At 44.6% G+C, this 866,008-nt stretch overlaps 4 protein-coding genes across 8 annotated transcripts; 2 read left to right on the forward strand and 2 right to left on the reverse strand.

The window, feature by feature from the left end:
* Window positions 1–33,417: 33,417 nt before the first annotated feature.
* On the forward strand, window positions 33,418–737,058 carry PTPRG (protein tyrosine phosphatase receptor type G). The gene is made up of 27 exons (XM_048487318.1): window positions 33,418–34,248; window positions 200,862–200,966; window positions 390,596–390,775; window positions 409,881–410,029; window positions 495,233–495,328; window positions 537,940–538,006; window positions 569,427–569,584; window positions 571,661–571,853; window positions 605,846–606,225; window positions 633,570–633,775; window positions 650,424–650,510; window positions 677,881–677,972; window positions 693,378–693,469; window positions 707,697–707,793; window positions 710,932–711,014; window positions 711,242–711,376; window positions 713,129–713,263; window positions 718,212–718,375; window positions 719,503–719,638; window positions 721,242–721,388; window positions 722,945–723,038; window positions 725,184–725,260; window positions 726,528–726,656; window positions 730,170–730,316; window positions 731,525–731,667; window positions 733,898–734,033; window positions 735,822–737,058. Exons 1-27 carry the CDS (start codon window positions 34,164–34,166, stop codon window positions 735,966–735,968), a joined length of 3,660 nt encoding a protein of 1,219 aa, XP_048343275.1. The 5' UTR covers window positions 33,418–34,163; the 3' UTR covers window positions 735,969–737,058.
* On the reverse strand, window positions 604,216–612,804 carry LOC125429989 (receptor-type tyrosine-protein phosphatase gamma-like). 2 transcript variants are annotated; one of them, XM_048491627.1, is made up of 4 exons: window positions 612,648–612,804; window positions 610,380–610,429; window positions 605,573–606,503; window positions 604,216–604,886 (listed from the first exon to the last, which is right to left on the reverse strand). In XM_048491627.1, the coding sequence occupies exons 1-4, from the start codon at window positions 612,775–612,777 to the stop codon at window positions 604,768–604,770; spliced, it is 1,230 nt and encodes a 409-aa protein (XP_048347584.1). In that variant the 5' UTR covers window positions 612,778–612,804; the 3' UTR covers window positions 604,216–604,767. The 2 variants fall into 2 exon arrangements, with proteins under 2 accessions (XP_048347584.1, XP_048347585.1); XM_048491628.1 differs by having other exon boundaries at window positions 604,222–604,886; window positions 605,573–606,365.
* A 43,470-nt stretch (window positions 737,059–780,528) lies between the features above and the next one.
* Window positions 780,529–801,493, forward strand: LG03H3orf14 (linkage group 03 C3orf14 homolog). Of its 3 annotated transcripts, none has more exons than XM_048490558.1 (5): window positions 780,529–780,553; window positions 783,327–783,413; window positions 788,476–788,599; window positions 798,935–799,009; window positions 800,736–801,493. In XM_048490558.1, exons 2-5 carry the CDS (start codon window positions 783,361–783,363, stop codon window positions 800,874–800,876), a joined length of 393 nt encoding a protein of 130 aa, XP_048346515.1. In that variant the 5' UTR covers window positions 780,529–780,553; window positions 783,327–783,360; the 3' UTR covers window positions 800,877–801,493. The 3 variants fall into 3 exon arrangements, with proteins under 3 accessions (XP_048346515.1, XP_048346516.1, XP_048346517.1); XM_048490559.1 differs by having other exon boundaries at window positions 780,539–780,595; XM_048490560.1 differs by lacking the exon at window positions 780,529–780,553 and adding an exon at window positions 780,688–780,932.
* A 30,681-nt stretch (window positions 801,494–832,174) lies between these two features.
* Window positions 832,175–837,754, reverse strand: FEZF2 (FEZ family zinc finger 2). 2 transcript variants are annotated; one of them, XM_048492172.1, is made up of 5 exons: window positions 837,462–837,754; window positions 836,094–836,994; window positions 835,262–835,396; window positions 834,924–835,056; window positions 832,175–833,662 (listed from the first exon to the last, which is right to left on the reverse strand). In XM_048492172.1, the coding sequence occupies exons 2-5, from the start codon at window positions 836,934–836,936 to the stop codon at window positions 833,400–833,402; spliced, it is 1,374 nt and encodes a 457-aa protein (XP_048348129.1). In that variant the 5' UTR covers window positions 836,937–836,994; window positions 837,462–837,754; the 3' UTR covers window positions 832,175–833,399. The 2 variants fall into 2 exon arrangements, with proteins under 2 accessions (XP_048348129.1, XP_048348128.1); XM_048492171.1 differs by lacking the exon at window positions 837,462–837,754 and having other exon boundaries at window positions 836,094–837,163.
* Between the last annotated feature and the right edge of the window lie 28,254 nt (window positions 837,755–866,008).

The raw sequence follows: 866,008 nt of genomic DNA on the forward strand, positions 1-866,008 counted from the left end.
AACTTAACATTATTTATACCTCACCATTATCCCCAACAGAGTTACAAAGTAGCTCAAACCATTCTCCTCTCCTCCATTTTATTCTCCTAACAATCCTGTGAGGTAGGTAAGGCTGAGGTAGTATGACTGGCCCAAAGATCACTCAGCAAGCTTCCACGGCAGACTGAGGGTTCAAATGCAGGTCTCCTAGACCCTAGTTTGACACTCTAACCACCACATGAGCTACATGCCTTGTGAGGTAGGTCAGGCTTCAAGATTACACAAGGCTGGCCAGTAAATTTTGTGAGAGAATATTTAATCCCACATCTCTCCATTGCTGGTACTTACATGCACTTAATATATTATTATTATTATTATTATTATTATTATTATTATTATTATTATTATTATTATTATTATTATTATTATTATTATTATTATTATTATTATTATTTTATATACCGCCCTCCCCCTGAGGGCTCAGGGCGGTTCACAACAAGGTTAAAACATACATTAAAACATAATTTAAATATCAGTTACCTAAAAACAGAACCCCTTTAAAAAATGTGGATGGCGTCTGGCTACCCCCCTCCCCCCCCTTGTGCCCACGGGAGGCCAGATGACATGGTAGATGTATTTTTAACCAGGCTGGCCAAACGCCTGGCGGAACAGGTCCGTCTTGCAGGCCCTGCAGAAACTCTGATCTCCCTAGGGAGCCTGTTCCACCAGGTAGGGGCCAGGGCTGAAAAGGCCCTGCCCCTTGTCGAGGCCAGCCTGATCATTTTTGGGCCAGGGATCATGAGTAGGTCCTCCTCCGAGGAGCGTAGGGGCCTACCGGGGCAATATGGGGAGAGGCCAGCCTGATCTCTAGTTCCAAGTCAGCAGGGAAGGCAGCATGGTATAGCCCGATCTCGTAAGATCTCAGAAGCCAAACAGGGCTATTACTTGGAAGGGAGACCACTGAGGAAGACTCAGCAGAGGAAGGCAATGGCAAACCACCTCTGCTTGGTCACCTGCCCAGAAAGCCCCTTGCGGGGGTTGCTATAAGTCAACTGGGACTGGACAGCACTTTACACAAACACCATTCCAAATCGTTATAATTAGTGATGGTTGAAAGTTCTTCAACTCAAATTATGATTGGCCCGCCAATGTCAAGAGTCATCCATGAACATTCCATTTAATGGGTTACTGTTGTTTGTTTGTTTTGTTTTTGAGCATGCACATTTTCACACTGTTCCTTGGGAATTGTAGTGCCAAGCCTAGGTAAGGTAAGCACAATACATAGCCTGGGCAATTGTGCTGCTTAAGCAAAATTAATTAATCAAGGTTGGGGGGGAGTTGTCTAGAAATGGTCAGAATCTGAAAGACATCCCCCCCCCCCTTACCGTTGGACTCATTATTTGTTCTCTCTCTTTTTTGTGGAAAGGTCACATTTACATTATGCATTCCCTGCCCCTGGGATGTTAGTAACTTTTTTCTAACTTAGAATTTCCCAGATAAATGGATCGCTGGTGTCAGGGGCAAAGTATTGTTTTGCAAGTTGCATTCGGTCTTTTAAAAAAGTTCTAGTCAATTTCTAGCAATCAAAGAAAGTTTCATCAAGACTAAGGAAGGGGTTAAACTAATTAACTTCTGACCATGTGCCATCATTGGCTACAGTTTTTGGACAGGTAAGTCTGATAAATCCTGACCTTGAAGACATAAAATAGATACATGTGCTCATAATATATCTGGATTTTAATTACTAATGGAATAAGAGAAGACAATTATTTGGAATTAGAGATTTATTTCAGGGCAAGGTAGCTCAATTTGAGCAGAGGTAACTTTGAGCCCATTATTTTGAGCTCTCCCTTGTCAGCAAGCTGCCCCTAACGTGACAGAACTGGGCCCAGTTTACACCAAGATGATATATCACTGTCTGAGTTGAACCCCTTGAGACCTTTAGTAGAACCTCACTTTAATGATTGCTGTTCCATTAAAATCATAATTCTCAGCATATATAAAAATGGCTGCTGAGGTAAAGTCAGGCCTCGAACCCTCCTCCCTGACACCTAATTGCTATATGGAGGATTTTCCCCCCAAGGAGCTTCGTTCAATCATAAGAACATAAGAACAAGCCAGCTGGATCAGACCGGAGTCCATCTAGTCCAGCTCTCTGCTACTTGCAGTGGCCCACCAGGTGCCTTTGGGAGCTCACATGCAGGATGTGAAAGCAATGGCCTTCTGCTGCTGCTGCTGCTCCCGATCACCTGGTCTGTTAAGGCATTTGCAATCTCAGATCAAGGAGGATCAAGATTGGTAGCCATAGATCGATTTCTCCTCCATAAATCTGTCCAAGCCCCTTTTAAAGCTATCCAGGTTAGTGGCCATCACCACCTCCTGTGGCAGCATATTCCAAACACCAATCACACGTTGCGTGAAGAAGTGTTTCCTTTTATTAGTCCTAATTCTTCCCCCCCCCAGCATTTTCAATGTATGCCCCCTGGTTCTAGTATTGTGAGAAAGAGAGAAAAATTTCTCTCTGTCAACATTTTCTACCCCATGCATAATCCCCATGCATAATTTTATAGACTTCAATCATATCCCCCCTCAGACATCTCTTCTCCAAACTAAAGAGTCCCAAACGCTGCAGCCTCTCCTCATAAGGAAGGTGCTCCAGTCCCTCAATCATCCTCGTTGCCCTTCTCTGCACTTTTTCGATCTCTTCAATATCCGTTTTGAGATGTGGCGACCAGAACTGAACACAGTACACACCACTGCTTTATATAAGGGCATGACAATCATATGAGCATTCACCTGCCACCTGAAGTGGTATCTACCAGATGTACCACTGCTGTGAGAACTAGGTCCCAGATTTCAGGTGGGGCAATCCATGGCCTTCAGGGGCCATTTCAGATCAGGGAAATGTGAGTAAGCCTTTAAAAACATTACCTTTGTACCACGGTCCCTATTTTGAATAATCCTCACATGCACACAGAAGGTTTTTAAAGCGAACTTTGTTGGAAGCAGCATTTGAAGGAAGGAAGGAAGGAAGGAAGGAAGGAAGGAAGGAAGGAAGGAAGGAAGGAAGGAAGGAAGGAAGGAAGGAAGGAAGGAAGGAAGGAAGGAAGGAAGGAAGGAAGGAAGCTTGCTAACCAGTTTCCCCTCAAGCACAAGTTCTTGAAGGTCAGGGCATCATAAAGATTCAAAGTGTGTTGTTGGATTAACAGCATAGATGGAATGAGCAGAAGATAGATCGTGAACTATGGTCTGATCCCAAGGTCAATCATGATAGATACCCTGACCCAAAAGACACAGAGAACATTCTTTTCCCAGCTTAAATATAGCTCTCAGGAGAAGCCTAATGGTCTCCCCGATTGATTTCCAGAAAGTTCCAACCCCTGTGAGGGCTGCATTCACCATGAATTTACCTCTTGGCCTCCAAAATCGTTAACAGCAACAACTCAATTGAGTACAGCTCTCCTTAGCTGGTGACTTTCAACTCTTTGCTATAGAATCATTTTACTTCGTATAAATGATGTATGCTAATGATTCATTTAGAGTTTATTAGATTGTTCCCCAGCAGCTGTTGACACAGAGAACAGTACAAATGATCACATCTTGTTCCCACCATTCCGGTGACTTAAAGTTATGTCTGAAGAAACTGAGTGTCAAGGATCTTATGCTCCCAGCTAAATCTACATCACACCCAGAAGTTGGGGGTATCAAAAATCATCATCACTGAATTACAGGCCCCTCTTCTTGTGTTTCGATCTCTTGCCTGGGGACTACCTGCAGCATCAGTAAAGTTAACCAGTGTTTGCCATAGCTTACAGTTATTAATACCCTGTCAGAAATCTCAGCCTGTCTCACACAAATTCAAATCCTATTTGTTTTGGGAACAGGCTGTGTTTCTCTTGACACTGGCTTGATGGGACAAACTTAACACAGCTGAGAACCCCAGTTGCAAAGAGAGAGGATTGTTGAAAAAGACAAAGAAACTTCACTCAAGCTGCGACTCCCCCTTGTGGTAGAAGCAAGGACCTTGTGGGCCTCCCAACAACCAGGCCTGAGCGGCACCAGCATTCTGCTTGTAGGCTGCTGCCGAACCTTGCTGAGCAACTAGAAACTACGCTCGATGCAGTGGCAATAGGCTCTTTGGAGCACTCCCCGTCCAACTTTGTGCCGACTTAAATACACACGCCACGTTTTGTTTGTACGAGAAGTAACCTTTCGCTGCGATGTGCCTGTAGGAGCAGTTATGGCACCTCAATATTTCATGGGTGTGAATTAATCTTCCACCATCTCCTTCAAGTTCTCTCTTTCCAAATTCTCTTTAATTTGGGAGCCGACACCTTTAACAGATGACGGCACAATTATATTTTCACATTTATCACTCTGGGGGGGGTTTTTGTAAAAAAAAATCATTGCTAGATAATAATATCAGGTTAATTTTTTAAAAAAACAATGGGGAAAAAATCTCCCCAATTAAGACCTGTCTGGGCTATAATGAATGGAGTCTTTCTTGGGGATGTTTGGGCTCAGATCTTGCTGCTATGAGCGAGCAACTGAATGTTCAGCCCTGAAGAGATGTTCTCCTGCCTAGGAAGGAAAGGGACTGAGAACAAGACTTAGTAGGTTCTATACCGTGGTGGCGAACCTGCGGCACTCCAGATGTTCATGGACTACAATTCCCATCAGCCTCTGCCAGCATGGCCAATGAGTACTAGATTAACCATGATGAAAGTATAATTTATATATATACAGGTATTTGGACTTAAAGGATATAAAGACATTTTAAAAGTCCAACTGGATCAAATCAAAGATCCATCTAGTCCAGTCCCATGTAGTAGCCAGCAAGAATACTCCCAAAAGGTCAACTAACAGGACATTGGGACCAAAGCCTCCTGTTGTTACCCTCCAGCAGCTGGCGTTCAGTGGTATGCTGCCTTTGAACATGGATGCTCCATTTAGCTATCATGGCTGATGGCTAAACTTGTGTTAATTCCTTTTAAAGCCATCAAAGCTGGTGGCCATCATTATTTCTTGTGGCAGTGAGTTCCATTAGTGAACTGTTCATGTTCTTACTTCCTTTTGTCTGCTTGTGCATTAAATCTCATTGGGGGTTCCCTGATGTTTTGATATTAAGGGAGATATTCTCTCTACTCTCTCCATTCAATGCATAATTTTATGAAACTCTATCAATCAGTCATTTTTTTTTCTGAACCAAAAAGTCCCAAACTTCTTTACCTTTTAGGAAAGGTGACTCACATTGATTGCCCCTTTAGACACATTTTCCAGATCTATGATATTCTTTTTGAAACGTGGCGTTATACTTAGTAACCCAAATGTGGCAGCATCATGGAGATAGTCTCTATGTCAGCCAATATCAACTGTAAATTGTTTTTGCTCAATCTTAGGGAACAAATGTAAATCATTAAAATCAAATGATGAGATTCAGTGTCTCTCATTATGCATGCTCACGAATTTGATGTCATCCAAAAATATTTTTACTACACTCAGGACAGAATTCAGACCAAATTATTATCATCCTCTGTGTCTCAGGCTGTTCTCTGACACTGCCCAATCAAAAACAGCCAGATGTGGTTAATTACCAGACTCCTACTATATCCCAAGAGGTATTTTTGTCATGATATCCCATCTTGAGACATGTCCTGCATGACAGGACATACTGTTTTCCAGTGATTACCCACCCCCCACCCCCCACCCCCACCCCCGGTCACTAGGATCAGGGAAATGGTGCTGAGATATGGTAGGCCTCTATTACAGAAGGAGGGTAGTAATTATAGAGCCAGCACAGAGATGAGTGGAAATCACTGCAGACGTTGCTTTGAAGGCATGCCAGCAACCCTTGGGATCAGTGCCCGCTTGCCATTTGGAAGAGTCTATTATATCGTCCTCGAGAGAAGCTCTTCAGGCACTGAACAAGCATTGAGCAGAGTAGCAAGGAAAGATTTCTGTGTTGCATAGAACATAGCCTGTGCAAACAGCCTACATGCCAATGTCCCCAGTAGTAATCCCAGTTCTGTATTGGGAAGCAACTGCGGCAATGTTTTGCCGCCATTAGTTTTTGTCTGTTAATGAACTCTGTATATGTAAAGCAGTGGGGAGCGATCAGTGGGATCTTAAGGAGAGTTACTCCAGTCTAAGCCCATTTATTTCATTGAGCTTAGACTGGAGTAACTCTGCATAGGATTGCACTGGATGGTTCTTAGAGCTGTCTTGTTTTAGGGAATGTTCTTTATTGTAAAAGCTGGTTTTTATTCTAAGGACTTTCTTGGTGGTCTCTTGTCCAAGTACTATGTAGTTCAATGTAGCAAAAAACAAAGTGATGCACATAGGGGCAAAAAATCCAAACTTCACATACAAGCTACAAGGGTCAGTGCTATCAGTCACAGACCAGGAAAGGGATTTGGGCGTCTTAGTTGATAGTTCCATGGGAATGTCAACTCTATGCATGGCAGCTGTGAAAAAGGCATACTCTATGCTGGGGATAATTAGGAAAGGAATTGATAATAAAACTGCAAAGATTGCCATGCCCTTATATAAAGCAGTGGTGTGACCGCACTTGGAGTACTGTGTCCAGTTCTGGTCGCCGCATCTCAAAAAGGATATCGAAGAGATAGAAAAAGTGCAGAGAAGGGCAACGAGGATGATTGAGGGACTGGAGCACCTTTCCTATGAGGAGAGGCTGCAGCGTTTGGGACTCTTTAGTTTGGAGAGGAGACGGCTGAGAGGGGATATGATTGAAGTCTATAAAATTATACATGGGGTAGAAAATGTCAACAGAGAGAAATTTTTCTCTCTTTCCCACAATACTAGAACCAGGGGGCATTCATTGAAAATGCTGGGGGGAAGAATTAGGATTAATAAAAGGAAACACTTCTTCACGCAACGTGTGATTGGTGTTTGGAATATGCTGCCACAGGAGGTGGTGATGGCCACTAACCTGGATAGCTTTAAAAGGGGCTTGGACAGATTTATGGAGGAGAAGTCAATTTATGGCTACCAATCTTGATCATCTTTGATCTGAGATTGCAAATGCCTTAACAGTCCAGGTGCTCGGGAGCAGCAGCAGCAGCAGAAGGCCATTGCTTTCACATCCTGCATGTGAGCTCCCAAAGGCACCTGGTGGGCCACTGCGAGTAGCAGAGAGCTGGACTAGATGGACTCCGGTCTGATCCAGCTGGCTTGTTCTTATGTTCTTACTAACCCTGCTTAGCTTCTGAGATGCGATGAGATCAGACCATACTATTCCACATCCCCAAGGGACACTTGGAAGAGATGAATTAGGACATGGCCTATCCACTGCAAAGGGAACAGCAGACAAAACATATTTTCCCAGTGTGGTTAGGCCGTGTGGTGTCGTATGCTTAGGATAAACTCTACCCACTTCCACAATACCTCCTTATCATTGACATTTTGGTGTGGCAAAATGTCATGCTGGGCTGTTTCTGCCTTTTGCCTTTGGAAGGTTTTACTCTAGCTCATGAAACATGTGCTCTGGGAATGGGATTATTCTGTTTGCTAAAACTCTTGCCATGCTAAAAGGATTTTGGCAAGCGAGCACAGTGCGTGTCAACAAAACAGGACTTCACAACCTGAGATCTGTGGGATCATCTCTCCCTGTATGAGCCCGGGTGAAAACGACATTCATCTCAGCTGAGTCAATTATTTATCCCTATCAGTAAGACATAAAGAACTGTGTCCTGGGCTTTTAATTTGGCCACCCCCATTTTCTGGAACAGCACGCCAGAAGCTGTTAGACAAAGACACCAACTCTCCTGCTGCTCCGAAGGATGTTCAGTATGACATTAAAAAAACCATTTGAGGGTCGTGATTGTCGGAGTAGCTTTATTTAATTGATGATTGGAGGACTATCCATATGATTAGTGGTTGTATTACACATTTATATTTTTGGATTTTTTTTATTATTACCCACGCTGCCTTCTTGTGAGGAGAAAAGCGGCCTAAGAACACTTAAAATAAATTAAACAAAATAGACGTGAAAAAGTACGCTACATAAGATTTTAATTGAAAACTCTCCTGGTAAAAAAGTAAAGGAAACTGGAAGGGCGTTTGGTGGCTGCCTGTCTCGATGTGTTGTTTATCTGTGTAGGACTTATCTCTCCTTAGCAACTAAATGTCCCTGCTCAACCCTCTCCAACCCCGAGGGAAAATTAGCTGCTACAGAGAAAGAAGGTAGGGATAGATAAACAAGCGAGCAGGGAAAGGGGCCGGGGATGTAAGACTGTCTTCATCTGGATCTCCAGAAGGAACTGTTAAAATTCCTTATCTGGCTTGCACGGTACCTAAATTTCCACATGATAACTATAACATGTCAATGAAATCTAAGCCTCGTATAAAGCAGAAGTAGGCAGCAGAGCCCGCTTTAAGGCCAGGTGCAGGGATCCATGGGACATAAGAATTCCAAACGGGGAGTCATCTTAGTTTGGAGCAGCAAAATCAAACAGCGTTTTAGAGATAAACTATTCCAGCACGAGCTTCCAAGAGGCAGAGCTCTCTTCATCAAATGCATGAAGTACGCAAACAGCGAGGAATGCATGTGACTCAGGCAGAATCCCACAGCAAGCATCTTGTTAAATGTCATTCCCATTTCCCTCCTAAGGAAGTGCTTCTTCCAACACAAGGGGTTTCAAGTCTGAGGTAGCCACTGATTTCATCCCACTTGGAGTGGCGCAGACATGGGCTGAACTAATTGTATGGAAGCCACCTGCTGGTGCCTAATGCAAGCCAAGCTGGGCCTGGATAGGCTTTTCATGTGCAGCTTTTCAAGCTCAGTGTGTGTCGGGCAGCAGCATATGGCATTCATACAGCCAGCTCCGTTTGTGGCAGGTGAAAATCATTACAGGCTGATTAGAAATGGCGGTCGCCACAGGCTCTGGCAGTTTAGGGAACGGGATCCCATTTGGGCTTAAAATGACACTACTGTGCCATCCGAGCTTGGAATTTGGGCGTGTGATGCTAGCAAAATTGGGTAGTACCTTTACTGCAAATAATGAATGAAAGAGTGAGGTGCGCCCTTTAAGAGCTTGCAAGAAATGGACCGCAAAAAACAACGTGACGCACGTATGCTGCTCAGTGGCTTCCGTGTATTGTACAATCTAACCAATCTTACAACTATACATAAAATGCAATGCTAAATAACACTTTTACATTTACATTATAGGTAACCCCGTCGGGAGATATCAGCGATATCAGTACATTCCGTATAGTGCATACCAATGGGGTTACCTATAATGTAAATGTAAAAGTGTTATTTAGCATTGTATTTTATATATAGTTGTAAGATTGGTTAGATTGTACAACACACGGAAGCCACTGAGCAGCATACGTGCGTCACGTTGTTTTTTGCGGTCCATTTCTTGCTAGTACCTTTATTGCCCCAGGAACACACGATGAGCTATGCTATTTTTGTTAAATTTTAAATATTATAAAGAAGAGAAGGAGGAGGAGGAGGAGTTTGGACATATGCCCCCCCCCTTTCTCTCCTATAAGGAGACTCAAAGGGGCTTACAATCTCTTTTTCGCTCCCACCCCCACCCCACACAACAAACACAGGGTGGGGCTAAGAGGGCTCCGAAGAGCTGTGACTCACCCAAGATCACCCAGTTGGTGTGTGTTGTAGTGCACAGGCTAATCTAGTTCCCCAGATAAGCCTCCACAGCTCAAGTGGCGGAGCAGGGAATCAAGGGACTGTGGTTATATGTTACTGTGTAGAGCTTGCTGTAAGTAGAATCCTATTATGTAATTTTTGCATGGTTTAACGTGTCATGTTAAGGCTTATGTTTTGCTTCAAATCTGTTTTTGTTTTAGATTTTTGGTTTGTTCTAGTCTTCTATAATTCTCCCCCTATTTCATTGATAATTGAATGTCCCATCCTGTTTGTTGTACTGGCTCACGCTATGTAATCCACCTTGAATACCAGTGAGAAAGATGGACTATAAATAATGTAAATAATAAACAAATAAATTAAATACAGTAATACCACTAAAAATGGCATGGGATATGGAAAATTAACTGCCTGTGGTTAAGCATCAGCCTTGGCCATAAGCCTGTATGGATTACATCAGTTGATGGACTTCCTTCCTTCCTTCCTTCCTTCCTTCCTTCCTTCCTTCCTTCCTTCCTTCCTTCCTTCCTTCCTTCCTTCCTTCCTTCCTTCCTTCCTTCCTTCCTTCCTTCCTTCCTTCCTTCCTTCCTTCCTTCCTTCCTTCTGATCACTTTATGTAAATTAATTATATGCTATACTCTAAGAGCTTTTCAGCCCATACTCTATGCAGTGGAGATGGCTCTATGGATTACATCAGTTGATGGACTTCCTTCCTTCCTTCCTTCCTTCCTTCCTTCCTTCCTTCCTTCCTTCCTTCCTTCCTTCCTTCCTTCCTTCCTTCCTTCCTACCTACCTACCTACCTACCTATCAGTTCTTGGAGAAAGTGTGAAATCAGTGTTCCCTATAAGATGCATGCGTGTGTGATAGTCAAGAAAAAATGACAAGGTGTGAAAGAATTAGAGAAAAAGTACAGGAATATTAAAAGGCCTCAAAGAGCTATCTGGCTACCACATTGTTTATTACACCCATTCCCCTTAAACCTCTATGCACACAACCACAATACTGGTGCTGGACAGGTAAGGGGCTGCCCAGCAGGGGGAGCTCTCCCAGTCAGCTCAGTTCTGTGCACTGTTTTGGGGGGGATGCTTAAAGGGAATGGGTATAATAAACAATGTGGTAGCCAGATAGCTCTTTGAGGCCTTTTAATATCCCTGTACTTTTTCTCTAACTCTTTCACACCTTGTCATTTTTTCTTGACTATCAGTGTCCAAAAGTAACACAAGTTCCCACCACTGTAAAAATCTGAGGTGTTCATGGCTGCCATTTCTCTCAGGGCCTTCATGCTCTGCCAGCAATGTCACAAGCTTCACTCTTTGCAGACAGGACAATCTCTCATGTAGACTGCTGGTGTAAAAGACTGTCAAAGGAAAACAGCAACATTTTAGTACCATCTGTATAGGCTGAAATATGCAAGCGACAGTCAACGATTGCCGTTTCTGCCTTGGAAGTACAAGACAAATAGCAGGATCTGTTAAACATGTTCTCATTCCTAAATAAATTTAGTACGTTGATGCTGCTGGCATTTCTTGGCTGAATATCTGCATTGCCCCCTGATAGCATGGACAAAATGAAGATAAAGTAAGGACCTAAAAGTGAATATTGTTGCAGGGAGGTGGGGTGAAAGGGACTTTTGTGTATGCGCGTAAACTCTTGATTTCTTTTAACATTTGCACACAATAAACAGAGTGCTTAAGCTCCCTGAACTTTATGGCTTGGTTCCAAAGAAGAAGAAAATTCATTGCATTTGGGCAGCGGAGATATCTTTCCTCTTCCTTTTTCTGCTACTCTTTGTCTTCCACTACTAAGCCCTTCTTTAAGTTGAAGAATTGTATAGCATTGGAGCCTGGCGGGGGGAGGGGGGAATTGTTAGGTCTCGGATCTTTAGCCAATAAACAGACTCTGGATTCTTGATCAGTAGTGATAATTGAAAGGCATCGAAAGGTATTAGCTTGAGGAAACCAGTTCTGCCAGACCTGGCTTTTGCTAGTCCCTTTATCCCCAGAGAGTCCCCCTTCCCGTTTTCCCAAAGAGTGTATGAAAAGAGTTATTTTGGAGCTTAAGCACCCCAAGGTCAGAGATGAGGAAAGTTACAGCCACCTGGCTTGTTCACCTCCACAGGGTAACAGACATCCTGTTTTCCCCTGAGAACAACCTGCCAGGGTCAACCTACTTACCTTCAAATGTATGAAGCCATAAAGATCAGGAGAAGAGGAAAGTTCCATTACATACAACAGACTGGTTACATATATAATTTGTTTTCCCATCATTAAGCTAAAAATGCCCCCCAATTGCCAGACGCAGTTCCTAACAGAAATGAGCAGAAAATGATACTCCTATAAATGTAATGAAGTGCCTTCTGCTCATTCAAGAAGTCTCATGAGAACCTAAGAAGAGCCCTGATGATCAGATCAGCTAGTCCAGTATCCAGTTTCCCACAGTGATGTAGCCGATGTCTCAAAGAAGCCTAGGTGTGGACTAGGACGATGTTTGTTTTTCCTTGTCATTTATTTCTAGCATCTAATTCCTAGAGATATCCTTCCCCTGAGTATTGGGGTTCCATTTAGACATTATGACTCATTCCGCACATGCAGAATAATGCACTTTCAAACTGCTTTCAGTGCTCTTTGAAGCTGTGCGGAATGGCAAAATCCACTTGCAAACAGTTGTGAAAGCGGTTTGAAAATGCATTATTTGCGGAAGGGGTCTATGACTGATACCCATTGACAGACCTGTTGTCCCTGAATTTGCCTCATCTTTTTTTTAAAAAAAGCCATATAAGCTAGTGGGCATCACTTCTAGTGGCTATCACTATCCTACACAATTTGCTGACATTGGTTACTGGAGCATATGAGAAAATTTCAAAAGAAAATCACCTCGTGCTTCGTAGATGACAGCACAGCATTTGACTGTGTGGATCATGAAAAGCTATGGCTAGTTTTAAAGAAAATGGGTGTGCTGCAGCATCTGATTGTTTTGATGTGCGGCCTGTACTCTGGAGAAGAGGCTACTGTTAGGACAGAATATGAAGAAACAAAATGGGTTTCAGTTGGCAAAGGTGTATATCGGCCCCTTCCGCACATGCAGAATAATGCACTTTCAATCCACTTTCATTGCACTTTGCAGCTGTGCAGAATAGCAAAACAATTGTGAAAGTGGATTGAAAAGTGCGTTATTCTGCATGTGCGGAAGGGGCCTTTATCTCATCTCCTCAAACAGTATGTAGAACATATAATAAAGAAAGATGGATTAGATTAAGATGAAGGTGGAATGAAAATTGGTGGAAGAACATGAAGAGTACAGCTGGATGTCAAGAAGCCAAAAGAAATGACTACTGGAGAATTACTCAGCTTTAGGGTGGACAATGAGGAAATTAAAAATTTTTTAAAGACTTTCTATTCCTTGATTCCATTATCAACCAACAGGGAGACTGAAACCAATTAATCAGAAACAGACTGAGACTAGGAAGGGCAACCATGAAAGACCTAGAAAAAAATTCTGTAGTGTAAGGATGTGTCACTGGCAACCAAGACCAAGTTAATTCATGCCATAGAATTCTCTGTTACTAAGTATGGTTGTGAAAGCTGGTCAGTGAAGAAAGCTGACTGGAAGAAAGTAGATTCCTTTGAAATGTGGTGTTGGAAGAGAGTGCTATGGGTACCATAAAAACTGTCCTGAGAAGCTAAAATGAGCCCTTCGGGGGAGGGCGGTTAATAATAATAATAATAATAATAATAATAATAATAATAATAATAATAATAATAATAATAATAATAATAATAATGATAATAATAATAATAATAAAATGACAAAACTGAAGCTATCATTCTTTGGTTGCATTATGAGAAGACAGGACTCACCAGAAAAGACAATAAGCTAGAAAAAGTTAAAGTCAATGGAAAAAGAGGAAGACTCAACATGAGATGGATTGACTCTATTAAAGAAGCCCCCCCCCCCCCCCCGTTTGCAAGACCGGAGCAAAAGTTAGGGCTTGGACTCTTAAGCCAATAAATGGACTCTGAAGTATTGATCAGCAGCATTTATTGAATAGGCATCAAAGCACCACACTGGTAAAGCCAGTTCTGATGAAGCTGGCATTCATAGTCCCCTTTTTCCCCTGAGCGAGCCCCACTACCGGTTTCCCCAAAATTTGTGAAAAACAGCTTTTGAAGCTAAGGCGCCCCAAGGTCGTCAGCAGATAACAAGAGAAAGCTACCTGGCTTCCTGCCCCATGAGATAAGGAAGGCCATTTCGTTCCCATGGGACAAGAGGGCCAGGGGAAGCCTAGCTGTCTACAAGCATGTGAAGCCATAAAGCAAGGGTCAAGGAAAGAATGCGCGGATGGCAATGGATATATACAGCAGGCTGGTTACATATATTTTAATAGTAGCAGCAATTTGTTATTTTAAGCAGGCACACGGTTATGGGAATGCATCTCAATCAACTAGATAACACCCCCCTGACAAAAATAGCACTCTCCTGACAGCAAGGCTGTTAACAGTAGGATGTTTGGGAGGACATTGATTCATAGGGTCGCCATGAGTCTGAAGCAACTTGATGGCACTTAAAACACACAGATCACTACACATTTTGGCACTATCATTTCTTTTCGGAATTTCAATTGTCCTAACTTGACGTTTGCAGCTCATCAACTTCAGTGGGTGTCCCCAAGTTTTAGTGTTATGGGAGAAGCAGGAGAAGTTCTCTTTGCCCACTTTCTCCGCAATCCCAGACATATTCGCCTTTCTTCCTTGTGTGTGTGTGTGGGGGGGGGGGGACTCTCTAAAAGGCTCTTTGGATCTTGCTCAGTGGACATTTAACGCAGTCTTGGACTGTGGCCGCTGTCCAGTTAACTCATCATTGGTACGGTCGGTGGATTTACAGTGCAATCGGGAGGAGAATTGCAGCCTTTCAAGCTCATTTATTTCTGTGCGTTTAGAAGGGCGCAACTCTGCTCAGAATTGCATAGTGAGACTATGGGAACCTTTATGCTTGCACAATATCATTTTGCATCACAGAGTAAATGCTACCATGCTACTCTTTGACAGGTGGGAATTGCTCTGCTTCACATTTTGGAGTTTAAATTGTCCTAACTTTATGTATCAACTTTGCATTTAATGGAGGTTTTTTTGTCACTGAATTCTTGTCTAAAGTGCACTCTCCCTCTTATTTCTCAAGTCTTTCATCAACTACCTCTTCCACAAAGCCTTCCTAGAATTTTTCCATTTGCCTGTCATGCTGCTAAACTAGTTCATTTGCTCAAAATCCCCATGCGCATCCCTTTTGTCTTCTTCCCTTCCGCTCCTTTCCTGGTGGTTGTCAATTCTTTATGTCTAGATTTACAACCTAAATTTTTGTTTTGGGGGTTTTTTTAATGGGGAATCTTTCATTTAAGTTCTCAAGTGTATGTGGCTTCTGATCCAAAGAAGGGGAGCAACTGATTTGTCCTCTACAAAGGCAGGATATCACTGGCTTAAAAATGTTTCCCATGCATTCATATTACAGCCTTCAACACAGAGGTGGGATCCAGCAGGTTCTCACAGGTTCCCAAGAGTAGGTTACTAATTATTTGTGTGTGCCGAGAGGGGGCTACTAATTGGTGATTTTGCCATGTGATTTTTGCCTTAGTTACGCCCCTCCTCTCAGCAGTAGCGCACAGAACTTGAAGCAGTCTAGCAGGAGGTGCGCCGACGTGCGTGGCAGCCTGCGCCTGGGTGCATTCGTTTCCCGCCCAAGGACCGGCGCAGCGGCTGCGTCCTTGCCACAGCCCCGCCCAGGAATGCCCCGCCCCCGGAATGCCCGGCCACGCCCCCGGAATGCCCAGCCCAGCCCCATTGGCGCTACACCACAGTTTGAATCCCACCACCATGGGAACCTGTTACTAAAATTTTTGGATCCCACCACTGCTTCCACACACTATGCAGCACTAAATATGCATGCAACTGGGAGTTTCAAATAACCCCTGACTTCTGTAGCGTATCTTATGCAAACATGTATTGCTTGCGTCCACACTTGTTTTCAGCAGTACGCTTAGAACACCTTTGCTGTAAAACAAGTTGTGTGTCATTTGACTTTCCATTGCAGTCAGTGGCACACTTCTTGTATGCTGCAAAACAAGAACAAGACAAGTTTTGAAAGCTCTGTCCCAAAGCTCACATCCACTGACGTCAATCTTGAATCAGTCCTGCCCTGGAGCCGTCTGTTCTGTGTTCCCAGCTGCAAAAGTGAGATAGATGGTGACCAGATATAGGGTTGTAGGGTGACCAGTGGTGGCAAATACTTTCTCGCTTGAGGGTCACTCGGGCCCCATCTTACTTACCTTTCTGTGCTAGGCCAAAACATTTCATTATATACCAGGGATGTATTGCCCATGGGGACATGCGGGAGCAAATGTCCCCAGGCAGCACCCATTTAGTCATATGGGGGCAGAAAATCGCCCCATGCCCCTCCTCCTCCCCCCTGGGACCTCATAGTCCATGTCCGCCTCCATCAGCCACCCTGGCCCGAAGCCTGGCATCCCTATGCTATGCTGCTATGAGAGTGATCAGCTTGAACTGTCTGCAGTTTCCTTCTCCAGCTAGCTGGCCTGTCTGTGTGTCCAGTCCCTTTGGCCAGGCTCATATGCAGTGTGGACTTTAGTTCTTAGAATCTCCAGCCCAGATGCTCAGGAACCACCCCATCAAGCCTGGCCACACTGGGCTGCTGGTAGGGGCTGAAGGGCACATTTTAGGTTCCTGAACATCTTCAGAGCCGCAGGAGTCTAATTCCCATCAATTCTGTCAGCGTAGCCCAATTGGCCATGCTGGTAAGCGATGAAATTATTCTAGGTATCTGGAAAATTCTCTCTGTAAAGCAAGCAAGTTGCCCCTTTAAGAGATACACATGTGTCTCCAGTTAATTGCTTCTCTAACTTCAGATTAGCTTTCTGGTTGTTTTTTTGCACCAGTTTAGCGCATTCTCCCTACTGAAAGCTAATGTGGAGTAGTGGTTATAGCATCAGAAAGGCATCTGGGAGATCATGGGTTATGGGCCAGTCACTTTATTTCAGCTTAATTTAACTCACAGGGTTGTTGTGTTTGTGAGGACAAATGTTGTGTGCAAATTGCAACCCAGTAAGGTTTTCAAAGCAAAAATTGTTCAGAGGTAGTTTGCCGTTGCCTGCCTCTGCAACCCTTGACTTTCTTGGGGGGGTCTCCCATCGCAGTACCAACCAAGGCTAACCTCGTGTAGCTTCCAAGATCTGATGAGATCTGATGAGATCAGGCCAACCTGGGCCATTCAGGACAGGGTAGAAGGGGGAACTGTGATGTTTTAAGCTGCTTTGGGAATGGTGGGGAGCAGGGGTGTACTTCCCATGGGGACTTATGGGTTCATATGTCCCCGGGTGGCTGCCATTTGGTCATGTGGGGGGTATTGTTTGGTCATGGTGGGGGAGGGTGGCCCCCATGGGGGGCGGAAAACTCAGGTTTTGTCCCGGACCCATGGGGAGGGGAGTGGAAAATTCAGGTTTTGCCCCAGGCTCCATTTTTCCTAGATACGCCTCTGTTATATACAGACTTTTAACTGTGTGTCCATCCTCTGTTTCATAGCCTGCTTTTAGCCCAATGAATATTATTTTAGTCTGCTCAGTGCTTGTTTCATGGCTCGGCTTGTTTTCAATGGCATATTTTATTGGACTGTTTTCGTTGGGAGCCACCTGGAGCAGGTCTCTGGAGAGGCAGCATACATGTTTCCTATACAGACAGACCAATAGTTCTCAACCAAAATTTCTAATTAGCTTTTTTTCCCTTTCATTGGTCCTCATCATGGAACACAAGGCCCACCCTTATTGGGCGTACATGAGTTGGCCCACACTGACAAGCAGTAGCTGTTCATGTTCTCATGGATGTACACTCCAACACACACCAGCTGGGTGACCTTGGGCTAATCACAGCTCTCAGCCCCACCTACCTCACAGGGTGTTTGTTGTGAGGGAGGAAGGGAAAGGAGTTTGTAAGCCCCTTTGAGTCTCCTTACAGGTGAGAAAGGGGATATAAATCCAAGTCGTCATCGTCGTCGTCGTCTTCTTCGTCTTCTTCGTCTTCTTCGTCTTCTTCTTCTTCGTCTTCTTCTTCGTCGTCGTCTTCTTCTTCTTCTTCTTCTTCTTCTTCTTCTTCTTCTTCTTCTTCTTCTTCTTCTTCTTCTTCTTCTTCTTCTTCTTCTTCTTCTTCTTCTTCTTCTTGTTCATGTCTTCCCCAACCTTTGTTGCCTAACCATTTTTAGTTGAATATTCTGAGGACTAAACCAGGGATGTTCTGCATGCAAAGTATGGGCCATAGCCCTTCCCTTAGGGAAAGTTTCCTACTCAGGCTCAAATAGGACAACCAGAGTAGAAGAGACTTTAGGACAAAATTCTGGTGATTCTGGGGCCAGTAGCGCTGAACAAGTAATTCGGACCTTTTTTGCACAAGTCACTTAATATTTCCAGAATGTTTTTGATCTGCCCACCCTTATCGCTATGTTTATCTGCATTCACCTCCTCCAAATGTTGCATGATCACTGTGAGGGTTGTTGTTGTTTTAATTAGCTTCTTCTTTGAAACAGTGCTTTGTTGATTCATTGCTTCGATGCTTTATAGATTCATTTCATTGATGCTTTGTTGATTATGGAGGACCAGGCGCCAAGGAGAAAGTTGGGTGATGGCACAGAGGTGTGGAAAACAGCCAGGCTTTTCAGCAGAAAAGATAAAATGTTTCTGTAACCTCTATCTGTGGGTTCTGTGGGGCAGAACTTGGAATGAGTTTGCAACAACAAATTTTTTAAAAAAACAAAATGGTTTACTTTCTTAACGTATAACATCAAACATCAACATTTAACATCACACTTCAAGGTCCTGTTCAGGTTTCATTTCAAGTCCTTCTAGTTGCAGTCTTCTGATATTGCCAAATCCAATTCTTCCTGCAAGTGGGTTGGCTCCTGAAGACTCCAAGGGCATGGTGAACAGGATTCAACATGATGAAGGTTTCCAGGAGAACTCTCACCCATTACAAACACACAAAAAAACCCTTTAACAAGGTGTTAAGGGCTTATACAAATCAAGGTCCGAGTCTGGCAGTCTTGTCTCCTCCAAACTACATGAGCTCTGCAGCCTCCTGCTGCTTTGAGTCTCCGCCCCTGTCTGGGTCAGCCCATTCTGAGCATGGGGGTTACATTTCCAATATAACTGCACTGTGAGGGACACTGGCTTGGAAACATTTTAGTGAAAAACAACATGGTAAAAGTGTTTTCAACCAAATGGCAAGGGGGGGGGGGTGCGGGGGACTGTGTGGAACTCCACAGAGGAAACAGGTAGAAAAAGCCTTAATTTGTTTTGATATTTGAAATTGTGTTTGTATGGTGTGAGAAGGGAAGATTTTGTTATTGTGGGCAGTGGAACTTCTAGGCAACCCTGGAACCAAATGTGCTCAGTTTCAGCTAGGCTGCTGCGGCCTGGGCCCCTGAGCTTAGGAACTGACTGTTGTTTTCAGACAAAGTACAGGCCGTGTCAACTTGCATCTCTGATATTTCCAGAAGCTGTGCTAGAAAAGACATATGTCTGAGAAACCCGAAGAACTAGTTAAGAGTCCTGCAGTTGGTGGCTCAGAGCTAGACAGAATGTTTCTATATATAAACTCGGGATGAGTGGCATTTCCCCATTCCAGTCTTTTCTTGTCCTGTGGTGGATTTCACTCCTCTCTCATTCCTTTTCACCAAGAGAACCTCTATCAGTTTCAGAACTGGAGCATGTATATTTTGCCCCAGCTTTCAGCTCATTTCCTGACCTCACCCTCTCCCATAATGCAAATATGTGAATTGAGAAGATCATGCAAATAAGTAATATCAGTGTCATTTTATGTGGGATTGCATTGAGACTGTTGTGTGGTAGTTTACTGGTGTACGTATGTTCTTTCGCGTGTTGCTAAAACATGATGCAAAAAGGATATTAATAAAGCTGTTGTACAACTATATCAAGGATGCTCTTTTTGCAATGCACATCAATAATCAGGAAAGGGGATACAAATAAACTGAATGGGTTGTGACATGTAGCTGGTAGTGCATGAACAGCACTCTGGAAAATTAGGTGGATGTATTTACTCAATAAGTTGAGCCAATTCATAACATCTAAATACCACAATGAACTTCCTGGGCTTTAGGGAGACATATCCTCGGTGGGAAGACATCACACCCCCAATGAAAGAAACTGATTATATTGTTCATCCACCCACATCCACACGCACTGGTGGGATCCAAAAATTTTAGTAAAAGGTTCCCATGGTGGTGGGATTCAAACTGTGGCGTAGCGCCAATGGAGTTGGGCGGCTGGCACAGCGGGGCATAGGCGGGCATTCGAGTGAGGGCATTCCTGGGAAGCGGGGCCTGCAATGGCAGGGCGCTGGCCGCTGTGCAGGGGAAACTTGAGATGCACGCATGGCGCGGAGGCTGCCATGCCGCGCCCGGTGCACCTCCTGCTAGACTGCTTCAAGTTCTGCGCGCTACTGCTGAGAGGAGGGGCGTAACTAAGGCAAAAATCACGTGGCAAAATCACCAATTAGTAAGCCCCTCTCAGCACACACAAATAATTAGTAACCTACTCTCGGGAACCTGTGAGAACCTGCTGGATCCCACCTCTGTCCACACGTATATATAAAATAAGTCACTCAACAATTTAAATGGAGCTGCACTCATGCAAATTAGCTGAAGATCTGGCACAGGTTTCAAAGTTACCAAATATTTATTTATTTTTATTGATTTCCTGTACACGTATTTCCCACCCGTCACCAAAGCCCCTGGGCAGGGTGTACAATTGTATAATTGCACAAATGTAATTGTAACAACCAGTTCTTTCCTCTTCATTCCCTCTACCCTCACCCAATTCTTCTTATGTATTAACGGGCCTGCTTGAAGAATGATTAATGTCATTAATAACTGTCTCCTTCAATAAACCGTCTCATCTTTGAACCACTTGCAATATTTTGCCGCTCTCTTTCCAGTTGCCTACAAATTCAGACGCATGACAAATGTGAATATCAGTTTCAGTTTTCTATTATTTCCCTTGTCTGATCAAATAAATTAACAGACTTTCATTCCGTTCCCAGGAGTGATGCCCATATGCTGATGGAGGCAGCAGTAAAAAAAAATATTACCTGTTCAAAGAGAGAAAATAAAAGAGAAAAAGTGATCACCTGGTTCTTCTCCCTTGCTTGCAAACTGCACAGAAAGAGATGCTGAGTTTACTCTTTTCACAGGGATGTCACCCATTGCATTTCATGGCCAACAATATATCACAACATTAGCAACCTTCTCATCGAGCTAGGCTTTATGATCTTGTATTTTAATTTCCAGCTCTGCTTTTGAATCCGTCCTGTATACTCTTTTAATCGCAAGGGAGAGAATCGCTTCGCCTTGGTAACAGACGCTCCTCCAGCCATGCAGCATCCCGGCATTAATGGAACATGGTCTTTATACAGCTTTCTCTATTTGAACAGTTAAGGGAATGGTTTATACCTACCTCTTGTTGATAGACTATGTGCCATAGGCAAAAAGATACAAGGAAGGAAGCAGCTAACTGCTTAATCTTGTTTACTTGCATTTGCCAAGCCTCTGTCATATATTTTTATGGGTTCTCAACTCAACCAAATTGGTAATGCAGAAAGAAAAATGACTCCATCACCCCCAATCTCAATTTGATATATACTGATGATGTAATAACGATTGACCTCTGGCCGCAGGAAAATTGGCTTATCTATGTTCTGCTGTGAAGCTCTGGACCAAGGATTTCTCTCTGCAAACTATTATGCCCTTTTCATAGATGTTGAGGCCAGGAGGAGATTATTGCTTGCGCCAACGGAGAACTGAGGCTGCTTCGACATTAAGGTTTTTCCCAACACGGTAAGCAAAAAGTCCCCAGATTAAAGTCTACATGATGTTACGCTCCCTCCAAATACAGTTCAAGGCGTTCCTGGGGCTTTCCTCTTTAAAGCGGATTTAAAGCAACCCTATTTTAATCCAGCTCAAAGGGTAATCAGCAAGGGAGAGTTTGTGTAGCTATTCCCTCCATTGCTACTATAAGAAGGTGGTGGATCTTGCTCCACTGTCAAAATGGCATGGGGCTGTTATCTGCCATTCAACCATTTCTAGGGTTTCCCTCCAGTGGTGGGATCCAAAAATTTTAGTAACAGGTTCCCATGGTTCCCATGGTGGTGGGATTCAAACTGTGATGTAGCGCCAATGGGGCTGGGCGGGGCATGACAGGGCGTGGGGAGAGGGAGCAGACAAAATCCCCATCACATCTGTACTCTTCTTCAGGTGCAAAAAGGGGAAAAGGGAGAATTAGAATGTAGGAAAGAGACAGCAGTGAGATGAAGTGGAATGGGTATGTCTGAAGAAGACCAAGTCCACATCTCTTGTGGCTGATGGCACGATGGGGGCACTAAGAAAACAGCCTTAGGTATTTCGTTTACACACTACCTTGGACTCTGCCCTGATGGCGCAAGAGCTAGCATACTTTTCTTTCTCATGTTGCTGGTAGGCATCCAAGGCAGACGACAAAGTTGTCTCCTCTCCATTCTACCTTGTGGCACCTTTCTTCTTCTCCCACACTGCTAGAACTGAGGCCTCATTATAAAACTGACGGGCAGTGGATACCCTGGGATGTAGTTCATCAGACCCTGCAGATTTGAATTCATTTAAAGTATTAGGTATTCCTATACTAGCTCTTTATTCTGTGCTGAATTTCCCCCACTGTATCTTCTGATCCATTTCCCCCCAGTTGGACACTGTTTTTCTTTTGGGGGAAAACGAAGCAAAGAAGATGTTGAGTAGTTCTGCCTTTTCTCTGTCCCGTTAGAATTTCACCATCTTCTCCATGCAGTGACCCTACCGTATCGTTTATCTTCCTTTTGCTACGGTCTTAATCAAAAAAGCCCTTATATTGTTTTTAACATCTCTCACAAGTCTGAGCTCATTGTGAGCTTTAGCTTTTCTGACTTTCTCCCTACATGTCTGGACTATTTGTTTGAATTCCTCTTTGGTGATTTCCCCCCTTTTCCATTTCTTGTAGATGTCCTTTTTATATCTTGGCTCACTTGAGAGTTCTTTAGACATCCATCCTGGTTTCTTTAAACACCTCCCTTTTTCCCCCCTCATTGGAACTGTTTGAAATTGCGCCTTCAAGATTTCACTTTTAAGAAACTCCCATCCCCCTTGTACTTCCTTCTCTTTTAGTATTCTTAACCAGTAGTTTCTTGAGTTTACTGAAATCAGCTTTCTTAAAGTCTACAACGTGTGTTCGACTAGACTTGGCATCCCCTTTCCATTGTATAACAAACTCCAGGAGAACATGATCACTCCCACCTAAGGACTCCACCACTTCCACTCCACTAATCAGGTCATCATTGTTGGTTAGGAGCAGATCTAAAACAGCCGATAACATGCAATCAGATATACCTCCAGTTAACTCTTTAGAAAGTGCTTGACTAATCAGCCTAAGGAAGGGGGATTGTTTCTGTTACACGCTTATTCAACCACTCACAAGTCACAGAGTTCACGGGCCGTTTCTTGACATATTTCTTGAAAAGCAGTGTTGGGGAAAATTGCAAAGCAGTTGTGTTTTTTATAGAAAATAAATGCTTAAATAAATAAACGAATAAACAGAAACAAACAAATGATGTAACTCAGAAACAATTTCCCACAGAATGGATATAATTAAACTTTACTTTCACTGTGAATTGTACCATTACTCCTTCCTGCTTAGTTGTAGACACCAATTTAAAACCTTCCTATCTATAAGTGCATTTGCAGACCAGGACTGGCTTGATTTCCTGTTGTTCTCTTTTTGCTCCTTTGTTAATTTTAGGCTGCTTCAGTGCTGCTCTTGCTTTTTATCATGTTGTCGTCTCCATTACATGTTGTACATTATTTTGAGAGCCCGAATTAAACAGAAGATGTAACTCATCAGTTTTACAAAGATATGAACATTGGGAAAATCAACTGTGTCAAATCCTCTGCTGGATATGAGATTGTGGAAAGAGAAATGGAAACAAAAGCTGTCTGTGTAACCCTTCAAGCTGAAAGAGAGGCAACATTATTATGGGTCCTATAACAATCCTCTCAGAGAAATGGCAATGAAACCAATGAAAGCAATGAGGACTCTAGTTATCAAACTGAGCGGCAAATTCCATCATTGTGGATTTTCAGTTGGCCTGAATGTGGGAGATATAGATAACAGTATGGAGCAAGAATTGATTTATTAGTTTGATAGTCAATTTAAGTTCCTCACACAACAACATGTTTGATTTACATGTTAACTGCACCACAAAGGATGTGATCTCAAGACTCTGGCCAGCCCTCCTTGCGGGGCTGGGCTGATAGAATTCCAGGATCCAATGTTCTAGAATCTAGATAGAGTAGCTTGTCCCTATAACTACTATGTCAGCCCCCGCCGGCCCCAGCCTGGAGATGGGGCTCTGCACCCGTCCGCCCACGCACGCACCCCCACCGGGCTGCCAGCCAGCAGTCTCTTCTGCCCTCCCCTCCAGGCAGGGTCCAGCAAGGGCAGGGGCTTGGGAGGCGTGGCCATTGCCCCAAGAGCGTGTGGGAGCGTGGCCCCACCCCCTAAGCCTGCCCCCCGAACCCACCCCATAAAAAATCTATACCTACATCACTGGTTCCAGCTTTGAATTCTAGTGCAATCCCAAACAGTTACACCCTTTTATGTCTCTTGACTTCAATGCCTTTAAGACGGTGTAACTTGGTTTAGGATTGCACTGTGAATAGTGTTTCTCTAAGCTTAGGTAAGGTAGTTTCAGACTCTCTAAAATGCAATCCTGTACAGAGTTGCTCCAATCTAAACATCTGGATTTCAGTAGCCTTGGAGACTGGAGTAACTCAGTGGAGGGGTTGCTCCGCAAATGTGGTTGGAACTTTAAAATGAAAGCAGAAAGCTATAATGGTTTTATTTTGAAGAGTATGTGGCCTTTTTGCCCCCTGTTTTATACTGTAATTTTTGATATGTTGTGAGCCACCCTGAGTCCATAAGGGGAAGGGCTGCACAAAAGTTCAATAAAATAGTTAAAGAATGCATTTATGAGCCTGCTGGTATTTTCAGGTGCCCAAGAAGATAATCAAGCTCAGTGGGGTGATGGGAAGTGACTTGGGGCTAAATGAGTAAACAGGGACAGACTGGGTTTTTACAATGGACTAGGAGTCAGCCAAAAGATCTGTGTGGGGCAGTATCAGGGGCTTCTCAGCCTGGATCCCCCTGACAGTGCAGTGAAAGGTAGTAACAATAGATGATACCTATTGTTATCATCCCTGGCTGAATCTAAATTGAGCAGTCTCTCCAGCAGCTGCTGGATTGTTCCTAGTTGCTCCTGGAAACTATCCTGGCAAGGAAACAATAAGGAAGCCTAATAAGGCCAATCTTCCTCAGTCGGTGAGCTTCTCAGATATGTTGTGGTTTCTATTGGAGGCTGGTCCATTAGAGCAAATGGAACGATGACCCACCAACTCAATCAATCCCATCATGTTTGCCTCCTTACTTTCCTCCTCAGACAGTCCAGGGGCTACTCAGTCACCTAGCCAGCATGGCATAGTGGTTAACAGCAGTAGACTCTAACCTGGTGGACTGGGCTTGATTCCCTGCTCTTCCACATGAAGCCTGCTGGATGACCTTGGTCCAGTCACACACCCTGTTTCCCCCGAAAATAAGACATCCCCTGAAAATAAGACGCTGTAGAGGTTTTGCTGAAGTGCTAAATATAAAGCATCTCCCAAAAGTAAGACGTAGCAAAGTTTTTGTTTGGAAGCATGCCCGTCGACCAGAGCATGCAGCTGTGGAGCAGAAAAATAAGACATCCCCTGAAAATAAGACATAGCGCATCTTTGGGAGCAAAAATTAATATAAGACACTGTCTTATTTTCGGGGGAAAACAGTATCTCCCAGAACTCTCTCAACCCCACCTATCTCACAAGATATCTGTTGTGACGAGAGGAAGCAAAGGAGTTTGTAAGCTGCTTTGAGACTCCTTAAAGGTAGAGAAAAGCAGGTTATGAGACCCAACTCTACTTCTATCTCTTGTCTTTGTTTTCCCCATCCATCCCACTGCATCTTGCCCTACAGAATCCCTTTAAACCGAGCCCACTAATATCAGTTCATTGGCAGGGTGAAGAGTTTCCAACGTACTGGAGAAAAATGGCCTGTTTCTTTAACGTTCACTTAATGAGCTGCTACTTACCAGGTGAGGTCATTTACCTCCATGCCATAAAAAGCTCCAGCTGTCCATTTCCATGCATTAAAGCTCCATTAAAGGGTCAGCACATTTTTTCTGCAGCCCTGTTGACAAACCTAGCAGGGAGGTGACCATCTGGCTTCCTCTGAGTCATTAACTAGACCTGTTAATCTTACTTTTTACCTAGGGAGATAGGAGAGGAAAGCAAGCCTGATCCATCAGGGATCCTCTCAGAGTAATTGTTTGGCTACCAAAACTAGTGTACTGTCCCTTTAAAGTTTCAATGTACCCCCTCCTCCATTTACAGAAATAGATTGAATCCAGATGTTGCTGCTTTTTTTAACACATGCTTATTTCACAGTTCAGGAGGCAGCACTGTAACGGGGAAAAATCTGGAATGGGAGAGGTTTTTTTAAGGTGGGCGTCCCAACTAAGAGAAAAACTTACCTTAGTGGAGGGGGGTAGAATATTGATGTTCACCATTTTCCCTGGATTATTTATTTATTTATTTGTTAGTTACATTTTTACCCCGCCAAATCTCCTAAAGAACTCAGGGCGGCATACAATAAAGGTGTTGGAGAACAAGGGTTATGGATGGTAGGGTGTTGTGGGTTTTCCGGATTGTATAGCCGTGTTCCAGTTTTCTCCTGACTTTTTGCCTGCATTTGTGGCTGGCATCTTCAGAGGATCATGGATGGTAGTTTTGTCAGTAACTTTGCTGTTGAACATAATATGTTCTGAAGGGGGGAAATGCTGGAGGGCCCCCCCCCCCGACTTTATTGCTCAAGGAAAATTAAATTTCTTTTAAGCTTCGGTCCAACTGGCTTGAGAGTAAATTCTGTTGAATATTCCAGTTCAACAATTACAATGAACACACAAACAATCTGTGCACAGCACAGCGTGCACTTGATTTTTCATTGTATGAATGTTGAGTAATTCTCATATGATGCTCAATCCATGTTCAGCTGAACATGTGACCTAAACCATGTGTTTATCCAGGTACTGGTCCCTGGTTTTATTTCTAAAGTAAATATATGCCTGAATGTGCCGGGTTTGTGTTGTGTTCATGTAACATGAACAGGTTACTTGATCCTCCTTGATCTGAGATTGCAAATGCCTTAGCAGACCAGGTGCTCGGAAGCAGCAGCAGCAGCAGAAGGCCATTGCTTTCACATCCTGCATGTGAGGTCCCAAAGGCACCTGGTGGGCCACTGCAAGTAGCAGAGTGCTGGACTAGATGGACTCTGCAAGTAGATGGACTCTGCAAGTAGCAGAGTGCTGGACTAGATGGCTCTTTCTTATGTTCTTATGTTCTTAGGTTTCGTAGGAGGACTTATTTCCGAGCACATCCATAGGATTGTACAGATACTCTGAATATTCTCTCAACCATTGTGTTGCCACAGCTTCTGAAAAATTGTGACCAAAGGTGTCCTTGCTTTGTGCTACTGTATAACAAGAAAAATGAGTTCTGAAGAGCTGATTAAATTGACACCTGCTGTACCCATATCCTTGTTTGTCTTATAAACTGAATTATTTTGTTTAGGATACTCAGTATGGGTTTTAGGAAGGGGGAGTGAAGCACAGCCCTCTTGTTCCCCACCCCTTTACTGAGAACTCCTATTGTTACTGCAAACACAACCAAGCGAGAACCTTCATTAGACTGGCACCTGCATATTAATCAGTTAAGTGATAAGAAACTGTACTACTATGCTTAATTTTATCAGTCACTGTCATGCCCCCACAGAGACTTTTGTTATTTCCTCATTAAGATTCAGTTTCCCCATAGTTAGCATGGTTTTAGTTCATTGTTAAGTCTTCTAAGGAAGGGTATTTTAGTTGGCCCCTGTCCCTTTAAGACATTTCCCATTAGGCAGTTTCCTTCTTTATCCAGCAATCCCCTGTTTTAGTTCTAGCCAGTCAGTCAGAGTGAGGTGACAAGGGTAGTTGGAGACTGGAATATTTGTGACGTACATATTGATATATGGTGGTCCATAGAGCACAAGTTAAGTTTAATGGTAATTAGAACTAGACAAAGACTGAAAGAACTGAAAGGAAGCAAGACACAGTGGACTTTCTTGAAAGCAACCAAGAGAAGGCACAGTCTAGAGTTTCAAACCTGCTCAAGACAAGCAAGTACTCTGATTTAGATAGACCCAAGGGAGGAATTAGGGTCTTGATTCTCTCCAGTAATAAACCTATTGTAAGACTGGGCGTTACCCCACTTGCCACGACCCCGCTTTGCGGTGTGCGTAATGTACAAACTGTCAATTATGCAAACCAAGCATAAGGACTTCATTATCTATTAATGCCTCATAACAAAACATTGGACTGAAGGAATCCCCAGATGAAAGGGGGGTGTCCCGATGGTGTCAAGATCACTCCCAGCTCAACTCAGGGGATCCATGGGGCCTTCCCTTTTAATCTAGAGTTTTCCTTATCTCTGACTTGAAGAGAGAATTTTAGGGTTCTGAAGGAAATGCCTGGATGGATCCTACAGCCACCGTGGGGAAGGGTTAGGGCTAAGTTTGCTTTAAAAATACTGTAATGCAGATTGCTATTTCCTCCCTGCAGCCCTTGAAAAGGATTCCCCCCATTTCTTTCTGAGATGTGCTGCAGGACGTTTTCCTTAAAATTACTTACTTCTAGACACCACAGTCTAAGAAACAAAAAAGTACAGATGGTATTACCATGTGCTATAGGCCCTACTGACACCAGGAAAGCAAAGCAGTCCCTTGGGCTGCCTATACCTGAAAGTTACAACCAGGACTGTGTCTTTATTGGATAGAAAAAAGGAAGGCAGAACAGGGCTTGTTTCCAGGGTATAAACCAAGTAAAAAACTTTGTATTTTGCCTTTTATCTCTGGCACCAGAAGGCCTGGGAATTTGTTGTTTTCAAATGAAAGGTGGGAATCTTGGTCAGCAAATGGGCCAAATGGCTGTGAAGTGGCATGCCCAGAATCTGGGTAAAACCCAGTCAATATGGCAATCCTAACTTGGGAGGAGTCTGCTCAAACACTAAAATCTTGCTCTTTTCCCTGCCTCTCGCAAACTTATGACTGACTAACCATGGTGATCAAGCCTGACAATGTTTTCCCTTGATTCCTTCCACCTACTTGGCTTTGATCTTTTAGGGATGATTTACTTGAGATTGAACTGTGGTTTTGTGCTTTGTTTACCCTACACTTCCTTGATCTCATTTCCTCCAGGATCACATATGGCCACCCACATCATTAGACAGACAGATGTGCGTCTAAAGCATCAAGTTCATTAGGACTACCTGCTTCTCATCGAGTCTCTGCTAAAATGCTAGCAGTTCAGGGTGGTGCGAATAAACATTGTATGGTTGCTCAGGAACCACAGGATAATTTCCCCCATTGCCTCCCTCTGGTCTTTAGGAACAGAGTCACCTTAAAATCAGATACGCAGAGCACAAAAAAAGCACACTCATAGTACCAAGACAATGAGTGACAGATATGGAACTAGAAAAGGGAGTGGCCCGTTCAACTATGTCTTGCCAACTTTAACAAAGTCTGGCCTGAAGTGACGGATGTGCCCTTAATTGAATTGCTCATTAAGGTGTCTCTACCTGTTTTGATAGATTTGCCATTCTACTTACATGGCTTTGTGCTATTTTTTGCCTCTTCTGAATTTCTTTGTTTACTGTCATAAGCTACCAGTGTGGGTGGATGGGGGGAGATTCAACAGACTTGCAAGCAAAGCGAAGGTAGCGAGAACAAACAATCCTTTCGCTGGCAAATATGCTAGGCTGTAATCTTGGAATGACTCAGGCTTTCAAATTCTGTAATGAGAGTAGTAAGTAACGTGTGGTATTATTTAATGACTTTGCAGCGAGGCATTTGTCAAGCTTCCCACAGTACGTGCTGGGTCCAGAGGCACGCTGGTGTGCATGAAGAGTTTCTGTGGGATGCAGAGGTAGAATGGACACCTTCTTGCCAGCGGGTTCTTTGGAGCCCTTATATGTTGGCAAAGAATGTTTGTTGCCCTCCAGATGAGTAGCCCGCTTTTGGTCTAAACCAGGGGTAGGGAACCTGCGGCTCTCCAGATGTTCAGGAACTACAATTCCCATCAGCCTCTGTCAGCATGGCCAATTGGCCATGCTGGTAGGGGCTGATGGGAATTGTAGTTCCTGAACATCTGGAGAGCCGCAGGTTCCCTACCCCTGGTCTAAACAGTGCATGGTTCAGAGAGGCAGACACTTTCCCAGCAGCCATCTTAGAATTCTTCCATCTTTCCACTAACTGCTGCCATTCTGTTAGTTGCAAGCCTTGATATGAACAGCCAGGCAACGAGTCAATCAGAAGTTATGGAGAAGATGTTTGGATGCTTCAGCGGTGTATCTGTTGAAAACGCCACCCAGGGCAAGCACTGTGGCTTGCCCTGCCCTGCCCCCAAATTCCTCATGGAGTTCAGGGGCAGGGGGCACCTGTTCAATGCTGGGCTCGGCTGGGTTGAGTTTCCAACTGCAGGCTTCCAGCTTCAACCACACCCAGCTCACCATCAAACTGAGCACTTGGTCTGACTAGCTCCAGCTTTATACTCCTGGCTCTGCCACTACAAAGTTGGAGCCAGCAGACCGAGTGCTCGGTTCAGTGCTTGGCTCAGCCTTACCAGGTCCAGTTTTAAACTGCAGGATTTGTAGTTTAAAGCTCAAGTCAACCCAGCCAGCCAGGCTGAGCCCAACATCAAACTGAACACTCGGTCTGACCAGCTCCTGCTTTATACTGTTGACTCCGCCCCCAAACTCCGCTTGGCCAGAGGTGGAGCTGGGGTGGGGAAAGAGGCAGCAGAATATAGCTGGAGTTGGTTGGACTAAGCATTCATTTTGATGCTGGGGTCAAAGCCTGCAGTCTAAAGTTGGATCCAGCCAGGTCAAACAGGTGTGCTCCACCCACCAAATTCCACATGAACTTTGGGGAGCCAAGTTGAACGCCGCATGGGTTCACTGTTTAACTGTGCCCTGTCTTTGAACTCCACATGGATTTGCAGGTGTGCAGTTGAACGCTGAACCTCCTTGAACCACATGGAGCTTGGGGGTGGGGGCAGTCATTCCCAGAGGCTTCAGGGCTGGCTGGCACCCCTTGAGGCATGGTGGCCAGGGCACTTGTCTTGTCTTATCCCATGCTAGATACGCCTCTGGGAGGCTTCTCAGATCAGTAAGCTACTTCAGGCTGATAAGCTCTCAGAGCCTGAACTATTGTCAAGAGGACAGCTAGGCACAAAATTTGAGGTGATTGTATTGAAATAGTGAGAAACAGATCTATAGCCTTTCTGGTTCTTGTTGGCGCCTAAAAGGTTACTAGTAAATCTTTTAGCAATGTAATTTCAGGTTGGTAGCTTTAAAAAATTGTAGTAAATGTTAGATCCTAAGTATGTACGCACAAAAGCAAGTCCTGTGAAGTTGAGCTGTATCACTTCCCAAGTGTTTTAGGACTGCATCAGTCCAACATAATCTTGAACATATTTACTCAAAAGTCATCTGAGTACAATAGGCTTCCTTTCAAGGAAGTGTGCATAAGACTGCACCCTAGTGACATGTGTGAAAATACACCAGCTTATGATGTGGGCATAGTGGGATTTTTCGCTTGGAGGGGTAATGAAAGGGATGGAAGACAACCTCATGCATAGTGGAGGTCATTAACTTATGGTCATAGTGGAGGTCATTAACTTACTCAGTGTTCAGAACAAACTTGAAAATCAGGCAAGTGTTGACTATGTTCCATTCCAAAGTATCTTTTTTAAAAAATACTTTCTCTGCTCATATTTTGTGGGATTTCTGGATTCAGCCTGAATCATTTGTGTTTTTCTTTTCAAAAAAAGAATAATTTGTGCCAAGCTGCAAAAAGAACTAAATGAAACGAGAAACACACGCCCCGGTATGCATTGAGGGCAGTGTAGTAAGTACAAGGCGCTTCAAACAGATACAATTTAGATAAGAGTGGCTGTTTTAAAAAAATTACAAATGCCAAATTATCTTGACTCAATTACACATTTCGCCAGAAAAAAAGAAGAAGAAAAAAAAACCCCAACCAGGCTCCTAGTCGCTAGTTAGAGCAGCATAAAGGCAAAATACTGTTCCTGGTATAACTAAAACCGAGATAAAATCTCCCAGTCGAAAGGAAGGGACAAAACTCATTACAGATAAGGCATTTCCCCAGAACGCCTCTCCCGGTTTGCTTTTTATTTAAACGCCCAGGCGAAAAAAGGAAATCTCTCCCTCCTATCTTGCCAGAGATCAGCCCCAGCCTCTGGGCTTTGCTTCAGCCTGATCACAGCCATGGGTTCTTTTTGACCTCTCAGCCACTACTCAGATCCTGGGATCTTCTAAGAGACCCTGCCTGGGTTTGGTTTTGTTTTTGGGGGGTTTGTTTTAAATTCAGTCAACCGCACGCATACGTCTGAGTAAGCCCATGTCTGCGTTATTTTATGATGCCTGATGGTATTAGGGCCGCTTAATAAAAACATGTCGCGCGATGCCGGCGATTGCATTTCACTCGTTAGAGAGGCCCCGGCGCTAAATGGATCGATATTGCTTGAAGCCCCCCTGCTGTCGGGAAATTGGAAAAATATGCAGCCAGCCCAATTGCAGTAGGGCTGGGAATGAATCCGCAGGTTTCTCCGTGCAGAAATCGGAGTCTCTCTGTGTGTGTGTGTGTGTGTGTGTTGAGGATGACGGCGCAGGGTTCATTTGCAGATTAGGGATCCGATCCGTCAGCCTGTGAGTGAGCATGCATGTTTGCGATGGCACGCATCCCGCAGGGAGAGGGGCGCGTGTGAGTGCGAGAGAGTCGCTGCGCGTGTATGTGCATGCAGGATCTGAAGTATTTGCCCCCCCCCCCCCCCCCCCCCGTCTTTCCATGTGTGAATGAAAGGGACGATGCTCGCGGCGTGTGAGAAGGTCCGTGCGGAGCTCCGAGAAGAGGCGTGGGGGGAAAACCGACCTATGCAGATGTGTGGGAGGGAATACCGGAGCCCGCGCGCGCAAGGCAACAAAGTTTGCGAGTGCGCAAAAGGACAAGTCATATATTTGGGCACGAGAGGTTGCATTAAGTAGGGGGGACCACGGCAAAGAAGAGCCCTCGCGGTGGGCGTTGCAAAGGCAGCAGACACTGCAAATCCATGCAACCCGAATGAATTAAAGGGGAACATGAATGAAAGAGCGTTGGGTGCACGGTGCTACCTGGGCTGGACTTACTATACGTAGTGGGGCAAGAAGGGAGACCTGCTCAAAAGAAGACATATACGAGCTTGTGTGCAAATTAACCCCTCAAAAGATAAACATTTGACTAGGAGGGAAATTGCTGGACGTGACTCGGGTGCAAGGGAAGAGCCGTCTAAGAATTGCGTGTGTGTGTGCATGCATATGCCGGTATAGAGTGCATGGAGCAGCCTTTAAAGCGCGCGCCCCTCTCTCGCACACCTCCTGCTAGAGGGGAGGCGCGCCTGCGCTGCCGCTTTAAGAGCGTCGAGGGCGCGCCCGGCCAGCCTTCTTCCCCCCTCCCCATCCCTCGCTTTCCCCCTCGCGCGCCCCCGCCGCCTCTCCCGCTCGCTCTCCCTCTTCCGCTCCCTCTCCCTCGCCGCTTTAAAGTCTCCGCCAGGCTCCGGGCTCGCATGTTACTTCCTGCATGGCAGAATGGAGCGCGCCCAGCGGCTCCTGCTTGACGGCGCCTCGCCAGCTTCCTCCCCAGCCCCAACTTCCAGCCGCGGGATGGACTGAGCGGCCGCGCCGGGGCAGGAGAGGGGACGGAGAGGACCGTGTGTGCAAAAATGCCCTTCCCCTTCGGCCTGGCGAGAAGCCGCCCGCGTGAAGAAGAAGAGGCGGCGGCGGCGGCGGCGAAGGGGGTCCGGGCTTAGCCCAGGCGCTCCTGCTCCGGTGGCTTTTGCGGGCTAGCGCGAAGTTGGGATCGCGAGCCCGCCCTGCTCCTCCCGCTTTTTGCTCCGAGGCCTGGAGCGGGGCTGCTGCTGAACTCCGTGCACCCCCGGGCGCATCCGGGGGACCAACTCCGGGGCCAGGAGGAAGGGGGGACCGGGAAGGCTCTGCGCGCGCCGCTGGATGGTGGACTCGGGGCGGGGGGGTGGGGTAGCCTTTTGGCTCTCTTTTTGGAAACCCCGCTTTGTTTCTGACTGAAGTGGCGTGCAACTTTTGCAATTGCAAGTTATTATTAATTTTTTGCGCTCCCTCCCCCCTTTTTTTCCTTTTGGATGCCTTTTGATTTTTTTAAAAAAAGAACACGCTTAAAGAGAACTCCCCCCACCCTTTGCTTTTTTTCGATGTGCGGCTTCGGACATGCGGAGGCTACTGCAACCGTGTTGCTGGATCTTGTTCTTGAAAATCGCCGCCTCCGTGCTCCAGTACGTGGTGTGTTTCCCCGGTGAGTGGCAGCGGGATCTGGACGCGGGATAGATGGATCCCGCCCGGGGAGGGGAGGCGAGGAGCCCCGAGGAAGCCCCCAGGGCTCTTCCCGCCCCCTCGGAGGGGCTGGACGCAGCCGGACGGGCGCCCTCGTTTGTGGCCTGTGGCCCCCACGTTGCTCTGGAGGGGCAGGAAGATGTCCACCGTGTGTGATCCTCGTTCCTGAGGAAGGCGTGTGGGGCTTGTGAAGATAGCTGTTTGCCTTGCCACAAGGGAAGCTTGGTTTCTGGGGAAGGCAGGAGCGGTACCCAGTTTGGACTGGGAAATTGTGGGTCCGGTGTGTTGCTTGTGGCAGGGTTGAAACCCTGGAGATCCCCCCCCCCCTCAACCTCATTAGCACTCTGTGCAACTTCTGGCTGATCTCCCCCCCCCCCCACCCACCACCACCACCAGCCCCTCATCCCTGCTAGCCTTTGTGATCATCGAGGGGAGCTGAGCATCCCTCCTGCTGTGCTAACAGTGCCCTGCTGGGTTCCCATCCATCCATCCCTCCTTGCCGAGTGAGTGAATGGGATTGTGGCTGCCGGCTCCGCTTCTTCCTTTCTCAGTGTGTGTGTGTAAGAGAGAGACTAATGGGACTGCCACTGGGTACCTTGGTCTGACTCTTCAGATTTGCCCTTTCGGCAGCCACATGCTTTCCCCCTCCCTTAAAAAAAAAAAACCTCCCCTGGTTAGCATCTTGTGAATTGCAGAGAAGCCGCTGGGCTCCCATACTTGGTTTGCATTTCTTTCCCAATCCCTTTCCTTTTTTTTTTTAAAGCAGGGGGAAGTGGCTAGGAATCCCCCTTCCATTTTCCAGCCTTTCTCTCCTCCTGCCAAGAGAGCTCTCAGATTTGGCGCAGTGCTTCCCTAGGCAGAGCCTGGGCATCGCAGGGTACGAATGCCAGCGGAGTGTGTGTGGGGAAGGGTTCGGAGCGCCTCCCTACCACAAGCCAGAGGCTGTGTGTGCATAACGCGTGGCACTCCATCCATGCCACCTGGCTGTGGAATAAAACCGGCGATCCCTTGGCAACTACTCATCTCTCTGGTGGTGCTGACTGTTTCCGCCTTTCCACCTGCAGCAGGTCTGCTCACCTTTGCTACAGCCAGCTGGGGAGCATCGTGTTCTTGACCTTGATGGACAAGAATATTATGGGGTGGAGGAAGAGGGATTTTTGGACAGGGGGATGGGGATTCTGAAACCAGCCCAGTGCTGGATCAGTGAGAATTACGGAGCCTGCTTGTCCCTCCCTCCCAGTTCCTTGGCAGTTCGGGAAAACCGGACAAAGACAAGGAATGTTCTTATGCTGCTGTTCTTTTATTTGATTCTTCTGTTCCTCAGCATGCTATGTTAATAGCGCGGGTCGAGAAACGTTGATTAAAGGCAGTATTTGCTAGGAGTTGCAGAAGATGGCAAACTTGCTCTCTCCCTCTTCCCGCCCTAGCAGTCACTGCCGCCTTCGTAGGCTGAGCCTGAAGGAAAGTTAAAAATGCCAGGGAACCTTGGAGGGAATATCTCTCTGGGTGTATGTGTTCTCCCCCCCCCCCCCCTTGTTCAATAACATATCTAGACCAATAGAGGCACTGCTGAGCTTCTGACTTTTCTTCCTTCCATTCAGTGTATGTCCCAAAAGCCCCCCAGCACAGGCACACAGATGTCTTGATATGGTCTGTACTTACAATTAACTCACCCCTGTATTGCAGGTATGGCATTATCATCTGCTCTTAAAAAAGAAAAGAAAGTCAGCTCAATATTAGCCCTGAAGCTGTAACAAAGGAGTGTTTGAGAAACTTGTGGGGAAATACATAGAAACAACCAAAGATGTAAATCTTATGGAAAATATCTTGTTTCCAGCCTCAGTCTTCTTGGGGCTGGCAGTGCGTAGCTAACACCTTTGCCTGAAGAAAACCCATACAGTCTGGTACCTGATTGTTAGTTATTGTGTGTGTGTGTGTCTCTTTGTTTTTTCTTTAAAGCTCACTTATATTTTCCAGACAAGTAGGGATATTCAGACGAGGACAGAGAAACTGATATGTATTACAGCCCTATGTATGCAAGGAGATTTGCACCCTACTAAGTCTGTAGAGACTTTTGTGCTTTAGTTCCCCCCCCCCCCATAAAGTACCAATTCGGCTAAACACTTGGGTACATTTTCTGCTCTTCTGTCCCCCACCCCTGTGCATCTTCCATTACTGACTTCTTAATGTGCAACTTGTTCTTCCTGCTGTGGTTTGTTTTATTAGGCTTTCAATAATTTTTATTAGTCGCTCTTTATGGCGATAATTAAAAGTGGAAAGTTTTGTGATATTGACCTTTTGGGTGCCATTTTTATCCCGGATCACTTTATAGGTTGAAATAAAAAGTTGAGGGGTGTGGGAGAGATTTTAAAAACTTTAAAGATCCGAAACGAGACATCCACACAAATAGTTCAGTCAGATATGGTCTTTTTTTTCCTAGCAGATCCTTCAGCTGTATTTCAATTTAAAAAAAAAATCTAGAGAAGGGGAGAGGGTTAAGTTACTGTCTGTTTAAAATTCTGCAGTTCTTGGGAAGAAACATTTATCTTCCTTGTATTGATTTCTCCTCCATTTCATCCCTCCAAGTGAAGCCTTTCGTTCTGATTCGGATATATATTGTACAGTAATTACATCTTGAAGGCAGGCTGTGGGGAGGCCTTCAAGCAAACAAGCACTGATGTAAGTTTAATACGACACTATTGTAAAAGTTGTGGATTTATTTTTGGTAGAGTTCAGACTTGATAAGACTTGGGCATTACCTGTCTTATCTGTTCTCCTTGTGTTGGTGCTTGCAAGGACTGGCTTGGATGGTGGCTGATCAGATGGATAACTAATAACATGCAAAGAAATCTGATCTAGTTGAGGCACCTTACACTGGTGAATCATACAAGCACAATCCAAAATGCTGGTTCTTACCTTTGAAGCTCAAAATGGGTTGGGGGAAAAAGTAGTAGTAGAAGAAGAGTTGGATTTATATCCCCCCTTTCTCTCCTATAGGAGACTCAAAGGGGCTTACAAACTCCTTTCCCTTCCCCCCTCACAACAAATACCCTGTGAGGTAGGTGGGGCTGAGAGAGCTCAGAAGAAATGTGACTAGCCCAAGGTCTCCCAGCTGTGTAGGAGTGTACAGGCTAATCTGAATTCCCCAGATAAGCCTCCACAGCTCAAGAATGGGGAATCAAACCCTGTTCTCCAGATTAGAGTACACCTGCCCTTAACCACTATGCCACTGCTGCTCCTTGAAGAGTACTTGAAGTACTTGAATTGTCCAGTCAGTCAGTTAGTCTTTATTGTAGTCATAGACCAGCGTAAGCCTGCCTGTTAAGATCTATCTCATGACCCAGTTCTCCATCCCCTCAGAAGTGAGGCAGGTGGCAACCAAAGACAGGCCTTTTTCTATAATGACCCTTTGCTTATGGAATGCCCTTTCCGTTGAGGCTGATCTGGCCCCTACTCTGCTGTCCGTTAGATGTCAGGCCAGTCATTTCTGTTGAACAAGGCTTTGAATCAAGTTTAAAATTTCCTGTAGCGCTTTTAACTTGGAAACTTGAAATCCAGAAAGCCCAGCCGAAGCATAAAACACTTGAGTTAAAAGGAATTTAATGAATAACACTTAATGTTCTGTTTTATGTTTAATTTTGTATGCTGGCTCAGGCAGGTTTCCTGGAGAGACAGTGTAAAAGATCAAGTGAATGACTAAATCCACATCTAGAACATTCCAGGTTTAAGGAATGGCGCCTACCATTAGTCGGTTATGTCTGAGATCTTGGAAAGCTGTTACCAGTCAGTGTTACCAGAAGTGGTCAAGTTGGTCCTGTCGTGCTCTGCTTTAGAAAGTAGCTCCATACGTAGGTGCTCCACCCTTTTTCTTCAAAAATGAAGTTGACACATTTTGGGACAAGTGAACTCGAATACTGTGACAAGTTGGAACTTTCTTCATAGTTGTGTGTGTGTCCCTGTAAACTTGCTCTCCATGGCAATTGATTCTTCTCCCTCTGGTGAATAAGCTGATTCCAAGCTTCAAACTGGGGAAGAAATCAAAGGATTGCCTGCGAAGTTAGGGTGTGCTTTCATAACGCTCACACCCCTGACTTCACCATTGAATGTTATCATCATCCTTTGTCTTTCTTCACAACTTACATAAAATGCTCCCTGGTGTGCTCCTCAGAGGTCAGCTGCACATTGGAAAAGGCAGATAGTTAAACACGATATACGATGATCAGTCATAGCTAAATTGCAAATGTAACTGTTTTTTATTTTGGTCATGCTTGTATGAAAGTTATGAGTACATACATGACTGTACTCCTGAAACGGTCACTCTGAAAGCCAGTCTTGGATACTTTCGTAGCTTCTCTCTTTGGGAGGAGGTGATATTTGGGTGAGTTCCGTAAACAAACCAAAGTTGCAAATGGACTACAAAACTCGCTCAGCAAAATGTGGCCTATTTAAGTAAATAGGCATTATGTGTGCATGGCAAGATGTTCAGGAGTGCAGCCATTGGCAACCGTACAGAGTGAATAAGTCAGAATGATTGGAAAAGACTGACGACTCATAAATAAATCTGTTGCCTATTGGCACCAGTCAGCTGACGTAGGGAAGGTTTACAAAATTTCATTCCCCATGCTGGACGCATGAAGCTACCTTATCCTGAATCAGTTCGTCAAGGTCAGTATTGTCTACTCAGATTAGCTCTTCAGGTCCTTAAGCAGAGTTCTTACACAACATCTACCACCTGGTCCTTTTCACTGTAAATTGAACATGGGACCTTCTGAATGCAAGCATGCTCTATCTACCACTGTGCCACAGCCGTTCTGTGTTCTTCTCCCCTGCCTTAAGATCAAAGGCAAATATGGACTTGCAAGCTCAGAAGAAATAAAGATTGGCTGTCTTACAGTCAAGGCTGAAATATGACAAAGTTATGTCCACCATTTTGGATACCTAAATGTATTGCACTGACAGAATATTCATAATCTATTTTCAGTTGTGGACCTGTGATCACCTTTTTTTCCTCTGAGACGTCTTTCTCCCCAATCCATTTGAAATGTGGAGCATGGTTGTTTTTCAATTTTTTAAAGTTTTTCATTTATGGGGAAATACAGTGTGTGTGTATGTATATGTCTGTCTGTGTATTTATATATATGTTTGGAGAAAGATAGGTTATATAGTTTTGTATTGGCAATTATTTGGGTGTGGGGAAATATGTGCAGTGTAATTGAGACTGAGAGCTTAATTTAGCATATTTAAGGCATTTTTTTTGAAGGAACACAGACAACTTGGCACATGCTGTCAGAGTATGTTGAACTTGGCTGGTAGAGCTCCTCCTTGACTTGTAATAAAAATTCCTAATCAACAAACCATATGTTATGCAACCTATTTGTTTTGGTATAATACTTCCTGTCAAAGGGATGGCACCCATATTGTGCATCCCTTTTGTTTGGGTGGATGTATTTTTATATTTAAAAATTTTTTAAAGCTGCTTGTCTAGAAATCCACCTGAGTTAGCTTACAGAATAATAAAACCAAGGTATTAAAAAGATTTTTATTCCCGGCATTAGGGGAAAAAACTACTGCTGTAACCTTTACCTCAAGCCAAATGAATTCTCAAGTTTTGTATGAATTCAGTTTCGTGCTGGATTGAGGCTCACATTTGTGGGTTTAAAATACTGCTCATGGGACTGTGTGAACCACTTCGTAACTTTTATCTTGGGGTTTCCAACTGGATGCTTGAGAACACAATATACCTTCCAGAGGCAGGTGTGTTTTAATTAGAAGTTCTGGCTGGTCAAGGTTTAAATTTCTCATTAGTCTACATTTCTCATTAGGCAGCATACACTTTTTGAGGCAGACTTTTTGTATCTGTGTTTCTATTCAGAAAGAACCTTCAGCTTGCAAATAGTCTAATTTATTTCTCCTTGTTAATATTCATGAAAGATTTAAGTCTGTCTGTAAACTTGCTTGTAAATTAGGTTCCCCCCCCCTCTTTTTCTGTGTTGCTTTAACTGTCTTTCAGAAAATATGGAGTGTACAGGAGAGGGCCCTCCAAGCCTTGCGTTAGTCCTATGGCTTTATGGAGATAACGCTACTCTCATTTTAATGGCGGCTTTACTTCTGAATGGCTCCCTCCTACCCCATGTACTTGATACATTGGAAAGTGTCTAATGAAGTCCTTGCAGATTAAGAATGTCAAATGTCTCGTCTCTTAGGCAGTGGCAGTTGAGCCGGCTGGCAGGCGTCAGAGAAAAAACTGAGGGGAGAGTTTCTCAGTATCTGCTAGCAAGTTTATAGAAGCTGGTTTTACCTTTAATGATTCCAGTGTGCAGCTTCTGAAACCTTCAAGCATATTTGTAAATGAAGCAGGTATATTTGAGGAGGGGAAGGTGATGGTTAGGGATTCCAGCATATCTGAAAGCAGAATGAGAATATTTGAGGTTTACAGGCTAAATGGAGGACAGACTGTGGAACTGGTGGCAGAGTTCTGGGCTGCATTCTGATATTGCCACGAACAGGTTTGAGCAACAAATTTTACATTGGTTGATTATGCACAATATGCTTGCTGCACGATGAATGTCCATTGCAGCAAGATTTTTTGTATGGGCCTGTTTTCTGGAGCCCTGTTTTCACTTTCCATTCTCTCCGTGGCAAACGATACCACTTTTAGCACAACTTTTAATTTGCTTCGCTGCTGGAGTGGGTAGATTTGCCAGTGAGCGCAACTTTGCCCTCTGCCCACAGGCAGCCGACCCACTCCGCTTTGCACTCCTTCCCCTCCTCCCCCACCTCCATTCTGCCGGCTCCTTCCTGCTTCTCTAAGTTCACATATCAAAAGATCAATATCTGGATATAATAACAGACAGGGCTTTTGCAAGGAACAGTACAAGCAGGACATCTTTTTGGCTGTACTTCACTTCCCCCACTTTGCTTCTGCCTTCCCCGAAAATCAGGAGGACTTTTAAAACTTTATTCCAGACAATCCTCCCTCTTCGTTTCTCTTGCGGCAATATGTTTCTTTTCCATTGCCTGTTAAACTTCAGAAATGCTTAACAAACTGTCAGATGTTTGGTTCCATCAGTAGGATCTTTTAGGTTTACATACACATTTTTAATCTGAACTCCCTCATTTTGTTCAAAAATTGCACATTTTGTAGTCTCGTTCTGGGTTCAGTAATAAGGGGAAGAAAAAGTCGCTCTAAGACTCTACATGTTACGTTCAAAGTCCCACTTAGCTTGCAGATGGCTTTTGGAAATCATGTTAGTTCTGATTTAAGTATGCTATGGCTATGTTGAAAGGGCTACAAAGTACTTGTCTGAACTATATTTCAGTAAAATACACACATATACAGATCAAAACATTCCAGGCATTTGATCACTTAATGTGTCTAGTAATGCCATATGTATCCTGCTGACTTTTTAAGGCCATTGACTTCAGCATTTGGCAGGATTTATGTGGCTAGGCACACTGTAAGGGCTTAGTTAAAGAATATTCCCTGCAAGAGGTTAATGGGGAAGGGAAGGCTTTCTCCATTGGGGTACTAGGGCTATTGGAAATTCCTTTGCAAGGGAATCTGTATTCTTAAGTCTTGTGCAGTGTTCTCCTGTCTCTGTTTTCTCTGAAGTCTTGTTGTGTTCCGTGAGACTTATCTCCCAGTAAGAATGCACAAGATTTCTGCTTTAGAAAACTGTCTTTTATAAGAAACCTTCTGAGTGAATTCGTGTGTTATGTGCTAAATGTGGTATTTGTCTCAAGAAAGTTAACATTTATTTTAGCTGTTGGAATGGATAGTTCTATATCTTGTAACTGCTGAAACTTGTGCGTGTGTAATGTGTTTCTTCAAAGAGCTGAATATTTGTGGGTTTTTTTAATGATTAGGGAATTATAGGCAGCTAAACTAAAACTGCTCTGACCTGGATGGGCCAAGCTAATCAGATCTTGTTAGATCTTGGAAGCTAAGCAAGGTTGGCCTGGATTAGTATTTGGATGCAAGACAACCAAGGAAATCCAGGATCACTATGCAGAGGCAGGCAATGGCAAACCACCTCCGAATGTCTCAAGCCTTTAAAATCTTACAGGCACCATAAACCAACTGTGACATGATGTAGGTTTTCAACTCTAGAAATCTGATACCAGCTAGGACTATCATGTAGCATTCTGGCCTTGGTACAAACAATCTAGATAAAAGTCGCAGGTGGTCCTGTTGGTCAACTACATAAAAACATGAAAAAATAACAGGCCAATATCCTTTGATGACTAACTAAAATATCACAGTATGCCAAGCAAGTCTTCCAGTTTATTGGAGCTCTTCTTCAGACTGGGTGTTGCAGAGTTTAAGTGTGTGTAGGCATCCATTTGTGTATGACGGTGGGGAAAAGTGTTGCAGAGTGTGATGGGGGAAAGTTCCAGTTGTGTTTAGTGTGGCAGTGTTATACAGACTTAATTAGATTAAAATATGGTGGATGCCAAAAACAGATATATTTAATTGTGCCAAACAAGTGCTACTGGTATGAAAATGGTCTTCCTGAGAAAATATAGACTTTAGTAGTTAGCTCTGTCACAAGCTGCAGTTGAAACACAATTGTTTGTTGTAAAGCAGACAAAAAAAAACCCCTATTGTGATCTTCATTTTTGCAAAGCTGAGGAATATCAAGTGTAACCCCCCCAGGAGAAAAATCCTGGTAATGGAGGAAGGTGAGTATTGTTGAGGGTGGGATGGGCATATTCCCTCCAACTGCTAATTAACATTACCTTGTTGGCTTGTGTTTATTATTTGACTACATTAAGACATCACAACAAACCTCTTTGTCCACACTGGACACAAATGCGCTGTGCTCGCAAGATCTCTCCCCTCATGAAGTGGAATTGAAAGCTTGCCAGTTTTAGAAACTTTGAATTCCTATGTCTATTTGCCTGAGTCCAGGCATGGTGAAGTTTACTTCTACCGCCAGACAGAGGTTCTGACCACAGTTTAATGAAGGGACGGTAGGAGCATGGCAGCTGCAGTTCCTATGAGGTCTGAATATTGTCTTTCCCTTGGGCACCCCCTAAAGTTAATCCCCACTGCTTCTACTCTGTGGGCTGTTGTTCTTCTTTGCTATGCTTTCTGCCTTTCTTCTGAAGGCCTTGCATGTTCCAATTAGTAGCAGAGACAGAGGAAAAAGCTTTATATGCGTTGGTGAGGCACATAAAAATGTCAAGTGTGAATTTGACAAATAAGTGTCTGGAAACGTAATTTTTTCCCTTCTGAAATGCATTAGACGTTGCATAAAAAGTTTAACACACTGCCTAGAAGCTAGACCTTGTTTTTTTCCTCTTTCAGTGTGCTTTTAACTATAAAATGCAAGTGAAACAAATGTGGCAAATGATCTTGTAAAGATATACGGAAAGGAGCAATAAAATGGGTTGACCACCTGAACAAGGCAAAACCTGAATAAAGGGGAACCTCATGCCTTGTTTTTAGATGTTCAGGCAGGGTATAAACTGGGATGTTGTGCTATTGTACTGTCAGGGTGGTGTGATGGCTTATTTCCCACAAAACAGTGATCTTATTTTTTTTTAAGACTTGGGACTCACTAAAGTGTGAGGGAATGAGAGGAACTGACATGATCTCAGTCACATGATGGAAAGAGGAGGAGCTCTCCCAATGCTAAAAAAGAAATCTGCTCTGTCATGAAGTGACCGTACTTCACTATTGCCCTGTTCCTTCAAGCGTGTGTATGAAGAGAGGAATGTGTGACATTATTGTCTTCTCCACAGTTCCACTAGTGGTGGATCCTCCTAAAAAGCTACTAAGGATCGTGGCTTGGTGTGATCCACCTAATCCTGATCCAGGAATATGCATTTTCTGTGTAAAGGATTTAAACATCTCTACTAGAATGTCAACTATATGACCTGGAATGTAGGCATTCTTCCGCTATACGTCTCCGGCATTTCCTCTTGAGTCTTATATATGTATGTTCATTTATTTTTGGGGAAATTGTATGGCAGTTTTAAAGCTTTCATTTTTTAAAAAAAGATAAAACAGATTGAGATGATCAAGATTCAGTTTAATCTGTTAGATTCCATGTCGGCTGCTGTAAACCGTGTCAGGTACGCAATATCTATTTTTGTGAGGGCTGTATAGATTTTCTAAATGGAAGGGTGTAGTAATAAAATTGGCCTTTCATATGCTGAAGCCCATAATGGGAGTAATTATAGGCCACTCTAATTTTTGTTTGCTTTTAAGTTACTACACTATTTGGTTTATTATGGAGAAATATATTATTAATTGCTGCTATGTACACACTAAGCTGTGATTCAGCTGTATTTCTGTATGGTTATATATTCTTGCTTAAAAACTGTTGAGAGGGGAGTTTTAATTATGCAGCATTTCATAAAGACTAGCTTTAATTTTTTTTTTAACTTGCTGGTGCTGCTGCAGATCTTGAAGAATGAATGGCATTGTGTTTTTTCATATTAAAACTTCTCACCGAAGAATGCAAGAGATGGCTAGAACTCACAGCGCAATATATAAAAGGCTTAACTAGAGATATGTGATTTGGATAAGAATGTATGTGTTCGAATCCTAAACAAATGGAAATAAGGCCTGTTTATTTTTGACTGATTTAATTTGAGTGATATATTCAGGATCAGAATGTAAGTTGTCCTTTATTTTTAGGTATAGAAGTAATAGTAGTAGACCCTGGCTTGGATACCTTAGGCTAGTCCAGTGGTGGCGAGCCTATGGCACGGGTGCCAGAGATGGCACTCAGAGCCCTCTCTGTGGGCACGCGCAGAATGCCCCCCCCCCCCCATCTAGGCCGGCCTGGGCTGCTGGGCTCAATTATTAGCATTAAACCTAAGACCTAGTTTTGGAAAAGCAATGTAGGTAACCCTGTTAAGCACTGTTAAACCCCACTGATTTTCATGTGAAGAACTAAAGCACGATCCTTTACCTGGGAGTAAGCTCAGTTGCTGGCAAGGGGGCTTGCTTCTGAGTAAACCCTCCCAGGGTCGTGATTCACCCGTTGGAAGAGTTGCACGGTTGCTTCAAAGCAAAGCCACCGACTACCACCAAGCTTACTCCTGAGTAATGCACGCCTTGGAACCAGCCATTTTTTCTAAACTAAAACCTAAGTAATCAGGTTAAATTGCCATGTTGGCACTTTGCGATTAATAAGTGGGTTTTGGGTTGCAATTTGGGCACTCAGTCTTGAAAAGGTTTGCCATCACTGGGCTAGTCCACTCTTGTGAAGCTAAGCAGGGTTGGGCCTGGTTAGTATTTAGATGGGAAATCAGCAAGCAAGTCCAGGGTCAATGGCAAATCACCTCTGATTGTCTTTTGCCTTAAAACCCCATAAAATTGCCATGTCAGCTGTGACTTGAAAACAAAACAAGAGGAGTTAAAATAGCAGTATGCCTCACAGATGAGGTAGTGTTTATATATTCATTTCTAGGGGTGTCGGTATGCAACCGAGTTGTCCAGTCAAGAGCTGGAATTAATCCAAGAGGATTTTCATGTTGTCCTCTCTAAAGTCTCCTTAATGGAGCTTAATTAGTTACTTGCGCTTAAAAATTAGGACTGCAAATTTTAGTCTATTTATTGGATGGGTTCATTGATTTAAAGAGCACTTGACTCTAAACTGCTCCTGATTAATTGGGCAGGGATGTTTTAAAAAGTATTTTTAGGACAAGTGATTAGAGATCCTGTACGGATATAAGCATCATCTTAAAAAGCATTGTCCCTCCACCTGTTCAAAACAGAGATGTCTTTTCTAAGATGAAGTAGGTTATTACACTGTAATCAGCAAAGCCAGGCCAACTGTAGAAGTGGCAAGGGGTTAAATATATGGGAGATTACCTGGTAGGCAGAGAAAATATGTTTTTGAAAATTATCCAGAAGAGTAAACAAAAAAATTTCCAAATAATAGAGTGTACTCCAGGAGGTACTGAAATTTACAAGATGTTCTGGGGCGGAGGGAGAGGGGGAGTCCGCACAGGCCTCAACTTCTATGTCACTTAAAAAACACTATGTGCTTTATTTTGAAGCAATTATGCAAACTGAATTGAAGTTCATACCAAGTGGCCAAGATTTTTTTGAAGGGCATGGTAGCTCTATTTAAAATCAAGGTGGCTGTGTGAGAAAAACCCTTCAAAATGGCAATTGGCAAAGGGCATACAAGTAATATAATATGAATGCCCCGCATTTCCCTGGCAAAGTCAGGCTCCTGGTAGCGTACAACAATCGACAATGCATACATAATATGACATTTAATTGTAAACTCAAATTTTAACATTATACTACTGTTACTACTACTAACATTCATAGAGGGATACACCACCAGAAATAGAGGAGGGTAGGGTGGAGAGAGGGAGGGAGGCCAGTCTTTGATTTCTACTATCGTTATCTAGCAGAACAGCGCTGTTTTACAGATCCTGAGGAATTGTGCTAAATCTTAGAGGGCTCAGGTTTTGCTCGACAAATTTTCAACACATTGGAGCCAGGGTTGGAAAGGACCTGGCTCTGATGAAGAACTATTAGATAGTTTTAGAACCAGGGACCACTAAAATGTTGGGAACAATTGAATGTAGTATCATCTACAGAGAAGTCTCAACGGTAGCCCTGCATAGCGTGAGTTAACAGATTCCAGTCTACAGGTGACCCTTGTATGGATTACTGTGGCTAGATCAACTTGGGTCAGGTAGGGGGTCAGCTGCCAAGTTCATTAGAGGCGAAAAAATGCCGACCTGGCTGCTGACCTCTAAAGAAAGGGAGGCATCCAGGATCAATTGCAGACTCTTGATGGAGAGGACTGGCTTGAGCCGAACGCTGACCAGAGTGGGAAGCTGAACTCCTTGATCTAAACCACCCCAACTTAGCCACAGGACCTCCCTCATTGATGGATTCAATTTTTAACCATCTCACCATAGCCTTCAAGGACATGGCCAGATTCCCCAGAATGGAATCCAGATAAGAGTCTACTAACAAATAGCTCGGTTTCATCAGCAAACTGATGGCAATTCAGCCAAAAACTCCTCACTAGCTGGGCGAAGGGGAACATATTGATGTTAAACAGCATTGGGGAGGGGATCACTTCTTGTGGGACTCGGCCTACTGGTGTGTAATGTGTTGATTTTCTCCCCAAGTGCCACTTGGCCTTGGTGAAATGAGATCAACCATTGGACGACTGTCCCATGAAATCCAGTGCCAGCAAGGCGATGGGCCAACAACTCATAATTGACCATGTCAAACACGGCTAAAAGGTAAGCAACAGCAGCAGTGTTAACCTGTCTTGATCCAACTGTCTGTGGAGGTCATCTGTCAGGGCAACCAGCACAGCCTCCATCCCAAGGCCTGTTTGGAAGCCAGACTGAAATGGATCCAGAGTTGATGTGTCCTCCAGGAAGATCTGTAGATGCTCCATTGCCACTCATTCAATTACCGTACCCAAAAACAATAAATGTGATATTGGGCAGTATTTGTTTGGATCAAGCCTCTCCAGAGATGGCTTTTTGAAGGGTTTCACCAGTACTTTCGTCAACATTCCCAGGAAGACCCCTGAAGTCAGACATAGATTGAGGATGCCTTTCAGGGAATCTACACTAGCAAGGATCAAAATGGCCTTGCCTGCACTGGCAAGGATCAAAACGGCAAGTGGTTGGATCTACAGCTGACAGGATCCTGTCTACATCAGTTTGGGAGGTCATTGTGGTACCTGCTTCTGGATGCAGGGAGAGGGGCCGGTGTCAGGGCTGGTGTCAGCATACTCTTGGATAGGGCAGCTGCCAGGAATCAGGCCTTGGTCAGGCCCATTGCTGCTGACTCCCCCCACATGCCATTTCCCTCCCTCCTCACTTGTAAATTCTCCACCATAGCTGCACACACTGCCCAGTAGCATCAGGGAAAGTGCTGTGAGGAGGGCAGAGAAGGATGCATGGGCAGGTAATGAGATTTGTGTTTGAAGGGCCCCCTGGAAACGTTCTGCCCAAGGCCTCCCAAAATCTGGAACTAGCCCTGATCAGCAACTGTGTTCTGTATAAACCTGGAGGATTGGGGACAGTCTCTGCTGTGGCGGGCTTTGTACATTGGTCTACAGCAGTGCTTCTCAACCTTCCTAATGCCGCAACCCTTTAATACAGTTCCTCATGTTGTGGTGACCCCCAACCCTAACATTTATCCATTTTACAGATGGAGAACACTGATGCAGAGAGTCTTAGGCGACCCCTGTGAAAGGGTCGTTCGATCCCCAAAGGGGTCCTGACCCACAGGTTGAGAACTACTGGTCTACAGAGTATAATTTGCATGATGCTTTATGAGTGGGTGGAGGAACACATAAGATGAAACAGGAAAAGAGAATATGGCAGTAGATTGGGACCTCCGGTTGCTTTGGGATAAATAGAATTATCCTGTGTGTAATGAATGGAATATCCTTGGAGCCATTTGAATAAACTGGGCACCAAATAGAAGTCTTGAGGCCAAATATGGATATTGTGTAGTATTTTGCACATACATACTGCAGTTGAAGAAAACACTGCTTAACATGCTTAGTAACTGGAGTATCTGAGTTCTTCGTCATCAGAGAATTGGGATGATGGGCCGTTTCACAGAATTAGGAAGTTGGCTGCAACATACACCTGCAATCCAACTCTGACATCTCAATTGTGACTGGCTCTGTCTTTCTTTCTTGCATGCGTGTGGCAGCCAGTGCCGGAGAGAAGGGGATGGTGTTTGTGTGCTCTCTGCCAATTGCTGCTTTAAAGGGCTTTTCATTCATTCATCGTGTGGAAGCCTATGCAAAGGAATTCAATGGTGTTCAGAGGTTTTCATATTTTGGCTGGCAAAGCTGCTTTGAGAAAATCCTCTTCTGTGCTTGCAGATCTGTAATGAAGGAGACCTTGAGCCAAGATGAGATTTTCTGGTATTTAAGAAGCAAAATGCTGGATATTATTTAGTCATGTGGCAGCTGGGGGTGCCTCTTTTGTTTCCTCCACGCACCTCCTTTCTCTTACAGAGCATGCCTGTCTTTTTCGTAGAGTGCTTGAAAAGCCCTTCTTCTGACAAGTCCGTCGATTCTGGCAACTAAGTCGAAAGCTATCTTGTCTTCTGGGAGCGGAATGGACATTTATATAAATCCTTTCCTTCACTTTTTGGAAAGGAAGAGATGCTGATACAATTTCTCTTGCCTCTTATTGAAATAGAGGATTATAGTGTGGCCATACAAAATAACATATTGTTAACTGCTGGATTATCTGTTGAGGGTGGTTGTGGTGGTGGATCCTAGTCTTGCTGTAGGGTGACTTATTTTTACCTGAAGATAATCCCCCCCCCCCCATAAAGAAGTATTGACCTTTTTTGTTTGAAGGCTGTACTGGGACGTGTATGAGCTGGAATGATTCAGGTAAAACACAGTGAGAGGACTCCATAATGATTGCAAGAGTGGAGGTATTTGGCTTGTAGTTGGTGGAAGAGAAATCTCTTAATTTACCTTCATAAACTGCAGACCCTCATACTACCCATAAAGGTGCTTTGTAAGATCAGTGGACTCATTAAAATAGGGTGCCACAGGTGCCACTACTTGAGCGAGAGAAAGGATTAAAGTTGCAGCGACTGTTTTTGGCATCCTTTGTTCAGTGTGTTTTGTTGGAGGTGGACATATCTTTTTTTCCTTTTTTGCTAAGTGTGATGTTACACAAATCTTTTTCACTTTCTATATGGTCCTAATTACGTTTAAAATATCACCATGGTGGTGTGGAAAGAAGTGTCTGGTAAGTGGTATAGATAGAAGTGTCTGGTAATTGGTTTCAGCACCATTGCTGTAACTGACGAGCCTTGCCTTTTAGTTCCTCTAAAAATTTGAGACACCACGTTCTATAGACTGGACACCACCATGACGGATGTCCTCTGCTGGGGAGTTTTCCCCATGGTGCAAAATCCATGTTTGAACAGTTTTAAAATACCTTGCTAATGATTAATGAAGAAAGACATTCTGATCCTTATACATAATTGCCCAAGGGATGGAATGTCCGACAACAAACCCCCAGCAAATGGGTGTGCAGGACTCATGACATTCCATCCGGTCCCCGCCCACCTTCCCCCAGCCCAAGAGCCTCCCGCACCCCAAACTATATGGGCTGCTCTCCTGGAGGTAAGGGGGAGGAAAAGGGGGTCTCTGCCTTCCCTTCCTTCTTGAGCCCATTTTATTTTAACTTAAAATGGGCTTCATATTCCATAAATATGATTTTTGAAAGTGTAACTTGAACATGCCTGTTGATAGCTGTTGCATCATATTCTAATTGGTGAGAATAGCTAATGGAGTGCTCCAGTTCTAAAATTAGTTGTTTATTTTTCCTTTCTTCTGTACCCAAGGGTTTTGCATCAGATTGTACAGCGTAGGTAGCTCTGTTTGTATTCCACTGCAGCACCTTTTCAGATTCTTTAGCTATTCAAATAAGTGTTAAGTATATGAGCTCAACGATAGCATTTTTAGAAACTGTGATTTGCCTTTAAATTGTTCCTTACTACACTGTTTATGCATAGTAGAAGTAGTCCTCTTTTTTTTTACTGTGAATACATTCACTGTTAACTTGGTAAAATCCTGCTTGTGAAATGTGTGTTTCTATGTCATTTTTGTTCTTTGGTGTATTTGTCTTTTAGGATCTCTGTGTGGGAAGATTATAATTTTGTAGTTTTGTGTTAAATGTAGGAGCAAAAAAATTCTACAACTTTCTAAACACGAGTTCATTAGGTAAGCTAAGTGAAACCTGTGTATTCTGAATACTTTTGGCAGTTCCAAGCAAGTCCATTACTGGGGTCCCCAGCGTAGTGCTCGGGGTGCCATGACACCTTTTCTGATGCCCACCATGTTTTTAGGAAATAGGTGTGGGCAGGTAGGACTTTTGCCCAGCAAGGATTCTGATTGACTTCTGGAGATTTGATAGGCAGTGTACAAAGATCTGCACTGTGCTACTGAACTTAAGCTGTAGCAATGATTTTGTGGATGGCTCCGCTCTCTACAGCAGTCATTTTGTGACCACTATTATGTTGCTGCACCCACCATTCCGTTGAGAATTCCAAATATGCCTGCATACTAAAAAAGGTTGGGAATAAGAACAAATAATTGATTGCATTTTCATTTCTTGAGCCTTAAAAGCCATGATTGTAATTCAAGATGTTGTACAGTCAGATGATACAGTTACACGCAAGCTTCATAAATATTATTATGTTTGGCTTTGATTCTGTGTAACTTTAAAAAAAAATAAAAAAAATTGGGGACCCCCCAATGTAGGGCTTTTCAAATGAATTCCATTACTCTTGTATTTCCAAGGTTTCTTCTTTATGTTTATTCCCTATGGAAATCTGATCTCTTTGCAGCACTGGCAAAACTCCTGCCCCAGTGCTGTATTATTTCCAAATAATATAATGCTGTCTTGTGTGTTAATAGTAGGGATCTATGAGCATTTTCCAGGAGACAAGAGTGCCAGGGCTGAGCCAAGATAAGCTCTTCCATACAAGATCCATTGCTTTGAATGGGAGCTTCACTGGGTAGCATCATTAACATCTATGGGAATTTTGCAAGAGAACTTCTGAAGAATTGCTGCTGCCTGACTTGATTTTCTTGTAGAGGCTCTTCTGGGAAAGTAATGCACGCATAGTTGGCCATGCTTCGGGAAAAAAATGTTGGCCATAGCTCACTGGATGTGAAAGATGGAAGGGTCTGAGGACCATAGCAGAGGAGGTAGAGGCTGCCTGTGGTGGAACACAGTAGGAAATAAACTCTCGTGGGACCGGATGCTGCTGTGTGGGGCCAACATGAGAGTTGTATGATGAAGCTGAGGTTGGAAATCATCACAGTGCACATCAAGTAGAACTTCCAGGACTTCCATCCAAGCTTCCAAATGGGGTTCTGCCCTTAGAGTTGCAAGGATTCTGTATGGCATCCTAGCAAATTCATACTTTGCTCCTCATCACAGGTACTTGCTGCACCATGCAATGTGATTGGGGTATATTCCTGCTTCCCCAGTAGGAGTGCTTTGCTGGAACCTTTCCTCTATATCGGGGCTAATATCTCCCTGGCCAGTAGTTTCAACATTTTGTCTTTCTTTTCCTTCTCCTTGCCCTGCTCTATGTGTACTCTTCCCATATACATGTGTTCTCTGGGGAAGCCCCAGCCTTGAGATATGGCTTGCTTGAGTCAGCCAAGAAGTCTTCCATACTTCTAGGAAGGGAAAGAAGACTGATATTCTGTCCCTGTCTCTCTCTGTAGGTGTAACTAGAACCGATGTTGAGCAAGAAGACTGGATTGGGGGTAAAACATAACCCTTGTTTGTGAGAACTGAGGCCTTGATTCAAATGTTCCCTCCCAGTACCTGCATTTTAGCATGCCCCTTTTAAAAAAACCCCACGCATTAGAGATCTAATCATGAATGTCCAATGTAGTGTGTACTTTGGCAGACATTTGGTCTATTTATAATCTGCTGTTCTTTCAAAGTTCAACCTGTCTGCTCTTGCAAGACACAATTCAGAAGCTTGTAGCTTATTACCATTACCTTTATTTAAAACGTTCATAGACACTGGGATTCAGGTTTTTTTCTCTGCCACTTGTCCTCACCTGCCTCTGTTATGCTCCTTTTCTGTGACATCTAAGAAGCTTAGGTGATTTTCTTTGCTTCCTGACACAGCTTATTCTTGTATAACATTAAAATAATAAAAGCAATTCATTAAAATAAGTAATTGGCAGTAAAACTAACCCAACCTTTGGCATGCAAAACAACACAGAAAACAAGCACAAAGCCAGAATCAGCATTAACCAGGAGAAATGATACAAAACAGCGGCGAATCCTTAATAGGAGGGTGGTATGAAAGTGAATGGTTCTTTTAGTATTTTGGCTCTGGGATGTTTGAAAGTAAATAACAGCAGTTGTGCCCCAAAACAGAATGGAGATCTGTAAGTATGTGATTATTATGATGTCTGTTGTTAGTCCCAAACATCAGCTAGGCTGCATCCAGTGGTCCCCCTAACGCTGCACGGAAGCTCACTCTCACTGATCAGAACTGAGCCACCAGTTAGAGCTTCCTCTGTGGGGCAGCTGCCCGATCTGCGCAGCACCAATATGTGGTTCTAATGGAACCACCCAATGGAACCACACAGTGGTTCTAATGGAACCACCCAATAATCTTCAGAAACATCCCAGCAAAGAGGATGTTGCTGAAATCTAATGTGGATGCGATCAGAGCATGTATTACTGCAGCCAAGTCATTCTTCTTAAAGTATTGTGGCAGTTTATGTACCAGTCAAAGCTGGTAAAAGGTGCCATTTGCCACAGAGCAATCCTGAGCTTGCAATCCTAGGTCAGGAGTATCACCCCCTAAGATTCAAACGTACTCTTTCAAGGGACTGCAGCCTCCGTGTCGAGTTGATACCTCATGTTTTCCTGTTGACAGTTGTTTATGTTCTGGGCTTTTTAAAAATAACATTTTGAAAGGATTCTATTTTACCCAGCGGAAGGTGAAGCTATAGTTATTGAGTTCTCTTCTCCCACCCACCCCTCTTTTTTCTTTTAAGAAATCTGATCTTGCGGGATAAATTGACTTTGGATGTGTCTTTACATTGAATAGATTGCCTTTAATAAAGTGAATATTGTAATTTCATATCTCACATGTTAGTAGCTTTAGTTCTTGCTCAGCTTTATAACGCAGTGATGTTCATATGGAGCAATGCCTTCCATCAGTTTCAGTGTAGATTATGACCCTCTTGGGGTAATAATCTGTATCCCCCTTTTTTGCTATGGTGCACTGTAAATTACCATATTAATTGGTCATGGTATGTAGCACCATCATTTCAGCAAAGCCCTGTACTGACCTCATGGAAAACCTATATAGGTCATATCTGATCCTCCCCCCTCCCTCTTTTCCATGTTATGTTAGTTAGAAGGAGTCCTATAACACCTTCTTTTATTACTTTCTACAAGTAGTAACCTGTAAGGAAAGGTAACAAAATAGCTTTTCAGTTTGTAACCCAATAATCTCTGTCAAGATTGGACACCTTCAGTTCCATCGTGTATACATTCATGAATACTTAAAAGGGTTGCTGTGCCACTTGGTGAGAATTCTCTGATAGTACAACATTTAATTGCGTCTCTGGATTCTGTTTATAAATCAAATGGATGAATAACTGCTGGAGCATTTTACTGTCTGAACTGAAACATAAAAGCAGAGCCCCAGAAGCTTGAAGAAGAGATGAATGCAAGCTGCCTTATTGATTTTGAGATGTTATATTTTTGTTAGCTGTTCTAGCATTGCTGGACAGATGTCATTTTTTTTCTTACCCAAATTAAAATCAATAAGAAACCGTTTCATGTTTTTAAAACTACTGGGGCAGTCTTCTTTCCCTTTTTGTGATTCCGTACCCTACGAAGCCTCATGTGTTCTTTGTCTAATTCTAGAAAAATATCTGCTGAGACTTGTTTGTTTTGAACTTACTTCAATAACTCAAGAACACAACTAATTGGAATGAGACAGGAGAGGCCTCATTATAGTTGTTCTTGAAGTACCACATTGATGACCAACTAACTTCTTGATCCAGTTAAGATTTCTGGAGTTGGTCTTCAGTGCCCGAAAACATTGGGGTTGAACAAGTGAAAGAATACCACCTCTGTCTGTTCTCCCCCCTCCTTTTCCCCCTGTGCTTTAAGTATTTGAGGAGGCTACTTGAAATATAGCAAAACACTAAGGGTGTTTGTGGCAGGGTAACCACCGTGTTTGTTTCCATTAAAATGCCTTTCCCATGGAGCTCTCTGTCAAGGATAATGCATGTGCCTGTTTCCTTCTCTGTCTTTAGAAATTGAAAAATCTCTCTCTTAAAAAAATGAAGCATGGCCTTTGGCTGTTGCATTTGGGACAGATTTTATTAACTGATAGTTTACAGTGGGATTTGGGGGCTATTTAAGGCTTCTGATTAATTTTTTATTTGTATCCTCTCTGTAAGCTGCCGTGAGACCCCTTGGGGATAGACAATGGAATATTGAATATTAGTAATAAATCTTGATTCTCTCTCTATGCGGTGATGTTTGTTTTTTTCTGGAACACACCATACACTGTTAAATGAGGCATTCTGATTTCAACAATGGATTAAAAAAATTGAACTCCAGAAAGAGAACAATTTTGAATTCCCACATCTGAAGAGGTTTTAACATGAAAGCATCTATTTCCCAGGTTGCTCTTATGGCTCTGAAGGGATTATTTTCTTTTCTGGCAGAGAAACATCATCCTTTCAAGGAACTTGCCTTACCTTCCCCCCGCCTCATCAAAACTTCTGCTCATTTTCCCCATAACAAGCAATGAAGCATTCTTACAAAATGACTGAGTTTTTTTTTTCACCTCTGGCTTTTGGTGTCTCATAAAATACATGTTATCTAGGATGGAATTTGAGTGTTCAGCTGTGTAACTCAGGTTGGGAGAAAATCTCTGCCTAGGTCTTGAGACACATAAGCCGAACCCCCTGACAGGTCCTGAGGTGCAGTTTCTTTTCAGATGAGTTTCTTTTCGTGAATTTATGTGGTGTAAAAGTCTGAAATGCCTACATCTAAAAACCCACTGGTCTTTTTGTGATGCACATCTCCACAAAAAAACAAGTTGACTTGACGCTGATTCAACTTTTTCATGTTACGGGAATTTCTGAGGGAAAAGATTCTTGGCCAACTGGCAGCATTCTGGACGATATGGAAACTTGTACGCCTGCTAATGCAGCATCACCTCTGTGGATTGGCAAAGCAACATCCCTTGGGCTGTGAAGCTAATGCTTTTAATGAGCCACTTGTCTCACACTGAAAAACACAGCTACTCGTTGTTTTGGTTCTTCTTTGACTGCCACAGTTTACCGCATGCGCCACACTTCTTGGAGAAAGAAATGAAGGCCAGAATGCTTTGAGTCCAAATTGCTATTGTGCTGTTTAGAAATGGAAAATGACTGGCGAGTTTTCAGATGTGTTGCTTTGGTTTAGTAATCTCTTGTGTTTAGCTTCCCTGCTGCTCTTGATTGGTTCCCAATTGCTGTAGTGGTTCATGAGATTTAATGAACAGGAGGTAGGCAAGAAGAGGTCAAAGTGGAAGAAATGACTCTCTCTGTGTTGTGTATAAATCAAATTCAGTGCCTGGATCCCCTATATAAACTGAAGAACTGTTTGCAGAGTTTTTTAAAAAAAGTTATGAATAGGCTGATCAAGAGTGTTTTATCTCTCGCTCTCTCTCGCTCCTTCTTTGGTGTAATATCTGAAATCAGTTATAAACAGTTTTTTGAATTGGTGGAAGATTCTTATTTTGAAAGAGGGTGTCTTTGTGCCCAATCCAGACATCTTACAAAGAAAAAACCCACCTCTTTCAGAGAGGCATTAGCAGTGGAATGGAAGTACAAAACTCCTCCACTTGCCTTGGAGGTTGACTCTTGAAATGTGATGATTTCCCCTTGAAAATATGTAAATATGTACCAGCAGGTCAGAGAGAGGAATCCTAACTAGTTTCTCAGTGGGGCTTAGTCCCAGGGAAATGTCTCTAGGACTGAGGCCAAAGAAACCTAACACACCAGGATGTGGGACCAGTACAGTTCATGCTGGAGGTCTTGTTATCTTGTGTCTTGTTATCTTGACCTTATGGTGCTTCCTAGACAATGCTTCCATTGCTGGTGTCAGTCTGTGCCAGCCACACTTTTAGCAATGATGTCATGTTTATGGTTTCACCAACTGGAGACTTTTCCAGTTTCTGCAATTTATCCCTTTTCTATCTCTGATTTGTTAAAATGCAGCACTTTTTAAACAAAAACCCCAGCGGTGGGTTCTGTTCATGTTTAACAGGTTAATACTACTTCTTCTTATCTCTTTTGAGCTCCATTAATGTTAACTTCATTTTGTTAAAACAACCCTGTAGTTCTAATCTTTTTTTTTAGTTGTCCGTCAGTTCTGTCTCCTGCAGGTTTGATGACCACCTGGAAATGCTTGACCACATAGAAAGGACAGACTCCTTTAAAAAAAAAATCAGTTTGTAAAGTACTATGTGCTTTGCTGGAGAGCGGCCAAAAGTGGAAAACCTGCCAAATATCAAGGCCTGCTGAAATTTCCCATTCTTCACCAAGGAAGTATGTTTTGGGCTCTTGTTTGTAGAGAATCATCTTGACTTTTGGAGAAGCTAAAAATGAGTTATGTTATTTGACCAGCAGCCTGAATTCTCTTTATAGTACGGACCACTTGATCCAGTGTACCATATAATGTATAGCAAAGCAAAGAATCAATAAAGCCATTAGCCATCTCTCTGTCTAGCTAGAAACATTGATGAATCGGTCCATATTTCCCCCTTGGGTCTATTTAGTGACTTGTGTCAGAGGAGAAATAAGTAGTATAAACAAAGTCTGAACCTTTTCAGGAAGCTCTCCCACCTGTGTCTCTTACTTTTTTTACTTGCATTTATCTTTAACTCTCTCTGCAATGTGCTAGGTTGCTGCATGTTTCTGTGGCTGTTCTTTCTGACTGGTAGGTTAACTTTACTGTGGAGTCTGGATACTGAAATCTAGAAGTGAGTGCTTAGAAGAGTTTTAGGGAAACACTGAAAGATTCATTTTACAGCCCAGTTCTGTAACTGTGAATGTTCTCTCTCACTGTTTACCTAGCTTGGTGCCCAGGGACTCATTGGGTTTCTTGCTCATCCCCTCTCAATAGCATCAAGTCCCTGAGGGCTTCCTTTATCTTCTCCCTTCCTTAAGCAGCAGCATTTGGCTAAGAAACAATATGAAGTAGTGGTTACTATCAAGCTACGATAGAGAAGACTCGGGTTCAAATTCCACTCCTGCCTCAGCGTTCTCGGGGTGTCTCTGGGACAGTCACTCTTACCCTAAACTAGCTCTTGTGGTCTCTTTGTGAAAATTGGGGAGAAGAAAATTATGTTTCTCTTCTTAGAGTAGTGATGGCAAAATGATGACAGGCATGCCAAAGGTGATAAGTCACAATATTTTGGTTGACATGCCAGTGTTCACAAATAGCTGGCAGCAACTATTCTTGCTGTTCGAGTCTTTTTTCTAATTATTATTCATTTATTTATATAATGAATACTATATTAGTAATAGATATTTAAAGAATGGTTTCTCTTTTGTTCTGTGTGTGTGTGTGTGAGAGAGAGAGAGGGACAGACAGACAGACAGACAGACAGAAGAAGAAGAGTTTGGATTTATATCCGCCCTTTCTCTCCTGCAGGAGATTCAAAGGGGCTTACAATCTCCTTGCCCTTCCCCGCTCACAACAAACACCCTGTGAGGTAGGTGGGGCTGAGAGAGCTCCAAGAAGCTGTGACTAGCCCAAGGTCACCCAGCTGGCGTGTGTGGGAGTGTACAGGCTAATCTGAATTCCCCAGATAAGCCTCCACAGCTCAGGTGGCAGAGCTGGGAATCAAACCCGGTTCCTCCAGATTGGATACACCAGCTCTTAACCTCTTACGCCACAGACAGACAGACAGACATGCCAGCAGAATCTAGTTAGGCATTTTTTGAATTTTTTACATACCCAATCCAAAAGGTTTGCCATCACTGTCTTAGGGAAAGGGTGGGTTAAAGATGTGATAGGCAGTGTTTGTACCTGCCTTCATCACTAGCCAGGCGTGGGAACCTGACACGGCTGGTGTTGCGAGGTACTCTTTATATATTGTTGCATCTTCTTATTGGTTGGCTCACTTTTTCTGCCCATGTGTCTGTTGCAGGGAAAGGAAGAGAAGGAGTTTGTAAGCCGCTTTGAGGCTCCTTATGGTTCAGATAAGTGGGGTATAGTTCCACTATTTCTTCTATTTTTTACAGTAACATGCTGATGCTCAAAATGGCCCATATCTGACCCTCGGAGTATCGCACGTATGTGACTTTGTTCAGATGTGGCGACATGCAAGCAACAGTCAGAGGACACTTCTTTCTCTGGCCTCTTGTAGTTTTCCGATTGCATGAGCAAAACATGACGATGCCTGTTGGGAGGGCCTAACTATATAATGGATTTCTTATAACACTGTCTTTCTGCAATAATGGATTGCTGTAGAACAGCTGTTCTCTCAGAGTTGGCATGGGATAGTGGGAAGATGGTTAACCTTAGGCTCTGGAAAAATCTATATTCAGGCCCTGATTTCACTTGCTGGCCCTGGGCTTATTGATGTCTCTCAGATTCTCTTCCCAGTGTGTTTCACTGTAGCAGTAGAAAAGCTAGATTTGAGTTCAGTAGCATCTTGGATTTTTGGAGTATAAGCTTCCAAGAATCAAAGACATCTGACAATCTGGTGGAAGGAGTTTTGACTCTGGGAAGCTCATCCCCTAGAATTGCGTTGGTCTCTGAGGTGCTTATATACTTACATCTAACTCAGGGGTCGGCAACCTTTAACACCCAAAGAGCCATTCCATGGAGAAGAAAACACTTGGAGCCCAAATACTTTTTGACATTTAAAGTGTCTAGGAATGGGGACTGTTTCCCATTAACCCTTAGGGCGACTCTCCGAAGGAGGCTGGGAGGACCCAACCCACACAGAGCAGCAGTACAAGGACAAAAGAGCCACATGCGGCTCCAGAGCCGTGGGTTGCAGACTAGCTCTTTCTAATATCGTATATACTTGCGTATAAGCAGACTTTTTCAGCACACTTTTTGTGCCGAAGAAGCCCTCCTCGGCTTATACGCGAGCCACCCACCCACCACCGCCACCCGCTGCCCACTGCTGCCGCCACCCATCATTCCCCTCACTCACCCACTTGTCTTTTCCTTTCCCCGGCCGGCTCTGAAGGCTTGGCTCCAGGGAAACTGCCACTCGGGCAGGGTGTCTCTATCATTCTCTTAAAAGGGCAATGCTCCAATGATGGCTTAACCAATCTTTGGAGCATTGCCCTTTTAAGAGAATGATAGAGACACCCTGCCCGAGCGGCAGCTTCCCTGGAGCCAAGCCTTCAGAGCCGGCCAGGGAAGGACGGGCGGTGGTGGGCAGGAGCCTGCTGGTCCCCCCACAGGCTTGCGCCCGGCATCCTGGGTGGCCCTGGCTCTTCCCTGCCCCCGCCTGCTCTGCAAAAAGCAGTCGTCTGCTTTTTGGGTTTCCTTGCTTGCAAGCAAGGAAACCCCAAAAGCAGGTGAATGCTCTGTCTGGCGTTTCCTTGCTTGCAAGCAAGGAAACGCCAGAGCAGCCAAGGGGTGCCAAGGCTGCTGTGGGGATCCAGGAGGGGGCGGGGGGTGGGAGCGATCCGGTGGGGAGTGGGCGCTCCGACTCTTCCCTGCCCCACCTGCTTTGGAGTTACCACCCTAGGCTTATGCACGAGTCAATAAGTTTTCCCAGTTTTTGGTGGTAAAATTAGGTGCCTCGGCTTATACACGGGTCGACTTATACACGAGTATATACGGTATGTAATTTGGAAAGAGACTGGCTACAAAATATATGTCAGTAGTTTTGCAAAGCTTTTTAAGGGTTCAGGCTTTTTCTTCAGACATCAGCTCTCTACTGATTTAGATGCAGGTTAACAAGTTTAGTCACAATGTGGTCTAGAAATACCTGGGCACTTGGTTTCAAAGGGCTTCTTGGAAATTGGAGATCTTAGGAAACCTGGTCCCTCTGCAGAGCTGGTCCCTTAAAATCCCAGCCGTTGGCTTCCAAAACCCTTGAGGTGAAATGTTTGTGCATCAAAATACAAATACGTACGGTATGTGGGTCTGAACTGAAGTATCTCTAGCAAAATTGGAGTCTGCAGTATGTGATGGCTTTGCAAAAAAAAGCGGGGGGAGTGGGTTTTATTTGCTATGTTTAGTTTCATGCTAATTAGAAACCACGGCGTGAAAATAAAAGATAATCGGAGTATTTCAAGCTTAATGGTAAGGAATGAAATGCAAATATTGGTAAGCCCACATAGTAACAAATCCCTCTAATTCATTATTTAGTATTATAAAAAGAACCCCACTGTCCTTCCAGAGGCATTTTGTTTTGTGCAAAGCAAAAGATTCCCAGGCTCTGGGAAGCATTAATACCATGCCAAGCAGAGAGAGGCAGTCCCTTATACAACGTTTTCATTTTTTAAATAGGCATCATGATGTGCTAAATATTTAGGTATTAATATTCCCCCACAGCTCATTCAACCTTTGGAAATGAATGATCTGGCTCCTCTGCTGTTTCAATTAGAACAAGACATACAGAGGTGAAAGGAATTGTGAGTTTCATGGAATCAAAAGATGTTCTCGGTTAAAGAACTGAAATCTTTATGAACCGCTTCGAATGTAGGTAAAGCCGTATAAAAATGTTTTAACTGAATTATTCGTTTACTTGTTGAAACCCATTTCAGCTCCTTTACCATGTAGACTTACTTTTGGCTAATCTGATTTAGCATCAAGCTGAACCCAGTGGTGGTTTTGCTGCGTGCTTGTAGCCGCACTGTTTAAGAGAAGGAGGCATGTTAATTGTCTGTCTTGTTGCTTACCTGAAGCTTTTAGATATTAAGCTTAGCTGTTAAGCTGTAGATTTCAAGGAGGATGTGATTTTGTTTCCATTGTAAATGCTTATTGCACCTTTATGACTGTTGTTCTGTGCATCCCGTAGCTCTGCATTTGCCTGTATGTTTTTTCGTGTGTGTCTTCACAGAACTCCTTGCCAGAGAATATCAAATTGTTTCACAAGCTCCATTCCGGGAGGGGAGAGATGGATGATGCATATTATTGAGTTCCGTATTTTTATTTTGAACAGAGAATATTGCTTGATTGTAGAGTTGCCAACTCCAGCCTAGGACATTCCTAGAGATTTAGCGGCAGTGCCTGTGGAAGGGGAAATTTGGAGAGGTATGTAGTTCAGAATCTATGGTATACCATGGAGTTTGTTTTCTGAAGCTGCTGTTTTCTCAATGGGAACTGACCTCTGTAATTCAGGCCCCACCTGGAGGTTGACAAACTTGCCTGGAGTAGAGTTTGGGTATTCCTAGTAGTGGTTTTCAGGCTACTGGTATTTGAAGGAGAAGAAGAGAAGGAGAAGAAGAAGAAGAGTTGGATTTATATCCCCCCTTTCTCTCCTGCAGGAGAAGAAGAAGAAGAGTTGGATTTATATCCCCCCTTTCTCTCCTGCAGGAGACTCAAAGGGGCTTACAATTTCCTTGCCCTTCCCCCCTCACAACAAACACCCTGTGAGGTGGGTGGGGCTGAGAGAGCTCGGAAGCTGTGACTAACCCAAGGTCACCCAGCTGGCGTGTGTGGGAGTGCACAGGCTAATCTGAATTCCCCAGATAAGCCTCCATAGCTCAGGCGGCAGAGCTGGGAATCAAACTGGGTTCCTAGAGATTAGATACATGAGCTCTTAACCTCCTACGCCACTGCTGCTCTTTGGTGTCATCCTTTCCAACCTCGGGTGCAAGACTGCAGTCTATCTCCCTACAATAGAAAGAGGAAGCAGGGTTATATTTTTGGAATGCACGTTGTACTGGGTTTTGGTATGGTTCTGGTGCAGTCTGCTTAAGAGAAGAGTTACTCCAGAACTTTCCATCTATTGCTGGTAGAGTTGAACATTCAGACGTATTATTGCTCCAGAACAAAAGGAACTACTTTCTCATGTGAACTATCATTCATCAAAGTTGCTTGTGCATCTCAAGAGAATACACTCTTCTTAAATCAGATAAGCAGAATGACAGCATAAAATGACTTGCTGAATATAAAGGGTTATTAAACTACCCAGTAAAGTCAATACATATCTTTACAAATTGAGTGCTGCTAGGATTTTTAATATCACTACAGTAATCCTTTCTCTATCCCTTCTTTTTACCATTATGAAGAAATCTTTCTTTGCTTTTGAAGATAATAGTGTCTGTGTAATTTGACTTCAAGGTATGCACTTGGTAAAGCTGCCGATCTCATCCTGATATATTGTCTGCTTTTCCAGTGTCTGATATTGACGCAAGTTAATCTGCTTTTATGAGTATCATGTGCTTGTACTGTAGCCTCGTGCTGGTCTTATGAACCTGAGGAATTCACTTTTTGTACCATAATGATTATCTCTGCTTAGATCTTGTCCGGGAGGAAAGATGACTTCCTCTACCTGCTTCTTGTCAAGATGTACACAGTTAATTGCCTATTGCGGCTCATATTTGCAAGCTTGCTTTGGAGAAATGCTTTTCGTCACTGTCGTTCCTTCCCCTTCCCTTGAACTGCGGATCCTGTGCTTCAATAGAGTCTCTGAAATATGATAGGGTTTTGCTTCCTTAGAAAGGAGCTTTCTGGGTTTGGTGGAAACCTTTTCTACTATAAATAGCCTTCTAATGCTGTAGCAACAGCTCCCAAATGCTAAGGATGCTAAATGTTAAAGTGCTTCAACGTTTGGGTGTTGCTGCTGAGCAGAGGTTGCAGTCTTTGCTTCTATGCAGCTGCTGTTAATCTTGCTGGGAGTTTGCGCCTTCAGTTGTGTTGCTGCTTGTTTATGGTGGTTGAGCAATTAGCTTTCTCTTCCGTACCACCGCAGTAAACGGCAGGGTGAATTATATGGTGCAAAGAGACTGCGCTCCATGTTCTGTCTGTGAAGAGCATAGAAGAAGAAAATGGCCACAAAACCGGCATCAATTAAAATGGCATTGCTTGAAAATGGATGTGAAACTTAGAACCAGCGTCTCTGGAGATGAGGCACCTAAAAGGTGTGCTGAGCACAAGTGCAGAGAACGTCACAATCAAGGCTGTGCAACTTGGCCTAGAATGTGTCTTTGTCTGTGTAAAAGTAATGCACCTGATTCACTGAGAAAACTAGATTGAGGTACCTGATTTGTGCAAATTATGCAACATTTTGGTCTTCCGTATTTTTCATCATTAATCCTGATTCTGCTTTTCACGGGTAGGAGGTGCAGGTGGTTCTGGGCTGTGTAGTCTTGTTTGTGATCTCTTAGGAGCCATGTTGTCACTACTTGGATATTCTCGGCAAAGAAAAATATGTCAATTATCAGATGTTCTGAGGATGCAGCCTCTGCAGAATATGTCCCCAAGAAATCCACCTGGTCCCTTCATTGTTGGTGCTTAGACATCAGGCAAAAGCTCTTGAAAGTGGCTTGTTCTTCTTCTGGTTGCTTGTTTTAATTCTTATTAGACCTGCCAAGTTGCGTCATCTCTCCAGCTATTTCTCCAGTTCCGTTTAGATTTTTAAAAAACCTAATTCCTTATATTGTTGCATTTTTAAATCCATTTCAATCTGACTTTTTTCAACTTTGCTTCCTTTTTATGTGTTTAAGTTTTTGCAGCTTCTCTGGTTGAACTGTTTTAGTTTAATTAATGTTGAATTCACTGGATTGCGTTTATACCTTCTGGTTTGAAGGGACTGGGATAGTGAGGTACAAATGAATAAATTACGAAACAGCCATTCCAAACAGAATATTGCAGAACATGACCGTTAAGTGACTTGAGTTAGGAGAGTGCATAGTTTCCCTCAGTACTGAATGATTTTCATTCGCTACAACTTGGCTTCCAGGTCTGCATGTTGACCTGTGACGCTTACCTGCTCCCATGTGAGCCTGACCATTTAAGCTACATTTGGAACCTTTCTCTGGCTGTTCCTACTTTCAGAGGGGGAAGCAACTTGAGATAGCTTGTAGACCTGATGTGTGGAGTTTATCTGCATTAATAGCATTTAGACATCAGCTAAAACAGTTCCATATAACTATTATTTGGTGGGTTTTATCCCACCCTCCTCCAAGGAGCGTAGAGCTGCATACATCATTCTCTGCTCCTTTTTGTCTTTTAAGCACCAATCTTTTGAAGTAGGCTGGGCTGAAAGAGGTTCTGGCTTAAGGTTACTTGGTGATCTTCCATGGGAGAGTGTGGATTTGAACCTAGGTTTTCTGGATCTTTGTCTGGCCCTTTCTGCACGGGCCATTTACGGCACCCTGGGGACGACAAAAACGCCGTCCCCAGGGAGCCGTTCACACAGGCGGCGCTGCTAAAATGCAGCAGCGCCGACCTGACTCCCCTCCTCCACCCCCAGGGCGGCGTCAGGCCGCCTCCAAAAACCTGCCTCCTGGAGGGAGGTTTTTGGGAAAACAGCGTGTTCCCGCCGGCACGGTGCAAATGGCACCGTTGGGAACACTCTGTTTTCCCTCTCCCTCTCCCACTCACCTCATCTCCTTCATCGCTCTACTGGACTGCTGAGACCCTCCCTCGCTGTCCTCCGACCCCTGGAGGTCGGAGGGCAGCGTGGGCGGGTCTTAGGAGTCCAACAGAAGCGGCTGAAAGCGGCAGTGAGTGGGAGATGAGACAGGAAAAAAGCGGCTCCGTCTTGAACCCCGCCTCTCCCGCGCCGGCCTCACCAGGGGCTGCTCGCACGCTCCTGTGCGATGGGCTCCCACCGCTCCACCGGCAGAATTCCTGCCGGTGGAGGAGCGCCCTTTCCGCAGTACGGAAAGGGCCTCTGACGCCACAATTGCTCTTGATTTGCCCAGACTTTTTAATGGCACGTGTCCGTGTGTGTATGTGATAGAGTCCGTTTTGATGCTGGCATGCTTGCATTTTGCTACTTTATCATTTTGTTTATCGGTGTTTAATATTTTATTACGGGGAGTATTTCAGACCAGTACAGATTGGGAAATGAGACCCATATATTGTTCTATGTGAGTGGAAGAAATAAGCTAGAAGGGAAGGTTGATGGGGAAAATGGTCTAAGCGGGAAAAGATTAAATCACCCTTCACTTCCGGGCTCCTACATCAGCAGAATTTCTGGGCTTTTTCAGCTACATTTGAGAAACAAAACTGTCGGGAGACTATTGACGGGTCTCTCAAATCCCACATCCCATTAATTTGGTCCTCTGCGAAGCTTTAGCTCTTCAGTGATGGCAGTAAACTTGCATATTCAATAGGTTTTTCCCTCAAAATTACACATATCCTTAAGCATCCAGTTAAATTGTTATTGTGTTGTCGAAGTGTTATGGTAGCTATCTCTATTTTCAACTTAGCTTCCGTTAATAGCCGTATGCAAAATATTTCTTGCCATTTGCCGAGAAGAGTGCTGTGTTTTTGCCCCATATGGATTTAGGTCTTTCAGGCAGTGAATGAGATGCACGCCACACACTTAAAAGCACGTCCTCCATGTAAATAGGCTTTTCACTTGAGGGAAGCTGTTTAATTATTATTCATTGGATTATAAGGTAGGGAAAACATAATTTTTAAAAGCTTTGTTAGCTCAGCCTTTTGGGGAGGCAGTAAACTTGGGAAGTCTGCGCTTCTGCTAAATATTTTTTTTTTTTGAAGAATGAGGTGGCAACAGAGGTTGTGCTAAGAGATGGTTGTATTATCCCTCAGACACTCTGTGGCCTTAATGAAGGATTCTAATTAGTGCTGCTGAAAATTAGCTGTGCATCTTTCTGAGCTGTTGAGCGGAGAAGAGACGCGTGGAAAGACTAGCGTGCTTTGGGCGGCTGTTTATCTCGTACAGAGTTATAATCCAGAAATCACCCCTAGCTTATCTCTGAAACATTTATCCTCCTTGTTTTTCTGCGAAATTCTCCATTACATGTTGTCATTGGATGCGGCATTTGATAGTAGTGGCTAACTTAATAAGGCTGCATGTGGTAGGAAATTCACGCAGTGTGGGGATTGAGAGAAGTCTGCTCCCGTACAGTTTGCTCAGGGGTAAAAGGTGACCCAGGGATGTTAGAATGTAGCAGGGGTGTCATGGCTACACAGCTGTACTTGTTGTCTACCTCCATTAATGCCACGGGTATAATTTACTGTGGAAAACTGAAGGGCACACTCACATGGCTGCAACTTTGGGGACAACGTGGTGTTTTAATACTTTTCATCTGCCATCCAGATATACCAAGTAAACATCCATGTGCTTGTGTGAATGAAGAATTGACATGGGATGTATAGTTCGCCCACCACTTGAGCCCACCAAGGGCTATTTTTTGGGGGGGGTGGGGAGTTGTCAGAGAAAGGCGTTCTTTCTAGGAGTATTCTTTGACAATGCTTAGTGCATGTTCCCCATTGCAGGTTCCAGATCAGATATGGGAGTTCCTCTGGTTACTTGGTAATTTGTAGATTCTACTTGATGTGGGAGGCATCTTGAATGGGTGTTTCCCAACCGGATCTCAGGGAGGCAGGACTTAACCAAAGTTGTCACTTCCTGTGGTCCGAGTGGGCGTCACCTTTCTTCCTCAGTAATTTTCCCTGCCTAACAGGGAGCGCAGCACTCTTTCGAGCTCCTGCTCACCTAAACCTTTTTTCTTCTCTACCTTTTGTCAGTCTTTATTCTTATCTTCGTTTGTCTTTGTCTGGGAGGGCTGGGCTACCTCGGGAACTTTCCTCCTTCCAAGGCACGGAAACTTCTTCCCCCCCCCCTTCCCTCCCCTCTGTCTTCTCAATGGCGCATTGGAACGCCAGCCGTTTCTCCCCCGAGAGGGAGACCTTTTCAGAGTCCTCGGCGGAGAGGACTAGAGCAGCCCTAAGGCTTCCTCCCATAGCGCCCTAGGAAGCGGCGGCCTTGGCGGCGAAGATCAAAAGAGCCAGCAGCGAAGCAGCGCAAGGGCCAGCGCCCGCTAAAACGGCCCGGGGAAGAAAGCGCGAAACTGGCGCGGCATGGCGACCTCTGCTGGCGGCAGAGCAGCGCAGAACCTCACAGCTGCGCCAGGAGACCAGGGAAATGGCTCACTCCCAGCGCAGCCAGCATGAGACTGAGGAAGACCTCCAGAGCCCTGCTGCTGGACGCCCGGCATCAGCGACCCGGAGAGACGCCTCGATCGCCGAGCAGGAGGAACAGCCAGGATGGCAACAACGGGCTTCCCAGCCCACAGGCAAGAAAACCGTGTGGGAAGGGGGGGCAATCTCAGGCACCCATCTTACCGGGGTTGGCTTGGCAGGCATCTGCCCAGAGCTGAGTAGATCTCTTTCAAAGAGTCTATGAGGGAAGAGATCAAGTCCCACCACCATGAGCACTTCCATAGGAAGGACAGGTCCTACTCATCTTCGCCCTCCCCACCATCCAGGTCCTCGAGCCCAGCACCCACAGCCGGGACCCACTCTCTCCTTCCCAGGAGAGGAAGGGGTTAGTGAAGGGAATGCATAGAATCAGACCACTTCTCCAGAACCTGAGAGAGGCCACTTACGAGGTGGGAGAGTAGCTCAAAATTTTCAAAACAGGGGATATCTCCTTACTCATTTCAAAAGCAATCTCAGCGTTAGATTTGAAGGATTCTGAGGGCCGCCAGTCGAGCCCCTCCCTCATCCTCCACCCCTCCAAAGCCCATTAAAGGAGGCGTCCCTAAAGGGATAAGAAAATTTTCCTTGCAGGGGAACCATGGGATTTTCTTCCCATTCCCGGAATACTTTGAAAAGCGATGCCAGGAAGGAGTGGGCCAACCCTTCCGCTAGCAAAAGTTTTCCATCTAGCTTCAAAAAGCTATACGCCTCTCCAGAATATATCCAAAGCCTGATAGCAAACCCTCTAGTAGATGCCCCCATAGCTTAACTTTACTCAATCGGGGAGAGTCTACGATCTCCCCAGGATGGCGATGTAGCACCATAAAGAGAGAGCATGCTTAGACAAAGCGCGTGGCGGTGGTCTCCTAAGAGACTTCATGAGGTCTTAGCCATGTGGCCTTCAAGATCCTGGCATCTTACGGCCATTACCATGAGCCAAGGCGGGCATAGTCTGGCCATAGGCTCCTTGACATGATCCCAACCTCACAACAAGGAGTTAGAGATTAGGTGTAGAAGCATTATTTTGCCTGGCCGGTATCCTTCCTAGCTGATTCTAAGCAGTGCCTTCATTTTCAGTCTGCTTCGAGGCCATGGCCATGGCCTCAGTTCCCAGGAGGCTTGCCTGGCTCCGCTCCTGGCGAAGCCGGACCAACATTCCAAACAACTGGTATCCAGGTTGCATTCCAGAGGCACTCTTTCGGTCAGGCCTTAGAGAGGATCCTCGTGGAGACCAAGGACAAGAAGAAGGCCATGCCAAAATATTACAGATCAGAGTCCAACACCTTCAGGGTGGCCATCTCACCTTCGGTTCCCCACAGAACTCTCGCCAAGAACTCCCGAGAGATGGCAGGCAGCTGGCAACCTCAGCAGGGGATTTAGCATGAGACCCCCACCAGAGAGCAACTTCAATCCAGTCCTTTAGGTCCACACAAGCCAGATCAGGCAAGAACTTGAGTAGCTGACAGAAATCCTTCCAACACCAACAAACCCACAGCTTCGCCACCCTGTGAAGAGCGGCCGCCTTCAGAGACCTTCAGGACCAGTGGATGAGGTGAACCTGCATGAGCAACTTGGACCAAGGAGGTCATCCAATCGAGGAGTTACTCCATAGAATTCCAATAAAATTTCCTCCGCAGCGTTTCCCGCCTTCCCCATCAACTCCAATTTGACCAAAGCCAAAAGACTCAAAGCGCATTCAGCACCTCCCTAACCATAAGAGCTATCCGAGGCGGTGCACCTCATGCAGAGAGGCTCTGGAGTGTTTTCTCTCACTTCTTTTACCGTTCGAGAAAAGCCTTGAGGGGCTGGAGGGCCATTCTAAATCTTCGGATTCATCCAATGCGTCACATCAAGCTGCAACACTTCAGGATGGAAACCCTCGGCTCAATGCGTGCGGAACACCTCAGACCAGGGGACTGCCTAACCTCCCTGGATCTAACCGGGAAGCTTACACTTCCACATCCCCATAAAGAAGCCCTCACATAGCCAGTTTCTAAAGCAGCATGAGGTGGGAGAACAGCCAATTCCAGTTCAAGAATGCTCTTCCCGCCGGGCTCTCCCACCGCCATAAGAGTTTTCTCCAAAGGTACTCCTGAAGCTCCCATATCGTCCTCCTTGAGCAACAGACCATCCCGCGTCCACCCATTGCCTTGGGCCGAGCATCCCTGCGTGGAGTCCCACCTCCCAGCAACTTAAGCGATGAGGGGCTGATGGCCCAGACTCAAGACCGTTCTCCTTGACGCAGTTCCCTAATCAACGTTCCCAAAAAAGCCACACCACCCCATCCCAAAGGATTAGGAACGCCTAAGAGCCATCATGCCTGACCGCGACCGTAAAACACTCTCTTAAATCCCATAGAAAGATCCAACAAAATAAAGGGTTAGGTCGATCTAATCGCCCAACAGCCGAAGATCATCCCTTCTACACACTAGCCAAGCGTCCACTCGGCACGCCATGGTCTCAGTGTGTGTTGACAGCTAGCTTCAGTGGGGCCAGACTCCATGCCGCGCCCACTACAGGTCTTCCTCCAGCTGCTGTGCAATACCAAATAATAGAAGAAGGAGGGCCCGATGCAACTTGACAACTTCCTCACCATCTCAAAGCCAACCAGCCTCAGAGTGAGGTGAGACGGTGAAGCATAATCTCTCCAGAGGGAAGGTCTACCTTCACCAGAGGCGCCTTAGAGATTTTCACAGGCGAGAGCCTGCACCGGTTGGGGAGCCACAGCAAGCTGACCAATTCATCCAAGGTCACTGGTCCCATCAACAATCCAAACTACCAATCAACCTGCAAGTGGAAACCAGGCGTGCCACCTGGCGGCTTCTGAACTTCCTCTCCCTGATCCGCAAGAACACTCCGCGCGTGCTGATCCCGATGCGGACAATGTATCCAGCCGAAAGCATATCCTACGAACTTAATCCGGAGTGACGTCCAGGTCCTCAACTTCTCCACCAGGAAGCAACAAAAGAGATCCTAAGCTGGGTCCGGAACTACATCTACTTTCAATCCCACAGCAGAACTTACTGCCTACAAGGCAGCCTCAAGCGTCTCGAAGCCCGGACTGGCTGAGCAACGCCGTAAATCATCCAGGAGGCAGAATGGCTTCTCAAGCTCAACCCAACTGTCATTTTTCAGATGATCCGCACCCAACCGCACTTGGCCAGCCTCAACTGGACCTGTTAAGCTTCAAAAAAAACAACAGACAAATTCCAGCCTTCATTCTCAGATTCTACCATCCAGAAGCTGTGGGGATAGATGCTTTGGCGGAACCCTGGCCCAAAATCACTTCTGTATGCCTTTCGCCAATGGCACCAATCCCTTCCCAAGGTACTCCAGGAAAATCATCTTTCGAGGAAAAAAAGCTTCCATTGATCCCTGAGCCAGGCGCTCCATACTGAGCCCTTGGCGTCCGTGGCTGTCCTCCATTCTGGACCTCTCTGGTAACTCCAGGAGCTATCTCTCCCGACCCGCCCGGACATGCTGATGCAAGGCCCCATCCTACCACCCCAAACCTCAGTGGTTCAAACTGACCAGCATGGTTGTTCGAGCGAGGAGACTGCTAACAGAGAAGGAGCTACTCCGTCCAGGTAGGCCAACACACTCTTGGCATCAGCATTACGTCGCAGCTCCACAAATAGGATCTACAACTCCCTCATGGAATGATCTTCACCAGATGAATTTGGTGCAGAAGGGAAGAGCATCAATCCTAGAAAAAAACCCAGCATTCCACAAATCCTCTGGTTTTTTTTACAGGAGGAGTTCGAGAAACAAAGGCACCCTCTACAGACGCCACCCCTCTGCGGAGACAGGATTTGTCAGCGGCCCTAACCACCGTTTGCCACACACAGTCCGGGGGGTGCCCTTAGCCCGACACCCGGCGTCCATCCCGTTTTTTCTAAAGGGGAGTGAGCCCAACTTCCAACCACCTACGAGTACACCCGATTTCCAACACTGGCCCCACACCTGGTTCTTTCAGCCCCTTACCAAATCTCCCATTCGAGGCGGGTTTCAGTCGATCCACCTCAAGAATTAGCCTGCAGCATGAAAACCTTGTTTTCTCATAGCCATCACACCTCCAGTAGAGCGTGTTTGAAGACTCCATGCTCTATCTGGCCGGACAAAGAGACCATAGCCCTTGCTTCCACCCAGGGACAGAGTGGTCCTCAAGCCAGACCCACATTTTGTGCCCCAAGTAAACTCCACAATTCCATGTCTCACAGGACATGCGTAGTCCCAAACTTCTGTCCCAACCCGTCACGCATCCCTAAAGAGGGCTATGGCACAACCTCGGCGTCGCGCCATGAGACCTTAAAGGCCTTCTTGATCTGAACTGAGGCCCATACGCCATGGAGTCCAACTCTATAATTCATCCAGCGTGTCCACTCCAAAACCTGGGGCCTCCCACGATGTCACCAGGCGAAGCCATCATACGCCGCACCATCAAGGCCCTGCCTAGTAATGAAGGCATACAAAGCCTCCCACGGACCAGCCAGTCCCCTCGCGGGATGGTGGCCCACTCCCACCGCGCCAGTGCAGCGACTCAACGCAGCCCTTAGAACTCAGTCATCAGTTTCAGACATTTGCAGAGCTGACCACCTGGTCCCTCTGTCTCTTCTTTTGTAAAGACACTATAAAATACACTCCACTGACAGCTTCAGAAGCTGTTTTGGCAGCGGAAGTGTTGGAGCACATCATTGGGGGGCAGTCCTGACCCACCCGTTTAGGGACGCACTGCTCTGGGAGGTCCCATTCAAGATTGCCTCCCACATCCAGTAGAGGCGACCCATTGGACACTCACCTCGAGAAGGGTCTTCTGCTGGATAGAAGAGGCATCTTAGCCCACTCGAAGATGCGTCATTAGTCTCCAATTCTCCGCACTCTCCCTGTCCATGTCCGCCAGATTTATGCCCACGTTGCGGCTACACTACACCAAACATTCCATACAGTTCCTGTTGAAAGTTCAGTTTTTTGGGAGTTCTTCCCTAAGTTACCCCTGTTTCCCAGTTATCTGTTTGTTGTTACTTCCTTGATGACTACCAGATTCTACCTATTTCTCCGAGGAAAGCTCCACTGCTTGGACAGGTGTCTACTGAGGGGAAAGAAGCGTATACTTTCAGGACCACAGGAAGTGAAAACCAACTTTTGGTTAGAATCACTGCCTCCCTGAGGATCCCGGTTTGGGAAACACCCATTCAAGGTACCTCACCATATCCTCAACCAGAAGACCCCTTCGGTGCAGGTAACCAATGGAATTGGATTTCTGCACCATAGCTATTTTTTGAAATAATATTGAACAGTTTGTTTGCTATGTGTGTACTAGCCAAAAAAATAAACAAATACAACCCTTGACTTATGGGAGAAAATGTGATTTTATATGGATAAAATTGCTTGTATCCAAGCTGGTCTTTATGTTAGAGGACAACGTTACATTCATGTAAAAGGGTATTCTTTGGTTTCCATTGATCTCCCCTTTCAGTTGCAGCTTGCTGAGTCATCATATTATGTGTCTTTCTCAAGACATCCTGAACCATCAGGAGTTTTTCCTTGCTGAGTGGAAGGGCCACAGTGGGAAAGGAGAGGTGGGAAAAATGTGTTCTGAAAATGGAGCTCTGCTCTTGTTTCTTAGAATCCAATCCGTAGTGATGATGAAAACACCACAACATAGGTATTAAAATACAGTCCGATATAACCTAGGTGATGGTTATCACAGCCATTTCTGGTTTTGTAACGTATTTGTTTATTAGCTTTGCCATGTGGATTTGGCATGTTGATTTGTTTTTCTTGATGTTCTATGCTGATTTCCCTTGATCTTTTTGGCCGATGAAGAAGAAGAAGAAGAAGAGTTTGGATTTATATCCCCCCTTTCTCTCCTGCAGGAGACTCAAAGGGGCTTACAATCTCCTTGCCCTTCCCCCCTCACAACAAACACCCTGTGAGGTAGGTGGGGCTGAGAGAGCTCCAAGAAGCTGTGACTAGCCCAAGGTCACCCAGCTGGCATGTGTGGGAGTGTACAGGCTAATCTGAATTTCCCAGATAAGCCTCCCACGAAGCTCGAAGCTGACAGGGAGCTGGGAGATCAAACCAGTTCACTCAGATTAGATACATGAGCTGCTCGCCAACCTCCCTCACCTTCGCTGCTGCTCCACTGATGATATTTCAAGTGTTTCCATTGGCAATGGACAGATATTTCAAGTAAAAACCACCTTCCTCAGGAGCATAATACAACCAGTTGACTGATTCTAAGCAGTCTGACTGAATGGGTGCTATTTGGACTTAGTGTTCTACTTTCAGAGTGATGACTTCTGCAACTTACAAAATCCTTTATGCCATGCCATGCAGATTAATATTTGTGACAATCAACATTCATGACAAGTTTTCATGCCAGACATCACATCATCAGTTAAGAACCTGGCAAGCTTATCATTAAACCCCACTTCTGTCTTTATCAAAGATTAGGTATTTAAACTCTACTCAAAATCTCTACTGAAATTTCAATGTATGAAATGATTCCCCTCATACTTTTAGCACCGGAAGTCGCTCCCTTGATAAATCTTCAAAGAACTGATCAGGCCCTGCCTAACAATGAAGTGGCGCGGAAGTACAGTTGTTTTAGGCAGTATATTCAGAGGGGGGTGGTTGAAGCATCCTTTCCATGCCTCCTTGTGATAATCTTAAACAAACAAGGCGGCTGTGGAGGAGTCCTTGTGGCTTCCCACTTCCAATGAATAAATGCTTCAGTCTGGATGCTGTTTAACGTGAAGAAATCTCTGCAGCGGATGATCAAGGAAAGGAGAAACTTTGCTAACTTCTTTAAGAACCAGCAACAAGAGTGTTTGCTTACAATGTCGAAAGATGCAATAATGCCCACTGGGTTAGATAGCTTTTACAAAAATGTCTTCCACCATGAGTACATGGATGATTGAAGGATTGGAGCACCTTCCTTATGAGGAGAGGCTGCAGCGTTTGGGACTCTTTAGTTTGGAGAGGAGACGTCTGAGGGTGGATATGATTGAAGTCTATAAAATTATGCATGGGGTAGAAAATGTTGACAGAGAGAAATTTTTCTCTCTTTCTCACAATACTAGAACCAGGGGGCATTCATTGAAAATGCTGGGGGGAAGAATTAGGACTAATAAAAGGAAACACTTCCTTTACTTCACACAAGCGATGTGATGCGGTTATTTTGGAATATGCTGCCACAGGAGGTGGTGATGGCCACTAACCTGGATAGCTTTAAAAAGGGCTTGGACAGATTTATGGAGGAGAAGTCAATCTATGGCTACCAATCTTGATCCTCCTTGATCTCAGTTTGCAAATGCCTTAGCAGACCAGGTGCTCAGGAGCAGCAGCAGCAGCAGGCCATTGCTTTCACATCCTGCATGTGAGCTCCCAAAGGCACCTGGTGGGCCACTGCGAGTAGCAGAATGCTGGACTAGATGGACTCCGGTCTGATCCAGCAGGCTATTTCTTTTGTTCTTATGTACATCTGTTTCACCTCTCTGTGACTTGTTAGCCATATATGCTAAATGAAAACTTCAAGCCTTTTATGCAGTTCATTTCTGATTTCCTGATACTGGGAGGCAAGGGGAGAATCAGGAGAGAATGGGTATCTCAGTACCCTGACTTCTATAAGCTTCTGGCTTGCCACTGTTGAAAACAGAATGGTTGGATGAGATTCACCTTGCATCAAAATACTAGGGATGGAGTGTGTGGTTTGTTGCATTTTTCTCTTAAAACACACACACTCTATTTTTCTTCCTGGATGTGGAAATTAGTTACTTTTCACCTGCTCAGTCTTTGTCCAGTATCCTGGTAACTTTTCACTGCTAGATCCCTGAAAAATCCCCGAAGTTGATTTTAGAATCGAGTTGCAAAATTCAAGGAAGTTTGGGTTTGTCTTTTCATAGAGGAGATTTCTGTGCTGCCTCAAACTTGTACAATTAAAATAAGTTAATATAAAAACAGCAAGCTATTAAAACAAGCTATGGGACCTAAACAACATAAAACGATGCATAAAGTAGACTAGCAAAACAACCGGCTTGATAAAACTTCTAATTAATTAAGAAGATATGTTTTGGCCTGGTGCCTAAAATATAGTAAAGTAGGTACCAGGTGATTCTCAAGGGGGGGTTGTTGAAAAAGCGGGGTGCCACCACTGAAAATTCCCTCATAGTCGCCACTCGCCTTGCTTCAGAAGGCAGGGCTTGAGAGGCAAATCTTTACTGGTGGGCTAGATAGTATAGCCGTTTCTGTTATTCCTAGGCAGACTGCGTTTTGTTAGTTTTTCTTCCAATGAGGGGGTCCGCATTTGGTTTTTAAAAGGAAAAGCTGAGGTGTGAAGGTTCTGTCCAGTGCCCATGAGCTCCAATTCATCAAGATTTTCTGGAGAAAAACTGGATTTTTCCAAGAACTGTCATTACTTTGGGCTTGGCTTCTATGTACCTCTTTCCAAAGGATATGGTGTTTGTATTACCACCCTTGCTTTAGGAGCAGTTCCTTTTAAAGAAAGACAAAACGGTTGTTGCTTGCTTGACTTCGGTGTTCTTCAGTGTGTCCATTGACAATGAAAATATTTTCAGGCACCCACCATGTTAGTTCATAGTCACAGGACAAAATCTGACTTCCACAGAGCCTTAAAGACCGACAGTATTTTCCAGAGTACAGGCTTTCATGAATCAGAACTCACTTTTGCTAATGAAGGTGAGCAAAGTGAAGGACCACCACTTAATTTTTAATATGCAGTGTGTAAATACCTTGGAAGAAAAAAAATGAACTAAAGTTTAGTGCGGTGATAAAAGAATGTACTTGAATGACAGCTCACTTGATTTTTTTTCTCCCTTCTTTTTCCAAGTACGTGACTTGTGATAGAAAATGCCGCAGTGTCGCTGGGGTAATATATAGCTGATAATAGCACTTTCATTTGCGTTTTTTCCCCCTTTACCTTGTGCCTTCCCTGGCCTTTCTCTCCCCCCCCTTTCCCTCCCAACTGCGAAGCACATGTGTTGGGAATTGAAAATGTAGTTTGCCTATTATACAGTGGCAGTAATGTTTCAATTTTTTTCCTCGTAAAAAATGAGGCAGCAAACGTGAACAGCCAGTGATGTATGGGGCAATAGATGGGAATTGAATTTGCAAAGGGAAAATGGGATTTGGTTGCAGTCTGAACTGATAATGATGGGGCCCAAATGGATTTGTGATGGTCATTCATTCAGTCGTTTTCTCCCACTGTGTGGCTTGGCAAATAATAATAATAATATATGTATTCAGGTAACTGGGTAGTTGAATAGGCTAGCTCCCTGCGTGTGAGTTAATGGCTAATAGCAAGTAATAGGTATGCAAACAACAGGCCCCAGCCTATTCTGGCTGGCTTGTATTAGACTCAAGGGTAGGATTAAATTACTAGCTCACAGAGGAGGCATGACAGAGGACGGGGAAGAATGGCTGGGGTTAGAGCAGACTGCTGTTTACTGCATCACATGCAGACTTCCAGACGGAATGAAAACATATATTGGCAGGCATGTTGAGAATCCGAAGATCTGCTCTATGTGTCTCGGGAATTCTTTATTGCTCTTCATTATGTGTACAATATTGTAATGATAATAGGACGCTTCATAGACTGCCTAAGAAAGCAAGGTCAGTACCTAAACAGCTGACAGTGTAGCTAAGGTCAAGCGAGTACACGAGGGAGCATGGTTACAGCATGGATGACCCTGTGGCAGCAGGTGGATATAAAAAAACCCGAAGTCCCAATCCTCCCCTGCACAGGTGATGGAGGAAGCTGCCATCGAGTCACAGTTGACTTGTAAAAGGCCCTCATGGAGTTTTCAAGGCAAGAGATGGGCAGAGGTGGTTTGCCACGGCCTTCCTCTGTAGTGCAACCCAGGTCTTCCTTGGAGGTTTTCTATCTCCTGCACAGTTAACTTGTTTCAAAATTAACTTGGAACAGAGCATTGGGGAACAGAGGCAGTCGGGGAGTAAGTGAGCTGGGAGAAGAGAGAATGGAAACAAAAGCTTGTGCATTTCTCTCTCTCTCTCTCTGTGTGTGTGTATGAATCTTTGTGCTAAAAAGGATTCCTCTCCACTTCTAAATGACTTTGTCTTATTGCTGCTACTATTCAGGTACGTGAAAGGAGCATCATTGTGAGAGCTCTGTGATACATTTGGTGCAGTGGTGGGATCCAAAAATTTTAGTAACAGGTTCCCATGGTGGTGAGATTCAAACTGTGGCGTGGGCTGGGCGGGGCACGACGGGGGCGTGGTGGGGCATTCCAGGGGTGGGGCATTCCTGCACAGAGCTGTGGCAAGGACGCAGCCGCTGTGCCGGTCCTTGGGCAGGAAACAATTGCACGCAGGTGCAGGCTGGTGCACCTCCTGCTAGACTGCTTCAAGTTCTGCGCCCTACTGCTGAGAAGAGGGGCTTAACTAAGGCCAAAATCATGTGGCAAAATCACCAATTAGTAACCCCCTCTTGGTACACACAAATAATTAGTAACCTACTCTCGGGAACCTGTGAGAACCTGCTGGATCCCACCTCTGGTTTTGTGGTTCTGTACCATAGATTGATTTAAATGGCTAACCCTAGACCACAATACAGTCTTTGCGTTTCCAGCACAACCTGATGCTCACTGAGCTTTTGAACGGTGAGTTGTGTCGATCCTGTCTCTGGTACAGTAGCAGTGAAAGCCTTGATGGCAACATTGGAAGGTCCTGTAATAATAAAGGTGTCTGATTTGGACTGTTCTTCATTGAAGGAAGGCAGGGTTTACAGTACAGTAGATAAGTCTGATCATAGTCTGAGGAGGTGAGATGGGGCTGGAAGCCAAGTTATCTGACTCCTAATAGAAACTGTTCTGAATAAATGCACATTCTCCAGAATTTACTTGTATAACCTGTTAATTTTCATAGAGTATAGTTGCTCAACCATTCTATTCATTCCTTGACAGGTTCATGTTTAATTTGCTGGAAAATGGCACATTCTTTCACTCCACTCTCTAATACTTTCTCACAAAGAAGTCAGAGCTTTGTAGAGGTGTAGTCAAGTGATAACAACATTGAAAACGACACTCTTCAGAAGTGTTCTGATTTGGCCTTGATATTTCTCTGAGCTGTCAATCTATGCAGTGATGTAACTGAGGGCAAACAAAACTCTCTTATTGTCCTCAGTGTGAATATGGGAAAGCAAATGCATCTCTATTGCCTAGGCAACCAGATCAACACTCCCCGTGTTGCCAGTCTACACTAGTAGTTTTTGTTGTCCACCAGCACTACCTAGCACAGCTTTTACCATGATCTAGCTTCAGGGATGGCAAAACATTGATGTGGTCAACATCAAGGGAAGTCTGCGGGGTGACTTTAGTCACTGTTCTTTCTGAACTCTCCAAGCCCATGTGGAGGCAGATAATGGTAAACCATCTCCAAACATCTCATGCCTTGAAAATCCTATGTGGCCACCATAAATCAGCTGTGACTTGATGCCCCCCCCTCCACAAATGAAAATGCTATCTTAAAAAGGAAGGATTGCGACCATGATGGAACTTTAGAATGAGAGCTGGTCTTCCTTGTCTCCTATGGGCAGATGGTTCCACAAGGTTTATGCAGTAGCTCAGGGGTGGGCAACTATGGCTCTCCAGATGTTTGTGGACTACAATTGGCTACAGTGGCAGGGGCTGATGGGAATTGTAGTCCACGAACATCTGGAGGGCCATAGTTGCCCACCCCTGCAGTAGCTAGTGAAATGGGCCCAGCGTCTTAATATCACAGATGTTAATGACAGGAAGAAGAAGCCATCAGAGATGCCTTTAGATAAGATGTCAATAGGCAGATGGATCCTTAGATGTCAATAGGTGGATGGATCCATAGGGAAACCTGTGGGTTCCCTTTGTCCTGTATTTGCAAAAAATCTGTACCCTTTTGCAAGTAGAAGAAAGAGCTGTCAAGTTGCAGCCGACTCATGGCAAGCCCTTTCATGGGGCATTCCAGTCATGGGGTAAATGGAAAATGAAGTTTTGCAAAGCCGTTGTAGTCGGGAAGCTATATATAGTATGTGCATCTGGCTTTATTGCTAGTACTGATTACTGTCTTGCCTTTAAAAAGTTCTTACAGTTCGTTGTCCAGTGAATAGCGATTCTTGTTTCTTACTCAGAGTTACACAAATATGAAATGGGAAAAGGTGTCAATAGAGGTTTACCTACAGCTAACATCATGTCTCCTCTTCCCACTTTTTGTTAAACAGTTTCCAACTCTACCTTGTATTTTTTATGTGCTGTCCAGTCACAGCTAACTCATGGCGATCCTATATGGTTTTCAAAGCAATAGACAATCAGACATGGCTTGCCACTGCCTGCCTCTGCAGCCTGCCCCTGGTATTTCTTGGCGGCCTCCCATCTAAACCCCCACTAGGGTTGACCCTGCTGATGAGATCAGGCTAGCTTGAGCTAGCCAGGGCAGGATTTCAAGACTGGTAAATGAGTTGTATTGCAACCTGTCTTATTTACTTCTCATAAGCCACATTTGGACGTGTTGGAGCTCTGGTAGCTGTCTGAGGACCGTATGGTCTTCTGTAACAATGAGGCATGGCCTTGGGCACTTTTAGAATGAAAATGCTGCACTTAAGGCTTCATGATCTGGCAAAGATAATCTGTGCAGGAACATGCACTTTGATCAACTGTCCCGCTGAGTGTTCTACCATGTGCATCCAAGAGATGTACATTGTGCAGGGACTACAGTCTCCTGCTTACCGCCCAACTTATCTAGAAAGCTGAGCCACGTGTGGACACCTGTCCCACTCAACTTGAACATGTAACAAAAATGTTCACACCACCTGTTGGAAGTGCATGTAAATAAGGAAGCACATTCTAACACCCCCCTTTCCCTGTTCCCTCCCTGTGCTTCCAACCCCAACAGGAGATCGGTGCTGTCAAAGCTGAATAGCGTTAACCATCTGTTCAACAACAGAAATCCATATGCCAGTTTGTGAGCATTCAGCCTCCTGCTGCGAATGGGGAATCTCTTTGATGGGGACTAAGGAATCATAAACGTTATCTTACTGGAATACGAAAAAAGCATCCAAAAATCAAAATCATAACTCTGAATAAAGCAAAATAATTCCTCCCTTTCTGGCTTTGGTTGTTTTCTGCTCTTCCTTCCCTCCTCCTTCCGTTGTGGAAAGGTATTGGGTCAGTTAATTGTTTTCATTAAGACACCTGCAAACAATTCCAGTAATAACAGAAAGAGCCCTGCTACTTGGCTGGAGCCATTTTAGCAAAATGTGCATCTGTTACTTCACTAATTTCCAGCACAAAACACTCCATATGCTCATGAACATACTGTGAAGGGAAATTGTTAGCTCTTGTCTAAGCCGAATTTGCTGGCATGGATCATTTTCCCCCTCTCCCATGATAGTTTTCCTATAGCTGTGGTGAGGAGTCCTTTCAGATGGGAGCCAATGCATATCAAACTGATTTTTTTGTATTACCGTATATACGCGTGTAAAAGCCGAGTTTTTCAGCCCTGTTTAAAGGCTGAGAAAAGCCCCCTCGGCTTATACTCGAGTCACCATTTTCTATTAATCACAAGGAGGCTTGGGGCGGGGCCGGGACAGCCTTCTTGACCTGGGAAGCCAATTGTTGCTGCCCTCCTCCTGGGAGGGTGAAGGGGGAACCCCGAGGTACCCTGGCTGGGTGCCTGGCTGGGCTTCCTCAAACCCCAGCAGGCAGGGGGAGCTCCTTATTTGGGCAGTGACTTCCCCTTGATGTCACTGCCCAAATAAGGAGCTCCCTCTGCCTGCTGGCTTCCCACCCTTGGCTTATACCCGAGTCAATAAGTTTTTCCAGGTTTGGACAGTAAAATTGGGTGCCTCGGCTTATACACGGGTTGGCTTATACATGAGTATATACGGTATTTTGTGCTGATGCTGGTTATATGTCTCCTTTTGTATTGGGTGCAGCCTCTTTCCATGTGCATGTTTTACACTTCTCTTTAACACCTGCATAAAACATGGGGCAAATTAAAAATTTACAAGGGCAATCCATTATATGGGTTACAAGAGCTTTGGAACAAAAGAAAAAAGACCCACCAAAGTGTTTTGTTCAAGTTAACCCCATTCTCCAGCTGTTCAGCGTGCTCTTCTGCTATTGTGGCCAAAGAGTTGAAAAGGTCCCTGTGATGTTACCCTTGATACTTCTGTGGGCAGAGCTGCTTGGCAGCAATCTTAAGTCAACAGGAAAGCAATCTTCTCTTAAAGCTTGTGACGTCTATTACTTATGTAGGGTATATGAAGGAGATAAGAAGGGCAAGGGGGTTTAGTGTAGATTCTCTTGAAAGGCATGTGGAATTCTTGAAGCAGTAATGCTGGTAACTGGTAAATTAAAACTGATCTTGGTGAGACTTTTGATGTTTACACTAATGATGGAAAAGTCAAAGTTTTTAGCTTTTAGTCTGGATTGTCATACAGGTCAGGTTGCATTTATGGTGTGAGTATATATATACACACACATATATGTGTGTGTGTGTGTGTGTTATATGTGTGTGCATGTGTGTGTGTGTATTCTGTTCCCCAAGCAAACTAAATTCAGGTGCATTACACTTGGCCAGAACAGAGTGTACGACCCACAGACAAGTAAGTAACAGTTCAAAAAAGGTTTAATAGTACTGAAAGTTTAGGCCTCTGACTCCTCCCATGAAGTCCAACTAAATAAAGAATACTTGCAATGCTGGAAATGATTGGAGATGGTTTGCAGAACTTGCAGACACCAATTTTTCCTTAACTACTTCTAAGGAAGTCTGTGCTGCTTGCTTCTTCTTCTGAGTACTCCTGGTGTCCTCTAACTGGACTCTTGTTTCCTTGCAGTTCTGTTGGAGCTTGCTAACTCTTGAGTTCTATGGCTCTCTAACACCTTAAATGTCTGAGATATTGCTGTCTCCAGCCTTCCCCAGGCATCTGAACTAAAACAAACAGGAACTGCTAACTAATAAGAATGCTATAGTGTTTTGCCTCTAGGGGGCTTTTTAAAGGGACAGGGTCTAACTAAGGTTCCCTCTCACAGAATCTGTATGAAAGGCAGCTAAACCCACACACAACACACACACACACACACACACACACACACACACACACACACACACACACACACACACACAGACACACACACACACACACACACATATACATACCTATACATATGTATATACACATACACACACACATATACACTTCAGCATATATACAAACCCATATACTTCAGCATCTCTCTCAAATTAACACTTACAGACTTTCCTCTCTCTATATATATGTTTTATATATTATATATTATTATATATTTAAACCTGGGTGTCCCAGGCTAGCCTGATTTGAGAAGCTAAGCAGAGTTCGCTGTGGTTAATACTTGTGTGGGAGTCCAGGACTGCTATGCAGATGTAGGCAATGGGAAACCATCTCTGTTAATCTGTTCAGAATTAGATATAGGCGGGTAAAAATGTGTTACTTGGCATTGTGGCAATGACCCTATATTCCAGAGGAGTAGCCACATTATTTTGTTGTGGCAATATACCGTGAAAGATTGATAGATACATTAAAGGCTAAGATTTGTGGACTGGAACTCTTTTCTGGACTGTAGCGTTTGATGGGGTGGGTTCTAGTCCTCAAAAGTTATGGTTTCATGAACACATTTAATTCTCAGAGGCTCCTCTTTTTGCTTTGCTTTTAAATGGATGCTTCAGCCATAGCTTGAAAAAAGGTGTGCTTGTGAACCACAGCTGTTTAGTATTCTACGAGCTTGCATGGATTTATTGGTCTTGCAAATCATATTTGCCAGCGTTGGAAGCAACAGCAGACATTACTGCATCACCAAAAAGGGTTAGCGGGAAGTCATCTCATTCTCTCTGTTTACTTCAACAGCATCAAGCTATTTCAGCCCGAGGGCCTGATCACACATTTAACTGTTATCAATCCTTTACAGAGGCAGGCACACACGTTCATTATTTTGGCCTGAAAAGTTCTGTTTTTTTTTAATAAGAGGGACATAACTTCAGCTTTAAGTGATACGTCTTCAATTCAGATTTTTTTTTTTAAAAAAAACCAGGTTATTGCTAAAAAGAAAACTTACTATGTCTGGAAAGAAGGTAACCCAAGTTCAATAAAAATCATTCTGATTTAAATAAACCCCCTTTTGTTTTTAAAATTGAATTTTCTTCAGCCTGCATTTCCCTTAATAATCTGAGCCAGGAAGTGGTTAGAAGTCACATGTGACTTATCCTCCCAATACCCAAAATTCTGAATAGTAGCCTGAGTCAGACTTTGATTCATGATTCCAGCTTAGACCCTAGTTCAGTGTTTTCCAACCTTTTCAACGTCACGGTACCCTTGACCTCATTCTTCCTATCTCACAGTACCCCTGCCATCCTCCCCCCACCTCTCCCTCCAGTTCCCCTGCTTGCCACCCCCCCTTCCCCTCCCAAGGTGAAGCAAGGGGGGTGGGGGGGGGAGTGGCTGCTGACCTTGCGGCAGGCCCTGCCCCCTGGGCCAGCTCCATATTCTTGCTGGTGCTGACGGGAGACACCACAAAAGTGAGGGGGGCTGGTAGCATTGCCGCGGTACCCCTGGGACATGCTCACGGCACCCCAGGGTACCACGGAACCTTGGTTGGGAATCACTGCCCTAGTTTCTTTCACAGCTGTGGAACCTGTTGTCTGATTTTGTCCAGAGAGTTCAATATTCAAATACCAGCCAAAGCTTTCTAAGAAACGTACGATTCATTTATTATCTTTAACAGACATCTTTGTATTGTGTGCTAGGAAACCATTGTTGCTTAGTACATGGCCTCCCCTTTTAGCCACTGAGTTAATGTTAATTCATCAGATTCTCTCAACCTCAGATTATCGTTCTGACACTTAAATGGCAGAGCTTGACTAGATAGGAGCTACAGAGAATAAATGTGCCTTTGTGATGCTTCTGCCTCCCCCGGTTTCTTTTCGATACTAGCATGAGCAAAGAGGGTATCGGTTCCTCCCTGAAGAAATGGAGAATTCCCTCATTGCATGCTTGGCTGACAATGTCCTTTGAACGTTTGGCCCATGGCCTCCATTTGCAGACCTGCCCATTCCAGGTCTGAAAAGCGCTCAGTCCTTTCTAGCACTCAGGGCCTCAAGGTTAAACTTGGAAAACAGGATGGCTAAATGACAAGGTAGTGGTGTTGGTGAGCTCGTCTCTTGTGCTTATTTGGGTCTCTTAGAGGGAGTCCAGCTCTGCAACACCCCAAAGTCTTTGGTTTAAAATGAGCGAATGCTTCACTTCTGAATACAGCTCACCTAGAGGCAGTATCCATTTAGAACAAATAAATGTTGCAAAGCAAAGCCAAACAGCTAATTCCACTTGCAGGCAATTACTGTTTATTCTGCCACTTTTGTCAACTCGGTAAATCCACCAAGACCATATCCATAAAATGTTATCTAGTATGCACAAGGAAAAAGAGGTTATTAGGAGGAAATGGAATTAGAAACCTGAATACCAAACAGGTACTGTTCAAATGGCAGGATTTGAAGATGCACAAGGTCTATTGTCTTGTTTCTGTGCTTACCGTTGGTCTTAGACCATTTTTATATATCCTGAAGCCAATTTGACACTATGCAGCCTAGCCGCTTTCATTAGGGCCATTCTGATCTTCAGGAACTGTAGAGCTCTTTCTGGTGATTTCTCGTTTCTGTACCGTTCTGCACCTTTACAATGTTTACATCAAGTATTGTTTGTCCACTACAGTGTAGTAAGTTGGTAGGAGTACCTGCCCTAGAAAGGGATGCAGAATGGATAGAAATTCATTGCTAGCGATTAATGGCATCATGTAGCATTTTTATTGTGGAAAATTTTCCAGAAAGCGAAAACAATCATTTCGGCTTGTTGAGAGGCTTGGATTGCGCCCAGCTGTGCATGGCAGCATTGCAACTTCTCACTGCCTCTGTGCCTGCAGCATCACATGATAATTACTTAATCCTTTAACCACCACAAAGAATTGAGGCCCGGGGGGGGGGGGGGGGGGCACACAGTGCTAGTTGTGGGTTTGATATTTGCAAGAGTGGGGGAAGAAAGTATATATTTTTTATTTCGGAAAAGACAGACTTCTGTTTGGTTTAGTTTTGCATGATAAGGCAGTAGTTGGTTGGGAACCAGAGAAACGTTGCTAAGTAAACCACTTTTCAGCGTTGCTGTTGAGCGAAGAGAAAATAGGAGACATAGAACAATGGAGAGCCCAAATCAGCAGTTCTAGTTCAAAGGAGTCTGTTGGTGCAGCGAATCTGTCTCTCCTGTTATCCTTCTTATCCAACCAATAGGTGCACATGTTTTGTACCTGTCTCTGTGGTTCCACATGACCATGAACATCTAAGTCAGCACACCTGTCTCAGTACTCAACATTCTGTTTAATGTTTTTTCAGGGTCTTCCGTGGACATATTTACTATTCCGCAGTTTTGAGTTCTTTTCCAGGGATTGACCCTGGTGCTTTTTTATGTACATCAAATATGCTCTCAGCAACTGAGCTAAGAGTTCTTTTGTGCCGGTGAGCAGCTGTTCCAGAAAATGAAGTCTGTAAACAGACTGTTGAAATAGTGGGTGTTATATTCTAAAATATAAGATGAACGTGGCATTTGAGAGGGCATTGTGGGCTAGCATAAAGCACTAGCGTGTTGGACTTGCACCTGAGAGACGCTGATTTTGTGTTCATTACAAGGGCAAGTCACTTAACTCTTAATGTCAGGCCCTGATCTGCAAAGTGGGAACAATAACAGCCCCCTGTCAAAGGCTGTTGCAGGAGGTAAAGAGCATATTGGTTCGTTAAATGTTTCCTATAAATGGTTAATGGTATCAGCAGCCATGGAGCATGTTGAGAGCTCCCTCTGGCTTTCCCTGTTTTGTCTTTTTTTGGCGGTTTTGTTCCTTCTATAAATGTTTTGATGGTCGTTTTGAATTTCCATTTACTACACAATAATGGTACTGGATAAAACTGCAGTCACTCTGGAGTCGGCACAGTACAGTTTTAAATCCAGACTCATCTTGGTGGTGGCGAGTTCCATCCACAGGGCAGCAGATTACAGTTCCTCATTCATTCTTGTCCAAATGGCCTCTTTCAGCTTGAGTGTTAATTATTCTACTCCTGTGCTGCAGAAAACAAGAATTTTTTTGTTTTGTATTGGTTGTAGTGCTGATTTCATTTAATGCCTGCAATTATGGCCTGGGCTTACAGTGTAGCTTTCTTTTGCAGAGCATAATAGAATGTAACCCTGAATGTGTCAATTTTGCAATTAATTACTAAAGTAAAAGGGAGGGGAGCATTTTCGAGCATTTTTCAAAATAGGCATTGCTTGCAGAGCCAGATAGATAAGCTCCGTCCGTCCGTCCGTCCGTCCGTCCGTCCGTCCGTCCGTCCGTCCGTCCGTCCGTCCTTCCTTCCTTCCTTCCTTCCTTCCTTCCTTCCTTCCTTCCTTCCTTCCTTCCTTCCTTCCTTCCTTCCTTCCTTCCTTCCTTCCTTCCTTCCTTCCTTCCTTCCTTCCTTCCTTCCTTCCTTCCTTCTGATCACTTTATGTAAATTAATTATACGCTATACTCTAAGAGCTTTTCTACTGTAGGTGGGGGACATCTTAGATGGGTGTCTTCTCCACCAATAGCAAGGAGGCAGGAAGTGATGAAATAATTTTGCCGTGTCACTTCCGGTTAGTCATCTCGAGGCCATTTTCCTTCAGTAGTTTTTCCTGCCTTGCAGGGAGTGGTAGTGTAGTGAGAGGCTCCTGAGTCCCAACGTGTGTGTGTGTGTGAGTAGTGCTAGGTGTGTGTGTGGGCGAACCACGCAAAACCAGCAGCGCTGGGCAACTAGAAACAAGCCATTTGAGTAAGGGAAAGCCCAGTTTTAAAATTCCCGCCAAGTCTAAGAGACGTCGACTCAACATGGCCTCGGGTTCCTTTACCCCACCGCGGGAGGACTTCGCCAGAGCAACGGCGGAGGGAACGCGAGCGAAAAAAGGGGGACGTAAAAACGCCCCCACCGCGTCCCGCAACGAACTCGCGGCAGCGACGGGAGCCCCGGACAACGCAGCGGGGCGCGCGGAGGGACCTCCGCCGCCCAAAAAGTCCAAAAAGAAAACGCTGCAGGGGAGCTTGACGCCTTCCAAGGGCGCGGGCCAAACGGGCGGCTCCCAGACCAGTTCCTCCAACCCCGTCAGGGCTGAGGAGTGCTGGATCAACCCACCGGCGAACTCGTCAGCGGCTGCTGACGACACCAACGGACGCCAGGTGCAGGTACCGGGGCCCCGGGATTCCGACGGGGAGGGGAGCGAATCAGCAATCATGGAGGTTCCCGCGCATTCTCAGGCCGCTAGCAGCGACGACCTGACTATGTGGCAAAGAGCGCCCCCTGCCGTCTTCGCCCAGTTTTTAAGCGACCAAATAGAAAAGGCGCTAGATGCGAGAGAGCAACGCGCAGCAGCCGCCAGACCCCACCTAACTCTACCCAGAGCCATCTCGAGCTCTGCGGGGGAGGCTGCCACGTCTCAATATAGGGACCCTCTTGCATTACAAGAGGAGGAGGAAGAGGAAATAGAAGGAGAAGAGGAGGAGGAAATAGCTAGGTTTTCTGATAATGAGGAACCTACTATTGAGAAAACTGAACAATCTCCTCAGTTCTTTAAACAAGAGGACATACAACTCTTGATTAATAAAACTATCTCCGCATTGGACCTCCACGACCAGGCGGACGCTGAGGAACCACCTGCCCCAGATAAAACCAGTAACCCAACCAAGCCCATCAAAGGGTACCCCAAAGGCAAAACTTTTTATTTTCCACCAGATCAGGAAACACAAAAATTCTTTCCGGTGCCGGAATACTTCGTCAAACGTATTCAAAGAGAATGGCTCAACCCCACTAGCCGGAAAGGGCTGCCACCAGCATACAAGAAGGTCTACCTTTTGCCACAGCAATTCCACTCTTTACTAAAAGTTCCCACGGTGGAGGCCCCAGTGGCAGTGCTGCACTCTGGCGCCTTGGTAGCAAAAGAAGGCGAAAGTAATATAAAGGACCCTCTAGATAGACGCTCAGAGGCCGCCTTACGTAGGTCTCACGATTGGTTGGCGGCAGCCATTAAGGCACTCACCCCGGCCTCCACAGTGGCCAGGGCATCCATGGTTTGGACAAAAAGGATTTTAGAACTGATCCCGGCAGAAAACACCGCCATCAGAGAAGGCATAGAACGGGTGCTGATAGCCAACGCATTCATAGCAGACGCCACCTTAGATGCCATTGCCATGGTGGCTAGAACCATAGCTTCAAACATGGTGGCCAGACGTAACACCTGGCTACGACCATGGCAGGCAGATTTACAATCCAAGAACGCAGTAGCAGCATATTCCTATTACGGGGAACAGGTGTTTGGAAAGGAATTAGAACAGGTGCTGATTCAAACCAAAGATCAAAAGAAAGCCATGCCGAAATCGGTCAGACAGGATAAACCCACAGGGTTCCAGGGGGGTTCACGCCCCACATTTAGAACACAAAAAACTCTGCCCAGATTTAACAGGGACAACAATCGCAATAATTGGCAAAGCCAAAATTCCTTTCGTAACAAAAACTCCTTTCGTCCCTTCCAGAGACAAGGCAAGACCTTCAAACCAGATAAAACCAAACAATGACTATCAGGAACTCCCGGTGGGGGGGCGCCTTGCCAACTTCCAGGCAAATTGGCAGGGGACACACATAGATCGATGGACCACGGAGGTGATCAACACAGGATACGTAATAGAATTTCTTGCATTCCCCAGACCTCTGTTCGTACCCTCCCCACTCTCCTCAAACCCAATCAAAGCGCAAAGGGCCATTCAAGCAGTAACACATCTATTGAACAACTTAGCCGTAGAACCAGTCCCTCCCCAGGAGAAATTCTCAGGGACGTATTCTCATTTCTTTACAGTCCCCAAACGAAACGGGGACTGCAGAGCGGTGCTGAATCTCAGATTTGTGAACAAATTCATTCGGCTGCCCAAATTCAAAATGGAATCCCTCAGATCAATCACAGTAGCTCTGAGACACAGGGAATTCCTCACCTCCCTAGACCTCCAGGAGGCATATCTTCACATTCCTATACACACGGCACACAAAAAATTCCTCAGGTTCACAGTAGGGGAACACCACTTTCAATTCCGCGCTCTCCCCTTTGGGCTGGCCACAGCTCCCAGAACATTCTCCAAGGTGTTACTGGGTCCCGTTATACAACTCAGGGAGCAGGGGATTCATATACACCCCTATTTAGACGATCTCTTAGTAAGATCAAAGAGCAAATCCAGCGGCCTACAAGACATCGCCCTGGTTCAAAAGACATTACACGAATACGGGTTCCTCATAAACCTGCAAAAGAGCTCCCTAATGCCAAAACAAAACAAAAATTAGAACACTTAGGGGCAATTATAGATACCAACAAGAACACCTTATTCATCCCACCGGAAAAGATGTGCAAAATCCAAAAGGCGACGTCCAAAATCTTAGCAACGCTTCGCCCAAACCTACTCCAACTGGCAAGTCTACTAGGCCTTTTCATATCAGTCATAGACCTAAACCAATGGGCACGACTCCACGCCAGACCCCTGCAGTTATTCCTAAGACATTTCCAGCTGGACATAATTTTAAAACGAGACAGAAAACTGTACCTAACACCACAGGTCCGAGAAAGTCTAAAATGGTGGACCTGCAAACACAATCTAAAACAGGGAAGGTGCTACCTGCACAACGACAGATTGCAACTCTTCACCGACTCCAGTCTGACCGGGTGGGGAGCCACCCTCAACCAGGACTATGTACAGGGCGCGTGGAACAAACAAGAAGCATCGCTGCCCATCAACCTGCTAGAAACACGAGCCGTATTTCTGGCCCTACAACATTTCCAACAGAAAGTCAGCCAACAACACATTATAGTGAGAACAGACAACATATCCACAAAAATATACATAAACAACCAGGGAGGATCGAGATCACCAAGGCTGCACAGGGAAGTACTGAAGGTGCTCAATTGGTCAGAACAACACCTATTATCCATCGAAGCTCAGTATATTCGCGGAATAAACAACAGCCAGGCAGACTGGTTGAGCAGACAACAGGTGCAGGAGGGCGAGTGGAGACTCAACCCACAAATATTTTCGGAAATCTGCCAACAGTTCGGCCAACCCGAAGTGGACCTATTCGCCACAGCAGAAAACACTCAGCTGCAGTACTTCATGACCAGATACTTCCATCAGCAAGCGCTACAAGTCGACGCCATCACAGCACCATGGCCCCGGACACTACTGTATGCGTTCCCGCCATTCCCTCTGATCGCCCGCCTCATACGAAAGATCAGGTCAGAAAGAGCCCAGGTCATCCTAGTGGCACCAAAATGGCCCAGAAGACCGTGGTATTCAGCGATCATCGAAATGTCGACTTGCCAACCACTAACCTTGCCGGCAACGCCAGACCTGCTGACGCAAGGCCCCATCTATCATCCGAACACAGGCTGGCTCAAGCTGACCGCGTGGCGTGTGAGCGGAGAAAGCTGAGACAAAGGGGTTACTCAGATAAGGTCACAAAAACCATTTTGGCAGCGCGGAAACGCTCAACAGTGAACATCTACAACGCGTCCTGGAGAACCTTCGCAAAATGGTGTCAGGTGCGAAGGATAGATCCGGAACAGCCATCTATAAGTCACATCCTAGACTTTCTTCAACAGGGTTTTGACAGGGGCCTTCGCTGCGCTACATTAAAAAGACAGATTTCTGCTTTATCAACGGTTTGCCAATCTATCAAGGGCAAGGCAATCGCTAAACATCCCGATGTAGCAAATTTCCTGAGGGGAGTTAGGCTGTCGCAGCCACCTGTCGCTCACCGCTTTCCATCCTGGAGGCTGCACGCAGTGCTCACGGCACTGACTAAGCCTCCTTTTGAACCCATTCAAACCATCCCGCTGCGATGGGTGCGGATGAAGGCCCTGTTCCTTATCGCAATCACTTCGGCACGCAGGGTATCTGAACTACGAGCTCTCTCCGTTAACGCAAAATTGTGCATCTTCCACAAAGACAGGGTAACACTCCGCCTGGACCGAACATTCATACCTAAAGTATGCTCGGCATTCCACTTGCAACAGGAGATTGTGGTCCCAAATTTCATGCCTAACCCGTCTCATCCAAAGGAAAAAGAATGGCATACACTAGATGTACGCAGGGCCCTCAAGGCCTTTATTATTAGAACGGAAACAGTGCGCAAAACAGAAACCCTCTTCATCAACGTCGGCCCACCTAACGTAGGTGCTCCCATGTCAACAGCAGCTATCAGTACAACCCTAAAAGCTACAATCATTGAAGCATACAAAGCTGCTGCCCTCCCGGTGCCTCCGGGAATCACAGCGCACTCAATACGCAGTGCAGCGACCAACGCAGCACTCCGTAACCGAGCATCAGTGGAGGAAATTTGCAAGGCGGCCACGTGGGCCTCCATATCATCTTTTGTACGCCACTACAAAATGAACTCTCTGCACTCAGCGGAAAAGGCCTTCGGACGCAGAGTGCTTGAACATATTATCGGGGACTTATAGAACCCTCCCTAATTGGGGACACTGCTTGGGGAGGTCCCATCTAAGATGTCCCCCACCTACAGTAGAAGGGTCCATTGAATACTTACTGTGAAGGGTCTTTCTACTGTAGGTAAGGGGGACATCTTGACCCCCCCTGGTTCTCATTAGTCCCCGATGCTAAAGTTATAGGTTGAATGTTTGGTTGGGTTTACTCAGAGCCTCATAGAGTTATAAATAAGTTATGTTAATCGTGTTTATACAGTTGTTAGCCGGTCACTTCTTTAACGGTTATATAGACTGCTAGGTCACGGAGGTACTGAAGGAAAATGGCCTCGAGATGACTAACCGGAAGTGACACGGCAAAATTATTTCATCACTTCCTGCCTCCTTGCTATTGGTGGAGAAGACACCCATCTAAGATGTCCCCCTTACCTACAGTAGAAAGACCCTTCACAGTAAGTATTCAATGGACCCTTCAGCCCATACTGTATGCAGTGGAGATGGCAAACTGTGGGTTTTCTGCTTGGGTTAGTTATTGTGACTACAGAATCAGGAAGTGTTTCAGATGTGCATGCTTCCTCTGAGTTGGTGCGGTTTAAGTAGTAGCCCTAAGCTGTCCCAGTGCAAAGTTTCAGTACTGCAGTCAAAGCTTTGCAGACAAGCTGAGTTTGATCCCAGTGGAAGTCAGGTCCAGATAGCTGGCTCAAGGTTGGCCCATTCTTCCAAGGTTGGTAAAATTACCCAGTTTGCTGGGGGTAAAATATCCTGGGGAAGGCAGTGGCAAACCACCCTGTAAGCATAGTCTGCCTAGTAAATGTCATGATATGATAGAACCCCATGGGGCAGAAATTCCCTGGTGCCTGTAGTCCTCCATGTGAGCAGTGCACTATTACCTGCTGAATTGGATTTGTTTCCCTGCTTCAACACATAAAGCCTGCTGGGTGATCTTGGGCTAATCATGATTCTCTCACAACTCTCTTAGCCCCACCTTCCTCACAAGGTGTCTGTTGTGGGGAGAGGAAGGGAAGGAGTTTGTAAGCTGCTTTGAGACTCCTTGCAGTTGAGAAAAGCAGGATATAAATCCAAACTCTTCTTCTTTTACCTTCCTAAGGGGTGAAAGTGCACATGATGGCTGGGCAGAGAAGAAATTGTCAGTCAATCACAGTGTTTAGTTGCAGATGAGAAGGAGGACCAGTAAATATGACAGTGAGAAAAAGGGTGGCAGGAATTGTGTGAGCATCCTTCTATGTACAATGCCCATAGGATTCTGAAACAGGGAACAAAATCTATGTAACAAGCAGCCATGGAATGAGGCAATACAGTTTTTTTTTTTTGTCTGAGGGATCCACAAGTTCTCCCTCTGAACTGAAGGATATCTTGGGTGTTTTCCAGTATTGCATCAGGCAGGATCAAATTTTTCACTTCCTGTTTTAGGTAGTGCTCACCCCTTCCAGTTCTTTTCCTGCCTCCAGGGAGAGAGGTTCAGGGCAGTTGCCTTTGCCTTCTACCTTTGTTCTTTAGCTGTAATTTCTGTCTTTCCTCCTTATTTCTGATTCACTGATATTTCCCTCCTTTTTTCTGCCCTTGTTTTGTCCCTTTAACTGGGAAATAGACAGCCATTTGTAGTTTTTTTGGCTGTGCTAGTTAGGGAAGATCTTCAGGCAAGTCAGTAATGGTGGTGGCAGCTGGAGCCAGAGATGATGGCTTCCTTTATGAAGAAGACCTGAAAGCCCCAATCGTGGCTGGAGCCGTGGATCAGCATATTTGGGTGGGCATAACTCCTTATTGTCCTGATCCCTTCAGCCCTTGAGAAGATCTCCAAACTACGGCAGGATTTGGTGCCAAAAAATCATGCCAAAAACCCTGAGAGGACAAAATGGCCGCAGCAAATTCCAGCGTTTCAGTGCTGAACCCAGAGGCTCCTTCCAGCATCAGAGAAGCAGCAGAGGGAGATGGAGACCTTAATCCAGCCCTGAATATCCCTGCTGACTTTCCAGGAGAGCCTGCCTTGGTTGCGGGGAATGTTGCCCCCTTATGAGAACCTCCTTATCAGCTGATCTTTTCAACGGCTTATGGGGGGACATGCACGAGCACATGAATAATTTGTTCCAACAGCATTTGAGTGTTAGCTCCAACATTACAGCCTCTCTTCCCCATTGGCCAGCCCAATCCAGAGATTTGGGCTGCAAAGATGCTGCTAGGAAAGATTCTTCCTGACCCACTAAAGCAGCGAGAAGAGTAGGAGGTTTAGTCCAGATAGAGACCTCTCTGCCTCTTCTGACAGTGATTGGGATTCCAGGGAGGAGGGAGAATTCCTCTGTAAGGGTGAGGAAGAATAAATACTCCAGGTCCCAGAGCAGACTGTAAAATGATTTAAGGCTGAAGATTACCAATCTCTTCTATCTAAGTGCCTGGCAGTCCTGGATCAGAGGCATTAACTGGGAGTAGGGGAGCAGCCCAGGCCTGGCACCAAGTCAAAGCATAAGGGGAATAAGGAGTTTTTTTCCTCATTTTAATAACTGTGAAAATACATTTTCCTTTCCTCAGTTTTTAAAAACATAGTTAAAAAGGAGTAGGGAAAACTGGCGGTCAACAGGCAGCTGCTGGGGTTTATCAGGAAGCTGCACACTGTGCCAGCCTACACTAATGAACTACTTCAAGTTCTCCTCATTGATGCTCCCATCACTGTCCGACAGTCTTCTTGGCTATTGTTTGAAGATGGAGAAGGAATCTTAAGTGCTTCAATCAGTGCCTGGCTTCAAATTTTGCTTTCGTCCCCACCGCACCCTTCAGAGTTGCAGAAATGACTACAAAAATAACTTCTGGCAACAGAATAAACAAGCCTCTAAGAAACCTTTTTTTCAGTAGAAGATATCAACAGAAGGGGGACCAATTCAACCAGGAATTCAAGGGAGCAAAGGCATGACTCGCCACCTTCTCCAGTGGAGACTTACTCAGTTTTAGGATTCCTGGATCCGTTCTCAGGCAGATTCCTGGACTGAAGGGATTGTCTCATCAGGATGATCAAATTTCTCTTGCTCCCCCCAGACTGCATGATTCTGTCCCCATTATTCAGAAACCCACAAAAGAAGACAAGGACCTTACAAGCTATGGACCATTCTAGCCATCAAGCCCATTCCTTTTGGGTAATGGAACCTGGGGGTGTACTCACTTCTGTTCACTGTGCTGAAGAGAAATGGTCAGTGGTGAGCCATTTTACACCTGAAGTTTGTAAATTGCTTTGTGATGCTGAGGCACTTCTGCATAGAAACCTTAAGGACTACTGTGGAATCCCTCCAAATGGGGAGTGTTTGACATCCATCGATCTCATGGATGCATACCTTCACATCTCAGTTTTCCCAAAACACCATTGTTTCCTCTGGTTTTGCATAGGAGAACATTTTCAATTCAGAGCCCTCCCCTTTGGCTTGACTACAGCTCCTCATGTCTTCTCCAAGATAGTGGTCTTTATAGTAGTCAACGTACGTAGTGGTCCCTGGGAATCAAGAAATCCATCTGCACCTGTACTTAAACAATCTGCTAATCCATTCCATTTCCTTCCAACAATTGGAAGTAGATATCCAGCATACACTAGATTGTCTGGAATGACATGGTTTCTTGGTCAACAGAAGAAGGGTTCCCTGACATTATCTCAACAACTGAGAATATCTGGGGTTATCTTAAATACCATTTCCGGGAAGCTCTTTGTGACACCTCTGAAGGCCCAAAAGATCAAGGAGCTGGTGTCCTTGGTTCTGAGCAGCAGGTCATCCTCTCTTCTGAACCTGTCCATCATCATGGGACAACTCATATCTTCCCTGGATGCTCTGCAGTGGGGAAAGCTTCATTTCAGAGAACTGCAACAGCTCATCTGGCCATTCCAATTCACCAACCAAGTGGACAGATTGTTTCTCATCCCAATGAAGATCAAATCCAGTGTGCTGTGATGGACCAAGACCAGCAACATCTGCAAGGTAAGCTTTTCTGGATTGCATCGTCCAAGTAGATTTTCACTGATGCGAGCTTGATAGGATGGGGAGCAACTCTGATGACGTCCCTTTTCAGAGATTTTGGACCCAGTCAGAATCTCAGTTTCCCATAAACCACCTGGAACCTCAGGTGATTTTCCTCATGCTGCAGCACTGCCAGGAACTGATTCATGACTTCCATGTATTTATCTGGACAGACAGTATAGCTTCCAAGACTTAAGTGAACAGACAGAGAGGGTCCAGATCTTCAGCTCTGCCCAGGGAAGCACTGAGGATTTTCAGATGGGCAGAGGCTCACCTACTCTCTCTTTGGGCTGAACACATAGAAGGAGTGGTCAACACCCAGGCCAGTCAACTGAGCCAAAAGGCACTGTTACTAGGTGAATGGAGTCTCAACAAGGAAATTTTCAACCACATAGTCAAGCAAGTGGGTGAACCAATTCTAGACCTCTTGACTTCTGACCTCAACTTCCAACTGGAAAGATTCCAGTCCTGTTCTTTCCATCTGAGAGTGAAGGCTATGGCTGCCTTTGTTCACCTCTTGACCCAGGGAAGCAGATATTTTTAGTGCACATTTAAGGGAAGAAAAATAGCGGTCCATGTCTGTCTTTATAGGGACTCCACATGGCCACAAACCTCATCTCTTATAAGTACTGGCAGTAATATTCTTACTTTGAAATAACTTGCACAGTTGACTGTTTGCAGGGCAAACAAATGCAATCAGACACTAAAGCTTCAAGGAGATTACAGAGCTGCCAAGGTCTGAACTATATCAACAGCTTGGAATTGGCTCCTTCAACAAAGTTTTGACAGTATTATGCTGGCAAAACAAACACAACACTGGTGCAGTCATCACACGGGACATCATATTCTAAGAGCTCATTCTGCAAGTTGGTTAATGGAGTATATGGGAAATATTATAGGGTTTTCTTCATCAGTCATTCACCAGTTGGGGGAGAAAATGCTTTCAGAGGTTATTTAATGGAGCCAGTAAAACATGGGCTCCCCAAGGCACCTGGTGGGCCACTGCGAGTAGCAGAGTGCTGGACTAGATGGACTCTGGTCTGATCCAGCAGGCTCTTTCTTATGTTCTTTTGGGAGATTGTAGTTTGCCAATAAAGTCAGAAAACTGCCTTGACCTCCTCTCCATGGCTTACATGGCTGACAGAAAAATCCCATACAGAATTCCCCCAGGCTAAGTCTAATGAGTCTAGACTGGAGTAAAGTCTGCATAGGATTGCCCTGTTAGTTATTTGACTATTATTCCTTGCTCAGGTTTCCTAGTGGATTTGTTACCTGTGAAACTAATCCATAAAACGCAGTTACGTTTCAGAAAAAGCTGTTCATGTTTCATGCAGGCTGCAGTTTAACATCTAAATCTGATTTCTTTTCTCCCACCAATTCAGATGTAAGAATTGATGTTCAAGTAAATATTTTGGGGTTCTTATTCAAAGATCCTCCCAAACTGTTCCTAAATGGCCTGTGAGGAGCGGCTTGGGAAGCTAGGTATGTTTAAGGGATGTCATGTTGAAGATGGAGCAAGCTTGTTTTCTGCTGCTCCAGATATTCGGACAAAGAGTAATGGATTCAAAGCACAGGAAAAGAAATTCTACTTAAACATTAGCAAGAACTTCCTGACGGTAAGGACTGTTGGACAGTGGAATACATTTCCTCAGAGTGTGGTGGAGTCTCCTCCTTTGTAGGTTTTTAAAGCGAGGCTGGACGACTATCTGTCAGGAGTACTTTACTTGAGTATTCCTGCATGGCAGGGGTTGGACTCAGTGGCCCTTGTGGTCTCTTCCAAGTCTATAATTCAATGAAATGTGGTCTCCCATTTATTTTAGAATCCTTTCAGATGATATGTGTTTTCTTCTGGTTCCAAAACCTAAGTTAGGATGAGAAATTCCTCCTATGTGAGCAGAATACTCACAAAGGGTCCTCTGCATGTTTGAGTACTTTTCCCCAAACAAAATTGCATAAAGTGGTAAACTAGTGGAACCAATAAAATGGCTTGTAATAACAAAATCATTAGAACTAAGCTTTAAAACTGGCAGCAAAAGTTCAGTTTATCACCATAAAGCAGATGCAGTAAAATTGCATAGGACTGAAAGAACTGAAAGATTAAAGTCTAAAATGAGCAGCTAAGGTTCCATATAGACCCTAAAGGCTTTTATTAAAATTACAATTTTCAGAAGCCAATTTCAGAGCCAGTCCTTTAAAATAAATACATAATAATTTGCTAATCTCTGAGAGATCGTGAAAGTTTTTGCCTGACACCAGAAATTTGGGGATTTGGTGCTGGGTAGAGAAGCAGAAGAGGGTATTCTACAAATAATGTTCCCTTCCCTAAACTGAAAAAGGGGGTTGGATAACATGGGAGTGCAGACTGAGGAGAAATCAGTTCTATCCCCCCCCCCCCCCCAAGTGGGGGTTTGTTGTTTCAGGTTTGGAAACCTGAAGGAAAGAGCATCTATAATAGACATGTTTAAACACAGATTGTAAAAGTAATGCCAGATAAGAAAAGTGTCTGAGCAGCAAACTTCCACATCCCACCCACCTTGAATGTTATAGACTGCGAATCAGAGCAAACAAGTTGCAATTGCACTGTCCTCCCTCACAAAGTACCCTTTAATTTTTTGTGCATTTTTATGCATTTTGTGCACTTTGTGCTTGCTACTTTCCTGTTGGGGACTGTGACAAGCCTTCCCCCCCCCCCCTCCTGAGGGGACACATACAGCCTTGTAAGATTTTTGGGGATCTAGATTCATTATGAACTTTTGGGATCTAGGTACATTATGAACTATAAACCAGATTCCAGGTGTTCTACAGGTAGCAAATGTACAGACGTCTGTGAGGTAAGTTTTGTGGTGCACAAGGGGACTGAGATCACTGAGGATGGATTACTATATAAACTACTAAGAAGATGTATTTGTTTACAGGTTGGTTTTAAAAGAACAAACAAGCAGCACAGGTAGAGACACCAGGGTAAGGCACAAAAATTTAAACTGGTTATGACTTCAGAGAGCAGTTAGACTTTTCTACAATGGCACAAACAGACTTTTATCAACTAGCCACTAGGTTGGATCTTTTCTCATACACAGAATTCCACCCACTCCAGCCTGCCCTTTCCCAGAGCCAGACTATATTGCGCAAGATCTGCTCCTCACCCAAGACAGGCCTAGCAATTGAGGACTCTCTTCTTCTCCCAGAGATAAATGACTGTGCCACATCACCAGGCAAAGCTGCTGTTCACTCTGCTCTTTTTCCTGATCCTTGCCTGAGCTGTCCCTGCTCTCTCCTTCAGGCAGAACTCAACTCTCTCTTCTGTGTTCCCTCCAACCTCTCATCTCATCTTTCTCAAAGGTGCTGGAGCAGCACTCCTATGGGCTCATCAGAGTGGCTGATTTTCCCTTCAAGGGTACATTAGCCTCCTGTCCATCACAGGGGTCTGACTAGAACAGTAAATTATGCTGAAATGCAGGGGGATTCATAGAGTTTGGGTCATTCTTAATGTCATTGGCTCTAAAATAAGCCAGCCGTGTGACCTGTAATTCAGAAAACAGTACCCCTTTGAAGCTGGGAAAGCACTGTCTTATCATGAATTGTCAGTTCCAAGTTTCAAGACAGTGGTTGCATGAGAATTGCATTATGGTGTATATTTTAACAGGCTGACTGTCAGTCATGGAGACCCAGTTGAGTCTTGTAGTTGGCTGTCTGTTGGAGTGTCTCTGTCCAGGGGTTTCTCAGTGCCTTTGGTCATATGTCAAGAATACTTAAGATTAAAGAACCAGTTCCCTAGTGACACACTTTCAGCACCAAAAGGCATCTCACATGAATGATGAGGTTAAACTGCACCCTGCTGTGAACCAGGTCAGAGAGGAAGGATGAATAGATGTCAGGCAGTGGGGTTTGACTGGCAAACCAAACACATGATTGCGCCTAGGCGTTTACAGCCAATTGGAGCATATAGTTTCTGTCTCTGGGAGTATATGTAGCGAATGCAGAATGCATTAACTTAAAAGGTTTGCAGATCATCAATTTAGATGTTCAGGTTTGTCCTGGTTCCCACAAAGCACTAAGCATGTACAAACTACAAATGTGTCCTATGGCAACAAAGGTGCAAGGTGCAGATCTCTTCAAACATCATCTTAGCAGCGTTTGGAATTCTGCAGTTTGCTGAAATAGGTCCTATTGATCTCTTAACCAAATTTCTTAGCTGTGTATTCTGATTCTGTTATAAACCTTTGAAGTTTCCAATGCCCCGTGAGGCAACTGTAAGGAAGTCACTTGGATTCAGTAAGATAATTTGGAATTTCCATGTCATTAGTGATGTAATAAACATTAAACAAACCCACTTACATTTTGAGGCAGCTAGGAAGAAAATCTTTCCTTTCTTAAGCCATTTTAAGTCTAAAGCTAGTTACATCTATAGAGTTGCTTATATAACTGGAAGGGATAGATAAATTTAATAATATCTTTTAAATTTAAATAAATAATTTTGGTGATTTATAGACATTCCTTCTATTAAAAGTAGGCAAACTTTGGATCCAAGCTTATATTCTAAGAACAAATGTCTAACATGAGGGTTAAACAGACCAAAATATCATGTAGGATTCAAGACTGTTTTTATACTGGCAGAATTTATTCCAGTAAGAGTTACAGCACTGTATATTTTGTCTTCCAGGAAGATATGACATCAAGGATGTTTGTGCATATGTCATCAACCAAAATATTTCTTTGGAGGAAAAAAATATGGCCCGTTTGCACTTGGTATTTTGATCTAGCCATTTGCTGGAACTTTCCCATTGCCTTCTTGAATAAAAATGTATGTGGGGTTGTTGTTTTTTTTTGGGGGGGGGGAGGTTAAATTAGCAGCAGTGTATCTTTTTGTTCTTGTGGCAGAACAGGCCTCCTGTGACCTGCAGACTCTATTCCACTTAGTCCTGTCCCAAAGTCCTCTTTAGGTTAACTACTGTCACCACCTGACCTTTATAGGAATTTTCTACTGGGGAGAGTTAGGACACACACACACACACACACCCAACTTTTTCAACTCTGAGGCCTTGCCTCTCTCTCTCCCACTTCCCCACTCCTAAATAACACAGGGATAATTTACTACCTGATTCACCCCTGGAAGAATATCTCCTTACCAACTGCTAGCCTTCCACCTTCCAGGCACCCCCTTTTAAAAATAGCATGTTCAAGACGGTGGAGGTTTACAGAGAACTGCTACCAGCACCTGATGTTAAAAAGTGTTTATTACAAAGAAAAATTTTACAAGCATATATTTTGCATAGCACCAGACTGAGCAAGGGATTAAAAGAAAATGACAAATAAACACAATTCCTCTGTCCCTTCCTCTATACATCAGTTGTTAGGATAGGGTAGGCTCTTACGCTTCTATCCTTTTAAGACCTCCAAATCTGTGATACCTACTTGCAGAAGGTGGGGGGACTTAACTCATCCCATTGTCTCTCACTACCTATATTAGCATTTCATTCTATATGGCCCTTTCTGCACAAGAAACTTCTGCCATTTTTAGACTGGAAATAAAATGTTTCCTCCAAGGAATTCCACATTGGTTCCCCCCCCCCCCCGCCTTGGTTCCAAAAACATTTCTAAACAATGTTTTCTCCATCTTTTCTGAAGACGCTTTAACAACAATTCTTTTGTCTGAAATGTTTCTGAGCCAGCTTCCTTCTCAGTGTGGTCGTATTTACAATGTCTTCTCTTTCCCACTGCTGTTTTCCACGCCTCTGTGCCATCACTCAGTTTCCCCGTGCCATTTTTTCACATGCCTCATCTCTCTCCTTTTCATCTTTTCATGAGGGCAGGGTTTGTGCTGTTTTGGGTGAATCCACGAAGCATTGATTAAATGAAGCTACTCAACACTGAATCAGTGAAACATTGTTTCAGTGAGTAAGCGTAAAGTAACACACACACACCCTATGGTAGCCATGAAACATTTGGAGGAGGTGAGTGTGGACAAATACCGTATATACTCACGTATAAGTCAAATTTTTCAGCACATTTTTAATGCTGAAAAAGCTCCCCTCGACTTATATGCGGGTCATTAAAATTTTTTGTGTGTTTTTACTTTGCCGGCCAGCAGGGGGCGCAGTTTTTATGCTAGCGACACCAAAATTTCAGGGTACCCTCAAAAGACAATCCTGATGATACTAGCCAAGTTTGGTAATGTTTGGTTCAGGGGGTCCAACATTATGGACCCCCAAAGGAGATGCCCCCATTCCCCATTGTTTTCGATGAGAGCTATTAGTAGATGAGGCTACCCTTTTGAGGGTTCATAACTTTGGACCATATGAACCAAACTTCACCAAACCTGGCTGGTCTCATCAGGAGAGTCTCTTTATGATACCAGCCAGGTTTGGTGAAGTTTGGGTCAGGGGATCCAAAGTTATTGATCCCCAAAAGGGTGCCCCATCCCCCATTGTTTACAATGGAAGCTAATAGTAGATTTTCCATTTCTGATAATATCCCTCTTAAAATCTAAGTTGGGTTACATTTGGACATACAGATGATGATGAGGAATCCAGTTTTGAAGGATTTTAACTCCTGTGTTTTAGCTTGGTTGCTGATTGAGCTAAGGTTTTTGTACTTTTAAAGTTACTGTTGAGACCATATTGTTCTTGTTGACCCTCTTTTCCACTTACAGAGCCAGTTTACTGTTTTTCTTTGAAATAAATATTCAAAAACATTTAACCTACTGATGCCTCAATTGATGTAATTTTATTGGTATCTATTTTTATTTTTGAAATTTACCAGCAGCTGCTGCATTTCCCACCCTCGACTTATACATGCCTCGACTTATATGCGGGTCGACTTATACACGAGTATATACGGTATTATGGCAAAAGGGAAGATTGAAAACGGGCAGAAATTTCTAGAACATTCTAGAAATATTCTAGATGACTTGTGCGGAAAGGTCCTGTTTTAGATTGTTGGAAAGAACATGATTCTTCAGGACAGGACTGAATTGATTACATGTTGCTGCACAGCTGGTCTGGATGCCTTTGAGACCAGAATGTACTATTAGTAATAATGAACATTTGGCTTTTGATAATGCAGGGATCCTTTCTCTTCACAAAAGGTAAACCAGAAAAGTGTAATGGCAGGAGCTTAGCAGACAGGTGTAATATAATGAATAATGTATTTACTGGCCTTATTTATTTTATAATCCTTTGCATCTCCCCTTGTGGTCTGCTTGTTATTTTTGGATGGTGCCTGTTCTTCTCTTGACTGATTTAAAATGTTGCATTTGCCACAGATGTTTCAGTAGTTGCTCTGATGACCTCACAGCATTGACATCTGTGTAATATCATAGCTTATGACATTGCTAGTTGGCCTTATAGTCTGTAAATGCTTGGCCTTCTGTTGCTTGATGGGTGACCTTGACTTCGTCACTCCCAGCCTTATCTTTCTGACAGTGTATTGAATAACTGAGGAGTGATAGCTAAACATCAGGAGAGCCCCGCTGAATCAAATTGGTTTATTTGGTCCAGCTACTGTATCCCATAGTTGAGTATATTACTATATTGAGTATATTAATTCTCATATTCGTTTGGGACTATATTCTAATGCGAAAGAATACAATTTTCTTTACTACTGCCCCTCAACTGGCCAAACTATCATCTTTTTGTAGAACAGAGTATAGCAATGTCTCTGAGCTGCAGAACAGTTCCATTATTTGAGTTCAACCTCTGTTCTATCTGAAATTGTCCAATGACCCACATTTTTGAATATTTATAATGACAGATACAGAACACTTTCTGTTATCATTTCAAGATTGGTTCCAATAAAGAATTCAGCTTCTACTCCATGCAAGAAGAACCTTGAAAAAATGTTCTTCTGGTGCATTGGGCTTAACTTAAGGACCAGTCCTCAGTGGCTAAGAAACCAGGTCCAACCTTGATCATTGAGGTTATTCTAGTAAGCAGTGAAGTGTGTGAGTTGATTGATTTATCTAAAGAGGCAGTTTTGGCTTATTTGCACTTGTTAAACCAACCATTACTAGCAAAAAGCAGTCAAAAATCATAGAGTTGGAGTCAGAATAAAGGATTTTGTTTAACAGTTGATTTTATAAGAATGTTCTCATTTCCCCTTCTGGTAAACGTTTTAATTCTTGTGATGTTTGCTCCAAAATCTATGACACTAAAATAGCTTTGTGTGTTGCTCTTAGTTTTAGAGATAACCTTCTCAAGTTCTCTTGATTTCTTTGCAAATGAACACACTTAACACCCAAGTCCTTGCTTGCCCATCGTTGTACAATAAATCTCAAATAGCAAATTTTGAGGGTATCATTTCACATCAAGGTTTCACTTTTGCAGTTCAGTGCAATTACCACTTTCAAGCCCCTGCTTTGTGCCATTGCTGATATTCTGCGCAAGTCCCTATGATGCGTTCAGATTCTTTTATCCAAAGCAAATTCTGCTTAAGAATTTAAAGAAATTTACGGTGTACTTCTAAAAACACTTTTCTTGGAACAAGGTTGTTGAATACATCTGAGTAGACCTGCTTAATATAGCTGATAGCCAGTTTGCATCAACCCTTCGGGGGTAGGGCAGTATACAAAGGTGGTGGTGGTGGTGATAATAATAATAATAATAATAATAATAATAATAATAATAATAATAATAATAATAATAATAATAATAATAATAATAATAATAATAAAACCTCTCCTAGGTCAAACCTGGGTTCAGATCTGCACACTACTATCAAGCTGGTATCTGCCAGCCTATCAAACATTACAGGGTTGTTGAAAGGATAAAATGCGAGGAGGACTCTTTACCTCCTCTTGAGCTCCATGTTCCTTCCCCCCCCCCCCCCATCAAATCGATTTGTGATTACTCTGTAGGATTTTCAAGGCAAGAAGAGTTGAGAGGTGGACTGCCTGTCTCTGCATAGTAACCCTGGTATTCCTTGGTGGTCTCTCATCCAAATACTGACCAAGGTCAACCCTTCTGAGATTTGATGAGATCTGGCTAACTCAGACTATCCAGATTAGGTCACATAGGTGAGATAGTAAAGAGGTAATTTCAGTACAGGTTTACTTATCCTAATATAAAGTTGAATTGATCTTGTACATTGCTAGGAGTTGTCATACCTTGCAAGGCCTTCTATTCATGGTGATGTGGAGATGTATTCTGAGAGGTTTGGTGGAAGATTCAGTAGAGGTAGCTAAATGGGAAAGCACCTATTTGCGTGCATATGGGTCCCAGTTACAATTCCTGATGACTTGATCTAATGAATCTCTGGTATTTGGTCCTGGGAAAGATCATATGCTACCAGAGACTCTGGAGAGTGACTGCAATTCAAAGTTGATAGTTCTGGATTAATAGTTTAGTTTGCTATAAAATAACTTCAGCTATTTCACATAACTCAATAAATGCACCATTAGTCAATCCAGAATTGTGCTACTCTTGAGTAGCAGCATCTCTTCAAAACATCTTTTAAGTGGGGATACCAGGGTTTGAGCTTGGGACTGTCTATGAAGTAGGTGCTCTGCTACTAAGCTATGGACCTTTCCCTTTATTTGAGATAGGGCAAGGCCATGTAAAATTTAGCTAACATGTAGGGTTGCCGCCCCCCCTTCCCCCGGGAGTGGAGGATCCCCTGTGTAAGGCTCCTTAGTGGAGACTAGCTGACCAGTAGGGTTTTTTGTCAGATTTAAAGTGAGGCCTAGACCTCAACGTCACCAACATGATGACATCACTTCTGGAAGCGATGTCATCAAGCCAACAACGTTGAGAGAGATGCTCTGTTATTTGAAGAAAACTCTATGATAAAAACAGCTCCTAACGTAGAATTTTTGACCAAATATCAGTGTGTCTACCTAGGTGTGATACACCACAGTCCTTGGTTTTACAACTACAGTGAAGCTTTAGCTGAAACGCATGGTAGTTGCCTATCTCCTCTTTGGCAGGGAAGAGGGAAAATATATTTTTCAAGGACTGATATAATTCTTTAATTTGGCCTGCAACATTTTGACAGCTTGCCACTTCATTTTATGTTCTCCTTCTATATATCCTTACTTGACTGCAAGATGCACATATCTTGAGCAATGAGTCTTTCCCTTCAGTGCCTTAAAATATGTTATTTTAAATAGCTAGCTAGTTTATTCTTTCTTGACTAGGCCAAACAGCTACATTGAAATAAATGGGCACCTTGCCATCTGCGATGGGGAAAACGTCTTGTTTATATTCCCGCATGTACTGCCAGAAATAATACCAATTGTCACTTTCAGCATGATAAAGATGCTCCATTCTAGTCAGACCATGTAACTTAAAATGCATATTCATGATTATGGATTTTTTGGGACTATTGCATTGTATTTTGAACTGCTGTCAGATCTCAGTAGACCTAGCTTGCCTGTGTTTTGGTTACGTGTAAAAGCTCAGAGGAAAAAGGCATCATAGGAACAGGCAGAGCTTTCCTTGAATTAGGATCCTCAGCTACAAAGATGTTTTTCTTACTGGCTTCATACTGGAACTACATTCAGACAACATGATAAACCTGGATTTGTGCAGAAAACTGTGGGCGGTCCACCCGATGGAAGTAAAAATTATCAGGTTTGTGCATAAACCCTCAGTTTGTTGGGGCGGGGGGGCGGGGCGGTAGGGGCTGTTGTCAAGTTAAATTTGATTTATACCAACCTCTGCTGGAGTTATCAAGACGAGACATTCAGAGGTGGTTTTCCATTGTCCGCCTCTGTGATAATGCCTCTGGTATTCCTTGGAGTTCTCCCATCCAAATACTTGCCAGGGTCAACTCTTCTTAGCTTCTGATATCTAATGAAATCAGTCTATCCTGGCTTATCCAGGTCAGGGTGAACCCCCAATTTATCTGGATGCATATTTCTTTCCTGCTTCCCAGCACAGATGATAGGCTCCTTGATACTGTCATCTTGGTGGGGAGGCAGTGACATTGGTATGGTTCCATACAGCACTAAATGGGTTGAAGTAATGTATTTTAGGTAGCATTAGCTTCTCTCTGCTGCAAATTCCACTGTGGGAGAAAAACCTACAGCAGTAAATAAAATGCCTTAAAATGATGGAATGAGTGCACTTTAGAGCTGTGATTCTGTTCCTGCTGATTTGGGAGTAGACTTCACTGAACGCAGTAGGATTTGCTTCCAAGTAAGGACATACCAAGTTGGGCTGCATGTCTCATTGACTTTTTCAGCTGGAATCAGCGGGTACTTGTAGGTTCTTAACCTTGGCTGCATCCTTAAATTTTCGATTCTCAGTGCAAAAATCACATTTAGCCCAAGTACAGTGATTCAGCAAATTTAACTACTTTTACTTATAAGGAGTACAATGGGAAATGATTCCAGGAAGTGCTGTCTCTGACAGTAGAGATTAATTATACTCAGTGGCATAACCTTAATCTGGCATAGCCTTCCTCCCGCTTAAGTGACCCTTCATTGGAGCCATTCAGCTTCGCTTGGTGGAGTGATAGGGCACTTGCCATTTACTATGTATATATGCAACTATATTTCACCCTATATGTGCATAATTGTAACATCTTAATGGCAGTTGAAGAACAATACTTTCACAGGTGTCAAACTTGCAGTTCCCATCATCCCCTGCCAGCATCATGCTGGCAGGGGATGATGGGAACTGTAGTCCATAACATCTGGAGGGCCGTGAGTTTGACACCTATTTCACCCCCCCGCCCCAATCTTTTGGTTGACTTCTGCAACTTGCTGATGGGTGCATGATCTGATGTGATGAAAGAGGAGAATTTTTGCTTGCATGCACACCCACGTGTGTGCACACACCCACCGAGGCACACCCACGTGTGTGCGCACACCCACCCACCCACAAGTGCAGTCTAATTGGAATCAATGCTGGGTTTGAAAATCCAGTTTTCAAGCATGTTACCAAATCCTTTTTCTGACCTCTTTCAACAAAATCAGTGTAATATTTTTATAAAGGGGAAAGAAGTCGCTGTGGGATGCAGCCTCCCCTGCAATTCAGCTTCTAGACAATACCGTCTCAAGATCTGTTGACCGCAGGCCGAACTGCAGATTTGCTAAAGGGAGACTTTGCTATCACAGGTGGCTTGCCTTATGTGGAAGATAACCAGAGTAAGGGGAATGGTTTGACACGCAGTGAAATACTAGTACATATCAGCAGAGATCCATAGTCCTTGTGGGGTTTGCTCAGTAGTCTGTACTACGGTGTGGATTAATCCTTATTGATTTGATCTAGTGTGTCTTAAACCAGTTTCACATTTGCCCATTTTCCATATTTAATGAGGTGGGGTACCCTCTGTTTGCTGACCTGCTCCACCCAACACAGACATACAAGAGCCCAGTGGACTCTTCTGTTTCAGTGTGAACAAGGCTTCCGGTTGTATCTTTTTTCCTGGCAAAAGTTACTCAAACATGAGATTGGGGACTGTAGAAAATGTTGTTAATGGATCACACATCTTGTGGCGCTGGCCTTTTGTTGCATATGCTGTACTACATCCTCTAGTTGTGTTGATCGGTCGGCTCTTAGTAACACTTAAAATAAACACTGGTTCTGTTTGTCAGTACAACTGCGGCTTGTATATGTGAATTGCTGCTGTCACGGATAGTCAAGAAACTGCAACACACACACATACACTCACCCTCTCCCCTCCCCCCGGGTGTATGACAGCAATTTGGCTCTCATACCTTACATTAGTCTGTGTGTATGTGGGCATATATGCCCTGCTGGATTTGCAAATGGCTCTGTTGTCTTTTGTGTAGTTGGAGTGAATGCGATTACGCCTATCATGTGGATCTCATGGCTGCAGGAAGCTACAGAACCTGAGGTGTTGGTGGCAATTCCAGGACATCCATAATACATGAGATGGATAAAGTGCTATTTGCTCAGAAACATTATCCACTTGCCTGTGTTATTTTGTCTGCTAATTATCAAATCGAGCATTCAGCAAGATGTTTTCCCTGGAAATGTGGGTTATAAATTTTAAGGTGCTTATAAACATGGAATTCAAACCTATAATCAATAATAAATGTAGCTGCATATCATCAGTGCATGGAATGATGAACAACTAATAAACTAAAAGCCCTCTAAACTGTTCTTGCTTTTGTCTTGCAAGGGATGTTTGCAGTTTACTTGGGTGTGAGACCCAGAGTGAGGGCAATGTGCTTCGCATTAGCCAGGCAATGTAGAATCCCTGAGGGGTGTCTAAAACTGCTCATGAAGATTAAAATGTCTGTATTGCAGGAGGCCAAGGCTGGTATGCAGAAATTTAGCAGTCGCCATGCAGAAAGTAAGCAGGCAACACTGACTGTTTTGATCCCTTCCCCACCCTGCAGGATGCGGTGTTTAAAGGATGTTTTCGTTTCTCATGGTAATACTTTCTAGTGATCGTTCAGGCTTTCTCAAGTGCTTCAGTTGAATTACACTGTGATCCTAAGGCAACATTTTCTCTCAGGCATCCTTGCCTTACTGTATTACTTTGGACCCTTCCGCACACGCAGAATAATGTGTTTTCAAACCACTTTCACAACTGTTTGCAAGTGGATTTTGCTATTCCGCACAGCTTCAAAGAGCACTGAAAGCAGTTTGAAAGTGCATTATTCTGCATGTGCGGAAGAAGCCTTTGAGTTGCTCTCTCTTGCCTTTCTGTGGAAATCAGTTCACCCTGTTACCTGCTGCCTAATGATGAACCACTGTTAAGTTTGACATCTGTTCCTGGTAAATTAGTAGAATCTATCATTAAAGATAAAATTATAAAACATGTAGAAAAGCAAGACCTGCTGAGAAAGAGTCAGCATGGCTTTTGCAGAGGCAAATCCTGTCTTACAAACTTACTAGAGTTCTTTGAGGGTGTAAACAGGCATGTGGACAGGGGTGAACCGGTGGACATTGTCTACTTGGATTTCCAAAAGGCTTTTGACAAAGTTCCTCACCAGAGACTGTTGAGAAAACTCAGCAATGAAGGAATAAGAGGGGAAGTCCTCCTATGGATTAAAAATTGGTTGAGAAACAGGAAACAAAGAGTGGGTGTAAATGGGAAGTTCTCACAATGGAGAGATGTCGGGAGTGGTGTCCCCCAAGGATCCGTTTTGGGACCAGTGCTCTTTAACCTATTCATAAATGACCTGGAAGTAGGGGTGGGTAGCGTGGTGGCCAAGTTTGCAGATGATACCAAATTATGTAGGGTGGTGAGAACCACAAAGGATTGCGAAGAGCTCCAAGCGGACTTTGATAAATTAGGTGAGTGGGCTCAGAAATGGCAAATGCAGTTCAATGTAGCAAAATGTAAAGTGATGCACATAGGGGCAAAAAATCCAAACTTCACATACACGCTACAGGGGTCAGTGCTATCAGTCACAGACCAGGAAAGGGATTTAGGCGATAGTTCCATGGGAATGTCAACTCAATGCATGGCAGCTGTGAAAAAGGCAAACTCTATGCTGGGGATCATTAGAAAAGGAATTGATAATAAAACTGCAAAGATTGTCATGCCCTTATATAAAGCAGTGGTGCGACCGCACTTGGAGTACTGTGTCCAGTTCTGGTCGCCGCATCTCAAAAAGGATATTGAGGAGATAGAAAAAGTGCAGAGAAGGGCAACAAGGATGATTGAGGGACTGGAGCACCTTCCCTATGAGGAGAGGCTGCAGCGTTTGGGACTCTTTAGTTTGGAGAGGAGGCGGCTGAGGGGGGATATGATTGAAGTCTACAAAATTATGCATGGGGTAGAAAATGTTGACAGAGGGAAATTTTTCTCTCTTTCTCACAATACTAGAACCAGGGGGCATTCATTGAAAATGCTGGGGGGAAGAATTAGGACTAATAAAAGGAAACACTTCTTCACGCAACGTGTGATTGGTGTTTGGAATATGCTGCCACAGGAGGGCTTGGACAGATTTATGGAGGAGAAGTCGATTTATGGCTACCAATCTTGATCCTCTTTGATCTGAGATTGCAAATGCCTTAACAGACCAGGTGATCGGGAGCAACAGCCGCAGAAGGCCATTGCGTTCACATCCTACATGTGAGCTCCCAAAGGCACCTGGTGGGCCACTGCGAGTAGCAGAGAGCTGGACTAGATGGACTTTGGTCTGATCCAGCTGGCTTGTTCTTATGTTCTTATGTTCAGTGCTGATTTAGATGATGTTACCCACCTGTGTCCTTAACTCCCATGAATAAAGTGTCCTTAATAAACTCTGTGCTGTCGCTCTGTTTCTGATTCTTTTCTGCTGTCAAGTCTCAGCCAACTCATGGAGACATTATAGGGCATTCGCATAGGACTTTCAAGACATTCAGAGGTGGCCATTGCCTACCTCTGTGTAGCAACCTTGATATGTCTTTGTGGTCTCCCATCCAAATACTGACCAGAGCTGCCCCTGCTTAGCTTCCAAGATCTGATGAAAGTAGGCTAGCCTGACCCTTACAGCCACCACATTGTTTCCCTCATGGGGTATTTAGCTGTACAGTTGTGTAATGGAGCAATGGAATTTGGCCATGATACTCTGTGCCATTCTTTGTATTGAGTGTGTTTTGTACAGTGAAAAAAAAAGCCCTGAGGTTGAGTCTGATTCTTACCATGTTGCTGCTTATCTTTTTGACACTTTTGATACCTAAATGTCTTCTTGAACTGAGGAAATAATTTTCCAGAATTTTCCCCCTCCACTACTGTTTTCTCATTCCTGTCTTGATAGTCCAATACCACCAGTAGCTTTCTTGTTTGTTTATGCCATTACCGATGCTTGAATTTTTTCTCATCTCTTCTTTCCCTTCCAGGTCAATCCTGGACCTCACCATCCTTCTAAGCCATTCGCCAACATCATGTCGTCAAAGATCTCATAATCCCCCACTGCCTGAATCACCACATACATTATCTACATTTTTGTTCACACAATACAGCTTATATTATGTTTCCCTTCAAAGTGTATTCCGAGCAGTGCACTTAATCTGTCCATGTGTTTGCGATTAATTAGTTAAACCACACTTGGCTAATTGATCTGGAGGTGTAATGCTTTGGATTAACATAGGATTGTGAGCAAGTTCCTACAAAGACTTTAGGGAGGAAAGAGGGGTGTTCTTTTAATTCATACGTTTGCCTTTGCTTTCATTAAAACGGAAAGGTGAACTATATCAAAGGAGACTACTACTCTTTATCAGAATACTGTGTGATGATGGTAAATTGAAGTAAGAATTCATGGACTGAAACACAGAACCGAACTGGCAAAGGCACTTGGCAGTTACTGGTATCAGTTTGTTCTGGTGGGAGCACACTATATAAAATCTACATTTGATTTCAAGCAGATTTGTCCACCAGTTGCTTATTCATGGGAGACTTTCTCAAGTCAGGAGCTAGAAGAATTAAAATATGACTCAAAACAAGACGCTCCAGAGGTCACATCTGCTTGGATATGTTCCCTAGTTTGCATGTACAGGAATTAACTGTGTCTATGAAAGAATGAGGTTGCAATTCTTGTTTCTGGGAATTAGGCTCATTGAATAAAAATGAACTTAACATATAATTGAACTTCTTAGAGATAACATTGGAAGGCCTAACACAGGAATGGCTCCTTATGCCTCCTGTGTTATGTCCCTTGATGGAATGGGACTCATTGGGGCCAAGGCAGAGCCTTTCAGTGGCCAGCATACAGCTTGATACCACAGAACTTGTCCAGGCCAGTGGTGGACTCAGCCCTACTTTTGCGATTTGGTGAGACTTTTCCTTGAGAGAGTTTGCTGGGGGTGGGAAGGAGAAAAACCTGAAGGCAGGGGTGGCAAGTCAAGGTGGGTGAGAAGAATAGAAGGAAGCAGGGAAAGAAAAGGCCATGGGGCTGCCTGGGGAGGGAAAGAGGAAATAGTGCGGAAGGGATACAGGAGAGAATGAGACACCCTTTGAATATCCCTGCTGATCTTGTGCTTGGTTATTCTACTTACAAGGACAGTAATTCTGTTCTTGGAATGAGGACTGTCATCGCTGTCCTCATGCCAGTTCCGGGGATCATCTTTCTACTCTGGGAGCTGTGAATCCGGACCTGGGATATTTAGAATGCAGTCGTAGATAGGTCTACTCATCTCCTTTTATTCAGTGAGCTTCTAGGAACAAGGATCACAGTCTCATTCTACTGCCTGAGGCCATATTTGACCCGTTCTATTGTTTTTTTCTTGATGCATTCCTTGCCGTTTTCACCCTTGCAGAATATGTGTGATTTTGCTGCCAAGTCATGGTTGACTTATGAGGACTCCGTAGGGTTTTCAAGGTAAGAGGCTTTCAGAGCTGATTTGCCATTGTCTGCCTTTACAAGGGCTGAGAGTGCTCTGAGAGAACATAAGAAAGAGCCCGCTGGATCAGACCAGAGCCCATCTAGTCCAGCACTCTGCTACTCGCAGTGGGAGAGAACTGTGACTGGCCAGGGACACCTAGCAAGCTTCATGTGGAGGAGTGGGGAATCGAACCCTATTCTCCAGATCAGAGTCTTCCGCTCTTAACCACTATACCGCACTGACTATTACCCTTTTGTTACTTTGCAGGGCTGGATTAAGCTAGTGTGGAGCCTGTAATAAGGGAGCCCTTGCTGCAGGGTTACCATGGTGGCCCAGGGGCATCCTCCAACGCCGTAACAGTGCATGTTACAGCAGCTTGGGAATATGGGAGATAGCACAAAGGACACCATACCTGTGCACATGACATAGCAAGGTGCCAACGCACACCTGCAAACCCACAGAACCCCCAGCACAGACCATGCAGCTCCCCCGACATGTAAACAACAGCGTTGTCAGATTGTGAGAATCCAGTGAAATGCTGATTTCACCAGACAGCTGGCAAACATTTAGTATCGGGCCCTAGAAAATGTGGACTTGTGCTGTCTTTGCTGCTAGGTTAATACAGAATTGGTACTATGGTGTATTTCAGTGGAATCCATTCAAGTCAGATGGCTCCCATTATATCCAGTGGGCCTTCAAGGAGCTCCCATTGTTTCCAATGCTCTATTATTGGTCTTAATCATGTGTTCAAGAATTCATCATTAAGCCTCTGGCTTAATTCCAGGCCCTGCGTTTAGGGAGTAACTTTTTATAGGCTCCCTGCTCAAGGCATATCACTGATGCCAATCTCTTTATTTAATGATTCTGCTCATTTAGCCTACTGGCCTTGAACAATGCGATGGTTCAACCATGATCGTCCGCTCTGGCAGTGCTAGGTAGCATGTCTTTTCCTTTTAAGGGACTCTTGAGTCATTCCCTAGCTAAACTTTGGTCTGCTTATATTTTGGAAAACAGCAACTTTAAAACAACAACAGAAATGAACATTGTATTGTGCTGTGTAGTTTCCGGGGTGTATGGCTGTGTTCTAGCAGCACTCTCCCCTGACGTTTTGCCTGCATCTGCGGCTGGCATCTTCAGAGGATCCTCTGAAGATGCCAGCCACAGATGCAGGCGAAACGTCAGGAGAGAATGCTGCTAGAACACGGCCATACAGCCCGGAAACCACACAGCACCCTAGAGATGAACATGTTTTTTAATTAATTAAGCAGTATAGGTCCAGGTTTTCTCAGTTCATATATTAACGGGTAAATAACTTTTAGATTTTTTTTGGCTGCTCTATGGTCAGATTGGGTTACTTACCATATCAGGTTTTTGTTACCCTTGGAATGCTAGATAGAACGTAATTTGAAGGAAACAGCAGAATGGTCTTTTAATTTAAAACTTTATCACTATTCAACAGGCAGACTTTAATTTTATCAGTGATAGTACCCTGTGATAGTACAGAATGTTGCTTTACTTAAGTTAATTAAAAATAAGGGGGAAGGGAAGACATTTATCTTCCGTAATCTAGCTATGAAATTTAAAAAGAGGGGAACCTTATTTGCTTTTGTCACTGTTCCCCAAATAGTGATGAATTTTGCTGTGTACTGCATGCTATAGTCCCCTGGTTGAAACTTAATGAGATTTCACAAGGAAATCGCCCTCAAAAAGTCCGTGAAGTATTTTTTCAAGATGTTTGCTATCTTGCGCTAAAAATATGTTGTACCACTCCAATAAATTATTAGCTGGATCCACTCCGCCACACAAGCTTTTAATCTGAAATTGCTATAAGCTATAACACAAAGCTTTTGAAAAAAACTTCACATCTCTAATTGACAGACTATTTATTTGGTGAGTGTTAAACTCCAGACTAGTCTTCTTTTTGGAGCAATATTTATTGCATCGGATGGTTGTACTATACAAAGGGTTTGTGTGTGGGGTTGTTGAAAACAACGCTTGTTCACGTGCTGTGGTTAATAAAATGCACCTTTTGGTTGTTTTATTAATAAAGCTCCTTCCAAGTGTTGCTAATCAAAGAATTTTGGCAGCCTGTTGGTATAAATCAGGAATACTCACAAAGACAAGCCTCTGCTGTAAATTATTGTTGGGTACAGAAAATGAAAATTGAAATTTCATTAGACAAGCGTGACGCTCGGTGGGTTCACGCAGGAGTGCAAATGGCGTGTCACAACACAGCTAGGTAAACCTCCTTGCTCCAAGAATTGTCAGCCTAACTGAGCAAACCTTTTGAAAGAAGAAATTAGGTGTCACTGTTCTGCTGTACGCAGAGATGCGAAAGTATACATGCTTTGATTTTCAGAGCCTGAAACCTCCTGTAAATGTTTGTCTGCTTCCAGTTGCTGAGGTAATTTAGCTATACTTCATCTTTGTGGCAACCGCTGCCAAGCTTGATTTGTGGAGTAATTACAGAAATGTTTGTGGTGGCTCCTCCCTTCTTGTGCAAATCTGTTCAGCCCTAGGCTCCCTTCTCTTAGTAACTTCTAAAGGCTAGCTGTTAGGAACACCTGTTTTTGTTCCTGTGGTGCTATTTTCAGGAACACACCAGGAGAGTGGGTCCTGAAGGTGGATATATCCTACATTGTTTAGGGCAGTGATGGCGAACCTATGGCACAGGTGCCAGAGGTGGCACTCGGAGCCTTCTCTGTGAGCACGCACACAGAGTTCATCATGTGGGGGTGGGGGGGCGGAAAAACACCCACATCTAGGCTGGCCTAAGCCACTGAGCATGACGTCCACGCACCGCGGTGAGCAGGGAGGACTTGGCTGGCGGGCCTGGTGCCTGAGCTCCGGCTGGCTGCTGCCTGGGGGGGCGGGGGCAGAGGAGGCAGAGATGCTGGAGAGGCACGGAGCGGTGCGAGCGGAACTTGCTGGAAGCTAGAGCAGGCTGGCCCCTGCTCGAGCGGGTGGGGCGGAGGAAGCGAGAACCAACCTTTTTTTCTAAACTAAAACTTCAGCATTCAGGTTAAATTGTCAGGTTGGCACTTTGCAATAAATAAGTGGAGTTTGGGTTGCAATTTGGGCACTCGGTCTCAAAAAGGTTCGCCATCACTGGTTTAGGGGTTTGTTGGTTAGTACAAGAACTTTGAATCTGACCCGGTACTCTACTCGGAGCCCATGCAGCTGACGGAGCAGTGTGTATGTGTGCCCCACCACAGGAACCCTGTCAGGACTCTTTGCTACCTCTTTGTTTGGGGGTATATGAACAATTACTGATATGGGGGTTTGCTAATATGGGGGTTTAATTTTAGGGAAATGGGTTGCCAAGGGGTACGTGAGTGAAAAAAGATTAGGAACCTCTATTCTAGTCTATCATAATCAAGCTACCATATTGGCTGTCCTTTGTAAATGCAAGGCTGTGTGTATTGAGCAGTCCCATTCTGTAAAAGTGTCAAACTTTACCTTTGAAGATCCAGCATTAGATTTCATTATGCATTAAAAAAGGGAAATTTTGTTGCTGTACAGATAGTTTTGATGGAGGGTATTGCTTGGTGAATTGTAGAAAGCTACTGTGAGCTGAGTGGCACGTTCACCTGACAGGTCTTCACTCTGCCAGTTTGTTTTCTCTACAATGAACAGAAGTAGAAATGGATTGTGCAAAATAAGACAGCACATGCCGATTTGCATTGTACAAATGATTCGTATGGGTTTGGAATTTGTATACAAAATGCATGTAGTCCGACTTTTTGGGATATCACTATTTTTGATAAGAATTTACATGTGGTGCGTGCACTGCCCTTCCAGCCTAACGCTGATCTTAGTTACTGCAATGTTGTGTGTAATCATTCTCCTGCTTATTAATTTTGAGATCATATAAATTAGCATTTTGATTGGTCACTGAGTAGCACACAGAGTTCCATATGCATGCGTACCCTGACCTCACATACCCTGACCTCGGAAACCCAGGCTGGTTGGTTCTTGTCAGATCTTGGAAGCTAAGAGGGTCAGTGCTGGTCAGTATTTGGATGGGAGACCATCCCACAGAGGTAAGCAATGGCAGATCTCCTCTGAATGTCTCTTGCCTTAAAAATGCTACAGGGTCTTCATAAGTCTCCTCGACAGGAAAAAAAAAACACATGCAGGGGTGTTGTGTACTGTATGCATTTTGGAATTTGTATCCCATATCTGGGATGGCTGTTGACATTAGATAGCTGAGAAGCTTTAAGCTAATAGCAATTCCTCTGCTGGGTTTATCTCTCAAAAGAACTGTGACCTATCTTGGGTGTAGGGTGGTTTCTTTGGGGATAAAGGGTGGTGGTGGTTGCAGAGAGCATCACCTTGCATTCTCTAAAGGTGTTAAAATACTTTTTCCTTTTGGGTTTCTGCAAAAAGAAAGGGAAGAGAAAGAAGTCTAGCAGCAGAGGTTCTACTTCAAAACCTTCTCCCCGGGGAACATCCATTTAGAGAGGATCTTCGCTGCATTAGTGCGTGTCATGAGAAGGGCTGAGATGCAAGTAGGAAACTTAACAGAAGCGAAACATTTTGTTCCGATAAATATATGAAGCAAGGATTGCTTTCTTTCCCTTGATGGCTTCTGCATTCCCTATTAAATCTTGGTTTTGACACAAGCTGCCAAAACAGGAGGCAAGTCTTCCCTATTTTTAGTCTACGTTGGGCGGCCACCACACAGGAAGGAAACGCAGGAACAGAAAAACGGCTTTAAAAAGCATTGAAATAACATCTGGTCATCCAAGTCGGATACTTTGAGGTGCTGACCTTCCTGAGTGATCTAAAAATCTCAGCTGTATTATTAAGATAGCGGATTGTGGGGGATGAGTCTTTTCTATATACAGCCATGTTGCATAATTGGGGCTGGCTATCCTGGAGGAAAAAATGCTGAGGTTTTTCTACATTAAAATCAACTTTAGAAAATAAATTCTCTTCTTGAGCAGGGATTGGGTATGTTTGAAGAAAAAAAATAACATTGAGGACAGGGCTTTTTGTAATGATCTGAGCAGTGGATCTTTTTTGTGGGGTCTCCAATCGTGACTAACGCGTCTCATTCAGCCAGAGTGGGTTCTCTGGAGAAGCCTAGTGATGGGGGAGCTGGTGGAAATCTGCGCAACCTTTCATATAAGTACTGGTACTTTTTAAACAAGCTCTCCCTCCCCAAACACTTATCTATAGATAGTGTGGGGAAGAGACTGTGGATCAGTGGTAGAGCAACTACTCAACAAGGATAAGAGCAGAGTTCTCCATCTGGGTAACACAAATGAAAAGCACCCATACTGCATAAGAGATATTTTTCATTCATTCATTCATTCATTCATTCATTCATTCATTCATTCATTCATTCATTCATTTTTATTAGACCGCCCTACCCCAAAGGGCTCAGGGCGGTATACAGGAAACCAAATGCAACTAAAACAATCGAATAATCTCAATTAAAACCATACAATAAAACAGCAGCAGTAAAAACCGTTCCATAATAAATAAATAAATTAAATTAGGTAGATGACGTCCAATAAAACCCTGGGAGGGCACTGGCAGATTTTCAAATAAGCCGATAATATGTAGGGCAACAGAGAGGGGCAGATTCAGCGGCCAGCCTCCCCAAAAGCCCGGTGGAACAGCTCGGTTTTATAGGCCCTGCGGAACTCCCCAAGGTCCCGCAGGGCCCTAACAGCTGGAGGAAGAGCGTTCCACCAGGCAGGGGCCAGAGCTGTAAAAGCCCTGGCCCGGATGGAGGCTAGCCGCATCATAGAGGGACACTTCTGGGTAACATTGTGTATGAACAAGATCTTGGGGTACTGGTAGAGTGTAAGCTAATTATGAGCAGTCGGTGTAATGCAGCTTCAAAAAAGGCTAATGTGGTTTTGGGATGTATTAACAGAGGCATAACATCCAAATCACAAGAGGTCCCACTATACTACATTGGCCAGGCAGAGCATGGATATTGTGTTCTGTTCTGGAGGCCTCACTTAAAAAAGGATGTGGACAAAATGCAGCGGGTGCAGAAGAGAACGAACGATTAGGATGTTCAGGGGCCTGGAGACCAAACCCCATGAGAAAAGGCTGAGGGAGCTGGGAATGTTGAGTCTGAAGAAGAGGGAGTTGAGGAGGAGCATGATGGTTCTCTTTAAACATTTGAAATGCTGTCACTTAGAGGAGGGCAAGGAGCCATTCCTGTTGGCAGCAGAGGATAGGACTTACAGTCGATAGGACTTGCTTAAGAAAAGTCATTCTGGATCAGACCAAGCCCATCGAGTCCAGATGTCTGTTCACATAGTGGCCAACCAGGTGCTTCTAGGAAGCCCATAAGCAGGTTAACTGCAAGATGGGTTGAAAGGTAGGGTTGTTGATGGGTTGAAAGGTAGGTTTTTTTTTTTTTTTACATAAGAGTAGTTCAGATTCAAGGAAATCAGATCCAAGTATGTGAATCTTACTCCTTTACATTTACCCCATCTCCCTGATTTAATTAGATTACACTACTTGTTGGACAATCCTGATCCTTCTCTCTGTATGATAGTGGCAGACTTTCTCCTGGAAATTACCAAACGCCAGTAGATTTCCTTCGACCTAACATTTATTTCCTGTATTGTATATGCTTTTTAATCCATTTTTTATTATTGTTGTACTGTTGTCTATGCCAATAAAGGCTTGCTTCTATTTTGTCAGCATAAGAGTAGTTCAGCAATGGAACTGACTGTCTGGGGAGGTGGTGACGTCCCCCTCACTGGCAGTCTTCAAGCGGCTGTACAAACACTTGTCAGGGATACTTTAGGCCCATCCTGTGTTGACCAGAGGGTTGGAGTAGATTCCAACTCTATGATTCTGTGATTAACATTCCCTAAGGGGAGATAGGGAAATTACTGTAACAGTGAATGTGACTCCTGGACAAAAGAGGAAAGTGTGTCAGTTGGTGCTTTCCTGTGAACTAATTTTACATTCCAGGTTCTGTTAGTTTGGGTCTTCAGGATGTAGCCTTTGTTGACCCACGGAAGCCTGAGCAAGGAGAGCCATTTCATGTGTGTTTATCAACCTTTTTTCTTTCTCTGGGCACTACCAGTATGCATTAAGGATGTGCACTGCTTAGTCACTCATTGTCTCCCCTGGTTATACATTCCTCGCACACTTGCAATCATTTCATTTGCAGTGACATAATCTTATTTATTTATATTTATTTACTTTATGAGCTTTTATAGCATCTGCTCCGCTCACTAGCCAAGCGCGACTGTAAACAGGATGTTGCAAATGCAAGCCAGACACCGACTGAAGACCAAATTCATAGAGAGCTGCTATTTGGGGTTGGTTTTTTTGGCCAAAAAGCTCGTAAATGCCAGGAGTTAAATGTCTAGGATTGCAAAGGAGTAGGACTGCCAGGAAGGAATAAGGAATGGGAACTTTGACAGAAAGATCCTGTTTTTATATGCTGATACGTTTGCTGTTTATGTGCATATGGTACACATTAATGGATTTATCTCTGCATCAGACACACACACACACACACACACTCTGTTTTCCTTAGGGCATCAGTGACATTTCAAAGTACTGCCGTTTAAACTTCTATCTCAATACTAGTGTCTTAATTTTAAAGGGTGTATGTGTTCTCTTGTTGGGAACTGGGAAACATGTGCAGCATTAAGCTCAATGCCTGGAACGTCACAAGTGCATAGAAACCAATGGGCTTAGTCCCATAGTTACCATTCCAGTAGATATAGTTAACATACCTCATGTCTGTTAGGCTGGTATGGATGTACTGTAGCTTGTAATACAGCTTGGGTACTTTCTGCGCAATTTCCTTTGCTCCCACAAGTGGACATTTTAGAGGCCACCTTAGGTGAGATTTAGTTCAGGATCTCAACTTCATTATTCCGGGTGGAAGGGGTATTCTCATGAGTTCAGATTGAATAGTAAACCGCAGAATGCTGTTGGATTAGCTTCCTGAGTCATCTTGTGCTGGAATTTGGGGGTGGCATTCTGTGGTACATATCCTCTGTTTGGGCTACTCTGTGATCTAAGCTGGTGGCATCCAATGGGTCTTGTCCAGAGGTGGGATCCAGCAGGTTCTCACAGGTTCCCGAGAGTAGGTTACTAATTATTTGTGTGTGCCAAGAGAAGGTTACTAATTGGTGATTTTGCCACATGATTTTTGTCTTAGTTACGCCCCTCCTCTCAGCAGTAGCGCGCAGAACTTGAAGCAGTCTAGCAGGAGGTGCACTGGCGTGCATGGCAGCCTGCACCTGCATGCATTCGTTTCCCGCCCAAGGACCGGCGCAGCGGCTGCGTCCTTGCCACAGCCCTGCCCAGGAATGCCCCACCCCCAGGATGCCCGGCCACGCCCCCGTCATGCCCCTCCCATCCGCATTGGCGCTACGCCACAGTTTGAATCCCACCACCATGGGAACCTGTTACTAAAATTTTTGGATCCCACCACTGGTCTTGTCTATCATGAGGAAGTAGAATTAACAGGCCTTCAGTTCCTTCCAGTTTTGGTTCTAACTTACTCATGGGTATCATTGAGAGCTGTTGTGATATACTAGTTAAGGTATTGGGGTTGAATGCAGGAAATCTTAAGTCCAAATCCTCACTCAGTTTCCAGAACATTCTGTGGGCCTTGCTCAAGTCACTGCCTCTCTGCCTGATTTACTCAGAAAAGATCAGCCACCCTTCAGAGAGAGGGTGCCTGGGAAAAAAGATGTAACCAGTAATCATCTCCCTTCCATTCATTGTTTAGACTGAAACTACCTGCTTCATGTCATACTGCTTAATAGTCCCTGTCTGCCGCTGGTGTGGAGGCAGGAAGTTTCTTTTGGTCAGGAACCAGATGGGGAGGGTTTCAGTTGTAGAGCTGTGGTTGTTGTGTCTGTGAATAGCTCCATTGTGGTGAAGCGGTCAAGGCTGTTTCCCCATGAATGCATTCTTGGCCAGGTTCAGACCTTATGATTTCTAACCTGCTATTTTTTGTAGGAAGAACTGTAGTAAAAAAGCTACAGTCCTGGGGCCATCTGTGGCGGAACAGCTCTAAGCTATGTTAGTTGGAAGCAGAGAGTGGGCGCTTCGGGAATTTGCATCTGTTGTGCTTAAATAAGGACCAACAAATCTACATTTTAGTGTAAGAAGAGAGATGAATTTTAGATGTCTCTTTGTAGTCCAGGCAGCATCCTTTGAGCTTCCCATTATGGCTACAGATTTAGCTTTGAAGCTTTTCCTGTGTTTAACCCTTCCTTCCTCTGTCCCTGGAGGAAGATGAAAACTCTGTACTTGAAATTCCTGTCCTGCATATTCAAGGCAGGACTGTAAAATTTCTCAAGCCAATAGCCCTTAGCAGAAGGAAATCCTCCTCCTTATCTGAGCTTTATTAAGCCAAACAACAAAGTCTCGTCTTATTTTACAGAGGATTAGATTTATGGTGGCACAAGCTTTTGTGGACGGGGCTCTCTTCATTAGGTGCTCTAGTCCACCATAAATTTGTTCCTTTTTATGGTGCCACAAGTCTCTTATTGTTGTCACAGGCTCACGTGGCCATTTCTCTGCAATTCACTGTGGTGAGCAAATTAAAGATGACCCACTCACATAACTGGCTGTGAAGCCGTATTATAAAGAATGGTTCAGAATTCCCACCTGCTGCCAGACCAAGCTATCAAGTTTTATTAGGCAGTCTCTAAATGCAACCTCTAAATGCCATCTCTGCATTTCTAAATGCAGTTTCTTGTATCCGTGATAATTTTAGGAAGATCAGATTGGAGACAGCAATGCTTATAAGCAGTTTTGACAATAACAGAGATGGTAGTTATGGCAAGTATGCAAATAACAGCTGTAATCAGTTCTGCATAATCTGTTAGGTTGGGGCAAATGGTCCATGCTGAGAACCACATTTGAAAATATGTAATAATTTGTTTTAGTTTTTTCGTTTACGAAAACTTGGAGGCTGCTTTTTAGCTCGTTCAAAGCTGTTCATAGATTAAAACCATAGTAATTAAATACATTAACTATAATGACATACAAGTAGGGGCCTGAAAAACTTGTGAAGGAATCCCATCTGTGTGTGTGTGGGGGGGGGGGGAATTCCTGGTTTGGCTCGGCTCTCTGTGGTGGCAGTCACCATTGCAGAGGCTTGAGGCGTCCGCCACAGCAACGCAGACCAGGAGCCATTCCCAGCATCTGCTGTGGTGCAGCTAGTTCTGGCTCTTGGTAGCGATGCTGATCCTTGGCGCAGCCCAAGGTAGCCAATTGTGGTGGGAGCACAGCCAGGGAGTCACTCTCAGTCTTTGTCATTGCTGCTGGCTGGCCAATGGAGTCTGCAACGAGGGACACACTAGTTAATCTCAGAACAAGGGTGGACTTGGAGGGATCACATGAGTGTGGATGTTCTCTGATATACCCTGGGCACAAACAGCTTATTGTTTAGTGAAGTGCTGTTCATTTCCTCATATATTTTTTTAAGATACTGTTATGCTAAAGGATTGTGGTCAATAAAAGGACATTCTGAATATAATCTCCTTTATTATTATTTTATAGGCATTATATTAGCGAAGCTGTAAATTCTAAGGCAGTAGGACCTGTGGTACAAGGTAAAGGTATGGTGGCAGGCTCCTTTTCTGAGAAGCTGTTGTATCTTGAAGAGTTATGTGACATACACAAATTCAAACATGTAAAAATAGTGCCCGCTGTCAAAGGCACAAGAACCTCTGTAGGCGGTTGGTTTTGTTCTGTTAGGGCAATAGCACAAGGCATAGTTCTAATAGCCTACCAGTGCAAGCCGCCAACCAGGCAACAAGTGACTTATAATTAATCTCTGATTCTATTTTTGATATATACAAATCTGCTCAGGAACTTTGACAGAAGGTGTGTTGGTTCGTTAGCTCACTGGAATTCCAGCAAACAGCTTTTCTTCCTTAATATGTTTATAAGACTACTTCCATGAGACTAAAGCTGGATGTACTTAGTTCTCCATTACATGACAAATGAAAGCATTAGGAAAACATTTTCAAGGTATTTTATATTATTATGCAGCCATATGTACTGCATTTCTGGCGAATCAATTTGTAAAATGTCTCTGCAAATGAGACAGCTTAACTCCCTCATCTCCGGTAAAAAAAACCTTGAAACTGTCAGCTTAGGTGCCGATCGTGAGGGGGATTGAAAAAAGGAAACAGCAGCAACTAGTCAATTTTTCAGGAACTTGACTAGGTTCTGCTCAGTTGACTTGCAGAAGAAGAGTTGTTTTTGTACCCCGCCTTTATCTCATGTAAGGAGTCTCAAAGTGGCTTACAAACGCCTTCCCTTCTCCTTTCACAACAGACACCCTGTGAGGTAAGGGTGGCTGAGAGAGTTCAGAGAGAACGATGACTACTCCAAGGTCAACCAGCAGGCTTCAGGTGGAGAGACAGGGAAAATCAACCCAGTTCACCAGATAAATGTCCGCTGCTCATGTGAAAGGAATCAAACCTGGTTCTCCCGATTATAGAGTCCACTGGTCTTAACTACTCCGCCATGCTGACACCTTCATGGCAGGTGAATCAGTGGAATGCATCTTAGTTCCTTCTGTCTTAACTTGAGGCCTTGAATAATCTTTGGAAAGACGTGGGAGATGTAACTATATTGGTGTAAGTATGTTTGGTTGCTGACACAGAGAAGAAAGAAAGGTTCCGGATATGAAGAATGACATAGAAAAGGCATGACCTTGGAAGATGAGACCTAGATACATGTCAGCCTCGTTCCCCTTTCAGTACAGTGTAATGTTTGAGCCAGGCAGTACCATACTCAGGGGATATATAGGACAATACCTGCCGGATCTCAACTGATCTCGGAAGCTAACCAGGGTAGGACCTGGTTAGTGCTTGGCTAAGAAGATCACCTGGGAATGCTGGGTGATCCAGGCTTTTCTTGTAAGAGGCAGGCAATGGCAAACGACCTCTGCTCATCGCTTGCCTGGAAAACCTCATGAATGGTCACTGACTCTGATTGAGTGGTCAGTTATGACTTGGTGGCATTTATTAACATTATTATGTAGGAGTCTTCCAGCCTCTAAAATCATCTTGCCAGATGGAAATCAGCTGTGGATCATTGACTCTGGACCATGTTTATGTCTATAGTATGGTTCTAGCCAGTACCAGCTATTGGCAGAAGTGGTTGCTTGGTACATCATGACCTCTTCCATCCCAGTAGGCTACTAAGAAGAAGAAGAGTTGGATTTATCTTCCCCCTCTCTCTCCTGCAAGGAGACTCAAAGGGGCTTACAAACTCCTTTCCCTTCCCCCCTCACAACAAACACCCTGTGAGGTAGGTGGAGCTGAGAGAGCTCAGAAGAACTGTGACTAGCCCAAGGTCACCCAGCTGGCATGTGTGGGAGTGCACAGGCTAATCAGAATTCCCCAGATAAGCCTCCACAGATCAGGCCACAGAGCGGGGAATCAAACCCGGTTCCTCCAGATTAGAGTACACCTGCTCTTAACCACTACGCCACTGCTGCTCCCAACTTGTCCCTTTCCTGTTGTCATCCTCCCTTAAATGCTCTTCTGTAATTGGAAGGGGTCTCTTTGTCTCTGTCCTGCACATTAGGGGTAACATGCCACATCAATGAAATGTCCTCTAATTACACCCACTCCCAGTATGTGTGGGGGGGAAGGGTGAACCATAGAGCACAGCAGACTAGAAATGAAGACTCACAGCTAGACAGCAAGAGAACTTAAACCCCTTACAGTTTCAGGGAGACGAGGGAAAGGCAGGGCCTCAGGAGTTAGGTAGACAGTGGGCAGAAGCCCAGGTAATTAGAATGGTTGAGTTGACATTCAACCAGAAGGAACATGCTTTTATGGCTGTAATTATACGCAGGCTTACTTTAGAGCAAGGCCCATGGATTCAGTGGGAGTTCTGTCATAGTAACCATGCGCAGGATTGGGCGCTGAGAGAGAAATTCTATGGTTGTAGCATAATCCTATGCCAGTTTATCCGGCTTCCCGGATAAGTGTAAATAGGATTGCAGTTTTAGCCTGTTACTGAAAATTCAGCAAGGAGTCCTGGGGCTCTTTAAAAGATTTACTGTCAATAATTTTTTTTTTGGTAGTGTGGATCCTAGTCATATGAAGTGTAACCTTTTTGGTAGATGTACAACATGCATAAAAGTAAAATCAGAAACATTGAGCAAACAAGTAGTTGGAATTGGGTCGTGGGATCCTCATAGGCTGGCCAATAAGAATTTTGGATTGCCAAATTAAATTAATTGGCTGTAAGCTGAGAGCAGTTAAAACAAAGTACTGCACAATCAATGCGTGGAATTAATTAACTACTATTACTTATTGTGATGGTCACTGGTTTAGATGGCTTTAAAGGGGGATTAGACCAATTCACAAAGGTGGAAAGGACCTTCGGTGGCTGTTAGTTATGATGGCTAAATCGAACCTCCAAGCACAGAGGAATACCACTTGCTGTCATCTTTGTGGGTTTTATCCCTTTCTAGAAGCATTTGACTGACTATTGTAGGGAGTGGGATGTTGCATTTGACAGTCCTTTCCTCTCATTCAGTGGGTCTATGGTGAAAGATACAGAGCATGTAGTCACCCTGTCCACATTTTTTTCCAGAGGATTAAAATGTTATTCAGTGATACCTCTGTCTTCTCTGGACCTTTCAGTATGTATATGTGGTCTTCTGCTGATGACATAAATTAGAGGCATGCCAAGGAACTAGCTAACCCAAATTTCATTTCTAGCAAACCCAAAAAGGACTCTTGTGTCACCTTAAACACTAGCAAATTCAGAGTGTAATTGTAAACAGTTGTGCCCCTCTAACTTCGTTGAATTGCATGTAGGATTGCCAACTCCAGGTTGGGAAATTTGTGGAGATGGTCCCTGGGGATGGCGAGATTTGATGGTGGTGGTAGGGGACCTCAGTGGAGTATAATACCATAGAGTCTACTCTCCAAAGCAGCCATTTTCTGTAGGGGGAACTGATCTCTGTAGTCTGGTGATCAGTTGTAATTCTGGGAGATCTCCAGGCCCCACATGGAGGTTGGCAACCCTAAGTCATTTGTTTACTAGGATAGAACTCTTTTTAGAATGTCTCTGTTCTCGAAGCAGATGCTTAATAGCCAGAGTGCATTCCATCAGATGCATGAAATGAATGCCCTATTAACAGGGACACATAGCCAAAAATTGTGATTGTTGGGGTTCAAAGGGCATGAAATGTAAGAGGCACAGCCTGCAGTGTTCAAAACTCAAAAGTAAAGACAAGTTCAGTGGCCATTCGCAACAGCCACAATGGTGTCTGTTTATATCCTAGTTAAAATATGTAAATCTTTTGTTAAATTCGAATTTGGCAGTTTTCTATGGTACAAATTAATCTGTTAGTTTTTGTGGTGTTGCAAAAATCTTTTAATGTGTGTATAAAAAAGGAGAGCAATTGTCACACCCATGAAAACGCAGTCTTCCACAGAGCTAGGAATTAATCATTTTGTTAAACGAATGAAAAATAAAATAATATCCCAGGAACCTGAAAAATCCAGATACATAATCTCTTCTGCTACTTATATCTCCCAATTGGAATTTATTGCTGAAGGAGAGCCTTAATTCTCACCAGATGCCAGGTCTACCATTGGTAGTACTAAAAGAAAGATAAACAAGGTCCCCGTTATAGAAAAGCTGTGCCTCTGTAGGTCAGCAGACATTGAAACTTCAGAACATGTCTTGACCTGCTGTCCCATTTATCAGGAGACCTGTACGAGGACTATTTTTCCTCTGCTCAATAACCGCCCTGGCCAACCTGACTCATTATTGGCTAAGGTGCTTCTAATAAATGAAAAGCCAAAGGTTTTACTACTGACTGATGAATTTTGTGCTGAGGCACTTAAAAATCATCACACCTTGCTGGGTCAAGATTTCAGTGAACTATTTTAGGGTTATGTTAAGTTTTGTAAAACGTTCATGTAATTTTTAATCACGGATTTGGAGTTTTATGTTTTTGGTCATTGACCAGAATAATAAAATTGGTTTTATTTTCTCTTGGGTCAGTCACACTCTGGCAGATTCTGCATCAGGGGTCTTCAAACTATGGCCCTCCAGATGTTCATGGACTACAATTCCCATCAGCCCCTGCCAGCATGGCCAAGTGGTAGGACTCATGGGAATTGTAGTCTGTGAACATCTGGAGGGCCATAGTTTGAAGACCCCTGTTCTGCATGGACGGGGGCAGCGATGTTCGGTGGAATGACACTGCCCCGCCCGTGCAGAATGCGCCAGAGTGTGACTGACCTAAGAGAAAGCCTGGGTCCGTTTGCACGCTGAGGTGTGAGCGGCCCCAGAGCGGCCACTGCCCATGGCGGAGGCGCCTCCATTTTCTTCCCCCAAATTTACCTTCTCTCCCTGCTGAGCTCCGTAGGAACAGGGAGGCATGCCCACGCTACCCTCTGACCTCTGCAGGGAGAGAAGATAAGTTTGGGGAAAGATAGAGGCTCCAAAAAGCGGTGCCGGGAGGGAAACACTGCTTATCGAGCGAGGACAGCGCTGCCTCATTTTGGAGGTGGCAGCTCTGCGAACAGCATCCCAGGAGTGACATTTTTACCATCCCTGGGGCACTGTTTATGGCCCGTGCAGACTCTGCCTCTGTCAGCCTATCCTACCTCACAGGGTTGTTAAGGGAAAAACAACTGCGACTATCTGATGTTGTATAGATTTTAGCTTCTGACTGCAAGCCATCCTGAGCCCGACCTTGGCTGGGAATTCTGAGCTTCTTAGAGGAATATAAAAATGTGGTAGATACTTAATGAAAAGATTTATTTCCTGTTATAAATCGGTGTGTTTTTGTTCACATGTATTGCTCTAGACAATTTTTCCTGAAAGCAGATATTAATAGAGAGGTGAGGGAAACATTGCTTCATCCCGATTAATTTAGATTGTGAGGATTGCGGATTCTCTCTTTCCAGCAGTTCAGAGCAGTTGGGTTGAAAGGGGTTTTTTGTGTGTGTGTGGAAGCAGATTTCCCTTTTCCGAGGCGATTGTTGCAGCAGTTTAAATTGTCTGCCAAGAATCATAATAGAGTTTTACTAGTGTAGAAAAATAAAAGCTCAAAGATAAGCCCAACTCATTAGAATTTAAACAACAACAAAAAGGCGAGAGGAAGAGAACAAAGCGGGGAAAGCTTTGGTACAAGCCAAGAGCTTACTTGATGACAAGCATGCGCATGGAGCAGACCTTCTATAAATATTAAACAGCTTGAAAAGGGTTGTTAACATAAGGATAAAGACTGAAATAATTACATGAAGAGGGTTTTTTGTGGAGGGGGGAGGTGTATCTTGTGTTTTGTCATCTTCACAGTGTGTTTTCGATGGGAGAGTTGACCAAAGCAACAGTCTGATCTAAGATGACTTACTTTGTGTGGTGATTTAGCGTGCGATGGTGTTAACGTCTCTTATCATGTTATGACTTGTCATGTGTTCATTTGTCACCTTAATGGTTACTCAACAATGGGGAGCTAAGCTAAAAAAAGACGATAAGCTTGCCATATCATGGTTCTTATCTGTTATATGTGGGGACTGAAAAAAATACCTTTCAGTTGGGAGGCCAACCAGTGCTCACAAGATGATGTGTGAGGTTTGGAGTTGCGCTGAATCTGGGGGGAAAAGTTGACTGAGGGAAGAGAGGCATGTTTTGTTTACAGTTTGTTTCAGTCTTAAGGTGCTGGCAGAGGACATTTTTGTAGACTAAGGAGGTTAGAATTATGTCTTGTCCCCTGAGGCTGTTTTTATCTCCAAATTGAGATTGCTCACATGTCTCAGCATGTGTCCGTGACTGTAGGCCACATGGTGTTTTAGCTGACTGAAGCAGTGCCGCGTAAGTATTTAGATGTGCCCTCGCAGATTAGCAGAATACTGCCGTTGTGGTTGTCTTTATTATTTATTTTATTCAATTTCTATCCCGCCCTTTCCCAAATGGTGTCGGGCTCAGTGCAATTGCAATATTGCAATAAAATTACCATAAATTAATAAGAGTAGAATTAAGATTAAAATCTATCAATGGCAAATAATAACAGTATCATATCGTAGCCTACACTATACCTATACATCTCCCCTTCTTGGTAGGTCTTCATAGCATTTCTTCTGAATAATCTTATCCAAGATAGGGGAGGAAAAAAGGGAGAGAATGCCCAATTTGCCCTTCATAGGGCTAGCTGACAGATGACAGTTGATGATTAGGAGGCCAGCAAGATGGAATGACGGGTAATAAATATGGGGTAGGGGTTGCGGCTCAGTGGTAGAAGATCTGCTTTGCGTACGGAAGGTTCCAGGTGCAGTCCCAGTGGAAAAGAATGGCTAAGTTGGTGACTTGAAAAGACCTTTACAGACCAGAGGTAGAATTCAGTATAAGGCAATTTCATATGTTCATAAAGAGGTCCGGGGACATGGAGGAAAATCTGTACCTCAAAATGAGGAGAGAACAAGCGTCGTGACATTAAAGCTGTCTGGCAACCCCACCCCAACTTGGCGGTGGTGGGCCAATGCAGCACCACCTTGCTGCTCCCATAGAGGCTTGGGGAGGCATGAACAGTAAAAAAACCCCAAAAAACCTCCCTTCTGCTGAGAAGCCACCATTGAGCTGAATGGACTTGCGCTGCCTTTTTGGTGGTGTATATCAGGGCCTGTCCTCCAGTATAACACTGGCAAAGGCCGGGGGGGGGGGGGCAACTAATGTTGCTTTCTACCCTGGTCATGCCCTTGGCCTGCCCCCACTACGCGTGTAGTGATCCTCGAACACGGGCACAGTGTTCAACAATATACCCTAGCACTGGGGAGGGCCGCAGTGGCCACGTGCTGCCCTGAGGCAAATCCCTGAGGAGGACATATCTGCTGGCACCACTCCTACAAGCTGATTTGCCGCCGTGGCGCCCCGCCCCCCCCCCCCACTAGATGGGGGCATTAATCACTCCTCTCCCATCTACCTCTTAGTTTTGGAAATGAGTTCTGTAAGAATGAATGGCTGGTGTCTGTCTGTGTAGTCCCCCCCCCCCCTCACACACACACACATATACATACACTCCTTAATTTTGTTGTAAAGGCTTTCATGAGAAATAGAAAAGGGAAAGAGAATCAAATCTGTTTTTTCCCCTGTAACTGCTATTGCACACAAAACAGAGTCTCTTTCTTTGTGTATGTCATTGCCATGGAAGGCAATGAGACTTTTTTCCTTCTACCCATTACTGACAGATCAGATGATTAGGTCTCCTGTTTGTAATATTTTTTTGGTGATTATCCATCTAAAATATGTGGATGTCTTTTTTCACTAGTTGAGATCACAACAGTGTACTTCATTGTTATGCCTGCAGATCAGAATTTGTGTGTCTTCTGGTGATGTTAAAGGCAACTCTGCGAGTGAAGTATAACAACCCTTCCCGTTCCACAGAAGCTCTTACCATCTTCAGCCTGTTTTAATTTGCCTACAAGGTGGCTTGAGCAGCAGGTCTATCAAGCTGGTGGACTGGAAGCAGTTGTTACTTATTCTGGCTTGAGTGTCTGATTACAGGGATGGATTTACATAATCTCTGTAGGGAAAGTAATTGTAAAAGACAAATTCTGCAAGTTTAGCATATGCACAGTGTTAAGTAAATTACAGCTGTTACCTGGATGTTGTTTGATTGTGAACACAAACTCGGTTTAGTATCAGGAGGAATCGCTGTCACTTCACAGCGACAGTACCATCTGTGGCACTTCAGGTACTTTGTTGCACGAACAATAGTTGAGAAGGACCCAATGGAATACTGACAGGTGGCTGTAGGTAAATTCAATAGGGACTGTGATTCTGGACAGGGGAGAAAATGTTTTGCAGAGAAGAGAAATCGGGTTTCATGCAGAGGTGGCATAGAAATGCACTAAATAAACAAAACAGATCAGGAAGCACTTTCATAAAGGTTTTGCTTTGCATCTATGGGATCTGGAAACATTAACTTTTGATTATTAGCGCAGAGATTTTTTCAGCATTCCAGTTTGTTTTAGGTTGATTCTGGAAATCAAGTTTCATTTTACATGGTGTAGTGGTTAAGGTGTCTCACTGGGACCTAGGAAAGGCAGGTTCATGTCCCCACTCATGCTGTGGGAGCTGACAGATTGACCTTGGGCCAGTCAGACACTCTCAGCTGCTTACTTTGGCTAGTAGTTGGATGGGAGACCTCCAAGGACTACCAGGGTTGTGACATGGAAGCAGAAGCGTAGCTGGGCCAGAGTGCACCCAGTGTGCACTCTGGATTCCCCCCCCCCCCCCGCGGCTCCCACTCCCACTTACTCTAGGAAACTGAGCAGGCTGCCAAACAGGCCTTCCTGTTCTGGTGGGAACTACATTTCCCAGGGTCTCCTGGGAAATGTAGTTCCCACCAGAACAGGAAGGCCTGTTCTGCAGCCTGCTCGGTTTCCTAAAGTAAGAGTGGGGGGGCGCCGCAGGGGGGCTGCTGTGGGAGGGAATCACGTCGGCGCCCCCCGCGGCACCCCCCCACTTCTCCCCCCCACGGCGCCCCCCCACTCTTCTGTTCCCACCAGAAGAGGAAGGCCTGTTCTGAAGCCTGCTCGGTTTTCTACAGTAAGTGTGGGGGGGCGCCGCGGGGGGAAAGGGGGAGGGGCTGGGGGATTTTGTGCCCCCCACGTGACCCAAATCCGTGTGCCTGGTGTGTCACGCACCTCCCTTCCCCTGGGAGCTTCGCCACTGCATGGAGGCAGGCAATGGCAAATCACCTCCAAGCATCTCCTGCCTTGAAAGCCCCACCAGGGGTCATCATAAGTCGGCTGTGACTTGATGGCAACAATAAAATAAAATTGCAAGCTACTTAATTTCTTCTTCATTGCTAAGGAGGCAGGTTACCATTATTTTGAATATATGAGATGTTTAGCTTATCTTGCATAAAGTGTGCCATAGAGGAAAAGCCAAGGTTAGGGGTTTTTCCCCCCTTTGCCCATTCTCCACACAAAATCTTACCTCATCCTCCCCAAAGATACTTACAGTTGCTGAGGTTTTCTTTTGGGACCATATTCCCAGCATCTTTTGAGTTATTTCAAAATAGGGTCCCTATCAGGTATTGTGTATATAATTTGTTTTCTCTGGCCCGTGCAGGCATGAAATTGCATGCTGGTTATATTCCTGAAGAAAGATATCTGAAGCCAACTGAGATTTCAATTATTCTTGTAATGATAAGGATGAAAGTTTTCTTTCCAGTTTAGTGAGGGAGAGCCCTGTCCTCTAATGAACTTCAATAATTAGAAATGTGCCACCTTATGCTCAGGCTTCTAATTAATAATCTATAAACGTGTGTTGTATAGTGTACAGGCTGCTGTTTTCTTCCCTGTACTATTTGTTCCATTTGCTACCAGCTACACTCTTTCCTACTAGGAACTCCCAGGGAGCTCCATCCTTATACCATATGGCCGCCTCTAGCAAGTAATAAGATTTCAATCAAAGCCCTTGGATATATTCAGGGATGCTATTTATTTGTTTGGAGACCTTGTGAGAACATGCAGAACTACAGCATCAGATTTCTCAGTTTTTACAACCAATGCAAAATAGCATTGGAAATACAGCAGACAGTTCCTTTCCATATTTCTTGAATGCTAACTTGAATGCTTTTATCCGAGCTGTTGAGTTGGCTGGTTGTCCTGAGTGATGGACAGGCTAGGCTCCGCCTCTCATAAGAGTGACTGATGGGATGATAGGGAGAGACAGCTGGAAAATAGCAGTGGGGAGTTGGATAAGGGGGAGTATATCTGAGCGAAGATAAAGCAAAGAACAACTAGAAGCTAAATGGAAGGAAAAGTCCATGCTAGAATAGGGAAACCATTCCGAACTTCGTTAATCTTTAGCTTACTTTCTTCAGTGTTATGTTTAAACAATAAATTAAAGTTTACTTTTTGATTGTTTAACCTGGTGAACTGTGTGTTTCAGGGAAAGAAACACACGCAGGCACAAACACACACACACCCCGGGAAGATCTGTGTGTGGGGTGTGGGGGTGTATGTATATGAATTGATGGTGGCAGCGTGAGAATGAGCCCTAACCCCAATAACTCAGTGTAGTGTTTGAGTGAGGGCCAATGAGTGAAGGAGGCTAGGCTATCCTGTCTGCTGATATCTCAGTGAGTAAGAGAGAAAACCTGAGAAGGCAAATGGTCACATCAGTCTACAGACCTAACAACAGACGAGAATGGTAGCAATATGCGATGGCATGACCTACTTGTTACCCTGAACCTGAGAGTTACAGGGGGTTGTAGGAACTCTGTGTGATTGAGAAAAGGGGAACCCCACCTGTCTTTTTAAGTATTTATGAGGGGATTGTGAACCCACTTTAGTCCACTTAAAGTAGTTTACATTGTGAAAAACAACAGAAAACTGTCAGTGCCACACATATTTAAACCCAGGTTACTTGACCAATCTACCTGTTGTCAACAGAATAACCCACCAGTGTGGGGAGGGGGCAGAGCAGGTGGTAACTGCTCTCTTGATGGCAACATTTCTCCCCACAGGCACTTCATGTAATATACAATATAAGTGTACTGCTTGATTTCATGGCTGGGTGCAACTTCCATGGATGCGTATAATGAGCTTCTTGGCAAGCATTTGCACGCCAGTTGTTTTCCACTACATCTTCTCTTTATCGTGAGCTCATATGGCACAAGGGATATTTAGATTAGTTGATGCAGGGCCCTGATAAAATTTAAAGTATCAGGAATTAAAAGTTTGACGGCGGGATGGAACTGCATTTTAAAAGTATGGCCGTAAGCAGTATGACAAGTATTTGAGAGCTGCACGGGCTGTGATGGATTTCCTACCAGGCAGGAAAACCCAGAGAAGCTTCATGCACGTTGTCTTCAATTGCAATAATCAATGGCTCTGTTCCTTAAGGTGCGCATACCTGCTTCAAGCACCTTTTCAAGAACTATGGGAAACGTAAAACATTTGAAATATCTTGCAACAGCGCAGAGTTTGCTTGAATAAGGATTTCAAGGACGCGGGCTTGCTGTTGACCCTAGGTTCGCAGTATTCTTATAAAGCATATAACAAGGAACACGGCTGTTGTTTCTGAGAACAAACCTCCGGAAGATCCTCCATTAGTTCCGTAGTGAAGTCAAGTGTAATGACGTTCTGAGTGTTGCTATGGATGTCTTGCAAGCACAATGTTTCTTGCACAATTTAAAAGGTTTTGGGGGCCATATTACTCGGCAATAGTCTCCTTAGTAAAAGTCACAGCAGAAGAGGGATGGTGGAGTCCTAGAACGCAGCCTCGCTAGAGATGCTCTACCAGCCATTCTCTCTTTAATGCCGCTGGGATAATAGGATAAAAAGGAAAGAAGCATCATACATTGTTCCTGAGTTGAAGCTTTCCCAGATACCTCTTGAAAAATGTTCCCATGTATGTCAGCCTTGGAATAAGTAAGAGGAGATGGACGTCAGTTAAGAACACACGTCGCTGGTTGTTTGGTCACTGCTGGTCAGTTCATGGGATTTACAGTTACTGAGGAGAGTGCCTCTTGTGGAGGGACGCAGAACTGCAGATAGAGCTACACAAATCCATTCAGCAGTACACCTAAAAACCTTAAATACAAAAAAGGGCTTCTAGAACAAACATGTCACAAACTGTGCAATATCTATAAACCTATTTCAGTTCTTTAAAGTACCACACATTAATCCAGGGAAATAATACACATGGACCAAATGTGTTTTGGCCAAGAAGGTCAAAGACTACTAGTACATGCACAATAGATGAAGGATAAAATGGTGTTATAAGCCTTGTGGATCCTGGCTGTTAAGAACATGAGCAAGCTATATTATTAGTATTAATTTATTTTCAATCCCACCCCTCCCCCTGTGGGATCAGGGTGGCTGCCACCAATTAAAATCCATTTTGATGCAATATCAAACCAGTCAGTTTAAAACAATAAAACAACTTATGATAATACAAACCCCTTGCTAAGGGGAAAGAGGGTGGATCAGATGGTAGATCGAATAATAGTTTGAATCTCACACTTTGAAAGTAATTTTTACTTTAGTATACATTTGGGAATGTAAGTTTAAAAATATGTTATTAATTGGCTCTCTTTTTTATCTAATAATTTTTCAGGCAACCGTATGACCGTGCATGGCTTTCAACATACCACTTTATTCTTCACCTAGTGTTTATGTACTAGTAGACTGTGATTACTGAGGAACGCCTTCTTGGCTGAAACGTTCATGTGTATTATTTCACTGGAATAATCTGCGATACTTTAAAGAACTTCAGTAGATTTATCATGTATTAAGCAGTTTGTGATTGTATGGCCTAGAAGGCTGTTTGATGTGTTTGTAAGCGCAGTGCTGGATTAAAGATATATTTAGTTTAATTCCTTTTTATAGCACTACCTCCACAGGAGGTGCAACTAGTCGCAAAATGATTGCTACAGCTTATCTTCAGTAACACAGTATAAATCCTTGTGATGTGGTGGCAGCTGCTGCCAAAGCAACATTTTAAAACAGACATCACAGCCAATCAAACCACTGGTAGTCAATCAGAAGCCTTTCTAAGTGTGGCGGAGTAGGCCAGCTTTGACTTGCAGTGCCACCCAGCCCTCTTATCAGGGGTTCCCAACTTCTCTTTCCCTAGGTTAACTGCTGCTACCACCTGACCTTTGTAGAAATTTCCCACTAAGGAGGGTCAGCCCCCCCCCCCCGCTTTCTTTCCATTTCTGAGACCTTGCCTCTGTGTCTCCTGTTTCCCCTCTCCTGGGTACCACAGGGATGGTTTGTGGCCTGGTGCGCCCCTGGAGGAAAACTGCTTGCCAACTGCCACCCTCCCCCCCCCCCCGGCTTCCTTTGTTTAAGGTAACATGTCCAAGACAGTGGAGGTCTCTGTGGTATAGAGAAACTCACCCTTTTCAATGTTAAGAAGTATTTATTAAAAAGGAAATGTTTACAAGCACAGCACCAGATTGAGCAAGGGACTCCAAAAGAAAGGAGTGATAAATACAATTCCTCTGTCTCTTTCTCTGTACAGACCCTATCAGTTGTTAAAGTAGGGCAGGCTCTCAAGCTTAGTATATAACTGATCTCACAGAGTTCTCATTACCTGGAAGATTGTGCCAGCATCCTGGGCAAGCACATGGTCAAAATGGCGGCCACCTCCAGAACTCCAGGCTCAAACTCTGTCTCTTTCCTTGGTCTCAGTTAGAAGATAAGAGTCCTCCTCTGTTTCCAAGAGTTTTATCAGTTCCCAGCCCCCCCCCCGCCCCCCTGCCCCCCCCCCCCGCCCTTGGACCTAGTCTGTCTGGATCAAGGAATCTTTTCCCACTGGATCCAGGTATTCTCTTCCTTTTATCATTTTAAATCCTCATCCTCTAAATCTGTGGTACCTGCTTGGAGAAGGAGGGTGGCTTAACCCAGCTCATTGTCTCTCACTACCTGTATTAGCATCTCTAAAGGGTAGCTGGGTGGAGCTGGCAGTCTGCTCAGAGAAAAGGAAAAATGTTTAAAATGTTCCCTGTGAAACTCAAAGGGGAGGGAGGGAACCATTTTTTTCACACTGGGCAAAAGTTTTACCTGGTGTTACCCGAAATGGTGGGAGTCTCTCCCTTTTAGAGTGGGGAATGGAGGAATTCCTAGGAGTAATACTGTATCAGATCCTGAAGTGGCTTTGGGTCCGTGAAGCAGAATCCAGTGACCTTGTACTAGGCTCCAAGGTAGTGGGGTAGAAATTAGGTGGCACACAGCAGCAACTGAACCATTTGCTGGCTCAGAAGTATTGGGTGGAGCAGTGTGACTGGACAAGCAATCCAGACACACTAAACACCAAGTGTTGGTTGAGGGCCTATTTTATAGGTGAGATTGGGCCCTGCCATGCTAAGAGAGCTTAGGACAACGAGGAATCCTGCCTTTCTGGGAAAAGACTAGAGGCAAACATCAACCTTAACTGTTGGGTCATCAGTATGATGGGTTGAGATATTAGCTTGATGGGCAAGATTGGGAGTGCCTGAATGGGGGAAGGTAACTGGTTAAATTACAGCTGTACGACAATGACAATGCAAATTAGAGAGATTAGTCAGAGGACGAAGTTCTTGGGTTAGTACAATACTTGGCAGGAACACTTGGGGCAAACACATGAATAAGTTCTTCGCTTCTGCAGGGGTGGATAGTTCAGGGCTGGAGAAGAGAACGCTGTCCAGGGCAGAGGTGTCGTGTTCTCTTAATCCCTTCAGGAAGGTACAGCGGCTATTTGCAAGGCAGGTGTGGGCAAGGGCAAGTTTTTCTGTGTCCTTGTGGGTACACTAGCCAATGCAAAGAATGGGCTCCCCATTTTGACAGCGTGCTGCTGGGCACCCCAAGGTTTGGCAGAATGAGTAGAGACAACGCTGTTTCAAAAGCAGGGTTCCCCACATGGGTCAGTCTGGTAACACTGGCCCCATATAGTTATTAAAAGCACTTGATGAGGTGCCAGAAAAGGTGTTGGTGGGCTCCATGCCGCCCACAGGCCCAATGAAGACCCCTGCTCTAATCTTACATTAGCAGCACCCCCCAAACACCCTGTGAGCTCAGAGCTGAGAAAGGGTGAGTTTCTCTTTATGCCTGATCTGCGGAAGTAGTAGAGATTTGTACAGGTTTTGGAAAATGTTGAAAGAGATGCAAGATCCAGATCCTCCTCTAATGTATACTGGTGGTGGCAGCAACGATGTCAGGCCAAAAGTCTCAACACAGCAAGGGTACGCTGTCAAATGGGCAAGCCAAGAAAAGGGGAGAGGGAAGAGAAGGGAACATGGAACACGTGCCAAAGGAGAACCAGGGCCAGCCCTAGGCTCATTCCGCACATGCAGAATAATGCACTTTCAAACTGCTTTCAGTGCTCTTTGAAGCTGTGCGGAACAGCAAAATCCACTTGCAAACAGTTGTGAAAGTGGTTTGAAAACGCATTATTTTGCGTGTGCGGAAGGGGCCTTAGATGGGCAACCTCCAAGGAAATCTAGTGTTGCTTCTCAGAGCCAGGCAATGGCAAACTATCTCTGTCCATCTCTTATCTTGAAAAACCTGTAGTGTCGCCATAAGTCATATGTGACTTGATAGCACTTTCCACCATCGGTTAAAGGATATCTTGTCAACTGTAGTGCTTTTATTTATACAGCTGTGGTTTTACTTCAAAAAATTTAGGAGCATTTATTTCTCTTTGATTTTAAATGAACCCAAGAACAATGTGCTAAAGCAGTATCACGAGAGGCTTAGCCCTATACAAAGTGGTGAAATCATACTGGCCGGCCATTTAAAACCTTGCTGTTCTGACTCTCTAGCTTCTGAGAGCCAGTGTACTAAATCCCTCCACTCATAAGGGAGTTTTCTTTTCTTTTTTTAAAGGTAGCTGAAATTCTGCACCCAGTGCTGGATGTAACTTGATTTCTTACCAACCTGACTCTGAATACAGAGTTCTGCTAATGATGTAAGTGGGCAGGTGGAATTTGATCCTCCCATCCGCTGAGCTTAATTACTTCTGACATTTTTATATTGGTGATGTCTGGCTGCTGGTTCCCTTCCTCAGTACCTCTCAGGTTCTCTTATGGAACTGCAAGCATTACACTGTGTCTTCTATTTTAAAACGGAAACTGTCTCTCCCTTTCCCCCCCCCCCCCCTGCTTGCATTATCCCAAGGCATGGAACTCTGCAATTTGCTTATTCACAGCCTCACTTCATGCAAGTCGAATAATGTATTTTAAGATCCATTGGAACGGGTGTAATCTTGTCACAGAGACTGTTAATCCTTTCCAGGTCACTCTTCAGCTATTGTCTAGATATGCACCATTCTTGAAAGTGACCTGTTCTATACTAGTTAGGTTTGCTGTCTCCAGGTTGGGAAATTCCTAGAGATTTGGGTGTGTTGCCCCGGGAGGGCTCAGTTTGAGGAGGGGAAGTTTCTCCGTAGGGTAGAATGCCATAGAGTCTACCAACCAAAGCGGCCATTTTCAACAGTGGAACCTATCTCTGTTGTCTGGAGATAAGTTGTATTTCTGGGAGATCTCCAGGTCCCATCTGGAGGTTGGCAGCCCTACTTGTTGTCTGACAGCTGATTCTCCTTTACTGGAGAATAGAAGCTCCTGCTTTGCAATTTGGCTGATAAAAGCGCCCTTTTTAACTGGTCAGGATTTGTGAAGAGGAGCAGCCAGGCTCCTTTCTGTCTTATTTTCTTTCTAGGGTACAGCAAGTACTTCAATACAAAAGAGAAATTCTTCAAAACGTACCTTAAGACCCGAGTATCTTAGAAGTAGATTTTCCTGTAAGTAGCTTTAAACCCCATGAGGCTTTGTCCACGGCCATATGGTCATTTTCTGAGTTTGTGATATGTAACAACATTAAACAGGTTTGGAATTCGGTGTAGTTAATACCAGTGTCAAAACATTAACATCTGTTTTCCACCTGGTTTTAAATAAATTTGCAGCTGTGAACCAACATTACTTTAATTGAAAGTAGGCAGTAATATGAGTGTTTGTATTCATGTATTCATTCAGAGTAGAGGATATTCTCCCTCTCTTCTTTTTTTCTGCCACCTTTTCCAGAATATCAAAAGCCTCTCTTTTTCCCTGCTGCTTGCTTTGCAAGTATCAGAGAAACATTTTAGAAGTGTTGCAGTACTTTCCTCCACTCACAACCTGGCCTATCTTGAGTGAGGGCAAATGGATACCCATACAGGAAGGAGCCTGTTACAGGTTTATATATTAAAGACAGTTATATTTTGGCCAGCCGGGATAGCCATCAGACCCTCATGTCATCCAGGCCCCCCATAGATTGGGGTTGGGGGGAGGGAACTGTCGCCATATTGATTGTTTTAAACTTACAGACTGAATTACTGTTTTATGTTTTCTTTTATATATTGTTATAATGTACACCGCCCTGAGCCTACTGGGGAGGGCAGACTAATAATAATAATAATAATAATAATAATAATAATAATAATAATAATAATAATAATAATAATAATAATGATGATGATGATATGTCTGCTTCATATGTTTTAAATAAAATAAATTTATGCCATCCAAGGTAACAACAAGGTATAAACAATTTAATAAAACTAACATTTAAGACATATTAAAAACATAAGCTAAAGCAATGTATGGTGAGTTTTTGTTTTCTCTCTGCCCCCCCCCCCCCAATTTAAAATGTGAGCCTGGAGTGATAAACATATACTTTTCTGCACCTTGATAGAAATCCTTTATGCAATTTTGATGCAGGATGAGTGAGTTACCGAATTACAAACTGTTGTCTACAACTAGGGTTGTGAACTTCCAAGTGGTGGTTAGAGATCTCTCAATATTATGACTGATATCCAGGTGGCAGTGATCAGTTCATCTGGAGAAAATGGCCGCTTTGGAGGATGGATTCTATGGCATTACACCCCATTGAAGTCTGTCCCCTCCCCAAACCTCGCCTTTCTCAGACTCCCCCTGTCGTAATTGTCTACGTATTTCCTAGGTCAGAGCCTGCAACACAACAAATAGAATTCTTTATTTTAAAGGCTAATACTCCACCCAGTGGTTTTCAGGGTTTGTCGTCTGTAAAAGGCACTAATTCATCACGAACCAAAAGCATGAAAAAGTCATAAATTTGGTACCTAAAACTAACAAGGTCTGCTGTCAGGTAAACTTGTTACAGTGAGGGAGTTCCCTACACTGGGTGCCACTACAGATAAGACTGCCTGTAGCTATCTGACAGTCTCATGTCAGAAGTGTCCTCCTGCCCAGAAGAGGGCCATTGTAGAAGATCTCAATTCTCATATTGCTCTTGACTTAAATTGTAAACTTTCTTTTTTTGTATGGGATGTAATTCCACATACCTGGCTGATTGCTTAATTCCTGATTAGCAATATTGTTGTGAGGAAACACCTTGGTAAAGTTTATCAGAACTGAACCTCAGTTTATCAACCCTGAGACCCAGCTATTGGCCCTTTACTGGTATGTCGTTATGTCAGTTTTACAGTAGAAGAGGAAAAAACCCTGCTGAAAAGAAGGAATTCTCCTCATAGAGGGAGTCACAAACACTACCCCCACCACCACTTTCTGATACTGTTGTTGTTATTATTATTATTATATTTATTTATTAGTTTTGTATACCGCCCTCCCCCCAAGGGCTCAGGGCGGTGAACAACAATTTTAAAACATACTTTAAAACACAATAAAACCATATTCACAAAAGAACCAGAAACATAAAAAAAAATTCAATGGCGTCAGACTACTCTCCCCTCCCCTACCCTCGTGCCCACGGGAGGCCAGATGGAATGGTAGATGGACTCAACCAGGCTGGCCAAACGCCTGGCGGAACAGGTCCGTCTTGCAGGCCCTGCAAAAACTCTGCCAGTCCTGCAGGGCCCTGATCTGAGCCTGTTCCACCAGGTAAGGGCTAGGGCAGAGAAAGCCCTGGCCCTTGTAGCTGCCAGCCTGATCACTTTTGGACCAGGGATCACCAATAGGTCCTCCTCGAGGAGCGGAGGAGCCGAACGGGGCAATATAGGGAGAGGCAGTCCCTCAGGTATGCAGGTCCGAGACCATGAACGGCTTTAATGGTTAGCTAGGTGAGATGGGAATCACCAGCAGGTGAATGCACACCTCAGCTGACTCTCAAAAAGCTGCCACTGATGATACTGAAGATGTTGAGAAGTCCAAGGGTATCAATACTATTGCACACTTTCTAATTAAAGTGATCTAGCATAGTGATGGAAGTAAATTATGGTTCCAGAATCAGGTAGGGAACTGTAGTGGGTCTAAGTTATAATTTTTTTCCAGAAAAGCACAGAACTGCGCACGAGCACCTTCACCAAGGAGGTATGTACCATCATTTTTTTAGTTGTTGAAGCTCCAGGATTCTGGAGAATTCTCAGAACCACTTGTTGCAAGATATTGGAAGCATTAATTATTCTCTGGACATGGCCAGGAACCCCTTTGTATAGGTGTGTATGTGTATGAAATTTATTTTTAAAGTTTTTAAAATGAGCCAGTATTTTGAATTGAAGTCTTCTATGTTAGTAAGAATTCAGAATTACTTGATTTCTGTCATCAGTACTTCTGGGCAGGTGTGGCTTACTATGATGGTAATGATTCTCATACCCTGCAGTGTACTTCAGCTGTTCATCTGAAATGATGTTGCATTCATTACACCATGGAGAGAATTAAAAAGGATGATGAGGAAAAGCTTTGATGTTGGGCGATGAGATCATTTTTTAGAAAAATTACTGGAGACCTAGACCAGAGCAGTAGCTTTCAATCTTTTAAAAGCCGGGTTCCAAGATTGCAGCTTAGGATCCTCTTTTAATTTTTTATTGTGCGTGGCCCTCTCTCTCCTGTGACTTTCTGCCATTCTCTTGCTCCTCTTGAAATAATTTAAAGCAACCTGAAGGAAAATTCCATTATCGTGAAGTTGACCTTGTGACTCATTTTGTGTCATAGAAACTGAGGAACAGTATAAGTGCGCACTCTGTAAAGGAGGTGAACAGCAAGAGAAAGGATAGGTTTCATCCCATCATGTGAAATGGCAGCGCCTGGTAGAGGAAAACTATTGAAACGCTGCATGGTGTCCTGTGAACGCAGTTACGGTACTTGACCAATTTGTATTCCCACAGGAAAATATGGGGATAGTTCTATTTGCTAGTTCTGCAGTTGTGTTTTTCTCCAAACGAGTGGTTTTACACAGTATAATGCAACTTAATGGATTTGTCCACAATGCTTACCTGTGGGGGAGCATGGGATAGGAAAGGGTCCTCTATCTTTTGTTATAAGTTTCCTATCCTTACAGAAGAGTATCAGCTGGTCAAAACGATTGCCTTTTCTTTGATATTGCCCTCCCCCCAGTAAATGGGAACTAAGGGCTGTATATGCACTGGGGCAGGTTCGGGCCTTTGACCTGCCAAAGCTAAGTAGGTAGGTTTAAGAGGAGCCAGATTGCTTCCCCTCTTGCGGGGGCCTGAAATGATCAGGAACCAGCCTGTCAGAATACATTTCCTCAATGCCCGATTTTCTCCCCTATTAAATTTCCTCAACGCCCAATTTTCTTACCTGTTCACTTATCCCTAATTATTCATTCATTTGTTCATTCATTCACTCATTCTTTCTCATATATATTATCCACCTGGATGAAGAATAATTGAATATATAAAACCACCAGCAGCTCATATCTCTAGCGCAAGGGAGCTGGGGGAGAATTTGAAAGATACTTCTACCTAGGTCCCATTTTTCAGTAGTGTAATAATTGCTGTAACATCTTAATTTTGGGAGCGCAGTGTCTGTCAGGAGACCTATTTACATCGCCCCAGATGGATTATCAGTATTTATTCCCCCGCTGACCCAGCAGAAGGCCCTCACGTGGGTTGTCGAGAATTAGCCAGAGGGATCATTGTTCGTCTCAGTGTTTGCTTTCTGTGCTGTGGCTCTGGTTTGTTTTTGTTTTTCAGCATCCCGTAAATGTCCAAGCAATCTGGATGCTGTAGTTTTATAGCCAGAGGCAAAGTGCATCGTTCCTGAATATGCAGATGGCTGAAAATGTACAGCTTCATGGTGTTCATCAGAGTGAATATTGGCTGCTCCAGTCCCAAAAGGAAAGTCTGATGGTGACCAAACATGGTTGAAGTGGTATCTGTATTTAAATGGAAAACTGCGGCTGAACAAACTCGCCACATATAAAGCTGTTTCCAGTGTTAGCACTTGTAAAGATGGCATCTTGGTGATTCCATCACAGTTCTCTGTTGCTACCTAGTTGAAATTGTCCCTTTCCTCTGAGAAAGGGAAGAAACCATTTTCGTTCAGGGGTGGGAAGAGAGATCGCAAAATGAAGATTTCTGGACGCAACTCATTGTTTTCACAAGTGGTACTGGACAGGAAGAGACAAATGCAGCACTTTTTTTGAACTTGAGAGTCTTGCTAATGCAGGATTCAGTGTACAAAACAAACAGTGTAATGGCAGAGGTTACTTTCCTAGTCCTGTGAAGCGATACAATTTTAGGTGCATATTTCTGAGCAGCTGCCTGTCATGGAGAAAGTTGACTCTGATCTGCAGGTGTAGCCTCTCCCATGCAATGGCAGGAACTATGTCATGTTGCCATCTTGCATGTGCTTAATACAGGTTGATTTGGTAATGTCATGCAGAAATGCTGAACCCAAGCTTCTGTTGTGTCCTGTGGCATTAACCATTGCCATCTGGGCTTAATGATGTTCCCCACTGGTTCTATGGGCACCACAAAGTGCTAATTCGCAGCATGGCCATCTACTTAAAGCCCATCAAACAATACGGAGTGGCCTGCTGAGCTCGTTTTGTATGAATGGTTCCCCACAAATCTTAAGGTTTCACTCCTGTACAGGCCAGTTTGATGTGTTTCTCAATAGGGAAGTATGGGAGGCTCTTTAAAAATGTCACTAAGGATTTTGGAAGGCTACTTCTTGAGGTAGTAATTTAACTCCTCAGTGTAAAAACTGAAGGCAGAGCCAGAGCTTAGAAATGCTGTTTGAGTGGAAGAAAATTGAGCCTCTTGAAAATACTGCATGCAAAAACCTTATTCTCTAACAATAACTCTGTGACTTTGATTTTGTCAAGGGTAACTATTTTAGGAAGTGTAACTTTTGAAGCATCCTGGGGTCACCGGTTCACCTCTTGGGAGTGGCATGACTGAATGCTGCTTGTGAAGCCTACCTTTATTTATTTGTGCATATTCACATAACTTTGCCTTTCTCGTGTGGCTCAAGGCCACTCGCAATTATAAATCAAAACCTCATTAATTCCCTCATACACAGGTGATTTCCCTCCCCACAGATGATGCATGCTGTTCAAATCCTATTTAAAGCCCCCCCAACAGTGCTTCCTAAAAATAAGCAGGTTCGGTTTGATGCCAGGTAGGCAGTCTTAACCAGGGGACTAGCCATAAGGTGGCCACTAGAGCAGTGATGGCGAACCTATGGTACGGGTGCTAGAGGTGGCACTCGGAGCCCACTCTGTGGGCGCGCGCGCGCACACACACAGAGAGAGTTCGTCATGTGGGGGGCAGAAAATCACACCCCCCACACATCTAGGCTGGCCTGGGCCACTGAGCATGACATGTGCGCACCATGGTGAGCAGAGAGGACTCTGCTGGCAGGCCTAGTGCCTGTGCTCCGGGTGGCTTCTGCCCGAGGGGTGTGTGTGCAGAGGAGGCAGAGATGCTAGAGAGGCACAGAGCGGTGCACACAGGATTTGCTGGAAGCTAGAGCAGGCTGGCCCCTGCTCGAGCAGATGGGGTGGAGGAAGAGGGAGCCAACTGGTTTTTTCTAAACTAAAACCTCAGCATTCAGGTTAAAATGCTGGGTTGGCACTTTGCGATAAATAACTGGGGTTTGGGTTGCAATTTGGGCACTCGTTCTCAAAAAGGTTCACCATCACTGCACTAGAGGATAATAACTCTAACATGGGGGCTCTTGCTATCTTGCTGTGCAGCATGTATTTCCTCAGAGGCCAGGGGCATGCTCTTTATGCACGACGACAGACACACTTTATTGTTATCTTGTGTGTTCAAGGACCAAGCTGAGCTCTTGACAACCCCATCTAAACAAAAGGAGGGTAATAAATGCAGAACACTGGATTTCCTTTGTGATAAGGTATGGCCGTAGCAATTAAGTTTTGAGTGGAAACATTCCTCAGTAGAACGGGCCCTGGCTTTGGGGGTTCCCCAAAACAATTCAGTAGGCAACAATATTGGCTACTTCTCTTCTGGGTCGTTTGAAATGGGTAGCATTGAGATCCAACCCGAAGGAACCTTTTAGAATCTCAGTGAAACCGTCTGCCTTGAGGGCGTGACCCTCTTCTTTCCAATCCTGCTCTGAGGCAGCTGTCACTGCACCACTCCTCAACAATTAATTTTGGGAAAGGCATGCGTTCGGATCAGCCCAAAAGCTGAGCAAGCAGAGTGCTTCCCATGCACGGCAGTTTTGTGTAGAGCTGGAAGCTATTCTTAGTCCATGTCTGGTGTGGTTTCATGGTTTCCCCTTCTGTTGTAGATAATGATAATTGGGAGTAACAACCAGTGTGCTACCTTGCAAAAAAAATATGCTGTTGGTGTCTCAAGATGACAGTTTTCCTAATGCATATTGTTTTCCCCGTTCACATATATATATATATGCACGCTCGCATAAGCACAAAAAACTGAATTCAAGCTTGTTGAGGACTTTTAAGATTTACTGCAGCTTTACGAACAAATATGTGTTTCAGATATGTAATTAGTAACATGGCTTACACTCTTCCTCCTCAACAGGTATGAGTATATATTAGATTTCTGATAAAAGAACTGCCTTGCCAAATCTGATATCTGGGTTCATTTAGAAGGAGAAGAAGAAGAGTTTGGATTTATATCCCCCCTTTCTCTCCTGCAGGAGACTCAAAGGGGCTTATAATCTCCTTGCCCTTCCCCCCTCACAACAAATACCCTGTGAGGTAGGTGGGACTGAGAGAGCTCTGAGAAGCTGTGACTAGCCCAAGGTCACCCAGCTGGCGTATGCTGGAGTGCACAGGCTAATCTGAATTCCCCAGATAACCCTCCACAGCTTATCAAACCCGGTTCCTCCAGATTAGATACACAAGCTCTTAACCTCCTATGCCACTGCTGCTCCTTGAGACACCCAACTGTCATCTTGAGACACCAACAGCATATTTAGTTCATTAGCCTACCAGTGGCAGCTTACCTGGTAGTTCCAACAGCAAGTCTACCATCCAGACTTGAGAGACGGGGTTGTCTCTTGTCTTAACTTATCTTTCTCTACACCATGCATATAACCTTCTATTATGCCCTCCCAAAAAACCCTACAAAGGTGCTGCTTTAGCCCTTTCACATAACGGGCATGTGGATTCATCATTTTAGTTGCCCTCTTCTACATCTTGATCAGTTCCACTATATCCTTTTTGAATTGGGAGCCCAATCCCAAGTGCGTTTGAACCGTACTTCATATACGATATTTAGAACAATGTCCACTTTATTTTCAGTGCCTTTACTAATCTTTGCTCACACTGAATTTGCCCCACCAGAGTCACACACCAAGCCAGCATTCTACTTGAGCAATAACTTTTTCTTGTTATCATAAACAATAATTTTCAGAGCTTTCCATAAAAAACAAAAGAAAAACAAAAAATGTTCTGTATTAGCCAAGGCTAAAATGTGTGGTGCAAATGAGCTGTTATTTTTACAGCCAAATCCAATGGGGAGGCAGTAGAGGATTGTCTGGGGACGGCTTCCTCCAAACAGGCAATCGGCAGCACAAGCCCTGGGGAGAAGGAGGAACTCCTTTTTCAAAGTCTATAGTGAAAAATACTTATGCCACCAATGTATTGTCGAAGGCTTTCACAGCCAGAATCACTGGGGTGCTGTGTGGTTTCCGGGCTGTATGGCCATGTTCTAGCAGCATTTTCGCCTGCATCTGTGGCTGGCATCTTCAGAGGAGTCAGATGCAGGCGAAACGTCAGGAGAGAATGCTGCTAGAACATGGCCATACAGCCCGGAAACCACACAGCACCCCACTTATGCCACCTTTTTGGATGGTGTTAAGTCTGTGCCAGCCTGAAAGTGTATTGAGAATGCCCCGAGGATGCTCCCCTCTATGCTGGCACGTGCATTTACAACAGCAGCCAGCCACCACAGGGCCCAGCTTCCTGGTTTACATTTTGTGGTACTGGCCGGCAAGGTAAGTCCCTCAGAGCCGGTTTCAGTGCCACTTTGCACAGTGCCAGTGGCACGGTCATTGATGTAAGCCTTCTGTCTCTTCCAGTGCGGCTTCAGTCGTCCCCCCTCCTCCCCTTTGTATTTGCAAAATTATTGTGAAATATGTTTGTGGAAAAAGCTGTGTGCAGCTGTGACCCCCAACTCTACCACTGAACTGCAAATTTTCTGTGTCTCAGAAGTGTAAGTAGCGTAGGCGGTTACAGCTTCACCACCCATGCTGTCACTGTTGCTTTTTATATGAGCCCTAACATTTTTACACATCGGGTTCACTCTTTCCGAAGACACCTCCATACAGGACAGCCCGGTTCCCTTTTCAACTGCCCCTCAGCCACATATTTTCCTGAGCGATTGTATTAGGGAATTATTAAACAGTGCTTCGCTTTCATACTGGCACCATTTAGATAAATGTATATCTAAGCTTAGGCATAACTTGGATCATGTGTGTAGTTTCTTTCCCTGACCCAATTCACTCTTAGTCAGCAGAGATGAACCACCACCAGCCCCACCCTTTTCTTAAAAAGTTTAAAAACATTATTGAAGAGCAATGTACTGTCATAGAGCATTTCCCAACCCTTGGTGCTTCTGATCCTTAACTCTCTTCATTCCTCAAATCCATTCATATATAAACTATCTTTCTTACAGCTAGCTTCTGACTCATGCTGTTTCACTCACAGACTCAAACCCATCTCTCTCACACACACAGTTCCATTTGTTCCAACTGTCCATTGTTACCCCAACATCCTGTCAGCTCTCATTGACTACTCCCTGAGAGAGGCAGAACTGCAGCTGTCTGTCACAAAAGGGCTGGAAACTCATTTGAGTTTTAATAATGAACCAACTTGGTGTAGAGGTGCATGTATTACAGTCTGTATTACAGTTTTGCAGAAATCTCTCTTGAGAGCTGTGCAACAACCACCATTGGTGATTTTCAGACTGGGTTCCTAGAAACGATGGGTATTCCTTTTGAAGTTTATCAGGAATTTGTACATCGTTTAACTGTGCATAAGTAGACCAGCGTGAATGGCAGCATATCTTCTCCTTTTGACTTTGCAATGCATACCCACGGGGAGACTCGCTGGCATTTTAACAAGGCCCAGCAGATATGGCTGCTGCCTCTTGTACATGGTAATTGCATCCTAGCGTGCAACGTGGAATCGTCTGTGATACACAGGGGCTTCTTGGTCGTTACAAAGATTCCCGCCAGACAACGTATTTTGGAAAGAGTTTGCAGAAAATAGGAGATCTGGAAACCACTATTGTACACGATTTGCGATTTGGCCCTATAAATGAAATCTTAGTGCTCGTTGGACACTATGAGAAAAGTGGAAAAATTGTATTTGGGGTTTATTTATTAGTACAAGCCCAGTAATATACCAAATATCAGGCAAATCTGTTTCAGGTAGCAGGACTAAGTATTTCACGCTATTCTGATTTGAACCCAAGACGTTAAAAAAACATGTTAAATGGAAAAGGAAAAGGGAAAACATCCCTCCATGATGCATCAGAAGAAGAGAATAATTATACTCCTTCTTTCTCTCCTGTAAGGAGACTCAAAGGGGCTTACGATCTCCTTTCCCTTCCACCCCACAACAAACATCCTGTGAGGTAGGTTGAACTGGGAAAGCTTGGAAGAGCTGTGACTAGCCCAAGGTCACCAAGCTGGCATGTGTCGGAGTGCACAGGCTAATCTAGTTCCACAGATAAGCCCCCACAGCTCAAGTGGCAGAGCAGGGAATCAAACCCGGATCCTCCAGATTAGAGTGCACCTGCTCTTAACTACTACACCGTTGCTGCTCTCACGTGTAGTTGGTATTGGAGACTTATTTATCTACCCTATTATACCTCCGTCTCTGGTGAAGTAAATGCCCTCCAGTGAAAGTCTATTGTTTGCACCAACCCTGTACTATGAAACTTCACTTCAGTATTTCCCTATATTAAATTGGCTGGAGGTTAAAGAAAGACACCTTTGTGGAAAAATCCACTGTTATCTTGGGTTTCTTCATCCTTCAGGTGCTTCGTCTATATGCAGAAGGCAACTGGGATGTTGCCGTATTTCAAGGACATTGCTTACTAATGAACAGGTAACAATAGCTTAAAAGGAGATACCTTTCTGTGCATTTTGCCAGAAGAACATGCAGCTCAGGTGGAATTTTCCCCTAGATTATCTCCAAAGGATTTTGTGACCCACCTGCTCTTGTGGATGAGATTCAATGGAGGTTCTCCCCGTCCCTCCCTCCCTCCTGGCCTTATGGCTTGGCAAGTACCTGTGGTCCTCATCTGAAACCTGTCTCTTCAGCCAAGTCCCACAGCCAAGCCTTCAACTCTCACTTCTGGGACTCATGACAAGCTTGTTTTTCTTGATTAATGAGGTCATGTAACCGAGTGAGCACCTGCTTCCCGCCGGCATCTTACACTGGTCCCATTTATAATATACTTTTATAGTCCATTCTGCTGCACATTATCTGGCCCTTTCTTGCATCTATAGTATTGCCTGAAGTAATGTTTTTGCTCCTTTTTTGGCATCCTACCTTTTGGAAAAACTCCAGGTGGTTTGGAATCTTGAAATTTGATCCTGTCAAAAGACTTGGGGGGTGAGGAGTGGCTGTGCCTGTCTTAAGAATCGTGGGTTCTTTTTCCAGATACTCAAAAACCACTTGAGTCTTTCAAAGATTTTATTGAAAGAAAAAATATGAAAACACATAGATTTCTCAGCTACAGCTCAGTTCCAAACATATCTTTTATTTATTTGTTTGTTTGTTTGTTTGACTTTTATACCGCCCACACCCGGAGTGGGTGCAACCTGGCACCAGGAGCTGTTTTCTCCTGCTCAGCCTGGATCAGAATCTCCTTTGTTCTCTACCCCTTGTTCTCAGCTAAACTCTGCTTCCTGCCCATTTGGCTTTCTTCCTTGCCCCCCTGTAGATCAGTCTCTGCCGATCTACAGCGTGGGCTAGTCCTGATTGGTGACGCTGTCCCGTGATATGGTGGGCTGCGTCATCAACAGGCGCCAGCAGGCACCCATATATAAAGGCGTCTACATGCGTGAGCTCATTCTCACCCCGGACGCCGAAGCTGAGGTGGCTGCTAGCGGGCGGGGATGGTGCTGTCGCTGCTTCCTCCCCTTCGCCGCCGTTGCTGCTGAGGGAACTGGTCGTGGCCAAGAGCCGCGGCAGTGAAGCAGCAGGAGGGGCAACCTTGGTTTCCGCGGACAGGATGGCGGCACCACCTGGCGCTGCTTGCTTCCTCTGTGGCAATCTGCTCAGGCTTTACAACACTGAAAGCAGCTAGGCCTTCTATATCAATGGATCGAAGCTCCTTTGAGAATCTGCCTGATACGGTAACTGGAACACTTCTTCACAGATCCTGATCGTTGGAAGGTTCTTTGAAAGGCAGATGCCTCCAGAATTGTTGCTTCCTCTTATTGAATGTATGCTGACGCCTAGAATTTTTGAGGGAGGGGGAATTCCATCTCTGCACAGAAACACCCAGCAAAAATATCTCCCATCTGCTGCTGCAACATACATTTGGGCCCCTTACAAACTGCTGCCCCGGAAGGCTTCCTAAAATCACCCCATGTTGAAGCTGGTTCCGCTGGTTGTAATTTATAAGCATTTCTGCTGTAATTATTTTTATAAGACTGTGCTCAGTGCTACACATTGGAGTGAGTTAAATTACGGCCCATATAAATCTTGTCCAATATATAAAACTTTTAAAAGATTCATACCTCGACATTTATGCAGGCGCTCCGAGAGAAAAATAGAAGCTGCAGAGAGAAGGAGATTCACTGGGGAGGGAATATAGGAGTCGCGATGGTTCCCGTACAATAGAGACAATTAAATGTATATTGATTTAGAAGTCTTTGTCTGGAGCAGAATGGGTTTGGCGATGGAATGGTTTATCTTCACTAGTTTAAAGCCAGGCTGCTATGAAATAAAACTAACTAGAAGTTATGAGCAGGCAAATACCAACCAGCCAAATTCTTTTAATTAAAAAGTCTGAGGGTGTGTGGGGTTTTTTTTAGATTACACTTGGAAAGGAAGAAGGGGGATGGGTGGTGACTCAATGGTGTGATGCATCTTGCATGCAGAATGCTCTGGATTATGTCCCTGGCATCTCATCACAAAACTGCTTCAGCTAGCAGTCCCGGGGGTGATGGAAAGCCCCTGCCATCAGAGCAGATATTACTGGGTCTGGTGGATTGCAGCTGTCGATTGTAGAGTGTAACTTGAATAAAACGAGAGAATTTTGTGCAACCCCTTGTCCTTTTCGGTAATGTTTTAGAATTACTAATGTTGTTATAATACAGGTTTGTTCACTGGATTCTCTTCTGTACAATAAATATTTGAAAATGTTCAGTTTTAGAGGTTAGGAATAAGAATAGGAATTCAAGGTATGGGGTACATCAGAATGTATATTGGAGTGTGTGGCTACCCTGTGTCCCTGAAAATAAGACACAGTAGAGGTTTTGCTGAAGGGCTAAAATATAAAGCATCCCCCGAAAGTAAGACGTAGCAAAGTTTTTGTTTGGAAGCATGCCCGTCGAACAGAACACCAGAGCATGCAGCTGTGGAGCGGAAAAATAAGAAATCCCCTGAAAATAAGACATAGCGCACCTTTGGGAGCAAAAATTAATATAAGACACTGTCTTATTTTCGGGGAAACACGGTATTAGTTTGCAACCCATGAAGGGTGGGGTGGGGTGGAAAGCATGAGGGATGACTGCTATATAATAAAATCTTGGAGTTTCTGATGATTCCTTTGGAGGATTGATATCATCATGAATAGCTGATGGTGGCCTTTTAAAGGTTGTAGCTGCTGGGAATTGGTCAGAGATCACCTCACCTTGGGAACGGTTGGTAATTCTTTCTGAGCGTTGCTGGTCCAATGTCACTGAGCAGGTTTCCAGGGCAGAAGGAGAATTTGAACATGGGTCTCCCAGATGTTAACCAACACTAACCACTATCCCACTGACCTCAAGTCCACTTAGCACACACATCTCTTTTATGCAGAAACTCCATTGAGGTTCACAGTCTCCATTTCCCTGGAATCTGCCAAAAATCCTGTTGACTTTAATGTGAGTGAAAATAAAGGGAAGTTGCAGAGAAAGGCCGAATTTTAGATTTCCGGAAAGGCATGTATCTGTCATTAGGCTGCAGCTTCTACTGCTTATATACCTTTCTAAAGGGCAGAGTACTCTTGGTTGGCTCAAGAAAGGACATCACAAGGTTTAAAAGTAGATTTTGAAATATGGCGAGTCTAGTCATTAAATAAAACTGTGGGTTCTTTTCAATAACCACAAGATGAGGAGGCCTTCAAACATCCAGCACCTGTTGTAACCAAATGTTGTAACCTCTGGACCAGGTGATGACTTAGCTGTTGTGGCATTCCTGGGACATTTTAAGTATCCTGGAAAAATGGGGACATAATAGTGGTCTCCTGAATGTGTTGCTGGAGGTCGGTAGAAAGCTAGAACCGTCATAAGATGAGCTTTTTAAACAGCTATTATAAAATACACTTGAAACCATATTCTAGGGAAGTGAGTTGGAAATGGCATGATAACAAGATCCTCATTGAATTGCTGCTGATGGTCCATAACCATCTCTCCAGATATTCTGGATGCCATTAAGTATATTTTTCAGTGATTGGGAGTGAACCAACCCTTGTTAAACTCGCAAAATTGCAGTGTCATCAATGTAAACCACTGCAAACTTTGACATACCACTCTTCAAGCCACTCAGTCTCTGAAAAGGACACCGGTGCATTTCTAAGTCTGAAAAGGGAGCACCATGAACTCATGCAGCTTATCTGGAGTAATAAAAGGCAGACTTAACCCTTGCTGCTGGCTCTCATTCCATCTGCCAGTAACTCTTACAAAGATCCACAGTGGATATCACCCTGGCAGATCCAAAGTATGTCCAGACAGAGTGTCTGTCTGGGTAGTCATCTGGTTTGCCATACTGTTCAGGGGTGGGGGTGGGGTTGTAGTCCACACAAAATCTAATCAAGCCATCTGGTTTGGCCACTAGGGCAACAGAAACTGCCCATGGGCTTAGGGAAGGCTGGATCACTCCCAACCTCAATATCTCTTCTACCTCCCTCACCTTACCATTTACTTTGTAAGGGGGCACTGGATAGGCCTGTGGGATTCTGTGTCTATTCCATGCCTAGCCAAATCTGTCCTCCCTGGTTCCTTCCTTAAAACATTGTCAATCCAGTGTAAAACTGAATGGATTCTCTCTTTGTCCAGCAGTTACATATTTGCTGGCCACACCAGCTTTTCTGTTTGAGTGGTGACACCACCCCATGAGTCAGTAATTATCAGCAGAGTTTAAAGCGGAGTCACTCTGGTAAGATGAGAAGGTCTATTAGTCTTCCGCTCACTGCAACCTTCTACCACACTTGGAAAATAATACTCTCCACACAAGATGTTCTTTCCATAGGAAGGTTTTACTTTGGCAGTTGCAAGGTTACACAAATCTATTCTATACAAGACTATAATACTATACTAGAACAAAGTTCAAAACACACACTCTCAACTCAGTCTCTATCTGAACTTAGCATAGCATATACAATGCATACATCTAAGAGGATACTTTTCCCCACCCAGGCAACAGCCTCTCATTGGTCTAGAGTTACAGTTGAACCCACCAATCATGTTAAAGGTTAACTGTCATTACTTCTTGCCCCTAGACTGACTGTCTCCAGCCTTTGGTTGGGCAAACTTCTGCTAACTTAGAAGATGACCTTTTTGTGAACCTTTACTCTTTTTTATATATCATGACAGTAATGACTCAGTGTTTGCATAGAGGACTGCCCTTACTAGTGTCCATTTTGAAATTCTTCTTTCATTGAAGTGTCTTTACAATGGGGTGCTGTGTGGTTTCCGGGCTGTATGGCCGTGTTCTAGCAGCATTCTCTCCTGACGTTTCGCTTGCATCTGTGGCTGGCATCTTCAGAGGACCTGATAGTTGGAAAGGGAAGCAAATGGAGTATATATACCTGTGAGTGAAGGTCAACAGGTGAGGGCATCTGAATAGGAGTGGCCTGGCAAGTGAGTAACAATGAAGTGTAGCATGTGAGTAACAAAAGAGATAGCAAGGTCAATAGGTGAGGCATCTGAATAGAAGTAGTCTGGCCTTTGTTCCCTTTGTCTTTACAATGAGCACCTAAATGAATAGCCAACGATAAAAATAAATAGCTCTCCCCATGGTTCCCACCTGAGTGTTGGCTATATCCATGTCTCTGAATAAAAACATGCTTTTTACTTACAATAATCAGATGCATTTTGGAAGCTTTAATGATGTTTGCTTTTTTGTATTGTGTGGAGACGTAAAATTTCCATATATTTTGAAGCCACCAAAAGGTTTTCTTGGGGGAGGGGGTCAGGGGTGTGTGTCAGAAAATCATAGTTGGGGAAAATGTAATATATGCAATATTTACTATCCAGACCTAAATTTCTTTTCTCATGGAACAGCATAAAAAGCATCATTTATCATTTGGTTATGCTATAAAAATTATACTATTTGGCATACTTGTAGAATCTAACAGTATAAACATATTCATTTTATATAAGAAAAATTGAGCTGAGCCCCGGGATGCCAACAAGACATAAGCGGCTTGTCTGAGAAGGTTTAAAAAAAACCATTAGCAGCCAGGAACCAAAACAGTTGTGTCTGAAATGATTTTTAAAAAATCCATTAGCAACTGGCTGTTTAAACAAATATCAGGGCAATTTGAAAGGGGCTAGAGTCTCTAGGTGGGACAGCCGGCATGCTTGGATACTAAGTGATGAAAACACTAAACTCTTCAGTAATTTATTATCATGAAACATATTATACCTTACTCAGTGTTGCCAAAATAATTATATTTAAACCAAAAAAAAAATGAAAATATTGCTTGTATCTACAATGTAAGGGTGTTTTATCCATTGCTCTCCAAAATCTTCCAGTTGTTTTCCATTAGGAAAAAATGAGAGACTTCAAACTTTTATGTGGTACATTTGGAATGAATAAAATGCTTTGTAGAGTTTTTCTCACTCAAAGAAAATATTTCAGATTTCCCCCACAGTGCTGCTCAGAATTTCCCCATTGGAAAAACTGAAAAGGTTCATGTTTTTCCCCCCATTCTTTACATTTTGTGAAAATTCTGTCGTTTGAAGCATTTACTCATTCCAAAAGAGAAAATACCTTATAGGAATTTCTTTTCTGTGTGCTGCCACAATTCACAATTTTTCCCATCAGGAGAAGTTGAAGAAAATGCCTCATATGTATAATGGATTATATTTTTTTGTTGCGATAAGCTAGAGTGCTGAAGGAAGTTGGATAAGAATATTGCTTTAAAGTGTGACATGGTATGTATAGTCTCCTGTTCCCTTCAGTTGAATAGCATTCTAAAAATTGGCACCAGTAATTGCAATTTACTAAAGAAAATGTTGTACTGTCCCAGATTTTAGGAGCATAAACTTTACTGCGGTTTTAAAAATGTTGTAAATGTTTGGAAACATATCTACTGAACTGAAGGTCATTAGCCAATGGCTGCTCACTGACCTGTATAAAACTGTGTTAGCAATGTAAAGTCAATGCAAGGTTACTTGCCGGTCTCCACAAACAAATGAAGTGATTTGGAATATAATCCTTTACAGCCAGTGGTGGGATTCAAATAATTTAACAACTGGTGGGATTCAAATAATATATCAACTACTTGTTTACAAGCACAATTTTAACAACCGGTTCTGCCGAAGTGGTGCGAACCTGCTGAATCCCACCACTGTATACAGCCCACTCCTTTCTTCCACCAAAATGAGTCTGAGTTGTATCATTTGTTTTAGTTCTGTAGATTGAGCATTCGATACTCTTGGACGTCATACTTTAGTCACCACTCTCGGACGTCATACTTTAGTCACCACCCATAAATGAAAGCCTAAGGGAATATCCAGTCAATGGCTGCTTCTCTTAATAGCAAAAAAATTAGGTTTATTATTTTTTTGTGTGTGGGAAGGGAATGAGCCATATTCGGAAAAAATAATTTCTTCCATTTGAATGTGAAACAATCATTGACAAAGTTTCTTCGGATGGTTTACACAGCACCCTATTTTCTCTTTAGGATATTGTTGTTACTAAATAACAGGCTAATTGTTCTGGCCTTGTAGTAAAATGATCATGCTGCAAACGCACTGTGCTAATTAAATTGAGAATATTATTGAAATAATGGCATATTATTATTTTACTATAGGCATTTTATTGCTTTTTGAATATTAAATTGTACTCCATTTGCTGCTATGTCTTTGCAGCAATAGTGGGCTAACCTCTACTGTTAAATTATCGACGTTCTATCTCTTAATTGGCTGGACATGGGGAATAATTTTCCACTACGAGATCATTGCTTTATGATTTATTAGAAATAGCCTTTAGGTGTAGAATTTTTATTTAGTAAGTTCCTCTCTCTCTACCTCTGTCTTCTCAACTGTATTCTAAGAAGATCACCAGAAGCTTAGTTTGGCTTAATTAGGAGAGATTTTTTTTGTTACAACATTTACATTACTGCCTTCCAGCATCCTCTCTTAAACTTGCTTCATCTTAGATTCCAAAAGGCCAGTATTCATTTTCTCTTTCCCCAAACGAGTTCAAAATACCCTAACTGTGGCTGTTCGATGTCATTAGCATGAGCTATTTTTATATTGATTTCCATTGCTCTAGTTTAGTTGCAGTCTGCATCCAGCGCGACTTAAAACTCATTCAGTTGAACGAGCCCCAAAATAGAACCCCCATTAACTCCCAACAGCTGTAAAGTCCACAATGGGGTGCTTTATAGGGTTGGGTGCTTCATATCACCTTGTACCCATATCATATCACCTTGTACCCAGCCAGGGACGTAGGTAACGGGGGAGGGGGTTTCTTGGGTTCAGACCCCTCCCATTACATGTCTAGCTTGCTTGAAACATTGCATGAAATGAAACAGCCGGAAAGCCCACAGTCACTGAACCACCCCATAAAAAAATCTATACTTATGTCACTGTACCCAGCGATATCACTAAGCCAAATCAGAGTGAGAGTAATAGTGTGCCCTTGCTCTGAAAGGTGTCCGTGAGCACTTCTGCTCTGCAGATACAATCAGTCTTTGGAGACTTGCAGGAAACAAAATACTGAAAAGTGATGCTTTCTGGACTTCATACTTTAGTCACCACCCATAAATGAAAGCCTAAGGCAGTGGTGGCGAACCTATGGCACGGGTGCCAGAGGTGGCACTCAGAGCCCTCTCTGTGGGCATGCACAGAGTGCCCCCCCCCCATCTAGGTTGGCCTGGGCCCCCATCTAGGTTGGCCTGGGCTGCTGGGCTCGAATATTAGCATTAAACCTAAGACCTAGTTTTGGGGAAGCAGTGTAGGTAACCCTGTTAAGCACTGTTAAACCCCACTGATTTTCATGCAAAGAACTAAAGTGCAATCCTTTACCTGGGAGTAAGCTCGGTTGCTGGCAATGGGGCTTGCTTCTGAGTAAACCCTCCTAGGGTCATGATTCACCCATTGGAAGAATTGCACAGTTGCTTCAAAGCAAAGCCACCGACTACCACCAAGCTTACTCCCGAGTAACGCATGCCTCGGAGCCAACCGTTTTTTCTAAACTGAAACCTCAGTATTCGGGTTACATTGGCGTGTTGGCACTTTGCGATAGATAAGTGGGTTTTGAGTTGCAATTTGGGCACTCGGTCTCGAAAAGGTTCGCCATCACTGGCCTAAGGGAATATTATTTGCAAACAATGTCACAAATTATTTGCAAACAATGTTTTGTCACAGCCCTAGTATGCCATATTTTGTTTGTATCAGCCGTTGTTGAATTGAGCACTGGAGGATCTATTTATCTCTTTCCTGCAATTGCTGTTGTCATTTGGACTTGAAAATCTGGTCTTGGGCATTAACATCTTCAAACCAGCTCACTCTTGTAACCATTTGAAAATACAGAAATATGACAGATGTGGTAACACTTGGCTCACCATGTTGGCAGTCTGTATGGGCAGTAGATTCTCCTCACAGTTAGAGATGAAAATCAACCAACGGTTGACTAATTTGCCCTCTAGGAAGTAGTTTATTTGAACATGCAGATTAATCGTGGGCAGGTTGGCCCTGTTAGCATGGATATAAGCTTGAATGTTGACCCCGTGTGTCTGTTTCAGAGGTCAGGAGGATTCCAACACTCAAGTATATCCAGTGCTCCGCTTATCCAGAGGAATACAAGTCTGAGGCTACAATAATAGAATCCATCTTAATCCTCCTGCCCCTTGCCTCATGAAGCTGGTCTGTTGGTACTTTCTGGCCTCATCAGCTGTTGCTCAGCTGTTGGGTTCCCTGAGCAACTGCGAAAAGAAGCAAGGCTTTGTGCCTTTCTCTCTTCCCCTTCCCAAGGGAGTCCCCTTCACCTTTAATGCTTACTTTTTGGAGAAAGGCATCACAATAGGAAGGACAGAACACCAAATAGGCTTCCAATCCAGGCCTTTTGGGAACAGAATGAGACACACATTAAATAATTGAATGGAAGGGGAAAGAACCACAGCTGTTAGTCCGCATCTGCTTCGGGGTGATTCGGTGAGTGGAGCCAAGGACACAGCTGAAAGCACGGTGTTGGGAATTGTCAGGATTGTAATGTTTTCTCCATGTGATCTCCTCTCTAGTCCCTGCCTGCACCCCCCACCCCCACTCCCCCTGTACCTCCTGCCTCAGCCAACAGCAAGCTGTTTTCTGTCTCTGGAGAGAGATGAGTCCTCCAGTTCCCGCAAACACAGAGTAATTTCACACCTGGTCACTTAAGTCTTATCTCCTTCGCTTCTGGCTCATATGATAGATATTCCCTCAAGGGGACAAAGTACTCTTTTTGCATACCTGAAACACCAGTTGCATAACACTCTGGTGTATGTTATTTAAGATTGGTGCAGAGTGTAGGCTATAATTTTACTTGACGGTAGTGCTCCGAGGTAACCTAGCCCAGGAAGAAGGCCATTTTCGGCCCTTCTTTTTAAAAACAGTGTTTAAAATCAGACTGCCCATTTGTCCAAGTCAAAGGAGGCTGTCATGGTAAACAGTTACAGCTAAAAATGCTAACTTGGTACAAATGTTAACTTGGTACAAACCTCTTTGGGGAAAATCTGATTGTCAAGAGTTTTTATTACACTTCCCTGAATGAAAAGATGGGCTTTTGGGGTGTGTGTGTGTGTGTGTTTGTGTGTTTGTGTGTTTGTGTGTGAATGTGGAATTGTTTAATTTATGCTTGAGAAGTCCAAGTAGAATTCAGTTTCTCTTGCATGAATTAGGTATTGGGATTAAAAATGGGTTTGTTTTAGAATAGGCAGTTGCAACCACAACCACATATTTTGCATTTATAAAATATTATAATACAGTGTACAGGATGTTATGATGATTGGAGGAAAATGTTTTTAATGCTGGATTCCAGAAGGGATAGAGGAAGAATGCATTTGATATTGTACATAGCTGCTGCTAAGAATCCCATGTGCTGCATTGTGATTGTGTATGCAAACTGAATAAATATGTGGGGCAGTTGTTAAAGCACTGGGCTTGCTTAAGAGATTACACTTTTCCAGAATGTACATTTAAAAACAAAAAACGTTGGGTATAATGCAAATCATTTCTTAATCTTAACACTACTTCCTGTTGGGCCGTTTAGACGAACAATGTAGTGTTTCCTAAATATTTTTTAACAGAGCAGCATAAAAGGATGAACCTATTTTTAGTTCTCACAACCAGATGTAGGAGGGAATAGGAATATGAGCGGGCACGTAATGTAGAAGTTAGCAGCTACACACGGAAAACAAGAGGATTCTGAGATTGTTCTTGGCCCTTTACCCATTCTTTAAATATCCATACATGCTGTGCGTGATAAGAAAAAGTACCAACATCCCAAAGTTGCCCATTCTGAGCAGCCAGATCTATTTTGCTAGCTGTGTATAGGCCATGCCAGACTTTTCAAGCAAGTTATTTTCTGGACTAATGGGAAATTTTCCAAGGTTAATACACTCCAATTTGGGGTGCCTTTCTCATTTGGAAGAAGAATGCAGCACAATGTCCTGTTATAATTAAAACTCCCACCTAAACTCCTTTTGAGAGGAGAAACTCACTATTGTAGACAGACTGGCTTTTAGAGGCTTGGCTGCGTTCCTGGCCGAGGACTATTGTGAGTGCAAAGCCGAACTGTGTACAGCTATTTAACTCAACAGCGGCTCTGTGTTGGGAAGAGCGAAGGAAGCGCAAGAAGAGCACCGCGGTTTCTTTAAGAAAGATGTGACTTGCACATCAAGCATTGGGGTTCTTATGTGGGGGGTACACAGTTCATTAGCACTATTTTGTAAAGTGAATTAAACGTTTGTAGTAACAACCAGATTAATAGCATTGGGGATGGAAGTTCTTTTCTTTCTCCCCTGCTTTACTAAAAGCTACAAAAGACTGCAGAAAATAACAGCATTCTACAGTTTGCCAATGTCTGTAAAACTTTTTCCCCCTTGCCCTTTGGAAGGAAAAAGGAGGAGGGGAATCATCTTGGCGCATTTGTCTCTGAGTATGAGTGTGTGTGTGGTGGGGAAAGGATAGAGGAGATCCATCAAACTGATGGTTGTAATAGGAACGGGTCAAGAAATTATATGATTGGCAGATCCAGATATGGGTGAAAATGCAGACCTTACCATAGGTCAGGAGAACATGTAAAACAGTGTTTATCAAAAATACAGAAATCATGAAGTTCTGTTGAAGACATTTCTCTTAAGACTGCAACTGTCAGAGCTTGTCCCTTTCAGAAATATTTCATAGAGCTGTATTGTATTATTATTATTATAGTAGATTTCACAGCTGCCAGATCTTTAGCTGGTTGTTGGCCTTCATTACAATTCGAGCCTCACCCAGAGGCCTAGGAAGTTGTAATGTATTCGTGCAGAACCCAGCAGGGCGGCCTTCTGAATTTGACAGATGTTAATTTTGTCAATTCGAAGATGTCACCCTGCTGTCATTTGGGACTGCTATGTCGATGATGCTCAGTTTCTTGTCCTCGATCATGGTGATGTCTGGTGTATTGTGTTTCAACACTTTGTCCGTTTGGATTTGAAAGTCCCACAGGATCTTGACCTTCTCATTTTCCATTACTTTCTCTGGACAGTGTTCCCACCAGTTCTTAGCTGATCTTATGTTGTAATTCTTGCATAAATTCCAGTGGATCATCTTGGCCACTGAGTTGTGTCTCAGTACTCTGTAGAGCATGTCCTCAGCTGCTGCAAAAAGATTGCCCAGACTGAGTACAAACAGAGGAACAACTCAGTGACCAAGATGAACCACTAGAATTTATGCAAGAATTACAACATAAGATCAGCTAAGAACTGGTGGGAACACTGTCCAGAGAAAGTAATGGAAAATGAGAAGGTCTGTGGGACAAAATGTTGAAACAAAATACACCAGACATCACTGTGATCGAGGACAAGAAAGTGACCATCATCGACATGGCAGTACCTGGTGACAGCAGGATCATTGAAAAAGAACACAAGAAAGTCACTAGATACCACGATTTGAAAATGGAGCTTCAGCAGCTATGGCACAAACCAGCTGAGGTCGTCCCAGTGGTAATCGGCACGCTGGGCGCCATCCCGAAAACACTAGGGCAGCACTTGAAACATCTTCGAATTGACAAAATTAACATCTGTCAAATTCAGAAGGCAGCCCTGCTGGGATCCGCACGAATACTATACCGATACATTACAACTTCCTAGGCCTTTGGGTGAATTGTAATGAAGGGCTAACAATCAGCTAAAGATCTGGCTGCTGTGAAATCTACCATAATAATAACCTGTTACCCTGTGTTCAAATTCCAAAGGGCGCAATTTAAAAGGTTAGGTACCCCTGCAGTTTTTTTTCTGGAATGGTCTTCCTTTGTGAATAGCTCCTGTAGATGCTTCAGTACTTTTTGAAAATAAAACTGAGATTATGTGCAAGATGCCACGTTTTTAATACGTGGGAACAAACAATCTGGCATTGCGTGTGGTGGCGTATTGCTTCTACCAAAGTTTGTCTTCAGCAGCTTCATTGCTTCTTTACCAGCTGTTTAATAGCGGCAAATATGACATTTGCCTCCACCTGCCCTCCCTTAGTGGCTCTGAAGTTGTCATTCCTTTCAGATTCACTCTGCACTCCAACCTCGCACCCTCCATAATTTCCTCCCCCCCCCCACCCTCCTGGCATTAAAAGCTTTCTGAATAGCAATTTTCCATTTTATAGCTATCCTGATGATTATTCCTCCCCTGATACACAACCTTGCATTTATCCGTCTTATACATCCTCGCTCACATTTGCCTGTCTCTCAGCATGCCAGATCGTTATACATTTCAGATGCCTCCCATGTCTCCCAGAAGCCCCACTTTCCCCTCTGATTTTGGCATCTTGTCTAGATTTTAGCAAACATGAAACAGGCGCTGGCCTCCATACCATTGTTTGGATGTATATCACAAAGCAGCCCATGTCTTCCAACAGATGGCAGTGAGTCTCCACTTAATGGTTCCCTTCTATTGCCACAGATTGTGTTTGTTGATAGTCACACGGTGTACGACATACCTAATGTCGGAGCCATTACTGTAACTAATATTGTCTTTGCTCAGTGAGATCTTTTGAGGCTGTTTCTGCCCTTTATGATCCAGCTGCCAGAGGCAACGCATCAGGCACAATGATGGTCTGGCCAGTTTAGGTTGTTTGAGGATGGGGGGTTCCCAACCTTTTTTGAGGCTGCAGGTATGTTTTGAATTCTGGCATGGGATGGAGTGCCATGCAGTGCCACACAGTGGTTTTCACAAAAGAGCCAACACAGAAGGTGGAGCCAGCCATAAATGGCTGTCACAACCTTCAGCCACACAGTATAGATCAGTGATGGCGAATCTTTTTGAGACCGAGTGCCCAAATTGCAACCCAAACCCCACTTATTTATCGCAAAGTGCCAACCCGGCAATTTAACCTGAATGCTGAGGTTTTAGTTTCGAAAAAAACTGGTTGGCTCCCTTTTCCTCCGCCCCACCCGCTCGAGCAGGGGCCAGCCTTCTCTAGCCTCAAGCAAGTCCCGCGCGCACCGCTCTGTGCCTCTCTAGCATCTCTGCCTCCTCTGTGACCCCCCCAGGCAACAGCAACCCGGAGCACAGGCACAAGGCTCGGCAGCCGAGTCCTCCCTGCAGTGCACGCACATCGTGCTCAGGGGCCCAGGCCAGCCTAGATGTGTGTGTGTGTGTGTGGGGGGGTGATTTTCCGTCCTCCACATGACAAACTCTGTGTGCGCGTGCCCACAGAGAGGGCTCGGAGTGCCACCTCTAGTACCCGTGCCAAAGGTTCGCCATCACTGGTATAGATCCTTGTGCTATGGTGGCAGCTGCTGCCAAAGCAACGTTCTTAAAAATATGTTCTGCCAATCAAATCCCCGGTAGTCAATCAGAAGTCTTGCTGGTCAACCCCCCCTCCACTTTCTAAAAATACTTGGTGGGCTGTACGAAAGGTATTAAGTGCCATTGTACTGTGGGGACCCTTGTTCTAGGGTAAGGACAACCCAACATACTATCGTTTCTGAATGGAATGTTCTCTGGGGCCAGTCGAGTTCATTTCAAGGGAGTTGATAATAGATTGCCTCCTAGATCCTCACAGAAATGTTTCCATTTTTTAATTTCTCTCTCTCTGTCCTTTAAGGACTTCAGGGTGGTATATGGGACCACCTGATCCAAGTGAATTTACCTGAGAAACTGAAATAATCGATACAGGTCCTGCTTTGGGTCCCCTTTATCATCGTCTTAGGTGAGGTGGGTGGCCCTCTCAGAGAGGGCCTTTTCCGTAGTGGTACTCCGTCTGTCAAATATCCTCCTCAGAGCTGTTGGTGCTTTATCTTCTTTTGCATTTCACATGCCAGACAAAGACTTTACTGCTTACCCACACCTTGGCTAATTTCCTTTTGTTTCTGTTTGTTGGCTTTCACTTGGCTTTCAGTTCTTAGCAGTAGCTTGCTGGTCACATAACTGCTGCTGTGTTTGTGATTGAGCCATCCCTTATCCTGTTCCTGTCTTGCAGTCTTATATGCCCCTGTATCCACACCTGCTAAAAAAAGAGTAATTTTGGGGATTGTTGCCCTCATTCTACTGTATATTGTTTTGATTCTATTTACATTACCAGTACAGTGCCACAGGCCTAGCACAGCTCTTTTGATCTCATTCACCTTGCTACCAGCTGTTTTTGAGTTTGTGTCCTATTACAAGTGTTAACCACATGGAAATTGGGTTCATTTTCCTGTTTAGGGGTACTAGTGATTACCGTTTGAAAGCCTTTCATAGTTTGGGCCCAGAATACTTAAGGGACCTATACCACATACTCCTTCCCACTTCCTGAGATCTCCGGGGGATAATTTGTCGATAGTTCCTCCCTGTGGCAGACTTATGGGTGTTCTCTATTGTGGTTCCCTACAAAGAAGTAGTTACTGATTTGAATTTGTGGGATTCATGGCTCTAATGAATTGGGCATTGAAATCCCACAGTATAATCAGAAAGTTGATGCCACCTGTGGATTATGTCTGCTGTTCTGCTTATGATTGAGGGCTAGGTGTCAGGGTGCTGGATCTAGTAAGTGTGTTGTTCCAGCAAAGGCTGTGGGGGTGGGCGGCGGGCGGGAGGGAGGGGGCCTCAGTAAATAAGGCGATGACATTTTATTCTGATTGGAAACCTCAGTTCAAGGTCAGAGAGAATCCTTTGCTGAGCTGGGCTTGGAGTCAAATGTAGCATTTTTTAAAATTATCACTGAGCCCTTCTACTGGAGGCGGGGGACATCTTGATGGGTGTTTTCCAACTGGATCTCAGGGAAGCAGGAACTAGAATTCTGTCACTTCCTGTAGACCGGTTGGCGCCCACCCAGATCTCCAGTAACGTTCCTGCTTCATCCAGGGATAGCAGCATTTAGACAGAGCTCCTCTAAATTCTTCTAAAATCTTCTAAAATCTTCCAAATCCTATTCTATCTACTTCTTCATATTCTTTCTCCTCAGCATTTCACAGGAGGTCTTCCTTGGCGCAAGCCGGGATTTTTTCCTCCTTCCCCCCCTCCCCTTTCACTCTCTCTCCGCTCCCCCCCCCTCCTGGGCATGGAGTGCCGCCATTTCTCCCCACCAAAGGAGACTTTTTCCCGCTCCACGGCTGAGCGGACGAGATCTTCTGCGCAAAAGTCAATACTCCGAGGAGAAAATCCGGAGGCGACGTTGAGGGAGAACGCGCAGACGACCAAGCCGCTAGGCAAGGTGTCTGCCAAAGCCGCGGCAACGGAGAGGAAGGAAAAGGCGCGAAACGAAGGAGAGGCGGCTCCTGCCGCCAAAAAGAAGAAAACGGCTCCCAGTACCTCCGCCCCTTACAGGGACGGATCGTGTACCGATCGTCCCCGGACTGCGGGGGACGATCCCAGCCGGATGGAGCCAGGCTTGGGAGTCGCAGAGAGACCATTCAGCCCTCCACCACCGGAGAACGAGGAGGAGGAGGAGGAGGAACTTGCCAGTGTCCTGGAGAGGGACACAGAGGGCGAACCTCCATTGCAAACAGCGCCCCCTAGCGTCGGATCAAGATGGCTGAACAGGCAAGATCGCGACCAAAGGGGGGTAGACCAGGCCTCCAACTCTAGCCTAGTGCCTTCCCAGCAGGGGAGTTGGCAACAAGCCTCTCCTGAACAGCTAGTGGAGATGTTTAGGAAAAGTATGAGGGAGGAGATCAGGGCTTACCACAGATCCCACCATAGCAGGGCTAGATCCCTTTCATCCTCCTCTTCCCCCTCACCCACCAGATCCAGGGGACCCAGGGCGGTTCACTCCTCCAACCCCACCATTTTTCCTGGGGAGGAGGGAGCCAGTGAGGGAGAATGTGAGGCTTCAGATCATTTCTCCGAACCGGAGGAAAAACCCACTGAGACCACAGACCAGACACATAGGTTCTTTAAAGTCGAGGATGCCTCCCTCCTTATCACGAAGGCCATCGCGGCATTAGAATTAAAGGACCCAGAGGACGCGGTGGACTCCGCCGCCCAGTCCTCTTCCTCACAGAAGCCAATCAAGGGTGTCCCCAGGGGAAAAACCGACATATTCCCTGAGGACGATCAGGCCAAGGATTTTCTTCCCCTGCCACTTCGAAAAAAGAATGAAAAAGGAGTGGCTCAACCCCTCCTCCAGCAAAGGCTTCCCTGCCAGCTTCAAGAAGCTTTACACCACCCCTCCACATCTTCTGCGCCTACTCCAGGTGCCACCAGTGGATGCCCCTGTAGCTACCCTCCAGTCTGGAGGACTAGTTTCCCAGGATGGGGATGGAACCATCAAGGACCCCTTGGATAAGCGGGCCGATACAATACTCAAGAGACTGCATGAGAATCTAGCTATGGCCACCAAAATCTCAGCGTCTTCAGCAACCATGGCCAGGGCTGGCATCGTTTGGGGACGTAGGCTCCTGGAACTCATCCCTCCTGCCCAACAAGGGATTCGAGAGGGAGTGGAGAGACTACTTCTCACCATCTCCTTCCTTGCCGACTCCAACTTCGATGCATTCCTGACAATCTCCCGGTCCCTAGCCATGGCCTCAGTTCCCAGACGCCTTGCCTGGCTACGCTCCTGGCAGGCAGACTACCACTCCAAACAACTCATCTCTGGCTTCTCCTTCCAAGGCACCGCTCTCTTCGGTCAAGACCTAGAACGCATACTGGTAGAGACACGGGATCATAAGAAAGCCATGCCCAAGTTCTACAGGGCAGATCATAACTCATCCAAGGCCAACAACACCTTTCGATCTCACCGAACCCTACAGAGATTTCCCAAAGAGGGCCGGCGCTGGCAACCCACTCAGGGATTCCGCAAACAAAATAGCAACAACCCCAGTAACAATTTCAATCATTCCTTTCGGCCCCACTCCAAACAGGGCAAATCCTTCGGTGCCAACCGCACCAACAAATCCTGACTATGTCCCACCAGTAGGCGGCCGCCTCCAACTGTTCCAACAACAGTGGACGGGCGACCACGTGGATCGCTGGACGCGAGAAATTATTCAGACAGGTTACGTCATAGAATTTGCAAAGATACCTCCCCCCCGCTTTCGAACCTTTCCTGTCAACTCCAACATCATCAAAGCCAAGAGGACGCAACTAGCCATTCAACACCTGTTGAACATCAAGGCGATAGAACCAGTCCCTCAGCAGGAGAGATCCTTGGGCATATTTTCTCACTTCTTCACCGTGCCCAAAAAGAACGGAGATTGGCGCGCCATATTAAATCTAAGATTCGTAAATCAACACATCAAACTACATCGCTTCCGCATGGAAACGCTAAGATCCATAACAGAAAACTTACGCCCGGGGGAATTCCTCACCTCCCTGGATCTGACAGAGGCGTACCTACACGTGCCCATCAATCCAACCCATCGAAGATTTCTTCGCTTCGCAGTAGGTCAACACCAGTACCAGTTCAGGGCCTTGCCTTTTGGACTCGCCACCGCCCCCAGAGTGTTCTCCAAGGTACTCCTGGCACCCATTACCCTCCTCAGACAGCAATCCATTCACACACACCCATATTTGGACGATATCCTAATCAGGTCCAAGTCCCACCAGCAAGCCATCCGAGACGTAGAAAGAACTCAGGAAACCCTACAACAACACGGATTCCTGGTAAATCTGACCAAAAGCCATACAACCCCATCACAAAAATTAGAACACCTGGGAGCCATCATAGACACATCACAGAATGCGCTATTTGTACCTCCAGCCAAGATCTACAAAATTCAAACCTCGATAAACATCAGCATAACATCCAAACAAACCTCGCTACTACAGCTGGCGAGCCTACTGGGTCTGATGGTGTCGGTCTTCGACATGGTCCAATGGGGAAGGCTCCATGCACGTCCACTTCAATTGTTTCTAAGACCCTTTCAGCACCAAATCGTAGCCAAAAAGGACCGAGTCCTCATCCTGCCAACCCAATTAAAAAATCAACTCAGATGGTGGACACTCCGAAGAAACCTGGAAAGAGGAAAAGTGTATCTGCACCTCAATCGCCTGGAAATCTTCACCGATGCCAGCCTACGCGGCTGGGGAGCCACCATGAAGGACCACTTCATACAGGGCCAGTGGACTGCGGAGCAAACAAGTCTCCCCATCAACATACTGGAGACCAGGGCCATATTCCTAGCACTTCAACACTTCCGCCCCATGATTCAGGGACAACACATTTTGATCAGGACGGACAACACGTCTGCGAAAGCCTACATCAACAACCAGGGCGGCTCCCGTTCATCCCGCCTGCATCAGGAAGCGAAGCGGATCCTAGTCTGGGCAGAGTTGCACCTGCACTCAATATCAGCAGAACACATACAGAGTCAACTCAATGTCACAGCGGACTGGTTGAGCCGTCAAACAGTCATGGAAGCCGAATGGCAGCTCAAACCAGCCATCTTCCAATACATAATCCAAACACTAGGAACCCCAGAAGTGGACCTGTTTGCTTCGAGCCACAACCGTCAACTTCTAATGTTCATGTCACGCTTTCACCATCCGGAAGCACTCGAGGTGGACGCCCTCACGGCACCATGGCCCAACTCCCTCCTATATGCCTTCCCACCCACTCCGATCATCCCCAAGGTGCTTCGCAAGATAATACAGGAGAAGGCTCGAGTGATACTGGTCGCCCCCTTCTGGCCTCGGAGACCCTGGCTGTCCACGATAATAGAGCTAGCAACCTCCCCAGCCTTAACCCTCCCAACGCCGCACGACATGCTATCACAGGGCCCGGTCCTCCACCCGGATCCCGGCTGGTTCCGTCTGACCGCATGGCTGTTGAACGGAGACTCCTGAGAGAAAAGGGCTATTCGGTACAAGTGACCTCAACCATTCTAGCGTCACGGAGAACCTCAACCAACAACATCTACAACTGTTCATGGAAAACCTTTTTAAGATGGTGTAACAAACACTCCGTCAACCCGGAAGCTCCAGACCTCCCCCAGGTTCTCCTATTCCTACAAGAAGGTTTGGAGATGGGCCTCCGCAGTGCCACACTGAGACGCCAGGTAGCAGCACTCACCACCGTCTGGCCCCATATACACGGGTTCCCTGTCTCCAAACATCCAGACGTCATCAGATTCCTTAAAGGGGCCCTCCAGCTCCAACCACCATCCACACACAGATTTCCGTCCTGGCGCCTTCATCTAGTCCTATCGGCCCTGACGTCATCGCCCTTCGAACCAATCCAAACCATACACATGAAATGGCTACGCATGAAGGTTCTCTTCCTACTGGCTATAACCTCAGCAAGAAGAGTCTCGGAACTCAATGCCCTATCAATTAACAAGGACCTTTGCATCTTCCACAAAGATCGGGTAATTCTGAGGACGGATCCAACCTTTATTCCGAAAGTCAGGTCAACATTTCATCTGAATCAGGACATCATAGTCCCCAACTTCTGCCCCAATCCGTCCCACCCCAAGGAACGCCAATGGCACAATTTGGACGTTCGTCGCTCTCTTAAAGCCTACCTCATAAGGTCTGAGCCCATCCGTAAAACCACTAGCCTGTTTATCAACGTTGCCCCTCCCAACCTGGGGGGACCCATGTCCAAGGCCGCCATTAGTCGTACGATCAAAGCCTGCATAATCGAAGCTTATAAGGCCACCAACCAACCCATCCCACCGGGAATCACGGCACATTCCACGCGTAGTGCCGCCACCAATGCGGCCCTCAGAAGCCAAGCATCAGTAATAGATATCTGCAGGGCGGCCACATGGTCCTCAGTTTCCTCGTTTGTTCGGCACTATAAACTACACTCCATGGCAGCCCGCTTGGGAATGCCGGTGGGAAGGTGCTAGAGCACATCATTGGGGACTGATCGGTACCCACACCATACTTAGGGACACTGCTATAGGAGGTCCCACATCAAGATGTCCCCCGACTCCAGTAGAACGGTCCATTGGTTACTTACCGAGAAGGGTCCTTCTACTGGACAGCAGGGGGACATCTTGGCCCTCCCGTGGTCGTCATCTGTCCCCAATTGTGCTCAGCACCAGGCCTATATATAAATCATGAACATTTACTGAGCTCTGGTTGGCACTCTTCTTGCCTCAGTTCTTCTGTCCTGTTGACAGTTTATCTGTTTCTTCCTGTTATTCAAGTTCTCCTAGTTGTGTTAATAGAGGGAGAGCTTCACTGCTTCATCAGGCGTCTACTGGAGATCTGGGTGGGCGCCAACCGGTCTACAGGAAGTGACAGAATTCTAGTTCCTGCTTCCCTGAGATCCAGTTGGAAAACACCCATCAAGATGTCCCCCTGCCGTCCAGTAGAAGGACCCTTCTCGGTAAGTAACCAATGGACCGTTCGGGGGAGGGCGGTTTATAAATATAACAATAAATAAATAAATAAATAAATAAATAAATTATCATGTCAACTTATTTTTGGAATTAACTTACAAGAGTATATAGAGTGGAAGTATGAACTATTAGATTTAATCAGTTCCATATCTATCACAAAGTGAGGTTTATTCTGAGTGTCTGGATGGACATGGCTTAACAAACTTGAGTTTGCTTGTGATGAGCTTGAGCCTAGTTTATTTTAAGGTCTCCCAATCTCTTTCCTTACATGCAGAGGTAAAAGTTGAGACATCCTGATTAGAAAGCCATGGTTTGGAGTGTTTCAACAAAGTGTTTCTTGCTCACCTTTTGGGATTCAAGCCACAGTCTTAGTTTATTGTGCATGGTAAGAAATATCCTTTCATTTTGCAAGAGCACCTAAATTCAGACATCACAGACATCACAGTAGGTGTGGTATGATCCAAGTCTTGGAAGGCTTTGGTCTTGTAGCTCTTCTTACCTCTGGAGAGTAGGGAGGAAAGTGCAGGTCAAAAAAAACTAAACAGGAGCAGCAGTGGCGTAGGAGGTTAAGAGCTTCGTGTATCTAATCTGGAGGAACCGGGACGATTCCCAGCTCTGCTGCCCTGAGCTGTGGAGGCTTATCTGGGGAATTCAGATTAGCCTGTACACTCCCGCTTACATGCCAGCTGGGTGACCTTGGGCTAGTCACAGCTTCTCGGAGCTCTCTCAGCCCCACCTACTTCACAGAGGGTGTTTGTTGTGGGGAAGGGAGCAGGGCAAGGAGATTGTAAGCCCCTTTGAGGTCTCCTGCAGGGAGAGAGAAGGGGATATAAAATCAAACTCTTCTTCTTCTCTTCTTCTAAACCAGGCTTGAGTTCACCTTGACACAAATGAAGTGAGTTTGTGATGCTTGAATTCAGCCTCAGATTACAACCAGACATCTTGAACAAATTGCAGTTGGCTTGTGATAGAAGTTAACCTAGTTAAAATCTCTCCTTCCTTCTCCCTCTTATTGATTCATTCATTTCATTCATTCATTCATTCATTCATTTCATTTCATTCATTCATTCATTCATTCATTCATTCCCACTTTTATACCGCCCCCTTCAAAGGGCTCAGGGCGGTTTACAACTATAATTACAGACGAGTGGATAAACAGGATAAAAATGCTAAAAATTAATACCGGATTAAAATGCAGAGCTCCCAAATCCATAAATATTTAAAACGAATGAAGTTCAGCCATTATCCTCTCTAACTCTGAGAGGGGAACAGCGGATCTCAGTTGTTAATGGGCACCTATCAACCAACCCAAAAGCCAGTAGGAATAACTTCGGTCTTAGAGGCCCTGCAGAATTCATTTGGAGTCCCGCAGGGAATCGGACAACTGGAGGAAGAGCATTTATTCCACCAGGCAGGGGAGCCAGGGCCGTAAAAGCCCTAGCCCTAGTGGAGGCCAAGCCGCATCATATAAGTGGTAGGGGATCTCCAGTAGATTAGCCTCTACCGAGCGCCAAGAGACCGGCGTGGGACATATGGGGCCAGGCGGTCTCACAGAGGTGCGAAGGTCCCAGACCCGCGTGAGGCCTTAAGGTTTAACACCAATACCTTGAAGACAATTCGAGAATTAGGCCTGGAAGCCAGTGCAAACGGATTTTAAAACATCGGCAGTGATGTGATCTCTGGAGGCACCTCCGTGAGCAAACGCAGCCGCCGCATGCTGGACCAGTTTCAATTTCTGAATCAACCTCAAGGGTAGAGCCACGCATAGAAATAGCGAGTTACCCAATAGCTCTAATCTGGAGGTGACCGTTGCATGGATCACTGTGGCCAGATCCACGCCCTGGGAGAGGAAGAGGGCCAGCCGCCGGGCCTGGCGAAGATGGAAGAACGCAACCTGGGTTACATGGGCCACCTGGATCTCCACATAGAAAGGAGACGAATCCAGGTGGACCCCCAGGCTGCCCCTCTTGAACCGAGGGGTTGCCGGTGCCAATGAGACCCCCTCCCACACCCGGCGGCCTGAAAGCCTCCCCCCAGCGGCCTAGCTAAAGGATCTCCATCTTTGCTGGATTCAGTTTTTAACCTGCTCTAAGCGTCAATCCGAACCAGCAACCGCCTTCCAAACAATGCTGTAGAGGCTGCAGAGGGCAAGCGTCTGCTCGCCCTCCATCGACAGAATGAGCTGGGTATCATCCAGCATACTGATGGGCACTCCAGCCCAAAAAACTCCCGTACCAGCTGAGCAAGGGGTCGCATATAGGGATGTTAAAATAACAGCCGGGGGACAAATAGCCAGCTCCCTGAGGCACACATGCAATAAAGCAGGCACCTCCCGGGAAGCTTTCGGTCCCCGCACTGACACTTGCTGACTCCGGTCCCGGAGAAACTTGCAGGCAATCCATTGAAGGAACAATACACCCCGCACCCCCCGAAACGGCCAGGCGGGTGGGTCAAAGATCGTGGTCGACTCACATCAAACGCCTGCGGTGAGATCCAACAACACCAGCAGCAGCCGCATCCGGGCCTCGTCAAGCTGCATCTGAGCGTATCTGTGACATCGGACGAGAACAGTCTCCGGCCCCAATATGCCCAGCACGGGAAGCCGTGGACTGGAAGGGATCGAAGCGTCGATGCGTCCTCCAGAAAACCCTGAAGCTGCTCCCGTTAACACCACTCTCTCAATTACCTTCCCAGAAGTGAAAGATTCGAGACGGGCGGTAATTGGCGGATCACTAGGATCTAATGACGGTCTTTAAGAGTGGAAGGACCATTGCCTCCTTCAACCCACCCGGACAAACTCCTTACTCAAGGGAGCAATTGATGATAGCCAACAGGTGGGGTTGTAGCTCCTCCCGGCTTGCTTTAATAAGCCAGGATGGGCACGGATCCAGAGGACAAGTAGTATTGCTAACAGCAGCCATGACTCTGTCAACATCATCTTCGTATAGCATGGAAAACTGAGCCAAACAAGGTCCAAAACACGGGAAGGGAGCCTCCCAGTTCACTAATTGTCTCCAAGGTGGCAGGGAGGTCCTGGCGGAGCGACGTGATTTTATCTCCAAAATAGCTCATAAATGCCTCACAGCTAATAGCCAATTGATCATTTTTTGAACCCTCTGATAAAGAGGTAAGGGATCGAATAATGCGAAACAGGTGTGCTGGGCGAGAGCTAGCAGATGCGAGAGAGGAGGAGAAGAACGCTCTCTTCGCCTCCGTCGCCATCTCATAGGCCTTCATAAGCGTCCTATAAGATGTTCGCCGCAGCCTCGTCACGGCAGACTTCCTCCACACTCGCTCTAGCCGTCTAAGCTCCCGCTTTCAAACAGCGTAGCTCCCTCAGTGTACCACGGAGCCAGCCGAGAACGGGGTCAAAGAGGGCGTCGAGGGGCAATAGCCTCGATGGCATTTGAGAGACGGACATTCCAGTCAGCTACTAGTCCATCGAGGGTGCTGGTGGGTTCAGGATCCCATAGAGCATTCAGGAATCCATCAGGAACCATAAGTCACCGCGGGCAAGCATAAATTCGCCGTCGCCTTACGCAGTGTACTAGGGATGAAGATGGTAGTCTTCATATGTGGGTGCCTTTACAAGTTAAAGATTAATTTCCTTCTCAGAAAATATAATTCTTAATCATGGGAGAGTAAGCCAGAGATTTAACCATGCCCATCATGGACAAACAGTTGGGCTTGTGACCTCTGAATGCCACACTGAGTGCTAAGAATTTCTACTGTCTTAAAAAAGAAATAGTACAGTTATGGTTTAGAAGGTAGCACTTGCTAGAAGAATACGTAACAAGGCATAAAAATGAGAGTCTATGGATTATTACTCTGAGGTTGCATGCTGTCATAATGTTTCTGACTGTACACGTATGTTTGTTTTGAGTCTCAACGAACTACAATGCAAAATCAGAGTAGTTTACATGTTGTATATCCATGTAAAATTTCAGTGGTGGATTTATTTTTCCACCATTGATTGTATTCCCTGATTGTCCCATATGCATATCATGCATGTGCATAAATAATCTTGAAAAACTGAATAATGTTATGCATGCCTTGTTAACCCTAATAATGCACATAAAAGGGCAATCAGAGTCTGGTAAGGGTTAACTAGCTTTGCCACAACTAATTTTGAGAGTACAATCTAAAATGTGGAATGGATCTTCTGTCTGTGGTGGTGTTGAAAGTGCAAAATGAAGTGACATAAAATATTCATTATCCGCTTACCCATCTGGAGTAAAGAGGAACATTTTGTGCATCCCTTAATATTGAAAGAATAGGTTTGCTCTGGATGTTACAATACTTCACCATGTTTATTGCTCCATTGGTATTGCGAGAGTTGTGCCCAATTTGCATTGTATAAGCAGCATTATGTGTGACATTTACGGTTACAAAGCACGTAAGCTCTGTTTTGTTTCGTTGTTGAATACATTAGCTTCCATCTTAGAAACCTAAGAGGAAAGGGGTTTTTTGCTAAGATTGATAGCACGATGTCAGGTTAATTTTTCATACCTCTTGTAACGAATGACGTGTCCTTCCAGGAAGGCATACTTCCTGAATCTATGGAGCAATTTATTTTTTCATAATGTCCTTTTTCTAATGATTCAGATCATAACTTTTAAGTATTAATGTAACTTTTAGTGCTTGTCTTAAATTCTGCAATTTGAAAACTGGATAGCTATGTTGGAGCTTACAGAGAAGAAAGTGGAAGGAAATGAGCATAAGGAGAGCTGTTTCCCAAAGAACCAGCCACCTGCTTAAGTCCTTTAGCTAGTTACTGGAAGGTGAAGCTGGCTGGAAAGACGACAGTAGCACTTGGAAAAGTTGAAGGCGGTAGGAAAAGTGGAAGAGCCAGCATGAGATGGGTTGACTTAATAAAGGAAGCCGTGGCCTTCAGTTTGTGTGTCATGAGGAAGGCTGTTGATAGGATGTTTTGGAGGTCATCTATTAAGTTCGTTCGTTGGATTGGCTCGCTCGTTAGATTCGTTCGTTAAGTTCGTTCGTTTTCTAAACCGCCCTCCCCTAGTGGCTCAGGGCGGTGAACAACAATGATAAAAACAGCTTAAAAACGTAACATAAATCTGATCAGCAGCAACAAAACCCGGAACCGTACAGTGTCAGATGGCGTTCCCCCCTCCCCACCTCCCTACCATAATGCCCACGGGAGGCCAGATGAAATGGCAGCGATGTATTTAACCAGAATGGCCAAACACCTGGCGGAACAGGTGGAAACTCTGCAGGTCCCGCAGGGCCCTGATCTCCCTTGGAAGCCTGTTCCACCAGGTAGGGGCCAGGGCTGTAAAAGCCCTGGCCCTTGTAGAGGCCAGTCTGATAGCTTTAGGGCCAGGGATCACCAGAAGGTCCTCCTCCGATGAACGGAGGGGCCTAGCAGGGCAATATGAGGAGAGTCGGTCTCGTAGGTATGCAGGTCCAAGGCCATGAATGGCTTTGAAAGTCAAGGCTTTAAACATGACCCAGAGCTCGATCGGCAGCCAGTGCAGATGGCATAGGACCGGCGTAATCCAGTCCCTGCTCAATGTTCCCATAAGAAGCCTGGCTGCCGCATTCTGTACGAGTTTCAGTTTCCGGATCATGGCTAAAGGCAAGCCCGCATAGAGTGAGTTACAGTAGTCTAACCTGGAGGTGAATCATCAATTCAAAGGGCTGCTGTCGTTGAAAGTGACTTGATGGAACACATCACAAACCCACTGCAAGGATCCACCACCATCACTTACCTCCTGATGAAAAGAGTCTGGTACTTTCCCAACTTTACAGAAGTGAGAGGTTGCCAGAGGATGGTTTGGGATCATGAGAACTGATTTCAAAGGTCAGGATAGCAAAGGTGGAGATGGGCTAGATATGGATCTCCCACTTAATCATTAAAATTTGTTCACCAAGATATATGGTGCACTCTGTACCCACTTCTCTGATGAATACATAGTGGAGTCGTTTGTTTGAAAATGCTCTTAGGTGAAAAGCTTCTTGAATGCCAGCAGGAAGGCTGGGATAGACGCATTCTCCAGAGGTTGCAGTTTTACATCTGCAGGGAGATCTTGGCATGAGAATGCTTGAACAAACAACTTCCCATGTGCATTCTAACAATTTAAAGAATGTTTTGAGTTTCCAAAGTACTGCTGGTGCCATACAAATACAATGATAATTCTTCAGTGACCTCAGTGTTTCAACAGTGGCAGTATATGCAGATACCTTTGTGAGTGGAAGATTCATAAGACCCCTGGAAATTGTTGAGTAATCAGCTTTTGAAGTGTGACAACTGAATGGATGCACATTTACATAGATTTTTAAAAAATCTACTATCGATTGGCTATATGCAAGCCATAAAAGATATGATTTTTTTTTTTGTATGTCAACCTAAGGGCTCCAAGCCTGTTCTTATGGACTATTATGTGCATGATTCTCTCTGTGTTTCACATGCTTAAAGATGCACAACCCTAGGGTGAGACTTCCCTATGGGGGTGTTTACAATTTGAGGCAGCTGTCAAGGAGCACTGCAGGTCCTCTGGGCCCCAAGCACACTATTCAGACCCAACATGAGTATCACCCCTAAACCAAGTCAAATTATTTGTTTTTTTTTGTATAAACGAGGAAATATCCAGTTATGAACAGGATACATTTCCCTTCCATTCCACTCCTCCTGTTTATATATCATATTTGGGAGGGGCTTAGCTCCGTGGAAGAGCCTCTTTTTTGCATTCAGAAGGTTCTGAGTTCGGCCCCACCAGTCTCCAGTTAAAAGTACCAGGAAGTTTGCCTGAGATCCTGGATGGCTCTGCCAGTCCGAGTAGATAATACTGACTTTGGTCCGATGGTCTTATTCTGTATAACGCAGCTTTCTTGTGTGTTCATCATGTGGTATAGTGCCAACATGGTGTAATGGTTGAAACAGTGGACTCTGGTACACTGGCCTTGTTTTCACCACTCCACCACATGAAGCCTGCTGGGTGACCTTAGGCTAGTCACAGCTCTCTCAGAACTCTCCCAGCCTCACCTACCTCCTAGGTATCTGTTCTGGGGAGAGGAAGGGTTGAAGAGAAGGCGATTGACGCTCCTTACAATGGGGTATAAAAACTAACTCCACTGGCCCCCACTGAAACTGAAATCAAAGCTGCCTGTCTGGACCATCTTGGTTGGGCCCTAATTCCATCTCGGGCCCTGCCTATCTCCTCCCCTTCTTCCTTCTTTCTTCTTCTTTTCTTTTTTTTTTGGCCTTTAGGTCAGGCGCCTGTGTATATGTGTATATGCATTACACAATCTTGCTGTTTTAATTATTTATTGTTATTGCTGCTGAGTTTTAATGGGTTAATTTTATGTTGTATCAATTTGCTGTTGAAACAGCCGTGTTGTGAGCCTCCTCGAGCCCTTCGAGGATGATCCATCCATCCATCCATCCATCCATCCATCCATCCATCCATCCATCCATCCATCCATCCATCCATCCATCCATCCATCCATCCATCCATCCATCCATCCATCCATCCATCCATCCATCCATCCATCCATCCATCAATCTTCTTTTTATTTCTCATGTGTGGTCAACAAGCATAGGATAATGTTTTTATTCCTCATGTGTGGTCAACAAGCATAGGATAATGTAGGTGGCTTCTCCCTGCTCCCCAGGCCACAAAAATGTGATCCTCACAAAAACCCCCCCCCACCCTTCTTGAATAGGATAAACTGTATTATTTGGCCCATGCATTTCTCCCTCCCCTCCAGATTTATTGTTCCCCTAGTAGGATCTTTTAATCAAGTCTGCATCTATCCACCTGTGGAGATTACACCATAAAATTCTTAAATAACACTGTTGAATTCTTGTTTTTGAACCCTCTTTGGAACGTCTTTTTCTGTTTGATTTGATATTTTTAGAACTCTAATTTAATTCCTTGCAATTAGCTCAACCGAGATGTGTTATACTCCCTGAAAACATTCCCACCCGTGTTCTCTCTCTGCCTTGTGCTTCTTCATTAAAAATCGTCTAATGTTGAATTTGAACTACAATTTTATATCATGGCGTCTGTGCATGTGCACAGGCATTATTAGCTTTGTAGATTAAGTGAAGTGAGAGTAAACATGATTTTGCAGCATATGGAAAGCAAAAAAGCGAAGCCTCGGAAAATCCCATTGAGGTCACATTATTTTCTGTTCAGAGTACCAAATGCTGTGCACCTAATTACAGCAGGGTGAACCGAGGACAGAGGCCGTGCTACCAGTTGGAGCTTGAGAATTTCTTTGCTTAGGTGGTTTTACGAAATATTTAAGATTATAAGTGTGGGAAGGTGGAGGTCAGGGGGCTGACCTTTCAATAAAGCCGATAATTTACTTTGCATGGGTTTTTTTTTCTTTATTAACCCTGCTGTGTTTGACTGTTTGCCCTGGAGGAGAAACAGAACGTTAGCTGCTTGGAGTTCACCCGCTGAGAAGTTATTCTGGAGTGAGGTTAGGCCGTGGCCCGGAAAAAAAACAACCACCAGAAGTTTGTCTTAGAAGTACAAACGAGCAGAGGAAGAATGCCAAGATGCTTTTTGAAAATAGTCACATAAAAGAAAATGGCAAAATCTTGTGCTTTTAAGAAACATCTTAGATTTTTGTTTATTCTATTAAATTTATATCCCCCCCCCCCCAACCCGAGGTCCGACTCAGGGTGGCATACAGACATATTTAAAAACATTTTACTAATGCATAAAACTCATTTCAGATATCATTGAAATTCAAGGTGGTCAGAACATTTGAGCCTATGAAAAACTGTCCAGTTTGGCTCAAACATAAACTGAGCATGGGAGAAGTCAAGGGAGGGGTAAGTCAGAGTGACAAAAAGTGTTGATGGGTCATCGTTTTGCCATCAAATGCAGCTGCGTTACTTTGGAAAAAGCGGGCCCAAACAAAGGAGCGATGACACATTCTTGAACGATGTTTTCAGGCCGTACGGAAATCCGCTAGTATTTTAAAGGTAAATCTTGTTGAGCTATGTAAGAAGAGTCCTACAGGATCAGAGCAAATATATCTCTGAAATTTGGCTGCTTACCTGTCTCCCGCTGCACTGCTTATCTCTGGCCCATCTGTTCATTAGGTGATGCTTCTGGAAACGGACCTGTTGCTTACATTAGATTATCCTGCTTGTCTCTGGTTGACCTTCGTTCAAGTGTACATCTGATAGGGGCTAGCATTTTCTCTGAGCATTTTCTCCGCGGAGCTTCTGTGGCTAATGGAACCCCTGGAGCAGGAAACTTGGCAGGAGTAAGGGGGAACTTTTGATTTGTATATTTCTAGCAGTGGATGATGCTTGACGGTCTGGAATTTTTCTCCCAATCACATTCACAGGGCCTACCCTTCCTCTTAACGTATCCTCGAGTTTGTGGGCACAGCTGTTCCTTGTCCTGCAGCTATTTCTAGCATGGTGCACCTTGGTCCTTGCTGCTTTCAGCATGTGGCAAACAAGAATGCAGATGGTTGTGGTGGGTCTTCCGGGCTGCGTGGCCATGGTCTGGTAGATCTTGTGGCACAGATGCAGGCGAAACATTAGGAACAAGATCTACCAGACCACGGCCACACAGCCCGGAAGACCCACCACAACCAGCTGAATCCTGCTGTGAAAGCCTTCCAGAATGCAGATGATTGCAGGTCCCATCTAGCCTCCAATAAGCACAATGGGTCCCATTTTTTGGCTGAATTAGCAGACCAGTGGTACCTTCAAGACCTGCAAAATTTATTCTAGCGTGAACTTCCAGGCATCGCAACTCACGGATTTAACAAACTGAGCCGTGACTCACTAAAACTCATTCTGGAATTAAATTTGTAAGTCTTTGAGGTGCTCAGGACTATTTTTTTAATTTTGTTGCAACAGGCTAGCAAATATAGATGAAGTAAAAAGCGCAGTTCATAACACTGAATGTTTTCTGGACTTCAGTCATTTTTGGTCCCATACCCTGTGTCTTGATCAGTACCCTCCAATACTTGCCATTGTGCTTCCAGATGCACAAACGATGTTCATTTCCCTTCCATCTTCTTCGGAATGCCTTTGATTGTTTTCCCTATCAATTGGGAGAGGAAAAAGCACTTCAGGGCTGCTTTCACATACTTCTAGGCACAAACAGTGCAGTGTCCAGCTGGGCTTCCACCACTGTTCGCAACACTGTGAAAATTGCCCTTGCTGAGTCGTCTTAGCAGTAATTAGTCCTTGGAGGAAGGGAGGTCTGTCCATTAAAACTCTGTTAGCCAGTAATGAAATATTTGTTCCATGTGGTGAATGGCAGCAGTGGAATTCCTGTCTGGCACTACATGTCGCCTGGCTTGCGTTGCCTCTTTCCGGTGCCAGTTCATCTGGTGATGCCAATTAGCATCATGAGTCCCCACACTCCTGCCCATGCAATGTTTCGAACAGCCAAGTTGTAAGTTGCACAACTGCTAATCACCTAGCAGCATCCCCCAAATGATGCTAGCAACCTCTTCCCTTCCAAGCTCCCTTCAGTAAGTGAATTTAAAGTTCAGCTTAAATAAGGCCACTGCGATAACGATACAGCTCGGATGCTTCTCTAATGAGATCTTTATACCTTGCCTCAGATCTAGAGTTGCTACCTGTCCAGTTTTAAGCGACATGCCCTGAATTTCAGGTATCTAGTCTTGTTTTTCCTTTTTTTTTCTTTTTTGCATGATGACCGAGTTCTAAAATAATTCAGATGTGTAGGTGAGCAACTTTATTTTTACTGCTCTTTTGGCAAAGAGCAACCCAGTTTGATCCAGTTAAACTCGATCGTAATTCAGACTTTCCTTGGAGGGCATTCAATACTACTTCTTTTTTTTTGCCTTCAGGTCACATCTGACCGATGGCACCCCCCACAATGACTTCAAGGCAAGAGACATTCAGAGGAAGTTTGCCATTGCCTGTCTCTGTGTTTTGGCCCAGTGATCGCTAACCGGGGTTGCCTATGGCAAGTCTTTGGATGGGAGACATCCAAGGACTATCAGGGTCTTGACACAGAGGCAGGCAATAGCAAATAACCTCTGAACATCTTTTGACTTCAAAGCCCCACCAGGGGACGCCATAAGTCAGATGTGACTTTGTGGCAAAACATTTCTCTTGATGGGACTTTAAAATACTTGTTGGAATCAAGGCCACTGGTGCAATCAAATTGCCTTGGTGATGGGTTGAGTTGTAATAGGAAAGCATGTAAGGCCCTTGTCTCTCTGGAATAAGTTCTGTCTCTTTTCTTCAAAAGAAACCTGGCCTGCCCTTTTGATTTTGACCTTGACAAATTGTACTTACTCATGCCTCACAACCCCCTCATTTTCTCTGCTGTCAAAAGTCTGCCAAAGGCATTATTTTCCTTACAATGAAGGGCATCGGAGAGGATTCTTCTGTATATGAAGGAGCTATTAAGTAACTTCTCTAGATTCCTTTTTAGCCTCGCCGTTCTGCCTGATGTTAACTTGGAAGAACCGGAATGGCATGAATGCCTGAGCGTATAAGGTTTTGTTGGGAGGCTTCTGCACATTGTGCACACGCTTGTGTAGGCGGGAAGCTCTGGTTGTCCTCTGCCTTTCAATGCGTATAACAAAGCAAAAGGCACATTCTCCTGGGGATGGAGGACATCTGTAGTGGGTGATTCTCCACCCCTTGACTGGGAGGCAGGAACTTCTTTTTTCCTTTTTAACCACTTCCTGTGGAGGCTCTGGGTGCCTTTTTCGCCAGTATTTCTTCCTGCCTCTTAGGGAAAGCAGTGAAGGCACAAGATCAATCCTCAAATGCAATTGGGCGTTCTTTCTCGTGTGGGGTTTCTCCATGTTAGAAGTTTTAAGGGGTAGCTAGCTTGGGCTCATCAAGTACATTATTTTGTTGTTGTCTTGAGAGCTCTACAGCTTCTTACACGGAATATAAAGAACTTGACGATGAGCAAAAATGTCCCCAGAAAATGGCAAATATTAATACTTATTAGAGTTATTGCCAATGCTACCAGTGTTTGAGGAGGGATGATAAAAATCACACCTTCACATATCCTGTAAGCAGTCAATGGGCTTTCAACATGTGATGCTTCAGCATATCTTCTGACGCAGGGGTCCCAAACTTTCTTGAGCCCATGGGCGCATTTGGAATTTTGACTTCTGACAACAAAATGGCTGCCGTAAAAGGTGAAGCATCCCACATAGTGATCGCTGCAACTGAACCTCAGTTAACGCAGTGTAGGTTCTTGTGCTGTGCTGCCACAAAATCAACATTAAAACAAAATGCACTGCTGATAGGGTTGTGAGCTCCAGGTTGGGAAATACTTGGACATTTTAGGGATGGAGTCTGAGGAGGGCAGGGTTTCAGGAGGGGAGGGACACCAATGGGGTATAAGGCCACAGAGTCCACTTTCCAAAGCGGCCATTTTCTCCAGGTGAACTGATCTCTGTTGCCTGGAGATCAGTTGTGATAGCGGGAGACCTCCAGCCACCACCTGGAGGTTGGCAACACTAATAGATGAATAAAATCACCAGTCGTCAAGCAGAAGTCTTTCTGGGCAAAAGCCCTGCATGGCCCCACCCATTTCCCTAGAAACACTTGGTGGATGTGAGAAAAGGTTTCGGCAGATACTACGGCTCCTGCGGTTACAATACTAGGGACCCTTCCTTTGAGGCATCCGAAAACTACTGCGGAAGGTTGAGATACTTGAAGTGCCAGCTTGAGCTACCTTAGATCTAAAGAGCCTCGGGTTTTTGTTTGTTTGTGCACAGGTTGATTCCTGGTCATAAAAGCTCACAATCTGATTTTACTTATGGGAATTCTGTTTCCTTATTCACCTGAAATGGAGCTGTTTGCAGCACTGCCTGTTCCAAAGGCTTTGCTGTGCCTCATATGCATGTTTCCACTTGATCCCGAGAGACTTAATTTTGTTGGTTGATTCATTCTAACCTAGCGTGAAGACCACCTTTCCCTGTGAAACACAGTTTGTAAAGTGCAGGCTGCCTTCTAGCTTCTGCAAAGCTTTCTGCACTCTGCATTTAAGAGCCATTTCGTTTGTGATCGGAGAGGGTTTTTAGAGAAGCGTTTGAAGCTGCATCAAAGGAATTTAGGTATGAAGGGCTTAATGGACTGTAATTGCACTCTCAAATCACTCCTGTCCCATGGTAAAACTGGCTCCCTGAAGGAGTTTTGGGGAGGTAAGGATCCAGCCACTGAAAATTAGCAAGTAGAAGATGGAGTTGAGGAAATATAGAAGGGGTTATGCCACCAGAGGAAGAGAGGATGGATTTTGCTCGATCCTTCTGCCTTACTGTAGCTTGTTGCACTAATGTGTGTTGTGTTCACAAGCTCAACAGACTGATGGGGGAAACTCTGCTGACTTCTTCTGCAAGTTTTTCAATGGGATACAAACCTGTTATGGCTAACAGAGCTGGGCTAATATGTTGGCCGCTACAAGTGAACATGCTTGCCTTTGTTGTTGTCCGTATTCCAGGTGATTGTGAAAAACTGCAGTGCTGTAAATTAGTGCAAAAATTGCTGAGTTCATTTGGCGTGTGAACTCCTGACACGTCACCGTGTTCATCTGCTTTATGTTCCTAATAGGAAAGAGGAAGCTTTTACTGGATGCTTTAGATGCATAAGGTGGACACGTCTAGAAATGTTATACTGCAGGGACAGTTTATCGCATGCAAAATTGCTTCTTAAAACTAAGCCGGATAAGATCCCACTGTGTCACGGTCTGCAGGTATGCCAATTTAAGCTGTTACTGTGTATTTTCAGACAGGTTAATAGAGATTTTATGAGATTTGAATAGCTGGCAGGGCTGGATAACATTTGGATCTAAAGATTTAATTTCTGAGATCTGTAAATACCTGCTGCTGAAGACGTTGGAGACCTACAAGAGTAATTGGGAGAAAGAGTTAGATGAAAGGTTGGAGGTGGAAAGTGGGGCACCTGGGCCCCCTAACAGTTTTCTCCTTCAGGTCTCCTTGAAAGAAATCTACACGGTTCTGAGTAGGTGGCATGTCGTTCCAATGCACATTCGTTATATATGTAACCAATGGAACAGGTTGTGTTGAAAAGTATACATTGGAAGAAGTCTATAAGTGCAAGTTTGATCATGACCTCTGTCCATCTATCTTTCTCAGTATGGGTATAAAGTAAAAAATGCACCGAGATAATCCTGCTTTAAACTGAACATGAGATCTCACTGATCCTATCAGACAGAGAGTGTTAAAAACCTCTGTTGATCCAAGAGGCATTACAGTGAACATACGAAACTTTTTGTGTCCGTATAGTCTGCCTCTTCTTTTTAAGGATCTGAGGATGGTATGCATGTTCTGAGATTGCAAATGCCTCAGCAGACCAGGTGCTCTGGAGATTGCAAATGCCTTAGCAGACCAGGTGCTTGGGAGCAGCAGCAGCAGAAGGCCATTGCTTTCACATCCTGCATGTGAGCTCCCAAAGGCACCTGGTGGGCCACTGCGAGCAGCAGAGTGCTGGACTAGATGGACTCTGGTCTGATCCAGCACTTTTTTATGTTCTTATGTTTCTCACTCCCCATTTTAACTTTATAACCACCTTATGGCTGGGGGCGGGGAGGCTGAGTGACTGGCCCAGGATCACCCAGTGAACTTTATGGCAGAGTGGGGATTTGAACCTCCAGGTTTTTGCAGTCTGTGTTGAAGACACTAATCACTAGACCACTCTGGCAACTTGCACTAATGAGTCAGCACAAGTCAACATCTGGTTCAGTGTTGTCTCTTGTAACTCTCAATGCCTCTCTAATCTCCAAGACAGAGGAAAGTCTTTTCTCCACTTCTAGAATCAAACCCAGCAACTGGGTTCAAACCTGGGATCTTCTGTGCCAACCAGGTATACTACCACATCGCCTGTCCCAAACCCTGGTATTAAAATTGCATTTGAAGAGGTAACTTACATGTATAGGAAAAGCCAGTCAATGCAAATTCACCATCTATTTTGTTATTTCGGGGTGTAGTTAAAAAAAAACATTTAATATTTGTAGCTAGTAAATATGTCTGTGTGGTTGGGAAGCTTCTGTCTGCCCTAGATTTGTTTGTCTTCAGAAAACTCGCTGTCTTTTCGTTTCCTTCTGCTTTTGTGTTATGAGAGTAGTTTTGGCAGCATGGAGTTTGTGAAAGCTCCGAAATTAGAGCAAAGATGAGTAAATGGTTCTGGAATTGAGGGAATGAGTCCTCACTGTCCTTCCAGCTTCTTACAGGGCCTCTGTTCTCTGACCTCATTGGCTGTCCAGCTCAAACCACCATCTTGTTTCCTTCTCTGTGCCAAGGTGTGTTTGCCAAAAGTTTGAAAATGTATGGAAACATGCTGAAAGATGAATTGATGAGGTATAATTAAACATGGAAAGATGTTTTATCTACATTCCATATGCATACCCAATTAAACTGTGTCATTTAGCTAGGGTACAAAGTATGGATTTAGTTTTTACCCTTGTGCCACATATTCAAAATCACGATTGTATAGTTCAGGTCTCTAAGGAGTTCCCTGAAGCATAGTATCCACTGTTTGTTTTACATGGACTGTTCTCTTATTATTTTTTATTAATATTTCTGAAGGCAGAATCTCTCTCTTTTTTACCTTGTTGCTTTATTGTATTTGGGTGCAGAATCCCAGCAATGATGCTCCTCCTACCTTGTAGTTTCTGTTGCTTTCCATCTATTTCTGAGGATCCATTACTTTCCTGGATAATTTTCTGCAGCGGTCCTCTTCAGCTTTTTGCTGTGTTGCCTGAGCTAGTTGCTTCTGAATCCAGATGGGAGCAGGTGAGAGCTAGTGTGATGTGGTGGTTGAGAGCGATGGACTCTGTTCTGGAGAACGGCTCTGATTCCCCACTCTTCCACTTGAAGTCTTCTGTGTGACCTTGGGTTCATTCAGAACTCTCTCAGCCCCATCTCCCTCACAACGTCTTTTGTGGGGCGGGGAAGGGAAGGTGTTTGCAAGCTGCTTTGAGACGCCTTGCAGTTGGGAGCAGTGGGTTGTAAATCCACTCTTCTCAGACTGAATGGCATTTTTCTGCCACTCCACTGCTCAAAGATTGAAGTCTTCTTCTGTCCTAGGGAGGCTTCCTCTTAGTGGCTCTTCTTCCAGCATTGACTAGGTCAGGGGTCTGCAACCTGCAGCTCTCTAGATGTTCATGGACTACAAATCCCATCAGCCCCTGCCAGCATGGCCAATTGGCCATGGGGATTGTAGTCCATGAACATCTGGAGAGCCACAGGTTGCAGACCCCTGGACTAGGTGAAGGCTACTTGGGCTGGAGGAACGTTTTCCAGCCTGACATAGTATACATGCCACTGTTCTGCTGGAGATCTGGTGAGTGGATCTGAAAGGCCCTTCCTCTTTCATTAGTAGCCTTGCGTCAACAGCTACAAGCAATGCTACGTAATGACAAAGTTGTTGTTCTGTTTGCCTAGAAAAAGAAGCCCCCACATAATAGTTGCTTGGGTATCCAAGGCTAATCTACTTTCCACCTGCTTGACAATGTGTGGCTCATGACAATATATGATAGTCAGCTACAAGTCTCTTGTGGCTCAATCCGGGGAGGCAGTCGAATTGACTTGTGGAGGCTGTGTGGTACTGTGCCCACAGATTTGCCCTGCCCCGGGCACTTACTCTGGTGAAGGGGCAAACACGCTGATGGACGGATGCTGCGGCACTTTGGGACGTCCAGATGTGGGACTGATTGTGCAGCCATCTCCAACAGCATGGGGTGTGTGTGTGTGTGTGTGTGTGTGTGCGCGCGCGCTGGAGGTGCCCCTGGGGTTGGAGTTGATGTTAGCAAAACCCTGGGTTTTGCTGCTGGAATCATGGCACCTGGGAACATGGACTTATGCCACCTGAAAGGGTGGTGTAAGTTCATCTAACCCTTTGGAGGGCTTTTCTGCCACAGTTTCCCCCCCTCATTTCTGCTGCTTCCCTGTGCCAACTGAAAGCCCTCTGGAGGTGGCGTGGACCACCCCCCCTCCTCAGGCTGTGGATTGGGCTGCCTGCCTATCTTCAGGGTCCCATCCCCCCGAACTATCACACTGCTCTCCATTTTTTCTGCCTTCCTCTCCACCTTTTCATTACTTTCATAAATATTTTAAACGTAACCTGCACACTCATGACTATTAAAAATCTTGGATGTCTTGTTTGTTTCATGAAGATTTACTGAATTTTGTGCTCCAGGGCTGCTCAAAGCTTACTGGGGACAGAAGAATTTTTTTTTTAGATTTGACATGGATTCATATTAAGAATTGTTTATCCTAACAGCAGACAGGAGGAAGGTGAGGAACTTGCCCATTGGCCTCCTTCTTCTTCGAAGCTTATTTGTTGAACAGTAGCAGATCCACTAGGAACAAAGTTGTCCAGTCCCACTAATTGTCCTGGCTTTCAGCAGCTTTCCTGTGTGTCTGATATTTTGCAGTGTTGCTACCCGAGGATCTTTTGACATTGCAGGGAATAACTTGGGACCTTTGTCATGCAAAACATGTGCTCCTAGCCACAGCTTTTTCTCTAATATGACAAATATAATCAAGCTATGCAGTTCAGTTTATTTCAACTCCAGTCTAGTAGCCATAATCAAACATAACAGATCTTAGAACACAAGTAAAATACCCACTTATCCTTTTAGATCATACTTTAACTGCAATGGATAAGAATTTTGCCACTAATATCTTTTCATTTGAAAAAGCCATTATGAAACCACATACCCTGTTTCCCTGAAAATAAGACCTACCCCGAAAATGAGCCATAGCATGATTTTTCGGGAATTTTGGAGGATGCTTGAAATATAAGCACTACTCCAAAAATAAGCCCTAGTTACAGATTCCCTGGTGCAGCTGATCTGGTCACGTGGGGGGTGCAAAATCATGGAAAAAAATAAGACATCCCCTGAAAATAAGCCCTAACACATCTTTTGGAGCAAAAATTAATATAAGACCCTGTCTTATTTTCGGGGAAACACAGTATGTAGTTAATCTACTCAGGAACCAAGAATGCCACCTAATTAAATCAAAGTCCAAAATAAAAATGACAAATATCACCTATATCACCTACTTTGAATATTTGCTAGGGATTTGCAACAAAAAAAGGTAAAATTTGGATTCGGATCTAACAGACCTGCATTTTTGAGGGAATCCTGGATATTTCGGAACCCTTGTGTTGGAAAATCCAGGATACTCCCCCAAAATTGGGTTAATTGGACTCAAATCTGAATTTAACCCCCATTTCCTCCTCCCCTCACTTATGTGAACTCCAGTGGTAGAGATAACTGCCTCTGAGTCCCACTTGGAACCCAGAAGTAGTGGTGGTGGAGCTCTGTGCATAGCTGTAGGCTGCGCTGTGATGAGCTGGGCTTGCATCGTTGTGTCTGCTTTGGTTCTGAGTCCCATGTGGAACATGGAGGCTGTGGCAGTGGAGTTCTGTGCATGCTTGCAGCTCTGTGCCTACTGAAGAGGGAATTCTTTTATTAAAAAAATGACTGCAGGGCCGAAGGAGGCCAGCATGATGCAAAAATGCAACATGATTCAAGATCCTTTTTTTGGCTCCCTTTAAATTGCCATCTCGTTTGATTCGGCTTTGCCAAACGCCGCCCCTCCCCCAAAATGTTTGTATCCCGCTTCCCTGCTATATAGCGCTCAAGGTGATTAACACAATTATAAAACCAATATGATAACATCATAAAACCTAACAATAAAATGATCATAGTAAAACCAGCACTAGGCAGGGGGGAAAAAAATCTCAGAAGAGAAGCATCAATAGTAAAATACTTTAATAGAACCCAGGAGCCTTTTGAAATAAAACAAAGTCTTTAGGAAGTGCCAGAAGGCAAAGAGTGGGAAAGCAGGGCAGGCTTCCTTAGGGAGGGAAGTCCACAACATAGTAAAAGCGCAGTAACGCAAAGCACAATATATAACCTCCCCTATGCATAGCCAAAGAAAAACAAATCAAACAATACAAAACTCCCCCACAGTGGAATCAACCAAATGAATTCATCTGGGGACAAAGTGTAAAACAGTGTAAAACAGCCAGTGTAAAACAAAGTGTAAAACAGCCAAGCTTGGCAACAAAAATGAACAGTGATTGAGATCTAGAATTCATATCACCGGCTTTCCCGAGGACCAGCTTACACTCCGTTCATTTGTGGGATATGGCTTGGTTGTCAACCACCTGCCCTGTTAGTAGAAAGTCCCAAATTCAGTCCCTGACACCTGCAGTTTAAAGTACCTCAGGTGTAGTGCTGTGAAAAAACGTTGCTTGTGCCCGTGATAATTTCTTGACTTGGTATAAGGCAGGTTCAAAGCTGTCAGCTGTCCATTTGTTGGAACATCTGTGGCTAACAATTGCTGAAAATAAAAAAAGGAACGTGCAGAAATGATCATTGAATAAATTAGCATCTGGGCACGTGGAGCTATTGTGATGCAGAAGGATGCAGAAATAGAGAGAGTTTAAAGATGCTAAGGTAGCTTTATCAAGAAGCTTTGCCCCCCCGCCCCCCCCGCACAGTGGAGGTTGTGTTGGTGCCTGACCTTTTTGCCTGTGAAGTAGCAATAACAAACCATCTATCCCTTAGCCTCAAATATAGTGAAGCAATTGAAACTGTAGCTTGCACAGAAAGGGATACCGCAGCTGCTGCACAAAAGGCGCACACTGAGTAGATAACCTTGGCTGATGTCAAGCAAGGAAATCAAGCCATAAGCTTCAGTGAAATTTGTGAAGAAATCTCCTCTCTTCTGCTTTCTTCATGCTGGTGTGTGCCCAGTGACCCAGATTTGTGGTAATCTCATAAGTACCAGTTTGTTGTGGCGCTCTCTAGGTGAATCTGGTGTTTGAAAATGACCACTGATCCCCATCAAGATTTCCTGTTCAGTTGCTTTCTAGGGGAGTCTATGGGACAGCAGAATGAAACCGCGCATTTTCCAAAGAGCGTCAAATTTTTAATTGCATAAATAAGATGCTGACTTAAGCAAGGGCTCAATTTCACACCGCTAAAGTAAAAGATTCATAAAGGCCGGGATTTGCATAATTTAATTTTCTGCATAGAAGTTACTGAAAATCAATAGCATGATTCATAGCCATACCATAGAATTGCCAAACTGCCATTCTTTGACTACTCAGGCTGTGAGTACAAAGGGTTTTACAATTGATTAAATTTTGAGTGCTGACTGAGTGTTTTCTCTGTGAAATCTATAAACTGTTTAAACCTGTTCGCTTTACCCTTGTGCCAGAGAAAAGGCCGGTTGAAGGCCTGTGACTGAGAAGCCATTAGCCATTGCATTTCCTCTTTTTTTTCATTGATAAGTGGCAACCATATTTCTTTAGGCCGTGTTGTATCATTTTGTGGTAGCTATGAGCGTACTTGGTATGTCTTTGCTTGCTTTTTTCTGTTATTATTTGTCTTTGATTGTGAGGGTAGGGAGGAAGAGGAGAATTAGAAGAAGAAAACTGTTGAACATGAGAGCTGAGATGGTGATGGAGAGGGGAGCGAATGGTATTGTGTGCCACCACCATATCATTTATCAAAAATTCAGTAGTGTGGTGCTCTAGGAATTTACCAGATCTCTATGGTAAAAATAATAGAAATCTGGGAAATCCTAAGGTGTTACCATAGTGTTACTTTTGACTGGAAATGGCGTTCTCCTTTTTGCTTCTGCTTCTCAATTATTAGGGAAAGCCCTTACCTCTGAGCTAATTTATTAATCTTGCCCTTTCTCCAAGGAGTGCAGGATCTTTTACCCCCTTTTATCTTCCCCCAAACCTTGTGAATTGGAATAAACTAAGAGAAAACAGACCTTAAATCACCCACCAGTCAGTCTTGTGTGTGATGGGATGCCCTGGGATGAAGAAGTTATGAAAAACCAGGTTTCGTTCAGTTTTTCCAGTAGCAAAATGTTATATTTAGGGGAATGCTGAAAAAGACTCTCATGAAACATATCTTCTTTTTGAATTAGTGAAATGCTTTCTAAGACATGTTTTTAAATTTACTCGGAATGTGCCATATGGAGATGTTTATTTAAAACAATCTAGATTATCAAATAATACTTATGCATACGATAGACTGAATTTTAAATATATGTTCATTGCTTACATATGACTAATAATAATAATGTATGTTATAGGGCTGTATCAAACTGTGTTCCTGTGACTGGAAGGAGTTCTGCTCATCGGCATGACTCTGTACTTCTGGAGCCCAGAATGCCCCCCCCCCCAATGATTTTCTGGGGGCACCCATCCCCCAGAGCAGTGTTTTATAAGCATTTTGGGTTCTTTGGGAGTGGGAGCATGAGAAAATTGCCACGAGCAGAAATCCATCTGTGGAAACACTACTTGAATCCAAGTAATTTTGTATGTAAGTGATATGCTACTGAGCATTTCAGTGCTTTCAGTGTTATAAAGACTAACTGAATGTCCAAAAATGCTGTTAGTATTATTGTATGTACGAGACTGTTTCAGCCTGTGGCAAAATTCCTTGCATCCTAGAACTGGTTTCAAGGTTTTCCATAATTGAGGTTGTACTCTGAACATTCTCAGTGCTTTTTTGCTGGCTAGCAGGACAGGAGGAGAAAAAAAAGGGTGGGTGTGACTCACAACCCAAGATGAAGCTATCCTGTTCCATAGAAATGCAAATGGATCTATCCAGGAGAGAGACAGTAGGCAACATCACACTTCACTTATTGTCACACCTCAAGCTACGGAATGTGGGGAACTAAAAGGAAAGAACAGACTTCCCCTTTGTGACAGGAAGCGTCTGCAGAGGGTGGACGCAAAAGGAAGGTTAAAATCCATGGATACTAGGATGAAGCTGTCAACTTTTGGGTAGACCTTGGCCATGAGGTGCTCTTAAGCAGGCATTTGCCATCAGGGCTTAAGCCATTCCGTTTGAAGACTTGAGCCATTCTGTTTGATCCATGTGAACCAAAAGTGAGGGGAGGGAGCGGCAGTTAGCCCTACCCCCTTAGAGTAGTCAGCCAAGGGTATTAATCTCCTGAGAAAGATGTAGGGAAATGCAGTTGTGGGATGAAGCCTCTCAGCAGCAACACTGAAGAGTTCCTGAGCTCTAGTCCTGAGGGGGAAAGTGCCCTAAAAACCAACTGACTGGTGGCAGTGAGAGTTACAAAGAGAGACCAAAATACATAGTGAGGGCCCAGGTTGGGCAGATGACATGGGAAGGCTGAGCAACTTCCTCCCTCCCAAACAGGCAGAAGTGAAGTCTAGTATATCCTGGTTTTTCACAGTACCTAAATAATATACTTAGTTTTGTTTACTCCGAGATTTGTTTTCTATTTTCAGCCCCCCCCCCCTCAAGTAGCAGATGTAAGTTACGTATTCAAAGGTAGTACAGGTTTCAGAAGTATGCTGAAGTATTGGCAATATTTGCATTTTTACTGGTAAAATACCAGAGAGTACATTTTCATATACCAAGTTATAAATAATGCCTATTAAGTTGTTAACAGCAGAATAATAATTTGAGATTTATCAAGAAAATAAATATTTATTTTCCTCAAAAAATTCAGTTTTTATTTTTTAATCGGAGAGGTGAGAAAACGATATGTTTTCTCTCATGGCTTTGTAATTTTCTTGTTTTCTACTTCAGTGAATGCATTACCTGTTATCACTGCCAGCACTCTGGAGGCAAGGAGACACTAAATAGGCAGGTAGTAAGCAAGTTGTTTACTGAACAGGTAAGCCATGATTTGCTCCATGAGAAGAAGAAGAAGAAGAAGAAGAAGAAGTAGAAGAAGTAGAAGAAGAAGAGGAGGAGGAGGAGGAGGAGGAGGAGGAGTTTGGATTTATATCCCCCCTCTGTCTCCCAATCTCCTTGCCCTTCCCCCCTCACAACAAACACCTGTGAGGTAGGTGGGGCTGAGAGAGCTCCGAAAAGCTGTGACTAGCCCAAGGTCACCCAGCTGGCATGTGTGGGAGTGCCCAGGCTAATCTGAATTCCCCAGATAAGCCTCCGCAACTCAAGTGGCAGAGCGGGGAATCAAACCCGGTTCCTCCAGATTAGATACACGAGCTCTTACCTGAGAGTGCCTCATTTTCTGCCTGAATTGCAAGTGAGCTAGTGGAAGCCTGTGAGATGTTTTACAGGACCAGATAGAACCCTGTTGTAACTCCGGATTCCTTTTAAGTTGATATCTGCCATAATTTCCTCTGGTCATTCTCAATGGTAGTTGTTAAGTGCAGCAGAGAGCATGCTATCAAGTTCTGTCCTCTGACTTGCAATTATAGGGACCCAGAATCCGCCCTCTGACTAGCTATTATAGGGACCCCCAGTTGCTTGTGTTTGGTTTTTTAAAAGATTCCTGGTGCCCTATATGTGTCTCAAGACACACTTCCCTTATCCTTTGATCTTGTCTGCCATTTAGAGCTGTTGTTTTTTGCAGATGTAGTTTCTGGAAAAGTTGATAATCATGTTGGTTGGGAGGATTGTGCAGCTTTTCAGCTGGTACATTATTGTTGTGCCCTCTGTTCTGAATCTCTGACTTCTCTAGGTTTGGTCTTTTGGGCTGCAGGGACTAGAGTGGCAGATGAGTGTAGTCCTCTACCAGATCCTGTACTTTTTGTTGTATCTTTAGCAACTGAGGGGACACTCTCATGCTTTTTCCAGGGGAATGGATATGGCAGGACACCTCAGTGACTTTTCAATCTTTCGCACTGATCTGATTTTTCTGTCACTTCAACAAAGGGATCCTAAAGGTTTGGGCATAAATTAAGCCGGCTGAAATTCTTGAAAGAAATTAAAACCTATCCGTATTGTTCTCTGTTCGGGTAAGAATTGAACGTTAACTAGATTAAGATGGCTTATTTGCAGAGATTTACTGTGACATGCAAACCAGAGGCCCTTTTCAGCAGTGAATTCAACTGGACGGTTGATTGACAGTGCTTGATAATACAAAATGCCAAGATGTCTCTGCTTATATGGTTAAGACACTGGGGCATGCGCTAATTTGGCTTATTTCTAATCAATGAAACATTTTCTTACTCTTGGAAATAGATGTTACTCAGATTGTATGTTTCTACACAGGCTTGTAGACTTTAGCTGCCTGATCCACCTGGATGACAGAAAGGCAAAAATGATGCAGGGAACAGCTCTGTAGTCTTGCTTTAGTACAAAAAGTAAGCAGAACATAGATTTGAGCAGTAGTTAGTAGTGGTGTACTAAGCCACAATCACTTAAGAGTGTCTATGGTGTGGGTATTGTTACTCGTGTGAAATAAGTGTTTTGATGAACAGACTACTAAAAGATGTTTGGGGTTACAGAGGAGGAGAATAAATGAATGGAAAATGGAGGTCCACAAAAAATTCAGAGTGCGGAGAGTGGAGGGGCAGGAAAAAGAAAAGGGCCACCCATGAAAAGGGCATGGAACAAAATAATTGTGGTTGCTCTCTGGTTGAGCCAGGAAGTTCCCAATTCTGTCATATGTGCCTTTGTAGGTCATTTTGGGCTGTGCTTCATGAGAAGTGCCCCATTTTTCTGGAGGAGGAGGACATTTTGTGTGGGTGATACCACGCCCCTTGCTCAAGGAGGCAGGGACTAGTTTTTTCCACTTTCTGTCCTTCTTATTAAACTCCATTTTGCTTCAGTATTTTTTCTGCCTCTGAAGGGAGAGCATGGACTTTATACTGACTCCTCTGCCCTCGGTCTTTGCATCCTAGGGAAAAACTTTGGCACAACCTGGACGTACGGCAGGCCCTCAAGGCATTCATTGCAAGAACACAGGACATTTCGGCAAACAGAAAGTCTTTTTATTAATGTGGCAACACCAGATCTGGGTTGCCAAATGTCTAAAGCTACTGTCAGCTCTACACTGAAACCTTGTATCGTTGAGGCGCATAAGGCAAACAATGTACCAGTGCCCTCAGGAATTATGGCACATTCCATAAGCAGTGCTACTATATATGCAGCACTCAGGAATCATGCATCGGTAGAGGAGATATGCAAAGCGGCGATCTGGTCGTATACTTCCTCATTTGTCAAGCATTAAAAGTTGCAGTCCTGGGTGGCTGCAGAGATGGCCTTTGGTAGGAAGGTCTTAGAGCACATCTGAGAAGAACAATGATGAACCCCACCATATTAAGAGGACACTGCTCTGGGAGGTCTCACACAGGATGTCCTCCGCCTCCATGTGAACAGTCCATTCGATACTCACTGTGAAGGGCCCTTATTCTGGTAGGCTAGGAGGACATCTTGGCCCTCCCTTGTTCATCGTGGGTTTGTTCCAGCTGTGATCTGTTGAGTTAAGCATGTTAATAGTTCCTTATAATGTTGTTACGTTACTTCCTGTTCTCAGTGTTGTATTGTATGTTGTTAGTGGCTTCTGTGTCAGGTGAATACTGAAGCAAAATTGAGTCTCATAAGAAGGACAGGAAGTGGAAAAAACTAGTTCCTGCCTCCCTGAGAAAGGGGTGTGAAATTACCCCTTCTCCTAGTCGTCTATGTCCTCCTAGCCTACCACGAGATGTCCCCTTAGCCTACCACAAAAAGGGCCCTTCATGGTGAGTATCCAATGGACCGCTTCAGCCCTGAGAAGCCCAGACGGAACAGTGATATTGCATTGGCTGTCCCCAGAACCACTTCCTTAGGTTCTAGACTGGAACAGCCTGCACAACCCCTCTGCAAAAGGACCACAGGTTATCTAGTGCTGCAGTTGCACCAAAGGGTGGGTGTGACACTATGCTCTTCCCCTTTCTTTTACCACAATTGTCATTGGGGATGGAAGGGTAGGGAAATTTTGTTCATGTTTTGCTACTGTCCCTAGAGCCCTTGTGCAGCCTCATGCTAGGGCCAATTCTCATCATCTCTGGCTGTAGGCTCAATAATTAAGGAAGAAGCAGGCAATTTCCTTCTCTAACTTTCAGCTTTGGCTGGCTGGCTTTCACCTACATGCTGTTTTCTGTTGCCAGCATTTCCTGATAGCAGTAATAGGTACGTGGAAAAGAAGAGGTTGTGCAGGGTCTCACTCCCACCTTGTCCGTTCTTCGGTTTTGCTACCCTGCAAGTCAACACTGTAGCCTCCCACTTAACTACTGGAGAGTGTAATTGCTTCTGGGCCAGGCTTTGCCCCTCTAGTCCTCCCATGATAGATTTACATTTATTTCTCATTTTAGAGCAACTTACTTTGCATTTAATGTCCGTAGATCCTGCAGCCGTGTGTGGTGTATCGTGAACGAGAGCCGCGTTACATTTTCAGGCTAGCTTTCTGGCATTTGTTAAGTCGCACGCCTCCAATTTTGTTCAGCCAAGTGTTCAGAAGCAATAAACAAAGATTTGCATGCATAAAGTAATTCTCGCAAATACTGAGCTCTTACTCAGGGAAAAAAAAGAACCCCATAAGGATGTTAATAATAAACAAATCTCTACTAAATTGTATGAAAGCTCTGGAGGCATGATACTGGGATCTTTTCCTCTTTGTTCTGGTTGATAAATCCAGAGTAGTTAATGTTTTTTTTAATTTTTGAAAGTAAGCGAGCTTTGTGTGCAGTTTGACATCTGGGTTTTGATGTCGGGAGGACTCGGGAAGCTAATACATAATGAAACATTTTAGCCATAGAATGCTTGAATTTGAACTAGAAAAGTGGAAAGGGTATCTCCTTGCTGCTAAGGATGATATTGCAGGTTGCAATTCTGGATGTATTCCAGATGTATATGCTAGATGTATTCCAGATATATTTCCAGATGCATTTCCAGATGCTGGGCCCCTCCCTCCCCTTTCCTTGCATGTCACCCCTCCCACCCTCTCTCCCTTCCCTCCCCTTCTTTTGCATGCCACCCTTCCCTTCCCTTGCATGCCATCCTTCCCCCTCCCTTCCCTCTCTGCTAGGGCGGGTGGGCCATTTCCAGATGCCAGGCCCCCTTCCTCCCCTCCCTTGCATTCCATCCCTCCCAATTCTGTGGATTTGTGTGTGTGTGTTTGTGTGTGTGTATGGACTTTAGACACCAATCCTGTCTGAGTATATGAATTATCACATGCAAATTTGCTATAATTATTATTAGTTAATGGGATCTGTAGAACTATTACGGTGGACTAACAGACTCCTAGGGAGAACATGGCGTGTCTGTTTGTTGACTTGCCGTTTATCAGCCTTCTTATTAGAAGCTGCCCAAAACGTTTTGATTTCCTCAAATCAAACAAGGGACAGGCCTCGTCATTCCTCAACACAGTGGGTGATATGCAAAAACAAGGGATCTTTGACAACCCCATTAACCCGGCCGAAGTCCATCTTGATGAGAAGAGGGGTTGGGAAGAAATCATAGGATGTTTTTACACCACAAACGGAATAACTGTCCTGAAGGCTGTTCAGAAGCTACCCTGTAACACTGTTCTCAGCAGTGCAGTTCAAACTGACATATGACTATAAAGGGCTGTGTGGAGAACCTATGGCACTCCAGATGTTCATGGACTACAATTCCCATCAGCCACTGCCAGCATGGCAAAGAAGAATTGTAGTCCATGAACATCTGGAGTTCCATAGGTTCGTCACCACGGCCCTATATAGGGTCATGGGCACAAGGGGGGGCACAAGGGGGGGAGGGGAGTAGTCAGACACCATTCACATTTTAAAATGGGTTCTGTTTTTATATAATTGACATTTAAATTATGTTTTAATGTTTGTTTTAACCTGTTGTGAACCGCCCTGAGCCCTCAGGGGGAGGGCGGTATATAAAACTAATAATAATTTTTAAAAAATGCAGACGGCAGAGTGTTATTCATCTTAGGATGTTCATAGAGCTCCATTTCAGCAATTCTAGTGCCTAAGTTATGACCCCAAACAAACCTGGGATTGATAGTACATATTCAAGATCACAGCTTCCTTTCTCTGAAAATCACAGTTTTTCCTGTCAACAGTTGTTTCACGATCAGAGTGGTCTGGGAAGGGGTGTGGGTGTCTGCCAGTAAAGAGCAGGGCACTCTGCCTCACAGATGATTTAATTCATCAGTGTAATAACAGTGCCATGAGCCTTGTATTTTCAGCTCATGATCCCCGTTGATCTAATAATTCTAATAATGCCTAGATGATTTAACTTTCGCTCAGTGATTGTCAACTGGCTAATTGCTTCTGCTTCTTTTCCTCTCCTCAGCTTTGACTGAAGGTTATGACGGCTCGCTGCACGAAAGCAGACACGGTAGTTCCGTGCAGATACGGCGGCGGAAAGCGTCCGGGGATCTGTATTGGGCATATTCAGGTGAGTTGGGGCTGGACGGGACATAGCGATGTGTGAAATGAATGCCGTCAACTTCAAAGCTGCATGCTGAAAGGTAATTTGCCAGAATCCAAAGAAGAAACACGTACTCATGCTGAAGAGTTTTGCTTTTGATGTTGCTGCCGTTTCCAGTTCAGAGGAGACAAGCCATTTTTCTTCAGAAACAGCTTGTCTTTTCGGCTGCAGGAAACACAGGGGCACAAACTGTAAATGAAGCTCTGCCCACATTATGTCTCTCGCTTGGCTTCTGTCTATTACTTCTAAGTATTACTGTTCGCGAAACACTTACCAGTGATCCATTTTTTCCCTCTGAAACAGGGAAGCCTGAGGGTTTATTTGCTTTCACAGTTTTTCATGGCCACGGAACAATTGTAGTGAACTTTTGTGAACTGTCTTTCCATTTACTGCATTGTAAGTTCTTTCTCATGACCCAGTGTTCTCTTCAGAATTTTGCCCTTTTGGATTTACTATCCCTTACATTATCCTTCTCTTGTCAGCTGCATTTCTAATGGATTTCTAGTGTTGAATACCCCCTTAAAAACATTGAAATTACCTGCTTTGCAACCCCACTTCTCGGCTGTTCAAATAGTTTTCGTAACCTTTTCTCCTCTGCTCCATTCCCAATCTAAACAACTTGTTGTTCTTGCTTTGCCAATCACAGTTTCTGTTCAGAAATTTTCTTAGTTTTTTAAATGAGTACAGTAGATGTTTTTTTAAAAAATCCTTTTGCAACAATTGCTGAATATAGATACCACTAGTATACAATATTTGTTTAATATCCAGGCTAGTTGCCATGTACCCTGTTTCCCCAAAAATAAGACATCCCCTGAAAATAAGACGTAGTAGAGGTTTTGCTGATGTGCTAAATATAAGGCATCCCCCAAAAGTAAGACGTAGCAAAGTTTTTGTTTGGAAGCATTCCCGTCGACCAGAGCAGCTGTGGAGCAGAAAAATAAGACATCCCCTGAAAATAAGGCATAGTGCATCTTTGGGAGCAAAAATTAATATAAGACACTGTCTTATTTTCGGGGAAACAGGGTAGAAGTGTCAAGTTCCATATCAAGTGGAGTATAGTGTCACTTTAACTAAGCAAAGGTGTGGTAAGAGACAACACATATGGCAAGAGGGGGGGAGCCCAGCAGAGGGTTAGGCCAGAGTCTGAGAAGGCAGTAAACCAAGTGACGGGACTAGGAAAGAATGTTTTCAGGAGAAATAGGAGAAAAACCGGAAGACTAGAAATGAAAGCATGGGAAAAATGAGTAGAAAGCCCCATGTGCCCAATAGCCTAGAACACAGGTGTCAAACTCGCGGCCCTCCAGATGTTATGGACTACAGTTCCCATCATCCCCTGCCAGCACGATGCTGGCAAGGGATGATGGGAACTGTAGTCCATAACATCTGGAGGGCCGCGAGTTTGACACCTATGACCTAGCAGAAATGATGGCTGAAGTTCATATATTGATTTGAAATAGCCAGCCAGATGCCTGAAGCATTCTAGCTGTACATAAAAAGGGCAAAACAGAGCTGCCCAGAAAATGACTAAACTGAGGCTATCATACTTTGATCACATTGTGAGAAGACAAGAGTCACTGGAGAAGGCAACCCTGCTAGGAAAAATTGAAGGCAGCATGAACAGTGGAAGACCCAACATGAAATGGATAGACTCAATGAAGGAAGCCACGGCTCTCAGTTTGCAAGGCCTGAGCAAGGCTGTTAGTGATAGGATGTTTTGGAGGTCATTAACTCATAAGGTGGCCATAAGTCAGAAGCAAGATGGTGGCACTTAACACACAAATACTGATGCTTGAATTCTTTCACGGATTAACAATTCAATCAATATGCCATTCATTGCTAGCACCCTGCTCTCCAAAGGTTTCATTTTCTCTGTTCCCTGATTTTTTTTTCTGTTTGCCTTGCAAGTCTGGTCGTAGAAACAAAATACACATCAGTATCATTCGTCAAGTGGATGGCTTCTGCTTTAAACTTTGCCAGTAGGGTTACAGAATTAAAATATATTTGGCATAATCCAGCTCACCCCTGAGCATGCAAAACCCTGTTCAGACCAACAAGGCTTAAATTAACTTTACTGGTCTCTGGAACTGTGCCCATTGTCATGATAAATCTGTATTACATCTTAAATATTTTTCTTTCCTGAAATAATACAGTGCAGCGGGAGCCAAGATTTAAGTTAATAAACAGTTGAAATGGATAGCCCGCTTCTACCTGTTTGTCTTACAAGGATGAAAATGGAATCTTAAGTGATGAATGGCACATTTATTTTGTTTTTATTACTGAAAAAAAATGTGCTGGGAAGATTCATTTCATTCTTTTTATTAGAGAAAAAGACTTGACAAAAGCATTTAGTCTCATATTTCAAAACTCTTTGCGTTTACATTTCTGGTGTCTCGTTGCTAACTGACAGTGTATAGTGTTAGGTTTCTCTTTGTGAAAGAATTTTTCTCCTCTTGCGGAATTTAAACTGGGGTTTTTATTTTGCTGATGAACCCCCCAGGCCCTTTCCACACAGGCCACAGACCAGCGTGGGGCAGTAAAAACGCCATTGTGGGCGAGAAGATCACACAGCAGCAGCGGCGTGTCCCCCCCCCCCCCACAACGGCATTTCTCAATGAGCGAGTCTTTTTGAAAACAGCGGCTTCCATCTAGTGCCAAGCGAACGGCATCGTGTGGAAGCCGGTGTTTTTCCTGCACCACTCCCGGTCCCCTTTTACCTCCTGCTGGCTCTGGTCGTTCTGTGGAGGCCACAGACACACCTCCTGGCCTCTGACCCCGGAGGCGTCTCAATGGCCACGGGGACACGTCCCCTGGCCTCCACAGAGTGATGGGAGCCGGCAAGGGGTAAAAAGACACCGGGAGAGGCACAGCCCATGCGGAGGGCACACCACCGTCTGCTGGGCCAGCAGGACTATTCATGCGAACAGCCCCAGGGGGTGCACCAGCATAGACTATGCCGGTGCACCCCTGTTTGCATGGCCCGTGTGGAATGGGCCCCAGTCTCTCCCTCCCCGTGCAAATACCTGCATTCTAACCAAAATATCATCTCTTGCCCTCATTACTACTCTGAACATATAAAGCATCCTTACGCTGAGCCATGGCTCAAGAGGGGGAACTGTGGCTCAGTGTGACCTGTAGCTGGTCCCTTGTTCATTCACAACTCTCTCCAGCTAAAAATCAGACAATGGGTGGTGTGAAAGATCTGCGACTGAAACCCTAGAAAGGCATGACCAGTCAGAGTGGGTAAATGGCCTGACTTGGTGTAAAGTAGCCACGTGTCCAAGATCATGGCTATTGGTCCATCTCGCTTAGCTTACTCTGACAACTGATTTCCAGGGTCTGAGGCAAATAATAGTCTTTCCCAACATGTGCCATCTGAAATACTCTGACTGGAGGCTATTTGCATATTTATTTATTATTTTATCCGGAGCTGTCCCAGTATAGTACAGATCAAGGAGAAGAGTTTGGATTTATACCAGCCTTTCTCAATTGTAAGGAGTCTCAAAGCAGCTTGCAAACTCCTTTCCCTTCTTCTCCCCACAACAGACACCTTGTGAGGTCGGTGGGACTAAGAGAGTTCTGAACAGACTGTGACTAGCCCAGGGTCATCCAGCAGACTTCATGGGTAGAAGTGGGGAAGCAAACCTGGTTCTCCGGATTAGAGTCCATCGCTCTTAACTACTACACCACTCTGCTACACTACATCTAATCCCTTTATTTTTTAAAAAAGCCTTCCTGAGCACTTCTGGTTGCAAAGTGATAGGAGTGTCTGCGTCTTCCTGATCCCCTCAGGCAGGCTGCTCCCCAAGTCTGGGAGCCCAGTATACATATTACTGTTCATTACTGTTCATCTTGCCCATTTCCAGGATCATACCTTCAGATGAGTGAAGGTCATTTGGTAGAGCCCAGTAAGAGAGGCTCTACTGGAATGTGAGGCCAGGACCACGAAGGGGTTTGTAGATGATGACCAGTATGCTGGATTGAACACAGATGGGAATATGAAGACTTCACTCTACCACTCGGCTACCCTCTACCTTTAAGGCACATCTGCATTTTTCAATGCTTTAACTCAGGCCCTTTCCGCACGGTGGAAAGGGCGCCTCTCCACCAGCAGAAATTATGCCGGTGGAGGGGAGGGGGCCGTTCCAATTATGCCGGTGGAGGGGAGGGGGCTGTTCGCACAGGAGCGTGCGAGCGGCCCCCACAGAGGCCGGCGCAGAAGATGCTCTTCTGCGTCGTCCCCCCACTCACCTTGTCCTCCAGCGTCAGTCTGGAGGGCTGCAGGGATCCGCCCATGCTGCCCTCCGACCTCCAAGGGTCGGAGGGCAGCGTGGGGGGTCTCAGCAACCCTCCAGACTGATGCTGGAGGACGGGGTGAGTGGGGGGGGGGGACAGGAAAGCGGCGTCTTCGGCTTGGTGCAGTTCGCACCGCGCCGATGCAATGGCGGCGCTTTCCAAAAACCTCCCCCGGGAAGGGAGATGGAAGGTGGTGCCTTTGCGCCGCTCAGGGCCGCACAGGACGGTGCTGCTGCATTGCAGCAGCGGCGCCTGTGCAAACAGCACCCCAGAGACCGGTGTTTTTCCGTCCCTGGGCCGCTGTTTTTGGCCCTGTGCGGAAAGGGCCTCAGATTCAAGGGAGAGTGTTGGATGGTTCTCTCCCTCTGGAGATTTTCAAGGTGAGGCTGGATATCTCTCCATTCAAGATGACGAACATAGCATGGGGTTAATGGCCTACAAGATCCCTTCCATCACTGATTCTGAAAAATGGCTGTAGTTCAGTTAGTCCGGGTTGTTGAATCTCTTCTTTGAAGCACCACACTTACTTAGGAAGGGGCTGTGGCTCAGTAGTAGAATTTCTGCTTGCATGCAGAAGGTCCCAAGTTCGGTCCTAGGCACTGCTGGATTTGGTAGCATCATGCAAGACTTGAAATCACACACTACCCATTTTGTTGCGATCTTGTTACATTGGGATTTTTAAAGACCTCAACCTGTGAAAGACCTGAGATCCAGTAGAGCTGCTCCCTGTCAGAGCCTGTGTTGAGTTTGATACATCAGTGGACTGACTCCGTATAAGGCAGCTTATTCTGTTCCCTTGTAAACGTGGAATCTGATAACTGTTATGGCAAGCTACAGTCAGTAAGGACTCCCTGAAACGTGTCCTTGGAGCTTTGCATCTTGCTTGTTTATAGCAGCAAACCCCATTGTAACAGGACTGCAACAAAACGTGGAGTGTGTGATTTCAAGTCTTGCATGAAGAAAAGGATTTTTTTTGAAGTGTTTCACCATGCTCTGACATCAATCATGCACTTTAATGTTTGGGAGTTTTCCCCTCTAAAGAACTCCCACATCCAGTTCTGGACTTCTAAGCAGTATTGAGGATTCAAATGTCTGTTCCGTTTTCAGGCAAAATTCTGATCTCTGAGTTTCAAGCTTGAGTTATGGGGCACTAATCAATGCTACATTCTAGGGTTTAGTCAGGGAGCCCGTGGCTATGAATGTAAAAGAAGGAATCCCCTTGAGAGAAAAATGAAGACCAAGGTCAGGGGAAAATAGGCCAAGTATATTTAAATTAATTAAAATATTCCTGTTTACCAAACATGAGGGGATCTTTTCTCTCAGTTTACAAATTAGACTTCAGATATCTTCTTCTTGTCTTCCCCCTGCAGCAGATGCAGCTGCATTAGGAGCTATATTTCTGATTCAGTGTTTCGCGTACTGTGAGAAACAAGAGCAGAAATATTAAAATTGCACCTATTATGATTTGGAATGTGGCACAATAAGTTAAGGGAAAAAGCTGTCGTTCACTTTTACCTTCTCAGCATATTTTGGCTACCTCAGGCAGGGATTTCCTCTTAACTTGTGTACTACTTCTTCTTCTTCTTCTTCTTCTTCTTCTTCTTCTTCTTCTTCTTCTTCTTCTTCTTCTTATTATTATTATTATTATTATTATTATTATTATTATTATTATTATTATTATTATTATTATTATTATTATTAATTATATTTATATACCGCCCTACCCCCGAAGGCCATTTTCAAAAATGTAGGAAATTTTAGAGGTCCAGCTGGCCAGTAGCGATCCTGGAAGATTATATTAAATAGGGGTGTGCTTTTCAGATATCATTTATGTCAAGGATTTGCAAACATTTTCTAGGAAGTTGAGTGTCATGAGGCATATTCGCTCCCTTTTTAATCTTCAATTCTGGCTGCAGAATTTGCCTGAGGCCACGGCTGCAGCTGCTGACAGGAAGGAATAGATGTTAATGCATAGCTTTTACAAAATATTTTTATAAACCTGCTCTTAATGCAGTTTAGCAGCTGGGGGCAAAAGCGAGCTGTCAAATATTTCTAATCACTTCTACATCAGCCGTGAAGCATCTGCGTATCCTTGGGGGCCAGCTGGCCAAGAAGCAACCTGGGCATGAAGGAGTTGCTTGTCAATAAAGCTAGCGACTTCCACGGCGGAATATCTCTACCCTTGCTAGATCCCGGGCAAAACAAGGCAAGAACAGAAGGTGAATTCTTGGAAGGGTTCTCCAGCTATGTAGACTTATATATATGTTTTCTTTTCAAAAGGGTCCTGTGTCCACCGGTCACGTTGATCAAGATACTGTTCACCTTGATACATTTCTGAAGATTGAATTTAAAAATAAAATATTTGGAGATCAAGATTCCCCTCAAAATGAGGATTCTCCAAAAATGTCTGAAGTGATCTGGAAAACAAGGGCCACCATTTTCTTTTAGGTGTCAGTTAACTGGGTTAGTAGCAAACGTAAACGGGTGATGTACCTTAACGATGGAGATTTTTGTCCAGCATAAATGTTTAAGGATTAGAGCCCACTTCCTTGTATTTGGCCAGTGGTGTACTGCTACAAAATGTACCCAGGGCTTGCCATTTTGTAGCACTTCCCCACCCCGAACACTCCCCCACCACCCCCACGGGCTCAAAGGCAAGAAGTCGAGACAGTGGCTGACCATCCGAAATCAACCATCCCTTCCCCATGCCCCTCCACTCCCCCAGTTATGCCACTCAAAAGAAAACCAGCTGCAAAGAGACCTCTTTTGGAAGCATAGTACAGGCACTAACTGTTTCCTCCGAAGTGACTGGCTCCCTTCTGCCCTTTGCCCTTCCCCGAGTGTCCACTCATTTATCTTTCCATGCAAGCTGATCTGCAAGACTGGGTAGGATGTATTGCCTCTACCAGCCTCTGTCGGGAAGGATGAGGAAGTGGTGGCCAGGAAGGCACACAGGGCAGCGCAGCATGGTGGTTGCCACCTGGATTGTCAGCAGACTCAGTTGCCCCTGCTATGGGCTCTGCCAAGCAGCAGGCAGCGGGAGAGAGGAAGGGGGGGGGGGCGTGTGAGCTGGGGCTGTGCATTTGGCAAAATGGGAATCTGCAGTCCCAGATGTGTCTCTTTAGATAGAAAAAGTGGGATACACATTATGTAAATAAGTGTTCAGGAATAAGTAACAAAGCCTTATATTAAGGAACATCTGGGGCACTGCAACAAATAAGAACAAATAAGAACCAATTAACAATCCTAAAATAGTTGACCTGGGACTTTGAATGCGTCAATTTGTTGACAGGCTTATGGAATAAAATATCCTACCAATCTGTTTTCTGTTTTGCAGGCAATTTTAAGATTATAAGCAATGGCCTCATGTGTAATAATAGATTTTAGGACTTTGCTTTTGGTGGAGTTAGTATTCAGGCTACAATGGCCTCCTCTGGTGACGTACAGTGTTTTATTGCATGTCCTCTTGTATTTGTTGATATGGACGAAAAAGGACTAACTCTGGGAGGTGGGATAAATATATAGATCTTTTTTGTACTGAGAGAACAACCAGGAAGTAGGTGATAAAAAACTGTGCCTGTGGCAAAAGCAGTATGTTCAAAGATTTAAAAGAACACTAGATGACTCGAGAACCTCCTCTAGGGAGAAGTGTCTTGTCTTGGTTGTTTTGTGGATTGCTGTGAAAAGCATCAAAACAGATATTGTTTTGTGTCTTTTTTGCTTGCTATATGGGAGGGGCAGCTTTTCTCTCAAAAGAAGGAAAATGGGTTACAAGAAGACCGCAGTTTTTGAGACTAGCTGCTTAGTGTAACTTGGATATTTGCTTTATATTGTAAATTGAGCAACTTGAAGAATAACAGAAGCAGATATTGGGCACACTACAAAATTCTTGTTGAAAGTGGGCTGCGGGGAAACCCTTCCCCTGAGTCAAGGGAAAGCCCTCCCCTAGAGCAGTGATGGCGAACCTTTTCGAGACCGAGTGCCCAAATTGCAACCCAAAACCCACTTATTTATCGCAAAGTGCCAACATGGCAATTTAACCTGAATACTGAGGTTTTAGTTTAGAAAAAACGATTGGCTCCGAAGTGCACGTTACTCGAGAGCAAGCTTGGAGAAGCAACCATGCAATGCTTTGAACCGGTCGTGCCCAGTGGCCCTGGCCAGCCTATATGTGTGTGTGTGTGGGGGGGGTGATTTTCCGCTCCCCTCCACATGAACTCTGTGCGTGAGTGCCCACAGAGAGGGCTCTGAGTGCCACCTCTGGCACACCTGCCATAGGTTCGCCACCACTGCCCTAGAGAGTCCAGGGAGTCTCAGCTTTTGCTTCCCATTTGAAACAGTTTAGGGCACGGAATGGTGGAGAGGCAATAGAGTTAAAATAGCAGTGAGTGCCTCTGAACTGCATTTTACCCTTATCTCTATGGTTGGTTTGGAGGGGAAGGAAAGGCTAAGCCTCTTGCCTTTCTGGGTGGGGACCTTTAAAAAAACATATATTTATGAGGTACAGTGGTAGAGCAAATACATGGCATGTGGAAGATCACAGTTTCAGTCACTGGAAATTCTTGCTAAAGGTTCTCAGGTAGCAGAAGATAGGCAAAGCTTTTCTTCTGACCAAGATCATAGAGAGTTGCAGCCAGCTGGACGTGCTAAATTAGAAGCCAAATAGTTTGATTCAGTGTAAGGGAGCCAATAAGAGTTTTTAGAGAAGTACCTGGTATAGTCATTGAGTCTCTAGTTCATGTCAGTAAGGTTAAAAACTGAATGGAGAGTGAAGTCTTTGTAGCATTTAAATCATTTTCAGTTAAAAATATATTTATAAAATTATGCAAGTAATGGTCAATAGCATTCAATACTGTCTGAGAGGACAAGATGACTTGCCTGAAAGTTTGATTACACATTTGACTCTAATGATTTGGTACTTAGAGAACACTGAGAGATTCTTGGCCAAATTCCTGTAGCTAGGAGGAGTTAGGCATGTGGATCTCCTTAGTTCAATGCTGGAAATGGCTTTTCAAGGTCTGGCGAATGGAATGTTTGTTTCCAAACATCTGCTGCTGAGATTCTTTTAGGTGGAAATGCCAGGGACAGAACCTGAGATCTTTGGCATACAGTGCAGGCCCAGTAAATAAAATGGGGGTGGCCAGGATCCTCTGCAGTTAACAAGTTTACTTAAACCTAGTGGGACTTCCAGAAATTGGATCAGTGCCCACAGTAAATTAAGGAAGAAAACCCACAGGAGTGCTTCAATGGACCATTGAGACTTAAAATGTCTGAATAAAACAAACCATTAAAGTGACTAGTAGAGCACTCCTACACAACTATGTGCAGTGGGGCTTACTGCCAGGAAAGTGTTCTTAGAATTGCAGTTTAGGTGCAGATCAGATGTTCTCCCTTGCCTTTGGGAACTGGCAGCAGAATGGCACAAATTGATGGAGGAATAAGGATGGAGAACAGGGAAAATTCTTGTGGAGATTTGGTAATTTATATCTCAACCGCTCTTGAATTTCTTCCATTAGCTGTAATTCAGCGCACTCAGAATACATACATGGTTTTTCTGTTTGGTATGGTATAATAAAGGACATTTAAGTAATCTTACTTTGGTCAGTAAATGAAAATTAGGACGTGTAGAATGAGTGGTGTTTTAGACTTTCAATATTACCGTAACCCTTGTCCCCAGATCAGTCAGATAAGGGCCAGTGTTTATGTGAAAAACATTGGAAACAAATGAGACAAAATGGCATTCCTGTGTAAATGCTGACACAATACTGGACAATTTTAAACAACATCTTCAGAAATGCCTGGCTAAATAGACCCCCATAGATATAAAATAACCAGCTGATGGAGCATTGAGAATACTGATCTCTGCATAATGGAGCCATTATCCTTCAGAACCAGAAATTGAGCAAGAAAATGAGATCCCAGGAGATCAAAGAAGTTAGGCTGACTTCGGCACATAGGACATTAAGAAGGTCATGACATCAAATATTGTTTTATTAATAGAGGAAAATGGAGGGATTACCCATAATCAATTATGGATTTGTTAAAGATCACACCTGAATGAATGAACTGATTGTCTACTGAATTTGTACTCCGTCTCTTTTCTGTCATCAGGGCCACCAAAGTAGTTCGCAGATTAAAAGCATACATAATAAAAACACATCTTAAAAACAATTGAAGCAAAACAAAAACACATCAGTAAAAACAAGTTAAAATTTGCTTCGTAAACTATAAAAGACGAACACATAGCAAACAACAATAAAAGAGGGGCGGAAAAGAGGAATCACTGTGGGAATTAAGCATTTTATTAAGTTCATAATATGAGTAGTACAGGTGAAAACAACACTTATCCATCAGTTGAACGCCAGTGAGTGTGTTTGACTCAATATGCAGTCTCGCTCATATTTATTTATTTTCTACCCCTCCCTTTTGCAGCCAAGTCAGGGCAGGGTGGCTTCCAAAAATAATACATGACAATATAAAATACATAATGTGAGTTAAAACACACAATTTAAAACTATAAATCCAAATTTCACCTAAAACATGGTGTTCTGAATTATGTATATACTATTTATAATGTACTAAATATTGAGTTGGTTCATAATGAGTGTTGAGTTGGTTCATAATGAAAGTGACCAGCAATGACCCAAAGGGACCAACAATGACCCTAAAATTCTCAAGTCCTCTAAGGAGTTGAGACAAAGAGGAAAAAAACTAAGGGGAAAAGCAAAAAATAAACAAAATGAAGGAAAAATAGAGGAAAAGGGAAGTAGAGAAAAGGAAGAAGTGTGGGAGAAGGAAAGGAGAAGGGGGAGGGGAGGAAGCCAGCTGATCTATTTAACCATTCCTGCTTTAACCATATGCTTGGCAGAACATTTATGTTTTCAGACTCTGCAGAACTGAGCTACCTCCTACAGGGCACAGGACTCATTAAACAGAGAGTTCTACCAGGCTGGGGCCAGAGCCGAAAAGTCCCTGGCACAGGCTGAGGATAGCCAAATAGTTCTGAGGCCAGGAGCCACTGACTAGTACGTTGTTTCCCAAGGAGCTTAAAAGCTCTTTGGGCATTATAGCCGGAGAGCTGGTTGTTTAGATGATGGTTTAATTAACCAACATATTTTAAAAGATAGGAAGCTTTGAGGATGTGAAATGTCCTTTTATACTGGCTTGGCAACTGAGAAAAATCAATGATTATTTGGACAATTTTCTTCAAAAGTTTGGAGAACCATAAAGGAACATCCCTGTTGGAAGCAATAGCATGTTGGAAGAGGGGAAAACAAAGAAAGGGAAGTGCACACAGTCACACCTTAGCACAAATGTGGCAATGCTTGCTAGATTGTGCTCACTGTCTGAATCAAAAGGGTTTCTTTCTTGTAGGACCACATGGTTTACACCCCTATATTCTATTCACAGTACTGATTAATTGCTGCAATTAATAGATATATCAGCCTTTATGATGATAACCTTTCTTCCTTTTTTTAGTGAAGTAACAACTTCATTCTGTCATCCTATCTAAGTAATCTGCCTAATATGTCTGTGCCAGTTGTATGACAGGCACAATTATCTTGGGACTCTAAGTGCCTTCAAACTTTAATGCATTTCTCATCAAAGCTTCTTTTTGAGATAGGACAGTACTTTCTCCTCGTTTCTAAGGACCTAAGTGTTAAGGATTAATTGACTTTTCCAGCATCATTTGGGAAGTATGTGGCCAACATTTCTGAAGATCAATTGTATGCATCTTTTAGAGTCTACCCAGTTTACCTTGGGATAGCTTGGGTCATCCTGCCCAGTGCAAGAAAAACTGTAACATCATGTGCTAGGAGCCAAATGCATTGTAAAATATCTGTGTCCTCTAACCACTTTTGATCAATCTCTAACCATTTTTATTGTCTCTACTCTTGTTCCTTTAATAGCAGCATGAGGCACAGACAATTTTAAAGAGCGAAAAACAGGACCAGTACAACTTGGATAATCCCGATTTCCTCTTAGCATTTTTAAACTGTGAAATATTGACAGTCTAACTCTGATGCCACCAAGAACTACCCTGACAATCTTTATTATAGATCACTGTATAAATTATTTTAGATGTAACTAAGAAATCCCGGTTGTTAATGTCCCTCTAATGTTGTGTTTAGTAGCAGGGGAGTACATTTCAGTTTTATACTCTTTTTCCTGTGCTCATTTTCTTTGATGTACATCCTGTTGATTTCAATGGAATTTTATTGAAATACATTTAGGATTGTAGCTGTGTACTCTGATCATAAATATTTGCACTGCTGTACTTGTTATTGATGATTCTGTCACATCCGTGCAGTTTCAGCATAATGCTTCGTCTTGGGTTGTGCTAAAGTTGCTGCGAGGGCACCTGAATGTATTGTTGATCTGTTAAAAGAAATGGCGGCCATTCCATAATCCTGCTAAACTTAGCATAGGGTCACCAAGTTCCTCCTCGGGGACTGGAGGGTGATGGAGTTGGAGTTGCCAGATACAGGTTGAGAAACTTCTGGAGATTTGGGATGGACACTGCGGAGAACAGGGACCTCAGTGAGCTACTCTGTGGAATCCACTCTACCAAGCATCCATTTTCTCTTGGGAAACTGATCGCAGTAAGTCTGGAGATGTAATTCCAGGGGAGCCCCCAGTTCCACTTAGGGGCTTTCCCCACTGACAGAGTTGAACTGGTTTCTACCTAGGTTCGCCTCAGTGAATCCCCACTGCCACCAAGTTCAACATTGTTTTGTCTCAGTTCCCCACCCCCTCAGAACTGCGACATCCTTATCTAGACTTCACTTTTCTGCCGGAACAAGGTCGATACCGCTTCCAAGTGGGGAAGCATCGAAACGACACCTCATCTGTTCAACCAATCACGAGCCGCTTTTGTGGCATGCACAGAACGGGAGAGTTGTGGTGGGCAGAAAGCGCATGTAACTGTAAACTGTAAAAACTGTAAAAAAAAAAGAACGCTCCCGTTTCCCGCCGTAACACAAGCGCCAATCACGATTGAGGAGCAAAACAGGCACCAAGATGATCCCGCCCACTTAGCTCGGTTCCAGGGGGCCAACTCAGTTGCTGTGGGGACAGCCTGGAATCGCCCTCCACTGAAGGGAACCGAGTCGACCTTAGCTCCCTTCTGTAGTGGGGAAAGCCCCTTAGAGGCTGACATCCCTAACTCCACTTCATTCCAGATTAGTTCCTTTGGACAGTAGAATCAAGCCGTCTTAACTCTTCCGACTTGTCTGCTTTTCCAATCAAAATCCAAACACAAAACGATACAAGTATCTTGTAAGTTTTGAGAACTTAAAGCAAAGCCATTGGCAGTAAAAAGAAACCCCCTATTCACAGAATATCCATGATAGCAGAATCCCTGCGAGCTACTGATTTAACCCCTTTTAAAGCACATTTCTTTTAATTAACCGTTTTCTGTGGAAGAGTTCTGCTTTCCTCAGCCTACCGACAAAAACGTTGAACCAGACTGAAGTTTGCAAATTTGAATTAATCAGGAACATAAGCATAGAGTAGACTTTAAGGAACAGCGAGAAGCTAAGAAGGTTCATTTTTGTCTTGTTGAGGCCCGTAGGTAGGCATTGTGTGAAGTTGCAGTTTAAGATGTAGCTGAATAAATATAGGTAAAAAAATAACTGAGCAGTGCATTTCAAGTGCCAGGAGCGCCACAAAAGAAAACAAAGCAAACAGCGGGAGTTGAATAGCCTGTAGAGTAACCGTAGAAGTGGTAAGTGGGTTGGTAGCAAAGCTATTACAATAGTCCAAACATGAAATAATCAAGGCATGAATAGGCTCTTCTATGCAGTGGAATTCTTGAGCCTTGTAAAAGCCCTGAATGATGCCTGTTCTGAAATAATGGAAGAGGTAATAGGCTGTTCTCATTTTTGTGACTTTGGACTACTCCCGTTTTTGCAGCTCCAGTACAAATTAAAAGCACTAGAAGCGACTCTGATTTTACCATGATGTGCTTATAACTAATATTCCAAAGGAATGCATTTTTTTAAGGACAGGTATATGCTGGGCTAGAAAATCCCAGATAGCAGGCTGCCCATTAATAATTTGTGATTAATTTATAGAGATTTTTTTTTTAAAGTTGCTTGAAAACTTTTAAAGGTGCTATAAATTTGCTTCTCTTGATTAAGAATTTAACATCTGTGACCAGTACCATAAATATAATATTCACAGATTTAGTGAGGACGAGCCAGAAGAAATTTAACCTTCAACTTGCAGGTCTTCTCTACAAAATTCACTTATTTTTACGATGAAGGTTTCCATTCGGACCAGGGGCGTAACGAGGCAGCCCTGAGCAAACTGTAGCCCTGGGCAAAACCTGAGTTAAATGCCCCCCCCACCATGGGCGGCCACTCCACCACGACCAAATTTTTTTTGCACCAGGACATTGGTGCCTGCAGGGGGTGCATTTTTAGACATATCAGCACCAATATTTCAGCATATCATCAGTTTTGAGGGTCCATAACTCTGGCCCCCCTGAACCAAACTGCATCAAACTTGGGGGGTGCCATCACCTCCAGATGATACCCTGAAATTTTGGTGCCGATACATCCAAAAATGCACCCCCTCCAGGAACATCCTAGAAATTTGCCCAAGAATCTTTGTTCTGCATTGAGTTTTCTGCATTGCTGTCAATGGGGGTTGCAGGCTGTGGGGGGGGGGCACATTTCTGAAGGCACAGTCTCAAAACTTTCAGGGTCTCATCAGGAGACTGCCCTAATGATACTCCCCAAGTTTGGTGCAGTTTGGTTCAGGGGGCCCAAAGTTATGGACCCTCAAAACTGTAGCCCCCATCTCCTATTAGCTCCCATTGGAAACAATGGGGGATAGGGGCACCCCCTTTGGGAGTCCATAACTTTGGACTCCCTGAACCAAACCTCACCAAACTTGGGGGGTAGCATAAGGACAGTCTTCTGATGATACGCTGAAATTTTGGTGCCACTAGCCAAAAATGGAAAACCCCTAAAATACCCAAAAACGAACCCAGCATTTTGATGCCCCCCACAAGGTGATGCCCTGGGCAGCTGCCCACCTTGCCCAATGGGCATTACGCCAGTGATTCGGACTTGTATTTCTACATAAGTGATAATCTGTTGTGGGGAAACACAAATCTATATCATTGATCCAAGAGTCACCCCATGCTACATAAACATCCTCGCTGTTGCTGGTAGTTGTGAGTCTTTGTTTGCGGGTCGCAAACTCGGCAACCACACGGGGTGGGAATTATTAAGAGCAGAACCTTTGCTACAGAACAGCAAATGAAACTTCAGAAGTAGTGCACAAGTACTTTGACAAAGCTATCTTCTTGTCAAGCGGCAGACAGTATTTTTAGATGTTTGATGTAGTTCTTAACAGGTGGGCAGAATTGTCAGGTTGCTTTTAAAGTGAATAGTGCGTGCCTTTCATAGACAGAGAGGCAGAATTAACAAATGTTGCATGATAACTTTGCATGAATTAGGCCTGGTTACCTTGGTGATTGCTGCCGAGGATGACGAGAGAGTCAAGGAAAACGGTCCCCTTGTGAAATCAGGATGAGGATGGGAAGCAGGGAGAATTTCCCTAATAAAACTGGCTGCCACATCAGGAAAGGATTTTCTTAAGTTAGCTTGATAAATTGTAGGTAGCATCCTTCTAGATTATCCTTCTGTGCCTTTAGCAAGCAGATAAGAATCTGAAAGCATGGCAAGGAATATCTAGGAAGAAATGGCAGCCATTCTCTCTCATTGTTTGGATTTTTTTTTGTTTTTTGAATGTTTATGATATAATACAAGCTACCTGCTAAATGTGGGAGGGGTTAAGAATGTGTGGGAGGTAATTTCATTCAATAAATTCTGCAAAAGCTGCAGTTGCAAATCCAAGTTTTTATCAATCAGCCACAATTGCAAGGATCGGACATAAAAACTACTGTCCTGTATGGATATACCTGATTGTTATGTCAAAAAAGGGGGTCATACGCACGCAACCACACACACACACATACACACACTTAAGAAATGCTGGGGGCAATGCCATTACAATGCAAGAATTGTTATATAGAAAATTCCCTACTCCTTTTGTATTGGCAGTGTTCCTTGAAGTCTTACTTAAAGGATATGCACTGTTTGTTCCATTAAATTAAAGTTCCTTTGAAGTTCTTCAAAATGTGTTAGGAATGTTCTGTTAAACTTTGGTAGCATTTTCTTGCTTTTGCCCTTGTTTCTTACCCTGTATGTCAAGCCATTTTCCAGGAAGCATTTGGTAGAATAAAGTTCCATGTCACCTTTAGGTAATTTTTTAAAAAAATCCTTCACATGTTTAATTTGTTCCTGTTTTAAAAACCTCAAGAAAAGTAGACTCCACCACACTCCAAGGCAGTGTATTCCACTGTCAAACAGCCCTTACTGTAAGAAAGTCCCTCCTAATGTTTAGATGGAATCTATTTTCCTGTGCCTTGAATCCATTATTCCTTGTCCTAGTCTCTGAAGCAGTGGAAAACAAGCTTGCTCCCTCTTCAACATTACATTCCTTCAAATATTTAAACATGGCTATCATGTCTCCCATTAATCATCTCTTCTTCAGACTAAACATACCCAGCTCCCTAAGTCTCTCCTTGTAGGGCATGGATTCTCGACCTTTTACCATTTTGGTCACTCTTCTCTGGACCCATTCCAGCTTGTCAATATCCTTCTTGAGTTGCAGTGCCCAGAACTGCACACATTATTCCAGGTGAGGTCTGACCAACGCAGAATAGAGTGACACTATTAGGTCCCTTGATCTAGACACTGTACTCCTATTGATACAGCCCAGAATCACATTGGCTTTCTTGGCTGCTGCATCAAAATGCTGACTCATGTTCAGTTTGTGGTCTGCTAAGATTCCCAGATCCCTTTCACGTGTAGTGTTGTCAGGCCAGGTGTCACCCACCCTTTATCTCTGCATTTCATTTTTTCTGCCTTATCTCTGTTGAAATTTATTTTGTTAGTTTGGCCAAGCTCTCTCATCTGCGTAGGTCATTTTGAATTTTGACCCTGTCCTCTGGGGCATTAGCTACCTCTTCTAATTTGATGTCATCTGCAAATCTGATTAGCATGCCCTCTGTTCCATCACCCAAGTCATTGATAAAAAAAATGAATAGCTCTGGGCACCCTTTGGTAGGCAACCAATTACAAACAGTAGCATTGTCTAGCCCACAGTTTACTAGCTTAAGTTTACAGTTGGGTTCCTGAATGCACATAGAGCGTCCTCCCAATAATTGAAATAATGGGGTATATTCTAGTTTGAAGGGCATTGCCCCACATTATCAGTGAAAAGTTAACATCACAACTAATGATTAAGCATAGATAAACTTTGATTTGTTGAGCCACGTTGTGAATAGGCCTGATGTGAAATTACCATCTTTTGAATGTCAGAAGGAGTGTTTTCTTTAGTTTGGTGGAGTATGAATGTGCCATGATCCCATTGGTCCGGTTTCCTCTCCCTCACATGCATACTCACGGTTTCCTTTCTCTTTGCCTTTGCTTTTCCCAGCCATTGTTGACATCCTTACCAGACAAACTATGGTTAGAACTTAAGCAGATTACCTCCAAATTGTGGATTGCAAAACTGTTTTCCATCATGTTGGAAGGCAATTTTTGGTTAATATCAAACATAGGTTTCTTGACCTTGGTTGTTTGAAGTTATTGCAAACCAGGAAAGTTCGAAAGAAATATGCGTTAAACAGGAAAGGGGAATGTGCAAATTTGTAGAATGTTTCTAATCCTCAACAACTTTTTTGAAGATATGAGAGCGTGATGACTAGATTTTGACATAATTAGTAAACCTGATTCTGCTCATAAATGGAATTAACGTCAATATTCTTGGGTTCATGCTATCCTTCCATTATAGTTTTCCATGTAAGAGATGTATTTGAACCTTCTTGACATTTGGATAATTAGGGTTTTTTTTTAAAAAAACACCCCAACGGTTTAAGTACTTTAAACTTTGAAAGGAATTACATGCAAAACTTTTTTTTTTGCTTTAACCTGCACTTCACAAGAGTATTCAGTGTTTTAAAAATGTAAAGATTCATTAAAGTTTAAAATAATATGCTGTATTTTTAAGCTTTTCAGGGGAAAGTTTTTAATAAGGCATGGATCTATGAATTGTGGCATGAAATGCTATGATTAGAACTGTGTGAAGTGATGGATGGTAGCTTGTGACTGCCATTGGGTGAAATATTGGCGCGTAAATACTTCATGTTGCTCATCCGAGTGGGTAATCAAGGAGTGAAAAGTTACTTAATATGTTGTCATCCTAGGCAGAATCCAAGACTTGTACATTTTTATTTTTGCAGAAGTATAATTCATGCTTTTATGTGTGTCATATAGGGTATTTTAAGCAATTTGTTCATATAGAAAATATTGTTTTGTTCCTATATAATTTAATGTCCAAGAATGACTACTGCGCAGTTCCACTGCCAGAATTCTTTGCATTGGTTGGTTCCTGCTAATTGGATTTGTCAACTTAAATATATTTTGAAGTGCAGAGTTTATTTGAATATATAACCTTCCCTATTGCCAAGGATGTGGATTTAGTTACCTGTATTTGCTAACCTGAGTGATAAAAAGATATGCTAGATATGGGAACACATGCACTTGAGCCAATAAGTTGTTTCAAGCTCACGTAGGAATTAATGGCAGATGAAACTGGCTGGAAAGTGGGCGGAGCTTTGAATACCCTGTAGGGCCGTGGTGGCGAACCTTTGGCACTCCAGATGTTATGGACTACAATTCCCATCAGCCCCTACCAGCATGGCCAATTGGCCATGCTGGCAGGGGCTGATGGGAATTGTAGTCCATAACATCTGGAGTGCCAAAGGTTCGCCACCACTGCTGTAGGGTCTCCCTAAGGCAGTTATGACTTGATGGCAAAAAATGCCTTTTGGGAATAGGAAAAGAAGAGTGGCTAAGAGCCTTTCGGGATCAGGCCAGCAATCCACCAAATCCACCAACTTCTCACACAATGGCCAACCACTCACTCAAGAAGGCCAACAAGGCATAGAGACTGATGCCTTCACCCTTATGTTGCCTCCTGATGTACTGGGATTCAGAGGCTGACTGCCTCCAAATGTGAAAGTTCCATTTAGTCGCCAAGGCTAGTAGCCACTGATAGTTCTGTCCTCCGTCTGTGCCTGTGGACCTCACCTACATCGTCCAGCAGCAAATTACATATTTGAAGCAGGGGCTAAATCCAATCATCACGATCAACAGAAGGATTTACTTGATCTAGATATGGAAATTGATCCGTCAAACAATACTGCAGATGTTGAACAAATTGCTATCCCATTTTGATTCCTGAACTAGTCCCTCTTGAGCTATCTAGCCTTGGAAAGGGCAATTTAGTATTGCATGAAGAACAAGCAGAAGTCTCTCGGGATCAAACACCTTCCTCTATCTCACCCGAACCAATGGCTGAATCTAACGCCCACATTCTATCATGCTTAATGGGAGCATCTACTTGATACTGCTGGCAACCTCAACAAATTATATCACAACCTTAGGTTTCTCTGTGGAATTTTTTCCACTCGGATGAGATCAGTACTTTTTGCATCTTAAAACAAAGAGTACTTGATTTAGAAAGACAAAAACTGCTATCTGAAACAAACAGGCCTTGTTCATCGTTGAGCTATGGACTTCTTCCATCTTATGGATCCCTTCTGGCCTACTTCAAAAATCTCTCATCCCCACTACTGAGACATTTCTTTATGCAAGCTCGTCTAAATATTCTCCCCTTTGCAGTTCTCCGTGGCAGATTCCTTTGGGTCCTGTTACAAGCAAGAACTTGTCGATGTTTACCCAACCAAGTGGAAACAACTGCTCATATACTCTTGCATTGTTCTCGCCACACAGAACTCAGGAGTCTCTACACTGAACCTCATATTAATTCATGTCTTGCCACTTCTGACCAGAAGCTTCCAAAAGTGGGGTGTTGTGTGGTTTCCGGGCTGTATGGCTGTGTTCTAGTAACATTCTCTCCTGATGGCCCTTTCCGCACGGGCCATGCGGACGCCCCTGCACCGGCAGGAATTCTGCTGGTGCAGGGGTGGAGGCCGTTCGCACAGAAGCATGCGAGCGGCCCCCGCAGAGGCCAGCACAGGAGAGGCAGCTCCGCATGGAGCCGCCTCTTCCCCATCCCTCTCCCACTCACCTCGTCGCCTCCGTCGCCCTGCTGGCCTCCGTAGACCCGCCCTCCGACCTCCAGGGGTCGGAGGACAGCGAGGGAGGGTCTTAGGAGGCCAGCAGGGCGTAGGCGACGAGGTGAGTGGGAGAGGGACGGGGAAAACAGCGCATTCCCGGCGGTGCCGTTCACACCTCCAGGAGGGAGGTTTTTGGAGGCGGCCTGACGCCGCCCTGGAGGAGGGGGAGGGGAGCCAGGTCGGCGCTGCTGCGTTTTGGCAGCGCTGCCTGTGCGAACGGCTCCCTGAGGACAGCGTTTTTGCTGTCCCCAGGGCGTCGTTTATGGCCCGTGCAGAAAGGGCTGATGTTTCTCCTGCATCTGTGGCTGGCATCTTAAAGGATCACCTGAAGATGATCCTCCGAAGATGCCAGCCACAGATGCAGGCAAAACATCAGGAGAGAATGCTACTAGAACATGGCCCTACAGCCCGGAAACCACACAACACCCCAGTGATTCAGGCTGTGAAAGCCTTCGACAATACATTGAGCTTCCAGAAGATTCAGAGTATTTAAAGCACTGCCCCCAACCTGTTAAAGTGGCATCTGTGAGAAGGATGGAATCATGGGGGAAGATACTAGGCCAACACCTTTAAGCAAATTTGAGACCCCTTTAAGTTGCTTATAGTGTGTTCTCACCTTACCCTTTGAGAACACAAAGGTAGACCCTGTCAACTGGAACTGCCGAGAGATACGTTTTTTCTTTTATTTATATCCCGCCCTCCCCCGTAGGCCTCATATGTGTAAAGGTGGATCTAAAGTTTTGCTGTGGGTCATTGTACAACCTTAACTAGTTAGCTTTGGTATACTTGTCTTACTTCTGAAGTCCATGGGCCCCATTGTCTATATAGGTCTACCGTTCTATATAGGTCTATGGCTACCAATCTTGATCCTCTTTGATCTGAGATTGCAAATGCCTTAACAGATCAGGTGCTCAGGAGCAGCAGCAGCAGCAGAAGGCCATTGCTTTCACATCCAGCATGTGAGCTCCCAAAGGCACCTGGTGGGCCACTGCGAGTAGCAGAGAGCTGGACTAGATGGACTCTGGTCTGATCTAGCTGGCTTGTTCTTATGTTCTTATGTTCTGGTACCAACAAACAAATAGTGCTGGTGAATAATCAGGGTGGTGGTCTTTGGAATGCTGATAAACATGCATTTTCCACATGGGACTAGATTTGATTTAAAAAAGGATTTCAGTTCAAGTCTATGACTGTGGAGCTAAAATTTGATTGTCCTTCCAGATCAAGTTTTTCTAACCCCTTTCTCTCCCTATTTGGATAGATAGAGAAAATCCTTACTAGATGAAAACAGTGACCTGCTATATTGATTAACCAATAAAGAAGATAACAGATGCCTTAATTTAGGATCTTGTCAATAACACTCAGGCCTCTAGTTAGAATCTTTCTTGAGTAAAATACTCTTAAAAGTTAATGAAAAATGGTTACCATCTTGCTGAATCTAGCATCTGTGTATTGTTATTCCTTGCATTATTGTGTAAAGTTGTGTGTCAGATGCCACCGTGATCAAGGATGAGGATTCTCGGCATGAAGCACTACTGTGTACGTTGTGCATAGATGTGAAGGAAGTTGTGCATGTGATCACCATGCAAAGCTATGCACAATGGACTGGTAGGGGATGGGGATACAGCAGAATGTGTAGAGTTGCAGGTCTAGATGTAGAACATGCAGTAGAGTACAGCAGGATTCCCAGCCATTTATTGTACTTACCACGCAGTTTCAGTGAAGAAATAATCAGTTCAGTGGATTGTAGAAGGCTTTTATGGCTGGAATTAACTGACTATTGGGGGTTTTCTAGGGGCCCTTCCTCACATGCAGAATAATGCACTTTCAATCCACTTTCACAATTGTTTGAAAGTGGATTTTACTGTTCCGTACAGTAAAATCCAGCTGCAAAGTGCACTGAAAGTGGATTGAAAGTGCATTATTCTGCATATGTGGAAGGGGTCTAGGTTTTATGGCCATGGTCTGGTCATTTTAGCTCCTAATATTTTACCTGCAACTACGGCTGTTATCTTCAGAGGCATGTCACAGTAAGAAACAGTGGTAAATGTAATTGCAAATATGACTGCAACTTCAAATGAGCCTCCACCTCACTTGTGAGATGGAAAAAACATATACCACGCCACACAATCACTCCACACTGCGCCATAGAGAGAAACATATCTTACCCGACATGCCTCTGAAGATGTCAACCATAGATGTGGGTGAATGTTATGAGCTAAAACTACCGGACCACCGCCATACAGCCTGGAAAACCCACAACCACCAAATAATCAGTTATCTTGTTTACATACCTAGTGACTGGGAGAAAATGATGCTATTTTGTACCACCACCACAACAAAGAAGGCATTGGTTCCTCCAACTGCAAGATCAGGAGAATATTTGGAAGCCATTGAAAGAGGACTTGACTAAAGAATATTTAATTTGAAGCTTAATATTTTTTGTTAGCTGGTCAGGTAGCCAGTGAGCAATGTAACACTCCTGAGCAACATGTTAATGTTTGCCCTCCTGAGCAATGTTCTGCTAATGTCTGCAGCTAAAATCCAATATAGGTTTTAAGGTTCTTATTCTACAGTATCAGTAAATACAACTTAATTGAAAATTCTAATGTGATTCTCACTCTCTCTCTTCCTTGGGTTTTTCCTCTTCCTACTGAATATGAATATTATAGCAAAACCAACTGCGTGAACCCTTTCCTCTTTAAAGAAAAGATTAAGTGGGTTTCATGCCTTAGATAACTTAAGATGGGTCTTTTAAGATCTTGCACTTTAAATGAATTGGGCAGACTTGGAGATTCTTTTTATTGCTTGCTTAATCCAAAGCGATGCCAATATCTCTTATGGAAAAATGATGTGGAGAGGATATATGGGACTTCACTAGCAGCCCCATGAATTTGAATGAGTAAATGTAAGGGAAAGGGAAATATAGAGAAATCTTAATAGAAATCTTCAATTAGATAAATGGTTTGGGTACTTGTGAGGAGATGCAATGTCACTTGCTGGCTGCTGAATGTTGTATGAGTAGTTAAAAATACCGAAAATAAAATGTAGCAAGTAGCAGAACAGCCAGTTGTGAAAACAGATAAATTCTGAGACTCAAGAAACCTTCTGTGTTAATCAAATGTGATTGCTGTGGTGAGGAACCAGTTTCAAATATATTTAGTGCCCTAGTTTATCACATTTAAATCTCTTATAGGATAAATGCCGCACTGAAAACTGGAATGCATAGATACATTATTGGAAATCATATGCTGGTGAACGTCAAAAGTATAAATTACTGAATGCGTTCAAGATAATTTGTGACTGCCAAAATTAATAAATTTCCACAGTGTCCTTAAACGTCTCTCTTAAATCCTAACGAACTCTAGGGGGATGATCTTTTTATGTGTGGGTAAAGTTCTGTCAAGTTGCATCTTATGGAAACCCCTTATGAGATTTTCAAGACACAACCCTAACAGAAGTGGTTTGCTGTAACCTTCTCCTGCATTGGGGTGTTGTGTTGTTTCTGGGCTGTATGGCCGTGTTCTAGCAACATTCTCTATATATACCTGTGACTAACAATGAAGATAGCAAGGTCAGTAGGTGAGCATCTGAATAGAAGTAGCCTGGCATGTGAGTAACAGTGAAGTATATAGCATGTGAGTAACAATGAAGATAGAAAGGTCAATAGGTGGGGGCATCTGAATAGAAGTAGCCTGGCCTTTGTTCCCCTTGATTACTGTCTATAGTCATCCTGTGTTTGGGTGGAACTGATTAGTCACTGTCTTGACACCAGTATTTTTCAACACTGGCAGCCAAGTTCTGTTCATTTTCATAGTTTCTTCCTTTTTGTTGAAATTGTCCATGTGTTTGTGGATTTCAATGGCTTCTCTGTGTAGTCTGCATAGTGGTTGTCAGAGTGGTCCAGAATTTCTGTGTTTTCAAATAATATTCTGTGTCCAGATTGATTTATCATGTGTTCTGCTATTGCTGATTTTTCTGGCTGAATTAGTCTGCAGTGCCTTTTGTGTTCTTTGATTCGTGTCTGAGCGCTGCGTTTGTAGACTTGTCCACAGCTACATGGTATGCGGTAGACTTCTGCAGTAGCTAGAGGATCCCTCTTATCCTTTGCTGAACGTAGCATTTGTTGAATTTTCCCCTGCATATTTATTGATGGTCTCCCACCCAAGTCCTAATCAGGGCTGACCCTTCTTAGTTTCCGGGATCGTGCTAGTATGGGCCATCACAAGTCAGGGTGGTCTTTTTATAGTCCACCTTTATTTCTTATATTTTCCCAACAAGGAGTTTTCTTCACAGTAAATCCTCCTTTACTAGCAGCCTTTTAAAATTGTGGTTATGTATTTTACTTCTGTTAGATGATCTGATGGTCATTTTTGTACCCTGAAGCTGAAAACAAGAAAAATAATAGTCCAGGTTGGAGTACCCTGAAGGGCCTTGTTTTCATCCTACCAAGATCACTTCACTTTGGAAAAAAAATGAAAAAGAATTCTTATCTCTCAAACAGACTTTGACCTAAAATCCTATTTTCTTAGAGCTAAACAGGCAGCTTGGATTGCGAAGAGCTCCAAGCGGACCTTGATAAATTAGGTGATTGGGCTAAGAAATGGCAAATGCAGTTCAATGTAGCAAAATGTAAAGTGATGCACATAGGGGCAAAAAATCCAAACTTCACATACACGCTACAAGGGTCAGTGCTATCAGTCACAGACCAGGAAAAGGATTTGGGCGTCTTAGTTGATAGTTCCATGGGAATGTCAACTCAATGCATGGCAGCTGTGAAAAAGGCAAACTCTATGCTAGGGATAATTAGAAAAGGAGTTGATAATAAAACTGCAAGGATTGTCATGCCCTTATATAAAGCCGTGGAGCGACCGCACTTGGAGTACTGTGTTCAGTTCTGGTCGCCACATCTCAAAAAGGATATCGAAGAGATAGAAAAAGTGCAGAGAAGGGCAACGAGGATGATTGAAGGAATGGAACACCTTCCTTATGAGGAGAGGCTGCAGCGTTTGGGACTCTTTAGTTTGGAGAGGTCTCGTCTGAGGGGGGATATGATTGAAATCTATAAAATTATGCATGGGGTAGAAAATGTTGACAGAGATAAATTTTTCTCTCTTTCTCACAATACTAGAACCAGGGGGCATTCATTGAAAATGCTGGGGGGAAGAATTAGGACTAAAAAAAGGAAACACTTCTTCACGCAATGTGTGATTGGTGTTTGGAATATGCTGCCACAGGAGGTGGTGATGGCCACTAACCTGGATAGCTTTAAAAAGGGCTTGGACAGATTTATGGAGGAGAAGTCGATCTATGGCTACCAATCTTGATCCTCCTTGATCTCAGATTGCAAATGCCTTAGCAGACCAGGTGATCGGGAGCAGCAGCAGCAGAAGGCCATTGCTTTCACATCCTGCACGTGAGCTCCCAAAGACACCTGGTGGGCCACTGCGAGTAGCAGAGTGCTGGACTAGATGGACTCTGGTCTGATCCAGCAGGCTAGTTCTTATGTTCTTACGTTCTTGATGTTTGGGTTCTCTCTGGCTGGTATAGGATTTCAGCGTGCTTACATGGATGCTTATATTGTTTTGTAGAAGACAGAGTAGCAATAGAAATTCAGCCCTTAGGACTGATGCTGGTCAAGTATCTTAAACTTTCCATTTCAAGAAGAAAAGTATAACTGCCAATGGAATTGAATTCTATGGGTTTTCCAGACTGCGTGACTGTGGTCTGATCGGTTTTTGCCCCTATTTTGGGGACCAGTGGGCCCCGTTGTTGGGCTGAGTCAAAAGGCATTAAACATTTTCGGGGGGTAGGGGCAACAACTCAAAAAGAGGAAATTGATGTCGGAGCAGTTTGGAGGCTTCTGAACAGGTGTTGTTGTTTTTTTGTCCCTGGGGTGAAATGAGTGAATGTTTGGCACAGCCTTACTCAAAATGAAGATATCTACAATGTACTCAGATAATTAGTGGGAGCAACATACAGAAAAAGCAAGGTAGATGATGCAAAATGCTGCTGATGAGCCTCAAAGGTGTCTTGAAACTAACAAGGCCTGCTAATTAAGTTGCTGTTGTCTGCCTGGTTACATATTGATCTGGTAGTTGTGTAATTTGTTTCTTGGATAATATATGGTTATACCTTAATAGGGCCAGAATAGTTTTCAATAGTTTTTTTTAAGTTCCTAGATGTTCTCCTTTAGTCCAAATCCTGCCCCACTCCCTTGGCTATCCAAGGAAATCTTGGCTACCCTAGGAAAAAATCCCCATTGGTGCTTTATTTTGTTTGTTTTGATTGAAGCCCGGTGTGGGAAACCTGGTGTTGTTATTTTCTGTGGTGTTTATTGAGAATGTTTTAGTAGAATGAAAAGGAATGAAGTTGAAATAGGATAGCTGAAGGTCGGATCCCATAGCAAAAACTAATACGATATTCATATATCTGCCTTCAAAATGGCGTTGTACATCAGTACTTTGTCACTGTTTGCCTTCATTATAGAAGGGACAAGAAAAGTATGTTTTATTGACAAATATAGAAGGAAGAAAACTGTGGGTAATTGCATAGAAAACAGGATGGAGAAGATCCATTTCCACAGCCATCTCCTTTATCTTCTTTGGGTAATACATGTAAAAAATTTATGTGCCAAACTTAGTTTTGATGATGAAAATGCACAGCTATCGCTATAGTCAACTGTTGGTTTCATATATCCTGAATCTGGTCCATTACAGAAATTCATTTTCACACAGACTGTTAGAAGCACCCCTTTGATAAATTTGGATCAAGTCTTTGGCTGGCACTCTCATATGACCCAGTAGCTTCTCGAAAATAAGCACTTTCAGGCACTGTGAAATTGGCCACAGTTGTTATGACACCCCCTCCCACCAGTCTAATCAACTCAGCAAGTAAACATAATCCACATTTAAACTAATTTACTCTAAAGATCACACTGAAAGTAATTAATTTTGCAAAACGCACACACACATAATTTCAGTCTTCCTTCAAGGCATTTTATGGTGATATACGTGGTCTTCTGCTTAGGAATTCTGACGTAGCATGGTGGTACAGCCACAAATGACTGTTCCAGGAGGCAGAGCCATTACTATTTCTTGGTTTCATGATACTTTTCCTTTATGTTCTGGCTATGTTTTAGGAATAAAGGACAATCTCAGGAAGTTGATGTCTTTTGTAAGGTGTAGAGAGGGGCTTTGGCACAGATGTGGAACATTTGCTTGACAATTGTTCAATTATCAGCATTGCCATGTAAACATGTATTATTTTGAGATCTCGAATGCATTTAGACAAAAATAAATGGTATGCCAGAATTTTGAAAACAGCAGTGTTATTTGTGCTGCCTTCCTAGCAGACCAGGTTCTCAGGAGCAGCAGCGGCAGCAGGCCATTTCTTTCACACCCTGCATGTGAGCTCCCAAAGGGACCTGGTGGGCCACTGCGAGTGCTGGACTAGATGGACTTTGGTCTGATCCAGCAGGCTAGCTCTTATGTTCTTATGTTCTCAACAGCAATATTGAGCAACATATGGCCATCCAGAACCTTCTTGAAAATTCACCTGTTGTATTCATAAAACATAATTTGGGAACATGGGGAGTTTTGAAAAGGCCAGATTAGAGGGTAAGAACTGGATTGGTACATCCTGAACTGTGATGAATTGAATTGATGGACCGTCCTAGTATAGACACTGGGAATCCCTGCCAAATGCATTCTCTGTTGTAAAAATTGCCCTGCTGCCTCAACCTGCTTTTAGACAGATTTGGGGCAAAATTTATCATGTGACACAAAGATCCCATTTATTGGCAAAATAGAAAAGGAATGGTATCCCTTCTTGGCATTATGAAACTGTAGAGCAATAGAAATCCAGTGGCATCTAAGAGACTCCAGCATAATCTTTCATGAGTTGGAGCTCATTTCATCAGATGCATGCGACTCTCAAAAGCTCATGCTGCAGTTAATGGTGTTAGTCTTCAAGGAGGCACTGAACTCCTGTTTTGTTCTTCTGCTGCAGGCTACAGTGACTATCCATCTGAAATTATCAAATGGTGGTAGACCTGCTCGTAGGCAGGAGCTTCAGGAAGGAAGGAAACTCTGCTCCTTCTCCAAATAAAACTCGTTTCCTTTGGAGTAGAATACCGAGCTTTAATTACTTCCTTTTCTGGGCGTGTGTTTGTGCGATGTGCTTATTTTAAGCACTCACAAGTACTCTTGCATAATTTCCTCGTCTCTCCAGGCTGCCAGAACAGTAGGGGGAAAATAGTGAATTGAGTGCTGGTTGGAATGGAAATCATTTCCATTGCAGCATAAACAAAGAACTGAACAGTTGTAGCCCCCACAAACTGGTTGTTATCACAGCATCCTGTATGTAGTTATACTAACTGCAGCTTGGCTTTTCAGTGGGATAAGGGGCTTCTAGGTTGAAGGGCAATTCACACAAAACATGAAATATGAAGCTATAGACATACTGGATCAAGTCACATTCATGTCCCCCTGCATGCAGCTATTAATTCATTGCTGTGCTGCTCAAAGCCCCACATGTTAATTGCTACCTGTAATGAATACCCACCACATTGACCAGATAGGCAGAACAGGGCAAGCCTATTCACACATTGCCCTGTAATACAGCAACTCATACAACCAAGCTCCTCATCTTAGTTGTATAATTGCTAGTATAATTTCCTTTTCTTTTCAGCAGATGGGGTGCTTTCTCCTCTTCACCTTTTGGCAAGGAGAAGACTTGGCATTGCCAATCACCTCCCGTAGGCAGTGACTGCTCTTCTCTGTGTAGTTGGTGGTGGTGATATGTCTGCTCAGACAGGAAAAAGCAGATCACCTGCAGCCTAGGTAGTGCTGCTAGGGGGATAAATGCTGCTGGTATCTTGTTTTCTCCTTATTTGGGATGTCGAGATAAACCAAAAGACTGGAATGCTGTAGGGGTTCTAAGAGCTAGTTACCGGAGGGGGGCGGGGCAGGGGGATCAAGCTTGCTTCATTTTTGCAGAGGTGGATGCTTAATTATACATTGTAGACTACAACACAGAATTCTATATTCATGACCGTAATATATCTACTATCATACTGCTAAGAGTGTTCCAGATCTCTTGAAATGCTTCACTTTTACCTCCTTTTTTCAAGCTGTCATTGTTTTCTGTCATTTTTGCAATTACCCAGCATTTGAACAACAGTTTTTAATGTGGGTACATGAGTTATTATATGTTTTATTTAAATGGTGATGGAGTAATATAATGCCAACACTGATAAAACCAATTAACAACAACAACAACAATAATGATGATGATGGTGATGGTGATGGTGATGGTGATGGTGATTTCTTAACCAGGTATTAAAAATGTTTTCCCAGTTACAAAACTGTTCCTCGAGTCATCCTCTTTAGTCAAAATTATTTTATAACTACAGTTTTTAAAAAATGTGTAGGGAGGTTTCATGGAATTTCACATATAGGGCTGGCTGGAATATTTGAATTTTTTTGGCATTCTTTGAACACCCCCACTCCACTCTACTTTTTCACTGTCTTGATCAGTTGCAGCTTTGGTACCTGTTGGAAGTGAAACAAATCAACTCATTTCCTATTTATACTGACATTCATATTAGATGGCCAATCAGGTTTAGCTATATCTCAGTATCTTAAGGGGCAAGCCTAAATCTCCTCCTTTCATGCCTTGTTCCCAAGAAATGCAGGCAGTATATCACCATATTTGTGTGTGTGGTGGTGGTGGTGGGGAGATAACTTGTTTTCTGCCTAAAATTTCTGTGAAAAGAGAGTTCCATCCACCAAAGGGCAAATTTTCTGCCTTACCTCTCCCACTGCAGCCTGAAATATCCCTCATGTGAGAGATGGTATTTCTAAGGAAAAACTTGTGGGGTATGTGTGTGTGTAATCAACGGGTACTTTTGCACATGCAAAATAATTCACTTTCAATGCACTTTGCAGCTGGATTTTACGGTGCGAAATAGCAAACAATTGTGAAAGTGGATTGAACGTACATTATTCAGCATGTGCGGAAGGGGCCGTAGCTGTGTAGCAGGACGGTGGAATTGGCATATATCCTAACCCCCATGGACATTATAATTTTATACAAACCCATCCAGTGTTGGGGTGAGAGAAGGTGTTTTTAGTTGAGCCCTGTAGCATATATTGAAAGGCATCTTTTATTTGTTAATGTTAGTTGTATTAAAAATGTCACCTATTCAGCTCGGAATTGTGTGAAAATGATCTTAACTGCAGGCAGTGCCTGCCAATTTAGTAATCAAAATTCTGCGAAACAGACATCACGATGAAATAGTCTTCCTGATCTCACCGGCCTGCTTTCTTTTTAAAAAAAACCTCAGAAATATGTGCTGAAATTAAACTTGCTACTCAGAATCTAGATTGGAGGACGCCAAAAGCCATAACAGATCATTTTCTTTCATTTTTTCCCCCTCCACAGTAAGTAACACCTTGTTGAACTGTGTTGAGTTATGTCGACTTATTCTTGCTGAGGTGGTTGCGAAGTTGTTAATTACTGTGAACAACCTTAGATATTAATGGAATTTTTATGTGCTTGTCATTAGCTGGTGATGAGGGGTTTTGAAATTTAAAATATAATTTCATACGGTACTATCTGTTCTCTTTTATTAAATTTGTTGTTACTCGGGAGCTCTGCTGCTCTTCCCTTTGCTGCTTATTATGAAGGAGGGGGTATGCAAAAGCAGTTTCCTTCATGTCTTGGTGGCCTTTTGGTGGCATTTTGTGCGGTAAGAATAAATTATGAAGTTACAAGGACAGTCTGTGTGGGATAGAGAAGAGAGAGTCTTGATCTTGCATTAGATTTCAGATCAGCGATCAAGCTAGTGTTTGACATGAAGAGACTCTTGGATTCAGTCAATGGGAAAAGTGACTCCTGCCTGAGGCCCTACTGCCAATCTGAATAGATGATATTGGGTTAGATGGGCAAATAAGTGGGTAGAAAGCAGCTTGAGATCTTTTAAGTGACCCTTCCCCCTTTCTGAAATGATGCAGACAGCAGCTCCTCTCGGTGGAATCCCTGCGGTTAGAGAATTCTCTCCCTTTTGAGGCTCCACCTTCCTCAGATAGTTTTTTTTGGTCATGAGACCTGTGGCTCTTATTTACTTTTTGGCATGCTACCTGTAGTTCAATGTCAGGCCTGTGCCATGCTTGGCCTGGCAGCTCGCACGTACACAGCCTTGGAGAAGATGTCCCAATCATCGCCCTAGGCCATGGGGCCTCTTTCTTTCTCTGGCAAGTAACTAGCAATAGTGCTCAACTGCTACTTCTTATTGGCCTTCCTGAGGGAGTAGCCTGCCTGTCCCAAAAACAATGTCTCTTTCTCACTGTCCTTTCACATGCTGATATTTTGGGAATGCGAGGGAGGGGGGATTCTGGGTTGAGTCAAACTGTAACTTACAGGTATATACTGTAAGGCACAGGTGTCAAACTCGCGACCCTCCAGATGTTATGGACTACAGTTCCCATCATCCCCTGCCCGCGCGATGCTGGCATGATGCTGGCAGGGGATGATGGGAACTGTAGTCCATAACATCTGGAGGGCCGCGAGTTTGACACCTATGCTGTAAGGGGTCAGAGAGGTCAGAGAGCTTCGGCTATCTGGCCGTTGGGCTGACACAGTTCTAATAAAACTCTTGAACCATTCTTGAGACTTGTTATTGACTGGGGTAACAAACCCTTACACTCTACCTGTGGCTTTGCCCAGTGTGACACCTGCCCCATGTTTCAGGAGAGTAGGCAAGATGTTTGTGGAATGGAGACTGTGGTTGACAGTTGACGGTTCTCAGCTTGAAACAGATGCTGCTGGAAGATAAGAAAAGCTTCAAGCTTCCCAGAGGGGTAGGTGACCTCATGCTAGGGATGGAAATCAGTATGGCTGTTTTGATGGATAATTGCAAATATGGCTTCCCACAACCTTTTGTTGGAGTGCCCCTGTTTTGATCAGCTGGGTTGCTGCTTTGAGCTTTTAGGAAAAACAGAATATAAATGCTCTAAATCAACAATGAAAGCAACTCTGTGTTGTCTTGAAAATTTAAGATTACTGGAGGATTTAAGAATGTACATGCATGATTTAGGTATTTCATCTGAACTTAGGACAAAAGGTTAAATTAGCAGGGGGCCCATTAACTTCATGTGCTGTATGCTCTTAACAGTGTATGCAACTCTAGCTATGTGTTCCTTTACAGAGTTATTTCAGTCTAAGCCCATTGAAATCAATTTACTTAGTCTAGAGTGAGTCTGCATAATAAATTGCGCGCATCATTCTTTGAGGAGAATACTCCCCATATTGCTATAATGTACATTAGTGCAGAAGTGTACTGTATTGACCTTTTATTGTAGCTTGCTTTAAGTATACTGCTTGAATAATATTCATGGCGATGTGATTCATGACATCTTCACATTTTCTCTCGTATTTAAAGGCTAGAGTCAAAGTATCGTAAATCCAAGTGTATTTCCTAAGTGAATTTTTTGATAACTCAGTAATGTTAACATTAGTTTACATGGTATCCACCATATTTTAAATTGCTCTCTGTGGTAGCTGGGTCTATTTGGCAAGACTCTCCCTTTCTCTGTGCAGATGGCACAAAGAGCACAGTGGTGGTATCTGTAGAGTTTGAGCCTTAATAACAAATTTGGATTCTAGCAGAGAATTATAGAATTGACATTAAGGTGGTATTAAGGGTTCTATCTTTCGTTAGCATCCCGGTATCAGTGTGTAGATTATTTTATTTGATAATTAATAGCCAACTACTTTCTGATCATATCTGCTGTCTAAGATAATCAGAACAGCTGCATCTATCATTCAGTATCATATCAGAAAAATAGAGTTCATTGACTTAGAAGCCATGTGAATAGGAGCCACTATCTACCATATAAATGACTGTGCACTGGAACAGTTTCTCACAGAGCTAACCAGTGGGATAGTGATTTAGGACTCAAAATCGGGTGAGAGATGTAGAGGTTGTTACATTTATTCGGAACAGTGGCCACAATCCTATACTCTGTCCCACCGAAAGATTTCAGGAGATTTGATCTAGCATTCCTGAGACTGTTCTAGAATGCTCTGCTTGGGTCCCAGTGCCTTGGTGACAGAACTAGGTAAGGTCGATAAAGCCAAATACGTTATTATATTAGTTGTAAAGACAGCCATTTTTTCTGCAGAAGCCATTTTGATGGATGGTGGGGGAGGGTTACATTAACAAAATATAATTTTCTGTACTTTTAGGAAAGTACACCTTAACAGTTCTGCTACATTTCCCCCCAATATTACAAACATTTTTTTTGTGGGGGCTCTATTTTGATTGATGGCTATAAAGTAAATCCATCTGATTCTGCTAAATAAACATGGAACAGTTAAGAGTAGACCAGTGGTTAAGATGTGATCCCCCACTGGGAATGTTTTCTGATCTGTATGAGACAGAAATTTTGCATACCAGTTTGCACATAAACGTAATTTACACGTAAAAGATAAACACTTATTTCACAGTGCCTGAGACAACCATGAGGCCCGTGGGTACTGACAAGTTGTGTTTCACAAAGCTAGAGTGAAAAAATAATGCTGGTGTTATATATTCAGAAGACTTCGAAGCAGAACAGAGACTCAGAAGTAATATCTGAAAAGAACCGAGACTCAGAAGTAATATCTGAACAGTAAGCAATGAGTTCCTGTTATTTACTTTTCATTTATTGAGCATTTCCACCATAAGGGATATAAATCAAGCAGAAGAAATGGCACAGATTTTTCCATTCCCCCCTCCCCCGATAAACCCTTCCAGTCTCAGAAATATTATTCCTGCTGTCACAACATCCAGCATAGGGGGTAGCCACAAAAGTCGGGGGGGGGGGGCTCCACTAAGGGTGGGAGGTGTGAAATTAGCACAGCTCCACTGATCCTATTGCTTACTTATATTATTGTATGACAGAATCTCCCAAGACTGATTTGGGGACAGTATAGTGGTGAAACAATGGCCGTTGATTGTCAAATGTATCTCAAGAAGAAAGCTGACTCTTGAAAGCTTATATCGTGATTTTTTAAAAAAACTTGAATCTGGCTTTTCTACTGTAGACCAACATGGCTACCCACTTGACTCTATATTTGATTGCCCTCTTCCCTATGGTATTGAATTAACCCATCATGAAACTGCAACTAGTGATCTAGTGTCTTGGCCAACCCGTAGTCCTTTTTGTAACATTCAGATGCATAGTTTATGGAATCAGTGCAGCACGCTTCTTGTTGAGATCAAAGCTTCTTCTATCGCCTCTTCATAAAAATTCTCAAACAGTTCCCTGCTGTTATTCAACACAGATTATTTTCATTTTCACAAGGTCGCATCATGTGATTCCCTAATTGTACCTTGGAAGGAAAACAATTACAGGCACCGTGATTAAGAGCTGTCCATCACTCACATGCTTATTATGCAGAATTAAAAGATCTCCCCAGTTCACAGAGGTAACTGAATTCTAAGCTGCAAGAACAAGCCTCCTTTTTTGTAGCATTCGGTATCAGTTTGACTCAGTGGGTGATTGTGCTGACAGAAGTCTGATATGAAGTGCTACCCAAAATACAGCAGAACATTTAGCGTGCAGAAGCTGCCTTTGCCATAAGCCGCTACCCTACCTCCATTCTAATATCATTCAATCAAGTTCTGCACAATAAAACTAGGCTCTCTCATTACTCTCTAGAGACACCGAGCTGAAAACAATGAAAGATTTCTCAGCAGCCTGAGCTTATTTGCTCTCTTTGATACAAATTCAAGAAGTCAGAATTATTACACTGTGTTGAGTGCAGCACTATGCATACAGGTGTCTCCAGTAGCTCAACAGGGCCGACCACAGTTAGAACTTTGATGGGAGACCAAGAAAGTTGCTATGCAAAGGAAGACAATGGCAAACCATCTCTGCTCATCCCTTGCCTTGGTAGTTCCAGGTTTGGTGGTTGTTGCTTGTTTTGTTTCATCAGAGATAAAGAGTTTCCACCAGAAGACCAAAATCAGCTAGGTTGGTTTTCATCAAAAGTTACTAGTCATGATGACTAAAGGGAACCTCCACGTTCAGAGGTAGTCAAACTCTGAATACCAATACCAGGAACTAGTTGGCCACTCTATGGTCAGTTCCCCACTGAGGATTAGAAACGTGCTCGTCACACAAAATAACCAGGTTTCCAACAGAACTCCCCACTGCACCAGCGCCGAACACGCTTTCATCCCGTTTCTGGTGCTTCCCCCCCCCCCCCATCACGTGTTATTTTAGAACCTGGGAGAAAGTAGACCTTTTCAAAAAACGCATGGGCAATCTGGAGCGGTGGGGAGGTTGGTGGGGGGGGGGGTGAATCCGGATTCGTTTTTCTCCTGGAGGTGTAGACCATCTTGGATGGGTGCTTTCTTGCCCTTTAACCGGGAGGCAGGAAATGACTTTTTTAAACTTCCTGTCTGGTCTTCATCCTCCATTTCATCAGTATTCTTTCCTGCCTGATCGGGAGTGCAAGGATCTCTGGTCGCTCCTTGGAAACTTTTATTCCTTTTGCCTTAATCCTGTCTTTGTGTAGTCTGTGAGTTGTCTTTTGTCTACCCATACCCTTCCCCTTCCTTATTTGTGTGAGGAATAGTTTAAGGGTAAAAAACAGGGCTAGTTTCACTTTCAGTTCCACAGCACCTTGGTGCCCTTTTTACTCAGCCATTCAAGATGGCGAACAGATCCTTCTCCCCGGAAAGGGAGACATTCGCCAGGACGACTGCAGAGGGCACCCGAGCCTCAGTAGCCCGCAGTCTTTCTTCCCCCTCCAGCAGCCGCGGGGCTAGCTTGGAGGAGGGCAATGGAGCCCGTTCAGGCGGCCGCTGGGTTGACCGAGAACGGGACGAAGAGACTCACCCCCCCCTCCTGACAAAGGCGTGGGGGAAGAAAAAGCAGCAGGCGAACTCAGACGCTTCTGAGTGCCCGCCCATGGAACGCTGCGACGAGCGCCGGAGCGGAACGCAGGCAGCGTTGCTCCAGAACTCCTCCCCTCCGGAACGAGATGTGCCTAGCAGAGTGCAGCAACTCTACCGCAATCGCTTCTCTCCTCCTCCCCCTGATATGGAGTCAACCACGGCGGCTCACAGGCAAGAGCGTTCCGGGTCCCCGGGGAGTGTTCAATCCTCCAGTGCAGCGCAGACCCACTCTGGAGGGCAGGGAGCAGAGGGATTTTTAACTGGGTGGCAGGGATTTAACCCCCAGGAATTTGTTCAGCTCCTCTCAAACACCGTTTCTGCAGCTTTTGAAAAATCTTCTGCCAGGGCTAGTAGTAGTAGACGCCAGAAGCCAGTAGTAGTAGACGCAGAAATAGATTCAGATCTCCTCATCAGCCCTCACACAGGCGCCACCATTCAGAGTCTAGGAACCCTCTCACCTTCCCAGGAGAGAGCAGTGCCAGTGAAGGGGAGGAAGAGGAGATCCAAAATAGATTTTCTGACTCAGAAGAGATTAATGTTGAAACCCCAGAGCAATTCAACATAGATTTTTCTTCAAAGTGGATTGACCTGGCTCTCCTCTACTTTCCGCAAAGCCATTTGCTGCCTTGGAATTGCAAGATTCAGAAACGCCTTAGATCCTCCAGGCTTTACCAATACTTCCATTACAAGACAAAATGATAAGGGGCAGACCTAAAGGTAGCCAAACATATTTTCCATCTGGATACAATGATGGCTCCAGTTTGTTTTCTCCAGTCCCACTGAGCTTTTTTGAAAAATTGCACTGCAGAAAAGAATGGGGACGATCCATCATCCAGAGCAAGTATGGCTTACAATTTCAGCCGCATTGCTAAGAAATTGTATGTCATGCCTGAATTCTTTAATAGAATGCTGCGAATACCCCTGGTAGATGCACCCATGGTGGGTCTACAAACAGCAGGATTAGTGAATAAAGAAGGAGATGGTTCCCCTCAAGACCCCATAGATAAGAGATCTGATGCAGCCCTTAGGCGATGCAGCCCTTAGGTGGATGACAGCTAACACTAGTGGCCTCTTCGATTTTGGCTAGGGCCTCCCTAGCATGGCTAAAAAGACTCATGGACATGATTCCACCTGAACAAGCAGGCACCAGGGAAGGCCTGCAACGCATCCTCCTCACAAATTCCTTTATAGCGGATGCAACCCTGGATGCGATGTCCTATGCAGCAAGAGCAATCGCAACTTCAACTGTTGCCAGAAGAAATTCATGGCTTCGTGCTTAGCAAGCAGATCAACATTCTAAAATAGTGGTAGCAGGTTACTCTTTTCAGGGAGAATGCCTCTTCGGTCAAGAACTCGACCAAATTCTAGTTGAAGGAAAAGACAAAAGAAAGACTCTGCCAGAATTTGTTAGAGCCACCTCCCCGGCACGTTCATCCAGATCATTCTTCCGTACTCAGAGGACTCTGCCTAGATTCAACAATGACACTAAACGATCTACCTGGGATAGCAGGAAGACCACTTGGCAAAATCAGTCCCTTCGGGGCAGATCCTCCTTTCGACCCACAGGTAGAGGAGGAAAGTTTACAAATTCCGAAAAAATGAACAGAGCATGACTATCACACCATTCCGATAGGGGGACGTCTTCAGTTATTTCAGACAGCCTGGCAGGGAAGTCATGTGGATCGTTGGACTCAAGACGTGATATCTCAAGGCTACATGATAGAATTCAACCAAATCCCAAAATCCAGATTCATTCCATCATGCCTCAAACCAGATTCGATCAAAGCACATCACACCAAGATGGCCATTCAACATCTATTGGACATTCAGGCTATAGAGGAAGTCCCAATCCACGACAGAAAGACAGGAGTTTACTCACACTTTTTTGTCGTTCCCAAAAAGAACGGCGACTGGCGTGCCATACTGAACCTGAGATATCTCAACAAACATATAAAACTCTGACGATTCCGAATGGAAACCATCAGAACGATAGCAGAGGCATTGAGACATCGAGACCTACTGACTTCCCTGGACCTCAGCGAAGCATACCTACACATCCCTATCCACCTATCGCACCGCAAGTTCCTGAGATTCGCCTTCCAACACCAACACTTCCAGTTCAAAGCGTTACCCTTTGGGCTAGCCACAGCACCGAGAGTTTTCTCAAAAGTGCTACTGGCTCCTATTGTGTTCCTTCGTCTGAGAGGCATACACCTACACCCCTACCTCGACGACATTCTTATTTGGTCGAGATCCCAAGAGGAAGCCATCAGGGACCTTCCTCTGGTGATGGAAGTGCTGGAACAACATGGGTTTGTGATCAACAAGGAAAAGAGCTCCTTGATCCCCAAGATGGAGATGGAACACTTAGGAGCACTGATTTCAAATTACATCAAAGAACTCCTTCTTCATTCCTCAACAAAAGATCACCAAGATACAGCTTAACAGTGGCATCAGTGATCTCGCAGAGCTCCAAGTTCTCCTTCTTCTTCAATTCTGACCAGTCTTCTCGCCTAATGATCTCTACCATCGCATTTCTTCTACAATGGGCCCGACTGCATGCAAGGCCTCTTTGCACAAGCCTTTCTCCGGTCCGTATCAGACAGAACGCCATCATAGTAAACAAACACGACTAAAACCTCTAGTCATAAGGGCCAATCAAACATTGAAGACAGAACTCTTTCTTGGTGGATGGTCAGAGAACACCTGACCCAGGGAAAAGTGTGTATTCTCTTTTTCCAGAAAGACCACAACTGTACTCAGATGCGAGTCTACTGGGGTGGGGAGCCACCCTCGATGGCAAAATCATTCAAGGCAAATGGTCTCACCAAGAATCATCACTGCCAATCAACATATTGGAGATAAGAGCAATCAGACTGGCGCTGCTGAGCTTCAAGAGTATACTGAAACAACGCCATGTGGTCATCTGGACAAACAACATCTCAGCAAAGACCTACCTCAATCACCAGGGAGGATCGAGATCTCCAAAGCTTCATCAAGAAGTCAGCAAGATTCTCAAATGGGCGGAAACCAACATTCTCTCCATTCAAGCGGAATACGTACAGGGCAAGTTGAACGTCCAAGCGGACTGGCTCAGTCGCACAACAGTTCAAGACGCAGAATGGAAACTAGATCCCAGGATCTTCCAACAGATCTGCCAGAAATTCGGGACCCCGTCCTTAGACCTCTTTGCCAACAAAGACAATCATCAGATACCCAAATATGTCTTGAGGTTCTTTGACCCGAAGGCCTTCGCAACGGATGCATTAACTACCCATTAGCCCAACGCCTTGATGTATGCGTTCCCCCCAGTTCCGGTGATGCCAAAACTGCTACAACGGATCATGGCATCTCGAGCATCGATCATCCTGGTAGCTCCAGCGTGGCCAAGAAGACCATGGTTTTCTGTCATTCAACAACTAGCCATAAAACCAGCCTTCTGTCTACCAAACATTCCACACTTGCTCACTCAAGGACCCATAAGACATCCGGACCCAGAATGGTTTCGATTGACCGCATGGTTGTTGAACGGGAAAAACTAAGAAACAAGGGATATTCAGTTAAAGTGACTGAAACCTTAATGGCCTCTCGGCGACTGGCAACCATGCGGATCTATAATGCTTCCTGGAAGGTTTTTGTACAGTGGGCATCAAAACATCGTGTTGACCCGACTTCACCCAAAATAACTTTGATTCTCGAATTTCTACAAGAGGGCCTTGAATTAGGTCTGAGGAGTGCTACCTTGCGAAGTCAAATAGCGGCACTATCCACGATCTGGCCCAAGGTCCAAGATGTTCCAGCATCACGTCACCCAGATGTAGTAAGATTCCTAAAAGGCGTATCCCAAATACAACCACCAGTGAATCATAGATTTCCCTCCTGGAAACTACATACGGTGCTAGCGGCTCTCACCAAGCCCCCCTTTGTGCCGATACAAACCATCCACCTTAAGTGGTTGAGAATGAAAACGTTATTCCTTGTATCCATCACATCGGCCAGAAGAGTATCAGAATTGAGAGCCTTATCAGTGAATCCCAATTGCTGTGTGTTCCATCCAGATAGGGTGGTACTACGCACAGACCCGACCTTCAGACCAAAGGCCAGCTCCAGCTTCCATCTTAAACAGGAAATTGTTATCCCTAATTTCTGCCCGAGACACACTCACCCTACAGAGAAATTGTGGCACAACCTGGATGCACGCAGGGCGGTAAAAGCTTTCATTATTCGCACCGAAAACATCAGACAATCGGACAGTCTGTTCATCAACATTTCACCCCCAAATATAGGACACCAGATGTCAGCAGCATCTATAAGCTCTACGCTCAAAGCATGTATAATAGAGGCACACAAGGCAACAAATTTATTAGTACCTCACGGCATCACAGCTCATTCCATTAGATGTTCATCTGCTAACGCAGCCTTTCGAAATCGAGCTTCCGTAGAAGACATTTGTAAAGCAGCAATATGGTCTTCTCCTTCCACCTTCATAAAACATTACAAACTCCAATCCTGGACCGCAGCAGAATCCGCCTTTGGAAGGAGGGTTCTGGAGCACATCCTGGATGATCATATCTAACCCTCCCGTTTTTGGAGGACACTGCTATAGGAGGTCCCATCCAAGATGGTCTACATCTCCAGGAGAACGGACCATTGGATACTTACTGGGAAGGGTCCTTCTCCTGGGGGTTGTAGACCATCTTGGCCCTCCCTTAGACATATCATCCAGTGGTGCTTACCTCCTCTTTAACGTGGAATAGGTCAGGTTAGAGGGATGACTGTATATAGTTAAGTGTTACAGATTACATTAATGCCACTAGTTTGGTGGTACTGTTCTGTGTTGTTTATGTTTTTGTTATCATGTTCTACGATCAGTAGCTATGCCAAATGGATACTGACGAAATGGAGAATGAAGACCAGACAGGAAGTTTAAAAAAGTCATTTCCTGCCTCCCGGTTAAAGGGCAAGAAAGCACCCATCCAAGATGGTCTACAACCCCCAGGAGAAGGACCCTTCCCAGTAAGTATCCAATGGTCTGTTCCCGCCGCTGGTAGTGACGTGGCGCCTCCCATCCAATGAGAACGCAGTGGGCTGTGCACAATGCGCGCACAACCTGTTTTGTTTATTTCACAGACTGGAGATCCACGTAGATATGAAGCAACATGGGGCCCTTTTTGACTGATTAACTGAGTAGAAGGCAGTACAAAGCAGTGCTATACGTCGTATCCACGTGGATCCGACTACATGGAGGTGCGCGGAAACAGGGCTTCGCTTTAATCACCTGCCTCTTTGTTTCCACATTGGGTCGTTCTGCGCATGCTCGCAGAGACATAGATCCAGAAGTCTGAAAATAAAAATAAAAAATTCACCGCCCCAACACAACGCAACAACCAATCATGATAGCCCCTGAGCGGATCGCGTGTTCAATCCGCCTCAGTGGGGAATCCTTCATTTCTGCTGCGTTTCTGGGAAGAAGGATCGTTTGTGGGGCAGAAGCTGCAATGGGGACTCTGAAACCGTGCTGAAAAAGTCCCAGTTTTTCCCAAACCGGTTTGTATCTACATTCATTTTTTCGGTGGGGAATTGACATATGAGACTAGATGGACCACTGGTCTGGTCCAGCAGGACTCTCCTTTTGTTTGTAAGTGTTTTTGTTCCTGTGAAACATCACAGGGTATGCTCGTCAATATCTACATAAGGCTGCTGAAAGAGATTGTTTGGAGCTTCAGAGCTGTGAGTCATCAACACACTAATGACACCCAGTTCTATATTTCACTATTCAAGACTTCAGATGTATCCAGCTGGATTCTGAATTCATGCTTTGAGGATGTGGTCAGATTGCTAAGGCACTACAGGACAAAAATGAATCAGGGTTATCGTTCGGGTGGGTCACTGGGCTTCCCAATAGAGTTGTTTTAAGGTCTAATGCATTTGCACTGCAGAAACACAAAATGTTGCAGCCATGAATTCTACAGTGAATTTGAAAACTTAACTAGCTTTTACAGCTGTGAGAACTGCTCAGAGCAATCTCTGGGCAAGTCTTTTGATACAACACAATGCTCCATGTAAAGAAATAGCTTGCAGGTAAACTACAAAACTCTACAGATTTTAAGAAACTACTGACAGATGGAGTTGCAGTTTGAAAAAAGAAAACACTGTAAGACAAATTTAAATTGTATCGAAGTATTTTGAAGGCTATAGTTACAGAGAAAATATTGCCATCCCCAGTTGAATACTCCGAGCAGCCCAAGTCTTTAAGTTGGAAAACATCGGAAAACTGTGAGAAGAAATCAACTATCCAGTTTTGTTCCATGCATACTTTCTTGAGTAATGGAAAATAATGGAAAACATTTCATTTAATCAGAAAATAAATTCAACAAAACGATATACTAAACCCATGCTATTTACATCAGAAGAAGAAGAAGAGAAGGGTTTGGATTTATATCCCCCCTTTCTCTCCTATAGGAGACTCAAAGGGGCTTACAATCTCCTTGCCCTTCTCCCCTCACAACAAACACCCTGTGAGGTGGGTGGGGCTGAGAGAGCTCCGAGAAGCTGTGACTAGCCCAAAGTCACCCAGCTGGCATGTGTTGGAGTGCACAGGCTAATCTGAATTCCCCAGATAAGCCTCCACAACTCAAGCGGCAGAGCGGAGAATCAAACCCAGTTCCTCCAGATCAGAATGCACCTGCTCTTAGCCACTACGCCACTGCTGCTCTCATCAGATGCTGAATGTTTTATGCAGTAGACTTGCTTACTCAAATCCCCGCTCACGCCATGAAAGCTTACCAGGTGACCTTCAGCCAGTCACACTCACTCAGCCCTGACCCTGGCTAACACTTGGATGGGAGAGCTCCAAGGAATACCAGGGTCACGATGCAGAGGCATCTGAACATCTCTTGCCTTGAAAACCTCATGGTGGCACCATTTGTCAGATGTGATTTGATGGCCAAAACAAAAATGAAAAAGAAGAATCCAGACTATAATTATAAAAAGAATGTTGAGGTATTTTTTTTAAAAAGCCGATGGATTTCATTCAAACAAATGTTGAGTTACGTAAATCTATAACTGAAGTCATAAACTTGAATATATGGTCATGTTCACAAGATTTTTAAAAATGGTTAGTTTCATTGCAGCTGTTTGTGATTTGATGTGATACTCTAAATGGTGTGCAAAAAAGTGTTCTCTTTAAGGATTCCTTAATTGTCGTTAACCAAGTTGACATAGTTTTCCACACTAGGATTGCCTGACAATTAGTGGGAGGTGGGGGGGATAAAGGATGGGCTGGGACAACGTCATCGTCATCATCATCATGATGGTAGATTTCACAACTGCCAGATCTTTAGCTGGTTGTTGGCCTTCATTACAATTCGAGCCTCATTATTTTTAATTGGATTTGGTATACCTCCCAATCCCCGAAGGGCGACTATCTGAGATGGTCGGCCATCATTCTGGGGAAACCCTAGAGGTGATGTCATGACGCTCTAGAAATCACTATGTATTTTTTGTTGGCAAATGGGTATTCTGTTCAACACACGTGTGGTTGCATCCACATACCAGGTCTTCCCCTTTAAAACCTTAAGGTGCTGATCTGTCGTTCTGCTGTCGATCAGGGCCATCACAAGGCCCCTGGTCCTCTTCCGAGTTCCGAGTATGTGACTTCTCAACCTTTCCCAGCCAACTTGCCTTCCTCTCCATTTCTCCCTTGATATCCCTTTATCTCCTTAGGGATGTGCCCATGCTGGCCAAGCCCAGCCCAGCACGACCCCTACCTCTTCTTAGCCCTGTTCTTCTCTTAATTGCTTCCTTACCTTGTTCCATCAGGGATTTGCATTGGGATAGCCTTGCTGGCCTTGGTCTGTCAAAATTCAGCAGCTGATTTGGGGGGGGGGGCAGGCTTTCCTGCAGGTGGTATACCTCCACTCCTGTTTGGGCTGTTGTATTGCTGTTGCTGTCCTAGGTAGTGCCCTGTCCTGGAGCAACTGTTGCCTTTGGCCCAGTAGTTTGGGCCTCCTCTGATCAGTGCTGCCTCCTCTGTGCCACAGTGGGAAGTTTTATTCTGAAGTTGCAAAGTGGTACGTCTTTATCCTTGACATCAAAGGTTATTTGTAGAGCATAGAGGAGCATACCAGAGTTGGCCAACACAAATATGCAGGAAATGTAATAGTTTGTTAGAGAGTAATAAAAAAATATTACACCATTGAGAACTTAGTGAAGACTCTGCAAAGTTAATCAAGATAATAAATCTAGAACACCTCCTCAAAATGGGCCAATTACACTGAATTGCTATCAGTATATATTAAAAAAGCCTGCACTTCTAATAAAATCTTGCTTTCTAGGTTCGACATCTGAGACCTGACTTTCCCAGATGCATTCTTTAATCCTATTTAAACTGTCCTATAATTTTCCTGGCCCTGTTTCTGTGCTCAACTGTGGTTCTTCAAACAGTTTTTCACTGTAGATGTATAAAACAAATGGCAGAAATTCATACATATTTGCCATCCCAGATGTGAGTCTTTCAGAAAGCAGAGAAACCAGAATTTTGTGGCCTGCAGAATTTATAATGTTCTTTAAATTGGTCTTTTGGAATAGGGAGATCAGCAGGATATTCTTCGTCTGACAAATAAATATAGAAGTTAGATGTTGAAGAAGCAAGAAACTGAGTTGCGTAAAGATGGGAATAAAAATTACACTGTCTCAGCCCATTGTCTTTAGTGGACTTATAAGGTTATAATTCTCCTTAGAACTGCATTTTCCATTTGTCTTGTTTCTATAGCTAACTGAGCAATAGGTTTTTTTTAATAAGTGGGTTTTTTTTAAAGATGATGGATACACTATTCTGAAGGCATCCCACTTCAACTATGATTAGGTATATGGCATGTTCCAAGTACTTTTAAAAGCGTGTAGCCCATCAATTCACATAACACCAGACAGGAAGCCGGAGTAGCTAAATACATCTACCAATGGCAAATATGAAGACAGGCTTTCCTGGGTGAGAGACGGGCTTTGTCCACGTAGGCAAGAAACCACGAATTCACCTAAAAAACCTGCAAGTTAGGGATGCCACTCAGATCTCCTAATGTAATTTCTTTAAACTTGTGTACCTTTTTCTATTTCAAGAAAAAAAAATCCACCCGAGCAGGCCTTTCTTTAATCATACAGAGATGGGAAACAGTCATCAGTCCTGTGAAAAGTGCTTTCATGATCCATTTTAACTGCTAAGATACTTGTATTATGCGCACCGTGTCAGAAGATAACTATTGAGAACCGTATGGCAAAGAGGGACAAACATCAGTAAGGTTTGTTAAACACACGGGCGGAACACAGCGCCCTAGGGACGGCAAAAATCCCGTCCCTGGGGAGGCGTTCGCACAGTTCGTCCAAGCCACGCAGAAACGCCACTTTTGAACCTCGCTCCATGAGCGAGGTTTTTCAAAAGTGGCGTCTTCCACCGGCAGAGGATGGAAGGCGGCATTTCCCTCCCGCTGTCCACAACCAGCTTACCTGCTCTCTTTGTGGAGGCCAGTGAACATGCCCCCCTGGCCTCCATCTCCAAAACGATCACTCTGGCCAGGGGGGCATGTCCCCTGGCCTCCACAACGTGACAGAAACCAGCAGGAGCAGCTAAGCCAGTTGGGGAAGGCGCAACCTGTGCGAAGGCTGCGCCTTCCCCTGCACCCCTACTGGGACCGTCTGTGCGAACTGACCATCTGTGCGAACAGTCCCATCTGTACGAACATTTATGCCGATGCACCCCCGCTCAGCACCCGTGCGGAAAGGGCCACACTGTTGCTTAGAAAAGCAGTACTAACTGATTTCAAAAGCTTATAATCTATATCACTTGTCCCACTTTGTTTTCAACATCTCAACATCTTTGTGGCTGGAGCATACAGATTTCCAGTAGCTCTATTGAGAGACCTTCTGCATTGATGCTTCCATCGATGTATTTATTCTATCTTGTTCTTTAAAAAGAAAACCACTTAGAAAATAGTGCTGCTGAGATTCTTTATGCCCCCAGGCAGCCTACTTTTAAAAGGCAAGATACCTTTTTTTCTTACTTGCTGTTTCAAATGCTGACTTCTGTTTGAGAGGATATTTGCTTCTATCAGAAGTTTCCTAAGTACACTCTGGGCAAAGTTACCTATCCCCTGGTATCACAAGTATATGCTACACTTGCTCATCCTCTGCACTTTCTGCTAGGGCAATTTCCTACTGTGTGATTTTCATCACAGTGGTACAGTTAATTTTCCCTTGTAGCCTTTCGTCTAATCCTCTGGTAAAGAATTAGGAGGTTCATGTGGTCACAGGAAAAAAATGTGAGGGAAAGGATGTTAGCCACATTTATTCTTACCATAACTACAAATGAGAATGTTCCTTTTTGCGCAGAGCATTTTTATTTAGTTTTTGCTTGTTTTGTCACAGTATCCCAGGATGTGATCTGCAGGCCTTTTTTGAAACCAGGCCTCAAAGAGCTCAGTCTCCGATTATCATCGTGGAAAGCTGTTAATGTGTATACCAACATACCTTTTATCCTGCCCAGTGGAATGCCGCTTTTCAAAAATCCTGGAAACAAAAGAAATATGTACAAATTCATTAGTAATTCATAGTCCCATGGTAGAAAAATTGTGCCAGCAGATTCGTTTTATTCTGAAAAATACCGTCAATGCAATGCCAGCTAACATGGTCCTTCACTCTTTTACAATACAGTAAATGTCTTAAAGTAGTGCTGTGTATGTGTAACAATATAAATGATAAATTTAAGGATATATCAGTCTAAGACAATTCAGTTTCCAATGGAAACATAAAATCGAGTCTACTGTTCCTACAGTAATTCTAAAATCCTAATTTGAATGAATTTTGTTACCAAATACATGATGGCCTTTTTTGCATATAAGTGCCAAAATATTGTTATACTACAAATCACACCAGCATGCTCCTGTTCCTGCTAGTTTTCTGCTTCGTGGAATATCTCTCTCTCTCTCTCTCTCTCTTCCCCCCCCCCCCATTAGCATATGAGTTCTCACTTGAAGTATAAAATAGTACAGTCTAGGCAAAGGTTTTATTGAGTTATCTGATGTCTGAGAGAGCCGGCCTCTGTCAGATTCAGGAAGAGGAGATAATAGTTATGGGGAGAAGCTGCTGAGAAATAATTGGAGATATTGCAAGGTTTTGTGATTTTGAAGAAAAATTTAATTGGAAATTAGCTCCATTTTGAATGCCGATTGACATTCCAACATGTTTTTAATTAATGGCTAATGCAAAACAGAATAATTTCTATATTCATTTCTATAACAAGGATTCCAAAATGTACACTGTGAATCCTGCTTAATAAGGCAGACTTTTAGCATAATAATATAATAAAAGTGAAAAGGATATGAAGATAATTTCTAAAGTTTAACATTCAAATTAAACTGTTGCCTGAGGAAAAAACCCCTTTACTTTGGATAACCCAAATTAACTTGGTCTTGTTAAATCTTGGAAGGTGTGCAGGGTCCACCCTGGTTAATTGTTGGATAGGAGACTGCCTGAGAAGTTCAGGGTTATTATGCAGAGGTAGGCAATGGCAAACCATTGTGGTGTAGTGGAATATGTTGAACTGGGTTTGTTTCCCCACTCCTCCACATGAAGCCTGTTGGGTGCATCGTGCACCCCACCCCCTTGGCGGTGCACCACTGTCTCACTATACTGGTTACTTGGGTCTCCATGGAAAGGGAGGACTTCAGGATCACACTGAGGCTTTTAACCAACTGGATGTAAAGTTGTGTTGCCAAATTTTGGCAGCTGGAAACCCTCCACCAGTTCACCCTGACCCAGCCACAGAACCTCCGTTTTCAGTGGATTCAACCAACCAACCATGGCCTCCAGACACTGCCAAGAATATCTGGGGTAGTGGCTGGCCAGCTGTCCATCCACAGAACAAGCTGATTATCATCAACTTACTGGTGACAGCTCAGCCCAGAGCTCCGAACAAGCTGTGCCAGGGGCCGCATATAGATGTTAAGAATCACTGGGGAAAGGATAGCCCCTTGTGGCACACCACAAAAAAGTGGATGCCTCCAGGATATCTCCTTTCCCCATGTCACCCTTTGTCCTCAGTCTTGGAGAAGCAAGGTTAGCCATTTCTAGGCCATACCTCAAATCCCAGCATCAGTGAGATGGTGAACCAAAAGATTGTAATTGACCATGTCGAATGCTGCGGTGAGATCTAATAACACCAGCAGTGCTTACTCACCTTGGTCTAGCTGCTTGAGACTATTGTTGCAACTAATGGTTATAGGCATTTTATCACATATCCATATATGGAGTGCTCACTTTAAATTTGATTCTTGGTGAAGACTTTGTGGAAATTGGTTTTCTGATCTGTCAAATTTGGTGGACTTCTTGATCCATTTGCTGTTGTTCAAGAATCAAATTATTGGAGTATTCTTCTGGACATTTTGTGGTATCATATAATGTTTATCCATAATAATCTTGTATGTTGGATACACCTATCCCCGTGGTGGCGAACCTTTGGCACTCCAGATGTTATGGAGTACAATTCCCATCAGCCCCTGCCAGCATGGCCAATTGTAGTCCATAACATCTGGAGTGCCAAAGGTTTAACACCACTGACCTATTCTAATATTTTTCTTAAATAATTAGTTGTTTTGCTGCCCTTTTTTTCACATATCAGGGTTCATCTTGAAAGGCAATTGTTTTTTACTGTAGATAGCTAGCTTAGCATTACACTGAATTTGTTAAGTTTTTTTAGGTATGGTTTTTATGAATTAATGTTGTGCAAAGGCCATCTAGTCATTTGCAGCACTGATTTCTGTTGTTTTTCTAGGAGTAATGCGTTAACACTATTCTTGCTGTCATTCAGCATCATTGTTGACATCATTTGATTCTTGTCATTCTTCATTTGCAAACTGTCTGCCATGCAGAAAGTCATAGTTCCTGCAAATACTGTGTCACACGAGAAGTGATATCTGTGTAAATAAGTCTGACAGAGGCCAGATGCAACTCTGTAGGGGAGAAATCTTCTCATGTTGTCCACACTTATCATGTTAACCTGGGAAGTTTCCCTCCCTGTCAGATCAAAGCTGACATGTGGCAGCCCCATAGGTTTTCAATGCAAGAGTTCAGTGGTTGTTTGCCATTGCATGGCTCTGCATTGTGGCCCTGGACTTCCTTGGTGGTTTTTCATCCAAACATTAACCAAGGCTATTGCTGCTTATCATCCAAGATCTGATGAGATTTGTCATAGTGTGACCTATCCAGGGTCAGGGCATTTGGGAAGCTACTGAATTCAATATGAATATGGTTCCTAGTTAACTAGCAAACTGAGTTTGGCAGAGGGTTAATGGATTTCATCTCAAGGATCCTTTTGACTGAATCTTCTTTCATGGGAGTATTCAACAAATGGAAAGTTCTTCATTTAGCAGAACAGTGCCGTTAGAATCTACCCTCCTCCCCATTCCTTTAAACATGCTAAAGTTGCATTTGTGCCCATTCGAGTATGTAACAAATTAGGCTATAACCTTTCGATGAAGCTGTCATGGCTGAATAAGAGTTTAAGGGCCAATACTGAATGGTGCTAATGCATAGTAACATTTAAAGTATGTGTCCTTGATGACATACACAAACTTTTTCTCAAGGAATACCGGTATTTTAAACTGAGTTTGTTTGAAAATGAAATTAGAAAGCCAAATCATGCTTTTGCCGTCAGAGAAGGTAACACCCCACCAAAAAACGTAGAAAGTCAAAGTTAATGAGGGCACATCACTATGAAGGGTCTAAGTATATTGCGTTGGTAGCATGATAATGGTGTAGGGTGCTTTTGTTATGAGATTATCTCTAAACTTAGAGCTTCTTGCATAGCAGTTGAGCCTTCTATATATTTAATAGTGAAGTGTGTTTTCCATCTGTGGATATCTTAATCCTCAGACCGGGACCACACTGACACTAAACAGCATTTTCTGCAAACTTGGGGTACCTGCTGGTTTGCAGAAAAATCTGAAATCTTAAAAAGTACATTGGGGTGGTTAATTTCTCCTCTGAATGAAATATTGTTCTCTGTACAAGAGTGAGAATGCACCTACCTCCTATGTGGTCATTAGTGGCTGTGGCACAGCAATGGTGGGGAGAGGTGAGATCCCCCCCCCCACTGGTGAATCTTACAGGTCCACTTATAATATCTGCCGACACTTTTCTAAGTGGGTGGATTGATAGAGGAACTTGTGTTTATGAGATCTGAAGCTGTTCAAAACTGATTTTGTGTACAATGACAAACCTGTTGAATGCAATGATTCACTCTTGTATGTGGGTTTACAGAATTTTCTTTAGAACTAAAGAAAGGAGTATTTGAGAAGGAAGGATTCGGTGGGCTCTATATTTTGTGGAATTTTAGAAGAGGGGAAAAGTAGAAACTTTTAATGCAAAATAGTTGTGGGGAACTTGAAGGATCTTTTGTATCTTCCAAGCTTACTGTCCTATCCTTTTAAAAACTAAACTGACACAAAATAGAATGCAGGCATTTAAAGGAAAGGAGATCATTTGGGAGGAGTGTCCTTCAGAGTATTCTGAATTTTACTGAGGCTGTGGGGCCTGATGGAGCACAACCTTTGATCTTATGCCAAAGAGTGTTTTCAGGCATTAGAATTTCCTTCCCCTTCCCCCTTTTTGTTGTTCGTGTGTCAAAATATTTTATAGCCTTTTGTGTACTGCCCTTTATGAATTAGTAAGAAAAGTACTTTTGGGATGCAATTCACTCATGTAAGATACACAACAGGCGGTGTCTGTGTCATTTTTGTCATTTTCTGAATTTTAAAATGCTCAAGGAAATGGTTTTGTACTCTGCCTTTCCTGTGCAATAGGTTATAAGCAGCATTTCTCAGATCCATTTTCTTTTGGACGAGTGGGCAATGGGATTTTCCAGAAAACTATTGCTCAGAAATCTCCAAAGCTACCACCCTGTCAGCTACAGAATGGGGCTTAAAAAATAAAATAAAATTGATGTATACACTGAGCTTGAAATCCAAAAATGGTAATTCAAGCATTACTTAGACAGGTTGGTATAATACCTTCCAGGGACTTGCCATAACTAACTGGCACAAAAGTGTCAATTATACCCCTGCTTATGCTGAATATTATTTTTCCTGCTTCTCTGGCAATCTGGACAAAGTGGCTTAAAATAATACACTATCAAAGATATTAATTACAATTCAGCAGGAAACCCCCCAAAAGCATAAAAACGTGGATCGGAAAGATAGACAAAGAGCTAGACAGATAACTTAAAACAGTTTCCAGACAAAAACAGTTTCCAGAATAAAGTAGGACCCTTAATTAAAAGCCTGGGTGAACAAAATGCGTTTTAGCCAGGTGCCCAAAAGAAAGAAAGCAATGTAGGTGCCTATGAAGTACCAAGAGTCAGCATGGTGTCGTGGTTAAGAGCAGCCGGCTCTAATCTGGAGAACTGGGTTCAATTCCCCACTTCTCCCCATGAAGTCTGCTGCGTGACCTAGCAAGAGAGTTCTATCCGTTTACATTGCTCAACAGGATAGCATGACTGCAATACTGTGCAAAGAATGTATACTTCTGAGGCAGTAGGGAAAGGTGCTTTCTGCAGATAAACCTTCCAGAAGCATTTCCATGGATGCAGGTTGCCCTAGACATTTGTCCTCTTATCCACCACCATTTCCTGCATAATGGAAAAGTAAGTGTATCCATTTTAACTCTGGGAGATGTTGAAGGAATGATTCAGAGTATTGGAATATCTTAAAATAGCAGTGAAGATGTTCACAATCTGTCATATGAGTTCATTTTTGACAAAAAAAGTACAGATGAGGAAAATTAGCTGGCTTGAGCAGATTTTGGAGAGACAAGGGTAGGAATCTTACATATAAATAATACAAATTTAAATTGATTAGATAATCTGTTTATGCCCCTCCCCCCTTATCGCTGGCTGGATACAGCTAATTTATTTGGGCACATGGTTGTATTGGATTATTTTGGATTTCTGTATTTGTTCTCCAGGAAGAAATATATTGCAGCATACCATATATACTTGAGTATAAGCCGACCCGAATATAAGCCGAGGCACTTAATTTTACCACAAAAACCTGGGAAACTTATTGACTGGAGTATAAGCCTTCGAATTTGCAGCTAAAAACAGAAGATTTGGGAGCAAGATGAGATAGAGTTGCTTAACAGAGTTGCATTAGGGATGAGCAGCTTTCCAGCACTCTAGGAACACAAATGAACCACTGTTTTCCTCCAAACGTAGAATAATTCTGGGATTCATAGCCATGCCAGCCTAAACTTTGCTCCAAAGAAAGTCTTTGTCTTCGGCAACATCAGGATTTGGCAGTAAACTACTGTATGAAGAATTGTATTCATCAAGAATGCAACGCACCAATAACCCTTAGGAGAGAAATGCCTCGGTTTCAAAGTTTTAGATGATCTCATGCACACACACACACACACCCTAGTTGTAATGCTATGCAGGCTGTCCTTACAGCTTGTTTTTATGGCTCTCTGGTGAGTTAGAAAAAAAGCAGCAACATGCTTACCGGATCCCCACAGCAGCCCCAGCTCTGGCCACCACCTTGGAATTACCATAAATACTCGAGTATAAGCTGAAGAGGACTTTTCAGCATAAAAATGTGCTGAAAAAGTCAGCTTATACTCGAGTATATACAGTAAGTAACTAAGGAAAAAATGCATTGGGAAGTAGGGTCAGAGACCCTGGAGCTTTGATGTGTTGGGTGACACTGGAATTTTGCCATTTGTTAGCCAGCAGACATCCATTTTTTCTAATCTATGGGTTGCTGACACTCTGCCATAAAATTGAGAAGCCAGCAAAATTCTCTAGCCTGTTAGTTGCAACATGATGGATGGATCAGTCAATCTCAGCTATCATACTGTTCTCCTTTTTTGCAAGTGTTGCACCTATGCAGATCTCATTCGGAATCTGGGTCATGCTGGTGTGAAATAATCCAGCCCCCATGTAAATAATGACATTTGAAAAGTTTTTAAACATTTGTGTGTATTCTCATTGACAAGACTCAAGTTTCAAATCCATTGTAAAAGGAATCCAAATAGTCTCTAATTAGAGAGGTCCCCTAAAATAGATTTCTAGAGACTGTTTAGGTTCAGAACTTGATCGATATGGTGGTAAATCTGACACTATTCAAATGAATTGGTTATTACTTAATATTGGGCCTCTGAAGATGATTGGCTGTCAGTATCTTTCTGAAGAATATGCTCAGTGAACTTTGCCTCAAGAAAAAAGCAATTAAAAATACTGTGGGCTGCTCCCCCCCTCCCCCCCGGGTTATGGATTCTCCCCTGTCAGGAACCACTCTTGTTTTCTCCAGTTGCCTTATTGATCACTTCCATGTTAACATTGTTACTTCCAGTTATCATAGCCCCCCTCCTCGTTTGTTTCCTATGTAGAGTTGAACGTTTCTAGCTTTTGGGGAGCCTTGTTGCCAGCTCTTTCTTGTTCCACAAGCCAGATAGCTGTTTGCTTTCACTTTTAGTTCTGGGTTTACTTAGAGTTGCCGGTTCCGGGTTGAAAAATTCCTGGAGATTTGGGGGTTGGAACCTGGAGGCAGGGGGAGTTGGGGAATGGATGAACCTCAGCAGAGTATACTGCTACAGAATCTACCCTTCAATGCAGCCATTTTCTCCCAGAGAATTGATCTGTCATCTGAAGAGCATTTGTAATTCTAAGTTATCTCCAGACATCAGCTAGAGCCGAGGTGGCGAACCTATGGAAATCCAGATGTTCCTGGACTACAATTCCCATCCCCGCCAGCATGGCCAATTGACCATGTTAGCAGAGGCTGATGGGATTTGTAGTCCATGAACATCTGGAGTGTCATAGGTTCACCACCACAGAGCTAGAGGTTTGCAACCATAAGCTTACCATGGGACAGAATTTAGGATTCAAGGATCACTGGTCTTCTGCCAACAATGACAGTCCAACATCAAGGTTTCCCCTCCCTCTCATTCAAGTTACCGAGTAACTTGATATGACTTTTCATGTACCTTGACCTGCCTTCACTAGCAACAGCTACCGTGTTTCCCCGAATATAAGACAGTGTCTTATATTAATTTTTGCTCCCAAAGATACGCTATGTCTTATTTTCAGGGGATGTCTTATTTTTCCTGTGTTCTGTTCATCGGGCATGCTTCCAAACAAAAACTTTGCTACGTCTTACTTTCGGGAGATGCCTTATATTTTGTACTTCAGCAAAACCGCTACCATGTCTTATTTTTCGGGGATGTCTTATATTACGGGAAACAGGGTATTGATGTACAATGGGTTATTTCCTCACAAATCATTCTAGTGATAATTATTCTGCCACATACACAAAGAGCTGTTGAAGAAGATAGTGGGATAAGAAAGGGCAGTCTAAAAAATTAAACAAAATCCTAACATTAGTGCGTACCTACTGAATAAATACTGACCTTAAAAGCTAGTCAACATAAACAGAAAATATAACCTTTTTGTATGATGATTTCTTCCACCTTCTGTTTAAGGAGAAATATGGCAACTGTCATGTCTGATACATTCATGGAACAGGAATGCCCAGTGTGTATTGTAATTCTGTAATGACTGTTATTTATCACAGATCTACCACATGTTTGTTCACCCTGACTAATGAATGACTTTTCTGTTCCTACAAGCCAACCTGCGCTGCTCTGGGTTGCTGGAGGTGTAGAGTGATGGCTATTTGTCATGCTTCACTTACACTGATCAGAGTCTCAAAGCCATCTCGCCAGGGAAAAACATCATGACCTTGTGTTATGATTCATGCACACTCATGCACCAGTACATGCATACAGCCTAGTTAACATCTGATAAAAATCTGCATTCGTTCCTGAGTTGCAGTCGTTCGAAGTTGACTTTTCTAGTGTTTGAATCACATCACTGCCAATATTGTCATAGCAAATTTATCAGACGAGGATTTGTTTACCATGTTTTAGAAATGCCTGGCTTGATTTGTTATCTGTTTCAGTGATTCCTTTTGTAATGCTTCAGTTTCTTACATTGACAAATGGGATGGAATACAGTTAGGCAGCTCAGCTTCGTCTTCCAGCAGGGAAAACGGAGATGAAAGCTCATGGTTCTCGGAAACAGTTAATTTAAGAAGAAAATCAAGTCTACAGCTGTAATCCTATGCAAATTGTATTAGAGAATGAGCCTTATTGATCTCAACAGGATTTGCGAATAAACATTGGCTTTAAATGGAATATCATGTATGGAGTCGATGGTTTATTTAGAATAATATCTAGTCAATGTAAAATAGTCTATAGAAAAGGACCATGAGGCCAAGCAAATAAAAAAATTACAAGGTATTTTTCAGAGTATATCCATATATTCAAAAAACCACACCCAAGTCAATTTGCTTCTCATCCAAGAAAATCACTGAGGTAGGACATTTGCTATGAAACAAAACCCCATTGAAACAGAACCCTGTCTAGGCATTATTGAGGTGTGGATCCTCATGACTAGGACAACAGTCTACAAGGAATGTATGAACTAAATATAGGTGAAAGAAGATGCTGCGACCAACAATTGGAAACTACTCCTCCATTAACAAGGCTGAGTCCAAGAGTATCTCTTTTCAAGATCTGATAGAGACAGTCACATTCCTGCCAGAGTGAGTAAATCAGTTCCCTCCAAAACATTATTTTACTCAACTAGCATAATTTCTATTTTTTCAAGATGCTGGTTCAGAACCATGGTGCCTGCTTCTGAAGGCTTATATAGTCATCTGTTTGCAGCATATTGACGGTACCCAACTCCAAAGTTTTAGATGATCTCATATATTTCGAGACCATCAACTTACACAGAGGGAGTTCCAAACCACCATTGGTAACACTAGGTTTCAAGGGCTCTTGTCAGTATGAAGGATAGCGATTATTGTGCTAGACCAGGGGTCTGCAACCTGCGGCTCTCCAGATGTTCATGGGCTACAATTCCCATCAGCCCCTGCCAGCATGGCCAATTGGCCATGCTGGCAGGGGCTGATGGGATTAGTACTCCATGAACATCTGGAGAGCCGTAGGTTGCAGACCCCTGTGCTAGATTGAGATTGGAGAGATCTGATGTGATCTCCTTGAAGGAAGAGCAGGGTAAAATGCAATAATAATGTGATAATAAAAATACACCAGAAGTGTATGGGAACTGTAGTGTACACTTCTGGTATTGGCCATGCTGGCAGGGGCTGATGGGATTAGTACTCCATGAACATCTGGAGAGCCGCAGGTTGCAGACCCCTGTGCTAGATTGAGATTGGAGAGATCTGATGTGATCTCCTTGAAGGAAGAGCAGGGTAAAATGCAATAATAATGTGATAATAAAAATACACCAGAAGTGGACGCCTTCCTTTTTCATGGTGATCTGAAGGTACCTGACAGAATTAAAAATAAAGAAACTAGCTCTGTGGGATTCTATATGTGTCGATCACCTCAGTTCATCTCTCTTGCTCCTCTCCTGTCCTGCACTGCAGCAAACAAGAATGCAAAATATGTTCTTAATGCTCACCAGGGGATTTCAGCTGTTGTTGAAGAATGGTAAATGCCATTAATTTATATAATAATGTTATCATCATGCTGTTTTACAAGCCAATTACTTACTCCTTACTCATCCTAGTAGTTTATCTCTACAAGGGAAGTGGATTATTGCCTTATAAAACAGCACAGTGATGTTAGTGCTGTTATGCCACTGTTGTGGTAAGTATTATGATCAGAGTCTGTTTATAACCTACCGAGTATTGAATTGGAAAGATGGAAGAAAAGGAGTTTGGATTTATGCCATGCCTTTCTCTCCTGTGAGGCAGCTTACAAACCCCTTCCCCTTCCTCTCTTCACAACAGACCCCTTGTGAGGCAGGTGGGACTGAAAGAGTTCTGAAGAACTGTGGCTAGCCCAAGGTCATCCAGCAGGCTACATGTGTCAGAGAAGGGAAACAAATCCAGTCCACCAGATAAGAGTCTACCACTCATGGGGAGAAGAGGGGAATCAAACCTGATTCTCCAGATCAGAGTCCGCCTGCTCTTAACCACTACACTGCACTGGCTCCCATAGAAGTTGATGGGAGTCTGAACCCTTACAGCACAGGTGTCAAACTCGTGGCCCTCCAGATGTTATGGACTACAGTTCCCATCATGATGTTATGGACTATGATGGGACCATGATGGGAACTGTAGTCCAAAACATTTGGAGGGCCACGAGTTTGACACCTATGCCTTACAGGGACCTCTGGGTTGGAGTTCCTTGCTCTAAACCTGGCTGTGAGGATGATTGTGGTGGTTCATTTATATGTGAAAGTTGTTCATGATTTCAAATTTTCCTGAACATTGAATTCTGGGGCCACGTTTTCAGGAGTTCAGTCTGAAATTAACTACTGGTGCTTGTGCTGTGCTGAAGCAGCTGGTCATAGGAGAGGTACAGTTTGTCACCTGCTGCCAACTCTGGAGCCCGCAGGGCACTCCTGTGCTGGTGTGGGAGTCCAAATGTGACATAGCGTTCAGTGTTAAAGGCTTCTGCTCCTTTGGGGCAAGAGGCAACATCAGTGGATTATTTTAAAGTGCTGAGCATGCCGCCTGAGCTGCAGAAACATGATCCGAAATGTCAAGCTGAGAGAGAGAAAATGAAAAGTTAAACCGGTAAAGAAACCATTGGAGAGAAGTGATAAGGACTCGGTCTACTGTAGGTTTAAGTATCAAGCCTCTCTGAGCTGATACAGGAACGTAAGTGGTGAGTTATATTTTATTATTATGCCATTTATGGAGAGTTGATTCTCTATTATTTTTTGGAAGTCTCACTGGTATCAGCTGCTCGTAGAGGAGGAATATAACGTTAGAGGGATGGAGTGTGAGAGGGTTGTAAAACGTGCAGTCTTCAGAGGTTTTATGAGGTTTTCTTCTGAATACATGTTGCTCTCATGGCACTGCATTTTCTCCGTACATCCTGGACACTGATGGCTCACAGATGATTGGCAAATTACCATGGAGTATAGGAAAGGTGCTGAATACAATAGAGCATTCTTTGAGGCCTTTCCCCCCAGTATTTTCCTATCTTCGGTCTTCCCTTTTTAATGATGCTTTATTAGTGCCTTTAATCATGCTGAGTTCAAGTGGCCACTGAAGAACCTTCCGTATTTTCTCTCCAAGGAAAACATTTTGTCCAACCGGATTGGCAAAGCCTTTGTCTTATATGCCAGGTGCATGTTGATTAGTGAAGACCAATTATATCTAACTGAGCAGCGGCTGCTGTGGTTGCTCAATACTGGAATCAAGCCCATCAAATTCAGATGTAAGTGCCATTTAATCCAAAGATTAGTTTTCAGGTGAAAAGTGGCATATACTTCCTGGATTTTGTCTTGTGAATATCAGTATTTCTATTTATTGCTTCCATCACAGTGAGTCAGTCTATGGGTATAGGCCAGAGGTCTGCAACCTGCAGCTCTCCAGATGTTCATGGACTACAATTCCCATCAGGGGCTGATGGAAAGTGTAGTCCATGAACATCTGGAGAGCTGCAGGTTGCAGACCCCTGGTATAGGCAGTGGTTTTGCTTTCAAGTCCCCTCGTAGATGGCTTCTAGCGCTTGGAATGGCTAGCCTCTGCTTTCTTTTGATCTTGAAGACTTATTGGCAAAAGCTTCTCAATGCCCATACTGTGTTTGGAAAGTGGAGAGGGGATTTCTGAAAACTTCAATTATTCACACGTCCCTGTTATCTGGAGCAGGGTCATATTCCTTGACATTGGCTAATTGCATTGAAAATAACCTGGATTGTCCACTGTTCCTATTATCTTAGCTAATTTGGTGTTGTGTGACAGCGGGATACCCAAGGTCATTTTCTGTAATTCCTGGAGGCTGATCAACCTTTAGAAGTTAGAGGGAGAGTTTAAGCAATTTCTTGAGTTCTGTTAATCAGTCTTACTCATTATTTTTAAATCCTTAGTCTGAAAAACTCCTGATCATACCAGGTTGCCACTTTGGTAAACCAACTTCAGCTTGGAGCTACCATGCTCCTATTATTCCTGTCTCATTCTGGTTACTAGGTCTGCTGGCTGCAACCTTTTTGTTTGCTGGTCTGTACCTTCCAATCTTTGTTGACACCCCCCCCCCCATCCCTGCAGTGCTTTGGGGATGAGGCTCAGTTTTGTGGCTGTGAGACCCCAGATGTTACAGTGTGTTTGTCTGCTTGACATGACTGTGATCCTTAGATAGGAAGCATAATTATCACCATCTGTACTTCTCTGTGTGAGAGTAGAACATCCGGAAGATTTAATAGAGCTCTGTAATAAATAGAGCCAGCGTGATTCATAGGTTTGATTCATCACTCCTCCAAATGAGCAGCAGACTGTAATCTGGTGAACTGGGTGTGTATCCCTGCTCCTACATATGAAGTGGGTGACCTTGGGTTAGTCACAGTTCTCTCAGAACTCACTCAGCCCCAACTGCCTCACAAGGTTATCTGTTGTGGGGAAGGGAAGGCGGTTATAAGCTGTTTTGAGATTCCTTTCGGTCAAAAGAGGTGGGATATAAATCTGACTTCTCTTCCTCCTCCTTCCCTACCTCAGTGCACATAACATGCAGTACACTGGGACAAGCAGAAAAAATCAGAAATGTATGTACACACCTCCATATGTACCCCCTTATCGTTCAACATTCCAAACCAGTAGTATGCTGAATCTCCAATAATTTCCATATGCATGAAGATTGAGGACTTGCATGGGAATATGGGAGGTATGCTTGAATGTCCTGTTACTCAAACGGCCATAGTACACTGCTTACATGTGCCCTGGAGGTAGAAGGGGACAGTGAGAGCTCCCCCCCTCACGCATGAAATGATTATGTATATTTAGATCTCTATTGCTTCTTCAACATTTTCTTTGTGAATACAGATAGCAGATATAGAAATCTATAAAAGGGATTCCTGAACGTTATCTTCATTCCTGGAAAAAACAGCTGATTTGAAAATTAACTCTGAAACATTTGGTATTGACAGTACATTTTTAATGCTTTGCTTATTTTTTCCTATTTGACAAACTGTCATCCATAATTAATTCTCACCTCCTGTTTCCATAAATAACACGGTATTGCTTGCTCTTCCCAGAATTTGCATATAAAACTCAAAATATAATATATAAGCCATGATGTGCTGAACTGGAGGTAGCTTTGGTATATTGATTGTATTTATAACTTTTTTTTCAGGAAAGGTTGGTTTTCAATGGCTAAGAGTCCGTACAAAGGTACATTGGAAGATGCAAAGGGTCCCCCCCCCCCCGTGTGTCTATGTGTCTGTGTGTCTGTGTGTGTGGGACTTTGGTGGTAAAGATGATCATCCTTATAAGCAGCCCTGTGGGTGTTCATCTCTTTCAGAATGTGTGCCTTTCCACAGGAATTGTATCCAGTTACTATTGTAGTGAAGTTACTATTGCAAATTATACATTTGTTTTGAAATTTAAAAGAAGGAATTTTACTTCTAGATGGAGGGAAAAAATTCTTAAAGTTCTTCTGATTTATTTATTTATTTATTAGACTAATAGGCCGCCGCATCCCCGAAGGGATAACATTCAGTTATCACTGGAATGCCTGTAATGGTAGAGGCCAGCCATAATTCCTGGGGGAGGGAGTTCAGAGGTCTAGGAGCAGGGTTGAGAATTTGTTTTTGTGGGTTTTCACCAACCAAGCTTAGCAAAAGAGTGTTCTTGCAACAGTGCCTTGTCAGCTATTCTCCAGGTACCAGAGGTACATGCGGATGGGGGCAGTTTGGCAAGTACTTTGGTCCAGTGATGGGATCCAAAAAATTTAGTAACAGGTTCCCATGGTGGTGGGATTCAAACTGTGGCGTAGCACCAATGGGGCTGGGCAGGGACACGGCCAGTGATGAACAGGCATTCTGGGGAGTGGGGAGCATTCCTGAAGCGCGGGGCTGTGAGCAGGGGCGCAGCAGCTGTGATCCTTAGGGCGAGAAGCCTTGAATGCGCGCATGGCGCAGGCTGCCCATGCGCCCGCCCGGTGCACCTCCTGCTAGACTGCTTCAAGTTCTGTGCGATACTGCTGAGAGGAGGGGCGTAACTAAGGCAAAAATCACGTGGCAAAATCACCCATTAGTAACCCCCTCTCGGCACACACAAATAATTAGTAACCTACTCGGGAACCTGTGAGAACCTGCGGGATCCCACCTCTGCTTTGGTCCCAAATAATTCTAGGCCTTAATAATTGAAATTCGTATTACATTTTGTATTGGACTCAGAAAAAAATTGGGAGACAGTGTAATTAATGCAAAACAAGTTTTATCTACTCACTGTAGTGGCACTTCCCCCAGATCAGTGTTCTTGCTTCCTTATTTTGCAGACAGAAATCTGCAGTGCCTTGAAAACCAGTCCCAAATGGAGTGATTTACAGGGATCCAGTGTGGATGTTATCAAATGGGCAATTGTGAGTGTTAATCAGCTTCTTCATTAACAGCTGCAGATAGTACGCCAACCAAAGCTGCTGTAAATAACTTTTAGTTGCCTCTGTCAAACTAACTAGCATCCAAGAGGAAACCAGTGCAACTTCAAAACTGTGATCCTACTCTCTGCAGAGAAATACAGCCCTATCCAGAGCTGGCTGAATGTTTTCCTTGGTCCTTTTACCCCTTAATGCATGGGGTAATATACTATTTCTCCTGTAATTTCATCTTCCTCCAGCAGGATCCTAATCTCATTCCAGATGTGTTGAATAGGAAGGATCATAACATGGAGTTGGCTCAAAAGGGAAACCCCATTTAAGACCTTTATTTCATGCTCAGTTAAAGTCCTATCAGGTATGTTGGAAACACCCCAGAACCATCCAACACCAAGCTGAGATCAGCTTAGCCAGTTTATGTCTTATGGGATTGTTAGGCAGCAGAGTTGGCAGTTCACAGCCCACACCTCTATTCTGTCTCAAGGGCCCAGTCAGGAGTCTAAGAATAAACATTCAGTTCAGTAAACAAAGGGAAAGGCCGCCTGTGATTCAATCTGGAATTGTTTTATATATTTCCTTTCCACATGTGAATCCAAATTAATAATAAATTACTGTGAGGAGTGAAAAACTGAAGCACGTTCTGTTCCTAATTGCTTGCAGCTATTGTGGCCCTATGATACTGAAGCAACGTCATTGCATTTGATAATACATTGGCTGTTGGTTGCTGTTTTCAATTCTAAATACTCTTCATGCACAAAATCAGCTCAGGCTGAGTGCTCTTGACTTCTGAGCATGAGCAGCTGTCCTCAGCAAGGTCTATGGGCACTGGGGCAGCAGTTATATTTCACTGGATCATGCTAGATATGACTAAAGTTATATATTTTGTGTTTATTTAATGCTTTAATTCATTAGGAAAATTTTAATCCCAGTCTTTGTACCTAAATCTTCTAAAGTGGTAAATACCGTGGAAGTTAATTTTCCTGCATTTTATTTATTTATTTATTTGATTTAATATACCGCCCTATCCCCAGGGGGCTCAGGGCGGTGCACAACATAAAAACATCATCTATAAAATCATCGTAGCATTGGTAACATGAATACAGTTAAAAACAACAATTATTTCCTAAGATAGCGTCCCACGAACCCTTGTTTAAACCCTCCCAAGAAAAAAACTAGTGGGTCCTGATGGCATGAGGGATCCATATGGAGCAGAGGGGAGGGGGCAGGGGCACCCTCAGTGGCTGGTCTCTCCAAAGGCCCGGTGGAACAACTCAGTCTTACAGGCCCTGTGGAATTCTTCAAGGTCCCGCAGGGCCCGGACAGCTGGAGGGAGAGTGTTCCACCAGGCCGGCGCCAGAGCCGTAAAGGCCCTGGCCCGAGTGGAGGCCAACTGCATCATTGAGGGGCCAGGGACCTCCAGTAACTTGGCCTCTGCCGAAAGGAAAGTGGTGGAGAAATGTGCACAGATAAACGTATTCAAGTAGTAGCAGCATAGCATATCACACTCTTCTACATTTTTATTTATTTATTTATGTACCCATGTTTTCTCCCAAGCACCCAAGAACCCAAAATAGTCATTTCATTCCACAGTTTACCAGTAAGGCATGCATTTATGCAGATTTTCTGAGGTTGGTAGGTTTAGCATGGTGGAACTGGACATGTGGAAACAGATGTCTTTTACAAGTGCTCAGGATGGGGGTAAATTTTCAAAGTTCCAACAAAACTACTTTAATTCATAGTTAAGGAAATAATTCTATCACTATTATTGAATCCTGTTTTTCTTTAGGAATCAACTCCAGGAATTCTCATGAATGCATACACTTACAGACCACCCCTGTATGGCCAGGCAACATCAGGTCTCTTATTATTCAGAGTTATATATCTTTTCCAGTTACTGCTGTTGAAGTTGAAGCAGAAATAAATCACGTTCGGTAATAAATCAGCTTTCATAATAGAAGTCTATTTCATACTTGATGTGAGCCTGTCTTTGGATATTTGCATATTTTAATTTGGAATGTTTGTTCTAATCTACTCGCCAGTGTTTGTAGTCAATAGCCTTGGCTCCCTTGGAAGCAATGGATTTTTTCCAAAAAGAACCCTTGTAGTGTGATCCATAAATAATTGTGCATGGAACAGGTGGAACGCTGGCACTTGTGTTCTCACTAGGTATAAATATGGAGTCCTGTTTCTTGGTTGGGACACTATATGTTTACTGCAAAGCCAGATGCCTTTAGTGTTTTAGAAGATAATCTGATGGCAAATGTAACCATAACTTTATGATGTCTCTTATTATAATTTTTAAGAGGAGCTGGTCAAGTGTGGGCTCCAATGAGAAGATTCACCGACCCATGGAGAGGCTGTTCTAGTAAACTTGGGATTGGTAATTGAATTGCTTGAGGGAAATTCGTATTTGGAGACCTTTATTAACCTCAGACGAGATAGTAAAGACCCAGGGACGTCATAAGTAGCTTTTCTCCATTGCTTGCTCCCCCTTCAAATGCAAATGCTTGTGGTGCCCTTCACACAGAGGAAAAAAAACTGATTGAAGGTAAAATATTCTTTTTCTCTCCCACCTCTGTCTTTTAACAGGAGGAAACATGCTCAGCAGTGGGTCCTACAGACAATTTTCAAATCAAGGAATGTATGTAGGACTGGGACCCAAGAGGCCTTGTGCTGACTTGTCCTATAATGAAGGTTGCCAGATGTGGCAACCCAGTTGAGTCTGGGGAAGATGGGGAGTTATAATTAGGAAGCAGTTGGTATCTCAGCACATGATGACCCTGAAGCGACATCATCATCTGGGGGTTCTCAACCTGTGGGTCGTGACCCCTTTGGGGGTTGTACGACCCTTTCACAGGGGTCTCCTCATTGGAAAATTACAGTTATGAAATAGCAACGGAAATAATTTTATGGTTGGGGGTCACCACAACATGAGGAACTGTATTAAAGGGTCGCAGCGTTAGGAAGGTTGAGAACCACTGGTCTAGCACTTGCAGCGTTAGGAAGGTTCAGAACCACTGGTCTAGCACTTGCACTTGCTGGTGTTGTTTAGCTGCTGATTTTTTTTGTGAATGCTGAAGTTTCACCCCTTCTTTGGCATGATGATGTCACTTCTAGGTCATGATGGAAACCACGTCATCAAACAGGAATGCTCATCATTCCCCCCCATTTCGCCAGGGAATTCACTCTTGCAGCCCAGCTTGAACAGTGAGGTCTCCTGCTGCCAATGGTCAACTGATACCCTTACTTATTATCATTCACTGAGATTGCAAAGTGAACAGGTTTTACTGCACTGTAGTCACCTGGGATTTTTGAGTAGGGAAAATGTGATACATTCATTTAAATAAAGCATTCGTACCATTTCATTAAGACAGACCTTGCAGAGTGTTACGTCTTTTGAAACAACTTATAATTGCCATATTTACTGGGCTGTTTTGAGCAACTAATAAAATATTGGTTTAGTCGTGGCAGTGGTGATTATAATTAGCGTAATATAGGCAGTGTGCTTTGTACAGGCCATTTGAAAGGTATACAGATTAATGGGTTAAATCTGGAGCCGTGCTAATAACACTTCAGCTGCCATCCATTTCCCTTACCCCTTTGCACTCAAAGATAAGCTTGCAGACAAGAAGCTATTAAATGACCTAATGGGGCATTGAACTAACCCAAGGCATTTTATGTAGGAAACTGCTTCCTCTTTAACTTCTTATTAGAACTCTCTCAGGTATAACACCACAATGGAGAGAAATTTATATTGAAAATGCAGACTAAACAGACTGCATTTGTTTTTAGACTGAACGAAAGGGGCAGTTTTTAAAAAACTACAAAGGCAAACAGAGTTGCTGTGGAGACAAAAGTTGAAAATGGAAGGAAAAGAATAATAATCGTACCATTCGTAGGACTTTTAGAAGGTTTAAAGCAGCGGTTCTTGGAGAGAAGGGTTTCGGAATTATGAATCATGTTTTAGGTTGTTGTCAGCAGGCCTACTAACAGGGGTGGGGACTGAGGGAACAAAATGGGGTGGGGGGCAATGGGCTATAGGGCCCGTGAAGCCAGTACCATGCTGTGTTCACAGATGATTCAGTTCTGACTACAGCCACTAGGGGTGCAGGGAATTCAGAGCATCATAAAGAACTCAGCCTTTCTGCAACATTTACTGGGATTCTGAGGATAATCCTTGCATCTCAGATACTGCTAAACCCATCCATCAAGCCTGTATTAGAACAAGGCAAGGACAAGCTATAGTCATTACCAGGACGCAGCCTCCTAGCAAGTCTATAGTTTCCTTTTTCCTTTGGGAAAACCCCTTGAGCAGCCAGATTGTGCAAAGGGGCAGCCCTTTTAGCGTGTGATAGCAATTATTTTTAAAAGCCCTGTCATAGTTCTTTCCTATATTTCTGTAACACTTTTCCACACTTTTTTCCTCGTTCATTTCACTCTCTTCCTTTCATTGTCTGCTGTTCGTCTGTCCCTACTTTGAATCCCCTCCTTATTTTTCAGTTTCAATTCCTTCGTGTCCATCCTAGTTAGCAAAATAGATCGTTTTTAAAAGTAGTATAGCAGCAGTCTCTGTTAATATTAGGAGCAAAAGGGGGGAGTTAATAGTTGTCCCTAAATGGTTAAAGTAGTAAAAGTATGCTTCCCCCCTCCATCCTTTACAGGCAAGATAATAAATGTTAATCTGCCTCAGTGGTAATAAATGAGGAACAGAAATTAGAATTTATTCCTTTGTTTGTTTCCCACCTTTTATTTATTTATTTATTTATTTATTTATTTATTTATTTATTTATTTATTTATTTATTTATTTATTCATTCATTCTTTGGATTTTTATACCGCCCTATCCCCAAGGGGCTCCGGGCGGTGCACAACAAATAGACAAATACAGTCATAAATAACTAAAACCTTTTTAAAAGCAGCGGTAAAAACAATAAAAGACTGAATATAGTAGCTACAATAAATATAGGTATAAGTGGCGTCCGACAACCCCAGTTTCAAAATCCTCTCCCAAGAGGGAGGGACGACAGGTCCCGTTAGATGACAGAGGCCCAGGTGTAAGGGGCCAAGAAAAGAGGCACCATCAGCGGCCGGATCCTCCAAAGGCCCGGCGGAACAGCTCTGTCTTACAGGCCCTGCGGAACTCACCGAGATCCCGCAGGGCCCGGACAGCTGGAGGAAGAGCGTTCCACCAGGCTGGGGCCAGAGTTGTAAAGGCCCTGGCCCGTGTGGAGGCCAGCCGCATCATTGAGGGGCCAGGGACCACCAATAGATTGGCCTCGACTGAACGAAGAGGCCTTACAGGGACATATGGGGTGATGCAGTCTCGAAGATAGTTTATGCCTTTGTACATATTTTAACTGTTTCAATGATGTACTGGGGTTGATTTTAACAGTTTTAAAATGTGCTTTTGTCATATATGTTTTAAATGGTTAGCTGTCTTTTGTATGAAAAAACCACGAAAGCACGGCTTTCCCTCAAGGGAGACCCAAAGTGGCTTATATCATCCTCCTTTGCTCCATTTTATCCTCAGGCTGCAAGTGTGTGATAGGCCCAAAGTCACCCAAAGAGTGAAGATTCAAACATGGATTTCCTAGATCCTAGTCCGACACTTTAATCACTGCACAGGTTTAGCTTCCATTGTAAATAGAATTGGGGAGGGAAAAGTCTGGAGATAACCAGGGCCAGGATATTCTAATTTCTTTAATTTTTCAATCATCCTGAAGGTAGAGGTCAATTTTGAGATTCCTGGTTTTATTTTCTAGTGAATTATGTCTGCCCCAAATGGACACACACATAGATCCTTTCATTGTCATAGATGTGTGATAACAGGCAGCCAAGTGATTTGTTTTGTTATATTTGGTTTGGATCAGAGTCTTATGGGGGAGGGGATGGAATTGGCCAGGAGCCCATGGTGACTCTCAGCAGCCCTGCTTATCAATAACATGTTTTCCCTATAGCTTCTTAGAGATCCATAGATGGCAAAACACTGGCTTGCTGCAATTCAATAAATAACCCCTATGGACTTACAGCAAAGATTATCGCCAGAATACTAAAGCATGCTTGTTACTTTGACCAACCAATTGACAACAATATTTAACTGCAGTCAAATATTGTGTAATGTTCCATGAAGCCAAAGTGGGATTTATTTATCCCTTTTTAATTTTAGTATGGTGTGATTTATTAGCAAGGGTATGAGTAAAGTTGGCTCGCGCTATAGTTTTGAAATAGCCAAGATCGAGGGTTGCAAAGCAAGGTTTTTATACAACTGGCCTTCATTTGCAACTGAAGTCATCTTCAAAGAGGAACACAAACAGTCATCAACTGCCAAGACACTGTTTAAATTCATGTGATTGGATCCAAAATAGCATTAGCGGAATAGAACTTTCCTGCCCCCTCTTCCTCACTGAAGCCCACAGAGAGCCACCAAAACCTTCACTGGAAGGCGGGTGACTCCCTAGGATCAGTGTGGGGGTATACAGTAGGAAGGGGGAATCAGCCAATATTGCCTCTTTTGCTTCTAGAAGTGTGTTATGCTGTCAGGAAATAACTTTACAACTATTTTGAAAAGATAACTTTGTTCTAAAATAACCATTAATTTGTTTTGACCTTTAGCATTACTGTCAAATTACCTGTAAGAGGTAGGGTTGCTAAGCCTGTGGTTGCAAATTCCTGGGGATTTGGGGGCGGGGGTAGAGACTGGATAAGGTAGAGTTTGTGGAAGGGAGAGCCCCTAGCAGGTTATAATACTATAAGGTCTACCCTTCAAAGCAACCATTTTCTGCACGGCTATTGATATCTGTGGTGTGGAAATCAGTTGCTGTTCCTGGAGATCTGTCAATCCCAACCTTGATGCAACTCCACGTAGTGGATTCGTGTATTTTTTAATTGGTGTAATAATGTTAATGATTTACCATAATTGGGAATATATGACTAATTAGTTGATCAAGATGCTGTTGACTGTTAGATATCAAACCATTTCACAAGTAGAACCAGGAGATTTGGATACAAATAAAAATTGAAGTCTGGAATACCAGTTAACAACAATTCGATTTTAAAAAATCTGTGAAGTTATGGTTGAACTTGTATGCTGCTACTGCTGAATTCCAATTGTTTTCTTAACGTGTTCTAGCCATTTCTCCAGTCTTTCAGTTTTCAGTTCAACTATGCATCAACAATTGTAAAACATCTGGTGTCTAGTGATGCGTCTGAAGTCTTTCCATCATTCTGTCACTTTGTAACAAGTGGTAAATTTTTATGAACAAATCATTCCTATGCCTATTGAGTGAACAGGCTAACAGAAAACCCCCTTGATTCCAAAGTGTAGCTTCCAATGCAGGAAGTGGAACTATATTTGAGTGTCTTCGGTGGTTTATTGATCTGGTTTGGAATTAAAGGCTATGATTCATGCCCCTCCACTTTGATCTGACTCAGTATTTGGAAGGGGAGGGCAGAGATGAATGGTACCAAAAGATAAAGAGCAACTAGTACAAGGAAGAAAGCAAAATTTTTGTACCCCCCCCCCAAATCTCCACACTGTGTTTTTCTCTATATATCATTCTCTAACTGACCTAGGATACGAAGTCTTACTCCCCCTCCCGCATCTTATACTGACTTTATATTTTGTATTGGTAGTTATAGAAAGAGAAACTCTAATACAATTCAGATTTTTTTTAAAAAAAGAACATCAGCAGAAGGTAGGAAAGAATTAAAATTTGAAAATCCTTGAGTTGCAGTCCTGCCTTTCTTTCTCTCTTTTTGTTATTCTGTTCCTAAGCCGTTGGTTTTGTGGTGATTACAAGAAATATCTCTTCCAGAAATTACTGGTGTTCAGATGTAAAAAAGAACCTTGCTGCGTCTTTTTAGTAGGTTTCCTGTATCCTTGTAGAGTTAACTAATTTTCCTGAGAACTAAAAGTACTTGAATATATACCCCTGGGAACAATCTTGTCCAAGCAGGGAAATGCAGGAGATGAATGAATGAGCTCTTGCTGTCTCTTAATTTTCACAGTCCCTTTTTATGGTTTCTCTCCTCATGAAATTGCCTAAAATTTGAGACATTGCTCAGTTGGTATCATTTAGCGATCATTTTCTTTCGCTGTTGCAAAAAGAGTATATCTGATTTGATTTAGAAATTTACTAACTAAACTAAATAATTATGTGGGGAGAATGGGAATGAGGGGGGTATAAATATACACAGGATTTAAGTATAGTCACTATTCATGGTTCCCGTACATAGTGGTCGCTGAGGTAAAATCAGAACTCAGAGGTTAAACTATGATTTGTAGAAATGTCTGAATCTGTATGTGTGAAAAAGGACTTTTGAAGGTTCTTAACTCAATGTCCTACTGTTGCTCTCAGTGTGTATGCAAAGAGGAGGAAATATGGTGATCTCTAAACCTGCGAGACCGCATCACCCCATATGTCCCTACACGGCCTCTCCGCTCGGCTGAGGCCAATCTTTTGGTGGTCCCTGGCCCCTCAATGATGCGGCTGGCCTCCACACGGGCCAGGGCCTTTACGGCTCTGGCCCCGGCCTGGTGGAACACTCTTCCACCAGCCATCCAGGCCCTGCGGGACCTTGGGGAGTTCCGCAGGGCCTGTAAAACGGAACTGTTCCGCCGGGCCTTTGGAGAGACCAGCCGCTGAAGGTGCCCCCCCCTTTAGCTCTTAACACCTGAGTCCTTCTATCTAATAGGACTCGCCACTCCCTCCCTCTTAGGGGAGGATTTAAAATTAGGGTATTTGGACGCCTCTTATTATTCTACTGCTGTTTTTAAAGGTTTTAACCATATTTATTTGTACTGAGATTCATGTTGTACACCGCCCAGAGCCCCTTGGGATGGGGCGGTATAAAAGTTTAAATAATAAATAAATAAATAAATAAACTTATGGAAGAAAACATATGGAAGGATCTTCTAGTTCATGAAGCAGTGAAAAAAATAGCTCTGTAGGGACTCTTGGCCCAGGAGCTTTGGGCTCCATGCCTGGCTGGGTATCCCGGCCCATGGGTTAAGTGCCAAGAAAGCTATGGTAGCCTATGCCACAACGTTTGTATAAGCTTCCTTGATTTTTCTGTAGCAAATCTATAGTGGAGGGAGGACTTGAACCGTCTGGGAACCACAGCGTCTTTGCTTTACTCAGTGAATCTTCTGAAGCCAAGTATTTTTATGAGCTAGGGTTGCCGACTCCAGGTTGGGAAATTTCTAGAGATTAGGGAGTAGAGTCTGGGAAGGGACCTTTGTGGGATTTAATGCCATAGAGTCTCCCCTCCGAAGCACCCATTTTATCCAAGGGAACAGATCTGTGTAATCTGGAAAGTTGCTGTAATTTTGGCAGATTTTCAGATCCTACTTGGAGGTTGGCAATCCTATTGCAAGCTTTTTGCACCACCTCTTCTCCTTAGTAAGGGGATCCTACTCCCTTATTTTATTTCCTCAGAATCCCTGACTGTGTAATAAATCACTGGCAGGTGAGCAATTTACAGATGCTCCTTGCCATGCTAGTTTTCACCTCCTTCACTTGATCCCGCAGGCTGCCCCCTCATGCAGGCTTTTCTTCCCTTCGTGCCATCTGACCAGCCTGTTTGCCCACCTTTGGTGAATTTTGACCGTGGCCTGCCCTCAGCTTCTGAATCTTCTTTTTGCCCAGTTAATTCAGATGGCTCCATTTATCTTCCAATGTTTCAAGGGATTATCTCCTCCCCACACATAAATCCCAGTTGGGTTTGTTAGAATGGCTGGCTATTAAGGGAAGTCCCTCTGAAAGATAGGTGCTAGGGCAGTGGTGGCGAACCTTTGGCACTCCAGATGTCATGGACTACAATTCCCATCAGCCCCTGCCAGCAAGGCCAATTGGCCATGCTGGCAGGGGCTGATGAGAATTGTAGTCCATAACATCTGGAGTGCCAAAGGTTCGCCACCATGGTGCTAGGGTTATTGTTGGTGGCTGGAGATCTCCCACAGTTGTGTCTGATCTCCAGGTGTCAAAGATCAGTTCACCTGGAGAAAATGGCCCCTTTGGAAGGTGGACTCTGTAGAATTGAACCTCACTGAAGTTTCTCCCTTCCCCTAGCTCAGAGGTCTGCAACCTGCGGCTCTCCAGATGTTCATGGACTTCAAATCCCACCAGCCCCTGCCAGCATGGCCAATTGGCCATGCTGGAAGGGGCTGGTGGGAATTGTAGTCCATGAACATCTGGAGAGCCGCAGGTTGCAGACCCTTGCCCTAGCCCCACCCTCCTTAGGCTCCATTCCCCAAACCTCCAGATATTTCCCAAACCAGGGCTGGGAGGCCTAATGGCTGCTCAGTCCATATAGTCAAAGACTGTTGCAACTTTCAGGGTATATTTGCATATGATACTTTTTGAAGCCAGCATTCCCAATAGCAAGAGTTTAGGAATCAGCTTATAGCTCATTTGGTTTTCATACTGTGCTTCTGCATTATGCTTTGGTATGTTTGTCGAGCTAGAGAAAAAAGGAGATTAAGCTACTGCAAACATTTAACAATTCTTCCTGTCTAGCAGCCGTGGTTTAGTGTGCACATACTTCCTTTTAAATTCCAGGCAAAGTATTTAGCATTCTGTTTACATAAAGCAAAAGTGATTTTATCACTAAAGATTAGTTGTTATTCCAGAAAGTTTTAATTCATTGTTTTATTTAAAACAATACTTTCGTGCAGACTATATATTAAACTAATTACTTCATTTGAGCTCTGATTTAAACACCTTTTATTCAATGCAGACTGTATACTTAGGACTAATTTATAGCACTGAGATAAAAACAATCCTGTCATTTAGTTTTATGGCACTTCCTAAAAGAAAGCAAGGGTAGGGGTTTTTTTTTAGATGTTTATATCCTTTGAGGAATAAAAGAGGGTTATGGTTCAGACAGCCCACTTCCTTCTATAATGGGAAATACTCCAAACACTTCTCTTCAAACAAAACCCAGAAGATTATTTTTTCAGACTTCTTGTCCAGTGAATTTTGGACTACACCCTAGAACAGGAAACCACAGTTCCTCCCTCACTGAGGCAGGATGGAAATAGATAATATATTCCTGTTTGAAAACATCTCCTACAATGGATGCTTTCAAACTTTATAATGTAAAATTTATAATGAAGGCATAATTTCACTCAACAATCCAATTTAATGTTAGTTAAAAATAACCTTGCTCAAAGCAGTCAGCACTTAAAGGCCATTTAACTGGATTATACCCGTATAATGTCTGCAGGATGTAAACATGCAAGGTGTCAAATGAGATGTTCATAATGGGGACTGGAAATTATAGTATGAAAATAAAGATTATCCTCCAAAGCTGAGCAGGATGAGTAGTTGAAATCTGCTGATAATTTTTCCACATATTTCAAGGCAATGCCAAATGCTGAATCTTAAAATGAAATGTGTTTGGATTGTGCACACAAGATTAGGCTTGACCAAAAACAAACAAAAAAAGAAACATCCAGGTTTGGGTTATTCTGGCTTAAATTTTTTTAGCCCCATACCCCCAAATACCTATTTCTGAAAAAAAAGTTAAAAGATTCAGCTCCATTTAAGCCTATGGGTAATTTTTGGGTTTTTTTCCCATCTGTAGGGGGGCATTTTTCAAGGTAGCAGCATCAAATTTCAGGATGGCTTTGGGAGACTCTTCTGATAACAGCACCCAAATTTGGTGACTTTTGTGTTAGGACCTCCAATTCTGTTGGTTGTCCCATCTCCCACTGCTTTAATGGAAGATTGGGGCAAGATCTAAAGGTATTCATGACCCTTAACTTGTGGTTCCCATATTGCAGCATTATGCCAGTGTGCTGATGTCATTTCTTGTGAGAGAGGTTTTGTGAATCTTAGAATGTTCCATGATGTCACTTCTGGTTTTCAACGGAAGTTACATCAGCTGGCCAGTTTTATGCTTAGTGCATCAATCCCTGCCCCTTAAACCTCTGGAGGTTGCTAGCTGTGGCTTGAGAATCCTGTTGGCATCTCTAAATCCAGCATTGGTTATTTGACTCACATTAAGCTGTTACATGAGTACTTTCATAAATTCACCTCCATATATTTTAGTCCAATCTATATGGCTATGGTGTGAGACACCTGGGAGAGTTCTTCCTTTCACATCTCTCCCTTTTGAGTGACTACTATGAGATGTTCTTGTGGGTATTGCCTGTGTCAAGGATTAGATTACCCTCAACGTATAGAAGGGGGGGGGGGTTAGTTGCTTATGGTATATTTTATAATTTGAGTTCTGTCAGGTTTTTGACCAATTTGGATACTTTGCTAAGACTTTTTAAAAATGTAGGTAGGTACAGTATAGTCTTTTAGCACACAGGATTTATACTTGCTGTAGTAAAGGTTCATTATCTCAGTTGCTCTGATTGTTTTTTCTGTTTTCTAACTAGTTTCAAATTGTAATGTTTATACATTGAGAATGCTTTGTTTGTTTCTTTGTTCGTTATTGAAGTTATTCATTGTCCTTCCATAAACGGCTCAGGACGATTTCCATCATTTGCTACAGTAATTCATAAATACTTTAAAATTACATTCTAAAATATTATTTAAATTTAAAATATCTCAACCTAAATTCCCACAGGCCATCAGTTCAATTTGCATATGGGTCCCACCTTCTGTTATAACTTTACTAACGGAACCCCTGCAGAGGAATCAAGGAAACTAAAAAATAAAATGGAGGGAAAGAAAAGCAAAAGGGAAGAAAAGTTAGGAAAAGGGGAAAAGAAAACTGGAAATAGGAAGGTAAAAGAAAGGAAAGAAGGGAAAAGAGAGGAATGGGCGGGTGCTTATTTTATCACTGTAGCTGCCTCAACCATATGCCTAGTGGAACAGCTCTGTCTTCCAGGCCCTGTGGAATTGTAGTTAATCCCCCAGGGCTCTAGTCTTTCCAGACAGAGGGTTCCACCAGATGGACGCTAGGGTTGAGAAGGCCCTGGCTGTGGTCGAGGCTAGGGATCACCTTGGGCCAGGGATCACCAAAAGATTTACATTAGCTGAATACAGTGACCTCTGAGAGACTTAGTGGAAGAGGCAGGGCCATTGCAAAGCATACAATATTGTCATAAGGAATATGTGTACTTGTGTGCTTTACAATGGCTTCCTATTACCATACAATTCTGAGTCGTTTGATTTGTATACAAGCGTGCACACGCCCTTAACTATTATGTTCACTTGGAAGTAAATCCTGTTCTGTTCAATAGAGGCTGCCCCCAATTAACCATACGTAGGATTATAGCCCTACTATTGACTCGTCTTTTTATGCCAATTCATTTAAATTCACCAAAACATAAAACATTTCCCATCAAGAAGTATTGATGCGGATTTGGCCAGATAGCAAAATAAGCACTTTGGGTCCAACTAATTCTGTAAGCATGAGTCGATGTGGCAGATTGGCCGGATTGATGTTAAGTTCTTTGGTAGGCTTTTGCACAGTCCAGTGGGTAAGAAGGACATAGTTCAATGCAATAAGCTTGTTTTCTCTGTTTGTTCTTTCATCTGTGCATGCCTGTGGAAAGAGTCAGACTTTACACAAAAATCAAAGGGTTTTGAAGCATAGGTGGGGGTAGAGCCCTCCTCCATCCTCTATTAATGGGAATTAACCTTTTTATCACCTAGTGGTTTCCCTCTCTGTACCTTTTTCAGTGGCTTTGTTGGAAGGTAAATGATCTTGTTTAATATCTCAGGGCTTCAGTGAAAGTGAACCATGTAGAACAAAAATGTCCTTATTGTTAGAATAAATATCTGGTTTATGCTGATAAGAAGTGAGAGGGTTCATGAAGGGCTGGGCAAGGAAGCCCAAAGAATAGGTTTAATTGAATCTTCTTGCTTAGAATGTCAGCCGTTCTACAGAATAGAGGCCTAGGGAATAGTGGCAAAATGCTGTCTTGGCACCTTCTCATTGGCTGAATGGCTCTGTTGTATTATTGCTTCGGATCCCATTGAAACCAATTGTACGCAAGTCATTTTTTTTAATAGCAAACAAAATGTGTGTTTTGCACTAAGCTTGGCAGTATAGATGTATGGTTCAGGTTACACGTGGCTGAATTTATTAGGTCAAATGAATGAGAAAAAATAAAGTTAGCTGTAAGTGAAGACACTTCTTAATGCTTTGTTTTTTACATTTCAGAACCTGTATATAGTGTATGGATGCTGACTTATTTTTAATCTGATGTGATCTTTTTGATCCTAGTCTAGAAGGGGAAAAATGCTAACTAAAAATGATAATGCTGTTTCTTTTGCAAAACACCTCTTAAAATTAGTGCTTATGAACCTGAAATGCAGCATCTAAAACAGGAAATTAGCCCTATTACTTTCATTAAAAAAAACAAACTGTGAATTTACCAAACGTTTATCATGATATGATTGTCATGCAGATCTTGGGACTAATGTTGTGTAAAGTGACGTCAAGCTGACATGGCAACCAGTAGCGATTTCAAGGCACAAAACTAACAGAGGTGGTTTGGTGTTGCCTTCGTCTGTATCTCTTGGTGGTCTCTCATCTAAATACTAATCAGGCCCAAGAAATATGATCTGCGAAATCTAGAATGATTACTTTATTGGAAACTGAAAAGTGGAAAATAGGAATGATAATTTGCTTTGTGAAAAGAACAGTGGTGTAGTTCTCTGCCCCAGGGTACACTAGCAAATAAATAATATTTTTTGGTTCCATTTGACATCTCTATACATGAAGACAGTGTGAGAAAACATTCCTTGACTTATAAACGCTGTTATTATTTTATAGCCCTTCAAAATGTTTGTCATGTGGTAGGGGAGCATCCTTTACTCTGAATCTTTAAAAAAGGGAAAAGTCCACACTGCACAGTTGCACATGTTAAACATAGGTGTCAAACTCGCGGCCTTCCAGATGTTGTGGACTACAGTTCCCATAATCCCCTGCCAGAATCATGCTGGCAGGGGATGATGGGAACTGTAGTCCATAACATCTGGAGGGCTGCGAGTTTGACTCCTGTGTGTTAGAAGGAGGTGGACTGTATTCAGCTATCAGAACTAAAGTGTTACTCTCAAGAGGTTTGCAGGAGTGGACTTTAAAAAAAGAAAGTTCCCCTGGTGTGGCCAAAATTGGAAAAAGTGATCCTCGATGTGGTGTTTGCCAGGGATTCGAGTGGGATGGGGACAGACATTATAAAAAAAATTAGTCAGAGTGTACAGGCAATCTATTTTAGATTTATAATTTTGCATCCCTCTATTACTGAAAGGCCTGTGTTTTTGTCTTCCAGAATATTGGTAAATGGTGCCACATGAAATGAAATTATGACGGGGCCACCAAGGAGCCTTGTCTTTTTTTGTTGTTGTTTATAGGAAAGTACCATGTTTCACTATTGGCAAAGTAATTTTCAGCCCAGAGTGAGACAAGATCAGTCACAGTGGTTTCCGCAAGATTGATGCGGAGACCTAGAGTGGTGCCGCTTAATCAGAGATGGGGAGAAACATGTCCCTGCATACTCAATTAGTGTAACATTTCACAAATTGGAGAACAGTGCTGCCACCGAGCCTTTCTATTAAAACAAAAATATTTAGTTTAATCCGAAGAATAGATTTACTGAGCACTAAAAACCATTATTTGCTTGTCATAGACCCTGACGTGTTTGTGTATTTAAGAAATTTATATCCCATCATTTCTGTTTTTAAGTGCATCAAGACTGTTTACAAGGGAAAAGAATACACACACAAAATAAACCGATAGCATAAAAACCACATTAAAAGGCAATAAACAAGCAGAGGCTCTTAAGGCTGTGGGAGAGCTAAGAATAATCTTAGGTCAAATTTATGGGAAAGGGAAAAATTTCTGATGCCTACAGGAAAACATAGTCCACAAAAGTGAAAATCTAAGGAAAGAAGGTATTTTACTGCTGGGCACCTATGTGGAAAATGTTTTGTCCCTAACAGAGTTTGAGTTATTCCTGCTAAAACTTGGAAGTTGGTTAAGATCTTCCGCTCGTTCCACTCATTCCATTCAGCAGGTTCCAATCAACAATGGGTTTTATGATAATGCTGCTATTGTGTTTTAAGGGATTTTAATGTTTATAATTTGCATTTTATTGTGCATTGTCTATTATTGTACACCTCCCAGAGCCCTTCGGGGGTTGGGCGGTCTATAAAATCCAATAATAAAATAATTAATGAACAAACAACTGGGTTGCCATATTTAGAAATAGGTTCTGAAGTTTCAGGTCAGTCTTGAAAGGTAGCCTCACATACCATTCATTGCAAAATAAAGTTGGCTCTTGGAGCTTGGACTTCTTGGAGCTTGGACTTCTTGGAGCCTGGACTTCTAATTTTTCTGTTCACATAAGACTTGATTTAGGCAGATTTGTGTAGAGATTCTTTCAAGTAAAAGGGAGCCCTACTGGATCACACCAGCAGTCTATCCGGTTCAGCATAACATTCTACATAGAGGCCAGTCAGTTGCCTTGGAGGGCCCACAATCAGGGAACTGTGGCCAAGACCCTTTCCTTATGCTTCTTCCCACACTGGTATTCAGAAATTTGCTGCCTTTGTGAGCAGAGATTCTCTTTAGTCACTAAGGGCCCCTCCGCACTGTAGGATTCGACCTTAGTTTGATGTAGGTCCGACCCGGGTACTCCGCACAGCCGTAGCGTTCGACTTGTGTCTGTCTCTGCTCCCCCCCCCCCCACCATCAAATTTTCAAACTCGACTGGGAGGTACAACTTCCTGGCGAACTCGGGTTGCACTCAAGCCGACGGAGTGCGGAATCTCCCTCGCCTCGATTCTGCCAGCCAGCCAATCACAGTGCAGTATTTCGGCCATGCACAGAACGGGAGACTTGTGGCAGCAGCGAGAAACGCGCTTTAAAAAAAATCCTCCTACGTAGTTTCTACGTCGGTAAACGAAAAGAAAAAGGGACGTGCACTCACGTTTCCTGCCATAGAACGGTAGCCAATTGGGAATGAGGAGCGGAAGATGCAAGGAGGTAATCCCGCCCTCTGAACTTGGCTCCGGAGACACGAGCCAGCTGCTGTGTGGAGTAACAGAGGAGTCGAGCTCAGGTAACAATTTCCGAAGACACGAGTCGAACCCTAGTTGCCTCTGCTGTGCGGAGGGGCTCTAAGAGTAGTAGTAATTGATGGATCTATCAGCCTTGAATTTGTCCAACACTGTTTTAAAGCCATTTATGTTTGTGGTCATCACTATGTCCACTGGCATTGAATTTAATTACTTATTGTGTAAAAAAGTATTTCCTTCTGCCCAGAGGTGGGTGTCCTGAGTTCTACTATTTTTGAAGGGGGAGGAAAAAGTTCTCTTTCTCTACTCTATTTATCCTGTACATAATTTTATAAGCCACTGACAGGCCCTCCTGGTTGTCTCTTTTCTAAACCAAAAAGTCCAAGGAGTCTTCAGCCTTTCCTCATTTTGATTTATTTATTAAAAATATTTATACCCTCTCTTTCTATAACCATATTTAAGGCAGCTTACAAAATACAATAACAATAAAACCAGTCAAGTCAATAAACCCCCAACACAATAAAATTAAATACAAAAACATCACACCATATTATTAAAAAACCCAATATAATATACCTGCAAAACCTAAATTGCTGCTTGCTGAAATCTAGATGTTGAAAACAGCTTGAAATAAAGAACATCTTCATCTGATAACAGAAGGAGAGCAAGGAAAGAGGGCACTGGGCTTCCGTTGGAAGAGCATTCCAGAATCTGGGTCCCTACCAGATGTACTGATAGGATGGAGAGATAGCTTTCCCTGGATGATCTTAGTAAATGGCAGGTTTATATGGGAATAGGTGGTCCTTCAGGTAACCTGCCCCAAATGTCATGGAAAGGTGCTGCAACACCTTAGCCACCTTGGTTGATCTTTTCTGTACTTTATCCAGGCCTTCAGTGTTCTTTTTGAGATACCGTAACTTCAACTGCACACATTATTCCAAATGAGGCTATGCCATAGATCCTTACAAGGGTGTACAATATTGGCTGTTCTATATTTCCTGTGTGGAGTTTGCCTCTTTCAACACTGTTGCCCAATGAGTTGACATTTTCAATAAGTTTTCCATTGTGATCCCAAGATCTCTTTCAGTCTCTATCTCAACCCATTTAGCCTCCATTAGCATATAGCTAAAGTTAGTAGATTTTGTTCTACTGTGCATCACTTATCAACATAAAGCTTAATTTGCTGTGATGCTGCCCAGTTGCCAAGTTACCAAGATTATCCTATAGCTCCCATCCACCTTTGTTTTCGCCATCCTGAATAATTTGGTATCTGCAAACCTGTCTGTTACACTTCACACTCTTAATTCCAGAACATTTATGAATAAATGAAATAGTGCTGGTGTCATTTGTTCTTTCCAGCATTGTTTTTCAATGTACCAGTTTTCTATCTGTTTGTTCATTTTAGATATTGTATCCTGCCCTTGCTCCAGGATTTCTGAGTGGCGCATTATCCTTGTAACATCCCTTTGAGGCTGGCCTGGTTACACTGAGAATGGTTAAGGCCAACATTCTGTCACTCACATTTCCTCCTATTGCATTCTGCAATATTAATTTAGCTAAATGTTAGTTCTTTTTGGACAGTGATGTCGCTTGAAACATTTTGAATGTCTTCCCCTTGACAGTCTTCTTGGCTGATTCAATATTCATTTGGACCAATCCGCATAAAGTTTGACCCTCAGATGGGATTCAGTATAGCTGTTACTTATGCATATAAACCATATGTTAAATTTTCTGGTAAAGCCCTTGTTCTGCCGAATACATGAGTGCAGTTTTGAAAAATGAGGCTTATATGGGCTTATTCCTGCATGAAATCTTCTTTATTTTTAAAATAAATCTTTTTTTCCAGCATTCCAATCATTTACTTCAAATAAAACAATTGCCCTTAAGCTGTCAGCGTTGAAAACAAAACTTGCCCTGCATTTTTTAGTCTTTGAAAATAAACTGATTTTAGTAGCTTTCATTTTATCCATAATTGCAGTTTGCTTTGGCACAGCTGTTTGAGTAAACCTGCAAAATGAATTAGGAATGGATTAATGAAGCTGTAAGACAAAATACAGAAGGATATGGTTAAGCGCTTTTCAAGGGAGGAAAAACCCTTCACACGCTTCATTCAATTATCACTATGTAATGGCTTTATTTTGAAAGCAAAATGAAATAAAACACTGGGCCCAATCTTTGTATTAACAACAAAGGCATAATTTTCTCACGCGCTGCTGAAGTATGCTAAAGCCGTATAGTTATCTTTCGGTCTGTACACATGTTATTCCTGACATTTATAGCTTAAGCAAGTCCCGTGCCCTCCTTACCCAGCTTCCATCAAATCCATAGAACATGGTAGCAAACTCTGCATGCTCCAATAAATTTATATGTCATAATGGATTCAGTTATTGTTTATATTGGTGGAAATTGCACAGAAGGTCCGTTGTTCCGGCAATAGCTGCCAAAAATTTAACAACTTTCCATTTATAATTGCTTATCGGGCTGGCTGTGCCCTTAATATGAAGTGACTATATGTTATGAAATTCTCCAGTAGCTACTACAGGCAACTACAGATTGAAGATTCCTCTGTCCCCTTCTGATATGCCATGCTTCCAGAAGGAGAGATCAAACTTTCGTATACTCCAAAGCTTTTGTTCTTTGTCCCTAGTGCTAGCCTCTGGCCTTGGAAATATTCCTGGGCATGAAAATACAAATGAATAGAATGGTCAGTTCTCAAAATCAGAGAAAACACCCAAAAGAATAACAATACAATTAATGGCCTTGATGTTTATGAAAATGGGTGAGGCATGACACACTTTTGAGTTTTGTAAATAGAGGATTATCCTTGGATTATACTCAAAAATGCTAATTTTATCACCTTGCAGACTTTTAATTTTGTTTTACAAATCTGTCCATTTTATAGTAATCTCTTTTTGAAAGAGATTTCCAAAAGTTTAGCATCTGTCCAGCATTTTTTTATCCATGGGATCATGCTTTCTCTTGTTCAGCTGTGTAACCAAATGTCAGTGCTGTGACTTTGTGCGTCTCTGAAGTAATTTTGCCACCTTCTTCAAGGTCTGTTGTTATTTGTGAATAAAAGAAGAACCAGAAATTTGATTTTTATATATGAAGACTGCGCAAGTCAGTTGAGCTTGTCTCTTATTGAAGTGGTGTGTAAATGTTGGCTAGGTTGGGGCTAAAATGTCTTTAATTGGGATTTGGTCACTCATGACCTACGCACACATGCACACACTAAATTGAAAAGGCCATTACCTTATCCTCGACCACATCTTTCTGTTTGTTTTGTTCCTTTTCTGTTTGAGAACTGTAATCTATACCAATTATCTCTGTACCTGATTTCAAGGAAGGACACCCCTGAAACCATTGGGGTTACCAGTTAAGTAACACCCTTCCTACTCAGTTAACACTTAATCAACTTTTGCTTGGACTTAAAAAAATGGCTGGGGCAATTTGAATCATTAGCTTAGTGAGCAGGGAAAAGAATCAAATTGTTAAAGGCAGATGACAGAAAATTCATTTAACTCTTTTAATTGCATAGCCCAGAGCTAGTTTGACATTATGGGGGGGGAGGAGAAGGAGGAGTTGTTGTCCTTGTTGACACTGCTCTCTGATTAAGAACGATTTGTTCCACAGGAGTCCCTTCATTTGTGTGAAATAGCTTGACCTCAATCCAAGCTGTTGAATAATGATGTTCAATTGTGAGAGTTGCCAAGTGCCTTAAACTTCTAGAAGACAAGATACAACTCTGGCAGAGTGATTGTTTGAGGTGTGTGGGGGGGTGGGGATTTATGACAGTTTGTGTAAAGGTCTCCAGTCATCAGAATTCTAACAGTTGCCTCTGTTAATGATATTGTTTGTTGTGTCATGGTGTGTTTTTCTTAGGTCACTTGATACAGATAGATACAGATAACCTTTAATACATAATACAAAGATTTAAAATAAAAGACAAATATTAAAAGACAAAGCGCAAAGCAAAATTAAGATAGTTTGTTTATGACCGTGCATAAAAACCTGGCTGTTGGTTGTAGAGCATCACTGGATTAATTGTTTAACAGATAAACAGTCTTCTGGTGGTCTGTCCACCACTCTAAGCCAATCAATAAGGTTGAAAGGAAGTTTGTTTTGGCCCTGTTGTGAAGGGGGTAGTAATATAAAACATGATGTAGTTTCTGCAGTTTTCAACATGCAGTTGCAAAAACGCTCACTGTGGAGTGTTTTCGAGCCTCTTCCATCCTTCAAAGCAGAAGGAAGCACATTGCATCTGACCCAAGCATCTGACGTCAGTGCTCCAAATCGGAAAGAGAGCCAAATATCTGGCTATGCCTAGGCAGCCGTATGGGATGCCAAGGGAGAGGGGAGAGCAGAATTTTTTTTTTTGCATGAGCCATCAATTCCTGATGTTCCAATTCAAAAAGTCTCAAGTCTATAGTTGAGAACATCTCATTGGGAGGGAGCACGACTGTAACATCAGGAGATAGGCATGGAGCTTCACTTCTATGTGGGACCACCATTCAGTAGCATGCAGAAAAGTTAAAGCCTGGGCAATGAGGCTCATGTCCTCATGCCTGAAGCAAAGCTGAATCCAGTGCTTGAACATTATACACCAAGCTCTGGTCTCCAGAAGATGTTGTCCAGCTTCTAGGCACAAGGTAGCATGGAGAACAGAGTGTGTTACTCCAAATATTTTATACAAAAAGGTGGATTGGATCTGCTTGATATTTCTATTCCAGGATTGCTTAGGTCAGTTGATTTCAGCTTTTACTAATGCTTCCCTTTGTATGCAATGCAGAAGGAACTCTTCTTGTGTATAACAAGGCAGTGACAAAATCATATGAAAGGACGGACATCATGTTCCAAAACTGGACTACTTTTTCAAAGTGATGGACCATGGAATCCTTCCTCTCAAATCATATTTCTGTCCTTTCAGAGCCTGCTGTGAGAATAACCTAACATCCCAAGGAGTAGAGTGAGAAAAAAGAGCGTTTTTCAACAACTATGCTAACCTGCTTCTCTAACAATAATGTGATACCTTTGAAATAACAATAAATAACTTAGAATATCTAAATACACATGAAGCAGCTTTATATTGAATCTGAGCATTGGTCCATCGGTATTGTCTACTCAGCCTGGCAGTGGCTCTCCAGCATCTCAGGAGGTCTTTCATATCCCCCATAACCTGATCCTTTTTTAGCTGGAGATTTGTCTGGGATTGAACCTGGAGCCTTCTGCATGTGCTTCATCACTGATCCCCAGCCCTCCCCACAAACTTCTTCGTGCTTACCTTTGTAGTTTATGACTAGGACAAAAACTTTTAATTGCTCCATTTTTATCCCACCTTTTTCCTCCAATGAAGACTGAAAGCATCTTATATCTTCCTCTTCTACTTCATATATAAGACCGAGTTGTTCCACCGGGCTTTTGGAGAAACCTGTAAGACCGAGTAGTTCCACCGGGCTTTTGGAGAAACCAGCCGCTGAGTGTGCCCCCCCCCCCCCCAGGTTAGGGGTTCTTAACATCAGTGGGACCCATTATTGGAATTTATGGGTCCCTAATACCATCAGGACCCACTACCCCCTCCCTCCTCCAGAGCCCTCCGAGGATGGGGCGGTATATTAAATTAAATATATATATATATATATATCACACCTCCTGGAGAGAGGTTTGGCTGAAAATGTGGGGCTGGCCCAAGGTCACCTAGGGAGCGGACTGGGGATTTGAACCTGAATCTCCCAGATCCTAGTCCAACCTACTAACCACAACCCCATACTGACTCTCAACACAAGCAAAGCATGAGCAAGATCAGATCATTTGACTGCACCCTAACTCTGGTTGCATTTTTTTAAAAAAATATTTTAGATTTGTATATTTTAGGAATGCTATTTAATTTGGGGGGAAGAGGGGAAAAATCCTTCAAACCTTTTTAATTTGGTTGGGGTGCCTTTTTTACATTGCTTAAACTCTGAGCCAGCCTGCACGTTATACTATGTGTATGAAAAATCATCAAGCCCTGGCTGGTAGTTGTTGTGTTTTCTTTCTAGAAACAGGATAACAAAGTTGGCAGGGATGGATGGCAGACAGGGGATTAGGAGCTGCTTAGTGGCTCCCTCAGAAAATGGCTGCCTTTATGGTTATACCTTAAAACTATTTGCTCTTCTGTACTAGGCAGTGACACAGTTTTGTTTTTAACAGTGGGATCCTGGTTATTTTTAATCTTCTATTTGATGTCAAGACAATAATTTTCAAAAGACAAAAGTATTTCATTTTTACATGCAATCCTGGTAGAATGTGGCATACTTCGGAAACATTCTTCATCAAGAGTGACAGCTTGCCCTTTTGCCTTTATTTTTTTTAAAATAGCTGGTACAGTCTTTGCTATTTCTTTTCAAATCTTACATACGCACCTTTCAAACAGAATGATTTGCTACGCATAAGTATCATACCTTTTTACTCTTGCCTAATTGAGGCAGAATAGCGAGCATCTGGTTTTGTATCAGTACTTAAATGCAGGTTCTGTAGCATGTAAGTACACATTGACAACAGCTTTAAATATAAAGGACTATAAATATTGTAAATAAATTGAAAGAGGTCAGTAAAAATATTTCTTTTATCATTCTTCATCAGCCCCTTCTCATCCTTGATATTAAGTCCTAGTGCTGGTTTAGGTTGTTAGTTACTGTGTATTAAATGGCTTTTCCGTAATTCACCTTACAGGAAGGGCCACCTGAGAAACATAAAGTTCTTCTGTGAAAGAACTAAAACATTCCTCTCACAATAATTTCTATCAGTCACATCACACATCTTAAGGAAGAAGGAAAAAAGATTCCCAATCTGGATCGAGGTTCATGCTTTTGTTTTGTGTTTTAAAACATAGTCCTTTTTATTTTGTCACTGCAGTAGAGTTGTGCTTTTCTCCTGAGGATAACTGTGAATTGTCTATTTCATATGGAGCCTTTGTGGCCTCTATGCTATTTTCATGTTTGGATCAAATTTCAATGACCACAGTATAACCCATATGGAGAGTTTGACATTAATTCCATTCAGCAGGTCATCTGATGGTGTTACTTTTTTTTTGGCCTTGTTTCATGTAAGATAGAAATAAAACGCTGAAGAATGAATTCATAAAACCATGAACAGGCCTAGACATGTAACTAAATGATATGATACTAAACTTTGGTCTGCATTTTTCAGGCAAGAAAGGTATACTACTCTCTTTTGTGCTTTCATTGTAGCATATAGCATATCCTCTGAGATTGCTTCCCCCCTTCTTCTTTTTCTTCTTGTATTCACAGACAAAAAACTTAGAAATTCAGATCTAGTTTATATACAACTTTAAAGTTATAGCCCTGCAGAACTCACCAAGGGCCTGCAGGGCTGTAGCAGCTGGAGGAAGAGCGTTCCACCAGGCTGGGGCCAGGGCCGTAAAAGCCCTGGCCCGGGTAGCCGGTGTGGACGCATCATAGAGGGGCGGGGGACCACCAGTAAGTTTGCCTCAGCTGAACGGAGAGGACGGGTCGGGACATATGGGGTAAGGCGGTTTTGGAGGTATGAGGGCCCCAGGCCGTGAAGGGCCTTAAAGGTCAATAGCAACACCTTGGAGATGATCCGGAACTTCACTGGGAGCCAGTGCAGACGGCGCAGCATGGGGGTGAACTGAACCACCCGTAAGAAGATGGGCCGCCGCATTCTGGACCAGCTTCAATTTCTGGATCATTAATTTTTAACCACCTTGTTCACTAGAGATCTGATTGGTTGTGCAGATTGAAATACTATTATTTCAGTGGGAGCTGCCAACACAATGGTGGTTTTATTATCTCTATACATTTCCTGGTATATCTTCAAAATTACCCCTCTTTTCCCCTGTTTTCGGGCTTCCTCTCTAGGGCCCCTTCCGCACACGCAAAATAATGCGTTTTCAAACCACTTTCACAACTGTTTGCAAGTGGATTTTGCTATTCCGCATAGCTTCAAAGAGCGCTGAAAGCAGTTTGAAAGTGCATTATTCTGCATGTGCAGAATGAGCCTAGGACTGTGCCTCGCCTCCTGCAGCGGCCATTTTGTGGTTGTGTCCTGCATCAGAGGTGTCCACAGGTTTAAAAAGGTTGAGGACCCCTGTAAAGTGGATGGTAACATTAATCCTCTTGTTAAAAAAATAGTTCAAAGTATGAGTGCAAACTGTATGACATTTTTGTCAAAGAAACTTTTTTTAAAAGCCTTTCAAATTAACACACCTCAACAAGACATATGCTAATACAGCAGACTGGGGAGCTGTAGAATTAGCCTCCAAGAGTCACAGAATGAAATAATCTTATGTAAAATACAGGAATAGCAAACTAAACCATTAGGGTATATATTATGCAACCAGTGAGCAAAAAACGAAATCCCCATTATAAAAGAGATTTTACTGCCGTAACTGTTATAAAGCAGCAAAGAGGTCAAAAATTATTTTTGAATTGTCAGGAATGAGGAATCAGAATTTTCTAAAGTCTGGGTATAATGAATAGAGGTGCAGATAAAACATGAAAGGTTGTTTTGCCAGATTAAGGAAGGAAAGGGCTTAAAATACAAAGTGAGCTTTTGACTGGATTGGAAAGAATAATAACACATTCATCAACATTTAACAAAAGATTTGGAATACATAATCATATATATGTATCTTAAACCTTAGCATGCAAACTGAGTTTAGATAATTTACCAGTATCTATACTGACAGGACAACAAAACCGTAACATTTATCAAATTCCCTTCAAAGTCTCATCTGCTGTATTTCACACAATCGTTGGTAAAGTTTTGTAACTGTTGTTTGTTTTAATGATTTTAAATCACCATTCATTTACATGCAGTTCAGCTACATCGTTGGAAAAGCATGCTTGTCCTTCCCAACTTCTTAAATGTAGTTTATGGAATTTTGCAACCTATTTTTACCTCCTGTGCTCAAATGCTACAAGAGTGTTCTTCGACAGGAGTGTTTAGTTGGTAAAATTTAAGCTGCACTCAGATTTCACAAATACTCCTGAATCTTTTCATGTCAAAAATGTCATTTATTCCCAGTTACTGGAGAAGAGAAATAATTTACCCAAGTGAAATAAATAACCCATTTAATACAGGTGCGTTTTTATTTTTATTCAATCAATCATTCAGTCAAAAGCCACTACTAATGACAGTGCTGAAGGCCTTGGTCTTCAGTCTCCAGTGCTGCAGAAAGCAAGGAAGGGAGGGAATTTGTTCATGTGTGAATTGATTCCCACCATTTTATTTTCTGGGTGACTATTTATTGCATTTGTAACCATCATTTGGAAGAGTTCAGAGTGGCAATTGAGCCTCATAACAGCCCTGTGAAGTAAGTCAAATTGTTAAAGCGGTTAATACCACCAGTGTCATATAGACCACACACATGTACGTTTATAAGATCCCTCTCATCCTCTCCCCCTTCATGTGTGATTTGCCCATTTTTTCCCAGTGAGTTAGGAGTTCGGCATCCTTCCCGTAAAATAATTTTGTGCACCTTTCCCCCCCATATGCAGACCTAGTCCCCAGACATAGGGAGATTATTCTCTCTGGATTCTTAATGTAGGCCTGTACCCGCTCTTTTCTATTTTAGTGACTGGCCCTGACCCATGAGTAAGGCTATACCAGTGGTGGCGAACCTTTGGCACTCCAGATGTTATGGACTACAATTCCCATCAGCCCCTGCCAGCATGGCCAATTGGCTATGCTGGCAGGGGCTGATGGGAATTGTAGTCCATAACATCTGGAGTGCCAACGGTTCACCACCATGGGGCTATACTTTATATGTGTGAGAGAGAGTGGCCCAAGACCACCTGATGATCTTCATGGTGGAGTGGAGATTTCATTTCTACTCTTCTCAGTTGCAGTCCAGTACTTCCTGAGGTGCAGGCAATCATGCTAGGGATGGAAGTAACTGCGGCTGTTCTGGTTGATAGTAATTATGAACATAAGCTGCAAAGTGAGTACCGCTGTATTAGGCACTAGATTGATTGTGGTGGTAGGAATTTTAGATGATGAATGTTTGAGTCCAAGTTCATATCAACTCTCCTCTCTTATAACATCTGTGGACCCTGCCGTTCCCCCCCTCCCTTCTCCTCCCCTTTCTCTTTTTAGGGGATTGCTAGTAGGTCGCCATCGTTAATTTTGATATTAGGATGCTGCATTTTAATGGGGTTAATTTTAGCATATAGAGCTATATTTAACTTTGATTTTATTTGTGTTCTATTTGTTTGTTCTGTTCGCCGCCCTGAGCCCTTCGGGGGAGGGCGGTTTATAAATACAATCAATCAATCAATCAATCAATCAATCAATCAATCAATCAATAAAACTGCCTGTCTGTCCTCACTTTTTTAGTGGATTTATGTCATGTTCCTTTCTATTTTGGATTATGGAACATATTAAAGGTACAGTAGATTTTTTTAATATCTCATACAGTACTTTTCGGCAATGTTCAGCCATGATTTGCACAATATGAGGGAAATGAGAATGTTGAAACAAAATTGTTATGGACTTGCAAGTGCATTTTAAGATTCTGAATGTGGATAAGACAAGAGATTCTGGAATGAAAAGAATCGGAGCTAAAAAAGCCAAAAAATAGTTTGTTAGAAAATAAACTGTATAGGTTCGACTGCCCTACCTTCTAAAGTGCCGGCTTTCTATTTAACTGCAAGTTGAGGGGAAAACATGAAGACCGTGAATCTTCTACAAGCTGAGTTCTAGCCATCGACATTTTGATGCAGTGGGAATTTTGCAAAAAATGGCCACAGATAACAGCGTTAATGAGATATTGCGGATGAAAATGTGACAGATTAATTTGCACAATATTCCAAAAAGGAGACCAACGTTATGCATGTACTGTTGGTAGGCACTTGTTCTACTGGATTATCTATGGTGTCTTCCGATATTATGGAATACAAGTTGCATTTTTTTTGGTACCAAGAGCTGTTCTAATTGCTCGAAATACAGTGAATGTCCCCATCACTCTCTGGGTTTAATCTCAGTATAATTAGCTCCTTGCACAATAGAGTGCTTAATTTGAATGGCTGACAGGGATCATTAACTCAGAGAAGTAATTCTGGAGGTTTCTGTTGCTCAGCTTGGGATTTCAATGCACGGGAATTGGGGGAGAGGGGTAGGTAGTATCAGTAGGTTCTTTCCTATATGTCAGCGTTAATTTTGAACGTAAAGCTAGGTATTTACATTTTAAAGATATGTCAGTGTAACTCTGTCCTCAGTGGCAGAGGATGAATTCTACAGCTTAATCAGAAATGGATGCATGGCGCCTACAAAGCCATACGGAATTCAAACAATAAGTGATTATCTCCTTTTGCTGCCAAATGAAAGTCTGCCACTCTGGGATGTTGCATGAACATATTTTGTATATTGTTTATCTTTTTTCTTTCAGAATACACAAGGCTACCCACAAATTGCTTATATTTGCATGATTAATTGTATACAGTGAGATTTTCCCTGTATTTCATCCTTAACTTTTAATAAAGTTCATTTATTTGAATCCTGATTACTTCTGCTGTGTAATTTAGGGTGCGTGGGGTGGTGGTGGTGGTGTTCTTTAAACTTTCTTTCAGTTTGTAAAGGTTGCCATTTTGTTCCATTTCTCCACCTAAGCAAAAAAACACCTCAGCTGGAAAATAGGACACACGTCTTGTACTCAGTGCTTCTAAGCTCTTCTAAAGATTCTTTTTATACCAATGCAACTAATTGTTTGAACATGAATTTTCAGTTAGAATATAAATCCAGAAGACTAAACAAATACAATCTGTTTTGCACACTTATCATTGACTGTGATAACACTGCAGCTCTGGCCGTCTGCTATGTAACCTACTACACAGGATCTAGACCACTACATGACATTTCTCATAGCCCCAGGTAGAGGTCTGGAATGATTTCTTCACATTTCCTTAAGTGTAACAGCAAAGCCAATTTGATTAGTTCCCTTACAGCAAGTATCGCATATGTTTACCTCACACATCTACCTCACACTGGCCCACCATTTTATTGCCACTGGAAACTACACTTGGCTAAGAGAAGGAGAGGGACCCAAGGGCACCCATTATGATGACAGTATAGCTGCTGCCCTGAAACACTTAATGTGACTACAGCTATAGATAATTATTTTTTGAAGAGATGAAAAAACCAGGAACTCCTCCTCCAGCGATTTTCCTAGCAAAAACTTAGAATATTTCTCCTGTTGAATGAGTGAAATATATTTGCTCAAAATGAGCTTTACCAGAGATCATGATGGGGGTCACAAACTTTATTGATCAAGAAATTGAGAAGGAAAAAAAGCAGGGGCTCAAGTAAAAAACCATAATGCTTTTTTAAAATAATAATAATAATAATAATAATAATAATAATAATAATAATAATAATAATAATAATAATAATAATAATAATAATAATAATAATTGAACTACAAAGACTCTGGCACAAACCAGTAAAGGTGGTCCCAGTGGTGATCGGCACACTGGGTGCAGTGCCTAAAGATCTTGAACGGCACTTAAAAACAATTGGCGCTGACAAAATCACCATATGTCAGCTGCAAAAGGCCACCCTACTCGGCTCTGCACGCATTATTCGTCGATACATCACACAGTCCTAGATGCTTGGGAAGTGTCCGACGTGTGATGTAATACAAAATCCAGCATATTGATCTTGCTTGCTGTGTGTAACTGTTTTGTATCAATAATAATAATAATAATAATAATAATAATAATAATAATAATAATAATAATAATAATAATAATAATAATAATAGTCTTGATAGTTATAATAGTAATAACTTAGAATTTTCCTTAATATTGTGCCTATATGAAGACTAGTTCTGCGTCCAAATAATAAATCTTTGGTTTTCTACACAGTTTGTGGTTTCTATTTCCAACTTTTAATTTTTCTTCCTGCTTCTCTCATGGCAGGAACTAAGACAAATGGGCTTACGCAGCATAGGTGCAGACGTTTATAGCTCTCAGTAACATCAGGCATATTTGCAGTTTTGTTGGCACAAAACCAAAGTATTTATACTTTTAAATTTCATAAATATGTCAAATAGTACTATTTTATATCCTAACAAGTTATGAATGATGCATTTTATGTTCTAAGAGCAGTAAAATAAATTTCAGTTTGATTTTTTTTTGCACCTATTTTATTTTTTCTATCACTTCTGTTTTTTTCCACTACACCCTCTACCTGGGGTGGGCGATGGGACTTCCTTTCCCGGGTTTAATCCTTTCCAGAAAATGGGTATCTGTGATTGGGCTTCATGACCAGCCCCAGCCTATCCCCAGGGAGTCATGCGGAGCTTCAATTTTGTGGGCATTTTTCAGTACCCTTATAGAAGATTTTCCTTGAAGGCTGACAGGAGTAAATTGATGCATATTCCCATACTTTTTTTTTTCTTTTGTATGCGGCAGAACTGGAGTGCATGTGTAAATGTGTGAGAGAGAATGAAAATCAACCTTACCTTGTATATTTTTGTTTTTGGCTAGAGGCTTTCTATTCGTGCTGCATGGCGATGCGTAAAAGGTTTAGAGAAACCATGTGCCCATTTGTTCATTGCTAGATGTTGACATTTCCAAGTACCATACAAAATGGCTGTGCACATCTACCTTGTCATTTATTTGTACTGAATTCCCCATCTTCTGAGATTTCACACTGCCAGTCTGAGACGAATGGTAACAGTTTCCATTTAAATAGCTTGACACATCTTGGAGCAACTTGGCTGTATTTTTCAATTTTTATACTATGGATGGATGAATGGATTTTTAAAATAGTATTAGACTTCTGCGAAGAGACTGACTGATCTGCATGGGTATTTTTCATAAACTCATGTTGAGATTAAGTTTTTGACCATACAGTGCAGATGTTGGCAAATGGGCTGATTGGGATCTAGGCTTACTTGCATTACTGGCCTTGCTTTCTAGTTGAATAATGCCTTTAATATCAAATTGATTCAATTCAATCAACCACCCATCATTTAGTCATTTATAACAATAGTCCAGGACAGGCATCTATAAGTCTCACTTAACTTTTGATCCAGTGGAAAGTCTTCTTGAGGGTCTGACTGTCTCACCTTTTTTGCTTCAGCCTCCTGTGCTCCCCAAAACTGTTACCGTGTTTCCCCGAAAATAAGACAGTGTCTTATATTGATTTTTGCTCCTAAAGTCTTATTTTCAGGGGATGTCTTATTTTTCTAGTGTTCTGTTTGACGGGCATGCTTCCAAACAAAAACTTTGCTACGTCTTACTTTCGGGGGATGCCTTATATTTCGCACTTCAGCAAAACCTCTACTACGTCTTATTTTCAGGGGATGTCTTATATTCGGGGAAACAGGGTATGATCAGGTGACCCTTGTGAATGATGACAATGTGTGAAGTGTTGAATGAAGGTTTTAGCCGACTTTTTTTGGCTTTGTTGAATTTTTGCTTCTGTCTGGCTACGTGGCCAGCTGCTTTCCCCCATTTTTTTTTATAGGTGAGGTTGTCAGTCTTGTTCCAATCTTGGCTTTTCATTTTCTGGCCGATATGGTTGTATAGGAATAGCAGCTCCTTGTCTGTGACTGAAATTTCTTTGCGGGTGGTACGGTACGAGCAGTCTTGTAACACTGCTGTTCTAAGGGGTCACAGATAAGTTTAGCCTGTGGGGGTTTAAAGGTCCTTTTGGCTGTGAGGAAAGCTGGAATGGTTCTGGTATCCCTGCAGTCCAGGTTGCCCCTACCAGAGTTCCCTTGGAAGACATCATTGCCAATGTAAGATCTGCCACTTGGCATCTCCTTGAAGAGGAAGTGGAGGAAATAAGAGGGGAAACAAGTTGCTAATGTGATTGCAAGTACATCAGCAAATGGAACTTTAAATGAACTCCACACGAACGCATGCAGATGTGCCCTAGCCCTCCCTGTGAACTGGACAAAATATATACCCCACCACACAATCACTCCACACTGTGCCATGGAGAGAAACACACCTTACCATAACATGCCTCTGAAGATGCCAGCCATATTTTCAGGGAAAATGCTAGGAGCTAAAACTACCAGACTGTGGCCACACAGCCCGAAAAACTCACAACAGCTAATGGAGAGCCTTCCGCAATACAACAGTGCTTTTCATTGACATGAGGGTTACCGGCATTTGGCCCATGGACTTTTTCTTGTATATCATTGTTTAAAGTACAGCGCCAATGGCTGTAGTTCCAAGCCAGTGAGAAGTGTGTGTGTGTGTTTCAATTGTTCCTGCTCAGTGTTGCCTTTGCTATGGTACAGTGGGTAATGTAGGCAGAATGGTAGGTGCTTGTGCAATTTTTCAGTTTGGACACTTGGCTCAGCTGTGTTTTAAGTTTCACAAAGCATGACTAGGTAGGTGTATTGAATTGCTCCAATGTCTCCCATCCATAAATGTAGAACTAATTGCAAATCTTCTTCTAATCTGCGCATACCATTCTAAGATGTTGGCATAATTACAGTTGACACACTGTAATGTCTTTTCACATCATTTCACGGACTGCTTGTGCAGCCAGTGGTGTTAACTGGTGGACTGAATTAAGGTTTTTATTTTGTGTACTCAGAAAGAGCCCTTGTTAACATTTTCTGCTTGCTACAGATGCGTCTTCTGTTTCTTCGTTTTTAATGGCAGAATTTTCTCCAAATATTATCGCTCTAAAAGAATCCGTTTTTCAATACGGATACAGTAGCTCGGACTGGCTTCATGCTTTTTGGTGCTCATTTGTGGTTTTATAGCTACTGGCTTGTTTTTTGGTTTTTTTAGGGTTTTAAACAAGTGACTTTATGCTGAGGCTTCCTTGTTTTGCTCAATTTGTTATTGGTTAAATGAGCTGGAATGTATTATTGGGGAAACAAGTGGGAATATATGATAACCTATCTTTGCAAATTGCTTTTAGCCAGGAATTCAAAAGAGCAAAGAAGAGGATTTTGGCTTTCTTAATTTGATCCTTTTATTTATATTGCACTGAGGTTTTCAGAGACTATTCTACTCTATTCAGATGGCTTCACCTTTTGACCTCACAGTATATATACTCCACTTGCTTTCCATTCCTACCATCAGATCCTCTGAAGATGCCAGCCACAGATGCAGGCGAAACGTCAGGAGAGAATGCTGCTAGAACACGGCCATACAGCCTGGAAACCACACAGCACCCCAGTATTCTGTTCTAATTTCCCTCCTTTGTGGAGGTCCTAATTTACACTGTTTATTGGTGATTACGGCGTAGAGGGAGAGGGACAGAACTGGTACAGCATGTTGTTAACTGCAGAAGGTCTGAAATTCATTTAGTAGTACAAGACAGTGGTTCAGTTCACTTTAAGGAAATGCATTAGGTAACCCAATCCACAGCCAGAGGTGGCCAGGAACAGGCACTGCTGCCATGCTCCCCCACTTATTCCAAAGGGTTTCAGACAGAGCAGGGAAGCAGCTAAAATGGGAAAAAAACCCAACTGCCTGAAAGCCCTCCATAGGAGAAAATGGACTTACACCACTCTTTTGGATGGTGTAAGTCCAAGGCCCTGGGCATTGCATTCCTGGCAGCAAAGCCCAGGTGGAAGCTGACCACAGCAACCTGCCATAGAAATTCCTCCGGATTTCAGTGCTGTCCACATTCCAGCCATTTCAGTAGGGGAAGATAAGCCAAGATACAAATGAAATATGATTATTCACAATCAGCGTGAAGGGTGAGGCTTCTGTAAACTATTACTACTTTTTCTCTCCCTCCTGCAACACCAGAAGACTGAGTGTTCCTGCATTGCTGTGATTCACACCTACTCTGTGGTGGTTGTTTTTGTGGCTGTGCATTCTTTTCAGCTTGATGTAAAAGAGGAGGATAATAATACCTTTGCTCCCTCCTGGTGAGCTCTAGTGTGAAGAAGACCAGTTTAAACTGCACTTGAAGATCCAGCTGGATTTGGTAGTCATTGAGAAGCAGCGAGTGATTTGTTCCTTAGATCCCACTCCTTGCAAACCCATCTCCCGTACAGTTGCCGTGACACCGCTGAGGTGGACAGTGACTGAGCTTTCATTATAAGCTTTGTTCCAACAGCATGCCTCTCTTCTGTGAAGGGATTCTAATGGAAGACATTTTGTCATGGATTGCTTTGCATGAGCAGGACTAAAATGCTGGCTGTAGTGGGAAGCAGAGAGCATTATGGAAAATGCAACCCAGAATGGTGTCCTTGCTATTGTCCCCCCCTCCCCGCCCCCACTTTCCCCACACCAATTCCTGAAGGAATCGAAAGAGTCAGGCGTTTCCTAGCTGGCCTATTTTCCTGTCAGCTTGCTTTCCCCTTGGTGATGGCAAGACATTTAGCTTTGCAATCTAATTACTCTGCTGATTCAGGCTTGATGTAGGAAAGGGAACTCACAATTCCATAGTTCTGCTAGAATGCTTCCGAACTGATTGGATAAGATTCTGTTGGTCTGAGTGCTAAATTTTGATTTCAAAGTGTTTGGGTCTAATGAAGTTAGCACATTTGGGTTTGATATTAGGAAGCAGCTGGGTGGACTGCTTTTTCAGATGTGTGGACTGCTTCCTAATATCAATAAAACAACATAGCAATTTCTTAGTGTTATTACATTTGTATCCAGCATTTCTTGCATCATGTAATTTAAGGTGCTGACGTAGGATTTCCAAGAGTCTTCAGATCTGGACACCAGACACAGGCCTACTAAGCTTCAGAAAGGTTTCTGTGCCATCTATTTTCTAACCTATATATTGCAAAGGATACCTTAGTACTGCAGATCAGATTGCCACTCCCCAGGTGGTGGCTGGCGATATCCCGGAACTGCAACTGGTCTCCAGGTTACAGAGATCAGTTCCCCTGGAGAAAATGGCCACTCTGGAAGCTGGACTCTATGGCATTATACTCCAAACCCAATCCCCCAAGGCTCCACACTCCAAATCTGCAAGTATTTCTAAATCCAGAGCTAGCAACCCTAAAGCAGAGCTAGCAACCCTAAAGCAGCTTCTGTATTCTACTAAGACCAATGTGACTCCATTGATGTGTATAGAGAATAGGGCAGGGCCTGAAATCATGGAAACTAATCATTGGAGGGAAGTCCATACTTTTTGCCTCTCAGAACCTATCCTGTCATCAGTGCCTTAGCAGACCAGGTGCTCAGGAGCAGCAGCAGCAGAAGGCCATTGCTTTCACATCCTGCATGTGAGCTCCCAAAGGCACCTGCTGGGCCACTGCGAGTAGCAGAGTGCTGGACTAGATGGACTCTGGTCTGATCCAGCAGGCTCTTTCTTATGTTCTTATGTTCAGTATTCTGCTTCTTCTCCTCCCTTATGGGCCTTACTTGTGTTGAAGCCCAATGTCTTTTCACTTCCTACCTTCAAGTGTTCCATTTTGTTGTGCCTTTTCCCTCTTGTCTGCCTCCTGCCTTTGTGGTCACATCAAGAGTTCCTGGAACCCATATTTAAAAATCTATGCAATTTTTTTTGTGTTATGAAGAATATTTATTTCCTCCTAGATTGCATGCATAGGTATGCCTTTGAACTGCAAAGGAAATGTACAGTTTTTCCAGTTGTACTGAATTGTCCTGTTTGGTTCATGATACCTGGGAGTAAGGTGAGCCATTACTTTGAAATAATCTTCTTATTTGATAATCAACGGTGTTTTCAGAATTAAGCGTGAGGTGGAATTCAGAATTAAGCATGAGGTGGAAAACTGTCTCTATTTGTATGCTTTTGGGTAGCTTTTGTTTTCCATTGAGTTGTCAGATGCTTCTGCCAGGGTGATGAGAAGTCTGAGAAACTGGGTAAATCCAAGATTTACTGTGGCCTAATTACTGGGATGGGGGATGTGTGTCAGTTTGGATGCATTGTGAGATTTTTCTCTCCAGATATTATGGCATTGCTTTGGCTACTTTCCAAGGAACTCCGAAAGGGATTACAGAGGTTGCCATCTATTGAGGAGGTGCAGCAGGATTTATGTAAGGACTGGAGCTTACAGGGTGGGGATTTGGGAAAGGGGGGGGGGTGCCCAGGAGGCTAAAGAAGCAACTATTGATCTTGTCGGTGATACAGAGCTTTAAATCATTTAGGCTTCAGTGGCAAAAGAACTTTTTGTATTTATGACCCTGCTCACTGAATACTAAAGTGCCATCCAGTCAGCATTGACAATGGGATGAATTTCAGTTTTTCGCCTTAATCCTGCAAGTGTTTAAACACCTCGAGAGGGTGTTTGAGTAGCCATGAAAGATTATAGCCTGCAGCTCTGCCCTTGACAGAAAAAATAAATATCTTTGAGGAGTACACTCTGCTGGCCACTGTGGTTGAGGAGGTAAAGGGAAGAATTAAGGAAAGATCCAGCATGGTGTAGTGGTTAGGAGGGGTGGACTCTAATTTTAAGAACCAGGTTTTATTTCCCACTTCTCCACATGAGGTGCGGACTCTTTATCTGGTGAACTACTCCCCCATTCCTCTACATGAAGCCTTCTAGGTGACCTTGGGCTAATCACAGTTCTGTCAGAACTCTCTCGGCCCCACCAGCTTCACAAGGTGTCTGTTGTGAGGAGAGGAAGGGAGGGAGTTTGTCAGCCATTTTGAGAACAGGAGCAAAAGTCAGGGTATGAATCCAAACTCTTCTCCTTCATCCTGATGACCGTCTGCTCTCCTGGATTCCCGAACAGTTGTAGGATGGCTTAGTGAAAGAAGTACTAATGATATTTTAGGTTCAGTAAAAAGAGGCTTTGTACAAAATCCCAGTTTTATGTGGAGTTAAGCTCTACAAACATGAATTTCCTGCCTGCTTATGGCAGAAATGGGGGGAAAGGAGGAAGCATCAGAGCAATGTAACTCAAGCCACTACCCCCTTCCCTCAGCCAGTGGATGACTTGCTGATTTTCTCTGCCTCTGAAAAATTCTTCATGAGACTCAACTTTGCTCCATAATTTGCTAGAAATTTTAAAAAACAAGGGACTAGATCAGGGGTAGGGAACCTTTAACACTCAAAGAGCCATTTAGACCCGTTTTCCATGGGAAAAGAAAACACTTGGAGCCACAAATAATTTTTGACATTTAAAATAAAGATAACACTGTATATATTGGGGTTTTTTACCTTTTACTCCGCTCATTCTGAGAAGCGCATGGATGCGTCCGCCCTGCTGCCTGCAGGGCGGGCAAGGATGGGGCCAGCAGCTCGGCGTTGCCGCTCCAATGGGGCGGGCGGCTCGGCTCGTGGAGCCACAGTGCAAGGGCAGAAGAGCCGCATGCGGCTCTCGAGCCGCAGGTTCCCTACCCCTGGACTAGATCTTGTGGAAACTTTCTGCTGACACAAGGGGGTGATTTGCACCAATTCCGCCTCTCACTACAAACCTCTGGCTCCCCTGTCATGCTGTTCCCAGGGGCAACATTTCAGAGAAAGTTATTTTGGACTGCTATGGGAAGCGAGGAAGTCCTGCTTCATTGATCTCTTTCATCAGAGGAGATTTTATGAGGAATGATTCGGAGAGAGAAAGCGAGATAAATTTTCAGTTGAAAATGAGCTCCATCTTTAAAAAAAAGATATCTAGACAGTTGATACTGACCTGGTTGTTCTTTCACTGGTGGATTTCTTTGTTGAACAGCAGTTGTTGAACAGCAGAGAGATGTTGGTCACTGTTCTCTGAGGAGAACCCTGTGACTCAATACTCCAAAGCTGTTTTGCTCCACTGCCTCCTCTTGAGACAGCTGCTTGTGCCTTCTAAACCTTAACAACCCCGGAGAGCTATATGCAAAGTTAATAAATCTGTGACTGTTGAAATTGTATCACTTGGGAGAGTTTAAAACCAGGCTGAATGCAGAACATAGCAACATACCGAAGGGAATGATCCCCCTGATAGAGGTGCACAAAAGCAAGTGACCTGTCAGAGCTGTTCAGCCTCTGGCTAATACAAAAAAAGTTAAGGTGTCTCGGGCCATTCATCTCTCCCTTCCATTTCTTGGCTCATCTCCATTTAAATAAGGCATTTTTTTTTCAGGAGATAGCAGAGTCCTGGGGAAATGAGGAAAAAAACATTTTGCCAGGAAGCCAGTAGAACAGGCCCATCAGACTTGTAGGCAGAAATTGGGGACTCAGGTAAAGCAGGGCCTGACTTTGGACTTAAGTCTTTGGACTTAACAGCCAACCCCTACATATAAGAGCCTGGACTCATTTTTTTTTTTTTTAGCCTTCAGGGTTTCATAATTTAATGGTAACATTTTCTAATTATTGCTACTACAAAACCTAATTATTAACCTTTTTCACACATTGTTGTAATGTGATTAATGCTGTGACAGAAATTGGTGCAGCATACAAACAAATACAGGAGTAACCCCGGTTGTTTCACCACAAATGTTGAAGCTTGACCTAACGTCTGCTCTCGCAATTTCTCATGCTCGTACTTTTATTATTTCTTAAGAAAATCCCCATTTGATTGAATATTGTAATCAGTATAGAAAGTGCTTGATTAAGAAATGTAATGCATTTGCCTCCATCTCCATTGAATGATGCAATTCTCTTAAACTTCACAGCAACTCCATTCACATTGATTCTGATGTCATACAATAGAACCAGGGTCTGCAACCTGCGGCTCGCCAGATGTTCATGGACTACAATTCCCAACCTGGAGAGCCGCAGGTTGCAGACCCCTGCAATAGAACATATTTTGATGCAGAATGTTAGGGTTGCCAGACTCCAGGTTGTGGTCGGAGATGTCCTGGTATTTCACCTGATTTTCAGGTAACGGAATAAGTTCCTCTGGAGAAAATGGCTGATTTGGAAAGAAGACTTCATTGCATTGTACCCTATTTCACAGGCGTCAAACTGGCGGCCCTCCAGATGTTCATGAACTACAATTCCCATCAGCCCTTGCCAGTGTAGCCAATGCTCATGTTGGGAAGGACTGATGGGAATTGTAGTTCATGAACATCTGGGGGGCCGCGAATTTGACACCCCTGCTTGATGTCCCTCCCCTCCCTAAACCCAACCATCAGGCTCCACCTCCAAAATCTCCTGGCATCCTTGATCTGGAGCTGACAACATTAGGATTGTGGAGAGATAGTACAATAATGTCATTGCTGAAAATACTAGGCCCCATTAGACCCCACTTTCCAAGAGTCTACTGTTAGGATGGAATATGGAGAAACAGAATGGTTTCCATTGCCGAAGGTGTTATAAACAGATGTATTTTATCTCCCTATGTCTTCCATTTGTATGCAGAACATATCGTAAGGAAAGCTGGACTAGATGTAGATGAAGTTAGAATGAAAATTAGGAGGGGGTAGAACATTAACAATCTGAGGTATGCCAATGATAGCATACGAGTGGCAGAAAATAACGAAGACTTGAAACGTCTACTGCTGAAAGTTAAAGAAGGAAGTGCCGAAGTAGGACTACAGCTGAACATCAAGTTGAAAATAATAATGACTACTGGAGGATTGATCAGTTTTTTAAGGTGGAAACTGAAATTGTTCAAAGACTTTCTATTCTTTGGCTTCACCACCAACTGAAAGGGAGACTGCAACCACAAAATTGGGAGAAGATTGAGACCAGGAAGGGCTGCCATGATGGAATTGCAAAAAAAATTCTTAATTGCAAGGATGTGTCTCTGTCAACCCAGATCAAGTTAATTCACGCCATAGTATTCTCTATTACTGTGTATATGTTTGAAAACTGAACAATGAAGAAAGCAAACACAAAATAGATTCCTTTGAAATGTGGTATTGGAAGAGGGTGTTATGAATACCATGGACCTCCAATAAACAAACAAACAAGTAGGTTCTAGATCACATCAAAACTGAACTGTCCCTCAAAGCTAAAATGATTAAACTGAGTGTGGTGTCACATAATGAGAGGACAAGATTCACTGGAGAAGACAACAGGAAAAGAGGAAAATCCAACATGAGATTGATTGCCTCTATACCTGAAGCCACAGCCCTCAGTTTACAAGACCTGAGCAAGGGGGTTAACAATTGGACATTTTGAAAGACATTGATACATTGGGTCACCATTAGTCAGAAGGGACTTGACAGCTCTTAGCAGTCCTGGATCTTGGGATTTCTGCAGCCTTGAGGCAAAGCATATGGAGGCATGGTACAGTGTGTACTATTATATAGTGGTTGTTTCTGGAACTGGCAACCCAATAGAGATGGGGAGAATGGCCTTTAGGAGCAGTAGAGGGCTGCGCCAACACGTTTGCCCCCTCCACCAGTGTAAGAGGCACCCACACCGGTAAAGGGAACAAACACATTTGTGTCTTGCTGCCCCACAGTTCCTTTGTGACCAAACCCAGAAGGGGACACTGCCGCAGAGCTATGCTGGTGTCCAAGTGGACACTAGCACGGGGATGGGTGAGCTGGAGCATTCCTAGGGGTGGAGTCAACTGTTGTTGGCTTCCTCTGGGGTTCTAGCCAGGGAATGCCACCCTCAGAGCCTGCGGGGGAATGCCACCCTCAGAGCCAGTTTGGGCTGAGCAATTTGGGCAGCAGGAGGGTTTTTAAATTACCCTCTTTTCCACGCTGTCCAAAACCCCTTTGGAGGTTGCGCTGTCCCACCTTCGCTGTGGCATCCCCAGCTGCCTCAGCTCTCCCCCCAATCTCTATTGCACTATAAGTTGTAGAATTTAGTGATGACCTTTGAAAATACATGCTAAATAATAGCTTTGCTGAATTACAGAATGTTCTGTCAAAATGTAACTTCCCAAATTAAAATATCAGCCTTTGCTGCTCTATTTACATTATAACAATGAATCTGGTACCTGTTCTTAGTGCAGTTATTTGAAGCACTTTGACCCAAAACTGTCCATTTGGTTCTGTAAACCTTCAGTGGAAGAATGCATTAGAGCCGCACTCTTGAATTACACCAGAGACTACTTTGTTAAACTGTGACATAGGCCTTTACTTGAAGATGTTTCTCTTACATTTGTACATATTAATTTTATAGGAACATTTTAAAAATATCATTTGTAATCCTTCACAATGACCTTTTGGGTTAACGCTGGCTAATAGCAGAACAGAAGGTGTAACAAGGTAATTAAAAGTAAAAAATTCGATGTGTTCAAAAACTATGTTCCCAGTTTCCTAACACAGGGATGTAACAGATGCTATTACACCATCCAGACTGTTATTCTGATAGGTGACACGTCATTATCAACAACTGTTGATGAAGTTGCTTACTAATGCCCTGGAGACATGATGTGATAGAGGTGAAAAAGCTCTAATTGGAATACACTTACATCTGTGTGTATTAACTTTTTTTTTAAGCTGTTATCTGGGTTATTGGAACTAGTATATTTGGGGGAAGTGAATACTTCTCCACTCACAGAAATCTTCAGTGTTAGAAAATATTATGTAGCGATAGTTGATCTAGGCAAGTTTGGCAAATAACTGAATGCATGTACCACCACCCCTCTTCTTTTCCTTGCAGTGTGATATTTTGTTTGCTCACAGGTTGAATTAAAGTTGGGAAATGTTCACGTAGTTTACTTCCTACTATGTTGGTTCTTTACTCAGCAACTAAATTTACACCCCAGTCCTAAATATTTGTGGTATATCACTTGTGCAAAAATCCTGAGTCTGAAGTGGTGCAAAAATAATTGAAATGTATAAATTGCTCTCATTACAAATTGCTCTGGCACTCCAGAGTAACATCTCTACTAGGCTGGTGTGGAACATCTTGGTTCATGACGCTGCACTGATGTGGAGGATAGTATGTCCCATTTCAAGCAAGCGTTATTGGACTGTGGGTGCATTTAAATGTCAATATTGGCTTCCCATTGATTACTGAACTTAGTAGGTTTTCACTGTCATGTGACCTTGGCCCCTGTTATTTGTGAGCTTTCCTTATGATAGATTACCCTCTCCCAAACAGGCACTTTACATTCACAAAGATGGGTAGTTCTGTATGGACACTCAGCAATCTATTCATGTCAGAGAAACATTAAATTGGCACCAGAAGCATGTAGAGTTCAAACAAAGATTTAGATGTTTATTTGTTTATCAGGAAATTGAAGTAAATCAGGAAGGGTTTTAAGCCAAGAATCAGATTAATAAATATATACAAGAAGCTGGTTCAGAGAAGATACTTGTTTACAAGATGTTTCAATATCTTTAAATTGTTGTTACAAGAGAACCATCAAACACTAACTCTAGTGCTTTCAAGTTTGTTACAGTCACTTAGAAAAAACTATTCTAATCTTCAGTACTTGTTTCTTTTACTGTTTGAAAAGCTGTAATTCCAGTGCTGACAAGACTTGATTTCTCACTTCAGTTAAGGTCCTAAACCACTGATTTGTAGATTATCTTCCTTGACATTTGTTTCTCATGGTGCTTACCATAGCAGGACTTCTGGTTTTGCTCCAGAAAACCTAATCCTTTCTCTATTTATACTATCACCACACTCAGGAGCTTCACTGCCCCCATATCTGGGTGAGTTCTCCTCAGAGAAATTAAACCAAGTCACCAGTGTGATTTATTAGGGTTTCTGTGTAATGGCTCTGTACAGGACCATGACTCATTCCTTCACAGAAATTTTCCCTTATTAGCCCTTACTCCAAGTTGCTCAGCTCTCTCAGAACTGGCCCTCAGCTCCCAGAGCACAGATCTCTTTCAGAATAATCCGCTCAAACTGGCTTTCCCAACAGTTGTGTTAAGAACACCCAGCAGTTCTTTCTAGCCAATCATTCTGTGGTCTCTGTTAACCCTTTAGGCTCACAACATTTTAAGGTCAGAATGAACTTAGGCGGCTGTATACATTACACACCTCTTCCCCCTTTCTGCACCACAGCTTATCTCAGCAGGGACTTCTGCGAGTGTCACCCTACAAATAGCCAAAAGAGAGCCAGTGTGGTATAGTGGTTAAGAGCAGGTGGATTCTAATCTGGAGAACTGGGTTTGATTCCCCACTCCTCCACCTGAGTGGTGGAGGCTTATCTGGTGAACCAGATGTGTTTCCACATTCCTACATTCCTGCTTGGGTTACCTTGGGTTAGTCATAGTTCTTCGGAACTTTCTCATCCCCACCTACCTCACAAGGTGCCTGTTGTGAGGAGGGGAAAGGAAAGGAGCTTGTAAGCCACCTTGAGTCTCCTTACAAGGAGAGAAAGGTGGGATATAAATCCAAACTACTACTACTATTACTACTACTACTACTACTACTACTACTACTACTGCTACTACTCTTCTTCTTCACATTGATATCATTGAGACGAATTAGAAGTATGTGAATCAAAACAGAAGTATGTAGTTTCAGTAGCAGACCAATTATAAAAGTACACACTACTACCCTTTGGATCAAGCTCAGAGAAACGATTTTCTTTCAGTTTTCTGGAAAAGTCAGATTGCCTGATTGGCTGGTCCTTTGTGTCCTTTATGAAGTGCACTCCATCCTTCTCTATGCTGTTTCATGCAAATGCTGATTGACCTACCCATGTGTCAATTCCAAAAAAACCCCACATTTCCTGCCCTCCTCAAAGTGTAGGTAGCTACCATTCTTCACAAAGCTGGTATTTGAACAGATAAGGGGCCAAACAACTTGAAAACAAAAGCATCATTAGGTAGGGAGAGGGACAAACAGTGTTTGAGGCACAGGTTAAATGCATGCACCCATGGCCAGGTTTATGCGCTAGACTACATAGCTCAAATAGCAACTGAATCCCACTGCATTAGTGTCAGTGAGGATTAGTAAACTAACTTTTTTTTCTGGATGGTGGCCACAGTGGGCCAATCTTTTTTACAGATGCAGCCTAGGATACAGCATGCCCGTCTGTGAACGAACAAGACAATGGACACATTCTTTTTGGCTTTGTTTTGGGAACAGCACGTCCTTTTGAAACTGCTGCAGCGGTTTATGTGCTTCTCTGGATCAGCACTGTCTTACATTGTACAAAACTTCTGCATGAGGCTGATACGTGAGGATAGCAACATTGTACAACTGTAGCTGATTTTGTAATAAAAGATCAACATATATTTCACCCCCAGTAACTTAATCCGAGGCCAAACTACTTTAGTCTACAGAGTGTCAAATATATTTTATTTAAACAGCTGAATTTGCTTAGATGAAATCTGAACGTGTTCTGCTGCTGGCAGGAAATAATGGCTAGTAATTTCTCTTTCCATTTTATAAGTTACACTTCTTGTCAAGTTCCATTTATGCCAAATTGCAAGTCCGCAGTAGAGTAGCTGAGATAGCAGGATACGCCGACCATACACAAAGGCCATCCTGAAAACCGTTAGTAGAAAAATTATGCATGCATGTGATTAATGGCACAGATTCTTTACATTCTGCTTTTAATTGCATGAAATGCAGTGTGTGTCTTAGGTGGTTCCCATTGGGTAGAAAGTGAGAAGCATTATCGTTGTTGAACTTTTCCTTCCTACATTGATTACGGCATTTTGCTTGGTTAGAACATTTAGGGAAGTAATATACAGCATAACTGTTCAGTATAAATTCAAATAAACCCTCAATCCAGCAGTTTAGGGCATAGAGAATAGGAATTTTGAGAAGTGGAGCTATTGCACACTTCAGAACTGCACCCGGATGCTTTCCAACTAATGTTCTCTTTAAAGTGACAAAGTGCCAGTATATCCTACAGTTTAAAGCCACAGCTAAAGGGAAGGAGCCATAAATCTGAATCCTCCTGGATGTAGAATACTGCTGCCCCAGGTCCTAGGATGGACTTAAATGCCTTTACTCTGTTCCTGAATGCAAAACTGCTAGCAGGGGTTGATTTTTCTGATTGCTGTTCATGATTCATTCCAACCAAATTAAAGGCCATCCAGACCTTCTAAGAGACCTTCTTTTGATGTTGGGCCAGATCTCCGTTTTCTGGAAGGTGGGCAAAAGTACAAAATGCCCCCTATTCAGTGATGTCATTCAAATAATTTAGCAACTGGTTCTGGTGGTGGGATTCAAATAATTTAACAACTGATTGTTTACAAGCACCATTTTAACAACGGGTTTTGCCGAGCGGAATGCTGTAACCGGCTGGAATCCCCACCACTGCCCCTATTTCCGGTAGGAAAGTAATTTTATATCGATAAGCAGGGATTAGAGCCTATCAGCTCTTTCTTCCAGCATGGCCAATTGGCCATGCTGGATGGGGCTGATGGGAATTGTAGTCCATAACATCTGGAGTGCCAAAGGTTCGCCACCACTGCCCCTATTCCCAAGCTCATTTTGGTGTCACATATACTATAATTGAAGATACAGAGAAGATTAGCATAGCCATAGCACAAAGTGACTCCTCCCATGTATTGTATACAGATTTTTCCTCTAAATATACATATATAATCAACATCTCTTTTAAATAATAGAATAAACTATGTTGACCTTTTTGAACTGTCAATGAATAATTACACTATTACTTTCTTTTACCTGTCTATAATATTGTAACATTCCCTCAACCCCCTGCACACATAAGAACCCAACCCAAGGAGAACTTTGTCAGCCTAGACGTTTCCCAGACATTTTTTTAAAAAATACAACACACATAATTTTGACATGGGAAACACCAACACACCTCAAGCTCCTTTGCAGCCTGATTAAATGCAGCCCAAGAAAAGCTTTACCTGGCAATTAAGCTGCTAGACCAGGGGTAGGGAACCTGCGGCTCTCCAGATGTTCAGGAACTACAATTCCCATCAGCCTCTGTCAGCATGGCCAAATGGCCAATTGGCCATGCTGGTAGGGGCTGATGGGAATTGTAGTTCCTGAAGAGGAAGGCTCACCATGAGACGGAGCGACTCAATAAAGCAAGCCATTGCCCTCAGTTTGTATGACCTTAGCAATGCTGTTAATAAGAGGACGTTTTGGAGGTCATTGATTAATATGTCAGAACAACTTCATAGCACATAATTTTATCTTATATTGTATTTAATTTATTGAGAGGGCTCATTTTGCTTATTTATGTTATATTGAAATGTTGTACACCGCCCAGAGCCCTCTGGGGGTGGGTGGTATGAAAGTCAAATAAATAAATTAATAAAATGAAGAAGAAGGAGGAGGAGGAGGAAGAGGAGGAAGAAGAAGGAGGAGGAGGAGGAGGAGGAGGCTCTTCATTTTTGCCCCCCTCCCCCACCAACATGGGAAGGCCAAGCCTATTAGATGAGGGGGCAGGTCCAGTGGTGGGATTCAAATAATTTAACAACCAGTTCCAGTGGTGGGATCTAAATAATTTAACAATGTTGTTTACAAGAGGCATTTTAACAACTGGTTCTGCCGAAGTGGTGTGAACCTGCTGAATCCCACCAATGGGCAGGTCTACTTGTGGTCTTTGGCAAAGACAAGCATAACACAATTATCAGTTTTAAAGTGCAGGGGGAGAGGAGAGAGGACCTTATTCCCTTCCCCTCCACTTGACTCCAGACTGCTCCAAGTTTTGCTGTGCCTCAGCAGAGCACAAGACGGGGTGGGGGTGGGAAAGAGGTGCGCATCAGGCATTCTAAACCACTAGCAGTCACCAGTAGAGTGAGCCATCTTTTTCATGCAATTGATCTGTGCTTTACCGACACTAATGCTCAGGAATATTGTTCTGTTGCCTAGCAACCTTCAAAATGGTCGCTGTACATCCTTTACTAAAGGCTGCATGGATTGTTTCTATTTGTGGGAGTTTTGAACCCCCAGTGTATTTTTCCCCCTTCCGACTTGTGACTTTCTTCAGGTTGTAAGAAGTGCCCCCATCTCCTGTCTCTAGCTCCATTTTGCTAATCTATTAATCATCTCCTTTTCTGATACATCAGGCATATTATATGCCTAATACATTATATATGCCTAATGTATCAGAAAAGGAGTTTAGTAGTGTGTGCAAAGAATCCCTATGCCTTCGGAGGGAAGTTCAACAAGATTTTATGGCATTCACTCCATTCATGTGTGCGTCGTTAGAAAATCAAACCAGTGATTTTTTATTAAACCCGTGTTGCAAGAGAGAGGAAAGTGTTTCTCTTTTTCTGGTTTTTCCCTGTTTAGAATGGAAGTGAAAGCTTACTAAAAGGATATTGTCACGTTCCAACTTTTCCCCATATTTATTATTTTCCACATCTTTCAATCATATCTACATTCATTCCCAAACCAACTTGTCGGGTTAGCGTGATTAATCTCAGCCTTGTCTTTTGGCACTAAAGGTTGGCTTCTGTAAATAGCCATTGTGACATCTGGTGGAGGTTCTTTTTCCCTGTGTTTCAGGAAGATCTGGCTAACATCAGAGCTGTCCCAACTGCAAAGTGTGCCATCTGTTTTCTTGCTATTTCTGGGCCACAAGTTCAAATTCTTGTCCGTCAATGAGCAGAAACCTCTAGCGTTGTGGTTCCTTTCCAACTGGTTCTGCTTGCACTAAGCTCTTGGTTGTGTACATATCTTTTCCCTTCAGCCCAAGTGAGCATCAATTTCTAATAATTAAAAAACTCTCTTTTTCCTGTGAGAAAGGATGGTGGAAATGGGAAAAGGATATGTGATTAGTTCTCACCCTTGGAGTCAGAGTTAACTTTCTGGCACCATCATCTTGTGTTTATCTTTTTTATTCGTTGCTATTCATTTTCATGATCTTGTGAGGGAAAGCCGGTTTGCTTCGTAGCAGACACTTTGGGAGGTGTAGCATGGAAGCTCAGCCTCCCCAATATACTTCAATGTTATTTTGCCAAGCATCTGACCAGCGTCAGCCTTTGGTTTTATGACTCAAAACTAAGATGAAGGGTAGAGAGGTGGTAAAGCAACACAGTATCTCATAGAACCTTGTTTTCGTTCCAGTTGGTATCCCCACAAGGATGAAAAAGATAAATCGATTAACTAAAATACAGCTGTCGATTTACTGTGGCTTAGTAGTGAGGAGCAGGAAGGGACATTAAATTGGTTCGCAGCCATTCAAAATATCTTCAGCACAGCTAACGGGGGATTCGAAATTGTTGACATCACTGCTGTTGTGCTGGTTTAAACAAACCAGTGCTTTGACTACAGTGGATTTGTCAGTTAAGATTTGGGTTCAAAGTGTAAAATTTGTATTCAAATTAAATGAGATTACTGAACGAGGTAAATAGGGAAGCATTCATTTCCCCGTCCAACTGAGTAATACTAGCCTGTTTTTCCATTCTGTTTTTGCCTAACTTTTCCCCTTGTACCAATTTGGCAAATGTGCTAGGAGAAGGATATTCCTTACAAGACAGGAACTGTTGAAGAGATTTATGTACTTACTTGTCAACTGTCTTCACATGTTACCCTGAAGTCGTTACGGACGACGCAATGAAGAGACGAGATGCAGCGATATCAGGATCCGGTGGAGAGAAGCCAGTGGTGATCTAGCATGATCCGTGGATCTGGCTAATCTGCCGAGCTGGGGTCCCTGGCACCTTTTATTAAGGGTTTAGGAAGGCGGGAGAGCGGGAGAAGGTTGCACAATTCATGACTCATTGGGGCTGCGTACGTGCGGGTGGAAACGTTCCTGTCTGGGTCGAATCCACACCTGGGGTCTTGTGACCCTTTGTCTGGGGCATCTTGTGACCCGTTGAGTCAGAGGGGTCTCATGATGGGTGTTCATGTGCGCCCAGAAGGGGACAGATGGCGCAGGCATTCCTGTGCACTTTCTGAGCCTCTGCTGGGTTCGCTGGCGCACCCCTACATCACCCCATTTGTAAAGTTGGGCTAGGCCTCGCTAAACAAAGTTGAATCAATATTTCTCAGCCAACCAGTTTTTCCTATGGTCTATTGCTGGTTTATTTGTTTATAGAATTTCTGACTTCTTAAAAAATAAAGTCATTAACACTACTTAAACAGAAGGTAAAACTAGTCAACAGTCAGCAGAGCGTAATCAGTAGTCTGAGGCCACCCAAAGGGCTACTGACCTGATGTGAGCTGGAAATCATCTGCAAATTATCCCAGAGGATTTGGATGAGGAGGAAAGAATATATGGGAGAGCACATGGTCCTCAGATGTCTCAGACCAAATCCAGCAATGGCTGTTATGCAAAGATGATTATAACGTTCTGCAGATGATATCTGCAATGACCACTCTCTTATTTTTTTGTCAATAAATACGATAGATGCAAAGTAATGTTTATATATTTCTTCCTTTCCATATCTATATATTGCTGTCACTAGGAAATTTTTCCAAACCCCTAAAGCAATGTGTCCAAGCTCAAAGGCAATTCCAAAGGCCTGTTTGGTTCTGAGGAAGTTACCAGTTTAGGATTCCGGGTTAAATGGATTTTTAAAATTTGTATAATTTTTTCAGCTTCTTTAGCTTTAGCTTAAAAACTACAAAAAATACTTTACAATGAATAAAACGATCTGAATCAATAACTTCTGCTAAGTTTTTGACTTTCGCTTCACATCAATCCGCTCTCTCACTCTTTTACAACTCTGAGATCATATTAGGATTTTATTCCATTTCTCGTCTCCCACTGTTTTCTTTCTATTTCTTTGGGCAGTTCTGCACTTCATATACTGCTAGGCTGTTAACATCATACTGTTCTCAGTTTACCTCAGCCTCCTTCTCGCTATCAGAATAGCACAGACTTGACCCTCTCTGTCAGTTTTAGTACCGTTTTGACTCTCTATTTTAGCACAAACTGACTCTCTGTCTCACCCCCTTCCTTTTATAACTTACCTCTCATTTTAAGGAAACACGCACAGCATTTTAAATCGTGACAATATCTTTTTGAATCAATAGCAGATTTGGAAGCACTGCCGTTGACTTTAGAAAAAAAGGGCTGTCGAGGTAATGTCATATGCCGTGTGAATGCACCATTTAGTTTGGTGCTTAGTTTTGACTAAATCTGCCCTCGTAAATTGCCTGACAGAAGCAGGGGACTTAATTCTGAATCTCCTCCACTACTCGGAGACATACTTGGCTTCCTTGGTTAGTCTTTCTTTTCATGACACAGTCCACAAATTAGCCCTAAGCACAAATCAGATATAGAGCAAATCGGAATCAGTTATGTTTTATGAGGTTAAATGGACCATAATGGAAAGTCTGTTGATAATGGCACATATTTATTATCATTAATCTACATAAAAATGAATGATGCCAATGTAAAAATAATATTAGCTGTATTGATGTGACTTGAATTTTTCAATCCCAGTTGGGGACTTCGCTATGCAATTGCATCTGCCTGCTCTGGTCGGTGGAACTGAAATTGGAAAGAATCAAGTAAATGTGAAACATGCTTCATTGGCTAGATGAGGCTTTTAGATTTCAGTGAAACCGTTCCTTTTGAGAGAACTATACCAGAATTCTATTGTAAGTGAAAGATATTTTAGGGTAGTCTAATTTTCTGAAATGCTATAAAACGTTTTATGGTATGATTAAAGACGCACCCCAGATTAATAATAGAATGAGAAGGCTAGAAGGAATCTCAAGAAATCCCATATAATGTTACCAGGTTCTATTACATTGAGGCATTTGTCTAGTGGGGCCGGATTTACATGTGTCTATCATTCCAACATAGTAAATCATACCAATAATACCATTTTGTTCCATTCAGTGTTTTGTATACGAGCAAAGATTAGGAAAAATGAAAGGAGACAGAGGGAGCAAATGGAAGATAGCAGATAGTTCTGTAATAAAAGTTTTTCGGAGGAATGAAACATAAGAACATAAGAACAAGCCAGATGGATCAGAACAAAGTCCATCTAGTCCAGCTCTCTGCTACTCGCAGTGGCCCACCAGGTGTCTTTGGGAGCTCATCATAGGCAGAGCTTAAGCGTCTGTAGTTGTCTAGTGCTGAAAACTGTGTCCGCTCCAATTCCCTTTCCTATACAAGCTATGAAAGATACAAGTACCTTTGGACGCCTTCTATCAGACCATCCTGGAGAGAAGATGAAAAATACAGATGTATATGGTGACCAGTTAGAAGATGGCCCCAAGCTACAAGATGAGGTTGATATTGTACCTTGTTCTTTTTACTGTATCGAGGTTCTTAGCCTAGGTTGCAGTATCATACACCCCAAGAATGAGTCCTACCAAGTAGACAAAATGACAAGGTTCTGTGGGAACACTTTCGTTCTGCCAAGCCATAACATGAATTCCCAAGTTTATCCAGAATTACCTTCATTAGGAATATATAGGAAGTGAAGTGTTATTCTGCTGTATAGGAAAGGAGGTCCCACTCACTAAGTGTCATTCCCTCATGTGACCTGAATAGCTTCATCATGCTATTTTTGGTACTTTTGCTTGTGGAGGGCTGCCATGTCTTTTCTCTGCCCTCTTTTTCTAAACTGGCCTGCTTTTTGAATTTCTACTTGTAAGTACTAATAGGTTTTATACCCGAGTAATGCGCATGCAATGTAAGTAGGTTACTGCGCTTGACTTTGCAAAGGGTAAGAAATCAAATAAAGCACAAACACTGGTGAGATTATCTTGCTTAATAGTGATCTTGCGCTGTGAAGGCTGATGTGAGATGTCTGACATTCATTGTACAATTATGGCAGTGCAGGTTCGGTAGACTTCCCTTCTGGGTTAGGCAATGACATTTCCAAGAGTGGTTATTTTTGTCATAATGAGAATCAGGGGGAAAAATGCAGAATTTTCATCCTATCGACTTTCTTGTAATGATTTTATTTTGCAGTCATTGTGGCTTATAGTAGAAACAATTATAAATATTTAATTTTCTTTGTTTAAAACATCTGAAAGACAAACCGACATGTTTGTATACAGCTTTTGCCAGCTTTTGGTTTTTAAATTAAAATTTAATTATGAATTCATGTGGCACACTGGATGTCACCTTTTAAAATTTAAGTTGGCTTGCTGACATTACTTAAACTCACAGATTGCTTACCTGCTTACTATTAAATTCGTTAAGAGCCTACCTATGTATGAGAATAAACAATCTCCTTCGATTTCCCCAAAGTGCCCCTTTAATGGCTTCAAAGTGTCACCTGCAGTTATGTCACAGCCTCAGCTATTATGACATCATAACCTAAGCCAGGGGTCTCCACCAGGTAGTTTATGAATTACCAGTATTGTGCCAGCTGCTGAAGAGTAGTTCATGGAGCCCTAGCAAAAGATCTCTTTCATGAGTCATAAAGAACCAGGAAGGCTCAGTCAGCTGACCTGACAAGTCTCTCTGTGTCAAGGGAATTTGAAACCAGTGCTGCTGTTAGCTCTTTCCCTTTTTTCAGAGTTGAGAGTGGCCAAAGGTGAAAGTGAAAGGAAAGTGGGCATGTGGACCATTTTCTCCAATGGGCTTGAGGAAAGAACATAGTCATCTGCAGCCAGAGGCATATCTAGGGGAAATGGAGCTGGGGCAAAATCTGAGTTTTATGCACCACCCCTCCCCCGCTACATTTTCCCTTGATACACCTCTGCCACAGGGGAGCGGGGGGAAAGCTGAGCCAGAGGGCAGCTGAGCTCCAGACACCCCCCGACCAGGCCACCGGGGAGCCTCAGAGCCCTCTGGGCGTGGGTGGGGGAGCTCGGCTGTCTCCCTTTGCTGGGAAACCATAAATGGGGGGGGTCTTCTTCCTTCCTGCTCTCCTCCCAGGGCGGTGGCGGAGGGTTGGTGCGGGGGGGCACACATGAAGGGAGCCCTGTGGCTGCTTCCTCCTTTCTCCCTCGGCCCAGCAGCTTCCCTGGCCAAGGGGCAGGCTGGGGAGGCTCCCAGGGGAGGGGAGGCAGAAAGGCATGTCAGTAAGCTCATGCATTCCTACACAGCAATGCTCCAACAAGTTTTTAACACAAACTACCAGCAGGAAGAGTTCAGGATGCCGCAAACTCCCACTCCCTCTCTCCCCCAACGTCCTGACAAGTCTGTGGATGGCCACCCGGCCAGGCAGAGCCATGGGGCATAGATGGCAGCCTCCCTGGACCCTCCTGGGCAGCTCAAACTCCACCCTTGGGCTCTTTCCGGGCTCATTCCCCACTGCCATCTGGCATCTCCCCCCTGTCCAGATGCCCTGCAAGCTGGAGCTGGCACCAGACGCTGCTTCTGGGGCTGCCTGCCTTCCTGTCCCCTTTGCAGGCGACAGTGTTGGTGATGTGGTGGGCTTGGAGCAGGACTGCTGTCGGGCAGGGGTGGTGTGGTGGGGAGGGCTAGCTATCATCTGGGCAGGAGTGCGCAGCAGCAGTGCTGGAGGGGAGCAGCTCTTGGGCGGCTTTTGCTCCTTCCCGGAACTTAACGCCCCCCTGCACCTCATGTGGGCAAGCCAGCTATAGGGGCCAGTGGGGGGGGGGGAGAGGAGGCCAGAACAGGGGCTGATAACAGACCCAGCCGGGAGGCCAGCAGAACGCTGCGGGTGTGGGGGGCGATTTTGCGCCCCCATGTGATTAAATTGGTGGCACCCGGGGACATGTGATCCCACATGTCACCCTGGTGGGTACGCCACTGTCTCCAGCAAGGACTGTATGGCTTCGTTTTGACTATGTGAAATTGTGGGGAGGGAGATGTCAGTGAATGGGAAGTTAACAATTCATTCTCTTGGGAATCAGTGGTCTGCCATTTTTTCATAGTAATCACTAATTTTACCTTTTTCAGAAAATTGTTGCTGTCCAAAAATGGGTGAATATTTTAAAAGCAACAATATTTATTTGAGTTTTCGTTCTCAGTTTACCATGATGTTGGGGTTATCTAGTTTTCCCTGTCTCCAGGGCTCATTCCGCACATGCAGAATAATGCACTTTCAAACTGCTTTCAGTGCTCTTTGAAGCTGTGTGGAATAGCAAAATCCACTTGCAAACAGTTGTGAAAGTGGTTTGAAAACGCATTATTTTGCATGTGCGGAAGGGGCCCAGGACAGGACGAAGCTTAGTAATATTTCAGTGGATGGGGAAGGAAAGCAGATTTCACATATTAAAACTGAATTTTAAAATCTTCATAGGTTCCTGGGCTTGAGTGTATAAAGTGCCCTCAAGTCAAAACTGAGCTACGGTGACCTCATAGGATTTTTAAGGCAAGAAATGCTTAGAAATGGTTTGCCACTGCTGGCTTCTGTGCGGGCTGAGAGAGTTCTGAGAAAATTCATTTGGAGGAGTGAGGAATCAAACCTAGATCTCCAGATTAAAGTCCTACCACTCTTAACCACTACACCACATTGGCTCTCTGTATATTCCTGTAGCGCAATATATTGTTCCTTAGAAGTGATCCTTATTAAAGCATTGAAGGCCTCTGGTCCTAAGCCAGTGATAGCGAACCTTTTCGAGACCGAGTGCCCAAATGGCAACCCAGAACCCACTTATTTATCGCAAAGTGCCAGCACGGCAATTTAACCTGAATACTGAGGTTTTAGTGTAGAAAAAACATTTCGAGACGTCGTTACTCGGGAGTAAGCTTGGTGGTAGTCGGTGGCTTTGCTTTGAAGCAATGGTGGAACTCTTCCAATGGGTGAATCACTACCCTAGGAGGGTTTACTCAGACGCAAGCTCCATTGCCAGCAACCGAGCTTACTCCCAGGTAAAGGATCACGCTTTAGTTCTTCGCATGAAAATCAGTTTAACAGCATTTAACAGGGTTATCTACACTGCTTCCCTAAAACTAGGTTTAATGCTAATAATCTTATGTTTAATGCTAATAATCAAGCCCAGCAGCCCAGGCCAGCCTAGATGTGTGGGGGGGGGGGGCGACTCTGTTTGCGAGTGCCCACAGAGAGGGCTCTGAGTGCCACCTCTGGCACCCGTGCCATAGGTTCGCCATCACTGTCCTAAGCAGACTTGCCAAGACCACTGAATGTTTAGAATGAATGGGAGGATTTTTTTAGAATCTGAATTCTAAAATGTCTGAATGTCTTATGTGAAATGAAGTCCATTGATATTTGGCAAAAAAAACAACAACCACAACTCATGCATTTTGAAATGTATTCTATTGTTTGGGTGGTCTCAGAGCCTTTCTTTAGAAAGTGAAAGAAAGCTAACTGATTGTAGAACGCCATGTTTTTGTCACTGTTATCATTCTTAGCAAACTAAAAATTAGTGAGATGTTAAGAGGTCTTGATGCCATTTTATTGTTTGGATTTCTTTTATTGTTCTGCATAAAACGTGCATCAGTTGTTACTCTGTTTATGTCTTTCACTGTGGGAAATAAAACTTCAGAGAGAGAAACAATGTGTTTTTTAACCATAATGAATCCTCTGTGGCGTGTGCATTAAAAATGAACTTGATGCTTTACAACAGGGCAGTGTGAGGTTTCCAAGTTCGTAGCCTTTGTACAGTATATTTCCATCATGTATTAAGTCATATTTTCAAAAATTCCTTGGAGGTCTTCTATCCAAATGCTAACCTGGGCCAACCTGCTAAGCTTCTGAGATCTGACAGGATCAGGCCAGCCTGGCACTTTCCAGGTCAGTGCAGCTGGCATGATACCAGAGCTTAAAAGTTCATTCTCTCTTTGGAGACAGAGCTCCTGATCATTCTTTAATATCACACCTCTATGAGATGTTGCAAGAAGAAGAAATTTGCATGGTATGTTTAACAGAAACATGGCTGGAAGAAAATGTTGTGGTATGTGTCTCAGATAACTGGTGCGTCCCGCCTAATTGGTTATATGGTCCTTCACCAACCCTTCGCAACTGTGAAGTTGCTGCTTAACCTTGGAAGATCTTCTTCTGACAAGGTTGGCGGGACGCCCAGAATGGGGAGTGTTTCTATTATCTGTATCTCCTGTTTCTTTTACCTGTCTGTGGGAAACTGTTTCCAGGAGGTTTTCGGATGAGAACTAAAGGTGTTTATCTAACTTTGGAAATAGTAGAAAATAGTAGAAAATGTAGAAGCCATTTGAGAGCATTCCACCGGAGACAAATTCCTTGTGTGTCCAATCACACTTGGCCAATAAAGATTCTATTCTATTCTATTCTATTCTATTCTATTCTATTCTATTCTATTCTATTCTATTCTATTCTATTCTATTCTATTCTTTGGCGGGAACTGGTGGGGAGCCCGTAAAAGAGGCTGTTCGAACGTTGAGGGGTCAGTTCCTGCATTGCTTGTGATCGACTTAGAACGCCAGCTCAATAAAGAACTTGAAAAGTTACTTTTGGCCTGGACTTTACTGGTTCCTTACAGCAACTGACCAGGGAGGAGGTGTGACTGTATTCCCCTGTGACTCCTTTAACTTCTACATACTTCCAGTGCAAACTATCACTAGCATTGATTATAAGCTCCTCATTTGGGGGGGTAAGGCTAGGTTAGGCATTCTGCTTGTCTACCAGTCACCTAATTCCTTGGTGAACACCCTCTATGAGTTAGCAGAGATGTCGTCAGATGTGGTGCTGGAGACTCCCAAGATTGATTGTTCGGGGGAACTTCATCCGTCATGTTGATGATACCTTGTCAGGTCTGACCCAGGATTTTATAACATTTTGACTGCCTTAGGTCTCTAACAAATTGTGACTGGCACAACACACAAAAGAGGTCACGTTAACTTTTTTGTACTGAGCTTTTGGGGGGAAGGTTTAGTTTGGGACTGGAGATTCACTCTGAACCATGGTCTGACCACTGCCTGTTCAAAACCAAGGTGAATGTGACCCAACACCCTACATGAGTGAGGACCCAGTTAAAATGGTCCAGCCCTGGAGTCTCATGAATTGTACTCGATTCCAGAACGTCTTGGGAAATGTTTGGATTCCAAACATGTATTCTGTTGAGGTTGCAGTGGAAACATGGACCATGAAGTATCTTCAACTATTGACAAGTTGTCCTTTGTCAACCTCTTCTGACCACAGGATGGAACCCATAGAACCGGGTGAACTGAAAATGTTTGGGAGATACCTTGAATAGTACTGGCAAAGAATTTGTTCTGAATCTGACAGATTTTGCTGTAGAGGTGATTGTAAGAATGGAACAATGGTGACGTAGCAAATAAAGATTACTTTTCTACTATGGCACTATCATCTAGTTAATGTTCATCCTAGTCATCAGTGGTGTAACTACAACAGGGACATCCGGGGACAATTGCCCCAAGTGGCCCCCGTTGAGTCACGTGGGGGGGGGGAGTGGAAATCGCCTCCACATGCCTTCTCCCCTTGGCCTGCCCGCATCCCTCCAGACTGTTTCTGGTATGAGCTGTGATGTGCAGGTGATTTGGGGGTGACTGAGTGGAAAAATCATGAGGATCCATGAAGATCCATGTCTTTCAAGCAGGTTTTTGTGCCACTGCAGCACCACGATGTGTGGGATGTGTGATTATTGTGTTCAGACATGTGACTAATGGCTGGAGTTGTGACGCACTGATGATTTTGGGATGACTTAGTGCAAAAATCCCGAGGATCCGTGTTTTTCAAGCAGGTTTTTGCACCACTGCGGTGCCGCGGAGCATGGGATGTGTGATTGTTTTGGTGCTGTCTATAGACTAAGACATGTTCTATAATTTCATGGAGGGTTCATTTCATTCCAATGCAAAAATCATATGAATTCATGAGGATCTGTTTGAAATCACCAGGATTTGGCTTTTACCCACATTTGTGAGTTGGGGCATGTTCTATAATATGATGGTGACTTTGAGATGACCTGGTGCAAAAAAAAACTTTATTTGGTTGTGGTGAGGGGGGGGCACCTATGGGGTGGGGGGAGTTTGTGGAAAACTCCGATTTTGCCCTGGGCAAGATAGCTCAGCATTTACTGCTGGCTAAATCTGAGACTGTAATGTTTCAGGAACAAACAATTATTTGTGATATTTTTGCTACATTTTTTGCTGATAAAATATCCTGAATAACTGATGATCTGGATGTCAGTTATAACACAGGTATACCAGAAGAAAGGCCTAATACACCATGTGGACTATGTATGGATCATTTTCACCCAGTTTCCATGATGAATGTGGACAAGGTCCTAGGACAGTGGTGGCGAACCTATGGTACTCCAGATGTTCATGGACTACAATTCCCATCAGCCCCTGTCAGCATGGCCAATTGTAGTCCATGAACATCTGGAGTGCCATAGGTTCGCCATCACTGTCCTAGGATCTGTGAAGGCCACTATTTGTACTCTGGATTCCTTCCCTTTCCTGGGTATTAAAATCATGTTAGGACCACATCAACAAGCCCTTCACACCTATGTTCTTTTAGTGGATGATTTTATTGAATGAGTTTATTATTTTTATATGACAGAAGCCACCCTATGAGGGAAAGGGCAGCATACAAGCCCAATGGAATAAATAATAAATAATCCCATTTGCTCCCCGCTTAATTTCTCTTTGCATTGAATAAAGAACTATGGATGGCTACCATGTTATGTGGACATTGCAGCAAGATATATGTTCAGGCCATTCCATCACAGAAAGTTGTTTGAGAAGAAAATGGATGATTTCCCTCCTGGCTGCCTGATGCCCTAAGTAGAATTCATTGGTAGTAGCTCCTGTGCTCTCGCTTTGCCTTTGACTCTTCTTTCTCATGGGAAGATAAGCTTTTGTCTGACAAACAGCTTTAATATTGATCTTGCAAATAACCCATTAAAAAGAGAGGCGCATCTGCATTGCTTGCATAAGAGTAGTCATCACTCTCCTAAGGCAGAGTTCACCTTGGATTCCCTGCTTTCCGAGCTCTTGAGTATTTCTGAATTACAAAGAGATTTTTTAACCAATAGCTGATTTGAAACAAGGGGAGACCACTCTCAACCTGACTCCGTCAAGTGATGAGGCCGCTCCTGTCTTTCTCAGCATGGAAGCAGTGGGGCCCTGGGAAAAGGAGAAATGCTGCTCGGTAAATAGGAGGAGGCATTTTTAATTATAGTTTTTCTCCAATTCTTACACCAGAGGTGAATATATTAAAACGTGCCAATCTCGTTATGGAAATTGTATCTCAAGCTTCATCTGAAAGGGGTACATCGGAGACATCCTTTTGTCTCTTGCAATTTTGAATATTTTTTTTTTTTTGAAAAAATATATTCTTTGATTCGCTTAGGTACTGAGTGTCAAAATGAACTAATATTCCGCTGGAGGAATGCAATGCCCACTTTTTCACATGCAGTTTACTGCTGCTGCTTAGCAACTTGCTACAGTTCTGCCATGTCATATGTGATGATCTGGACATCTGGGACACAGGACATCTGGGGCTAGTGCCGGGGTGTGTGTGTGCACTTTGGATACCCCTCACTGTCCTTCAGGAAGCTGTCCTGGATGCAGAGATGTATCTGGGGGGGAGGGGAATGGCGCCCTGGAGCCACACCTGGTCAAGCGCCTGTGGCTGGCAGATCTTACAATACAACAACCTTTATTAGGCATATTAAAATAGGCTCCAGAGCATTACAGACATTTCTGAAGCTGGCAGATCTTCAGATCCTCTGAAGATGCCAGCTACAGATGCAGGTGAAATGTCAGGAGAAAATACTACTGCAGCGCAGGCATACAGCTTGGAAAACCCACAACATCCTAGATAAAATGAACTTCACAACTCTTCATTTGAGGAGGGGTGGGAAAGGACACCATTAAAACTAGTGCTGGTCTTTTGAGTCAGAAGGACGTTTGTTGTTCTTGATCCTAGCCAATGGATTAAAATGGTTAGTAAGAAATTAAGTGGATTGTAATTTTTTTATTACAAGTAGAAATTGGATGGATTGTGATATTTTATTACAAGTGGAAATTCTGTAACTAAGAAGATTGTACGTAACCATGTCGGTCCCCTGAATAATCCAAAAACTTTTTTGCACACTGTTGCCTTGAGAGTTTGCGGGAAAACCAAACTATAATTTAACCCCCCCCCCCCAATAAATAATAGGGTCACAATATCAGAAAGTGCTGGGAGCAGTCATGATGAAGAACATTAATTCCCATCATGCCTTATAACTGTGGTAACATTGCTGGCTGAGCGGAAGAGAAGTTGTCATATTCCCCAAATTAGTGCTGTAGTTCCCAAAATCACTTCAGCAGGCATTTTTGCCCATGTGCTGTTCTTTATTTTTCCACCTTTGCCTTCCTTCCCCCACTGGTACTTAGTGGCAGCAGTTTCTCCCCTGAGGTCCCATTGCAGTGATGTTAGAGGCCAAGAATGGAAGTGTGGATGAGTTGTTGCATTGGGGTATGTGTCTTAATGCTCTAAATATTTATTTATTTCATTTATATCCATTTTCTTCCCAGAATGTCTTGCTACATTCTCCCCTAATCCATTTTATTCTCATGAGAACTCTACAATGTAGGTTAAAATAATGGGATGAAATAAAGGTGCTGTTTTTGCTTAGGGCCCCAGAATTACTAAGACTATCCCTGTAGGTCATTCAAGTCCAGTCAAGACCTTTGTCTTAAGGGATCCTTTGTCTTAAGCATCTGCATGAAGCTCTGCGTATCCTGTAATGGGCATGTTTACTTGGGCTTGGATAGGAAATTATGTCCTGTTTCTTTAACAACGAAGGGTATATTGTTGACCACAGAGGACCTACAATGCACTGGTATAACTGAGTGAGTTGAATCCTGTGAACTATGAACTGTATTATTGCACAGGATGAATTTCTCCACCTTTTCTCTATAGCCTTTTGTTCTTCTGAAGTCAAGGGACCTTGAGAAACAACGTGGGATTGGTATGAATGCTGTGGCAGTACCAACAAACCACAATTGAAAAGGGAGAGTTGGGTGGGAGAAAGCCACAAGGCAGAGAGAAGCCCCATGCAGGCCGACCGTGGCTTAACTGATGCCTGGGGCGGGCCTGCAAGCAAGCCCATCCCATGGGTGCTCTGGCCTGCTGCCCCCTGCCCGGCCTCAGACTGCCCCAGATAGACTGGCTGGGTAGAAAATGGTCACCTGGCCTGAAGAAGGAAGGCATGACCAGCAATGAAGCTGTCCACACCCGTGCTGTGACGTAGAGACAGGCAATTGCAGACTGCCTCTGAATGTCTTTTGCGTTTTGCCTTGGAAACCCCACAAGGTTGCTATAAGTCAACTGTGACTTTACAGCACACACACAAAAGGCTAATAATAAAGCAACTTGAATCATGCGGGCATTAGATGTTTGGATGTTAGTTTATTCACTGGCTCGTTAGATCTGTGACAAATTGATCCGTGACTCTATTGGTTGCAAGCCCCAGGTTTCCTATCATGTTGACAGCAGCTGCGTTAAAACCAACAGGTTTAGCAAAAAAAGTCAAGTTGGATGGGTCACCTGCAGAGGGAATAAATATGAAAATGATCTCCATATATCTGCACTAGTGTCTATATCCTGTGCAGCTCATATCTATAGAACCTAAACATTAAGAACATTTTTGTCCATTTTCAGGGCGGCATCACATTTAGCATGTGGATCTTTCACCCAGCGTGTTTGTGTTGTGCTGTGGTGGTAGTGGTTTCATTCTGAAATATCTCCTAATGCTTTGTGGGCTTGTAGCAGCTGTTCCTTCAAAAACGAATTTGGGCAAGTGGACCTGTGCCAAAGAAAGATGCGTGGTGCCTTATTACGCCTCAAGCTTTCAATGAGCCTTCTGCCTTGCCGTGGTTCAGATCGCTGCATTGCTATGTCAGGCTGAATAATTCGCAGCATTTAGCACTTAAATTGGCTCATTGCAGACAATCCAATTAGAATAAAGTCTATTATCATTTTGGTACCTTGAAAAAGAGCGGAGTGTTTTAGCGATCGGAATGCCATGCGGGCACTAATTTTTTTTTGCGGGGGTGAGAGTAATAGAAGGGTTACTAGAATATCTTGGGTACTTGAGGGTTTCCTACATTGGGCAGAAATTCTATGAAAAAGTCTTATCAGCCTACAGAATGAAAGGAAAGCAATTTCTGTAGAGATATACCAGTGGTTTCCAATTAGTGGTTTCCAACCTTTTCATCTTCAAAATATGTGAAAAAGCTTGACTGCGATAAGAATTTGGTTTCATCTCTCTGTCTCTCTCCCCCCTCCCACCATTTATATTGACACATACAGTTTTGCATTAATCAAGGTCAGAAGAATGCCGGAGCTGGAATCAAGGTGATTTATGTGACTGAAATACAGGACTTGGCAGGCTTTAAACATGGCTTCTTTCTTGGGTATATGGCTGATAGTTGAACTCTAAAGAAGAAGAAGAGTTGGTTTTATATCCCCCCTTTCTGTCCTGCAAGGAGACTCAAAGGGGCTAACAAACTCCTTGCCCTTCCCCCCTCACAACAAAAACCCTGTGAGGTAGGTGGGGCTGAGAGAGCTCAGAAGAACTGTGACTAGCCCAAGGTCACCGCACTGGCGTGTGTTGGAGTGTATAGGCTAATCTGAATTTCCCAGATAAGCCTCCACAGCTCAAGCGGCAGAGCGGGGAATCAAACCCAGTTCCTCCGGATTAGAGTACACCTGCTCTTAACCACTACGCCACTGCTTCTCTCAAAGAAGTCAAAGGAGTTTGACTTCTTTGGCGAGGGCCATTCTTTTGGAAAGGGTGCTTGGGTTACTAACATACCAAAAGGAATGTGGGATGGAGCCAATCTTTCACTTAGGGTGCCTACATATAGAGCAAATCTCTCAGTGAAGTCACTGTTGCTTATGGTGCCTCAAATCCAGTATGTCCTGTAAATTATTTGCAACTAATTCTGTCTCTGTGAGAGTTCAGCCTATGATACTGTTCACATGATCACCTGTCCTGATTTTTCCTGGGTCTTTTTCCCAATTCAGTGTGAGTTCTTTTGTTGTTGCTGATGTGACACACATGAAGAATAATGCACTTTCAAACTGCTTTCAGTGCTCTTTAAAGCTGTGCGGAATAGCAAAATCCACTTGCAAACAGTTGTGAAAGTGGTTTGAAAATGCATTATTTTGCGTGTGCGGAAGGGGCCATTGTTCCTAATTGCCAAGTCCCCTATCAATGCTTTCCTCCTCTGCAGTTGCTTAATCAGGTGAAATCCAAATGGAGACAGAGGCTCCTTCCGCACATGCAGAATAATGCACTTTCAATCCACTTTCAATGCACTTTGCAGCTGGATTTTACTGTGCGAAATAGCAAAATCCACTTGCAAACAATTGTGAAAGTGGATTGAAAGTGCATTATTCTGCATGTGTGGAAGGGGCCCAAGAGAAATATCTAAGTGGAAGTAAGCATCCGGCTGTGTTTTTTGGTAGCGCCAAATAAATTGTTGACTCACAGTCAGTCTTCTTGAGTCACTTTTTCTTTGAGCAGCCAGCTGGCTATAGTCATGCTTGGACACATACAGCCTTAATCCAGCTATTTTCAGGAAGAGAGTCTGAAGAACTGAGTCAAATTGAGGTGACAAGATATGATGTTCTAGATGTACTGGGGTAATTAAAGACCAATAAGTCTCCTGATCTTGACCTAGAGTTTTTAGAGAACTCAGAAGTGATATGCTTGATGAAGTAACCCCCTATGTGTGAACTGTCATTAAATTCAGTCGCTGTACTAGTAGCAAGTGTTACACTAATTTTAAAAAAAGGGGGTCCAGAGGGGAACCAGGAAATTACAGGCCAGACAGCCTAACCTCTGTCCCAGGCAAATTAGTAGAAACTGTAATTAAAGAAAGAATTATTAGGCACATCGAGGAACAAATTCTTCTGAGGGAAAATCAGCATGGTTTGTGCAAATGGAAGTTTTGCCTCATCAACCTTTTGGAGTTCTTTAAGAAAGTGAACAAGCATAGACAATGGTAAGCCGGTAAACTGCATACTTGACCTTTCAGAAGACTTTTGACAATGTATCTCACCAAAGACTTCTAAGTAAGCTATTTAATTTGTTTACAATTGGTCTGGAACTAGGGGTGCGTAGTGTAGTAGCAATTTGACAATGTACAGTTGACAATTTTTTTAGGATGGTGAAAACCAAGAATGATTGTGACAATTTCCAGGAGAGTCTTTCCAGATGGGATGAGTGGGTGACTGTGAGATAGATGTGATAGATGGTTCAGTGTTGGGAAGTGTAAGGGGATGCACAGAGAAACAACAAAATCCCAACTTCAGATATAGGCGAATGGATTCTGAACTTGTAGAGTCTGAGAGGGAACGCGATATTGGGGTCATAGTAAGTACTATGTAAGTACATAGTAAGTACATAGTAAGTACAGTGAAAGTGTCAACTGAAGATTATTAGGAAAAGGATTGAAAATAAAAGATTTGATATTACAATAACCCTGTATAGAGCATTGGTGTGCCTCATTTGGTATATTCCGTACAGTTGTAGTCCCTGTGTCTCAAAATGGATATTGCAGAGCTGGAAAAAGTATAGCAGAAGACAGCGAGGGTTGAAGCATCTTCCCTATGAGGAAAAACTGAAGAGTCTGGGATTTTTCAGTTTAGAAATGATGAGAGGTTTGTAAAATGATGAAGGGAGTAGAGAAAGTTGTCAAAGAGGACTTTTTCTCCTTCTCCCAAAATACTAGAACTCAAAGGCATCCAGTGTAGCTGATGGGCAGTAGATTCAGGATGGAAATACGTCTTTACACCGTGAATGATTAAAATATGGAATTTGCTGTCAGAAGACGTAGTGATGGCCACAGGCATTTAAAAGGGGATTAGATAGGTCCGTGGAGGATAGGTTTATCAGTAGCTACTAGGCATGGTGCCGAAAAGGAACCTCCACATTCAGAGGGAGTAAACCTCTGAATCCCAGGGCCAGGGGGCACTTTCAAGGGAAAGCCTCAACCCCTGTGCTCTCTGTCTGAACCTGCAGAGGAACTGGTTGGCCATTGTGTGAGGCAGGATGCTAGTGGCCAATTGGCCATGCTGGTAGGGGCTGATGGGAATTGTAGTTCCTGAACATCTGGAGAGCCGCAGGTTCCCTACCCCTGGTCTAGATGGACTGCTAGCCTGATTCAAAAGGGTCTTCTTATGTTCTTACTGTATTAATTTCTTCAAAAAAAATTAAATTAAACAATTAGGAATGCTAGAAATTTCAAAGTCATTTTGTGTTACAGTAATCTGTTGGATGGAATACTTAATATAAGACCACCTGGAAGCTCTTGTGAGGGCAGAGCAGCTGGTTATAAACGTTGTTAAATAAATACAGTAATCTAGCCTCAGAAACATTAACTTGTTGCTGTATGAATGGCTTTATTTCTTTTTTTTTAAAGCGAGGCATTGGATGTTTTTTGCGCCTCTTGACAATGCTTGTTGTGTCTACTAACGTCGGTATCATTTGTAACATTTATAGTATGATATTGTTGGTAAGTATAATTCAATAGAGAATGAAATGGATAATAGCATAATCCCGGATACCTGCTGTGGACATACGCTGAGTGAATAATCTGTGTGGATATGCTACTTAACTATCTAGCCTCTCTTCATTCTAACAAGTTCTGACCAGTTCTGTTCACAAGCAGCTACATTCAGAGCGCATTTGGAGGCTTACAACTTGGCTTTTCTTGGGTGCGTGTTTTAGAATTGCTCCCCCCCCCCATCCCAATGCCAATTAATTCAATATGAGTGAGAGCTGTGTATTACAGCATACATGCAAGCAAAGAACAGTTGGAATGGAATGGAAATAGCTGTTGTTTTCTTACATTTGCCGGCCCTTTGATACAGAATAACCAATTAAAGACACACACACATAAAGAAGCTTTGATTGAACCCATCCAAAAATAGGGGCTGTGACACTGAAGTGCTATCTCGACTCTTCGTACTCTGCGCCTCAACTGCAATGCTGTAATGATGTCGGTAGCCGGGGCTGATGCAGTAGGTAATGAATCTTCCGTCGGGTATGAACTTTATTATTGAACGTGGGTTTTTCACTTTGAGCCTGTTTCTGGTTGTCAGAAGAGCAGTATTTGCATAATTAAATAAATGATCTTAAAACTGTCTCCTCCAGTGGGGCTGTGAAATACAACACTTCTTCCTGTCAGTACTCAAGCTCGCAGCCATGGATTATTGGAAAATGCATCACAGAAAATTAACGTCAAACCTCTGCTTTCGGTAGCGCACGCAGGAAGCAGATGACTTACTGAGCCAAGCGGGTTCTAAGTTCTGCTTCTCTTGTCTCGTGGAAATGAATCCTTTGTCTCATCCTTCCACTGAAAAGACAAGAGGCTCCAAGGAAATTTTGTGTATTCTCCTTCTGGCTGGAGCAAATGCTTAGCTGTAAACAAGGCTGTTGATAATATGTACTAGTTTGTGGCATCTACCATGTTTCCCCGAAAATAAGACGGTGTCTTATATTTATTTTTGCACCCAAAGATGCGCTATGTCTTATTTTCAGGAGATGTCTTATTTTTCTGTGTTCTGTTCGTCAGGCATGCTTCCAAACAAAAACTTTGCCATGTCTTACTTTTGGGGGATGCCTTATATTTCTCACTTCAGCAAAATCTCTAGTACATCTTATTTTCAGGGGATGTCTTATATTCGGGGAACCAGGGTATGTGGTCTTGGATGAGCATCCCTTAAGTAACAGATTACTTAACACTCCCCCCCATCCTGAAAAAAATACTTTGCAATGATATATTGTTCCCATTCCGTTTCATTGCAATTCTGCATTGCAAAATGTAACATTCTTTGATGGACGAGCTTAGCAAAAGAAGACTGCTACTTCAGTACAGAAGTACAATAAAATATCTTTTGAGTCTTCTATTGTATGCATTAAGAATGATTCCCTCCACCATTCTCTTCCTTTTCTGTTGGTCCCTCTGCTTCTTCCATCATGTCTTGCCAAATGTTGATTTGCATCATGATTTGCATGCACGTGCTTGTCATGGGGTGACTGCAGCAGAAACTGAATGCAGGAAAATCATGCCGATCATGCAAGTAACTACTGAGTGAAAGCAACCTTAAAGTTGCACCACTGAAGTGCCTTAAGAACTTGGTGCTTGGAGAGCACTGGGTCAATATGACAGGGTAACTGACTTCACTCACTTGACATGGTACTTGGGACCTAAAGATGTGCGCGTGCACACACAAACATGAAAGAGAAAGAGGTTACAATGATAGAGGAGTCCAGTCCCACAAGAAAAAAATGCAGACATCTTGGACTGGAATGCTGTATACATGAAGAAAATGCAGAATGGCCTACATTTCTCCCATACAACTGAAGGTCTCTAATAAAGCGAGGATGCAACCTTATTAAATATCTCTGACTGAACTGTTTCAAGCATTAAGATGTGACCTGCCATCTGCCTTCCAATAGAGAGCCAGCATAGTGTAGTGGTTAAGAGCCGGTGGATTCTAATCTGGAGAACCGGGTTTTATTCCCCACACCTCCACCTGAGTGTCAGAGGCTTATCTAGTGAACCAGATGTGTTCCCACACTTCTACATTTTTGCTGGGTGACCTTGCGCTAGTCATAGTTCTTCAGAAATCTCTCAGCCTCACCTACCACAAGGTGTCTGTTGTGGAGAGAGGAAGAGAAAGGAGCTTGTAAGCCACTTTTGAGTATCCTTACAGGAGAGAAAAGTGGGATATCCATCCATCCATCCATCCATCCATCCATCCATCCATCCATCCATCCATCCATCCATCCATCCCCCCCCCTCTTCCTCCTCCTCCTCCTCCAAGAAGTCATTGGATCCAGTAAGGATGATAAAAACAATATATAGGCGCTCACATCTACAGCTGGCATCTTTAGAGGTATGACAGTGAGATGTGTTTCTCTCTGTGGCACAGTGTGGAGTGATTGTATGGAGAGGTATATATTTTGTCCACCTTACAGGGGGGTGAGGCACATTTGCATGTGTCTGCGTGGAGTCTATTTACAGTTGAATTTGTTGTTGCATTTGCAATCACATTCACAAGTGCATTTGCATTTGAATTTGCGTTTTCAGACCCACCATAAAAATACAAATGCTACGGTCAGCAAAGGATAAGAGAAAGGCTCTTACCTCCACAGGAGTGTCACATACTATGCAGCTGTGGATAAATAAAAATAGGGCCCACTAAACATAGCGTCCTGGCAAGAATTAAAGAACATGAAAGGCACTGCTAATCCAAGCTGAACATAGGATCTTATGGGAAGATACAGACATTCTTGATATCTTCAACAGCAAAAACCAGAGACAACTGCAAATGAACTTGACCCAGGAACATTTGAATACAGCTGCAAATGCAATTTCTACTGCAGTTGTGAATGTTAATGCAGATGCGATTGCAAATGCAAAACACTATGCCAAAATGCCTTCCCCTCCAAAGTTCCAGTGGTCTCCCTTTATCACTGAAACCTAGTGTATCCACTGACAGTGCTGTCCTTTAATTATGTTTGTATTATAATCTGCAAGGGGGCATACATTGAAAATACTGGGGGGAAGAATTAGGACTAATAAAAGGAAACACTTCTTCACGCAACGCATGATTGTTGTTTGGAATATTTTTTTTTATCATTTAGCCTTTATTTGGCATAAAAGTTTGGAATATGCTGCCACAGGAAGTGGTGATGGCCACTAACCTGGATAGCTTTAACAGATCCATGGAGGAGAAATCAATCTATGGCTACCAATCTTGATCCTCCTTGATCTGAGATTGCAAATGCCTTAGCAGACCATGTGTTCGGGAGCAGCAGCAGAAGTCCATTGCTTTCACAGCCTGCATGTGAGCTCCCAAAGGCAGCTGGTGGGCCACTGCGTGTAACAGAGTGCTGGACTAGATGGACTCTGGTCTGATCCAGCAGGCTCTTTCTTCTGTTCTTATGTCCTCATGCAGGAAGAGTGTCTTAAGTTCCTGTTGGTAAATTTTGTATTTAAGCAGCTGTGAGTCTCTAGAAAAGTAGGGTATAAATGTTTTAAATAAATTCATATGTTTACATAGGAATGTGCACCATCTGTGGTATTTATAGTAATCCTTGGAAGCATTTTCCGGAATAAATCTTTGAACGAGTGCTTATCATTTGTGGAATTTGCCAGCATTATTTCAGTCCATCATAATCATTCCCATTTAATGATAGCCCTTAAAAGAAGAGGAAATCTTCTATTTAAAAATAAAGGGCTATCATGCGAATAACATGTAAAGAGTTGTATGTTACACCACTGAGACCATTTGAATACATATAGGATTTTAAAGATATAGAAGATTTTAATATATTAGATATTGGTATTTTTGGTGTATTGTCTATTATTTTATGGGGGAGCTTCCTTGTTTTAAATTAAAATGCAATTTGATCTCTCTTGGACCACTATTAAAATAATAGAATCATAGAGTTGGAAGAGACCCCAAGAGCCATCAAGTCAATGCAGGAACACACAATCAAAGCACTCCTGACAGATGGTCATCCAGCCTCTGTTTAAAAACCTCCTAAGAAGGAGACTCCACCACACTCCAAGGTAGTTCATTCCACTGTCGAACAGCCCTTAATGTCAGGAAGTTTTTCCTGATGTTTAGATGGAATCTCTTTTCCTTTACCTTGAAACCATTACTCCTGGTCCTAGTCTCTGGAGCAGCAGAAAACAAGGTTGCTCTCTCATTGCTTGTTTTGTTTTTTCAGGAAATATTAGTTGTTCCTTAAGTTGAAGTCCCAGAGGTGGACAGAGTTTTGCTGCCAGATTTCTTCCCCCCAAAATAGCAACTATACTTTTGACTTCCATCATGTCCACCCCAAGAGAGATCTCTTCTGTAGTTCTGTAGTTTGCCATTTGATCATCACAGCAAACAGGATGTTGTCCACAATGGCTAAAAACACAGTTCCTTGCTGTTCTTCTGTCCTTCCCTCACACACAGCATTCAATTGAAAACTGGGTTTAGGACACCTTGGATCAGACTCCAGCTTGCATGACTTCTAAATGAAATTTCTGAGCCCAGTAAAATCTATCCCCATACCCCATGAACACTCAAAGCGGGATTCTAAACCTTGGTTTAAGTCGTTTTCCCAGATGCTTGCTTTCAGACGCCATAGTGGATAGAAACAATTTGGGATAGATACCCTCAGCACAGCTTTTTGGAACTGATACATAAGCTTTATAAATAGTTGATTGATCCATTCTGAAATCTTTGAAAACATGTAAACTTCCTGCATCTATCACAGTGGAGAAGATCTGCTGTTAAGATTTTTTCCCTTCCACTCAAGGAACTTCAAATGGCATATGTGGTCCTCCAGTTATCCTCACAATAGATTCGGCTGAAAAAGTGTGATTGGTCCAAGGCCGACCAGTGATCTCCATGGTTGAGTGGGTATTTGAAGGATCTTTGTGTCAAGGAAAAAGTCCCAGTAGTTGTGTCTCCCAGTTAGATATTCTCAATTGAAAATACCATGTTGGTTTTAACATAAACATTATGCAAGCAGAATATTGTGACCTTCCACTGAGCTGCAAGTCCCTCCTCACGAGTCATAGCCATCAGTCCTTCACTCTTTAAATCAATTTTATCAATTTTATCAATTTTAGCTATTGGTACCATTGCTGGTTTATATCCCAAAGAAGAGCATGCCATCAAACGTGTACTTGGCCAAGTTCAGCATCAGCTTCATTGTGTGATGTCTGACACAATAGGCTATAAAGCATTTTTCAAGCAAGGTAATATAATAACTCTGCAATTCTGAAAAAATAGTTCTCTTTTGAAATTAGATCTGTGACCCATCCTAAACTAAGCTCTTTTAAATCGCATTATTTTCAGAGGGAGAATTTTCCCACTGCAGTGGATGGGGCAGACTTTTAACGGCTTAACTAGTAGATTAAGCCCTAGTTGCTTTCTTCCTTTCAAGAGGAAATCTCAATTTTAAAGCTAAGATCCCCACATTTCTGTGGTAGTAGATGTAAGTCACTAGCTACCATGGTTATCTGTGGTCTATTCAATGTGGTTGCTCTTAATTGTTGTATATGGCACTGCTTTCTCATTTACTGTCATATGATGGCTACCAATCTTGATCCTCCTTGATCTCAGATTGCAAATGCCTTAGCAGACCAGGTGCTCAGGAGCAGCAGCAGCAGAAGGCCATTGCTTTCACATCCTGCACGTGAGCTCCCAAAGGCACCTGGTGGGCCATTGCGAGTAGCAGAATGCTGGACTAGATGGACTCTGGTCTGATCCAGCAGGCTAGTTCTTATGTTCTTATGATGTGTAATGTAAAACAACATGAAATGGGTCCAGAGTCTAGGTTTGAGTCTTGACTGTGTCTGTTTGATGGTGTACAGTTGGGTGCAATTCTTTTGTTCTTCAGGCCTCTGATGTGTCTGCCAAGATGAAGAATGACATTTAATGAGAGTATCAGAAATGGCAATGCTATATTGCGCCTCAGGTGTTCAGGAGCAGCTCCCTCCCTCTGTGAGCCTGGCGCATTGTTCTTGAGAAAGTTTGGCATGTCTTGCAGATCTCTGCACATGCTTGACATCATGGCTTTGCCCTCCCTACAGCGTTCAACAGCATCCATATTATAAAGTTTCAGAAAACGACATTATATGTGCCGTGCAGCAAAGGTTGATCAGTATGAGGGTGAGTTAATGTTGTTTAATCATCACTGCTGGACCTTAACCCTTTGTTACCTGTGGGGATCAGTGTTGGTGTAGGAATCATGGTACTTCTGGCTGTCAGTGGCTTTACTGCTCTAGTAGCATACAGCACAGGTGTCAAACTCGTGGCCCTCCAGATGTTATAGACCTGTGGTGGCGAACCTTTGGCACTCCAGATGTTATGGACTACAATTCCTATCAGCCTCTGCCAGCATGGCCAATTGGCCATGCTGGCAGGGGCTGGTGGGAATTGTAGTCCATGGCCCCTTCCGCACACGCAAAATAATGCGTTTTCAAACCACTTTCACAACTGTTTGCAAGTGATTTTGCCATTCCGCACAGCTTCAAAGAACACTGAAAGCAGTTTGAAAGTGCATTATTCTGCATGTGCGGAATGAGCCCATAACATCTGGAGTGCCAAAGGTTTGCCACCACTGTTATAGACTACAGTTCCCATCATCCCCTGCCAGCATGATGCTGAAAGGGATGATGGGAACTGTAGTCCGTAACATCTGGAGGGCCTCGCATTTGACACCTATGGTATAGAGGATAGAAGAAGATAAGAGTTTGGATTTTTACCCCACCTTTCTCTCCTGTAAGGAGTCTCAAAGCAGGTCTCAAAGTCCTTCTATTCCTCTCCCCGCAACAGACATCTTGTGAGTAGGTGGGGCTGAGAGGGTTCTTAGAGGAGCGGGGAAACAAATCCAGTTCAATGGGTAAGAGTCCACCGCTGTTAACCACAACACCTTCCTGGCTCTCTGACTGGACTTTGGCCAATGCTTGCTTGCTTGCTTGCTTGCTTGCTCGCTCTATCTGTCTGTCTGCCTGCCTGCCTGCCTGCCTGCCTGCCTACCTACCTACCTACTTACACTTTAGATAGACTTTTATACCGCCCTATCCCTGGGAGGTGATTTTTCCACATTGGGAGAATGTTGAGATCCTTGGGTATCCCATGTGAAATTAAGTTTCTTCATGTTTAGCTGTGAATTATGAGCTACTGAATGCCACCTTGTGTGTTCAAATCAGTTGAATAGTTTAGTGCTATTCATAAGAAAAGGGGTAGATGGGGCGGGGGGGGGGAGTGTTAGATGGCCAGATTAGAGAATGTAATTGTTGTTGATGAAGACCAGTTGCCTCCAGAGTAGCTTACACAAGGCCAGATGTGTTGTGACAAAGGACATAGGCGAGTACAATTCCTTTCCCAAGCCTTATGTTTGCTCCATTTGCAATACAACACTAAGCAGAGCTACATCGTGCTAAGCCCATTGACTTCAGTAGGCTTAGAAAAATGTAATTTTGCTTTGGATTGCATTGTTGGTCCCTGAAAAGCTCTTTGGTGACATCAAATGAGACACCTCTGTTGCTGCATCGTTGGCTCTTCTCACGCGGGCGTTGTCACTTCTCATAATGAAAAAGAAGGAATGTTGAAATGCCATATATGTTTTCAAGCTTTATAAGTTTCTGTAAAGATATCAACTGTACCATGACATTTTCCAGATATAATAAAATGTCACACTTCTGCCCCAAACCCTATGATTGATTGCCAGCATAATCAAAGTCAATGTACACTCCTGTACACCTTCGTTCACAGTCTACTTTTTGCCTTCACACTTTCTCTTGTTTAACCTGACATTTGCTGTTACCATATTGAGACACCTAAATATGTCAAATGTTTATAGTGTGTAAAGAGTGCTTTTCTGTGGAAATAACACGAATCAAAAGTGAACCTTGCATAAATGAAATGTCTAGCCGGTTATCCACCACAGTTGGGCATAATCTCCTGTTTGAAAAATCATTTCATGGAAAATGTGTTACCCTAGAAAGGGGAGAGAAACTTGATTTATAATCGCAATTCAATCCTCTTTTTAATCCCCTTTTTTATATTCTGCCCCAGTTTGATTCTAAAGTTATTTCCCAAGATGGAGAAACAATCATTGATTTGCAAAGTGAGCAGCTTATTCCATTTCCGTATGTTTTTAAATTTGTTTATATTCCTTTGGGAGAAAACTTTAATTGAGAGAAATTGCCCTTTGGATGTTTGAGATTGTTTTTTTTTTGTTGTTGTGTTTGTGCGAATCAGCTGCCTGAAAGGTGAAGGTTTCAGTGTTAAGCTATGATTTGTCTGACTGGCAGATGAACTATTTTTTGAAAACAGAAGATATGTCAATCAGTACCCGAAGTACAGTGAAGTCACTCAATACCTGTCTTATTTGAAATGATTTACAATAAGCAGCTGCATGGAATGTTGACCCCTTAGCATACCTTTATTTTTGTACCATTAAATGTGGACAGCATTAATGTTACAGTCATTAAGGTATTTGTACACCTGCTGTCTTGTCATGTAGGGGTGGTTTTTTTTTTAGATACCTATTAACAGTTCAGAGTAAACGGTGACAACAAACAGGGACATCTCCTCAGCATTTTGGCTGTCAGCAAGGGCTCTGGCTTTGAGTTGCAATAAAGCAATAATGAAATACAAGGGAATAATTAAATTTAAACCCTTACTGAGCCTTGCCTCTTTGTTCTCATTTTATGCATCGACAGAGCTTTATTGAAGAGACGGAGTGCCATGTTTGCATTCGGTTGGTTTTAAAACTGTCAGTGGATGCAGTGAGAATTGGAGCGTGTTGTGGGGGAGTGTTAAATGGGTTCTGCTTACAAATGTGTAAACTGGATTGGCCAGACCAGAAATGTTACAAATTTGCCTGTACTAACGGGGTTTCTAGCAACACAGAGTTCTTGTGTAAAAATTCCATTTTTTTTTAAAAAAAGTTCTGTTCTGATATTTGAAAGTGGCTTTGGATTTGAACATTCTGGTAGCATGGCTCAATAGGATTTTATTTTATTTATTTTATTTATTTATTCGATTTGATAGACCGCCCTACCCCCGAAGGGCTCAGGGCGGTGTACAACAAAACAACAACAAACATAATAAAACAAATCGAATAACCCTTCCGTCTTCGTTGGATTAAGTTTTAGCCTGCTCTGCTTCAACCAACCAGCAACTGCCTCCAAACAATGCCGCGGCGGGGGGGGGGGGGGGCGGCCCTTGATAGTTCAGGAACAGGCAGAGTTCAGGGAAAGTAGATCGTCAGTGGATCATTGCCTAACTCTGCAACAACTAATTGAAAATATTGTTCAAAGGCCTTTCTTCATTATCCGCTGCATTTGTCGATCTTAAGGCAGTGTTTGAATCCATCTCTAGATTTTTATTATAGGATAAATTAGAAATACCCACTGTTGACAGAAGGCTTTTCTTTCTCATTCGCATCCTCCATGTTCAGTCTGCGTTGAGCTGAAACTCACAGTGAATATGAGGACCAACCAAACTGACACAAAACAGCATTACAAACTTTCTAGTTCTCCAGAGCTCTTTATCAGGCTGGCTGTTTTTTTAAAAAAAGGAGGAGGCAAGGTGTGCCAGGCCATGATCTTGATAAGTAAACATCCACTATGAAAGGCTGGGAGGGTATGCCAATTTGAAATAGTGCTCGTGTCTGGCTGCACCCTTGGAATTCTGGGAAGAGGAAGAAGAAAAAGCACATCTCATTGTAAATACAAAAGCAGTAGTTTAGGGTATTCTGAAGAATATTCAATGGCCGATTACCCACCAGTGCTGGGGTGTGTGGTGGGACTGGAAGCACTTCGGGGCAAGAAATCTTGTCCTGATGCACTTCCTCCTTGCAACACACTGAGGAGGTGTGTTGGGCCAAACTGAGCCCGGTGCGCAGAGTGTTTTTTTCCGCCCCCCCTGCGGTGCCCCCCTGTGGCACACACAAACGCACCACCCCCTTCCCACACTTACCTACGTTCTTTTTGTAGTACTTTTTGAGGCCGAAAAATGCGGCCTATTTACAGTTAAAGGAGAAAGCTGCCTGACGAACTATACTTCCCAAGAGACCTTGTGAGCCCCAAGGTCTCCTGGGAACTGTAGTTCCTCAGGCAGTTTTCCCCCTGAACTGTAACTAGGCCGCTTTTTTCAGCCTCAAAAAGTAGTACAAAAATAAAAGGAACGTAGGTAAGTGTGGGAAGGGGGTTGGTGTGTGTGTGTGTGTGCCGGGGGGAGCACCGTGGGGGGGTCATGGGGAAAGGGGGAGGGGCCAGGGGGCGCTTTTGCGCCCCCCAGGCGTGTGCCCGGTGCACGACGCACCCCTCTTCCCCTTGGCCCTCCGCCACTGCGTTGGACCAAGATTTCTTGTCCCAACGCACTTCCTCTTGCCCCGTGCGTGCTTCTCGCTTTCCGCTTCTGGTGTGACTTTTTGCACCAGAGTGGGGCGAGGGCAGGGAACAGCCTGTAGTGGGTAATCAACCAATGTGTTCTATTCATTTGTCACTTCCAAGCTGGAGTGGTTTGCTACACAGTTAACATTCTTCCCCCTTTCACTTCCTCAGAACACACTTTCAGCATTTGGGCTACTTCTTTCTGTCAATGTGAGTCTGGAACAGAGTAGGTAGAGAGCAGAGTGGTGGGTAATTGTAATGATCATTAAATTAGGAAAGGTGTAAGGGGCAGTTGATATGCTTGAGCTTGCTGCTATTGGAAGGAAGATGGGGGTAATCGCTGAGGAACATGAAAGCCCAGCTTCTCTCAGGCATGTTCCTGAAGTAAAGTGGTGCATGGTATTGCTCTGTTGGAGTGATGGGTGATCCCCCCCCCCCCCACACACACTTTTTTTTTGAACAGCAAGAATGTTGAGGTTCTGGGACAAGAATTTGAGACTAATAATCTGGCACCACTGAACCAACCTGAAGAAAAGGAGGATCGTGGTCAGACAGGAAGCTGAACATTGCAGCCGTCTCTGTAGGCGGGCTAATACGGACCTAGAGGTGGGGGCCACACATGGTATTTTTGTAGACAAGATGAGAAATAATCAGGGCCTGTGTGAGAGTTTTTAAGGGCAAGAATGAAGATGAACAGATGGATACAGGCGATAACCCAGCAGGATTTAGTGACCCTGTCAGTGCTCCAGATTCAGGGAGGATATAGTTTTCAGGCGCACGGTGATGGCTTTTATGTAGGGCAGCCTTCAGACCACTGATAATGTTCATGCCATTTGATATTGAGCTAGTGTAAATAGATTAGAAGGTCTCTGCCAGGCTATAAGAATGTGGGTAATCAGAAAGCGAGAAGCCCTTCAAGCTATAAAGCGCTAATCTTCTTTCTAGAATTGGGGTGGGGTTGGGGAGGAGAGGGGTCACGATTGCAGACAAAATCAGGCCCTCTTCCTATATTTTATTTCATCTCCTGCAACTTACCTTCCTTGTTTTTCTTTTGGAGTGACTCCAGCCCCATCTTCTATCAGCCATTCAACCTGAATAGCATTTCAGCAAGACATCAGTAGGTGTTGGCAGAAGCGAATTTTTCTGGGGGAACGCCACAGAGGCTTTGTATACTGAAGGGAAATGTGTGCATGCACGGGAAGGACAAAGCGAAGCAAATTTTGTAGCAGGATGAAGTGTGTGTTGTGGGATTTGCAAATAATTTTTATCACCCTGATGGTTATTAGGCTTGTGTTTGGGCACAGCATAAAACCAAAACAATGTAAAGAAAAAGTTGAGTTGTCCTTTAATTAATCTAAATATTAATCAAGCGAATTATAGATTAATCTAATTATGCATTAATCTAAATATAGATAAAATATTAATTAATCTACATATAGATCGCAGCGGTGAAATTGTAGGTACATGCCTGCTTCCTTCATTGTTTTAAACAGTATCAGCAAGAAAAGGAAGGCTGCACCCAATACAGAGCAAAAAATAAGCAATAATTGGAGCAGTTGTATTTTAATTCAACTTTGAGACCCTTATGCAATTTGCGTATGCTTCATAAGGGGGATATGTAAAATATAGTCTGAACTGTTCCCACAGCAACAGGTTTTGAGCAAAAAGTAAAAAATATACATCAAAACAAATGAAAACAAACAGAAACTTGGAGATCAAAAATAAGCCAAACAGTTCTCAAAATCCAGCATTAACCCAATAATATATCCAAGCTACAGAACCAATCTACTGTCTCTCTCCTCACCTTTTATTAGCGTAAAATCAACAGTAAAGAAACATCCAGCAACAGTTAGTCGGATAAAATGCAGTCATTTTAAAATAGTTCCCAGAAATATAAGTATTATGGACCTCTAATAAGAATTGCTCCTCTAATAAGAGACATAGAGCACGTTTTGGTGCGTCTAATAAGAAACATAGAGCACATTTTGGTGCCGCATATCGCCAGAATTTTGGATATTCCTTAGTGATAATTAATCAAGATTGTGCATCAACACATAAAAGAATATGAGACAGGGAATCAAGAGAGCCGCAATGACAATATCTTTGTTTTAACATAATTTGCATTTTACCACTTTTTATATGCCATTAAAGGTATTGTATTTGTATTTGACAATATCTTTGTTGTTTGGGAACTTGTTTGCATCTTCCTATTGTCCGAGCTGAAGGGAAGCTATTAAAAAGGTCCCGCATAAAGGCTTGGTGCTGTTCAGCAGTTAGTATAGAAACAAGATAACTGGCTGTGGTTCCATACTTAGGAGTGGTTCCCAAGGCTCAAGGGCAACAAACTGCAATATTAGTTGAGCAAAAGATGTGTCACTCATGATCTCTCAACTTGTATTTAATTTGAGTCAGAGGCCCCTTCTGCACAGGCAAATAATGCACATTCAATCCACTTTCACAACTGTTTGAAAGTAGATTTTGCTATTACACACAGTAAAATCTAGCTTCAAAATGTATTGAAAGTGGATTGAAAGTGCATTATTCTGCAAGTGCAGAAGGGGCCAGAATATTCTGTTCGCTACTATTTTGCAGCATGGTCAAATCAATTCCAATACTTCTGATTTTTGTAGTACCGGTAATTGCTTTGGACCACTGTGTACATGATTATTTTTCAGAAGGTGGAAAATGATATCATTTTTATCAGTTCTAAAATGAATCTTAAGCCAATACTTTACTGTGGACATCCAGGCCTTAAGTTTCCAGGAGGGATATGCTTCCAAGTATGTACCAATCTACAGTAACCTTCAAGACAGCATTATTTAACTTAATTTCATCTTCCACTTAGATAAGTCTTTACCCTGGGCAATTTATTTTCAGATCAAGGACAGATTATTCTTTCCTACCATCTCTGAATACAGAGCTATCCCAGGATACAAGATCTACATGCACACTATTTACCTATCCTATCTTGACAACTCCTGAGGAAAAATAGGTCCTTACGGTATACATGAAAAGGGCAGAGAATCCAATTTTGACTATTTTGGAATGTAAATAATCACATGGTTAAACATAGTCCACTTTAGCTCTGCTTGTAGAATAACCATTTATTATTCATCAAGAGCCCCAAGTCTTTTACACAAGATATTGTTTTAGTTTCTACAGCCGAATGTTGTAGAGGTAGTCAAATGCAGTCAACCCATTAACAAAGAATGAAAACAAGGCGTTTGAGCTGCATTGTGAGAGCCTCTTAAATCACCATTAAGAAATCTTATTATTTCTAGAACCACCAGTTTTTATGAGGAGGCTCAATAGCTGCTTTTATGGCAAAGTTGTGTCAACCTTTGTTGAAAAAAAAATGAAGAGTGTTTGGTTGAGTGTCTTCTGCAAAATCGTCCAAAAGCAGTGGCACCTTAAAGGCTGACTACAGTTGTTTCAACAGGAGGTCATGATCAATTATACTGAAACAGATGTTGCTGGCCTTTGTGGTGCCAGTGGACTTTTGTGTCTTTTGGTGCAACAGACTAACATGGCTACCCCTTTGTACTGTTGTCCTCCACACTAATGCCTGAACCCTACTCTACCACCACCTTGCAAATTAGAAACAGGGATTCTGATGTTCATTTTCTTCCTATTCCTTAATTGCCTCTACTTCCTTCTCAGTAACAGGAAACCCGACCCTCTCCAAAATCCAATCCCTCCCATTACGAGTGCACCTTTACAGGTAATCTCTCTGTGAACTCTCAGGCGAGGGTGTGGAGTGTTTATTGTAATTTAATTTCTCACTGGCTCACCAACTTTTTTTTTAACTGAATATTTCTGATCATTAAAAATAATCTCTTAGGTATCCAAAATCATCTGTCTTTTCATCAATGCAATAAACAGATCCTGCCCCCCTTTTTTAAAAAAAAATCGCTTGTTTGTTCCTAGATTTCTGATTTGTAGAACTGGCAGACCTCTCTCTCAGTGCTATCAATGTGAAATGCAGAGGCCTAAAGAGGCCTATCGGTTTCTGTTGGGTAGAAATGGCTAGAGAGTTTTTTAAAAACCAAATACTCCTCCTATCAGTAGTGCTCACTTTAGTTTCAGAATCATTTTCAAAGGTGTCTAAAGAAATCAAAGGACATTTTCTGTTTCTGGATGTTAATTCAGAGTTAGTTCACTTGAGATGAATGCACATCCTAAAATCCACCTCTGAACTTGGACTGTTGATGTTTGTATGGCTTTAATCACTTCGGCTTCATTGTTTGATTCCACTGGTGACCTGCATCAAGTATTCTGTTGTATTCTTTGAATACATTGCCAGCTTCCGTTTTTGTGAAAAGCTCTTTCAGGGAACTGATACAACTCCCAAATGCTGTGAATTAAACTTTCTCATAGGAGTGGGGCTGGGTTTGGTGCCAAACGTATTTATCAGCTTTATTCTCGCAGTGAAATTTGTTAAATTATGTATTAAGCTCTCCGACATGGAAAAGGTTAAATTGCTGTTTATATCTGATTCAAAACTTCAGATCTCATCCAATCGGCTAGACCATCCTGCCTTGTAAATTTCAGTTGTAAAGCCAGCAGTGTGAAAAATTTTTTCCACTTGCAGGAATTTGCTGTACAGTAATTGTTGCAAAAGAAGTCAATTGGATTCAAATAACAGGAGACAGTTGAACACACTATTGCTTGTCTGCGGAAATGCTGTTTTTGAATGAATTTTCCCTGCCCTAGCTTGCCAGGAAACATATTAGTTGCCTCTAATGCCATCATAATTACCTATTAAAGACATATTTTAATCTTTGCAAATGCTAAGAAGCTTTCAGGCAATATAAGAAAATCACAAAAGAAAATGCTCTTGATCTTAATTTTTGTCAAGGATTGAAGATTCTTATAACAAATATTTTAAGATATGGTTAATCTGTAGGATTCCAGCTTGCTTTTCCTTATTGTTTTCCTACTTATATATAGATGTGTTTTTAAAATATATATATATTGAAAATGCAAAGCTAAGGACAGGTTTTGGAACAATAATTTATTAGACGGTATGGTATAAAAATGTGTAGTTTGTTTTGTTGTGTGTATGTTTCACTGGAGACTTCATTATGTGTGTTTTGTTGGGATGCTTTTAAAGGAAGATGTGCATTTTAGAACCCAATCCTGGAATATTGGGGGTGGGTGGGGGGAAGATAGTTTTACGTGACATGTGGTCAGGGTGGTCCATGCAGATCTATAATGAGTAGTTGGCACGTTGGAGGTTAGTGGATGTGATGACGGCACCTCACCATCTTCTTAAGCATGTTTCAAACTAGGAAGTTTCCCAACAAAAAAGTGTTGGCTAGTGCCTATATATTTATTTATATTCTATGTTTTTGCCTGATCAGTACCCATAGTAGCTTAACAAATTCCTCCCTTCTTCATCTTATCCTCACAACCACCACCTTGTTAGGTAGAGTAGACTGAAAGATTGTGATGGACCCAGTATCATGGAGGGGCCCGAGACCACCAGCAGATTGACCTCTTCAGAGATATAAATCCTTAGACAAATTATGCCAGAGATAGCCAGCATCTGCATTTTGGGTATCCACTGTATTAGCTAAGCAGCAGTTAGAAATGAATTTTACGATAGAAGCTGAATGGTCAGTGACAAAGTTGTTGCTGTCTGGCAGTGTAAAACTCAGTGTTGCAAAGTGCACCAGCTTAGACTTATGTGTTATAAATGCATATTTGAGGCCCAGGCAAGGATCATTTAAATCACGGCTTAAAAACCCGCGGAAGTCACTCCACACAGCATTGTCCTGTCACAGTCTTCTGTCGGTACATGAAGAGCTTTTTGCTTCATCTGGTGTCCCCTCAATGATCCTTCCTGACCTATTCTGTAATACTGTTTTGTGTGGCTCTAATAGTTATTCTTATTTTGGTTTTAATTATTTTATGGATTATTTCACTGGTAGGTTTGTGTAATGGTTTATTTTAACGGTTAGCCATCTTGATGGCCCTCATTGATGGGCATAAAGACAGCATACTAATTTGTATAAATAAAAATAATATAAAATAAAATATACATGGTACACATGAAAGCCAAAATAGAGCTATAATTTAAATTATTTTGTCTTAAAACTTGAAAGTGCGTTCCTTTTCCTTTTTGTCGAAACCATGGGGAAACTCTTTAGCATAACTTTGTTGAAGATTTACAGAACTGCCAGGAGCTGCATTACATTTTTTTTAGGGTCACGTCCAATCCACAGGATGCCAGTTGGCCCTCACTGAATAATACTGGTTTATTGCATCCAAATAAATTTGCTGTAGCTGTTTTGAAAGCTGGAGCCTGTTCTTATTGATGCCAACCGGAGTGGCCTGTTGTACATTTGGGGAGCTGAGACTGTTTCATCCTTCAGTATTGTTATGCATTTCATATCTGACCAGCATCCAGCACGTCGGTTGTGTTAGACATGGTAATTTAATCCAATCTTGTGCATCTTTGAGTACTGTTGACTGATATGCTATCTAATAAATAGCTATTTACTTTGACAAGTACATGTTTCACAAACATCTAATTTTGGTGGCTGTGGCATCTCCTGGCTGACCTCTAGTACTGTAGCCCATACCCAGCTGGGTAAGGGTCTGCAGAACCTCCTCTGCCTAATCACTTGCCTTGAAAACGCCATCAGGGGTTGCTGTAAATTGGCTGTAATTTGATGCCATTTTCCATACACTCAAGGGTCTACAGTTCATTGGCTCATTTTCTCCAGGCATGTGCAGGACTCTGCAGTCAGTTCAGCCAATCGTTCATTCAGTTCTTTAGTGCAACACTCTTCCTGCCTAATGGCCCTGAAGTTTCCTTTGCTACTCCATTTGCCATTCTCTTGAGCAAGACTCTCCCTGACTGCCTTTAAGCCTTGCCTTAACAAGCCCCCTGGCTTGGCTGACCTGCTGCCCCACCTACTCCCAGCCACTGCTAATGTCTGCTGGCTCAGCCTGTCTCCAGCTCTACCTGGAGCTTGTCTGACCTTTTCTGAACAGGCTTCTCAGAGCTGCTGGTAGACCCGGTTGCTTACATCTGCATCTCAGGGCTTTCCTCCCAAGAAACACCTCCTGGCCTCTGTTAAGTGGGCTCCCCCTCAAGCCTGTCCCAGTTACAGTGGGGAAAACGACTAATATAGGAAAGAGTTGACTGTTTGCTCTCCTGATCAATGCAGACTCAATTGCCTGCACCATTCAAAGTTCTAATATTGATCTGCATTGTGTCCTTTGCGGCTTGAATCATGGGATAAGTGAGGGTCAGTTCATTGTCATAGCTGAATTGATGAATGGTGATAAAGCTGTGTGGAGCCCCCCTCCTCCCCTGCTTTATGTCAAAGGGAGTGTCCATTCACTAAAGGGCTTTTTGGCACATAATTACCTTCCCTTGTTGGTTTGTCAGCAGCTGCATGTTGACATTCAGAACAGAGTGTGAGGATCGTACATCACTTTGGCTTGTGCTCTCAGAGCTGATGGAAGAGATTGTTATTAAATGTAATCTGTTGGAAGTCTGTCTAGCTTGTCATTTGTCAATAAGCCATATATTTTTATAATGCATGGCCCTAAAGATTACATACTTGAGCTCCTCTCATACATTTCCAAGTAAGTAGTTATTATTTTTACATTTAACATTATTGCTACTGGTATAATAATATCGTCTTTGATCTGCACTTTGGAATAAGAGCTCAACTATAAGCATCAACCCTCACACATTAGCTAAAATGGTCACTTTTAGATGAACTAAGAGTTCCAACATTTCAACGTTGTTTTGGATAATCCCTTTAAGTTTTTTTTTTTTGTCTTGGCATGCTATTTCTGTAAGATACAGAAGGTGCCAGATGAGTGGTTTCTGAGCTGTTGGCTAAGGGTTATCGCAGCCAAATGCTGGTAGATTTCTGGGTTCAAACACCAATCTGCCCCAAATATGTAGGAAAAAAGGCTAATTATGCACGGCAAGGTTCCGACAACTTCAAAGACAACCGGCTGGGGAGTCTTTGTTTCACGGCATGTTCAGCATTATTACCCACTGCCCTGTTTGCAGTGGGGCAGGCATTACCCATCAGCTGACTTTTTGCTTGCGTCCGGGGGGGGGGGGCGAGCGATGTTTTGCGGGTTCTCTATTGCACATGCATGGTTTAATTTGTGCATAATTGGCCAAAGAGGTTCAGAGTGGGTCCTGTTTCAAAAATAAATGATGGGAGGCCTTAAAACTTCCTCACAACTAGTGCAGCCCCTCTTTCCAATCACTTGTCTCCCAGTGGAGGTCCCTTATATCCCCCTCTTATGCAATTGATGGCAATTCTGTATTAAACGCATGGATTTGCTATCATTGTGCCTATTTAATCCCTTTGTTATTCAGGTTATCTCTTACTTCACCATTATATGCTTGTTACTAGCTCTCTGGTTTACCAGTGAACTCAACCTTGATTTTCACTCATCTTTTCCTTAGCACGAATTGTTTTGTTTCCAGCTAGGTACCTTGCTTTTATATTTTGACCGTGACTCATTCTGGGCACGGCAATCTCATTTGATGCCTTTGGCTTCCTGTAGCCCAGTTAATGTCAGTCATTACATTAATTAAGATAAGCTAGGATGAAAAAAGAGGCTTCAAATCATATCGGACACAAAAATTGAGGGATTGACAGAAAGTATCAGTCTTATGGTCTCTCGTGTTCCACTTTACACATGGGTATGCCATTATGGAATGTTTTGGAGCTCTGTAGGTGTCGTTTCTCAATACGTTTGGTAGCCATAAAGATTCCGGCAGAATGCATTCCCTGGACATGACTGTAACTAAAAATGATATTTGAGAGGGTTCAATTTTTTTAAGACTGTGGAATCCTAGGACTAAATTAGCATTTGGCTCCTTAGCCCCTGAAGGGTAGATTCTGAGGGTTCCCCCCCCCTCTTTCTGATTTGTCCAAAGGTTTACAGCTGGTCTTTGATGAAGGGTCTGTTTGCTACAGGAGTAACTGGGACAATCTTTCAGTCGAAGAAATTCCATTGTTTTATTTATTATTTATTTATTTATTAGATTTTTATACCGCCCTATCCTCGAGGGGCTCCGGGCGGTGCACAACAATAAACATAATATTACATAAAATGGCTAAATCTTTAAAAGCAGTGATAAAACAGTAAAAGCTAAATCTTATAACCCCACATAGTAGTTTTTGAAACAGTGGACCAGGTCCAACTTTTTTTCTGTCAAGTTTCAGCCAACCTATGGCAACCCCATAGGGGCTTCAAGCCAAGACACATTCTGAGGTAGTTTGCCATTGCCGACTCTGCATAGTGACACAGGTAGTCTTTGGTGATCTCCCATCCAAACACTAACCAGGGTTGACCCTGCTTAATGCCTGAGATCTGATAAGATTAGGCTAGCCTGGGTGATCTAGCTCAGGGCAAAAGTAACCTAGTGGAGATTTTTGATCTGAAAAATGTGGCAGTGGAAGAAACCAAAAGTAGAGAAAAACCATGTTTGTAGTCAGGATATATCCAGATGTGAAGTACTTCAGCATTTATTGCACATGGATATATTCAGGCTGCAAATTCATGTGAATTTAGAAATTATTTTGATCTATTGTTTCAAATGTATATCACTAAACTGCCTTAACCCTGACCTGGACGGCCCATGCTAGCTCAGTCTCATTAGATCTTGGAAGCTATGCCTGGTTCGTCCTGGTTAGTATGTAGTTGGGAAACCACCAAGGAAATTCTGGGTCACTATGCAGATGCAGGCAATGGCAAACCACCTCAGATTGTGTCTTGACTTGAAAATCCCAAGGGGTTGCCATAAGACAGCCAATTAGTAATAAATCAAGCTCTTTATTCGATTTGTCCAGACTGAAGTGGTCAGAAGAGAAAATTAGATAAATTTCAGTAATGTTGTCTGGGTTATTTTTGAAGTATTAAGAACAAGGATACATGGTACGTTTGGAAAAGAATAATGAATATATAGGAAAAAATACACTTAACTGTTATTAAGATTCTTAGGACAGATTGCATCAAGATCAGTTAGCATGGATTGTACCCTAGAGAGAGATCTTCAAATATAAAAGGCAGATATAATTAAATTTATGAAAGGTTTTAAAACATTTTTGGTCTTCAGCAGACACTATAAACATTTTATAGAGTTCATAAACATGATCGACACACAGTTCCCTTCATACCTAGAAGGAATACTTTGAGACATTCAGTAACCACACCATGGCACCATCTTGACAGGTGTTAAGGAGAACAGGTGTTAAGGAGAACAAAGAATTCAACAGATGGGATGAGAGATAAAGAACTGGTTGTCATACCATCCAGCACAGTAATGTCATTCCTGTGTTGATGAGAAACCCAGTCCTCCAGGGTTTCGGGTCCAACATCTAACATGTCATAATGAAAAATTCTGAGGATCAAACAAGGAACCTTGTACATGAAAAAATATATAATTTATCACTACATTGCAGACATTATTCATTGCAGTAGAAATTAGTATTTGTGTCAGCTTAAGGAAAATGCATTATTAGGGTGTTTGACTTTAAAACGTTTAGTTGGATCAGGGCTTTTAGGAGAACGTATTCTCGAAACTGTAAACAGCTAGAAGACTAAATCTTTTTGTCATGTCACCAAAAATTCCACTTTTTGACTTAACTAAAGTATGGTAGTCTAAGGAATAGCTGTGATAGAACCAGGATGCTGAAGAGACGTGGGAAAATTTGTTTATGGCTGGAGGATTTTTAAAAAAATCTTTCTTCTTAGAAAGAATGGCTCCAAAGAATGGCTCCAAAGAATGGCTTCTTCTAGACTGCCATAAATGTTTTGGCTTTTCATAAAAAAACAAGCAAACAAACCTTGTGGTATTTATTGAGGGAAAATGCTCAGTTTGGTTAATGTCTCATGTTTATGTTCATCCTTCTACTTCTCACTCAGTATAGAAAGAAGATAATATATGATCTTAGATGTACCACTATTACTTGGATAGGTTTAGCTTTACCTGTTGCTCAGAAATAAATAATACTAACAAGGACGTACAGGGTCACTTCTTTTTCTCCTGTATCCCTTTGCTCACACCATTTCCTTTGTCTTCCTGGCAGCCCTCACATCCTCAACCCTTTCCCTGCTTCCTTTCTTCTCTCCTTCCTGCCCACCAATCAGCCATTCTGTTACCTGCCCCTCCCCTTCTTCAGCTTTTGTTATGATTTATTTCATTTATACTCAGCCTTTCTCCCCAGTGGCAACGCAAAGAAGATGGCATCACTGTTCTCTCCTCCAATTTATTCATACCACAAGCCTGTGAGGTAGATTAGGTACAGTGTGTTTGACTAGCTCTAGCTCACCCAGCAAGCTTCCATAGCAGAGTGGAGATATAAAATGGGTTCTCCTAAAACCTCGTCAGACATTCTAACTACCACACCACACTGACTCTTAGATTTCTGTACTTCCCTCTTTCTCTCTGAGAAAAGCGTGGCCAAGTTGCAGAAGTCATTAAGTAACAAGTAATTCAAGTGAGTTGTGCGCTGGCTGCTACATGGCCTAAGTCATGCAAATGTGGAGGTTTCCACTGAGCCCAGGCCATTTGTGTAGTAACAACGGATAGCTACTCCCTAAGATCCCTAACAAGGGATAGCTACTCCCATCTCTTGTCAGTATAAAGATGACAGGAGATTTGTGAATTCATCCACCATTTCCTGGACTATTTTTGTTCTAGAATGCTCTGCTTAGGTCCTAGTCCCTTAGTTACAGAAATAGGTAGGCACAAGGACCCCAGTGGAGCATTCTAGAACAAAGACTTTCCAGGAAATGGTGGATGAATTCACAAATCCTGAATAGGGTGTAGCTTGGGAAATTCCTGAAAATGTATGGATGGAACTTGAAGAAGATGAAGTATGGGGAGGGGAGGGAGCTCGATAGTGATGTGATTTCATGCAGTCCACCCTCCAAACCTGTTTTCTCCGTGAGAACAGATAGAGTATGGAGATCAACTGTAATTCCAGCAGAACCCCAAGCCACTCTTGGAGATTAGCAACCATTCTTTCATCCCGCTGGGGTGATTTGTTCAAATTGCATAGAAAAAGTTGCCTAGTGGTTGCTTCTGGACGTAGTCCTAATTAATCCTCCCTCTGGGACATGTGGGAAGGGAGCAGGGGTTAACTTGAAAACCTAAACAGCCCTGGAAAGAACTCTGTACCCTCCTCTCTGCCTTTTTTCTGATAGAAACCAAGTTTGAAGGCTGGCAGTATTGTTTTGGTTGCCTACCCCCCCCCCCCCCCGGCCCCCCAAACACACAATGTCCATTAAGATCTCAGGGGGCATTAATTTTTTAAAGATACAGGTGATGCAAGTATTATTGGGGGGATTAACTTTAACAAGGAAGATCCTTGTTAGAGATCCTGGAGAAGCTCTGCCCATCAGCACGGACAACATATGGTTATGGAAACCTATGGCCTGACTCAATACATTGGAGCTTTATATGTACATGTGCTTCGTATAAACATATCTCCTTGAAAAAGATTGAGCATTGTCAGTTGCACTGTCCTGAGACATAAACACATCCAAATAAATTAAGTACAGTTCCTTGTATGATAACGCAACACTTAAAATGACAGTAATTAAGAAAACCAGTAGCATAGTCAAAATTGTATGACGATTCTACTGATAAAAGTATTATGTTGTGGGATGCTTACGAAAGCTATTAATTTATTTCCTGTTAAGGCTTTATTGCGATACGTTTATGTTCTTTACAAAATATGTTGAAGAGGCAGGATAATGTTCCAGCATTCCAATTATACACAGTCTTTTTTCTTCATCAGTAACTCTGAAAAGTGGCAGAATACAAACAATATTGTTTAGAAACTTCTTCTGGGAATAGTAGGTAGTTTCAGCAGTATTAAAAGATTATTACTGTGTTGGAAAATAGTACATCTAATATGAAATTTGAGACAGATCTCCCTGTCCCATTGGCGGTGCCTCATGTTTTCGATTGTTACATAGACTGTCATCTCACTTTTATGTTAACTTATTTCTCAGACTAATTGTTTCACTAACAGTTGAAATGTTGGCTGGGGATATCTTCTGCACTTCATGATGGATCTTTTATATTCCTGCTTTTATGGATTAATACTTTTGGGTATCTCAAGGAGAGCCAGAGGAATTGGATCTGGTTTTCTGAGATGAGTTATGGATCACAAAGTTATTAGCAAACTTTCTTACCATTGCAGGAATTGTTTCACTTAAAAGTCTTCTACTAGAGCACAAGGCCAGGGAGTACATTTACAGCCATTTCAGAGTATCTGGAGGTTGTTTGAAAGTGTCATAAACTTTGTCATAGATATGAGTAGAAGAAATATTTATTTATTTACTTTACTTATATCCTGACTTTTGCTCCCAATGGGGACGTCAAATGGATTACATCACTCTCCTCTCCTCCATTGAATCCTTGCAGGATTGTTAGGTTAGGTTGGCTGGCCCAAGGCCACCCAACAAACTTCTATAGCACGAGTGGGGATTAATTAGAACCTAGATTTCCAAGATCTTCGTCTGATACTTTAACCACACTAGCTATGGTTCCTTCAGTATGCCTGGAGCAACCGTAATGGTTGTTTTATGTGCATCTGGATAAATGCCATATATCCATATTAAAAACTAATTGAAAAGGGTGGCATTACTGATGAGGCTTGACTGAACTGGAAGGAGCCTTAAATGGTTCAGCAAAACTGGCTGTTAGCAGAAAAGTGAGTTATTTTTCAGATACTACATTTTTTGGTTACCATTAAGTTAAAAGAACAGGAAAGAAACCAGTATTTCTCTGCTGACGAACGAGAACCTCAATTGGGGAAAAGGTCATTATTCATATGTGTATGGATCTGTCAGCTGAAAATGTAATTTCAATAAAATATAATCCTTCTGTAGACCATACATCTGTTACAGCCGGTTCCTTGCTTCTCTGTTGGGTCTCTCCTTTGTCACTTCCTCTGCATCTCTACTTCTGTTAATGGAAAAATCAGAGGAGGTTTTGTCAGAATCCTCCAAAGCCCTGGACTTGACAGAGATTAGCACCTGAGTTTAAAGCCCAGTCATATTCAACAATAGCTTTTTCTGACTCCCATCACTCTTGCTGGAAAAAATTGGGGAACTAGTTGCCCCATCTCAGAATCGAAAACTAGAAGGGAAGCTATGTATGGAGTAAGGGCGGGAACCTAGACAGAAGCCTAAGACACGAATAGGCGGGAACCTAGACAGAAGCCTAAGACACACAACATATCTGAATATGTTGTCAACTAGTAGTATATTGGTTAAGAGTGGTGGACTTTAATTTGTAGAATTAGATTTGTTTCCCCACTCTTCCACATGAATCCGACTGGGTGACTTTGGGTTAGTCACAGTGCTCTCAGAACTCTCTCAGTCCCACCCACCTCACAAAAATGTCTGTTGTGGGGAAAGGAAGGGAAAAAGAGTTTCTAAGCCACTTTGAGACTCCTTACAGTTCAGAAAAGCTAGGTATAAATCAAAACTCCTCCTCTTCTTCTTTCTACTGTATGAGTAACTCTCTGTGTTAAGGAAGAAGGCCTCAGTGCGTATGGGGGTTAGTGCTTGTTCTCACTGAAAAACCAGTAAGGTCCATCACAACAATATATGTTCTCAACATGTCCTTGGCTGCCTATTGCACTTATGTTTATGCTTTGATCTTGCCTTAGGTGGCAAAATACTTTCCCAAAGCTTCAAGTTTGGCAAAAGATTGCTTCAGACTTCAAACGAGGTTTTGAGGTTTCTTTGTAGCGTTATTTTGTTGTGGGTGGCAGCGGCAGTATTTCTCAGATTACATCCATTAGAACAAATGTTTCAAGGTGGTTCATGCAACCGTGTCTAATCTTATTCTCTGTTGGAAGCAATGCAATTCTGGGTAAGAATAGCAGTGCTTGATCAGACCCAAAGATCTAACTAGCACAGCATCCTTTGTTCCCATGATGGCTGGCCAGAAGCTTCTGAGATACCAACAAACTGGGCATGGAGGCAAAAGTCCTCTTGATACTGCCTTCCAGCAGCTGATATTGAGAAATACACTGCCCCTGGAGATGGTGATCCCATTTAGCGAACACGGACAATCGTCAAGAATTTTTTTCTAATACTTTTAAAGTCACCTGTGTTGGTGGCTGTTACCATATCCTGCAACAATGAATTCCATAAATTATTATTTTTTGTATAAAGCATTTTATTTTGTCTGTTCTGAAGCTAATCCTCGTCAGTTTAGTTGGTTACGCTGACATTGGATATTAGCACAGAAGAGAGGGAAAGTTATTCTTATCCTTCTATTGTGTTAAAATGAGAGTGTACTGATGGTGCATCTTTTTGGACGCAAAGTAGAAGAACCCAATCAGTGCCTGATCCAAACATGTCTCCCCCTCCCCAATTTACCCGGTACAATAAGGTTCCAGAGGGCTGTGCTGGACTCCAAATGAAGTATGAACTTTAGAGTTCTGTGGCACTCAGAAGTTTGCACAATTATTTGTCCTTTTGGTTGGTCTTCTTAAAAGGTATTAATTGACCGTTTTTTCTAGCTGCTCAACAAAACTAGCCTAAATGGGAGACAGCCCTGGCATGCAGATTTCAGTGCAAACCATTTTTTCCACATATGTAGTTTAAAGAGAATTTGCAGTGCTTCCTCTATTCAAATGCCATTTGGAAACTCTGACAGTTAGTTGCAACTGTCAGAAGGCAACTGGGGTATGGATTTTTCAGCGCTTTCCAGAGTGTTATAAGTCTGACTGCATAGAACTGAATAGCACTGTAAAAACAGCCTCCAGTGCAATAAGTAAAAGCAATTCATTCAATACTCTTAAGTACTAAAATAAACTCAAACAATTGTCCCATGAATAACCTGCAGTGAAATCTGTTAGCCCTGAGGGGAAAAGTGCAGAGGGACCGAAAGCACAAGAGAGCTCCCATCAGAAAGATGCGGACTCAGACAGGTACTTAACAAATCAGGAAAAGGGGAGCATTGAAAAGAAATCGATTTCAGTGAAAAGAATGCATTTATCAGTGGTTTGATCAAACAATACGAACATGTCACGGGGAGGATTGGAAATGTTTCTAATAGCTTTGTGTGTCGGCCTGTAATAAACTGGGTCACCACACCCTGCTCTGTATTTGGTAGAGCATGGGAGAAAAGGTTGGTGCCTCCTTCCCAACCTTCAGAGTTGTTCAACTCAGGGTGGTGGCTGGGGATCTCCAAGGATTACAACTCATCTCCGAGCAACAGAAAACATTTCGCCTCAGACTCCATCTCCCAAAATCTCAAGGTATTTCCCAACCCTGAGCTGGCAAACCTACCAACCTTTCTTGTGCCAAAGGTGACACAGCATTTAAAACAGTTTGCATTAGAGTACATATACCTGTTGAGTTTGTTTGCTTGCTTGAGTGAGATATAGCCCGCCCTTCCTGGCCAAGGTCAGTCTCAGGGCAGCTAAAAGCAAAATTCAACAGTTTAAAACATTACATCGCTGCTTTTATAGGTTTTAGCTATTTTATGATTGTCTTATGACTATATTATGATCCCCTCCAGGGATATGGCGGTATAAAAATTTTAAGAATAAATAAAAAAATTAAAAAAGAATACATGTAAATTATACTTAATTATTCTTAAAACCCTTAGTTCTATTAAAAATTCCAGATAGTGCTGTTAAAAGCCTTATAGTCGGCTGGTCAAAGGGGGAGGGGGGAGAAACAAGAGAAGAGAAACCTACAAGGGATTATCTAGAACAGAGGGAATGGGGAATAAAAAGTAGGTAGCAGTGGGATAGGTGGTTAGGGTAGAAGGCCAGCTAAGATGAAATCGTTGCTCCCCTCAACCATGGACCTGGCAGAACATCTCCATTTTAACATGCCCTGTTGAACTGAACCAAGTCCACTGGACCTGCGTCTCATTAGTCAGAGAGTTCCACCAGGCTGGTGCCTGGTTAAGGATAGCTGGATGTTTTGGGGGCCAGGAACCAGAGGCAAGTTATTCCCAGCTGAGCATAACACACTTGGGGGAAAGAAGGGTGTATCAGGAGAGGCAGTCCTGCAAGTACGATGGTTCCAAACTGTTTAGGGCAGTGATGGCGAACCTTTTCGAGACCGAGTGCCCAAATTGCAACCCAAAACCCACTTATTTATCGCAAAGTGCCAACACGGCAATTAAACCTGAATACTGAGGTTTTAGTGTAGAAAAAACGTTTTGAGACGTGCGTTACTCGGGGGTAAGCTTGGTGGTAGTCGGTGGCTTTGCTTTGAAGCAACGGTGGAACTCTTCCAATGGGTGAATCACTGCCCTAGGAGGGTTTACTCAGAAGCAAGCCCCATTGCCAGCAACTGAGCTTACTCCCCGGTAAAGGATCGCGCTTTAGTTCTTCGCATGAAAATCAGTTTAACAGGGTTATCTGCACTGCGTCCCCAAAACTAGGTTTAATGCTAATAATCTTAGGTTTAATGCTAATAATCGAGCCCAGCAGCCCAGGCCGGCCTAGATGTGTGGGGGGGGGGGGACTCTGCGAGTGCCCACAGAGAGGGCTCTGAGTGCCACCTCTGGCACTCGTGCCATAGGTTCGCCATCACTGGTTTAGGGCTTTCAAGGTTAATACCAAAACACTGAGCCTGATCTGGTACTCAACCTTAAGCCAACCTTAAGGCAGTTGGTGGAGCACTGCTGTATATGGGCTCTCCATGGAGTCCCTCCATCTCAACCACATTTGATCAGCCTCAAATGTAGCCCTGCATAGAGCAAGTTACGGTCTCCTGATCTAGCGGTGACTGTTCCATAAATGACTGTGGCCGGGTCAGGACAAGGCAGGGAAGGCATAATCTAGCTTGGCATAGGTGGAGAAATGCCACTCTGGCTACTTTTGTGACCGGAGCCTCTGTTGAGGATGCAGGATCCTGATGGCTGGTACTGGTGTTAACTGCACTCCGTCAGGAATTGGAAGCTGATGCCCCAAATTCAAAACCCCCTGGCCTAGCCCCAGATCCTCCATCTTTGGTGGACTCGATTATATGAATGCTTGGAATTGGGTAACTAACTCTCTGAAAGGAGGACTAGGAAAAGAGTGGTATGTTTTATTTTGGTCTGCAGTAAGAATTCCAGGGTGTCAAAAAGGGAAGTGAGAATAGCAGTAAATGTACTCCAGTTCCCCCAAGTGCTGTTCTCGGAAAAGAGTATTCATTTCAGTGTGCATCTTTTAAAATATATATCATTAGTCTTGGAGAGAATATACTAGATTGGATTTTCATTTGTTTTTTGACCTCGGATGTGCATTATTGTTGCCTTTTCTCATATTTATGTGAAGCAAATGTTAAATAAATTGAATTTTAATGTTGATCATCGCCTCTTAGGAAGATCGGGCCATTAGCTAATGACTACTGTGATGAACGTATTTGGAATAGTAAGCACCTTTTAAAATAAATAGGAAAAATATGCAGCGTGGCTTATGAGTGCATGATAAGGCTGTAGGGAATCGTAAGATGGGGGAATCTGCTCATTTAAGCACGATTGGATTTTGAGCGTAACGCAGGCCTGCTGAAAAGCTGGTGGATAATTTCTTTATATATTTTATTTTATGAAGTCCTTCCTCCAGGAAGCTCAAGGTAGCCGGTATCATTCTTCCCTCCTTCATGTTATCACAAGAACCCAGTGAGGTAGGTTAGGTAAGACAGAGAATGTATGTGACTGAGGTAAGTTTACACAGTAAATTTCATAGCTATGGTTAGGGTTTGTACCTAAATTTTCCCTAAAGGAGCAGCAGTGTACCTAAAGGAGCAGCAGTGGCGTAGGAGGTTAAGAGCTCGAGTATCTAATCTGGAGGAACCGGGTTTGATTCCCAGCTCTGCCGCCTGAGCTGTGGAGCCTTATCTGGAGAATTCAGATTAGCCTGTACACTCCCACACACGCCAGCTGGGTGACCTTGGGCTAGTCACAGCTTCTCGGAGCTCTCTCAGCCCCACCTACCTCACAGGGTGTTTGTTGTGAGGGGGGAAGGGCAAGGAGATTATAAGCCCCTTTGAGTCTCCTACAGGAGAGAAAGGGGGGATATAAATCCAAACTCTTGTTCTTCTTCTACACTGCATTTTATGAGGCTATATTCGTTTGAAGAAATGTGGGGTGTTATTGTTACTTTAATTGTGTGTTATAAGGTGTCTTGGCCTATGGAGAACAGCGGGATATAAATATTTTAATAAACAAATCCTCCATATTGGCTTTTGTCTGTGAGTTTTTAGTGCACAGGTAGACACAGGAAATCTGCAGAACTATTTTTATTGCCTGTTCCTGAAGAAAATTCTGCTTAGTAATGGAATGGAACTCATAATTCAGAAGTGTACTTTGGGCAGTAACTTTCTGTGATCTTTTGTTCCATATGAAGAGAAGCAAGCTGTGGATACAGATACTTATTATCATGTATTCAGTGAACAACATCTCTGCATTTTTAATAAGCTGTTAGAACAATGGGGCTTTGTGGTTTGGTTTTTAAAAATTAATTCGGCATATGCTTGCTTAGATGTATACCACTATGAATTAGGTTTTTTAAAAACACCAGTAGCATCTGCTGTGAAGTCAACATTTTAAAGTAATCGCCTTCAGTAAGAAAATCCCTTTTCCGATTTACAAAAATCTGTAGTCAGTTTATAGTCCCCCCCCCACCTCCCCCCGGCCCTTTCCCAACCATTACATGAAGGTAACCAAACTGAGCAAGTGGAGATTACAGGCCAGACAACTTGAGCTTGGGATGCAGGGAAGGGCGGGAGGAGAGCTGTCCAGAGCTCTGGCCATTCCAAAGCTTGCTCCTTGGAGTGTGAAATGAGGAGCAGTTTAGTTAGTTAGCTGCTAAACTCATCTGCTTGCATGGTGTGAAAGCTGCCCCCTTGCCGAGAAGTCACCACAGGCCCTCTTCCGCTCGGCTCAAATCACATTTAAATCCTTAATAGGCAACATAATTGGAACATAAGGCCTGTATCAGGTCAGTGCCCTACAGTCGGCTTGACCCAGCGTGCAAAGGAGAAACAGTGCCAGGACACGCTTATATAGGTCATAGTCACCACCATTTCGAGCTTGTAGGAAGGGAAGGACACACCCTGCGGGAACATTTTGATAAAACATGGATTTGGAGTTTTATTTCTCTGCATCTGGAATCATAGAGTTGGAAGAGACCCAAAGGGCCGTCAAGTCCAACCCCCTGCCATGCAGGAACACACAATCAAAGCACTCCCGACATATGCTGATCCAGCCTTTGTTTAAACACCTCCAAAGAAGGAGACTCCACCACTGTCCGAGGGAGTGAATTCCACTGTCGAACAGCCCTGACAGTCAGGAAGTCCTTCCTAATGTTTAGGTGGAATCTCTTTTCCTTCACCTTGAATCCATTACTCTGTGTCCTAGTCTCTGAGGCAGCAGAAAACAAGCTTGCTCCCTCTTCGACATGACATCCCTTCAAATATTTAAACATGGTTATCATGTCATCTATGACTGGTCAGATCCTTTCTCATGGAGAAAGATTTCAAGCATTGCAATTTATAAGCTTGTGCCTCATGGAAAGGCTCAATGACGCATCAGACTAAGTGTGGTAGTTAAATAGGTCTGTGCACACATGTGTTAGCTTGGTTTTCAGTAGACCTAGGCCAGTGGAGTTTGAACTTTCACAAGCATCTGGTTCTCAGCCAGACATTTGCACTAGGGACTTGTAAAGTTAAAGCGTTCCAAGGAGGTCAGCTTTCCCCTGCGTTTTACAGTTCCTGAGAAAGTCAAAGGGATGACAAAGTTTTTCTCTTCTTCCTTTTGTCAGGCTCCTTAGCTGCTCTCCCAGCCCACTCAAACTACCAACAGAGGCTTTTAGTGGAAAGATGACTGGGAATAGGTCAAGATCCAAATGAGAGAAATCAGCCAGGGCAAAGTTCAAGCAGTTTCCCAGAAATGCAGTTAATTGAAAACCGTGCAGGAACCAAGATTCTTGCAGACATATAAGCAAAGAGAAGCCGTTTAAATGTTCAGAAAATTTGCCTTCAGGACTGGGCTGAAACCTGCTTGTAGTGCACAATGGAAGAGTTGTGTCTCATCATGCTGTGACATTGCAAAGACCCTGAAGTCCACCTCTCATTTTAGCACAAGATCACTTTTGTGTTGTTGAACCAAAATACAAATGAATAGTCAATCAACAGAAATACAATGTCCCCTTCTCAACATTTAATACAACATTTTCATACCTGAAATATGCAAATATAGTTCATAACAACTGAACTCTGTGAAGTAGGTTGGGTCCAGTTACAGGCCTCTAACAGATCTGAGGGAATGGAGCTTTTTCTTCCTTATATGGAAATGTATGTGTGTGTTCTACAGCAAGAGTGGTGACCCTTGGGAACTCTGTCGAAGCTGGTTAAGATCTTTCTGTTCTTGGATGGAGGGGACTCAGCCTAGTGGTAGAGGCTGTACTTTGCATGCAGAAAGTCCTGGGTTCAATTTAAAACATCTCCACTAAAATGAACCCAGATAGCAGAATTTGGGAGAGATACCCTGTAGAACCACCGACAGTTGGTGGTGACAGAACTGAGCAGTAGAGATCAGTGGTCTGTTGGTAGATGATAACTTGATAGATTCCTGGGTGTATGTTCTATGGAGAGCCTGCATAGTGTAGTGGTTAAGAGTGGCAGACTCTAATATGTAGAACTGAGTTTGATTCTCAGCTCCTCCACATGAAGCCTGCTGGATGACCTTGGGCTTGTCACAGTTCTCGCAGAACTCTCTCAGCCCCACCTAGCTCACAAGGTGTATGTTGTGGGGCGAGAAAGGGAAGGAGTTTGCAAACTGCTGTTGCACTTGAGAGAAGTGAGGTACAAATCGAAACTCTTATTTTCTTCTTCTGCCCACCGGATGACAGCGCCAGCCCTGCTTGCTTTCGGAGTTGTCAGGTTGTTCCGTAGAAAAGCTTTAGCCTTTGAGTGGATTAATGCTACCTCGTGACAGAATCAGGTTCCATTACTGGAGGACCCGAGGAATGAAGACAAAAGTTAGTGCCAGTGGAGATGTGTCTTAAGAGATCACTTTTGTGAGGCTGGAGGCAGTGGGACAGAATCTGTTTGTAGAGGATTTGCCTCTCCTTCCCTCTGTGTTCTCTTCCTGTGACCGAGCTATGGACTTTCAGAGTGCAGTGAAGTGCAAGGCCTCCTTAGACTGCAAGCCACCATTGGATAGAAGTTATTAACTTATTTCTTCACTTAATTTGCCTATACTTTGTTTTTGCACACTCTCAAGTTACCGTACCATACTCTTCCTATGTTGAGATTTAGTTCTGAGATAAATTGGGGTATAAGGATGAAACCAGTGTCTTCCTTGGCCAGTGTCTGACAACAGATATGATGAATTATTTATGTTTGGTAATGAACTCAGAAAAGTCTACACTTAAACACACACACACACACACACACACACACACACACACACACACACACACACACACACACACACACACACACACACACACGAGCGATTGAAAGAATTTGAGGCCAAGCATTGCTGGATCTCATATAAAACAAATTCTGCGAATGACTTCCTCAATACCCGGATCAAAATATCCCCCGAAGCGGTGAGTTTTTAAAGAAGATGATGGCAGTCTATTTCCGAGGCTGTTTAAAGAGTGATGGTGGAGCCCAAATTGCAAAGGCAGTCTCTTTGTATCCTAGCACATCTGTGCAGGATTTATTCATAAGGTGAATCATACTGGTCCCTTCTGGTTTAAAAATCTGTGAATTATTGATTTTTACATTGTCGAGGTTTGTGTTCAAACGTGTCTGCAACCATTAACATGTGCTTCAATATCACTAAAATATGCAGAAACATTAGCTGTCATCCAGGAATTGATGAACTGCCGTTTAAGGTAGACCACATCGTCTTCTAAGCTGTGAGGAAGCAGCTTGAACCGGAATATTGCTGTTCTAGGAACCCTGGCTTGAGAACTCTGGCAAGTTTAGCTCTGGATGTGCAGTTCTAAGAAGCGTAAAGTTAATTCTAAATTAAAATATTTGCTGCACAGATTGGAATGGGAAAGTGCAGCATGGCCACCTCCTAATATCCTTCCTGCGAATGTTGAATAATTATTTTATGGGGCAGTGCGTGGCAAGTACTTTACAAGCAAGAGAGATTAAAACCTGGGCAGCCACTCCAATGGAGTGTTAGTATTTATTACAAAAAGAGATTTCTACATATCTGCATTGAATGTTGTAACCAGTATTTTTCTTACCTTCCTAATTCTGGTGTCTTAAGTTTTAAATGATCACGGGGAAAAGAATTTGGCACGATGGGCTAAGATTTGCCCTTGGAGCTGCATTTTTACAGAGCAAACAATATTTACTATATATTTTAATGGAGAAAACAAAACGCACCAGGCAATCTTTCAGTATAGATTTTTCTTGCCAAAATAATTACTGCCTCTTTGCCGACTGCAAGAGCAATTAGGCATCAACTAATGAACAGTTTTTAACATCAGATTGTATTCTGTCCTATTTTAATAGTTCCTACCTCATTAAATAGCTTTCTTCAATCATAAATGTCTGACTTTGTTCCATGCTTTATGACTACTGGAAGGAAATTTCTAATCGTTTTGTCTGTAAAGGGTTTTTTTCCTTCTTCTTCTTTTTCCAAGGTGCATCTGTTTGTAAAAAGAGAAATTCCATTTCCATTTTGTAGTAATTTTAATTAAGCTTCAGACGTCAGCCTCTGCATACAGATGTGCTATAGTGGAAATCTCCAGAACAGGATTTTTTTAAGCAGAATCTGTGTTACTGATACTGCTTACCCAAGACCTTCTACTTTTATTAAGTTTAAATGTAGTTTCTTGCATCTTTGCCATACAAATGTAGAGAGCCAGCTTTCATTGTTTCTGGCTCATTCCGCACATGCAGAATAATGCACTTTCAAACTGCTTTCAGTGCTCTTTGAAGCTGTGCGGAATGGCAAAATCCACTTGCAAACAGTTGTGAAAGTGGTTTGAAAACGCATTAATTTACGTGTGCGGAAGGGGCCTCTGAATGCTCCTTTTGGCGCTTCCTTTGAATGAACCCTGGCTGACAAGGTTGCTAACAGTGGTTGATAACCTAGGACATATTTGGTGACATTTAAATCCATTCTTGCAGATGTGTCCTTCTGAAGCTCTCCACAGTTACGTGGAGCAATGCTACAATTGGTCTTTTAGCGTTGGTTTTTCATTCTTCCTCTGATCTTTGTCCCTCCTCTTAAGGGTTTCTTGCTGTCCAGAATGACACTGCCCATTCTTTCTTGCTGCCTCCTGTGCCTAGAGCTCGTTTCCTGAGCATGAAACCAACGCCCTGACCTCTGCTTTGCCTCAAATCCCTCCTCAAAACTCAGTGTTATCATTACTCCTTAATCTTTGGTATCATCTGAAACTAAGGATGTTCTAAGAATAAGGCTAGATGTACATGTCACTGATTACTAGGGAACCCAGTCTCCAGGTGGGAGCTGGGGCTCCCCTTGAACTTATCTCCTCTCTAGACTCCAGAGAAAATGGTTGCTTTGGTGGTATAGCATACCATCCAGATGTCCCAAGCTCCACCCCCAAATCTATAGAAGTTTCCCAATCTGTAGCTGGTAACTATTAATTATTGAGTTATTAAAATAATTCATTGTATTGACTGCGCCGTCCCCCGAACGCCGTCCCCCGAACGCCTTACCTTCCCTCTGGCCTTCCGGCGCGTCGCACAGGCCAGGGGACACGCCCCCCTGCCCTGCGCAGGAGGAGCGTGTCCCCTAGATTGTGCAATGCGTCGGAAGGCTGGAGGGGACGGTAAGGCGTTCGGGAAAAGGGGGGGGATGGTGCCTTCCAGTCGCTGCTGTTCACACGGCAGCGGTTGGAAGACACTGGTTCCGAAAAACAGTGTCTTTGCGTCACTCGGGAGTTACGAGGCCAAAACTGCTGCGATGCAGCAGCAGCGGCCGTGCAAACCCCTCCCCAGGGATGCTGTTTTTAGCGTCCCTGGGGCGCTCTTTACCACCCGTGCAGAAAGGGCCTCAGACAAAGTATATAGATCATAGTCTTTTACCAAAGCATCTGTCTGAAACATTTCACTGTACTATAGACCTATTTAAGTAAAACAGACCAGAAGTAACCAGCTGTACAACTTGGGTTGGTCTTGGATTCAATGGTCCAGCTCACAGGTTATCTGTTGCTTTGCCTCTCCACAAGTTTTTCATCTCGCTAGCAAGATTTTTCATTTATCTTTTTATATGTTTCTTCTCTTCTGAGAATCTGGCTATTTCACCAGCAATCACTTTTAAGAGGAAAAGTTCTTATTTTATATTGGCCCGAAGCTGTAGCTCTAGTTCCTTTTTTTTTTTGCTTCCGGCATGCACCTCACACCTGTTATTAAAGTATTAAAATGTCTTGATTTCTGATATTAGCCTGGAGGAAGTGCTGCTAGCGATGACCTGCCTTGCAGGTGTTACTCTCTCTTGGTCTGGAAGCAGAGCAGTTCCCACTCTTTCCCGAGCTGGTGGACTGTAGATGTGGAAAAGAGATTGTATATGCCCGCAGTCTGGCTTCCAACCATGTCAACGTCAAAGAATATAAGTGCTTGACCATTTACTAGTCCCCCAGACGTGGTGAGATATTTATATGTTCTCATTTACTGTGCTGTTACTCTACTCACACAGGTGTCAAACTCGCGGCCCTCCAGATGTTATGGACTATGGACAGTCCATGATGCTGGCAGGGGATGATGGGAACTGCAGTCCATAACATCTGGAGGGCCACGAGTTTGACACCTGTGCGTCTACTGGGTAAAAAGTAATCCCTCGCGCAAACAGGAGCAAGAAGGACAGTGCAGTTTTAAGAACACTTTCCTGGGATTAAGCCCCATTGAATAGACCTGCTTAGGCTTTCTGTCTGAAGCAGTGGAAATGTATTCCCACTTTTCCTTTCCCCATGCTAGCTTCTGTGCAGGAGCAGATTCCTCTTCCAATCCCTGAAAATAATTCCCTGCATCTTTTAAACTCTTTGAGTATGTGATAGAATGTAGGGAAGTGACTATTATAATTATAGATTTTAATTTTGTTTCTTTATTTGCACGTCCCTGCAGCTAGCTGTCTGGAATGTTAAGGAACGGTCTGGTCCGAAGCCATACAAGCAAGATAACAGTCACGCTGTTCGGACTCTTCACACGAAGTTGCATTCAGATAATTACACTATCGAAAGGCTTCAGTTTGACTGGGGCCTGACTCTAAAGCGCTCTTTACCTAGTGGTTAATTATAAGCCCCTGCCGAGGGCCGTGATTAGAGGCTGCATCTTGTCTGCTTGCGGATCCCTCCCTGCGGCGAACAGTACTAACCTTCCTGCTCTCGCAACTGCTTACTTTCACGTGTACATTAATATTGTATGTGCATTATACTTCCTGGTGTGCCTAATACAGAACATTTTTCATGCGATGCTTAATCTCGTAACCCTTACATCTGAAAGGGAAGTCTGGAAACTGGATTCAAGCGAATGGGACTGATACGATCTGTCTCAGTAAAAAAAAGTGTTTTAATAAACTGTCGCTCTGACTTGCCTTTAGCATCTGAATGGAAGCCACTCGTGTAAGGTAGTTTCAAAATGAATCCTGTTTTGTTATTCCTTTTTTTCTTGTCCTTTTTTTTCTTTTAATGGATTTGAAAACCAAATAAGTCTGGATAAACGAACCTGAGGATAATTTTGCGCAGTCTATCATGTTCCTTGTGCTACAATAAGTAGGTTTGATTTTAAAAGGAATTGGGTTAAATCACAGTGTGAGTGAGGGGTGGTGCAAATGATATTTTGCTGTGGGACGTCAGGATATATTATCAGGTGACATCCAGTGAATGGAAGATGACTTTTGCTCTGTCCTTAGCAGTGGATGATGTCTGAAACTATCCAGTGGATTCTTGCAGAAGGGCTGTGCTGTCTCTAGGGCTCATTCCGCACGTGCAGAATAATGCACTTTCAAACTGCTTTCAGTGCTCTTTGAAGCTGTGCGGAATAGCAAAATCCACTAGCAAACAGTTGTGAAAGTGGTTTGAAAACGCATTATTTTGCGTGAGCGGAAGGTGCCTGAGAAGGGTGGGAGGAGCCAGCTCTAGCTTGCCTCTCACCTGTTTAACCTCCTGTGTCTGTGGCAGTGGGAGTTCAAAGCAAGCAGGTGGACATGGCAGGGTTGAATCAGGAAGCCCCCGCAGGCAGGTGAACTACGTGTGTGGAAAAGGAAACCCAGAAGAGGACAGTTGGGAGGGGGTGGCAGGTAAGTGGGAGAAGAAAGCTTTACTTGATGTGGCACACTGATGGGGAGGAGATAGCAAGGTAGAAGTAGCAGTGGAACATCAGCGATGGGGTAGGAAGGATATTTGGATTTCTCCTCCCACCCTATCCCTTTTACTACCACCCTCATCTTTCTCTTGCCACCCCCTACTGATTAGCTCCAAGATGGAGTCGTGGTGTTGAAATAGGTTCTGGTCCTTGGTGAGCCTTGACTCAAATGATGATCCTTCTCTTTTGTCCACATGTATAGAAGCAATTGCGCTGGGAGAAGATTTATGAACAGCTGAAGTAGAGATTCTGGTGGCCTGAAAATAAATTGCATACAGTGAGAAGCCTGTGGACTTCAACCCGAAATATTTGTAGTTTAGATTTCATCAATAGTGTGTGTTTCCTCTTACAAAATACTGTGGTGTAGTGGTCAGAGGGTAAGACTATGATTTGGAAGACCCAGGTTCAAATCAGTTGGGCATTTGTTTCTGATCTGTCCCCCTTCCCCAGCTGAACATAAGAGAGCTGGTTGTGAGAGCCAACAGAATGGAGAGGCCTTTGTTCAATCCCATCCTTCTGCTGTGAAACCTCGGGGGGAAAGGGGCGGCCTTGGGTCGATCCCCCTCTTTCCACCTAACCTAATGCTAAGAATTGTTGTGAGGACAAATTGGAGATGGGGAGAGCCATGCACGCTACCAAGTACTCCTTTGAAACATAAGAACATAAGAACAAGCCAGCTGGATCAGACCAGAGTCCATCTAGTCCAGCTCTCTGCTACTCGCAGTGGCCCACCAGGTGCCTTTGGGAGCTCGCATGCAGGATGTGAACGCAATGGCCTTCTGCAGCTGTTGCTCCCGAGCACCTGGACTGTTAAGGCATTTGCAATCTCAGATCAAAGAGGATCAAGATTGGTAGCCATAAATCGACTTCTCCTCCATAAATCTGTCCAAGCCCCTTTTAAAGCTATCCAGGTTAGTGGCCATCACCACCTCCTGTGGCAGCACATTCCAAACACCAATCACACGTTGCGTGAAGAAGTGTTTCCTTTTATTAGTCCTAATTCTTCTCCCCAGCATTTTCAATGTATGCCCCCTGGTTCTAGTATTGTGAGAAAGAGAGAAAAATTTCTCTCTGTCAACATTTTCTACCCCATGCATAATTTTATAGACTTCAATCATATCCCCCTCAGACGTCTCCTAACCAAACTAAAGAAAGAAGGTAAGTAAAATGGAAGTGACGGGCAGACAGCATTCTACCACTCTGCAACGCTCCCAGATTCTGGGTCGTTCACACCTCAGTTATTTAAACTTTTATTATCCCCATTTACCAACGATCAAAAGGGGAGTACAAACATTTCTAGAGTTAGCTTCTATGTGAAGAAAAGGGAAGAAAATCTGCCCACCTGTTTCTGCTAAAAGAAAACTGTCTAAAACTCCCTTTGAAAATCCCTCTGCTATTTGCTCAAGCTGCAAACTCCATTTTTTACAAAAATGCCCCTTTGCTATTTTCTATGGTATAATATATTTGAGGTGCCTCCTGAGATGGAGGGACGGGGCGAGCTGTAATTGAATGAGCTGGAGTGCCTCGGTTGCTAAGACCTGTGAAACAGAGGGGATGATCCAGGGGAGAAGACCTAAAGTAGTTTGAACAGCAGATATCAGTTGACATTCAGGGCATGGCGTAAATCTTTTGTTTGTTCAGGCTTTTAGTCTGTTGTCCCTGTACCAAGCCTTAAAAAAAAAAAAAAAACGGAGCGATCTTCCACTCAGCATTTGTCAATAAAGTTACATGCATCCATGTTTGATCTCCCCCGCCCTACCTCCGGCTATGCGTGGTGTTTGCTTGAGATATCCTTAAAAACTAGAATGAAAGAAGGAACGTTGACGCACATCTGTCTGGAGGGGGGAAAACAGTGAGCTATCGGAAGCCTTGTTTAAGCCAGCTGTAAAATAGGTAGTGGGTAGAATGGGTTGACGCTCGGCCAAGGGGGGGAAGAGTTAAGTCTTTGCTGCTCCAGTTCTCTCCTCTGAATCGGAAGAACGCAACACGTTCCGAAATGAAACGGGTGAGCTGATGAGAGCGAAAGCGTTTGATTTGAAGGACATTAAACGGCATTAAAGTAGGTGACTGCCACATAAAATTCTCCGCGAATAAACTGTGGAGGAGCTGTAACTGCTTCCCACAAAAGAGACTTTGGGGAGATGTTCTAACACAAGCCGGAAGAAAACCACAGCCTTTTCCATCTCCTAAAGCTGAATGTCGTGGACTAGAACGCATCCTGTGCTCTGGGATGAGGAAGCTGCAGAATGTGTTTAGTTTCTGGACTTGTTTAGTTTCCACAGGACATGCGAGGCCGAATTGTTTAGGTTGGCCTTTGGCGTATAATGCACCAGTTTGAGGTGTTTTGTCAGCGGGATGGTGCCAGCGATATATTTTAACAGTTTAATATTTCAGTGTCAGGATTTTTTTATGTATCGGTTTTTATGTTGTTTTTAACTCGTTTATGCTGTTTGAATGTTGTAAGTTGTCAACGAGGCCCTCTGGGTGAGTGATCGCTAATCATCCCCACTAAATTAATAAGTAAACAAATCACCTGGTAGATTTGCTTCATTTCTCCCACACTATTTTCCCCACTCTATTGTTCTCTCCCCCCTTGATCCTTACAACAACCCTGCGAGGTGTGCTAGGCTGAGAGAAAGAATGGCTGCCCCGAGGTCACTCAGCAACTTTCCATGACAGATTCGAACCTGAGTCTCATGGAAGTTCTGTGCCAGAAAGTTCATTCAGATGAAGAGACAAAGAATAAGCAATGAAATGTTGAGTTTCCAAGAACTTGAGGAAAAGGATTGGTTTGAAAGAGTAAGCTGCCCTTGTTGTTTTTGGTCAGCAATTAAATAGCTTTTGAAACCTTGTTTTGAGTGAGGCTCTAGAGCAGTGATGGCGAACCTTTTCGAGACCGAGTGCCCAAACTGCAACCCAAAACCCACTTATTTATTGCAAAGTGCCAACACGGCAATTAAACCTGAATACTGAGGTTTTAGTGTAGAAAAAACGTTTCGAGATGTTCGTTACTCGGGAGTAAGCTTGGTGGTAGTCGGTGGCTTTGCTTTGAAGCAACGGTGGAACTCTTCCAATGGGTGAATCACAACCCTAGGAGGGTTTACTCAGAAGCAAGCCCCATTGCCAGCAACTGAGCTTACTCCCCGGTAAAGGATCACGCTTTAGTTCTTCGCATGAAAATCAGTTTAACAGTGTTTAACAGGGTTATCTACACTGCTTCCCCAAAACTAGGTTTAATGCTAATAATCTTAAGTTTAATGCTAATAATTGAGCCCAGCAACCCAGGCCAGCCTAGATGTGTGTGTGGGGGGGGGACTCTGTTTGCGAGTGTCCACAGAGAGGGCTCTGAGTGCCACCTCTGGCACCCATGCCATAAGTTCGCCATCACTGCTGTAGAGATTTAAAAGGACTGGTAAGTGGAAACAAGATACTTTTGAATTAGACCCTATGTTAGACTGATCTTGTCCTACGGTGAGGACACGTGGTCATGTGGAAAAACGAGACATGGAAAGAAAGAATGGGATATAGGGACCAGTTTGGCAGTTTACTTTATCAAGCTCTTTTAGTAAAATGGATCTTCCATAAAAATCTTGGGTCTTATGCTTGAAGAACAGATTTGTTGAAAGAATAGGGAACATCAATACAAAAGGTCCAACCAGTTTTTCTGCTGGTGAAAAAGAAAGGAGTGGTCCTGTTTGCCCACCAGAGAAGGTATATTGGGGGTCGTGCGACCAGCATCTACAAATAGTCTGTGGATAAAAGCTGTAGTATATGGGAGGTTGGATTGGGTGAGGTAAATTGGTGTCTGGAGTAGTTAAAAATAATATTGAGAAGAATGCCATATATCAGTATACATTTGAAGTTATGAATATGTTAGAAGCCTCCTAATGCTTTAGTTTTTGGAGGGCAGGTAACAAGGAGGGGGGGTGTCCTAGTGACAATTAAAGGTCATACTGTCTTACATTATCAGTCTGAGATCTCAAATGACACTTTCCTTCAAATAAAAATTGATATGCCCTGTTCTCTAGAAGCCAATAAAATCAATAACTAAGTCTGTGTCTTTTCTGCCTAGTTCTTAATCTTTTCCCCTTGGCCTCAAAGGCATGGCTGTTAGTTCTCTCTATGTTATATTACAGCTTTATGCGTGTAGCTGTTTTTTTTTGTTGCTATTTACCCTTTCCCTGCTATTTACCCTTTCCCTGTCACCTCTCAGTATTTTCCCACATTTCGTTTAAAACAAGACAACTCTGAACAGGTTTCGTGTGTCTTGACTAAATTGGTGAGGTGTTGATTAAAATGAAATGCTTGATAGTTCCCCCTGGAGCAATGTGGTGCTAACTTGTGTTATTGTATAGTTTCTCTTGTGATTTCTTAACGTGGCAACTCCTACCATCCTGAGAACATAACGTGTGTTAATATTGTTTCTATCCACCATGATGGCAGAGCAGTCTGCGAACTGTGGCTCTACAGTGATGTCAAGGACCCTCGACCCACACTAAATGTTTCCTTTATCAGAATGAATATCCATAAAAGAGTAGTGCTGCATGGAATCCTGGTTACAGGATCAGAAACGTGTAAAGTTGAGTTAATCCTGTCTTTCTTTACGGAACAGTGGTGTTAAAGATGAAAACACCAAACATTTGTGGGTGCATGCACATTATAGATCTTTGGGTTGGGGGGGGGTCACATGGGTATTCAAATATTGACGGGTCCTTTCCCATGAAGCATAGTGTCTAGTATTAAATGTCTTACCCCTGAACTGATGCATTTTTGTTAAGTCTCTAGATGGGTTTCCCTAAATTACATTATTCTGGGCTCTTTGCCCAGAAGTTGTCATTCTCAGCAACTTGTTCTACAGCTTAAATAACAGCTTGCCACATGGCAGTATGGCCACATTAGGAAAGGGAAAATGGTTTTGTTTTTAAAACCAGAAAGGATATGGGGTTCTATATCTCCTGTTCCCTGTAGACATCCCAGCGACAGAACTCAGTTTACCAGGATCACTGTTTGCTGCATTTGCTAAAAATGAGTCTATAAGAAGGTAGGGCTTTAAACAAAGAATTTTAAACGGAAGAGATTTTCAGTGTGGGTTGCCAGACTGCAGCACTGCTTATAAATATCCCCACCTCCTCTTAGGAACATGGATGTCCATATAACTATTACAACACAAACAAGAACCTTGCTAACCTTTTAGAATAGCACAGAAAGTAAAGATTTAGACAGGCAGACGATGCACTTTTTAGCTTGATCACATCCTACACTAGAAAATACTCCACCGCTTTTCCTTACACCAGCTTCCATCCCTCATGAAATAATACTGGCATAGGATGCTGTGGGTTTTCCAGGTTGTATGGCCATGTTTCAGTAGCGTTTTCTCCTGACGTTTTGACTGCGTCTGTGACTGGCATCTTCAGAGGATGCAGGCGAAATGTCAGGAGAAAATACTACTGGAACATGGCCATACAACACGGAAAAACCCCACAACATCCTAGTGATTCCGGCTGTGAAAGCTTTTGACAATTCTGGCATACCTGAAAAGGCTGTTAGACAGGTTACATAAAACATTTTAAACCCTTTCCTCTGCAATATGACTTTAGTCATACAAATATTATTGCCTGGTGGTAGAAAGTGGTGTCGAGTCACAGCCAACTTGTTTCCAGGCAAGACACATTTGGAGGTGATTTGCGATTGTCTGCCTCCATGTGGGCTGAGAGAGTTCTGAGACCGGTTCAAGGTCACCTAGGAGGCTTTACGGGGAGTGGGGAATGGAACCCGGTTCTCCAGATCGGAGTCTGCTGCCCTCAACCAGGCCTTACGCGGCCTGGGACCCTCGTACCTTCGGGACCGCATTACCTCATATGTCCCAGCTCGGCCTCTGCGCTCGGCAATTACTGGAGCCTCTGCGCTCCAATTTACTGGAGATCCCTGGCCCCTCAATGATGCGGCTGGCCTCCACTCGGGCCAGGGCCTTTACGGCTCCACTCGGGCCAGGGCCTTTACGGCTCTGGCCCCTGCCTGGTGGAACACTCTCCCTCCAACTGTCTGGGCCCTGTGGGACCTTGGTGATTTCCGCAGGGCCTGTAAGATTGAGTTGTTCCACCGGGCTTTTGGAGAAACCAGCCGCTGAGTGTGGCCCCCCCCCCCAGGTTAGGGGTCCTTAACATCAGTGGGACCCACTATTGGAATTTATGGGTCCCTAATAACATCAAGACCCACTTCCCCCTCCCTCCTCCTCCTAGGAGGATTAGGTTCAGGTGAAACGCTGTCTTGGGATAATAACTGCTGTTTTTACTGTAATTATGGTTGTTTATGATGATTTTATGTGATTTTATGCTGTACACCGCCCAGACCCTTCCGGGGATGGGGCGGTATATTAAATAAATAAATAAATAAATAAATAAAATGTATCCCACTGGCTCTCATTACCGCCTAGGCCAGTGGTGGCGAACCTTTGGCACTCCAGATGTTACAGACTACAATTCCCATCAGCCCCTACAATTGGCCATGCTGGCACAGGCTGATGGGAATTGTAGTCCATAACATCTGGAGTGCCAAAGGTTCGCCACCACGGGCCTAGGCTTATTTATTTACTTTATCGATAGCTGGCCTTTCTTACAGCTCACACATGGACCAACCCGGGCTGCTATTTTTCCCCCCTAAAAGCAGAATGCTTTTCTTGTAAAGTTTGATTAGAAATGGGGCTGCATGCTTAACTACCTGCCGGTGATTTTTTTTCTATGCCAAGTAATGTGTCAGGAGCTAGTGGAGCATGGTAAGTTAATTACTTGTGTGCACAGTGAGAGGGAACAACAAACAGCAAGGCACCAGTGATAGGAAGAATGCGACTTCATTTCAGTCACCAGAGATTGTGTTGTTAATGAATCCACTCAGTCAGCTGGGAATTGGTAATGCAGATAAGGCCAAGTGTGGGCTCTGTGTTGATATGAAGATTCGTCTCTCAAGCAGAAGAGTTTTCTCTCCACCCCCCTTCCTTTCTTGATGCTGAATTCAAATTTATTTTTTCTTCTGTAGGAATCGGGTGCATTTTTTTAAGTGACATGCTGAACTATTAAGTCTTTCTCAGAAAAACACGAAGGCAATGACTATCTTCTGATGTGTTTCCCATACACTCCCCTGTGAATCTGTTGAGCATGGCATAGATAGAATACCTTGGGGGTAGCTCTGGAAGTATAAATTGTAGGATCTTTTTGCTTAAGGTTAGTAGCCAATTCTGTAGGCACTGCCAGAGTCGTTGGTACTGGATTGGACTATGCGTTCTTGGCACATCATTTGTTGGAAGATGCTGCCAACCATTTGTTCTGTGACCCAAACTTTGCTGCAGCTGCACATCATGGAGACTTCACATATTTTTGTGTCACTGTGAAGCACAAGAAGCTCCCTGGTGGTTGTATATCACACACTGGAAGAACACCAGGAGAACCTTTCTAATGGCACTAATATCCTTGAACTACAAGGAAAAGGGGAGCATACATGTTCTTATAAACAAAATAGACGATGTCAAGAGCAATTTGACAGTGGAAATAATTTACTGGAGAGGGGACCTCTCCCTTGTTGGAGATTTTTGAGCAGAAACTGGATTCTCATTGGTCAGGAATGCTGTAGCTTGGCTTTCACAAGGGGTAGGGCTAGATGACCTGTAAGGTCCCTTCCAGGTGCAGAGCTCTATATGTTTTTGGCTCTCCATACCTATACTCTGTTCAACATAAAGATCCATGAAGATGTGTGTATTAAACTGCCACATTGTTGCTGTGGAGGAATGCTCTGTCCCTTAGTGCCTGCAGTCCCTCCCCCCCGCCCATTCTCTTTTAGCCTTAGAGAATTGTATTTAAATGCTGCTTTCATCAAAACCATTATTGCATGCAGTATCAAACACAGACCTTTGAAAAAGATCATTTATATTGCCCCAAATGGCTTTTAGCAAGACTTGCTTGTCTGTAAAGTTGCTCCCGCCATTTTGTTTCCCGCTCCTGTTGAGAAAAACAAAATGGCGGGTGCAACTTTCCTAAAAGGCAAGGTTGCTTCCAACTCATGGGGACCCTATGAATTAACATCTCCACGATGTCCTATAGCTGAAGTAGTGTTTTGTTACAACAGTGTAAAAAGAAAACAGACTGGAGAAATTTGAAGAAAAACAGGGTAATAGAGGACTAGGGTAATATGGTTCTTGAACTACCCAAATTCAGGCATCTATAACAGGCTCTGATTTCAGAAGTGTTCTCTATGGGTCATAGCTGAGCAAACTTGGGGAAAGAACCAAAAGTACCGACCTACATTCGTACAACAGTCATTACTTCATTTCCCCTCCCGGTTGCCTCCTACTAATTCTGCTATATTTAGAATCCACTTTACCCACCACTGAAGAGGAGACTCTCAAACAAGCTAATTAAAAAAGAGTGAAGCAGAAGTTCTGGCACAGGGGTAATGTCAGCAGCAGGGCCCTGGACTGCAGAACAGTAAAGAGTCAGCTTGTCGGGAGGAACACTTCCATTTGCTACCCTGACCTTAAAGACTCCCTCTGAGTTTGGCTTTGGTTTGTCCTTGCATGGAAGGGAGTTTGGAACACTTGAGTATTTTAGATACCCAGCTCTTTGAAAACCAATCAGCAATCTGTAAGTACTGAGTGTAGTTAATTTGAGATGGTCGTGGTGGCACTACTGTCGCGGCTGTTGCTGCTACAACATTAACCGTGCAATCCCAAAGGGATTTCCTCCACCATTCATTACAGCGGATTTAGAATGGAGTAACTGTTCAGGATTGCACTGTAAATCGGTCAGATTCAAAGTAAGCTTTCGCATAAATGTCTCATCTTCAAAGTGTGTAGGTGGTAAGGCACCCACACCCAGACTGCAGGCCGTAAACTTTAACTCGACAGTCAGTTCATGCAGTGATCTAAGAGCTGAAAACAAGGGCCAAGCCTTGGACTTAAGTACTTTTGTTTGGTAATGAAGACCCTGAGATTCTTGGTCGTTTCCCCCCTTATCAGGACCACCCTTTGCTGCACGCTACTCTCAGCACACGTCATTTCTGGCGTGCTCCCGGGCTTCCCCACAACCCCGCGCTCTGCAGGGTCATCAAAAGGCGCCGTTTCGAGGAGCACCAGGAATGACGAGCGCTGAGGGGGCGTGAGACCGGCAGCGTCGGGGCGGCTGCGTTGTCACCACCCCTGTAGTGGGGAGTGCCGGGGGACCCCGCGCTACTTGGCGACAGTAGCGCGCAGCAGATGGTAAGTGGGAAAACGACCCTTGTTTTGATGCCCTGCTCTTGTTTTCCTGAGTGCCCCCCTCCCCCCCCCAAAAAAAATTCTTATCCCGGGTCTGCTGGCTTGCCAGTGTGTCTCTCATGGAGAAAGGCTTTTTCTGTCTCACAGCAATGCCAGTCTGAGAAGTACATGTGAGTTCCATTTCTTTTGTTCTGTCCTTTTGTGAAGTGGTATGTGAAAGATAATGTTGCAAATCCTGTCAGTTTATGGTGGGGCATTCAAATGCAACTCCCGTGCCTCTTTTGACTGGTGCCAGTAATGTGTGGAGCTCACTGGGGAATCTTGCGCGTTTGTTTGGGATTGAATCCTTAAAAGCTTGTATGAACTTTGGCTGAACTCTTAAGTTAATTTTGACATTTAACTGTGTTATCTTGCTGCCTAGCTGTAGGCTCTTGGTCTGGTTACAGAGTTTACTTTTCTGATAAGAGTTTGTTTAGACTGGGAATTTATGTGTGGAGGCGATCTGATGACGAGGATCAGGGTTTATACTCAAGATTGCAAGATGTGGGGGGAGTTTCTGTACTTTAATATCGCGCCCAGCTTTGAATTGATGCATTACATAAATAAATGTGTATCTCGTGAGTTTATTTTTGTCTCTTTCACCCACTCACATGTTCCTAGATGCACAGTTCTTGCATATGTTCTTTTTGAGGAGTGTTTTACGTTCCACTCAAAATACAGCTTTTTCTCTTCGACCCCTCAGTCTGATACTGCCTTTTGGCGTATTTATTCAAAGTTTGCTTTCTTCCAGTTTTCTGCTTAGCTTATGGATTCTGTGTGCCATGTCTTTCCTGCTACAAAATGGCTTTCCTTCAGTCCTTACTGCCTTTTTGAAATGTGTGTGTTGTTCCCAATTATAAAACAAGGCTAATCAGTCAAACCAATCTTTATTATAGCCCACAAGCAGCGGTGGGATTCAAATAATTTAACAATTGGTTGTTTGCAAGCACCGTTTTAACAACCGGTTCTGCCAAAATGGGGTGAACCTGCTGAATCCCACCACTGCCCACAATCCATATATTCAGTAACACATTATTTTCACAAACTAATCTCTTATGTATGTACAATCTTATTTCCCATACAATAGAATTAAAATTGACATACAGTTTGTACACTAATATTTATCTCTGCTTGCATTTTTATGGCAATGGAAAACTTACAAATTGAAAAAAGGATAGTGAGTGTTTGGAGGGCCAGTGGCATAGCGCCAATGGGGAGGGGAGGCGCGACGCCCTGGGCGTGTGCTGGTGTGGGGGCATGAAGGAGGTGTTCCGGGGCGGCAGCAGGGGCGCAGGGGGGGCGCGTGCCCCTGGCACAGTTCCCCCTCGCTCTGCCCCTGTGCAGGGCCAAATCCTTTTGCGAGACTCTCTGGAAAAGACAATAACACTAGGGAAAGGTGAAGACAGCAGGAAAAGAGGAGGACCCAACACGAGATAGATGGACTCTATAAAGGAAGCCATGGCCCTGAGATTGTAAGACCTGAGCAAGACTGTTAACAATGTGACATTTTGCAGGTCATTAATTTACAGGGTCATCATAAGTCTGAAGCAACTCGACAGCGATTAACACACAGGCACGTGCACTCACACGCACACACAAATCCTTCTGCCTTCCAAAATCATAGCAGCAAGGTTAATGGCTACTCTGGCCCTTTCTGCACATGCAGAATAATGCACTTTCAATCCACTTTCACAATTGTTTGCAAGTGGATTTTGCTATTCCACACAGTAAAATCCAGCTGCAAAGTGGATTGAAAGTGCGTTATTCTGCATGTGCAGAAGGGGCCTCAGACTCTCACTACCTTGAGAGTTCAAGGGGGAAACATTTGTTGTTTAAAAGATGTGTTTGGATGCTCAGATTGGTTGGTATTAAGTTCATACCATGTTTCTCCAAAAATAAGACAGTGTCTTATATTAATTTTTGCTCCCAAAGATGCACTATGTCTTATTTTCTGGGGATGTCTTATTTTTCTGCTCCACAGCTGCATGCTCTGCTGCTCTGTTCGACGGGCATGCTTCCAAACAAAAACTTTGCTACGTCTTGCTTTCGGGGGATGTTTTAGATTTAGCACTTCAGCAAAAACCTCTACTACGTCTTATTCTCAGGGGATGTCTTATTTTCGGAGAAACAGGGTAGGTGGTATAGACCTTAAGAGAACCCAGAAGGAAAAACAAGTTACCACTGTGATATTTATTATGTGATTGTTTGCTCTAGTTAATTTCTGCAAACGAAAACTTAGGGAGCATTGTCATTAAGTTAGGGTTGGCAATCTATTATATATTTTAATGTTAAAATGACAGTCAGCTGGATTGAATAAGCTGTTGTCACCTCAGCACTTTTGAAACTCCGCAAAGTGGAGAAACAGTTTTTCCTTTGGTTCAGACTACCTGCTTGCAGGCAGGTTATTATTTGGACAAATACTGATTGCTCAGGTGTTACTTATTAACTGTCTTAATGGTAACAGCCGTGTGTGTATGTGTGTTATTTGGTTGATTTGACCAAGGAATTAAGAGCCGAATTCAGCAGCAGCTGGGGACAACTCTGTTGCCACTCCACTGTGCCACCCCCAGAGGACTTTCAGGTGGCACAGGAAGGCTGCAAAACAGGGAAAAAAAACTGGTTGAATGTGTGACTGACTCAAGGTCACACAACAAACTTTTGTGGCAGAGAGGGAATTTGAATCTGGGTCTCTGAGATCCTTACACTAGTCTTACACTAATCATTATACAAAACAGTTTTACTAGGAATTTAAGATCATGCCCACTAGGGGTTGGATCCAGTCAACTTTTTCACGAAGACTCACCTAATTCCTCTCTCTCCTTCAGCACCCATCCCGCATGGTTTTTAATCAAGCTGGTCCATAACTCCCAGTATAGCCTTTTTTTGTTGTTGTCGCAGTGGACCTTTCCTACTTTTATCGCTACCAGAAAAAAACCTTGTTGGATCCAATCCTGTGTGCAGCAGTGGCATAGGAGGTTAAGAGCTCGTGAATCTAATCTGGAGGAACCGGGTTTGATTCTCCGCTCTGCTGCCTGAGCTGTGGAGGCTTATCTGGGGAATTCAGATTAGCCTGTGCACTCCCACACACGCCAGCTGGGTGACCTTGGGCTAGTCACAGCTTCTCAGAGCTCTCTCAGCCCCACCTACCTCACAGGGTGTTTGTTGTGAGGGGGGAAGGGCAAGGAGATTGTAAGCCCCTTTGAGTCTCCTACAGGAGAGAAAGGGGGGATATAAATCCAAACTCATCTTCTTCTGCTCCTCCTCCTCCTCCTCCTCCTCCTCCTCCTCCTCCTCCTCCTCTTCTTCTTCTTCTTCTTCTTCTTCTTCTTCTTCTTCTTCACATTTTATGTAGGGTTTTATTCATGCATGTTTCCCCTCTTCTTGTTTCATCTCCATGTATTCATATATATTTTTTATTTGTGTACACATTATTTTATGTCAGAAAATGTTAATGTCAGGAAAACTGGAGTTTGAAATGGTGCAAAAAATTTTGGAACTGAATGTCTCTGAGGCTGGGAAAATCCCAAATGAGACACAGCTGTGTGATAACAGAAATATTTTTCATGCCGTAGTTGAGAGACACTGGCCCCTTCCACACAAATTATCTAGAACCTTTGAAGAACCCCTTTATTGTGATGTTTGTCCATACTCACCTTTTCCAAATGTTTCATGGATGCCATTGGGGGGGGGGGGGAGGGAATGGTGGTTATTTGAAGAAATGAAGTTGATTGATTAATTAATTCTTTGACTTGATTCTCTGTAGCTCTGTTTAATCAATGGTTCCACACAACAACAACCCCCTCCCCCAATAGAAATGATGAAAATAGAAAGGAAGGCGGAAAGGAGTGAAGTCAGGGACTCAAAAAATGGCACCAAGGACAAAGTTTGGTGACAGCACAGAGGGGTGGAAAACGGCAGGAGGAAAAATAAAACATTGTAAATATGAGTGCACACTGAGGGAAGATTGTTTGGAAATGTTTCGCTCTAAAGAACTGTTGTAAAAGAAATTTCACTAAATACAGGGGGAAAAGCTGCTTGAAACATTTTTGGCACCAAAGGGGAAAAATGCAGTTTGGAACACCACAGAGAAAATGCTTCATTTCCTGTCTGGAAATGTTTTAAATGGTGTGTGAGGAAAGGGCCAGTATTTCAGAACTGATTTTTACAACAACAAAACGTCCCTTTTTTTAAAACCAAATTATCAGTGGATGAAAAATGGATGAAAATTTTACCAAAGGTAAAGGAGAAAGGAGGTAAAGAAAACTGGTTACTATTAAGAGGAATCTGGGAAAAGATAAAAGCCTCCAGGAGGGAGGAAGAGTGTATAATGAAAAGTTTTATAAAAATATATGAGGAAAAGAAAGGACAAATCTTAGGTGTCTTATACAAAAACATGATAGAAGATCAAGGATTTATGATAAGAATCATAATGGAAAAATGGCAACAAGATGGAGTGAAAGACATAGAGCTTATTAAAAGGACTATAGACAATATAAATAAAATAAAAATAGATAAATATGCAGAACTAGAGAAGAAATTAATATTAAAATGGTATAGAACACCGAAACAGTTGGCATATATGATAAGTGGACTCAGTCCGAAATGTTGGCATTGTGGAGATAAAAATGCAATATATACCCATATGTGGCTAGAATGTACAGTAGTAAAAAAGATGTGGGAAAATGTGATAAAATACATAGAAAAATATGTAAAGGTAAAAATAAAGATAAATATAGATTTACTATTTATAGGTATAGTGGATCATATTATAATAGAACAAAGAAAAAGAAAACTTTTCAAATTCATGATCAGAGCGGCCCATGCAGTAATAGCATTGGGGTGGAAGGACAAAAAAATCTGGACAATGCAGAAATGGTTGGAATACATATGGGAGCAAATACAATTAGAAATTTTCGACACAATGTCAAGAAATCAAATATGGCAAGAAAAACAAAAGGACATGAAGGAGATTTGGATGGAATTCAAAGACTGGCTAAACGAAATTGGAATTACAGAAGAAAAATGGACAAGAAGATTGAAAAGAATGGACCTGCTGCTGCGCATCTAAAGAAGAGAAGAAGAAGGAGGGGGAGGGGAAAAAGGGGGGAAAAAGATATGGAGGATGTATATAAAGTACACATTATAAATCTGTAATAATTCCGAAATATCAATAAAAATATTTTTAAAAAAAATGATTCTCCGCTCTGCTGCCTGAGCTGTGGAGGCTTATCTGGGGAATTCAGATTAGCCTGTGCACTCCCACACACGCCAGCTGGGTGACCTTGGGCTAGTCACAGCTTCTCAGAGCTCTCTCAGCCCCACCTACCTCACAGGGTGTTTGTTGTGAGGGGGGAAGGGCAAGGAGATTGTAAGCCCCTTTGAGTCTCCTACAGGAGAGAAAGGGGGGATATAAATCCAAACTCATCTCCTTCTGCTCCTCCTCCTCCTCCTCCTCCTCCTCCTCTTCTTCTTCTTCTTCTTCTTCTTCTTCTTCTTCTTCTTCTTCTTCTTCTTCTTCTTCTTCTTCTTCACATTTTATGTAGGGTTTTATTCATGCATGTTTCCCCTCTTCTTGTTTCATCTCCATGTATTCATATATATTTTTTATTTGTGTACACATTATTTTATGTCAGAAAATGTTAATGTCAGGAAAACTGAAGTTTGAAATGGTGCAAAAAATTTTGGAACTGAATGTCTCTGAGGCTGGGAAAATCCCAAATGAGACACAGCTGTGTGATAACAGAAATATTTTTCATGCCGTAGTTGAGAGACACTGGCCCCTTCCACACAAATTATCTAGAACCTTTGAAGAACCCCTTTATTGTGATGTTTGTCCATACTCACCTTTTCCAAATGTTTCATGGATGCCATTGGGGGGGGGGGGGGGGGAATGGTGGTTATTTGAAGAAATGAAGTTGATTGATTAATTAATTCTTTGACTTGATTCTCTGTAGCTCTGTTTAATCAATGGTTCCACACAACAACAACCCCCTCCCCCAATAGAAATGATGAAAATAGAAAGGAAGGCGGAAAGGAGTGAAGTCAGGGACTCAAAAAATGGCACCAAGGACAAAGTTTGGTGACAGCACAGAGGGGTGGAAAACGGCAGGAGGAAAAATAAAACATTGTAAATATGAGTGCACACTGAGGGAAGATTGTTTGGAAATGTTTCGCTCTAAAGAACTGTTGTAAAAGAAATTTCACTAAATACAGCGGGAAAAGCAGCTTGAAACATTTTTGGCACCAAAGGGGAAAAATGCAGTTTGGAACACCACAGAGAAAATGCTTCATTTCCTGTCTGGAAATGTTTTAAATGGTGTGTGAGGAAAGGGCCAGTATTTCAGAACTGATTTTTACAACAACAAAACGTCCCTTTTTTTAAAACCAAATTATCAGTGGATGAAAAATGGATGAAAATTTTACCAAATTATCAGTGGATGAAAAATAACATTCTGTAAGCATAAATTTAAAAAGTCTCAGCGCACTGATTTGTATTTATTGCCTGGACAGTTCTGCGTGAGATGGAAAACAAGAATTGGGAAATCTAGGCATGAAACAAGTTGTAGGTGAGAATTTGTAGGTTATGAATAGCAGCATAAATTTACTCTCTTATACGTTTAATTATTGGCAGGTAAAACAGTCCAAACAGAATGTTCGGACAGTAACTTTTCTTCCATATATTGATTATGCATTGAGTGAAAGACAGCCAATATGGGTCTTCTCTGAACGTACCACAAATTAACATGACGGAAGGATGACTGTGGGACCATCTTTCAGTCAAGTTAATTTGTGGTATGTTCAGAGAAGAGCAAGCTCTGTTGTCCTTCACTCAGTGCATGATCAATTTACAGCAATTTCATGTCAAATAAGGGATTGGGCAGAGTCGAGGAAGCTAGGACTCTCTATTAGACGTGAAAGCTGAGCAGAACTTTCATGTATCAAACCTGTAGACAAATAGCTGTAGACAAAGAGCCATTTGGACCCGTTTTCCACGGACCTGAAGATCTATTGAGCCGGAGAGGCAGCTCCACATGGAGCCACCTCCGGTTCGGCTCCTCCATTCACCCTTCCTTCAAGTGCTGCTCTGTAGGGCCTGCCTGGTAACACCGCCTCTCGTGCTGCGGGAGGCAGTGGCGCCAGGCAGGGAAACCCCCTCTGCCCAACGGAGCAGGCAGCCGCCTGCTCTGTGGGGCAGAGGGGGGATGGCGGCTGCAGGGATGCCAGAGGGGGAATGGCGGCTGCTCTGGAGGGACACGGCCATGCTACCCCCTGACCTCCAGGGATAGGAGGGCAGCGTGGGTGTGTCCCTCCAGCCCTCCAGAGCCGCACTGGAAGAAGAGGTGAGTGGAGGGACGCGAAAAGCGGCACCCTCACGCACAGAGTCACCTCCGGTTCAGCCCCTCCACTCATCTTTCCTTCCAGCGCTGCTCTGGAGGGACACGCCCACACTACCCTCCGACCTCCAGGCCATGTGGAGCCGCAGTATAAGGCTGAAAGAGCCGCATGAGGCTCCGGAGCCGCGGGTTGCTGACCCCTGCTGTAGACAATAAAATACCTGTAGACAAAAAATGAGATGCCTGTCACTTTCATGCTTGGCTTCTGAGTTTCCAGAGTCATTTGGGGTGCAGTTGTTGGAAACATCAGTTTGGATCCAGTGATGTGCAAGCAGAAACATAAATGGACTTAGTTCGGCTTGGCTTGCAAAAGATTGTGTGCTTTTCCTTTTATATATCATAGTGCCCAGAAAGTGGTTGCACAACATTTTGTGCTGGTAGAAATATGTGGGGTTACAATGACTTAGCAGAAGCCAAGACGACACGTTTTTTCTTGCATTTGTGCTAGTTCCAACTGATTATGATGAACTTGGGTAGATCTCATTTGGAGTCAGCAGTTCATCTCTTACGTTCAGTTAATTAATCTGAAAGCTAAGTGCTTATACTTAGTAGCAAATCCCATTGCTCTCTCAATGTACTCTCCTCTTTTTCCCTATTAAGTTATGCCCTCTTTATTAAGAGAAGCAGAGGGGTGGGAAATTACACAGGTGCCGTTGGAACAGACGGTTAGGAAATGACTTTTGCGAAATACCAGTTTTGTGTGTTTTCCAAAACGCAGCAAATTATCAGAAATAGAGGTTATAAAGTGCTTTAGTCACAGTAAGTTCCCACTAATGTTCGTATTTGATGCAATAACTTATTCTCCTATTTGCTAAGTTCTGCTTATTAATTTTATTGCCACTGCTGTGCTAGCATGGTTTGAAATATGTGGATAGCGTTCAGCAGTGCACAGGTGCAAGCTGTATATTCAGCAAGTTACTATTAACGATACCCGTTGTGTCAAACATCTTACCCTAGTGACTTCTGCCCCCTTTCACTAGCAATAAATTTGTACACATTATCGGTGACCAACTCTGGAATTTACACGGGGCAGAAAGCGCCCAACTTTGTCATAACAATGAGACTTGTACTCATTTTTTAATCTCCTGATAAGGTTAGTTTTCCTTTGGTTCAGGCCTCAGTGGGCTGTTGAGTAAAACACCACAAGAGTTTCAATAGCATTTTCAAATACACAATTAAACAGACCACATTTCCCACTTTTGGGAAGCCACGCGATGCCACTAAGCTGCAGAGTGGACGTGGCCTTCTTGATTCTATTCCGCTGGAGAACTGTAACAGCATAATTAACATGGAAAGTAGCACTGATAGGTTATCAAATAAAACCTTTGTTATCTGTGTCTTTTCCCATCAGGGCTGCTTCAGGTGTAGGATTTTCTGCTTGTCTGTTAGAGGTAGATCGCCCTACGGAGGTCTTTCCCACTATTTAGAATTCTGTCTGTGACTCTAGTTTTCAAATTGATTTCAGTTAGCGTGGGCTGGAGTCAGTCTGCATGGGATTATACTGTCTGTCTCCTGCTTAAAAGGAGAAACTACATTAATAGAACTCACACTTTACTCAACCTTTTGGTTGAATATTCCAGTGGTTGGATAATTGAAATCCTGGCTAAACTGTCTTATCAATATACATACTTGCTAATTTTCTTAATTTTTTTCAAAGAGTAAAAATACTGCTATCCTCGTCTCTTTTTCTGGTGAAAGGGAGAAAATGTTTTTTCTGGTAAAGTTTGATATTAGAAGTAACGTCAGGATAGATTTACACTTTTAAGTTTGGCTACTCAGACTTAAATGGTATGAATTGGATTAGAAAGGGCTAGTAGCTTGTAAACATGGAGAAATGTATTTGGGATACTCAGATTTCTGCAATTTTGATAGATTTGGACTTGTTTTGAAGGTGTTTGTATTGTTGAATTCTTCAAGTTGAGTGACTGAATCTTGTCTGATCACAAAAGATCACTTTTAAAGTGAAATCTGTGCTCTTTGCAGTCTCATGACAAATTACTCTGAAACAGATAAACCTGTCTCCCTAGGCCTTCTGCCAGACAGACTAGTAAGTGACTGCCTCATTGTGAACCCATATTAACATTCCATTGTAGCTTTTGAAAATGGTAATAATTTCTTTAGAGTTGCCAATAGTTAATTTAACAACAGGCTCAAAATGTACCATCACCGTGGACATTTGGTGTGGTGGGGGGAAGTCACTGAGCCAAAATTCCCTCCAAATATAGTCACATTTTTGGTTCAGCCTTGAATATTTTGTTTTATATTGTTAGAAGTCACATTATATTATTAGAAACCACGTGATCATGGATTCCAGAGTCTTTTTTTGTCCTGCAATTTTTGTCAGCTGATACCAACATCTGGATTTTTCAAAAACACACCAAAAAGGCATTGTTGTGTTCCAACAAGTTTTGTGTAAATTGCGCTGGATTATGCTGAATGTTTTTATGGTATTACAGATCTGGCAAGCAAGAGGCAAATTATCTCAGTGGCCCAGATGGAATGTCTGCCACTTTATCAAGCAAAATGGTTAGGCAGCTTATATTAGCAAAATTATGTGCCATTGCAGTCCTATTGTTCCCCCTTATCTGTCAAACTAGGAAATAAATCTACCAATTCCTGGATCCCAGATAGAGCTTTAAGGCCTGGGACTCTGAGGATGTGCATTTATGCTCATGAATCCTGCCAGATCAAAACTTAAAATAAGTGAAATTACAGAACCACAGTATCCTGAGTTGCTCAGCCTGCAGGGTGATACAGAATTAGAATCTGGCCACCTTTGGCAAGCATTTCACATCCTGATAGCCTACAGTTTATTTGTGATATGGTTGTTTTAGTTGATGGTTTCGTCTCGCTTCCACAGTGCAATAAAGCCATCTCCTAATAAGAGAGACATCCTAATAAGGATGCAGTGTTTCCTAAAATGTATTGAACTTTATACGTACTACAGTTTTGGTCCAGTTTGGAGCTTTGTGATCTTTTATTGTATGTCCTAAAGACAAACTCTTCCCGGATTGGCTGCCCTCAGCATGCAATTCAAGTCAGCATTTAGCTGCAGTAGTTGGCGTAGAATAATAGGGTTGTTTTGCCAATGATGCTATTATAAGCCTCTGAAAACACAAGTGAATGAGCTATCCTAGTTTCCTGACATCAGCAGGAGAGCAGGGTAAAAAATTATCAGAACACCAGTTGTCCGCAGTGTGAGATTCGAGCAAGTGTGCAGGTTAATGGAGATGTAAAGAAATGATTGCAATTTCTGGGAATTCTTGTGGTGACAAATATATTGTCTGCATTAAGCAAAAGGTATCTAGTTACTTTGAAAATAATAAGCTGTTGTTGTGTTAAGAAATACATGCAGAGAACGATTTGATAGAAGAAACAACCAAACTGGTAATTGGAAAGTTAATGGAAACAAAGAAAATTTAAGTGTCTGGGTGTTAGTGCTACTTTTAAAAATTTATATATTTAATCTATAGATTTTGTGGGGGTGGGGAAATCGACGGGTTTACAAAAAAGCTCTTGGAAGTTTATATTAGCTTTAATTAGATTTAGACAGAATTCATTATTTTTAACAGCTTTTCATTAGTGAGCTGAAGTCATTATTTGGAATATACAGTAGCAACTAGCCAAACAAGCTGATTTTTGGCTTCTAGTTAAAGAACGCGTGTGTACTGAATAAAGTATTATTAAAGCTACATTTAAAAAAGAATTGTTTTAGCCCAAGGAAAAGAGTCTAACCATTTTAGCTGAAGGTCTATGCAAGGGTGTTTCTCTGTATGAATGGAAACAGTGTTTTCTATCTCCCCCACCCTCACCAAAAAAGGGAAAGAGTTTGAAGTGAATTACAAATAAAAGAGCTGACATATTGGATTGACATATTTGACTTTCTGTCTCCAACAGAGGTACAACCACCAGGACTGAGGATGCAGTATGCCAACCCCACCCCCAGTGGGAACAGGGGATTCCTTGCTTCCACCTGGTTTTTCACACTACAGTTCTGAATAGTGGCAGGAGAAAAATAAAGTAACGCCCTGTGGGCGACAACATAATAACACTTCTAGGAAAACCTAGAAATGACATCACATCTCTCTAATAATTGGGCAAAAGTCTATGGTAAATCCACAGAGTTTCCTCTAGGAGTTGCTGATACCTCTACTATAAAGTTGCTCGTACTTTAACCAATTCCTAGAGAGGTGCGACATCACTTCTGGGTTTTCCTACCTCCTGCCCATCTCCTGGTGGTCGCCAGGCCAGGCAACCCTGTGTGTACCTCTGTTGAGTATTGTTTGTTAGTGTGATTTATCTTATTTGCTGGATCCTTTGTTGACTAGCCAGATGCAGAGTATGTTGGAGAGAATAATTTCTGTTTTTGGGTGTGGCTCAGCTTTAATCCTAATGTACTGCATCTAAACATGAAGACTGTAATGTAGGATTTTTTGCAAATAGTCATTGATAAATCTCTCTTTTAAGGATGCCTTGATTCATCTAATTGTGCTACACTGCCAGTATAGTTGGATCTACGGTATAACTGTAGAAAAAATGTATCAGTAAGAATTGATTAATTAATTGCATTAAGAAAGAGATTAAATTGTTAGAGTAAGTATGTTAAATAATATTGTGATAATTAACCTGGATTTCTCTGGCTGGACAATAACAAGATTTACCTGTCTGGACAGTGATGCATGGATCCAGTCATTAAGACATTGATAGCATGGGGTTTATCAGGTTGCCTTTGTCTCATCTATTGGGTCCTTATGGGATTTTTCTGATATAAAGAATATGTATTAGGTTCATTGGAGATGAGGTTAAAGTCTTAAAATAAAGAACAGTTTTGCTTTAGAGCAGCAATCTATGATATCCTAGTCCCAAATTCCGATCCTCTTCACTTCACAAGCAACACAAGTTGCTGCTTGGTGGTACCATGCTAACAGGCTCCCTTTGCTGTTCCTGCTACTTCTCCCTAATTGGAGCTGCATGTTTAAACAGTTGTACACTATTTCTCTATTGTTATCACTAAAATTAAAGCAAAGAGCTTCACAAATATCTGTAGTTCCCAAGAGATGTCCACCACCACCACCACCACCCCCCCCTGTAATTTCAAGACTATACTGGCACAACTCCCCTCCCTTTCTGATTGTTGCTAATATGTTGTGGAGGCGTGCAAAGAAATGTATGTAAATACTTGTACATAGATTAGCAGAGTTTGAAATTTCCAGTGTTTTAGCAGTAACTGTGAATACCTCTGGGAAGTTTATAGATAGGATGAAGATGGCAGCTCTCCCCTATTGAATGTCTTCAACATCTAGTATTCCATAAGAACCTGCTGCTGACCATTCAAGTTGCTAACCACTGGAGTGGAGTGGCTAAGTGTTTGAGCTAAACATCAGGTAGTACCAGGTTTGAATGGTCTCTCTGATATGAACCTGTTTCAATAACCTTGGGAGATCACTCCCTTCCCACAATTCCTCAGGGTTCCCTCTTCCCCAGGAGCAGCATTTTTTGGTGATAAGGAGGCCACAGTGGGTCAGGAGAACAGGAAAGTTTTGTTCAGCTGTTAGAAAATTTAGTCTGGATCCAACCCTTAGGTGTATTGTAAAATGCTTTTATAACACACATAATTAATGCAGGCTTTCTGAGATAGCACTAATGGGGAAAAAAACCTTTTAATATACTCTAGCTTTCACTTTTATACTATTTAGATTACATTTTAACTCTTTTTCCTCTTTCCTAAAGTTTTATCTACATAGCCATTGTTTGAAATTTAGTGAACTTGTCTTAGAGAATGTAACAATAAGAATTTAAAAAGATGTCATTAAATAATTCTTTGCAGATTTAATACATGGTACTAGACTGTTTGGCAGATGTGTCTTGGCATTACGAATTACTCCTGGTCTTCCAGTCTTCTGTGGAAGCGAGCATAATTCTTTTAGCAGAGTTTTCTTAAATGTTGCCATGTTATAAGCATGTTATCTCTTGATCATGTGGTGACTGCTTAGTCCCGATCGTGACGTGATTAATCCCGCATTCGCTGCTGGAGAAAAGAAGCCCATCGTCTTACATATTAGATGTCAGTTCCTTAAAAATTCCTTTTACTGCTAAGATATTATTAAGTGTCACCTTTAGTGTCATCTTTTTTATTCAAAAGCATTTATTTTAAAGTAAACTTTAAATAAAGTGTAGACTTTTCTTCCTTCTACATTAAAAAATCGATATGCCAAGGCAAGTGCAAATGCAAATGATTAGTGATATAATTCTCTGTACTTTATAGAACGCTTCATACTAAAGAAATTTATATAGTCTGGAATGGCAATTGTGCTTTGATGTAGAGAATAGGTAATCGATACTTGCAAGCTGGAAAAAGTGTTCTATTTCCTCCACTAATGATATAGGGTTTTTCCCCCCCTTTCTGCAAGACAATGATGTCTGGAGCATGAGACACTTAGAAAAAGAATTAATTTGAAATCTGTAGTGGAAGATCAGTTTCAATTAAAGCTGCACTTGAATGTTCATAGACAGAAAAGCTAGCAGTTAGCTTCTAAACCTTATAGTGGTTAGCTGTGAATAAGTGGATTCCAATGGAACTGGTCTCCTTTATTACCAAACTCATGAAATATATTTTCTTAACTGTTAACTATTTGTTGTTATCAGCATGAATCCTGCCACTTCATGGCTCTCCCACCTGCCCTTGTGTCAGGACTAACAGGAAAATATGTGTGTGTGGTGGTGGGGGGGAAGGGCAGAAATTATGATTATTTTATTTATTTATAATGGTTATAATGTGTCAGCATCTTGTCCAGGTCCACGTACTGAAAATTTTGCTCTCCCACCTGACTTTGTATCATCTGGCAGCGTTCCAGTATTTCCCCTGGTGTTTGGGGTAATTCCAGAACACTGCCTGATACCTTGATGTCACATACTGGTTTTTACCAGGAAGTCATGACAGTGTATTATGAAACATAATTTTTGCCCCTTGTCCCATATCCCAGAGGGTGCCAGGCAACAACATGTATCCAACGGAAGTGCCCCTTCAGTGGAGTAACTTCCACCACCCAGAAATGCGAAGCATGATGTTATTACTCGTTTTATTCCAGGCATTTAGAATGAAATCCCAAATATTTTTCATACTTTTCTTTTTTGTAAGATCTTAGATATAGAAGACTGTTTAGCTCATATTTTCTGCAGAAGGTTTTCTGATAGGTTAAATGCTGCTCAAGGTAGTAGTGAAAATGGCTTTCATGGCTGGAATCACTGGGGTGTTGTGTGGTTTCTGGGCTGTATGGCCGTGTTCTAGTAGCATTTTCTCCTGACATTTCGCCTGCATCTGTGGCTGACATCTCCAGATCCTCCAGATGCAGGTGAAACGTCAGGAGAAAATGCTACTAGAACATGGCCATACAGCCCGGAAACCACAGAACACCCCAGTAGTAGTGAAAGTTTGGATTCTAGAAGTGAAATCCCCAGAAACAAACATAAGTAAACCAATACCACAGTTTTGTTTATTGTTTCATCCCTGGCCATCTTCCCACAGATCTTGGAGTATTTCTGCACTTCCCCCCCCCCCGCCCCAATTTTTCGTTATCAACCCCCCCCCCCCCACACACACACATTTTAGTTGTGAGGCTGAGAAAGGGAGACTGGTCTAACATGAGCTGCATGTCAGAGTTTGATTCTCATGCCAGTCTACTGGTTCTAGTCTTTAACCATTTTACCACGCTGGCTTTGAAGGTGGAAGTTTGCAGATAATATGATGAATTGTGGCAAACAGTGAATCAACTGCTCTAAGCCAGAGGTTTCCAATTGCTCTAATCCAGGGATACACGTGGTTGCCTTGGCACCCACTAACTGGCTGGCCGGACGCCTCCTATTAGTATTACTATTAGTGTTTGTCATCGCTGTTTTAAAGATTTTAGTGATTTGTTTTATCATGTTTTATGTTGTACACCGCCCAGAGCCCCTAGGGGATGGGGCGGTATAAAAGTTTAAAAAATAAAATAAAATAAATAAATAAATAACACCTTTCCTTGTGCTTCCTATGTGTTTTTAGAAAGTAGGTGGGGCCAAGTGGGGCTTTTGCCCAGCAGGGATTCTGACTGAACACTGAAGATTTGATTGGCTGTGCATAATGCTTTGGCAGCAGCTGCACAGCTCAAGAATCCTAACTGTGGCAGCCATTTTGTGACTGCGCCTGCCATGCTGTGTCAGAATTCCAAAGGTGCCCAGTAGTTTCAGAAAGGTTGGGGACCCCTGTGTCTTTGCTCAGCATTAAACGCTTATTATTTGGACCATCACTACAAAATATTTTCCCTCTCTTTGAAACAGGTGCATATGGTCCGGAGCACTGGGTTACTTCAAATGTGGATTGTGGGAGGACTCACCAGTCTCCAATAGATATCGTGGATCACCAAGCACATGTTGGAGAAGAATACCAAGAAATAAAGCTAGATGGTTTCGAAAATGAATCCTCTAACAAGACATGGATGAAAAATACTGGGAAAACTGGTAAGGGCTACATTATTGTATTTCATGGCCTCTATTGTTTCCCCTTAGCTCTGTCTCATTCTTGGGTTTCCCTGATCTTTGTGCGACATTCTAACCATTACACCAGACTGCAGGATAATATGAAAGAAGGAGAAGAAGAGTTGGATTTATATCCCCCCTTTCTCTCCTGTAAAGAGACTCAAAGGCTTACCAACTCCTTTCCCTTTCCCCCTCACAACAAACACCCTGTGAGGTAGGTGGGGCTGAGAGAGCTCCGAAGAACTGTGGCTAGCCCAAGGTCACGCAGCTGGCATGTGTTGGAGTGCACAAGCTAATCTAGTTCACCAGATAAGCCTCCACAGCTCAAGTGGCAGAGCGGGGAATCAAACCCGGTTGCTCCAGATTAGAGTGCACCTGCTCTTAACCACTATACCGCGCTGGCTCTCTCTATACTGATCAGTTGGATTTTTCCACTCCCCACCCCTGCTCCATGTAATAAATTCCTAATAATTTCCATTCACATTTTCATTGTGCTTTTCATTAACTTATTCTTCATTTATTTATTTATTTATTTATTTATTTATTTATTTATTTATTTATTTATTTATCTTAATTATCTTAATTATCCTTTTAGTCTTTATTTACTGCTACTTTTAAAGGTTTTAGTTGTTTTTATCTGTATACAATGGTTCTCATGTTGTACACCGCCCAGAGCCCTTAGGGAATGGGGCAGTCTAAAAATCTGAAAAAATAAAATAAAAAATAAAATATTTATTTATTTATTTATTTATTTATTTTGTTTGTTTGTTTGTTCCACTTATATACCGCCCTCCCCCGAGGGGCTCAGGGCGGTTTACAACATTAATACAAACAAGTGGAAGGATAAAATACAATATTAAATATTAAATATTAAAATGCAGCGCTTAAATTCTTAACCATTTAAAATACAGATGGTGTATGACCATTTAAACTCCTCTGAGAGAGGGAACAGCCCTTTGTCCCTTCCTCTTGTTCATTTGGGCCAAAACCCTGAACAGTTTGTTTGTTTGCATGAGACACAGGTGCTCGCCCCAGCTCTTGCAGTATATTTAATCCTGTGCTTTTACAGTGCATGTGTACTTGCAGGAAGAACAATGAATCTCCTTTTACTCTGGACTCCAGTACTTTACAAGGGCTCTTATGCTCAAAATGTTAACACTTTTTGTATGTGTGTGTGCGACGAGGTGATTACAGAAAGTTGCATTTGGCTGGCTGTAGCCCGGCCTCCTAAATATTTATAGAAACATCTACTTTACTAAAAATCCAAACTTAATGGCTTTCTGCCGCGGTCAGAAACATCTGCATAGGCTTTTTTTGCAGCAAAATCTTCTGCAGTTGAATTTTAATGAGCTTTCTACCTTTCATTTGTGGGAGGGCGAGAGGGCATCTTGTTATGCTAAAGAGGGCTTTCTGGAAGTCCCAAGGCATTCAGGGCCATGAGAACTCCGTTAAGGAAGGTGCTTGCCCTTTTACTGACTGTTTCAGGTAGCACAAGGCTCTTCTCAGTGGGAATGTTCAACATGTTTTTCTTAGCCCTTAAGCAATCTAAAATTATGTACATGCTTTCTCTCACCTCTGCTGTGTGCATTGGACACTACTGGAATGTTTCATCCCTCCCCCCATTTCTTTAAGGATTTCATTGAGTTTTTTCAGTCTAAGCTGGGGGTCTCCAACCCATGGGCCTCCAGATATTCACGGACTGCGATTCCCATCAGCTCTGCCAATTGGCCATGCTGGCAGGGGCTGATGGGAATCATAGTTCATAAACATCTGGAGGCCCATAGGTTAGAGACCCCTGGTCTAAACTATAACTTGCTGTCACATCCATGGTTTTTTTCCAGTTGTTAACGACTCTTGTACGTGCTATTCTGCTTGGTTGTTATCACTGTTGACACATCCATTTCCCCCACCCCTTTTTAATGGTTCTTGTTGTACATGCTGTTGTCATCACTGTACCACAACCTTGAATACATTTATTTGGGAATAAGTTGAACTGATAAGTTGAACCCATCATCATAGTTATATCAGAATAAGAATCAACAAATGCTCAGATCATGCAAAGTGAAGTGCAGATTGTGCAAGAAAGCTAACGAAACTGTAGATGTACTCAGCTGCTGTAAAAAGATCGCCCAGGCTGAGTACAGTCAGAAGCACAACTGAGTGTCCAAGATGATCCACAGGAATTTATGCCAGAATTGCAACATCAAGACAGCTAAAAACTGGTGGGAATATTGTCCAAAGAAAGTTATGGACAACGAAAAGGTGAAGATCTTATGGGACTTTTGAATTCAAGCGGACCAAGTGTTGGCGCATAATACACTGGACATCATTGTAGTCGAAGACAAGAAAGTGACCATCATTGACATAGCAGTACCTGGAGACAGCAGGGTAGATGAAAAAGAATGTGAGAAGATCACTAAATACTATGATTTGAAAATCAAGATTCAGCAACTATGGCACAAACCAGCTGAGGTTGTCCCAATAGTAATTGGCACCATGGGCATCTTTCCTGTAGTAGTGCACTGCCGACCCAGCAGTGCCGTAGTAGAACGTTGGGACGCCGACGGACCTGCGGCCTTGCCGGTCGCATCGCACCCCCACTCCTCATCCCCCATGAGTCACGGGTCGTGAACTGTCTGGCTCAATCACCGGGCGCAGGGACAATGATCTTGCCCCCAGGTGAGGATTAGGCTCAGACGCGTACGCTCCTCTCCGCACGTAGCCAGATGAGATCATGCATCACCTGATGATCTCCCGACCTCCCGCTCTCCCGGAACTCCCCCCAGTCCTCCCTCCTACACGCCCCCGATAGAGTAACAATAAAAGGTGCCAGGAACCGGCAGGCGGGAGACTCGCCAGGAACACGGACCTCCGGTCTCCCGCTGCTGGCGATCTCCACCAGATGTTATCTCCGCGTCTCGTCTCGTTCTTACGCTGACCGCGTGGGTCGACTACAAGCTGGTGCCGAAACCCGAATCCTCGACCTCCACCCTGCTCACCGCCGCCTGGGAAGGGCCGCGATAATCGAAGTCCGGCTGGATCGGCGCATCCAGGGACCACCGTTTCGGCATCGCGTGTCCTCTGGATCGGCGTATCCAGAGACACGCCCTAGGACACTCTCTCGTCCGGACGGAACACCGGTGAGTATGGGAGCTTGCAAAAGCAGGGCTTATGACAAAGCACGTTGACGAACTGAAAGCTGCTAACGAAATGCGGCAGGGTCCCCGTAAAGAGAAGGGAGCTGCGCAAATTGGTTGAGGAGATTGAAGCTCAGTGTCCATGGTACCCAGAGGGGGGGACATTGAATCTTAAGGACTGGGGAAAACATCGGGCGCACTCTTCGCACAGAGCCTCGCGCGCCGATGTCGCTGCTACTGACGTGGAGACAATGTTTTGTCGCCATCAGCCTGCAGACCTACGGCTCCCTTGCTGTAGGCCGCCCTCCTTTCGATCTTTCACCTTCAATTTCAACCCCGGAATTTTCTCTATCCACTAAATTGGACGCCTCGTCCTCCTTCTGCCCTCGCCCTTCACCCATTTCGATCTCTCCCGCGGCTCAGTCAGCCTCCCCTTGCTCCGCCTTCATTTTCCGAAGCCACTGCACCTCCGCCAGCCATCGTGAATGGCTGGTTTCAAAACTCTCGCAGAACGATTAGCCACGATCTGTAGAAGAAAGAAACCCTGACGGAAGACGATGCCGGATATTCTTGCATTGTGCCCCATCCACTTCACAGATACTGAGGAGGATGGCATAGTTCGGCTGGTTGTCGAGCACCGCACTCTGAGCTATAATATCCTCACCGAGCTCCGCAGCACGCGGGACGTAGGAGTCACTAGCCCCTACGTGAGAGGCATGCTGGAAGCCATCGCAAGGAACCACCTAATGGTTCCAGATGACTGGAAAACCACCTTTCGCATGCTCCTGAGCCCCTGCGCAGTTTGTGGTCTGGGAAAGTGAGTTCCGCCAGCAATGCTTCAACAGAGCAGCCACCTCTGGCGGCGCCTACACCGCCAGCTTTACGGTTTCTGATGCTTTTGCCAATCCCAACGATCAGATTGTCCTGCCTGAGGCCACCCTTACGGTCGCCTCTGAGTGCCTATAAGGCATTTATCAAAGTCCCCAATGCCGCCAGCCAACTCAGTGTTTCCCCTCCATCCGGCAAAAACCCCAAGAGCCCTATGCTGAATTTGTAAACAGGCTCCAGGAAGCGCCCAAGAGGCAAGTAGATAGCAGGGAGGCGCAAAACGAGCTCCTCATGCGCCAGCAAAGGAGAACGCTTCCATGGAGTGCCGCGAGGGCAATCACGGGCCTAGGCAAAAATCCTGAACTAGCCGACATGCTTAAGGCTTGCCAGGACATTGGGTCCTCCGCCCACCAAGCTAGCCTCCTCGCCGCAGCACTCTCCACCGGCAGGAGACAGTCTCAGGATGACTGCTTTAACTGCGGCAGACCCGACACTTCCGGGCGGAGTGTAGGCAGCCCGTGGGGCCTACAACCCCGATGGAGGAGGGTCCTCCCCAGGGAGGAGAAGGCCACCTAAAACCCGGGTGCCCACGCTGCCAGAAGGGCTTCCATTGGAGAGACGACTGCCCGCCGGGAAACTCCCGCCCGGCCGTCTCCCCAGCCCAGGACCAAGGAGGAGAGTACTAGAGCAGACCCAAACGCCAAGGCCCCTGCCAAAACCACCCCCCTCTCGTGGCATCTCGCTCACATGCACCCAGCCCATCTCCTTTAAGTTCCCCCACGAGGTTCTTGTCGCCCCAACTCAGTATGACGCGCCCATCCCTACCGGGACAATTGGGCTGGTGCTGCCAAAGCGCCTCTGCCGCTGAACAGGGACTGTTCATCGCCCCCCGAGTGATCGACTCCACGCACTAAGGACCCATCCACCTCCAGGTCTGGACAAACATCCCACAGGAGCTGCCTGCTGAGCCAGCTGCGCCAGCTGATTCTTCTTGCCCCATGCGCTGCCCGCTGCTTCGACCCAATAAAGGCTACGAGCCCCAGCAGCCAACATGGCGCAGCCTACACCACCGCCGCAGCGGTGGAGACGCTTATCGGGAGCTCCCGCCCATATCTGGAGCTCGCCATAGAAGGGATGTAAGTTCAAGGGCCTGGTGGACACCGGCGCTGATGTTACCGCCATCAGAGCAGCCGAGTGGCCCGACCAGTGGCCGACCAGGCTTGCCCGCACATCTGGGGTGGGGAGACAAACCGCGAGACGGAGCATCCGCCCGCCACGGTCAACAGCCCAGGACTTTGAGCGGCAGCTCACAGTCCGCCCCATCGCTCTAGATATCCATATGTCAATCTCTGGGGAAGAGACCTCATGAGTCAGGTTAAAACGACTCTGGTTTGGGACGGTAGAGCCGCCACAGGTCATTGATCCCAATCTTGCCCTCCGAAATTATTTTCTAACTCCCACAGGAAAACTGTTTCCCTCTCCCCTCCTCTTCTCCTTCTATTTTTTCGACCAGTAAAGGCGGGAGGGCCAATTGGCTGACTGGCCCTCCCTGGATTAAAAATCTGGGTCTGCCCTGATACCGCAGCACCGCTGTCAGACAGGCCCCAGTTTGAAAAAGGGCTGCCGCCATTATGCCGCTTAATACCCAAACCCATTTGGGTTATGAGCTGCTCCAGCCTGGCAACTTTATCAGTACCATGTTAAAGGTTGGCCAGCCTAAAATAAACCGCCTTTAAGGAGCGTCTCAAGGTAGGCGGCGATTCCCCAAGATAATTCGATCACAAAATCTAGCACCATCCAGCTTCCTGCATTAGCCACCAAGGTCACGGTAAGTGCAACTCCCTTGCAAAGAAACCCCCCCTTCCTTTCTCCTTTGTTTGTGCGAGGAATTTGCCTCTCATTGCCTGATTGCTTCATTCCCCGGATTCACCCATCCCCCCAAAAGGTGCTCCCAAAGCCCCCTTTGTGTTGCTGATTAAGCATGCATACCCACAATCCCCCCAAAACACGCCTGTTCTCTTCTCGAGGCTCGGACCCTCAGCCTTTGACGCACCCTGATGACGCCTGAAGCCAATTCCCACCAGGGTCGCTTTCTACCTCCTGCCCTCCCTGTCAAACAACTAAAGAAAGAGGAGTGTAGGCGGCCCCCAGGAGGGTTGCATTAGAAGCAACCTTCACAGGCTGCAAAACAAGCCTCCCTCCTTCCCATATTAAATCTAAACACTAACTCGACACTAACTCGATCCCAATCTCCCGCCATCCGCTCTAGAACTGAGCCTGGCGGGAACCGGCCCCCCCCGTAACCTGGGAAAGGGGTGTGTGTTTCAGTCCCTCTTCCTACAGGTTCCCGTGGACTCCGATTCGGCATGATAGGCCCGCCCATGGAATGGCGCCAGGAGGAAAACCAACCCCATCCCGGAGATGGAACGCGATCTCTTCTAGAGGATCTCACGCCAGCTTATCCCGGGACAGGAACGCCGTCGCCAACGCCCAAAGACCCGAATGACCTGGGGAGACGCCAAGGCGACCACCAGCCAGGCTCCCAGCGTTGCTGCGCCAGCAAGACCACCCCGAGACGCCCGAGAACCTCTGTGCCGCTCTCTTTGCGATCATCACCACCAACTCAGCGACCACCATCCTTTGCCTGCTCTGCTGCCTCCTGCCGATGGCAATCGGCCACCCCCTGGCAAGCTTTCACCAGACCAACATCTGGGAGCAGTTTGCTGCCGCTGCCAACGTCTCATCTTTTCTGCCTGGGCCAGTACCTCAGGGAGTCGGGAGCCTGTTAAGCTCCTGCCTGCTCCCCGCCTGCAAAGCACCCGGAGACTTCCTAGCGAGTCTGGGCTGAGCCCTTCATGAATGCCTCATCCATCCGGATATTCTATGAGCCACTGGGGACCCGCCGTCCAAACCCTCGGCTGGCGCTTTTCCCTTTGTCACCAAGACGGGTCGCTAACCACGAAGTCCAACACTCTGCGCCGTGATCACCGGGCGCAGCCGAACGGAAACCGAATTCGGCCCATTCGCTGCTCGCCAGTTGGAACTGCACACACATGGAGGACATTCCCCCCGTGTTCGGAAACATCCTGCTCCCCAGGGGCTGGTTCTGGACCTGCGGGGAGAGGACGTTAACTACATCCCCGCCCACTCCCTGCCGGAACTCTTTGCTGCCTCAGTCGCCTCACCATTGTCCTACCCCAGGCTCCACCCCGGGAGCCCGGACGCCGCCGCCCTGCCTTTCGACTCCTCCTGTCGGAGCGACGCAGTCGCCCTCTCCGAAGCGGAGTTCGCCTCCCTCGCAACTTCCTAGTGGGAGTCCCCGGACTCGCTTCCTACAATGCTAAGACTATTGGCCGGCTGGCCTGTTCCCCTTACGAAGTCCATCAACTTACCTCCACCGCTCTGGATGCCCTGGCCTCCCGAGCAGCAGTGGAATCTTCGCTGCTTCACCCTAGACAATCGCGTCCGCTATTGATTATTTGTTGTTGTTACATCACCAAGGTTGTGAGAATGTACATAATATGTGTTGTTTTAATCTTTCTGATAATTCCCAGTTGATCCACAGGGAAGTGCGTGAGTTGCAAGAAGTTGTATCTAATCTGAAGCATGATGTTCTGCCCCATTGGTGGTCAGCCCTCTGGAGCTGGCTGCCGGGAGTGATGGTTGAGTGCTATTGTACAGCTCTGCATTGGTTTAATTGTGTGCCTTGTTATCGATCTTGTTTCATTCAATGCGTGTCTAATATTGCCTGTAACGTGAGTAAGAAACCCCACGTTTTTTCCTTACACCGCAAACTAAGTTCTAATGTTGCACAAGCAGCTTGGTCAACTTGACCATACGGGCGGAGGAGACAAGCGCCCCTTTAAATCGCCCTTTAGCGTTTCGGCCCCCCGTTTTCTAAAATGTAAAAAAGGAGGAGATGTAGTAGTGCACTGCCGACCCAGCAGTGCCGTAGTAGAACGTTGGGACGCCGACGGACCTGCGGCCTTGCCGGTCGCATCGCACCCCCACTCCTCATCCCCCATGAGTCACGGGTCGTGAACTGTCTGGCTCAATCACCGGGCGCAGGGACAATGATCTTGCCCCCAGGTGAGGATTAGGCTCAGACGCGTACGCTCCTCTCCGCACGTAGCCAGATGAGATCATGCATCACCTGATGATCTCCCGACCTCCCGCTCTCCCGGAACTCCCCCCAGTCCTCCCTCCTACACGCCCCCGATAGAGTAACAATAAAAGGTGCCAGGAACCGGCAGGCGGGAGACTCGCCAGGAACACGGACCTCCGGTCTCCCGCTGCTGGCGATCTCCACCAGATGTTATCTCCGCGTCTCGTCTCGTTCTTACGCTGACCGCGTGGGTCGACTACATTTCCAAAAACACTATGGCCCAGAGACATAGCTAGGAAAAATGGAACCCAGGGCAAAATCTGAGTGCCCCCCCCTCGCAATATGGGCGGCCAACCTCCCCAAACCATGACCAAACAGCGCTTTTTGCACCAGGTCACCATTACATTATAGAACATGCCCCAACACACAAATCTGAACACACCCAGGGCTCCCTAGTTTAAACAACATTGAAAGTGATGTTGTTTTTTGAAGGAGGGGGAAGCTACCCTGAAACAGCATCACTTTTAATGTTGTTTAAACTAGAGAGCCTAGATTCTCCTTTTAAATCCACCTTAAAGGGAGAATCTACCCCAAAACAGGATCACTTTCAATATTGTTTAAACTAGGGAGCCCAGATTCATCTTGAAGGGAGACTCTGGGCTCCCTAGTTTAAACAACATTGAAAGTGATGCTGTTTCAGGGTAGATTCCCCACCCCACCCTCCAAACAACATCACTTTCAATGTTGGTTGTGGTGGGTTTTCCAGGCTGCATGACCCTGGTCTGGTAGATCTTGTTCCTAATGTTACGCCTGCAACTGTGGCTGGCATCTTCAGAGGTGTATCACAGAGAGAAGTCTGTTATACACTGTGTCTAGACTTCTTTTATAACAGGGAATCCCATGGAAAAACAGATTCATGCCATTCACAGGACCATCGGATCCAACCCAGGGTTTCTGAAACTGTAGGGTCTATACAGGTGTTTTGATGTGTACTTGCGTTTGAGTACATATGCTTGAGATCTTGTACCACTTAGTAAGGGAGGCTGTAAAATGAACAATTAGATGAGCATTTCTGATTGTACATCCTCCTAATTATCCTTTTAATTATTCATCTAAAACAAGTAAAATGACCCCTGACAGAGCCATAAATGATTTAGATTCCATCAAATATTTATACAATGCAGCTGAATCCTACTGTGCATTGTAACATATTCACAGGAGTCTCCTTTCTTATGGGACTTCCCGTGAAGTATGTCACACTTTGAAAGCCTCTTTAACCCACTCCCTGGCTCACCATTCATCATACTTATACAAATGCCCCTCCCCCTCCGCCATTCCTCATCTCCTTCCTCTAAAATAGACACCTCCCTAAAGTTATGTCATATAAATCATATCTCCCCTGGCCCACGTTTTTAGCACATGTCATGTTGAACTCCCATTTATTACAGGCAAGGAAAGGTTTTTCATTTCAGAAAGCTCACAGAAAGTGACTTGAGAAGAATAACTTACACTGCTGTCATTATGCCTCGACTGTTTGTGTCTTCCATTCTGGAAGGAAACATAGCAGCACACACGGTACACTACAGAGTGTGGATACAAGCTGCCAAGTATTTTTTTTTTAACAACAGATTATCTTCTCAACTCCAAATCGGGTTCAGGGACGTGTGTAGCCAAGCAACACTTTAGCTCTGGGTCTTGCTGCTATCTGACTGGTCAGAATGGGTAGCCCAAGATCATGCCAACCTTAGATCTGTTTTTGCACTTGAACACGCATAGATGCCTTATGTTGAATCAGACCGTCAGTCCATCAAAATCAGTGTTGTCTACTCAGACTGGCAGCCGTCCTCCAGTGTCTCAGGAAGAAGGCACTCATATCACCTAGAGAGGGTGGCTAGTTTTAAATTTCTGGGCGTTATGATTAAAGAGGACTTGACCTGGCGTACAGACTGCCGCGGTGGTTAAGAAGGCCCAGCAAAGACTGTACTATCTGAGACTTTTAAGGAAACAACAACTGAATGGAAAACTCCTGGTGTCCTTTTACCTCTGTGCTATAGAGAGTGTCTTAACCTACTGCATCTGTGTATGGTTCTCCAGTTGCACAGTGGCAGATAGGAAGGCGCTCCAAAGGGTGATCACTACTGCACAGAGGATTATCGGCTGCCCTCTCCCCTCCTTGGAAGAACTCTATAATTCCCGAAGCCTAAAGAAAGCCCAAAATATTCTGAGAGACCCGTCTCACCCAGCACACTCTCTTTTTGAACTGTTACCATCTGGCAGACGATACAGGTCTATCAAAACTAGGACAAAGAGGCTTAGAGACAGCTTCTACTCTAGAGCTGTGGCTATGCTAAACTCTGCGGCTTTGTGTTGATGTGTTTGGGGCTGTGTAGGGATGGGTGGAGGAAGGGGAAAGTGAGGATGGGGTATGAGTCTGAAATTGTGTGCATCGAGGAATGCTGCTGTAGATTTCGTTGTGCATGCACAATGACAATAAAAATGCTTATGCTTACTGCCTGGTCCTTTGACTGGAGAGGCCGGAGGAAAACCTGGGGCCTCCTGCATTCCAAGCAGATTCTCTACCCCAACCCTTCCCGTAAGCTGTTGAACAGTATCCCTTTGGGCCAAAAAGTCCCTTCAACATTACTGTAAGAATTCCTCCAAGAAAGCTCGTGAGAGAGCTTGAATTGGTTTTGGTGGGGACTGGAACATCCAGAGGAAGGTAAAGGAGTGAAGCCTAACTTTTAGGCTCTCGCGGTTGTACTGAAAAATTCGAAAATCATTCGGTATAGTCTGTCTCAGAAAAAAAAATGTTAGTAGGATTGTATGTTCCTCCACCACTTAACTCAACATTTGATTTGATATTTGATTTGATATTTAATTTATATACCGCCCTCCCCCGAAGGGCTCAGGGCGGTGCACATCATAATGCATCAACAATACATGATAATACAACAAAGTAAACAGTAATAATATCAATTCACAAGCCCCACATGAGACAACAGTTCAGTAAAGGCTTAATCATTATACATCAGGTTAACAAATCAATAACAGTTACTGTGTTTCCCCGGAAATAAGACCGTGTCTTATATTAATTTTTGCTCCAAAGATGCACTATGTTTTATTTTCAGGGGATGTCTTTTTTTTGTGTGTTCTGTTCGCTGGGCATGCTTCCAAACAAAAACTTTGCTACGTCTTACTTTCGGGGGATGCCTTATATTTCGCACTTCAGCAAAACCTCTACTACGTCTTATTTTCAGGGGATGTCTTATATTCAGGGAAACGGGGTAGTAATTAATAACAAGCATCAACATACTATTTCATACAACAGCAGCATAATAATAAACATAGGCATAGTAGCATAATATGCCACACAATATAGCAATAATACAATAACAATATTGAGATAAAGTCCTAGCAATGATTAATACAGTAATCTAAGGCCACAATAAACATCATTCCCTGGAAGTAAATCAAATCAACCAAACTAACAAGCTCATCACTAACCTGACATAATATACACAGATAGATGCCATACGTACTTTGTTGTAGAATGTTCCCCTTGGTCCTAGTGCCTATCTAGCCCTGCTCTTCCCCCCCCCCCCCCATGCTTTTGAAAGTAAAAATACAGTGAACTGTAAATTCTCTTGTATCAAAATACCATGGTCAGTAATGCACAAAATAATGATTTTGACAAAGGCAGAACATAAAAATGAATGATAATTCTCATATTCGTTTGGGACTATATTCTAATTTGGAAGCATACAATTTTCTCAAGCATTTCACCTCAACTGACCTTACTAACATCTTTAACTGAGTATAGAGTCCCTAAGTGTCAGAAGCATGCCTGATGCATATGTCAATGTTGTGAGGATATTTTCTTCCCTGCCAAAGCATATGCTCAGTCCTGTAGATTGGCTGATTACACAGCTGGAAAATTCAAATGTATGAGAAAGTCTCTTTGAAAAAAAGAGGGGTGGGAATTCATGCAAAGTGCTCTTTGATATTGCCACAGAGGCTCCTGCTTTTCATCTCCGCCTGTTAAAGCAGCTAGCGGTTATTAATGAAAATCAGCCTGCTCGTTGGAGAAATAAAGTCACATAAAAATCATGTCAGCAAATGGTTGCTTGAACTAGATTCCGTTTGCACTGGGGGCCCCGATTCAACAGTGCACTTCAAGCACCTGAGCAGTCTTGCTGTCACTGACAGACCTGCTTGGCTAGGGATCTGTTCAAGCCGTTCCAAAACTGGAGAGACCAAACTTGTGAGTCTAAACAGTGGTGGAGGGGGAAAGTGCCGTCAAGCTGCAACTCACTAATGACTACCATGGAGGGCTTTCAAAGCAAGAGACAAACAGTGGTGGTTTGTCATTGGCTACCTCTTCATAGTGATCCTGGAATTACTTAGTTGTCTCCCATCCAAATATTAACAAAGGCATATCCTGCTGTACGTCTGCAGTCTGACAAGACTGGGATGGCTTGGGCCATTAAGTTGACTTTATTGAAGTGGCAGCGCTAAAATGTTTGTATTACATAAATTCAATTGTCTGTATACATTTGGGAGTTAATCTATGGCAGTGGTGTTGAACCTTTGGCACTCCAGATGTTATGGACTACAATTCCCATCAGCCCCTGCCAGCATGGCCAATTGGCTGATGGGAATTGTAGTCCATAACATCTGGAGTGCCAAAGGTTCACCACCACGGATCTATGGGATGTCCTTGTCTTTCAGCAGGATCATATAAATGATCATAGATGCAGGTATCTTTTCTGTAGATTCTGCTGTTCGTCTCTGGAATATCTGTGCTGGGCCATCAGAGGCTTCAAGGGGGAATAAAAACTCCTAAACTTCACCAGTAGCCTTTCAAGTGTTTAGAATCAATGTAACAATAAATATTAAACTATAAAATAAATATTAAACTAAATATTTGTTCTACTTTTCCAAAAAAAAGCTTTGTTCAAAACAACTAGTAGTAAGATCAAATAACAAAACTGTAGAAAAACAATTCACTCTCAAAATTTAATGAAGCAGGCTTCCAGGAAGTAAAGTGGGATGACAGCTACATAACCTTCACCAACCCCCCCCCCCCCAAGAAAAACTATACCTTTTTCAATATAACGTTTACAGGAGATTTGCAGGATTCATCCACCATTTCCTGGAACATCTTTGTTCTAAAATGCTCTGTTTGAGTCTCAGTGCCTTGAGGACAGAACTAGGTAGGCACCAGGACCCAAACGGAGCATTCTAGAACAGTCAAGGAAGTGATGAATGAATTCTCAATTCTCTTGTCATCTTTATATTGAAAAAAGATATAAGTAACAGAAGTCTTTGCCTGGATCTTAAACTCTGGTAATAAAGGTGCTATATTGACCTCTGGGAGAAGGTATTCCAGAGTCTCAGTGCCACAGCTGAAAAGGACCTGTCACACTCTCAGTAGTCTTTATGACATTTTATAAAAGGATGTGGGACCATCAGAAACACATGGGGAAATCCTCTCACTGTCTGGCTTTGGACACCCATGCCCAGCCGCCTGTCTAGAGCCAGCATAATGTAGTGGTTAAGAGCAGGTGGATTCTAATGTGGAGGACCGGGTTTGATTCCTCACTCCTCCACCTGAGTGGCAGAGGCTTATCTGGTGAACCAGATGTGTTTCCACACTCCTACATTTCTGCTGGGTGACCTTGGGCTTGTCACAGTTTTTGAGAACTCTCTCAGCTCCACCTACCTCAGAAGGTGTCTGTTATGGGGAGAGGAAGGGAAAGGAGCTTGTGAGCCATCTTGAGTCTCCTTACAAGAGAGAAAGGTGGGGTGTAAATCCAAACTACTACTCTCTTCTTCTTCTTCTTCTTCTTCTTCTTCTTCTTCTTCTTCTTCTTCTTCTTCTTCTTCTTCTTCTTCTTCTTCTTCTTCTTCTTCTTCTTCTTCTTCTTCTTCTTCTTCTTCTTCTACTTCTTCTTCTTCTACTTCTTCTGCTTCTGCTTCTGCTTCTGCTTCTGCTTCTGCTTCTTCTGCTTCTTCTGCTTTTGCTTCTGCTTCTGCTTTTGCTTCTGCTTCTGCTTCTGCTTCTTCTGCTTCTTCTTGTGCTTCTGCTTCTTCTTGTGCTTCTGCTGCTGCTTCTGCTTCTTCTGCTTCTTCTTCTTCTTCTTCTTCTTCTTCTGCTGCTGCTGCTGCTGCTGCTGCTCCCCCTCCCACTGTCACTTCCTCTCATCTTTTTTGCCTGTTCTGAAGAATCCTTGAGGATGGTTAGGAAGGGGTGGTCAGATGATTTTATTTTGGTTTCAGGCGTATTGGCATTCCCCTTCCTTTCCCTCCTGAATTTCAGATTTTTCTTCAAAGCTGGGTGGGGATGGGAGTGGGGGGAGGTCCCTCAAGTTTACTAAAAAAAACCCTCCCTTATGACCCCAGTTCATGGATTTAAGTATCCACAGATGGGTCTACATTGACTGTTAGATATGTTCATAACAAGAAATATAGTTGAGAAAGGACACTTGGGGGAAAAACATGTTGAAAAGAAGTCCTGTTGGTTGAAGAACATATGGGCCTTGGAGGAGATTGGTTATTGCTTGGCTTGCTTGTGATAAACTGGCCAGGTGAGCTACAAGCAGGATTGGCAGGAGTTTTAGGCAATTAGGGAAAGTTTTTGACATTTGGGAGGAAAGACCTGGAAAAACCTGTGGATGCTAGGAAAGTGTGCACATTTAGATATAATATTAGATGCGGTTACTAAAATGTCCATAATTTCATCTTCTCTTGCCAGTTCGAAAAACGAAGCGTTGAAGGCTATGATCATTTCAAAGCTAGAAGGAATGAAAGTGTGGGGAGGGCATGGAAGTGTGGGGAGAGCATGGAAGTGTGGGGAGATTAAGACTGGAGGGAAAATGCTGCTTCTCCTTGTCCTAATTAAACATACCCCCAGGACTTCTGTAGCTGCGAAGAGGCAAAGCCTTGAGAGCTTATAGCGGGGGTGGGAGTAAAAGTGGGGGTGAAATTAGAGTCGGGGAATGTTTGCCAAGTTCACTCTCTCTCTCTCTCTCTCTCTCTCTCTCTCTCTCTCTCTCTCTCTCTCTCACACACACACACACACACACACACACACACACACACACACACACACACACACACACACACACACACACAGAGCATTAAAAGAATGAGATTAAAAATATTCCCATCATCTGATTAACTGCCGCCTACCATGGACTAGTTGAATAGGAAGCTATCCAGTTAACCACAGAACGTTTTCCTATGTTGTTTTCCTTTGTTGAGGGAATTTCCTCATCACATATTTCACATGGGTATCTTTGTTTTGAGCCTCCAACTTGTAAACAGTTTAATAATTCCAGAGAAAAATGAAGCATGTGTTAAGAGGAAAAATAGTGGCAGATAATCCAATATCTACCCTTGACTGTTCAGATGTAATGTACAATAGTTGCCACAGCACAAATTATTTTGTTCAGCACCAATCAGGAATGTTTTAGAACATGTTACAGGTTCTAAAGGGCTTAAGTGTTTTGATGAAAAGTAGGTTTTCAAAAGAAAGGGAGATAACCAGCTGAGATTCTCCAGGATCAATCTTCCAGATCATTTTATTTGATATCACCCTTTTGCAGCTTTGGCAGTGGAAATTAACGTGTAGATGAATTCTGCCAACACCTCAAAACTATGAGGATCTATCGATAGAGTTCAATATTTGAGAATTATGTGGGTTGAAATTGAACAATCGTATACAGTAGAGTAAAGAGAAGATGTTCAGCTGAACCGCATGAAGTATAAGGTTGGCTACTTGGAGACCCATTAACCGGAATGAAAGAAGAAGAAATGTGTTGTGGTCAGTCTCAAGATGCCAAAGAATTGTCAGTGTAATACAGTTTTTTGAAAAGACATATGCAGTTTCAAAAGAACTCAGAAGAGATAAAGAAGCTTTTTTGTGGAAGCGAAAAATAATACTTATCTTCCTTGGCAGTTCTCTGGGATGGTCTTTCATTTGGAATACTGTGTCCATTGTTGGCAGTCGTAGCTTAGAGCAAACAATTATTGGGCTGATGGAAGGAATCACCTCTCCATGGAACAGTATTTTAGAAATTGCCTACTGAAGTCCAGTGACTGTCTGTTAGACCAGGAATTCATGCCACATTGTTTCCAGGAAGTGAGTGAGACTAGGTAGGGCTTTTGCCCAGCCAGGCTTTTGATTATTGGAGATTTGATTGACAGTGCAGATTTTTTTGAAATGTTGCTTTGGCAGCAACTGCTACCACAATACAATACAGTAACAATACTGTGTTCCTGAAGTTAAGTTGTGACAATTGTTTTGTGACCGGCTTTGCTTCCTGTAGCAGCCATTTTGTGTCAGCCATTTTTTGCTGCCCCCACAATGCCATGTCAGAATCCCAAATGTACCTTCTGGCTCAAAAAAATTGGGGACCCCTGTGCTGGACTAACATAAAATTCCACATCAATAGTTGTAGAGAGGATGAATAAAAAAAAAAGAATATTAAGGAATGTATTAAGGGGTTGGAAAAGAGAAATTCATTTTAATATTAGATTTCTATAAGCGAAGGGCCCACCAGAATTTGGGAGAAGATCTCATTTTCCCCTTTCACACTATATCATCCTTGCTTTCCCTGCAGGACCCCATTCTCTCTCCCTCTTTTTTCTGCTTTCTTGTCTCATTTCAACTCACCAGACAACTTACCTTTGTCTGCCCCCATCTTTACTTTTCCCTCCTTCCTTCTCCATTACAGCCTCTGCCCAGAAAAAATTGTGGCCCAGTTGTACAGTACCAACTGACTGTCTAGGCTCAGGTGCACAATTGGGAAGCAGCAAGCATTTCCAGGGCGGACATCACTGTCCCCTTGCACAGGAGACTCCCTGTGCCATTTCCCCTTTTCATCCTAGCAGCTCCTGTATGGTCACCTTGCAACTTTTCCACCCACCAATCAATCCTACTTTTTATCTGCCACCAACTTTAGCTATATCCAGTGGTGGGATCCAAAAATTTTAGTAACAGGTTCCCATGTTGGTGGGATTCAAACAGTGGCATAGCACCAATGGGGCTGGGACAGACACAACGGGGGCGTGGCTGGGCATTCCGGGGGCGGGGCATTAATAATTTCTCTGTTACTGTAAAAAACTCTTACTGTAAAAAAAAACTTTCCTAATTTCCATCTGGTATCTTTCTGTCCATAATTTAAACTCATTATAGCAAGTCCTATCATCTACTGCCAACAGAAACAACTACTTCTCCTCTAATTGACTGCCTGTCAAATCCTTAATACTTTCAAATACTTAATTTTGTTTCTAGAAATCAAAAGAAGGATACTTTCCTTAAACAAGGAACTTTACCATATTTCTAAAACATGTTTTTAAAACAGCCCAACAGGGAGAATTATCCCGTTTTCTACCTTCGCTAACCAGCCACATAGGAAACAACAGGACTTTATGATTTTTGGACCTAATGGAATTTCTAATGGAAAAACAGACCCAATTAGTAACCCCCTCTCGGCACGCACAAATAATTAGTAACCCACTCTTGGGAACTGGTGAGAACCTGCTGGATCCCACCTCTGGCTATATCTATATATCTGTGGATTGGAGGTATCTCAAATATCCATAGATTTAACCCTGTTGAGAATTTGATGTCATGATAATAACTTAATGAAAATACACTTTTTGAAGCCCATCACCTATTCTTTAGTTACTGGTTTAGAAGTTTGTAAGAGTGATTCAGATTAAATGGAGAGCCGAACCTGATGTACAGATGCAATAGAATGTTCTGGAAATCTGGGCTGTACCCTTCAGACTCTGGCTGAATGGAATCACATGCTTAATTGTCTTCTATGTAATCCCAATAATGGGCACAATCTGAGTTTAAGGGGGGGGGGGGGGGTTTGTTTGATAGTGTTGCATGTTATATGTATCTTTAAAAAATAAACTTTAAAAACTGTAGCAAAGCATTATTTGTGTCATGAAACTATCTATTGATGGCATGTTCCTAGATACACTGCAGAAGATAATTGTAAGCAAGTACTAAGTAAGTACTACTGGAGAAGTCATTTTCCCCTTTCACACTATATCATCCTCCCCTTTCACACTATATCATCCAGCCGGGTATACAATGTGTACCATCAAGAAATGGTAAATTGGGGTGCTGTGTGGTTTCCTGGCTGTATGGCCGTGTTCTAGCAGCATTCTGACGTTTCGCCTGCATCTGTGGCTGACATCTTCAGAGGATCTTCAGATCTTCTGAAGATGCCAGCCACAGATGCAGGCGAAACGTCAGGAGAGAATGCTGCTAGAACATGGCCATACAGCCAGGAAACCACACAGCACCCCAATGATTCCGGCTGTGAAAGCCTTCGACAATAAAATGGTAAATTGATGCTTGCTTAATTTATCATATATTTATCATTGTTCTCTTGTATTTGATAGGGGGAAAGATGGATTTTGGATTTTTTTGGTGGCACAATGTCCTGATTAGCATTGATATGATAAATTATTATTCCCCCCACCCCCTTTATATGAGTGCCTGTCACAAGTTTTGTCACAAAAGAAAATACTTGTTAGATTTGGGAAACCAAAGTATTGTCCTTGGGAATAATCCTAATTGAACAACGTAGGATTTAGTTTCAAGGTTCAGTCTGCCCACCTAGCAGACTGATCTTCCTCGTGATGGTTTTATCTGCTGAAGTGAAATCCTATCCTCCTTGTCAAGGGGTGAGGAGATGTTATGCTGTGTCCCACACGAAATCCTTTTACTTCACAAAAGCTGGTTTTACTAGCTTCTGGTTTGATAAATGTCTGTCAAAGTGGTTTGATAAATGTCTGTCAAACTGGCCGGTACTCCTATGGTCAGAAGCATTACATTTAGACGTTAGGTAACAAATAGCCTTTTGGATCCTGTAAGGACCCATCAGCCATTGTCCCAGTGAAAACAATTACTGTGGACCTTCTGTGACCTCTATGACAAGAACCTTTTTCAGCTGTATTCTCTTCTTTCCCCTGTCTCTTTTTTTCCCTACAGTTGCCATCCTCCTAAAAGATGACTATTTCATCAGCGGTGCAGGGCTCCCAGGCAGATTCAAAGCAGAGAAAGTGGAGTTTCATTGGGGCCAGAGTAATGGATCAGCCGGCTCTGAGCACAGCATCAACGGGAGGCGATTCCCAGTTGAGGTTAGTAAAATAATGGCGCACTCACAGATTTGTGGGGGGGGGGGGTCATATTTCTTCCATATGAGTCTCAACAGAAACTTGTGGGGTGTTTTATGGTATGTGGACTTTTTTGTTTTCTGAATGGCTTCTCTCCATTTTTGGTGTTTATGGATAATTTCATTTGCTATCTTGAAGTTAAGATGAATGAAGATGTGTATAATCATTCTGTCAACAGTTTCAGATGCAATTATATGTCTAACATGCTAGTTGATAGGGCGCAGGTAATATGCTCTGTCTAGCTCCCAAGGCCATGGAAAAGGAGAGAAGGAAACACTGCTTTGAATTCCCCTTCATCTGGAAACCAGAGTGTCAAAAATTAGGGGGTTATTATAGCCAACGAACTTCCTTAACCTTCATGTTCATGTTCTTTCTCCAGCTTCCATCTGTTTGTGCCCCAGAGTAACTTTAAATGGCCTAGAGATTCCTAAGTGTTTATATATATATTAGGAGCCTTATTTTAAAAATATAAGCTGTGTGACAACTGATCCCATGCTTATTTGAAAATCGGAAACGACATCTTTACATTAAGAAATACTGTACAGATAACAAAAAGAAAGTGCAAGGCCCCGTAATACAAAAGAGAGCTTGTGCCATAATAAATTCATTGGTCCTTGAAGGTATCGTAGGACTCTGTTGTTTTAATTGGGACATAAGGTTGGCAGCAGATTTATGCAGTTTTATGCTTTGAACTGAAGGGAAATCCATACACGAGAAGGCTTGGCAGATCTGTTGGCTTAAACCAGAGTAACAGCAGGACTTTCTTGCCAAAAGGGACTCAAATGGTCAAGATCAAATACTATCATCAGGCAACATTATGAATTTTGAAGCTTTGCACAGTGATTTAGCTTGCAGGCTCGTTTACCTTGCCATTTCTTTTATGCTGTGCATATGCAGTAGAAGATTTCTGGACCATCTTACAAGCGTAGACCCTACAGGGAACTTGGAGGGTACATCTGCTCCTGTTGTCTCCATGCTGCCTCTGCCTTCTACACCTGTCTTCTTGTATAAGCCTTACCATTTTTCTTAATTCCGTGTATAAACATGCTTATGTGGCCACCTTTGGCTGAAGCGTCGAGCTTGCTCGTTATTACCAGCTTAGAAAAACAAATTCTAGTTCAGAGGATGCCCGCATGTACTTTCCACGTATGCTAGGAAATTGCAGTCCTCTGATGTCCTGCCTCAGTATCAGTGCTGAATCCATAGTTGAGATCTTCAGCTATGACTTTTGCTGTGGGACTGAGCAAGAAGTCTAGGCAGAAGAACCCTATTTTCTTTTGCTGGCAATGCATTCCATAAAGGGTTAATCGTGTGAGAGTAAAACCATAACCACTGTTCATAAGGGGATACTCGTTTGGTTTAGTAAGACAGTGAATGGAAACCCTGAGTGGGGCTGAATGGCTCACAACTGTCTATTCTTGATGATGTGCCTAAGGGTCATTCATGTTCGTTTATTGAAAATATTTCTCCTCTTTATCACTATATTGCCAAGACCTGATTGGCTGGTCTTGTCATGAGTTTCCATGTGTGAGCGTGGGATCTGGGGAAAAAGCTATCTGTGTTCAGTAGGCTTACTTCCGTTTCTTTATTTGTATTGCTTTGGCTAGGAGTACTTGTTATGGAACAATCTTCGCATGAAAACTGCGCAGTGTTTATGTGGGGGTGCACAACTATACTAGCTTGAGTAACCATTGCTGGCTGATTGCGAGCAGAGGTCGAGGAAGTTTTGCTGGGGTTTTCACACCTATTTTCAGATTGGACAAAGACCTTGTCCAGAGTGTGCTGTTCTGATTTTCTGTCAACAAAATGGATCTCATTTTCAACTGAGTCTACTTTGTTGAAAAAATCTAGAGAACCCTAAACATATACACTGTCTGTCTGTCTGTCTGTCTGTCTGTCTGTCTGTCTGTCTGTCTGTCTGTCTGTCTGTCTGTCTGTCTGTCTATTTATGTATTATCATATTTATATACCACCCCATCCCCTGAGGGCTCTGGGCGGTGAACAGCAAAATAATATTACATAGACAATAATAGCAGCAAATAATTAATATAAATAAATAACATCATTAAAACATAAAATTACAGCCTTCCACTATATTAACAACAGTATACTGTATAGCAGTAAAACAAAACATCAGATCTCAATGAAAATAACTAATAAAATAGCAGCCTTAAATACATACAATGCGAATGTCCTAAAATCTGCACTATAGAAATCTTTTAAAAGCCCAACAACCTTATAGCCTAAAATCATGACCAGCAAGGAATGGATAACACAAAACAACTACAGGAAGTCTAAAATGCTTGCAAGAATAAGGATTTTTTTCACCTGTTACCCAGAAGAATACAGAGTTTGTGCCAGATGAGCCTCTCTGAGTAAAAGGCCCCAGACTGAAAAGAACCTGTTCTGGTTTGCACCTACCTAATAATACGGAGGTACACAAAACAGAGCCTCCAGTTTTGACAGGTACAGGTACAGGCAGGTACAGATATAAGAGAGTGAGCGCTGAGATAATCTGCTTCCAGACCACTGAAGGACTTTATTTTTAAACTGAGCCTAGGACTAACTGAAAGCCAGGGTAAAGCATTTTAAAACATCAAGATATGTACCCTCTAAGTAACACCTGTTAACATTTAGTTGGCTTAATGCTGATGTTAGTATGGGGACATGATAGAACACTGCATACCCCATATTTGAAATTCCAGAGGGGTTGAGCAGCTGTCACCTAGCACCACTTTCTGGAATTCAGCAGCCAGACAAGACCATAACTGTAAACTGCAGTTCTCCCATGAAGCGCTTCAGCCAACTTCTCCAGAAGGATGCCATAATTGGTGTTATTGAAACCTGCCAGGAGAATCAACAAAATTGTAATTTCCTGCCTCTCTCCAAGTGAAGGTGGTCATCTGGGGCAACTCAGGAGCTGACCTGAAACCTAGACATGTACAGACACCACCTGCCTTATTATCACCCTACACAAAATAGGGATGTTTGCCACTAGTTTGTAGTTATTTCAGTCCCCTGAGTCAAGAGAGGCTTCGTCAGGAGGGTTCTGCCTACTGTTTTCCTTCAGAGGGGCTGGAACAGTACTTTCTCTCCATAAAGTGCTTGTGTGACTCAGTTCGGTCATGCCCACCAGTTAGCTGCTATGTATCAGTTTGGGCAAACTGCTCTCAAAAGCAGGGTTTGTTTTGAAAATAAAGCAGTTCCAAGTTCTTCAACAACCATGATAACAGGTCTTATTGCTTAGAAAGCCCTCCGGGGGGGAAAAAACCACAGTCCCGGTATTTTCTTTTGTTGTTGTTCTTGTTGTTCCCTCTCCTTTGAGCCTTTCCTCCTCCCCAGCCCAACATAAAAGGAGGCAGGCTATTGGGCTTCGTTCCCAGAATGCATTATTAGGGTGATCTAAATGGGGCTATGGAACGATGGGGAAAGCAGGAACTCTTTGAAGCAGAGACAGGAACAAACTAATACCTAGTAAAATGGTTACTTGGAGGAAAAGAGATACTTCCCTTTCGTAATTCCCGAAGTGAAACCTTTGACAAGAACCCTTTAAGAAGGGATGTCATTTGCTCATTAGGCTATTGTATGTACTTAGCACCTCAAAGGTTTGAGCCCTGTGTGCTTTGTCTATAAGGGCAGTCTGTGTATGCAGTTCCAGCATTTAATCTGTAATTCTAATTGCAGAGCTTCTTGCGAGGGCTTGTTGGAAGGCTAATTACCTGACAATGAAGCCTCCGTGCCAAAAAAAGGGAAACAAGGCCTCGCCACATGCTAGAGGCTATATTTCTAGGAAGCCTGTAAAAAGAAAGCGGCAGCGGCAGAGATTACCTGCTGATCTGAGATGGCCCAAAGACGCAGGTCAAACACTGGTGGAGTACTCACAGGTACTTTGTCCTCCAGTTTTGGCAGGGCTATGCTGTCAGCGCGCTTGAAAGCAAACTGTTCTCTGAGCCTAATTGAGAAACCAGATGTGGACGATACACAGCCTGCATGAGCTCCGAAGACTTGTCCCGTTGGGGAAAGCCGACGACTCTGCTTCATCTGCAGAGTTTGCTCTGCAGACCCAGAAACTGTATGTTCATTTGCAGCAAACAAAATGTACATAGTCTAGCTTTTCAGATGGAGGGAGCCCTTAAAGTATAAGATCACTGGTAGGAAGCATCAGATATAAGACAGCAACGTATTGTTTGACCATGCTGTTTTGTGTTTTTATCATCGCAACTAATATGTCAGATGGTAAGGCAGTGTGAGTTAATTGGTTTCCTTCATTGGAGCCCATCTGGATCATATTTTTGAGCATGATTTATATGTTAAATTAGGGGATAGGATATATGAGAACATCTTTTTTATTGCATTCTCTAAAGACACATTGGATCAAAGGAACTGCGTTTATCTGTTTGTTTTTCTTTCTTTCTTTTTAAATAAAGCATGAGGCTCATGCACATGTTGTTCTGTACTATGTTTCCATGAAGAGAAGTGATTTTGAAGTAGAAATGAGGCTTGTTACAGCTTTTCCTGCTAAATCTTAAACCACTGTAGAATCAACAGAGATATTCTGGTCTAAACTGAGAAAAAGTTACCATCTTTTAGTTTTCCAATGTTTTCCTGTTCTTTTTATTTCCCTCTCGGTAGTTCTTTTGCAAAGTGATGACAGCAGTATTGGGTTGGGCTCCACCTCCTACAGCAATCATTTGTGGTGGTTCTCTCTCAAAATTCTAAACATTGGCAAGCTCAAAAAGGCCCCTGTGAACCACCACCAGAGGCATATGACTAAAAGATGCCTTCTCGATGTCACTGAATTCAGTTAGGTTCCAAACTGCTGATGTAGAACATGGCGTTTTTCTCACTGAAACCCCACTGTGAAACTCTATAAACACAGAGATCAGGAATAACTGATATTTCCCAAATCAGTCTTCATGTGATGCCTGCCATGTATAAGAGCACCATGCATTTGAAGAACTAGAACTCAACTTTTAGGGGGAAAGGGGGATCTTTTAGTCTGTTGTACACATGGATCTCAATGTGTCACAGTAAATCATTGAGAAATGGGGAGAATCAGCAGATAACTATTGTTGTATCAGATGCAGAGTAGAAAGCAGGGTATCAAGACTGTTGCAGTAATCTCACTGAAGTATATACATGGCAAACCAAGAAAACCATTCACATTTGCACAACCCTTGCGGTCAGTTGTATTGCTTGGATTATGTATTACTTGTTTATGTATTTGTGTTTTATGGATTATTAGACCCCCCTCCCCCTTTTTGCACAGGCTGGGAGTGGTTTACATCATAGTTCCTTCATATAGTAGATGAATTAAAAACTAATATAATGACATATAAAAACAACAACAATAAGATATAGGATGATTAAATTGCACAATGTAGCAGGGCTGATTAACAAAGGTCAAGAGGTAGTTGATGGCTTTACTGAAGCTTATATTGAATCATCACTGAAGAGTCCATTGTGGTGGTGAAGAAGAAGAAGAAGGAGGAGGAGGAGGAGGAGGAGGAGGAGTTTGGATTTATATCCCCCCTTTCTCTCCTGTAGGAGGCTCAAAGGGGCTTACAAGCTCCTCGCCCTTCCTCCCTCACAACAAACACCCAGAAAGCTGTGACTAGCCTAAGGTCACCCAGCTGGCGTGTGTGGGAGTGCACAGGCTAATCTGAATTCCCCAGATAAGCCTCCACAGCTCAGGCGGCAGAGCGGGGAATCAAACCCGGTTCCTCCAGATTAGAATGCTCTTAACCACTACGCCACTACTGCACTGCTGTGAGGGAAATGCAAAGACCTTTAGTTATTGTCCTATGAAGTTGGATCATTAATTATGGCCAAGGAATCATGCTTCTGGCAGACCAAGCAAAGGAACCTTGGGTTAATGTTCTTCTGTAGTATTCAGGAAGTCACCCTCCTCTTGGAAATGCCTAGGGAAATTCCTGCCCTAACCAGAAGATCCTTCCTTAATGTCAAGGTGGATGGACTTTGGATTGCCCGAGTAACTTGGGCTGCAAAGGCATATGCTTGCCTGCTGTTCCAGAAGGAGAACATTTGTACAGGAACGACCCAGTGAATTCAGTCGTCCTCGTCATCATCATTATCACCATCATCATCCAGGCAAGACTATGTACCTCTTTGTTAGGGGGACCTTCAGCTTCTGCCACAGAATGGCTACAATTGTGCTCTCTGTCGGTTCCTTTTTATGCAAAGAGGCTGATTATGTCTGTGAAGAGCAGAAATGAGAAGAGTGATTTCAATCATGACTGTGTTAATTTGATGTGAGCTTTCAGCTGTTTATGAGCTTTCGTCTTAATGATTCTAATTGTCAGTTATAATGTGAACACCATTATACAATAATGTACAGTAATTTACTTAGTAAATTAGAATCTTGGTCCAAGGACCATACGGCAGCATACCATAGAGACCTAATCGCGTTCATCCTCTGAATTAGCATGCTCATAGAATTAGGACTGGGCTCTTTAACCAGGACCTCCCTCAAAATGGCTTCTAAAGTTGTACTTGAAAGTTCATCTAAGAAGTTGTACTTGAAAGTTCATCATTGTTAATTTAATTAAGAAAAGTCTCAGAAGAGCTTTATACACAATTTTTATAAGCTTTAAATTTTTTTCCTTTTTTATAAGAAATAATAGGACTCCAGAGAAATGACCTTCCCCCCACCCAAATTTACCAACAGGTATATTTCCTGTTTTTTATTGAATAACTTTTTATTAAATAACCGTTTGCAAATTTTGCTTGTCACTTTGGCTTGAACCTTCAAAGGATTTCCTTTCCTCTTTGCTTAGATCCCTTGTGTAAAAAAAAGAAGAGAAAGAAACAAAACTCCTGCAAATACAGAAATAGGCACAGATAGCTGTAAGGGAAACTCTGCAGCTTTGTTTCATTGCAAGGTTTTTAAGCCTGTATTTGGCTTACCTTTTCTTTTGCGAGACAAGAATAGTGTTGACAACCTGATATATGACATGCTGAGTCGCCTGCGACTACATGTCCTTTTAGGAGGTCACAAGTACATCTGTATCGAGCGAAGCCATCAAAGTGTTTAAGTCCCGAAACATCTGGCAAGCTGGTCTGGACAGGTATGATTTTTTAATTAGACGTACCATAGTTGTCAATTCTATTTTGTTTCTAAAGACCACCTATGTATAGTAATTGTTGTTAGACACACTGGGAAGAATCCAAGAGTTGTGTCCTGCTGAGTGAGGAAGAAAGCCCCTGTTGGACCCTGACTCAGCTGAAGGAAATCATTTGATCCAACACTTTTGGGCTTTCTGTGGATGTACTTCTCACAGCTTATTGGGAAAAAAGGGTTTAGATTTGTATCTACATTCTCCACAAGTGTCATTCAAGTGGGAGATGCAGAGAATATGTGTTACATATTTTTTAACAAAGTCTGGCAGTCTTTAAGCAGTGGCTGGACAAACAGCCTGGGATGCTCTAGACCAGGGGTCTTCAAACTATGGCCCCCCAGATGTTCATGAACTACAATTCCCATCAGCCCTGCCACTTAGCCATGCTGGCAGGGGCTGATGGGAATTGTAGTCCATGAACATCTGGAGGGCCATAGTTTGAAGACCCCTGCTCTAGACTAATCCTTCATTAAGCAGAAGGTGGGACTAGATGGCCTATATACCCCCTTCCAGCTCTATGATTCAATACATTTGTTGAAGGTGGTTCATCTAAAGCAGTGGTTCTCAACCTTCCTAATGCCGTGACCCTTTAATACAGTTCCTCATGTTGTGGTGACCCCCAATCCTAACATTTATCCATTTTACAGATGGAGAACACTGATGCAGAGAATCTTAGGCGACCCCTGTGAAAGGGTCATTCAACCCCCAAAGGGGTCCCGACCCCCAGGTTGAGAACCACTGATCTAAAGGGTTATACAAGTTTATTTAATTCTAAGAATGGGTTCACATATTCAACTTCGGCTATTACTTGGTGGGTGACACAATCCAACCTATTTTAGACATATCATTCACTAATTTCACTCTCATTATAAATAAAGTGAGGAGAAAACGTTTATGGATTGAGGAGATAACAATTCATTTCATAAATAACTTAACATAAATAACTTAGCAAACTTAGCTGTTCCAAAATTTTTATGTGGTTTACTCTACTCGTACATTTTGGATACTGCTGAGTTCAGTGCCCTCCAAAAAGGTACATTGACGGTGTCTTGTTTTCTCAGGTTTCCTCTACTATGTAAAATGTAGGCTACCGTTAGATGGGTTTGTAATTGGTTGACTGACAGAACCTAAAGCTCACCAACAGCTGATCTTCATCCTAGAGAGAAGTGACTACTGAGGTGCCACAGGGTCCTGAGTCCAATGCTATTTAGTGTTTTTATCAATGACTTGGCTGATGGAATAGAAGGCATGCCAATCAGATTTTCAAATGACACAAAATAGGAGGAGTAGCTAATATCCCAGAGGACAGGGTCAGAATTCAACATGACCTGGACAGATTAGAGAGCTGGGCCAAAACTAACAAAATGAATTTCAACAGAGATACACGTAAGATACTACACTTAGGCATAAAAAATTAAATGCAAGATATAGGATGGGTGGCCCCTGGCTTGACAACAGTACCTGTGAAAGGAATTCAGAAGTCTTTAGTAGACTACAAACTGGACATGATTCAGCAGTGTGATGCGGCAGACAAGAAAGCCAATGCAATTCTGGGCTGCATTAACAGGAGTATCATGTCTAGATCGAGGGCTGTAATAGTGCTATTCTATTCTGCATTGGTCAGACTTCACTTGGAATACTGTGTTCAGTTCTGGACACCGCAATTCAAGAAGGATATTGACAAGCTGGAACGGGTCCAGAGGAGGGAGACCAAAATGGTAAAAGGTCTAGATTCCATGCTGTATGAGGAACGGCTTAGGGAGCTGTGTATGTTTAGTTTGGTGAAGAGAAGGTTCAGAGGTGATACGATAGCCATACATATTTGAAGGGATGTCATGTTGAAGATGGAGCAAGCTCGTTTTCTGCTTTCTCAGAGACTGGAACAGATGGGTAATGGATTCAAAGTTCAGAAAATGAGATTCCACCTAAATATTAGGAAGAACTTCCTGATAGTAAGGGCTGTTTGATAGTTGAATACCCTGCCTGGGAGTGTGGTGGAGTCTCCTCCTTTGGAGGTTTTTAAAGAGAGGCTGGGTGGCCATCTGTCAGGGTGCTTTGATGGTGTGTTCCTGCATGGCAGGGGGTTGGATTTGATAGCTCTTGTGGTCGCTTCCAACTCTATAATTCTGTGTCCACTTCTGCTGCTGGTAAGCACATCATGAGGTTGCCTTCATAAAATATTTAATATGATCTCATTTTAAGGAGAGCCATTGCTATATTTTTTTTAAGGAAAGCACGTTTGCCTGGATGCCCCTTCATTTGCATTTCTGAGGCTCTGGTCACTTTTGAGTTGGTCCTCTCGCTAATTGTCCTTTTCTCCCTGCTCCGTTCCTCCAGTAGAGCTGATGCACTTTCCCTCTTATGATCGTCTTCTTGCGTTACTCATCTTGTGACTAGGGAATTGTCTGAATCTTTAATTAATGACTTTATTGCAATAAAGGTTCCATTTCAGAGCAGAATGCTTCATCTTCCCATAGTGAAATATTTAATCTCCATCTGGCTGATCTTTTCTATGAATGCCCTGTGATAATTAAGCGGAAATGGGAGAGGACGCTTTGAAATAAAAATGTGTTCTATGGATGTGCTAATGGGACAACTGGTTTTCCGCCGTTTTAAGATCCTTGGGTAGAACAGGAGTAGTCTGTTTTATAGCATTGTCATCTTTCTGTCTGCCAGAGGCAAATATCTTTCAATCACGTACATGTCAGAGCGCGTGCAGAATTTCATTTTGAAGGATTTGTCCATTGGGCATACTACCAATATACATTGACGTGAGTGTTTTTCCCCCCTTGAGGTTCACCTCTAGCCATGTGTCAATGCTGCCACCCTGCAATTATGATATAATGATATACCCAAAAGTTAGGCGTCTTATCGCAACATAATTCCAATTTTCTACATGTTCAGTCAAAATCTAGGGGGGGGGGAGGGTTGATGAAAGATCTGTTGGAGTGAGGATTATAGATAAGGCTGATATCAAGTTCCTATTAGAAAAGAGTGTTATTTTGAATAGGAGAAAAATCAATACAAAGGTTGGAGAATTTGACAGAGTTATAAGAGCTATTTAATGGGAAGTAACAGATACAGTGGCACTGTTGCTTGAAATGTTGGATTGTCTGGAGCTGGAAAGCCAAAGTAGCAAAAAAAGAGAGAGAGAAATCAGAAACACTTAAGTATGATGCCCCATGTAGTTGAAGTTTTAAAAATTAGACTAGAGGTAACAATAGATTTATAAGTGGCATGTTTATATTCTTAATTCATGTGCTGTGGATAGTTTTCATCGCTCACATGAAATGGTGAACAGCTAGAGTCCAACTGGGTTTTTCCCCCCCATTTTTTTAAAAAAGCGTGAGTTGGAAGAAGTTCATTTTCCCCTCAGCCTAAACACATGCATGGTGTTTTCTGAGAAGTAAGTGTCATAGTGTTAAAATAGGGCTTATTCTCAGGTTCATCCATGGGATTACAATTTCTGACTGCAGTTCTAAGGGTACATAAACCCCACTGAGTAACACAAGATTTGCTTTTGAGTAGACCTGCGTAGCATTGCTTGCTCTATCCCTCACATGGCCAAAGGATGCTTCTGTTTAGTCTGCAGCAAGTGAGATTTCTCATAAGCCTCAATTCAAATGTCTTTCTGCCCATCGTCCTACTCCTGCTGCAGCAAAGTTTTCTTCATTTTGTATGCAAGCTTTTTCTCACCAGAAGGACTGCACATGTCTGAAAACAGTTCTGCAAATCAAACATTTGAAATTATGAGCAGGACAGTTCTTTTTAGTTGAGTCAACTGTCCTCTTAACGTATCTATGTTGAACAAGTGTTGAGCAACAAAGTAGTACCGTTATTGGAGAATGGGAGAAGTCATGTCAAAGCACAAATGGACCCATGTGGCCTGTCTCCCAGGCAAATTAAAAGCGACAGTGATGACGATGACCTGCCAAATGTGACCTTGGATAGTGTTAATGAAACTGGATCCACTGCCCTGTCTATAGCCAGAGCCATCCAAGATTCAATTTTGCCATTCAGCATTGAGAGCACAAGACGCCAGAGAAGATCTGAGATCGTTTCCCCACTTACCTGTTGCTGCGCGCTACTCTCCCCAAGAAGCGCACGGTCCCCCGGCACTCCCCACTACAGGGGCGGCGACAACGCAGCCGCCCCGACGCTGCCGCTGTCGCACCCCCTCAGCGCGCATCATTCCTGGCGCTCCTCGAAACGGCGCCTTTTGATGACCCCGCGTCGTGGGGAAGCCCGGGAGCGCGCCAGAAATGACGTGCGCTGGGAGTAGTAGTGCGCAGCAACCTTTGGTCAAGGTAAGTGGGGAAACGACCTGAGTCCCCTGACTCAAGAAAGCGCCGGATCCACAGGTGTGACTTCGAAGGATGCAACAAGGTGTACACAAAGAGCTCCCACCTGAAGGCTCACCGGAGGACGCACACAGATCCTCTGAAGATGCCAGCCACAGATGCAGGCGAAACGTCAGGAGAGAATGCTGCTAGAACACGGCCATACAGCCCGGAAACCACACAGCACCCCAGTGATTCCGGCCGTGAAAGCCTTCGACAATACATTAAACAAAGTAGTGGATTGGCAGTATCGTTAGTCCATGTTGGTCTTCAGCAGCATTTGATGCCATCAATCATAGTATCCTTTTGGACTGCCTGCTAGGACTGGTTCAGAGGAGGAATGCTATGTTGGTCTCATTTCTTCCTAGAAGATAGGTTCCAAAAGGTGGTGCTGCGGTCCTTCAGATCCTCCACCTTGTAGGGATATGGCTTTTGCAAAGGCTAGTTCGGTCCTTCCTGTTTATAAACATCTCCATGAAGCCACTGGGGAGAGATTATCCAGAGCACAGTGTTATCAACGTGCCTATAACTCAAAGCTCCTTTCCAGCAAAATTCAGAAACTCTAGGGGTACTCATTTCCTTGTTTGAGGATTCACTTTAGGCTAGGCCAGTGCGCTGATAGTCCCACTAGGAATCATCTTGCTTGGAAACAGCTGCATAATGAGCTTTATGCTTGCTTAACACATCATGAGTAGATTATAGCCTGTCAGATGTTGGAAACCGAGAGCGCTTATACACAACAATCAAGTTGCCTCTTAACATCTTTTTGATAACCTGATTTCAGATAATTAAATATATTAGGCGTATTAGCCTCTTGAAAGACATTACACCGGGTACTTTAAAATGTCTCTTCTGCTTTTGCTACCTATACCGAAACCCTTATTGGAAGAAAAGTTACAAGTCCTTGTAGCAGTTAAAATCTCCCAAGGTTTGTCCTTCCCGTTTACGGGCTAGAATAATAATGTATGGGAAGACTGATTTTGGAAAGGAGGAATCAAAACTGAAGGGCCCGTTGCCTCCCGTATCCTCTTCGTTGTTCTCCACGGAATCTCTCCAACACTTATGTGATTAAGACAGCAAGCAGAAAGAAAAAGATGACGCCAATTTGGAAATTCGACTGCAATTCAAAATCAGATGAAACTGGCTTTTTAAAATGTCTATAATTAGTAAAGATAATTTTTGCACCTTGTTGACCCACCATATCTTTATCGCACCAAAGGGAGCTTTACCTGACAATCAAAGATAGCCATCAGATAATAACCCTTAGAAATCTATTTTCTGTTACCTTATCTGCACAATGGTATTTCAGGTCTCTTCTCAAGCTTATTTTACTTGTTTGAGCAATCCGAACTGTGCATGTATAAGAGAGTCTTTATTATACCATCATCTGGGCGAAATTCCTCCTCTGTGTTGCGTATTCCTCCTCTGTGTTGTCTTGTCTAATGTATCCAGTGTCTAATCTGATGTTTCATTGAGTGAAATTTATCTATGTGCGCTCTGTTTGTAAAGGGAAGATGATGATTAAAAGATTGAAATGAGCACTGAGTCTAGTCTGAAATATACTTGAATCTGTTATGCTTACAGAAGCAGCAAGCTATACTGGAGAAGAGATATCTGCCTTGGAAAATATTTAGCTTCATTACTTATTGAGGTACCTGAGTGTAACAGTGACTTTTCATGGGCTGGTTTCAACAGTAATCAGCATTTCTCATGGTGGGAAGTGAGTGAGTGTTTAATCTCCCCAGCCACCTGGACTGGTTGCCCCCCCCCCCCCTCTTCTGACACAGCCAGTATGTGGTAGCATAGCTCCAAATGGGGCAAAATTCCCCAGATGTAAACTCAGTTTGCATGGATAGTCTCCTAGGCAAATCAGAAATTAATGTGTAATGTATCCATTACCTTACATTACATAAAAATCAGTGTTTTTTTTGTTTTAAAAAATCTGAGTTAGTTAAAAAAATTAAATCAGAATTTTTTAAAATAAAAAACTTTTTGAGGAAAAATCTATCTAAAGATGGTTGCTATGTAACATACATTATAGTTCAAAGATCATGAAATAAGGGTTAGGGTTTGTATAATTATAAGGCAATGAGTCGTTATATTCATGCAATGTTTAATTTTTTGGTAAATGAATTCTATTAATCCATTCTTAATGTTATGCCCTTTCAGGTGTTTCTGCAAGATTATTTTGGGAGGTTTTTCTAACTAGGAGATATCACAGATACTTGGTTTTGCAGTTCTCATAACAGTGAATTTGTGCCTGCAGAGAGAAGTCTGTTATAAGAGAAGTCTGGACACAGTGTATAACAGACTTCTTTCTGCGATGCACCTCTGAAGATACCAGCCACAGATGCAGGTGAAACATTAGGAACAAGATCTACCAGACCATGGCCACGCAGCCTAGAAAACCCACAATAACCAACATTGAAAATGATGCTGTTTGGGGGGTGGGGTGGGGAATCTACCCTGAAACAGCGAACTAGGGAGCCCAGAGTCTCCCTGTAAGGTGGATTTAAAAGGAGAATCTGGGCTCTCTAGTCTAAACAACATTAAAAGTGATGCTGTTTCAGGGTGGATTCCCCCCCTTCAAAAAATAGCATCACTTTCAATGTTGTTTAAACTAGGGAGCCCTGGGTGTGTTCAGATTTGTGTGTTGGGGCATGTTCTATAATGTGATGGTGACTTTGAGATGACCTGGTGCAAAAAACGTTGTTTGGTCGTGGTGGGGGAGGGACGCTGCCCATATGCGGGGGGCGGGGGGGGCTGCAAAACTCAGATTTTTGCCCCGGGCTCCATTTTCCCTAGCTATGCCTCTGTTTCTGCCTCACTGCCCCATACAGTCTTTAACTACTGCCCAGAACATGCTCAAAAACTGTTTCTTCTTTGAAGCCTTTGTCTGAACCATTGTTTCGTTTGGAGGTAAAGCCTTCATACATACATTAGTTTATTTTATTTATTTGCAAAAATTTTGTCCTACTTTTCTGTCCTGGTCATAGTGACTAACAAACTCAAAATGTACACAAAATGTACACAGTAAAACCACATCCTAAAAACCATTGCAATTAACAAAACATTAGCATCATGAAAACAATTAGGACTAATTAAACACCTACAGAAATATCAGAACAATTAAAACACAGGACAGTTAGGAGTGAACACTGAGGGAACACTGAACAAAATAAAAAAGTCTTAATCTGCTGGCAAAAGTTGAAAGTAGACGGGGACAGATGAGTCTTCCTGGGAAGAACATTCCAGAGTGCCAGGCTTACGAAGGCCATCTCCTGGTTGCCACTTGACCAGTCTCAGAATGTGGGGGTACCCAAAGCAGGATTGTGGAAGATAACCACACTGGTCAAATAGATTTGTAAGGGATTAGTTAGATATGTTGATCTGAAGCCTTATAAAGCTTTAAAGATCAACACCAGACCTTGAATTGTGCCTGGAAACAGTGTAGATGGCCAAGACTAGAGTGATTTATGGTCCTTATGGCCTACTCCGGTCAACATCCCGACTGCAGCATTCAACAATTGAAAGGTAGCCTCATGTAAGGATCAAGGATGTGTGCTGTTTGACTGTGTTACCCTTTGTGTGGCTCTGAAAGAGCTGGTGTGTGTGTGCTGAAATTAACACATTGATTCAGCATTGTGAAGGTTTGTTTGAGTTTTGCCCTCCCTCCTGCAGGGACAATGAGCTTGTTTATGCTTGCCCACAGAGACATATGGATCTGGTTGGTTTCCAGAATGTTGTGTGGGGGATTTGTCTAGACCTGCCAGCAGTTCTTTTGATGACCTGACTGAGGCCTTGAATTTAGGTGTGCAGGAAGCCATCGTCCAGATTGCTGCTGTGGTCGACTTCATTAGGAGCTTAGAGGGAAGGGGTGGCATATTAAGTTGAATAATTAACTCAAATAATTAAAGGTGTAGCTTGATTGTTCCCTTATTCTGGACAAATGTGCCCAGGATGGTAAAGACAGTATCTGATCACCTATGGTGAGCCTACTAGCTGCCCCTGATGTGGTCCATTTCTGACCTTGCCCCTGTGATCTATGGGATGGTTACCTCCAGATTAGACTACTGCAATGTGCTTTATATAGGGCTGCCTTTGAAGGTGCTCCGGAAGCTTCAGGCAGTCCAGAATGCAGCAGCTAGATTGTTGAATGGATCCCTCTGGTTTGCACATATCATGCATACTTCAGTACCTGTCCTGGCTTCCAGTCAGCTTCTGGTGCCAATTCAAAGGGCTGTTTTTGATCTGTAAACTCCTAAACTGTCTGGGACCATCCTACTAGTGCAGTGATGGTGATGGTGCCCAAATTGCAACCCAAAACCCACTTATTTATCGCAAAGTGCCAACACGGCAATTTAACCTGAATACTGAGGTTCTAGTTTAGAAAAAAAGGCTTGCTCTGAGGCACGCGTTACTTGGGAGTAAGTTTGATGAAGCAACTGTGCAACACTTCGAATGAGTGAATCACGATCCTAGGAGGGTTTACTCAGAAGCAAGGCCAGCCTAGATGTGTGTGTGTGGAGGGGGGTGATTTTCCACTCGCCCCACATGACGAACTCTGTGTTCGCGTGCCCACAGAGAGGGCTCTGAGTCCCACCTCTGGCAAGCGTGCCAGAGGTTCGCCACCACTGTACAAGTGGGACTGTCTGCTTAGATTATAATCACAGGACCTTCTACAAGTGCCTGACCTGCAAATTGCCCACTTGTCAACTACGCATTTTCAGGCGTTGCCCCTTCTCTCTGGAATCAGCACTCTGGGGATGTTTGTATCTTGTGGGATCTTTCAGGATTCAGTAAGGCTGCTTTGTTTTGTTTGGCTTTTAGCTAATATTATGAACCGGGGAGCTGGTCAGTTGTTTTAATTCTCTAAGCAATGTATGAAATTGATTTCAATTGGTTTATTGTTCCGAATATTGCTTTTATTTGCATCTTGTTTCTATTTATTGCATTTTAAATGTTGCTTTTTAATATTTTTAAAATGCTGTAAGCTGCCCCGAGTGTCTTGTGGCTCAGACTTTCCCTTATTTTGAATCTTTATGATGCATATTGTGTATAGAGAGATGAGCAGCAGGTTTTTTTCCTAAATGGAGAATTCAGATGTACCAGAAGTAAGAGGTGGTGTTCAAGGCTGTTTGAACTGGAGGAAATTTAGTTTGCTTTGTCAGTTTAATTAACTAACTAACTAAAAAAATTCATTCTGCATTCCCACCCAAAGAGGGTCCACAAGGCAGCAAACATAAAAACAATTTAAAATATGGTTAAAATTATAAAATTTCAATTAAACTCATAAACAGAGAACTACTGGGGGTTTGCCAGATGATACAAATATTCACCAGCTGGTGAAATACACTTGTAGTGGGAGACAGACGAATCTCCATGGGGAGGGAGTTCTAAAATTTTGGTGCCATGATGTAGTGGATTCTTTCTTGGGATCCTCAGATAGCAGGAACAACTGAAGTAGGGCTTCTAAGGATGACTGGAGTCATCATTATGGGAGAAGGTGGTCCTTAAGGTAAGTTGGATTTTAAAGGTCAATACCAGCACCTTGAATTGAGCCTGGAAGCAAATTGGAATAAGAATGAAGTGACGTGGCACCTGTGACACGTTTCAGTCAACATTATGGCCACAGCATTCTGTACCGACTAGAGTAGCTGGACAGTCTTCAAGGGCTGCCCCATATAGAACTCACTGCAGTAATCTAATGTAGATGTTACCGGGGCATGCACCACAATGGCAAAATCTTTTCTGCCCAGGAAGGGCGGCTAGCTGGCTTACCAGCCAAATGTGGTAAATGACACTGCTGGCTACTGCTGTCACTCTTTGTCTAACTGGAACCCGGGTTCAGGAGCATCCCCAACCTATGAACCCGCTCCTGCTAGGGGGAGTGCCACCCAAACCAAAACGGGGATATATCCCATTTTCCTGGCCAAACCTTTCTCCCACCTGAAGCACCTCAGTTTTGTCTGGATTAAGTTTCATCTTAGCCCTCCTCTATTCCAAAACTGCCTCCAGGCACCTGTTTCATGGTTTCCACAGCCTCCCTGGGATCTGCCTGTCATGTCCGATGGAGGAATTTCTGCTTAAGTTAACACAAACGTCAGTCTGTATCTAGCAAAGTTTCTGCTTCACAAAAACACAGCTGATACAGAAGGGGGGGGGGGGAATGCAGTCCCGCATGGCCGAATGGAAATTTTATGTGGTGGTTATCTTCGGAATACATTTTCCAGACAGCCTGCCCCTCCCCTCCTCATTATTGATGGGCACTTTTGCTGAGACATACAGACTGACAGGGATGATCCGCCTACAGGCTCACGAGAAGGTGGAAGGTTCAGCGTTTCTTCCTGAGCGGGTTTTCTTCAATTTAAGCAGATTATGGTATGAAAGATGGAATGAGAGATCAGAGTTGTCAGGAAGCTGTAATTTGAATAGGACCTTCAATTTCTTTGACAAGAGTAATGTTCTTATCAATGGTGATGGACCCCCCTGGTCTGCAATGATAGGTAGGAGGGATTGCCTTTGGGGATGATAGGCATTTTGGACAATCAGTAAATCGGTTTGCTAAAAGCAGGCCTGACACACCTTCTCTGGAATTAGAATCACCAGCCGCAACATGCATTTAACATGCTGCCAAGGCAGTGTGTTTTCTTGTTCATTTGCTGAAGAAAGATTCAATCACAGATATTTACAAAGCAGGTGGAAAAATAGGCACTGGTTTTCTTATAAAATTCACAGTTGTATATCAGATGCAAGCAAGATCTGTTTAGGGGCTATCTGTGCCGCATTAGGCAATACCGGCTGAAGGGAGTTTTCAAGTGGAAGGCCAACCATGATTTAATAAATTAATGAACAAAACGTGCATAACCTCAGATTTATGCCGGGGGAAAAAACAATGTGAATTTTAACCGAATTAAAGTACCCAAACTTAGGTGCATTAGCAATGTGTGGGGTTGGTATTTTGCAGGGAAAAAATAATTGAAAGCCTGTATACTTTGAAATGGCAAATGCAGTTCAATGTAGCAATTGATCTCAGATTGCAAATGCCTTAGCAGACCAGGTGCTCAGGAGCAGCAGCAGCAGCAGCAGGCCATTGCTTTCACATCCTGCATGTGAGCTCCCAAAGGCACCTGGTGGGCCACTGCCAGTAGCAGAGTGCTGGACTAGATGGACTCTGGTCTGATCCAGCTGGCTAGTTCTCATGTTCTTACGTTCTTACTTTCAATTTTTAAAACAAATTGTCATATATCTATCTATCCCAAATTTCAGTACCTTGAGGCAGTGCACCATCATTTAAAATGACAGTGTATTCAATTCATGCAACAGCCAAGACAGATACAAACACAATAAAATCACAAAAAATAACTATCAAATACCACATACCTTAAGTCAGAGTCCTGTAAAATAATACCATTGAAATGTTCCATCTTTCATTATCTACAGAATGATAATATTGGGACAGTTAATAATGGGGCAGTCTTATGTGCTTCCTCAGGTAGCCAAGAGGACCTCTGAAGACATTCATGCCATTTCTGTGGCTAAGTGAATTTTGGCAGACAAATGTTATCACCCGTGCCTATTGGGTAGATCTTAACTAGTGTATGGGTACATCTAGAGAGTTGGCAGTGCTTCGGGTTTCTTGGTTCCATGTTCTGAAGGACTTTAAAACAAGAACAATCACCTTAAGTTGTTCCTGGGAGTAAACTGATTTTTTTTTTTAAAAAAAGATATATATGCACCTGCCTATCCAACGTGAACCAAAAGTCAAATCACTTTATCTTGCACCTACTGAAGCTTCTAGGTTATCTTAAAGGGCTTACCTTACTATGATAGCTGGAAGGTGAGTAGTTATAGCCAGTGCACAGTCATTTCATGTTAACTCTGTTCACACTTCAGCTATGAAAGCTAGCTCTGTAATTCAAATGCCGCATATTCATTCTCCCCTTTGGCATACTTTGTGCTTCAAGCAAGTAAAATGCACCTGCCAAGCTGACATTCATTACATTCGTTTTAAGTCATTTTTGAAATGAAATGAACTCAGCCAAGAAACTTCTTTTAGCTAATGAGGCTCCCAGAATGATTAAAATTGCCATCTTCTACAGTCTGTACTAGCCTCTTCTTCTGCATAAAATATTGGTTGAGCGCCCTTGTTTAGGTATTGCTTATGAGCTCTTTGCCTTATTGACAAAATTCAATGTTATTTTAAAATTAGTTGTTCTGGGTGGAGTCTTGGGATAGTGGTGAGAGGCTGTGCCTGGTAGGATGGGACATGAGACAATTGGAGACCTTGCAAATTCTGTAGGTTCCTGGCAGAGTAATTTGGGTAAGTTTATAGTGCATGAGTTTAGTAGAAAAGAGTTGTAAACCACTATTTCAAAGTACTTGTGCTCAACAAAATGCCTGTCACCAAGGGGTCAAAATATTGTGTCTATCTTGCTATATCAGTGGTGGCGAACCTATGGCACAGGTGCCAGAGGTGGCACTCAGAGCCCTCTCTGTGGGCACGCACAAACAGAGTCACCCCCACCACCCCCCGCACACATCTAGGCTTGTCTGGGCTGCTGGGCTCAATCAAACCTAGTTTTGGGGAAGCAGTGTAGGTAACCCTATTAAGTGCTGTTAAACCCCACTGATTTTCATGTGAAGAACTAAAGCACGATCCTTTACCTGGGAGTAAGCTTGGTTGCTGGCAATAGGGCTTGTTCTGAGTAAACCCTCCTAGGGTTGTGATTCACCCGTTGGAAGAGTTGCACGGTTGCTTCAAAGCAAAGCCATGGACTACCACCAAGCTTACTCCCGAGCAACACACACCTTAGAGCCAACCATTTTTTTCTAAACTAAAACCTCAGTATTCAGGTTAAATTGCCGTGTTGGCACTTTGTGATAAATAAATGGGTTTGGGGTTGCAATTTGGGCACTTGGTCTCGAAAAGGTTCGCCATCGCTGTGCTATATAATTTGAATTGTTTTCCAGGTCTGTTTCTAATTGGTTGGATAGTTATTTCCAATTCTGCGTATTTATTATATTGGTATCAGAGCTAAGAACAGGTATGACAGAGGCAAAGTTTTTTTCAAGGCTGGAAATGAGGGCTTTTTAAATTGTTTTGCTTTTTGCTTGAAATGGGAGTGTCATTTCTCAGTCAGATGCTTGAGTTAGCCTCTGGAATTACCCCTCCCTGAAGTATGAATGAGCCTCTTGAGAGAAACAAGAGGACATGTGTCTCCATGGGGTTTAACTATCATGGTTTCACTTGTCTAATTGGGTTTGAGATCATCTCCTGTGAAGGTTTAGCATTTTACATAATTACAATTTAACAAAGGTTCCTTGGGAAAAGCCCAAGGTGGTTCAGATAGCTCAGTGTTTCAGATAGCTCAGCAACAGTTTGGGGTGCAGATGTATCATGAAGGGTAGTGGAAAAAAAATCTCTCTAAAGTCAACCATGAGGCCTTCTGCCCTGTAGGATTCGACCTCAGTTTGATGTGGGTTCGACCCGGGTACTCCGCACAGCCGTAGAGTTCGACTCGTGTCTGTCTCTGCTCCCCCCCTCTCACCGTCAAATTTTTGAGCTCGACTGGGAGGTACGACTTTTCGCTGAATCCGGGTTGCACTCAAGCCGAAGCCGGCACAGTGCGGAATCTCCCTCGCCTCGACTCTCCCGGCCAGCCAATCACAGTGCACTATTTTGGCCATGCGCAGAATGGAAGACTAGCAGCGGCAAAAAGCGCGCCTTTAAAAAAACCCTTCTTGTGCACAAAGCAACGGCTCAGCTCTGCTCGTTCTGCTCTGACAGAGAAGGCTTGCGAAAATGCAGATTCCTGCCAGTTTGTGACAGGCGGGAAATCGGCACTTTGTGACGTTGTCACAATGTAGCTCCAACGTGGCAAAACAAAAAAAGGGACACACACACACATTTCCCGCCATAGAACGGCAGCCAATCGGGAATGAAGAGCGAAAGATGCGAGGAGGTAACCCCGCCCTCTGAACTCAGGTCCGGAGAGACGACCCGGCTGCTGTGCAGAATAGCAGAAGAGTCGAGCTCAGGTAACGATTTCCGCAGACACGAGTCAAACCTAGGTCGCCTCTGCTGTGTGGAAAGCCCCCATGACAAATGAAACTTCTACATCAAGCAGTGGGGTCATATTAAGCTAGCATGATATTCTGATGGCCTTGCTGCTTGCTGTCCAGTACTGGGGGAAGACGGAGGATGAAAGAAATTAGTCTTAATTAGATACCTGTCAAGTTCCTTCTTTTCTGCCTACAGTGGAGCTGGGTGGTAGCATAACAGTCCTTAGCAGCTTATCACCCTCCAACAAAGTCTACAAGGCATGACAGGACTCTATTATCATACACTGGGAATACAGTAGAATTTGCACTGCGCATTTAAGCAGTTCAAAGTCTGGGACTATTAAGAAGATGACAGTTCTGTTCCACTGCTGAATTAAAACAAATAAATAATTTATGCAGTTTTAGCCGTAGGGTCCCTTTGCCCATGAAGTTGGTCTGTTGGATTTCCACCCTGAAATCTGGATTTTTAAAAATAATAGTCTTCTCTTTGCAATCCTAATTTTCTTGCAGAGCTCCCGTGTACATTTCTCATCCTCCATTGTTAGTTGCAGATCCAAGTTATATATTCGGTACTGTAATGATAAAACAATTTCCCATTTAGTGAAGAGTAGCTTATTAAGGTTTGGAAATGACTGGCGGAAATCCATGCATTTGAGTATACGTTACTATCTGTTTTAAAGATGGCCAGTCAATACAATAAATAATACTTCTGTGAATTATAAATCGATCACTGCGTAAATATCCATAATGGAATTGATCTTGGAGACAATAGTAATTTTTGGAATTGAATGGGATTTAACAATTAATGTGTTAGACATTTGCCTAAGGTGATTATGTATTGACTATTTTCAGCTCCAGTTAATGATGTAGCAAAGCTTTTTGCAGCTTGGTATAAAGTACTTTACAAACGAGCTCTGGAAGAAATACTTGTTCTTTTAAAAACATACTGACCAATGTGTTTAGAACTTATTGATAGTTGTTGCCCACAGAAGCTGTTTAACCCTTGTTGTTTCCCATCTCAAAGTCCCCCTCCACCTACTTTGTTCCCTGCAGAAGGAAAGATGCTGGTAACTCAGATATCTCTCCTACACTGACAATCAGTGAAAAAGTAGCATGAATGGACTGGTTTTGTGCTAAAAATTAAAACCAAAGACACTAAGAGCTATCTCAGAAAAGGGATAGTTGGTTGGATCGATCTTGATTTTACGTGGTAGGGGTAGGTAAAATCTCTCAACAGAAAGCTTTGGGTAATGAGTCTGGGGTATAAGTTGATATTGTCAGAGGATAAATATATGGGAATAGTCTCTTCTCCTTGCAGGTGTATACCAGTCTTTCAGGATCACTGAGCATATGGCCTTGAAGTACAAAATTCTAGAGGCGTTGCTCATCTGTGAGCCCCGGGGATCTAGGCAAAGTGCTTTGGGAGGGATAGCTGCAGCAAAGCTGTTCTAATTACCATATATACTCATGTATAAGTCGAATTTTTCAGCACATTTTTAATGCTGAAAAAGCTCCCCTCGACTTATACGCGGGTCATTAAATTTTTTTGTGTGTTTTTACTTTGCCGGCCAGCAGGGGGCGCAGTTTTTATGCTAGCGGCACCAAATATTCAGGGTACCCTCAGAAGACTCTCCTGATGATACCAGCCAAGTTTGGTAAAGTTTGGTTCAGGGGGTCCAAAGTTATGGGCCCCCAAAGGAGGTTCCCCCATTCCCCATTGTTTTCAATGGGAGCTATTAGTAGATGGGATTACACTTTTGAGGGTCCATAACTTTGGACCCTCTGAACCAAACTTCACCAAACCTGGCTGGTCTCATCAGGAGAGTCTCTTTATGATACCAGCCAGGTTTGGTGAAGTTTGGTTGCGACATCTGTCACCCTATTGATTGCCAGGGTTGATTTGGCTGATCTGGCTGGCTAAGCGGGTGTCCCCTACCTCCCTCACTGCTACATGTGTGTCCCTCCCGAAGCTGCACGCCTGGTGGAAGAGAATGAGCATCCCAGATAGGAGTGTACCGTTCTTCAGTCAAGGGTATACGATAGCTGCGCTCCCTTGCTAGAACCTCCAAACAAGTTCAAAGTATTTTTGTGTGGTGAGTGTATCGTGGTCATTATCTCAGTATTCCCTGCAATAGTCCTGTAAAGTTGACCTCTGATATCCTCTTCTTGTAGAAACTTGTGGGTGGGAGTGGTGGGTGACCTATGACCTTCCTGGCTCACAACTCACACACTAAATCTCAGATGCCTCTCAAAATGTATGCATGTATTTAAAACATTCATTAGCTGCCTTTCTTCCGTGCAGCACTTATTTCAGGTGCTTTCATGTAGTATATTGTACTAGTTCTCTAGGCCTGTTCTTAACATTTCTTATAGCAGTGGTTCGCAACCTTCCTAATGCCACGACCCTTTAATACAGTTCCTCATGTCGTGGTGACCCCCAACCATAACATTATTTGTGTCTCGGTTCTTAAGACCATCGGAAATATGTGTTTTCCGATGGTCTTAGGCGACCCCTGTGAAAGGGTCGTTCAACCCCCAAAGGGGTCACGACCCACAGGTTGAGAACCGCTGTCTTATAGGAACATGTGCTACTATATGACTGACCCACTTATGTTGCCTCAGAGAAGCCTAGCAGTGGAAACAGTGATAAGTAACTTAGGGATAACTATGAGACCCATGTATTAATCAGTTAATAACAATCAGCTACATACCTGGTAGGATTCACATTCTTTTGTGCAAGTGGCACTTGGGTCAGGGGGGGGAAAAGTGGTGTTTAAATATTTTTCACAGTTGCTGACGGTTTTATCTTGGAACAAGTTAATTACTGCCTGACACCCTACAAAAGGTGATGTATAATAACAGCTTGCCTAATTGTAATAGAACATTTTATATTGCTAGTGGAGTCTGGAACACCACAGTGCATATAACAATGATCAAGTTTGTCTTCACATCCGTTTTCCCTAGTCCTAGATATGTGGCTTTCATTAATTGTTGGTAAGGAAAAAAGTTTCTGTGTGTGCTTTGAAGCACAGACTTCTTTGTTGCTTCATCTATTCTAGGTTTTAGCTTTACATAGAGCTTCCAACCTCTAGGTAGGGCTGGGAGATCTCCAGGAATTACTTCTGATCTCTAGACGACAGAGATCAGTTCCCTTGGAGAAAATGGTTGCTTTGGAGGGTGGCCTCCATATCATTGCATCCTACTGAGGTCCCTTCCCTTCCTAAGCCTCACTTTCCTTAGGCGCTACCTCAAAATCTTCATGACTTCTCCAATCCAGAGCTGGAAACTCCAGAGCTTTATCTCTGGAAATGGGTTCTAGAGCAGTGGTGGTGAACCTATGGCACGGGTGCCAGAGGTGGCACTCAGACAGTGGTGGGATCCAAAATTTTTAGTAACAGGTTCCCATGGTGGTGGGATTCAAACTGTGGCGTAGCGCCAATGGGGCTGGGCGGGGCACGACAGGGGCGTGGCCGGGCATTCCGGGGACGGAGCATTCCTGGGCAGGGCTGTGGCAAGGACTCAGCCACTGCGCCGGTCCTTGGGCAGGATACGAATGCACGCAGGCGCAGGCTGCCACGCACGCCGGTGCACCTCCTGCTAGACTGCTTCACGTTCTGCGCGCTACTGCTGAGAGGAGGGGCGTAACTAAGGCAAAAATCACGTGGCAAAATCACCAATTAGTAACCCCCTCTTGGCACGCACAAATAATTAGTAACCTACTCTCGGGAACCTGTGAGAACCTGCTGGATCCCACCTCTGCACTCAGTGCCCTTTCTGTGGGCACACGTGCACAGAGTTCGTCATTGGGGGGGGCGGAAAATCACCCCCCCATACACACATCTAGGCTGGCCTGGGCACCATTCTTTACCTGGGAGTAAGCTCGGCTGCTGGCAATGGGGCTGGCTTCTGAGTAAATCCTCCTAGGGTCATGATTCACCCATTCGAAGCATTGCATGGTTGCTTCACCAAACTTAATCCCAAGTAACGCGCGCCTCGGAGCCAACCATTTTTTCTAAACTAAAACCTCAGTATTCAAGTTAAATTGCTGTGTTGGCACTTTGCGATAAATAAGTGGGTTTTGGGTTGCAATTTGGGCACTCTATCTTAAAAAGGTTCGCCATCACTGTTCTAGAGCTAAACACTTGATATGTTATAGCTCAAATTCAGCCCTCTTGCTTCAACTTCTGTACTACCAACAGGAGCAAAATACACAAAAAGGGGGGAGATAGGAAATTTTCCCTAGATGAACACGCTGAGGAAGAGAAGTGACAGACTGGTACTTTAGAAGGGGACCTTAAGGTCCCACAGTTATCCCCCTCCCTCACTGATTATGTCGTCAAGAGTCACTGGGAGCAACTTAATGTTGAGTCAATTTTGATCTTCCTTTTTGTTATTTTTTGAAAATGTGTGATCTTGGAGGTTTAAATTACGATGTGGAACCTTGACTTTGTTAAGCAGCTCAAAATAGAATGCATTGTTGGTGGAGGCGGAGTGGAACTATTATATAATAAATGCTTTGTGCAGACTTCAGACATCCTAACATCTCCTCCCATCTCCCCACTACTACCATAGGACAACAACGCCCCCCCCCCCAAAAAAAAATATAAGTCAAGATTCCTTTTACACTGCTGCTTTCTACAGTTTTCCTGTAGTGATGCAGGTTGGTGCAAATGAGAAAACAGAAGGGCTCAATAGAAATTCTGTATTCTTTGATTCTCTGCATGTTCTGCAATGTATAATTCCTGTTGTGTCTGGGCTTTTTGTGTTCATAGTTTATAACTGATTACTGGAATGTTATCACTTTATCACAGGAATGTTTCTGGACACTCAAAACGTCAGGGCACCTCATCCTGTAGTGGCAGGCGGCAGGACAACCTTTTAAAAAAACTAAATATTTGTTAGCCTCCTTTTCTCCCACTCTAGAGATTCAAAGCAGCTTACAAAATTTATACCCACAAAAATACACTATGAAGAATTAGAATTCAGCAGACTCTGGGGCATCCTTAAGTTAAATGATAAGCCAGAAGGACATTCCATCCTGGTTTTCCTGGCACGGTTCACAAAGTGTCATGGCTGCAAGCCACAGGCAAAAAGTCAAGGACCAAGAACATCTTGCCAAACCAGACTTCCAATACCTACAAAAGGGAGAGGGCCAGATACACAGCCCAGATCTTATTCTGCTCCCTCAGATATTTCTCTGATTCGCTCCCTGAGTGTTTTTAGCTTGCTATCGTGCCCAAATGCTGTGAATTCTCCACGGTCTCTTTGCTCTCGCTCTGCAAGAGGGCCATGCTATCATTTGTTGACCCTTCCTCATCACCATCATTTGCACATATGTACGGTTAAGTGTAAAAACTGTGTTTCTACCATAAGGGCCCTCAGAATGCATCACAATGATATCAAGAAACTACAAACATTTAAAATAATTGAAACCAGTGTTAAGACTAGAATATCTGCTTGACCAAAAACAAAATCCTGACAGTGTCCTCATCTGAGGAAGACTCACCAGACAACGAATTGCTGGGGGATCAATGGTAAGAATGGCAGCACAACCTCTTGTGCTTCTGGTGATGATTGTGAGATCTGGCGGGAGCCTCGAACCCAGTGCCTGCTGATGGGCCGGGGATATTGCCGCTGTCTGAAGGACCCCCCCGCTGTCCTCCCCAGGGTCTGAAGGACCCTGCCCCCCCCCTTGCTGTGGAATCCCCTGTTGGTTTTCACTCGGGGTTGGGGAGATCCCCGTGCCAAGCTGGCCCATGCACTTTGAGAGCTGCATGAGAGCCCTGGCAACGCCCTGGAAGAAGACATTGTTAGTGTTGCCTGTGGAGGAATCTGGTGCTGCCATATTTATGATGGAGGGGCATTAGCAAACAGGCCAACCTCTGTGGTTCTGGCTGCAAGCCCCCCACCAGGACTGGAGCGAGGGTTGGAACCCTCCCTGGCTGCTCATCCCCTTTCTGTTGGTGCGTGAGCCGTGGCTTGCCAGGTAGGGGCTGGTCCGGACATGCTGACTTGTCCAACTGCCCTGCTGCTTGCCCCCATTGCCAAGGGACACAGAGCCCACCCCCAGGCGGTGCTTGGGGTGGAGCCTGTTACTCCCATTCCCCCCAGACGCTGTGGGAAAAGTCCCCAACTGTTAGCTTGGTTGCTAGGGGCTGCCCCCATAACTGCCCAAGCATCTTGGAGTTGGATGATGATTGCCGACTGATCCCATTTCCCCAAGATCTCTGACTGGTGGCCGCTCGCAGGGGCACCGCTGGGGCCCAGAGGCCCTGGAAACCTTGGCTGGTGCCCCTCCCCACTGACCCATTGAGGGAGAGAGAAGAGAAGCTGTCGGCGCTCAGGCGAGAAGAGGTGCGGGATGGCCCAGCCTGCCCATATAAGGCTGTGGTCCCACCTCCTTGCTCGTGCTGGCAGCTGGGTGGCCCAACCCATGTTGGGCTGGATGCTGGCGCTGAACCTGCCCCTCTCCCTGCCTCACCTCCATGGCGGCAGCAGCGGCCAAGGTAAATCTCAGCCATTTTTACCTAGGCTTATGTAAAGCAGCATTGAATTTATCAATCGAATACTGAACAGCTGGTTGGAGGGTGCTCATGAGGAATTTGAATCCCTCAAAATCTTCCCCTCTAGTGTTCTCTAATCTCGAGTCGAGCAGGCTGATTTCTATTCTGGTTTTCCCTTCAATTGTTCAGAACATTCCCTCCTTTTTGGAGCACATTTATCCTTCTTAGACATTTACCACCACCACCCCCTTTTGGTTACCTTAACTAGTCATTTTTTTAAAAGCTAGAATCTCTCAAGTGAGTAAAGAAGCCAGCCTTCTCTGTAGCCTGTTGTGGTGTTTTATCATCACAAGAACCAGGCAACATACTATTAGATCAAATGAGATAGCATGGCCGTCTGAGTAGTGCAATTCTTGAACAGCCTCTGTCAAAATATGGGAAGTTTATAACAGCTGCCTTCTAAGATAGAGTTTAATGATCCCCATATCATTTTGCTTTTGACCTCTCCTGATGTTTCAGAAATGTCCACGAGAAAGATAGGAGATGGACAGAAGGGGGTCAAATTGCTTGGGGGGATTTGTTTCTGATTTTCTGATAAAGTCATTTGAAATGTTAGTCCTGTTTTCGGAGACCAAAACATGTTCAACTGCATTTTCCTTGCCATGGTATGAAAGCAAATCACCAACCCAATGATACTTTGAATTTTTCCCCCTCCATTGCTATAAAAACAGTGTGTTCACTTCTAGTTCTTTGTTGGAGTCTATGAATAGGGTAATATTTGTGGGGTGCACCTCTAGTCTACATAATCTAGTCTTCCTTGCTTTGCTCCCTGGTTCTCTTGCTCCCTATTTTATAATCTGTTTTTGCATATTTATTGCTATTTTTAGGGAGGAGTTTGGTTGCTCCCTTCTTTTTGGGGTGGTTTTTAAAGGAATTGGATTGCGGGATGCCATTTTTATTGTTATTGTTTTGACCGCTGTTTACATGGTTTTAATGGTTTTAACGAATTTTAGTATATATGGTCACTATTGCGACCCTTGTTATATATTGTACATAGATTATGTTGTGCACCGCCCAGAACCCCTTGGGGATTGGGCGGTCTATAAATTTAAATAATAAATAAATAAATAAATAATGCCTTTTAAGATCTGCTCTAATTCAGTGCCCAAGGAGGGGGTGAGGGCAAAAGAGGTCCAGGAGGATCTGGCCATTATTATAATATAGTTTATTTCAGAAATAAAGTAGAATTATTTCTTTCACAGTTCATGAGATTATACTATGGGACAGGATCATGGTGTTCTGAGCCCAGAGAAACAATGTGGGGACCCTGTTCTAGTTAGAAATAATTGTTTTACACAGACTATTACAAAAAATGCCTTCCTAAAACAAACAACAAATGTGTAGTTCAGTATCTAATCTAGAGCTCCTAATCTTAGTGTTTTGTGTATCTTTCTCTGGGATCACATACTTTCCCAGGGTAGACAATGCTTCTTAAGGACCTCCTCTTGATGTCTAGCCAACTTGGAACTAACTTTGCAGATAATGTTGGGTGCCTTTAACATCCACAAAAGTTAAATGGATTTGACAGAGGTGAGTATCATACGGAGAGAAGTCCTTGGTGGTTACAGATGGAAAAGTTCACATCAGGCTGAACTATTGAAGAAAGAATGCCTCCTAGTTTTTCCCCGTCTTTGATAATGCAGGCGTTGATCTTTTTAAACGATCCCTTGCTAGCGTCTCGTGTGTTTTGTTGGAATGTTTTAAAACAGTTCTGTCAGTGATAAACTAATTGCAGGCTATACATTTTTAATGATTTAATCTCCCATCATTTTCCTAGAGAGGAGCAAAACCCCTTTTCAAACAAATCTGCCATGCTTGGCTGGGCACTCGTTGTGAAATGTATGGTTTTCATTAAAACCAGTTGTTAATAACAAAGTTAAAGGATGCTTTAGATAAAAATGGAAGGGTGGGGAAAGGAGTATAAGCATGCTGAAAGATGACAGTAATAATGCTGCACTATCAGAAGCACATTGTAGAGCGTTGCTAGCAAAGTTCTACCATCATGCATGTTGTTATGGGAGACCTGTAACTAATGGAACATAGGAGTATGATCTCATCTGTCAAAATTATTTGTGAAGGGTGATTAAACTGGAGGAGCTACCAGACCTGTGATATATGCTATAATAGCAGTGTCTTTTGGTAGTGGGAGCAAATCACAGACTAATCTGGAGGAACCGGGTTTGATTCCCAGCTCTGCCGCCTGAGCTGTGGAGGCTTATCTGGGGAATTCAGATTAGCCTGCACACACCCACACACGCCAACTGGGTGACCTTGGGCTAGTCACAGCTTCTCTGAGCTCTCTCAGCTCCACCTACCTCACAGGATGTTTGTTGTGAGGGGGGGAGGGCAAGGAGATTGTAAGCCCCTTTGAGTCTCCTGCAGGAGAGAAAGGGGGGATATAAATCCAAACTCTTCTTCTGCTTCTTCTTGTTCTGAAAGAGCTATGCAGACTTTGAAGCAGTTTTCAAGCAGTTTCAAACGCAGGGGTTATCTTTTAAGCCATCTAAACAGTTTTGATCTGTAGTATCCCAAAGTAATGTCTTCTCCCAAATTACACCACCCAGCTTCTATGACAATGAGATGGGGACATTGCTCTTAAGTGGCTAATAATATGTTGACTGATACAAAGGTCAGTGCATCTTAGTAATTGCCCTTGATTATAAAATTAGGATTTTGGATTTGAATTTTTTAAAATAATACCATTTCACTTGGAGTATCTTTGGAAACCCTTGATGCTGTTGTCAGTTTTTATTGTTGTAGCATCACGTTATTGTTCTGATTTCTTTATATAAGTCTTCGTTGATGTAATGTGAAATTTTGTATATTGTAAGTCACCGGGGAACTGTGCTTAATAGTTCTTCCAATCAACATATGAATATGTGGTCTACTAGTTCAATCTACATATGAATATGTGGTCTACTATATGTGGTCTACAGCTGCATCAGTATCTACAAAAGAGTCAGTTCTGTATAATATTTACAATGTCAGACTTGAGATCTAAGTTCAGATCCACGCTCAGCCACAATACTCACTTGGTGATAATGGGCCAGTAACACTCTCATTGGTCCATTCCGCACAGCCTAAATAAGACGTCCTGGGGATGCTATTGAAGAAAAAGGCATCCTGGGAAGGCACACCGCACAGCTTTCTTCCCAAGACATCCTCAGGACACATTATGTTAACTCAAGGCATCTTTTTAAAATAATGCTTCAAAGTGCACCTTTCCCCCCTAAGACATCTTGCAGAGCAGCTTCATCTAAGAATAAGAACGCAGAGCTCAGGAGGTGTCTTATTTTTCCCGCCGGATCTTTTAGCTGTCTGTTCAGTTTCACCCTCAGCTTGCGCCTGACATTTTGTGTGCAGCTGATGGGATTCTCCCTGCCACCATTAGCTGAAGTGTAGGGGTGAGCCTGCGAACCCAGCAGAGCCTCAGACAGTGCACAGGAATGCCTGCGCCATCTGTTGCCCTCTGGGCAAGCATCCTCACCGGTCACAAGACCCCCGTGACTCACGGGTCACAAGATGTCCTGGACAAAGGGACAAAAGGTACATACCCCCAGGTATGGATTAGGCCCAGATAGGAACGTTTCCTCTCGCACGTACGCAGCCCCTATGATTCATGTATTGTGCAACATTCTCCCACTCTCCCGCCTTCCTGTAAACCCTAGTAGAAGGTGCCAGGGACTGCCAGCTCGGCAGAGTAGCCAGATCCACGGATCACGCTATATCGCCACTGGCTTCTCTCCACCGGATGATATCGCTGCGTCTCGCCTATTCCTTACGTCGCCCGTAACAACTTCACTGAAGGTTGCCCCAGGAGAGTTGCTCTGCAGGCTCCCATCTTGGGTGCCTTTTCAGCCCGCAAAGTACATAGTTGTACTCAGTTTGTCCTGCTAATTCTGGCAATATATAGTTCCCCCCCCCCCTTTTTAAATTTTCAGTGAACTATCTCTGTAGCTACGCAGAGCCAAATACGAGAATCTTAGCCACCTGGTAAATCTGTCCACCTCCCATTGAGAAGCATTGGGTTGATTTGCCCTCCACAGACCGATTTGCCCTCCCCGACATCGTTATTTCTAACTGCACAGGAAAACTGAGTCAGTCCACAGAGGGCAGGTCAACCCAGTGCTTCTCAGTGAGAGGTAGACAGGTCTTCCAAGCGGCTAAGATTCTCTTATTGGTGTCTGCATAGCTATGGAGATAGCTCATCAAAAAGTTTTAAAATAGGAAAACTATATATTGCCAAAATCGGCAGGACCATCTGAGTACAACTATGTCCTTTTAGGGATGATAAGGTGCCCAGGATTGGAATCTGCAGAGCAAAGGTCTGTCCTGGAACAACCTTCAGCAAATGGCGGCAGGGAGAATCCCTTCAGCAGCACACAAAATATCAGGCGCAAGCTGAGGGTGAAACTGACTAGAGAGCAAAACAGTCAGGTGGGAAAGCCTGTATTCCCCTCTGACACCTTTGCTGTCTGGAAAGTACACCAGAAACCACCTCTATTTAAGACATCCCGTGGACATTTTATTTTGGGTGTGCAGAGTGAAAAGAGGCAGTTGCCTCTTTTTAAGACATCCCACAGACGTCTTTTTTGTGCTGTGCGGAATGGACCATTGCAACTTAATTGACAGGGTTGTAGTGAGGACAGAAATGGTGTGTGTGTATGTGTGTGTGTGTGGTGGGGGCTCTGCTAGGTTTAAAAGCATAAACCATTCTTTTAGACAGTATGTGGAAACTGTAGTCAAACTTTTGGTTGTATTCATAACCCAGCAAGGATGAAACTATTATGTTTTGAAGCACCTATTTTATGAATGCTTTTATAGCATAGAAGGAACCAACAAATCTAATTTAGTGAAGACACTTTGTCCCAGCAGTGTGATTTACTTCGTTATAAATTTGACATGATGGGGTCTGAAAAAGCATACAGACTTAAACTTCCGTCTCTGTTTTTTTTCTTTCTCTGTTTCTGCTTCTTTCTGAAAGTCTAACACAATTTAAGCAGGTATCCAAGAAAGTGACACGCATCGTTTGATGCAGATATGTTTCTGAGGGCAAAAGATTTTCATTTCGTATCAAAAAACAATTCCTCCACCAGATTACAGTAGGATACCAGTGATTCCCTGGGGGCTGGCTAAAGTGGATACCAGACAATACCGTGGAAGGGATTTTTTTGCTCCGTAACTTAACCCAAATGCATATTTGTTCCCTGGAGCCAGATGTAAATAAAATACATATAATCGAAAGTGATATCCGTTTTGTTGACTGAGCAGCTCTGACAGAAGCAAAAACCCTTGTCTCTCACATTGTTGTAACATAGCTTGGTGTCCATCAGCACAGAAAGAATGAGAAAGCTGGAGGAAAGCACAGTGATGGACATGCTTGGGTAGCTACCCAATACTGAGACAAGACCTGGTTGCTTCCCCACTAGAAAAGCTGTCTGGTACAGTGGCCCTGTACTGCGGCGTTAAGAATCTCTGGATCTAAAATCTTCCAATGTTTTTTTCACATTTTCTCAGTTTTTACTTATTTGAGTACCCCAAATCCCTAGCAGATTCAAAGGCTTGTGGATTGGGGCAGAAATGGGGAGGGGACAGACAGACATGTCTAAAGAAGGAGTTTTCCCCACAATGGGTGGAGGTGGAAGAGCAGCCACCCCCACAGATTGGATGTGAATCAATCTTCTGCTGTTTGGGCTGGTGAAGAGAAGGTGAAGAGAAGATCCTACCTTTCCCAGAAGCTTTGCACATGCTCTTTTTCTTATGCAGAGGTGTAGCTAGGGGAAATGGAGCCCAGTGCAAAATCTGAGTTTTGCTGCCCCCCCCCCCCCATGTTCGTGTGTGTTTTTTTGTATTTTTTAGTGTTTCTCAGTTTTTGGTCTGCAGGGGGCACAGTTTTTAGGCTAGCAGCATACAAATTTCAGGGTATCTTTAGAAAACTATCCTGATGATACAAGCCAGGTTTGGTGAAGTTTGGTTCAGGGGGTCTAACGTTATGGACTGTCAAAGGTGTAGCCCCCATCCCCTATTATCTCCCATTGGAAACATTGGGGGATAGGGGCACCCCCTTTGGAAGTCCATAACTTTGGACCCCCTGAACCAAACCTCAACTACCTTGGGTGGTTTCATCAGGAGAGTCCCCTGAAAACTCCCTGAAATTTTGGTGCTGCTAAAAACCACGCCCCCTGCAGGCCAAAAACTGGAAAACACTAAAAAATACAAAAAACAAACCTGCCCCCAGGCCGAGCCTGGTGCGACGCGCACCCCCCAGCCCCCTTGTAGCTCTGCCTCTGTTCTCATGAAAATTCTGTAAGTCTGTGGATTAACTGATGTAGTTGAACAATTTAGTAGTCCCAAACTACCATACCCAGTACAGTACAGGCCTGAGATCTACAGCACCCAGTTTTGTGGGTACCGCAAAAGTGAGGCAGGCAGGAATATGAGAAACTTGTGATGCTTTTTTTTGCTTCCATAAAATGTATGGACCATTGTTCAGCTACCAAGTTATAGTCTGCATGACATGTTCTCTAAGTGCTTTAAAGTTACTACTATTAGGTGGCATGGAGCAGATCACAAGAGCGTAAGCACCCCACCACCCTTTATCCACCTATTCATGTGCAATGAATTACTTGTTAACAAGTAATAAAAGCATATTTTCCACTTTTCACAAAAGCACCGGAAAGGGTGCATTCTACTCCATGCCAGTGAATCCAAGAAACCAAGAGGCTAATCATTCCTAAAGTGATTAATGCACAAGACATTGAGAAAAGCTCCCAAGCATTTCAAGTTCTGGAAAATAAAAACTTGTTTCAGCATACCTTAATTACTTCAATTAATGTGTGTTAAGAGGTTACTAATCTGTCTCAAGTGATGTTTGGAAGGGGCCTACATTGTGGAGTGCTTATTGTATTTTGTGTTTGGAGAGTGTTTTAAAAAAGCAGGATAATTAAAGTTTTAAAAAGTGGTGTCCGGTTGATATCTTAGTAGTATATGGTGGTGAGAAGGATATGTGTTCCTGATCAGGTTAGTTAGTAAAAGGGTATGAAGCTGGCTGGATTCTTTTTTGTCTTGATCCATTGTTCTCGAGTAATACCACTAGAGGTAGATCTAAGAAGTTAAAGTCCACTTATTCCTAGGACCCCTTCCGCACACGCAAAATAATGTGTTTTCAAACCACTTTCACAACTGTTTGCAAGTGGATTTTGCTATTCCACACAGCTTCAAAGAGCACGGAAAGCAGTTTGAAAGTGCATTATTTTGCATGTGCGGAATGAGCCCAGGTTATTGAGCTATAGCTTATATACCACAACCCACTAAATGACAACCAGGTGTTGTTACTACCTTAGACATAGCCTATACTGATTAGAAGTGCTATCAGCTAGCTCATTTCAGATTGTTCATGTTCCTGACACATTCCAAAAAAGCTAAGAAGCTTGACTTCCATGGCCTTCATCTGCTAGTCCTCCTTCTTTCAGTTTGGGGACTCAGTGCAGGAAACAGAAGAATGTGAATCTAACGAACATGATCTCACGTATATCCAGACTAGTGTGTGTACAGTTGGAAGTCGTGTAATTGAGGAGGTGCAAGTCCTCATTAAGAACAGTGAACAATGAATGGGACGTGTCTGGTATAAATGCTTTACACCCTAAGAGTGAGAGCACATTGGAGGCGGTATCATTATCTGTGCTGTTGTATGAGGCAGAGGTCTTCAATGGAAAGACGGCAGTAAATTTTAATGTATTCAGATCTGTGGCTTGAGTTCTAAGCCTCGGTTCAATTTTTCCCTCTCTTAGTCCACTGTAGTGGCAGTCGTGGGCAGCACAGCATTTTCATTGCTGCTAGCTGCCTCTTGGTGCAATGAAAAATGATGACTTTTATGAATGGAAGCTCCTAGTGCCAAAGGAACATACTTCACAGTGGAGGACTTCCTCCACAAATGAAGGGAGAGTAGTGTGAATGGAAACATAACTTAGGATTGAGGCCTCCACCCCAACTGCAAACATGGAAACTGTCCCAAACATATTTCATGTTGAGCAGTGCACACGGTCATGTGTGGATTGTGGTGGATGCTAGTGGCACTTGTGTATATCTATCCTTAGTGTGAAAGGGAACAGACTGAGGGTAGGAAATAAATCTGAGGTGGTAGATCTTCAGCTTCTCTATTCTTTACAGAATGCCATAGAAATTGGCCGTTGTGGGTTTTCCAGACTGTGTGGCCATGGTCTGGCAATTTTGGCTTTAAGATTTCATCCACACCTATGACTGGCATCTTCAGAGGCATGTCATGGTAAGATTGGTTTCTCTCCATGACACTTCTCTGAAGGTTCTGGCCATAGATGCTGGTGAAATGTAAGGACCAAAACTACCACATCATGGCCACACAGCCTGGAAAACCCACAATGGCCAGTTGATTCCGGAAGTCTTTGACAAGACAAGTTAAAAAAAACCCTTTGTGTTTTAGTTTCCATGATATGTGTGTATTTATTTGCTGTTTTTCTCCCTGTTGGGACCCAAAGCTGTCCACAGCTACAACAAAATATATTAAAAATATAAGCAAGCAGTTACAATAAACTTTTTCCTTGGGACAGTCTAAGTCTAGTGAGGAAGCTTGTCCCAGACCACAGGTGATGACCCTCAAACCAGCAGCCCTTTCGCTTTTGTCCTCTCTAGTCACGGAGCCTCTGGCCATACAGGCAGGAAAGAAGAAGAGCAGGCAGTAGCCAGTTGACATTAGTGCCCTGCCTGATCTCCTTGGTACAGGTATATGTGGGACATGAAAGCCAGCTGGACATGACAGGTACTTGTGGGACATGAAAGCCAATCGGAAAGGTTGCTTTTTGAAGTGAGTGAAAAATGAAGTCTTGGAAAAAGCAGGTGTGATGATCCTTTGAGGTCGTTCTGGAATATTCGTCCCAGCAATGCATTAAAATGTCACCAGAGGAAACTGATTAATTGGCATTGCCTTCATTTTTCTCGTGTTCCATTTACTTGCAGGCCTGTCCTGGCTGCCTCCTAATAAAAAATAAAGATAGCGATGTTTGGCCCAAGCACTATATATGAAGTCTTTTATTACCGCAAAGTGACATACGTGAAACCTTGTGACTGACATTCATAGACTTAAATGCCTACTATTCAATTGCTTTATTAATGTTTTGGCTTTCAGCGTAAAAGCAAAAGCACCGAAACCCTTGAAAAATTCTGATTATGACTGTGACATTTATCATTTTATAATAGAAGCATTAGTAGCTTCCAGACTGAATGTTGGCTTACTCTCCCCACAGTAGAAATCCCAACATCCATCCATTAGCTTAATGTTAACTGTAGGCTTGTTTCGACAAGGGATGTGCCTGACTTCTACTGTTTGAAGGGAGGTGATTGAAAGCAGTGCACTTTGCTCCCTCTCTACAGAACATGTTAGGCTAAAACACACAATAATTTGCCATAAATTGTGGTAACTATGGTTCTCTTCATACCTGTTGGTTCCTTCTTAGGAGACTGACAGCCCAACCCAGTTCCCAGAGATGGGCAGAGGCTGCGCTGCCACCACGCCACATCCAGAAGGCTTGTGTAACCTCTAACTGTGGGTTCTGTGGGGCAGAACTTGGAAGGAGTTGCAACAACTAAATTTAAAACAAAATGGTTTACTTTTCCTTAACAAATAACACTTATTAAACATTAACATTTAACATTAACACTTCACAGTCCTGTTGAGTTGCATTTCAAGTCCTTCTGTTTACAGTCTTGTAATGCCAAGTCCAATTCTTCCTGCTGGTGGTTGGCTCATGAAGACTTCAGAGGCTTGGTGAACTGGATTCAAGATGATGAAGGTCCCCAAAAGAACTCCCATCAACTACATACACAGAAAGCCCTTAAACAAGGTGTTAGGCGCTTAAAAAGAAATAAATCAAGGTCCCACCCTGGTAGTTTTGCTTCATGAGTTTTTGCAGCTTCCTGCTGCTTTGAGTCTCCGCCCCTTTCTGGGTCAACCCATTCTGAACATAGGGGTTACACTTGCAGGTGGCTTAAGGAGGCAGTTTGAAGAAGCCTTGCTGCCCGGAAGCCCTTCATGGGGCTTAATAGAAGTACTCCAGGACTGTGGGGCATTCCTAGCCCTAAACCCCAGGTGGAAGCTGACTACGGTTGGCTCCATCACAGGAACACCCCAGTTTACCCATCCCCCCACTCCAGTGTCTGAGTGGATGCCTGCATTGCTGGACTTCTGTGTTTCACCAGCATGGGGCTATGGGGTGACTGGGCTCTGGCACTTCTGCCCTCCCCCCTTTATGCCCATGAAAGGAACAAACATGTTAGTGTGGTTCTCTGCTGCTCCCTGTTAGTTTTCAGCCTCCCCCCCCCCCCATCCTCCCACACACATATTTCGATTGGGTTGCCTGAAAGAAGATGGATGAAAATTCCAGACTTCTGATTTGTGAATTGTCATAGATGTGTCAGTTATGGCTGGCAATCTGAGGGCAAGGCCCAACCAGGCAGGCAATTGAGTTACAACACAGTGAGCAGGTAAGCTAGGAGGAGTGATATCAAGATGCCCAGATAGAAGCTTTATAGGGCCAGGAAGAGTTTTACTGGCCTCCTTCTCCCAATGGAAGTGGTGGTTTCAGTTTCGCCTTATGGCCGCCTACAGTTGTGAAGACATCATGTTGGAAAACTGAGGGGGCATCTCACTCATCCATCAACCACCTAGTCCAGTGGTGGCGAACCTTTGGCACTCCCGATGTTATAAACTACAATTCCCATCAGCCCCTGCCAGCATAGCCAATTGGCCATGCAGGTAGGGGCTGATGGGAATTGTAGTCCATAACATTGGGAGTGCCAAAGGTTCACCACCACGGACCTAGTCCCTCTCTTGATGTGTTTGCTTGACTTATACCTGGCCCCCAGAAATGTGAAGTCATAATCTGGAATTGATTTTAATTTTAAGGATTTGACAACACAGAGCTGCAATATTAACAGATGTTTTCTTACTGTGTGCAAAGGTTTTCTTGGTCCCTTACTTTGCAGGACCTGGATTGTACAAGAAAGTATAAAAACTCCTGGTTTCCAAAGAGGAGAAGTTTTCATGCCTCTTTATGGGGGGGTGGGGGGTGGGAGTGGGCTCCTCATACCACTAAAACATATAAAAGAAATGAGTAATCTGCTTGTTGCTTTGGGAGGCATTTTTACTCATTTTACTTTGTCACTCTGTTTGATTCACTGAGCTGATTCTGTTTTAAAGGTTCACTTACGTATGCAACTACCTGGGGAAAAAAATAAAGATAAAAATCCCCTGAAAGCATTTTATTGAGTTCCTGGTCCAGAGAAAAGGACCATAAATAAGCAGAAATCCAAATGGTACAGCCTGATTGCCAGAAAAGGAAAATAGAGTGTGCAAACTTGAAGGGAGTGAGACATCGAGCGTCGCCAACAAAATGAAATTTCAAATATAGCATCTGCGATCAAAGCACCCAATTCACTGAGTTTTGTCTTATGGTCACACAGGAGACGGTGTTTTTACCTGTCTTTATTAGTATTATTTTTAGTCAGTTCATTCTTTTCAGGAAAACATTTTTGCGAATGGATAGTTTTGGAAGGGCAAGTAATTTCATCTGCCTGTTGCCAAACGCACAGGCAGTGTTAGCTGTAGGGGGAAATTACATACCCTAAGAATATTGCACAATAAATATGTTGTGTCACATAGACACCATCTGTAAATTATTCTGATAGACGGAACAGCTTGCCTGCTAAATTCCGAAACATGGCTGTGCAGAGTACAGAAGTGTGGTAAAATAGCTCAGGGGAATACCGCATCAGATTGTATGAATTAAACGTTGACCTTGAACTTGCGTACATCACCTGCAAGATCTGCAGAATCTGTTCTGGCCTTCAGGCAGAGACTCTGGCAAAAAAATTAACTGTTCATTTTGTGGCCAGGTTTTCAAGTTGTAATTAAAATAAAGAAAACAAACAAAAAAAGATCAGGCCTGCAGCTGCAAACTTCAGTTGTTAGACTGCACTTGTATGTGATAGTTGAATATTGATATTAAACAAGAGGTGGACTTTTAAGAACTTGCAGGGGAGGGAAGATCACACACACACACCCCTGGCCCCCGTCCCGTCCCCCCGGCTCTGGATCCACTTTCCTCCTCCTCCTACTACGACGTGAACTCCTAAGGCAGTGATAGCGAACCTTTTCAAGACCGAGTGCCCAAATTGCAACCCAAAACCCACGTATTTATCACAAAGTGCCAACATGGCAATTCAACTGAATACTGAGGTTTTAGTTTAGAAAAAACAGTTGGCTCCGAGGCGTACGTTACTCAGGAGTAAGCTTGGTGGTAGTTGGTGGTTTTGCTTTGAAGCAAATCTGCGGCAACTCTTTCTTCTTAACGGGTGAATCACTAATGCGGCCCTAGGGGAGGGTTTTATCTCAGTAAGCAAGCCCTATTGCCAGCAACTGAGCTTACTCCCAGGGAAAGGATCGTGCTTTAGTTCTTTGCATGAAAACCAGTGGGGTTTAACAGCACTTAACAGGGTTACCTACACTGCTTCCCCAAAACTAGGTCTAAGGTTTAATGCTAATAATCGAGCCCAGCGGCCCAAGCCAGCTTAGATGTGGGGGGGGGGGGGCACTCTGTTTGCGTGTGCCCACAGAGAGGGCTCTGAGTGCCACCTCTGGCACCCGTGCCATAGGTTCGCCACCACTGTCCTAAGGAGGTTTTTTTACCCAGCAGTGTCTGCTCATGTGTTCGCACAGACATTGCTTTGACCTTTTAAAGGGTATTTTCCCTAGGGTTCTGTGTGGTTTCCGGGCTGTATGGCCGTGTTCTAGCAGCATTCTCTCCTGATGCTTTGCCTGCATCTGTGGCTGGCATCTTCAGAGGATCTGATGGTAGGCATGGAAAGCAAGTGGAGTATATATACTGTGAGGTCAAAAGGTGAGGCCATCTGAATAGAGTAGCCTGGCATGTGAGTCACAGAGAAGTCTGTAGCATGGGAGTAACAATGAAGATAGCAAGGTCAATAGGTGGATGGATCTGAATAGAAGTATCCTGGTCTTTGTTCCCTTTGATTGCTATAGTCTATAGTTGTCCTGTGTTTGTGTGGAGCTGATCAGTGGAGCTGTGTGGAGCTGATCGGTATTTTCCCTTTTTGTGTGTGCCAATTTAAGGGTTCCCCCTAAGGTTGCCAGGTCCCTCTTGGCCAATGGTGAAGGATGCCGGAGGTAGGATTGCCAGATCTAGGTTGGGAAACTCCTGGAGGTTTGAAGATGGAGCCTGGGAAAGAGAGGGGCTGCAGTGGGGTATTGTAATGAACTGAGACCAGGCAAGCAGTATCTGCATAGAAGAATGGGATCTTTATTGAAAGGCTTAGACTCCATCCAAGGGCTTGCAAGCAATGAGATAAAAACTTCAGAAAAGTGTCCCAGAGAACTCTGGCCCAGCCCCCACGGAAACCGTCACACGTTGGACCAGGCCAGTCTGGGAAATGCGCCAAAACAGTACGCATAACACAGACAGCAAAACTCCGCAGCAGGTGCTCGCCAGTAACTGAACAACATTCCAATCCCCTCTTCACAGGTATAGTGCCATAGGGTCTACCCTTCAAAACATCCATTTTCTACAGGGGGACAGATCTCTGCAATCTGGAGATGAGCTAGACTTCCAGGGGATCCTCAGGTCCTACCTGGAGGCCGACATCCCTAGTTTCCCCAGGTTTCCAAAACTATACAGTGAAGCTGGGCTTGCCCATTTTTGCAGGGGCTTTTTGATCCCCGCAAGGGTCAGCATTTAGCTGATAGATATAAAGATAGATTCCATTGGATGACTCGAAGGAGATGTAAAGATATATTCCATTGGATGACTCAAAGGAGAAAGAAGGCGCAGCATAGATACTGGAGCTGGAGTCATTTAGCGCATCTTGTGAAATACATGATCAACAGAAACAAAGACATGATGATAACACCTTTCTTGTGCTCTGTTCCCCTCTCTCCCCCCCCCCACATTTGTATTTAAAGTGCAGCTGATTTACTCAGACTCATTAATCTGTCTGTGAATATTCATTATGAATATCAACAGTATTTGCATTTCAGACATTTTTTTCTTGTTGTGATTCCTGTTACATTATGAATTTTATTAATGACATTTCCAAGCTCTGTTTCAGAAATTTAGGGCTAACACTACCTGTGACATTGAGGAACCTTGATCATTTCTCCCAATGTTTAATTTAGCCACAGAAAGCAGCCATGGGAATGAGGGCCCCAGCATTGAACATGAAACAGGGCTTGGGTTCTGGGTAAGGTTTATTTTAAAACATCACTCCTACAAATACCAGTTCCCTAGGTTGCATTCACTGCCTTTAGGTGCAATAACATCTTCATCATCACTATTATCTCTACTGGTTTTTGGAATGCTGCTATGTTATACTGAGTTAAGTTATGAATTTTTAATTATTTATTAATCATTTATTGCGCACTATTGTTTTTGGTTGTTGTTTTGTTGTACACCGCCCAGAGCCCTTTGGGGGTGGGCGGTTTATTAAATTTAACAAACAACAACAACTTTCTCCATTCCCCTTCCGGGGATGGCCCAGGTTTTCAGTGCCCTAGGCAGCCCATAACATTGACAGCTCCTTCTGCAATCTTGGTCCAGATGGAGCTGGTTAGGCAAGAAGCTGCCACCACCTCTGTTGGCTGGGTGGTCTGAAGCCAGTGGCTTTCTGCTCTTTCTTCCTTTCCACCCCCCACTCAGAGGCAAGGATCAGGGCAGGAGGTGCTCATGAATTCCAATCTTGCTCTTGGCCTATAAGTACATTTGATTTCCATTGTAGCTCAATGTTACTCTTTGGAGGAGACATAGACTATGAGGTCAGAAAGAAGTGCATAGCTTCCTTTCAGTTGGGCATTGCTACAACCTGGAGTTCTCGAGTCAGTGGCACGTGTAGCAGCAGAGGTGGGATCCAGCAGGTTCTCACAGGTTCCCGAGAGTAGGTTACTAATTATTTGTGCGTGCCGAGAGGGGGCTACTAATTGGTGATTTTGCCATGTGATTTTTTTGGCCTTAAGTTAACTTCTCCTCTCAGCAGTAAAGGCGCCGCAGGAACTTTTTTTGAAGCAGCTCTAGCAGGAGGTGCACCGGGCGTTTCGTGGCAGCCTTTCCGCGCCTGCATGCATTCGCTTCGGGCTCACCAAGGACCGGGCGCAATGGTATTGCCTCCTGCCACAGCCGCCCCGTTGCCCCTTGCTGGGCGCCCTTGCCTCCGGCCCAGGAATGCCCCGCCCCCGGAATACCCGGCCACGCCCCCGTCATGCCCTGCCCAGCCCCATTGGCACTACGCCACAGTTTGAATCCCACCACCATGGGAACCTGTTACTAAAATTTTTGGCTCCCACCACTGTGTAGCAGCAACCAACTTCATACAGTAATCAGGCAAGGCAAAGTTTCATAGGTGAAGGGAGTTCCAGCCATCATCCATAAAAAGCTACAGCTGTATATATAAAAAACGTTTATGGTACAGCTGTGAATTGAGTCATTTGCTGTTTTCTGTACCACCCCCTTTCTCTTTATGGCGATCATCCTAATCCAGTGATGGCGAACTTTTTGAGCTCAGCATGTCACAAATTCAGAAAATGCTTAGCTTGACTCGGTTGGTGTATCACACACACACCCTCCCCCAAACAAATGGGAAACAATTTTTTAAATATTAATTTCTTTCTTAAAATACAGTCCAATTATGTGTGGTGCTGTGTATTATATGAGGAAACATCTAATAATTACAAAAATAACTCAGATTCAAACAGAGAGAATAATTGTTGTCGGGCGTTGGTTAACACTGGAGTTTCAGCCAAAATGTCGTGGCATGTCATCTTTTGACGCTCTTGTTCACCATCACTGTCCTAGTCAATAGGCCTACTAGTCACTTCAGTGATTTCTATGATTTGTATGACCTGCGTTTGATGAAATGGAAAGGGATGGAGGATTCTCAGAGGCTGCCAAACTGAGACCTGCACAAGGGTCCAGAGGTGGAACTACCAGGGGGAAGGGGGTGCTCATTAAAATTGCGCAACACAAGGCACACGCCTGGGTTATGTGAAAATCCCCACAGTGCCTTCCCCATTGAACACACACTGTTTTTGAGTTGAGCCTGAAAGTGAAGGCTGTAAAAGCGGCCTGTTCATGTAAGGCTGAAAACAGCCTGGTGGGCACTACACTTCCCAGGAGACCTTGGGGCTCGCAAGGCAGCCCATAAGGTCTCCTGGGAAGTGTAGTGCCCACCAGGCCATTTTTCCAGCTCGCAAGGTGAGCCCCAAGGTCTCCTTGGAAGTGTAGTTCCCACCAGGCCGTTTTTAGCCTCAAGTGAACAGGCCGCTTTTTCCAGCCTGCATTTTCAGGCTGAACTAAGGTAAGTGTGTGTGGGGGGTAGGGCAGGGTGCCGGGGGGGGGGGGTGATGCTGAGTGTGCACTGGGCACAGTATGGCCCAGCTACGCCTCTGCAAGGGTCTGAACTTCTACAGTACAGTCGCTATAACCTGAACTTGCCCCCTGATGCTTGACCTTAATTGCTCTAATCATCTTGTTGATATGCCAAGTACTGTGGCAGGAAAGGAAGTTGGCAGGCGATCAATTAAGATTATGAAATTTCATGAAAGGGTTTTTGCTTTGTTTTTAAAGGAACTTGGCTTGCCTAGCCAGATGATTCACATTGGGTACATTTTAATCAAAGGTTCATTGTTTTTAAAAGTCCCTCCCTTCCCAAATGTGATTTTTTTTTTCAAGGAGCCGTTTTTTAGCAGAAGCATAGTTTTAACTAGCCTGTATAATTTTGGTCTCCCATTTCCATCAGCGACCAGGGCAGCAAATCCAGATGCTGGGAATTATTTTTCTCAGGTTTGAAAAGGATTGCTCGGGGCACAGGAATTGCAGGATCCAAGCCAATGAGTATGTCCAGTTGATAGCTGCAGTCATTTATTGTGAAGATCAGTCTCCTAAAAGAAGATAGATGCTCCAGTGGAAAACATTCCTTGCTACGCTTGCTGCACAAAATAGTAACAGAAATCCATCCTTAAATTAGATATATACTGTATATATATTCATTTTGATTGAGGTGGTAAACCTGTCTCTGGGCCATACCAGTTGTAGGGAAGGGGTGTCCCATGATCAATGGTTCTTTTCCATCCAAGGCAGAGGGTTTCTACTAACCTTATTTGTCCATAACAAATTAGTTTTCTATATATAGGGATTTTTTAATGTTCAGAACTGGGCTGCTGACACATGATTAACTTTCAGGACACATGATTAACTTTTGGGAGCAGCAGTGGCATAGGAGGTTAAGAGCTCTTGTATCTAATCTGGAGGAACTGGGTTTGATTCCCCGCTCTTCCGCCTGAGCTGTGGAGGCTTATCTGGGGAATTCAGATTAGCCTGTACACTCCCACACACGCCAGCTGGGTGACCTTGGGCTAGTCACAGCTTCTGGGAGCTCTCTCAGCCCCACCTACCTCACAGGGTGTTTGTTGTGAGGGGGGAAGGGCAAGGAGATTGTAAGCCCCTTTGAGTCTCCTGCAGGAGAGAAAGGGGGGATATAAATCCAAACTCCTCCTCCTCCTCCTCCTCCTCCTCCTCCCCTCCTCCTCTTCTTCTTCTTCTTCTTCTTCTTCTTCTTCTTCTTCTTCTTCTTCTTCTTCTTCTTCTTCTTCTTCTTCTTCTTCTTCTTCTTCTTCTTCTTCTTCTTCTTCTTCTTCTTCTTCTTCTTCTTCTTCTTCTTCTTCTTCCTCCTCCTCCTAAAGATGAAGTCTACTGAAGGACCCTTTGACAGGACTTTGAGCGAGGGCTTAATTTACCTTGCTTTTGGCCGCCCACACAGACATGTAATGAGGGTTTAGTTTTAGATTTGTATAATATCTGTTGGCAGAGGAGTGGTAGCAGAGGAGTTAGGAGGATCTTATTTAAGGAGCAGACAATGGTGTATCTTGGGGGTGGGTGGGGAACATTAACCCAGGTGTTTTTTTTAAAATATATTTTATTATATAACATGTATTACATAGAATAATAAACAATAAGAAACAATATGCAATTGTTAGTGAAATAAACATTTCCTATATCCTTAACATTAACCCAGGTGTCACTTGCCTGGGTCACATGGGAGGTTCATTATAGCTACCCCCTCCTCCCTCCCCACACAGGTCAGGAAGGCTCTCATGCTGACTGCATCTGCGACGTGCCTCCCCTTTGCAACATGGCAGCTGCCCCTTCCATGGCCAGCAGCAGTAGAGATTCCCCAACTGACCTGCAGACATGTGCTTCTGCACCACTGCCAGCTGCCTGCCAGAGGAACAGCTGTGTGGCTGCAGGGAGGGAGTGGAGGAGGAGGGGAGTGATGGTGGGCTAGCACCCCAATGACCTTTCTGTAGACCTGTGCGGATGGAGCTCCACCCCTGGGCAGCTCTGCTAGCTGTCTGCCAGAGGAACAACTGTGTGGCTGCAGGGAGGGAGCAGAAGGGGGGAGTGGCCTCTCTGCAGGTCGTGATGGTGGGCTAGCACCCCAATGGCCTCTCTGTAGACCTGTCAGATGGAGCTCCACCCCTGGGCAGCTCTGCCCTCAAAGGGCAGCCACAGTCACTTTGGCAGCACCAAGAACTGGCTCTGCTCCTCTGATCAACCTGGCCCAGCACCATGCAGCTGCCCCCGCCTCTGGCACCCCTCTCTATGGCCAGTGGTGGCAGAGACCCCCTGCCCCTGTGCTGCCTCCTTTTCCTGCACCAGTGCGCCATACACCAGCCTGAGCCTCTGTCACTGGGGCCACCTGCCTTTGCCACTCTAGGCCGCCCACCACCCCAAGTGTTCTCCACTGGGGGTGTGGCACCAGTCACCATACCACAGTGGGGGGTACAATTTCACTCCTTGTTCTGGGCACTAATTAACTTAAATATACTCCTACGAGCAGAGTTCCAAGGTAATAATCATTTGTCTGAAGCAGTTCTTCTGGTGGGGAGTGAGAAAACTAGCCCCCATAGTAGCTTATCTTCTTGCAATCCCTCCCCCAGATACATCTCCTATCAAAATATTTTCAAGACAAGATGACAGTTCAGATGAGAGACACTGCGTGGGAGAGATGGGGGAGGGAGCAGAATTCTGTTATTTATATCCTTTTTGTTATTAAAATACCACAACCCCCTTTCTGTGCGATTGGAACATGCTTAAACTACCAGTATATTTTTGTCACATCTACTCTGGCCTTTAGTCAATATTTTATGCATTTCTATCTGCTACATAGTATATATTTTAGTAAAATATGCATACACTTTCTCCCAGCAAGTAAAAAATTAAAACGATCTAAGTAGCCATCCTCAACAAATGCGGAAAAATTAGATGTTTCTGAATAAAAGAAGCCTTTTTGGCCACTCTGGTTAAATTTATTTTACCCTCAGTTTTGTTCTAGCCCCACACTTATGCACACTGGCTGTTAGCAATGGCACCATCTGTTGCAAGGAAATAAATAGGTTGTGGAGTTTTTTCTAAGCTTGAAATTGGGTATTGGAGTCCTTCCCCCCCCCCCCCTTCTTTTAAGAGTAGGAAATAGACTCTGGCTAAGAACTTATCACTTGATATCCAAGAGGCACAGTAAAATGACAATACTCATTTCTATTGTCTGTCTGATTTGATCCCGTAAAAAAGACAGAGGATGCAAGCAAGCATAATGGATTGTGCTATGCTCATGTATTTATTTCTGTATTATTGGGAGAGCTTCTCATTTTCTGTTTCAGTTTTTCCTTTTATACAGTGCTAAGCTTGAACTAGGCATTTCAGAGAACGAGGTGGCTGCCCCCCCAAACAGCAACCAAGCATCTCCCCCCTGCATTCTCTCCTCTGCATGATGATGATGATGATGATGAAGAAGAAGAGTTTGCATTTATACCCCACCTTTCTTTCCTGTAAAGAGACTCAAGGTGGCTTACAAGCTCCTTTCCCTTCCTCTCCCCACAACAGACACCTTGTGAGGTAGATGGAGCTGAGAGAGCTCCAAAGAACACTGACTAGCCCAGCAGGAATGTAGGAGTGTAGAAACATATCTGGTTCACCAGATAAGCCTCTGCCACTCAGGTGGAGGAATGGGAAATCAACCCCAGTTCTCCGAATTAGAATCCACCTTCTCTTAACCACTACACCATGCTGGCTCCTAGTGGTCAATCATTGTCATTGCTTTACAAGTTCCCCTTTCACTGGAGCACCTTGGAGAGCAAAGAGATCCCATCCCATCATACTGTGTCTGTTACTAGATTTTTCCAGAGGGAGTGTGCCTGTGGGTAGGGTGGGGCAGGGCTACTCTTTTGGTTGACAATTGTGTAATATTGCAGTATCATTCTAAGCAGAACTGTACCTTTCAAAGCCCATTGACTTCAATTGACTTACAAGGGTATAACTCTGCTTAGAATGGCGTTTTCAAGTGTAATTTATAAACATAAGAATCCACCGGCAGGAGAATATGTTCGTCATGATTCAAACCCCCTAGGGCTCCTTGCAGAGAGGACCTGCTTCCCAGGCTAACAACTGTGGTGTGATCACATGGAGCAAAGTATAATTTCAAACGTGAAAGAGATGGGGCAGTATAGAAATTTAATAAAATAAAATAAAAAATAAAAGTAATTAAGTTTGGTTAATGGATGTCAACTAGTGGTGAGACTGAATGTGGCTTATGAACTGATCACTTTCTTGTTAAATTGTCCATATGCTAGATATCCCTATCTACCGGAGACAACATCCATTTTTCCCATGTCTTGTCACTGCTTAAAAGCTGTCCTCATTCTGAGGAGGAGCAGATGGCTCCGTGGTAGAGCACTTGCTCAGCGTGCGGAAGGTCCCAAGCCATGGAGAAAACCATGGAGAGCAGCAGTGGCGTAGTAGGTGCATTCTAATCCGGAGGAACCGGGCTTGATTCCCCGCTCTGCCGCTTGAGCTGTAGAGGGTTATCTGGGGAATTCAGATTAGCCTGGGCACTCCCACACATGCCAGCTGGGTGACCTTGGGCTAGTCACAGCTTTTCAGAGCTCTCTCAGCCCCACCTACCTCACAGAGGGTTTGTTGTGAGGGGGGAAGGGCAAGGAGCTTGTAAGCCCCTTTGAATCTCCTACAGGAGAGAAAGGAAGGGATATAAATTCAAACTCTTCTTCTTCTTCCATTCACAGGATCTTTAGTTAATAGCAGCTGGTGGCAAGTGATGTGAAACGCCTCTGCCTGATGCCCTACAGACCAACTATCTGTCAAAGCAGACGAGACTGACTTTGACGGACAAATGGTCTGGTTCAGTATAAAGCAGTGTCATTTCAGATGTACCTTCGGGGGTAGAGCCAGTGGTGGGATACAGTAAGTTCGCACCACTTCCGCAGAACCGGTTGTTAAAATGGTGCTTGTAAACAACCAGCTGTTAAATTATTTGAATCCCACCTCTGGAACTGGTTGTTAAATGATTTGAATTCCACCCCAGGGTAGAGCGGTTTATCAAATTGAATAAATAGTAGTAGTAGTAATAGTAGTAGTAGTAGTAGTAGTAGTATAGTTTATGCCAGCATGTTTATGCCAGCATGCCCTAGGAGGGGTGCCAATAGATGATATCATATGGTAATCTTGCAGTTCTTCATATGTTAAATCTGGCTTAGCCAGGTGATAGATGATGGTTGCATCTTGAGTATACTTTATGTGCATATCAGTGGACTTGCCAAAGCACAGAGCACGCTCGCTACTTCCTAAATTTTCCATAGTTTTGAAGCAATGGAGAAAACACAAATTGAAACCTATGCAATTAAAAAAAACAACCTATGCTTGTTTTACTACTGCAAGAACATAAAATGCACCATTCATTATGTTGTTAGCATATAAACTTGTACTGCTTGTCATGTTTATGAAGTTTAAAGAAAGAAATGACTTGATTTGGCTTGACAAAACTGCATATTGGGTACCAATATAAGACAGACACACAGAGAGAAGAGCAAACTACTCTGCTCTGTGCTACCCATGCACGTATATCTTAGTTTTTGACATCTGACTAGGAAAATCAGTACCCTGGATTGTGCTCTTTGTAAAGCAAGGTAAAGGGGTGAGAGGAATATTGGCTTCATACAGTGCCAACAGTAAAATCTCAATCTCAATATTCAGCCAGTACCTTTCTGTCCATAATTTAACCCCGTGATTGTGAGTCGTATCCTCTGCTGTCAACAGGAAAAGCTCCTTGCTCTTCTCTGACAGCTTTTCAAATACTTAAATTTATTTGTCGCATTTTTACCCCGCCAAATCTCCTAGAGGACTCAGGGCGGCTTTCTATAAACCATTCTCCCCCCCCCCCCCGCTTCCTCTTCTCCAAACTGGACTTTCCCAAGTCCTTCAGCCTTTCTCTGTAGAGCTTGACCTCCAGGGCCCTTATTATCCTACTGCTCTAATCTATTTCTGTCATTAATAGTATGTGTTATGTTTCAGTTTGGTGTGTGAGTTGGGCTGGGGGGGGAATCAGTTGTGGAGGACGTTTCTCAGGTAAAAAGACATAAATAACTTACGTTGTTTTTACTTTATATCTCAAGCAATTACTGTTCTCTTCACAATAAACAGCATTTTCTCAGTAGGGTAGTAAGTTCAGTGAGAAATATGTGAAGGCACCCACAACTGTTAGTACTGTTAATCTTTTCTGTAGCTTTTTACTATACAAAACCCATTACAATTTTAATATCTTCCCTCACACCAATCTTAAAAGTACTTGTTTTTTGCAATGAGAAACTGCAGCTTAGATAGCACTGACTCCCTGTAAATCCAAAACTGGGCTGGGTTTTTAATTTAGTTTACCCAAGACCTTCACTCTCCTAAATCACACAACATCTCAGACCAAGCCGATTTCCTGTTAATCAGATACATTTTACTTTTCTGTGGAAAACAGAAGCAAATGGTACACGATTCACTCTGCCAAATGTATTTCTATAACTAGTCCTTTTTAATTCTGTAGATACCGTATATACCGGCATATAAGACGACTGGGGGTATAAGACGACCCCCCCCACCACTTTTCCAGTTAAAATATAGAGTACCACCTGCTCAGTACCACCCACTCAGTACCTGGCGTATAAGACGACCCCAGACTTTACAGATGATTTCCCAGGGTTCAAAAGTAGTCTTATACGCCAGTATATACAGTATGTATTTGTTGTCAAATATTGCATGATGTGTCGTTAGTATTTACAGTAGAAAATAAGTCTAAGTCAGTTTTTTCTATTAACAGCTATTATAAATGAGTTGCTAGGTTTGCTGAATACTGCAATGCTTCGGTATTTAGTTCCTTCTGATATCTCTATAGATCTGGTAGCCAAAGCTGCCAAGAACCACAAAAATATGTCTGATTTTCCAAGACAAGCATCGGGGTTCCCCAACCTTGTTAAGCCTATGGACATTTTTTAGATTTTGTGAACAGCGCCACCAACAAAATGGCCACTAGATGTTGGGTGTTTCTAAGAGAAACATTCTCCTATGACAAAGGTATCTAGTTATCTAAAGATAAACAGTGATGGCTCTTAGGTTCTTGGAAAGCACCTCTTGTTCCCGTGAGATGTAGAAAATTCAGGGTTAGTGCTTTCTGGGGTCACCCAGCCCCCTCCCCTCTGCTTCCTATGGGTCCCTAACACCATCGGGACCCATTATTCTTTCTTGGGAGGGTTATGTAAGGGTTTTGTGGGATGCTGTTTTAAGATATAACTGTTGTTTACACTATATTTATGTTTTTATATATGATGTTTTATATTGTACACCGCCCTGAGCCCTTCGGGGAGAGGGCGGTATATTAAATCGAATAAATAAATAAATAAAATAAATAAATAAATAAGGAGAGGTTTTGAGGAAGAAGGAAGTAGACACATTAGTAAGATACCAATGACGTAGGTATAGATTTGGGGGGGGGGGGGTTGGGGGCCACACCTCCCCAAGCCCCTCTCCCGGCCTCAGTGCTTATTAAAGCAGCGCTCTGAGGCCGGGGACGGCAGAATCCCCTGCCTCGCCCCCCCCCCCAGCCAGGCAGAGGTGTAGCTAGGCAAAATGGAGCCCAGTGCAAAATCTGAGTTTTGCCCGGGGTAGGCATGGGTGACCACTTTGATGCTGGAATTCACCCCCAAACAGCATCACTTTCAATGGTGTTTAAACTAGGGATCCCAGATTCTCCTTTTAAATCTACCTTAAAGGGAGAATCTGGGGTCCCCAGTTAAAATATCCCCAGCTGCCTCGCTAGAACTAAAACAGGGGATTGCTGGGTAAAAAAGGGAGGGCCTTTCCCCACTTACCGTAAGTCCCGCGCTACTTGAGGAGAGTAGCGCGGGGTTCCTCCTCCCTCCCCACGGCAGGGGCAGCCACAGCGCAGCCGCCCCGACGCTGCCGCTGTCGCGCCCCCTTAGCGCGCGGCATCCCAGGCGCTCTTCCGAACGGCGCCTTTTGACGACCCCGCACAGAGCGCGGGGTCGTGGGGACGCCTGGGCGTGCGCCTGGGATGCTGCGCGCTGAGAGCAGCGCGCGGCATAGGGGGGATGGAAGGGAGTGGGGAAAGGCCCGAAGACTGCCAGCATGGATCCTGACAAACGGAGGCCTTACAGTTGCAGTTCACAGGTATTTGGCACCTTATTAATCCATTGATACACTGATGTATTACAAAGTAAAATTTAAGAAAATAGTAAAATCCACCGGAAGCCACTCAACCTGAGAACAGAACAAAAATGGAGATTGGCAGGGAGGAGGATTTCCCCCACATCTGGAAAACACAGAGCTTCCCCTTACAAAGGTGCCATCACTTCACAGCTGTTGCATAAGGGAAAATCTAACCCAAATCATATATCAAAACTGTTGCATGATTAAAAATCTGATCTGAAGCAAAAGGCTGCTTGAAGTCGTGAACACATTGGTGTATAATGGACCCCTGTGAGAAAGGTGGACTGAAACGGAAGCGTTTCTACATAGGACAAGTATGACACCTCCGCTTTAGATCATTATGTCTATGTTAGGGCTTTTGTGCATGAACGGACTGTTAGGAAGCCATAACCTGCACTTGTGTGTGCTGATCCCAGTTCTTACCTGTATCTTCTGTGCTGCTAATTGTTTGCTGTGCCTGATCTGACACCCCAGGGTCATTATGCAGAGGACGGGCAATGGTAAACCACCTCTGAATGTCTCTTGCCTTGAAAACCCTATGGAGGTTGCCCTTAGTCAGCTGTGACTTCACGGCAAAAAAACCCACAGTTGTTGGTTGTTTCCAGGTGTTTATTTCTTTCTATTTTTGATGTCGGGTGTCAAAAGGCAGTTGCTCAATCTTGTTTTAAAAAGTAAATAACATACGTATTTCATACTCTCCACCCTACCCATCCATGCACATAAATCGGGGGAAGTGTAATAAAGCCATCTACTTATAACCCTGCTTGCGGGAGCTCAACATTGTGTACAGGGTTCTCCTCTCCAGACCATGACTGGAGATGCCTTTTTTAATCTGTTCTGCCCCACAAGTGAATCTATTTTTGGTGCCCTGTACTTGGCTAGGATAGAGTGGGGGAGACACAAGCCAGGTTCCACGGTTAAACAATGGGTTTATTACTGGAGAGAATCAAGACCCCAACTCCTCCCTTGGGTCTATCTAAATCAGAGTACTTGCTTGTCTTGAGCAGATTTGAAGCTGTAGACTGTGTCTTCTCTTGGCTGCTTTCAAGGAAGTCCACGGTGTCTTGCTTCCTTTCAGTTCTCTCAGTCCTTGTCTGGTTCTAATTACTGTTAACCTTAACTTGTGCTCTATGGACCACCATATACGACACGAATATTCCAGTCTCCAGCTACTCTTGGCACCTAGCTCTGACTGACTGGCCAGGGGATTTCTGGGTAAAGAGGGAAACTGCCTATTGGGAAATGTCTTAAAGAGACAGGGGCCAACTGAAATTCCCTCCCTTAGAAGACTTAACAATGAACTAAACCCAATGCTAACTATGGGGAAACTGAAGCTTAGTGGGGAAATAACAAAAGGCTCTGTGGGGGCATGACATAATCTCTGCAATGTTATCATTGCCCTCAGAGTCTCTCCATGCTATGTTTCTATCTGCTCCGAGCCTCTGATAATGCAATTCAGTGGAAATATGGCAGGGATATTCCATACTCTTACTTTAAAAGAAAACTTCAGAACCTTCAACAATGCTGGTAATTGCTGTCTTGCTTTGCACTTCAATTTAGAATTAACATTCTCTGCACAACTCAGTAATAGTTTGCATACAATGCAGGCCACTTTCCAAGCATCAACTTTCCAACAGATGTATTTATGGCAGAATAAACCATCTCACAGCATGCAACCCCAGCCGGTGTCAATTTTTTTTGTTTGTTTGTTTCTGGCACCGAGATTCAGAAAGGAAAATGTTATGTGTGAAGCATCTTTCACACCACTAATAGTTTAAAGTCGTTTCTTCCTGGGTTGACAGTCTGTTATTGTATAGCTCACAAAACATTAATTGTATTGAAGAAAATTACCACTTTACTTGAGTTCTGTGTGTTTCACTTCGCTTCTGTTTTGTTGGTGGGTTATGACAGCTTTTTGAACTTAAGGTGGCAATTCATGAAGGAAGACTCAGACGAGCTTTCCCCACCCCTCAGTGTAGCGGATGATTTTTTGTTGCTTCTGTCTTGAAGGTGTGATAATGAAAATGTGTAAAACAATAACACATGGAATGAAAAGAATGTTAGAGTTGCAAAGTCAGTTACTAATGTGTCTGAAAACATGTTAATGGGGCTTGCATTCTGCGAGGCTTATGACACTATTTTAAAATGCACCGTGATATGTTTTTTTTTCCATTTATGGTGCCTGAGCATCTCCGTCTCCCCCTTCTCATTTGTTAATTGTTTAAATGAGCTTCCGGAAGCTTCAGAGCCCTCCATGTTAGGTGCCTAGCATCTGAGGAGATAAGGTGGGATGGAAATGTTTTTTTAAAAATAAATTATACATTCTGTAATTCCTAGAAAGGCACCATGTTCCTTAATATTCTCCTTGGCTCAACGTGGAAGATATCAACGGAAATACATTGCAGTTCGAAAGTGAAACATGAATATTTGTTTAAATGCTATGTTTTATTACACCTCAAATATCTGTGATCTCCTCATTTATGGTGCCGAAGTCCTGTCTCGACGTTTAATATATGATTCTTCCAGAATTTATTTTGATTTGATTTTTTTTAATGGAATGTGGTATTTTTCCCCTAAGAGAATCAATTACGGTAATAAATGTTACTTGCCAAAGCTCTGATTCATTTATCTCACTTCTATTTCTTCTGCGAGGCAGAACTGGAGAACATTTCCATTTATGGAAATCCAAGTGAAATATCACTCCTTCCAACAGAGCATTAGGGAATGTTCACAGAGAAGCTTTTGGCAGGCCTAAGGAGTAGCCTTTTCAATCGCTGGAAGCCATGTGGCCACCATGTGCGGCCTGTACCAGTCATCCTGTTCAAACAGCTATATCTGTGAGATTTCAAGAGGCATCAAGGACCTGTCATACCTTCCACTGGCTCTTTTCCCAAGTACTGCTTGCTGCATTTCCAGTTTGTGCTGAAGCACAAAATCCCTGTTAACTCCCATGTGTAGAAGTTTTAAATTGCAACAGGAAGGTGGAGAAGAACTGTAATGAGGCCGGAGTTAAGTGCCATGTGTTTGTGGTTAACCCGTGCATGTAGAGCGATGCTCCTATGCGGACCCGACGGCGGAAAAAATCCCAGCATTTCTATAACTATCTCTTCAAAGCATGAACGCAGTGAAAATGCAAAATGATGTTAGTGAGAGTTGCAAGAAAAAGCAATTTTGACTCCCCCCCATCTTGTTCCCAGCCAAGAGACTTCAAAATGCAAAGTGAGGGTTTTGTTCAGTTCAAACCTCCAAAGAAAAATGTGTTTCTTCACAAAGATGTAAGAAGGAGGCAGTCTGTACTGAGTCAGACCATTAGTGAATTTAGCCCCATATTGTTTAGTGTGTTTCAGATAGAGGCCATGCTGACACTTTAAACTGGGGTGCCAAGAAGGAACCCAAGGCCTCAAGTGTGCATACAGGAGTGACTACTCTCCAAGCTTACTATAGGGAATCTCCATGGTCAGAGGCAGCAAACAGATGAATACCACTGATAGATGACAACATCATGGAAAGACTTTGGCCCCATGCCCAATTTGTCGCCTCTTCTAGCTGATTGTTTGGCCATTTCATAGAATAGGATGATAGACTAGATCAGAATTTGGCCACTAGAACTGACCATAATTCCTCTATCAGTTTCCTGGTCAGCATGGGCCAATTGGCACATGCTGGTAGGGGCTGATGGGAATTGTAGTTCCTGAACATCTGGAGAGCCCCTAAATTCCCTGACTAGATCAGGGTGAGAACCTGCGGCTCTCCAGATGTTCAGGAACTACGATTCCCATCCAGCCTCTGTCAGCATGGCCAATTGGCCATGCTGGTGGCTTGATAAGAATGCCCTGAGCTCTGGAGCCGTCCCCTGAACTAAATGGATTCACTGGACTACCATTCTCGATTCTAACAGGGCTCTTCTTATGTTCTTATGCTTTATAACTGAGCTATAAGTCTTTCGACAAAATGACTGCTGTCAGTGAAATCAGATTTTTATTTATTGCATTTAAAGAATGATCTCTGAGAACAAGCCTGATTTCCCCAATACATCCTTTGTTTTCACAACCAACAGCCAATGCAAACTGATCCATCTCTATGCTGTATATTAAGAGAATGGTTTTATAAATCAGTAGACAGAATACTTTGTTCCAAGGTCAAAATGTTCTCAATTGGCTGATAAGCAAATTCGGTTTGTTTAAAAGAGAAATTGGTGTTGCTCCCAACCTCAGGCAAGTGGGAGGAGCTACTCACTTATTTTTCTGTAATGCTCTTTGAAGCTCTACTTTATGTCTGATAACAAGAGACAAAATTACTCTGTTCCTTATCCACTGAAGTGCTAAATCCGAGTCTACGATATTTATCATAATCTTTGTTACATTTGTGAGTGATTTAATAGGCCTCAACATTTTTCGTTTCTTAAGAGCAATGTGCTATTAAACTGAGGCAATATTTAGCAATTGGTGCTGTCTCAAGAGGGTAATTACTCAAAAGCATGTATTTGAAAATTCATCTCTTGCTTGTTGTATAAATGTCCTCAGTGCATGAAGTATTTAAGCTCTAAAGAGGCCTAGTGATGAAAGCTCCTGTATTACGACATTTAACATGATTGTGCATTCCCCATTAATAGCATTCATAGTTAAGCCCCTGCCTCTATGCTGTCTAAGTGACTCAAGGGACTCTGCCATTCAACACCTATTAGTGTCAGCTCTTCCAGCTGTGGAGAAATTAAAGTGTCATGTGTCCCAGTAAGTCACCAAGCATGAAAGCATGTTGAATGGTTCAACACAACCTTTTAGAGAGCTTACATGTGCCTCTCTGCTGCAATATGGTACTGGTAAACATGGGTTACGCGAGACAGTTGCCCTTTTGCCTCGATTGCTGGACGAGGCAACAGACAAATAATTTAGAGATGATAACAACGTATTTCCCCGCCTTCTTTTTGCTCTGCTTGAGAATGGACGTGATTTGGAGAATGTCTATCCATAGATGGAACTGGTGTCAGATGTGCCTCACATTTTTAATCTCCCATAGACGTGTCAGGATGTCGCTTCTGTGTTGTTGCGACAAGATCAGTCAGTTCTCTTCTGAGAATCCTTTCCCGCTTAGAACTTCAAGGCAGGTCAGGGTAACCTTATCCTGCAAGTTGACAAGTTGGCAGCGAGGATGATTGAAGGATTGGCTCACCTTCCTTATGAGGAGAGGCTGCAGCGTTTGGGACTCTTTAGTTTGGAGAGGAGACGTCTGAGGGGGGATATGATCGAAGTCTATAAAATTATGCATGGGGTAGAGAATGTTGACAGAGAGAAATTTTTCTCTCTTTCTCACAATACTAGAACCAGGGGGCATCCATTGAAAATGCTGGGGGGAAGAATTAGGACTAATAAAAGGAAACACTTCTTTCACGCTATAGCGTGTAACGTCGGTGTTTGGAATATGCTGCAACAGGAGGTTGTGATGGCCACTAACCTGGATAGCTTTAAAAAGGGCTTGGACAGATTTATGGAGGAGAAGTCGATCTATGGCTACCAATCTTGATCCTCCTTGATCTCAGATTGCAAATGCCTTAGCAGACCAGGTGCTCTGGAGCAGCAGCAGCAGAAGGCCATTGCTTTCACCTCCTGCACGTGAGCTCCCAAAGGCACCTGGTGGGCCACTGCGAGTAGCAGAGTGCGGGACTAGATGGACTCTGGTCCGATCCAGCAGGCTAGTTCTTATGTTCTTGTGACACCAAAGAAGCTGCTCACATTTGACTCTACCAAGTTCATTTACCCGCTCAACTTCAACCAGATGACGCAGGTGGTGCATTGTGCGGCTAAGCTGAGGGCATTCTCCCCTAACTCACCCCTGCACTGAATATGAACAACAGTTTTCTGGAACCTTAAATGACAGTTGCAGTGCAGTGAACTTTCATGGGCAAAAGAGGATGAACCCAGATGGCACTGCTGACAGTGGCCAGCAGGATCTGCCTGATGCCTGTCTCCCACCTTTCACTTGTGTTGTTGACTTCTTTTTGTGTACTCCTCTGCACTTCCAACAGAAGCAAACCTAGGAGGACCATTACTTGGCCAATGTTGCCGGGTTTTATGCTCAGGAAGTTATTGCACAGATTCATCCTTACAGCATAGTAAACATATGCAGGAGATGCATGAGAATATCTCCCACATTGGAAGCTGTAATTTGGGGTCAGTTTTATTTCATAATACTGCTGTGTTGTTTGCAGCTATGCTGTATGGGGTAAAATTCCCAATAAGAAGAAATTGTGGTAGAATACTAGTAATCTGAGAAGGTAGTTAAATGCCAGAAAAGCAGTGTTAGATACACCTGGAAAAACACAAGACAGTCTCTCTTTGTCAAGGACTTTCTCCAGCTGGGTTGCTGAGAAGGCTTTAAGAATGCAGCTCACTGAAGTGATAACCAGGGGAATGAGGTTAGAGTCACAGGGTTGTGTTTTCCAGTTGTTCACAAAGATCATGTTGATTACCTGGTCATTTGTCTCTCCTCAGAGGGTTTTTTCCCCCCAAATCACACGTAAGCACTACCTCTCAACTTGAACATTGAGTTTCCTTGCAGTATTAATCATCTGATTTCATCCTGAATACCTTTCACGAGAATTAAGAAAAAAGGGGAGTTTGGATTTATACCCCAACTTTCTCTCACGTAAGGAGACTCGAGTTGAATTGCAGACTCCTTTCCCTTCCTCTCCCCACAATAGATACCTTATCAGGTAGGTGGGGCTAAGAGAGCTCTGAGAGAACTGTGAGTAGCCCAAGGTCACCCAGCAGGCTTTGTGTGGAGGAGTGCGGAAACAAACCTGGTTCACCAAATAAGTATCCACAGTTCACATGGAGGAGTGGGGAAAACCTGGTTCTTCAGATGAGAGTCCACCTGCTCTTAACCACAACGCCACGCTAAGCATAGGAATATGATGGACTCAGCATTATAGCTAGGGTTGCTAACTCCAGGCTAGGACATTTCTGTGGATTTGGTGGTAGAGTCTGAGAAGAGGAGGGGTCTATGGAAGGATTTCACCTAGTATCTTCCCTCCGCAGCTGACATTTTTTTCCAGGGGACTGAACTCTGTTGTCTGGAGATCTTGTGTTATAATTCCAGGAGAATGCCAGCCCCCACCTGAAAGTTGGCAACCCTGATTGTAATTATCCTATTACTGTGCACTCTGGAGCCTGAAGGTAGACCAGCTGCTGGTGAAACTCAACAATAAAGACGACACTGCACCTGATACACCTCTTTCCCCCCAACCTATCATGCTAAGATTTCATGTTGCCTTAAATACAATTGAGGCAAGTCTAGGAATGGTCCTGGAGATCTGGGACCTTTTTCTACCTTTTTTGCGGTGGCTTCCTCTTTCTGTGAGCTAAACTAGGTCTGTCGAGCTGTCGAGCAGTAAGTCTGTCGAGCTGGGTGCTTAGCCGGGGCAGCACCCATCACTGAAGCCTATGGAGTTGGTCTTTGGCTTTTCAGTAGAGGGTTCTATGTTCTCTCTTAGAATCTTGGAGGGTGGGGGGGAGGTTTGGTGGCAGCCACTGTTTACCTCTATCCAATCACTGCTTGGTTATCACCACTACCTGAATCACCAGATACGCTCTGCTATACTCAGATGTGATTGGCTAATAGAAATATGTAGTGCCAAAATGTCTCCTGTAATTTTCGGTTCTTGTTTTCTAAAAAATATTATTTTCATTACGCTGAGATTTAACCCTGGGTGGGGGAAGGTGGATTTTCAGCCACTATGTTCTAGTTCAGTCACTTTAGCACCAGAAAATCATGCCCTACAGAGACCCCTAACCTGATATTGAAAAGGAGACGTTCCTTCAGCCCTTACAAGTTTTCAAATTGAAAAGAGAAAGATGACTTGATGAACGGGCTCTTTATGGCCACATTGCCTTCTGTGGGAGTTGGAGAATGGCTGCTAGGTTGCTGAGTCTGGATGCATACTGCAACCAGCCAGAGTTCCCTGAGATTTCAGGAGCTCTTGGTGGTCTCTGTGCCTTCAATGGCACATGCTGCTGCTCTCAGTGGCGACCTCTCACATGCCGCGTCGGATCACAATATCTGCTCAGTACTCCCGGGTACGTATTCCAGAGCTCATTAAGCACTCTGTTTTAACATTTTCATGTGGAAACACATAAGGATGTTGGAGAGGAAATAACTTTCTTGTTTAAAATACTGTTCCTTAGGCTTGTGATAGAAACATGTATTGTGATCTCTGGAAATACTCAAAAGAAAGTAGGAAAAAAAAGTCATGTTAAAAAACCCTGAACTTCTAACTTTGATATCGAATTTGAAAACACTTCCTGAAGAACCTGACAATCTTTTAGTCATTACCTGTGTTTTGAACTTCAGTGCCAGGCTTTTAATATATTTCAGGCTTCCTGAGCCATAGTTCAATTTGTATGCAGGAGGCACGAATGTTGTTTGCTGTAATCTCAAGAGAAGATAAGCATGACATCTGGTTCACACCTGTGGTTTTAGGGATAAGAGTGTAGCTGCTTTATGTATTATTCAGGGCACTCTGTTGACACCTCATGGAGTTTGGCTCCCCGGGCCCTTGATCCTTTCTTTTTGTACTCATCTAAAGTAAACATGAAATGCAGCAGCTTCCTCTTGGTAGACATTATAGGCTGAGTGTAAGCAGCTTGCGATGCTGAAAGACTGGCAATTATATATTCAAGCTGCTTTTCTGATTAAACTGATAAGTTTCTGGGTAACTCGTGTTTGAAGGGAGTTCAAGCTTAGGTGTACGGCTTTGTAGTCATTAGCGCTTAAGCCAAAGCAAACACATTTTGACTTGGGCTGAGCTATTCGTTAATAGGTGCAGGAATCGGGTTATGCATGGAAAGACAAAAGATTGGCAAGTATAGGAGCTCTGGACTATAATCACTCCTTTGGCTGCTTTGTGGAAATTTCCTTCCCGTTGCTTAAAACAATAACTACAACCTGCTTGGTGAAGAGCCCGAAATTACGTACTGTTCCTGTACTTAGGAGCAGCAGTGGCATAGGAGGTTAAGAGCTCATGTATCTAATCTGGAGGAACCGGGTTTGATCCCGCAGCTCTGCCGCCTGAGCTGTGGAGGCTTATCTGGGGAATTCAGATTAGCCTGTGCACTCCCACACACGCCAGCTGGGTGACTGGCTGCGGTCAAATAACAATTGGGGGACAGGTGTGCCCTTTTTCTGTTGAGTGGAAGCAAACGGCCAAAGATGCACGCACGAGCATTTCACATCGGACCTGTGATGCATGTATTTTCTTCCTAGGTATTAATCCACCTCCCTCTTCCATGTGTGTAGTTAAGATCCAGGAGTTGAATTGCTTGAGTTTGATTTCCCTGCATGAGAGTGTCACTGTAACTAAAGGCTCATGACATCTCTGTTTACAAGTATTCACACAGAATGTAAGGGAAGACAAACAGTCACTCCAACAAGGCGGCAGATTAACTACACAATGCCTCATCCCGAGAGAGGGAAACTCTGCACCCTATTGCACTTCACTTTCAAATAATTAATTCCCTGTTTCTTCAAATCTGCTGTTGTTTCTTTACATGTACATACTCCCTCCCCTTTGCTGAGGGGTAACAACCCACAAGCTCTGCTTGATATCTCATTCAGCAATACAGTCCCGAGGAGATTATCTATCTGGTAACTTCCAGTGTCTGTTTCCATTAAAAAATTAGCATTGTTTTGTCAAAAGCCCTATCTTATTTCACAGTAAACATTCATGGGATGACATGTGCCGGAGTTGTGGGTCAAACTGCCAGCTTTAGATGGGGAGGCTTTAACCCCTGCCTTCTCACTGAAGAGCTCGGATGTGATCTTGGAGTCCTCCCAATCTGTAGAGGCCCAGGTCATACATACAGCCAAAGTGACCTTTTTTCCATCTCCACCAGGAGATCTATTCCTGGATCTCCTCCTGCTTCTGGAGTATGGGTTAATGGTGTTCGATCATGGTGGTCACCCAGCTGCAATTGGAGCTGTGCTTTCAGAGAAAGAAACCGAGAGGTTTCACTTGCAAGTTAACCAGATCACACCAATGGATTCATCCCAGAGACATCCTTCTCTATTTTATCTCAGATCTTTGTCCCATTCTTCTTGGCAGGTTTAGGCTTGGTGGTTGCTGGCCTCTTGATGGAATTTGTTCATGTATGTATGTGCTTTCAAGTACTTTCATAGCCAGACTGAAAGACCATTAGTTTGCCTGGGTGACCTTGAGTATCCCATATTTAACTTGTGAAAATGAAAGTTGCTAGGGGCAGTGCTATGCATTGTCTGCCTGTGAGAAAAGTGTCTTCTGTGAGGATTTCAGAACTGGAGTCTTTTGAGTCCTTTTGGGGAAAAAAATCTTCTGAACATATACTTTGGATATGTCAGAGGAAAGAATTTTTATTTGTCTTCTTGGCACACTGTTGTGTGTAACTGTCAGTGAACAGTTACAGTCACAGTAAGCATTCATGGGATGACGCGTGCAGGAGTAGTGGTTCAAACTGCTCAAATCAATAAAATAGTCATCAGGATCAAGTAAGTTTACTGACATTATTTTCTTTTGAACAGTCACACTATATATATTCTAATACACACCGTAACCACATGTATCTTATGTAAAGGGTATTCTTTCGAATAGTACAGCCAGATAGATATCCTATATTAAAAATGCTACTTTGTTAATGAGGAAAATTTCACTTAGAGTTTATTTAGGATTGGTGTGCAGAGGCAGAGCGCTCATGGGGACATGTGGGAACACATGTCCCTGGGCGCACATCCCACGCCCCCCCATCACACCTCCCCTTGTGCTTGCCACACCAGGCTGCTACTTCAGCCAGCGGAGCCTCCGCCGGCCAAAGGAGCAGCCTGGCTGGGCCGCCGCCGGGTGCCTTTTGGCCCCACCTTGCCAGCTAAGGTAAGTGGGGCGTGGGGTGTGTAGCCGGAGCAGGTTTTGCCCCGGCCGCCTTTCCCCTGCCCCCATGCCTCCGTTGAGATGTAAATAACTTGCGGGGAAGGGAGAACTGGGAATGATCACTCTGCTTGAGAGCTTATATATTCGATTGTCTTGTTTTGATTTTTCACTTCTTTTCATAGAAAGTATCACTTGACTAATTTTAAACTTTAAGAAATTAAAATTGAAATATTTGGAAGCAGGGTGATGGTGCTTTCTCATCTTTGTGATATTTGGCTCCTGCAAATGCCAACTTTTCCAGTTGCTGATGCGTCGCAAAATTTCTCTACGGAGCAAACTTTGGAGGAGAGGATTGTCTTCGTGCCTCATTCTAGTTCATCAGTTCATGAAATGACATGGCTTGCAAGGCAGTTATATCACAGATGTATGCAGTATAGATTAAGCACTGACTCCACAGTCCACAAATGCTGCGTCGAGGCCATAATTTATACTGCGTACATCTGTAATGAACTCACCATGCAAACTCATGTCATTTCATGAACTGATGAACTGGAAAGCTGTAGGAAAATATTTTGTTACCCTTTCACTTCCAGTATGATTGGTCTGCTTGGGACACATAAAAATATATCCCAATCCTTAAAACCACTTTCTGTGGAATACTCCTTCTGAAACAAATGAAATGAAAGGAGCTAAAACCACCAGGCCACGGCCATGCAGCCTGGAAAGCACACAACAGCCAAATGAAACTCTCTTCTCTATAGGGTTTAAGAACATAAGAACATAAGAACTAGCCTGCTGGATCAGACCAGAGTCCATCTAGTCCAGCATTCTGCTACTCGCAATGGCCCACCAGGTGCCTTTGGGAGCTCACATGCAGGATGTGAAAGCAATGGCCTTCTGCTGCTGCTGCTCCTGAGCACCTGGTCTGCTAAGGCATTTGCAATCTGAGATCAAGGAGGATCAAGATTGGTAGCCATAGGTTTGGCTGAGTTTTTATTTGTATGTAACATGCTAGATGAGTTCAGACAAAATAAATGAGTGAACCTCAGAAGCCTTGGGCATAATTCCTTTTTCTCTCTCCCTCTTCCCTTCATATGTGGGTTGGGTATTGAAAGTTTCCTGGTTGTAGAGAAAGCTCAGTTGATTTCAATGTCTGAACTGGATGAAACTGTCAACTGCCTTTTAATTTCTTGCCTGCAAACAATAGGATTCTATTGGGTTGGAGCCTGATTAAATTGGCAATTTCAGCCTCCTTCCTGCTGCAAGCTCATTTCATTCTATTCCTTAGGCTCCCCTATCCCAAGGAGCAGCATTTTGTGAGGACCAGCGGGCTGCATTGGGAGGGGAGAGGTTGGAAAATTCTGTTTTGCCATGGAAAATTTAGTATAGACCCAGCTCACTGTTTTGGAATTTTGGTTTGTGAGTAGGAATGAAGCTAACACATCCTCCGGTTTAGACATCACACCGAGGGACAACTTCTCGGCTAACACAAGCGAGCGAGTACGTGAGCCTGAGAATTTGCAACGCTTGTTCTCTTCACGAGGAAATCATGTTTTGTTTGTTGCAGCTCGATAAAATTATTCTCATTTTTCAAATGTAAAAAACCCATTTGAAAAATACCATGTCATTTTCTTGAAAAACAACTTGTCTCATTAAAGCTAACAAATATATACAAGTGGGAAACTGCAAGGATTGGTGGGAGGTATATAATTTTTACCTCCCCCACTACTAGGACAACTGTGGCCCAATTTTGTGGTCCTGGCCACTAGGCCTGGCCCACTTGCATCGTAGGGCACCCTTTCCCTTGTATCCCCCTCCCCACATTATTTTCTCTTACCCTGCTCCTGTCAACTTCACCAACCTGCCTTTTATCCACCTCCCATCTTCAGCAGTATTTATTATTTATTTATTTCATTTATGTTTCACCTTTCCAAAGCAGGTTACATTATTCTCCTCTCCTTTTTTTCTCCTCTCAATGACCCTACGAGGTAGGTTAAGCTGAAAGTATGTGACTGTCCCAAAATCACCCAGTTAGCTTCCTCAGCAAGATGGGGATTTGAACCAGGGTCTCCCAAACACTACTACTGCAGGGTTGGGTTTTTTTGCGTATCCCCACTTGTATATTCTAATAGCAAAATAGGTTGAACCTGAGGACACTTAATCTTGTGACTGGAGATGTAAATGGGCATATCTTTCTACAAATCAGAAAAATCCCCCTGGTTGGCAGAAAAATCTGAAAACTAACAAAGAAAAAAAAATATGGAGCCCCTGTGAATTTGACAAACGGAATCCTTCAGTGACCATTGCTAGACTGCCACAGTGTTCCAAGACTTGGATTCTGTGAGTAAAAGAAAGGAGGAGAGGGCAGGGTCCTTTTTAGTACTTGGGAAATCACCGAGGAAGTCCAGGGTTACTATGCAGAGGTAGACAATGGCCAAGCCCCTCTGTTCATCTCTTGCCTTGCAGATCCCCACGAGGGGTCACCATAAGTTGGCTGCAAGTTGATGGCACTCCCTGCTATCACCACAGAAACAAGAAGGGGTTGTGGGCCTCCTTCAGATGGGTAATGTTGGGGATGAAGGCAGTGGTGGGATTCAACAGGTTCGCACCACTTCGGCAGAACCGGTTGTTAAAACAGTGCTTGCAAGCAACCAGTTTGCTACGTTCAGCAAAGGATAAGAGGGATCCTCTAGCTACTGCAGGAGTCTACCGCATACCATGCAGCTGTGGGCAAGTCTACATAGGAACCACCAATTCAGCGCTCAGACACGTGTCAAAGAACACAAAAGGCACTGCAGACTATTTCAGCCAGAAAAATCAGCAACAGCAGAACACATGATAAACCAACCTGGACATAGAATATTATTTGATAACACAGAAATTCTAGACCACTCTGACAACCACTACGTCAGACTACACAGAGAAGCCATTGAAATCCACAAGCACATGGACAATTTCAACAGAAAGGAAGAAACCATGAAAATGAACAGAACTTGGCTGCCAGTGTTGAAAAATACTGGTGTCAAGACAGTGACTAATCAGCTCCACACAAACATAGGATGACTATAGACAAAGGAAACAAAGGCCAGGATACTTCTATTCAGATGCTGCCACCTATTGACCTTGCTATCTTCATTGTTACTCCCATGCTAAAGACTTCATTGTTACTCATACTTCTATTCAGATGCCCTCACCTATTGACCTGGCTGTCTAAATGTTTCTTCACCCACCCTGGACACTCCAACAGGTATATATACTCCACTTGCTTTCCCAACCATCAGATCCTCTGAAGATGCCAGCCACAGATTCAGGCGAAACGTCAGGAGAGAATGCAACTAGAACACGGCCATACAGCCCGGAAACCACACAGCACCCAAACAACCGGTTGTTAAATTATTTGAATCCCACCACTGGATTAAGGGTTAAGCCTCCTTTTTCTGCTCATGTGCTGTGAGCCAGAGAATCCTTTCTGTACCACTGTGGAGTGGCTAAAGAAAATTGACCAGGAAATGTTTATTCAGTTGCAAACTGGATCTGTTCATTATTCAGCAGCATGATTATTCGTTTTATTTGGTAGTTAATGTTGAACAGCCTCCTCCTTGTGAAAAAGCACTGCTGCCAGTAGCTGATGTTTTAAAATCGTCATCTTGGCTTGCTGCTATCTGTACATGGCAGATAAAAGGACCAAATCCAGATCACCGGGAGGTTCCACCGTGGTTTTTCTCTCATTTTTATCACAGCCCTGAAATAGCTGGCAGAAGCGCACATGCAGAATTCAATTACATTTTGACCCATTACATTATTTATTAGAGACACTTCATCTGCCTTTTGGATTACTATGCTATCAGGACTGAAATGGTTATTCCGTCAGATACAGAAAACGAGGATACAGTGACCAGTACAATCCAACGCTGAAAATGAATAACTCTGCCCACAGACATGTTTCTCTGTAATTGCTCACACAGTCTGCACTGCACCAGACAATGAGCCTTTCAGAATTTTGCCCATATCACCTCACAATCCATTTAAAATTTGTGAATAACATTTCGACATGGCGTAGTGGTAGCCGAACCATTCTCTTATGCTGTACAAGGTTTGAATCTAGGGTTCTCAACCTGGTACCAGCAAATGCTGGGGAATCTGGGGATACAACCTGGAGAAGGTAGAGTTTCAGAGGGATGCAACATCACTTCAAAGTTCCAGAGGATGTTCTGGGAATATTCCCATCTCTGGGGAAATTCCTAAAGTGTTATGAAGGGTGTTGCCAGTGGTGGGATTCAGCCGGTTCCCACCAGCTTGGTAGAACCGGTGCCTAATTTTTTGTTGAGTTTGGAGAACCAGTTGTTAAAAGCGGCTTTCAGAACCCTGGAGCAGCCGGGTACCTTGCTGCCCGGCTGCTCTGAGGCACTAAAAGCCCTGTTCTGCCCTCTTCCCCTGTAGCATATGAAGTGGTGGCAAGGCCCCGTTGCCCCCCTGCACCCCCACAAGAAGTTCCTCTGCAGCAGGTAAGTGGGCAGGGGGGCGCATGGTAGAGGGGGGGCGTGGGGAGGCGAACTGGTTGTTAAATTATTAGAATCCCACCACTGGGAGTAGCACCACTTTAGCGTGACAGTTTGGAGTATGTGATTTCACTGAGAAATGATGTCACTTCCTTCCCAAACTCTACCCTTCCCAGGTACCAACTTCAAAATCTTCTGGCATTTGCTGAGCCAGTGCTGGCAGCCATACTCACAACCTCTTTGATCTGGATGACGCAAATTTTCAGATGAAATCTCAGAAGGCATGGGGGATAAAATATCTAGATTTTCTAAGCCACATAGAGGTATCTTTAAAAGGTTAAATACCATGTTTTGTGAGTGCAATCATGATGGGGTGCGTGTGACAAATGCTACTGCATTATGGTTGTTTTGCTGCCTTTCCATTATGCCTTTTCCTTTCTGGTTTTTGGACGGTTCATGGCCTTGCCTGGTTAAAGCTGTTATCTCTCATGCAAGTCTATCCACTGAGGATAGTGAGTGAATTAAGAAAACGGAAAAGATATGTGATGCCTTGAAATTCAGATTAGTTTTGTTGAACTGATGGCCTTCTGGGGTTTCAGTTACAAAACCAGGTATGTAGGTAATATTAAGACATAATTCTCTCATTCTGCACAAAAGAGACTTTTAATAGCTTCTGTATTTGAAATCATTCTTTTAAGAAAAGGCTAGAGTCTTTTTTTCCCCTTCAGGAGCATTTAAATGTTTTAGCCAAGGGCATAAGTAGATGATATTGCAACCATGGGGAGAACATGGAATAGTGAGCCATTTTTCTCAGGATTTCTGTTGCTTTAAACGTTGGGCCATGAGGGGCCAATCCTGCTCGGGATGACAGTGTGCAGAAGAGGCTTCTGTCTCTTCCTCTCCTACAATGTTCTTCAAGACCCCAAATTCGCCAGTGGGGTTGGATCCCTGAAAAACTGCACGGGAGGGGGAAGGAAGCCCTCTTCCTCTCATGCTTCGGTCCTGACTACCCTGTTTCCCCGAATATAAGACATCCCCTAAAAATAAGACATAGTAGAGGTTTTGCTGAAGTGCGAAATACAAGGCATCCCCCGAAAGTAAGACGTAGCAAAGTTTTTGTTTGGAAGCATGCCTGACGAACAGAACACAGAAAAATAAGACATCCCCTGAAAATAAGACATAGCGCATCTTTGGGAGCAAAAATTAATATAAGACACTGTCTTATATTCGGGGAAACACAATAGTTTTGCCCTGGGTGTGCTCTGGCAAGTCGCTGGAGCCTTCGAGTGTCTGTGTTCCAGCCAACATTTTGTCCTCTTGACATTTCAGGAAAAGGTGTGTCCTTCGGAGAACAGCCTGTTAATGCCAAGCATGACTTGGTATTTAATAAGGATAAAGAATTCAAAGAGACCTGAGCATTTTTCCTTGAACTGAAAAAGGAGTCTGGTTGGCAGCTGTGTCTCCAGGTTGCTCCTGAGACTCTGATCCTCCTTCCTAATTGCTAGTGTATTGAGTCTTCAAAACACTTGCAGCATCTTGAAATGTAATGTGAACTAGTTTTTCTCAGGAAGGCAATATTCTTTGTGGGCTTGACAAGCCTGAGGTTATTTGTTTCCTGGCAGAAAAGTCTCTCAGTTTCTGTAGAGCACCGAAATTATGCATGTGGAAGGTTTGCAGATGATGTTTAACAATTGCTTTTGAAAGAGATGAGGCTGTAGCATCTTAAGACTTTGCTTTGTCTCCTACACTACTCTCTGGGGTCAGGGCTGATTAAAAAAAATGTTAGTTTAAAAGTAAATCTGACGGAGACATGAAAAGACTTTGACCCCTCGTCACCAGTTTTTGAGTGTTTCCATTTGTTATGACTGATTTGTGTCTATTTATTCTCTTGAATAGAGACTCATAGTATGTTTTAAGGAGGTTAACTGGAAAACCAGTCCTCTGAACCCATATTCTGTATGTTCAGTTTAGCTTCCTTGAGCACTCTTTACTCATCAGACAATGTGGGTTTCAGTTCATGAAAACATATGTCTCTATGTACCATATTCGTCAAGTCTGTAAGGTACCGCAACACTCTAGCTGATTTTGTTTTCTAAATTTGGATGTATTGTAAGACGCACAGAACCTGAAAAGGCTAAAGAAGAGTGAAAATTTCTAGTGAGAATAACCACAACACAATAATTCACACCTCGTCTGTGTTTTCAAATAGAAGACTTATAGCAGTTTTTGTGTTGAGTTTGAATGATTTATAAGGTTTTACTTGTGGCACAGTGTTGCAATCTATGTTGTCATGGAAATTCTATTGAATCTATAGCTCCCTTTATCCAAAATGATTTTCCAGACTTCATTTTATGGTGAATCATATGGTTGTTAACTGAGTACAAAGCAATCTTGAAAAAAAGAAAAGTTTCATGTTATAGAAAGCAAAAACACTGAAGCAGCTAGCTTCATATTACGAAAATAGAAATGAATGCAACATACAGCTTTTTTAGTGCTGAATTGAAGAGAGAGAGCAAGTACATTTTTAGTCCCACTATTTCTCCTAGGACAGGGGTAGGGAACCTGCGGCTCTCCAGATGTTCAGGAACTACAATTCCCATCAGCCCCTACCAGCATGGCCAATTGGCCAGGCTGACAGAGGCTGATGGGAATTGTAGTTCCTGAACATCTGGAGAGCCGCAGGTTCCCTACCCCTGTCCTAGGACTATGGGGTTGGGTACAAGGCTCCCTCTGCTTCATTTTTCTCCTTCCAACAACCCTGTAAAGAAGGTTAGGATGAGAATGAATGCCACTGGTCCGAGGGTACCCAGTGAGTGACATGCCAGAAATCTGGATTTGAACCCAGGACTCCCCATTTCTATTCCACCACTCCAAAGCTATAAATATTTTAATAAAATAGTTGTTCCATACAGGCTCTCTGTGGCCCCTTCCGCACACGCAGAATAATGCGTTTTCAAACCACTTTCACAACTGTTTGCAAGTGGGTTTTGCTATTCCGCACAGCTTCAAAGAGCACTGAAAGCAGTTTGAAAGTATATTATTCTGCATATGCGGAAGGAGCCTGTTTTTGCAAACTCTTACATGGGATTGTCTTTTACTTGTTTAGAGGGTTATATACCCAGCTTTTCTACCTGGTGGGGACCCAAACTAGCTTACAATGTTGTCTCCCCTTCCTCTGTTTTATCCTTACAACAACCATGTGCAGGAGATTAGACTAAGAGCAAGTGAGTTTCCCAAAATCATCCAGCATGCTTCTGTGGTAGAGTGGGGATTTGAACCCAGCTCTCCCAGATCCTAGTTTGACATTAGTCACTCTGGCTCTGATAAGATGGCTTTTCTCTGTGGGCATATCAGTGTACCATAGGAGTGTGGAATAATCCAGGGATGCATAATTTGGCATGCCTTCATCTGCCTACATGCTTGCAAGTGTTTTGACTGAAGTATACCCTTTCAGTAAAATTGGTCCTGAGCATCTGTGTTGCCCTGATTTTAACCTGACTTTATTATACTGTGAACCATATTTTATAAGACAGTTGAACCAAAGCCAAAACTAAAAACCCTCTCCCACTGCAAGAATTGTTGGAATTCATATCAACATGTAAAGCTGCATTATGTCACAACAAACAATGGTCTATCCACTTCAGTAGTATCTGCTCCAACAGGCAGCCACCCTCCAACATTTCAGACAAGGTCTTTCCCAGATGCTAACTGAGGTGTGTTGTAACTGGAGATGCCTGGGGTTGAATCTGGAAACTTACACACGGAGAACTAAATTCTGGGCCCTTTCACCCATTCGGCACATCTGCATTTCTAAAACTGGTGCAATAATGTGGGCTCTCGTGCTATTTCTAGCCCAAATGCAATGTGAGCCGTGTTGCTGCTAGGGGGCAATTTGGGAAGCTGGCCAGAAGATGGACACCATTTTGCTGCATCCTGCAGGACACATTACCAATGCATGCTCAAACTGTGTGACAGAAAGCTCTGCAAAAATGCAGAAACTTTGGGGACTGTCTCAGGATCTCATCTTACAGAGCAGAATATGGAGAAAGAAGGTACTTCTATAGTCTATGGGTGGCTAAACTTGCCATCATCATTATTACTGGAGTTATAAGCGGGGATTCTGGGAGATTCTGTAGAATGGGAGGAACTCAGCCTTGGGTTAAGGCTTGTCCTTGGATTTGGCAGGACATTCTGTAATTGCAGTTCCAAAGTTTTCCTCAGGGGGCGCTGATTTCTCCAGTCCACAAGAGATTCTGAAAACTGTGATGAGTCCCCCCATTTTTTTCTGAGGTTTCCACATGACATGCTCATTGAAGCTGGCAGTCTTGACAATTGCCTGTCATAGTTGTTAAACTTCTGGGTGCCTTAAAAATTATATCCAGGATGTGGGGAAGCCTTCATCCTGGAGATAAGTGACTAGTGGGGTACCACTGGGTTCTGTCCTTGGCCCAGTGCTATTCAATATTTTTATCAATTACTTGGATGATGGAATAGAAGGCATGCTAATCAGATTTGCAGATGACACCAAATTAGGAAGGGTAGCTAATACCTCAGAGGACTGAGTCAGAATTCAACATCACCTGGGCAGATTAGAGAGCTGGGCCAAAACAAACAAAATGAATTTCGACAGAGATAAATGTAAGATACTACACTTAGGCATAAAAAAATGAAATGCACAGATATAGGATGGGTGACACCTGGCTTGACAACACTACATGCGAAAGGGATCTGGGAGTCCTAGTAGACCACAAACTGAACTCGAGTCAGCAGCATGATGCAGCGGCCAAGAAAGCAAATGCGATTCTGGGCTGTATCAATAGGAGTATAGTGTCAAGATCAAGGGATGTAATTGTACCTCTCTATTCTGGATCGGTTAGACCTCACCTGGAATACTGTGTTCAGTTCTGGGCACCACAATTCAAGAAGCAAATTGACAAGCTGGAACAGGTCCCGAGGAGGGCAACCAAAATGGTAAAAGGTCTGGAATCCATGCCCTACAAGGAGAGACTTAGGGAACTGGGTAGGTTTAATTTGGTGAGGTGACATAATAGCCATGTTTAGATATCTGAAGGGATGTCAAGCTGGTGAGAGAGGAAGCTTGTTTTCTGCTGCTCCAGAAGCTAGAACCAGGAGTAATGGGTTCAAGGGGCTAGTCTGGGGCGGCCCCTGGACAGCACCCTGTGGTTCAGGCAGCTGACTTTGTCGAGCCTCAAACATTGGGGCTGCAGTCGAGGAGACCAACACCTTGGAAAGGGACGGTGGGATGGCTTGTCAGCCCGACGCACAGGAGAGGGAGGGGGATCGCCACAGGGCTGGAAAAGAGATTCCACCTAAACATCAGGAAAAACTTCCTGACAGTAAGGGGCTGTTTGACCATGGAATGCATTACCTCAGAGTGTGGTGGAGTATCCTTCTTTGGAGGTTTTTAAAGAGAGGCTCGATGACCATCTGTTAGGAGTGTCCTTGAGGTGTCTTCCAACTCTATGGCCGTTTCCGCACAAAGGCGGAAGCAGCCGGGTTGGCGCTTAATGGCGATGCCAACCTCGAGCGACGCTGGGACCGGTCCCGCGAAGACGGATCGACGTCCTGAAACAGCCGGCAGCCGGCGCCGCTGAGCGCCATGCTCGCCCATCTGGTATGTCCTTCGGCCCGGGTCTCACCGCCGAGGTCTGGGACATGCCCCTGGCCCTGGGCGCGACCTACTTCCAGCAGGCGGTAGGGGTGTCTCCTTGCAGGCCTCGGGCGACAGCCGGAGGCCCGCCGGGGACAAGGTGGTGCCGGGTGGGGAGGCGCCGCGAAAGCCGCTTCGCCGCTTCGCCGGGCAGCGGGGCTCGGCAGGCGGCAAGCTTTCAAAAAAAGAGCGCTTCCAAGCGCTCTGGTTCGGAAACGCCGCCCAAGGGCGAAGCGGCGCCGGCGGGCGTTGAGGGCTGCTGCCATGCAGCCAAGGGCCGGGCTACTGTGGGAATCGGCTGCCTGGAGACGGGCGCTTTCACCGCCTCCAGGCCGCCATTCATCGTCTCGCAAGGAAAACAATGTTCAGCCTATGATTCTGTGATTCTTCTTGTTCTTCCTGTATACATTTAAAGGAATTGTGACCCAAAATAGCAACTTTATTTTTCCTCTTAGTCACTGAAAGTTTTACTTCTCTTGAATTTAGGACTTTATCCCTCGCAACTCAGTTAAGCCCCCAAATCAGCATACCTAACTCGGTGTGGCACTGTGGCCCAAAGAGCTCCAATTCAGTCAGTCATTTTGGGTGTTTTTCCTCCCTTCCTTACGTTTATTTTGGAAATAGCTACAAAGTCATGTTGGCATTTTCATTTCTTTGTTTGTTTTCCAAGCTACAAGTAATCAAATGCACTGCGATAAAACTCCGAATTCCCTAAATATTTTGTCATGCTTAAAACTTGATGAAAAAATTTGTTCCATGGATAGGAAGGCTTTGCATACAATTTGGTTCCAAGTAAGAGATTTCACATCCAGCTGGAAATAGTGGCTGAGAATAATTCCTTCTCACACTGCAGCCGAGAGAGGTAATAATAATTAAAGATTAGCCTGTTCAATAGCTAGCTCCACTGAATCAAAGCAAATCATTCAGAGTATTTTCTTCACTTTTTCTGTACTTGGACTCCTTACCCGTGTATTCTTTCCCCCCCCCCCCCCCCGCCCCTCTGGCTAACAGCCTACTTAACTATTTTCTATGCATTCTAGCTCTCTGAAAAATTCACTATCCTAAATTCAAAATCTAAATTATGTGACTTTTCTTGGAATACAGGGAAGGTGATGGATAAATGGCAACCCAAGTTGGTGCCTCAGACATTCTGGAATTCCTGATTCCACAGAGATATTTTTGTTCATTCTAAATAAGAAACCGTTTCTGGTAGGAGACCAAACAACACATTTAATAGTATTTTGTTTTACTACTCCCCAAGCAGTGGGTTTCTTTTGGGAAATCTTTTATGAGCTGTTTCCTTGTGAGGAGAGAATGGAGGATGACATGAGAGCCCTTTGTGACATCTTCTTTGTTTATAAATATTTAAATTTAGTAGGTAAGCAGACAGTCTTGAGTTTTGACATCATCAGTGTCCCCCCCCCCTCCAGCAGAAATCTCCTCACAATGGGACAGCCACTTTTGAATGAGGAGCTAGCTATCTACAGCCATGCCCACCAGATCATGTTTCCGATCAGCGGTAAAATTCACTGAGGGCTGGGACAGAAATTGTGGAGTCCTTCAGGGATATCCAGTGTGGTGTTGTGATTAGAGTGTCAGACTATTCTCTGGCATACCTGGGTTCAAGTTTCTAATCAGTTATAAAGGTCACTGGGTGACCTTGGGCCGATGATCATCTCCTAGCCATGGAATCAATAAAAGTCTCCTCCAACATCACACTTCCAATGTATCCGATTCCTTCCTGCCATCTTTATCCATTGTAATGCATAATAGAACATGCGCACAAAAATCCTAATTACCTGTGTGTATCTGTATTCTATCCAATGTGGTGAGGGCTGCCTAGGAAAAGATCTTGACAAATCTGTACACAGTTCATTGACCCTTTCAGGCTTTTTGATTCAAAACATGGATGACTAAAGGGGGCATAATAAAAACCTTTCCCCCTTCATAATACTTGAGAAGGGGTCACACTATTAAATCAATCAACTGTGGGATGAAGCCAGTCAAAAGGAATTATTATTTCATGCAGCTCATTGTTAATGTACAGAATTCCCTACCACAAAATGCAGTGGTGGTCTCTGGCTTGGACTGCTTTTAAAAATTCATGACGGATAAATCTATTAGAGGTTAGAAACCATGACAGCTAAATGGAGCCACCACGGTCAGAGGCAATATACCTTTGAATACCATACACTGTGTACATATAATAAGGGAAGATCTGCTGCCCACGCACTGCTTGCAGACTTCCAAGAAGCATGGGTTGGTAGGATGTTAGATTTGAGTGGATTCTCTGTCTGATCCAGCAGGACTCTACTAATGTTCTTATACTTTTTTTTTTTGGTGGTGGTGGTGGGGGGGGGGGGTGTTATTGGGGAATATATTTGTTTGGCCAGTGCTCAGAAAACCATGTTGTCAAAGGTATGGTCACTCTCTGTGTGTATGGGTGTGTATTTAAAATACTGGGTTTAAGTCTCCGCCCATTCCAACAAAGCCCATTTACACAAAACTATATTGCAATAGAATTTTCTTACATTGTATAGACCAAAATGTTCCAAAATGTGTTTGACATCCCAGATAGTAATGCTAAACTTATCAGGTATTGGTTGTGTGGCAGTGGTTTGATAGATCTTGTTCCTAATGTTTCGCCCGCATCTGTGGCTGGCATCTTCAGAGATGTATAAGGTGTCTCTGTGATACACCTCTGGAGATTCCAGCCACAGATACAGGAGAAACATTAGGAACAAGATCTACCAGACCATGGCCAGACAGCCTGGAAAGCCCACAATAACCAGTTGAGTCCGGCCGTGAAAGCCTTCAACAATACATTGTCAGGTATTGTTTTCTATTATACTATGCTATGAATGTGAAATGTTAAGATACTTTATTTGTGAAATGTTAGGTTTAGGTTTATACAAAAGAGCAGTAATATATAGTTTACTGCCATTACTTGGACTTTTTAATTGCTTCAGGTAAACAGAGGCCCTTTCCGCACGGGCCATTTACAGTGCCCTAGGGACAACAAAAACGCCGTCCCTAGGGAGCTGTTCTCATGGGGGGTGCAGCTGCATCGCAGCCGCACTGCCCTCACTCCCCCCCCCCATGAAGCCGGCGCGAAAGCTAAAGTTGTTTCGCAAACCTCGCTCCCAGAGCCTGCAGGTTTGAAACAGCGGCCTTTCAGCCACTGCCGCGGCAAACGCAGTGGCTGAGGAAGGCACCATCCTCTTTCCCTCGACATCGATTTATTTTTTCAGCGACCTTCCGGCATGTCGCCCAGACCTGGGGACACGCCCCCTGCCCTGTGACTCCAGAGCTGTTGCGCAGGGCAGGGGGGCATGTCCCCTGGCCTGGGCGATGTGCCGGAAGGTCGCAGGGAACGTATGTCGATCGGGCAACGGCGCAGCGCTGCACCGTCTTCCCTGCCCCTACCGGGACCGTTCGTGCAAACGGTCCCAGGAGGGGTGTGTCGGCGTTGTATACGCTGACGCACCCCCCAGTGTGGCCGTGCGGAAACTGCCAGACACTGAGTGATCCCAACTAAAGCCAAATTGCTTTAATTTTAAAGTTAGTACATGAGGAACGTATCTTGTTGAATCAAGAATCATCCAAACCTGGAGGCTATTAATTTGTAAGACATCGCCAAAGATCTGTGAATTTGGGAATATGAAGACAAAACAGTTAATATGTATTCTCCAGCCATATTCCACAACTCGGACAGGCAGCTATACACTTACCTGAATTCTCCAGATGTAACTAAGATGTAACGATGGCCTAAAAATGTATCATGCAGCCAGATTTTTTGGTTAGTAGACCACAAACTGAACATGAGTCAAAAGTGTTATGCAGCATCCAAGAAAGCAATGCAATTCTGGGCTGTATCAATAGAAGTATAGTGTCTAGAAGATCAAGGGATGTAATAGTATCTCTCTATTCTGCATTGGTTAGACCTCCCCTGAAATACTGTGTCCAGTTCTGGGCACCGCAGTTCAAGGAGGATGTTGACAAGCTGGAACTGGTCTAGAACTGGAACTGGTCTAGAGGAAGGCCAAAATGGTAAAAGATCTGGAATCCATTCCTTACAAGGAAAGACTCAAAGAGCTGGGTATGTATAGTCTGGAGAAGAGAAGGTTAAGAAGTGACATGATAACCATGTTTAAATATTTGAAGAGATGTCATGTTGAAGATGGAGAAAGCTTGTTTTCTGCTGTTCCAGAGACTAGCATAGGCCCCCAGATGTGATTCCATCTGCTTGGGACTCTTCCAGAGACTAGGACAAGGAGTAATGGATTCAAGATACAGAAAAAGAGATTCCACCTAAACATTAGGAAGGACTTCCTGAAAGTAAGGGCTGTTCAACAGTAGAAATGCAGTGGCTTGAAGTCTGGTGGAGTTTACTTTTTTGAAGGATATTAAACAGGCTGGTTGGCCATCTGTTAGAAGTGCGTTGATTGTGTATTCCTGCATGGCAGGGGGTTGAACTTGATGGCCCTTGTGGTCTCTTTCAACTCTTATGATTTCATGTGGTACTATAGAAATAAAAGTAGCGTGCTTTCACAGATGAAAATAGTCCCAAATATCTATGAACATTAAAGAATCATTTGAAAGCACAGCCTTTATCAAAATCAAAACTGTGTACTATTAAACCTTGTAGTTTGGTAAGGAGCATTCATATTGCTTCAAACTACCATCAGCAAAACTTGCCTTTTTCAAATGAAGACGTTTCTTTCCATTGAAAAAATGGCCAACAGGGCAGGAACTGGCTTTTGAAACTGAAGAGAAATCTCACTGTTATTTCAAAGATTTTTATGAGTAAATAGATGTATTTTTTAAATAAATAAATGAAAGGTCTGTTAATATACCTGTTTCTGTTGGAAACAAAAATGTCGTTTTTGTCTTTTGTGTTTTTTTAAAATGAGAAATCTTTGTAGCTTTGATGACACCATTTGAGAGTCACAGCTGTTCATTGGGCAGATCTACATCCCATTAAGAAGTAATGGTGGCTTTCAGTTGTGAGAGATAGACCTGCCCTCCGAACGGCTGCAATTCTCAAAATGGTGTTATTGAAGCTGCAGAGATTTCTCATTTAAAACAAATAAAAAGACAAAAACAAAACATGCACAGAATTGCCAGGAAAAACACACTTTGTTCATCTGCTTTTCACATTGAAATGGCCGTCGGATGAGCGGCAAGCAAAGGAACCTCCCGGGAACATTCTTCAAATGGTGGCAGCATCATGGAGGATCCTGAAGCTGACACAAAATGGCAGACACAATAAAAAGGAAACTAAGAGTGCTAAGATGGGGGGGGGGGGCAGGAAAAATGAAACTTAATACTCAATCTCCTAAAACTCAATCTCCTACAAAGTGGTAAAGATGGTTTTTTTTTTCATTCAAACCAGGCTTGTGGAGGTGGGACATGGCAGGCAGTAGGACCTCTGTGACACAAATGAGGTCCAGGAAGAAGTGGCAGATAAATTTACCATTCTGCGTAGATCTTTTGGTGAAAAAGGGTAGAGAAATAGCCTTGCAAATCACCTAGAGCAGGGGTCTGCAACCTGTGGCTCCAGAGCCGCATGCGGCTCTTTCAGCCTTATACTGCGGCTCCACGTGGCCTGGAGGTCAGAGGGTAGCATGGGTGTGTCCTGCCAGAGCAGCTGCCATCCTCCTTCTGCTATCCCCACAGCCGCCATCCCCCTCTGCCCCACGGCGACTGCCTGCTCCATTGGGCAGAGGGGGTTTCCCTGCCCAGCGCCTCCGCCTCCCAGCGCTGGAAGGAAAGGTGAGTGGAGGGGCTGAACCGGAGGTGGCTCTGTAGATCTTTGGGGCTGTGGAAAACGGGTCCAAATGGCTCTTTGGGTGGTAAAGGTTGCTGACCCCTGACCTAGAGACTTCAAAGTTGGATTAATTATGCCCCGTATTTGGTTCTTTGTATGTAACAAATACATAGCATCGGCAGAGTGGGAAATCACGCTACACATTTGGTGGGTCTTTTATATACGCTCTGTTCAGAAGAACCAGTTACAGACATGTCAAATTGCAGAACCCGTGGAAGTAATGCTGCTTCCCCAATCCACCCTTCCTTCCACATGGAGGCCACTGATTATTTGGCTACCTTGTGGGGGGAAAGGTTCTCACAGTTCTTCCTTTGTATATGTTACAACAGCTTGGTTTCTGTCTTGCAACCTATCCCAAGCACCTTGCTTAGTGTTGCCAGGTCCTGAGGATCCCAAACCCAGACCTTCATGGACTGGGGCCTGATGATGTCACATGGAATAGCCATGGTAGTGTACTTCCACTCTAGGGTTGCCAGGTGGGGGAGGCAACCAGTGGGGGTGGGGCTAGGCCTTCACTCTAGGCTTAGGCCTTGACGTCGTCAGTGTGTTGACATCACTTCCAGAAATGAGGTCATGTCACTAATGACATTGGAGATAGCCTGATGTTTGAGAAAGAACTCTATGATAAAAGCTATTTTTCTATTAGAGTTTTGTTCACGTACCAGAGCATCTCCTGCGTCATTGGTGATTTGATGACATTACTTCCAGAAGTGATGTCAATGCACTGACGACATTGAGGCCTAGGCCTCAATTTCAACCTGGTAAGCCTCCACACACACACACCCCACTGGCCTCTTAATGGTATTTGGGGAAAAGGGCCCCAAAGTGGGGGATTCCCTACTCCCAGTGAATAGAACCCTATTCTACACACTATTATGAATATCTGTGGTTATGGTTTTGAACAGTCACACACAAAAGTAACTGCAGATCTTTATCAGTTGTCCAATCAATACCTAATACTTCAGCATAAGAGCCATTGTGCCAGAGGAATTCATGCCCAAGTAGTGGTGGAACAAAACATTAGGTTCCAACTCATGGAAGTCAACATATAATTAAATGTAAAAAATTTAAAGCTGGGTTATCTCCAGTATGCAGTAGTTACCAGCAAGGATATGTAGAACTCTTCAAAGAAGCTATCAGGTGTATGGGCTAAGTGATTTCAACCTGCCACCCAGTGACTAGCCCCCAAAGCCTAACTCATGTCCAAAGTCTGAGACTGGGTAAAGCTAGTTCTTTCTTCCTTCCACATGGAGGCCTGTTTGTCGCGCATGTGGAAACCTAGAAACATGAGTGTCTGCCATAGGTACATAGATTCAGATGCAGCTTATAGTAGAGAATGTGTTTTAATTGTCAGGAACTGTAATGCTTATAAGTGAAAGAACTTTTGGCTTACGGGCCTGTACCAAAGACCACTAAGAAGAAAGAGTAATTCCCATGTCTGCTGATTTTCGAACCAGAGTCCATCAACCAAACAACACTGATCAACTTGCTGTGTTTTCACGGCAAGACTAGCATAGTTTCTCTTTTGGAAAATGTCAGTAATGATTATGAAGTCTCTCTGTTCAGACTGCTGAAAAAAGTAGCTTCCCAGGTGAACAGGGGAATAATACTGAACTGCAGGTGCTGCTGGCACTCCAAGGATTTGTAAATGTAGGAACAGTTGATGCACAGGTGTTGGTTATACAGCACAGAAGGCCATCCGCATGTTGCTGCCTGTATGCATGCCCCTAAATGGCAGTGCATTTCTGTTAATAAATTAGGATGGCTCCTGCAGGAAAGCAGATGGAGCTAAACAGTTCCTTGATGGCTTTCATATTTGTGAAAGCAATATATCACCATAGCACAATGATATGGCTTCCCAGCAACTATTGTAGCTGGTTGCTGCTTTGCCCAAATATCCCATCTTTATTTTCTGAGTGTGGCTCTTTTTCCTGTACACCCCAGCAATGGAAACAAAGCGTATTCTGCTTCTGGAGGATTAAATATTTTCCGTCATTGTAATAGTTGTGGTACTTCAGATGCGCTGTATTTCTTGAAAGGTTTGAAATATCCAATTGCTTTCTGAAAGTCCCGAACTTTATTTTGACAGTTTAAAAAAATCATTTGTGCAGACTGCCTCACGACCAAGCCAGGCGGAAGACTCTTTTAGGGCCTAGGCTAATTCCGCACATGCAGAATAATGCACTTTCAAACTGCTTTCAGTGCTCTTTGAAGCTGTGCAGAATGGCAAAATCCACTTGCAAACAGTTGTGAAAGTGGTTTGAAAACACATTATTTTGCGTGTGAGGAAGGGGCCCTAGATACAGTCTTTTGTAGAGGCCCTGCTCTGGGGGTTCCCGCCTTCTCAGGGGAAAATGGGTGGAGGTTGAAGGTAGGCAGGACAATCAAAGCCATGTTCAACTCGGGGGAGGCCCTCACCAACTAATCACCACTAGGTAGTGAGCCAATCAATCAAAAGGGTATGGTGGAAGCCGACAGGTAAACTGCCGGATGGGGTTGTGCGGAAAGAGAGCACAATTGAGTTAGGAAATCAGGACATGTCTCAAAATTCCTCCCACTTGGAGGGAATTAGAAAGGATCTTCTTTAGAGAAGGGAAAGTCATAAACCCATTCTAATAAGCGTCAAGCGCTTAGGGAGGTGCTTTGGCTGAAAGCCAGGTTTGAACACAACAGTTGCTGAATTGTTTTCCCAACTTGTGTTGTGCAGTTCTCAGGACGGCGTTGGTGAACCGCTAAGCTTCTTACCCTCTGAGTGAATCAAAATAAAAGTTCAAGAATGAGCCATGTCTCAACCCGCGTTTAATTCACAAAGCGCAATAAGCCAAGTTCAAAGATCCCTCAGATGCACTGACTGGAATCCGCTCTCTTATTGAGCTACCCTTTTTCTACAAACTCAGCACCTTAGTAAAATAAAAGGCAGCACAGAAATTATCCCAGTATTTCAGCCCTTATCCACACTTGTCCTCAGAGAAGGAATGTACAACAGGGTCTTTTCTGTTATTGCATCTTGACTGTGGAATTGAATAGCTCTCGGTGCCAGCATTGTTTGGACTCCCACTATTTCCCCCCATTTTTTTAAACAGGCATTTGTTGATTTCTTTTATCTTTTTTTCTCTTGACCTTGTTGGTTGTTTCTTGCATCTAGTTTTATTTTTTATATGTTAATACTCTGTTTTTGATTTTTTATTAAAGGGTTAATTTTTTCCTCCTGTCTTCTAAGGAGCAGGGCGGCATGCATTTTGCATGTCATCTCTTCAAATTTTCCTCCCAGTAACCCTGTAAAAGGGCTTAAGTAGCAAGACACTGGCTGGCCCCGGCCATATAACTGAGCTTCTTGGCTGAGAAAAAAAATTGAACCTGGATCTCCTAAATAAGTGGTGGCGAACCTATGGCACTCCAGATGTTCATGGACTACAATTCCCATCAGCCTCAGTTGGCCATGCTGGCAGGGGCTGATGGGAATTGTAGTCCATGAACATCTGGAGTGCCAGAGGTTCGCCACCATGGTATATCCTAATCCAACCAGTATAACTCATGGACTTTCCCAGCAATCTGGGTTATGACATGGGTGACGCTGGGTTTGCCTTTTATTTTATTGTATTCTATTCTATATTTATGTAGGAGGCTAGCTGTTTTTTTATTGTTAAAATGATTGATACTTATTTTAACTATTAATGTTTTCTAAACATTTTATGTTGTTGTTAGCCACCCTGAGTCCAGTTTATGCCAGGAAAGGACGGAATAGAAATCAAATAAAGCAAACAAACAAAATGCTTTGAGAGCTTTTTAGCGCAAGTGCTGGGCTAGTTGTACACTCTTAGCTTGTGTCACAGGGTTGTTGTGAGGATAACATGTAGAAGGAGAGAATGTAATAAGTGTCAAGATCCTGCCTGGCTCTTGCCATCAAACCGGGGGAGGCCGTTGCACCAGAAACTCTCAGCTTAAACAATTAACAGTGTTTTGCTTTGCTTGTGATAGTAGTAGCATTTTCTTCCTCTACAGCAGTGATGGCGAACCTATGGCACGGGTGCCAGAGTTCGTCATGTGTGGGGCAGAAAATCACCCCCCCACACACACATCTAGGCTGGCCTGGGCCACTGAGCACGACATGTGCGCACCGTGGTGAGCAGGGAGGACTCTGCTGGCAGGCCTGGTGCCTGTGCTCGGGGTGGCTTCTGCCCGAGGGGTGTGTGTGCAGAGGAGGCAGAGATACTAGAGAGGCACAGAGCGGTGCACTCAGGACTTGCTGGAAGCTAGAGCAGGCTGGCCCCTGCTCGAGCGGGTCGGGCGGAGGAAGAGGGAGCCAACTGTTTTTTTCTAAACGAAAACCTCAGCATTCAGGTTAAATTGCCGTGTTGGCACTTTGCGATAAATAACTGGGGTTTGGGTTGCAATTTGGGCACTCGGTCTCAAAAAGGTTCACCATCACTGCTCTACAGCACCTGAGGCCTTATCAAAACTCCGACCTTGGAGAAGCTGCACAGCTTGGAAACGGTTTAGCTTTTTGAGAATGCTGGGGAAAGGGTGGCCATCTAGAAGCAATCAGTTAGACTTTTAGTTCTGGCAGGGCCACAGTGTATCCTGTTCACAACCCTCTGATCAATAAACCAGCTTTGTTTCAACTTGAGGGGTTGACGGGCACTACGATAAACTACTTTGGGGTCCCCATCGGGGAGAAAAGTGGGTATAAATAGAGTGAATATACACAAATAAGTACATTCTTAAGAACAGGGGATACTCATACTTGGACATGGGTGGCTGCGCACATCCCTCATCACAAATGTACAAGCTGGAGGATATTGAAACTTGCTTTTATTATGTGTGCCAGTGATGCGCAACCAAAGCAAAAATCATGGGAATTGTTGGATCTGTCTCAGAAATCTACAAAAGGGTTTGTGAAGTTCTGTAATGTTCGTCTTTGCTTCCTGTCATAAATAGATACTAGAGCTTTGCTAACTGTTCTGTGTCTTTATTTGTATGAATAACTGTGTAACATTTTCCTGTATAAACAACTTTAGCTACTAGAAGGTAGCTAAAGCCACAGGAGGTGGTGATGGCCACTAACCTGGATAGCTTTAAAAGGGGCTTGGACAGATTTATGGAGGAGAAGTCGATTTATGGCTACCAATCTTGATCCTCTTTGATCTGAGATTTCAAATGCCTTACCAGACCAGGTGATCGGGAGCAACAGCCGCAGAAGGCCATTGCATTCACATCCTGCATGTGAGCTCCCAAAGGCACCTGGTGGGCCACTGCGAGTAGCAGAGAGCTGGACTAGATGGACTCTGGTCTGATCCAGCAGGCTTGTTCTTATGTTCTTAAGGTAGGGAAGGGAGGAAGTCTCAGACTCTGGTCTGATCCAGCTGGCTTGTTCTTACGTTCTTAAGGTAGGGAAGGGAGGAAGTCTCAGACGCTTCCTAGTTCTTCCCAGAGTAAGCTTCATGAGCAGAGATGTAAACTTGGGTCTTCCTAGTTTTGTCTTTCTCAATATCACTTTGTCCTTCAATTTCCCACAGATGCAGATTTATTTCTACAACCCCGATGACTTTGACAGCTTTGGGACAGCTATCCAAGAAAAAAGAATCATAGGAGCCATGGCCGTGTTCTTTCAAGTAAGTTAGGCATTAGCCTGAACTCTTTTAGCAAAGAGGGAGCAAAGTCTTGTTGTTGATGATGATTTTATTTGTACTATTATTGTTGTAATTATTCATGGAATTGTTTCTGGCTTAATGGATGCATCTGTTTTCTCATTTGCACCTGTCTGAATGAAGGATATTTCACCTTGTCTGCTTGTGTGATTTAAAATGTAAATAAGTGTGTTTAGAAACATAACGAAAACCTTTGCATGAATTATTCTGATTTTTATGGCTCCTTGACTGGTGCACAGATTGGAGAACACATTTATCATGGAACTTACCTTGCTGCTGAAGTAGGTTGCTCAAGTTCTTGGAATATTAACGGTTTAGTTAGGCTGGAGGAGAACTTTAAATTCACCTGCATATTGCCAGCATATACATCAATATCGCCAGTCAGTCCTGCTGTCCTTCCTTCCTTTTTCTTCCTTTTCTGAAGTAGCATCTTATTATAAATTGTTGTGGAAACTACATTTCTCAAGGGAATCAAGTTTTTCAACTCAGTGGATTTATGGAGGCCCCTTTTTGTGTCGGCTGCTTTTTTTTGCGGATATGTGAATGTTCCGTCGGCTCATTTGCAGGTTCGGCACACCTGAGGACTCGCCGTGCTTTGCAGGGGCCGCTGCTTATGATGGCTGACAGGTCAAGTCAAATTGAAGTGGTGTTCAGCTCCTTTGTCTCATTATATTGGAGAAATGGTTTTCCTTTTCTGAGTAAAAGGATAAATTGAGGTGAAAATGATGGTCCAGCCTTATCCCGGTACCCTGTCACAAGTAGATACGCACAAGCTGTGCCTTTCAGAATGTGGTTTCAAGTGTTTGGGGAAATTGCCAGTCTTTTAGCGTTTTTTTGTTACATGCCTGTGTGGATGTGTGTATATTCTGTACTGTTTTAAAATTGACATTACTGTTGGTGGGGTGGGGGTGGGGACACATTTACCTAAGCATAGCAATAAAATCTTACTATGTTGTCAGGGAAGTCCAAAGCATTCACTGAAGTCAGTAGGCTTAGAAAGGTAAAATTCTACCTAGCGTTTCATTGTGAAGCAACTCCATGCCAGTGAGAACAAGGCACTGTATGGCAACACACAAAGCTAGTTCTTGGGCTTTGGCAAGAGCTTTCAATGTATATATTTTTTTCAGATCAAGCTTTGGGGGAGCACCTGGTGGGCCACTGCGAGTAGCAGAGTGCTGGACTAGATGGACTCTGGTCTGATCCAGCAGGCTAGTTCTTATGTTCTTATGAGAAGGAAATAGACATCAGGAAACACATCAGTATGTCCCCTAGAGACCATTAGCACCACATTGCAGATTTCCCCTCTACAATATGCAGCAGGAACTCACTCACTCCCAATATGCCTTGAGTCTTTTGGAGAAAGGTGGTAAAAACTGAAGTGTTTCTGTATAGGAAAAAGGACAATGCCTCTAGAGTCTAGAGACCGAGTGCCGGGGTGGAGCAAGGGGAAACTGCACCCAGGGCACGCTTGCGACCTGAGCCCCTACCATGCCCCTGTCTGCCCCACCCTACCCTGGAATGCCCCCAGAACGCCCTGAAACACCGCCATCATGTCCCCGGAATGTCCTTGCCACACCCCTGCAGGGGTGCGCACCTAGTGGATCGCGCACCCCTCACCCCCTTGGCGCTATGCCACTGCCGAGTGCCCAAACTGGGGCGACAGCACGCGTGCCCACAAAGAGGGCTCTGAGTGCCACCTCTGGCATGCGTGCCATAGGTTCGCTACCACTGGTCTAGGTCATTGTGTCTATGTGAGTGTTTTGGTACATTGATGGACTGTAGGAAGTCATAGCCTGCACTTGTTCATGTTCATCCTAGTTCTGATCTGTACCTTCTGGGCTGTTTATTGCTGTGTATGGAGTTGTTTATTGTGCGTGTCCTGACCTGAATAACCCAAGCTGGCCTCATCTTGTCAGGTCTTGGAGCAGAATTAGCCTTAATTAATACATTTACTGGGAATTATCAAGGAAGTGCAGAGGAAGGTAATGGCAAACCACATCTGAAAGTCTGTTGCCTTGAAATCCCTGGGGGGGCACCATATGTCGGCTGCAACTTGATGGAATTTAACACACACACACACACACACACACACACACACACACACACACACACACACGAGACAGACAAACACAAAAAATATTGTAGGCCTTCAGAAGCAGTTCAGGGGCAGATATGTCCTTTTTCCAGGGAATGTAGAACACGGTCTTCATGAGATTGCAAAAGTATTTCTGTTAAGTAGATTTGAAACAAGGAATGCTGGGTTACACTTGGACTGCTTTTTTCCCCCTTTTGTCAGGAGAGTAGACCTGACTTTCCAGCACAAAAATGTGGCTTTAATGCTGGGTTTTTTCAATTCATTTGGACCAGATGCTGTTAAAAATAAACCACTTGACATTAAACTGAGCGTTTTAACAGCCAGGAAGATAATTGGACAAATTAATTAGGTCATGGATAGTGAAGGAGAGGTGAAAAGAAAGAGGCCTCCACAGCTCATGCGTGTGTGGGCATTTATAATGCTGTCAAAGAATAAATTTTATTTAAAGCGAGAGGCAAAGGTTTTTATCAAGTGACCATGAGAATTCACATCATGAATTACCTGAGGGCACTACATGTTGTTATTGTTTGCAACACCAGCTCCTGTGATATGAGCCATATGTTTTATTTCCAGAAGTTTTCCTTTATTTATTTTAAATAAGGATTGTGTCTTCAAAAATATACAGTGGAATAGAGTTTTTATGTCCATGCATCAAGCTTGATTATTTAGTTACACATGAATCCATTGGTCTTAGAAGTCATCATAAATGTCCTGTCACAACCATCTTAGTCTGTATCAAGTGACCATACCAAGAAGATCCCCTCTTCCTAACTGTCTTTCTAATTCTAACTTCCCATAATGTCAGGTTTTCTTATGAAATCTGAGCCTTTTAGTGTGTTTTAGTGCTAAATTTCTAGCACCTCACCACTATTATTTATGCGTATTTGTGTTAACAACCATATGAGAACAGGCGGAAGAGTCCCAAGCTGATGGGATCCATTTATGAATATGTAAATGTACAAATATTGTTAAACTCATATTTATTTAAAATTGTCTTCTGGTTTGCAAATGAAGAAGAATGAGGTAATATAATCCTGAGGTGAAAGAATGGACTGTACTTTCAGATTGCAGGTTGGAAAATACATTTTTAAAAGACTGCTATCTCTCTCAAAAAAATCAGTGGATTTAACTAGTATAACAGGTGGAATCATTGCTGTATCAACATTCTATCACATCATTCTACCACATTATGACAGCGTGGTACAGTGATTAAGAATGTTGGGCTGTAATCTGGAGAACTGGGTTTGATACCCCACCCTATATTTTGCCAAGCTAAAACAGTTTTGGAAAATGCAAAAAAAAAAAAAAGACTTGCAGGAAAATTAAAGGGACCAACATTGAGAGTTTCAGATATCACCAAGCTTTCAAAGTCATGCTGAATAACACAGTGTTTTTTTCCCTGAGTTCCTGTAGGCTATTTCTCTGCTCCATTTGGTTTCCATTGTGGTTTTAATCTCTGCTGCATATTGCATGCTGCAGCATCTCACCGAGTGGGAGCCAGTGAACCGTGGCTTAGGAAGACCTCATGAAATAAAAGGTTTCTCCTTAAGCTATTATAGGTTGAATGATCCTCTTAACCTTGTTTTATGCAGCATTACAGAAATATTTTTCATGAATATCTTCCTGCCCAGGAAGTTCAGGGCTAAAAATGCTACTCTTTTAGCAGCAGTGGCGTAGGAGGTTAAGAGCTCGTGTATCTAATCTGGAGGAACCGGGTTTGATTCCCAGCTCTGCCGCCTGAGCTGTGGAGGCTTATCTGGGGAATTCAGATTAGCCTGTGCACTCCCACACACGCCAGCTGGGTGACCTTGGGCTAGTCACAGCTTCTCGGAGCTCTCTCAGCCCCACCTACCTCACAGGGTGTTTGTTGTGAGGGGGGAAGGGCAAGGAGATTGTAAGCCCCTTTGAGTCTCCTGCAGGAGAGAAAGGGGGGATATAAATCCAAACTCTTCTTCTTCTTCTATATGTGCGCTCTCTCTCTCTCTCTCTCTCTCTCTCTCTCTCTCTCTCTCTCTCTCTCTCTCTCTCATACACACACACTTTTTAAATTTAACTGATAAAGATTTTTTCTTCTAAACTAGGTACACGGTTGTACAGTGAACCTTGTTTCATAACCATTAAGGAATTTTTAAATTATACATAGTTTACTGTATAGGTGTGCCGTCTGTTTTGAGATGTTTTTGTTACTTAGTGCTGCAATTCTGATCCGAAGAAGATCACCTGAGACATGCCCCCCCTCTTCACTCTCACCATGTGATCAGCAGAGAAAGTTCCTTGACTTCACTTCCTCTCCCAAAGAAAGTGAACATTTGGGCAGACCAGATGCAGACCCCTGCATTGCAGTTCTTATGTTGATCTTCACTTCCCGGATTGGGGTCTAAAAAGAACAAACCCACTTCAGCTCCGAATCCCCTGCTCGAGGAGCCGTTGTGTTTAATGGAATTTGTGTTGCTTTGAGCTACTTCGGGAGGTCATATGTTTGGCTGAGAAGTGGATAAAAATGTCGTAAATAAATAATAGCCCGCAAACTTCCTGACTCCCAGTTACGGTTACCGGTCCCAGGTTGGAAAATTTCTGAAGATTTGGGCATGATTTGTGGGGAGGGCAAGGGATAACCTCAGCAGCAGAGGTGTCGCTGGGCCAAACTGCGCCCGGTGCGCAGAGTGTTTTTTCCGCCCCCTGCCCCCCCGCAGCACACACCCCAACCCCCTTCCCACACTTACCTACGCTCCTTTTCTTTTTGTAGTACTTTTTGAGGCTGAAAAAAGCGGCCTAGTTACAGTTCAGGGGAAAAACTGCCTGAGGAACTACAGTTCCCAGGAGACCTTGGGGCTCACAAGGTCTCCTGGGAAGTATAGTTCGTCAGGCAGCTTTCTCCTTGAACTGTAAATAGGCTGCGTTTTTCAGCCTCAAAAAGTACTACAAAAAAAGAACGTAAAGTGTATTCAAAATTGTGTGTGTGTGCTCTTGAGGCGTCATCCTGAGTCAGCGGGGGAAAGGGGGAGGGGCCAGGGGGCAATTTTGCGCCCCCCGAGGCGTGCACCCGATGCACGACGCACCCCCGTCCCCTTGGCCCTCCGCCACTGCTCAGCAGGGAATAATGCCATGAAGTTCACCCTCGAAACCTGCCACCTTCTTCAGGGGAACTGATCTCTGTCATCTGGAGAACAACTATAATTCCAGACTCCTCCAAGGGTTTGCCAGCCCCACTCACAGTCTCAGCCATGACTGTAACCCGACTTTCTTTAATGTCATCAATTTTTCCTCCTTTATATTTAGATTCTATGTTAAGTGAGTGTTAACGCTGTACTTTGTAATTATTGGTGACACATTTAATAATTAAGAACCCTCATTTTTGCCTGTTAAATAATTTAACTTCAGCCACATAAAAGTTTTCTTATTGAGTTCATTAGATTTCAAGGACAGTTGCCAAGAGCCAGTACGTTGGTCCAGAGAAGGAGTAAATTAAAGTAATGATGACTGTATTTTATATTTGGTACTAATAAAATCTGTAATATATTTGAATGTTCTGTTTTTCCATCAGTAGCCCTTCTTAAGACTGTTCTGCACCTTTTTTCTTTTATTCACTGCTCTTATGACTGCAGTCTTGAGCACTAACAATTCTATCAACAAAACAACAATAAAAAGAAGTAGGGGTGAACATTCAAAATAACCGAATGGCGGCCCGGCATTAAGCTCTCTTCCCAGAAGTTGGTATAATTGAGCATCCACTTTTATTGGGGTGGTCATGGTTGATGGGATATCTCATATGAGGTCTGAAGTGTGCCCTGTGTCCACTTCATTAATGACTATGCATACCTGAAGTCGTGTACTTGTGCGTGCATAGATGGCCTCTCCAAGGACACCTGTTGTGCACAAGCAATCTATTTTTCAGGATGTAATGTAAGAATTTAAGAAGAAATGCTGTTGGTGTTCTCCTTTCTCTCAATATACAGCCTTTACAGCTCTGGCCCCCGCCTGGTGGAACGCTCTCCCTCCAGCTGTGCTGGCCCTGCGGGATCTCAACAAGTTCCGCAGGGCCTGCAAGACTGAGCTGTTCCGCCAGGCCTTTGGGGAGGCTGGCCGCTGATGCCCCCCCCCCCCCCGTTAACATCTGTGGATCCTGCCGTCCCTCCCGTCTTTTAGGGGATTGGTTAGTAGGTCGCCTCTTATTGTATTATTCATTGTATTTGATATTAATACGCTGCTTTTAATGGGGTTTTAATGATTCAAAGCCTATAGAGCCATTTACTATGATTTATTTAATGATCTGAGATGTATTGATTTTATTTTGTGCTCTATTTGTATATTCATGTTTACCGCCCTGAGCCCTTCGGGGGAGGGCGGTATATAAATGTAATAAATAAATGTAATAAATAAATAAATAAATAAATAAATAAATAAATCTTTTTAGAAAGCTCTGGCGCTTTTCTCCCAAACTACTTTTGGAATTTGAGGTTCATGAAATTTGAGTGGCAGATTCTGAGATAGGAATTCAAGTGTGCTGTGAGCAGAACACACTTGTCTCTTTTGACTGAGGTCTGTAATTTTGAATTTTTCTTCCAATGTCAGTCCTGCTTAGAACAATTGCTGTTGCCCATCTGTTGGTACCGGTGACCTAATGACAATAGAATTACAAGGTTAATTAGAATTAAACATCGGTACAGGCACAAGCTGTATATGTCCTTCGGAGCTTAGCTGACAATGTGTCAGATTGTGGTTACACACCCTGAAGGGAATGATTAGATGAGAACGGCTCTATGGAGGTTCCCCATTGGTTTAATTTAATTTAATTATTAGATTTTTTTCAACCGCCCTCCCCCCAAGGGCTCAGGGCGGTGCACAACAATTAAAATATAATTCCATATAAATAAATAAAACCATTAAAATTATAACATTATAATACAGAACAGAACCATTAAACAGATGGCGGCTTTTCCTCCCCCCTCCCCCCTTACCCTTGCGCCCATAGGGCTGGATGGAAACAGGGAGTTGTTTACAGTCCAGCTGGCCAAATGCCTGGCGGAACAGGTCCATCTTGTAGGCCCTGCGGAAGCTCTGCAAATCCTGCAGGGCCCTGATCTCCCTAGGGAGCCTGTTCCACCAGGTAGAGGGCCAGGGCTGTAAAAACCCTGGCCCTCGTAGAGGCCAGCCGGATCTCTTTCGGGCCGGGGACCCTGAACAAGTATCCCTCCGAAGAGCGGAGGGACCTGACGGGGCAATAAGGGGAGATGCGGTCCCTCAGATATGCAGGTCCAAGGCCACTGATGGCCTTAAAGGTAAGAACCAACACCTTGAACATGACCCGGTTGTCTCTCGTGGACTCCAGACTCCATTTGTTTCGTTTTCGAAATACAAAAAGCTTGTCTGATTTACAGCCTTATGAACTAGGAGCTTCATCTAAATATTAAGATTTACATCTGGTGTACATACCAGCATTGAGGGTTCAGTTTAATCTTCATCTTCAACCTCAGTGAAGTGTACTGCAAAGGCTTCTTCCCTTGAGCTTGATAAATTATTGCTCAAATTTTAAAAGGCAGGATGAAATTTGACATTCTACCTCTACCTCTCCTTTCACAAATGATAGATTTATTAATAATCCCAAACACTATTCATTATAGGTCTTTTAAGTTTTTTCTCAACATACCCTCACAACATTGAGGCCCTTTCCGCACAAACCCCCTAAAATGTTACTTACGCATTTTCAACTCCCCCCCCCCCTTACAATGATGTATGCCTGTGCTTACCCCGTCAAACAGTTCCTGGCTACCATTATGTGATCTCCCCTTTCAAAAATTCTGTGTTCAGTCAGTGCTTTAATGCTTCATAGCCTCGTGCTGCATTCTCTACTCCTTGTATCTGTGATGCTTCAAAGATCCCCCCCTCCCCCGTGATACCCCAAAATTGAAAAAAGCGAACAGAGAAATACTGCAGATAAACAGGTGAGGGGTAACTGAGTGAGCTCAGAAATTGGCGCTAAGGAGAAAGTGCAGGGAAGTGTGGGAGTGTGGGAAGCGTAGTCGCTAGATTGCTCAGCAACTGAAGACGTTTTCAAAATGTTTTAGCCAGAGAATCATTTTAAAAGGGAATTGATTTGAAATGTTTTGAGGCTAGAAACAATGCAAAACTCCACAGATGAAATGTTTTATTTCCTGTTTCAAAACATTTTAAGAGGTTTGTGCGGAAAGGACCGGTATGATGAGGGTCAGTCTAAAGGCAGTCGAGTTCACCCAGGCCAGTTAGGTCTAATAGCTGCCTCAAGACCCTTGGGAGTTTGGTAGAAATGCAAAATATAAATAAAAATAAAAAAGTAACCAACAAAACTGCTAGGAAGAAGATCCTTTTTTTCAGAGAAACAAGCAGGAAGCAACTTCAGCATCTCTATTTGAATTCTATCATGCTAGGGACTCTAGGCCATCATGTCCGTTTCCCCCGGAGTGTAAACTATTAAAGAGCAAATACTTCTCTGAGCCTGGGAGTAGGTTTGTAGACTAGTGTCACTAAGGTTAAAACCTGGATCCTTCAGGTGCTTGGACTGAGAATTTTTTTGTTTCCAAACCAAGCCGGGAAGTTAAGGAGCTTAGGACCTTCTTTGGTATTTCATGATAGCCAAAATTGTTCAAGCTGTGATGGATAACCAGCTGGATTATAGAGACTATATAAATATCACCCAAACGCTGATCTTTGGACCACCACTAGCTCACGGGCTGTTTCCATCCAGCATGTGAGATGACAAAGGAAAAACCCTGCATGCCCAGGTCGCCTCTGTACCTGTGTTCCAAAGTAAACATGGATGCACCTGAATTGACATGGAGCCAGTACTTTGTATGCCTGTGATGCCTATCTGTAAAAAGGAAGTTGTATCCCCCCTTCTACAGATCTTAGAGTTACTAGGGTATATGTGTCATAGACAAAATGAGTTGAAGTAATAGAGAGGAAAGAAGGTGCAGAGGAGACAGATATGCTGGGACAGAGAGGTTGGTGAGACAGGGCACTAGGGAAGAGGGGAAGAAAGGTAAGGCTCAGGTCCCAACCAGACCCGGCCCCCCCCCCCCCCCCGGCAGACCTCACCTTTGGTCTGGCATATCCAACAAAAAGACATCTGTACCTCGGGCCAGAAAATTTGGATCCTCCATCTTGTATAAACTTTTGAGAAGATAGATGTCTGCTCTTGGCTGCAGTCATTTTAATTTTCTGAACTCTGATTCTGCTGCTGATCCTGCCAAATTCGGCCATCCTTTCCTCATGTGAATTTTTACCTGTGTGTTCTGCCTTTTGCTACGGCCTGTATTTCCAGATGCTTACTTGGCACTCTGACTGTGGCAATTGCCTGGATTCTGACAGGTGATTGATTATAGGATTGTATGAAAGAGAGGGTGTGGGGAAGTGTCGAAGGTAACCAGACTGGCTAGTTTGATAAAAATGATTGTCCTTGGAAACAAACGCCTCGGGTTGCTTTTTTCCCTGCCTGTGTTCTGCCAACAGGCATTTGCCGTCTCTGGATCATGATGGCTGCAACCTGCCGCGTTGAAACGTTTGCATCCATGGGTTGACTGTGTGGGGTTGGAAGATAATCTCTTTTATGTGCACCTTTCTTCCTTGGTGCCAAGACAAACATTCGTTCGTGCCTGATGAAACAGTTTTGTGGTGAATTTCGGTAAGGCACAGGAGGGCAAAAAGGAAGACGGTGGCTCCCGAGTTTCCAACAAAGCAGCGCTTTCACTGCAAATTGCATTGTGGAATGAGAATTTACAAGGCCCGTTAATGCCTTTCATAAAAGCATGCCTAATATCACAGGCCATGCATGTGCCGAACGGGGTGATAATTTTATAAACTCTAATCTGCTTTTGCCCTTTTTGAAAAAAGCAAATCACCCCTAATTCAAATAGCGTATGTATGTTTCCATAATTGGAGATTATGTGGAAATGTGATCCCTGTCAGGTATTAGAAAATTCTCTGGGGAGAGAATTTAGGAATGAGCCATCCATAATTTGTGTCGCCTCGTTTTCGTTCAGTCAGGAGAAAATGCACTAATCTTCTCATGCGCCCCTCTGTACGAAGTAATTCCTTCACTTTTCATCACCAGCTTTCTTGTCATATAAGTTGTTTCCCCCCCCTCCAAACTTTATAAGTGATACCCATTTCAATCAACATCTTAGACTAATAATCACCCATTTTTCTCCCCTGCTGTGGGGGATGTCTGGGGAGCTATTTTTTAATCTGATAGCCCTCCTGTTTTGTTTTGTTTTGTTTTACTAGTCTGTGGCTTTCAAATACAGGAACCAGCTGCATCAGAGATTAGCAAGTGGCTCAAAATGTGGTCTTCACAGTGAGGCCAGAGCAGGAATAGGATATAAATTATCCCATTGAAGTAAAATAATGTGTAGAAAGATATGCTGGAACTGGTTCATCTTTTTTTTAAAAGTGTGTTTTTAAATTACCATCAAATGAATTCAGATAGGCTTATTTTCTGCCACTTTCTATGAAAGTTGTTTAAAACATTGAAATGCAAAGCTAATTCCCTGAAGTTGCATTTGCAAGTCTGTATGCAAAATTGTTCTCCTTTCCCGGTAATCTTTGTAGCTTCTGTTGTAGAATTCAGAATCAATTTTGTAACATTCATAACTGAAACCCTGTGCTGAAGCAGCCCAGTTTAAGCCGAGTAAAGTCAGCGTACCTCTGCGGAAGATTGCCCCGTCTTACATTTCAACTTACGTAAGGAACTAATAACTTACAAAAACCATATGAAGGTTGTTCTGTGGATTGATATCCCAACTGCTATTGAAAGGTATTTGATATAGACCTGTGGTAGGATATCTTGCTTAGAACATAATTGACTCCCACTGATGAAAGCAATCATAGTTGTATAACTAGACTAATGCAAGAATTCTTAAACTGTTAGAAGAATGTATTGTCGAAGGCTTTCACGGCCGGATTCAACTGGTTCTGGTGGGTTTTCCGGGCTGTGTGGCCAAGGTCTGGTGGATCTTGTTCCTAACGTTTTGCCTGCATCTGTGGCTGGCATCTTCAGAGGTGTATCACAGAGGGAAGGTGTATCACAGTGTGTAACAGACTTCCCTCTGTGATACACCTCTGAAGATGCCAGCCACCGATGCAGGGGAAACATCATTTATTTATTTATTTATTTATTTTATTGTATTTGTATACTGCCCTCCCTGAAGGCTCAGGGCGGTTTCCAACAAAATAAAAATTTAAAACATCATATATATAAGTTAATTAAAATACATAAAATACATAAAATATTAAACTAGAGATGGCATCAGCTATTCTATTCCCCCTTTTATGAACCCACGGGAAGCCAGATGTTTGCTTTTTATCACTGTTGATATCATCCCGGCTGGCCAAACGCCTGGCGGAACAGGTCCGTTTTACAGGCCCTGCGGAAACCTTGACAGTCCCGCGGGGCCCTGATCTCACCTGGAAGCCTGTTCCACCAGGTAGGGGCCAGAGCCGTAAAAGCCCTGGCCCTTGTAGAGGCCAGCCGGATGCTTGGGGCCAGGGATTACCAGTAGGTCCGCCTCTGATGAGCGGAGAGGCCTAGAAGAGCTGATATAGGGAGAGGCGGTCCCTTAGATATGCAGATCCAAGGCCATGAATGGCTTTAAAGGTCAGAACCAACACTTTAAACATGATCCGGTACTCGATCAGCAGCCAGTGCAGATGGTATAGGACGGAGTAATCCGGTCCCTAGCTGTTGCTCTGGAGAGGAGTCTGGCTGCCGCATTCTATGCGAGTTTCAGTTTCGGATCATGGCCAAAGAGTAAGCCCGCGTAGAGCGAGTTACAGTAGTCTAATCTAGAGGTGACCGTGGCATGGATCACAGTGGCCAGATCCAGAGCGGGAGAGATCTGAGGGCCAGTTGCCGTGCCTGCCGAAGATGGTTAACAGATGCCTAGGCTGTCTGGGTGAACTGGCCAACAAATGATAGAGATGGATGCAGAGTCACCACAAGGCTCCTGGCGGACGCAGTTAGTTTTAACGTCTAGCCAAGAAGGGTAGGAAGGCCACAGGCCACCGGACACTCCCCGGCCCAGCCACAGGACCTCCGTCTTGAGTGGGATTCAACTTCAGCCGACTTGCACTCAACCAACCAGCCACAGCGTCAAGACAACACTGGAGAGCATCAGGGGCGAGGTCGGGCTGCCCTCCATTGTGAACAAGAGCTGGGTGTCATCAGCGTATTGGTGACACCGCAGCCCAAAACTCCGAACTAGACTCGCCAGGGGGTGCATGTAGATATTAAAAAGCATCGGGGAGAGTATCGCTCCTTGCGGCACCCACACATAATGGGGCGGCGGCTTGGAGATCTCACCCCCCGATGCCACCTGCTGTCCCCGATCTCGGAGGAACAAGATCAGCCAATTTAAGGCTGAATCTCGGACCCCGATACCAGCGAGGCGGTGGACCAAAAGGTCGTGGTCTACCATATCGAACGCTGCGGTGAGATCTAACAACACCAACAGCGCCGAACCGCCTCTGTCCAAGTGTAGTCGGAGGTCGTCCACAACAGTGACCAGCACCGTCTCGGTCCTATGACCAGCGCGGAAGCCCGACTGGAAGGGATCCAGTACGTTTGTGTCATCCAGGAATCGCTGGAGCTGAGCCGCCACCACTCGCTCAATTACCGCTCGCTCGAACAGTATCCACCAGACCACGGCCACACAGCCCGGAAAACCCACCGGAACCTGTTAGAAGAATGTATTCCAAAACTGGGATGGGATTTTTAAAAGGATTGCCCCTCCCTAAAAAAACTCAGATGTTTATCTGAATTTGTATCTTTTTTTTAGAAATATCCAAGATCTAAGCATTTCACACTAATTTGCATTCTCCACATGTCTCTTAACCATGATGCCACTTAATATTTGAATAACATATTTTATGATGTAGCTAAATTTGTGAGAAATGGTTAGTATTGTTGGGTTGGATCCAAACTCTCATGACTGGAGGGAGATTTAAAGTCAGAGCCTGCAGGTGGCAAAGTCTGGGGAGGGGGGCAGCTCAGCATGAATGTTATGCTGCACAGTCTGCCCTCTGAAGCTGTCCAGGTTAGCTGAGATCTGTAGTCTGTAGATCAGTTGTCATTCTGGGAGAACTTCAGACCTCACCTTGAGATGGGTAACCCTACTTTTACTCTAGCCGTCTCCACACTCACCCCAAGTTGCTGTATAGGGGTGTGAGGCTGCAGCAAGAGGGAGCAAGGGTGCCATTGCAGAAAAGGCCCTCCCTGAGGCACCCAGAGAAGGGGAGCAATCCAAGCAGCTACCTTAATGATCTTAATAGATGGGCATTTTCATGTTGGAGGAGGTGGGCATTCCCATATTCTAATCCCTGATCATGTATGAACTTTAGGTCTTCATGTGTATGGAGACTCCTAGAGACACATTGGAAGCTAGGGGACTTGGCATGGCACAGCCCAGCTGCCTCAAAACCCCAATTACAATTTGTTGCAATAATTAACTCTGGCTGTTATTAAAGCTGGGTAATATCCCCCTCCTTTATCATCCACCTATTGGTGGTCACCTCAAAGGACCTCCAAGTGCTGCTTCATATAGATGTTAGCCTGTGGGGCAAAATAGAGCCACAGTGTTTCTAATACTTCCATCTGAAGCTTGTTGATTAGCTAGAATGAACTTTAGTGCTAGAAGGGTGTTATAGTGCTGAAAACTGCTGAGAGGTTTCAGGAAATCACAATGATCCGACACCCCACCTCCCCTATATCTCTCTGTTCTGGCCAAGGTCATCCATCAGGGTGAATAAAATACTTTTCGGTGCTGAACCCAGGCCAGAAAATAGCCAGAAATGGGTTCAGATAATAAGCATTATCAAGGACAGGTGTTTTTTTAAAGAAGGAGGAGGAGGAGTTGGATTTATATCCCCCCTTTCTCTCCTATAGGAAACTCAAAGGGTCTTGCAAACTCCTTTCCCTTCCCCCCTCACAACAAACACCCTGTGAGGTAGGTGGGGCTGAGAGAGCTCAGAAGAACATTGGCTAGCCCAAGGTCACCCAGCTGGCGTGTGTTAAAATGCACAGGCTAACCTGAATTCCCCAGATAAGCCTCCACAGCTCAGGCGGCAGAGTGGGGAATCAAACCCAGTTCATCCAGATTAGAGTATACCTGCTCTTAACCACTACGCCACTGCTCTGAACCACACCTGCTCTTAACCACTACACCACTGCTGCTACCACTACGCCACTGCTTACAAAAAGGCTGTTACTGCTTCCAGTATAACACCTGGATGTTATCAGCCATGCGGAGTAAGGATCAATCATGCAAATGATTAGCCCTATCTCTGTAATTTGCCTGTCCTGCCTCAATCTGCCATAACTGAATCTCATCCAAACAGCTGCAGCCAGATCGGCCAAGGGGCCTCTCTACATTTGAACCACATTCAATCCAGAGTCAGTATGGTTAATTAAACAATTGCACCATTGCCTTTTTAAACCCTCCGCCGCTTTCCTTTCGGTGTTCCATTTTTTGAGTTATTTTTCAGCATTAAATGGATTTACACTTTCTCGTATAGAATGGCCCTTTTATTTTCTAGCGCTGGTATGTGAAACTAGCATGTAGGAGTATTTATGGGCCCTATTAATGTCTCCATTTGAAATACAGTCGTTTGTTACCCTGTGAATTAAATCTGCCATGCCTTTAATAGAAATTACTTTTGTAACCATACAGCAAAAGATACTTGGCTTGATAGCCTATACTTTATGAGTATGTTTCATTAGCAGAGTTTCACAAAGAATGCTCGGACATCTAATATGTACAAATTACAGTAGTCAGTCACAGCGGTCATATTATCTCTACCCCAGTGTGGTTTAGGAGAGATGATTGGTAACCAGGATGCCTGCTGATTATAATGATTAGAATAAAAGAACAAATTAGTTAAACAGTCCCAAACCATAGTAATTCTTGATGCTTTTGCATTTTATGCTTTGCCATAAATTATGATTCTTGACATTTTAAGCATTTTTTGGCTTGGGGAAAGAGGTTCTGTTTTTACGGCAACATTTTTAAACACGTTTCTAAGATATATGCGTGAAGCAAAGCCCCAAAAGGGCAAACACTGCACAGCGAGCCCTAGATTAAGGGGTGGGAGAGAATAAAATAAACTCCAGCACCTAATACTGAGGCTGGATTTTCATTTCATGACATAATAGCACATTAATTCTTTGAAAAACAAAAAAGTAAAAACCTGGCCTTCCATCTTGTGTATAAGCATGGATAAATATGTGGCAGGAGTCTTAACTTAGAATTGTATTCAGCCCGAACCACAGAGTCAGGAAATCAAACCCTACTTTCAGTGCTAGGCCTCAACTTTCCACAGAAAGTATGAAATTAATATTTCTGGGGAGATTTTTTTGTTCAGTGTGTGAAAGCGGTGTCTCTCTCTGAGGGTGCTTTTAGATTATACAATCGGTGGCATCAGAGAATTTGACAGGACCATAGTTCCATCCCGATTGGTCACCCTTGGAATGTACCCTCTGCTTAGAGTGGCAATGCAAGCGAGTCACACTTGTCTCCCCGGCTCCCTGTATAATGGGACAAAGCAGGGACTTGTCCATTTTTCCACATGGAGATCTGGGAGCCCCCTCCCCCCCCCCATCTATGGCTCTCGTCACTTAAGGAGGGAAATGAATTCTCATGTCACAATTTACGCAATAGTCCAATAAAAAGAAATCCCAAGACTTCTGACTCTCTGTTAATGCTGTTTGTAATACCTGAGGAGAAACGAACAAAGTAATTGCTTGTTACGACTGAGGCCTAAGATTTCTGAACATTGAACTTGGAAATTTGTGTCCAGGATCAGGATCTAGATGTTTCAAATCTGGAACGGGCCGAGTAATGAACCCAGCTGTGCTGATTTATGCTTTTACATTCAACTACTTCAATGTGCTGTATGTGGGGTTGCTCTTGAAGAGAACTGGACACCTTCAGTTGGTACAGAATGTGGATGCTCCTTCACTGTTTGATGTCAGGAAGCACGTATGCATTGAGTCTACTTTGCAGTTGGTTGTTTATGATTTGATTCCAAGTGGTAGTTCTTGGTGAATTTTGACCAGAAGATACCATTGAATGTTTCTTCTCCAAGTCCCTTTCACATTTGTTTTCAAGAAGATCCCCAAATCTCTGAAACATCTTACCTGAAGATGCAGGCAAAAACTCTTTGTGTTCTTAGGGTTCCCCGTGGCCTGAAACAACTTCAAATTTGAGGAGGCCTTTAAATCAGTTGCTTGCAAAATAGTTGAACTTTCAAGCCTTGGTAACGGTGTTTGATCTAGATATTTTGTCTATTTTAATTCTACACATAGTAGAGGCTTTGGATGTCTATTTCAGTTGTTTGTGCAATTACTTTTACAGAAAAGGTGTATAAAAACACATAGATAAATTGAAAGTCGCTACTGTTTGATTAGGAAAAAAAAGGAGAGATGAAACCTGGCACAAAACATTTGCTTCAAAGATGGGTAGTTCTGAAGCACAAAGATCAGAAATCCATAGCTTTTGCTATGTGGCATACCCCCCTCCCTTTGTGTTCTCTCTCTCTCTCTCTCTCTCTCTCTCTCTCTCTCTCTCTCTCTCTCTCTCAATCCTTGCTAGCTCTCAGTCAGTTGTCTGCAGAGACCTGCTTTGTTCTTCTAAACAGTCCACCTCATTCCCTGGGGGGTGGGGCGGTGGGGTGGAAATCATTATTTTCTACAGTCAGGATCATCAGTTCTCTTTTGTTGAAAGGACAAAACCATCCAGAGCGATGTTCTTTCCCTGTTATGCCCTCAGCAGGCCTGGATAACTTGATGTGCAGCAGCATCCCAGAGGTAATCTAGCCACTCCAAATGCAAGCCGCACATCCTTTGCGGCCATCTGTTTGGTCTCCTCCTAGAAGAAGCTTTGTATATCTTGCCCAGCAAAAGCACGGGCCATACCCCTGCACCATCCCTGCGCCAAAAATAACCAGATTCTTTGTCAAGAAAAATCTAAATCTGGCACTCAAAAGAAAGTATTTGAATTACACATCTGTGTAATTAGCATGTGTTGCTCTGGTTTTGTTTATTTACTCTGCCTGTGTTTTAAATGTTTGCATTGTGGGAAGTTCTGGAGGACAAATGAAGGACTGGAAAAGAGTAGCTTGAACATACGAGAAGTAGTGCATATCTACAACCATTAGGCCTGGGACCTTTTTCATGGGAGAGGTTGGGAGCTGCACAACCTCTGAGCAATATAGTTTGTTCAATTTTTCCCATATTTAGCTTAGATACCTTTGTAATAATTAGGGCTATTTAAAAATGCATTCATATTCTATTAATACAGTTGCTTAGTTTGATTTGCTAGCCGTAAAATGGAGATTGTTTTTTTTACTACCACTGTAAAACTGAATGAGTGAAATTAGGGTTTTCCTCGGGTGCCCATTTTGTTTGGAGAATGGCTTAGTTATTTGAGTTGCCTATAATCGGAGCAGTCGCGTGGCTACGGTTTAAGCAGCTGTGTTACCCTAGCGCTTAAAATCCTGTCCCCGTCACAAGCTATGTGCCTAGGTTACAGTTGGATTGCCAGCCTCCTCATAGTGGCCGGAGATTTCTTGCTATTACAACCGATCTTCAGGCAACAGAGATAAGGTCAGCTGGAGACAAAGACTGGTTTGGAAGGTGGAGTCTTCCCTCCCCAAACCCGGCCATCCTCAGGCTCCATCCCCTAGATCAGGGGTAGGGAACCTGCGGCTCTCCAGATGTTCAAGAACTGCAATTCCCATCAGCCTCTGTCAGCATGGCCAATTGGCCAATTGGCCATGCTGGTAGGGGCTGGTAGGGGCTGGTAGGGGCTGATGGGAATTGTAGTTCCTGAACATCTGGAGAGCTGCAGGTTCCCTACCCCTGCCCTAGATCTTCAAGTATTTTCCAACTTGGAGATGGCAGCACTACCGGTAGGTTTCAGTGAATGCATGTGAGTGAATATCTGCATGTACCTGTGAATATCTTTTGTATGGGCATAGTTACCAGCTCCCAGCAGGGGAACACAACTTCACCTTACAATGAACCTGTTTTCCTTCATGGACTGTTAAACCTTTCCAGCACACCTCTGATGTCTTTGATGTGGACACCTCCCACCAGCAGGACCCTCTTTTTTCCCAGAAGGGGACTTTCATGCTTTTGGATAAACAAGAGGGAGTGGCTGCCAGGGATTCCCTTTGCTGAGGACATTACCATTCCCACCCCCCCAAATAAGGAAGAAAACCCCCATTTTATATCCATATGGCCAAGATGGTGGGGAAAGTTAAAGGGCTACTCTCCACACCGATGTTAACATTAAAAAAAGAAGATAACCAGAATAGGCAGGTTTTATTCAGACAGACATTCAATTTGGAAACTTTGCAACATATTCACCCCTCAGGCAGAACCAGTATAAATGTGACCAAAAAAAAGAAAACAAAAATGGGCACAGTGTGTTCTTCACTACCCCTGCTATACTAAACTCCCTGATGTTTTCCCAATCTGCCAGAGTCCTCTCAGCCAGAACAACTGCCAGCAAATACCAATGGTCTTAACGGACACCATCTTCCCCCTGATTGATGGAGAGCTATCAGGGGAAGGATTCCAAGTGTCACCTACCTCCATTACCAGAGTGGCTGCTGTCCATGCAGATCCATATGAACAGCTGACTCTTCAGATTCCATAGAGAAATGGGATTTGGGGTGTTATAAATCCATCACAAGATCCAATGTACATTCACTTTACAAATGAAACCAGTGACAAGTATCTGTATAAACGTACAGTTTCACTCAAACGTTAAGCTACACATGTGCTGAATGAGAGAGGCAAAGAATGGCCAAGATGGCTACATCTCTCCGCAAATGAAATCTATCTTGTTTTCCCAACTTGCAACTATAATTTGAAGTTGTTCCCTTTAATAACAGGTCAGATAGCTTTTATGTGTTGAATGTAACCTGAAAATTAATCTGTGTTTAAATTATGACTTTTATTAGGTTTTATCATTGTTATTTTTAGTGGGTTTTTTTACATTTTGTATTGTCAGCCTCCTTGAGTTCTGCAAAGGAGAAAGGCTGCTAATATATGTTTTAAATAAAAATAAAATTTTAAAAAAGAAAAAAATCAAATGTAGATTTGTGTGCAGGTTGTTGTATATATGTTCACGGTTACTTGTGAACTGGTGTACAATTATTGCATACCAGATGCAGCTGTGTTTTGCCTGAATTGTGTTTTCTTTTCTGTATATCACCAGCCCTGTTCACATGCTACAGTGAACGTGCATACAACTGTTTGTAAAATAAGAAAAGACAGGCCAATGTGCATTCACTTTATAAATGTACCAGTACCTGGATAAATGTGCAGCTTCGATCGTTTATTCAGCTGTACATGTTTGAATTTAATATGAAAATTACTCACTGCATGTACAAGGATCAATCAGATGCGTACTGCATACAGATTATAGGTTCATTCACTGTAATTCGGAAGCAGGGTGAAAAAATGAAGAGGAGAATTATGCCTTTAAAAACGTGGAACCATTCTTTGCATTTTTCTATGCAGTTGTGGATACCATTAGATCTTTAACTTATTTCCACCATGCTTACCCCACCCCCAATCATGCTTAACAGTCTTTATTTTATTATTTTTTTAACTTCATTTTAGATTTCTATCCCGTCCTACCGCTGCAAAGCTGGGCTCAGAGCTGTGAACAACAGTAATGTCATGCAATATAGTAAAAATAATACAATGAAGTCCAATCTAACAATCCAAGCTACCCGAATTCAATTTAAAACAGTAATAACATATAACACCTAATATTAGAACAGTCAACGAATTTGTGTCATAGGACTTCCCAGCAGTTTAGGAAAAAAAGGAGTGTTCATTGCAGAGGCATAGTTGGGCCAAACTGCGCCCGGTGCGCAGTGTGTTTTTTCCGCGGCCCCCTGGCACCCCCCCTTCCTGCCCCCCTTCCCACACTTACCTACGTTCCTTTTCTTTTTCTAGTACTTTTTCAGGCTGAAAAAAGCAGCCTCTTCACAGTTCAGGCTAAAAACTGCCTGAGGAACTATGCTTCCCAGCAGACCTTGTGAGCCCCAAGGCCTCCTGGGAACTGTAGTTCCTCAGACTGTTTTTGAGCCTGAACTGTAAGTAGGCCGCTTTTTTCAGCCTGAAAAAGTACTAGAAAAAGAAAAGGAACTAAGGTAAATGTGGAAAGAGAAGCAGTCTCCCTGGAAAAGGGGGAGGGGCCGGGGGCAATTTTATGAGTTAGGTATGGGAACTGGGGCTCCGACTGTCCAGTTGTCCATACTGTCTCAGCTCCTTATCATTAGCCCCAGCTTCTTTTACTTGCCTATTTTGTACACCATATGGACATCCTAACCTCCTAGACATTACAGCACTTGGAGAGTACCTAGCACACTATTGATCCTTAATACATGTGAAGTAATAACAGTAGAGATAGTGACTGTTCTAGGATAAGTAGTAAGTCACAATGCTGAAGCCAATAGCGTGGGTGTACTTGTATGACTTCTGACCTCTACTGGATGCTGCTATACTTTCACACCAGCTCATACAATCAGAGTATTTACTGAATTTAAGCTGTTCTGCCTGAAGAAATAGTGCTGGGACTCTTAAAGGTGCCAAGTTTCTGCTGCTGTTGGCACTAATAAACAATGTAAGTGACAAACAGAATTGCTTAGGTGGCATACCAAGCATTCTAAAATCCAGATCTGGACAGCAGAGTATATATATTTAATGCCAATAAAGCTCCAGTCTTTGACTGTACTTTAGACGTTTTCCCCTAGTCTGATTCTTGAGGAATAAAAGATATATAGCAAATATATTATTTATTAATTTGCTTCAGAACTTTAACGGAGTTACCCATAGGCAAAGATCACTTTCCGCAACTGTATTTTAAACAGGGCATAAAAAGACCTGAAAATTGGCTACAACTGAAACACGGAGCCAGATTTTGCCTTTGTGACTCCCTTCATTATAGACAGCCATTCAGAAGAAGAGGAGGAGTCTGGATTTATAACCAACTTTTCTCTCCTTAAGGAGACTCAAAGCAGCTTACAAACTCCTTTGTTTTTCTCTCCCCACAACAGAAACTTTGTGAGGTAGTTGGGACTGAGAGAGTTCTGAATGAACTGTGACTAGCCCAAGGTCACCCAGGAGGCTTCATGTGGAGGAGTGGGGAAACAACCCAGTTCTCCAGATTAGAGTCCACCTGCTCTTAACCAGTACAACACACTGGTGCTCACGTAATCTCTTATACCTAAAAGATTGATTATCAAAAACAGGCAGCTAAAATGTTTAAGTATAAAATGGCCTAAACTGAAAAATGTTTGTCAAGAACAAGTGCTTAATGTTCATATCTGTTTTCAGGTATAGGTGTAACTCAGTGGCTCTTGTTATATACTGTTGGATAGGACAGCAATTTTGTAGGCTCTGTTCCTCAGTTAGTGTAAGGTTACTGTACTATCCAATGTAGGTTTATGTGGCCTCTCTAGCAGATGTTTCTTCACAGTGCATTAAAGGTATGATTTTTCCACCAATCACAGATAAACAAAGGACAAAACTTCAGGGTGGAGGAAGGGATAAGGAGACAATCCTAACAGAAATGCAAGGTCTTTATGGTCTGCAGAGACTCCTTTATTGCAGTTCATCAAGAAGACTTTGGAATGTTCTAATGGAAAGGCCTCATCTTCCTCAAGTAGAAGGCAAACGGCCTCTGAAGTTCTGGGGCTGAGAGACAAACTATCCTTTTTTTACCACCTGGATGATGTGGACAATATGTTTTTGACTTTTGATGTTTTTGAGAGAATCCACCCCAAAATATCATCACTTTCAATGTTGTTTAAACTGGGGACCCCAGATTCTCCCTTTAAGGTGAATTTAAAAGGAGAATCTGTGCTCCCTAGTTTAAACACCATTGAAAATGATGCTGTTTGGGGGTGGATTCCAGCATCACTTGTTTAAACTAGGGAGCCCAGATTCTCCTTTTAAATCCACCGTAAAGGGAGAATCTGGGGTCCCCAGTTTAAATAACATTGAAAGTGATGCTGTTTCCCCCAATTGGGGGGACTGGATACAACACCATAAAATGTTTTCATAGCAGTAATAAAACATTTTGAAAATGTTTTCCAAAAAATATTTCTGCTGTGGGCATGGCCCATTGCTGTGTTCAGATTTGTGAGTTGGGGCATATTCTATAACGTGATGGTGACTTTGAAACAACCTGGTGGAAAAAAATCATTGTTTGGTCACGGTAGGGGAGGGTGGCCGCCCATGGGGGGCATCAAATCCAGGTTTTGCCCAGGGCTCCAGTTTGCCTAGTTACACCACTGTATTCTGGCAAAGCAAATTTCATAGATTTTTAAATGAATAATTTCAAGGGGAATAGTGGAGATCAAGTGAAGCCTGCACTATGCTCCCCACGAAGTTCTTCCTGCACGTAGTGCTGATGTCCCAGGTGCACCCCTAAACCGTTTGCACAGGTGCGACCCTTTCCCTCTCACACATTATTTCACAGAAGATATAATCAGGCTGAAGTTTACAAGGAGCTTGAAATTAATACTTTTTCCCTTCATGGTAACAAATCTATATATATAGAACACAGACGGTATGGCAACATGTGGATTGGAACATTGAGTTCTGAACAGTTAATGCTTTCTTGTGTATTTTTGAATCCCTTACCAGCATGGTGTTAAGTCGCATTTCTAAGTATTTTTAGCCACAAATGAAACTTCTGTTTTACCACTTGACACAGTCCATTGCAATGCTCTGAAGCTATCAAAACATCTAGCATGATTTGAAATACACTTGAAGCGAACCGCGGTTAAGACCGCTTCGTCTTTTTTCATGGAAGTTTTGTCGTTTTGTATTCCAGGCGGCTAAAGCACTCTCTTTTCTGCCTCTCTTTATTCCTATGATACCCTGATCATAGTTCCACATCTAGTGTACTCTTGTTAAATATGCGCTCCCTGCACCTGCACAGCAAATTAAAGTTCAGGTTAGCGTTTGTTTGGGGGTTTTTTTGCAGCATTCTGCTTCTGCCAATTTATTGCCAGTGATACGGCTAAGCAAACGACTGCCTTCTGCTACCCCACATTCCTGCAGAAATTTAACACAGCACAGCTAACGTTTGCTTGCTGGAAAAAAAAACCTTACACTCCCCATTCCTCTTTCATACTGTATCCTTGGCTTAGACAAATGTAGCCCAAACTTAGGGCAAACAGTGCGAGTTGAGAATTATAGCTAGTTTTATAACTTTGCCGGAAGAGCCTGTTGCCTGGTCGTTCTTGGTTTTATGGGGGAAGAAATTAGTTAGGTTCTGCCATAAAGCTGCTTATCACCCAGTCATGTTCTTTTATAATGTCCAATCAGAATGCGTTTTATGCCTGAGCAGATGGTAGAAAAAAAGAAATCTGTTGACGGTCTGCCAAGAAGCTTGGAGATAACGGCATCATGGCGCCCTGTGATGCATCAGGGATCCAGGTGTTGGAGCATAACCCAGAGCGCACATTTTTCTGTTACCTGGTTGTATAAGCATTCCTTATTTTCTGGGTCCAATACAGCAGCTAATGTTGAAGCCTAAGGCAGTTAAGGAATGGTGCTCTAAGCACAGCGGAAGCCCAGTTCTTTGCAGGTCAGAGCAAATGAGGCCACGGCCAGTGAAATGAGATGCGTAACTTCTGTTTAAGTGTCTGTCATTATCCTTGGCCAGAGGCTGAAGATTGAAGGAAGCTTCTCTTCCACAAACACCTGAGACCGTTGTGTAAATGTTCCAAAAGGCCTACAGTTTCCAAGTACCTTCCAAGCTTTGTGGCTGGGCTGGGGGGAAGTGGAGGGGAAAGTTTGGGCTCCCTCCAGGGAATTGATTTGAAAGCGGCAGCCTTTAATCTGCTTATGGTGGGAAAGGTTTTTAGAAAGCAACCTGATTTTTTTTAAAAAAAAAAACAACCACCATGAGTGTTATAGCCCAATCCAGATGGGGTGAGGTGGAATGGCTATACGAGGTGGTGTGGACTTGTGCCGACATGTTTGCCTTCCTAGCCAGCTGAGATTTATGCTAGCCAGGAGGGCAAACAGCTCTGCAGCGCCTGTCTTGCCTCCAGCCGCTGCTTCCAGAATTGCATCAACCTAATTTATAGGCTGGCACAACTGGGGGCATATCAGGGGCATCCCCAGAGGTGGAGCAAACATTAGTTAGCTCCCACCAAACTTTCACCCCCGGAATGTGGGGAGGACATATTTACATCACCCTTTTCGGTGGCATACCTCCGTTTCCCCCTATGGAGGGCTCTAGGGCGACTGAGGGGGATTTTTGTTTCTTCTGTCTCCCCACATCACCTGAAAGCTCTCTGGAGGCAGTGGGGCAGCTCAGGATCTGGATTGTGCTGTTAATTTGCTAAAGATTCTAGATGGCCTGATTGAAAGAGTATCTCAGTTCTGTTCTATTTGTTTTCTTTTGCTCCAGGCAATTGTTCCTCTTCCATTTGTTTTTTCTTCTTCAATCATTTTTTTGGAACAATATTCTGGGTTGCTTGTTGGCCCCGAGTCATACATAATGCCAAGTGGGAAGCAACTTCCAAGAAAGTTTTCAGACTTTCGTCAACTTTGCTGTTGTTCATAGATATGTTAGAAAAACAGATCTCAGAAGATTGCCTGGGAGTAAATATTGCAGCGCAAAGTCTGTGAGAGTCTGATACTCACTTTGAATGGTCCTTAACCGGATCACCTGTCTTTGAAATCTAGATGTTGTCAAGATAAATTCACATGCCATAGCAACTCCTGTAGTTTTTTTGTATTTTGAGAGAAATGAACACTCTCATAAACCTAATGTTTTTTACGCCTTTGAACACTTGTAATTTTCTAAGTGCTTTTTGTTTGGCACAATCATTTCGCTCTTTCCTTTAAATACAGCACGAAGCACTCACTAGACGTTTCTTTAAGGGAACAAACTGTTAGGTCACTCTCAACAAGAACTGCTAAACAGCTTGACACTTGATTCTTGCAATTATGTGCAATGTTGCACCAGCGGAGGACAGGGATTTTAAATGCACTGCAAATACAACAGCCATGTTTTGTCACTGTAGCAAGATGTGAAGATCTTGTAGAACAGCTGCGGAGATTCGGAGAGGATACCGGTTGTACAGACTGACGGCAAAATGGGACTTGCAGGATTTTCTTTTCTTAACTGGGATTTTGGTAAGGTGAACATTCTAAACATTTAGCTTATGGCATATGAGTGAGAAAGCAGAAGTAACAATTGCATCCCAGCGGATGGGAAGCTTTGCATGCACCTTTTGAAGGAGGGGCGTAGAATTAATCAATTTGGGGGTTAGGCCTGCATTCTGGCAGGCAAACCCATTAAATCTGGTGGGGTTTTTTTGGGGGGGGGATCTGTTTCCTAATGAATTATCATAAAAGAGTAGTTACCTAAGGGAGCAAGCTTAGCAGGTCTACTTAGAAGTAAGTCTCATGTGATTCAATGGGACTGATTCCCAGGGAAGTATCCTTAGCTGTAGTGGTTGCTTTGGCTCACCTGGGAGGGGGTGTGGAGATTAAAACCTCTTTGGCGGAGTTAAAGCAACGTACTTACGACTAAACCACATTTCGCTTCCCACCATGGCGTGGAATAAGTGAGCAGCAGCAAGATGGAGTCACTGCTTATTTATGTTCTTATTTATTTACATCCTGTCTTTCACCCCAATGGAGACCCAAAATAGCTTATGTCATTCTCCTTTCCTCAAGGTCACCCAGCAAGCTTTCATGGCACAAGTTGGATTTGAACCTAGATTTCCCAGAACCTAGTCCGATATTTTACTCACTATGCCACACTGGCTCCTTCACCATGGCATGGCATAAGTGAGAAGTGGTGGTGGTGAGGAGGAGGAGGCGTTCACTTACATTTTTAAGTTGCAGTGAGGGCATCTTTTTTGAGAGCTTTCAAAAACCTTGACACAGAACTGAGTAACTGCTGAAGATGCTGTCATGATATATAAAAAAGAGAGAAAGGTTCATAAAAAGGTCATCTTCTAAGTTAGCAGAAGTTTGCCAACCCAAAGGCCGGAGACAGTCAGTCTAGGGGCAAGAAGTAGCAATAATTGACCTTTAACATGATTGGTTAGTTCAACTGTAACTCTAGACCAATCAGAGGCTGTTGGATGGGCGAGGAAAAGTATCCTGTTAGATGTATGTATTGTATATGCTATGCTAAATTGAGATAGATTGAGATTGAGTTAAGTTCAGTGTGTGTTGAACTTTGTTATTGCTGAAGAGTTCTGTATAGTCTGATAGTCTTGTATAGCATAGACTTGTGTTACCTTGCAACTGCTAAAGTAAAAGCCTTCCTATGGAAAGAGCAGCTTGTGTGGAGAGTATTCTTTTCCAAGTGTGGTAGAAGATTGCAGTGAGTGCAAGAAGACTAATAGACCTTCTCATCTTACCAGAGTGATCCCGCTTTAAACTCTGCTGATAGATGCATTTTAGCTGGCAGGCTAATTTACACCACTATTACAGAGTTCTGACAGATTGGCTATGAAGCTCACCTCTATGCTTATTTCAGAATTGGGAAGCAATTCCCTTAAGATCTTCAGACTGGAAAAACGGATGCAGTCAACAAAATCTCGACTTCTATATGCCTCTGCTGTTAAAAAAAAGGAGAGAAATTCCTGAATTAATTCAGTAGCTCATCTAGGAAGAAAGCTTGTAAGAGCCAAGGAAATACATTGGAGGTGCCAAGAGAAGCCCCTCTAATTTGTGCATCATCTGTATTCTGTTGATATAACTTTGCATCTAAATGGCACGAACTTGGTGGATGCAGAGTTCCAGCTGTAGGATTTTGCAGCTATTTTTGAATGTTTGGCTGTTAAGAAAGCCTGTCAGCTTTCTCAAGTCTAATAGACACATCCCAACTCATTCTGCCTCAGCCTTACCCTGCAACCTCTAGCAACAAATATTTTTGAAACTTGAAACAGGAATTGGACAGAGCAACTAGTAACATGCACCCAGAAAGAACCTTTCAGCTTCTCACCATCTGCATGCCACCATGTACTGTTCTCATCTATTTTATGTGCTTCTTACATTGCAGAAACATGCTTGCTGTGTTCTGTCAGCAGTTGTAGTTTTTTCATGGATTTTGGAGTCATCAAAGTAATTTAAAAGAAAAAGAAAAATGCGGTGTAATTGGCCTTTTATTTGCCCCACAGTTTCTTAATTTAAATGTTTATCTTTGCAAATATGCAAGGCTACTGTTCGGTGACAAACATAGAATAGCCTGTTGCTTCCCACCCCAAAATGCGTTCCTTCCCTGTTTTAAATGACGCTTTTCTCGTACTTGGTCTTCTTTATAGGAGAAAGATTGTGATGTCACTAAACACAGATCCACATCAAGGCACCCCTCTGTACTCTGCGACAAGTATCAAGAACTCCGTGGATTGCTGATAGCAGATTTTATAAGACAGGGTTCATCCTGACAAAAAAGTTACCCCCTGGCGTGCAGTTTTTCCAGCTGAGCTGCTGGTGGTATTGAGAGACATTGCACACTGCTGCTTAAATAAGCAGATGCCGTGTTGTCGGAGGGGGGAAAAGTCATATTATTTTCTCAAAGAAAAGAAAGCAAGCAGAAACCACCAGAATCACTCTTCCAGAGTTTTTTCCTTGCCTTAGCTGTAATTTTCAGTCAAATCTTCCTGAGTTTGTTCATAATTTTCCTACTCTTGACAGTACTTTGGGCATACATTAAACATTCAATCAGAAGTACACAAAAGGTAGTTAGTCATGACACTGCTGCCTCTTCAGTGCTTCCAAAGTCGTCCATGTGTTTTGAAAATGGATTGAGCCAAATCATAGGTAATGGGGTTTTTAAAGTACAGAACTGGTTTACTCCTTTCGGTTTTCAGAGTAGTTTGAATATTCATGTAGTTGTTCAGGCATATATACCCTTTTCTTCCAGTTCCACGGTTTCAGAGCAGTTTATAGCATAAATGTGACAGTACGACTGAAGCTGAAGCATATTCAATATGATTTCCAAAATGCTGAGTTGTTGCTGGTTTTACTATACCCTGTTCCACATAAAGACCCAAGTAAAATTGTAACTTCACCCACCATTTCCTCCTGCCTCCCCTCCACGTGTTCCAGGGCCCCCCTTATCACAGCCTGGTCCAGACTAGACGAGTGCAGGGAACATGGAGCATGGGAGGGGGGGCAGGAGGAAATGGCAGATGAAGTTACAATTTTACTTAGGTCTCTATGTGGAAGAGGGCACACTTTGGCTTGCTCAGTCACAGGCATGTTTGAACAGCCAAGAGCCTGGTTGTGGTGGGTTTTCCGGGTTGTGTGGCTGTGGTCTGGTAGATCTTGTTCCTAACGTTTCACCTGCATCTGTGGCTGGCATCTTCAGAGGTGCATCAGAGAGGGAAGTCTGTTACACACTGTGTCCAGAGAGAAGGGAATGTTTGGGGTATATATTAAGGAACCAATCGGTAAGTGTTTGGGTAGAACTTGTTATGCAAAGATGTGGTTGATACTATTGTGTTGCGGGTGGGGCTTATCAGTCCAGTGAGTGATTCACCTTTTCATGCCCTGCAGCAGCAGCAGTATTGGTGAATGCAAATCCTGTGTTTGGGTGGAGTCCATTGTTCATTAACTTAGCATGCCCTTTGGGTTTGCTTTTGGTGTTTTTAAGTACTGGTAGCCAAGCTTTGTTAATTCTCAGAGTCTCTTCTTTCCTGTTGAAGTTGTCTTGGTGTTTGTGAATTTCAGTCGCCTCCCTGTGCAGTCTGACATAATAACCTTCTGAATTGTCCAGAATTTCAGTGTTTTCAAATAAAATGTTATGTCCAGTTTTGTTTAAGACATGTTCTGCAACTGCAGATTTTTTCAGGATGGTTAAGCCCAAAGTATCTTTTGTGCTCCTTAATACGAGTTTGAATGTTGCCTTTTGTGGTTCCTAGTAGACCTTTCCACAAATGCAGGGTATGCGATAGGCTTCTGCAGAAATGAGGGGGTCTCTCTTGTCCTTTGCTGAGTGTAGCATCTGCTGTATTTTCCTGGTAGGTTTGAAGATGGTTTGTAGGTTATGTTTCTTCATCAGTTTCCCTATTTGATCAATGATTCCCTTGATGTGCGACAGAAATATTTTTCCTGTGGTGGTCTGTTTCTCCTCAGTCCTCTGGTTTTCTCTTGGTCTTAAAGCTCTTCTGATTTCTGTTGTGGAGTAGCCATTAGCCTGCAGAGCCCAGTCTAGATAATTGATTTCATCAGGGAGGAGGTGAGGTTCACAAATTCATTTTGCATGATCTGTCAGAGTTTTGATTATCCCCCTTTTCTGTTGTGGATGGTGATTGGAGTTTTTATGTAGATACTGGACTGTGTGAGTTGTGGTTGGGTCTGTGAGTTGTATACTGTGTGTCCCAGTTGATGGTTGGGTCTGCGAAAGACCAAGACATCTAAGAAAGGCAGTTTTCCTTCTTTTTCATCTTCCATGGTAAATTGGATGTTTGGGTGGATGCTGTTAAGGTGCTCCAGAAAATTCAGCAGTTCCTCCTCGCCATGACTCCGAATTGTAAAGGTGTCATCCACAAATCGGAACCAAGTTGCAGATTTCTTGGGCCCTTTTTTGAGGGCTTGTTTCTCAAAATGTTCCATGTGAACATTGGCTATCACTGGGCTGAGGGGGCTTCCCATGGCTACCCCAAGAGCCAAGAGCCAATTGGCTTTCACCTCTGGATATGCCTAGGCTAAATACAGGATAAACAAAAGCTTAGCCCAGATCTCATTCAACTGGTCAAAAGATGTTTCCAATATTCCCGTACCATATGGTATTATGGTGCTGTAAGCCTCAGTTTACTCAATGCTAACAGTGTTTACAACATATGAAACAGATACCTAGGAACTCCAGAATCTGGATTTCACTTTGAGATACTGAGTAGTTTGCTGTTTCTGATATTTGCTTTCTTTTTATTATTTTGACAATGTGTCCTTTGCAGTGATGTTCGTAGCAAGGATATTGGTGTGGATCTTGGATTCTTTTGTGATAGGGCCCTAGCTCAGTGATAATGTCCAACTCAGCATACAGAAGGTCTTGAATCCAATTTAAAGAGCCCATGCTAAAATAACTGATGTGAAAAACCCAGGGAGCTGTTATTGATCAAAATAGACAATACTGAACTTGATAGGCCAGTGGTCTGATTCAGTATGGCAGGTTCCCCTCAGCAATCATGTTAACCTTGTTTAGTTCAGTCAAACAACCTTGGTTTATTGTGTTTTAGATTTTCACGCAATCTTTGCTGGGAGATCTGCCTGGGTCCTTACAGGCATGCCAACAGAAGGCCCCAGAAGCTCAGAGTAAAATATGCTGGTGTTTCCTAACAGGAGGGGCTAGAAGACTGAGGAAACCTGGCTGCCTGTCATTACTTGTTCTTGCCTAAGAATACCTGGAGCTTTAGGACATTGGTCACCAGAGGAAATAAGGATCCAGTGTTCTCCTGAACTCATAAAATGGGGCATTTTCAAACTACCCATCACAGTAAACATCTCCAGAGCTCTGTTGATGTTTGTACTGTGTTCTGTTTGATATATCTAAGACCAAAACACACAATCATAGAGTGCAGTTTTTTCATGTACGTATCAGAATTAGACGACAAATGGGGCCTAATATGTTAGAATTCTCTTCCATGTTTAGAAAAAAATTACTGTATATACAGCAGTGGTTCTCAACCTTCCTAATGCAGTTTAATACAGTTCCTCATGTTGTGGTGACCCCCAATCCTAACATTTATCCATTTTACAGTTGGAGAACACTGATGCAGAGAATCTTAGGTGACCCCTGTGAAAGGGTGGTTCGATCCCCAAAGGGGTCCCCACCCACAGGTTGAGAACAACTGATATACAGCATTTAGCTTGTCAAAGAAAAGTTTGAACTTTCTCTTTTATGCTAATTTGGTGTGTACAAATATTTTTTTGTTGAATGTGGAAGAATGTTCAAACATGAACTTGCTGCTGAAATGGTGCAGGCCAAGAAAAATTGTACCGTGTGACTAATTTAATGGTGTGTGTTGGCTCTGAGTCTGGAGAGAAGGGATGGTGGTCATCTACCACCTCCTAATGTCCCAGTGACTTTTCCATGTGCGCTGTGAAGTTCTTTGATTCATTCCTCACCAAGTTTTGGGACACTAGAAAATTTGACAAGCACAGGGCCCCACTAAAGTAGATTAAATCGGCTCTGTGGCTTTTAAAACTCATTTTTGCATAACCTGCAAAATAACTGTAACCTCCTCTTTGGCTTTGCTAGTTAATATCTCATGTTAAATACCTTTCCTAGTGCTGTGATGGTGAATTAAGTTAATACATCACTGCAAAAACTCTCAATCAGCATGATGTATTATTTGAAGTGGAATTAGCTGGAAGGATCGATGCGTACCCATTATTCTATTTAACGTAATCATTCGGAGACCCATTAGGTTTCTCGCCTTACCTTTACAACGTAGTGGAGTCCATAAAACAGTGAGTACATTTGAATGGAAATTCTCGTGAAGCTATACAAACAGAAGACCTCGGCTCCTTTCAATCAGCGTTGACTGTATATCTTGCTTGCGGCACCTGAAAGGCGAAGAAGTTCAAACGTTTCCTCACCCATTTGAGTCACTGACTCTGAAACATGTTGCTATGGCAGTGAATTAACCAGCAGTTCTCCACTGGATGTGTGTCTGTGTGTGTTTTAATCCAAGGTTATGGCAGTGCTCATGAAACACATTGTGGTTCACCTTAAAGTTCAGTGTCAAATTGTATCTGGCTTTTTTTCCATCTAGCTTCATAAGAGCATCAGCATTTAGTTGCTGAATCTTTCTCTTTGTTCTCAGGTAGCACCAGGGAGGACTTTAACTCTTTCTTCCTTTTATTGTAGTGACTCCTTATTGTGGTTGAGTTTCAACCTTCAGGATAAGCCCGGCTAGAATAAAAAGGAAGCAGGTGATACAAAGTTCATCTTGCAAACAATCTTGAAAACATTGTAAATGGCTCCATTGAAGAATTAACTTTCTCCTTCACTTTGTAAAAATGGAATAATATGGATTTGTGAGAATATGGGGAGAGGGTCTTGAAAACTGCTCCAGTGGCATTAATTGATCTTAAGTATCTTTATTCAACCGACTACTGATGTAGATTGGTGATTGGTTTGGAGTACAGTCTTCATCGGTGCATTCTGGTCTAACAAAGAACTTTAAAAAGTAAGCCTCTTTATAGAATAGAATAGAATAGAATAGAATAGAATAGAATAGAATAGAATAGAATAGAATCTTTATTGACCAAGTGTGATTGGACACACAAGGAATTTGTCTCCGGTGCATATGCTCTCAGTGTACATAAAAGAAAATACATTTGTCAAGAATCATAAGGTACAGCACTTAATGATTGTCATATAGGTCTAGTAAGCAATCAGGAAACAATCAATAGTAATAAAAACATAAAATGTAAAATCATAAAATAAAATGAAATGTCAGCACAGGCTATAGTCATACAGTCATAATTGGGAGGAGATGGGTAATAGGAATGATGAAAAAAGTAGTGCAGTAATTATATAATAAATATATAATAAATAGTTTGACATTATCGAGGGAATTATTTGTTTAACAGAGTGATGGCATTCGGGAAAAAACTGTTCTTATGTCTAGTTGTCTTGGTGTGCAGTGCTCTGTAGCGACGTTTAGAGGGTAAGAGTTGAAACAGTTTATGTCCAGGATGCGAGGGGTCAGTAAATATTTTCACAGCCCTTTTTTTGACCCGTGCAATATACAGGTCCTCAATGGAAGGCAGGTTAGCAGCAATTGTTTTTTCTGCCATGAGGCAGTGGATACTAAGAACTTTTCTATCCCTCTCCCAAAACATCAGAAATTGGGTTATCCATTCAAATTGATTCAGGGCAAGCAGAGGTAACTAATTTTTCATGCAACACATAATTGATTTGTTGAATTTGTTGTCCCAATAGGCAGTGATGTCCATTAGCCTATATGGCTTTAAAAAGAAGATTTGACAAATTAAGGGAGAATAGGTTCATCATCTCCTGTTAGCATAATGGCTAATGAAACTCCCATGTGCAGTCAGTATATCTTTGAATTCCAGTTGCCAGAGGGCAGCAACAGAGAGATACTTTGGCCTCCATTCCAGGACTTATAATCAACTACAGTTGGAGAAACGTGATGTTAGACTAGATGGACTCTGGGTCTTATCCAGCAGGACTTTTCCTGTGTTCTTTTGCAATGTCTTTGTTACTAGAGCTATTTCAAAGTATCTACGTATTTGTAATATATCTGTAGATGTATGGCCTACCCAGCCTATGGAATGGAATAGTATAGCCCAGGGGTAGGGAACCTGCGGCTCTCCAGATGTTCAGGAACTACAATTCCCATCAGCCTCTGTCAGCATGGCCAATTGGCCATGCTGGTAGGGGCTGATGGGAATTGTAGTTCCTGAACATCTGGAGAGCCGCAGGTTCCCTACCCCTGGTATAGCCAGATCTTAGAAGATAAACTGGGTCAATACTTGGAAAGGAGATTTCCAAAAAAAGACTGCAGAGGAAGGTAATGGCAAACCTGCTTAATAACTTGCCTTGAAAATCTGCTTAATAACTTGCCTTGAAAATCCCACCAGGGGTCGCTATAAGTTGCCTGTGACTTGACAATATTTAGAAGAAGTAGAATAGTTGGTTTTATATCCTGCTTTTCTCTACCTTTAAGCAGTTTCAAAGCGGTTTACAATTGACTTTCCTTCTCCTCCTCACAACAGACACCTTGTGAGGTCCTTGGGTGCTGTGTGGTTTCCGGGCTGTGTGGCCGTGTTCTAGCAGCATTCTCTCCTGACGTTTCGCCTGCATCTGTGGCTGGCATCTTCAGAGGATCTTCTAGAACATGGCCATACAGCCCGGAAACCACGCAGCACCCAAGTGATTCCAGCCTTGAAAGCCTTCGACATTACCTTGTGAGGTTGATGGGGCTGAGAGAGTTCAAAGAGAACTGTGACTAGTCCAAGGTCATCTAGCAAGCTTCATGTGGAGAAGTGGGGAAACAAACCCAGCTCACCAGATCAGAGTCCTCTGCTCTTAACCACTACTCCATGCTGGCTTCCCATATCCTACCCAAGAGGCTGAGCAGTTAGGAGCATTTAACCCAGTTCTCCAGATTAGAGTTTGCCGTTCCTAACCACTTCACCATGCTGGCTATGCACATCCTACCAAGGAGGCAGGGTTGTTAGGAGCACTTACAGTACAAGCAATACTCTCTGATTCATTGATCATTGCAGGATGCGCAGATGTGTCAAGGAGTAAGAACATTTAGTGGTCTTTTGTGTGATGCCAGTGTGGTGGGAGTAGGGTGACCAGCAGACAAAAAGGCCAGGAGCTACATAAAACTGAATGAGGCTGAGGTTCCTGGGGGAAAGCAAGGAGGAAGCAAGGATAACCAACACTGAGTAAAGGGCACAGCTGAGATATCCTATCACAGATAGTCAAGGAGAAAAGCAGAGCAGAAAGTTGTCTAGATAGAAACCACCCTAGATGTTTATTACCAGAATCAATCATTTTCCTAGGTTGAGAATCTCGGTTTTTCCCGGGAACTATATTCAAACTATTGCCAAGAACTTGTTATTTTAATGTTTTACATCCATGTTATTGCTATATGAATCAAATATGACACTTGTTGCAAACTGTTGAATGAGTATCCTGACCAGTGCATTCCAGAAGCCACTGGTTGCCACAGCAGGGCAGTTGGAGGAGGGGAGTCAAATTCTTGCCAGCACCAATGCCATCAGGGGACAGTAACATAAGTGAGGCCAGCTAGCCAGTCAACAACCATGTACTTCCACAGTGCCGACTTTAAGAACCTCCATCCTTTCTGATTGGCTACCAGCAAGGACCCAGGTTTGACTTGCTCCTTCACCATCCCACAGAGGTGGCTGACATTTCCCAATGCAAAACTGTTTAACTATCACTCCTTATATAGTGGATATAGTCGTAGAGCACAGGTTGTGAACGTGGCTTGAAGATGTGGCTTTGGTTTATGGTTCTGCTATGAATACTGGCAGCTCATAGCTGCCTATAAGCCCAACCTGTTGGGTGGAAGAATGGGACATATACTTAATTAAACAAATTACCAAACAAAAATTACTGATATGGTTGTGCTGAGATAACAGGAGAGGAGTTGAAACCATGTCTTGTCACCCTGTTAACTCAGTTTAAACTTGGACTTCTCCCCTGTGAATTAGTTGAGCTGAAAACTAGGAACCCGGAGTACTCAAGGATAGTCTTTGAGTGCCGTAATTGTGCAGAAACAGTTGGCTTTCTCAAATGCCTGGCATGCAAGTTGTCTTGGCTTATTATACTTAGCAGATGGATAAGGCTCGAAAGATTGAAGATTATTAGTTTCCAAGTCAAGGGCCAAATGTTGCATAGGAAAGGAGACTAAATTATAATTCGCTTCAGAGAGGAAAGGCTGGGGAAAAAGCAGTACAAATTGTCGCCATTTATTTCCTGATGCAAAATGCATGCCATTTCAGATTTCAGTGGAGTAGGTGATGATGGCGTACCTTCTGGAATGCTTTGCGGTACTGTGATGGAGTCCATTTAATGAGCTTGAGAGCAAATGCGGCAAATTTATGATGGTCTAAAAGCAGCCAGAATCTTTAGGGTGGGAATGCGGAAGAAGTGTGTACTTTGTATCAATTGGCAAAGAAGTGGGTTTGTTACAGGTACTTGCTAGAAGCAGAGTAATTCCGCATTCCCACACTTGAGGAAATTTGTGAGGAGAGAGAACATAGTATTGGCAAGAGCCTGCTCCAAATCTACTCCCAAGAGTAGCCCAACCACTTGGTAAATGGTCTAATCTGTTATATTCTTAGTAGAATATTTTTTTCCCTTCATAGGGCGTAGGGCAACTCACACTGAGTCCCCAATAGCCCCCATCCAAGTACTGACTAGCCCCAAATCTTCTTAACTCCAGTGAGATTCCTGTATCGTGTACCTTCCAGTCATACTTGGGAATTGAAAGCCTTGATGCTTCTATACCTAGTGATAGATGGGGTAGGTAGTAGAGTAAAAGCAGGCACTCCTGAGGCCGGTAATGGTGAGTTGTGGGTTTTCTGGGCTGTGTGGCCATGGTCTGGTAATTTTTGCTCCTAATGTTTCTCCCGCATATACAGCTGGCATCTTCAGAGGCATGTCACAGCAGAGGCGAATCTAGGCAAACTGGAGCCCGGGAACAAAACCTGAGCTGGCGCGCCCCCCCCCCATGGCCGGCCACCCTCCCCCACCATGACCAAACAATGATTTTTTGCACCAGCTCACCCACAGCAAAACATACATGGCTCTCTCCCCACCAACTCTCTTTCCTAATTTTGTCCTCACACCAACCCTATGAGGTAGGTTGTTAGCCTGAGAAACAGTGCCAAGCCAGTGCAAGTGGGTATTAAGCACGTAAATCTTTCACAAATCACCCCCAGCAAAACATTTATCAAACAAATGTCAGCATAATCTTTCACAAAACACCTCCAGTGGAATCCACCGCCAAATAGCATCACTTTTAATGGTGTTTAAACCAGGGAGCTCAGATTCTTCTTCTAAATCCACCTTAGAGGGAGAATCTGGGGTCCTCGGTTAAAAAAAAATTGAAAGTAATGCTGTTTGGGGGTGGATCCCCCCCCGAAAAAGCATCACTTTCTAGGGTTGGAGATTCGGATGAAACAAATACCAGATTTGGACAGAATCTGGGCAAATTTGGGCATATTCGGACAAAAATTGTCTGAATATGTCCTGCCCAAATATGAACAAATCCAAATGCAAGGTATTCTGACTTTTTTGGGTATTTTTGGTGTTTTTTGGCCTGCAGGGAGCGCATTTTTAAAGCTAGCAGTACCAAAATTACAAGATGTCATCCGGAGACTGTCCTGATGATACCACTCAAGTTTGGTGATGTTTGGTTCAGGGGAGGCAAAGTTATGGACCTCTAAAGGGGGTGCCCCCATCCCCCATTGTTTCCAATGGGAGCTAACAGAAGATGGGGGCTACCCATTTGAGAGTCCATAACTCTGGCCCCCCTGAATCTAACTTCACCCTGAAATTTTGGTGTAACTAACTGTAAAAATATACCTCTGACAGGCACCCCAAAATTTGCCCAAGATTCTTTGTTTTGCAATGCCTTGGCTTCATTGTAGCCAATGGGGAATTTCTGAGTGTGTGAGCAGGCTGCACATTTTTGAAGATAGAGGCATCAGACTTTCAAGGTGGCTCAGGAGGCCCTCCTTGTAATAGCATCCAGGCTTGGAGATCTTTGCTTCTGGGGGTTCAATGTTATGGCCCCCCCCAAAAGACTTACTTTGCTTCCCCGCTCCTGCACATGAAGCTTGCTGGCTGAGTTCTCTCAGAACTCTCTCAACTTGCGCCCCGACCCACCCCTGAAAGCAAAGCTCACCAAGCTTGGATGCTATTACCAGGAGACCTCTTGGAGCCAACTTAAAAGTCTGGAGCCTCTATCTTCAAAAATGTGCAGCCAGTGCTTACATACTCACAAAAATTCCCCAGAATCTGCCAGGCTCTTCAGCAAGTTCTGTGGTGGGAAAAATTACTTTTCCCACCATAGACTTCAATGGAACTTTCTGTTATGCCCAGCTGGCTCTGTTGTAGAGGTTTCAATGGGAGGCACTCTGGTAGGGGTCTTGCTCTGGGTGGGGGCACTTATTTCCAGCAGGGCTGCTGGTGAGAGTCTCCAGAAAGGAACCAGCCAATTTTGCTAAAGTTTGCTTGGGAGGGGCAAATGCTGTGGGCATCAGGTTCACCTTCAACTGGGTGCTCAGAGCATTTTCCTCTCCCACAACAGCCAGATAATTGAAGCCATGAAAGCCTTCAACAATACACTGTTAGTGGAGCCTTTCACATTGCAACCAGTGATGGAGTGTTGACTGTAGCTCCCAATTTCCTTTTCTTATAAAGTTTAGAATGGCTGTAGCCTTTTTCATCTTCCCTTGCAGAACTTTTCACTAGCAGAGGGAAAGGAGGCTTGGTTTTAGATATTTCTCCATGCAAAACTGCCCTTAAAAAGAAAATCTCTGTTGCTGCTTTTAATTCCATGCCAGAGCTCTGGGTGCTTTTTTTTATTCCCATGTGTCCTCAGTGATTCACAGCTGACTCCTCCTCTTCCAGCTGGCACTGGTGGTAACCTCAAGTTCTGTTTTGCAGCTCCCAAAGCAAAGAACTGAGTTGCAGTTCTTTTCATAACAAAAGGCAACTCCATACTTCTAAGCTGTCTGTTTCCTTGGTAGAACACTAGGTTTTTGGGGGGCTGGGATCAGGGTCACCAGTGTTTCATGCCGGACCGGAGCTTTTAGATATACCTTGCTATGCCCTTGTCTCTTCAAGGAAGGCCCAGTTTTATGTCCTTCACAGAAGCGGGGAAGGGGGCAAGGGCCAGGCTTTCTCTACAGTGCCCCCCACACTATGAAACACTTCCCTTAACCGGGCATATCATGCTGTCATGGTTTTTCACAGCTTGGTTAAAAGTTAGCTTTGCTTTTGGGCTGAGTTGTGTGAGTTTTGTCAGTAGCACTTTTCAGAATGTTTAGCACTTGAGTAAGAAAGACCTGTGATTTCAATCCTAGAGGGAAGCCGCTGAATTTTGGATACACCTTCTAATGATCTCAATGTACTGGGGTAAAATAAAACGTGTTGTGTCCTGGGACGCATGTCACAGGCACACTGCTATGATCTTACCTTACTTTTTGTGATCCCCCAATAGCGCCCCTAAAATGATGCATTGAGCCCTCTGTTATGGTGTATAATAATGTTGACCATTTAAACTTATAATAAGGTTCTTTAAGCTTTGAATTGTAAATTGTATTCTGTTTGTACTCAGCTCATTAAACCATTCACTCTGCCTAGGATAGTATGTTCACTGGGGAACAGAAATAACACTCTGTAAGTGATAAAGAGATTTTACTGGTTTGATTTACCTTTGTACCATTTACCCTTAGGTGAGATAATCCTATTAATGCTGGAAATAGCACGATGGTATTCTTAAAGTGTAAGGCTGTGTTTATTTTTCCCCTGCACTGAGTTATTTGTCTCCTTTGGAGCATTACAAGGCACTGTTCAATTATACATAATACATGCAAAGCTTCAGTCCTTTTTCTTGAGGCTCTCCTACCCCCCTCCCCCTTTAAATACCAAAGTCATGCTCTGGTAAATGACTAGATTTTTCAGTGGCCTTTTCTGCACAGCACAATTATAATGTCTTGAGGACATTTTAGAAAGCGTTTTTGGGGGAAGAGGTTTCCGCAGCTCTCGCCCCCAAAATGTTTTCATGTCGTTTTATTTTTCTCGACCCGGGTTTTTAGAAAATTGCCAAATTTGCTATCTTTTTCCCCCTGAAGATGGGCTGAAGACATCTCCTCTTGCTTTGTGAACGGAAGCTGGCAGGAGACACTTTATTTCTCCCTACCCAGCTCTTTTACTTTCGTTTTTGCTGCTGGCGGCGGCCATTTTGTGTGCCGCTGCAGGGATTCTCTTGCCTCCAACATTTGGTGAAGATATCCCACAGAGGTTTCCTCTGCTTGCAGCTCGTCCGCACAAGATTTTGCTGTCAAAATGTACATGGATAAAGTTTGTTTTGCCTGTCCGTTAAGCTTCAACGACACAACAGTAGGATCTGCAATATGCGCATATTTGTGTCATCGTAGTTTCGCAGACGTCCCCCTCAAAAGAAAAAAGAAAAATGACAAGTGTGTGGAATCACCAGGCAAAACACACTTTAGTCATGTATTTTTTTTTAACATGAAATGTCGCACAGATGAACTGAAAGCAGAGGAAACCTTCACGGGGAAGTTTCACAAAACGACGGAGACGGGAGAATCTCTGCAGCAGCACACAACATTGTGGGCACAACTATGAAACTGACAAGAGCTCTATCGAGCAGCAGGTGGGGAAAAAGAACCGTTTGGCCTGGCGACTCTTGAGTTCTTTGTGCAGACCGAACACAAAAAGCCAATGCAGATCTTTCTAAAACGTCTGCAGGATATTTTACTTTTGCTTTGCTGAAAGGACCAGCTTCATTCTCGAACAAATCGGCTGAGCAAGGAGTAATACTCATGGTATGAATAATCATTTGATATAACAACTCCTGTGTGTGTCAGGTGTGCAATTGGCTGATCATAGAGATAACTGAATTTGAAAGAAATAATGGTTTGGGTGGGTGGGTGTGTTGTGTGTGTGTGTGTGTGTGTGTGTGTGTGTGTGAGAGAGAGAGAGAGAGAGAGAGAGAGAGAGAGAGAGGCTCATTCCGCACATGCAGAATAATGCACTTTCAAACTGCTTTCAGTGCTCTTTAAAGCTGTGCGGAATATCAAAATCCACTTGCAAATAGTTGTGAAAGTGGTTTGAAAATGCATTATTTTGCGTGTGCGGAAAGGGCCAGAGACAGACAGACAGACAGAGCGAGGAGAGTTTGGTATTATAAGTATGTGTTTCTTGTCCATAGTTTACCAAAGAGAAATAAAAGCTGCTCATCTCCAAAAATTAGTGCCACACAACAGATTCTCCAAATCCTTTGTCCCAATCACATCTGTTCTGTCTCAACAGTCCTACAACGGAATGACAAGCACACCTCTGTTTTCAGTATATCTATTTGCTGCTCGGCCAACTGCGTTTATTTGCGTGTGCTCTGCCTCGGGTTGCCTATCATCTGTGTAGGTCAGCCACACATCACCAGAAGTGGGAGAAATACTTTTTGAAGATGAAGCGAGTCTGAAAACTACAGAAGCGACTAGGCTAGAAATTGGGGGCAGTCTGTCCTTATTTTCTGCCTGTCTCTGAGGTAGCTGTGTGGCTAGAAAGAGGGGAAAACAGCACTGGTATTGGTAGCCATGTATATTCAGTGAAAACATGTTATACAAGAAAACCATGATTGTATTAAAAGATCAACTTTTAGAGGAGGGTGTTGGTGAGAACAAGCAGCAAATGGGGAGAAACAAGAGCTTCATCCTTACCATGATTTTTCACTTCAACCCTTCCTTTCCATGCTATTTTCTTCCTACTCTTCCAAGTATGTTCCACATATTTTTTAAAAAGCATCTTCTGCGTCACATGATCAGGAACATCAGTGTGCTTTCACATCTCTTTATGTACATACAACTACCTAAGACCTGCTAGCACCCATTTCCTACTGCCAGTCTAAGCAGTGGTGGGAGAAAAATATAAAAAAATGGCTGCTGGCAGTTCCTGGGGAAGACTGGCATCAGATCCGGGTCTTCTCCAGAAGTGATGTCATCCCATCAAGCCGACAGTGCCCTGCCTAATCTCGTACTGACTTCCAGGCAACCCTTTTGCCTGTAAATCAGGGGCCATGAGAACAGATCTCTCTGAATCTGTGAATTCAGCACTGGACTTTGATCCCTAGCGCTTTTCAGTTTTGAAGTAATCATGATTTAGTGCCGTGGTGACGAACCTTTGGCATTCCAGATGTTATGGACTACAATTCCCATCAGCCAATTGGCCGTGCTGGCAGGGGCTGATGGGAATTGTAGTCCATAACATCTGGAGTGCCAAAGGTTCGCCATCACTGAGTGCTTCTGGGATATCCTTGAAATGAAGATTTGACGATCACTTTTCTTATTGGGTCTTTTCGTGATTTGACCAGTGGTGGGATTCAGCAGGTTTGCACCACTTCGGCAGAACCGGTTGTTAAAATGGTGCTTGTAAACAACCAGTTGTTAAATTATTTGCATTTCCACCACTGGATTTGACCTACTTTTATTTAGAAAGTTTTGTGCTGGGATTAGATATTGTCCCTTGTAATCTATGATATGAGAACCTTTCAATGCAGATCACTGCAACAGCCAGACAGGACCCTGATTCAAAGTTTCAAGTGGAAATTATTTTGTTCTGAAATTACAACTCCAGATGCATTTCCAAGAGGCTCAGAGCCTCTTGGAAAACCTGTTGCAAGACAGTATTGTGGAGGATCAGGCATTTGTCTTAGAAATGCAAAAAGCGAAATAATCAAAATAATATTCTACCAGGCCTGCCTAGGTGAGCTCCATAGACTCCAGTGAACTCCTTTTTATTATGCCTGCAAAGTCTCTTGTTGAAAAAGTTACATTTCTTTGATAACTTTCATATTTCTCTATTAAGGCATTTTTAGCTGCTACAATGGAACTAGCAAGCGGAGAGCTATCAACTAATCATTTTTTCCCTGGGTTATGATGATATTCCAAATGTTTTAATGCATTCTGGGGACTTTGCTTTGATTTAGTCTCCTTCACCTTATTTTATTGTATTATAAATCTTAAATGTTCTGTGTTTGAGAACCAGTTTTAAGGGTAAGAACTGAGCAACTTGCAAGATAGCATCTCCTTTTTGCCTCTACCTTAGAAGATTAAATTGAAACTCTTCTGTCTGATGCCAGGACAGATTTAACCAATCATGTATCCTTTTACATGTAGGTCAATCAGAGGGACAATCCGGCACTGGAGCCTATTATCCATGGGTTGAAGGGTGTCGTACATCATGGTAAGTAGATACTTAAAGTTCCCTTTTGCTGGGAAGGCTTGGAATATTGTCCTTAATGGAATGGGTCACCTTTTCAAAAGACATACTGAGATGCATATTTTTCATTCACTGACATTTAAGGATGCTGAAGCATAGGGCCTGGACTTCCTTTTTACCTGGAAAGGTTTGGGCTAACCATTTGTTTGTTTGTTTAAAGGCTTTGTATGCACACATCATACATTTTTAAGAAGCTCTGTAGGATTACCTGATCATGAACATTAGTACCACTCAGGTTTATGGCAGCGGCTTTTCTTTTATTTGCTTGGAGAAAAAATTACTCAGCCCCCTCCCCCAACCTTCAATTTGTCTATAAATTGTTTGTCTTTCAAATTTAGGGAGCTGATAATGAAACAGAAAATTAACTATCTGTGAAAATTAATTAAACTTTGCAGTAGGAGAACATCCTTCTATCACTGACATAAATGTGATCGTTCAACTATTCTGATGCACATAAACCTATTATCCTTGAACAAATAACATGTAGTGAAATAAATATGATATAGTGTATATTTTTGAAGAATTTTTTTTTTTAATGGAGAACTTTTCCGGTGGTCTTAACATTGGTAATGGACCATTAGCAACGACAGCAAAGCAGTATAATTTCAGAAGTACCCTCGTTGGATTTTAATCTAATGATTTGTAAAATGTTAATAATCTTATTAGCATTCGCCAGGCATCCACAGAACCAGTGTTAGGTACCCTAATAAATCTCCGTTCCATCTAGAAAACATCTTCACACCTTTCCTGTCATCGTCTAGTATGGATTGTCTTTAGACATTAGCTAGCGCTGTGGAGCTTAACAAATATTTTTTTTCTCTTGACTGGAAACGTAAAACCAGGTTACAGTGTTAGATTAAAACAAATAGGGTTCTGGATTAATTGCTCGGCTTTCAGAGTCATTTAGTATTGCTGCTGGGAATGCCGATAAATCTACTGAAAGTGAAAAATAGGGGTTAAATGATAACACACTACCAGATCTTTCATTTAGAGAATTTTCCATAGGTTTGTTGCCATTTATAAATTGCAGTCTTCTGCGGCGAAGTAAAAAGTACCCACTGAGCTGAAAACCATGTTGTTTTGTACAGAAATATATGTTATTATCTAGTTCCCACTGGGCTACGGAAGAGTCTGGAGTAAAAAAAAAAAAGAATAGCAAGGGTGAATTGGTCTATTGTGGTGATTATATAATTTGACACTGAAGTCAAGCCTAGCATTTAAGTGACCCAGAATATCTCATCCTACCTGCTCGGTATTTCAAGGTCTCAACCCCCTCAAAGATGATTGAAGCTGTCCCATTCAGTTTCCATCAACTGCTGGAATACCTGCTGGTGCCTAATCATACTTATATCTTGCAGGAATGCTGCATCTCCTCCAAGACAATTGTCTAGTAAATAGTAATGTTGTTCCCTGGTATGTGTTTCCTTCCTCCCGTAATAATGATTGTTCAGTCTTGCACTTGCAGAATCTAGGTGGGGCAAGACACATAAATTTGGTGTCCTTCCTGAGTAGTGCTCACCTTTGAAGTGATGGAAATAGGTTGGTGGCATTTGAAAAACCTGTTTTCTAAGAACCATTTGTAAATGGGGAAGAAGGAAACTTTATTTTCTTTTGCAAAGTTAAAGCATTCAAAGGCTTGATGGGGAAGAGTGGAAAGGAGATCTCCTTGGTTGCTTTGTTCCTTTATATAACTGATGGTTGAGCTTTGTGATTCGTGGATCAGTTACTTCAGTTCCACGCAAATCTGCGGGATCCCATGCGTGTGAAAAGAAGATACTAAATTCACTTGTTTTTCTCAAGTCAGTACTGTTATTAACTCAGTCAGTCAGTCAGTCAGTCAGTTAACCTTTATTAGGCATACATATTGAGAAGAATATAAAAACAATCACTTCTCTCAAACTTACACTAAATATTTCACAATACTTGATAAAACTTGAAAATCATCACAAGTATTTGTATCATTCTTGTCTTAATATTATGAATAGGTTTGGCTAACATAAAAAGCAGTCCTTCCTACACACATCACACTTCTGACAATCAAATAAAATATGATGAACTCAATAGTTGTCTTAATTTGCCATAATTATTTAAGAAGTACTCAGATAAATGTACCTCTGTACTCTTGTAACATAGGAAAGCATTTGGTGAAAGATACATCCCATGTATTTTATTGTGTGTACTTTTTGTATTTATGTATGGGGAGTGAAAGATTTAATTCCTCCCTTGCTCCAAAGGCCTAGGGTAAGTTAGAGGATATTCCTATCTCAGTTTAGCCTAATAATTTCCCTTAGAATTGACTGACTCAGTTAAAAGCTTTGGGGTTCTACTGGATCCAGCTTTATTACTGGATTCGTGATTTCTTGACTGACAGATGTCTCCTTCACCTCCCCTTGCCCTTCAGACACTGCATTCAGTACATCTGTACACAGAACGAACTGAGTTTCATCTGGAAACCTTTCAAGTGGCTTCCTGTATATTGTTCATAATATAAGAAAATGCAGTGTATGTCCCAAGGACCAGCAAACTATTACCAAATGTCACAATACAACAGAGTTTTTAAAATCACTGTTTAAAGTCTTTACAGCCTAAACAGTGGTGGCAAACCTTTGGCACTCCAGATTTTATGGACTACAATTCCCATCAGCCCCTGCCACCATGGCCAATTGGCCATGCTGGCACGGGTGATAGGAATTGTAGTCCATAACATCTGGAGTGCCAAAGGTTCGCCACCATGGCCTAGCATGACATATTAAAAGAATAGTTGCCCATTCTGTGAAAGGTTTATGAATTCTGCTGCTTGCCCCTCGTCCTGCTTTTTTAGGTCTAGTGGTTTGGTTAATCTTTATACAAAATGTTCCCAGCAGCAAAGAAATCTTACAAGATTAACACCCACCCACACATACACACACACATCCTAATCTCCTAGCATCAAACCAAGTATCCCCAGTGTGTAAACCATGGGACCAGTATCAATTCTAGAGATTCTTTGAAGTCTGAGGTTCCTGGAGAGACATGCTGATCACCACAGCCGTGTTTGCTTGCCAAGTGACTGAGTTTCTCCACTGAGAACCATCTGGTAAATACCAATATAAACTGTCACATCCATGTGATGTTTAGATGGAGCAATGTTCAGGAAGGATTTGTGTGAAACTGTTCTAAGTACGAGCAGATAGTGAGGACCTTGTGGCCATCTCTTCTCTACAGAGTTTTCTCACTTTTTCTTGCCCTTCTAGTGATTTCTAGGGATCTTTAATGTCAGAAACCAGTTCTGCAGGAGTGGGAGCTGTCTTGGCTGGAGATTTCGTCAGGGATTTGAATTACTGACTAATTTGATGGAACATAAATAATTGTGCCCTTCACACTGTCATCGGCTTAGTAATGATGATAGAGAAATGTCAACATAAAAATCAATGCAGAGCTAGCTTCTGTTAAAGAGTTTGTTTTATTTTCCTCATCTTTGGGGATTCAGTTCCTAAAATCATGATGTTACACTACGCTTAATTTTATAAAAAGTTCTATCAAAAATACTCTAGCTTGAAGAAAAATACATAATATGCCAAAGAACCTGACAGTGCCGAGGATAAAAAAGGAACACTTGCAATGTTTCTCCCATGTTTTTGTGCCCTCAGGCACAAAATAACGTAGTTATTTCCAATTCTAAGCAGTTTATCCCATAAAACACCATGAAGATATGTGGAGGAAACTTACATTGGAAGCTCTTTCTGTAAAAGTATTGTTCTTGTTTCTCTGTATATAGTTGATTCTATGGAATTCTGCTCTGTGTATACATTGATAATTGTCATCCACACCATAAAGTGGGATATATAAACACATAGGAATGAATCCTGAGCTGTGTTTCTGTGAATGCCATAGATTTCTATCCTTGGAGTACAGCTTCCTCAACTCCTCCCTCCTGTAGCAGCCTTAAATGAATTGGAAATCCAGTGCCAGGAGGCCCCTGGTCCCCCAGGAAAAGGAACTTGGGAGGCATATCCAGTTTCCACAGGAGGGAAGAAGATGAAAGATTGTGAACTGTGAGTGGACAGGCTGTTCTACAGGTCCACATCATAGAAAATGCACACCAGTGAACCATGGCCCACTGTAGATTTCCTGGATAGCTTTAAAGGGGGCTTGGACAGATTTATGGAGGAGAAGTCGATTTATGGCTGCCAATCTTGATCCTCTTTGATCTGAGATTGCAAATGCCTTAACAGTCCAGGTGCTCGGGAGCAACAGCCGCAGAAGGCCATTGCTTTCACATCCTGCATGTGAGCTCCCAATGGCACATGGTGGGCCACTGCGAGTAGCAGAGTGCTGGACTAGATGGACTCTGGTCTGATCCAGCTGGCTTGTTCTTATGTTCTCATGTTCTTATGTTCTTATGTTTATCAGCCATGTTTCTTCCTGGGAGCCAGCATGGGGTAATGGTTAATAGTGGTGGACTCTAATCTGGCGAATTGAGTTTGATTCCCCACTCCTCCACGTGAGTGGTGGATTCTAATTTGGTGAACCAGGTTTTTGTTTCTCCCCTCCTACACATGAAACCTGCTGGGTGACCTTTTGTTAGTCACAGTTTTCTCAGAACTTTTTCCAGCCCCATGTACCTTACAAGATGTCTGTTGCAGGGAGAAGAAGGGTAGGAGTTTGTAAATTGCTTTGAGACTCGTTATGGTTGAGAAAAGGGAGGGGTCTAAATCCAAACTCTTCTTCTTCATGTTTTGATCCCTCTCCCTCACATTTTATAGTGCTTGCCAGATGACATCCGTGTACCAGGGGTTGAAAAATCTTCCACACAAAATTAAAGATAGTTCTTTCAAATATCTCGATATGGGCCCTGCTTAGCCCCCGACATAATAAATGTGGCGCTTATTTAAGCCAGTTTATGTCGAATGCACAACAGGCAACATACTAACCTTGGCAACTCACCTGCACGGTTGTAGAAGCTCTGATCAAAGCAACAGCTCCAAACTTATCGAGGGGAGAGTTTTTTGAAAGGCTTAAAAGCGGCCCAGAAAAATCCCATTGTCTGTGCCTGGACCAGGTCACATTCAGGATAGTCCTATCAAGACTCTTCATAGTTCACAGAGCCAGATTAACAACTCTGGCCTTTAATTTATTTTTCCAGAAGCTACACTTTGCCATTCCCATTATTTCTTTTGCTGATAATTCCAACAGATATGGAGAGAATCGTCTGTCACAAACACAGGTACTGTAGCATAAGCATGCTGAAGAGGAAAATAAACTTCTTCTGACCTTAAAGGGCTGGAAGATGCTCAGATCCAGTCTACCATTCTTGCATACTAATTTGTTGATGTTTAACACAGGCAGGGAATAGGTTGCTTGAGCAGCCGTCCGACTGACTTTGGTAACCATAGAAAGAATGCAAAGGATCCCCTTGATGTCGGTAGCTTGGAGAAAAATCCTTCCTGACCCCCAACAATGGCAGCCAGACCTTTAATGAGAAGTAATAATTTACTTGACCCTTCAGAACAAATCTAGCCCTCCTGATGTTCCATCTCGTCATGGCAATCTGTGATGAGCAGAGAAAGAATATCCCTTGCTTGATCCCATTGGGCTAAAACTGAAATACCAGATTAAAAATAGCCTCTGCTGAAATGTCCTTTATGCAGAAAACCAATTATCTTTATATAAGAGCATATCAGGTTATACTAGCAAGGTCTGCTTTTCCTGAAACTGTAATATCTTACATTTCATTTCTATCTCTTTCTCTACATTTCATTTCTATCTCTTTCAGAGCCCCTAGGGGATGGGGCGGTATAAAAGTGTGAACAATAAATAAATAAATAAATAATTTATTTATTTTTAGTTTCTACTTGGTTAGAAATTTATCTTTCAGTCTATCACAACTGAATTGTATACCTGTGGGTTTTTTTTTCCAATTCACTTGATGCTTCTAGCGTAGGCTTGCCAAGTTCCCCCATATGGTAGGCAACCTCCCAGCAGTTCTGGTTGCTGACCACCCATGGTCAGCAGGTAGAAACAGGCCAGCCAAATGAGGGGCAGCGATTGTCATCTCAGCATGATGATGTCACTTCCAGCAGGACCAGGATGTGTGGCATCATGCTGGAGAAATGTCCTACCACTTTCTCCCAAACTCTATTGTTTCCATAGAGCTTTGAGACAAGCAGGGTTCCCCAACCTTTTTGAGCCAGCCGGCCCCTTCGGAATTCTGACGCGATGTGGTGGACACAGCTTCAAAATGGCTGCCGCAGAATGGCTGCCATAGGAGGCAGAACTAGCAAAATGGCTCCAACAAATGGCTGCCACGTCTTACTTTCAGTCACACTGAAGATATTAATGCTGTAGTAGCTGCTGCCAAAATAACATTTACAAATATCTGCATCAAATCTCACATGTCAGATCAGAAGACCTGCTGGGCAAAACCCACACCTGGCATTGCCCACTTTCTAAGAACCCTTGTTGGGCACCAGGAAAATGTCAATGGGCTCCAGAGCACCACACTGGGGATCCCTGTGCCAGAGTGACAGCCCAAGATAATGCTAGCACTTCTGGGTTGAGCCAAAAATACATCATCATGTGACAGCAACAACTGCACCCCTCACGGGGTGGGTACCTGTGTTCCCCCATCTTTTGCTGGTTGCCTGGCAACCCTAATCTAGAATGTCAGACCAGAATCTGGGAGACCCCAGTTCAAATCCCTACTCCTCTACTGCAGCAAACTGGGCAATCTTGGGACTAATCAGTGTCTCTCAGGCCAACCTCCTTCAAAGGTTATGAGGATGAAATGGATGAGGGGCAAACAATATTGTAAGCCATTTTGCGTCCCCATTGAGAAAAAATGAGGAATATGACTTTTTAAGGTCTAAATAAATATTATTGGGCTTGATCAAGCCCAGTTGCATGTGCAACACCTATATGCTGGAGGGATTCCTTACAATCCCTGTTTTCTTCCCTCCGTCTGGTTTTCTTCCCTCCTGCCCTTGGTATGAGCATTCAAGCACACTATACCAGGCTGTGCATGCCTCCCATGTCCCTGCCCAGCCCTCCTTTCTCCATTTGGTCAAGGAATACAAGTCATGGCTGCCTCCTGACCTTGTATTGCTTGGCTTGAACACAGGGGGGAAGGCTGGGCAGCGATACAGGTGATGCACGCACAACTCCCATGTGCCATTACAGTCTGGCATGATGCCTTTCATTGCACTGCAGGACGATATAAGTAAGCCAAGGATCCGTTGCACAGATTGATTGCAAAGGCAGCATATAAACACATTGAATAAATATACTATGGAATCTGTGCATAAGTGCTGCATCTACTATTGAACCGGATTACACCATAATACTCCCTCACAGGCAGTAATACTTCTTCTTGCTGCTATCAATTTACATTGCTACTCTAAATTTTATGGTACATTTCTTGGATTTCTTTCCATGCCCAATTGGATATATCTGAGAACACCTAACCTTTTTTTGTAATCTGCCCACTTCAGGTATTTCACAGGCATGTGTGTATACAAACGTTGCGTGCTGTTTGCTTCATTTCTAAAGTTCCATCACAGAGTGTGATGCCCAGTTTGTTTCATCTGTCTTAAAAGTTTTGTACTGAGGAGCATGAGAATATGCAGAGAGGTTGTGGAAGTGTCCAGCAGTTTCTTTGTTCTGAAGTCATGGGAAATATTTCAGAGCTTTCATGGCAACGGTTGAGATTTACAGGGATGCTCGAAGAACATTGTTTGATGCTACTGATTTTCAAATTTAATCTCTTTATAGTCTCGGTCTTTTGTCTTTCCTTGAACGGCGTTGATATTTTTATTTTATAATTAGTTCGTTCTAAGGCATCTCTTTTTTTTAATTTTCAAGACCACTATTTTATAATTAGTTTGTTTTAAAGATGTCTTTTTTCATTTCCAAGATCACTACAGGATCTATTTTTCTCAGGGAAAACCTATGCAAGATCCCCCAAGCACTCCATGGTAGACACAAAAAATATTTGGCAGTGCAAGTGAGAATTCTGCTTATGAACTCTTATCCAGGTAGTCTCTTTGATCTGCCAGTGGACTCTTGTTCGTTTTGGTATTCCAGGAGTCCACTTTTTCCCACCCTGTGCTTGGCTTCAGATTAAATACTGTGTTTATCAAAGGGTTCCCTTCGCCCCATGTTTATTTCTGCCAATTCTTCTTTCACGAGAAAGCTTTGAAACTGGTTCATGCATTACCTGTAGTTCGTTCTAAGGACCAGTTTGTTGATAGCAGTGACTATTTAATACCTCTTTATTCTTTTGCATAGTGGACAGATTTGTAAACAATAGTTGTGATACTTTTATCCTGCTCTTAAATGGTCTCCTACCAAAGGGAACTACGTAATTCCGCAGGGCCTGTAAAACTGAGCTGTTCCACCGGGCTTTTGGGGGAACCGGCCGCTGATTCCGCCTCCTTCTTATTGCCCTGTTTACTGGCTGTGCACCTGACCATCTGACCATCTGCCAGCCCCCTCCCAGAATTTGTCCACTCCCAGGTCTTGATCGCCAGGCGCCCCTTGATGCCAGATGCCCCTTATTATTAATTATTAACTATTTATTGTGGATAGCTGCTGCTATAGTTTTAAGATTTGTATTTTAACTGGGGTTATTCGATTTGTTTTATTATGGTTGTTCTCGTTTTGTTGTACACCGCCCTGAGCCCTTCGGGGGTAGGGCGGTTTATCAAATCGAATAAATAATAATAATAATAATATCTGCTCATCCTCAACAAAGCTACAGCATTTGGTACTCCCAAGTGAGTGCCTCCAGCTCGAGGATGGAGTAAGCAATGGTTTGTGGAAAAAATTAAACTGAAGTAAAACAAATCTGCTCGTCAGCTTGTCAGTGAATCTCACTGTTCTTGTATGTGGACTATGGAAAGAACTTGAAGCAAATTTGCAGAACTATTACCCTGTTTCCCCGAATATAAGACATCCCCTGAAAATAAGACATAGTAGAGGTTTTGCTGAATTGCGAAATATAAGGCATCCCCCGAAAGTAAGACGTAGCAAAGTTTTTGTTTGGAAGCATGCCCGACGAACAGAACACAGAAAAATAAGACATCCCCTGAAAATAAGACATAGCGTATCTTTGGGGGCAAAAATTAATATAAGACACTGTCTTATTTTCGGGGAAACATGGTAGGAAACTGGTTTGGTCTAATAAAGCACTGGGCACACTACACTCATACTAGAATAAGAACAATATCCATTGTTCTAGCCTTGTGATCCAGTGTGAAACGGAACCCCTTGCATGCTACACAGAGATGGCCATTATATTTAATTTACATCTGATTGGATGTATGTGTACTGACAAAAGTATCCCATTGCACTGTGCATTCCCAAACTAGTTTACATACCATAGTCTGTTACAGGTAATGCTGGGCCCATAGTCTGTTACAACCATAGTCTGTTACAGGTAATACAGGGCCCATAGTCTGTTACAACCATAGTCTGTTACAGGTAATGCGGGGCCCATAGTCTGTTACAACCATAGTCTGTTACAGGTAATGCGGGGCCCATAGTCTGTTACAACCATAGTCTGTTACAGGTAATGCTGGGCCCATAGTCTGTTACAACCATAGTCTGTTACAGGTAATACTGGGCCCATAGTCTGTTACAACCATAGTCTGTTACAGGTAATGCGGGGCCCATAGTCTGTTACAACCATAGTCTGTTACAGGTAATGCTGGGCCCATAGTCTGTTACAACCATAGTCTGTTACAGGTAATGCAGGGCCCATAGTCTGTTACAACCATAGTCTGTTACAGGTAATGCGGGGCCCATAGTCTGTTACAACCATAGTCTGTTACAGGTAATGCTGGGCCCATAGTCTGTTACAACCATAGTCTGTTACAGGTAATGCGGGGCCCATAGTCTGTTACAACCATAGTCTGTTACAGGTAATGCGGGGCCCATAGTCTGTTACAACCATAGTTTGTTACAGGTAATAGTCTGTTACAACCATAGTCTGTTACAGGTCGGGGCCTATAGTCTGTTAAGCAACCATAGTCTGTTACAGGTAATGCGGGGCCCATAGTCTGTTACAACCATAGTCTGTTACAGGTAATGCTGGGCCCATAGTCTGTTACAACCATAGTCTGTTACAGGTAATGCGCCCATAGTCTGTTACAACCATAGTCTGTTAGTCTGTTACAGGCAATGCGGGGCCCATAGTCTGTTACAACCATAGTCTGTTACAGGTAATGCGGGGCCCATAGTCTGTTACAACCATAGTCTGTTACAGGTAATGCGGGGCCCATAGTCTGTTACAACCATAGTCTGTTACAGGTAATGCGGGGCCCATAGTCTGTTACAACCATAGTCTGTTACAGGTAATGCGGGGCCCATAGTCTGTTACAACCATAGTCTGTTACAGGTAATGCGGGGCCCATAGTCTGTTACAACCATAGTCTGTTACAGGTAATGCGGGGCCCATAGTCTGTTACAACCATAGTCTGTTACAGGTAATACGGGGCCCAAGGGACTCTCAAGTAGGTAATAATGGGTTATTTTTCTGGAAGACATGGAATGTACAGTTTGTGCACATAGAGAATTTTAAAGGGGGATTTCTCATCTAAGGAGCATATGCTGATCTTGTTTTCTAGTGTTATAAGTCTTGTATTTGCCCACTTCACCCACGTACCAGAAAATCAAAATGGATGGGAATAATGGGAAAAATTAACACACTTTTATTTCAGATTAACCATAACTACCCTCATCTTGCCCTGAAAATATCAGTGCGTATTTCCCTTGATGCTAAAAAGCTGTAAAGGACCACCTTTGTTTGCTAAAGATTGTGAGAAGTTTGTTAAGGGATGGTTTATTTGTATTGTAATCTTGACTGTGTGCCCTACACAGGCACAAACAGCCCTATAGTTTAAAAGAATTAGTGAGCCAAAACCTAGTGGTGGGTTTGAGGAATCTTGCCACTGAACTCTAATTTTTTGGTATTTTTTCAAGGAAAATGTAACAGTGCCATTCAAATTCTAGATTGGTACCCATACAAAAACAAAATCTTGGACGAAGTTGAAAACACAACTTCAGTTGAATGTTAGAAAACGTTCCATGCTGTCTAAGAGCATTTGTTGGCTGCGTCAATGCCTGCTGATAAGCCACACATTTTGGAAGCTTGAGGAGGCTGAGCAGAGCCAAATGAGGGTGTATCTACACTCGTGTTTCTCTGTGTGTGCAAGCTGAAATCACGTTTTGTTCAGTCTGAGTTAGGCATAGCAGTGCAAGATGTGCAGCTGGAAGGCTGTGTTTTTAATAAAGGTTTTAATTGTTTTAACCCAAATAGAGCCATATTTGTTATTACAGTTGTATTTTGTTATGGTTAGAACTGTGCTCTATTGTATAGATTAATATGTTGAGCACCGCCCAGAGCCCTTCTGGGGAGGGCGGTATACAAAACTAAACAAGAAGAAGAAGAAGAGTTTGGATTTATATCCCCCCTTTCTCTCCTGCAGGAGACTCAAAGGGGCTAACGATCTCCTTGCCCTTCCCCCCTCACAACAAACACCCTGTGAGGTGGGTGGGGCTAAGAGAGCTCCAAGAAGCTGTGACTAGCCCAAGGTCACCCAGCTGGCATGTGTGGGAGTGTACAGGCTAATCTGAATTCCCCAGATAAGCCTCCACAGCTCAGGCAGCAGAGCTTGGAATCAAACCCGGTTCCTCCAGATTAGATACACGAGCCCTTAACCTCCTACGCCACTGCTGCTCCAACTACAACAACAACAAACAACAACAACAAACAACAAGAAGCCAAAGAAGACCACAGAAAATGAAGAAGCAAAAATATTCTGGGACTTTAGAATACAGACAAACACCTGGCACATAACACCCCAGACACAACAGTGGTAGAAAAACAACGTGTTTGGATCATAGATGTTGCAGTTCCAGTTGACAGCAGGGTAGAGGACGAAGAGCTGGAAAAGATCACAAAATACAAGGACCTACAAATTGAAGTTGAACGATTGTGGTGAAAAAGAACAACAGTAATCCCAATAGTAGTCGGTGCTCTAGGAGGAATCCCAAGAAACCTTGAAAAGCATCTGAAAAGCCTGAACTTGGGACAGTTCACTAATGAGATTAGGCTAGTCTAGGCTGCTTGGCATTAAATTTACTGGGATATAGATCAGGATATCGGTGCAGATTTGCAAATGTGGTGTTTATTAAAACAAATAACGGCCTGCAGTACAGCAAATCACATATCAGTGTTATTAGCAGAACAATGAGGATCAGAGCTGAGGTGTAATTACAGGAAGAGGGTGTACCTGATTTTCTCCTAAACCCAAGCATGTGTACCATGATACTGAATATGGCGACATAGCTAATTTTATACTTTGTTTGCAAAAAAGCACCTCAGCATTTGGTAGTGACTGTTTCTGTGATGCTCCTCGGTCCACCACCACGTATTTCTGTTTATGAGGCCATCTAAATATTTAAACGTGCTTTATAGATTGCACAGAGCTGTCACATCCTAAGCCGCAGCACCTAAAGAGAATTGGTATGATACCAAGCTCCCTTCCCTTCTTCATTCCCTCTCCCTGATATATTTTTTTCTTTTTTCACATCCATCATATTTTTTTACCTGTCAGATGCCGAAGAATTTCTGCTTTCAAAAAGCAATAGCAGCTGAAAGGAAGCAACGTCTTTTGCTTGGGTTGCAAAATATCCTTTATTTTTTAAGAAACGTCACTCATTTTCACGGCCCTTATTCCAGCGTCTTGCCATTCCTGAGAACCAAATGGATTTCCTTGCTTGTAGAGTGCTGTGATTCTCCCTGGAAACACTAAACAGCGACCCATAACTGTTCCCTGCAAGTATGAAAATTGCACCCAGCCTTCAAGGATTTCAGGAAAGCAAGAATTTCAGCAAAGCAAGAATTCAGCAAAGCAAGAATTTTGTGAAAATCAGAAATGGACATTTGAAATGTTACCCTTTGGCAGAAAAGATAGGAGAAAGGCAAGCAAATAGTGTATGTTGGTTTGGGCGTGACTCTAGCCTGCAGGGTTTGGATGCTTGTCTAAAACCTAGCTGCTAGTATAGATGCATTTCTTTAACTTGATTTATTCTCTGTACTGTCTGATTTGTAGCTACAACTTACAAGTTTGTTTGATAATTTTTAAAGTTCTATACCTTCTTTCAAATATTTGAGCTACTTTCCAACCACCACCAGAAGATTGTCACATTCAGTTAAAAGCACACAAAATATCATATGGTAAGGCAATAGAAATACTCACTGTCAATTTAAAGACATCTCAGTGACAATCAGCCGAAGGCCTAATTGAAAAAGAAACGTTCACACACCATCCCTAGAACTGCATGAGCAAAGGGGCCTCTCTTGCCTCTTTCAGATGTCAGTCCTAGGCAGTCTTTGCCCTAGCTGGCTCTCAAGGCCTTTAAAGCTTGCATCTAATTGAACTCTGAAAGAAACTGCCATTTGGTCTAGTTGACAAAGAATCATAAGAACATAAGAACATAAGAACAAGCCAGCTGGATCAGACCAAAGTCCATCTAGTCCAGCATTCTGCTACTCGCAGTGGCCCACCAGGTGCCTTTGGGAGCTCACATGTAGGATGTGAACGCAATGGCCTTCTGCGGCTGTTGCTCCCGATCACCTGGTCTGTTAAGGTGCATTCAAAGTGAGGGATACATGTTGACAAGAGTGTGCCTCATTTTGTACTTGCTGAAAAATTTGTGTTGTCTTCAAGGCAGGCACCCTGTTGAGAGCCCTAGGGCTGTGGTGGCGAACCTTTGGCACTCCAGATGTTATGGACTACAATTCCCATCAGCCCCCGCCAGCACGGCTAATTGGCCATGCTGGCAGGGGCTGATGGGAATTGTAGTCCGTAACATCTGGAGTGCCAAAGGTTTGCCACCACGGCCCTAGGGTAATAGTGCAGAACAGTGACAGACCTATCCATAGGGGGAGGAGCATAATGGGGAGGGCTTTGTCGGCCTTGGCCCCAGCCTGGTGGAAAACTATGTGCAATGACACCAGGGCCCTGTGGAATCTGATGCAGTTCTGCGGGGCCTGCAAGCGGGAGCTGGCATATTTGGCCTCCCCCTTCCATCTGACCCAACAGTTTAGTCATTGATGCAGTTGGACTTTTATTGCTGTCAGGTATCTATGTTGTGTAGTTTTAATCCATTAAACTATTTTTATGAATGGAATGCTGTTTACTGTCTTATACAGAAATATACATTGCTATGTAAATATTGTACACGGCTTGTTGGAAACAACCCCGAGTCCAAAAGGGGAGGGGTGGTAGAGAAGTCAAATAATTAATGTAAAAACACACTCCTAGCCACAATTCTCACCTGTTTTTCAAAATGTTGGACCATATCCAGAAGTAGTACTAGGGCCGTGGTGGTGAACCTTTGGCACTCCAGATGTTCATGGACTACAATTCCCATCACCCCCTGACATCATGGTCAATTGGCCATGCTGGCAGGGGCTGATGGGAATTGTAGTCCATAACATCTGGAGTGCCAAAGGTTCGCCACCACTGTACTAGGGTGATAGCTAACAATGAGAACCATTGTGGCATAGTGGTTAAAAGTAGGTGGTCTCTAATCTGTAGAACTGGGTACAGCTCCCCACTCCTCCACATGAAGCCTGCTGAGTGAACAGTCACAGTTCTCACAAATACTGTCTCCATCTTACCTGGCTTCAGTTTCAGCTTGTTCATCCTCATCCTCTTGACCATGGTTCTAGCCATGTAGCTTCTCTTGGACATTCTGTAAATAAAGTAAAGAACTGGGTATAAGCTGTCATCAGTACTTTGAGCTGAGGCTGGGAATCAATAGGATTTCCATTCCAACACTGAGGCGCTGGTGTCAAGTGCTCCTGGTCACCTACCTGTGTCAGAAGGTAGGCCTGTGGCATTTAGGTTTTTGCATGGTCAATAGCAAAGAAGTTGGTCTGTGACTCAGAATTAATTTGCTTTTCAAAACTAGGTTTTCATTTGATTGCTAATTCCCAGGTTCAACCTGCAGAAACAATGATGTTTATGATCCTCTAGTCTTCACACATTTCTACTTCAGTGTTAATTAAACTCCTTGAGTGCCGTGCTTGAAGAAATACCAAGAGGTGGATATTAAAGTTGTTGTTTTTTCCTTCTTGCTAACGTTCCATCTTAAAGTCAAGTACACAACTGCAGAACATGTTATACTTTGAGCCTGTGAAGACAAGAGCTAAAAAAAATTACTCCACTTACAATGGAGGTATCTTGATAAGTTTATTGTTACATTTGCTTTCTTACCATAGTTGTTAATGATGTTTCCATGATGTTTATTAATTTTCTTTTAGAAGCATTAGAGGCAGCTCTTTAAAATAATGCAAGCTTCAGTGCCTTTTGCAAATAACTACTGTTGTGCTAATTTGCCGCACTGGTAGCATTTCTGTGGCTGATTTAATGGGAGAGCTGCATATTTGCTTTCAAGTTACTCCTACAATCCTCATACTTGCCAGAATCACATCTTACTTTGTGGATATCAGAACCCATAATCTATTTGAATCATATAATCTTTGGAGTTTTTCTTAAGGCATGTTACAATGCTATCTGAACTTCTACTGAGAGAAATAGTGTAGTGGAAACTCCCTTCAGATGACCAATGAGCAGTGGCGTACCGCCCATTGGGCAAAGTGGGCAGTTGCCCAAGGCACAGAAATTTTTTGTCATGTGGGGGCGCCTGATTTCTAAGCCCCGCCCACTCTGACTAAGCCCTGCCCACTCTGTATGGTGGCCCACAAGCCACCAGAGGCAGAGCAGGAGGACAGGGAGCTCCGCCTCCAGTGAACTTGGGCTGCTGGGGCCGTCCGGGAAGGGTGAGTGCCACGGCCGGGCTGCTCCACCCATGGGGGGGGGGGGCATCAAACTCAGGTTTTGCCCAGGGCGCCAGTTTGCCTAGGTATGCCACTGCCAATGAGGAGGAGTGAAAGGAATTACCAGGATTACCGAAATTGAGTATGGTAACATTAGAGGAAGGGCTCAGTTACAAGTGGCACACTGTGCATTAAGAAGCACTGGGTTCAATCCCCAGCATATTTAGATAGTCAGTTGCAGGGATCAATACAGAAAGACCTCCCTGAATTTCATATGCTAAAAAGCTGCTGCCAAATCAGAGTAGGTGAAATGAGCTAGATGACTTGGTCTTTTGTGGCATAAGACAGCTTCATGTGTTCACACAGAAGTGGAAAAATGAGGCTGATGCAGAATTACAAACTGCATAGTTAGTATGCCAAAATAACAAAGCCCTGTGGCTCCTTAAACTATAGTGAAATGATCATGGTATAGGTTTTTGTTTACTTGAATTCACTTTTTCATATTCATGATAGTTAATATGATTATACATTGTGAGAGTCTACATTAGTATTCATCAAGATGGTATGTAAATCACTGTGATTTTTAATGGGAAACTTGGAAGCAAATAATAAATGTACACTGTTTTCATTGAAGAACATCTTATGTGGAACCTGTAATTGGCTGTTTAAATTTGTGGGAGTTTAGGAAGGAGTTTATCTGGCTTATTGGGCTAGAGTAATGATTCTTACTTTGACTAGAAGAGATTGCCAGACAAGGTCATGCTGGAAAGGACAGAGGTCACTATTTCCTTTAGGGAGGGATTGTGGCTCAGTGAAAGAGCCCGTGTACTTTGTATGCACTAGCCCTAGATTCAGTCTGTGGCATATCTGGTGAAAGGGACTCATGTACTGTGAAAACCTTTCTCTGCCTAAGACCAATGGCATATCTAGAGGGGCAAGAGGGGGCAGACGACCCAGGTGCCATTCGCTTGGGTCATGTGGGGGGGGGCACATCTTGTAGACAGATCTGAAGTAGATAAATCAGTGGTCTGACTGAGAATAAAGTATGTGTTTGTATATCCTGTGAGGGATGCTGCTGAGATAGTATCTATCACAAACTTCATTACTAGATTCTATGTATGTAACTCTCTGGACTGTGGCTTTTACTATTTCACCAGAGATGCTATTAATTGAACTTTAGATCCTTCTATGTGCCATGAATTTAAGAAGTGAAAGTTTTAGTCCCAGAAATGAAAATTTTCTTTGGTCCTGTGAATAAAACTGGTTTCTTTTTAAAGAAAAAGGATGTAATGAGACATACCATTGACTGATTAGGGACCTTCTACGTGCAAGTTTCTAGTCCTCATGATTTTAGAAAGATTGTTTCTATCTACTAAGGTATAGAAACCAAAAGGTTGACCAATTTTGAAATTAAAATAAGGAACATTATATACCTTGAACAAATTTTGTGTTTTTTTTATGAAAAAGTCAGAACTCCCCTGTGTGTTATAATCAGGCTATGATATTAGTCTTGGCCATATCAGTTGAAAGAGGTCTCTCAGTCTCTCAGCCACACCTGCCTCACAAGCTGCTTACATTAAAGATATCCTTAAAGATAGAGAAAAGTGGGGTATAAAAACTCTTGTTCATCTTCTTGGAAGAAGAAGAGTTTGGATTTGTACACCCCCCCCTCTCCTGTAAGAAGACTCAAAGGGGTTTACAATCTCCCTTCCCCCCCCCCACAACAAACACCCTGTGAGGTGGGTGGGTGGTTCTGAGATAGCTCTGAAGAGCTGTGACTAGCCCAAGGTCACCCTGCTGGCATGTGTTGGAGTGCACAGGCTTATGTAGTTCCCCAGATAAGCCTCCACAGCTCAAGTGGCAGAGTGGGAAGTCATACCCAGTTCTTAAAAACTACAACATCAGTGAGAAATATTGAAAATATTGAATTCTGAGCCATTGACATAAAAAACAGCATAAAACAACAGTTGAGCAGCCTAAATCCATAAAATAATGCCTAGCTAGAAACATAACACACCTTTAAACCATTTTAAAAATCCCTTTGTTAAAGACCTGGATACAAATAAATGTTTTGGACTGGTGCCTAAAAATAGCCAGGCACCAACTGAGCTTCAAGGGGGAGGAAAACATGCAGCCCCAACACTCACCATTTCATCTAAAAAGCACACTGGTTCTAAGGACCCCATGGCTTGGTGTGAGCAATTATGTAACACCTCATGGTTAGGTAAGCTGCTGTTCCAACTTATGTAGTTACCAATCCCCTAAAGAAATCCTGGTTTAAAGCTAACTCTGATTAACTGTATTATCCATTCATTTTCCCTCAACAAGTGAGAAGTCCATATCAGGGTTTAATCCAGGTATGAAATCTTAGCTTGTAGGGGAAACTCCACTGTTTAGTCGCATGACTGCATTCGTATGTTAGTAATAACTAGACTTGAGTTTTAAATAGAATTTCTTCATTGCTCTTGGCATAAGAAGAGAAGAGAAATGTTAAAATGGTTCTAGGAATGTCTAGATATCATTGGCTTGGATCCTGTACAAGCAGGAGAAGAGCTGCTCTGCATGCATAGATGGCAGCTTCTTTTATCCAGCTGCAGTCTTCTACTCCCAGTAAAGGACAACATTAGAACTGTGTTACATATCTTGGATACAAGATATCCAATGTCCAACTGTATTGGAAATGTGGAGAACATTATGAAAAACAGGCCACTTTAATTTTTCTAAATGCAGAGAAAGCATTTGACATTGTGAACTGGTCTTTTCTCCATAAGGTTTTAGAAAATACGGAGCTGCGAAGGAAGAGTGGCAGTGGCGCCCCGGCAGTGACGCAGGGTGCATGCATGCCCCGGGCGCAGTTTCCCCTCGTTCCACCCCTGCTTTAGAGAGAATTTTATGAAATGGGTGAAATTGATTTATACTTCACTGTTGGTACAAATAATTGTTAATGAAGACTTTAACGAAACAATGTGAGAGACAGAAAAGAACAAAACAAGTATGTTCACTATCTCCCTTCTTGTTTCTTCTATTTCTTGAAGTGTTGAATAGACATATAATACAAGATAAGAAGACTGGGGATATAAAAATTACCTATGCAGGTGACTTAGTGTTGGAAAACCCCTTAAAGGGGGTTGAATTTTTAATGTCAAAACTGAAAAAGTGTGATGCATTAGCAAGTTTTAAAATTAATAAACAGAAAACAAAGGTTTTAACAAAAATACAGAATTACAAGATCAAATAAGATCTGATGAGTAAAACAGGATTTATGGTTTAAAAAGGTGAAATGTCTGGGTATTAACTGTCAAATATGAACTGTATGCTAATTCAAAATAACTATGTCAAAACATGGAATAAAGTCAAAAAACATTTGTAAAGGTGCAACAGACTTCAGGTATTGTTGCCATGGAGAATTTTTGTGATTAAGATGAATGTTTTACCCAGAATATTATTTTTGTTTCAAACAATGCCTTTGCTAGCAAATGATATTCCATTTAAACAATGGTAGAATGATATATCAAATTTTGTTTGGCAAAAGAAAAAAATTCAGATTAAATATAAAATCTTACAAGATGGAAAGGAGGAAGATTAGGTTTTCCTCAACTGAAATTGTTTTTTGCTGCCTGTTGTCTGGTTTGGTTGAAAGAATGGGTTTTGTTGAGAAACAGAAGATTGCTGGAATTAGAGGGACATGATGTGAGGTTTGGATGGCATGCCTGTGGATGGTATAACAAAATTAAAGTTAACAAGGATTTTAAAAACTATTATATGCGTGCCATTCTGAGAATACAGGACAAATATAAAACTAGGATATGTCAGCAACCACCATTATGACTCTCATCACAAGAAGCCCTATGCAGATGACAAATTATATTGGAGAATAGATGGTTAACATTTTGTGATGCACAGGACTTTTCTTAAGGAGAGTGCAAAATAAAATCAAGAGAAGATCTAGTAGCAGGACATATACCCGTCATTGGGTTTTTTTTCCATGCACAATTATTAGAAAGATTCAAAGCAGATATAATATCCCATGGTTTTGAATATCCTAAGACTGAATTTGAAGTAGAACTATGTATGAATTACGATCATGTTATTATCAAAATGTATACGCTTCCATTGAAATTTGAAATAGAGGAAGAATGAATGGAAGATTGTAGGATAAAATGGACAAGTAACTTTGGGTATAATGTACAAACGGATTAATGGGAGAATATGTTGTTAAGGGGTCTAAAATTTACATCAAGTTCCAATCTGAAAGGGAATTTCTATAAAATGATGTATTGTTGACATTTGTCACCAAAGAAATTGGCAAAAATTTAAAAATGTTCCAAATGTGTGTTAGAAATGTGAACATCATGAAGAATAGTTTTATCATTTATGGTGAACTTGTAATAAAGTTTTTAAAAATTGGATACATATACTTTTAATAATTCAGATTGTTTTGAAGACTAATATAGAAATGAATCCAGAGGCTTCCCTTTTGGGTCTTATGAACCGTCTGCAAAAAGATATGAACTGTTGTTTTTGTATATATTGGCAAAAATGGAATACTTCGTATATGCCCACCATAGAAGAATGGTTTGTGAAGATATTGGAATTAGCTGAAGTATCTAAACTCACTTTTTTTATTAGAGAAAAGAACATATTTAAGTCTATCGATAACTTTAAATCCCTGATAGACTTTTTGCTTGTGACAGAAAAAAATGAAATGATGATTTGTGGCTATGAGGACTAGGAGAATAAGAAAATCGATACAGAGAAAAGTGTGAATTCTACATAATTAGTAATTAGTAAAAATTTAAGTGAACTGTAATTTCATAATTGTAACTAGGGAGCAAGTAGTAAATTTTAACTACGTTTATATGTGGTGCAGATGAAATTGGGAGGCTTCCCTTTCCCCCTTGTTATTTCTGTTTGTCTTTTTGAAAAGCATTAATAAAATTATATGCAAAGTAAATTTTACTCCTAAGGGTCAGTGAATCCCCAGAACCGTCATGGGGTATGGAAATCAAGGGCTGAGTGGGGAATTGGTAAAAAAAAACACCTTCCTTTCTTTCCAGTCAAAGAATTTTCTCTACCCAGATTAGAAAGGACGGATAGAATCAAAGTCATGGCATTTAAATAGGGCTCTAAAGGAAAATGGTGTCCAAAGTTAGGGAGAATGGCGGGCGTGTATGTATTTTAAATCAGTTATTTGGACATGAGGAGTCCAAATCAAATACATTTGATTTGCTGTCGTGTGCAGTTTCTAAGACATTCGAATTTGGTTTACAATGCAGTTAGTACTCGAGCAAACTGATGGTTTTAACAGTGTGGCCAAACACACCTCACTCATCAAAATTAGATTGCTGTTCAGCTAGCAAAATGTAAGCGAATCACAAGGAGCCAGGAAGGCACAAGTTCCCAGGAAGCCACAATACCTTTTCCTATGCTTCTGAATGCTTAGTTAAAGGCACAAATCCGTACTGGTGTTTGCTTGCTTTAACCAAAGCAATGCCTACCACATTTTGAATTCAGAGTGAAAAGAAGTTCTTACTTGGTGAAAATGGCTGAATTTATAGGTATGTGAACATTTTGGCACAGGTCTTTTTCTTACGCTATTTAGTGGTCTCTGCTGAGGCTGCTAATGGAAGTTACCAAGGGAGTCTTCCCGATTGGAGCCTTTTGTGCAAAGGAAACTGGACAGAGTCCATCTTCATCTGTAACAAACAAACAGATAGTATCCACTTGTGGTTTGTGGTTTCCGTATACTTGACACTGCTTGCAGTAAGCAGTTGTTTTGGAAGGGAAAGGCTCCACATTCCATTAGTTAGTCCCTTGACCAATGTTGTCATGAAATATTATTGCAGGGGAGGCACAGGAGAGGGGCGAGGATGGATGTCCCCAAGCCCCACCCCCAGCCTCAGTGCTTATAAAAGAAGGTCTCTGAGGCCAGGACTGCAGTCTCTTCTGGCCTGCCCAGAGGGGAGGTCAGAAGAGACTGCAGGCTGCCAGCTGGGAGCCCAGCTGGCGGGAGTGGATGGGCATCCTAGATCTTGCCCATGTCCATGGTGATGTGGGCGGGTTGAGGGCAGTGGGGGGTGGAGCCTGGGGGCATCAGGGGGCGGAGCTGGGATGGTAGGCGGCAGAGCCTGGGGGGCTCCTGGAGACAATTTGTCTCCGGGCGCCATTTACCCTGGTATGCCAGGACAGGCTGGCTCCCCAGTCCTCAAGCAGCCGACACTGAAGGAATCCATTGCTTAAAGCTATAGACGCTCCTTTTATCATTTTCAGATTTTTGTAAGATTGTATTTTTGTAAGATTTCAGATTTTTTTAAAAAAAACCTGGGTCCCTTTTCTGGTTTGTAGTAAGATCTGTCTTGCCCAATTACAGCTCCAGTCCCTTGATTTAAGTATCCAAAGATTTAGCCTAGTTTGCTATTAGAAAGATGATGCAGTAGCGTATTCAAGTTCTGATCCAGGGGAGAAACTGTGCTGTTAATTAGGAAATTCCTTGTTCTAATCTTACCTCATTTATTTGGCAAGCCACTCTCTCTGAGTCTCACCCCCCCACCCAACAGTAGAAGAGTAATAATAGCTTATCAATACCTTACAAAGTACTTCTGAAGTAGAAGGTGTTACGCTAGCTTTACAGTTAAAACATTTTAAAATGGCGATGGGGAATAGCTTGGCAGCGAGAGGTAGGCTAGCGGTGGGATCTTTAGAACAACTATACCAGAAACTGGCTTGAAACGTTCAACAGAGTACAAAAGAGACCAAATTGAATTTTAAATATTTTTATAAGTTTTTGGCAAAAACATTCACACAGTGAGACGTAGATCCATATTTCCATAAGATAGGGCAGTGGTGGCGAACCTTTGGCACTCCAGATGTTATGGACCACAATTTCCATCAGCCCCTTTCAGCATGGCCAACATCTGGAGTGCCAAAGGTTCGCCACCACGGAGATAGGGTAATAAGGGTAGGGTTACAAAGAGTATGAAGAGAAGACAATTTCAGATAGTATTTTTGCTTTTCCATTTTTGCCTTTTGCTTTTACAGGGGGATGCTGGGGGATTTTTCTTTTTTTGGTAGGTGATGAATATGAGGGACCATGGCCAAGTATGAGATGGTAGAGCCAATAGCGAGTAACCAAGGAAACACCTGAAGCAATCAATAAAAGAGCGTATGCAGTGAAAGGAAGTTGGAAGTGTCAATATCAGCAGTATCGAACATTCTTCTTCAAACGTGACACTTCCAAAATCTGTGAACAAACAAGCAGGAACCAGACGACCATACCTGAACTCTTGTGTGCTTTCTTTGCAATATTCAGGGCAGGCAGCTGCTGTCTCACCACAGCTGGAGAGCATTTGCAGAAACCCACTACAGGCCTGCGCCTTTTTCTCAAGATGAGCTGCATTGTACCGTTGACTGTGGCTTCCCAGGCACTTAAAATAAATTCTACTTAATTGATAACTGAAATTTAATCATAGCAGAATGCTTTCAGTTTGCATACAAATAAGGCGGCCCTTTGTCTAAATAAGTTTCCCTTGGTTGATAATTCATATTTTACTTCAAAATGTTTAAAAATGAAAGACAGGCAGAGCCGGATGAAATGTAGACTACGTATTACAGTGTGTATTTAATATAAAAGTCATCCATTATTCATTTTTGCAATCTGAATAACTTTGAATTTGGCATTCCTGTTCCTCATCTCTTCTTTGATGAACAATTAATTATTAAAATATAATATTGTCAGCACATGGCACAAAAAAAATCCTTTAAACTGCAGTATGAGCTTCACACTACTGCCACTCTCTGATAACAGAAGAACCCTGTATATGCACAGTACTTTATATAATACATAATTTCAGGATTTGAAATATGATGTATGATTTTATGTATGATTTTTAAGTGTTGAATCAAACATTTCCTAATTTGTTAGAGGAGAACACAAGCTGCCAAAACATGCACCAACACAGACCTAATGTGTTAATTTTCGGAGCTCTCTCAGCCCCACCTACCTCACAGGGTGTTTGTTGTGAGGGGGGAAGGGCAAGGAGATTGTAAGCCCCATTGAGTCTCCTACAGGAGAGAAAGGGGGGATATAAATCCAAACTCCTCCTCCTCCTCCTCCTCTTCTTCTTCTTCTTCTTCTTCTTCTTCTTCTTCTTCTTCTTCTTCTTCTTCATAACGATTGATGATTAAAATATAGAAAAGGAACTGGTAAACATCTTAGGGAATTTGTGTACAACTGGGAAAAGGATCATTAAATGCACATTTGCTTCTCATTTCTAGGGCAGAGTCTACATAGCTTCCTTCAGGGATTTCAAAAATCTGATATTACACAATCCCACCGCTTAAACTTCTAACCTGAGCGCACACTTGACGTTCTCTCTCAACACGTTCATCATGTATGTTAAGATATATTTTTTTGCTGTATTTTGCATCTTTTCATCGACATAATGCTGAATGCAGTTTACACCAATAAAACTACAGGGCCGAATATTTTAGCATAAAAAGTTAACATGGGGGAAGGAGGTAATATTACAGTTTGAAACCAATTAGTTCCAGAAGGTCTGTAGTGAAGAGGCCACTCTTGAACAGTATTTCTGGGTCTAGAGGTAGATGCCCAGAAGGCTTCTTTTTGCAGTGCTCGCCACCGGGTATACCTTGAAGAGTGAAGATTTCCACAGCATTTCCTAATTAACTAATCTCAGACTGTGGGTATGTACCTACAGTTAAAACATACTGATTAAATTTGGTCCCACCCCTCAAAATAGCACCTTCATGGTAACCCATGGGTTATTGATATGAATACTGATAAACAGTGCGAGAGATGTGGTGGAGAAGTGGTGTTTCAGCTGGTGCCTTGGAATGAATATAGTCCCTGCAGGGGAGCTGACCTGTGATCTTGGGGCATTGCAATGGGCAAGAAGACTTGAGGTGGTTACACTGATCTAGTGCAGAAATTGCAGAAAAAATGTGTGGTGCTTCTTGCCAAAATTCCACAGATTAGCTCCTTAACAGAAATTTTGATTATATTAGAGCCAAGTTGGCAACAATATCAATTGCACTTTACACGGCAGTTTAAAACTCCCTTGCATTGTGTAAGTAGGGTAGCTGTATTTGCTCATTTTTTTAAAAAAATCTGAAGACTTCATGAGAGTCCAGCACAAGAAAGCGGGGCTTTTACAGCCTACAAAGGTTCTGGAGTGTTGAGGCACATGGAAGTCTAGGAGATTCTTGTACGGTTCTAAACACAAAAGAGACAGGTGGGGTCACTGTGAAAGGAAAGGCCTTTCATTACTTTACCTTATTTACAGCAAAAGGTGGACAATATTAGGCTAAGCTAATCAGTGAGTGGCAGCCCACTGGGTCCATCGGTGAGCTGATTTTGCAGGTGACAGTTCTGTGACTGATTCTGGACATCCTGTTCTGAGGCCAGAAGAAAAGTCGGTATTATTTTCCTTAGAGCAGTTCCTTAGTCTGGATTTAATGCATGCATATGCCAACTGCACAGTTGTCATTTCATCCCACCCTCTTTATGGTCTCAGTTTTGCAAGGTTTGTATGTATACCAATTAGCAACCTATTTTGAAAATGAAATGAAGGATGAAAAGCTCTCATGCTGCATTTCACAAATTTTTCTACATGGAGATTATCTCTGTGTAGGGAAACTGTAAAGTGGTAAGAGCCCCTGGGCCGTAGGAGAACCAGCAATGCTTTCCAATGAACCACCTGCCTCAGTTCCACCTGGGGAGTCTTGAATATTTTACCCCTTGTTAATCTCAACCACAGTATAAGAATTGCGTGGAAGTAGGTATCACAAGTGTGTGTTCAAATTGAGGTCAGCCATTCAGTAATTGGAAGTGTGGTGCCTTTGAATAAAGCCATTCAATTTTTAGGTCTCAGCATACTTAAGTGCCACTCCCTGGATTTGCCTACTACTTTTTAAAGCTGTCTAAGGCTCATTCCGCACATTCCGCAGAATAATGCACTTTCAAACTGCTTTCAGTGCTCTTTGAAGCTGTGCGGAATGGCAAAATCCACTTGCAAACAGTTGTGAAAGTGGTTTGAAAACACATTATTTTGCGTGTGCGGAAGGGGTCTAAGTTAGAGTTATCCCCACATCTGCTGGTGCTGAGTTTATTTTACTTACTTGATCTATAATGCTCCATTCTGTACAATGGGGACCCAATTCAACTTACATTGTTTATCCTAACAATCACCCTATAAAGTAGTTTAGGCTGCGAGAAAGAATGACTGACCCAGAGTCAGCCAGTGAGGTTCCATGGCAGAGTGTGGATCTTGAACATACGTCTCCCAGATCCTTGTCTGATGCGCAAACTACCATACCACACTGGCTCTTTTTGAAGTTAATTACTTTGTTCTGAATTTGCAGCTCTTCCCACAATATGTACTTTGTGTAAGGGAAAGGTAGGACTTTTGTTTATGTGTGTGTGTTAAGTGCCATCAAATCTTTTCTAACTTAGAGGCCCCTTCCACACATGCAAAATAATGCACTTTCAATCCACTTTCAATGCATTTTGCAGCTGGATTTTACAGTATGGAATAGCAAAATCCACTTGCAAACAATTGTGAAAGTGGATTGAAAGTGCTTTATTCTGCATGTGCAGAAGGGGCCAGAGTGACCCAGTAAATTAATGATGTCCAAAATGTTCTATCAGTAACAGATTATCAGGTCTTTCAAACTGAGAGCTGTGTCTTCTTTCACTCAGTCAATCCATCTCATATCTTCTTTTCTGTCTGCCATCAGTGTTTCCTAATATATTGTCTTTTCCTGTGATTCTTGACCTCTCATAATGTGACCAAAGTACAGTAGCCTCAATTTATTTTAATTTCTAGGGAGAGTTCAGATTTGATCTGATCTGGAACCCACTTAGTTGTCTTGTTGGCAGTCCACAGTATTTGTAAAACTCTCACCCAACACCACATTTCAAATTAATCTACTTTCTTCCTGTCAGCTTTCTTCATTGGCCCATTTTCACACCTATATATGGGGAATGGGTCTCAAGGCCTTCTCTTTGATTTGACATTCCAGTCAAAGAATGGTTGAGTCCTGTATTTTATCCTCTGATTGTACGGAGTCCATCTCTTGCTTTAAGGATTTTACTTCCTCTTTGATCTTTTCCACTTTTTCCTCTATCTGTGCTACTTTCTAGAATTGATCTTTCATCTCTTTAACAACTTTACTGAGCTGTAACATCATTTGTGGTATATTGTTATTGACAAGAGTCTTTTAGGAGTCTAATTCTGCTCTAAGACTTAGCATACTGGCACAAATGCTCTTAAGACTTGCAGTTATTTCAGCTATTTCATGGAACATGGATCCCTTTCTGGTTGCTGCCATGTTCACAAAATCTGTTAGAAGTTTTCGTTTTTCACTGTTTCAGTAGCTTAATGTAGGTCTCATAATTCTTCTCTGGCTGGTTACTTATTAGTAAAGTAGTTAGTTTTTCTTTTGGCAGCTAGCCAACTGAGAGGGGGGAGAAGATGGGGGGAATTGCCTTAAAAATGTCTAACTTAAATACCTTCTGCTCTGGGAATATCTTTTAATATAGCTTTCTTTAAACTCTTTTCCTACATTCTGCAGCCATTCATCAAGATCTTCCAGTTTTTGTACAACTTACCAGCAGCAGGATGAGGATTCCTCTCTCAGTTTCTTTATATCTTCATTCTGTATGAAAGGGATACACAGCTTGGATTTTTCCTTCCAAAGGGGTTCAATAGCTCAAGTTGGAAAAGGTGGCAATTGCAGCCATCTTCAACGTCTCAGATCCAGCAGACTGCTACAATGGGTGTTTCCATGTGATCCTGCTTGGAGGAGATCGTTTCAGAAATACATGAAGCTTCTCTAGCTCTCCCCTTCACCTGGGGAGACTTTTTTGGCTCTTTTCAGAACTGCTCACTTGAGCTTCGGTGCCTGGCACAGCTGTAGCCCACCAAGGCACAACCACCCAGCTCCATATCTGTAACGGAAGTCATTTTTGTCTTCTTGATGATCAGCCATAATCCTACTTTGGCACTTTCTGCTTTAACTTTTCATCAGTAGTCATTTCAAGTCATCATTATTTGTTTACCCATTTTTAAATATAATAGATAGGATTTGTAATCCAGGACTGAAAAGGGGAGACGATGTATGGGAGTTGCATGTTAGGACTGGGGAGCCAAATCTCCATTTATGATAAAGCACACTGAGTGACCTTGGACCAGTAATGCTCTCTCAGCCTAACCTACCGCTCAAGGTTGTTGTGAAGACATGAGGAAGTAGATGAAATAATATGTGCCCCTTGGGAAAGGGTGAGTTAACACTCAAGTAAATTAACGTAGCAACTGGAGCGAGGAGGAAATTCTGTCGACTGGATTAGACAGGAGGGCAAACAAGATTGTTTTGTTGCTTGTTTTATGACATCACTAAAACATATCCAAGAAGAATCTGGGGAAGACAAAAGCCTTGCAAGGGAAATCAGCTTGCACAGCGTGGACAAAGTTCCATTGCAGGGACTGACTCTAGGCATAAAGCACTTAATAAGTGCCTTGCTGTTACCTTTTTCATAGCCGTAGTGGGAGACTCGGCCATTTAATCATGAGAACCACAGGGGATGACTGTGAAAGACCAGCAAAGAACTGCGCCAGCCAATGGCTGTCTTCCCCCATTTTGGGGTTTCATTTTATTCTTTCCAAATATAAATTTTACAACAGCTTATCAATGCTAGGTGATACCAGCTTGTATTCACCTGAAAATGAAATGATATCCTATTTACCCCCAAGGAATGGCCTGGCATATTGAAGAACTAGGAGTTAAATGAAACCCAGATCTGAATGCAGCATAATTCACTTGGCCTCTGTGTTAACAGGCTGGCGAATTGTAAAGTTCCTTATCTCTAAATGCCATTGAGTTTATTTTTTATGTTATTTTTTTTCCTTGACCACATAATGTGTATGTACCCAAGTTTCTTCTCTGAGTTAACATAGTAAAATGGCAGATGGTCCTCAGGGACAGTGAGAGGGAATTAACCTAGCACCTTCCTATCCCCAATACTGTTCTTACATTGTCTATGTATGGAAAATAACATACCAAGCCTCCTTGTTTCTAAATAAGTAGATCTGGGAAGCCAAAACAGAGTCTATTTCGAAACTCTCTTGCTTTGGTTATTGTTAGCATCACCGATTTTTATCGCTCTTTTCATTTTTCCTGGCAGATCTGAAGAAGTGTATCCCTCTCAAAGGCTGAAAATTCTATTACCTCATAAACCAAGTGTGTTGGGGAACAAAATGGCTGTTCTTCAGCTGTGCTAGCGATGTTTTCACTGTCACCTGGACCATGACCATACTGGTGTGCTTCAAATAGTTTTGTCAGACCTTGACAGTGCTTTGAACATCCATGCTTCTGAACGTCTGCCTCCTGTTCTGTGGTGTCTTCCCACTGCTGAAAGAAGAATTTCACCTGCACAGGGTGTCTGCAGCATAGCTATCCTATTCCCTGTGTGCAATGACCCTTTTTTCCATTTTGAGAGAGGTGATAACTTTATTTGGCAGCTCTGAAAGGAGAAAGTTGTGCCGCGTTTTAGAAATAGTTACAAAAGCAGAGAGTATGTCACTTAGGTTTGGCCTGTTCCGAAAGGCAAACCTTTCAATTTAGTGTTTGTGTTACTATCGTGGTGAATTTCATAAAGTTGTTTATGTTGTCTGGCATTCTAAAACCATTCATCAGATTCTTTCCTAAAGTTTTACAGAAGTTAGCTGGGAAAATAAAATGAATATTATGCCCTATGTGCATGAGACTTGAATATCTTACTGCCTCATGGATGCTATACTTGATGTACAGCCCTATCCAAAGCCACAGGCGGTAGCACAGAGTTGCATGTTGCAGAGTTGCAAGACCTTTTAGTCTTTCCAGAGGTGTGAGGAGCAAAAAAAACCCCCAAAACGCTTCAAAATCTTCCTACCACCACCAGAAAGGGGAGGCATAGGTCTGAGGGCCAGGGTGCCCTACTCGCTCTCAGGAACGCACTGGCGCAGGCCCCCCGCCTTTACCGTGATATCTGTCTGTACTCGCCCCCCTCAAAATGATACATGGCAACCATTAAGGGTTCTTTTCCCTTTTTTGAGTTATTTGTTGAATCAGTGTTTTAATGCTTCTTACGGCAATTCTCTATAGCTTGTAAAATCAATGCTAAAAAGATTTACCCCCTCCCTCAAATAAAAAAAAAGAGAGAAGTGATTAAAATAAACAGGCACGGGAGCACAGTACAGAGACATGAGAAAATGTAGTAAAAAGATCGCACAGCACGTGAAGACATTTTGAAAATATTTGAAACCAAATAATCTTTTTTTTTAAAGGGGATTCATTTAAAACCTTTTGAGGCTGGAAATAAAATGTTTTCAGGATGCAAGAGGAAAAAAAACAAATGTAGAACTCCATGGAGGGAATGTTTTATTTCCTGCCTCAAAATGTTTTAAAAGGTTTGTGCAGAAAGAACCAGGGTTAGAGAGAGTTTAAATAGTAATTCCAATATTTCACAAATCAGAGCCTGTGGAATCATGGTTTTGAAGTGCCAAGTAATTTGACTTCAAATCCCTGCTCAGTCATGAAACTACCGAGTTGTCTTGCTCTATAAAATGGGACTAAGTGACTTGCCTCACATGGGTAGGAGGGAAGGCGTAAGTATGAAGGAGCTACAAATTTTAAAAATGTTTTTAACGAAGTCCAGTGTGATGATTAGAGTATCAAACCAGGAACTGGGAGAACCAGGTTTAAATCCCACACTGTCATGGCAACTTGCTGGGGGACCGTGGGCCAGCCTAGTGAGGATAAAATGATGAACAGTTTGAGCCTCTTTCTGTCTCCATTGGGGAGAAAGGGGACTCCTAAATGAAGTAAAAGAATAAATAAAATGTCTCCATGCTGAAGTCCTCCTTTTAATTGCTTATGTTCACCCACCTCATGTAAGAAGTCACTAATACCTCTGAAGGAATGTGAATATTCAGTGGCAATTCCGCCCTCCCCGGCCCGTTTCCTGTGAGAGAGGTAAATGAAAGCTTCAAGCCGTGAGCTATTTCATAGCCTCAGAGGATGTACCAAGACGATCTGCATTTCTCAGACACTCATAATATCCAGCTTCAATTGCCTTCTGTTGTCAAGGAGCGCATTAAACGACTGACGCTTTTTCCTTTTGTCACTGAGGTTTGACGGAGTCTTTTGCTGTTTTTAAGACTGAATAATTGAGTATTGCCTTACAAATGAATACCAGCATCAGCCTAGATACATGATTGAAAAGTGTTCGAGAACATGGAGCCCTTGCGGAGACCTGAGAGAATATTTTCAAATGTGTCACATCATGATGAACCCGGCATCTGCCAAGTTGAACCTCAAGAGTATACGTTGCTCTTGATTTTAAAGCTCAAGTTGTAGATAATAGCAAGTGATCTGAACATGAGGAGGAATCGCATTCTCAACATGTCAGTGAAGGTTGTAGGCAATAAGATGGACCCATGACTTGGGAGACTGTCCAGCTTCGATGCTATAATGTTTATTTATTTTCTTTTCTTACAGAGAAAGAGACCTTCTTGGATCCCTTTGTGTTAAGAGATCTTCTGCCAGCATCCTTGGGCAGTTACTATCGGTATGCAGGTTCACTGACTACCCCTCCATGTAGTGAGATTGTGGAATGGATTATTTTTCGCATGCCTGTTCCCATCTCTTATCGCCAGGTAGGTTTGTTGCACAAAAGGTTTGCTCCAGTCATTGTTGAGTTTGGCCTTCATTGTTTTTGACCTCTGAGATGTTTTCCACCAGTTATTGTGGACATTGCAGCCAGATTTCAAGCTCTGTTGTGTTTTTTCCCCCTTCTTTTTTGCATGGCTACTAAAATTCAATTTTTTAAATTAGAAACATACCTAAGTATACAATTGATAAGAAAGAAGTTGGCTGATTTTGTTTTATTCTCCAAACTTGAGCTCAGTACAAGGGGATAATAAAATATGACACCATATTTTCTAGCCAACGATCGTAGCTATTATCATACTGTTCAAATAAATTTAAGCTGTGGTCTTAATATACACAGAAAAATATTTCCCGTTTTTATTCATTGTTTTTCACTTTGCCTCTGCCATGAAAGTCGGGTAAATTCTTTAGTTATTTAGAGACCTGTAGTTTTAACTAACTACATGAGGGAAGAAAGGTATTCTTTAGTTTACCTTCTTTGTTTTTTTTCTCAATATCATGAAGTTGCCTTTCTGTGCTTCTAGAGCTGGCATACAAATCCTGAAAAAGAGCAAACAGCAGGCCTCCTTGTAGATCAAGGCAGTGAGTGGCATTTTCATTGAGAGATGTCCCTGAGTAATAATGCAGAAATCTGCAGCTAAGTGTTTAACAATTAAAACGGCTTTTGACATTTAAAACCTTTGTTTTCAAAATGTCTCCTCGCTGTACTCTGCTCTACCTTTTATTTGCTTGTGTCAATACACCTCCTTGTAACAGAGTCATCTTGTATGAACTTTCTTGTAAAAAGTCACCTGTTTTTCAGAAGGAATGAGTATAAATATTGAGTCACCCCCCCACCCCCCATGATAGAGGTAAATGAAAGCCTCAAGCTGGCAGCTATCTTGCCACCTTTCAATCATTTTACTCAGAGGTTACACCAAGATTATTTCACTTTGCCAAGCACTTTATTGACCGTTTTCTGGCAAGGAACAGATTAAATAAAACCACCAGGTGTATTTTTCTTTAGCCATGGAGAGGTCATGGGGAGTTTTTGTAAACCTCTTTTCAGATTGAATAATTGTGTGTTGTCTGACAAATCAATGTCAGCATCAATCTAGTTGCTAATATGCTTAAATTAAATGCCACCGGGTGGTGACTGCATAATAGTCTATGCTGTGGTTTTCAATTGCCAAGGTAGACTTTCAAGGAACAGGAAGTAAATGATATTTTTGGACATTGGTTAAAAAATGTGTAAACCCGTTCTTTGCCTTATGTTTCAGGTCACCTTCCTTTATCTAGCTTTTCCTGCTTATAAAAGCAATTAAGCAAAGGTGATCTTCCCTTTGTAAGGGACTTAAGAGATGAAAAAGAGGTCTGAAAAAGAGCTCTAACGACGTCAGCTTGGCTTAGAACACCAGGGAAACTGAAGGTTCTTTTCCTCTGGTTTCTGCAAAGTGACCTTAGGAGGTAGCATTCCCTCTTGGGTATCCCTTTCTGTTCCCCTTCATTTTGTCCATCCAGAGTTGAGTTTTATTATCTGTGTGTAGCAGGGACCAGCTTTTATAGGATTGATTGCCTGCAACACAATTTGTCCCTCCAGTCTCGGAACTACTGGGCCTTTTAGATACTGCTGTAAATACAAATAATAGAAAGATAGAACGGGCTGTATGGTGAGCTGTGATTTATGTGACATATGAAATGAATGCTCTTCTGCAGCAAAATAGTAAAAAAAAAAGCACAACATAGCATAAAACAAAGAGTTGGTTTATATAGATCTGTAAGTATGTACAGTAAATACAAGTCTAGGGAAGGATCTTTTCTTACCTCCCTCAGACATTAACTTTGTAGAGGATTTCTGAAGTGTTTTTTTTCCCCCTGCTACTTGGCAAGACAGAAATGGGGCTAGATAAGGCAGTTGGCAGTGATTTCTGCGGGCAGCTTGGTTTCCTGTTTGATTTATCTGTCTTGGCATCAGCACTTCCTGCCATTTTGCATTCTTAACAGCTGCCCAGATTTCGCCACATTGTTTTCCTAATTAATGTCCTCTTCCCCTTTCTTTCCCTCGCCCTGCTTGCTGTGTTCAGCTGGAGGCATTCTATTCCATATTTACCACGGAACAGCAAGACCATGTCAAATCTGTGGAATATTTGAGGAACAACTTCCGACCTCAGCAAAGCTTGAACAATAGAGTGGTTTCAAAGTCTGCCGTGAAGGATGCTTGGAGCCAAGTGTCAACTAGCATGTTTGAAAACCCACTTGGGACAGAAGCTTCCAAAGGTAGGAAAGGGTGAAAGTGTTGTGCCTTGGAGATTTTTTTGTTTTTTACATGGGAGATTTGGAGAGGAATGATTTGGCACGTAGAAAGGTATTGTCACACTCTCTGAAACTGCTTCTTTTAAAAAACAAAACCACACTCACTTGGATGTATACATTTTTTGGTAGTCAAACTTCCGAGTGAAGCAGTGAGAAGAGTCCTGGGAATTAATCTAAGACAATATTTGAGGCCAAAGAACTAGAGAACCAGTTCTTTGTGCCTGACCTCTGCTATGCAAACGTTTGATATGTCTCTTAAAAGTGATGCTGTGAGCTCCTTCCTCCTCCTCCTCTTCACACAAATCTAACTCTGATTTACATAAAGATGACAAACATGGTGTTTATAATAGTATGGAAGAGTTATATGTCTCTTCCTCCTCCCCTTACTTTTGGACAATAATTACTTTGCCCCTTCCAATAATGTTATCACTGCAGGCTTTAAAAAGGGGCCATTTCACTGAACACTGGCACATAAAAGTGTCGTAAATCTTAAACTGAAGGCGCTTTATGTTTTTTAAATGTCCACTGTCTCTATGATGTAGCCACACATCTCATCTTCTGGATTCCGTTTTCTTTGCACCAACCCCTCACCCCCGACTACCTGAACAAACCCTACTGATGAGGCATATTGACTCAGTCCACCACAGTGTTAGTGACTTGCTTATTGTAAACAGACAGACCTGTTCACGGACTGCACTGTTTGTCTTAAGGAGACATGGCAGGATGCCTCATGGAAATCAGGCCCAAACAAAACAAGCGAGCTTGGGAAACCTTTCACTTCCCAGGGGTCTTCACACACTCGTGGGATTTATTATGCACTCCTCATGCACAGATATATATATGCACATAAACAATAATGTTGGGAGACGTGATAAAGATCACAAGTGAGCAGTGGAATACATTAATCAAAATTGCAGTGTGGCTTAGACCAAATAATGACACCGTGGTATGTGTTTTTTTTTTCTGAACTAGCGTTTGCTTTATTGTCTTAAAACATTAATATTTATTGGTTGTGGGTTGTTCACCCCAGGGTGCTAACGAAATGTAATAGTTTGCATTATTTAAAAAAAAGTACCAGACTTGTTTTTATTTTGAAAACATCCCTGGTACTTTGGCGGAATGTAGCATAATACCTGTTGGGAGGTTTATTTGGGGTTGTGTTTTTTTACTGTTTGAGAAAATGTCTGAGTAGTCTTCACCTTGACGGCCTGCATATAATTTATTCTTTCCGGAATTTTCATACTTCTGTCTACAGTACTCATTCTGACTAAAAAAAGATTGCTTCAGACTTCTTTACTTAAGTTGAAAAGTATTCCATAATGCAGGGGTGTCAAACTCGCGGCCCTCCAGATGTTCATGAACTACAATTCCCACCAGTCCCTCCCAACATGAGCATTGGCTATACTGGCAAGGGCTGATGGGAATTGTAGTTCATGAACATCTGGAGGGCCGCGAGTTTGACACCTGTGCCATAATGCAAGGGTGGCTACGTTTGCTGTGTTTTGCAGCTTTAAAGGTCCTGCCAAGACACCTATCAGCCAGTTTCTATAATAAGGGTTGCCAGTGTGGTGCCATAGGTGCCATGCTGCCAGGCAACACCTTTCCCGGCACCTGCCAGATGTTCTTAGAAAGGTGGGGGCATGTGGGACTTTTGGCCAGCAATATTTTTGACTGGCTGTTGGAGATGTAATTGGTTGCACAGTTTTTGTTTTAAATGTCACTTTGGCAGCAGCTGCCTTCAGAACGCAAGGATCTTCACTGTGAGACTGAAGGTAGGCATTGACAGCCATTTTGTGGCAGTCGCCACCTCTTGCAGCTGCTGTTTTATGGCAGCCATTTTGTGGCTCCGCCCGCCACACTGTTCCAAAATTCCAAAGGTCCTCAGATACTCAAAAAGGTTGGGGATTCCTTTTTTAGGATACTGTTGTGATCTTCGTTCCTAGGGTTACTAAGTTAAGACCCCCTAATTTGGGTGGTTCTGAGTGTACAAATCAAGCATATTAATTGCTGTGTTATCTACTAATGGCTTTACAGCTCATCCTGTTAACTAACAGAACTTTTTTGGCATATTTCATAGCCAATGTAACTTAATCCTTTGCTCGTGTGAGAATTTGTTCAGGGGCGTTTCTGGGAGAGAGGAAGATGGCAGCAGATTGTAGTGCTGTTCCACCCCACCCCAAGTTTGAAGAATCTGAATATGCCCCCTAACCAGGAGGTAATACTAACCCAGTTGGCTCCTTCTGACTGGCTACCATACCATCTAGAATTATTTTCCCATTTTAAAAGATTTAAAGATAACTTTTCCCCTAGCTCCATTCACTGTTAAAGATAGAGCTAGGAAAGGGATGAATAAACACTTATATATATATATATATATATATATATATATATATATATATATATATATAAGAGACTCCATTTTTATTAATTATTTTTTATAATTTGGCAATTGAAAAGAAGACATGAGATTATTCTCCTTAAAATTGTTTTTAGAAGTGAAGAAGAAGAGGGAGCTTCCAGTGACTATTGCAGATTCTCAACCAGGTCTAGCTCAGAAGATGCATCTTGTGACAACAGGAAAGCTAAGCATTTTCTTACGATGCCTGTCAGTCACAGCCATGACTTCCCTCATTAGCTAGAACAAAAAAAAAAGGCAGAATACACCAATCTTAGGGCTTCCAGCCCTTGTCCACAAATCCATAGGAGACTGGGAATGGGAGGGGGTTGACTGAATGGTGTCCTGTGGCGTAGCAATATCATACCTGACTTTGTAACTGGAAGTGACACCAACTGTGTTACAGGATCCTCTAGCATTTTCCCCAAACTATGGAAAACCATAGGATTTAATGGATCTACTAGAATAGTGATGTTGCTCCCGGTCACTCATATCCCAACCTCACCAGCCAATGTTTTTCCCACAGTTTGGGAAAAACGGTTTTCCTCTCTCCACACTCCCTAGCGTGTCGCTATTGGTTTTCTCCTGTTGGTACATTCAGTACTGGAGGGGAATGGAAGTGCTTCAGCAGAGGTTGACGTTATATAACTTGTTATGTATCATTTCACCCATATAAATTAGGCAGAAAGATGGAAGTGCTTCAGTGGTGGCGAACCTTTGGCACTCCAGATGTTATGGACTACAATTCCCATCAGCCAGTTGGCCATGCTGGCAGGGGCTGATGGGAATTGTAGACCATAACATCTGAAGTGCCAAAGGTTCGCCACCACGGTGCTAGATCCTTTCCCTTTTCCTTTTTTTAAAAATACAAACCTAAAGGCTAGGAATCCAGGGCAGCTGTTGGACACTTGTTGGCATGCCCAGGTGCTGCTTTAACCCAGCCAACCCTCTGGGCATTATGACAACTCTTCTTTCCTCACCCAAACAGAAGTATGTTAAGAGCTGCAGGAGCCCCATCAAGGTCCATTTGGATCGCTGCTCTTCCTTCCCATGTGTTGAGTCCCCCATGCTGTGATGTCCACTCAAGGTTTCAGAGTGGGGAGGGGCTGTGACTATGTGGAAGAGCCTCTTCTTCACATGCAGAAGGTCCCAAGTTCAATACCTGGCAACTTCAGTTAAAAAAGATCAGGTGGTTGGTAAGCTGAAAGCCCTCTGCTTGACACCCCAGAGGGTTGCTGACAGTCTGAGAAGATAGGACTGTCGTGGATGAACCAAAGGTCTCATTCACTGCAAGGCATATGTGTTTCCAAAAACCAGCTACCTGAATCTGTCCATCACAGCTGCCCGCTGCTGTCTTCAGCCTGGTATGGCTGGAAGGGCTTTCAGACTAGGCTTGCCTTTGTCAGTATACCTTCAGTGCAGTCTGCCTTCTGTACCTTTTTGCTGTCTTTGGCTCTTGTAAGGGCTTTCTCTTCCCACTGCATGTGTGATTGATGCATTTTCCCCTTGAGCTCTAGTTCTTCATTCTACCCTGCTTGCTCCCTAAGGCTGTCTAAGTTTCACCATCAAAACAAAGAGCTGTATCGCTTCCTAGGTTGACCCTGTGCCTCCTGTGGCCCCATAAAAGCAGCTATTGATACAGACATAACTCTTTCCCACCTGGGAGCCTGCTGTGACGGATAAGGAGGAAAAGAGTTGGGCTCTTGTCCAACACATGATGTTTCTATAAAAGATGTTTGTGGGGGACAACAAGGATTCTTCCTGTTGTAAAGATGGAGTGGTAATATATAAATGTAGTTCTATACAGTAAATATATCTGTCTAGTTAAAAAAAAAATTATCCCACCCTCCTTCCAAAGAACATGGTTTTCCCTTCACCATTTTTATACTCAGAGCAGCTGAGTATAAGGCAGGTGAAGCTGAGAGGCAGTGTCCAACCCAAGGTCATGTAGTAAATTTAGTGGCAGTGGATTTGAACCAGGCCTCGCATACCATAACCACTGTTCCACACTTGCTCTTTGAAAATATTGTTTTCACTTGAGGACATCTGTTGGGCTAGAGTTGAATAATCTGAAAAGTAGGCTGAGGTAAAAAAGACAGTTGGTTGCATGGTCGTTGGACAGGGATTTGTTCCTTGATCTCAAATCCAATATGGCCACACCCTGGGACCCGTGATTCGTATCTGCCACGTACAGAACATTAAGTCATGAACTAATGCCATTCTCTGAGAAGCCGTCTCTGAAGTCTGGTTCACACAAAATGTGTGTGTGGCTAAGGTTACAGTTGTTGACTCGACAGAACAGTTTGCAGTGATGCGGTGAAGTCACCAATCACAGAAACATCACGGGCAGCTCCCAATGCAATCGTGAGGCTCAGCCTGAAGCCGAAGGCTTTGCAGCACACATTGCTTCATTCTTTTTGACAGCCTCTGGACAAGGCTTCTGCCACACGCATTTGACAGCGGGCTTTGTTGAGAGGCTGCACTCTCTCAGAATGCGGCTGTCCCACAGCTGCCGGCTGGGATGTGTCATTGAGTGTACGCTGCTAGATGAAACCCTGAATTCTGATCCACGGAAGCCTGTGTAAGCACCAATAGCGATGCAACTGCTTTTTTCACATTGTATTCATTCCTTCCACATGGGACAATGCATACATTTGTCCTTTTATTGCAGAAAAGTGCTGCAAGACTACTTCATGGTCAGCTTATTCTTTGAATCAAGCAAACTGTAGAATGTTTTCCCATTACGGGAGTGTTTAAAATTCTTATCTTGCTCATTTTCCCAGTATCCCCATGGGCGCAGTACAGCTATGTGTCACGTTGGCTTTATTAGCCTGTCAAAATGGAAATGTTAATCTGGACCACAGAAGCTGTGTTCACAAGTGAACACACATATAATCCAGTGTACAACGTACACTTCAATTTTCTTATGTGTGCATTGAGTAATTCTCATGTTACATTCAGTACATGTACACAGGGGTGTAGTGTTACAAAATTGCCCCCCCCCCCAACAGCTGTGCCTGGGGAGGTTCAGGGTAGGAGCATAGTTGAGTACCGGCAATGGGTCAGGTGACACTTTGGGGGCGGAGCCAACAGTATAAAGCTAGAGGTGACAGCCACTTGGGCTCAGTCTGAGCCTGGCTTGGATCGAGTTCTGAGCTGCAGGCTAGAAATTTACAATCTAAAGCTGGTCCCAAGTCTGGCTGAGGCCAGGCTCAAATGGGCCCTTCTCACTCCCGACCTCCACATGGAGATGAGGGGCTGGCAAGCCCTGCTGGCCCCGACCTCAAATTCCATGTGGAGATTGGGGCGGGGCAGCCCTGCTCACCGGCACTCAAGAGTTCAGGATGGGGCCCAGTTGCAACGGGGAGTGCAGCCATGCAGTTCACCCCGATGAAGTAGCACCCAGGGCTCCAGCTCATCCACACTCCCTAGCGTGTAGCTATGCATAGATGAACATTGGATCAAAACCTCACGTTTATCATTTGTAAAGTGAACTGGTTTCATTTGTGCAGTGAACTCAGTTTCTGCCAAACAAATGCATGCAGGCTGTAACAGGTGAACAAGGCTGATGATGCACCAGAATTGGGATCTGAGTTCAGATCTCCAGATTGCTAAGGCAATTTTCTTCGTAACGCTGTTTGAACTTTCCAGCCTAAATCTTCTGCTCTGCCCAGAAAATCATTCCAGCATGTATTGTTGACCACTACTGCCTGTCCCCCAGCCTCACAAAGTCCATTATATGAAACCACTCGCTCTGGAATAGTTCTCCTTTCCTTGATTCCTTCAAGATTTCCCCTCAGGCCACCTGTTCTGGCCTTTAGTGGGGCACATACTGGGCTATTTCAGGCCTGTACATCCTTGAGTAGCTGTTTATGGTTAAGGCTCCTGTCTGCTGTGACAAATGGGATGCGGTTCTCCAGGCTTGACGGTGTTGTAAATGTTCAGCTGTGCTAGGTGCATTTTTATAAACTTAAAAGAAATATGGGCTTCTGGTGTCCCCAATCTAAAATGAATTGTCAGGCATCCCTGCAAAGGTGACAGGGGCTGACGTAGATTTGTTGCTGGAAGGCGGCAATGTGACTGTTTCAAGTCCTTGGCTTGGCAAAGGTGAGTGAGGAATGAAACAGCTGGTCTGTTGCACCTTCGGAGCTTGGGCATATCAATAAAACGGCCTGGAGTCGAAAGGCGTTAAGCCCGTTCTTCATTCAGAGAGCAGGTTCACAACGTCCATCTTGAGCGTCACATATTTTAATAGGCTGCCAGTCAAATTGTTTGACTGGCTAATGACAATGCAAGGATGTTGTTTGCACCTTCTCTCCTTGGCGTTTTTTGTGCAAGTTGCAGCTGCTATTACCGTGATTATTCCTTTGTTGTCACTATGTCAGTTCTGCAGTCTGTTGTTTCTGTTCAGATAGTTGCCAGTAGTAGTTCTTGCCACTGTCACAAACTGTAGTGCTCTCGATAGGTTTCAGGAAGGATTTGCTTCTTCCTGTGTTCCAACCTTCTGCGAAGATCAGCATGCCCCAGCCGTTCTACATAGCTTTTTAAAATGGGTGTAATTGTGCAACAGGGAGCCCTGTGGCGCAGAGTAAGAGGGTGCAGTATTGCAGTCAAAGCTCTGCCCACGATCTGAGCTTGATCCTGTCGGAAGTCAGATTCAGGTAGCCAGCTCAAGGTTGGCTTAGCCTTCCGTCCTTGCAAGGTTGGTAAAACAAGTACCCAGCTTACTGGGGAATGTGTAGATGACTGGGGAAGGCAAAGGCAAACTACCTTGTAAAGCAGTCTGCCTAGTAAACGTCATGATGTGACGTCATGATGTGATGTCATCCCATGGGTCTTTAATGACCCAGTGCCTGCACAGGGGACTGACTGCCTTTACCTTTTCAGTTGTGCAACAGAGAGCTTCATGTCCAGAGCCCAAACTGATCTCTGAAATATTCTGGGGTCTGTTACCAGTACTCCCGAGTGGAAATTTGTTGGAACTCTTTGCTGTTTATGCTGGGAAAGTGGTTGTCTGCCAGATATACCCTGTTTTCCCGAATATAAGACATCCCCTGAGAATAAGACATAGTAGAGGTTTTGCTGAAGTGCGAAATATAAGGCATCCCCCGAAAGTAAGACATAGCAAAGTTTTTGTTTGGAAGCATGCCCGACGAACAGAACACAGAAAAATAAGACATCCCCTGAAAATAAGACATAGCGCATCTTTGGGAGCAAAAATTAATATAAGACACTGTCTTATATTCGCGGAAACACGGTAGCTGGAAGGTATGTTCCAGTTCTCTGAACAGGGACTGACTTGAAGGGTCACTATAGCCTCAATGTTGATCTAGTCCTGGATTTCACCACATTGTGGCGTCTCAGCAGCTGCAAGGCCGGGCTGACCCTGATACTGATACCGGTAATAATGCTATAAACTAAATTCTCAACTCCTAATTAATTCCCCCTGCCTCCAATTTTTTTTAGTGTCAAAGTGGTCATGTAAGCCCATCTGTTTATCTGCTGCTATGTCAATCAGAGCATACTGGGAGGGAAATTAGGTTTGTGGGTTGTGTTCCTTGTGGCATTCATACCTAACGCTCACCCCTCCATCCCAGAATACTGAAAACTGGTACTGGCCTGATGAGGTTTGTTTCCCCAACTTTTTTTCCTGTGTTTTCCTAAATGATACTCAGCTGCTTGGGACATTTTCTTATCTGTAGGAAGTCCCATTTCATAGCCCTATTGGTAGAAATAGGACCTTCAGTTTCACTACTGAATATATATTTGAAATAGAGGAGTTCCAGGAGGTCTATGATACTTAGTTGATTGATCAGTTAGTTCCCCAGGATTTTCATGCCTCTTAAATTGTTCTGTAAAACGTTTCTTTCCCCTGAAGTATATTGTCTTCTTTTCCACCTCCTGTTGCTGTAAATCAAAAGTGACTCTTAAAATTGTCAATGAGGTGAAATTGTGACACCTTTTTTTGCCATGTTTTAGATCTGGCAGTGATGTACAGATGGGATCTGATGGACGCAACAACCCCAACTGGTATATGATTTATTGATTGAGGGCTGACAGGCAGTAAATAAAATAGGACCCAGATTAGTAATGGAGAATGGCCGCTACCCACTTAAAAACCATACGCCTTTATGGCCTTACTCTAGACGCTGTGAGCTGTGGAATGTAGCCATTCAGCTTTTCATCATTTATTATCAAGAAAGCAGTGTAATGATGCTCACAGGAATGATGGCACCACTTTTCTTTGGAGAAATTACATTGTTGTCTGTTTGTAGTACCAAAGCTACCTAAAGGAGACTCAGCCCCAGATCCAGTGGCGGAGCTACAAGGCGGTGTGTGTGTGTGTGTGTGCCGTGTACCAGGTGCATGCCGGGGGGGCATGGAAAATCACCCCCAGGTCCCTCCCCCTTTCCCCGCCCCCCGCGGCGCCGACCCCACCCACCCCTTCCCACAGTTACCTTAGTTCCTTTCCTTTTCCTAGAACTTTTTCAGGCTGAAAAAAGACCTGTTCACAGTAAAAACAGCCTTAGGAACTACCGTTCCCAGGAGACCTTGGGACTCACAAGGTCTCCTGGGAAGTATTTTAAGTCTGAACTGTGAATAGACCTTTTTCTCAGCCTGAAAAAGTTCTAGGAAAAGGAAAGAAACTAAGGTAAGTGTGGGAAGGGGGGGGGACATGGGGGGCAGAAAATATAGACTGCGCACCGGGCGCAGTTTGGCCCAGCTACGCCTCTGCCCAGATCCTAGGATTCTGGCCTCATACCTGTAACAGACCCCAACCATACCTTGTATCCAGAATAGTCCAGGTATACATAGGCTATAGATCAAACCAGGTGAGGCACAGAGAGATTTGTGATTGAATCTTCCTTTTTTTGTCTAAGCTAAATCACAGACGTGGAGGAGCACAGTTGGGAGTGGGGAATTTAACTCTTTCACCATCTTTTTCCCCATTAAGAATAACAGTGGAGTGGAGGGGGGGGAGGCTGGCTTCTGTTGGTGCAACTGTGGAGGAGTTGAAGGGTTAAACGTCTCTTCTTCCTGCATGGATCCAGTCTTTATTGGACCCTCACGCAGCTTACAGAGAACAATGGAGGACTGTGATCTCTTATCAGAGCTTGTGTAATCCTGAATACATCATAGTAAATGGTGTGTTTTATTGGTGTCGCATGTTGGAAACAAAGAGTTTATTGAATAAGCATCAGCTGCAGTGGAGGCTCAGAACAAAAGGTCGGTGGACCTGCAGATCAGAGAAAGACCTACAGTTAGTAGCAGCTTGAGGGTTCACACAAGAGCCCATAATCCTTTTCACTTGGGAAGAAGAAGGGGGGGAAGAAGAAGAAGAAGAAGAAGAAGAAGAAGAAGAAGAAGAAGAAGAAGAAGAAGAAGAAGAAGAAAGAGAGAAAGAAAGAGAAAGAAAAGAGAAAGAAGAGAAGAGAAAGAAAGAAGAAAGAAAGAGAAAGAGAAAGAAGAAGAGAGAGAAGAGAGGAGGGAGGAGGAGGAGGAGGGAGGGAGGAGGAGGAGGGAGGGAGGGAGGAGGGAGAATTTTAGACGATTTTATATCCCCCCTTTCTCTCCTGTAGGACACTCAAAGGGGCTGACAATCTCCTTGCCCTTCCCCCTCACAACCAACACCCTGTGAGGTGGGTGGGGCTGAGAGAGCTCCGAGAAGCTGTGACTAGCCCAAGGTCACCCAGCTGGCGTGTGTGGGAGTGCACAGGCTAATCTGAATTCCCCAGATAAGCCTCCACAACTCAAGTGGCAGAGCTGGGAATCAAACCCGGTTCCTTCAGATCAGAGTGCACCTGCTCTTAGCCACTGCTCTTAGCCACTATGCCACTGCCCCATACAAGAGTGAAAGTAAACCAGTGCAGGATGGCACAGAGTGCTGGTAAGGAAGTGCCTGAAGTAGTATCTTCTATCTTTTGTGTAGACCTCATTGCACAAATGTGATGGTATCAGTAGAAACTGAAGGTTGCTTTCACCTCTGACCCCGAGGACCAGTCTATAATCTACTTGGCGTGTCTCAGTCAGAGCCGATGGCTACTAAAGATGTCCACCGTGTCTTCTGCTGTGCCACCAGACTAGCCCTCTTTAGCCAGACTGCCTCCAGTCTGCTCTTCTGTCACTTGCGTGACATCCAAAGTACTGCTGTGCCTTTGAGTCCAAAGCGTGTGGCAGTAACAATATCAAATATTTCATAGAATTGGCATTTTAAGTTACATTTTTTATATGAGGAATAAAATTAAATAATTGACACCCTATTCCTGTTGCCTGCCTGTCTGACTGAAAATGAGCATCTTCTGTTTCCTTTCTGTTATGACTCATCAGTATTATTATTTATTGTATGCCTTCTTATCAAGCAGGAGTAGATGTGGTCTACATCTTTAAAGGGATGCAAATTTGCTTCTCCGAAACTTTAAAAGTGCATTTTCTGGCCACTGAGCAGAGTCACACACATCTAGGTCCACTGAAATCACTTCAAGTTAAGCAAGCAAAAACTTTCTGTAAGAAGATCAGCAAGACCAACAGCCACTACTGTTTCTTGGCAGTTGAAGATCCTGCTGATAAAAACAGAAGCAGGACACACTTGACGGAATCATTTGAACATTTAGCCCAATACTGTGTTTTAATAATGGTGGAACAGTTGGAGGAGGCTATCCGGTCCAAAGTTTAATGGGCAACCTCATTCTGAGACTCTCCTTCGATCTGATTCATAGACATTTGATGGATATTTTAACCCATTTTGCAGTAAAGCACGCTTTTGCATTCTGGGTCACAGAAAACATTTTAATGAGGCTGAGTTGCATTTTTTTTTGCAGGCTTCCTGTAGGTTTGCTTGATCACAGCAAATTTATATTATAAATTAATATTTATATATTTATAAATTGTTTTAAATTTATAAATTGTTTTAAATTACCCTAGTTTTTATGTGTAAAATGTTGTTTTTAGCCTGCTGTGTTTAATATTATTATGTATTGTTGTTGCAGGCCTGCTGTACACCGCCCAGAGCCCTTCGGGGATGGGCGGTTTAACATCTAATATATAAATAAATAAATAAAATATCCATATACTGCCAGTTGTTAGACTCTCAAGAGCCCCAAACTCTTCAGTCATGTCTGACTTACGTGGCAGCAGAGCTGGTCCCCTGATTCAAAAGGGTAGTGATGCATTTGTATGTAGGCTTGAAAGCATGCAATCTTTATCTAGTAATATCAGGTTAAAGATTCAGTTTATTAGGCCTTCGCTTGTTGGGTGGTACGTATTGCGTTCACTGTGTAGACCCAAGCTGGACCCTAAATGAAATGGTTGAGTGTCGTCCTGCAGCCCTACTTGACGTCCATTATGCGTGCATCTTAACTGTCAATCAAAATAGGGTCTGCTGTTTATGTTGTTTTAAAATATATATATTCATTGATTCTGTGGCATCACATGAATATTCCTGGAATTAATAAACGAGGTTTTAAACTCTGTATTGTCCTCCAGAGCCAGTTCTTTGGGTCTGCATCTTTGAACAGGGATGATAAATTCTTTGCATATTACCATGTTTGTTGGGTTGTAACACCTTGGGTCTCATTAACAGTGTTGTTGTGAGCCTCACAACATTTACCTGAACGTCCCGTGAGAGGGTCTCGTGACATCAGAGCTCTCTGGCACACATGCCTGATTGCCTCCCCAAAGGTTCCTGATTGGCCTTTGCTAGAGTCTTGCATGGCACTGCTGCTAATCGTAGGTGGGGATTTGCCTTTAAGCGCCCCCTTTAATTGTGATCTTAATCTTAGTTAATGGAACAGCTACAATTTTGCTATGTGAGCACCTACAAAAGTGGGTTTGACTCTAAATCAGCATCTGGGATATTTCGTGAGTACTCCACATGACCTCTCCATTCTTTTTCCCCCTCTTATGTTTGAATCTTCACCGCATAACATCTTTTAAGGCTGCCCTGTGCATCACAAGGTGCACATTACCCCGTTCATTGTGGTCTCTGGTTATTTGTGGCACTATATATGCTTCTTTTCCATTTTACGTGTCTATCATTTGCATTCTTTCCTCACTTCTGCTTTCATGCGGACAGTTTCTTGAATTGTGATCCTGTAACAGGGGCTGGCTTTTTTCATTATGTACCTTGTTGTCACTCTGAAAGTATATAACTAGCCTGTTTTAGAAATGCTTTGCTATATTATTCCATGTAGAGAAAGCAGCATAGTATAGCCCAGGGGTAGGGAACCTGCGGCTCTCCAGATGTTCAGGAACTACAATTCCCATCAGCCTCTGTCAGCATGGCCAATTGGCCATGCTGGTAGGGGCTGATGGGAATTGTCCCCCCCCCCCCCACCCCCCCCCCCCCCCACCCCCCCCCCCCCCCACCCCCCCCCCCCCCCACCCCCCCCCCCCCCCACCCCCCCCCCCCCCCACCCCCCCCCCCCCCCACCCCCCCCCCCCCCCACCCCCCCCCCCCCCCACCCCCCCCCCCCCCCACCCCCCCCCCCCCCCACCCCCCCCCCCCCCCACCCCCCCCCCCCCCCACCCCCCCCCCCCCCCACCCCCCCCCCCCCCCACCCCCCCCCCCCCCCACCCCCCCCCCCCCCCACCCCCCCCCCCCCCCACCCCCCCCCCCCCCCACCCCCCCCCCCCCCCACCCCCCCCCCCCCCCACCCCCCCCCCCCCCCACCCCCCCCCCCCCCCACCCCCCCCCCCCCCCACCCCCCCCCCCCCCCACCCCCCCCCCCCCCCACCCCCCCCCCCCCCCACCCCCCCCCCCCCCCACCCCCCCCCCCCCCCACCCCCCCCCCCCCCCACCCCCCCCCCCCCCCACCCCCCCCCCCCCCCACCCCCCCCCCCCCCCACCCCCCCCCCCCCCCACCCCCCCCCCCCCCCACCCCCCCCCCCCCCCACCCCCCCCCCCCCCCACCCCCCCCCCCCCCCACCCCCCCCCCCCCCCACCCCCCCCCCCCCCCACCCCCCCCCCCCCCCACCCCCCCCCCCCCCCACCCCCCCCCCCCCCCACCCCCCCCCCCCCCCACCCCCCCCCCCCCCCACCCCCCCCCCCCCCCACCCCCCCCCCCCCCCACCCCCCCCCCCCCCCACCCCCCCCCCCCCCCACCCCCCCCCCCCCCCACCCCCCCCCCCCCCCACCCCCCCCCCCCCCCACCCCCCCCCCCCCCCACCCCCCCCCCCCCCCACCCCCCCCCCCCCCCACCCCCCCCCCCCCCCACCCCCCCCCCCCCCCACCCCCCCCCCCCCCCACCCCCCCCCCCCCCCACCCCCCCCCCCCCCCACCCCCCCCCCCCCCCACCCCCCCCCCCCCCCACCCCCCCCCCCCCCCACCCCCCCCCCCCCCCACCCCCCCCCCCCCCCACCCCCCCCCCCCCCCACCCCCCCCCCCCCCCACCCCCCCCCCCCCCCACCCCCCCCCCCCCCCACCCCCCCCCCCCCCCACCCCCCCCCCCCCCCACCCCCCCCCCCCCCCACCCCCCCCCCCCCCCACCCCCCCCCCCCCCCACCCCCCCCCCCCCCCACCCCCCCCCCCCCCCACCCCCCCCCCCCCCCACCCCCCCCCCCCCCCACCCCCCCCCCCCCCCACCCCCCCCCCCCCCCACCCCCCCCCCCCCCCACCCCCCCCCCCCCCCACCCCCCCCCCCCCCCACCCCCCCCCCCCCCCACCCCCCCCCCCCCCCACCCCCCCCCCCCCCCACCCCCCCCCCCCCCCACCCCCCCCCCCCCCCACCCCCCCCCCCCCCCACCCCCCCCCCCCCCCACCCCCCCCCCCCCCCACCCCCCCCCCCCCCCACCCCCCCCCCCCCCCACCCCCCCCCCCCCCCACCCCCCCCCCCCCCCACCCCCCCCCCCCCCCACCCCCCCCCCCCCCCACCCCCCCCCCCCCCCACCCCCCCCCCCCCCCACCCCCCCCCCCCCCCACCCCCCCCCCCCCCCACCCCCCCCCCCCCCCACCCCCCCCCCCCCCCACCCCCCCCCCCCCCCACCCCCCCCCCCCCCCACCCCCCCCCCCCCCCACCCCCCCCCCCCCCCACCCCCCCCCCCCCCCACCCCCCCCCCCCCCCACCCCCCCCCCCCCCCACCCCCCCCCCCCCCCACCCCCCCCCCCCCCCACCCCCCCCCCCCCCCACCCCCCCCCCCCCCCACCCCCCCCCCCCCCCACCCCCCCCCCCCCCCACCCCCCCCCCCCCCCACCCCCCCCCCCCCCCACCCCCCCCCCCCCCCACCCCCCCCCCCCCCCACCCCCCCCCCCCCCCACCCCCCCCCCCCCCCACCCCCCCCCCCCCCCACCCCCCCCCCCCCCCACCCCCCCCCCCCCCCACCCCCCCCCCCCCCCACCCCCCCCCCCCCCCACCCCCCCCCCCCCCCACCCCCCCCCCCCCCCACCCCCCCCCCCCCCCACCCCCCCCCCCCCCCACCCCCCCCCCCCCCCACCCCCCCCCCCCCCCACCCCCCCCCCCCCCCACCCCCCCCCCCCCCCACCCCCCCCCCCCCCCACCCCCCCCCCCCCCCACCCCCCCCCCCCCCCACCCCCCCCCCCCCCCACCCCCCCCCCCCCCCACCCCCCCCCCCCCCCACCCCCCCCCCCCCCCACCCCCCCCCCCCCCCACCCCCCCCCCCCCCCACCCCCCCCCCCCCCCACCCCCCCCCCCCCCCACCCCCCCCCCCCCCCACCCCCCCCCCCCCCCACCCCCCCCCCCCCCCACCCCCCCCCCCCCCCACCCCCCCCCCCCCCCACCCCCCCCCCCCCCCACCCCCCCCCCCCCCCACCCCCCCCCCCCCCCACCCCCCCCCCCCCCCACCCCCCCCCCCCCCCACCCCCCCCCCCCCCCACCCCCCCCCCCCCCCACCCCCCCCCCCCCCCACCCCCCCCCCCCCCCACCCCCCCCCCCCCCCACCCCCCCCCCCCCCCACCCCCCCCCCCCCCCACCCCCCCCCCCCCCCACCCCCCCCCCCCCCCACCCCCCCCCCCCCCCACCCCCCCCCCCCCCCACCCCCCCCCCCCCCCACCCCCCCCCCCCCCCACCCCCCCCCCCCCCCACCCCCCCCCCCCCCCACCCCCCCCCCCCCCCACCCCCCCCCCCCCCCACCCCCCCCCCCCCCCACCCCCCCCCCCCCCCACCCCCCCCCCCCCCCACCCCCCCCCCCCCCCACCCCCCCCCCCCCCCACCCCCCCCCCCCCCCACCCCCCCCCCCCCCCACCCCCCCCCCCCCCCACCCCCCCCCCCCCCCACCCCCCCCCCCCCCCACCCCCCCCCCCCCCCACCCCCCCCCCCCCCCACCCCCCCCCCCCCCCACCCCCCCCCCCCCCCACCCCCCCCCCCCCCCACCCCCCCCCCCCCCCACCCCCCCCCCCCCCCACCCCCCCCCCCCCCCACCCCCCCCCCCCCCCACCCCCCCCCCCCCCCACCCCCCCCCCCCCCCACCCCCCCCCCCCCCCACCCCCCCCCCCCCCCACCCCCCCCCCCCCCCACCCCCCCCCCCCCCCACCCCCCCCCCCCCCCACCCCCCCCCCCCCCCACCCCCCCCCCCCCCCACCCCCCCCCCCCCCCACCCCCCCCCCCCCCCACCCCCCCCCCCCCCCACCCCCCCCCCCCCCCACCCCCCCCCCCCCCCACCCCCCCCCCCCCCCACCCCCCCCCCCCCCCACCCCCCCCCCCCCCCACCCCCCCCCCCCCCCACCCCCCCCCCCCCCCACCCCCCCCCCCCCCCACCCCCCCCCCCCCCCACCCCCCCCCCCCCCCACCCCCCCCCCCCCCCACCCCCCCCCCCCCCCACCCCCCCCCCCCCCCACCCCCCCCCCCCCCCACCCCCCCCCCCCCCCACCCCCCCCCCCCCCCACCCCCCCCCCCCCCCACCCCCCCCCCCCCCCACCCCCCCCCCCCCCCACCCCCCCCCCCCCCCACCCCCCCCCCCCCCCACCCCCCCCCCCCCCCACCCCCCCCCCCCCCCACCCCCCCCCCCCCCCACCCCCCCCCCCCCCCACCCCCCCCCCCCCCCACCCCCCCCCCCCCCCACCCCCCCCCCCCCCCACCCCCCCCCCCCCCCACCCCCCCCCCCCCCCACCCCCCCCCCCCCCCACCCCCCCCCCCCCCCACCCCCCCCCCCCCCCACCCCCCCCCCCCCCCACCCCCCCCCCCCCCCACCCCCCCCCCCCCCCACCCCCCCCCCCCCCCACCCCCCCCCCCCCCCACCCCCCCCCCCCCCCACCCCCCCCCCCCCCCACCCCCCCCCCCCCCCACCCCCCCCCCCCCCCACCCCCCCCCCCCCCCACCCCCCCCCCCCCCCACCCCCCCCCCCCCCCACCCCCCCCCCCCCCCACCCCCCCCCCCCCCCACCCCCCCCCCCCCCCACCCCCCCCCCCCCCCACCCCCCCCCCCCCCCACCCCCCCCCCCCCCCACCCCCCCCCCCCCCCACCCCCCCCCCCCCCCACCCCCCCCCCCCCCCACCCCCCCCCCCCCCCACCCCCCCCCCCCCCCACCCCCCCCCCCCCCCACCCCCCCCCCCCCCCACCCCCCCCCCCCCCCACCCCCCCCCCCCCCCACCCCCCCCCCCCCCCACCCCCCCCCCCCCCCACCCCCCCCCCCCCCCACCCCCCCCCCCCCCCACCCCCCCCCCCCCCCACCCCCCCCCCCCCCCACCCCCCCCCCCCCCCACCCCCCCCCCCCCCCACCCCCCCCCCCCCCCACCCCCCCCCCCCCCCACCCCCCCCCCCCCCCACCCCCCCCCCCCCCCACCCCCCCCCCCCCCCACCCCCCCCCCCCCCCACCCCCCCCCCCCCCCACCCCCCCCCCCCCCCACCCCCCCCCCCCCCCACCCCCCCCCCCCCCCACCCCCCCCCCCCCCCACCCCCCCCCCCCCCCACCCCCCCCCCCCCCCACCCCCCCCCCCCCCCACCCCCCCCCCCCCCCACCCCCCCCCCCCCCCACCCCCCCCCCCCCCCACCCCCCCCCCCCCCCACCCCCCCCCCCCCCCACCCCCCCCCCCCCCCACCCCCCCCCCCCCCCACCCCCCCCCCCCCCCACCCCCCCCCCCCCCCACCCCCCCCCCCCCCCACCCCCCCCCCCCCCCACCCCCCCCCCCCCCCACCCCCCCCCCCCCCCACCCCCCCCCCCCCCCACCCCCCCCCCCCCCCACCCCCCCCCCCCCCCACCCCCCCCCCCCCCCACCCCCCCCCCCCCCCACCCCCCCCCCCCCCCACCCCCCCCCCCCCCCACCCCCCCCCCCCCCCACCCCCCCCCCCCCCCACCCCCCCCCCCCCCCACCCCCCCCCCCCCCCACCCCCCCCCCCCCCCACCCCCCCCCCCCCCCACCCCCCCCCCATGGGAACTGTAGTCCATAACATCTGGAAGGCCGCGAGTTTGACACCTATGGTTTAATGGCTGAGCATGTGCTTTGAATGCAAGAAGTCCCAAGTTCAATTTGAAGCATCTCCCGCTTAAAGATTCGGGTAGTAAGTGATGTGCAAGATCTCTACCTGATACCTTGGAGAGCTTCTGAAAGCCAGAGTAGACTCTACATTGACCTTGACAGACCAATGATCTGTGGCTGAAAGCTAAAAAACGATATGCCATCCATGAAACACCTCCATCTGTAGCAGCATCGTGAAGACTAGTTCTGTCCTATGCATTTGTGGATTATACAAATTGGCTTAGTCCTGGGTTAGCTACAGAAGGTGAAATGTTTCCCCATCTTATTTCTTTTACTTCAATGGAAGATAGGAGTGATGGAACACCCAGTGGACACAGAAAAGAGACCACATCTGGAATAGCCGTTGAGGAGCTCAGAAAGAACATCCATTTGGGCTGGAATCCCATTGGCCACAGGTTGGTTCTAGCTCAGTGGTTCTCAACCTGGGGGTCACGATCCCTTTGGAGGTTGAACGACCCTTTCACAGGGGTCACCTAAGACCATCAGAAAACGGTCTTTTTTATTTTATATATGCCAATTTTATGTTTGGGGGTCACCACAACGTGAGTATTAAAGGGTCGCGGCATTAGGGAGGTTGAGAACCACTGTTCTCGCTGAAAGTCGCAGCTTCTAAGTGTCAGCCAATGGAAGCACCTGTAACAGCTAAGCAATCAGCTCTAGAATTTTTAAAAATGGAAACTTCTGGAGCAGACATTCCAGGGGTGGGGGTAGGGGAGTGGGAACAGTTTCTCCTGTTTGTGGCCACATATTTCTTCTGACGAACGTAATCTCTTCTTATTGCTAATTAATATGAGTGTGAAGTGATGACAAGACTGAGATTATAACACATCATAACCTTGGATGCCTTTCAGAAGATTGCTTTCTGATTTTGGGAAGCACATCACTCCCTAACGCGACCCAGATAACAACTTCTAGTGGGGGGGAAATTGAAAATATAAATGGAAATTAAGTAAAAGACCCTCCATCTAAAGGGGAATAAGAGACACATTATTCTATAACTGATTGAACGATACCCAAGGAGTGAGTATTTGTGAAGGAGGAGAAAAGATAACGGTCATTAGAAATTTCGCTCATGGCGGCTGCATTTTTATGTGCATTCACAATTACTGATTTCATTATTCCGGGAGCTTGCTTTGATTAACAATAAACAGAGGCCTTTCAAAATGGAATATGTCACTGGGAGTCTACAGACGTGGAATTCTAAAAAGCTGTACAGTTGTCGCTTGCCTCCCTTTCGGTTGTAATAAGTTGAATCTCAAATGCCGTCCATCTGAAGAATGAGATTAAGTTTCCTACTTCAGCTGCAGGCATTTCTGCCCAATATTTCTATTTATCCTGAAATCTAAACCACTCCTTTGTTGCATTAGAATGACTGTACAGGCAGCTCTAAGGACAAACAAAGGATGGCGGCGGGAAAGCAAAGAGTCCCCACTTATGTCTCATGGCCTGCTCACGGTAGAAACTATTAATGTTTTTGAGGGAGACTGTCAAGATTAAGCACTGGGTCTAAGAGTAAGAACCCAGCCAGACCATTTCCTCATCCAGCAAACTAGTTTCCATGCAGTTTGTACAGAGAGTTCAAGTGACATAACTTGCCGAGACACCCCGGACACTTCACACCCCAACCTTCTACTGAGCAAAGTCAGAGGAAGGCTGTCTTAACAGTCATGCCAATTTCTGACGCTGCAGTTTTACCAGGTCCTTGTCACTGTCCTTGGTGAAGGTCTTCTCCTTTTCGTCTTCGTTTTTAGTCCAGCTGTAGGAAATCATGTAGTTCATGATCGGCGGGTGATAGATCGTCTCTGGTTGGTTCCAGGTCACCAGCAAAGCCGTTCTGTTCACCGGCTGCACTTTCATACTGACAGGAGGGGTGCTGCAAACTAAACAAAGGTGGGGAAATAAGTATGATAGGCTAAGATACGAGGGGGTGTAAAAGTCGCTATGAAGCCAGATCTCACCTTCCTTGGGTCACAAACCGTGCAGTCCCCTAAGCAGAGTTCCACACTTCTAAGTCCTTTGCCATCAATGAACTTAGATGAGTACACTCTGCCGAGGATCACAACGTCAAGCTCTATTCACTGCTGCGATAGAAGCTTCTGATACTTTCTACACCTGATGGAATTTTCAACCCAGCAAGATAAGCCACCAAAAGGGACAAGAAAGTCATGCATTGAAGAAGAATTCATGGGCTCCAGTGTTTGTGTACTCATGAATACTGGTTTTGTTGCTTTTCATTGACTGCTGTATATTTATTGTTGTTGTATTAATTTTGTGTACCACTTTGGCTCTAAAGTAGCATAAAAACAATTTCAATCAATCAAACAAACATTAAGGTGCAAATCAGACCAAAACTGCTAAAATGATCTCCCACTGTAGGAAAAAAGAACTTCTAGAGATCCTAGCCTCTCATTAGTTTTCACAATTGATATAGGCCAACTGCCTAAGAGTCTACAATAGCAATACTTGAACATACATTTTAGCTAGTCTGTGCATCTGTACACAAAAAGGGGGAAACCTTCCAACCCCCCCCCCCCACACACCATTTTAAAACGATTGAGTCCAGATTCTTTTTCATTACAGATATTGTAATGTTTCCAATGGGAGCTAATAGGAGATCGGGGCTACCCCTTTGAGGGTCCATAACTTTGGACCCTCTGAACCAAACTTCATGAACTTCTCCTGAAAGGGAGAAAGCCTTGCTCCCTTTAAATCCAGCGCCCCAATCGACCCCGAAAGAAGAACACTTCCCACGTTGTTTAAAGGGAGCCCAGAGGGTCTCTTTAAATCCACTTCCTTTGGCGTGGATTGGGGGGGTGGATTTAAAGGGATCCTCTGGGCTCTCTTTAAACACCTCTGAATCCATTTGAATGCCCGAATCGCAGTTTGTATTCGGGCATTCAAATGAATTCAGTTCAACTTACATTCTAGGAGCTTGAATTCAGCCCAAATACAAGCCGAATTTGCCGAATCGGGTCCTAGTTAAAACTATCCCACCAAGATGGCATTCCTCAGACTTAATAAACAATTATCTTGTTCCTAATACCTCCTTCCTAATCAAAATTGATGTTTAATAAAAGGAAGTGAGTGGGGGAGGCTTAGGTTGGAAAAACAATTTGTGAGGCCAGCCACATTTGAATTAAGTTGTAGCTGCCTCAACCAAGGGTGTGGGGGAACATCTCAGTCATGCAGGGCCTACAGAACTTGCTAGGTCCTGTGGGGTCCTGGTCTCATCAGAGAGGGAGTTCCACCAGGCTGTGGCCAGAGCCAAAAAAGCCCTGGCCCTGGTTGAAGCTAGTCAGATATTTTTAGAGCTGGGGACCACCAGAAGGTTACTTCCAGAGGACCGCAATGCCCTCTGGGGTTAAACAGGGTAGAGGTGGTCCCGAAGATATGGTTGGTCCCAGACCGCTCAAGGCCTTAAAGGTTGAAGATGATGTGGAATACAATTGGCAACCAGTGCAGATGGTAGAGCACAGGTCAAATGCACGCTCGTATTGGAGTCCTAGTAGGGACTTTTGCCACTGAAAGAAAGGGTTAGAAAATTAAATGGCCAAAATTATAATGCACCTGCATAAATAAATGGTGCAGCTTTACTTGGAATCCTGCGTGTAGTTCTGGTTTTTAAAAAGACATTGCAGAGCTGGAAAAGGTACAAGAGAGGGCAACCAAGATGATTAGGGGGTTGGGGCATCTTTCCTAAGAGGAAGGACAGAAGAGTCTGGGATTTTTCAGTTTAGAAAAAAGATGACTATTGAGGCAGGGTATGATAGAGGTTTAAAAAATTATGCACGAGATATGGTTGACAAAGGTTTTCCATCTCCCTCTCCCAAAATACTAGAACTCGAGAGCATCCAATGAAGAGATGGGCAGTAGATTCAGGATAGACACAAGGAAATGTTTGTTTACACCATAGGTGTCAAACTCGCGACCCTCCAGATGTTATGGACTACAGTTCCCATCGTCCCCTGGCTGAGATCTGCAGCCAGAGGGTCAATTATGGCCAAGAGGCATAGAAAGCTTAAAAGGTTATTCGACAGATTTGTGTTAGGATTGGTCTATCAGTGGCTAGTAGCCATGATGATTAAAGGGAACCTCCATGTTCAGAGGCAGTCATCCTCTGGATACCAGAGCCAGGAGGAAACACTGAAGAAGTCCTTGGCCTCTATGCCCTGTTGGTAACCTTCTGGAAGAACTGATTGGCTCCTGCGTGAGACAGGATGCTGGACTAGATGGGCTGATGATCCAGCAAAGGCTCCTCTTATGTCCTTAGTAGCAAATAATTTCTGATATTACAGAAGGAACCAAAAATAGGGATCACGATGAACTAATTATAGATTGGTAGTGAAAGGGTAGGGTAAACTGACCCACATTCTGCTAAAAGAAACACCACCTACAGAAGAGGACCGCAAAATGAGAAGCTTGTCTTCCGTGTGAAAAAAATAATCCTGCCCAGTTACAATGGCCGAACCAGGGTTCCCCCCCCCACACACCACTTTAACTAACAGAAGAGTAAAAAGAGAACGCTAGGTGGCGCTAACAGGCTACTGATAAAGCACCACACTTTTCGTGCTATGAAGACAGCTATTTTTAAGCTTTGGAAACCCTGATTCACGGACATTACATCCAGACAGGCTCTCAAGCCCTCTTGCCAAATTCTAACCTCAATCCCAGAGAACTCTGGCCAGAAAGGGAGTATCTGCTGACATTGGAAGCTCAAAGTTTCACTCACCATCTTGCCCTCCTGTACAGTACGTTTCGACTGCTCCCAGTTTTCCACACATACCATTTCCTGGCAACAGGCAGACCAAAATTCATAAGCATATCTCCGTATTTCAGCCAAGGGGGCTGAGAAGACATTGACTTGCCTCAAGCCCCTTAATGAGTTGATGACTGAGCTGAGATTTGAATCAGGAATTGTCTTGAATTGCACCCTGTCCACACTACCTATAGCAATCTTGCCAGGACAGTGTAGTGTTTACATGTGGCAGACTCTAATCTGGAGAACCTGGTTTGATACCCCACTCCTCCACAAGAAGCTGGGGGTGACCTTGGCCAGTCACAGTTCTCTCAGAACTCTCTCAGCCCCACTCAAAGGTGCTTGCGATCACCTTCTCCTCCCCACAAGAACACCTTTAAGTGCTTCAAGATACAGATATGAGGAGTATAAAAACCTACATATAATGCCATGCAATTTAGGTAGTATTTTGCCTACACCGCAGAAAGCTGTAGTTCAGTGGCAGAGCACATTCTTGACATGAAGAAGGCCCCATGTTCAGCCCCTGACAACTCTCAGTTAAAGGATAGCAAGTATTAGAAACACCCCTGTCTGCCTCAGATCATAGACAGCCAATGGCGACAGTGTTGAGCTAGGATGGATAAACAATCTGACTCAATGCAAATTAACATAGTCTGTGAAAGCCAGTACCGTAAAGTGGTTAAACTAGGACTTGGGTTCAAATCCCCTTTAATGCATTAAGTGCACTGGGTGACTTTGGTGAAGTCCGTCTTGTTCAACATAAACTACCTCACTGGGATGCTACAAGAACAAAACGGAGAAGGAAAAAGCCATGTCAGTTGCCTTAAGCTCCTCGGACGAAGAGGTTAAGGTAAGAACGTAATAGACAAGTTGCAATACAGTGATCTCAGGTTTTCACTGCCAATCTCAAAAGCAGGCACAGAACAGTCTGCGATGGACTTCCATAGAACTGAAGGATACCGATATCTGATATGGATAAGCTGCTGCCTCTGCTTACCTACGCAAATTCAAATTCATAAGAACATAGGAACATAAGAACTAGCCTGCTGGATCAGACCAGAGTCCATCTAGTCCAGCACTCTGCTACTCGCAGTGGCCCACCAGGTGCCTTTGGGAGCTCACGTGCAGGATGTGAAAGCAATGGCCTTCTGCTGCTGCTGCTCCCGATCACCTGGTCTGCTAAGGCATTTGCAATCTGAGATCAAGGAGGATCAAAGATTTCTAAACACACACACCCCACACCAGTAACCATCCCCTGCCCACAAACACTACATGAATGACACTTTGGCTCTGCTGGTTGGATACACACAATATGAGTGAAGGGACCAATTTGTGGCATGGAGCTGAACAAAGATGGCTCTGAAATGTCTAAGGGTATGTTTGTATGAAACTGGACTAAGAGCAGACTAAGAAAAAGGCACCTGAGCATCCCCCCCTCATATTCTGACCTTTCGTTTTTTTGCCAGATGAAGACAGTACAAACATACCACACAGGTGGTGTGCTAAATCACATGTTGTGTTAGACGGAGCACTGAAAATGACAACGACATGGATTTGAGTAAATTCAGGATGGGAAAATATCAGCCCCAACAGAAAATAAGCAACTGGCCACGGCTGTCAGTTATGTGGACTGTCTCTGATTTCACACTGAGAACGAGGAGTTTCGGTGACCCAATAGTGGTACTTGCTAAACAGCTTGTGGAAAAACCACACATTCTATTATCCTCAATCAAAAAGGCTACATTTACTTCCATTGTCAGCCTCCAGGTGGGGCCTGGGAGATCCCCCTGGAATTACAGTTGCTCTCCAGACTACAGAGATTGGATCCCCTAGAGAAAATGGCTGGTTTGGAGGGTGCACTCTATGGCTATGTACCCCACTGAGGTCCATGTCCTTCCCAGGCTCCATCCCCAAATCTCCAGGAGTTTCCCAACTGGGATCAGGCAATCCTACTCCCCCCTCCCCCCATGCACTACCACTGGTCAAGGGGAACCTGGTAACCCTACCCTGACATGAGGCCTGCACCTCAGGGAGACTCACTGCTTACCTGTTTCTATAGCCTGTTCTAAGTTCTTTACCTCCATTTCATGATTAATGACAACCACATCTTCACTTGCTCCCTCTGTTCAGGACTTGGGCTCAAAATTGGCCGATTATACACAAGGTTTCTCCTGTGCAATGGGGAAGAATGTCCATCGCAGCAAGATTTCTTGTACGAACATATTTCCTTGAGCCCTGCTTTCAGTTTCCATTCTCTCCGCAGCAAGCAAAGCCACTTCTAGCATGACTTTTAATTCGCTTAACTGCCAGAGCGGGCAGATTTGCCAGTGAACACTGCTTTGCCCTGGACATCTTCCCTCTGACAATCGCCAGTCTACCTAGCTCCACCCCTCCCACTGTCGTCCACACCCTCCCCCTCACCCCTCATTCCATCTTGCTGGTTCCTTCTCTAAATGTTCATATTGAGATATTGATATAGCGATATAACAATAACGGAGAGTTGGTTTTTCCAAGGAACAGTACAAGCAGGATGTCTTTTTGGCTCCACCCCATCTCCTCTGCTCTACTTCTGCCCTCCCCAATGACTGGAAGGGCTTTTAAAAACTTTATTTCAAACATGCCTTTATTTTAAAACAACCCTGCCTCTTCTCCTGCAGCCTTTCTGTGTGTGGAGAGGAGGATAGAGGGAGACAATATCAGATGTAGGACACAGCCTTCTTGCTCAGAAGTGTGGTCCAGGGAATTACTCTGCATCTTTTATTGGGGGGAGGATTATTTCTGGAAAGGGAAGGATTAGTTCTGGGGTCACAATATCAATATAACTGCAAGAATAGATTTTAAAACTTTCACAAAGCCAGCAATCTTGGCGCTACCGGGTGTGATGAGATCTGTGCCTTTAAGACTGAGTTGATGGGCGGAGTTAAGCGAACCAGGAGAAGAAGGCCTGGGAGAGTCCTCTGCGGAAAAACTGTGCAGACAGTACTGAGTGCCTACTGGTGTGTAAACAGAAATGCAGCCCCAAGGTAAGCATTCCGTGCATAGTGGGCCACTGCAATGGCACCACACCAACCTTTTCTTAGCATATAATTTCCTATCAAATAAACTTATCAATGATTCAGAAAGAAACCTTCATCACCTTTGTTATAAAATACAGCTCTACTATAAGTGCTTCATTCTATTTTCGTTCAGATTTTAAAATAAAACACCAAACCTATCACTGCATCCATTTTGAATACTTTTCTATCTGGTGGATGTCTCAGAAGTTTCATCTTGGCCTCCCTCCTACCAACAAAGAACATGACTCACTTCGTAAGCCATCTGGATTTACGGTCCCCCTTCCCTTTTCCCCTCCCCCGCCCTTTCTTGATTATGTCTCGCTGTTGTTATTGTCGCAGGGGCACCATCTGGGAATTTAACATTAGTTGAGGACTTTAAATGTTTTAATGTGTATTTGCTGTCAGATTGTATTTTATCCTAATTGTATTCTATTTTACTCGCTGTTAGCCGCCCTGAGTTTGACTTTTGTCAGGAAAGAGGAGGATAAAAACTAAATCAACAAAAATGGTCCACCTAGACCAGTGGTGGCGAACCTTTGGCACTCCAGATGTGATGGACTACAATTCCCATCAGCCCCTGCCAGCATGTCCAATGGAGTGCCAATTGGCCATGCTGGCAGGGGCTGATGGGAATTGTAGTCCATCACATCTGGAGTGCCAAAGGTTCGCCACCACGGACCTAGACCATTCCTTGCCTGCAGACAACTGTTTCACATGTTTATGCTTCTCCCTAAATTGGGTCTGCTATGATCTTGGGATACTATCACATTATGCAGAGCTGGGCCGTGTGCAGAACCTTTTGCTTTAGGAAGAATTCCAACTGATTATGGGGCTGAAGTGCTCAGGTAAAAAAGAGTCGTCCTCTAAATTAAAAGGAAGCATCCAGCAACTTCTGATTCTGTTTCAGTCTCATGTTTCGCTAAAAGGAGTCATTTTTATACTGAGAACCCATCACTAGCTGCCCAATTTACCCAGGGTCCTCCTACCTCTAATTATTCTAAAGGCACAAGGGAAGAGCATGCTATGATAAGTGCTAACAAGAGCATTTGTACTGATGAGTGGGCAAAAAATAATTATCTTCCTTGTTTACAAATGAAAGCATATGGCTTTTTTAATTTACCTAACCCTGCTTAGGACACAATAGAATCAAAAACACTTGATCTGATAATTCCACATGATGATTTAATTAAGATGCTACACAAAAAGGTGGCTAATTGCGCACCTAACCCCTCAAAAGAAAGAAAGGGAAAGTAATCTGACAGCTTTTCAGGGGAGATTTTTTTCATTCATTGTTATAGGTGTCTTCGTTATCCAGAGGTGCGAGCGTACTTTTCAATGCCTTTTAACAATGATTATGATGCTAAATAAATCAGGCTGCTGAATATTGAAGGTAAGGAGGATGGCGCATAAGAACATAAGAACTAGCCTGCTGGATCAGACCAGAGTCCATCTAGTCCAGCATTCTGCTACTCGCAGTGGCCCACCAGGTGCCTTTGGGAGCTCACATGCAGGATGTGAAAGAAATGGCCTTCTGCTGCTGCTGCTCCCGAGCACCTGGTCTGCTAAGGCATTTGCAATCTCAGATCAAGGAGGATCAAGATTGGTAGCCATAGATCGACTTCTCCTCCATAAATCTGTCCAAGCCCTTTTTAAAGCTATCCTGGTTAGTGGCCATCACCACCTCCTGTGGCAGCATATTCCAAACACCAATCACACGTTGTGTGAAGAAGTGTTTCCTTTTATTAGTCCTAATTCTTCCCCCCAGCATTTTCAATGAATGCCCCCTGGTTCTAGTAGTCACTTGGCGCAATGTCCACACAATCAACTAGAGCAGTGGTTCTCAACCTTCCTAATGTTGTGACCCTTTAATACAGTTCCTCATGTTGTGGTGACCCCCAACCGTAACATTAATCCATTTTACAGATGGAGAACACTGATGCAGGGAGTCTTAGGCGACCCCTGGGAAAGGGTTGTTCGACCTCCAAAGGGGTCCCGACCCCCATGTTGAGAACCACTGAACTAGGGGGACATGTCAAAGCTCAAGCCTTATTTGAATCCTTCCATCCTTTTCAAATCTGGGAAGGGGTGATGTTCATGGCTCCTTAGAATCGAGGAGGAGGAGAAGAAGAAGAAAGAGAAAAGAAAATCCCAAGGAGTACCCACATCAGATTGTTGTACCAAAGAAAAACAAAAAGTCCTCTGGCATCTAAAAGACACACGGTGCTATCCAGAGGAGAGTTACTCCAATTTAAGTCAAGTGAAATGAAGACACTTAGACTGCAGCAAATCTCCTAAATATTGCACTGTAAGGTATTGATTGTAGCCTGAATGTAGGCTTAAAACCCACTTCATCAGATAATGATGGCAGAAGAGTATTATCTGTTTCAAAGGCATGCAAGTTTTTCTCTAGTTCTTCTCTAGTGTTATATCACCCTGTACCAACAGAAACTGTCTCTTCTGCCAAAAGGCTGCACAGTAGGGACTGTTTTTTCCCCTTCCCTCTGCCTTCATTTCTTAATGTCATTTCGTTTTTAAAAAGTCAGTGAGATCTTTGCAACTAAAATTGTCAGTAACTTCTACTTCAAGATTGCATCTCTGGCGAGGTTTGGAAGAATATGGCTCCATGGTTACAACTTGGAAATTGCAAGTTCAGATGAACCATAAACAGGTATATAGCGTCTTTTTAATGATGGGAGGGGTGAAGCTGGGCAAATAAAAGCCTATGGTAGCCCTTGAAGATACACAGATCGTAGACAGGAGGTTTACCAGGGCCTTCCCCCCACCCCGTCCCCCCATGGGTGCTTCATACAGTTCCAGCACTTTATTTTTTGGTAAGATCTGCACAGTCCTGAGGGGAGTAACTGGTGGAAATAGATGCAACCTTATATAGGAAGACCAACACTTTTTTTTAAGCACTAAATTTACCAAATAACCGATAAGGGGGAAAGGTCAGGAGTAAAAGGCTGTTGCCAAATATGAAAATTTTACATTGGATCGACCGACCGACCGACCGACAGACCGTCGAAGGCCTTCACGGCCGGAATCACTGGGGTGCTGTGTGGCTTCCAGGCTGTATGGCCGTGTTCTAGCAGCATTCTCTCCTGACATTTCGCCCATATCTATCTGTCTGTCTGTCTGTCTGTCTGTCTGTCTGTCTATACCGCCCCTCCCCACTCATATATGCACATAAGCCAAGGTTCTATTTGGTTCTATTTGCTGATGCTCTTGTCAAGAGTTTCTGGAGGAGGCCTTGTTTGAAGTATTTTGCCAGAAACCATTTGTTCTTTAAGATGGTTGAAGCACATTCCATGTGCAAGGACCCTCTGAAATGTTCTCCCTCCATAGTTCCCATAACTACGGAAAAGATTTTGCTCATGTTTTCACACAAGAGACGTATCCAGATACCCACAACCTGTTATCACGCACTGCCTATGACACATTATATTTAGCTCACAAGTGCCAGACATAAAGCAAGAATTATGCAGACTGAAGATTTAAAAAAAAATTTTTTTTTGCTGGTTTCCTGTTTATTCGTCTCGTACTACTTTCCATTGAAGTAAGGATGCAGAGCTTGAGGCAAAAATTCCCTAAGACACTGGAATATGCATGTGTTTAAATCTACGTAACGCTGCTCCCTCACCATCTCTAAAATTTTCCACACAGCTTGACTGGAGCAAGTATTAGGTTGACTACAGCCACTGAAAGTTGCAAGAGGTGGGGAGGTATAAGAAGAAGAAGAGGAGTTTGGATTTATATCCCTCCTTTCTCTCCTGCAGGAGACTCAAAGGGGCTTACAATCTCCTTGCCCTTTCCCCCTCACAACAAACACCCTGTGAGGTAGGTGGGGCTGAGAGAGCTCCGAGAAGCTGTGACTAGCCCAAGGTCACCCAGCTGGCGTGTGTGGGAGTGCACAGGCTAATCTGAATTCCCCAGATAAGCCTCCACAGCTCAGGCGGCAGAGCGGGGAATCAAACCCAGCTCCTCCAGATTAGATACATGAGCTCTTAACCTCCTACGCAGGCATTATATGGATGGGTGGGGGTAAGCCTTTGATATTATGCTGTTGGGAATATGCCCCCAAAATGGTGGAGGCATATATGGAAATGTGGCAACAGAGAGAGCTGTAACTGAACAAACTAGGTGACTATTAACCCCATATTTTCATTTCCACTGGTTTGCATGGACCACTGGGCTAGAGGAGAGAACCAGGAAGAACAAAATTCAAAGGACCGAATGTCCCAGTGTAGCAATGTCCCTATGTCTTGGCAAAGCGGCCCAACTCAGGCAGTCTGTTTTTGTATGATGCTTCAGTTGGGCCTGGGTGATATAAGGACTCATTCAAAAGATTGTTTTTTTCTCTCTGGACCCCTGATGGCTCTCAAGAAAGGGAGCCCTTGGCTTTGCCCAAGCGTGGTGTAGTGGTCAAGAGCAGTGAACTCTAATCTGGAGGGCCCAGTTTGATTCCCCTCTCCTCCACATGAGCAGCAATCTGGTGAACTGGATTTGTTTCCCTGCTCCTACATATGATACCGGTGGGCTAGTCACAGTTCTCTTAGAACTCTCTCAGCCCCACCTACCTCACAAGGTGTCTGTGGTGGGGAGAGGAAGGGAAAGAGTTTGTAAGCCGCTTTGAGGCTCCTTATCATTGAGAAACGCAAGGCATAAATCCAAAGTCGTCGTCTTCTATTTTTCACTTTCTCCATCTTGGGGGGTCTTTTTCCTGCCTCATGAAATTCACACAGTCGTTGAATTGTGAGTCCAAATGATAGCTGTGTCAGCTGTTGCTTGCCTTTGCATGTGTCTATTCCTTCTTTCCTCCCAGACTTGTAGAGCAAGGCAGTGTTTATCCCTTTCCTGTGGTGGATGTGGTGAATGCTAGGCATCTGATAAGGTCAGATATGAGAGATGGGGATGGGCATAACAACTACAAAGCCACCCATAGTTACCAAAAGTAAGCAAAAGCTACTGCCCTCCGCAGTTCTTTGTTTCTCATTGAAAGTCATGTTTCCCTATGGTCTGCTACTTTCCAACAGTACTCTTCTTCTGGAAAAAGAAGACAGATGGACCTGCTGAGTTGTGGGATATGTGTGTCACAGCTGAGTCACGTTTGACTATTGGCAATCCCAGTAAAGGGCTCTCAGGGCAAGTGAGAAGCAGAAATGGTTCATCATTGCCTTCCTCTGCAGAATCTTCTTCCCAAATACTTAGCTTCCAAGTTCTGACAAGGTTGGGCCACACCGTGCTGCCTTCCCTACATGGGACATTATAGTAAAGTATTACTATGACTGTCTTACGGCAATCCCAGTAAAGGGCTTTCAAGGCAAGTGAGAAGCAGAAATGGTTCGTCATTGCCTTCCTCTGCAGAATCTTTCCTCCAAGTACTAACCCTGCTTAGCTTCCAAGATCTAATGAGGTTGGGCTATACCAGGGGTAGGGAACCTGCGGCTCTCCAGATGTTCAGGAACTACAATTCCCATCAGCCCCTACCAGCATGGCCAATTGGCCATGCTGACAGAGGCTGATGGGAATTGTAGTTCCTGAACATCTGGAGAGCCGCAGGTTCCCTACCCCTGTCTTAGAGATTTGCCCACTGAATCACTTCAAGTGCTAAGTGGACCGGGACGGGGGGCGGGGGGATCCCACAGATTAGAATTACATGCCAGTCTTATTTCACCTGTTCAGGGAACTGAAATTTTGGCTGATTTGCCTCCGATTTACCACTCCTATCTACGTATTGAAATCATTTATTTGTGACCATTGACGATCGACCAGTTTTCAAGCCAGACTGGAGTTCTCAGAATTGTATCTGGAGGATGTGGAAACACTGGCACTTCGTGAGCCATTGCCAAGTCCTCTGGTTTGGAGGACGAGAATACAAGAAAGGCTGGAGGCCAGAATCAGCATTTCAGCACTTCTTTCAGAGTCACTGAGCGAAGGCCAGCTGGTCCAGATACATCACCACGCTTTACGTCAATTAATTTGCTCCATGTTCTCTTATATGGACACTTCAACCTGTGACTTCTCTTCCCATCCATCACCCAAGAAGAACAGTTCATGGGTTGGCCTCTCTCCTAACCCCTCTTTTGTGAAGACAGATGCAAAGAATTCATTTAGCCTGTTATCCACGAGTGCTCGTTTTACACATTGGTGGCTCAGTGGTCCACTGTGTCTTTGGCAAGCTCCCTCCTTATAATATATTTACATAACATTCTGGGGTTTACATCTAGCAGCCAAACGAACCTGCTCTCCAACACAACTCTTAATTCCATTTGAGCAGAGACGTATGGCCTACTACCTCCATACTTTAACGAACCCACGCACAAGGAGAGCCCTTACCATTGCGCGATTTAACGTTATGCCCTCTGCCCTATTAAAGGGTAGGTTCAAGCAATTTCAAGAAGAAAAATCCTGCAAGGCTATGCAGTTGCAAACTTAATGTGGTTGAAACCCTGACTCACCAACTCTTGCACTGCACCAGATTTGATAACATCAGATCTAAATATACCAACTTAATTTTTTTCTTCCAATCTGGGCTGCCTGATCTGACTAGGTTAACTCTATTGTTAAACAACTCGGACCCTGGTCTTTGTTGAAGAGGTCGCCAATTTCATTGTGGAGATAGTTGAGAGTTCTCAGTAGAACGTACTTGTTGTGCTCCCCGTGGGGCCTTTTTATCTATCATGTATTCATGCATTTGCTCCTGATTTATGTATGTGTTTCTGACTATGCCAATAAAGGCTTATGTATGTATGTATGTGTGTACGTATGTACGTACGTACGTACATACGTACGTACATTCTGGGGTTTTTACAAAAATCTTTACCCAGCTGCTCTTCAAAAATCCCTTTAAAAAATTACAATCTCGCAAATTCACATGGCGAAATTTTGCTTTTCTCTTCTTCTTTGGATTTTTTAAAAAGGATGGGCTTCTCCCTTTTACTAGCTTTCATTTTCACATGGCTGTTTGCAGTTCATGTACAATATTCAGGGTACACAACCATTATTGTTTTCCTTAACAGTAATATCTTAACAGCTGTATCTGACAGAACCAAATAAGAGCAGTGCCCCAGTAAGCGAGGAATTAATTATACATTACAAGATTGCATCCATCAAGAAGTTACAGTAATGGAACTTAAGGAACAAAAGGTGACAGATACACAGCAGAGGAAAATGTAGCAACTTACATAAGAATCCATAAACAAGTCAATGGGGGAAACATTCCAAAGCTCTTCTAGCCTTTCAAATTAAGCAGTAAGATGCGGACTCGTGTCCAGCTTTCTCATATAGCAGATTTGCTTTGCGCAACCGTCCTGGGCCTGTTGAAATGAACTGCGGTGGTTTTCGCAATCGGCACTGCCGCCCTCTAAACGAAAACCATCCAGGTTAACCAACACCCTGTTTGAAGTGCAACAGTTCAAAGGACATATGTAAAGTTACGAGCCCGGGTCATTACAAAAGAACGGACTTTGAAAATGCTGTCAGGTGAGACTGTCAAACTATAAGCAGGTGGGAGAGCGTGGCAGAATAAAGACTGTGCCCAGAATCAACCAATATGTACTTGCCTCCGTGACTTTCGGTGGCAACAACCTCCCGCCCCCAGCCCCCCAAAAAACACAACTCCACAACAAAGGTTCTCAGAGTGGAGGGTGGCCTTTCTAGAAAGCTGTGGCCGGGGGAGAAAAGCACTCTCCCCGAAAACCACAATTTGCCTTGCCATTAAATATTTATGAATGTTGTGCTTCCTTTCATGTGAATATTCCTCTCAATGTAGAAAATCAATGCATGGCAAAAAAAACCAACCCTCCAAAAGCAACCCTGTGTATTGGATCGATGGACAGAAATTATAGTACAACATTCGATAAAGCTCTCATAGAAGATCACAGTGTGGAAGAGCCCCCTGAAAGCTGAAAGGCAGCAGCCCAACGATGAACCAAAACATTTCAGAAGCAGCCAAAGGGTCCCAGTTGTGCTGTGATGAAACAATGCCGTCCACTTCCAGCCCCCCCCCCCCACCTCCACACTTCCCTTATCCCTACAAGAGCCACTCACCTGGGTTAATGGTAATAAATCTGTTCTCTGGTGAGTTTTCCTCTGGAAATCTTTCATTTGGTGAAGGTGTCCTTGATTCTGTCTCTGGTCTTCCTGAAATCAGCCCAGTATACTGTTCATTTGTGAATGCTGGTGGCACTTGGGTGGAAGGGACTGTTTTGGACTCAGTGTCTGTGTCTGTAACTCCTTCTCCTCTGGGAGTCCTATCTGTTGGAAAAATGTTTTGGCTTGGCTCTTGATCAGGTATGGTTTTATTCCCTCTTTCCTCCATAGTCCTATTAGGAGCAACGGTGGCGCCTGTCGTTTCCGTGTCGTTCTGCACGTTGGCCGCCTCGGTCACGTCACTTTTCTCCTTCTTCTCGGAATCCTTTTCTCTCTCTTCCTCGTGCTCTCTTTCACCATCCTCGCTTTCGCTTTTCTCGTCCTTTTCGCCATCCTCTGCTCCTTCGTTGTCTTTTGTGAGGGTGGAATCATTGTCAGGTCCTGCAGAAGATAAAGCCTCGGTGGAAGCGACAACCGGCCTCACCGACTGCTTGCTGGCGGAAGCAGCCGTTGGGAGACGAGTTGGCCAAACGGTGCTAGGAAAAGAAGAAATACCACTCCCACTGAACCCAAGGCCTGCAAGCAAAGTGCTGGTGACCACCGAGGCCACCGTTGCTTGACTCCCACTGGAGGAAGGCCCCATTCCAGTTGCCATGGACACAAAGGAAAAGGGCAGGCCTGAGGAGGTCCAAGTAGAAGATCCAGAACTGATGGGAGCCATGTCGGCTGAAGGTGCAGGAGAAGCTGTAGGCTTGAAGAAATCACCAGGGGGAACAAGAGAAGAAAACACAGCAGAGAGACCATCAGTAGATGTACCTGACATTCTACCTCGGCTCTTTTTTCCTTTTGATTTCCTTTTCTTTCCAAACACTCCATTCTGCCCATTATTCTGTTTAAATAAGACAAGTATATTTAAACAAATGTAGTTAAATCTAGCTGGCAACAACACAAAGATTTACAAGACAAACGATAACAAAGTTATAAAATTATGCTACATTTCAGAGAGAGAGAGAGAGAGAGAGAGAGAGAGAGAGAGAGAGAGAGAGAAACGCCTGCCTCCAAATCACCCCTGAAGGTTACAGTTTTCTACTTTAACTTGAAATATCCATTCATAACTATGAATTCTGCACTCTGGCACTTTAAATTCCACTTTCCCCCACAAACAGCTTAGTTTTCCTCCATGAACTTATGATCCAGCCACAGGAAGCATTTTAAATTCCCATCGAGATTCATAGGAGTGAAGGGAGTCTGATTTTGGATCTACATCTTTATTTTCACAAAAATGAAAAGCTTTTTTTAAAAATTGGGCTGTTGATACTTTGTTAAGGGTAGGTACTTTTCATGTCAGTTCCATATCCTTAAGAATTTTTTTAATGGGTTCTAACTGGTGTGAGTAATAAAACAGGGTTGTACATCTCATTTGGTATTTTTCATTCTCTCTCTCTCTCTCTCTCTCTCTCCCTCTCTCTCTCTAGTGTCCCATTTCATTTCCCTCTGGACAGAAGGGAATGCAGACAATTTTGCCAAGGTTTATTACATTTAGCAATCACTGAAATATTTCATTAACTATTTCATGATTTGTGAATTATCACTGGAAAACATTTCTCCTTCAGATAAGACCAAAGTTGTTCATTCGCTGCAACCGGAATAATAATTTCAGTATTAACCAGATGGCACTAGTATTAACCAGATGGCACCGATCAAAGGAAGGCCAAAGTACTATAGGGCATCTGACATAGCTCCATTAGGGACGATGGCACTAGTTTGATCAGACTTCCAGCTACATTTTTTCATATAGTTTTGGTGGTAGTGGAAGTCTGAAAGTCACAGCCCAGTTATGGTGACCCTGTAGGGTTTTTGAGGCAAGAGACTTACAGAGGTGGTTTGCCATTGCCTGCCTCTTCAATAGTTCTACCCACATGAAAAAGATTTAGACAGCCTTCAAAAGACTGAGTTGTAAATTCCATTGCTTTCCCAAGTAGGTGTAAAAAGAAAAGGAAAGAGCAGCAGGGCTTTCTTGCAGACCTTCTGTGGCCTACTAACATTGTTTGTTTATACCATGATCAGCCAGGTTGGGATATAGTCTGCAGCAAATACTTAGCATTCTATAAAATTATAGCAGAATACTAAGTATTTGCTGTTGGAAAAGGGGTGTACTAAATGATACCAAAGGAAAACAACCATACAATTACACTCCTCTTTTGGATTTATTTGTCTTAGGTCCCTTCTAAGGTGCATTCTAAGGTCCCTTCCAAACAAAGATGATCTGGCTACAGTAACCCATGCTCTAGTAAGCACCAGATTGGACTACTGTAATGCACGTTACGTGGAGCTGCCCTTGATGGTTCAGAAGCTGCAGCTAGTGCAGAATGCAGGAAAAAGACTGTTAATGGGTACAGCTGGCAGGATGCATATCATGCTGGTCTTAGAAGAACTGCACCGGCTGCCAATTTGCTACTGAGCCCAATTCCAGCTGTTATCTTTGACTTATTAAGCCCTAAGTGGTTTAGGTCCCAGGTAGCTAAAGGAAAGCCTTTTCCCATGGCAACCTGCCTGTGCCCTAAGATCAGCAGATCTGGTGGTACCCCCACCAGAAGTGGTAAAAAAATGCAGAGATGCAAGATAGGGCTTTTTCAGTGATGGCCCCAAGACTGAGGAATGATCTCCCCAATGAGGTGCATCAAGCATCTTCTTTTATACATTCAGAAAACTAATAAAGCCACACCTATGTTCCCTGGCCTTTGGCTGAAGAGATGGTTTCGCCCTTTAGTTAACAGGAATTTTTAAACAGGTTTTATGAATTTTAAACAGATTTCATGAATTTTAAAAGGTTTTAATAGGCTTTATGGTTTTAAAATGAGTTTTATTGGTATACTGTTATATACTGCAGTTGTTTTTAGGTTAATGGTATTTTATAATTTTATCTTATATTGTAACCCACCCTGAGACTTTTGGGTATAGAGCGGGCTAAAATTGCAAGCAAACAAGCAAAGGTGTGATCAATATTTATGAATGAAAAGGCAAACAGAAAGTTTGGGAAGAAGAAGAAGAAGAGTTTGGATTTATATCCCCCCATTCTCTCCTGTAGGAGACTCAAAGGGGCGTACAATCTCCTTGCCCTTCCCCCCTCACAACAAACACCCTGTGAGGTAGGTGGGGCTGAGAGAGCTCCAAAAAGCTGTGACTAGCCCAAGGTCACCCAGCTGATGTGTGTGGGAGTGTACAGGCTAATCCGAATTCCCCAAATAAGCCTCCACAGCTCAGGATGCAGAGCTGGGAATCAAACCCGGTTCCTCCAGATCAGAGTGCACCTGCTCTTAGCCACTGCTCTTAGCCACTATGCTACTGCTGCTCCTCTGTGTTTGTCCATAACACAGAGGATGGCTGGTTTGTCCATAACACAGAGGAAGAGTTTTCTTCTCCCATTGGGTCACCCAATGAATGTAATGGGCAACCCTTTTAGAACAGACAGCAGAACATCTGTCTTCACAGCACACATCGTTAACTTGTGGAACTAGTTGCTATAAGATGCTCAGATGGTTTTTAAACAGCAAGAAAAAATAATGGAGGGTGGGTCTTCTGATGGGTCATTGAGCATGATGACCATGAAAGGAAACGTCCATATTCAGAAGCCATGAGCCTCTCATTACCAGTTATTGGGGGTGGGGGGTGGGGGGGCAACAGGAGTGTGCCGGGCTGTCTTCATCCCTTGTTTGTGGACTCTCTGGACACTTCTAGATAGTCAGTATGTGAAACAGTGTGCTGGACTAGAAGGGATGGTGGGTATGCCCCACTGTGGTTTTCTCATGTTCCTTAAAGGTTACATCTTCATCAAAACACTAGCATCATCCCTCCTATCCCTAATCTATAGGGATAGATTAGTAATAAATAAGTATAGCAGCACAGTAGAATTATTGACAAATAAATGGTTAAGCTAGTTACATAGTGAGCCGTAAAGATGAGCGACTAGAAATGATTAATGTTAGATACATAAATGTACTTTAGTACTATCTTTGTTAATCTATGGAAAATGGATCTATGTGTCATGCTGTAATATGATTTCGTGTGCTATTATTACAAATATTTAATAAAAATATATTAAAAAACAAATATTTAATAAAATATATATAAAAAAAACACTAGCATCATAAGCTAGGGAAAGAAAAAGTATGGCAAAACTTGCTCCTTGAAGTTGTGAGAATTTTGATGCACGGGGTAGGGGGAAGGGGTTTTTAAGAGCAATTCCTGCCACAACAGAACTGCACCTTTGAAGCCTGGATGAGTTTATTTTGTCCTGTTCATCCCACAAAGTCTAACAAGGAATTTTGAATGTCTAGCACATTTTGAAATCCTGGCTGGGGTTTATGCAGGACTTCCAAAGGAGATAAAATAAAATGGTGACAAGTATGTTCTCACCATATTGATTCAGTCCACATGTTTGCCTGAATATTTTATAATGATGCCTCAAGTGCCAACATTTTTGAAATTTGCGTACAGCAAAATGTTTGCGTACAGCAAAATGTTTTCCACCAAAATCCAAGTTTACAAATGTAACTATATCATTGGTTCAAGGATTATATGTTATCTCTTTCAGATAATTCCAATGACAAAACAAATCTAAGGATAATGTATGAAAATTCTCCAGATTTATGAATTCTATTCAGATTTGTTTTATCAGAGATTTTACTACATTGTGCTGCCACCTGGTGGTCAAAGATGGTGCAGTTAAAAAATTCATTCCAACAACTCATTTTCCAAAACTTACCACTCCTGTTTTGACTATTCTGGTCCCCTCAAAAATTCGAGTTGTGTTAGCTGAGGAACAGAGAAAAACAATATTTAATTGGATTATCAAACCAATTAAAAGATAACAAAATATGAAAACAACTACATAGAACGACTATTTTTAAAAGTCAGCTCAACTGCTCAAACCAAGAAATAAAGGAAACAGGCAATCATTATGGATAAGAAAAGGGCTTTAAACTTTTTTATTCTTCCCCTGTTCTAAGTTCTCCTTGATACATCAGTAAAAACGGAAGAAAACAGTGATGCACACAGCAAGATTCTGACTCTTAAACCCCTTTTTCCTTGAACTTCTACTGCTGTATTTATCCTTCCATTAGTCAAAACATGGGTATTTTCTATTTTGTCAATATAAAATGACTCAAGAGCACCCAGACTAGCTTTCTCTGCAGTGGCAATGAGCTTCTATTTCTGGAGTTAAAGTACAAGTGAGGCAATTACCCCTGATCCAATTTCCCCACTTGGGATTTGATTGTTTCCCCAGGAGAAATGGCACAGGTACACATAAACCCAGGTATCACAACCTATCACTTGTGGCCAGGCATCACAAAGACAATTCCATTCATCCTGTAAAGGTGGTTTTTTTTCTTTTAACTATTTTAAATTTGTAGATTTAGGAACCAGAATTTGGGGGATACTTGTGATGTCTCATCGGTACTCTGTGTTAAAATGTGCGCAAATATAGATTTATTAGGACCTCACTTCCCTGTCCTTGTAATTAAAATATTAAAATGTTTTTTTTTCTTTCCATGTTTTATTATTTAGAGTTTTTACTCAAGGTTCATGGAACTCGTCACTGTATTGATCCTTCTCATGTCAGGAATTTTAATGCTAACATTTTTAAAAATTCAATATTTTCTTTGGCTTTTTTGTTTGCTTGTACTGAGTTTTGTTTGTCAAAAGATAAGACCAACACAATTGAGTAGAAAAGTTAGAATAGGGTCTATGGTTTCTTAAAAAATTGCTAAGCTAATATCTCCCTACAACTTGGCCTGCTTTTTTAACTTTCAGTGGGTGAATTCCAGAAAATACCTATTATTTAAATGGGATCACAGAACCCCCTTGTAATACATTTTAAACATAGCAGATGTGAAAGAAAAGTCCCATTAAGAACAGTGACAAGGCAATTTCACCAGAGAAATAGATGGTGAGCAGAAGCCTGTTTGCAGCAAAGGACTCTAATAAAGGCCCAGTTTGCCACTGGCCGTGTCTTCTGCTTTTCAAACACTTCTCCATGTTTCAAAATTGTTGCCTGGTTTATGAGGTCAAACCTACAGTTCTGCTTGTGGAATAGGACAAACAAATATTCATTCCAAGAAATTATGTCTACTTGAAAAAAAGATTAGCCAAAGAAACAATCATTATTGTTCATTCATTAATTCATCTAGCAACAAACCACAGTTGTCATTATCATGTCAAATAGCGACCGTTTATGGAAAGGTAAAGATTTTGAGAGCTATGGTCCGGAACATAATGATGTCTATGAGCAACCGCAAACAGTTCTGTGTACACAGTGGATATTTCCTGGTTTATACTTCTGACTGTAGCTCCTTGCTTTCAAGGTGAAAGTACTTTATGTGACAGGCTACAGTGGGAAGAAATAATTGAAAAAAGTCCTCCCTTGATCCCACCCAATATTATATTACTTATGGTCTATTCAGACAACATTTGTTATCTTTTGAGCCCTTTGCAATGAAATATGCTGATCGAGATGATAGTGTGTATTACTTTCCTAATCAGCAAAGTGGAGATAGAGTATGCAGAGTGGGGAGAAAGAGTATGGTTATTAAACCCTCCTTGTCCACAGGTGTCAAACTCGCGGCCCTCCAGATGTTATGGACTGCAGTTCCCAGCATCAGCATGATGCTGGCAGGGGATGATGGGAACGGTAGTTCATAACATCTGGAGGGCTGCGAGTTTGATACCTATGCTTCTAGTCCATGGGGACCAAGGGTTGTATATATGCACAGCCCTTATGCTCCAACCCCTGTTGGCAGAAGACAGCACAGGCAGAGTTCAATTCCTGCTTTTTATTTGTACTCCACTTCGATGGAAGAAAGACTCACCAGATTGAAAGCCGGGTATTCCGTGAATCATAAATCACCAAAGAGTTTCCACTGACTTCAAATGATTACATCCGGGCACTGCCTTGCAAATCTATTGATCTACACCCTTTCATAGGCAAAGAGAAACTCACAAAAGGAAAAAAGGAAAATCACGTGGTTTTTACCTTGAAAGAGCATTGTCTGGCTAAAATCACTGCGCATGTCATTTCGGCAGACTGCTTGAACTCTGAACAGATAAAGGATGTCAGGTGAGACATGGCTAATGATGGCTTTCTGTTTAAAAAAAATAGACATTGTTCAGTTTTATCCCTCCCGACAGGATTCTGAATAAATCAGCCTGTAAAACACAAAGAAAATGTAAAATACATTTTATACCAAGGGGTGTGACTATGCGAGCAGAGAGAAATTTGCCCTTTGAGTGTGGGTCTAAGAGCAATGGACTCAATCTGGTGAACTGGATTTCCCCCCCCCCCCCACTCTTCCACAGGAAGACTGCTGGATGATCTTGGGCTAGTCACAGTTCTCTCAGAACTCTCCTACCTCATAAGGTGTCCATTGTGGGGAAAGGAAGGGATGAAGTTTGCAAGCTGCTTCGAGACACCTCAAAAGGAGAGCAAGGTGTGGCATGAAAACCAATTTTTCTTTTACTTAAGGGATGATACCGAGGGACACAGAACTCCAGAGAACTTACACAGCTTTTCAGTCTGGAGTAAACAGTACACTTTGCTTACAATAACCAGTGGACCTCAGGTCAAGGTGGCAGTACTAAGTAATCTGTGGGATCGCATAACCGAATCCATCTCATGCATGTGTGGGAGCAAAAGGTAAATCGTAAGTATCATTTAACACTCGCCTTGAGAAGCAAAAGTTGCCACATGGGCAGTGGTGGGATCCAAAAATTTTAGTAACAGGTTCCACGGTGGTGGGATTCAAACTATGGCGTAGCACCAATGGAGCTGGGTGGGGAACGACGGGGGCGTGGCCGGGCATTTCGGGAGCGGGGCGTTCCTGGGCGGGGCTGTGGCAAGGACACAGCCGCTGCGCCGGTCCTTGGGTGGGAAACAAATGCACGCAGGTGCAGGCTGTCACGCACACCGGTGCACCTCCTGCTAGACTGCTTCAAGTTCTGCGTGCTACTGCTGAGAGGAGGGGCGTAACTAAGGCAAAAATCACGTGGCAAAATCACCCATTAGTAACCCCCTCTTGGCACACACAAATAATTAGTAACCTACTCTCGGGAACCTGTGAGAACCTGCTGGATCCCACCTCTGCACATGGGAATGTGTCCAAGGTTTAGCTTGCAGTTTTATTGGTGACTGGGAATGGCACTATCCCCTTTTCTCGTGACCCTGACGGGACCGAAATGGATTTACAACTGTTCCCAAAATGGAACTGGTAAAGCAGCTGAAAAACTGAACATTAAAAAAGGGTGTCGGAGTGCAGACCTGGATTTATATCCCTCTGCCCGATATCCATATTACGTTTGACACTAAAGGCTTGTGTAAATCGCCTGAATTAGGCAGCCTCAATGTGACTCCCGACTCGCACAAGCCTCGGAGAAAAGGCTCTTGCCTTTGTAATCAACGTTCATTTTATCTCGGGGTAGCACTGAACTTATTCTACCTGTTCTTGTAGGAGTTCTCGTTGCGCAATAACAAACTTCCCAGTGATTGTGCACTGATCAAAAGAATGTTTTGGGAAAGGCAACTTGAAACCACACCCCTAAAATAAATCCTTCAGCTCCTGAAAGAGCTACATGTCCACCAGCTAATTATATGAAGATGCGGAAAAGATACCTTGTTTATTTGTGATTCTCTGTGGTTTTTTATTAATTAATTAATTAATTAATTAATTAATTATTGAACTTATATACCGCCTTCCCCTGGAGGGCTCAGGGCGGTTTACAACAGACAAACGACAACAGGTAAATAAATAAACAACCGCCGTACATTTAGTACTGGCGTATTTTAAAACTGAACATTAAAAAAGGGTCCAAAACTTAATATAATATTTCAAACAACAGATAGCGTCTAAGCTAAAAACTCCTCTAAGAGGGGAATCAGAGCCCCCGCTGTTAAAAGAGGGGAAAGAAGGGGGGGAAGGGGGCATCAGCGGCTGGCCTCCCCAAAGGCCCGGCAGAATAGCTCGGTCTTACAGGCCCTGCGGAACTCATTAAGGTCTCGCAGGGCCCAGACAGCTGGAGGGAGAGCATTCCCCCAGGCAGGGGCCAGGGCCATAAAAGCCCTGGCCCGGGTAGAATCCAGCCGCATCATGGAGGGGCCGGGAACCACCAGTAAATTGGCCTCTGCCGAACGCAGAGGCCAAGATGGGACATATGTTAATTATTTGTTTCTGACAAGCTTACATACATAACTTTGATATGTCTACTTGAAAGCTAACGTTCAGTGCCATCCAGATGGGGTGGTGGGGAAGTGACTGGAAATGGGGGTACAAAAATTCCCTCATGTCTACTAGCCCCCTTTTGCTGCCGTGATCTGACCTTGCATAATAGTTCTAATTTGAGGGCTTCGGCAACAGCTTGAAGCATCTCTTTAGAACCTGGAGCCATGGTTTAGTGCACAGGTGTCAAACTCGCGGCCCTCCATATGTTATGGACTACAGTTCCCATCATCCCCTGCCAGAATGATGCCGGCAGGGGATGATCCCCCCACCCCCCCCCCCCCCCCCCCCCCCCCCCCCAAAGGGGGGGGCCCCGCCCCGATGCCGGGGCCCCCCCCCCCCCCCCCCCCCCCCCCCCCCCCCCCCCCCCCCCCCCCCCCCCCCACCCCCCCCCGCCCCCCCCCCCCCCGCCCCCCACCCCCCCCCCCCCCCACCTCCCCCCCCACCCCCCCCCCCCCCCCCCCCCCCCCCCCCCCCCCCACCCCCCCCCCCCCCCACCCCCCCCCCCCCCCACCCCCCCCCCCCCCCACCCCCCCCCCCCCCCACCCCCCCCCCCCCCCACCCCCCCCCCCCCCCACCCCCCCCCCCCCCCACCCCCCCCCCCCCCCACCCCCCCCCCCCCCCACCCCCCCCCCCCCCCACCCCCCCCCCCCCCCACCCCCCCCCCCCCCCACCCCCCCCCCCCCCCACCCCCCCCCCCCCCCACCCCCCCCCCCCCCCACCCCCCCCCCCCCCCACCCCCCCCCCCCCCCACCCCCCCCCCCCCCCACCCCCCCCCCCCCCCACCCCCCCCCCCCCCCACCCCCCCCCCCCCCCACCCCCCCCCCCCCCCACCCCCCCCCCCCCCCACCCCCCCCCCCCCCCACCCCCCCCCCCCCCCACCCCCCCCCCCCCCCACCCCCCCCCCCCCCCACCCCCCCCCCCCCCCACCCCCCCCCCCCCCCACCCCCCCCCCCCCCCACCCCCCCCCCCCCCCACCCCCCCCCCCCCCCACCCCCCCCCCCCCCCACCCCCCCCCCCCCCCACCCCCCCCCCCCCCCACCCCCCCCCCCCCCCACCCCCCCCCCCCCCCACCCCCCCCCCCCCCCACCCCCCCCCCCCCCCACCCCCCCCCCCCCCCACCCCCCCCCCCCCCCACCCCCCCCCCCCCCCACCCCCCCCCCCCCCCACCCCCCCCCCCCCCCACCCCCCCCCCCCCCCACCCCCCCCCCCCCCCACCCCCCCCCCCCCCCACCCCCCCCCCCCCCCACCCCCCCCCCCCCCCACCCCCCCCCCCCCCCACCCCCCCCCCCCCCCACCCCCCCCCCCCCCCACCCCCCCCCCCCCCCACCCCCCCCCCCCCCCACCCCCCCCCCCCCCCACCCCCCCCCCCCCCCACCCCCCCCCCCCCCCACCCCCCCCCCCCCCCACCCCCCCCCCCCCCCACCCCCCCCCCCCCCCACCCCCCCCCCCCCCCACCCCCCCCCCCCCCCACCCCCCCCCCCCCCCACCCCCCCCCCCCCCCACCCCCCCCCCCCCCCACCCCCCCCCCCCCCCACCCCCCCCCCCCCCCACCCCCCCCCCCCCCCACCCCCCCCCCCCCCCACCCCCCCCCCCCCCCACCCCCCCCCCCCCCCACCCCCCCCCCCCCCCACCCCCCCCCCCCCCCACCCCCCCCCCCCCCCACCCCCCCCCCCCCCCACCCCCCCCCCCCCCCACCCCCCCCCCCCCCCACCCCCCCCCCCCCCCACCCCCCCCCCCCCCCACCCCCCCCCCCCCCCACCCCCCCCCCCCCCCACCCCCCCCCCCCCCCACCCCCCCCCCCCCCCACCCCCCCCCCCCCCCACCCCCCCCCCCCCCCACCCCCCCCCCCCCCCACCCCCCCCCCCCCCCACCCCCCCCCCCCCCCACCCCCCCCCCCCCCCACCCCCCCCCCCCCCCACCCCCCCCCCCCCCCACCCCCCCCCCCCCCCACCCCCCCCCCCCCCCACCCCCCCCCCCCCCCACCCCCCCCCCCCCCCACCCCCCCCCCCCCCCACCCCCCCCCCCCCCCACCCCCCCCCCCCCCCACCCCCCCCCCCCCCCACCCCCCCCCCCCCCCACCCCCCCCCCCCCCCACCCCCCCCCCCCCCCACCCCCCCCCCCCCCCACCCCCCCCCCCCCCCACCCCCCCCCCCCCCCACCCCCCCCCCCCCCCACCCCCCCCCCCCCCCACCCCCCCCCCCCCCCACCCCCCCCCCCCCCCACCCCCCCCCCCCCCCACCCCCCCCCCCCCCCACCCCCCCCCCCCCCCACCCCCCCCCCCCCCCACCCCCCCCCCCCCCCACCCCCCCCCCCCCCCACCCCCCCCCCCCCCCACCCCCCCCCCCCCCCACCCCCCCCCCCCCCCACCCCCCCCCCCCCCCACCCCCCCCCCCCCCCACCCCCCCCCCCCCCCACCCCCCCCCCCCCCCACCCCCCCCCCCCCCCACCCCCCCCCCCCCCCACCCCCCCCCCCCCCCACCCCCCCCCCCCCCCACCCCCCCCCCCCCCCACCCCCCCCCCCCCCCACCCCCCCCCCCCCCCACCCCCCCCCCCCCCCACCCCCCCCCCCCCCCACCCCCCCCCCCCCCCACCCCCCCCCCCCCCCACCCCCCCCCCCCCCCACCCCCCCCCCCCCCCACCCCCCCCCCCCCCCACCCCCCCCCCCCCCCACCCCCCCCCCCCCCCACCCCCCCCCCCCCCCACCCCCCCCCCCCCCCACCCCCCCCCCCCCCCACCCCCCCCCCCCCCCACCCCCCCCCCCCCCCACCCCCCCCCCCCCCCACCCCCCCCCCCCCCCACCCCCCCCCCCCCCCACCCCCCCCCCCCCCCACCCCCCCCCCCCCCCACCCCCCCCCCCCCCCACCCCCCCCCCCCCCCACCCCCCCCCCCCCCCACCCCCCCCCCCCCCCACCCCCCCCCCCCCCCACCCCCCCCCCCCCCCACCCCCCCCCCCCCCCACCCCCCCCCCCCCCCACCCCCCCCCCCCCCCACCCCCCCCCCCCCCCACCCCCCCCCCCCCCCACCCCCCCCCCCCCCCACCCCCCCCCCCCCCCACCCCCCCCCCCCCCCACCCCCCCCCCCCCCCACCCCCCCCCCCCCCCACCCCCCCCCCCCCCCACCCCCCCCCCCCCCCACCCCCCCCCCCCCCCACCCCCCCCCCCCCCCACCCCCCCCCCCCCCCACCCCCCCCCCCCCCCACCCCCCCCCCCCCCCACCCCCCCCCCCCCCCACCCCCCCCCCCCCCCACCCCCCCCCCCCCCCACCCCCCCCCCCCCCCACCCCCCCCCCCCCCCACCCCCCCCCCCCCCCACCCCCCCCCCCCCCCACCCCCCCCCCCCCCCACCCCCCCCCCCCCCCACCCCCCCCCCCCCCCACCCCCCCCCCCCCCCACCCCCCCCCCCCCCCACCCCCCCCCCCCCCCACCCCCCCCCCCCCCCACCCCCCCCCCCCCCCACCCCCCCCCCCCCCCACCCCCCCCCCCCCCCACCCCCCCCCCCCCCCACCCCCCCCCCCCCCCACCCCCCCCCCCCCCCACCCCCCCCCCCCCCCACCCCCCCCCCCCCCCACCCCCCCCCCCCCCCACCCCCCCCCCCCCCCACCCCCCCCCCCCCCCACCCCCCCCCCCCCCCACCCCCCCCCCCCCCCACCCCCCCCCCCCCCCACCCCCCCCCCCCCCCACCCCCCCCCCCCCCCACCCCCCCCCCCCCCCACCCCCCCCCCCCCCCACCCCCCCCCCCCCCCACCCCCCCCCCCCCCCACCCCCCCCCCCCCCCACCCCCCCCCCCCCCCACCCCCCCCCCCCCCCACCCCCCCCCCCCCCCACCCCCCCCCCCCCCCACCCCCCCCCCCCCCCACCCCCCCCCCCCCCCACCCCCCCCCCCCCCCACCCCCCCCCCCCCCCACCCCCCCCCCCCCCCACCCCCCCCCCCCCCCACCCCCCCCCCCCCCCACCCCCCCCCCCCCCCACCCCCCCCCCCCCCCACCCCCCCCCCCCCCCACCCCCCCCCCCCCCCACCCCCCCCCCCCCCCACCCCCCCCCCCCCCCACCCCCCCCCCCCCCCACCCCCCCCCCCCCCCACCCCCCCCCCCCCCCACCCCCCCCCCCCCCCACCCCCCCCCCCCCCCACCCCCCCCCCCCCCCACCCCCCCCCCCCCCCACCCCCCCCCCCCCCCACCCCCCCCCCCCCCCACCCCCCCCCCCCCCCACCCCCCCCCCCCCCCACCCCCCCCCCCCCCCACCCCCCCCCCCCCCCACCCCCCCCCCCCCCCACCCCCCCCCCCCCCCACCCCCCCCCCCCCCCACCCCCCCCCCCCCCCACCCCCCCCCCCCCCCACCCCCCCCCCCCCCCACCCCCCCCCCCCCCCACCCCCCCCCCCCCCCACCCCCCCCCCCCCCCACCCCCCCCCCCCCCCACCCCCCCCCCCCCCCACCCCCCCCCCCCCCCACCCCCCCCCCCCCCCACCCCCCCCCCCCCCCACCCCCCCCCCCCCCCACCCCCCCCCCCCCCCACCCCCCCCCCCCCCCACCCCCCCCCCCCCCCACCCCCCCCCCCCCCCACCCCCCCCCCCCCCCACCCCCCCCCCCCCCCACCCCCCCCCCCCCCCACCCCCCCCCCCCCCCACCCCCCCCCCCCCCCACCCCCCCCCCCCCCCACCCCCCCCCCCCCCCACCCCCCCCCCCCCCCACCCCCCCCCCCCCCCACCCCCCCCCCCCCCCACCCCCCCCCCCCCCCACCCCCCCCCCCCCCCACCCCCCCCCCCCCCCACCCCCCCCCCCCCCCACCCCCCCCCCCCCCCACCCCCCCCCCCCCCCACCCCCCCCCCCCCCCACCCCCCCCCCCCCCCACCCCCCCCCCCCCCCACCCCCCCCCCCCCCCACCCCCCCCCCCCCCCACCCCCCCCCCCCCCCACCCCCCCCCCCCCCCACCCCCCCCCCCCCCCACCCCCCCCCCCCCCCACCCCCCCCCCCCCCCACCCCCCCCCCCCCCCACCCCCCCCCCCCCCCACCCCCCCCCCCCCCCACCCCCCCCCCCCCCCACCCCCCCCCCCCCCCACCCCCCCCCCCCCCCACCCCCCCCCCCCCCCACCCCCCCCCCCCCCCACCCCCCCCCCCCCCCACCCCCCCCCCCCCCCACCCCCCCCCCCCCCCACCCCCCCCCCCCCCCACCCCCCCCCCCCCCCACCCCCCCCCCCCCCCACCCCCCCCCCCCCCCACCCCCCCCCCCCCCCACCCCCCCCCCCCCCCACCCCCCCCCCCCCCCACCCCCCCCCCCCCCCACCCCCCCCCCCCCCCACCCCCCCCCCCCCCCACCCCCCCCCCCCCCCACCCCCCCCCCCCCCCACCCCCCCCCCCCCCCACCCCCCCCCCCCCCCACCCCCCCCCCCCCCCACCCCCCCCCCCCCCCACCCCCCCCCCCCCCCACCCCCCCCCCCCCCCACCCCCCCCCCCCCCCACCCCCCCCCCCCCCCACCCCCCCCCCCCCCCACCCCCCCCCCCCCCCACCCCCCCCCCCCCCCACCCCCCCCCCCCCCCACCCCCCCCCCCCCCCACCCCCCCCCCCCCCCACCCCCCCCCCCCCCCACCCCCCCCCCCCCCCACCCCCCCCCCCCCCCACCCCCCCCCCCCCCCACCCCCCCCCCCCCCCACCCCCCCCCCCCCCCACCCCCCCCCCCCCCCACCCCCCCCCCCCCCCACCCCCCCCCCCCCCCACCCCCCCCCCCCCCCACCCCCCCCCCCCCCCACCCCCCCCCCCCCCCACCCCCCCCCCCCCCCACCCCCCCCCCCCCCCACCCCCCCCCCCCCCCACCCCCCCCCCCCCCCACCCCCCCCCCCCCCCACCCCCCCCCCCCCCCACCCCCCCCCCCCCCCACCCCCCCCCCCCCCCACCCCCCCCCCCCCCCACCCCCCCCCCCCCCCACCCCCCCCCCCCCCCACCCCCCCCCCCCCCCACCCCCCCCCCCCCCCACCCCCCCCCCCCCCCACCCCCCCCCCCCCCCACCCCCCCCCCCCCCCACCCCCCCCCCCCCCCACCCCCCCCCCCCCCCACCCCCCCCCCCCCCCACCCCCCCCCCCCCCCACCCCCCCCCCCCCCCACCCCCCCCCCCCCCCACCCCCCCCCCCCCCCACCCCCCCCCCCCCCCACCCCCCCCCCCCCCCACCCCCCCCCCCCCCCACCCCCCCCCCCCCCCACCCCCCCCCCCCCCCACCCCCCCCCCCCCCCACCCCCCCCCCCCCCCACCCCCCCCCCCCCCCACCCCCCCCCCCCCCCACCCCCCCCCCCCCCCACCCCCCCCCCCCCCCACCCCCCCCCCCCCCCACCCCCCCCCCCCCCCACCCCCCCCCCCCCCCACCCCCCCCCCCCCCCACCCCCCCCCCCCCCCACCCCCCCCCCCCCCCACCCCCCCCCCCCCCCACCCCCCCCCCCCCCCACCCCCCCCCCCCCCCACCCCCCCCCCCCCCCACCCCCCCCCCCCCCCACCCCCCCCCCCCCCCACCCCCCCCCCCCCCCACCCCCCCCCCCCCCCACCCCCCCCCCCCCCCACCCCCCCCCCCCCCCACCCCCCCCCCCCCCCACCCCCCCCCCCCCCCACCCCCCCCCCCCCCCACCCCCCCCCCCCCCCACCCCCCCCCCCCCCCACCCCCCCCCCCCCCCACCCCCCCCCCCCCCCACCCCCCCCCCCCCCCACCCCCCCCCCCCCCCACCCCCCCCCCCCCCCACCCCCCCCCCCCCCCACCCCCCCCCCCCCCCACCCCCCCCCCCCCCCACCCCCCCCCCCCCCCACCCCCCCCCCCCCCCACCCCCCCCCCCCCCCACCCCCCCCCCCCCCCACCCCCCCCCCCCCCCACCCCCCCCCCCCCCCACCCCCCCCCCCCCCCACCCCCCCCCCCCCCCACCCCCCCCCCCCCCCACCCCCCCCCCCCCCCACCCCCCCCCCCCCCCACCCCCCCCCCCCCCCACCCCCCCCCCCCCCCACCCCCCCCCCCCCCCACCCCCCCCCCCCCCCACCCCCCCCCCCCCCCACCCCCCCCCCCCCCCACCCCCCCCCCCCCCCACCCCCCCCCCCCCCCACCCCCCCCCCCCCCCACCCCCCCCCCCCCCCACCCCCCCCCCCCCCCACCCCCCCCCCCCCCCACCCCCCCCCCCCCCCACCCCCCCCCCCCCCCACCCCCCCCCCCCCCCACCCCCCCCCCCCCCCACCCCCCCCCCCCCCCACCCCCCCCCCCCCCCACCCCCCCCCCCCCCCACCCCCCCCCCCCCCCACCCCCCCCCCCCCCCACCCCCCCCCCCCCCCACCCCCCCCCCCCCCCACCCCCCCCCCCCCCCACCCCCCCCCCCCCCCACCCCCCCCCCCCCCCACCCCCCCCCCCCCCCACCCCCCCCCCCCCCCACCCCCCCCCCCCCCCACCCCCCCCCCCCCCCACCCCCCCCCCCCCCCACCCCCCCCCCCCCCCACCCCCCCCCCCCCCCACCCCCCCCCCCCCCCACCCCCCCCCCCCCCCACCCCCCCCCCCCCCCACCCCCCCCCCCCCCCACCCCCCCCCCCCCCCACCCCCCCCCCCCCCCACCCCCCCCCCCCCCCACCCCCCCCCCCCCCCACCCCCCCCCCCCCCCACCCCCCCCCCCCCCCACCCCCCCCCCCCCCCACCCCCCCCCCCCCCCACCCCCCCCCCCCCCCACCCCCCCCCCCCCCCACCCCCCCCCCCCCCCACCCCCCCCCCCCCCCACCCCCCCCCCCCCCCACCCCCCCCCCCCCCCACCCCCCCCCCCCCCCACCCCCCCCCCCCCCCACCCCCCCCCCCCCCCACCCCCCCCCCCCCCCACCCCCCCCCCCCCCCACCCCCCCCCCCCCCCACCCCCCCCCCCCCCCACCCCCCCCCCCCCCCACCCCCCCCCCCCCCCACCCCCCCCCCCCCCCACCCCCCCCCCCCCCCACCCCCCCCCCCCCCCACCCCCCCCCCCCCCCACCCCCCCCCCCCCCCACCCCCCCCCCCCCCCACCCCCCCCCCCCCCCACCCCCCCCCCCCCCCACCCCCCCCCCCCCCCACCCCCCCCCCCCCCCACCCCCCCCCCCCCCCACCCCCCCCCCCCCCCACCCCCCCCCCCCCCCACCCCCCCCCCCCCCCACCCCCCCCCCCCCCCACCCCCCCCCCCCCCCACCCCCCCCCCCCCCCACCCCCCCCCCCCCCCACCCCCCCCCCCCCCCACCCCCCCCCCCCCCCACCCCCCCCCCCCCCCACCCCCCCCCCCCCCCACCCCCCCCCCCCCCCACCCCCCCCCCCCCCCACCCCCCCCCCCCCCCACCCCCCCCCCCCCCCACCCCCCCCCCCCCCCACCCCCCCCCCCCCCCACCCCCCCCCCCCCCCACCCCCCCCCCCCCCCACCCCCCCCCCCCCCCACCCCCCCCCCCCCCCACCCCCCCCCCCCCCCACCCCCCCCCCCCCCCACCCCCCCCCCCCCCCACCCCCCCCCCCCCCCACCCCCCCCCCCCCCCACCCCCCCCCCCCCCCACCCCCCCCCCCCCCCACCCCCCCCCCCCCCCACCCCCCCCCCCCCCCACCCCCCCCCCCCCCCACCCCCCCCCCCCCCCACCCCCCCCCCCCCCCACCCCCCCCCCCCCCCACCCCCCCCCCCCCCCACCCCCCCCCCCCCCCACCCCCCCCCCCCCCCACCCCCCCCCCCCCCCACCCCCCCCCCCCCCCACCCCCCCCCCCCCCCACCCCCCCCCCCCCCCACCCCCCCCCCCCCCCACCCCCCCCCCCCCCCACCCCCCCCCCCCCCCACCCCCCCCCCCCCCCACCCCCCCCCCCCCCCACCCCCCCCCCCCCCCACCCCCCCCCCCCCCCACCCCCCCCCCCCCCCACCCCCCCCCCCCCCCACCCCCCCCCCCCCCCACCCCCCCCCCCCCCCACCCCCCCCCCCCCCCACCCCCCCCCCCCCCCACCCCCCCCCCCCCCCACCCCCCCCCCCCCCCACCCCCCCCCCCCCCCACCCCCCCCCCCCCCCACCCCCCCCCCCCCCCACCCCCCCCCCCCCCCACCCCCCCCCCCCCCCACCCCCCCCCCCCCCCACCCCCCCCCCCCCCCACCCCCCCCCCCCCCCACCCCCCCCCCCCCCCACCCCCCCCCCCCCCCACCCCCCCCCCCCCCCACCCCCCCCCCCCCCCACCCCCCCCCCCCCCCACCCCCCCCCCCCCCCACCCCCCCCCCCCCCCACCCCCCCCCCCCCCCACCCCCCCCCCCCCCCACCCCCCCCCCCCCCCACCCCCCCCCCCCCCCACCCCCCCCCCCCCCCACCCCCCCCCCCCCCCACCCCCCCCCCCCCCCACCCCCCCCCCCCCCCACCCCCCCCCCCCCCCACCCCCCCCCCCCCCCACCCCCCCCCCCCCCCACCCCCCCCCCCCCCCACCCCCCCCCCCCCCCACCCCCCCCCCCCCCCACCCCCCCCCCCCCCCACCCCCCCCCCCCCCCACCCCCCCCCCCCCCCACCCCCCCCCCCCCCCACCCCCCCCCCCCCCCACCCCCCCCCCCCCCCACCCCCCCCCCCCCCCACCCCCCCCCCCCCCCACCCCCCCCCCCCCCCACCCCCCCCCCCCCCCACCCCCCCCCCCCCCCACCCCCCCCCCCCCCCACCCCCCCCCCCCCCCACCCCCCCCCCCCCCCACCCCCCCCCCCCCCCACCCCCCCCCCCCCCCACCCCCCCCCCCCCCCACCCCCCCCCCCCCCCACCCCCCCCCCCCCCCACCCCCCCCCCCCCCCACCCCCCCCCCCCCCCACCCCCCCCCCCCCCCACCCCCCCCCCCCCCCACCCCCCCCCCCCCCCACCCCCCCCCCCCCCCACCCCCCCCCCCCCCCACCCCCCCCCCCCCCCACCCCCCCCCCCCCCCACCCCCCCCCCCCCCCACCCCCCCCCCCCCCCACCCCCCCCCCCCCCCACCCCCCCCCCCCCCCACCCCCCCCCCCCCCCACCCCCCCCCCCCCCCACCCCCCCCCCCCCCCACCCCCCCCCCCCCCCACCCCCCCCCCCCCCCACCCCCCCCCCCCCCCACCCCCCCCCCCCCCCACCCCCCCCCCCCCCCACCCCCCCCCCCCCCCACCCCCCCCCCCCCCCACCCCCCCCCCCCCCCACCCCCCCCCCCCCCCACCCCCCCCCCCCCCCACCCCCCCCCCCCCCCACCCCCCCCCCCCCCCACCCCCCCCCCCCCCCACCCCCCCCCCCCCCCACCCCCCCCCCCCCCCACCCCCCCCCCCCCCCACCCCCCCCCCCCCCCACCCCCCCCAGAACACAAACTAACCAGGTTTGAGGGACGACCTCCCCGGTCGAATCCCCACTACCGTCTTAACCAGGTTTCAGAACACAAACTAACCAGGTTTGAGGTAGTTTGTGTTCTGAAACCTGGCTAAGATGGTAATGGGGATTCAAGCGGGGAGGTCATCCCTCAAACCTGGTTAGTTTGTGTTCTGAAACCTGGCTAAGACGGTAGTGGGGATTCGACCTAAATCAGGAAACTGGACGGGTAAAAAATACTAGAAGAAACCATTTTGATAAAAACAGCTACAGTTCTGCACTGGGACGTGGGGAACCCAGGCCCAAATAACGTACCTGGGGCAAGCCAGGGCACGTGCCCTGAGTGCCACTTGACTGGGGGTGCCCTGGCCACCCCTTTCCAAATCAGCTGCCACGCCTCCATCTCCTGGCCCATCAGCTGCAATCACCTGCCTGTCCATTTCAATTGCCCAGCTTCAAATCCCATCTCCATTTTTAGCCTTGCAGCACCTCTGTGAAGTCAGTTGCACAGGAAGCATGAGTGAGCATCATGGCAGAGTTGGATGTTGAATCTGGGTTTCCTCATTCCTAGTCCGAAACTCAAACCACTACGCTGCTTAACACTGCATGGTACATCAGAAGATGCTTTATTATATATGTATGTCCCTCCTTCCTGTGCTTACTGGAGTGAAAATGACCAACATAAATTTACTGTTGTGTCCCAGGGTTGGTTGGCTCACTAATATTTTGTCACCTCTTTTGTTATAAGTGTTATGCGATTTATTTTATGCACTATTGTAGCTTTTGGAGATCTTGGTTGTTGGGCAGTTGTTTGACGGCAATCAGAAGTGTAAAATTTGTGCTCTAATTCTGAACCATATTCCGTTGGTTGAGAATGCAACAAGTGAGTGACAGGGTTTGCTTCTTTTACATTGGACCTTTGGTTTATTTCAAGTGAGTGACAGGGTTTGTTTCTTTTACATTGGACCTTTGGTTTATTTCACTCCTATCTTTCTGGACATAACATTGTTTGTAGAAGGAATAGAAGGCAACAAGTGTATGCAGGAGCGTATCTGCCAGAGGGACTTGGGTGGTCACATGTCCCTGGGCATGACCCATGGGGGACGCAAAATCACCCCCACACATACACACCCAGCAAACCTCAAGGAGTAGCCGGGCCGGGAGCCCCTCAATCAGGCCCCGCCAGGCCCAGCCCTGCCAGGCTGCCTGCAACTGCCACTCCCCTCCTCTGCCGGCTGAAGGAGCAACTGGCTGCTGTAAGTGGGGGGCACAGGGGGGGGGTCCGCACGAGAAGGTGTTGCCCTGCGTGTCATTTTCTCCCAGTATGCCTCTGAGTGTACGTTTGTGACTGGAAGATCCAAAATAACTGAAAGCAACCCTGTAGATTATTTTAGCAAACACTTGGCAAAGTTTGTATTGTGTATCCATCAAAAATACCACCTTTGATGCAATTACAAATATATTTTTAAAATGGATCTGCGCTAAGCAGAAGTATCTACAGTCTACACGACAATATGTGTGTCTGCTTCGTTTTTGAGAAGTTTCTTCTTCTGAAATCAAGTACAGCAGTGTTAGATTTTTGGGAGGCAATCTTCCATTCACATTAATGCTGAGCATAATTACATTGTGGTCCCTGTTCCCAATCTCTTACCAGGCCCCAAGTAAGAACTCAGGGTTAAGTCTATGGTTACTGCCTCTATTTATGTTGATGATTTCTATACCACCTATCCATAGAGAATGCTCAAGGCTGTTTACAAAGTACAGCATAATAAGGACACCATAGCCTTTTCAGGAGCAGCAGTGGCGTAGGAGGTTAAGAGCTCATGTATCTAATCTGGAGGAACCAAAGCAAAATCTACCAGACCGCTGCCCCACAATCCACAACAGCCAGCAGAAAATATCATACATATTCTTGGCAAATGACATCAGTCTCTTCTGACAAGAGTCTAATTCCACTGACCTGATCGTTTTGAATATCTTATACTAACCCTCACGTTTTTAGATCAGAGCTGAAAAACAACATTCAAATAAACCAAGGGTAAGTGGTAGCCCCAACTGAAACTGGTATGGCTTATTTTGAGTTCCAGGAACTGTATGCACACAGCCTATGTATGTCCAGGGAACATGCCGTATATACTCGCCTATAAGTCAAGCCGAATATAAGTCGAGGCACCTAATTTTATCACGAAAAACTGGGAAAACTTACTGACTCGAGTATAAGGCTAGGGTGGGAAATGCAACAGCTACTGGTAAATTTCAAAAAATAAAAATAGATACCAATAAAAATGTTTTTGAATATTTATTTCAAAGGAAAACAGCACGGTATCAACAATAACTTTCAAAGTTCTGAAGTGGAATATAGAACTCTCACAGACAGTATCTCTTCAGAGTTTCATAGGGAAGATGCTCAACAAGATCCCCCCGCCCCAAAGCAAGTCTTTTTTGCAGGTCTGCAAGCTCAGCCATTCACTCGCATATAAGTCGAGGGGGGCTTTTTGCCTCACAAAAAATGTGCTGAAAAAGTAGACTTATACGCGAGTATATACGGTAATCATGCCTGCTGGCCCCATCCTCCTCCCAACACATATTTAATATATGAAATCCCTGGGCCGTGTTTGATTTGTGTCTGCATAGAACTGGAACAAAAGGGGTCTGTACTTTTTACAGTGTCCCCAACTGCTCCTTAGGAGCCTATACATTCCCAGCTAGTAAGTTGCAATGTAAGGAGGACACAAGGCCAATGAGTAAAGAGGACACTACGCGACCATATTTTTTTTCTCATTTTCCTCCCATTATCTTCTGATTTCAATCAAAGCGCTCTTAAAAGTTTCAGGTTTGTCACTACAATTTAAGGCCATTCGAGCTCATTCATAATATAAAATGGCAGCTGGGATTTCTTGGATAGTTGAGGCATAATGGTTTATCTTTCCCGGTTTTGATAAACCCAGTTAGTTTGTGGCCTAACTTTAAAAATACAAGTAATATAGTGCCAAGGGTCACGTTGAAAAAAAGTTTTGTGGAGTAGCAATTCAGAAATTGGGTTACTGATTCCCCTCCCTCCTTTTCCTGCCATTTCTCTGCTGAGATGATAAAGGTATGCTTGGAGCCTGGAGCGCTAAGGGGGGAATAACTTATGGATGGTGGTTTGTATATGGGGTTGGAAGAGAATGAAGCAACCCATTCCTTCCATTTCTTTGCGCCAAACTTCCTGAAGTTGCTTTTGCTTTTAAAGAAAATGGCTTCCGAAGGTCCTGTTGGGTGCCACTGATTTTCAGAAATCACACTTTTCCAGCTGTCGAAATGGGACATTGACCCTCTTGACTGACACTGAATGATATTCCTGTCCCCTTTGAACTTTTCTCATCTCTGAAGCTTGGTACGGTATGTGGGTCCACAAATTCTAACAGCCCTTCATTGCTACCCAGCATTTTGCTGTGCCCATTCCTCAAGGGTCAGATTCTTGTCTCTGACATCCTGCTGAACTCTGGAATTATGTTAGATGCTCTGTGGCAAACTGTAGGGTCAATGCCTCCCCTCAGCTCCAAGAGTTGTTGGGCTCATCCTTGTCATGCTAAGCCTCCTAGATGTTCAGAGCGCAGATTTTCGAGTATCTCTGAAGTTACTAAACACCTCCCCTTCTCATTGCTTGCCATGAAATAAAAAGGCTCGAGAACGTCTCCAAGCATTTTAGTCACGTTCTGTCTACTGCATGCAACTCCCATCTTTTTTTTTACTTCAAGACTGAATCATTTACAGTACAATCAACCACTACAATCAAGCACCATATTTAAGACATATCAAATAAAATGGGGTGTTTTTTTCCTTAATTTCACCATAAAAGGAACACATGGAAGAAAGATGCTGACATACGCCACTCCCCTGCCCCCAGGGAGGGCAGCAGCACTGTGCTGTCTCTTCAGATATTCTTCCAGCCATTTTTTCCCCCTCATCTCAGCTCAGCTGGTTTTGGAGCCAAAAATAGAGGCAAATGTCTGGAGCAACCAGTTGCAGGGAGATTTGGCCAATTCAGCTCGCTTCTCCAATCTGTACTTTTTACTGTACTCGTCTTGCATTTTGTCTTTGAAAGGGACAAATACATGAACTCTGTTGTCCGCATGTAATTCCACCCTCATCTATCCTATCTGCTGCCAGTTAATCCTCCCTTAATTTCCCTCTCTTCCCCCACAGTATTTAGTTTGTTTATATCCTGCCTTTCTTTTGTTATGGAACCCAAGGGGTGCATTTGGTTTCCCCTGGAGGTGTCCCTTCTAAGCACTAACTCAGACCCAAACTTGCTTAGACTTCTGCAAGTTGGTTCTCTCATGTGCTTTCCCATCCAACCATACCCTAAGTCTCATCCTTTGTCAGACTCTGGCTTTTTTCCTTTTGTCTTGCCAGTGCTTTTTAGAGCATGATTGCACCATTTCATTTCTTTACATTGGTGGGTATAGTTAGTGGTTGTGGTGGTAAATGTTAAACAGTTAATGGTTGTTACAGAGGCCCAGCACAAATGGCTAACATGACAGAACTGTCTTAACCTGTTATCTACATCATCTGCGTTCACTGTCTGTATGATTATTGGTTTTTTCCTATGTAGTCTCAGCTTCTTTATGGAATATGTACCTTACATGAACTCCTTGAACTCCTTGATTCATAACTGAAGACATCACATCTAGTCTATCTCTTCTTAAAGTATTATGTACTTACTGTCTGGGGGAAAATGTTGATTCAAAGCTCCATTATTCTGTATTCTTGACTTATTTTGGTCAGATTTCCCCTCCCAAGTTAATATTTCATCTCTCTTTTCCCCTGATTTATAATCTTGAGCTATATTTTCTCTTGCTTCCCTGCTTAGATCTCATTGACTTCAAGATCTACATTGTCAGTGACTGTTTTGAGCCTACAGAGGTTTCTTGCTGGGCTTGTAGTGGAGTGCCTCCTCGGGCACTTTGAAGAACTTGGCAAAGAGTATTTTACAATTACCCTTTCCTCTCCTCTTGTTTAAGTTTCCACTCCTGTTTCTGCATACTTGTGTTTTTTTTCCTGTCCTGGTGAAAAAGCAACTTTATTTCTCCGCTAAGATTTGCTGCTGGTCCAGAATATAGTGATACTTCACCACAAAAGAGAGAATAGGAGAAGACGTAAGAACAGTGAGGTGCTTTTAAATCTTGAAAGAGAATGTTGTGCCCCAAAACAATACCTTGGGGGACGAGTGTGACAGGAATCTTTTCTTCTCTTGAGGTAATGTAGACATTGATGCCTCTTGCTGTCCTCTTGTTTCCAAGTATGGCTAGAGGCTTTGTGTTCATTATATCTGCTACTTGAGAAACATATGCCATCTAATGTAAACAGTCTTGTTTCTGGATCCTCCATAAAGGAATTCAAAAACGGTTTTACAGAACCACTTCACTCATTGTCCTTGAGATGTTCATATTGTTTACAAGGCTCCTGTGGCCACTGTGGGTCTCATCAGGACAACTGTGGGTGATGCCGAGACAATTCTTCTATTTGGTGAAATCCAACAAACCCCATTGGGAGATTGAGGTTCAGTTATTCAAGTCATACTGGGTAAACTAAGTTGGTTGTTATCACAAAGTATCACAGTGTGATTCTAAACTGAACAGCAGCACATTTTTGGGTGTTGTTCAGTTTACAAAGGGACAGAAGTTTCCTTGGAATATATTGTAGAAGGCTTTCACGGCCGGATTCAACTGGTTGTTGTGGGTTTTCCAGGCTGTCACCTGCATCTGTGGCCAAAATACTTACTGATTGGTTCCCCACCCTGGGACATGGACAATATACGCACCACTAAACATTCCCTTCTCACTGGACACGGCATGTGTGTTACACACACTTCTCTCCGTGATACACCTCTGAAGATGCCAGATGCAGGCGAAACGTTTGGAACAAGATATGCCAGACTGTGGCCACACAGACCAGAAAACCCACAACAACCAGTTCCTTGGAATGATTTACATGTTTGGGAGTTGGACAAAGACTGTTTTTTGTCTAGCGATGGATTGCACTTACGTGCTCTGACACTGTGGTTACTATGAGAGCTCCAAGCTGTGGGCACAGACTGCTGCCCTTACTGAAGCCAGAGCTGCCAAGTCTTTTGAGCGGTGGACTTCTCTATGGCCGTTTCCGCACGGAGGCGGAAGCGGCTGGGTCGGCGCATTTCGCGCCGACCCAACAACACTGGGACCGTCGCCCGGGTGATCCGGCATGTCCTCGGGCCTCCGGCACGTCTCCGAGGCCTGAGGACACGCCCCCCCGGCCCTGCGCTCCTGCGTCGCAGGGCAGGGGGGCGTGTCCCCAGGCCTCGGCGACACGCCAGAGGCCCGGGGACGAGGTAAGTGCAGGGAGGGAGTGGGGGGGGGGAAGCGCTGGGAAGCCGCTGCTGTTCGCACGGCAGCAGCTTCCAGCCGGCGTTTCCAAAAAACCACGCTGGGGAAGCGTGGTTTGGAAACGCCGGCTAGGCTCCGGTCGGGCGGCGCGAGGGCGGCGCGGCTGCGAAGCAGCTGCGCCCCCTGTGCGAACAGCGGCCTGGGGACGGCGTTTTTGCCGTCCCCAGGCCGCCATATTCCGCCCATGCGGAAACGGCCTAAGTAGAATCAGCATTCCGTAGAAAATGGATTTAAATTGGTAACAGCACACGGCATCTCGGCAGTTTTATGCTGCTTTTATGTTCAGTTTTTCTTGACTTGCTAGCATTGTCTTGTTTTTGCTGTGAGTCACCTGAAGCAGGGTCTAGACAGGTAGCAGACACATTTTTAAAATAAGTAACATCAAGCCATGGGAAATAATGTCTTCAACCAGATGCTTTGTAGCACAAATTAAGTGATGTTATGAATACCTTTCAGAAAGAAAATAGGACCACACCAGCAGGTAGGAAAAAAGAATAAGGCACAAGGTTACGGCAAATTATTTGACCTTTTAGATCTCAGCATGTTTCACTATAAGTTTTGACAGGGCGTCTCATAAAACAAAGTCAAATGATCCCCTGACAAAGCTTCTAGTGAAATGCATTAGGGTCTGAAAGGTCAAAGGAATTGCTGTATGTTGCACCTCGTTCTTTTTTCATGGACACTTTTCAGACATCCAAGTGTGTGTCAGGTGGATTATATGTACCATAGTGCAACAGTAATCACTGTTGTGAGTCTACAAGAGAAGTTTGTTTAAGGCACTGGGATAAAACCTTTCAGCAAACAATGCTGAAGGCTAATAGACTGAAAAGCCAAGTGGCCATGGTGGCAGGGGATGATGGGAATTGTCATCTATGAATATCTGAAGAGCCGCAGGTTGCAGACCCCTGCGTAGTTCATGTAAAAACCCACTTGTTTAATGGAAGAGAGGGGAACAAGGTAAGCCATGTTGTGTTCATAGTGTGGGGAAAAAAGGCAGGGCATCAATTAAGTAAAGAAATAAATATTGCATCGGTATTTGAAAATGGAGTAAATGAATTTTATGAATGAAGCTGCAGACACCTGTCACAGGAAACCACTGCTGAATTGACCTTGGAGACTATTACAGGAGGAAGCAGCAAGGCTGAGAGCATTCCTCAAGCAAGTAAGATTAAAGGAAAATAAGAACCCAGGTAAAATCCTGCTCCATGTCCTGAAGACATTTGATTTACAATAAGGATGCAGTGCCTGAACGTGTTTTAGAGGGGAAGGGAATTGCTCTTTAGCCCTTAAGTTCACTAATTTAAACGTATTAAATTGTAGAATTGCCTATAGAGTTTTGCAAACTTCCGTAAGATGCTGAAGTCAACCTGCGATTCCTTCATCCTCCCCATCCATCTGTGTAGAAAACAATTAAAATATTCTGGTTTAAGGCAGGTATTACGCATTGTTTATTTTATAACTCAGGAAGACACAAGCGACCTACATCTGCAAAGCCATCTCGGACTTCGCAGTGAGAAGACCCTGCAGTTAATGTTGGTTATACAATATAATGTTGGAAGAAAGGAAAACAGCCCAGATGAGGAAAAAAAAACTGAGACACAGGCAATATGAATGCGCTGGGTGACTGTGACCACTTGACGCTGGAAGTAAAAGGAATATTTGATCATACCAGTTATTTTCTTCGTAAACAATGCAAGCTTTCCCTTGTTAGAACTTTTTGTAGTCGGCTTCATTCCATCTTCTGTGTAACGTTTGCCTGTGTTTTTAAAAATGTACTCTTCGCTCCAGCGGAAAGAAAGAATATCTTAACTTTGGGCTACTGCACGTGCACGCTCGGGGTGCTTCGAGAGTACAGCAGAAAATGTGTGAGACTAACAAAGCCAGGTTGGCAACGACATCATCCTGGGAGGTTATTCGTATCGGCTGCAGCTTCCTGTGGAGTGCAGGCTCAGTGGCAGTCCTGGGTTTGCCTGTAAAATGGCCCTTTTAAAATGAAGGATTTGCACCAGCTCAGCTTGTTTCTGTCCCTGCTGATTCTCTGTTTTCATTCCCTTACTATGCAGCAGGGAAGAATAATTCCAGTATGGCAACCAGTCCTGCTCCTGGCAAAATGGAATGGATCATTCCCCTCATCGTAGTCTCAGCTCTGACGTTTGTGTGCCTCATACTTCTTATTGCTGTGCTAGTTTACTGGAGGTGAGTTGGTTTTTTTTTAAGGAATCTGAACTGTGTCACTGCAAAGACTCTCACGATTGCCTCTGCTTTCATATTCAGGACGTTCACTGAATTATTGTGACAGACGCACTAGATGTGCCTTTGATAAGTGCTGCTTCAGTTACTGGTATTTGTGCGTTGAAAATAGGAGGGGCCATTGATCAGTACTGTTGGGCGTATTTTGTATGAATAAGGTTCCTGGCTAATACCATCGTCTCCGCTTAAAAGATCTCAGAGACCTTGACTTTCCCTGAGACTAGTCAGGGGTCTGCAAGCTGCAGCTCTCCAGATGTTCATGGACTAGAAGAAGAAGAAGAGTTTGGATTTATATTCCCCCTTTCTCTCCTGTAGGAGACTCAAAGGGGCTTACAATCTCCTTGCCCTTCCCCCCACAACAAACACCCTGTGAGGTGGGTGGGGCTGAGAGAGCTCCGAGAAGCTGTGACTAGCCCAAGGTCACCCAGCTGGCGTGTGTGTACAGGCTAATCTGAATTCCCCAGATAAGCCTCCACAGCTCAGGCGACAGAGCTGGGAATCAAACCTGGTTCCTCCAGATTAGATACACAAGCTCTTAACGCCACTGCTGCTCCAGTTGGCCATGGGGGTAGGGGCTGATGGGAATTGTAGTCCATGCACATCTGGAGAGCTGCAGGTTGCAGACCCCTGGACTAGATAAACCATTCATCTGATGTGATATGGGATGGTTTCATACGAAATTACTGTGAGCTCTGTAGTCAGGTCCTCATAGCTCTGGTCAAAGTGGGTCACCGAAATAGCCAGATATCCTTGGCTTCATTGATGTGCCTTTCAGGTGAGATTAATTGACCAGTGTCCTTTGACTTTTAATGCGGAATTCAGTATTCAGCAGTGATATAAATAACTTGTGTGATACATTGCAATTTAAAACCCACTTTCTTGCTTCGAAGTAGCTGCGTTTAGAACTGTGGTATAATTTCTGTGTTCTAAAATTTCCCAGCCCTAAGTTGGAGTATGGTGTACCGCTACTAACTACCAAAACCATTTAAGCATTGCCAAATGGCACAGACTAGTTCATACACATACCTGACCAAATTTTGCTACCCAGTGATGGAGGGAGAAATACATTCCTGTATTCTTCCATACTATAAATTTAAGGGGAACTGTGATGGGGTGAGATTGTGTGAATCGACCTACATTCACCCTGGAGCACATGAACTGATCCTATATATATAAATTAAGATGTAAATTGGGAGTATAATCTGTAACATTTACAGAGGTGTGCAACATAACAAATGCAGAAATAACAAGCAAATCATACAGGAGTTTTAAATGTAAAAGGCAAGAATGTAGTAGAATAAAGGATAACTAATGGTTGCTACTTATATATGCTAATCACATATGCTACCTTTTCCCGTTGTTTATGGGAAACTGACTGATACCCGTTCTTTGAATTGGCACTTGCTGATGGCTGTTGCTGGAAAGCCGGCATGAGGCTGCTTTCTAGATTTGCCAAACAGTGAGAAGCATCACTAAGGCCCCTTCCGCACATGCAAAATAGTGCGTTTTCAAACCACTGTCACAACTGTTTGCAAGTGGATTTTGCTATTCCGCACAGCTTCAAAGAGCACTGAAAGCAGTTTGAAAGTGCATTATTCTGCATGTGTGGAATGACCCTAAGAAAATGGCAAATTGTTGTAAAAGATTCGTACGTGTTCAGTAGTCCAACCCTTGCACATTTCCCCACTCAGACACAAGTTGGCCATGGGGACATGCACATACATACAGGGGATGGGTGGAAGACACGTGCCAGAGGCTCGTTCCGCACATGCAGAATAATGCACTTTCAAACTGCTTTCAGTGCTCTTTGAAGCTGTGCGGAATGGCAAAATCCACTTGCAAACAGTTGTGAAAGTGGTTTGAAAACGCATTATTTTGCGTGTGCGGAAGGGGCCAGAGAGAAGGGGGGAAAGTCCGTTGAAGAACCCATATTCGCTACAGTTTTTGGTGTCAATCAACAAACTTTTATAGGCAGCGGTATGTTTCTCACTGCACTTTACATGGGATGCCTTCAGTCTCTGCTCCTTCAGAAAAAAAAAATGAACAGTTTACCACGATCAGTTTTTTCTCCCCCAAACACAGAAGATCCAATTTAAATGTTAGGAGATTAGGATTGAACCGGGACACGAGAAGCAAATCCGTAACGCGCGGTATAATAGGCAACATATGGAATCATTTTGCCAATGAGACCATCAAAGCAAATCACATGAAAATGAGTTTGAGACAGGCTTCTTTGATTTCGAGGAAAGAAACGTGATATCAAAATGTATAGCGCAAAAACCATTCTTACTGGTGTGTTTTTTTCAGCAGTTAGGAAAATCTATTCCTCTGGGGGACAGGCTTGTTAGTCCGAGTGCTCTTTTCCTGATCAGCTTTTCTTGCTTGCTTTGTGTAAGAAAGGCAATAGGAAGATCAAAAGAAAACAAAACCCCAGAAAATAAAGAGACATGGATCACCCTTTGGCAAGGCATTGTGAAGGGGAACAAAATGACTTGATTTTTTCCCCCACTTCACATTATTGAGAATGTGAGAGACTGGATAATTTGAGAACAGAGGTGACATAAATGGAACACCGGAGCCTTCTGGTTGTCCGCACGGCATCAAGGCCTTGGCCACATGCATATCCAAATGATATTTCAGACATTTAAGAACATAAGAACCTAAGAACTAGCCTGCTGGATCAGACCAGAGTCCATCTAGTCCAGCACTCTGCTACTCGCAGTGGCCCACCAGGTGCCTTTGGGAGCTCACGTGCAGGATGTGAAAGCAATGGCCTTCTGCTGCTGCTGCTGCTCCTGAGCACCTGGTCTGCTAAGGCATTTGCACCTGGTCTGCTAAGGCATTTGCAATCTGAGATCAAGGAGGATCAAGATGGGTAGCCATAGATCGACTTCTCCTCCATAAATCTGTCCAAGCCCTTTTTTTCCCCATTTAATTGCCTTTGACTATTGAGTTCCTATTTAGAGATGAAAGTCTGTGGTGAGGGCCGCCTACCTCAGAATCAGAATTATTTATTACAAAGACCAGCACAAACAAATACAGTGCCAGAAATGTTTACATTGAAAAACTGTTTAAAATACCTGATGAAATATCTGCTCCCTGGTCACAGTAAGCAGAATGAATCAAACTACCGAGTGCTTAACCTATGCTGCAAGATAGATAAATGGGTAGGTAGGTATAGTTAGAGGAAGGTTACCAATTAAATGCACAAGGGCTCTCTACAAAAATATGCAGTTAGTGAAATAATAAGTTTAAAAGTAGTAAAACACGGAACCTTGTTCTTCTGTTTTGTTAGATGTGTCAAGGTGCAAAACCTTGAAAGATGGTTTAAAGAAAAAGGTGAAATTTACTTTGTTGTACTAGAGCATGACCCTTGAACTGTATTTGTGCCTGTATTTGAATTGTATTTGTACTAGAACCAGGGGGCATTTATTGAAAATGCTGGGGGGAAGAATTAGGACTAATAAAAGGAAACTTCTTCACACAACGTGTGATTGGTGTTTGGAATATGCTGCCACAGGAGGTGGTGATGGCCACTAACGTGGATAGCTTTAAAAAGGGCTTGGACAGATTTATGGAGGAGAAGTTGATCTATGGCTACCAATCTTGATCCTCCTTGATCTCAGATTGCAAATGCCGTAGCAGACCAGGTGCTCAGGAGCAGCAGCAGCCGCAGAAGGCCATTGCTTTCACATCCTGCACGTGAGCTCCCAATGGCACCTGGTGGGCCACTGCGAGTAGCAAAGTGCCGGACTAGATGGACTCTGGTCTGATCCAGCAAGGCTAGTTCTTATGTTCTTATACCTGGCTCAGACTCTTTCATTATTTGCTGGGGATGCCGAGTGTTCATTGTCTTGTCTTCAATGGAACTATGTAGCCGCAGACCAGTCATGGAGGTCTGACCAGAAGGCTTCCAGAAGCTTTCAAGCGGGCTAGTTTCCAGCTCAAACAGTCATGTGAGAGGAGGTGGGGCGAGTGCTCCTTCTCAGTTCTCTCTTCACCGTCATGGAGAGAGGGCCTGCTTCGCACTTCAGTTTACCTCAGGGTTTTTTTTTCTTTCATCAATAATGATGTTATTCAAAAAGCGTTTCAAAGATGACACTAAGATGGATCAGAATGATGAGCATGAAGAGATGCCTCTTCTGTCTTGATTAGACCTTATGTCTGTGATACATGCCCCTCTTGCAAACTCTTCACTTCAAAGACCAGATATAAATGGGCTTTGAGGCTTAAGGCTCTCATTTCAGTGAATACTCCTTTCAGTAAGTCTTCAAAGCCTCAGCTTCTTCAGTCCCTGTCTTGAAGCTATTAGAGGGCTCAAATAGCCAGGGAACTCCGGTTTATCAGTTCTCACCAGCATGGCTCAATTGGCCATGCTGGCACCTAGGTCAGGGTAGGAACCTCGGCTCTCAGATGTTCAGGAATTGTAGTTCCCCATCAGCTACCAGCGTAATTGAACATGCTGGCAGAAGCCGCGAGATAGTTCAGGCTGTGACCCCTGACCTAGGTTGTCCTCTGACGCAGCTTTAGTGGATGCACAGGCTGCTGGAGCCCTGCTAAAAAGGTGAAAATACCTCTCAGGCCACACTGCTAACTTTGTCCCCTTCTGCACATGCGGAATAATAACTCTCAATCCATTTTCAGTGTACTTTGCAGCTGGATTTTACTGTGCGAAGTAGCAAAATCCCCTTACATACAATTGTGAAAGTGGATTGAAAGTGCATTGTTCTGCAGGTGCGGAAGGGGCCCCTCTGACTACAGGACTCGTTGCCAACACATCCATACACGGATACCCCGGTTTATACATCGTCGTCCTTGCCTTGAAGCCAACACACTTATCTGACTCCTTGGTTTGTCAGTCTGATGTCTCTTTGTATTGTCAATCTCTGTCTCCTCGATGCTGAGACCTCCTGATTATGGTGACCGGCCATATCATGCGATGTTTCCCTTGCGGCCATTCATATGGCTGGAAAGACCCAACACCACTGGGAATTTCCTCAGCTGATAGGTTTCTGCCACTCACAAGTGGTCCCTGAACCTTCAGTTTTTAATTCCCATTCTCAAAGAATGGGAATTCCCTCATGTAGACCTATTTGCCGCCAAGGTCAATTGAAAGTACCTCTCTTCTGTTGTGAGGTAGGAATGAGCAAGAGTTCATTGTGAGATGCTTTTCAGTTACATAGGTCGGGTCACTTTTATTATGCTTTCCCGCCCTTCCATCTTCTTCACACAATCATAGCAAAGGAGGTCTCCAGTCAGCCAACTTTGACCCTCATAGCCTCTTATTCGTCAAAGAGATTATGATTTCCCATACTCCTCAGGATATCTTGGAAATTTCAGCATCCTTTCAGTAGAGGACAACCTTCTTGTGATAGAGAACATTCTCTACCATGCAGTGGCAAAGCCACCAGGGGGCGGGGGGTGCGCGACGCACCAGACGCACCACTTCTAGTCATGTGGGGGCAGAAAAATCCCGCCCCCCTGTGCCCCCCCCGCAGCATCCCCGCCCCCCGCGGCGCCCCCTCCCTCCCGTGGCGCACCACCCCACTTACTTTTAGGAATGGAGCAGGCCGGAAGCCTGCCTGCGTTTCCTGGGCCTGATTGGAACTACATTTCCCAGGGGCTCCTGGGAAATGTAGTTCCCACCAGGCCCAGGCAACGCAGGCTGGCTTCCGGCCTTCTTCTCCAGCCTGCTCCTTTCCTAAAAGTAAGTGGGATGGGGTGCTGCGGGGGGGCGGGGCAGGGGGCCCAAAAAAGCCAGAGTGTGCACCAGGTGCACTCTGGTCTAGCTACGCCTCTGCTACCATGACATTCATTCTCTGCACCTGATGGCATGGCTCATTCACATTTAGGCAAAGTTGCACAAAAATTCTCAGCACAGAAGCCCTATGCCTCCAAGTGGACAAACCTTATCCGTTGATCACAATCCCAAAGTCTTAGACTTGAAACCTGTCCTTTATTTTACTTTTTGGCATTTGTTGAAGGGTATAGGTTTGGTCCCTTCTTTTATCAAGGTTCACTTTGCTGCTATTTGTGCATTCCACATACCTGTTGACCTTTGTTCTGTATTTTCAATTGACCCCAGGTGCCACCCAGTAGATCACATGGGGGACGCAAAATAGTGCCCCCCAAATGATTAAGCTGGGAGCTTGCACATGTCCCTCTGGCCGGGTCATGGCAATTTGGCAAACTGTGGGCCTGCCTGGGTTGCAGCAATTTGGCAAGTTGTGGGCCTGCCACCACCCCTGGAGTGAGGCAGGTGCGGCCTCCGCTCCGATGGAGTGGGGGGATGGCAGCAGCCCACAGCTTGCCAAGTCGCTGGAACCCAGTGCTGGCTGCTGCCGCTCCCCCACCTGCATCGGAGTAGAGGCCGCTCCTGCCTCACTCCAGGGGGGGTGGACCCATGGCTTGCCAAGTTGCCAGTACCAGGTTCCAGCGACTTGGCAAGCCACAGGCCCACAGCCCAGGCACCCCTGAAGCAAGGCAGGCACGGCCTCTGCTCCGATGCAGGTGGGGGGCCATAGCAGCCCGCAGCTTGCCAAGTGGCTGGGACCTAGCACCAGCTGCTGCTGCCTCCCCATCTCCATTGGGAGACAGTGGGAGGCCGGTGCCTGTCCCACTCCCTCTCTGGGGTGCTGGAGCCCAACAGCTTCTGCCAAGTCACACCGCTGACTCTTGGCTCTGCCAGCCCATGGAGTGCCCCTTGTAGTGAGTCGTGGGCGACTGGCTCCTCTGCTCCAATGGAGGTGGGTCCTGGCAACTTGGGTAAGTGGGGGGAGTGCCAGAGCAGGTGTTGCCCCGGGCGCCATTTTCCCTCAATATACCTCTGGTCCCAAGACATCACCCTACCAGTTTTTTTCCCAAATCCTCAGTCATTTCATTTACAAGCCCACACCCACCTCCGTGGTAGGTGAGCTTGCTACTCTCCCATGTGTTAGTACATTGAAGACACAATTGCGAAGGCAAAGTTGCATTTACCTCTCCCACAGGTTGTTACAAATCTGACCATCAAAGAGTAGGTGGGAAATCAAGTTGGGTGTTTCCCCTCGACAGGAGCAGAGTCATTTAGAGTAAGGAACATGGAAGTACCTTCCAGAGAGGACAGATGATGGAAAAGAGTTCAGTCTAGCCAACATGAAGGCGTGTCTGTGAGAAGGAGAGTCAAGAACAGACAAATAAGATAGAGTAGTATTATGGTTAAACTGTATACCTAGATATTGGGGAGAGCAAATTTTTGGTTCTTGGGGGAATAAAGTTACTATTTCATGATCTTGTATTTTTTGTGTTATTGCTTGCAAGTTGTTAGCTTGGTCAGACTGTACCAAAAGGTCAAGGTTGATACCAATGGATTAAATCATATGTAGAATTTTCCTGTGCCAATTAGATTAATAAGTATCTTCTTATGTTGAAGACAGCAAGCTCAGAGATTGAGAGTTAAAAACACATTCAGTCAGTATTTGATGGTGATTATTCAGGCTTATTTTCACAAGAGATTGCTTGGTTTCCTCGCTGATAGTAGAATAGCAAGCACCTCTGGGCATTTTCATTATTTGTCAAAGAAAATGAGGCTGTGGATGTTCAATTTTAAAATGATATATTAATTTTAATAAGTCATATTGTTAGATAGTGCCACAACTTGAAATGTTGGAAGTGTTGCTAATAGAGTTCTGCATAACCCGGACATTTTGTGATTGGCTCTACTACTTGCAGCAGGCCATTTTATGGTTGGCTCCACCTCTTCTGGTGGGCCGTTATGTCGTTAGCTCCTCCTCTAGTGGTGGGCCATTTTGTAGTTGGCTCCTCCTCCACTGGTGGGCCATTTTGTAGTTGGCTCCTCCTCCAGTGGTGGGCCATTTTGTGGTAGCTCTCACCACCCTGTACGAGACTCCCAAAAGTGACCATAAGCTTAAGAAGGTTGGGGATCCCTGTTCTAAATAGATAAAAACATAAAATTACACTTCTTCCCATAAGTGTAGGCATATAACTGTGTGTAGCGGCTGCATAGTCTACATAGTGGGATACAGTGCCCTGCTCATGGTTTGGATAAACATTGCTACTGAGCATTTCATTGTGCTTACAGCATTCTGGAAAGAGAGACCTGGGAAATGGTGCCGTGTCATCAAAGTGAAAAGAATTGTGCAAGATCAACATGTGGCGTTTTGACGTTTTGAAGAAAGGCATTTAGTGTAACGTGTGACCTTTTCATTGCCTCCCTTTGGATTAGCTTCCTTCATTTTATACAGAGCCCTGGTGTAGATGGCAGCTTAACAGGGTGAAATAAGCAGATAATATAAAGAAGCAATTAACATTTCAGGGGTTCAGAAACAGCAGCGTTTAAGATGGGAGTTGAATTATAGCCACTTCTGACTTCTGGCTAAGAGGAAGAAATTAATTCACAAGTGCAGCTTCGGAGGGTTTGGCTGCTCAGCGCTCATTGGTCAACACAAATCGCCCATGAATTACTTCAGCCCTCCACCCCTGGGACCCAGAAGACAAAGCAGTGTGACTGCCTTGCAAAATTGAACTGTCTTCTGGCTAATATGCTGACATTCAAGCAGGATTGTTTATTTGAGGCACTACCGCTGATAACTCAGGCAGAGCAAAGCAAGCTTGCAGCGTTGGTTAGAGATGATTAGGTCTTTGAGAAAGATTTAATTGCTCCCTCGTACGCAAGTCCCATAGCTGCCATTTACCCAGCCTTTGAAAGGAAAGCAATGGGGGCAGTTGGCCAGCCTCACCTGTGGAGAGAATCACGCAGGCACTGATAGTACTGTTTGAACAGACCATTTTCCTCCAGAGACACTAGAAAGTGCAAGTGTAACCCCGCCAATTCTCATCTTGCCTCTCACTCCATTCATGTGGGAGAAATCTGCTCTTTTTACCCTGTTGTTTCAGTTGCAGATTTAGTCAGCAGATAGACCATTAACCTATTGCTTACTCCTTTCTGCCACATCTCTAGGCACTCAGCCTTGCTGGAGAGCAAAGTGGTGGCAGATGTCACCTGCAGCCCATAGCAGAAAGGCACACCTATTTAGTAGCTCCATTTAAGCTGCTGATAGGCATTGCAGCCCACCTTCCCGCCTCAATTTTCTTCTAAACGTACTAGTCCAGAACCAATAAACAATAATGTGGGGGGGGGTCCTTTTACAGAAGGTGTGCTGTAATTTTCAGGTGAATTCATTGGTTTACACTTGGTCTTCCAGTTTATAAAACAGAATCTTAACATGCTACTTCATTACATTCATATGTCACGTAGCTTGCAAAACTGTTATAGGTTTAACTGTTCTTTCTCCAGCTGAGAAAATAGTTATATTGGTGCAGGTTACAATGAGAAGGAAGAAGAAGAAGAGTTTGGATTTATATCCCCCCTTTCTCTCCTGCAGGAGACTCAAAGGGGCTTACAATCTCCTTGCCCTTCCCCCCTCACAACAAACACTCTGTGAGGTGGGTGGGGCTGAGAGAGCTCAGAAGAATTCCCCAGATAAGCCTCCACAGCTCAGGCGGCAGAGCTGGGAATCAAACCCGGTTCCTCCAGATTAGATATATGAGCTCTTAACCTCCTACGCCACTGCTGCTCCTGACCTACGCCACTGCTGCTCCTGATCAAGAAGGAGTGTCTTGAATAAATATTCAGTCCCCAGTCCTCTCAGAGCCCCTTTCCGCATGGGCCATTTATCCCAGCAGGTAGCTGGGATACACGATGACCCCAGGCCGTTTGCATGACCCAGGGCGGGTTGCCACTGTGGCTTCGCATGGAGCTGCGGCTGCTCCCTGCCTCCCTGCCTCCCTGCACCCCGGTGATCCCCAATCCATGAACAGGCTGGTGTCACAGTGGCAACCAGCCAGCCCCCGCGCCTGCATAGCCACGCAGGTGGGGGGGAAGGGGCCAACGCAGCTGCCATCAACCTGCCTCCCCGCCGGGGCCATTTACTTAGCCCCGGAGCCAAGGTCGGATATTTGAAATTCTCAAATATCCCGCCTTGGGGGGTTTAAAGCAGGATTGGCCCAGTTTAGGGGCGGGAACCGTGGGAAATTCCTACCCCAACCGGGTTTAATCCCGCCCCACCCCAGGATAATTAGCTCGTGCGGAAAGGGCCAGAGTCTTAAAACCAGCCTGCTAATGTAGGCAACTCTATGGAGTATGAGCTCCTCTGCCTCTTCCCTATTGGTGTAATCTGTTTATTTGCATGTACACCAACATAATGGCTTGGATCCAGTGAAACATATTCATCTCCCCACACAAGCTGCGGACCAAAACGCTCCTCGAAATACTGTTCCTGTGGTTCAGGAACCCCCCAAGCCCCTAATGTGACGGGGGAGCTGAAAGTCTGCAGCAAGAGGGGAAAACTGGTGAAAAGCATTCATGAAAATTCTCTGCAGGATCAAATGTAGGACGGCAAAGAAGCCATGACAGTGAAAATGAGGTTGCACTTACCTGTAACTGTTGCTTTTTGAGTGGTCCTCTGTACAAGCACACATCCCTCTCTCCTGCCCTGCTTTGAACTCTCTGGAACCTTAGTTTCTTGGTGACTTGGGTGGTTGGATAGATGGATTGATGGAGAGAAATCGGGGTATAGCATCCCTCCTCCTGATCATGTGATTGTTTTGGTGGAAAGACATGAGGGTTAGGAGGGGCACTCGTAGTCTGCTAGAAAGCTCTGGAAATCTTTTCTGCGGCTGACCTGCGCACACACAGGGCCTTTCCCCATTTACCTTAAGCCCCGCGCTACTCGAGGAGAGTAGCGCGGGGTCCCTCGGCACTCCCCACTGAGAGGGGCGGCAACAGCGCAGCCACCCGAAGCTGCTGCTGTCGCGCCCCTCAGCACGCAGCATCCCAGGCGCTCTTCTTAACGGCGCCTTTTGATGGCCCCGCGCAGAGCACGGGGTCGTGGGGATGGCCGGCGCGCGCCTGGGGTGCTGCGTGCTGAGAGCAGCGCGCGGCATAGAGGGGAACAACGAGAGTGGGGAAAGGCCCAGTGTCTCAATGTGTTCTTGTACAAAAGACCACTTGATGACCAACAGTTACAGGGAAGCACAACAATGTTTTATCCCATTCAAAGTCTGGTGACTATTCGTAGGAGATTCATCTTCCCCGTGTTTCCACACTCTGATATTTGAGATGATGTAAACAATCCATATGCTTCCAGTTGAGGCTGATACACACAGCATAATTAGTTGGTTTTTCCTTTCAACTATCCGTGTTTTGCCTTCTTGGACCATATGAAAAAACATGTGAACTTCCCAGATCCAGAGCGTCATGGGTCTCAGTTTTGTCAGATCTGGCCTACCATGCTATCTGGCACGCACTTGTTGCGCGCAACTCAAAAGGTCTTCTGGTTTCACAGTCATTCAGAGAGGTTAGTCGTATGCTTTTCTCCCTCTTTCTCAGCCTGAGTGGCCTGTCGAGCAAAATGCAGCTGTGCACAGCGGCGCCCTCATCACAAGCTATCTCCTTCTGCAAGGTCCTGGCAACCTTCTGCTCAGTAACTCTCGACTTGTTCTGAATTCACGAGAGTTTTGAGTTGCTATAGTAACAAGCCCCCCCGCCCCCCTGCTGAATTGGTCCTGCTCTGCCTGTTCCAGGTTTTGAGCAAAGTATTTCATCCTCACTTTAGTGCCTCTCCCTCCGCCACACCCCACCATCGTTAAACCTTCTAAACATACTTAACAATACTATGGGGGTTAGGTTAATATGTGTGCGTGTGATTTGCTTAGACGTTTATGGCCCCCCCATCATGACTCTGTTATTAGATTTGTTTAAGAAGCTACCTTTTCCAATATTCTTTTTATTGTACCGATACTTTTGAAATCTGTATTTTTCAAAGATAATGCTAGCGCGCTTTTTGTTGAATGGGGATGCCGGTAATTGTCACACATTCAAAAATTATACAGTAAGGAAAAATACAATAAAGCAATCACTTCAGGATTACATTAAACAACTTTTAATGCCTGTAACGACACTCTTACACCCTTGCCTGGTTCTAATGTCTCATTACCGGTTGAAAGTTAAATCAGAACAGTCTTCTATCTTTCATCCTAACCTTCCTCCAGAGAACTTGCAAGCACAGGAATCTCCCTTCTCTTTTTTCCTTTCCCTCCTATTTATCCTATAATGTTGGGTAGGCTGTGAAATAATTATAGGCCCAAGTTATCAGCTGAGTTCCATGGCAGAGTGGGAGTTTGAATCCAGGTCTCCCTAGCCCTAGTTTGACACAATGGCTGTTATATCACACTTGTTAATAGTAATATACACGAACAGCAATATCAAAGTATCGTCGAAGGCTTTCATGGCCGGATTCAACTGGTTCTGGTGGGTTTTCCGGGCTGTGTGGCCGTGGTCTGGTCGATCTTGTTCCTGACATTTCGCCTGCATCTGTGGCTGGCATCTTCAGAGAAGCTGGAAACAAACACAGTGTGTAACAGACTTCCCTCTGTGATACACCACCAGACCACGGCCACACAGCCCAGAAAACCCACCAGAACCAGCAATGTCAAATTTCCTTTTACCATAGCAAGAAAAAAAAACTTACTGAAGTCAATTGCCCTCTACTAGATCCAGAGTTTCACTTTTGTGGGCATATGCACATGGCTGGCCCTTGGTATTTTACCAGCTGTGAAATCATGAACCTCTCTTCTTAGAAGTTATAGAATCATATTGGAAGGGGCCATATAGGCCACATCGTCCAACCTCCTGCTTGTTGCAGGATCAGCCTAAAGCATCCCCAACAAGTGTTAGTCTAGCTCAGTGTTTCCCAACATTTTCGACCTCACAGTAGCCTTGACTTCATTCTTCATATCTCACGGTACCCCTGCCATCTCCCCCCATCTTCCCCTCCCAGTGCCCCTGCCTGCCCCCCCCCACCTTCCCCTCCCAGTGCCCCTGCCTGCCACCCCCCACCTTCCCCTCCCAGTGCCCCTGCCTGCCACCCCCACCTTCCCCTCCCAGTGCCCCTGCCTGCCACCTGTACCCCCTACCTCCTTCTCCTCCCAGGGTGAAGGGAAGCACTGTGGGGCGGGAAGTGGCTGCTGACCTTGCGGCACGTCCTGCCCCCTGGGCCAGCTCCATGTCCTTGCTGGCACCAGCGGAAGACACCGCAAAAGTGAGGGGGACTGGTAGCATTGCCGCGGTACCCCTGGGACATGCTCACGGCACCCCAGGGTACCACAGAACCCTGCTGCTTGAAGATTGCCAGTGAGGGGGAGCTCACCACCTCCCTAGGCAGCCGATTCCACTGCTGAACTACACTTACTGTTAAAAAAAAAGGTCATCTAAGTGACAGCCGTTTAAATGCTTGAGGAGAGCAATCCCTCAACCTTCCCTCGTAGGTCTCCAGGACCCTGATCATTCTCTTCTGCTCCTGCTCCATTTTGTCCCCAACCTTTTTTGAAGTGAGGCCTCCAGGACTTCACACAGTAATCCAGGTGCAGCCTGACCAGTGTGGTGCAGCATACAGCGGAATGATGACATCTTGTAATTTGTTTGCTATACCTCTGTTGATATACCCCAAGACCAAATTAGCTTTTTTTGCATCTGCATCACATTGACTGCTCATAATTAGCTTACAGTGCACCCATAGCCCAAGATCTTATTCGTATACACTACTGCCTTATTCAGTATTTGGGCTTGTCATTTTTGTTACCCAGATGTAGAATGCTGCACTTACCCTGAATCACATCTTGTTCACGTCCACCCAATTTTCCAGTGTGTTCAGACCCTATTGAATTCTACCTCTGACTTCTGAGATGTTCACCACCTCTTCCAATATGGTGTCACAGTCCTCCATTTGTACTTCCCAAAACATAATGTGAAAAGCTTCACTGAAATCCAGGTAAAAACATTGATGTCATTCCCAGGATCCAGTAAGCCAGTTGCTTGATCAAGAAGGAAGGAAACAAGATCGGTCTGGCAGGACTTCTTGGGGGAAATTCCAAGCTTGCTTCCACAGATCAGCAAGTTGTTGTTCAGATGCTCACAGATTTGAAATCTACTGCAATATCTTCTATGGGTTAGAGGTCAGACTGACTGGCTTGTAATTTCCTGGGTCATCCTTTCCCCCTTTTTTGAAGACCTGGATAACATTTGCCCTCATCTATTCTTGTAACACTTCTCTTGTCCTCCAAGAGGCCCTCCAAGAAGATGATAAACGAGGGCTCTGCAAACTCCCAGAACACAAACTGCTCCTGCCAGCACCACCAGTACAGCTAGTGGTTGACTATTATCTTCTGTCCTTTAGCATTCCTCTTCCTCTGATGGGAAGGATCAAAGAATATACCACCTGAATACCACCTGTGTACCCATTCCCTTCAACTTCCTCATGAGAACTTCATAGTCAACCTTGATTTGTGTGATGGTGTTCATGGCCATGTTGTTCATTCCCATGTGGACCATCACACATGGGTTTAGCAGTTTTGGCATTCAGTCTGCAATATCTTTAAGCTTTGCCCCGGCAAACAACACCCTGCCTGCCACCGCCCACCTTACCCTCCCAGTGCCCCTGCCTGCCACCCCCACCTTCCCCTCCCAGTGCCCCTGCCGCCCCCCCCACCTTCCCCTCCCAGTGCCCCTGCCGGGCACCCCCCCCACCTTCCCCTCCCAGTGCCCCTGTCTGCCACCGCCCACCTTCCCCTCCCAGTGCTCCTGCCGGCCACCCCCCCACCTTCCCCTCCCAGTGCCCCTGCCAGCCACCCCCCCCACCTTCCCCTCCCAGTGCCCCTCTCTGGTGCTCAGGCTGGAGCACATGACATGCCTTACCCATCACCAGAGAGTCACTGATGACCAGCACTTACCTTTTCTTTCCCATGCCATTTCTTTGTATCCACAGGCCCTCCTCACTCCATCTTCCATGATCTTGTTATTCTTCCTCTGCCAGTGTTCCAGTGTTTTTTTCTCTGCCTCCCCAACCTTTCTGTATTGCAAGGTAAAGGACATGTTCCAATAAATGTATCTCCCGAGTGCTATCATTTGCTTCTTTCAGCAAGAGAGGAACCTGACATGTAGAGACATAAAACATTAAACATTTAACTGATCAAACATGACAAGGATTCATGTACCATTTATGTATTATATAAACATTTAAAGGTTTTTCCAAAACAGGGAAAACTGGCAAAGGGTTAACCGCGTTCCAGGATCTTCTGTGCCTAGCTGTTTATTGTCTTCGTGCAGGCCTGGCAGTGCAGCCTATTAGCACGTTAATTTTTCTTAACAAAAATAAGTAGCAGTGCTGATAATATGTAAGGTGTATGCAGTCCAGACAGATTATCGCTAACGTTTAAATTATGATTGTAATGATTTAAAGTGTTAAGAATGTGTTCCTTTAAATGAGAGGTAAGTCACAGAAGAAAGGGCAGGGATGAAAGAGAGGAATAAGAGAACAAGGTGCTTGCTTAATACTGGAGAAAGACAGCGTAGGGTTTTGCAGAGAGAGGGAGGAGGCTGTCAATTTAGAAAAAGGGGGCTGAAAGAAGGAAGGTAACAGACAGCAGTATAATGTTAACAGCTTAGACCAGGGGTAGGGAACCTTTAACACTCAAAGAGCCATTTGGAACCGTTTTCCATGGGAAAAGAAAATACTTGGAGCCACAAATAATTTTTGACATTTAAAATAAAGATAACACTGTATATATTGGGGTTTTTTTTACCTTTTACTCCGCTCATTCTGAGAAGCGCATGGATGCGTCCGCCCTGCTGCCTGCAGGGCAGGCAAGGATGGGGCCAGCAGCTCGGCTCATGGAGCCGCAGTGCAAGGGCAGAAGAGCCGCATGCGGCTCTCGAGCCGCAGGTTCCCTACCCCTGGCTTAGACAGTGAAGAAAACAGATTTCTGATTAGAATCCTTCCTAGTGTTACATGAAATCATAAACAGTGCGACAAAATAAGTAGCACACACATAGAAGATATTGGGAGACCAAAAGGGGCGACAGATCCGAATATGGTCACAGAGTGATAAGAGGAAGATAAAGAGAAGTTGATAAATACCTGAGTTGAAGAAGAGAAGAGTTAAATGAGTGAAAGAGGCCAGTACCTCAAAAATTAGACACAGTAAGTATCTGAAGTGAGAAGGAAAAGGAAGCTGAAATTGAGGGAGTTATGGGAAGTGAAAGTTTGGGTCACCTCAGCCACGGGTTATTGCTACCCTTTATTTCCAGTAGAAATTAGATACATCACATCTTATAAACATTAAGCAGGAAAAAAAATAAAGTTTTAATTTGTTCAACTGGGGCTCCTACTCCAGTGACATATGAGGGTATCTTTCTCAGGTGCACATAGGCCTTTGAAACTGTACTAGAGCTCAGACACAATACTTTGGTGGGAAAGGGGTGTGTGGTTGGAAATAAATTCCTGGTGGCAGCGATATATACCTTGGAAAGAAAGGAAGACATAAACAGTATTTTGTGCATATATTTATTCACAAAACAAGAAGAGAGTGGTTGTCACAGTAACATTTTGGTGGTGTGAACACTTTCATTATTAAATGAAATTTTCATCCCTACTGATACGTGCTTTCAGTCTTAGGGGATGCATACTACTGCATTAGTTTTCGGGAGATGACAAGAGGTTTATAAGTTTTATATACTTCTTTGTTTCTTTTTATTTAGAGGGTGTAACAAACTAAAGTCCCAGGGCTTGCCCCGATATTTCCGTGAAGTGCCTTCTTCTCACGACAGAGGAAAGAAGGGGAACAGGTGAGGGGCAAAGGTCAAATGGATGGACAATTTTTACTAACCTTCCATTGTTTGTGTCTCTGAAATAGATGTGCTTGTAGTGTAGTACCACCTAGTTCTAAAATGTCAGATGGGAAAATAAAATTTTTGAAGCTATAATCTTATCAAAACTGTTCTAATAATCCTATAGGATATAGAGCAGTTTGCCCACATCAGATCTGTACTCCCCCCACCCCCCACAAAAGAGCAAGCTAATGCCCCGCAGAACTGTTCCAGATGACTCAAGCATGCTTAGCTGAAAGCAAAGCCAAAATAAAATCCTCTAAGGGCCACACAGCCCGGAAAACCCACCACAACCAGTTGAATCCAGCCATGAAAGCCTTCGACAATACCTCTAAGGGCACTTCCGCACATGCAGAATAATGCACTTTCAATCCACTTTCACAATTGTTTGCAAGTGGATTTTGCTATTTCGCACAGTAAAATCCAGATGCAGAGAGCATTGAAAGTACCGTAAATTGAAAGTGTATTATTCTGCATGTGCGAAAGTGCCTTAACATAGGGATACATGAGTATGCAATGGATAGATGTAACTTATGGCTTTTGGGGAGAAAAGCCATTAAGAGGCTGAATTTGAGTGGGCAAAAGGCATAAACCAGTTGGTTTTCCCACTTCTTATTGTAGTTTCCCAGGTAGATGAATCAAATAACTATCTGTCACATATAGTTTGGCATTCAGTTTGAACTGTAAAAGAGAGACTGTAGAAGATAACACGCTGTATGGACATGACCCAGAGGAAGTTAGATGTCCCTGAATACTACTGAACTAGAGCTGACAATTTTTACCTCAAAGTACATAATTTAAAACAAGGCCTTGGATACCAGAGCAGCAGGAGTTATTCCAGCATTCTTCCCATAACATATGATCCTTCTCTAAATTTAAATAGGTACAATAAAAATTCTTTGTGCCGACCATACTGTTTAAAAAGGAATAGCTCTGATTTACTAACATTCATTTTAGTTTTTTCTTTCATATTACTATTGAAATTTGCATCTGCAAACCGCATCTAATTTGACTTTGGTGAAATTTAATTTAACTCTGCAACCTGTTTGTCAGAAAAAAACAATTGTATCTCAGTTATAATCAACCCAGATAAAAGGGTATTAAAATGTTTTTAAAAGGTGAATGGATAATGATTATTCAGTTTTCTTAAAGATATTAGATACAGTTTCCACTCTCCTAGCAAAACATTGTAATTTGCAAATTGAAATTAGCCTGCAGTAAGGTTGCCTCTTCATTTTTGTCATTATAGTGAGTATTTAATTAGCATTTATAGTATTCCAGTTCTGAATTTAAATATAAACTAGAAAAATGACTTGATTGTCTCTATTGTTTAAATGCAAAAGTATCTAAATTGAATACGCTGGCAATGTAATTTTTTAAAAAATCCTAAAGACATAATGCACTTTTCCTAAAACAGTAGGTACAACATTTTTTAAAAAACCTTTTCCTAATTTGCATACACATTAGCTCCTGTTTTAAAAAATGTATTAAATCTGTTCATTAAGCTTTAGCAAATGTGTTTTGAACTTTTGATAATGGAGTCTGAAAATTATGGAATAATTCTAACTACAGTAGTTAGCATCACTGAGCCATTTTGTGAATAGTGCTTGTATGCGATTTGAGTCGGGAGGGTAAATCCCATCTGCATTTTTATATGATAATGACTGCAAGCTCTTGTGATTAAGGAGCTGGCACTAGTCCCCTGGAGTCTTTTCAGAAACAGTTGGGTACTTTGGAGACCACTTAATCTGATCTCTTAAAAATGCCAATTTTAGTGTCCTGGAAAAGGGTAATCCAGATTTATCCTAATGCAATAGATGGAGTGCTTCATTTGTTTGGGTCAGTAGTGGTGACTGGAATGCTTCAGTATGACCATAAATGATGAAGAGTTGAGCTTATTGGAAATCCTATTTCTGCTAGTGCTTCAAAGACTCCGTGTTGGAGCTGATGAATAAAGATGTTTTGAGTTTCTTTTAGTCTTGTGTTACGCTTCTACCTCCAATCCAGTCCAGGCCCAACATAAATTGGATCCTAATCTTGGCCCCTTCCGCACACGCAAAATAATGCATTTTCAAACCACTTTCACAACTGTTTGCAAGTGGATTTTGCTATTCCGCGCAGCTTCAAAGAGCACTGAAAGCAGTTTGAAAGTGCATTATTCTGCATGTGCGGAATGAGCCCTAGTTAGATAATCAGACGAATTATGGTATTGTTCAAGTTATCATTTCGGAACATTTTGGAGGCATGTTCCAAAATGCCCTTTCAATAATAGCTGATTTTTTTAGAACTATGATCATCTGATAAATCTGGCAATATAAATGTGGCCAAGAAAAGGGCATAATAAGACTTGGCCAGCTTCAGTGACTAGATTGCTGACTTGGACATTGTACATTGCTCTCTTTTTTGCAGTTATACTTCAGAAACTCCCAAAACTCCCAGTCAGACTTTTGAAGTGAGAAACACCTGCAGCACTTACTGAATTTATGTTTCAGGAAGCAAGGTTTATCTTCTTCTGTGCCCAAAGTATCCTGTAAACCTTTTTTAGATCCCATATCCTGCCAGAGAGAAATAGGAAAGTCTTTGACTGCAACGTGGTGCTTGTATATCTATTGAAATCTGTTTTTAGGCTGTGATTTTCCTGCATCTTTTGAGGAATCCTTTATGTTCCACTATGTATTTGTTTGGCTATTTGCATGCCCCTTCTCCAAACTCCCGCTCGAAGACGCTAACAGTATAAAACAGCATATGTATTAAAATAATAAACCAACAATACAATTAAAAATTAATTGAAACTCATCCCCTAAAAGTAAAACCATCAACACTTATAAAATCTGACATTTTAAATTAGTTGGTTGCAGGACAGTTATCTGATTAGTAAAGTAGTGAATCAGAACCAATACTAAGTTGATGATCACAGTAATATTCAGTATGTTATATTGTCAGCATGCAGTTGCTTTTCAACTCTTCTGATCCATTTTGTATATTCTCCTCCACTTTTTTTTTTAGCCATTTTAGTTGCAAATATCAACATTAATGAGATGGCTGTTGGTCATATCACACACTTGAAAAATAAAGATTTTTTTTGTTATGTTGTTCCCTTTTAAAAATAATAATTTAATATTCATTAAGTGGCTTCATCGGAGAGTAGCATGCAAACTGACGAGCACCACATCGTCAGACTACCCATTCCAGAATTCAAATTAGGTATTTGAGCAGCAGATTGTCGACAAACTGGTTAGCAGCTTGGGTGATTACAGCACAATACGGCCTAATTTGGAGCCAGGGATCTATCCGTCCCTTGAACACTTTTCTAATTTCCCTGGATCATCAAGTGTCAGTATTACCCAACGAGGGTATCTGTTTGTCTCCCTGGGATATTTTGCATATCATCGGTGCAGTGAAACTGGGGGGCACTGTAGAGAGAAAGGGGGAGGGAACCTGTTTTCAAACAAGAAGGGCAATGTTAATTAAACACTGTGTATTCCTCGCCATGTCTCTCTGAAATAGAATTGACTCATTTGTTAGTCAACTGAAATTATCTTGTCGTGAACATCTTGCACTGCTGAGACAAGGCTGGCCTATGCATGGAAAGAGACTCTGCCATTTAACAAGCTTTCTTTTCCAAACTGCCGTGCTGCTTTTACCTGGCCTAAAAATGTTATTTGGGGGTGGAGGTGGGGAGTTTAAAGCTAAGTTCTCTGATCTTGACCATGTTTGGAGTCAGGTAGAAAAAAGGTGTCAATCAAATTCAGATTGGTGTAAAAGCATAGAACTACCATGGATACAGCTGAGTCAAATCCAGGAGAGATATAGTGTGTATGGCATGTTTATGCCTGTGTCACTGTTTATAACAGACCAGGTGATTGGGAGCAACAGCCGCAGAAGGCCATTGTTTTCACATCCTGCATGTGAGCTCCCCAAGGCACCTGGTGGGCCACTGCGAGTAGCAGAGAGCTGGACTAGATGGACTTTGGTCTGATCCAGCTGGCTTGTTCTTACGTTCTTATGTTCTTATTTGTTAGTAAGCTAATTCAACATTAGTTCCAGAGAATTCATTGTCATGGTTTCCAAGCTATCAGGCAGCCTAAATGCTAGACCTGTGTTGCTGAAGTAGCAGAGCTCAGATATGCATTTTCCAAGATACCACATTGAACATTTAAAAAGTGGGGGTGGGGGGGGTGGCATGTTGCTGCAATTGGCCCGCATAACTCGAGTTCATTCATGTACTTCAGTTGCTGACATGGTGCCCAGCCACGATGCCAGTGGAGAAAATATCTGTGGCAATCAGAAAATGGTGGGTGGCACATAGAATCAAACTGAAGCGGCAGAAAATGGCAGACGAAAGAACTGTTTTCCCCTGAAAGGCTTTGTTTTTCCACTCTAGGCCAGTGGTGGCGAACCTTTGGCACTCCAGATGTTATGGACTACAATTCCCATCAGCCCCTACCAGCATGGCCAATTGGCCATGCTGGCAGGGGCTGATGGGAATTGTAGTCCATAACATCTGGAGTGCCAAAGGTTTGCCACCACAGCTCTAGGCAGACAAAAAAAAAGCCAAAATGTTACTGTGCAAAAAGAGCCTGTCTCAACCAGCAGACTCCAGATTATAATCATGTACATAGAGCCTCCAAATTCTGTCGTGAGCCTTGGAGTTCTAATTTCGCACACTTCTTAAAGACTTTGGGTTGGATGCAAATTCTTCTTGTGCAACAAGAAAGATATTGTTGTTCACCTGAGAAGTGATGGAAAATGCTGTCGAGTCAGAGCCTACCTATGGCAACCCCATAGTAGAGCTAGGAAAATATTCAGGTTCTCCATATGCATGGACTACAGTTCCCCATCATCCCCTGTCAAAGCACGATGCTGGCAGGGGGCATTTCGGAACTGTAGTCCATAACATCTGGAGGGGCCGCAAGTTTGACACCTATAGATAGAGATGGTGGCGAACCTTATATCTCCAGATGTTAGTGACTGGCTCTCTACATCATTCCGCCAGCATGGCCAATTGGCCATGCTGGAAGGGGCTGATGGGAATTGTAGTCCATAACATCTGGAGTGCCAAAGGTTCGCCACCACGGCCATAGCGTCTTCATGGCAAGAGACAGACAGAGGTGATTGGTTTGCCAACTCTGGACTTCCTTGGTGGTCTCCCATCCCATTACTAACCAGGGCTAACCCTGCTTACCTTCATAGAGTTGACATGATTAGGCCTGCCTGGGCCATCCAGGTCAGGGAAGGGAAGAAGACTCCACAATTCCTGTGCATTTTTCCTCCAAGCTGCAGATTCCTGTTCTTTAAGCCCCCACAGTTTCTCAAGAGCTGCTTCTTGGTTGGTGCAGGGTGCTACAGCACAGAAAAGATACCAATTCAAGTTGCTGTTAGGCCAAATCTTAACAGTTTAAATTGAAAAGAAGCTGGGTTTCAAGCCACACGCTGGTTCCTTATCAAGCGTAGGTCATCAAAGCAAACTCACTAAGTGGAATTCTTTCATATTTAGATTGCTGGGACTTTTCAATGGAACAAACAAATAGCTACTGAATAGACAGATGTTACTTGGTTAAAGTTGAGTTTACATTACTTAGAAAAGCAATGATTCTCAGCTTGGACAGTGTTTCTAGAAGAACATATTGCAGCAGATACAATAACTGCTGTGTTACGCATGTCTCTATCTCCATTCCAGTCAAACTGAACAGAGACCTTATAAGTCTAAGCCAAGGCAATACCAAATAAAGTGATTTGCACACGCTGAAAAGAATTAATTTAATAGAAATTTGTTCTTTCTGAAGTGAATTTATGTTCTGCTCGTGGTTTTCAGTGGGTGCACGCTGTTGCTGGCTTGGCTTTGATTCATTCTTGTTCCTGCCATAGCCAACATGCCATAGTCAACATAACATCCAGTCACACACCACAAGGGAACACAAAGGATGATGGGGCCAGGAAGAAGAAGAAGAAGAGTTTGGATTTATATCCCCCCTTTCTCTCCTGCAGGAGACTCAAAGGGGCTTACAATCTCCTTGCCCTTCCCCCCTCACAACAAACACCCTGTTCTGAAAGGGGGAGACAAGTTCCCAGGGCTGTTACTGAGTGGCAGAGGCTTATCTGGTGAACCAGATGTGTTTCCGCACTCCTACATTCCAGCTGGGTGACCTTGGGCTAGCCACGGTCCTTTGGAACTCTCTCAGTCCCACCTTCCTCACAAGGTGTCTGTTGTGGGGAGAGGAAGGGAAAGGAGCTTGTAAGCCCCCTTGAGTCTCCTTACAGGAGAGAAAGGTGGGGTATAAATCCAAACTCCTCTTCTTCAAAGAACCCAAGCATGCCAGTGACAGTGGCCGTCATAGGGCATGCCATCACTGGTCTGCAGGTAAAGACAGACAGCAATTGAAAGCAAACTGATTGACAGTGCAATCCTTAACCAAGCTATTTGCTTCTAAGTCAACTGAAGTTAATGAGCTTAGAAGGGCGTAACTTTGTTTAGGATTGCACTGTAAATCATTACGCCACAGTGGCATTCCCATTTTTTAGGTATTTTTTTCTTATACATTAGGTCAGGAGGACATGAGCATATTGAATTGAAAATTTTCCTAGACGATAATTATTTAGGATATTTCTCTTTGTTTCTGTAGTTTCAGTTGTGTTTTTTTCCTAAGGTAAAACTCTTTGGTTTTCTGCGTAATTAGCAGCTCTTTAAATGTTACGATACCCCTTGATTTTTGAAGGGCCTTTTGCATAACAAATTTTCCTCAGCATTTTGACTGCCAGTGTTTTGGGACTAGATCTGAAAGTTGAAAGAGGTCCTTGATTTCTCTCTCTCTCTCTCTCTTTTTTACAAACAGTTTGCACAAAAGTGATTTTATTTGGTTTTCCTTTTTATCTCAGGCGTTTTATGACCTTTTACTCAATTGGTACAATTACTGTTGCCTCTTGAGCAGTGGAATTGAATAGCTATATAGTTAGGTTGGGATTTAGAACAGTTGTGTTTTCCCCTGCTTGAAAATGTTGAAGAAGTGTCCGACCCATGGCTTCCAGAATAATCTCAATGGGCTAGAGGAGTGGATGGAGCCAAACTAACTGCCTCCTGCCTTTAACACAGCACATTTTGTCCATATTCCATTCACATAATGGATAAGGATGTGGGTGTTTTCTCATGTTGTGAGTGATATACAAAGATGAAAAAAAGATTTAAAGTCAGAACTTTATGGTAGGGGTCCTTAAGCATACACAGATGGTAGAATCATAGAATCATAGAGTTGGAAGAGACCCCAAGGGCCATCAAGTCCAACCCCTTGCAATGCAGGAACACACAATGAAAGCATTCCCGACATGCTGATCCAGCCTCTGTATAAAAACCTCCAAAGAAGGAGACTCCACCACTCTCCGAGGCAGTGAATTCCACTGTCGAACAGCCCTGACAGTCAGGAAGTTCTTCCTAATGTTTAGGTGGAATCTCTTTTCCTTCACCATGTCCTAGTCTCTGAGGCAGAAGAAAACAAGCCTCCTCCCTCTTTGACATGACATCCCTTCAGATATTTAAACATGGTTATCATGTCACCCCTTAACCTACACTTCTCCAGACTAAACATCCCCAGCTCCCTAAGCCTCTCTTCGTAGGGTATGGACTCCAGATCTTTTACCATTTTGGTTGCCCTCTTCTGGACTCACTCCAGACAGTCAATATCCCTCCTGAATTGTGGTGCCCAGAACTGTACACAATATTCCAGGTGAGGTCTAACCAATGCAGAATAGAGAGGTACAATCACATCCCTTGATCCTGAAACTATACTCCTATTGATACAATCCAGAATCGCATTGGCTTTCTTGGTTAGCATAAGTCACTGTAAAACCACGCAAAACTAACTGGCAAAAGTCTACACCATACAGTAATATATATTATTTTAAAATGGTATCATTGCCTGAATTCCCAACCGTATTGAGCCTGTGATTCGAAATGGTTTCAGTTTCAATTTCGTGCAGGCTAGCTTCTTTGGCCAATTCTGCCCTTGAATCAGTAGCCCTTGCATATATATCACATTGGTTGGGAATCTCCTTTCCAGATTGGCGTTTTTGATCCTTTGGTTGCTACAAAGGTTAACCGACCAGCTTGTTGCTACAGCCTGACGTCGGGTCCATGTTCGGCGCAGCATCACCTTGTACGTGGGCAGTTTCCAGTGGCACCACTAGGAGGAACGGACATCACCGCCTCTGTCTGTCTGCGTACTTATTTCTAGCCCATCACCAAAGACCCTGGGCAGGGTACAGTGGTCAATACCCATTGATAGCTCTATTTGCTGTGCATTTATCTAATCTTTTAAAAGCCATGCAAGATACTTGCCATCACCATGTCATGTAGAAATGAATTCCATCAGGTGGTTAAGTATTTTTGAGTGAAATAATGTTGCTTTTTTTCTCTGTTTCTTAACATGCTGCTAGTCATTTTCATTGAGTCCCTTTACTGTAAGAAAAGGGACAAATGATCTCTGTTCACTTACTACAGTTTATAATCGAATGGTCCCATTCATATATATCATAGAGAGTTTGGAGTTTGGATTTATATCCCCCCTTTCTCTCCTGTAGGAGACTCAAAGGGGCTTACAATCTCCTTGCCCTTCCCCCCTCACAACAAACACCCTGTGAGGTGGGTGGAGCTGAGAGAGCTCTGAGAAGCTGTGCCCAGCCCAAGGTCACCCAGCTGGCGTGTGTGGGAGTGCACAGGCTAATCTGAATTCCCTAGATAAGCCTCCACAGCTCAAGCAGCAGAGCAGGGAATCAAACCCGGTTCCTCCAGATTAGAATGCACCTGCTCTTAACCACTCCACCACTTCTGCTCCCGACACACACACACACACACACCAATCTTTTTTTAAAAAACTCATAAAAAGGCACTTAATCTCCTTGATTATCTCTTTCGCTCTTGGAAGTTGATCTCAAATATAGCTGTGCTCATACTGCTTAGTGTGCAACTGGCATTGTCCATTACTGCTTTTGCTCATGATTGCAAAAAAAGATGGATATGCGCCAGTGACAATAGTAAGCAACATAGAATGTCAGGAAGAAGGTCTGCCTAATAATCATGGCGAAGATGATGAAGATGATGCAGTTATTGTGTAAATATTGCATACTGTTTTCAGCAGTTAAAAATTTGTTTGAATGACAAGCACATCTGATGTTTGTTACCTTGAATCATTATTGTGGCAAAATTTCCTGTTAATTATGACAAGTGTTGATTTTCCTTGCCTCTGTGAAAGAACAGTTAGTGGGTTTTGCGTGGTTCCTCACGGGCAGAGAAATCTGAGCAGGGCAGAGGATTTGGTCTGCACAATGGTGTGCAATAGATTTTTTAAAAATGTTTCTCTTGGTTGTGGAGGTATATTTTCAGCATGCTGACAAACTTGATTAAAAATAACAATGCTTCACTGAAATTGCTACACCCGATTAGGGCTTCCATGTTTTATTATGAACAGTGCTGCTTTATGCATGCATGCCAGCATTTGAAAATATAAAGCATGCTTCATATCTTCTGCTTTCTGACCCCCAGTATCTCCTGTGTGCTGTTCAATTTGGTTTGGCCACTTTTTTCCAAGCAGAGATTCCACTTCATACTCTGTGGCCCGGTGCCTCCATCTTCTTTTTCTCATCCTGCATTGCTGCTTCAACAGCCCCTATTCCTTTCCTCCATCCTTTATTACACCTGAGATTTTACATCTGCTGGACAGGAAATACGGTAATAGGGAGTCAGTCAGACCATTAAGTGCAAACTTTGTAAGTTATATTATGAGCTGGTACATGGTAAAACAACTTTGCTGAAGCTAAGGAAGCCTGGGACCGGCTTAGTATCTGGATGGGAGGCTTCTTTGGAACCCAGGTGTATGCTGCTGTAGTAGAACAAAGGGAGAATGTGAATGTAACAAATATAAACAAGGCCTGGATTTTCGAGACATCTTCTTAATTTCCTTCTGCTGCTTTGCACGGGATATTTTACCGCCTTCGGAACCTTCCAACTGGATCTTTGAAGCAAAATCCTGTCAGGAGCTGATTTTTGGCCCTGTTGTGCGCTCTGTGAAAGAGAACACAGATGCTGTCTCACATGAGTGCAACATCACACGGACAGGAGAGTCCCTCATTAATATTCAGTAGATTGGTTGATCATATGGGCTTTTTCTTTGCGGGCTTTTAATTGCCGGAGCCTGCATGATTTGCTCGTAAAAGTCAGTGACTGATGACACTCTGTGCAGTGCTTTGCAGACTGCCGGCAGCTGCTGCCTTGAAGCCAAGTTCACCATTCACTGCTCCGTTCATTTCAGTGAGGGCTGCGCCTGCTGGGCTGTTGGTTAATACTAGGCCTGTCTTGATCTGCTGCACTCTTTCTCTCAGGCTGCAGTTACTTCCCAAGTTCTTATTGCCGAGTCTGATGCTGGCAGACATTTTAAAGCTCAGCATATCCACTTCCCGCGACCATATCAACCGAGGCTGGTATCTGTAATGGCCGTTGTCACTGAAACTGTTGACAGGCAGATATTGTCTTTATTAATCCATGTACAAAGCGTGGTGCCAGAGTGGCGTAGTGGTTAAGAGCAGGCGGATTCTAATCTGGAGAACCAGGTTTGATTCCCCACTCCTTCACCTGAGTGAACCAGATGTGTTTCCACATTCTTACATTCCTGCTGTGTGACCTTGGGCTTGTCACAGTTCTTCAGAACTCTCTCAGCCCCACCTACCTAACAAGGGCCCCTTCCGCACACGCAAAATAATGCATTTTCAAACCACTTTCACAACTGTTTGCAAGTGGATTTTGCTATTCCGCACAGCTTCAAAGAGCTCTGAAAGCAGTTTGAAAGTGCATTATTCTGAATGTGCGGAATGAGCCTTAGTGTCTCATTGCTGTGAACAATATTCACTGGAAGAAGGGTGGGCAATAGCAGCAAGATTTGGATAGCCTTCTACCCTGGCACTTCTTGTCAGGAGAAACTTGCAAGCAGGGGATCAGAGCATGTTAGCAACTGCAGACCACTTCTCTTGCTAGAGTCCAGATCTGTATCTCTCCATGCTTGCTCCTAGGAAAGATTTTAAAATGACATCGCTAATTAGCTTCTATACTCCATCTACATTTTATACCTTGGAAAGCATTGCATGGTGCCCAGCTAACACAGGTCTCCACTGCTAGGGAAATAATCTTCCTATGCCCTTCGCCTTATTGCTATCAGAATTCTGTATATCCATCCAATCTCAAAATGTAGTCCTTTTTGCTATTGTTTTTTGGCTGACAGCACAAAGGGCTGTCTGAAGTCTGAGTTACTGTTCTCAGGGGAAATTCAACCTCTTCCTCCTGCTCGTTCTCCAAAAAATGATATGGAGTTTGGGGAGGTGTTTCAGGAAACACGCTGGGTTCTTTGAAAGCCAAAAAAAATTAGATATTTTTGTAACAATTTTTATTTGTGCTTCAAAATCCAAAACTATATATGTTTGTCTTTATGTGTGTGTGTGTGTGTGTGTCTGTGTCTGTGTCTGTGTCTTTATATATATGTCTTTATATATATGTCTAAGACATATATATAATTATATATAAAGACACACATATATATAATTATATATAAAGACATAATTTATATTTATGGTATTTTAATCTGATATTGTGCTCTATTTGTATGTTGTTCACCGCCCTGAGCCCTCCGAGGGAGAGCGGTCTATAAACCCAATAAATAATAATTTTTTAATATATATATATATATATATATGTGTGTGTGTGTGTGTGTGTGTGTGTGTGTGTGTGTGTGTGTGTGTATGTGTGTGTGTGTGTGTGTATATTTGACAAATATATATTTTTGTGCGTGTGTGTGTCTCTTTATATATAATTATATAACTATATGCATAGACAAATATATATATAGACAAATATATATATATAGAAATAAGTACTGTATAATTATATATAAAGACAAATATATATAGTTATATAATTATATATAAAGACATATATGTGTGTCTTTATATATGTGTTTGTCTTTATATATATTTGTCTTTATATATAATTATACAGTACTTATTTCATAGAGACTTCCAGTTTCTTCTGCACTAAATATTAACCTGTAAACCCTAAACTTTCAGCACTTGGCCATTAAGCATCAAAATGAAATTAAATCTTTAATGTCATTATTTTTAAAAAATCTCACTTTTCTCTATTAGATCTTATTTTAACAGTCCGTAACCTTCAAAACCACTAGTCATCTTTTTTCTGTTTTATCTAGGGACTCTATTATGGGTTTCCAATTGTCCGTGAACTTAATTAAGTAATTTTCTTTTAGTAATTAAGTTAACTTTGTTATCTTGGCCAGCTCTGATACCTTCATCTGCCACTCTTCTATTGAAGGTATAGCTGGAGTTTTCCATTTCTGCACTTATAGTATTTTTGCAGCTGTCATCATATATAAAAACAAAGTTCCATGTTTTCTTTCCTGAGATCCGTCCATAAGTTCCAACAAATAAACCTCGTGTATCATTTGTACATTAGTCTTTAAAAGCTTTTGAATTGTTGTATGTATTGACCTCCAAAATGCTTTAGTTTTTCCACAAGTCCACCGTACATGATAACGGTTCCTCTCTTGTTCATTTGAAACATTTTATACATCTGGGTGACCAGAGGAGGGCAACCAAAATGGTAAAAGGTCTGGAATCCATGCCCTATGAAAAGAGATTTAGGGAGCTGTGGAGATGTTTAGTCTGGAGAAGCGAAGGTTAAGGGGGGACATGATTAGCTATGTTTAAATATTTGAAGGGGTGCCATGTTGAAGGGGGATCAGGCTTGCTTTCTGCTGCCTCAGAGACTAGGACACGGAGCAATGGATTCAAGGTGCAGGAAAAGAAATTCCACCTAAAACATTAGGAAGAACTTCCTGACTGTCAGGGCTGTTTGACAGTGGAATTCACTGCCTCTGAGAGCGGTGGAGTCTCCTTCTTTGGAGGTTTTTAAACAGAGGCTGGATGATCATATGTCAGGAGTGCTTCGATTGTTCCTGGATGGCAGGGGGTTGGACTTGATGCCCCTTGTGGTCTCTTCCAACTCTGCCAGTTTTTCTGGTGTCATATACCAACAATACATCGTTTTGAAAAAGTTTGCTTTCAAATTAGAACTTAAAGTTCAGTTAAGCCCCTTCGACAATATATTCTCCCATTGTTCAAACTGGATATTGTACTCAAGGTTCGCAGCCCATGTTATCACGCATTCTTTAACCCGAAAGCCAACAGAATTCTCAATACTTTGCAGAAAACAAGTAGTTTGCCTGGAGTATCCTGACGTTAGAATGAAGAACAGACTTTCAGTTGCAAGATTATGAGACAATTTCTTCAATTCCAAAAGTAGTCAAAGTAGCTTAGAAGTGTTCCTCCTTAACAAATATGGATTCGTGATTATTGAAACGTGAACTCACTCACATGATGACTTTGATAAATATATAATCAGAACAAGTTCCATACTTCAACCTTCCCACTTTCGTAGTTGTAGAAGTGAGAAAATAAATGCTTACAGAATTGAAAACTAGGAAGTTCAAATGAAGCATTTTCCCTAAAATGATAACCATTTGCAAAAAAGAAACCCATGTAGATGCGATTTTTACAAAGCTTTCCTGCATTTTGTAATGGCCCACTTACTTTTTGCAAAAGGGATGAGCAGACTGTGAAAGTGTCTCACAGGGCCCTTCCACACACGCAAAATAATGCATTTTCAAACCACTTTCACAACTGTTTGCAAGTGGATTTTGCTATTCTGCACAGCTTCAAAGAGCACTGAAAGCAGTTTGAAAGTGCATTATTCTGCATGTGCGGAATGAGCCACAAAGAAAAAGAAATTAGTGGGATTTCAGATTAACACAGAGAGCTGGCAAAAACACAGAGAAGGTGGAACTCTGAAAATGTGATAAAATAGCTGCTTATTGTGTAGGCAGGGGGCACTTCTGCCAGGCTGGTTTGGATTCTAACTTGGGGATGTGGCTTGGGAGCTTGGCTGAAGGAGAAGGGATCACAATCTTGGCTGAGCATTGTCAAAATATTTTCACTGATCCTGTCTCCCTAGCATGAGGTTGGTAAAGTGGGAAGAAGGGGCAGGAGAGAGTCAGAAGGGGTATGGCACTTCGGCAGTTTGGGGGAGAGCAGCTCCTGGAATCAGGTCAGAAGCCAGTGTAGTGTAGTGGTTAAAAGCACGTGGATTCTAATCTGGAGAACCGGGTTTGATTCCCCACTCCTCCACCTGAATGGCGGAGGCTTATCTGGTGAACCAGATGTGTTTCTGCACTCCTACTTTCCTGCTGGGTGACCTTGGACTAGTCACAGTTCTTCAGAACTCTCTCATCCCCACCTACCTCACAAGGTGTCTGTTGTGGGGAGAGGAAGGGAAAGGAGTTTGCAAGCCACCTTGAGTCTCCTTACTGAGGGATAAATCCAAACTCCTCTTCCTCTTCTTCTTCTTCCTCTTCTTCTTCTTCTTCTTCTTCTTCTTCTTCTTCTTCTTCTTCTTCTTCTTCTTCTTCTTCTTCTTCTTCTTCTTCCTCCTCCTCCTCCTCCTCCTCCTCCTCCTCCTCTTCTTCTTCTTCTTCTTCTTCTTCTTCTTCTTCTTCTTCTTCTTCTTCTTCTTCTTCTTCTTCTTCTTCTTCTTCTTCTTCTTCTTCAATGAGTGAGTATACTGGTAGTCCAGTCTGATGTCTTGTGAGAAATGTTCCAGTTATTAAATTGTGCTATCAATTTGAGACTCATTTCTAGCCTCTATTAGCCCCATCTCTCTTTTCTCTCATTAAAGTTTGAGCATATCTGGGGGCATGGTGGATGGAATGAATACAATGAGAAAAGCATATCCTGCCCCTGTAAATTATACGGCACTGGACATCCATGCTGTCCAGTTGCTTGTCTACGCTTCACAGTTGTCTGCAGGAAGAATGCCATCAATACAACCGTCAGAAAAATCTCTACTGCAGTTTTGCACAGGCCATATCTGCATGTGAGGGCACTTGATTTACTGAAGAAGTGGTATTTGAGGACTGCAGAGTCTTCTCAGTAAAACCTGTTTGCCGTATTTAAAATCTCCTTTCCATCTGGAGATTTGTTGCTCAACACTGAACTGTATTGTATAGAGCTCTATACTGTTAGTGCCATTTCCATAAATAAATATAATGAGTTGCCCTGAATCGGACCTCTCCGATGGATTGTTTTCCGCAGACAATTCCCAAAGCTCAGTGTTCTGTGATCTTGGGAAGTTATTTGCTATTATGCAGTGCTACAAGCAAATGCATAAGTATGTGTGTGCATAGTGATCTACCCACTCAGAAGGAACGGCCTTTGTTAGAGGAACAGAAATGATGATGTGAAAATCACGTACAACATGACCATAAGCCTCTTTGTTTACTCAGAAATTAGCCCCATCAATTCCAGTGTAACTTATTCGCATAACAGTGGGCACAGGATTGCAGCCTTGAAAATCTTTTCACTGATATTTTAAAACGTTCAACTCCAAAAAGGCATTCCTTCCCCACTCCTTCTTCTTTAAGGCCAGCTATGATTAATACTTAGTGAAACTATCGTTTTTGGGGAAAGCGATTGAGCAGACGGTTGCAGTACTATGTCAGGTTTTTCTGGCCAACGCACCTGCTCTGACCCATTTCGGCCTGGCTTCAGCCCCAGTTCTGGGACAGAGACAGTACTGGAGGCCCTGGTGAATTATCTCCACATACAGATAGGGGAAACACTTCTTTGTTCATCCTGTTGGGATTTGTCAGCAGTTTCGATGTAATGGGCCGTTGGATTTTGCTGAGCCACCTAGAGCAGGAGATTAGTTTGAAGAATATAGGACTCTAGTGGTTCTGGTCCTTTCATGTCACATCATATGCAGTTAGTGAGCAATAGAGATGCTAAGTTGACTGCCTAGAAGTTGATACGAGGAGTGTCTGAGTGACCAGTTCTCTTCACAGTTGCTGTGTAATATCTGTGCTAGGTTCTCAGTGAGATTGCCTGGAACTTTTAGGTTTGGGTGCCATTAATAAGCTGATATTCAGCAGTGTATTTCATTTAAAAAGCATCTGGGGGCAATAAACTGGACTCTGGGCCCTTGCCTGGAAGACATGGGGAACAGGCTAAAGAGAAACAAGATGAAACTGAATCCAGGTAAGATGGAGGCCACTCTAGTTGGAAAAGCGGACAATTTGAAGGGGCTCATTGTATCAACATTAGACAGAATCACACAGCACCCCAGTGATTCCGGCCGTGAAAGCCTTCGACAATATATTATATTTATTATATTATATAATGGCAGGCTGTTTAAACAGCTTTGGGAAGACGTTGGACCCAGCTCTGCTAGTGAAAAAGCAAGCTGACACTACAGGTAAATGTGCCATTGGTCATTTCTGTCTGCCATGAATTCAATCAGTCTAGCCACTCGGATCAATGCTATTGTAAACTTGGAGGAAGATTACTGCAATACGTTCTACAAAGGACATTTCCTTAAAGGTAATCTAGAAACTACAATTAGTCCAGAATCCAATTAACTTGCCACATGGCCTCCACTTCCTGTGGTCTGAGGGTAATAAGGTTCTTTGCAGTAGGTCTGTTTGTTCTAGTCAGCCAATATGTTGTCTAGCCTCACCCGGCTTCCTTGAAGCATGTAGTATTACAGTGAGCATGATAGGCTTTGCAATGCTTTTTCATTGCTGGTCAGTGGCAGTGTTTCCAAAAGTTCTCCCAATTGCAGATGTTTCCTGCTTATTCGACTTGGAAAGCACTGAAGGATCTTTTTTGCTTCCAGAGGAGACGTTGCTGTGATCTAGGAAAGCAAAATGGCAGAATCCCCCCTTCCCTTCCCACCTCCTCATGTCTCATTTGGTTCAATGATGTTTTTCCCACTGGGAATAGAGCAGTTCGTGTTTTCTAGCTGCAGTTGTCTTTCCCAAATGGGTCTCTTTTCAGATTTTCATTTTCATTTACAACTACCTCTGGATAATGTAAATTTCATTCTCCCAAGTATGGACTTACTGCTGTTGTTGTTGCTGTTGTACTGATCCAGTGGCGTACGGGGTCCAAATGGCGCCCGGAGACAAAAAAACCCTCTGGGCGCCCCCCCACAGAGCCCCGCTTACTCAAGACTAAGCCCCACAACACTTACTCGCACAGCGCCTTGTCCCCCTCACTCATTTACCCTTTCCTTTCCCCGCAGGCTCTGAGGCTTGGCTTCAGGGAAGCTGCCTCTCAGGCAGCCTGTCTCTATGACTTTCTTAAAAGGGCAATGCTCCAAAGATTGCTTAAGCATGCGTGGCTTCATGGGTAGCCCCATGTCTCCATAGGTGGTACGCCACTGTATTGACCACAGTTTTATTGTTCCAACAGGCTCTATCTGATTTTTCTCTCTCTCTGAAACTGACAAATTGTACACTATAGAATCCAGTAGTGCCTCTTCTCTCAGTGACACTTGACTGGCAGCAAATTCATGAGCCCTAGAACAATTCACTAGTTGCCTATATCCAGGTGCAATTTGCAGTGCTGGTATTTAACATTTAAAGTCCTGTATGGCCTGGGTCCTACCAATATGAAGTTCTGCCTGTCTTCATATCAGCTCATGTGTCAATATGGTCATCAGACAAACTCTTTTCATCATCTCCTTTCACGAGGACTTTTTCAGTAGTTGGTCCTCAATTGTGGAACTGTCTCCCAGTACAGGTGTGTAGGGTATGCCCATTTTCTGCAAACACAGATAGCCTGGTTTATTAAGAGGAGCTTTTTCTGGAATTTACTGTGCAGCAAATGGTTATTGTGGATGTTTTGTTGAATGTAGCTTCTTGAGTTTATATTAAAGTTATATATTAGCGGATGCGATGTGATGTTTTATGGTACGTATAGTCTATAAAATGCCTTGGGGTCAGTTTTCCAGTGTATTGCTGTCTATAAATAATTGTGTCCCATGTTTCCAATAATTGTAAACCCCAAATCACAGATTGCCCACCATGGACAGAAGAATCATGTTTCCAGGCAGAGGCTGAAGCTAAGAATGGTTAGACAGGAAAGATATATAGATAACATTGGTATAGGTATCCACGAAACTGAAACAGCAGTACTGGTAAAGAAGATAACCAAGACGTTCTCATGTGTCACTTATCGCCTAATCATATTTAGGTGCTTGGGAAGTGTTGCAGGTGTTCTAGGCCAATGAAATGAAGCTATTATAAGAATATTTGTTCATAGGCATTATTGATGAAGCCATTGGATATTTTATGAAAGAATCCTATCCTGACATTATTTGTGAACCAAAGCTGAAGGATGATTCATGGGGCCATTTTTGTCACCACTTTATCATCTAGTCCTGGAGTCATTAATGTGCAGGAGGGTGCAAATCAGCTGGTGGTCCTTGGCCCGAAAAATATCCAGTTGTCTTTAACCAAGGCCATGGCATTTTCAGCCTAGTGGAATGCCCTGTCAAATGAGACCTGGGGCCTGCGGGACCTATCACAGTTCCGCAAGGCCTGTAAGACAGAGCTATTCTGCCAGGCCTACAGTTAAGGGCAGTCGTACCAGTCCATTGTAGCTGGCTTCTCTCCCCCCCACACCTTTTCTTCCTCCTTTCCCTTCCCTGACTGCTTTCCTATTCTCCTTTCCTTCCCTTCTTCCTCTAATCCATTCCTCATAGTGAGGGATTGATTTTATGGCACTTTTTATAATGTACGGTCGCATATTTTAAGATGTTTGTTTTTGTAAGCCGTCCGGAGCCCGTCAAGGGGAAGGGTGGCCTAGAAATCAAATTACAAACAAAGGAACTGTTGTTTCGAGTACCTACAAATGGCATCCAAGTTAGTGTGTCTTCCACCCCACAGAAAGGCACTTTGTGTATTACAAAAAAAGAGGGGGGGGGGAAAGCCCTTTAAAAAATCAAATATCATAAATGAATCTCAGTCCATGATGCATATGAACCAAGAAGATAGTTTCGGAGAGTAGCCGCTTTGGTCTGCAATAGAACAGCTTTGACTCTTAAATTGTTGGTCTCTAAGTTGCTACTGGACTCCTATCTAGATGGACCAAGAAATCCTTGGACTTGTGTCTGCCCTCCGCTCCCCTCTGTTCTACCTTCTCATCAAGAAAGTGAACTAGACATTTTGGGTTCCTAGTTTATAGGCAAGAAAACCAAGTACAGTGTAGTCATCCCCGCAGGGTCGCTGCCATGAATATGCACGCTGAGGGAGGTTTCATCTGGTGGAGAGCGTCAGCAACAGGAAGCGCGGGATTTCGTGATCCTGACAACTCTCCCTGTGCTGGTCTCTGGCACCTTTTATTAGGGTTTCATAGTATGCAAAGGAGGTGGGTAGGAGATGAGCTGGAGACCGGAGACCTGAGATCATCATGATGCATGATCTCACCTGGCTACGCGGCGGAGAGGGAGCTTAAGCCGCTTCCGTTTCCAATCCTCACCTGGGGCAAGACCATTGTCCTGCGCTCGTGACTGAGCCAGACAGTTCATGACCCGCGGACTCATAGGGATGAGGAAGTGCCACCAGAAGGTCAGAGGGTCCGCTTGGCGCCCTAACGTTTCTACCACGGTGCTGTTGGTCAGCAGTGCATTACTACATCTCCTCCTTTACATTTTAGAAGGACCAAATGCTAGGTGATTTAAAGGACGCTGCCTCCGCCTGGTCAAGCTGACCGAAAGCTGCTTGTGTAGCATTAGAACTTGGTTATGGGCAGGGGAAATTCGAGGGGCTTCTACACACGCTACAGGCAACATTAGACACACTGAACTAAACAAGATCCGATAACGAGGCATACAATTGCCAATGCAGAGCTGTACAATAGCACTTCAACCATCCTCCCGCAGCCAGCTCCAGAGGGTTGACCACCAATGGGGCAAACATCATATTTCAGATTAGATACAACTTCTGCAGCTCAATGCATTCTTCATATGAATCACTCCGTACCGTCAGAGAGGTTAAAGCAACACATATTATGTACATTCTCACAACCTTGGTGATGCAACAACAGCAAGTAATCAATAGCGCACGATTATCTAAGGTCGCTGATGAAGTTCCTGCTGCTCGAGGCTAGGGCATCCAGAGCGTGGAGGTAGAGCTGGTAGACTTCGCGAAGCGACACAGGCCAGAACGGGCCGATAGTCTTTGAAGTGTTACATGAAACAAGTCCGACTCCCACAAGGGAGTCGCGAAAGGGAAACATAACCCGGCTTTGGCTAGAGCCGCCCGCGTCATCTCGCAAAGGGGGGTCGAGGGGAGGGGCGGAGCGACCGTGCTTGGGCTCCCCGAGGTGAAGCCTGATGCAAACAATGGTGGACGGCGTAGAGAGTCCCCGGGCAGGCAGATAGGCGGAATGCAACAACAGCAAATACGATAACTTCGTACCATACGCAGTAACTTCAATAATCAGTCGGGTCATAGTATCAACAATTCCTTTGGAGTCGGGTCTAATGGGCATAAAGGGCAGATCAGACATTATACGGGTAAATAAATATATACAAGACATGCATGTTTGTAGATAGGCTTATTATCATATAAATGAAAAACAATAAACATAGCTAAACAGTACATAGGCTAGATGTAAGGGAAGGAAGGCAACCCGGTGGGTTGCCTAATTGTCCAATGCATGGCTCTTGCTGTTTGACTACCAAAGCTACAGAGCCGATGGCGAAGTAGGGTCCGCGGGTTTCTCAAGAGCGAGGGAGAGCTACTTCGATAGTCTTTAGCATTGCAGGTTCAGTGACTCTCACGAAAGGTTGTGAGAAGGCGTTCCAACAATTATTCGCTGAAAACAGCCGAGAGTTCCAAGGGTTAATCTATCAGGAATGTTCCTGGCTGCAATCTCCAAGTTTCAGCCAGGGGCTGCAGAGGGAGAGAGAATGGCGGGCTGTAGATGAGACAGCCACACACAGCGGCCAACCTTGAGCCATGCTGGCCCAGGCTGCCATTCCCCTGGGGCAGCGGGTTGCGACTGCGGGAAGAATGGGTACTGGTTCCAGAGAGGTCCCTTCCCATCTTGGCCCAGGCTGGGGGGTGATCGGGCTCTTCACAACAGGGCGGCGGGTCGGATCCTCCAGGGGAGGCCCCGCCCATCTCCGGATGGCCGGCCTCAGCTGGCGAGCGACCTCTGTATAGAAGAGAAAACGTTTAATGCTTTTCCCCAGGGTTTTGGCGGCTGGCTGAGTTAGTTCTATAGATGACAATGGAAAGCTCGAGTTCCGAGTGGGGAAGGGTAATTTTGATAGAGAATAGAGAAGAGTACTTTGGATATGGTCTGCTGGATGAGACCTTGATTGGGTCAATAGGGGGGGGAACTACTCCTTTCAAGCGAGCTTCTGGCCATGAAGCTGGCCCATTCGACAACGCATCACTTGCAAAATATCTGCTGCTAAGAGATACAAGGGTGGAATTGCCCGGGTTTAGGGAGAAGGGAGAGGTCATATCCAGGTCGGATGTTTGTTTGTAAAACTATCCCAATCACCGCCTAAGGTGTGGCTTTGCAAAGCAACTAAACAATTCACAATTAGGTCATATCTAATATAAAGCATCTATAGGAGAGAAGTAGAGAAGGTGCAAAGGATTAAGTTCCTGTTCTTGAGTTTGGATCACACGAGCAACTTGAAACCCTTTTCAAACTCTGGGTGTGTTGAGGTGGTGAGTCAGCCCATTTGAGAGAATGCAAGGGGCAATGAGAAGAAAAAAGGAGGGGGGGGGGGTTGGAAGTTAACTCTACCTCCTGTAAGGAGACCCCGGCCGGCTTGAACTTGCTTCCTACCTTCACAGCTACGGGAGGCTGTGTATGGGTGGGTGTGGCTGAGAGAGCCCCCCAGGCACCGTGACTCAGCCAGGAGGGCACTCAGCAGAGCCGAGCACGAAATAATTCTGGCTCCATTACAAGCCTGTGCTACGCCTAATGTGGCAGTGTAGGCTCAGGTAGACAAAGTTGAAAAGGTTCTCAAGAAAAGGCTTGAAGAAGAATTTTGAGGGTTAAAACTAAAATGGAGGTGCTTGAGGCAGAATGGGCGGACACCTTCAAGGCATTGGGCACATATAATCAAAAGAAGAGAAACTTTAAATTGAAGCATAAGAGCATAGCTTCTAGGTGCGTTAGCCGGGGAAAATTCCTGGGCGAGGGAAGAACTCAGGGGTCCCTTTTAAAAGGGCAAGACACACAGAACACATAAGCATACATGAGCATATAATGTAATGAGGAGGATTGCAACTTTGACTCATCTTGCTCTCTTGCTGAAGATGGTTTTCTTTGTGAGAGCATTTTAAACAAGGCTAATTAATCCATATTTGGATTTCAGGAGAGCATTTTATCAATATAAGCGGGTGAAAAGGAAGTGGGTTAGTCCTTGTCTTAATTCCATAGGAAGTAATTTCCAAACTGGATCATTTTCATTGAACAGACAATTGAAGACAAACCTTAAGAGGAAATAACATGAGTTTACATCCAGACTTCGAGGGGAGGGGTCTGCAGTTCCTCGTGTTGCTGTGGAAGAAAAGATTAGTTGGGGTCGATAGAATTGCGCAGTTTCCTTGTCCCCATGGCGCGGGGTTCCAAACTGGTTCAAACAGGGTCCTAGGAGGCACGTGTTGAATCTCTATGAGAATGGCTGCACTCCAAACCTCCTCGAAGCCCACCATCTGGGTCTCGCGAGGGCGGCTCCGCAGGCTAAATCCTGCTCCTTCTGGAGGTACCGACGCATTTTGCTGTTACTGGGTGCTTGGAGCTTAGGCCCTGTAATGCGCTCAGAGAGGCGAAATTGGCTTGAACTCCACGGCTGGAGGGGCCAAGGGGCTTTATGAAGGACTCTAGGCTTTTAAGGTTTGATCGCGGGCGAACGCTTCCATGCCTCATTGTCCTGTATGTGACATTCTGAGGAGTGGTTCAAGACGGCAGTCCCTGGTTAGTGAGACGGACGGGCATAGTGCCAAGATACAGGTTTTTCCGCCAGCATTCCTTCCGCCGCAAATCAAAGTGGTTTTGCAGGATTTTGAAATGCGCCGCCATTCCCAGGCACCGACGGAGGCATGGTGATTTTGGTGAAATAGCAGGAACGAAAGCAGAGCTTTCGGAAGCGGAAACGCAGGAGAGGGGCAGCAGGCAAGAGATTTAGATCAGCTGAGCTTAGATTAGATTCATGAAGGCATAGAGGCAGGAGGACCGGGGAAAGGCAGGCATTGACACCGCGAGGGGAGGTAGGCATTCGCCGAAGTTTCCTCCGCAGGAACGTTACCGCGCTTCTGCCAGAGTTTGAAACCCGCCATTACGCGGGCGCTGACGGGGCGCGGTGGCTCCAGAAAACAGGGTGAAGCGGGGCGAAGCGCTGTTTAGAGTGAGGAGGCGGCCGGGCCGCTGGGAGTGCGAAAGGAGAGTTTGAGGGAGGCGAGAAGCAAGTGAGGGCAGAAGGAGGACAGGCCCAAATTAGTGGATAGAGAAAATTCCGGGGTGAAATTAAGGTGAAAGATCAAAGGAGGGCTGCCTACAGCAAGGAGCCATAGGGTCTGCGCCGATGGCGACATAACATTGTCTCCACGCCAGTAGCAGCGACACCGCGCTACAGGCTCTGCAGCGTAAGAGTGCCCGGCGTTTTCCCAACTTTAAGATTCAATGTCCCCCCCTCGGGTACCATATGGACATTGAGCTTCACCCCAACCAATTTGGCGCAGCCTCTCTTTATGGAGACCTCTGCCGCATTTCGCTAACGCTTTAGTTCTCGCTTAACGTGCTTGTCATAAGCCCTGCTTTGCCCCTCTATACTACCGCGTTCCGCCGACGAGTGTCCTAGGACGCAGCTCCTGGATGCCGATTCAGAGGACAGGCGAGCACAAACGGTGGTCCCCTGGATGCGCCGATCCAGCTGACTTCGGGTATCGCTGCCCTTCCTGGCAGGCTGCATCGTGAGCAGGGGTGGAGGTCTTCGAGGATCTCCCGGTTTCGCACCAGCTGTAGCGTCATCCCCGCGAGGTCGCCGCTAAGGAATAGGCGCAGACGCGAGGAGGTTTCATCTGGTGGAGAGCCGCCAGCAACAGGCCGGATTTCGCGGATCCTGACAACTCTCCCCTGTGCTGGTCTCTGGCACCTTTACATGGGTTTCATTGTATGCAAAGGAGGTGGGTAGGAGATGAGCGGAGACCGAGACCTGGAGATCATCATGTGATGCATGATCTCACCTGCCACGCGGCGGAGAGGAGCTGCCGGAAAGCCTAATCCCCTCACCAAGACCATTGTCCCTATACCGTGACTGAGCCAGACAGTCTGGCAGACCGCGGACTCATGGGGATGAGGAGGGGGGTGCGGTGGCGCACTGTGAAGGCCGTGAGGTCCTCATGGGCGCCCCAACGTTTCTCTACTCACGTGCTGCTGGGTCAGCAGTGCATTACTACAGTACAGCTTGTCATTTTGCCTAATATGGGCATCAGGATTTTTTTCCAAAGCAGAAATCCTTGTTCCACTGTATTGCGGGGAGGGGGCCGTATACATGCTTGATGACACTAATGTGGCAGCTGGTATATATTTAACTTGGGTCTTGCTGCTCTAATAAATAATATCATGTCAGCTAGATTATAAACTGCTCATAATTAGGGGGAGGGAATTTGAGCATTCCAGTGGCAGTGGGCTTCAAAATGTCGGCACCCTCTAGTCTTGGAGAATGTGAGATTGAGGTGCATCACAAGTCAGCCAGGCCCATGGACTTTGTTGCCTTTTCTTAGTCATATGCTGGTGTATGATCAGCTCATTGTAAATACGCAATGCTTTATTTCTTGTAGGTGAGCCTTGTTCAATATACAGAGTTATTCCGACTGTTCTGAGGATGAGAACTGTGTCAGATAATTTGTTTTTTTTAAAAAAATCTTCTTCCAAGGTGTTAAATTTATACGTGTTTTCAGAAAATTATGATAATAACCAAAGTGGTTCTCCTGGGATTTCGTGAATGTTTCACTCCCAAGGAGAAAATCCTGAATGCACTGAGCATACACACATATTGTGCCTATTTCATATTCATAGCCCTTCCCTTACTGTGATTGATTTATTCCCGTCTGTGCCCCAGGGTGTTCATAGGCCAAAGTGAAGGCAGCCCAAGTAGAAACAAAGCCCCTCTTTGCTTTAAGAAGAGAAGGGGGAAGAGCAGTCGAGCTACTCAGGGAAAAGACAGACTTTTTTTTGTTGGAGTGTGTGGGCAGATGTCACACACCTTGGATTCCCGTGCATCAGTTCGCTGTAGAGCATTCCAGCAAAGTATGCTCTCTGCTAACCTCTATACAGTTATGAAAAGACAGTCTGTCTGGAAATCAGAAGTCTGCTTTTGAGTTGAATCATGCTGCAAAATGTGATCTGGGGTGGTTGCATATTGTTTCAGAGGTTCTGTGAATTTAGCTGCTTTGCTGTTTTTAGTATTCATAAAATGAAATGAGTGTGACGTAGCTGAGATTGCTCCATATCCCTCCTGTGGTACTTCTGAAAGCTTATGGGGTGGAAGGGAAGGACAGACTGGGAGAGACTCAGGTTCAAATCCACACTTGAGCAGGAAGCTCTGGGGCAGCTAGTCTAACTAACCTCATAAAACGATTGACGGAATAAAATAAGATGACTATGCCATCCTGAACTCCTTGTTGCCCCATGCCTTACTCCAGAATAGTGGTTAAGAGTGGCAGACTCTAATCTGGAGAACTTGGTTTGATTCCCCACTCCTCCACGTGAAGTCTTCTGGATGAGCTTGGGCCAGTCACAGTTCTCTCAGAACTCCCTCAGCCCCACCTACCTCACAAGGTGTTTGTCAGCCACTCTGAGACTCTTTAGAGAAAAGTAGGGTATACATCCAACTCTTCAGCTCTTCTTAAAAATCACCCTCTTGCTTAGCTACCACAGTTCAGTGTTCCTTAAACTTTGGATTGGGCCCAGGGGCCCCTGGGTCAGGGTTCTGAAAGTTCTAAAAGGATCTGATCCAGAGGTTCACGAGGCCCTCATTTTCTCAGCTTCTTGCAAAAGATTCATTTAGCCTTTGAGAGCAGTACAGTGGACTGCCTATATATATGTATATTAGCCCTCTCCTGTGTATCTCTGCTGGAAACAATGGAAGTACAAATTGCTTTGACCGAGTCAGCAAAGCTGACAGGATGGAGTGGGCTTTTCTACTTGGCCGTCATTCCAGAAAACTGTGCTGCGCGGCAGAAAAGCGGTGACCCTGGACAAGTGGAGGCAGACGCCCGTGATGTCAGGGAGCCTAATTGGGGCGGCGTTAGAGGCTCCGGCACAGGTGTTGAGGAACAGTTTGCAAAGTGAGGCAGGGCAGAGGGATCTGCCGGCTTCGACCGGGCTATTGTTAAGCGCTCCTGACAGCTGAGAGCAGCCCCTTCTCTTGTCACAATAGCTGCTCATGCTGAGCAAGTCTCATTAAATATTCAGTTCCAGCCTCAAGCAGCTCATTAAGGCAGCAATGAGCAGTGACGCGGCTGCTGGAAAACCCTGCCTCGCGTAGCATCCCCATGCAGAGGCTCACTGGATCTCTGGATGCTCTTCTCCTCAGTGCCTTCTCTGTGATGACCAGCTTGTGCTCTTTGCTTTGCATTAAGTACAGGTAAAAAAAAATTACTAGGGAGGTGCTGGAGGTTGGTCAACGTGGCTGCCGTGGCACCCCTGGGGTTACTGCATTTGAGCTCTTTCCGTGGTCACTTTTGGGGGGGGGGCTGAACTGACATCTGCCAAAGGCTTTTGCTTGACAGCATCTGTGATTCTTGCAGTTTTGCAGGAGGAGTCTGGGAAGGGGATGGCACAGCTGCAAGGAGCTTAATGGAGCAAAGTTCCTTTGTATTGAGCGTGTAACTTCCCTAAGGAAACAGCTTGCCAGCAGCTGTGAGCTACTGTCTCTTGCATACCTGCCATGAAGGAGTAGGGTTCTATCCAAGGGGAGCGTTGCCAATAGCCTTTTTTTTTAAATTTCGCAACACATTTCTCTCTTGAGAAGGGCTGTTTCGATGTAATTGAACTGAAGTAAGAGCCACTCAAAGTTTGTTTTTAGAAGTGAATGGGAGAGAGCCACGAGATGTCAGCTGCTAAGTTCCCTGCGCTTCACAATTGTAAACTTAATTGGTAAAAAAGAGGGTGCTCTTCAACGAAATGCTTATTCATAGGGACAAACAGAAGCGCTGCTCAGTGTCCAGTAAAGTCACTGCTATTACCATCCAGAAAAGAAATACAACTTTATGGAGTGGGTGGGTGTTTGAGTGTGTGAGAAAAAGAGACTGCCTGTTAAAATGCTTGGCATGCATGCACACACACACACAAAAATCTTAATTATTCTACTAGCCTGCGACCACTGATAATCTTTCTCTTTCATTTACAGAAAATGTTTTCAGACTGCTCATTTCTATGTGGAGGACAGCAGTTCCCCTCGAGTGGTGCCAAACGAAAACATTCCCATTATTCCCATCCCAGGTAAGCCAGGCCTGAACATATGGCTGTTTATTCATGCTCTGGTTAAATCAGCCTGATGCCACAATCTGATTTTTGTGACAAATCCTAGGTTGTACTGTGTGTTCTGGGTAATTAAAATCAGCTAGCTCCCACAATTCCTGATGTCTGTACTGTGTTTTTCAGTAATTTTTCTGTACCAGTTCATTTAAATGGGGAAAAGTACTTAACTTAACAGTACTTAAGTGGGGAAAAGGGATTAACTCATTATTTTGGGGAGTTGAGATGTAAATAACTCTGATGTTATCACAGAGGCATAGCTGGGCCATACTGCGCCCAGTGCACACTCTGCGTTCCCCCCCTCACCCACCCCCCTCACCCCACATACACCCTTACCATAGTTCAGCCTGAAAGTGCAGGCTGGAAAAAGCGGCCTGTTCAGTTGAGGCTGAAAACGGCCTGGTGGGAACTACAATTCACAGGAGACCTATTAGGAGGATCACAAAGGTCTCCCCTGGGAGGCTCGCAATTCCTGACTGGCTCAGCCTCAACTGAACAGGCTGCTTTTTCCAGCCTGCACTTTCGGGAAGGGTGATTTTCTGCCCCCAGGCATGCGCCTGGTGCAATGCACCCCCGCCCCTGGTAGCTCCACCTCTGTGTTGTCATTAAGGGAGTTCCCATACATCTTCTATGCCCCACCTTCTTCAGCTCAACCACTTGGTCATGAATAGCTTACCCTATCCCACTTGTTCACTGCAGTTCATATTCGGCACCCTACCTGACCTATTGGCATATACTTCTCAATGCCTGTTTCTTCCTTAAAACAATAACAGGAAAGATTTTAAGAAATGTGGAATTTTCATTGCCTTTATTCTCCCAAGAAAATATAAATGCTGTCAAAGGAGTGCTGTAGCATTATGTGATAAAATGTCATCCTTTTCATTTAACTTATTCTCAATCAATCATTCTGGTTGGGCAGATCAGAGCTTTATAGCTACTGGAATAGTTTGCCAGTGTGTTTTGAAGATATCAAAAGATGTGCCTCATTGGTTGGAGGATAAGAACGGTGTACTCCATAAATTGGTTTAATTTTTAAAGGGATAACTGGCTCAGAGTCAGATTATTACCTGGTTCCTGAATTTTTGTTTTATAGGATTGTCTCCTTTATTGCACAGCTTTCTTCATGTATGCTGCCACAGTAGCACTAAAGCATCAAGTTAGAATCATGTGTAACAGAACAATGTGGTATTTTTCCATTGGTACCGGAAAAATGCCATATTGCTGAGTTATATGTGTAAATATGTATACCCAGTAGAAACCCTTCCTACCAAAATTATAAATTGTCTAAGAACCTAAAAGAAATTGAATTTTATCCTGGAGCAGCAGTGCCGTAGTGGTTAAGAGCAGGTGTACTCTAATCTGGAAGAACCAGGTTTGTTTCCCCACTCCGCTGCTTGAGCAGTGGAGGCTTATCTGGGGAATTCAGATTAGCATGTACACTCCAACACACGCCAGCTGGGTGACCTTGGGCTAGTCACAGCTCTTCTGAGCTCTCTCAGCCCCACCTACCTCACAGGGTGTTTGTTGTGAGGGGGGAAGGGAAAGGAGATTGTCAGCCCCTTTGAGGGATATAAAGGGAGCCCCTTTGAGGGTGGATATAAATCCAACTCTTCTTCTTCTTCTTCTTCTTCTTCTTCTTCTTCTTCTTCTTCTTCTTCTTCTTCTTCTTCTTCTTCTTCTATCATGTTGCAATAAAACTAGGTAACCATGTTGATTGCCTCACCCACAGAATGCCAGCAATTCTGTATGTTACCACTTTGTACATAAAATATGGCATATTCAAGAGTACACCTGTGAATCATGACTACAAATCTGTTCTCTAAGTTAAAAAGGTTCAGAGAAGGATAACCAACATGATTAAAAGAACGGGCCACCTTCCAAATGAGAAAAGGCCAAGTAGTTTGGAGGAGTTTAATTTTTAAAAAAAGAATGGCTAAGCAGAAGGGAACATCATAGAGATTTATACAATCATACATGGTGCAAAGAACCATAATCCTAGAACTCTTGGTTGCTCAACTGGATTGCTATTCTCCAGGTGCTTCTTGGATATTTCCCCAAATTAAAACTGACTTCTGGACTACAGGGATCAGTTTTCCTGGAGACAATGACTGCTTTTGACTCTAGGGTGTTTATGCCCTGTTGAGAAGAATCCCCTCCCCAAACTCTGCCCTGCCCAGGCTCCACCACCAAATCCCCAGGAATTTCCCAGCCCAGAGATGGCAGCCCAGCAAAACTGATTGGCAGTAGATTCAGGTCTCATAGCAGGCAATAATGAATTACTAATGTATTGTCGAAGGCTTTCACGGCCAGATTCAACTTGTTGTGGTGGGTTTTCCGGGCTGTGTGGCCGTGGTCTACCAGATCTACAAGATCTACCAGACCACGGCCACACAGGCCGGAAAACCCATCACAACCAATGAATTACTAAATTTGTAACTCATTTTTGGAATTTATTGCCGTGAGCTGTACTGATGGCCACTACATTCAGTGGTTTTGAAAGGAGGTTAAACAACTAAATGAAATACAGGTCTATCAACAGATATTTGCTGCAGTGGCTAAGTGGAACCACTAAAGGACAACACTGTGGGAAGCCTGTCGTTCTTGAGCATGAGCTTTCCAAGGCAATCTGGTTGTTCTCTGCTAAACTAGATGGGCCTTTGGTCTCATCTGGCAGGGCTTATTTTATATAGTTTTGGGGATGAGGGTACACATCCCACAACATAAGGGTGGTAATGGCAGAAGCGTGGGATTGCATTTTTTTATATTTCTCTGTTTGAAAAACTGTACGCATGTAGGAAGGTAAAACATTCAAGACAGAGCTTCCAGTCAGAGGCATAGCTGGGCCAAACTGTGGCCGGTGCGCATTCTAATTCCCCTCCCCCGCAGCGCCCCCCTTCCCCACTTTCCTCCCTTCCCACACTTACCTTAGTTTCTTTCCTTTTTCAGAATATTTTCAGGCTGCAAAAGACCTGTTCTCAGTAAAAATGGCCTGATGGGAACTATAGTTCCCAGAAGACCTTGTGAGTCCCAAGGTCTCCTGGGAACTGTAGTTCCTCGGGTCGTTTTACTGCGAACAGGCCTTTTGCAGCCTGAAAAAGTTCTGAAAAAGGAAAGGAACTAAGGTAAGTGTGGGAAGGGGGGCACCACAGGGGGCAGGGAAAGGGGGAGGGGTCTGGGGGCGATTTTCCGTGCCCTCAGGCGTACGCCCAGTGCACATCGCCCCCCCGTCCCCTTGTAGCTTCGCGACTGCTTCCAGCATAGTCTTTTATCTGATGTGCTACTTTTCTATGCCCAGAGAATTTTTAGGGAGAAGAAATACTTTGAAAAACTGCAGTGCCCACCTATTGTCTGAGGTGGTAAAGTCCCAGAAGGCTTTTTACCACCTCATTGTCCAGAATACATAAATGATCCTTATTTCAAAATGAAAAAGGAGTTATCACTCTCTTGAAAATGATTTCCTTCTAGTTTCTTCTCAGTGTAATTTTTATTACAAGAAAATCACCCAAGTCATCTGTATATTCCAACTCAAGTCAGTTTTACCTTCCCAGAAATAGAAATTTCAGTCATTATAGGATAAAGATGTCAGAGACATTGTTATACGGAACATATAATTCCATGTTTCCCTGAGTAACTGTAAGCTCTTGTAACCAGTGTTCCTAATATAGCCAAAGAGGTAGGGTTTTAATTGCTAATGTATTTGATGAAAAGTTTCTAACAAACGAATGTTGTTTTAGGTCAGTAGCTGAACTCTGTAGTTTGTCCATGCAAATTAGCTTAATGTAAGAAAGGTTAAATAATGAACAGCGATAGAGAATTAAAGGAGGTGTTATTTTGGCCTTGCTGAAATAAAACTTAATATGTAGTGATACTGGAAAATTAGTTTAAGGCTGCAAATTTAGGGACACTTACTTGGTAATAAGTCCTACTGACTGACTTCAGTGTAACTGACTTCTGAGTAACCATGCTGTGCAATCAGTGTGTAAAGGAGTAAAGTTTGCAACTAGCTGAACAAATTGTATTAATTTAATCGAGTGGAAAATAAGTGTGTTTATGTACATACATAAATGGAGGTTGTATTTTTTCAACATCAATTAATTCAAATTTTGGAGAAGATGGTGAATTTCTAAAAAAGGAAGGGTAGGTTGTGGGAGCTAGTTATCCTGAATTTGAATACTCTTCATTTGTTCATGCCAGGGTTTTGGGTTTTTTTGGAGAAATAGGGAGGTATACCCATGCCCAGCGAAGAAAAAAGTACTGCTTCTCAGTACATTTTTGCCATATTTTGTGCTTTATAAGTTACTTGTGGGAGATTCAAACTTGGGCCATACCCTCAAAAATTTCTGGGGGGAAAACTTTTCTGTGAACGAGGGAAACCAGATTTTCAATATAACTGGAAAACAGGATGTGCTTCTCAGAATATCTGTGGAATAGCAAGCATAAATAAACCAAGTACTGTCAGAGTAAGGGACTTCTTTGTTCACTCCATTACAAAGCAGTGACCAAAAATGGATATTGTAGTTGTAGTTACTTTTGCTTGGCCCAGTGAATTCAAAGGGATTTAAATTTAATGTTTCTCCTGATGAAATCACGCCCTGAAGTCCCCGTGTCTCTCTTTTCTTTGCACAAGCAATAAAACAAAAACACCTTTTCCTGGTCTGTTTGAGTGGCCTTAACTTCATCAAGATGCCCTTTCTGTGCTTCCACCAGACCAGAAAAGGCTTCAAATCCCATTTTCCCCTAAGCAATCTACCGAGTGATGTTTCACACTTGCCTGTCAGCTATAGGTCCCTTACAGCTATTGTGTTGGAAAGCCTCCCAAAAGGTTAAATAGATTTTTCCCTCCTTCTTGATTCACTTAGAACATTCATAAAACGATACCTCTTCTAAACTTTTTTCCCGATAGAAACGGTCAGAGAGCATGAGAAAATTTTCATACCGTATTGATGCCAGATGTAAAGTTTAAATGACATGTTAATAAATGCCTGCTCCTTAAAATAACATTGTTTGTGGATCATAACCCAGATAGTAGTTTAAATGGATGGTTGGATATGTCCTTGTGGAGCTGCACATCTAATTTCATTGAGCAAAACAGACCTAATTTCTTTCTTTGTTTCAGCAATATACATAGTCACAGCGAAGACCATATGGCCATGCATAACTTAAAAAAAAAACTGTTTTGGCAGCCTTTTAGGCATCTCCCGAAGATATGACATTGGCGACTGGCACAGTAGAGTTATGCTAGTACACAAACTGCTGAATTCTTTAATAGCTGTGATGCCTCACTTTCCACTGAAGAAATTTACTTAATTATGGAGCATGAAACTGTAATAACCTATCGGCATGCACTTATCTATGCAAATTCTGTCCTGCAACCCGGACTCCTCATTATGATTCATAATTAACTCTACTGTGCAATCTAGAGAAACCCGGACCAAAGATGGAATCATTAGCTCCGTCACCCCTTCAGCTATTACACGCTAATATAAATCCAAAAGCCTAGGTCTCATCTGGGATCATGCCTTTCGGGTGAGAATGACTGGGTGTGTGGATGGCAGGTTTATTAAACACTGCTAGACATGCTGTCCCCCCCAACCCCAATAACACAAAACCTTGTTTCCCATACTTATAATTATTATATTAGTGTTATTTTGCTTCTTAGGCCATCATTTTGGATAATTCTACAGATTTTTTTTTCATTGAGTTCTTTGTCACAGAGCTGGAAAGAGGATGAGGGCTTTTATTCGTGTTACAAAAGGGAGGGGGGGACTTCTCAGATGCTCAAACTAATGTGATTTTTTGTTGTGAAAGTGGAAAAAAGGAGCACATGAAGGAATTATGCTGTTTCCCCCCAACAAATCTTTATAATGACATGTCCTGTTCTATTGCTGAATTAAAGCTTTCCTTGAGCTCATGGCTGTTCAAACAGCGATTGTCAAGGTGGCTGATTCCAAAGGTTTGCTATTGTTGGAGACAGGACTTGGCATGAGCACTGATAAAAATTATTGGTAAACTTTGGATTTGGGGAACCTGGAAATTTTTTGGTAAAGCCGATATCCATAGGCTTTACTCAGCTTTTGCTGGGTTTAAAAAAAACATACCCCAAATTGTTCATTTCAGCGCATCATGGAAACCTGTCAGTCCCCTTCCCCTGCTGGTGCTTTCCAAGCCCTGGAGGAAGACAGATTCTCCATGCAGCATGGACATTCATTCATTCATTCATTCATTCATTCATTCATTCATTCATTCATTCATTCATTCATTCATTCATTCATTCATTCATTTATTTATTAGGCTTATATTCCCCCCTTCCTGTTCCTCCCAAGTTCACGTGAGCTTAGGAAATGGTAGTGAGGGGGGGGGAGATCGAAAAAGTCCCCAAAGATTATTATTTTTCAGCTTTTTTGGCCCCAGGTGGGCTGCAGTATAATTAGTAAGATGCTGATGGTTGCGGAAAATAGCATAAACAGATAAACAGGCAGTGCTGAAGCATGAGCAAATAAAATACAAATTTAAAGTCAGTTCTAAACCAGTAGAGGATACATGGGAATGGACAGGCAAGCTACAAATCTCTAAGCCTGGTAAATACACTTGAAACAAAAAGTTGCCATTACGAGAGCACAGGTAACGCATATTAGCAAATCTAAATGTTAAACCGTTAATTGCCCCTTTTACACCTTTCTGTTTTTCTAGTTCAGTTTCCTAGCAATGAAGTTGATGTAGTTTCATAATTAGCTATCCAAGGATCCAGGAAGGTTGAAGAGGCAGGATTCTCACCAGAGGCGTTCCTCCCATTGGGCAAAGAGGGCAGTTGCCCAGGGCACCACCTTGTGGGGGGCGCAAAAACTGCAGGTTCGTTTGTGGGATTTTTTGTATTTTCAGTGTTTTTCCGTTTTTGGCCTGAAGAGTGTGCAGTTTTTAGGCTAGCAGCACCAAAATTTCAGGGATGTTTTTGGGAGACTCTCCTGATGATATTACCCAGGTTTGGTGAGGTTTGGTTTAGGGATGCCCAAAGTTATGGACTCCCAAAGGGAGTGCCCCCATCCCCCATTGTTTCCAATGGGAGCTAATAGGAGATGGGGGCTACACCATTGAGGGTCCATAACTTTGGAATGTGGCTCTAAGAACTTCAACAAGTACAAAAAGATTTGAGACCACTGAGCCCAGTCAGTACTCGGGAAGAAACCTGACCTTACCAGTGCATACCATTGTCCCAGTAGAAACTGATACAAGATTTCACTCTGTCCCTCAGCCGTCCCATCGCTCAGCGGTAACAAAGCCTTACAATCTCATTACAGACTGCATTCTGCATGCTCATCTCTCAGCTGCCGCAGAGCTATTCTTCCCAAACACACCCCAAAATTGGCCAGACCAACCCTTGATGCTATCTTTCCACTTCTTTTGTACATTGCCCCAAGGGGGGAGGTCCTATCTTGCAGGCCCCGCCAGGCCATGGTCTCAGTCTGGATGACAATGGCAAGAAAGAAGATCAGCCTCAGAGTTCCATGAACATGGGGAGATGCAGAGGAAATAGTGAAGCCCTGAACCCTGCCCACCTGACCAACGTCTTAGTGGAACATGACTTTTGCCTGGTCTGGATGAATGGGTGCCTCTGTTGCAGCTGCCAACACTCCTCCCCTGCCTTGGAGAGAATGAAAGGGAAAGCTATTGGTCAAAATATGGAGACCCCTGTGGCAATCCTTCCCTCCTGGGGAGAGAACCATGGAGTGGGGAGATTACCTAAAAAGATGATACAACCCCAGCTCCTGCAGCTGCAGAAAGATAAAGCTTTCAGGAAATGTAGTTAGACAACAACAAAAAACCTGTGAAAAAAGACGTCACTATGCAGCTTTAATCAACGCAGTCAATGAGCAACCTGTCTATACTGTAGACAGGGTGGAAAGTGGAAGACTGAGGGAATAGGCCTTCTTTCTAGGAGGTAGCAATAGATTAATGGCCCTGGGTGCCACCAAGTAGATTCTTCTTCCCATTGGTTATAAGCATCCAATCCAGGACCCAGAGGCGGAGCAAGGGGAAACCGCACTCAGGGCGGGCGCGCACCCTGCGCCCCTGCCACAGTACTGCTTGCCCTGCCCTGGAACATCTCCTCCATGGCCTGGCCATGCCTCTGTCACAGCTCTGCCTGGAGTGTTGCCCCCCTCCATTCCCATGGGCGCTACGCCACTGCCAGGACTACTAGAGAATTTCAGATATCTTCTTGGGGTTCCCCTTTCCCCTTTCAAAAATATTATTTAAAAATATATTAGTCATACCCAGCTGTTGTATTTTATTTATATAAAAGTGCAACAGGCATCTGTACTAAGTTCACATGAAACAACCCAGGGCCTCTATATCTTACTGGAGATTAGTCTTGACTAGCAAAAAAAAGTAGTTCAGGGGAAAGTTGGACAAATAGACAAGGATGGGGAATGATTAAATGAGAGTTTAAGAAGAATTCTGGACTCTTCAAGTAAAATTAACTTGTGTTTAACAAATCCTGCTTTTCTCGGGCTTCTAATAATAAAGTAAGAATGAAAAAAATGTTAGATTCCCAATTTTTAAAAAATAATTTTGGCCCCATGATTTTACCCTAAAATTATCTTCTAAATCAAACACTACAAGAAATATTCCAAATACTTCCTATACAACAACCCCCCCCCCCCATTTTTTAAAAAGTCATATAACAATGTGAAAAGCTTTCTTTCCAGAATGGTGCTGTTGACAATAGCCTATGAGTTAGCAAAGCACTAAAAATTATAAAACACTAACATTTACTGTCCTCTTTCAGAGTAGTTCTACATTTTGGAGAATGTATTTTGGAAAATAGCCATTGGTATGCCTTTGCTAGTGAATAATTTGAAAATCAGCAAGAAACTTTGCCGCATGTTGCTCATTAATTATAATTTATATCTCTAATTCTAAGGTCACTGCATTCAGCAGGGTGCCCTCATTTTAAAGGGCATTCAGCATATAGGTGACGCTCTGGGAAGAGCATCTGCTGAGTCCCTGTATCTATGATTTGTGCAACTATGAATTCAGTAGAAATAATGTGAGATTTTAGTAGCATTAAAACCAGCCCATCAGTATTTTTAAAAAATAACTTGATATTTGCAAGATAGGCAGTCATCTTTTTTACTGACATCAATGAAGAGCCATGATAAGATGTGGGGGGGGGGGGGACAATTCCAGGCACGTATGGACATAGTATTTTAATGACATTCTTCTTCTAAATTCAGGGAGCAAATCTTTAATGTACATACACTTCTGTCCTATGCATGCATACTTGGAAGTAAGCTCATCTGTATTTGAATGAGACTTCCTCTAGTGTGCACCCTCTGATTGTGAAATAACATGGGCCAATGTTTTATTCAATATTTTTGCGTGATCTGGATTAGTGCAACAGTTCTGGGTTGAGAGGACACAACCAGTGGTGGGATTCAAATAATATAACAACCGGTTCCCTGTGGTGGGATTCAAATAATTTAACAACTGGTTGTTTACAAGCACCATTTTAACAACCGGTTCTGCCGAAGTGGTGCGAACCGGCTGAATCCCACCACTGGATACAACCCTTCCTTCCGCATACCATTGTCCCAGTAGAAACTGAGCTTTCCTCCTCTACCTCCCTTCCCAGCCTCTTCCCTAGTCATGCTAGCTGAAAACAACCTGGCTCTGCAAAGTCCTTCCCTCTTGTTTTTTTCAGTAATACAGGTAACAATAGATTAAGAGAAATGTCATGAGGGACTCACGCTCGATTGAGCAGCATAGCATCTGTTCAAATTCCCTCGCCCAGCAACATTTGAATGTTTCTTGTAGTGCTAGCCCAAACAACCTAGCCCAGCAACATTTTGTTGTTAATATTTAGAGACCTGATTATAGACCTTCCAGACAGCATGTGGTTTAGTCTTTAGAGGAACATCTCCTGCAGTGGTGTGACTCTGAAACGCATGTCCTACAGCAGTGATGGTGAACCTTTTCGAGACCGAGTGCCCAAATTGCAACCCAAAACCCACTTATTTATCACAAAGTGCCAACATGGCAATTTAACCTGAATACCGAGGTTTTAGTTAGAAAAAACGGTTGGCTCTGAGGCGCGCATTACTCAGGAGTAAGCTTGGTAGTAGTCGCTGGCTTTACTTTGAAGCAACCGTGCAACTCTTCCAACGGGTGAATCACGACCCTAGGAGGGTTTACTCAGAAGCAAGCCCCATTGCCAGCAACCGAGCTTACTTCCAGGTAAAGGATCGCGCTTTAGTTCTTCGCATGAAAATCAGTGGGGTTTAACGGCGCTTAACAGGGTTACCACACTGCTTCCCCAAAAGTAGGTCTTAGGTTTAATGCTAATAATTGAGCCCAGGCCAGCCTAGATGTGTGGGGGGGGGGGGGCTCTGCGCGTTCCCACAGTGAGGGCTCTGAGTGCCACCTCTGGCACCTGTGCCATAGGTTCGCCACCACTTTCCTACAGCAATTCTAAACGTAGTTAACTCATACTGCCAGGATGTCATATCTGCTGATAAATGTTCTTGCTGCATCTTACAATTAATCTTAAATCTGTATTCTAAACCCTGGAATCTCTTATCCAATTGCCCATGACATCTCAGGGCATGTTTTTTTTTTCCTATCTCCACATTTTTCTTCTTTCTTAGCTTTCCTTCCCTAACCTCTTCACTTTAGTAGTTTTATCCCTGCAGACTCTCACAACACCTTTTCTTCTCCAGCAGTTTAGGAGCATAGATTCTTTTCTTCTGAAGTTCAAACCTTGTGCCACTAATTGCAAGGCTTATACTAGGTGATCGTAGGCTGTGTGTGTAAAAGCCCTCTTGATGCATAGAAGAGAATAGGATGATGCAGTATTGGCCCCTGCAGTTAGCTTTCTTACTGGCACGTTTTTATCCTGCCCTTACCATTTTACTTTAATGCAGTAAGGCCATCTACTGTAACTCAGCGTGCCCCAATATTTCCAAAAGCAAGGACCAAAATAACAATATTTTTCTATATGTAGCTTAGCACTGCCAACTGGATTTGAACACATTAGTAAGCACTTCCAATTTAATTTTAAACTAGGTAGGCTGTTGTTGGGTTGGGGTTTTTTTTTGTATTTTTAATATATTTTATTCCCTTGTGACTTGACATAGGATACTTTACACATTGCGTCTTGGGAATAGAGTAGAAAGATATAATCAATATCTATTGTGTTACAATGACCCATTAATGCAAAATCTCTTCTCAGTATATTCAATGGAAGGCCTAGTCGGAAGGGTGTTTTATTGTGACACTAATGAATACTGGTCTGATTTTAGGCAGGGAAGAAGCTAATTTCACAAATGGGAATATGCATTGAGCAACTGTTAGGTTTCCTAATTAGCCTTTATAGGATTTCATTAATCTCTTCAAAAGACTAAAAGAGTTATGGTCTCTGAAACACATTTGTCTTGAAATGGAAAAGAAGCTTAGCAGCCGGCAAGAGATAAGAGGCACCTACTAGGAGCCCTATCCTTATATGTTAGCATATTTTATTTGAGGAGCTCTTTAGAGTGTACGGGGCTCCAAGATCAAACAGCATCACAGGAGACGGAATATTCAAATAACAGCTGCGCATTGGAATGTTGTTCTTGTTATGACTGAATATTTGTTTTCTCCACAATAGAGCAATCCTGATGTTTGCAAGCTATGCAACATAGCTCTGTGGCAGATTCCAAAATCGCCAAATCACAGCTCCCCAAATTAACTCAATCTCTGGTTTGTCAATACAAGAAAACATGACCAAGTTAACACAACAACTCATTCTGTTTTGCTTGAGGTATACGTTTTGTCAATCAAAACCAATCCCTTTTCAGCCTGTTTTATAGATTCAAATCATGAATCATATTGCCAGGTTGAGTCGGATGATTATGTAGCTGAGCACTATCTTGAGGTAGAATCTTCTTTGCTCAGCCCCTTCTGTTATCAAATGAAGGGTGTACCAGCATCCAGTAATTAAGCTTTTATGCAATGCTGTATCCCTGAGTGGGCTAACAGCTTGATAAAGGTGGATATGGAGATGGACTCATTCCATTGTGAGGTTAAGTGGCTTTATGTCTCAGCACTGACACTTTCACTGCTGAACACCTTAACCAGATGGGATGGGGAACTTGACGGGAATGAAATTGCCATACAGTGTTCTTCCTTGTATATCAGAAAATGCAGAAGAAACTGAAGAAGAAACAAACCAAGGTGGGGATAGAGAAGAACAGAGAGAGCTGAACTTAGCAAAAGGAAAATCAGTCATGAAAGGCTGTACATGGTTTGACTTCATTCTTTAATTAGCCCTATCCTTGATCGTCCTTGATCCATTTTATTGATATCTTGTAAGTCTTGAGACTTGACTTGAACAGCCCCAGATAGCCCAATTGTTAGATCTTGAAAGCTAAGCAGTCAGCCCTGGTTAGTATTTGGATGGGAGACCACCAAGGGATACCAGGGTTGCTAGTCAAAGGCAGGCAGTGGCAAACTGCCTCAGAATGTCTCTTGTCTTGAAAACCCTGTGGAGTCACTATAAATTAGTTGCAACTTGATGACACACACAAAGTTCCTGTGCAAATGTGCAGAAGTCTGAAGTCCTTATCCTGTATCCTATCTATGGAAGAAGGGCTAAATAAAAAATTTCCCTGCTAAACAAACATAGATGTGTCGTTTAGGGTTGAAGATTCGGACAGTCCAAATCTGGATTTTGACTGAATCTGCATTGATTCGGATAGATGTGGACAAGCAGGGTCCGAATCTGAGCTGTCCGAATCCCATCTGATCCAAATCCATGGATTTGGATCACCAGCCGAATTGTGTTTTTGGTTTTTTTTTGGTGTTTTTTCATGTTTTGGCCTGCAGGGGGTGCATTTTTAAACATATTGGCACCAAAATTTCAGGGTATCATCAGGAAACTGTCCTGATGACACCTCCCAAGTTTGTTACAGTTTGGTTCAGGGGGGCCAAAGTTATGGACCCCCAAAAGGGCTGCCCCTATCCCCCATTCTTTCCAATGGGAGCTAAGGAGATGGGGGCTATCCTTTTGAGAGTCCATAATTTTGGCCCCCCTGAACCAAACTGCACCAGACCTGGGGGGTATCATCAGGACAGTCTCCTAATGATACTCTGAAATTTTGGTACCGATACATCTAAAAATGCACCCCCTGCAGGCACCCCCAGAAATTTGCCCAAGATTCTTTTTTTTGCAGTGACTTAGCTGCATTGCTGTCAATGGGGAATTTCTGATAGAGGGATGACGAGTGCACATTTCTCATGGTTTGGGTTTGGGAAACTTTGCTTCAGGGGGCAGTGGGAGATGGGCCCTACCCTTTTGGGTTCCCATAGAATTGAACTCTCTGAAGCAAAGTTCCCCAAACCTGGATGGTGTCATCCAGAGACTCTCCTGAAGACACCCTGAAAGTTTTGTGACCGTACCTTCAGAAATGTGCACCCCACAGCCCTCCAACAAAAATTCCCCATTGACAGCAAATCAGAAGTCACTGCAGAACAAAGAATCTTGGGCAAATTTCTGGGGGTGCCTGCAGGGGGCACATTTTTAGACGTATCAGCACCAAATTATGAGGATATCATCAGGTGACTGTCCTGATGATACCCACCAAGGTTGGTGCAGTTTGGTTCAGGGGGGCCAAAGTTATGAATCCTTAAAGGGGGGGCTATTCCCCCATTGTTTCCAATGGGAGCTAAGGAGATGGTGGCTACTCCTTTGAGAGTCCATAACTTTGCCCCCCCCCGAACCAAACTGCACCAAGCTTGGGGGTGTCATCAGGACAGTCTCCTGATAATACCCTGAAATTTTGGTGCTGATATGTCTAAAAATGTGCCCCCTGAAGGCACCCCCAGAAATTTGCCCAAGATTCTTTTTTCTGTAGTGACTTCTGATTTGCTGTCAATGGGGAATTTCTGTTGGAGGGCTGTGGGGTGCACATTTCTCAAGGTACAGTCACAAAACTTTCAGGATATCTTTGGGAGAGTCTCTGGATTATACCATCCAGGTTTAAGGAACTTTGCTCATGGGGACAGTGGGAGATGGACTCTACCCTTCTGGGGGCTCATAACATTAAACCCCCTGAAGCAACGGCCACCAAACCTGGATGGTGTCATGTAGAGACACTCCTGAAGACACCCTGAAAGTTTTGTGGGTTTACCATGAGAAATATGCACTCCACAACCCTCCCACTGAAACTTCCCATTGGCTGCAATGGAGCCAGCCAGCCACTACAGAGCACAGAATCTGGGGAAATTTCTTTGGGTGACTGTGAGGGGCGCAGTTTTAGAGTTACTGTCACCAAAATGTCAGGGTATCATACGAGTACTGTCCTTATGATACTCCCCAAATCTGGTGATGTTTGGTTCAGGGGGTTCAAAGTTATGGGCCCTCAAAAGTGTAGCCCCTATCTCCTGTTAGCTCCCATTGGAAACAATGGGGGATTGGGGTACCCCTTTTGAGGGTAAATAACTTTGCCCTCCCTGAACCAAACTGCACCAAGCTTGAGGGGTGTCATCAGGACAGTCTCCGGATGATATCCTGAAAGTTTGGTGCCACTAGCTTTAAAATTGCGCTCCCTGCATGCCAAAACGTGTAAAACCACCAAAAAAATTAAAAACGGACCCGAATTATTCGGATTTGCCCAAATTTTCGGTCATATCCGAATTGGCTATGATTTGGATTCGGGCATACAAATCATTTTATGCCCTCAAACATCCGAATCTGAATTTTACCTAATTTTTTTGATATCGACCAACCCTAGTCATGATACCTCAACCATTTTTCAGACAAACATGACTGAAGAAACATTTAGGAAGCCCTTAACTTTAAAAGTCAGTTATGCAAATCTATTTTGTTTCTTCTGCAGTTATGAATTTCTTCTTTCAGGGCTTCTATAAAATTATAATTAATCAAATAAGGTTTTCCGTTCAGCCACCCGAGGTTGAGCAATAACAGGTCTGTGATGCCCTTAAACTTCTTAGAGGGACAAGTGGCGTTCAGCCACCCGAGATTGAGCAATAACAGGTCTGTGATAATTAATAAAATAAGGTTTTCTGTTCAGACAGATTAATAAAACAAGATCAAGATGTGGCAAAACCACAGCAGCCTGGTGGTTAACTGATGTACAAGTTAGTGCCAACATCTTGAGTAACATTTATTCTGTACCCATTTTGCTATATGTAAACTGAATGGACATAACCTGGGGCTAGATTCAGTTGAGAAGGTGCACTGAGCCCTCTTTGTAATCTACCTATTAGCCAACCATTAGTCTACAGAGGTGTTACAAGTCTTATAGGAAAACGCCAGTTCTTATGATGAGAAAATACTACGGATCAAAATATCTTCTTTTTTTAATTTTGCAGATGACATGGAAGCAATTCCTGTCAAACAGTTTGTGAAGCATATCAGTGAGCTGTATGCCAACAACCAGCATGGATTCTCAGAAGACTTTGAGGTATGTGTTGGAAGCCTCTCACTTAAAGGTTTCTGCTTCTAAACAGCCTTGGATAAGCTAAGAGTGAATTGCACAAGAATGAGCCTGTGATTTGAAGGGTCTAGCACAAGAGATTGGGAGATTCTAGTACAACATCCAAACAGTGCACTTGAGTTCTTATGCCTCTGCAGCTCCTGAGTGAGAAGAACAGAAGACTGTCTGAGGCCTACCACGTGGGTTAGATGTGGAGGGGGGGAGCAGGTCATGGGTGGAAGGTTGGGCAGGCAGAGGTGGTAACCTGGCTGAGTTGTGTTTGAGGCACACAAAAAGTTCAGAGACTGTGGTTGCAGGAGGATTCATCATGACAGGTTGCCCACTTTTTAAAGCTTTTTCAGAACATGGTGGGTTGTGGCCTGGAAACATTTTGATAGATGTGTTCTGCGCAGCAGGGGCACTAAAAAGGTCGCTCTGTTTATGCTGCGCAAAAAAAGTTGTGCATTGTTAAATTATGCGTTTGGAAGTTCAGTAGATCGTAAAATGTAGTTCACTGTACAGACATGCGAAATGGTTTCTTATTTCGATACTGCACATAAAGCACGTTTTTTTAGAGAACTGTCTTAACATGAATCTAACCAATCATACAGTTATCTTCAGAGGACTTGCCCAACCATCAGTGGCCACTAGAGATAGGGCTATATCCTTGCATTTCCTTTCTTTGCGTTTTAGGAGTTCCTGCTTTTATTAGTTTTAAGTACCAGGTGAAATCATTTTTATTTTCCAAGGCTTTTAAAAGTTAGCCCCAAGTTAATTCTGACCCATGGGGTGATGTCACATAACATGTTGCTGGCACGTGTCAGCTACGGCAAGGTCAGTCCAAGGTCGAGGCAGGCAGCAGGCAAGGCATGGTCAGGCAGTCTGCTAGTTTAGGCCAATGAGAAGGCTGAGAACCGGGAGTTCAGAAAAGCTGAGCAGGGGACCAAGTGCATGAAGCTTCGCAGTGAAGCGTATCTGTAGCACCCAAACCAACCAGAGCTCCTTTCTAAGCCTAAATAGGCTGTCAGGTCGAAAGGTTGTGAATTTCTGCAAGGACTCTCTCCCCGAAGGTGTAAGGTTCAAGCCTCTTGCCATAGCCGAATAATCTTATTATATTACTCACCATCTACTGATATAATTCAGGTTTTAGTATAGTTATTTTTTTATTGTAGAGTTACAGTATTTTTATATGTAATGTTTTACCGTCCTAAGCGGGAATGGTTGGGGTATAAATGCAATCAATAAATAAAGCGTGAGGCTATTCTGGCACTTTCTCTTTTCTACACCCGTTCCAGCCTCTCTTTCTGCCTCCTCCATGCAGCTCATTAATCTAGCTCGTCTGGGTCTCAGCTGTGAGGCATCTCTCTCAGCTGGGGGAGGGGGGGAGAAAGGGCTTGGAGCTGGTTCTGCCATTTGCATTTCCTGTCAAGGAGCCAACCTCTGATATATGGTGTGCATCCGGTTCCTCACCTCCCAGGGACTGGTTCATGACACATTATAGGCAGACCTTGTTTGCGGGAGGGGTTGCTATTGCCTTCCCCAGTCATTTACACTTTACCCTCTGCAAGCTGGGTTCTCATTCGACTGACCTTGGAAGGATGGAAGGCAAGGTCAACCTTAAGTTGGCTGCTGTGATTCATACTGCAACTGTATGGTTGTTTAATCTGTTTTTGTTGTTCTTTTGGCTTTTTACAACTTTCTAATGTGTGTTTAAAACGGATGTTGCGCTGTTGTTTTACTAAACGCATACGGCATTTTATTGACGGATTGATTTCGGGTGTTTCCGCGCTGCCAGCTTGAGGCAACTTGCAATTAAAAAACACAGGACATATTTATTAACAAGTCATTTTTTAAAAAACAAAATCATTAACGAGCCATTTTTTTTCAAAAAAAAATAACTGCCTCATGAACCACGTCGTTGTGAGTGTGGGAAAAAAAATATTGTAAACAAATAAGGAAAAAATATTTAATTGAATAAATAGGATGCCCGTCGAGTGATAAAAAAAAAAACTGGAGGGGGGAGCAAGAGATTAACGAGAAAGACATTAACCATTTTAAGCATAAGATTCAGGCTGTGCAGCTGTGCTCCCAACTGATTTGCATGTACTCTGTGGGTTTACAGACTCGTGTGCGTTTATATAAATACTGTTTCGTGCTTAATGATGGTGGCAGGACTCGGGCACTAATTAACAAAAACAGTTATTCCAAAAGCCAATATTAACAGCTCCATTCCCCGATTCCCTTTCAGCCTGCTCACAATTGAGCTTTGAAAATAATGTCAGGAAGGAGGGCTCTTCCAACCCTCTCGGCCAAAAATAGCATGCAGCTGTTCTGCCACCTCCACTCGTGCTGGGAGAAGAGAAATACGGTTTGGGGGCTTGACACACTTCAGTACCCAAGTATTAAAAGTGCCATGACTGAGTCATAAAAGGCAGCTGTATTTACCAACTTATTGGCCCGAAATTGCCTGTTTGATGTCGAACACCTGGTTCCTCAGCGTTTCTCCTCTTCGGTACAGCCCTGTCACGCCTCTCCTTCGCTGCCTTTTGGTCTTAGCCTTTGCATTGTCTGACAATTTAGAAACAAAACAACAGAACATCCCACTCTGGCAGCCGTATCCGTTTTGTATTCATGAGGACAGCGGCTGCGCAAGGTGTTAGAAGTGATTTAGTTAAATCGACTGTTGGCTGGATGACTGAACAGGAATATTGAGGCATTTAACAATGTTGACGGTATTCAGGACAAACATTTATCCTCTTGAGAGTAGAATTTGATGGGAATGATCAAATGCAGAGCTATCTCCTCAATTATTTATGAATTGAGTCCCCGGTGCTATTCATCTCAGCTGGTTTTGACACCATTTAATTATTCAAAACAATCAGCTACACATCTGTAAACTTGCACTGACTCGAAGTGGGCTTTGCTTCATATGTGTTTTAAAAAAAATCACAGCCATTAATGGGCAGTTTCTGTTTGCTCTGCGTAATGGAGGGAGATATATTACTGAAATAGTCATTCCGAATGCCAGTTCTCCCTCAGTGACTGCCTGTTAGTCATGAATGAGTGTTTTGCCTATTAGTTTTGATTTCTAGAGTTGGGTATTTCCACTAAAGAGAACTATAATAATTTTCATAACCATATAATGCCAAAGTCAGAATCTAGTTCTGCAGTGATAAATTGGAGTGAGGCAGTCGAGTACTTGCATAGACTATGATCGTTATGAATTCGCTGTGGCAGACATGGGATGCTTCGGGTTTCTATGTTTGTTCCTTTCCTAGTTTCTTCGCAAGTGCCACGCTTCGAACAACCATTCCTTGAAAAGCCAGCAGTGAATTTGTCCTTTGTTTGATATGCCACGGGGCGCATGTGTGGACAGCCCAGCTCAAATTAGTTTGTACGCTAGTTCTGTCTGTGACAGATAAGCCCGATGATGTATGATGGGTATAGTCTTTCTGCACTCCTGTCCTGCCTCCGTGAAATGCAGCCAGAACCTTGCCCAACTGTCAAACTCCAGCTTAATGAGCTCAGAGTAATTTTCTTGCTCCGATACCACCTGCCACAGTATCGGATTTGAAAAGCATATAGCTGCCCTAAGAACCCAGTAGAGCCATGATGTCCATCACCATCCGCAAGTCAGAAGAGAACACTGGGATATTCCGCTAGGAATAAGGGTGCCTGAATGGCAGTCAGGCTATGCATGTTTCCTGTATTGAAGCCTTTTAATAATTGCTTCCTGTGCGGTGGCTTCCATGTCTCAAACGCAGTTCTCCCAAATGGAGGCAGGGGTCTCAAACACACACAACTATCATCTGCCCTTGGGACTATTGGGTAGATTTTCTTTTTCTTAACACTTGTGATGGGAGTGCCAATTAATTAGATTTGCTCTCAGATAGAATAATAGAACCATAGAGTTGGAAAAGGCTACACAGGCTATTCAGTCTACACCCCTGCTTAATGCAGGCTAAGCCTAGAACATCCCTGACAAGTGTTTGTCCAACCACGGCTTTAAGACAGTCATTGGGGGGGAGCTCACCACGTCCCTAGACAGCTGATTCCACTGTTGCTCAACTTTTACAGTTAAAAAAATCCTAATATCCAAGCAGAACCTTTCTGCCCACAATTTATACCCAGTATTGTGAGTTCTATCCTCTGCTGCCAAGAAGAACACCTCCCTGCTCGCTAAGTGACAGATGCTTCAAAGATAACCGAATAATAGTATAAGGAGGGGGTGGGGCAGAAGCAAACGTTCATATTTGCCCTATTCCCTTATGTAGTTTTGGATGCTACTTAGCCCCATTTTCTGCCATCCCTTTGGAAACTAGCTGGAGGATTTGCGTACTCGTGCTGTTAGGAAACAAGATACTTTGCCCTCTTCATGCAGACCTCTCCTTTCTTTGGAATGGGAATTTTTAATCTGTCTCTTACTAAATGTGGGAAGGAGAAGGTTACCTTAGTTAAGAACATAAGAACAAGCCAGCTGGATCAGACCAGAGTCCACCTAGTCCAGCACTCTGCTACTCTCAGTGGCCCACCAGGTGCCTTTAGGAGCTCATCTGCAGGATGTGAAAGCAATGGCCTTCTGCTGCTGCTGCTGCTCCCGAGCACCTGGTCTGCTAAGGCATTTGCGATCTCAGATCAAGGAGGATCAAGATTGGTAGCCATACATCGACTTCTCCTCCATAAATCTGTCCAAGCCCCTTTTAAAGCTATCCAGGTTAGTGGCCATCACCACCTCCTGTGGCAGCATATTCCAAACACCAATCACATGTTGCATGAAGAAGTGTTTCCTTTTATTAGTCCTAATTCTCCCCCCCCCACCCCAGCATTTTCAATGAATGCCCCCTGGTTCTACTACTGTGAGAGAGAACAATTTCTCTCTGTCAACATTTTCTACCCCATGCATAATTTTATAGACTTCAATCATATCCCCCCTCAGACGTCTCCTCTCCAAACTAAAGAGTCCCAAACGCTGCAGCCTCTCCTCATAAGGAAGGTGCTCCAGTCCCTCAATCATCCTTGTTGCCCTTCTCTGCCTGTTCTGTCCTTCACTTCTCATGAAAGAAGATTAAGCAGGGGAATCCCCAAAAGAGTTGGCTCTAAATGTTTATAATGTGTATTGGATTTACAGCCCAAATAATTTTATTTGCTTTGCCTCAAACTCATTGGTGGAGCTGCTGCTGAAAAAAATTAGAAGTGGTAAATCTAATCCTCTTAGTCTGGTCTCTTGCCTGTGAAGGCACAAGAGCTGTAGAGGCACAAGAGCTGTGATTTTGTCCCAGGTCCGAATCTGAGCTTTGGGTCCCAGAGAAACTGAAAAATATCTTTATCCTCCAGTACCACTGTCTTCCAATACTCCCCAATGCCAAGCAAGTTTGAACCAGTCCGTGCAGGTTCATGAACTAAATGGTCAGGAACTAAAACTAAATTTGCTGAATTAATCTCTGATGTCATGGTCCTTTCAGACCAAGATCTTTAAAGGTATTCAGATTTAAAGGTGAAGGCTAAGAGACGATACTCCAACTTAAAGGACCAAGGTACATGATAAATTTTTAACAAGGCCTCTCAGGGCTTCTGGCTCACTTTCCCCACAGCTGCCGGGGGAGGAGGGGTCTTTGCCTTTCTTTTAGTGCCATTCTGTCCAGACAAAAATATCCAGGAAGTGCAGTATTTGCCCCATTGCACAACAGGATTCCCTTGACTCCAACTCAGTGAAAAAGTATCACATAGTTTGACACTAGTATAGTGCTGGAGAGTGTTCCAAGAGTCCACGTGCATTTTGCTATGTAATTGAGCAGTGAGTTCCCAACAACAAACCGGAAAAAGTGAAGGACGCTGGGAGACGTAGTCCAGAGTGTGCCATTTCTCATGTACAGAGAGGCTGATGAAACTACAACTGCAAGACTCCTCACTCAGCTGGTAACATTTCTTAAAGCTCTGGGCTCCTTTCAGGGCTATCCTATTCCTTGTCTGAGCCTTGTCTCCAGGCCTAGGCTATTTGTGGGGTGGGAAGGCCTCGCCACATCTGGGACGGCTCTGGCTGAGGTGGTGAAAGCAGGGCTGGGGGGGAGAGAGATGCTACCAAACAGACCCATGGAGGATGGGGGAGAGGTGTTTTTAGGGTAGCAGTGTCTCTACCTGTCTTGATACCCTTAGAGGCATCACAGCAAAGCAGTGCCAAGATGGATACCATCCCTGCATTGGCTCAGTGTTACCAATAAGGACAGGTCTCCTGCCAACATTAACTTACAAATAGCCAACCACACTTTTTCCTAAAGCAATCTGGAAAAGACAATTCCTCTGGCCTGGGAAAGACCAGTTTCCTTTTAGCCATGGCACACCTGCCTCTGTGAAACAAAGGTTATATTAACTGATTTCTTCAATGTTCACTTTTCAGCTATTCTCCTAAATACTAATCCCATCTTCCAGCTTCTTGACTAATTTCTCCAAAAGACCACCTCCATTTGCATTATTGGCATTATCCCGGAGCTGTAATTGCATCAGTTCCAGTCTAAAATCTAATCATCTACAGGCACTCCCAGGCTTAGAATATTAAGCCAAAGGCCAATTACCCACAAGGCACCTGCTGCATAATGTGGCAAATGTCTGTCACAGCAAGATTTCTTGACAGGACATATTTCCTCAGCCTCGCTTTCATTTTCTAGTTCCCCTGTGGCAAGCAAGACCACTTGTAGAATGAATTTAATTTTGCTTCATCACCAGAGCAGGTAAATTTTCCAGTGACCTCAGCTTTGCTCCATACCTTTTCCCTCCACCTACGGAAAGCCTGCCTAGCTACACCATGCCCACTCTTCACTCTGCCATCCATGTCTTCCCCCTTGCCTCATTCCATGTTCCTGACTCCTGTCTGTTTCTCTAATGCTCATTTTGACATATCAATGTAGATATAACAAGTTGGCTTTTGCAAGGAACAGAACAAGCCGGGTCTGTTTCTGGCTCCAGTCCAACTCCCCCACTGTGTTTCTGCCCTCTGATGATTGAGAGGACTTTTTGAAACTTGTTTTTCAGACAAGCCTCTCTCCTGCAAGAGGAGCGAGAGAAAGGCTGGGAGGTAGAGAGAAAAAGAGGAAGAGTGTGTGTAAAGGGGAAGGGAATGGGAAGAATATCAGCTGTATAGTACTGGGACTACTGAGTGTTATGAGATGCGTGCCTTTAAGATGGGCAGTTAAGGCTAGCTGCGGGGAGGACTGGGCTTCCTCCTTGTGAATAAACAGAGAAACGTGAGGAGACAGAGGTGGGGCTACCAGGGGCGGGGTGCGCCACACACCGGGCACATGATTTTGGGTCACATGGGGGCGCAAAATTCCTTCTGACCCCTCCCCTTTCCCCAGGCTTCATCCCCTTCTCCCCCGCAGCGCCCCCCACCCCCCTTTCCACACTTACTTTGGTTCCTATCCTTTTCCTAGAACTTTTTCAGGTTGAAAAAAGGCCTGTTCACAGTACAGGCTAAAAACGGCCTGAGGAACTACAGTTCCCAGGAGATCTTGGGGCTCACAAGGTCTCCTGGGAAGTATAGTTCCCATCAGGCTGTTTTTAAGCCTGAACTGTGAATAGGCCTTTTTTTCAACCTGAAAAAGTTCTAGGAAAAGGAAAGGAACTAAGGTAAATGTGGGAAGGGGAAAAGGGAGGCACCTGGGGGGTGGGGGCAGGGCGCTGCAGGGGGGTCATGGGGCGGAAAATATAGACTGAGCACCGGACGCAGTTTGGCCCAGCTACGCCTCTGTGAGGAGACCACACTTAAGTCCCACTGTGTAGCTAAAAGGTCTGAGCTAAGCGTTCTATGAGTAATGGGCCTAAAGGTCCTCCTCTTGTTTTCTCCTAGAGAACAAGAGCCACCTTTGTCCTGGGAAGGTTGGATTATTTGACATCGCTAGAAGGCATGATTTCCCCTATAAAATAGCTGTCCACTCTGCAGTCAGTGCTCAATGTTTTTGAACTACACTTATGGTTGAGGTATTCTGCATCCAGTGTATTCTGAGCTGCCCTAGTTCAGTTACACTGCCTGCCAGCTGTTTTCATTCCATCTGTATCAGAGCTCAATGCAGGCATTAAATCCTGCTTTTCTGGATCCCCTCTTCAGGGTAAAGCAATTATCACCTCATTCCACACAGCTATGACCTATTCCAGACCTATATCCTGACCTCTACATCCTGGGACTAAGTGAATTATCTGTGTGTTTTGTACTTTTTATCATTTTACTTTGTATGCTAGGAGGGCAAAAATAGGCAAGCTGGATAGGCAGCTCCCATGTGCAAAGTTGAATCTGAACTTTGCAAAGGGAGATGTGGAGATGCGAAGAACTCTCCCCATCTTCACGGGCACCCTGCTGGCTGACACACACCCCCTTTTCAAAACTGGGTTGCAGCTTTGCAAATGTGCTGGGCCTATGAAGTTGGGGAGATCTCTCCCTATCATCACAGGCACTCAACAGTGACAGGTTTTTTGTCTATAATAGCTTATGAAATCAGGGTGTAGTTTGAACTGAGTGTTCCAGAACTCTGCTCCCCAAAGAATGCCATACTGCATATGTATTAATTGCTTGATTTTGAAACCATTGCAGCTTCCTTTCTACAATTGACTGCACAAGGTGCGGAACAAAAATATGTTGAGGCTACAGATTGGAGAGGAAAGCATTAACATGTTCTTGCCAGTATATCTTTTATTGTTTAAGAATGTAGGTGTCAGAGTTTCTTTATAATGAAAAAGGAAACCAAATTACAGTGGTTCACTGAGGGTCGTAACTTTTTCACTGTCTGAAGTTGTATAAAAATGTCTTTGCAATCAGCCATTCTGGTGGAATTTCTAGCTCATTATGTTGCATTATCAGACATGTAGCAATTGGATTTTACACATAAATTTAACGAAAAGAATATTTGAAGTTTATAAAACTAATCAGCAACTTGTTTCAGAGAAGCACTGAGAATGAATGAGTCATTAAACATGGATGTATTAAATTGCAATCAGTGTTAACACAGACAATATAATTAAAAGTTAAATTAGCCATTATGGCACAGCATAGTTTTAACTGTGACTAAAGGTTGATTAAAACCAAGTGCGTTAGATTCCAGAGCTGTGGAGTATACATTCCAGTGGACAAAATAGTAAGAATTACAGTCACTCATATTTGAACAAAATTAACATTACAGGAAGCTACTATGGCTCATTCCACACATGCAGAATAATGCACTTTCAAACTGCTTTCAGTGCTCTTTGAAGCTGTGCGGAATAGCAAAATCCACTTGCAAACAGTTGTGAAAGTGGTTTGAAAACGCATTATTTTGTGTTTCCGGAAGGGGCCTATGATAGCTAAGCTGAAACAAAGAAAACCAGGAAAAAATGATCGTACCATAAATGTTTCCTTCAGTATTTTAAAAACGGGTGCCAGTAACACCACAATTTAATCTTTTATGTCACAATCTAGTAATTAAAAGGTCCTGCTATGAGGCCATTTAAAAAGTTTGTGACTGATTCATTTTGAAAGAATAGAAAAGATCATTATCACTTATTTCCTCTAGAAAATGAGGAACATGTAACAGAAATTAGATATTCACTTTAAACTAAGCTATGGATCTGCTGAAATTCTATAACACAATTTCAGTTTCAGTGGTTGTAGCAAGAAAAGTGTTTTTTTTGGTGAGGGGACATGAGTATATAGAGGAAAGGGAGACTAGGTTTGCTCCATGATCCTAAACTCTGAGATTCATCAGGTAGGCCCTTCGGGGATAGGGCGGTATATTAAATCAAATAAATAAATAAATAAATAAATAAATAATAATAATAATAATAATAATAATAATAATAATAATAATAATAGGAACCAGCTATATAATTGGAGGGAGCAGATGATATTATATAGTAGTATAATAGCATTTTTGCACTCCACTAAGTACTATTTTTTAGATAGTTATTCTCTGCTTTTCATCTTAATCAAGATTCAAAACAGCGTACAACATTGTTCTTTCTTTTTCCATTGTTTTCTCACAACAGCAAACCTATGAGATTAAAGATAGACAGGCTTTATTTCAACAAAGGGAACCAAGCTGTTGGCCCTTAATTTTGAAAGGTAGCAGAGCAGCCAGTGGTGTAGCGCCAAGGGGAAAGGGGTGCGCGCAATGCACTGGGTGCACGATGTTGCGGGGGCATGGCCGGGGGGGTGCATTCTGGTGCGGGGGTGTGGCAGGGGGCATAGGGCGCACACATGCCCCGGGTGCAGTTCCTCCTCGCTCCAGCCCTGAGAGCAGCTTTTAGATTAATTCCTGGAGGGAAAGCCAACAGGAGCTGGGAAGCTTACATTTGGGACAACTTTCCCCTAAGGGAGGAAGCAGAATGAGGGGCACCTACCCAGTCTTGAGCTGTTGTTTTTAGGAAGGCTGTCTGAGGTGAGTAGAAATTCTACGGCTACTAGACCAGTTTAAAACTAATAAGTGTCCAGGGGTTATGGAAGGGAGAAGCTGTGGCTCAGTGGTAGAACATCTTAGTGGCATGCTTAAAGCCCCAGGTTCGATCTCTGGCATCTCCGGTTAAAAGGATAAGATAGTAGATGATGAAGAAGACGCTACATAAAGCCCTGGAGAACTGCTGCCTGTCTGAGTAGACAACACTAACTTGGATGGACCAAGGATCTGAATGGTGTATACCCATGGAGTATATGCAGAGCTCTACTGTGAAATGTGATGCCACTAGTAGATGTAATTTGTCAATAAAATTGGCCTCTGTACTGGAGGCAAATGTTATGCCAGTTTTTAAAAAGTGTTTGATGGGATCCAGGAAATTACAGGCCTCTTAGCACAACATTTGTACTGGGTAAATTTGTAGAGTTTAATAACTCTTTAATAACTCTAGAGCCCTTCGGGGATGAGGCGATCTATGAAATATAAATAAATAAATAAATAAACAAACAAACAAGTAAAAACCAGTGTGAATTAAACTCACAACAAAACAAAACTTACTGAGGATAAACCAACATGGCTTCTGCAAAGGAAGTTCTGCCATACCAACATTTTGGACTTCTCTGGGAAGGTAAACAAGCTTATCATAAGAGTGGTCCACTAGATATTATGTACCTGGATTTCCAAAATGGTTTTGCCAAGATACCTCACCAGAAACTGCTGAGTAAGCTTAGCAGCTTTCTTAGGAAACGATTCAGATCCTCTTATGGATTAAAAATGGATTAAATGACAGAAAACAGAGAGTAGGACTAAATGTACAGTTCTCACAATAAATGGGAGCAAGCAATGGTGTCCCACAAGGTGGGTGAACCGATTGTGAAGAGCTCCAGGAGAAACACTCTAAGTTGGATGAGTGTGCCACAACATGGCAAATGAAATTTAAATAAGGTGATACACATTGCAACAAAAAAATGCCTAACTTTAAATATAGGCGGAGATCTTGGGGTTATAGTCAATGAAAATGTCAACTGAATGTATAACAAAAGAGAAAAACAGCAAGCTCCATCCTGGGTATTACTAGGAAAGGAACTGAAAACAAAACAGTCAATATTGTTGTGCCCCAGAGAGAGGCCTAATTTGGAGTGCCTTGTGATATTCTGGTCACCATGTATGAAAAAGGATAAATTAAAGGAGTCATGAAATTGTAGCTTTCATTGCCAATTGATATAGCAATGGCTGCCAGTATTGACAGCTTTAAAAGGGAGGGGGGTAGGCAGATTAATGGAGGATAGACTCCTTTTGGGGACTTTCGGGGAACCACCATACTCAGAGGCAGCAAACGTCTGAATATCAGTGCTAGTATGCAACATCAGGGCCTCTATGCCCTCTTTGTTGGCCCTCCATGGTATTAAAATGGCTGATCATGACACACCTCTTTCTTTCCTTCACAAAATGCATTGCAGCCAAAGCTCTGCTCGCAGCCTAAGTTCAATCCTGACAGAAATCGGTTTTAGTTAGCCGGCTCAAGGTTGATTCATCCTTCTGAGGTTGGTAAAACGAATACCCAGCCTGCTGGGCAGAAAGTGTAAATTGGGGAAAGCAGTGACAAATCACCCTGTAAACATAATCTGCCTAGTAAATATCGTGATGTGACATCACCACATGAATCAGTAATGATCAGGGCTTGCAGAGGATTACTTTTACCTCATAACCTTTCCTTTCCCTTTGGAAAACTGATGTAATAGGACTATCGGAACTTTACGAATGCCTGATTATACTTGGATTCAGACACTGTAAATATTTTTAACTTCATAAATGTTTGGCTAGCAAAAAAAAAGTAGAGGTGGCTATGAATTTGATACCTAGCTCCTCTGTGAAATTTCTGCATAATTCTGACTCCTTCATACAACTGCTATTTTACTCATATTTCTTTGAATAATTTCCTCAGCTCCTCATGCTTCTTTGCAGCAGCTGTGCTGTACTAATGGCTTCTCTTATTTGGAAGTCCTGGGTACTAAAGAGTTTGACATCTTTGTAACCTTGGAGAGGATTAGGAATTTCAGATGGGATTCATGGCACCCTACAGAATTAACTTTCAGATAAAATTCAAACGTACTGGGACAAGTACTCAAGAAAGCGAAAGTATAATGCTCGCTCTATTGGAAAGTTATCTTAATAATATTAGGACACTTGCAATGAATGCTACAGTTCAGAGAATTGTTAGTAAAAGGAGCACAGGAAAGCATACTTTCCAAGTTTTCCAGTTTATAGCTTTCTGATACTTAAATACTATTTAATATTTTCAAAAACAATTTGAAATAGGCAGTGCTTATGGATTAACTCGTGACTCTAATGTGGTGATTTAATAAGCAAGGCAACCCTATTAGGTAACGATGAATGTTTTGTGCAGTTTCTGTTTGGTTTGGTTCAGCCATAATATGAGACGGTGTCTTAATTAAGTTAAACTGTGCAATCCAAACACATTTCATCACATTAAACTAATGGTTAATTTGGGTACCTCAAACCAGGACCTAAAGCTGCTTCATTAACCACAGTCCAAACTATAGTTTCATGTTATGTATGAATTTGGTTTCCCTGTAGTACTTCTAGTTTGTTTTCCCGCCGACACTTGGTGGCCACCCGTGTGTACTGAATAGAGAGTGGCTCAGAAACAAAATAGCTCTTGCCTTCAGCTCTAGAAATTCTAGCCTTCAAGGGGGACCAGGAGTTCTCTCAGAATTACAAGTAATTTCCAGATGAAAGAAACTACCTCACTTGATTTTTTTTCCAGATGAAAGAAACTACCTCGTTTGATTTTTTTCTTCTGGAGAACAAAATGGCTGCCTTTGAGCGTAGACTCCATGGCATTGTACCCTGCTGATGTCACTTCCCTCCCCAAACTCAACTACTCCCAGGCTCTAAGCTCAAATCTTCAGGAATTTCCCAGCCCACAGCTGGCAATCCTAAGTGGCTCTCATTGAAAATGATAAAATGAAAATAATAAACTGAATATTCATAGGTCGAGGGGTGAGGCTGCCACCTTCATCCAGCTCTTCATACTTTCAGCTCAATCTGAAGTGGGAGCGGTAGAGCCGCAGCCATGGACCATGACACAGCAATGCCTCCAAAGAGGCAACTAGCACAGGCTCCAGGGGAGAAGGAGAAGTTCCTTTCTCTTCTAGGAAAGCCCATAGGGGGATATGACTTACTCCACCTTTTCTGTTGGGGTTAGTCTGTGAGGCTGGAGGGGGCATTTCCAGTCTGAAACTTCTTGGGAGCCAACTAAAGTCTTCTTCACTCCGGCAACATCCCCTCCATACTGGCACAGCCTCCTGTGGTGTGGAAGCAATAGGATGGGAGGGAGGGAAGTTCCATGTTCCAATGCTGTGGTGCTGTGCTGCTGAGGTGTGTCACTCTTTGCACAGCATTGGTGGCACTGACACTGGTGCAACCCTTTTGCCGCTTCCAGCACTGCCTCAGTCCCGTCCCCCCCCCCCCCCGGTTTGGATTGCACAGTTTATCGGTTTAGTACATGCATATTGAATGTCTACAAAAAGCTATAGAAAAATGTAAAAGACTTACACTACGGTGAATTTTAGTCACCATAGATTTTTTTTTCAAATACTGGGAATCAAGCAATAGCCTCAGTAGAACCAGAATTTGTTTATGCTGAAAGAATACTCACAGGAGGAAAAAAAAAATCAATTACGCTCCTGGAATTTCACTGTGTTCTGAGCTGCTGGTGAAATGAGACAAACGAAATGTTTTACACTCATCTGCCTTTCTCAATTTAATTGTTTCCTTAACAGGAAGTGCAGCGTTGTACGGCCGACATGAACATCACTGCTGAGCATTCCAATCACCTTGACAACAAGCACAAAAACAGATACATAAACATTTTAGCATGTGAGTAATGAGATCTGAAGAAAAGATAACAGAAAGTTCACCTAGTCTTGAAAGAAGAATGCCACTGTGATTAGCACAAAGCAGCAAACGGGATTTTCGTCAGTTGGACAAAATACCCTTCTCAGGCATCCTTTCTGAAAAGGCTTGGCTTGCAGAGTTGGGTTAAAAACACCCATCCTGCCTTAAGGCCTTGCAGTCAGAGGCGTAGCTGGGTCAAACTGCGCCCAATGCGCATTCTACATTTTCCACCCCCATGCCCCCCTGCGGTGCCCTGCCCTCCCCCCCGTGAGCCCCAAGGTCTCCTGGGAACTGTAGTTCCTCAGGCTATTTTTACTGAGAACAGGCCTTTTGCAGCCTGAAAAGTTCTGAAAAAGGAAAAGAACTAAGGTAAGTGTGGGAAGGGGGGTGGGGGTGCTGGGGGGGTAGGGGGCACCGGGGGGCACCACGGGGGAGGGGCCTGGGACAATTTTTTGTGTCCCCAGGTGTGTGCACGGCGCACCCCCCATCCCCTTGTAGCTCCATGACTGTTTGCAGTTGAATGTTTTGTACTGAATTACTGTCAGATTTTGGTATGCTAATCAGTGAAAAGTTACTTAAGGAAAGGCTGTTACAAATCAAAGTGCTTATTTCTCAAATACGCTCAGGTTTATTTACATAGGTTATTACCAGGTTGTCGTGTCTATCTTGAGCGCTCGAGGTGGGGGTGGGGGTCTCTTGAGTGCTTGCTGACAATTTCTGCAGCCCAAGTCTGTTTTCTGGCATGTCAATTATGTCAGTGATGAAGCAGGAGTTGGATTAAGGTTTTTCTGCTGATAGAAGACTCAACCAAGGAAGTATTTTAAATTAATATAGGATAGTCATTTTCAAATCTCTCAGGGAACAACCTCGACAATCTGATTGCCATGGTACTCTAGTTTTGTGCCTCCTTTAAAAGGTGGGTTTTTTTGTTATTGTGTGTGTGTATATGTGATATAAAGGATTGAACTGCACTGGCAGAAGGCTTTATAACCTGATTTCTGGGCATGGGTGTCCCATTTCTGGAGTTTATAGAAACCAGGTGTTGGGACCTTAGGGCCGAGACAGAACAAGAGGTTTACTGTCGTGAGATGGAACAAAAGCATCACTCTAGCATCTCTAGAGTAGCAGCAGGCAGTATAGCGCAACAGGCTGAAAGTGCCTCAGTGAGACTTCCCGCCCATCACTATTTTAGATAAAATAAAGGCAAGCATCAGAATTCAATGGCTAGCATTGGAAATAGTAAGAATTATTGAACTTTTGAAGAATTTGGTTGCATTTTAGGTGCAGCAGGAAAAAAAACAACTTGTGGCTCTGAAGCTCAAGTAGAGCAGTGGACCAATTACCCACTGTTGTGTGATCAGCATAACTGCATACTGTGCAGTTGACTCAATCAAGGAAATCACAGGTCTCAGTTCTCAAGATCTGAGATTGGACGCTTTGGGGGACACTGGTTTATAGGGCGGCCGTAACGTCCCGCCCTTCGAACGGACGAGGCCGGAAGCAACTTGACAACACTTAAACGATGCACACATACTGTACAAGTGCAGTAAATTTTAAGTTCAGAATTGGTCTGTAGTGTGGGGGGTGGGTTTTTTCTCTCCTTTCTCATTGATAAGGACATAGGAATATGGAAATTGAATTTTCACAAGATAGTGTTTATCCAAGACCTGTAATAAAGCCCATTTAACTTCTGAGCCAGACAATCTTATTCTCTTCCCTTAATTTCACTATGAGGAGGCAACAGTTGTTTTCCATTATGTAAGAACTTAATTATGAATTGCTGGTTTATATATCTCATACTATTTCTTTATTTTTTTCTTTAATGCAAAGAAAATATGCTAAAACATCATATAAGCCACAGCAAACATATCAGCAGAATTTGTACTCTCATTTCACAAAATTAATGGATCAGATCTCATTGCCTCAATCTGCTGAAAAATTAATGCCTGTTCCTGCTCCAATTCCTGAAGGCTTTGTTCTTGTTATAAGAATATAATTTTGTGTCTGCTACCAAAAATGGTAGCTGCCAGAAGTGTCACTTCCATAGTGACTAGAAGAACTTACCTGAGTCTTGATAGTGGGTTGAATCCAGTCCTTTTCTCCATTGGATAGAAAGGGAGATGAGGGTCCCTTTGACCACACAGAAGGTAGTGGGGGGAATAAGGGGTCATGCATGAACATTAGCCATGTAGAATGGGCTGTTGTGAGACGGCGAATTAAGTGAGACTGAGGCCTTTTCTGCATACTGTACTTACCCCATTTTGAAGGTGTTTTCAATCCTATTAATTTCTTCTGTCTGTACTCCCCTCCTCAAAACATCGTTTCCTGGCGGCCACAATGTTTTTCCACACATGCCCTGATTTGATGATCCCAAAAAATGGAGGGGGGAAAAAGAACAAAAGAAATGATAAAAATAGGAGGAGAGGGGTGAAATTGTGAGCTCAGGGACAGAAAAAAAGGTGGACCAAGTGCCAAAAGTGAGATTGGGAATGGGTAATGGCCAGGCCTTTTTTGCAGGACAAAAATTAAATTGATCATACTGTGAGGAAAGCAAGCTTGGTACCATTCCAAACATTGTGGCAAAAGTGTTTTCAGAAACAACAAAGCAAAAAATTTGTTGGTAACAATTCCAGAACCAAATGGTGAGGTGGGTGGAATGGGGGACAAGCAGAACTTCATGATGTGACTTCTGTGGAAAAGGCCTGAGTTTAAAAGCCAGCTGGGCCCAACCCATTATGTTATACCATGTTTCTGCACCCTCTTGTGGCAGCCAGTGATGTGAAGCAAGGTCGGAAACACAGGTGAACCTAATCTTGGGGTATAAATAAGTTCTCCAACTAATTTTGGAAGGAACTGCCAGGTTGGGAGCTCAAAATGTAGTTACTATTTTGGGCAGCAGCTGTACAACTAGTTTAATGTGTAGTTCAGCCCTCAAAACTGTGGGTCAAACTGGGCAAAGCTGGTGGGGCATAAGCTGTATTACGTCTGCCACAATTAGAAATGGTTGGGACTGTTGATGAGCTCAGTTTTCATCTTAGCCAATCAAACCCTTTAACATGTAGCGAAAATGTGTCAGATTTTACTATTTCCTAATGTTTTTTGTGTTTTTCTTTCTTGCAGACGATCACAGTAGAGTGAAGTTAAGACCTTTACCGGGAAAAGACTCCAAGCACAGTGACTACATTAATGCTAATTACGTTGATGTAAGCTGGGCTTTTGTTTATTTGTCTTGTCTCTTTAGAGAAATACTGTCCTACGAAAGGAATAGAAGCCATTAGCGCTTGTAGAGGCTTTTTGTTTACTAACTCCAACTTCAAACCCCTCGAACCTTCAGAGTGGGAAAGACATCTACCTCTACAATGTATACATTATTAATAGGACTGCTCCTCAAATACTTTCATCTTGCTTTCTGTTGTGGTTTTCTTTGAAGGGGTACAACAAAGCAAAAGCGTACATTGCCACCCAGGGACCTTTAAAGTCGACATTCGAAGATTTCTGGAGAATGATTTGGGAGCAAAACACTGGAATTATCATCATGATTACAAACCTTGTGGAAAAAGGCAGAGTAAGGGCAAATCCGCTTTTGTATACCCACTTTTCTGACCTCTCGCAGTGCATGTATAGTATTTTTCAGATTCATGAAAGGGTAGAGTTTCTTCCATTAGCCATAATGTAAATTGATGTACAGTAGGACATATTTCTTCCAGGGGAAATAATTCTTTCTCCCCTTCCCCCCCCAAGTCTGTCTTTTTCAAGCATTTTAAGGCCCCTTCTGCACATGCAGAATAATGCAGTTTTAATCCACTTTCAATGTACTTTGCAGCTGGAGTTTAATGGGCAAAGTATAATGGGCAGAATAGCAAAATCCACTTGCAAACAATTGTGCAAGTGGATTGAAAGTGCATTATTCTGCATGTGTGGGATGCATATGGTGAATGCATGATCATGACAGCAGGCTCCAACCTGCTTGCAATCATTGGATTGTATTTATAGATTGTAATATATAAATACAATAATTGGATTGTATTTATACTTAAGTGATCAATAACCCTGAAAAAGCAGGGTTCCCAATCATTTGTAGAGCTATACTTGCGTATTCTTGTAAATTCTGTAATGAACATGTGGAGGTTGAGATTGCAAGTTATTGATGTATCCCTCCTCTCCTGCTCCGCTCCGCCCCGCCGCCCCCCCACACTACATGTTCATTCTGTCTAGTTAGAACTTCTGAGATATACACATAGTGATACAAAAGTTCTATATTGTTTACCTTATGTATTCTTACTCTAGTAGAATGTTTCCTCCCAAAAAACCAGCTTCTGAACTTAGGGATTCTTTTCTGTGGTTCAAACCTCTTTGAAAACCTTGCCAAGGGTTTGGTAGCAGTGGGTTAAAGCCTCTGACAGCGATTGGCTGAGTTGTACTAATGTTACAGAGGGCTGGAGAAGCAGAACAGTCCATCTGACATTGACTGAACTACTTTGATCCTAGATAAAGGAGTTGAAAGGGGGGGCTGAGAAAGTGGTATGCCAAAGGACATAGAATGGCCTAGAAAAGTAAGAGAAAGAAAATGTTGGGCCCTTTCCACACAAGCCAAATACAGCGCCCTAGGGACGGCAAAAATGCCGTCCCCAGGGAGCTGTTCGCATGGGGGGCGCAGTTGCTTCACAGCCGTGCCGCCCTCGCTCCTCCCCAGCAGTGCGAAGCCGCCATCTTCCCACCTCGCTCCATGAGCGAGGTTTTTTGGAAAACGGTGGCTTCCAGCCGCTGGCGTGCGAACGGCAGTGGCTGAAAGGCGCCATCCCTTCGCCCTTTGCCCGATCAACCTACCTTCTCTGCGACCGTCCGGCGCATCGCCAAGGCCTGGGGACATGCCCCCCCGCTCTGCGACTCCGGAGCGGTCGCGCAGGGCAGGGGGGCGTGTCCCCTGGCCTCAGCAACGCGCCGGACGGTCACAGAGAAGGTAGGTCAATTGGGCGACAGCGCTCCGCGGCGCCGTCTTCCCTTTCATTACCAGGACCGTTTGTGCGTCATGTACGCCGACCCAACCCCCAGCGTGGCCGTGTAGATATGGCCCTACAGAATAACTTGAGATGAATATCTATCTGATGGGTGAAGGAAACCTGGGGAAGACAATAAACCGAGACAAGAGATGCAGATGGACAGTATCTTGAGGAGGCAGCAGGGAGATACTGAGTTCACATATTGATTTGAAATATCCCATTTGAGTTTGCTAAATGTCCGTAGTTACTATTCATTCTGTGTTCTGTAAAAAGTTCCATGAAGTAATTTCAATCTATCCAACTTTTTCTTTCCTTAGAGAAAATGTGACCAGTACTGGCCCACTGAAAACAGTGACGAATATGGTAATATTATAGTCACACTGAAGAGCACAAAAGTACATGCTTGCTACACTGTCCGCCGCTTCACAGTCAGGAATGCAAAAATGAAAAAGGTGAGAAAAGTAATTGCATCATGGCTTGCACAAAGAATTCATCCTTAGGAGGCTGCTGAAGTGTTTAATATCCATAACTATTAAATAATTCTGTGGTGAAATGTCTGGTTGCTGTTGTTTGACACACAGCAGAGATTCTTGAGTATTTAGAGCAGAGGTGTATGAGGGGGAAATGGCTCCTGGGGCGTGGCTGCACTCCCCCGCATTTGGGGTTGGGGCTCAGGGCAGGGCTCAGCACCCCTGAGCCACGCCCCTGAGGATGGGGGGCACAACCTTGCGCCCCGCCCTCCGCAGGCTGTCCCCTGCCATCCCCAGGCCCTGGGGATGGCAGGAGACGGCCTGCAGGGGGGCAGGGCTCGGTGGGGGGCGGCTGGGGCACATGCCTTTCATAATGTGGGGCCGCTTGGCACCCCACACGTGACCATGCACCCAGGGACATGGATGACCCCATGTTCCTAGGGCAGTACGCCACTGATTTAGAGGAAGGTGTGTATGTTTCTAGGACTGAGCAAATGTATGGAAACAAAGTAGTTTAATGACTAGGTCAGCTGCTCAGAGCATGTCTTTATCTTTTTTTATTTTGGGTTTTTTAATACTGGTGTTTTTTGCGTTGATTAACATCAGTATGTTCCATGTGCATGCTTGTATGTAGATTGCTTCTCTCTTAATTTTTTCGTCTTGACTGGTATAGCTATTTATTTCATACTGCCATTACTACAAGGAGCTCACAACACCCTTGCGAAGTAGGTCAGGTTGATAGGGCTTGACCTGAGATCACCCAGTGAGCTCTATGAGAGATTTCCTTTGACATTTCCTGCATGCCAGGTAGATCACTTGGTCAGCGTGATCTCCATAAATCAGGGTGTCTACCTGGACATTTCTGTTTCTGGCACAACTCAAGCAGATCAAGCAAAATTGTGATTCGTCCCAAGTATTAGAACTGTGAACATTTTTGGCTTATTCTATAGGATGCTAATGGACCTTAAGGGTTGCAAATAAGTGACAAAAGTTAGCCTGTCAAGTTTGAACAAAAGGCAGTCGATAAAAGCTGTAGAACACACAATCTCCTCCTTTTGCAATGACAAGGAAAGATGGAGTTAGTGATTTCCTGGACCCGTGGGTCACATTCCCTAACATGTGGAGAATCATTGCTTTAGTAGCTAGACGTGCCCACTGTAGAAATAGGTCATATTAATATGAGTTTAGTGTTGTTTGACTCTTCCGAGTCAAATGAAAGTTCCATGTCACAAAGACTACTACATTGCTTTTATGTCAGGAAAATATCACCTAATTGGTACTATCCAACTAGGCCGAGTTCGAAAGTGCCAGGCAGACAAACTAAGCTCCTCTGAAATGCACAGCTGGTTTCAGAATAGATACTAAGATTTCTCTTGCTTCCTTAAGCAAAATTCTTTCTCTTTGCCACTATTGAGATTTCTTTACTTCTGAGATAGTCCTACTTTGCCTACATAACAACAATTGGGGGGGTCTAGCCACTGTGAGTGAACTACTTAGTTTTTATTTGATCTTCTTTTGTACCAGCCTCTGTTTGTAGTATCTCCCTCACATATACACTTCTTTAGTGGATACCAACATAATGAATATACTCTTTGTTACTTCCTGTAAGGTAGTTCTGGACACCTGTTTTTATAATGCATATAGGGTGTCATAAACTGGTGGAGGTACAAGGAAACACTGGTGTGCAGGGCAGTGAACTTTCATCGTCATGTCTTCAGTGCACTCTCATATGGGACTGTGCAGGCCAGCCATGGAGAACTTAGAAGGCTTCTAGAAACTTCAGAGCACTTGGAGCGTTCACCCTCCGTTCCATCCGGAGCCAAGAGCAGGCTGGTTTCCTACCAAACACATGACAGAAGTGGGAAAGCGCTGTTCCCTCAGGTCTCTCTTCGTTGCCATGGAGAGAGGACAGGCTTCAGCTGAGTACTTCTTTTACCTCAGAGCTGTTCTTTTTCTTCATCTTTTTCATCAATATGGCGTTATTCAAGAAACGCTCGAAGTGTGGGATGAAGATGGCTCAGAATAATGAGCATCATGTATTTCTCTTTGGTCTCAATGAGACTCATGCCTCCAAGATGTGACCATCCTGCCATCTTTTCATTCCAAAGGCTAGACATGAGCAGTCTTAAGGCTGCACTGTGGATAAATCTTTCTCTTTCGTGGATGCTGCCATGGAAGAATTTCTAAAGAGGGCTTGGACCCTTTCAGTCCCCTCAGTCCTGACAGCTCTGTCTGCTCTGACTGCTGACTCAGCTTTGGTGGCCAAGTGGGCAACTTCTGAGCCTCCTGTTAAAAAAGCTAAAAAGGAAAGAATGTCTCTCAGTCTAAGCCGTGGTCATGTTGATGCCAAGGTTTATCACCAATATTTCCACAGACTTGATTCCTGATTTCTGAGTTGGCTGACTCGTCTTCACGTCGATCACTATGCCACGATTGCCCTTTTCAAGGTCAACAGTGTCCTCGTCATCAACTGTCAACATCCCTGCCTAGGCAGAGCCCTTGTCACAGTTGAGGCTGGAATCTGGATGCTTCTTGACATTGAAGCTCCTGCTCCCCTTGACGTTGAACATCTTCATCTCCGATGATTGAGACTGCTGTCAGAAAGAGTCCTGAGCTCCTCCATCGTCTGAGGATGCCCTCTCCTTCCCTCGGTAGGGGATCTTTTCTTTCCTCACGGGGTGACATTTCTGAAGTTCCATTACCTCTATTGAATCAGAAAAAGAGATCAAGGTCTGATCCTCATTCATCCTTTCCGCCTCATCCCTATTCGTCTTAATGGAGTTGCTGTTCGAGGATGTATACGGCCTATGGGGCTCATTAAAACATGCCTCCATCATGTCGCACGCCATCTGACCATCCTTGGTCAGTAAGTGTTAAGATCCTTCAGTGTTGAGATTTGAGGAAAATGCAGCTACTTGACCACATCAACCACTTCATTCCAACAGCAGTCTTCTTTCTGACTTGGAAGGAGAGTTTGAGGACACATCAGTGCCTTCCCCAGAAAATACTGTGGGAGACTCTGCACTAGTCTCACCTGCGGAAGACCTCAAGAGCTCTACTCAGAGAAACTTGTACAAATGGCGAAAGCTCTGGAAACTGACTGTGCTGATTCGTATCTGACAATGACTATGTTATATGGTGCTGATCTGCCAATTGCCCTTCTTTTGATCAAAGGTATTTGGGGGAAAGCTGAATATTGTGGTGTGGCTGCCAGGCGAGCAGGGAGAACATAACTCAGCAACAGTCCAAGGTTCCAGAACAGCAGAAGCAAGCACAGTCCAAAACGTAAGCTAGAAATGGTAGTCAAGGCACTGTCCTAGGTCGAAGGCTCACCAGCAAAAAGTAGCCCAGAAGAGAACTCCAGGGCTAGTCCAAGGTCAAAAATCCAGAGAGAGGAGCAGAGTAACAGGACACAGATTCGAGGCAGAGCAGCAACGAGACAAGGTGATGTGTCGCCTTCTGCAGAGTGTCAGTCATTTGTAGTCTCTCATAGGCCAGGGCAAGTAGATTGCATCATTGTGATTGATCCTTTGGTCCTGATCCTGTGAGCTGCTATCAACAGATGAACCAATCATCTGGCTGCCCTTTGGTGCTTGGTCAGGTCAGAGCAGAATTGTTGACAGGGAAGGCAGGCTGGAGGGGGGCTCCCCCTAGGTGCTGACAGCATGCTCTGAGAGGGGGCTGGATCGGCAGAGGGCCGGTAAGGTGGTCCAGGCACGGAGCTGTCATTGCCGGGTGACACTTCTAGGTTGAGGTGGTGTACTTGCACGACCAGCTGGTCTTCCATAGGCAGATCCTAGGTGGCCTGACACTGTCCTACTGACAGTTGCCTCCTCCTCCTCTTCGTTTCTACCTTATACTCCTACCAAGGCACATGCATATCCTAGCATCCTAGCCATTCTTCCTGCCTCCATCATGTGACTGTTATGGTGAGAAGGGAGGGAAAGCACTTCAAGCTCTCTGAAGCTTCTTGGGAGCTCTCTAGTCAGCTCTCCGTATCCGGTCTGCATCTGCACAATCCCATTCATGCCTACACAGAAGACACTTGATGATGAGGTAATGTTACAGGTCACTGCAGCTTTGCTTTCTCAACAAGAGATGTCTTGTCTCTTTAATAGTTAACAGGCAGATACTTTCTCCTCACGATCTCCAGTAGTGCAAGAAGCTATGTCTGCCAAACCTTTACTATCCAGCTATTAATAGTGCTACCCTAGGTAGAGTTACTCCCTCCCAAATCTACTGAAAGGAGTACAACTGTGCTTAGGTTGGCCACGTTAAGGTAAGATTACAAAAGGGTTATTCCTGTCCAGTGGTAGCGATGTTTAAAATAAATGCAGCAGGGAAAGTGCAGTGAAGGATATACATGCATGTTCAGAGACAGCTGCTCAAGAAACGGTTGTGCTTCTAGAAGAAGGCTACTGCTAAGTAATTCCTTTGGCTATGCTATTTTTTGCCACATCAGTATTTGGTAGTACATCCCTATTTTGAATAAGAAAGCAGTGGTTGCAGCAATATCTTTTTGGGGTACTTTGCACATCCTTCAAAAGAACTGAGGAGCAATGTTGTGATGCACTGATGGATGGTATCTATGTCATGTAAAGGCAACATTCACCACTATCAAGAAACACCAACCCTTTCTCTAATCCACAGGTGTCAAACTCGCGGCCCTCCAGATGTTATGGACTACAGTTCCCATCATTCCCTGCCATCATAACATCTGGAGGGCCGTGAGTTTGACACCTATGTAAAATCAATGGGTTGTCACAGGAGGTGGATAGCAAATCAAAAAGAGAATGAGTGGTAGATAAGACTTATCATACACACAAGCATGGAGCAATCCAGTTCCCAACACAGTATAATCAAGCCAAAGGTTCTGTCAGTAACTAATGTATTTTCTTCCTTATGTGTTTCTTGCATTTGAAATCAAAAGGGGAACCCTAAAGGGCGCCAGAATGAGAGAACGGTTATTCAGTACCATTACACGCAGTGGCCCGACATGGGAGTGCCTGAATATGCTTTGCCAGTGCTAACATTTGTGAGAAGATCCTCTGCAGCTAGGACCCCTGAGATGGGCCCAGTGGTCGTGCATTGCAGGTATACCTGGAAATAGCTCCATTTTTATGGGCAACATGTTGTAAGTTAATATGCACTTGCAGTAGATTTTTACGGTGCACTTATTTATCATCAATTGTATTAAGTGCTTTACCGTTCACATGCATCCTGTCAGTTCAGATGGTGTAAGTCATGTTATTTGATTTCTACATTACAGCAAGAGAATCAAAACTTAATATATGTTGTTTATCAAGGTATTCATCAAATGCAAGGCTGAACCAAGGTCTGAAAACATATCTCCTTAGCCCCAGTTTACTGCAGCACCACCCAGTACACATCATCCCATTGTTGCGTAAGATTCATAGTTCTCTCCTTTCCAGACTTAAAAGAATACCCCTATGTGTACTATCAGCCAATTCCATAATTTGTCTTTTTATGTTAATCATCCGATGGCTCGAGCCATTTTTTCCCCCTTGACTACAGAACGTACTAAAACTGGGACAAAACTTGAGAATTTGTGCGTGTTTTGTCAAAAGAAATTAATTTTAATTGGCGCATTAAGTACAGAAAAACTACAATTTCCCTTTTGTGCTACACTGCAACATCTTCAGAACTTTGGTCCACACCATAAGTATTGGAAACTTTCCCCCTAAGTTAAAAGACAGCTAATCATGAAATCAGAGCCCCATGGTAAAGACTGGTAAGCTGCAGTACTGTAGCCACAGCTCTGCTCACAATCTGACTTCAGTCATGATGGAAGTCAGTTTCAGGTAGCCGGCTTAAGGTTGACTCAGCTTTCCATTCTTTCAAGGTTGGTAAAATGAGCACCCGGCGTGCTGGGGGTACAGAGCAGATGACTGGGAAAGTCAGTGGCAAACCTCCCCGTAAACATAGTCTTCCTGGTAAACGTTGTGATGTGATATCACCCCGTGGGTCAGTAATGACCTGGTGTTTGCCCAGGGGGACTATCTTCCCCTTTTAAATCATGAAGTCAGTGTAAGCAACTTTCTGGGAATACCTACAAATTCTGTCTGTTGTGACCACGTTGGAAGTTGACAAAATATTTTTTGGGAAAGCCTGGGGAGTAAAATTGTGACCTCGAACTTCTATATCAGCAGCTGCGATGAGTATTTAATTAACTTCTGTTTGTTCTTTTATCTCTTGGCCAGTGCTGGCGTTGGTAGGACTGGAACCTACATTGTTATAGATAGTATGCTGCAACAGATAAAAGACAAAAGCACAGTTAATGTCCTCGGTTTCCTGAAACACATCAGGACACAGCGCAACTACCTCGTCCAGACAGAGGTAAAAATATAGAAAAGCATTCACTTTCATGACGATAAAAGTTTGTCCGCAATTTCACTAGATGCAGGCTGTTTCATCATGCATAATTTCCACTGTAATATCTGTTAGTTACATACTATATTTCTTGCATTTCATTTACTGAGGGTGCAGTTTCCAAATGCTTATATTTATCTGTTAGTATTTATATCCTGCTTAGAAAGACGAGCCGCTTTACATAATTTTATATAAGATTTTGTTTGAATAAATAGAACCAAAACAGAAAAAGAAAATAGAAATCATATCGCAACAACAATTACAATTAAAAGGAAAAATAGAAGAAAAGGTGTGCATATAATAATAAACGATAATGGCAACAAATATAAACAGTAAACAGTATAATAATGAGCATTAAAAGGTGATTATCATGATAAATCTTAGCATAAATCATGAGATATCCTATACAATACTTGATAAACATGATAATAATGATAGACAATATTATAAAATGAATTGTAATGAAATAGAATGTATGAAGAAAACTTGCAGTGGTGATCACTATTATAAATGCCTTAAATTACTTCCCAAATATTGAAAATTGAGTTTACATATTACTTTCTATCCATGATAATGATAATATGTGAACTCAGTTTTCAATATTTTCATGATAGAACTCCATTTTCAATCATTCCATGGTAGATGATAATCCATGATGCATTTAGATTCTCCCCTTTAACACCTTTTTAGTACAATATATCAAGAGGATTATTTATAATTCATATATATCATTTCAGCAACCTCATTCTCTACTCCCCATTTTTTAAAAGAAAATTATGAATAGTATGCTTTCCATTTGTCTTAAAATACTTTGATCTTTTATTCACATAGTTTGTTAATGTTGCCATTACAGCGCATAGTCAGCTAATTTATTTTCCTATTGCTTCCTGCAAGCACACTTTCCATTTTGTTGCAGATGTAACTCTGGCTGCCATTATCATATGTCAAAACAATTCTAACAAAAGTTTTGGAATATTCTTTGGCAAAATGCCCACTAGCATACTTTGGCTTCCATAGTAAATTTAATTTTTAAAATTTTCTGGATTTCAGCATGTATTTCATTCCAGTTTTGTGAGTGTGTGTGTGTGCGTGTGTGTTGATTCGCACATCTGCTGCATTAAAAAATCAAATTGTTGCTCAAAAGTTCACCATCAAAATGCTGACAAGCTACAAGATATAATAGGCAATTGCAGTATCTAATTGATGAAGTACAAGACTTTCATAATGGTAGTCAGGTGAAGGACATTTTCCTCTAATTTGTCAAAATAAAGCATTGTGGTTATATAATGTATGTTGCTTAATAAATTATATTTATTCATAAGAAATCTTCAAAAGAAAGCGGCATATGAGGGGAGTGGGAATGGATTCCAAGCGTAGGGAAAAGCAAAAGAAAACGAAGGAAATAACAAGCAATATGAAACAGAAGTCTTTGAAAGAAAACAGAAAACCTGTCTTAGCACTATTTCACTCCACAGGGCTATTTCAGCTAAAACAAAGACTTTCTTTTAAAACACTAGCATTCCACCATAAGTTCTTCTTGCTCATGACTTGGTTGCTCTTGCCATTGTAGGAACAGTATGTTTTTATTCATGATGCCTTGTTGGAAGCCATTCTTGGAAAAGAGACGGAAGTTTCTGCCAACCAGCTACATAGCTATGTTAATAGCATTCTCATACCTGGAGTTGGAGGCAAGACTCGGCTAGAGAAACAGTTCAAGGTAAGCTTCTGTCCTGGTCTTGGTCACTGGTGAAGTCCATGATGTTAAAGAGCACTTTGCATCAGAGGAAGAAACTGGGAAGAAAACAAAACACAGGTTAAGGTTTGGAGGAACACTCCTCCAACATCTTTGGAGGAAGGAGATGTCCAGGTTCAGTACCATTTTGGCTTTGTGGGAACTGTGGGGCCGTAAGGCACCCAGATCAGACACTGTCCTAGTAAAGCAGATGGCAACCAAAAGTATTAGTTTAAAAGAAGGAGCAAATGATTTGTGTCCAGTTGTTTAGGGAGGGCTGTCCATGAATTGATTGAGGACAAGCTTCGGTTTCCATGCAGGACAACTGAATAAAGTCATGGAAGAACTACTTCACTCTAATAGCTTGATTGCCGTGATTGAATGATCATTTATCAGCGGTCAAGAAGCAACAATGGCAGCCAAATGGATCTTAGGAGATGAGTGTACCAATCCTAGATAGCAAAGATGAAGAAGGTATTCTAGGTTTGGTAGATCATGATTTTCACATGCAAATATGGTTACTGGTTTAATCTATTTTATGAGGATCTATCTACTTACCTATTTTATGAGTATGCTTAAGAAAGGTAACATTTTTACCATGAAGCAAGAATATAAATGAATATAAAGTAGATCTTGATGGCCAGATTTTCACAGACTTTGGGGTCAGTCGCCTTCTCTAGTACAAATTTCCAGCTGCTTTATATTGACATCATACCATAGAACCATGGTGGTGAACCTTTGGCACTCTAGATGTTATGGTCTACACTTCCCATCAACCCCTGCCATGCTGGCCAACCATGGAGAAGACCGGCCGCCCGGCTCGGCTTCTCCCCACAGATGTTGCGATTCCGTTGCCAATCCGCCAACGAGCTGCCCGCAGCTTCCGCCCCAGCTTCTCAATTGGCCATGCTGGCAGGGGCTGATGGGAATTGTAGTCCATAACATCTGGAGTGCCAAAGGTTTGCCACCACTGCCATGGAAGTATCACTAAATCTGCTGAACATGGGTTAGCCTCAAAATAAGTGGTCTTACCTGAACTATCCAAGTTTCACATAGGGTATAGGAAATTATACCTTAGATGTAGTTTTGTTTTAATGCCTTATTTTGAGAGGTCCTGACTCAAAGACCGGAGGAGGGAGGAGTCGAAAAAAATCATACTCCACAGACAGAAGACCTTCTGTGGAAACACTCCTGTGGATTCAAGTCCTGCTCCTGATATGCATATGACTTTAGAACTTTGAAATATATTTTCAGAAGTAATTAAATCAAGATTGTCAAATGGAATTGAATTTTATTTAATCTGTATGCTATAAACTGAGAACTGTGCAGGCAGAAGTGTTCAGCAAGCATTTGGATAAATATGTTACTTTACGCGGAGTTCAGTTCATCTTGGCCTTTTGAACGCTTTTAGCAAATCTAACAATACAGTTTGTTCTCCCAGGGATGCAGTTTTTTCCCAAGTAAAAGAGAAACTCGTCTCTTTTTCAAAAACGAGGACTGCAAAGAATTAATCTTTATTCTGCCTTATTTAAATCTTGTAGCTGGTTATGCAGTGCAATGCAAAGTATGTGGAGTGCTTCAGTGCTCAGAAGGACTGCAACAAAGAGAAGAACAGGAATTCATCAGTAGTGCCATGTAAGATTGCCTCTTCAAGCTTGATTGCTACACTGCATGCATTCTTTTTACTAAATGTTGAATGGAGTTTATGTATGGAGATGAAGGTCCTAGATTGGTTTGTTATGTCTTATTGAGTCAGAGCTTTCTTTAAATTTAAAGCTGTGACTTGATGTTCAATATAATGCATTTGGGTAGACAAACACAAATCATAAGTTTCTACTTTGTTGAATGTTACTATAGAAGTTTTTGTATCGATGGCCTAATTTTTATGTAGTTTCAGATACTTTCAATGCAGTTTTATCTTCCAGAGTCACCTTTTTAAGAAGTTGCCTTTCCAGAGGCATACCAGGGGTAAATGGTGCCCAGAGACAAATTGTCTCCAGGACGCCCCCAGGCTCTGCCCCCCCCCCACTCCCCAGGCTCAGCCCCCCACCACCACCCCAGCTTCGCCCCCTGATGCCCCCAGGCTCCACCCCCACTGCCTTTGTCCCCGCCCATGTCACCATGGACATGGACAAGGTCTAGGATGCCCATCTCCCCCCAACTCCCCCTGCCACTGGGCTCCCAGCCGGGGTGGGACTTCTTGCTCTCCAACCCCACCCCCGGCCTCAGTGCTTATAAAATCAAGTCTCTGAGGCCGGGACTGTAGCTGGGAGCTCAGCGGGAGGGGGGAAGAAGGGAGGGGGAGTCCAGGGCGGGGTTGAGGGCACTTGGAGGCAGCAGAAAGTCCTGCTGTCTTGTCATTTTTGCATACCTCGGCCGGATCGAGACATGCAAAAACGACGAGACAGAAGGACTTCCCAGTCACATGGTGGGGGCTGATTTTGCGCCCCCCCACGTGACCAGAAGAGTGGCGCCTGGGGACAAGGGATACTCCTTGTCCCTAGGCAGATACGCCACTGCCTTAGACCATAATTATTACATATTAGTTCATAATTAAAAAACAACAACAACCAACCATCCTTTCTTCTAGCATGGGGAGATTCCAAAAAGATAACTAATAAAAGAGGAGTGCCTCCCCCCTACCCATTAATCTGGCATGTCAAATCCACCCCCAAGCCACTTTCCCTCCATGAGATTTCAGATTCATGTTCATATATTCATAATCTTTGTCTTGCCTTCATCACCACAAAAAAAAGCATAGAACTGTCATAGGGTAATCAAGCAATAGTGTATGCTCACCACGAGAGATTTGCTGGATGTGTTTGAATGTCTTTTAAGTGTTGCTTGCAATATGTTTCATAGCTGCAGGATTTATTCCTATCTCTTGCTCAAGGACCAACCCTAGTTATCACATTTCTTTCTGGGATTGATGCAACCTCCCACCATCTGGTGGTGCTTCCCTCTGTTTCTCCTCTGCAAATCACCTGGAGACGTGTGTCCCTTAAGAACACAGGAAGTGTCCCACTGGTGGAGACCAGTGGTCTGTCGAGTTCAACATCCTGTTTCACATAGCAGCCGGCCAGTAGCCATGGAGAGGCATCAAATAGGGCATGGAGGCCAAGGTCTCCTCTTGACGTTGCCTCTTGGTGCTGATATTCAGAGATTACTGTCATGAACATTCCATGCAGAGGTGGGATTCAACCAGTCCTCACCACTTCTCTAGAAGTGGTTACTAATTTTTTTCTGAGTGCCGAGAAGGGGTTACTAAAGCCACCTCCCTGCCCAATAGGGACTGGAGGTGCATGTGTGCGGCAGCGCCACTGTTTGAATCCCATCACCATCGGAACCTGTTATTAAAATTTTTGGATCCCCCCACTGATTCCATGGTACAGTATAACTGAGTATTGCATTAGCAGTGAAAGAAGCTGTTTACTCTGAAGTCAGGGCAGTGATGGTGCTAAAGGATACTGCTACTGCTAAAGGATAGGAAATGCAAAACAAAGGTTGCTGGAGTTGGAGGGAAATCAAATTCTTATTAACTATTATTTGGTGATTTGGGCCTTCTGTGAAAATACTTCCTATAGTAAAATTTGATTACAGAAATTATAACATTCTTTTGGGAACTAGTCATTTTATAATTTTATCCCCCTGTATTAACTCAGCATATTTTTTATGGCCAAAGTGTTGGGGACTGGCCCTCAGCGAAATGGCAATTGTCTTATGATCAGCATGCTGAGATTGTGAGCTCCATTTAGTAGGGCCTTTTGTTTGATATTTCAGCTGAGCGAGCAAGGGTGGGACTGGCACCATTACCTGGAATGAAGGGAACTGATTACATTAATGCATCCTACATCATGGTAAGACAATCAACATTTCATTGTAAGTAAATCAGTGGAAGAAATTGAATATAAAGGCTCTTCATTTTTACAGCTGATTGCATAAAGCACTGTCTTATGTTCCAGAACAGTAGTTTCCACTATCTTTTCAGTGAGGAACATAGTGTAAAGGAATCTTAAGCACCTAAATTGCTTGGAGCAATATGAATGTCAGTTTTCATAGTTTTGGGGCCCCCCCCCCCCCCCCCCCCCCCCCCCCCGAACACCCAACTCAAAGAAGCAGATCTCCACAGAGCATTCTGCCATATCCTCTACCAAGGCACATGCATATAGCAGCATCCTAGCCATTGGCAGAAATGAGGGGGCTCAGGTATGTTTGCCCTTCCAGGTAATAATCCACATGCTGCAGTTCATGTGCATCCCATCAAGACTAAATAGGGGAATTAAAGGGCTCATTGAACTCTACAGAAATCGGGTCTGGTGTCTGCAGTTCTGGACTGTGAATCCCACAGGGATAGATCCTGCATCTCTAACTCCCTGGATACTTTTTTATTTTTGTACTGGTGACAAATTTTTCATTATGGTACACAAATCTCATCTTACTGAAGAGCTCTTTAGAAAGCATTCTCAGTGACCTTTCAGAAACTGAACTGATACCCTGATCGCCACTAGAATATTTTTAATGAGTACAAATTAATACAAAATGCAGCTCGCTGTATCTGAGCACTCGCTGTGGCTATCAGCATCCAGTCGTTTGCCATTCCTGTCTCAAAGGATTCAAGTTGAAACTATGGATTTTTTTTTCATATTTACTGCTATAGCTTTCAGGATAAATTAAAACAGGAGAGACCTTTGAAAATGTTGGCTGTCTTGTACACTTTGTTCTTTGTTCTCCTCCATGGCATATAAGGTTCCTGAAGTTCTCCTTGGACCAAGTAAAGTATGTATTGTCGAAGGCTTTCACGGCCGGATTCAACTGGTTCTGGTGGGTTTTCCAGGCTGTATGGCCGTGGTCTGGTGGATTTTGTTCTCTGTGGACTTTTCTCTGTGATATACCTCTGAAGATGCCAGCCACAGATGCAGGTGAAACGTTAGGAACAAAATCCACCAGACCACGGCCACACAGCCCGGAAAACCCACCAGAACAAGTAAGGTGTGTTTGGGAGGCACATGATATAGCCACCTGGCTGAAGCTAAGCAATTCTGAAGTCTGATCAGTGCCCCACGATGGAGGGAAAGTAGAAAAATATAATCAATAACTGCTAAATCTGGTTTTCATTTTAAAAAGGGTTACTACCGGAGCAATGAGTTCATCATAACGCAGCATCCCCTGCCACATACGACGAAAGATTTCTGGAGAATGATTTGGGATCACAATGCACAGATCATTGTCATGCTTCCAGACAACCAGAGCTTGGTGAGTGAACGGAACCCTCCTCCCTCTCCCCTATACGAAGCCAGCGAGGAACAAGAATTAGATCCCTTTGTTTGTGTTGTGGCAAGGTTTCAAAGAGAAGCTCCGTTTTCAAACGGAACGTGTCCCCCTTTAGCAGCTCCATAACCCTGGCGTTCAAAGAATCCTGAAAATAAAAAGGCAGGGTAGGGCTATAAGAGGGAAGAATGTACTTGTAAGGCCTTCTTCATCATCTACAACAGAAAGGGCATACTTTGGCTCGTCCTGTGAAAGCAAAACATTTTCTATCCACTAAACCTTTTCAAAGAGGGGGGAAAAAAACATCAACCTTTTCTGTGTCTCACCCCCCAGTGGGCATTGACCTCCATTTTTGATAGATCAGACATTATAGAGAAACGTTCTGCCACGGAAGCTTGCTGGGTGACCTTGTGCCAGCCACACGCTTTCAGACTAACTGCCCTCACAGGGTTTTTGGGAGGAGAAAAGGGAGGAGCCGAGAACAGTCTAAGCTGATTTGGGTCCCCATTGGGGAGAAGGCAGAATAGAAATGAAATGAAATGAATAGTGGTTACAGAGCTGGGCTAGGACCACGGAGAATCGGCTAATGTTACAGATGAAGAGTTGAATTTTTCGAATTTTAATTAAAACAAAATAAATGGTACGGAGTGCACTCTGGGGTATTGTGGAATTTTCTGAGAGCTTTTAAAATGTTTTTTAAAATATGTGCAGTTATTGTAAAAAAAACATGATGGATCTTCTCAGTCCGGAGCTCACTAATTCAACTGGGAATCTTTCCACGTCTGTGAGTCAAGGGCTATAGAGTCTGATAATAAATCATTACTCTTTATTTATTTAATGACTAAGGCGGTTTTAGGCATGTAGTCTTAAGGGAGGGCTTGACAAACACCAGGTGCCAGGTTACCATGGTGCCTACACATTTCATTGGGGTGCCTAGTATTTTCAGCGATTATTGTATACTAGTGTCTCATACAGTGCAATCTAGGGAGGGGAGATAGCTGTGTCACAAATGGGGACAGCAAAGCCATGCGCAACCACACTGCTTCCCAAGGGGCTCACTGCTATGCAGCCATCAACCCAATAGTGACTCTCCTCCTACCTCTGTAAAAGTGCTGTGCTTTAATACAACAGGTTGCACCACCATTTTTGCCGATGTAAGTTTGCATCTGCAAATGTGGGCAGTCTCAGAAGGCCGACTAATGCCAGTCCCACCCCTGGGAATTAACTCTTTGGCACTGGTGTGAGCTCTTGCAGCTGAGCTGCAACCCTGTCACCTTGTCCCAACCCCCGAATGGCACTTCCATGCGGCTCCCCAGCACAAATGTATGTGCCCTGGCACCGGTGTAAATGCTCCTTATGCTGGCACATGCTGGGATCATGGTGCTTGCTCAGCCCTTTTGACATTCCCATCCCAGTGGATTGCACTGTTAGCGGTTCTCAAAGGGCTAGTTTTTCCACAAGTGAAAAAGGAAGAGTATCTTTGACCACCAAAAAGGTTATCTTTTGGATCATATATCTGACATAGACAAAAGCCATACGGAATGGGGACTATAGTAAGCAGGAAATTGGCCCAAGGCTGTGAAAAAGCTGGATGGATCCAACCATTATTTATCATCTTCATTAGGGTGTTTGGTTGTACGGCATAAAAATTAATGCTCATGAAATATTTTGTCATTGCTTGCTTCTATGTAAACTCAGTTTTACACATTCACTGGTGAATGAATTCATTTCTTAACCAGTTGCTTTCTATACTGGCTCCAATATTCAGTTAAACAATGGAATTATGAGAAACTGGGGAGAAGTTAAGCTAGGATTTGAGGTCAGCTTTGATGACAGGCAGCATTACCTCAATATTTATGTATACACTATAACTTTTGCCCTGACCTGGAGGGCCCAAGCTAGTCTGATCTCGCTGGCCCTGGTTAATATTTGGATGGGAAACTATCAAGGAAATCCAGGATTGCTATACAGAGGCAAGCAGTGGGGGAGCTACAAGCGGGTGGGGTGTTGTGTCATGCACCGAGAGCACGCCTGGGGGGCAGAAAATAGCTCCCGGGCCCCTCCCACCCCCGGCACCCACCCCCCCACCCCCTCTTCCCACACTTACCTTAGTTCCTTTCCTTTTCCTAGAACTTTTTCAGGCTGAAAAAAAGGCCTGTTCACAGTACAGGCTAAAAATGGCCTGAGGAACTACAGTTCCCAGGAGACCTTGGGGCTCACAAGGTCTCCTGTGAAGTATAGTTGCCATCAGGCCGTTTTTAAACCTGAACTGTGAATAGGCTTTTTTTTTCAGCCTGAAAAAGTTCTAGGAAAAGGAAAGGAACTAAGGTAAGTGTGGGAAGGGGGGCACCACAGGGGGGAGCGGGGTGCTGTGGGGGGAGCAGGGTGCTGCGGGGGGCCATGGGGGGCAGAAAATATAGACTGCGCACCGGGCGCAGTTTGGCCCAGCTACGCCTCTGGAGGCAAGCAGTGGTAAACCGCCTCTGTTCGTCTCTTGGCTTGAAAACCCTACAGGGTCTCCCTAAATCAGCTGTGACTTGATGGCACCTCTCACCACCACAACAACACTTTTGTCATAGCTTTAATACAATTACAAGGAACCATGAAAAGGTTAAGATTAGGTTGTGTGATGGATAATAAAAAACTTGCAGCCAATACCAGTTTCAGTAGGTGCCCAGGGACAGTACTACTACTGCTTCTGTGTCACTTCCGAGGGCTTCCGGGCAGCACAGGAAAAGCCAGAGAATCCCATAGAGCTTCCCTGCCAATACTAGTATACCAGGAATACTAGTGAGAACCAACTAATGTCAGCTCCACCTCCAGGAATGTCCTCAGTTGCATCAGCCTCCACATGAGGCTGATACAACGCTGGAAGTAGCAGCTGGAAGCTGATTGGACATTGCAGAGTGCAGCACAGCTCAGTAGTGCTTGCCCACCTCCCTATTTGCCCTCCCAGCTGGTATATGTGCTGCTTACTCTGGTCTGGAAGGTAAATGCATTGCCACATGTGTGTGCCAACTCCAGTGGTCGTTCATCCCACCACCACCCCCCCGGGGGGGGGGGCACCTGGATTAGGCTGGTGGCCAATAAAATACAAAACCCTGATGGCTGAAAAATGAGTACAGCTTCTAAACTTTGGGATTGACTCACAGAACCAAAGAAAAATTGTGAAGGCTTTTCTTATAGTATAGTAAACAATGCATTATACTGTAGGAGGAGATTTAATTGGCAGAGAAATCTGTACCCTTGGAAAGCTTTAATCCTATAAATGATTTTAAACAACCATTTCCCTATGAACCAATTAAAATTAAACCTCCCCTATTCAGAAACCTCTGGTTATTCCTATAATATTTACACTGTTGTTTTAGCTAGAAACCTCTTGCAAACTACTGTTTTGTGATGTCGCCAATTAAAAGTTTTGATCCATTGGGTTTTTCCATGTAAAAGATCAATATAAATGTACACAATACAGCTGATATTTGCTTCACTTACCTTTAGGCAGAAGATGAGTTTGTGTACTGGCCAAGTCGAGAAGAATCCATGAACTGTGAGGCCTTTACTGTGACCCTTATCAGCAAAGACAGGCTGTGCCTCTCTAACGAAGAACAGATCATCATCCATGACTTCATCCTTGAGGCTACCCAGGTACATAACACATCCTCCAGCAGTGGAATCTGCTGCTGTCATCAGCTAGCGCTTGAAGTAACTGATGTTCAGTGGAATTGACTCAGTGTCTCTTTTTGATTGCAATGGGCAAAGAAACTTGGTATTAGTTGCAGCATTCTCGTCCCAATGTTTTTCATCCTGTCTTGGCTAGATTTTGTTCGCAGTTTGTCATTTCCATAAGATGCTACAGTATTTCATTTTTTAAAATCTGGTTAGGACTTGAGCTCGCTTAATTTTCAAGGCAGAGTCACGCTTTGCTCAGTAATGAGCCTTTCGGGGAAGGGCGGTATAGAAATATAACCAATAAATAAATAAATGTAACGTGGTGAGTTAGAGGGGAGATTATTGATATTTACCTTCCTAAACTAACCCTGGCCCCCATAGATATTGTGAACCGTATATATAAGCCGCAGAGCAGATCCTGTTGATCCAGTTGCTAACGAGATGGGAGTTTTGAAAGAGAGAGATCCCAAGTCTTTAATCTTATCACAGGACAGTTGGAAGTCGTCACATAGGCGCTGACTGCCAAGAAAAGAGCCTGCTTTGAGGAAGCTATACATTTGTATTGTTAGCTTACCATATTTATCCTCTATCCCAGGAGTCAGCAACCTTTAGGACCCAAAGAGCCATTTGGCCCTGCCTCCCCAAGCCCCACCCCCGGCTTCCCCAAGCCCCACCCCTGGCCTTCAGCCAAGCGGGTGGGATAGACAGTGGCGGCGATGCCAGTGACGGCAAGTTGCACTTTGGACACAGTGAGCACGCCTCCTTCCCCTCCCCCTCCTTCCTTCCTTCCTTCCTCCCTCCCTCTGGCGTCCTTTCCTCTCATTCCCATGTGCCAAATGAGGAAAGGAGGAGAAAGGACGCCAGAGGGAGGGAGGGAGGAAGGAAGGAGGGGGCGGGGAAGGAGGCGCTGGCTCATCAAGGCCCCAAGATGAACAATTATGCTATCGTTAAGCATGTCACTGCTGCACTGAAAGCCAAGCCAGTATTTTAGGACAAAAGAATGTGGCTCTGGAGCCACGGGTTGCTGACCCCTGCTATAGACAAGTATTTCTCCAGTAATAAAGCTTCCATCCACAGATTTACTTGTACAGGTTGTCACCAACAGTTGAAAGTCAGGAGTGAATTTTTAAAAAAATAAAAAAATTGAATTAAAATGTTTAACAGGTGGTTGCTTTTCATTTCAGGATGACTATGTTTTAGAAGTACGCCACTTTCAGTGTCCCAAATGGCCAAATCCAGATGCCCCAATCAGCAGTACCTTTGAACTAATCAATGTAATAAAGGAAGAGGCCTTAACAAGAGATGGCCCCACCATTGTTCATGATGAGTATGTATATTTCCCTAAGCACATTCATTTATACTTTGGAAAAGAGAGATTATTTGGGCCTAGCTTTAAGAGTCCCTAACTCTTAGGGCTGTGCGGAATAGCAAAATCCACTTGCAAACAGTTGTGAAAGTGGTTTGAAAATGCATTATTTTGCGTGTGCGGAAGGGGCCATTGTAAGGTCAGCATTTTGTCAGAGAAGACTGCTGGATCTTTCAACGTCTCCATTGTTATATTGTTCTACTGTGGATATTTTACTGAGTTGAAATGTAGCTTTCAAAAGGCCAATCATTCTGTGACGCATGCTTGAATTATCGTCTGCAGTGTATCTAAGGACGTTTTTCTTGAGCTCTTCCTTATAAAAAAGGTGTGATTTCTTAGTCGGTCCTCTTTCGTTGCTACCAGAAATGCTGTCAGTTTAATTAAAATGAACTAATTAATTCCAAAGCCCCTTGTCTCCTGCAATTTCTCCCGTCCTCCTGCCAGGAGCCCGGGTAGCCAGCCTAAGTTGCCCTTCTGGGGTAACAGGAGTTTCAAAAGCAGTTTGTGGTATGATGCAGGAAACTGCTGCTCAGAATATTTGTATAGATCAGAGTTCTGTTAAGCACCAAGGCCTTTTAGGGCTTAAAGTAGCCGTTGGGATTCGAGTCTTGGATAATATGGCTAAGCTGAATTTTCGTCAGTTTATAATTAAAGAACCTTTTATCAAATGGCTTGGCAAATAGATTGAAAATAAAAAACGCTATCTGCTTTTGGCCATGGATTCTGCCCTTGGGCATGCAATATGCAAACTGACAATAGAGCTGGAGGTAAGCAACCCAGTCCACAGCAACAAATCAACATTTCTAGAGGTTTTTAAAATTTTCTTACTCTGCTGGCTAGAAATCGGTTGGGTGTGCAGTACAGTCCTGTCATGCACAAAAGATATCTCTTTCAGTCTCTTAAGTAGAGGGATAAAAGGCTCCGTGAACAGTTTTCCCACATCTTGATTTGCTGAAGCACAGTTTAAAACACTAATACATTTGCCAGCTCATATTAAGTCATTGTAAGTTTCAACATTTATCTGGGCCGGGGATGCTTTTGCTGCACCTGCGGTATTCCGAACTGTTTGAGAAAACTAAAACAGTTATTGATTTGGGTGTTTCAAGAGACGAAAAGAAAAATCCAACCTACTTCTAACAATGCAGCATCATTCTTCTCTAAATTAATGGATTGTTTGTTGTATTCACTGGCTCTTTTTAGGCCTCAATACATCCTGCATCTTCTGCTTCTAACTGCATCCTAAGAAAACGTAGCTGAAAATACTTTTCCTTTCGTGCACTCAACCTCATGACTTATCCAGTTTATACAGCAGCAAACTAATCTCAAATATGCGTGCACCCTGTCTAGCAGGAAGGAACAGCCGTTACTTACCGCGGCAGCCATTGCTGATGGGGAAGGGACAGCCTCCATGGTGCTGCCTCCTCCCCCCCCCCCCCGCCTTGCCAGCAACGCGGGGCCTGGGAAGTCGTGGGCGCCAAGCAGTGACACTTGGCGCCTTGTCGTCATCAGGGGAGGCGTGGCCGGGCGGCCTATTTAGGCCTGAGCCCGGCCTCCCCACCTCCCCATTTGCCGGAGCGTGTTTCCCACCCACCTCTCCCTGTTTTTTGGTCTGTGTTAGTGCATGCGCTTTATTGTTGTTATACGGCGGTTTGCGCCTGGGGGACTGATCTTTAGCTGGGGGGGCAGCGGGCAAAATACCCACTGTGGTGGAACCTCCTCACGAGGTTTGGGGTGGAGCAAACCAAGGGGTCACCTGCTCAGACGTGGGCTTAGATGGCTTGTGCCCCTGGCAGCAAAGAGTCTTCAGGAAGTGGCGACCGCCCGTCTGGAATCTCACAGCTGCTCCAGTGTGCGTTATAATTTTTCATCGGCAGGCGTGTTGAGAAAAATTTGGGTGTCTGGGGGACAGCTTTTATGGCTGCCCCGTACACGTACCATAAGATCAGACCCCCATGCTGCGCCTTCCGCTTTTGTTTACCTTGAACCAATTTTGTTAATAAATGTTTTATTCCACACACAAATGTTTGTTGTATTAGAAGTTCGTTCAGTAGCAGGAGAGTATTAGCTGCTTCCCTCAGGCAGCAAATGCAGGGTGCAGTTTCAAGAAAATTTAAATGTCCAGTACTGATTGACAGAAGGACGCCAGGTTCACTTGGGAGTGTCTAAATGCAGTTGTTCTATCGGTCTGCAGGTATGGAGCAGTGGCGGCTGGAACTTTATGTGCCCTTACCACCCTGTCCCAGCAGCTGGAGAATGAAAACGCTGTTGATGTTTTCCAGGTGGCAAAGATGATCAATCTAATGAGGCCGGGAGTATTCACAGACATTGTAAGACTTAGAATGAAAGTTGATGTTATTATTATCCAAGGCAGTTGCTGAAAAACACCCAATTAAAACCCACGCTTTGTAGAATTCAAAGGGCTTTTGTGCTTTGGGTGATAGAGAAAGTATGTCATTAGGGATGTCATTCGCAGCTCCCTTTTCCCAGTTAAGTCTTCTGAGTTCTGTAAAATTGTGGCTCCATAAATCAGTAGACCCCAGGAATATCGTGTAAGGCAAAGTGCTAGGGCTGTGGGATGGGAATTGGCAAGTGGAACAAGAATATAGGCTCCAAATGCACTGAAGATAAAGTATGTGGTTTAACATTTTGTCTTCAGATTGCTACAAACCTTCATTGTCTGCCTAGAACTGTGGAATCTCCACCGGTTTTGCTACCCGTTCACACATAGTTAAGAACAGCAGTGCACCAATACTCATGATTTTGCAATCTGTACTATCTACATGGAGAGAGGGAATTTTCTCTGCATCTCAGACATCTAGCGTTAGATTTAGTTTAGAACTAGCAGGCCCGGCCACGCGTTGCTGTGGCTGAGTCTGGTAAAGTGGAAAAGAAAGAAAAGGGGAAGCGAACGGTTCGAACATGTGTCATTGCACAATGATTGCAGGGGAGGGGCACGGGGCCCCTCGCTCCCCTCCCTCTCTCCCGTTCCCTTGCATGGCAATCTGGCCGGTCCCTCCCTAACGTTCCCCTTCCTCTGCTAGGATGGGTGGGCCATGTGCAGGTAGCTGGTCCTGTCCCTTTTACTCCCTTCCCTTGCAGGCGAATTATCTAGCGTAAAGCACGCTGGGAGGCATGAGCTATATTGTGTTCAAATTTCAGAGCGTTTGGTTCAGCAAACCCCTAGACCCTCCCTCCCCTTCCCCTTCCTCCGTTAGGGTGGGTGGGCCATGTGCAGATGGCCCGCCCCATCCCTTTCACTCCATAAGGCAGTGGTTTTCAAGGAAGGCATGGTTGGTTCCCTTGTATCAGAGAGTGTTGCTTTGTTGGCCAGCAGATGGCGCTGTTGCGGAATAGAACTGTGGTTCCAACTGTCACAGGTGTGGCATGTACACAATAACTGGAGGGCAAACAAGAGAGGCAACAACACAATTAGAGTGAGATACACAGCACCCCCAGTGTCCAGGCATGCAGAAGTCACTTATTCCAACATCTAGTCCATAGTCTGTTCCAGGATGGAGGGCAAGGAGGCAGTCCGTGCTGCCTTTTACTAGCTGTGATATTTGCAAGCGTGCTGCCTTTTACTAGCTGTGATATTTGCAAGCTCAGCAATAAACAGATTAGGAACAATGCAGGGCTTCGGTTTGTAGACTGGAATGGCTCTGACTGGGAGCACAGGCAATATTCAAATGACAAAATAAAGAGGACTTTTTGTAAGATGCAGTTTCTGAGATGGCCTTCAAAGATGAGAGAGAAGATCTGTTTTCATAAAAATGAGGAGCGCCAGCCAGAACACGAAACTGACAGGTTGGTTTCCAGTGGTCAGAAGATTTAGGGACATTAAGGAAGAACAACATGACTGACTAGCAATTTTTTTTAAAGTATCAATTCCTTAATATTTTAATGACCTAAATATTTATTGCTAAGTTACGTCATTGTTATGTCAACTCCTAAGGACTGTTACTCAACTCAAATTCATTTCAATGGATTTAGTCTGGAATAACTGCATAGGATTGCACTGTTGGTCTCCTATGCCAATCCACCATAGAAAATGCATTCTATAAGTTTTACTTTCCTAAATATTAGATACTTTACATTGTTTGGTCTTTCTTTTCCAGGACCAGTACCAGTTTCTTTACAAAGCAATGCTAAGCCTGGTCAGCACTAAGGAAAATGGAAATGGCCCCATGGCCCTGGACAAAAATGGTGCTGTTATGGCCAATGACGAATCAGATCCTGCAGAAAGCATGGAGTCTCTTGTCTGATTGGAATACTGAAAAGGCACTTACTTTCTGAAGACTGAGTGAACTTTTTGAGGCCTTTTTTGCCAGACTCTAGGTTATTCAATAACCCAATTACTTTTTTACACTGATAAAAAGTTTTGATATTTATTTTTGCCATTTTATGTCTTAATGGTATCCTACTGAGCATTTGCACCTCTGTTTATTTCACACAGTGAAACGCAATTTTATCTAGTTTGCACTATATGATCAGTGTTAACTGCCTATCAAGTTGTAATACACAAAGCAAGCAAGCAAACCCTGATGTGACATTCCATGATGACAAACATGCTACTTTTTAGTTGAAATGCCGTGACGTTTTGTTGAGTTCCATGAGCACTAAAAGTCTTGAATGCTAGACCGGAAGGATTCTTTTTTGATTCAAAAGAAATTCTGTACCTGTGACATACTCCAATATTTATTGTTTAATTTTCATAGAACTTTGGCAATCGTTATAGGTCTTTTGTATTCCAGTAACATGGATGAGTGTTGTTCATTTCCTTTCAGACGACGTGGTGAGGTGATCACTGGCAATGCAGAAGTGCAGTAGCTTCCAGGGATGGAACGTGGTTCCGCATTTTTATTCCTTTGTCTGCACGTAAGCTTAAGAACTGCTTACCATGGAACATATAAAATTACATTCCCAACATACATACAACAACTTATACCTGAGGCAGAATCTAAAAGATTAGTTTGACAGCATCACTGATTCTAAAGTTTTTTTTATTTTCGATTCTGCAACAGCAATATTAAAAAAAATATTTTGATAATATTTAACCATAGACATTTTAGTAATTAACGGTGCAAAAATTACTATCAGCCCCCCTTTATTCCAAAAGCGTTTGGGTAGCAGTTGCCTCAGTTACTACTCAGAATTTTAAACTCATGCAGTTCCTTAATTCTTCTGAAACAGAACCTCTGACTGAAGCGTACAGTACTTGATAGAGTAAGGAATTTCTTAATTTGATAGCTATTAGATGCTGTTTTTACAGGTATGTAATTTTCATACTTTAGTGCTAAAACGTACTGATCCATTTTACTGGTGAAGTGATCTAATAAAAAAAACTACCTATAAGATTACACTCTTCCTCTTTTTTTTTTGAACCAAACTAATTATTTAGCCTGTACTTTCTGATTTCGTAGATTCACTTCCATATACTGTATCTACTGATATGATCCCTGCTTAATCCAAACAGCCATTTAATCTTGCTAAAATCTTGAAAATGGGTATGTCTAATTTCAATGACGTAAAACTTTTTTTCCAGCCGCTTCTGTGCACCTCAGTTAAGCAATGACTGCCTCCCTAAAATGCTTTCTTGTTTACTGTTTTAAAATGGGGAGTGAAGTACGTTTTATGGAGAAACTTGGTTACATTGCCAAAACCATCAGAAGTCCCTGTGCATAAGCAGTGAATGCCCACAATAGAAAAATCAAACACTTGGCCTATGAGTGAATAATATAATTGGCAACAGTGGTTCCAATCAGATGCATAACTGTCATAATACAGCACTCTAAATTAGCCAGCTTTAAGTAGCTTACGCTTTCATTTGAAACTTATCCTTCAATCGATTTATGTAGAATATCTCTCCTTTTCTGAATTATTTACTTTCTTTTTTATGCCAATGTAATTTAGTACAAAAGAAAGGAATGTGCCTACCTGTTCGAAACAGTAATGCTTTAGCAAAGAGAGATTAAGGGTCCCTCTATTTTTAAGGTGCCACCAGATATATTGGAAATAGCCGCCAATGGTGGAAATAGCTGTGTTTTATATCAGCGGACCAAGATTCATTTAACAGTGACACAAGTCTACTTCTCACTGAAGTGGAAAACCTGTGACTGGACAGGACTGCTTTGGAATGTAGACATGCTATTGGAGAATATTTACATGACAATGTTTTTGCGTATGGAAAGAAAAAGAATCCCAGCATATGGAAAATGAGATGTTAGGAAGAAAGATTCCAGCTTAGCCTTCTCCCTGTATGAACCACCACTGACAGTCTGAAGTGGTATCAGCCAGATATGTTTACTGCCTCAATAAGAACTAGGATACTATGGGGCTTGTACTGGCACAGGTCCTCTGTTTACCATGCCGATCATAAACAGATCCTCTAAAAAGAGTTCCTGGAAATGCTAATAATTGGAGGTAAATGAACAGCATCATCACAAGGAATTCTTTTTATTCGGTTCTAAGCTTCAAAAACCCCTACCGCCACTACAAAAATATTCTGTAATATTACGAGAGTTGCTATGCAAATATTCTAGTCGTTGGAGTGAACAGTTGCATTTACACGGCAGTCTTGCCGGATAACTGCAGGACAAAAATCACTCTCCTTTGGAGAACAGTCGGTTGCTTTTCTGCAAACTTAGATAAGTAGGAGATTATAAACTGGGGCATTAAATATTCATCCAAAGGAAAATTTAAAGACACTTTCAGAAAGCTGAAATCAGTATCCATGGTGCCATTAACAAAAATGAAGCTCTGTCCACTTCCAACCGTTGACGATTTAGTCTACTCCTAAATTTTTTCATATGGACCAGTCTAATTTAAATGCGAAAGTTGCACATTTGAAACACTTTCAGTTAACATGGACGACCCTTAGGAAAGGTTCAAAACTGTTACTAACACACAAGCTAATACATGTGCATTTGTCTCCTCTGTACAATCAAAATACCATATTTTCTTAAACAAATACCTTTTCTTGTCATATTGCTTCTTAAAACCTCCCGAAAAGCTATCTACACAGTAGGAAAATTGACTAGCAACCCGGAAGCTGCTTGGGATGGTATCAAACTGCTGCTGGTAACTAATCATTAAATTAAATGCCTCTTATATTGTTAACCATTTTTAAGTTTGCACCCTGGAAAAATACACAGCTTAAATTGTTAACATGGTGTTAGAGGAAATACAATCACAAGAAGATACTCTTTCCATATTGCTTGGAAGGAGCTTCTTCCGATAGAGGGGAATGAGGAGTTCCCACTTATACTGAGCCCCGTGTGCACTCAGCACAGCTAGAGGAGAGCTCTTCTGTTCCTAACTGCATTAAAGGAAGAGGGGGGTTTACCTAAACCACTGCCAGATCCTTCTCTTTCCCATAAATATCTTGTAACCCCATTTCAAGTTAGTGCCATCTATACCATTCATTCTATTATTGAGAGGCACACTGTCTGCATTAGCATCAGAGACTGCAGTGACTTCATTGCTGGCAATGGGCACTGTTTCAGGACATTACAACTTCTGAGCATACAATGAATTTTTATCACTTCACGTCTGAAATTTTATGGCAAGAAATGACTGGCTCAAGAAGTAAAAAAGAAGTGTTTCCTTTTTAAAAAAAAGTTTATTTAAATTTGTTGGGCGCTTTCGTCTCAATCTGATTTTGTGGAGAGGATACCACAGAGGAAAATGAATGTGTTTGTGACAAGACTGCCTGGCTGCACTTCGGAGCCAGTTCCTTAAAATTTGTACCAGGTGTGCAAAGATATGTTTGTGTGTAAAGTCAAATCGGACCTGCGCAGCTGAAAGGATGGCTGTTGGTAAAACCAAGGCCATGTGAGCTGACACTTCAGTTTTCTTTAAAACCTACATAGAACTTACTCCACAAGTATATTACTAAGGACATGGTCTCCAATTCAGAGAATGTGACTTATGCTTCATTCTCTTTGAAATCAATGAGACAAATTAGTCTGGACTAGCTTTGCTTTTCTTTCCCCGTCAAGTCACATCTGACTTGTGGCAATCCCTGGTGGGGTTTTCAAGGCGAGAGATGTTCGGAGGTGGTTTGCCTTTGCCTGCCTCAGCATCAGGACCCTGGTATTCCTTGGAAGTCTCCTATCCAAATAATTTCCGGGGTTGCCCCGCTCAGCTTCTGAGGTCTCATGAGATCAGGTTAGCCTGGGCCAGAGGTCTGCAACCTGCGGCTCTCCAGATGTTCATGGACTACAGATCCCATCAGTCCCTGCCAGCATGGCCAATTGGCAGGGGCTGATGGGAATTGTAGTCCATGAACATCTGGAGAGCCGCAGGTTGCAGACCCCTGGCTAACCAGGTTAGGATCTGGACTAACTTAAGATCCATTAGTTTGAGTTAAACATAATTAACACTTTCTAGACTAAGGTGATTGTTTGAAGGTAAGGATCCTGTTCCTTGCTATTTATTTTTACATTTGTCGTGTCTTTCTATCGCCAGGATACTCAAAAGCTGTGCCCGTGACACCAGTTTATTAATTGTAATACTGTTTCTCAGTAGAAACTCTGAATGTATGTGAAGAGGTAGTGATCTCAAATTATTGAGATGCTATCCCTTGTTTTGCCTTCCCACATGCTTTATAAAGACATCCTTCTGGGGACACCTGCATTTTAGTTAAAGTGTAAATATAAGCCCTTTCTAGTACTAGATGTTCTCAAATAACATTTAAAAGATAGTTACTAATACAACCTGGCTTTATTAATGTGGTTTTGTCACACATATTGGAAGTAAATGGAATTGTAACATGGATACTCTGAAAAATACCTTTTCCCGTATACATGAGTGTGTATCTGCAAAGCCATGAAAATTAGTAAACATGCCTCATGGTTGCCCTTTTTTGTTACATTTAAAAGTATATCAGGTAAAAGGCAGAGTCTGTTAAAATATACCTTCAGCCAATGGCATTCCTAGACCAGCAAGTCCATATTTTACTTTTTGGCTATGGGGGTATCACTCTCAATATTGCTTTGACAGACTTGCAGTCCTAAGAGCCAGCATGATATAATTGTTAAGAGCAGCAGACTTTAAACTGGAGAACCGGATTTGATTCCCTGCTCCTCCACCTGAGAAGCAGTCTTTGATCTGGAGAACCGAGTTTGTTCCTCCGCGTGCAGTCTGATGGGTGACTTTGGGCTAGCCACGGTTCTCTCAAAACTCTCTCAGACTCACCTACCTCACAAGGTGTCTGTTGTGGAAAGAGGAGGAAGGTGATCGTAAGCTGCTTTGAGACTCCTTTTGGTAGAGAAAAGTGAGTATCAAAAACCAACTGTTCTTTTTCTAAAAACACTTTCCTGGGAGTAACCCCCCCTCCCCTTGAGTAGACCTGCTTTAGGACTCTTTTCTAAACCAAAACTTGTATCAAAAATAAAGAAAATAATTGTCCTTCAGCATTTCAGAGTATCTGTTTTTAACTGTGAACAAGGAAAGACCACGAGATAAGGATTTGTGTGTGTATGTGTGTGTAAAACTTTCAGGATCCATTCTGTAATAATGGGACTAGAATCTGATGGGCAAGATTTTGCTTCAGTAAAGTTTGGAATGATTCCTTTAAACTCAGACGGCTACATTACAGCACTATCAAAATACTGTCCCTTTTAAACGACATAGCACAATGACCTTGTTAAGAATACCTGTTTGCTTGTGAACTGATATTTTAGTAGAGATATCAATTTTACCAAAGAAACATAATACTAATTCTTAGCAAAAAAAATACTGAAAAAAATTAAAGAAAAAAATGAGGAAGGTATAGTTGTCTCAATGACGTAGCAGTCATGCTCTCAAATTCATTCTCTTCTGCCACCCACTCCTGTGAAAGACAGTTATGTTAAAATGGTGCCAGTGAATTTTATATGAAGGGGAAATGCTTCATTGCTATAATCCACTGCATTTCATGTAATTTCTTCCTTTTTAAAAATAGTGGTAGTTGTCAACTCTTACTTGTCACCCCTTTGATCTTTCTCTCTTGGTTGCCACTGTAAGCATTGTAAACTACATTGGCTTTGCTTAGCTGTATAAGGAAGGCATGCAAAGAGACCGAATGCGAAGAAACGAATGAAAAGACTTGGCCTCAACATTGTCTTAGCTGTTCAACTGTTTTTAGTATTTTTGTTAGATATTTGCAAAGGGAAGCCTTTTCTACAGAGGATAATTAATTTCAAGAAAAATGTCTTGAGTTTTAAAAATGAACATGTCTCCAAAAAAGGAGAGAGTCAATTTTATAAAATGTCACAACTCTCCAACATTTGGGGTAGTGACCTTTCTTTCTTTTGTTAGAACCTTTGAAACTAGCAAGCAGCCATCGTTTCTAAAGAACTAAGTATTCATCTCTATCCGTACATTTATTTCCTTCATTTTTAAATAGCAAAAATTCATTAAAATTGTAAATATTTTGTTGCTTGAATAAGCATCTTCTGGGAACTTTGTATCTATGGTATATAATCATAGAATTTTATATTTTCATATAAAGCTAATTTTTTTCTAGTTTCAACTTCTTCATAGTTTTTTTTTCCCTTTTGTGGTGGATATGTGAATACATACTTTCTGTGTATTGAAGTAGTGAAACGCCATCACATTCCAAAAAGAATTCAACACATGTTATTTCTTTGGGACAGTGATTGTCAATGCTGGATTTTCTTTAAATTCCATTGTCAGTGTGTGCAATAGGAATTAGACTTAGCCAGTCACTGGATAAGTTTGTCTCATTGACCCATTGGGAAAAATGTGGTGTTTGGTTTGGGGGGGGAGTTATTAATTTTTTGTTGGTTTTTTCCTTTTTGTAACTTGAAGAATTTCCTTTTTGTTATGTTTAAAAGTATATCAAATCATTCTATTATAGTGTTATTTAATATGTAAATTGTATTGCTATACATAAAATAAAGTATGGTTTTTGATGTATTTGCAAGTCTTGCTTAATTTTTGTACGGCATGACCTAAAATAGACTTTTGCCCTGATACTGTAAGAGACACCCCTGAACTAAAACAGAATTTGATCACAGACTAGGAAACGTTTATACAGAGTGAATGCAGCTGGAGCTGCCACCAGTTCCTACTGCTGGCTAGGCTCATGAGGTAAACTTTTTGCACTACATAAGACACATATCTGCATTGTACCTGACATACAGATGCAAGGTATCCCAGTGCTATCCCATCTGCCATTTGTGGGTCTGTCTTCTTAGTAAAACAGATTGGAATCTGACTCTGCTGTTTTAAGCGTCTTTTTTTTTGCCCTGAAGTCACTTCTGACTTATGCCAACCCCTGGTGGGGTTTTCAAGGTGGTTTGCCATTGGCTGCCTTCGCATCATAACCCTGGTGTTCCTTGGAGGTCTCCCATCCATACACTTGACAGAGTCAACCCTGCTTAGCTTATGAGATCTGACAAGATCCAGCTAGCCTGCCCTAGGCTATCAAGGTAAGGGACTTTAGGCAATTATTGCATAAAATACTATGCTGAATAATTGGATGCGACCCAAGTTGATAGCAAAGACTGCTAAATTTAGAAGCCTTAATTACCGGACAAACTAAATGTCTGCAGTACATAGTATAGACAAGGGAAAAGTATATCACGTGGTCACGTTTTGTTTTCTGTAAGTTAGATGACATTTCTAGGTAGAATACTCTCATGCATCAGTTTTGTATTTAAGCATATTATATGAGCATCTTCAAATATTTTAAAGCCATGTTAGAGAAAATACTGAGTCTGGAGGAAAGAAATCCAGCGTCATATCTCTGCTCATACATAAAGATTTCCCCAAGGCTCTCCAAGGGATCAATATCTTTCAGCCCTTTAGTACACATCCCACTAATAAGTCAAATTAAATTGTCAAATGCTTTTTATATCCGTAACGACATGTCAGGGAGGGAGGGTGGTATAGCCGGATCTCGTCAGATCTCATAAGGTAAGCAGTTTCAATACTTGGAAGGAAGAAGACAATGGCAAACTACCTCTGCTCTTTACTTGCCTTGAAAGTGCCTTGCTGGGGTTGTCCAAAGTCAGCTGCAACTCAATGACACACACACACACAATGACATATCTTGGGGGGTGGGGGGATGACTGGCAAAAAGGTCTCCTAAATGGGCAGGAAAAAGGTTTACATTTTTTCTTGAAATCGGGCTTCTTAGAATTGCAGTATGAAATCACTAAACAACATATGCACTAAATTAATAATGTATTCTTTTAATATTGTTATTTATTTTACTATTCAGTAGTAGGCACAGTTAACTGTTAGGCAGAGGTTCTGTAAGAGAAAGCAAGAGTGATTCTCTACAGTGTTCTGGGCATTTTGTATTATCTACAATCAATTCAAAAATGGTCTCCCACAGCACTGTGCATAAGATGATGGAGTTAGAGCTATTTGCCCTTTGCAAACTTGAAAGTATTTATAAGAAATGTAATAGCATTGATACCAAACTGGGTTGCATCACTGACCATATTACAAACGGGAAGACAAACAAACAAGACCTAAGGCAAGGATACAACTTCCATGATATTGTGAATCAACAACCTGCAAGCAATCCTGATGAGCTACCTTCAAGCCCTGACCTGAAGAACAAGAGGGCAAGAGCTGGCACCTGCTCACAGCAGTTGCTCCTTGTTCCCAATGAACTTTGCCTTATTGTCTTCAATTATTGAGGTCACTGTCCTTTATGGAGTTCACTAAGCCTTCCAAAACAAAAGACAAATTCCATAGACTTGGTTACCGTTGAAAACTTGATAATATATGTAACACTCAAGAGCCTCAAAGAATCAACCTTACAGACTCAGCAGCTATTCCAAAGACCTTATTACACCAATCTGCAATTCTTGCCCATAAAGGTATTTTCTCTTCTCGTGTTTTCAAGAATACAATTATTTAATCACTCAGGTGCTGTGTGGTTTCCGGGCTGTATGGCTGTGTTCTAGCAGATCCTCTGAAGATGCCAGCCACAGATGCAGGCGAAACGTCAGAAGAGAATGCTGCTAGAACACAGCCATACAGCCCGGAAACCACACAGCACCTCAGTGATTCCGGCTGTGAAAGCCTTTGACAATATATTTCATCACTGGAACCCAGAAGTGATCACTAACGGTAAAGTTGACCTGACTAGATGTAATTGGGAGCCAACATCAGTACAGCTGGAACAGGACCCACTTATGGAAGATGAAAGCAATGCGGCTGGCTTGGAGGTGAAATCCTTGAGGATAACCTTAAGGTGGCCTATGTACACCTCTTAGTATGAGAGCAAAGGAAAATTATTGAGAAACTGGATATGCTTACAGAAAGTCTACTCGCAAGTAAGGTTCAAGTTCCCTTATGTCAGCCACCTTGTGATGAGAGTGTATTTGGCACAATTGTGAACCCACCCGCATTTTCCTTCAAGTTTGGTCCCTGAGAACCCTTCATCCACTACTGTGTCAACCATCATAGTCCACCGTGAACCTAGGGAAGTTATACCAGATAGGAAATTGCTTCCAGAATCTAGAGAAGCTATACAGGAACAGAATTTGTTTTAGGCACCTCCCAGTCCACTTAAGATCTTGAATGTTCTTTTTTTAATCAATTGATTTATTAAATGATGTTCTATCTGTAGCAAACTGGTGTCAAGCCCAGTGGAAGGAACCACTGATGGACTTTGATGTGGACACACGATCCAGTAGAGTGTCACATATTAATCTAGCCAGCGGTAATGAAGGCAAATCGTGGGCTCAAGAACTGGAAGAACTTATGGCGGTCAATCAGCTGAGGAAGGGCCTCATACTCTAGCAACTCCAGAGGATAGTGATACGCCTTTGGGTGAGCGTAATGTAGGGAAAGGGGACCCAGAACAAACGAACTGCTGTGTGTTCTATGATACTAATAATGCACTGGACCAACTCACTGAACGTGAATGACGCTAGGATGGGCAGAGTGCTGACCCTTTTTCCTTCAGATTGGTCTCTTGGAATATTGCTGGCTACAAAAGCAAAGTTGCCAATATAGTTTTTTGAATTTTTTTAAAGGATTTTAGTATTGTTTTACTTATCCCTGAAATCAGGCTCTATCCCTGAAGACTGGAAGATGGCCAATGTCACACCAATTTTTAAGAAAGGATCTAGGGGGGACCCGGGAAATTACAGGCCAGTCAGTTTGACATCTGTTCCTGGTAAATTAGTAGAATCTATCATTAAAGATAAAATTATAAAACATGTAGAAAAGCAAGACCTGCTGAGAAAGAGTCAGCATGGCTTTTGCAGAGGCAAATCCTGTCTTACAAACTTACTAGAGTTCTTTGAGGGTGTAAACAGGCATGTGGATAAGGGGGAACCAGTGGACATTGTCTACTTGGATTTCCAAAAGGCTTTTGACAAAGTTCCTCACCAGTGACTATTGAGAAAACTCAGCAATCAAGGAATAAGGGGGAAAGTCCTCCTATGGATTAAAAACGGGTTGAGAAACAGGAAGCAAAGAGTGGGTGTAAATGGGAAGTTCTCACAATGGAGAGATGTAGGGAGTGGTGTCCCCCAAGGATCCATTTTGGGACCAGTGCTCTTTAACCTATTCATAAATGACCTGGAAGTAGGGGTGGGTAGCGTTGTGGCCAAGTTTGCAGATGATACCAAATTATGTAGGGTGGTGAGAACCACAAAGGATTGCGAAGAGCTCCAAGCGGACCTTGATAAATTAGGTGAGTGGGCTAAGAAATGGCGAATGCAGTTCAATGTAGCAAAATGCAAAGTGATGCACATAGGGCAAAAAATCCAAAACTCTCACATACAAGCTACAAGTGTCAGAGTGCTATCAGTCACACAGACCAGGAAGGGAAAGGGATTTAAGAAGACGCTCTTAGTTGATAGTTCCATGGGAATGTCAACTCAATGCATAGCAGCTGTGAAAAAGGCAAACTCTATGCTGGGGATAATTAGGAAAGGAATTGAGAATAAAACTGCAAAGATTGTCATGCCCTTATATAAAGCAGTGAGTGCGAATCCGCATCTTGGAGTACTTTCAGTGTCCAGTTCTTGGTCACAGCATCTCTCCAAAAAAAGCGATATTGAGGAGATAGAAAGAAGTGCAGAGAAGGGCAACAAAAAAAGATGATCAAGGGACTGGAGCACCTTCCCTGATGAGGAGAGAGCTCGCAGCATTTGGGACTCCCTCTTTTAGAATTTTGGGAAGAGGAGACGGCTGAGGGGATATGATTGAAGTCTATAAAATTAGGCATGGGGTAGAAAATGTTGACAGAGAGAAATTTTTCTCTCTCTTTCTTGGCACAATACGCACTAAGAAGAACCAGGGGGGGCATTCATTGAAAAAATGCTGGGGAAGAATTAGGACTAATAAAAGGAAACACTATCTTCACGCTAACGTGTGATTGGTGTTTGGAATATGCTGCCTATACAGGAGGTGGTGATGGCCACTAACCTGGATAGCTTTAAAAGGGGCTTGGACAGATTTATGGAGGAGAAGTCGATTTATGGCTACCAATCTTGATCCTCTTTGATCTGAGATTGCAAATGCCTTAACAGACCAGGTGATCGGGAGCAACAGCCGCAGAAGGCCATTGCTTTCACCTCCTGCATGTGAGCTCTCAAAGGCACCTGGTGGGCCACTGCGAGTAGCAGAGAGCTGGACTAGATGGACTCTGGTCTGATCCAGCTGGCTTGTTCTTATGTTCTTAAGAGACAGGGTCTACAATGCCAATTCATATGCCAGGTTTTATTTCCTTTTGCTTACCTGCTTTTAGGACAAGCTCCAAGGGAAGATGTCAAGCAAGACTTGCTATCATGATTGATATTGGGCTGAAGGCTATCCTAATAGAGGTGCCTGCCTGTTACAACTTGGCCCAGGCTTTACTATGTAAAGTGAGCCAGTGTAGAGAGTTAGTCAACATATACCTCCCAGTTCAGATAGCACTGGGTTATAGTCCCAGTGGACGACCCAACTATCCAACTTTACTGAAGTCACAATTCCCAGGAATAGACACAATCCTTATGAGATTTTAATGCCAGGGTGGGGAGTGATGAACAGTTGATACTGAAGGCTGCAAGCTTAGAACTTGATTCTCTACCCTGGTATTTCTGTGCAGCTAGATGCCCCAAAGATAGGTTGATCAATTAAGCCGGCCTCAAATTAATTAATTTTTGCATTTGCTTTAATTTGGTTCCTCTTAATGGTCTACATACAATTAATTACTCCGGTGAGTATGCATTTGTTTCCTGGAGAGGCAGCAGTTTTTTGGACTATATATTAGTGTCCCCTGGGTGTTTAGGATGTGTTGAAGATTTTCAAATTGAACACACAGTACTCTCAGTGATCATTTTCCATTATCTGTTATGGTCACTCCTGGTACTGATTGCTCATTAACTCCTTTGAACAGCAATGATCCCTCTCTCTTCTTACCAAAAATGATCTGGACAGACACTGTTGCACTAAGGTGCATTACCTATTATACTCTGAAGACATGCTTGATTTGTGATCTAAGGTCATCCAAGCTAATAATCCAGATGAAAACTTTAAAGCACTGGAAGGCATTTCGCAGAGGATTAGGGAAGAAACTACTATGTGTGCAAGAAGTGGAACTCTGTTAAAAAAGAACAGGAGTCACCCAGGCACTGAATACTGTGGTGAATGCAGTTTATTAAAAAGCTTACTATGTGGATTATATTCCAAATATAGGCAAATCCAACCAAGCTAATTTACCACAAGTATATTTCATTATAAAAGAGCAGTTGTGCCTGATGAAAGATAATAGGATGAAAGCCGTTAACCTAAGTGGGAACACTCTCATCCAAGCAATTGCCCAAAATGATTCTAGGAAGTTTTGGATGATAATTTCCGGTGATTTTCAACCATCAAGTGACCATATAGCTTGTATCCCAAGTTGCAGTTGGCACCGATATTTCTCTGAGCTGTTTTATAATGATCTGGTAGGTGCAGTGTATCATAATCATGTACATTTAGGAAATGATATAGACTGGAGGTTAGGAAGCTTAAAGACCAGCTCAAGTGACACAAGTCACCTGGTCCAGATGCCCCTCCCCCTGAATTATTTAAAGTATTTGCTGATTGGTGGGCTCTTGCCCTGGTTTCCCTATTTATGCTAGTTAATAAAACTGGTGAAGGGAAGTCTTTATTTATGGTCAATGACCAAATACAATACAACTCTCCAATATAGCAAAAACATCTACAACAAACAGCAAATGCAAATCTCTCTCTAGTACTCCAGCCCTATCCATATATATATATATATCATTATACAATATAAGCATACCAAACAGCACAAAAATACTAAACAGAACAAAAATAGCTAAGCGGGCTGCCACATTCAGATCATTTTTTTTTCTTTTTCATAATGAATAAACAGAATTTTGCTACCGGTTCAGAAATATTCTCCTTATCTTGTAATAAGTTTTCGCAACAAACTTTATCAGAACAGTATGTCATATTATGTAACAGATGTGACAGGCATTTTTTCCCTGGCCTCCTCATAGAGGGGACATTTTTAATAACATATGTTCTATAGTTTCTACAGAATTCAGAGAGCAAGAAATAACCTTGCAGCATAAGGTATCTTTTGATATTTCCCTTCTAAAGCAGCAGAAGGTAAATGCGCACTTCTTGCAAGAGTAAAAGCTCTCCTTAGATCTATGTTATCCAGGTAAGTTAAGTAAGGAGCAGGGGCAGTGATATATTTCTGTGTAGGGGAGAGAGGAAAATCTGAATATGTTGCCAGATCAAACTGTCGTGATACATCTTTAATTATTTGGATAAGTTCACTTTTAAAATGATCCCAGTTTATGATCATATGGATGTTATATGAAAGGCCACATTTATTAAGACACCTCTCCATATCATGAACCCATTTAGGTTTATAAGGATCTTTTGCTAGAAAAGGCCAAAGACCATTTGAATCAGTGTGTAACTTTATCCATTTATAGACTGCTGTTATTATTATTCTATCCTTCAGGCTCATTACTCCTGTTTCAAGCCTAATAAAAGTACTTGGGGCTCCTGGAGGGAGTTGCAGGATTACTCTTAAGAATTTAGACTTTAGCCTTTCCAGCTGTATTATACTTGATCGTGCAATCCCTAAGTGGACACCATATAGAAGTTGTGCCAATATTTTAGCTTGATATAATTTTAATGCTGCCGGTACATAGAAACCCCCTTTAGTACGGAAGAACTTCAACACTGAATTAGTTGATAAATCACTATCAACTAAAACACCAGTTGATAAAATTGGAGCAATTCCTCCAGTATAGACTTGTGCAATTATTGTTCCGATTTTCAAAAAAGGCGACTATTCTCTTCCCTCTAACTATCGGCCAGTTAGTTTGCTTTCAGTCACAGGGAAGTTATATGCAAAGCACCTCTTAGACAAACTAACTAGGTGGATCTCAGAGAAAAATATATTAGGGCCAGAGCAAATAGGGTTCCAATGAGTCAAATCCACCCTTGAGCACTGTCTGGTCATGAATACCCTAGTAGCAAAATACAGGGGGGAAAATAAGATCAACTTGTATGCTGACTTTCTGGACCTAAAGGGGGTCTTCGATTTTGTTACTAGGGACCTCCTCTGGAAGAAATTGACTGGAATAGGCATCGATGGTAGGCTTTTATTCTTAATTATATCCCTTCATAAAGTCACCTTCTGCCAAGTATAGCCAAGAGGGTCGTCTCACCCCTAAAATAACTGTAAATAGAGGAGTCAAGCAGGGTTGTGTCTTGGCCCCCAACCTTATTCAATCTCTTTTTAAATGATCTAGCTCCTGCTGTAATGGAGGTAAAATGCTCATAGTCCCACACTTGGTAGATCTAGAATACTTATCTTGTTAATTGCAGACGATGCCATACTGTTATCCCACTCGAGAGTGGGCTTGAAGCGCCTCCTTGCTCGATATTCCAAATACTGCAGTAGCAATAATTTGCACCTCAACTACAATAAAACAAAGGTCTTGGTCTTCTCCTGTACCTGGCGACCATCCAGATGGGTAGTCAATGGTAACTTAGCACAACAGGTCAAATACTTTAAGTACCTTTGCTTAAATTTCCACTTTAAGGCAAGCTGGTCTACACATAGGAACTGGGCAATTGTTTGTTTGTTTGTTTGTTTGACTTTTACCTCGCTCTCTCCCAAAGGGCTCAGGGCAGCAACAACAATATAAAACAGTTACAATAAAAACATAAAAACAAACACAATAAATAGAATTATAAAATTACCCAGATTCAGATGGCGAATTATGAAACCTAATGTGTCCCTCCCCCAGAAGACCAGAAAAACAGATGTTTCACAGATGTTAACCCAGCTGGCCTGCTGAGAAAGCCTGGTGAAATAGTTCCATTTTACTTGTGAAATAGTTCCATCTTGCAGTGCCCTGATCTCAAACGGGAGCATATTCCACCAGGTAGGGGCCAGGAACAAAAAGGCCTGACCCTTATCAAGGCCAGCTGGATGATTTTACCTCCAAAGAGAGGTAAAAAAATATCTTTTTCTAGCCTTAGGCTACATTAGTTCAACTAATTTTTCTGGAGCAACTTAATGTCGATCCGCTCTGGATGCCATCTTGCCAGCTAAGGCAGTCAGTAAGATAAACACTACGGCCATCGTTTGGTTTTTCTATAGTAGGGGGCATGAGTATATACCAGCAGCATTGAAGGCCTTTAATGCCAAGGTGAGCCAACAGCTCCTGTATGACGTACCTCTCTGGATAGAAGCCTGGAAGCAAAACTTTGAATGAGTTCAGTCCTGCTTTCTTTACAAAATCTTTGGCCTGCCTCATTCAGTCCCCTATGCTGTACTATGCCTCAAATCAGGTCAACACCTGCTTGAAACAAGGGCATGATGTATTACATTCAAGTTTTGGATTTGTTTCCATCAGGAGGATATGAGTCTTATGTCCCAGGTACCATCATTCTACCGATTGGTGGGCCTGCATCAAAACCAAAACTGGGGCCTAGGTTTATCCCTTGACGCACTAGCTATGCTGCCTTCTTGTGAAATATTTTGTACCATCAAGAAAAAACTATTTGATTTGGAGCACCAGACCCTAATCAGCAAAGCAGAGAAATTTTGCTCCCCTCTTTTTCTTGTCCCTTTGCCACAGCTAAATATATGTACGTATTAGTTGAACCCAAATTTTACCGTGCATTATCTCTCGCAAGATGCAATGTCTTACCTTCTGCCTTACAGCACAGGAGGGCCTTAAAACTTCCACATCTTGAAAGATATTGTATCTGTGCTATGAACTGTGAGGAATCCGTAATGCATGTCTTGTACCATTGCCTGCTGTATAGTCGACTTAGGGCAAAGATATTACTCCCTCTACTTGTGATTGTCTAACTGAGCAGCAAAAGACTATTTTTAATTGAACAATGAAGATTGGCATATTCTGGAGGCAATGGCCAAGTTTCTTTGCTACGTTATTTCAATTCGTTCGAAATGCCTGAAATCACCATTTTACCTATGCTCTTATTTATAAGTGTATTATTTCCTTCTCAATCCGTTATTTTGCCTGTGATTTATTATGCCATTGAAGGTTATGTACTACTACTATTAATTTATTACAATATTCACGCCCCACTTTTCTTCTTGGCTCAAGGCAGCCCAAACGCAGATGCACATTCCACCTGAAGGGGGGAAAGCTGCACCCCGACAGTTCAAAAGGGTTCAGATGGGGATGTCAGTCAGCAAGGTTCAAGACAACTGCTGGTGCACGAGATCTCTGAACTGGGAGAGAGAGTTATAATCACAAGTGATCCCAGACAAATCTAGTCCTCTAATGGACTTCATGAAAAAAGAATCCCGAGCACTGAAACGATTAAAGATGGAGTTGATATAATTGGGTGCTGGTGTAACATAGTAACTAGGAGAATAATCTGTGACCCAAGAGATCACAAGTTGGCAAGCAATTCAGCCTCCGCTTCCCTCCCCATCTACAAAACGAGGATAGTAATACTAGCCTCTCTTTCACAGTTGTAAGGATTACGAGAAGAGAATGTGTAAAGCATTTTAAACCCTAAGTGCTATACAAATGCTAAGTGTTATTAAATTTGGAAGGAGTGGGACACAAGGTTATAGGCATTGCTGCTCCTCGTGTAATTAGAAGACTTATACTATAAATAATTGGCACCAAGGACAAAGATTTCCTCACACTTCCCACTAATGGTATTAAGGCTTCATTAAGTGCCTGTTTCAGGAGCTCCCAGCATTTTATACAACTACAGTTAACAAGTTTACCCTTTTAAGATTCCGCAGCCTGCTAATGGTCATTTTTAGTTATCATAAATAACCATGAAATTTTAAACTGTGAGTTTAAATGTCATGAGCTCCGTCTTCAAGGGAATGCTGGATGTGTAAAAAAAAAATTCATCGAAGTTGTGTTAAATATTATAAAGCTCCACACAATACTTCCTTTGCTGCAGCTTCAACCCTAACAGTAACTCAGTATTTATTGATCTTCCTTGGCTTATGTTTTGCTTTGCTGTCAATAAATGATTCTCAATGTTCTCCTGATTTAAAAAAAGAAATGTTAAAATCCAGTTCTCATTCTTCCTGTGTTCAATTACTTTCACAAGAAGTGTGCTTTTCTTTCATTTCAAATCTTTTATCTTGACAATGTTCTGAAATGTAACTGAATTTCACCTTTGTCCATTGAACACAGACTAGTTAAAAATAGTGTTTTTTCTGGGAATCAAATCTAATAATTTAAAACTGTTCTGCAACCCTTTGAATTCTGCTCTGTTCTTTGTGAGGCACAGATGTTGAGAACTTTTTTAAAAAATAATTTGATTCTTGCGTCTGCATTCCAAATGATTTTACCATCTGTTCACTCTGAGGAAAAGAGATGACTCGGGTCAAGTCTTGTTAATTACATTTTGGTTCACCTTGCCCAGTGAAAAGTGCCTTTGGGATCGGTTTGAAACCCTTTTACAACAACATAACTTTGAGTCTGTGTTTTTGTTCTGTTCTTCCATTTTAATTTCTCAGAGCTATTCTAAGAAAAGACAAAACTATTTAATATTATATATTAATTACAGATTAAACATGCTGGGCAAATTTTTTTCCCCAAAGCTTGATCTCAGTTGTAAAATTCAATTAAATGTGAATGCTAGAAGGATCTGCTCCAGTCATAACTATCTTCTCCTTTTGTATTGGCCTGAGGTTCAAAAGCCAAAATTGGTTATGTTCCATGGAAATTCATGGAGCTTAATTTAGCCAAAACATACTTCAAGCTCAACCAACTTTCTCTGGACTGGGCCTAACAACCTGATTCAATGTCTGTTTACTCAGCAATCCTACTGTGTCACTTAGCTTACTACTGAATCAGGATGCTCAAAACGGTCTTAGCTCAGGGGAAGTAATTAAAATCATACTTGAAATTAATGTTCTTCACCCTTATCTTGACCTTAAATGCAGATATCAATATCTGACCTCATGAACTGGAAGTCTATGGTAGCAAGTCATAGTCATGTGTTAGAAAGATGAGAAGTCGCCACCTCTAAACCTGCCTGTGCTAAAAATGTCCTCTTTTACTGAGAGACAGTGTGTTACTGTGCTGCTGGTCTTCTTATCCAAAGAAAGGCAGGAGGTGTGGTACTTAGCAGCAGAGCCTTTTAAAAACAGCAAAAAAAAATGCATCTCTGTAGGACTTTGAGACCTAGCAAGTAGAGACCACGTCCAATCTGAAATTCTTGACTCAAAGGTGGATGCTCATTGTCCTGCGTGAATGTCAGTGTAGGGAGTCCGATTTCTAATGAACAAAGGCAAACTATCATAATACTATCCTAATCACTAGAGGAAAAAATGTGATTTTTGTAGAGTTTATATTATCAAAAGATTTTCATTCCAGATTTCAGTGATTCTAATAGGTGGCTTTATTATTTATTATTTTAATTATTATTATTATTATTATTATTTATTTAATTTGTATACCGCCCGATCCCCGAAGGGGATTCGAGAAATTCTTACTTTTGGCTTGTCAGAGATACCTGTGCCCTCTTTAAAATATCTCTTTATTTACTGTAAATGAACTACAGCTTTCTAAAATTGTCATAAATCAACCTTATTCAGAGGAAGAGGATGAAGCCTGTTTGTCTGCTAAGCCGATATAGATTTTTATAGAGCTTGAAAATGCTATTGATTTCCTAACAGTAGTTTATTGCTTTAAATATGTTGCTATGCCAGACTTGCACTGTCTGTGAATATAAGGTAAGTATATTTGTATAATGTTTGAAAATCACAATTAGCAAATATTTATTTAAATTACTGATTTCTCCAAAGCAACTACACTTAATAAAGCGGCGATATTTATTCAATAGTCACAATCCATCAGAAATCAGACTTGCTGAAGCACCATTGATTTCAGTGGGACTAGGGGTTCATAGCTATGAGTTGTGGCCAAAGCCTATAAATGGACCTGTTTAACAGCATTGCCCCAGTGAAATGATGTCACTTCCAGTTTTGCACTGGAAGAGATAACTGTCGGATTCCCCGTTCAGACAATAATTCAATTCATTGGTTCAAGACTTTTATTGAAGACATGTCAGGAACATAGAAAGAGAGTTCTGGCAAAAACCACGCCAAACTCTTAATAATATGAGCGCAAGGTCCCCATCCCCACATGAGAAGCAAACAGTTCACATTGTCCAGCCTGGAGTCTTGTCTCAGCCGCAGAATTCCAAGGCCACAGCTAGAAGTGATAAAACAGCACCTACCAAAGCGGAAGCGAATTCCCCCACAACAGCCCCATCATGACAATAACACATGTCAACGCAACACAGAATTCCTTGTTTCCAGCCACTCATTTCTCCTGCCAGGTTGACAGCAAGGTCTACTGACCCTGTTCAATATTAAAAACAAGTCATTTTCTACTGAATTATATCAGATATTAAAGTCAGACAAGCACAGATCTTACCTACCAAATCCTTCTGTTCAAGTATTTCAAAAGGCAGTTGACTGCATACTCCCACAGAACTCAAAGTGTGCTTGGTTAAAATTAGTTCAAGCACACACCTTCTCATAACTAACATTAACGAGAGTTATTGAAAGTGAAGTTTGAATCCCACCATTTCCTCTTGGTTGGAATAAAAATCCCAATAACAAATTAGAAAGCAGACTAAAAACTGATGTTCAGTCCATTAGGGGTGCGTATGCAAACAATATTCTGAAACACAAAACATGTGAAAGTAATTTGGAACCAAGCATCTGGAAAATATTGAGCCACTATAGATCTATGGGCGAATCAATCCACAGAGTGATTTCTTCTTCCCCAGGGAGACGCTGGGAAATAGGCATCCATGTGGCTACTGGAAAACTGAGACCTGATCTCTCCCCTCCTCATTCATGCCTGTCTTTACCCAACTTTACGCAAAGGAAAAGATCCTGCCAGAAATGGTACAAAACAAATCTGTGACTGCCAGAGCTCTACTGGATCATTTGTGTTCCTCGGGCTTATTGTGCTTTGGAACTGAGCAGATGCAGAACAGCACTGTTGAAATGTTGCTGAATTTCATGAGCAAAATTGCAAAACCTTTACAAGAGTCTATTCAATTTTAGGACATGACCAAGCCAACTGAGAGTGAAACTGTTTACAGATGAACACCTAATTAGGAGCTTTCTTGAATTCAGATTTTAAAGCAGTTCAAAGTTTCAGCACTTTTTTTTTTTGCAATGTTAGCATTAATTAAGAGCAACACAATATAGACTATAAAGGAATGCCACCCAAATGCCATGCCGAGCTCCCAGAACTAGTAAGAGTTCTTTCTACATGATATGACATCCGTCACATACTTGCCTTGGCTCTCAGCATCCCGTAGTCGCCTTAATACTACCCCCACCATTAGGGGTTCAGCCTCACATTCTTGAGTTGGCTGAGAACCAAGGAGTCTGGTGTGAAAAATCTTTATATTCCACCTCCCTTAAAGAGCAAGGACCTTTTTCTCCTTCCAGTTGGTAATTTCTCTGTGGTACAAGCTGTCACCAGCAAAAGGAATTCTTTTGCTCTTCATCCCCTTTGCAAGCCAGAAATCTATGTGTGAACATGTGTTTTGCGAAAGCATGAAGAAGAGGCTTTACGCCAGTGGTTCTCAACCTGGGGGTTGGGACCCCTTTGGGGGTTGAACGACCCTTTCCCAGGGGTCGCCTAAGACTCTCTGCATCAGTGTTCTCCAGCTGTAAAATGGATAAATGTTAGGGTTGGGGATCACCACAACATGAGGAACTATATTAAAGGGTTGCGGCATTAAGAAGGTTGAGAACCAGTGCTTTATGCTTTCCTTTGTATCTCGGTTCTTCTCAGTACTGATGGAGCTAGACAACGTAACCCAGCAGTCTTAGGCACTCTGAACAGGTTTTTGCCCAAGCAATCCTTCGTAAAGCACACCCGCAATGTTCCTGGCTGTAAAAGAACTTCAATAACTAAACATCTATCCTGGAAACAGATACTTGGAAATAATCCATAGTCAAGGAAAAACAAGCCAAACCTTTAGAAAAGAATCAAAGATAAATTGCTAGTTTATTTTTGCTTACATCCACTTCCTGGAAATGGGTTCATCAAGGCGCAGCCTGACAGGACCCATCTTTGATATCAGAGTCTGAAACAGAACTGCTACCGAGATAAACAAATTTATGAATTTTCCTGTAATCTGGTAGTTTCTTCCCTGAGCTAACCAAGTCATAGGGCACAGGTTCAAAATTTCCCTCCAAGACAAATCTTGTCCAATCGCTGCAAAAGTAGGAATTCAAGTTTAGCCCACCAACTAGCAAACCAGCAACTAATCCACCGAAGCCACCGGACAGCTTGGCCAAAAGATGGAACTGTGACTGGGATTCAGTTTTCTTTCCAAGCCCAATCAGTCATCATTTATTTGTCCCTCCCCTTCCTGAGAAGTAACGTTAGGATTTCATTGCCCTGTTTCAGGGCACATTATTCTAAAAACACTTTTTGACCTTTCCAAATAACGTCACTCTGTTTCCTTCTCCTCTTCCACATAACTGACTTGTTATATCTGATCGCTGTCCTCCTTTAATGCATGCACAAAGCCATAAATACTGACACATATGTCATATTCAAGGTCAAGCCACGTTATTAGTGTAGGGCTTTCATTTGAAGCAAAATTGCTTTCTGCCTGTTTTTTTTTCAACTATCATGTAGCAGTCAAAAAAAATGTCAAGCTGATTCGAACCATGTTGGTTCAGGCAAGCTGCTACACCAAATTCATTGGCTAAAGTGTAAAGATCTCCAGGAAACGATAATTTATAACCTTGAAAGTTAATTGAAACCAGCCTAGGCTATTTAATGAAATAGGGGTACATGTCAAGATGTGGCTAATTATAATTATCCAATTAAGGAGTTCTTAGGGCATCTGAAATCTTGGACCTCATAACAGGAAAGTGTTCAACCAATAAGAGTTGATTTCAGTCATGTATTTGCCTCATAAGCAGGATATGAATAGAACCTTCTAGATATTCCAGGTTTGGAGGGGGGCGGATATTAAATTCACCCAAAATACACTATGGCTGTCTGCGCTTCTGTACAGAATGCAACTCTGTCAGCTGGCCTCATCTCTCACTTCAAAGCTCAAACGATCCCCTGGAATTTATCCCAAGTATTTGATCCTTGCGGGAGAAATACTATCTGTTAATTGGGTTCTGCTTGAGCAGACTGAAGAATGCACAATTTTAGGATCTCCTGTCATAGCATAAGTAATCTCACACTTTATAGAGGAGAGAACAAAACATGAAGACAATATTTTGGCAGTATCCCCATGTCCTGTATAAATGCAATCCTAAGTAAAGAACTCCATATACAGTTACACAAATTTCCTCTTCCTAGCATACACCATTACAGTAAATACAGCAAAATAAGCAAAGTGACGGGAAAGCTTTATTTAGCATTGCACAGCTAAATATAAAACTCAACCAACTAATAACCGCTGCATTCCTCTCCTGATACGTTGCAAACCATTTTCTGCTCTGAAAGTCCTACAAGTGTTGCAAAAAACAACAACGCATCACTGACCTTTTGAAATTAGATAAGAGGTCTTTAATTCAGTCATTCTACACCCAGGTTGCCTTATGGAAGCGGAAGTCTGTATTGATTTTTCTAATGCCTCCATTCAAATATCCTTCCAGGTCAGAGTGATGCATTAACTTCCCATATAATAAAGAATCTTTGTTTGGCTTTTTGGTCCAAAGCACACTTTTGCATTAATGGAACAGTTTGGCACAAATTATGTCTTAATGAAACGGTACATTGGTACTTACCCTGAAGGGACCTTCTCCTGGTAGGCGATGAGGGCATCTTGGATTGGGTGATTTCCAACCTATACTCAGGGAGGCAGGACTAAATGATGTCACTTCCTGTAGAGGCTGGAATCCATCTTAGATCCCCAGTATTCCGTTGACTCAGCAGTGAGAGAAAAAACTCTATTATCTTAAGAAGTAGAACAGGAAGTAACGAAAACAACATAATAACGAAGAATAACATTGAAAACAAACATCAAAACGTGAGGAACTCCAAGTATTTTATAACTAACTACCCCGATCCATAGATCATAATAATAAACGAAGGAATGATTAATTTTGGAGACTGCATAGAAAGTGCGCACAGGGAGGGCCAAGATGCCCTCATCGCCTACCAGGAGAAGGTCCCTTCAGGGTAAGTACCAATGTACCGTTCTCCTGGAGGCGGTCTCGGCATCTTAGTTGGGACCTCCCAGAGCAGTGTCCCGAAATGGGTGGGAATGTTAGTCTCCAAATATATGTTCGAGCACTCTAGTTCCAAAAGCGGTTTCATTAGCCGCCATGGAACGCAACCTGTAATGTCTGATAAAGAAGGAGGATGAAGAGGACCAGGTGGCCGCCCTACACACATCCTCCAGAGGAACCTGTCGTCTGAATGCCGCGTTAGTTGCGGCACTCCGAGTGGAATGAGCCGTGATGCCGCTAGGCACAGGTATGTGAGATGCTTTATATGCCTCGGTAATGCACATTCTGAGAGTGTAACTGAGTGCAGCCTTGGACATCTGAGTTCCCAGATTAGGCATGGTAACGTTTATGAATAGGGATTCAGTCCGTCTGATATTCTCTGTTCTGATGAAAAATGTCTTGAGCGCCCTACGGACATCTAAGGTGTGCCAAAGGATTTCTTTGGGATGTGAAGGACTTGGACAAAAGGTGGGGATGATCACCTCCTGCTTCATGTGGAACCTGGAAGCAACTTTTGGAACAAAGGTGGGATCCAGCCTCATGACTACTCTGTCCTTGTGAAAGATGCAGAGCTGGGAGTTGACGGATAGGGCCTGCAACTCTGAAATTCTTCTGGCTGTAGTGATGGCAATCAGAAAGAGAAGTTTCATGCGAACCCATTTCAGATGCACGGAATGGATGGGCTCGAAGTGCGGTTTGGTGAGAGCTGAGAGCACGGTGTTAAGTCTCCATGAAGGGAACCGATGGACTATCGGAGGTTGTTTTTGTGAGACCCCTTTGAGGAATCTAAGTATATCTGGGTGCCTGGACAGTGGTAGTCCATGAACCTTGGGCCAAACAGTCGTGAGCGCTGCCAGCTGTCTGCGAAGAGTAGCACTTCCAAGGCCCTTCTCGAATCCGACCTGGAGAAACTGTAAAACCTGAGGGACAGAAGGTCTCAGTGGGTCGATCCGGGCCTCTTGAGCCCAGGAGAGGAAGGTCCTCCACGAAGAGTTATAGATTCGAGAGGTTGATGGTCTGCGGGACGCGATGATTGTATTGATGACCTGGCCGGAATAACCTTTTTTGGTTAGGGCCTCCCGCTCAAGCGCCAAGCAGTCAGACAAAACCACTTGGGGTTGGGATGGACCACGGGTCCCTGAGAGAGCATGTCCACGGGCGTAGGCAGCCTCAGGGGCGCGGAAGTTGCCAATTGAAGGATTGAGGAGAACCATGGTCGCCTGGGCCACCATGGTGCTACTAGAATTACGTCGGCTTTCTCTGAGCAGACCTTCCTTATGAGCTTCGGGATGACTGGGGTAGGTGGATAGGCATAGAGGAGCTCCCTGCCACCAGCCGTCAGTGCATCTACTGCTAGTGCTCGGGAATGACAGTATCTGGTGAAAAATCGAGGAAGTTGTGCATTTTGAGCGGAGGCAAAGAGATCGACGGTGGGACAACCGAGGGTTTGAGTGATCAGTTGGAAGATCGTCGGATGGAGCTTCCACTCTGCTTCCGTCACCGATTGGCGGCTTAGCCAGTCCGCCTGAACGTTGAGATTCCCCTGTATGTGCTCTGCCGACAGCGATAGGAGATGTTTCTCGGCCCATGTCAGTATCTCTACTGCCTGTAGATGAAGGCGAGGATCTGGACCCGCCCTGATTGTTTAGATGGGCCTTTGCCGCGATGTTGTCGGTTCGACCAAAGATGACAGCCCTGGATCTGAGGCTGGAAGGCCTGGCGCCAAGAGAATAGCTTCGCAACTCTAAGAAGTTGATGGGCAGACGTGTTTGGAGTCATCGTCCAGAGACCTTGTGCTATATTGTCCTCCAAGGATGCCCCCCATCCGCTAAGACTTCGCGATCTGTGAACAACTGCATTCGATGAGGGTAGATGAAGACTTTCCCTTTGGAAAGGTTTTTCTGATGAGACCACCAGCGAAGACTGTAGCGAACTGATCTGTGATCTGGAGTGACCTGTCTTCCTTCCTCATGATCCGGTATTGGTGAGGCTGGAGAAACTGTTGAAGGGGGCGCGCATGGAACCTCCCCCACTGCAACATATCGATAACAGAGATGAAGAGACCCATCAGTCTGGCTAGCTGAAGAAGGGAAGCTCTCCTGGCTGGGAGGAAGACCGCTACCAACCTCTGGATCTTGAGAATTTTGGACGACGGAATGAAGAGACGATTGTGTACTGTGTCTATGGTCGCCCCGAGATGTTCCATTCGGGTGGCTGGAATCAGGGAACTCTTTTGCAAGTTGACTATAAACCCGTAGTGATGAAGGGTAGTCAGGACGACATCCAGGTCTCGAAGGGCTTGTGTTCTGGACCCGGACCGAATCAGGATGTCGTCCAAGTATGGGTGGATATGAAGACCTTGTTCCCGAAGAGCCATGATAGGTGCCAGAAGGAGCTTTGAGAACACTCTTGGGGCTGTGGCCAGCCCGAAGGGGAGAGCCTTGTACTGGTAGTGTTCCGACTGTGACGTGAACCTGAGGAAACGTCTGTGGAGTGGGTTGATGGGGACGTGAAGATATGCTTCGGTCAGGTCGAGAGATGTTAAGTAATCGCCTGGGCGAAGAGCCTCCACTATGGATCTCAAGGTTTCCATCTTGAAATGGCGTAGGCGCATGAATCTGTTCACATACCACAAGTTCAGGATGGCACGCCAGTCGCCGTTCTTTTTGGGTACTGTAAAGAAATGTGAGTAAACACCGCATAGAGCGGCTCTGAGATGGGTGCGGGTTCGATCGCCTGAATACTCAGTAGATGAAGAATAGCTTGCTGTGATCTCTTTAGTTTGTCTGGATTGCATTGGTAGGTCCGGAATTTGGATCTTGGAAAGGTTGAAAATTCTAGGAGATAGCCGTGTGTGACGACCTCCTTTGTCCAGCGGTCGATATGGTCGCCCACCCACCGGTGTTGAAAAAATTGCAGACGACCACCTACTGGAAGGTGAGTGTAGTCAAGACCTGGGCGGTCGCTCAGGTTAGAAAGGTTTGCCACCTCTATTGGTTTGTCTAGAGTAGTTGGGACGAAAGGAGCTGCCAGAGAATCCTCTTCTACGAAAGGAGTAGTGTTGCTGTTGAGGTTGTTGAGAAAACCACTTTCTGCCATCTCTGGGAGTTCGTGCAAGTGTGCGCTGAGTGCGAAATGAAGTGTAAGGTTTGTAGGTGGAGGAGCCCTGGTCTGGCCTAACGTACCTAGGCATAGATTTCTTGTTTCCCTTAGTCTCCACCAACACAGCATCTAAATCTTTGCCAAAGAGCCTGGAACCATGATAATCGTAAGTAGACACCACCTGTTCTGAGTGGAAGTCTGCGGTCCAGGCTCTCAACCAGGCCTGTCTCCGAACCACTACTCCCAAGGCTAATGCGCGGGAGACTAACAGGAGAGAATCAAAGGTGGAATCTGCCCAGTACGAAACTGCTGTGAGTACTCTCTCTAAACCCTCTCTGAGGCCTTGCGCTTCGGAAGGGATCATCGTAAGAAGCCTCCGAAGCCAAAGGATGGAGGCTCGGGCCATGGTGGAAGAAGGGGCTAGAGCCCTAATGGTAAGGGCAAGTCTGTCATGTTATGTATGTGTTCGGGCAGTATATATAGACTCTTGAGATGTGACGGGCAACTCTTACTAGCCTCCAGATTCACCCATTGCTTTTTAAAATTCTTTTCAAAGTACTAGGGTAGTGGAAAAGCTTCTGGGACATCCTCCGTCTGGGGAAAAATTTTTGTGGCCCCTTTAGGGACACCTTTAACTGTTCTCTTGGAGGATGGGAGACCCTCAGGGTCCTCAGCGTCTGCTGAATCCTGGAGTTCTAAAGTGGAAATAGTTTTTGACATAATCAAGGCTAAATCCTCCTTTCTAAAAAATCTGATAAGTTTTTCTTTTGGTTCAGCGATGTCCTCCTCCCCTTCAGAGAAATGCTCTGAGGAATGTCCCACTTCCACCTCACTGAATTCCTCCTCCCCATATTCATTAAGGGGATCTCTATAAGTGGAGGTGGAGGGCTGGGGGATGGTGGGGGAATTGGAAGAAGAGCTAGATGAACGTCTGCGTCTACCACCCCTCCTAGAACGGGACCTGCGTCTCCCTCTGCGTCTACTTTCTTTTTTCTTGTCATGGAGGGAGATCTCTTCCCTCATTGCAGCCCTGAACATACTAATTAGCTCGGGAGCAGGCATGCTAGCCCTGATGCAGGGTCTGAAAGGGTTGGAGCAGGTTCGCGCTGGGGACTTCCCTCCCCCACCGGGCCTCTCTGATCTTGCCTGAGTCGCGAAGATCTATGAGGAGACTGCCGGGAGGCCGTTTGATCATCCGCTCGCTCCTGGGTCCCTTGGCCGCTCCCCCGCGCCACCGCCGCTGGCGTGGCTAACACTTAAAAATTGGGAGCGTGGGGGGGAGTGCGGAGCTACACCTTCCGCGGCCCGGACTGGGACGCTGGTGCTCCTGCGCCTTGGCATAGCCCGGGAGGGCTCTAGGCGCGATTTCTTGGCGGCAGGGGCTTTGTTCTTTCCGGCCTGCGCCATTTCCTGCGGGGGCGCCGAAGCCGCAGCTGCCGCCGCCGCCGCCTTCGATGCGGCAGAAGAAGAAGTGGACGGAGCCTCAGCCGAGGACTCCTGACTGTTGCTCTTCTGATGCCCCCTTCGGGTTGCTGCCCGAGTGCCCTCTGCCGCGGTCTTGCCAAAAGGGGGTGAGAAGGAGCGAGCGTAGATTCCATGGGCGGCCATTTTAAGGCGGCCCGTTAAGGTGGGAAAAACTGACAGTTGGAAAAAACTGACAGGCTGATTCACAAGAGGACAGGAGCCGACAGAAACAGACACACAGAACACACGTGAGAATAGAAGTAAGCTGAGAGAAATAAGGTAGAAATAAGGTAGAAATAAGGTAGAGAAATACAAGTAGCTTGGAGCCCTCTCACAAGCACTGCGCTCCCTGCTAGGCAGGAAGTAATACTGGGGATCTAAGATGGATTCCAGCCTCTACAGGAAGTGACATCATTTAGTCCTGCCTCCCTGAGTATAGGTTGGAAATCACCCAATCCAAGATGCCCGAGATCGCCTCCAGGAGAATGCTTAACATTTTACACTACTTGCTTTGAATGTCTTCTTAATGGTACTTCCGCCTTATAGTTTGGCAATTCGAAAATAGGTATTCACAGGTGAAGAACTTGTTGTTACTGCCATTGTTTAAGCAATATGATGCCCACTGGGCTAATTGTTCCACCAACACCTGGAAATCAATTTCTATCTATGTGCTTGACTTTTAAATGAGTTCTAAAGCTGCACTGCTCCAGCGTCACTTCGCCCACCGCAAAGGGCTTTCCCATGGCACAGGAAGCCCAAAAAGTTTATTTTAAAAGTTAATGTCAAAACCCCCATAGGGGAAAGTGGAGTTACATTGCAAAAATCGCAGCATATGTCCAAGCCCTGTTCCCCAGTGCAAGGGAGTAAACTGGGGGCCCCTCCGCACAGCAGAGGCAACTAGGGTTCGACTTGTGTCTTCGGAAATCGTTACCTGAGCTCGACTCCTCTGTTACTCCGCACAGCAGCTGATTCGTGTCTCCAGAGCCGAGTTCAGAGTGCGGGACTACCTCCTCGCGTCTTCTCCGCTCCTCATTCCCAATTGGCTGCCGTTCTATGGCGGGATACGTGTGTGTGCGTCCCTTTTTTTCATTTACCGACTTAGGAGCTACGTAGGATGATTTTTTTAAAGTCGCACTTCTCGCTGCCGCCACGAGTCTCCCGTTCTGCGCATGGCCGAAATACTGCACTATGATTGGCTGGCTGGCAGAGTCGAGGCGAGGGAAATTCCGCACTCCGCCGGCTTCAGCTTAAGTGCAACCCGAGTTCACCAGGAAGTTGCACCTCCCAGTCGAGCTCAAAAATTTAACGGTGAGAGGGGGTTGAGCCGAGGCAGACACGAGTCCAACGCTACGGCTGTGTGGAGTACCCGGGTCGGACCTACGTCAAACTAAGGTTGAATCCTACAGTGTGGAGGGGCCCTGGCAGTGGGAGTCAACTAAGGTCAGCTCCCACCATTGGGAACACCCTCAACATGCCGATGCAGGCCAGGACAGTGGGGAAGCGCAGACGGAGCGCTGGGCACCACAGCTTGGTGTTCCAGGGCCCCATAATGGTTGAGAGCTGGTGGCTTTGCTCCTCTGCTGAGCTAAGTACCCTGAGGAGGGCATTAATGTCAGCATAAGCCTGTGTCATATCGATCCCCCCTGGATTGGGCTGCCCATCAATTTATGGAAAGTTCTGACCATAGAGTTTCTGGTAATTTCTAGAGCTACCCGTGTCATTTTTTGAACTAAAGGTCAGTGGGGAAAATTTCAGTCAACCAGGTAATTCTTTAACAAACCTCCCCATGGGTTTCAATTCAAAACGAAGCGAAGATGCTAAGTTACAGCTGTTTTTGTTTTTAGCTCATTCTCTAGCAATTCAAAACTAATACCAATATAAAGGATGTTTTAGCATATTTAATCTTTTGTTGACAAAATAAAATGTAAACAATGTAACTGATTTAAAATAAAGCAGTAGTTTACTAGTTTGATGTACTGTTAAGTGATAAAGCCAAAAATAACCACTCAATGCTTCATGGATCATTGAAAACATTTTGCTATCTGTGTTATTCTCTTAGGGGTTTTCGGGGGTGGGAGTTAGATGATTATTTTCGGAGTCTAAAAACCTAATAGTCTTTGATACCATCAAACAGACTATTTCACAGAGATCAGCAATGGAAAAGGCTTTTAATATCATGCCTGGTATGTCAGGAGGCCAAGTCAAAAGCCCTGCACCAGAGTTAGCTGGGACAGGATCACACTGAGCTTATATACTAGCAAAGTAAAGTTAGTCTGATCTTCACCCAGGCCAAGGATCAGAAAGTGGTCAGGAACACAACAGAATCAAAGGAACAAGGTTAAAGAAGGATCAGTATCAAAGGATGAGACAAACCGTAGAGATGAATGAAGGTAAACCAGAAAAAGTGACAAAAAGTGACAGAAGAAGATTCACAGCAAGGGCTGGTCCAGTAATCAAAAGACGGGTCAGCACACTGCATGGACAACAGTCAGTCAAAGCTCTGTATCTATATAAAGCTCTGTGGGAGTTTTATATCAGAAAGAAAGGTACGAAGGCATTGCATATACTGCTGTAGAACACAAATGGCTGGACTCTAAGCAAGGCACGAGGAAGACAAGCACACCTGCCTTGGGAACTCACAGAGCAAGGGAATAAATGCAACTGTATGTAAGACAGCTTCCATAAAAGGGTGCGAAGAAAACAGCCAACAGGGTGGAAGCAGAATCCATGCTGTACTTGCGGATGACACAGCCCTACTCCTTCCCTCTGTCACACATGCACTTTTGACTGCCATTTTGACAGGCCACCTGTGGCTCAGCTGAGAAAGGTGTGTGGGAAGCCTTTTAAAGGGCAAAGGGGGAGAGGAAATATTGAGCTTAGTTCTGCCGTGCGGCAGGTGGCTTAGCCAGATGGACAATCTGCCTTTAGCCGTACCACAGTTTCCCTTTTAGCTGGCTCAAAGAAAGCTTATTCGTTATCAGATCCAATGGGGAAAATATGGGCGCCAGACAAGTTGTGCCCACATTATGATGAAAATGAGGGAAAGGGGAAAAAAATACGCACTTGGCGTGATCTATAGGGCTCTTATTTGCCCAGTTATAACGGGAGACCTCTAGGTAGCTGTGCTCACCTTAGCAGGTGGAAATTGGGGCCAAACGGGGTGGGGAAAGTGCAATCACCTTAGGGAGAAAAATTGAAACAAAGAACAAAGCTGTGTCTACCTGCACAAAGTTTTGACTACAGAGTTCCTGTCAACTCTGAAATTCTATGGTCAGAACTTCCCACAAGTAGACAAGACCTTATTTTTCTTTTCAATTTTTTCTTCCAGAATGCTGCCCCTTCCCCCACAATTCTGCATGCACTGTCTGGCCAATCCTATCTATAACAAAACTCCCACTGATTTCAGTGGAGCTATATATTGTTCCAGCGCAGGATGTTAACTGAAATGCTTATACAGCTAATGTTCTGTTTGAATCTTTCCACGCTGTTGTTACTATGCACACACATTTAATCCATGACAATGAAAAACTTGGATTGACTATTATATCAAGGTAGCTTTTATCAATAATACAAATTCAACGTTGCCAACACTTGACATGATTTTTTTCCTGGATTAGGAACAGGACAAAAATCACAGAAAATGTTATGTTTAGCTACAAGGCAGACCTATAACACACAACTACACATTTTCTAACGACAAACAATAACTGCATGATATCAGGCTGCCACATTCCACAAGGTGAAGGTCAAATTGCACATCTATCTATTTTCTATATCTAATAGCAAACGGTACGCCCAGTCTATAGATACCTAAATCCATGGATCTGGACCACACAAACACTAAGCAGGACAACTCACAAGGTTTGAAGAAAAAATTGAAGTTTTCAAAAAATGAACTGGGGGGTTTAAATCCCCCCAAAACACTTGAAGGGAAGTTCAGAAATTTGTTTGTGACAATCTTATATTCCCCAGCAAATAATGACTCAGTTGTGAAGTGCCAGGAGGGTGTGAATCACAAAACAATGCTATGGACAGTTGTTGAGCTTGTCCATTTGTACCAGCTGGATTCAAGCCATTCTTACTTCAGAGGCAAGAATCACCCAATTAGATTGGGCCGAGAAACAGACCAGTTAGTATACTGACTTTATGTTTATTCTAGTGAATTCTGGTCAAAAACTCTCCGCATCATTTTGTACTAATTGATGTTTGGTCCACCATCATGAACAACCTACATAAAATATATTTATCCGTGGTCTTTCATCTTCCCTCCCCTGCGCTAAAAATACAGGTTTTCCAAAATAAAACATTTCCACTTCTACAATACAGTCACTTCTCCAGGTATTCGTGGTCTTCTCAATTACCAACTACATATGTTTCGGAACAATTTTTACTAATGTTGGTGAGATTCTGGTTTTATGTTGTTTTTATGTTTTGAAGCTCAAGAATTGATTTATAGCCCAATCCAGAAGGGGTGGCAAATCCACCTCAGCAGCTGGTACAGCCCTGTGCTGCATAAGTGCCCACCCCACCAGCAAAAGGGGCAAATGCATAGGTGGAGGGGTTACTTACTACAATGGGCAGGCATGCACAGCTCCACCATGCCCGACCCAGAAGCCACCATTCCTACATAGGCCCAACAGTGCAGAAAACTGTGCAGGCATGGCTGAAGAGCATTCCAGGGGCAGGGCAGGGGTGGAGCTGACCTTAGTCAGCTTCCACTACCCCTTAGTGCCCGTGTGCTGGCAGGGCTGGCTGGAAGATATGCCACATTTTTCGTGGCGTACCTCTGCTATCCCCTATGAGCAGTGGTGGGATTCAAATAATTCAACAGCCGGTTCCGGTGGTGGGATTCAAATAATTTAACAACTGTTTGTTTACAAGCACCATTTCAACAACCGGTTCTGCCAAAGTGGTGCGAACCTGCTGAATCCCACCACTGCCTATGAGGGATATTTTTTATCCTTTTTACTTTTTTTGTTTTTGAGGGCTTCCCACACCATGGGAAAGCCCTTTGGAAAGGGCAAGCTAGTGCTGGAGCAATGCCATCCCTGCCCACCAGCCTGTTCTGGATTGGGCTGTCAGTCAGAAATAGCTTGAGTTGGTTCACCTGGAGAAAGTATGGTATGTGTATAGTATGTGTATATCTGTGCTGTATGTATTATCTTAGTATGTGATTTTTCCCATCATTTAACATGTCATATTATTATGTATGCTTTGTTACAGCTATCTGCTTGATTTCTGATTTTTGCAGTCCTAACCTGATAACATTACTTGCTGTCCCATCCTGTTAATTGTATTGACTTACACTACGTATGCCTTGAGTCTCAGAGAGTAAGGCAGCCTAAATAATGAAAATAAATGATTACCTAAAGAACCATCTCCATTTATATCAATATTCAAAACCTTCCTATGGAAACCCACATTAGACTTGGTTGACAGGGACCTGGCCTTGGAGGCTGCCATTCTGAAACTGTAGAATACCCACCCGGAGCTGAAACTAGTACCTTCATTGCAGCCTTCCTGAGTAGCTTAAAGATATTTTTCTTCCAGAAGGTGTTTAGGTGAACTCATTGTAGGCTTATTGATTTGCTGCTCTTTCCTCCAATCTGAATATTGTAATTAGTAACAGTATTTACAAATTCTATTGAAATTCATTATTTTTATTGTTCGCCACCTTGAATGATGCACATAGTTTACAAATTTTTTGCATAAATAAATAAACAATGCTACGTAGGATAAATACAATCTTTCTGTTTTGAATGGAATATCAGTCAACGGGTCACCCTCAAAACTAAGTCTAGACAGGCATTTCAAATCCAATTCAATATAAATTAAAAAATAACTTTAAACATATTGAACTTATATTAAGGGGGTTGCTGTTTCAAGTTGACATAATATGCCACTCACCATAAAATTCCTGGCTGCCTGCCCCAGCTAAGCCTTGGTAAACACACAATGTACACCCTAAACTATGCTTCATATCTCCCTACATTAGAATGTATGAAAAACACTGCTGTGAAATCCATTATTGTTCTATATATTTGCTTTGGTGAATTATGTTTCTGCTATTGGTATTTACAATTGCCTCTCTTTTGTAAGTTCTATTATCTTATGTACCTTATTATTTGTAAATCTGATACTTGTGAGCCAACAACATTTAATGTGCATGTAGCCCACTGACAGTGCAATCCTACGCAGAGTTACTTTAGTCCAAGCCAGGGGCATACTGTCCTACAGACATGGGGACACCCATGTCCCCAGGCACATGCCTTTTGGTCATGTGAGGAGGTGCCGGACCACCCCCCCTGACCAAATGACATACGCCCAGCTGCACGCCACCAAGCCCTGCCCCAGGAGCTGGCCTGCAGGGAGGTGGGGGGTTGGGCTTGGCAGCAGGTGGCTGCGGCACTCACATGGGCCACCCGCCACCCCCAAGCCCCCCTCCACCTCCATGCAGGATGGCTTTCAAAAGCCAGCTTTCCTGCATGGAGGCCGGAGGGCATGGCTCGGGGCATGGCCCTGCCTCCCCCACACCCTGGGGCATGGCTTGGGGCATGGCCCCGCCCCTGAGCCTTTGTGCAGAAAAACCATATTTCGAAAGTTACAAAAGCCAGCTTTCCTGCATGGAGGTGAGGGCAGGGCTCAGAGCATGGCCTCCCCTCTCCCCATGCCGGGGGTAGTGGCTTGGGGGGCGTGGCCCCCTTGACCTCCATACAGGCCGACTTTTTAAAGCCAGCTTTTGAAAGCTGGCCTGCGGGGGGGGGGGTTGTGGGGGAAGGGCCACACCCCAGAGCACGGGGGATGCAGGGGCGCCCAGAGAAGGAGTTGTCTCCAGGCACCATTTCCTCCCATATGCCTCTGGTCCAAGCCCATTCATTTCAATAGAATTAGTCTGAAGACAATATTAACAGGATTGCACTGTGAAATCATGCTCAAATCCTATTGATCTCAATGGTACAAAAGAATCCTTAAGTGGTGATCCAGCTTGTTTCTATACCTGCTTGTTCCATAGATTTCAATATAATTAAATGTACACAACTGTAATGAATTTTTGCAGACTTTGTTGGATTGTATACACTTAAATTAAATTGTATACATTTAAATTAGCACACAAAGAATAATGCTTTATAAAGGTAGCAGTTATTTTCATTTTTTAAATCCAGACACATATAGGTTAGTTTCTGCTTGTTCTAAGCAGTATGCTTTAAGCCTTTGCAATGTTACTTCTTCAGAAGCTACCTGAAAAAATGTATTATTCTGGTCTATTTCAGGGGCTGCCAATATATACCATGAGTGCTGATATTACAGTTTACTTATTATATTCACAACCTGTTCTTCCTTTTGAAGGCTTAAAGCATCATATGTAGTGCTTTGGACAGATTTCCATTGATCATATTCATTCCTACTTCAACAAAGTTACAGTATCAGGTGCACCCAGAATATTCACTAGATTATAGATGAAGGAACCTAAAAGCGAGTAGTCGCTGCACATATATATTTGTTTGGTTGTACATGTAAAATGCTTAATGAATACTTCTTGAAAATGTATTTCCCCCCTCTATTTCCTAGACATGAATTCAACACAACTGTTTATACCAGACATATATATATCAGAAATCCTACTTGTTTGAAAGTGACTTCTGGCACAAATTGTCATTGATAAATGAAAACATGTAACAATAACTGTATTAAGTGCCACAAAAGAGACAAAGTAAAATACTGTCATTATAAAAGGAGCTGGGATAGGTATCATATTCCAAACAAATATAATACACTTTATATACTCAAGCATTTTATTTTATTGCATACAATAATTTGTATATGTCCAATAATATCAAGTAATTTCACCTTTTGGAGAACATAATGAACAACATGATGGGCAAGATGTTCTTATCCCTTGCATTGTGATATTTTAAAACAATTTCCAGCTTTGTTAGTTGTGTTCAACTGCCACCTAGTGTTAAAATTAACCAATTTCCCCAAAAGGGTTTTACATTGAGATAGACAGACTGAGATAAAACTAGATAGACACAACAAAAGCAGCAATCAGCAGTCAAAAATCTTCAAGGCCAACATTCCTAAATAGAGTGGGCAATTTTGAAAATACTGTTTTAAAAAATGGCTGCCATACTGCTAGTATCTGGTAGGGCATCTGACAGAAACAATTGCTTTTTTCTGAAAGGAATAGGTTGCACAAAAAGTATGCAAGGGTAACTAAATTTTAGATGATGAAAGTTTCATTGTTGAAAATGCTAAACAAAATAAGTAACTAGTTCCATCGAAGGTTTGGGCTTGATTTACATATCTTCTAACATTAACACGTTTAGTAGGATGGTCCACCAAAGCTACTGAAGAATGTATGGATGCAGCTGTATATCTCCATATGAGAAGTATGGATATATGTCAGTGGACATTATAAATTTCCTTGCATACTCTTCTATACAGTAAATAGAAATGTTTCAGTTGATTTAACTAAAATGGAATACAATCAGCAGCGCAATCCTGCCTGATCTCTTGGCAAATGCTGTGCCAAGAGGCAGACACATAGTCCTACAACTGATGTTGTATAAAGTGACTTAAAAGGGGTTAACCACGTTCAAAGGGGATAACATATAACCTTTGTTCATATTCAATGAAATGGGAAGACTTTTTTTATTGGTGGGAAAAGATAGTACAAAAAGGAGGTCACTGCTTTGGCTCTGCCCTTATCACCACAAAAGCTTCACTAACATCTGGGATGTCTCATGCTTTTGTTCTGTATCCTTTTTCTTCCACCTCTTCTCTCCTTGGATCCTGCTTTCCTATATTTATTGTTTTGTGCAATTCCTTTCATCAGGCCTATGATGTACCTCTGTTTCACTCTTTGTCTGAGACCACAGTTTTGGCAGTTCAGTCAATGGCATTTATTTCGAGTTTTGTAGTTTTTAGTGATTTAATTTTTGCAGAAAATCTGCAAATTTAATGTATTGCTGAAAATTTTCATGGCCGGATTCAACTGGTTCTGGTGGGTTTTCCGGGCTATGTGGCCATGGTCTGGTGGATCTTGTTCCTACGTTTCGCCTGCATCTGTGGCTGGCAATTTTGATACACCTCTGAAGATGCCAGCCATAGATGCGGGCGAAACGTTAGGAACAAGATCCACCAGACGGTGGCCACACAGCCTGGAAAATCCACCAGAACCAGCTGCAAATTTAAGTTTTCTGTGTTTACATTTGGTACTTCATATTTCTACGACAACGGTAAGTAACCCACAATGTGTTCTCACAAGAACCTTGACTGCAGGCTTGAGGTATAAATTACATTACAATGATTGGATTTGCTAATAAAATGTAACAACTACACTCAAATAAGATTTCACAATCTAAACATGTTAAATGATAAACAAACCAAAGCACCATTTATCCAATGTAACTGACCAGTTTTCATTTCCTGCTTACAAGTGGGATTATTAAAGGCTGCTTAAGTAATTTTTAGCATTTTGTCTGAACACCAGTGCTTCTAAATGCTGTCATGAATATCAGTACCTTTAAACGCTGTAATGTCAAAATAAAATTTGAGAACTTTCACCCACTCAAAATCAATATTTTTAAACAACCAAAAACATCCAACTTGTTGAAAGCCAGCTCTAAACCAGCTTTTGGATAAACCCCATACTATAAACAGAAACAACAAAAATAGCAGATGTAACTACACTTATTGCAGAACCTTGTAAGAGATACAAGGAAATTGATGGTTGTTTGAAGAACTCTCCTGTAATAATTTTTGAACAAACTGTTTGCTAATTCCCTGAAGCTGTATTTTTGTACATAAGAGAGAAGTAAGTCTAGAAAATTACAAGAAAGAAAACCTCTGAAGGAAAGGCCTATCATGACAAATCGTAACAAAGAAGATCAGGGAAAACATTCAAAAATACACTAGAAAACAAGCTTTCCACCACCATAAAGACTATTTTTCCTTACAACTGGCACCATATGTAAACCTAAAAAATAGCAATCAGAACAACTGAGCCCTGAAATACAAACTGCAAGGGAAGACAAAAAGTGGAAAGAGAAATACTTCCAGCCAGTTCATGAGTCTCAAAGCCCACAGGGTTGCCACATCTCAGACTTTGGACTTGTAGTTTGGAGGCTGATTTTCAGGATGTTCAGAGTGATGTTGAAATCTTGGGGCCATCAGCCAATCCACACCTATGCATGCCTACTCACGCTAATTACTGTGCATAAAAATTGTAGACGGGAGGCAATAATCTGGCAGTAATTCAATATCTTTCACATGTCACATATAGTTAGTTTCGATGGGTTTTTTAAATTTTAAAATGTGTGGGGCAAATAGACTATCTCTTCAAAAACAGTCATTATGTGGTACAATTCCTAGAGGTGTTCATATGATTTTTAGGAACTGGGATACTGATGACCTGGCAAGCCTAACAATGTGGGCTGTGCAATCCGGGGGGGGGGGGGGGGGGGAGTTGCTCCATGGCCAGGGACAGTGCAACAATGATGCAGCCATGACACCTCTGAAGAGGCTTGTTGTGCAGTGGCTGACAAGCTGACTGGGACATTCCCACAGTGCCTACCTTTTTGCCAGCATAAGTCTACTCTGGGAAACAGGGGTGTTCCTGGGCCGAAACAGCTCAGGAAGCTGATTAAAGCTGGCCCTGCATTGGGGAACACCCCTTTTGGCATTGGCTCCTGTGCTGGAAGAGCACAGATGCTGCTGATATCAGTGGCATAGCTGACATAGGACGGGGGGCACCGCGCCCCGGGCACATGCCATTGGGGTCACTTTGGGGCGGAAAATTGGCCCCACAACCCTCCCGCTTCCCCCACCCCACCAGGCCTGGCAGAAGCCTGGAGCAGCATGGAGTTCAGCTGGCTGCAAAGAGCAGTCGGCTGAACTAAGGTAAGTGGGGTGCGAGGGGGACACGGGGAGATGGGGGACAGGGCAGCCCAGGCAGGGACATTCCCATGGGGGAAACCTGAAACAGCCTGGAGTTCAACTGGCTGCTCTTTGCAGCCTGTAGTTCAGCCGGCTGCAAAGAGCAGCCAGCTGAACTAAGGTATGTGCAGGGGGCAGGGCCCCATGGGAGGGGCCTGAAGGGGGTGGGGAGCTGCTGCAGCGGGGTACTCGGGGGCCCTGGCCATTTTGCTCTGGGCCCCATTTCCCCCCCCCCACGCCACTGGCTGGTATCGAAGTGTCACACAGCTGCACAGCTCCCCAACACTAGGTTAAGTGCCTCTGAACCAGCATAAATACCCCTTACTGTTAGGGCTCAGCCTGGTCTGAATGGAAAACCCTGGGAGGAAGACTCAGATACAGAAGAGGCGACAGTGTTGGTTCCAGATTCTCAGGCACTACCTGTGGATGAAGACTGAGCAGCCAGAAGTTCCTACAGGATTAGGTCCTCAGCTCAGGCAGAGCATTCAGGCTGGGATCCACAGCCAAGTCCAAGCTCTGAGATTCCCCAGCAAGTGCTTAGCTCTGAGACCCTTCAGCCCTTGATACAGAACCAGAGGGGACCCTGACAGCTCCCTCATCCCCCGTTTCCAGAGCCCCAGGAGCAATGAAGGAGGAGGCTGTATGCTAGCTTGCAGCAGAGGAGACGCAGCAACAGGTTAGCAGCTATGAGACAGGCTACAGTAGATGCAGAGTCTTTTCAGGAGCCAGACTAGAGTAACTCAGCTGCAAGAGGTTATTGCACAAGGGAATCGGAGTCTGGCTATGAAAGAGAGGCTGCAGCTGAGCTAACTTGTGCCAGCGACCTTGTGTTTTAGTTTGCAGGTTACTATTTCTGTTTCTTGTCTTGTCTGCATTCTTTGCTCTGTGCGCATTAAGTGTCCTGCTAAGACCTGGGTGTGGACTATCCTTGGTTCCTGAGGGCCTGTCTACAACATTTACAAGTAGCATTTATGCTGGTGCTGGGGTCATGTCACCTCCTAAGGGGTTTTGGGGGCACCCCTCAGGATTGCCATGCTGCTGGCTTGAATAGAAGTACATATTAACTTAAACACAGTGGGGATCACAGTGAAGAAAGCATACATAAAATTGCCGTAGGAATCAGCCTTTAGTCTATGTGACAGTGAACTCTGGAGAACGAGGTTCAATTTCCCACTCCTCCATATGAAGTCTGCTGGTTGACTATGGGCCCATCACAATTCTCTTCACCGTCTTAGCTCCAAAGCAATAGTTCAAAGCATACTAATAAATATGACTTGTGCTTTCCCTGCAAACTAGTAATGTTAAATCAGTATGCTAGTAATGCTAAATCAGTATGCAACAATATTGGGTTCCATTTACATTAAAGTATAAACCATAGATTGGTGTTTTAGATGTAACAAGCACCATTTTAACAACCAGTTCTGCCAAAGTGGTACGAACCTGCTGAATCCCACCACTAGATGTAGTAGGATTCTAGCCAAAGAAGACAAAGAAGAGAGTGAATATGAAATTATCGTATCATATGTCACCAATCTAGAAAAAGAATAACAAATGTTTTTATTCACCAGTGACGTTTTAATCGTACTTCAGTCAACAGGACTTAAGCATTCAAAAATGATTTGGAGCCAAAACTAACATCTGCCCCACAGGCTATCCTTTGCCAAGAATGTACAGCAATGGCGAAATCACCACCTTTTCTGTGGCTATCCCATTCTTTACAATGCTCTGACTGAAGAAATGCACAAAAGCCCTTTCTGTGTTATATTGGCATAGGTTATGCTTTGAGAAAAGCCCTCCAAAATGAACACCAGAGCTCACTCTGCTCTTTCTGGCCCAGTTCTCTTCTCCACTGGATTGAGGGCTTATCTGATTGTAATTTATCATATGTTTTGAATGCTGTATGTTATTGTAGGTACATATTGTAGTCCAAACTGTTCACAGTGAACAAACTGGAAAAGGCAGGGAAGAATTTCAGCAAATAAATGCAAAGGTAAGCATAGCTAATTTTTCACAGATTGTTATCTATTAAGCAAAGATACATCTCCTTGAAATCAATTGGACCTAATGAGTTTAGAATTGAGATGCCAGTCATTTTGTACATTAATATGCTACCAAGACCCCAAGAGAGATGACTTCTGCAGTGCTAGAACCCACACTTCAAGACATTCATCTGTTCAGGAATAGGACTTCTGGACACATCAAAGTAACATTTTACCAGTGTAGAAATCAAAATAGTTATACCACAAGTAACAACTATCATGGCCCTCTAAACAAGAGGCCACCAAAGAGATGCTAGCTAGCTGCAAAATGGTTCCCCTTTAACCTACTCTCAGTGGTTAAAATCATGGATCAGTCTCACTTAGGCCCCTTCTGCACACGCAAAATAATGCGTTTTCAAACCACTTTCACAACTTTTTGCAAGTGGATTTTGCTATTCCGCACAGCTTTAAAGAGCACTGAAAGCAGTTTGAAAGTGCATTATTCTGCATGTGTAGAATGAGCCTTAGATTTCCCCTGCCCTCTGATTCCAAGAAAATTATGCTTTGGTGGGGCAGCTTGCCAAAGATCAGCAGGCACAGCAAGCCAAAGGGCTTTATGGCAATCATTTAATTTATATTCAATCAATGTGTCTCCACTATCTTGGTCACTTACACCGTCTAGCAGTGAGTTAATTAAAGCTGTACTCACCATCACTGCATCACGGCTCTGTCAGGTCTAATCCCAGCACTTTAAATTTTGGCTTAGCATGCTGATTTTGGACTTGGAGCCTAGACAAACTATTAAAAAGAAGCTATTCCTTTTCGCTTTGTTAAGAGTGATGACATATTGGATATTATTTATTTGTCCTTCTCTGAAGCATCAGAACTGACTGCAGCTAGAGATAGGTAATTATTGCTTACTGCATGAAACCACAAGAGGTCAAATTGCGAGTTATAGGAGCTTTTTTGAATTTTTGATTTGTAAAGGGAAGGAATTGGTTGTTTACTGTTTATTGTCTGTAGAAGTGTAACTGTTTAAAGAGATCACCTATTCCATAATTGCATCATCTTGAATTATCATATATTACGGGAGACAGAGATCTCCAGGTAGCAATGTGTGTTATAAGAGAATTCCCTACTGTGCTGTTCAAGGTCACAAAGGGAAGACAAAATTATGAAGTCCTGTTCATCTTAGGGGCTCAACAGAGCCAGATTAAGTCTGACTGATGACATAAACACAGTCCCAACTTGGTGTCCCAGCCCTTCCATTTGCAAGATGCATAATTCTGCTTACTTTCCAGGCCAGTCTGACCAGATTTCACAATATAGTAACATTCATGGTTGAAAAGATAATTGTTGTCTACTTATTTATACTTTAAAATGTTTTTTTTAAAACTTTTTAAATTGCAAAGTCCTCAAAATTAATCAGGCACAACAAATCTGTTTCTGTAGAAAGCAGAGACAAGGCATCGAGTCTGTCTTGTTCAGTGGTGGGATCCAAAAATTTTAATAACAGGTTCCGATGGTGGTGGGATTCAAACAGTGGCGCCACCGCACACATGCACCTCCAGTCCCTATTGGGCAGGGAGGTGGCTTTAGTAACCCCTTCTCGGCACTCAGAAAAAATTAGTAACCACTTCTAGAGAAGTGGTGAGAACTGGTTGGATCCCACCTCTGGTCTTGTTACATTGTTATTCTGTTGGGATTTTTTATATGCTTCAGCTGTGAGTATTCATAATACAATGGTTCAAAAAGGAATAAGGGACTGTGGTCTGCATTGTTTCAGTGAGTAGCCATGTTGGTCTACAACAGAACAGCTAAATTTGAGCCCAGTAGCACCTTAGAAACCAGGAAGATGTTATGGATATAAGTTTTAATAGTCAGTGTTCCCATCATCAGATACAAGTTGGAATGGAGATTTTTAAGTGGCTATATCCCAGTCAGAAGGTGAGAGGGTGCTGAAAAGAAGGAACTCCGTACAGATGTATAATGAGCATTGTAACCAGCTTGAAAAGAGCAGTGGGAAAATGCCTGGAGGCATAAAATTAGTATATGTAGTGACATCAGAATCCTATGTCTCTGTTCAGTCCAGGGAAGGGTATAGTATTCTGAACTGGTGAATGAATGTAGGTTCTGCAATCTCATCTAGTAATCTCCCCTTGAAGCTTCTTTGTTGGAGGAGTACCACTCTTTGATCAACAATGGAATGACTGGATCATAGCTAATGTTCTAAATCACAGGTGTCAAACTCGCGGCCCTCCAGATGTTCATGAACTACAATTCCCATCAGCCTTTGCCAGTGTAGCCAATGCTCATGTTGGGAGGGACTGATGGGAATTGTAGTTCATGAACATCTGGAGGGCCGTGAGTTTGACACTCCTGTTCTAAATCATGTCTAATGTTCTGTGCTTGTTACAAATTTCTGTAATTCGTAGTCGTGTGCTGTTCAGTGCTGTTGGCTTGCTTCTGACTTCTGACAACCACTGCAAATTAATTACCTCCAACCCAAGGAAGTGGGGTTTGGGGAGGGAGGGACTTTAATGAGGTATAATGCCACAGAGTCCACCCTCCAGTGGCCATTTTTTCTAGGAGAAATGATTATCAATTGTAATCCCGGTAGATCTCCAGGCAATATCTGGAGGTTAGGTACCCTAGTTGTTAGTAGGTTGCCAGCTCTGGGTTGAGAAATAACTGAAGATTTGGAGGGTGAAGCCTGAGGACAGAGCTTGGTGAGAGACTTCTATGGGGTATAATGCTATAGAGTTCTCCTTCCAATGTGGCTATTTTCCTCACCTGTTGTCTGGGGATCAGATGTAACAGTGGGAGATCCCCAGCCACTACTTGTAGCTTGGCAACGCTAGTTGGTCGTCGCCACAATGCCAAGCAAATAAGTAGTATGCATGTATATAGGTGTCCCTACTACACTGTTTATAAAAAAAATAAATTAAACATATGGAAACAAATAAGTCAAAAGTGTTCAGAAAAATAGTCTCTAAGGGAGGAAAACAGTAACAGAAATAGATGATAAGTAATCACATAGAATAGGTACATTATACAGGTATATCCTAAATTTCTGATAGAAAGAATGTAAAGATGATTTGTAAGAGGTGATGTATGTATTAGCGATTATGTGTTACTTAAGACAAAAACTTTAAAGGTTGGATTTATTTGTTATGTTTAATGTTACTGTTCTTTTTATTTTAAAATTATTTTAAAACCTTAATAAAATTTTCATTCAAAAAATGTTCAGAAAAGGAGTTGGCAAACAATTCTGCCTGCTACCTTTCTTTCCCTCTCATGTTGAAGACCTGAAATGCACAGCTGAACTCTCTCGCTGAGAAAAGGGACCCAGCTATGCGCCTCTCCAACCGTCTCAAAATTTCAAACTCAAACAACCTGCCCACTTTTGACGTCCGGTCGGAACCGAAACGCTCGCGAAGCGACCAGCGGCGACCGAGAGCGCCCCGGATTATGGTAGCCACGCCCACTCGGGACGGCTCGGCTAATCAAACGGTTCCATTCCTCAACTTCAAGGCCCTCCCTCTTTCCTAGAGTTACGTGATAATAGTTGGCGAGAGGGAGCGGCCGTTGATTCGTCCTGGAGGCGGTTGTGGATTGATGGGAGCGGAGGGGGGTGGGAGAAATATAACAGGAGGAAGGGATGGTGGTGGAGGTGAGAGTGTCGCTTGCAAATAAACGCGCTCTTCTTTTCCAGGTTAATAACCCGTACGGTTATCTCCCCCCCCCCTTTTTTTTTTCCTTCTCGGCGTGTGGTACAGTCCCGTTGCCCCTTTCGTTAGTCGCGACTCCCCTTTCTATGGCATCGTCCATAAATCAACCCTTGATTTGGAGGGGGATCTTCTGCTTTCTGGCGCCCTCTGTCCAGTCTGGGGGGGGGGGGGTGCTGTTAGATCGCGAAAAACTGCCTCCCCCTTGCTCGCGCAGTGGTACGTCTCGCAGAGCGTTAAGAGGAAGGAGCGAGGAGCGGAAGAAGACCGTCCCATCCCTAGTGGAGGGGAGAAGGAAGAGAGTAAAGAGCCGAGGAAAAAAAGGTGTCAGGCGTCTTAACTGTGGAAGTAACTAATTCCAATGCGAGAAGGAATTAGAAGGCGAGAATAAAATATCTCTTCCCATACAGAAGTGGCGACACGGCCGCTCCCTGCAATTTGGCTGCGGTTTTTTAATCACCGCCATAGACTTCCATTGAACCAGGCATAGCAAACTTTGCTCCTTATGGTCCAGGGTGGGTTTCCCCTGTGCCTTGTCTCAAAATAGCTGTTCTCACTTCTCAGCTTCTTTGAATCCTAGTCCGTTTGTAAAGCTGATAATGGCAGGCGCAACTTTCTAAAAAGGCAAGTCTTGCTAATAGGCGTCCCGAGCAATATAAATGCTATTTTTTTCAGAGTGCTGTGTTTCCCAGTGATGCTAATTATTGTTTCTATGGCAGCGGTGCTGAAAAAACATTTTAAAATGCTGCCAGAGAATCCACATTTCTTTACAATGCGGGTGCATGCTGCTCTGATCTCCGCCAGAGTACCCATGACCGCACTGAGTTATTTTTGTTGAACAGAATATGGTAGCCCCCACAAACGTTATGGAAGAACAGGGTAAAAATCTTTTAATAAATACAGTTCATTCAATAAATGCAACACATCTTCATTTTTGAGCTTTTCCTCATGTGTTTTGCCAATGTGACTAAAATTGGATTGGGCATTAGTCCATTCCTGAAGTACATTTTTGTTTTGTTCAGCATTTCCTCCTGTCCCGTGTGCATTGTCCCTACTGTTCTGTAGGGATAGCGGCATGCTGCTCTCCATTCCCCCTCCCCACAAAACCCTCAGTTGAAATAAACATATACCAAATAAATAAAAAGTACACTGCGATACAGGAAAAGAAGAGCACAGCGCATTTAATTTTAGACATAGGTTTAAGTTTTATGAGTAGGATAAAGGAATAAGTTGGAAAAGCAGCTATCCAAACACATAGGTAATATTCAGTTTTAGGGTTGAGGACTGAACTTGGACCAACTGAGCTTGGACCAAGAAGAGTTGGTTTTATATCTCCCATATCTCAACCTAATTTCTTTCACAGAGTTGAGCTGGGAGGAAGGTGATGAGAGTTGCATAATGATGTGCAGATGGGAGCATTAAGGAGCCTTGTTAATCAGTTTCCGTCAAGAGCTTGTGACATTTTCCAGTAGCTAATTGTTGCAGCCTGGGTACTGAGGAAACATTGAATCTCCATAGTAGGGGACAGGTATTTATTTGCCGTTTTACACCTGCTAACTAACAAAAGTTCCTAATTCATCTTACTGCATGTTTAAAATAAATATACATATAAAATAGCAAACACAGTTAAAACAAACCTCCAACTGAAACACATAAGGAGACTGAAGACAAAGGCTTCACTCCAGGACAAAATTCCCAAATCCCACACACATTATTGCCAACCCAAATAATACAATACAGCTTTCAAGTTTCCAGAACTATCTTCATCAGGCTGGATGTTCAAAAACAAGGGGTTGGGGGGAGAGAAAATTTGGAAGGTCATGATTTTACAGGGGTGTAGCGTCCAGGGGGGACATATGGGGTCGAATGTCCCCAGGCTGCGGCCATTTAGTCACATGGGGGGTGGAAAATCACCCCCCTCTTTCTTCTCCCTCTGTGATGGTGACTTTGAGATGACCTGGTGCAAAAAAAGTTGTTTGGTCATGCTGGGGGAGGGCGGCCCCCCCACGGGGTGGGGGTGGGGCTGACAACTCAGATTTTGCACTGAGCTACATTTTTCCTAGATACGCCTCTGTTATTTTAACACCTGTTTTATTTACCTACTTCTTGGGTAGAATGCTCAACTGACGCAGCAGGATGTTTCAGAAACTTGGGTGGATAATATGAGTGTATAAGATGCAATTGCATATTTTTGCACTGGAAAATAGTGGTGTGAAAAGGCCCTTAGCAGGGCAGCAAGAGCAAAGTAGGACTTCCTTTTGTTGTTTGAAAACTCCCTGAATTTCATCATAATACTTAATATATACTTACATAATATGTGTAAGCTTGTACTCTGCTCAATTTTGGTTCTTGTCGGTGTAGTTTTTCTGTGTATGGATTCTTTAAACTCTCTGTTTCGTAAGCTGGTTTTGGCATTTCCCCCACTTAATATATTCCTGGTATAATACAGTTCTCTCCAATATCTTAGGTTCCTCTGCTTTTCATTGTTCTTTATAGGGTGAGCCTTACTGTTTTTCCCTGTATTGTTTGATAATGTATTGAAACAAACGAGAAAATTAACCACAGATTTTGCTGTAAAATCAGATAGGCATTATCCAGCTTTTGATCTCTGTTTATCTGGTCACATTGAACTAAGAGTAAATCAAAAACTATTGCCAAAAATCTGTGTTAAACTTTGAAGAAATAACTTTTGCTTCTTTCTGTTTTTCCTGACTACAGTAGTCAAACTGAGTCATTAGTCATATGACCAACAATGGCATCCTTTTTAGCACAAGAAGTTCAGCTTGCTAAAAGGCATGAAGAAATGTAAGTACATATTTCAGAAGATAGTCTGAGAAAATAGGAATGGTTACGAACTTGAAATATCTTTCCAGACCTTACATTTATACCACTTTGTGATATGATTTGACACACTTAGATTAACTGGGGAGTTTATTTTGACTGAATGACTTCTGTAAACTGTTCAGCTACTTCAGAATATTCCTTCACTAAATTTTAAAAAAAGTTGTGATGTTGCAAAGCTGATTTCTTTGGTTAGTGACTGTAAAGATGCTTCCTCTAGGGGGAGCTGTGCTGCTGATGCTGGTGGAAAGAACTTAGAAATGAAGAGATATTCCCATAGTAAATTGAAACTATAGCTCAGCAATTGGTTTCTGCCATCCTGAATTCAGCCTACAGTCTTATTCAGTGCGATGATTTCTCCATACTAAGTCTCAAAATAAACATCATAAAATCTTATATTAATAACAATCATATATATGTGTGTATCAAATAATTTCTAATTGTAAATGGATTGCAAAATGGAGACCTGCATTTTTATGACCAGTCTATTGTTGTCAAGGAACCTCCATGTCATTAATTCCTTTATTACATATGGGAAAGTGTAGCAGCCTCTCTTGATGTACAACTCCTGTATAAGAACAATGGCATGTTTAACGCTGAAATGCTGCATCAGGGGACTTCAGTGACTGAAAAGGCAGAAATAATTAGCAGTATTTAAGCATGGGGAAGAATAGTATTCAAATGTGTAATGCTAGGGTACAGAAATCCTGTTAGTACCTTTTGGATATGTGATGGTTTCTATATATTCCTTGGATAACATAGACTACCTGGGAAGTGATCTACTGTTGCTGAATCCCGGAAATGTAATAAAGATGTTCCCCAGACAAACGGCAAGGCCAGCCTACATATTCTGGGCCAACTGAAGTTTCGGGACCATTTTCAAAAGCAGCCCCAGGCATTACAGTAATCCAACCTGGATAGGATCAGAGCATGGATCACCATGTCCAGATCATACTTTTTGTGAACCATCCATAGTTGGCATATCAGCCAAAGGCATTTATGTGACATGGAAAAGACCTGAGCTTCCAGCTTTAGGACAGGATCCAGAAGTACCCCCAAAGTATGAACCTCCTCTTTCAGGGAGAGTCCAACCCCCGCCAGGACAGGCTGCGTCCATGATCCCTAAGCAGCTTCTCCTTTGACTGGTAGCTTCACAGTCTTTTCTGGACTACACTCCAGTTTATTGGCCCTCATCCATCCCATCGCCCTCTCTTAGATCCAAACTAGACATGAGTTTGGAGTTTGAGTTTGGATTTATATCCCCCCTTTCTCTCCTGTAGGAGACTCAAAGGGGCTTACATCTCCTTGCCCTTCCCCCCTCACAACAAACATCCTGTGAGGTGGGTGGGGCTGAGAGAGCTCCGAAAAGCTGTGACTAGCCCAAGGTCACCCAGCTGGCATGTGTGGGAGTGTACAGGCTAATCTGAATTCCCCAGATAAGCCTCCACAACTCAAGCGGCAGAGCTGGGAATCAAACCCGGTTCCTCCAGATCAGAGTGCACTTCTCTTAGCCGCTGCTCTTAGCCACTATGCCACTGCTGCTCCCATAATGATGGGTCGGACTCATGGACACCAGTACTGTTTTAAATCCTAATGCAGGGGCCAATCTACAAATGGGCAAAATCAACAATTGCTGATACGTGTGCTGTCTTCATTGTGGCTCTCACCTTATGGAGTGGTCTGCCCAAGAAGGTCAGGACAGCTCCCACTCTCCTGGCTTTCTGCAAACTTTGGAAAACAAATTATTCAGGAGGGCTTTTCTCCACAGGTAATAGGGTTACACTGTGCAGTGAATCACAGACTTGCTTGAATAAATGATTAGGCACTACAGCATATAGCTTACTGTATGTAGCATCCTATTATGTAATTTTTGTAACATTTAATATGTCATATTAATCCTCATGCTGCACTTTAGTTTCTTTCTGATGGTTTCAGACTTCTGCAGCCCTAATTTACTGTTTATTGAATGTCCCGCTTTGTTGATTGTACTGTATAATCCACCTTGCACCCCATGAGGAAGATAGACAATAAATGACATAATTAAATTAACTTTGCCCTGCTATTGTTAAGCTAGATGCAGCATGTCAAGCACACATAATTAGTGTTATTCAAGATCCACTTTTACATGTAATTTCTTTCTCAAATTTATATTTTACTCCCTATCAAAATGGAGGTATTCAGCTGAACCATTATTATAACTCTGTTCCTACCAGTGATAGAAGACTCATACAGTTATTCAGTTATTACACCTAGCTGAAAGAAGACATGGCAGGTAGTCTAGAACCCATCTTTACTCGTTAAGTATTGTTGCACACTTTGATACATCTGATGTAACCATTCAAATGAGCAGAGCACTGGATGACAGACAAAGACGATTAAGAGTCTGCAAGATCAGACCAAGGGTGTATCTAATTTAGAATCCTTCCCCCCAATAGTTACCCGTTGAATTCTTCCAGGAAACCCATTAAGCAAACATGAATGCAACATCCCTCTCCAGTTGCTTATTACCTGCAGCTAGTATTCTGAAATTCTGGCCATTTATGCATACACTACTTACCCCACATCTGATTGCTTCACAGTTGTTTATTGTTTACACATTTCTGTTTATGCTGCTTTTTGTTTACACTGGGTTCCTCCTCCTGTTAAGTGTTACAGCCCAGCTGATTCACCATCTTGCTTACCCTCCACTTCTTAGTTCTTTTGTGCAGCTTTTGCAGGTGTGTATGTGCCATCATTAGTCTAGTGTTATTTCGCTAGACCATGTCAATTTCATGTCAATTTCATAAGGTTTATTGTTTCAGCAATACATTCAGCATTAAAATGCAATTTTGAAATCCCTTTTGATCATTTTGAAATGGTGGCCCAAAGAGCAGGAAGAACTGTTGTGGTGTAGGCAGGGAAAGGTGGGGAGAAGCAAGAAAACCTGAAGAAAGTCTAACACACAGTGATATCCTTCACTTTTCCTACAAAGGGGGATAAAAATTTGCGTTCAACCAGGTTTCAGAAACTGCAGGGATTCTCTAATCTGAGGGTGGGGTGACTGCTGAAGAGGGAAAAAATTGTGCGTAACCACTAATCAAACCCAAGGGAAATGTGTGCTCAATGTGATGGAGACCGAGAGTTCATTAAATCCCAGTGGGGATTCCATTTAGCAATCATGGCAGTCAGCTGTTGATTGACCTGTCATCCAAGAATTTGTCTAATCCCTGAAAACATTTAAGCCACTACTATATCTTGCAGCAGTAAGTTTCATGCTAATTATGCATTCTGTGAAGAAATAGTTCCTTTTGTTTGTCTTGAACATATTGTCAGTCAGTGTAAAAAAGAAGAATTTTTATCTGTCCATTCATTGCATGCTTTTCACAAATGTATTAGTTATTCACAGCCTCCCTTATTCCATCTCAAGATCATCAAGATTGTGGTTCAGAAGATGATAACATGTCCTCAGTATTATTTTGGTTTTTGTATTTTCCCCTGCAATGATCTGGAGCAGGGTGTATTCCTCTTATGTTTTCTAATTTATTGAACTATTGCCCTATAGAGAAACTACACTTCCAACACTGTTCCCCAGTGTATCTGTAGCTTATATATTTTTTATTCATGCTTTCCCCCAAGGGTTTTGATATGTCCACTATATCTGTGGGTGGTTGTTTTTTTGTAATACTAAGAACGCTAGTATCCTCTTCTTAGATTGGAAGGTTTTAGCATTACTGTATATATTACTTCTCTATCCAGATGCCTGTTTTTGTGTGGAATTTTCCCATGATCCTTTGGCCCCTTTAAACAATGTCAGTAGTTTCTGAACGCTTGTTGCCCTATCCCTGCACCATGGATCTAAAACATTTACATGAAGGGGTGTGTCTTGAACTGTGCTGTATGTGTCAACCTCATGTTGGCAAACTACTCTATGATCTTTTTGATCTTAGGTGCTAAATAACTGGTTCATTTGGTTCAGCTAGAGCTTGGACTAGAAAAGTTCCTCATTGTCTACAGTAGCTAAATCATTCCTTCTGATCTAATCGATCTAATCGATATAACTCACTCTCCCTAGCTGATTCTTGGAATGAAACAAGTAGCATTTTAAAAAATGCTATGTGGATGGGTCCTGTATTTCAATACCTATCAATTTGGTTTCCAGGATGTCAAGGATATATTTCTCACTGTTGTTAGTGCCAGTGCATACTACAAGCATGGACTTCCTGTACTCTCTGACAGCTCGTCCAAATAGTATGTGATGTCCATACTTTCGCACCAGGCAGTTCAGTCATATGTGGTCTTCATGCCAATCACAGACCCATTTCTCTATGTTCCTGATTACCAAATTTCCTACTAGTAGTTGCTCTGTGGGAGATTGTCTTGAAGAACAAACACATCAACTGATAGGGGGGAAAACGATCTCCAGGAAGCTTTTGATGTAAAGATTATTATTAATCTTTTTATCAGTCTTTAACCTTCTCATTAGGACTTGCAAGGAAATGTATCATTCTGTCGGAAATAAGGACAGGATCCTGGGGAAACCTTGCAGAACAAAGGAAAGATTTGAAAAGGCCACTTCTTGCGGGAATCAGCAACATTTAATGATTTAAAGATCTTGATTGCCAAGGAGAGAAATGACTATGCTTCAGAATTTGCAAGCTACTTCAACAGATACATTGATTTGGGGCTAGGTGTGTGACACCCTTCCCTCGGATCACGTGTCACTTTTGCTCAGAAACCTACACCTTTAGTAACAGAACCCAGTTAACCTGTATAACAAATGATGCTGCGTATTGCTGCCTCCCAAGCTGAGTAGTGCTGAGTGTCTCATTTGTGCACAGAGACTGCTTGTTGTACAACTGGGTGGCTACATTCTCTATGGGAGCACAGCAAGGATGGGACTTCCTGTGCTTTTTCCCCTCCTTCAGTGCACCCACGCGATATTCAACATAATTAGAGGAAAATTGGGTGAGGGTAAAAGGTGGTTGTTTTTCTGGCTGTTGTGCAGAAAAATGGTCTGCCCACTTATCAGAATGTTTCCCTTTTGTAGACTGTCTCAGAGATCAGTGTTGCTTCAGCAGATGGAGAATCATCTAGGAGACAGAGAGGCTGCGAAGACGTGGCAAATGCAAGAAGCTAATGCTGCTCATAAAAGAAATTTAGTGCTGACAAATGTAAGTTTTGGTGTCTGTCGATTATGAACCATATACTAAAATCTGGGAGGAAACAAAAGACATTTATTTCACCTTAGGATGTAATGAGCTGTTCTTCATACTTTCCCTCTGAAAGCAAAGATGGTAGGGATTCCTAGGAACAGGAGAATTATTTTGTTGGCTCAGACTAGTTGTCTGTTTAGTGCTCTGACACCATCTTCCATAATGGTGTCCATTTAAAGTGTGCATGTTTGTCCAATTTTGTAAAGCACAATAAAAATGATATGTGCATAATAAATACCAGACCAGAACACAGAAGAATAATTTATGTACTCTTGACTCTGTCTTGCAGAAATAAAGTATAATTTCTAACAGTCCATTTATGTTATGTTGAGGCAACCTGGTATCAGTCCCTACCCCAAATGCTTGCCAACTTGTGTGTATGAGAGCTGGTCTGTATCTTTCTACTAGCAACATGCGTCACATTAAGATGGTAAAGGTACGCTTAAAGAGAGGGCTCATAAACTGGACAGCTTCTTGTGAGGTACACTAGCAGAGATAATGGGTTGGATTCAGACTGAAGAGGCAGTTTCTACTGATTCCACCTTCCTGCTACTTATCTCCTCCTGATGTAATTCCTTAGTGTTCCTGTTCCCCAAGGACAGCATTTTGTGGAGATCAGCGGGCTGCAGTGAAAGAGGACATAGAAAAATTGAAAACTGTAAGCTGGATGGAACCCACTCTCCACAGAGGCACATTCCCTTCCCTCCACTGCAGCAGAATCCATATTGCAAAGATCCGTCCACCTATTGTCCTAGTGGGTGGCTGGATTTTTTCCCCTTCCTGTAACGTTATCTTCAGGTTCAGTGCTTTACTTTTCTTCATTTGGTTGAATGGCAGTAATTCCTTTATATGGGAAAACAAAAGGTGGAGCTTAACCTGGTAGAACTCATTACCCCTGCTGAACCCCGCCATTAAAAAGCAAGTCTTTTCTTCCAGTTGGCATTGCCCCATCCTGGTTTCTTCTCCTCACTCCAGAAACTAATTAAATGTTGAGACGTCGGTACAGAACATTGGGAGCTGGCTTTTATAAATACAAAGGGAAGCTTGAAACTGGGTGTTGTGGGTCTGGGAGCCTTAGGAAGCAAGGACGGAGTCTAGATTGATAGAGGTAGTTGCCATCTTGTACTTCTTATGGCAAATGGTAGCCTGGTAGCATTTCAGCTTGTTGTCTGTGAAGAAGTCAGCAGTGAGATGCAGAAGTACTGCACCAAGCGAGCTCCAGGCTGTGGAGACTTAAATATCCATCCTCGTACAGTACACTCTGTGAAGATTAAGCAGCCATTTGGGCAGTCATACAGTCATACCAAACCCAGTGCTTGGAGTTCATAGTGTTTCTTTCCTACTTGATCACCCATTCAAGTCAAAGGGTATCGCCAACAATTTTAAGTCAAACCACTGCTGTAGAAGCTAACCAGACAATAGAAACCTTTTCATCTCTGTTGTTTCCGGCTTGTGCATCTATTTCTAAGGAAACCGTGACCAACCATAAATCTAAGATTTGCCTTTGATGTAAACGATCTTTTTTTCTATTTTGACATATTTTATCTTTTTACAAATAAGAGGCATTCTAAATTAGCCAGTTGTAGTTCACCACATATTGGTTAAGCCACGTATTTGTCTTTTAGGCTCATTCCGCACATGCAGAATAATGCACTTTCAAACTGCTTTCAGTGCTCTTTGAAGCTGTGCAGAATAGCAAAATCCACTTGCAAACAGTTGTGAAAGTGGTTTGAAAATGCATTGGCTCATTCCGCACATGCAGAATAATGCACTTTCAAACTGCTTTCAGTGCTCTTTGAAGCTGTGCGGAATGGCAAAATCCACTTGCAAACAGTTGTGAAAGTGGTTTGAAAACACATTATTTTGCGTGTGCGGAAGGGGCCTTAGGCACTATATGGTGATGCCTCTGATTTTGCATTGCATGGTCTCCCCTTTCTCCATTACTTGGGAAAGAATGCTACTTTAACTCTTCCACAAATTCATATTATAGACATATATACCGCTCTGCTATGAAATACACTTACCTTGGGGCTTTGCTCTTTCTTGTTGTGGTGTTGTGTTTTGTGACAGAGTGTCTTTGTTTTAATTTTCCAGAGACATTCCCAGGGCAGTGCAGTCTCAAAGAGTGGGGATGTGTCACCTCTTTCTTTGAAAAATGGGAAATTACTTCCCTTTAATTGCTTTGTTCTAAACATGTTATGACAGATCACCCACTCATCCACTCTGCTCTTTTTGGAGCTGAGGGTTCTGTAACCCTCTTGTGCATATTTCAGTTGAGTGCATACGAAATTCTTCTGTCTGGAGCCGAAAAAGGAAATTTGCACATGGTGGGACTCCTAGTTCTTCGCGGGAACTGGCATTTGGACACATTTTGATGGAATGAGCAGTTTGGCAGTTGGAGGAGTCCCAATATGATCTTTAAAAAGAAGCAGTTGAAGAATGGAAGGGAAGTGGTTTGGTTGGTGGTTGCGGTTTTTCTTTGAACCACGTCCTGTATTGGACTAGGTTTACTCGATTTGGTACGTTGGTTCCACAATCGCAGCAGTTTCACATAGGCATTGCAAGGCTGTGACCTCTTATCTGTGGGCTTCTAGCTTTTTATAAGCTTTTGCCCTTCTCCTGTTCCAGATGGTCATATTGCAGGGAGTTCACAGGAAGAAATTGACGTCGTTTTAAAAATGGAGAGAAGGAGCCAATAATGGCACAGTTACTGTGTGGGGTAGATTTTATGCATTTGTATGTTCTATCCTCTAGAATCGTATGGGTGGGGGAAAGATCTATCTTCTCTTGTTGATGCTGCAAGATCTCAGCTATCAGTTTTAAAGAGTATTACTATTGTACATCTAAAACAATAGCTTGCTATGAAGTAACAAACTACCTTAATCACAGAGGAGAAATGTTTAAAGCCTTCCAATTTTTACTACTAATGCATTCCTCTGAATAATTTTCCAAAGTGTCAGAAATGTTAGAACAGTCGTGGAAGAAATAAAAGCATATGTATGACCATCAAAACAAATTGTCTGGCAGAAAAAGCAGCATTAGTAAGTTTAGATATATTAATTTTATTCTGGCTTTAACAGACATGCAGAACTACAGATGCTTTCCGATAGCAAAATAAAACAGGAATGAGATCCATGCAGAATATTATATTAGAACCTTGAAAATAAGGTTCAGATTTATGTGCCAACTTTAGAAAATTGTTCCTGATACCAGGCATTGTACATTTCACAGTTAGCATGTGGAGAGTTGTTGATTTGGCTTTCTCAGAAATACACCGATGCCATGATGAGGTGTTGTTGTATTTGCCTGCATTTAAATAAAATTGAAAAAAAAAAATCTGCCTCAGATATGTTTTTAGCTATGAAAAGAGTTGCTGTTTCTCCAGTGCTTGTGACAGAAATGTTGGACTTCCAAAGCTGAGAAATGGCTGAAACACAAATGTGCAGACTTGGCTAATTGTACGAAAGATAATGTTGAAAAAAAAAGGAGAATAATCCTTATCATTTGACATTTAAGGATATTTGCAGCATAGTCAGGTGTAGTTCTTTGTGAGTTCAGTGGAACATATTTCTGGTCAAATATTCCAGATAACCGTGCAGAAGGTCATGCTGTGATTCCAGCATTTTTTCCCCCATGTTGAGATACTCATTGTTCTGATCAGTTTAGTATTTTCCTGGTTCCAGTCATAAAGTTATGAAGATAAAGTCTGACTGGCTACAAACCAGTAGATGTACCACGGCTGATAGGACAGGGAATAGGTATCAGCACGCTTTTAGAAAGTGACGCATTGTTAGACATGTTTTCAAACTTGCAAAATAACAATCAGAGAAAGGAGATTATCGCTGGTTAAACTGGTAATATGTGCAGGGCACTACAATATTCACCTGATACTTTTTAGTTTAAACTTCCATTTATATTACATCGTTTTAAAAGTAGAGTGTGCTTACGTATCTGTAGACATAAGTGTCTTCTAACTGCAGTACAGTTTTCTAGCCTTTTCAGTTCCTCGTGCTTCTTGCCTTAAAATAGAAATGTTTATTATACTTTGGAGGGATGTTTATTTGTCCCTCTGTTCTTCTGCTCTTTTCAGAGATGTATTTAAAACGCTTCAAGCCATCGTGTTTGACATTGTGGCATCTTTAATGCGGCAGAGGTGTCTGCCGTGCAGACTGTTCAGAAAGTGAATTGCCAAGAGCAAGCCCTTTCAGCAAACCTTAAAGGGAACATTCCCCCAAAGACTTGATTACCTCTAGCAACCAGTGGGCAAGGAAAGGTGCCACGCGGTCTTTCTGTGGCATTGTTTTTTCTTTCCTAAAGCAACAATTTTCCGTTTTCTCATCTTCCATCAACAATTTCTGTCAGTGCCTGTCATTCAATCAGTATTATGGATGATAATAGACTTCAAAATATGCTATAACTGAAGAGGAGCAAAAAAAAAAAGACACGTCTGGTACTCAGGCCATGCCAAAGTACCCTTTTCTTCTAAAATTGTTGCTGTTTTCTTTCCCCCCTCCCCCCAGTACTTTATTTTCATATCACCATAAACACCCTTCTGTAAAAGTGATCGTAAATGATGGTCTTCACTTGGATTGCCTTATCCTGAAGAAACATACATAGTGCATTGCTGGAGGAAGAAGAGTGTGCATTAAGAAAATGATAGTCTGCCAATTTGTTTTTTTTTAAAAGCCAACCTTGGGAATGAGTGGCATTTCAGATCATTATGACAACTCAGTTCTTTGGGCCAGGGCAGAAACGTTTTGGAAAGCGTTGTAGGAGTTTATGTGTCAGGGTACATCTGCTCTGTCATTTAAACTCCGGAGTTGTTAGTCTGACATTGTGAACTCCCCTTTCATGTAGAGATCAGGAGATGTCTTAGTTGGCTATAAATGCATTAGTGTGGGAAGAAAGAAAAGTTGCGGGTTTTTTTTTTCTTCCCCTGACCCAGCATTTTGACAGTCATTCAGATGGTCACTTCTGTTCGCCGTCTGTAAATTTCATTCAAGGTCCTCGACCCTGGTTCGATCTGGAGTGGCTCTGATTTCCGAGATTACTCCCATTGGCGACTCGGTTTGTTGTGAATGTCCTAACGTTTTGGCCGTGTTGCTGCAGGATCCTTGCCCTTCTAAGCTCCCACGGTCGGACACTTATGGGAAGCCCCTTTGGGGAATTTCCTTGTTAAAAAAACCTTTAAAAAATGCCTCACTCTTCACACTCACTCTCTGCTCCCGACGCTGCCATCTGCTATCCTCCCTTCTTCCATCTCTGTTCTGCATTGACTTCTTCACACCCCACTCCCACGCCCCTTCCCATCTCTCTTAATTTGCCCAAAAGGCCTGCGCTTGATCTCTTTAATGTTTGTATATGAAACTAAGCCCATGGGCGGGGGTGGGGGGGTGTCACAGCTTTTAGGAGGCTCCCCCCCCGCAAATCGAATCTAGTTCTCTGTGAGCCCAGCACATGGGAAGTGGAAGTCCATGTGCAAATTTCCTCAGAGAAGCTTAATAGAGGTGAGTTTTCATTACAGTTTGAATGTCTGGTGAACAGCTTGCTGCCTCTCTACATCTTTGTGCACATGTTATGCATGCATATTAGCAAATCATCTTTGTCTTAGGCGGCGAATCGCTTCAACAAAACCGCTTTCTTTCTTTTGTAGCCTTGCCACTTTGTGGCTTTCTTTCAGATGGGGGATTGGCTTCCTCACGTGTGCCCAGCAAATGCTTTCACTCCGAATTGTGAGTCATCTTAACTGTAAAGTGCCCCCAGTACATCAAGTTGAAACCATGAGGTTAGGGCTCTCGGTGAGAATTCCTCTGCAGTAAAAAAAAACAACTCTCTGTCACTCTGAGGGTGTTTGTCAGGGTACAGCTGATTCATTTAAAATCTCCATTGTATTGACCTTATTCTTCAAAGTCATTTCTGAGAGGGTTTTACCTTGCCAAGTGAATAAGGATAATCATACCTGAGAGATTCAGTCATTTCCTGGGAGGCAGTGATACAACTTTTATCAGGTGAAATAATCTCATTGGATTTAGGCTGCAGCTGTCATTATGATTCCAGGAATAAGGGCCATTTCACACATTGCATGGTGGCTACACTAAAATGTAGTGTTGGGGAACCACAGATAGTCCCAGACCCCAGAAAGGCATAACTTGCAATACTTATGTTTGTAAATGTGGGGGTTTTCACATGGCACACTCACAGCTGAGGTAGACATCTAAAAATGTAATATGTGAAGAGGGGCTGATTAGAAAAGCTGAACTGGAAAGAGGAGCTAGATCAGTGCCTCTACTGATCAATCAACACCTGCTTTTAAGAGGAAATAAAGAGGTCCATGCATTTGACCTAGATACATCAAAGCTAACTCGGATAATGCTGAGGAAAGATCACTGTGAACGCACTCAGTGCTGAGTTCCTTTCCAGTCATTCATCCGATGTAGAAAGACTGCCCATTTGTGTCTTTGGGTGGCAGTCCCAATTCTTACCCACCTGAGACTGAGCAGGAGTCAGGAAAGCTGACGGGATAAAATTTGTAGGGCAGAGCTGACAGGTGAACTGAAAGGAGCAGGGATCAAGTTGAGAATATACTACATGGCTAACCAATACTTTGTTTGTATTGTTGAAGGCTTTCCCGGCTGGATTCTACTGGTTGTTGTGGGTTTTCCGGGCTGTGTGGCCGTGGTCTGATAGATCTTGTTCCTAATGTTTCACCTGCATCTGTGGGTGGCATCTTCAGAGGTGTATCACAGAGAGAAGTCTGTTATACACTGTGTCCAGTGAGAAGGGGATGTTTTAGTGGGGTATATATTGTTCATTTCCCAGGGTGGGGAGCCAATCAGTAAGTGTTTGGGTGGAACTTGCTATGCAAAGGTGTGGCTGACTGCATTGTAATGCAAGTGGGGTTTTTCAGTCCAGGGAGTAATTCACATTGGCATTCCCTGCAGCAGCAACAGTCTTAGTGAATGCAAACCCTGTGTCTGGGTGCAGTCCAAAGGGATAAAACCATGCTCAGGTAACTCAAGGCCATTCTCAGGTAACTCAAAATAGGGGACAGATGGATTGGGAATAACTATTCCTTTTGTTCCCAGCATACATTTCAGAAATACCAAAGCTATTTCAAGAAGCCTTCCTGGAACCAGTCCAAGAACCAGAGAAGAAAGGACCCATTGTACAGGAAAGTCCAGACCAGAGGAGAGACACCTGACCAGGAGTCCAAGAATTCAAAAGCATGACTCGAGTGCGACTCTAGAATACAAGAGGATTTCCTCCATGGACTACTTATGGAAATGGCAGACCAGAGTTTGCTGATAGCACGTATGCTCCATCTATTAGAAAGCAAACTGAAGACATTGGCAGATCAGACAATCAGGCTCACAGAAAAACTTCTAACTCTCCCTCAAGCCTCTTTGGAAATAAGCCCGGATTGCAGTACAATTTACCTAAGCAATTCTAACAGGGCGGTTAATGTAGCACCTTTCAGTGCTAATCCCAGCGCTGGTAAAACAAATGGCTTCACTCTTTTTTCTGACAATATGAACTTAACATTGTTGTCTTCACAATTAGTAATTGATGTTTTCCCTTTGAAAAATTGGATGCCTCGATGGAACTCAGCTGATAGAGCAAGTCACCATCTGCAACAAATACTTCAAAACAGGATAGTAAGAGTTATAGACATTGAAATGCTTGAAGTGTCTCCCTTTTATAGTAGAATCCTGTTGAGCTTTCCTCACATGGCAAATCTTCTGATGAGACAGATACTGATGAGACAGATTCTGCAACTAAATGGAGTTTACCCTTCCAGAATTTTCAAGAATCAGCAAATTAGATCTCTTACCTGAATAAAGAGTAATCTATTGCAAATAGCCAGGAGTAAATCGGATACACATCTAAGGGACTTACTATCAGAAAGCTCTCAAATGACTTCCACAAAATGCATTGGCCAAAGTTCCTGGCAGCAACAATTCTTAACCCAACAAGTATCCTGCAAAACAAATAAGTGCTTTACTTCCTCTCAAATGGAATTATCTGATTCTGCAATTACGATGAACGCCATAACCCCCCATAACCCCACTAAGTGACAATCCTACACCGATCTTATCTGAAGAGAGTCAAATGAACACTTCTACCATAACAAAAATTTCAACAGTATATTCCAGTTCAAATACTATCAGCTCTGGCCATATGGAGCCCCATACTCCAAACCCTTGTATTTCTGATAAAGCATCACCAGAATTCACTTGTCCCTCTCTCATCAAAAATGGAAGCATTTTCCCTGATGATGGAGACCTAGACAAAATTGAACAAGAGGATTGACTGAAAAATACTCCAATAACTCCTAATTTGAAATGCCTTTCCTGGAATATCTCAGGATGGCAGTGCCACATTGGAGATACAGATCTGTATAACTTTTTACTACCTTTGATTTAATTTCCCTTCAGGAAACTTGGATGCCCACCGACATTTGTTTACAAGGTTTTGCATCCTCAGCATTGCCAGCAAAGAAGGAACATAATAGGTTGTGGTGGGTTTTCTGGACTGTGTGGTCATGGTCTGGTAGATTTGTTCCTAACGTTTCGCCTGCATCTGTGGCTGGCTTCTTCAGAGGTGTAGCACAGAGAAAAGTCTGTTTCACACTGTGTCTAGTGAGAAGGGAAAGTTTAGTGGGTAAATTGTCCATGTCCCAGGGTGGGGAACCAATCAGTAAGTGTTTGGGTGGAACTTGCTATGCCAAGGTGTGGCTGAGTGCATAGTATTGCAGGTGGGGTTATCAGTCCATTTTTTAAGTACTGTTAGCCAAGCTTTGCTAATTTTCAGAGTCTCTTCTTTCTTATTGAAGTTGTCTTGGTGTTTATGAATTTCAATGGCCTTCCTGTACAGTCTGACATAGTAACCTTCCAAATTATCCAGAATTTCAGTGTTCTCAAATAAAATGTTATGTACAATTTTGTTTAACGCATGTTCTGCAACTGCAGATTTTTCAGGATGGTTAAGCCGACAGTGTCTTTCGTGCTCCTTAATGCGAGTCTGAATGCTGCGTTTTGTGGTTCCTATGTAGACCTTTCCACAGCTGCAGGGTCTGCTTAACCATCCAAAAAAATGGGAATAAAGGGGAAATTAACTGCCACAACTGGTGGAGCTCTGTCGAACCTTCCTGATTTTGCTAGAAATCCAAGCAAACAGATTCTACTCCGGGTATCACCAACAGAGAGCTGAGGCAACAGATGTTCTCTTAACAGTGTGGCCGACTGGACAGCTATATGCTTTTCTCTACTCTTGGTCATTCTCAGATTAATAAGGAGAATCAAGGAACAGAGGGCACGCATTATTTTACTGGCACAGGGACTCATCCAGCACCCGGATCCAGGACGATAGCAGCTAACTATCATCAGCACAGTTTTAGTAGTTGGGCTAATGTTCTTTAATGTATGGTGTACTCTGGCATTATTCTTACCTTAATCTTCTTTGTTTCCTGACTGGGCCCTTCCTGGGCACTATGCAGGCACATACCAAGTTTTGTTCTTATGTCCACAAGTTTGAGTTGGAATGTTATAAAGTTTTTTAGGAACTGCATTTCGGAGTCCCCAAAACCGAGGAGAAAGCAGTCTGCCTGGCAAAAGGAAGCAGAAATTTGATCCTGCCTCCCCGATAGGACATTGGGAAACACCCAGATGTCTTACTATGGCCAGAGAAGAAGGACCTTTCACAGGCAAATACCAACGGTCATTCCATAAGCCCTTGTGGGTTATAAATATATACATGTGGGAGGGGGAAAGATGCCGGCCTCTCAGTGTAGCTTAACTGCAACACTGGCCTAACAAACAGTTGTGATGTTATTCTGGCAGGACACCCATCTTTGTGCACCTATTCACAGCATCAGCAAGTCTTGTTGAGCCATCAAACCCAGTCTATATTTAGCTTTTAGGGTTAGATGTTTTGGCTTTTTTTCTCTTTCCCTTACTTCTTATAAATTTATCTTTTCCATGACATTTCCCTCCTTCCTTAGCCTTTTCCCAAAAGCAATGAGGTTTGCATCACGGCATCGGCTCCCATTCATCCCTTCTTACCTTCTTTCCTTTTATTACCACCTGACTTCAGATTGTAAGTAATTACGAGGGCCAAGGCTTATCTTTTTATATCTTTGCTGTAAAGCAGCATGTATCTTGATGTCATTTATGAACTGCTGACCATGTGTATGGCTAGACTACTGTTTTGGATTTCATACCAAAATAATAAAATATGTCTGTGTGTATTCTGGAAAAAAATCACCATTTAAAAAAGACTGTGTGTGTGTTGCAGGATATAGAAACAGCAGAAAAGAAGCTACATGCAAGAGAGCACTTACTTCCACACCCTGATACTGTTAATCTTGAAGTAAGTTAAATTCCTTTCGTGCCAACCATTTCAGTTTTTGATACGTTGTACATTGTGATCGTCATCAGATTTTAGAATGTGCATAGAGGTAAAGGAGAGTTTAGTAGTTGATTTCTAGACACATTTGCTTCATGTTTGAGGCTCTTAGTGAAGATCAGTGGCGGAGCAGCAAGGGAGAAGGGGTTGCATTGTGCACCGGGTGCACGCCTGGAGGGGTGGAAAATTGCCCCTCCCCTTTTCCTTGTGACCCCCATGCCCCTCCCGCACAGCCCCCCCACCCCGTCCCACATTTACCTTAGTTCCTTTTCTTTTTCTAGTACTTTTTCAGGCTGAAAAGAGCGGCCTATTTACAGTTCAGGCTCAAAAACGGCCTGAGGAACTACAGGTCCCCTAGGAACTGTAGTTCCTCAGGCTGTGTTTGAGCCTGAACTGTAAATAGGTTGCTTTTTTCAGCCTGAAAAAGTACTAGAAAAAGAAAAGGAACTAAGGTAAATGTTGGGAAAGGGCACTGCGGGGGGGGGGGGGGGTGTAAAGAAAAGTGGGAGGGGTCGGGGGCGATTTTCTGCCCCCCAGGAGTGTGCCCGGTGCGCAACGCACCCCAGCACCCCGTCCCCTTGCCGCTCCGCCACTGCGATGAATTCCAGTACTCTTCCCAAGCTGGGAACTGAAAGGTGAAGGGAAATCATCTCCAGAGTCACTTGGCACTTTTTAGACACTCAGAGTGTCTTATGACTGCTAGGATGATCCGCAGCCGAAACTGAAGTCACCTCGAGTTCCATGAAGAGGCAGGATATGAGTAAGGCTGTGTCACTGTGTCACCTGCCTGTTGTGACAATCCTCGTCCTCTCCCCAGCTCCATACTCAGGAGGAGAGCTTGGGCTCATCTGTGGCACACTGGCACTCTAGTGTCTGGGAATGACAGCAGTGCATGAATGAGCTCTTGCTTCCCACCTGAGCTGAGGAGGAAAGGCAAAGGGAAGGTCCCCCATCAGGACTCCAAGTTCCTCAGAAGTAGCCCTCCCTCTTGGTTACCAACAGCAAATGTTGGCTGATTACCAATGGCACCCAGAATGCATGGATTTCTGAAGAAACCTGGCTTTGGTTTTGGCCACAGTTCAAGGATCCACCGATTCGCTTGCCCTGATGATGAGCACTCTTCCAGTACTCTTGCACCCATTTTACCATGTGTTTCATTCTTTCACATTCGTTGTAGAAAACAATTTTACATTTATGTGTAAAACTGATGCTAAAACTATTTGGACCTGTTAACTTCCATATCCTTTTGGCTTAATACAGTTCATTCATGTATTTTTTTAAAACGTCAAACCATTTTTAGACCTCAGATAATTAAAATGATCTTAGTCGAGGATCTGAATGTTTGTAATCCAGAAAATGATTCATTGGTCCAAAGAAGCCTAACCCCTGTGTAACTAAATGAAACCATTATAAAGTTCAAGGATTTCTGTACTAATACATTATTCACCACAAGAGGGCACATCCAATCATTGCAAATTTACTCTAGGAATTGAAATCCTTACAGCCTCCATTATGTCATATAATTGCGGGATTTGAGATTTAGCAGCAGAGTAGTTTGGCCTTTTCTAAATTACTTCACACTGCAATAAGCTTCAAAGCACATTGGATGTTTGAATTGTATTGGGGTAAACACTGTAGATTGCATCGTAAAGCAACGTTAATTTGTGTCTTGCGTTTGTATCTTTTCCAGACTCTTTACTGGGCACAAATAGAAGAATCCATTCCCAAGTGGGAGCCATTTTTTCTAGGAAGAACTCAAGCCCCTGTTGGCTTTGGAAAAATCAAGCAAAAACAGAACATAAAACCCCCCAAAGGATCAATACCAAGATAAACAGGAAACAAAATCAGACTTAGTTTGTTGTTAGGGATGTATTCAAACCTCCAACCACTGGGACAGTAAATTGGAATGTAATTGATAGTTGTGCAAACACCACCAGTTCTCAGTCTGCATGGAGTTCTCAATAGCAGACAAGAGCATGAGAGGTAGCATCGTGCAAAGGTCAGAGGATTGTATAAGGAGTGGGGAGATCCAGGTTCAAATCTGTACCCAGGTATGAAAGTTTCCTGGGTGACCCTGGACCACTCTCTCTCTCACTCTATCAGTACTTCACCTCGCCATTGTGAGGATAAAATAGAGAAAGGAAGAACCATATATGCCTTTTTGAGTTGGAGCATGGCTAGATATACATGGTCTGTGCATGAACTGGAATGCTGGAGAGCACTTGTTGCCCAATATGCTGCTTAGCATGATGGATTTGATTATGATGATGACATGAAAGTATGAAACCCAGATGACACACTGAAATGTAGAAGTTGGCGTGTTGAATCGAATTTTTTCTCTCTTTCTCACAATACTAGAACCAGGGGGCATTCACACAACGTGTGATTGGTGTTTGGAATATGCTGCCACAGGAGGTGGTGATGGCCACTAACCTGGATAGCTTTAAAAAGGGCTTGGACAGATTTATGGAGGAGAAGTCGATCTCTGGCTACCAATCTTGATCCTCCTTGATCTCAGATTGCAAATGCCTTAACAGACCAGGTGCTCAGGAGCAGCAGCAGCAGCAGAAGGCCACTGCTTTCACATCCTGCACGTGAGCTCCCAAAGGCACCTGGTGGGCCACTGCTAGTAGCAGAGTGCTGGACTCGATGGACTCTGGTCTGATCCAGCAGGCTAGTTCTTATGTTCTTATGTTCGTAATAAGGAGGAGTCCAATCTGTGTGTCATCCTTGACTTTCACAGTGGAACAGGGTCTTTTGCCAGTACATGTGAAATCAGAGCTATCTATTTGGTTTGTTTGTATCATGGAAAGCATTGTCTTAGTGTCACGGGTGTGTGTGTATCACATCACATTCAGTAGCTGAATTTAGTTGTAAACTGAATGATTCGGCAGAACTAGAAAAACGTTGCATTTGCACAGTCCCTTTGAGTTGACCATACCCCACCTTCCCAGCGACTGACATAATCGTAATGTCACAATTATAATTAAGGGGTTAAAATCTGTACACCGTCTATGCTTAATCTTAGACATAGATTTTTGTACTGCGAAATAAACATCTTGGAATCACGAGTGGTAACTGGTAGGAGTTGTGGCAGTTGTCAACAGTTGAGATGGAAAGGAAAGAATGAGTTTCATTTTCATATCAAATTGAAGGCTTAATGAGGTGTTGAACTAAGGCAGTGGTGGCGAACCTATGGCACACATGCCAGAGGTGGCACTCAGAGCCCTCTTTGTGGGCACACGCGCTGTCGCCCCAGTTTTGGCACTCAACAGTGACATAGCACCAAGGGAGCAATGGGTGCACAGCGCACTGGCCGCACACCCCTGTGGGGCATGGCGAAATGCTTTTCCTCACTGGTATTGTCGCTATTTGCCTTGTTCTCTGTTCCTCCATGCATGCAGGTCATTGTTGCATCATTCCATTCTGTTTCAAGCATTATTTTTGTTTCCTGTTAGTGACCAAAAAAGTATAATTGGATCAGCCCAGCAAACCTGTTGCCTACCAAAGGGACACTTTTGGATTCTCAAAAATTCAGCTCAGTCTGTGAGGTGGGGCATGTGCCTGCTGTCTTGCCAGCAGGGCCAACTGGCTGCCCTTCTACACTTGGCATCATAGGCAAAGGTGGGATCCAACCAGTTCTCACCACTTCTCTAGAAGTAGTTACTAATTTTTTCTGAGTGCCGAGAAGGGGTTACTAAAGCAACCTCCCTGCCCAATAGTCCAATTGGTGCTACGCCACTGTTTGAATCCCACCACCATCAGAACCTGTTATTAAAATTTTTGGATCCCACCACTGATCATAAGTAGCCTGTCTTCCATCTCCTAGACCAGGGGTCTGCAACCTGTGGCTCTCCAGATGTTCATGGACTACAAATCCCATCAGCCCCTGCCAGCATGGCTAATTGGAGAGCCGCAGGATGCAGACCTCTGTCCTAGACCTTCTCACATTCTTATTTCTTTCTTTGATTTGCACAACTATAGAGACCTACATCACCCCATAATTTGCTGGCTGCTCATTTTTCTTCATCAACTAATGAATAATTATGAGTGTTGTCAGTAAACAAACTTTAGGCCCCCTCTGCATGGGCCAATAAACACAGGTGTAGGACAGTAAAAAAAAACATTTTGGCTGGGAACTTCGCACAGATCCCACCCATAAAATGAGTCTGCCCTGTGTTGTTTCCCCAAAACCGGGTTTTTTAATCGTGCTATTCGCGAATCTTTTCAAAAATCCCGGGTTGTGGCTGCTTGCGAGCGAATGGCCGTGCAGGAGGCTCTTTATCTGCCTTCATTTTCCTTTTTAAAAAATTTCGCAGATGCAGATGGTCGTATGTTGAGACATCAGCATGGCTGTGGGGGTTCATTTGTGCATGGCTGCGTAGCTACGCATGGGTGGAAAGTAAATATAAAAAGAGTCTCTATGCAAAGGCACAACATCAACCTGGACTGTTTCCGTGGGCTCCAATCACTGCCTGCATGGAGGCATGTGAACACAAAAACAGGGAAACGGGTTACTTTATCCCGACTGCAACCCATTATACATTTGCTGTACGGAAAGGGCCTTAGGGAGATCTTCCCAAAAGTGACTGGGGTTGGTTTTTGTTTGTTTAGTTGCGGGGTGGGGGTGGGGGGGTTGTGTTTAATTTGTTTCTGATGTTTTGTGCATAGAGAGGCTGGGTCTGTGCTTGATGGAAGCAATATTTCCTGCAGCAAGAAATGGGACTGTGGCAGAAATCGCTTTCCCTCACACTGGTGTAGGTGGGGTCAGCAAGCACCCAGTGACCCATCTCTGATAGGAGGTAGCAAGGCTGTCTCATATGATATGTCCCTGTGCTTTCCGTTGCTGCGATGGGCTCGTCTTAGAACACCTCTTGTCAAGTGGGCAGTTCTCTTCATTTCCTTGGCTGAGAAGCTCAAGAGGCACCACACCCGCAGGTAGAAGTGGGGAAGCAGCACCTGGACTACTTAACACTCTGGAGGAGGGGCTGAGAGCAGAAGGTGGCAAAGAGGCCCGGAGGGTAGTGAATGACCCGCCGAAGGAACAGACACGCCACCAACCGCATGTTTTTTTTTTCAAATTGGCCCACAGTGGTGAGAGGCTTAAATACATCTTCAAGAAAAATCTACCTGTCTGCACTGCTTTCTTTTGCGTTCTTCTACATTTCAGTTATGCAACTTGTACTGCCCAAGGATTCCAACCGAAATGCCGTTTCGTATTTTTTTCTCCCCATTTTAAAATAAAACTGCTAGAAGTTTGCTGTCAACTTTTTCATCCCCCTGCTGCCCATTAAACTAATCAGGTTTTCTAATTTTTTTTTTTTAACAGAAACTGCCATCTTAGAACTATCCTGTTGAGTGGGTGTTGGTGTTTGTAACAATAACGTTGTTTTCATAATATGTGATGGCAGATTAGCACGCTTCTCTGCAGTGTTGTTAACAGTTGCAATTAAGGAATAAACAGTAAAGGGTGTCAGTCCGATGACAATTTCATCTATAGTGTCACAATACAAAATGTCACAAAATATTACTGTTATATAACTACAAAAATATCAAATTAAGCTTTCATCTTAGAGGCAGGGAGTCTTTTTAAAAAAAAAACCAAAAAACCTGGCATAGAGACTGTTGCAGTTTTATACCTACTCAGTGTTCTGTCATGAAGACAAGTTGGTAACGTCGTCTTCTGAAACATAGCAGTTTGGTTCTCTGCCATGTTGTCGTATTAGGGGAACGTATGAAGAGCAGATCTACTCCAGCTGAGGCATTTGTGAACACCAGTGCATATGGAAGGGGGCAATCTTGGTATCTGTGGCTGAGTTTGGTCTTTTTTTTCCCTTTTCCAAAAGTGTATCAGCTAGGTAGGCACTCAGTTTCCATATGGATCATTAGCAAATATCCTTAAGCTTCTCCTGAAAGAGGTTAAATCAATGAAAAGCAAACAAGCACTGGGAATCCTGATAGCATTCGATTCTTTCCATTGCCCAGTCCCCTAAGTGTAAGATAGATCTTTCTTAGTAGATACACTCAGTCTCAGATACACTCAGTCTCAGATGTACTCAGATGTACTACACTTAGTAGATACACTAGAAGAAATTGACTGCAATTTAGGAAGGAAGAGAGTGGGAGAAATGGGAATGTACTCAGATGTACTATACTTAGTAGATACACTAGAAGAAATTGACTGCAATTTAGGAAGGAAGGGAATGGGAGAGATGGGAATGTAATTTTCTAAATCTCATTTCTGAAAACTCTTTCCCCCCCCCACTTCTTTCCCCCCTTTTGAACCGCATGTTGTTATGTCTGTAATGCCCTTTCTGTTAATAGGCCATTTATCTTTAAGGAAAGTGATGCTGCAGAGTCAGGTCTGCATCCCTGACATCTAATGCATATACAGGGGAACCTTGGTTTTCGTTAATCTGTCCAAAAAGAATCGATGAAAACCGAAACTGACGAAAACCGAGGCAAACTTTTCCATAGGAATCAATGTAAATCCAATTAATCCGTTCTAGGCACTCCAAAAAACATACCAAAAACGCATTTTTGGGTGAATAAACATAGTGTTTAATGCTGAAAACAGTAACAACCAGTAGGACCAGCTTCAGAGCCAGTGGACCAATGTCACACCAGAAAGCTGTCCTAAGAGGTCTGTTTCTGATGCCTCTTTAAGATTTCTCTGAAATGGGGCAAGACATTGTCATTAAACAAGTTGCAGACACAGCCTGCGACAGCTTTGTCCGGGTGATTTTTCTCCACAAACCCCCGCACCTTACTGCAAATCAATGAAAACCGAGACAAATTTTTCACTGAAAAAACTGATGAAAGCCAAAACCGATGAAAACCAAAGGCAATGAAAAACGAGGTTCCACTGTACTAATAAATGAAAAAAGATACACTCAGCTTGCTGGTGGTGTTTTACTTCATTTTTCAACAATTGATCAAGCATGCAGAGCGACCCTCTCCACTTTGCTTTGTCTTTGTGAGTTTGCTGATTTAGATGTACACCTTGCTTGATCCTAGGACTCAAGGTGTGTAAGAGTGACTTTTCACAAGAGTACCAATTCTCTCCAACTAAGGGCTTTAAAAATTTTTTCATACAAGTATTCTTAGAAGATCAGATTGTACTATGTTTTGTCAAGATGATAGTTAGAACAGGAAGACACTGAATGCCTTCGTGCAAGTATCCTACCCTAAAGGGGTTATACAATAAAATTCTGATTAGGTTCTACGGAGTTAATGATACCCAGCTAGATAAGAAGACCTACAGATACCATCCAATATAGATTTTACAGTACATGCCTAAAGAAAGTTACAACCTTCTGAGTCCATTGAAGTGAGTAATTCTTCTTAGGACTGCGCTTTAAGCCCATTTTTAATGCACCTAATGTTGAGATAAATTTCTGTATTGCAAGAGGAGAGGTAAGCAGGAGCAGCAGTGGAGCGTAGGAGCAACAGTGGCGTAGGAGGTTAAGAGCTCATGTATCTAATCTGGAGGAACTGGGTTTGATTCCCAGCTCTGCCGCCTGAGCTGTGGAGGCGTATCTGGGGAATTCAGATTAGCCTGTGCACTCCCACACACGCCAGCTGGGTGACCTTGGGCTAGTCACAGTTCTTGGGAGCTCTCTCAGCCCCACCTACCTCCCAGGGTGTTTGTTGTGAGGGGGGAAGGGCAAGGAGATTCTGAGCCCCTTTGAGTCTCCTGCAGGAGAGAAAGGGAGGATATAAATTCAAACTTTTCTTCTTCTTAAGAACGCTTTTGCTAGCTCCAAGGCTCCTTCCGTATCTCTGCCAACCCTGGTCTCTCAGTGTATCCAACTCAGGCTTGGAGAATCTAAGGCACTCCAGAGCCAAGTTGAATCTTGAATGTCCTGATCCAGTGGCTTAGTCCACATGGGCTATAGACAAGCAGATTTCTAAACCACTGTTGGCTTGGGGTTTTTTTTGTTTTTTTTTGTTTTGGTTTGCTTCAGTCGAAACCTTGCCCGCTTGGTGCAGAAAATGGCCACTTCTCTTGAATAAGCAACTTGTTTTTTTCATGGCACCTGGGAAAAAAAAGATGCGCACAGATTCGATTTTATTATGGGATATCACCAAGAGCCATTTCACAGCAGACGGTTCTGCGTGAAATCCAGTTGGTTTGTCCCATTAATATCCCAGTCATCCTCCAAGGAATTCTGGGTGGCTTATATGGGGTTGTTGCATTTAATTCCCCCACAACAATCCTGTGAGTGGAATTGGACTGAGAGGTAATGAGGGAACATAACAACACAACAAAGACCTGTTCCAAGATATCAGCAGTCAACGTACAATACCGTGACCACTGTACTCTACAGCCTCTCAGCATTTTCTTTTATTCTGCTGTGAAGGGATGCGGTTTGTTGGCTGAGTAGTTCCCACAATTCAACATTTACTCCTCAGTCCACAAGCGAGCAGGACTTAAATAGATGTTTGATACCCCAAAGGCATGGAAGCTTATCTAGTGGGCATGATGATCTAGCACAGTGGTTCTCAACCTGTGGGTCGGGACCCCTTTGGGGGTCGAACGACCCTTTCACAGGGGTCGCCTGAGACACTCTGCATCAGTGTTCTCCATCTGCAAAATGGATAAATATTAGGGTTGGGGGTCACCACAACACGAGGAACTGTATTAAAGGGTTACGGCATTAGGAAGGTTGAGAACATGCTCAGAACCTATCCAGGATAGGATACTTTGCAATTGCCTTCTTTGTGCTTAGATCAAGTTCTTGCAAAACAGCGTTTGAGATGCAAACCTGTTTCTTGCCTTTACTGCAGATAGGGGTTTCTTGACAAGCCTTTTGTCCCTGCTGTTGGGATGCACGCAGCCTCCTCAGATTTTTGGGATCTGGCTTCATTTTGAACTACGGATCTATTCCTCAGTTTCAAGACGTTCTTCAGCAGTGAGCGTATAGGTTTTGGGTTTGCTGCTGTGAGGTAAATTTGCGAGGCACAAGAAGATTACTGAGATCGCAGAGCCTGGATTAATATATAAACAACTGAGAAGATTTTTTTTTATTCGCAAGGTCGTTTTAAAGAAACAAACTAGCAGCACAGGTCTCTAGGTACACAAAATAGAAACCTGGCTGAGGCAAAAGAATTTAAACTGGTTATGACTTCAGAGAGTAGTTAAGACTTTTCTTTAATGCTTTCAGGCACAAACATACTCCTATTTACTAGCCACTAGCTTGGATCCTTACACAGGATTCCACCCACAGGAGCCTGCCCTTTCTCTAGAGTTGGACTAAATGGTCCAATGTCTGCTCATCACCATAGACAGGGCCAACAGTGGAACGCTCTTTTCTCTCCCAGAGATAAAGCCAAACCATCCTGCCACACTACCAAGCTGAGCTACCCTTCACTCTGCTTGCTCTGTTTCCCGAGCTGTCCCTGATCTCTCCCTGGGGTAGAACTCAAGTCTCCCTTCTCCTCCAACATCTTATGTCTTTTCTCAAAGTTGCTTGGATGCTGGAGCAGCTCTCCTGTAGGCTCAGCTGAGTGGCTGATTTTCCCTTCAAAGGCAAAACAGCCTCCTGTCAGTCACAGTTTCATGTGACAGAATGCTCTTATTTATAAACAAACATGCTGAAATGCTGCTCTTAGGGGTTTCCCCATTCCTTGGAGTAGCGTGGAGGCCATTTGGGGATGTATATCATCCACTGAAATGTTCCATGGGGCGAGAATTATACTTGGCATTTACCTTTACGTACTGGCTTTTATTTATTTATTTTTAATATGGAGGAACATTGACTGACCTGAACCCCACTTGCAGTCTAAAATGGTACAGTCCTAAAAGTTGCAAGCCAGTTCAAGCACTGCACAGGAAAAGCGAGTTGATAGGGATTGGAAATCCAAAACTAATTTTCCTGTGAGGGATCTAAATTGCCTTGGCTTTTAAATTGGGCAAAACATGGTGAAGTTTTGTCATCACTCTCATAGAACAAACATTTTTTAAAGCTACAACTGGACATCCTCTTACAGGTTAAGAAGGAAAGGGAAATATTATCTCAGAGATAATCAATTGAATACGGGCAGCCCAATCCAGAGCCGAGGCAGCCAGGAATGGTGCCGCTAACCACTCCACTGTGCCACCTCCAGAGGGCTTTCCAGCAGCGCAGGGAGGCAGAAGATTTTAAAAAAAACACCTGCTACCGGAAAACTCTCAATGGGGCTGAATGGACTTACTCCGTCTAAAGGGGTGGCATATATTCACTCCTCAGGCCATGGCATAATTGGCTGCAAACTTGGGAAGGAAGCCAACTAATATTAGCTCCACCCCGGCATGCCTCTGTCATGCCCCTGCTGTGCCGACAGAGCCAGCAGTGGCACAGTAGTACTGGTGTGGTGCCCAGCGCCATGTTTGGACATGCCAGAGGACCATGGATTGTTTGCATGTTTGCCCCTCCACTGGGGTAAATGCTCGGGGAGGGGGGGCAAATCCATCAGCGTATGCCTTTGCCATCTCCACAAGTGGATTCACGCATACCCCTCTGGACTGGACCATTAGAAGTCCACATATAGCAGTAAATTGTCTGTACATATCTTCCTTCTTGCATCTGTTGTTAGATCTACTGATTTCAAAATGTGTTCAGAATCTGGCTGTTTTAGATTATGGTCAGAATTTGGGTTTGCATGTTATTGTAATTTAATCTATAATAATTTAGTTATAACTTAACAGTCTGTTTTGGCCAAGTTGAGTCCTGCAGTCTTTAAAGTAAAAGGTGTAACACTGAGAAATGGGCTCCTAAAAAATCTATTTTTTAAAAGGTAGTGGAGGTATCTTTCTCTGATATGCATGCTGTTAAGATTGGAAAATAAATCTCAAATAGTGGTATGAATAAATAGAACAGAGATCTTGGATGTACTGTTAATCTGCTTTTGAAGTTAGCTTGCAACTCGAACACCGTCAAAATTGCAGTTCAGTAGCACAGTTTAGTAGCATTGATCTTTAAGAATAGCCAAGATTCATAAGAAAAACTGGGAAAATTTTTGGTGCTCTCAGCATGTATACACATGCTGTTGGTGTTTACGGTGGAACTGTTTTAAGAGTCCAGTGGTTTTGGAGACTTGTGGTTCACGTAACATTTGTGGTCCTTGATATAGGCTTAATTTCTGTTCCTGAACAGCTTCTCTAATGTCATGATGTACTAAATTACTGCTCCTCATCTAGATATCGGAAAAGACAGCTTATGCCCCAAAAGGAATAATGTTGACAAAAGGACTGAACAATATAAATGTATTAAGCTTTCAGTTATACTGAATGTATTAAGCTTTCAGTTATACTGAATGTATTAAGCTTTCAGTTATACTGAATTTTAAAGAAGAGAACAATCTGATGTTTGTTGGAAATCTGTGGTTTGACATATGAATTGTTATATCTCAAGTTATGAGATTTTTTAAAAGATTCTGTAAATTTTTAATTAGTACGTATAGATGTATCAGTATGTTTATAATTTAAAAAGTAAATAAAATGGAACAAGCCTGAATTGGATCTCCCCCTTGTGAGCTGTTTGTAAGAACAAGACATCGGAGCAAGTCCGTATGACTGGATTTCTCTGTGTAACTGTGTACAGGGAATGGGGGCAAAAGAGAACACAACTTCCTCAGCCTATCAGTGAAATCCATGGGGAGGAGGCAATTTCGCTGTGGTCAAGGGCTGCCCCCAATGAGGAATGGGGAGGCTTGGAGAAGATGAAACTCATCAAAAGACCCAAACTTGCCATTGTTTTCCAATGGGCTATGCTTGGTCTTTTGCTGGTGTAAATCATCAGCAACTGAAAGGGGTGTTCCCAGGCTGAAAGCTTTCAGGAAACTGACCAAAGTTGTCTCCACCCCCAGGAATGCCCCCAGAATGTCTTCCAGAAAAAGGCGGGGTAGAAATCATTGTAATGATAAATAATGTCCCCACTGGTGACAGCGTGGGCTCTTGCAGCTGAACAGTGCTGGCACAGTAGCAGCTTTTGCATTTGGGCGCCACGGAGTCACACAGCGCCCCTGCCATCTGGACTGGCAACTACGCCGGCAGCAAGGTCACACTGGCACCACCGCCCTTTTAACCTCCTGCCACTCGCGAATTGCACTTTCACTGTACTAAATGGTGGCAACCTTCTCTTCGATTAAGACTGTACTTTTTTCCAGCAGCTGTAGTCAGAGATAGCTGCCTGTTGACCTCTTATGTCTTACCAGTCTTTCTACACATAGTTGTCTACCTGCATACACAACTGCTTGAAGACATTCTAGTGGAGATTGGCCTCCATTTGCATATATTACTAGAACAGGGTTATCTGATGCTTTGGAACCGATTGCTGTTCTTCAAATGTTAATATTGAATGCAGTAGGGGAAAGCAACTGACTTGAACACTTTGCTTTGGCCTCTGTGTTCTCAAATGAACAAATAGTGAATCACTATTTATTGTTCAGGATTAGTAACTATCCTACAAATCTTAGTACTGAGCCTTATCGTGCTCTTCCCCTCCTTCACTACTGCCGGTCTTAGCTGTTTGCTTCTTTTTTATGGTATAACGATCTGACATACACGAGGGAATTTTCAAACATAATGGGTGTTACTTTCTGAAACTTTCTTGAAACGTGATGAAGGATTACCCAAGATGGTGATCCAACTTTAGAAGTTTACAGATAGTGCCTAAACATTAAATCCATTCAGTTATTTGCTTCACTGATGTACTTTCAACATCCTTCACCAGCTCTCTATTAATTAAAAGTTTAAACTGTATGAGACAGAAATATATTGTACTGCTTCAAGGACCTTGCAGATGTAATTATCAGTAGCAACAGTGGTGGGATCCAAAAATTTTAGTAACAGGTTCCCATGGTGGTGGGATTCCAACAGTGGCATAGCGCCAATGGGGCTGGGCGGGGCACGACGGGGGCATGGCTGGGCATTCCGGGAGCAGGGCATTGCTGGGCGGAGCTGTGGCAAGGATGCAGCCGCTGCGCCGGTCCTTGGGCGGGCAACAAATGCACGCAGGCGCAGGCTGCCACGCACCTCCTGCTAGACTGCTTCAAGTTCTGCGCGCTACTGCTGAGGAGCGGAGGAGGGGCGTAACTAAGACAAAAATCACGTGGCAAAATCACCAATTAGTAACCTCCTCTCGGCACACACAAATAATTAGTAACCTACTCTCGGGAACCTGTGAGAACCTGCTGGACCCCACCTCTGAGTAGCAAATACAGATACACGCCAGTTTATGGATTCCATTATCTTTTATCTTCCCTGATATAGGTGAATGATGCCTGTATCTTAGGCTCTGCTGCTGCTGAGATTGATGGTACAGTGGGGTCCAATCCTGTCCATCATACATGACATTGTGTGATCTGGGAACCATCAGGGATAAAGGAGGTGGGCCAATATATGTCCGTGTAGATCAGACCTGGGCATTATACGGCCCGCGGGCCACATCCGGCCCGCTGGATGACCCTGACTGGCCCCCCTGCCTTGCTGGGGAGCGAGGCGCCTTTGAAAGCAACGCAGAAGCCGGTTGCCTTGGCTGCCGGCTTCTGCGGGGCTTTCAAAGGCGCCTCACCCCCCTGCCTTTTGGCCCGGCCCTCCACAATATTTTCTGTTTCTTATGCGGCCCCATGGAAAAAATAATTGCCCACCCCTGGTGTAGATCATACCAGCATCACATTGTACTGACATGTTCCCGTCCTTCCCATCCATCATAACAAGCGTTCCTCTAGTCCAGAAATCGAATTCATGGTAAATAAAATCCACAGATAAAAAGCCGGTATGTACCAGAACTGCATAAGCATGTTTCTTTTTTCTCTTTCCTTGCTCTAACCGCCTCCTTCCCTGACTGAAATGCTTTAAAAAAAACAACGGAGTTATGTGGAAAGAAGCGAAATCCTTGTTTAAAGGGGGGTGGAGAGAGAGAGAGAGACAGGTGGGTGTATGGTAAGCTGTCTTTAAAAGCCAACACTTTAAGCTGCAGTGCCTTGAATGGCCATTTCAATCGCCTATCATGAAGATTCTGCTGCACCAATTGATCGGCGAATCTCCACCGTAGATCTAAACAAGCGTCTCAGCGGCTCCCCTTTATTTTTTGCTGCAAAAGGCTAACATAGCCAACCCTCCGTCATTACGGCTAATGTGCACCCGTCAAATATAACTAGTCATCGTTTTCTGTTCCAACCTTCACACTGAGCTGCCACTGATAACATCCTCTCGTTCTCTCTCCAAAAAACAGGTAGATTCCTTCAAAGGGCCTGGCTGCACACTTATTTTGTAATTGTGGGGTTGTTTTTTTTTGCCAAACATCAATCTGAAAAAGTGTGCCAGCTGATAATAGAAAAAGTAGTACTGCCTGTTTCTTAATCGCTTGAAAATAACTGTAATTCAAAAAAAAAAAAAGCAAGAGTTCAGCCAGCCTTTATGCTCTCAGGGGTGGAGTGGGGGGTAGGATACCCAGAAAAAAAACCATGGCGGTGAGAGACTTAACAGTGCCATTCTGCATAAAATGGAGATGTTCCAATCTCAGCCCATTGAAATCAGCGGGTTTAGATTGGAGACGCTTTTAGGATTGCTTGTCTCTCCAAACTGGTTTGGTGCCTGAATTAAGTGACGTCTGTCACTGTTGCTCTGTGTCGTCTATGAACTGCATTTAGAATGTGTCTGAAGAGCCGGTGCTGACCTACACTGTTCTGTTTTGCAGACGTTTCCTCTCCCCCGTTCCCCACCCTCGGGGATCTGATTGCCAAGACATTTGTTGGGTACAATTGTGCTTTTTTGCCTGCAGCCGGCCTCCTCTCTCTCCTCACGCTGCATTTGCTCAGCGGTACCACCACCCAGGCTGGTGACATCCCCCCTTCGTTAACAGAATGAATCAGAGGGAAGAAGCTGGTTCGGAACGAGAGGAGCTTCTATTTCTGCAGAATTGCTTGGCAACTGCCAAAGCAACCAGGGAAGGAAGAGGGAAGAGTTGGCAGCGGACCAGGCTTTTGAGGAACACATGAAGCTGCCTTGCTCAGAATCGGGCCACGGGGCCCATCTAGCCCAGGTCTGTGGCTTCAGTTTTCCAGGGTCTTAAGTGAAGAAAGGCCTAACTTGGCACCTGCTACCCAGTGGTGGGATCCAAAAAATTTAGTAACAGGTTCCGATGGTGGTGGGAAGGAGGAATCAAACAGGCGTAAAGCCAGACTGGGATCTGGCCGAGGACGCACGATGGGAGCATGGACGGGCATTCTGGGGGCGGGGCATTCCTGGCCAGGGCTGTGGCAAGGATGCAGCCACTGCGCCGGTCCTTGGGCGGGAAACGAATGCACGCAGGTGCAGGCTGCCACACACGCCGCTGCACCTCCTGCTAGACTCCTGCTTCAAGTTCTGTGCGCTACTGCTGAGAGGAGGGGCGTAACTAAGGCAAAAATCACGTGGCAAAATCCCAATTAGTAACCCCCTCTCGGCACACACAAATAATTAGTAACCTACTCTCGGGAACCTGTGAGAACCCGCTGGATCCCACCTCTGCTGCTACCCAAGATCCATTTAACTGGAGGTGTCAAGAATCGAACCAAAGACCTTCTGCATGCAAACCTTGTGCTGTACTGCTGAGCCTTCCCCAAAGGATTCTGGGTGATCTTCCCATTGCCCTTGGACCTAGAACACCACATTTGCTCACACTCCCTGATATGAACATTCCTCTTTTCATATTATGGTGGGTACCGTGAGATCCAGTGTGATATAGTAGTTAAGAGTGGTGGACTGTAATCTAGAGAATCAGGTTTGATTCCCTACTCCTCTACATGAGCGGCACACTCTAATCTGGTGGACTGGATTTGTTTCCCCACTCCTACACACGATGTCTGTTGGTAACCTTGGGCTAGTCACAGTTCTCGCAGAACTCTCTCGGCCTCACAAACCTCGCAAGGTGTCTGTTGTGGGGAGAGGAATTAAGCTTGGAGACTCCTGACAACTGAGAAAAATGGGGAGTAAATTCAAACTCTCTCCTATTACTTTGTTGTCCTTTGATCACGTAGTGAGAAGACACGATTCATTGGAAAAGACAATAATGCTAGGAAAAGTCAAAGGCAGCAGATAAGACCCAACCTGAGATGGATTGACACTCTGAAGGAAGCCGTGGCCCTCAGTCTGTAAGACCTGTGCAAGGCTATTAATGATAGGACCTTTTGGAAGACATGGATTTATAGGGTCACCTTGAGTCAGAAGTGACTTGACAGAACTTAACACACACAGTATATGTACAGAGAGGGCTTGTTAATGACCAGACCACATGTGTGCAATCAGCTGAGCCCAGTGATGACCACACTGTTGAAACTAATGACTCTCTTCTACTATTCTCGGGGAGAAAATTGGGGTACAAAGGGTTGAATGCAGACACATTAACATAATCCATCTGAGTCATAGCAATCTATGTCAGTCAGGCACTGAGGAAACATTTTTTTCTCCCCAGAAGGTGACTCTAAGTGTGATGCTTGACCTTCTCCATAGGAATAACTGACAGCCAGGCACTCATTTGGAAAAGCTCCTACAGGAATTCACTTGATGACACCACTGGGGTGACTTGCTTGCTGCCATGGAATGCTCTGATTACCTGAGCCATGAAATGCATGCCCACTCCTATGAGAACAGGCCCGCCCTTTCATCTGTCGAGCATTATGTATTATTTGGTTAGACTTGAATATTAAGGAATGCTTAGAAGTGTTGAATATTTAAAAAAAAACAATAGCGCTTTCAGTCTATGAGATCTTCTTCTTCTTCTTCTTCTTCTTCTTCTTCTTCTTCTTCTTCTTCTTCTTCTTCTTCTTCTTCTTCTTCTTCTTCTTCTTCTTCTTCTTCTTCTTCTTCTTCTTCTTCTTCTTCTTCTTCTACCTGCCTTATAGGAAACCTGTAAGGATTAATTCCCATTTTACAGATGGGGTGTGCTTACAAAAAATCAAAAAAGATCAGGCTGCGAAGGAGATATGAAGTCGCCCGTAGGTCAATACTTGGTGGTTCTCAAAAGATGACCTCCGGGACCATACAGAGCCCTGCTGGAGATTCTCACATGCATTTTCTTGATTGCACCCCATCTTTCTCTTCTATTGGGCTTGGGTGTATATATGTGTGGCCCACTGCCAAGCTCCTCTATATCCTCTATTGGGACCCTTTTTGTTTCATGTAAGACAATATTAGGCTTTTTTTTTGATAGAGTTGGGATAGAGTTGAAAGAAAAAAATGGCCAGTGAATGTATGGTAATATTTCGTGTCCGCCCCACCCCCACCCCCAATTTCTCAGCACTGATTAACAGTATGATATTTCTTTCAGAGACACGTGCTTCTTTTCCCCACTGTCCAATTAAGGAAGCACAAGAGGGGGAAAAATGGAGGGAATGCAGGCTTCATTCCATTCTGAGCTAAAAAAGTAAAAATCAGCATCATTATTCTCTGGGGGAAACTGGGGAACTCGGTCTGTTGTATATTGGCAGGCCTTCTGCACGGCACAACATGGGCATAAAGTGGACATAGTGGTTAGACCCAACTTAGGAGGAAGAGTGGAGGAGTTTGGATTTATATCCCCCCTTTCTCTCCTGCAGGAGACTCAAAGGGGCTTACAATCTCCTTGCCCTTCCCCCCTCACAACAAACACCCTGTGAGGTAGGTGGGGCTGAGAGAGCTCCGAGAAGCTGTGACTAGCCCAAGGTCACCCAGCTGACGTGTGTGGGAGTGTACCGGCTAATCTGAATTCCCCAGATAAGCCTCCACAGCTCAGGCGGTAGAGCTGGGAATCAAACCCGGTTCCTCCAGATTAGGTTCTCCACTCCACTATGGAAGCTTGGTCTGTGACTTTGGGCTGGTCATACCCTCAGTCTAATCTGCACCACAGGGTTGTTGTAAAGATAAAATGGAGAAGAGGATCCTGACGAAGAGGATACCATTTTAAATCACCATCGGAAAGAAAAGTGGGGTCTGAACAAAGTAAATAATACAGACTCATCAGTTGTGCAAAATATTCCTGGCCTCCTAATAATCTGCATTTCTGCTATGGTCACAACAGTCAAGGGAACAGCGGATGCTGTGATTACGCAGAGGGTGTTCTACCAAATGACAAATCTAGCCTGTATGTACGAATTAATCACTGTATGAAAGGAAAGGAGGAGTTTTCCCACAGGGTTAGATCAAGTGGTGATAGGGTTCCTTTGCTTTGGAGATTTATTTTTTATCAAGTTATTTCTCCCCCTCTTTACAAACAGTTCTTTTTCCTGAGATGGTTCTTCTGGAGACACCTTGGGATGGTTCATGCTTATGGCAGCCCCTAGAGGACTGCCTTAAAGAGTGATATTATGTGGCCCACTGCCAAGCTTGCAAACCAAGCAGTGCTCACACCGAGATGCTGTTGGAGATGCATGCACATTTACTCCTTGACCAACCACACGGAACGCACAGTGAGTGAACCCACTACCACACACGGCGTCATGAGGTAATTGTTAGTTTCACATAGTAAGGTTCTTTTGTGAATGCACTCCCCTCCTCCCTCCCTCCCTCCCCTTCCCCACGCACACACCTGACAACAGATGGTGTTTACCTCTTCCGTGGAAAAGTTTGAGAACAAATAACCTCCATAATGCAGTAAATACCAGCTTTCTCTTTGTGGAGGTGCATTACCAAGGAAGAGTCACCATGTGAAATTCATGATGCTTGGAATTTCACCCGATTCTTCAGTCATCTAGGACAGGCTTTGTCGGCGCCACAGAGTGTCTATACACCCTTCCCGCTTTTTGTGTGGGTGGGATGGGTGTTTGAGATTTTAGATCGCTAGAGTTTTTAAGGTAGGGTTTTCTTGCGATGTTACCATTTCTGGATGAGATTTTGTATGGTTATATTGTAACTTGCCCTGAGACCATGGTAAAGGGTGGTGAATAAATGTAAATGTGAATAAACCTAAAGAGACAGTAGTGACCCTGTACAGAAACACATCTCATGCCTAATCTTCATCCTGATACCCGGGAGAGGCCTTGCTCAATGTTCAGGGACTACGTAGAACTTGCAATTCTTTACAGTAAAAGGCAATGCTCACTGTTTTATTTATTTTATTTTATTTATCGTTTTAATAGCCTTATATTGTTTATAGCTTTTATCTACAGCTATATATTTATATTATTTGTTTTATATTATTATATTATTTATTTACATTTTATATATTTATTTATAGCTATGTATATTTATTAATTTTTATATTATTACATTATTTCTTTATATTCATTTATGTATGTATGTATTTGTATTGTTTATAGCTTTGTATTGTTTTATTTGTTTTATTTATTTACTAGCACTAAAGCCCATTTTAAATTAAAATAAAATGGGCTCAAGAAGGTGGGAGGGAGGGGGACCCCCTCCTCTTCCCTCCAGGACAGCATCCCATATTGTTTGGGGCCCAGAAGGCTCTTGGGTTGGGGGAAGGTGGGCGGGGACCAGATGGAACGTCATGAGTCCTGCACACCCATTGTCTGGGGGTTCGTCATCGGATGTTCCATCCCTTAGGTAATTATGTATAAGGATAGCTTTTTATAGACTACCCTTCCTCATGCTCAGGGCAAATTACAATAGAATTACAATAGAAATTCATAATGTAAATTAACAATCAGCTTCCACACTGTATTGCCAATGGTGCCATAAAACTTATTCCTATCAAAGCAGGAATGTGATCAAAGGAACATGAAAGATGAAAAAAAACAGGAAAACAATGAGACAAAAGGGGGAAAGGAAGGGAAGGGGAAATGAACACTGTGGAGGAGAAGGAAAACTATGTATAGATATATGCATAATACATATTACATAATACATAATACATACATATATATGTATAGAGCCACTATCTAATGCTTATTTAATTAATTTGATACTATTGATTTTATTGTGTGCTCTATCTGTATGTTTTGTTCACCGCCCTGAGCCCTTCGGGGGAGGGCGGTTTATAAATACAATAAATAATAATAAGCGCTGAAATTTTGCGTGTTGCCTTCGGAATATCAGTTTATTGCTGCCTGGTTTCAAAAATATGGTCAGAGAAGTCTGTACATTGCCCAGTTCATATACATAACTGGAACATACATTTTTACTTTGGCCAGGCCTGGTATACACTTAGAGAATAGATTCTCTATATACTCACCTGCTGGAGTATATACTGTTATGATGAAGAAATGCAGGATACCTTAGGGAGCTCCTGATGTCAGGGGCAACACTCTTTTCTAGAAAACTAGGCAATAAGACCTCAGGTGGTAGACCCGGAGAAGGTTAGTTTTATTTATGGAGACAAACAGGATGACCAAAACCATTTGCCCACCTGCCAGGAAAGAGCAAAAATAGACTGTCATTTGGACATCCCGAATTGGGTCATAAATGTTGTATGACGTGCACATTAATCTGATTGGAGAAAAGGTACACATGTGGATTCACTCCCAGTTTCATGATATGTTAAAGTGAAGTCCACTCAACAGAGACAGGAAGGATTAAAAGATCTGGATGCCCTGCCAGAAGCTTGCAGGCTATGGTCCTGGGAACAGGAAAGCATGGGAAGAAGTATCTCTTGACCTGCCAGCCCCTATTTTTCAAGGTTCCACCAGGTTTGAGTTCATTCCAGGGAAGGGAATGCCAAGTCACACCATATGTTTAGCCTCATATGTTTTGCCATATGTAAAGTCGTGTTTTGAATAGTTCTCCAGTGCCTTGAATTCAGATTACATTTTAGAAAATAAAGATATGTTCCTTTTAAAGATCTCAAACTGGGGTCAAAGATTCTCACCCGTGCACCTGACTGTTCATACCATCACACATTCCTTGCCAGGGAGGAGTAGGTATGTGAAGCCTTTCACCTGTTTTTATTCATCTAAATGTTGATATCCTGTTCTTCTCTCCCAGTCCATAGGTTCTAGAGGACCAATACTTTCCAAGCCCAGAGATGATTTCTTCAGATGAAATGTGTCAGAGCATGCTAGGGCTTTCACACAGAGGTGGGATCCAGCAGGTTCTCACAGGTTCCCGAGAGTAGGTTACTAATTATTTGTGTGTGCTGAGAGGGGGTTACTAATTGGTGATTTTGCCACGTGATTTTTGCCTTAGTTACGCCCCTCCTCTCAGCAGTAGCGCGCAGAACTTGAAGCAGGAGTCTAGCAGGAGGTGCAGCGGCGTGTGTGGCAGCCTGCTCCTGCGTGCATTCGTTTCCCGCCCAAGGACCGGCGCAGCAGCTGCGTCCTTGCCACAGCCCTGCCCAGGAATGCCCCGCCCCTGTCGTGCCCCACCCAGCCCCATTGGCGCTACGCCACAGTTTGAATCCCACCACCATGGGAACCTGTTACTAAAATTTTTGGATCCCACCACTGCTTTCACACCATGTGAAAAGGCCATATCAATGCTAAGTATTATTGGGGCATGGCAGCATGCTAAAATCTGGATATTCCATGACCTAGCGCAGTGGTTCTCAACCTGTGGGTCGCGACCCCTTTGGGAGTCGAACGACCCTTTCACAGGGGTCACCTGAGACTCTCTGCATCAGTGTTCTCCATCTGTAAAATGGATAAATGTTAGGGATGGGAATCACCACAACATGAGGAACTGTATTAAAGGGTCACAGCATTAGGAAGGTTGAGAACCACTGAAGCGGTTGCAGGTGTCTCCTGCCTCCTGCAAAGAACTACTGCAAATGGAGCTTGTTGCTCCAGGCCTACTGGAGCTCAGGGGGACGGGACGCTAGAGCAGTGGCCGAGCTTCTCCTAGTCCTGGAGCTCTCCCAGTGACAGGACCTACCTCTCAGTCGGCCTCTGATGCCCAGCAGGGACACAGAAATAAACTATGGGGAAATGTGCCCCTCACGAAGGCCTTCCCTTAATCTCTGGCACTTAGGAACGGTTTTTAAACAACAGTGTATGAATTTTATTATCTTTCCCCCAAAGGTAGTGGGCCCACAAATCCCTATTCATGCCCTAATTGGGAAACTTTCAATGTATTACTCAAGAGGGAAGAGTGGGGCTTAAGGATGCGCCATCCAGCCATGGGGGACATGCCAATGCATTTTCCCTCCTGATAGGGGCAGTTGAGGGCTCCACTCCATCCCCGCCGCGGGGGCCTTTCTTTTCTTCTCCCCACCAGCTTTGAGCAGGCCTGTTTCAGATTGGCCTTTTTATGTTTGATCTAAAGAATAGTTGTTGGCCAATTCCATCTTTTCATCACTGCTCTGCCAGGCCTAGATCCAAGCGGCTTGTCAGATGCTCATTAACTCCCCCTTTGGCTCTTTGCAGTGTGTCTCCTAAGCTCATTGTGCCAAGAACTCGCGCTTCTTTCTCCGCTCCATCAGGGAGACAAATTACTTTCCAAAAAAAAAAAGGGGGGGTGAATCGGCAGGGACGGTTTAATGAGAATTTCTCCAGGGCTGGCTGTGGAAAGCGATGTAGTTAACATTCGGTGGACTTAATTGGACTTTTCTCTTCTGCCTCCTTCAGAAAAACTCCGAAGCTATCCTGTTAATCTCTCATTTGTAATCAATTGTGTTGACTCAACAAAAGTCTAGGTTGTCCTTTCTTCCTTTCCCAGACAATCCTTTGTTGCCTCTAAATGCCTCATTCTTGAGCGCTCCTGGTCTTGTAGATGGGCTCGATTGTTGACAGTTCATTACTGCGCTTTTGTCCATTTAATCTCCCTCGCTGTGTTTTGCATGTGCATGGCTTAATGAGCTCCTTTGGCAATTAACATGTTTCTAGCAGCAAACTGGTTGCTCAGACATTTGGAGAGCGGAGTGCAGGGAAAAGGGCAACCCAGCTGCCGGAAGGTTCTCTGCTTCCAAGGCCCTGTGTCACCAGGAGCATCTCTTCCCTCTCTTTGGGTACACCTGGGACAACCTTCCTTCTCCTGAATCCCCCTCCTCTTCTCTGAAAGGGGTGGGGGGGAGGAAGAGGTGAACATTTGGTGGGCTGGGAGGGAAAGCTTGGAACGTTCAGCCAGGCAAATGGAGTTTACACCCAAAGGGATTTTTTTTTCTCCAAAAAATAAAAAAAAATTACAATCCGCACGCCTGCAAATGCTGGCAAGTTTGAAGTGTCATTCTTTACAGAGAGGAACCTCTAACCCCCACCCCCCCTAGGCACTAGGCCTGTTCAAGCTGTTGTGTTCGTGGCTGTGGCTTTGGAAAGAGGGTTCTCCCCCCCCCCCTCTCCTTAAAAAAAATATATTATTTGAAGCTTGCTGGCAAGATTGCTGAAGTGTGAGCAGTCATGGACAGAAGAAACATCTTGTGGGGGAAAAGATAATTGGAGCCTTTTGTGTGGATGCGAGTGTGTGAGGAAGAGAGAGGGAGAGTCTGACAGAATTACCCTCCCCCTTGATTTTTTAGCACTTTAATATTGTGTGTCGCAAAGGATGGAAGAATGAGTCAGTGTTAGAGCCCACCTTTGCCGTGCGGAGAAGGATTTATTTATTTATTTGCGGCGCTCGCAAAATGCAAGTCATGCAGGCACAGAAAGGGAAATGGGTTCCCCCCCCTTCCTAAGGTTCACGTTCCCCCCTCCCCCAAGAATTGTGTCCACATTTCCACAAGAATCATTGGGGAGGGGGGGATTTCTCATCTAGCACTAGGCAGGCCTCACACGGCACACTTCTGAAAAGCCACGAAATGGACAGAGTTGTCTTATACCAAACAGCCAATGGCCTACCCAGTATCACAGGAGCTTCCCAAGACCCTTTAATACTCATACCCTGTTTCCCCTAATATAAGACATCCCCAAAAAATAAGACATAGTAGAGGTTTTGCTGAAGTGCGAAATATAAGGCATCCCCCGAAAGTAAGACATAGCAAAGTTTTTATTTGGAAGCATGCCCGATGAACAGAACACAGAAAAATAAGACATCCCCTGAAAATAAGACATAGCACATCTTTGGGAGCAAAAATTAATATAAGACACTGTCTTATATTCGGGGAAACACGGTAATACCCTTTAACACTTTAATACTCATAATGGCTAAGAAAAGTGTGAACTCTGTTCAACCTTTGGTGATGCAGACCTGCTTGCTGATATTCAACAGCTCCCCTTTGGAACCTCTCTTTGCAAGAATGATGACTTACAGGTCAACAGTAGACTGTCCTGATAGGCTGAAATGGTCCATCACAGGTTTCTCAACCAATGACCAATTTTTATATTACATTTGTTACTATTTATTCTTTTGAGAAGAGTATAACTAGTGTATCGCTCAAGGACACTGTTGACAAACAGATGTTTGTATTGGTTCTGGTGGGTTTTCCGGGCTGTGTGGCCTTGGTCTGGTGGCTCTTGTTCCTAACGTTTCGGCTGCATCTGTGACTGGCATCTTCAGAGGTGTATCACAGAGGGAAGTCTGTTACACACTGGGATACACCTCTGAACATGCCAGTCACAGATGTAGGTGGAACGTTAGGAACAAGATCCACCAGACCCTGGGAAGGTCTTGCACAGTGTGATGTGCTGGGTGGGGTGATGACTCGCTGCTGAGATGATGATGAAGTGGAGCTTGTGTGTTGAGATACCTGCCACTCAAAACAGGTAGCTGCGGGGAAAGGGACAATGAGAGACTCTACAGTTTTGTGTTGAGAACTTGCTGGAGGAATCTGGTGGGCTGTTACTGGAAACAGGATGCTTGTGTAGGTTCGGGGTGATATAAATGCTCATATTATAAGGGCGAAGAACGCTGGTCCCTTGAAATGGGCCCTGTTGGCTACTGTTTTTAGAACCCCCTGCCTCCATTGAGGGACCCCCTCCCCCAGTTTGGATTTCTCTACCATGTATCCCTTTGGCAATGCACCTGCTGAGGAGGACAATCTAATCCCAGCTCTGCATTATTTTATCCAGAACCACCTATGTCTATGAGCCCAGGAGGAACCATTCTTTTGGCAGTTAGTTGCCTTCCCATTCTTCTCCCCTACACCATCCCCCCCCCCCCCCACACACACATACCAGAGAGAGAGAGATGGCTTGGTTAGACACTCCCTTCTGTCAGTCAGAGTCATACCTTGGCTGAGGGTATAGCTCCGTCCAAGTTGGAAGTGGTTCACACTCCTTGGAATCTTCCTTTCAGTATGGGGGGGGGGGGCAATGTCAATACTGGCCCCTGGCAAACCCAACAAGGTCCAAGGGGAACAGAGCATATTCTTGAACTCTGAAGGGAATGAGCAAGAATGCAGGAGAGTCCAACTCTGAACGGCTCTTGAAAATTGTTCAGAAGAGGACTGGGTCCTTTCTATGTGGTCTGAAGAAGTGTTTAGACCTTGGCTTGATGAAGACCCAGGGTCAATAATGAAACAAATGAACAAATTCCTAAAAATTCCCTTCTTGCATTGAGGGGGTTCCAGCCCAGAACAAGGTGAAATCCCTCCAGATGTTGTTTTACCACCATGTGGAGAAGAGACGAGACAATGAAGGAATTTCACAAATGCTCGGCAAGTTTCATGAATGAAGGAGTAGTGCCCTGTGTGTCCCTCCACCATCCACTTGACCTCTACGTTGACACCATTCCCTGCCAAAGGATCTATTGGGTGTATCAGGAGCCAAAGGGTAACAATGCCCAACGATACCATCATTTCGGTGCAGTTAAGCAGGAGGAAGAGGTGGTGGATCTTCATACAGTTTGTAATCAGACCTGAACTAAGCTGGAGATTCCCAGGTGCTTCTCCTAATTGTTCAACCTGCATCTTTGTAACACCGTCTCTAAGTGATGCCTGAAGTAGATGAATGATTTGTGCAGCATCCTGTAGGAATATGGCAGTGGTGGCGAACCTTTGGCACTCCAGATGTTATGGACTACAATTCCCATCAGCCCCTGCCAGCATTGGCCATGCTGATGGGGGCTAATGGGAATTGTAGTCCATAACATCTGGAGTGCCAAAGGTTCGCCACCACGGGCTTATGATGACCAATGGGAGGGGCCAAAATGAAAGATAATGTGGGGGTGGGGCTTTTGGATTTCCTCCTAATTTGGGCTTGGTGAGGCCCGGAGTGGTGAAGTGGGGTTAGGCTGAGAATCTGTGACTATATCCCCATGTGGCGGTGGGACTACAGTATGTAGCACGCTTAACTTTTCTCACTTCACACTGTTGTGAGCTGGGACAGTAGTAAAAGCACGGCAAACATAGTGTAGTTGCTGGTATTATAGCTGGAGTGCGGGGTCACAGTCAGTGCCTCTGGTTGCATCAGGTGACATTATAATTTCAGGATATGTGCATGGAATGAAATTCCTTAGCTCAATGACGTATTAGGGGATTATCAGTGATACCAGCACAATGCTTTCATACCACCCATAGTCATGAGAGGGACTGAATGTGGAATGGGTTCCCTTCTCTGACTTCCTTCCACCCTGTGCTGGTGGCTTTTGTCCTGTACTGTCTTCATTCCATCAGTATTACAGAAATACTCCTCAAGCCTCTCAAATACACCTTTTACGATGCTTCTTACTCGTTTTGGTTATGAGACTGTAAGAGTGGAGACTGGGTCACGCTCTTCAAATGCCTGAAGGGTCGTCAAGTGGAAGATGGCCAAGACTCTGCCGCGGAGCTCAAGATTCAATCTAACGGGCTTTAAGTTACAGGAGGGCAGGTTTTGGTTGTACATCACAAGCAAGGCATGAATGAAAAGGCCTTGACCTGTAATCAGCCCCAAGACAGATACTCAGAGGTACGCTTCTTCTGCTCGGTTTCAGAAGGTGATAGAATTACGATCAAAACAATTCATGCCAGTCAAAACTCCCCTGTTGAAGACGGGCTGTGTGTGCATATATTCTTTAAATGTCTTCTATCTTTCACGAGCTCTGAGTGTTTGTGGAGGTGGGAGGATTGGGGAAAGCAGCTCCCTCCTCCTCCTCTTCCTCTTCCTCCCACTCAGTCACAGGGAATTCTGCAACCCACACTCTTCGGTACAACTTGGGCTTCTGCCCCTTTGTTTTCATCTACCCTCTATCTATATCCGGTGATGCGTTTTTGTATTTATGATCCCACTTCTTTCAGAATCAAGTGTTGCATTCTTCCAGTCATGCCATGTAAATCAATACAAAGTGGGTGTCGTTGCCCGTTTGACCATCTGGACTTGGCTACTGTTCTGGCTAAGCCAGGAAGGGTTGCCTGCACTTGGTGGTTCACCTACCTTGCATTTAAGGACGTTCTGCCATGACTTGGTTGAACTAGGCCTGATGGGGGTGATACAGAAAAGATAAGGGGGGTGACTGACTACATATGCTTCATACTGGAATTCACCGTGCCTGTGCTGTTGAGACAAATAGCACGCCTATTAGTCTAACTTTCCTACAACCCAGGCCTAAGTTCTGCTGTACCTACATTCAGGCACTGAAGATGGGGAGTACTTCTGTGTCTGCCAGTCTAGCATGAACAGCAAAAAGAACTAGTATAGCTAAAGAAAAAATAGAGGTGCCGTAAACCCCATGTTTATTTTGGGCTGAAAGAGACTACTACAGGTACCCTGTGGAGGAGACGCCCAGTCCAGATCCTCACTCTGCTATGAAGCAGAGGGACATTCGGTCAGTCGCATTAGCTATCACCCTGGCCTCCTTGCAGGGTTGTTGTGAGGCTGAAGGGAAGGGAGAGCCACAGGCACTGCCTTTTCTTCCTTGGACGAATAGAAAGGCCATTCATTGATGGATTACCAGCATTGCACGTTTTTAACAAATGCGGGCCAGGAGAAAGGTCTGCTCCAGAACTTGGAGAGTTGTCAGATGGCGCTACGGCAGGGCAAGGCAACCAGGACTCCTCGAGAGACAAGAATCTGCCATGCGCCGATTGGCCCCTTCGTCTTCCCTGCAGGGACCTTTCAGAGACACCCGTGGTCAGCCTGGCAGAGGTGTTGTGCCCCTCGCCCAATGTTTTGGAAAGACCTCCTGAGTCATCACTTGTGGTGAAAAACGTCAGAGTCCCTCAACCCCCCCCCCCCCCAGTCGCTGATGTGATGAGACACCAGGCACAGCTGCCTGTTCCCTTCCTTCCTATTGTGACTGAAGCGTCTGCGTTTAGTTTGAGCTCCTGCAATTACAGCCCCAACAATATCACCTTCACATGTGTAACGGAGACAAGGACTCGGTGTGAAAAAAAAAATACAAAAATAGTGAGTCTTTTTCAGACCTCTGCCGGTTGGAAAACGCTGGAGTAGCACTTCTGGAAAGAAATAACCTCCCTGCTCTCTCCCCCCGCCCCCCCCCCCCAATCCCACTAAGGCTCTTTCAGGGACTCATAAATGCCTGGTCAGTTTTCCTGTTCCAAAATCTTGGTTCCAGTTGAAATCGGAGAGAAATCCAAATCTGATTTCAAGAAGAGCTGGGCTTGAAAAGGAGTCACAGGCCCTGAGGGAGAGTCTGCAGGCACTGAAGAGTCTAGGCTAGGGGAAAGTGGGATTCCCTTTGGTGGAGTCAAAGATGCAAATCAAGAAATGTCTTCTAAGCGGTTCCCCCCCCACCCACCCACCCCACTTCCTTCAGCAAGCCAGGAAGTGTGTGTTTTGACCTGCCTCGGTTTCGAAGAGCTGAGTTCTCCACCATCAGCAGCCCTCTGAGCACTGCTCTCTTTGCCTCAAATGGCATTGCACGTTTGGCTTTTTATACAGAAGAGAAGCAAGTTGTGTCAACAACCAGGTATTTGAAGCCTTCCAGACCATTCGTTGTGTCCTTCTTTCCTGTCTTACAAAAGGTAATCCTGGAGAAAGTGCACCTTGCTTCTCATATAGCAGTGGTGGCCAACCTATGGCACGGGGTGCCAGAGGTGGCACTCAGAGCCCTCTCTGTGGGCACGCACAGAGTCACACACACACATACACCCCCACCCCCACACACACACATCTAGGCTGGCCTGGGCCACTGGGCTCGATTATTAGCATTAAACCTAAGACCTAATTTTGGGGAAGCAGTGTAGGTAACCCTGTTAAGTGCTGTTAAACCCCACCGATTTTCATGTGAAGAACTAAAGTGCGATCCTTTACCCGGGAGTAAGCTCAGTTGCTGGCAATGGGGCTTGCTTCTGAGTAAACCCTCCTAGGGTTGTGATTCACCCATTGGGAGAGTTGCACGGTTGCTTCAAAGCAAAGCCACTGACAACCACCAAGCTTGCTCCCGAGTAACGCGTGCCTCTGATCCAACCGTTTTTTAAAAACTAAAACCTCAGTATTCAGGTTAAATAGCCGTTTTGGCACTTTGCAATAAATAAGTGGGTTTTGGGTGGCAGTTTGGGTGGCAGTTTGGGTCTCGAAAAGGTTCGCCACCACTGTCACATAGTGTGCGTCCCCTCCTCCCCTCGCAGCAAAAGGTTTTCAAGTCAAAGTCAAATTTCCACCTATTTGTTCGTAACTGTCGGAGCTAAATAAATGTTGCTGGGCAGGAGCAGTAAGAATGGCTTAGGAAAAACCTGTATGACCTGTTGAGGGTTGTCTTGGAGGTCCCTGAAATCAAAAGTGGAAAAAGCCATCCTGGAGAGAGCAGAGACACGTCCCTAAGGGGGCAACCCCAACCCTCAAAAACTTACAAGATGTGTGCTGGTTGTAAGGATTACAGTTTGAACACACCTCTAAAAGAAAATCTAACCTGTGCAGGTGGTATGCCCTGACTTGGATTGTCCAGGCTATGCCCAATCTTGTCCGACCTCACAAGCTAAGCAGTCGTCCTAGTCAATATTTGGGTGAGAGTCCAGAGAGAGCCAGTGTGGTGTAGTGGTTAAGAGCAGGTGGACTCTAATCTGGAGAAGCGGTTTGGGGGACTCTTACCTAGTGAACCAGATTTGTTTCCTTGCTTCTACATTCCTGCTGGGTGACCTTGGGCTAGTCCCAGTGCTTGGGAACACTCTCAGCCGCACCTGCTTCGCAAGGTGTCTGTTGCAGGGAGCGGAAGGGAAGGAATTTGCAAGCCACCTTGAGTCTCCTTACAGGAGAGAAAGGTGGGGCATAAATCCAAAACTCTTCTTCTCTACGCAGAGGTAAATCACCTCTGAATGTCTCCTGCCTTGAAAACCCCCATGGGGGCCCCACAAGTCAGCTGCAGCTCGATGCTATTTTTCACTACCACCAAGGACGTTTTGCTGTAGTGAAGGGCTCACAGTCCACAGAGCATTTCTGTGTGTGTGTGTGTGGGGGGGGGGGGGAATTCATTGATCCTACTATGGTGGGGATTGGGGGAAGGGAGGGGGGAAGCCAAGCTTAGTGATTGAAAGCTCTTTGGGCTAGGATCATCTTTGGCCTGGCACATTGAGTCTGCTCAGCATATCTTTAACAGATATGGTGACTTTTTAAAAAGCGATTCCTACCATTCTAAAACACGGTTCCAAAGACACAATATGGAAAATAAAAACAAATCCAGATCTTAAACTCTCAGCTTGAAAAAAAAAAAACCTTCTGTTCTCCCTTGCCACAGTTTTAGCATTTGTTTCAAGTCATCCCTTCGAGGCCATGGGCTGCTTTTAACATGAAACCTCCTGCCTGCAGATTTCTGGTATTCTGCTTCTGTTTCTATGATGCCAATTGTGGCAGGCCTGGGAGCCAGTCAAACTCACCATGTCAAACATATTTTTTTTTTGCAACATAAGTTAGTTTTGCAGGAAAGAGTAACTGAAAAGCAAGTCCAAAACCATAGCAATTGCCCCTGATTTCCTCTGAAATTTTTCAGTTGCCACATCAATACGCGACAACAAGAGAATCCCCGTTGCTGTGACATCAGCCCGGGGCCAAACCTGTGGTCGAGTTTACAGTGCATGTCCACAACTGCCTTTCCAGTTAAAGAAACTCAGGTCGCAGAGTGTAAGAGACCTCAGCCAGTCCGAACAGAAAAGACCAGATTAGCTAAGAGGTATTTATAGATATACTGTCTCTGAATATGGAGGTTTTGTTTAGCTGATCTGTCTGAAGTGAGCCCAGCGGGAAAATCGTCTGGAGTCAGTCTGCTAACAATGGAGATTTGGAACATGTCTGTTCACCAAACCACTTGGATTATTAAAAAAACAACGACATGAAAATCAAAATGCAACACACACATACCCAATCACTTCCCTTGTGCAAAATGGCCAGAATGTATCAGACTAACAGGACAGCAGGTGCGAGATGATTATATTACCCAACAGTAAAGTTATTCAAAAGCCAAAAGGAACTTTGGAAACAGCCTCGCTGGCCTCCCCCTCCCTGCCTCTCCCATCCACCCCCAGCTAGGTTGTTATTTTAAGCTGAAAGGGAGGCTTTGCTCTGGCTGCCTGCAACTGGCTCATGGGGGGGGGGGGCAATCTTTAAGGGAATATGTGGAGGGGATGTGTGTGTCCAAATATATAACCTACATCATTGGGAACACAGAAGAGGAAGTAGACGTCTCTCTTGCCACAGTCTTATGGTCCCTGTCCCCTCCCCCCCAATTAAAAATCATTCTGGCTAGAATTATGCCAGTCTAAGATCACTGAACTCAGAGAATAAACTGGAGTAACTCTACATAGGACGGCCATATAAACTCCTAGACAGTCCCCATTTCACCCATTCCCTACTGAATGGGTGTCTTCTTGTACAAGAACTGTATATTTACTTATTGAAGGGGGGGGAATGTTTCTTATTGCCCTACTAAATAGGTATTTTCTTGTTGCCCTACTAAATAGGTATTTTCTTGTACAAGGACTGTATATCTACTTATTGATTTTTTGGGTGGGAGGTCCTTATTTCCCTACTGAATGCATGTTTTATTGTACAAGAACTGTATATCTATTGCATTTTGGGGCGTGTACTTTATTTCCCTACTGAAGATATATTTTCTTGTACAAGAACTGTATATCTACTTCTTGAATTTTTTGGGGGGTGTTGTTTATTTCCCTGCTGAATGGGTATTTTCTTGAACAAGAACTCTATTCCTACTTACTGAATTGAGGGGGGATGTTCCTTATCTCTCTACTGAGCTGGTATTTTCTTGTACAAGAACTGTAAATCTACTTCTTGAATTGGGGGTGGGGAGGCAAATTGCTTACTTCTGGGAACTTGGCTCCCTTTTATCCTTCCCGCTCTTGTTTTACCCTTGGATTGGTGCCACCAACAAATCCTCCAAAACGGTGTCTCCTCTTGGCCACCCATAGATGATAACTTGAGTGGGGCTTACTCTTAAGAGCGCATTCTTGGGGCAGGGGGGCGGTGGGGGTTGAAGGGAACCCTTCCTAAGAACGGGCGGAGACTGTGACCCCCCTGGGTGGGGAGGCCTGGCTTATCGGCCTTCAACCTCCCAGTTAACAGCAGGGAAGGGGGAGCAGCGTGGAAGGCTTTCCCCAGGGTGGGGGGGGGGGTCCCCCCTTTGGTGTCCTTCTTCATGGCCCAGCTTGGATGGAGCAGCACGCTCGGGGTCGCCTGGGCTCCCCTCTGGACCCACACACTGTGGGCAGAATCCGCCTCAACCTATTAAGGAGGTTTCATTGGGGGGGGGGCGAGCAGAGCAGCCTCCCTTGAGTTCATGCAGCTCCCGACTATCCATGTATTCTGATTTAATTTGTTTGCAGGAATAAGGAAGGTGGGGGGGGGGGGAGGAAGCGCCGGGGCTGCTGGGCCCTAATGGGGGCTGATTGGATGATAATGCGGCTTGAAGGGTCTGTGTTGTGGCTCTTCATTTGGCTCATTACGCCGACCAGCGAGCGTGAGATCGCTTCCTTGCAGCCGCGTCCAGGGGCTGGGGGGGGGGGGGGGGGCAAAAAAGGCGCACCGCCACAAACGGCCGTCCAGGAAATGACTTAACTGCGCCTTAATTGAGGGATCCCCGAAAGGTGACACGTCGGAGGGGAAAAGGGACCCGGCCGCGGCTTCCCGGGGCGAGCTGGACGCGCGCTTGCCGATGAAAAGGAGTCTCGTTTGGCATTTCTCCCCATCACTACCACCGCCCCCCCCCCCCTTTGCCAGGAAACCTGCCTCTTGGCTAAAGGGACGGCGTGGGGAGAGAACTTGTGGTGGGTACTGGTGGCAGACGCCGGGGGGGGGGGAGGGGTGCGATTTGGCCTTCCTTCCTTCCTTCCTTCCTTCCTTCCTTCCTTCCTTCCTTCCTTCCTTCCTTCCTTCCTTCCTTCCTTCCCTTTTCTTTCTTTCTTTCTTTCTTTCTTTCTTTCTTTCTTTCTTTCTTTTCCTTCCTTCCTTCCTTCCTTCCTTCCTTTTCCTTCCTTCCTTCCTTCCTTCCTTCCTTCCTTCCTTCCTTCCTTCCTTCCTTCCTTCCTTCCTTCCTTCCTTCCTTCCTTCCAACCCAGGATTTCTGAACTGCTCCCTAAACTTGAAACACTCAAACAAAAGAATAAAACCGTTCCTATTTCCTCCGAGTCTCAGCCATGGGATGAATAGCTCCAGAGATGCTACCACCACATAAGAGAGTTTGCTTTCTAATCCTTTTTTTTCCCCAAAAGGGCCCGGAACCGAGATTCACCCCATTTCCTAACAAACAGGCCAGGGAAAGAGGAGGCTAGCCAAGTCTTGGGGCCGGCGCTTCCCCCTGGCTGGTTTGGGAGTCTCCGTTGACGGGCTAGCTGGTTTTTCAAACGGCAACCCCAACATTTGCAGTGAGCCCCTCTCTCCCCCGATCGAGGCAACCCCATAACGCGCGGGCTGCCTTTTCAACCGTCTCGCCGCTCTGCTTTCCTGCAGTCCGGACGCGGCGCCGCCAGTCCGGTTTCCACTCGGAACCGAATTCCCGGCCGGGCTCCGGAGTGGAGCGCAGCGCAGCGGCACCGCGGCGGCCGGATCGCAATGCGACTTGACGCCGGGCTCCCCGCCCGCTGCCCTTTGGAGGGGATCTTATCAGATCAGCGGGGCTTGCCAGGAGAAACCTCCGGTTGACTGGGCAGAGGTCGCCAGGATCGCCCCGCGGGGGCCTCTATTTAAAGCCCTCATCACTAATCATCATCATCATCATCATCATCATCATCATCATCATCAAACAAAATATCCACAAAGGCCTGAGGGGGGGGGGGGAGAGCGGGAAATAAGACTCCTACCAAACGACCCGTCAATGGCCTCATAGATGATATATTCCTTATCCGGGTGTACATTTAAAATTTAAATTTACAAGCCTATATACATACACAGTGTACATATATACACGCGGAAGGCGTGGCTCTTACACGCCCGGAGAAGCAACGAGGGCGATCCGGCATCCGCAGCCGCGCCGCTTGCGAGAAGTCCTCTTCCATAGAGGCATTTAAGTTAGATTCAGAGCGCTGTCTTTAAGGTTCGTGCACGGGAGGAGGCGGCGGGCTCGTCCCCTTTGGTGGGGAGCGAAAGGAATCGTCCGGGCGGGTGGGGGTGGGGGGGTTCTTTGGGGGGGTGGTTGCCCCCCCAATCCCCCATTGCAGGCCTCTGGGGCGGAGACGGGGGATCCCCTTATAAGAGGGCCGGCCTAGCTCTGCCCGGTCCGCGGGAGCTCCTTGGGGGGGGCGGCGGGGGCGGGCGCGGCGGGGTCGTGGAGCTTCCGCACGTGCTTCTTCAGGTCAAAGTTCCGGCAGAAGCCCTTGCCGCAGGTGGCGCAGGTGAAGGGCTTCTTGTCGTTGTGCGTGTGCATGTGGAAGGTCAGGTTGTAGATCTGGTGGAAAGCCTTGTTGCAGATGGTGCACTTGTACTGCTTCTCGCCGCTGTGCGTCAGCTTGTGGTTCTTGTAGTTCCCTGCGGGGATGAGCGCGGGGAGACGGGGAGGTTAGTGCCAAGAAGGGAGGGTGGGTGGGTGGGTGGGTGTCCCCCAACCCCCAAGCCCCCTCGGCCGCCCATTCCTCCCCAAATCCAGGCCTTCCCCCGCCCCCCGCTCTTTATCCTCCGTTTTGGTTCTTTTCCTGCCCTCTGTCGCCGGCCTTCATTAGGGAAGTGTCCTGCAAGGGACAGTCCAGAAGTTGTCAAACTCGCTCTGCGTCAAGCCACCCCCCCCCTTCCCCTGCGACCGGCGCGGGAGACCCTCGACGCCGGGTCAGCGTCCTGACCCGGAGCAAATGGGAGAACCGGGATTAGGACTCGAATTAGAAAAAGCAGCGGGAGGGGGTGGGGAGGGGAGCCCGGGCGGGCTGCCCAATGTAGACACCCCGGGCGGGAAGTTTGGCCTGATCCGGAGTCACTCCGGCTAATCCGGGTGTTCCCGCCGTCGGGGAAAGCCGTGCGTGGAAAGAGAGGCAGCGAGGGAAGCGCTTGGCCCGGATCGTGCCCTAATGGGGCATCTCTTGGCCTCGCCGTCCATGTCCCACGGCACGGCTTCCCCTCCGTCTGTCGGGCCCCCCTGCGGGCCTTCGGAGGGATCTCCGGCCGGCAGGCACGGAAGCCCTTCGGCTCCTTCCAGGCAGGGCGCAAAACCGGCGGGAAGATGCGGAGGGGAAGCCCCCCGTCGCAACCCTGGGCCCCACCGCGAAACGGACCCTCCCGCTTCCAACCCGCCGCAAAGCGATTCCCTTCCAGGCGCCTGATTTGATTTTTTTTCGTTCCGCTTCGGTGCCCAGAAATCATTTCCTTCTCTTTCCAAACAAAGTACCCGGCACAAATAAAATCTGACCCCCGCCCCAGGGAGGGAAGGGGGGGGGGAATCAATAAAAGTTCCACAAAACAAACAATAAAAGTTAGCCTACAAAACTTAGCAAAAGTTTAACGAAGCAAACTACAGAAGTGCAGCAAAAACGAACACACGTTTCAGAAAACCACCAGGGGAACACAAATAAACAAAACAAACAATCAACGCGAAACAAAACAAAGTGTAAAAAAAAAAATAAACGAAACAAAGAATCGTCGTTTAACGAACCAAAAACGTTAGCGGCAAAAACTACGGGACCAGGGCCACACAACCGGGAAAACCCACAACTGCCAAACAGAAACTATCCCTCCGAAGGTAGAAGACGATCCACATCACATCACAATTTTTTGGGGGGCAGTTGTTGTAAAAACCAGGTACCTTTTTGATGAAATCCTTTGCCGCAAAATTCGCACACGAAAGGTTTGTAGCCCGCGTGGATCCGAATGTGGGTGTTTAACGTGGAACTCCTATTGAAAGCTTTCCCGCATTGGCCACACTTGTGAGGTTTTTCCTGTTTGGGGTGGGGGGGAAACAAGAGGACGTTTTTAAGACCGGGGCAGGAAGAGCCAGTAGCAAAACTTTCTTCCCCACACCTTCGCCTCCCAGGCCGACTGAGCGCCGGCCTGTCGCTCTTCTTATTCTTTTTTTTTGGGGGGGGGGGTGTTTGAGGACCAAGACCCCACCCCCCAGCCGGGCTGCCGGGCAGGCGACGTTACCTGCGTGTGGATGATCTTGTGGCGGCACAGGGTGCTGGCCTGGCGGAAGCCTTTGCCGCAGACTTTGCACACGAAGGGCCTGGCGCCCGTGTGGACCGGCATGTGGCGCGTCAGGTTGTAATGGGCATTGAACACCTGCGAGGAAACACACCAGGCGGGACACTCTTCGACACCCCACTCTCGATTCTCCTCCCTGGGCCCCGTCTGGGGAAAGCCTTCCTGTCCGAGAGGCACCTGGGATCGAACCCTCCTCGGTTGGGCGCCGGCTTATTTTCTCAATTTGCTGCCGCCTTAGTCTCTCTCTCTCTCTCTCTCTCCCCCCCCCCCTCGCTTTGCTGAACGGAGCGGTGGCGGGTGGCGGCGCTACCCAGTGGGCACTTCACCCTGTTCAGCCTTTCCCCAGACGGCTCAAGATGTACATCCGTTCGGCATCTTCCAAGGCAGGCGGTGGCAGGCCAAGACTTCCTCGTTCATTTCCAAGGTCTGAGCCTGAACGCCCCGGCAAACCAAGGAGCGCTCGCTCTCTCTCTTTCTCTGCTTCCCCTCTTTAGCAGGGAAGCGCGCCATCCTGAACCCACGCATTGGGAAGAACATCCCTCCATTTAGGATCGCGCTGGGAATAGTCTAACGGGGCCTCCGAGAGCTACCGTTGTCCCGATGAGCACAACTTGGTGAGGAGTTAGAAACCCTTCCAACCTTTTGTGGGGGAGGGGGCGGGTGAAGGAAGCCCCCGCTCCTCTGGGCCTGCGATCCGGCTGGGGTCAAGCGTGGCGCCCCCTAGTGCATCTCTCCCCACCCCCCACCCCCCAGCGCGCAGGGCCCGGTGGCCTACCTTGCCGCACACTTCGCAGGTGAAGTTCTTGGGCTTGCCGTCCGCCGAGGCGCCGCCGGAGCCGCCCATCTTGGCGTGGTGGCTCTTGGCGGCGGCTTGGCTCCTGTCGGCGGCCAGCGCCGAGTTCTCCTTCATGACCTGGTCCAGCTGGCCGGGCAGGCGCTCCTTGTGCGGGAACTGCGCGTTGGGCAGCTTGTCCGACGGGGCCAGCCCGGCCAACTTGGCGTTCTCCAGCAGGAAGAGCTTTTGGTGCACGGACAGGGCGGCCGCCGCGGCCGGCCCGGACGAGTGCAGCAGGCCGGAGGGAAAGAGCTGGCCGACGGGCGGGAGCAGCTCCGACGGGGCGTAAGCGGCGGCCGACTCCAGGTAGTTGAAGTAGTAGAGGCCGGCGCCGTTGGGCGGCACGGCCAGCGCCTGCGGCTTGATCACCCGGCCCGGGCCTGCCGGGGCCAAGGAGGGAGGCAGCTCGCCGCCCTTGGCGCAGCAGACGCCGCAGTTGGCTTTGCAGAAGGCGGCGGCCGCTGTCGAGCAATGGCGCAGGCTGCTCTTCCACAGCTCCGAGTAGCTGAGCAGCGCCTTGGAGGGCGCCTCGTAGCCGGGCAGGGGCTGGATGGGGATCACGCAGGGCACCGGCGCGCACAGGCCCAGCAGCTTCTTGTGGGGCGACTCGGTGCGGCGCGCCTCGAAGGCGGCGGCGGCGGGCTTGAAGGGCTGCGGCGGTGGCTCCGAGCCCTTGGCCATGATGCGCTCGATGGAGAAGGCCAGCGTCTTGGCCGGGTTGGCGGCTCCGTGGCGGACGCAGGGCGCGGGCATGACGGTCTCCAGCGACGCCGACGAGGCCATCTCTGGGCAGGGGGCGGCAGGTGGGAAGGACGCCCGGACTCGCGACGAGCAGCCAGACCTCACCCATTCAAAAAGCAAACCGAAAATCCCGTTACATGAGAACCGCAACCCAACATCCATGCATTTGATCAGCAGAGGAGAAAGAGCTTAGAAGGGAGCCGGGCGCTGCTCGGTCCTCCGGCTCCGCATTCCGGAAAAGCCAGGAGACAAAACCATTTAATAAGCCCCTCTCCCTCGTTCTCTGCACCCCCCCCCCCGCCCCTGCATCTCCTCCCCCATTTACATTCAAATAAACGCAGGCGAAGCGCAAATGCGCGCGGGGAGAGTTGAGCGCTGCTCATTACGCACGACGGGGCGGAAAGTCGCCGGCAAACTCCGCGCAAGACCCGCCGGAGTGGGCCCGGGGAGGCGAGAAAGGCGGGGAGGGGGCGCCCCCCAACCGCCACCCCTCTTACGCTGCCCCCCCCCCGGTGTTCTGGTGGGCGGGGAGGCGGGGGGGGGGGAACCCGGCCTGGGATGAGTTACCTTTGCCCGACGCCGAGAGACGCATCCGAGCGCCGGCCGTGCAGAGGCCACACAGTCAGCTCGGGATAACCAACATCTTCCCGAGCGTCAGATCGCTGTCGCTTACATTTAAAGCTGACATCACATGAAGTCACTTGCAGCAGAATGACATGGGGTTTGGGCCACCGTGGGGGGGGGAGGGGAGGGAGGGAGGGAGGGGAGAGAGAGAGAGAGAGAGAGAGAGAGAGAGAGAGAGAGAGAGAGAGGATTTCTTTCCCCAGCCAAACGGTTCTCCAGTTCAGGTCCTGGGCTGATTTGTCTTGTTTGCTCCTTGTGGGGGAACAGAAGAAAGGACCCCCTCCTCCTCCCCCATTTCGGGCACACTCTTGATTCCTTGCAAGGGGGAGGGGGTGGGAGGGGGAGGGGGAGGGGGAGCGGCTTCCAAGCAGCGGAGGAGCCGTTTTGCATGTGGCAAATTAGGAAGGGAAGTGCGATTCGCGAGTTGGGTGCAAAGCAACGGCGCAGTTAGAAAAGCCACCGCGGAGGAGCGGGGAGAGGGGCTGCATTTATTTATTTATTTTTAAAAGGGGGGGTGAAGGGAAGAGAGGGGGGAGGGCACGAGAACAAGAACGGTTTTAATGAAGATTCCGGGAAGGGGGGGGGGCGTCCAATGCAGGCACCCCGCCGGCCATCAGATCCCTTGCCCTGCAAAAGCGAGCGGGGCAGATCAAATGACAGCGTGTGAAAGAGCCGCCCGCCTCCCCCCGGAGCGCGCAGAAATGAACGGCCAGACTATTAAGTAGATCCCGGCGCTAATGCGAATTAAACTCCGTTGAGGGCTCGGGCCCAAACGCCGCCGGGGCCCAAATGTGGACCGGATCCACGAAAACAAACAAACAAACAAACAAACAAACAAACAAACAAACAATTACATCCCCTCCTGCCCAGAATAATTAAGACTAGTTTTCTTCTGAAACGGACCGCCTGCTCAGTTTTTTTTTGTAGAAACGAAACTGCTAAATTTCTAAATGGGATGGGGGGGGGGGACTTGCTAGGTTCTTTTTTTAGGGGTGGGGGGTGGATGTTCGCCCTGAACAAACGAGAAGAATTCCAAAGGGAGGGAGAGAAGGGAACAATGAAACAACCATCCGATTCCCAGATGCCCGGCCCCGGGTGCGGGTGGGGGGCGATGCTGAGTTGCTCAGTCCCCACCTGGTTTAGGGAAGGCAGAGCTCCCCGGGGCTGTTGGGGGTTAGTCCCCCTCTCCTCGGGCTGCGGCCCCCTCCTTCAATAGCCAAGAACTGTAGTGCTGCGCGGCGCCTGATTTTGCACGTTTCTAAAATAGAGGGATTATTTGCGGGGGGGGGGGGGGGGGCAGGTTGCGAAGGGCGGCTTAAATGGTCGCCAGAGGTAGAGCCAGGCATGAAAAGCGTCTCTTTCCCTCCTCCTCTCCTCCTCCCCCCCCCCCTCCGGGCAGCTCTTTCTAACACAACTTTGGAGGAATGCCGCTTTCTTTTTTTTGTGCGGCGCTCCACAAAAGGCCTGGAGCGCGCAGCCGCCGTGCCTTTTTTTTTAATCCCAGGGAGGGGGCTGTTTGCAGACACGCGATGTCACCTGCGAAACACAACACGCTCCACTCCGGGCGGGGGGCACCGAGCACCCCCCAAGCTCTGGAGCTGAGGCTGGCGGGGCTTTGGGGGGGGGGGAGCGGCGATCAGAGCAGTGCCTTTTTGCCCCACTTCTCTGGCCCTCTTTGGGCACAGGCGCCTGAAAGCCAGCGGAACTCCCCGACGTGAAAAGCCGATGGCATGGCTGCCCAGGGTCCTGTTGGCATTTCCCTTTAGGCCGGGTCGCTGGCACTGGCAGTAGGGTGGTACTGATGGAGTGGGCAACGCCGGCTTCGGTCAGCGCCCTCCCCGCTTTCACGGAAGACTCCTTCCCTTGGCAAGTTTCTAGCCCTTATGCCTCCATTGGATCAGTCCGTCTACTCAGTCGCGCAGCGGCGGCGAACCTCTCCAACAAAGGTCGGCGAAGTCCGCAAAGCGCCTTCGCCAGCCCCGTCTGAAAGGAAAAAATCTACCCGCATCTTGGCCACGCTGACTAGTGGTTACGTTAGACCCCCTTCCCTGTTCCCCCCCCCCCCACAAGACTTCCCCAGAAGTGGAATCCCAAGAACACTTCCCTGGGTGTAAGCCCCATTGAATAGACAGGTTTCTGTGTTGACCTCCTTAGGGTAGGGAGGAGAAGTGACCCTGACCCAACAGGCACCCGTCTATATCCCGCAAACCGGTGGAAGTAAATTTCCATAGGAAGCGTTAGGCTGGGCTCCCATTTCTCAGTACCTTGGCTAGGATTAGGACGAAAGTGTAAGATTAGGATCTAATGGTGTTTACTATCACATCTGCTGGTTCTTTAGCTGGTTGTTGGCCACCATTGGAGCCTCATGGAGAGGCCTAGGAGGACGCTGTGATGCATTGGCGGCTTATATTCGTGCAGATTACTATAACATCATCATCATCATCGTCATCGTCACCTTTTATTGGCATAAATAGGTACAAAAGTAAGAAAAATAAGATAAAATAAATAATACAGTATATTCGGTCATTGTATCAGATTACTATATGCCGCTTTGGGTAGGAGCCACATTGTACCGAAGGGACAGGGGCAATTCAAAGCCCATCGTGCCAAACGAACAAGACAACCTGCTCGTCTTCCAAAGTGTGGTTTTGTTGCAGCAGACCAAGACGGGTCCTCTGGCTGGCGACATCTCGGAGTCTTCCTAGAAGGCCCTTGAAGATCCTTCTTCTGAGCCGGAAAGAGGCGGGTGGGCAGGGGTGGGCCAGGGTTTTTGCAACGCCAAGAGCTCCTCAGGAAACTACCAGATCCACCTGGGACCAAACAGACCTTTCTGTGGTCACAAAGAGATCCCCCAGCCCCCGCAATCCTAAACAGATTTCTCCCTATCTGGGGCTGTGGGCTTTGAGGGGTGTGGCGCTGGGGAGGATGGCTCTGCGCCTTTCTTGGAAAGGCCCCTTCTGTGTAAGATGGGCTCCTGCAGGGTTTCTGGGCCGAGGGGTTAGCTAGAGTGGCTGCTGTGTGGAGGGAAAAGTCAGCTCCCGGGTGTGTGTGTGTGTGGGGGGGGGGTGGGGGAATCTGAACTGGAAGCAGCAGCAGCAGGAGGCTAATCCCTCCCAAAGCGGCGAGTGGCGCTTCCCGGCTCTCCGGAGCTCCTCGGGGTGCTGGATGTGGGGACGTGAAGATCTGCTGGGGTGCTGGCTCTTAAAGGCCGACCACGAGGCCTGTTTGGAAGAGGGACGGGGGAGGGGGGGCTCGGGGGAAGGGCGGCAGCAGGTCAGGCCGAACCGAATCTGGGCTTTCCCCAAAGGCCGAAGCTTCCCCAGAATGAGCATCTCGGACCCCTCCCCTAAAAAGGGGACCAACAATTGACCAGGGAAGGTTGCAGGATTGGAGACAGTCCTGGCCTGGCTGCGCTTTGACCGCCCCCCCCCGCCCGCCGCCAGTCCCCCTCCCGGGCCATCTGGGCTTTTTGCTGCGGCCGCCGGTTCCCTCGGCCGCCACCAGCTCGTCTGTTTCGCTGGGCTCCGCCGGCAGCTGCCAACGCCGGGCGCGGGAGGGGGCTCTTCTCCGCCTCGCCCCTCCCCCGTTAATTAATCGCCCGCCCCTAATTGCCGCTGAGTCAAGCGCCGCTCGGCAGTTCCCCCCCTCTCCCCGCACACACACACACACGCGACACGCCGCGCACTTCTCTCCGGCCTACTCCACGCTAACACGTTGAGTAATTAACTCCAGGACCAACTAATAGTGCAAACAAATATTTGCTGTAAACGAGATGATTCGAAGCAGGAGGAGAGCGGGCGGCGGAGACCGGCCTGCCAGGCGGCGGCGGCGCGACACCCCCCCCCCCTCCCCAGAAACTCTCGTTTCCCAAACTCCGCTGGCCCTCCCTCCTTTCTTTCTTTCTTTCTTTCTTTCTTTCTTTCTTTCTTTCTTTCTTTCTTTCTTTCTTTCTTTCTTTCTTTCTTTCTTTCTTTCTTTCTTTCTTTCTTTCTTTCTTTCTTTCCTATGTTTACACCCTCCTTTCACCCCTCCCTCCTTTTCTTACTTTTCCCTTTTGTTAAAATGAAGAGTCCTGCGTTTACATTGATGTCTTATTGTTCCTGTTTCGGATTGGGCGGGGCTGGCAGCTGTCCATCAGAAGCCTCGGCCGCTTTAGGGCCTTTTTGGTGCTGGCCTCTCGGCATCCAGTCCTTCAGTCCTGAGCGACTTTCTGCTCTCTCCCGCTTAAGAAGATGCTTCAACTACTCCTAAGGAAAAGTGCGCAGAAAGCACGGAATGTGTCTGGAAGGGACCCGCACGTGTTTGAAGCGCTGCGACACCCCAAATAACTTGGGGTTTTTCTCGGACTCTGTCCTTCTTCCCTGTTGCTGAGCGTTTTGAAAAGGACGCCTGACCCCGTTTCCTTCCTCTCCCCTTCATAACTGAGAATCCGGTCTGAGTGAGCCCCACACCCAGCAGGTGAGGTCGGCGGAAGGGTGCCCAGTCGCCTGGAGGGCAGAGGAGCGGGGTCAGAAATCGGGACTTGGGTTCCAGCTGCAAGGATGGCGACCCCCCCCCCCCGAAGTAGACCCACCCCGAAGTCCATCAAGCCCAGCTTCATAGAGAGGAGAGAGTTCGGATCGGGGAGATGCTGATCCAACTAGGGGCGCTTCTCCATCTTCCTTTTTGCCTCTGTGGCTGCGAAGGCACACCCAGAAAGGCCACCCAGGGATCCACAGCTTGTTTCCAAGCGGTGGCTCAGCCCCCCAAGGCGAAGTGAGACTCCAGCAACCAGTTCCTCTGAGCTCGTCCAAAGTGTGATTCCCTCTCAGGTACCTCAGTGCGAGAGAACGACTTACAAGGCGGGGGGCGGTGTGTGTGTGAGAGAGAGAGGAAACCAGGCCAGCCTGTATTGGTCGAAATTGCTCATAGTCAGGGGAAGGGCTCTGAGCCTCTGGCTCAAGTGGCAGAGCTACTAACTTGCTGAAGATCCCAAGTTCAATTCCAGGTAGCTCCGCTCAAAGAGCGAGGAAGCACTTGATGTGAAAGACCTCTAGAGGCCCCAGACCCTGGCCAGTAGCTGCCATTCTGAGAAGGCAAGACTGATTTGGATGCACCCAGGCCGCTTCATGGGAAATGAGGCACCCCTCAGGTTTTCACTAGGGGGGTCGGATTACCCTCCCCAAGAGTTCCCGCCGGCCGGGCCCTTTTCCTGTGAGAGTTGCAAGTCTAGATGCTGCGCCCCAAGAAACGCAGATATTTGTGTTTCATGACTGATGCAGCCTTGTATCTTATTTCAGATATGTATAACCTCCTCCTCCTCCTCTGCCTGCCTGCCTTTTAGGAATCCTGCCAGGGTCAATTCCCATTTTACAGATGGGCCTGCTTTTATGGGGGCCAGTGAACGCCACTATGGAAGTGCTTGGGCTGGTGGACACTTTGAGTGGCCCTAAGAAGATCACCTTTGGGCCCCTACAGACCCTGCTGGGGTGTTGGAGGAGTGGTGGAAAGGCATATCAAGGAAAATCTACTGAATCAAACGGTAAGAGGTTAAGAGCTCCTGTATCTAATCTGGAGGAACCGGGTTTGATTCCCCGCTCTGTCTCCTGAACTGTGGCAGCTTATCTGGGGAATTCAGATTAGCCTGTGCACTCCCACAAACGCCAGCTTGGGCTAGTCCAGGGGTAGGGAACCTGCGGCTCTCCAGATGTTCAGGAACTACAATTCCCATCAGCCTCTGTCCCCACCCCCCCCCCCCCCCACCCCCCCCCCCCCCCACCCCCCCCCCCCCCCCCCCCCCCCCCCCCCCCCCCCCCCCCCCACACAACCCCCCCCCCCCACACCCCCCACCCGACCCCCAACACCAACCCCCCAGCCCCCACGCCCCCCCCACCCCACCCCCTCCCCCCCCCCCCGCACCCCCCCCCCCCCCCCCCCCCCCCCAACCCCCCCCCCCACCCCCCCCCGCCCCCACCCCCCCCCCCCCCCCCCCCCCCCCCCCCACCCCCCCCTCCCCCCACCCCCCTGCCCCTCCACCCCCCCCCCCTCCCCCCCCCCCCCCCCCACCCCCCCCCCCCCCCCCCCCCCCCCCACCCCCCCCCCCCCCCCCCCCCCCCCCCCCCCCCCCACCCCCCCCCCCCACAGATGTTCAGGAACTACAATTCCCATCAGCCTCTGTCAATTGTGGCCATGCTGGTAGGGGGCTGAGTGGGGTGTAGTTCCTGGTGTCCTGGAGAGCCGCAGGTTCCCTACCCCTGGGCTAGTCACAGTTCTTTGGAGCTCTCTCAGCCCCACCCACCTCACAGGGTGTTTGTTGTGAGAGGGGAAGGGAAAGGAGATTGTAAACCCCTTTGAGTCTCCTACAGGAGAGAAAGGGGGGTATAAATCCAAACTCCTCCTCCTCCTCCTCCTCCTCCTCCTCCTCCTCCTCCTCCTCCTCCCCTCCTCTTCTTCTTCTTCTTCTTCTTCTTCTTCTTCTTCTTCTTCTTCTTCTTCTTCTTCTTCTTCTTCTTCTTCTTCTTCTTCTTCTTCTTCTTCTTCTTCTTCTTCTCATCACTCTCCACTAGCCTCACTCAAGGACAACAATAAATGAACATTTGGCATTCAGGCCCTGTTGCGACCTGCAAGACCCGAGCAGCCTGGCAATGTTTACAACAACAACCCTGCATGGTAGTTCAGTCTTATTGTTTCCTCAGGGAGGTGAGGCAGAGAGCTGCCCTAGGCTTAGAGGGACGGAAGGGAGGTTCCCACCGGAGACCTGCAGGCTCAAGGAAGGCGTCCGAGGGTGCCACTTCTCCCTGGGAGGCTGCGCAGCAGGGGAAAGGGCCGCTTGAATCGGAGGCAAACACGGGGGGGGGGGGTTCCGTGGCCCCGAAAGCAGCAGGGTCAGAGAGGCCCCCCGCTATGCTGAGCCAGCACGGAAGGGAGGAGGGGGCGCCAGCAAAGCAGGAGTCAGCCTCCCAAGGTAATATCGGTCATCAGGGCCCTTGGGTCGGTGGGCTTCTCCTATGGACACCCTCCGCACCCACCCACCCCCGCTCCCCACAAGCTACTTTGGGCAAGGGGACCCCCGCCTGTCCATTTTGCTCTGCGGATTCCCCGGCAGGCTCTCGCTCTTTGGCAGCTCTTAAAAGCAGGGGCTTCCGGATCATTTCATTTCATGCAAGGGTCTCTCCCCACCCCCCCTTTCAGCACCCCCCTTTCAGCACCAACCACAGTCCGCCCTGCCTTCTCTCCCTTCGGGGCAGGCCGGACCCCCACCCCTCTCTTCCCTGGCTGCAACGGGGGGGCGGGGAGGGCGCCCCTGCTGCGGAGTGAAAGCTCCTATCAGGAGAGAACTTGCTCCCCCACCCCTTGTCTGCAGGGGGCGGCACCCCAGGGCGGCGGGAGGGGCGGGTGCCCCCCACCGCCGGCCGGGGGTCCTTCCAGGCCCCCTCGGGTTTTGCGCTCGCCTGGAAGGACCTGCAGTCCCATCCCAGGTCCGGCTAGATGCGCCTGGGCCGAAGCTGGCGGTTCGGGACCCGCTTGCTCTCCGTCCCGCCCCTCCACTTTTCATAATCTGGGGGGAGGGGGAGGTTGCCCCTCCCCTGTTGCGATCGAGTGCCCGGGGGGTGGGGGGGGGGGCGGGCGGTAGGAAAGAAACCGAGTTCGATCTTCATCCAGAGTCGGATCTGAAGTCCTCAAGCTTCGATCGGCTTAACACGCTGGGCAGCTGGTTTCTCCCCGGACCCAAGGCACCCCTCTACCGTCAGTTCGGCGGCTTACTCCTAAGTAGACGTGCCTAGAATTGTAGGGAATTTCTCTCTGACAAAAGGAAACTTAGAAAGAAAGAAAAAACCCATTCAAGTGAACCGACTTCGGAGGGGGCTAACAAGTGACTTGGCTGTAATAACATCGCATTTTCGTATTTTAATTAATTCCTCCCCATTTTTTGAGAGACGTGTTACTTTTGCTCGGGGGCGGGGGAATAAGGATAAGAAATGAAGTTAAGACGCCTTTCCCAAAGAGCTTCAATTACCAAACATTTAAAATAGTACCAGCGAAGACCATTTATTTTAAAAAAAACAAAATATAATGACATAAAAAATTGAAGTAGTTTGATGGGACAACAGTGGCGTCCTTTATCACATCCAGCTTAGCAGTGCTGGAAGACAGACTTCGGCTCAAACTCCGCCAAAAGCGCAGCGTTGTATTATATGGAGAAGAATCAACGGGCCAGTGGATTAAACTGCCCAGCGGAGAAATACCTTTTAAAAACGATTTTGGATAGAAACTGCAACAGCAAACAAATGTTCGCTCAATAAACTGTAGGGGCGTTTCCAAAAACCACACATCCTTATGGAAGGATGAAAAGAAAAAAAAAAGGGGGGGGGTAGAAAAGGACAGAATGGGGGGGGGGGGGGGGAAGGAAAGGATTAAGGACCAGCCCAGGGAGCCCAGCGGAAGCGAACAGACCAAGCATATGCAAAGAGCATCAGATTTTTTGGGGGGAGGGGGAGTGGATAGGGGAAAAAAGACAATGCAGAGGACAATAAACTCGGAAAAGACTAAAGGGAACCCGGGAGCAGGGAGGACCCACCTGAAGCCCACTGCAGTTTGAATCCCGGGTGGGGGTGACCCAGAAGTCACTGCGGCTTCTTGGGAATCGCTTTCCCCCCTCCCCAATACAACTCTCTGGTGTCTGCAAGCTTTTGGGGGTCCCGTTTCATCTGCAAGGAGTCCCGAACAGAAGTTCCACTGGGGTTTGTTTCCGGTTCCGATCAGGGTTTGGGGTTTACGTCTGCCAAAATTGCCCCCATCCCCCAACCGCTCTCCCTCCTCCCTTCACAGTTTTTACAATTTCTTTCCCTGGTAGACTGGCTAAGATAGTTTTTAGGATCTTCTGGGTGATTTAACCTGGCAGCTGCTTAAACTCTGCAGTGGAAGCTGCCCGAAATTATTAGCATTAAGAACGATGCTGTCTCTCTCCCAGGCCGACGGGTGGAAGGGATTTGGGCTGTTCCGGAGGGCAGGAGGCGAGAGAGAGGGCTTTTCCCAGGCTCCCTGGGCCGGCAAAATGGCCTGGTGGAATCGGCCCTGGTTTCACAGGGCCGGCATGGGAAGTGACACAGCCTTCACAACAAACAAGATGTCAGGCGGAGACGTCAGTCGTGGAGGACAAACGGGTTGGGAGCGGGGAGACTCTTTGCACTGAGCATTAGACCCCAAGAAGCCCGATGCTGTGCACAGCTATTTGGAAGCAAGTCCTATTGAACGCTAAATGCCTTTCACTGAAGGCCCTCATGTACTCTCAAGCATCCCCATCCAAGATCGCAGGGGCCTCAACGGCGGGACTCCCCCCGCACCGTCGAAGCCGTGTCAGAAGGCCTAAACCAGTCCGACGACTCCCCCGTCCGGGAATCGGGATCAAGCAGAGCTACCTCGTCCGCTAGTTTTTGAGGAAGGGTTGATTTAAGGTGAACGGCGAAGGGCCTCGTAAATCTCCGCCGTTTAATCCGGATCTCGTTATAAGGGGGAGAGAAATTGCATCGCTGCTTTAATCCGCAGCCGTCTCGAGTTGCCCTTCTCCTACACGTTTAGTCATTTCGTGAAAGAGACGTTCACTTCCAACGGGAGGGTTGGACGCCGCACGAAGCAGTGCGACGGGAAGGCAATTGGCGGAAAGTTTGCTCCAGTCGGAGGGGGCTGGAAAAGAATAAGACTGACACAAAACTGCAACAGCACATTTATTTATCACCATGTTTTGTTCTGTTTTGTGTTCAATCCCCATGTCGCTCCGTGAATGCGATCTTTGTCGTCTGCGCTCATCCTACGGATCTTTGCAGCAAGCACTGCTGGTACAGCCACGCTGGAAAGGCGCGTTTGTGATCTCGTTGTTCAGATGTCCTAGGCGATGGCGTGGTGCGTGGGGTTTTCGTTAGATTAATTACCGCGAAACATATGCACTGTTCCACGTCCCACGTAGCAAGCGTTCGGGTTTTTTTGACCCCCGCCACGGGGACCGCGTTCCAACGTGCTGTTTTGCACGCCTCCTCTGTTCCAGGCCCAGGGGTCGAAAGGAGACTAGGACGCTGGCGCATTCTGCGCACGAGCCTGGGCCTGGGAGTCACGTGGGAAATTCCCGCTCAGGCCTCGGCAGGGTCGCAACCTTGTATTTGTGGACGCATTAGAGCGACTAGGACTTCCTGCCTGGGAGGCGCGGGACCGGAAGCGGGTTTCTTGGGCTGCTAGAGCGGCTGAGTTTTCACTAGGAGGCTTCCATAACGTTTACAGTTGCATAAGCAAAGAATATTCAAAGCCCTTGACCTGCCCTTGGCATTAGTTAGAGTTGTCAGCCTCCAGGTCGGACTTAGCCTTCATCTCAGAATTACGCTGATAGCCAAAGATGAGTTCCCCTGGAGCAAATGGCTGCTTTGGAGGGTGGGCTGTATGGCATTTTACCCAGCTGAGGTGCCTCCCCTTTCCAAACCCCACCATCTCCAATCTTCTCCCTCAAATTGCCAAGAATTTTTCAGCGCAAAGCTGGCAACCTCAATTTACTAGTTTCTACATGTAGTATCCCCATGCTTTAAATTCTCCCTGCCCTCATTTGATTTGAAATTTTCTTCCTTATAAAGTATGCAAGAAAAGAACACAATTGCCCCCAAACACGTTATCCATTGTTCAAAATTTACTTCAGTGGTGTGCACGACAGCAGGCTGCACCTTGTTCGATGCCTTGGCATGGATGTGCATACAGTATCTCATACATAATATGTATGTATAAGTCCCACATATTTGCTCTCTTCCTTTGCACCCCACATCTGATCCTTTCCGCAATCTCAGGCAGTATAAATACGTTTCATTGTTCTGTACGCTCTCCAGATTGGCATTATTCAAAGTGCTGCTTTCCAGTTTTATAAGGAGGTTTTAGCTGCTGAATTCTGAACAGAAGAGAAGTGACGAGAAGCCCAATGCAAAGATCAGGCACACTGGAAAAAGCCCCATACTATTAATGTTAGAGCAGGACTTTCAGTCTGTCTGGGTCTCTACCCTAAAGCATACTTGACATACTGATAAGTCCAGACTGCACCAGGAGGTTGGAGACTTTTATTCATTTTTGGGTTTTTTAATAGCTAGATACTAAAGCTGAGACATAGTAATTCATTCGAGGCTCACAAAGGATTTAATGGCGATGATGAATTTTGAATCCAGGTATTCTGTGCAGAAGGGCTGCCTTTCTCTCTCTTTTTTCTTCTTTTTCCAGACAGACTGACTGTTGTGTTGGGATGTGAGAAGCTTGAAGGAGGGATTCTGTTTTGCAATTCCATTTTCTGATCTCGATCAACAGACTTCCAAGGAAAGTTTGGCTGCCAGTTTGCATTTTGGCAGGTTCTAGCTGCACATCGGTTCATTTATTAGTTCCAATTCCTCATTGTAAGGAAAGGCCCTAGATGTTTTTGTACACTTATGCATTGCTCACAGTATATTTGCAACTTGGGATTTGTCTTTTTAAGGTGAATGAAAATGAAAGTCAGTATGGATTGGTGTTGCTGCCTTAATGCATCGCCATCTCAAACATAATACAAATATTTGGTATATAATAATTGAAGTAGAGAAGAATACAAAGTTAGTGTGTGAAAACTTGAAATAATTATGAGGATACATATGCTTCATTTATGTAAACGGTTTGTAAATGGATTGTAAATGGATTTAATGCACACATTAACACATAAAACTGCCTTATATCGAACAAGACCATTGGTCAAGCTCAGAATGGTAGCAGGCTGGCTGGAGTCTTGGGAAGAGGCCTTTTACCTCTGTTGAATTGGAGATGCCGGGCTTGAACCCACGACTTTCTGCATACAAAGCAGATGTTCTACCACTGAGCCACGGCCCCTCCCCCATTGATTAATTGAAAGCAAGGGGAATTATGATATGTCAGGAATCAGGATTTAGAACTACACTGAGTCCAGTTTTAAAAACTGCAACAATCCAATATTTGTGAACTGCTCATATACCCGTTTTCAACCTTTTTTTGACTGTTTAATAAACTAAAATCAATCAAGAATGGCTACTTTTGAATCTGAATTTTCCTCAGGAAATACCCAGCTTTGCATATGCATCAGACCTCTAGCCAACTCTGTCTTGAATTCCTGTTTAGATAAATGTATTTTCAGACCAGTCTCATACCTGAGCTTTGGACTCATTTTACTGCCATCTTAACAGGTAGGTCTTTAGCGGCTCCTTATTCTCCTGCTTTACTGATACTTTTTCTGTGACTGGCTTTCATGATGGCCCATTTCTGATCATGATTTTTGGATCTCTATTCTGGCATTTTTTTAAACTACATTTACCGTATGGACTGCTTTTCTAGTTGAAATCTTTCCCTGTTGGTGCTGTGCCTTTGGAACAGATCCTGACATTACTGATAGACCAACAGGGTGCCTCCTGACAATGACATATAATTTATGCACATGGTTGGGACTTCAAAGCAAGCAGCATATTAGCAAGTAGTTCTGTGCCCAATGCACATGTCCATTGGTCCACACATACTATCACTGAAGTGAACTGATGCTCTCCCAGTTATAGCCATCAGAACTATGAAGGTCATTTGCATTCTTAGCCTATTGGAAGGGCAAAACTTCTCCTAAGGCAGAGAAGATAGCCATACCTTTTGTGCTTTCAGCCCTTCACAGATCTATACTTAGTTGTGCCACTGTGGTGTTCCTTCACACAGATAATTTGCTGATAAAAATACCACTCTACAATTCACAAAGAATTTCCCAAGGGAGGATGGATTGCTCTTCTCTGTACTGCAACATTCGCTATAGTTGTCTTGACAGCCAGTGTGGTGTAGTGGTTAAGAGTCGTGGACTCTAATCTGAAGAACCGGGTTCGATTCCCGACTCTTCGACATGAGTGGTGGACTCTTATCTGGTGAACTGGATTTGTTTCTCTGCTCATACACATGAAGCCTGCATTTGTTTATCAAGGGCCGATTACACAAAGCCAGCTCTTGCCCCACTCTAGCACAAAAAAGTTACGCTAGAAGTGCTTTTGCTTTCCGCGGGGAAAGCGAAAAGCACTGGTGGGGCAAGAGGAAGTACTTCAGGACAAGAAATCTTGCCCTGACGTACTTCCTCTCTCGGTGCACGACAGGGAGGAAGCTTGTTGGGACAAGAAATCTTGCCCTAATGCGCTTCAGCTCCCAGTGCGCACCTGGAGCCCCCTGGAGCCCCATCTATAATCGGCCAAGGATGGGAATACCACATGGAACTGAATTGGTTATGGTCTTTGGGACCTTTCTACCATAGTGTCCAATTTTTCATTGCTAGAGTTACTTCCTGGCTTTTGTTCTTTAGTGGGGAACTTGGGAGTTGGCCTGCCAAACATTTGCTGCACTTTTTCTCTTTGTCTTCAAATGCTATTTCTCTTTCAATTTCTCTCTCCAGCTTCTCTGTCGTAATTGCCCCAATTTGTACTGTGCATGGGGTTGTGTTATGAGGACACATGTGATGCATCTGTAGAGCGGAGGTTTCAGCACTGTAGCTAGGCAGGTAATGGCTCATAGGATCATAGCGGCAGCAAGCATTCTGTAGCCTATAGCGGCAGCAAGCATCCTGTAGCCTATAGATGCCCCACAAGACCAGAACTTAATGTTTTCTTGTTTGGAAACCCACCCATCTTGTCAAGTCTGATCAAATCTGACCACCTGTCTCCCCATTCAATCCAACAAATAAGTCATAACATGTTTGTTTATTTCAATGACTGTCTTTGTTTCATAGCAAATGTCTGCGACGGGCAGAAGGAAATTCATTGCGTTGTGCAATTGTCTTGCCCATCTTTCAGCCTTTCCATATAACCAGATCTTATATTTTTGTGCTTTCTGGCACCTGTTACTGTCTTAAGAAGATTATGTGTTCATATTATTCCATTTTTTCCCATTGTTACATGTATTAATTTTATTCGGGTTGATCTCCATATTAGCTACTGCCTACGTCTAATTTGTTGCTCACTGTTTTTCTTTGTTTTGACCCATAAGCCACTTTCATCATGGCTTTGTCAGCAGATTGCTTGTAATCTCTGCATTTCATTCCCTCCTTCCCCATCCCACAGTTTGCATGGTGACAGTCAATGCAGATCTAAAGTCTTCTATGGAAATCCATCTTGTGAAAAAGGAGGTGGGAGTGGAGAATGATCATTGCTTGTTTAAGTAAAGGAGCAAAACCAGCAGACACACGATTTCAGAAGGATAAGACAGTTGTTTTGACATGGCAGAGGCATTTATGTGACTCCCAAATTGTTCTTAGGGGAAAAGATGGAGCTAGAATCGAGTCCAGCAGCCTTTAAGAGACCCACAAGATTTCAGGGTATAAACTTTACAGAATCAAAGATGCTGGTTGTTCTGGGTTTCCTGGGCTGGGTGACCATGGCCTGGTAGTTTTTGCTCCTTGTGTTTCACCTGGATCTATGGCTAGCATCTTCAGAGGCACGTCACAGTAAGATGTGTGTCTCTCCAGGCACATCTTACTGTGACACACTCTGAAGATGCCAGCCATAGATGCAACTGAAACATTCAGAGCAAAAATGACCAGACCACAGTTGCCCAGCCCAGAAAATCCGCAACAGCCATCCAATTCCGGCCGTGAAAGCCTTTGGCAATGAAAAAGCAAAGCTGCCTTAACCACATAGCCTCCTGAACCCATCCTCAGTTCAGAAATTCATAGTGCAAGTTGAATTGAGGTTCTACGCCTGTATTTAATCTTCCTCCTCAATTCTGCAGTCAGTTTTGCTGTGGGGAGAAATGGGTAGTTTGGTGACAATAGGCCACCTGATGTTAACTGCCACTGCAGCAGTAGTGCTGCAATATGGGGCTGTCCTTGACTGCTGAAAGTTACCACGAGAACTGCTGTGGGTCCCAGCTGACTCCTTCTAGCCCCTACTGCAGGTCTTACCACCAAGATTTCACACATATGAAAACAGGTTGCTTGATGGCCTTTGTGGCGGAACGGGCTTGCTTTGTCCAGCAGGCCCTATTCCACTCCCAAGCCTCTACCAGGTGTGGCCACCTTTTCCTGGGAAGGGCTTGCTTGCTCTCTGGGTCAACTGCTGCCACCACCTGACCGTTTGAGGAACTGCCTGCTAGGGAGGGTCAGGGCTCCCCAACTCCCTTTCCAACCTTGAGGCCTAGCCTCAGTTTCCCCTGGTTCCCCTCTCCTGGGTTCCACAGGGCAGATTGGAGGTCCCAGAGGAAAAGCTGCTTGCCAGCTTCCAGCCTCCCTCCTATTTAGATAGTGCATCCAAGACAGTGGGGCATTCGGGTTACTGTTCCCCACATGTAAGGTTCAAAAAGTATTTATTAAAAATAAAATGGTTACAAGTATGTTTTAGCACTGCACCAGATTGAGCAAGGGTTTCCAAAACGAATGAGATATAAATGCAAATCCTCTCTCCCTCTCTTTAAACATACCCTAGCAGTTGTTGAAAATAGGGTAGGCACTTAAAGCTTAGAAGGTTACAAATCTTAAAGAGTTCTCATTACCTGGAAGGCTGAGTGAGCTCTCTAGGTGAGCACATGGTCCAAAAATGGCTGCTCTCTCTACAGCCCAGGCAAGAGGTCTGCTCCCTTCAGTGACCCAGCAGAAAGAGAGCAATCTTGAACCTGCGTATCTGAGGGACTGTGTCTCCCTGTATTGCCCCCCTAGGGCCCTCTGCTCCTCGGAGGAGTACCTGCTAGAAGTCCCTGACCACAAAAACATCTGCCTGGCCTCCAGGAGGGCCAGGGCTTTCACGGCCTTGGCCCTTGTTTGGTGCAATGGGCTGCCTAAGGAGGTCAGGGCCCTGCGGGATCTACAAGAATTTTGCAGGGCCTGCAAAACAGCCTTGTTTAATCGAGCCTTCCCACCTGGTTAGCTGGAGAGGTCCTAAGTATCGACCTTGACCGTTCATGGGTGCGGAGGGGTGGGTTTCGTTGGCATCTGATTTTTATCTAAGTTATTGGAACTGTTTTAGTGAATTGTTTTTATATATTGGTGTTGTTTTATTCTGTTGATGTACACCACCCTGAGCCCTCCAGGGGAGAGTGAGTTATAAGTATGATGTAATAAACAAACAAACAAACAAATAAAAGAAAGTGTTACTGAGAAGAAGGGTTTTATATTTGTTAGAACTTTCTGAGGTGAGCTGAACCTGTACAAAAGAGGCAGGCTTCACCTGAGCCAAAAGGAAACCAGCCTGCTTGTGATTAATATCAAAAAGGGGGCAGAGCAGCTTTTCAACAAATCCCAGAGGGGAAAGTCAACAGGAACTGTGGAGCCTTTGATTTTGGACAACAAGTCAGTCCAAATGGATGATTGTGAAAACAGTCAAGGTAATAAAGATAGGAGCAAAACTGAACTTGGGAGTGAGGAGAGGATGACAAAAGGACGGCCATGTATGGTGACTAAGGGGCTGGAGGAGGCAAGGGTTATTAAAGATGGAAACACATTAAAGGCGTCTATATACCAGTTTTGTAAGTCTCTGAGTCAAGATGAGGGAACTGGAGTGTTTGGTGCTGAGTAGATATTTCAAAAACATGGTGGAGACAGAGGTGGGATTCAGCAGGTTCTCACCAGTTCCCAAGAGTGGGTTACTAATTATTTGTGTGTGCCGAGAGGGAGTTACTAATTGGGTCTGCTTTTCCGTTAGAATTTCCACTAGGTCCAAAAATCATAAAGTCCTGTTGTTTCCTATGTGGCTGGTTAGCGAAGGTAGAAAAAGGGGTAATTCTCCCTGTTGGGCTGTTTTAAAAACGTGTTTTAGAAATATGGTAAAGTTTCTTGTTTAAGGAAAGTATCCTTCTTTTGATTTCTAGAAACAAAATTAAGTATTTGAAAGTATTAAGTATTTGACAGGCAGTCAATTAGAGGAGAAGTAGTTGTTTCTGTTGGCAGTAGACGATAGGACTTGCTATAATGAGTTTAAATTATGGACAGAAAGATACCAGATGGAAGTTAGGAACTTTTTTTTTACAGTAAGAGTTTTTTACAGTAACAAAGAAATTATTAATGCCCTGCCCCCTGGAATGCCTGGCCACGCCCCCATTGTGCCCCCCCAGCCCCATCGGTGCTACGCCACTGTTTGAATCCCACCACCATGGGAACCTGTTACTAAAATTTTTGGATCCCACCACTGGGTGGAGGGGGATAGAATCTATAGGATACAGTCATTCCTAGATACAAGCTCTATGGGTAGGACAGGGAGGGGCAGGTTGGCAGAGGTGTTGCATTGTACATCAAAGAGGACATAGAATCAAGTAAGTTAGAAAACATTAGGGAAATTAACTCCCCAACAGAAACGATATGCAGGGAAATACTGGGGCAGAAGAATTACTTAAAATTGGGAGTGTACTATTGTCCGCTTGATTAAACACTTAAAGCTGATCTTAAGATGGAGAAGACGACAAGGGAAATGACCAAAGCACATAATGTTATGATATGGGGAGATTTCAATTTTGCTCATATCGACAGGATGTGCTTGAATTGTGTTGTTGAAATGAAATTCCTATGAACAACTGCAGGAAAAGCCTGTTACACCTACACTATTGTTTTGTGGTTACTGGTCGCCTGTTAGAGACACTTTGAGCTTACTTGCCCACTTGTTCAGGTAAAAATCCCTAAATCTCATATTCTGCTTCCCCTTAATGGCTGGGTATTACAGACTTCCAAGCTAGCCAGGTTGTGGAAGCAGGAAGATGCTTGCCCCAGCAGTGAGCTTAATTTCCCTAAACTGGCTCTGGGCAAGTGTCCCAAAGCCAAGTTAGCAAGTCCACATGTGTCAGAACATGTGAAAGGGAGCACATGCTGCAATATTCCTTAGCTCTTATTTGATGGGCAGGGAGACCAGCTGATTTTTTTTTTGTGTATATGTGGAGTTACTTGTTACATAGGTTCAGAATCCCATAGCTGTCAAAGAATGTATCATCCTCAGATTTCCACCCCCCCAGCTAATTACTTTCTGGCAGGAACGTCTAAAGATGTGTGGGCAATTCACGGTTTTGTTTGTGCGGCAAAGCACATTGTGATCCCCATGCTTCTCAAAACAACCTCCATGTAACAGAGGCCATAACAAATGGGGAAAAAAAAACAATGGATGCCAGTTGAAGGCTCTTGGAAGGAGGATGGGATTCAAATGTGATAGAATCAAAGTGTCTTAGAACTGGTAGGGTTCTTGTAGGCTATTTAGTCCAACCTCTTGCTTAATGCAAGAAATCCAAAAGTAGAGTGTACCAAACAGGTAGCTGTCTAGCCTCTGCTTGAAGACTCCTCCCCACAAGATAAGGAGTGCTCTTCTATCCCCCAATGTTCAAGTGATGTTACTATCAAGAAGTGCCTTCTAATTTTCCTCCAAACTCTAGATCTACCCATTAGAGCTAACCTTCCCCTCTGGAGTAGGAGAGGTCTTTGCCCTCTTCCACATAACACCCCTTCAGGTATTGAGGAGTGTAATCACGCCATTAAGCAGCAGTGGCATAGGAGGCTAAGAGCTCGTGTATCTAATCTGGAGGAACCAGGTTTGATTCCCAGCTCTGCCACCTGAGCTGTGGAGGCTTATCTGGGGAATTCACACTGTCCTACCACGATGGAAACATTGGAGCATATTGTATGTTACTGTCCAAAATATAATTAGCAGAGGGAAGCTCTATTATCATCAGTCATGGGCAAAGACTCTCCCAAAGTTTGCATGGTAAAACTATTTAATAGTAATGATCCTCTGATTTTAGGAAAAACAGCTCACTATTTGTTGCATGTTGCTAAGAGTGAATTAACCGCATACGTTATACCTTTTCTTGTTGTAATTTTATGTAGCACAAATATGCCTAATAAAGGTATTTGTATTTGTCTATCCACTTCCACATTTTGGCAGATACTGGAAGACACTCAAGAGCCGCAACATGCTTGCCAAACTCCACCCTGTGCTTTGAAATGTTGTGGGCTGCAGAGGGATCACTCGCAAGGTGAATTGTGATGCATGCATCACTCTTGTGGTGATTGTGATGTATGCATCAACCTGGTCTCAGTGGTCCACAAGCTGGAGACAGAGTTTCAGTCGAGCTCTCCTTTCCCTTCATCACTATGTTTTCTGGCCCTGCACCACATGTTCTACTTCTCTTTAGTCCTCATTCTTTTCCCTCTTCCTTACTAAAGTACTTTCAGATCTTCACAATCAGGACAAAACGTCCCCAAAAACCTTGTGTCAAGGTTCTCCGGTAGGTGTAGGTAGGGTTTCCCCATCTGATTTATGCAATAACACTTTGAGAAAGGTTTGACTGAGAGAGTGTGGTGGACTTATGATCATCCAATGTGTTGTATCATCCAGTGTGGTGTCTCAGCCTGAGATCTGAATACACCATCAGCATATATGCTACTTGGTAACTTGCAGGTGAATGCATTAACTGGCATCAGTACCTACAAGGGGTGTGTGTATGTGAAGTGATATGGAAAGTCCATATCATAAAGAGTTGAATTTATTCCGAAGCTAGATAAACCATACGCAAACTAGCTCATTCTCAGCTAAGCAGAGTTGGCCCTGGTTAGTATTTTGATGGGAGGCCACCAAGGAAGTTCATGGTTGCAATGCATAGGCAGGCAATGGGAAACCATTGGCTTCTTGGCTTGAAACCCCCCAGGGTCATCATAAGTAAACTATAGTTTATAGATTCTGATTATTAGGGGACTTTAAATATAAAAAACATTACCAAATTGCTATTTTTGATAATGTTATGGGGCCTTTTAAACTTGACATAGTTTAGGGACTCTGCATGTCTTAATCCAGCCGTGGAATTTGATCATAAATAGTTTGCCTTACCCAGTGGTAGGATCCAAAATTTTAGTAACAAGTTCCCATGATGATGGGATTCAAACTGTCGTGTAGCGCCAATGGGGCTGGGCTGGGCATTCCTGGGTGGGACTGTGGCAAGGACGCAGCCGTTGAGCCGGTCCTTGGGCAGGAAACGAATGCATGCGGGGCATTCCTGGGTGGGACTGTGGCAAGGACGCAGCCGCTGCGCCGGTCCTTGGGCAGGAAACGAATGCATGCAGGCGCCGGTGCACCTCCTGCTAGACTGCTTCAAGTTCTGCACGCTACTGCTGAGAGGAGGGGCATAACTAAGGCAAAAATCATGTGGCAAAATCACCCATTAGTACCCCCCTCTCGGCACACACAAATAATTAGTAACCTACTCTCGGGAACCTGTGAGAACCTGCTGGATCCCACCTCTGGCCTTACCCCTGCAAGCCATCACAATATAATAAAGTTCAGGTGATGTCCATACGTATACAAATTGGTTTCTTGTTTACTGAACCTGTGGCAACCAGGACTCTGTTTGGGAAATGGCTGAAGAAAATGTGAAACACAAGTGTGGTTGCGGCTTCCTATTTTAAAGAAAATAACCATTCTTTAAATTAGGTGGGGACTGAGGGAGCTAGCAGAGGAGTAGTTTCCTGAAGCTCCTTTGGGCTGGGAAACATGCTTGGCTACAGAGAGGAAGCCGACTGCTAAGCTGCTGGAATTTGAGACAAATTGGATTAATAGATGGTGACATGTGTCAATTTGCTTGCATTTCCAGTCTCCATGCCACATGAATTAATACTGCCAAAGACAAAGAAAAGTCTAGCTGGACTTCCAGAAGATGAGAGAGAATTTGACGGAGGCAGGCATGGTGCTATTATTTCTGGTGTGAGGCTGGATTCTCTCCTAAACGAAACCTGTGCCCAGAAGGCCTTGGAAGAGGAAACCTTCAAGCGTCCACAACACGGTCACTTTTTGTTATACTTTCCACCCAGCCTCCTGTTGCCAACCAAACAGACTTCAACAGCACTTCTTCACGTAATGGAGCATTTGTCCAACTTGGTTCCAGGACCCCAGGGGTGTGGGTGGTAGTCTGTAAAGATAGTGAAGGGGAACAATGAAGCATGGGGCTTGCTGGGCTTGCTGTGTGCACTTTGAAAAGGGGCTGTCCAGTGTGTTTCAGGGCCCAGCAAAAGAGAAGGCTTGGGGTCCTGCAAAAAATATTAAATCCAAATGGTAGTCTTCTGTTGCTAATATTTGAGAACTGTGGAAACAACCAGTGGTGGGATCCAAAAATTTCAGTAACAGGTTCCCATGGTGGTGGGATTCAAACTGTGGCGTAGCGCCAATGGGGCTGGGCATGGCACGACGGGGGCATGGCCAGGCATTCCAGGGGCGGGGCATTCCTGGGCGGGGCTGTGGCAAGGACGCAGCCACTGCGCTGGTCCTCGGGCGGGAAATGAATGCACGCAGGCGCAGGCTGCCACGCACTCCGGTGCACCTCCTGCTAGACTGCTTCAAGTTCTGCACGCTACTGCTGAGAGGAGGGGCGTAACTAAGGCAAAAATCACGTGGCAAAATCACCAATTAGTAACCCCCTCTCGGCACACACAAATAATTAGTAACCTACTCTCGGGAACCTGTGAGAACCTGCTGGATCCCACCTCTGGAAACAACACATAATTATTGTTGAAGACTTTCACGGACGGAATCACTCGGGTGTTGTGGGTTTTCCTGGTTGTATGGCCGTGTCCAGTAGTATTTTCTCCTGATGTTTCACCTGCATCTGTGGTGGGCATCCTCTGAAGATACCAGCCACAGATGCAAGCGAAACATCACGAGAAAATATTACTGGAACACGGCCAAACAACCGGGGAAACCCACAAGACCCAAGACTCATAAATAACTTGCTGCGGAACTACCTGCCTCAAAATATGGTGGGGTGGCTTTAGACAAATCCATGTTAGCTATTAACCATGATGGTGAAATGGAGAACTTTCATGGTCTGAGATAGGATATATCTGATACCGTGTTTCCCCAAAAATAAGACAGTGTCTTATATTAATTTTTGCTCCCAAAGATGTGTTATGTCTTATTTTCAGGGGATGTCTTATTTTTCTGTGTTCTGTTTGTTGGGCATGCTTCCCAACAAAAACTTTGGTATGTCTTACTTTTGGGGGATGCCTTATATTTCACACTTCAGCAAAACCTCTACAACGTCTTATTTTCCGGGGATGTCTTATATTCGGGGAAACAGGGTGTCATTTGCTGGGGTTCAACAACAGGAGAAGACCTTCAATCTCCAAGAGCATCTGGTTGGCCAAAATAGACCTTTGTAACAGAGATTTGTGTTCTGTATTTGGACTTAGGAAGGAGGAGTTTTATTGCTTTAGACTTGCACAGGTGTCAAACTCGCGACCCTCCAGATGTTATGGACTATTATTGCTGCATGATGCTGGCAAGGGATGATGGGAACTGTAGTCCATAACATCTGGAGGGCTGTGAGTTTGACACCTATGCCAGAAAGTCTAGAAAGATTTGGGTTGCCAGTTCAGGGTTGTGAAATACCTGAAGATTTTGGATGTGGAGCCTGAGGAGGGTGGAGATCAGGGAGGGGGGGCATTTCAGCAGGGTATGATTTCATACAGTCCACCTTCCAAAGCAGCTATTTTCTACAGGGTGAAGTGATTTCTATTATCTGTAGACCAGCTGTAATTTCAGGAGATCTCCAGCAACCACCTGGATGTTGGCAACCCTACTGATAATTTAGAATCAGTGCTCTTGTCCCACACGTGGTCAGACGTAATGGCCCATGCACTAGGCACATAGCTTTGGGGTGCTCTTGGGCCAGTGGCTAGACTTGACCCCCCCTGTGATGCAGCCATTATGGTGAAGACTAGAAAAAGGTGCACTGTCCTGTAACCTTGAACAGCATCATGTTGACTAAGTTTGATCCAGGTAATTAGACACTAAAAAAAAAAAGTACAGGAAGAACTGGCATTTTCTAGTGGCAGCTCTTTCTTCCACTGATGTGGCCCAAATGTCTACTTGTAATGTTGCATCTTGGTAATTCATTAGTTAACTAAATAAGGTCTAGTAACAACCCAGGAATTTCCAGGACATAGAAGCACTATCTCAGTGGTTCTCAACCTTCCTAATGCCATGACCAGTGGTGGGATCCAAAAATTTTAGTAACAGGTTTCTATGGTGGTGGGATTCAAACTGTGTTGTAGCACCAATGGGGCTGGGCGGGGCACAACGGGGCGTGGCCAGGCATTCCGGGGGCGGGGAATTCATGGGCGGGGCTGTGGCAAGGACGCAGCCACTGCGCCGGTCCTTGGGTGGGAAACAAATGCACGCAGGCGCAGGCTGCCACGCACTGGTGCACCTCCTGCTAGACTGCTTCAAGTTCTGCGCGCTACTGCTGAGAGGAGGGGCGTAACTAAGGCAAAAATCACGTGGCAAAATCACCAATTAGTAACCCCCTCTCGGCACACACAAATAATTAGTAACCTACTCTCAGGAACCTGTGAGAACCTGCTGGATCTCACCTCTGGCCATGACCCTTTAATACATTTCCTCAGGTTGTGGTGACCCCCCAACCATAACATATCTGTACCATGGGAACTTAATCTGGATGCTGATCGTCTCAGGCGACCCCTGTGAAAGGATCGTTGGACCCCCAAAGGGGTCGCGACCCACAGGTTGAGAACCGCTGCACTATCTGCTTTAAAACAAAAGAGAAGTCAAGTTGCAACTGACTTATGGCTGACCCCTGTGGGCTTTTCAAGGTCAGAGATGAGCAGAGGTGACTTTCCATTGCTTTTCTCTGCATAGCAACCGTTGTCTTTTTTGAGGGTCTCTCATCAAAGTACCGTACTGTCCATGGTCAATCTCTGCTTGGCTTACAACTCTGACATGCTCAGACTAGTCTGGGCTACTCAGTGACAAGCCAGGAATCTCCATGACTTAGAAGCACAATTCTATGTGTGCTTAAAAATAAAACAGAAATTTAGGGGCACGCTAAAGACTAACCACACTCATTCCAGCATGAGCATTCGTGAATCAGAACTCATTTTATCAGATGCTATGAAGAAGCAATCCTAGTCTGCATTTTTACAGGGAGGGGTTGTGGGCAGAGAGAGCTTTTAAGCCCAACCCAGATCTTTTGTTGTTGTTTTTTTTGAACTTTCAAGAGATGACACAGTTAAAATGTTTTTCAGCGTAATCCGATGCCGAGCTATTCCAATCTAAGCCCCCAGAATTCAGTGGATTTAGACTGGAAAACCTTTGCACCTCTACCAGGCTGAGCAACCTCTTTTCAGGGGCTTTGATTATTTTTTTTTAAGTAGCTAAATTCTGTTCTTGGCCCAAGTTCTGGTCATGTGGTCTGCTGGTATGGAAGAAATCAGCCAGCATTTATTGTCTTTTTTTAAATTCAGTTCATTCAAAGTCGGATGACATCGAATCAACCACTTAATCTGTTCCTATTAATGCAAATCAAGCTCTGCATGAAGACACAGAATGATGGTCTCAGACGTGTGTGCCGCTATCTTCACCCCTGCAGCCCTCGGGATCTTGCTTTAAATACAGCTACAGATGAGACAAGGTTGAGGCTGAAATGGCCACAGACACAGTATCCAGCCACGATAGCCAACAGTAGCAGCAAGCACTTGGCTCAGATCAAGTGCTGCTGTCCCTTCGTGTATTTATTTATTCATTGCTTAACTATAAACATTTTCATTCTAAAAATGTCAATCTCTTGTTCATTTTAATGTTATGCTTGTTTTATTTGTGGGCTGCATTTTTTTACATTACAATTAAACAATGTCCTATATAGATACTACGGTGTTCCGTCCCTGTAGACACTGTTCATTAATTCCTCTGATCCCTTTACCACACACAGTGTTGGAAGATCTGATCAGGTCTTCCTAGAGGTTTTTTTTTTTTTTAAGAGAGTGTTCTTTCTTTTTAGGAACGTGTGTGTTGTGGTTGTCAAATCTGTGCAGGCTCTGAAGGGTTAACAGCTTCCCTACAACAGCTGCAATGTATCTTGAAAAAAATGATGAAACAATCAATCACAGATTTTCTAGCATCTTGTCTAATTTGCCCCTTAGTCTAGTAATCCCTAATTAATATCATTGTAATGAAAGCAAATTTCATTGTCTGGCTTTCTTTTGTCATTTTGAGTTCCCCCGGATAAATGTATTCTATTTTTTCACAACTTTATTTTTAGCATGTATTTTCCTCCCCCCCGCCCCCCAAAAATTGACCCCATTGTGTTGTAATTTCTGTAACGCTTTTATAAGAAACATATTGGACAGTTCACTGAGGTGGAGCTGAGTGTATGAAATCTGCGTCTGTGAACAGAGAGATTAAAAATCAGCTTGGTCGAGAGACAGTTGGCCATTACGGCCACAGGAATTTTTACTGGTGGTCCAGTAGCCACCCCACCCCCAGACCAGGCCCAAGGGGTACCTGCCCACACGAGGAAGTGCCTGGGCTTTGTGGCTGGGGAGAGGTGGTTCTTGACCATCTGAGGCCATCCTGAGGCTCATGTAAACAGGGGAAAGGCAGCTCAGACTAAAATCAGTCAGCAAGGCTGAGGGAGCTCCCAGCCTGTTCAAGGCCCACCTGGTTCTGGGGGGAGTCATTATCCAGCCCTTCCAGTGCCTGAACATGGCACTTCCAAGCTCTGTGTGTGTATGTGTGTGTGAGGGGGGGGGGCGGGCTTGGATAAAAGGGGCTGACTTATCTGGCAGCCCCCCTTTTCCTCCCTTGAAGGACAGCACCAGGTGATCTGAGGGTGAGTGGGGTCATTCTTCCAGTCTGTTTTTCTGTCTCGGTCCACCAGCGACTCAGTGGTTTATATCTTGTGCAATTCAGATTCTAATTTTAGGACTACTGGTAAGCATGGTAACAAAATGGAACCTCAGCGATCAGAGGTAGTACATCTGAATACTACAGGCTGGAGATAAACAGCTGGTGGTGGGGGTGATCTTGTAGTTTGTGGGCTTCCCAGAGCTGGTGAAAAAGAACTGACCATGCAAAATTTGGTCCTTAATCTAGGGAACTGTGGAATCTATGTGGACAATAGTCATGTAGGACATGGGATGTTTTAATGAGGCAATGGCGTATTTAGGGGGATAAGGGGGGCAGACAACCAAGTGCTATTTGCCTGGGTCACTTGGGGGGTGCTATTTGGCCATCTGCCACCTCTTTCTCTGCCCATGTCCAGCCCCCAGCTGAACTCCCCCCCATCCCCTGCCATGCCCCTTGCCAAATTCCCCCTGCCAAACTCTTCCTGCAGAAAAATTAACATATTTTCCTCCATCTGAGTGGTGCTGAGGCTGGCAACATACTGTGGGCATGGACAAGGCCAGGGAGGGCACACTCCTTCCCTGGCCTTATCCCTGCCCACAGTGTGTTGCCAATCCTCATGGTGTAGTGGTTAAGAGCAGGTGGATTCTAATCTGGAGGACTGGGTTTGATTCCCCACTCCTTCACCTGAGTGGTGGAGGCTTATCTGTTGAACCGGATGTGGTTCCGCACTCCTATATTCCTGCTGGGTGACCTTGGGCCAATCACAGTTCTTTGGAACTCTCTCAGCCCCACCTACCTCACAAAATGTCTGTTGTGGGGAGGGGAAGGGAAAGGAGCTGGTAGGCCACCAGGAGTCTCCTTACAGGAGAGAAAGGTGGGGTATAAATCCAAACTCCTCTTCCTCCTCTGGCCTTTTCTCCACCCTCAGTGTGTTGCCAGTCTCAGCACCGCTGACACGGAGGAAAGTAAGGTGAATTTTAAAGGAACGGTGTCTTTAAAATTCACCTTATGTTCCTCCAAGTGACAGCGAGGGGCCCTCCCTGGGCTTTTCCCTGCCCTTGGTGTGCTGCTGGCCTTGGTGTTGCTCAGATGAAGGAAAGTAAGTTAATTTTTTCAGGGGGGGCACAGCAGGGGGGCATGGCAGAGGGCAGGAGGAGTTTGGCTGGGCGCGCGGTGTGTGGAGTGTGCTTTGCAAAGGTGCACCACTGCAAGGAAGGGAATTTGCTGAAATTGAGTGAAACAGGCGGCCAGATCCAACCTAGTGTTTCTCTAGTCAGCCTTTAATTTAGGTTTCTGGTTATTGATAACCTTGAGATTAGTGATGGGAATTTACAGTTTCAAATATGAAGTTGTTGAGCTCAGAATGCTCGGCTGTATTTTGAATCGAGCATTATTTTGACCAAATGCTCTTCGCTTATTAAAAGTATAACATGAGATTCTGAGCATGTGCTGCCATCGCTTGGCAGACAAAACCCCCTAAGTCTTGGTGATTGCTGTGAACAGCAACACCAGATGCTGTGTAGGTATGTTTGTTAATGTAAACTAATTCATATTCTCCATGAAACTTACTTCTGTCCATTTAACCATCCAACCCAGCAGCCTTTGGTTTTGTGAGTAACTTCTCAGTCTGTCCTTTATTTTGTTCTAACATATAATGTGATTGTTGTTCCCCCATACAAATGCTGGAGTCTAAATATTTGAATAAGCTTTCTCCCTCACCAACAGGGCATCCTTTCAAATATCTAAATATGGTTATCATGTCACCTCTTAACCTTCTCTTCTCCAGACTAAACATACCCAGCTCCCTAAGTCCCTCCTCGTAGGGCATGGATTCCAGACCTTTTACCGTTTTGGTTGCCCTCTTCTAGACCCATTCCAGCTTATCAATATCCTTCTTGAGTTGTGGTGCCCAGAACTATACACAATATTCCAGGTGAGGTCTAACCAATGCAGAATAGAGAGGTACAATTACATCCCTCAATCTAGACGCTATACTCCTATTGATACAGCCGAGAATCGCATTGGCTTTCTTGACCGCCGCATCACACTGCTGACTCATGTTCAGTTTATGGTCTACTTAGACTCCCAGATCCCTTTCGCATGTAGTGCTGTCAAGCCAGGTGTCACCATCCTATATCTGTGCATTTCATTTTTTATGCCTAAGTGCAGTATCTTACATTTATCTCTGTTGAAATTCATTCTGTTTTGGCCCAGCTCTCTAATTTGCCAAGATAATTTTGAATTCCAACTCTGTCCTCTGGGGTGTTAGCTAACCCTCCTATTTTGGTGTCATCTTCAAATTTGATTAGCCTGCCTTCTATTCCATCATCCAAGTCGTTGATAAAAATGTTGAACAGCACTGGTCCCAAGACAGAATCCTGTGGCACCCCACTGGTCATTTTTCTCCAGGATGAAGATGAGCCATTGATGAGCACCCTTTGAGTTCGGTCAGTCAACCAATTCCAAATCCATCTAATAGTAGCATTGTCTAATCCACATTTCACTAGCTTACTTGCAAGAATTTTATGGGGCAACAGTCATGGGGCACAGAATGTTATAGGATAACAGACATAGCATATGTTGATTTACTCAAATCAAGGTATGCTATGTCTACAGCATTCCCTTCATCTGCCAAGCTTTTCACTCTATCAAAAAAAGAGAGATAAGATTAGTCTGGCATAACTTGTTTTTCCGAAACCCATGCTGACTTTTTGTGATCACAGTATTCCCTTCTAAGTGCTGGCAGACTGTCTGTTTAATGATCTGCTCCAGAATCTTCCCTGGTATTGATGTCAGGCTGACTGGATGGTAACTATTAGCGTCCTCCTTTCCCCCCTTTTTGAAGATGGGGATAACATTAGCCCTCCTCCAGTCCACTGG

This window comes from Sphaerodactylus townsendi, linkage group LG03 (assembly GCF_021028975.2).
Source record: "Sphaerodactylus townsendi isolate TG3544 linkage group LG03, MPM_Stown_v2.3, whole genome shotgun sequence".
Lineage (NCBI taxonomy): Eukaryota > Metazoa > Chordata > Lepidosauria > Squamata > Sphaerodactylidae > Sphaerodactylus > Sphaerodactylus townsendi.

Bases quoted from the DNA above. Each gene is read 5' to 3' on its own strand.
- FEZF2 (XM_048492171.1), bottom strand. From the start codon at position 837,056: ATGGATGTTGGGTTGCGGTTCTCATGTAACGGGATTTTCGGTTTGCTT. The intron at 835,057-835,261 runs GTAACGTCGCCT...CACCCCAAACAG, and splicing joins ACAAGATCATCCACACGCAG to GAAAAACCTCACAAGTGTGG. The intron at 833,663-834,923 runs GTACCTGGTTTT...TCATCCCCGCAG, and splicing joins CAAAGGATTTCATCAAAAAG to GGAACTACAAGAACCACAAG.
- PTPRG (XM_048487318.1), top strand. From the start codon at position 34,164: ATGCGGAGGCTACTGCAACCGTGTTGCTGGATCTTGTTCTTGAAAATC. The intron at 569,585-571,660 runs GTAGGTTTGTTG...TGCTGTGTTCAG, and splicing joins TTCCCATCTCTTATCGCCAG to CTGGAGGCATTCTATTCCAT. The intron at 719,639-721,241 runs GTAAAAATATAG...TTGCCATTGTAG, and splicing joins ACTACCTCGTCCAGACAGAG to GAACAGTATGTTTTTATTCA.
- LG03H3orf14 (XM_048490558.1), top strand. From the start codon at position 783,361: ATGGCATCCTTTTTAGCACAAGAAGTTCAGCTTGCTAAAAGGCATGAA. The intron at 783,414-788,475 runs GTAAGTACATAT...TCCCTTTTGTAG, and splicing joins GCTAAAAGGCATGAAGAAAT to ACTGTCTCAGAGATCAGTGT. The intron at 788,600-798,934 runs GTAAGTTTTGGT...TGTGTGTTGCAG, and splicing joins GAAATTTAGTGCTGACAAAT to GATATAGAAACAGCAGAAAA.
- LOC125429989 (XM_048491627.1), bottom strand. From the start codon at position 612,777: ATGTCTATTTTTTTTAAACAGAAAGCCATCATTAGCCATGTCTCACCT. The intron at 610,430-612,647 runs GTAAAAACCACG...TCTGTTCCTCAG, and splicing joins CCAGACAATGCTCTTTCAAG to CTAACACAACTCGAATTTTT. The intron at 604,887-605,572 runs GTGAGTGGCTCT...GTTTTCGTTTAG, and splicing joins ATTTATTACCATTAACCCAG to AGGGCGGCAGTGCCGATTGC.